At 40.9% G+C, this 1,123,362-nt stretch overlaps 68 protein-coding genes and 16 long non-coding RNA genes across 153 annotated transcripts; 47 read left to right on the forward strand and 37 right to left on the reverse strand.

Moving 5' to 3' along the window:
* The first annotated feature begins 2,792 nt into the window (after nt 1-2,792).
* ccpg1 (cell cycle progression 1) lies at nt 2,793-10,038 on the forward strand. 4 transcript variants are annotated; one of them, XM_088370235.1, is made up of 10 exons: nt 2,793-2,928; nt 3,413-3,493; nt 3,763-3,859; nt 4,200-4,276; nt 4,344-4,536; nt 5,547-5,885; nt 6,146-6,231; nt 6,330-6,434; nt 6,922-8,051; nt 8,931-10,038. In XM_088370235.1, exons 2-10 carry the CDS (start codon nt 3,434-3,436, stop codon nt 9,112-9,114), a joined length of 2,271 nt encoding a protein of 756 aa, XP_088226361.1. In that variant the 5' UTR covers nt 2,793-2,928; nt 3,413-3,433; the 3' UTR covers nt 9,115-10,038. The 4 variants fall into 4 exon arrangements, with proteins under 4 accessions (XP_088226361.1, XP_088226360.1, XP_088226364.1 ...); XM_088370234.1 differs by having other exon boundaries at nt 2,861-3,063; XM_088370238.1 differs by having other exon boundaries at nt 2,861-3,063; nt 5,547-5,861.
* Nucleotides 10,039-14,215: 4,177 nt separating this feature from the next.
* LOC148400614 (uncharacterized) lies at nt 14,216-17,345 on the forward strand. The gene is made up of 8 exons (XM_088370438.1): nt 14,216-14,399; nt 15,135-15,305; nt 15,422-15,534; nt 16,143-16,272; nt 16,347-16,552; nt 16,628-16,719; nt 16,784-16,943; nt 17,102-17,345. The coding sequence occupies exons 1-8, from the start codon at nt 14,339-14,341 to the stop codon at nt 17,249-17,251; spliced, it is 1,083 nt and encodes a 360-aa protein (XP_088226564.1). The 5' UTR covers nt 14,216-14,338; the 3' UTR covers nt 17,252-17,345.
* A 4,647-nt stretch (nt 17,346-21,992) lies between these two features.
* Nucleotides 21,993-41,464, reverse strand: pigb (phosphatidylinositol glycan anchor biosynthesis, class B). Its single transcript, XM_088370436.1, has 16 exons — nt 41,240-41,464; nt 40,935-41,112; nt 34,340-34,497; nt 26,511-26,670; nt 25,024-25,187; nt 24,665-24,788; nt 24,377-24,494; nt 24,201-24,305; nt 23,989-24,119; nt 23,762-23,902; nt 23,627-23,678; nt 23,065-23,276; nt 22,921-22,985; nt 22,548-22,752; nt 22,296-22,473; nt 21,993-22,229 (listed from the first exon to the last, which is right to left on the reverse strand). Exons 4-16 carry the CDS (start codon nt 26,606-26,608, stop codon nt 22,116-22,118), a joined length of 1,707 nt encoding a protein of 568 aa, XP_088226562.1. The 5' UTR covers nt 26,609-26,670; nt 34,340-34,497; nt 40,935-41,112; nt 41,240-41,464; the 3' UTR covers nt 21,993-22,115.
* On the forward strand, nt 26,476-27,088 carry pigbos1 (PIGB opposite strand 1). The gene is made up of 2 exons (XM_088370440.1): nt 26,476-26,637; nt 26,805-27,088. Exon 2 carries the CDS (start codon nt 26,855-26,857, stop codon nt 27,029-27,031), a length of 177 nt encoding a protein of 58 aa, XP_088226566.1. The 5' UTR covers nt 26,476-26,637; nt 26,805-26,854; the 3' UTR covers nt 27,032-27,088.
* Nucleotides 27,938-35,695, forward strand: rab27a (RAB27A, member RAS oncogene family). Its single transcript, XM_088370439.1, has 6 exons — nt 27,938-28,143; nt 32,479-32,647; nt 33,125-33,210; nt 33,308-33,411; nt 33,840-33,963; nt 34,330-35,695. The coding sequence occupies exons 2-6, from the start codon at nt 32,495-32,497 to the stop codon at nt 34,523-34,525; spliced, it is 663 nt and encodes a 220-aa protein (XP_088226565.1). The 5' UTR covers nt 27,938-28,143; nt 32,479-32,494; the 3' UTR covers nt 34,526-35,695.
* vrk3 (VRK serine/threonine kinase 3) lies at nt 35,723-40,545 on the forward strand. The gene is made up of 15 exons (XM_088370437.1): nt 35,723-35,840; nt 36,579-36,778; nt 36,889-37,002; nt 37,197-37,298; nt 37,385-37,534; nt 37,708-37,845; nt 37,929-37,984; nt 38,171-38,237; nt 38,329-38,410; nt 38,490-38,586; nt 38,666-38,758; nt 38,879-39,011; nt 39,179-39,296; nt 39,398-39,456; nt 39,526-40,545. Exons 1-15 carry the CDS (start codon nt 35,821-35,823, stop codon nt 39,660-39,662), a joined length of 1,566 nt encoding a protein of 521 aa, XP_088226563.1. The 5' UTR covers nt 35,723-35,820; the 3' UTR covers nt 39,663-40,545.
* A 698-nt stretch (nt 41,465-42,162) lies between the features above and the next one.
* On the reverse strand, nt 42,163-53,089 carry ripor1 (RHO family interacting cell polarization regulator 1). Of its 2 annotated transcripts, XM_088371752.1 has the most exons (18): nt 52,918-53,089; nt 50,011-50,098; nt 49,786-49,919; nt 49,630-49,708; nt 49,503-49,526; nt 49,124-49,177; nt 48,876-49,025; nt 48,739-48,802; nt 48,618-48,661; nt 47,989-48,114; nt 47,624-47,772; nt 47,438-47,546; nt 46,461-46,592; nt 44,724-45,269; nt 43,667-44,160; nt 43,462-43,564; nt 43,276-43,369; nt 42,163-43,177 (listed from the first exon to the last, which is right to left on the reverse strand). In XM_088371752.1, exons 3-18 carry the CDS (start codon nt 49,875-49,877, stop codon nt 43,098-43,100), a joined length of 2,340 nt encoding a protein of 779 aa, XP_088227878.1. In that variant the 5' UTR covers nt 49,878-49,919; nt 50,011-50,098; nt 52,918-53,089; the 3' UTR covers nt 42,163-43,097. The 2 variants fall into 2 exon arrangements, with proteins under 2 accessions (XP_088227878.1, XP_088227879.1); XM_088371753.1 differs by lacking the exon at nt 46,461-46,592 and having other exon boundaries at nt 52,918-53,086.
* A 2,167-nt stretch (nt 53,090-55,256) lies between these two features.
* On the reverse strand, nt 55,257-61,506 carry ctcf (CCCTC-binding factor (zinc finger protein)). Of its 2 annotated transcripts, none has more exons than XM_088371474.1 (13): nt 61,340-61,506; nt 59,887-60,156; nt 59,625-59,804; nt 58,765-59,131; nt 58,524-58,694; nt 58,273-58,406; nt 58,014-58,134; nt 57,769-57,918; nt 57,532-57,692; nt 57,270-57,452; nt 57,055-57,184; nt 56,824-56,970; nt 55,257-56,587 (listed from the first exon to the last, which is right to left on the reverse strand). In XM_088371474.1, the coding sequence occupies exons 2-13, from the start codon at nt 60,133-60,135 to the stop codon at nt 56,337-56,339; spliced, it is 2,244 nt and encodes a 747-aa protein (XP_088227600.1). In that variant the 5' UTR covers nt 60,136-60,156; nt 61,340-61,506; the 3' UTR covers nt 55,257-56,336. The 2 variants fall into 2 exon arrangements, with proteins under 2 accessions (XP_088227600.1, XP_088227601.1); XM_088371475.1 differs by lacking the exon at nt 61,340-61,506 and adding an exon at nt 60,669-61,192.
* An 882-nt stretch (nt 61,507-62,388) lies between these two features.
* LOC148400621 (uncharacterized) lies at nt 62,389-68,718 on the forward strand. 2 transcript variants are annotated; one of them, XM_088371472.1, is made up of 10 exons: nt 62,389-62,406; nt 63,158-63,252; nt 63,566-63,731; nt 64,615-64,718; nt 65,023-65,482; nt 65,563-65,655; nt 65,734-65,770; nt 65,892-65,963; nt 66,659-67,807; nt 68,078-68,718. In XM_088371472.1, exons 3-10 carry the CDS (start codon nt 63,633-63,635, stop codon nt 68,317-68,319), a joined length of 2,256 nt encoding a protein of 751 aa, XP_088227598.1. In that variant the 5' UTR covers nt 62,389-62,406; nt 63,158-63,252; nt 63,566-63,632; the 3' UTR covers nt 68,320-68,718. The 2 variants fall into 2 exon arrangements, with proteins under 2 accessions (XP_088227598.1, XP_088227599.1); XM_088371473.1 differs by lacking the exon at nt 62,389-62,406 and having other exon boundaries at nt 63,164-63,252; nt 63,466-63,731.
* Nucleotides 68,719-70,547: 1,829 nt separating this feature from the next.
* On the forward strand, nt 70,548-72,787 carry nudt21 (nudix hydrolase 21). Its single transcript, XM_088372002.1, has 7 exons — nt 70,548-70,853; nt 71,055-71,255; nt 71,325-71,388; nt 71,633-71,722; nt 71,885-71,960; nt 72,033-72,147; nt 72,361-72,787. The coding sequence occupies exons 1-7, from the start codon at nt 70,732-70,734 to the stop codon at nt 72,380-72,382; spliced, it is 690 nt and encodes a 229-aa protein (XP_088228128.1). The 5' UTR covers nt 70,548-70,731; the 3' UTR covers nt 72,383-72,787.
* Nucleotides 72,788-73,709: 922 nt separating this feature from the next.
* On the forward strand, nt 73,710-77,546 carry ogfod1 (2-oxoglutarate and iron-dependent oxygenase domain containing 1). The gene is made up of 13 exons (XM_088371712.1): nt 73,710-73,935; nt 74,132-74,277; nt 74,361-74,407; nt 75,131-75,231; nt 75,305-75,421; nt 75,490-75,581; nt 75,649-75,777; nt 75,848-75,961; nt 76,138-76,217; nt 76,555-76,799; nt 76,881-77,009; nt 77,256-77,314; nt 77,381-77,546. The coding sequence occupies exons 1-13, from the start codon at nt 73,773-73,775 to the stop codon at nt 77,528-77,530; spliced, it is 1,572 nt and encodes a 523-aa protein (XP_088227838.1). The 5' UTR covers nt 73,710-73,772; the 3' UTR covers nt 77,531-77,546.
* LOC148400624 (uncharacterized) lies at nt 74,609-78,053 on the reverse strand. Its single transcript, XR_015857652.1, has 3 exons — nt 77,990-78,053; nt 76,587-76,718; nt 74,609-75,601 (listed from the first exon to the last, which is right to left on the reverse strand). It is a non-coding gene; the product is annotated as an uncharacterized LOC148400624 (long non-coding RNA).
* Nucleotides 78,054-78,112: 59 nt separating this feature from the next.
* Nucleotides 78,113-82,789, forward strand: tradd (tnfrsf1a-associated via death domain). The gene is made up of 5 exons (XM_088371713.1): nt 78,113-78,193; nt 79,779-79,927; nt 80,008-80,288; nt 80,504-80,645; nt 81,728-82,789. The coding sequence occupies exons 2-5, from the start codon at nt 79,780-79,782 to the stop codon at nt 82,018-82,020; spliced, it is 864 nt and encodes a 287-aa protein (XP_088227839.1). The 5' UTR covers nt 78,113-78,193; nt 79,779; the 3' UTR covers nt 82,021-82,789.
* Nucleotides 82,790-84,371: 1,582 nt separating this feature from the next.
* Nucleotides 84,372-91,687, forward strand: gnao1b (guanine nucleotide binding protein (G protein), alpha activating activity polypeptide O, b). 2 transcript variants are annotated; one of them, XM_088370218.1, is made up of 8 exons: nt 84,380-84,911; nt 85,048-85,090; nt 87,434-87,575; nt 89,507-89,667; nt 89,765-89,893; nt 89,976-90,105; nt 90,208-90,361; nt 90,434-91,687. In XM_088370218.1, exons 1-8 carry the CDS (start codon nt 84,794-84,796, stop codon nt 90,619-90,621), a joined length of 1,065 nt encoding a protein of 354 aa, XP_088226344.1. In that variant the 5' UTR covers nt 84,380-84,793; the 3' UTR covers nt 90,622-91,687. The 2 variants fall into 2 exon arrangements, with proteins under 2 accessions (XP_088226343.1, XP_088226344.1); XM_088370217.1 differs by having other exon boundaries at nt 84,372-84,911; nt 89,976-90,361.
* On the reverse strand, nt 87,077-88,479 carry LOC148400627 (uncharacterized). The gene is made up of 2 exons (XR_015857390.1): nt 87,940-88,479; nt 87,077-87,607 (listed from the first exon to the last, which is right to left on the reverse strand). It is a non-coding gene; the product is annotated as an uncharacterized LOC148400627 (long non-coding RNA).
* Nucleotides 91,688-92,053: 366 nt separating the features above from the next.
* cog4 (component of oligomeric golgi complex 4) lies at nt 92,054-97,879 on the reverse strand. The gene is made up of 19 exons (XM_088370215.1): nt 97,571-97,879; nt 96,942-97,024; nt 96,719-96,833; nt 96,433-96,607; nt 96,045-96,238; nt 95,857-95,962; nt 95,531-95,688; nt 95,414-95,472; nt 95,093-95,214; nt 94,882-95,000; nt 94,541-94,707; nt 94,299-94,467; nt 94,168-94,230; nt 93,980-94,093; nt 93,802-93,894; nt 93,650-93,733; nt 93,276-93,377; nt 92,867-92,995; nt 92,054-92,616 (listed from the first exon to the last, which is right to left on the reverse strand). The coding sequence occupies exons 1-19, from the start codon at nt 97,703-97,705 to the stop codon at nt 92,482-92,484; spliced, it is 2,322 nt and encodes a 773-aa protein (XP_088226341.1). The 5' UTR covers nt 97,706-97,879; the 3' UTR covers nt 92,054-92,481.
* A 178-nt stretch (nt 97,880-98,057) lies between these two features.
* On the reverse strand, nt 98,058-100,312 carry LOC148400629 (uncharacterized). The gene is made up of 3 exons (XM_088370216.1): nt 99,964-100,312; nt 98,780-99,511; nt 98,058-98,702 (listed from the first exon to the last, which is right to left on the reverse strand). The coding sequence occupies exons 1-3, from the start codon at nt 100,202-100,204 to the stop codon at nt 98,341-98,343; spliced, it is 1,335 nt and encodes a 444-aa protein (XP_088226342.1). The 5' UTR covers nt 100,205-100,312; the 3' UTR covers nt 98,058-98,340.
* A 220-nt stretch (nt 100,313-100,532) lies between these two features.
* Nucleotides 100,533-105,026, reverse strand: gfod2 (glucose-fructose oxidoreductase domain containing 2). Its single transcript, XM_088370221.1, has 3 exons — nt 104,882-105,026; nt 103,741-104,102; nt 100,533-103,201 (listed from the first exon to the last, which is right to left on the reverse strand). The coding sequence occupies exons 2-3, from the start codon at nt 103,991-103,993 to the stop codon at nt 102,309-102,311; spliced, it is 1,146 nt and encodes a 381-aa protein (XP_088226347.1). The 5' UTR covers nt 103,994-104,102; nt 104,882-105,026; the 3' UTR covers nt 100,533-102,308.
* A 510-nt stretch (nt 105,027-105,536) lies between these two features.
* thap11 (THAP domain containing 11) lies at nt 105,537-108,209 on the forward strand. The gene has a single exon (XM_088370222.1). It carries the CDS (start codon nt 105,887-105,889, stop codon nt 106,721-106,723), a length of 837 nt encoding a protein of 278 aa, XP_088226348.1. The 5' UTR covers nt 105,537-105,886; the 3' UTR covers nt 106,724-108,209.
* A 1,695-nt stretch (nt 108,210-109,904) lies between these two features.
* On the forward strand, nt 109,905-113,566 carry nrn1lb (neuritin 1-like b). The gene is made up of 3 exons (XM_088371445.1): nt 109,905-110,142; nt 111,646-111,793; nt 111,982-113,566. The coding sequence occupies exons 1-3, from the start codon at nt 110,076-110,078 to the stop codon at nt 112,283-112,285; spliced, it is 519 nt and encodes a 172-aa protein (XP_088227571.1). The 5' UTR covers nt 109,905-110,075; the 3' UTR covers nt 112,286-113,566.
* A 415-nt stretch (nt 113,567-113,981) lies between these two features.
* Nucleotides 113,982-119,541, forward strand: slc38a8b (solute carrier family 38 member 8b). Of its 5 annotated transcripts, none has more exons than XM_088371911.1 (11): nt 113,982-114,132; nt 114,550-114,857; nt 115,737-115,935; nt 116,323-116,479; nt 116,542-116,646; nt 117,149-117,206; nt 117,470-117,584; nt 117,666-117,813; nt 117,880-118,082; nt 119,023-119,074; nt 119,163-119,541. In XM_088371911.1, the coding sequence occupies exons 2-11, from the start codon at nt 114,669-114,671 to the stop codon at nt 119,263-119,265; spliced, it is 1,329 nt and encodes a 442-aa protein (XP_088228037.1). In that variant the 5' UTR covers nt 113,982-114,132; nt 114,550-114,668; the 3' UTR covers nt 119,266-119,541. The 5 variants fall into 5 exon arrangements, with proteins under 5 accessions (XP_088228037.1, XP_088228036.1, XP_088228040.1 ...); XM_088371910.1 differs by having other exon boundaries at nt 113,984-114,132; nt 114,659-114,857; XM_088371914.1 differs by having other exon boundaries at nt 113,987-114,132; nt 114,648-114,857.
* On the reverse strand, nt 118,208-121,295 carry LOC148400634 (uncharacterized). The gene is made up of 3 exons (XR_015857715.1): nt 121,181-121,295; nt 120,355-120,408; nt 118,208-118,255 (listed from the first exon to the last, which is right to left on the reverse strand). It is a non-coding gene; the product is annotated as an uncharacterized LOC148400634 (long non-coding RNA).
* A 1,729-nt stretch (nt 121,296-123,024) lies between these two features.
* On the forward strand, nt 123,025-126,858 carry cmtr2 (cap methyltransferase 2). 2 transcript variants are annotated; one of them, XM_088371645.1, is made up of 4 exons: nt 123,025-123,127; nt 123,842-124,657; nt 124,760-125,113; nt 125,288-126,858. In XM_088371645.1, exons 1-4 carry the CDS (start codon nt 123,119-123,121, stop codon nt 126,332-126,334), a joined length of 2,226 nt encoding a protein of 741 aa, XP_088227771.1. In that variant the 5' UTR covers nt 123,025-123,118; the 3' UTR covers nt 126,335-126,858. The 2 variants fall into 2 exon arrangements, with proteins under 2 accessions (XP_088227771.1, XP_088227770.1); XM_088371644.1 differs by having other exon boundaries at nt 123,842-125,113.
* Nucleotides 126,859-135,800: 8,942 nt separating this feature from the next.
* On the forward strand, nt 135,801-144,862 carry LOC148400636 (calretinin-like). Its single transcript, XM_088371646.1, has 11 exons — nt 135,801-136,061; nt 140,697-140,773; nt 141,263-141,352; nt 141,499-141,579; nt 142,083-142,139; nt 142,411-142,488; nt 142,917-142,972; nt 143,050-143,089; nt 143,721-143,774; nt 144,214-144,285; nt 144,355-144,862. The coding sequence occupies exons 1-11, from the start codon at nt 135,971-135,973 to the stop codon at nt 144,469-144,471; spliced, it is 813 nt and encodes a 270-aa protein (XP_088227772.1). The 5' UTR covers nt 135,801-135,970; the 3' UTR covers nt 144,472-144,862.
* A 1,796-nt stretch (nt 144,863-146,658) lies between these two features.
* On the forward strand, nt 146,659-152,255 carry LOC148400637 (aspartate aminotransferase, mitochondrial). 2 transcript variants are annotated; one of them, XM_088371700.1, is made up of 10 exons: nt 146,659-146,826; nt 148,502-148,658; nt 148,746-148,874; nt 148,953-149,012; nt 149,090-149,251; nt 149,801-149,905; nt 150,077-150,227; nt 150,578-150,743; nt 150,847-150,997; nt 151,136-152,255. In XM_088371700.1, the coding sequence occupies exons 1-10, from the start codon at nt 146,744-146,746 to the stop codon at nt 151,256-151,258; spliced, it is 1,287 nt and encodes a 428-aa protein (XP_088227826.1). In that variant the 5' UTR covers nt 146,659-146,743; the 3' UTR covers nt 151,259-152,255. The 2 variants fall into 2 exon arrangements, with proteins under 2 accessions (XP_088227826.1, XP_088227825.1); XM_088371699.1 differs by having other exon boundaries at nt 146,664-146,826; nt 148,499-148,658.
* Nucleotides 152,256-152,744: 489 nt separating this feature from the next.
* On the forward strand, nt 152,745-161,133 carry slc38a7 (solute carrier family 38 member 7). Of its 2 annotated transcripts, XM_088371598.1 has the most exons (14): nt 152,745-152,838; nt 153,179-153,215; nt 153,966-154,392; nt 155,436-155,489; nt 155,908-156,052; nt 157,494-157,632; nt 157,717-157,815; nt 158,357-158,411; nt 158,507-158,621; nt 158,806-158,953; nt 159,119-159,318; nt 159,403-159,454; nt 160,048-160,194; nt 160,269-161,133. In XM_088371598.1, exons 3-13 carry the CDS (start codon nt 154,141-154,143, stop codon nt 160,148-160,150), a joined length of 1,362 nt encoding a protein of 453 aa, XP_088227724.1. In that variant the 5' UTR covers nt 152,745-152,838; nt 153,179-153,215; nt 153,966-154,140; the 3' UTR covers nt 160,151-160,194; nt 160,269-161,133. The 2 variants fall into 2 exon arrangements, with proteins under 2 accessions (XP_088227724.1, XP_088227723.1); XM_088371597.1 differs by having other exon boundaries at nt 160,048-161,133.
* A 12-nt stretch (nt 161,134-161,145) lies between these two features.
* Nucleotides 161,146-164,578, reverse strand: LOC148400639 (lysosomal protective protein). Of its 2 annotated transcripts, none has more exons than XM_088371596.1 (11): nt 164,285-164,578; nt 163,738-163,849; nt 163,528-163,665; nt 163,305-163,463; nt 163,112-163,203; nt 162,952-163,036; nt 162,719-162,865; nt 162,492-162,637; nt 161,788-161,950; nt 161,633-161,722; nt 161,146-161,569 (listed from the first exon to the last, which is right to left on the reverse strand). In XM_088371596.1, exons 1-11 carry the CDS (start codon nt 164,464-164,466, stop codon nt 161,486-161,488), a joined length of 1,398 nt encoding a protein of 465 aa, XP_088227722.1. In that variant the 5' UTR covers nt 164,467-164,578; the 3' UTR covers nt 161,146-161,485. The 2 variants fall into 2 exon arrangements, with proteins under 2 accessions (XP_088227722.1, XP_088227721.1); XM_088371595.1 differs by having other exon boundaries at nt 162,713-162,865; nt 164,285-164,577.
* A 570-nt stretch (nt 164,579-165,148) lies between these two features.
* Nucleotides 165,149-170,211, forward strand: drc4 (dynein regulatory complex subunit 4). The gene is made up of 11 exons (XM_088371420.1): nt 165,149-165,266; nt 165,390-165,482; nt 165,723-165,920; nt 166,129-166,329; nt 166,443-166,497; nt 167,524-167,729; nt 167,978-168,133; nt 168,237-168,317; nt 168,400-168,609; nt 169,019-169,084; nt 169,173-170,211. Exons 1-11 carry the CDS (start codon nt 165,264-165,266, stop codon nt 169,293-169,295), a joined length of 1,392 nt encoding a protein of 463 aa, XP_088227546.1. The 5' UTR covers nt 165,149-165,263; the 3' UTR covers nt 169,296-170,211.
* A 2,323-nt stretch (nt 170,212-172,534) lies between these two features.
* LOC148400641 (stereocilin) lies at nt 172,535-186,817 on the forward strand. The gene is made up of 29 exons (XM_088372165.1): nt 172,535-172,607; nt 172,705-173,817; nt 174,508-174,532; nt 174,620-175,160; nt 176,081-176,968; nt 177,038-177,100; nt 177,584-177,709; nt 177,935-178,101; nt 178,178-178,364; nt 178,704-178,819; nt 179,003-179,135; nt 179,241-179,423; nt 179,630-179,668; nt 179,738-179,914; nt 180,058-180,207; nt 181,579-181,637; nt 181,770-181,893; nt 182,023-182,102; nt 182,198-182,336; nt 182,755-182,960; nt 183,214-183,304; nt 183,394-183,573; nt 183,738-183,917; nt 184,867-185,022; nt 185,089-185,231; nt 185,440-185,588; nt 185,804-185,901; nt 186,126-186,273; nt 186,648-186,817. Exons 1-29 carry the CDS (start codon nt 172,535-172,537, stop codon nt 186,734-186,736), a joined length of 5,823 nt encoding a protein of 1,940 aa, XP_088228291.1. The 3' UTR covers nt 186,737-186,817.
* Nucleotides 186,818-188,343: 1,526 nt separating this feature from the next.
* On the forward strand, nt 188,344-232,270 carry furina (furin (paired basic amino acid cleaving enzyme) a). 3 transcript variants are annotated; one of them, XM_088372168.1, is made up of 16 exons: nt 188,344-188,495; nt 194,900-195,226; nt 207,131-207,229; nt 211,790-211,885; nt 213,254-213,382; nt 213,466-213,542; nt 216,899-216,987; nt 220,859-221,031; nt 222,501-222,713; nt 224,121-224,221; nt 224,527-224,630; nt 224,823-224,940; nt 226,466-226,645; nt 226,723-226,847; nt 227,441-227,548; nt 228,866-232,270. In XM_088372168.1, exons 1-16 carry the CDS (start codon nt 188,493-188,495, stop codon nt 229,471-229,473), a joined length of 2,550 nt encoding a protein of 849 aa, XP_088228294.1. In that variant the 5' UTR covers nt 188,344-188,492; the 3' UTR covers nt 229,474-232,270. The 3 variants fall into 3 exon arrangements, with proteins under 3 accessions (XP_088228294.1, XP_088228295.1, XP_088228296.1); XM_088372169.1 differs by lacking the exon at nt 188,344-188,495 and adding an exon at nt 189,279-189,532; XM_088372170.1 differs by lacking the exon at nt 188,344-188,495 and adding an exon at nt 192,500-192,617.
* Nucleotides 232,271-233,241: 971 nt separating this feature from the next.
* Nucleotides 233,242-245,453, forward strand: fes (FES proto-oncogene, tyrosine kinase). Of its 2 annotated transcripts, none has more exons than XM_088372166.1 (18): nt 233,242-233,559; nt 233,767-233,940; nt 235,184-235,280; nt 236,167-236,350; nt 236,880-237,017; nt 237,161-237,280; nt 237,399-237,521; nt 238,485-238,680; nt 239,005-239,076; nt 240,083-240,271; nt 240,382-240,504; nt 240,604-240,657; nt 241,771-241,889; nt 241,989-242,083; nt 242,364-242,487; nt 242,818-242,975; nt 244,436-244,558; nt 244,675-245,453. In XM_088372166.1, exons 1-18 carry the CDS (start codon nt 233,335-233,337, stop codon nt 244,815-244,817), a joined length of 2,457 nt encoding a protein of 818 aa, XP_088228292.1. In that variant the 5' UTR covers nt 233,242-233,334; the 3' UTR covers nt 244,818-245,453. The 2 variants fall into 2 exon arrangements, with proteins under 2 accessions (XP_088228292.1, XP_088228293.1); XM_088372167.1 differs by having other exon boundaries at nt 240,457-240,504.
* A 5,859-nt stretch (nt 245,454-251,312) lies between these two features.
* Nucleotides 251,313-254,970, forward strand: LOC148400644 (ammonium transporter Rh type C). Its single transcript, XM_088372171.1, has 11 exons — nt 251,313-251,587; nt 251,848-252,040; nt 252,236-252,386; nt 252,503-252,650; nt 252,729-252,895; nt 252,963-253,100; nt 253,527-253,663; nt 253,770-253,894; nt 254,118-254,191; nt 254,307-254,386; nt 254,468-254,970. Exons 1-11 carry the CDS (start codon nt 251,371-251,373, stop codon nt 254,499-254,501), a joined length of 1,464 nt encoding a protein of 487 aa, XP_088228297.1. The 5' UTR covers nt 251,313-251,370; the 3' UTR covers nt 254,502-254,970.
* Nucleotides 254,971-262,308: 7,338 nt separating this feature from the next.
* LOC148400645 (uncharacterized) lies at nt 262,309-272,908 on the reverse strand. The gene is made up of 3 exons (XR_015857745.1): nt 272,567-272,908; nt 271,672-271,861; nt 262,309-262,557 (listed from the first exon to the last, which is right to left on the reverse strand). It is a non-coding gene; the product is annotated as an uncharacterized LOC148400645 (long non-coding RNA).
* Nucleotides 272,909-274,369: 1,461 nt separating this feature from the next.
* kif7 (kinesin family member 7) lies at nt 274,370-281,997 on the reverse strand. Of its 3 annotated transcripts, none has more exons than XM_088371953.1 (20): nt 281,817-281,997; nt 280,657-281,045; nt 280,361-280,558; nt 279,861-280,260; nt 279,418-279,765; nt 279,116-279,308; nt 278,564-278,728; nt 278,305-278,457; nt 278,078-278,190; nt 277,893-278,014; nt 277,602-277,757; nt 277,314-277,519; nt 276,916-277,113; nt 276,705-276,830; nt 276,435-276,611; nt 276,135-276,350; nt 275,494-275,700; nt 275,220-275,418; nt 274,960-275,121; nt 274,370-274,872 (listed from the first exon to the last, which is right to left on the reverse strand). In XM_088371953.1, the coding sequence occupies exons 2-20, from the start codon at nt 280,985-280,987 to the stop codon at nt 274,502-274,504; spliced, it is 4,041 nt and encodes a 1,346-aa protein (XP_088228079.1). In that variant the 5' UTR covers nt 280,988-281,045; nt 281,817-281,997; the 3' UTR covers nt 274,370-274,501. The 3 variants fall into 3 exon arrangements, with proteins under 3 accessions (XP_088228079.1, XP_088228081.1, XP_088228080.1); XM_088371955.1 differs by having other exon boundaries at nt 281,738-281,997; XM_088371954.1 differs by lacking the exon at nt 281,817-281,997 and adding an exon at nt 281,536-281,668.
* Nucleotides 281,998-283,553: 1,556 nt separating this feature from the next.
* On the reverse strand, nt 283,554-347,689 carry LOC148400647 (fibulin-7-like). Of its 2 annotated transcripts, XM_088370581.1 has the most exons (10): nt 347,544-347,689; nt 344,788-344,868; nt 309,580-309,727; nt 287,474-287,633; nt 287,205-287,375; nt 286,974-287,099; nt 285,812-285,997; nt 285,595-285,732; nt 284,866-285,001; nt 283,554-284,640 (listed from the first exon to the last, which is right to left on the reverse strand). In XM_088370581.1, exons 4-10 carry the CDS (start codon nt 287,616-287,618, stop codon nt 284,277-284,279), a joined length of 1,266 nt encoding a protein of 421 aa, XP_088226707.1. In that variant the 5' UTR covers nt 287,619-287,633; nt 309,580-309,727; nt 344,788-344,868; nt 347,544-347,689; the 3' UTR covers nt 283,554-284,276. The 2 variants fall into 2 exon arrangements, with proteins under 2 accessions (XP_088226707.1, XP_088226706.1); XM_088370580.1 differs by lacking the exons at nt 309,580-309,727; nt 344,788-344,868; nt 347,544-347,689 and adding an exon at nt 289,929-290,152.
* LOC148400648 (heterogeneous nuclear ribonucleoprotein C) lies at nt 315,435-344,287 on the forward strand. Its single transcript, XM_088372153.1, has 7 exons — nt 315,435-315,568; nt 320,157-320,232; nt 337,528-337,572; nt 340,368-340,540; nt 341,028-341,141; nt 342,433-342,581; nt 343,088-344,287. The coding sequence occupies exons 1-7, from the start codon at nt 315,547-315,549 to the stop codon at nt 343,124-343,126; spliced, it is 618 nt and encodes a 205-aa protein (XP_088228279.1). The 5' UTR covers nt 315,435-315,546; the 3' UTR covers nt 343,127-344,287.
* uraha (urate (5-hydroxyiso-) hydrolase a) lies at nt 345,227-347,286 on the forward strand. Its single transcript, XM_088370584.1, has 4 exons — nt 345,227-345,415; nt 345,574-345,707; nt 346,546-346,681; nt 346,861-347,286. Exons 1-4 carry the CDS (start codon nt 345,227-345,229, stop codon nt 346,948-346,950), a joined length of 549 nt encoding a protein of 182 aa, XP_088226710.1. The 3' UTR covers nt 346,951-347,286.
* Nucleotides 347,690-347,866: 177 nt separating the features above from the next.
* On the forward strand, nt 347,867-350,801 carry pdcd5 (programmed cell death 5). The gene is made up of 6 exons (XM_088370586.1): nt 347,867-348,063; nt 348,780-348,820; nt 348,991-349,052; nt 349,611-349,702; nt 350,159-350,230; nt 350,297-350,801. The coding sequence occupies exons 1-6, from the start codon at nt 347,998-348,000 to the stop codon at nt 350,339-350,341; spliced, it is 378 nt and encodes a 125-aa protein (XP_088226712.1). The 5' UTR covers nt 347,867-347,997; the 3' UTR covers nt 350,342-350,801.
* Nucleotides 350,802-351,315: 514 nt separating this feature from the next.
* mvda (mevalonate (diphospho) decarboxylase a) lies at nt 351,316-354,732 on the forward strand. The gene is made up of 10 exons (XM_088370582.1): nt 351,316-351,514; nt 351,671-351,741; nt 352,159-352,273; nt 352,356-352,502; nt 352,577-352,776; nt 352,889-352,963; nt 353,227-353,445; nt 353,657-353,772; nt 353,892-354,000; nt 354,282-354,732. Exons 1-10 carry the CDS (start codon nt 351,445-351,447, stop codon nt 354,411-354,413), a joined length of 1,254 nt encoding a protein of 417 aa, XP_088226708.1. The 5' UTR covers nt 351,316-351,444; the 3' UTR covers nt 354,414-354,732.
* On the reverse strand, nt 351,930-353,793 carry LOC148400652 (uncharacterized). Its single transcript, XR_015857426.1, has 3 exons — nt 352,552-353,793; nt 352,333-352,481; nt 351,930-352,263 (listed from the first exon to the last, which is right to left on the reverse strand). It is a non-coding gene; the product is annotated as an uncharacterized LOC148400652 (long non-coding RNA).
* A 326-nt stretch (nt 354,733-355,058) lies between the features above and the next one.
* Nucleotides 355,059-357,237, forward strand: cyba (cytochrome b-245, alpha polypeptide). The gene is made up of 6 exons (XM_088370583.1): nt 355,059-355,214; nt 355,461-355,530; nt 355,880-355,954; nt 356,052-356,135; nt 356,247-356,328; nt 356,661-357,237. The coding sequence occupies exons 1-6, from the start codon at nt 355,157-355,159 to the stop codon at nt 356,847-356,849; spliced, it is 558 nt and encodes a 185-aa protein (XP_088226709.1). The 5' UTR covers nt 355,059-355,156; the 3' UTR covers nt 356,850-357,237.
* An 862-nt stretch (nt 357,238-358,099) lies between these two features.
* On the forward strand, nt 358,100-366,267 carry tcf25 (TCF25 ribosome quality control complex subunit). Its single transcript, XM_088371944.1, has 18 exons — nt 358,100-358,432; nt 358,979-359,095; nt 359,211-359,276; nt 359,389-359,513; nt 359,727-359,792; nt 359,867-359,949; nt 360,258-360,388; nt 360,757-360,856; nt 361,328-361,421; nt 361,576-361,668; nt 362,396-362,501; nt 362,598-362,757; nt 363,238-363,325; nt 363,419-363,577; nt 364,046-364,136; nt 364,618-364,697; nt 364,771-364,846; nt 365,497-366,267. Exons 1-18 carry the CDS (start codon nt 358,211-358,213, stop codon nt 365,668-365,670), a joined length of 2,031 nt encoding a protein of 676 aa, XP_088228070.1. The 5' UTR covers nt 358,100-358,210; the 3' UTR covers nt 365,671-366,267.
* A 554-nt stretch (nt 366,268-366,821) lies between these two features.
* Nucleotides 366,822-371,205, forward strand: mc1r (melanocortin 1 receptor). Its single transcript, XM_088370926.1, has 3 exons — nt 366,822-367,524; nt 368,618-368,746; nt 369,082-371,205. Exons 2-3 carry the CDS (start codon nt 368,719-368,721, stop codon nt 370,056-370,058), a joined length of 1,005 nt encoding a protein of 334 aa, XP_088227052.1. The 5' UTR covers nt 366,822-367,524; nt 368,618-368,718; the 3' UTR covers nt 370,059-371,205.
* Nucleotides 371,206-373,384: 2,179 nt separating this feature from the next.
* On the reverse strand, nt 373,385-379,270 carry LOC148400656 (uncharacterized). Its single transcript, XR_015857650.1, has 3 exons — nt 379,079-379,270; nt 377,199-377,275; nt 373,385-374,232 (listed from the first exon to the last, which is right to left on the reverse strand). It is a non-coding gene; the product is annotated as an uncharacterized LOC148400656 (long non-coding RNA).
* Nucleotides 376,540-384,428, forward strand: def8 (differentially expressed in FDCP 8 homolog). 2 transcript variants are annotated; one of them, XM_088371709.1, is made up of 12 exons: nt 376,540-376,677; nt 378,334-378,460; nt 379,449-379,543; nt 380,212-380,361; nt 380,689-380,830; nt 381,557-381,721; nt 382,063-382,190; nt 382,437-382,550; nt 382,774-382,854; nt 383,034-383,174; nt 383,428-383,537; nt 383,607-384,428. In XM_088371709.1, exons 2-12 carry the CDS (start codon nt 378,421-378,423, stop codon nt 383,692-383,694), a joined length of 1,254 nt encoding a protein of 417 aa, XP_088227835.1. In that variant the 5' UTR covers nt 376,540-376,677; nt 378,334-378,420; the 3' UTR covers nt 383,695-384,428. The 2 variants fall into 2 exon arrangements, with proteins under 2 accessions (XP_088227835.1, XP_088227834.1); XM_088371708.1 differs by having other exon boundaries at nt 378,334-378,456.
* A 735-nt stretch (nt 384,429-385,163) lies between these two features.
* LOC148400658 (mitochondrial inner membrane m-AAA protease component AFG3L1-like) lies at nt 385,164-391,481 on the forward strand. Its single transcript, XM_088370578.1, has 17 exons — nt 385,164-385,388; nt 385,782-385,872; nt 385,956-386,015; nt 386,105-386,226; nt 386,330-386,479; nt 386,571-386,645; nt 386,773-386,897; nt 386,975-387,227; nt 387,292-387,429; nt 387,778-387,931; nt 388,008-388,115; nt 388,599-388,724; nt 388,830-388,940; nt 389,750-389,865; nt 389,978-390,178; nt 390,309-390,503; nt 390,738-391,481. The coding sequence occupies exons 1-17, from the start codon at nt 385,269-385,271 to the stop codon at nt 390,912-390,914; spliced, it is 2,322 nt and encodes a 773-aa protein (XP_088226704.1). The 5' UTR covers nt 385,164-385,268; the 3' UTR covers nt 390,915-391,481.
* Nucleotides 391,482-391,890: 409 nt separating this feature from the next.
* dbndd1 (dysbindin domain containing 1) lies at nt 391,891-398,943 on the reverse strand. The gene is made up of 4 exons (XM_088370585.1): nt 398,539-398,943; nt 396,254-396,424; nt 394,437-394,574; nt 391,891-392,627 (listed from the first exon to the last, which is right to left on the reverse strand). The coding sequence occupies exons 1-4, from the start codon at nt 398,567-398,569 to the stop codon at nt 392,470-392,472; spliced, it is 498 nt and encodes a 165-aa protein (XP_088226711.1). The 5' UTR covers nt 398,570-398,943; the 3' UTR covers nt 391,891-392,469.
* Nucleotides 398,944-399,716: 773 nt separating this feature from the next.
* mthfsd (methenyltetrahydrofolate synthetase domain containing) lies at nt 399,717-405,450 on the forward strand. Of its 3 annotated transcripts, XM_088371542.1 has the most exons (9): nt 399,717-399,898; nt 399,992-400,095; nt 400,299-400,391; nt 400,466-400,579; nt 401,153-401,266; nt 401,335-401,425; nt 401,632-401,744; nt 401,971-402,096; nt 403,448-405,450. In XM_088371542.1, the coding sequence occupies exons 1-9, from the start codon at nt 399,871-399,873 to the stop codon at nt 404,180-404,182; spliced, it is 1,518 nt and encodes a 505-aa protein (XP_088227668.1). In that variant the 5' UTR covers nt 399,717-399,870; the 3' UTR covers nt 404,183-405,450. The 3 variants fall into 3 exon arrangements, with proteins under 3 accessions (XP_088227668.1, XP_088227666.1, XP_088227667.1); XM_088371540.1 differs by lacking the exon at nt 400,466-400,579 and having other exon boundaries at nt 399,718-399,898; nt 400,299-400,412; XM_088371541.1 differs by lacking the exon at nt 400,299-400,391 and having other exon boundaries at nt 399,718-399,898.
* Nucleotides 405,451-406,919: 1,469 nt separating this feature from the next.
* On the reverse strand, nt 406,920-409,769 carry foxf1 (forkhead box F1). Its single transcript, XM_088371543.1, has 2 exons — nt 408,543-409,769; nt 406,920-407,848 (listed from the first exon to the last, which is right to left on the reverse strand). The coding sequence occupies exons 1-2, from the start codon at nt 409,501-409,503 to the stop codon at nt 407,685-407,687; spliced, it is 1,125 nt and encodes a 374-aa protein (XP_088227669.1). The 5' UTR covers nt 409,504-409,769; the 3' UTR covers nt 406,920-407,684.
* Nucleotides 409,770-410,247: 478 nt separating this feature from the next.
* On the forward strand, nt 410,248-421,383 carry LOC148400662 (uncharacterized). 2 transcript variants are annotated; one of them, XR_015857602.1, is made up of 6 exons: nt 410,248-410,490; nt 414,470-414,677; nt 416,780-416,866; nt 416,984-417,118; nt 417,196-417,328; nt 419,750-421,383. It is a non-coding gene; the product is annotated as an uncharacterized LOC148400662 (long non-coding RNA). The 2 variants fall into 2 exon arrangements; XR_015857601.1 differs by having other exon boundaries at nt 410,251-410,490; nt 416,984-417,129.
* A 448-nt stretch (nt 421,384-421,831) lies between these two features.
* LOC148400663 (uncharacterized) lies at nt 421,832-482,952 on the forward strand. Its single transcript, XR_015857614.1, has 3 exons — nt 421,832-422,145; nt 470,238-470,393; nt 482,435-482,952. It is a non-coding gene; the product is annotated as an uncharacterized LOC148400663 (long non-coding RNA).
* A 5,534-nt stretch (nt 482,953-488,486) lies between these two features.
* irf8 (interferon regulatory factor 8) lies at nt 488,487-493,072 on the reverse strand. The gene is made up of 9 exons (XM_088371001.1): nt 492,930-493,072; nt 492,670-492,854; nt 491,155-491,338; nt 490,964-491,064; nt 490,835-490,892; nt 490,547-490,594; nt 489,787-490,182; nt 489,597-489,712; nt 488,487-489,505 (listed from the first exon to the last, which is right to left on the reverse strand). Exons 2-9 carry the CDS (start codon nt 492,838-492,840, stop codon nt 489,314-489,316), a joined length of 1,266 nt encoding a protein of 421 aa, XP_088227127.1. The 5' UTR covers nt 492,841-492,854; nt 492,930-493,072; the 3' UTR covers nt 488,487-489,313.
* Nucleotides 493,073-493,612: 540 nt separating this feature from the next.
* Nucleotides 493,613-501,470, reverse strand: dusp22a (dual specificity phosphatase 22a). Of its 2 annotated transcripts, none has more exons than XM_088371011.1 (7): nt 501,258-501,470; nt 500,254-500,361; nt 499,789-499,871; nt 498,902-498,951; nt 496,095-496,169; nt 495,736-495,907; nt 493,613-494,405 (listed from the first exon to the last, which is right to left on the reverse strand). In XM_088371011.1, the coding sequence occupies exons 2-7, from the start codon at nt 500,309-500,311 to the stop codon at nt 494,214-494,216; spliced, it is 630 nt and encodes a 209-aa protein (XP_088227137.1). In that variant the 5' UTR covers nt 500,312-500,361; nt 501,258-501,470; the 3' UTR covers nt 493,613-494,213. The 2 variants fall into 2 exon arrangements, with proteins under 2 accessions (XP_088227137.1, XP_088227139.1); XM_088371013.1 differs by having other exon boundaries at nt 500,254-500,287; nt 501,258-501,469.
* A 317-nt stretch (nt 501,471-501,787) lies between these two features.
* Nucleotides 501,788-504,494, reverse strand: cox4i1 (cytochrome c oxidase subunit 4I1). Of its 2 annotated transcripts, none has more exons than XM_088371016.1 (5): nt 504,404-504,494; nt 503,442-503,518; nt 502,704-502,871; nt 502,468-502,599; nt 501,788-502,106 (listed from the first exon to the last, which is right to left on the reverse strand). In XM_088371016.1, exons 2-5 carry the CDS (start codon nt 503,515-503,517, stop codon nt 501,970-501,972), a joined length of 513 nt encoding a protein of 170 aa, XP_088227142.1. In that variant the 5' UTR covers nt 503,518; nt 504,404-504,494; the 3' UTR covers nt 501,788-501,969. The 2 variants fall into 2 exon arrangements, with proteins under 2 accessions (XP_088227142.1, XP_088227143.1); XM_088371017.1 differs by having other exon boundaries at nt 502,704-502,868; nt 504,404-504,487.
* emc8 (ER membrane protein complex subunit 8) lies at nt 504,484-507,209 on the forward strand. Its single transcript, XM_088371014.1, has 5 exons — nt 504,484-505,020; nt 505,286-505,362; nt 505,440-505,509; nt 505,697-505,791; nt 505,879-507,209. The coding sequence occupies exons 1-5, from the start codon at nt 504,808-504,810 to the stop codon at nt 506,036-506,038; spliced, it is 615 nt and encodes a 204-aa protein (XP_088227140.1). The 5' UTR covers nt 504,484-504,807; the 3' UTR covers nt 506,039-507,209.
* Nucleotides 507,210-508,308: 1,099 nt separating this feature from the next.
* gins2 (GINS complex subunit 2) lies at nt 508,309-509,660 on the forward strand. The gene is made up of 5 exons (XM_088371015.1): nt 508,309-508,508; nt 508,585-508,699; nt 508,988-509,087; nt 509,202-509,328; nt 509,405-509,660. Exons 1-5 carry the CDS (start codon nt 508,419-508,421, stop codon nt 509,531-509,533), a joined length of 561 nt encoding a protein of 186 aa, XP_088227141.1. The 5' UTR covers nt 508,309-508,418; the 3' UTR covers nt 509,534-509,660.
* Nucleotides 509,661-509,845: 185 nt separating this feature from the next.
* gse1b (Gse1 coiled-coil protein b) lies at nt 509,846-631,802 on the reverse strand. The gene is made up of 17 exons (XM_088370988.1): nt 629,044-631,802; nt 597,583-597,721; nt 529,130-529,327; nt 523,676-523,884; nt 520,081-520,244; nt 519,738-519,938; nt 518,420-518,587; nt 517,960-518,324; nt 517,542-517,872; nt 515,681-516,309; nt 515,165-515,277; nt 514,834-515,098; nt 514,137-514,250; nt 513,386-513,766; nt 512,499-512,840; nt 512,237-512,340; nt 509,846-511,806 (listed from the first exon to the last, which is right to left on the reverse strand). The coding sequence occupies exons 1-17, from the start codon at nt 631,435-631,437 to the stop codon at nt 511,666-511,668; spliced, it is 6,258 nt and encodes a 2,085-aa protein (XP_088227114.1). The 5' UTR covers nt 631,438-631,802; the 3' UTR covers nt 509,846-511,665.
* LOC148400670 (uncharacterized) lies at nt 522,501-524,019 on the forward strand. Its single transcript, XR_015857489.1, has 2 exons — nt 522,501-522,636; nt 523,698-524,019. It is a non-coding gene; the product is annotated as an uncharacterized LOC148400670 (long non-coding RNA).
* Nucleotides 631,803-648,967: 17,165 nt separating the features above from the next.
* On the reverse strand, nt 648,968-655,992 carry LOC148400671 (protein phosphatase 1 regulatory subunit 3E). Of its 4 annotated transcripts, XR_015857488.1 has the most exons (4): nt 655,552-655,992; nt 655,317-655,371; nt 654,539-654,675; nt 653,474-653,928 (listed from the first exon to the last, which is right to left on the reverse strand). XR_015857488.1 is itself a non-coding variant. In XM_088371002.1 (3 exons), exons 2-3 carry the CDS (start codon nt 654,574-654,576, stop codon nt 651,700-651,702), a joined length of 1,152 nt encoding a protein of 383 aa, XP_088227128.1. In that variant the 5' UTR covers nt 654,577-654,675; nt 655,552-655,816; the 3' UTR covers nt 648,968-651,699. The 4 variants fall into 4 exon arrangements, 3 of the variants coding, with proteins under 3 accessions (XP_088227128.1, XP_088227129.1, XP_088227130.1); XM_088371002.1 differs by lacking the exons at nt 653,474-653,928; nt 655,317-655,371 and adding an exon at nt 648,968-652,813 and having other exon boundaries at nt 655,552-655,816; XM_088371003.1 differs by lacking the exons at nt 653,474-653,928; nt 655,552-655,992 and adding an exon at nt 648,968-652,813.
* Nucleotides 652,452-658,274, forward strand: c3h16orf46 (chromosome 3 C16orf46 homolog). 5 transcript variants are annotated; one of them, XM_088371007.1, is made up of 3 exons: nt 652,452-652,600; nt 656,504-656,683; nt 656,769-658,274. In XM_088371007.1, the coding sequence occupies exons 1-3, from the start codon at nt 652,592-652,594 to the stop codon at nt 657,198-657,200; spliced, it is 621 nt and encodes a 206-aa protein (XP_088227133.1). In that variant the 5' UTR covers nt 652,452-652,591; the 3' UTR covers nt 657,201-658,274. The 5 variants fall into 5 exon arrangements, with proteins under 5 accessions (XP_088227133.1, XP_088227136.1, XP_088227135.1 ...); XM_088371010.1 differs by lacking the exon at nt 652,452-652,600 and adding an exon at nt 653,167-653,323; XM_088371009.1 differs by lacking the exon at nt 652,452-652,600 and adding an exon at nt 653,255-653,420.
* On the reverse strand, nt 657,689-663,151 carry atmin (ATM interactor). Of its 3 annotated transcripts, none has more exons than XM_088370995.1 (4): nt 662,860-663,151; nt 661,323-661,448; nt 661,004-661,203; nt 657,689-660,914 (listed from the first exon to the last, which is right to left on the reverse strand). In XM_088370995.1, exons 1-4 carry the CDS (start codon nt 663,091-663,093, stop codon nt 659,159-659,161), a joined length of 2,316 nt encoding a protein of 771 aa, XP_088227121.1. In that variant the 5' UTR covers nt 663,094-663,151; the 3' UTR covers nt 657,689-659,158. The 3 variants fall into 3 exon arrangements, with proteins under 3 accessions (XP_088227121.1, XP_088227122.1, XP_088227123.1); XM_088370996.1 differs by lacking the exon at nt 662,860-663,151 and adding an exon at nt 662,219-662,765; XM_088370997.1 differs by lacking the exon at nt 662,860-663,151 and adding an exon at nt 662,333-662,763.
* Nucleotides 663,152-663,746: 595 nt separating this feature from the next.
* cenpn (centromere protein N) lies at nt 663,747-666,701 on the reverse strand. The gene is made up of 10 exons (XM_088371005.1): nt 666,386-666,701; nt 665,720-665,765; nt 665,577-665,636; nt 665,329-665,402; nt 665,070-665,243; nt 664,888-664,989; nt 664,723-664,777; nt 664,507-664,616; nt 664,320-664,443; nt 663,747-663,990 (listed from the first exon to the last, which is right to left on the reverse strand). The coding sequence occupies exons 1-10, from the start codon at nt 666,554-666,556 to the stop codon at nt 663,887-663,889; spliced, it is 1,020 nt and encodes a 339-aa protein (XP_088227131.1). The 5' UTR covers nt 666,557-666,701; the 3' UTR covers nt 663,747-663,886.
* A 365-nt stretch (nt 666,702-667,066) lies between these two features.
* On the forward strand, nt 667,067-668,710 carry cmc2 (C-x(9)-C motif containing 2). Of its 2 annotated transcripts, XM_088371018.1 has the most exons (5): nt 667,067-667,399; nt 667,589-667,645; nt 667,834-667,904; nt 667,978-668,049; nt 668,133-668,710. In XM_088371018.1, exons 2-5 carry the CDS (start codon nt 667,609-667,611, stop codon nt 668,214-668,216), a joined length of 264 nt encoding a protein of 87 aa, XP_088227144.1. In that variant the 5' UTR covers nt 667,067-667,399; nt 667,589-667,608; the 3' UTR covers nt 668,217-668,710. The 2 variants fall into 2 exon arrangements, with proteins under 2 accessions (XP_088227144.1, XP_088227145.1); XM_088371019.1 differs by lacking the exon at nt 667,589-667,645 and having other exon boundaries at nt 667,218-667,399; nt 667,796-667,904.
* Nucleotides 668,711-668,907: 197 nt separating this feature from the next.
* On the reverse strand, nt 668,908-680,241 carry LOC148400676 (chromodomain Y-like protein 2). Of its 2 annotated transcripts, none has more exons than XM_088370998.1 (7): nt 679,849-680,241; nt 674,707-675,283; nt 673,192-673,409; nt 672,014-672,186; nt 671,540-671,750; nt 671,328-671,471; nt 668,908-671,252 (listed from the first exon to the last, which is right to left on the reverse strand). In XM_088370998.1, the coding sequence occupies exons 1-7, from the start codon at nt 679,870-679,872 to the stop codon at nt 671,094-671,096; spliced, it is 1,506 nt and encodes a 501-aa protein (XP_088227124.1). In that variant the 5' UTR covers nt 679,873-680,241; the 3' UTR covers nt 668,908-671,093. The 2 variants fall into 2 exon arrangements, with proteins under 2 accessions (XP_088227124.1, XP_088227126.1); XM_088371000.1 differs by lacking the exon at nt 679,849-680,241 and adding an exon at nt 679,516-679,741.
* A 1,570-nt stretch (nt 680,242-681,811) lies between these two features.
* On the reverse strand, nt 681,812-687,718 carry LOC148400677 (GPI ethanolamine phosphate transferase 2, catalytic subunit-like). Of its 5 annotated transcripts, none has more exons than XM_088370993.1 (14): nt 687,609-687,717; nt 687,160-687,261; nt 686,886-687,059; nt 686,275-686,481; nt 685,886-686,074; nt 685,309-685,447; nt 684,956-685,168; nt 684,410-684,627; nt 683,958-684,239; nt 683,495-683,880; nt 683,185-683,373; nt 682,778-683,087; nt 682,469-682,632; nt 681,812-682,358 (listed from the first exon to the last, which is right to left on the reverse strand). In XM_088370993.1, exons 3-14 carry the CDS (start codon nt 687,033-687,035, stop codon nt 682,163-682,165), a joined length of 2,643 nt encoding a protein of 880 aa, XP_088227119.1. In that variant the 5' UTR covers nt 687,036-687,059; nt 687,160-687,261; nt 687,609-687,717; the 3' UTR covers nt 681,812-682,162. The 5 variants fall into 5 exon arrangements, with proteins under 5 accessions (XP_088227119.1, XP_088227118.1, XP_088227117.1 ...); XM_088370992.1 differs by having other exon boundaries at nt 686,886-687,091; XM_088370991.1 differs by having other exon boundaries at nt 681,812-682,355; nt 686,886-687,091; nt 687,160-687,718.
* Nucleotides 687,719-700,328: 12,610 nt separating this feature from the next.
* LOC148400678 (uncharacterized) lies at nt 700,329-701,496 on the forward strand. Its single transcript, XR_015857457.1, has 3 exons — nt 700,329-700,426; nt 701,083-701,195; nt 701,421-701,496. It is a non-coding gene; the product is annotated as an uncharacterized LOC148400678 (long non-coding RNA).
* Nucleotides 701,497-706,976: 5,480 nt separating this feature from the next.
* Nucleotides 706,977-713,870, forward strand: LOC148400679 (uncharacterized). Its single transcript, XR_015857651.1, has 3 exons — nt 706,977-707,065; nt 707,297-707,364; nt 713,307-713,870. It is a non-coding gene; the product is annotated as an uncharacterized LOC148400679 (long non-coding RNA).
* A 17,363-nt stretch (nt 713,871-731,233) lies between these two features.
* On the forward strand, nt 731,234-830,786 carry LOC148400680 (uncharacterized). 4 transcript variants are annotated; one of them, XR_015857664.1, is made up of 3 exons: nt 731,234-731,735; nt 796,127-796,213; nt 830,666-830,786. It is a non-coding gene; the product is annotated as an uncharacterized LOC148400680 (long non-coding RNA). The 4 variants fall into 4 exon arrangements; XR_015857663.1 differs by lacking the exon at nt 830,666-830,786 and adding an exon at nt 809,342-809,648; XR_015857665.1 differs by lacking the exon at nt 830,666-830,786 and adding an exon at nt 805,397-805,689.
* mafa (MAF bZIP transcription factor a) lies at nt 794,940-847,828 on the reverse strand. Of its 2 annotated transcripts, XM_088371730.1 has the most exons (3): nt 846,396-847,828; nt 840,118-840,183; nt 794,940-801,153 (listed from the first exon to the last, which is right to left on the reverse strand). In XM_088371730.1, exons 1-2 carry the CDS (start codon nt 847,415-847,417, stop codon nt 840,156-840,158), a joined length of 1,050 nt encoding a protein of 349 aa, XP_088227856.1. In that variant the 5' UTR covers nt 847,418-847,828; the 3' UTR covers nt 794,940-801,153; nt 840,118-840,155. The 2 variants fall into 2 exon arrangements, with proteins under 2 accessions (XP_088227856.1, XP_088227858.1); XM_088371732.1 differs by lacking the exons at nt 794,940-801,153; nt 840,118-840,183 and adding an exon at nt 844,881-845,747.
* A 6,412-nt stretch (nt 847,829-854,240) lies between these two features.
* LOC148400682 (uncharacterized) lies at nt 854,241-1,008,409 on the forward strand. Of its 9 annotated transcripts, none has more exons than XR_015857657.1 (5): nt 854,241-854,549; nt 854,672-854,776; nt 960,286-960,428; nt 1,006,806-1,006,903; nt 1,008,068-1,008,409. It is a non-coding gene; the product is annotated as an uncharacterized LOC148400682 (long non-coding RNA). The 9 variants fall into 9 exon arrangements; XR_015857655.1 differs by lacking the exon at nt 1,006,806-1,006,903 and adding an exon at nt 980,089-980,143 and having other exon boundaries at nt 854,242-854,549; nt 1,008,068-1,008,408; XR_015857656.1 differs by lacking the exons at nt 1,006,806-1,006,903; nt 1,008,068-1,008,409 and adding exons at nt 980,089-980,143; nt 989,026-990,167 and having other exon boundaries at nt 854,242-854,549.
* Nucleotides 891,287-906,103, reverse strand: ppfibp2a (PPFIA binding protein 2a). Of its 6 annotated transcripts, none has more exons than XM_088371656.1 (22): nt 905,631-906,103; nt 904,292-904,378; nt 903,477-903,590; nt 901,896-902,027; nt 899,424-899,696; nt 898,813-898,905; nt 897,930-898,041; nt 897,709-897,770; nt 897,056-897,134; nt 896,824-896,948; nt 896,669-896,733; nt 896,527-896,587; nt 895,125-895,236; nt 894,569-894,683; nt 894,215-894,343; nt 893,918-894,068; nt 893,431-893,542; nt 893,267-893,355; nt 893,074-893,196; nt 892,433-892,558; nt 892,162-892,350; nt 891,287-891,992 (listed from the first exon to the last, which is right to left on the reverse strand). In XM_088371656.1, exons 1-22 carry the CDS (start codon nt 905,676-905,678, stop codon nt 891,768-891,770), a joined length of 2,622 nt encoding a protein of 873 aa, XP_088227782.1. In that variant the 5' UTR covers nt 905,679-906,103; the 3' UTR covers nt 891,287-891,767. The 6 variants fall into 6 exon arrangements, with proteins under 6 accessions (XP_088227782.1, XP_088227783.1, XP_088227784.1 ...); XM_088371657.1 differs by having other exon boundaries at nt 899,514-899,696; nt 905,631-906,102; XM_088371658.1 differs by lacking the exon at nt 899,424-899,696 and having other exon boundaries at nt 905,631-906,100.
* syt9a (synaptotagmin IXa) lies at nt 911,352-925,342 on the reverse strand. The gene is made up of 7 exons (XM_088371729.1): nt 924,899-925,342; nt 919,517-920,015; nt 918,871-919,426; nt 916,091-916,211; nt 915,832-916,003; nt 915,543-915,672; nt 911,352-912,837 (listed from the first exon to the last, which is right to left on the reverse strand). The coding sequence occupies exons 1-7, from the start codon at nt 925,044-925,046 to the stop codon at nt 912,769-912,771; spliced, it is 1,695 nt and encodes a 564-aa protein (XP_088227855.1). The 5' UTR covers nt 925,047-925,342; the 3' UTR covers nt 911,352-912,768.
* Nucleotides 922,174-924,890, reverse strand: LOC148400685 (uncharacterized). The gene is made up of 3 exons (XR_015857666.1): nt 923,972-924,890; nt 923,756-923,837; nt 922,174-923,679 (listed from the first exon to the last, which is right to left on the reverse strand). It is a non-coding gene; the product is annotated as an uncharacterized LOC148400685 (long non-coding RNA).
* Nucleotides 936,489-972,605, reverse strand: spon1a (spondin 1a). 4 transcript variants are annotated; one of them, XM_088371726.1, is made up of 17 exons: nt 971,022-971,128; nt 968,509-968,992; nt 968,331-968,420; nt 967,063-967,196; nt 962,184-962,257; nt 961,721-961,843; nt 960,254-960,402; nt 946,156-946,220; nt 943,083-943,284; nt 941,098-941,238; nt 940,039-940,114; nt 939,764-939,949; nt 939,230-939,400; nt 938,985-939,152; nt 938,483-938,647; nt 937,618-937,890; nt 936,489-937,483 (listed from the first exon to the last, which is right to left on the reverse strand). In XM_088371726.1, the coding sequence occupies exons 3-17, from the start codon at nt 968,391-968,393 to the stop codon at nt 937,320-937,322; spliced, it is 2,154 nt and encodes a 717-aa protein (XP_088227852.1). In that variant the 5' UTR covers nt 968,394-968,420; nt 968,509-968,992; nt 971,022-971,128; the 3' UTR covers nt 936,489-937,319. The 4 variants fall into 4 exon arrangements, with proteins under 4 accessions (XP_088227852.1, XP_088227853.1, XP_088227851.1 ...); XM_088371727.1 differs by lacking the exons at nt 968,331-968,420; nt 968,509-968,992 and adding an exon at nt 972,099-972,605 and having other exon boundaries at nt 939,764-939,946; XM_088371725.1 differs by lacking the exons at nt 968,331-968,420; nt 968,509-968,992 and adding an exon at nt 972,099-972,487.
* kiaa1549lb (KIAA1549-like b) lies at nt 987,371-1,028,995 on the reverse strand. 2 transcript variants are annotated; one of them, XM_088371720.1, is made up of 22 exons: nt 1,028,560-1,028,995; nt 1,011,911-1,012,207; nt 1,009,642-1,010,097; nt 1,009,445-1,009,560; nt 1,008,058-1,008,277; nt 1,007,734-1,007,867; nt 1,007,411-1,007,579; nt 1,004,737-1,004,796; nt 1,004,166-1,004,317; nt 1,003,431-1,003,602; nt 1,002,465-1,002,628; nt 1,001,703-1,001,738; nt 1,000,008-1,000,198; nt 998,122-998,252; nt 997,361-997,467; nt 996,753-996,961; nt 996,112-996,244; nt 993,976-994,350; nt 992,474-992,568; nt 992,046-992,194; nt 991,805-991,956; nt 987,371-990,852 (listed from the first exon to the last, which is right to left on the reverse strand). In XM_088371720.1, the coding sequence occupies exons 1-22, from the start codon at nt 1,028,783-1,028,785 to the stop codon at nt 990,592-990,594; spliced, it is 4,005 nt and encodes a 1,334-aa protein (XP_088227846.1). In that variant the 5' UTR covers nt 1,028,786-1,028,995; the 3' UTR covers nt 987,371-990,591. The 2 variants fall into 2 exon arrangements, with proteins under 2 accessions (XP_088227846.1, XP_088227845.1); XM_088371719.1 differs by having other exon boundaries at nt 1,011,902-1,012,207.
* Nucleotides 1,028,996-1,030,564: 1,569 nt separating this feature from the next.
* Nucleotides 1,030,565-1,058,491, reverse strand: hipk3b (homeodomain interacting protein kinase 3b). Of its 3 annotated transcripts, none has more exons than XM_088371721.1 (17): nt 1,058,128-1,058,491; nt 1,050,327-1,051,641; nt 1,045,978-1,046,101; nt 1,042,555-1,042,674; nt 1,042,375-1,042,461; nt 1,041,829-1,042,013; nt 1,041,594-1,041,753; nt 1,039,485-1,039,608; nt 1,039,158-1,039,279; nt 1,038,900-1,039,024; nt 1,038,445-1,038,612; nt 1,037,948-1,038,256; nt 1,037,727-1,037,873; nt 1,037,366-1,037,613; nt 1,037,110-1,037,161; nt 1,036,152-1,036,291; nt 1,030,565-1,035,785 (listed from the first exon to the last, which is right to left on the reverse strand). In XM_088371721.1, exons 1-17 carry the CDS (start codon nt 1,058,198-1,058,200, stop codon nt 1,035,277-1,035,279), a joined length of 4,008 nt encoding a protein of 1,335 aa, XP_088227847.1. In that variant the 5' UTR covers nt 1,058,201-1,058,491; the 3' UTR covers nt 1,030,565-1,035,276. The 3 variants fall into 3 exon arrangements, with proteins under 3 accessions (XP_088227847.1, XP_088227849.1, XP_088227850.1); XM_088371723.1 differs by lacking the exon at nt 1,058,128-1,058,491 and adding an exon at nt 1,057,435-1,058,064; XM_088371724.1 differs by lacking the exon at nt 1,037,110-1,037,161.
* A 1,327-nt stretch (nt 1,058,492-1,059,818) lies between these two features.
* Nucleotides 1,059,819-1,069,865, forward strand: cstf3 (cleavage stimulation factor, 3' pre-RNA, subunit 3). The gene is made up of 20 exons (XM_088372173.1): nt 1,059,819-1,060,041; nt 1,060,615-1,060,719; nt 1,060,856-1,060,951; nt 1,064,870-1,064,902; nt 1,065,465-1,065,562; nt 1,065,637-1,065,703; nt 1,065,778-1,065,812; nt 1,065,894-1,066,020; nt 1,066,098-1,066,175; nt 1,066,272-1,066,434; nt 1,066,508-1,066,617; nt 1,066,689-1,066,805; nt 1,066,895-1,067,113; nt 1,067,190-1,067,292; nt 1,067,609-1,067,678; nt 1,067,762-1,067,957; nt 1,068,336-1,068,486; nt 1,068,568-1,068,662; nt 1,068,744-1,068,804; nt 1,069,348-1,069,865. Exons 1-20 carry the CDS (start codon nt 1,060,015-1,060,017, stop codon nt 1,069,545-1,069,547), a joined length of 2,151 nt encoding a protein of 716 aa, XP_088228299.1. The 5' UTR covers nt 1,059,819-1,060,014; the 3' UTR covers nt 1,069,548-1,069,865.
* A 656-nt stretch (nt 1,069,866-1,070,521) lies between these two features.
* On the reverse strand, nt 1,070,522-1,078,403 carry depdc7a (DEP domain containing 7, paralog a). 3 transcript variants are annotated; one of them, XM_088372176.1, is made up of 10 exons: nt 1,078,293-1,078,354; nt 1,077,674-1,077,773; nt 1,074,128-1,074,572; nt 1,073,667-1,073,794; nt 1,073,405-1,073,579; nt 1,072,731-1,072,948; nt 1,072,471-1,072,613; nt 1,072,005-1,072,130; nt 1,071,564-1,071,642; nt 1,070,522-1,071,469 (listed from the first exon to the last, which is right to left on the reverse strand). In XM_088372176.1, the coding sequence occupies exons 3-10, from the start codon at nt 1,074,562-1,074,564 to the stop codon at nt 1,071,246-1,071,248; spliced, it is 1,530 nt and encodes a 509-aa protein (XP_088228302.1). In that variant the 5' UTR covers nt 1,074,565-1,074,572; nt 1,077,674-1,077,773; nt 1,078,293-1,078,354; the 3' UTR covers nt 1,070,522-1,071,245. The 3 variants fall into 3 exon arrangements, with proteins under 3 accessions (XP_088228302.1, XP_088228300.1, XP_088228301.1); XM_088372174.1 differs by lacking the exon at nt 1,077,674-1,077,773 and having other exon boundaries at nt 1,078,293-1,078,403; XM_088372175.1 differs by lacking the exons at nt 1,077,674-1,077,773; nt 1,078,293-1,078,354 and adding an exon at nt 1,077,003-1,077,162.
* Nucleotides 1,078,404-1,079,279: 876 nt separating this feature from the next.
* On the reverse strand, nt 1,079,280-1,088,006 carry qser1 (glutamine and serine rich 1). The gene is made up of 13 exons (XM_088372172.1): nt 1,087,713-1,088,006; nt 1,086,349-1,086,458; nt 1,085,886-1,086,005; nt 1,082,587-1,085,763; nt 1,082,144-1,082,448; nt 1,081,936-1,082,052; nt 1,081,629-1,081,762; nt 1,081,370-1,081,545; nt 1,081,141-1,081,278; nt 1,080,970-1,081,067; nt 1,080,636-1,080,782; nt 1,080,313-1,080,408; nt 1,079,280-1,080,237 (listed from the first exon to the last, which is right to left on the reverse strand). The coding sequence occupies exons 1-13, from the start codon at nt 1,087,820-1,087,822 to the stop codon at nt 1,080,097-1,080,099; spliced, it is 4,869 nt and encodes a 1,622-aa protein (XP_088228298.1). The 5' UTR covers nt 1,087,823-1,088,006; the 3' UTR covers nt 1,079,280-1,080,096.
* A 702-nt stretch (nt 1,088,007-1,088,708) lies between these two features.
* prrg4 (proline rich Gla (G-carboxyglutamic acid) 4 (transmembrane)) lies at nt 1,088,709-1,092,797 on the reverse strand. Its single transcript, XM_088372183.1, has 6 exons — nt 1,092,306-1,092,797; nt 1,091,109-1,091,272; nt 1,091,011-1,091,038; nt 1,089,861-1,090,002; nt 1,089,514-1,089,696; nt 1,088,709-1,089,433 (listed from the first exon to the last, which is right to left on the reverse strand). Exons 1-6 carry the CDS (start codon nt 1,092,412-1,092,414, stop codon nt 1,089,406-1,089,408), a joined length of 654 nt encoding a protein of 217 aa, XP_088228309.1. The 5' UTR covers nt 1,092,415-1,092,797; the 3' UTR covers nt 1,088,709-1,089,405.
* A 3,050-nt stretch (nt 1,092,798-1,095,847) lies between these two features.
* eif3m (eukaryotic translation initiation factor 3, subunit M) lies at nt 1,095,848-1,099,214 on the reverse strand. Its single transcript, XM_088372182.1, has 11 exons — nt 1,099,057-1,099,214; nt 1,098,470-1,098,602; nt 1,098,239-1,098,377; nt 1,097,889-1,098,012; nt 1,097,727-1,097,821; nt 1,097,550-1,097,633; nt 1,097,365-1,097,464; nt 1,097,136-1,097,217; nt 1,096,534-1,096,677; nt 1,096,307-1,096,367; nt 1,095,848-1,096,077 (listed from the first exon to the last, which is right to left on the reverse strand). Exons 1-11 carry the CDS (start codon nt 1,099,096-1,099,098, stop codon nt 1,095,954-1,095,956), a joined length of 1,128 nt encoding a protein of 375 aa, XP_088228308.1. The 5' UTR covers nt 1,099,099-1,099,214; the 3' UTR covers nt 1,095,848-1,095,953.
* LOC148400694 (uncharacterized) lies at nt 1,099,162-1,102,168 on the forward strand. Its single transcript, XR_015857772.1, has 3 exons — nt 1,099,162-1,099,405; nt 1,099,481-1,101,706; nt 1,101,791-1,102,168. It is a non-coding gene; the product is annotated as an uncharacterized LOC148400694 (long non-coding RNA).
* Nucleotides 1,102,169-1,107,522: 5,354 nt separating this feature from the next.
* On the forward strand, nt 1,107,523-1,116,326 carry wt1b (WT1 transcription factor b). 3 transcript variants are annotated; one of them, XM_088372181.1, is made up of 9 exons: nt 1,107,523-1,108,195; nt 1,109,801-1,109,923; nt 1,110,851-1,110,959; nt 1,113,810-1,113,890; nt 1,113,982-1,114,036; nt 1,114,175-1,114,322; nt 1,115,012-1,115,101; nt 1,115,491-1,115,583; nt 1,115,724-1,116,326. In XM_088372181.1, the coding sequence occupies exons 1-9, from the start codon at nt 1,107,799-1,107,801 to the stop codon at nt 1,115,843-1,115,845; spliced, it is 1,218 nt and encodes a 405-aa protein (XP_088228307.1). In that variant the 5' UTR covers nt 1,107,523-1,107,798; the 3' UTR covers nt 1,115,846-1,116,326. The 3 variants fall into 3 exon arrangements, with proteins under 3 accessions (XP_088228307.1, XP_088228306.1, XP_088228305.1); XM_088372180.1 differs by having other exon boundaries at nt 1,107,527-1,108,195; nt 1,113,982-1,114,087; nt 1,115,491-1,115,574; XM_088372179.1 differs by having other exon boundaries at nt 1,107,540-1,108,195; nt 1,113,982-1,114,087.
* A 1,096-nt stretch (nt 1,116,327-1,117,422) lies between these two features.
* On the forward strand, nt 1,117,423-1,118,337 carry LOC148400696 (uncharacterized). The gene is made up of 2 exons (XR_015857629.1): nt 1,117,423-1,117,604; nt 1,117,992-1,118,337. It is a non-coding gene; the product is annotated as an uncharacterized LOC148400696 (long non-coding RNA).
* Nucleotides 1,118,338-1,123,362: the final 5,025 nt, after the last annotated feature.

Below are 1,123,362 nucleotides of genomic sequence, written 5' to 3' on the forward strand. Positions count from 1 at the left end.
TTCGTCTGGATTTTTCTTTCTTTTCTTATTCACTGGAATATAAGGGCAATGCCGCTTCCATTCCTTTCTCGCGCTGGAAGCAAAACATACCTATGTCTCCTCAGGTGTGGCCGTATGAGCCAAGAGCCAGTATTAACAAGTGTTATCTAATGCATTATTGAGTGATGGCATGGAAGCAATATTGTTTGTTGATGTTAATATGCAGCTGCCCTTGCTGTTCCTGTTTTTATACTACCTCTCATTAATTTGATACTTTGTCGGCTTTCTTAAACTCAGGGAATTTTTTTTTAAAAATCATGTCGTGTTATGTACATGGTGAACTGACAGGGTATCTTCTCAGTACTAAGTAAGCTGTGCGTAATTGCCGAATAGATTTGCTATGAATGTATCTCTATGCCAGTAGCTGAGACCTCCCACGCTTATGTGATTCTTTTTTTGTATTGTCTTCTACGTCTACCTCCTGCTTGTGTCAGTGGACACACAGCAAGTGTACGGCCAGCCATTTGAGCATTTACTCCATATCCCGTACTTGAGATCCACTTTAAATGCTCAAACAGCTTGATACGAGTGCCGACAGTGGCATGCGGGTACTGAGCCGCCTGATAATTGGCCTTAGTGTGGACGCATCTCGACTCTCAGAGGCCGGGCGCGGCCTTGTTTTTCTCAGGTTAGAGGATGCGAATCCACAAAGAGTGGTTGGAGTAACACATCGCGAGTGTTAAATAATCAGGGATGAAAGTGAAGAATCTTAATGAATGACGTAAAGTTCAACTTCCTGAAAATTTCTATTTTTGTGAGAAGCTTTGTACTACTGAGTACAGAATGTAGTTGAATCTAGTACCACATCTTTTTTTCTTGTTTTCCTCTAGTGTAGATAAAGATTAGCACTTGTCTCCCAAGTAGTTTTATATTAGCAGGCCAATACGCAGCGGTGACCGACGCTATTACCCAAAGACATGTTTGCATACCTGACATTTTATTTGTTTTGAATTAGGGCTGAATGATTTGGAAAAAGAAACTAATTGCAACTCAGGGTCTCTATCGCTCTCTCTCGCTCAGCCTTTGTTGCATGATACTACATTATAATGTGTTAATTTGAATTTGATTCATTGTTCAGCCCTAATTTGTGTCTCGTCAGTGGACAGGAGAATGTGGAATAATCAAACGCGTTAAACCAAAGATGAAGATCAGCCGAGGCGCTGCTCCTCAAAACCATGCCTTTAATGCACATTAGTGGCCTTGAACTAGGACAAGTTCTCCAGGGAAGTGCCAGCAGCATTGAGTGACAATTCATAAATATTCCTATGCTGCACATATACACAAAAATGACCCTCATGCTGAGTTCCTCCAAAGCTGTTGCAATCAGATGTTTGTACATCGTAGGTCAGAAGTATATCGATTCATAGTGATCTGTGTTGCTTGCAAACGTGCACCCAATCATCCATTTTGTGTTTCAGGTACAACTGCATCTTGATTTACAATCTTATGAAAAGATGTAGGAAAAAGTGATAACATAAGATTTCAAATTTAGTTAAAAAAAAAAGTATTCACTTGGTCAAATGCCCATCCTTATATGAAGCTGATTAATATTTTGACGTGGTTTTTTTTGTTAATGAAAGATTGCAGGTGCACGGATGTTTTTACATTGCTGCTTCTAATCAGAGGATTTAATCAGGGGTCGTTTTTTGGATGATACAATCAGTTACATTTTGTTTTCAGGAGCAAACATAAACCAAAGATGCTTTTTTTCTAAAAGGTCACTGTTGCATATTGGCAAGAATGAATCAGTTCATATGCATCGTTTCTATGTGTGATTTGTTGTCCTTGTCCAGTCTTTTCATATTTTTGACACCCCCCCCTTCAAAAAAAAAATATATAACAGCACGTTGTGCTAAATAATGCAATGGTGGTACTCTGTTTTGTGATTAGGATTCCCATAAAAGGTGCTACTGTAGTTGTTTTTGGGATCAATGACTGTGAGAATCTGGACAAATGCAACTTATTCACACAAGAGAACACAACCTTGCATGTTGTCCTGCTCTCTTCTGATGTGTTTCTATTCGATCATGCGAATTGCAAGGGATGGAATTAGCTTTCTTGATTTCTCCCTTTGGGCAGTAATGTTGTGATGATTATTAGTTCAAGTGTCAAGAGCCATGGGTCAATTTTTTTTTTTATATACATATATAAAAACTCAGGGGGACCCCGAACTGCTCCTCAGAAGAGAAAGTCGGGATAATTGAATGTATTTCTTGTAATTCTGATGATTTTTTTAATGCTTGTTTGTTTGTCTTTATCGTCACAATTATTTGCATTTGTTTTTGACATTTCTTTTAGGAGATCATTGACTGTGTTTACTTGTGAAAAGTCTGATTCTCAATAAAAGTACAATAATTCAACAAACCTGTCTTTTTTAAATGAATATGTGAGTTTCGCTCATGAAAAAAACTACTTTTATATTTTATATTAGTGAATCTGTCGCTCGAGGAACGACTATAATAAAATTATTTAACCACGTTTGTGTGTGTGGTTTTTTTATAGACAATTTCTATTGTTAACCAGCAAATGACTTGTTAAATGTGTAATATATTTATTTATTTATTTATTTATTTATTTATTTTTTCCAGTCAGTGGAAACAAATGCAATGCGCTTCCTGTTTTGTCACGTTTCCTTGTTTATATTTTCAAAGAGCGACGTCCGGTTGGACCCGCCCTAGCACAACCAGTTTGGCTACCGCGGTGCCTGATGGGAAACGATGTTTTATTAAATTAAGAAGTGACTTTCTTTTTGTCATCCCCTTGTAAATTAGAACTACATTTCCCAGCCACTACAAGCTTTGTTATGACCGCAGCCCAGGCCCGTGTATAGTGCAATAATTATCGGCCTGTCTGCAAACCGCTGCATCGTCGTTGGACAGCAAAACACAGGTTTTCTTTGACATTTTTTATTCCGTAATGATTTTCGTAGTTTTTCCGGGATAGGTAAATTGACATCGTCGACACGAATTGGTGACTGTACACATAGTTTGACGTTACTAACGCATGTAGAACCAGTTCATCCAGGTAAGATCACGTCACGAGCAAAACAAAACAAACGTCAATGTCTTTTTTTCGAAATATTGTACGACTTGGCTAGTCCTGCTAATCAAAATGCGAGTTGGTTTTAGCCATTGAGTGTCGTGTGACGAAAACGTTAATGTCATGCTTTACAAAATGATAATTCCACAAGTTCATGATCACAGCTGATGAAATTGAGCCCTGAGTGAGGGTTTCACCATATGACACGTCGTGGTGGTTGGTGTTTTATGACGCAACAAGGCTCTTACGTTGAATAGAACATTGCCTTGTGCACCTTTTGTTTTGTAAATAAAAATGCCAAATTTTGAGTGATATCTTTTTTTTTCTTTTTCAGTGTTGCTGGCAAGCTGGCATCATGTCAAACACTTCCAGTGATACCGAGTCGTCATGTGGCTGGAGCATCATTAGCATGGAGGTAAAACATTGAACTTTATTTATATGCGGCTGTAAGTTAACAATAAGTCAAACATAACAAACAAAATCTTTTTCTCCATTCCTACATATGCAAAACGTCTTCTTTCACCAGTTGATGTAAGATAGCATGAGCAAAGATGGCATCATCACAGCATTCTCATAGTATTCAACAAACTTTTGAACGAAAATTCTGGATGACCCTAAAATCCACTATAGCCTTTTCTTGTAATCCTGTGATGTCTTAGTCTTTTCTTTGGGCTGTGCTTACAGGGTTCCGATATCGAGACTTTGGTGTTAGATGGCACGGTGCAGCATGGAGCCGAAGAGCGTCCAGCTCTTGTGCAACCGGAGCTGCAGGACTCTCAAGGTTCAACTTCTGCTTGAAGGGATCTCTCTGTTAAGAGCAACATTGTTACAAATGATGAATTTACAAAGTATATTTACTCTCAAGCATGACTAGTGACATTTGTTACATCTAAATATGACCTTTGTTTAAGGCTGCTTTGCACGAACGTTAGTGACTTTCAACTGCAGTTTCAAGCGGATAAATGATCAAACGTCTTTGTGGGAAGCCTCAAGCATTTATTGGATGGATATACTTGATAACCATCTTAACGGCCACTTTGGTAGACCAGAAGTGGCACTGCTAGTGAAAAAGACATGATTAATAAGACATTCATACCAACCAATACTTCTGATATTTTTAGCTGCATGTTGTGATGACAGCTCACTGGATGACACACTGGGAGAACAAACCAAGGACAGGGCAGCATGGACCTCAGAGGTAAGAACATCACACAGGAACCACACAGTCACTGCTTCTTTTACAAATGAAACCTCGCCACCCTCAGGCTGATCCTGATGACCCCACCATGGAAGAGCAAGTCGCTGTGTTGTCCTTCAGCGACCACTCTGACATCGTGACACTGCAGGAGCTGAAGGAAGACGAGCGTGACTGCGCCGAGCACACGGCGACTGCCGACGAGAGCTCCTTTATGGGCACATCGTGCAGCAGCCAGTATGCATTCATCGGTGGAGACCCTGGTAGGACCTCAAAGATTCTATGCTTGGTTTTTATTTCCAGTTGAACTGTTTCTTATATTGGAGAAAAATGTCCCCCCCCTCCTTAAATATTCCCATAACATTTTCCTTGTTATTTGTTCATTTTACATTGCCAAAGCAGGTCTGAGGTTGAGTGACTGGAAATTTGCGCAAAGCCTTGTGAAATTGGGCTACCATCTACGAAGTCGGCTCGCAAGAGGCCGCACTTTCACAGGTGGCCTAATTCAAGTGTGGCACGGTCAATGGTTGAAAACTTGTTGACAAACTAATCAAGAAGAGAGAGTTGCCGGGAAACGTGCACAGACTAATTGTGATCACAAATATGCTTTGCTGCTGATCCTCACCGTTTTGCTACTTGTTTGTATTGTGTCTGTGTTTGGCACACGTTCCCAAACTTTATGGAGCCATCGTAGTTCACGTTTGCAAAATCTGGCAGCAAAGAAAAGTGCCACAAGAAAGTATTTCAAGCCGACTAAACGAATAATCTAATCTCAGTTTACCCAGAACGTTGCTTACTCATGTGAAATTGGTGCCTGTTTAGTTCAAATGAAGCCGCACTATTTGCAGCAATAGCGTCACAAAGCTTCTAGCATGTACACAATCATGAAGCAACTGGTTAATCGTTGACTCCACTTGAATCAAGAGTCAACTTAAAAAAAAATAGTCACGCAACCTTGCAAACACTCATCAATAGAAGGCAATACAATGTGCAAATGCACATTGTGGGTTTATTTATGTGCCAATTATGTATCGTTGAATTAGAACGTGGCTTTTGCTAAATTTTAGTTAGCAGCTTTCACTAAATGTATGGGAAGAATATTGTTTTAGCTACTGAAATGAAAACCTTTGCATGATGCTAAAGGACATACTTACATCAGGACTGTTTTGGCATGAATAACCTGATGCATGCAGATCATGTTAATTACTTCCTTATCTACCATTTGGTTGTTGACCATGATGACCCCATTGACCTCTGCATGTCTCTCTGGAAGTTTTCCCAGCTACGCCGCAGCCTGCAGCCCCAAACTCCAGCAGCAGCGAAGATGAGGCGGCACCAAACGTTGCTATTCGAAGGCGCCGGTTGAGGAAGAATACAGCAAACACTGTGACAGAGTCCTGCGAGGAGGAGGAGGAGGAGGAAGAGACAACGGTGGAGTCGGAGGAGGAAGATGAAACGCAGCAGGGGCAGCAAATTGCACTCAGACCAGAGACGCTGAGAGCGCAAAGCCAAGGCGGCGGAACCCTCAACTCTTGCATTCTGCTCGCCCTCATCATCGCCCTCAGCATTGGCTTCGGACACTTCTATTGTACGGATTCAGACATTGAACTTGGTATTATTTAACACGTGAGCAACACATTGACCTAGTGGTTCTTTAGTGCATGTATGTTTATTGAGCTATTAACATGTGCACTGTCCTGTCAGAGAGCAAGGCTCTAACTGCCCGCTAATTGGGAAGCATTGCCTGTCGGTGAAATTGTAGCCCGAGTCTCGTTCAATTGTCATCTGGCACAAGATCCAGCGCACCCACAGCCTTAATGCGGATGGATGTCTGAGATTTCTCTTCTAATTATAATGTTGTCTTATTTTCAGGCACCATGCAAATACAAAAGAAGCAGAAGACAGTAGACAAATTCCGAGAGAGCGAGCTCGACAGTCTTAGAAATGTTCATTATCATGTAAGTATTGATGTGTTCCTTATGCTAATGCTTATGCTTATGGTCAATTGGAAAAAAAAAAAAAAGACTTTTTTTGTTTGTTTTGTTTTCCCATGAAGGTCAAGAGTGACAGTCTGAGCCAGGAAGATTGGGATGAGCAGAAGTTTATTTCATTGGTCAGGCAAAGGAACATGGAGTTCATCGCCCGGTTGGAATTTGTTCAGGTAACTTTTATTTCTTTTCCCTCTCAACTGACACAATTTCCTCCACTTAAATATACCCTGAATGGTCAATGCAATTAGTGAAGTTGTTTGTTTGAGCGGCTCTCGGTATTTCATAGGGGGATCCTAGCGTAAGTCGCGCTCTACGAGTGGCCGAGTCTCAGCCACTGGCTTTGCAGCCATTCAAAATTTGAATCGCAGATCCACCATGTCTTAGCCGATCAAAATGCACTGAGGGAAAATTCATTTCTGGCTTCTAAGGCAGAGAAGCACTGAAGTCTGGTGAATGTACCGTGACATCATCAGTGACGTTTGCATAGATGTTAGGATCATCAGAAACCTTCAAACGACTACTTCTTTACACATGGAGCAGTAGAAATTTTAAACAGAGCTAAGTTAGTTGAAGCATATCTTCTCTTATTTGATCTGATGACTTCCTTGAGTTAGGAGCCCTATTTATTTCCCATTCTTTTTTTCTTAATTCATTCAGGCCCAACAAGAGGACCAGGCAATGTTAGCAAGACAGAGGGAGGCTGAGAGCCTGGCATTGACCACCACGAACCAGCAGCTGAAAAGCTCCTTGGAGCAAAAAGAAAAGTCTCTGTCTACCTTGCAGGAAGAATTGAGGAGCCTGCAATCCAAGATTCTAGATCTGGAGGTTAAGGGGGCGGCGGCCGACGCGCTGCTATTGGAAAACCGGAGGCTGAATGAGGAACTGGAGGGGGAGAAGGAGCTGAGGAAGAAGCTAGACAAGGAGAGGAAGCTTACACATGAGGCAGACAAGGAGAGGATGCTTACATATGAGACAGAGGCTCAGGATCTCAGATTGCAACTGAGGGAGCTGGAGAAGAGGCTGGGCTTTGAGCAGCAGCGCTCCGACTTGTGGGAGCGGCTGTATCTGGAAACGAAAGAAGACCGGGCCAAAGGCGATACGGAACCAAAAATGCGCACGTCAGGAATTGTGGAAGACACGTTTGATGCGGTCAAGAACTCCACCAAGGAGTTTGTCCACCATCACAAAGAGCAGATCAAGAAAGCCAAGGAAGTCGTGAAGGAAAACCTGCGCAAGTTCTCCGATTCCGTCAAATCTACTTTTCGCAATTTCAAGGATTCGGCTTCCACCTTCTTCGACAAGATGACGAGAGAAGGTTCAAAATACTATGAAGAGAAAAAGTACAAGAAGAAAAAGGCTCATTCCAAACAATACGCCAACACCCGCAAACCAGGAGACCGAGTCCATAAAGAACAAGGCCAGAGCGGCCCAAAAGGATGCCGAGGAGTCTTTGACTGCGCCTATCAGGAGTCCATGAGCATCTTCAACAAAGCCACGGAGCCCATACGAGCAGACGAGTTCCACCAGCTGCTGTGGAGCTACTTGCAGCGGGAAGTCCACCACTTCCATCACTGGAAGGAACTGGAGAGCTTCATCAACGGCTTTTTCCACAACGGCCTCTTCATCCATGACCGCATGCTCTTCACAGACTTTGTGAGCAGCGTGGAGCACTACCTGGTCAGCATGCCCGAGTACCACGGCCTCCACAACGATGTCTTTGAAGACGTGGACGACTTCATTTACAGACACCTCTTCGGAGAGGCGTATGTCAAGACCAACAGACAGAGGTGAGCAGACCGCCGATGGCCCGCGCTGAAATGAATGGGAACTGAACTGCTCCAGCCCACTCAACAACATTTGCAACATACTTTTTGATTAAAAATGAAACAATATTCTATCAAGGTTATCTACAGTTCTAATCTAAAATAAATACTAAATGAATAGATACTTCTTAACTTCTCACCATTCCTGTTTTGCGTGTTTGCTTCTGATCATGCAGATATGATTCATGTTGGGAATTATTCAAATCTTCAGGAGCAGTTTTTTTTTTTTTTTTTTTTTATTTTTATTTTTTTTAAACGTGAATGTTCCAGCTTACTGCATGAGCGACAATTCCTTTGTATAGAGTTTGCCGGGGAAATTGCGCCTTCTTGTGGCTACTAGTCGCCATTGGAAAAAAAATGGTTCCTGGAGATTTAACTAATGCTCAACATTTTAAGATACAATCGTATCTACAGGCTCAGCGAGCACTTAAATCAGACAAGCACAGGAATACTGAGGGGTTGAAAAATTGCTTTTACTGAAATTAATGTTAGGGTTGGTTGGAGCCTATAGTTAAGTTGTGACTCTTGTGTTATTTTTTATTCATCAAATATTTTAGTTTGGGAAAATTAGCAAGTCATTTGTTATAGCAGAAAGTTGGTTTTCATGCAGCTGTATGGTTTTGCCGTGAGTTGACACCTCAACCTTTTTAGACCCCCCCACGCACCACAAAATACACTCTTAGAAGCTGAAATATATATTCGCTAAAATACCCTGAATGCAAAATAATTTCTATAATAATCTGCTTTTACCTATCTTCTAGTTATATAACAACTATCTTCTAGTTGGGCATTTACAATAACTATTATTGTATTCTTTCCATGTAAAATGCACCTTCTGTTTAGTTTTGAATCTCCCAGCGGACCTCTGGAACGACCAGACTCGAACTCCAAAGAGGAGTCGAGGACGAAGAATCGAGGTCGTCGACAGCAGAGACAAAAAGCGCGGCATCACAGCGAGCAAAGAAGCAGGCACATGGCCGACGTCAAAATTGAACTGGGCCCTATGCCGTTTGATCGCAAATACTGAACACTTGTTGATAGGTTGGATAGTTGTGGTCGTAGAGGTAGTACCTCTTTAGTACCACTATGCGTCGCTCTCGCCAGTTTGCACCATGTCTTTATGTTTTAACGCTACTAAATGTCCGGGTGGTTTTCCATCAGAACAATTTCAGATGCACTTTATATGAATTGGCTTCGGACTGGGGTGTTTTTATGTTCTGAAAAGAGCACCTGTGCTGGAGGGCAAACTATTAAAGGCCACAACACAAAATGTGCATTTCAGCTGAACAAATTGCTTTGCCGTTCTACTAACTACTAAAGAAGTCCAGCTTGCCTTCTTGGTGTTGGAAAAAAAAAGATTATAAATAAGCACAGATGCTGTTTTTTTTTTTTGTCCAATATAGAATTACAATGCTGTTATGTACTCCAAATATTGTTAAGGCTGGAGAAAGTGTACATTTGTTGACCTTGACGGAAGGTGGCAAGATCAGATTTTTGGGGTGCTGCACAAACATCTTGAAGAAATCCCTTAAATTGTGAAGGTTGTGGGCTTTGTTTTTTTTTGCTTTTAACTGTAGCTACAGCTCAGTATCTTAACTTTTTATGGTCTCTTCCTGGAAGTGTGAGGTTATGTTATCCTAATTAAAAATAGCAGATTGGCAGCTCAGCTCAAGCTATTGTAGGGGGGAAAAACTGGAATATGGATTTGATTTGGAGCCCCAAGGACATGTTTGTGATGATGCAATTGCTTTCAGATTGATGCTGTTCTAACATTCCTTTTGTATTCTTTGATGTGCATCTAAAAGGCAAAAAAAAAGACAACTTCACACCAGTTTTATGTGTATAAATTATTTCTGTAAAAACGTTTTCATCATACAGCGCGTAAAATCAGACGCAGTCCTTCGGTTGTCAGTGCCTTACATAAATAAAGATTCTTCTTTCATCATCTCCATCACTGTATGAAAGCTGTCTTGTTTACGTGTAATAGTTGTCACGCAGAAAATGCTGTGATCTTCAACATAAAAATGCATCTGTTGCTTAAATGCTGCTTCTTTCCAGGTCAGTCTTTCCCAGTCTACTTCGTATAAAAAAGCCAAATGTCAAAACACTGGTCAACAAATTTCTAAAGCACATCTCTCCGTATGCCCACTGAAAAGATCAAAACTTTCGCACTTCAACCAGTAGGTGTCAGTAATGTGCATTGAAGCTGGCTTACCGTAAAACAAAACAAAGAAGAAAATGACGTAACTTCCCGTTCTTGAACCAGCAGTGAATTGCATTTCCCGTTCATTAACGGAATGGGTCTGTGAGTGAACTAGTCAGTGAGGGAGTGATTTGCATTTTCAGTTAATCGCGAGAAGGGATCAGTGAAGGAAGAATCCTGCTTTCCCGTTCGCGAACGATTTAATGGGTGACTTGCCTTCCCGTGCATCAACGGATCAGTCAGTGAACGTGTTGCGTCTCCTGGCGTGAACTATGGAGGCCAGAATGTCGATTTGCCAAGGAAAGAAAGAACCACTCACTGAAACACCACTTTTTATGCACGTTTTCTCCAAGCTAACGACTAACTTTCTTGCATGAAGGGATGCGCCGTTATGCAAAAACGGGGAGATTATGCTTCTCTTTGCGTAATCTCGATTTTATAACACAGTAGTTTTAAAATAACGTGTATGCATATATATACATTAATATTGTTATCCAATATATCTACTGCAATTTCACATTAGATTGCTGGTTTGAAATTTACTTCTTATTATTATTATTATTTTAATAAACATTAAAACCTGTTAAAACTTGTCTGGTGTTTTATTCCTTGTTTTTATTTTTTTGGGCATGAAAACAAAAATCTGCTTTATATGACAATATGTATGTGTTTTACGTTGTGTAATACGTGTTGGTGTCCCCCCAAATAAAGAGCAAGTAGTCAAATACACATTCTTGACACATACAAAAAATGCATAAAGTTATTAGGTACACCTAAAAATGGTGGTGTACCTAATGGAGTGTCCGTTTGACGTCACAGATCAACCAGCCTATCAGGAGGTGGGGATGAGGGCGTGTGTGGCACTTTTCACTTCAGCTTTGGCCATGATTTTTCCCTAATGAAGTGGCCTGTTATTAGGTACACCTCAAAATGGCGGCATACCTAAAGGAGCGTCCGTGTGAGGTTACAGATCAACCAGCCAATCAGAAAGTGGGGGTGAGGGCGGGTGTGGCACTTTTCACTTAAACCAGGGGTGTCGACCTCCAGTCCTCGAGGGGCCGCGTTCCAATATGTTTTCCAAGTTACCCTCGTTAAACACACCTGCGTGAAAAGATTTAGCTATTTTCACGTTCTGCAGGAGCTAAAACTTTTCACGCAGGTGCACTTAACGAGGGAATCTTGGAAAAAATGTTGGAATGCGGCCCTGAGGATCTGTGACCTTTGCCCATGATATTTCCCTAATAAAGTGGCCTGTTATTAGGTACACTTGAAAATGGCGGTGTACCTAATGGAGTGTCCAGGTGATTCCCTCGTTAAGCGCACCTGCGTGAAAAGTTTTAGCTCCTACAGAACGTGAAAGTGACCAAAAACTTTTCACGCAGGTGCACTTAACGAGGGAATCATTCGGACACTCCATTAGGTACACCGCCATTTTAGACTAACGCTTGACTCCTGTGACCTTTGACCATATTTCCCTAATAAAGTGGCCTGTTATTAGGTACACTTGAAAATGGCAATGTACCTAATGAAGTGTCTGTGTGATTCCCTCGTTAAGCGCACCTGCGTGAAAAGTTTTAGCTCCTGCAGAACGTGAAAATAGCTAAATCTTTTCACGCAGGTGTGTTTAACGAGGGTAACTAGGAAAACGTATTGGAACGCGGCCCCTTGAGGACTGGAAGTCGACACCCCTGGTTTAAGTGAAAAGTGCCACACCCGCCCTCACCCCCACTTTCTGATTGGCTGGTTGATCTGTGACATCACTCGGACACTCTATTAGGTACGCCGCCCTTTATAGGTGTACCTAATAACAGGCCAGTTCATTAGGGAAAAATCATGGCCAAAGCTTAACTGAAAGTGAAAAGTGCCACACCCGCCCTCACCCCCACTTTCTGATTGGCTGTTTGATCTGTGACGTCACATGGACACCCCTTTAGGTACGCCGCCATTTTCAAGTGTACCTATTAATAAGCCGCTTCATTAGGGAAAAATAATGGCCAAAGCTGAACTGAAAGTGAAAAGTGCCACACACGCACTCACCTCCACCTCCTGATTGGCTGGTTGATCTGTGACGTCACACGGACACTCCATTAGGTACACAAGCATTTTCAAGTGTACCTAATAACTTTATGCATTTTTTGTAGGTGTCAAGAAAGTGTATTTGACTACTTGCTCTTTATTTTGGGGGACACCAACACATATGTTGTGTAATATGTAGAACACATACATATTGTCATGTAAAGCAAATTTTTGTTTTCATGCCCAAAATAATAAAAACAAGGAATAAGACACCAGACAAGTTTTAATGTTTATTCAAATAATAATAATATAAAGTCAATTTCAAACCTGCAATCTAAGGTAAAATTGCAGTAGATATACTGGATAACAATATTTAGGTGTATATGCACGTTATTGAAAAACTACTATAAGTTATAAAATCAAATTGCAGTAGATATATTGGATAACAATTTTTAGGCGTATATGCACGTTGTTGAAAAACTACTATAAATTATAAAATCAAGATTACGCAAAGAGAAGCATAATCTCCCCGTTGTTGCATAACGGCGCATACCTTCATGCAATGAAGTTAGCCGTTAGCTTGGAGAAAACGTGCATAAAAGAAGTGGTATTTCAGTGAGTGGTTCTTTCTTTCCTTGGCAAATCAACATTCTGGCCTCCATAGTTCACGCCAGGAGACGCAACACGTTCACTGACTGATCCGTTGATAAACGGGAAGGCAGTTCATCCATTAACTCGTTCGCGAACGGGAAAGTCAAGATTCGTTCCCTCACTGGTCCGTTCTCGCGATGAACTGGAAATGCAAATCACTCCCTCACTGACTCGTTCACTCTCAGACCCGTTCTGTTGGTGAACGGGAAGTTACGTCATTTTTTTCTTCGTTTGTTTTACGGCGAGGTGGCACCAGCTTCAATGCGCATTACCGACATCTACCGGTTGAAGTCATATGACCTGAAAAAAGAACGAATCACTTTTGGAGAGGAACAAATATAAATTACATATAAAATGTAAAAAAGGAAGGACTCAACCCTAAAGTGCAACAAATTATTTTTAAATTTTATTTTGAATTTTGCAATATATTGACCCTGTTGCTGACTTTTCAAAGAATAAACAGATTGTCATAGCAAGGTGAACTGGTCTTTGTTTATAACACTGGGTCCCGTCCGTTCCCTCGCACTGTGGGATGTTTTCTGAGCAACATTAAAATGATACATTCACGAGAATAAATAAAATATTGGGATTTTCCTTCAAAAGGTAAAATAGCTCAAATGAAAAATGACAATATTGCTCTTAATTTCCTGCAACATCTTCGTCAAGCCTCACATTCATTTTCTCTATGTCAGGGCGCCCTCTTCTGGTCAGTCACAGAAACTGTTGAGAGGCAAATACTAAAGGCATTTGCAATGACAATTTTTTGTTCTTCGTATTTTAGTTAGATTGAAAATCGACTTCCAACCCCTAACCTTAATTTACAAGGTCACTTTGAAACCCTAACTGTAGTTTGAATCCCTCATCCTCGTTTGAAAGCAAGCCTTCAAGTGCGTCTTGAAATGTTCTGATGGGAAGCCACCCGGACTTTTAATAGCATTTTTTTTTTTTTTTTTTTAATGGGAAAACTAACAAGAGCAACCCACAGCACTACAAAGTCTTGCTCTGGTTGATGCGATTGCGAAGTGTTTTGGAATACATTTTTTTTCCTTTATTTCAGATGCTTTGCTTTTGAAAGGGCGATGTTTGTGATGTCTTTGTAATGACGTTTTTCTCTCCTCTGCCTTTATGACGCCTAGATGATGATTATATTTTTTCTTTATTTTTGATGTTTTGCTTTTGAAATGATGATGTTTGTGTGATGCCTTTGTGATGCCGTCTTTTTGTTTGTTTTTGCTCTGCCTTTATGACGCCTGATCTCAGAACCCTCAACTCTCTGTGGCGTGTGTACGTGGGGCTTGCGGTTGCACACTTCGGGCACTTGACTTTCCATGCATTCCGAAGACAAAGACAGATTGCATGAGGGACCGCAGTGGCTGTCACCATGTACCTGCATCTCCTAATAGTGGCCTTCTTCGCCAACCTTTTGCCTGCTCCTGTCATGTGTGAGTCTTACACGAATGGTGGCGTTTTTGTGCAACAGTATTAATTAATTGCAAGTCGACAATTAACCTGTGTATGTCACGGAAGTCATCTTTCATTTAACTTTTCGAGAGTGCGTTGACTTGACAATTGCAAATGTGTGTTTTTGCGATTATTCAATTGCTTACAAAACATCTGGATCGCTATATTGGCGAGTTTAGCACAGTTTAACTTTTTTAAGCACTGCGTCTGACCACGGGGCGGAGCCAAATTCGATCTCAGCGCTTTCCATTTGATTTCGTGTCATGTTTTGACACAATTTGCCTTTATGAGTGAACAAATTGGCGTTAGCTCTTGCAACAACTGTGTTCCACGTTCATTTCATGTCTTAGACAAATGACATGAAATACATATTTTTTACCAAACAATAAGGAGTCCATGCAAATGTGTCCTCCAAAAAGTAAGACCTTGTGACCTTTAGGAATCATCTAAGTTTCGAGTCGCTTTCATTGGGGCTTTTGGGGAAGTCGAGTCAGCTTTGTTAGGTTTTACAATGCATATTAACATATCACAAAAGTCACAACAAGATCTGTTTCATTTCTTCATGAAATTGTGCTGGAATAACATGTGGAGGACATCCCCGAGAATGCCCAGGGTGACTCCGGGGAAAATGTACGAGTGCTTATGCCGCCTGCTACTACTGATAATGGTTGCATTAAAGATTCCAGTCCTGACTTCTCTCCAAAATGTGTCGTCAGCTGCAACAGAGCTCCAGTGCGACGTGAAGAACGGGTGGCGGCCGTACTGCAATTATTGCTACCTTATACCTAAATATCAGCTAACGTGGTCCAAAGCGGAGAGGTACTGTGTCTCACAGAAAGCTCATCTAAGCAGTTTTCACTCAGGGGAAGAGATTGCTTTCTTGACAAGTAAGCATTCAAACAGCGGCTTGAGAATTCCTGAAAATTCCAGGAATGATCTCACAATCCTTCACCACTTCCGTCTTTTTGCTCAAACTGATTATTGCTGTTCTTCCCTCCTGAAGATTTTGTGAATCAGTCGGGAAGTTGGAGCGCATTTTTGGGAGTGACCATTGAATGGCGTTTCTGGTGGTTCTTTTGGTACACCTACTTTTACAATAGTGACGGAACCAAAGCGGTAAGTGAATCAATCACCAAAAGTGGTCATTTAAAAAAAATGTAGGGTGATGAAATGGAATGTGACAAGAATGAAGTTGGCGCATTGTTTAGCGCATCTGCAATCGATTTGATTGCATAAATGGCTAAGGATGGCACAGACCTGAATTATGAAATTAGTTTTTCACAATTTTTATTTTTGTTTATCATCGTTGCAATGTTAATAAGAGTTGCAGATTTGCATATTGGCAGAGTTTGGAGGGAGTATTTATTTCATCTTTTTGTTTGATTTCTGGGGATGTTCTAAAAAAATACATTTAGAATCAGTATACTTGTTTGGGTTTGTAAAAAAGATAAAATGCTGAAAAATTGGGGTTGCTCAGTGTTGTCCATTCTGGAGTTAAAGTTATAATTAGGTTGAAGTATTACCAGGACAAAATTTGAAATGTGGAATAAATTGATGTAATTGACAAGAATAAAGTAACTGGGCAAATTTGATCTGTTCCGAGCTGTCATTTATTATTACCGAGTAAAAACTATGGTCAACATGAGGAAGCAGTTTTATCCACTGACCAAAATATGACAAGTTATACTGAAAAAAAAATTCTAAAAAGGACTACCTTCGCACAGGACTACTTTCGCTGGAACGAAGGAGAGCCCAATAACCACAATAACAGGGAGTTCTGCGTTGAAGTGAGAACAGATGGATATCTTAATGACTGCCGCTGTGATAGACCAAAGCAATTCATTTGTAAAAAAGGTCTTTGAACTCTTGTTTACTTTGCCTATCATTGAATATGCAATCTCATATTAAAATTTGTTTGACCTCTGCAGCCAAGGACGTCCGTCCCCGTCCTCTTACTTGTCCTACATGTTCAACATCTGTGTCAACTCCTTGCGTCTCTTCTACTACACGTCCAACTACTGGTGCCACTTCTCGTACTCTCCTTCCTCTCTGTCCTATTCTTTCTAATGCCAAGCTGCTGACATCAAAAGCAGGTAACGAAGACTCGTGCATGCTTGCGGTGTTGCCTCTTCCGGTGAGTTCAGGAGTTTTTGTAAATGCATAGTACTGTTTTTTTTTTGGCACCGAGATTTGAATCTTCATTTTTCAGCAATTTCATGGCTTCGTAGTTGACCTTTTGGGCCGCCTTAGTGCGGGCCGCAGCATCGCCATCAGAGGACGAGCCAAACCGTTGGCTGAAAGGTAGTCCCCTCGACCCCAAAGAATTGTTTTCATTTGTAAACATCCAAATGAATGAATATTGCAGGATAAGCTTCAATCTGACCACGGCTAATGACACCCAACTTCACTTGGGCTTCCACATCAAAGACCAAAAGATTGTGATGACCTCCAATCTGAATGGTACAGAAGACAGAAAGGATATAACGGCGGACCCCTTCCCTTTTGGACCCGAACATGACTTTGAGGTCTCATTACTGTTCTCCTTTGCATGAACAACCATGACTTGGGTTGTGCTCTGACAGAGTGTCAGCCAGAATATTGCTAAGATGTACATGCAGTAAAAGTAGATTGAGTGACTAGCTCTTAGCCAGCACGTTGCTCACCCTACACTCTTGTTGTTCAGATTATCATCCAGTGCAACCTCGACCTCTTCCATTTGACCGTCAACGGCGCCCAGCAGCTGGATTTTACAAACCGCCTTCGCAATGTGCAAAACATCACAGCGCTGAAAATGTGGCGTGACCTGTCACTGACAGACGTCAGGCTGATGTGAAGTCAATGACGTGGCCAGATTGGAAGTGCTTCATCTAACATGACTGTCTGCTTAAGCCACTTTGTTACCATTACCAATAAAGCATTGGAAAATATTTGCTTGTACAAATGATTTATGGGAGTGATAACTGCTGCAGCATGTTAGAATGTGCTGAAAATATCAAAAATATCAATACCTAGACAATATACCAATAATAAAAACTATACAATCAATAGTTATAATTAAGAATATCCTCCCTTACGTTAGGGAATGCAGCGGTGCCAGCAAAATAAGTTAATTGTTCCAAAAATGAATAGTATGAATAGTACTTTTCTTCCCCCAATCCAAAAATAAGGTTGCATTCCATTCACACTATCCAGGTGCTGATTTTGTTTTTTAAATGATCATGTATACTAAACACAATGAGGGACCTCCAAAGGACGCAGCCTCATCAGCAGAATACAACATAACCACAGCAGACACTCAGAAGATAACTAGACGCTGACATAGTCAACAGGTTATTTATTGCAAAATTCTTGCCCTGCCCCTTTCATCCAATCATAAATTACTTTCAAGGCCTCAAAGACACACGGGAAGAAAACATTTAAAAAGTCACTTCACGGACTCCAATAATGAGAAGCAAGTGTCCCGTACCAAGGGCACTGCTTTACACCTGCTTCCCTGCAGTATGAGGTCAACAGACACACAATCGAAGTATCATTTTTTTGCTTCAGCGACTATATGTACAAAGGATAGCCTTGCTAGCAAGGTGATCATCTTAACCACAGCTGCCCAGTCAGCAATTGTCGTAAGGCGTGGAGTGACTGAACTTGTGCAAAAGCTCGGGCTCTGAGATCTTACAAAGTGCATGGACGTGGCTCATGATGTCCAGAGCTCCACATTGGTGAATCTGGCCTGTGTAGAGGCTTTTCAACAAGTCGGTTGTCAATAAACCGCATGTGGCTGTTGGTCGCCATCAATAGTCCTGTTGACACACATATTATGTTGTTGAACCAAATTCAGCCCACAAAGCTTTTACAATTTCAAGACAACAGTGGAAATAAATGAATTGGGGGAAGGGCTCATGCCGCATATGTTTCTTTAAATTCCAATACAGCACTTTTTGGTCGCCTCAAAATGACCAGCACAGTACAAAACTATTCTAAAATAAATAAGAAGCTTGAAACTCAAATATTTTCAGGTTTGTACAAGCTTACTTTGTTGTTACTTGAAGGGTGGATAACGACATGCATGCATGCCAGTGCAAAAGCTAGCAGTAATACAAATTCACACACAAACATCGTACTAACAGACCGACAAGTATTTTAACAACTGTCACAGGTATTTATTTGTAGAAAAAATATGTGTAAAATTTAAAAAGTTCAATCCTGACCTTCTTTTACTCTTAATGTTATTTAGGCATTTAAGTTTATTAATTGTTGTTTACTGCTATTATGCTGGCTACTGAGTCATTTTCTGGTTGTTATAATTTTATTAGATGAAGTTATATTTAAAGTATTTCGAATGAGTTTTGGGAGTTGAATAAATCGTTTTTAAATATTTGGTGTTTGTGAATTGTGACATCCATCAAAATAGTGACCAATTATCGGCCAGCCCTATAATGTTGTAGAGTTGTAAATGGGACTTACCACAGAAAATCGATAGAAGGGTAGATGAATCTGAACTCCTTGAGAGGAAGGAATCTGGAAGGAATTCAAACACGGTGTGAGGTTAAAAGGAGTAATAAAACTAGATATAAGCTGTCAGACTAAATTCTGATAACTCACCTGAACACATCCAGGTAATGGCTACCAGTGGAATTCATCTGCATGAGATGCGGGCCCAACACGACAGCAAAGCCATGAGTGATGACGTACCAGTGTGCCCTATACCTCAGCCATCGATTCATTTTTCTAGGAAGTGAAGTGCATGAAGTTCTGAGGCCAGAACATGACGTTGGCTCGTTGTCGGCTGTTAGTCAGTCATCGCTTTGGACAAAGCAGCAACACACATGATGAGGCTTCCGTTGTAAGCAGCAGTGATAGTGGTACATTTCATTCATAACCTTGTAAATTCAATCAAAACACCCCATTGAAATGAAATGAAAGGCTGTTCCAGCAACCCAAAAGCACCCCAATTTTTTCATTACCTTTGTAATACAGAAATACAACAAAAGCAAACAAGCGAAATAAACTGGTTTATATTCATGTGTAAGTCCGTATAAAACTAACTGCTCCATTTTTGTCCACTTTACTCATCTTCGGTTTTGGGCTTTTTCATCAGCCTTTCTTCACTTTCACCGGCGGGTCGCTTCAAAAGTTGCTTTTTCCGCTCTTTCAGAATGTTTCGGAAATGAGCCAGGCAGGTGTCGTTAAACAGCGACGACGCGCATCCGGTGGCAACTTTCTCCGGATGTTTCCGTTCAATAAAACTTGAAAGTCTCTCCCAAATTCCCAGCATTTCCATGATCTCGCTGGTCGAGATGACTTCATCATCCTCCGGCTGAGCGGCGGTGCCGATTTCCTGCAAAACCTTTGCGTGCTGCTGCGTCTGTAGCGCCTTCAACTCCTCCGACGTCAATTCCTGGGAGTGCTCCTTGACGAGTTCGTTCACGTCTCCCTCATCCACCTCCAGGCCCATGGACTTCCCGAGGGAAACGATCTCCTCCACCACCGCATGGTCAGGTTCAAAGGTCACTCTTTCCGACACAACCTCGGGCCACAGCTTCTTCCACGAACAAATCAAGGTCCTCTTTGTAACAGCTTGCCAAGCCAGATCGATAATTTTGAGGCACGACACGATGTTATAATGGTCCTTCCAGAACTCTCGAATGGTGAGATTTGAGCTCTGCGTCACCTCAAAGCAGCGGCGAAAGAGGTGCTTGGTGAAAAGCTTCTTAAAATTACAAACCACCTGCTGGTCCATGGGCTGCAGCATAGCGGTGGCGTCAGGCGGAAGGTAGAAAACCTTGATAAACTTAAAATCTTCAAGAATGTCATCTTGGAGGTTGTGTGGGTGAGCGGGACCGTTGTCCAGAACCAGAAGGGCTTGCACGGGGAGGTTTTTTTCCTGAAGATACTTCTTCACGGCGGGACCAAACACCAGGTTGACCCACTCTACAAAGAATTGCCTAGTGACCCACGCCCTTGGGTTTGCCCGCCACATAACCTGCAGTTTTTCTTTGATGATCTTGTGCGACTTGAAGGCTCTGGGATTTTCTGAATGGTATACGAGCAGCGGCTTGATCTTGCAGTCGCCGCTCGCGTTGGCGCACAGTGTGAGGGTTAACCTATCCTTCATGGGTTTGTGGCCAGGCATCTTCAACTCCTCGATCGTTATGAAAGTCCTCCTTGGCATCCTTTTCCAGAAGAGCCCCGTTTCGTCACAATTGAAGACCTGCTGAGGGACGTATCCTTCGGCTGCTATCACGTCGGTGAAGGTTTTGCAGTAATCCTTGTTCACATTTTTGTTGGCCGCATCAACATGCCCGACATCGGATGGAAAGCTGATCCTCCTCCTAAAATTGTCGTACCAGCCACGGCTGGCTTTAAACGAGTCTTCCGGTGCGCCATCCGTTGAGGAGCCTGGGGTCTGCTGCAGCAAGTCGGTGTAAATGGCCCGTGCCTTTTCACAGATGGCACCCTCCGTCAAAGGACATCTTGTGAGCTGTTTCTCCGTCAACCACACCAACAGTAGCCTCTCCATCTTTTCATGGACAGACGTCCGCAGCCTGGAAATTATTTTAACACCCATAGCTGGCGTTATAGCCTTTATCGACTCCTTCTGTTTCAGTATAGAGCATATAGTAGAAGTATTGCGGTCATACAATCTCGCCAAGTCGACGACGCGCACACCTCGCTCATATTTTTCGATGATTTCGTGCTTGAGTTGAATGGACATCATTTTTTTCTTCTTCTTGACAGGAATCACTTTGTTCCCAGGATCCATGTTTGGAAAAGAATTTGCAATGTCACTGTACACAATTCTATCTTTCCCAACAAGGTTTCCACGTGTGCACAACCAATGAGGTCCAGATCAGGGGATGTCACTAATATTTGGCAACTGTGGATTGAAAAGCCCGCTTGACTGGGTGGGTGTTCGTATGATCGCTGCACAGATTTTGCTCAGATTTTGCCGTAAATCAAGTTAACACCATCTTGACATGTTACTGGTAAAATCGGGCGCTGCCATCTGTGTTCACAATCGCTCCAGCGTTACAGCTTCATCCCGGCTGTCCGTTTCTGGGCGTCAACCATGCTTTGAAACACGACCGGAAACCACCTTTCGTTCCAATGCACCACGTTAAAAATGGTCCGTCACCTCCTCGTTCACTCTCGGACAGGAGCCGCACTTTTCCGCAGGGCTGCCACAACCGTCCGGTGTTTTGCAGTCGAAACCAACGTGGCGTCAACTAGGTGCTCAGCCGCCGAAAATACGACAGGAGACGTTTAATAACTAGATAAGTTACTGTTGGCCGTAACCACGCCAAAATCGGCCATAAGCACAACCGGAATTGTCAGCTGCAACAGTCGTTCTTCTTGTTGCCACATTCGGCGATTGGCAAACAAGAATATTACCGCCACCTATTGGTTAGGAGTGTGGATCAGACAAGCCATACAGAATTAACCATTCAAATAAACAAGACAATCTGCGCATGCTCCCGAATGTATTTCTCATAGCCCAATTCAGTTTTTTTCATTCACTTAAAAATACCAAATTAAATTATTAGATAATCATTCAAATAAACAAACATGACAATCAGTAAATGATCTGTGTGTATTTCTCACAGCTCAATTGTATTGTTTTTTGAATCATTAAAAAATACCAAATTAAATGGAAAATGAACAGAACATAAGGTTATCTCCAGACTTTTTAAAGCTGGTCGTCAGTGTCTTTCATAAATATAGATCCTTCTTCCAACTTTTCCTTCAGGAACATGAGTGTGAAATAAATCAGTTGTTTTTGTGAAGTTATTGTCCCGCAGAAACATAGAGATCTCCTACAACATAAAATGCATTCGGTCATTTGTCCGCTTTAGCTTTCGACAAATGCGTAGCACATTTACCTTCTCCAAGACGTCAAAGAGAACCAAGTGAGTAGGCTGCGACTGCGCGTCTGGAAAGGAAGTCCGGAGCCACAGAAGCGGATCATGGTAGAACCTGTCCGCTTCATCCACGTGGCCAACTCGGCTGAGATCAGGCGGGCACTCGAGAAATGCCATCTTTAATGGACAGTGGACGTGGCTGCAAGGTGACAGAAAACGTTCAACATTGTGTACTTGTTACCAGGCCCCCAAGCCAGATGGCACATTTGGTACCTGTAGTAAGGCGTTGAGTGGCAAGGCATGAGGAAGCGGACGTCTGCCTCGGATACGTTGTGGCAAAGTGCACGGACATGGCTCATGACGTCCAGAGCGCCGCGCTGGTGAATCAGACCCGTGTAGAGAGCTATAAGCAGGTTGGAGGCCAACAAAGCACCGGCGGCTGCTCGTCGCCAAGCTCTTAGGTGAGCCATCGCTACACCTGTCAACAAAAGCACATGAATGTATTTGATAAAATGTCTGAAGAAATTGTTTTAGTTGCACATCTTAAATGAAAAGATACATTTCCTGGTGCATTATTTGTAGCAGAAGATTTAAGACAGGAATGGAATCAACACTTTTGTAAAAATTTGAAATAATAAGGACTTACCACAGAAGATAAAACAGAAGGGAAGCACAGGGTAGATGAATCTAAACTCCTTGTGAGGAAGCAGGCTAAAAACATTTCAAGTAGGTCCAAGGTGACTAGGATTCACATTAGTGGAGAACAAATGAGAGAATTCCGACGCTTTACCTATATGCCCCAATGGTCCATGTAATGGCCACCAGGAGGATTTTGCACTTTCGGAAAGCTAGGAAGCATCCATACAAAAAGAATGGTAGATGGGGGCCAATTATGACCGGGAAGCCCTGAGTGAGGTACCAGTGCCAAGGGTGGGTGCCGTAAAAGTCGGCCACACTGTGGAAGACGTTCAACTTCAGGAAGTTGAACTGCACAAAGACCAACTATAAAAGAGGAGAGAAAACAACCGATGATCCAAAATGTTGAGTGAACCCCCACTATTTCCCAGTAGATAAAAAAATCAGCCCTTCTGTGAAGAACAAACATCTGCAATAATTGAGCTCCCCTAAAAAGGTTTACGCTGTACTGTAACTGCCACGAGATGCCACAGGGTAGGGCCAAAGGCCCAATCACCTCTAGATAAGGCTCTACTGTGGCGAGAAGCAAGGTACACCCTGGACTGGTGGCCAGACCAGGACCTCTCCACTGCGAGACATGTCGTGTCACGCTGATCCACAACCGTGCCTTTCTAGTTCATACGAATCAAGCAATTTCATGACAATGTTCGTTTCACCTTTTCATAGAAGATGCAGTCGATTATGGTTGAAATCATAACGGCTGTAACCCTAAAACACAAAACACAGTGTTACTATTAAACAAACAAACATGAACCTGAAACATGCAGCTGTGAAATCCAAATGCAACTAACCCGATGGGAATGTAGTCATGAACCACGAGCCTCAGTTTGTTTTTGTCCTGCCAGAAGTGATAAGCCACTAACGGAAGCCAGACAATCAGTGCCGTCGTTCGAACAATGATCGCCAAGGCAACAAGGCTCAAATACTTTTTACTTGAAGGGGACAAAAAACACAAAACAAGGGGTCAGCCAGGAACCGAAGGCACATCGAGAAAGATGGACGTTTATGTCAAGTAGACCTGCTGCTTGTTTTGGATCCTGGCAGGGGGAAGTAGCACAGAGCCAGGTAAGTGATGTTGGTCTCCACGCTGTTGCTTAGCGTTCTGGTGCAGCAGAACCACGTGAACCACGAGCACAGATGGCAGAAGAACTGCACACGCACGGGAGGGAACACAGTCAACATCCAACAGAAGTGACATTCAACCTGAAAAACGACGCCAACTGTCGTTACCGTCCATTTTGCCGTTTTGTGATCTTCCAGCGTTTTCATGAAGAAAAAGTATTTAACGTCCACAAAAGCAGTGACGAGTGCATGAAGTAGTCGGGGCATCCATATCTGCAGGGAAAATAAAGTAATTCAAAAAACAAATCATATCTGGGCAGACAAATACTGTAGCCGACACTTTCCAGCAGATGAACGGAGTCACAGTGTATCCAGTGCAGGAATTTATAGATGACGGCAAAAAAGAGTGGATAGGTGAAGCCTCTTATGCCTTCCTTCCATTCCCATGTCAGATGGCCATAAGTCACAATGTTAAGATTTTTTAAACAAACTTGATTGTAAATCCAATTGCCTGGGACCGGGTCGGTTATGTACTCGATCTCATGTCTTGATGCCCAGGAGGACAGAAACTATATATATAAAAAAAAAAAAGTGTGTGGATGCGATGAAAATGATTTGAGTTGAAAGGATATTTGAAGACCATGTGATGGGCGACTTCCACACCCTGCCAGTACTCATCCGGGACAAAGCTGGTCTGAACCAGGAAACAGTTCAAGACACGAAAAAGGACACAAAGCACAGCAACCCTTAGCACTTCTGTATGGAGAGGGAGAAAAAAATTACAGTAGTGACAATAAAGCTGACTTTGACTTTGACTTTGAAAAACTACAATTACCAGAGTTGGGAATAACAGCTTTACAAAATGCTGGCATTAGCATGTTGTTATCAATTTACAGCTAATGTAATGAATTACTTCAAACATTTCAACGTTGTTAGCAAAAGTGAAATATGACACATTATGCACTGAACAGATTCCAACAAGGTAGCCCACCTGTCCTATCATGAGTGTCAATCTCCTTTGTGTACAATAAGGACTTTCTTGTCCTTAGTTTGACATCCTCCTTGCTTGTCCTGAACTTCAAACGCTGTCTGAAAGTCTCCATATGTTGTCGTCGTGTCCTTAAGTGTGAATGCTGTAGACATGTGTTTACCGGTCTGGTGAGAGATAAATGTGGAAATTAAAAAAGATGTACAAAAGATGTGACGTTGAAGACTGGAAAATGTCAAGCAAGATAATGGCAACTTTAAAACAATCTCAAAAGTCAGTAGAGAAGCTTGAAATCTGAAACTAAACATTTTCCAACATTTTTAAAAGGATAATTTACCTCTTGTAACATTGTGCAATCACAATACCGTAAAGAATTAATTATAATTTTTAAAGAGCCACATTATACTAAATCAACGTTTTAAAGCATTTTGTTAATTGCTCACCCAAAAACCTACATACAATATAGGTGTACCGTCAAAAAATAGGAGAAAAAAATACTCATACTCCCTTGATTTCCCTTAGTTTAACTTGTTATCGTGCTTATTGTTGGCATAAGACTTTTTTTTCTTAAAATTGTTTTACTTACCCGATTTTAACTTTTGTACGATGCTAAGCCTGGTGTGGAAGCCGACTACCACCAGAGCTAGCATGTCATACTCTGGGAACGACTTCTATCCAATGCATCCATCCCGAAGTGTTTGATCACGTTAGTTTGCACAGTAGAATTGTTTTACAAGAGTTGCACTGAGGCACACCGTCATTTATATTAACAAAGTTACGCACACATTTAATCAGCGCGCGTACTCTCCATGCAGGAAGTGAGTGGGTACGCGCACTTCTTTCAGATTTTCAGCAGTGTAGACGCAACTCGGCGTTTTACTGCCTTCCACAGTTATAATGTTGCAATTACATGTTGAAGCAAATCGTTTCTAAAAAAAGAAAAAAACATAAATAATTCATAATGGTGAAAATAAAATAAATACAAAATATAGTAGAAAAAATGCATTAAAATCTATATAATTTCTTATCTAATTGTATTTATATATTTATTTTTGTATTTATTTCACTATTTGATTTTAATTTTTAAATATTACATCGTAATTTTTTAAAATTTTTGTATTGTATATTTTTTGTCGTTTTAATTTCCATGTATGTATGTTCAATTTATATTTAATAAATTTTATTTGTTTTTATTTTAACTTTCATTTATGTAGTTTTTCTTTTGGCAATTTTCGTCCTGCAATATGAAGGACCAAAACTGACGATATCAAAATAAATAAATAATAAAAGTGAAAATGAATATAAAAATATAGAATTTAAAACCAAAACAGATTTTCCGTAGGTATGAATTTTAAGATTAGGAATATTTGCATGAATGAATGGTAATCGCCTGACAAACAACTAGGTGCACTGTACCTTTCTGTCCAGCAGGGGTCAATGTCTAACTTGTTGGAGTGTATTTTGTATTCCATAAAGGAGAAGAAGCTCACGCGCAGCTTGCTAGCACAGGTCTTCTCGATGCCCTTCTTGTTGAGGATTTTGTAACGTCGTGGGGGGGCGGGTTTCCTCTCTCTCGCCTCTTGTACATTGCAGTCACATGGTTTGGATGTTTTCTTGGTGAGTAAAAATAGCACCGAAATTATTGGTAATCTGTAATCAAATAAGTCAACATGTCACTCAAGACAGCTCTAGTTATACTTGCAGCCATTAAGCGAACGTGCAACGTCTCGCGATATCTTACGTGAAAGTGTTTTGTTTATCCAATATCTTCCTTTTTTTCCCAGGACCACCTTGTGCTCTCTACACTTAAGGGGCTAATTTTGGGGCGAAAGGGATGCTTCGAAGAAAAATCCCTTTCACACAGATGGCTTTTGCCACAGTGCTTGGAATTGCTGGTGGTTTCTATATCTACAGACCTTACTTTGACCCAGTGCCAAAAACCACAACGCCACAGAACCAGGATGTGGCACTAAAATCGAACAGAACTGGTGGAAATAATTCATCAAGCTAAAATATTACAATGGAATAAGCTAAAACTTCTGAAACTAAATAAACATATTTATCACAATGTTGGTAGTGTCATGTGTCTTGAGCCTCAAGTGTCATGAATTGGGTCCAGCTAAAACTTTACACCAAGCACCCATAGAAATATTACGTTTGCCAAGTACCACCCCAATGACAAAAATGAAAATGCAATAGCAAAAACAGAGGGCTCCCTCCTCCTAAAAAGTAAACGATTTAATATTTCTTAAACACTGCACTTAAACAGTGTTAATTGACAATACATTGCACATAAAGTGAATTAAAAACTACCTCAAAAACAGTAAAAATAGCGATAAGAAAATGATAGTAATAGTTATAAAAGATTGAATGTAAATCAATGTTATCATTTATGAATTCTAACGGGGGGACTAAAATTAAAAAAACTTGTTAACATACTGAAGCATGAAAATGCTTTACAAAATGAAAACAAACTATCTTGCATTCATAAAAGAATGACTGGCCTTTTCATTCATTTTAAATGTATTTATTTCTCTATTGCTGTCTGTCCATAAGAGGGAAGGTCAAATCGTTGTTTTTACAGGCACACACAGCCACTGGGGACAGGAGGACATGGCCCCCAAGTTCTAAAATCCCATCTGCGCCTCTGGTCGTTTGAGACTTATTTAAGTCCACAGCCTGTGCAAACTTTTGGATTCATTTATTAAGTTTAAAATCTTTAATTGCACATTTGCTGTTTTTAATTGTGTTTCTAGCAGTACTGCTCAAACCGTTATTTAACTTGTGTCGGCTCACTTTCTCTTCGGCCGTCTCAGTTAGTAATGGTTACAAGAAGGCTACCCTGTACTACTGTGTTCATCGGGCATGTTTAGAAACGTTTCCCCAAAGTAGGACGGTGATGAAATTGACAAGTCGGAGCCGGCGGGGAGGAGGAGCTGCTCTTTCTTTCTCAACTCAGTATTTTGCTTCGCCAAATGAACTAGTCGCAGTTAACCAACCTGCATGACATCCCATAGCTCATTGGTGACGCGAAAGATAAATTCACTTCATTTATCCTCGGAAGAGTTAGTCTATTTCTTTATACCTGGCGACCTTGTTTTTCATTCTTCCAAGCAACACTCGGTGAGTTAAGTCAGTCAGCCATCAGGAAATGTCAGCAAGTCGCATCCGTTTTCGGCTAACCTTTCCTTCTGATACCTTGTAATCTTTCTCCACGATTGTTTGACATTTCTGCAACATAGCACGACAGCCACTGTGCACCGGTTGACGTTTGGCACTCCTTGTAATAACACTGAAGCGATCAATTTGAACTAGTTTACTTTTATCGCACAGTTGCTTAGTTTTCCATCACTAGTCTGGTCTTCTTCACTAGTTAGTTATTAAGAGCTCTAGTCAAGCGACAACAAGAAAGACTATAATGTCAAGTTTAAACTCGTAACGTTGTTGTCCTTCTTGTATACCGTAGTTGACTTACTGTATTAGTGAGGACCAAGACTACACTAGTACATGGACCTTAAAGAGACAGTGTAGAAATATAATAATATACGTAATAATAATATTGATTCATTAAGAAAAACATGATTAATTTTAATGATATGCAAAAAAATGTGTCCTATCACATCAACATACGTTTTACTTTTAATATAATCGTAGGTCTATTAATGGGTAATATTACATGGATCGTGCATCACCTTACAGATGACAAGTGTATTTTACACACTTTATACTATTAAGCTGAATATTATTGATGGTAAATAAATGCTGAATTATTCACTAGCTTTCATATCCAGTTTTAAGGTCCATATAATAGATTTGTCATCACAAGTAGGACATCTTTGGCATACTTGTAGGACAGTTACATGCTACTAGACAAAACTGTGTATTAGTTGGCATCTATGTGCTACTAGTACAATTCATGAAATGCATACTAGTAGAATTTGACGTCACTCACTAGTAAAACAGTTGTCAATTGGTGCACACTTGTCCTGCTTGTACCCTAAAGTTGTCTTACAAGGAGCATACTAGTATAGTACATGGAGCCTGTGGTACATCAAGAATCTCAAATGTGTAAACGTCTTGCCATTGTGCAGCCACATGAGGACCAGCTGAGGGTCATTACGTGTTCTATTTGTTGCACTTAATTCACTTTAGTGTTAGTTTGATGTGTTTGCGTGTGTGTGTGTGTGTGTGTGTGTGTGTGTGTGTGTGTGTGTGTGTGTGTGTGTCACAAGTAGTAGTTAGTGCCGCTACGTATTGTGCACATCCGGATTGCATCCTCTGATCTGGAGTGCTGCCCAGGGTGGGTCCTTTACTTCTCCTTGTCGAAATAATTAAAGCTGCTTTTTTGTCGACTTGCGTTGTGCTTGAAAAACCGCAGGAAAATCCCCTAAATTTTCTCTGAAGATTTAATTTTTTTCCGTGGAACTACTTAGCCAGCACAAACTCAGATTGGTACAGCAAAAATGTGGTTCTGTTGAACTGCTGATCCCTCATTAGGTATTACATGAAAAATGGGTGTGGTGGTTAAGGAATGAAATGTAACCAACATTGGGTTCATAGTTAGTTGAACCTTGATTGAACATTCTGGTTGATTGAACATTCTGGTTGGGTGCAGGGGTCATACGTTAGATCCTATCGTACGTCACATTGGAATATTTTTCATCATAGCCTAATGCTCATTAGCTGCCTTAATAGTTCCATACAAACTCCTTTACTGTCTGCTGAATGTTGTTACGTTTTCAACAACCAATTCCCAACTCAATTGTAATCAATGCGTTTAAATCGAATGGAAATAAGCCAACAGTTTGAGCATCATGATTCAATGGTGCAATTCAAATATTGCAATGAGATTGTTTTTCAAAATCGTTGAAGCTTCATGCAGATTGTAATGAAGCACTTGCTCAAGTTGCTCAAGCTCTTGTAAACAACAAGAAAACAAGGAAACACATAGTTTTTTTATACAAGCCATTGTGTCATGGATTATTTGTGAAATTATCTTGTGCCATTCCAGTCAATGATGCATACCAGGGCATGCTATGACGAACCATGATGTTATCGTGCATTACAGGATTAGATCATTACAATAGTTAAAAGCATCCATTGTGTTTAACAATCTGGTTTAGTGTTGTGTAACACATTACAGGAAATGCGAATGGTATCTCAATGGTGTCTCTACTTTACTACTTGCGCTGCAACATACTCATGAACTTTCAAATAAATAAGATGACAACTTGCACATGTCACCTCGTGTTTGTGGGCAACAGAATAAACAGCAATGGCTGCATCAACACTGGATGTAAAAAGTTTACACACCCCTGTTCAAATGCCAACATTTTGTGGCATAAAAGAGAATGACAAATTGTTTCAAAACTTTAAATGAATGTGACCTATTACCTGCACAACTCAAAAACTGTTAACGAGGGGGGAAGAAAAAATAACTGAATTAATGCTAACCCTCATATAAATGTTCATAATTAACCAATCACATTCAATTTAAATGGGAGAATGCGCACAATAACTTTTTGTAGAGCCTCTGATGAACCTCAAACAAAACACTGATGTTCTAAATGGCTTTTTCCATTATTTATTTATTTATAACAGAAGCCTGAAGGGTTTTTTTTCCTATTATTTTGAAGTGTTTTTAATTCTCTTGGTTAACTTGAATCCTCCAATTCTTGAAAGTCAAAAGTGTAATATATACACACATGCTGACACACATTAGCCCAAAGTCTCAGTAAATCAGAGGCAATGACCAAGCAATTTTTTTTTTCATTTTCTAGGGGCTCGAGTGTGTTTAGAAGTCCTGTCTGACAGGTGGAGTTTCCCAACAGAACGGAAAGTCATGCTTGCCTGTTTGCTTCCTTTTGAGCACTGGGGAAAGAATGATAACAAGAGGTTTTTAGGTTGTTATTAGCGTGGTGGTTCTGTTAGTGCTATGAACCACTGACGACTGTTTTGTCTAGCTACCTACTGACTGTGTTAGTTGCAAAAAATAAAGACAGGAAGCCTTGTTGGACCTTATAGGAAGTGTTCCAGCAATTTAGTGAGTCTCACAGGACAACAAATAAACAATAATATAAATGAATAAAATTAGAAAAACCTTTTTGGACATTATTCTAAAATGTATATTTGGCACAAACCCAACACTGGTCATCACCATTCCACTGAAGCATGAAGCCGTTTTTCCTTCAGCTGGAACAGGGGCCCAAGTCAAGGTGGAAGAAACTATAAACATTCCCAAGTACTCAACAGCAGATTGGGTAGGGGGGAAGAAAATCTGTTTCATCGTTATTTGGGTCAAATTGGTTGTAGTGGTTTCCAGTACATAAGTAGTGATTTACAGTTAAGAAGGATCAGTAGCACTTTGGGATTCGAAGCTTTTAGAAATGATGACAAGCTACAGTGTGGTGAAATGTGACTAATTCACCGATTTGCGTGCTTAAATATACAACTCACGATAAACTAGTGTATTCCACCAGGCATTACCCCAATTTTAAAATTAAGTTGTCCATTGAAGCAATCAAGTTGCATTACGGAATTGATTGACAGTTTTAATACATATGATCTAATAAATGTTTCCCTAAGCAACTCAATGACCTACATAAACCTCACTTGGATACGGTAGAAGTCATTTTAGCGCAGTTTAACAGCAACTCAGATTTAACCGGAGCTCAGGAAATGGCAAACAATTAAATGAATATTTAATCATTGCTTGGTAATTTATCCAAGAAGATTAGAGTACGGTGATTAATTCCTGAACAGAAATATTGTATAATATCGTGTTTTGTGTAATATTGTGTACAGCATTACATATTATAATAAATGTGACAAAATAATCCATTTTGCTTTTTTGCCCCCTCAAAGTAGCCTAATGGTGGTCTTAGACCGTGGTCCTTGGCTTGGACAAACATGCTAGTGTTAGCTTTTAGCTTCACTCAGTGAGTTCATCATGCATCTTGGTTGCATAAAAACACCTTAAGCCGCTTATGGCTCGACATAAAAGGATCAGAGGGGGGTCACGGTGAAAGAATGTTAGGCTTGTTTGAATGCTTTTTTCGCACACTGGTCATATGACACGTGCACACGTTCTTTTGGCTGGAATTAGTTGAACATGTGAAGTCGTTCCCTTCATCAAATTAGTGTTCATTTTCATCCACTGATTGCCTTTGTTATGCTCTCGTGTTTTAAATCAACGACTTTGTGAAGTTATTTTAAGCATGGCTATTTTTAAGATTAAAAATATATGAAAAAAAAAACCCATTTATATCGAATGTATGATGTTAAGTACCATGAGACAACTTCTGTGGTCACTTGACACTACATAAATAGAACTGACTTGACTTTCTTGTATGTACATGATTTACACTTTGTTGTTACCATAGTTTGCCAATAATGTGTTTTTTTAATCGTCCTATGTGGTCATTAGGTTGTGACAAAATATTTTTGTGTGTGTTGTAGAAATTCATCTCTCAATATGTCTGATGGGGAATATGATTACCTCATCAAGTTCCTAGCCCTGGGAGACTCGGGTGTGGGAAAGACCAGTTTTCTCTACCAGTACACTGACGGCAAGTTCAACTCCAAGTTTATCACAACAGTGGGAATTGACTTCAGAGAAAAACGAGTGGTAAGCTGCTGCTCATCTTTAGAATTTGAGAGAGAAAAATAATACTAGTCCTGCAATGTATCTCATTCAAATCATCTACTTTGAACACGTATTTACTTTCATTTCATCGCTTCTCTTTTTGTTATCAACTTCTGCTTTTGGACCAAGCTGGCCATTAAAGACATCCTCATCCACAGTTCACAACATACATACTAACATAGTGGTTGCAAATGCATAGACAGATACTCTAATGTTGCAGTGTAGCAAATTGAGTATATCCCAATACTAAAATCTACTAATTCAACCACAGGGGGAATGCGTACAATTTTTAAATATATCGCCTACAGTAAAATAAATGCCATTTATGTAACAAGAACATTTTATGAGCGGCCCTATAATTTCTTATAGCCACGGGAATCCGATTGGACATGCATTTCAACGTTTGTGTCAATTGGAGTTGATACCAGCACTCCAAAAGTGACTATGTGTTTTCAACAGATATATGATTCCACTGGTCCTGATGGCTCTTCTGGACGAAAACAGAAGATCCACATGCAGCTGTGGGACACTGCGGGGCAGGAGAGGTAGTCGGGCTTGCATTTTGGTTTGAACACGTTCGCAGTCTACTTAATAAATTGTCATTTTGTTTTTTGTTGTTGCTCCTCCCCCTCTTCCTGTCAGATTTCGAAGTTTGACCACGGCTTTCTTTCGGGATGCGATGGGTTTCATTCTCTTGTTTGACCTCACCAATGAGCAAAGTTTTCTCAACGTTCGAAACTGGATGAGTAGGTCCTTTTACTGTTGCACTGCATATACAGTATGAGTGGGGATAATATTAATTACGTATTTCACCATTTTGAATTTCTCAGGGCGTAATGAAGCAACCGCTACAGTGGAGTTGTTGACATCATACAATTTGGAATTCCCCTAAAACTTTAGAATTCAATGCTGACATCATTTTGCGACTCTTTTGCAACGCAAAGATCAGCTTTATTACGGGGGTATTCAAGTTAACAATTCTACTGTATGAAGAATGAAATTGTATGACATCAACGGATTGAAGCAGATCTTTCAAGCATGAACATGAATGTATGAAAAATGGATGTACGGATGGATATATTTTAGTTCTATTGTTGCATATTTCTTTCAATTGACAAAGTTGTTATTTATGCCATGCTAGACAAAGTAGGTAGTAAGTGTTTTTTTCTTTCAGGCCAGTTACAGGTTCACGCCTACTGTGAAAATCCAGACGTGATTCTGTGCGGTAACAAATGTGATCTGGCCGATCAGAGAGCCGTGAATGAGAAAGAAGCCCGAGAGCTGGCAGATAAGTATGGGTAGGTATCACTCGCCCACCAAGCCTCTTCCTGAAATGTTTGTCAAGAAGGCAGTCCCCAACTTGTTTGCCCATGTCAGTGAGAAGATAGCGTTAGACTAAATTGGCCCTCCTGGAAAAGTCAATATTTGTCCCCATGTGTCAAGTAGCTCACTCTGGCTCACCTGCATTAAAAGACAAATAGTGCAATGGATGAGAGCAGCATGCATAGTTTTAAAAGGCTTCTTGAGAAGATTACTAAAGTTATCTAAGAAGGGCTGTGGCATGTATCCCAAACAAATGCTTTTGTATGGATTTTTTCTAATCATCTCCGGGTTATTGTTCATGTTAATCCAGAGTCAACTTTACTTGTTTTACCACCCGAAAGGATCCCTTACTTTGAGACGAGTGCGGCGAATGGACAGAACGTCAGTCAGGTCGTGGACGTGCTGCTTGACCTCGTCATGAAGAGGATGGAACGATGCGTGGACAAGTCATGGATTCCGGACGGAACCTTCCGAACAAACGGTCACAACAACGCAGATTTGGCAGAGACCTCGGAAGGAAGCAAATGTTCGTGTTAAGAGTGCGGAGGTGTCAGTGAAATATATAAAATAGGACAGAGTGGAATCTGTTTCAGTTAAAACATACCAAGTGGCTCCCCTGTAAAACTGCTGATTAGTGATAATCTTTTGGGATACCGTTTAGTAGTACTGTATGTCGCTTACTGACCTTTCAAGTCATAGATGGACATTTGTTACTTGGGGTGGTGGATATTTATGTACAATATTGCTGAAATGTCCAATTGTGAAGCTAAATTCATTTTCAGGAATATAGATGGTAATTCAGCAAAGCAAGTTGCCATACCACATAGGCCATAAATACACAATTTAAATCTCTACATGTACTTCCAGCTTATATACTTCTAGGAAAGTTTGTCCTGCTGAATTTCATGTTGCAGTTAGAATCTTGCTCAAACCTTTCAGTATTCAGATCGTTTTATATTGAGCATCAACACTTGTGCCATGTTGTTTACTCCTCCACACAAACTCTGTATGTTATCAATTCAGTTAGCTCATTTTGTTGTTATAGTAGACACAAGATACATTTTTAGCATCTCTCAGACTTGGCTAGCCATTTATGTGCAATAACAATTACAGTAGATTGTGGACTTTAATTATTTGGCATCATTACTGTCCATAACAATAAAAAGAAATTTGTCCTGTAAGACATACGGAAGCAGAGAAAAATTACAATGTCAAAAGAAAATTCATATTTTTGTGTATTGACTGTTAAATACGTCTTTCAGTCTACGTACAATATACGTACATTTAAAGCAAAATATGTGTAACATTCTGCTTTTTTAAAAAAAAGAAAATTGGTTTTTGCAGACCCTTTGATAAGGTTATTCTTGCTCTTTCATTTTGAGAAGCAATGCAATGCTTAACTGCATACTTTGCATTTCAAATTATACTTATTTGAGATGTATTTGTAGACCATATGTGTGTACTTATACTCAATGTATATATTTTTATGAATCATCTTTACACTTGAAACTGTTTTACAAAGATAAAAATCACTAAAAGAATAGTTAAGGCATGCATGTTTGGTGTAAAACAGATTGCCCTTCAACTGATTTAAGTAATGAAAATACAAACAGAATTTGTGCCTTTCACAGTAGAAAATTTGTTTAAAAAAATTAGAAAATATATAACGTTTTATGTCCTTTTTAATAAATTGAACATGAAAAACAAGTCTTTTAAGTCTTCAAATCGTACTTCCAACGGCCCGCTTGCAGTTCTCTTACATTCCCATAGGGGCAGCCTGGCTGCAAAACCATTCCAGCGAAGGAGAAAATTGTAAACACAACCAGCTGATCATGGAGCGAGGATTGGAAAGGTTGTTTTGAAATCCATCTGGTTTTATACATTTTTTTTTTAATTATAGACACAAGCTTCATCTCTTATAGATGCTAACTACGCGCTAATAGCGTCGACACATTTCAGAGGATAGGAAGTTATATATTTACGAATAGCTCACTTAGCTCGTAATGTTGTTCACAGCGACGGACATGTTTACGATCACTGTTGTTTGCATTATGTTATTTCAAGCTAGTTGTGGTTTTGATGTGCTATATGTTGATTGTCCTTTCACAATAACCGAACGGAATTTATCATGTACACTCACTGTACATAACTGGCATGTCAATAATGTATGTTAGCTAATCTGGGTTTGTAATAATAGCGTTGATATACAGTAGCTCTCAGACGTGACCTTCTCATTGTACAATACTGAATAAATGCCACTTCGCTACAATGCAATCACTAATCAAACCTGTTTAAGTACATTTATTGTCGCTTCAAAATAACCACACACACGCAGCTATTAACATATAAACCGCTGGCAACCAACCATGTGACTCATTGGCGTTACAATGTCTCAAGAATGTATACCTTAAAAATGGTAATGATATTTAAAAATAAATAAAGCTTTCCAAATGCATGCATATGGTCCTGGTCATTTGGCACGCCTTGAGTTTGGTTGTAGAGCTGTGTTATTTTCAGTTGATTCCAAACCATCTGATTGTGATGTTTTATTCCTCAGCTACATTGCATGCTCATGTATGTTCTCTTGCAGAACGACGTTCCGATTCTGCCCTCAGTGCGGTGCAAAGCTGCAGTCTGGTTTTAAATTTTGTCCTTCATGTGGGGAGAAAATTCCTTGTGCCAGCGATGCATCAGCACTTGAGGCCATCAAACCATCTCCAAATTTCTCCCCTCCTAGAGGAGATGAAGCCATTAGCCAAGCGTCCAACATGTGTTACGAGGCCACAGACGGTAGGATTAACTGCGCACCCAAGATGAGAATTTCTCTTTAGCAAAAGTAAAATGGTTTCATTGAGGGGGACAATTTATACCAAGCCATCAACATTTTTCTTCTTCTACAGTGCACGAAAGTGTCATTTCTCCACGCCCTGCGCTACGTAAGACTCGTAACGCCCTCCGCCTGGACAGGGAAGTCAAATTAAATGTAAAAGAAGATCCACCTCCAGTGGCACAAGGTAATAATTACCCAGTTATTACGGTGTTTCTTTTTTTTTTTATGTATTAACTCTTTTAATCACGTCTCAGCTTCTTTATTCATGTACTTGTGTATCATCAAATTACTTAGCCTATTGTGGTTCTAGGCTAACGATATCACATTTATACAGATTAATAAAATTGTGATTTCCACTGGTATTTTTCTTTTTAATAGAAAACAGCGCGTCTTCACCAAAGGAAACTCCAGTCAAACGTGTAAAGAAGTCAGCAGCTGCTGAGGCCTCCCCCCCACCTATCTTGAAATCCCCCAGACCTGGTAAGCTCAAAAGACAAAAAATAACAATCAAACAATTCATTTTCTATGGTAGACAGCCACATGTCATCTATCAACGTTACCCACAGGAAGGGGCAGAGGAACGCTTTTGCAGCCTGTAGAAGAAGGGGAGATGACAAATGTAACCATGAGGACCGCAGCGGAATCCACTGTGGACGGCCCGCCGCGGACAGTCATTTCTCCACTTTCCTCGCCAACCTCTAAATCTTCGTCCAAAGGTGAACAATACACGCGCAATGTCCACAGCAGCCTTTTTGGGTGGCCATAGTTGTGGCACTGTCTGAGCCAGTTAGAGTACACGTATACGTGCCCAATAAGAACTATGTGAATGCTTATCCGTGCTCTCGTTTCATCCGAATGGATGGATGTGCTTGTCTGTGCAAATGCGCAGGCAGAGGACAGAACAAAGCCAAGAAGGTGGCTGCCGTGGAGCGACTGGAGGACGGCGAGGAGCTAACGGACACCACGGGCAGGAAGTGGACGCTGGTCAAGCTGCTCAGTCAGATCCCAACAGAGCTCCTGTATGAAGGTAACGCTGCACTTGTCATGTCTGCCAGTCAATGAAAGCGCATTCTGGCTGTGCCAACTGTACGATGTTCATTTTTTCCTCAGTTGTGCCCAAAGGCTCATGGACCTCCTCGAAGGAATCCGCTTATGTCCTTAAATTGGTGAGTAGAATATTTAGTTTTGAAACAAAACTCAGCCGGCGCCGCACACTTGGCCACTGACCCTCACGCACATAATGAACTCGCTGCAATTTAAGAACTGTGGCAATATTTTGAGACGCCGCAACTTTTCTGCAACCACAACGATATCCAACTCTTTGAATAAAGAGCTGAGCATCTGAATTCCAGGGTGCCGTACGAGGAAGAATCTACAAGGAGCAAAACTTCTTGCAGAGGGCTGCGAAGCCTTCATCTGGTGAGCATTTGATTTTATAAAAAATAAATTGTTAGTGTGTCAATTAAAGTCAAATTGTTGGCCGATACGTGAATGTGCATGTTCCCTGTAGTGGCCAAGTGGATTAAACAACACGACTTGGACTTCCTTGGAATTCCTTCCTGCGTCAGCTTCGGTCACACAGATTCTTACAGGTGCGCTGATCAACTTTGCAACCAGGCTCTCACATTCCGTTTGCAGAGAGTGGCTAACCATTTCTGTCCTCATTTTTAGGTTCTTGGTTTTTCCCGCCATGGGCCAGTCGCTTCACTCTATCATGGACAACAATCGTCTTCCCGAGAAGACAGTCATCCATCTGGCCTGCAGAATAGTGAGCGAGCATCCTTTGCCCAATTTGTCCCCCTCGCCCATGACGCTTGAAGCCGACGTGTTGTGCGTCCCTTTTGCAGTTGGATGTACTGCATTACATCCATTCCAACGAGTACGTGCACGCGGACATCAACGCTGAAAACATCTTCATCCAAGCGGGATACCCCACGCAGGTCGGAAGAACGCTTGCTAAGACTGGCTTCTGTGTGGAGCACCCACTGCGGTGTGTGTGTGCTTCTGTCTTGCCTTTGCATACGTCTATGTGTCTTGTTTTTTTGTGTTTCTGCCTTCAGATATTTTTAGTGGGATACTATCACACCTCGCGCTACTGTCCCGGTGGACGCCATGTGGTATATCGCCAAGGCATCCAAGAGCTACACGAAGGATCGCTGGAATTCATCAGCATTGATTCTCATGCCGGAGCAGGTGAGTTCACATTCTTAGACTTGCCCCCATATGTGGCATAAGTGCACCAATGTAAACCACAACAAACTCTCCACCTGAACTTTTAAGGAGTATTTTGGGGGGAGGTGCTACTTACTCTGTGTTTAAAGCTTAGGAAGCAGTGCTTAATTCAAGATGTGCTCTTTTAGCGCCGTCACGGCGCAGTGACCTGCAGTCTCTGGCCTACTGCATGCTGCAGTGGCACACGGGCACGCTGCCGTGGAGCGGCCTTACTGATCCCGAGCAGGTTTCTTGCCTCAAACAGAGGTGAGCCTTTTGGTATTTGGAACTGTTCTTAATTTTTGGGCTGCATGTTTTGTACTGTGGTTACGGTGTATTCTCTCATACTATATGCGTTGTTATTTCAGATACTTAGACGACGTTCCAGCACTGTTGAGTTACTGTTTCGGAAAGAATAAAGTTTCAGGTAAGTAAATATTTATAATCATCACAGCAAGTAAGTGATTAAAAGCTTGCACCATGTTTTGTTACTTAGGTACATTTCAGAGCTACGTGAGCTCGGTGGCAGATCTGCAGTACACGGAGCAGCCAGACTACTCGGAACTGAAAGCCAGGCTCGCCATAGCTTTGTCGCATATGGGGGGCTCAGTGGAAAAACCCCTCACTTTTTAGCAAAGAATGTAAAGGAAGACACAATGTGAATTGCAAATGTTTCACAATGCCGTTAAGACTGACTGCAGATATAAGGGTTTTAATTCTCACTTCAATGTTTATTTTTATAGTTTTTATTTAATTAATGCAGCTGCTAGTGAAACTAGTGTCATGATTGGATGTATAATTAAATTGCAGCCTTTTACCTCAAAGCAGGGGTCGGGAACCTTTTTGGCGGACAGAGTCATAAATGCCCTTTTTTTAAAAATACTTTCCCGTGAGAGCCATACCATTAAAAAAGGATGGGCTAACTACAATTAAATGCAAGCATTTTAATTAAGACCAATGATTTTTTGAGAGATTGGCTGATATGACGCAACCGTGGATTTCAGACGTGATCATACTTTATATTTTGAAAGCTAATTTAACATTTTGATTTCAGTAGGTCTATTTTTTTACTTTGATAATATAACAAAATGATTTATGACTTCAAACAAATGTCAGATTTGTCCGCGAGCCAGACGCAGTCACCAAAAGAGCCATATATGGCTCGCGAGCCATAGGTTCCCGACCCCTGCCTTAAAGTATATGCAGGAATATGCTCATATATATCATATTCATATTGAAATATGGTGTCTGCATATAACATGACAGGCAAGTGTTTTTTTTTTTTTTTAAATTGGATCTTTCTGAGCTGTTGTTTTTCACAGAATGTGTTATTTAATGTTTAAATTGTGATTTTAATGCTCTTTGTAGTTTGCATTTTCACATTTGATGCACTGGTTTTGATAGTTTGCCTTTTTTTCTTAAATGTTGCGTTGTCTTCAAACGCTTCCCTGGAACCAACCATGGATTGACCATCTTGCAACAACAATTCAACTAAAATAAACATGTTTTTTGCAAACCGTCTTTACATTGGAGTAAATTCAAGATGACAGGATATTTGTTTTTAAAGAAACTTTATAAAGTTTGAACTTTTCTAAACATAAACATTTCCGGACATATACAATTCTTTATATGAAACAGTAAATATCTCTGGTGAACACTCTTAAAATTAATTCCAAAATGAACAATTAAAAATTAAATTGCAACCTTTTACCTTGAAGCAGGGGTCGAGAGTCATAAATGCCCATTTTTTAAAAATACTTTCCCGTGAAAGCCATACCATTAAAAAAAGGATGGGCTAACTACCATTAAATGCATTTATTTTAATTAAGACCAAGGATTTTTTGAGTGTCCTAATGTATTCTTTTTAATATTTTTTTTTTATATTGAAGCTTAGAAAACACTCACCATTAATGAGACTTCTGGGGCTGCATCGTTTTGCTAATGGCTTTGTAGTCCGGTTGATATGCGGTGAGGTTGCGTTTCATGCAGGCGTTGAGGCTCTTGTCAGTCATAATGGCCCGATCGTGAACTGTTCTTGCTGACAGAGGCATGTCTTTTATCCCTTTGAGTATCTTTTCTTTATCTGTGAAGTCGTCAAAAAGTTTATTAGCCACATCAAGCATAAATGTTGAAATACTCGCCATCAGTGAATGGCTTTCCGTTCCTCACAATTACTAATGCGCCAGCAAAACTAGCTGAATTAAAGTCACCTTGTTTGGTCCATACACGGAGTTGTTGTTGTTGACTAGCTTGGTATTTGTTGAAAATGTAGCAAGTTGTGTATCAAAATGGCGCTTGATATTGGAGCGTTTCATTGATGCAATTTTGTCATTGCATATGAGGCACGGAGCAAAGCCTCCTCTCTCCACAAATACGAATTCTTCGGTCCTCTCACTCTGAAAATTTCGGTAATCGTCATCTTTTTTACTCTTCGTCATCTATCTTGCTTACCTGGCACACACTAGCTAGCTAGGTGAAATTTTAAATAAAGCGGCCCCGTATTGTCCAATAAAAATCGCGCTTTTTTTGTCCGACCTGGCGACACCCTTCTGTACATCGAAGGGCAGCTGAGATTGGTTGATATGACGCAACCGTGGATTTCAGACGTGATCATACTTTATATTTTGAAAGCTAATTTAATATTGATAACAAAATATATGTATATATATAATAAAATGATTTATGACTTCAAACAAATGTCAGATTTGTCCGTGAGCCAGACACAGTCACCAAAAGAGCCATATATGGCTCGCGAGCCATAGGTTCCCGACCCCTGCCTTAAAGTATATGCAGGAATATTCTCATATATATCATATTCATATTGAAATATGGTGTCTACATATAACATGACAGGCAAGTTTTTTTTTAAATTGGATCTTTCTGAGCTGTTGTTTTTCACAGAATGTGTTATTTAATGTTTATATTGAGATTTTAATGCTCTTTGTAGTTTGCATATTCACATTTGATGCACTGGTTTTGATAGTTTGTCTTTTTTTCTTAAATGTTGTGTTGTCTACAAACGCTTCCCTGGAACCAACCACGGATTGACCATCTTGCAACAACAATTCAACTAAAATAAACATGTTTTTTGTAAACCGTCTTTACATTGGAGTAAATTCAATACGAAAGGATATTTGTTTTGAAGAAAACTTTATAAAGTTTGAACTTTTCTGAACATAAACATTTCCGGACATATACAATTCTTTATATGAAACAGTAAATATCTCTGGTGAACACTCTTAAAATTAATTCCAAAATAAACACTGAAACATTTGCCTGTTCACCTTGTTTTTAACAACCTTAACATCCGTCACTCGAGGCACTTTCTGAATGAAGAGGCTTTTTTGTACGACATCAAAACAAAACAAAAAAAAAACAAACAAAAAAAACGCTGAGACACGATAGTGCTCCACTGAGGCTGTAACTCACGCCTAAATGAATATGTTACGCCGTTTACAGCGGACATGCTGGCAGTGTGAGGCAGATACACTCATGCAGGTTTTAACAGAATTTTACATCGCATATTGCATCATAAAACTCAATCCTGCTGAATGTATGAACGGATCCCTAAAATGCTTGGTCATAAGGCAGCTCAAGTCCTGGTGTAGCTTAGAAGACACAAGCAACAGGAATACATTAGCGCACCGTGGGAATGACCGATGTAGAGTCTCTCCTAAAAAGAGCTTTACTTGCTGGAAAACACTGCAAAAGATTCCTAGTCCCATCATTCCTGCAAATGCAGAGAACTGGCCCCAGTCATTGATTGTACACCGAGTAAGGAAAAAAAAAAAGCATCCTCTTCGGCTTATTTCATCACTTAAATAATCTGAGCCGGCTTTTAGTGGCTTGTTTTAATTAAAACAAAGTGGTATGTATGAACGCAGGCTGCACATTGGCGTTGAATGACTGAGGACTTTGGAAAAACAAGAAATGTGTTTATAGTTCTTGGTCAGAACAAGGCGAATGTGTGCACAAACTCAGTAATGGAAGAGCTTGCTTGTCGAGTTGTCAGTTTGGCAACGAGCACGTTTAGAAGAAATGGTCGGGCTGTGGCTGCCTGCCGGCCAATTAGAACACAGTGGTGGCCAAGTGGCTGGGAGTCGTGGGACGCTCCGCCTCCTCTTGAACATCATGTACAGCGTCCTGCCCTGGAAGATTCAGGCCAAAGATATCAAAACCACAAGCTGAGGACCAAGCCCTGCAGCGAATAGAAAAAAATCCACATATTAGTGACACCTCCACTCACCGTGTTGGTCGTCTCCCTTTTCCTCACCGTGCCCCTCCTCTTCCTCGGGCAGTTGCACCCGACTCAAATCCTGCTCCTCTTCCGCACTCGACTCCTGATGGAAACATATTAAGCTTACTTTTTTTTAAATCACCCGCGCGCGTCGACAACGGGAACGCGGCCTGGGCCGGTCTGGGTGCGGCGCACCTGCGATTCAGAAACGCGGTCTTCGTCAGAATTCCGAAATCCTTCTGGAGCCTCCATGAGGAATTCCAGGCCATCTCCCGTCTCTTCATCGCTGCTGACACAACTAAAGGAAAATGATGCCAAAATGATTCTGTTAACCTAACCAGTTATTCACTGAATAACATATTTATGATTTGGCACCTTGCACATAATGGAAATCACTGACCTTGCTCCGGAGTCGCAGATTTCTTTGTTCTTCTCCTCCACCTCCTCCTCCGCCTTCTCGTCCACCTCTTGCTCATCTATGTTGGCTTGTTCACTCTTGTTTTCATCTTCGTCATGCTGCTCCTCACCTTCTTGCTTTGCTCCTTTGTCTACCTCTTGAGGTTCTTCCTCCTTATCTTCCTCTCGATGCTCTTCTTGCATTGGCTGCTCAGAGTCTTCCTGAAGCTCATCCATCTCTTGATGTACAACCTCTTCTTGAGGCACAACCTCTTCTTGAGGCACAACCTCTTCTTGAGGCACAACCTCTTCTTGAGGCACAACCACCTCTTGAGGCACAACCTCTTCTTGAGGCACAATCTCTTCTTGAGGCACAACCTCTTCTTGATGCTCAGCCTCGTCCTCTTCCTCCTCCAGGTCAGAGCAGTTGAGGAAGTCAAAACTCTCAAGAGCAGTCTCCACTTCCTGAGTGAAACTGGAAGAAGTAGGAAAAGGGACCTGGGGAGAAATCAGATGCAGACACGTTAAAACTTTGACTACCCTCCTTTGACTCAAAAGCAGCGGTCTGACTTGACGGTCAGCATGTGGACGAGAGCCTTGGGCCCGGCATGGCGCTTTAGAGTGCCTCGTGGTGTGAGAACGCTCCACAATAAACCACTAGGTGCTTCAAGCAAATATATACTTGCGGCTCCGACATGTACACATTTGGAAAAAAATAGTTGGTACCACCAAAAACAATTATTTAACATATGGACAATACATTTGAAATGAACCATTATGTACTGTAGTTTTTTTTTGTTTGTTATATTTTCACACATTTAAGTGCAGTAGAGGTGTTTGAATTGGCATTATGTTGCACTTCCTTAGAATAATATCAAATATACTTATTAGGAATAAAACCTGGTTTGAGATAGTCAGTCCAACTGTATTTTTTTGTTGCTTGGAAAGCCAATTGTTTTTCTAGGTGGGACTATAAATATATTTTATAAAAATATAATTCTGTCTTGTATTGTAAAAGGGGTTAGTAGAGCAACATTGAATAAACACAATCATCAACTTACAGTTGGAGCTAAATCAGAATGTTTTGAATCATGAGCCATCTGACTTGGTCCTTCAACCTCAGCAGTCACCGCTCCGCTGCGGACTATCGAGTCCTCAGCCGGATCTTTGGCCGGACATTGGTCCGTCTTCTCTAATGACTCAACAGCAGTGGAGGAGACGTCGGAGCACAAGTGGCTCAGCTCCGTCGAGGTTTCCAGAACCTCAGCCGATTGGACAGACAGTCTGTCAGTCGTCACAGTACATTCCGGGCCGGTCTCGCCAACTCTGCTCTGAGAGGAGGACATCTGCAGGTGGCCGTTGTGCACTGAGTCTTTCGGGGAGAAAACCTCGCCCGCTTCACTCTCATCCTCCTCCTGATTGGACGACAGCGACGGCGTCGAGGCGCTGGACTTGTGCGGTGCGGGGACGCTGGTATGCGGAACGTTGGAGGCCGACAGCCTCTGAGCGTGGTGGGCCAAGGCCGGACTGGACGAGTCGTCGGAAGACTCGGAGGAGTTGGACCAGACGGTACCGTTATCCAGCTCTCCCTGTCGCTTCAGCAGAGACTGAAGGAAATAAGAAACGATGAGCTAATGAAATAACACGTGATGTATTGCATCAGATTCAGTATTTGAATTCAATATTACACGAATATAACTCCAGTGCGCTAGTGAGCAATCTGCTTTACAAGAAGGTCAAACGACTTAAAAGTGGTTCTCACAGCTCCCGGCAGTCAGGTCTCAAGGCTGCACATGACGGTCATGACCGCAGCTGACAAATGCGGTGTGTAAATAATGTCCAATGGATAAGTACCATTCGGGATGTGGAACAAATGAGGGCTTTCAAACCCGCAAGGCCACTGCCATTCAGGTCAGGTCGGGTCGGACCGATTTATTCAGCCAGCATGCTTGAATCGAGAACAATGGGCGCATTTTAGGGCCAGCAGGAAAAAGAAAACAGGTGGAAGACGACAAGCAATCATTCTGTTTTGCTCTGCGATATGCTAATAAAGGATATTACATATTTATGATGTATATGTAGATTTGAGAAAATCAAATAACTGCACATTGCAACTTTGTGTTGCTGTTGTAAATATTAAAGGTGCTACATAAACAAAGGCTTCAGTATAGATATAGATATATGTAGATATATATAAAATGGATGGATAGATGGATGTATATGTTTTTAATCATATGTTCCGTTCCTACAATGGAAGAAAGAAAATAATTAATTACAGCGAACGCCCACTTTATCATGGGATGTTTCTATTCGAATGTCGATGGAACTTAGCATTACATGCAAGTATTAAACTCAGAAATTTGCACAATGTTTAATTCTCTGTTGTTTTATAGTGAATGTCAACTCTAAGTGTTTAAAGCAAGCGTTCTTAGCTTTTTATTTGGGGTACTGTATAAAGAGTGACTCTTTCCGTGTCTTTAGGGATGTTATACGATGAGCTCCCATTTCTTGACAGTCAGCGAATAAAGAGAAGGTGCTAAGTAATACTTCCCAAAGTTAGTTTGAATAACTTGGTTTGTTTAAAGTGTGTGGGAGGGGTAACACTACTCAAAACACCATAAGGTCTCGCCACATTGTTGATTTTTAAAACCTCGAAATGTCATTGTCACGTTTGGTGCTGTCGCAATCTCAGAATTCTTTCGGGATATTAGGGAATGATTCATATCAAACAGGTCAGTCACTTGCTAGCACGATAACTCTACTAAAGTCCACTACTACTACAACTACATTGCACACACCAAGTGTAAACCTCTGGGTGGGGCTCTTGCACGGGTCAATGTGCATGGTAAGGAAGCCGTCTTGTCCGTCCCGCCCTCATGGGCCGCCTCTGTCGGTCGGCGTGTCTGCGCGGCGCCCCCGTGAGGTGTGCTCTTCAGCGAGGTGAGGAAGAGGAGGAACATATTGGACGGCTACTCAACCACTATTAAACAGCTGCAGGGACCGCAGCTCCGCTCATACACGCTTTCGCTGTCACACCTCCCGCTAGCGCCATCACTGGGCGCGGGGCTACTCGCGTTAGGCACGCCACTTCCACAACCACATGACCTGACACACAGCCCTGTGCGATTATCCTCACACACATCAGTGCTACCGCTACACACAAAGCAGGTGGGGAGCAGCTGAAACAGAACAAGCCAGTGAAATGAAAGTAATAGCAAACCATACTTGAGGCAAAGAGATCAATGGATTATGCTCGCTGGCCACTTTATTAGGTACACCTGGATGCATCCATTTGACTGTGTTGGCAGGATTTTACTTAATGCAGTCACCCAGACCCAGCCACAAATCCTTGACGTAATGCAGTGTCTATGTATATGCATATTGAAAGCATTTCTTGTACAGAAAATACTAAACTGTTCATATCTCTGTGATATAAACTTCCTGATGTGTTTAATGCTCTCTGGGAATTTAAAAAAGGGCCAAAAAGCACATCAGCAACTGTGGCTCTCATTACAGATTTCCACGAAATAGCAGGGAGGATCATGATAGACAACTATACGAGTTCCACCCCCCAAAAAATGGGACTGCAATAAGTGAAGCACAATATAGTGGAGCAACACTACTCATCGCAGTGCGGCTCGACTTTGCAGCTTCAACATTTACTAGAATAGTAGGTCAATTTGGAGCTGCACGAGAAGGTGCACCAGATGAAGTGGCCGGCGAGGAAACATCTTGTATGGAGAACAATGTCATGGGAGAGTTGATGTTGACTCACATAAAACACTTGTTCCCGCATGGAAGGTGTGTCTGGAGGGCTCTGATTGGACAACAGCCGTTTGGAGACAGTACTGCAGGACGATGTCTGGTCATCCTTGTCAAAAGGACTGAAGAAAAAAAAATATAAGACAACTTCATATACAGTTGTGTAGAGTTACTAAGAGCTATTTGCAGGGGGCGTTACCTCCATGTGACTTCCAAGTTCAGCTTAACTGTTCCCAGGTCATTAATATCCACGGCAAGGGTCTGTGGGAGTGGGCAGAACAGGTCGAGCATTTCGCAGGACACACTACCCACCACCACGTGATTGGCCAGACTCTTCAGCTCAGTCACCTGAAAGAAAAAAAAAAAATGTCGTAACGTTGCCGAGTGATCTAGAGAGAATGTGTCATGACGGCAAAGCTCATAAAACTGCAACGGCCAACGCAATTTTTTTGAGGAACCGGTTAAAAGCCTCTCAACATCAAACTGAAAAGTGATCATTTGATGACCTTGCAACAAGGAAAACAGAAATTCCCCGTCAGGGGTAAATACCTTAAATACACTTACCTTGATGGACAAAAGTTCAGTGACGAGAGGCAGGAAAATGTACTCTTCGCTGTCCCATATCTGCTTGCTGCTGACTTCCACGCGCCCTCGTAGCCTCCAGCGCTGACGCCCGTAGCGCATGAGCACCTGGCGGAATAGTTTTAATTCAGAGCGCCTCTCACATTCCATACAAAGACCTCAAACCATTTAATAATTGCTAGAGAGATTGAGTCGAAATGGATCCACATGCTATGACAATGACAACGTTAGCATCTGCCGAGTGGTGCTACAGAAAATAGATGGATGGACAATAACTTTCTTCTTTCTAAATAAAAAACTGAAATGTATTGTAAATGTACCAGAGTTGTTTTCTGGTCTTAAAATCAAGAATTTTAATCTTTATATATTATATATTTTATATACATATGTACATATTTGAGAATTCAGAGTATTTGCTAATTGTCAAATAAAGTAGAGGATGAAATTGAATTAGTAGTCATGGCAACTAAAACGTCCCTTTAGCATGCGACCTCCTTAGGCCACAACAAGAATTTACAGCACCAAAAAAAGCAATAACTGTCCAGGATTTAAAACGTGGCCACAAAGAAAGGTATGATTAAAAAAAAAAAAAAAATATACAAAAAAATTACCTCATATTGGTCACCCGCACATAGCCGCGCAAAGCCGGCAAGGCCTGCAACATGAATGGAAAAAATATTGCGATGAGGAGAAGGAAGTGAAAGTGATGAGTTTACAAAGTGACTCACGCACCCTTCATCTTGACATGAAATTCTCCCATGTGGCTTTCCAGTTCGCTCTCGAGCGAGCACATGTGCTGCACGAACACAAACATGGTTTAAAAAAAGAAAGCCTGTAGCCAATACAGTGACTTAAATTCAGCAACTCACCTCTGTACATTCCCTAAAGCCTCTGTTGGCCTCACTCAGGCTCTCCCTGGCCTCTTTGCTCCCAGTGGCAGAGTTAAAGGCCACCACCATTTTACTGGCACCATCTCGGAGCCGCCGCTGTATGCAGTAAGCATCGTATAGCTCCTCCACCTGCAAGTCAACACATGGCCGCAGTTTCACACACACACAGACGGAAATAACCAAAACCTGTATATCACAGAGTTAAGAATCGAATCATTCAAAAACACCTTGCTGAGGTGGAATTCCAAACGACGCATGAATCTCTCTATGGCTTTCACTTGCTAAAAAAAAGACACCAAGACACAAGTTAAGTATGGTCAAGTCAAAAAGATAAAGAATGTATTGCATCCAGAATCTAATGTGATCTGATGTGCGAGCAATATCAAAGACTGCACCTAAGCATGTTTTATTAAATGTAAAGAGCTACATAAAGATACTTTTCTGCCATCTTGTGGCATCTATAGGCAATTACAAACATTTTTTGTGAACGTGTTAGTTACATTTATAGAGATTTTCGTCATTTAATTTTTCTGTCTGACTGTATTTATCAACATGAGGGTTAATGTTGTGACCAGTGAGAGTGAACGACACAGGAATTGAACCGACCTTATCCTGTTCATACAAAGATCCCTGTGGAGGAAAATAAAAGTTTAGCATCACAAAGGGTCCAATTAGCATTCCACATAGCACCACTTGATACCGGTGGGACTGGTTTGAATAGGCGGCCTCTCACCAGTCGACCGTTTCTCTTGTTTTCTCGGATTTGCTGGCCCAGGGTGTCCAGCTCAAGCTGGTGGACCTGCAGGTATGACCTAAGAACAACAACGAATAAATGCTTTCAGACAGAGATGTTCCACTGTTCCTACTTCTAATTTAAATATGTACTCACTGTAAGCCTCGGCGTAAGGCGGCGTACACCTCATCCAGTCGCTCGGGCTGGGGGGTTTTGGCGGGGGGCAGCTTGGTGGAGCCTGTGAACATCCTGCTTCCTTACAAGGCACGTTTCTCTTGGATCAAACAGCGCTGAGGCAGGGGAGCAGCCCAGAGACAATGTTCATTTCTGCTACGAGACTATCATAAAGAAAGCACAGCAGAGGAAGAAGTAGGGTGGTACCTGGTGACCGAAGGGGTCCTATCACTACTGGGGCATGCTGGCAGGGCTGACTGTAGCACTGAGCCTTCAACAATCCAAAGGACATGTCCTGTAATGGTGCCAAAGGAGAACATTATGAAATGAAGGATTGGCTTCTAAAAAGAAATTGAAATATAGGCACGACACGCTTGCGGTGACCACAGTGGCCAGCAGGCAGCCTGCTTGAGTTCGACTCTAGTCGTCTTCCTTCCTTCCATGCTACCACAGCAACCCCCCCCTCCCACCTCTACCCTCTTCCCACCTCCACTTCCAGCACCCGAAAGCAGGAAGTCTCATAGCGGCCTCCATACAGGAAATTCTACACAGACGCTTGGCCCGAGAATATAAAAACTTCTCCTGCAACGTGGGCGAGTGTGCTGAGAAAAAAAATAATAAATCCTTCAGGAATAATAGAAAAATGTGCGGAATAGCGTGATGGTCAGTGTTAGTAATGTATTGGGGGGTCATGCCTGAGCTAAGTAGTCACAAAAGAGATTACGGTCTTAAAACGAACTCAAATCTGTCAAGCAAGAGCCAAACCCTGGATTGTGATTGAGAGAGGACTGTGGAGAAAATAGTGGTTGCTCTACATTGGTTTATATTTCCCTCACTACCACAAATATTTTCAAACACATCCAGGATATTTCTTTTAAAAATTCCCCTTGTACATACGAAGAAGGTAGCTGTCCGATCAAATTGTTAATGTGCCGTTGTCAGTGATGTGTGGAGGACCAAAACCAAAAATACATTAAAGTAAAAATAACTACAAATATAAAAAAAATGTATATGGTTGAATTTTAAAAAATATATATTTAAATATCTAAATTGATATCTAATTTAATTTATATTTCCATTCAGTATTTTCCCATTTATTTTGCAAATTATTTTAATTTTTTTCACTTTGGACCGTCCCCTCGTTTGAATAATATTTATTTTGCGTTGCAGGACCAAAACTGCCAAAATAAACAAAAGTGAAAAATTAAACCATATAAAAAATATGATTGAAAATTTAAATGTAAAACACCAAAAATACACAGTAAAATGGCAAAATATATGTGGAAATAAACATAAAAAAATACATAATTAACTAACAATTGATATACTTTTTTTCCAATTATAATTTTTACTTTTGTTTTTATATAACACTTTGATTTACTTTTTATTTGGGCATTTTTGGTCTTCCGCAGTGATGATGCGGGCAAGGTGGTCCCTCACTGGCAAACCACTAATCTAGGTGACATACTGGGAGGATTAACAGGAGGTGGTCCGGGTTTTGGTTTAAAAATAAAAAGGGGGAAAAGGCACCATATGCTCACATTTGCCACATTTGAGACAAAAATAAACACAAGACTTTGATGCTCCAAGACAAATAACTGAGTCTGAAAGCACATACCCCCACACACTAAAGTACATACGGTATCAAGGCTCACACATTACGGGTTTTGGTTTCAATTCAATGATCTTTTATCCCTTTCCCTACATTACAGATCATTAGCTGCATTAATCCTCTCCAAGCAAGGGGGCAAACAAAGAGGACACTGTTTGAAAGCACCTCACAAGACTGGAGTTTTCTCTCCCAAAAAAAGTCACACACAAACCGCACAATGCATTAGCTCGTTTGGACCTGCGTATTAATGGCAAACTTCTAAAATGTACTAACGGAACTGTACTATATTAAGAAGTTTAAATGGCCACTCACCACCAAAACCTTAGCTGTCTTTGGAAACATTCACCAGTTCTCTAATTCTAATCACTACATAGAGATTGTTGTACAGTGAACAATGTACATTGTTGGTTAAATGCAAAAGTGTTTTCGAACACTATATTGAAAGCCATGTAATGCATTTGTTATGACTCAGCCAAGAGGTCATCAACATTTCTGAAACTGAGAGCTACTTCTCGTTTTCTGATTCACATACTTCTGAAATAAAATTGCTCTTAATGACCTCAATATAAATTACATTCATCAATGTGAAGACACTGGCACACATTTCCAAATAATCACTTTGGAAATCAAAATGGAAATACATTGATTTATATTTCATAATTTTATAATACAAATACTGCACAATATATTACTGTATTCAACACAACTGAACTGTACTTGGGGGAGGGGGATATTCCTGTACCACACTTAGTGAATCACTGATTTAAATGAAAAATTACTGATTTAGATTTTAAAAATAAAAAACTTGAAGTACACACTTAATAAGGCTGTAGTGATTGAATATTTACTTCAATGATGGAATGCGGTTGTTATGACTCACGCTTTAACAGGAATTCAAATAAAATGGCCTAAAACGAAAAACTACAAGCCCAATTTGAGACGCCAGCATCTTAAAATGGCAGTCAAACAATAACAATGACTTGTTTTCTTCCGCTGTTAGGCTTAGGCTAGCTCCATCGGTGTAGTCCTGTCTGCTGAGTACGTCTGGGGGAGGAAGAAGCGGTGACGACGAGTAGCGGTATTATAATAAAAACACAACCTACTCTCTTCCAGATTAGCGGATTAGCTAACCCGGCGGCAGCGGGCCATTTATCGGATAAACAGAGTCACATCACAGCCGGGGCCGCTTTACTTGGTTCTCCGCGGAAGATGGAGCGTAGATCCCGAGCAGCAAAAAACTTGGAAGCCAGATTTCCTTTTCACTTAACGGAGCTGACAAACGGCCTTTGCGCCTAATTATTCTCTTGAATATAAATAAATATAAACTCCGCTGCAGCGGGAGAGCCTAAAAAGGAGAAAAGGGAAAAAAACAAGCTCGACTAGCTGGCGGGTATCAGTGGGACAACATCCCAGCGAAGCTTCTTGGCGTCGCCCATGGAGAGAAATCTCAAAACGGGCGTCTTGTTTTTTGACCTTGATGATTAAAGCAGGCTTGCTCCTACCTTTCTTTGAAAGTCCGACGGGCCGGGGAGTTTGGCCACAATCCCATGTCCAACACGATGCTCCTTCGTACACTTCTCTTTAGTTATTCTGGGCGCTGTCCTTCTCCTCGATTTCTCAGTTTTTGTGTCCACAAAGTGGAGCACTCGCCAAAAGTCGACTTCCTGTGGCTCACTTTCAAAACAAAAGCTGACCATGACAATCACGATTTGAGGGAGCAAGTGACCCCCCCCCCCCCTTTCCGCTCGTGATTTTTTTTATATATATATATTTATGACAGAAAGGAATAACGGGAGTAGCCTCAAATATTCATCAAAAACCAGAGACCGGTTTCTTATTCTTGGAGTTGTAATATTATATTACAAGTCAGATGTCACTTCAAAGAATAAAGTCCAAATTTTTCAAATTCTACAAGTCACGAGGGAGATTTTTTTTGACAATACGACATTAGTTTTGATAATATGGGTACAGAAATAAAGTTATGATCTTTTTTTTTTATTTTAGGCGGAAAATGTGATTAAAAATATCTCAAAATATTAAGTGCTCGTGTAAAGAACTTCAAATTTAAATACAGCTGAACTTTACCTGGGCTGTGATTGATTCGGATACCACTAATGGACCCCCACCTTTAAAATCCCTTTGATAGATGATACAAATTAATGGAAAATGCATGATTTGAGTGACACATATATTATCATTGTTGATCATATCATATGATGATCATTGTCTCACTGAACGTGTACAATAATTTCCCATTTTCATTTAATAACTATATAATAATATTACATCAAATCTATAATGCTTTTACAACTTCATATACATCGTGTCTGTATAGCTTTATGTCTGTATTATACTGACCCCAAGTGGCCAAAACGCATACACCAGGAGTAGGACGTATCCATTGTATTAAAACAAAAAAGTATTTAAAATATTGTATTTTACGTTATTCACGACTGTATGTTTTATCTAAAGTACAATAAAACAGTTTCTTATACATAAATATAAACATCCATCCCCATCCATCCATCCATCCTCTTCCGCTTATCCGGGGTCAGGACCAACACATTTCCCAAGGCAACTACAACAAAGTTAACCATTGTAAAAACAACTCTTTCTTAGTGCACAGTAGGACGGCTGTGCAAGGCATTTGTGAATAAAAAAAAGTCAATAAATAACTTTTATTTTGAAATACAGACCCTCCTCCCGGAAAATGAGTATCCACTAGTTGCTGTGGCAACAAGGATGTGACTCTGTCACCGGGCTATGCTCCTCGTCATTTGAAGATTCCACGCGGAATCCAAACGGAAATAAAAAGCAGACGCAGGGTTTCCATGGGCAATGAAGAATCAAACCTGACTCACAACTGCGGCAGTTCGTTAAAGCGAGTAGATTATGTTCGGCCAACCTGCAGATCCAGTCCAGGTCCAAGTTGTCCTAAACCAGGGTTTTTGAGGGACATGTGGCTGCTATCTTGCATACTTCCTGTTAAACAGAACGAACACAAAGCACATTAGGCGTGTTTATAGCGTGTTTTTTGTATTTACACATATGTATGCAATTTAGCATAGCCACGGTATCATACATCATAAATCCACCATCATAGATCCATATTTCAACGAGGGTAAATAATGCATCTAAAGCCTCCTTCCTCCTAGTGCATTGTAAGTGTTCATCTACTAAAGTGCACTCAAACCTCACTTGTAAAAAAAATAAAAATATGCGTTTGCATTCAGTGCGCAAACTAAATGAGCCATGTAGAAAAACACCGCAGAGTAGTAATCATCTCTTGACCTCATCTTACACAAGCATACATGTGACAAACACATGCTCGGGACTAGGCATGTTCCTGCATAGCATTTTTTTTCTCTCCCGATGAGCTCTGCATGACTTTTAGATTTGACTTGCTTCAAAATGCAGGATGTGTATGACACACACTGACTGTGATCGCGTTTATTTGAACTATTACATTGCTTTGCTCATGAAACTAAAAGCGGTATCAAACTGGTTGAAGAAGAACAATTCCTACAAAATGTTATCCATGACAAAACTGCACTTGATTTTATGAGTAAAAGCTCATTAACTTCCATTGGAAACATGAACACACTTATCTTGCCCCTTCCTTCAGTGGTTGCTCAAAAAGTAAAATACTTGTGCTCGACAGATAAATGAAATGAGTTTTAGTATGAAGTCCTCCATTTAATAAAATATATATGCAAGCAACATACACAAGTGTTTGTTAGCGCCCAACCAATGCTGAAAATCAAAAGCATTGCCTCTCCATTGTACCGAGCATGCGCAGAACACTTTTCTGAGATACAACTGCACAAACCTAAAACATGAGTCCATGTCTACTTTTTATTGGTTGTACCATCATACATCTGTTCTCAACTGCCAGCCACTTGAAACACCACACTGCCCAGAGGGTATTGCAATTGGTACAAAAAAAGAAATTATGAACCCAAAGTGGAATGGCTACACAAAGGAGCAAAACAACCCAAACATTTTCTTTGCACATAAATGTTTTTGTACATTATGCATCATCTAGGGATGTTACAGTAGCGAGAAGAGATATAAAGTAAGCAGTCTAGAAGCTTTGATAAACTAGAATAGGTGTTAAAATAGGGTTTTACTAAACACAGCAAAGAAACAAAATAAAAATACAATAAAAAATATTCCAAATCAAATATTTTTTTCTGTAATTAACAAGAACATTTTCTGGTCTGCGAAAAGCAATAACATTTTTTATGTCCGGAGGCTAATGGCGATTTAAGAAGTGAAACTGAAAAGCCAATTGAAAAGATGGCTTTTGGGGCACACTCTTCCCAACTGAGAAATGCTCTTCAGCAAGGACATAACACAAGAATTGAAAAAGTGCAGAACCATCCACAGCCAGGGTGATTATGATTTTGACATGATGTGAATGACCCCTATCAACAACAGAGTATGTTACAAGTTTGAAAAAAAATATAGAGGTAAAAATTGGGCTGGGGTGTGTCAAAAGATGACTCCGCATCTTGATACTTTGGATAATTACATGCACATCTGGATTCAGGGGGAAAGAGTAATCTTTTATAGTGTTGCCAGAGTAGATTGATTAAACTGTGATGAACTCATTTTCTACAAATGTTCTAAACACCAAGGACAACAATGAGTAGGCTAGAGATACTGTGACCAATTACAGCCAGCCCCGGAACAGAAATTTCAAAAGGATTTTTTTTTTTTTTTGGTAAATAATCTGTATTAAAAGTCTTTATCACTCATCCATGTCAATGCAAGATTTAAAAGCAAGCCTTAAATTCCAACAGCGATGTTTTGTCTATGTAGGATACGTTAAGTGTTTGGAACCCTAAATGCCAAGAATTAGATGTTGCTGTGAACAGGGAGGGGGGTCTGTGTTTTACAGAATTGACCCTTGCGTCCATCACCGGTCCATCATGCTGAGGATCATCTCGGGGGTGAGGTCTCCGTTAGGCGGGGCTTCAGACAGCTGCATCTCCGGCTCCTCCTGGGACAGCTCCTCCAGCTGAATAGTGGAGTCACCTTCTCCGACTACCACTTCCTGTGTGGCCCCCTCCTCTTCAATCTCGTCTTGCTCGGCGCCCACCTCCTTTTTCACAATAATGTCATCCACCTCTCCAGTGGCCTCATCCTCCACACGGATGATGGCGGTCACTGTTGAGAGAGCCATGGATCAAATTAAATTATACTTTTACTTCGTAATACCTTTTGCTTCCTCCCTTTGAACCAATTCACCTCATCATTTTGACCACACTTCACATATTTAAAATACAACGGAAAAGAAGAAGGCTAAAATTTGCTTGAATTGTGGTGTCATTGGAGGTTTTGCCACCCATAAGCACGTGACATGGGAAGAAAGTCTATCAAATCAAGTGCATTGTGACACCCACCATCTGGCTTGTTCTTTGGGGGGCGTCCACGCTTCCTCTTGACTGGTGGTTCTTCAGGGGCTGCAACAGGAACCACTGGTGGAGCCTGTTCCAACTCCATATCATCCAACAAATCATCATCATCTTCCATCTCATCCAGATCAGGTTCTGCAGATATAATGGAAACAATTACACTCTCACCCATGTGATCATGCGCACTGCTTAGAAACAAGAAATGCCACTGTGCCATACCGGTGTCCTCATCATCATTCCTGTCTTGCATCTTCCTCTTCCTGCCCCGGCGACTCTTTTTGGGTGGGGTTCCGTTTTGGTCTCCAGCAACTTCCCCCATGCAGTTCTCACTGTGACGCAGCATGGTGTTCTGTGCAATACCAATAACGACACGAGTGACACACTGTACAAAGTGATGTAAAACGGTCGCAAATCTGAACGCGATTTGGGCCTACCCTGCGGGTGAACGTCTTGCTACACTTGCTGCAGACGAAGGCGGTGGGCACAAAGTTGGGGTCATGGTAGCGTTTGAAGTGCATGTCCAGCAGCTGCTTCTGTCTGAACGTTTTCTCACACTGACTACAGGCAAAAGGCTTCTCCCCAGTATGTGTACGCTTGTGCATGATCATGTGCCGTTCCTATAGGGTAGGGAAGGGGGGGTGTTAAGGAGGTACTCCGAATTTCAGTCAAATGTTCAGCATTTTCCGAGAGCCTTGCCTGCTTGCAGCAATAGTCACACTGGTCGCACTTGAAACGTTTCTCATTCTTGTGAGTCTTCTGGTGCTGGATGAGAGCATAGCGCTCGTGGAAAACAGCATCACAATAACGACATTTCTTTCCCCTCTCGATAAATGAATGCTGCTTTCGCAAGTGAACACCTGAGATAAAAAGCGAAAAATTTTGATTAGTTTGAGAAACCACACACGAACACATCACACCGACTGCACGATCTACCGAGGTCACTCTTGCGTGCGATGACGGTGTCACAATGTGGACAATGGAACTTTGCCACATTCTCGGTGTGTTTCTGCAGAATGTGCATCTTCATGGTGCCGCTCTGGGTGAAACGAGCATGGCAGATGTAGCACTCGTACGGCTTCTCGCCTGTGGCGGGAATAAGGAGAAAGTGGCGTGTAAGTAGACGGACAGTCTTTGAAGTGGCGATTAACCAGAGTTTCAAATTGCTGGGAGTGTCCCACCCGAGTGTGTCCTCATGTGTCTTTTCAGCTTGTACGTGTCCCTGCTAGCGTAGCTGCATAGACTGCACTGGAAGGGCCGCTCCCCGGTGTGAGAGCGGATGTGCCTCTTCAACTTGCTCACCTGGGAAGGGAGCAACATTATGTCAGGAGTTCATGCACAACATAGCTTTGGTAGAGAAAGTGCTTTTATGTTAGCACCATCAAAGGGAACAAACACCAAGCGAGATGACATCATGGGGTATCTGATGCTGTTGCTCACCTCAACACTGCAGTAATCACACATGGAGCACTTGAAGGGCTTCTCGTGTGTGTGCTTGTAGCGACGATGACGCACCAACTCGCCACTGGTCACAAATGCCATATCACAGTCGGTGCATTTGTGTGGTCGAGTGCCTAAAAAGTTGGAGGAAAAATATAATGAGGACCACTTTTCCAGCTCAACCTACTTGCCGCAAATCAGAAAGACGCCACAGGCAACAACTCATTCATTGACTGTCATATTTTCTCCACCTGTGTGAGTGTTGAGGTGGTTTCTCAGCAGTGTAACTGTCCTGAAGGCCCTCCCGCACAAGTGACATTTGTGCGGCCTTTCATCTGTGTGGCTCTTCATATGTCGGTCCAGGTTGGAGCGTCGTGGACAAGTGTAGCTACACAGCTCACACTGGAAAGTCTTCTTTACACCTGTCCAAGAAAGTACGAGTATTAAGTGTGTGCCCAATTCCCCTGCAAACATAAAAGCAACACGGTGTACCTTTCTTCTTGATCTTAGTGGGCTTAGGGGGCTTCATGTTTCCCACAACCTTCTCTGCATTGACCTCTGACAGCAGCCCCTCTTGTTGCTCTTCCTCAAAGTCATACACGGACACATCCATGTCTCTGTCGCCCTCCGCGTAGCGCAGGCGGCTTTTTTTCCCCTTCTTCACTTTGCGGACAGTTGTGATAGGCTGGTAGTCGGGGTCCTTCTGCCATGCTGGTTGAGACTCAAGAGGTTCCTGATCAGCTACGTCAGCGTCCTCCTGTTCCTCGTCTGCCCTCGTCCCTTGAAGCTCGTCGTGGACTGCCTGAAGCTCCTCTTGCTCGACAGTCTCCACTTCACCATTGGCCCCCACCTTGACCACCTGAATGAAGATCCATATTCATCTTTTGTGGTCAAGCACAGACTTTGAGGTGGGAAGTAGCTAAACACAAACACGTACTGTACATGACTTATTTTTCTCAATACTTTAGATATGCTCGCAAATTAGACCAACTGATAAAAACTCACACTAGTAGTACATGTTTTAATGTTACACCTGCAGTCTCACTGTTTCATATGTGGTTAAAACTTATACAGCAACACTGCCTCTTTGTGGACAGCAGAGGGATGGCCCTTGGTCAGCATCAGCATGTTGTAGACAAACTTTTTGATACAATAAAATATTTTACAAACATCAAATCTTGAGTTCATGTCAACATAATATCTATTAAGACAACTACACTAACAAATGTGGTCATGAGGTACACCTCCCAAATCAAGTCCTGTGCTGCTGGTGCAAAAGTTAGTGTAAAAGCCCTGGAACGTTTTAATAAAAATGCCATAATTTTTCTTTCATGACTCCAGGTTCTGCTTACCTGGAAGCCTTCAGGCAAGGGCAGGGTATGACAGATAACTGGCTCTGCATCCTTATTGGCTGATCCGTCAACATAGGTTGCCTGGAGGCCATCCACTGTTGTTGAAGTGACTGGTACCTGCACTAGTTGAAGTTGTCCAAGTCCCAAAGCAGCACCAGCCTGTTCCTCCATATTTACAACCTACAGACAGCATTCAGCAATTATAACCCAAGAGAAATAACATTTATCAGAGAGGTTTCCAGCGACTCGTCATTCAACCAACCTGAAGGGTGATAATCTGACCCTCATCTCCACCAGTTACAGTTACTGTGCCCCCTCCCTCCAACACCTCTGTCTTCATTTGCAGCAGGGTGGGATCCAGGGCATCCATCACCATCATCTCCATGTTACCAGGAACTTCCACTGCTTGTGGGGCTCCCGATGACCCTTGGATCACAGCATCACCTGCTTCTGGCAGGACCCCCTCTTCGGGAGCCAGGGCAGTTTCCATGGAAACGACATCGCCCTCCATGGTAACGGGCCAGTCAACACCCTGTTTGTGGTGGTCAACAGTAGAATTGTTAGTATGGTGAGACATTCAGTCTGAATATGTTCACTCACAAGAGGGAAATATTCAAAGCAGGGTACACACACACAGTGGAGACTAATTTTAGTCTGATCACATCCCTTTAAAGGACCCAATTACTGTATTTCAGTAGGGTATGCATTAAGATTTATTTTTTCCTGTTGTTGGAACACCTCGAATCTGAACCACCAACCAAAACTATTGGGCAGATATGCTGCTAACCATTCCCACAACGTGTCGTCTAAATGTTTTTAAAAGGGTTGGAAGGGGAACTCATATAATTCACTGAAAACGAGCTGGTGCGTTTTTCATTTACCACGTTAGACTTTTGAGCTATCGGGTTTTTCAGGTCCTCGTAACCGGAAACCAGAGAACAGAAGGTGAGGGGTGAAGATAACGTTTAAACGAGGTACAGCACAGTACAGTCCACGCTAACTTTTGAGAGTTTAAAAAAAAAAAAAACCTTCCTGGACACGCACCTGATGAGGCCATGAGTTACACGCATCTGCAACTTAGTTGGGTAACATATGGGACCCGTTTGAAGCGAGTCAGCCAAACGTGCACAATAAACTCAACGCAAAACGGCACCAAAGCTGCGAATTCAACCTTTGAACACCAAAAATAGTGACACTTAGCATCCTCGTGATTTCTATGATAGCGTGCTGCGATTTTGACAAGTCGATCAATTCCAAAGTGCCTCTTTGGATTTTGAAGACAAATGGTCGAAAATCAAATCGACCATTTTGTTGTATGCGCGAGCGATTTCTCAGTAAATGGCCATGCGGCACAAACTAAAACGAGAACTTATATTTGTTTGTTGGCTGGGAGGCGCGAGGACGATTGAAAACAGGAAACAAAGGGCACGATAAGATGGACGTCAGGCCTAAAGTAAGTTTAAAGAGAAGCACACATTCAGACGACCATCGCTTAGTGATTACCACGAAATAGTACGCAAAAAGCACGAAAACAGTCGCCCAGCACGGGGAGTTGGAGTTTAGAGACAGATTTAGTGAATATTGGATAACGATAGAGGGAGACAAACACCCCCCGCCAGTCGGTAACGTTAAGCCCCACCGTGACACCTAGAGGCCGACGCCAGCTCCTACAAAAACGTTTCCGTGTTTTCGGGCAAAGGATAGCTTCGACTTACCGCAGAGTGCTTCTTTTGTGGTTATATTAAGTTCAGTTCCTGTAGAGTGCGGCAGATTGCTTCAATCCTCCGTGGACGTGCGAAAAAGCTGTGCACAGGCCTGATAATTTTCTCCCGCTTTAGAATAGAGGGCCTCACACAAAATGGCGGTCGCGGAGAGCGAAGGCGCATGCGCACACGTAAGACCCGGCGGTAAAGAGGCGTGGCCTAAATGGGACCAAGGCGCCAGATTTGAATTCAAGCGTGGGCGTGGCGACAGAGACCAGTTGCTTAACATGACGACAGCGCGTCATTATTTGGAACTCTTCAGGCGAAATGTATACAATATTTTAACAGAACTGTGCAGATAAAGTTATGCTTAAAAAAAAAAAACCAAGCATTAGATGAATTAGGAAGTTCACAGAATCAGCCGCTAGGGGGCGACTGGTCTGCTCACCAAATACTACTGCAATCGTGAAATCGAGTCGACCTATTTACACCTAAGATTTTTTAACAAGCTGGTATGTTTATGTTGGCAGCTTATTCTATTTGCATGCAGCATTATAGCTAAATGTTATTTCACCATATTTCAGTGAACTCTGGACTACACTAACTGACCTAAGCCTGCAGATCTCAGAGTTTATATTCCATCAGCATTTCTTTGACGTATTCAGTAGTCAAACTATTCACTGGCTTATAGACAACTAGCAGAAAATGTAAATCTATTCTACAGCTGATTGGGAGTCAGCATAAAGCCTTTAGGATTGGAATAATATGTTCTGATCTTTTCATCTGTTCTCATGATGTCTGTGTGTTTAAAAGCAGACTGAAACTTTAAATTGTTGTGACTGATCCAAAATCCACTGGGAGGAAACCCTGAGGAAGATGCCTGGAAATCCCCATGGAAGATCTGGGCGAAGTGACTGTGGAGAGTTGAGTCTGTGCGTCCCTATTTAAGATGATGCAATAAAGGGAATGGATGCTGATTTTAAATCAGATGTACAACATTTCAGAGCATTGCCTGTATATTGAACCATCTATTTTCCACACTGCTTATCCTCACTTCCTCATATACCAAGGATTTTGTGGTGAGCATTTTTCCTCATGAGATACTCACTTAATATAGCAAAAAAAGCGTGCCAGGAGGAAAAATTGTGTTAAACACAGATTGTCCAAAGTTTGGCTTAAAGAAAAATATGATGACGTGCAAGGTGTCTACTTACTTACAGAGACACTCAACTTGACCCAAAAACAGCCAACCCTGTGCTCTCATTTGCTGACCCCCATGTGACTCAGTCCCTACCTTTTAAAGCCGCTGACGTTTAAATTCACTAATAATGCGACAGTTTGAACATGAGGATGGCGACTCCAAGTGGACAAAAATAGCACCGGCACCTAATTTGCATTTTTCTTTTTTACTGATATCATGCATAAAGTTTAAAAATAGGTAAATGCAATATCTTTTTTTAGATTCAAGTCATCATTGAGACATTTTTTTTCTTTGAGACCGCTAACTTGAGATATGATAGCAGTAACATCAATTTAAGTAATGCAATGGCTATTTGAATACAAATGGTGGAACAACACACGCAGACAGATAGTTCACAGGCATATAATCTCTATGCTATATAAAAAATGTCAACTATGACAGCAATTTACTGAGGAGTAGAAGTCTGTTTTTCATTTGGGTCTGCTTGACTGTATTGTACTGCACTGCATCCTGGTGGCCAATGTCTGCACACCAAGAGGAGCAGCACACTGAATTGGATTGCAGATGAAACAATCACAAACTGCTTCATATTCTACATAAACATGTTTGTATTTTGTGTTTTTATAAAGTACTATGTACCCTGAGAAAACTCTTGCAAGTCTGGGGAGGACAATCAAACTCCACACACAAAGAAGGATTGAAGCTGGAATTGAACCTCAAAACTGTGAGTGGGATAGCTAACCGCCTTGTCATGTCAAATAAATTATTAATTTCTTACATAACCATTAGCACATTTTGCCCATTTCAGTTTTCACTACTAAAATCCACCAATGTCCACCATGTAGATTTTTGTTAAACAGCTATTGTCACTTTATGCCTTCACATTATTTTATTATCTTCTTTTCTCATCGTTTCACTCTCCGATGGGAGGGGGCAGAGGAAGGCGAGGCTCTGTTGTCATATCTGTCAGTCTCGCCGGGGCTGGCCCCTCCTACATCAGCAGAGGCATTACATACTGCTGGTGCTTGTGCTCTTAGCAACGGTGCCTCAGCAACAGAGCCCAGGCAACAGAGCTCCACGGCAACAGAGTGCCGTGTCTCCCCAATGGAGCTGCCATTGGGCGGACCAGCGCTCAGGCACTACACCCAGAGCCGACCGAGACCTCACCGCCAAAAACTCAACTATCGTCCCAGCAGACCACAGGTAATGTGAGAAATTGATTGAAAAGGCAAAAAAAGGGGAGGTGATGTGTGTGTGTGTGTTGGGGGGGGTAAGGGAGAAAGGAGATGTAATAGGGTGCAGAGGGGAGAGGCAGGGGGAAGGGAAGGGACCGATGGAGGGGGAGCGCTGCAAAGAAGCCTGCTCCCTTGCTTGAATAAGCCAGTGCCATTGTGCCGGTAACTAGCTGCGTGAAGACACCACAAATGGCATTTGCTGTGATTTCCAAGAGCGTGATTGCCTGAATAGCATTGCAGATGGCAGCTTGGCTTGAATGTCCTTTTTTTTCTTCCCCCCCACTCACAATGAAACAAGCCTGCAGCCTTCTATTTTTTTTCCTCTCAGGATTGTGCATTAAAAATATGCATCATCTGATTTCTCTTTAAGGCTCATCGTGTTGTCACATAGCTCTCTGGATGTAGACATCCAGTCACTCCCTTGGAGCCAGTGGTCAGGGAGACAAAATCCAAGCAATTCCCTTGACACGATATCGTATAGCAGTGACTTCTGCTGAATTTGTGCTCTGCTGCAAGCCTCCCAGCTTTTATTGCGACTCGTGGGCACAGATGCTCATGTGATCAGTATGCATACAGCTACATTATTGATACTGTATTATCTTCATTGGCATAATGAAAGATCTTACATGGAAAGTCTTATGACGCCCCCCCATTGTACGTTACTGAGCAACTGTCTCCCAGGTGGCTGGTTTGTAGCAAAAAAACCGAAGCCAAAATATTCCTATATGGAGACACTAGTGAAGGACTGTGTGGGTTTTGTTGAGGTCAATGTTACATAACACCACGTTACATTTGTAATGCTTTAACTTTGATGTAAAATGCATATTTGTGTCTCCTACAAATGTAATCAGGAGACAATAATTGAGAGTGAAAATGAAGTCCTTGAGTTCATCGGGCGTGTAGATGAAGGTGTGGAGGAGTTCTTTACAAAGAGAGTTCTTCCTGCTGATACAGAGTGAGTATCACCAGTTGCCTTTTACTGTACTGTTTAGCACTCTGGTTTGTCTTGACACTGTGTGCATAGGGTCAGTATCACTACTCTAAAGGTGTCCTCATCAGAATCATTTCATTTAAGAGAAAGTTGCGATGCAGCCGTTTCGCAAAAATAATTGTAAGAAATATAAAAAACAATAAATAATTGCTGTCCTAGTATTTACCGTTTTGCTGCTGTGAAAATACAATATAGCAAGCAGTGGCCAAATATATGTTAGACTATATAGTATGTTCATAATTTGATACAATTAACCTTTCACATTCAGGCAAAAGCAAAATGAGGAACCAGAGTCCATCACAGTGGATGAAGTGGTTCCTGCAACCTCTGTCCCCTGTCCACCCCCGACAAAAACTCTCAGGAGGAAGCTCGGGGATTTCTTTACCCTCCGAAAGCGGCGTGGCCTGAAATCGGAGCCGAGCCACGAGGGTCGACCCAAGAAGGCCTCCATCGCTGATCTCATTCGCCCTCTTAGGGAGGCGGCCAAGTCTGATAAAGAAAAAGATAAGGACAGAGTAAAGGAACATGACAAGGAGAATGAAAAGGAGAAAGGGACAGAGCAGCCCGGTGGTGTTACTGGAGAGTCAACGGTGCAGGAAACACCTGCCTCTGATGTTCCTCCACTGAGGGGTGAAGTGGCACCACCTCGTCGTGCTCTCAGGGAAGGGAAGTCCCAGTCTCTTATTTTACTGTCTGGATCAGCAGCAGGCGCTGCCAATGGCAGAAAGGTGCGTGTCACACAGCCAGAGTGTCAAGCCTTTAGCTCTGCAAGTTCATTGTTAACATATTTATACATGATGATTTTCAGAAACAATTTGAAGGCCAACATAGCTTCGAACAGAAACTTCATCTTATGCTTCAGCGGATCGGGGTTTCCAAAGCACAGCCAGAAGAGACGCAGGTGTGGAGCTGACTGACTTTGTGAATCTTGAAATTATCCAATTAATAACAATCTGTAATGTCTCCTATATTCTCATAGAATCCAGAGAGAGAGATGAAAAAGGCAGAATCTGAAGGTATGTCCAAAAACAAAATTATTAGTACATACTGGACTCGCAAGAATTAACAGTGCAGTATCTGTACAATATTTATTGTCATCTTAAATATCATCTGTATTCCCCTCTTTTTATCTCTTAGGCACCATTATTGACAGTAAAGTTGAGCCAACCCCGACTTTCACAAAACACAGAACTATGTCAGCATCCTCAGGTAAAACACACAAAACACAATTTGGACATATAGTAATGCGCCAATGTCTTGTTCTACTATTATTTTTGCTGTTTTAATGACATTTCCCGTAACCGTCATTTAGATATAATAAAACAGTAAAATCTAAAAGTACTGTTAGCAGAAGTGTGCCAAAACACAAAATAGATTTTTGCACAAACTTTGCGTCTTGATTGAGGCAAAATGGAGTGCACTAATTGATCATTTAATTATTTTTCCTATAGTCTATCAAGCAAGTTCAGCCAAATGCCCATCCTAAATGCTAATGACATTGAAAAGCTTTTTTTTTTCACTCCATCGTACTTGCATGCCTGGTCATGGTTGTGTTTGCTTATTGACTTGCTTCCGTTGTCAAAATGTTGCATGAGGAACAATTTGTAGCAGCTGCTCAGTTGGGGTTCCAAGTGGGCTGTTCTGACACAGCAGGGTCGAGTAAACCACGTAACATCAATGCACCCGCCCTCTCCACCATCTGTTCATCAACTCTGAGAACCTGGAAGTAATCTGATAACTAAAAAAAAAAAACAGATGGATAGATACACATGTTTAGCCTTGGTGGAGGTTTTCACTCTGAGTGACATTGTACATACACATTGTTATGAAACAACTCTAATGGTGGTCTAATACTTTTGCAAATATGAGTCTTCATCATTTTTTTTTTTTTTTTTAATCACCAGATACAAGGCGTCAAATACGTCCAAGTGTGTCAGCACATGAGTCAGCTGGAAAACCGGCTTTGCCCCCAAAGCCTGTGCTCAAGCCTGGTCCGGGCCCCGCAACATCTGGCCGCAACACGCCTGAGAATGACTTGGTTCAAATAGAGGAGGGGGAAGCAAGCACACCCACTAAAGAAAAAAGTCCAAGCGCGGCTCCATCTGGCCCCGCTACTCCTGCTGTAATGTCAAATGCCAGCCTTGACTTGGCTGACGTTACAATTTCCTCTTCTAGTACTGCAACTCCCGAGTCAGATGTGCTTGCTGTTAACGCCACTGCAACAATCGCAAATGGTACAGATCTAGATGGCAAACCTTCTGACCCTGAAGTTCAGCCGATTAGCACAGAACCATGCACCTCTGGCTCCCCGACAGCACCGAGCCAAACCCCCGCCCCTTCCGCTGAATCTCTTACTCCCGGATCTTCTGCCACTTCAGACTCCACAACAGTAACTTCCATTACCACCTTGGAAACTGTTCCTAGTCTTCTCAGCAAAAGCGAAACAAACACATCAGTTAAACCGACAAGTCCATTGTCAAATGGCATGGTTTCAGATAGTCAAGTGGCAATTTCTGTCATTTCCACTGAAGAAGTGTCCACTCCATTTTCTGCAGAGACCAAATCAGACTCTGCTACCAGTCCGCTTACTGTAGCTCGTGATGATTTCGCTGCAGGCGCGTCAACAGGCGCTGAAAGCACATCTGTGGCCCCGAGCTCAACTCCTCCTAAATCTGAGACCTCCATTACTAGCTCCTCCACCCCTCCTCCTGCTAGCATCTCCATTACCACTACATCTACTGCCTGCATAGACATTGTTCCGTCAACCTCATCCAGTGAAACCAACCTCGCCAACTCCATCATCTCCGCCACCACCACTAATAACGCTGCTTTAACGACTGCAGATGCAATTAGCTCTCCGCTCACGACCGACCCACTTTCCTTAAAGAAAACCAGCTCTACCCTCACATCCGTTCCCACCTGCCTCCCCGCTTCTGAAGACTCCAGTGTCACAAGGCACAGTTTGACCAGTCCAGCACTTGCCCTTGATAGTCCAAGCCAAGATTTACCAGCAAATTTCGACAAAAGATCCAGTCCTACTGCAAAAGGCGCAGGTAAGCAAATAAAGGATGAAAGGAAAAACAAAGGGCCCCTTTGAAATTCTTTGACTTTAAAGTCAATTGACTTCAGAGATTTGTTTACAAATGTTGAAGAAAATTGCTGAAGGCATGCAAAGAATGTGAAGTATACTATTATATTTTATATTCATTCACTACTTGGATTTTCCAGATTTTTGTTTAGACACCCCTGTTGTAAACTAACTCGTGCGCTATTTTTCATTGCTTTTCTGTGTCTAATCAGCACAAATTCTCTCCTATTTTTAGATGTGGAGCTAGAGGTAGTCCAAAAGAGCAAACCAGCTGAAGAAAGTGAAAGCAAGAAAATCATGGCCGATGGCAAAGGGAGTGAGCATTGTGAGGAGGAGAAAACAGCTCAAGACAACAGTGAAGCAACAATGAAAGAAGCAAATGTAAAAAATGAAGATGTCCCACAAGCAACAGTGGAGGGAGAGGCTAAACCTGCACGAGAGAATGAGCGTCCAAACCAAGAGGAAACAAAGAAATAAGAAAGAAAGATATAATTATATATACATATATATGTGCTGTTTATGGTACAGTATTGCTAAATTTGGGACCAACTACTGTGACGCAGGCAGGTTAGGCCACAGTAAAGGAAAATGATTAAATGATCCATGGCACTTCCTATACAGGGACCACAGCAGCACACCACACACCCAGTTGGGCCACTGGACCAAAGAACTGAGAACCATGGTGTGTACGTTATCAACAATTCCAGCAGTGTCTTTTGTCCTTTTTTTTTTTTTTTTTTTAACTTGTGTTTGAATTTTGCATTGCACGTATATGATTATGTATCATAAGACAAGTACTGTGTTTTAAAGACACCATGTTTACAATAGATGGATAAGAAAAAATAGATATGACTATTAAATGGAATATTGAATTGAGCAATTTGTTTTCTTCAATTGGTCTTTTATGGTTAGAATACTACATATACATAAATAGGCAAATTCCACCCAGCGAGACAGACCACGAGTGCTTCAAATCCCTGAAAATATGTTGATCATGATGATTGAAGATTCAAATGAAAGCTTCTTTCAAACATCAAGAAAAAACTTGAGTCAGATATTCCTAAACCTATTGAACTTGCTCAAAATTATTTTCTTACTTATTTCACACAACAGCCACAGTTAAACATATAATGCAATAAAACTGACATTTCATTTAGAATGCAAATCTTACTTCACATTTTAACATTGATCTTACATTGACAGCTCATTACGAACTGTTCCCTATGCTCATGTAAGTCACAGGTCATCGACTCAACATAAGAGCCCGGGCGAGACAACGAACAATTCATATGTCTCTATAGGCCTCCCAAAAATCCTGATGCCATGCTCTTGACCACATAGAGAGTGCCTCAGAATTGAACATTCTCAGCTACAGCGGACAGGACTTCCCCTTGAGCTTATGTCATGGATGCCAGAGAGAATAAAGCATCCTGTGTTCAATGAAGACATTCTGTATTGTACATTAAAGCTGGTCTGTGATCTGCGGTTACAAGCCTGGGTGATAAAAACAAGTAGATTAATGATCATATGATGAACAGACACACACTATTAGAAACTTTGCAAAGAAACAGTAAAGCTGATCAAAGTCAGCTTCTAAGGGACACACTGAAATTCCCTTTAATTTTAAAAAAGTAATGTGATTTAATAGGCTAATCTGTGGATATTGTTACAAAAATTAAGCCAATATTAGTTGCACAAAGCACATCAAGATGTCCCTGGCTCCAGATCTGTAGTTTCACAAGGTGCAGCACAATGAATCATCTGATCTGGTACATTGTAATTACAGCACTGACATAACTAATTAAGTCTCACAGCGGCGTGTTGTTCTATAAACTTCATCCATCAATCCATCCATCCATTATCAAATGCCATTAAAAACTTTGACAGCAGGATACAGATTGAACAGATTGAGTAAATATAGTATACCATCACTTGCTTCTGCAGCTGTGGTACAATGTGTAAGTGGTAAGCATGCACCTTCACGTCACAGTTCTGGGGCTGTAGGCTTGAAACCGGAAATCGGCCTTCGGGCTCTTTATGAGCTCACATTCCAAATTCCAAAACGTTGCATGCTAGGGTCATGAAGACTGCGCTGTCTATAGTCGTTAATGCGAGTGTGTATGCCAGTTTGTCTTTATGCTGCCTGGGATTAGCTTGCCAATGTACTATGTCTGCTTCCTGTTCTGATGTGATAAGCCTAATGAGGATGGCAGCATAAAAAATGGATGGATGGTTTCTGTTTTTTATTGTTAAGAGCCATTGTGAATCTACGTTGTCAACAACATTATATCAACATTTGGATTCACATGCCCCAAACTCACACTGAATAGCATTTACAGGATCTATCCTTTCATGTGATTGATGTTACACACGAGACTGGCAACCACTCTATAAAAAGAGAATCAAGGTTCCTTTCATTTTCCTCAAATGGATTTTCCAGATGGTTTTCATTGGGAGTGGGAGTAGAAAAGGACGTGGGCTTAAAGGCTATGAACTGTGGGCTTAATATATTTAATAGTTGCTTTTGAGATTCTTAGGTGATTGCAATTTTTTTTTTAATTCATTGATGGTTATTTATAGAGACTATTATTGTTAACAATGAGGAAACGTGTCTTAGCCTCATGTAAATTGTGATTTGATTAATGTACTTACTTACTCCAACCAGCAAGAGTCGCTGGCGGCAGCCGCGCCGGAATGAACAAATCATCGTATTTGACCCGGAAGTCAATTGACGACGGAAACGACAGTGGAGGGGAATAGTTGAGTACTATCCATTGTAGTCTTCTGTATTTCTTTCATCGCTATTTTGTTCATTGCGTCTATTCCAAAAAAGCGTTTGGATTTAGTCGCGTTTGCAGGGAGGTTTAATCTCACGTGCACACGTAAGATATGTCGGTTGCGCCCCCCAATCGTTCGAGCACAGGTTGGCCGCGCGGGAGTTCCTCTCAGTTTGGAAGCAAATACATGACCGGCCCGGCGAAGCCTCTCACCCTGGAGAGGACTATCAATCTGTGAGTTCATCTATTTGTTCACAAATAACTCCAAGTTGGTGCAAAGTGTCTTTCTAACCTAAAGGTCTAGCATAGCCACGTCGCGTTACTACTGGGCATGTGATGGTTACGTTTCTTCGAGCATTGTTTCAGGGCGATCGTTACACTATTATGTTTGTGGGGACAACATTGTGGATTCTAATGATAGAACATGTATTCTAGTTATCCTCTCACCAACTATACCTTTGGGACCAAAGAGCCTTTGTATGAGAAGGACAGCTCAGTGGCGGCCAGATTCCAGCGGATGCGCGAGGAGTTTGACAAGATGGGAATGAGGAGGACCGTGGAGGGCGTACTTATCGTCCACGAGCATAGGCTGCCGCATGTCCTACTTCTGCAACTGGGCACTACTTTCTTCAAGCTGTGAGGAATTTGTGTTCTTGGGTAACCATCAGATGAGTCCATATTTGATGTTTTATTTCTCTCCTGTAGGCCTGGTGGGGAGTTGAGTCCTGGAGAAGATGAGGTAGAAGGGCTGAAACGCTTAATGACCGAGGTAAAGGGTGCACAGAATGTTTAGGTAGACCGTAGGAATGATTACAAATGTCATTTACTGTATAGATTCACACTTTATACTGAGCAAAAGTGTTAATTAGGGATACACCGATATCAATATATATTTTGTTATTTGTAAAAATTGTCAAATATGACACACTAATACGTCACCAGCCTGGCCCATATTGTTGAACTTCTCTCTTCAGTAATTTTCGGGTTTATATAATGATTTATTTGTGTTTTAGATTCTCGGGCGGCAGGATGGCGTGAAGCAGGATTGGGTGATTGATGACTGTATTGGCAACTGGTGGCGCCCCAACTTTGAGCCTCCACAGGTTTGTCCTTAATGGCGACTGGAATCCTAAGATTTTCATTTGTCACAGTGACTGAGTAGCTAGTATATATAAAATGCTACGTTTGCCACATTTCTTTTCACAGCAAGCATTTTCCAGCAAATTAGTTGCATTTTTTAACCTCTATAATTGCGTACCTTGCAGTATCCCTACATTCCAGCTCATATTACCAAACCTAAGGAGCATAAGAAACTTTTCCTGGTTCAGCTGCAGGAAAAAGGTGGGTCTATCAACAAAGCTGTATTCAGGACAACAGAATTTGAGTGGTGTGTGCGCTTTGTTTCGTTTACAGCACTGTTTGCCGTCCCAAAAAATTATAAATTGGTGGCAGCCCCGTTGTTTGAGCTGTATGACAACGCCCCTGGGTATGGACCCATCATTTCTAGCCTACCGCAGCTCCTCAGCAGGTAATGTTCTCTTTTGTTTTGTGTCTGCCGATAATGCAAATAGAGCAGATAATTATGTTAGACATTGCCAAAAGAGGATATTTCATATCCTCGTTTTGGGGCTTTAGTGGGCAGTCAGTTTGTGTGTCATTAAAATATGCATGAGAGATGGAATTGAGATTTTGAAAGTTGTCTGAATCGTTTTTGTAATTAGTCCCAACCATTTTTTTGCAGGTTCAACTTCATCTACAACTAAGTGAAGTTCATTTGGCTGTCTCTGTGAGTGCAGCCCAGTCGAAGTGAAACTTGAAGACCACGTGGACAATGCAAAGAAACTACAACTTTTCATCTTCGGCTCCACTTTCATATGAGCGAAATGTGACCTGTGCTGAAAATATTGACAGTCCGCCAGGGATATTTAGCTACACTTTTGTCAGGAAAAAAAAAAAAAAACTGTTCTTTTTTTTTTATTTTTTTTAACCTCGATGGACTGGTGTTTGTTTTTTTTTGGTTTTGTTTTGTAGAAGATACATTTATATTGCATTATGTTCAGATTTTAAGCCTTCTCTGGAAAGGTTTGATTAAACCAACAATTACTTTGTGTTTACTGTCATTTTAAAGTATGTTGTTTTTTCCTTTTTAATAAAAAAATGAAATTGAATTGTGTGTGCATATGTTTTTATGAAGTGTATAGGACTGATTTTGTATTTGTTTGCCTCTTGGATAGTGAATGTAATTATTACGTCACATATTTTGATGCTCCTTGGGAGTTTTGAAAATATTTAGCTCTACTTTTGTCAGGAAAAAAAACAATTTTCTTCTTTATGTCGATGAACTAGTGTTTTTTTATTTTGTAGAAGATACATTTATATTGCATTATTTTCAGATTTTAAGCCTTCTCTGGATAGGTTTGATTAAACAAACAATTACTTTGTGTTTACTGACATTTTAAAGTATGTTTATTTCTTTTTAGTAAAAAAAATGAATTGTGTGTGCATGTTTTTATGAAGTGTGCAGGACCAATTTTGTATTTGTTTGCCCCTTGGATAGTGAATGTAATTATAACGTTGCATATTTTGATGCTCCTTGCGATTTTCGAAAATGCAGCAAAATACGGTATGTTTGGGGAAATTAGTGGTATGAGGTTATGCTTTGTCAAACGGTCAGTAAGCTAATGTAGCATTCTCATGTTTTATACTTAATCAATAAAATGTGTCCGTAGGGCTCTGTTCGAATACCATGTGCTCTGCTTAAAATGTCTTTTGTTGAATGCGGCTTGGAGATCTTTTTTTTTTTTTACACCATCTTGCAACAATTTATAAAAATGATTAAATGCAAATTCCATAACCCTACAGAAAAGGCATGCTATCATGACGTCGGTGCGTTTGGATTAAACTAGAATGAATCTCTATTTTAAAAGTATTGTGTAAATGTTTTATGACCACAGCGAATGTATATTTGCTGACATTGGATTACATATCGAGCTTGTCGAATATGGGTGCGTTGGACTTAACGTGCTTTTTTAAAATACAGTAAAAAATAAAATATGAAGCCACTGATGTCATATTTCTGCGACGCGATGTCAGCTTTCGTGACGTCACCTCCGGTGCCATTTTTGCTCATGGTTCTTAATAAGTCTCTCTACCATGGCATCTAAAAGGCAGCAGGGCGAATATATAAAATCAAACAAGAAGAAAAGGAAAACAAATAACTGCGAAGAAACAGCAGAACTTTGTAGTGTCGTTAGAGACGAGAACGTGAAGAGGGCGGTGAAGGATGCGTGGAGCCAGAAGTCTCACTACACTCATGGTCCGTGAAGTCAACACAGAATCTGACACGAACCATTTAGCCAATTGTAGCAATGCTCAATGTTTGTCTCATGTTGACCTGATTTAATCTATTCATGACTGCTTTCATTTACTTTCCATTATATCATATTTAGTCATGTTGTAATCATGCAGTTCAGCAGCCACTTCCAATATCCATTGTCTTTGCCACACTGCAGGTGATCTGGAGTTGGATTGCCAACCCTTCCCTCACTGTGTCATCAAAAACTTTATCCAAAGTGAGAATTTCTTGGACAATCTACAAACAGAACTTCTCACGCTCAACTTTCACTCAAAGTCCAATGATCTCTACAAATTTAAACAGGTGAGCCTCAACTTGATCTGTGCATGACTTTCCCAACAAGTGGGTATGTGATCCCTGCGTTTAAATCTTGTCCCCCCTTACAGTCCGATGACTTGAGAAAGCGAACTGAGCCACACATAGCAGGCCTGAGGTAAGTTTTTATGTTGTATTTGTGATCATACCAGGTAACACCTTTCCTCGCAGTGACAAGTCTACAAGCTGTTTTCTCCTCTTTCCCCCAAATTATTAGACCAACACTGCAGCCCTACTATATTGTCATTGGAGCTGTTGCATGGTTCATCAGTGCCACCAGAGGGGGCAAGAGATTACATTTGATACCAAAATGTGGCAATTCTCTTATTCAGAGTGGATAAATCCAAAGTTAGCAATAGTAATTTGTAAAACAATATTATGTCCAAAATGTATTGAAGCCTAATTAATCCATAAATGGCAGGTTCCCAAATGAGAGTGTATCACAGCATTTAAATCAAGACGATTGTTGACCTTTCTTGGTTGATATGCATACCAGCCGTGAGGAATAAATAACGCTGTATATAACGTTTAACTGGATGTAAATATATGTTTATGAAATGCAACTCCCAAAGCACACCACTCTGCTGAATCCAAACCAGGATTAAAAGCAAAATGACGGCTTCCTCTTGGGATCATTTATTATTTATACTGCAACAAAATGTCATGGCAGGTTTGTACAGTGAATGCATTTGCCTCTCTGTTGAGACCTCCATCAGCTCAAATATAACACATTTAACACCATTAATATGACCTGTACAAGTCATTTGGGAAAAATATGTTTTTATAATGGGAAGTAAAACAAACAAAATTTAATTTAAAATTGTTCTTCATCTAATTCCAGATCAGCACTGTTCAGCCAATTCCGACTATGGCTTGAGGAGGTTTTGGGTGTCAAATTGGAGCCCACTGTTGATGTTTCATGTGCCAAATATCAATACACAGGTGAGCATTTAACCAGAATTAACAATGATATTTTTAAGTTTTGTGTCATTGTGTCTGTTGTAACTGTTTGTAGATATTCTTTTGTGTCATGATGATGAACTGGAGGGGAGACGTGTTGCCTTCATTCTTTACCTTGTCCCTCCATGGCTGAGTAGTGATGGGGGTTCTCTCGATCTTTACACAACGGATGGTGAGTTTCTCTTTCAGTCTGGCATTTACTGATGTGACATCTTCGTTGAAGAAAATCTGTATCCTCAGCTCATTTCCAACCACAAAGTATTGTGAAGTCTCTCGTGCCTTCTTGGAATACGCTCGTACTTTTTGAAGTGTCTCCGATCTCCTTCCACCAAGTAAGAATGATATGCATCACCTGTCAAGCCAAAGAGGCAAAAATTGTCATGTTTTGTGCTCATCGAGGTATCGGAGGTGTTGTCACAGGACAAGTGTCGTCTTTCTCTAAGCGGATGGTTTCACGGACCGTCTCTGGAGCGTCCTCCCCGTCACATAGAGGCTCTCGTCTCGCGGAGCGAACACTTACCCCGAGATGTGAGTATAAACATGCATGTGCAAGCGAGTTGAACTACGTGCTAATATGGTGTTTGTGCGTCCATTTTAGGAGACATTGTTGCTGGAGTGGATCAATCCACTCTACCTGGATATTTCCTACCAGGAGCAAATTCAGGATGAGTTTGAAGAAAGCTCTGAAATTCAGCTGAAAGATTTTCTCAGGGTAAATTGCTCTCTGTTCTTTGCCTTGAACGCTTTTTTCACAGAATCTCTCATTATCCTAAAACCAATCAAGCATAATGGTGTAGCTCGAGGAATTATTTCTAGGAATGAATAACAACAGTCAGAAGTGTACTTTGGAGGTTTCATTTTGATTCCTCCTCCTGACTGTGTCATCAGGAGGAGAAATTTCAGCAAGTGTGTGCGGCCTTGCAGTCGGCTGAGGTCCAGTGGACGCGAAAAGGTCCTGCCAATAAGAGGTGGGTGGGGAAGGTTCTTTGATTACATCTCCTTTAAAAAATACAATTTTCAGATTTTTGATCAATTGTAGTTGAATTCTTATGACTAGATTTGGTTTTTCTTTATTTTGTTTGTCGCTTTGCTAGGTTTTCATTGGCGTATACTCATTTTGCAACATTAAAAACAATCTTGTGGGAGTATTTTGTTGTGTAGAATGCCACAGAAAATAGTCATTTTAAAAGGAACCTCAAGGTTTTTTGTAATAACCAATAAAAATAATCTGCGGTGTTGTGGGAGAAGGGGTGAACCGTCATGTATTTTGGATTCATTCTACTTGATGTATTTCGTCACGTTCAGATGTTACGAAGCAGCCTGTCTGGACACTTTACCTGAGTGTGTGAGCGCTTGTTGGGAGCTGCTTCGTTCAGAAGCCTTTTTCCTGCTTCTCTCCAACTTTACGGGCCTCCGATTGCACTACCTGTGCCCAGCTGATGATGACGATAATGATGACGGTGATGAAACTAAGGACAAAGAGAAGAAGGAAAGCTCCAAAAAGGACGGCAATGCAACAGGGTCCTCAAATGAAACAAGCAAAGAGTCAGGTTCACAAAATTTCTTAAAACTCCTTCCTTTTTTTTTGTGTTTTTCCACTGATTTTTGATTCTTTGTATTCCTCCACTTAGAGCCGAGTACACCTACGTGTTGTGGTGAACTGCGACGATGGTCCCACGGCAGCTACACTTTACTGCACGACGCAGAGGCAGCACGAGCAGAATACGCACTAGACCTCATCTTACCTTTCAACTGTGCGGGTCAGTCAATACAAAAACTGTGACAACACATCAACATTGGGGTGAAATGAGTGGATTGGTCTTCACTGCACTGTTATAGTTTAGATTTTTTTTTTTTTTGGGCCAGTCATGTCAGTCTAATCTGCCCAGAACCTTCAGAAGCAATGTTATTGGTAGATATAGTAATAATAATAATAATAATATTAGGGCGCAGTGAGATGTCCATCTCACAGTTCAGAGATGACTGAGATCTTTTTTTATTTTCAGGTTGGCAGTCAGAGTTTGGAGGCTCCACTTGTTACATTGCGAATGAAGAGGATGAGGAAGTGAGTTTTTTTTTAATTTGTCGTCTATAACTGATCATCGTAATGTCTTTTGATTTTCGTTTAAAGCTGCTGACCATCTATCCCGAAGATAATTCCCTCGCTCTGGTCTACAGAGACAAGGAAACACTCAAATTTGTGAAGCATGTCAACCACAGAAGCAACAGTGATTGTTCTACTGGAGCATTCTTTGACTTCTCTTTTGTGTATTATGAATAAAATTTTACTTACAGCACTTTTATGTTTTTGTTAATATTTATTTTAGGTGTAGTGGTTACCATGTCTGCCTTGCATTGTGTTCTCTGAGTCATCTGAGTTCCTCTCACAATCCCAAAACGTGCACACAATCATTAAATATGCAAATATGGAGGAAAAATGTACGGTAATTAGAAATGAATAACTAAATTTAATTATATACTAGTGCATTGTTGACAAATGTACTGTACTTGATTTGAATATCTTAGATACTAACATTGACAACTTTTTGAATCACTAATAAAAGGCAAAAAGACAGTAATTACACTGTTATTAAATTGAGCACATGGCAATAATTGGTCTAATCATTTCATAATTGTATTAAAGAGGGAGATCCTTCAACATCCTGCCTCTCATCAAATATTTATACAGTACGATATCAGTGGCTGCAAATAACCCAGAATGATTGTGGCGATGGCCTACTTTTAAGCTTGAGGTTTCTTCATCCCGGAAGGATAAATCACATTTTTTTCATCCCCGGTTTTTGCCCCGCCCTTGAATAAGATTTAACCAATCAGAGTACTTTTCTTCGGGTCAGCCAATAGGACGAGGAAATCCGATCGCAGTGTCAGTTGGTAAGCTTTTAGGAGGAAGCGTCACCGAACAGTGTACCAAAAAAGTTTTTAGGTAAGTTTACTTGCGTTTCAGCAAACAATTACGTTGTGTTTTAGGCATGGCGAGTACGTTCTGCAAACGCTATTCGCTATTTCGCAAAGTTCAATTTGATTCCCACGAGCTGTCTCGTCGACTAACTTTTACGAAATTGTAGTTCCTGCTGACTCATCTGCTGACTATCAACAATACAAGTACAAGTAGAAAGTACTATACATTATATGTATATAAACTTTCAAAAGCACACATTTATGTAGTGTTTTCCCCAAATGCTGACATTAGATATAAATGTTATTGAAAACACACATTCGAGGCTATTGGTTTCACTGAATGGCAGTGTATATACAGAACCAGTGAAATAAAATCCATATAAATTATTTAGGATCATTAAAGAACTCTTTATGCATTCAGTTTAATTTTCAGTGTTTCTTAATCGGGAAAATATCCCCAGGATTTATTCCATGTGTCTATTTTTCTGAAAGTTATAAGATGATGATAACTGTAGAAACATGATCTTTGGCACCATCATTAGAAGTTTTGTGATAACAGGTATAATAACGATAGTCCCAACTCCATCACAAGATGACACAAGTGACTTGTGGTCGCAAAACCCCACATGGAACATTCTTAAGCATCAGACAAGCAGTCCGCCCAGAATACTAGAGGTTGCTTTTTTGGCAGCAAAAAATGAATGATATATTTTAAGCTCCCGATGATCATTTAATCCTCATACCGCTGCTGAACTAATCTCGCGGTATACTTTCAGAGCACCGGTAGATTAGATTGCATATAATTAAATACTGGCTAAGTTGTTGAGATTCCTGCAGACCCAAGAGTCAAGCGTACTGTGTATTAGTGAAATATGAGGATGTGCATAATCCAGCTCAAATGATGCTCTTTCCATGCTGCGCCTTCTTGCATGCTGTGCATGGAAAGGGCGTAAATGAGCGGGCCTATGTAGTTCATCCAGAGTACAGGAGATCGGGGCTGTGTCGCTTTGGGGGGAGGGAGGCTTCAGATTAAACATGTTTTTATGTAATGAAGTTGCAAGAGGAGGCTGGGCCAAAGATGGGGAGAAAGGTGGAGTGTCAGTGACGGGCCATGCATTTGGTACCTGGACCCTCGGTGGGGATTTAGCTGACTTAATCCAACTCTTAATGCTTTGTAGCACCACTATCGCGTAGTAATTATACAAACTACCAATGCGATACAAAAATGCAATATAATATCACGCAACTGTACCATACAAAAATGAAATATTATAATATGCAACTGTGCCATAAAAATGCAATTAAATATCACGTAATTGTCCCACATTATTTGAAGCAGTTATCATGAATAGAATCAAAATATAAATACAATTCCCGGAACAACTTTTTGCTCTGATCAACCAATGACAGGTTGGTTGTTATCTTATTTGCAACAAGCTTTAAAAAAAAAAAAGCCAGATTGGACTTTGCCAGAAGTGTAGCAACTCCTCCAGGAAGTGGCCTACCTTAGATCTTGTCCTGTTCGGTCGGTGCAGAATCCATACAGCAAGGGCATCAGATTTAGTCATCCGAGGTACCGAGTTGATTATGTGCTGATTCCATATTCATAGGATGGCAGACCAAGTTTTGGATGGAGGCTCCTGGACAGGATGTGCCGTTCTGTTTCTGCGGTCGCTCTGTCCAAATGCAAACCTGCCCTCCCTCTACAAGGAGAAGCAGAAGTTCATCGTTTTTAAACTCATCAAATTGACACTGATAGGTGAGCAGAAGAATTAAGATTTGAAACCTACAGTATATCCAAAATTGAACACAGCCATTAAATAATTTTTTCACGGTCAGATTCCGCAGGTGGTCTGGACGGGTACGAGATACTAAAGATTCATGATGCTGATCCCTTCCTCGCAGTAGAGGTGAAGTTTGTGGATGTAGAAGTGTGTCAGCAGTTCCTGAAGAGCTACACCTCTGGAGCGCTGTGTCAGTCCATCTCTCAGCACGCTTGTCGGCTCCTCGCTCTGGCACAAGATTTCAGGATAGAGACCCAGCTCAAGGCCGGAACGCACATCTTGGATCAATGTTTGAACGACCTCGACCTTTGTCTACAGCAAATTCACCAATCACACGTATGCATATATTTTTCAAATTTTGGGCTTTTATTAGTTGTAGTATTGATTTTATTTCTTGCAAGATTAAAAAAGATTCAAGTCTAAACGGTTAGATGGACGGATAGATTGATAATTAGTTAGAGAGCACATTTTTTGCCTCTGAAAGGTATCACTTGTGTATTTTTGTTTAGTTTATGGCAGTTAAAGCACCTTTTTTTCTTGTTTTCTGACAGCCCGAGCGCTTGCGTGATGAAGAAGTTGATCGGCTTGATATGCAACTGGAGCTTGAGGTCAAGGGGCCTTCTCCACACCAGCAGATCCCGTTCACACAGCAAATCCCCAGCAACTGCTTCAGATTTCAGAATAAAGTTTTTGGTGAGTCGAGTTGCTCCCTAAATCTTCTCACAATGTCTTTAACATAAAAGAAGTTACATTTTATGCGTGCTTTAGTTAACCCTTTGAGACAGGTGAGTTCTATTCTGACGGGTAAGTCCCATGAGTTTCGCATCAAAAATCACAGGATAAATACAAAGGTGAATTTTCAGGGGTTGACTTTTCAAACAGATCTTATAATCTGATCATGTGGTGTTACACATGCAAAAAAGCATTGGTCTGTACCTCACTGACAAGAGAAAAGAATCCACGTCATGTAATATGTCCTAACGTCAGTGACCATCTGCTGCATTTGTTGTGTTTTCACTTTGCTGGCTGCACGTAAACTGTGTGCAGTGTGACAGATGATTCTCTAATCCAACCATTTAGGAATTGATGGTCACAACCTAAAGGGAGATTAGGGCATGCCATCAGATAATTTTGGTGGATTGCATTAATTTGAAATTGCCAGCTTTCTGTTCAATTGTCATTCACTGTGCATCAAACTAAGCTTTTAAGGGAAAGTCAACCCAAATATTTTCTGTACAATAAGATGTTGTATGTGCTCCCGCTAGTATGAAGTTTCTAAACACGGTATTTTGTATTTAGTATTTCGTTCATGTAATAGGAGTTAAGCAGCAAAAGTCATCTGTTTTTATCCACCTTAAGGGGCGGCCATTTTGCTACTTGCTGTTGACTGAAAATGACATCACAGTTGCTCATGGCTCAGGTCACACCGATCTCTAGACAAAAGGATGTTGATTGTTGTAAACTTAACATTCGTGTCAAAGTACACATCGTTATTATTCATATCAGCATAATTTAGCATTTCCAAATGCTGTATTGAATTGTTTGTTTTTTTAAAAACAAACAACACTAGTTAATTACTATTGTACCTGTATCGGGGCGCCATAAAGAATCAAACGATATCAAATATAAAGTAGATACTGTAACTCTCCTGTGAGTTGAAAGAGCCTTAAGGGATTGGGAAGTGTTTCTGTTTTATTTTGTAAACCTCTGATGACGTAATCGCAATTAAGTACAGTTTGCGTTAATGTTTTTTTTTCTTCTTCACCCCCCATCAGAGGATCGAATGCTGACGACAGCAGATGTTCAGAGCTTCGCTAATGGAGTGGGCCGTCAGTGGAAGCACGTGGGGAGGACCCTGGGGAGGGAGTGCTGCGCTCTGAGGGATACGGCCATTGACAACCTGGCCTACGAGTACGCCAGAGAAGGCCTTTACGAGCAGGCCTATCAGCTCCTCAGCCGCTTCCTCCAGGCGGAGGGGAGGGCAGCCAAGCTGAGCCGGCTAGTCAAAGCGCTGGAGGAATGCAAACTCACCAGTCTGGCCGAATCCATTCTGGAAGTACAGCCGTGAAACTAACGGCGGGCGCTTTTTTGGTGGCGTCTAAACACGGAGGCGCTCGCCAAGGGGGGCGTGCTTCGTCTCTGTATGACTTTGTCTTTCCTGCTTTTACATACAGGATGTCTAATGTTCTGAAATCGTTGAAACTGTTCCTGTGTGCATGTGAATATCTGATCATAAGTTTGACCTCAAATTGCAATTTCCTTCCCTTTGTAACTGATTACAGCTATTCGATCAATATAAAAGCAGAAAGCTCTAAGTCGGTACTGTAAAATACAGTAAAGCTATGTCAATCTACATTATTAACAATCTAAAAATTAGTTTCACTCAATTTTCTACTTTCATAATAAATCTTAAAGCCTAAATTGACTCGTCAAATGGCAACTTTTCATACAACACAATTGCAAAGGGAGGGCTTGGGTATTTTTTGTTTTTTTACATCACAGATGGTATGTCCTACCTCACAGGTAGATTCTCTGCACTATTTCGAATGTTTTCACGTTTAGTTTTACTTTAGAAGTTCTACACATGGAAACTGTTGGTGCTCCTTTCTCATGGCTGCCCAATTGAAGGTTATTGATTTGTTTTTCTTGTACAAAATAAGCGCTTGCAAAACAAATGCTTCAAAATATTTTTGTATGTTTGTGTTCGATGCATTAGTACAGAAGTGGCAAATGTCGTCCCACTCTGTATTAAGTACAGAAAAAACAAGTCTGCTAAAAGCCCTGTAAAGTGAATTTATGAATGTGTTTCTAAGTACATAAAATACATCCAAAGATAATTGCAAAGACTGAGAATTACTCTTTGTACATCTTGTTGGATATAGCCTTTAACTGTTTTTAACCATTTCAGTTTTCCTGATCTATTCCCACCCCCCCTCCATAGCAAAGACAATGCCGAGTTGCGCAATTTGAAGTCTGGCATTTTCCCTTCAAATTGTCTATTGGCTCGGACGGTTTAGAGCGCCTCGTTATCATCCGCGAGTGCACGCATGTCACAGAGAGAAGGCACTAAAAAGAAAAAAGTAGATATATTTCTTTTCAAATGCCGCAGGAAAATAAATAATCAAGAAATGGGGAGCTAGATGAATCACTTGTACCTAAAAATTCGGCTTGAAGTACAGTAATTAAAGTACTTGTATTTTGTAACGTCCTATAACTGCGTTAGTGTGATTAAACCTGAAAACATTACTTTCTCCAAATTCCCCCAGGTATAATGTGGTGTTAATCCTTCTCCCCTTCCTCTCTCGCTCTCATTCCCATCATTCTCTTTCACACACACACACACACACACACGTGTGTGTGCACGCTCATATGATTAAACTTGATGTTCCTGCTGAACGTGTGCTTGTGTCACGTTGTTTCAGGGCAGTGAGGTAAATAGTTGAGGCGTGCGTGTGTGTTTCGAGGTTTTATCTCCACCCAAATTCACTGATGGAAGAAGTCGCTGCAGCTTGAACTTGCCAGGTTTCATTCAGATCTACCGCAAAAGCCTGACCCCCCCCCTTCTCTTTTATGCCACTTGGCCGTCTATCCAGATGTGACTTGTGGATTACGGGCTATTAACACACACTCGTTCTCCAATGCAGACATAAATAGATTTCCAAGTTATGCAAAACGCACTGTAACCACAGCTGCTATTGAGATGATTCTTTCTGTAAATTTGAGAGTTTATAGTGAAGTTGACAGCAGCACACATTCTGGCTTTTTAATAGCTGATGAGACAGAAAGGTCAAGTCTGAAATTCATTACAAACTCATTTCACTTTAGGAAGCCATATCTTTAAGCACACCTGCATGACCTTACAAGTAAGACAACATTTCTATTTGTGCAACCAGTAAGACCCTTGTAGTTCTACTAGTGCACAGATTTTTTTTTTTTTTTTTACTATAGTGAGGGCAAGTACTACTCTAGTCAGTGGCGGTTCTAAACCGTTTTTACTTGTGTGTGTGGGAGAGGGGAGGGGGGGCAGATTGATGCCAGGGCACCGTTTTAAACCCATGCCAAAATTTCCACTGCTACTTGTACATATGCACACATGCATTCTCATATGACCAAACAAACGCAATACTGTACACACCACTATTATAGTAGATATCAAATGTCAATGTTTGATGTCATTGATGTTGAATTGACATGAGGTGTCCGTAGGTTCGTGACGACAAGGATATGATTAAGTAAGGAATTTACATGTACCTGTATTCCTCCCAATAGAAACACGTGGTTACCGTTTGCCATTTAAAGCTCTGCCCCATTTGAATTTCATTTTTTTAGAGGACGTGATTTGAAGCTCTGACGTCAGCGAGATTGTCCGCACGAGGTGTGTCTCTTCCTCCTCCTCCTCTTGGAGGAAAAAAACCTACTAGGAAATCATCAGCACCACCAACAGCAGCACCAGCGCCGCCCTGGGGAGAGAGAGAGCGAGGGAGAGAGAGAGAAAGAGAGAGAAAACCAAGCCCCCCTCCTCCACCCCTACACACTCCCCATCTAACAACAACCTCAGCCCCGCAGCTAGGCTCTCTCAGAACGACCCCACCCCGCCCCCAACCCCCTCTGAGAGAGGGGACGGAGCGAGACACACTAAGGAAGAAGAAGAAGAAAAAGGAGGGGGAAAAAAATCGAAGAAGACCGCTTCGGGTTGCCCTCAATCCGGGCCTACTAATGCTGTAGCGGCGAGAGGAAGAGCGACGACAACGCACTGATTGAGGAGTCGGCGTCGCGGGGTGGACCAAGGCGGAACCCGGGGGGGAACACGACGCTTGTTCATTCGCTTGCTCGTCACCATCATGGGATGTACGCTGAGCGCCGAGGAGCGAGCCGCTCTGGACCGGAGCAAGGCCATCGAGAAGAACCTGAAGGAGGACGGGATGGTGGCCGCCAAGGACGTCAAGCTGCTGCTGCTCGGTAAGACTGCCTTCCCCACCCCGCTAATCACCAACTTCCCTGTTTCTCCACACCCTGTCCCCGGTCGGGCCGGTTGGTGCTCTCCGTGGTACTGATTTCACCATTAGCCGCCCCCCTCCCTGTGTGTTCTTTCTAGGCGGTGGAGAGTCCGGCAAAAGCACCATCGTCAAACAAATGAAGTAAGTCGCTGTCTTTTTTTCCTTTTATTTGAGTGTTTAGTGTGTTTAGTGGCTTATTTATGCTTCAAAAAAGGCCTCGAGACCCCCCCACTCCTTCCTCCTCCCTCCCGCCCTCCTCCCCTCCCTTCCTCTCCGTCGAGCCGCCATGTTTCCAGAGGCCGAAGCCCGCGAGAAGTGCCCGGAGGTTGGAGCACCTTTCGGCTCGGGAGTCGAGGCCCCGCTCGGCGGGTGCTGTTCGTTTGGCGGGTGCTGAAATGTACTTAACGAAGCTTTAGGGCTGGGGGGCTTTCGGTTAGTGTAGTCTAGTGACTGTGGTGTGGGTGTTGTTCCTCTCTCCTCTCTGAGTGTGTGTGTTCGTGTGTGAGGTCAGCGCGGCTCCATTAGTGAATACCTCTGCTTTTAATCTTAATGGCTTTAAGTGCCCGATATCGGCGGGAGTACTTTGCCTATAAAAGCGGATTTACGTAGAAATATGGCTCGGAAAACCGCATCTCAACCTCTGAGCTAAACCACTATTTGATGTTTTTAAATCACTGTTGTTGCTTGTTGCTAAACCTCTTAGTGAAGTTTCGAGATGTTTTCAGGGAAAATCATGGAGTCTATTGTATATTTTGTAATGTGAGGCTTCTCCGCAGTGGTGCAGCCTCCCCTACTCCAGACCCCCCCCCCCAAAAAAAAAAAAACTGCTTCCTCTTCTTCCTTCACCTATTAACCCTTTTAGATGTTTGTTTTCCGTAAAGACGCTGAACGCAACACTCGGGGCCAAATTGTGCTATTTAGCTTTTTTACACGCTCCTGCTACCTCTATTATTATTATTATCATTATTATTATCATTATTATTTCAAAAGAGCAGTAGATGGGTTTTTGTCCTGTTATATCGTAGCCAGGGGTGCCAGTAATCATGGAAGGCACGGCATTTGGAGGGCTTGAGAGAAATAGATGGGTAAAGAGAGAGCGAGAGAGAGAGAGAGCGAGAGAGAGCGAGAGAGAGCGAGAGAGAGCGAGAGAGAGCGAGAGAGATTGGATATAGTAGATGTAGTAGATGAGATGCTTAGGAAGATACAGGAGGGATCCATAGATAGAAAATGGATGGTTAGAACGATAGAAGATAGCGATAGAAATAGGTAGGGGTAGGTAGAGAATAGGATGAGAACGCTGGATCGATCGATTAATAGGTAGATAACTTGATAGATAGGTGACAAGGTGGAGATACAGTGAATATAAGCTGGATGGATAGCGAGATGAAAGATGGAATGCTGGATAGATGACAGAGGGATGGGCAGATAGAAAGCTGGATGGATAGTTTTCCTAAATGATAGTATTCATTATCCACCCTAAGAGGGGAATCAAATGGCTGTACATGTATGTATTTTACATGAATATATGACAAATAGATCATGTATGATGATGATGACGATGTCAATCTACTTTGTGTGAGCTGGGTAGACAAGCTTGGGAAAGCTACAAGGCTCAAAATGGCTCGTTGATAACTCAACATAGAGGAGGTACAAAGTTAGCCTCACAGGATATGAATAATTGAATTGAAAAAAGCCAGCGCCGGGTTGGAGTGGAATGCACTAACTTGTGCTAGTGACTCGCAGCTGCAGCGATGTCAGAGAATTCCTATTTTTACACTAGAGTGTGATTGGCCCATTCTGCGGATGATGAAAAGCTTTGAATACGACATTTTATAATCAGAATCTTTTTTTACATTGCGGCCAAACACTATGTTGAAATAAAAGGAATCTGTCTCTCTTCATTTGGAGTTGATAGCATCATAGTAAAAAAGACTAACTCATTGAGCCATTAAAACGGTGAAATGATCATACTGATCAAATTCGAGTTGTGCAAATGATGCACAGCAAAGAAACTGCCGTCAGGTCAAACGATCCTTTTGACCTACAAACTTAATAGAAACAATGCATCTAAACACAATCATAGCAGCAGCCAAACCATGCTGAGGAAATTGTTGCGTAAACTACTAATGGTGATTCACAGCCTGGACTCTTTATTAATTCAATCCTCTCTCGCTCATGGTTTGTGCATCTTATCCACTGCTCATCCATAATTACACAATTTTGCACACAGCCAGCTGCACAAAATATTAAAAAGGCCCCTCTTTCTGGTCCTTCCATGCAGGAACTGTTGAGCTCCATAGTAGTCACAATCAATGAGTGGATTTTTGTTCTATATAAGGTTTAAAATCACTGATGTTTGGATAAACTCTCTTTAAAATTTGAATAAATTCAAATGAAGGATTCCACCACTCAAGGTGAATAGACGACCGACACATATGGCAGAACGGGACTTTTCCTTGTGTTAATATCTGTGTGCGCCTGCAGGATCATCCACGAAGATGGTTTCTCCGGGGATGACGTGAAGCAGTACAAACCTGTGGTCTACAGCAACACCATCCAGAGCTTGGCAGCCATCCTGCGAGCCATGGACTCGCTGGGAATCGAGTTTGGAGACAAGGATCGAAAAGTCAGTTGCCTCCGGCTTGAAATGCTCCGTCACTAAAATGATAAGGGATGACGGTGATGAGATGAAATGTCACAGATTAAAAAAGATATTGGATATACAGGAAATATTTTCTCAGATATAAATTTATATTTTCTCAAACTAAAGATATATTTATATATTAAAAATATTCTAAATCTGCTATTGCATGAGTCATCCCAAGGTGCTTTGTTTGGACTAGAATAAAATGCAGAGGAATTATATTTTTTTAATAATAATGATTACGACAGACACAGAATCAGTGGTGGAAGGCGGTCTCTAAATTCACAAAGGCTGATGTCACATCATCCGCAAGAGGAGATCTTTTTTCTATCCTAAAAGCACTTACCGTGCTTTGATCCATTGCATGGCCTGCAGCAAGTCTGTGATTCTTCTGCCAAATAGACCATGCGCCTTCTCTTTCCTTGAATTTAAAGGGAATGAGAGGAGCCACAAAAAAGCTGGAAGCAGATTTCCTAGATGTGTTCACTCCCACAACTGCGCAAACGCTCATTTCTAACTGCGCCCATCTACAACAATACCCAAAATAATTAAACTCCAAAGTTAGATAGTGATAATACTGTAAGGCTAGGAACAAGGTGAGGACACTCAGGTGCAGAGTGACCAAAAAAACAGGAATTTATTTTGACAGGCGAGAGCCGGCAAAAAAACAACTCAAAGAGGGAACTCAAGGCAGCAAAAACAAACTAAATGGTTCTCTGGGTAAAGCGAGACTAAAAGGGTTCTTCAAAAAACTAGACAAGGTATTCAAAAAGGATCTTTCAGCTTGTGTGATCGCTAGTAACCCCTGACGAGACCAGACGTACTGGCACAAGACCTTGTCTTGACGCTGACTAAATACACACAGAAGGGAAGGGCACAGGTGCACACAATTAGGAGCAGGGAAGGCAATCAGGAAACGAGAGTAGAGTAGCTTATCAAAATAAAACAGGAAGTGACGATTCAACAAAAAAGACAAGACAACAACCCACGAATTATAACGGCATGAGAAATACAATATGTGAAAGGAAGAATATCAATATATCAAAGAGAGAGAAAGGAAGAAGTTATCCTTGCAGTGTCAAGAACCATCTTTTATGCCCCTTATTATTTTTACTTTTCATAAATTGGCTTCAATACAGCTTTTCTAGATAGAAAAAAACACAAATTGCTAGTTCTAGTTGAATAACAGCATGAAAGGGGATGTCCTCCCACCCGCGGTCTTTTCTTTTTGATTCATTAAACATTTTGGAGTTTTTTTTCTTGCGCTCTTGGGCTGTTTTAGATCAGAGGATGTTGTTAATAGTTGTCAGCTGATTATTTGATGATTAGAGACCATACAAATAATTTTGTCTTTACTTGACAAAGAAACTATTTACAAGTCAACAAAATCTCTCTTCACAGCTTTTGGTTGAATAAATATAACTGTGTTTCAGAAGCAAAAATGTTTTGACCTACTTTCTGCTGCGTGTCAAAGTATTATTTGTGAATATATCACATTATTAATCCTCAAGTGAACTGCTTTAAAGATAAGCTTCTTCAAAATAATTGATACATAAAAATATTGAGGATGATCAACACCACTTTTTTTCTTACGATACCAAATAAGTATCAATTTGATACTTGTCGATACCGATACCAAGTAACCGATGCCAATGCTAACATTTTTATCAAACCAATTACAGATCATTTTAAAGCCCTTTTGTTTACTTCTGGCAAAACCAAAAGCATGACAGTCATTCCGTAATAGAGAACTTAAGTTCAAAATAAAACAAACTAACACAGAAGGTAGGATTCATTTGTAATAAACCAAGAAAAGTGTAAAATCAAGCTGACAACTCTGCGGCTGTATCGACACTTACACAAAAATATATACGAGCCCAAAACTTTCCAATTTATTCCGGTTTCATTTCCAGGCGGATGCTAAGCTAGTGTGTGACGTCGTGAGTCGCATGGAGGACACGGAGCCATACTCTGCGGAGCTTCTCTGCGCCATGAAGCGCGTTTGGGCTGACGCCGGGACTCAGGAGTGCTTCAACCGGGCCCGCGAATACCAGCTCAACGATTCGGCCCAATAGTGAGTGGCACAGAATGTTGACTTTTCTCTTTGGCATATTCAAATGTCCAATTAAATAGAAGGTTGAGCTTAATTTCTTTCTCCTTGTTGCCACCAGCTATCTGGACAGTTTAGACCGGATCGGGGCTGCAGACTACCAGCCCACAGAGCAGGATATTTTGAGAACCCGAGTGAAGACCACCGGCATTGTGGAAACTCACTTCACCTTCAAAAACCTCCATTTTAGGTAAGTCCCTCCTCTTGTAGCCGAGGTGCTCCTTAAAGATGTGTCCTGGAGTTTGTAGCTACCATTTGGCATTTTTCCGCAGGCTCTTTGACGTGGGAGGGCAAAGGTCGGAAAGGAAGAAATGGATCCACTGCTTTGAGGATGTGACTGCCATCATTTTTTGTGTGGCCCTGAGTGGTTATGACCAGGTGCTCCATGAGGATGAAACAACTGTAAGCGTGACTCCAATGGAGACCTTTTTTGCTTTGACTTGTGAACTAAAAGGAGAAGTTTCGGCATCAAGATATTCCATAAAACAAAATTTCTCGTTGCAGAACCGCATGCACGAGTCCCTCATGCTGTTCGACTCCATCTGCAACAACAAGTTCTTCATCGACACCTCCATCATCCTTTTCCTCAACAAGAAGGACCTCTTTGCGGAGAAGATCAAGAAGTCGCCGCTGACGATCTGTTTTCCCGAATACACAGGTGAGCGTTTGGAGCTCATTCCCCAAATGGATGTCCTCGAAACTTAACGTGTAATCTTCTGCTCTCCTTCAGGTGCTAACACTTACGACGACGCGACCGCATACATTCAGGTTCAGTTTGAGAGTAAGAACCGCTCTCCCAATAAGGAGATCTACTGTCACCTGACCTGTGCCACGGACACAGGGAACATCCAGGTAGTGTTCGATGCTGTCACCGACATCATTATCGCAAACAACCTGAGAGGGTGCGGCTTATACTGAGCACGGCCGTTCTTGCAGAGAGTGTGAGGCGTTATATCATTTTCATGGTACTTTAAAACAAAAAAAAAATACACACACACAGAAAAATATGTAATTCAACACGTCCGAAATGGACCCAAAGAGCTGCCACCAGATATCATGTCGGATTCATGTTATGATTTTGTTCCCTTCCTCTTCTCACGAGTTCATGAGCCCCAGTTTTGTCTTTGAGTGTTTGAATGGTTTGCTGATGAGCGTAAACAAACAACCAGGGGGGAGAGCAGGAGCAGCAAGTAACCCCAAGCATTGTCTGCTGCTCCATTTTGACAAGTTATACGATGGTGCAGACGATGCTGATAATATAACGGGGGAGGCGCCGGGAAGTTTGCCTTTCCTTCACATGACCGAGTAGCCCGCAGGTCTGTTCTGCTCTTTCTCTCTTGTACTTCAACAGAAAGAGAGTATTATCCGGTGTAGAGCGGCCGGCCTCCTGTGCTACCAGGACCGCCCATTGGTTGATAATATCTTAGAATAGACGTGGAAAGAAAGAGACACAAACAAAAAGCTGTCATATTGGTGCCAACCATTTGAGAAGAGTTTAGGATCCTAGTTGGTTCTTGTTTAGGGTTGTGACCATTGAATTGTTGATCGCTTCAAGCCTCATCCCTCTTCCTCCAGGCACACATTTAATTTGGCCCTCAATGTGAATCTGTTTAGACATAGAAGACTGCACAAGGAGAGAATATCATCAGAGGCAGCCTCTGCCTGTTAGGGGTCTATATAATATTCTCCCCTCCCGTTTATCATCCTCCTCTTTTCACACTGAAGCAGTACAGCTCTCCACCCCCCCATACTCCGCCTCCCCGTCCCAGTATACACATTTCCCCTCATATCCGATTCATTGTCACCGTAAAAGCACCGTATTGTATATAAATATATTACGATTATACCAGATTTTTTTTTTTTACTGTGAATGTTTTTGTGCTGCACCCCATCTTCTGTAGTTCATTGGTTGCTCTCATGTGGAATGTTTGTGCTGAGCCAATCGAATGTTGTGTTTACATTAAAGCTACACTTTTCCTAACTATTCACGTGTGCGTCCGTTCATGCTCTCAGAATACACAAAGCGATCAATTTAGGTTAGGTCACAAAATGAGAAAGTGTTTGACATCCGGTAGATTGGGACACGCGTGGCCGCGCTTGCTGAAACGTATTATCCGATCGAGATGAACGTGAAAATTGCGGTGCAGTCGAGCGGCTCGCGATTTATTAGGTTAAAAGTGTTCTAACCTCACAGACAAGCGGCCATTCCTTTATTGAATGACTAGGCTGGATCAGCTGTCTGACCCGCTTCTGTCACTTTAATGGCTGAGATGTTCATTACTCCGCCGCTTCGCTTTGGCGGGGCGGCCTCCTTTTGCGCAATTACAGGTTAGCAGGTTCCTACTCCCAGTGTGACACCATTAATAGACCTTTTAATTACACATTTAAGACTTCTCATATTTAACTCGAGAGCTCAGTCACATGTAGGTCACAATCAGCACCAGCCTTTCAAATGATACCATCTTGTAATAGAATACAAATACTTTGTTGCTGCAATTCATTTCCTACATCCCAAAAAATGATCACCAAAATGTCTACAGTTGTTCCCCCCAGTACTTAAATACATTTACAACAGATCATTAATTATAGAAAATCTCAGATACTTTTACTCAAGTAATATTCTACATATGACTTCCAGTTGACAGCTCTTAATCTTAACACCAGCCAAGAGTGCAGAAAATGTCCAACAAGAAATTTGCCTAAACAGATTTTTGTTTTTGGTAAACTTGCATTGTCTTTGCAGAGTGTATGACAAATCGAAGCTCATTGGTCGACGGGTCACAGTCGGAGCCTCTTGATATCCTCACTTCGAAAGTCAATGCGCAGCGCTAGAACCTGCCGCACCTCTGCTGGGGTCAAACGCCACGTCAGGGGTCCCGAGTTTGGCCCCCAGTAGTCCAAGATCTCGGTTACCTGCGAGGCATAGAAAATAGTTTACCTACAATAGGTCTATTTTTTTTTAAAGCCACGTACGAGAAAATGACTCAAATAATTATTGCTTTAAAAACGTGCCGAGCTACTGTACTGCAAGTGAAAAGTTTATGTTTTAAGTTTTATCATTTGCTGAAATTCGCTAATGGTAGTGGTGCGGACTACCAGCCAGGTGTGTGTGACAGAAGAGTGTGAGACTGTGTTTATGCATTGTTTCCAGAAGGTCGATTACCCGCTCCAGGTTGAGGACAGTGGCCATCTGCGTGAGCCGAGCAAACTTGTCCCTAATGGTCCAGGTGGTGACGGTGGTGAGATAGGCCACAAGAGAACGAAGCTCTTTATCAAACTGCAGCCCTCCCAGCTGCAACAAAAAACACCAGCACACTTAATCACTCTGGCAAAGATTTTCATTCATGCGCACTCCCCAAATGCTTCTAAAACTACCAGCTTTCTGCAGTGTGTTTCTATTTTTACCACCAAAAAACACATTGTTGGAAAGGAAGTGAGACAATCATGCCAGAGGCTTTCTCCCTGTGAGAGACTTCATGAATTATTGCTGACTGCGTTTCATCCATTGCACGTCAGAGATGTGCTGCAGGAGGTGCTCGCTGCCACCTTGTGGCCAAGCCCGGAACCCTCACCCTGCTGAAGGAGCATTTCAGGACCGTCTTCTCCATCTCGATGGATATCAAGCTGGTCATCAGGCTGGTCAGCGTGTCGTAGATAACAGGAGAGAGGGTCGTCTGATGATGACAGGGAGAGGACGTTTAAAAACTTTTCTTTCGTGAATTTTACTGTCAAAATATGGGAATTTCACATTGTAATTCAAAGACGAAATTCTGCAAAAACTGGGCATTTCAGGAATCTGAAATGTAATGAATTTTGTGAACTGTTTGAATTGTTGGAAAATTAAGGAAGGAGTACAGTGGAAAAAATGAGCGGAATAATATATCTTTTAAAAAATTGGTACAAAATACTTGTACATGCTCTTCATGCTAAACGGCGGTGCCGACACCTTGAACTCAGCCATCAGTTGCTCCAAGTTGATGATGAGCTGCTGCACCCAGGGGTCGTTTGCTTCATAGTCATTGAACTCTTCCTGTAAGTGACATTGGCACTTACGAGTTTGCTTCAAGGACATTTGAAGTTGGCGAGCGAGTGCCTGACCTCCTCGATGTTGTGCGAGATGGACAGGAAGCTGCTGATCCAGGGTTTCACTTGAGGCTTTATGGCCGTCGTGTTCAGCTCAGTCAGACCCTCCTAAGAAAGCAAAGTCAAGCGCTGACACATCAACAGAGCTTTTTGAACAGGCAATGTTCATCAGAAGTATTTTTGTGCCTCCAACCTGCAAAAGGTCCTTGAATTTTGTGGACGTGTTGACAAGGTCGGACAAGCAGCTCTCAATCTTGGCTCGGTCGCCAGAACTCGCCCCCTGACTGAACAGCTTGGAGCAGTCGTTCTGCATGCGGGATTCAAAAATGAGATGACGTGGAGGAAGACAAAGAGAACCGAGGCACATTATACCAGCATTACCTCGAGGTTCCTTTTCAAAGTTGAAATGTTCTCACTGCACACCTCGGCGTTATTGAGGGTCACCTATAATCGACAAAGTCATTGAAGTCTTTGTCCTTATCTTTCACAATATAAATGTGTGTCAATCTCACCAAAAAAGCAGCCTTGGCATTTTCTGCACTCTCAATGTTGAACTCGGTGTTGAACTTGCCCTGCTGCAAGCTGCTCTGCATGAGGCTGACGGCACTGCTGACACCGCGCTGGATATCTTGCAGCGTGGTGGCTGGGAAGCCCTGCCTCAGCTTGTTGTACAACACCTCCCTGGCGGGTCAGCGGAAGACCGACACAAGTGTGAGACCCCCCGCTTTATTAAGCGCGTTTCCAAAGTGCTGACCTGAAGTCGGACTCCAGCACCGAGTTAGCGTGGTTAATCATTGCACAGAGACAGTCGATGCTGGAGCTGGACAGGGCTCGACTGATGCACTTCTTCACGATGTAGAAACAATCGTCCACCATGCTGGATGTCAGCTGACTTTTCTCATATGTGTCCATTGTAACAGCCTGATAAGGAAAAAACATCACAGATAGTACAACACAACTTGTTTATCACTTGCAAAAATATTGAGTATAATCTAATACGTTGTGTTACGTTCATTTAATCACAAGAGCTGTATCAAAAATAAACATTTACTGAATACTGTGTGTGTAAAGTGCAAATGGAACAGTGTAGTGAACCTTGTTGACGGACTCCCTCATGTAGTACTCCTCCATTGGAACGTAGTAGCCGATCAGCTCTTGCATGTTCGTGCTCAGCACGCAATGTTTAAGCAGCTTCTCAACATTCTGGTGATGTTCTGATGGTCAAACACGCACACACACACACACACACAGACACATCCATCACAAAAATTTGACATGACAAATATATAGCTCAGGGATTACTTACCTGGTGTGACGCTCTGGTCGCCGACTTCAAAGTCGGCCATTATCCGTCGCCGCAGAAAGCGCAAGTAAAGTTCCGCCCTCGCATTCATCAACGTGACTTCTGCCAATACGGGGTCCAGCTCTCTGTCGCAGGAAGACACAAATTCACGGAGACACCCGTTCAAATTTTTATTTTTTTTGCATCCGTCATGGAGCTTAACACACTAACTAAAATATTAGGAATAAGTTTCTGTGTTAATATGAAGTTTTGGACTTAGCTCTTAAATTGGTGCTCGTTAGGTGCACCTAATATTGTGACCAGTGTGCATAGGGCAAACAATACCTGGGCTCGATTCTCTCCCCGGGTACGGTCTTCATCATACTGCTCTGGACAATCTGAAACTACAGACAGCATTTAGAAGGTGTCATAATACAAGCTAAATGTCATCCAGATGCAAACTTTGGCAAGGTATCCTCTTTGCTGCATGAACTTGTCCACAATGTTCTGGCACTGCTTGTCACATTCCTGCTGCAGGTGGGTGAGGAGTGTGTAGAGGTGGCCTGGACCGTAATACGTTTCAACGATAGGCTGGTGTGTCTCAACCACTCGTGCGATGCCTGTGAATGAGGAAGTTTTCTTTAACAGTCACAAATTCTCCACCCTGTCAGCAATCTCACACATTTTTCTGTTTGGGAGCTTGACCAATATGCAGTTCTAACAGTAGTTTCCAAATGTGATTAATTTGAAGTTCAATGGAAAGGTTTCAAAGTTGACCGTGTACTCACCTTCGAGCAACAGTGTCAGAGTCTCAGCAAATATGAGTGGAGCTCTTTTCTCGCCCAATTCTCCTCCTGTTGCTAAGAGCAGGTTCTCTTCGGCTTTGGAGGCAAGCTGCGTGTGTGACAACGTGTGTGTGAGTCACCAATCCATCCCCTCGGAGCGAACAAGTCCATTTCTCCAATTCCTCACTGACCTGAGTGCAGAGATACTGTCCAAAGCGAGCCAGGCCCTGATCATGGAGGCCCAGCAGCGGGAAGATCTTGAAAAACCTCTCCACCTGTGCCAGGTCCACAGCTGCCACGGCTTCATCCAACTTGTCAGCTACGATGACCTTCAGTTTTTTCTCAGCTTCTTGCAGTAGTAGCAGACTGGCATCTACAGTGCTACCTGTGGAAACCAAACTGGTTGAGAACCAATAAACAATGGATCTGCTGCTTGTAGCCAACCCAAACCAAATTAATGACTCAATCAATCAATCAATCAATCAATCAATCAATCAATCAATCAATCAATCAATCAATCAATCAATCAGAATTTGACGTTTACTTGTTTACTAGAGTTAACAGAGTTATTCTGCATACTTTCTTCTCCCTGTCTGCTCAGTTCAATGACTGACTGGTCCAGAGAAAGGTATCTGTGGATGTGGGCAGCGGCCTGTTCGTAATCTTCATTTTGCAGAGCTGTTTGAACGCCATCCGTGCAGAACTTCAGATCCAGAATGTCATCAGCTCGCTGAATGACGTTATACAGCCGCGTCTATTAAATCAGACACAAACTTCATTAACTGACAAAAATTAAAACAGAGTAGCTGTCATCAATAAACTGAATAATACCAGTATTTTTGGTTATGGTAGTAGATGTGTGTACCTTTGCCAGGTCGAGCTGTCTGACTTTACGGCTGACATTCTCTGCTAGGCTGCAGGTGAATGTGATCATGCCAGAGAGCTGGCTGGCATCTCCTCCGATCAACTGTAGGTTGGGCCTGAGAAACGCAGAAGCAATGCATGCCAAGTCAGCTCAGACTTTATTAAAGAAAGAAGTCCAAGTGTCAGATTAGTCTTAATGTTGACAATGCGTGAGAATATTTTACCCCATTCTCTGTAGTGCCAACATCTTTGTGTGAATCGTGCCCTCTTGTCCCATCAGCCGATCCAGTTCAACCTCCACTGCTTTCTAAACCAAAGCAAAGACAATCCCAGCTGATTTAAAGAATTAAATAGGTTAGTTCATCATGATTATTAATTCATTGTGAAGCTCCTTCTTGTGTGCACGTCTAGCCCACAAGGAGTCAGTATAAAAGTGAGATTCCTATCCCGGATACTGAAGAAGACAGTCACAATTGCTCAGTAAACTAACTAAACTAATATCTGTTGTTTTCACACACTGATTAAATAATATATATTGTATTTCTATGTATATTACTGCACAAAATAGATGGGAATATCACTTGCTAAAGTTATAACATAGCGACGTTGCTGCAAGTTTCCTTTGTCAGGCTCCAATATTTTTTCTATTGTTGGGCTAAAATGGGGTCGAGAAGCCCCACGACGCTGCAAGGCTGCCTTTCTTTAAAAAATATAATCACGTAAGACCAAAGGTAAAATGTGAGTGTCTTCATTGGTTTCCATGAGCCCCATCCCGGAAGTTTACGTAGCATAGCTGAGAGTGAGTGGACACGTCAAGTGTCATAATGTCACTCGAATGTCATTTTATACAAACCTCTTCCACGCAGAGTTGATGATAAACTCTCTCCAAATCGTCCAGCTCCGTGAGTGTCGAAATTGTGTCCATGCTTACAGAGGATAGATTGCCAGAATCGCATCTTTTCGTTGGGACGGACACGCTATCATCCATCTTACAGCGATGTGTTAAAGGGCCCTTATGTTGCTATTTTAAGCTTTCCGCAGTTACCTATTAGCTATATATTACATTTGGCACAAAGACACTCTCATTGCTTAGGAAATTTGAGTTATTTTGGTGGCTATTTTTCTAACCCGGAAGTAAAAACCCACTTTTTCCCGTGTCGCTACGGTGGATTTAAGGACGGTGGGACATCGCATTACCCAGCATCCGACCAGGAAATGCACTGTGGTATAAAAAGGAAGGCTCAAATAATCAAAACTGTCGTGTGTACACTTAGGGGGGTATCCAAATGACCTAATATGTGCACTTGATTGAAAGTGAAGAGGACTGTGTAAATACAAAGTGTAATTCAACCAGGGAATTTTATTTGGTCGTTCATCTACTAGTTAAAAATCAGCAAATAGTGAAAACGACAGAAGAGTAATGGAACATATACATTCAACAGTTCTGAAAAATTCAAATTAAGATCACATGTCAATATCATAGTACATTTTAGAATGTAACTTGAGAACAGAAAAGACAAAAGCTAAAAAACGGCAGGGTTTTTTGTGAACAATCTATAGAAATGCCCATCAAGTGTGTCGGTCGCAACGGACTGGCAAAAAATAAACACAAAACAAAAAAACTCATTGTTGGGAAACCAAGGCTGGAATTGCAGGTTCTTGACAAAACATGAGCAACTGTTTCTTTTCCTGCTCAAGCTCCTCCCGCCTCTTCTGCTGCTCTGCCCTTTCTGTCTCCAGCTCTTCCCTCTGTCTCATCAAATCTTTGGCTTCCTCCTGCTGTGCTCTCCTGAGAGACTCGATTTGCTTCTTCTCCATGGCAGCCTCTCTGGCGTTGACTCCCCGCAGACTCTCGATGAGTTCCCTCTGATGCTCCAGAGCTTTCGCCTCCTCCCTCTGCGTCCTCCTCAAAGCTTCAATCAACTCCTGCTCCCTTTTGAGAATGCGCCTCTCTGCGGATGTTACCTTTGAATCATAGACCTCGTCTGGAAGACAATAAATATCTTGGTAAAGCACCAGCACGCATAAATTGATATGATCGTTCTCATCAATCATTCTCTACCTGTAATATCTTCATTGTCCATGACTTCCATGGGACATGTCTCCTGAAGATTACTGGAAGTGTCTGAGGGTGAGCTGGGTTTTGTCGGCTTCAGCACCTTGGCCGCTTCCCGACTCGCCTTAGGGTGGCTCTTTGATATGTGTCGATGCAGGTTGCTGGTCTTGCCGTCGATGCATCGAATGGCCTTTTTGCAAATCAAACATTGGGCAACATCCGAACTTCCCAAAGGCTTAAAATGTTTCCAGACGGAGCTACGACGGTGCATTGTACTCCTTGAACTGAGAGGATTTTCAACCACGACTTTTTCTTTTTCCTGTCCTGCTTCCACGGGTTCTCCTCTGTCTGCTTCGAGGACACCGCGCGAATCAGAATTACGGTCAGCTTCATTCACAATTCCACCTGATCGTGGATTCACATGCGGGTGGGTCTTTGCCATGTGCCGGTACAAGTTGCTAGTCCTGCCTTCAGAACACATTATCTTCTTCTTGCAAACCTGACATTGAGCAGCGTTTAAATCGGCCAAAGGCTTAAAATGTTTCCAGATCAGGCTGCGACGATGATACTGACCAGCCGGGCATTGTTGTTCGTTCACTTCTACTGTTGCCTCAGCTGGCGTTTCTTTGACAGGCTCGTCTCTTTTTACTGCTACAAGGATGCCATTTATTGCAGAGTCAACTTCATTTTGATTCATAGAGACAGCGTCAGGATTTTCCTCCTCCAGTTCCACTTCCACTTGAGAAGGAGAATTAAAAAGGTAGTTAGGGAGATAGTTAAAAACATCTTGTTGTCTGGGTTGGGTCATGTGACGTCACATTTGCAATGCCAAGCCCATATCAGTGAACTAATTTACTTATTACCCGCTTCCTCATTGTATAAATATGCACACACTCGCAAATATATTAACACTAAGCCACATTTAATGGGGGAAAACGAAATCACAACAGTCTTCCACACAAACTGCAAAGTTTAAATTTTAATCCTCGTCCACCCTTTTAATGCTTTCCTAATTTAAAATATTTGGTAATCATCACCGTCCCTCGCTAAGTGAATGTGAATCACAGGACTGAATCATGAACTGAACGATGGCATCAACGAATCTTTTGAGCGAATCGTTTTAATGAACCGATTCGAGGGATTCAGTGGGGTCAAACAAACTTTCGATCCATTCATTTTAAGACCGGTACCTTGTGCTTCGTCGATTTCTACAGGCTCCTGTTCACGGCTGAAGACATTGGCGCTTCTCTGGCTTTCTCTTTGGTCGGCCATGACCGCTTCGGGTGGATGTTGAGTCCGCAAATGTCGCCACAACCTCGTGGTGCTGCCCTGTTCGTGTTTAAATAGTATGTCTTTACATAGAACGCACACAACCGATTTGGGACAGATATCTTTGTAGTAACTCCAAATGATACTTCTTTTACGAGTCATGGTTCTCTAAAAATTAAAATTGGTTCCGCGTTCTTGGTTCTAACTGATGGTTTAATGGCGACTCTTTTCTGTCGAACGAGCAAGGCTGCTGTTTTCTTCTGTTTACTCACCTGCTTCCAAATCACCCGAAAAAATCTACACTGCTCCCTAGTGGCCTCGCAAATAATCGGTTGCAAATGACGCCGGATTCGATTGTTAATCGCATTATTGAGACGAGCATTTAAAAAATATTCGTCAAATTATTCAAAAGTTTGTGTAGATGCTTCCGGGGAAATGCTTTGGGTACTTCTATGCCTCAGGAGCAGAAAAAAAAATGAAAACACTGAAATTCATACAACTGTATTTATTAAATGAAATATCTGTCAGATGAACAGTCCCCAGACTTAAATACAACAAATTGTGCTCAAAGAGACATGGTTAGAATTAAAAAACTAAAAAATAATAAATATTACAGCTTCAAAAGAAATTCACAGGCTGACTTACAAACAGGACCAAGACAAGTAATTGTTTTCCACACCCAACCATAAATAATCATCCTCATGCAGACGTTAAATTAATTTTGCAGTGCGCTGGCTAGTAGAGAAAGCGCACCTTGTGTTAAATAATTTTACAGTATCAGTGCAAAAAAGATAATATAAGCGAAATCAGATGTTTGGAATGTCTTTTTTTTTTTTAAAATCTAAGGACCTCTAGCATCATGCTGCTGGGGAACGGAATTTTATAGTGCGGTGATGCACTCTTGAAATTGTCAAAATGTGTCTTTACAGACCCTGAGTAGGTTAAAAAAGTGTTCTTAAAAGTATAAAGAATTGACAGTATGACAATTATGACGTCCTTGTCACACGACTGCAATTACAGTGCATGTTGTATTTGAGGCATCAGTTTTTTTTGCAACCAACAAACTTAAAAAGGGATGACAAATGTAAACAACTGAGTTTCATGCCATTTGCTTGCCATCTAAAATCAACAATATTCAAATGTCTTTACACTGCAAATTTGAGGCGTCTGGCTTCTGCTGGTGCAAGGTTAAGATCAAAGCAAGAAAATATATGCACGCTTCACGCTTGAGGCAGCTTGGGTTCTTTAGAGTAAACATCAACGTGTAACAGAAAAAAAATCCCCGCTTGCCAAATATGCTGTTTTATACAATTAAATGTCTGCTTTTAATTTTGAACCACATTCAGATGGAATTAGGATGTTTTGGACCATGCTGGGAAAAAGTGATTTTCCCACCATCGCTGAAACATCCGCTGCTTTGTGAAGGAGACCGCAAATTGCTTACAGCTTCCGGGAACACAAATCTACCTTGAGATCATAAATGTTCTAAAAAAGCTGAGCCCTCTCAACGGGACATCAGTAGAATTCTGCCAGTGTGACAAATGCAAAGTTGTTAGTCAACTCGGCATCATTAATGCGTTCAAATAAGGTGCCATTGGACTTGGATGCACAATCTTTCTCAAATAAACACAATGTTAACAAAATGGAAAAACCAACAAAATCCGAGTACATACAGGCATTACAACTTTAAACAAGTAAAAGGTTTTCAAAAGAGAAAGCATCTGAAAAGGAACACCATGTTTCTCAAACACATTCTATTCAACAGGTGCCCCGTCCAAAAGAAAGCTCAGAGTAGTCATGTGGTGTAAACTGCAGCTGAAGTAAAAACATTCAGGCCAAGCTCCATCAGATGTGTTTAGTAGTAGCACTTTTGAAATACTTTAGTCACAGCAAGTAGCGATTTGCAGTTTGAACATTTTAGGACAAACCAAAAAGCACTGTAACCTTTACAGGGGAACTTAAGTCAACCTTCTCAAAACTTTCATGTCTAACTGGCCAATACTTCAGAACTTTTTTTTTACTGTGGGATAGGGCGCTGACATTTGTCCAACACTGGCCGGTTTCAGCCACGTCACTCAGTGTGCGGTGGCGGGCCTTAGAGGACAGAGTTGTGCAAAAAGAACTCAAATATATAAAACAGTTGGATAGATGCGCTGAAAACTTTGGAGAAGGTCAAACTAAATTCACCCGTCAATGCATTTTCGGATTGTCCTTAATTCCCCCAACAAGCTAGAGATGCCAATCTTTTGTGAGTAGTGTTTGATGATTAGTTCTTATTTCTGTGCAGAGCTTCACACAGGTTCTGGTTGGGATCGGGCTCCTTACTCATTATCTCCACACACTCCCACTCTCCGCTACAGCTGGAGCGCTTGACGGCCTCAACTACTGTCTGCACGTAGAGGCCGTCCTCGAAGGTGGGTGCCGTGGCAACCGGCCCATGTGCCCACAACCTGCGCTCCTGGTGGGCCTGGAATGACTGTCTCAAGGCCTTGACCATGGCGCCTAAGCCTAGCAGATGTGGCAAAGGTACATCTTTCACATCAGGTCCGGCTCGGCCGCCATCGCCGAGCAACAGCTCTTCACATTTGCTGCCATTGCGCTGACCGTACAGTTCCGTGCCCCTGGCCACCAATCTTCCGGTGGATCCAACCACCATCACCTCATGCAAGAAGGTACCCGGCATATTGAAGTTCAGGGTCACGGTGCAGCACACGCCGCCCGAGCACGGTCCCATCAACATTTGGAAGAAGCAAAAGTCGTCGCTGGTGACCCGTCGGATGCCTCTGATGGTGTCATTTTGCTGGACGAAGGTGCGCAGCAGGCCGTGAACGCGCTGGGCCCGCTTCCCCGTCAAGTAACTTAAAAGGTCGATGATGGCCGAGCCCACCGTGTGCAGGCCCCCGCCTCCCATCAGGTCCTCACAAGTCCAGCCGTACGAGCGGTCTAGAAGGCTGGGCCCGTACACGCGCACGTCGCATACCTGCACTTCACCGACGTATCCCTCCGCCAGCAGCTGCCGCATCGCCGCAAAAGTGGGAAGGAAGCGCAGCGTGTTCCCCATGATGCTGAGCAGCTGCGGGTAATACCTGGCTGCGTTCACCATTTGAAACGAATCCACAGCTGTCGCAGCTTTCTCGCTGACAACATTCTTACCTATGCCTGCACACAGACAAAAGCAAAGTGTCTTATCATTCAGAGAGTAACACAATAAATTACAAAATAATAATCAGGTACAAAATGAATTTGCCAAATGGTATACGCTACAAGAGATGCAGCGCGGACATATTCAAATACAAAGACTTAGTGGCTCGGACCGCCATCGTGGGTGGGACCCATTGCGCCAGGAAGTTGCAACTAGAAGAGGAAGCTGAGGTCAACGCTCAGGAATTCCATCAGATAGTTCTCCGTATTGAGCATGCTGGTGAGCTGGCTAGCTCGAGTATGTCTTTTTTTGTTCAAGCTTGAAGTCTGAACTCGCGCTCTGGGGTAGGACGATTTTTGGGAGATGCTACCCACGAGAAAGAGCACTGCTGCTCTTTGTACCCCTGGACTATTTTCTCACTTTGTGATTTCCGAAAAATTATAAAATCCTTTGAGACGGTATTGAACATCTGGAAATATTGTGAGTGGTTAGCACCGACACCTGCTGCCAGACGGCTATTCATAAAAGTCACGTGTGTGTGTTTCTGACCTCTTACCCAGTGCTTTGACAGCAATCTGCCGTGTCATTGAGGGTGGAATATAGATGCAAACAAGGTCAACATCTTGGTGTAGCAGGACGTCATCAGATCGACTCGTGTGAAAGGGGATACCGAGCTCCTTTGCCAGGGTGCACGCTTCCTCTTCGCTCCTCCCCCACAGTGCATGGACCTCGAAGCCCTCCGCTTTTAGCATCGGGACCAGCACCCGGGCTGTGCTTCCAGTCCCAAACACTCCGACTCCTGGCAGCATGACGGCGCAGCTTGCTGCAGCTTACGTCAAAATCATGTTGTCGCTAACATACATCCCGACTGTAAAGCCACCAGTATCCTCTCAGGTGTCTGGAAGTGAGACTTTCTCTCTGAAAAATCAGAAAAGGCAATGAAAATTTAAATACTTTAGTGGATAAACCTTATTTTATACAGCACTTTCTAAACAACTTGATGGATGAGTGATCATGTTTGACTTCAAGTTACCATGACGGGATGCTCCTTAATCTCAGGAAAAATAAATAATATTAATAAAGCCCCCAAGTCACAATATGAGCAAATATATAGCTGTAACTCATCAGCAGGCTCGGGTGACTGTATCGAGTGACTGATACACGGACAGATAATTTCAGAGTGACATTTCGACCAGCTTTTTTCTTTTGGGGGTGTAAAGCCAGGATTTTGGAATGTGGTGGGAGCACCTGACAACAATGTTGTTCTTTGTGGTAGGCTTAACTGAAACCTCTCTAAAGCTTTCACATAAACGACTCAATCTTGTTTGTGTTCTGAAGAGGAAAAACAGGTTTTATGTTAAACTTACACTCAATGATGTTAAGCTAGCTCTGTTTGTGTTGCTTCCAACCATATACGCAGCATAGTGTAACCACACTCTCTTTTTTTTACAGTAAAAGTGAATGTGACACAACATTGCAATGATTAACCACTGATAAGACAAGCATCATACAAACAAGAGTCGTTGAGCAGAGTGATAAGGTTCGCTAGCACGTTTGCCAGCTAACAAGCTAGCCGCGACAAAGACATATCAAACAGCGTACGAGAAAAGTTATGACTAAATTGTTAAAATATATCATCTCATTGACGTATGATTATTTTAAAAAATAAACAAACACACGTAACGTTTGCTACCTACTGTGTTTATGCAGGCGAGTTCCTCAACAACAGCAGCAAGTGCTCTGCCGGGCGCTGCCCAGTTGCTAATGGTAACTTCAGCATAGATGATGGAAGTGAGTGCTCGATCAGAGATGTTAAAACAAAGAGATGCTCGCATAAGAGGAAACGGCGTGCAAGACTACAAATGCTCAGCTTCCTCATAGAATCGGTTTATTAAATAAATGGTAGAAAGTCAATGTGACGATTTTTTTCTCTCTCTCGGGGTAAAGGGTTGTTTAAAAATATGGAATTTACAGCAATGCAAAAGTCATCTAAATAAAGAACATTAACAACAAGTATTTTATTATTTATTTTGGTAATAGCAGTGCAAAAAGAGCAATTCACTGGTGAATTATTTTCAGGACAGGCTGCTCAAATCAAGTTTATTATTGTTTAATATTTTGTTATTGACAAACGTGTACCAATATTCGCTCCCCTAATACTTCATGCAAAGGTCACTGTTTTCCTTGAAAAATAAATTGTTAATAAAATGTCCTCATATAGCTAGTGCATTTTAACGACAAATATGTTTTCATAAATTTGACTCGAGACTTTACGACGTGTAAAACGCATGTAATACAACAAGTGACCAGCAATGGCAGTACCTTCGAATTCGTCGTGGTCGTATAGCGCAAAGCATTCTGGGATTTCTAGTCCTAAATGGCGGGCTTCTGCGTTGACGTCGCACTCAACAAAAATAACTAATCGTTTTCTTCTGTAGACAAAACAACAACCTCAAATAAAGTAAATCTGTCGGTATTATTTGAGCTTCATCTAGATAAAATCGCATGGATTTAAGCTTTGGTATAACAAAAATCTCGCCAGGTTCGCTGGAAAATAAACAGGAAGTTGTTAGCGTTGTGGGACGTGTAGTTCCGGCTACAGGCCGCTAAAGAAGATATCGCGCACAATAAAGAAAGTGCAATAAAAGCGTCGTAATTAGACGCGCAGATAGACTTTGTGGGCTATTGGCGTTGGTGTTACCATGCCTGGATTTACCTGCTGCGTTCCCGGATGCTACAGCAATTCACATCGTGACCGGGACCTGCGCTTTTACACGTTTCCGAAGGACACCACACTCCGAGAGCTGTGGCTGAGGAACATCTCCCGGGCCGGGGTCAGCGGTTGTTTCAGCACCTTCCAGCCCACGACGGGGCACCGGGTTTGCAGCGTGCACTTCGTAGGCGGCAGAAAAACCTACAGCATCCGAGTGCCGTCGCTTTTCCCGCTGAGGGGTGTGAACGAGCGCAGAAGTCGACGGGGCAGAGGTAAGAAGCTGACCACGACGGCGGCTGCAACCCCCGCCGGAACGACCTCCGGAGCCACCACCGGGGTCGTCATCAACACCGTGCTGGGGAACACGGCCGAGGGCGGCGAGGCCAATGCCGGCGGCGAGGCCAGCGACGACAGCATCACGGTGGTGCAGATTGGCCAAAACGGGGAGTATCTGGGCATGGCGCGACTACCCGTTCCGACGGATGCGCCGTTCACTACCCCTGTCGGTGCTTCCATCGAACTCACCATAGACGTGGATGACTCCTCGGCGGATACGAAGCAGACGGTCGCGCAATGCATCAACCTGACAGGCAACCCGCTGGACCACTCGTACTCGCTGACCACCGGCACCACTTCGGCCGAGCTGCTGCGCAAACTCAACGAACAGCGGGACATCATCGCCCTGATGGAGGTGAAGATGAAGGAAATGAAAGCCACCATCCGCCAGCTTCGGGTGATGGAGGCTAAACTGCAGGAGGAGGTGCGGGAGCGGGACCGGCTACTGGGCGGCCACCCGGTGCCTCTGAACGTCAACAAGAAAATCTAGCCAGAGACGAGAGGGTGCAGGGGAACTGAGGGACATTCAGCCTTTGTGCAAAAATGTATTTTCAATAACTTCAAAGCTGATTTTCACAGCCCTGATTGTGTACAAATAAATACATTTATCTGTAGTTGTGTTATCTGTAGTGTCATATAGAATGCCGTTTGAGCATTATATTCGATATCTATATACTATATATAGTTGAAGGTTCTGCAGACTAGTACAACAACCCCACCACTACATTTCTGCACACTAACAGGCTCATTCAGAACCACTACATGTTACTCTTGAGCCAAAACTGCACTCGTTGACATTCTGTGCTACGAAAACTACTGCTAAAGACTAAATGTAACAAATTTCACAATATCACATACCAAGGATTGCACATTTATTCAATACCCTTTAACAATTTTTTCTGCATTTACTGCCTTGGTCTACTGCTTGACCTACATTTTGGTTCCACTAATTAAGTCCAATAGGCTACTAGTACATGACACATACATAGATGGGCCTAGTGGTGTTACTAGGTAAGCACAGTTGGTTACGAGTACGGTTTAGTTGCTTACTAATATGCCAAGAGGCACTAGTAGTGGAAAAATCATCACAGGTGTTTTACTAGTGCGCTGAAGTGTCCCAATAGTATATGAACCTTAAGTTGGGCAACAAGAATATCGAATAAATGCTTAAAGAGCATTCTATATAGAGTGTATTTTAAACAGCAGTTTAATCCAGTTTACAGTCATAGCCTTGCAAGTTAGACCAAGTTAATTAGAGTTGGAAGGAATGTTTTCAGTCCACAATGTTCATTTTGTTGTGAGTGAATGGAAATTAGAAGTGCCCAATGGCAGATTACTTACTAAACTGACAAATATTGTTGGGGAAACACTTGTAGGAGGTCTTTAGGCAGTCTTAAAAAAAAAAAAAAATCAGCTCAATGCCCAAATGTGAAATTTGGTTCTATCTCGGGACTACTACATTGCATCTTTTTTAAATGCCTTAGTGTTGATCTGTTGGACTGTACATAATCAGATGCTACAAAACAGACATAAATGTATTACAACAATGTGTTTGATTGATAAAGTATTTTACAGCATTTACAATATTATTCTTCAACCCAATGAAATTGGACCATTTGGCAAACCCTGCCTTAAAGCAATGAATAAATATCAGAATCCCCTTTTTCTTTTGTTTTCTGTTTGTGATATAATTAATTTCTGTTTGTGATATAAATATACAGTAGAAAAAAATGCTTGTCCAGATGCCTTTTGCATTAACCGTTTCCATTTCCGATATCAGGACTACAACGCGCGAAAGTTGCAACATGCTAACATTCTGCTTTTGTCTTTTAATGGCCCTGTTAATGGTAAGGTGTTTCTCAACTCGCACAGTTTTATTAGCGGCTGCATCAACAAGTGCTTTACGCACAATGTTACCTACAGACATTTCTGTTCTTTGGACTGATGATTGAGTCATTAAATTACATTTTGAAGTATATCTGTTGTTTGTCTTATTCCACAAGCAAATAAGACAAAACATTAACTGTGTTGGTTTATCAGTAACACTTTCTTCAGCACTCAGCGTAAGGAATTCCTTCTTCCTTCCTTGAATTTCACCCATTGTTAATAATATATCATTTAAAGTCTTTTGTGCACATTTCAGAAGTAGTGCACCAGAGTGGTAGGTAGATCTTAGTATTTATTAATACTGGGGAAATAGTTCTCCATCTCAAAAAGGTTGGTGGCCCTGATATTACTACTGTAGCTGAGACTACAAATTGCACCATACTTTCCTCCCTCTAGATGGCGCTTAGGTGACGAGCTGCATTATTCCGGTTTAGATTGCCTTTTGCTCGATTGATAGATAACTCGTTCAGAATAAATAAATTATAATCAACCTGACGACCACGAGAGTAGTGACATGAACACTTGACAGTAACAATAATGATAATGATGTCAACGGTAAGGATGGATAAAGGGACGGTGAGTATTCCACAGAGTGAGGACTCTAATCTCGTCTGGATTTTTTTTTTCTGCTTCTGTGTGTTATATAATGCTTTAATCCAGCCCTGTCAATCAAATTTACACAACTATCTTCTTTTTCATGGGCTGCCGTTATCTGGAAGCAGAAGTAAAAATCTGGGAAAAAAAAAAGTTTCAAGTAAGATTAGCTCAAATCTCTCATAATGTTAGCGGTTCAAGGCAGCAATATACTACATTAATGTGTTTTAAGCATATCTACAAGGTGGCAATGTGAAACAAACAAACAAACAAACAAACAAACAAACAAACAAACAAACAAACAAACAAACAAACAAACAAACAAACAAACAAACAAACAAACAAACAAACAGCTTGTGCCCAAGTAGCTTCCATGAGGATGTATTGATTCAGGCCAGTGGCTTCAGACACAGACAGATTAGTCTTCAGTTAATGGTTGTATTAAAGCGCAGATTAACAATGGGCTCCTATTCTTCCTCTGTTAGTACAGATGTGAACCAGGATTTACACTAATGCACAGTGTGAGCCATCTGCAGGAACGTGTAGCACATTATTTGGAGGACAAGGGGTACAAAGGTGGATGATGTCAAAGCAGGTTATGATTTTGAAATCTTATTTCAGGTCAATTTGACTAGTTAAGAGCAAAGTTTAAACAGAGATGTCTAGTTTAATCGTCGTAATTTTGATGTTGATTTAAAAATATTTTTTTCTAGCACATCACAATTTTGAGTGATTTTCAATTCCATTTTTTCAAGTTTGCCTTACCATAGCTATCATCATGCTTTGTAATTCATTGCTCTGACATTTCAGAAAAAAAATCTATTTCTTTTCATTTTACAGTGACTTTAAAGTAAAGTGTCTTTTGTGTCCACTTCAAATAATTTATAATGAACTCATTGTGGCTTTGCATGACTCCCTCATGGATTGGAAGTCTCAGGTGGGCTACATTCTCCCATCTGCATTGGAACACCATCTGTTCACATAAAAAAAAAAAAAAAAATACTCATAATCATGTTTCCATTGTTCATCTCCCATGTGTTTGTTGGACACATTGTTACAGTGTCTCACCATAGGTATTTTTATAAAGGTTCTAAATACTAAAGACCGGAAATTAGAATGCTTTAATCCAATGTGCCGCGTTGGGATGTGTTGGTCCAAACTCTATCATGACGCACATGCGCGCACGAGCACACGCTAATCCAGCAGCTTGTGCCTCTGTGCGTTCTGTACTTTTGCAATCTCATGAATTCCCAACGGATGGTGGAAGGACGCTTCACGTTTTGTGGATTTCCATTTATCAGGAGAGTCACATAAGAGCCTCTGTGTTGGTGGAGGGACTCGATCAGCTCCGTGGGACTTTGATGAGCCTAAAGATGAAGTCCCGGCCAGGCATCACGGCTCTCCTGCTGCCCATCACCTTCTCCATCAGTAAGCTTGTCTGAGTGATTGTGTGTTCAATGTCAAGGTTCCAGAGCTTTGTTGCAATTGAGTGAAACATTGATGAAAAACAGATTACACATCACAATTTTGTTTCTTGATAAGTGTGTGTGGAATTTCACATTGTGGTTGAAATGCAATTTGTTTCCTATACGTTTATGTTGAATTATATGTTAAGAATGTTGATTATTTATCGTGTAGTATAAATATCACAGATTTTGGTAAGTCAGGTGCATCAGAAAGTGCATATGTGGATATGTGAGTGACATTAGACAGTAGGGATTACTCTGCGTGCTGTGGAAAGGAACCATTACCAAGGCTGTGTTAAAATATTGCCTTTTCAAAGATAATTCTCACTCTTGATTGGCACCGTCAGAGTATCTAGTGGTGTGGAATTGAACATTTTGCTCTTCACTCAATAAGACTATACAGGTGGTCACTGCAGCAAAATTCTTTCTTCACATGATATTTCAGCAGCAGCCTTTTTTTATCCTAGTACCTAAATATTGTACACGGCAACCAAAGTCAGAAAGTGAGTGGAATCATTTTGAGCATTTCTATTGAAAATGGGATTCCTAGCACACACAATGAATGGTGCTGTCTTGTAATGGTTCCATCTCATGTCACAGCAAGCAAGAGTCTGGGAAATAGAATTAGTGAACAATTGTTCCAAAAAAAGAAACTTCAAGCTTTTTAAATCTGCTCCTAAATCATATGGGCAAAAGAATAGCATCAATGTGGCGGTGTTATAACTCTTCACGCAATGAATATTTGATTGCAAGTGGTGAAACAACACACATAGACAGATAATATAATAATCAGCAGTGTAACGAAAAATTATTTGACTCGGAAAATCAAATGTGATTTAATTAATGTGAGTGCATAAGTCCTCCAAGTAATACCGATGGATCGATCAAAATGTTAGAATTTAGTGTAATTCAGTTCGATGTTGCTGATGATTTGTTGTTTCTTTTAATTTAATATACTTGAACAGTAGATAGATAAGAATACTGGGCAATATTTTGTTTTTTACTTTTTTTTTTTAAAAAAATCAGAAACAAGTAAAGTTTTCCCAATTCTTTTTTTGCACTTATTCCAAATCTGCCATTGTTTTTCCCTTGCACATCAGCTATCATACAGGGCTACCAAATTGACTCAAAACCTACTGGACTAGTCAGCTAGCAATATCGTTTCTACATAAAGCTTCCTTGAAGGGTTGTATTTTGTGTCTCATCAGTGCCGTCTGGCAGTGCTTATGTAAGGCCACAATGACTTAGGCTTTGACAATATGTAATCCTTCCAGATGAATACAACACGACATATTTTTGCCTCTATTTGATCCTATCAAGCATATGGACAATACATTTTACTAAACTACATAAAATCCCCCACCCAACATTGAGAAGTGATATTGTTTTGACCCCAAGTGCACAATATGCATGCGTTGTCCAGTACTACATATTGTAATGTACTTTTGTTCCCCTTTTTCTCCAGGCTTGGTCCAAGTATGTCATGGAGCTGCAATTGCTGTTTCATGTGGTTCCATCTACAAGAGTTTTGCACAGTGTTTGCTGACACTCGGGGATAGTTTGGTGGAAACACAAAAAGGCCAGGACACGCAGGACATTGACGTCATCTGCAGGTGAGACTCAGCCTGTCACAATCAAAATGATTCACAAGGCGATACCGGCCTTAGTTTAAGGTTTTGGGTACTCGTGAAGGCTGTCGATACCAGTCACCGATACCTAAGGTAAAACAAATTTGACCGTGGTAATATGTGGTAATATTTGATGGCTTCTTTCCATACCTAATCTTCCTCATTCCTTCAAGGTCCTGGAATGACTTCCACGCTTGTGCCAACACGGCCATGTCTGGCTGTCCCAGAGAAGCAGCGGCAGTGTGGGAGTCCCTAAGACAAGAATCCAGGAAAGCCCAGTTCTCTGGGAACCTCTACAATATGTGCGCCAGTCTCACCACCCTCGCACCCAGCACTGTGCCTACACCCCTGACCCCTCCCACCTCGGATCAGACCAACCAGGAAACACTGAAGGGGAGAACGAACCAATGGGGCCCTTCTCTCACCACAATGTTCTTTCCAACGTGTAGCACTTTGTTAGTGCTGCTCAGGATGTAGCTTCAGTATTTTACAATGGATTCAAGTGGGTGCATTTGCATAGTTTTTGCCAAGAGACCACTTGATTTAGAAACAGACTGGACACTATTTACTCCATATTATCACCTGAGCGCTGACAAAATTGTATTTGTGTGGCTGCTTAGGAACATACGTACGTATATGGTAGGTGATCAGGAAAATAATAATACCATCTTTATTCTTCTTAAATCACAATAACAGCCAACAGCCAGAAAGATGATCCAAACACATGAGACCAGATCATAGGTCAGGAGTGTTTGTGATTAGAACTCAATCCTAAAATCAGGATTTCAGAGACGTTTCTTTTGTTACAGCTTTCCAATGTGTTTTAGCACGATCAGATTAAATGCATCGTTCTCAAAGAGAATCTGACCTAATTGAAATAGTTTTGGTGAGGCCAGTGGACTGCAAACAGCTGCCAGCTTTTGACAGAACAAAGTCCTTTCTGGCTGATATGGTCATACTGAAGATATGAAATCATTTCAAACACTGTACATGTATATTATGTTGACATTTATTAACACATTCATTTATATTTAATATCATTTCCCCCTTAAACATTTTGAGTATACTATGTGCGATTACATTTAGTCGGTGCCATTGCAGTAACTCTCTGATACACAAACATGTAAAAAAAAAGATCATTAAGATTAATTAAAAACACTGCGTGTAATAAAAAATCTAAAATTTTATTTTATCACGCATCTATAAATGTTATTCTCTGTGAACACAAATGGCACCAATCCAGTGGAATGGCTCATGTATGTCAGACATGGATTTGGTTCAATCACCCCCCCTACCAAGGTATTATTCAACAAGATATTTGTTATTTTTATGTTTCACAGATATCAAATGTACAACATTTTTTTCAATGAGATTTTTTTTTTGGTAGGTAAAATGTGACTTTTTCAGCTAGTGAGTATAACGTAGAGGGAACAAGGCCCAGTGGCCGACCTAAAAAGACCTGGTAGGCGACCGTGTCAGCCGACATGAAGGCACTCAGCATCAACCACGAGATGGCCATGGACCATTCCCGGTGGAAGAAAGCCATATCATGAACCCAGTCCAACCCAGCGGCGCCTGGAAAACGGACTTTAAACTGATGATGATGATGATGAGTGCTGGGAGTAGTATTTGCACACATGTGTGCGTGTACTTGATCTTAATACCCTTACACGCTTTCATAGCAATCGTGGCATGAGTATATCAATCTCGCCTGTCTTTATTTATTTGCTGTGTTGCATCCACCGTGCACCTCCAAACCTTTAAAACAGTGGTCCCCAACCTTTTTAGGGCGGGAGTGTCAATTAAATTTACATTGCGCTGCTCCTTCTGGTGTCCTTGTCTTAGCCACTTGGGGGCAGTATAATATAGACACATTATTGAAGAGTTTCACAACTGGCCCAGAGGTGGGCGTGTTCAGTCCTAGAGAGACACTAACAGAGACGGTACCAAGTCACACATGTGCAAGTCTCATGTAAGTCTCAAGTCTTAAACTTAAAGTGTCGAGTAAGTCCCAAGTCATTTTTTTCTTGGGCAAGTCAAGTCACAGATTATGTCAAGTCAAGTCAAGTCCTTAAATAGGTCAAGTCAAGTCTAAGTCACAGTGACTCGAGTCCCCATCTCTGGACACTAATAATGTCATGCATGTTCTCGAAGGTTCCCTCCTTCACACACCTGTTTCAAATGATCAGGTCATGATCATGCTTCCACCGAGCTTGCAAATGACCTGATCATTTGATTCAGCTGTGCTGAAGCAGGAAGAACTGGAAAACAGGCAGGACAGAGGCTCCCTAGGACCGGACTTGACTACTCCTGCAGCGTATGAGGTAATATGAGTCATTTTCTATAAAAAAAAAACCAAAAAACATAAAAAATATGGACTTGCAAATATAGTTTTATTGCCTACCTGTGTTGCTCCACCATTTGTGCTCAAATAATTGTTGCGTAATTGTTGTTCACTCATATGACATGGCAACAATGCATATGGACAGGAATTACATGTCTGACAGTGACAGCACTCTTTACTTGCTAAATGATGTGGAAATACAATTGAATGTTTACAATGTAGCAATTATGTGTATCTCCAAGAGGTCAGTCAAAATTCAAGTTTCAGGCTAACCTGAATTAGACGAAGAAGCCAGGCAAGACACCTAAGTGTCACATTTGCCACCCCATAGTGAAATGTATAATAGTAAAACCGTCCAATTAGAACACGTGGCTGAAGTAACTGCAGCACCATATAGGTGCATGCCCTCCTCTCTAGGATCAGTTGTAAAGCAAAGCAGAATGACCCAGACAGCACTCGGGCTAGAGTGGAGAAATTAGTTGACCCCAGAGGAAGTGTGTGTAAAGGTGGAGCACCATGGAGGAACTCGCCCGGGAGAGCATCAGTCTGCTGGCTCGGTCTGCGTCCCATTCAGATCCCCCGCGGCTGGGATCCTTCGGCGCCGTGTTCATCATGCTCAAGTCTGCGCTCGGAGCTGGACTACTAAACTTCCCCTGGGCCTTCCAGAAGGCCGGAGGAGTGACTACTGCTGTTAGTGTGGAGCTGGTAGGTGAACAAAAAATGTCAACAATGGAGATTGTGTAATGTCAATCAGCATAGTGGTTAATAATTAGTCTACCTAGACATTATTTGTGCGCTCAAAAATGTAAATGGAGGTTCCTCCGTAATTGCTTCAATTATTTTCACTTTCTTGGGCTGTGAAAAGCCCAAAGCTCAGTCAGAACTCAAACATTGTTTTGTTCTGACCCCAACTCTGAAAATTCTGATTCATTGTTCACTTCTACGCTAACATGAATCCCTCTTTTTTATTTTATTTTTTTATCTGAGACAGCTTCATCCTAAGTCTCAAAACAGCGGATAAAGAAGGACAGATTCCTTTAAAAAAATTCTCTAAATATATATATATATATGTAAATTTGTAAGCAGATCGCAAATATGCGGGCAAACACTGTACACACTAAAGTTTTTGTCTCCCTGGTGTGAAAGAGGCGCATGCTTTTCACACGTGACTTCTAATTAAGCAACCACTCGAGGCCCTCAGCTGTTGCTGCATGAGGTTTCCAAGTAGACCGAAGGGGCAACAGGTTAGGGGTAAAGTGAGGGTTTCCAAATTTAGAATTTTGGAAAAAAAATGCTGATGGGCTTCCTTCTGCTACAAGGTTTCATGGCAATTTATTTTTGACTAGGCCTATCAAATGTATCTAACTCAACAATTTCCACTCGCTTTTCTTAAATAAAAAAACATACACCCTTTCAATTCTGAGGCAACATAGTGCCGCAAGGCTCCCACACAGTTAAGAAGAAAGTGTCCAAGCGCGTTTATAAATTGTCTCAAAAGCTATTTTAAACACTTCAGATTGATGAATAATGCATGGCCTAATTATTAGTTTTGATTTGCTGACATAGTTTTTGCTACTCATGCAGGTATCTCTGGTGTTCCTCATCAGTGGACTGGTCATTCTTGGCTACGCCTCATCCGTCAGCAGACAAAAAACGTACCAGGATGTGGTGCGAGAAGTGTGTGGACGAGCCATCGGTCAGCTGTGTGAAGTCTGTTTCTGCTTCAACCTCTTCATGATATGTGTCGCCTTTCTGGTGGTGGTTCAGGACCAGCTGGAGAAATGTGAGTCTTCACTTCATGAAACACGAAGCAATGTAGATGGAACTTTTAGGGACATTCGTACCACAGATGCTAGAGTTGTTAATTTATGGAGTTACAATGTGATGATCGTTTGAGCAATGGATATTTGAACAAAAATGTAGAAGCCAGACAAGATAAAATAATGCTCACAGGCATATATTCTTTATCCATGCTTGGTAAGCATGGCTGCAATCTGGTTTTTGTTTTTCTTTTTGTCATCTTGTCCATCTGACATTATTCTAATCCCTTGATAACATGCTTTCACTTCCCGTAAATATTAATTTCGCAAATATTAATTCTTCAGTGTAAATCTGATATTTTTACGTGTTACATTTAAAGTGGTTATTCTTTTTTTTTTGTGTTCCCCAGTGTGTATTTCTTTGTATGAGACGGTGACAGGGTCAGGTGAAGGGGAAATTCCATATCACTGGTACACAGACCAGCGCTTCGCCCTCTTCATCATGTGTCTCGTTATCATCCTGCCGCTGTCCATCCCGAAAGAAATTGGCATTCAGAAATACACAAGGTTTGTCGTTGTGTACATCCATATACTACTGTAATCAATGAACATATTTCTTTTCACCACAGTGTGCTGGGGACATTGGCTGCGACCTATCTGTGCGTGGCGGTGATTGTTAAATACTACCTGATGGAAAACCACACGGCCATTCTAACACCACTGCACTCTCAAGGGTCAGTTTTTTTTCTATTTCCTAAATCATACAACTATGGCAAAAATTAAACACTTAGACAGGTATACTAATGACAAGATAGTGTACTGAAATGCATATATTCTTTATCCTCTATGACTAATATTACTCCTAGTTAGAGAAGAACTGAGACGTCTCCTTGTATAGTCATGAATGAAAATGAATAGACCACTTTGTTTTCTACAATTCCATATTGACAATATTTTGATAAAAATTAAGTATTCTAAATATTTCCACTAGAGGTCGCTCTGATGGCACATTTTATTTCTGTGAAAACGAATACCTCCTGTGTAAATATTTGAAAGACACTGAATATTGCAAAATGTCTTAATAGCTTTGGTTACACAGAGTTTGCTTTGGAAGCCTTTTTGTGTTTTGTTCATACTTATGTCAGTTTCCGTAAAGTCAACTTCTCCTCAATGAATTCTAGGTATTAGTCAAAGTCTACTTTGGTCTTGAGCTGCAACTGATGTCTGTCTTTACAGTGTGGGTTCGTGGGCGTCCATGTTCAGTGTTGTGCCGACCATCTGCTTTGGTTTCCAGGTATGAACCACTTAAATTTAGAATTTTTTCTAGAATGCAGGATTTATTAGTGTCTTCAAATTATTTGTATCACATTGCGTTCATCAACTCTATAAAAAATATCAAATGAAGATAAAATGAAACACATTACCCAAACTACAACTTAGCTGTGGCGATATCGAGACGTCTTAACGATATTAGTGACCTTGGACTTCACAAACGGACAAAAAAAAATACTCCATCTTGTAGAAAGTGTAGTATTTGAGTCCTGCTTGTGTGTGCAGTGTCACGAGGCCTGTATAGCAATCTACAGCAGCATGGAGAACCAGAAATTGACACACTGGGTGGTCATCTCTGTCATCTCTATGCTCTTCTGTTTACTCGTCTACACACTCACCGGTGGGTTTAACTCCAAAAACATCAAGTTCATTGCAGTAGAATCTGAAAACTGTTAAACGTGTCCACTTTTTCTACCACCAGGAGTTTATGGCTTCATGACATTTGGTCGAGAAGTCGCTTCTGATATCTTGATGTCATATCCAGGAAATGATGTTGTCATGATCATTTCCAGACTGCTTTTTGGAATATCAATCATTACAATTTACCCAATTATTCTTCTTCTCGGAAGGTATGTTGTACCAAAGTTTTTGTCGCCAATGTAGGTGTTTGGTACCAAAGTCTGCGTGTCTCACAGATCCGTCATCCTGAACCTGATGGTGCGAATCCAAAGACGTCGTCTGGGAATCGTCACAAGCTCATTTGAGAGTCGCTGTCGAACGCTCCTCACAGTTATCTGGATCACAATTACTCTTCTCATCGCCATGTTTGTCCCTGACATGGGCGAGGTCATCAGCGTCATTGGAGGAATCAGTGCCTTCTTCATCTTTATTTTTCCTGGTACATGTTTTTGTAAATACACACTAAAATGAGATTGACATACAATACACACTAAATGTAGATGAGTGTTTGAGAAATGAAGGATTTTATTACCCAAATGATGTCTCATCAAAATTACACTTAAGTAAGGCAAGGCAGTTTTATTTATATAGCGCATTTCATACACAAGGCAACTGTAAAAAGAAAAATGTCATACATTCTGGATTCACTACAACTCAACTGAAATATTGCAAGACTTTTATTACTTTAATATTGCTGATTATGGCATACACCTTAAGAAAACTCAAATATCCTATCTCAAAATATTAGAATATCATGAAAAAGTAAACTAGTAGGGTATTCAACTAATCATTTGAATGGTCTAATTAACTTGAAACACCTGCAAGGGTTACCTGAGCCTTGAAAAACACTCAGCTTGGTTCAGTAAACTAAATCAAGTATGGGGAAGACTGCTGTCCAGAGGACCATCATTGACCCCCTCTATCAGGAGGGTAAGACACAAAAAGAAGTTTCTCAAAGAGCAAGCTGTTCAGAGTGCTTCCAGAATTTGGGGGAGCTTCATTCAAGATTCAAGAGAATCTTGAAGAAGCACTGGACAGTTCCAGAGTGGTCCAAAGTCCTCTTTTCAGACGAAAGCAAGTTTGCACCATCCTATCCACCATGTAACTTGACAATGTCCTCAAATAATTTCCACCAATTTGAGACGGCTTTCTAACCTGTATATTACAAATTATGAACAGAAATTATGATATGAATTAAGAGTGGATTATATCCCAGTCGAAAGCAAATATATCCCACTACAGTTTTCTGTATTTTGTGCATTTTATTGGGAGACAGAGAATGTCCTCTACTTCTGGAATGGTCAATGTGTACCTAATTCTGAAAAACTGAGGCTGCATTGCTGAAATAATTGCAAAATTGTGCCTGTCTTGCAATACAGGTCTTTGCTTGGTGTTCATCATGCAAAATGAACCTGTGAGTCCAAGAGTCAGGTGAGGCACAGCGTTTCTTTTTTTGTTCTGTGTATGTACACTGCATTGTCTTATACTATATTCCTAAAACATCTGTCACATTTTGCAGATTGGTTTTAACAGTTTGGGGAATCATAACCATTGTTGTCGGAGCCTTCATCTTTGGACAGAGTACGACTATTGCAGTCATGGAGCTTCTTGCCAAATTTTGATTGTCTCATCTTTGTGCTCCACTGTGACTCCTAGGTGATTGGTGGGACCCCCTATTGCACAAGCGAACTTGTCTTTTTTAAAATTATTATTATTATTACTATTATTATTATAAACCTGTGTGTGTGATTCAGTTAAGGCTTTATTGTATATTTAGTGATTTGTGATGCAATTTAAATGGGTCCAAGTTAAACAATATAAAATAAGTTTCTCGTTGTATGTAATTGTATATACATACAGTTTGAAAATAATTATAAAAAGATAATGTGAAAATACAATGTCTTCTGTACGGTAATGTCCAAATCACCAAATGTTTTCATCTTGAAGCTGATAGGGGGCAGTATTGCCTCTTTTAAGCATTATATCAGAGAACAGCACAGAACATCTTTCATATGTTGTAGTGCAAATTGCAATTCACATCTCTTTTCATGGGATGTATGATCATTTTGATCTCAAAGTTTTTGCCACTAGAATGTTTGCCTCTCTGGTAACTGATGATTTTTCTTCAAGTGGACAAATGATAAATCATTTCTGCACTAATTTTAATCTGTAACTGTCACCTTTCAAGACAAATGGCTGTGGCCCCTGACTTGAGTTATGGTAGTGCACATGCTTACTCCATGTGCAGGACTGTTTTGAAAAGAACTGGAGTAAAGAAGGATTATCGTAAATGTGCTGCCATGCCTTTGAGTATGGGCATTAACTGAGCACATGGCAAAGAAAGACAAGATCTCTCCCTCTGGGTGCATATACTATGGTTAATTCATATAATTAAACTATAAAGCATCAGGAAACAAGTCAATTTCCGTAATGTTTTTGTCCCACCCATCAAGTGCAGTTCTTAGCCTCCAGAGACTGAGATGCTGCTTGAGTTGCGCCCATGGGAGATTATCCAGTATTTCAACCTGCTGGCCAAATGACTTAATCCAGTAAATGTGAGGGAGGGGAAAAAAGCCTTGAAAATTACATGTCCCTTAGCTGCTTTTCTGTAAACCATACGTAAGAGAGACTGAAAGCAGAGTCAGTATAAAGGTCAGTGGTGTCCAGTTTATGGTGATGGATCAAGATAGTACAGATAAAAAAAAAAATACCCTGACACAGTAATGGCGCCATCCGTCTGTTCATCTTTGTCCGTTAACCAGGAACTAGCCTGCTAACAAACAAACAAACAGATGGACAAACTAACATCAGTTTGGGTTTGGCAGAGTTTTGCCATATGGTCATTACAACAAATCTACTAATGGCGGCTTATTTACATTACTGTGTGTTGTATCAAGCCACGATCACACCAGATATGAATAATCCATGTCATGCAGATTCACTATCTCGAGTCTAATCAAACATAACGTTGAGATACTTCAATCAAAGCGGTTGGGCGGACAGACAGACAGACACAAAGGCCATTAGCCTCTCACAGCAACCGCTAAGAACCATTCTTCATTCTCAACATTAGATTATGTTTTCATTTTCCTTTGCGACATTCATTACTGCGCCGTCCCCTGTAGCTACTGGCGTTATCGAGAAATTACTCGTAATGTCCGCCTCTTGCGGTGCTAATTTGTGGCGCCGTGTCTCTTAAATGTTTAATTGTTCCTGATAAGAATGTCAGAAGAAAGGGGCCGGATCTTAATGAATGTGGCTACAGTTCCTTTACTATAGAAAGAAGGTGAAAAGCAAGTTTGAACCCTTCTGAGTTACTGGATACGTGACATGCATGGTGGATGCATGACATTACTGTGTGATTGACCTTCTTTATTATACATTAAGGTTATGGTCAGCAGACTGAGATCATTATGGATGGAGATAGTGTGCGTCCATTACTGTAAGAGTGGCCTTTATTGGATTGAGGTAAATCTTGCATGGTAATAGCTGCATATATGAAGAAAAGACTCGGCAACTCATTTACATCGCCCCTACCTTGAGGACCTGACAGTTTCAGAGTTTGTAGCTCCTCGTGAATATTTTCTGCTTCATGATACAGTGCTGTATAGTGGCAGTGAACTCAACACTCTTCAAATTAAGTGTCACTGCCTTGATAAGGAAATGATGATTCAGCAATTAAGTTTTAAGACAAAATGATTTTTTTTTTTTTGCATTGTAGAGAACACGTGTAATCAGGATAATGGGACAAGGATTGCTAAGTGAGACCTGTGCAAGTGGCCATTGATGTTGAGGGGGCTCCAGTGGTTGCTATGCTGTGATAATCCACACCGAGCATAAAGTACATGCGGCCTCTCCTCATATTAGCAGAATGCATTTAATCTTTTTTCGTAGTCACGCATGACCTTTAAAACCGCAATCTCTTTAGAATACAACATTTGTGGTACAAGCGTATACACAGACGTATAGTCGTTTTTTTTTACATGCAACGTTTATATATATATGCAATTCGTGTATGTTTTTGTCCGATTTAATAGTAATATGTCGGCAATGTGTTAGCTGTAAATGCAAGTCAATGATTGTGATCTGCACACATTTCAAATTCTGACTTCAAACAATACATGCAGCAAAAGGGAAAGAAACTCTGCGATACAAGAGTTTGGCTAATGCTAGGTCCGCCCCTGATTTGTACAATGCCCGTCTTCTGAAAGGGACAACCACATGTACCCAATAATGCACACATTAATATTACAAGACGTTCCAGTGGTTTAGCTGCAAATAGAAAGACAAAAAGTTTACAGCTACCATTTTGGAAATCCTAATTGCACCTGTATATCCCAGAGGTCCATTATTTATGAATGAGGCTCCCTCAGTGGGTGTCCTGCTTTTGCTTTGAGCCCTCAGGTCCTCCATCTCTTACCAAAACCTAATTTAACCACATGCAGCATGTTGTATGTAAATGCACAATATGTATAGGAAATAGCCTCAAAGCAGAGAAAATAAACATCCATATGGTTCATTCTCTGCTACACTATATTGGGAAAGTCAGGATGAATCAGATGATATGTCGGAAAGCTCTGATCATAATACATACAGATCAGATTGTAATCTGTAACGATGCCCGCACAAATCAGCTCAGTGTAAAAAGTACATAATCTAATTAAGAAATGTTCAAAAAAAATCATCTTGGACTATATTTGCCTGTCTGACATATTGTAAATAATGTGATTTGTCAAAGTGACTTCACAACGCAGTGTGTTCACGATTTATGCTAATGAATCGGCAAGTCAGTGAAGCTCTGATGACAAATGTCTGGGGGCATATTTAAAAGACTATAAGTAAAGCTGATGTTTTATGATTCATTTGGTAATTGTGTCTAAAATGCTTGTAGAGCTGGTTCAAATATTATACTGTATTCTGTATTTCAAATAAATGCAAACTGGACATAAGAATGTCAACCTTAACAATATATTTTTTTCTTTAGAAATGTCCCAGGGTTGGACTTTTTAATCTATAAAGTACAATCAAATATTGCAAAAATTGCCAAATGTACGTGTATCCTACAGAAGCCTATTCAACATTATGAACAACCTTCACCATGTTTGTCTTTGCCTCGTCTTCAAAGACATTAATCCTTTAGTGATATTCAATTAGATGAATTAATCATTTAACCAATTATTCTAATGTAGAAGCGGCGACTTGATTACATTTATCAGGAAAAACTCACATTGATTGATTGAAACGGGAATAAACAGCGCTAATAATGAGACAGAAACAATATTATTTTTAATTCAAACAAAAATCTAGAACATGTTCATGAGGATGAATGACAGAATGAATGTTTAAAATGCCACACGCAGATAGACTGCGCGTGTGCTGCGTGATCACGTGACCATGTTGGTTGTGTGATCACATGACTTCTGGGTCCGTGCTGCGTGATCACGTGATTTTCTGTCTTCCGGGTCCGTGTTGCGGATGAGTCCGGTGAGTTTTTATGTTTTGTTTACCATTATTTACATTTTTACTTGATGCATGTGATGAAAAAAGAAAGCATTGCTCTGAAAACATTTACTAATATGAGACGTTTAGAATATTGCTTGTATAGCACCTTAAAACGCTCACTTTCTTTCAGTGATTTCTCTTATAGCTTGACTCAATATTGTTTTTGGTTTTAATTTACTTTACGTTGACGACGAATGGTTAGTGGCAGCATATGAAAAGGTAGTACAAATGCCTTGGAAATAGAAATAAACTTTTTTTAGTCTTAACGAACATTACAGGATTTTTTTTGGAGTCACTAAGTCGACAAGTTGGAAAGGTTATCATCTTGTCAGAAGGGCTTTTCCTGTGTAGGGTCTTTCCAGAATCATAGTCATCAACATTTTTGAAAATTGGATTATATATTTTATATATTATTTATTGTTACAATAAAAAAAAAAAGAGGCAGTAAACGAAGATACAATTATACAATTCGTCTCGCTCAACCTCAATTGTGCAATTTTGGGAAATTTTGTTATGATCTGATAAACCCAAGGTTGAGCATGTTGGCCATAAGCACAACCTTGGTTCATCAGAAACTGTGAAATGATTTATCTTGGTCTCATTTTTGGCATTTAAAATAGGGTGTGCAGACGTTATGTATAACCATTGTATCTCAGTTTCTTTTATAATTTTACCAATCATGTTGTTCCACCACAGCGGGTGAGGAAGATGATCTCGGTCAATGGAATCAGCAAGAAAGTCTGCAGGCGGCAGCAGCAGCAAGTCAGCAACCTTGCAGCTTGTGATGCTGACGCACTGACGGAGATTAAATGCCTATTCAGTAAATTTAAAACGTACATCAAACCGTCCAATGAAGAATGGTGCATCCCTGATGCAAATGTCGCCCTCAGACCGCACGCAAAAGTAGAAAACTGCCGCCTTCAGGCCCTAAAGGTGTCCCTCAATGCTGTGAAGAACCAGCTCAGTGACAAGAACATTGAAGTGTGGCATCAGCATACCAACTCCACCAACCGCGCCGGCAAGGTCATCGCCACGGTGCGCTCTGCCGCCAATGCGGAAATCTGCACTCAGGCATGGTGCAAGTTTTATGAGATCCTGGGAACGTTCAGTCTTCTTCCCGAAGAGGCGCTCCACTCCGGGGAGCTCAACACGGTTCACCTGTGTGAAGCTCCTGGGGCTTTTATAAGCGCCTTGAATCACTACGTCAAAACCAGCGAACACACACGCTACTGCGACTGGAGTTGGGCCGCCAACACACTCAACCCGTACCATGAGGCCAATGCAAGTGTCACGACTGTCGCGGACGATCGCTTGATCGCCAACACTCTGCCGTGGTGGTTTTTTGGCTCCGACAATACCGGAGACATCATGCTCCAAAAGCACCTGCTGGAGCTGCAGACGTTTGTGGCAAATATGCGGCGAGTGGATCTGGTGACGGCGGACGGGAGCTTCGACTGTCAGGAGAACCCAGATGAGCAGGAGGCTCTTGTGGCGTCGTTGCATTACTGCGAGGTGACCGCCGCTCTGCTCCTCCTCAGTCCCGGCGGCTCCTTTGTGCTCAAAATGTTCACTCTGTACGAACACTCCTCCGTCTGTTTACTGTACCTGCTCAAGTGCTGCTTCCGCTGCGTCAGCGTCTTCAAACCCGCCACAAGCAAGTCTGGAAATTCCGAGGTTTATGTCGTGTGCCTCGACTACGACCGCAAGGAGACCGTCAGGCCTCTGCTCTCCAAACTTATCCGGAATTACGGTCCGCATCTGGCGGACGGAGAGGCGCTCTTCCCGGAATCCTCGATCCCGCCGTCGTTCCTCGCACAACATGAAGACCTGTGCACGTACTTTCACGCTCTCCAGGTGGAGACCATCACAGAAAACATGAGATTATTTGTCAAAATGAGCGCTGAGGAGAGGGAGAGGCTCGACAACATAAGGGATTGTACCGCTCAGGACTATATGCGACGTTTCCAGGTAGGCTGGCACATTTTTTTTTTACTTTAGGGTACTCACTATTTTTTTTAATAATCAATGTCAGTTATTTTGTGGATTCATTGATAAATATTAAAAAAAAAAAATCTTTAAAGCCACATTCATAAGCACACACATCAGGAATAATGTATCTCTGGTAACGGTCTCTGCGTTCAGGTGACATACCTGCCTCGGAATCAATGGATCTCCTGTAACACCATCCACCCCGCCTACTGTCGTGCCTCGGTGGGCCGACCTCTGGGACCGAAAAAGCAAGCGGCGGGCTCCTTCAACGAGCGCAGGGAATTGAAGAGCCTCAGCTGGAAGGAGCGCGTTAAGAGAGATTGCCACAGCGACTGGATACAGCGACACCGCTGTGAAAGCGACATGACGGACTGCGTTCTGCGAGGACCCCTGTCTGGCTGCCACGTGCATTCTTGGTACGTAATTGTCGGCGCGGCACTGCGCGCTGTCAGAAACTCTCCGTTCTGCGCAGGAGTCTTGTTAAACTACGTGACTGAAGCACAGGTGGCCTCAGCTGAGAGAGACTTGAACCAAGTGGCTCCCTGTGATTCATGTCACGCCGTTAGCGCCGCGTCCATCTTGTCGGATCTTGCGGGACTTTGCGCTGACAATAACGAGACGGAAACAAAAAGGCAGTGTATGGTGTTCGGTAGCCGCTCGGAGTGGGATGCCTGTGCGGACCAAATGGAAGAGCTACTTCTCACCTTTCCTTCAGAGGGTTCATATCCCGAAGGAGGCCGGGGCACGCTATACGACGCAGCGCCGCCGTACCAGCATCGGCTCGTCAACTGCGTTGTGACGTCCCTGCGGGGTCTGACCTCTGGGGACGCCCTCTTGCTGCCCGTGCCGTCGGCGCTTACCCGGGTGTCGGCTGCGTTGGTGTTCTGCTTGCACGCTTGTTTTCGCTCAATCAAGTTCAGATGCCCGCCCCCATCAGGAGGCGCCGGAGCAGTGCTCGTGTGCGCTGGCTTTTGCCCTCGAGCTGCGGCCAGAATCCTCCCATCACTGACAGAAGTCCAAAACTCTATTGGTGAACTGCTGAAAGGACAGGACGCAAGTAAATGTCAGCTAGCTTGTGATAGACAGGTGCTCCAATTTGTGCCAATGGAGGAACTGCTCAATGGAGATTTGACTGACTTCCTGCGGACCATGAACTCTGAAATCATGCGACACACGCTGCATTTGCTCATGCAAGAATAGAACAGGCGAGACTATGTCAGTTAATGCACCTTAGAAAACATTGTTTTATTTTATATTCATATGAAATTTGTATTTTTTAATTCAGCAAAAACGTTTTTTTTTTTGTGCGGGCTATCATACATGCAAGAATATTTGTCATCAGATTCAGAATCTGAATTACTAACAATACATTCAAAACAAAACATTCAACAGACCCTTTTCAGTTTTAAAAAAAATCACCATTCAGCTAGAAACTCGGCTGCAAAACATCTCTTCCGGATCACTGGGAGCCGAAGGAATTGTTGGAGCCATCAGCCAACCAAGGGAGCCAACATGAATGACTGACATTAGAAGTTCTTCCTCAACCGCTTTGGGATGATGACCCAGAAGTGTTGTTTTCCTGCTGAATGCGGAAATAGCATCTTGATGTTGAATTTCTTTTTCTATTTTTAATCTTTTGTTATATTTGTGCAAACTGCAAGTATAACTCTGACAGTAGTATCTTTGTAAAATAAAAGATCACCATTTTGTGGCCCCATTGTTTACATCTAACTTGTTTATTAAGAAGCACACGAAGAAGAACCAATAGAGAAAGACCAAAAGCGTAACCGACGAGGGTTTGCTCATAGCAGCCGAAACCCCCCGCCCTGGTCCTCCGCAATTTTTGTACTGACCTTATATTTCAAAGAGTATCAAATCTATGTGAGTTTATATTCATTAATTTGAAATTTAAAACGGAGCAGTTACATCAAATAAAATAAATGTTAGTCTAAAAATTGCAGTGTAATTGTTATATTTGTTTTGCGGCTATCCTTGTTTTGTCAGTGATAAACTACGGTCTATAACAGCTACTGTGTTTTCATAGATTTAAATAATGTGATTACATCATAAGCAGCAACACAGAATGCATGTTATGATTTTTTTATGTTTTATTTATGATTTCTAAGAGCCTCTCCATGTTGAAAAAAAATAAATGACAAGACATGCATGCGTCAACCCTCTTTCCATGCTAGTAAAAGTTGCTCTCAGTCGAAATTCACGCGTCGCTGAATTCACCAGGGTTTTTTAGGGAAGATCTGAACAAACAAAATGTCCCCGGTTCTAAGCGTCGAGCCTCCTGTCTGTCACAGATGGTTAGTGAGCCGCTGCGGCCTACCCTAGAGTGATGGCATTATTATTTTTTCCCAGGAAGTAGTGGAGCTTTTGTCTTTTGGCCATTGTACTCCTTGATTGCCGGGTTTACAAATGTATTTCTTAATTTTCTGGACCATGAGGACTAAAACCAAAAAAATTCCAAAAAGGAATATACGCATGGTTACCATACTAATGAGTATGAAAAGTCTATGCACTGCTTTTCAAATGCCAAATTTTGGCAATGTGGGGAAAAAAAACAATTACTTTATTTCTGAACAAAGCCAACCGGGTGTTCATATCGACAGGGACAGTTTGCTCGCTTAAGCATATCAGATGTTCCCGGTCTTCCACTACACACACAAACTTTTAAATTCTCCTCAGATTACTCCGTTTTTTAATTAATTTGTCAGCACAATACCAAAGGGATCTTTTGGTCTTTCCACATTATGGATTACACTTGAAAACCGGATCACACTGCGCAAAAAATAGTGAATCAATCATCACTAATCTGACACCCCCACCAGCCACCAAAACAAACCACTCAGATTAACTCAAATAGTTTATGAGATTTAGCGTCATTCAAGATAAAAGATAAGCATTAAAAAAATGTTTACAAAGTGCTGACAGCAGAATTTTTTTTCTAGTGTATTCTGAACTGGCTTTGTTATTGCAGAGATTTCAGATTTACGATACGTTCTAATCATATAGATTCAATATATATAATATATATGCTGGCACAGTTGTATGAATTTATATTGGTAGCACTGATGTTTTCTGACAGTTTTGAGGTTAAGACGTGGCTTAAATCTGCGAAATGGCCACTGAAGGTCATTGTACCGAATGCACACATTGTCACTGTAGCCATCCAGGCGGGATGTGACCAGAGCGTCGACAAGGGTGACAAGTATTGCGTGAGAGATAAACAAAAGTTCCTAGTAAAACTGTTTTTAATCTTGCAGTTGCACAAGGGATCTTTTTTTTTTTCTATGACAGTCTGTATTAATTGTGACATAATGGAGAGAGCGCGCCACTGAGCAATCCCGAGCCACCCTCCACTATCTGTCACAGCAACGCTAGGCACGCCAACGAGTCCCTCGCTCCTTGTGCAGCTGTTGTCTGACAAAACCTCTTTGTTTCGTGAACGAAAAATGGATCATGCGAACAGAGCGATGGGGGATCAATCTTCATATTAGGAAAATAAATAGATATGAGGCGCAGGCCATCTGGCATAGAAGATGCACACGATGCTTTTACATTAAAAGCAGGGGTATAAATGAATTGTATAGTTTTATTTTAATTTGTGTGAGCGAGCCCACGGAACGCCGACTGAGATCGTGACTAGTCGACTACCGTATTTTCCGGACTATAAGGCGCACCGGACTATAAGGCGCACTATTATTGCATCATGTCAGATTTTTAATCCAAATCAAATCATTCTCCATTTTATCTTTTTTATTTCAATTTCAGACGCAACAAATGACTTTATAATCACAAAATAATGATCCATAGTCTTTTTGATTCATGATTCATAGTCTTCAGCGGGCCACTTATGATTGATTTCATGACACAATGCTTCAGGCCAGTTTAAATTTAGGAATTTGGTCCATATATAAGGCGCACCGGACTATAAGGCGCACTGTCGGCTTTTGAGAAAATTTTAGGTTTAAGGTGCGCCTTATAGTCCGGTAAATAGGGTACTTAGTTCAACCCTTACCACCAACAACCCTCATTGCTGATTTTCCATTGAGTTGGTACAATGGTTGGTGCCGCAAGTGAAGGAAGGACAAAATCTCTCGGTTACTGTTTTATCTTCCCTCTATGAAAAAAAAAAGACATGCTGAGTTTTTTTATAGTGTGCATACAAAAGTAAAACTCCTTCATGGAGCTGCATTATGTTAGCTGAACTGTGCTATTTTCTGCAATGTTGTGAGAAATGTGCAAATAGAACAGAAACAGCTTTGGTATCACAGTCCTGCATATATATTTACGGATAATGTCCCATTCTTCTTTACATTATCATGTTAATCCCCAAGACTCTAGTCTAAAAAAATAAATCGACGAGTTGCGGTTCAATAGAATCCAACCAATTCCAATATCATGTGTTTGAAAGGAACATAATTATTTTTTTTTGAGGGGGGGGGGTTGACACAAGGAGAAAATAGGAATTCAATGTCATCAATCTTTCAAAGTGACTGGTATTTTCTGTTCATGAACAACAACAAGCAATTAACCCCCTAACCTTAATTGGATCGCGTGTCGATTGGTGGAGATATGTTTTGCCGTGATGTTCCTGTCTCCGTATGTAAATCACGTTGGAGGATTCCAGAATGGCTGCAACATTTTCTGAGCATGCCTTCACAAAAAGCTCATTAGTTGAACTCTCCTTGGGCTTTCTCGCTTGACACGGCAAGCCAAGGCGTGCCATGAAATTCAGGCATACATGTGCCTCATGTCTGTCACTGACTAAATATAGGGCTCAACTGAATTTTCGCTTTCTCCTCACGGGCACGTCAATGACTTCAGATCAACCGCCACATTGAATCGAGTCAGTGAAGTGATTGGACAGAGGTGAACGAGAAAACACAAATCAAACTGCCGGGTCGTCAATTATTCATTTTACTTCTTGGAATTAGGTGCACACTTACGTACAAACTGACATGGATAAATTGTGGGCTATTGTCGTGCGGGACTTGGACGGTGGAAGACCTTTCTTAATGCAAATGTACCTTTGGCATCTTCTTTTTATATTGAATGCCATTTTGCCGCATGAATTATCAATGTGTTGCCCTAATTGGCTGTCAGAGAGGTTCAACAATATATTTCATATTTTGGTCCTTCAATCCAAAATCCAACAAGTTTCCAGTCCAGGTCAGCAGTTGTCAGTCATTCGCACCTATCACATATTCTGAATTGGGCTATTGTTCTTTTTGCATTGCCAAACCATGTTAAGTGCCCAATAAACATCTCCAATGAACCCGAATGGAAGTAGTAACGATCAAACACCAATCGTATCGTTTTTTATCAACATTTTAGTCAATTGATGAAAAAGATTATTATTGTCAACCTTTTAGACTTCTTGAAGCATGCTGTATGATAGAAGCCGAGATGGTATCGTGACAACAAATAATCACTTGCTCTCTCAGGTGACATTGCTACGAGAGGTGGCGTTGTTATTGCACATCAGAGATGGGATAGCCAGCATGTTAATTGCTCCCCTTAGACGGGAGGGGTGAAGGACAGTGATTCATGCTTGCAAGCAGGGAATTACATTGCTAGTGGATGCCTTACAAGCTGTACAGTGTTTTTCTGCTAACCATAAGGCCTATGAGGATCACCCTGTGTTTGGTGAGAAGTATTATTACAGCGTTCGGAAAATCAAGCATAGTTATAAACCCCGCCCCCCCTTCCAGGTGCATGGTCCCACTATTTTTCTTGATTTCTAATTTATGACTAACGCTCGCTTATATTGTGTGTAATTCCACTTTCGACCACTGCGCACTTAGTTTGAGACAATGTACATTTTGAAAGAAGAAGAAGCAAACAGGAATTATTTCAATATAGCCTAGTTTGTAAATTATTGACTGGTTTCTGCTGTAATCCACTTTTTAAGACTACAGAAAGCGACAGCTCTGGGTTAATCTTTTGGAAAGTAACATCTGCGGGCATGATTATTGATGTGTATTGTGAGATATAGGTTAAGTGGATTTCACTTCATTGGTCTGGTAGGTTATACTTGGTGATCAAGGATTACTGTACCCATTGTCAAGTGTTGTGGTAATCCGTTCAAGTCGAAAACCGCTGTAACAAAACTGTGAGAATTGATCGAAAATGCTATTTTGCTTTATCTGTTTCCAGCATTCTCTCTGAGTCAAACTACTTGTTGTCAGTCTGCATTGTGTCGCTGATAAAATGGCTGATTACTGCAATGAGGCAATCTGTCACTCTCATTTACACTAATCGTACACTCCCACTCTGATTGCTGCTCCAGCGCATTAATGCCGGAGCAAATGTCTCTAGCACTCAAGCCCACAAAGCCTAATTTGATCTGCGTGAACACTTCCACATAAATAAACCCATTTCATTCGACCCAGCAATATGCGCATTGGGGTATTTATTGCCTATCTAAGTGTATAATTATGCAGCTTTAGATAGTGTGCACAGGAAAAGAGGACTATGGGTGTGCGTTTGTTATTGTAGTGATGCTCCTCAGCTGACTTTCTTGATTATCTTTGTAATGAGACGAACACCAAGAAGTGAAAGGAGGGTTTAAAGGCCTCCTGGTAATTTGCGAGTGCATTCACTTGGACCACTTTGGAGTTAAACGTGTCCGGCGGGTGAGACAAACAAGCCCTTGGGTCACATCATGACTTGATTGGACGTCCTCTTGGCCATTCAGAAGACGGATTGCCTGTTAGATTGAACGTGTCTTTATGGGCCCTGAACATGAATGTTTTAAATAGTAGGCAGAGGCGTGGTGTCAGTGTTTGGCGTCGGAACTTTAGTGTGATGTTTCCCGATCCGTTCACTAAAATGTTGGTTATTCTGCACCAGGTTCTTCGTTTTCTGGGCTATCAGTGTCCAGTATATTTCTACAAGAACAGCACCACGGTCGCATACAGATTGTTTTAGGAACAGATACGAGGGAGACCTTCTATCTATCAAGATGAATGCTTTAAATTTGCCCACTTGGCACAACATTTGCTAAAGCAGTCATGAGATCCATTGCAAGTGTAGAAAATGGAGTTCTTGAAGATATTCCAAATACATTTTTACCGGTTATATTATTTATTAGTATAAACATTCACTGCATGGTTTGTTATATAATAACTGCTAAATAATGTATGCAAATGTTAGCTTTGTGTTTATTGATAGATGGTAGGAAATGTTGACTTGTCATGGAAATATAAGTTATAAACACAGTAGGATTTATTTGACTAAAATTAGTTCCTTTCACAGTTGTTGCTCTGACAACATTTGTTCAAAAAGACATTGTTGATTTGCACAGTAAAATCCAAGAATATATATCCCATTTGGGAAAGAAGATGCTTATTTTCGAAGCTAAATATTCATGTTTGCTATTTCCAGACTGTCCCAAATGGCAAACGGTTTTAATGTTCCCGACTGCAGTTCAGTAGCAGTAGGAGAAGCTTTATAGCCGTCACACTGCTTTAATATGGAGTACAGATGTCTGGAGGTCTTTAAAACTTTAACATTGTGAAACAGTCTCACATGTTGCATTGGCTCTTCCACCACTCGTCCACTTGTCCCTTCCGCTGGCAAGGCGTGAGCGTGATTTACGTCTTCAGGTTTTGCCCAAAAGCGGCACAGACAAGTAAATCACATGGACACCCATCTGAAAGTGTGCAGATTAGGTTTGCAATCAGGAGACAATTAATTTGATGATGTTTTTAGATTTTTATCATACAATGAATTGCTATTTCTTTATTGAAAACGTGTAAAAACGGATTGTAGTTCTTTTTTTGGAGAGGCTGGAGCGGCTTAATGGTATTTCAATTCCTTTTAATGAGAAAAATTGATTTGTGATAGGAATGAATTAAGTTCTGGTCTGCGCAAAGAACAGCAAAAGCAAGCTATTTGTCATCCGTGTTTGTTTATTCTGTAAACCGACACTCTACCAAGCGTTAGCGACAATTTGATTAATTTAATTCGTGTCGCTTGGTTTGACAAATCATATTAGTCTGTGATCTCTTTAATTAGGCAGAGTTGTTAAATGCGTGGTGTCGATCTTTGAGTTGTCAGGAAATATATGTTACTTAGTCTTGTATCTGATCTTTGCTGCCTGAAGTGATAATGACGAATACGTTATTTAGAAGACATTCATTTTAATATAATGTGCTTTTGTTTTGAACACAAAAAGGAGCCATGTCAGATAAACATCACACTGTGTCCCAGAAACAAAATAAAAAGAAACTGGAAAATAGCCTTTGGCGATAATTGCTTAATTATTCTCAGTTCCAAAAATGTGTTTCTATTTGGTTACTGTAAATGTCAACTTCTGTAAGAAATGAGGTTCGTCCTCAGAGGCTCTGCTACACCCTAGCAAAATGTTATTTTTAGATGCACTGACACTACAAGCATTTAATAAATCATTAAAAAAGCATGGTTCATGTATTATAAATACATTTTATTTTGAAAAGGTTATGAATGTTTTAATTGTTGGTACGAAGGATAGAATACTCTATGTTAGAAGGTGACTCAACTCACTTTACAATTAGCAGCACTTTGGCCAGTAGTGAACAATTTCTCAAAGAAACTGCTTAATGTCACTCCATATTTAAGTTTACTATCAAAGTAAAACAAGAGACATTTAAATATTGCAATTAAAAACAATTTAACACCTGCTTATGCCCAGTTAGCTGTGTGCTAACATACAATGGAAAAAGCCATCGACATGCTAAACAGTAGCATTGATAATCGGGAAAAAAAGACAAATATCACTGCATATTATTAAATCAGTGAGAATAGTGACAATGTGAATACAAACAAGTGAAAAATGTCTGGAGTATGTATTTTCTCAACCTGCTTATTTCCGTCAATGTCATTCAAATGATTATGTACCTTCATATACTGCATCGTTGATCCACTTTGCACGATCAGATTCAGACTAATTCGACATAATCCCAAACCCGCTTCATTATGCGTGTGTTTGACAAAATTACCGTGCATGGCAAAGCCTCGACAACACCTGCCCATCTTTTAAATACCGTGTTAATTATGCATGCATCATTTTAATAAAGCATTAACTCGATTGCTCAGTTTGCTGTGGTCAGTGACCTTCACCCTGTGTCGGAACTAGCATGCGATGCATGCACAGTCGGATTCGAGTTGCTTTACTCGTAAAAAGTTAGTAGTACCTTTCCAAAGTAATCTTCCCAACTCTGTTCCAGCGTATAGCAAGAGGTTAACACAGCACACTCTCGGGGAACGTGATTGTTCATAATCACATGATCAGGGACTCCATTAATGGCTGTGTCTCTCATCCATTATTGTCCTTTTTTACACATTCCGCGCCATTCCGGGATTGATCCCGTCGCTACGCCTCCGTCATTAAAAGGAGAGCAATCAGACCTCGGCAAACATTCCATAATTATTATTCGTACACTTTTTATGACTATCGCAGTTCTTTGTCACATAATCACACGTGCGCATAAAAAAAAAAAAATCACTACGCACCGGCCTCACCAATTATCTCTCTTTTTGTTTTCTTCGTTTCTCTGATATCAGCGTACAGCCTGGAGGGAGGAGATAAAGTGTTTTCCTCTGCTTCTTCTGCTGCTTCACCCCCACCACGAGCACCCATTCTTCATACCAGGGACCGAACCACAGAGTGGTTTGTATGAGGAAGGAGATTAAGAAAAGATAGGCGATAGGGCTCACGCAGCAAAGAGAACAAAGGCATGTTAGCGATTTAGGAGATATGCAAGAGCGGCCATTTGGATTTACGCTTTGAGTGGGTTCGATTGAGTGCGGAGAATGGGGCTCTTTGACCTCAGCGGGCCAGGAAGAGTGATGGAGAGTGTGAGAAGAGGTTTGAAGAAGGGTGGAAAGTAGCGGTAATACGGGGACAGAGTTTCGACCCAGCTGCGGGACAGCTCAAATCAAAAGTCAGCAGAGGAGAGAAGCAAGTGAAGTGGAAGACAATGTGTCTATAAATGGAACAAGGCAATGCATCAAACACATGATGAAATATTCTAGTTTGTCCTCCCCAGATGTTTGGGCCTCTTGGGTGACACGGAGGTCAGTTTTGAAGGTGATTAAATGGTTTACTTTCACAACTAGGAGTGCAGAAGGAGATCATTTATGTTGCTGAGACTACGATCTGTGTTGCTGATATAGCAAATAATCTTCCTCACTGAAAGAATGGAAATTTATCCATTCTATCCTCCCCTCTTAAAAAAACAAAAATGTTTTATTTACTTTCGCAAAAGAAAAGCCCTCTAAAATATTGTACGTGATGAAAACAAATAGTAATCACATTGCAATTGAATAGAATGTGAGGAATTATGTGCATCATGATTGTTTGTGGCTTTTGCTGGTGTGTGTGAGTGGAAGGGGGCAGTATGCTGTTACAAATAAATAATTACATTTAAGTAAATGAACATGTTTGTATAATACTGTAAATGCTAAACACATGTTCTTATCCCTTTATTTGATTAGGGAGAGAGGGGAGCCAAAGAAGATTTCTCATCATGAGCAGCAAAATCGTCACAGCAGCAGCATGTTGTGCATCATTTCATGGTAACGCAGATGCAATGCCCAAGAGAGAACCCCCCCCTCCTTAATCTGCCTCCCTTGCAGCTAAAGTGGTCCCCGGTTCCCGTGGGTCGACGTCTTCACGGCCGAGGCGCTCCCTGGTGGCGGGAAGGAGAAGTGCAGCTGCCGTGGGGGGGTTTAAAAGCAGCGAGTGGGGAGGAGCGGCAAGTCAAAGCGAGGATCTACACAGGCAAAAGTTGATCTTTCATCCATCGTGCAAGTGCATCCATTCTAAGGAGAGGAGACGAAATGGCAGCCCAGACTCACCAACCTCACCTGCACCTGGCCGAGCTCACTGCAGCTCAGTTCATCGACATCTGGAAACATTTTGATGCAGACGGTCAGTGACTTTTCCTTTTTCCCCAGCCGTCAAAAATTCATCAAATTAAAACAAAACATTAAACGCATCACTTTGTATTTATATTTGAAGTATTTTAGCACAAATTACTTAAACTTGCAAGCATGGTCTGAACTCCTATCAATTCTTCATTTCTAATCTTCTAGTTTTTTTTTTGTTTTGTAGCCAATTTGAATGAGAAAAAACGTTTTATAACTAACTTCATCTATCAAAAAAGTGCATATAGTATTCATACTTTAAAAAAAAATGTTTTAAAACTGCTGTATCCTAGATGCTGTTTTAGCCTTTAGTGTATAATTTCCCCTTTGGGGATCATTAAAGTATTTATATTGTTATATTTTATATTGTTGTTAGAATATGCATTTGACTCTACAGAAATAGTGAGGGGGGGAAAGCTCGTAGAATATTTATAAAGAAGCAGAGTGAAGAGGGAGCATAACAGAGAAAGGGGAGGGAGGGGGCGAGAGGGAGAGCGTAGGGGTGTTCGCACTGTAAAATATAAACAGATGAAAGATGCAAAGGGTTTAAATTAAAGAAGAGAAATGAGATGATGGCGTAATGGTGGATTCATGCAATGCTGACGGTGACATTTTCAAAAAATGATAATAATATCATAAATCAATTTATACAAATACAGTTTGAAAACAACATTTAAAGTGTTTACTGATCCAATTCTAATGAAGTCTAACTAATTAAAGTTAGTCTAGTTGAACATTAAAACATTACATTTTGTACGCATGTCGTTTGTGAGTTAAAAAAAAAGAATATGACTGCTCTCCAATAAATCTGGAAAACAAACCGTGTCAATAGGGAAATACATCATGCATGAAAGGTGAATAAGAATAAGGCTGAGCATCAGCCAACTGTCATTGCCACCAACCCATTTTTATGTTCCAGCTATAATTGAAGGATTACCTTCTCTGTCATTCAAAAAAATACCCTCCAACCTTTATTGTGAACTGCAGCCCAATTCTGAGATAGTATTAAAGCTCACCGATCCAGCTTTGTCTCTGAATGCTTAATTATACTGTATGGATGTTATATGGACGCTTCATGCCTCTGAAGGCCCTCCTAAACCTTCTCTAATATTCTTACACACTTCATGAATCTGATGAGGCTATTGCAAATTTGGTGACTGAATTGTGTCAACCTGCCAATCGGTTATTAATCGGTTAAATCAAGACACGATGGACATGGAGTGGACTCAGGGTACAAATTTTAATTCTTTATTCCGACAAAAAACAAAACAAAACAATTAAATAAATAAATAAATATATATATATATATATATATATATATATATATATATATATATATATATATATATATATATATATATATATATATATATATATATATATATATATATATATATATATGTATGTATATATATAAATAAAATAACCCTTTAAGAAATTGATATTTGAACACAAACGGTAGAGAAACACATGTAGATCGACAATACACCCTTGAAAGGGCAATGAATACAATTAGATTGAAATATTCTACTTGAGTGGTTGCATGACTTTACATGAGTAAATTTACTCATTGGGGACGCAGATAAAAACTTTAAGAGCTTCTTCACTTGGTGGGAAGAACCACAAATGACACATCTGACATTTGACTGGTGGAGTTGGGCTCCCTGAAGATCAATGCAAACTACATTCATCATAAATCAACAGCCTCGCTTTATACTTGCTTTATGCTTGCTCGTGACAGATTCATTACAGTCAGTTTTTTTCCCTATAAATAATCAAGGCATATACTAGTATTACTTCAAAAGCACCTTCTTCCGTTAGAGGAGAAAGTGGTCACCTTCATGTTGAGCTTGTGGACATCACCATCAGACCTATGACACAGAACTGAATTATGGATGCAAACTGGGACAAAAAAGAACAAGAGTTTTCATGCTGGATGCGACAACTGACTCTCGTCAGCCATTGGAAGACGAGTTATGTAACCAAAGGGTTGCGTCTGCATTCAAGTGTGCTGCGCACTAATGCAGATTTGTATTCCCAACTCAACCAAACAAAAAAAACCTGAATTATAACTAACCCCCCCAAAATTATGATGCCTTGTGGTTTGCTGCATTTTGATTTCACCGTTGAATACAACAAGAGGGTGAAAGTGTTGACATGTGTTATTTGAATCATGTCTGACATACGTGTCACCTTGTGTGTAAAACACACAGTTTGATCAAAACACTTTTACTATCTAATCAGATGCCACAGTGAAGCCATAAAAAAAAAAGATGCTTTTACGAGAAGACATGCTCAAGGTTGATTGATTTAGCAACATGAGAAGGGCAAAATATTAGAACGAGCCCTTCGTATGACACAATGCATTTATTCACTACAAACAACAACCACACAATCAAATCAATACATTATTTAAAATATTGTCCTTTTGTAGACAAACCTAAAATATTGGTTCCCCATCCACACCATGACTGTTTAGAGTGAAACTGAGTTCATATTCCCTGTGTTGATGTGTGGGAAAAATAGAGCACAAATCCAAGTGGAATCCTGGCCAGGGATTAAGGGCTGCATATTGCCTTCGAAAGTGTATCAAAGAACATGAGAACATTCTAATCTGTGGAATGAAAAGGCAATTGTCCTTCACTTCAGCCTGCCTCTTTCAAATATACGTATGTACATACACTGTGAGTTATCACAGCTGATCTTCTCGTCTCACTCCACTGGATCCAACTGGAAAGTGTGCTAATGAGGCCCTCAGGGTTCACAAGGTATAAAAACTTCCATGGTACTGCCCCAACTGTTTTGATAAGCCAGTCAATTCCCGTGCAAAGCCAATGCGGTGCAATTAACAGCTGCTACGTTCATTTATTTAATGTCTCCGAGATGACTGCGGTGTCGTACACGTTGTGTGCACCTGCATATTCTAACCCAGATGTTGGAGTTGCTGCAGTGTTCCAGCAATGATTTGTTGATGCCTAAAAGAACAGATGGTGACACGGGCCACCTATGACATCGTGTGCATCTGAGGCAGGGAGGTTAGGGTGAAGGGGGAGGTGAAGAGGAGAACCATGGCTAAGAAATTGAGATCAGATTAAGAGATGAAGAGAGGGGACCTGGCTACATCTTTACATTAAGCATCTCGTTTTCCTCGTTTGTTACTCGCGGGGAAACCAGAACACGAAATGATGTATGATCCTCGGTCATGTGACTAATGTAGAGAATTGGGACAGAATGCTCCAATAAGCATCAGTCTAACTGGCCACTTCGACTCTCTTAGTCAAGAAAATACTCATTACACACTCCAACTGCTCCCAAGCGCTGGGATTCATTTCTTCCGCTACAGCAAATCCTGCTGCTGAAAATGCCACAGATTGTGAACACATGACACGCTCAAGACTCTCTTCATGTCATCACTTTTCAGAAGTGAGTGTGGCTGGCCTCGCATTTGCTGGGGGGTTACTCGACTTAATCCGATATAACAGCGCACAACTGGGCCAACTGGTTCAGTACATCATGCTGACTTGATATGCAGATAATTAAATGTATCCGTGTGCAGATTGCTACAAACATGTCTAGCTAGTAAATGTTGGCTGTAAGAAGTTCCGACCAACCAACAGGACAGAGAAATGCGTGGTCGTGATTTGAAATCTGTCCCATCTCTCATTCTTTATAGTTGGACCCTGAGATTTGAGTTTGGTCCATTCCTTGATTTTCCACATTGAAATGAATAGAAATGCAAAAATCAGTTCCAACCCCCACCCAAAATATATTTATTTATTTATTTATTTCGTACTTTACCACATTTACCAATGCTGCTAATTCTGAAGGCCCTGGACTGATTAATTTTGATGATGATGATGATAACACATAGAGGCTAAAATCTGATTGGACAAAAAAATGTAACATCCACATCGACAAACTGAAAGTGGTGCAATCAAATTAAATGCAACAAAATGAAGAGAACAAATTATTATAATTGGATGGGACAAACACAGTATTGAATTTTGTCAATGCTTCTAACTTTTCGACCTTAACCGCCTATGACTTTTTAGTGAACTAGCTGATAGAATGTGTTAATCGTTTTCCCTCGTGGTTTATCACCGGACATGAATATTGATGTTTTAGGGGATAAACTAACATCAAACATGCATGCTCCGTAATATACGGCATGTTGTACGCTCTAATAGACACCCATGGCTCAATTAGTCACCGGGTGAAACGTTCACTTGAAATTGATGTTTTGTTTATTTCTTGTTAGGGGGGAAAAAAAACAGCTGGTCCCAGGTGGTGTTGGCATAGAAAGCCGGAGGTCAAGTTTAAAAAACAAAACAGCCCAAAAAAAACCCCACAGTCTTCAGATAAATTGAGCAAATCACAATTAATTACACATCAGCAAAGTAGAATACAAATATCACATTAGATCTCACTTTATGTTATTCATCATGAGCGTGCTTTAAAGCATCAGTTACCTCCTGGTTTACTAGTACTCGTCTATAAATACTGTGCTTTGGGATTGTAGCATGTCTGCTCCAAAGTAGAACAAACTTCCAAATCCTTGAAATATTTCAAACAAATTAGCAGAAGTTGAAGCAATCAAAAAATTTCATCAAACTGAATTTGTCCCTCTTGTGCTGTGCAGGAAACGGCTACATCGAAGGGAAGGAACTGGAAAACTTCATTAGAGAGCTGGAATTGGCCAGACGAGGAGCAGGCGTGGTGAGTGCTTGGGGTGGATTTGCCGCAAAGTGGCTCATCATCAAGGTTTTTGCAATAAATAGTCCAGGACTTGAACTATTTTTTTATTCAATAAAGACATGTCTGTTTATGAACAGCATATTAGTGTCAGATCCCTGGCGAGAGCCCATTTTTAGTTTCGCTTGCTTGGTGGGCCGCAATATAAAAAGTCAAGTAGTTCTCTCAATAATTTAGCAGCATTGTGTACAATACACTTTCTTTGGAGAAAACAAAACATGAACATTTTGACTGATGGAAAACAGCATGGACATACATATTTTCAATGAACTCAATTATATATTCATTTTTTACGTCATCTCTGTCAGGAGGAAACCCCAAATATGGTCAATTTGGTCTCTCCCCGAGTTGTTTGATATTCCTACAACATTATTAACTGATTTTAAGTGTTTGAAATAGCTTGAGAACACATTTCTCTTGAATGAACACATTTTTTATTTATTGCTTTTGCAGGATCCTTCACATGCTGCATTCAAGGAGAAGATGAGGGAGTTCATGGCCAGTTTCGACAAGAATTCTGATGGGAGAATTGAGATGACAGAGGTGAAAAATGACCGATTTCGTTGAGACACACTTGTCTTATAAATGGCTCCCTGGTGGAGTATAGATGAAGAAAATAACATTCAGGGACACTTAAAAAAAAATCACATCATCCATCTCTCACTTTCTCTTTCTCACTCAATTTTCAGTTGGCTCAACTTCTGCCCACAGAAGAAAACTTCCTGTTATGTTTTAGAGAATTTGTGGGATCCAGCACTGAATTCATGGCCGTAAGTTTGTCTTAATCAAATCGGAATTCATCTTCATATTTTAGTGCTTGGACAGATCATGAAAAGTTACTGGGTCATGTGACTCTCAACACATCAACTTACTAAGGCATTTTGGACAATTTTGTATGGGAAGACTTTCATACACACACCTGAAGGAGCAGCACAATATCCAGTGAATCAATCATTGGATTTAATGATGTCAAAAGTGTAATCTTTTTTTTTTTTTAAGTATCGGCACTGGTAAGGTCTCCTTCTTAAGTGTACGGTTGGACCCTCAGGCTGCCTGCAGTGACAGCGTTAAAGCCTATTCTGAGACAAGCATACATTATGGATGGTGCACAGCTTTCAGCAGAGGAAAGCCATTTAGTGTGGGCCTTTTTCGTGGAGGAACTCTATATTTACTCAATATCTTTTTTTTTTTTTCACAAATTTGAGCTTTGGTTTATGATGTTGTCATGTTTTCAGCTTGTAGAACCTCCCTTTTGTTTCTTGTCATCCCACAGGCTTGGCGAAGGTATGACACCGATCGTAGCGGATACATTGAGTCGAATGAACTGAAGGTATGACCAGAATTCTCTGGATAGTACTGTTTAGAATTAGGACATAACTGATTGGGTGACACTAAAAAAAGGTAGTTTACATTATAAGCATTTTAATTTCAGAGTTTCTTTTCACTGAAATGAATAACAAAATCATTTTAATTTCAACATTTATACTAATAGTCTTAAAAAGATATTTTACTTTCATTCTTCTATTTTTTGTCTAATCTCTGTGTTTGCGCTAATTCAGTATGCGTGACATGTATTCGCTGACCTTGCCAACTCTCCTCAGGGCTTCCTGACAGACCTGCTGAAGAAAGCCAACACAAGTTATGATGATAAGAAGCTCAGTGAATACACACAGACAATTGTGAGTATTATTTGTCAAACACAAGCAGTTTTCACAATTTATACAAAATAAAGTGACAATGTTTGGCTTGAGTGAAGGCTTTTTGACAAAAGTATTTTTGGGGTGGTGTTTGAAAGGATTTTGGTGAGTGAAAGCTTTTTGATATGTGTGAGACATTTTTTTCTTGCTGAGTGTAAGAGGATTTTTTGGGAGGTGTTAGAGAGGTTTTCGGTTTAAGGTTCTTTGTGGTGTGTAAGAAACTTTTTTTAATGTGTGTGTTTGTGTGTGCGTGAGAGAAAGAGAGAGAGAGAGAGAGAGAGAGAGAGAGAGAGAGAGAGAGAGAGAGAGAGAGAGAGAGAGAGAGAGAGAGAGAGATGTTTGTGTGTGTTGTCTTGAAGTTGTCTGCGGTGTCCCCAATGAAATTCCCTGTTACTCTTCTTTCTCTGCAGCTAAGAATGTTTGATCTGAACGGCGATGGAAAACTCGGTCTCTCCGAGATGGCAAGGTTTGTCTCCGATTCATGAATATGCATTATTTCTCGACAAATATCAACCACTACATGAGAATTGTGTGTCATCCCAGGCTCTTGCCGGTGCAGGAGAATTTCTTGATGAAGTTTCAGGTAGGATAACGCACGCATTATGAGTTTTGGTATAAAATCGTTTTTGAGTAATTCAAGTCATATGAGACGAGAACTACAGCAGCAATAGTGGAGATATGTCCTTAATGTGCTGAGTGGACATATGGCACATTGACATGAATGCACGGTTACTTTAAATCCTGTAGTAATCATGTTCCGTAACATTACACTTGCCTTGGAGGTTGTGTTTTTTTTCTCTTGATTAGTGAGATGATGCAATTTTTACACATACAGTTTATACTCATTGCAAGGGTCTGTTTTATTTACATTGTGAGAAAAGTAAAACTACTAGGTGCTGTTGGATTCTATGTACATTTTCCATTAAGACATGAACAGATTTCATTTTCAAAATGTGATAAAGTACAATGTGAATCTTCCCTAGAGGAATGTATACGGTATGTTCCCCCATATATAAGCAGTCAAGAGTTTGAAACCAGATGAACAAATCCTTTCTGTCAAAGGATTAGCTAGTCTGGTTGGGATTAAAGCAACACTGGTCTCAATTATTATAATATGCATGGATTAATATCAGACGTTGCTCTGCTGGGGCTTTTTAGTGCTCTCTAGAAATGTTCCATGGCTTCTAACAATTTTCATGCTCTTATGCGCGCAGGGCATCAGGCTCACAGTCAAGGAATTTGACTCCCTCTTCACACTCTACGATAAGGTGAAATAAAAACTCACTTGGGGTGTTTATGTGTCTTGGGTCTGTTACATGTTGTGTGTTTTTGCTTGTCAAGAGAGCTGCCATATGATACTGGTCTATTTACTTGGAATATTATTATTTTCCATGAGTTGGTGGCAAATGTGGAATGGACATTTTTGGTCTTCTTCTTCTGAAGTTATCCATGATTTTAGTTTCCTTTGCAGAAAAAAAAATGTAGTAAGAATGTCACCATAAAATGACCAAGATTTTTCTGACCTATGCAACATGTTCAATATGATCACAAAAATAGAATGTTGGCTACATGATGAATATTTTAAATTTAATAATTACAGTTTCATGGTGATTGAGTCATTTTGATGACGGCTTTCAAGGCACTCTATATCAACCCAAAGAAATCCTGCATCATGACAACCCACCTCATTTCTTGTCTTCTTCTCAGGATGGTAATGGGTACATCGACGAGCAGGAGTTGGATGCTTTGCTGAAGGACCTCTCTGATAAGAAGAAAATGGTAATAATGACACTAAAGTGGAATCTGCATCAACATGACATTTTCTCTCACCAAACTGCATGTTGGCAGGACGTAGATGTCACAGGACTCTTGGGGTACAAGAAAAGCATCATGGCTCTGTCGGACGGAGGGAAACTGTTTCGCAATGAGTTGGAGATCGTCCTCTGCCGGGACTCTGAGCTGTAAGACCCCCCCACCCCACCCACTGCCTCCTTCCTACCTCCTGGTGCATGTATGACCCTGCTTACACTGCTAGAGAGAAAACTAAAAGTGCTCCTAAAAGCACTCAGTCAACTGCTGGCCCTTAATATTGAATATTTTTAACATGACGCGCCATGGTGAAATAGCCTTAGCAATTGAATATATTGTGGAATCAATTTTGTTTTGTTTTTTATTTCCCATTTTAATATGCATTTGCAGTTTTACATTAATCCATCTATGCCCTACTCTCACTTAATACTTCTGTTTGTGTATTCTGCTTATTTTTGTCAAAACCAATTCACTCTTGTTTATTTTATGAAGCTTGTACTGTTCTAATAAATATATTACAGAGAGAATGAATAAATATAACATAAGACTCTTGCTCCAGTTATTCCCTCCACATTGACGAAATCTCCTCCCAAACAGCAGAAGGATTATTTCACCTTGCAACAATGCAATGTGAGAGAAAATACTTTCATCCCGCTGGAGTGGAATGAAGATTACAGTGCGGGCGCGGAAAGGTAACAGCAGCAGCTGGAGTGATACAACTTCTCTGTCCAATCTCCAGCTAACAGAAAGCATGATGTAGGACTGGGAGCTCCTCCATTTTTCATGCCAAGGCTTTTGTGGCGCTTTTAGATAAAAGTGAGCCGAGTTGGCAAAACACACAGCAGGAGGATTGTCTCAGTCCTATTGCATGAAGACAAAAAAATGACAACAAAACCTGAGGAAACAAATTTCTCTTTTCATGTCTGTTTATACCAGACTTTAAATGAGATAGAATGTGAACGTATTGTGCCCTTCTTAAAACCCACTGGAATATAAAATCCATCCAGAATATAAAAATTATTCATTCAAGGGTTTCTTGATTAAAATACTGTACACTAAAAGAATAAAATTCAAAATGCTGGGTTGTTTTCCAAACCTACTGAGAAAATCCTCAATCCAGTGTGAGTGTGCTGGATATAAATAAGTATTTCACCCAATTCGGGTTACTTTTAACCCAGCAGTTTTAAGAGTGCAATTTGGAATTCAGCTCTGATAGGTCACCTTTTTCACACACAATTTTCTTAATTTATATGTACTGTATAGAAAGAAATACCTCCATCCCATATGTATTACCCCATTATGGAATATTCTACTTCCATCAATTAATCATCAGCATTTTCATTTTTAATTAAGCTTACTATCTTTGAAGCCATACCATCACAGCACGCCCCGGTTGGGTGGCACAAGGGTGTGTATAAAGTACGGCCCGCGGGCCAAATCCGGCCCGCGTCTAAATTTAGACCGGCCCGAAGCATTGTGTCATAAAATCAATCATAAGTGGCACTGTCGTGGGGACCTGCACGCCCTAGAGCGAGCCACAGAAATGAAACTCGTCGGAACAGGAACGCGCACATGAGCCAGCGCTCATGATCGGACTTCTCCATCCCTTCCCAGTTCACGCGCACGCAAGTGTCCGTTTGCAAGATAATCTGTGACACAGACATTTCCTCATTCAAATGTCCATACACCAAGGAAAAAGGCGACGCTAAAATCAGAGACGCTGCAAGTGACGCTGCACAGTACCCTTCTAGTAAGCGATAAACAGTGTTTGTCCGACAGTTCTGATTTATGCGCGAACGTGACGTCATTTGAGATCAACCCCATCGATGTTAGATTGTGGCATCTAGCGGACAAATTGTGTAATTACAGAAAAAGGAAGCAAGGAACGACGGCAAGCAATAGATTATACAAATAAATCGCAGTGATTAATATTCATAAATTGTTGTGTTGTCATTTAGTGCACTAAAATATGTTTTTGTTTGTTTTATTTATTTTGTTTTGCACATTGTCACATCTCATCGGAATACAGTGCAAACACATACCATTGCAGAAATTTGAAACAGGATGGAGCAGCCCCACTTATCTTGTCCTTTATATATTACTGATTTGAATAATTAAAAAAAAAAAAAACCTTATCATGCCCTGCCACGATTCCAACCAATGAATCACTAGATCACCTGAGAAATTAATTCTTTTTTTGTCGCCCACAAAATATCAGAGTTAAATCTCAAATTGTATACAAAAATTAAGATTTAGCATGATTTAGTATGTGCATCAAAATTGAGCCATCCAAGCCACGTGATCAAAAACGTCTGGCGTGTTTGCGCAATCGTGACGTCATTACGTACTGCGAGCTTCTCACCGTGGCCGTGACTGCCCTTCATCCGTCCACATCCTGCCAGGCTCGACTTCCCTTAAGCACGCAGAAATGGCCCTGCTCAAGTCTACCAAAGTGTTCGTCTGTTTGGGAAACATTACCCCGTCACTCGGGGTAATGTCCGCACGTAACAGGTAAAAAGTAACGTTGTGTTTGCTAGGTACATCACTGTGTTTTATGTTTGAGCTACTAAAGTAGCATGCTAGCTCGCTTGGCTTCATTTGGATACAATATTGTCAGTCGTATTGACGGAAGCTTGCTTCCCTATAGTTAGCCGCATACACTGGCGAGCTAACAGTCAGGGGTCATTGGGTGACAGCAGGCCTTGGCATAGGAACTGTGGGCTTGCTTGCGCCTGGCGCTTTTGGCGTCATGTCTCGAGAAGTCTAAATTGAACATGTGCCAATTTGGCATTTTAAATGAACAATGTTGTTCATGAAATCCAGTAATCATTGCTATTTTCCGTAAAGCCTATTCACAGGGATTAGTGTTTAGCGTAAATGTGTACATGGTGATATTTTGGTGTGAAATTCAACAAAAATGAATAATTTGATTGTTGTTCAAGTGTGTGTTTAGTGAGTCAAAAAATTTAAATAATCCATATTGATTTTAACGAATGCAAGTTCTCCTTTTAGTTCGAGCTATATTCGCGCACCCTGATTGGCTCTTTTGGGTCTCTTTTCGTCTTTGATTGGTTCAACTGTGAAGGCGTCGTCCACGCAAGTTAAATGCGTTGAGGGGCGAATCACAGTCAGATATAGTGAATGTGTATTTTAGTATATAGATTATTATTCATTACATTATTATCCATTTACTGTAGTACAAATTTTATTATAGTTCTGTTATACAGAATAAATAGTTTTTGTTTGCATTGTACAATCTGTGTATGGTCATTTTATATTATGATAGCCTCTAATTGTTTGTGTAGGTGTTTTTTCCTCCGACTTTATTAATGTCTGTTTCTAATTATGCATTTTAAATTAAAAAAAAATACATACTCTTTTTAAGTGGATCCCATACATGGGATTTTCTTTATATATGTTTGTAGCAAAATAAATGACCTTATGGTGTTCTTTGGTCTATTGATCCCTGATAACTTGTGTGTTTAAAAGCTGAAGTTCAGGTGTTCAAAGGTTCTACTATGCATCAATTGAAATGTGTTATTCATTTGCTCTCCTGGTTTCTCGTGAATGCCATTGAGAAAGCACTGACAATATATTTAATAGCTGCACAGACAAGTGAATTTTATATGCAGTTAATGGAGTCGGAATATTCACTCAGTTTTTTGCAGGGATTTTGCTTATAATAAAGTCCTTCCACATTACCATTTTGATAATTTATTGTGATGAGGAGGTGCATGGAGACGACTGCCCTTTGCAGAGATTTCGTTCCTAATTTTAGCTGCAAAGTTAAAGAGGGTTTACAAAGTAGAAGAAACTTGAGACCAGCCACCTTACCATGTTGTTTTCAAAACAAATATTTAAGCCAATCCATATTTGATACAGTGGATTGAAAAAAAAAGCCTTTATTTCAGTTGGGTGAGATTTCACGGTTGTCAGTTTATTGGATAAAAAAAAAATAAATACAAAATTTATGAAATTCTTGAAATGTGTCTATTACTCACGTGTTCTTCACGTGCTTCTATGTCAGTGTGCTCTCCTTAGTTCACATGATTTGTTAATCTTGGGCGTTACATGTCACAGTTATTACATTAGCATGACCAGTGTGACATAAAGCTCTGAAGTACTTAAGTTTGGACCTTGTATGTTTGCTTTCGCATAATGGATGTTTTGTCATGTGTCCAAGCAGTTCCTGGTGGGGTGGAGTGCAGATGGGCCCCCCTGATCCTATCCTGGGGGTGACCGAAGCCTTCAAGAGGGACACCAACCCCAAGAAGATGAACCTCGGGGTGGGAGCTTACAGGGATGACCAGGGCAAGCCCTTTGTCCTCAGCTGTGTTCGCAAGGTAAGACAAACTCATGGTAATGCCTTCGCGGCTGCACATTTTTGTTTTGTGTTGCTTTATGTATCCACTCTCTGCCATGTTTTTCAGGCAGAGGCCTTGATTGCAGCCAAACAGCTGGATAAGGAATATCTTCCCATTGGCGGTTTGGGAGAGTTTACCAAGGCTTGCGCCCAACTTGCTCTTGGCGCTGATAATGAAGTCTTGAAGAGTGGAAGGGTAAGTTAGAGTGTGTGTGTACGCTAAGTCACCACGGGGGTGGTTGGTTCACCTTGCAAACTAGTCATCTCCCAACAGAATATCACTGTCCAGACCATCTCCGGAACTGGATCGCTGCGTATTGGAGCTAACTTTCTGGTAATATGCTTTTGTCCATCAGCCCAAGCGAACAGTAAGGCAAAGTCAAGTAACCTCATTTGTCCTTTTTGTCCTAGTCTCGGTTCCATGGTGGTTCTCGTGATGTGTACTTGCCCAAACCCTCCTGGGGTAACCACACGCCCATCTTCAGAGACGCTGGGATGCAGCTCAAAGCTTACCGCTACTACGACGCCTCCACATGTGGCTTTGATTTCAACGGCGCTCTGGAGGACATTTCTGTAAGATCATAACAGTCAGTTCTAAAGGAAATGGAATTATATTGCAAACAGGCGGGCGTGTGTTCCTGTTTAACTCGCTTTATTTTGGCTTTAACATGCATCTGTGTTCCTAGTTGCATAGCCACCATTCTTCTTCATCTCTTATTTTGTCTTATGTAACTCTACTTCCATATTCTTATTAAATATTGGCCCTAGTGTTCATTCAGAATGAGACACTACATAACTGAAATGCCTTGTTACAGATTTACTCATTTAAATGTAATGTGGGCCAAGACTGTTCGAAGTAAAAAGTGCCAGGTTCACGAAAATGTGTTTTTAAACAATATCTAATTAAATAAAACACCTTTTCTTTACAATTGCCAGATATAATAGCATTATGAAGTATCTGGGAATATTTATAATTTGGTGTGTGTAATTTTTTTTCCCTTAATTGTGGACCATTCACAAATGAATTTGCACGAGCTTAACAAAAGTGACCGACAAGGAGCATTGGCCTGCTTGACCTATTTAAAGTGTGACTAATCCAAAATGGTTCATTGTTTTCGACAGAAAATCCCAGAGCAGAGTGTGATCTTGTTGCACGCCTGTGCCCATAACCCCACCGGTGTGGACCCCAGGCCCGAACAGTGGAAGGAGATCTCTGACATTGTGAAGGTGCGTTTTCCTTCTCTCAATAAATGTCATTAGTTAGAAACATGCCTGCACGCACATCTCGCAATCAGCATTCGTGATGGTTCCAAAGGCAGCAGAGATAACCACACACTGTTCAACTTTTATTGACTCCTCTTCTATCTGTCTCCCGCCCTTTTCTTTCTCACCTTATAGAAGCGCAACTTGCTGGTGTTCTTCGACATGGCCTATCAGGGCTTCGCGAGTGGCGACATTGATCGCGACGCCTGGGCTGTGCGCTACTTTATTGAGCAGGGCCACAACATTCTGCTGTCCCAGTCCTTTGCTAAGAACATGGGTCTCTATGGTCAGTGTCAATCCACTCCAGCAGGGTTCCACAAGTACTGTTCATATGAGTTTAAAAGCTGACTTCAGTATCATTTTAGTTCAGATTTTATGTCCAGTGCTCACTTACTATATTGTCATTCATCAATTGAGCTCCTGCTAGTTTAGATTTATAACATAGATATTGCAAACATGCATGTCTGGTCAAAGAAGCATTAAGAAAAAAAAAAATTCTCCATACAGTTTTTAACACAACATGGGCTTATCACTATTTTGTAAGAATGCCAGCAAGTCCCAGCAAGTGTGGTTTTGAACAAAGCTGACATGCTGAAACCAGTTGATCTGCTTAGGTTGTTGTATTTGTGTTGCCAGGTGAACGTGTGGGAGGCTTTAGTGTGGTGTGTAAGGATAATGAGGAGGCAAAGAGGGTGGAGTCTCAGCTCAAGATCCTCATCAGGCCCATTTACTCCAACCCGCCAATGAACGGTGCAAGAATTGCCACCACTATTCTTAACACGCCAGATCTGCGTGCAATTTGGTAAAAAGTTGTCTGGTTGTCATACAGAAATCATGTGATAAGTCTTTGTGTTTCTTCATGCTGAGCCACATACTAACTACTGTCATCAATGTGTGCATGGCAGGCTGGAGGAGGTCCACGGGATGGCCAACCGCATCATCAAGATGAGAGAACAGCTAGCGGCCGGCCTGAAAAAGAACGGCTCCACCCACAACTGGCAGCATGTCACTGACCAGATCGGCATGTTCTGCTTCACCGGCCTCAAACCGGAACAGGTACATATGCGCAGGCGTGGATCTAATTGTAAAAGATGTATATATATTTATCGTTAATATAGTCTTGATCGTATTCATCTTACTAATGCATAGACTAAAAAACAGGTGTTCCTCATGACCTCGAATCATCTCTTCCAGGTTGAACGCATAACAAAAGAGTTTTCCGTGTACATGACCAAGGATGGCAGAATCTCCATGGCAGGCGTGTCCTCCGGCAATGTGGAATACCTAGCCGAGGCCATCCACGCCGTTTCAAAGTAGAGCACATCCCGCTGGGAGAGTAGTAACAGCCTAGCGGCGGGCGAGGTTGAGGAAATTTGATACATCACTTGCCACCTTTATTCATTTCTAGTATACAGATGGACATTCATCAGCCTGCTGTTAAAGTGGTTTACGTTTTTTTTTTTCCCTCTCAAAACGATATCATTGAAACAACAGAATCCCCCTGCTAAACTGTTCAAATGATCCAATGTATTCACACTGGGCTGAAAGAGATATCTATTGTAATCTTATTTATTGTATGGAACAAAACCGACTGCTGTTCTTTTGCTTTTGGCTCACTCACCATCAAGGTACGATTTAGATTTTAGACAATAATTTCAAGTCCAAGTGAAGGTCTGTATTGGTTTGCAAAAGCATGTGTAAATGTGTCCCCCCCCTTTTTTTTTTTTTTTGTAGCACTTTATTCAAACTAAAGCATGAGGACTTTTACGATTATGCTGGCATTCTTTTTGTCATTGGTAACAAAATGATCTCTTGTCTGATTAGTTCATCGCCTGACCTAATCAGTCATTCAGTTATTTTCTGTATTGTCACTCTTCTGCATTTAAATCATCTGTCTCTTATATAGTTCTTTTACATCTTTTGAACAAATATCAACTCTTGAGTGTCGTCTGTGGGCAAGCAATACTTTCTGAGTCAGTCTTGTCATGCATATTATCCTCAAAACAGTCATGCGAGTCAAAATAAGAGTTCAGTAGTGAAGTCGGTGATGTATTATTATTTTTTCTTAAACCACAGAGATACTTCATTTATTATTGTTTTTCTTTCACAGATTTTCAGAATAGGGTTTTACATTCGGTAAGGGTATGGTTGTCTTAATTTGGGTGATAAAAGAGGAAGTGTCAGTCATATGCATCATGAAGATGTGAGCATTGAGGGCATTCGAATGTCAAACGTTACCATTTGCCTCTGTATTCTGGACATTAAAACATTGGTCATGTGCGTTACAGAAATACAATAAATCATGATAAAGTTATTCAGTTCCTGTGATTGTTTTTTTGGTGTACTTCAATGATATGTGACCAAGTAACTAATATTACAGCCCAGTTGCTTTATACAGCTGACATGTCCTTAGAAATTTGATCAGCATTCTTGTGCAATTGAACTGTCGGCATAAAGAGTAAGATGAACAGATTTGGTACCGCTGAGAACCAAATTATTTAATTTTTTTCTATCAATTTACTTTAATAATAAATGTGCCAGATTTTAATAAGATGTTATGGAAATCTTAGTGTTAAAAAACTTAACATCCATACAACATTCTTTTGAAATTATTACTCTGTTCTTTTTAAAAAATAAATGTTGAAAAAATAATTACTAGTAGTATAAGAAAGTCATCGTCCTAGTTCTATTTTTTACGAGTAAAGACAAATTGCGGGCCAAATGTGGAATAAGTGGGACAAAACAGAGCTAAAGGATATCGAATGAATAACTACATTTCCCACAATCCCCAGTCACGTGATTAGGCGTCACGTGCTCCTCAGTCTTCTATGAGGGTGCCGCACAGTCCATTTGACTGCCATGGTGCAGTTGCAGTCGAGGCACCTGGACAACAAAAGGTATCGTTTCCTATTTCTTCTCCGAATCTATCCTCGTCGGACATGGTCAAAATCAGCGCAGACTGCTATTGTAATTTTTTTCCCCTGTGAATGAACGCAAGGTAGCTAGGTGTGCTAACACGAGTGGTGATTGAAAAACAAACAAAACCAGCGCACTGACAGTCATGCATTATTTGTTACCCCATCATTTTACATCGTCACGCCAATGACACCCTGATCGAATCACTTAACCTCCTTTTAATGTCACGAACTCAGGAGTTTCTGCTTAGAATAAACCAGAGTAGATTGCTTGACCTCATGTCCATTCTAACGTTTGCTTGTCATCCACATCTGTCTGCAGATATTACCGAATGGATCATATGCACTAGTTTGTGGAGGTACGTTTTCTGTTTTCTGCTCTCACTATTTTTTTGTGGCTATTTCTTGTATTTGTTTACGTTTATGCTTTGACACAGTAATTCAGTTAAACAAATGAAGGGATCTGCAAAAATATAAATTTTCTCAGCTGTTTCTATTCATAAGATATGATAAAGTTAACATTTGAGTAAAATGAAGGTTTTTGTTCTGTGTACTGCTCACAACATAGGTCCCCGAAATTGAAATGCTCTCACTAGAGCATTTATTTCCAGAAAATGATAAATGGCCAACATACCAAATAAAAGATCTAGTGTAAAATGTATGCAAAATTTGTAAAATGTTATTTTAAAGAGAGAACATCTGTATTATTTTTATTCAGTTTCATTTAACTACTGTTGATCAACCAAATGTATTAAAAAAAAATCTAGAAGAAATGTAATATGGTGCCGTTTCATTTGACTAACTCAACTTGTGGGCCAATTATTTGCTTTGATTTGTGAGAGCGCCTGTGAACTCAACTTAACTCGCTTCACACAATAAGCAGAGTGAAAACAAGAAAAAAGATGAGAAAATAAACAAGGACAAAAAGTTTACTGTCAAACTAGAATGAGGAAAAGCGGTTTGAAAGATGAATGAAAGCTGTTGCCTAAAAGTGTGACGCTTTGCTGCCATAAAACATCACTACTGAAATGATTTGAACTTCAGTCATCCATATAACCTTTTATGTATGTTCTTGTAGGAGTCTAAATGTAAACTGTATTGAATTCCAGATTACCAAATGGATCCACATGCTCACTAATAACTATCACATCCAAACATTGTGGGAAAACATAAAGGATTTATCGGACCCTTTCCTGCAACAATCAGCATCCATATTTTTCTGAAGCTGGATTCAGACAATTGGAGACTTGGCGGTGCAACCCCTGAGCTTGTGCCAATTGACTCATGGCCATTAACACCGATAAGGACGATTGGGGAGGAGTTGGCAGCAATGACTCTGGAGAGCGAGCGTGGCTCTTGCAGAGTCCCAGCATGGAATCGGAGCAGCATCTGGAATCGGAGAGGTCGAGCGACAGCGTGTCGTCCTTGGGAGCAGTCTTCATCGTGGTGAATGCGGCTTTGGGAGCGGGTCTGCTCAACTTCCCGGCAGCCTTCAATATGGCAGGAGGGGTCGTGGCAGGAGTCTTGCTTCAAATGGTGAGGCGCTTACAACACTTTAAGCCCATCAGTTAAATGGGTATATTTAATTCACTTTATCAGTGACAACCTTAATTGCTTGTTGAGCTGGGATTTGAGTGGAAATTCACAAAATACTTAAAAGGAATAATTTGATCAGACTAGATGGCCATTTCAATCCTTACAACATATCGGTGTCAATAGATAAATGCAAAAAGTGTAACTTGTACGAGATTTACCACAAGCGGAGTTAAATAATGTTGATACATTATATGATTATATAGTTAGAATTTGGGTGATTATAGCTCCCAACTACCAGAAACTCCAAATTAATTTATACAATCCTTATTTATCTTCAATTTTTATACCATTTTTCCTCACTTCATTGGAGGTGCATAATTTCAACATGCCCTATACCCAATATTCTATTAACTGGCTGAATTATACTAATTTAAAAAATCTTTCTACATAGTTTTACTGTCCACAGCAATTTTTTTTTTTTTTTTTTAAAAAACGAGTCATTTTCTGTCTTCAATTTTTATCATATCAAGCTCTCATGGAGATCTATCAACTCATTAAAAAATAAAAAATGCTCAATCTATTTGTTAAACAACACAGTTGGCCTGCTAACTCACTTGGGTTATGTTGCTAAATGAAAGTCTGGCATGTGGTCATAAAATGCTAACATGAGCTAAAAAATGTTCCCGCTGTCAGCAAGCTCACTTGTTTTACTGCTTGCGTGTACAATATCTGCTTGCAGGTCATTTATAAAAAAAAAAAAAAAACGCGTCTGGGCTTGACAAATATGCATTTCTAACAGCTGAAGTTCAATTAAAAATGTATTGACTCAAAACTGTATAAAAGCTGACTTACTTTTTTTTAATTGAGCTACTAAAATAATGATGAACTGGGCTATGATACTCTAAATTATCGTGCGCCTAAATAAGAACTGTAAAACATAACTTAAGATTGTTGATATTCGGCAATTTAAACTGTCTTAAAACAATCCAAAATATAAACCATCAATGAATGATGATGATGATCCCGATCCCTTTATTTTTCAGTTCATGCTGATCTTCATCATCACTGGTCTGGTGATTTTGGGTTACTGCTGTCAGGTTAGTACCACTTCAGCCATTCTGTTCATTTCTTTTACTCTTGTGCAAGTGCATTATTGTCATTATTATTATTCAGTTCTATCCGTAGTTGCAGAATGCCTAGATCGGCATTATGTGCTCAGACTTGCACTTCCCGAATGACACACTTACTCAGATGATCACGTTTTCGTGTTTCCTTTGTGCTTACTTACGTCTGAGCCAGGAAGCCATGGGGAGAACACGCAAACTCCACAGAGGAAGGCTGCAGATGAGAATCGAACCCCACGATTCCACTGTGCTAGCCCTCAAAATTCTACATGGTCCATAACAAGAGCCATAACTCCAATAAGGGCTGAACAGTTTTGGGGGGAAAAAAAAAATAGCCTTCAAATATTCGACATTGCAGCCTCCATCTCATCAGCGACTTTGATTTCCTCAGGTCAGTAACGAGAGCAACTATCAGGAGGTGGTTCGAGCCACCTGCGGAAAAGTCATGGGAGTCCTGTGCGAGGTGGCCATCGTCGTCTACACGTTTGGCACTTGCATCGCTTTCTTCATCGTCATCGGAGACCAGCTGGACTGCCGTGAGTAAACCCCCCCCAGTTTAGCAAACAACTATCGAACCCGCCGCTGTCTTCAAGAGTCTCCCGGAATGACCGTGCGCTGCCAAAACTGGTCTGAACAGAAAACGTGACGGTTGATCTGATCACATGACTAAACATACCACCATAATGATGATAAATGGATGAGTACACGTGTGAAGTCTACCGGGACACTGTTACAGTCCCCGAGGCCTGCCTTGTTTTGCCGTTGCAATTGGCTGAGTCAATTCAAGGTCCATGCACTAGTACATTCTTTCTTGACAATTCACTGCACTAGTAGAGCAACATCTGTGCACTAGTAGAATGACCACCTATCACGTTTCTTCCACTACTTTGTGACATTTCTGCACACTTGTGGGTCACATTTTAATTGCTATAAGTTATCAGTGCCATAAGTTATCTCCGTATGCGTTACTATTGGTACTTTGTCGAATTCTGTCACTTCATTTGTGGTACTAATGGCATTTGTTAGTAAACTAATGCAGTGATTTTCAAAACTTTTGAAAGTACCACCTAAAAAAACATTAGAATGCAGTTGGCTCAAGTGTTCATCAAAAACGAGTTTTTTTTTTTTTTTTTTTTAAATTATAACATGTATTTCACATTATATGTAAGCCACGAAAACATTATACACACAATTTGAACATTAACTGTACAAAAAAACAATCATATTAAAATGTGATTCACACAATTTAAACAAATATTTTCACAGAATTTAAAGTTGATAAAATCAGTCTTCAAAGATTAGTCTCACTTATAAACATGTAGTTGACCTAATGTTCTCTACTACATGGATGGTCCTTGCATTGGAATTTTTTTTTCCTTTTTTTTTTTCCATTGCTCCTATGGAAACCAGCTGTAGCATTTATTTAACATCAAATACAAATATTTGATGGCATAACAACTGCATGTTGTTAGTAAGCCAAAATCATGTACTTGTTGACAACTGTATGCCACTTGGTCCCTAGTTATGATATGATCAAATTGTGCAAATTAACATGTATCACTTTTCTCGCTAGTTAGCTTTTGAACATCAAATGTTAGTCATCCAGTTATTTTGTAGACAGAGTTGGACGACTGGTGATGCATTACATGGAAAAATAACATTGTATTTCCCTCGCTCCCGGGAAGTCAATATTAGTGTTGCATGCAAATGTAAAGTGTCGAGTATTAGTGTTGATCCCCTCTAGCAAAAATGTGACGCGTTTGACGATGAAAGCAAAGGGCACAATGGGCAGAAGTGTCTCATGTGACCATGTCATGTGGCGCTTGGTACAAAAAATGCTGACAGTGGCTAAATTTGTCTCATGCTTGCTTTTTGAAATTAGACTCTGGCCTTGCGCGGCCTCTTTTGCTCCGTGACTTTTTACCTGCTCCATTCATCTGAAATAAAACTTTTTTTTTTTTCTTCTTCTTCTTACAGTGATTGCAGTGGTGTTCCATGACGGCTCAGGCAGTGGCTTGTGGTACACCAACCGCAAGTTTACCATCGTGGTCACTGCAATTTTGGTCATTTTGCCATTGTCCATCCCAAAAGAGATTGGCTTCCAAAAATATGCCAGGTATTACACAAAGTCTCTCTTCATAATTTGCTGACCTTGTTCTCACCTCAGCGTCATCCCTTTTAACCTTGTGTCTTTTTGCAGCGCTTTGAGTGTGATGGGTACCTGGTATGTTACCATTGTGGTGATTGTCAAATACATCTGGCCAGATAAAGAAATCATGCCGGGGATTGTTCCCAGCAGGTGAGGATGCCACACCCTTTATGACAGGTCAAGTCCTTGCTCCTTTTAATCATCAGTTAAAAAATACTGCAGCAGTTTAGCAAGGGGGATACATTCCAGACCACAAAAGACCATTTATAAAAAAAGGTTTTACTCATTTCACATACTTTGTAAACATTTTTGAATAGAAATTGTGCTAGCATAAATTGTATCCGATCGTCATTTTTCAGGGCACTCATGGTCACCGTACAACAGAAAGAAAAAGAAGCTACTTGAATTTAATGTTTTATCCAGTGGTGGAGTTACAGCAAGTTTATGAGTCACCTATTTGTTCAATTATGGTCCGGTCAACATATGACGGAATAAACCCTGACGTTGGTGATGGGCAAAATAAACAAAAAGGAACACCCAGAAAAAAAGAAAAATAATGTTATGCTATGATAAATATTTCGGGGTGCACAAGCCCAAAACGGCTGGGAACCACTGCTGTAGGGAAAAAAAAAAAATGCATTTTTATAAATTTTGTGTTTGTGTTTTAAATTCCATGTTGTTTTTGTTGCAGTTCCACCTGGACTGCAGTTTTCAACGCCATGCCAACTATCTGCTTTGGCTTCCAGGTACTATTTTAGTTGTCATTTAAATTCATGAAAAAAAAAACGTTGTGTGTTCTTGAATTTGAAAGGAAATGAATCGCTGGTCTTTTTCGTCACAGTGCCATGTCAGTTGCGTGCCGGTGTTTAACAGCATGAGCAAGAAAGCGCTCAAACCCTGGGGGCTTGTCGTCACGCTCAGCATGATTATCTGCCTCTTTGTTTACACAGGGACAGGTACTATTTTCTCAAAGCCACTTCAGGCATATTGACATATAAAACGGTAGTAATAAGCAGTGTGAATATGTGGGTGATGTGCTTTCCTACACATATATATTTTTTGGGGTAATTTCACAAATTTTGTGTTGTAGCTCTGAGATTTTTTTTTTTTAATTAAATGTCCTTCTCTGCATTTGGTCAGGTGTTTGTGGCTTCCTGACATTTGGTTCCAGTGTCAGCCAGGACGTGCTGATGTCATATCCACCCAATGACATTGCCGTGGCGATCGCCAGAGCGTTCATTATCGTCTGCGTGGTAACCTCGTACCCTATTTTGCATTTCTGTGGCAGGTAAAAATAATATTAATATTTGAATTCATTACATATAATTCCAAATCATTCAGCCGAGTTTCTTGTTTTTTTTTTTCCTACACCATTCAAATGGCTGTTTTTAAGCTCGTATCATCCATGGTGTTTGGGTTTCTAACAATCACTCCCATCTCGCTGTGTTTGCAGGGCTGTTATTGAGGGGCTGTGGTTGCGCTGGCGGGGCGAGCAGGTGGAGGTGTGCGTGCGTCGTGAGCAGAGGCGGCGGATCATGCAGACCATTCTGTGGTTCGGCATCACCCTCGTTCTCGCGCTCTTCACGCCGGACATTGGACGTGTCATCTCGCTCATCGGCGGATTGGCAGCCTGCTTTATCTTTGTATTCCCAGGTACCCCCCCCTCAATCTTTGTCCTGTTTGCAGTGTTGTGCGGCTTAATGCAACACAGTAATGTTTGTGTCTTTGATTTGAAAGGTTTTTGTCTCATCCAAGTCAAACTGTTGGAGACGGACAGTCGATCTGCCAGGTGAGAGCTTCAGTCTTTCATTAATCTCATTAGTACACACATGACTAATATTGATCTTGCCATTATGTTTATGGAAAAAGTTCAACTTAATTTATGAAACAATTATCAACACTTTAGAGAAGACCCTTTTCTGTTCCCAGGGATAGTGGTTTGCAAATGGGGTATACAAAATAAAAAGCAATGACATGTCAGAACATTTCTAAATAAAAAAAAAAAAATACAAAGCTAAATTTGGTTGAAAATTTAACAGATTACTGCTCCATACCTTAGTTTTGTGCCAGTTAAAAGCTCTAATGTAATTGTATCAATCGGTATGAAACATCTCAACTCTTTTTCCAACTCAACAATATTAGATGTTCTTCACAAATGATAAATAATTTCTAACTGAGAACTGATAAATTGTCTTCCTGTGGTGGACTTAAAAGGTTTATAGCGCCACCCCCAAAAAAAAAAAAAGCATTATACAGCATTAGCACTAAGATAGTGGCCTGTAAGTGTTTATTATGAATACACAAGGTGTTACACACAGGGCAACTGTGTTTATATAATGGACAGTGATTCAAATTAGGCGTTATTGGTGCTTTCATTCCCAGCTGGCACGGACTGGTGATCTTTGGTATCATCATGGTTACCCTCGGAGCTTTCATCTTCGGCCTCACCACGACTAATTCCATCATTCAAGATGTCATCAGCTAAAGGGAACATTTCTGTCCCAGGCTGTGGACATTGTTCTACACTAAGTAAGACTTGAGAAGCTTCTCGCGACTCTTTTAATTAGTTCTGACCTCCACTTGACTTCACATTTGTACTACAGTGCCAAGGGTGAAGATGTGTGAAGATTTCCCAGATTACCAAATTCCATGCTGTTAATCGGCATTTGAAGTAGTTTTTGTCCAAAACTGCACATCCTGGGACCAGGTTTACAAGGGATAAAGGGACCTTGTATAGAGAAAACCTCACAATGAAATAGTGAGGTTGGTGGATAGAAATCCAACCAATTTGTACATTTTAAATTGCATGTCAGAGTGAATGTTAATCATTGAAGAAGCGCAGCAGTTCAGAGTCCTCAAAGTCTAGGCGAGAGACTGTTTGCAATTCAAAATTTGATGGATTTGCACTCTTTGAGGTTTTAACCGGGTAATGTTAATTCTTCGACAGTCGTCTCTTAATTCTATCATATTCGGGCAGTTTTAGCACAATACTTCATAACTGCTAACTAGATGGGGGGTGTGTGAAAATGTTTCTTTGAATGTATGCAAAAGCTTAGCATTTATGAAGCCATAATACTAGATACCAGTGCACAATTCAAGTATATTTACTTCAACCGTTGCTTAGTATAGATGCAATTTTGCCGAGGCTCAAACCAAAGCTTGAGATTTTGTTTTCGAGCTCCTTTGACAAAAACACTCAACACTACATACAGCCAGTGCTGTACTTTTCAAAGCAATATTTTCAGTTTTAACTATGGTCGGAAAGGGATGTTTTTTTCTTTTTTTACATTGTGTATCCAAAGAAGGGAAAATGAAATTTGTGTCAGATATTTTGGTTATGAACTTTCTTTTTGGTGCTGCAGTTCATTGAATCACATGAATACATAGCTGCAATAATGATTTGACTTTTTTCCTCCCAAAAATGTACATGTTGTCTAACATGGCAAATAAACCTGAAAATGAAAACAATTTTCCACAATCTTTTCTTAAAAATGCTATTTTAATGAAATCAAGTTCAGCAAAATTGACAGTCATCTGACATGACTGAAAAGTGCAAACTTTGATTGCAGTGTTGCTAATTCATTTCAACACACAATTCAATATAAGTAATTGAGAGTAGGACACATATTTTCTTTGCACCGCGCCTGAACTGAGCAACAATTATTTGTTCTGTATAACAAAGCCCAAACTCTGCAGTGTGCTCTCTAAGACAAGACAATTATCAAAATAAATTCCCAACAGTCTTTTCCCTCAAAATCCAAATTCCCTGAAAAAAAATAAAAATAGTCACAAATGCACATTGAGCAATTTTGATCAAGATTCAGTAGGGGCCATTTGTTAGGAATGACTGGAACATTTGAAGCGCTGGACCTGGAGCCCACTGTGGAACCATATGACCCGCACCCTGGAAACACAATCAATATTTGAAGTTCACCACAAATATACAAAAGCTATCATCTTGATTTACCTTTACTGTCAGGAAAGTAACATTTCCATACTGCTGGTAGAACCCTGCGACCTGTTTGTCAAGGTACCAGGGTTGGTACCTCGTAGTGGCCTGGCAACAACATTGTTATTTGATTTGGGCAAATCACATATCGCTGACGTCACGTTTGTCGTTACCTCTATGCCGAGGTCTTCCACAAACCACTGATCTCCCAGGAAGTTACAGGCCATGTCTGTGTCCCCGTTGTAGATGAGTGCCCGAAGGCCAAAAGAAAGCAACTTTAGATAAAAGTCCTTCACTGATGGGTACAGGCTGGTGTAACCTTGCCCAACGGTCTCACTACACAAGACAAGAAGCGTTAGTATTAATATAAGACAATCGCTGACCACCTCCCACTGCATCAAGCAAAAAAAAAAGGTCCTATGAGGTTATTTCTGTGGCTAGAAATAAACGGTATCATTACGAGGCAGCAACCAGCAGGGGGCGCTATTTACTCAAAAGTAAACATTGAGTAGCAACACGGTTTATTTTTTTCCATGAAACATGAAAGGTAGATCTTACAGTCAAACCCCAAATGCACCATCAGCAAATTAGAATTAAACATAATCAAAATGATTTTTAAGATAAATATAAGGTAGAAACTGGCCTTCCCAAAATTACTTCTGAAGGATTTATTGATTTTGTGTTGTGTAATACACATTTTGAATTGAAGTACATTATGAATACATTATCCTTACAGCCATCCAGTAACAATGGATTGAATATTAGCTTTGCTTTAACTGCTGTTAATATAATTGAACAAATTTTGTGGTCCTGAAACAACAACCCCCCACCTATCTGAAAAGAACTTGTAATGTAGTGCTTTGGCGCTCTAGCATACCTGCACAGGTCCCACGGTGGCAGCATGTCAGGAATATGCAAGGCCTTCCTCACATCGCCCCTGTTGAGCCAGTTGACTTGAGCCGTACTATTAATACACGGGGGGACCTTGCCCAGGGAGATGGCCCATGACGGCCCATCTGAAAGCTTCCCACAAACGTTTTAGTGACGATCCCCGTTTGTTTACAACTGTGTGGTGAAGAAGAGCCCGGGTATGCTCACCCTTACATCGTTGCTGCGTTTGCGGTAGTTCTTGAACAGGTGACTCATTGCCCTCTCGTAGGCTGGGTGAAACCCGCCGCGACCCTCGCAGTTCAAGTAAAGGGCATACTCGTTAAGGCCACTGTTGTAGACTATATTAAAGGCCACACTGACCTGTAGGGAGATAAAACAAAGGCAGAGGACGACTTGATATTGATCGCTCATGTGGCAAGATTGACATGCAGGGCTCACAGACGTACCATTGTTTGGCATTTTGACGAAGTGGAGTTGGAGAAGTCGCATCTTTGTTCCTCGCAGCAATAATTGTTTAGATCTTGCCACAACCTGCGCATAACGCACCGTGTTACAATTGCAACCACTATGAAATGTAGTAGTCCCTTAATCCAAACATAAACTTACTCTTGTCCAAAGAGGCCATGGTAGTAGGCAAAATATATTAAAGCCTGATCATTGAGTGCATAGCTGCTGAGACCATTTCCCACAGCAAAGCCCTAGGACAAAAAAAAAAAAAAAAATGTATATGCAGTAGTTATGACGTTTTGTTTGGTGTCCTCCTCTATAGTGACGTGACATTCTAGATTAACAATCTCACCTTGAATTTGATTGAGTCATTTCCTGCAGCGATGCGCAAGCTGAGGGTTGGCACATAAATTCCACCGTAACTTTCTCCAAAGATAAAAAAGTCATTCCGAGTGAAGCTGGGAAACTTTGCGAAAAAACTCTGCAGTGCTTTGTAATTGTCCTCGGCGACCTAAACAGGAGACGTAAAAGGTTGTCTCTCGGCTTTAAGTCAAACAATCGTTGAGGAAAGTCACCTGATCATCATCCGTGGCGTAGTCGCCGTCATTGGAGTAGGAGTAACCAACCCCTGCCGGAGATTCTAAATAGAGCACGTTTGCGATCCTGTTCCAGCTGAAAATGTTCTCGTACAAAGTGGCTCCGTCGTCTCTTACCTGAGAGGAAATTCAACAAAGTCACTTCAGCCAAGTGTTGCTGCCACTTGTGCAACCTGTAGGCATGCTCACGTGGAAGGGTCCATTCTCTGATAGGAATCCATCAAGCGAGCTGCAGCCCGGGCCTCCATTGAGCCACAATACCAGCGGGTCATTGACTGGGTCCCTCTGAGAGGTCACAAACCTGCACGAGACCCAGATCACCTACATTTACATTCAATTATGTCAAACAAATAAACATGTTGAGCAGGCACATTCGATAATACCCCCACTCCCAGATCAATAGTGAGTCATTGAAAGTGATAACAAGTAACCAATACCACTAATACTGTAGATACATAATATTTCTATAAAACCAGTGACAAATGAGAAATTTATTTCTGGTTAAAGGCAAAACAATCTCTCTGGAGTCCAATCCTAAATCAAATTTTCACCTTTTAATACTTAGTTGCAAATCCTTTGCAGTCAATTACAGCCTGATGTCACAACTAGTCATGTTTTGATTTGTCAAGTACTGTATTTGGTTACTTGGTTATATTCAAAACAATATAATAACACGAATATAATCACGTGACAACCAGGTGACCTGATTCTGTGTGTGTTTCGTGTTGCTGCTCACCAATAATGAAGAAATTTGCCGGGTCTGGCCTGGACGTGTCCCGAAAACTGACGGAAGTTGGGCTTGAACGTCAAGCCGGGGAGATCACTCACCTCGTCGGGCGCATAATGAGCCCACGAGCTAAGCCCGAACCCGGATAATATGGATAAAAATAAGACCAGCGGGCGTCCATTGGCGTTCATCGTAAGACCCCAACGATGATTTACCGAAGGGGGTGAATAGAGCAGAAGACAGACTTGTTTTTATACGCTCGCGCGTGACTTCCTTATAAAACAAGTCACGTGACGGGGCAGGTTCGTCACGTGGACTATGCACCGTGCTGGATTTCGCACCCTTTTACATTAATTTAGTACCTTTCCGCCCAGAACCACTAAGCAAAACTTCGAGTAACTTTTGACTTTTAGATACAATTAAAATTATTATTTATTATTATTATTATTATTTAGATACAAATTTTATCAAGCACAACATCCAGCTACTAAAATTATTTTTTTTATCAGTTTCGGAAATGGACGTAAACTAATTTTAACTTGAAGTTTTTTACCAAAAATAGTAATTTTTATTTTTATTATTTTTCATTATTATTTTTTATTTATTATTTGTTTAGGATTTGGACTTAGGGAACTAATTTTATTTGATCTTATGCAAAAAATGTAAATTATTATACATTGTTGCAGAGGGCACTCAAATATTTTAATAATATTATTGCTCATTTACTTTTGACTAATACAACCAAAGCATACGAATATGATTTTCAATAGTCTGCAACATAGATCCCATTCATCAACCCCCCCCAAATATAATAATTTGCATTCTAACAAAGAGTTGTGTACACAGTACATGATTGTATCTTTCTTCCAGTCAAGCACCTGCTGCCCTCTATTGGTAGGTTTGCGCACCAAGCTTGTTGCCAAGGCAACACATGTTTGAAGGAGTTCCGAATTACGCTTCTTGATTCTGCAAACGTCATTTATAAACCATGGTGAGCCAAAGTTTGTCTCGAGTTTGCCTTGAGAATTACAACAAACTAGATGAATGCACTGCATTTGCTTTAGGGCATTCAAGCAAAATGAAATGTTTTGTTTAACATGCTAACTTTTTCCAGCCGCCTAAAAAGAGCTCGGGTAAAAAGTCAGCCAAGGTCAAGTCTGCTGCACTTATAGATGGACTCACCAAGGACGAGCTGTCCAAAGAGCAGGTCAGAATGAAAGCTATGCCGCAATGATGAATAAATGCATCATCTGTATGTTTTACATTAGCTGGACAAAATGGGTGAAGACAGTGCAGATGGATTCACCTTTGTCAATTTACACTTTTTAGGACATTTATTCATGAATATCATTGGGAAGGCACAGCTGGTGTATGTAATGCCGTGTGTAGTGCGTTATGGGACAAAGGTGTTAATGCTATTGCAATAATATTGATATCTGAATTCCAGATGATAGAACACATAGCTGTCCTACAAGAGGAGCTGGAGAGAGAGCGGGAAGAGAGAAACTACTTTCAGCTGGAGCGAGATAAGATCTACTCTTTTTGGGATGTGACCAAGAAGCACTTAGAGGAGGCTATGGCTCAACTCAGAAATGAAGAGAAGAAAATTGAGGATGATGAGGGTCGCCACCTTGTAGAGATTAAAGTAGGTGATGGCAAATCTTGATGGAGAAGTCAGCCAAGAATCAGCATCACCTTCCATCCATCCATTTTCAATAGCACTTATCCATTGAAGGGTCACGGATGAGCTGGATTCCATCTTGGCTGACTTTAGCCTCATCTTAACTTTCCGTGAAAAACATTTCCTACCCCATTGCAATATCTTGTAAATCTGCATTTCTCTGTGATACCAGGTGTACAAGCAGAAAATGAAGCACCTGCTGTGTGAGCATCACAACACCATGTCTGAGCTGCAATCAGAGCGTGTAAAGACTGCTGAGGCGATGGAGAAAGAACAAGCCCAGCTGGAAAAGGCGCTTCACAAGAAGACGGCAGCCATTAGGAACGATCTACACAAACTCGACATTGAAAACCTCATCATTGAGCTGGAGCAGGTGAGAACCATTTTTTTTAAGCAAATGCAATCATTAATGTGCATCTTATTGAGCTCAATTTTTTTTGCTTTGTTAAAATGACACAATTGGTTTAATGATGCATTTGTCTGCAGGAACACAACAAAGAAGTGGCCAAATCAAAAAAAAGCTGGGAGGATCAACTGGCAGGTAAACCTCTAAGAACTCAAGAGCTGATTGCATTTGCATTTTACCTGTACAAAAAAAATTAGCTTTTCATGGGGGATAGTCATGGAGCTCTGCTTCAAACAGCGAAAATCCACAAATAATTGACACCCCTCTTTGTAGTTGTGTCTAGATGCGACAAGAGACAACAAAGCTCTTAAAATGGAGGCGATAAAGCATGCGGCCACCGCTTACTAAGCTCAATCAACTGGCAAAGACATTTCCAGCTGGGGGCTTCACATTTTTTTGCAGATTTCTGTCATCAGAAACCATGTGCAGTCATTTCACACCATGAAAACTAAGCACGGATGAACAAAATATCAAGATCAGGATAAATTTCAGTTATATAAGTACCTTTTTCCACTTGCCTAGACTGTAAAGCTCCTGTGTGCCGTCACAAATCTAGGACTAATTCTATGTGGCATCATCTGAAACAGTTTGCTACGAAACATTTGTCATGATGTTATTTATAAGAGCATGACATCACTTTGACTGTTGACTACGTCATTTGTGTTCTCTCCATCAGCTATGTTCATGCTCATCATTTTTATGAGCTAGCATACTCGCATAATTAACACATGCACAAGACATCACACATGTATAGACAAAAATGTGCACACACGGCACAGTATTGCATTATTAAAATCATCTTTTGACATTTACGCACCTTAACAAACAAATTGTAATGACAAAGTAGGATATTTCGTAGCTGCATCGTGAAAAATGGAACTTTCATTTCTGATATTTAAGGACCACCAACAAAACAAGACACAAGACTGTCAATCACCATTAATAAATTAAACCTAACCAGTGTAACTAGTACACCAATTGTCCACTAGACGGTGCCAAAATACTAATTAGATTACTTTGACCCTGACCAAAAACAAATTAATAGCCAAGATATTCGGCGAACAACAGGGGATCGGTTTAAAAAAGAAAAAGATGGATAGATTATCTATCTTTATTTGTCTAACAATTTAACTTTGTCATTTTGTGGACACACTTGAGTAGAAACGGAGGCCCGCTACAAGGAAAAGCTGGAAGTGTTGCAACGGGAGCTGGTCATTATGAGGAACAAGGAAGTCCTCGAACAAGAAGATCAGTGGAACAGTCACATCAGCGCTCTGAACAGAAACCACCATGAAATATTTGATGAAGCACTCACTCTTCTCAATCAAACCTTGGAACGAGATTTGTATCACAACGATTCATTGAAAGTAAGCACATTCATCTGATACCATTTCAAATGATATCCTTTATTACGATTGATTAAATTCGCCAGTGATTTTATGAAGAACTCCTTTTTTCAAGAGCTTCTTTTATGAAAGAAGCATAATCCAGTGGCCATTAAGTTATTTTAATGACTCTGCCTTTCAGCAATGGTTCACATATAAACAATTGGGAATACTTCTTTATAAGTCATTAAGCCACCTACCCTTTTAATCTTCTTGCTGTTGTCTCCTAGAAACAAATAGAAGATGCAGAGATGAAACAAAAAGAAAAGGAAAAGCGCCTGGCTCAGCTTCTCCCTGAAAACGAGCGTCTCAACAAGCTTCTACTCGACGTCCAGGAGAAAACCGCCGAAGTTCAAAGAAAAATGAAGAACCCCATCCGGAACGAGGTCCTGTTCTTTAAATTCTGAATATTGTGTTTGGCTATTTCATATTGAGTGGCTTTCAAAGTATGTTGTTGCAATCAGCGGCGTGATGTTGAGCTTTCAATAGGATGCCAAGGAAAGGAGAAAAGAAAAGGAGCTCAGAGATCAGGAACAGAAATTAGAGCAACTCAAGGAGAAATTCAGCGAGGTAAAGGAAAAAAAAAAAATCAAAAGCAAAGTGTTGCGTTTAGGTCCCCTCTGATGAGCCGCTTGCATGAATCTGATTCTAGCTCGAGCGGGAACGAGACGAGCTGCGTGCTACCCTTGCTCAGAAAGTTGAGAGGGCTCAGAGGGAAGAGGATGAGAAGAACGCAAAGCTGGAAGAGAAAGTAAAGGACATGACGGATGGCTTGGCCAAGACACAGGCCAAGCTCTCCGCTGTGCTCATGGCCTCTAACGTAGACCAAACTGTACTCAAAAACATCACAAGCAGCGTGGAGGTACCTACCTCCTTTCCCATTTAAGGCCTATGCAGCTATCAACACTTCTGTCCTCCCCATAGCTAAACTAATCACAAGTTTTATCAGTATGCACCGGTACAATGTAATTAAAAATCGCCACAGTTATAATCACAATTAATCGATTAATTGATTCATAAGTTATTGGCAGCATGTCGTACCAGCAAGCGGACGCTCTTATATATAACCATTATTTGCGTACAGATCGAGTTCTTTGTGGTATGTTTATATAAAAAAGACAAACTTAGATGTAGATTAAACTTTTATTAAATTTTATGAAATACTTTATTTATTAATAAAAAGAAAACTCCCAGGCCGGTGACTCTGCATGGAATTTAAATCTGACTGAATATATTTAATATTTCAGTGTTTTTTTTCTTCTCTCTCACAGGAGATGATTGACTCCAGCAATAAATCCATTGAGGATTTACAGCATAAAATATCTCAGATTTCCAAGGTTAGTTGATCTTTTGCTTGTTTGCTGAAAGTGTTCTTTCCAACAAAAAAAGTGATGCGTGTTTTATGTACTTCTGTTCATCTGGCAGGCCCGTAAGGATTTACTTCTGAGGTATGAGGCAAAGCAAAGAGATCTTGGTGTCCCTGTGGAGGAACCTTGTGTGACATATTCGTCATTTAAAAATAAATATTGGGTGTATAATGAATTTTAGATACAAATATTCAAATGTTTGACAGCTAATCCCACTTTGTCCGATTTCGGTTGACTAGTTGATGAGTTGAAGTATAAATTTAAAACTATCGAACCCTCAAATATTTCCTTTGTCATACATCACACTACTATTTTTGTCAACCTACCTTTTGTGACAAAATAGAATGAACAAAATCTTATTTTCCATCACTCGATCCTATGGGATGTTAAAACGGAAGGAAATTGTGGAGTTTGTAACTCGCTCTGTGTTAGTTAATTCCACTGGGTCCTCCAGCTCACACAAAACTCATCTAAGCACGCCTCCATGGACCTTACTGAGTTTGTGCCCTGAGAAGAGAAAAGCTGTTGAGCGCATACAATTGGTGCTCTGGAATGATTAAGATTCAGGGCAGTGGTCTATAAATGTGCTCAAACTTTATTGAACCAGGGTGCATATTTCACATTATTTTACATTACATTTACATTACAAATCTCACAGCACACCACCAAGCAAAAATGTCACAGACAGTACATTATACAGTTCGCCACGGCTAGCTTCATGTTAACGCAATGAGAAACTCGATTGACTTGCTTACGGATAGCATCTATGTTGCAGTGTTATTTGCAGTGTTACCCTTTAAATAACAATTTAAACAATAAAAGTCATATATTCTTTATTTTCGTGCAACAATGACCAATATTAGTGCCGTACTGAGGAGCTTGAGCCCGTTTCAATGTACAGTCTGTTTTATACTGCCCCCAGGTGGTCAGGGTGGGCACACCAGAAGTGCCACTAGCCATTCTATTGCTACAAAGCGTGACAAAAACTGTTATATCCTATTTAGTAATTTGTATGTTTTTTGTAAGGTACAATATTATAGAGTGTTATTTTGTCATTGGTGTTTCAATTCATTTTAATGGGATAAAGATTATTTGAGATTGCGGATGAACTAAAGTCACATCTTAAGGTACCATGGTACTAAATAACGATCATCTTGTTTTAATTTCCTCACAGATCGACTTGCTGGGTAATGTGAGGCTATTAAGTAGAACACAAAGCAATCATTCTGTTGTGGATAGCTGCTGGTTAATTGTGCAATCCAGATGAACCCCAGTATGATTCATTCATTCTTTAAGACATGTGCCTTTCTATTTCTTCTTAGTAAAGGTCAAATAAGAATGACGGTGACACCTTTTTGACTCCACAGTATCCAGCTTTGTAAAATGATTGGCTTTTAGATGAAGCCTCTGTAGATGACACCATGTTTTAGTAAAATCATGTTTCCCGTCTAGTCTGGCACTTTTCAACAGTCACGTCTTGGTTTAATCTCCAAGGAAGTTGAAGTGGCACGTTAGATGATTGCAGTCACAAGTTCTTTGAAGATGCTACGTCTATTAATAATGTGTCATAAATACAGTGATGGTTAGGTTGACATCGCTGGGACTTAAAACCTTGGAATGAACCCAACCAAGTCTTCCAATCTCAACATCTAGTTGCCAGTGAAGCGCCGGGCGGGCGGGGCGGATCCGATTGCTCATTGTATACCCCTGCGGCGAAACGAGCTCTGACGCATCGTGCGATTGCTGTTCCTTTTAGTATTAATAATACAAGAGGACTTTATTGTCCCAGTGAAACACAGTATCATACTGTGACAACAAGCAGAGTGAGGGGGTCCTCTAAGGTTTCCGGGACCGGCAGACTTTAGGACTCGGGGGAGCTGCCTGCTCTTACCTTTGCACAGAGCTTAATTGGAACAATGTTAACTGAGTCAGAGTGTTGACAACCTGCTTAGTCCTGTTGGCCCGCACCACTCAGGTCAACACTACACCCCCAACAAAGCCAAACTCCCACGGTGAGCCCCCTGCTGATAGACAGCTCAATGAGGAATTAGTCAGCAGGAGACCTGATAGACAGGGATGGAGCTCCTGGACGAGATTAACTTCATCCAGATTTTCACGTGGTGACCTCTTAGAACTCGGCCGACAAAACATTGTTGTCCATCAAGTTACCTAACCATATTAGAGGTACATCCCGCTTCCCACTTTTTAGGAGATAGATCTATCTGTCTGTACCCTCTGCGCTCAAACCATTGCTACCAAGTAGGAGGGTTCAAGGAGAGGGAAAGTATTGTGATACCACAACACTGAAGATGGTGCAACTCACTTGATACTTCAACAACTGAAAAGATCCACGGTGAGTTCTTTAACTTCTTTTTTCGTAATCGCAAAAGTTTTTAAAAAAAAATTCTCTTTATTTTCAATGTGAACGTGTGATCTGAATCAGGGAAACTATTTATGTGTGCATATATATATATATATATGTATACACACACGCACACACACACATATACACACACACACACACACACACACACACACACACACACACACACACACACACACACACACAGAAAGATAGAACAGACGAATGAGAGAAAAATGTAATTTTCCATATCTCAACTGTCACTGTTGAAGCAATTTCTGTGTGGGTGAGTGATGTTTTGAAGAAACTCGAAAATGACTTTAGAAAATAGTGAAAGATGTTCGAACATGATTGCTAAAAACTTGCAAACACAGAACTACGTAGGTGGACTGAGTTGCAGAGATATATTATTAGTAAACAGTTTTTCAGCATTTAAATGTTTGTTTTAAACTTTTGGTTTTTTGACCCGAGCATCCATGTTCATCCATGTGGTATATGATTGACTGAAGTGTAGTGGACACACACAAACAGCGTTCAAGGGCAGAGAAAATGATTTGATCATTCCCAATTTTGAAGCCCCATTTTATATACGTTTTTTTTTTAACCACTCATATCCAGCGTGGTTGTTGACAACACTTTTCTCTGCAGTGTGTCAAATTTACAAGACATATTTACTTTCACTTTACAGGTACTTTAACTATTCACCATTTCAGTCAAGTCTTGCCAATCATAACCAGCAGTAAGTTTCATCTTGATTTTATTGCAATAGGTGATAGAACAGAATCCTTGCAGCGGAAACGTCAATTTGAGTTGCATAAACCAGCGGCCACTTTCCAACTATCGGCCGGAATGTTCTTTATTAGCTATGCACTGCAAGTGTAAGGTGACGTGGCGCCCAGTCATTAAGGTTTAATCTCCTTCTCCTTTACATCTCAGGTTAATCCTTTCAGTGAAAGTAAACAGAATTGCATTGTTTTCTCAAATCAATACTAATTTGTCATGAGGAGTGATATATTTCTCACAGGAATGAATTGAAGACTGCACACAAAAGGCCAGGCATGGCTACTCTTCGATTTACAAGTGTCCTAGTTTGTGCTATTTTACTAGGACAAGGATCCTCCGAGGAAACAGGTTAGTGCAATGTCAATATAGTTAAATTGTATTTATTTTCCTACGTTTATCTCCGAAATTGTTCTTTGTCTTTCTGCACTGAACGGCAATCATTCAGCAAGGGCTAGAGAACAGCAAAGAGATGTCATTCTCAAGGAGCTCCTTTCCAAATTGAGTAAAGGAGGTGCTCGGAATCCGCAAAAGAGCTCCGGGGAGACGGGCAAAGACGTACTTGTGCATCCTTGGGTGAATAGTATTCTGGGGGGCCTTCAAACACTGAGTGGACTACTTCCTGGTACCAACCCAGCTTCACTAAACCAGCCCATTGACCGCCGTCGTCTCTCTGGTTTCCTCTACAATGTCTCTCAGTATCTCCAAGATATGACCGCAGGACTGGAGGAGACGCCTTTGGATTCGCATGACGAACAGCTCTGGGAGAAGGTGCTCCATTTTTTTCTGCAATCCGAAGGGAGCGCTGCGCAGAACCAATGGAACGGCCGTGTGCCGCCTCGTCCAAGCATCCAAGTGAAGGACTGGTTCCTGTCCCTGAGAGGCAGCCCCCACTGGGACGGGCTTCTGGGGCTCCTGCAGAGCCTCACGACCCTCCTGCAGCGTCAGCCTCACAAGCCAATTCTGTCTTTGTTGGCTCAAAACTGGAGGACGGTGAGCGCTGTGTTAGAGGCCGCTTTCCAGGCGCTGATAAGTGGGACATACGGACAGGCCAGCGCCGGCCTGCAGGGCTTCATATGTGCACTGAAAGGTCACACTGAGTGCCCATTTGGTGTCGGCTGGCTTCAGCATGTGCTCCGCGTTCTGGAAACATTCAGCTGGAAGCCCGTGGTCAATTTGCACTCGGCAGATGCTGAACACAGGAGAGGCTCGAGTGGACGTATTAAGCCCTTCAGCTTGCCCCCTGAAGCCATGAAACAGGATGCCTTGCTGCAAAATCATTTTCGAGATGACTCAAGCGCAACGCGGGATGATCCAGATTCCATGCAAAATGTATTCCTGCAAACGCTGACACGCTCAAGTGGAGGCAATTTGGCTCAGGAAAATCTGGCTCTCGTGCAAAGTTTGGATAGGCTCCGGATGGGCCTTCTGCACAGACTGGGCAGTTCTGTTTATGGTAACTTGAGGAAGAAAGTGTCACAGGTTACCATGGCAATGCTCGATGACGTCGACGATGTGGCGGACGTATCCCAGCCCAGTAGAAGGGGACAATGCTCAGTTGGTGAGTGTGTAGGGCTTCTAGATAAGTGTCCACACTGGCGGAGCTAGGCTTTTTTCCTTGGGGGGGCAAGGATATCTCAGGGTGTTCGTAAAGCAAAATCCAAATATATTTTACAACCCCACCAAACTCTGTAAAAGATACTGATAAAGATTCAGTCTACTATGAGGAATGGGTGGAAATATGGGGAAAAATATTCTCTGGACAAAAAGTGAATTATCTGGCTGGGGGGCTCAAGCATATTTCAATAGGGGGCAGTGCACTCGCCCCCCCCCCTCCCCCCCTCCCCTAGCTCCGCCAGTGTGTGTCCATGTTTCCATTATACACGCAACCATTTATTTTCATTAAGAAATTTAGTTGAGCACACCCCAATAGATTTATCAGAAAATAATAATTTAACCACAGAAGAGTGGAATCATTAAAATTCAGAGAATTGTCTTGCATTTATTGAAAAACACTACATGTGTTTAGAGAGGCAAAATAATGGCTTTGGGTCAACCTGGTCACTTTAGTATCTTTTGTCAATATGACTAATCTCTTTGACCTTTCATTGTTATCAGTACGATTATATCAAGGGATTTGTGGGATTTACTGGCGGATCTGTTATGTGATCAGATATGGTGATTTGTTGGGGGTGTTCAATTTCTTTTTCCATCTCACACTCACGATATTTGTTTTCATGTCTCTCTTAAGGTGACCTGAGGCAATTAATCTTATGGTAAGATCATTGAAACAGTACACTAGAAAATTGTCTGTCAACCTGAGTAAGGTAACTGATTTCTCTCATGTGTTTGCGCAACTGTAGGGGTATAAGACATAACGTGACCTGGAACACGCAAGCTTTGGGTGTGAGCACCCAGGGTCTCCCAAGTTCACTGCCATTCCTGTCATGTCCCCCCAGTGATGAAAATAAGTTTGGACAAACATCTCCCCACTTAACTCCCAAATCCTCACCTTCTCATCATATCAATCCAAAAGGCCTTCACGGTCAGCGCAATCAGCCTCAACTAAAAAGTGAGAGTGACCTACAAAAAGAGATGGAGTACTCAACCACTGCAGAAATTCTGGAGGCGGCGTGCAATGAATCCATTCCAGGATTGAGTGGTGTCTCCAACTTCACAGTGTTCCTCTACTGTAAACTTTTGGAATGGGAGAATGGGTCAGTGAGTCCTGCTGATGGTGAAATGGGTCTGGACCTGCAGGCCACATGCTCTGATGCAGCTTGGTACCTGTCTGCGGCCGAGGAGGACTTCCTGTGGGTTCATGTGTGCAGCGAGTTCTTTGCGTATGAATTCAACAACACGATCTGTGCCAATTCCACTTTCTGGCTGCACAGAGCACATCAGGTGAGGACAACTTTATTTGAAGTCAATGCACACACCATTAGAAGGGCACTGAGAAGTTATTATTGTGTCTGTCATGGAGTTCATAAGTGTGCCATGGCACTTAAGTGTATGTATGCTGTGTCGGTGACGTAAGATGAGAGGCAGAACTATTAAATGTTCTTAGTGGATAAATAAAAAAAATGTAGATTATGAAAACAACCTTAGTAGAAACAGTTAAACTTATGGATTTTTTGACATCTGGATTTTTGGGCAAATTGAAAAATGATTTCCAAGGTGAATTGAATGAGCTGAACATTTGAAATTTAGAATGGGAACAATGAGAATCTGTTTTGTTGACTGTATCATTGAATAAATGGGAAGCAAATCAGTCACATCACCCCCCCAACTATTATTTATTTATATTTTCTATACCGCTTATTATTATTATTGTTATTATTATCAATATTATTATTAAACATATGTGTGACGTGGAGTTTTTTTTAAACATATCCTCTACTCAGAAAAAAAAAAAACAGGGCCAAAGCCATGTCTAAAAATGTATCACTTTGGCGCCATCTTGTTGAAGAGAGTGGAAGACCATTATTTAGGTCATAGACATGATTAATGGGAATAAAATGCGTTGCGCCATCTTGTGGCTTCTTTGGGCAATTACAAACCTTTTGGCATCAATTATTCAAATTGTTGATTTTGCGGCAGGCCTCGGTCACCATCCCCCACAATTTGCAGGTGAACATTTTCTCTACTAAAATAGCACTTTGAACACCGCATGTGTGCCATGTTTTTGTCGTGTATCTCTGCGGGGAATTTGTGTACACAGTAGATACACGCAGAGTGCGTGGGTGTAGTGATGCTCATTTTTCAAACGTATTTGGGGCCTCTCTGCTAAATGATAACATCCGACATCGATTCTTCACTCACAGGCTGCCAGGACACACAACTATAATGCTTTTAACCAGACAAGTATAAAGCAGTTGTGCGCGCACCTATCGAGCGGTACGACAGCAAGCCCAGTGCCCGAGGAAGGCTGTCTAGCTCAGTTGGGGAGCAGGTTGGTGAGTGCCCGGGCTTTCCGGCGTTGCTTCCTGCCCAACAGTTCAGCCCTTATCTCATCGTTGTGTGGGAGGGAACCCCCAGGATCCCACCGCTTCTTCCCAGAGGGGAGCTGGGCCGCGACGTACTGCTTTCGACAGCACAACCTCTCCCGGGTCGATGCCACCGAGGAGACTTGTGAGTACAAGGAGTGGGCTGTGCAGACGTTCCTCAATGTGACCATGCTGGAAGCGTGTGGGCAGACGCATGGACTGAAAGAGCACATGTGCTTAAATGCTTCGCTCTACCGTCAGCTGCTGAAATCAATGCCCAGCTTGTATGACGTTTGTGCTGATCTGCAAAAAGAGGTTGAGGACAGCAAGTGCCTTCTCCAGAAGTTTTTTGACATCCTCCCAGCCCAATATGAGTTTGACACGTCACAGCTGTGCGTGAACCCGGCCCCACTGATGTTGGATGTCTTACACAAGCTCAGTGTGTGTCAGGTTGATGGAGAAGAGAACCAATGGTTTTTCGTGACGCTCGGATACGTGTTGAGAGTGTTGGACTTCATGGTCGGCCTCTCTTCGGGTCTGGATGAGGGGGAGGGAGAAGCTCGGCAAGGTTTGGGTCAGGCCATCCTCCTCTCCAGTCTCCTTGACAACGCATCCTGGAGTGCGTTGCAGCCGGAGGCCTCCAGCAGCGTCCTTCGCACTGTGGGAGTCTTCCTCCGTCGGGAGCAGAACGCAAGCCTCAAAGAGGACCTGCTGAGTTGTTTCAGTGTAAGGCCACGCACATCTACAATCTCTGCTCGGAGGGGTAATTAATTTATTTCTGCTTTTGCTCACCAGCCTGTCTTGTGGGATTTGATTGAGCAGGACAACAACTCATCTGCTCTACGGGTTCTATTGCAGGTACCGACAAAGCATTTGTTTTGGCAGTAATTCCCAACCACCAGCGTGCCGTGAAAGAGTGCCACATGTAATCAAACACTTTGATTTAATTGGTCCAAAAATTATTTATTTTCAACAAATAATGGACCTTCATCATCTATCAACACTGTACAGTGAAAATCCAAGAGTATTTAATGTCCTTTCTGAAAAGATTTGTAATTGCGTTTAAAAGCCACAAGATGGTGGTAAAGCGCTACTTTTGTCGAAATGAAACTCCTCAACTCATGTCAACATACCACCTTGACAATAAGATGCCACCAGATGGCGCCGAAGCAATATCGTCTTTGCTTTGGCTGAAATACAAAAAACAGCACACAGGATTCAAATGTGACATTTTTCCATTGTGGTGCTCGATGTGCTTTTTGTTTTTAATGTAAAATTGGGAAACAGTGCTATAAGAGATCCACTTACAAAGATTTAAAGTTTTATTTATTGTTTTTTCAGGAATACCTCCAGATGCCGGAAGACAGCATTCGCACTCTGGTAATGTCCGCCGAGAAAAATGCCGTCAAGAGGTTCCTTTCTCATATGCATCAAAGCTGGGATCACCTTCAAGTCGAAACCAATCGGGTTTGTTCTTATGGCTCTTCTTTTTTTTGTCCTGATATGGGAGTTCTGAAAATTAGATTATTTTTTTTCGGGGTGGTCATTCGTTTAATGGGAGAAGTACATTTCAGTTTGACAAATATGGCAGATGTTGTCATGCGATATGTGCAATCAACTTTGAATGTATAACAGATGATCTGTTTGAAGCAACATCTGTTTTTCTCCTCTTAATCTTTTCCCTTATGTCAGGCGTCCCAAAAAGAGCTGCAGGCCATGGAAACAATGACTGCTGCTTTTATCCATAAATTCCCTCGAGTGACCCCAGAACTCTTTATGGACCTGTCCCAGTTCCTTCCGTTCATGTCTGTCTCCGACATCATGAGCTTCCCAGCCTCCGTCATTGTGAATGACACCGTGTGAGTTACTGACTCGCAAAGCATCAAATTCAGGTGAAAAGTGTCTTGACACTAAAAGGTTTGGCTTCGTTTCAAGGTTGGCTGCCATCCGTGAACACAGCTCAGAGTTGAAGTCGTCGCAGAAAAAGGCCTTTGTAAAAAGACTTCTCCAGTCAAGTGTGGTGGGTGATGTCCCCAGCTGGCCACCGTACTTCCTGAGCTCCATCCTCCCGTTGCTGCCTTACCTTCCAGTCAGTCGTTTTCAACAGCTGACGTCACAACAGGTTGCAGTGAAATTTGACATCATCATTAGAAACAGTGAATCACTGTAAACCGCTTTACCAGAGATGTATTGGAACAGCTTTGTGAAAGTTCAAGTGCAGTTTTGAGTGTTCATTCTGTCTAAAACTCGACAAAGCTACGGTTTGACTAAGTGAACTGCCTTCCCTCAGTTCAACATAGTTCACAAGCACAGATGACATCGAAGCCATATTTTTAGATAAGACGTGGTTTTGACCGCAAAAGAAAAACAAGGCAAATTTGCGAATGCCGAATTAGATTATGCAAAAGTTCACTTTAGTTGATTCACAGGAAATAATATTTACGGCTGTCATCTCATTTAGCTTACCCCTCTGATGGAGTTTCTGGGCAATAGCAGCCTGGATGGTGTGAGAGGACGCCATGTCGTTCGGACCATTTTCACCAAAAAGAACAATGTCACCGTCGGTAACATATCAAGGTGGGGCAGTTCAATCTTTCATAATTCCTATGGAAAGCATTTAATTGATATTCAACTTTTAATGTCCAATCACTCTGTCCTCAATAATAAGACAATTGAGAATATATCTTTTTTTCCTTTTCGTTAAAAACATGTAAGTTTGGGTTGTGAGCCTTGCAAAAGGGCTCCAATATTGTTTTGCAGGCTCGGTGTTCTTTCGTGCTACTTGGATCCACTTGACCTGCATTCATTTCTTTTGGACTCTACACTGTGGTTCACTCTTCAGAGGCAGCTGGTAAAGTGCGTGTCCAAGGGCTTCATTAGCGCTAGCGGCAGGGTGAGGCACATGTTCATTCACATCGTAAAAACCTCGCTCGGACTATTATGACCTTCTGTCAATATAATTGTCTTTAGTGTCTGACTAACTGCTCTGCTCAAACAGCTTTCGTCCTGGTTGGTCCCAGCAATGCGGATGTTGAATGCCAGCAGCATGGCTCCCACAGCGCTGACTGGCCTCAGTGCTCTCCTTCCGCAGTTAGGAGCATCCTTCTTACAATCGCTTCCTTCACAGCAGCTTCTAGAGCTCCTCTCCAAACCAGGAATAGGCCAATATTCTCCTGCTCAGGTCAGCAGGAGGGTTGTTTACCCCCCACATGGATGGGAAAAACCTTCATTCACAGCAGTGCACTGTATTCAAATGACCTGAATGGACAATATAAATGTTACTTTTCCCCCCATGTAAAAATAAATTAATATAAAGACTCTCGCCTTTCACAACATGTATTAACCACTAAAAGTAACTGAGAACATTTGATTTGTTTTCCCCCCCAGGCTTTTCAAATTTTGTCCAAGATTTCAAAAGATACAAATGTAAGTTCAAATCTGGAAGAAAATGTTCACTGAATATGGGTCAGCCTCATCTAAGTGTCTTCCTGGCAGCTCACGGTGGAAAAATTGTGCCGACTGAAGCCATTGCACTCGGGTCTCTCTCCCGCGCTGCTCAGCAGCCTCTACTGGTCTGAGATCAGTGAAAGTGTTCAGTGTCAGTGTTGGAGAAGCATGTTGCCAGACCTGAAGCCTGGCCAGAAAGCAATGCTGTACAATGCAATGCAGGAGGTGATGGAGCATTTAATTCTTCATTGCATGCACTGTCCACATTTCCGTAATCATTTGTTCTCTTCTTTTAAGCAGGAGAGACACTTTGTACGAGGAAGATACAAACATGACCTTCAATCATGTTTTTTTATTTTATTTTATAGGCTTTATTAAGATACTTACCCAACATTACTCAGCATGCAAACTGTCTTCTGCCATTAATCCCTCTGAGGAAACTGACTGAGGCTCTGAAGAGGGAAGGCATCCCGAGAGACATCAGCTTGTTCCGACACATCATCTGGTCACCACAGCAGGTGTGCATTTCACTTCACCCCCCCCCCCCAATTTCCGTGACAACAATAAGTTGTCAGAATCTTACTCAAATGAAGAAAAAGCTCATCATTAATCATCAATGCTTGCCTCCCATTAATCTTCTAACTCATTGGATATGCTTCAGATGAGCCTTTCAGAATATTAATGTACCGTACGGGCCGAACTCCATCAGGCTAATTAGTTTGGCTCTGACATAGCGGTGTGGTGGAATGTCGTTTAAATTAATAATAGGTACATTAAAGGGCTCTTGTCACAGAGAGGGGTCTATTAAGTTGCTGCCAACATGTAAGAGGCAGCCAAGCTGCAAGAGAGTTTTCAAAATCAAAGGTGGTGGCAATTTGAACTCACTGTGCTGGCCCTATTCTATACTTTCCATATGATTTAAATTTGTCAAACAGAATAATAAGCGGTCTTTAAGCACTGAAGTGTTTATCATTATTCAGCAAAAATGATTTGAGTATTTAGGGGAGGAGCTAAGCGTCAAAGGGGGTCTCACTCTGAACTCCATTCAAGCTATGGCTTCCATTAAAGCGACCAGATTTGCAATTGTTGACTACAAATATGCGTAAAAGTATTTTTTAACTATATTAATATTAGAAATCAATTACCCAATAATTTAATGAAACCTATTTATAAAGTCCCCTAAAGTTAAAGACCCAAAGTTAAAGTTAAAGTCCCAATGATCATCGTCACACACACATCTGGGTGTGGTGAAATTTGTCCTCTGCATTTAACCCATCCCCATGTGATTTTGATCCATCCCCTGGGGGAGAGGGGAGCAGTGAGCAGCAGCGGTGCCGCGCTCGGGAATCATTTGGTGATCTAACCCCCCAATTCCGACCCTTAATGCTGAGTGTCAAGCAGGGAGGCAATGGGTCCCATTTTTATAGTCTTTGGTATGACCCGGCCGGGGTTTGAACCCATAACCTTCCAGTCTCAGGGCGGACACTCTACTACTAGGCCACTGAGCTGGTAAATGATCGTGAGCAGCAGGGGGGGGGCCCCATTTCAACCCCTTACACTGAGTGCCAAGCAGGGAAGAAATGGGTACCATTGTTATAGTCACTGGTATGACTCGGCTGGGGTTTGAACCCACAACCTCCCAATCTCAGGGCGGACACTCTCCTCTCAGGCCACTGAGCTGGTTATATAAAGAAACAATAAATACATTCTAATTTTCCAACTTAATGAAATAAAAAAAGAAATCTGTTTACAGATTCTTAATAATGCAGACGCTGTGTGGGCCAGATTAAAGAACAGGCCATACTTTGCCCACTTCTAACTACCACAATAGGAACTAGAGTTCCTTTTAGTAAATCAGTTTTTTTTACATTGCTTTCCAATCTGTACAGGCTCAGCTTGTATTTAAATGGATGCATGATTCTACAAACATCACCAGCAAGATGCTGAGGTAAGTCAAATATGTTACATCAAGAAAGTTATGCAACAACTTGTTGAAAGTTAATATGCAGCTTGGTTTTCAGGCATCCAGAAATCCAACATCCAGAATTGGTTTTACATAAATGATTTGTGTCTTTTGTAGAGACCTGGGTCAGGTTGCAGGTGGAATGCCATGTGACTTTTTGAGGCTTTGGAGCAATGACAGTGATTTTGCTGAGTTGCTTCAGTTTGTCACTATGTTACAAGGAAACTTGAGACCTGCACTGGTGAGAAGTCAACTCCTCTAAAAAGTGCTGACTCGCACTCTTTTCCAGTGTAATTACTTTCAGATTGGCGTGCAAATGTCTCCAGAAAAACATTCAGAACTAACATTTTTCTGTGTGTGATTGGTCAAGCGGAAATGTATCGTAGCGGAAGTGAAAAAACATCCTCAACTTGTCAGCACTTTAAGCCCTTGGTTTTCCGCAACATTACCGCAAGTATCTCCGTTTTTAGAATGCAAATAGATTCTAAATATGAATCATTTACAGTTTGGACAAAAATGTATACTTGTGCTCTGTTCTCTTTCAGAGTGACAATGATAGATGACCTTTCCAATACATCCCTCAGGGCTGTTCTGGACCATGTTCAGGCACATTTCACCGATTTCCTCCAACTACCACATTACAAGCAGACAAACATTGCCGAAAAGGCTGTAAGTAAACACACGGTAATTATTAACAGTGTTTCAAGCATCCTCATCTTTGTAAAGGTTGAGTCTTTGATTCATCTGAACTAATTAGATTGCACAGATCGATGTGATGAAGTCGCTTTTGCTCCCGGTAGTCATTAGAGGGGCTGTATCAAAATTTCAAGCAGAGGCCAAAATACTCACAATCTTTATCTGAGTGGAAGAGTTTTTATTTATGAGATATTATGTAGAGTTGTGGACAGTTGTTTTGTGTGACCAAAACATTATCATAAGGTAGTAGGAAATAAAACTAAGCTGCGTAATTAAAAAGAATCATAGCTTGAAAAATAAGGACATTTTTTTTTAATTAGCATAAAAATACATTTGGGGACACATAAACAATCACTGATTAAAATTCGCTGTTAATTATTGTATAACAGCATGTGGTGCTCTGCAGGGTTCCTCTTCTTATAGTTTAGGGGAGATTGATGGCCCCGCTCTGGACTTTCTGGGCCCTCTTCTGCCTTTCTTGGATAGAGACAGTTTAGTTCTGGTAAACAGAGGTGCTCTGGCTTTGCGTCTGGAGGAGATGAGAAGCTTCTGTCTTCCCAAAGAAGCCCTGAGAGATATCAGTGATCTGCTCACACACAAAGACTTCATGGGGTAAATAAGGAGTTAAAAGGTTTTGGCTATCATGTCTCCTCTTCTCCACTGGGATAACTAAACTTCATTTTCCTCTGTGTGCCAACAACGCTTGATTTAGCAATTACATATCAAAATTTGTTTTGGGGTCTAAAATGTTTCAAATATTACTATGTTATCTCTCACAATACAAGCGTCTTTTTTTATATTTTTTTATTTCAGTGAGGCTTTGGTACCCTTTAAAACTACAATTATTTGTATTATTATTTTCCAGGGAGCCGTCCAAGTGGCAAGCTGGAGACATTGAACATTTGGGAAGGCTGGTGTTCTCCCTGTCAACAAAACAGATTAACTCCATCCCACTGGTGAGCACCTGTCAAAAAATAGAAAGTAATTGTACATTACATTTTGGTTGTCAAAGATGAGTGTTATTAAACATTGTTCCCTTATTTAGAGAGTCTTGAATAAAGACACAGTGGAACAGGTTCTCGTGGGTCAAGAGCGCTGGGAGGACAGCGCAGTGGGCGGAGTCTGTTTGAAGTGGCGCATGGACCAACGTCGTCAAAGAGAGAAGATGCAGAGTCTTATGAGAGGGATTGTAAAAGTCCAAGACACTGGTGACAAAAAAAAATCTGTATTTTACATTGCCCTCTTTATTTTGTACTCTGAGCATCTTGAACTGTGATGATGTACAATTACAAAAATGGCACACAACTCTAAGTTTGGGAAAATGCTGTTTCAGACTGATGACGTCATCAAGCGCAAGTCAAATAATTATGGCTGAGTGATTTTAACTAGTGTGTTCTTGTATCAGTCCCTAGCTGTGCTGACATCAGAGGTACGTTCCCCTCCGCATGGACGTCAACTCAGTTGAGCCGCATGTCACAAGTTGACCTCAACGAGTGTGTGGAAGTCTTCGGTCAGGATACTTCATTAAGCTCCGAACAGCGCCGAGCGCTCTGGGTCAAACTTCGTCAGGTCAGTAGTAGCTTGAATGGGCAAAACAACATGGTGAGTTCTTTTGTTTTGAATTTGGATCTGTGATGGAATGTTTTTGTCTGGGATAATAAAAGGGCCTCAATCAAAACCCACTTCTTGCATAGAAGTGATTCAATGCTTGTCTTTGGCTTTCCGACTTATTATATCTCGTCTGTGGTACTTCGTGAGGTATGTTTGCGCAATCTACTGAGCTCCAATGCATATGCTAGATTAAAACTGACGCTTTTGCGAAGATAAAAAGCACCAGTTTTAATTAGAACTGTAATAATGTGATTTCAGTTTGCAGTGGTGTAGCAGTGCACTTCATCTTAAATCATTTTCAACCTTTTAGGGCAAGGAATCATTTTGAGTAGATAACTTCAACCCAAGTGTGTCATTTCTGTCAGCCAAAATAATGATGTAATGAAGTGAAATTCAGATTAAGAATGATAAATTACCTATTATTCTCATACAGAATTGTAAAAGTAATGGCAATACTTCTTGGTAGGTTAGAAATGACAAAATATTGTTATTTTAATAGTAATTTTAATCATATTTCTAAAATGGTGGCACTTATAAATTCCCAAGCATTCTTGCCATATGACACTTCACTTTGTTGCAGATTATTAAATTATACATATCTGATTTTACATCACAGATTTTTCTTTATATTGCGGAATTTTGTAATCAATTTCCAACAAGGACTCGTAATAAGCTGTCGAAAGCAGAACTGCAAAAAATTGTACCGCGCCGTAGTGGAGGGTTTCCTATCTCCACCACTCTCATATTGGATCTCATTCCATTTTGCAGGCCAGCGAGTGTGGCAATCCACTTAGTCTCCATCACTGACAGCCAAAAACACTTCATGGCATGGCCAAAGGCCGGGCGCGGTGTAATTATCAGCTCCTATCTGTGACTGAACTATTTTGCTCTTCTCTGTTCACTGCAGGCATTCAGTCCAGTGAGTGAGCTCAGAACAGAGCAGGTTCTGTCTCTCGGTTCTCTGGTGACTGAGATGACAGTTCGAGAACTGTATGACACCTCTTTGACTGATCTGGCTGTTTTGGCTCATCTGGGGACACTGTCATCCTGGCGCACAAATAAGGTCAATTGAATTCAAACAGTGACTTGTAAACAATAATAAATTCGATTACTCCTTTTGGCTTTTTAGATGAGAGCCGTCGTTTCGGGCACGATGCGCAAGTCCAATCTGAAAATCGAGCAGTTATCTATGGTGGATCTGGCAACGTTCGGCCATCTGATCTGCGGACTGTATCCATCGGAGATTAAAAGAATCAGCGCTTACAATTTCAGGTGATTGAATGAATCACTTTTCAAATGACAGTAGATGTTGACTGCCGTAAGTTACATTTGGGCCAAACAAGTTTCCCAGTCGCCACGACAACACACCAACTAACAGATGTAACTGGAAAGTGGGCGCGCATACATTGAAGCGGTCCGTAAACATTGTGCATATATCCTCGGAGGAGTAAATCCAAAACCTTTCTTCCTGAAACGGCAGCATGGCAGTGCCGTTCCTGCGGGAAATGTCCTTGCCATGCACGGAACAGCAGATGGAGGCTTTGACAAGTCGTTTGTCCAGACCGGAGGCCTTTGGTCCAGTCGGTGCTTGGGGACCGGAAGTTTTCACTGAAATTGGGACACTGGCAGGTACAGATGGATGTAACATCCCAAAGGATCTTTTCTTGCCAACATTTTACTGTCCCTCATCCTGAGTGTGGAAGGACAATACTTGATGGATTGGAACAATTTAAAAAGAAATCTCCTTGGGATTTGAGAGTAGATCTGAGAAAGTTTTGAAAATCTCTATTTTGAGCTACATGAATGATCTAACTACAATGTTTGTGAAACTGGTGTATGCTCAGCGGGCCTGGAAGACATTGTTTTGTCAGCTCTGACACAAGAACAAGTGGAAGGCATTACCGCTGAAGCAATCAGCCTGCTGTCACCCAAAAAGATGACAGTAAGTACTGCCTTTGAGTTCATGTGAGCAGATTATGTCAAGATTATGATGCATCTCGAGGCTCAAGTCTTTTTTTTGGACCACTAAAATGTTTATTTTTAGCTCCACATGAATGACACAACATTAGCTGCGGGATTTTTTTTTTTAAAGTATTATGTATGTTGTGCTTCCCACAGAATCTTACAGTATTAGGCTTGACTTTGTGATGGACGTGTGTCTGCCAGGTGGTGTTCAGTGCCACTCAGTTGTCCTGGCTGAGTGCGGAGCAGGCGTGGGCCATCACGGAGGACCAATGGACCGAACTGGACAACGAGCAGAGACATGCAGTCGGACTCGCTCGTTATGAAGGAGATGCACTGCTCGAGTTGAGAGGTTAGTACTGATACAACAATGATATAATTCCATAATTTATACAAGTGATTCTCAAATTATGTATAATCAGTGAATGTTGTCACACATTCTGGAATAGCTGAAATTATTTGACATTAATTATACTCATTTTACTTGTTTTTTTTAGGAAATAAAATGTCTGCTTATTTTTTTAATGAACACGGGCCAGTGTAGTTTAATGTTGATCATCATGGTGGTGCTTGGAGTGCTGAACATTTTGGGGGCGATACCTGCTGTAAAAAAGATGAGAATCACTAATTGATATCATTTATTTGCATTGGTAATGTTTGTTTCTAAGCAACACAGGTGATTGTTACGGTGCAAAGCCAACATTCATGAATGTTCTGCCTCCGCAGGGAGAAATTCGGCTGCAGCAGGCCTGAACGCAGACTGCTTTGCTTTAAGCTTTGTGGCTCCGAGTCTCTGGTTATGGCATCTCATTTAAAATGCTTGAACATATCTAATTAGAATTCGACCTCCCTTGATATCCGCACGTTTGTACATAAAATAAACATTGTGAATCGTTTTATTGCTTCTCTGAGTTGATTCCTTTAGTTAATGATGCGCAAGATTCAGCCTAATTGAATTTTTACAGAATGAATTATTCATTGTTTGGTATTCATTTTTAGACCAATTATGATTCGGAAGAAATACATCTTTGGTCCATGTTGCAAATGTGGTTAAATATAAATGAATACATGGTTTGAGGATGAAAACTACAATCCAAATTTTCACTCGAGCTTCACCGATTATGCTTCGCTTTAATGCGCTTTCCAGGGGTATAGCTGTCGCTCCTGCAGTGGTTATAAATAGTAAACACATTCCTGTTCAAATTCCAAGTTTTTTTGTAATGTTAAAAGAAAAATGGACCAAGATGGCTAATTTTTTTCTAATAATTGATGTCACTTATAAACAAATGTTTTTTTAAAAAAAACTTTTTTTGAGACAGGAAGTAAAAATAACTGATGTGGTTGCATAAGTACGCACACCCTCCTATAACTGGAATGTCGTCGTGTTGTGAAACAATCACATTAAAACGCATGTTTAATGGGAGTCAATCCACACCTGCCCCTATTTGAAATGTCCAAATATAGTTAAGTTTAGATATTCTGGTTGGCTTTCCTAATAATGTCTTTACTTTCTAGCAAAAAAAGGTCTTCCACGGAATTAAAAATATATTAAGCCCAAATAAATGTCATATTTTCTAGTAGGCTCTCTTTGACATTTTTGCTAACACTGACATTTGCACCATTGTTCATAATTCTTTCAACCTTGTCTAAGGCCCCTGTTTCAGCTGTAGAAAAACAGCCCCTAAGCATCATGATGGCTCCACCATGATTTTTTTCCCCCATACATAATTCACAAAAATTATGAAACGTCCAAAAAACAAAACAGTCAATGTTTGGAAAAAAAAAAAAAAGCTTCAGGGTTCTGCAAGAAAGCAAAAAAATCGACTGGAACGTTGAAAGTTTTCCGCGGTAAATCAGAGGCACATTAATTTATTGCCAGCTCTTATCCCTTGTCATCTCCTCCGGGAGGCATTCCTCACCAAATGGATGTCGGTTGGCTCCATGTTGGGGCAAAGCTCCTTGTTGTTGTTGGACAAACTCAGATCAAAAAGCTATATGAACATTTTACTTCAATAAATGTTTAAAACAGGTCTTAAAACTTAAATGATGATGTTTAGAAATATAAAGTTAAATACAACTGAATTCTTTCATGTACTACTAAAGGCAAATGTCGCACCACGACTGGTACAAAACTTTTAAAACCAGTGTGGCCTACTTTATATTAAAAGCAGTTAGAAAAGGCAAATGTTGCTTAGCAACCAGCTCATCTGGGCTACCTTCTGCTATGCCACTGTTGTCCCTTGGCCCTACTCCATGGTGGGTACCAGGCACACCAAGAAAGCGCCATAAAGATAAAATATTCTTTTAAAAGTGTTCCTTTCGGAGTTGCGTCGTTAGTAGAACAAAGCTACAATGCAGGATTAAAACAATCACGTGTAACAGGGAAGAGATCACATGCTCAGTCACATGTATGCTCAAGGAGGAAATAACGGTCGTGACTCACAAACACAAACTCAATCCATTAGTAGTTGCGTCAGGCAGTATTCTAGAGAAATACAAATGGAACCTTCAAGTCAACATTTACATGAACAACATTCAACATGAGGGAGAGAATGCAGCAAACTCGTGTGAATGGCAAGTCAGCTCATATTTCATCATTCCGGTGCTTTGTAATGTCAATGGAGATTTGAATCAGGGTTCACTCTTTCATTGATGAACACTTAATGCCAATGTGTTGGAGCTCTTGTAAATTTAAATAAAAAAAACCCCATATATTATATATTTAATTATCTTATTTATTTTGCTTTATGTGTTAAGTTTGAACAGCACTGCTTGTTAAAGTGCTCACTAAAGTTGAATTGAAACAAATTGCATTTGGTAATCTTTGACTTAATGTACATGTGAGCTTTCCTGGACAGTTTATGGTCAAGTGTACATACCTATAACAAAATGATGTCTATTTATTTATTTATTCTATTTATGATGTATTGAGACTTTTATGTGTACATTTATTTTTTTAATTACCAAAAAGTATCTTTCTACGAGATAGATATTTGTACCCTGAACAGGATAAGTAGTTTGAAAGTATAACAAGCAGAAACTGGGTGGACTTTACTTTTTAGAGGGACATAAAGTACATTTAATGTTGATCTTGATGTAGGCTTAAGTTTATTTTTGGAAGGGGCCCTTGGCATTTGAGAACCACTGATACAGTGAAAGCGGTTTTCCAGAAAGCAATAAAATTTTGACTTATCATAACATCTCTGTGAAGCAGTACGTCCCATAACCAATTCATCATTTTCCTCTCCATATATTAAACCTTATGACTATATTTAAAAGCCCTGTGACCTAAGTATAAACTGGGCGTGTGCGTAGCTTACGAACCACAAAGGGTTGAGTGCTACGCCACTTGCCACCAACAGGTGGTGCTGTCACCGCGTTATACCGGAGGGAGTCTCTGGAACGTCCCCACTTCGTCCACGGTCCGTGACGTATTTCCTGGGGCTTGTGTGGACCTCTCCGGTGGCACACCACCGAGGGATATCATGACTATTTATAACCAGCAAGTCTCGCTTATCAAATGTTCCGTGCTTTTTCCGCGCCGTCGTCGTTTCTAGCACTGCTGGGTGCGAGACAACACGCCGGATCGTGCAGCATGTAAACGGAAGCTGGTAAGTTAAGCCCTTCGTAAGTTTGCCGTTAGCTCCGACACACATTCAGACTTGTTTTGGTGATTGTTCGGCGTTTGGCTTCCCCGGTACCAAGGGGACGGCAATCCCGGGTGGAACATCGTGGACTTGTCGAGCCCGGTGGCTGTCAGTTGCTCCGGACTGCGAACTTACATACACCGTAGTGACGTTGATCGTGACCGGTTTAATTGGGTGATGACCCGCGCTGTGTTTGTATTTGTACAAAACAAGATACGCTTTTGTAAGGGAATGTAAAAAGGAAAAAAAGGGAGTCGGGGGCGCGTTTGTAAAGTCAGCATCGTCAATCTACCGTGGAAGTCAAGTTTGCGTTTCACTTTGTGGGGAATTTCGTCAGGCAGACGGAGATCTCTGACAGATAGACGTGGTGGTGTCACGGACTTGACGCGTGAGGCGAGACCGACAACACGATTCTCTCCGCGGATCTCGAGCAAACCTTTCACTGGAGGCATTTTATTGAGTCTCCAGGCCAGAGAAGTTTGCTCGGGATTCATGTCAAACACGCATTGTCTCGGATTTTTAACTTATAAATGCAATATCAAATTTTAGTGTGTCTTTATTGACAGTGTTTAGCCTAAAAATACGATTTTGTAGAAATAAGATTATTGATTTTGGAGGATTGTAGATTTCAATCTCTCATTTTAAATGTCATGAAATCTTAATTGTATGCTATTTACTGATTATTGTAAACCAGGGTTGGGACTTTGCAGGTAACCTTTAGTACATTTTTCGTTTCCTTTGTCTCAAAAGCTTTTTGTATTGTTCGTCAGAAATGTTATATAGTGGTGAATAATACAATTAATTTGAAGCTGATCTTTATTTAGAACACAACTTTGTAAACCTCAATACAATCCCTTGACTATTTGTATACTCTATCATATGTGAGGCAACAGTACCTTAGATTAAAAGATGTTAATCATTGAGGAGGTATGTATCCAATTAATCAGGATGTATGTCGATTGGTCATGCCTGAGCCCCACTCTGTGGTTTGAACAGTCGACCCACGCTTAATCTATTGTGGAATATCATAGAGGTTGGCAATGAAAATGTCAGTCGGGACAACGTAATGTGAGTCAAACGTTTTTATTAGTGACACATCTTCAATCACAGAAAATGGCTACAAATGTTAAGTAATAAATGTTCCCACAGCGTGTGTTATTTTTTTTATATGACATGGTAGGTGAATTTAAAAGCATTGTTGGAAGACACTTGCTTTGCTGGCGTTGCCTTTGTGAGTCGCTCAATTTTCATTTGTTCAGCAAGTATTGTGTAAGGATTTAAACAGGCTGATGTTCCCTTTAAAAACTGTGAGACGTTTCAAGCAAAGCTTGCCCGTCAGTTTTTACTTTGTCGTATTCAACAGTGAAACCAAAATTCATTTTATTTCGAAATTGGTGCTTCACATTTTTCACTCAAAAGTCCTCCGCTCGTGTTAGTAGTCATGTTTTACCGCATTTGTGGATGGCACTTTGAGGAGTATTTCTCATTTCTTGCCCTTCTGGCACCACCTCACCTTCATCTTGGAAGAAAACATTATCAAATGGAATCCCCCCAGAGCTCGGAATAAAGCGGAAAACAATTTATAGCGGGGAACCTGACTTTACAACGCCGTTAACGTAAATATTCTGTTTTTCTGTCAAACTCTCAAGCACACTCAAATGCACCCCCTGAGGAACATTGACCTCGGGTCACAGATTCTGAAAAAACATTTCACTGTAATTGTTAGACCTCAAATAACTAACCATTTACAGTTTCTGATTTCATCGTTATAACCGGCCCTTAAGGGCCAAGCATAACTAAAGTGTGACCTGCACAAAAAACAAGTTTGACCCTTTTGGTCAAGGAAGGCAACAGCCCTGCAATCAGTCTTAAGTCTGTCAGGGGGGCGTCTGTCAACTTTTGCGTGGTCTGTCGATGTATGACAAGCACAATTCTAGACCTGCATATGAGTTGGCTGTGTGATGATCGTATTTATTGGTTTTACGTGCTCTGTGATTGGCATCCAGGGTGCACTTTGTCTCTCTATCGGCATCAGCTCTGTTGAGCGCATAATAAAAGTATCGATCTACAATAAAAAAGTCTTCTATATTAATTTATATTTTTAGATGCTTTGAGGGTGTTTGAGGCCAAAGATCACCTAAGTTTGCCTTTTTACTAAATCTGCTTTAAACAGCTTGTTCAAAAGGAAACCATGACTATGAAAAAGAATGGATGGTGCATGAGTCATTCCAAGTCTGACAAAATCCAGACAAAGAAGTTGAACTTTGATTTTGCATATGTGGCTGTTTAGTCGGGGCTTGCTTTTTACTTTCAAACACACCTTGTTTTGCATTGTGTTACATAAGTAGAGTCGGTGTGGCGTGTTATTTGAACAGTATGATTATTGTAGGGCTGCAATGAATAATATGTTTTATATTAAATCGGTGATGTTGATATAAATTCAATTAATTGTTCAGCCACAATCTAAATTGTGGTGCGTTATCTTTTAATGTAATAGCATAAGAGCCTGGATCCTTTCAAAGCACGGTTTAACATTTCAAAATGAAGACTATACATATTGTTTATGAAATAAGACATTGAGAAATACGAAATTAAAGCCATACCTAATAGCTCTCGGGTGGTGCTTTATGTTTTGTGGAAAAGACAACAATTTATCTAGCACTATTTCTGCTTGCATACACTTATAGTTTCTAGTTTAATGATTTCAATTATGATTTTCTGTGTTTCCTCTGCTGCAAGTCGACTGTCTGACATGTGGTATCATTTACTGTGCTCCCACACAAGACCACTCGCAGTGAAGACGGTGGGCTTTGACTCATGTCTCTGGCGAATAGCAAAATAATTCCCGCACACACCATTGCTTGGCTTGTGTGTGTGTGTGTTTGTGTATATACACGTGCACTTTTTATCTCTGCTGTGAGGCAACTGAGTGGCTGAGCTTGTAGGTGAGGTCACACACATCTGTATTTAACGTCAGTGCACACTAACCTCAAACAGAGGTTTGGAAACGTGTTTGCTCACGGCAGCAACGGAGAGAGGACAAAGTTGAGTAAGTTATGCTTCAGATTTGTCTTGTTTTTTTATTTTACCTAAACTGTGTATTTCATTTTATTTTAATTGGACTTAATGATTTATTGTCCTGATAAACATTTAACTATTAGCTGCAGTTGTCAACAAACCTCAGATCGATCGCAAACTATATTGCAAACTATACGAAAAAAATTGTTCTGTTGTGGTTAATTTCTGGTTTTCATACGGGACACATAATTTTGATGTAAATATTGTAGTTGGCAGAGGAATTTAAAGTTTGCTTTCAATGTATGGAGCATTTTTGAAAAGAAAACAAACTCGAAATAGCTGATCGACAGTATAAAAAAATATTTTTGCAAATGTTTAGATTATTTAGATTATTTTAGAAATGGATCTTGGATTGTTGGCTGTGTTTGACTTGAATTTCACAAGTACGAAATAATATTTCTTTTTTTTTTTTTACCAGTACAAGCCAGTTTTTAAACATGCTGGGTCCATTGATCATTTCATATCATATCGTCATATTAGTGTTATTTTCACTGCAAGCAGGTTGACTTATTCTCATCGGTCAAACCGCCCGGGCAAGCGTTTCTATACTCTGATCATGAACAAGTACAATGATCTCCGATCATCAATGTGTGTGTGTGTGTGTGTGTGTGTGTGTGTGTGTGTGTGTGGGATGATTTTTACTTCCTCGATCCTGCTAGTTAGCCAATAAAAGATATAATTACATGGATAGATGACAGATTGCGCAGAGGACTCAACAAACCTGAAAAACATTCCCCCTCAGCCGAACAACAAAGTCGTTTCCTGCAATTTTTTTTTGTCATTGGACTGACCTCAAATAATTTTATTGCGAAAGCTGAAACATCACTGCATTGTTGATGTGTCCTGCTAACAGGTGACTGCTACTTAAGTACTTCCATGTATTCCGAAATAATCATTCAAGCTGTACGGACAGATTTCAGACACGTCTCGACAAGCACAAAGTAATATGACGCACATTTCAAGTGCCGTGATGGTATAAAGACAACTCATCATTTAGTCCATGGGTGGAGTGCTCCCTGGAGATGGTACCATTCTGTGAAGACTGCGTTATGTTACAACAGAAGAGACGAAGTAAACACGTTTGACCGCTTATAGCAGGAAGGAGTGAATTTGAGCAGTTCTATTCAAAGCATGGGAATCAACCTCGTGTTCAAAGAGACACTCAACAAGCTTTCAAAAATGAAACCGGTATCCAAAAAATAAGCTGCTTCAGAGTGGTTGGACTTGACCACAAAAAAAAAAATGAAACCTGTTTATTTTAATATTTTAGTTGTCTTTCATGATGCCAGATCTTTTTTCTTCTTCTGCTGGGATTCTGGCTTTTCATATTTTCATCTAACTTCCCAAATCTAGTTGGCTCAAAGCCGTTGTTCTTGTTGCTAAAAAACAGGAATGTTCCAAAATTGAAAAGTTTATCCACTAAAGCCAACTGAAACCACTTTGAAACAACAGCAGAAGTAATGAGAACTCCCAGTGGCCCCATTTGGACCGCTTAGATTTTCGCAGCTGTACTTGCCCGCCGGGCTGCACCTATTGAGCATTTTTAGAATCCAAAATTCTATTAATTATTAAACAACTGAAAAAAAAATGCATTAAAGTTTTTTCCCACGCGATTGTTGTTGTTTATTCAGCTTGTATAAACAAGCCCATATAAACAACAATTAAACGTGAATGTTTAATTGATAATTAACGAGAGGGTGTGACGAACTCGCCAACCGGCGTTGTGATTAATACAAAGGGCGACTGCATTGATTGACACTTCTGAGGTTGCTTCAAGTTCAAACATGTTAATTACGAGACATTCAGACTACGGCTCAAATTGATGATAATTTTTGCAATGCAGTAAACCAGCTGTTCTATTTCATTCATAAATTGGTAAAAAGGTTTCATTGCAATATGTTCTATGTGGCCCTGCTAGTCTAAATATGATATATTGATTAATAGTGCATTTGTAGAATATGACTTAAGCGACAAACTCCACTTGTTTTTAACCGTCTGAGCCAATTTGCAACTTGCCGTCAACTGAAAATAACATTACAGGTGTTCAAGGCTCAAATGTTTTTTGAGGTCTCAAGATGAGCCATGATTGGTTATTGAGCAACTGTGTCATTTTTCGTTGACCGCAAGTGGCAAAATGGCCTCCCCAGTGATTGATTCATTGCTGCATCCGATAGATGTCTTTCTTGCGTGGTACTTGTCAAACCTCGCAGCTATGCACACTTGTATTTATTATTCCTGTGTGTTTCCCATCAGGTAAGCTGTGGCCTTCCTTCTCATAGTCTCTCCATGCACCGCCAAGTACCGTGGGCTGCCCTGCCCTGGTGGAAAGGTGCAATGCTCATAGACTGTGCTGCTTCTGGAGACCCCATGGCCCCCGGCACACCATCTCCCTCTGCGAATAGCCGACGACTCACTCTGGTGCAGCTGATATTGTCGTCCCTGTTGATCTTGCTGGTTTCTGGGCTGCAACCAGTATTGGGTCAGAAGGTCTACACCAACACATGGGCGGTCCATATACCTGGAGGTGGGGAGGAAGCCGAACAAATTGCCAGTAAACATGGCTTCATCAACTATGGACATGTAAGTTGAATATTTTTTCTGCTTGGGTACGAGGTTGTTTAGACTACTGCTCAATTATCAGGCTGTTGTTGCACGTTTTTCAGTTTTGTTTGCATTAGTTCTGGCGGGCTCAGTCTCAGATATAAATGGGCACATTGCTTACAATGCTTAGTAATAGCAATATGTTTGTGTATGCGTCTTCTGGGGCCACTTTAATCAGTTTAACATGCTGTTTTATGATGCGCCTGCCTTTTCAGAAAGCTCTTTCAAAGCAACAGGCTGTAAATCTGGTCATGCGGCCAAAGAATGACACTTTTTTGTGCATCACTAAAGTGTGTCTGATATCTGCAAAATTTGGCTTTGGTTTTCCACAAGAAAGCTGGTCACGTTTAGCCGCATCCGGTGGTTTTCAGCAGTATAATTTGTTCACCGTTTATGCTTTCAGCATCTTGATTACAGTCTAGAATGTGACTACTCTTCCACTGAAACCAAGCCATTTTTTTTTAGCTTTGAACAAACAAACATTTGAAACCTTTGCTTTTGGGGACTTGTGAGCAATGCGTGGTCAGACATAGCCTTGTGTTAACGCTGGTGTGTCGCAATTAGGATGGTAGGATAGAGGATTCGGGTGGTGATCAAAGTCTGCATGCAGCTAGTACCATGCCTTGAAACCATTTAGGGAAACCCAGTTTATAATATCTGTGGAAGCTTCTATTTTTGAAGGCAAACACCAGTATCACTTCTTTAAGATTGATTTGGAAATAAATAATCAAAAGGTTTGTCCGTACTAATCAAGTAAAACACCTTTTTGTCAGTGAGAAAAGTCATGATCGCCCTACCGACTGTGCTGGCCAGTCTCTAAGTATTAGCCGTTAAATGCTGACAATAAGATCTTGATCACCCCCATTTGCCTTTTCTCTTCAAACTGTAATTGTGTGACTGACTGATCGTCAATATTAATGTTGTTCAAATGAAGAGGATTTTCGAAGAAAGTCTTCTGAGATTGGCTGCACTGTCAGATTATTAGTCCATTTTGGAATAATTAAACAAAAGTCAAAGTAATTCAATTAAGAAATCGGCTGACTCGCACATCTTGGTATTGGGATTAACTGCCAGCTTGCTTCTTCGTACGGTTGTTTTACATTTTAAAGACTTTTTCTTGCCCGCATCATCAAACTCACTGTGCCTCTCAAATGGAAATAAAATCTAGTCGAGTCGCCGTTCCATTCCACTGATATTGACGTCATAATGTGGCATTAGCGTATACGTTAACATCAGCAAGAGGTGTCTGGAATGACACATTTAATTAGTGAAGAAAAAAAATCAATTGAGTTGTCTGAGAATGGGATCAAAGTAGACATGGGGATCAAACACCAAGGGGAAAAGCGTCAGCTATGCTGAAAAGTACAAGAGTGCTTTTTCCCGTTATCTGTTGAGATTGACTCCTCGTTAAAGACCTTGAATTTCTTGATGCTGCCTTGAGGCTTTTTTTTTTTAAACCAATTATTCAGTCCTGCATGCAGCTCATGAATCTTTTTGTTATCAGGGGAGTGTAACATGCTATATAGCAGCACGAACCTCTGCTCCTACCTCATATCATAGGAGTTGAAATAATTTAACAGTGTTATTTGACAGCTAGTATTTCCTCTAGCAAAATGCCATCCATCTATGTTCAGCTTCAACAAACAAACTGAAGGAATTAAAATGATCATCGTAGTTATAGTGTGTGGTTAAGTGCCACATAAACTCTAATGTATGATGCTAAGAATAACTTTGACAAAATGATCAAAGGTGTTTGGAACCCTTTTTATATTCTGCTTGAATCCTATTTTTAATTATCTCAAGACCTTAAAAAAGAGAAAAAAAATACTGCCTTAATTCCAGACTGGCAATGCCTTTGTCTCGTTTTGTGTACGTTAAAAAGACAGCGTCTACTCTGCTTTAGTAACCTGTTCTGCATGTATTAGAGTATGAATAATATGCACGGCATTTCTAGTGCAAAGGTGTGGCAGTTTACATACATGGTGGGATTAAGTATCTTCTAGAGTTCTTATTTTTCTTTCTGAAAAGGAACAATATGATACCTGACATAGTAAGGAGTGCCATTTTAACTATAGCAATATTGATGATGTCAGGGCATTTTTATAGACTAGGAAACAAATCCAAAATCAACAGTAGCATGACAATGATTACGTGAACCAGTCAAAATGTCCAATATGCCCGCGGACAGGTTATGTCAATGTTTTGCTTGACATTCACAAATCTAGACTTTTGGTCAATCCACATATGTAGGTGTTGGCTTTACAAATTATTGACCAATCTACTGTAAGATGTGAAAAATGGCTTGACGCAATGTTAATGGTGGAACAATCGAGACGTTTTTGGAGTCTCCTGAAAAGTGATGATTCTGGTGGTACGAGCCTTCAGTCCGACGCCAGCGATATGGTGTAAAAGTTTTATATTGGCCACAACCAGCATGTTTCAAAAGAGACTGACAGCAAGAAATCCATAATTGGACTCGAGAGAACTGAAGCTATGAACTGCAGCGGCGAATAAGGTGTTTGGGGGGGGTATGCTGGAAAGACATCTAACATGATTGGACCAAAGATTATGGGCGAAGACTGTGCCTGCTGAGCGCTGCAAGGAGCCGCTCGGCACGATCCGCAAAGGTGTTGCCTCTGTTTTACTGCATTGCTTCCAAATGCTGCTTAACTGACTGAAAAGGAACAACACCTCCACAAATGCCTTTTGAGATTACGTATGGGACAGATGTATGAAATTAATTTATTCAGCATGGCCTTTTTGGAGATGAAAATCAATAAAGATGGATCCGGAAAGGGATGGACATTTATCAATCGAGTGCAGAAAAAAATAGAAGAAAAAGGTTTTAAAGATGCAAATAATGCTGCTTGGAAGAGTGCCAACTTATCCATCCAGTTTGACTTAACAGAATCTCCGCTGGTTGCAGCCAAATTTGTACACACATTTTGGCTCAGTTGTTTTATTACCTTGAGGTTCTCTATGTTTCTCAAGTCAACCACGTAACTCAATGTCAACAGCTATAGATTTCCACCATTTAATATTTTATTGTAGTATAAAGTGTGTTTTGTAAGTGTATTTATTCGGGCAGTAGCATCATTAATCTTTGATGCACCACGTCGTGCTCAACATTCTCCAGCCCACTTGAGCAAACAAACCGCGTAACTGTATAACAAGCATAGTTTTTGTCAATAGTTTTGATGCGCCTGCAAAAAGGCTTCTAAGTCCAAGTGTTGGGTCCAGGCTTTTCGTGTTTTACACTCCGCTCTGACTACACCATCATTGATCAGCAGCAATGTCTTTGGTCCGAGGGTCACTGTGAACGAGCCTGTTTTTATTCTGTACTTTGGCCTCTCATGAAGCGGCCCTACATTTCACATCATTGCAGCGCATCTGCTCCTCTTTGAAAGTTAATGAACTACAGAGATTGACTGATCCGGTGGCGACATCACTGCAGAGAGCATGGAGCTGATACACCTGAATTAATAGACCCAAGCCATATTGGCTATAAAACAATTGAATGGTTGGCAGTAGTACATTTGATTCATTTTATTAAGCTAAAGTGTAGAAATGAAAATGCAAAGTCTTATGGGCAACTTGAAAGTAGTTTAGTTGCAATAAATTCAACAACCAACAGCATATAACGACACAGATAGTGAATTGTATTATTTGTGAATCTCCAAATCGAGAGTTTTTTAAACTATGAAGACGTGTCATGAGTTGATAACATTAATGAGTTTGGAACTGAAAAATGCTATAATAACCCAGATGAAGAGAAAAGTTCTATTTTCAGTAGTATTGTGCTCTTTAAGTACCCAAATAAATAAAATCAACCGAGACTAGCAAATTTAAATTAGACATCTAAAGGATTACCTTTAACTTGATCCATCTTAGTGGTGTTGTTTCTAAACATAGGATGATTAAGCAAGGTCATGTGACAATAAGATGCTTCATGCTTCTTCATTCCACGAATTCTGATGCAAAAGGGGCCTTAAATCAGAAGGCAGTGTTGAATATACTGAACAATGCCGTTACAGATATTAAAAAAGAAAATAGTTTAGATCACACTGCTCAAATATATCACCACTAAATAAATAATTTTGTGATCAATTTAGAGTTTTAATTTATTAATAGTCATTTGAGCAGTTGCAATGCCTTGATTTTAGTGAGGTTAGTACACATTCATAGAACTGATTTGTCAAATGTGCATCACTAATTAACACTCATGTACCAACCAACCTCTACCATCATCCAAACCACAACTAATTCTCCTTAGGAAACAATAACTTAAGGACAAATGAAAAAAATAAGTTCATCTGCAGGATGCTACCTCCCACTGACAGCGAAGAAGTGAACATCCACATTGCCAGGGGTCTTGAGAGCCGCATTGGCACTCACTCACTACTCAGCTCTCCCACCGCGGTGTGATTGTGAGGTGTGTGTGTGTGTGTCTGTGTGTGTGTGCGTGTGTGTGGTGGTGGTGGGGGGGCAGACCCCCGCACAGGTCAGAGGGCCATAATAAGAGCCAGCTGTGCCGAGGGGACGCGCAAATACATGGACAGGCACCTCTTCAACTTTCAAGAATGTGCATGTACGCACACGCGCAGAGTAGGTTGAGGCATTTGCGGAATTTCCGTCGGAATGTAAAGTTGCTACCTTTTTCACTAAGCTTCAATGTGATGCTCGTCGTGTCAGTCATAGTGCACAATAAGATGTAAGAAATACTATATTAGGCAAGGCTGTCAATTGATCTCTTCTGAAATATGCAAAGTAGGCTTTGTGTTTGATCAGCTACTGAAGAAAACAAAACAAATCAAAACAATAAATGATCTTATGAGAAGATGGAGAAATATATCTATTTAAACAACTTTTTTTTATTTCTGAACAGTCGATCCCCATTACGTTTTATGTCATTAATCGATTGACAAATTATGACATTACGATCCAGCTGATCAGACTGGATGTTTATTTCCTAATGATTTATCATGGGTGTTTCCATTCAAGCTTCAGAAGATCCTAAATGTGAACAGTGCTTATAAGCATAAATCTGGGTGGAGGTAACAAAGTCATCATTTCGAGGAAGGAAGCAAACTCATTGGGTTCAACTGAACTGACTCATGTGGCTGTGAGATAAGACTGTTGTTTGGAGGGTTTTTAATGCTAATGACTTTTTGTTACTGCTGTAGACGATTTTGGCCCTCATTGACGCTACGCTAGACTGACACATTCGAAAGAAATGCAGCAAAGATCAACTTCAGTTTAGAAAATGCTCATCATCTGGCCTTGTACTACTTGATATGGAGTGTGTGAAGTGTTGAACAAGGCTTGTAATGACCCATCCTCTCCCTTGCATGTAAGCGCATACATCAGTCTCCTTCGGGAGGCGGGGCAGTCGTTTGAGGTGCAATTTGAACAGGGCCGCGATCTGATAAGCCTTTTACAATGAAAACAATGAAGTGAATGTTTAAAAGAATGTTCTCTGTGAAGCAGCACTTTAGGAGGAATTATATAGTTGGAGCATTTTATGATGTCTGAAAATGTTTCTTTTCACCCCCCTATGTAACACGATTCCTCAATTGTAACATAGAAGAAGTTGTGCTACACTACTCATTAGTGGGGGCTGCAATATTGAATCCCCGGATACCTTTTATCGAACAAATCCCATCTTCTATATTGTGAGTAATGAGGTTGCTGATAGTGGAGTGCCGCCAATGGAATTGGATGCCTTATTGAGTCCATTTCTAACAGAAGCAAGGTCCATCTTGGACCTATGGCCACTCAATCAAACAGCACAAGAAGAGAAAAAAAAAATCATACTCAGACTTCTACCCACATAATCTTCAATTTACCTAGCATACATGTTTTACCAATGTGGAGCGTATGCTAAAGTCCACACAGAAAATTCCAAGATGAGATTTCTTACCATACCATTTTAAAGGTGTAATATAACATAGCCCTATGGTCAACTCTCAGGTACTTACCATTGATTGTAACACTCTGTAAATAACGATGTCTTTTTGCCTCTGGATAGCTTTTACTAATGTCTTTGATACCTCGTAGCTCTTTCCAAATGGTAAGGTACGTTAGAGAGCTGTCCCATGTGGCACATATTCTATAGTTTTATTATTATAAAGTATGCAATTAAATCTGGAAAGATTGCAGGGCAGGGATTTTCGCCGACCAAATAAAATATTATATAACGATCTAAAAATAGGCTTTAGTTTGGATCGTATTTTTCCTCAAGTAAGATAGTCAAGCGCTTGTCTAAAATATTAATATGTGCAAACTTTTTTCTTTGTGCAAATAAAACTGTCAAAACACTAAAGAAGCAGCTGGAAGGGAGCTATATTTCCCTAAAATGTACTTTCCATCATCAATAAGTCTTGTTTATCATCTTAATGCAAGGAGGCATTATGGCCCATGTGCCATTTTTCTCAAAGTCACACTCTAACGTTGCTACTGTGAACCTCCAGGAGAGCTTTATAACAGTCCATTAAACTCAGGTGCTCGGGCGTTGGCCTCCCTGCTGTGGATTCAGAATCAAAAGAAAGAGCACATTCCTCAGTGGAGCCAAGAGATGATTGAAATGTTAAAGACAGAAACTCAGGGAAATGAAGATTCCTCAAATAGCCCCAGTGGTCCTCCGTCAGGGTCAGAAAAACCTGTTTGCTATTCCTGTCCATTCGCAGCGCTCCATCATTGCTCTAAGGAGAGATAAAATTAGGCACCATCTTATTAGCTGTTTTGTCACCTTTTGTGCAGTGTGCCCGAGAACCATTCTTGAATTTCAAGCCTTTTAAAATCAGTCAATGGGGGGTGGGCAGTGTGTTTGTTTGAAGTTTTGAATCTAATCATGAATATAACTAATAACTGTCCAGCACAGCTAGCCAGCGAGCTTGCTTGCACTTCAGCAGGAGCCCACCCTGGGGTCTGAGAAGCAATTTACCTTCACTGAAACGTTGAATTTATTTGAAATATCCTCTGCTTTTCTTTTCATCAGGGAATTTTAAGGCCACCCTCAGAAAATGCAGTACAGTGAACTCGATTTATTGCAGGGAATTAGTTCCTGAGCCATCTACAAAAATCACACGCATACAATTGTTTGCACCAGTGCTGTGTTCTAAGATGGATTGTTAAAATATACATGAATAATTTACAGCGTTGTGTTATAAGCAGAACTTTATTAATGTGTATATAAATGTGTATTAATCATTTCCTGAGAGCAGATAACCATCAGAAGACTTAACGATGACTCACACAGTTGTACGTGGTTATCAAAATCAAATCCATCTAATACTCTACAATCAAAAATGATGCCGCTGTCCCGGTTTTGAAGTATTTTACTGGGCTATTGAAGATAGAAATCTTCCATTAATCCTTATCATGTCAAACGTCACGATACACTTTGTGCCCATGTGACAGGGCTGTCTCGCTTGGGAGGACCCCAGCTTCCTGACTTGACCCTCTTCAATTTCCTCCATCTCAGTTTAGCTTGCCCTCCTTCTTGGTCGCGTCTTCCCTCCCCACCGCAGAAATCACACGGTCATGAGCGCACGCACTTTCTCTGCCAGGCTAAATAGCAATGAATGCAGTTGAATTCCTCCTCTAATGAGGATGAGCTCATTAAGGCATCTGCATGAAGGTCTACAACACATTTGAATTAGATAATCCCTCAACTGTTAAAATGACTCTAATGGGGCAAACTTTGATCTCAAGCCAAGTGAGCATAAAACATTGTTTCCGTCTCAGTTTGGCAGACAATTACAGCTGGGACCATTAATGATGTGTTTTTGTTTAAAATCAAGCAAAATGCTGTGTAACAACCTAAACTTGTTTTCTGTACAATATTGCTCCTCTTAATTCTTTAATATTGAGAAAGAGAAGGCCAAAGAAGAGCCTAAAAATAGGACTGACCCTAACCTCTGGGCCAATTTATGTGCCTGAATTGCCTGACTAAAATGAAATGCATTTCGCATTTGAATGAAAATACAATTGGACACGGAAAACATTCACAGAGCTCTCAAGGTCTTCCTTTTATGCTTACGTGAAGGGGAAGGAACACACTTAACAGCCATGTTAGTAACACTCGTGAGACATGAATGGTTTGAACAAGTCACTGGCCTCGTTGCCGTTATGTAAGAGCGAATAATGAAGCGCATGAGAGTGATTGAATGTACCCTGTGCAAACAACAAAACCTTAGAATTTCAAATGTTTACAGCCCTACATTTTAGTTAGAAGGGTTCATGAATGAAAATATAAACTCAACGCATTAGTCGTACTCCCATTTTTCCTCAGCTATGCTCAAAGAGCTAAGGATTTTTCTCCAAAAGCTCTTTTCTCTCAATAATTGCTCACAAATCTGATGAAATCTGCCAGTGAGCACTTCAATCCATTTTACAACTACAAGATGCTGATTGGGTAGTATGGACACAATACAATTCAGTACAACTGCACAATTTAGGGTGGCCCCTTATTGCGGGCAGCCTATAATCATGCAGTCTGTCTTTTCTGCCACGTGATAGTGAGGTATCTCGGAAAACTTTCGGTAGATTTTAGGCAAATTTGTGACCAATATTTGAGAGAAATAGACCTTTTGGGGTAAGTCTTACATATTTGAGATGTTGCGGTTATCCTTTCGTTGAGTCGACATGTGCATGTTGTGTTTTTCCTGCCTGCATTTTCCTACTTGTCCCTCATAAATGTGAAGGAGGGTTCTCATCGACCTGTGAGGTCACAGTACTGCAGCAGTTCTGCCATAACTCTGTAAACTCTCCCGCCCTCATCTGCTCCGTAAAGTTAAGGTATGCCGTAGTGGACAATAATCGAATGTGATGATGCACACAAAACTATCCTATACTATATAGCACATTGAAACTCATGTGTATGAGATTTAATGTCAGGGATTTTTGTTGCATTCGTTTCATATTGTGACTTATAGAATGCTGCGGTACATTTCGTTAGTCATGTCTATCGGCATCTAGCTGTGGACTATGGATGAATCAGTTTACCAGTAAACTAATATTTCACAAGGTTAGTAGTAAACTTCAGAATTTTAAATTTACATTGTAATGTACTTTTATTTAGCGTAATGTACTTGTCTTGTACTTTAAGGCAATGTTTGACTTTGTTTCTGTATTTTGGAAGTCATCAGACCCATCTTGCGACTCTTTCAAAAAGCTCCATGTGACTTTCTTTTGCTATTGGAGATATTTTGGAAAGTCCCTCCCAGATTTAGTCTTGGTGGTATATGCTTACTTCTATCATGTCCAAAATGCACCACAAATGTATGTCTCATTCTAAGAAAAACATTTTTTTGTCTTAGAATGAGGGAAAAAGTTCCCTGTTCCGAAAATAAAGTGAAGACAAACAAAGCAGTATATCACAGCCTCAATTTGACATCCATACATAAAGTCCACCTGATTTATAAAGCGCACTGTCGATTTTGGAGCAAATGGAAGGATTTTATTGTCCAAAAAATCTGCTACTTGCCCTTTGCTTGTTTTTGTCCAGCTTCATTGTTTACACAACTATTCTTGGAGGGCAATTTCAAAGTCTCATTTTCTCAATTAATCCCAAGTCACTGAGGCACAAACAAAATATGGTAATGCACTACATTCTGTATGCTTGAATAAACACATAATGTGTCCAATGCAAAGTAGTAAAATGCGTCACGGGTCGTTGCTCTGGTTTAACTGCACTAATGGTCTCCCGTCAATGGAATTAACTAAAATCCACAAGTGCAGCCCGTGACTCCATTTTCATATCACCATAATGCACCGCCTAAATCCCCCCTTCTCCTCTTTATCTTTTTGTAAAACATAATTATGTAAACATTGACGGCAGCTAAGACGCAAGACCTTTGCATGCATGGTTTCTCATAAAGTGCATAATGCAGAGAGTGCACAAAATATATTTACAAAATAAATTCTATGCTACCCGGAGAGACCCCTGATAAGCCTTTTCTGCTCTTATCTGTGACCACCTTACTGCATCAGTAATGGTCACTTTGAAATTCCGAATCTGCCTTTTCCAGCTGTCGTGAATGGCCTTTCTTGCCAAGTGGAAAGTAGTTAAAAGCACAGCAACAATGTGGTCTGAATTAAATGGCCGAAATCATTACCCCTTAAGCGTCTGTACTGATTACCAGATGATGGTTGGCCTATAGTGCTGGAATGGACATTCTTGAGAGTAATGTGGCAAGTGTGCATGTGTGAATAACTTGGTAATGGTTGAGTTGTTCTTAATGAGAGGTGAACTCTGGAACACACGCATGAATAGTCGCATAAATGTATGTTTTTGTGTTATCCTAGAAACGAAACATATCGGTGCTGAGAAAACAGCTATCAAGCTACATTTTAGACACATCCAAAATACTACCAGATAGGAATTGTGTTGTTTACAAAACTTCACAGCAAGATATTTAGCACGGCCAGATATTTGGAACCACTCCAGGTTCAGATCTTTTTGTTTATCTTTGAAGTCATGAGCACAATGGATGAATTGATCACTTCATTGTTTCTTGATAGCACTCGATGGACCCCACCCACCTTCCGTGCATATCTTTGATCAGTCCTACCACCCAAGATCGTATCTCAGCCAACACAAAAAACAGCTCCTCTTTTCTTGGCTCGGCTAATAATGCCTCTTCAAACTGAGCACTTTCCCATTTTCATACCTCTGCCTTCCTTCCTTTGAGATTTCTTTAACGGGTTCACATATCCATTCAGTCTCGCAGATAAACCGTATCGTTGATGTGTGGTTATGGCGAGCACACAGCTGAATATTACTCTTTAAAGTGTACCAACCCTCTTGGATGTTGCATCTATCCCCATCTGTTGGCTTTGTGTAGGGGACTTAGGCTGCATTCGGTCTATTTACTTTGATTTAAACACGATTCAGGGATTAGTTCAGTTTATTTGGATGAAATAAATGCTACAACACGAATAGGCAATATGCATTGTGTTGTCATCATCGTCATATGCGATATTTTCAAGGCTTAAAACGCAATACGTAATCTGTCACCGTGTTCCCTCTCTGTGTTATTGTCGTATTTAGCTGGCTGTATCTAAATAGGCTGTTTTAGTATGTGCAGCAACCACCACCATTTTGCAGTCCAAGTTTTCCGAGTGAAATCCCTCCAGTTTCATCTGGATAACTAATTAAAGAGCTTGTGGAAACTGACTCAATGAACAGGCCAGTTTGATGTTCACAAAACATATTGATAGACTAAATGAAGTGGCCAATATGAAATTGACAAAATGTACTTGTGAAATCAGCAGGGTACATTTTCAGAACTGGTCTTTAGTGTTGACGCATGTTTGAAGAAACAAAAGCCTCAAATTCACTCAGTTCTGCGTTTTTATAGGCGTTTTGTTGACTGAGAGATGGCAACAGCTCTGACTGGCACAGACTAGTCTTATAATCACTCTGGTAAAGTACGTGAAGTACTAACTGCTTGCTCGTCAGGGACATGAACGTGTCAACAAAACATGTCTTTGTTTGTGTATGGCTGCGGAATCACAGAATCAAGGAAAAACCTTTTGCTATACAACGGTCCATTATATGTATTGTAGAGTAATTGTTTTTGATTAAAGTAACTCATGAATAAATAAATGGTCTTGAGCAACATTCCAAAAGTGGTGAAAAATATGGAAAGATGTCTATGAATGTTAATTCCTTCCTCTGAATCAGCAGCGCCTCTGTTGGTTGCAGACAAGTAATCCGTTCCATTTATCCGGTTAAATAATTTAGCAATTATTATCCCCAGTCGGCAAATCGGTATAGAAAATGGATGGATTTTCATAATTTAACGTATTCTTTTTATATGACTGCATATTTTGGTTTGCTCTTAGCCTGAAATTACCTACTTTCTTATTGTATTTCAGGTTTTTGGTGACTATTATCACTTCAAGCATCGTACCGTGGCGAAGCGATCGCTGTCTGATCATAGGAGCACACACGTCCGTCTACTTAAAGATCCCAAGGTAAGAGATTTAAATGTCCAGAGTCTAATTATATTTTTTAAATTGCTTTTGGGAGAAGAAACACATTGACATACAGTACACTGAACTTACATGTCTTTATGAAAGCAGTGTAAATAAGACTGCTTGTATAATTATTGTTATTTATTACGTATCAAACACATCTCTCGTCTTAAAAGATAACCCGAGGGTTAATTCGTAGCCTTTACAAATGCAGGTAAGTGGTAGAGGTGAAACAGCCAAAAGCACATTCCTGGGTCTATGCTGTTGGTTATTTTAAATGTCAGAAATGCCTCAGCATCTATTTGGGATGTTGTCATAGGAGGACTGATGGAAGCTGAACAGACTCTTCCCGGAGGAGGCCCGCTAGTCATAAACATTCCTCTGCAGACCTCTAAAATTCAGTTCACTTCAGTCTTCTTGACTGATCTTAATGGAAATTTCACATTTCTATATTTTCCAGTAGTATGGCAAGTCAGTTTGAGGTTAGCTTGACAATGAGCCTAAAACCTTCTCCACTGGGAAGGACAAAGTGAAAATCTGTGTGAAATTAATATTCATAGCAATGGGGATATGAGGGATTTTGAAGACAGTTACTACTTAACGATAAACACTGGGAAAAAGCCTAAATGTTTTTTTTTTTCTTCTGTAAATTGCATTACCTAAGTAACTTAATGGAACAAAATCAAAATATTCACAAGAACATTTGTGCATATTTTTGTTTGCTGTCTGGGACTGTCATAGTTACATGTGAGTATTTATTAATCAATCACACTTTTTTGCGTAGGGCGGATCAAGTTATAATCTAGGTGATGCATGAAATGATGAGTAAGGTTTTTGATTTTCCACTGAGTCACAATGCCTTTTTTTCCGTTTGGTGGATGGGTAAGTTTTAACTGGATGCTGCAAAGAAAGTGGTAAAGACATTAACGTAGGGCAATGATCAAAACATAAATTTAAAATAGTTTTCTGCTCTTTCCCAGTGTTGGCAATGAATGATTTGCGAAGAGATTTTAATTCAAACAAATATATTAAAAATTGCTTACTTTTATATTTTATTCAAATCCTTATTTTCAGTTATTTCCCAAATGCAAGCAAGTTCATGAATACAATTTTTCAGTCAGTTGTAAAAAACAAATCATGAGACTGGCTAGTATTTTGTTAATGAATACAACTTTTTCACAACAGTCCAAAGAGCCTCTATGGTATAATTTTCAGCCATTTACTTTTAACGCCCATTATAACTTGACTGTCAGGTGCAGTCCGGGGAAAAGAGCAATGGTGTGCCGCTCTTGTTAGAGCTAAAGCCACCTCCCTCTCTATTTGGGATTTCCTTTACCACTGGGCCTCCATTTCCTGTTGTTGAATTCCTCTGTTCCCCAAAGCACCTCAGAGAATGTGAAGCCAAATCCTTTCATATATCCTCCTTGTAAAGTTCACTCGAGGTCGCAACGATGCCTCAACGATCTTTTTCCTTTTAACATATAACAAATTCTACAGCCGTTCTTCCATTGCGAAATGATACTTTTTCCAGTTCACAGCCCACCAGCCCACTTGCTAACTAACCAAGATGGAATTTGAATAAAAGATGTTTCCACCGTGTTTATTTACGAACAACAAAATCTGGACCATGGCCAGATCTCACATGCTGCCTAACAGAGAACCCTTTTAATAGGCCCTAATGAGGACTTAAAGCCTGGCCGTGTTTGCTCCTTTCATGCTAATCGTGTGTGAAGGTTATTGGATGAGAAGGAATCTTAATGTTTTGTTGTGAATTATGATTTTTTTTTTTTTTTTTTTTTTTTTAAGTCTTACTGATGCAGTGGAGTAAGTCAACTGTGTATTCATTATTTTCCTTTTTTGCTGGCAATGCTTTGCGCCCTGTGATTAATGAGGCACATATGGACAGAATTGCTCCAATGGTCACTGAGAACACTAATACTTAAAACCAAACTGAAAAACAATGGCAAATCAGGCAGATTAACAAAAACAAAACGCTTGAAATATCCCTTGACAAAAAATGACAACACCCTTAATATTTTATTGCACAACCTTTGAGGCAAAATTTCTTCACTTCCAGCTGTTTTCAAAGCAATGTTCCCCCACATTGCCGGCTGTTTTTAATCATGTTAACCGATCTTTCAAGACCCACGGAAAATTGTGTTCTGTGACAGTTTACTTACCGGACAGAACAAAGAGGCCCTTTTAATCTTTCACTAGAAAATAAAAATTGTCCTTTTCATATTCAGTCTGTGACTTTGAGGATAATGGTTTTTGCTTCTGACACCTCAAATTGCAAAGAACAAAAACAAGGATGGGCTTTTTGATGGTAGAATATTTAAAGGTGTTATGACCATCAGTGGCTTTTTTTTTTTGTACATGGAGTTCATCATTTACTGTGTTTACTGTGGCAACCTATTTTAATGATTGCGACACACTTTCTCCTAACTACAGCAACATAGACTGTTTATTAAACAAATTTACAGTATATACTGTGTTTGAGTGGAGGCACCTAAACGTGGCCCACTTCCAACACGTCACTCATAATCGTGACAAGCTGAGATTCCACTCTAATCTTTAACTTTTATTCGAAAGCTATGCTAATCTTAAACCCAAAGCGATACAGCGCCACCATCAACATGAATCTTTTAGTCCTCAAAGTGATTTACGAATGTGAACTTCACAGACAAGTTGGGTTAGGCCCTCTTCCACACCTACCCGCTAAAAATGGTACTTGGCAGTGGCGGTAAACGGTTGGATTCTAGTTTACGAATGTAAATGTCCAGTGCAGTGAATGAGTTACTAAGACTAGGAATACTCACCAGTGTGTTGGGACTCATTAGTGTGCCGTGAGAACTCCTAAGGTGTGGCATGGGAAACAACAAAATTAAATTAATTGGCCCTAAAATAATAGATTTTTATCTTTGTTCATCTATCTTGGCCAACAATTTTAGAGAGACAGAACATATTTACTCTCCTCTGTAAGATAGCAGAAGTATATGATGGGAATGCGTATCCACTTTTTGTGACATTTTTGCCTGGCGTTGTAGGCGTGCGCTGTGCCCTGAAATTTTTCAAAGTTAAAATGTGCCTTGGCACAATAAAGGTTGGGAATCACTGCACGAATAAAAAGCTGCTATAAAAGTGAAAGGTAAAGGTCAGATAATATAACTGTTTTTAGCACTAGCGTCTACTGAATATTTTTTTAAAACAGAATAATTTTTTGGGTTCAAAATAATACCGAACTTTAGAACATTCTCTAAAACAGACAGTTTCCTTCTAACCTATTTCTTTTTTGCAAGAAAATGATTTGATTTATCGCTTCATGCCGCATACGTGAACTAATCTGTACTGCTGTGTAAAAACAAGCCTATAGATAATTTTCAATGAAGAGAAATTCTTTGTAGTACTCTCATAGATCATTTTCAATGAAGAGAAATTCTTTGCAGTACTGTGGGTAGGATTTCTGAAAAACACATGGGCTTTTGAAGAGAGTCAAATATGCTGGCTGCACATAACTGTCACTCTGCCTGCAAAAGAAGCTTTTAAGTCGATACTGCTTTTTTCCTGAAAACAGAAATCCAATAAAGACCGGCGGAGAGAAATTGCTCACTTAACCATCCTTTAGTCCACCTTTGCCCCATTTTAAATCTCACTATATTATGTTATAATGACATCACAGCGCAGTGTGAATTTGATTCCATTATCTTGCCCTCGTCCAATTTCTGTATCGGGCCAGTTGATGTTTTAATGCAGTGCAACGCTACACTATATACAAAATAATTAGGACATATCGTCATTATGCCGACAAGAAAATTGAAAACAGAATTGGTTTCCACTTAACAGCTGCAATAGCCTCCACTTTTCTAGAATGACTCTACCAGAGTTTAGTCAGTCAAGTTATTAAACACCATACTTATTCAAGCATTTTAGATGTTACTTTATGGACTTGCACGCATGCTAGAACAGAAAAGGCTCTTAATTAAATTATCCTCATGTTCCACTTTAGTTAACCACTCGTTAATCCTATGGAGATACATATTAAATTATCCTTTTTTTACTTAGATGCACACTTTAATCATTGATCGATTTCCTTGCATGAGGTTTGACTGATAAGATGTCGCAGAAAGTAATGAAAAAAAACGTACGATTGTGTCACTGTCTCTTGGAAATTGAAGTAGAAATCTCTCCAAGTGCTGTTCCTGCTGCTACTCGAGATCAGCATCCATGTCCGAATGCACATACACATCAATCAGCTGTTGACAGAGCGGCCGTCTCTGTAGCTTTAACACAAGACACCGGCAATACATCAGCTTGTCTCTCTCTGGAAGTGAATCTTATAGAAAGCTGCTCGATGTGCACGGACATTCAATAAGTTTATCTGCAGGTTGCCACTGCTGAACCGTGCTTTCCCAACCGCATCCTTGAATCTCCCTCACTCAAACTGCGATAGCAACATAAACCTCAGCACAATTAAGACAAATGGTTGCCATTATTTCTGACTTGGTTTTCTTGATACTAATGTCGACCGACTTTTTCCCCAATGCTCATTTCTGTGTTTAGGTGACCTGGGCAGAGCAACAGGTAGCCAAACGTAGGAAAAAAAGGGATATCTACGTAGAACCGGCTGATCCAAAATTTGTGGAGCAGTGGTACCTGGTGAGTTGATATTGTCCTGAGCTCTGCACGTGTGTGTGTTTTGTGTACTTGAATTTGTCACTGCACACTGGTTGAGCTATCAAAATATATAGTCAAGCCATTTTTTTTTTTATATTTCCCTTAATTAATTGCAGAAACATCTGAAAGAGGTGACAAATATTAACATCCCTTGATCTTTACCCTCAGGAGAGCAAGGGAAAATATATATAGATATTTTTTTTAATTATTTTTATGTTTCACTGAATTTCAGGCTGCAAAATGTTTCGCTAACTACTCCTGCGAGGGTGCTTCAATTCGATTAGTAGTTGTCAAGGGGCTTGTTTTTAAACAAAAGGCACACGTTGTTATGCAGAAATGGTATCTTTAAAACTTCAATAATGATACAAAGAATTGATGAATTATGAATCAAACGAAGATGCAATTTGTTTGGGAAAACATTTTTAATTCGTTTTTTCAAAACATGATAGCACAAGGTTGAAAAGCTTCTCTAAAGTCTAGTGTCAATAGAAACTGGAGCAACACCTTCGCTTTTCTCAAATCCCTTTCACCGCTGGAACCGGTTTTGCTTTGATCAAAATGTATACATGCACTTTGCAAACGTGGCTACAAAAGAGCTCGGTGCCGCTTCTGCTGCTGTCTCTTCCATCTCTTTTATTCATGCGTGGGGAGACAGCCATTTTTTGTTTACTTAACTGGAAAGAGAGATGAGAAGAGCAAAATGACAAAATAATTTGAAGACTAAAATCACTAGTTTTATGTCTGTGATATTGATGCAGTTGATGAACTGATGCAATTAGAGGCAAACTTGTTATATAGCGTTGTCATTTTCCCAAACACATTGTCAATGACCATGGCATTGGTTCATCTGTTGATTTTCCATTTGTCTCGCACACATTTTTATCAGCATTGTCACAGCTTATGTTGAAATACCTGATTTTCTTTGAAGAACAAACATCGTTGTCTGGTAGGATGCACTTCTAACGCCATCTGCAAGGAGAGCCCACTGGATCAGACTTTTTGTAAATATTGCAAACTAGCTTTGAAGCAGATGAAAGCCTCAGCTTTGAAAAGGTCAGATTGAATGTCAAGCGCAAATCAAACGGCATACAAAATGATTTGTGAGCCATCGGCCAAGTCTCCAGTGTTTTGCTCGGCATTAATAACAAAGCAAACTTGTAGCACCGATACTTTATGACGGAATAATGTCTTTTGCGGCGTGCCTTATTGCTTTCCTGTTATTTCCTTTACACCAAAACCTACCTAAGATGACAGATGTTTGTTGAATGAACATTTGAAAGCCATTTTGCAGTTTCTTTCTTTACTGTGTCACAATGAATCAAAATACAGGGAATATGTTTTCATTCGCAGTACAACACCAACCACCGTGACTTGAATGCCAAAGCTGCTTGGCAGTTGGGCTACACAGGTAAAGGAGTGGTGGTGTCCATCCTGGATGATGGAATCGAAAAGAATCATCCAGACCTCAGTCAAAACTATGTAAGGTTTTAAATAAAGGGGAATCCACTTCATTTTCATCTTTTATATAAATACGCTCAAATAATTTTCATGTTATATCATAGGACCCAGATGCCAGCTATGATGTGAATGACGGCGACCCAGACCCTCAGCCACGATACACACAGCTTAACGATAACAGGTACATGCAACATTTTTCATGTGTGATTGTAGGAAAATGCCTTTTTCTTTGTGTTCTTCAACCGAGCTAAACAGGCCTGATAGTGTTTCATCCTTTGACACAGCTCGAGCCATTTGCCAAAGGATGTCGAACTGAAGTTGCTAAGATACTTTAACTTTTCATGCCTCATACACTCCGAAAATGTACAGTTACCCCCTGTAATGAGCCCGGGCCTCATTTCCATAATTGCAGTGACCTTTTATTTCTTTATGTGCCACCAGGCCGTTAATACCAAAGAGCTGATATACTAAGAGCAAATCTGCCCTTGCGTGTGAAGTAAACAGATTTATTGAAGTGGCCTCTGCAGGTGGCATTAAAGGTTGTTTACCACCACAGCGATGTATTACAGAGAATAGATTGAATTAACTCATCAGAATTAATGAAAGCAAGCCCTTCGTTTGGCTCTGAAAGAACCCGCTTACAGTCTGTCATCTGTGCGACTCGTGACTCGCCCTTGGTCTTGACTGCTTTTCAGTAAATGTAAGTGCAAATAGTGAAAGAGACACACATTTGCCTCTTAAAGCATTTATGCATGTCTTTCTGTCAGTAGAATTAAATTTTGTTTAATAAATTGCTTTATGGGTCCCGGAAACGATTACCCACCAAACATCGCCGAAATCCAAAATAGTGCAAGTGGGGAAATATATGGGTGAGCCACGCCTTGAAGGAGCTGCATACTTTGACAGTCGTGCCAAGGCAGACTTAAGCACCTCTCGCGGCTCATGGTGGCCCTGAGCCCAGCTAAGACACTTACTATTGATGTTGCTCTCTTGCCGCACCTCTCGCTAACCCTGGCTCATCTCAGCCCTTATCTCTTGCCACCCAGCTCCCTATGCCTTCCCCGTGGCAAGATGGAATGAGAGGCGCACCGTGTTTGTGTTGCATTTGTGTGTCTCGCCCTTTCGGTGGGTCGCTGCAGATGCATGTGCAAACAACCAGTGGGCAGGAAAACTGTGTGAGCTTGCATCAGACTGAAAGTGTCTGTTCCCCTGCAGAAAGCCCAACTGTGTTCACCTCCATAAAGCTGTCTTTCTTCCCCAACATACGGGCCGCAATGAGGATGGCTCGCTAGCAATGTGACCATTCAACCTCTTGTTTATCTAAGAGAGCATGCTGTCGAGATGTTTTTCCAAAGTTTCCTTCGAGTCCCATCAGGATGGTTTACAAATGTGCATTTTCTCAATCTATTTATTTATTCCTCAACTCCTGGTACTTGGCTCATTTCTACTGGGTTGACTGCAGGAGATGCCAGCATAATTTAAAAGAACTATATTTGTTTGGTTTTTATTGCCCTGCAGAGTTTCTCTTGATGAACCTCGGCAATAATGTGCTTTTACAAATTCAGGATTGCAGTACATGTTATACTTATTTTTACTTGACCATATACTGGCTCTATACTTTGTGTTCTCACAGCTCTATAAACATTAAGACCAATTGGTAAAACCGTAGCCTTAATAGCCTCCAGGATTAGCATGTGTTGGATTTAGAATGTGTGTGACAAGACATCTCGGGTTTAAATTGAAAAAGTGCTATTTGTTAACCCAACCAACTTCTGCTAAATGTTAAAATTCATTGAACCAGCAGCAGCTCATCTGTATTGTTCAACCAATGTGTAACTCTGCTTCACAATGCAACTTGAGTAAGTATTTTGTGTGACTTCCCATCTTCACATAAGTCTTTTATGAATGTTGTGGAGCCCAAGGAATGACCACAGTACCAAACAGCTTTTTTTCCCCCTTTCCTTGTAGTTTATCTGCAGACCCAGTTTGGAATACTTTTCTACGACAATAGCCTTTCCAAGGCATAGCCGTGTAACTTAATATCAGTTATGGTTTTGCACGGTGACAATGTTGTTGTCAGCTGTGGAGTTGAATACTGATCTCATATGTGGGCCTTGGGCTCACATCTGACTTTGATGTGATGCAGGTTTGTCTCACTTGTTCGACCTTGCCACTGGGTACTCGCTGGAATCAAAACATGACTTTGGTGAAGCGAGTCTTTGTTAATCATAATTTTGATATTAATGCCACTTTGGCAGGTGCTTCATGGTTTATTACAGAATGTAAAAGACACAATGATTTGCAGTACGCCGCAAGTGCACAACTTGTAACTCCTGTATAGATTTAACAAATGATCACAAACGTGTTGTTTTGCATCATGAAGATTTTGCCCATCTGAAACAGTGTAAACAATTGCAAGCAATGCTTCAGTGACCCTGTTGTTTTTGATTTAATGGCCCAATAGGACCTTAAATGTTTTAGTTTCAAATGTGTAATAATGGAATCTTGGTATTAACCAAGTGGTCTTGTGGTTTTTCTGAAACAAAATAATGTGATCGTGTTCTTGGTTCCTGTGACCGAGCGGTGTAGTAATGCACCATTTGGGATACAGTATGCATAGTATTCTTGTCTGGGGGTTTATTTCCTAAACCAAGAAATGAATCTATCTCTGATAGCATTTGTATTTTATGAAACCATCTACCATGTTCGTGTCTGTAATGAATGTGTCAAAGGCAAAATTTGTAAAGGTTTGCTTGAATGCTTATCATTTATCTCCTTCTCATCAGCTGTATCCCAAGCATGTATGCTGCACGACTGCGGCAGCGGAATGGAAGCTCAAAGATAAAATGTTGCGGGGAAGTGCCAAGATAATGTGTGTGGGTTTAGCCTTTTATCTTTATTTGTCTTTTACTATGCTGCTGTCCTCCTTCCACCTAACTCAAACAAAAGTAATTGCCTGTGACACTCACATGATGTTAGCATGTTTGCTTTGTCATGAAGTATGCCTCATTTGGCCCGATAAAATTGTGCTTCTATCCTGCCTGCTTTGGCTTACAGACTTGGTTTTCCTGTTTGGGGTCGGTTAAACAGCAACAGGGGTCTGCGATTATGTTGAAGGGCATTAGGTGTACCAGTATGTATCCATCTCACCGAGTGCACCTGACTGGAATGTGCTGATCAGTCACTCTTTTGGACCGTGGAACATTGCAGGGCCTGGAGCTAGCTCTTTTACAGCACTAGTACAAGTGTGGGAATAATGAAAGATGGTGTGTTAAAATGGCAAATGGTATTCACAAAAATTCCATCGCACATGCAGAAGATAGGTTTTTATTCTGCCTTTGACTGATTTTGTGCACACCCTCCTCCAATTCTTGCAGGTTGTAAAGAATTGTGCATTTACTCGGTGCCTTAAAGTTTTTTTTTTGACAGATAGGAATTTAGGTATGTTTGAAGAAATCAAAACGGTTGAGCATCACATTTGTTTCGTCTCACTGTGAATGATATGTGATAAAGTTCCTCTCATTGTTTTTTTTGTAGGCATGGAACACGCTGTGCGGGAGAGGTGGCAGCAGTAGCCAACAATGGCATCTGTGGAGTGGGTGTGGCTTACAATGCCAAGATTGGAGGTATGTTCTATGGAATTGGTCATTACTTGCTTTTGATAAACCTGTGCAAGTGCTAACAACCTTGCATTATGAACACAAGCATTTTTTTTCTTGTTATTTATCATCTAGAGATGTCCAAATTAATTGATAAATTGATTATAAAATGAATTGACTCATATTTTAAAAATTTAGTTTCGAGACATTTTTTTAACGAAAGAGACATTTTTTAACCAAAGATTGTCCAAAGCTTCTGATTTCAGATTTTCAAAAGTAATAATGCTCTGATTTCTCTAGTGCTTCATTAAAGCAGATTGATTTTTGTTAGTGTTTTTGAAATTTTATATTTGCAAACATCTGCCTTGACTTTGGAAAACATTAACCATCAATTCTTCTTGCTGGATATTGCTTAGCTGTTGTTTTTATAATCACTAAATAATACCAAATAAAAATAATTGCTAGATGAACACTAATAAGGAAAAAAAACATTATCATAAACTTTCATGCAAATTAAATTTTATTCGATTAATCAATGGTAATTTTTTTTTGTCCTTTATGTATTGATTCTTATTGTCATTGTCGAAATATAAACATTGACATTCTCTCATGAGTTATTCTGCGGTTCCCACAGCTAGTTTGTATGAACTTTAATCTCACAGGGTCATCTAATAGTGAAAATATTGAACAGATGGTTTTATCTTGAAAAAAATAATGGTTTCTTGATGCGAACTGACTTGACACTCTGCTGTCGTGTCTCTGACAGCAAACATGCTTTGGAGATAATTGATGCCATATGACAGAGTGATGTCTAGTAAACAAAAAACACATTTGCACAGTGTTGTTAATACTCTGCTCTGATGTGTATCTACAACACAACCACAACGAGAACAAGGCCTGGCTGCTTAAAACAGGCTTTATAATTGATGCATGTACTGGTGGGGTGATTTGTTGCGTTGAAATTTAATTGACTAGAGCGATTTCTCGTTTCCCCCCCAACCTTTAGTAACCGCTTCTATCAATAATTAAAATGTTCATGTTGATTTCACATGAGTTCAATTTCTGTTCTGACAGTCCGATTCTGTCATTAGTTTGAAATAATTTATGCATATTCAAAACTAATTAGTTTGGTGGTTTGAGTTAGATGATGAGGAAACAGGTAGGTGGCATGGCAAACTGATTTATTTTTATTTATTTATTTTTAAAGAAACCCCTAGCAAGATATAATCTCAGTTTTGATTGCTGAAATTACTTTCCCACTGTTAAAACTTAATACAAATATAAAAGATGAATTGTTTCTAAATAGATTGTCGCCTTCAGTGCCATTTCTTTATAACTGATTTCCATATGGGATGTTTTTCCCCCTCTTCAATGTAAAATAAAAATGGTTAAGATGGTTTACGCATGATAGATTAGCCATTGGATGCTAATGCACGTCTTTACAGGATGCTTTCAAGAGCCCCTAATGTGGCTTCTCCAGATGTAAAATGTATTCTTTAAACAGCAGGCGTCGCTTTTATCTCGGTGCCTGTTCTCTCATTTCATCTCTGATGATCTCCTCGCCATACCACTTCCGCTGAAAAATGTCACCCAGCTTTCTGATCATTCTCTGCGCCTTGAGGCAAGATCTTCATACATTCTCATTAAGATAAAAGGTGTGCTGTGTGTGGTCTCAAAGGTGGCGCAGCCTTATTCAATGTTGAGCTAGTTGAAACAAAAGGCAGACAGATACATGTTCACTTTGGCCAGCCATTATAACTCGTAGAGTCTTAAGTCAAGTGAGAGAAATACAGTCTCAGTGCTCTGCAATCCCAACCTTACCTTTCAAAGTTGTTCTTGGCACTAAAGAATGCATTCCTACCTCTATAAAAATCTTTCAAAATAAACCTTTTTAGAATCTACCGTATTATTGCTAGGTTTGGGGTCCAAGTATGAAATTTGGCCTGGCACGGGCAACAGGGGGAATGCCACGCATTCACTGAACATCAAACTGATGAATGCATACACTGTCCAGCAATCTTGAAAGTGCAGTAATAAACAAATCATGTTCCCAGAAGAAAAAAAAAAGGCGAGTAATTTGACAGTTTATAGCAGGAGGGTACATTTACCTGTTACAGACAACCAGACATAAATCCTTATTCAACAAAGTGTGTGTATGTAGATATGCACACATTGTACTATAATTTACAGTATGTGTCTTGGGTATCTTCTGGTTTTGTGGCTTGTTTGACCTTTTGTAGGGCTGGGAATACTTTCAAGTTCCCCTTTGTATTATTAAAAAAGAAAAACAAAACTTGCGCAGCTGGTGACTACGACAGAAATTCTACAAAACTTGTTTGATGCCTTTGCAGTTTGTCATAGAGATGGCACTTACTTTCCCGGAACAGAGCAGCAATTTTGTGGCGGGGAAATTATGCAATGCGTTTTGGAACGTGTTTTGGAATTTCATTTGTTACTACTAATAGAGTCTCGAGGGAATGTCACTGACACAAAACGTAAGCCGCAAGAGAAGAATGTAAACACGGACATAAGCGCTTAACACACTACATGTCTTTTCCACAACCATTAGTTTGATATATTCATATGTCTGTCCAATTTTCTTTCTGTTGTTCCAATCCAAATGTTTTTCCATTTTATTTATTCATGTTTCGATTCACGATGAGCCCTTTCTTCTTTCTGTTAGAAACCTCTGTAAGCTACAATGTACCTGAACCTGTGCTTTCTAAACCATTTTGAGCACAACAGCAGTTTATTTGCCCTTAATGTCGGTGGTGGGGAGAGCAAAAACCAAACTAAAAAAAAAAATAACAAGAGGCACAAAAATATTCCGTTGCAAGCTGACGCCACAGACACCCAAAAGGCACACAGTGAAACTGCACTCGATTTATGCAAATATGAAACAGCACAGTAGTATCACTGTGTGCCTGTGAGTTACATCTCCCCTAAAATGGGAAGCACGATGGAGTCGTTGGGCCGCACATTGAAACTAAAGACGCAAAATGAAACCACGGCTGCAGTAAAAAGGAGCTTACCATCAACCTTAGATGCTACATAAAGTGGATATAAAGTCTGCACATCCGTATTCCAATGTCAGGGTTTTGTAATATAAAAACGGAACCAAGACGATTAATCTATAAATATTTTTCACCGTTAATGTTCCAACCCGTGCAACTCGTTTGAATTTTTTCTCCGCAATAATAATTAAACAGCTGAGAATGTGCTAAATCAGTGCAAGGGACTGTTTTCAGAATCATCTAATCATATTCAAGATGGAGTAGGGACACCACTGCTACCAATTTAAAAGTCCCTCTGAATGAAGTTCAGATGTTCTTGTAGGCTTTCCCAGACATTGTTTTGCAGAAGCATGAAGGTTATATCCAAACAGGAACTGGTACTTGGACTTGTTCATAATTCCTTCCACGTTGACTAGGCAGTGAGCAATGTTGTGTTTGGGCCAAACATACTTTCTTCAATTACGGGCAAACATTTTCAGCATAGTTTCATTGGATTATAACATATTTTCCCACCTGCATGTGGGACATGTCAAGGGTATTTTTTGCTAAATGTAGCCAAGTTTGGATTTTTTGGGTCTTGCCCAGCTTACTTTTTGGGTCTTGCCATCTTACCAATTGTGACGTGCACTGAGGAGCCTTATTTTCTCCACTTGATGATGATCCTCACTCTGTTCCATGCTATGTTTAATGAATTGACTGTCCCATTTTTTTCTGCTTAGCCTCTCGAAGTCTATTGAGTTGTTTAGTTTATACATCACATTAGCAGCGGACAAAATTTTGAAACTATTGTCTCATTCTTTTATAACATAAAAACTTGGCATTTTAACAAAAGTTAATAATAAAGTTACAAAATAAGCCTATTTTCTATTTCGCCAATAATGCAGGCGTGCGCATGCTGGATGGTGAGGTGACAGACATGGTGGAGGCCCAGTCTCTGGGCCTGAACCCCCAACACATTGACATCTACAGCGCCAGCTGGGGCCCAGAAGATGATGGCAAAACTGTGGATGGGCCTGCCAAACTTGCCAAAGAGGCCTTTCTGCGTGGAGTTACTGAGGTGTGTGTATATGTGGGTGGGTGAGTGAGTGAGTGCGGAGGTTGTCATTTGCATGAGAGAAATTTACTGCTTCTGTGTGTGTGGCTTCCTTTCAACAGTCAGTAATTGAACCATTCAAGCATGAGGGCACAAAAGTGGAAGGAACAAAGCTGTATTTGACCCTGACAATTATGAACGGAAGAGAAATGCGCTCTGAAAGCCACCGGTCAGGAGAATAATGAAAATTATATCTGAGCTGAAGGAAATTAAATTTGATTTGATGAGGAAATGTTGCATGAAAGTTTATTTTAAACTCAATGATCAAAGTTCAACCCCAGAATTTACAGCGAATGCAGATAGACTTTTCATCAAAATCAAATTTTTTTCCCCACTGTTTGATGTATAATATTGTGACCAGTCTTAACTATGACAGGAGTTTGCCCAATTTGTCATTACTGCACGCTCACTCAACTGGTAACTGGCAACAATGTACAAATGTCTCTGTCAATCTTTGCGTCAGCTACCAATCTCAGAGGCTTTGAAGAACAAACAGTTTGGAGAAACACCTCAGCATTTCAGAACCAAGTGTTCTGTAGGCTTTATATATTGATTGGCTATTTCCCCTGCAAAGGTTTTGGAACAGCTAGGTTAATTCTTTTGTTTCTGTCGGTGCCGTTATTGTGAGTTACTAAATATTAAATGTGATTCACTTTAAATGAATTTAATGTCTGTTCCTATCATTTTGCTTACTCAAAGTCAAACAAAGGTGGACTGTCTGGAAAAAAGGGCATCCTGCCGATTCATTCCCAACCCAAATTATCTAGCCAAAGTGCTATAAGAATGTCAATGATTAGAAAAACAGTTTGAAGAAAAAAAAAAAGGAGAGGTATCTTTAAAAACAAATGCTGTTAAACATGGATATGATCAAACGGATATACAGTGTTGTTGTAATTTTAGTCTTCTCATAAGAAGCAACAAATCAAGAAGACTTGATTTGCAGTTGGTCTTACATGCCTTGTAAACAGGCCTGTACTTGATATACCCTCTTGTTTTACTGCATTGGACCGTGTCATGTAAAAAGAGATTGATAAGCCAACGGATTCCACATACGCAAGCCATGCATAAATGCATCTAAGCAGGAGCACACAGACTCGTTATGAACTGTGGGATTCGTGGCATGTGCCATAAAACTGATTTGGGACTGCTGACACAGACTACTTTGATGATTGCTGCGCTGTCGGCTGGCAGCGGGTGGCACATGTACCGGTTGGATCGATGCACAGAAATGGTGCCACTCAATACTATAAAGATGATTTACTACACTTCAAGCACTGAGCGCTTGCATGGTCTACTGCAGCGACTGGTCTGTCATCTGATATTTACCCGCTTTTGATTTTCAAAGGGGCCTCCTTGACCTTTTCATTTGAAATAGGCAATGATTTTGTGGGATTTCTGCAAGTTTCACTATAAATGTCTTTTACAACCTTCAGGGTCGTGGAGGTTTGGGCTCGATCTTCGTGTGGGCCTCCGGCAACGGTGGGAGGGATAAGGACAGTTGTAACTGTGATGGCTACACCAACAGCATCTACACCCTCTCCATCAGCAGCTCGACCCAAAATGGCTTTGTCCCCTGGTACAGCGAGGCTTGCTCTTCAACCCTCGCAACCACCTACAGCTCGGGCAACCTCAACGAGAAGCAAATTGTAAGTTCTGCCTCTTTGCGCCACCTTTCATAGACTCTTTTTTTTTTTTCCACTAATAAGCTCTTGGCTTCCGAAGTCTAGGTAAATCAAATTACAGGTTTTCCCATCCATTGTTAAATTCTTTTTTTTCATCCAGAAAAACATGCTGCCCCCCACCTCTGGTTTCAAATGGCTGAAATTGAAACATTCACTCAGTCATTATAAATGGTGGCATGTGTTTCTGCAGAAGAAACATCAGCAAAGACCCTTTGAAGCAGCAACAGCTGTGGTGTCAAGTTTGCCAATATGAGACTAAATGCAAAAAAGTGTTGAACCCATCCATTTTTTCCCATTAAGCGTACACTCATTGTGCTATTCGACATTTAAACGACTGTTCGGGATGTCTTTTTGAAATGCACAATGGGGAACTTTAAAACACAACCATAAGCCACGAGCTGGTCTGTTGAAACACTTGATGATGATGGCATGACTGGCAAACTGTTCAAGGACCAGCAAAAAGTACATGATTACCCAAGTATAGTTCGTGCGCAATAATTGGTTATTGATTAACTTGGTCTGGGGTCTGCAGCTTCATAACCCCCTGATTTTCTTCCTGACCGTTCCTCTTCTTTCTTTTTTTACATCAATTAATCCACTTTTGGCCCACGATATTCATTAATTCACTTTTGGCCCACTAAAATGATTATGAATAATAAGTTGCTGGAAGTCCTCCTAGAAAGCTGCTGCTTTAACTTTCATGTCACAAATCGAGAATAATTTTGGTCTACTCCAGTCGCATCAACACTTAGACATGTAAATTCTGTCTTTGCATTTTTGTTGTACTTGTGTAATGGGTTGCTAGTGTAAAACTTAAGATTGCCTCGCAATTTGGGGAGTCTTTACTCTTGCAGCGATTGTGTGCATACAAGCGTGAGTCACCACCGACTGTATTTTTATCGCACTTGTTCAGTTCAGTTGAGTTGGACCGCATCACTTGGTGTGCATGATTGGCTTGGAGCTTCCCTCTATGTAGTTTCCTGACCTGCATTTTTTTCAAAGATTGCTTGCTTCTTGCTTCATATCACTGCACATATTTTAAGTCCCCGAACAGGAGCTGCCATGTGCAACTACAGCTCTCTGCTGTTGGTCATAAATCTAAAAAAGACACCTCCTGAGTCAAGGTTGAGGAAAAGGGTTCAGCGCTTGTTCTTTTATTTCACCATCTAACTCCCCTGCTGGACAAGGAATCCATATTTAGCACTTGTTGCTCACCATTTGCCATATGTTTAACATTTCAACTGCGTTCCCTTCCAGCAGATACATTTACATGATAATAAGATAATAAGAGGCAATTGAAATGTCCGAAACGTTTACCCTCTCGGCTCGAGCGGGCTCAATTAGATAATGTAATTATTTTTTCCTTATCAGATCACGACAGACCTTAAGGCTAAATGCACAGACTCCCACACAGGGACATCTGCCTCCGCCCCACTGGCTGCCGGGATCATCGCTCTAGCCCTTGAGGCAAAGTAAGTGCTAATCAGTCGATTTTTAAAATCTCACGTCGCCCTCAGCTTTGTCCTAAGATTCATGCTCTAAAAATGTCCTCATGTCTACTGATCTAAATATACACTGTACACTTAGCAGTTTTTTCTGCTTAAGAAGCCATTTTGATGCAATGAAGCACATTGAAATAGATGCAGATTTTCTTATCATTGCAGATAGTAGTTGTTCACAATGTTGCATCTGCATTTATCTGGCTTGAATCTGACTTGAGAATGTCAAAGTTACTATGCATGTGTGAATGTGTGCTTATATTTGGATTTTGTTCCAGTAAAAATTTGACCTGGAGGGACATGCAACATCTGGTTGTGCGAACCTCTCACCCTGCCCACCTGGCCACCAGTGACTGGAATACCAATGGGGTTGGACGCAAAGGTACACAACTCAAGTTCACTTCCTCTGTAGCTATCGTCACGTCTGAAGTTAAATTGAAATTAGAAAAGCAGGGCTTTGGTTCTGAACAAAATATATTTCTTGAAGTGGCATGTGTTCCGACACTTAGGTTGCGGATGTTTCATTCAGAAGGACAGCTGTCATGTCTCCTCTCTTCTATCTCATTTCCTGCAGTCAGCCACTCATACGGATACGGCCTACTTGATGCCAGTGCAATCGTGGCTCTGGCGAAGACATGGACCAGTGTGGGGCCACAACGAAAATGTGTGATCACCATGCTCTCCGAGCCAAAGTTTGTGCAACACACACTGCTCACTGTATTTCATAGCCAGTGATAATCCTCTCCATATTCAACTATTTTGTGCCCGAAGTTTCTATATCCAACCTGCATACCACAGCGGCAGAAAGGATATTGAATCATTTTTCCTTTATTCTGTCTCTCAGCATCTTTTGCACACTGTTGCTTTGAATCGAAAGGCAGATAAACATACCAGTGGTTGTTTTTGTCTACCACAGCAGTGCCTTTCAACTAAAGTTTCCAAAGCAAATTATGAAAAGGTCCACTGAGAGGACAAAAACAAAACTGATATGTATTTTTTTTTTCTCCCATGGCTGTTTTATATCCGGTATTGTAAGCAGACTGTCCTCAACCAGTCATTATGCACTTGTTGTGTGGGTGTGAGCATCCTCAGCTTTAGGCTGTTTCGAGCAGACTGTTTGAGCATCTGGGAGCAGGAGCAGCAATCAGGACAGTCATTCAAAAGTTAGCAGTTAACCTCATTCAGACAGACAAAAAACCAAGGGAGTGATTAGGGATTCAGTCTTTCTCGGTCGCAGTCAAAATGAAAATGAATGTGTACATCTGGCCATTTTTAGTATGCAGTATTCTTAACATACGTAATCAGTGCTATTAAAATGTGACAATAAAATAGGCTATAAAAGGTGTAACCCCATTTAAGATGGAAAATTGTATTTTGATTCAAAGATGTGCTGCATTGAATCGAAACGAATCGAATCATTTCACTTGGTGATATATCACGATACGTATCGAATCATTTCTTGTTGGAGAGATATCATAATGGAAATGTCATACTTAGTGTACTGACAAGTTCATTCAATGACAACAAAAGGTCATTGCATCATACCTTCCCAAAGGTATCATTTTGAATCAAATGTTAATCCCATTGAATCGAAACAAATTTAATCAAAAACCGTATTGAATCGTCATTTGTGGGTAGATGCACTCCCCTTTAGAATCGTTTTCTACAAAAAATCCATACAATTTCGAGAGGGATATAATCTTCATCTACATAGTGCTATTAGCATCATATAGTTTTAAAGGTTTAAAGATATGACGTTAAAATATTTGTACAGTGTCCCACATGATCAGCATGTAATCACTGTCTCCTTTGCATCTTTTGATATGACTTCCTTAGACATGTAGAAGATATATGCAAGTTACTTAATGAACAAAGGAAAAAAACCTTTACTTGGAACGCTGTGCTCTAGAGCTTGACAGTTTATACTCACACCTTGTCAGCTGTTATTTCTTCATATTTGATTCAAACGTGACACAAAAAAAACTTTAAGGCAGCTATGGGAAGGAAGGGTGTGAAGACGAAGATTGTTTTTTGACAGCACATGGTTGCTACAGGTGGTGAAACTTTAATCCTCTCCAAGGCTTCAGACTCTTTGCCCCTATCACAGTGGTGAGGAGTTAAGTAGTATTCTGATCCCAAGCTTAGAGAGAATCCCGTGTAATGGTTCTGACGGCACGCTGTGTTCTTAGCTACATCACATGATGCGTATGTTCACAGAAACATCGGCGGCCATTTATCAGTTAACAAGAGCATAGACGCCTGCTTTGAGAGCGACAGTCACGTGACCTCACTGGAACACGTCCAAGCTCGGCTCACCCTGTCGTACAACCGAAGGGGCAACCTGGCGATCCACCTCATTAGTCCTGCCGGCACGCGCTCCACGCTGCTCCACCCCAGGTACAAACACGCAGCTGCACGTACACACAAGCTGGTCACTTCAGTCTTGTTTACACGCCCATGATGATTTCCTGCAGGCCTCATGACTACTCATCAGAGGGTTTTAATGACTGGGCTTTCATGACCACCCACTCTTGGGACGAGAACCCCTCTGGGAAGTGGACGCTGGAGATAGAGAATGTAGCGGGCGCCAGTGACTATGGTAAAGCCTCTTTGCGATGGCATATTTCTGTTTTCATCAAAACTTAATGGTAATGCAATCATCTACAGTTATGCTGTATGAATAAGTCAATTACAACTTAAAATTTAATTCCTGAAACTAAAAGTCATGATTTTTTTTAGATGCATTCAATTAGTGGAATAAAAACGATCAAATTTGATGTGAAGTAGCTGCTTCATTCCTTCTCTTAAGAGTGTAAGCTTGAAAAGAAAATAATGGAAAAGAGAAAAAAAATGAAATCTGTCAGCTCTATTCACACTCGGGAGACTTTCAGTCAAGATGAACCTCTCAAGATCCCCCCTCCCTCACACACACTTCTTTTGCACTCACAACTAATCTTATTAGACACGAAGGGGGCATCCGGTTGTCTTAAAAGCGCTGCTCTTTTCAAAGTGTCATTTTGTGGCAAAAATTGGAGAGTCTTCTAAAGAATATGTTTGAACAAAATTTACGCTGGGGAGCTTGAGCCTCTCTGACGGCCCTACTTCTTTCAGGAACACTTTGTTTTCCCCGTGCAAGCTATATATAAATATATATATAAAAAAAAGTATCTCCTGGCTTATTTTTCTTCTCAGGCACCCTAACCCAGTTCATCCTGGTGCTGTATGGCACCGCACCCCCTGGAGATTCTCAGCCTGGAAATGGGAACTGTAAGACGTTGGACCTCAGGCAGATATGCCTTGGTAAGATGCTGTCTCTTCCCTGCTTTTCTTCAGTTAGTTAATCAATACTGTTATCACCTTTCATACTTGTAAAAATAATTGAAAACTAAGCTGGTAGTACAAGACACAAGTCTTTCCCATTGATCACAGTCTCTAAACCCCAATTGTTGGGCCATCCCACACTTACTATCCCTTGTGTAAAAGCAGTTATTGTATAAAAATATTATTTATGTACATGACATGGCTGAGAACAGACTAAGCCACAGCAGGTCAACGCCCCCCCGGGCAGATGTAGAGGTCACAACCTCAACCGCAAACTATTACTGATCGCTTCAAGTAATTCGTCAAATTATTCTAATCAAGTCCATATTGCTGTGTCACAGCATATCCAAATCCCAACACAGACGACGAGGTCCAAGTGAAAACCGACTGACACAGTGACAGTCTGGCCCCTACAGGCAGACATGGGTATTGACATACTGACAGGTAGCCAGGGAGGGATCACCTGATTGTCATTGTTGTATTCGTGTTATCGTCGGGTATTGCCTTTTAAGATATTAGAGTTGACTTCAAGCTCCTGCCATCAAGAGTTGCCACTGCGCATGATTTATTTGGCATAGTTTTGACACTGGCGAAATGCTAGCGAGTTAGCCTGCGGAAGCTAAAAGCTTTTGACAGAGGCAGTTTAAAGATGGTTATGCGTATTGTCGATCTGCAATACGGACCACAAATTTAGCATCATGGAATTAATTTGATTCTTACATTAAATGAACACCATAAGTGACATTGCCAACAGAGTAGTTAGCAGTATATTGAGCATGTAACAGCTCTTGAGGTTCATTGTGAGACTTGTGCATATGTTGTTTAAAGGCTTGTCCAGCTCTTCCACATTGCACATCTGCTGACTGCTTAAGACGTGCATGCAGTCTCCAGATGGTTCATTCATGCCATATTTCATCAGACGGAGAAGGTTACAGTATGCTCTCAATGCAAGAGGATACGAGTAGGGATGGTGGAAAAGTGCTACTTTTGTCTAAATGAAGCTCCTCAATTCACCTCAACAGTTGAGGGTATTGGTTCGGCCTTGTGCACAATGCCGATAATATAAAGCTTTCCAACTTGGCGCTATCGTGGTTGGTGTTGTTTGATTACGGAAATGAAAGCTACAGGGTCACATGAGCGCCTCTAAGAATCGCAGTGGTATCAACTGTTGTTTTTTTGTTTTGTCTGTCAATGTGAATAACCTAAATATATTTCTGTGTCATTTTGACACAATTCTTTTGTCTCTCAGGAGCTTGGTGTTTTATATTATTTTCCCTGTGCTTTTCTGTGTTGTAGAGTGTAACCCCGGCTTCTACCTCCATAAGCAAAGTTGTGTGAAAGAATGTCCACCAGGCTACGCTGTGGGTTCGCTTCCCCTCAACTACACCGTGGGGAACTCCATTTCCCCGCCCTACTTGCCGGCCTGCATGCCGTGCCTGCCGCCCTGCTTGACGTGTAGCAAGCTCAGCGGTGAGGCCTGCCTGTCCTGTCCTCCTCACAGATCGTTGAATCCCATCACCGGCAGCTGCGATCACAACACCCAGTTCATGCGCGAATCGCCTGGAGGCTTCATGGTGGGCCAGGGGGACGCTGGGTTGCAGCCCCAGCGCAACTCCCAATTGCCCATGACTGTAGCCATTCTCAGCTGCATGGCCATCATGGCCGTCTTTGCCGGTATCTTTCTCATGCTGCAGCTGCGCTCGGGCGCCGTCATCAAGCTCCCGTCTCTAGAAGCCGGCAGCGGCCTTGGGGGCACCTTCAGCTTGGGTGGGAACAGGGTGGTGTCGTACCGTGGCATCCCGACAGTGTGGGGGGACGACGGCGCCAACACGGACTCGGAAAACGAAGAATTTGACGTCCAAAACGAGAGGACTGCCTTTATCAAAACACAAAGTGCTCTTTAATACATTCCTTTTCTGACCTGCCTTTTTTTTCTTTTTTTTTTTTTTTAATCCTCACCACCAATTATTGGAAAATTCAGGGCTGGTGTATTTTTTCTTTCATGCTCTTCTCTGGTTTTATCTCTCGTCCTGATTTGGCCCTCCATTTCAGTGGGTTCCCAACATCCTCCGCTTCTCTGTAAGAGACCTGACAGCAAGTCGCTGCCCACTTGGAGCTCAGGATAGCGGGTGTGTTCACTTCTATTTGACCTTGTGTCTTTCTCCACCGCCTCTTCCTTTGGATCACTGGCAATGTGTTTCTGTCCCACCCTCTTCTCCAGCTCTTATTGTTCCACTAAAAGACAATTACCGCCTTTCTATTCTTCCTCCTTCCCTTTTCTATCAGTCTCTGTGCAGTAGCCGGATGAGATTGTTTTGACGTAAGGAACTCGAGCGTGCTAGTGTCCATGTCCGGCACGTGAGTGTTAGGCCAATCTTAAACCAGTTACTCTAGTCTTTTTCATAGCATTGTGTAAGTGAGCAAATCTATTTGGTCCCATTTGATTCTCGTAAGTATCAACATCGCAAATGCCATGCTTTTTTTTTTTTTACCTATCAATGATTTTCATGTGCAATGCGAGCCATGCAGCTGTCAGATTTAAGTTGGAGAAAGTAGACGAGCCTGTTTCCAACCTTGCAGATATCGCGTAAAAGCGTACAAGTAAAAAATGTACTTGAGCAACCCTGCAGCAGCTATTACTTTTGATTCATCTGCAGAGGGATTTGACTCATTACCAACACATCACTACGTTCACTCGGTCCGGGCATATTAACACTACAAAGACAAATTGCCCATGCCTCAAATTAACAATGACACTAATGTAGTTGTTTGTGTCGTTTATTGTGAAAGAGAAATATACGTCTTCCTTCAGCGGGAGCATTTCTCTCCTCCGTTTTACATTCCTGCTCTCTCAAGCTGAGTTGAAACTGCACATCATCAACATCCCTGCATCAGGTCTAAATTTAAGTGGATCTCTTCTGTGAGCCCCTTCAACAATGCTGTTGTATTCTGACTGACGCTGCAGAAAGGGATTTTTTTTTTTTTTTTTAAGTCATACCTTTGGGGAAGGTTGTTTTTAGTATTTGTTTCTCCTATGCTGGATTTCAACGACACATGTCACGATTGAATACGGAGCAAATCTAAATCCATTCATCTCTCTTCAATAGCTCCCAACGAATTGATCCGGCACTCAAGCGCTGCCGAGAGAGGTTGTCATGATGATGATGACATGCAAACAAAAACGCAGCTGCTCACCCTTTATATCTACCTCTCATCACTCAGTATGGTTTCACAAACCAATGCTTATGAAGATGGAAATATTCTGGAAATATAAAGTAGGATTGGCGTTTCATTTGATTTTTAGGATGCTGTGCCAGTTTTATCACCTATATCGTCAGCATTCACAGGCAGGTCTTTAAATTCTGGTTTGGGAAATGGGACGGGTCAAAGGATTGACTTTTTGGTCCCGTTGGCCCGCATTTACTCGCGTGTTAAATGGAATTTGCCAGATAGATGTTGTTTGCGATCTTTGTACTCCCATCCTCCCTCTGGTTCCTCTTGAGGTTAAGACTTTTTGTCCTGATGCCGACAATCAATTTCCCTGCTTAGAGAACAAGAGGCAAGCAAAGAAAATAAATCCATTGAAAACCTAACCACTTGTGTCGAGAAGCCCTCTGTTGGGGTAATGTGCAGACGCAGATGTGATTACCGAGATGTTTATCCCTTCATGTGGCTGCACAGGACTGGTCATGGATCTACATTAGTGCCTACTGACATTTAGGCTTTAAGTAAGATACTAATTCAAAACTGCCATTTGTGGTATCATGTGAAGCGTTTAAAACGTAGCACCACATAATGTGGCAACAAAATCGCTTCTCAGAACGTGCTTTAGGTCTTTTGGAAATCACAATGTGGAATGATTTTGTTATTAGAAGTAATGGTGGAGCGTGTGCAAAAGGCAAAATGTGCAACGTTGAGTTTGTTTTGAGTCATTGCCTGCCTGCTCAAGTGGGTGCTTTCGAGTGCTCAGGTTTAGAACTTTCTCAAGTGAAGCCCTTTCAAACGCTTGCAGCCATGCGAGTGACTTGGAGTATTTGGCCTAATGTGCTATGTTGTCCTCTCTAAACATTGAAAACAAGGACGGCTCTTCTGTGATTGTAATCAAACGGAGTTTGAGGAGACCGGCGTGTCCCATTCAAATTAAAAGGAGCAATATGTTGGCAGAACCAAAGACAATCATTTTGTCTGTGTCGTCTTAAGATATTTTGTCACTTGTCGATCCCCCCCCCCATCAATTTAGTGTGTGTGGTTGTGTGTGTGTTTGCTTGCTCATCATGCATCATCTCTGTTACGACACCGTGTATTGTTGAGCTGCTGTGAAGGAAAGCGCTAGAATGTATCCCATCTTAAACTTAAGGGCTGAAATCAGTCCTGCGCGCATGTGTGTGCGCGCATATGCTTGGTCAGTATACATTAAATGAGTTTCGGGGGCAGCCTCACTTGACCCCCGTCGGCCTCCTAACGAGGTCCCCGGCCCCTTGGCTGCACAGTACCTGTGCACATGTGTGACCCGTGAATACTCTACACGAATGACTTGGCTTAACTGGGACAAAACTCTAAATAAGGCCTATTTTTGTACTATATGAATGGTGCAGTGTAATTTTCTTGTAATTTAAAGATTGTTTGCTCTTGGTTTCTTCTTTTTATTTAATTGATGTCAATTATAGATTCTACTAAAATAAAGATCTATGCAAATTTGAAGGCATTTTACTTCATTTCACAGCTGCATGTTGTCAGTGTCTAGTAAGTGCCGCTCTATCAAGGGGCTTTCATTAAAAAGTCATTTGTTAACAAAAAAAAATATTGGCTCTGCTTATATTTTGTACAAAATGATCGAAACGGCAAATCTCTGTCCCCCTCCAAACAGCTTGCGACATGCTGCATTATTCACCTCATTCGCTCCAGTGAGACTATTTGATTTATTACTGCTGTAATTAAGACAATGACTTTACACCGACTGTGTCATAAATCCAAATAATGAAGTGAGAGTGGCTCTGCACCGGGCAATAAAGCAAACCATTGTTTTTATGCAACAATACCTCTCAATAAAAGACTTGAGCATCTCAAGCTGTTAATAAAACTATAAAAAGTCATGTTTAACGCATTTGTAAACGTGCTCCCGGCCATATCAGCCAACTTTCTTTGGTCTGACTAAGGATGCTCAAATATTTTACGAGTAATTAGTGGTGCTTTGAGATACAAGCATCTCAAAACATCTTTCCCCAATGAAATGAATAGAAATGTCATTAATTCGGTCCAGTCTCTTGGAAAGAATATTTTTTGTCTTGTTTATTGACAATTAAAAAAAAAAAGACAGTTAAATATAATTTAAATAACCAAACCCTTTTTGCCACAGTTTTTGCTTTAGTAAATGGATACACTGCGTCATGTAGTTCTTTGCAGAGGATACATGCCTGTGACTCCTGTTAGAATATCTGTCGACATGTGTTGCGCCACCATTTGTTCAAATTTTAAGGGTTAAAATACCATGGCACGGATGCCATTCAGTAGCCCGCCTATATTTCTATTCTTTACCATTAAGCTAAACGAAATTGTTTGATGAAGCTGAAAGTATTGAGCGCCTCTGAATCAAAAGTAAAATGTGACTTGTAAATGAGGAAGTGTTGCTTCACATGAAAATGCGGCAGGGAAGTAATTTATCTTTGACCAATGCAGCACTTTGTTTCTGTCTCACTTGCGGGGAGAACGCAACGCTCGTGTCGGAATACAATCCTGGTTCAAACTTTCCTCTTAAAAGTCCCGAGATGGACTTCGGGGAGGACCTGCGCTGCCCACGGGCTCACATGGCTGTGCTGAGGCTGCTGGACTCTGAGCTTCTCATGATGGAGGCCATGAAGAAGTGGATGTGCCAGAGGGCCAAGAGTAACAGGGAGTTTGCGGTTCAACTGCACCACATGGCCGTCATAGTGGACAAGCAGGAGCGGCCTCAGCCTGCGCCTGGAATTGATCACGTCAGCCAGATTAACAAGGTCAGACCACACAAATGTCTCTTTTTATTAGGAATGACCACTCTATATCGCACATAAAACCATTCTTATAGCATAGTTAAAAATAAATAAATCCCTGTGATGCTGCAAAATATAACCACGGAAACAATGCTGCAATTTTTAATCTGTTTGAAAAGTCCCTCAAATCTATCAACCTTGTAATCCTTCTCTTGATTCCCTGCCCTGTAGTCCTGGGGGAATCTTGTGTCTCAGACGGACCTTCTGAGCCAGATGATGAGGAGGTGTTCTGAAGAGCTGCTGAACGGACCCATCAGCAAACTGACAGTGCTCATTCGAGACAAACAGCAGATCCGCAAAACCTACGCCGAGCATTGGAGCGTCCTGAGGCAGGAGCTCAGCAAGGTGGATGACTCAAGTCAAACACATGTATCACACTCAGAATCGGAATTTTCTTGATTGCCCAAGTATTTTTAAAACACGCATATCCATCCATCCAGATGACATTAGTAGACTTTGGGAGTTAGTTGCCTGTAGTTTTGCCTGCGCAAAACATTCAAAGTGATCGCAAATGAGTAGACATACCAGTTGTTATCAGATGGTCTGAGCATTTCCTCATATCGCTCACATTTCATTCCTCACAGCCACCGCCGTGTAATATTGCCCACTTCCTGTGTTATATCACAGTCACACTCGCTCTGTTGAAGTGCGCGTTTTTATTTTTCAATTACCTTTTCTTTGAATAAGGTGGCGCAACAATCCAATAAACCACTGCTAGAACAGGGACCAAGTCCTGATATAAACATTGAAAATCTATCAATACCATCCATCCGTCTTTCTTTAAAAAAAGGTTTGTAATTGCATCCACATGCCACAAGTTGGCGGCGAAGCACTTAAAACAAAGATGATCACAACGCATGAACACCATGCATCGAGCATGTACAATCATTTTCCTTTGTTACATATATGACTGTATTAAGTAGTTCAATTATTCAACACGACAAATACTTTCAAATGAGGCTCGTCAACTGTATTCCCTCGCGTAAAACAATATCCCACTAGAAAGCAGTAAAGTAATACTTTGGCTTGAGCAAAGGTTAGGTGTATAAAATCTACTTCAGTACAGTGCCACATCTGGCTTTAAGTATATTTTTACACTTTTTATTCCCCCACTCACACTTTCTGTTCTCTTTTTTACACCAACCTAATGGCAATGCACTGAAGCGCACAGACAGAAAACCGTCTTAAAAATTTGGTAAGAAACGTCTCAATTGAAATCTAATTTTACATAGCTGGTGACTGGAGAGCGATGTAGATAGATGAACACTATTATTTTTCTTGACCACACCACATCACGTATCTGTGAGACCATTTTTTGTCTAGTCACAATTTTGGCACTTCAGTCATTTGTGTCTGGCTCACCCCCTAAAAAAATAGAAACACCATCCTTGACCTTTAGCAAGTAGGGGCAAACAAACACAATAACCTCATAAAAACATGAAACAGACATACCTGAAGAGAAATATGAACTACTCACAATACTACGACTGAAACGATACATACAAGAAGATTACAAGTTATTCTCATACATACAGCTCTCATTGAATTGTGCTTAATGCTGTTTAAAAGATATTGTTTGGTGCTGCAGGTGACCCAAACAGAGCTGGAGAGGCTGAAGAGCAGCTACAGGCAGGCAGCAAGAGACGCGGCTCAGGCAAAGAGGAAGTTCCAGGATGCCATTAAAGGTCAACACTTCTACTTTGCCTATACTTCTCCTAACATTCACAATCTCTCACATGTTGACATACAAACACTGAATGGTAGCATCTTGTTTCCCAGCAAGGAGCACTTTGGTAGAAAAAAAAATTAAAGAGAGGCTTCAAGATAAAAATAGATTCTCTCACGAAAAACATTTTCATATTTTGACTCTTTTCGGGTGGGTGGTTGAGAGAGGGAGATTTTCTGTCACTCTCTCTGTATCACTCAAATAGGTGCGGCGCATCCGCACCGCATGCATGATAAATAAATCAGAGTGGGGATTCAACGTGGACTCGTATGTAATCATCTATTATTTACTCTTAGGACATCCGTTCAATATGGGTCCTGATTTATTTATTGACTTATTTATTTATTCCTTGGACATCCGTTCAATGTGGACTCAGCTTTATTTATTCCTTGGACGTTGAACAGAACGACAGACAGAGAGTGAGTCATCAGTGACCGATTGACAGATCTTCCGTCAATATTGACGCTGCAAAATTGCGAGAATATCTCAGGTTTTATTCAAATCAGGTGTTATTGACTGACCAGGTGGTTCTGGGGACATCTCGAGTGATTTTAAAAAACAGATTTCCGTCCATAGGCAAGCGATCTGGCGTATCACTCAATGAAACGATTGTCATCCGTTTCCAACATGGTGCCGCTCATTAAACGGTAACCAGGGGGATTATTTTGATAAATGCAAGGCAAGACACAAGAATTGGAACACCGCATATTTATCAAACAATATTGCTCCCTTTCCTCATCGAGTCCTCAATGTGGGATCTCACGTTAATACAGAATGAGAAACGACAGAACAAATAGCAACAAATCAATGAATCCCAAGGCACCACCATATTTGTATGCTTTCAGATAAAGAGCGTGACAAAGCAAAGGAGCGCTACGTCAAGGCCACGATGAAACTCCACCAAGTACACAATGAGTATGTGCTGTCAGTGCGTTCCGCTCAAGTCTACCAGCAGCAGCACCGCATTCATATCCAGCCGGCCCTGCTGAACGCACTGCAGGCTTTGCAGGAGGAGATGGTGCTCAGCATGTAAGATAGTTCTTATTTTCTCCTGCCTTGCTTGCGGCAAATTTACAGTCTGGAGAGGACTATACTGACTATACATTCACTTTCATAAACCTCAACAGGCAGTCTGAAGGGACTGATCGCATGGCACAGCCAATCACTATTCAAGATTTGAGAAGGCTGCCATTTTCAGTTTTCCATTTCTTTTCATGCTATTTCTGAGTTGCAGAATTATCTCACTTATACAAATCTTTGTTCTTCTGTGTGAGAGGGGGTGTTGTAAGAGGGTTTTTGTTGAAAAGAAATATTTTTGGATGTGTGGTAAGGGTTTTTGGATGCATTTATGCAGAGGGAGATACTGTGAGGTTGGTTTAGTTTGTGAGAAGTTTGTATGAGATTTTTTGAGAGGCATTTTGTGAGGATGAGAGGATTTTTAATGTGTGTGAGAGTTTAGTGTATGTGTAAAGTATTTTATGTGTGTGAGATGTTTTTGAGTTCATGTGTGAAGTGTAGGGGGTTTGTGGCATGCATCAAAATCCATGTTTTTTGGCAGAAAGGAGATCCTGCAGGAATATTTTGACATTTCCTCCTTGCTTCATGAAGAAGTGGTGCACATCCACCGGGAGATGTCCACCGCTATTACATCTATCGATCCTCTCACGGAGTACGAGAGCTTCATCCAAAAGAACAGGTACTGCCTGGGGATTCTTTTTTCAATTGCGCTCCCAACCACCTGTCATTCAGAGGTCGGTCGAGCGGGCGCATAAACAAGGCCGACAAGAACGATAATCATGTGAACCTGTTGTGTGTTTACCTGTGTGTGTTATTTTACAGGTCAGATGAGGAGGTTCTTGCTTGTGCGGAATTCGACTGCAGTCTTTTAGAGAACACAGAGAACTTGGATCCTCTCCAAGTCCAGTTGAATGACTTGACACTGGAGACCATCCAGCACAAGTAAATACTCACATATGCACAAGATAGAACCTAAGTATTTAAAGTGAAAGTGGCAATGTCTGACAATCCCATCAAAATTTATTTTGCTGTGAATGTAAATATTTTTTTCTCTCCACAGGAAGAACGCAGTGGAGGAGGAGCTGCTGGACCTGAGCTGCTCGCTGAGCTCCCAGCAGGTTTCAGTCGAACAGCTAGAGCTGGAGTTGGAGGAGGAGAGAGGAGTGGTCAAGAAGGGCCAGAGGTGAGTGGACTGCAGTGAATTCTTGCATCTTTTGCTAGCTGTAAAGACAAATACATGCACCTTGCGCCACCTACCAACAGAGTCCAATGAGCTCAGTGATTTCTGGAACATAATGAAGTACAGTAGTGCCTTACACTGGCTCCCAGAACAGACCTGTGTTTATGAGAAAAGAAAAAAAATCCATTGAGCAAGAAACATGAAACAGGCACTGTTTGTCAGCCACATAGAAGGATGTGGTGGGCCGCAACAGAGTTCAGGGTTTTGAGTTTGACACCCGTGCTCTTCATCCTACTTTGAACAAAGCCAGCCTTATCATGAACTTCCTCTATTGTGCCTGACTCTCATATAATAAGTCAGGATCCTTGAGTTCCATTTGAAATTTATTGTGCGGGAATGTTGAGCTGGTGAGGCTGCAGTTAGAGCGTAAGCAGCTTTTATTGATCCCACTTGTCAATAGAACATATTGACATCTGCAGAGTCTTGCGCTATTGTGTGGTTCATTCGTCCTTGTTTCCAATAGACGCTGAATTTCCTTTGAGAAAGTTTATGTTTGGAGGAGGTGGACACGTAAGGTGATTAGTGTAACGAAACTTTGTGGAGGAGGAACGCATAAGTGTGGCGTTTACAAAAATCAATTCACACAAATGGTCCTGGCTTTGTCTTCATGTAAAAAAAAAAAAAAGATACACATGTTGTGCAAGAGACTGTATTCCCACATTCCACATTCCAGTTGACTGGTAGCTTGGCATTGTTGTTGCCGCACGCCCTCACATTACTTCTATTTTCACTGCTGTTTTTCAGTTAGCCCAGTTTAATCAGAAAAAAGAATGTGCATTACTTTATAGAATGATGCAGTCATTACATCATTAGCTTGCTCCAAAATATAATTTTAAAAAGGAAAAAATGGTATTGCTTCAATTCAATGGATGTGCTGCATTAAAAAAAAAAAAAAATCACATACAGGGTGTACCAGCTGAGCAAGAGACGATCTCTGGAGGAGTGTCGGCAGCAGGTAGCTCTGTCTCAAGGCAGGAGGGCCAAACTTGAGGTTCAGAGGTTGATTCTGAAGACCGCGTTGGAGGAGCTGGGTTCCCAAGAACCGCCCCCTGCTCTGGAGCTGGACAACAACACGCTTCCTCCTTCATCCAATACAAGCAGTGTATGTTCTTCAGCAAATTTCTCGCTTAGACAAAAAATGTCAGAATTTATCATTCAAATAGATTTGATTGGGATTGTATTGAGCCCCTTCCAGATGTTGATGTGCCTTATTAGTTTGATCTCTTTGATGGCAATAAATGCACTTGAGGGATGTACTCACGCTCAAGTGAGTATAAATGATGTTTGGTTATTTCATTTCGGATGTCTGTCACTCTTTAGTGCAGGGCAATTAATTTCGCAAAGGGCCACCTGGGACTTTTGAAAAAATGAATAATACATCAATCGGGATTTCACTAACCTGCATGCTTTGCTCTTTGTTTTTCAGGACTACAACCAGTCAACATTCAAGCTTTTCGGAAATGAGATCATAAAGACTTTGTTTCGAGCCAAAAATGACGTAGGTTAAACACATAACGAGAAAGTGATTGTCCTTTGCACATGCTGTGATTTGCCAAAAATCAGGTCGGTGGGGTTATGTTCTCAGACCACAGTTAAACATTCTTTAAAACATTTCAAAACATTGACTTTATTGAGAGGGAGCTGGGGCAATGGTTAAAGCAAAAGTATTGAACAAAGAGTGGTAAAGTTTACTGAAATCATGTGTACAGTAAAATGACCTTGTTATTTCCAAACCAACAAAAATATCTATCACCTCCCAGTAACAATCTTTCCCAAAGATGAAAATGAACCTTAGGTGTAAAAAGAATCTTTGATATTCAATAATCTCTTCCTGGAAAGATTAAACTGATCTTCAGCTACTTCCCATTTTAATTTTTCTTTTGAAATATGTATTAAATAAAATAGAGTGCCACCACCTAGTGTTTGACAGAGTAATTGTACCCAAAATAAACAACACAATTGGACGAAAAAGTCTGCAAAATAGCAGGACTACAAACTCGGAATCTGCAATGAAAGGGGATCTAAGTACTTGTCCATCCAATTAACAAAAAGTGCAAACTAAACACATTTACCAGATCATAAATGTTTATAGATAGTAAATATTTGTCTACATTTAATGTGACCTCTCAGTTTGATTATTCTATTTCATGTTGACTGAGTGATCCTGATGAGGACCACAAAGGCACTTTATGATGATATTGACCTAGCTGTACTGCATTTGAAGCAGAGATGATGACACTGAGGCAGCAAGAGCAAAAGGTTTTTTTTCCATAATCGCCTTGAACTACATTGTAGTGGTAGAGATGGGCCAAGGAATTATATGTAAGTGCATATGGTCAGATCCTTATGAGCATGTTTCACATAGCGAAAAACCTTTTTTTTTGTCACTTGGCAGAGGTAACACCACACAACCCAAAACGCAACCCTTGCCAAGGATCTTCATTGGTGTTCCTCAGAATCCCACCAGCTGTGTCCCTTTGCTTTATTCCTTCTCTGTGCTCCAGCTCCAGGAGGTGGATCGTCCTCTGGAGCAGCAGGACTGGTACCACGGCGCTATTCCCAGGCTGGAGGTTCAGCAACTCCTGCAATGTAATGGAGATTTCTTGGTGAGGAAGAGTCAAGAAAGGCAGGGTTATGTCCTCTCTGTCCACTGGGAGGGCTCCTGGAAGCATTTCCTCATTCAGAACATAAACGTAAGTATAGCTGCCTTAAGCTGACGCCCTCGCAACATGTTGGCAATTGCACTCCCAAGTATCTTTTGTCTGCTTCATCACCTCTGTGGATGCTTTGGGATGTGATGAAGAATGAGTACCGCCTGGACGGGGAGAGCTTCTGCAGCATCCCGCATCTGATCCATCATATGCTCTCCTCCCGACAGCATATCACCCGGAAGTGTGATATACAGCTGAGGAAACCTGTGCTCAAGGTACCGCATCACTTGCTCCGTGTGATCACTCACTTAGCTCGTCCATTAGGACAAAATAGGACCCGCTAAACGGCTGTCTCACTTTTTCTCATTTTACAGGACAAATGGGTCCTGGAACATGATGGTGTTTTATTAGGGAACCTCATCGGACGGGTGGGTAAGATTGACTATATTGCCATGTTTACTTCCAAATAAAGATTTTAATTGGAAGAATTAGGGGAGATTTTTTTTAATACTCATATTTTTGATGCACATAATCGCCTTCATTTTCTACCAATTATTCTGTTCAGCGTTTTGAGTGAGCTGAATTTCAAATGATTTTTGGTGAGACAGGAACAACCTGGACTTGCCGCTAAATTAAACAAAACAATTACACTCACCTTACCTTACCTGCAAGTAGCTTGATGCCGAGATTGAAGCGATATAATAAAAAACACAAAAAGCAGTGGAATGATAGCTTTCATGCCTTGGATGCCAAATGATATGTATTTTTTAATAATGTAACATTGTTAGCCAGTGCAGGATATAAAAGGGGCTACAGATGAAAAATACCCTTTTGGGTAATTCTGGCGCATCTCCTGAAATGTTCATTGATGTACACTGTCCCTGTCAAATAATCAAATCAAATAAAAACAAGAACAATATTATATCCCCTTTGAACACAGCAAGTCAGCTATTAAACTTAAAAACACATTCTGATTCTGATTTGACTTCTTTAATTGTCAAAAACACTGATCATAAATCTATGTTTTTGTTAAGCGTGTGTCTTAATTAAATCTGCGTACATTCTAAGAAGTCAAAGCAGCTGTGGAATTGGTGGCTGAATGCTCCGCTCATCTACGAGCACCGCGCTGATTAATTGCCTCATCAAATGCAACCGGCGTGGCACAAGTTTGTGTGTCACAAAATAAATCATACTCGTTACACTTGTTTAATGCAAGCCATTTAAATGGTGTCATGTTAGTGAACCTGAACCTCTTCCAACTGTTGAGTAACTTGTTTGGCCATAATGTATTTGGCACCTTCCCTTTCTCAGACTTTACAAAATATTACCTCATCTCTGTGCCTGTTTATTCTTCCCGCTTTGCAAACGATTGCATAATGTTACGGCACTTGCTATTTCAAGTTGAACACAGGAACGAATCTTGCAATTAAATCAACTGTGTCTTCAAACTCGGTTAAAAAATAGTCGTAGCACAATCAATTTTGCAAGTCTGGGTAATTATGTGAATGATGATGGTGTTTTGTTTTTAATGGACTAAACAGGGTAACTTTGGTGAGGTGTACAGTGGGACTCTGCGCTGTGACAACACCCCTGTGGCAGTAAAGACTTGCAAGGAGAACCTGGCACCAGAACACAAGAATAAATTCCTGATGGAGGCCAGGTTAGCAAAACAAGATGCTCACACGCACATCAGACTTCTTTAGCCCCGCCCCCACACACATACATTAACCTCACATCATCCTGTTCCCATGTTATGCAGGATCCTAAAGCAGTACGACCATCCCAACATTGTGAAACTGATTGGTGTGTGCACTCAGAAACAGCCCATATACATTATAATGGAGCTTGTCAAAGGTATGCAGCATGAATTATTTGGTGGGCTTGATTTAGTTGGAAATTGTGTAAAAAGTGTCTGGAAAGTACCATACAACTAAACTTTACATTCTGACATTATTACAATACGGCCAAACCCAACCCCCAAAAAATCATGACGATTTTGCAGGGGTCCGAGTGATAAACTGCAATACAGGGAGTAATATTAGTCTGCTTTGCTAGTTTGTTTCACCTTTCCTGATTCGCCACTTTGTAATGTCTCTCAACTGAACTGATATCGTTTTTGTGCACGTTTGACAAGGTGGAGATTTCCTGTCCTTCTTGCGTCAGGATGGCCCGAGTCAACCCATTAAGATGCTCATCAGAATGACAGAAAATGTTGCAGCCGGCATGGAGTACCTGGAGAAAAGGAAATGCATTCACAGGTAATACATGTATTGTACGTATGGATGGGAGTTATTCATCACAACAGTAGAGAGAGTTCTAGAACGTTAAGATGGATGCTACATTTGAAAAATTTTGAAGTCTTGTTTGTGGTCCCATTAAATGAAGTTGCATGGCTTGAAAACTGCCACAAGTCACATATGAAAAATTATTATATAATGATAATATGATCATTTAAAAAAACAAATGTTGAACTATCTCACCAGTGGAGTGTTATGTGTGACACAACGCAAGCGCCCGCTCTACTGAATCCTTCCCTCATTTTGTGTTTGGCCATCACAACTGCTCACATCTGTCTTGTTTCTTTCCAGAGATCTGGCAGCCCGAAACTGTCTAGTGACGGAGCAGCACGTCGTCAAGATCAGTGATTTTGGAATGTCGCGGCAGCGGGACGATGGCATCTACTCAGCGGAGGGCGGCCTCAGACAGATTCCAATCAAATGGACGGCTCCCGAAGCACTGAACTACGGTATTGTACACAATAAGGATGGATTTTCTATGGCAAGCTGTTTGAACATTTATTCAATAACCTCCATAACCAGCCTTAGGTCCATGTTCTACTATTTGTCCTCATTAGTAAGATAATCCACCACACTAGAATGTTGTACAAGAAAAATGATTGTGTCTTCTGAGTATTTCTTTTTCCACTACGCCTCCTTCCACTGCACTGCTGTATGACATTTCTGGACACCTACATCTAGTGGAACTAGTAAGACAGTTTTTGAACTAGGCCTAAACACAGGGGGAAATACACTAAAGTAGCGTGGAAAAAACAAAACAGTTTGCCGTACAAGACTTGAGGTATCGATATGATCTTATCTAAAATCGGAGGTAACCTACTAATGAGGCCAGCGGTAGGGATCTCGAGGCACTTCATCACCTCAAGGCATGTCATCAATGCTGGCTTACACAGCCGCTTTTCCAATCTTCCCCTAGACAAAAATATACAACGGACCTGTGTGTGTATCTGAGCATAAATGAGCCTTGTTTTTCAGTGGATGCTAAAATGAATTCTCCATAGGGAGGACTTGTTTCCTGCACTTATCTTGGTAATACTTCACAGCTGAAAGAAGACCCTATGGGGGCTGGTATTTGCAAATGACCTAGGAACTTGTCTTTCATTGGGGCCAGGTCTCTCCTGCTGGATAAGAGATTTTGATTGTGATTCTCCGAGTATCGGATGACTTCATGCTGGTTAAATGACTAAAGTTTGTTTGTAGTCGACTATAATATGATCATAGTTGAGTCAAAGTTGATTTTGTTATTCATCACAGGTCATTATTGCCTTTTCCGTCTTTCTCAATCAGTCTGTCTTCTTGAATGACAAACTTGAGGGGCTGGCATTAGAGGATTTGGAGAATTTTAGGTTGAAAATCTCTCTGAACAATTACTCGGTTGATTTGATAATCGATTAGTTGTTAATTAGTTGTTGATTACTTTTGACAGCGCTATAATAGCAGCCCTACCCATCCAGAATGCGAGCCAAACCTTTTCTGTAGAATGGTTGGTTGGAAGACAAAATGCCAAAGATGCGTGATTATCGTGATTATTAAATGGATGAGTGCCAATGAGCCTTTACCTGTTAACATTGTGTATTTCGGAGTGTATTTCCTTTGCATCTCCAGTGACCCAGCCGTGACCTACCTTTATGACTTATGGTTGACATGTAATTATACGTATAGTGTGACCGCAAACCGCAAATCGTCATGTGACAATACACGTGGCAATCTTGGAAAATACTTGACAGACAAGTCATTATCGCAACGATCAAATGTGAAAATGGAAGGGCGAGTCTGTTATTGATTCCCTACTTTTTCCACCTTTAAATTATAATTCTGATTAATATTATAATCAACCATAGCAGACTCTGCTATTGTTTGACTGAGAAACTTTCCTTTACCAACACTGCCCCCTACTGCTTATTTGCAGGTCGTTATACGACAGAGAGTGATGTGTGGAGCTTTGGTGTGCTGCTGTGGGAGGTCTTCTCCATGGGGACCATCCCTTACACCAGCATGAGCAACCAACAGGTCAGAGTTGAGGTGGAGAAAGGTAAAGACACAGTAGTCAATCCCTGAAAATGACCTTCAGTGCCTTAAAAAAAAAGGAAAAAAAACGGAAAAGGTTCTGCACAACATTTTTCCAATTTTGTGTCAAATGTATTTCAGGCTACCGTATGCCGGCTCCACATGATTGCCCGCTGGAAGTGTCCAAGCTTATGAATTGCTGTTGGCAGCATGACCCCCAAAATAGACCATCTTTTCAAAAACTGAGGGCAGATCTAATGGACATCTGGAAGAATAAGACATAATACAAATCAAGTATTTGCTTGTTGTGTGTCTCAGTAAAAACAAACAAATGGCAGCAGCCCCAAAACCATATCTTGAAATAATACTCAAACAAAATGAAATAGTTTTTTTTTAAATGACATTAAGATTTTTATACACGTGCAATGTAGAACCATTGATGAGCTGAGTTGTTTTCTTGATATCAGGCAGAAATGAGAAAACAGTTGCTTCACAATTTGTTGCAAACAGTGTTGCCACAGTTAACTTGAAATAATAACTTATTTACTTTACTGATGACTTTATTCTAAAAGTAACTTGGTACTTGTTTTTAAAAATGGCCAAGTTAGATTACAAGTTACTTTGTTATGTTTAGCAGACGTGACAATTCCGCCCAACATAAAAGTGTGTAGTTGTTGTTTTAAGGATGTTTATTTAAAAATAAAATCAAAACAGTCTTGACTATTAAATAATTATTATATTTAAAAAAGAGTCATATATACTCAGACATACATGGTAAAAGCCAACATTTATAATTGTGTCTTAAATAAATGGACTTTACCATGATGCATTGTAGAGGTGCAGCAAGGGCAAACCAGAAGATTTGAATTCTTAATGTTTTCTGTTGGAGTGAATAAATCCTGAAAAGCAGTATATTGAAACATCCCCATGTGTTTGCCATTCCATATTCACACCGCAAAACAATGTTTAAATATGCACTTGCTGTGCCAAATAACGACATATGGGTATGCTTCAGCTAACTTTAAGAGGCTGCATACTTTTGAGGGCCAATGAGTCCTTCCCTCGTAAAGTCAAAGTCAAACTTGAGAAAATGCCATTTGACATATTTTTGGAGACTAACAGCACAGCACCCTTTCACCACCTTGCTGAGAAAATTGTGCCACAGACTCTGCTGTGTGACACCACCTCCACCCATGGCATGTTATGAAGGAACATTGTTTTCTTCTGAAAAAACATGAAAGTTCTGCTCTTTGTCCACCTGGTTTGGTGCCATAGCCAAGGATTATCCCTTTTGTATTTCAGCGATGAAGAGATTTAAATTGTTACAGCAAATTTAATCCCAAATGGAATGAAAACATTTCATTTTTCATCCGAGTTGCTGTGTGAAAAAGACTTTCTCTTATCAACTTCAACCAATATCAACACCAGAGTAACTAAAATCACATTCAGCTTGTCACTCTGTAAAGATATTGACAAAAATAAATAAATAGCATGAAAATAAGCGTCACTCAATTTTGACCATAACATTTCAATTTTATTCAAACAAAACCTCAGTCAACATAAATACTAATTAAAATGACAAACTCAACATCACACTAATCGTATTGTAGGCTATATGTGTACCAGTTTTTTTTTTTTGTTTTTTTTGAGTTTCTGCCAAACTGTTGCTTGTGTTCATTTCAAACATGAAAGCTTGTTGACGTTAAAGCAAATAAATGAATAAATAAATAAATAGGAAGAAGAATAACTGCAATTCAAGCATGACAAACCGGCTAGGCGGCAACAACTTCTTCTTGTAAACACTTATTGTAAAATAATGGATGTGTTGAGGTGGGTGTGACTCTTGTCACTCGTCCATCACCATGGCTGTCAGCCATTGTTTTTACTTTCCAGCTTACACTTAAGTGGTTGCACAATCCTTCTTGTAATTGACACCAGCTGCATCTGCTCGGCCGCTGAACTCAAGTGGTCTCATTTGTTTATTTTTTTCAGCCTAGACTGTAAGCTTGGGCATGTAAGTCACCATTTGTCAGGATAAAAATGACAAAACACAAATAGCATCATAATGTGCTGCAAGACAGATTTTTATGAGTTAACTTCACTTTATTATACATTGCATTTATGTTTATTGATGTATTGGGAAATTTTGACTGAGTATTAAAATTTTAATCAAACCGGAATTTGAAATTTGAGCAAATCCATACCATCTATGAGGGTTCAAAAGCAGTTGTCACTTACATTTATCAATTATGTCAGGAGAGAATACATAGAAGGAAACAAAAGCACCGTCGTGACATCCATAGTGGAAAGATGGTGATAAACGTGTAAGCATTTCCAAATGCACTTGATAAAACGTGGTAGGCCGCTACTATGGATGCACATCGTATACATGTTTGTTCATTTTGACCCTTGACCTGAGAAGCGCTGTTGGCTGCTATTGCTGGCAGCTGCTTTAAACTGCCCTTAAGTGAACATTCTGTTCTTCTCCCTTCCGACCTCTTTGACTAAATTACAGGGCATGAATGAATACCATGACGTGGCCTTTAAGATGAAGCATCATTAATTGCAAAGTATCAGTATGTATAATTTCCACCTTCCTTACAGATAAACAATAAATATTTTACTTACAATTAAATTGAGTTAAGCACAGCACTATGCTGTTTTGATTGGTGTATTTTGTCATGTCCTGCCATTAGTTAGCAGGATTATCCAAAATGCACAATAAACCACCACTAAATCTTTCTTCAGTGTTTGCAGCCCAGGTGGAGTGCAGATTTCCCCCCCCCCCTCGTAATTGTTATTACAGTTGTTGCTATATTTTAACATTGTTTGTACAATATTTCTGCCTAGGGGGTATTTATTTTCTTTTAAATACTACATATGCACACCTTAGGCATGATTTTTATTCAGTTTTAGTCAAGGTTCTTATTTTTATAAACAAACTTCAAAATAATACAAAATTATTCAAAAATATGTAACATAGTGAGAGAGAGAGAGAGAGAACAAGAAAAGGAATGGTTAAGACATAAATATTGTGGTGTTTACAGTAACAAAAAATTCAAAATTAACATTTAATTTATCATCTCACAGTCATACCCAAAGATGTACATTGTAAAATGAATTTCCTGCTCTTGCTTTCCAATGTAAAAAGCAAGACTGAATATGACTGAAGCACTCAATAACAAACTCCATCAAAATGAAGCTGGCATCCTTATTTTCTTCCTCTCTCAAATGCTTGTTAAACAGTTTTGTGCCACCACCTACAGGCCTAAAGTGGAATTACATCTCAAAATTAAGTACAGAATTGAGTGACAGTTAACTAGAAATCATGTCAATAAAAGCTTAACATGTGATTTGTTCTATTTCAAATCCAAACAATCATAAAAAGTCATTGACTAAGTACAGTGTCATATTTTCAATGTGATGCCTATTCTCACCTTGAGGTGTTATTTGTAGTATTTGATGTGGAATTATTGCTAGGTCTAAGTCTAAACAAATCAGAAATAAACATTTTTTGATCAGAATTTTGTTTTTTTAAATAGTCCTATACACGTGTCTAAATATATGTGTATACATAAACATTCATATATATAAGATATGACAAAATCCATGTATTGCAATGGCATTTTCCTAATTGTTTAGCTGAGAGAAAGAGTAACAATAACGGCGAGAGGGTCACCTGTGTTTGGTCCTGACAAACATGAGGCTGTGTACATTCGTGTGTGTACGCGTGTTTTTGTGCGAGTGCTAGACCACGTGACACCGCAAAGCTCTCCTATTCTGATCCTGACTAAGGTTATCTTCATGTCACATCATCCTCGCTGAGCTCAGAGACATCCGCCCGTCGTTCTCGTATCTCTCTGGCATCTGCCAGCAATGTTCCTTTTCAAATTTCAGTTTGCTTAGTCACTCTTGTCGGGACATTTCTAATAACTGAAGTGCCTTCATTCTAATCAACAGTCATTTGATGAACTACGCTTTTAAGATCATTTCTGCATCAGAACCATCGGTCTAGTTTCCGGTGTCAGATTAGCTGTGAAATAATGCCAACTCGCTTGCTTTCATTTTCAGAGGGAATATTTAAGAACAAGCGCAAACGTTCTGTGACAATGCTGGTTTTCAGAATTAACTTATCCCACTCTAATTTCAAAAATACTTTAAAGTCCCAGAGAGGTCTTTGAGGCCACATGTCTCAGGTGCATGAAGAAAGTTTCTCCCATTCTTGGAGACCGTCGAAATTCCACTGCAGTCCATGTGACTCTTTGGTAGCGACGCGACTGAGGCCCCATGATGATGGTTATCATCATAAATCATGACAACACCCGACACTCAAATGCAGAAGCAAAGGAACGGACGTGCTTTGTTTTCGTAATTGCTGAATTTCACTGGTGTGTGTCTTGCACGCTGATTGATAGGCGCTGCTAATATCTCTCGAGGCATCGTTCCCCAGCCCATGCAAAAGCCATGTGATGGAGGAGAAGTGTGGAATGTACAACTTAAGATAACATCTGAAACCTCCATACAGCCCCACTGTCACATGTGCAAAGACACCAAGCCAGGTGAAATATTTGAAGGTGACTTTGTATCATTTGCACATCTATTAACGTGAATAGTTTTCATGCCTGCTGAGGCCCTCCCTTTTTCAAAAAGGTCTTAGTTGTTATTGTTGTCTGTTATGGATTCTAAAGGTCGCTGTTTACTGTGATGGGAACGTCGACCAATCTGAGTCACACTTATTTCGCATCTAATTTCCAAAGTTTAATCTTGTCGCCGTCTCTCTTGGGGGCATGTATTGATGTAGCGTCTTGATTTTAGTACATCAATATTATGAAAAAATAAGCCTTTGAATTTAGTTCATGGGGGTGTCTTGTTGATTTTTTTTCAGTGCAGCCTTTCATGTTTCTCAAAAAAAGTGCAAACCAAGATGATATCTCAAGTAGACAGTGGATAATGCTCAAAGTCCGTCAAATAGTTCTTGGATGACTTTGTTCTCGAGGTACTCGAGGGCCTCAACTTGAACCCATTCAAACTTAGGTGTTTGTATGTATAATCCAGTCTGCTGTGTTCCTGCATTGGAGGCTCATTCCTCTTGTTGTTTTAAGCAACGTTGAGACATTGGACAAACATTTTAAGCCCAAGTCTACTACTCGTGGTATTTTCGTATTGCGCTAACCTCTCACCATGTGACACAATGCAGACATGTAAGGAATTGCGAGTTATTGACACTTGTTGGAAAAGAACAAAAGGATTTGCCTGAACAACCCCAAGACTTGATGGCTTTACGGCCAGCAGAGGCGGGTCTATGTGGTGGACAGGGATGGTAGTGGGCCACCCCTAGACACTTTCTACAGATTCTCTGAAACTAGTATTCTGAATGGAAGATGATGAAATCCCTAAATTACTTGCAGTTGTATATTGGAGAAATGCTGGACAGTTGTTTTATAAGAACCTTGAACCTTGGCCCATCCTGGCTTGTGAACAACTGGTCCTTTTGAAGATAGGAAAGTCTCAAAGGCACCTCGGGGCAGTAACGATTCAGTGGTTTCATCTGCTTCGCCACTTTACCATGTGTGCATTTATAATAGAAATTGTAATAATGTTGAAAGAAGTGTTCAAAGTCACCTGATCTGAAGGTTTAATCTTCTCAGAGACACGTCTTATGTAATGAATTGACAAATGAGCGCATGAAGGTAACAGATATGATCTGGAATCTGGAAAGTCACAAACAAAACCAGGTTCTCCGGCATGTGACAAGTGCTTGATGTGTAATCTCGACATTGTGATGTTACCCAACAGCCCCTTTTTTTGGAATAGTAGTGAAGACACAAACAGCCAGTAAACACGTGAATGGACTTTACAACACATGAGGAAGTCATTACGTAAATTCCTTTCTATAATAGGTGGATTAAATACCAGGCCGATCCAAAGAAAATGCTGAATGACCACATGAAACTTTGAAATTATACACAGACACAAAAACAGATACCAACTGCCTGTTTCATTTACTTCAAACGAACTTGATTGGGAATCACTAATTTCACATTTGTGGTGTGAAAACAGTTTAATCAAGTGGAATTGGCATGACATTTTATTGACTTTATGCAATAGTTTCATTCACGTTGAAATAACACGAGGAAATCATGTTTCTCTGCTTGAAAGTCATTCCACGTGATGTCAAACCTTCGAGGTTGGGGCTTCAAAGTACCTCTGGGGTGTTTGGATCTTCTCCATGTGACTGTGTGGGCTTGCTCTTGGTAAATAAATTCAATTAGATTTATTCAAGCCAAGCAAAGGAAACTGAACCTAACCCTAGTAATTTAGTCAAATTAACCATAAAAGGCCACTTGGGAGTCATCTGAAAATTGTTGACGTAGCGGGCCCAGCGGGTGCTCGGACCTAGGTAAATCCGACGGTCACCGAGCAAGTGGAGCGAGAGAGTAGGTTGGCAGCGCGTGCATTAAATTACATTGACCAACCCAAGTCCATTTAAAAAAGAGCCACAGAAATGCTTGATAAAAACCATTTGATCATGTGGAAACTCTTTCCATAATTTATGTGATGTAACTGTTACTGTGTTATCCTTGCATACAGTAATATGCATATGAAGGTCCATAATTACGGTAAAATAAATTGCCTGTACGTGGTGTTAATTTGAGCCAGTCCTGTTGAGCGTCCTGTTCTTGTTAGGAATGTTGCTCCCAGGTGAGGTGTGCACCTGTCCATGTGTTTTCAAGAAGCAGGACACACCCCCTCCTCAGGTCTCTTTATAAATATACGGGCCACCATGCAACTGCATCTCAGGCACCAGCTGAGCCAGCATCATCAGGTCGGATCACCATGGGGAACTGCTGCGAGGCCATCTGCAATGTCCGAAAGAACACCAACGTGCGGGTCAGCCTTCCCGCTGTCTGCTTCGTGTGGCAGATAGCGATGGTTATCCTCTTTGGAGTGTTCATCCGCTACGATGACGAGTCAGACGCTCACTGGGAGGAATTCAAAGCAGAAAATAACATCACCAGCGATATTGAGAATGACTTCTACTTCAGATATCCCAGTAAGTGTCTTTTTAAAAATATCATTGCAAAAAAAATTGTTTGGACATTGTTTTGCACTGCATAATAATAGAAAAGAAGAGAAAAAAAAATGCTGGGTTGTCAAAGGAATTCCAAGTGTTTCACAATAGGGGACAAAATATTATAGATTCTTAAATTGAATTTTAAAAAATGTGAGGGAAATTTTTCTAAAGGTTTTTTTTTTTTAAGATGCATTGAAAAGTAAAACAATTAAACATGGACGACGTGTTTGCGTTTGTAGGTTTCCAGGACGTCCACGTCATGATCTTTGTCGGATTCGGTTTCCTGATGACCTTCCTGAAGCGTTACAGCTTTGGTGGAGTGGGCTTCAACTTCCTGATTGCCGCCTTTGGCCTGCAGTGGGCTCTCCTCATGCAGGGCTGGTTCCATGCCCTGGACCCAAATACTGGAAAGATTACCATCGGAGTAGAGAGGTGAGAGGAATGCTTTTGCTTTTCTTTGAACTCAAGCTTTTTTAACTCCACCATAATTATGTGAAATTGCTTCTGTCATGTGTCTCATTCTGTTCATAGTCCAGAGAGGAATCTTGTAGTAATTTTGAAAACCACACCTTCAAGTTTGGCAACTCCAATAATATTAGGTGACTTTTTTCTCAATGTTTCTTTCAGTTTGATCAATGCCGACTTTTGCTGCGCCGGCTCTCTGATTGCCTACGGTGCCTTGCTGGGTAAAGTCAGTCCTGTCCAGACGTTGGTTTTCACCTTGTTTGGTGTCACGCTCTTTGCCGTAGAGGAGTACATCATCCTTGACCTGCTGCACGTAAGTCTTCAGGACAATTATTGTAAATAGTGTGACGCTTGAGGGCCTTTCGTAACATTCTTTTCAAAGAAAGATCATTTGAAGAGTCATAGTGCTGACGGGAATATTTTTAACAGTGCAGAGATGCTGGGGGCTCCATGGTGATTCACGCCTTCGGGGGATATTACGGTCTGGCCATCTCCTGGGTGCTGTACCGACCAAAACTTAAACTAAGCAAACAGCTGAATGGATCGGTGTACCACTCGGATGTTTTTGCCATGATCGGTACAAGTCATTTGCTCACGCGGACGCCATTTCAAGTTGCCAGCCAGCGGCTGACGTTCGATTTGTCCCGTCTCACAGGTACATTGTTCCTGTGGATGTTCTGGCCCAGTTTCAACTCGGCCATCACAGATCACGGCGCCGGTCAGCACAGAACTGCCATCAACACATACATCGCCCTGGCGTCATCCGTCCTCACCACCGTCGCTATATCGAGCGCGTCGCAAAAGAAAGGCAAACTAGACATGGTAAGCTTCAGGAGTTGAAAAACAACACGTGAAGAAGTCATGACTAATGTAACCTTCCATCTGATAGGTGCATATCCAGAACGCCACTTTGGCTGGCGGCGTTGCTATGGGAACTGCGGCTGAGTTCATGATCATGCCGTACGGCGCGCTGATTGTGGGCTTCCTCACTGGTATCATCTCGACTTTCGGATATCTTTTCATCACGGTGAGTTTGCCGGCTCTCCTTCAAATTCAACATGACATGTTTATTCCTTCATTGGGGGAGTTTGCAGCTTTAAAACTGGGAGCCAGATCTGAATGTAGCTAATCACCCTCCCACATGTACACACACATATGCAGCATGCACGCTATTCTCAAACATGACTATTAATAACGGCATGCAATTTTGAAAATCTGTCGTCAATGGTAGCTGGACTTTTTTTGTGGTCGTGTGACGATAGCACTAAATTTATTAGTTAGAAGTTGGATATATGGGAATATACATACAATTGAAAATAAAAACAAACTGATAAATGTACATTTCAGACAGATTTTTATTTTGTGGGAATTTGCTTTCATAAAAAACTGGCATTTGATCGTTAAAAAAACAAAAGTTCAAATGTAATAACAAAACTTACTGCATCATCCTCAGCCCTTCCTTGAAAAATACCTGAAGCTGCAGGACACATGTGGGGTGCACAACTTGCACGCTGTTCCGGGCATGCTTGGTGGCTTTACTGGCGCAATTGTTGCTGCTGCAGCCACTGAAAGTGTCTACAGCGCTCAGGGGTAGGACACTCACACATCTGTCACTGACTGAATGTCTGGCATAGACAAAAATAGCCGAGCGTGACGGAAGCTTTACGAGGCTAAACGTGACTTTGCTTTTCTCCAGATTGATCGACACCTTTGACTTTGAAGGCAAATTTGCTGGCAGATCTGTGGGCACGCAAGGTGGCTTCCAGGCTGCTGGCACGTGTGTTGCTATCGCTTTTGGACTCGTAGGAGGAGCGCTCGTCGGTGAGTTGGACTCTATACTGTACATGAAGCAGTCTAATGCAGTGGTTTGAAAACTTTTTTACACCAAGAACCCTCCTGGGAAAAAAAAGTCATCTCCGAGTACAGTACCACCATCATGACCAAAGTTAGATTACAGTAGTATAGTAGGAAAAAAATATAGCTGCACGCAACATGCTGAAGGTCTTTGATGATTAGTTGTGACACTGCATTTTGTTTTTTCTAGGTCTCATCCTCAGGATCCCAATTTGGGGCGACCCTGCTGATGACAACTGCTTCGACGATGAAGTCTACTGGGAGGTGAGTGCGCTTCCTTACCGCCAGATGGCGCTCATGCTGCGTGAGCGACTCTGAGGTGTTGCTCTGGGAAAAATGCTGCTGATGTTGAGCTTGTTTGTGTGTTGGGGGCTTGCAGGTCCCCGAGGAGGAGGAGGAGGAGAGCATCCCTCCGGTGCTGGAGTATAACAACCACATGATCGAAAAGCACCAAGACCTGTAAAGTCACCCCTCTAAATTTCGAGCTGCCTTCGTCAAAGGAAGTTTGATTATGTGTGTCTTACTTTTTTGTTGTTGCAGATCTGAATCCAACTTCTCTGTGGAGCAGAGCTAGACAAACAGTGGATGATCCCAAAGGACTTGACAGCACAATAAACTAATTGGAAAGGTAGACACAATTGGTTCAGACTAAGGAACATCCGTCAGTTTCGAAAGCGTAACTTCTGTAATGAATGACTTCCATGTGTTGCATCTCTCATCTTTCATGACCGTGAGAAGAATTCTGAAATCCTCGTGTGTGAGTGTGTCAATCAGAATGTGTTTGTTCAGAATATTATGATCCATGCATTTGTATATTGTAGCATTTGTTCAAAAATATTGAAGATGTTTGTAAGAAGTGTACAGTTAAATTGTTCCTTGCAGTTCCTAACAGTCAAATTGTCCCATCTACTTGTTGTTATGGTGGCGCAAGTTTTAGTGGTTATGTATGACAGTGTGTGCTCAATTATTGCAAGATTGTTGTATTATTCTTCTGTTTCAAATTCTTGAATCACTTGAAATTTCAAATTAAAGATGTCACATTATTTTTGTATTTTTTTTTCTATTGCTCATACAAAAAATGTGGTAAAAGTTGAGCCATTCCTTAAATTCTACTTAATTGTATAATTACTGCAAGCCCAACAAGTGCTATTTTCCTTGTTAAAAAACATCTTCTGGAGGTCACTGCTTGTGGTCTCTGCTGCTGCTTTGATTGCGATGGTAACAAGGGTCAGTCAGTGGGGTCATTTCCTGACCAGTGGAGTGTGACTTAATGAACTCAATGCACTGGGAGGACATATGCTGCGTGTCACAGTGAATGTCCTGATGGGGTCAAAGCCATTAACTATCCTTGTTGTTTCAGGTCAAAGCGTTTGAAATTTTTATTGACCCACATTTATTTACTTTTTCTTCCAGGTCCAAAATAGGCAAAATAAGACGGAATAATAAATTCCACCATCAATCCACAACATAATTAATTCAATATTGTGTTATGTATTGTGGCAGAATGTTTTAAATGTTTTGTCATGTGCTGAATGATGATCCGAACCAACCGTCCATTAGACACCTTCAATACGACAAGTGTACCTAATTGATTTGAGCCTTTTCATCATCTTAATCATCTTCTTTACTTGCAGCAATAAGTATTGAAATTAGATTGTACCAGGCAGGAAGTGAGAGTTGTTTCTCTTCAGTTTTTTTTTAGCCGAGAGAGGACCTTTTGAGAATCATTTTAGCCTGCAGAGAGTGTTTGTGAAACCACTTGGTCCGCTATTGTCCTCCTGGGACTGGCCTCCTCTGAAAGACCGCAGAAGCCCTGTAATCAGATTAAAGGCTGCTAGGGAAAGGAGGAGGGACGACGAGGAATAGCCGAGATGCCGTGGAAGGAAGTCCTCTGACCGGTACCTGCTATTGAAGTGTAGGAGAGGGCTAAATAACACAGCAGGGGGGAGGAGGCGAGATCGAGCCAGGCTGGAGGGACAAATTGGCCTGTTGTTACAAGGGGATAATGGAACAATGAAGGAGGGGAGTATAAGCTGTACGTATAGACTTGGAGAGAATAGGTGCAATGGCAAGAGGAGGAGAGTGCGCAACTCCAAAGGCTGTGGCTTCAGCCAACCCTGCCCCAGCAATTATATCACCTTTGTGAGCTGATTGGAGCGCTCTGTGATGTCCATCTGGGCCCCACCTGTATTTTATATACCAGTAAAGAACACGCTGAGAGTGGAAGCCCACAAAAAGGGATAGGGGGGAGTCTGTTCAAATGTCATCTTTTCTACCCTGCACAATTCAGTTGAGTTTTTTGGAGATGGGAAGGAAACATGAATAGCAGAAAGGATGTGGTGTCCCAAGTGTGCAAGTGGTTGAAACTAAATGATACATCCCAGTTATGCGAGGGTGTACAATTACGCAACCACCACACAAAATGTTGAACAAGGATATGTAGACTTTTTTTTTAATTCACTCTCAGTGAAATTCTTAAAACTTTCTTAATTGTAAGTCTAATCTTGTTGCTTAGATCACACAATTTCATCTGAGTGCCACTATAGACAAGGTTGATGGATGGATGGATGGATGGATGGATGGATGGATGGATGGATGGATGGATGGATGGATGGATGGATGGATGGATGGATGGATGGATGGATGGATGGATGGATGGATGGATGGATGGATGGATGGGTCGATGGATGGATGGATGGATGGATGGATGGATGGATGGATGGATGGATGGATGGATGGATGGATGGATGGATGGATGGATGGATGGATGGATGGATGGATGGATGGATGGATGGATAGATAGATGGCTAGATAGATGGATAAATGGGTCGATGGATAGATGGGTCGATGGTTGGTCAATTGATGGATGGATTTATGGATGGATGGGTCGATGGATGGGTCAATTGATGGATGGATTTATGGGTCGATGGATCTATCACAAAGGTCAATGGAGAAAGTTTAAGTGGTAAGAGCTCCGAGTGCCACAAAAATTACCAATCACAGCAGGAGAGTGCTTTGTTGGTCCAGAGCAGGCCATTAGTTCCCTGCATGGTTTCAAAAGACGGCAAGCTGCAATACAAACTGAATGGGTGAACTAATTGGAGGCCCTTAACATCAATGAATAAATATGGAATTGAACTTTTAAGGTAAATCCCTCCAATGGCTCAAGCCTAAAGTCTGTATAACGTAGATGTTGGTTGATTCAATTTCCATTGGAGAAAAATTGTGAGAGGTTTTCAGAACTTCATTAGACAAGCCACCTCATTCCCATTCTGTTGACCTTGCAGTGATTGTCTCTTCTTGGAAGGATTCAGGACATTTTGAACCGTCACAGTCACATCGGTATCCTCATACTTGATGTGTCTAGTGTGGTTTTGTTGTCTTTACTGTCGTCATTCTTTACTTCTACCAAGATTATCGAGAAAGTGCTTTTTAATCAACAGCAATTTCTTCAGCTCAAATCAAGTCTTTGAGGAATATCAATCAGGATTCTGACCTCATCGCAGTACAAAAGCAAAAGTCAAAGTCTGTTTTATTGTCAAGCACTTAATAGAATATTAAATGATTATAGGTGTCATTTAAACACACCAGTTGTTTTTGGATTTCAGTGCAGCATCTGATAGAGATGAAAGATGTATTCAAATGTGCTAATCCATACAGTATAGCCTCGTAATGATAATTCACATCAAACTAGAGCAAACATTTTATCAAGGGTACTTGAGACGCAGTAACAGAGAGATGGCAGAAAATTCTCACTCAAGTTCGGCCAATGAACGCCATAAAGATGTGGAGGGAAGAAATGAAAGCAAAGGAGGGTTGATGGGACTGAAGATTCTCTCGGGGGTGTTTGGGTGAAAAGCAACAACATATGTATTGTTGGAGCCCCTGACTCGACACCCTGGAGAGTGCCCCGTTCCCACGGTTTGCTCAACAAACAAATGTACCACCCAAGCCCACCCCCAATACATGCACACACACATGCACACGCACACAACACCAGCGCCATGCACCGCACGCAGGGTGATGTCATTAATTACCATCAAAATGAGCATGACAGCGAGCGAGTGTGCGTGTGTCTGCCAGCCGGGCTTTGTGAGCGTTTGTACGTGAGTGTGGAAGACAGAGCGAGAGAGAGAGCGACAGAGAGAGAGAGAGAGAGAAGGGGGGGGGCAACGTTGGGAATGAAAAAGAAAGACACCATTGTCCTTTATGAAATAAAGGAAGAAATCTTCAGTGAAGCAAAAATGGAGCAAATTCTGTCATCTCTGACAGCGAGCTGGCCTGTCACGTCTCGTCAGAGCCTCACAAAACATGATGTGCGCATGTTACCCGGTTGTGTGAGAGGCCTTCAGAGACATCACTCAGGGTCACCTCTCACACATCACACAAACACGACTGGCAACGCTCTCACACACGACCAAAATGCTATCAGCATACTGAGAGTGACCATTTTTATTTGATAGTCATAGTAGTCAAAGAATAGCCAAGAAACTGATAGACTAAGCTCAGCTTTGTCTCTTGTTGGACTGAGAGTCCACCAAGGACGTGTCTTGGTTGTTAAATTGAGAGAGAATGGGACAATTCAACAGTGTGGGCCTCTCCACACTCGCTTGTGCACTGAACCAAGCCCAGGATGAAGATTATTGTCCCATGTATGAATGCAGGGGATGCCACCGAATCCAAGTTTGCACTGATCATTGTGAGTATTTGATCTCCAATAGGTGGAAAGAAACTGTGTTAATTAGAAGCTTTGATTAGGAAGTGAAGCACAGAGAGAAACAAACATGTGCTTTGTTTCCTTGAACAAATGTATGCTTTCATGGATTCGGTCTGCCCGCAGCGGGGAAGCTTTTTGTTTCCCAAACGTCAGTCGTCGGATAGGATACACGAATGCCTCTTCCTGTTGGCTCATCGGCCTCTCCGGCAGTCTACTGGAACAACGGCGCATATTTCCATTGATAAGGACAAGGAAAGAACTCTGCGTGCTTTAATGATTCACATAAACACGACCAAGTTCAAGTTGCTGATAGTGTCGGGGTACACTCGGCTGACTTGTTTTGAAGGCAATGTGGGATCAATACCCGCTCAGTGACAGTGTGGCTGGTTGTTGGTCTCAACATGTGCCCTGCAACTGGCTGGCAAATAGTTTAAGGTGAAGTCTACCTTTTGCCCGATGTCAGCTAGAATAGGCTCCGGCACCCCCGGCGACCCTGAACGTGGATGGAAATGTTGAAAATGGATGGATAGATGATTAAGTTCTATGCATTCATTATTGTGTAAACACATTAACACTTGGAAAGAGTGATACTTGCCTTTATTTTGCCTTAATTGTGTTCATATTGGATGGAGAGAATTCCAAAAGGGCTTCACTAAGTTAACAAATAGTCTTGTAGTAGAATAGTGACATTTTACACACACACACACACACACACACACACACACACACACACACACACACACACACACACACACACACACACACACACACACACACACACACACATATATATAATTAATTTACCAACCTTTACTAACCGAATGCTTGTTACCAGCTTTTTTTTTCTAGCACAATAAAAACGCTAGACAATAAGGGGAAAAACTTGTTCTAATTAGATGGAATTGTGGCTTGAACTCCTGAAAGTTTTTCTTTGTCCCACAACGCAGCCCTTTAAATTTGCCAATATGTATAGGAATAGCCCTGACAAGGTGGGAATAGTGAATGCCTAAAACAAACTGTGGAGGGGGCCTATAGCCAAGCAGGCAGGGGCTTAAGATATATTAAATTACCATGATTGGGACTTAAAGGCTGTTTGAGAGGCTGGGGAGCGTCAAAGCGCGCCTATTCATGTCTGGGGAGCTGGGTCAATAGGTTGGGGAAGTTCACAGGACCTGATGGCATTCTTATGCAAATGAAGAATACAAGAGCTAAAGCTCAGCGAGTTGGAAAATATAAATGACCGCGCAATCATCTGTAGCCTTGCGTACAAACTTGCTGCCCGCTCGCCGATGTTTGTCGCTTTCTATACGGCACAATATTGCTTACACATACTGGTGATGGGTCCACACAGTGACGATGCTGGTTAGATGAGATGTTTAGCAATGGTTCTTAATGGTTCCAGTGAACACGGGCGCACCCATCTTTTCTGTTGATAATTGGCAATAAAAATCTAACAGCTGCTTTTAGATTTTGAATGGATGAAAAAGTGTGTGATTCTAGATTTTCTTTTGTCACATTATTAAATAGGCGAGTTTTATTCTCATTTATTGTTATGGGTTGGAATTTGTGATTTGCATTCCAGCTCTTTTAAGTGAACTGAATCTTTAAAATCAGTACGTTGCCTCTGCTTAGAAGAGCCTACCGAGAATTCTGCAAGGAGGACTTTGACATCTGTAATTTATGACACGAGGAGGCCTTTCAACTTTAAGCTCACAGCTGCACAGACCAGTGCCAAAGAAAAAGCTCAAGGCAATCCCATTAATTACTTCTGAAGTAGCATTTTATGCTCATCATCATCTTAAATCTCATTTGAACACACCCGACAATGTCTTTGGGGACACAAAATGAGAAAAGGTGATACATGTCCTGCTGTCAGGATCACCAGGCTGCAATGGACGCAGAGAGAGCACATAAAATACATAATATAAAAGAACAACCCTGATCTTAAGCTCCCAAGAGGGCAAGGAAAAACAAAATAAAACCTACGAAAAGAAACAAATAGTCGTATTATTTTATTTCATCGTATTTATATATTTATTATAAATGTATTATTTTATATAAAATGTATTTATTCATACAAAGGCCGGTCCGTGAAAATGTTTCTCACACATAACTGGTGAGGGTTCCATAGTGTAGTGGGTAGGGCTCTGGACTCTCACCCAAGTGACCTGAGTTCAAATCCCAAAGAGACCTGAAATATTTTATTATAGAAAAATATGCAACACTGTTGTTCGTGAGTTGCCCCATGTAACTATATATGCTTCTGAGATGCTCCATAAAACCATATATATTCCATGCAATGTGAGCGAGGGTCCCATCGTGTAGTGGTTAGTGCTCTGGACTCTCACCCCGGGGACCTGAGTTCAAATCCCAGTGAGACCTGAAATATTTTATCATAGAAACATTTGCAACACAGTCGCTCGTGTGCTGCCCCATATAACCATTATAACTATTTGCTTGTGAGCTGCTCCATAAAACCATTCCATGTAATCTGAGCGAGGGTTCCATAGGTTAGAGTGTCCGTGTGATTCCCTCGTTAAGTGCACCTGCGTGAAAAGTTTTAGCTTCTTTCACGTTCAAAAGGAGCTAAAACTTTTCACGCACCTGCACTTAACGAGGGAATCACATGGACACTACATTAGGTACACCGCCATTTTCAAGTGTACCTAATAACAGGCCACTTTATTAGGGAAATATCATGGTCAAAGGTCACAGGAGTCAAGCTTTAGTCTAAAATGGCGGTGTACCTAATGGAGTGTCCGAGTGATTCCCTCGTTAAGTGCACCTGCGTGAAAAGTTTTTGGTCACTTTCACGTTCTGTAGGAGCTAAAACTTTTCACGCAGGTGCGCTTAACGAGGGAATCACCTGGACACTCCATTAGGTACACCGCCATTTTCAAGTGTACCTAATAACAGGCCACTTTATTAGGGAAATATGGGCAAAGGTCACAGGTCCTCCTCCTTAACGAGGGACTCTTGGAAAACATGTTGGAATGCGGCCCCGACTACTAAAGCTTGACACCTGTGACCTTTGACCATGATATTTCCCTAATAAAGTGGCCAGCCAACACTAGTTGGAATTTTTTTGTGACTGAAATTCTTCAGCAAGCATTTCAAAATTTTTCAACATTTTATTTGGTAATACAATATGTTGACCATAATACTGCAAATTAAGTAATGTGGATGCAATCATTTCTCTTCCATGTCCGGAGGATTTCAAAATATTAATTAATTATTCATTCATCTGGCTTAAGGCATTACAAGAAGTGAACATGACATTTGACAGTCCATACTGTTAGGTGCTATTATTATTCATTAAGTCTGGTAGAATTTAATAAAACGGCCATCACACAATTCCTTTTGGTGTATGTGAGTGAGGGTCAACGAAAACCGCTGTCTGGAAGCAGCACGTGTGTGGCAAATTGTGGGAGGTCAAGCTGTGTCCCAGGAGAACGAAAGGTCACGACTCTTCTGTTCAACTCAGTTCGGACATCATGTGAACATTTGTCAATCTGCTGTTTTGCATTGTCACACTTTGAAAACACCACTTGAGAAAAAAAATGGATGAAAACGTCACTCAAATAGACCCAGTCAATTTTTTTTGGTCACAATAAATACTAGTTACACTTCTTTATTAAGAGCAGAACATATGGATTTCCCAAAATTATTAGCATCCTTACATCAATTTATTTTAACGCCGATATAAGGATTGCAAACCATATGTTAATTGAAAACACAAGTTTTTTTTTTTATACATTGACATGAAATGAACATTCAAATTTCAAACTGGGATTTCATTCATTTCTGGGAAAGGTATGAGCAAAGGAAGTCTCTTGTGCTTCATGCTCGTGACAGATGAAAAGTCAAATGAGACACTTAGTCCGCAACAGGGTGGCATCAGCTGCTTCTGTTCCTGAAAAGACAAAAATAGGCAATGTTAGGGTTTTTACACACAACACAACAATACCTCTTCTTGACACAGGTAATTTTCACAGGTCAAGAACCTGGACAAAATCAGCAGCTCTGCATCAAAACAAACACAAAAGTTTCAATTTGAATTTATAGGACATATTTACTATCAAATATTTTACTAAATTCACAATGTAACATCTTCCATTCAAATCCGAAATTTAAAAAAAATAAAATTATTGTTAGAGCTTGTGATAATTTGGTGCCATCTAAATTTGAATCAGAAATAAATATGATGGATTATTCTACTCAAATTATTTTGATGGTTTAAAAGAATCAGTGGAGTGGGAATTTGGGAGAGAAGGGACGCATTTTTTTCTCCTTTTCCCAACTTTTCTACGCTGTCTGTTCTTTACAATTCCTCCACTCCTCAATGCAACATCATGTCTCAGGGTGGCAGCGCCTGCTGTGCTTAGGGTTAGGGTTAGGGTTTGTGTTAGGCTTAGGCTTGCTCTGGCTGTGCTGAGGCTTAGGGTTAGGCTTGCTCTTGCTGTGCTTAGGGTTAGGGTTAGGGTTTGTGTTAGGCTTAGGCTTGCTCTGGCTGTGCTTAGGGTTAGGCTTGCTCTTGCTGTGCTTAGGGTTAGGGTTTGTGTTAGGCTTAAGCTTGCTCTGGCTGTGCTGAGGCTTAGGGTTAGGCTTGCTCTTGCTGTGCTTAGGGTTAGGGTTAGGGTTTGTGTTAGGCTTAGGCTTGCTCTGGCTGTGCTTAGGGTTAGGCTTGCTCTTGCTGTGCTTAGGGTTAGGGTTAGGGTTTGTGTTAGGCTTAGGCTTGCTCTGGCTGTGCTGAGGCTTAGGGTTAGGCTTGCTCTTGCTGTGCTTAGGGTTAGGGTTAGGGTTTGTGTTAGGCTTAGGCTTGCTCTGGCTGTGCTTAGGGTTAGGCTTGCTCTTGCTGTGCTTAGGGTTAGGGTTTGTGTTAGGCTTAAGCTTGCTCTGGCTGTGCTGAGGCTTAGGGTTAGGCTTGCTCTTGCTGTGCTTAGGGTTAGGGTTAGGGTTTGTGTTAGGCTTAGGCTTGCTCTGGCTGTGCTTAGGGTTAGGCTTGCTCTTGCTGTGCTTAGGGTTAGGGTTAGGGTTTGTGTTAGGCTTAGGCTTGCTCTGGCTGTGCTGAGGCTTAGGGTTAGGCTTGCTCTTGCTGTGCTTAGGGTTAGGGTTAGGGTTTGTGTTAGGCTTAGGCTTGCTCTGGCTGTGCTTAGGGTTAGGGTTAGGGTTTGTGTTAGGCTTAAGCTTGCTCTGGCTGTGCTGAGGCTTAGGGTTAGGCTTGCTCTTGCTGTGCTTAGGGTTAGGGTTAGGGTTTGTGTTAGGCTTAGGCTTGCTCTGGCTGTGCTTAGGGTTAGGCTTGCTCTTGCTGTGCTTAGGGTTAGGGTTAGGGTTTGTGTTAGGCTTAGGCTTGCTCTGGCTGTGCTGAGGCTTAGGGTTAGGCTTGCTCTTGCTGTGCTTAGGGTTAGGGTTAGGGTTTGTGTTAGGCTTAGGCTTGCTCTGGCTGAGCTTAGGGTTAGGCTTGCTCTTGCTGTGCTTAGGGTTAGGGTTAGGGTTTGTGTTAGGCTTAGGCTTGCTCTGGCTGTGCTGAGGCTTAGGGTTAGGCTTGCTCTTGCTGTGCTTAGGGTTAGGGTTAGGGTTTGTGTTAGGCTTAGGCTTGCTCTGGCTGTGCTTAGGGTTAGGCTTGCTCTTGCTGTGCTTAGGGTTAGGGTTTGTGTTAGGCTTAAGCTTGCTCTGGCTGTGCTGAGGCTTAGGGTTAGGCTTGCTCTTGCTGTGCTTAGGGTTAGGGTTAGGGTTTGTGTTAGGCTTAGGCTTGCTCTGGCTGTGCTTAGGGTTAGGCTTGCTCTTGCTGTGCTTAGGGTTAGGGTTTGTGTTAGGCTTAGGCTTGCTCTGGTTGTGCTGAGGCTTAGGGTTAGGCTTGCTCTTGCTGTGCTTAGGGTTAGGGTTAGGGTTTGTGTTAGGCTTAGGCTTGCTCTGGCTGTGCTTAGGGTTAGGGTTAGGGTTTGTGTTAGGCTTAAGCTTGCTCTGGCTGTGCTGAGGCTTAGGGTTAGGCTTGCTCTTGCTGTGCTTAGGGTTAGGGTTAGGGTTTGTGTTAGGCTTAGGCTTGCTCTGGCTGTGCTTAGGGTTAGGCTTGCTCTTGCTGTGCTTAGGGTTAGGGTTAGGGTTTGTGTTAGGCTTAGGCTTGCTCTGGCTGTGCTGAGGCTTAGGGTTAGGCTTGCTCTTGCTGTGCTTAGGGTTAGAGTTAGGGTTTGTGTTAGGCTTAGGCTTGCTCTGGCTGTGCTTAGGGTTAGGCTTGCTCTTGCTGTGCTTAGGGTTAGGGTTAGGGTTTGTGTTAGGCTTAGGCTTGCTCTGGCTGTGCTGAGGCTTAGGGTTAGGCTTGCTCTTGCTGTGCTTAGGGTTAGGGTTAGGGTTTGTGTTAGGCTTAGGCTTGCTCTGGCTGTGCTTAGGGTTAGGCTTGCTCTTGCTGTGCTTAGGGTTAGGGTTAGGGTTTGTGTTGGGCTTAGGCTTGCTCTGGCTGTGCTGAGGCTTAGGGTTAGGCTTGCTCTTGCTGTGCTTAGGGTTAGGGTTAGGGTTTGTGTTAGGCTTAGGCTTGCTCTGGCTGTGCTTAGGGTTAGGCTTGCTCTTGCTGTGCTTAGGGTTAGGGTTAGGGTTTGTGTTAGGCTTAGGCTTGCTCTGGCTGTGCTTAGGGTTAGGGTTAGGGTTTGTGTTAGGCTTAGGCTTGCTCTGGCTGTGCTGAGGCTTAGGGTTAGGCTTGCTCTTGCTGTGCTTAGGGTTAGGGTTAGGGTTTGTGTTAGGCTTAGGCTTGCTCTGGCTGTGCTTAGGGTTAGGCTTGCTCTTGCTGTGCTTAGGGTTAGGGTTAGGGTTTGTGTTAGGCTTAAGCTTGCTCTGGCTGTGCTGAGGCTTAGGGTTAGGCTTGCTCTTGCTGTGCTTAGGGTTAGGGTTAGGGTTTGTGTTAGGCTTAGGCTTGCTCTGGCTGTGCTTAGGGTTAGGCTTGCTCTTGCTGTGCTTAGGGTTAGGGTTAGGGTTTGTGTTAGGCTTAGGCTTGCTCTGGCTGTGCTGAGGCTTAGGGTTAGGCTTGCTCTTGCTGTGCTTAGGGTTAGGGTTAGGGTTTGTGTTAGGCTTAGGCTTGCTCTGGCTGTGCTTAGGGTTAGGCTTGCTCTTGCTGTGCTTAGGGTTAGGGTTAGGGTTTGTGTTAGGCTTAGGCTTGCTCTGGCTGTGCTTAGGGTTAGGGTTAGGGTTTGTGTTAGGCTTAGGCTTGCTCTGGCTGTGCTGAGGCTTAGGGTTAGGCTTGCTCTTGCTGTGCTTAGGGTTAGGGTTAGGGTTTGTGTTAGGCTTAGGCTTGCTCTGGCTGTGCTTAGGGTTAGGCTTGCTCTTGCTGTGCTTAGGGTTAGGGTTAGGGTTTGTGTTAGGCTTAGGCTTGCTCTGGCTGTGCTGAGGCTTAGGGTTAGGCTTGCTCTTGCTGTGCTTAGGGTTAGGGTTAGGGTTTGTGTTAGGCTTAGGCTTGCTCTGACTGTGCTGAGGCTTAGGGTTAGGCTTGCACTTGCTGTGCTTAGGGTTAGGGTTAGGGTTTGTGTTAGGCTTAGGCTTGCTCTGGCTGTGCTGAGGCTTAGGGTTAGGCTCGCCCCCCCCCCCCAACCCCGACCCAACCCCTCAGACAGCATGCAGTTTATGTAAATGAGCAGCGTCTCATGTGCTACTTGAATGCAACCTGAAGACAAAACTCTCTTTCCCACGCACCAACGTGTGTAATTTCCATTTTTGATTTTGAATTTAAAATAATTTGAACCCTAGTTAGCCGCCATTACATGATTCATGGAGGGTGTGTGGGGTCACAGGGCAGGCGGGGTTTGTAGTGATGAAGGATGCAAGGAGCGTTGAGAAAGCGCCGTGCGAGGATGATGAATGTGACATTCCCGGTGTTCCCAGGATCCTGGTGCTATTTGAAAGACCAAGGCGTGGGAGGGGGCGAGTGATTTGGCGGGTGTGTAGATGCTTTTGGGGTGTTAGAGGGTCGGCGGGGGGGGGTTGTGCACAGCTGTTGGGGGACCCGACGTCCGCCTCTCTCTCTCTCTCTCTCTCTCTCTCTCTCTCTCTCTCTCTCTCTCTCTCTCTCTCTCTCAATGCGTGTTTGTGACAGGCTGTCCTTTTCACCAACAGACTCAGTCCGTCCAGCCTGCTGCCATAACAACGGCAGAGCCCCTCTGTCATCTTAATACTCAGAAGGGGGTGGGGTTCAAAAGGGGGAGGAGAAACAGTGAATGAAGAGTCCAGACATTTCTATCCTGTGAACTTGAACTTGACTGGCAGTCTGAGTCAGTGGCGGGAAGGAATGGAAATGCATCCCAGCAGGGATGCAGTTGGGATTTTGGAACTGGAGAGGGGGGCGGTGACCATTTAATTTGAGGGTTTCAAAGTAGGGTTAGGGTTTTAAAGTGGGGTTTGAAATTAGGGTTAGGGTTTCAAAGTGGGCTTAAGGTTTTGAAATAGGGTTTAAAGTTAGGGTTAGGGTTTCAAAGTAGGCTTAAGGTTTCAAAGTAAGGTTTTAAAGTAGTATTAGATTTCAAAATGGGGCTTCAAAGTACGGTCAGGGGTTTAAAGTAGGGTTTCAAAGTAGGGTTAGGGTTTCAAACTCGGGTTAGGGTATTGAAGTAGGGTTTCAAACTAGGGTTAGGGTTTCAAAGTAGGGTTAGGGCTTTGAAGTAAGGTTTCAATCAAAGGTTAGGGTTTCAATGTAGGGTTTCACACTAGGATGAGGGTTTCAAACTAGGGTTAGGGTTTTCAAGTAGGGTTTCAAACTAGTGTTAGGGTTTTGAAGTAGGGTTAGGGTTTGAAACTAGGGTTAGGGTTTTGAAGTAGGTTATCAATAACGTGCTTCAGTTAAAAGCAATGAATGGCAACCGCATGTCTTCATTGGGGGTCCTAACAGCTCCGACCCACTGGACCATGGGAAATAAAAGAAGTGTGAAAGGTTCCCCATCAGTGTTACAAAGACAAGAACAAACTGGTGTGTGGGATAATCAGGTTTATCCCTGAATTAAGACCAGATTGGCAGCTGCAGTGTCGTGGTGGCTGCACTGAGACGTCAACAGTTCCGTTTCATCAATCTGAAACTTAGTAGACCAGCCAGCCTTGATACTTTTGCCACATGGCAATATCTAAAAAAAAAAAAAAAAAAAATACTCTAATTGAAGAAAAAAAAATATTTTTCAGCCTTGTCTTTTAATTGTGCTTATCTTGTTAGAAAAATAGCTTTTTCATTTCAAAACTGTACTCTATGGTCATTTTAACCTTGTAATATTTTGTTTTAGTGTGGGAATAAGAAAGATCGAAGTTATTTCTCTCGCTCATTATTACTTTGTTGTGAGACAAAGCGAGATGTTTGTGGTGGTGGGGCTCCAGTCGCATGAGGCAGATAATAACTGCCTGTTCATCACAATAAGGTGAAAAATGTTCATTAGACATCAACGTTCAGATTGTATTTTATCCGTCTCCTTGCATGCGTACATTTTCCTCTCTTTATTTTAAAAGTGCTTGTCGTATCGCTTTCTTATTCTCACTTATTCAGTCAGGAAGGCATTATGATATTTAGCCATATGTACATATAAAAGTCAGATTCAATGTTTAGGTGCAACATCACTGGAGACGAAATAAACGTGTATCAACATATTGGACTAAATGAGTGGTTTTTGAATTTTTGACAGCAAATAGGTGTAGTACTTAGAAAGGTGGGTTTTTTTGCCCTGAAAGTATCACTATAATTAACACAATTAAATTACAGTTCTTAGTAGACATAAATGAGACTAGAATGTATATTTAAAATGATTGTAAATCACTGTTACAATATGTACAATTTGAACATTACGACTCCATTGTACTACTTAAATAATTGATTCTATTAAAATATATGGCACATAAAATTTGAATAAAATTTGTACTACTAGAATTGTATACAGATTTATTGTAATGTATTTAAAAAGTAAAAGCAACTGAACTGAGAAAAACTATTCTGGATGTTTTTTAAATTTCATTTTCTAATACATCATTTGGTAATGTTGATTGGATTTCATTTATTAAAAGTTGTCAATTTTATTTCTAGTTAATTCAGTGTTTTTTTTACCATTAGACCTACGGCTGTACTTTACTGGTTTAAGTACTGTATGCGACTACACAAATGCTAAGAGACACACACTACACACGGTGAGAACGTGTCTTGCAGACAGACAAGAGGCAGTAAGACAAAAGGCAACTTTTCAGGAGACGTCTGCTGCTGTCTGGATCGTGGTTCCCACCTCTTCACTCTCCCTCTCTGTCTCTCCCACACTCTCATAGACGCACGCTCGACTACACACTTACACAAACAGTACGCAGGCGGGCCTTTGTCAAGTGGCCCATGCACAAAGCCGCCACTGTGGAGCAAGGCCTTGTCGAGAATAATAATGTGCACGATGAGGCACGTGTTAACCGACCGGACTCCTGAATGAGGCAAAGGCAGCTTTTAGATAACTCAGATAGTGGTGTACAGCTTGGCTACTCGTGTAGGTTCTTGGGGGCTACCTGCAGATCACCACATGTGGACCTCTGCTCCAGAGGCCTTTTATGATATTTAAAATTTAATTGTATCACCAATAGGTGACATATGAACAAAATTCTGACAGCATTAATTGTCAAAATACACCTAATGAATGGTGACATGTCAGGAGTCGGTTGGGCTTCATCATAATAGAAAGGTATATAACTGTGTGCAATTCAGTGAGTTTCTTTAAATTAATGTTTATATTTTTGGATGGATAGGTAAGTCGTGCACCATAACCCAAATAACCCAATACAAGGAAAGCGCTTCATTAAAATTGTGCCTTAATTCATAGTTTATTGAAGCGTAGAACTACACTGCATCAATGACGTCATCAAAATATTTAACACAGATGCTGCAGTCCGTCACAAACGACAGTCTTTGTAAAAATGAGCATTATTATCTAGTCGCATGTATGATCGTTGTTGAAAATGGTGTTGCTGTGACTTTAAATATTCAGCTTCCTTCGTTCCTATGCAATTATGATAATGAGCTGTGCGGTTATTTTGAATGTGTGTGATAGTCTTTCGTTTTTTTATATCTCACAAAGAATCTTTTTTGATTTTTTCTGATTGATGTAGATTCCTCAGTTTTATATGTAGTGCTGTTTCACAATATAATTTATGTTCAGGTTCATGGACAAATTTAGGTACCAGCCCACTTTTAAATAAGCGGCATGGGTGCGTGATGGTTTGCTATTCATCAACACTTCCTTTTAATTCGCCCTGTTTTGCAATTGTGACAAACGAGGACACACTGACACTTTTTGTGATGTACTCCAAGTTTAGAGTATACTGTACATGAACAATAAATAAACTTCCATGGGCTTCATTTCTCCGCACATTTAGTTTTAATTCAGAACACACCAGTGTCTTGTTGAGTTTCACATTTTCCTGCTTATGCTTTTGATATCATCCCTAGTGGGACACTTTTCCGTTTAACATCCTGTGTACAATTTATGGAATCACACACATTTAAAATATACATCAAAACCTTTGTTCAGATAATCAGAAATACTAAAATACAGATTTTGGTCCCCCGTTAAACCCAACACAATATAACAATTACCAAAATATTTATTACCTTTAGAAAAAAACCTTACATTTTGGTAAGTACTGTTTTGAAGTTAGTTTACAAATTAATACATTGGCAACAATAATAATAATAATAATAATAATAATAATAATAATAATAGGAAATCACCATTATTATTCATTCTTGCTGAAAATGAGTTAATCATTATTGCTGAAAATGAGTTAATCATTATTTCAGAAATGTAGTCATCATTTTAGTGATAATTCTTATTATATACTTCCTTCACTAATGAAACCTGGTTTTAAATGCATTATAATTAGGTGAAGAGACAATTTTAGGTTTCCAAATCTGTTTCAACGCCTCCAAAAGGGTTCAATGAAAGACTGACCTGTGAGAGGCCTCAGCAAGGTGACCTCATCAGAAAGCTCTACTTAGTGAGATCACACACACGGCACACATGAGGCCTTAAAGACTGAATAGTGCCAATTGAGGCAGCCAGTTTTTGCATGTCCACAACCATGCGGGGAGAATGTCAAGATGGCTGACATCTTGCTAGCACCAGTGAGCATGCATGTGCTGCCTCAACGAGGCCATGAGGCCTTCATTTGTGTGCTCTGTTGCTTTGTCTGTATGAGGCTTGGACTAAAAGAAGAAGGAAAATAAGTGAAAAGTAACTCATTAGAAATTGCCTGTATAATTTTTAGTATCACTGAATTCATTTTATTGTTATTTGGTCACTTAACTGTTGCTTGCTCAATTGAAATCTAAAAATTACTTTTCCCATGTAAAGACTAATAGGAATATAGATTTTATTACATGCTTTCATTGCCTAGATTTTTTATTTTCGTAGAAAAAGACATATTGATTAAACCATTATGACTGTTTCTTTTTATGCTTCCCTTTTTGGCTACTCTTATTCTTTAATCTTAAAACTGAACAGAACAAAATCAATGTGTTAAGATTTGTTGTTTTTAACAAAGGCGTTTTAAGGCTGTAAGTACTCACTGTATAATGTGTTTATTTTTCAAATCCTCATTTATTGATTTTTTTCATGTACCACTTTGTAACAACTTTTAACTTAAATAGACTCGCCCGAGGATTATTGATAAAGAAAATCAATTTGTTAATTAATTTGTTGAATATAATTTTTTGGTTTTGTGTTATTTCCCATGCAGTCAATTATTTAAATGCACAAATCACCCAATTTATTAATGACCAAAACAATGAAAGTAGGAAAAGTGGAGTAGGACCTATTCAGGTAGCAGAAACAGTCATTGTGGACAAATATGAATATTACACATACAGTACTTTAGTGACGATTCAGAGAACGGTCTTCCCAATTTTAATTCTTGAGAAGAGCCAAACTTATTTGGAAAGAAACAGGTGGGTAGTGAATGAGGTTATTATTAGGCCTTGAGTCTCCATAAAGCCTTTTTCAAATGGTTTAATCCAAAACTGCATGTAGACATGAAGCAAACATACCTTACAAGCCAGCAGCACATCCTCTGATGTTGCTTCTGCCTTCTTGTCTCCTGAAGGTTTGAAGGTCATTCCTACTTTCGGTTATCTAGCTTTATGATGGATGATTAACACTCATACAGCTAGATAACCAAAGACAGGAACAGGCTCTTTTCTTTGCCATCACAGTCTGCAAGAGTGTGTGTGCTCCTTCCTGCAAGGGGAAAGAACACAAAAAGATTATGAAGATGAATTTCATTGCAGGGATGCATTTATTAGCAAAATTGACAGGCCATTCATGTTGCGACATTGCATTTTACTTTACAAAGTTGTTCGAAATACACGTATTGTCTTGAAATAGTCAGGTTATCTGTTTTGAGAGAATATTACGCAAATTGATTTACAGTTGTTGGCTGTCAAAAATTAAAATGTATATGTTCTTTTATGCAGACTTGTTTTGGGCTCATTTGCAGGCCGCAAAAGGGAAGAATATATTGTAATCATTGTTAGAATAGGCCTCTTTGGCATGATGTGACACAAAGCTTAATATTAATTGGACTTGTGCCTTTAAAATATGTTATTAAAAAGTACACAGTGATTGCATGACTATCAAAATATTTATCACATTAAGGTAATAATAATTTCAAAATACACATTCATCCAATGCAGTACTCCACGATAATGATGTGATGTAGTTGGGAAACGGGGAATGCATCACAAGGACACAACTGAAGATGTTATCAACGCCTTACAAAATGTTTCAAGACACAAATTGTTTGTCTCGGGATACAGGACTAAATTAGAGTATTTTTAATAAATGATGGTTTTCTGCCTGTCATGGTGAGAGATGAATTCACGTGAGGACAATTTTGATCGGAACGACGACAGATCGTAGGCACAAACAAGAGCCGTAACTTACACGTATCCGTACAAGATGTCCATCTGCCGCAAGCGTGGAGTCCCCTCCTCCTCCTCCTTCTTCTCCAACAGCCACCACATGTGCTCATGGACATAGAGCATCCTTCCGGTTCCAGGTGTGACAAACAGGTGATCGGATCGATACGTGGGACCACATGCCCTCGGTGGCATGAGGAGAATCTCCAGGCAGCTCTCGTTCTTTGTATCCGTCTTGGGGACTTCTAGTCCCGCAAAAGGGTGAGCGATGAGGACGCGTTCAGCGGCCAAGAAGGCGCCCTTATTCCGGGGTGCGGAGGCTGCGCAGTCTCTCGCGCCCTGATGATGGAGCCTTCAATGCCGCCTCTCGCCTCCTCTCGTCCTCTTTTCGCCCCCCACGAACTCCTCCCCCTGGTCCCCATGACGTCACCGAGGGAAGTCAAAGACTGGCCAATCAGAAAATGATTCCCATCGTTTTTATGCTCAATTTTATTTGAAAATTCCAGTCAGTTTTGACTAGTAACTTCATCTGATTTGATTATTTATTTTAAATCTTTTCCAAAGTCAGTACGTTTTGACATTTAGATGTCACGAGATGATCAAGAGGATTGATAACAGTTTCAAATTTCAATAAGTGAACATAGGCCTGTTACTAAAGAGAGCCAGCAAAGTTCTGCAATATACCCGTGAAATCTTGGTTTATAAATATTAATATTTCAGGACGACTAGAAAGAAGAAATTTGTTTGCTGCCCCCAAGTGTCAGTGTTCAGAAATACTGCTTTGGAATATTGGACAAACATTCAGGTCGTTTGACAGGTGCGCTGAATTGTTTTACTAGAGTCGAAAATTAAGAGCGTTTGCAATATTGTTTACAAATTGCTCGGGGAAAAAAAATGTTATTCTATCCCATACTATTTCATCATATGGTTTTAGTGTGATTAGTTATGGTATTCAATAATGTAGTTCTCTACTGCCCATTACTCGGAATCAGTGCTGATCCAAATAGAAATCACATGACTTGATTGTTTGGAATTTAACCACTTTAAACCTTGAGATGCTTTTTGCCACCCACCTACAAAACCCCCGTTCTTCAATCACCAGTAAGTATTTGTTAGTGTGTTTGTTTGAACAAACACAAACAATTAAATGCAATTTACATTTTTTGCCCGACATTATCTGCGCACCAAAGACAAAATATGACATTTAAGTACTTACAGGAGTCTTGTTCATTGTTGTATGGTGAATATGAATTCAAAAATGAGCCATCTTGATGTCTAATTTGCAATGAGGATAAAAAGTACTGGGAAATGAAAATGAACAAAACTTTTTGAATGACTAAAACAACACAGTAGTGTATTTTACTCACCTATCCGCGTTTCAACAACGTTGGAGCGTTACTCATGTGCGCTTGGGTACAACCTCCATTAGGTTACACTCCCCTCTGCTGTTCAGATTTAGGTACTGCCATGCTAAAAGGAAACTGTACAGGTCAAGAAGTTCTCGGTTTATGGCGGAGTTCACTGAAAAACACTTTAGGTCATAAATACAAAACAAAACTAGTGGTAAGTGAACAAACGATAAACTGTATTAGATTAAAATATAAATGCCATTTGTATTTTGGCAGATAAAATATTTTAATGTAATTTAATCTGAACCAGTTGAGAAGCATTTAGGTACTCAACCTGGCTGAGTACATCTACTTCCACCGTATGTTTTACATAAGTATCTGCACTTCCACATACGTGAGTTCTTTAAAAAAAAAAAAAAATTATGACTGACCTCAGCTTTGATAGCCATACCCTCAAACATCTTAAAAACAGACACTACAATAGTCAAAGTGCTTTGTATTCAAATCAGTCCATTAAACAATTAAATACAAATATATAAAATTTCAAACAATTCTTTTAGAAACCATAGTGAACAATTTCAAAGCCATTCTACCCCCTCCTAAAATGCTTTTCAGGCAAGATTCTTCCTCAAGTCTATGAAAGCATTGTTTGAATTGAGTGGTCCGACATTAAGGCTGCTGCGGCGGGACTCCCTTCGAGACTTCATAGCGGGCAGGGATGTCCCAACGGTGGACGAGTTCAAGCCGGTTTGAACTACTCGGTTGACAGGACCATCTGAGGTCATTGGAAGCCACAGCTCCTCCATGAGGGCGGGCTCCTCGGTGGGCAGAGAAGAGCGCCTCCATGTGGATGGAAGAGGTGCATTCACCAGCTCCCGCATTTCCTCTCTGGACTTTGGAGGTTTTTCACTCATTGGCGTCCCTCGTCCCCCATGGTTGTCCATGCTACTGACAACGAGTGGTTTACCGTTACATGGCACCACTGGAGCAGAGCACAACAGTAGGACAGAATTTAATTTGATTGTGCCCGATCCTATTTGTAAGGATGAAAATAAGACTCGGAATGTACCTTTGACCTGCTCCTTTGGCTGGCTGGAAGAGCCGCAGAATTCCCTTAGTTTGTTGCTTAGTTCAAGATTTGCCGCCTTGTAGTGGTTAAGCTCCTTGTTGAGGCCGTGAATCCATCCTTCGTACTGCCGCTGCCTTCCTGCCAGGCCCTCGTCCATTTGCTCTGTGTTGGCATGCAGAAAAAAGTGAGCAAATTCTCCCACATAAATAAAGAATTCACTGAAAACCGGAAAATGTCAATTCCTGGAGAAATGGAGAAACCTCGACACTGCTGCAGTAAGAGCTGCACGCTCCTCTCGTGCTCCTTCTGCTGCTGCGTGAGCCTACGGTCGGTGTCGAGCTGCGTGCGATCCAGAGCGTTCTCCAGCCACTGAACCAGCCTTTGCTGTTCGTCCAACTGCATTTCCAGCTCGGCGAGTGCCAGCTGTAGCTTACGCTCCTCCTCGCGCAGCGACACCACCTGAGCAAGACAACCAGCATTACCGTCACTACACACTATAGTAATCATTGAGAGATGAAAAAAAGCCCCACGAACCTTGTCAAAATATTTGCACAACAAAGCTCTTGTCTCGGAGGCCGACAAGTAGCTGAGTTTGGCCATGAGATTCATCTCCCACTGGGACAACATGCTGGCGGATGCCCTGAGCTGCCTCTGCCTTTGGGTGATGGCCTCGTTCTTGTACTCGATGGCGGCATCCAAAGCTTCGATGGCCTCATCCAACTGGAAGAGGGTTCGCTCCTCCTGGTTGAATTAGAGAGAAAACATTAAGCTCGCACTTGGTTTCAGTTGAGTCACCTTAATCAAATGAAAGCATTTTTATATCAAAGGACAGTGGGCCTAAACATGTTCCTGGTATAGGACACGAGGTGCTACATAAATAAGACTGAATTGAGCATGAATATTCATGAGAAGAGCTAAAATGAAACACTTATGTTTTTGAAGACAGATATGATTTTCTAAAAGTGTACTGAGGTTGCAGGGAGACAATAAAACCGGTGTTTTTGAACACCAGCAACACAAAGCGAAAGGAAAAAAAACAACAACAATAATTTTAAGTTTATAAAACACATTTACATAAAAACAAACTAAATATATATTTGGGCATAGTCGCTACTGGGCCTTTGCAAAGAATGCCTTTTTTTGTGTGCTAAAATGCTTAGCGTGCAAAATCTAACCTCAGGTGAGAGTAGGTTTCCTTGCCGCAACTTATCATCCAGCTCCACTCTCTGTTTAAGCAAGGAATCTTTCTCTTGACGCAGGTTAGAGATTTCTTGTCGAATCTGTTGCGAGTCCTGAGCGCTGCTGCTGCGAAGGAGACCGTTCCTCTCGCTCAACTCGTGCTCAAGGGTCTCGATGCGTCCTGTTAGAGTCACTAGATCTTTACTCAGTGCCTGCAGGGAGGACAAATGAAGCACCCCAGTGAAAATGTAGCCTTGTAGTATTTCCTTAAGCTAGTTGGGTTTCTGTTTCAATACCTGACTGGAACGGAGTCTCTTGGTCTCCAGACCACTGCGCTCCTGTAGCAGGGCTTCTTTCTTGGCAAGGATTTCCTCTCGTTTTGTGAGCTCGCCTTCCAGACCTTCGAGTCCTCGTCTTTGCTCCAGTACACGCTCCATTTCCTCATCCAGCCAGCGTTTCTGCTCCTCTATCTTCTGCGTGTTCACACAAGGTGCCAATTGGCATCGTCAGGAAGCTTTCATCACAACAGAATGACGTTTAATTAAGCCCGCTTGTGCAATACAAACCTGTTGCTCCTCCAGTGAGATGACGGAGCCGTTGCTGCCGCTGCGTCTCTGCCTTTGGAAGGCGGCGATCTCTTCAGTCTTGATCTTCAGAATCTTTTGCTGTTGCTCATTCTTTATCTCCAGTTCCTAATGAAGAGTTAGTGTGCGGCTCTGAAGAACTCATTTTGATGACGATCAAAATATTTCTTTTCAAGTAACAAAACAAAAATACCTTGACTCTGTGAGTTCTGCGCTGCATCTCAGTCTCCAGACGGCGTTTCTGCTGACTTTCCTGACGTAGTCGCTTCTGCAGAAGCTCCTGCTGCTGCCGCATGGACTGAACACTTCGCTCCAGCTCGAGCACCCGGCGCTCGCTTTGCGCTGGCAGATTCGCCAGATGGGCCGTATCCCTCTGACGTTGACTGAGAACCTTAAACAAAAACAGCTTCATTGAGAGAAAAAAAAAAAAAAAAGCTTCACTGTCAAACTGGATTTCCAAATGTTAACCCCTACACTTGCTCTCGTTCGGAGGGAACTCATGAGGTGGCTGTTGAGTGAATCTCAATTCATAATGACAATCTATAAATTGGTTTCCCAGCAGAGAGAATCCAGACCGGATGCCAGACAAACCTGAACTTTGCTCTGAGCGGCCGCAATCTTCCGTCGACACTCCTGAGCTCTGGTCTTGTCTGTTGCACTGATCTCTCTCTCCTGCCTCTCCAGCTCCTGGAGTTGCCTTTGGGCCTCGTGGAGCTCCTGCCGGGCCTGCACGGCTTCGCTTTCCAGAGCTGTGATCTTGTGACTGTACTGCCTGTTCAAGGACTGAGCATCCTTGCCTGGTAAATCACATCCGGCGTGCAGAAATGTTGCCACACAAAAGGTTTGAGGCATGCTTTTAAAGAAGATTGTGTTGTGTACCAGTTTTGACCAGCTCCTTGATGAGCTCTTCTTTCATGCGGATCGTGACCGACAGCTCCCTTATCTTCTGCTGGGCCTGAAGAAGACCCGACTCCGAAACACCTTCGAAGCCCCTCAGAGCATCGCGTACAGATGTGTCACCCACACTGGAGTTGGCTGAGAAGTAACAGAAGGAAAAAATACTATGACTATTAAATTCAATTTGCACTGAGCTGGAAAGGACGTCTTTGCAACAATGAGGGCCAAACGATATGTACTCATTTCGTTCCAAAGCGGGTATCTTAAACTTACATGCTTTTCTGGTTATATTGGGGCGTTGGTCGAGCTCAAGTAGCTGAGATGTTAGCCCTCTACCACCGACTGCTCGTCCACCCAAGAGCATGTCTTTCTTGGTCCAGGTTTGGTTCACCTGCCTGTCAGTTAATCGGTTCAATATTTGATCTTGGTCGCTGCAAATTGTGATTTCAAAAACAAACCTTTGTCTCACTCTGGGATGGTTACACTGCGCGCCGTCTTCATTGATCCCATGAATTTCTGCCGCACTTGAGCTTATCTGCTCATCACAGAGAGAAACATCCAGAATATCACCCTGTAATTGCAAAGATGCGAGTTTAGATGTCAGCTTAGGTAGACCTTTACTATTATGTGATTCGAAAGATAATTGTTAAAAAATGGTGTATAAAAAACTGTTATGATTGGTTACCTGTGAGCCTCCATTTTGGCTTTGTTGCACGGAGCTAATCGGGGCGGTGTGAGGCCGTGAGCACAAATTAAGGCCGAAGCCGCGCACGTCGGGACTGGCTAGCAGACACTGCAACTCTGCAATCAGGTCCTGTTGCTCCTGAAGCTTATCACTCTGGAAGAGAAAACATACTGTATTGTGATGTACTGTAAATAAGCAGAAATAAACGCAGCAAAAAGCATCACAGTAATGGCGGGGGCAGAGCTGTGCTTGATCAGACCTGCAGCTTGTATTGCTCCATAGCATCCTCCAGAGCTGCCAGGAAATCAGTATTCTCTCTCTCCAGACGCAAGACCTGCGCTTGAAGCCGGACGACAGTCTCATCCTTCTCTCCATCCTTGGCACAGTCGCGCTCATAGCTCCACTTCTCCAAAGAATCGGAATCCTGGGCACGCGTTGCAGAACGAGATTACCATGTTGCACATGTTCGCATTTATACATATTTTCGGAAGCTGAATTAAAAAATGTCTTGTAGTATATCAGGTTTTGGGGTTATTTTCATGTTTTGTTTTTGACCTATAAAAGCTTGCGCAATACGGATTCTACTATCCATTTGAACTTTTTGGCAATGATGTTTCAGAAAAAAATCCACCGTTTACTGAACCTAAACCTTAATTTATAAACATTACTAAATATATGACTATATTAAATAGTATATAGTTATTGTGCTGAATTGTTTTGAATCTCTGCAAATAGTATTCCAAGGAAATCACAATGTCCCATCACTGGTCAGCTTTAATTGCATTATTTCCAAGGTTTGAGTGAGACCCACCAGGTTGTTGACTGCAGGCCTTTCCCTTCTTAAAGTAAGGCTATCTTCTGTGGAGCTGTTCTCGATACCGCTGTCCGGTCCAGATGCGGTCGTCAGACGACTACGTTCCTCCTCCACGGAACAGAGCCACTCCTTGACTTTCAGACTCTGTTCCGTCGTCAGCACCCCTTCACTTTGCAGCTCGCGTAGCAATCTAGTACGTTTCCGGTACATGCGTGATAGATCAGACAAAGATGGAGAAAATTATGCACTGAGCAGATGACATCATTGATATTTGTACCCGAGTTTCTACACTACATCACCTGTAAGCAGTGTCTGTGCAGGTTCGATAGTGGGCCCCTTGCGCTTGCAGTCTGCTGATCTCGCCTTCGCCAAGTCGCGGCCTCCTGTTGGGATCGGCGTGAGAAATGATGCGGGTCTCTGAGCGGTGGCGGTTTTCCAGGGCTCGACGAAGAGCCTTGATTTGTTGCTCCAGCCCTTCTACGCGATCCGGCTCTCGCTTGCAGTTGACTGTGGCACGATTCTGAATATTGCGGGCTCTCATGGCGTAGTTTAGTGTATTGAGGCTTTCGTCAAAGTCTGACGACGACGGGCTGATGCAGGCTACCATCAGGGTTTTGGAATTTCCGCCTAAAGAGTCTTTGAGAATCCTGTGTAAAACAGTAATGGAAAAAAAAATAATCCAAACTATATATTTAAAATATATATATGCTCCATTAATAGTAGGGTATGACCAGAAAAGCACCTTGTGATTTTCGAATCTCGATACGGAATGTGAGAGCCTTTCCTTTTTGGGTCCCCGAGGGCTCCGATAACATTTCCAAGGGCAAGTAGGCCGCTGTTAATCTGTATGCTCTCCTTCAGTCTTTCTCCAGTGTTGCCCGTTCTCAAGATGCGTTCGGAGCCAGCCAAGTCCACAAAATGGAACTTGGAAGACAACATTTGGGGTCCGCCACCAGCGGCGCTCCCGTACAGACGCAAAGCTCCCCGTCGCTGATCCATGTACAAGGTGAAAATTGTGTGCGATCGGCTGGAGTTGGGATTCATTTGAGTTGCGCCAGTGTGTCTGGCCGTGTTTCCCGATTCCAGTAAACTCAACACCTCATCGAGGCCCTCCACTACGCACTCCTTGACCCCACACAGCACTGCAGAAATCGACATGAGATCAAACGCATACGTCATGCAAGACAGCTTTAGTATAATTCCTATTATAGCAACAAAATAGCTTGCCCTAAATTTCATTACCTATGTTGCCCTTATCTTCCCGAATGTGGATGTCCTTGCTGGCTGTTTCCACCTCCAATAAGTCCTTGAATTCCTCTTTGTAGACCTCCAAATAGGACACTCGGACAGAGAAGTCCGTGAGGTCGTTCTCATCCAGCAGCTTGAATACATCCGCAACAGCGCGGGGAATGACGCCCTGCTCTTCATCTCGAAATGATGCTGGAACAAACAAAGTGCAGTTTAGAGTGAGCAGGATGGTTCAAAGCACATCAAGCTACTGAGCACATTTCATGACTAAATGCAGGTAAACAACTTACATATGTTGGCTTCTCCAATGGTGTAAGTCTTGCCCGAGCCTGTCTGACCGTAAGCAAAGACTGTTGCATTGAAACCTTGGAAGAAAGCATCGATAAGTGGCTGGACAGCTGCAGAATAAACCTCCTCTTGGCAGCACGTTTCTTCAAATAAAAAGTCACAAAGAAAGTGTCTGTCGTGACCCAGGGTGACCCGCTGTAGTTCCGGGTCCACAGTGATGCAGCTCTCGTGACAGCGGAGAAGTTCTTTAGGTAGCAGCGGACGCACTCGGACTGCGACTTGAACTGCCGAATATTCTCCTTTGCCCTGGCCGCCGGGCACTTTGGGAGACATTTTTCTACAACGTCGGAGCTACGACTGTGTCATCGTGGGGCGATCACAGAACATCAGGCTGGAAGATGCAAGAACAATGAGTTGATACGTGGAAAAACAACATCATGAAAAGGAAATAAAGCTGTCATTGCATTACTAATACAGTCAACCATTATTATTATTATTTACACTTCATTTGTTGGTATTTCTGTGAAAAATGTGGAATATGATTTCAGAACTGTGAAATCCTAGCAAATAGTAGATGCCTATATATACTGATTAAAATGGGAGAAACGTTCGCAGAATAATATCCGAATTACTATACTCTACTTTCATTTAGTCTTAAGATGTTTTCTTACCACATTTTCCGAATAATACAATAGAAAAAACTATCGACGATGCAAAAATCGTACATTTGACATTCTTATTAAGTGAGCATCCAATAAAACAACCAAAAACAGTTAAACCGATGTTTGTTTGCAAAATGTAAGTATTTCGTCGCACTCCATGGAAGACCATGCGTGGCTAACTACTGATACAATAAAGTTAGGATATTGGTAATTCAGTACCATTAAAGAAATGAAATGGTCTGTCGACTACGGCACTGAAAGTCGTCATTTTACTTCTTTAAGTCGCGGGATGCCCTGGAGTAGTAGATGCGCTTGTCGTGTTTACCAAAAAGCTAAGCTAACGCTCCAAGCTAGTTAGCAGCAGTGGGAACAAAAACAAGGGAAACGTGAGACTTTCCAACAAGTTTTACAAAAATCTTACTGGACACTGTGGACTGGAGCGATAAAAAGCGTGCAGCTCTTTGGGGTTGAGATATAATGGATCATTTGATGTTACTTACTTGGATGTTGTTCAAGTTAATGATGGTTAAAGGATAAAACTTTTTTTTCCTTAGAAAAATGGAAGTGTGGGGGGGAAGTCATTGGGAGGAGCCGGGAAAAAGTTTGGGATTGTTCTTTTTTTAACATTACGGTTAAGCGTTTTGCGCTAACTCCATCCGTCCCTTTTCCGCATCCTCCTCATCATCATCAAGCGTAATTTACATATATTTATTTATCCATCCATCCAGGATGTATCGATGGATGATGCATTTCAGCATTTTTTTTCCCTAAAGGTTGTTTTCAGCCAAACCTTCGCCAATCTGTTTTATAGTACTATAGTAAATACTTAAAAATTAAAATGACTTAAACGCGTGTATGAAACACAATCAATAATTTAGTAAAAGATGCACCGCGGTTGTTTATAAATTATTAAATAGTTTTGTTCAATTCGAGACGTTGTTAAAACACACAAACACGCACACTCGCTCAGAAAGACATCATGAGTTTATGTTGTCCTGCGACTAAATCTAGATGTTGAAGTAAATAAAACATTTATTTGTCTATTAAAGCGAGATGGAAATTACTTTGGCAGCGAGTGGGTGGAGTTTTCACATGTGAACAGAAGGGAGCGGTGTTGTTTCGCGTTTTAACATCCACTGAACAACGTTCAGTTTTCTACGTTGCTTTGCCTTGTGCAAAATGTGTGTAGAAGTTTAAGAGACATGAAAGACATATTAAAAAAAGAATGAGGAATCACATTAAAATAAAAGCAACAAATCTAGTTTTGAAGTGCCGTCGGCTGAATTCATAATTAATTTCTGAGGGTCAGTCAATTCATTCATTACTTCATTCATTCATCTTCCAAACCGCTTAACTTCACGAAGGTCGCAGGCGTGCAGACTTTCTCAAGTCAAAAACTCCAAAACTTGTTGATCCAATTAATTTCTACACCCTTCATGGAATGCACAAAGCATAAGATACCAAATAATATCCAACAAATGCGTAATGACAAAGAAGTCAAATACAATCTTAAGAGGGACCAAAGAAGCGACATGTTTATGTTTAAAAGGAAAGGGTTAATCCCTGAAACACAGATACGAGGCTACTCATTTGAGAGAAGGGGAATGGAAGATTAAGAGAACTATTTTGCAATGTAAATAAAGACAGCATTTTAATTCAGTCAGCATCTTTCAAGCACTGATGACTATCCAATGTTCTCTGTCTGCCTTCTTCTGCATCTTTACTGTCTGTGTTTAACATGCAGGAAACTGATGGCTGAATATTTGGGCCCGACTGTTGTCATGAGCCAGTCCCAGCCACAGCTCAGAGACCCACCAGTACCTGAACACATCCTGTTTGCTAGAAATATTCACATATGATTCATAGGTACATGTTTGTGCTCGGCAGGACTTGATTAAAACATTGCACAAATTTACAAACCATTTATGAGTATGTGTACAGTAGATGGGTCAGACACACCATGCACTATGTAAAAATTTTGCCCAGGCGTGGTACTGCAGGTTATTTAGGTGAATTTAAGCAGCCAGGTTGTTGGTGTACTGTAAGAACATAGTAGCTCTTTGAGCAGCCTCTATTTGGTGCTCTGTTTGTAGAACAGCTCTGCTCTGTGGGCTTTTTCGACAGAAAGTGTTGCAACAACTCACATGCACCTTTCACTTCCATGAAGACCAAATTGAGAGAAGACCTGCACACCATCTTTCCACATATAACCACATATTTTTTCTCACACAGCGTAATCTATTTAAATGTTTATCTTTATTCGGGAGATGTAAAATGTTCACATTTCAATACATACGCACATCGGAACTAAAAGCATTTATGATATCAATTCACATCTGAGGCAACAAACTTCAGAACGTGAAGAACTAGTGCTTTAATCAGTTTTAACAGTAACGTCTATAACAGCTTTCCCAAACTTTATTGGGCAAGACATGAATTTTACATAAGAAAAATCTCACTGCACACCAGTAAACAAAAAAATCACAATTAGTATATATGTACTAAAAAAAATCATAATCTGGTCTCATTTTACTGACATATTAACTAGTTGTGTGAAATGTTGGTCAGTTTAACTTAACACAAATCTGTTCTTAAGTTATACGACTGGCCAGCGGCAATACACAGGTTTATTGTAGCCTATTCCATTAAAGAGCCTTTCATTGTTCTGCCTGTCGCTATAACTTGCTGGCATACATAGTATAGACAAATAAACGTGTATTTGTAATGATTTAAGTAAATTGAATTTATTTAATGGAATGAAATTATTTCTTTTTACGTGGTCTACACAATGAATGTTTTGCTGAATTCATGAAAAGAATTACACCATATTAGCATTTGTTTAGCAATGCGTGGATGTCTTCGAATACAGCCAAACAGCAGTGCAAGAGCAACGTTCATGTTTATGTTGAATAGCATTTAGTTTGCAACTTTTGACCTTTGACTCCTACCCATCTTTTGTTTTAGAACTCATATGGAGAAACAAACATGGTGACTTTGGTTATGTACCTGCCGAGCTGGACCCTTCTCTCCAGCTCACTCATCTCCACCTCAGCCTCCAGAGTGGCAGGGCCCTGCACTGGGCTGCTCAGCATCAGCTGACCTGTCAGGCGATCTGAACGCTGGACTGTGAAGTGGCGCCGAGCCTGCCTTCCACCCAGCAGAGAGAAGCGAAGCGTGTCACCTATTGGACGCAACGCCGAAACCCGGAACATGACACGGGGGGCTGACAGGTTGGATACGACTGCCAGGTAATGGTAGGAGAAGGAATTTGGAGCCTGAGAACACAGCTTGTTATCCACAGGGCAGGGATTTCGCTCACAGCGCCTTGAAAGAAACAATAACAAGAGTAAGTGGAATAACATTGTTTGCATACAATGCAAGAGCGGTACAATTTCTTTTTTTGTCAGGGTCATTTGTTATCATCATTAATATTCATTATTCTGGTTGTAATGGTCTGTACTTAAATAAAAAATATTTGTCAATTGAGTTTTTGCATTGTATCTCAAATTGTATTTATAGTTTTGGCCAGTGAGTGCACATCAGTCTCACATGGGTGATGTTTTGACGTATGTGGCATGAGGATTTTTTGGACAGTCCACGCGAACACACTGGAAGCCTCCGTATGTGTTGATGCAGGTCTGCTCCCTGGTGCAGTTATTTTGTCTACTGGCACACTCATCAATGTCTGCAAGAAAGCAGAAACAACAAGGCAGGCACCAAAGTGTCATTCATCATACTTCTTGCATGCGAAATCCATTTAGATATGGAACCAAACTGAAGCAGGCATTTATTTTGGTAACTTCTACACAACCCGCTCTTGGAGCAGGTCCTCCATTTCACCATGACATCACATGAACTCCATACCTTCATCTCACACAACATGATCAGCCGGAGGAGGATGGGGACTTACCGTATCCAGCAAATAGTCCATTGTTGAATTAACTTCCACAGAGTTGATTGGAAGACTTTTTCAGAGTTTCCATAAGTGCAAACTCTCCAGCGTTAAATCAATACTGTTCAACACCAGGCGAGAGTACATATTCTAACTCACTAAACAGAGTTAGATTAACAGTGCAGAAGTCTCAGACTTATTTCTTTTCCCTCTTACTCAGTTTGACTTCTTCAAAGTTCACGCTGACCAAAACTAGTTCTCAAGTCAGTGGTACCGCCCACTGGGCCAATAGATTGAATAACCAGACCACTCAGGCCCTGACGATGCAAAGTGCACACCTTTGATCCATATGGTGCTTATACAATTTGGACAAGATAAAGATGCACCTTTACAGCTGCGTCCATCGCGGGTCACATTGTATCCAGCGGGACAGGTGCAGCGATAACCCCCAGCGGTGTTAACACATGTGTGTAAACACAGTCTCCCAGCCTGCCCATTATGAAACAGCTCACATTCATCGATATCTGTAATGCACAACACATACACTCAACGTGAAACCGGGTCGCTCGAGGGTTTCGTTTCGACACTGCTTATTAGTCATACCCGTGCAAGTGGTGCTGTCTCTGCCGGAGATGGTGTATCCTGGCTCACAAGTGCAGTGGGTGGTCCCCTGCACAGTGCTGCAGCGCGATGGACGCACAAAGGAGCCAGCCGTGTCGGATGCCAGTGTAGCAGAGGCAGCAGAGGTTGGGGATGTGGCAGCGGAAGTGTTTGTAATGGTGCCAAAGACTGCGGAGGAAGTCAGAAAAAGTCATTGGAAGCTGTAGTTTTTTTGAATTAGTCTAGTTTTTTTTTTGTACAGTCCGGCCGTGATTGTGCAAGTGAGCCAGAGGTAGCATTTTTAATCAGGTTGTGTGTGATCAGTTTATCTATTTAAATATTAAATGACATCGGAGCACAAGAGGTTTGAATATGCAGGAGAACTGTAAACAAACTTGAATTTTTTTTTTTTTCTGGTTTGCACCATACGGCGCCAGCGCATAAGCCTACTAGTCACAGGGAACAGAAAAGCCCACGCAGGAAACTCAGAGTGCTCACTACCCACTATCTGATAGCACCTTAAAATTGATGGAGAAACAAAAACAACAACAACGACATAAACTAGGTTACAGAAAAAAGGTCTCTTTGTATTCCACAGCTGTTCGTCAGCCACTCACCCAGAAACTGTCCAGGACTTCAGGCTTAAATTAAATAAATCCTAGAATTGGCTTGTATTGGCAAACTAAACCATTGAGCAGAGTAATCTTCTTTAGTACCTAGGGCATGCCAGGCTAAAAAAAAGTGTTGTCTTTGGATTTACATAAATCTGTGGTAGACTTTCAACAGATACTTCATTAGGTGCACAGATACACATCACAATAATTGGATAAACAGTACTGTGTATCCGGTGCATATGAAAAGTCTACACACCCCTGATCAAATATCAGGTTCTTGTGATATATCTATCTCTGTATAAAAAGAGAAAAAAAAAAAGACAAAAAGGTTCAACCTTGGTTTCATTGGGCCGTAACACATTTTCCCACATGGGTTTTGGAGATTTTATGGTTAACCATGGTTCCAAAGGGTATGTTTGGTGAAAACAACCACCAAACTGTCATACATCATAGATTTTTATTCTTTATATCACTGAATAATGTAAGAAAAAAGATAGTACATCTGTTCCATGGCCATCTCCCTAACTTTCACATCAGTATATGATACGTACATGTTGGCACGGGGCTTTGGCAAGTTTCTCCAGCCCAGCCTTTAGGACAGACGCATGAAAACTGGTTAACATCATCCAAACACGTTCCACCATTCTGGCACGGGATGGACGCACACTCGTTGACTTCTGAATGAAGACAAGCCAAGATAAAAGTGGTTGGTGTGAAGAAAATAACAGCAGAATATTTCAAGGTTGATTTCACCCAGGTCTGATAATGTTGCTCGCATTCACCTTTGCATATTGGCTGCTGGCCGCTCCAGCTCAGACTTTCCTGACAAATTCTGCTCTCTGTTCCCACAAGTTCATAGCCGGGATCGCACAAAAAATGAACCTCATGGCCCACGCTGTGTGATTTACCCAGTTTCCTCCCATTGTAAGGCACATCCAGTTTGGGGCAGGTACCTTGTGGAAATAATCAAACGGAACATGAATATTTAGATTGTTGTATTCAATTAATACAGTAGTATTTATTTAACATTGTTTCCCTGTTTAGGACTTACTGTTTACGGTTCTCGTAGAGTGCTTCCCTGTGCTACTCTGTAGTAGGTTTATTTTCTTCTTCAGGTTGCGTAGGCTCTGAACGTAAGAGGCTTCATGAGCTGAGAGAAGTTTCTGGATCTGTTTCAGGGATCCTTGAATTTCCATTCTGCTAGCACAGTCCTGGAATCCAAGAAGTTGGTTGTTAGCACTCAGATCACAACATTTTACTAGAAGCAGATCCCAGTACCTCAATCAATCATTGTAACAAAAAAATATACAAGAATGTACAGTATACAATATTCAAGTAAATATCACAGGACATTGCCCAATGATGACTTAAGAGGCAGTGGGTCCGAGCAAAAATGCAGTGCCAATGTTGAGAGTGAATGCTCCATATCAACTCTGTCGCAAATGTGAGTCTGTTGAACGTCATGCTAGTACAGACTTGTGCTGTTTGATATTGAAGTCAACATACTTGGATCAAAGAATGTTTGTCCAATGGAAGTGTTTGCATGATGGAATGTCTACTCTCACAATTATGTACTGTAAGTCAGAAACGGAATGTTCCCAGTTTACTTGTCAGATGTGGTGTGGTCGGAGTGGGTTGATGGAGAGAAAAACTTACGTAACTGTGCCATGTCAAGGGGTAATGAGAAGACTCAGCAAAACCTATACAAATGATGCTATAGAGAAGCATGTGCAAGAACTGTGAAAATTAAGTAGCATTTGTCAAATCTGAGATGCATTGGCTTTTTTTCGTGCCTTTAAATATTGTGTCTGAAAAATATTTGAAATGTTATCGTGACATATCATCTATTCAGCAGTGCCGTTTTGGAGATTTGGAATGATTTAAGGGCTGCCCTGGAGGCACTCACAAAATGGAGTTATGCCCCATAGTATGACAAAGCTACTTTCAACTTCGGGGGATTCTAGTGCACTGCAAAAACAACTTCCAATTCCATCACTCGGTTTTGCACTTCCAGTCGTCCCTCCGAATTTTATGATGAAAAGATCACAGCGACTGATCGTGCAAAAGACATCTTTGAACAATGTGCAAAACCATCACCACGGAAACGACAAGCTGGGCTGCTGACCTGCTCGTGTACAATTCCATAATGGGAAAAAAAAACAGCAGACGCCATACAAATGGCTCAGTCATCCCAGGGAGAAATCGCTGCTTGTATAAAGCGCTACTTGAAAGGGGGAGGAAGGAAAACAGAATGTTGTGTTGCTTTGTGTACTTTGCTTGAAAGATTTCTATCATTGACCCATACCTTTCGTATCAAGTGTTTACAGGCTCGCTAAAGTAGTAAGTCGAAATTCCTTCGAGAATTATCAGTCTCACTGAAGTCGTGATGAATACATGTATTTTAAAAAGACATCACTAATGGGCGAGTTCTTATTGCCGGATTATTTATTTATTTATTTATTACGGACTTGATTGGCAATTTTCAATGCCGTGTTCCTTTTCACGCAGCCTGCGTTTTTTGCAACAAGTGTTACCTGTTATTCATTCGACAAGACATGCAATTTGCTGTCAGCTAATTGGGATTTTAGTCGATCAGATTGTAATGCTCACATTTGAGGGACACTCTTATTTATTCTTATTATATGGAGTATATGTTTTGGGTTGTACTTTTTTAAAACTGCATTATACTGCAAGATGTTAATAATTTAGTTACCTCAGATAGCGACTCTTAGTGCAATGCATTTCGACAGCACTGTGCAATAAAATTCCTCACTGACAGTGTCGATCAAAACTGATAAGACAGTCCAAGATACTACAGAGGTACTTTTACTTTTAAACATTTATTGAAATATGCGGTTCTCGCCGCTTGCCCTCCTCATTCAACGGCACAATTTCCCCCTTGCCCTTCCACCTCATGCATTTTTTCAGCCAACCAAAAATGTCTTTTCCAGCAACAGTTACGTAAGAAGAGTCAATATTTGTTGGAAACATTTCTGATCTGGACAGCAGTGAGGTTTGGAGAGGCTTCAATCATTAGGGGCTTGGCTGGTGTTTATAGTGTATTTGTCAAAGGCCTCTTTCTACCACATTTCACATGTATGGTTGACGTTAGCACAGCGCGTAGGAGGCATGCAGGTATGCGCCGCAAAAGTGTTGTACAGTCTCCATTCCACTCATATTTGTACGTCCTTCATCTGTATGAATGAATAATATTCCGAACAAGCAAACTGTACAATCATTCTCTCAATTGTACTCTGTATTTCCTTTAGGACACAAACTGTTCAGAAAAATAAACAATGCGGTAATTCATGAGTAAACGTTTGAATAAGAGGCTTTGACAGCCGAATGTATTAGACACCGATCTGCGGGATTCAATCTGGTGCTGATGCGCAAAGACTCATATAAAGTTTGCTTTAGTTTGTGATGCCAGGCATATGTTTTCCAAGCACAATATGAATTACAATCGAAGCTTCGACTCCCTAAAATCTCAAATTTGGTTCGCTTACCTGGCCAGAAGTGGGATGCAGAGAACAGAAGCCAAGAAGAGTGATGATAGTAGTGAGTGATACAAACATGTTTCCGCTGTAATTAGTCCAACGTGGAGCCCGTGATCAGACCTGTGATGCCTGAGGCAGCGTGAACTTGGAGTGGGCAGCCCAACACAGTGGACACCTCCAGGTGAGTGAGAGACCACACTTGGCCAGTGGGGAAGTCACAGTGGAATGTTGGCTTCAAGAGCCAGGAGCCAATAAGAACACGGATATGCTCCCTTCCACTTAACAAATAATTTGGCATGTACTTGCTCAGCGTATTTATTTATTTTTTTATGAACAGGAGTGTTGGTTCTAGATGGTACGTTTGTATTCTTTAACCACATCGTGTGTCATGCAAACACGGAACAACTAATACTTTTGAAATACATAAAGCAATGTTTTTATGGTGAGGAGTTGTTAACACCACGCAAACAGTTGACGATGCTGAAATAACAGTCCATTCCATACATACACTGTACATAATACATATCTTTGCTTTAGAACGCAAACCTTGTCATGTATAACATTGTATGCATCTCACATCAGTGAAATTTACAGCCGGGTGAAAACAATTTGCCTCTTGGTGGCTCACAAAGGTTCTTTTTGGTTGGGTTTTACCTGACAAAAGACCTCAGTGGGAGGTTGTGTCTTCTGACTCAGCCAAAAGTCAGAAAGCCCCTGAGTCAAGAAGAACAAAAATAACAGGTCAGCGTGTCAGTACGGTGTGACGTTACAGGTGATGACAGACACTGAAACGGCTCATTGGCACAATTTGCACATCATGACTCATGCATCCCACACTGGGTTCTTTAATAACGCAGTCACAACAGCATTTGGCACTTTTTAGTATCCATATCAGGATCTGCTTCAGCCAATTACATTTGTCTGTCTTATTCAGGCAGAGCCATCCAGAATAGAATTACATGAATTGATTAATTTCAGTGACTACGAATCTAATTCTCATTAATAATTGCAGCTAGTATTAATCTTTTTTAAGCGTGGTCTTATTTTAAGTAATATTTAATAGTAGTAATAATAATAATAATAATAATATAAAGAAACATTACTGTATTTTTAAACAATGATTCCTAACCCTCAACTGAACCTGTGGGGAAGAGAGGTTTTGATATCTAATCAGTTTCAATACCAAAAGAGCAGGTTCCTTAATGTTTTGATTTAACCTTCATTCAACCGAGCATGTCAAATGAGAACAATTACTCATTCACGAAAGAGGTAGCATAAGATGCAGTTAGATAAATGTGAATGTTAATCAGAACCATGCGAAGACTCATTGGGCACTGGGGCCACACATAACGTATTATTTTCTTTGACTTGATTTCCAGTTTAATTGCAAAAGTTAAGTTTTACTTTATAATGTACGTGACATAGGCTATATAAAGACCTACTTTACATGTACAAGTATTGCCACATTGTGTTGCTATAGCAAAGAGAGCGGCAGTAGCATTGAAAAGCGTCTGCATTGCAGGTCTCAGGAGTGAAGGAGCATAATATACACACTATTGTCCTGCAATCAAAAATTCAGTCATCAACAATGTTTTGGTTTTCCTTTTTAATTCTAAACGTTTTCGCCTATATAATTAAAAAGCTATATAGTTTTGATGAGAATAATAATAAATAACAATAATAATGTGTAAAAGTGAATAATAAATGATAGACTCCAAAGATTGGCAAGAGTATCATCAAACTGCATTAAGAACGTACAGAGACTTAAGTAGACCAGCACAATCCAATTAAACCCAGTACAAAAGCTGTATGAGAATTTTTGCTTTTGCAACTGCTTTCCATTGGCAGCAAAAGGCTTGCGCTCGTAGTCGGAATAAAAATGCGGATAGAGAAATTAATTTTCTCTCATCTCTATTTGCTCTCAATGGGACTGTCAGGCCAGTTTCATGAGTGTGAAATGATGTTAGTGCAACCCTTTGCTCAGTTTGCTCTGCTCTGCTGCAGGCAAAGCGATAGGGTGGGTAGTTAGAATGAAGCTGAAATCAATTAAGCGTGCATGGAGTCTTGTGAGGGTCACACAATGAAATAAGGCCATATCATTGCAGTGTTTTAGAAATGGACAAACTATTTGTCTCTCGACTTTTTCTTCATGCATCTAAATGTTCTGGGATGATTCAGCTCTACTTTTTTCCAACTCTACAATTTTGACAGCAAGCTTGCTAACCTTTGTTGCTAATGGTTGTCAGCTTGCTGCCATAATACACGGTTGGCTTGGTGAAAGCCTCGGTTAAAAACCTCATTTTTAAACATAAACCCTAGTTTAAAACCGAACCCTAGCTTAAAACGTGTCATTGAAATCTAAACCCAAGAATAAAACCACACTTTGCAAAACTAAGCCTACTTTAAAAACCCTAGCCAAGTTTAAAACATTACTTTATCAAAACTAAACTTAGTTTCAAACCATACTTTGAAACCCTAGCCCCCGTTTAAAACACAAAACCTAGTTTATGAACACTCCTTTGATATCCGCCTTTGAAACCCTAACCCCAATCTTTGAAACCCTAACCCGAGTTGAAACCCTAATTTGAAACCGTAACTCCAGTTTACAACCCTGCACCCCATTGGCCCAACCCTCTGCACACCCCAGCCTGTCACTGCACAGATCACAAAATCTTTTAAGTTGTCGAAGGTAAACAGAGTAGGAATCGCGCTGTGAAAGAGGAGCTTAAAAAGTTTCTGGGAAATATGCTGACATAAAGTGTCTGAGTCCTTTTCCCCCACCTTGACACTTGTGTTGTGTGGCCACACTGCACATTTGTGAAAAGACATCTTTAGAATTGTGTGGACACTAATGTGAGCTCATTTGAGCGTTAAGTAGCTTTTCACTCACGAATGTCGTTGCCAGTCTCATTAAGGTGCTGCATGATGCAAAGTACCACTGTTAATTTTATCTGTGATTTTTCTAATCCTCCTTGGCTCTCAACAGTGGAGATAAATCTCATCTATTATCTCATGTCATCTATTGCTACGCCTCACTATCTGCGCAACTGTCCAGCCTGCAAGTGATTGCGGCTAAGAGTTAACAATGGATTAGGAAATTTGCAAAGCTATGTTTATCGTCTAGGCTTAATATGAAATTTTTGTGGCCGGGCCAACTGTCACTTAGTCATAGATTACATCCTCAAAGCCACCCATAGAGACTGAGAGCCTTTCTTCGACTGAGAGAACTGTTCTCAACTGATAAGGCAGTAATGAGAAAAAGAGGACGTGGATAACTATTCAGCACGCACAACGGGGCTATTGCAGGTAATTTCTCTTTGAAAAGCCTCAGAGGATGCCTTGCCCGGCTGAAGAAGCATATTAAAGAGCTTTACTGATAAACATTAAAAAGCTCAAGGCTTTGCGTTGTGTTGGTGAATATGTTTTTTACATCCGCACAACAACAAGTAGACATCATGGTGCGCCATTGGAAACATTTTAATGCAGTCTTTTGCTTTTCAATTGACCTAAACTGCCATCATTTTTCGTAATAAACGGTTCTCCTCCTCCTTACTTAATGCCCCTGTTTGTGTTGTCTTTGAGAAGCACGGTGAGGTCATACCATCACTCGAAAAGACGGGCACTCAAGTTCACTATATCAGCTTTGATATGCAAATCACGTCGGGTGTTGAGAGATTTTATCTTATTAATCTCTTCCCCACTTCCCAAAGCTCCAAAGCTTCATTATGAAGTAGAGTGGGCGAGGGAAAAAAGCGTATCTTCAGTGCTTGAGGGCAAAAAACACTTTATTAGTCAAATTGCTTATTTAATGGAAAAGTTGAGCAGTCGTTGATGAGACCTCAGAGATGCTAAACAAAGAATAAACATTTCTCATTCGTTTTAGTTAAATGCTTCAACCCCACAGGTAATATTTACCATGCTTTATAATTACATGATTTAGAGACGATAGTATCTTCTATCAGTGAAGGGAATTCTGCTAATTATACACAAAAGGGGTGTTGGACAAAATTGAACATCTCATTGCGGCCCCTAAAAATAATGAGAATATAATTTTTCAGCATTTTTTTTCAAAGTATTATAATAGTCTACATGTGTTGTGTTCCATCATGCATGACTTTAAAGGATGTTTTGCATTTGGCAATTGCTAGCATTGAGCTGGTGGAAAATAATAGGAACATCATTTTTCAACATTTTTAAACAAAGTGTTATAAAAGGTCTACATGTGTTGTGTTCATTCATGTACAACTTAAAGGATGTTTTGCATTTGGCAAATTGCTAGCATTAAGCTAGAGGAAAATTCCAAGGCAAAGTTGCGTAGCTGTTTTGTTTGGTTTGAACCTAAATTCCAATTTGGAATGGCAATCAACAGCATGAAGCCCCGCCAAATGACTGCTTGTCGTGCGTCGATTTCAGTTCATTGCCAGCATATAGTTCTCGTTTTTTTCGCATTCCTGCATTCAATTCAAAGCAACCAGTTGATTGAATGATGGCTCGTATTACCGGAAAAAAAATAGAAAAGAAGCAATACGCTGCATTTAAAATCCAAACTATTACTTTTCTGCACACAATAACATTGTGTTTGCTTTAAATTTATTTTTGATACACTTTTCAATGGATCGCTCTAGGTGAAAACCATTCAAGGACCCTTGAAAGGTGTAGTCAAGCGTATTCACCTCAGCAACACAAAGAGCGTTTGTGTACTTTTGAAGGCTCTGCCATGCTGTCGAATGGCAGCACGCCCAAGGTGTCTCCCTGCTGGCTGCCTGCCTGACTCCCAAATTTGCTTCGACCTTTGAAAGGATTATGTGGGCAAAGAAAATCACTTGTGTGCTGTTAGTAGAAGTTTTCTTTCATTCTGTTTTAATCAGCAAAAGAACAATATGACCTTTAATTTTGTAGATGTAAACCGCTGCAGCGTTCTCAAAGGCCCAAGTCACGTCTTTAGAAATGAAACAAATATGGAATGTATAATTTATTAGTGAACACTTGACACCCACATTGTAAAGCTCATTAACGGCGCCTACTGTAAAAGACTGGCGTGCAATAGGATTACACAACAAGATTTTCTAATTTAGCTTGTAATACCAACATGTTTTGAATGGGTTTACCTTTCAGGTCATTTCAGTTGATACTGAGTCGGTTTACACTGGATTGTTCATTTATTATTATTATTATCAATTATTTTATCCAGCATTAAATAATAAGAGCGGCACATAGTCCTCCCAGTCCACCCTCAGATGCTAGTGGGATAGAAAAAGTAAACCTTTTACATTTTCCCTTCCTTCGCTCTTGGCAGAAGATTACACCTCCCAGAGCGTCAAGGGTCAAGTGAGACGATGGTGGGTGGATTCTGAAAGGATGAGACGAGCTGACCCACCGTCATTTATAATTTATACAGTGCATAGAAGATGTCAAGTCACCTCTGTTCAAATGCAAAGAGTTTATGGCATCAACAAATGAGAACAAGATAAAATATTTGAAACCTTTGCCAACGTTATCGTGGCCTATGACCTGAATGAATTAAAAAGAATGTTTTTGAGGGAAGCAAAATAAATATCTGACATGATGGGGTTGCACAACTGTGTGCATTCCTCTCTGATTGAGCGCAAGAAATCGGGTTTGCTTTCTAGCAGAAATGAGAAGATTTCATGCAAGCATTGACTTCTCTTCACAATTCCCTCCACCTTTGTGGTGGCAGCATTTTCCTTTTGATTTTTTTTTCTTCTTTAAGTAGAACTGAGGGCTAAGTCAGTTTGTTTGTCACAGTTTGTAAACAGCAGACCCTTCAGGTTTCTGCTAGTAAGCAAACTAAAATGTTCAATTTATTTACAGTTAGTCACAGGCACTTTGCTCTCATTTTCAACATGACTTTGAATAGGATAAATTAGTTCTCAACACACTCCCACGTCACAGTTGTAAGAAATATGCACAGCTCTGCAAACACATTACCACATCGCTGCAACCACATAGTTATTTGTATTTCCCCTTTGGAAAATGATTTATTTCAGCATGTATTTATTAGAAGAATCGTGCAGTCTGTCACAATGATCGAAAACGATTTAGCGTGACCTATCTTAATCAAACTTTGTTTTATATCACAAAAAGTTGCATTTGAACAGAAGTGTGTAGACTTATCCACTGTATTTCATCATGTAACCTTGATTCTGCTCTCTTACAGGTGCACGTGACCAGAACAAAAGGGGGTTTGTAGCCCCGATAAACAATCAGAAGGCTCAAGCCATCCTGGTATTTCACCTCACTCAGAGAACAACAACAAGGCGACCCCTTTTGACTTTGAAATGCAAAGCTTCTCGGTTTCTTCATCCCGGTTTTGTTTCCCGATTCTATTTGGCCTTTAATCACCAGATTTTGTGGATGTGGCACATGTGATAGATGCAGCAGCGATAAAACGGAACAGGTTCCGCGCCACAGGTTTGACATGTAAGCCCCTAAAAGACTCATTTCACTAGGACACGGGAGAGATCCTGTGTTTTTAGCACCGTTGCCTTTGGCCCAAAAATGGCATGCAAGGGTGAGAGGCGCATTGCCTGGTGAGCAGAAGATTAGAAAGAGACTACGACCAGTGAGAATGGCATACTTTCTAATGCCTTTCAAAGCACAATGTTACACCCTAAGGCTGCGCTCTTGGACCGGCAGCCGCTCAGTCTGTAAGGACACGACAAAGCTTCTGTCTAATGAGCAGACGGTTGACAGAGTCCCAGACGTAGTGAAGTTTGGACTCATAGAGAGATATGAGTTCATTTCTTGAAGAATGTTATCCTTGGGCAAGACGTCGACAGACACCATATTGTCAGCCCATTCACTATTTACCATGTAGTTAAAACTTCCATGTCAAGTATGTCCTGTCCCTTGCTCTCCTTTCCAATAATTTGGGAAAATGTGTTGCACTTCCCGCACCAAGACCAGTACTGTAAAACATTAAATAGACACATATGCCAGCTTAAACTTTTGTGACTGTTGATTGAAGCAGTCTTCTTGTCAGATGAATGATAAATTAAACCCCATTCTTGCTGATCTTCAAATCTCAAGCATCAGTCTTGTGGTTTTTTTTGTTTTTTTTTCCACGTTTTCTCAGCACAACTGAACAAAAACTACTCCAAGACAAATAATCTGTCTTGGTATGACAATTTATGAGGTTGCCATGCATACCCATAGCTATGCAATTTCTTCTGTCGCTACAGTTCTGAGTGGTGATTAAGTACTCTGACTATTTTTATTTAATGCAGAATTGAAGAGGCGCTCTAATGGCTCGCTCAGATGCAATGCATGTGTGGACTCAAGTCCAATTTTATGTGTTGTAGATGAACATTTATTGAGATCGGTTATGAAAGCAATTAGTTGACGTTCCCTACGGTTGGAATGTATCAGAAAGCATCATACAATACCCAAAAGAGCTTTTATACTTTACTGAATCCATGAAATGGCTGGTAACCAATCACTTATAGTTTTACACACGTTTGAAGATAATTGATGAAAATGTGCAAAGACTGAAAACTAAAATACATAGTACTCAATTGGCGTCTGGTCTGAGTCGCCACTCTCCGGCTATGTACAGTAAGATCTCGAGTGCTTCTTTTTTTTTGCTTCAGCGGTTTTACGTCACACAGTCAACAAACTTGCCATGTTAAAAGGAGAGACGGCGGACGAGCAAAGGGGGAGGAAAGGGGAGAACCACGCCATCTTTCAGTCTGATGAGCTTTTTGTCAATGTGATTCTTTTCAGCACAGACAACAGTTTCAGGTATTTGTCATTATACTTTGTATTTTTTTACGACTTGCATTTTGTATCAGCGTTGTATAGCAATTGTTGGCTACAGAGTGTGAAACAAGCTCTGTAATCCATTTTATTTACTTACTGATAAATGTAATGCACCAACATGCCAATTTTAGACTAACAACCCAACGACTATTTGAGTATTAGGGATTTGTTTAGCTGCAAAACAGCCCATTTACTTTGTTTTGACATACACAATTGGCTTATTGCTTTCCTCCACGCCTGCTTTCATAGCCCCTGTCACATATAACGACCCGTGCGAGAAGGTTTGGGAAAAAAAAAACCCAAACAAACAAAAACCGTTAACTCTGTCTATCACCGATGTACTTACAGCAGTCAGATCTCTGTGGGGTCCTAGCAACTCATTTAAACATGGCACTCTGTCTAAATCAATGGCGCACTCATTGCTTGCCATCAACAGCCTCGGGAGAATCAATACACATCAGCCTCACAAAAGCGCACACACCTACCACTTATACATGACCGCTACGGCTGAGGTGGTGGCAGATGTTTGGTTTTGTCCACTTAACTGTGTCATTCCAAGTGGATAGTGTGTACACTTGCTATTGGCAAGTCTTAAAGCAGCCTGCTTTTAATGGCCCTCTGGTGCGTTGTTACGTAAAAGATCGGCTTCGGAGAAAAGAGAGAAGCTCGATTTTGTCTTGCGTTAAATTTGTGTTAAGCAAATGTAAAAAAAAAAAAAAAAAACTGCTCTTGAACATGGCATATTTTTCACTCGAATATTAAGCGAGTCATTGATGACATTTTAATATCCAAGTGCCAGTTTTTTTTAGTCTTACCACACGTTTCACTTAAATGTAGCCTGCGAGCCAAGACATGCTGCGTCTCAGTCTGAACAAGACGGAGCATTATGTAAATGTAAGTGGATAAGAGAAGAAGAAGAATTAAAGATACGTGTTGCTACTGTAAAGTATCAGTGTCGTAGTATCAGCATTTTTCATTTATTAGTGCTTACCTAGAGGAAAATATAATAAAGTCACAATATTGTAATAACATCCAACTCTCCTTCATACTTTTTTGTCCTTAATCGGAAGAAAACTTACAGATGCCTAGGAGAAGGCTATTTGCCTAATTCATTTGTTGTTGTCGTCTTTAATTTCTTGGTCACTATACAAATACATTATATACGTCAACAATTGTTTATGTGTCCGCTTTGTGTTATTCTCAATGCAAGCCATGAGGGTTTTCTTCTCCCCATTTAAAGAAATTTGATTTATCACTGATGACCTTTGACCATGACCATCTTACGTGACCTCAGCTACATCAGGCAATGTGGCCGGGATATCCTTGAGAACGTACGACAACATATCAGATGAGCACTGTTTTATGTGGAACACTGACAAGAAGCCACAAAGGATGAGAGCTGAATCTCATCAAGGCCTGTCACTTCACAATGTCACTTTAAATGTAAGGTCATGCCATTGACCATTTAATAGCGGTCTGAGCTCTCCCTCTCCGTGGAAGATCCGACCGGAGGGTATATGGTTTAGCAGCCAGTGGGAAGCGATGGATAAAGGCTGCAGTAATGAGCTCTGACCATCCTGCAGGGCTGCTGGGAAATGGTGCAAGTGAACCAAACAGTGATGAGGTCATGGGCCTTAAACAGCTTGGAGCCGTAGAAGCCAAGTGACATTTAAAGCCATGTTTCCACCAAGCACTGCAGTTCAGTTTAGTCGACATGCTGTGCTTTGGAATGATAATTGTGTTTCCATGGCATTATGTGCTGGCCATATATTATATATAGCTTGCATTAGAAACTTGCCTGAATTATTTAATATATCAATTTTCCAATCTTCAAACCTCCCACCATGGAGTCAATATCACATTTGGCTGTCACTGATTGATGGCCAGCTTGAGGCGCTGGAATGTTTCACCCCACCTTGGTCCTATCTATTGCATGTCGTACAACAAAATCATTACTCTGTAATCATATTTTTTAAATAAATGATGGCTTCTGTATTTGTTATTCTATTTGTTTGTTCTTACACGAGACACACTGCTTGTCACGTAGATAGCTGTTAAAAATACTGATAATCAATGTGTTTACATGGGGTGCAAAATGAACATTTTGACACACAAACTAAAGTGCCAACTGAGCCTTGATGATTTTTTGTCTTATTCAAAGTGACTCAGCTGAGTGGTGGGGCGGTGCATGCTGATGAGGCCAAGATTCCTTCCGGATAGAGAAGGAACATGCGCAGTTGGAAGGCGGTAACCCGATCCTGTTTGAAAGACAACGTTTTCGGGTTAAAAGAAAGATAACCTTACTTGGGATTTTAAAAACTCGATTAAGGGCATAATCAGATTTCTTTGAGCGTTTACATCCATTTTTAAAACCCCAATACTGCCAATATTGGGTTTTTAGAAAGGGTTATTGATTGCATGTAAACGTCGTCAATGGGTGTGTGAAGGTTGGTCCAGGCCTTCTGCGGTTCTCCATGGTGCCCTCTGATAAGATGGTGAAGCAAATGGATTCAGGATGGCGCTAGTGGCAGTGGAATTAGCTCCCATTGTCATGATAATGACAATGATACTCTGGCCCCGTCCAAGTCAGACCGGCCATTGTATAGAAACAGGAATGCAATTTCTCCAGTGGTGCACCCAAAAATCCTCTGTGGGAGTGAAAGGTCCTTAAATGACTCCATTCAGGCAAGGCCGAGGGGCTCGCAGCCAATTAAAGTGGGAGTAGCAGAACAGTGCCATCCTGTAGACCTCAGGCTGCCTCTAAACACACACATTAAGCAATACCCCCGCTAGGAACACACTACTATTGGTTGCAAAGAAACTGTTCATCCTTTTTAAGACATTTCCACAAACAAAACAAAGATAGCCTTCACAGATTGTGTGACGCAAAGCTTCTTTGCCCAAGTAAGTACAAACACAGTCATGTGAGTTATTGATTTGAGAATTCCATTGGATTGGACTTGGGGGATAAATTTTGTCCTCCTCCATCCATCATGGATGAATTCCTTTCAGGTCCCCTAAAGGGTCAGGGAGGAATCATGCTATTTGCGCTGTGAAGCGTTACGAAGTAGGAAAGAGCTCACAGAAGCATGCACATTTGTTTTTAAGCATCACCACTTAGAAGCAGCTCGCACATTGTTGATGTTTACGAGGAAATGCTCTTCCGGAATGCCTTGCTTATTCTGCAGCCATGTTTCTTTCGCCAGCGCTCTTCTGTTTGTCTTCGAGCTACCTGCACCCTTTATTTATTTATTGACTGATTTATTTATTTTCTTCCATATTTCATCGGTTAACATTTGTCGTCGAGCCTCCGCTGTTTGGAACACCTTAAAGCCGGGCTATCCATCTTGTCACTTTAGCTAATTGTTTTCTAAAATTCGTGGTTATATAAAAGGGGAGAACGGCTACGTCACTTTGAAACTGTTTTAGCCTCCGCGCTCCCCCCAAAAAGGGAACACAGAAATAGCGAAAAGCAGATAAACACTATGAGCTCTATTTTTGTGAACTGTGTATGTCAGGCCGATGTCAAGCCTGTTGTCTCTGAATCATCGAAACTTGTAATGTCACTGAATTTATCAGACATCTGGTTTTGTCTTAATGTTGCCTTGATTTCATTTCACAACGGCGCTCTCCTATTTGGGCACCAAAGCTACTGTATACTACTTTTTATTCAAGCAATGGAACCCAAAGTGCTTTATATGCTCAAACACACAATACCCATAACACGCATGTCAAAGTAACAGCATTATGTCATCCAGTTCACCATTTTGTGACATTTTTAGCCTGTCAGAGGGAAATAGATGTGCTAAGTGAAACAAGGGCAATCATTACCATACGCTGGACACCACTATGCTGGAAAAAGTGGATGCAACTGTACAATCACATTCAAAAGCACAACACTTATGATGAAATATCTTATCAGGCATCAGGTTGATTTTACTGCTGATAGGACCCTTACAAATGTGTCATGTTGTGTAGTAGTCACAAAAGGCTGCAATCACACCCCAATTATTGCTCTTTACATGTCGATGAGCAACTCCAGCGGGACTAATGACGCAGGAAGGGAGAGAAGCCTGCATGTTTACCAAGAGAGCCGAATGACACTCTCAGGGAGAATTACAGGGTCATTTCTCATCAGCAGAGTAAATCGGGAAAGGACAACGTTAAGCACTCACTTCATGAAGTGAGATAACTTTTTCATGTTTACCAGGTTGGATGCCAACCATCGTTTTTTTTTCTTTGTCTGACTGAAAGCCAAATAATAAATGAAAAAAGAACTTTTGTGTTGCTAAGATGAGATTTTGATTATGAATTATATTCACTTGTTTGGCTGAGATGTAAACATATTTTCAATCTAAAAGGACAATGACAAATATTGGTTTGTAGGAAAAAAAAAACCTCATTTCAGATACGAGGAGAGTTTAATTTTACTTGGTACTGATATTTATCCTGCTTCTGTCCTCATTGGCCATTAGGCCATTATTTCGCAGTCTTTTATCCACGAGAGTCTCTCGCTCTCTCTAGACATACTGCTCGCTTTGTCTTTTTCATTTTCTCCTTTCAGCGCAGTCATTGCGAGCAGCCCACAGCATTTGGATGCAAGATGAACTTTGATAAGAGTTAATGAGAACACGGCATTGTGTGGGCAAAGAATGGCTCGGGCTGCACACAAGAGCCTCCTCACCAGGAAATGGACCGTAAAAAGACACAGTCACCCACTCCGAGTCTGGAGGAGGACGAGAGGAGAGAGAGAGATGGCCACTGAGGACAGGTGCGAAAAGGCCAGGCAAATTCATGTGAAATGAAACGAGATAAGCAGAAGACATGTGGATGACCAGCGCCACGGCCCTTTGCTGCATCAGTACGCTCCGGCGTGTGTAAAATAAAAATATTCATTTTGACAGCTTCACTTTGGAAGGCGAGAAAACCCTAATGGGAACCGATGCAAAACATTCTTTTTTATTTCTTGTGTACAAATTATTTATTGGCTCTCTGGAGTGCTTTCCCACCCGACCGGTGGAAAATTGAACAATCGAGAAATGTAATCTTTACTCATTTGCCTGGGTCTTAAGAAAGCATCAAATGAACTGCGTGGCAGTTCAGGACATTCGGCAGACACTGACAATCCTGGTTGCGCCTTGTTAGTACATCAACTTTCAACTTCTAAATCTATTTGCTCATCCATTGAATTGTGTGGACGCTTTTGCACTTGCAAACCTTTCTATGTGAGATAAGGCTTCAAAGTCAGCCAGCAAGGAAAAATAAGGAACAACCATGGAGTTAATCGTACACATAAGATGAACTAAATGTACTCCATGCAAACGAAGACTAACAGGGAGAGGAGAGAAGGGTGAGGTGAGGGGACACCAAAAGTAATATAAGGGGAAGATCTTGCACAGCGAGGCTGATAAGCAAATAAATAAAGAGAAATGTGTGTGTCTGTGTGTGCGCGTGCGTTTGTGTTTGTGTGGGATGGCGTGATGGCTTTCTCCAGTAAGTCACATATTAATTGAAAACGACAGTTTCAATTAAAAATGTAATCATTCTCGCCGCTTTCTAATTAAAAGCGAAGCGGTTGATGGTTTTGACTCATTAACTTCAAAGAGTGATGCAGCCTGACAGAGGTGGAAAGTCGAGGAGTGGGTGGTGGCTATTGGGGGGGGGGGGGGGGGGGGCATGTGTGTCATTCGACTGAAAAGAGAGAAAACCAGCGACTGATGGGGAATGAGTCAAGTGACTATCGTCTGTCAGGATTGCTTCCTGTAGAGGACAGGAGCTCTTGAAGAAGATGAGTGCTTTGATGATGATTAAATGGGGACTGGGTGATAGGTTCTAACCTGGAGCACAACCTGTGAGGCTCACCACGACCTTCAAATATTAGGTCAAATACTGGATGAATATGGTAAAGACAGCATAAAATATTTACATTTATGACAATAAATGTCTTCTAAAAATTGAAAAATCAATATATAAAAGGATGCTTCCAAAAGCCATTGTCTTCATCAAATATTTACATTTATGACAATAAATGTCCTCTAAAAATTGAAAAATCAATACACAAAATGATGCTTCCAAAAAAATCAAGCCATTGTCTTCATAAAATATTTACATTTATGTCAATAAAAGTCTTCTAAAAATTGAAAAATCAATATGTAAAATGATGTTTACAAAAAGAAATCAAGCCTTTGTCTTCATAAAATATTTATATTTATGACAATAAATTGAAAAAATCAAGATACAAAATGATGCTTCCAAAAAATAAAAGAAATAAAGACATAGTCTTCATTTCCAAATGTGAGCGTGTCTGCTGAATGTGCCAAAAGTACTGTCGGAATAATGCTCCTTCGTCTCACATCTTTTTGATGCCTACACTCCAACAGAGTCACAAAAATAAGCCTCCAGTGGCTGCAAAATCTCCCACCGGGTCAACGCGGGGCAACAACGAGGTAGTTTAAAGCGGCCACGCCAGCGTGAAGCCGTCATCCACATGCTGGCTGTCATGGTCGACATTTTTTTTTTTTTTGCCTGCTCATCTTGCTGTGCACACACGTCACTGCTAACAACAAGGGGCTCTCAAATGGCTTCACCAGCTTGACACATACACACTGGCTGTCAAGTTTGACTTTTATTTTTTCTTCGCTTATTTTCCCCTTCTCGTGCTTTAACTTTTCTCACCATGATGTGCGCACTCATGATCGACAATAGCGTGTGAGAATGGGGCGGCCACGCAAGCAAAATATTCAAAGTGAAGCTCGCTCGCTAATTGCACGTCACAACTGTGAATGTAAGATTATGTTTTTATATCATGGGAGAGAGGAAACTCATACCGACCCCAATTGCGTCTTTGTATCAGTTTTAGCCATGCCCCTTCCCTCCAAAAAATCTGGAATACTGAAACGATGAAAAACTGTTTAATCCTATACCTCCATATTTTAATACGACCTAGTTCATAGTCTATGTATTATGTACGTATTTAGAAACAAATGTTCGAATTAATTGGAGTCTTAAACAATGATTTAATTTCTGTGTTTTTTTTTGATCGACGCAATCCTTCATGTACATTGTGAGTTTTTAACCTTTAAATGTGTGAGAAAAAAAACAGACCTGACCTTTGGCACGGCGCATGATTGTTGTCTTTTTCCCTCTGCTTAACACAAAGTGCAACTGATGGCGACTGCAGGGCAGATTTCGCTTTCGCACATGACTTCATGGTTATTTAAGCATCTCGTGCTTTCTCCCCACACATCTGACTCGTAACTAGAAAAATGACAGAATACCGACAGCACGTTGGCCTCTCTCTCCTCTGTCTCTAATACAAAAAGCAAGAAGGTCACACAAGTCGTGTTGATCAGCTGCAATCATTTGGGGCAAGTCTAAGTAGCGGAGATGACATTTTATAATGGAGCTGCGCCGCTAGTTGCTTTCGAGCCAATGTGGCATCATGGATCTCAATCAGTATTTGGCATGCAACCGAGGCAAAGTCCATCTGTCCACTTCAGTCAGAACAGTCAGAGAGGAATGGCGTCGTTTAGCTATATGGACAAAACGCCCTTCCATGCACTCAGTCTTTAGGGTCGGATCCAAATGACAAAAGACACCCTGTTTTAAAGACTGTAGAGTTTAATGAACTAAAAATTGTCTTGGAGGGAAAACAACATACATTGAACACAACACAATGTGCTTGAGGAAGAGAAGTAACCTATAGAAATCTATTTTTTCCCCCTTAGTCTCCCACTTTTATGGCTTTTTATTTATGGATAAAAAAAATGCTTATAGACACTCCACTCTAAATTGTCCACACTGTTCCAACGCATTTGTTGAGTGGAGTGTATATTTTATATTATATATTTCTTGTCAAATTAATATCAAGGTGGTTTCAGAAGTGACATACATTTAGGAGCTGCAACATTTACAAGTTACTATTTGGCACTGTAATGCAGATACGTAGCTTATCCATTTAAATAGTGCCTTTGAATACGCCAACCAGCGATGAGTAATCCTGAGAAGTAATAAAGGGGAAAAAAATCATTCTGGGTTCACTCTCACTTTCTAATGTATGTAATTTGAACCAAGTGCAAAAAAAGGAGGTGTTAAAGTCAAAACGTTCTCCTCAATACCTCATAGAGATTTAATTCTTTTTAATTACTTCATCAGAGGATGTCAATAAGATATTTTTCCCCTCAAAGGAACCGACTAGGATTCCTGCTAAATCCTTTTTACTTTGAACACATCACAAGTCTGGAAACAGTATGTGGTATTTGTATTTTGGGAGATGGAACATGCAGTTTTTGAGATCAAAACCATCAGGATATTGTTCCTCACATCCAAGTCCCCAGTTGGAACATCATAAAAGCAAAGACATGTGCTTGTCAACATTTTTACGCCTTGTTTTTTCATTCGACTTCCATTAGCTGGCAGATGCGGTAACCGGTGCCCCAGCGTGCCGTGCAAGAACCAATTCCCAATATTTCGTTTTAATTGTGAGCGTGTGAAAGGTCTACAGCCACAGTTTACGGCACGCAAAGTGCCCAATGCTTGTTTTCAGAACATTTATTGTTGCTAGGTTACCAAAAACTGTGTTCCAACCCACCATAATCATGCTAATCCTCCCTTGTCGAGAATTAAATCAATAGGTTGTCAGTCATACCTACTATCAGTTTCTCGCTCATCACTGTTGTTGACAGCCTTGATATTGAGAATTTTGATTGGTCGGCATCAGAGGAGCTATGTTGTTAAGCTGGGCCGCGTGTTGAAAAATGATTATTTATGAGAGCACTGCAGGGAAAAAGCAAGCGGCACTCTGGGGGGGGGTGTTTTTTGCATAGAGGAGGTTGAATGCTGTCAACGCTGAACTGATTTGTGAAGAAGATAGATGCAGCCGGTGAAAACAAGTTTAACGGAATCTGGGCAGCAGCACAGCAGAGTGAATGGTAATTAAAGTCTGGTGCATGTATGTGTGTGTGTGCATCTTATCATCAGACTGGCCAAAATGCGCATCTGCTACCTAATGCTTGAAAAAAGTGGGTGCAGAAATTTCAACACACAGGTTCCATCACAAAGATGAAGCACTTAACGGTCACACATGAGCCACATTCAAACCAAGTTCAATTATGATTATCATTATTGTTGTTGTTATTATATGTGCCAAAGCTCTACTTTTGTCAACATGAAGCTCCAATTCTTTCACTTCAACATAGTTCCTTGGTAGAATGAGAACTGCTACAGCTGCAACCAACAACTTTTTCACTTTCAAGGATAAAATGATGACTTGACTCAGTCTGGTACTTTTGTCCATATGTGAGAATGCACCAACCAGCTCTCTGTCTCGTTCAGTTTGCAAGTCGAGTATAAGAGCATAATGAGGTTTTCTCACTGAGCGGCTCCAGCAAGAGAGGAGAGGAAGGAGGACGATTCGAAGCGGACGGTGTGTGCGTGCGTCTGTATTGAGGGTGAGGGTGGTGGTAGACACAGACGGAGAAGGGGACGCAAAAGAGAAAAGGCACTCAATGATAATGTATGAGCTGTCTGCGGAGCTCCGTGCCAAAGGAAGAAAGTGCATTGGTCCATTTAAAAAGAAGATTATCATGTCAAGATACAGTAATACCTCGGTGAACACATGCTTTCATTGGATGCATTCTGTCTGTAGTGGGGGTTTGGGGGGCACATTTCAGTGACTACGCAGGAGAGAAGGGTGTTTTGTAGGACATCTTGGCTGGCAGCAGCTTCATCAACCCAATCCGTTAACCCTTTATGCAGTAGGTTTAGGAAGAATGGAAATTAACTTTTGTTCTGATTGGGATTCACAATGTTATTCCAGCTACACAAGCATTTTTAATTATTTTCATTATTTATCTTTGCTGACTGGATGGGAGAAATTGAATTGATCTCTTTTTAATTACGGGGCCACCTTACGAGCACCACACATATTTACTGACGTTATGTTGGAAATCCAAAATGAAAGTGGTGCAAATTATTCAAACATTGTGGCAAGCATGTAGATAGGTGCTGAAAATATGCAAGAATGGTAATGACAGTTTCAGACAGAACAGATATGAAAGTCACGGAGGGATGGAATATGAATACAGATAACAAAATACTACATAAATACAGGAGTGTTCCGCATGAAATGGATCCATCTACAATTATTTAAAAGTTACACTTTTTGAAAATGGGATACAAAAATGAGTGATGACTTTCTGTGCTTGTCAAAGTTGACATGTAAATGCATCTTATATTCATAGTTAGGAATATAATTTGACACATTGAGCTTGAAGTCTTTTTCCTTCCTGGCAGCTGCGACATTTTCTTGAATGGTATGATTCACGTCTTTCAGAAAAGTTTTCATTAAGTCTTGGATTGAGGGTATCGCTTCAAAGATTTTTGGAAAGAATGCATTTTGCTTGGAGCTAGATGGACGACTCCATATTGCTGCATTTTGACTTTGTTATTTAATTTTACCCTCCAAAAATATGAGCTATTTATTGTTTTAGGTAGATGATATGCTATTAGAAATGCCTTTATTTCAAAGCTTTATTATTGATTAACAAGAGGGCAATGTACTGTAGAAATAGCAAACTAGGGCATAAAATGAAGGAAACGCATTTTTATGGGTGTTATTATTGTACATGGCGTCCCCAAAGATGTGACATCATTTGAAAAGCAATCATCTTAGAAATGATGGAAAACATTTTTTATATGCACCCTGCTCTTGTATATATGTGTGCAAATGTTGTCTCACTTATAATATGAACTATCCATTATGTCACTTATATAGGTCAAATTTGTGTTTTGCAAGACCTGTTTACAGAAAACCTTTTTTCATCCAGGCTGAGTGCTAACCCTTACTTGCTGCTTTCCTCCCCTGTGAGAATTCATCAGAAGAACATTGCCCACAGTCTTCATCCATTGCTGTGGTCAATTTGTCAGTTGGCTAAGCACAGCATGAGTTTCTGTGGGCCCGCAGCTTCGTTTCAACATAAGTGCATACATAAATTAACATCATTTTTCATGATTAAGGAAACACTAAGATGTTAAATTAAGGCGGGTTGTGGGATACTTGTGTCTAATTGGAGCAAATAGCAGAGGAGGGATATTATCCGCTACCTGTTTATTTCCGCATATTTTGATATCAGACCGAAGTAAACGAGGCGCTCCTCTGCAATGCTGTGTTTGTTTCTTGTGACTATTACACAAAATGCTTGTTTGTTTAGAACCTTCATTTCCTGACTTGCCGCCCTCTCTTTTGTACACTACCAATTTGTGTGGGGATGAGTCAGTCCATAGGGCAACATCAGGCTTGTTCTGCTCCACTACCTCTTTGCCTGCTTTGTGTTGCCATCTCCCTCCACCTTTTCACTCTGCTGTTTCTATAATGAATTTAATAGCTGACAGTGAAAAGACCAAATGGAATTCAAAGCTATAAACCCGTCTTAAAATAGTCAAATTGTGAGTGCAGTTGTGTGCATGTGACCTTACATTCTCTGAATTGTTCATGGCTGTGTACACGGCTATTGTGACACACGGGAAACAATTCGACCTGAAGGTCGGGTGAAACACTCATGCACAAACTATTTTTGTCACATGCGAGCAGTAAAAACTAAAACCTTGTGGGAGTGAAGTCAAGCTCTGTGCAGCCATTTTTATTTTAGCAAGTTAGCATGCATGAAATCAGTCATCACCTGGCATAAAGAGCAGCTAAAGCTGATGAGATTAGTTTTGCACAAAGTGACATTTTGTCCCAATGATGGCACCAGAGGAAAAGCCAGGGGATCATTAAATGTCAGGATGATTTATCTTGTGGGCACCGTTGCTTTACCATAGCAGTGCAATGTATCATGTGAATAAAAAAAAAAAAAAAAAAGAAAAAGAGTTGACCTCTCACCTCTGTCCACTGACTGCACCACTGGACATGAAAAGTCTTGTTTCACAGATTGCTGCATTGTGAATTTAAATGCAAATCAACTCTTGATCTTGGTGATCATCATGCGGAGGCGCGGTGGTTGTCGGTCTGCAGGCCATCCAGTCTGTTCCTAAAGGAGCATAACAGGTTGTTTGAAATCACATTTAATTTATTCTAACTCCAACTTTTTATCCGGATAGCTTCACATGGTGTTGAAAGGTACACACTGTATTTGTATTATCCTGACAACCTAAATTTCTCGGGGCCTAGGTGGTTTATTTTCTCAACTTTACAATTTAAGAGGTTCCTTTATTTGCACGAATGCATGTGTCAGCGTGGAGGCAGACACGTTGATGTCTGCTGAATGCTCGATGAAGAATTCTCACTTATGTGTTGCAACTGGGGTGGAATGTGGAACCTCCTCCACCTCCTTGCCTCATGTGCAGGTACCCTTTTATTCTAGGTTCATATCAGTTCTGCAGTGTCACTGGAGACAAAACTAATTAATCCCTCCTTGATATAAAGGATGTCCAAGGAGTCACTACAACTTCCTTTTTTCCTCTCTTTTGTTTAAGTCATCATTAGAGACAGATGTGAGGCCTTCAGCATTTGACATCTTGACATTTTTGTAAGTATTCCCTAGCCAAAGGACCTCACCAAGTGATATTGGAGCAGTGCTGCAAAATTACCACCCAGCCTGCATTTGTTTTGTCCCTGACTGCAGTTTAAGAAACTTTACGCTCCAATGCATACTAGGCTACAATTTCCACCATTCACGGTAAATTTTTGATAACAGGATTTGTTCTCGCAGCTACAACACCAAATCCCTACAACAGGCATTTGCGCAAGGCTAGGTAAAATGTATTCAGAGGGCTGCACTGGAACTCAGTATTAACAAAAGCTTAATTCAGCGGATGCTTCGGAGAATGAAATAGCTTTCCTGCTCCTGACTTGAAATTTTTCAAAGGCTTCAAGCAGAAGGATACTCTTGTGGAAATTATCTTGCATCATTACCAAATCCATATCTCAGCTTTTTGAAAACCTGTAGTTCAGTGACAAGTCTATCTTTCAACTTTCTGGTTGGCTAACCTGATATAATGTTGAAACGGGCAAAAGTCAAACCCAGCAGAAATTCTCCAGCATGAATGAGACTCCTGGAAGCTTGTGGTTTTGTCTGCCCAGTTTCTAGCAATCCCATTCATTTTTCTTCCGGTAACACAACCAACGCTTTTGACACACTTAAAAAGAAGCTTTTCAAATGTATTAATGAAGCAATTTGGTTCATTTACATCTCAGTATTTGTGTCTTCTCTTATGACAAAGCAGGAGCAAGGACATTCTGCCCACGGGCCATATATGGCCGTGACAAACTCGACAGAATGGGATGAAAACATGAGGTTTAAAAATGCTGTGGGCTGCAACAGAGAGGATTTAAAGACATTTGTGTTTCTTGCTTTCTTCTCTGTTGACATCACAGGCGAGTTATACACTGTCCCACTGCTTTGATGTCACACTATTTACCGAGCTCATGCAGCTTTCTGCTAAGCTCTGTCAGCTACACCGTTGGTGTAACCGATAACCAAATCAGGTTGTAGCGCACCAAACCCTGCCTGTATAAAATGTGCGTGTAAAAAATGTGGCCATCATATTTCATCATAAGAGAATCAAGCACCCGACGACTAATTAAAGCCCGGTGTCCATTACAGTGGATGCTATGTAAATTATCCAGTGGTAATATTATCTTCTCTATCATTTTTGTTTTTTACAGTTCTTGTATTGTATCTCTTCAGATTGTTCATTAATGTTGCCAAGAGGTCAGAAATAAAAATGTAACCCTCAGGATTACATTTAACAGCACACAAACACACACACACTGATAAGGAAAAGGTAAATCTTACAGATTAAGAATATGCCCTGTTAGAATAACATTTTCAAATAACTTCATGGAAAACAATCTTAAACAGTACTTTTTGGAAGTGTGGCCGAAAATGTCAGAGCATAACCCATTTTCCCATGTGCTATTGGGAGACCTGATGAAATATTTAGGGAATTGTAGCTGGGTGTTGATGTTTTTCTTTGTATGAAAACTCAGGTTCAGAAACAATACTGCACATCAGCAGGACAACACCATAGCCACAGCATGAAGGTGGAATGGTTTGGGTTTAATCTCATTCAGCCGCAAAGGGGGTTCCAGTGTTCAAAGGAGGCTACAATATAGCAGTTCATTTTGGCATGAACTTTACAGATGTCAGATGAGATTTTGACTTTCATCTCAAAATGAAACTCCATCCAAGAGAATGCCCAGACCTAATTAAAATCTGTGGGATGACCTGAAGGAGACGACACGCTGCTTTCACCGTCTGATGCATTTGGGAATTAAAAGTCATGATGTGCTGTACACCTACACTCCCATACTGTTACTATTCAAACTTGCTTTGGAAAATGTAAGTAACTTATGGTGGTCTGATTTTTAAATCACATTTTACGCCACATTTTTACAATTATGTGTTCACTTTCTCTTTACTGTACGTTAACGCAGTGTCACATTTTGTTGTTGTGACATTATGCTTGCCTACCGATGAACTGAGAGCAAATTGGCATTCTGCGGAGAAGTTTGACAGAGAGCGGCTAATGACCTTCTGGTACTGTTGTGGTGATTGACACCAAACTGCATGCAGTGCAAAAAAATGGACCTTATAATTTACGCATGCCATCAGATGCCAGCTGGGATGGACTCCCCGGTAGCCTGCACTGGATCAACGATATAAATAATGGATGAATGGACTGTCTTGGAAGTTATAATATCGGCAGTATGATTCCCTTTTCACCTTTTCACAAAATGGTAGCATATAATTGGGGAATAAAATGACAAGCAAGATGCAGCAACACCGTCTTCACCTGTTCTTGGTCTCTGCTTCTTTTCTGAGGAGCTAATCTGGTTGTTGCTTGTTAACGTTTATTTTGTGACTTTTGATCAGAGCATAAAGCAATCGTGTATTGGAAAAAAAATACTCAGACATACATATGGACAGACACACACACTCACTAGGCTGACTCCACCTCTGTCGGCTGCCTATTCTTTTTACGTGCAGCATAACAGTTTAATGCTGATGCACCATGTTTGCTTTGAATGCCGGCCTCCTCTAATTGACCTGAGTCTGGTAACGGGTTTATATTCCACAAGCATTTCTTGAATATATTCAAGACTCATATCATTTCAATCAAAAAAAAATAATCAAACAGGTTGTATCCATTGAACTTGAGTTTTTGCAGATTCTCTTCTTGAATTTATTTGTAGGATGCCAGAATATATAACCTTCCGAAGCTGCAGTTTGGATGTGAACAACCTCCCACCTCAAATCTTTGCACCTGTCTGATGTGAAGACCACCTGACATCTATCGATTTTGTATTTAAGGCCCGTTCTTGCCTTGCCGTGATTATGTCTCCATGCTGTCTTTCAATCCATCCGAATGATTTCACAATGTCAGCCACTTCTTCAATTTATTGTTTGTATATCCCATGCAAGGCCATGTCTTTTTACGAGAGTCCATCTGGCTCCTGTGTTTCGGTTGCCCGAGGCATTCATTAAGCAGGTTGTCCCTGGGGTATCGGGGTTAAAATCCTGGTCAGGGCAAACTCTGGTGAAAAATTGACTACTGGAACAAGAGCATGTGTGTACAATGATTTTTGTGCGTGTGTGTGACTCCGCTACTACTATATGCTACAGACCTGGGGCTAAGTCTCTTCTTGCTGCAACACTGAGAGGACAGCAAGAGTGAAAGTGGCTCAGGACTTATCCGTTTAATAAGGCAATTGTGACTGGGCTAAGTGCAGTGTGGAACGAGGTAATAATCATTTTGGAGTAGACTCAGATTATAGTAGTTGGTCTAAGCCTGTGCTAGGCAGTTAAAGAAGCTAATTAAACATGAAAGCTTCACCAGAGTGATTCAAGGCCCTCTGGAGTCGACTACACCAACTAAATGGAGCCAGCACGTATAGCAGTTGTTCTGCTGGTTTGTAATGCAGATTGAACTTGGTCTAGGATAATTACTGTGCATGTATTTGCATACATCTGCCGTGAAGAATGAAACGTTCTATTTGTTTTGTTGCTGAGCTTCTCAAAACTCAAATTGCTTCGAAATGAACAAACTATAGGGCAGATATTATTATTATGAATGAAGAATGCGGAGAACGAGCATCTCTAAACTGAAATACTTTTGCGGTCGAAATAACCCCGAATTTAAACTACAATGTTGGAAGAAAATATGCAGGTCACCTACCATCTCAGAATAATTTTCCAGTTATGTAAAACAATGGGGTCTATGACTTTCTTTTTGTAACTAAATTATTTTATTGGAGATGTTCAGCTTTGTGATGAAATGACATCAGAGAGCATTTTGAAAGACCGGGTTGAAGATTGAATGAAGGAATGGATGGATTTCTTCCAAAATAGCCCCAATGGCAAATTTATATTAATTTAGAATACACTAAATCCAAATCATTCGCTTTTACCCAAGTCACAAAACATGGATATGTATGCTCACGTGCCTGAAATCAGTCACTTGCAAAGCTTATTTTAAGAAGTTAACTCGTTTACACGGCTGAACGAACAGTTACTCGTGCATTTAAATAACCGGAATGAAACAGCCGGGAACAGATTATGTGATGCAATTTGACGTCACTCCCGCTTGTTACGGTCTACCGTCAATAAAACACATTATATTAATGGCACTCACAACAGAAATAAAACTGTAGGTTTCTCCTCACTCTAAAAGTGTGCTTTTCTGTTGCGTCTCTAAGCTCTGCCATGACCGCTTAACTCTGCTTGTGATTCCAACCACTTGCACGCTTGCCATATTGACTTACACTCACTTATATTTGTATGTGTATTCACACTGAGCCATTTTCACCGTAGAGGTAGAAAATAACCTGAAAACGTTGCAGAGGAATCAAGATTCCTTGCAGATAGAGCAATAATATGCGCAGAGCAAAAAGCAATATCTGGCGTATGCATTTTGAAACGTTCGGTTTAGACAAGGGGTAACCCAGCAGTGTTGGAAAAAATTTAAAACTATGATTGACTACATGCAGTCTATGAGTTTAAATGCTCGTTTCTCTATACGTGCCCTGTCATTGACTGCCGACCAGTCCAGAGTACGATATACTACTCCAGCACATGTGCAACTTTAATGGAGGACAATCAGTACAGAAAATGAATGCATTGCAATATGGTATGGTAAAATGCTATTCAAAATATTACCATACAGTATTTAAAAGATCTATGATTGTAACAGTTCAACCTTGAAATGGATGGATTCTATTTCCATTATTTTTCATTTGGAAAATATATTTGACCTTCCAAGCAAATTAAACATCAAACCTCCTCCATAAAAAGCGCGTTTGACCTTTCAGGCTCCACTGTATTCTCGTTGCACTTGAGTTTATTGTAAATTCAGCCCAATAACAAAAGAAAAAAAAATGGTGGGTGAGCTATTGTTGAGGAACTTCAAATCACTTATGACAGAAAATCACAGGACTTAGTAAGTGTTCCTGAGGAATTTCAAAAGCCTTACATGCTTCTTCTGAAATCCAACCCCCCTCCGCTTTTGTGGGACTCATTTTTTTTGTTTTCTCTATCACGTCAGCAGAAGTGCACGTGGAAGTGAGAGTGGCAACAATGCACTGGTTCCTCAACGATACTCCTGTTGTTGAGTGAAAACCAGCGAATCCCCCTCAGCCAAGCTTCCAGAGTTCTCCCTCTAACGAAGGAGCCCGGTGCACCTCCGTCCACCCCTCTCAGAGTCAAACATTTGGTACATCCCAGTGGTGCCTCTGTCGCTGGCTTGATACTGATTCAGTAGTATCTCAGCAGTCAGTCAGCCGCACAAGCAAAGGGTTCCTCAGTGAGCATCTTTCATCTCAGCCTCCCGTTTGTTTTGCGTCTCTGTTATGACCCTGTTCAGCCCAAGATGTGAGTATATCTTTTTTTTTTGTATTAGTGTCTTGTGTGTGTGTTCTTAGATATTTGCATGCATCACTGTGTTCCAAAAAGATTTTTTTTAGAGGGGGGGCATTTAGATTTTCTTCATTCATTTTATCCCCTAGTTTCACGCAAAACGACATTCCTTCACATTTTATTCCTGTTGGTTTTCTTTATGTTTATGGTGTTTTAAAGTGTGATTTTGCACTTTATCACTGGAGGTTTGGAGTTTATGATGGTAAACATGAGGTGATTCTGAGCCAAACCTGAGTCTCACATTGGCAAGGTCAGCAGGCTCTCTGTGCTTAAAGGCTCATTGTGGGTTTAATTACGTATATTATGGAGCAGTGCAGCTCTTGGGAGGATTTTCTTTCGCAAAATCATCACAATAAAGTGAGAGGCTCATGTGTGAGCACGTTTTTATAGCGCGGCTACAACTTTTACATTGATTGAAGAGCAGCGCTCCCCTCACAAAGCCACAAAAGGCTGCAGCCAAGTGAAAAAACGCACAGGACAAAATCATGTTGCGCCTTGTCTTGCATGTGGTGCCTAACATCTTTCGGATATGTGCTTGTAATCTTTACAATGAGAATGATGTCTTTACAGAAAATATCTTAATTTTGACCTGAGAACGAAAAGTATAATTAGTCCTGCAACAATGTTGAAGACTTGAATCTGTGGCTGATGCGTCATGTCAAAAAATCCAAATGTAGCATGAGAAAAAGTGCATGCAAGCTTGTTCGCATTACAATTTTTTTTCTTTATTGTGCATCGGCCAAGTGACTTTTTATACACACGGTGGCATACATTCGTGTTTAAAATAGAAGTGTGGATCGCACCGCAGGTTGTAGAGAAAATTATACTTTTAATATGATATTACTGTCATCATCATCATCATCATCATCAATAGCTTTATTATTATTATTTACAATGTTTTAGGGTTTAGCAAAGTTATGACCATTGTGATGAGGAGCTGAAAGGATACCAAGTCAATTTTACGTTTTTCATTGAAATAATAAAACATTATTTTATAGATTTTCCTTTTTTGCATGGGGCGAATGGGTGATAAATGACAGAAATTTCTTTTTCTCAAGGAATACACACTGCATGTGCAAGTGGGACCGCAAAACAATATTTGGGTCAGTCGAGTTGCCTTGTAGAAGACGATAATTGGAATTTATGTAAATGATTAAAGAGTAGCGTTTTAACCACTGCATGAAACATGCAGAAATAGCAATAATTATGATGGAAACATAAGTCAGACTTTTTTTTTATCTGATTATATTAATATTTCATCTCCCCCACATCAGTGACTTCAAAGTGAACACATTAATAAGCATACAGTGGCAATTTTTAGCTTTTTACACATAATTGTGTGTGTGTGTGTGTGTGTGTGTGTGTGTGTGTGTGTGTGTGTGTGTGTGTGTGTGTGTGTGTTTGTGTGTGTGTGTACTTGTATGTGTGTGCATGCATGTGAGTGTGTGCTTATGACTGTACAAAACAGGCAGAAACTATTTAAAAGGCAGGTCAAATGAAAGCTGCATGTACACAAATTCCCCAAAGTGATTTTTGCACAAGACTACTGCCAGTCTTGACATTTCTCTAAATAGAACTGAAGCTGGATCTGCTAGTCAGGTAATAAATTAAGGGTTAGTTGATTGACCCCAACAGTGAAGTTAACTGTCTTGAGTGCCGCCAGGAAGGTCAAATCAGCAATGAAGAATTATACTTCCGCCCACAGTAACGGCAGCCTGATGAAGGTCTTCTGAGAAAGTAAATTGAGCGACTGTTTTATGTATAAGGAACACTGTCCTATTTCTTATTTCATGTTGTGCATCTGTTGGATTATATCATTATAATTATGTGACTTATGTTACTACTGAAATTATATTTTAATCTTCAACAGAAACTGTAGGCTGTGTCAAAAGCTTCAATGGCAAACAGAGATGGAAGGCATCTGAACTGGATCAATTTCTACCCACTCAAATTAACCCGCAATCAGGCATTATATCAGAAATGGATCGATGGATTTGTTATTTCAGGGGAGGAGTGGAAAACACACACACACGCACACATGCCCTGCACGCATTGAGACTTGATACAACAATCGTAAACCGTCTGAATTTTAGTGCCGATGCACCAGCCAAAACAAATCAATGGTCCCTGCATTGTCACTGTGATTGATTTAAATCAAAATCTTTATAGGCCTTGCAGAGGTTTGAAAACAAGCAGTCTAGAGTTTATTGTCTCCAATTAAGAAAGGAGTGTTGTTGGGGTTTTACATAACTCAAGAAAAAGCCGACATCTCAGCATGTGCAAATGAGATTTGATCTAATCTAATATCGGCTACCAATAAGAAACAAATGGGTCAATATCGCTACAAAGTCCCTTTTATTTTAAGTGGCCAAACATTTGTACACACACCGGGAAAAGAGAAGGCTCTCAGAAATGTCTTTCCTTCATTTCATGCGATATTTTCCATAAGCTTTTTGGGATTATGCCTTGTCCCACACGTTGCTCTGCTAACTGTACTGTGTCTAAAAAGTGACGCTATACGACAGTAACAATTTAAAAATTCTAATTTCATCCAATTTTCTTATCACTTTGACTACTGTAGAATATAATAATGAACGTATTGGTTTTATTTTCCGATATAGCTCAATCTCGTATTAGATGTGTTGGTGCACCTAATATCGTTCTACTATAAAACCATCTTTCTGTTTTGCACTGGATTTAACAAGGTACCCAAGTGTTTTAAGCCAAATGGTGAAGCATACCACTTTCACAGAGTGTGGGTCTAATGTTTACTAAAAAAAATAAATAACCAAATGGTCATTTTAGGGCAGTGATATTTTATTTGTATATTTGTGCTGGCCTCAATTCAATAGTCAACTTAGTGCACTAAGGGGCTTAGATGTCAGCTGATGCACCGGAGGAAAAACAGAGAGGTTGCCCAGCAGGTCACCTCTATTAAGCCTCACAGTGTAGAAAATGTATCTCTTCTGTGCTAGGCAAAGGCATAGACATGTGTTTTTGTACACGCATTTGCAAACCACACTTAATTAATTGTAGCTTGCAGCCATTTGAGTGCTACACTGTGTGAGTGAGTGTACGTGCAGTTGGCCCAGTCACAGTCCATTCAGCACCCATCTGTCCATGTCTTCCTCTCCTCTCCTCTCATCATCCCTTTTTCGACACTCTTGGAAAATCGAGACAGAGCTTCGAGCGGTAGAGTGCCTACTATGATGTGTGATGTCAATAATGAATTTGTTGGCATGTTATGAACTGAAAATGGGTTTATTGTTATTTGGCCTACTGTGTCGTTCTTAGAAGCATATTTGTAATTGAAAGGCAGATAATGATCAAAGATGGATAGGACAGATGAGAATGGCAGGAGGCAAAAACAAAGGTGAACAGCTGGCTCGCGATGGCAGGCCTAATCAACGGTAAGTGATAGGAGGTGAATGTGAAGGACAACCCCTGACACACTTAACGGCCGCTTTTCTCATTAGCATGCTAAATGATGGCTGATGGAATTGTTATTTACATCATTAAAACAAAAGAAAATATGCTTGTAACATTGATGTTGTATTAGCATTAGCACTTGTGCTACTGGTCAAGTTTTGTGCAGTGCTTCCACGAATCGAGCTGCACATTTTAAGGATTTCCCTGTAGCGGGTCAACGAAAGGATTATTCGATTCTAGAAATGTTGACCAATTGTTTTATATGAGGTGTGTCTGCTGCAATTTATTTCAACTGCACCATGCAGTTTGAGTCCATGTACCATTTGTTGTTTCCATTCTATTTCGGCAATCAAGAACCAAAACCGAAAAAGTGACTCATTATGTTATTTTATTTTGTTAGGAAAGATAAATGCTCCCTCAATAAATGAATTACTTTCACATTTTGTTTCATTATGTTAGATTTAACAAAATCATGGGTCACTTTTTGATTGCCAATTGTAATTTGAAAAGAACAAAGTGGCACTTTTTGGGTTTCTTCTCATTCAATTCATTCAGCACAGTTAGACAGCAACGTACCTTCCACAAGCATACTATACTGCAGCAAAATGGTGTTGAAAAGTTCATTTTCAGTTTGTATTCTAAGATTGTAAAACCCTTAATGGGGACAAAAAACAACACCATAGCGATCCATACATTGATGGTATGTGCATAAATGGTTCCGTCGAGACTGAAATAAAGAAAGCGAAAACATACATTCCTCGAACGAAACTACAATCTTGTGAAGCACCCTGTCTGATTTTTGCCATCCATTTATAAGTTAACAGGGACTTTGAGCTTCATGGAGCATGACATAAGATATTAGCATTTGACAGATTGGACTTTATTTTCCATTTTGCTGAAGTGAGAATGGTTCCAATGTACGAATCTTCACCAAACGCAAAGGTACCTCAGAACTGGGAGGGAAAAGCCTGAAGCAAAAAATATTTCTTAGTTTGAAGAAGGCAGATCTTTTATCCTATTTGTATTCTGTGCTATAATAGTGCGTAGCCACACTGTACTGTGATGACACTCTTAGTGTATCAGTATGAAGTTAATGGGTTGTTCATGCTTGCAGACACGAGCATGAGTGGAGACCTCAAGTCAAGTCGCTCCAGGGCAGCAAGTAAACGGGCCAGCACCACCACTTATGGGTGAGTGTCAACCACTCACGCACGCACGCACTTGCACACACCTGCATGCAAACCGATCTTTGTCTACGACTCAATGACCGCACCGCCTGCATTGCAATCGATGAGGCATTATTTCTTAATGTTTCACACCAGCTGAGTATGTCGTATGCTATTGATTTTAGCCAAAGGTGCTGTCTGCACCACTCAGTGTTTTAATCTATCTGCTGATATTGCGACACCTTATGATAACGTGTGATTACATGTCATTGTTGCTGCTTGAATACTGTGAGGCAGGCCAACTGTGTCAACTGGCTGATGGAAGGAAAGCAGGTGAAAGAGACAGAACAGTACGGACCTGTAGGGATTTTTGTGTGTGTGTGTGTGTGTGTGTGTACAAGAGCGTCATCTTCAGTACAAACAAGTCTGTTGAACAAAAAAAATGATTCTCCATTTTACAGTTTGAAAAGAGATTTTTTCAGCAACCTGGAATAACGATTGAAATGTTTTGTGGTGCAACTACCATTCTTATTTCAAAATGAGAAGAGCTGGAGATTCTGCAGATTAAGCAGCTTGAGAAAAATATGCTTTTTCTTATTTCTTTAATTGTTTAATTACTGAACAGAACATTAGAAATTACAAAGCCGAAGACACTGCCAATGACTAACTTTATTTACAATTGACTTTTACTGTAGCGGTAATATGACTTGATTCATACTGAATAAAAGTGGAAAAAAACGTAATACATATGTGCCATTGTGAGAGTGAACATAACCAGCAACTTGCTGGAACACATGATGGAGATCGACGCGCGTAAAGTATATTTAAAAGGAGCTTGCAAATGTATATATATATTATACAATATAATCAAACAATTGGAAAATGTCCATCCTGCATCTGTCTGTATTCATCTTAGCACAATCCTCTTAACTTCTTCCCTTGCTGCAGTTCTAAAGGCTCAGTCACTTTCCTGTAATGCTGCTACAATTTTAATAATTTAAGGATACATTCAAACTACAATGTAGGACATTCACCCTGAAGTCGAAACAGATCAATGAAACAAACACTACAAGGGAAATAATATTAACAGATGTAACAACATGTTTGCTGCAAGCCTAATGAGCAGCTTTCATTAGCATTCTGTGTTTTCACTCAACTGGGACTTGGCGTATGTTTGTTACGCTGTGCTCCCAAATAAACACCAATAGTTTGGCATCCCCGCCATCTAAATTCCATGCCTCTCTGCTGGGCCTGCTTCACCATATCAGCTCATCCAGTGTAAACAATACAGGAGTGACATACTATATTACAGTATATCCCAAACATGTCATTTTGAGCAGTTAATCCAGCCAGGCTGCTACCTTCCCTGTCACCCAGTCTCAGGCCAACCTCCCCCAACTCGATTTGCCCGTTCCTCCGTGTAGTTATTCAGCAGTACGCGGCCATGCATTAATGGGGTTAGTCACACAACACCCACACACACAATGTGCTGCCACAACCGGAACACACCTGAGGTATTAGTCGTGATATAGCCTGGGTCCACCTGATAATTCACTGAAATGACACGGTATTAGAGCAAAACAGGTCAACTTTCTGGATGTTTTGCGTTAACTGCAGCACTTCCCAACCTTTTCAATTTCCCACAACCTGAGAAAACTTTTAATAGGTTCTTGCGGGCCCTGCATCTCATTTCAAGGAGACGAACGAGATACGAGTCATTGTTTGGGTAATTTTGGCTTTGAGCAGAAATGAGTTCCTTCATATATTGAGGGACTATCTTAAAAAGTCTCCTTCAAAAGTCGTACAAAAATGTTCAAGACATCAGCAACAACAAAAAGCCCAACGTTTCACTGTTCACTTATAGAACCCACAAAAATAGACTGGCACAACCCGTGTCCTAGATTATCAACAAATACAAACTCACAGTCAAGAACTGAAATTCAACTCCAAACTGCATGCTAGTTATCCATCAAAACTATCACTTGTCCTTCATTGGAATCAAATATGTTATTTTCCCCAAGGCTGTTTTCTTCCTCCCTCATTGCCATTTTTTTCAAACTGGCCATTTGCGACACTCTGATTATATAAAGGTGTTGTCATTATTTATTGTCAGTCCCCTCCAAACACACACACACACAGACGCACAAGGCTGTGTGACACCCCCAGGTCACGAGGAGGACCCAGCTGTAGAAGTAGAGATGAGCGAAGCCAATGTTTCACAGGCCAGATGTTACAGCCTCAATGTGCTCCACTGCACCACGACAAACGCTCACTCTATTGTATAGGAAGGCTCAGCTTTGAGTGGAATCGTGTGCGTCTGTGCTTTTAGTCTTTTTGTCATGTTGCCTTGGTTGTATCTAATATGTGAATGTCTCCCATTAAAAGCATTAACAGTAAAGACAGCTTGAGTGACAAGGACAAAGGACCATTTATAAAAGGATGGTTAGAAAACAAGAACACTCCATATTTTCCCATGTTACAATTAAGTAAAATTCTGAATTTTTTAAAATTTCTATTATTGGTCATTGTTGGCCGAGCTAAAATGTTGAGAATGGGTTTTTCCCTTTGACAACGCAATGTTAATGATTGAACAAATGCCGTTGTTTTGGTGAGAATTTCAGAGATATGAAAATGTTGCCAATGATTTGCGTTGACTGCAAAATATATTATATATTAAGCAGTATGAGTAAGATTTTCTATAGGCAAGAATGGAATTTGAATCTTCAGAAAATATTTTATTAATGGAAATTGATTCTCAAATAGAATCGGTTTTCCATTCCCATCCCAATATGTGAGTGCAAAAAATGTTACTTAAAGGTCAAGAAAACTTTTTTGTTCATTTCCAGTGAAGAAAAAGGTGATTGCTGGCATTTTTACCGTACTTTTAGAGTCTTACGTTTCCACATCATTACCACTTTTGATCGAGAGATTAGAAGGCAAATTATATATCTTGTCGAACCCAAATCCATTACTCGAAGGTCAAATCTCGTTGGAGTCTCTACAAAGTTTAAACAAGGACCTTTACTTGGTGTGGTTTTAGCCTCACCAGTAAAACCTTCACAGGGTTCATCTTATGATCTGCTTCATTTTGCTGTAGAAGTGTGAAAATTGGGGGAAAAAGTGGCCAAGAGTAGCAGACAATGTATGAAACACAAAATAGTACAGCCTAGAAACAATACATATATAGTATATTACAAAGCAGGCCGCGTTTATTATAAATTAGCCATCAGCTGTCATGTTATGTTTATTTTAGCTTAACCACATGCAGCTATATGGCCAGTCCTAAAAGAATCAAGGCGCCTGAAAATAAAAATAAACGACAGTCATGCTTATGAATGGCCAGCATTGTTTGAAGTATGACATGCAGCTTAAGAGTCATATCATCTTCTATTTTGTGCAACAATTGTCGTTTATTGTGACAAATTGCACAATGCATTAAGTCACTGGCTCGGCAGGCTGACGTGTAAAACCAATGGAGACAGGGGAAAAAAAACACAAAGGGCAACAATTGTGACAATCAAAGAAGAAAGCAGGCGATGTTAATCTGCCTGTCTGGATGACATCAATCTGCTGCAACATATTTGGGTGACATTACTTTGATTGGCACATAACAGCTGAGAGTGCTCAAGCTGTACACGCAACTAAAAAAGACTTTATATGAAAAGAGACGCGCTTGTGCTCGTGTTAGATATTCTCTGTTTTATGTTTTAATAGGGAAAATGAGGCATGAAGTTGCTTGTGAAAAAAGATAAATTTACTTGAAAAGTGACATGATTGATTCTTTAAACAAAAAGCAATGTATTTGCATGATTGAGTGGAACAAATTGAAGGCAAATAATGAAAGCTTCTGTCAATATCATCAGTCTTGCATTACTGTCCAGTTGTTTGGCCCATACATATTCCAGTTGGCACGATGATTTCCACATCTCTTCAGACATAGCAATCCATTCAGCTGATGTCTGCATCTTGATCAAATTAAGTTAAATGAAGTGTATCATAACCTATTCTCAAAACACATTAGTCGGAAATGAGGGGAAAATTAAGAAATAATATTTTTCCTTCCAATATAATGTTTGTTCAACATCATAAAGCATCACACAATATTTTGGTCATCATTTGGAAGGCATTTGGGCATATTTTCCAGAGCTCCCTTACTGAAACCCCCAAAGTCTTGTTAAATAACTTTAAATCTGGATGCAAAATGCATGATGCTGCCACCACTAAGCTTCACTATTGCTGTAGTTTGATGATGAGCGGAAAAAAATTCACAGGGGACTTTATAAAATGAAGGAAGATATTTGTCGTTCAACTCAGGAGGGTAGCAGATGCCTTAGGTCTTTCTCATGTATCTTCACCCCTCCCTTTTTTCACACTTACTCAAAATAAATCCTATTGTTAAAACTAAGCCTAAATTGTATAGCAAAACAGATTTTTTTTTTTTTATAAAGCCAGACAAAGCGAAAGCCCAGGAGGAACAATTTACTGTAGACAGGCAAATAATGGTAGTCAGCAAGGCCATCCAAAGACCCGCCTGCTCACTTCTGTGAATTATAGTGTAATGCATTGCTCATTGTCCTTATTGTACTAGGAGTGTCAGAGGGTTGGTGTCATGGTGGGGCTGGGTGGGATTTGGCTTCAGTGTTGTTATGGCTTCAAAAACAAATTGCTGCCCTTGAACAGGATTCGTCCCGGTTCTGATGGCCTTGCAGCACCAAAGCTATTGAACTCCCGTTTTTGTTATGAACAATTCCCCACTTTGCAATCAATCCGTTAGATTGACAATACATTAGTTAAGGTATGGCGCTAAGCTCGTCATTATTTCATGACATTTCACACTACAGTGGTGGAGGAAGAAAGAAAACATGACCAAATTACTCCTGGGTCGTACTTTGCATTACAAACAGTTTTCAGCATGAGCAGAACAGAACAAAACACCCTTAAACGTAATTGTACGTGCTGTATGCTTCATTTGTTTAGAGAAATAGCGCACTGCTGCATTCGCATGCAACCGCTCCCATGAATCACATGTTCAGCTCGTTTGCCTGAAAGAGTTTCGATTAAGATAACAAGCACGGTGCTGAGTGAAAACATCGACCAGGTGAAGCTCAGCTTGATGAGGTAAGACATTAGTATGCTTCACGCAACCAACGATGCATCGCAAGCCTCTCATATGATATCAATTATCTAATGCGGTGGTTCTCAAAAGTTTTCAGCTCGTAGCACCTACGAAAATCATGACTCACCAAGTACCACCACAGTACAATACAGTTGTGTAGTAGGCCCAAGTGTTCATGAAAAATAAAAGGATTTAATCCTAATAATACACAGGGGGTACAAAAGTAGGTATGCAGTAGCATCACATCTGTGGGATTAGTGAGATGAATATATTTTAATTCTGTTTTCTGTCTTATTTTTACCTGCCATATTTTAAGACCTGTACCTGCAATATTTTACTTGATAAGACCTGTAAAGTGAATTCAGAGACTGTTTAGTTAGTTAGTTAGTTAGTTAGTTAGTTAGTTAGTTAGTTAGTTAGTTAGTTAGTTAGTTAGTTAGTTAGTTAGTTAGTTAGGTAGGTAGGTAGGTAGGTAGGTAGGTAGGTAGGTAGGTAGGTAGGTAGGTAGGTAGGTAGGTAGGTAGGTAGGTAGGTAGGTAGGTAGGTAGGTAGGTAGGTCGGTCGGTAGGTCGGTCGGTCGGTAGGTAGGTAGGTAGGTACGTAGGTAGGTAGGTAGGTAGGTAGGTAGGTAGGTAGGTAGGTAGGTAGGTAGGTAGGTAGGTAGTCATCCACACTCTTTTTTGTTTCTTTTTGTCTGTTTTGCTTTGTTTGATCACACCGTTTGCATGTTTGAAATACAGATTTCACTCACTCAATCAGTCAGTCATGCAGGCCTTCTCTGTCAACTCTTTAACTATGTGTGATGGTATACATACGTCCTGTTTTACATTTTAAAGCATCTCCACGCCCCCAAAAGCAGCTTTGAACAACCTAAGTCTCTGAAGCAAACGGATCCCCACGGGCTGCTCACGCGCCATCCTCAAGAGTATGACAAGAAGCATTTCAATGTTTTTCCAGCTTGCACGGAGGCAAAAAATAACAACAAATGAGCTGTCAAATCAAAGCCTACACTACACTTTCTTTAAATTTTAACATTCATCTCCTCCCCATCCCTCTGGCTGCCATCTCTCCCTGCTTAAATGCTATGACGTTCTGTCTGTTGTCCTTTCCCTGGTAGAGACGTTGTTTTGTGGGCTGTAGTGCAGGAAAGGTCAGCGCAGTCACAGGTGGATGTACTGCTGAAGAAAAGGTCATTGTGCCAGAAAAAAAAAGATAGAGGTGCGCATCTGCTGGTTTCACTGAGCCGCAAAGAGAGCAACAGTGAGACAGCTCAGAGGAAGAAAGGAGCGGGTGATATGACGCAGACGTGATATTCGGCAGAGATAAGGTCATGAATCGGTCTGGAGCTTAGTGAAGGAGAGATAGTTGGAATGCTTTTCCAACTACGAACACATTTAATTTCTAGCTGTCTCTAACCATGTTGTTTAAAAACTTTGTCACTCACGCAAAATATTATTTTCCATCGACACCATATAAACAAGCAGCAACTGATCGCTGCCATTGTCAAGCCATACTATTAAATGGATGCCTTTGAAATATCTACACTCTTTATTTCACATCTGTTTCCTCTCTGTATTTTTATATGTACCAGAGCAAACTGCTTCCACCTTGACAATGATGTCATGGGGTTGTGGGCCCTACGCCATATTGTAGCCAGAACAGAGACATACACTGCTTTTCCTCTTTGCCATAAGTCTTAAAAATTGTACTTCTTTGTCCTTACATTTGGTTTTCTTTTACCAGTTTATTTGTTGGAGTATATATAGGGGCGGCATGGCTCAGTGGTAGAGTGGTTGTCTCCAAACCAAAAGGTTGGGGATTCGGTCTCGAGCCATTGTGACCATGTCGGAGTATCCTTGAGGAAGAGAGTATACTGTGTCTACCCAGATGAGTTAGCACCAGTGTCCTGCAGGCTTATCATTCACTCCTCAGGCATGCTCTCTGTTTTCATAGTCCTCTCTATCCCAACTGATTAGCCTACACTGGGGGTAGAAAAAAGGACAAGAGAAACAGGTGGGAATGGGCGAAGGGGGAGGCATAAATAAAAGACTGGTGCACAGGCATGAAAGATAGATGGAGTGCTGTACAGAGGGCAAGTGTGAAACAATTGAAAGAGGAGTAGATACGGGAGGAAAAATGTAGAGAGCAAAAGAAATAACGGTCAGGGAAAGTGAGGGGTGAGGAAAGCAAAATAGCGGGGGAAAGCAAGTGAGCAGTGCGCCGCGTGTCATCAGCCCCCCTGGCGGGAACAATCCATCTCAAATTGATCTTCCAGCTTGGCCCAGCAGGGCATTCCGAATCAATCTCAAATTGATCTCTGTGCCAGAGGTCGGGAAAACTAGCAGTGGAGCTTATCAGAAATATAGTGGTGCTGGGAGGATCTGACAGGGAAACTTATCACACTGCACAACAGGAAATGGGCTCGGAGCCCCCGGGGTGGCAAGGGGGCGAGCTTGCACCCTATACACACCCACGCACGCGGTTGCGCACAGATTGGACGTCTCTGCATGTGCCCAACACAAAAGTACACATGCACCCCCTGTGTTCAGCACTACAGAGAGGCAGTCAACACGCGCCCCTCACATACACTATGTGCGGGCTTCATTCATCACACATCTAGAGGCAGTTTTAAAAAAAATAGGGAAGTTTACCAGACTTAAAGTCAATTTGCTTTAAAATGCCATCTGAGGCCTGCAGCACTTAATGACTTTTAACACATTCAGTGTGTCCTCACCAAGTCTGTGTGAGGGACTTCAGAGAAAATAATCAATATTTTGCATTTGGATGGTGAGTCAGCTCTTTGAGTCACCGTGTGTCTTCAAGTCTAATAAATGTAAACCACATAAGCTACGCTTCAAATGTGCTTTTAACCAACACAGTGTCAATAAGAACACTTAAAAGATAAAGAGAAAAAAAATAAGAACTCATTGTAAAAGGCAGAGGCAAGTCACAGAATTGGGTGTGTGAAAATGAGGGAAATGGTGGAGGGTGTTTATGAGGCAGCAGGAGCCTTTTTGTCAGTCGAGAACGACAAAATCTGTCTGTCAGCACAGAGGGTCAACAGAGGTCAGCAAGGAGAATGAATTTCATGGTTTCTAGTAGGGCTGCGTGATATGGCCTAAAATATATCATGGTATAAATGATATACCGAACTTACAAACTTACCAAACTTACACAAACTATACTGCGTATTGTGATACATGCAGAAGTGTAAATGTTATAAGGAAAATGTTTCCGAATGGGTTATTGTCCCTAACTTACGCAAAATTTAAAAAAAAAATGTCTCAGTGGACTCCTGGAAAAACTCATCATTTTAATTGATTGTTTCAACTGGTTTTATTTCTGGACTTGGTTTACTCATGTTTTTGCAGTTTTATTCCTTAAATTTAATGTACTTCCCGTCATTGCTGGCTTTCCCTCAGTTTTCTTTACACGCAAGTTTTTAACTCATTTCTCATGATATTCTTTTTAGACTGTTCACATTCATATATATTTCATCTTGTCTGCAAACATTTCTCCTTACCATCCAGTATGGCGTCCCGCAGGGTTCTAAGAGAAGCAGTAAAAAATTATTTTTGCTGGTAGAAAAAAAAAAATTATGCTGGCAAATTCTAACAGTTTCTGACACATTCTAGATGGCTGTTGACTGAGCAAGCTAATGTTAGCTGAGGGCAAACTTGTGCCCACCGAGGCTGCGATCCTGGGATGATCGAGAAAATGTCGGTTTTTCCCAAACCTAAAATGACTCTCATGACGATCTTTTGGAATGGCAGCTTATCATGTGTCGATGCTATCCATCAAATGATGTCAGAATATTCACTTTTGTTTTTCTTACTCATGGAATATGCGTTATTTTGCAACAGCACTGGTGTTCACACACCAAGTTGCAACATGTATCGGTAGCTTTTAAAATGTCAGCTCATGAAAACGAAGCAGCAGACTGAGCTAAAATGACAGCAAGGGTTAATTACTCAAGGCAGTCACCAGTAACCTTTTAACTTTGGGCTGCAAGTCAATTTTGACAGGACCTATCACCCGATGGTAGCAACATTACCTTTGACGTTTAGCTTTTTTTCATTCGGTTGATGGGTGGCAGGGGAGGAGGGGTAGCTGTAAGCGCCATGAATGTCACTTGTCACCTTCCTGCTGCGTAATGCGGCTAATTAGAACTAAATATCCCGAAACCTAAAATTTTCCAATTACTGCTCTGCGTGAGACCTTTAGTCTATTTCTTCATGAATGACAAGGAGAGATGCAGCGTCCTTCCCTTACCCTCGTAACACATGCAGTGCATCTAAACATGCCGATGTTAACGCAGCCTGTATTGTATGTCTCGAAACATATTTAGATAAGTTAATCAATCAAATGTTAGAATAGAACCCTTTCTTTGCTTTGAATTTTAATTTTGGATTTCACCAAAACATTGTGTGGAAGAAACTGTGAGGAAAACAAGACCTCGACCCTTTCAAACATGTTTGGAACAAAATACAACACTGAAAGTGTCCATGGTCTTTGCCAGGTCCTTCAACCTCACAAAGGTTTTTGTGGGTGAGTGGACAAATAAAATAAAATCCCACAGACACATGGCAAAATGTTGTAGACAGTATTCACAGTAGAGTGGAAGCTGTTTTGTTTTCCAAGAAGGCACAATTTGATGTCGTCTTTTTTTTCTGTCTGTATATGTAGTGGCCATTTCCACTAATATTTTTCCCCATAGAGTGGGAAAATAGTTGTGCGCCTTGGACCAAATGTTGCAAGTATCTGTCATATATTGACAATCCTGGCTCGACAGACACCGCAGTTATTTTTATAGCTTGGCAAGATGAGTCTTCAGAATTTAAGATGTGAAAAAGGCAGTTTTCAATTTTAATTTAACAACAACAAAACAGTATTTGTCATATTTGTTCCAAAGTCGTTATGACTTGACGGCGCTCTCTAGTAGATAATAATTATAATTTCAAAAAACAATTAGCCGTCTACTGCAATCGAAAATACGCTATGACCAAATATCAGCTTCTGTATAACCTTTCATACAAACTCATCAGGGAAATTCACATTATGAACCTTATCATCAGCCATAGAGATTCAATGATTAAAATTACAGCTTCTCCTTACAGCGGGGTCTGATCTTATCCAGAAGATAAATATCATCTGCCCTGTTATTTTTAAACAGCATGATTCAACAAACCACACCACCACATTCATGCAGCCTGGAGAAGTTCCCCTCTTTCCTTATAATGAGCACTTCTGACAGGACTGTGCCAAGAAGGCCTTGATTCACCTCTGTCATTTGGTGATGCCCTTGCACTTGACTTTGTTGTGCGCGTACGCTAAGTATCTTTAATAATACTCTAACACCTCTGCACACAGGTCGAAAGCCAACTACGACCTTTGAGACTTGTAAATTCCTGAACCGGCCCGCTACCAACATGCTCTGCATTTTAAATAAGAAGATTCAAGCAGCCTTCATCGCTTGCTTGGCAGTCACAACAAAGTCTGACGATCAAATCTGCATAGCAATGACTTTATATTGTGTTTTCATCAACATGGCTCATCATTACCATCTAAATGAACCTAAAGTCTGAGGTCTGAGACCTTTTCGAGGATATATATATATATATAGTGTTGAATATAATGTAATGCTTGTCTCTTTTTGATGCAAGGTTTCTATCCAAACTGCCGCATACTTTCTTCATCTATTTAAGGTGGTTAAAAAAAATCCCACCTGCAATGCAAATGTCCTTTCTCCTCATCATTCTGGATTACTACCTACTGGGTTCATTGCTCGGCCCTGTTTGAATTGCCAACTCCTCAGGATTAACTTGTATCATCATATATTTCAACAAGGGATTTTGGGGGCAGGTCAATTATAGTATACTTGAAATTTTTCCGTAAACTAAATTACAAACACTTTTTAATTTAGCAATTTATTTTATTGTAAATTTTGACCTTGAATGTTAGTACAACCACAGACTTCATGTAGATTAACAAAGCATGACATAACAGATGAAATTTTTCAAGCAAATGCCTATTTTAGCCACGCATGTAGTATTTCTTCAAAAGGTTACATTTTCAAATGGTAATAAGCTTTCCTTGTGATGTTCCAGTTAAAGAGTTTGGCCAATCTTGTGAGCCCTTGTATCCCTGACCATTCAGACATGCACCCACTCCCTAACAAAAGGCCTTTTGAATACCAAAAGTAAAAATAAAACTCCACCCAAGGGAAACTTGCACTGGACACGTGAATAGGGTCCGTGTTATCTCTCCACACGGTGTGTCCATGCACTCCCACATGTAACCTTCATAAACCTGTACAGACATTAATCAATCTCCATGTCTTTTTGTTATTTAATCGGCTTTGACATGCAGTGCTGTGATCTGTATTATTCCTATGCTCACATTCTATTCCTGTTTAATCACAGGTCAGCCAAATGGTTAGACCAGATCCAGTCACAATATTCACTTGCCAGTGTCCTTTTCTGCATGTGCTGGAAGAGCAGTTGATACAAAGGGTTTTTGTTTTGTAATCACTGTAAACACCTGTTACACAGTGAGATTTGAAAGGGGGATTATGTTAATCTTTTGTTTGGACAATCCGTAGCCGTTAAGAGTCTCCTTTCTCATTGCCATTTGTTCTCCTCCATTTTGAAACATCACTTTGTTTCCTGTCACTGAAATAGTAAGTAGCTCAAGAATTTTCCCAACTTGGTGCCCGAAAGCTATAAATTAAGATTTAATGACACAACCATCTGCCCCTTTTTAGGAAACTAGAATACATTGTTAGCTGTGCCAAGGATTTGAGTGCTCAGGATGCTGCTAAAAAGCCAGGCACACTCTTGTTTTCCAGCATAGACATTCTCTGGCTGGTAGACCAGCGGTGCGGGAATCATACCAGGCCGTGCCACGCCTCGGCTTCGCCATCCTGATCCGAGAGGCTAAGCGCATCGGTTGGGAATGTCCACAGTCCGACAGCTGTGGGACAATCTGACTCATCCAGATCACCCTTATGTTGTGACAAAAGCGGTTTTCCATCACAGTTAGGTGTCTGATTTGAATATGTCAGGATTAGATTTTGGTACCACTTTTTGGCACGCGACATCAGAGTACCAACCGACCACTGTAATTTAGGTCAATGGTCCTTCATGTCTAGAGTGAGGCAAACTGGTGAACAAGCGAATTATCACATCAATAGAAATGAGCCGTGCTTGAGGGCCATTCATCCATTTTCTATACCGCTTACTCGGGTCGCAGGTGAGTTGGATCCTACACCAGCTGTTTTGGGGAAAGAGGCGGTGTAAATCCTCAATTGGCTGACAGTCAGTCATGAGGCAGATCTAATGAATCCATATTAACTAAACGCACTAACAAACAATGGAGCGCACTAACTAACAATGGATCAGTTAGGGTTGGCCATACTAGTTGAGAGCCACATTTTATTTGAGAGGAGAGGGAGGACGGGAAGAACAGAAACCTTTAAAGGCCTTTTTATGCAACACTTGTGGCATTCACTGCAGGCTAGGAGTCAGGAGAGCAAACAGAAAATGGTGGCCAAGTACAATCATGTTCATATTTGGCACTGGCTGTTAAGCTGTAAAGCAGATCGTAGCCTGTCTCCACTGGTTTAGAGTCGTTCAAACTTAAAGCACCGGCTTTTTTTTTTTTTTACAGTTTGAATTGATCATATTTCAATTAAATATGCATTTATGTGTCATGATCAATGAAAAAATCCCGTTATTATCACTCCAGTATATGTTGTGACGGAGCAAGATTATTGGACTTGGGCACTGCTGATTATAAATAGTCGCTCGGGCAATAACAAGAATAGGAAAAAAACGTTGCCTTCTTCCTGTATTAAGCAGCCATTTGCAAAGAGTGAACGGGGAATTCAAAATGTTGACCTTTACACACTTCCTGTAGTTGAATTTGTAGGTGGGTCACACTGAGCTATAACCTTCCAGGAAATGAGGTGAAGTAGCACACTCATCCTTTCTCACTCTGTCCACTCCACTCGTATCCAGCTGCCAATTGAGTGTGGCTTTACCATCAATGAGTGCTGCCACTGGCATCACGGAGACAAGTCAGATACGATGTGGAGTGAGGTGGGCAAAGAGAGAAGCAATCATTCTTTTTCGGGACACATATTATCAAGTCTCCTGCTCCCTGATGTATCCCATGTTGTCTCTCCTCACTCTCACTCTCAGTGCCTTTTTGACGCAGCAACACTCCATCAGAGTACAGCTCCTCGGCTTCTTTTTTTTTTTTTACGATAACGTGGCCGGGGCAATCAAACCTAACGTGCTGTCAGACATTCAATGCTACATAAACTAAAGACAGGAAAAATGATTGCAATCGGAAGCACAGTGCTTATCTCAAGATGAATGGATTGCTTTCAGCCTATAATCCAACCTTGATGCATTTATGAGGGTCGCTCGTTGACTCCAGTAGCCTTGCACTGGTAAATCAGCACATGTACTACGTCGTCCTGTACATTCACACGATGCGGTCCGGTGAGCCAAGCAATAATGGACATTGAGGAGTAGATTACATGGTGCTGTGTTCAGTATTGATATTCTACTAGCATGAACATGTCATTGATTGGAAAAGTATGTGATGACTGCATGTTAAAGTAGGCCGTGGGGAAATAAAGATGAAAACAAAACAATCAAAAAAATATATATATATATATATATTAATTTTGCCAACTTTCCATATTATATAATTCCATATATAATATGGAAAGTTCTCAAAATTAATATATTTACATTACAAGATGAGGAATCTGCAGCTCAACCTCCTTGAAGACACTGCCAGGACAATCAAGGGCACCTCCGACATCCATTTTTTCATTGATTTTCATATTATGTATTACTTGTGCCCTCTCTGCATCCATTACAACCTGGTGATCCTGAAAGGGGGATCCTTCCATCTGTGGTCCCTTCTCAAGGTTTCTCATTTTCCCCTGGCAGGGGTTTTTTGAGTTTTTCCTTGCCCTTTTGGGAGCTTAAGATCAGGGGATGCTTTGAGAATAATTGTCAATTTTTGTCTATGTGAAGCCCTTTGAGACTGTTTGTGATTTAGGGCTATACAAATAAACTTGACTTGACTTGATTTCACATTTTATATTTCATGTACATGATGTAATATTTTACCAAATCAAAGAAGGCCATGCATATGTTTTGCCATGAGTATAAGTTCATTCTACCATTTTTATTTACTTACTTACAGGTGAGCATATTGCATTAATGAGCAGAAGTAAGCGTTAATGTTACTGCAATATCTGTAATCATAATTGTTTTTAAAATTGTATGTACCAATAGGTGACCATGTATGTCGATGTTCAGATTGCATTGCCAAAAAAAAAAAAAAAAAAAAGAATTCACAAACTAGTTTTAGTTCAGTTCGGCAGTGACTCTGCTGATTTTAGGCTTTTGGTGTGGGGATGCACACAGACACACATGCAGGCCAGTTTAACACATACACACATTGAGGCAGATGATTTATAGCCAGCCGTGTCTAATGGATTGCTTTGGCACTTGAGAAATTATGAAAAGAAATTAATTAGCCTTTACTGACCCCTGTGTCCATCTGCCCCCCCCCCCCCCCCGTCTCTCTCTCCCCACTCTCTCCCTGTCTCCTCTCTCACTTTCTCTGTCTCTCCCCCTCTCTCTCACACACACACACACAAGCACACACCCACGCACAAACATAAATACACGTTAACCCAGGCGCTAAAGTGTTCATTTTGGAGGTAATTACACTTTAAATAGGCTAATTGCTATGAATTGGTCTTCATTGAATTCCACAAAAATACTTGTTAGTTGTCATGTCATTATTCTACCTCATTGACATGTTGCATTGACCTCGGATGAGTAATGAATCCCCAAATATTTCTCATTTAATATTCAGAGTTACACAACTAATGATGTTATTTAAATACCATAATCACTTGTGTCATCAGTCAAATGGTATTCAACAGGCAATTTGCTGTGATTTAGGGAGACGTTGAAGACTAATTAGTATCACAATGTTAAGTAACGGTGATAGAGCAAAACTAAAAAGACAAAACATACATACGTGCATACTGTACTTTAAAATGCACCGTAAGGATTATTTGACTATTGAACTATTTGACGGTCAAGTACAAAACGATTTATAATCCAACAGCTGCTAAACAGATGACAATGACAAAATAGATTATTGCTGCTGATACACTTTGAAAGTAAACAGGCAAACACCAGTATATAACATTTGAGCTGGAGGACTAGCTAAGCCCTAGTCATGTTATTTTCTGTTTTACCTCAGGCTGAATTCACTGAAAGATGTTAATTTTTCTGCAAACAGAGTATAATGATTTTGCTTTTTGTGGCTTGTGGTTGCATAATTATCGAAAAAGTACATTAGTTTTATAAAATATTGTACAGAGACCAGTCACTGGCAAATTGACATCCTTTCCCCCTCCATTTAGATCCACTTTTTTATTTCTCCATTTAACGTCAGAGCCCTTGACTCTCCAAAGGTACTCTTTTTGCATTTCAATCATGTAAAAAAAAATAAAAAATACATCCTTTACTTCATGTGCTTTGCAGTGAGCTTGAAATGCAATAAAATTAGTTGGAGGAGGAAAAACATGTAAAACATGCAGGATAGTTGCCCTCGGCGACAGGAGTTTGACACCTGTGGTCTAAGGGAAAGGTAATTTTACTTGAGTACAATTTTTGGCTCTGCTGCCAAAAATCTCTGCTTTTGTTGAACTCTTACATTGGCCACACGGCAATGCCGGGAATCTACTACTCTGTTCTAATGAGGGTTATTCTAGTTCTGCAGAACCCGTGACACCCAACTCAAACAGCATGCTCTCAAACACTATGACACGGTCTTTATATTGGCATGTGCACAGCTTCCCCACAAGCACTCATTATGAATTATTTTGTGGCTGTCTGTCTCCTGAGCGTAGGAAGCCATCTGGTGCGAGACATACAAGTGCCACTGTGAGTAGAGAACATAATTAAAGTCCATTCCAAAATAGGTTTAGATGCACACGAGCGAAACAAGGATGTTTCCGACATAAAAGTGCAAGTGTAATTGTGACGGCTTGCCCTTCTTATTCCAACATTAAAAATGACATCTCGGTTGTTCTCCACTGATCCGCCTACCCGAGCTACCCAGGAGCAGATGGCACAGACTGAGAGTGTGTATACTTTCCTAAAATATGTTGAAGCAACCTGAAAAAATAACACCATTTTGCCAATTCACTGATGGATCATTTGGACGTGTGCTCTGAAATGACTATTTGATCAAAATGTACATCCATCCATGATCTACTGCCTAGCCGAGACTGGTCAAAGTCAAGGGAAAGCTGGAGCTTATCCCAGTTTTGCAACGTAGTGTGAGAGGCACACTGGACAAATCCCCTATCAATCACAGGCTGGAAACATATAGACTAACAATCTCACACCAAGAAATACTGATGGTTTGCTTTCCTTGGACTTCTTTTTTTGGGGGGAATATAATGCCATACATGATCCTAACCTTTTACATTGTCCTGGACAACATTACATTTTCTCTTTTTATGACTTAAAATAATAATACAAAACTGTTTTGATTGCGTGTTGTTTGTAAAAAAAATAATGATACACCTGCAGATGCAGAGGCCTTTTTGAAAAAGTTACCAAATATGGTTACTTGACCGCAAAATTGTTACAAACCAAATGTAAGCATATGCAGTACAGGAGTATACTTGTCCAATGTTCATTTGATCCAATTCACAATGGGCTTTCGATCCTACAACTGCATTGAAGAGTGATTGAGGAATTGAGTAATGGAGATGATGAAGGTGGGTCTAGAAGAAAGCTCTTCGGTTGAATGAAAGGACAATGAAAGTCAGCGGGGTAGCGACATGAGGGATTATTAGCAGCTATGTGCAGACATTAGGGAGGAATGTTCAAGTCTAACACGCTGGTGTGTAATCTCACTCAGGCTTTGTGTCACTTCTCGCCTATATATTCCTTCCTCATTACGCATAGGGGTGTGTGGGTGTGTCATTTTTTATATATATATATATGTATGTGTGTGTAATATTTCCAGATAAACTGATTGTGTGCTGTTACTGCAGCATGTTGACAACCTGGGAGCATAACATGTAGTTTTGACAAATACTTTACTAACCCTTCCCTCCCCTCTCTTCTTTGTGTCCATCCTTGCAGCACCGAGTTTGACCTGGATGACAGCTATGAGGACTACTATGACAGGTACTGGCAGGAAGCAGGACAAATACCTGAGTGAAAGTGTGTGTGCATGTGTGTGTGAGTGTGTGTGTGTGTGTGTGTGTGCGCGTGCATGCGTGTTTGTGCTAAAGAGTCTGAAGAGTCTTCATCCCTGATTTGATTTATTTTGCTATGTCCGTTAATGAATGCCCCACGGGTTGTCAGTCAACTTGAGCTGCATGGGTTGTGAGTGCACTCAATCATTTGCCTAATAGCACACATTTTTATAACGTTTTTGGAAAACAAGAAAAAAACACAACAAACTGGAAAAAGAATTTACACGCACGAGCTTGCTATAGTCACATGACCAAACCAAGTCAACAGGTGGACCATGATTCGCTGTTACTTGAGCTCTGAGCAACTTTTTAAAGGTAATTATTTGACTCTGGCCTACATGAAGTTATTGGATTCATTATAGAGAAAATATTAACTTACTGCTGAAAATGGGTAAATACGTAAAGTATTCATTTAAGACCTATCCTGGGGCACGTTCTGGACTGGCTATCAATTGCACTTATGAACAATTTAGAGTCTTCGATTAACCTAACATTCATGTTTTTAGAATTGTATAGTAATGAAAGATAAAACCACAGAAATTAACATTGAGAACATTGACATTGAGAAATTTGCAACTTGTAAGGTATCAATTCAAGCATAATATTGGATTTATAAATCTGAATTCCATTCAATTGAGCAAGTGTACCTAACATGCCAAGTCAGATTTATTGCAAAACATGTCTACCTGTCTTATTGGTTGGTTATTGCCTCTTGGTAGAGTTTGTTCATCTATTCTATATAAGCAAAAAAAAAAACAGTTTGCAGTGTAGCATCTAGTTTGAAAGACTGCAACTTAGAGTGACTTTGTATCATTGGTCCAAAACTGAAATTGCTCAGGGACCTTCATAGTATATCCCCCTGGTTTATGCGCACAAAGACACACACTGGTGCTCTGTTGTTTTGTGTATTAACTGTCACCGTTTCCTCGATGCTGTTTTCCTAGCTCTGCAATTTCCCCGCCTTTGCTCAGGGGGGGCAACACTTGCCACTGATTTTCAATTTGTTTTAACACAGCGCATGATTACCCCATGCCGCTGGCCAGCATAAGTGACAGCTAAATGTGTGTGTATGTTTGTGTACCTACTGCGTTTGCACATTTTTACACGCAAACTCTGCAAGAACTGCATGCGTTTGCATTTGGGCACTAGCGTTTCTTATTAGTGCACATCAGTGCGCAATAGGGATTGACGTCACAGTTATTGTCCTGTCTCACCTTGTGAAAACATGAAGGAAATGTTCGGACACAAAGATAACTGCTCGAGTTGCCAAAGCTGCTTTCCACCGGGGGGGTCTAATCCATGGAGACAAACACGCACACACGCACACTTTGCCGTAATCCTCTGTCATCTTCTGAGCTCCCATTTTCTGGGATGACACTTCAGAGCCAGCGTAACAACACATTGTCTGTGTGCCCCAGCAGGCTGCTCCAAGGGACTTTAACTCCCATGAGCCATTTGGTCCCTATGTCTCCCCACACGGACAAAACTCAAAGCCTCTAATCTCGCACATTTTTGGCAGCCTAATACACTTCATCCCGATGTGACAAGAGTGAAGTGTGTCTGCGTGTACGGGTGCGTGCGTGCGTGCGTGCGTGCGTGCGCCACTGATGAGCACAGTTTGTTTGAGCTCTCGGCTCAGCAGAGAGGCTTCAGAGGACATCAGAGTGGAAAACCAAAGAAAACACTTCTAGGAACTGTGACTGACTGACTGGCTAACAGCTCAATCAGTAAACCTGCATTAAGTGCTCGCTGCTGACAGCTTGCCTCCCTCTTGTTGTTGGCTTTGTTCAAACTATTTGCAAGCAACTGGGGAAATTCAGTTTTTCCCACAAAAGGCTTGGGAGAAACCTCACGTTATAAATTAATCAGACGTTCCTAACTTTGAATTCTTCGTAATTCATTAGGACATTTTGGGCAGTTGTACAATTCGAATTGAGGAAAACACTTCTATTTTTAGAGCACAAATCAAAGTTGATAAATGCATGTTTGGATTAGTTGGGAGTGGAATCCTGACCCCAATCCCTACTAAACAATTTTCATCAGTGACCTTTGACCTCACAAATGCAGCAAACCATAACTGGACGATTTCTGTACCAGAAAGAAAGAGAATTCCGGTCTCGTAGTGGTTAAATCAATTTCGGTTGCATTTTTTTTCAAATATCAACTCCATGCACAGTTGTGTCTGGTAGGAAATTGGCCTGAGAGGGTGTTAGTGGCACCCCTTGCTTGGTGGTGAGCTATTGATTGACCATGGCAAGACCAATTACATTCAGTGACAGATAGAGACATGCAGCCCTCTGCAAGGATGGGCCAATTCCAGAGCAAGAATAATTAGATAAACCTAACAGAAGAGAGAATATAAAGACACACGTGTAAAGACTAAAAATGTTTTGTTTGTTTATTTTATAATCTTATTTCTGACATTCGTACAATTTATATGAAATATTTTTATATTAACCTAAGGTTTTGTTTCTCTTGTAATATTTTCAAATAATTTTAATCACAATTCACAACAAATGTCTTGTCACTCAAATTCAAAACAAGTGCTAAATCAACTATGTATCATTATTTTACTTGATGCTACTGTATTGTTTATTTTTTGTTTTATTTTTCATTCACACATGAAATGTTTTGTTTTGCTTCAAAGTTTGTTTGACAGAAACTTTAAATTTTCTAGCATGATTGATTGAGGTTCAATTTAATTGATGTCTGTTTTCATTCTAGGGTGTACGACTACCAGCGTGTCCCTGCATCTCTGTCTCCCCCGCCTTCAATGGGGCCGAGTCTACCCAAACGATCCCGATCTTCTTCTTACTCCTCCAAGCACAGACGCAGTCGAGACAGAACCCACTCCAAAAGCTCCAGAGCCCACTCCACTAGTTCCACCATAGCCAAGTGTGAGTAACATGGGATGTATTTCAAACCACGTGGTAGCTCATATTCCGGACAGATGTGAGGCCATGAATATTTATGTACGTAATTGTCCAATAATAATAATATAATAATTGTCTACATTTACATTTTAGCCTTCTATGGTCACTTTAAAAAATATTGCTCAATTCCAATAAAAACTCAAGAGTTTATTTTATTGTATTATTATTATTATAATTATTTATTTACATATCTTTTACAATAAAGGTCATCCCTTCACTGTAAGAACCTCTTCAATATTTATAGACGCAAGCAATTGATAACTGCATGAATCTTTAGAGCCTATAGGTTACTTGAAAATATGAACCTGTAAATATAAGATACAACACCAGAAGGGTTTTTTGAACAAGGCTTACAAGCAGGCACAATCAATTATCTGTAATGAAGTGTGTCAGTGCTTCTAGTGTTTTGGTAGATGTGGGTCACATCTCAGTCCTTCCTCTGTCCCCGCAGTGGACATGGAGGAGTTACAGGTGATTAAAAAGGAGCTGACTCTGATAAAGACACAGATCGATGGACTGCTTGACAGTCTTGACAGGATGGACACACACACGAGCGACCATAAAGGTGAGGCTCTCATTCAGAAAGACTGCGGTGGCAAAAGGAGAGGCAAGGGAGGTCAAACAATAAATCATCTATTTTCACGTCCCAACATTTTTAGGCTGACTCAAGTGAAATGCAATATTTCTGATTTCTGCTCAATTTGTTCCACGAGTCACGCGTCTGATCAAAATCATTCAGGAGCCCTTGCTTCTGAGTGATTGCGAGACAGGGCTGGTGATTTACCTGACAAATCCATTATTTTTCCACCAGCCAGGAATTTTGAAATGTTGAACAAGGTCGATATCGACTGCAGTGGGGAGATGGGGACTTATGGCACTTTAATAACATGCTGAACAAACAGGGTGGTTGGAAGCTCTGTGACAGATGACGCCTCAAAATTGAACAATACAAAATTGGGACCAAACTGTAAGAGCTATTGCTGCCCTCCTGTGGACATCTGAAGACATTATAGCCAGGTCAGGGCATCATAACCCAACCATCAGTCAGGAAAAAAAATTGTCTCATTTACCTACATAAAAAATCTGAATGAGCCTTTAGTTAAGATTCAGCTCTGAAGATGCTTGGTTTAAATTTGAACTATTTCATTACAGTGACAAATATGGAAATATCTATTGTGCATGTGTCAACTTACGTAATAGCCCACTTTTACTGTATATCCCGCCCCTCAATTATAGCAACAATATGTCCCCCCCCGGCCTTCAAAGCTTTCAAAGAGAAATTGAGCAATTACATCATTAGCCATAAATGTTTTCTAAGAACGTTTAAAAAGGATTGGGCAATTATGATATTAGGCTAACAATTTGCACTGGCCTCTCTGCTAGACTATTTTCAGACAGTCTTCTTCGACTAAAATCTTTTATAAAATATCAAATATATAAACTACTTGTAAATCATTAATAAACATGCATTAATGACGCAGAAGTTTACAATAATTAGCTCACTTGGCAAGTTCAAACTATTTGGCTACATTTCACTATAAGATTATGCATATTTAAGATTGCTCATTTATATATTGAATTGAATTTTACTTTTATTTTTTGTTAGACTAGACAAAAGTTTGTATTTAGCATGTATAGTCGCTCGCTGATTTGGTCATTCACTATACTATACATATTCATTATACACTTAACTCACTTAACACAATCTGTCACTCTGGCCATTTCTCAATGTAAATACATGAATATAATACAATATGTCACACTGTGATATAAAAAAAACTCAACTTCTCATTCAGACTATTTCATCCTTTCCATCCATCGTTTAATGTTTAAATGTTCTCACTGTTCATTCCCAGACTCTCCTTTGAGGGAGGAAAGTCCAGCTTGCTCACTGTACTCCGGCAGTCCAGAGCACTCTCTTTCTTCCCTCTCCCCACCAAGTTCTTGCCATCGAATCCACAAGGAAACCTCAGTACCGGGAGGGCCCAATGATAACCACCATATGGTAACTGAAAACAACTCAGATGAAACATAGTACTAATTTCTATGTCCTTAAGTTTTTGTTGGGTGAGATCATTCACAGGCCATTTTGTAAGGTACGAAACAATTTAACTCAATCTAGTTAAGATGTTTTTTGGGTTTAGATTTAACTACCGTATATTGAGTTACAGCTGGTTATACTGTGTGGATAATATTTCGATGATGTGAGGCCTGTTAAAGCAGTCATAGACAGCATGGATATAACTCCCATTTGTGAATGGTTAGCTGCCTCTGCAGTATAATACAACCAATTCACGTTTTGCCCAAAGTTCAGCTCTCCGCAAGCTTGAATGGAATTAGTATAGAAAAGGGATGAAGAAATGGATAGAACCTTATTTAAATGATGACTTGGAGGGTATTGAGTAAGAGTTATGAATGCGTAAGTCTTAAGACTACTGTGTAATCTAATCGATTGAAAACGGAGTCATTCTAATCTTGCAATATCATGGCTCTCTTTGTTTTATACGGCAGATAAACAATCACAGCTCAGATCCTGAAGAGGAAATATGAGTCTTGAAGAAAACAACATGCAGAAGACAAGAATGGAGCGACAAATGTGAACAGCAAACGATCAAGCCAATATTTTTATTCCACTGGGAGTGCACATATTATTCAACACTTAATTTGACTTGTTGCTGGAACTGCATTTTTGTGGGAAGAAAAAGTAACAACAACACAGATTAAATTATACTACAAGATGTTTTAAGATGGACGAAGCAGAAAGTAGTTAAATCGACCCAGTAGTTGTGAAAGACAGTTGGGGGGTAGAATCCTGCGCCCGTATGTATTCCTATTGTGCTGTACCAGTGTATTTGCATGACTTCAAAGACTTGAGCAATAATCCAAATAAAGTATTGAATTTTTAATCCAAATGAGGAATCGGAACCCTATGCTGAGAACATAAACACAATCCGGTACTAATTTTTGTTTATCGCAATCATTTAAGGCTTCTTTTGAATGACTGTGGAATGTGGAACAAACTCATACATGGTCATTTATGTGTTGCTAAAAGGACAAGAATGTTTTGCTCCCTCGTGATGCTTTACTTGAGCAAAGATAGAAAACAAATGGTTTATAAGGCTCCTTAGTTTAGACTTTACTTGTCCATTTATCCGAATGAGTAATACCGAAGTATGTGCAGTTAAAACAATGTGCCAACCACACAAACTTTAGAATTTTCAGAATTCAGTATGAAGCTACTGTTTTGCATAGAAACTAATTTTGTTGCTCAACTCACACGTCATACATTTAAAGTATCACGCCTCACGGGGTGAGTAAATTATAGAGATTAGTCGGTCATGGGGCATTTACTCAACAAAGGGCAATTCTCTTATTCTTGATGTATTAGTATACCGTTTTGGAGTCTTTTGAGTATTTTTAAAGATTTAGGAAAGTGCTTCGACTTTTTCCCAGCTTGACTTTGGCACAGTGTTGTGTCAAAATGCTGTGACCCAGGTCAGTGTGTATTACTGTGCATTCTTGTAAACTTAACTGTAAGTGTTCAGCTGTCGAATTCCACTTTTGCTTTATTTTGTATAAAAAAAAATACATGTATACAAACAATGATGTTATTATAAATTATATGGTGTTTCATGTTTTTGTCACCATTCCTGAGACGAGCCAAGTGGAAAATACTCATTGTCACTAGTAAAGGTATTTTCATATTGACAACACGAGTCATGGGAGTGTGTTATTATTTCACTGGCATGTGATGGCATGAAGTAAAGTTGTGCCTTGAGATGCTCTTTTCGTTTTAAAATGATTGAAATTGCCATTAATATGTGCTAGTAACCTTTTTGAGCAAACAGCAGCGGTAGCATTGAAGAAAGATGATTCAAGATTTGAGTGCATTGAGTTATGAGAGCTCTCATGGAACATTAAACTTTAAACTTTTATCTCAAGGCACTATTGTCTATTGTTGAGACCAATCTCTGGAAAATACATAGAATATTTTTTTAAAAAACAGGTTGTCCTAAGTTTACTATCTATCACTAACCAATGATAATGTAGTAGTAGTCATGAATACAGTAAATATTTGTAAGAGAAACATTCCTACATTCAAATAAATGAAAAACTGTGAGTCATGAATACAGTAAATATTTGTAAGAGAAACATTCCTACATTCAAATAAATGAAAAACTGTGAGGAAAAAAAAGAACAAGGTTCCTTACCTTTGCTCTTGTGGTGGACTTAACACTAGACAAGGTCACTGTGTGCCATTCTGAACCACTGCACATCTTCTTTGCATTTTACTGTGGATCAATAACAAAAGTAGATTTGAGTTAGACCAGGATTAAAAGGACTAAAGCACAGTATTAAATTAAAGCAGGAAGAAAAACAGAGTGCAGCCATTAAACTAGCCAGAGAAAACAACTGTTCAATGGGATGAAAGGCCAGCACGTTTGCACATGAGAGCTTGTGTCAACCATTGCTGAGATTTCCAACATTAATGGATTAATAATTCCTACTGTGGAAGCTGTTATTTGAGTTTTGGCTGTCAATTTTTTTTTTCTTAACTATATACTGCATATGATGCAAACGCACTACACACATACAGAATACTCTGAATACTGTAACCTTAAAATGATATTATGTACTGTGCTCATCTACATGTGGTTCAGCCCCAGAACCGCCCACTTTAACAGATTCCAAAGTGCTGCAAGTAAATATGAGGAGGAGCTTAGTTCTTGCAAAACCAGTTTGCTGCTGACGAAAGATAAGTTGGGAATGTTTTCATCAGTGCACATGACTACAAAGAGGCTACAGCAACTCAAGAGTCATATTTTACCTGAAAATAAGGTAAGCATATTGTTCGCTTGACAAAAGGTAATTGTTAGCACTCTTTGCAAAGGGTTACCTCCCTACCTCCTTCAGAATGTAACATATGTGGCATTAATAGTCTGGAATGATTGTCTGTCAGTCCGTCTCTCTTGCCATCTAATCATGTGATTGTATAGAAGATCCAAGCAATGGCAAGTCCTCTGACCACACACGTGCTGAACACCGCCAAGGGTGTCCCTGGGGTCAACATAGCCCTCAGCCTACATCGACTGGACCCATCAACTGAGACCTGGCTGTTGATTAACACCGGGTAAAATATCCATCCATCCATTTTCTTGTCCTCACTAGGGTTGGGGCCTATCCAGCTGACTTTGTCAAGTAAGTGGGAGTAGTCACCAGCCAATCACAGCGGGTAGTATCCTCCTATCTCGCTACACGAGTGCAAAGCGGAATGGAAATGTTTCCTCTTTTAAGCTGCGACAACAAGCATTCCTACATTAATAGAAAGTGCAGTGACACAACCTGTTACCATGTAAACAAAACAAAAGCAGGATTTCAAATGTTGTTTTTAAACTAGCGGTAGGGTTCTAAAGTAGGCTTTCAAAACCAGATAAAGGCTTCAAATTGCGGATATGGTTTCAAATTAGGGTTACAAACAATAGTTTGGGTTTCCAATTAAGGTTTTAAATCTGGTTTAGCATTTTAAAATTGAAGTGGGGTTTCAAATTAGGGGTTTAAATTTACAGGTAAGGTTAGAAACTTATGTTAGGGTTTCAAATTCTGGTTTCAAACCAGGGGTGTGCAGATGCGACCAACATTTGTCAGCCATTATCCCCGGGCATCACCTATAATTTGCACGGACGGCACTGCACTGAAGGAATATTTTGTTGTTGCCGAGAAGTACTGTACATCTAATGAATAAAGAGAAAGATATGAACCACATATTTTTGTAGGATTTCTAGCACGGAAAATGTGTGCACATGCCGAGTAATAAAACAACCTTGAATAAAATAAAATGCATTGAGAAGTCATCATTGTCTAGAAAGGACTAGAAATTAACTTGATTTGTGGTTGTGGAAATGTTTATCTTTTGTCTGTCATGTCATGAATAAAATCCTTCATTATTTTTTATTTTTTTTTCTGAATAGCCACACAAATGCTGATGGCCGTTTCCCGGGACTCATCACAAAAGAGGACTTTCTGTGTGGTGTATACAAATTGCGATTTGAAACTGCTCAGTACTGGGAAAGCATGGGGGAGACCTCCTTTTACCCATATGCTGAGGTGAGACGTCCTTCCAATGAATAACTAATCTAACATTGTTTCGATGTTCTGACACTTACTAGGAAGGCCTAAACAACTTCATTTCTTGACGTTTTTCAATGTTTCTACTGCAGTTAATTCATAGACTATCATACAAAACATGAAAGTTTAAAACATTGCTTAACTTTGTTTTGTTTCAGATTGTCTTCACGATTAGCAACCCAGACCAAAAGTACCACATACCGCTGCTCTTGAGTCCATTCTCGTATAGTACGTACAGAGGAAGCTAGAGGTCAAGTGTGTGGTGACCTTTGGCAATTGGCATCGCTCTTTCCTGTAACCATTTATCCCATTCTCACTGACTGACAATTGTTGTATAGCCATTGTACTCAAAACACAAATGTGCCAATAATTTGATTATTTCCAAGAAAAGGGCAATACAACCAGTATTAGTTTTTTTAATTAAATAATATGGTGGTGATACACTGAATTTAGGTTTCATACTTTATGTGTGTTTTAGATTGTGAATCAGATTATTAAACGTGGTACTGAACATAATTTGTATTGCTTTGTAAGAGGAATGACTGAAGTGGGGTACAAATAAATTATTTTTAAAATGTGATAAACTCTAAAATGATGGAGAGAGAAAAAAATCTGCATGTGTGTGTTTGATGTTTTTCATGCAGTATTTCAACGTTTACCGCACACACGAGAGGATAACTAACTTTTGCACGTCCAAAAGGTGTTGAAAACAAGCTGCAATATTTGTATTGACCATATTCGATCATTTTTAAGTATTTGGGGACATGCATATAAAGTTTAATCAAATTTGTTAATTGCAGAAAAACTTTAGACACTGTGGTAAAAAGTTGTGTCGCCTCACCTGTAATGGGGGAAGATGCAGGGGAGCCTCCCCGATTTGCACACGCAACTCTTTCCTAGGCCATTTCGTTGTAACAATGGAAAAAGTTACCAACATTTCTGCAGCTTTTAAAAAAATCACAACTTCCTCCATTCGTAACATATTGAAATAAAGACTGTCGGCCGGCCAGAAATCAAGGTTATCTTATAAAGTTGTATTTTTATTTACCTTACTCTATCTTATTTTTTGCATCCATTAGATTAGTGTATATTTAACCTTTAGATTTTTTGAGACATCATATCATCATAGAGTATGAGTGTAGCTCTGTGTTCGATAGCTTTAGCCTGAACTTGATCGGTACTCGGCATCGATTACACTCCCCTGAGCAAGCCAGGGCCTTCCATGCCTGCAATGCAATTGTAGCGTTCATATTCTTTACAATTCTTGTACTTTTCTGTCCACATAAACAAAAACCATGGCGGACGACGAGTTAGAGGCAATCAGACAGCAACGAATGGCAGAACTCCAGGCAAAGCACGGGGTAAGGACAAAGGAAGTGTTTTGAAAGCGCGTTAGCCTCCCTAAAAAGGAGATGCTGAGCACACAATGCAGCATGCTAGTCAGACTAAAATTGGCATAGAGACGAGAGTAAATCACCGATCACTTCGCTATGTCTTGCTTAAAAGTGAAACTCACGTCAAATTCACGTAATATGCAAAGTTTATAAAATGGTTGTAGAATCTTTAGCAAATTGCTAACTAGCTTGCCTTCAATATGACATCGCACACCCCTCTCAATCTGAGACTGGGTGTAATTTGAACTGCCATCCTACATAAAAGTTGAATCTTGTATGTTATCAACGAATGTAAAAGTGCCTCAACACAACTTAGAAGAAGGCCAAACGTGGTTTAAAAATGCAAGATTTCATCTTGGAATTAGAATAATTGCACCCAGACTGAAGAGCTCCTCAGATTTTATTTACGAAATTCTCTGCTGCATAAACGTGTACTAATACTCAGCCTTGGTTTACTCCCACTCATGACTTTGAAAATATTTTAAAATGAAATGATGATCACTACATACCCATACATATATCTGTTTTAAATAATACAGCATCATATCTACATTGTAATGTTAATTTGTGGAGCTTTACTCAGAGTTCAATAGTAAATAGTAATATTAACTAAGCAGATTATTGACTGCATTTTTGCTTTATAAGATGAATGTTAATACTAACCATGTGATATATTTCTTCAGAATTCATCAAAGAATCAGCAAGGAGAGGAGGCCAAACAAAGGTGAAATAATCTAGATTTCCATCCAGTGAATGTAATAACCAATAGAAATGACTGACAGGAGCAATAGTGTACACCCAAGAAGAAGGGAAAAAAGAGTTACAGTCTTTTAACTTGGAAATTTCAAAATTATTTTTGTTACTTCGCTGGTTAAACAAATGTTTTATTCACAGAGAGACAGAGATGAGGAATTCCATATTGTCCCAAATTCTCGACCAGTCTGCACGTGCCAGGTGTAAGTCTTTTCCATAAAATTCTAGGGATGTAACAACTGCGATGTTGCGATATTAAAATTGCCATGATATAGTCATCGTCATATTTATGATATTACAAACAGCACCTTTTGTACGCTTTGGCCAAACACAGTATGATAATGAACTACATTATACTTTGCATCACTGAACAAAGAGGAACCATTGTGTTACCATCTCGGACACCACATTAGGGTAGCAAAAGACGGAGACTGCGAGCACAAGCCATACTTGTGGACTTCAGGTCCTTATACCACATTTATGCAGTATGTTTTTTTTGTTTTTTTTTGGGACTCGAACAGTTTCTCATGATAAAGTGTAATCAGTCTTAACGTTGCATTGTAATGATTGTTCACTTTTTCATACTTTGAGTGATTGTATATTCCCTGATACATTCCTACGCATTATTATAATAATGGAAAATATTTCATTGCATCATGACTGATGACACATCAAATTGTTTGTATTTCTTACTAAAGTCCAATTTTGGGGTGTTTGTTATTTATTTATCTATATTGATTTATTTTTCTTTCTCTCCACAGTGAACAGTCTTGCTTTGGTAAAGCCGGAGAAAGCACGTTCAGTTGAGAATTATCTTATTCAAATGGCTCAGTATGGATCATTAGCAGGAAAGGTACGTAAATGAATGAATGCTTGAAATTTATTGGAATTTTTTTCATCGTTGTTGTATGTAAAGTATGTGTTAAATCGCTTTGTGGGTCTTTGTCTTTATTTACAAATTATTGAAAAATCTAAAGTGATAAAAATAGCTTGAGAAATGTTGATATTTTTAATAAATAAAAAGGATATACAGGTTGTTGAGGGTTTTTTTTAATTATTAATATTTCCTGAAAAGTAATGCTTAAGGAGATACAAGATTTCAGCCCAAAAGCAAGTGTTTTTTTTCCCCCCTCAGATCACGTGTTCATTGTTTTGATTTGTTTCCATGCGACAGTTATTACTACAGAGACCGGAATATATTGTTCTTTGTCTGATCTCGATTCCGGGATAATAAAAATAATAAATCAACTTGGTTGAAGACAGTATCACAACTGTGTTGCTCACAAATGTATTTTTCCTCTCTTGCCAGATTTCAGATACGGGCTTGATTGAGATCTTAGAAAAAGTCAGCAAGCAAACTGAGAAAAAAACAACAGTCACAGTATGTTCCATTAATAGGTTACAGTTAGACACTAGATCCTAATTTATTAAAATCCTTTTTTCTCAGTTTAATAGGCGGAGAGTGATGGATTCGGACGAGGAAGAAGATTAAATGGCAACTGGAGCTGTTGAATGAACCAGGCAAAGAAGGCGATGCGTTTCACTGGGATTCTGTGACCAGTGTGTTCCTGCTAGCACTCTAAAATGATGCACTTTTTACAGTGTGTCTTTGGAAGTGACACACCAGAAGGAGAGAACAAGCATTGACAAAAACAGATGTTGCATAGAATACACACGATGTCAAATATATTGTTTAGTTGCGGTTTTATTTCACATTTGCATTTAATTCTTGACAACACATGACTGGATTACTCCCCTGCTCGTTCTTCGTGAGTTTCTTTTTCTTACTGCTTTCAAATGTTCACCCCCCAGAGGCTGAAACAGCAGATGTGTTTCATGATTACTCTTATTACAACTCATTCTTCTGTCTGGGCCAGCAACTTTGGTCTTCTTTTACAAGCAAACATGCCTCTTAAACGTTTACAAAAAATAAAGTTAAAAAAAAGCCTTGACATCTTTCTAGTCCATTTTTATTTTGCAAATGCGTTAGAGGTTGTACATATTTATACATCTCCCTAAAAACATGCCAAGCTTGTTGTTGTTATTTATACCCACAACTTCATATCTTGCACCACAGCATACAAACATCTAAGCCATAAGGTTCTAAAGAATGAGTCTCAACTGAGTTCACCTTTGCCCTTTAAAATTTCAATTTTAAATGACAATTGTTTTCTCGTGATTAAACATGCTCATGTGAGTATATAATTTGTTTAAATCATGCTAATGTTGGCAAAGTGTTAAAGCCAGTTTGTACTTGTAGCAAAGTAATCCAAATCTATGCACTGTGATGCCACCAGCATCACCATAAATTACCATAAAAATTTATAAATCGTAGTAAGTGGGATGGTCTGATGGCCCGTTTTCACACCAGTGTGGTCAGATAATCTCTCATTGGCTGCCCGCACCAAGGGCATAATTCTGATTGGTTATGGCTTTACCCATGTGTTCAACAGCAGCCAATCACAGACAAGACAGTAGTGTCTTTAGACTGTTGTAGTGTTGTCAGTCATGTTAGCTAACGTGGCTGCTAAGGGTAAGATCTTATTTGTAAATTTAGAACGAATTTGACCAATACCGATCTACAGAAGTAGAAATATGCCCAAAGACAACATGGAGAAGACACATACGTGCACGGCCCCTGTCAATATAGCAGTCGTTAAATACTGTAAGTATCACTATGGCTCACCTGAGAAATAATTGTCTGACTTTATCGACCCCTTTGCAAGAGGTCTGTTCTGTTGCGCGCCCTAGAAACTTTAAAAATAACCGTGACTGCATTGGACTATAATTGTTTTTGCATTTTATAACGTTGTATTTTTAGGGGGGAAGAGAGATGAAGACCTAATTCTACCCATTAACTCATCGTTGAGTGTTACACTTCATCAAGATCAGGTAAACATAAATAAAATAATATATCGTTGATTGTTAGGGGGGGAAATTCCTTCAGTAAAAGTTTTGTTTAGGTAAATGATGTCGGCAAAACTTTATTCTATGGTTGTCTTGAGACACATTAATTATAATGTGCAGGTGAACCTAAGTTACTAGTGAGAGTAAATAAACAAAATTTGCCAGTGCCAATCAAAAGTTGATGTGCATTTAATTACTGTGCCCACAAAATACCATTACAACATACATTGTGACTTATTTTTATTCAACCCCTCACTCCCCATACAGACTTTATTTACTTTTAATAGACCTCCTGTCATAAAAAGACAATCATACTTTAACGTGGATTCTCAGTCAACTGACCACTATTATTTGGACAGGTACATTTGTTGAGCAAATATGTATTGTGTTTCCCATGTTCAGTTGAAGACAACCACAACAGTGGCCACCAGCAAGTCTTTTGAAGAAGATCGACTGTGGCTCAACGGCAAGGAGGAAGATATCAGCCATCCAAGACTACAGTCCTGTCTGAGAGAGAGTACGACTTTCTTTTCTGCGTAGCCAAAAGGACAGCCTAGCGAAATGAAGGATTCTTACGTCTCAATGTCCTGTGTCTGTAGTTCGACGTCTTGCAAGGAAAAGACGTAATGATGATGATCCCGGTTTAGACTCAAGAGGCTTATCTCACAAAGTTCACATCTGTTCCGTCAACAATTTCCCCACCGCTGCTGGACTTGCTTCCTCTGCTGCAGGATTTGCTTGTTTAGGTGGGTTGCTGTGTTGCATTCAACATTAATGACATTCAAAGCATCTTACACACTGTTTCCCCGCTGTTGTGCAGTATACACACTGGCCCAGGCGTTCGGTGTAGAAGGGGAATTGTCCTTGGTGGCTCGTCAAGGCTCTGGCAGTGCGTGCAGAAGTATGTACGGCGGATTTGTGCAGTGGCTTATGGGACATCAGAATGATGGCAAGGATAGTTTTGCCCAGCAGGTGGAGCCAGAGACTCATTGGCCTGAGCTGAGAATACTTGTACTTGTGGTATGAATGTTGGATTTTTTGCACTACGTTGAAAAAGGGAGGGACTTAAAATGACAACAGGGCAACAGTACAAGTTATGCCAGTTTATTATAATTGCGTATTTGTTTGACAGGCCAGTGCTGAGCGGAAACATGTGGGCAGCACTTCTGGCATGCAAACTAGTGTGCAAACAAGTCGGCTCTTAAAGGTACTATTTTTAACCTTGGCACAAACCCATGGTTATGTTCTAAAGCTTGGTTTCCACCATGCAATAAAGAGTTCAATTGGATGCAATTTGCAGGAAAAGGAAAAATGTGAAGGTTACCGATGTGTCAGATCTGTCCCGGACTTGCTAAACTGAACTTGCACTTGGTGGAAACATGGCTTAAAAGATGAATGTCGCATTGTTCAATTAAAACAGATTTGATTCTGGCGCAAGATTAAATGACCCCAAAACTTGTGTGTTTGCAGTATCGGGCCGAGTCGGTCGTCCCAGGCCGCATGGTTGAAATGATTAAAGCCGTGCGCAGGAAAGACTTTCCTGCATTCGCTGAACTCACCATGAAGGATAGTAACCAGTTTCATGCCACCTGCCTGGACACATACCCTCCCATATTCTATCTCAACAGCGTATCTCATCAGGTCATCAACTTGGTGCATCGATTCAACAGCCATTACGGGCAGACAAGGGTGAGCGACGGGATGGTTGTTTCATCATTTTAGTGTGCAAACTTAGATACAAGTCAACAAAGCAAATCAAAAGTAATATAAATGGTCGCTAACTTCCTCATAGTTACGATTCTGATTTGTGCAGCTGTATTTCTGACATGATTTAATGAGGATGTGAAAATGTGTGTGAGTTTCAAGTTCTCATAAAAAACATAAATGTGTTTTCCTGTAGGTTGCTTACACTTTTGATGCAGGCCCCAATGCGGTAATATTCACGTTAGAGCAGCACATTCCTGAATTTGTTCAAGCAGTCCGACATTTCTTCCCTCCAGAAACCAATGGCAGCGAGTGAGTTGACAATTGTAATTTAGATCCCCAATGAATGATTTTTGCCTTAAAAGTTCATGCGTGATGTTACGTGTATCCCATTTGGGGCGTGTCCACAAATATAACTTCCTTGTGTCTAGGTTCATAAAAGGTCTTCCAGTTCCTCATGTAAATCTTCCTGAGGAGTTGAAACAGGCTATTGGTTTGGAGCCCATGCCAAGAGGAATTAGTTACATTATCAGCACTAAGGTACATGCATGCCTAAGTCTCATCCATGTCACTCTTATTGCTCATTGACGTTCCAGTTTTTAAAGTTAGGCATCATTTCAAAACAAAATGTACCCATGAGCCCATTTACTAACGCTAATTTCGATTGCTAATTGTATTTGGATGTACATACCATCTTCAGTTTGTCAACATAACAAAGTGACTTTTTTTGTTTTGTTTTGTTTTATCAAGTTTGTGACAAACATTCACACTATTCCTATATATTCTGTCCTGCACTCTATAATTTGTTTCTTTTGTTTCAGCCTGGCCCAGGCCCTTGTGTTGTGAAGGATTCCACGCAGCATCTGCTTGGACCTGATGGATTACCGAAGAACACTGTTAAACATCTTTTACTGGGCAGGGACATTGGAGTAAAACATAAAAACTGTTACTAATACTGTATATCACTACAAATCATTATCAGATTCAAATTTTGATTATATCTCCTGTCATTGTTTTACATTTTAATTTGTTTTATGTGCTCTTCTTATATGCTGCTGAACCATAATTTTGAATATTGATAATGACTTATTTCAGATTCAAAACATTTCATTTCTCATTCATGTTCACAAATAATCCATTAAATCGGTTTATTTGTGCCGTTTTAGCATCTCTGTCAGTTGCCATGCGTAGAAAATTTCATGTAATTGCATAGATCTAATCATGTAATTGGAAACATTGTCTCACAATTACATTAAATACTGTCCAAATCTATCACCCACACTGTTACTCTGTGTCATTTAGATACTGCTTTCTGTGTTAAAGGTTTTGAATAAGACGCTTGCTAACAAGGCAGGTTTCCATTGAAATACATCTCGACAGATTACTTATTTCTAACCAACAATAATTGAGAGCATGTAAGATAACATTATCTTGTGTTCGTAGTCGAAGACCACAATATACTAATAAAAAAAATAATGGTAACTATTTATTTTAGTTGCAATAAAATAAGTCTTTTCAAGGGAAGGGAAAATACAGGCAGGAATGCATTGACCCACATTTTTGTGTGCTTGCACCAGAAATGACGCAAAGGGGGCGTGTCGCAGGTAGGTTTGAACCTTACTTCTCATAATGCTGCCTGCACTCACATTTCACATCAGAGAAAACATTTCCTCCTCGAACGTGCACCGAAGGCAACATGGGGAAGATCGAGTGGGCTATGTGGGCCAATGAGCAGGCTCTCGCCTCTGGACTCAGTAAGTTCAGCCACTTTTTACACTGAATTTAGAATGGTTTTCATTTGATATTTTTTGTACATAAGATAAGAGTTGCCACTTTTTGCTGTAGCTGTTTTCCAAACACATTTGAGTAGTATTTAAATTTCAATCCTGAAATACATATTTTTGAAGTCACCGTTACTCAAGTATTTATTTGGTTGTGTTTTTTTTAGTTCAATGTGTTCAATGAAATGTGCTAAGCATCTTCCTGCTTCCTTGTTGCAGTTCTCCTTACTGGAGGCATTGTGGGGGTGGCAGGGCTGTTCAGAGGGTGGCAGTTTGCTGCCTATGGTATGTATCCTTTGCCCAAATTGTTTAAAAGTATTTAACTCAAATTGTCTTTGTGAAAATGTCCACTTCATAGGCCGGTAATGTCCTCTTCGCTTATACCAATATACATTTGCTGCTTACTGTACCGCTGTAATTAATATTTATGCTGTGGCAGAAATATGACAACATATGTATGACTGTTATCAGTTTAGAGAAACAACAATGACTTTTTTAGCTATATTCTGTCTTTGCCATTAGTTTACTTCTTAAAAATGTCTGTGGCATGTACAAAGTATTTTAGGAGGGTTAATTCCTATGTAATAGCACATGGTAGCAAACCTGTCCGATAAGAAAGCCTTGACAGCGTTATGCAGTGTCGCTGGCGTCTTCATATGTCTGCTGGAGTACCCGAGAAGCAGAAGAGCAAAAGGCACTGGTGTGGAACGGAAGTAAGTGATGCCATTGCATCAATTAAATTAAGATTAACATGGTGGAATGATGAAGTGATTGGTTAATGCTCATTCTCTCTTTATCTTTTGTTCTCAGGGGACAGTATTGTTTCACTGTGTGTGTTAAAGCTTTTGGGCCGCTGACAAGGAATTACTATGTCAGAGCCTTTTTACATGCAGCGTGAGTTGAAAATCGGAGTCCATTTCCGATGCTCGACAACATTCCTTCCGAACAGTCTTTTCTATTGTATTGTCGCATTGACCGAAATGAATACCTCCGTCTATTTTCCAGGCTGTCAGTTCCTGCTGGTTTTATGCTTGCTACTGTCCTTGGGTGCGTTTGCCTCGCTATCGCCAGCCTCATCTACCTCTCAGTAAGTAAAATATTGCGTCAGTATATTTTTACGTTTCATCCAGCCCATGCAGGAAGTATGTGGAAACGATTACAAGGAAGTAATTGTTTCATAAATGGCACAGTTCTTGAGAAATAGTTCAAGAGCAGATTTCAGCACACCTGAAATTAGACAAGGAAGAGGTGTGACAAAGTCATTTGGTCCTTGTGTCAATTGCCAACCATGTGCCTGGTGGCTCTGCTTTTCAAAATTACATTTGCAAGTGGTCCACAACATTAAGAACTATACACTTGATTTTGGAGAATGGGGTGATTGCTTACTTCCTTTTTTCAATCTATTTCTTGCTATTTAAGGCGGCCATCCACGGAGAACACTGGGAACCCATTCTACCAAGAGTGGAAGTCAGGAGGGCAGCTCCAAGCATTAAGAATCCCCCTCAGAACCCGCCACCAAGACCTCCAGCAGAGATGCGCAGGAAACATGTTGATGACTTGGAAGGTGCCGCCTATGACAATCCCATGGCTGTCATTGATGAGAAGTAACCTGACTGGTTTCCTTTTCTCCACTGTGGTTTTGCAGAAATGTTAATAGGTTTAATGTAAGTAAGTAAACACCGTTCGAACAAAGGGTGCAAATGTCATATTATTTGTCAGGGGGTAAAATGTCCCAATGCGCTGATTAGCGCTGTTATTTTTTATTTTATATTTGTGCATTTGATTGAACTTTTCTTATCCCGCTGTCTCAGTTATTTGAGCTTCGCATCCACTGTCTTGCAATTGCACACACTGATGCGGTTTTATTCCTCAACAGTTTGTTCTTTTGGGTGAATTTGACATTTATTTTGTCTGTACATTTGACTCACTGAAAAAATATTTTGTACTATAGTTTTCTCTACTTTATGTGAATAAATGATTATTTTTGTCAGGTCTACATTTTAATGTGTTTTACTTCCCCTTTGAAACAGGTTGTTTGCCGTTTCCCATTTTGCAAACACCCTGAATTTCAAAATATTGAAATTTCCCCTCTTTAATATTTCCTGTGTCCTTTTCCAGACATAGCATATCTGTGACCTCACATTACATTCCTGGCAAACAATGTCAAATTAACACTTTGTTCCTCCAGAGTATGTTGTTGGACAAGTTCAGTACACTCATGTTGCACAATCCAATTAGGGTTTTTTGTGTGTCTGTGTTGAAACGAGGGAGTCTTGAACTTCCTGGTGAAGTTCATGAACGTCAACTGAAATGCCAAGACAATTTGAATGGCTGGAATTTATTTTGTATTCTTCAATGGCGGAAAGTGTCTGCTGACTTCCATTTAAAATGACTTGGTTAATTCTGAACATAGTCACACCCAAGTTACAAGCGGGTGTGCACACTTGTGCAATAACATTATTTCAGTTTAAATTATTTTACTGCAGTGAAGGGGGGAGCACTTTGAGCATTTTATTGAACGGGACAAATGAGTGCAAATGAGAAGTCCATGTACGTGACATCATAGTGTTGCACCCCAATTATGTTGGATCATACAAAAAAGGTAACCTATTATAGTCTGTTTTTATTATTATTATAATTATAATTATTATTATTATTATTATTATTATTGTGTTTTAATATATTTTTTATACTTGGTCACAGAATGAATAAAAAATAGCAAGCGGAATGAATTATAAGAGCAGAGAGAGAGACAGCTACCACACTGCCACCTCCTGTTGATTTAAGAGCATCACGTGTTTTCTCTTTACATCGTTTTCCCCCATTTGTCCTGTTGGAGGCAGTAGAGTAGGAAAAACCGGTTGAGACTGTCAAACAAAAACACAAAGAAGAAAACTTGTGCGACATGGCTGTCCGCGCAGCTTACTTAGATTGTATGTTCACGTAAATTTAGTGGTCAGCAGTATACAATGTCTACCAGGGCTTTGCGGAGGCTGAAAGGCAAACAGCGAGCACAGGAGGCGGTTGTCGTCGAGGAGCTAACTTTGGCAGATAGCCCCGATGAGCTAGCTGAAAGTGAGGAAGAGCAGCTGCTCACGACCAGTGTCAGTCCAGCGTCACGTCGGAATGGCAGTAATCGAAAGTCCAAAACAAACAAGGATCGTAAAGACATCTGTGCTGTTTTGGGAATGGTTTGTGCACATTCTAGTTTATCCATCTACACGTTGTAGAGACTGTACGCTTGTTGTGTGAGCTTAAAGCGTTTAGCAATGCCTATCTGGTGCCTGTTAGTAAAATAAACGAAGCCACACAATATTTTGAATAACAAAACACTTGCAGTAAACATTTAATAGAGCGTTATCATTTAAATGTATACAATGACACAACGGACCGTGGCAGATTTTATTTGTCAAACACAGAAAATTCGAGGTATGACAAACGTTCAAGACAGGTTCTACATGTTAATGACAAATTAGAAATTTACCCCATCCACTGAGGGCTAGACGATCAATTAACACATCTACAACGAGAACATTTTTCCTTAAATTTGTTCCGTGCGTGACGAGGTGAGACTTGAGGCAGGACAGCTCATGAGTGCTCAAAATATCATGAGCATCTGACACTTCCTTGTGGAGAACATCGCCTTGCTCCAGCAAACACCCTATCCACCCAACCTTTGTGGGATTTCTCCTTTTCTTTTTTTTTTTTAAAGGGATTTCATTTAAACTATTTTACAGATAAGTGATACCGAAAAAGCCTCCGCTGATGAAGATCCAGAGAAACTCGATGGAATCAAAACAAGTGACACGGGAAACAATGACAGGAAAGAAAACTGCAGTCGAGGGTCAAATGAGGTATTTAGCACGATGCAGAAGCTTGGATGTAATTATTATTTTTTGGAGAAATTATTCTACTGTACATTTGTTTATGTGTATGTTGTTTTGCATAGTTGTCATTTGTTATTCCCAGCCCTTGTCCAGTGTTAAGAAAAAGAAGAAGAAAAAGAAGACAAAAGTTAAATCTGAAATTGTACAGGTAAACCTAAATTGTTTCAAAATGATCTCCTTTAAACCATACCTTAGATGCATTTTCACAAGACAGAAAGCCCCCTAAAAGGTATCTCACAATGACTTCTATCTTGTGTCAGCAAGAACAATCACCAGATGACAACATTGATTTATTGCTGGAAAACCTGGGCCAGTCCAATGGTTTGACTCTACAAAATGACTGTGGTGGCAGTGACAGAAGACCTGTTCTACATGTGGAGCACAGGTGAGGATGGTGATGGTGGACCATGTTCATGGACCCAGATGCCAGTTTGACAGTATTCATCTGCTTTACAAAAATTATTGTGCTGTGTATTGAGAGTTATTCGTTTATGTTTATTGCGAGAGTTGTACTTTGTATGATAGTTGCAATAGTTTGGGTACCTTATCTGCATGACAGCAACATGATGTGATTTGTTTTCTCTCTTTTTGTCTTCAGGAATCTGAACCCAGAGACGGAGCTAAAGAAATATTTTGGGAGTCGAGCAGTTTTGGGGGATCAGAGGTAAGCATTGATTGGTGGTGTTAACACCTTCTTTGTGGGTCATGCCTTGTCATCATCCTGGCATTTGTTTTCAGACCGCGACAACGCAATCGACAGTTTCATCGAAATACATGGATGACCGGTCCCAAGGAAAGTTGGCCTCGATTCAGTCGCCCAGGTTAGGCTTGTTATATCTTTTTCATGTGTTTAAATAATGTGTTCTCTTGGTATTACAGTCACTGCCCTAATGTTGTGTAAAGTTGCAAAAGTAAAACCGAGTATTGCTTCACTTGCAAGCATCTTTTTTATTCTTGCATATAGCTGTTGGTGATATTTATCCTTTTTTTTTTTTTTTTTTAAGATTGTCATGGAATTAACTATATATGTATCGTAGGCCTTATTTCACTATGCTTTGTCTGTGTTGGACGTGTTGTCACTCGAGTGCTGCTTATACTTCTGTATTAACCTGAAATGACATCTTTTCAGGAATCTCAATGACCTTACTTGAGTCAAAAGATGGTGTTCAGTACTTCACCTTTGAGCATAGTCGTGACTACCAACAAGTACAGTTCAAGTTCTTGGATGCTGTTGAGTCTATGGATCCAAACAACCTTGTGGTAAAGACACATTATTCTATTGTACACGTTGGTGAAGAATGCAGTCACACAACCAAACTATTGCTGTACTCTTGACTTTCCAAATAACATTTTTTATTTTTACATGATGGAAGAGTTCATTTAAAGCTATTATTTTAATTGTTTAAGGTACGGTATATTGTCATTCCAACAAGTTTTAAAACTAAAAAAAAAATTCCTCCAAGATCTTTGCTTATTATTGTGAACATAATTAAACCTAATAAATTCTTGATTCATCATTTTGTAACAACTATAATTTGTATTGAGTATTCATAGAACCGTGATTAAAAATAAACTCCCACATTGTGCTATACTATAAGTACATATCATTTACTGATGTATCTTCTTAGGCTCTGCTGCAGCTGAATCCCTACCACATTGATTCCTTGCTACAACTTTCTGACGTCTGTCGTATACAAGAGGATCAGGAGATGGCCAGGGACCTCATTGGTGAGGCTGTTTAATCCAAAAAAAGAAAGAAGCAAAGAAAGATGTCATTTAACTGTACTTGTCCCTACAGTGCCTCTACCTTATCATTCAATAGGTGTTCCACAGCAGCGCTCTCTGCTCGCTAGTTTCGTGTTATAATAAAAAATATCGTGCTGGGATCCAACAGTTTAAGGCTAAAATAACAGCATCAGAAATAAAAAAAAATAAAAAATATGCAGATGCAAAGCATTTTGGGGGTTTGTCATCCGACATAGTTTGAGTGGTAATTAAATTGTGGACACAGTAGCTTCTATTTGTAATGCAATTACTATTATGATTGCTGGAAAAATCTATACTTGAATAATTAAGGGCTGTCACCAAATCTGATGAGAATCTTGTAAAACAAAATTAAAACCAAGCATATACTACACCAACATCATACCAAGTTGTTTGTATAAATGATGTATTTGAATGATTTTTATTTTATTCCAGAGAGGGCCTTGTACAGCTTCGAGTGTGCATTTCACCCCGTATTTAGTCTGACCTCTGGCGCCTGCAGACTGGATTACCTCAGACCTGAAAACAGGTTGGAAAGACTTGAATTTTCTCTTAGTGTGCATCACTTTTACGCTTTCTCGGTCTTGACCAAATTAATTGTTTTTATTCATTTGAAACGTTATCTTCTAAATATGACCTATTGAAAAACAGAGAAGTCGAGTGATAAAATACTCTCCTTTTAGGGCATTTTATCTTGCTCTTTTCAAGCACATGATGTTCCTTGAGAAGAGAGGATGCCCCCGGACAGCTTTAGAGTACTGCAAATTGATCCTGAGGTAGGAGAAAAGAGCACAAGCATCTAAAGAAAAAAAGGAAACATGTTCATGTTCAAGAACAGATCATTTGTTGAGTGTGTGTAATGGGTTTATGAGTGTAATTCTGTGTCGGGAATTGTCACGCAAAATGTTTTCTAAGGCCAGACAATTGGCTGTGTTTCTTTCCATATACTAACTACAATCATACATTTTTCTTATGAATTTGCCCACTTAATAAACACGGAACATGAAAATGTAGAATTGTTTTTAGTCACTTAGGCATACCAGACCTGAAATTATACCGTGGACTCTTTCACTGTTTGCTCAGCATTCGCAAATTCACCTATTCAGATTTTTGGAGGAAACATGCTCCTTTATTAGTGGTTTCGTTGTAATGTGGCACAAAAGGTCAGAAAATTATTCATTTAGTAATTTCTTGCAACTTACTGTCCACAGTATGTATGATATTCTCACGCGGTGTTCAGTGCATTGTGGCATGTACACACATAGTGATTACATAGGAAGTTTGTTAAAAGTCAAAACTGAATTGATGCTAAACATAGAAGCACAAATAGTGGGCGTCCACTGTCGTTTGACACACTAACATGGCTTTAATCTTAACAAGTAGTTTGTCAAGAGAATGAAGTCATATTAAGAGATTGAGATTTTGAGGACTTTGCAACTGGTTGAGTGTGTGCATTCAGATATGTCACATTTCTGAAGATTCGTGCCCCCCTCTCATTCTTAGTTTGGACCCGGACTCTGACCCACTTTGCATGCTGCTACTTATTGATTTCCTGATGCTACGTTCCAGGCAGTATGACTCTCTTATTCAACTTTATGAGGCCTGGGAGGTAAATTGCATTCGTACACATTCCACATTTTCCTCATTTTTTATTTTTCATGGACAACTACACAGTGCTAGATATAATTGCCTGTTTGTGTCTCAGGAGCACAGAAATCTGTCCCAGCTGCCAAACTTTGCATTTTCCACCGCGCTCTGCCATTTCCATCTCAGTCAGCAGGAAGAAATGAAGCCTGAAGAAAGTGATCGAGTAAAACGCAAAGCTGACCAAATGCTACAGGATGCGCTCATCATGTTTCCTGCAGGTCAGATATCCCACACTGCCCAAGCATCTCCATGCTGAGAAACAAGTATTTGTGTCCAGGGATGTGTTAAAATTTTCTTACCCTACTTAGTGGCAACATATCCTAATTAACATGTTCCCTGGAGTAAACCCCCCCCCCCCCCCCCCCCCCATCCCGGCATGAAAGCACCGTTAACTAATAACACGCCCCTGAGCTATGTGCAGAGGTTTTGTCCTCCATGGTTATCTAAAAGTGAGTTTTATGAAGGTATTGCGTATATTTTCTGTTGTGCTAATAATAAATAGGTCAAGCGAACTGTGCCATTTTCCTATGCCCATCCATCGCTGTCAGAAACAGGTGTACTGAATTTTTATGCAAGGAAAACAAACAGTGAAGTCAAGTCGGTGATCATGATGCTTCTGATCCACTGGTGAAAGAAGAATTTAAATCAGCCCTCGGGGGTATGTCAATCATGTCATGAATGTGAATATGTTTTCACAGTCTTAATGCCTTTACTGGATCTATGCACTGTGCAGCCAGATGCCACAGTTACCTCACATGCGTACTTCGGCCCAAGCAGTCAGATTGGGTAATATAAACTTCTTTGCCTGATTATATCGTCTTGGTCAACTCTAATTGTCATTCTTTGACCCTTGGTGACATCAACATTTGCTCTCTGTAGACAACTGCCAGCCTTGGCTGAACTGACTGCTCTGTATGTGGGGAGGATGTACAACCTGTGGAGGGAAGCAGCAGTCATGCTTTGGTTGGAAGAGAGTGTGCAGGAAGCGCTACGTCGAATTGATGCAAATGACCCACTGGTGGAGGACTGCAAGAACAAGTGAGACCAAAACTTGGTTGCTCTACTGACTGAAATTTAAATTCATGACAGGCGTAAATAATCCATGTCATCGGTGTTAATCTTTCTCAAACTCCATGTTGAATGTTCCCAATTCCTGATCATGCTTACATAATAGCGCAGCGGAACCTATGAAATTAGGATATTGGCACAAATTGTCCCGAACATGTCATTCTAAATTTCGAACTACCGTCTTGTGCAGTAACAATCCCTAGCAGACCTCCCGCTCTACTTAAGTCAATACTACACGTGACCCTGCATTAGATAATATGTTTTCCATTGGAAAAAAATTCATGAACTTGAACGAATTTCTACCAGTGTTTTGGTGAATCAGGATTCAACTCAGAGGTCCCAGTTTCCCATATTAGCAAAAGTAACAGTAGTTTCAAATGAATGCATTTGCCTCACCGTACTGGGCCACACCAATTTTCCGTCACCACTGCCATGCAGAAGAAAGCAGAGATACCAGAGTGCTCCACGGAACATCCATCGCCACGTTCTGCTGTCTGAGATCAAAGAAGCCACGTCCAGTCTGCCTCTGGTACAACGCACAAGCTTTCATACAAAACAACTCGTGTTTTTATATATTGAATAGGAAAAAATGAGGCGGGAGACAAATCCAATGCTGAACTGCATGCATGATTTTTTATGATTAAGGAATAAAATGACTGAGTGCTTGCACTTAATGTTGGTTGGCATTGACAAATTTATCATAAAAAACAAAAGAGCATGAATTTTGCACGTATGGCTGTATTTTGTTCATACTTGGGTTCCTTTGACGATACATTCCAATGAAAAAACAACAACACAGATCAGTAAACAAAATCACATGCATATTTCTATTGGTAAATGTGTTTAGTAGACAAGTTTGTGCTTATTTGAGGATGCATTTATAGTATTTCTAAAGAAACTTGCAAGCATTAAGTCTCAACGCTTAACGTTCGCCTTTCTTTAATTCATGGTTTCAATGAGACCTGCCACTGCAGGAGACAACATTGACCATGCTCTTTGCGCCACCTCAGGAGGTGACGACTCAACCCATGATGGGATTTGACCCCCTCCCGCCAGTGGATTCTGTGATCTCGTACACCAGACCAGAGAGGTAATGTCCTACCTCCCCTTTGTTGCTTTTGTTTGTCATGTTTTTTAATGCTAGTTTCTCTGCCTGCATGTAGACGACATGTTGGAGCATCCAATGAGAGCACGCTGTCGCTGTTTTTCCGTTCCCTTCTGCCAAACTTCAACCTCCAGGTAAACCTGTCATGGAATTGGGATTGAAATCTACACTGGCACAAGGAACACACACTATTCTAAATTGTGCCTTGTAGTTTGCAGTGTCTTGTATTTAGAAATGTGGACATTTGTCACTCCAAACAATGCGTTATCGTTGTATAATGGCGGATAGTTTGCATTTATATCATCGCTTTATTGCTTCTCACTTATTTTCTGCTCGCTCCCATGAGAAGAAGAATCATTGTGTGCTGTCCGAACTCGACAACGAATCAAAGGCACTGTTGTATTTGACAGCGTGCTGATCTTTTACATATGGACTACGGAGCACCAGCTCTGTATTTATATATATATATATATATATACATATGTTTATTGTTATCATCAGAACTGCCTGAAGCTTGTCATCTAAAATTGATTCTGATTTGGATGATCTACTTATGGCAAGGAAAGGGACACGGTTGTTTCAAGATAATGTCATAGACTGCTAGGTTTTATTTGTTGCTCTATAAATAGAAAACTATCTAAACACTTGGAAAAAATACAACCCTACCCTCAATTACATTACTCAATTTGTCATACACTCAGACCATCTTTTAAAACTCAATATGTGACGGTATCAGAAATGTCAGATTGCTGGTTTGATTGATATTTTTAACTTTCCTTATCAGGGTGGGCCAAGGCAGGAGGAGGAGGGTGACATGGAGGTGGCTCGGGCTGGACAAGAGCTAAACCAAGAAGTGAATCGCCTCATGGTGGCAATGAGGGACATGCTGGCAAACATCAGGTTTCAAGAGCCACCACGAGAGGACCAGCCTTTTAGAGACGAGGAAGAGTGGGACTGAGTGAGGATGTCTTGGAAACTCTGGAGAACAGCTCATCAAGAAAACGTCTAGGACAAAAATAAAATGCTGCCAAATGAGCTCCTTCAAAAAGAGGTTCCTCTCAATTTTTCTTTTTCAAACTTCTGCCAGATCATTTTTACAGATTTACATTATTTGATTGAAAATTGCAAACCCCAATTAAAATGCTATTATAATGCATTTATTGACAGTAAGATGAGATCTTTTAGGCGTTCCTAATATTATGGCCCCTGAGTGAGATTCAAAGATATTATTTTCTGTCAAATTGTTAATCTGCCATATGGTTTGTATCGGCCAGAATACAGAATGACAGGGCCTTGCTCTTCTGTCAAAGATCTAAGAAACTACATATGATAAACATCTACATGATCCGCTTTATGGGCAATTTGCTCTGGTTACAGTCATCTAAAAACAGCTTTCCTAAACTTTGTTACCTGCTCCACTTTCCATATATTATCTGTTTATTCTTAATGCACTAACGAAGAGATGACGATGTACTTGATTCTCAAATGATTTCATTGTTCTCACTTCATCTGGAGCTACAAATAAAGTATTTGAGGGCTGCTCATGTGATCTAAATACAGTTTAGAAATCATCTCATAAGTCGTCCCCAGAAGAAACAGCCTCTGACTGTTGCAGCCCTGATGGCCCCACCATTTGACCATCATTCTCCAAATGTTGCACAAACAAAGTCACCTGATCTTAATATTGATTAAGTGAGGGTAGTTCCAGAGCACACATCCTCTTTCTTGTCATGCTTGGATAGGATTGCATTAGCAAAAATGTGATCCAATATAATTTAAAAGCCTTTCATTGAAACACTGATGAATAAACAACCCCCTTAAACTACATAAGCATTAATAATGTGAACACATTTTCCAGGTCAAACAATTCAAATGTGACCTTATCAATTATTTCCGATATGTAGGCCAATTTTTTCTGCAAATGTCACATGCTGAGAATATACTTCTCAAGCCAAAACACACATTTGATCTTTAGTGGCCTACTTATAAATGTTTACGATTGATGTCACGCTTTGCAAAAAGACGAGACTTCAGTGGTTGATGTTGCTATTTAAGTGACATTTATGTCCACGTCCTGCGGGCAACCATAACTTCATTATGGCCCTTGATGGAAACAAGATTGACCTATTGCAATCAGTGAGGAAGTGCAGTTCACTTTATTTAACTCTTTACTTTCAATATTTATGCAATCAATTTTAAATATTAGTAGTTAAACATTCATTTCAATTGAATCATTTTAATAGTTTATCTCTCTCTATACAGTACACACACCTTTCTAAATGAGAAATAAGTAGACTAATTAGTACTGCTTCATGCAATTGAAAAAAAAATGTTGCTGATATTTGGGGAAGGCGCACAGAAATGAATAGAAATTCCATTCATTCCTATTGGTGAAAATGATTTGAGATATGCACCACAAGACAAGAAGAGATATTTTGCCAAATAGGAATTTAGAAAAAAAAAAATATCCTGCATGTCTACCGCACACCACAATATTGTGACTGATTCAATATTTTCTATCGAGCGCTCATCCTCCGAGTGATGTCAGCATACAAGGAGGAGTCTTGTGAAGTCTCACATGGTACATTGGGCCCACATCAGTTTTCTCTACAAGTACAGTATTCCATCATCCTGTTGGTCCTGGTGCTTTCTGCAAAGAAGCTCTCTTGTTAGGTGGGACAGGCGCCTTCAGCGTGCCCAAGGCAAAAAACATGATTTGGGAAAAGTACATGTTCTGGATGTTGGTGTTGGTCAGCTTGCATTCATAAAGAAGCCGAAGACATTCACTTTTCGCCTGGATTGATTGCGACTGGTATGTCCAATAAATTTTATTTTCCTCCACATGATATTAATGTTCCGGAGAAGAATGTGTATATTATTATCATCGTGTTGTCAAGGTGTAACCCAACGTAGGCGCTTTTCAAATGTAATTTCATCACCAATCGAGTCTAACTTTAAAATTCCACCAATGTTATTTGGTATTATTTGGTAGGTATTATTTTTACAACTAGTTAAGCATTGAGCCCTCTTTAGGGCTCATCAAGTTTGAAAGAAAAGGTTCCGCTCTTTTCCAGTGATAATAATCTTAGATCAACTTTAATTCAGATTCTTTGTAATCAAGTTTGCTTCCACTTCTGCTATTTTGCTATGCAATAAGAAAACGTAGCTTGTCTGTGATCAAATTTGCACAAGCAGTAACCGAATGTGTTAGGGCGACATGGTGGCCAGAAATAAATTCCAGTGTCAGCACCCTAAAGGTTTTCTATTGGTTTGCCCTTTGACTTGTCCACAACCCAATGTAGGCTTGCAAGTTAGTCACACCCAAGTCTACCCAACCGTATCCCCTCTAAATGTGTTATCTCCTGTTGATCTTTGTCAATAGGAGCTCAAATGATGAATTATATTTGGCCATTGCTGAGAGGGTATCTGGAACCAATTTGATAGCATCTGCTCCATTCGGGCAAAGTAGTGTGTCTGCCGGTGGTCAAGAAATATTCTGAGGGGTGAGGATCAACACTCATCAGAAGATGGAGCTTTTATATTTTCATACAAATTCTTCTCTGTCACTTTTGTGGTCAAAAAGATGTGACAGCACTTTAGTGATAAAGACAATCTTTCCTTCAGTGTCATTTTCAGTTGAGTGATTGCAGAAAGAGAATAAACAGCAGTAAGAGAATTGATTTTGGTCCAGCAATGTTTCAAGTTAGGTTAAGGCCCTAAAGCTTTTTTGAGCATTTTCAAATTGTCGTGACCTTATTATCATCCAAAACAACCACAACAAATGTGATGGCTGTGTTTGAAATTCACACAAAATCACATTCAAGCTGGTGTTAAATGGCTGTCAGCAAATGGCTGCCGCTTTGATCTCGTAAGCCTTTCCTGACATTTGTTTTGCTTTCTCGCAGAAGCCTGAAGGTATTGTTCCATCACAGACCAGTATTTGGGACTGTTCATAATTCCATCTGCCTTGACTAAAGAGAGCTAGAAAAACAGCCCGCAAAGCACAATGCTGCCACCACCATGCTCCACTGCAGGTATGGTGTTTTTTAATCTTTTTTATGAGCCATGTTGTGTGTCTATCAGATGTAGCTTTTAGAATTATAGCCCAAAGGATTCATCTTGGTTATATACATATATAGGACTGTAACATATTTCTCCCTGACCGTTTTTCTTTACCGTACAATTTGTGTTGCTGTGACTGGTGGTCTATTCTCCGCTTTTTGATGAAGGTCTTCATTGTAGTCCACATATATGAAGTACTGTGTTGATTAAGAGAGATTGACAGGGGCCACCAGCATGCCCCCAAATTGACGTGCCCTGATTTTGAGCAATCATATTTGACGCTAATAAAGCCCATTTTCTATTTCAGGAGCTATGGAGTTTTCAAACAGATCCCACAACAACTTCTTCATGCACCATGACTACCTTAGCGACTTCCCGCAAGGTAATGAGACCAACTCGACTGAGGCTGAACCCAATTCGCCGGGCTGCTTCCAGCTGCAGATCCCGCAGGAGCTCTTCCTGTCACTGGGCCTCATCAGCCTGGTGGAGAATATCCTCGTCATCGTGGCGATCGTCAAGAATCGAAATCTACACTCGCCCATGTACTACTTCATCTGCTGTCTGGCTGTATCGGACATGCTGGTGAGCGTCAGTAACGTGGTGGAGACCATTGTTATGCTTCTGCATGACCACAGCCTTCTGGACGTGCAACCGGGAATGCTGCGGCACCTGGACAACGTGATTGACGTGATGATCTGCAGCTCGGTGGTGTCGTCGCTATCCTTCCTGAGCACCATCGCGGCGGACCGCTACATCACCATCTTCTACGCGCTACGCTACCACAGCATCATGACCACGCAGCGCGCTGTGGGCATCATCGTGGCGGTGTGGCTGGCCAGCCTCACCTCCAGCATCTTCTTCATCGTCTACCACACGGACAACGCCGTCATCGTGTGCCTGGTGACCTTCTTCTGCTCCAGCCTGGTATTCAACGCTGTGCTCTACCTGCACATGTTCCTTCTGGCACGCATACACTCGCGCAGCATCAGCGTCAACCTCAACAATAAGCGACGCCCGTCCACCAGCACGAAAGGCGCCATCACGCTCACCATCCTTCTCGGCGTCTTTATCGTTTGCTGGGGACCCTTCTTCCTGCACCTCATTCTCATCCTTACCTGCCCCACCAACCCCTTCTGTAACTGCTTTTTCCGGAACTTTAATCTGTTCCTTATCCTGATCATCTGTAATTCACTCATAGACCCGCTCATCTATGCCTACAGGAGCCAAGAGCTGCGCAAAACTCTTCAGGAGCTGCTCCTGTGCAGCTGGTTCTTCAGTGTTTGACACTTTTCCGCGTGAGAAGGAAGCATTACACAGCTGCCGTTCCACTGACTGGTTCAGTCCAGTTCGGAATGGGAAAGCTTGATCTGGCTGGTGTTGCTGATGAGTGCCCATCTTTGCCACACAATTTTCATTGAAGAAATAAAGCTGTGACTTTTACATCAACCTCAATTGCACCAATGCTACACAAAAACTGAACTCATTCTGTATTTTATCTTTAAGTCACAAAATCATGTTCACAAAAGTCAAATTAGTATTATTGACGTATTATTGGGGCAATAAACTTGAACTTGCCAATGAGTTCAACAAACAAGGACCCTTCACTGTTTGCAATGAACTCAAGCAGTATCCACTACTCTGCCTTACGACACGGTATATTTTTAAAAGCCCCCCCCCCATCTATTGTATTGTCAACATGGAAGTGATAATTATTTGTTAACCACTCAATTACAGTGCCTTGTAATATGACGACTATCATTAAGAACCAGTTCAATGCCTCCCTTTTACAAAACTAGCATTGACTTGTTCAGGGATATTTTTTGTCTCCCCAAATACATTTATGTGGACCCAATTGGCATAAAATGCTCCTTAAAGTCAACCTTAACTGTTGTGCTTGGTCTTGATAACAAAGTTCTCCTTTTTCTCTGTGTGTTTGTTGTAGCAACAGATACTCAATCACGACGGTTCAAAAGTGATGCCCGTGAAGAACCGAGCCTGTTACGCCCGGATATCTATTAAGTGCATGTCTGTGTGGCTTTGAAAGCCATTTCCACGCACATGTTCAGCCGCTGTGACTGGCAACACATGACTCTGACCTTTCATCATTGTTGGGTGGAATGTCCCCAGTTTGACTGCTCATAAAAGGATTTAAATTGGCACAAATATAAAGATTTAACTGAAATTAATTTCAATTATGATACATATATTGTATTGTCTCTCTCCTATGCAGCTATGTTCACTTTGCAGGTCGTGTATCTGATTTCATGACATGTGCAAAGGCTGAGAACCAATATAGATGAACTACAATGTAAGTGTTTCATAAATAGGGTACATTTATGCTGACAAGATTTTGTTCCATGAAGTTGGAATTATTAAGTCGAATGACTTTTATTTAGCTGAGGAGCACTGGTCAACAAGCATTTTGCTTAAATTGAATGTAAATGCTGTGGTTATTACAAGGCCAAGCCAAAATTCAGACATAGACTTCATATTGATGTTAGGTACTCCTGTGTAGATTGTAAATATTTACATGTTGTCTTCTTTGTCTCAAATAAAGAGACTATATCATAAAGATTCCCTTGTGTGTAATTTCTTAAAGTGAAATGTTCAAACAAACGCAAAAGCAGGCAATTCATTTCAGTAAAATTATTCCCCTAAAAATTCAGCTTGAGGCTATTATTCATACATACGAAGCAATTAAGAAGCTGATTGTTAATTGTTAATGAAAAGGTATTTCTAGTTTCATTGAAGAACCAGACAAGATAATCATTTTGTTTAAAAACAAACTTGTCCACATTTTCACAAAGCTAGAAAACACTAAAATGCAAAATTTTGCGTTTTGTGAGTAATCAATAACAGGTAAGTATTATAGAACTATTGAACTAAACTTTCACCTTCATTTAAATTAAACCTAGTGGTAATTCCAACTTCTCTTTCAAAGGGGAAGGAAAGTTGTGACTGCACAATCAGTTCTTTTCTTCTCCGTTGTCCACAAAATCCTGCCGACCTGATTGCAAACATCGGCAAAACCTGGTCACTTAAACTAATCTCATTGACGTAGCAATGTGAATTTCCCAAGTAACCCCTTACCTTTGTATTTCTATGATTTCCAAATTATTTTGAAAATGATTTATTGATAAAAAAAACACCAAGTTACATCAAATATATAGATTCTTTATGTTGATTTTATTAACATGGAGTGGTACAAAATTAATTGTAAAGTACAAAAACAAAATACCGTCAAATATTTGCAGTTGCAACAGATGCACTTGCATGTTCCTTAACAGCTGGTTCCCTGGCTTGTCTTCTCTCCTCAAACTAATGAACAACACACACAACACATGTGCAATGTTTTTTGTGTAACATAAAAACTACAAGACAAAAAAACCAACAACAAATCGTTAATCAGAGCAGCGAGTTAATAGAGAAATAAAATAATAGACACAAACTGCAGTTAAATGTGTCTGGCAGTTGTCGTTTTTGGAGAGAAAACTTATTTTTACAAAGCAGTTGTTACCTTTAGGAGGGACGACTATAGGGTAAATATAGCATTGACCAACTTTTGTGTTTTTTCTTTATTGTTATATAGTACGTATTGTCAAATCGAGTGCCACCTTTCGTATCATATGAAAATTGTGTATCAGGTCACTTCCTCTTCTCAAAGTCTTAAGAGCAGCACATAAAACAGGCTTTTGTTCAATTAGTGTTGCCACTGCGTGTGAAGAAAGGTTTGATTTAGTTATTCTAACCACGACTGTGCTTTTACCAAAGAAAGTCGCCTCTAAACTACAGTCACTCTTTGAAGAAGCACTTCCACCCAAGTCATGTGGTATGTGCCTGAAGCCGCTTGTTTATTTCCATTCAATCATTTTTGTAGCAACTATAACAGCTTTACATAGTCCTCAGCTGCCGTGCGTATTGCTGTCACAGGGAGAACGAGGAAGCCTTTGGGCATCTTTGGGAAAGTTGTGCTAAAAAGGGAATCACTTTCAGACATTTCTTGGGACATTAGGGGCTGCTCGTAGGCAAACATCTTCTGAGGTACTTGGGTCAAATTGTTTATTATGAACAGATTCTTTTGTTCAGACAATAAAAATTTAAGTTCTTACCTGCCGACACTTTCGACTGATACTCCGTCATCTGAAAAAGTATCAGTCGAAACTGTCAGCAGGTAACAACTTCAATTTTTATTGTCTGAACAAAAGAATCTGTTTATATTATTACGAAGACATGATGAATCTCATTAAAATAATACAAATTGTTTATTGTATGGAATCTGCGGTGTATTGTTTATGTGCCCCCATGTACAGTGTTCGCCCAGGCCCTGAACATAATAACTGGTTGAAAAAACTAAAAAATAAAACCTCAAAACTTGTACTTCTGCTTTTTAGGTCATACTGTAAATGTTCAGTTGCCTCCAGTCGCCTGTACTGATAAGAAACAAATATGCAGATGACAGGAATTAGTTCTGCTTTTACTATGAAAGTGTTATGAATATTTTGTTATTTTTTTTGAGGAACACAATCTGTCTTATCTGATAGAGGCACCATTGATGTATAATGCAAGAAAAGTGAAATGAAATGGTTTTAATTAAACCCATAACCAAGTGGTGTTGCTCTGCTGGTTGTAAATAGCTGCTTTAAAAGGAAGGGAATTTCCAGTGGACGTAATAAGATTTATTTTTCTGAGAGTATCAATGAAACATATTGATGACAAAAACTCCTGCTTTAATAATCACACCTATAGGTTTTAATTTTGCTCATTCAAAATGCAAACAAAATCATGAATGGATAAAATACTCTGACAATAAAAAACACAAAATTAACAAAATACACGGATGGATGAATATCTGAAATCGTCTTAACGCAACTCAGACTAAAGGAGTAACATGCTGAACGGATGAGCAGCAATGTCTTGTTCATTAGTAGCACAAAGCGGCTCTGTTCACAGCAAAGAAAATTGTTCACAACTATCCAAACAATAAACTCTATCAAGCTTGGTAAATTAAGGCTACTCATTGCAGAAAACAAAACAAGAGTTATTCGTGTTCATCCTCCAGGGTCAAACCCCAGAGGGTGTATACAAATAACATATTAAACAAAAGCGTAGTGTAATGCAAGCGGATAAGACAAAGTGTAGTAAAGTCATTAAAAATACTCATGCCATCCAAGAATTAGGGTTAAATGTAGCTCTTTGGGGCCTAACTGACTAATTTCCCAACGATAGAATACTATACAATCTCTTTTCATATAGCGGCTGAGCAGCTATTACATCCATCAATGAAATTTCTAAAGTGCCTGTCCCACAAACAGCCTTCCTCTTTCATTTTTTTCTGCCATGTTCAAATCTGAATTGCAGTTATTATGAGAATTCCCTCACAAATCTCGCACAGTCTTGTGTCGAGCAAACCCCGACGCACAAAACGCTTCTTCTGTTTCAGTGAAGGGCATCTCTTTATCTGTAAAGATAAGAAAAGGAAACATCAAATTTGATCTTTTAAAAACATGCTGTCAAAATGACAATAAATTTGAACGAAATTTTGTTGATGATCACATTTTTGGGGAAAACCCTATATTATTATTTTACCTATTAAAAAAACAACCATAAAAATTTGCACATTTTGAGTTCCAAGCGTGTTCACAAAACAAATTGCGTGTATATAACATCCTTTTAGTATGATGACGTGCAGTTCTACACCATTGCAAACTTCAACCATGGTAACATCGGAACATATGGTAATGCCACAGGAACATGACAAAAGAGTACGACTGAGTGACTAATGTCAAAGTTAAGAACACATTTTTTCCTAAATACTTCATAACAGCTGGGAAAATCTCACAGTGTGTTAATGCATTGGCTCCCAAATTAAAGCGCGTTTCAGTCGATTAGGCTGTGGAGCAATGTGGTCGGTGCTTGACTGAGGTACTTAAATTTAGTTTCTGTCTGTGGGGAAAACTAAATGTGATTTGTAGTCATGGCTCTATGGTGTCAGCAGTTGGACACATGCTTGGGAGCAAAAAAAAAGAGTTTTGTAACTCTCAGATGCACTCATTTTAAACAAAGCATCATTTCATTGGCGAGAGCACAATGCCCATTCATACACCGGTACAAATTCATACCTTCCGTGGTACTCTGGCTTATCACTAAGATCACATAAGGACCTTTATTTTGACTTGATTAAAAGTTGAATCACTTATTTAACATCTACGTCGCAGGGGTGTCACACTTATTTTTGTGGCGGGCTGCATCATCGTCATGGTTTGCATCAAAGGGCCATTAAAATTGTCAACCAAATAAATGTATCAACGTCTCACATTGTATAGTATAGGCTACACAACAAACTGATGAATAACTAGTTTTCAAAAGAGAGACCAATAAAAACTATTAAAATATTTAAAAATGAAATATTGAAATCAAATCAAATATTTAAGAATAAAATTTATTTTAAAAAATAAATAGTATTAAAAATTGCTAACAATATCTATTTTTTGAAAAGTGAAAATTAGAAATTTGGGAATTGACATATGAATTTGATGCACAAGTCTGGGTAAGATTAAAGATCAAGAAGATTCAGCAAGACAGTAGCAAAACAAACATGATTGTTTATTGTGAGGAAAATGACAAGAATATCAGACACACTTAATCATCAAGAGGCAAGTATCAAAAAGATCGAATAGTAAATTAAATGTGGATGAATTGTCTTATCAATTACAAATAAAGTGTGCTCTGGTGAACTTGTTGAATAATAATACCCGAGAAGGATTTTAAAAGCTTAATCTAATTGAGTGAAAGAATTTTCTGTAATTTTTAGTTGCAGCACTCGAATGTGGAGAACCCCATGACTGGGTGTGCCTTGGGCCTCCAAATGACCAAACATGCCAATGGGAACAACAACCATTTAACAAAAGCGGCATATACAGTCACTATTCAAATAATAGTTCTCTGAGCTTCTCTGTCACACATCTTTTGTAAGCCGCGCCCAAATATCGTCACTATAGATGCCCTGAGCTGTGCTGACTATCATTGTATCCCATGAAGATTGCGATTTTGTCATCCTCAGATTGAATCAAACAAGAAAGTCAACCCATTCACACACAACTCAACCACTTATTTGTTAGTTTTAAGCAAATCAGCAAAATGTGAGAATAACAGCTAGTTACATAGCTATGGACAGAAATCAATCTACCATTTATACATTTCCATAATTTAGGGAAAAGTTACATAGGAATCCATCCAGAAACTTTATGAGGGACATTTAAGTATATTCGTATCTGCATTCCAAAAGTAATAACTGCCAGGAAATATTTGTTTATTGGTTAGATAATGATCTGCCTGCAATGGAACTTTGAAAATTGTTTTTCTGCTTTTCACGTTTACTCCATGTTATAAACAAATGACATTTGTGGTAATGGCCATGAGATGAAATTATTTCCAGTTTTAAAAAATATAATATCCCAAGTTATAATCCATTGTGGTGGGTCATAAGTGATAGATTTTCACAAGATTTTATTGACTGTCTGGTGAGTATTCCTGAGACGGTATTATGAAGGGCACGGGAACAAGAAATTCACTTTCAAAACAAAACTGAATATGTCCCATTTAATTGCAGGCATGGAAAAGAAAGAGACGTATTGTGTTGTCAATTCAATTTTAATCCGAAAATAATATCTTAAAGACCCAATGTATTCATTTTACTCATAAAATAAAATAATAAAATAAAATAATGTGGCAATTTTGCAAGAGTGTTTTGTTCTGAAAATATTAACCGGAAATTAATCTCTTTTAAATGGTCACCGATTCGATCGATGTGTTGTTGATGACGGGAGAAACAAGGCACGGGCACAAGTACTCACCACACGCGTGGAACATTAAACACAATTAAGAGGTGCCGACTCAATGACAAGTAAGATGAAAACAAACTTAACTTAATATTAGATTATTGCGTCCCGTTCAATTTGCTCACAGTCTGACGTCAAAACATGACTGTTAGCTATGTAGCTTTAGCTTGTTGACATGCAATGTTGGTGGGCCATTTCTGACTTGAATGATCTCCTTCATTGACTTACTAAATGATTCGACACTGCTGCGGATTTTCAGGACATGCACAATAACGTCACGTGTATTGCATTTGATGAAGATCGTAATCATTATTTCCTGTTTTTTGTTTTGTTTTGCAGCTGCAGCTTTCTCAGTGCTGATGGTTGCTTGACAATTGCATGTATTGTTTTTATGATATGAGCACTGAGGTCAGAGCTGTATCAAAATATCTGGCTTGGCAAGATAACGCACGGTTTTGATTGCCGCCTTCAAGGTTTTAATTCAACAATGTTTGTTATTGTAATACTAAGCGTTACTGTACGTCATACTCGGAGAAGTTCAAAATATTTTCACACATGTAGCAAAAGGAGGTAAGAGGAACATTACTTGCAAGTTGCAATGATGCAGCACTCTCATTCCATCAATTCCAAACGTACTCAATTGGATTTGGATCTAACGACAGTCTGGAACACATATAAAAACACATAAAATGTGTGAACATGATCATTATGCATCTCTCGACTTTTGCATGATTGTGAAGTAATACATTGTGGGTTTGCCATACATTATGTATACCACCATTGTTGATCGTAGAAACGACTGTGATATCCTTTTTACGCTCGTTACATGTATGCACAAAAATGCACATATAGTACACAATATAATTAATTTTATTCAATTCAATTTGTGTTTTTGAGATTAATTGGAGCAAGCTAAATTATAAAGGCTGCTCCGGTTTATCTCAGAAGTCCTAGTTTCGTAAAACAGTCAGATTTTCCTATTTTTGATTTGGACTCGTGGATTTTTTTTTAAACAAATTACCTCCTATCAAATCTTTCCAGGTATCACTATCACCACCAATATAGTTGGCTCCCCCCAAAAAGAGACAGACGTTTTATTTCTTTTTAAAAAAGTACATTATTGCAAGCCAACTTTAACCTTATGCATAGTTTGAACATCACCTCTGCCTTCAAATATGGGAAAAAAAACTCACTTAACAATAATGAATCAATTAAAGTTTATTGCTAAATAATGATTGTACTTAAATGTTTGAAAAAATCTGATGAATAGCAATTCATTATCAAAAAGTTAAATACTACTGAACTGTTATTAAAAATGTAATTAAAATGTTTACGTGACTGCAAAATTAAATATGTTTTAAACATTTCATTCAGTGAAATCTCATGTACCTAAATCACCTTCACCACTGCTGGTTGCACCCAAGTAGTGCGGTCTATTGTGTGTCAGTTTCTTCTAGAGGCAATTAATTAACAATTACATTACCAGTTAATGATCTGTTACACTGAATTGACAAAATTCCATTGGTAAACCTTATCAAGATGATTTCACATTGAAATTTATCTGGTGGGGACCTCTGAGTCTGTATTGTGATCAAAATTTACAAATCATTTACAAAATGTTTACTTTATGCTTCTTCAATTAACTAAAGCGTAACAGAAGAAACCGCCGACATGTAATATGATGCTATAATGTCCATTGCGTTCTGTCCTGTCGCACTTAGATGTAGCCGATGAAATGGAGTATGATGAGAGGCTAGCACAGTTCCGCCAAACCCGCCTTAATCCCTTCGATCGCGGAGAGGAAGAGGATGGTACCGAAAGGGGCAGGACGCCCCCACAGCAGGGTAGGTAATATTTACCCCCACACACTATTGACATGTGGATTATGATTTCAAAGTCACAGTTTATTTTTTTAGATTTATCATTCTATCAAGGATTTTACAAAGGCATTTGCTTACCCAGAGGACTTTAAATCCCCGTGCAAGCGTTTGTTTAGTAACAGGCACAAGTTCAAACAAAATCAGTTGGACAATCTTTTCCCAAAAGCTCTACTATGCTGAGCCTACTATGTTGAATCCTGATAAATTATAGTTGCTTTTCAAATCTGTAATGTTTTATCATCCTCCCGCCGTTGTAGTTCCTTTAGTTCCAGTCCTGTCCATTACTATGGTACGAGGGCTCCAATTTATGTTTTTCGAGATAGCATCAGTATGGCTCACAAGAAAGTGAAGCCTGCATGTTATTATGCTATTAAGAAAAACTAAACAGTGTTACTGTTTCGACGGCAGCCATCCGCTAATCTTTTGCTAGTGTAGACTGATCATGTGTTTCAATAATAATTGCCCTTGAAAATATGTTGCGCATACACACTGAAATTCTAATAAATGTTGTATTAGTGTAAAAAAAAAAAAATACAAAGCAATTAAATGAAAAGCAATGTACCTGCTATACGTATTTTATTCCTACCTGTAATTTAGCACTCGACCCACCAGTTGAGAAGAACCGTTCTAAAAACACGAGGATATATTATCCCGTTACTTTTAGGTACATCGTCATTTCAGTATTAAATATTTCCAGGAGCTTACAGCCAAAGGTGAACACCGGCGAAAAATGTACAATGTAAGCTGTTTTGTAACAACTTGTGACTATGCTGCTCTAAAAGTCATAAAGGGATGAAAGCTCAAAGTTCATACAAGAAGTGCTTTTAATGACACAGCGCACTTGGGCATTCTTCTGTTTGTCTTAGAATAATAACGAGGCGAGTCAGTACATGAGAATGTACTTTAGTGACAAGTCATGTGTTTGAAAATACCATTTTTTTGCTCTCCTTTTGCAGAAGCCAGACAGGAGCTGTTTTCTGGGACCAGAATCCAAAGTTCAGACAGAACCATGGATCTTGGTCTAGCTGAAGACCATTTCTCAAGACCCGTGGTAAGCGAGCAGTACTTTTTATTAGTATTGTATGTTATTCAAATGAACTTGGTTAAGTACATCACAGTCAAGATTCAGCTCTTTTTCTCAAATTCTGACCCATAATAGCCAAAATGCTCTGCCCGTCTCCTGACCCCAATGACTTTGTAGCTGTTGCAGTTTGTGGTTATTAGTATTACTCGCCATGTTTCCTCCGCTTTATCATCCTCACGTAGTTGAACTAGCATTAACGGTAGCCACTGATTTCCTCACTGCAGTCAGATGACTGTCGGAAGTCGTCACATGACACGCGGTTGGGGGAGGCCTGCTGTAGAAATGTATCTTCAATCAAACTTGTGTTCTTTTAAATTCACTGCAATCTATCTTGTTGGGTGTTAGAAGAGATGTGTCGCGATTCTGTCTTATCAGAGGTAGCACAAGTTTTGATACTTATCATATAGTTATAGGCTTATTGAAGACTCAACTTCCTGTTTGTTAGTAAAATTACTAATCTGTTAGTAATTTTACTCAGCTTTTTAAAATTTATTTTGCATTTACTTCTCTAACTCGTGTTTCTAAATGCTTTTTAAATATACTTTTATGTGACGACCACTGTGTATGAAATGCACTGTATAAATAAAGCTGCCTTATTTACTATATTCAATTTTCACTCTATTCGTTGGCCGCAGGGTTCATTTGTGGCCTCCGACATAGAGCAACTGAAACTAGCCATCGAGGAGTGCAAGAAGTTGATCTTGGAGCTGCCGGAGCACTCGGAGAGACAAAAGGACACGGTGGTGAAACTCATCCATCTTCGCCTCAAACTGCAGGAGCTGAAGGTTGGTTCTTTTCAATATCAAACATCCCGAATAAGTCAAGTTGAACAAACTGATGGCTGGCTGTGTGACATATTAATCGCGTTCAGATGTTTCAGCCTAAAAAACAGCACAATGAACCATGAAACATGGAAATGGTACAGTAAAGTATCCACGTGAATGTGTGCTATTATTAACAAATACTGTTAAAACACTCACGCGTAAACACATTGACTATTAAAAGCACATGCATGGATCAACAAAACACACACTACAATTTTCTATAAATGTTATGCTTGCAATTTTTGTGTTTGTCTCCAAATAAGGGTATCAAATATCGTTCTCCGACAGGATCCTGATGAGGATGAGCCTAATCTGAGAATGGTTCTTGAGCACAGATTCTCCAAGGAAAAGAGCAAGAGTGTCAAACATACTTGTGACAAATGTAGTACCATTATCTGGGGTCTCATCCAGACATGGTACACCTGCACAGGTGATGCACAAAATCCACTGCACATAAATGTGTTGAATTATACCAGCCACTTTATCAGGTACACCTGCAATCTAATGAGACTCTTTCCAAATGACGAAAAAAGCTAATCAGAATTTTGTTTTTCACTTTTGGAAACCGTAATATATGCAAATTGAGCTCATAGAGTTCCTTAATTCCCCAGTGAATAATTCATAAATCCATCCATTATCTGAACCGCTTGTCCTCACAATTGTTGCGTTGGAGCCTATCCCAGATGTCTTCGGGCTGCAGGCATGGTACACTCTGAACCTTCGCAGTAGATTAATATCTCTGAAGATGTATAGCTTCATTCTGATCCAAAGTAGGCTTTGTTCCACTTTGGCAGCGGTTTGTATCCCCTTATAGTTAAGATGTTGATTCCTGCATTTCCAAGAGGTATTTCCAATGTTCTCCCTCACATACGTTTTCAATTTCTGTCAAATAAATTGCACCCAAAAATGCAACTTACACTTAGGAGCAACATTTGTATCTTGTCAACTTGTGAAGGTGGACCTAATGTTTTGGTTGGTGATTGTTATATTGCACATAAGCCAGCTTTAAATCATTTATTACTCATTATTGTTTTCTTCTATTTAGATGTCGACACACACGGCGCAAACACACACACACACACACGGTTGTGTTCCATTTGTAAGCGTCAGCTAAGTGCATCAATTATCTTTTCATATGAATCATTGTCTTCTTCAGGTTGCTATTACCGCTGCCACAGTAAGTGTATGAACCTGATCACCAAGCCCTGTGTGAGGTCAAAGGTCAGCCATCAGTCAGAGTACGAGCTCAGCATCTGCCCTGAGATCGGACTAGACCGCCAAGACTATCGTTGTGCCGAATGCCGTTCACCCATCTCACTGAGTGAGTACGAATGAGCTGAGAGCCCAGAACACAGAAAACAATTCACACCCATGATACAGCAGTCAACCAATATTTTTTATGTTTCTGGAATTTTTCGTGCATGCCAAATCTGTTCAGTGGTACTCATTTTTACGTCAAAGAAAAATACTTAAATATTTAAATTCCACCAAGAAAAAAAATTACCCAACTACTTGAGGAAGTCTTAGTGAAGATGTAATGTTCAGATGCTGAAAGACAGCTTATGCACTTTGCTATTTATAGTTGATACTTTGTTATGCTCATGAAACTGTGTGCCTACAATATGCACTGTGGGGAATTTTGATGTATTGTTAATCTGATAGGGGGCGTACCAAGTGAAGCCAGACAGTGTGACTACACGGGCCAGTATTTCTGCAGTGCGTGTCACTGGAATGACACGGCCATCATCCCAGCTCGAGTCATCCACAACTGGGAGTTTGAACCACGCAAGGTACCCTCAAATACTTTCTTTTTTGCGCTTTGTTCTATAAAAATAAAAAATAATTTATTGTAGGGTGAAGTAAGCAGTTAAGAGATAAAGCACCAAAACAGATCATCAAGAGTTCAGTAAAAATCGAGAACTTTCCCTGAGTTGTGACTTTGGATTTATAATTTGGCAGTCTATGAAAGTGATGCTGTGTGGTGTGCTGTGCTGTATCTTTCATGCTAATCATTCATTCCTCTGTTCTTCATGCAGGTTTGTCGGTCCTCACTGCGCTACCTGGCCCTGATGATGCCACGGCCCGTGCTGAAGCTGAAAGAAATCAACCCACTGCTTTTTAACTTTGTTGAGGAACTGGTTGAGATCAGAGTAAGTTGCCAGGCAAAGAAGGCTTTGAGTCCTAGACCATTGTGGATACGTTTCTGTGTTTTCTAAAATACAACCTCATTTAATGTGTTTTCACACTCAGCTGTCAATGCCCCACCACAATGCAGTCAATTATACTTTTGCTGGCCCACACATATTTGAGGAGGCCTGTTGAAATATTTTATCTCTCTGGTCTCTAAAAAGAGGACTGTGTTTGTGTTAACAGAAACTTCGCCAGGATATTCTACTGATGAAGCCTTATTTTATTACCTGCAAGGAGGCCATGGAGGCACGACTTTTACTCCAGGTGGGCATGTACAGTGTCATAAACGTTTTTACTTTGACCTACATAATTTTTCTAGTGTCACCCCTCATAGTACATTTTGTACTGTACAGCAGCACCACCTAGTGGGGAAAAGAGTTTAGTCCGTCCCTCCCTATATCCTCCCTCTCTAAGATGGACTTGCTTTGTGTTTCGGGTTCTAGCTTCAAGACCGCCAGCACTTTGTGGAGAACGATGACATGTACTCCCTGCAGGATTTGATTGACATTTCCAGCGGGCGACTGAGCTGCTCCCTCACCGAAGTCCACACCACATTCGCAAAACACATCAAGCTGGACTGCGACGTGAGAGCTCATAAAAAGCACAAACAACGCTTTTCACGATACTATCGCCCTCTTTGAATCACATTTTATTCAACAGTAATATTAATTGCATCTGTAGAGTGAGTTATCCTCAGTTTTGATTGACATCGTTAGAGACCTTTTGATGCATTTGTTGTCCTAAAATTCAGTTTGTGCAGGTGTTCCTAAAGAAGTAGCCTGTTGAGTGAACTGTATGCGCAATCCTGAAGAATTTTCTTTTTTTGTGCGCATGCAGCGTTGCCAAGCCAAAGGCTTTGTGTGTGAGCTGTGTAAGGAGGGAGACATCCTCTTTCCTTTTGACAGTCACACCTCCGTGTGCCATGACTGCTCGGCCGTCTTCCACAGGTTCGTCATCAACAGTCAGACAATTTTGAATAAAAAAAAAAAAAATAACCGATGATTTTCTCTCTTTAGGGATTGTTACTATGACAACTCAACAACGTGTCCACGGTGTGCCCGGATGACCGAGCGTAAACAGGATGAAGACACAAAAGATGCATGAAGGAACTTGAGATTACACTGCGAGAATAAAAGGTCAACAAAAAGGAAACCTGGTACAGTAGCAACCAATAGATTGTCGCCTATTGCCGTTATTGTCTTGATCATCTTGCACGTTACACGCAGGAGTTAAAAGCCTCAATATTATGTAACGACTGCGACAGATACTGAAATGTAAAGATGAAGATGCTACATATCCACTGCTGGTCCAACTACTCGTATTTAACATGAAGAAAAATGTCCGCGTTTTCGACATTCAAGTTACAGGGTTGTAATGTCTGTCATTCCTTAATGTATAACTGGAAATATAATTCAATGTGCTTGTTTTTGTAAGGATACATGCAAAGCTGTGTTAGCATTCATTCCAAATGATAAATTAATTCCATGGAAGTGTATCAAACCCAGTAGATGTGAATACTTGTGCACATTATGTGCCTATGAGATTGTCAGGTTCCAAGGAGCTGTTAACCAAACGTCAGAATACATTTGGCAATATGTTCATAGTTTTTATCATAATATAGCTACAGCACATTTTAGGATGTCAGAAGACACCTTTAATGTCTAAATGTTGACCTAAAATATTTGTTTTAAAATAATGACTCGTTGCTGTGTTATTTTTCAGCATGATGCACTGTTTGTTTTTCCTCAAATCAGTTGACATCAGTGGTGTCAGTGATTTCTATTCTGTTGTAAAAACCATGTTGAGTGATGCATGAATAAAATATTGTAATATTTTAAGGCATCTATTAAGTCATTGCCTTTTCCGTCATCCAAGAGAAGGTCTTACCGATGCTTGTGTAAAAAAAAAAAAACCAAAAAAAACAATCACTTAAACGTAGTTAGTTCATTGACACCAAGGTGCCGCCAAATTGTGATGATTTTATTTAACGGTCCACTGGCCTCAACATTATCTCTCAGATATCACAATGTGGGTAATGATGGCAAAAAGCTCTTTAGTTGCGCAATGTTGAAAGAAAAGGAAACAAGTGAAATAAGCACTGGATGCAGGCATGTGTGAACACAAGGGGGCGCTAAAGTAATTTCACAAAGGCCACCGCTCAAAACTCAATCGATTGAGATGATTTGATCCCCAAACATTGAGTCGGACTATGGTGCGATCACTAATAAAAAGAATGATTCAATGGGAGAAAAAATACCAGAAACACATCCCAAGTCATTGCTCTACAATTTTACACCACTGCAGATTACAACCACAACACAGTGACAGCATTAACAATAACACTTCGCAATATAAAGATGCAAAGATAAACTCAATGAAATGTCTACTGGGTTTATGTTCAACATCATAGAACAAAAGAAAACATATAGGGCCATATTACATTTCTAGTTTTAAAATAGAAAAACGGATTCTCTGATGTTTTGTGTTGACTCCGAGTGGAATGTTTGTGATGAGGGTGGGGAGAGGGGCGCAAATACCCTGTCTCAAATCTGTAACCAAATCTCGCGCGACTTCGTAAACGCGCTCCGTTTTCTCATTTGTCGCCCAGCGCAGCAGATGCTTTGTGTACGTGCTGTTCTGGCAGTGCACATTGAAGCCCAGACAAAGGTGCCGACAGCATGGGGCTTCTCGCTGTCACTGTCACCCGATTTCAGAATCGGGTACGGTCAGTGCGGCCGTGGGCTCGTGACTTCACGTCCATTTCTGCAACTTTTCGCGATGGTGAAGGTCTTGCTCTGGTATGTTCATTGTTTATTTACACTATTGGAGTGGAAACTTCCTTTGTTTACTTCCACTCAGCAATGCTCGCTCATCAATTTGACATTTGTTAGTTGCAAACTACGTTCTCATTCAAAAGTTAGTTATGTGTGTGCACCAAAAAGTTTAACCCCTCCGCCAAGTTTTATATTGCAATGAAGGGGGCGTGGCTACCTAGAACTCAATGTTCTATTTTATGGGATATTATGATACTGTCATAATAATAATAATTATTATTAATGTACACTATCCAATTTTACCTGCAATACAATGTATAGAAATGAAGAAAGTTAAACTTTTTATAAACACATAAGAAAACATAACTGTACAATTTATTCTTAGAGTACAATTTAACATGTCTTTCTTTATTGCAGAAGTCATCACTGATCCAAAGGAAATGTGCTGGACTTCACCAAAACAAATTCCTGTTTGTCCGTTTACTCAACTCAGGCAAACCACCCAGAGGTGTTTTCACAATACATGGGATAGGCAAAGCATTAGTTAGGTGAGGCTTTTTTGCTGATTTTGTATTCTTGCAATTTGTTTAGGGTTTGAAAAGTTCTTCCCAAAGAGCGAAGGGGCCACTGGCACCAACACGTCATCTGACGGTGAGGAAGGTTTGAAGCAAAATAGGAACACTTTATTGCTTCTGTTCTTTCTTTTTGTGTGACCTGTTTTCTGTTTCTTTGACCTCTAGATGCTAAAACCAAGGACCAACAATCTTGTAGGAAGCAGCAAAGAGAAATAAAAAAAGAAGGTGATGAAGGACAAAGAGGTGAAAAAAAGGACGAAGAATCAGATTGGTGGGATCGTTTTCAGGTGCAGATAAAGATTCAAAACTTCAAATATGTAAATCACTTTAAAATACAGCACTGGTCAAATGCCCACATGTCCAAAATATTTTCACGTCTTTATCGACCAGGAACATTTTCCAATGGACAAAAAAGCCGTACGGAACTTCGCAATTGGTGCCGCTGGCATGGCCTCTGCATTTTTCTACTTTTACTTCCGCGAGACCGGCGTTCAGATCTCCTGGAAGGACTTTGTGCATCACTACTTGAAGAAAGGCTTAGTAAGAGATGCAGATTTTTTTTTCTACTATTGTCGACACTTCCATTTGCAAAAAGTCACTCTAGACTGCACCTCTTATGCTTTCTCCACAGGTTGATCACCTGGAAGTTGTCAATAAACAATATGTCAAAGTCATTCCCGCCCGTGGTGTTAACACATCAGATGTGGTTGGTAGTAACAATGAATGTGTAATTTCTGAAATGTTTTACAAACAAAGACTGACAAAAAAAAATATACATGTCAGTGCTCATAAGCTTTCCACTTTTATAATAGTTGACATTTGTTTTGTTTCAGAGTTATCTGTGGTTCAATATTGGCAGTGTGGACTCATTTGAGCATAACCTGGAAGTAGCTCAAGAGGAACTGAGTGTAGATTCCACTTGTAAAGTACCTGTCTTATATACCAGTGAGAGTGACGGGTAAGAATTCCAATCCCATGATCTCCAGATCTCCCTTTGAGCCTGCTTACATCAGCCTCTTATTTGCCCATTCATAGGACGCTATTGTATAGTGTTCTCCCAACCTTAGTCCTGGTCAGCTTCTTGCTGCTGGCAAGACCTCGCGGGGGTAGAGGACGAGCAAACATCTTCAGCATGGGTCAATCCAAAGCCAAACTAATCAAAGACGACATTGGCGTTCGCTTCAAGGATGTCGCAGGCTGCGAGGAAGCCAAACTGGAGATTTTGGAGTTTGTCAACTTCCTGAAGAACCCTCGGCAGTACCAGGAACTCGGAGCCAAGATTCCTAAAGTACGCAGTCGGAATGTATAATTTGGCGTCGTGAGATGTGATCAAATCTCGTCTCTTGTCACAGGGTGCAATATTGTCAGGTCCGCCCGGAACAGGGAAGACCTTGCTTGCGAAGGCCACCGCAGGAGAAGCTCATGTTCCTTTCATCACTGTCAGTGGCTCAGAGTTCCAGGAAATGTTTGTTGGAGTGGGCGCTGCCAGGGTTTGTCCTATTTTGATGTTTACATGCTTTAGTTTTAAGCAAACACTTGTTCACAATTATGTAGGACATTGGTGTCTCCCCCAAGGACCGTTGATAATTCAGAAGAAAAAATGCTTTACTCCACTACAGATAGCCCTTGTTTTTGTTCTGAATGCAGAGATGTGCTCAGTGCAGGGGCTGGTCATCCCTAGATCCTAAAAACTGTTTGCCATATTGTTTTTCACAAGCCGGGTACAAACATCCTATTCTCTGCTATGTACGTCATGCATAATGCAATTAAATTGTTGTTGTGATGAATCCAGAAACCCTCAAATAAACACACTGTGGATTTGTTTCATTCCATGTCAGATCCGGGACATGTTTGCCATGGCGCGAAAAAATGCCCCCTGCATCCTTTTTATTGATGAGATTGATGCGGTCGGAAGAAAGCGGGGCAGGGGAAACTTTGGGGACCACAGTGAACAAGAAAACACACTCAATCAGTTGCTTGTGGAAATGGACGGTAAGCAGATTGTTATCTTTGCCATCTCGTGAACTATTGCGACCTTTGTGTTTAATTTGTTTTTGTTCCATTTCAGGATTCAAGAGCAGCACCAATGTGATCGTTTTGGCCGGGACCAATCGAGCTGATATCCTGGATCCGGCTCTGATGAGGCCGGGACGCTTTGATCGACACATTCACATTGGTACGTTATATTCTGCTGCCTAATTATATTATAAGCTTCACATTATAGCATTGTTAATTTGTTTTTTCCAGCAGTTTAATATCAAATAGCTTCAAAGCTATTAGATTTGCCTGCTCCCTTCTTCAGGTCTGTTCACTAATGTAAGGCGACTGTCTTGCAGTCTACTGTTGTCTTTTATCTTTGCGCTGAGCATGTTCTTGATCTTTTGAAGCCCATCTTAAAATCTAATTTATGGTATACATTTCACACTGAGGTGGGCAGGCCGCTACTCTGACAAAGACAAGCAGGTTGAATGGGAGAAAGGTGGGATTAGACCCATGGAAAGTAAATGTAGCTGAAAATATTGCCAGTAAGTGTAGGGCCTTGTGATCTTGCTATATATCAAGTCTTGGCGAAGGGTTTTTCATAGATCTCCCAGGGTTTACATTTGTGCTTCTTGGAGATGAACTGCTGCTATTTTTCACTGTTGTAATTTCTCTCCAGGCCCGCCTGATATTAAAGGCAGAGCTTCCATCTTTAAGGTGCACCTGAGACCTTTAAAGTTGGCCCCAAGTATACAAGTTGAGGCTTTAGCCAGAAAGTTAGCTGCACTAACTCCAGGTTTTACAGGTGAGATGTTATTAGTCTCGGGTGTAGACACCCACACACTGTAATTAGAAATAGGAATCTATGTTGTTTAATGGTATCAATGTGATGATTCTTTGTGCATCTTAGGAGCTGACATCGCCAATGTTTGTAACGAGGCTGCATTGATAGCAGCACGCCATTTAAACCAACATATAAGCACAATGCACTTTGAACAGGCCGTTGAAAGGGTCATTGGAGGTGAGTTGACTATAAACAATGGTGCCTTGAGATGCAAGTTGAATTTGTTCCATGAATGTGCGTGACTCAAAACAATTGTCTCTCATATCGTCTATGAAATCAATGGAAAACCCAGTAATCGAGTCCAACTTCTAACTCGAGAAACAAAAGTTTTTTTTCATAAGAAAATACTATAAATCTATAATGGCGACAAAGATGCTCTTCAATAGTTTGTTAATGACTATATTTCCCTATAGTCACTGAAAAGTTAAGTAATGACAAATTTCCCAACACATTGATTTATTTAATTCCACATTTAATTACTAAATGAGACATCTGTTTAATTATTTAATGATGCATTTAATTATTTAACGGCACATTTTTTAATTGCTTAATTCCATGTTTAATAATGAATTAAACATGTAATTAATCCATGACATTTGAATTAAACATGTCATGGTGTATTTATTTATTTTATTTTATTTTATTTTGGCACTTTCGGTCCTCCATAACCCGCAACTCACGTGTTCTTGGTTTTTAGGTGCTTTGTAAAATACCGTAGCATACCACAAGATGGCGCCTGAGCCCTGTCTAATAGGTAATTAAGCTGCACATTTTATAAAAAAAAGATTGCAAAGCTGTACATTGCCTCCATAGGGTAAACATTGAACCACCCACCCAGAGTAGTCATTTTACCCAATAAATAAAATGGCTTAGTATTCAACCGAACAAACAAACCCATCCTCACTTCAGCTCAATAATCAACTGTGGTGAAATGTCTACTATATACTGAGCGGCATTCTAATCAAGGAAATGTGTTTGGCTGTCAGGTCTGGAGAAACAGTCTCAGGTACTGCAGCTTCCAGAGCGAACCACTGTGGCCTATCATGAGGCTGGGCATGCTGTCACTGGCTGGTTTTTAGAACATGCTGACCCGCTATTGAAGGTGTCTTTCTTATTATAGTTCTGTTTTGTAACTCTTGAGAATATGTCATACGATGGTTTTCCTGTCCTTTCTATCACTGTCAGATAATCGCTTGAGTCTTGTCTTCTCTCAGGTATCTATTGTTCCTAGAGGTAAGGGATTGGGCTATGCTCAGTATCTCCCCAAGGAGCAGCACCTCTTCACACAAGAGCAGCTCTTTGATAGAATGTGCATGATGCTTGGCGGTCGAGTGGCCGAACAAGTTTTCTTTCGTCGGATCACCACGGGGGCGCACGATGACCTTCGGAAGGTCACGCAGTCAGCCTACGCGCAGGTGATGCAGCTACGCTCAATCAAAATGTAAAACCTCAGATTAGTTTCCAGAGTTAAAGCACACAATGATATCTCTCCACACAAACTCAGGACTGCCTCCGTTAATCGGGCACGTTCTCCTAATTCTTCAGGTGGTACAGTTTGGAATGAGCAAGGCGGTGGGTCAGGTGTCTTTTGAGCTCCCACAGCAGGGTCATGTGCTGACCGAGAAGCCCTTCGGCGAGCTCACAGCCCAACTCATCGACAAGGAGGTCCGTCTGCTCATCGACTCCGCCTTCCAGCGAACGCTGCAGCTTGTCAAGGAGAAAAAAGAAATGGTGGACAAGGTGAGAATTATAGAACAATCGAGGACAAGGTGCGTAGAGTAGACGAAAAGTAGTCTTCCAAATAACTATTTGTGTAGGAATAATTTGGTAAATGAATTAATCAATTACTGGTGATTCAATTAAGATGATTTTTTTCAAAGCAGGGTTTCAGCATGAGCATGAGCAGGAAGTCTTGCAGGTTTGGTCACTTGACCTTCCGCATATCACAGATTGAGTGAATAATTTGGCTCACAGGTGGCAAAACGTCTCCTGGAAAGAGAGATTCTGGAGAAGTCCGACATGGTGGAGCTGCTGGGGCCCCGTCCTTTTCAAGAGAAATCCACGTATGAGGAGTTTGTAGAGGAACTCGGGGACCTGGAGGAGGACACCTCCCTACCCGAGGGCCTGAAGAACTGGAATAGAAACACGTGACAAAATCACTCGCCAAAGGAACAAAACCATTCTGCTGTTGATATAATGCTGGGTCAAGGAAGATGACCATCTGATTTCAGGTGACCTTTCTTGGTAATTATGTCATATGCAATTGATTTATTGAAGTCACTGAAATCCAAAGTGGAATTTCAAGACTAATTGTAGCCTAATATTTTCTATTGTTGTTGTTGTTCACCAAGTGCACTAAATAAGCTATAACCATCAACTCAATTAGATCATGTTTGCATATAATTTTAAGTGTCATTTTATAAGCTATAATAATAATATTCATAAATTCACAGATCTGAGATTGCGCACTGTTGAAGCGCTAATGAGTTTTACTACAAGAAAAATTAGAGAGCATATTGCAAGCGCATTTTGAAGTGATGGAATTTGAAGTGTTATTGGAATAGGCAAACAAACATGTTACTGAGTAACAGAACATAAATTCACCACAACTCTCGGCTAAGTTGGTGATTGAGGCACAATGTAGCACTGGTTGACAGTATTACCAATCAATCAATGTGATTTTGAAAAATATTTTCAGATTAAATGATTGTTTCTCAATCTGAAGTTTTTTTTCAGATGCTAGTGTACTTCTTCAGACCGTGTACGTACTCGTGCAAAATTTGCATTTAGACTTATTGTATATTTCTCACGGTTTTTTTTTCATGACTTATGCTACTGACCTCTACACCAGGTGATATCAATGGGTTTTATTTTTTTTAAATCAATCAAATTTAACTCTTTAGCTGTATTTAGAATATTTCTAGAGTTTTTTTTAAATCAATCCAATTTAGCTCTTTAGCTGCCAAATTTAGAATATTTTATTTTTGCATTATCTGGGCTTTTATGATCTGTTTGTCATAAGTTAGTCATAGTGGATTCTTGCCTCTCCTGCAAATTTAAATAGAAAAACCAAATGAATAATAGATCAGAGTTCTAAAATTACTACAAAAAAAAGCATACACCAAAGCCCAGTTTTCAAGATGTTTAATTTACCCTCCCGCAGTCATTCACATCATTCTGGATGATCATTGGTCCAGGGATAGACAAGTTATTGATTAAAAACTGTCGCTTTTGTTTGTTGCGTCAAGTGTTGGCACTTCATTACGTGTTTGGCATTCATGCAAATTCACATTAACTCAACATTTGAATCCTTCCGACCACTTTGACTTGACTTTGGCGGACCAATGTAAATTAAAAGATAGTCATCACTTTGAAAAATGAAGAAAATTATTACTTCATGAAAAAGAAAAAGATCCTAATGAAGTATGTTTTAGGCAATTGTCATCATTACAACACATCACACACTTCCTTGGCTCATGTCCTGGCATTAAGTCGCTTCTGTTACTACCCTGTCTTCAATCCTTGCGAGTGAAACAAGACGAGAGAGAAGAGGTGTATGTGTGTGCACTGAATTTTTTTTAGAACACTACTAAGTGTCCTGAGTTCAACATGAACTCATCTGTTCATCAGCACCACAACAAAACACTGTCAGTGGTACTCAGGCTGTCCACTCAGATCTTCATTTCCCGCCAGGTCCCACACCGGGTCAAGGTTGTTTTGGCCTCTCCAGTTTCATTAAGGGCTCCACGGTGGTGTCCGAGTCGCTGTGGTGTTTCCTCTCTCGTGGGAACTCCACCTTGCTGCAGCGTGTCCATGAGGGAGAGCGCATGTAGCCGCCTTTTCCCAGAACTGCCTGCTGGGAACCTGACACACAAACAAATGACGGGTTGGTACTTATTTACTGTCTCCGTAATGAGTCAGAGCAATTCACTAAGTGTGTATATGAGAGTGTTTTTGTCATGTGAGGGAACCTTTCAGTAGTGTGTGAGAGCATTTTAGTGGTGAATATGAAAGCATATGCGTGTTCAAATTAGTAGTGCATCTGAGAGCCTTCCAGAAGTTTGTGCATGTGAGAGAGATTCATTAGTCTATATGGGAGCGGTAATCCAGAACTATGCCATTCCTCTTTCTCGCCACCAGGTGTCAATGTGATACCTTGGGAGAAACTAACAATTAAAACGAGAGTGCGTCACAGCCTCCCTGCCCAATTGGAGTATTTCTGATGGCTCTCCTAAGTGGACAGCATTCTCACTGCTGGTTCATAAATTTCCCCTGAGCCATAGCAATATCCTCACCCATTCGACACATGCAGAGTAAGGAGGGCGTTGATGGATGAGTATTGACCTAGGATTAATGGCTTCTCCACAGGATGTTAATTAGAGGCACAGTGGCCTGCAGAAGCACAGTGACCTGCAAGGCACAGTCTGTTGTTCATATGTGTGTGTGTGTGTGTGTGTGTGTGTGTGTGTGTGTGTGTGTGTGACACTCGGGAACACAAAGACAAATGATACATCGAAAGTTGGAATGTCACAGGCTTTTGATAAGGCGGCAAAATTTGCACAGTGCTGATCTATTTTTACTGGTCGCTTGTTTTGAGGTTGCCATGAACTCGTGGAATCAGACAAATTATGCCAGTTTGCATCAACAAAACAAGTATTGTGCTTTAATTATATCTTCATACCTTTATATCTGAAATTCTAACTGGTTTGTAGCAAAAGGATTTGAGGCACTAAATGTGGATATAAAAAGTCTACACACCCTTGTTTAAATACAGTTTTTTTTGTGACATGAAATTGAGGCCAAGTTAAACCTTTTCAAAACCTTTTCCAACAACTCTGAACTAACCTACAAAACTCAATTGATTTTGTTAAGAAATATGCAAACACACACACGCGCGCACAAACAGCCATACAAACCTTGCTGAGGTTTTGGAAGTTACATTCACCAATTCTACTCCAGTCCTCTCGGTGGCAGTACTGCCATACAATATCAATCTTCCATAGCTCAGCAATATTTTTTCAATGATAATGAAAAATTTGACTTCCTAATTTTACTTAAAAATGCTTGAGTGGTGGTAATGAAAGGCTCCTGGGTGAGTTCACTGTCCGCATGCAAGATGAGACATCCAGGTCATGAATAAAACATAGAGGACATTTCTGCCTCCTTTAGAAAAATGTGGATGGTGTTTTCACACACCCGTTGCTGTGAAGCACAAGTAGAGTGGAATCTCATGCACCTTTTCCCATCAGGCATACATGCATGAAGCCAAAAGGAATGTTTCCCTCCTCTCTTCTTTAAAATTCCCACTTGTTTCACTGATGGATAAAATACACCCATTGCATAGAATTAATAAATATTAAAGGGAAGATTGTACTTGACTGGTTTCAAGGAGTCCTTGAGCTGGGATGTGTCCTCATGTTTATTCAGTCTTTAAAATATTCTAAGCATTTCATGTGGTGAGGAATATCTGAGTATATGAAAATTACAAATACTTTCTTCTGTGTACCTCTCAATGTCAAGGATTCCCATTCATGTTATTTTGTCCTTCGTTGTTGCTAGCCCCTAACTTTGTAATGAAAAGTATTTGTCACTTAGAATGGTGAGACAACAAATAAATTGTCACACTGCAGTGTTGGATCAGCCATGTTGGTTGTTCCTTTGTGTGCATCCCACCTGGTGGACATTCATTGTGGTTCTCTTCATCAGAGTCAACAAAGACTTCAGCCAGTTCCTGGTCCGACATGTCGGTCAGCTCGGTCAGATCTAGGAGGTCAAAATGGACTTCCAAAGAGGACACGCTGCTCAGGGGTTCTAGAGGACGACAAAGAAAAGGTAAACAGCACATTTTTTAAAACTGGTGTCATTCCAATCTTAACTCTCATAATGGACCTTGAGAGCCCCCCCCCTCACCTTTTTCTATATTCAAATATGTGTCTTAGGTTTAGATTACCCCCAAAGCTAAAAATACTCGTGTTATATGATAGCTAAATATATACTGAACCCTAAATTCTATTTTACCCATATATTTTAGACAATTCTATACTTCCAACTTGTGGAAGAATCAAAAGCTTTGAATTCAAGACCATCAACCATTTTTTAGATGAACTAGAACAAAGACCACAAGCCATCAAAGCTCAACTTGTTTTTATCTATGTGTCCTACAACAGATCTCCTTCCTAGTTGTGTGCTTACTAGCTCAACTAGACGTCTGGAGGACATGCTGAAGTGGATGGAAGCGAGTTTGTGTTTCCATGTGAGTCAGTCTGCCTGTCAAGTCTGGATTAAAGCATCCACAGACTGCGTGGGCATTAAAAAAAAAAAAAGCTTCCATCATTCCCGTCTCCATATTGCCTTCAGTAAGTCTACTCCAGCTGCAAGAAAACTGTGCAATACTAAAAGAAGGTGAACTATCCTTCTTGTTCGGCTTTTCGGTCTGCGTGAAGACGAACAGTGTGGTGTTCTCATGGGGAGTTCAGTTACGCCATTCTAGTCTCCTCACCGATACAATATTGCAATGCTGAGCTTTGATCAGTCCAGAGCTTTTCAGCCCAGACTTGAGAATGTAAAGTAGTGACGGCAACAACGAGGAAGATAACGTGTGGCGATGAAACAAAAATGAAAGGGAGAGGAATGCCGGAGAAACCAAAGGAGTAAATGATGAAAATGACAGAGGAATAATGGAACTGCAATCATTTTCTCTGCCACCTCCTTTTGTGCAGCGCTTGGTTGTCTTTTTTTTTTAGCCTTCCCATCTTTCTCTCCCACCCCTCTTCTCCTTAAATAATTTATGACATGGCTTTTTCCTCCAGACGGCAAAACAACCTCTTTGTGTGTCCGTGTGTGTTTGTACGTGTGTATGTGCGAACTGACATATATTAGCCCACAAATAGATGATGTAAAGCTGGAGTGGCCTACAGTCAAATGGATGTGTGCCCACTGTACACGTTTCCACTCCAGTATCGCCAGTGTGCCTTTAATTCCACATTATATTAAATTTATCAATGCGCTATTAATTCTGGAAAACAATTATTTTCCAGTTTATGAGTCCATGACCGCGGCACAAGTAAAATTGTGGTTCTTATTGAATTGACATGCCTTCGGGCATGCACGGTGAGTTGTGCTGCCAGGTGGCAAGGCCAGTGGGTCACAGGCATTAGCCTCAGGATGAGCTGTCACAGTGAAAAATGCTTTCGTTGGTGAAGCAGATAAAAGCTGCCTTGTCACATGTTGCCCCAGTATTCAGTGCGGTGTTGCATTGATGCACAATGAGGCCCCTTCAGCATTTTGGCCTGTACTGCAGCCATCTTCAAGAATGTGGGACCAGAATACTTAAACAGGGCTGTAATCATGAAAAGGCTTTTAAGGACTTGGGGAGGATCGTTTGATGAATGGCTACTTTATGGCTTAGAAATAGGTTTTAAATCTGTATTATAGCAGGGATGCACCTTAGTGATGGTTCTTGTGAATATTCAAAATATGTCTCTGCTTACGTCTCTTCTCCGAGATGTGCAGCAGGCTGGCGGTGTGTCCTCTCCAGCCGCCCTCCTCTTCTTCCTCCTCTTCCTCCTCCTCCTCGCCTGCAGTGTGCTGCTGGAAGTGCTCCTGAGAGAGGTTGCCTGAGCTGGAGGGCTTTAGCAGCTTCTTTGTACCTTTACTGGGCTCTAATGGGGGACAAGCAGGGGGAGTAGGTCACATTTTTATGTGGCTTGGGAATGCACTGTAACGGATTTGTCAGGCGATTTGTATGCTGTTATTCAATCAATTACCTTAATACAGCAATAATAGGGTTCAATCTTTGCACTGTGGATCATAACTCATGACTCAGCACAATTCCATCAATTAAATCGTCACTACGAAAAGTTAGCAACTGAAGTGTTTTGTAACTTTGTTTCGTTTTGGAGAAAAGAGATGAGTAGTTTGCTTTCACTATTCTTCTGTATCCAAACTCAAAGCTCTCATGGCTGCTTTTAGGGTCAGTACAGCTTTTTCAGCCCAGTGTTGTCGGAGTAGGATACTCGTAACGTGATTTTTTTTTTTTTGGTAGTGCCTGACTCTTTAGTGTCATGGTCGGTGTCAGATTACTGCAATAACCTACTTGTGTACACTTTGTACATCAAGGCTAATCGAAATTGTCTAAGGTAAATATTTGTACCTTTTCAGGGCCAAAAGATAGTATGTTCCCAAGCTCTACCTGTCAAGTATTTAGGGCAGTGGCTCTCAAACTTTTTCGATAACGTGGCACTTCAACAAATACTTAACGCTCCAATTAACACCACAGTAGGTTATAGAGTATATTAAGATCAAATGCATGTCAGAAATGTGCAAGAAAGACATTACGTATATGCATAATTGTGTAGGAAGCTGACATCACACCACCTGCTGTATCTGCTTCTCAAGATAGAGAAAAGCAGCTTGAGAGGCTTTGCTGTCAGGACATTTTTTTTGTGTGATTCAGACTGACAGATGGTGAGGGATGAGAAAATGAGGAAGGCAACGAGAATGATATGCTGTATTCTTGCCAAAACCTGAGCAAAGTGTCTCCGCACAGTGAATCAATATATGTCTCACACAGTTAATATGCTCTAGTTAATTTATGTAATAAACGGATTCAAAACCATCACTTTCAGCTCGACACTCACTGGACAATTCATTAGGTACACTTGAGCATTATAATAAAAACTCCACTCTTTCATACTGAAAGGTGAGTCACATACTTTACTGCAAATCGGACCGGCTCAATAATAACATGATGCAACAATTGCAATATTGTCTTTATTGTCACATTCATATGATGTAGCTCTTGTACTGGGTCTCATTGGATAAGAGGTGTCCCTAATGAATTGGTCTGTAAGTTAACAGTTGCTGTGTGCCCCACCGCTGTCACGGTGGAGCTACTTGGGATTCGCTCTTGGATAGATCGATATTTTTAATATTGAATTTAATCTACATAAATGAATAAGTAACATTTTATTATCGCGTACCAACAGGAACGTAATATTAACTAGGATATCTTGGCTATCTGATTTCAGTTTTATGCTGACAAAACAAATCAGACTTGTTTCATGCAAATATAGTCAAAAGTCAAAAAGCATTTTGAAACTTTTACGTCATAAAAACTGGATTTAAAGCTAGCACCGTTGTTTCCATTGTTTGCTTTTACTTACGCTCTCCAATAAATTATTATTTTAATTACTTTGTTCACTTTTGTGGTGTACGGGTTATAGGCCATATTAATTGCAGAACATGTTTTGAAATGATTTATCTTGCGGTCTAATTGTTTTGCGTTACCAAACCTTAGTATTTCGACAGGAGTGTGTGGACTTTTTAGATCCTCTGTGCGATTCAGAACGATGACCTCCAAACTGTCTTAGCATGAAAGTTAAGGTGACTATATTTTCCACACAATCAACAATGCAATGCAGAACGAGGGGAGTATTGTGAGGCTTCCCCACAACGGGCTTCCCCGGATGGCCTTCACACAATGCATCCACTATTGTGCAGCAATTTGTCTCTCATCAGTACACTTTCTGCATGGCTGACCTATGGCGAGTAAGCGTGAAAGAGGCCCTCTAATTCTGCAATGAGCAAGCAACTTCAGTGGAACCTCCATGGCACGATGAAGACAATGATCACATGTGTTGGCTCGCTGCTGCCCTACATGTGAACTAACTCTTGAAAAGGGGAGGCAAGCATGTGCCATTTACCGGTTGTATGTTCAAAATAGACACAAAAGCACGAACTTCAATGTAAAGAAGAAGCAGAATTGCGTTCTTACCTGGGCTGTGAGCCCCTCCCTGTGCCTCCATGCGGCTCAACCAAGTGAGTCCTGTTGTTCACCACGCCAGCATCCGACAGCAGAGGAGACAAGCAGGGAGGGAAGGGAGAGGCAAGTCTGTGTGTGTGTGAGAGAGGGAGAGGGGAGCAAGGGAGAGGGAGCAGAGGGTGGGTGGTTTTAACCCAAGCAAAAACACAGCTCCCTATAGACCCGTCTCTTTATTTTGGTATTATGTTTCCAGATTTCCCAAACAGGTGTAGCTGGACTCTCAGCCCCATCAGAGCCCCAGACAATGGGTCCACCGCAGAGAGAAGAAGTGGGGGTCCGGGAACTGCCCCATCGCTGCAAATTCCTAAATGCACAGATTTATACGCACAGCATTGTGAGGCTTTGCTTGACGTGTATAGAATCCACTGAGCTCCAGAGAAGAGAGCGAGAAAGGGGCAGGGAGGGTGTAGCTCTGCTCCCTGCCCAGACAGGGAGAGGGAGGCTCGGGGTGTCAGGGAGGGGTGTATGGATGACTATGAAAGTGCTTGTAAGAGGGATACATATAGTTTCATGTGAGACCAAAAAAAAATGCAAACGCGGCTATGTCAAAGATGAATATTGAAGTTGCTACACGTGGCAGAAGCGTGGAATATAAGTAACAAACCAGGCGTGTGACAATCATCAGTTGTTTGCTTTCAATTATTTAAAATGAAACATGTTTTATTATTCTAGGATGAATATGTGAATAAATAACACACTGCCCTTTATAATTTGATGTAGCGCCTCAATGCCACACCTTCGCCGAACAAATAAAGCTCCGGGGGAAATTATTGGTGTAGGTTTCCCTCTAGTGTCCAAAACGTCAACTTGCAGGTTGTCGCCTAAAAATGACCATTCGTGCTGGGTTATGATTTTGATGATCATTTGTTTGACTTAATGCGGTAAATTGGTCACGTGTTTTTGCGGCAACGCCAATTTAAATTTATCCTGTGTATTACCAGCAGTATTGCAGTATTTTGTCATTTGGTAGAGTAACGAAAATAAAAATGTATTTTTACTATCCACAATCTTGGTAAAGTGCAACTACTTTCACTATGCTGTCTGACCTCACATGTGCCCTATAATGCCTCTATTTAACACCATGATTGTAAACTTAATTATCATTAGTTAGGCCACGATGACGATTTTCGCCCTTTGTTGTTTGACCCTCCCGTGTCGCCGTAGTGAGCATAAACATTTTCCAGCAGCTGTTGCTGTCTTTTTACTTTACTTGCAGATCTCACGTGTAAGCGCTTACTTAAACCAAAAAGTCAAAAGGATCCATTTTCTGCAGCACATAACATCATGGAACCTGTCATAAAAATCAACCCAGGTAGGTTCAATGTAAAATGAAACTCGACGCATCGCTGTCGTAATCTGTTAGCAAATGCTGCTATGTAGTCCGCTACTTGGGTTTTCTCGCCAGGAGCAACAAAATGGGACATTCGTCAAAAGATTTGGGACTACATCGAAGACAAGAACCTGGCTAACTTCCCCAGGCCCGTTCACCACAGAATCCCGAATTTTAAGGCAAGCTGAAAATTAGAACCAAATCCACGTTATGGGTTTAAGAACCAACATGTTGCTCGTAAACGTATTGCCATTTCCTGCTGGATTGGCTACTGAGTTGGATTATATACATCAATGATTTTTTGCTAATGACACCATTTGCATCTGATCAACTCAGCAGCGTTTGCTACAGTATTTGTCCTGTCTTTGTATTTACTGGCCAGGGTGCGGTTCAAGCATGCGACAGGCTCACAGTCCTGCAGGAATTCAAGTCCAGCCAGACAATCAAAATAAATCCTGACAGACCTCAACAGCATGCTCGCTTTGTCACACTGGAAGTAAGTTGCCCTTTTTCAGAAATCTACACTATTCTTTGCTGTTTTCCTCCCAGGGGGCTTTCACTGCCTGCCCTAAGGTGTCTGAGCTGGAAGTGTTTACCCAGGCAACTGAGGTCAAGGTGGATCCCGATAAACCTCTCGAGGGGGCTCGACTAGAAGTGCTACAGGTGCACACACACACCAAGGGCCAGAAATTACTCTCATAGGGTTTTTAGGGAAGGAACATTAATTATGCATTCACTTCTTCAATGTTAACCTCAGATATGCTCACATTTTGAATGATACCTTTGAATCTTTCAATATTCTCATTCATTCAAGGTCATTTTATTGTCAGGGCAATTTTGCGGCCTCTCGTCTGAGCAGGTTTCATGCAACAATAATTAGGACAGCACTAGCCGGATTTAGAGTAGAAAAACAAAAAAGAGAGAGGGAGCTCTACTGACTATATTTATATATATAACAACTGGGCGAAATATTCCCTAAGAGCGTTTGTTCTTATTCTGTCGTATTCTTCCCTTGTTGTGACTGCTCCTTCCTTTGGAATATGTTTTGCTAAGAAGACAAAAAAGCAGATTTGCTTATTCAAAACATCCGACAAATATTATTGCATATTAGAAGTAAAATAGATTTTCTTACGAAAACAATTCAGCAATAGTCTGTTGCATTGTAATGCTTTCTGAACCTTGTGGCATGTAATGTTTTATTTTTTTTTAAAATGTATTTATTTTTTTGTCTTACAGGCACACAAAACTTTATTGGTGCCAACTCCTCGTCTTCGCTCTGGCCTTTTTAACAAGATAGTTCCTCCGCAGGGGGCCAACAAAGAACAGCTGCGTATATGCTCCACCTCTCAGGTTTGAGATTCATCGGTTTTATTTTCACTCATTCACTTCATGATAACTGAAGCGTTTCCCACCTACAGGGCGTTAAAGAGTTTAGCGTGCCAATTGATCTGGATGCCAAAGTCAAGGTTGACCTTGTGGTCGTTGGTTCTGTGGCTGTGTCAGAGAAAGGTGAGCAACTATTTTATTTATTACGGTGTTTTCTAATTGCAGTGTAAAATGAGCAAGGATGGTTCCCTCAGGAAGTATCAAGCTGATATGCTTTGTTATGTACTTCCGGAAGCGAGGCTGACCCAAATGCGCAGACTGTTGGGGTGATTTAGCTGTGTATCCGGTTATGCAAAATTGCTTTTAAAGTCTTCATCTGCCTTTTCCAGGTTTCCGCATTGGAAAAGGAGAAGGCTTTGCTGACTTGGAGTATGCAATGATGGCCTCAATGGGAGCTGTGGATGAGTCCACTGTGGTGGTCACTGTCGTCCACGACTGTCAAGTTAGTTTCCTTTTTTCTTGAAAAAGAAAAAAAACGGTAAATGTTCAGTCATAGGAGCTTAGTTTTTGTCCTGTTATAGAGTTACATGATCACAAGCACAAGAAACTGAAGGTGTACCTAATGATTTGTCACAATGTCATGCAAGTTCCATAAATGCCTTCACTCCTGTTTGTTTAATTGGAACAAAATCTGTGAATTACTGCTAAAGTCAGATTTGGTCCTTCAGGTGGTGGACGTCCCAGAAGAACTCATGGAAAGACATGATTTGTCAGTGGACTACATACTCACACCAAGCAGAGTCATTAAAACAAACTGCCTGTCTCCGAAGCCAGAAGGAATCATTTGGACTAAGGTATAGTGAAAATTGTCCTTAATCTCATCTTTTTGCCAATTTGAATTTCTGCAGACTTCTCTAATATTGAAGTTGAACAGCAGTACCAATTTATACAAGTTCTAGGCTTTTACAATGATAGTTATGAACGAAAGGGAGACATCTCCAGCACAGATTAAAATGGAAATTCTTGAAGCAGCTACCAGAGATTGAGCAATTAAATTTCAAAGCAATTATTATTCAATGCTATGGATGAATGTTCTCTATGTAGCTCGATAGCACTTTGTCTTGAGACTCATTTATTTATGGAGCAACACTTCTCTCTGGCAGGTTTATTGTTTCCCTGCATCTTGTTAAAAAGCTTATTGTAAAACAATAAGCCGATAAAAACAGGAAAAAATATAGTGCACAAAAATGCAAGCAAACTAGCAAAAAGAATCACCAAACAAAAAGGTTGGTGATTGTCAGGAGGGCAGGGCAAGCGATCCATCAGTTCAGCTTTGTCCTTAAAAGACTGCAAGTGCGCTTTTTTGCCTGTAGATGGCAATGTTGTCCACAGTATTAAATGAGTGAAGCCACTGGTTTCTCATTATGTACAGTTTTAAAAACACAATTTTTAATGTCACCTCCCTAAAACAAAATTGTGTTATGTTTCTCACTTGTCTCACACTGGACACTTTGCCTCACCTGGCAAGCCTGCTTGGGAGTTGCATCAATCACATTGTCAGTCAGTTGTGGTAGTCAGTCGCCCAGTACAACTGACAGAAAATGGTTGCCCCCTCTTTTATTTAACATGCCCTTCCAGAATTTGTTTCACATTAGACACGATTGCAACATTTTGTCTGAAATAAATTGTGCGCAAACCTCTGCACTCCTCAAGAAACTTGTAAGTAAACAGGACCCGCTGACCTCACTGGCAGGAAGGCCACGTGTGATCATCAAAGCGTCATGTGCAGGGATCCGCAGAGGCAGGGGTTGGGTGGGTGTGTGTGTGTGTGTGTGTGTGGGGGGGGGGGTCGGGGGTGTTTACAGGTCAAACAGGCCACTGTAAAAACAATAGCCTCGTAGATTCTCGTCTGGACTGGTCAGCATCAAAGGCTGCCAAAAATGCAACAAATCAAGAAAGCTGTCTTATTCTTTACTGCATGGGAAGTGAAATGTCCCACTGCTATAAATGGACACACAACTGTTCCGGATTGTCTGTATTATGAGCAAAAATACTTGGTAGATATCGGTAATTTCCTCTGCCGGTGGCTACGTTGCTACCTTATGGGCAGTAAAAGCTAGCTAGTAGAAGTTTAATGTTGCATGTTTAATAATACCCAACACCCTCTTTCAGTCTGACTGAGATTGCCCAGTTTTATGTCCTCAGCTGGATACAGACAAGCTGGAGAAGATCCCCATCCTAAAGAAGCTCCTGGCTCTGGAGGAGCAAGCAGGGAAGGACGTTACCTTGGGCGTGGCTCCCCCTCCGGCCGAGCCTCTCTCACAGCCAGGTCCCCCAAAAAAGCAAAGCAGGCGCAGGCTGAGGCAGAAAGCAGCCCGTCATGATGCCCAAGAAGAGTCCAAGGAGGAGAAAAGTCTGGAGCCACAACTGAACGCTGGACAGCGTCCGGCTCGCGTAAGGAAAGAAAGTAGAGGAAATGAGGTGGAGGGTGCTGAAAGGCGGAGAAGGAAGGGACGAAGTGGACGCAATCTGAAGGAGAAGACTTCAGAGGATACTGGGGGTGAAGATCTGACTCATAGTAAGATCCCTCCCAGTGTGACCACAGTGTACCTGGGTGGGATCCCCACAGGGCTGCGTGTCAGCGAGCTGAAGACATCCCTGCGTGAGAGGGAAGCGGCACCTCTGAGGCTCACCTGGCAGGGAGCGCAGCACCGCGCCTTCTTGGACTACAGCAACCCGGAAGCTGCAGAGAAAGCCCTGGAGGCTCTACAGGGGCTCAGCTTGAATGGTCACAGTGTGCAGGCCGAGCTGGCCAAGAGCCAACGGCGCAGCAAGAGGCCCGGCCCGTCCAATCGGAAAGCCGAACCGGCAGCGGCTCCCGCATCTGACGTAGAAGTGGTGGATTCCAAGAATGAAGCCCACGAGCAGACTGAGCAGTAAAAGCAGAAATGTAACTGCACTAACCTTGAAATGCCTTATAACACTTTTGGTTTGGGTTTATCGATAAAAATTGATTGCAGTAGAGCCCTATTTTATATTAAGCAAAATGTCAATACATTATGCAACAATAGCACATCTAAATGTGAAGATTCTCCTTTTTTTAAGTTAAATAATTGAAAAGCCCAGCAAGCTAGTGATTAGATTCTCTGCCTCACAATCTCTCCATATGTAGCTTAGCTATGATCTCCCCGTGTTGCAGAAACAAGCACCTTACCCAGTCCAGTTCCAAAATCCCTATTGGCGAGCTTCACGATTAAAGGCCAAGAGATGCAAATAGCACCACCATGTGGCCAAATTGTATATAAACAACTCCCCGCTTTCTCTCCACTTGTCCGACTTTGTCCAGTCTGACATTTTAATTCAAAGGCCAGCCAATGCAAGAGCTGAATCAGCAAATCTTTCTATACAAAGATAAAAATGCAGTTTGGATCGAGAACATGATAGAGGTATTAATTTTACAATATATTCATTGTAGTTTGTTTGAATTAATATTAGCCACCACTGCCATGCATGCTATATACCACCCTGTAAACTACAACTTTATTTATTTGGCAGTGAATAAAACATTGTTAAATCAAGGTCATTATTTTTGAACATCAAGGACATTATTTTTCTCTAGACATAGCTCATTTGTTTATTGCTTTTATCAGATTGAGCAGCATGCATAAGAGCCACTGTGTGTCATTGTTAAGATTGTCACATTTATTGAATGGATAAATACTGTATTGTATATCTGCAATGTAATCAACAAAATTGTTTGGTTGACCACATCTTATCTGACATAAGTGATTTAATTGGTTATGACTTTTACACACAGTTCATAATTCATCCAATAAATTGTACCTACTGATATAGTTGGTTAACCGTGACTGATTTTCTGTCAAGTCAATCAGTGCTATAATGTTCATATTTGTGCAATAGAATGTAACACAACTATTGAGATCACTTTAGAATGTTTTTTCCCCTTCTAATGTCATATTTTAATAAAATAATCCTTCCGTAAAGTTGAATAACAGCCTGTATCCGAACTCTCTTTACGCGGAAGCTTTATCCATTATGATGCAACATCATCATAAATGAATATTTCATTTAAAACTTAAATATGTGAATGATTCATTTGTTGTCTTCCTTTCTGATGTGTTGAATTGCAAACAGCTGAGAGGTCAGTAGCACAACAAATAAAACCCGCATGCCACATCTGCCCTTCATCACGTCCGTCACGTATGTTCTTGGACAGACTTTACCTGCTTGGCTGCCTTTAAGCGTGTGGAGAACTTCACACGCAAACATCCAGCAAGTCATGTCAGTCTGCACCCAGCAGCCTCCTTCGGGCTTTTTATGGAGCTGGCATGCAAGCCTGCAGGTCGGGGACAGCAGCTGTGGTTAGTCATCTCACTCCTTTTGCTGTGCCGCGCCTTGGCCAATGTCATCAGTTTGAATGAGAGGATTCCATTGCTGCTGGCTGGCTGGCTGGCTGGTTGGCTGGCTAGGCCATATGTGCTGCGGGATGTATATAGCCGCTGTTTAGGTGCACTGCATTGACAACCCGAGGTGCAACGTGCGTGTACGCTGGCCAGCATTTATTGGCTGGGTACACACGAAAGTGAGCATGAACCGAGATGTTACTGTGTTGCCGTTTTATAGAATTACACATTGAATCTTTTTTTTTTTTTTTTAACTACAGCGGCACCTGCAATTTTCTTCGTTATCTTAAGCAGAAAGAAATGTACGCACATGCTTTTGCGGTGAGCTTGCACTTTAAAATCCATGCTTTTTGATTACATCAATTCGACTTCAAATTGGTTTTAAAAAAGCATAATAAAATAAACTCGAGTTAAACGTGCCGTTTTAATAGACACTGTTAAGTGTATTAATTTAGCATTATGTTCCAAAATTGTGGTTGTACTTGCAGTAGAATAGAACTGCACTATTTTTCTACACAAGCGGGACAATTTTTTTAAAAAAGCTTTCAGTATGATGCAGTACGATTATGCACTGTAAACCACTATCACAAAATATTTTTAATTAAAACATCATCGGGATTGTTAGTAAAAAAAAGTTTTAATATTTATCAGTCAACTTTTGGATGCAGCGTTTGTATTTGATCGTGTGTGTAATGCTGTCTTACATTTGTTTGTGGTTGGATTATGTCAAAATATAGCCGATTTTATTTTACAATCCTAAATACGGAAGTGGTATTATAATTACTGCACCCTTAAAAATAATTTGGGTTAAAAATTGGACCGACCAAGGAGGTTGAGTCAATTTGACCCATATTTTTGTAAAATATTTTGGGGTTGTTTTTTTTTAAGGGGGGGGGGGGGGGGCGGGGGCACCCACAGTTGGGTCAAATTGACCCAGTTTCCCTGGTCGGTTCAATTTTTAACCCAACCGTTTGGAGAGTGTGGAATTTAAGTTCTTAACATGCATTCATGTCGTCACAAAATGCGTTTCTCCAAAATTCATGGCAATACATTTTAAAGTTTCATCAGCATCTTCTTTAGGTTTTATTAATGACTTAGTTTTGAGGGTTTTAACATTATTTCTGACGTTTATGTTAAATGACCAAAATTTTAATAAACCGAACATTATATATATTTATTGATAATTGACGAATAGATTGAGTTTCAAGTTGTTAAACTGGTTTTGTATGCTAAACAAAATCCAAATGTATCTGTTTCGAGAATTTAGGCATCAACAGCCCCAAAAATATTTTATTTCTTACAGATTGTAATAAAGATGACCTTTGCTAAATTCTCCAACAATCTATAGAACAGTGCTGGCATTAATTCATGGTGGTCTATACATAATGACAGAAACGGTGCTTACAATATATCCTCACTTTTCATTTTAAAACAAATAATAAGCATTCTGACAAATATTGCCAATAAAGCAAAACCTCCTTGGCCAATTCGCCTGAAATGAAAAATATGCAGGCTTTCAGTTCCGAATAAATTAAAAAAAAAAAGTTGCGCTTATAGGCTATTCAAAAAGTGCCTTAATCATTTTATACAGTATACATGGACACATCAATATATTGTCCACAATTGTTCATGTCACTGGAATTCCAAAAGAGTGTTTTATGCAACAACAACAAAAAGAGAAGAAAGAGAACACAGAAAATAAAAGTGTGCATTTTTTTTTTTTTAACATGGATGAAGAAGAAAAGCTGGACAAAAAATGTGTAGTTGTAGTCCGCGATGCAGGACCGAGTACCAAACGTCATCAGACTTTCACCCCGCTGCTCCATGACGGCACGTAAAAGTTTGTATTATTATATATTATTATCATCATCATCACTCATATGGTCGCGCTTGTGTGAGACGGAAGAGGGGAGGAAAAAGTAGTCCGGCTTGTCTTTCGAGAGGCCTTCACGTCCCCTCAGTGGTTTTCTTTTCCTTTTCGTTTCAGCTGCACGGAGCTGAACCGAACTGAACCCGCATCACATGACGCACGGCTTGATGTCCTGGTAGGAGACCTGCTGGTGGTGGTAGTAGGAGCCGCTGCTCGGCGAGTGCATGGCTGACGACGTCATGGCGTTGAAGGAGAAGACGAACTCCTTCCGGTCACACATGCTCGGAGACTGCGAATGGTACCGAGGGATGCCTGAAAACACACACATGCACGTTTACGACATGCAATTTTTTTCATCCCCCTAATTGGCCCCATGGTTGTTTAGTCACAAATAATTAAAATAGAATTGCCAATATGAAATTACGTTATTTTCTAGTAATTATAAGCCTCCAATGTCTCCATGTTTATTTATTAGGTTACATAGTCGAGACAAATGGAAGCTCAATTGGCATATGCCAACTTTTCTATATAAAACGTACATGGATTTTACTCAAGTGTAATAATACGTAAAAAAATCGTAGTAATTATTATAAGTTTCAAAGTGTTCCTTTTAGTATGACGGCCTAAAAAAGACGAATGCAAGTTTAATTGGCATTGGTCCGAGACAAGGCAGTCTCCTTGTTTGTTTTTCTATTCACTAATCTGGAGCTTTCCCAAGACAATTTAAAGTGCTTTCCTGATGTGCTTTTGCTTGAAGTAAAATATTCATTTCAAATCCAGTGTTTAGGGATTTTACAAGACCAAGTTTTTGCTACTGCAATTAAAGGCAGTATTTCTACTGGGCCCGCGCTTGGCAAAAGGTCAGTGAAGCACTTTAGCTTGGCCCAACACTAATAATTATGTGGCTGGTCTTTGTTTTCATTTTTCCACGCGATCTGTTTCAATGTAAGCCGAAGTGTTATTGCTGTTGTTATTGTGGTATTTTTGTGGATGGAAGCTTGCCTACCTTGCAAGTCCGTGGCCGTGTGGCCGTTCTGGTGCAGGTAAGGCTGCTCCAACGAGTGCGTGGGCAGGCTGGGCTGCAGCGCGTTGGCTCCGGGGTTGCACGGAGACAGTGGCTGCTGCTTGATGTAAGAAGCTCCGTTATTGGGACTCGGAGCCCACGCCGACGCCGGGCTAGAATAGACCGGGTGCGGCTCCATCACGCCGCCGCTGGTGAGCAGAGGCGAGGCGGAGGTGTCGTGGTGAGGGTAGCCCCCCTCGGCGGCGTTCGCCGCGCAGCTCCCCATATACGAGTGGCCGCCGTTGGCCGACAAGTGCGTCATGGAGTGGCCGGACAGAGCCATGCCGTCCATGTTCCCCGCCAGGTGTCCGTTCATCATCCCGATCCCGTTGTCCAGGGACAAGCTGTTGGGCGGACACGACAGGCCCCCGCCGCTCCCCTGGAAGTTGTACGACTCTGGGATGTGGTTGAAGCCCAAACCGTTCATCATGCTGTACATGGGCTTGAGCGCTTGGCACTTGCGCCGGAACCCTCGGGGTCTCCTCCTGAACGAGCCCTCCTCGAACATAAACTCACTTGCCGGGTCGATAGTCCAGTAGTGACCCTTCCCTGGCCGGCCCAGACCCTTGGGCAGCTTGATGAAGCACTCGTTTAGGGACAAATTGTGGCGCACCGAGTTCTTCCAGCCCTGGTAGGAGCCCCTGAAGAAGGGGAAGCGACTCTGCAGGAACTGGTAGATCTCACTGAGGGTCAGCCGCTTGGTGGGGGAGCTCTGGATCGCCATGACGATGAGGGCGATGTAAGAGTAAGGAGGCTTCTCCGGCCGGCGGATCCCCGCGTTGGTCTTTTTGGCTTTGGCGGTGGAGGAGGCGGCGGTGTCCATCACCGCGGTCTTGTCCGGAGCAGACATGGGGCCGCTCTGGGCAGGAGTGTGCGCTTGGGGCTGCTGGACCTCTGCCGTCATTAGTTAGACCCTCGGGCGCGCTGGGTAGAAGAAGACGTTGTCTTCCACCTCCACACCACACGAGACGACGTCAACTCACCGGCATAAAGAGACCCAAAAAAGGAGAACGCTGCTTCTCAGTGCGCAGAGGTTCCTGAAAGAGTGCCTCGTCCAAAACTTTTCCAGAGTGGGATAGAAGGAGTAGAACAGGAGCCGCTTTCCACTTCACTTGCTGTGTGTTGTCCTGCTGACTTTTTTACTTATCTGTTGCCATCAGCGAGCTGGAAGCTGCATGTCTTGGCCATCCGGGAAAAAAAACAGGCCCGCCCATTTCCACTCCTCCTCCAGTGGTGGGCCGCCTGTAAGCGTGCACATCTGGGTGCACTTTTTACTTTGCATTAAAAAAAAACTATTCTTTCGTTTAAATGTGTCATTCTATCTTCCATACGGCCTTACTGTATGCAAACACTACAATAATGCATGTGCGCGTTAACAATGGATTTTTATTTTTCTTTTTTAACTACTTGTATTCTAATCCAATATGTGCAAGTTCTCACACGTTTATGTGCCACCCGTTGGAACGCATCTAAATATTTTTGCAATGTTTTAAAAGCCTTTTCCAAAGGGCGTGCCCCCTCATATTCAAAACCAGCCTCCAAATTTCTGTACAAAATAAGCGGGCGGGTGGGCAGGATGTTTACACAGCAAAATGTAAACATGTTCACTTCTTGAATGTAAAAAAAAAAAAAAAAAAAGAAAGAAAGAAAGAAAATCAACAAAAAGCCCAGTTCAATCAGCTAATAGTCACTGTTATGTGATGTGCCCTGCACAGAGACGTCTGTGGGCTTTTTTATATGCAGCCGAATATTGTTTGTGTAAGTCATAATATTTACGCAGGAGACGCCCGGGGAATGAAGTTGAAGCTCTGCCGCGCTGTGAGCGCAGAACCTCGGGTTCAGACCACGGAACGACTCCAGACATGCTGGGACCGTCATTTCACAAGTAAAAGTAAGTTACTATAATTCAGTTTTATTCTGGTATACCTAATTGTCAAAGGGGATCAATAGGGTTTGCAAAGTACTTCTCATAGCCTCGTCGATGTTAAAAGGTGCACTGTTGTAAGGTTTAATTCTAGACTGACATTTATGCAGCAATGCTTGCAGACTATACTGCAAGCAGATGACTTTATAAGCTAAATCTGTTGACAGTAGCTTGCTTATTGTTCCCTAGAGATCTCCATAACTGCAGTCTGCAACCTTTCCCCTCACAGTGAGCTCAAATATCCTACTGTTCCTATTTTGACAATAAGATAAAATAAACAAAACAAAAAAATATATAGATTTTATTGTATATTTCATTACAATTTTCTTAACCTAAGTGGCGTTTTTGTTCTTTGATTCATGCATGGTCAAAATGTCATTTCATTGTCAGTCAGGCTGGTGCAAAGGTGCTAATTGTTAGTTTTGCCGTTGAGCGCACACACGCGTCGATAAATTAATGCTCATATTGTTTGAACCGACGACTGCGCCGACGTTGGTGCAGATTTTGTAAAGGGGGGGGGGGGCGCATTTATCAGCGAATAGGACCACCCAGCGCGCTCGATCCGCGCAGGGGCAAGCACGCTCCGGTCCTCTCCCTGCCCACTGCGTTTAATTACCTTCATTTCATTTAGCCCCCTCACCCCCACCCCACCGAAACACAAACTCATACTCTTGCCATGGTGATGCGCTGAGATCAATATTAGTTAATATTAATTGATATCCGGTCCTTTCGAAATATAAAGTGAGTAAAAGGGTCTAATACGCCCAATTTACATTTTTTTGGGCATTTACAAGAATGATAATTTTACTACGCTCAATACACTTTCAAAAAAGGCATACATATTATGTTGACTTGACTTTGACTTTTATAGTGCACAATTTTCATGATACTTAATGTTGAGAACTGCGACAATGACATTGATAAATATTTATTTTAATTACATACAAATGTTTTATTCGTGAATAAATAGCAGAGGAAAAGAACTCGCTGTTAATGGTGTCGCAAGCAGATTGTGTTCGTCACCAAGCATTCAGTGTCCCCCCCCCCCCCCCCTTCTTCCATGACGTCCCATCGTGAAATATTGGACAGCTCTGCATACCCAGGAAAGCAGGACCACTTAGGTGGAGGTAGACCGCAGAGTGCACGGCCCTGACAGGCCTTCCTGACTGTCGTGTATACCTTATTTACTGCAATGAACCCAATATAGCCCCATTCCTGTCTGTGCAGTCGGAAAACACTTCATGTGTTTTCTTCTGAGCTCATCATTTGAGCAAGAAACACACTCAGTTGCTGTTTCTTTAGTAGCTAAGTAAATGGTTTAATTTTCTGTAGCCATTTAAGAGCTTTAGGGACGCTTATAGCAAATGTCACGCCACTTATAGAATGCATCAAATTTAATTTGGCTAAATAAAAGTTTAAAATGTGTGACGACTGCACATGTTCGCAGTGCCAAGGAATAAAAACATACAATATTTCATTTCTTAGTGCTGATTAAGGCAATGGATGATTAATACAGCTAGAGTAAATATAACTAAACATGCGTAATTAACCAAAAAGTTATATATCTTTCCACACTCCTATACCCCAATTCAATCCAGGCTATTCATAAAGCACATAAAAAAAAAAAGATTTCCCAGAAGTTCTGTGCATCAATAAATAGGTCAAATATAACATGATTAACATAAAACAAAAGCAGGACATAAAAACAAAGGCGATCACGAAATAAAACTACAAGCGCCCAACTACATCTGGCAACGCCAGAGTCGCTCAAAACGTTTTGGTACAGCTCAAATATGTGAATTGATTTAAAGAAGTACTACTAAAAAAATAATCAGCACATGCTTTAAAACATTTATGCTTTGCTGTTTATTTTAAGTTATTACTCAAAAGTTTTGCGGGTTTACAATTTTATTGTAGCGTCCACGACGTTGCGCATAAAATTAAAATTATTTTCCAATATATAATATGCAAATGGTCTTGCGACATATGTGATGATGATAATGATGATTAATTGATATTTTTCAAATTAGAGAACAAGAAATGCCAATTAATAGCTTACTCGCCGGTTATCAAAATGTCCCAGTATTATGTCTGACGCAAAATACACACATCTCAACTTTTTTCAAATAGCCTACATTTTATACTAAAATTAGAATATATCGTTTCCTTCTCAAATGTTTAAGCTATTTTAAGGAGAAGTGCGTTTAGTCAATGTACACGTCAAGTGTCCCCTGCAGTTCGCTGTCGCTTTAATTGAAACCAGTGTGATGTGGAGCCCTCATCACTTTCCTTGCGCTGTAGGTGGCCGTGTATATTTTCCTTTAAGTGCTGTTTATGTGAACGAGAAAGGACGGCATAGCTCGCAGACCGCTGATTGCGCGCTTTTTTGGGTCGCTCCGTGAACGTCAAGTGTAGTTGATGGCCTCCACCATGCAGTTGCTATATGCTTGCGTGCTCTTCCTTCTTCTCATGGCCACAGCTAACGAAAGGAGTCGTTCCTATGCACAGGACAATAAGCACTGTAAGAGGCCGTGAAACCAAATACAGTCACAGGCCATAACATTAGGTACACCTGAAACCCAATACACATTCTGCCTTATTGACTCTGTACAAGAGTATCCACTTAACTCGAATACTGTCATGTAGTTGTTGTGGTTACGCTTCATAATATTAGTGTATTGTGCTATTTAAATAAGAAAATCACTTTATAGAAAATACTGCAAGGCATGTTTTTGCATGTCATTGAATGGTGCATAATACTTAAAAAGACCCTAAAATGGAACAAGTGCCTAGGTGCACATTGAAATCTCTCGCATATTCCACTTGCATGTCAAGGATATGTACAATTAATTTGATTGAATTGATAAAGATGAGCTGAAGTGTTCTAGTTATTATTATTATTATTATTATTATTATTATTATCATTATTATTATTATTATTATTATTATTATTATTATTATTATTGTTATTATTATTATTATTATTATTATTATTATTTGATCTAATGCTGCCTATACATATATACATGATGGACACGTCGCATGAGTGAGGATTTAACTGGTCCAAAAGTTAGACAAATACTAGTAGTGTTCAAATGAGTTACCACATGTATGAACAACTGTCTCAATTGGTCATCATTACATCATAAAGTAGGTCCTTGATCTATTTTGTGTGTGTGTAAATTGAAGGAACACTCAAAAGTAATAAATAATATGCTGTAACAAAGAGATATCAAGGTTACTTAATGCTGAATGTGGAAGGAAGGAGGCACTTATGAATGAAAACTGTCCATCGGAGAAATGTGTTTGTAACTAAATTATTTTTTAAATTTACCTCTGTTGCTTCCCTTTCTATATAGGATACACTTAAACAAAGCTTGTATTTTTTTCTTTGTGAGGACTTAATCAGTCAAGAAACTGAAGTTTCTGACAATCATAGCTGTACTTTCCCCTCAAAACTTTATGTAAAATCCACTTCAAACTTTTTTTTTTAACTTGTAAGTTATTTTGCGTATTGATTTTTTTTCATTCCCAATGACTCATTCAAAAATGTTATAGGCTAACTCCAACAATTCAAGCACACATTTTCTCTTATATATTTTGTGTATGAAGCACAATTTGTTCCATTTTGTACATTAGCAGTATATTTTGATGAAATCTTTTTTTGCCTCAAGTCTGAAATTTTCTTCCTCCCTTAAGTCCCCAACTTATGTATTATACAATGTTACAATGACAAACAGGATAATAAAAATATTAATAACACACACTAGTGTACTTATGTAGTTTATGGGTCAAAAATCCTTTGCCAAGAATGTGTGCCAGCTTGATGGTCAACTTCCGAAGTTTTATTACAGTTTATGACCCAATAAAACCTCACTTGAAGACATTGAATTTGATAAATGATCATCTATTTATCCAACGTCCTCTTTCCTTGCTTTTCTTACAGGCGCTCGGATGCCATTCCACAATGGGTCTGTCCCACACAGCACATGGGAGCCAGTCAACGGCGCCCCACCCTGCGGCTGTGCACAGCTCCCATGCAGGGCCGGTCCGTCACGATATCCTGATGCTGTCTGAGCCGTCAATAATAGGAGATGAGACATAAACCACATTGGCGAGGGCATGAGCAGAGGCTTGGTGGGCCGCCGTTGCAGGTTAGTTTGCCGTGTTGCCACCCTGACAGCAGTGAGATGCGGCGGGCCGGGGAGCAGCATGGGCTCCGATGTGCGTGTTTACATGAAATCTTCAGCGTTTACGGGTCACCCACTCTCTTGTTTTTTTCTGCTCTGAAGGGGGATTTTCCTGTGGTAAGCTCATTCGGAAAAAGCAATTAAGAATTCCCAAACACTCCACCACAATCGGAGATATCATTCTGGCAACCTGAGTTGAATATTTTTAATCCTGCACCCAACTGAAGCCACCTACATACAAACCACAAATGGAAGCAATATGGGGGGGTGGGGGAGCTTGTTTCCTGTCATGCAGCTTCTGCCATGAAGAGCTTTGGTAGCGCCCAACTTGATACTCCAGTCGCTTTGAAATGAGGGCACGTCCTCGTTGTCTCTGGGAAGCCACGGCCAGGCAGCGGTCGGAATCAGTCAGGAATGTTCTGGGACGGTAACTGGATTCGGAGCGTAATGCCCGGCTCTCCACAGTGGAGCGCCAGGGTGGGAAATAGGCCGAGAGCATTTCCTGAGCGGAGGGGGGTCCCAGCGAAGCATCACAGGCGTGGGCATTATGTGACAGCCACCCTGCCAGGTCTCAGCCTTCCATCCCACATGAAGAGCGGCGGGGACGGAAAGAAGGCAGGGAGAGGCTGCAATTAAAACATGTGGCAGTTTTGTGTCCAACGCAAACCTGTGATTGGTGGAAAGATGAAGAACATGATGTCAAATGTAGTGACACACAAAACAGCCTCAGTATTTTTCATTTTCACAGCACCGCAAGTCAGTAGGGGAATAACAGAAGCTTTCTTAAGGTTCTAAAAACACAATACAGTGGAACCTATAAGGCTGAACAGGATACAGGATGCTGGTTGACCGAATCTTAGAATCATACGAAATAAATAAGAATCAAATTCAAGGGCCAAACTGTCCTCATTATAAAAGTGTTATCAACTTTGTAGTCATTGTTTTAATATTTAAATTTTAACTTTTTTAAAGAGGACATTTTTTTCCATTTTAAATTAATTGATTTTCAGTTATTTTTGTTTAAACTGCCAGGCTGACCTGACGTTAATACATTACTAAAATGATCTGTGAAAAAAACAACAGCCCTTCTTGTATTAATCAGATTTGTAAGAAACCACCATGACAGAGGAACAAACACCCAAACAGAGTGAGAAGGCGTGATTTAGCTATGTCCTGTATGTGGTGGTGTTATAGTCACACTATTGACAAGGATAATTAAATAAAATAATATAAATAAAACATAACACAAATATATATATAAAATATAAATATTAAATAAATAAAACATAACACAAATGTTGCACATATAGACATATGATTCAAAAATACCCACTGCATATATTCTTTATCCTTGGCAAAAAATAACAGATGTTACTATTCTTCAAATCTTGTACACATAAATGTTGCTATATTTGTATATGTGCGGGTGAGGCTGAGTGTGAGGGGTGGTGGTGGTGGTGGGGGCAGTAGCTTGTGCAAATGTTGCGCTCATCCTGGGAATAATCTTCAGCCCTATGCTGTAGTTGTCAAAGGCTTTTTATTTCCACCTGCTAGCGGCCTATTTCCTGCTCTACAACAATGGCACCGGGGAAGTTGTGGAGTGCCAAGTGATTGATGTTGTACTGTATTTGGCCCTTCTTCACATTGGGGCCTGACGGGAAGTGTCTGCCCCCCCCCACCACACCAGACTGCGGCAACAGGAGGGTAAAAGGACTTAAGCGCTGATCAGCGCTTACCAAAGGCATCCCAGTTTTTGTAACATGATGTCGTTCTTCCTCAAAGACAAGCTGGCAGCGGCATATAAACACGCTTTCCATGTCTTATAAATCAGTCGGAGTATGAATGAAGTTAATACTCGCCACGCGATTGAACTTAGTCACATCCCCTCCTGCTCGCATCCAAGCATCACTCTTTTAACACGTCCTGCGCCTGGAAGGTGAACAGAAATACATCACATCGGCATTCTTTCCACGCAGTACTGCAAAGAAGTCAATTTATCACTTGGATTGCCGGTGTTTTTTCTCGTTCTCTATTTCTAACCGTGTTTCTCTTTCTGCTTCCTCTAGGCTGGAGTGGGCAGTCATGTGGCTTTGGCCACAGGAAGCTGTGAATTCTTTGGAGAATGGAAGATGTCTTACAGGGATACATACTAGGTCCGCCCACGCCCATTCGTTACCCCCAAATGACCCCTGACCCATCCGTATGTTTATATCTGAGCATGGAAGTGAGAAATAGTGATGAGTCACTCTGGCTGTGTGTTTACACTCCAGAGTCACGCAAGGAAGGAAATCAGCCACGGTCTGCTACAAGTGGCGAGGTCCGAGAGAGAATAGCAGCAAGCCCGTCAGAGGCGCACCTCCAGAACCAGCTGGATTGTTGAGGACTTAATTTACCTGAGCGCTGACGTAAACTCAAAGTAAACAGAAAACTGCAAATTTTGCAGCACAAATGAATCATATTCAATCCCCACTTTTTTTTTCAGCACAAGGAAACTGCCTGGGTGAAATCACAAACCCAACGCTGGGTTGAATAGAGACAGAGCCAATGCTGGGTTATTTATTCAAGTTGGCAAGTCGACCCAGCGCAACGTGGTCAAGATTTTGATCCAATTAAAGGTAAAAATCTTACATTAAACTTACTCTAGATAACAACCAGGTGCTGCTCTTCAGCCAGCCCAAATCCAATGTTCAACCCAATCTGCTGGGTGGAAATAATCAACCCAACCTTGGGTAAAAGTCACCCAATCTGCTCAAAATCCACAACTAAACACAAATGGTGGAGCAACACATGTAGACTGATACTAGATAATGCTCACAGGAATACAGTTTATGTTTTATTCTCTGCACTGTATGACCGATATTACTGCATCCTACTGAGGAGCTGTGGCTGTCTTCTTGTACTGTATATGCCTGTATATTATACCGCCCCCTTATGTTCAAGGCATGCACACCAGAAAGAGTAGCAAAACATCCTTTGAACTGAAGTAGAAAATAAGGCAAAAGCTGTTTAATTCTTACATATTATTTAAAAACATTATTATGTATGTTCTCTAGTAAAATATTATAGATTGCTATTTTTATTACAAAAAAAAAACACATTACAAAATCTTTTGTGGTGTTTGCCATTTCCAATTCAGTGGGGAAAGGTAATTTGAGCTAGTCATCAAGCTTTTGTTTCATAACTCTGGAAAGTAGATATTCTAATTTCATGACAGTGCTTTTCAGTTTTAGCTGAAAATATAATCTGCTTCAAACCTTATCAGCCGTGCAGTCATCAGTCCAGCACATTGGAAATGTGTCGGTCCACATATCTCAATAGAATTTCCTTCTTCTGTCACATTTACATGCCAACTTGGTGTTTGGCAAAATTTGCAGGAAACCCACGCCAACCCAATTACTAAATGATAGTCCTGCTGCTGCCGCTGTCCAATACAAACATCTATTTTCTACGTCAAGTCTCATGTCATTTGAAAATCGTTTTTGTTGTTTTTATTCAAAATGTAACTGGGATTGCCAAATCTCCACTCCATCTTACAAAAATATTTCTCATTCACAAATTCATTCAAATAGTCCCCCTTGGCCAATCTGCTGAGTGACCATTTGATTATAAAGCTGTTATCAAGATACACCATTACTGCACTTATGCTCTATAAATAAACGTAACACCTCATTGCTTTCCACCTATATGGTCGAACACACACGCACACTCGCACACATGCTCCGCCACAGTTAGAGCCAACACTTGTGAGTTTGGCAAGATTTCCCCTGAATTGTAGCTCTTGTCAGAGGCTTTGATTGATAGTTGTGTTTATCACCGTATTATTAAGTAATCAAGTTCGCCGCGGCAGGGCCTCAAGCTCCTCAATTCCACTTCAGTGCAAATTAAAGGTTTGGTTCATGTTTATTCTTGTGATTGAAAAAAAGATATATTTAAGCATTTTACAGAAGTGTCCTGATTACATTAGATGCTTAGGGACATTTGGTGGGACGTGTACTCTTGATGAGTGGTTCTCAAACTTTTTATGCCAAGTACCACCTAAAAATTGCGTAACTGTTGAAGTACCTTTGTGATAATCTACATGACAAGGTTTTATTTAATTTTTATATGTAGGTATATTTTTTTTTATTGGCGTCAAGGGGTTAAGAGGGGTAAAAATAGGTAATTCCAGGAATGCATTTAATGAGAAAAAGTTCAAATTATAAATGAATGAAGCTAAAATATTAGAAGAAAAAAAGTTGTGATACAGAGGGAAAAACAGGAATAAAGGAAAAAAAACAGGAAAAAAAATACATATCCAATCAGAATTCTACTGGAAATATATATTTTCAGAAATATGCCAAGAGAAACAAAACTCAAAATGAAACAACATTATAGTCATAATATATATGACAACCGCTTATAACTTGTGAGAATCACGTCAACATTTTTTTTCCTCAAAGTCTAAATACAAAACTACTAAAAAACACAACAACTGAACTGTACCTAGTGGTACTCGTACGACACTTTGAGAGTCACTGCTCTAGATTCATGCAGGATGTTCACAGCGACAGTGAAGACAAAGTCCTGCTGCAAAACTGTGCATTCAGACTGTAAACATCCCGCCTTTCAATACACTCAAGACCCTTTTACATTGTTGTAAAAATAGCGCAAAATGACCAGAGCTATATATCTATATATATGCAACTTTCAGAGTATATAAAATGAAAAGCACTCTGCACAGGTTTGTTCTTGATTCGTTAACAGCGCTTGCAGCCAGCTGACTTTGTGTACCGGCCGAGTAAACACAGTCACGGCAAAGTGGACATGCTGTTGAGTGTGTCCTGACTGGAGACAGACGGACACAATGGCAATATGTCGATGAACGGCTGCTTCATCATTGGCTGTGTTTTTGGACTTTTAGACTCATATCAGTCACTTCACTCAGAATTTAGTGTAATAATTTACATCCAGGATATTAAAGGGAATGTTAAGTAAAAAAAAATAGTAATGATTTTATATCGAGCAACTTCATGTTTTTTTTTTTTTTTTGTCTGTAGGTGTGGACTCTATATCGTGGGCGTTTGGGAAAAACAGACAGCTGGTCCGACAGACAACCACATGGTTTCGTTTGACGTCTGCTAATTCCAGGGAATCAATCCTAAATGACACCTATGGGATACACAGGGTGGATTTGCCTCTGATGTCGATTGTGGTGGTTTGCAGATGAAAGACAGTCAAATAAATAAAGCCGCGGCAAGCCGGCAGAACTCTTCTGTCCACGCGGCCCAACCATAATGGGATACATACTGACACCCTGAGCTGGAGTCCTGCTCACTTTGAGAAATATGTCTCTTTTGGAAGAAAGGAGCAAGTTACGTACTGTAATGAGCGGACTAATTATCAGGAAGCGATTCTGTTCCTCGTCACGCTCGGCCGAAGCTGTTTTAATCCCCCAAACACTTCGCTGAATTAAACTCAGCTGTATCAAATAGCCATTTAAACTCCTCCAATCAATCTTTTCATCAGCTTTTCTGTCTGCATATTGCCTAAAGTAAGAATAGTAATGGTAAGACAATCCTGGCTTGGCTCATCCTGGCTGAGATCACGCATGACCCTCCTAAAGTGAGCTGCTGTTCCCCACAGCGCCGCTACAAGATTGCGACGCACAACAATGCAGTAGAGATGGTGAAAAGCATATTGTGGCTTCAAACCCAACAATTAGATTGTGTCTCGTCACCGTGAAGAAAATTAATGACTATTTGTAAGTGCACACGATGCATGTAACATCGGGGCATTATCAACGTTGGTGCCATGGAGGTGATTTATTTCGATTGTGGTTGACTCCCGTCTGATGCTCTTCAACAAATCACAGCCTGAGGTCTGGCTAGACCAACAGCACACTTTGTCTGCGTCTCCCCCACATGACCCCCACGTAGATGTTGAGTGGAGCCAGTGAAGGACATCACTTAGGCGTTGTGTATACATACAAATAACTCCACCTGGACGATGCATATTTGTTTACTTTCTGTATCTGTGCGTGACTATACAATGTAAATTTTGTACCTACAGTGGTGTGTTTTTGTGATAATTTAGTCGACCGTGGCCACCAGCAGTGCCGCCTGACCCAGGGGCTCCGGGTGATAAGACCTCCATAACTCTACTTTATCCCCCCTGCTCATTATCTAGCTCCATCCCAGATCTGCTTTGAGCCTTCAGGCCGTTTTGCAAGGCCGTCTTCCCCTCTTAGATCCGCAGCGCTCTTTGGCCTGGAGATTAGTTTGGAGACACACGGGCTCAATTGCACTAACCCCAGACACTTGACATCTTCTCTCTGTGGGAGAAAGGGTTAAACATTTAATTGGAGCTCACACTGACCAAGACGCGATGAATTCAAAGATGTAATAGGACGACAGGTGACTTAATTTAAAAGTAAGATAAATAATTGGCACTTTTTGGGTACAATATTCTTACGTCCTTATCTCACCGTCAACTGAGTTTATGTTAGCATGAAGCAAGATTTCAGTTCAGGGGTCAAACTATCACCTTGACAGACCATATCATTCTTTTAGTCCAAACGTCGTGTGAGGTCAAGTGGAGGTGCTGCAAGACTTTAGTTTTAGACAAGTATCGGTTATTTAGAAAAGTGTAATTTATTTATGTATTTATGTTTATTTTCTTTGTATCATTTAATGTGATTCATGGTCAACTTTATTATGTAGCGCACTTTGTCGCAGCTGTGGTTGTTGTATAAATGCTCTCTGAATAAAGTTGTGTTGAGTTAAATTCTTAATGTTGTTAATTGATCAACTGACTTTTGTATGGAGCAACAAGGGCAGTCACCCCCAAAAAAGGAACTGCATGAAAAATTCTCAACTACTACTGATTGAATAGAATAGGAGACACAACATATGCAAAAACCTGACCAGATAAACAATTTTTAATTAACTTAAATCCCACATGCAAAATAATTTGGAACACAAACTAATTAACAAAAGCAAGTTAATTTCACTATTAAAAAAAAAGTTGAAAACTTGCACTACAGTAACTTAGTACCTTTAAAATTTTGCATCTTCCAACTCCTTCACTGAGTTGCCTCATAAATGGTTAATTGCGTTTCCTGGAGAAGGGCGATACTCCCAACCAACAGTGGGCACTAATCCAAGAATTTGACAAGATAGCAATTTCCAAACATGCAGCAACAGGAAGTGAAAGCTCTCAATGGACCATCAAATCTTTGCAATGGGCCTTTGCAGATTCTGAAGTACTTGCATGCCTGGATGTACCCTTTAACCCACCTTGAACATAAGTTACTTCTGACCAACCTTTAAAAAACAATGTTAACAGTACTCCTTTAGGGAGGCCATATTTAAAGCAACAGACTACATTGATGAAGTTTATTGAAGACATTCGAGTCTACAAGCAAGAGAAACCTCTTGAGATCATGCGACAAACTGTAAGTAAGATACCAAATGCTAAAAAAAAACATTGTGATGTTCACTGACAACTTTGTCATGCTTATTTTGGTCGCACAAAATTTATGGCAGAACAAAACTTCAGGTTTTAGGAGGATGACTGGGAGAAATCCTTATCAGTATGTTTAGTCTCTTAAGTGATTCTCAGTGTTGGTGACAATCTCATTAGAATAAATATGAAAAGCATGCAGGGATCAAAAGAACTCTTTTTGTATTTGGTCTTTGGAAAAATGAAGTTTCACGCTACAGCAATCACATTTAAAAAGAAAGAATTCCAATTTATTGTAAACATTGCTGTCTTTAAAAGGAAGCCCATTTATTCTTGACCAGTTGACATTTTCAATAATGTTTGAGGAAAGGTGCTATAAAAGTCAAGAGGTTGGACTTTCTTAAGAGGACTTTTATGTTTTCCCGGCACTCCCGGCTAAAGGTTTAAGAACAACCCCTGACATGGTGAGGATCCAGTTCTGAATGTCTCACTTTCAGCTCATTATGGTTGAGTTTAGAAATTATATGAAATTGTAATTCTGGAAGGAGCAGTCCAGGGGGAGTCGATGATTTTACTGCCAATGTTTTTTTTTCCTTTAATTTGCCAACACTCATTTCCATTGTCATTCAATATTATGAGGTATTGCGTTAACACATGGAAACCTATATGGGGTTTATTTCAACAGCTGGACACCAAAGAGTGTATTTGACCCTGGTGGCAACATCGAGTGAAAATATCTGAGGTACGCCACAACAATGTGATGTTTTTAAATATACTAAATATACACACACACGTATTTTATGGAGCTAGTAGAATGTGGAATGAAAAGAACCACAGCTGTAAATAACCCACTTTCCAAACCATGATTTTTGTACATTTCTGTGTTGATATTGTTTTGAGCCTGAAAATCAATAGTCCTGGCACAAGAGACGGACGGACCCCACACAGCGCTGAGCTCTTCCTGTCCTCTCCCCCTTACCCGACCCGTCCCAAAGCCAGTGCTCCAATTCGACGTTAAAACATCCTGTAGCTTTTTTTTCCCCTGTTTTGCTTCTCTTTTGCTGAACACCAATGAAGGATTCTCGGAAATAGCTATAAAATGATTCATCATCTCGCTGACCTTTACCACATGTACGGGTTTTAGTTCCAATGAATGAAAGAGGAGTATCGTGTAGACGCGCAATTTTCTTGTTTTAATTTCTCAATTGGTTCTTAAGTTTGGGGTCAAAGATCGGCTTAACACAACAGCTGTGACAAGATAAGCACCTTTTTCTCTCCCTGCAAGTTATCCTATTACCGTCAATATGTAAACCTCTCAAAGGACCTGTACACACATGTGTAAACACTCACGAACATACTGAAAAACACCGGTGTGGCTGCAGTCTCAGGGAAAACACAAACACAGTTGACACCTTCTGTCCCTGTAGTGTTGGGAGCTGCTTCCCCCAGGGAATTTTTGAGCTAGATGACTTGTTTGTATGGCAATCCTTACCTCATCCATCATTGACTCTTACTCATTTGAAACATCTTATATAAAAGGTGCTGCCGTCTTTGTGGCCGCACATTTGTTTGGGTTCCCAATGTTGTATTTTTAGACAGAAAAAAAAAAGCTCTGGGCATAGCTCTTTTGATTTTCATGTTACTTTTCAGCATTTTTTGTTTTGCCCACCCTTTATCTCCTCTTAGCCGCTTGATCTACCAAATGTTTTGTTTTGTGGTCCCCCCCACCATCTTCTGGTTTCTGGGTGGTGCTACCAAACTTGACAGGTAAGATGGCCCGGTGCAAGAAGTAAATGAGGACTTTTCGTACTGTAGTGGTTAACACATCTGATTTTCATGCGACTTATATTTATGGTTATCCATCGTCAGCTGAGATAGGCCTTTCTACAACCGGGAATCGGATAAGCAAAATAGCGAAACATTGATACACGGGGATTGACTGAAAGTGCTACTATGGACTCCGTTGTCTAGATGTGACTCATAAGTGTATTAAATCACTTATGAAACTCTGGATATTGACTAGGAGAGGCACATGTAGGTGATGGGACTCAGAAAAGGTAGATAATAAAGCAGATTTCCCAGAAAAATGCACAAATTAGCATGCTTCTTTTTGAGCTTTGGCATTACTGTGGTACTTAATTTGATTGAAAAACGTTGAATAACTTTTAAACAATAGCATCGAATAGTAGACGAGTTTCAGTTTGGCTATGCTTTGGATATGAGTGACTAATGTTAGTATTTGTCACAAGAGCTTTTTGTTTTCCTCTTTAAGTGCTGTTTTGTGGTTTTGATTTTATATTGGCCGAGGGTTTGCTGATTGTGGTGGAGGTTGTAGAATTACAAGCAATGCAATTTAGGACTGTTCCACTTTGACTCAGTTTTGACATAACAGAATTTATGACTTGGCAGTGGACTGTGCGAGCATGTGTTTGTGGCTCTGTTTCTTTTATGTATAGTATTTTACTGACCGCTAAGCTACAACACAGGATGCCCAGCGTATGTAATTTCATTTTTTTCCGGTCCGACGAAATTCTGTTGTCTCTTGTATGTATGAGGAAAATGTGTACTGTAAAATGTCTTGAGTCTCATGCGAGATGCTCTGTTTGAAAGTTCATATCAAATTCATTAGTTGGTTCTTTTTTTTGCTCAATAGTCAGTCAGAGAGATTGCGTCAAAAGCCCAATTGCTGTGTTTTAAAAAGAACTGGAGCAATTTTCTCTGACTGTCTGTCTTGGTGAAGGACTGTTATACTTTCACACTTAGGTTAGCCAAAAACCCCAAAGCCCGACTCAGGAAAATGTCAACGCTACATCTGAAAAAAGTTGCTTCATTAATGTGTTCTTCGCCTGCTCTGATTTTTTGCCATGAGTTTGATTGCTGATTTTATAGAAGATCCCATTTGCAATTAATTTCCTCTCAACATCTTGTGTGTGTACGTTTTTTGTCTTCATCTCAACTCATCTCATCCCTGCAAATAATTCTCATGATCCTGTGGGATTTGCTACTGGATGTGTCTGCTCCCTGTGTGCGGGCGGTATCCTCCTCCTTGTGCAACTGTTTGCTGCTCACAGTCATTGCTACTAATCCATACATGAGTAAAAGGTCAGATTGCTCATGAGCGCCTGCGTGCATGTGTCTCGCCGCACCATTCGATGTTAATTAGGTCGAGAGATGTTGCAGGCGAGCGTGTGATTAAACGCAGTAGCTTGAATGTGAGGCTTCACAGAGACGCGAGGAAGCAGTCACGAAAGCCATCTCGGCAGCGGTCGTGTGTGTGTGTGTGGGTGAGCCGTCACTCCTGCCTTGGCTGGAATGCTCCCTGCACGCTGTGGCCTTTCCCTGAGCCCGGGCTTTATTAATCACCCTCCACAAGGCCTGATTTCTTGGCCTCTGGCTCTACAAGTGCGGCCTTGACACACGAGCACGCCATCCAAGAGCTCAGAGTCTGCACGCTTTTCTTTCCTACTGCATGTGGTTTCGAATGCGTGTCAGTGCAAGGGAAGGAAAGCAGGATTGACGTGTGTGCTTGGGGGAGGAGAGCAGGGGGAGGCTCTGCGGCAGCCCCGACTGGCAGATCCGATAAGACGGGACGGTCCAAATGAATGGGGGTCGGGGCTGGCGAAGAGAGCCGCTGCAGGGCACACGGGGTCACTGTCACATGGACAGGGTGTGTAGACATTCATTGTTCTGAAAAGTGCTGTGTCACAATGACAGCGTTTTCTCATGATTGTGCACTCACGTTAACATGCAGTCGAGCCGTCCCTCAGCTTTGTCAATGTTCTCTTCACTTGATTTGCAGATTGGTACCATCAGAAAACATGTGCAGTCATCAGACACAGAGAACAATTGAACGAAATATCAGATGCATACGACCTTCAAACCATTACCTCATTCCTCTAATTTTAATTCAAGACCTTGTATTTTTTTCTTCTTTCTATAGTCAATTGTAACGGGAATAACAGAACGATGAACACAAATATGACTGCATAGATGAAAGTGAAGACGAAATAGAAGTTTCTATTGTGTATATTTTCTAGAGATTCAGGACTTTAGTTAGACTGTCGCCCTGTCTCATAGAGACGTTTTAGTTCTATTAGGTTTGTCATTACTAGATTCAAAAGCACAAGATCTGTTGAGCTAATGCACGTTGTGTCTGGTGGTTGGTAAAGCTCCTCCACAGAGATGTTCCATGTGCCCAATCTTAATTTCTATGGTGGCAGTGCGGTTCAAGTTCCTCAATTTTAAGCCCATGCAACTTTACCATTAAACCAGTCTATTTTTCTCTTACGCAGTTTTAGAGATTGTGACGTCGCACCAGTTTGTCTTGGCTGCTTCTCTGCAGCTACGGGCGACAGATGTTAACAGCATGTGTTTCCCAATTAATCCAAATCAACCGCAAATGACTGCACACAGCGCAGTGACGAACATGGAGGCCCCACTCGTTCCCCTTTCCATCTCTTCTCACTTTAATTGTCTCCATCGCGTCTTCACTTGTTCACACCGCCGTGATTACTCACTCTACATTCCTTCAGCATTGAACATTCTAAAAGAGTACTTTGGGGGTTCTTTTCTTCTTACTGCATCTGTGCTATACGGTATGATACATGCTATGTCATTTAATACAATAACAGAGTTCAGACTTCATGCTGGCAGGTGCGATACTTTTTGGGTCACAATCCCGTCTTCCAACTCACCCCGCAGCCCACCCACTCACACTCAGATACGCATTCTCACACATGTTCAGGCCCCAAACATCCTGTTGGTGCAAATACTAACTCATCATGTGTACAAACAAATGTCTCAAGAAGGCAGTACATGCTTCGTCCAATGACACCCACCTGCGAAGGTTAAATAGTTCATAACCTAGCAGCCCACCCAACGCAGCTTTCTGACCTACTACTGAGCTTACGCTTTAATTTCGCACACTACAAACAGGAACATTTAATCTTTGTATCCAGAAAGTTCTATTGACTACGAGGATCAAAATTAGTGACGTGAACATTTCCACGGGTATGTCAGCTTTGCGAGCAGTTGGAACCATAAAGAAAAATCAAATCAAAATGAAGACTGCTTTTGTGTTTGAACCCTTTATGTACTCAGAGAAATCACGCAGGCGCTCGTATGACAATGAATGCCGAGTGCTGATTTTTGAGTAAACAAAGCCAATAGGGCCATGAGCAGGGCAGAAATGAAGTTGGAGAGTGATGCCAGATCCGCGACTAACTAATAGTTGCTTGCCTTTTGGGGAAATTTCAGAACAAATCTGACTATAACAAGTATAACCTGAATTTGTTATAAATAAAATAAACAAACTTTTGAATAGACAGTCTGGAATCCCAGTTAAACATTGATGCAAAGTTGGCTAATCATCTTAGGCTAATCAGTCCTGCCAATGGAGGGGAATGATTAGTGACAGCTTATGGCTTTTCAAATATTTTAAATTGTACTGTTTGCGTTGTCATTGAAATCAGATACATGTCACACATGGACAATAAAGACTTTGAGAATGAGGTGGGATATTATTACTGTCGACAGTAGTTACAAGCCATATAGCATCATGCATTGTGTAATTTTTTTTAACTATTGTTGTACTTTAGTGACATGGCAAAAAAAAGCAGTTCAGTTTGACCTCCTGATTTTTATGAAAATGTATATGGCAGTCATTCCCAAATATATGTTAAATTCTCAATCGTACGAGCACAGGACCATTTGACTTCAGAGATTTTGCTATTTCACTCTATCAGAACATCTTGTGATAGTGATTGAAAAAGTGTGACCTGCAAAGAGTGTTGCGGATCGCCTCTCGGTGGTCAGGCTGAACTTGGCCACCCTGTCGTTGGACATTTTTCCGTGTCAGGCCACAGGAGTCAGTACAGAAGAGCCAGCTGCTGGGGCTCATAGCCCGGCCTCTAATTAAAACAGTGGAAAATGAGATAACTCGGCAGATCCATCATGGCCGCCGTGGGCTGTCAGAGCGCTCGGGGGCTGCCACCCACCGTATGTTTACATCAGGGCCACTCGGCCTCTCTGCTCTCAGGGTGTTTTTAGAGTCCCGGCCTGATTTCTCTAATGGGCCGAGAGGTTTTTTTAGCCTCCTTCCACCCTTGCTTGGCTACAAACCTCTCGCTGCTCCCACCACCCCCTCGCCTTCAAGTGTTCTTGATGGAGTTGACAGAGGCATGAGGTGGCGGCACCCCCATCCCCTACTCCTATATTTCCCACCCACTCCGCCTTGTTAGGCCTTCATTTATTAGCCACTAATGGAAGCTGGGAGTGCTGTGATGTCATGCAGTGGTGCATGGAGAGGACAACTTTTTTTTTTTTTTTTATCTTCCCTCACCCTTGTGTTGCTCTTTAGCTTTTGCCAGCAGAATTTTAGAACCCACCAATTTGCTGGTTATTCAGGTTTTGCATAGAGCACAAGAGCCCGACTATCAAACGGCCCTGTAGCAAGGTCGTCTACAAATTACTATGACGGCGGCCATAGAGATCTCCAGCATACCAGGGTCAGCAATCACATATGGATAGAGAATTGGAACGTGTCCCTGCTGCCTAGCCAGTGTTATTTGAACTATTTTGACAGCTGCCTTTTTAAAAAAGCGGATCAAACTAGCAGCGTGATTAGTTTCAGGGAAAGCCGTGTTCATTCTTACTGGATAATAGTGGCGTGTTCAGCAAATGTCTTTCGAACTCCCATGCCAGCCCCACTAATGATCTTAAGGCCTCTTCCATGACTTTTGCCAGCACACAGGGGAGGAATCCAGCCTCTAGCTCTGTTTCCTCACCATATTCAGAGAACAGCTTTTACACTGGAAGGAATGTGGAGGTATTGAGGTGAAGGACTCAGCTAAAGACATGTTGGAACCTTTGCAACCTGTGGCTTTCTGATCTTTTCCACTTGATATGCAGCAAATTCAACAACTATTTTGTTGGCCTGTCCACCAACTCTCTTTAAAGCAGAGCTTCTCAATTATTGTTTTATTATTATTATAAGAAAACATTTCACGCCTCTGCATAAAAGTGTATCATTAGCATGAAAGAAAACAAAAAAGAAATATGTAGCAGCTTACATTAAATAATTACTTTATCAACATGTTTTTTTTAGTCTTGTCACAGAAAAACTTGAAGTGCATCAATTTGCACGAAATAAATAAATAAATAAATAAATAAATAAATGAAGAAACTGCCACTGCCACCTACTGCAATGGATGTGCAATTACATTTATTGACTTGGAAAAAAAAAAGCATTCCAATCCAGTCATGAAGATTGCCAAAGAAAAATGATTAAAACCTAAAAATTATTGGCAGAGTCCCACCTCTTAAAAACTCCCTTGAAATACCTGGCATACATTTATCCACGACACAAATCTTGCTTGATTGAGGCAGTCACTGCAACAGTGCCTTGCTCAAGTGCACCTTGGCAGACCTCATGAAATGGTTTTGGATTTCTCTGACAACCTGTCCCAGTTTGATCTGCAGTGGTTTCCAAACTGTGACCTTCACAGCCAAGTAATTGTGGAATAAGCTACTGCTGCCCTCAAATTTCCAACATGTTCTTTTCATTTACCAATTATAGATGGTGTTTTCTTGCTGGCATCTTTTATTGATAATGATGAAGATGTAGATCTTCTGTGTACGTGTGTGTGTTGTGTGTGTGCGCGTGCGTATGTGAGCGAGGTGTCCTGCAGGCCACCCAGCAGCAAAGCTCATTAGTTATCGTAACACATTACTTCATGTTATCACCACACAAAGACCATTGATCAAACTGCAGCACACGCTGATGACAAAGACCACAAATGTGATACTTTGCTCTGTAACGGGACCCGTGTTTTCCTTCTCATTGCTGCGGCATGCACACCCATAGCTGCATTTAGAAATCAAGCGGGGGGATCATTACGAGCGCCCCCGCCCCCCATCCCACTCTCGCTCTCTGTCTCTCGCTCTCTCCTGCAGAGGTAGCTAATACGTTTTCAGATGTCAGCAGATGTCAAATGACTTCACAATTAGCCCAACGGGCCTCACTCCACCACTACGGTGGGCTATTGCCAAATACGAGAGTTGTAGATCAGACTTTTGATTTCTGTAAGATGACAAGTCATTCATCACACCGAGAGCCCCCCAGACTGCCTCTCACTCTTCATCGTAAGCTCTCTCCTTGCTGGCTCCTCCATACTTGCTTGCTCTTTTTTTGCCCCTGACTCCATGCCCTCATCACTCAGTCGAAATGAAGAAAAAAAAGTCAGAATGAGAGAGAACAGGAGAGTAAACAGTGCAGGGAGATCAAGAGCCTTTTACACCCCCTCTAAATATTTGCATAAATGTGGTTGGAACACGTGGAACACACATGAAGAACATAAGAGATGTTGTCCAAATTTCTGCACACATGCACAAGAGAGCCACACGCAAACATGCATCTACACACTAATCAACAGTATTCAGGATTACTTCGGTGTGGTGCATATAGTAGCAAGACCAAATGATAAGAAATTAACCACTATATTCAGTAAACAATAATAGGGAATAAAAAAAAAAGCAAAGTTGATTTTTATGGCATAATTGATAATAATTCCTGAATTTAAGTTGTTGTCATTTAATGTCCCGTTTACACTTGTTTCGCAGTTAAAAATGTTAACCAGTACAGATAATATGATGTAAAAATGATTTGAATGATTTTTTTCATCCCATCCCATCAAAAAAAAAAAAAGAAAAAAATGCAATGAACTCGCTGTCATAATCACAGCTCATGTCAGCTGACTAAGTCTAACACAGCTGGTTTCAGTCTGAATCCCCCAAGCCCCCCCAACCCTAATTACTGATAAACATGCTGCGATACAGGTCTGGGTCTGATGGATAGACAGGTGAGGAGATGCTGTCACTGAGGGTGTGATAGCTCTTGAAAGCAGCCGGGCGTTGACAGGGAGATAACGTCTGGATGATGGATCACATGACAAGCTCACCAAGTAAGACTTGGGATGTGATTTCTGTGGGTAAGAAGGTTAAGAGGTGAACAAATCAATTTGTATCACTGCTGCACCTAAGGTGGAGATGATATGCCAGGGATTGGTCTCATGGAATGATTTTTTTTTAATTCTGATAATTCAGTTGGTACATTGGTCAATATCAATTAGTGGTTCTTTGCCAACTAACGACAGTGTGCAACAGACCAACATGGTTAAAAAAAATAATAAATCACCTTGTTGTCCACAACAGCCATTGTGGATAACATTGTGGGGAAGCTGTCCCTTTAAAAAGTCTCGCTCATGTCTCCAGTGACATTGCTACCCGTATTCCTCTGCAGGCTTTCGCCAGTGGATGCTGAAACTATGCATAGTTGCAGAGTCAGTAGTATTTGTGTAGATGGATGTTGTCAAGCTTAACATTCTGTCAGAGTGAAATTCCAGTTGATATAAAACCTTTCAGAAATGTCAAAAATATGTGTTCATCGGTACACAGTTAGCTTATTAAATTATTTTTGTGGCTGAGGGAAGGTGCTACCTTGGGCTCATTAAATGCTAACATTCGCCAAAAAGGTCCACCCTCTAATTGTCCACCCTGTCAGCAAGCTCACATATTTATATATTTGGCATTTTGTTTTATCTGCTTATTGCAATACTATTATGTTCAATAGAACATTTTAACTTTGGGCGGCTGAAATGCAGAAGTTTCAAAGACATCGTACTGACTCATTTATAGCTAATGACAGTGATTGCGTATTTATGCTCAGGAGCTGTCTTTTTGTAATCCCGCTAATTTGCTATTGCTGCACCGCAGAACAAAGCTCCCACACCAGCGCTGCCTTAAAAGGAGGGAAACCAGAGACGGACGACATGTTCTCCGTGCAGTCCTCCCTGCTCCATTCACCCCAATGGCACCTTGCGATTGCAAATAGAATGTATAAAATCAAACAGCAGCTCCTCGTCTTTCATAAGTTCATGAGAGCCTCACTGAAAGAGGTTAAGACAATCATACCTTTATCAAGTAGAGATGTGGTTAACATCAACAAATATTCTTCCACCACAGAAAAGAATGTTGGCGCATTCTCACTCATTTATTAGCAGTGTGTTAATTTGTTCACTCAAATTAATTAGAGGATTCATAATTAAACTTAATTACTCACATCAGCTGGATAAAAAATGTGACACAATCAATTCAAATAACAAAATTCATAATGGCTCAAGAAACTCGGGCTCCATCCACATTTGTCAAGGCAATGAAGGCCGTGCTTGGCATTGGCCCAGAATGAGACGGGGCATAAGCGTAAGCAGTGGGTTATTAGCGCGAAAGAAGAAAGTACACCCCAGTTTCATGACACTGACAAGGAAATGGGAAGAAAGAAAAGTGTGCGAGTAATTAACAGTAACCGATTGGAGGTTTCTCTGTTTTGGGAGGGTTAAAGGGCCATCGGCAGCTTGAACCTCCTCCCAGTTCAACCTCCAGCAGGCTGTGTGTTTGAGGCTTTCAATCCCCTCTGCAATGCCGGGTAATTGAGTGGAGGCCAGATAAGGAAACTGGAGAGACGATGAAGGGGGGATTAGGGGTGGCTGTTGTTGTCCTCAGAGCATCAGGGTCATTTGACTGCTCTCTCTGGATTGGCAAAGGAATGTCTGCAGCAACAAAACACATTTTATTGGCTCCATTCGCTTAACTGAGACGCTTTGCTGGTGGAAACTTGCTTTCACAGTTGTAAAGTTAAATATTTTAGAATGCCATTGGTGCATGTTTCTGTTTGTCTACACGAACCAGGCACATAACTTTCTGCACAGAAATTGCAACAATGTTTTTAACTTGAATGCAGGCCATTGCTGTAAGGATTCTACATCAGCTAACCGTAACAGGTCCCGAGAAGGACCATTTATCCATTCAACGTTGGTAAATCTGATTTGCTGCTCACCAATAAATAATTGTCGCCTGTCACCAGTTCCGGCTTTCCTACTGTTGTCTCTACTTGGGTGCTAAATAGCATTGAGTTGTCGCTTCTGTATCCAGCTGCTCTTTCTATCAGCTGTCATCACTTTCATGGGACCGTCTCTGCCAAATAATTATCTGTGTCCAGGCTCTGCTATTCCAGGGCCACAGCTTCGTGATTTTGTGTACTATTCTTGGGCGCTCCGTCAGTAGCGTTCAAGGCTGTGACGTCACCTTGTAGGCAGCTGTTGACATCCTTCCTCCATCCTCACGCCCACTCGCACTGCTCGGCAAAATGCTGAGTAATAGCTTAATGCTGTTGTGGATGAAGTTGCGCGTTCAACCTCCTACACGCTTGTAAAATTGGAGAATAAATTCTGCAAAACCTCTTAGGTCAAACATCATCTGTTTGGGGAAGCTGGCCCCATTTTTTAATTTTTTTTTTACAGATTTTGAAACAAATCTTCCCATTGGAAATAATTTGTTTCAGTGTCAGTACGGTCAGCATTTTAAAACCTTGTGCAGAAAAATTTACAATTGTAATAATTCTCAAAAGACATGCAAGAGCAAGGATAATTGAAAGAAACATGAGTCTTATTGCTTTACATAACTGCGGGTGTACAGTGAAAGAACAGGCTCTTGTTTTCATGAACATTGACCACAATTTATTGATTTGTTTTTTCCTCCCGTCTTTTTGTAACTTGCTATTCGAGCAGGATAATGTCAAAATTCTGCAATGGATATCCAAATGAGGAGCAATTTGATAGATGCTCCCCAACCCCTTCAATTGTTTGTCAACTTAAACGTACTTTGGAGTGCGCATTACTACCACCTACAACAAAATTTTGTGCATATTTTTTTTAATATATTTTTAATAGCTAATGTATCGTTTTTCCACTACGACAGTTTTCTGGCATTGTAATTCATAATGTCCTTTACGATAATTTTGTACATATCTTGAAATCCCTGGTGTAAGAGGATGTCAATCACGAGAGCACGACAATCGCTGAATGCTCGCAATACCTAACTGACTGTTTACATGATCCTGAGTTGCGACTTGAAACTTATGTCACGAGTTTGTGTTGAGGATTATGTTGTGATACAGTCACACAGCTAGATTGAAGGAAAGGGGTAATGAACCCTGAGGTCCAGTGCTGGACAACTAATGGCCCACTTTTATCATCGTACAACTTCCTGTAGCCTCCTCTCCTGGGAAGGCCTGCTGATAAAAAATCTGGCAGTGGTTCACATGCCTCTGGGAACAAGTGAGAGGGAGCAGTAAGTTTGGTGAGAGAAAAGCTGAAGGTGAAAGACTTTTTAATAGTTACTGCAACATTTAAAGAACTCACTGTAATAAGCATTTTACATACCTCTTAACATGCTCAATAAAACGATGGGATATCCTGCCCAGGATAAGACATTTTGACATAGCCATGTTCATGTTGAACAGTAGCAGAGGAGTGGAGGGAGGATGGTTATTTTGGTGTTTTGGGGCCCCCAGATGACAGTATAAGTCCAGTCAGAGGATCGGCATGCTGGACACCGGGCACAACAAACCATGGGAGCAAGAACCAGGAAGAAGTGCAATTACACTCACAGAGCTTAAGAGGATCCCAGGGTACCACGTTGGCTTCCTATGCTGGGAAACACAAGCACTGACGCAAAAAGAAAAGAGTAAAGTTGGACATTATGTGGAAGTGCTGGAAAGTAAATGTGAGAAATGTGTCAAAGGAGACTAACAGAAAATTCACTGGAGATTTAAGGCTAAAATTAAAAAAATATGATGAACCATTGGGGCTTTGTATAAAATGTTGTTCAGAATTGTTGAGATAAAAGTGAAGTTGGAAAAGCACAGAGTAGACAAAACTCTACCAAAGTATTGATTGCTTGCTTGATTGATTGATTGATTATTTGTTCACTAGGGAGCAGTGTATATTATTGAAGAATTCAATAGTTAAAAATGTTCTAATATTTTATTACAGTCACAATGTTGATTTCCATAGTGAGGCCCCTGTGAATTTTTGGACTTGTTTGTCATTTTTAGATAGCAGGCTACTTCCAGGTTCATGGAGGGTGATATTGTATGACACATACTCACTTCAGCAGTAATATTAGTCGTTATGTGCAGGAGCTAAAAAATTTAGCCCTGTGCCAATTCTGTCTACATGTGGAGCACCACCATTTGTGTTCAAATACGTACATCTGTTGCTTCAAGGATTAAATACGACCCCAATGTTATTTGATAGCCTGTCTATGATGTTTCCTATTATGTATTAGCATTAAACTAGTTGATTCATTAAACTGACGATGACTGATGACTTAGCAGGACATATGGACATTTATTTTTTCATAAGCCTTATGTTGACTTTGTCGTAAAAGAGTGTTTGAATGTCTCCAGAGCATGACAGCATAATATGTAAAGATGGTCAGATTGGGACATATTCTCACGTGTTCTAGGGGCCTCTGCTTTTCTTCAAGATGATATATTCTGATACAGTCCATCATATTAGTCTGTGGCATTGTAATTCAGTGTTATCACGTTCACATGACTGCTTTACACCATTAATAAACCGCAACTCACTGGCCTGTTTTGGCCCCATCATATTAATGTGGAGGACATTTTAAGGATGGCTATATTTGTGCCAATTACAGTAAATGGATAATTTAGTCTCCATTTATTTTGTTTTATGATGAGAATTATTGCTACTTTTAATCATTTTTGCAGCCCAATTTCTTTCGGTAAAATATAATGAACAGGCACAAAATAAGCAGTTATACAATTGCAAATGACAGAGTGCAATATGTTTGACATAACCTTTCAAGTTCTTTTTTTTCCCTGGTAATGGTACTGTTTCTCAGAAAAGTCCATATTATTCATACTGCCCTTTGTTTAAAAGGTACCTCCTGCAGATTGAGTTTGTATCTATATTTTTGTATTTTTCTTTGAGCGTCTTAGCAATCATTTTATTATATAATGTACTGACATTCATTTTTTTTTTGTATTTTTCCATTCTCATAGTACTATTTAACTGGTGAAGTGCATTTTTGAAAAGGTGTCTTACTTCATTTTTCTAGCATTAGTCATTAGTTGAAGACAAAAACACAATAAAGTCAGCAAACAACAAGAATCTAGTTACCTCGATTGAACCATGACCTGGATGACTTAGACAATTTTTAGCAACAACATTGGTACTTTTTATTGATATTTTGACGGCAAGTTAAAAATGACTTTCGCAATTATGCTATTAGGCTATCGATGTGTTTATTTAAACAACAATATAAAATCCTTGTGATGTCTTTTGACCTCTGAGAGTCAAACGACTGCGGCTCAGTTGCAGTGACTTCTCGTAACAAGTTTGAGTCGGCCGAATGTTTTATTTTTTTTAGAAGGGGAAAACATTTCAAAGCGTGGCGTAAGCAGAGGAACCTCAGCTTCGCTGTCTGTCGGTCTGCGTGGGCGGGGCTGACGCACAATGTTGAATGAATTCCATTAGAGCCTAAATTACCTTTAATAATACAACAACAGGCAATTAGTGGGGCGCCATTAGCATGGTAGCGAGGTGTTTGCTCGCGCGTGTGGCACAGGCCAAACATATGGTTCGGCTCACAGCGAACCCGCCGTTATAAAGCTAACATTGTCATGACTGATGTATGGTGGCGTGGTAGTGAGCTCTGAAAGATCCATTTGTCTTCTCAATTAAAGCTGAGAGGGGGAAGACAGGAACGGGATATGGGGGCTGGGAGGTTGCCGTGGTGGGATTCTACCCCCTGTGCGGTCCGCACTTAGGAACATGTGGCGGGGGCCGAAGCCGGCCCATGTATATGTGTGTTTTGTTTGTAAGAGACTGAACAAGTGTGTGTCAGACTGTTGGATGCAGGCCAGATGAAGCCTGGGAGTTGTTTTGGCAGCTTTTTTAATTTTTTTTTTTTTTTTTACCTAAAACGTTCCCCAACCCCCCGCCCACATCACCGCCTCCTCCCCTATCTTTTCTCCACCATATTCCACATTTTGCCATGCAGTCAGGAATCTCTTCCCTGGGGCAGAGACCACTTTAATGTGGGAAGCCCGGCTAAGGCAATCAGAGCCCCAGACTCTTCTGCGCCTCGAATGCACACACACACACACACACACACACATGTGCGCACACACACACACACACACGAACACACACACACACACAAGCAGCTTATCTGACTTGATGACATGGCGTGTATGTTCTCTACTTCCCGCATCCACCTCACGCTGTCTCACCATCAAGTAAGGCAGATAAGGCCTAATTAAAGAAAAGAGGAGAGAAGGGGGCGATTATTTCAAGGTTAAAAAATAATCAGCAAATCAGTATTCATCCATTAGGGCATCGTTCTTAACAAGTGCTCCAATAATTATTCTATCTACAAAGACATTCTTTGATGCTTGTCAGCTATCCGGTTCATACATGCTGGGTTTTTTCCATCTAACTTTATCAGAGGAATTAACTCAAGCACCACATCACTTAGAATGGGTTATTTATAGTCCTTTTTTTCTGTGTCTAACTGATGACGCAGTTGCTTGTGACTGTGGAATTTTACAGTGTGATTCATGCACTTACGCCCTCATGGTGTCCCAGTGGTTTCTCGGTCAGCAACACAGAAAAGTGCTGCAAATTTTTATATATATATATTGCATCTTTGGCAACTTGTACATGTAAAACCAGTCGACGGCGTCGCCCTGGTCGTTGTAGCAACTTATATATATATAATATATAATAAAAAAATGAAAAATAAACTTATTTTTAATTTTATTTATTTTTTGCTGACGTTGGTCCTTCGTGAGTCACAATTTGGCAAATTTTATATTTTTTCAAAAATCTGTACTATTGGTCACTCCACATGTGTGGGTGTTACTTTTTTCAAATTACTGACTAATCTAAAGCGTGGTAAATGGCTTGCAACTTTACATGTGCTTATTTTTTTCTCAAATTAGAATAAGTAAAGCACTTTAACTAGTTTCACATACTATCCCAACTTATTTTCGAGGCTGTTAAAGAATGTTTTGGTTTTGTTCAACACTGGGGCAAATCCATGAAGCTTCAAAACTATTGAACCATAAAACTGTACAGTGAGTGGTAAGTTTTGATTGAATCGCTTTGTCTTTTGTGTGTCTTTTGTTATGGATCTCACAGAAGACATTATTCATTAATCAAAGCAAAGTGATGCCAGCGGTGGCTCTATTCCCATTTTACACGCTTGCTTGCGCACTCTCACATATGCACACACTCACAGAAATCCCAAGAAAAGCAGTTTTGTTCTCCAACTTTTCATGCTGTCCAACAGCTCCTAATTGGACCTTCTCATTATACATCCTCAGTGGCACAGTGCTGGTGGTATGCAGTGAAATGGAATCGCACTTCTAAGGGGCGCAGAGGAAGCTCACTGTATGCTCAGTGTGTGATGCTTTTTAATTCAAGGTCTCATCCAATTCCCCGCCGCAGCATGTGTTGGAACATCTGGAGCCTTCTGTTTGCCTTGTATGACTGTTGGCCACTTGGAGTATTCAGAACCAGTCAGTAGTCTCTGGTTTTGTGTAAAACCATATTGCAAACATATCAGATGCTTTTTTATGGAGCTGAGCACATACTGTACCATTTAAAATGGATAAAATAATAACCGAAAGAAAATAACCGCGTAAAAAAAACTGACATTCTGAAAGCACTCAAAGAGCGCAGATCTCTGCCAAGGCTTAAATATTTTCCACCACCTGCAAAACCAGAAGGTGAAGAGCTCCAATCCTTAGCCAAAAGTAGATGAGTTTCATTGTAATGCCCAATTTCTCTTTTTGCCCCTGGATTTTGTTTTTGATTCAAGAAAATAACATCCTACATGCATACAAAATGATACAGCTAGTGTTAAAACTCAACTCTGTTTTAACAAATCAAATAAGTATTTCTGCCCAATCAAATAGAATATATGCATGTTTACACTTGCATGGATGGATTCCAAAAAACAACAGCCACTGTTTGTTTTGTTTTGTTATTTGCAGAGGCGGGCAGTTTAGCAAATGTTTCTGTTAATAATCCAAATAATATACCTTGTAATGATCTAAACAATAACCTCTGCATGGTGACCCAATTGGGTTGTTTCGCACGTGTAATCAAATTTAAGATCATTCATCTGTTGTGGCCTTAGACTGTTATATTAGGAAGGGGTGCTGTATTAAAAAGGGAATTTCCATCCAGTGACTTTTGTTGATGGACACTGGCCTCTCTGCAAGGTAACATTAGAGCATACATAGTTGGGGTTTTTCCGCACCAACTCAAACTAATGCCGTCCTTGTTGCATGAACTGATGACACTTGCTCGGATGAGCGGCCAAACATCAACTAAGACAAAACAGAATTGTTTAGTTGCGATAGATTCACTGCCCTGAGAATATTTTAAAATTATATTGTCAGTCAATGTTTGAATTTTGCAAACAGTATTTCCATTTTATATTGAAGTACCTTTGACATTCATGTTTAATGAAAAAAAAATCTGAAGTTAGTCATTATTCAGTAAACAAGTTTTTTTCCACTAAATAATTTTTCTTTGGTAATTATTTGAAAGACTACAATTTGCTGTTTAACTTGAGTCATAGTATTTCAAAGTAACTCCTATTAGAGTACATTTTTGGCTGCTTTACTCTAGCAATAATCAGATAACGTTTTATTCAATATAAATGATTGTGATATTTCTATTTTATTGTTTCATTTTCAACACTTGCCCATTCAAAAGACCATGACATGATAATGCCAAGAGATGAAATTGGACACACCCAAATAAGTGGACAGCTCGTGTCAACTAGCTCCTTGATAACTCTTGCACACCAATTTGTCAAAGAGTAAGGAAACACGCCCTGCGCTTTTACGTGGCTTTGGAACTAACCTCCGTTAACAAGCCTCTGGCCACACTGGCCTTATATTTATTGTGAAAATGTCTAATAACTTCAACCGGTGGTTTATGGAGGAAATGGTTTGAACGTGCTCCTGGTGTGTGAAACGGAATCCTCTTCAGCATTATGGAAATGTGAGGTTCAGAGCAAGCGCAAAGCAAACTGAGGCTGCTCTAATAGTGTGGTGCGCTCTAATGAAATCACCGACCGGACCGGACCTCATGAATGAGGTCCATGCATCGGCTTTTCGTGCGCCGAGTCCTCACCCAAGTGCTCTCTTCAATTGAGAGTTCCAACGTTGGCGGGGAGAAGAAGAGGCCTCATGGTCTCGGCGGGCTAAAAGGATTGGAGGCCTATCTTGGAATCAGATGCACTTTGGGATTTTAGAGGCGCCATATTTCCGATGCAGGAAACACGATGGACTCAATCATAGGCTACCGTTGTAAGAGTTGCAACTTTATCCGGATGAGACATAAGAACGATTTTCTTGTGTGGTTTGAAAGCAACTGTGGCGAAATGCAACTATTAGTTTCATATTACCACCACATGTTAGTCCAACAAATTACTGTTTAAGTGAATCTATATTTTTTTTAAGGTGAATTCACTTAATGTACCTTTTAAGCTTTATATATGAAAGAAAAGGAGAAAAAAAAAACGCAGTTCATAATTTACAAAGAACCCAATCCAATTGGTTGAATGTCATCTCTGTGCTGCCGTCTGACCGATTTTCCTGGTAGTCGGAATTACTGTGATTGCACCGTGGTCCCTGCATTGGGCTGGTGATCAGATCCCTCGGGAATCATTTCACCCAAGACCCGAATAAGGACAAGCGCTGTAGAAAATGCAGGCCTCAATACCTCCATTTTTGTGATAGCGTCCTAAAAAAATTTAATATTTGTTTTGACATTTAAAAAATATACTCTACATACCGTGGAATATTGCTTGGATCATCACAGCTCTCTTATTTTCAAATTGTGTGATGTACAGTCAACAGCAGAGGGCTGTATACTGTAAGGCCAAAATGGCAGCCCCTTGACATGGATGAAAACAAACAGGTTCATTAAATACGTTTTTATTCCACGACTGCAATATTAATTAGAGGATCGTTCTTAGACTAGTGCAGTTTATACGATTCATTTATTACCTGAAGCGTCCTCATTGAGAACCCTTTTCAGGCAAGTGAACAGCCAATGTAAAAGTCACCCAAGTTGCCCCAGCAGACAGAAAAACCCGGAGGAAGTTTTGGGTTAATTAGATTTGTTCTACAATGCAGCACAGCCCGTTCCACTTCAAATATTTATGGATCACACGTCAGGAAAACAGACATTTGAGACCTCTCTGAGCACTGACTAACAGGACTTGACTCCACGCACACGCGCTTGCGCTAGAGGCACACAATACAAATAAAATAAGAAGACATAGAGTCACTCATAATCACCAATCTTGTCAACAAATTATTATTTTAATTTCATTTTATTTGCTGGATTGGTTGCTCTGCCAGGACACATACTGAGCTCCATCCGTATTTACTTGAATATCATATTTCGATGCAATAATTAATTGCAACTATTTTGAACCATTTATTTTGTTCACATCAAAATTTTAAACTTCTTATAAAGGTGATTATAAGAAGCTTTAGATAGTAAGCAAGCAGCAACATTCTGAGTCAACTGGTGACATTTACGGTGTGACAGTAATGTAGCTGAGATGGTGTTGAAATAGAGCTAGCCTTGGTGCTGGCATTAAAGTACAGTATGTAAAGTATTAAAATGATGTGACGATGTTTATTCATTAAAAAAATAATTTTGACCTTAATGCCATGTGCACATTGGCTTTAAAATAAATCACACTTCCCAAGTGTAAGTGAAAACAAAGAAAATAATTTGCTTAAATATAAGCATGCATTGCAATACTATAAGAAAAGGAAACGCTAATTTAACCTACATTTGTACGTGTATAACTCTAGCTTCATGCAGTTGATTTGTGAATGGCAGCACGAGTTGCTGAACTCTCTGCTGCGTGATGGATCACAGAACAATCCGGAGTCCCTATGAACCCATCCTGCACCTTCCGGCGACACACTCTGGTTACTGTTTCCAAAGACTTGTGCCTTAACCCTCCACGCACATTTGCAAACGCACACACATACACACGCACGCGTACACGCGCACGCACATCCTTAAATAGCCCTGTCATAGCGTTCTTGCATGCCTCATGGGCCAGAAGAGCCACAGTGAGACAAAGTGCTAGAAAAGACGTCAGACAAAGAAAAAAGAGGAGAGAGAGCGAGTAAAAGATCAAGCAAGAGAGGGGAAAAACGAGGGCGGGAAGAGGGAAAAAGTGACGAGACAGCAACGTTGAAGGCAGCCAGGCGCATGTTTGCAGCCTGAGAACAGGCCTGTCCCACTATCTCTACTCGGTCCTTTACAGCTCTACAAGGCCTGGGAGACGTTTTATAGTAGCAATCACTCAGATCCCCTTGGCTTTTATTCCATCTCTGGATTCCACAGTATTCCATTTCACTTTCTATTAATAGATGAAGGAGAAATGCAGCAATTAACCAACTGCTTTTTAAGGTACTGCACCATTGTTTTGTCCCGACACAAGCGCAATATTGTAAAATTTGGTTGCATGTTGGGGTGACACTGACCTGGTGTGTTTTTTAAAAGCTTGTTCTGTCCGATATTGAGTGACATAACAGCTCTTTTGTGCCGTGCTGAGATCTGATGTGGACCTCAGTGTTTTGCTGCCATTTGATCTGCAGACTGAATGTTGTTTCTGTCCCAGAGGGGGGGCTGCCTTTCACTGAGTCCGCTGTGTCTGCTCAAGACCACACAGCCAAAAAGCTCGGGACCCCGAGACCCCAAATCATTAGATATAAGGGCTCTGTGAGACTCTTGCCCCCATGTCTCCACCACCACCCATGCCCAACCCGCCTTCTCTCTTCACAGGACCATTTTAGCGCAATCATGTGCTGCAAGTTGACAGACAGATGCATCAATTATGAGCATTTAGTGCAGCAGATATGTGAAAATATGTGAAAGGCCAACAGACACACTAAAGTGTCTCTGAACGGTGACTCGGTCATTGAATGAGTGTGAGATGCAATGCTTGCTCCTCATTAAAGCAATATTTTATGCTATTTAATCCACAGATGAATGTTTAAGTCTGTGGTGAAAATAACAAGCTACAGATCAGTTATAATAAATTAATTTGGATATTCATATAATTAGAAATATGATATACAAAGTGTGCACAATAGCACAGCCCCTTAAAGTATGTTAACGCCCTCTAGAGGGGTTTATCAGCAAGACCTTCACACTCAGTGTTTTCTCTAGTCTAGTGAATAAACAAACCAACAATACATGGTATGTTGGTTATCAGTACTTGAGTATAATATCGGTCATGTTAATAATTATATGTGGCTTCACTACAATTTAGAGATTTGTCATTCTCAACTTTTCTCTCAAAACACAAAGATCTCTAAGAGCTGTTCTAAAACCTTTTAAACCAAGTACCACCACCATGGCGAACATTAGAATCCAGCGCTGTAGCAGGCCGGAGTGTCCATCAAACACGAGGCAGCGGTTTTATTCCCTAAAAAGTATATTTAATTTTATTGTAAGATGCGGTCCGCTTATTCACAGTTTAAACATTATTTCTGCACTGAAATATAGATGAATATAAAACTGGTAAAGAGAATTTAATGCATTTAGTTATTAAATGCAAATGTATTGTACTTAAAATTTAAATACAACTGAACAGTCACTGTACTTTGATTTGGATTTCCCCTTTATTTTGTTGGAATTGAATTCACCTTGTGACGCTAAACAGAATAAACAGTATAGAAAATTTGCTGATTCTTCCGCTTAGCTACCATTAGTATACCATGCATCTACCATTCATCAAGCAGCAACAGCTGAATGTAAATATTAGCATTATTGTTTGAGTGATTTCTTTATGAAATTACCTCGCTTCATGATGACAATGTTATATCTGTATTCGAAAAATTCAGTCCTTCTCACTCATTTCAAAGGAAATAACGCTTATACAACTCAATTATACGTAAAAAGTCCCATTTGTGTTTTTAATACTGTAACCAGGCCAGATGTGTCACCGTTCCAGCGTGGGTGCTATTTTGAGCACAGACTGTAAAGGTTTCATGCGTCATGTGTCGGCCATAAACCGTGCAAATCGCCTAGGTTGTGAACAAGACAGAGAAATTCACTGAGAAAAAGAAAAAGGATCCGCAGTGAAACCTGGATGGTGTTACTCATCGCTATGCTTTCAATTTGTGGGCTGAAAGCATTAACACAAATTATAATATAAATTATATAGATTAAAAAATTCATTGTCTAGAATTTTGAAAATTAGATGGAAATTAAAGGCCGGAAAAACAATAAAATTCATACAACAATAATTGACATTATCAACAAGAAACTCACTTGTAGAGCTCAGGATGTTGGGCTAAATTCAAATGAAGCATTATTCACTGTGGGGAAAAATCCATAAATACCCTATTTGTTAAAATATTAATACAAGTGGGTGACGGGGGACCAATCTCCACTGTATTGAGAAAATGCATTCTATAATAATAATAATAATAATTAATAATAATAATAATATTAATAGTAACATCAATAAATATTAATGTTTGTTAAATCATATTTTATTGTCATTGTCATATAAGTAAAATAAGAGCCACTATTATGTTGGCCAGTCATATGCAGTAATGCTGTATAATTATGCATGTTTACAGTCATTATCATTCCCGTTTATATGCATTATTATTATTATTATTATTATTATTATTATTACGTTTTATGATGAGGTCTTTTTATTGCTGGCCCTTGTTGGCCAATGAGTCTCAAGTTTGACTACCGCTTTCACATTTTCCCCACCAGTTGGTCTTCCTCTTCCGAAGAGGAACCAGAGGACAAGCTTGGGGATGTCGGGGTTAAAGGGAAATGGCCTACGTGCGAGTCTCATAAAGGACTGCTTTCGAGTCTCCTGTTCCATCAAACAATGGAGGAGTCGGAGCCAAGGTCCTTCAACTTTTAGTCAGCCTGAGTGTAGCCTCTGATGTCAATATTGAAGGTCATGCCTCTGAAATGTTTTGACCAAGGCTTCTGTGTAGATGATATAATAGCGTTGCATGTTCATCTTTTATAAGTCTCTAAATCACTTTGAAAAAAGGCACGCTTGAATTCCATTTTTCAAAACCTGAAATGGTCACAGTTTAACAGGAGAAACAACATTCGACATTATTTAATCAATTCAACAAAACAAAAGTTCAATCACAGAACTTAAATATACAATTGTTGAGCAAAAATGTCAGAAACAATTTTTAACATTTTTAAATTGTATTCTCTCTTTCCATCACAAAAAAATAGATATGAAAAACTGAACTCGGCTCACTCGTGACAAAGCACCGCCAGAGAATATGTGTGTGGCGTTTGTGTGTACGTGTGCTGCATGAGTGTGTCCATGCGTGAGAACCTCCTACTCAGCCTACTCAGGGCATGACCCCCATCCTGTCACCCGTCGGGGACCCAGACAGTCTTGTGGCAGGTCAGGAAGAAGGAGTCTGTGTTAAACTTCCCTGGTACCTGACAGCCATATTTCACTTCTCTGCATGACCTTCACCAGCTCCTTGGCAGGAGATAAGAATGGTCCAGCTATAAGTCTGAAAATCCCTGCTTCCCCCTCCACCCCCCAAAACACTTCCCACAACCCTGACACAAAGTTCTCCTGCCTTTGAGAGGGGTGCCCTTCCCCTTAAATGTTCATCCCTGACCTCCAATCTCAGCCACTTGTACCCCACCTGACCCCCAACCTCCTGCCCAGACACTGAACCCTGGGTGTGTCCTTGCCAAGTGTGACCCCGACCCTAGGTGTGTGTGAACAACAGCAAAAATGGCAACATCAGCAACGGCTTCACAGTTCAATTATTTTGATGACTATAATTTTTATTGCAGTTGAACAACACTTCATAGCAGCAAATCTTACACTTATTGCTCATCTTAATCTCGCCCGAAAAACACGTTTGGGGTAGGCTGCCCACCTTGTGACGAGGACATATGATGAATAGCAGAGCCATGTGCGAGATGGAAGAATGCAGCTCGTACCATTATGAGATAAAGGCCAGAGTGGGAGGGATCCGGCCCCGGCTACCTGTCATTCGTTATCACAAATGCGGTATTAAATGCGGAGATAAGCGATGAAAGAGGAGGGAGGCAGGGTGCTGATACACACAAGGGTGTGTGCTGGAAGCGGGCAGATGGCTCGGCCCGATTCGGCCGACAGCTGCGACGGATCCTCATCGGAGGTGAGCGCCGACTCCAAAGTCGGACCTCGCTGCTTCACATCATGTATTTGCAGGGAAAAAGCTGACCTTGCGTTTCATTGCATTGCTGTGTGTGTACGAGATGCGAGGCAGGCAACATGACTGGTGGCAGCAGGGAGTAATTGTGATTGAGAGCATTACTCCTCACTCCACCCATGTGTATGTCAAAAACACACACTTCTACACACACACACATACGCGTGCTGCCTCTCCCATGGGTCATTCTGACACTGTCCAGATAAAGAATGAGACGGATGGTTCGAGGGAGAGAGAGAAAGGGAGAGTGTGTGTTTGTGCGCTACATTTATTTTTGTTTAGCTTTCATGTGTTAATGTGTTTGCCATCAGTGTGTGTATGAGAGACAGTGTTGAATAAATTACAGTGGAACCTCTAAGGTGGAACGCAATCTGTTCTGGGAAACTTGTCGATCTCTACTAAAACTTCTAAAGTTCACAATAGTTTCCTCAAAGGAAATCATGGAAATTAAAATAATCCATTGCTGGGTAAAAGTGTTCCACCGTGCCACCAACTGTACATTTTAGGAACATCTTTACATTCTTTAAGGGTGCCAGACTTGAAATTTAGGTTTAAAAAATAATTAAATACTGTACTTTTAAGAAGTAAAAACAATCCAATCCTCAAAAGAGTAAATAGTGAAATAATAAATCGTATGGAAAAAAAAAAAGGACAAAAAAAAGTGAAGCTTGAGTGTTATTGGTTTAAACGGGAGTCTGCTTACTTCACATGAATTTTTGTGTCAATTTGATGTCCTTTTGAAGGGCCATTTAAAATGTAGAAATGCTTGATAAATAAAATTAACTAAAAATTATGTTTTATAAAGCAAAATGTCTTGCACATTTTTCCAATTGCCTATTCAGTAAAACCAATTCCAAAAATCTTCATTTTAACCACTTGGAAAAATAGCATTTATTGCTTATCTTACGTTTGTATTTCTCTAATGCACATTTATACTCAAAATGTATTTTCTTGAAAAAGTTTTAAGCTTTAATTCCCCACTTTCGGTGTGTTTCTTGGTTTTCGCTAAAAAATCGGGAATATTCCACAAGTCACAAGTTTTGCACAAACTTGTATCATTCAGATCTTCTGCAGTCCATGAGAAGGACAAAAGCCCACCACTTTATTTTTCTGTATAACTCATGATATTTCAACTACAAGCCGGTGCTTAAAATCTCAGCTGTTTCCTAAAATATCTTTTGATGTTATTTGGGGATTTTTTTTTTTTTTTTGCAGAATATGGTAATGTGCTTAGTATTTACAAATGTTGTGCAAAAGCTCACTCTTGTGAGTGGACATCCAATACAATAAACCGATGGCATACATTTTTTTTTTTTCTTGAGATGGCCCAAAGCACATTTTGAGTAGTGTTCTATCAAATTTTCATTTGGAGGGGAAAAAAAAAAAAAACCTCTGAACTTTCAGTCAATTGGTGGAACACTTTTTGGAGCCGGAATTTTCTTTTTTGATGTCTTTCAAAAAGACGACTAGAAAAAGAAAAGAAAGAAAGAAAACACGGTCTTTCACCCCTTGCTGAACGGACAGTCCAATGGGACTTGAAAGCTGTATCTTTCCCCGGATTTTTTAATTGTACGACCTTGGGGTATTCGAGTTCGGGGGTTCCTCTGCACTAATGTATTTTTGTTCTGAGGCTTCTATCTCTAGGAAAAAGCCACTCCATCCAAAAGCAATGATTAAACAACAATTTTGCTTGTTTGATGTGGTTGTGCTCCCCGCTGGGGCTTTTTGTTTTGCAAACCACAATCATAAAACACATTTTTGAAATATCCCTATATGCCACAACTTATAATTTGAGTTTGTAAGGTCCCGGCAGACACTCTCTAAACTGCAATTTATGACTTTATGGCAGAGGAAGAGCAGCATACTTTGGAATCTTTTCAGGGTTAAGGAATTTGATTACTGCATCGCAACTGTCAGTTTCTCTCTGAGAACGACCGTGGCTGGTGTGTCATGCGCGAGGTGTCTTAGCATCTCCTTCCCAGTGTGTCGTTGGACTGTTCTACAGCACGATGCTCCACCCTGACCTGCAGCGTGCTTTCGCCCACAGGGGAGCCCCGTTGATGGGGCGTGCGTTAGTGTGCATAGGCCCCTGAGCCCTGGCCCTTGTGTGGTCTGCCTCTGCGAGTATGTGTGTGGTCCTCCCGGCCCCCTGCTCATCTGTCCGAGGCCTGCTAACGGCCTGCCCAATGACCACGGCTGTTTACTTTACTTCTGTCTGCACCAACTGAACTCTGATCGCCCGCTTCCTCCAGCTGGGCCGAATCAGAGCCAAGCTTGGAGTCTCAGCAGCCCGTGGAGAGCCCCCAGAGTCTGGGACATGACGGGACATTATTTTGGGTGCGGGTGGATTAGGACACCTTCAGACCCACCGCCATGTTGCGTCTTAGCCTCCTTTTCATCTCCTGTTGACCACACCCTGGCATGTGGTTGCCATTTTGAGGTGATGCTGTCAAAAGCTTGTTCGCGTTCAGGTCCAATAAGTCTTTGCTTGTGCTACAAGGGCAATCTTTATTGACACTATGCAATGGTGCCTTGAGATTCCGTGACCACACTCGCAGATAAAACACTCCCATCCTAAATCATTGCTCCTCATTAAAATGAATGGAAACGCTTCATTCCATGACGCCACTTCTCAACTGCTGTTACTAAGGGCACGATCCAGTTTAATAAACGTCAAGATCGATTAAGAAAATGGTTTACAAATAACTGTAAAAACGCATCAAATGTTTACTAAACATGTTCAAAATAATGTGCTGCTCCACCATTTGTTTTCAAATATCTGTCACTTTATGCGTTATGACATCTATCATGTACTCTTTTACGGTGGCGTGTGGAGGACCCAAGTACGGCAAAGCAGGGTGGCAAAGACTGCAGGAATTGCAAAACACATTTATGTATGTAAAAAATGTCTAAAAGACAAGCTCCAGGCACTTTTGAATACTAAAATTCGGTACACAAAGGGAAACAAGATATACTTGTTTATAATACTGAAATTAAATAAGGCACCGACAAAGACAGAACGAAATACAAGCGAACCGTAAGACACGGGTATGCGTCTGGACATGAGACGAGCGGCTCAAGGGAGCCAATAGGTTGATAGAACAGGTGGAACAAAAACCCAATGAGACGGACAAGATATTAAAAAAGTGACAAGAGAAAACATTAAACAAAAATGAATTCAACACAACACAGATCATGGCAAGTACACCCTTTTGTGAAGATATAGTATCTCGACCTATCATTGCATTGTCGGTCTGGTGCTAATCCGAGAGTCCACACTAATTCGGCTTCATAGATTTCTTCCTATCGGGAGCCTGGCTTTGTATTTATTAATTTACTTCTTTACAGTGAAGGTCAAGAAGTTAAGCGTTCAAGCGCGCCACTACACACAGGGCATATTATCCTACATAAATCCACTGAGTAATGAGGCGGAGATGGCGGCATACCTGCTCCCCCTCCTCTTCTCTGCTGCCCTGCCTGGGGTAATTCCTCTTATTAAGGTCGTCTACGTGTGTTTGTGTGTGCGTGTGTGTGTTTGACTTCGGGTCCCAGTTTGGGCTGGGGGAGACAAGGCAAGAGGGGAATTCGAGGGAGGCTGGTAGTGTTTAAGAGTGCTGTTTGGCCAGGGAAACCAGGAGAGGCCCTCTGGGGTCACCCTGTTGCGCTTTACAAATTGAGGGCTGTGCCGGCAGGCGCCAGGGCAGGGTAGAATGAGGGAGCAGACTGACCTTTGACTGCAGCTCAGCCCTCGCGCAGGAGCCCCTGTAACCTAGGAGAGGGGACTGCTGACCTCCCGGGGTCACAGATCTCCTCTTCCTCCTCCAAAGCTGCAGGGGATTCCGAGTTCTCCCAGCACCCATCCTGCAGAAATTAGATTTAACGCAGACCATTCCAAAAATAAACAGCTGGTTTATGCTTGAAATTGTCCTGAAGACCATGAAGTTGGATAAGATGACGGCTCTGCTTAAGTCTGGCACGAGCGTGAGGAGAGGATGACCATGATTTACCTTTGAAATGAAATTTAACACAACTAATATACAAACAAAAGCTTGATGTACCAACTCCCTTTTGTAATGTTGAAAACCTTATTTTCACGTTATTTAGGTCTCACATCACATTGAAAATTTTAGCAGCCAATTTCCTTGAGCATTGGCTGTCACCAAAGCTCCTCCTCCTCTGCCGTGCAGCCCATTCACTGCTTCTTATTAGTAATTGCAACAGGAAGTGTGATCACCATGGTTCAAGGACTCTCTAATTCTGTCAGAGAGCAAAAGAAGGTTCCAGGGGTGGCCGAGAAGGTCGAAACGTGACGAGAAGCAATGTGAGAAAAGCTGGAAAGGCTTCAGTTGAGTGGCCCGTGAGTCAAAATGTGTGGCTGGTTTGTTGGACTCTGAAGGCTGCTTGTCACGCTCCATTAAGTACCGAAACACTCATATTCTCGTCAGACAAAAATCAACGTCCACTGCGGTGGGAACAATCAAAATCCTGTGTGGCTTATGAAAGATGCTGACACTTTTATTGCGGGAGTATTGACCCAACATGACTGGAAACATTCTGCTTGGTAAAAACAGGGCTTACGAGTAACAAACATGCAGACATTAGTTCAAGTACCATTATGCAGTTTTATATTACTAAAGTTAATACTACAAACTCGGCTTTGCCCCAGTTACATAAGTAAAAGAATATACCTAAAAGGTGTTGGGTTAAAAATAATGATTTTAATCCCACATTGTCTTTTTATAACCCATATTGGATCAATTATTTATTTACTGGGTTACAATGACAATCAAATATTTAGTTTGAAATTCAAAAACAGTAAAACTTTATTTCATTTGGATTTAAGGAATGTGTTGAGTTTGTATTCTTATTCTTATTACTGAGCTGACAAATTTGATTGATTGTCAGTATTATTTTGAATGTATGGTCGGAATACTGCTTGTTCCGGATACATACCAGCGCCGTGTCGGGCCACCGAGATGCTGGCTCATACACATTTTATAAATGAACGCAATGAAATTAACACATTGTTTGAAAAAAAAAACCCAACCTGTTAATGCCCAACCTTGCTGCTTTCCGCTGTTTGTATTAGGGAATGCTTTGTGCACGTTATTACGCCCTGCCCCAGTTCCCTGCGACCTATGGCCTCAAGCTCACGTCGCTTCCGGTGTCAACACAGCATAAGTCATTAATCAGCGGCAGCAAATAAGCTGTGCTAGTCCCGTTATCACGAAACAAAGACGTGCAGAAGGATGAAGACTAATTTCTCAGCTATGATGACAGATCTGTAGAAACAGAAATAATTGATTGGGTGATATTTATCACATAAGGTAAATGTGGCTGGACCCACATTACAGCAGAAAGTAGCCAACTTTGAAAAACAAAATAACAGCTAAATTAACCAGAGGCTCCTACCAGGCTGATACCAGACATCTGATATTTTTGCTGATATGAAGCAAATGGTTGTTCGTCTCTGTGTACCCTGCGATTGGCTGGCGACCAGTTCAGGGTGTCCCCCGCCTACTACCCGAAGTCAACTATGATAAGCTCCAACATACTCACAACCCTCATGAGGAAACGCAGTTCATACAATGGATGGATGAATAAAATATAGTTATAGAACATATGGATCAATAAAAAAAAGATGAAATAGGATAACATTACTGAAACTTGTATTTTACCCAGTGTAAAGCATACAAAACAATTCCACACGACAAATTCGAAAAAGAGAAGCCGAAGTACCAGGTGCGCTGTGTCACGGAGTCGAGTCCGATGTTTGGATAAGATGCGTGTGGCCGAGCACTCCCGACACTCAGGAGACAAGGAGGCCAAGGTGTGGTGCGAATTTCTTCCACAGGTTTCAGAGCATGTCCGCACGCACGGTTAAACCTCACCACTGGAAACGTACGCTGTCCCATCACGTCACTCCTGGGCGGCGGTTTGCGCTCGCGGCTAACGACGAGACAAACAGTGGAGCCCTCGGCTGCTGGTCCTCACGCTGGTACATGGACCCGGCAGCTGATTGCTCCCATTTATTCCTCTTCACGTGTGTATGCGTACGTTAAGGATGTGTGTGGCTTTTGTTTATTCATGTATATGCATGCCAAGTAAGCATGAGTGTGCAAAGATAAATCTCTTACCAGTAAAGTTTCCACAACCAACCCAGTAGGCCTTCAGTGAGATATTGTAGCTAGAAGAACGCTGTGGGAATTTGGTCAATTCACAAAACTTGCAACTCTTCTTTGTTTATCAATCAAATTCTAACAAGAGTTAGTACTTAGAAATCTTGTAGAATTAAGACACTATGAGAATGACAGAATATGCTTCCACTGGCAGCCAATCGAGTTGGGTAGTGTTCATGCCCACAGTGGCGCAAAACCCTTTTTTTTTTTTTTTTTAAACTGTGACAAGCTGCATGCGTTTGTGAAGATCCCAAAACTTGGTCTACCCTGCACAGATTTATGCCGCACCTCACACCAGACTTGAACTGAAAAATAGTGCCCAAAGTTTTTGTTCAATGTTTGTGCCTCATAGAAGCAGAGTTGTCAAAGTGGTTTATTTACATCAATCTATATTACAAGTACAATCGTAGATGGAAATTAAGATGGTATTTGCTGTGGGACAGCGACAAATGTAGTTTGGTCAACTTAAATGAACTTAATATTAGAGCAGAGTCAGAAAACCTCTCTGGACTTAAACATTTCCTTCCTCTTAACAATTTGTTGCTATCGCCAACTTCCTGCCTGGTCTCTGCCTTCATGTGAACTGGCTCTTACTTAGAAACATGATAGCATATCTCAATTATGATCCTGCAATTTAGATTATTGTGCTGCACCGGACAGTGCCGTCTCCTGGGGGGGAGGGAGCCATAAAATCTTCTGATCTGAATGCAGTTGGCAGCTAGCAGACATTTCAGTTGACCCTTATTTTTACCAGTCACCACATAAGTGTGTGCTAAGGAGAATTAAATTGGGATCATCCTTAATTTTGCTCTCGATTTTCCTTGCAACTCATACTTTTGGTCTACACACTTAATTGTGTACTTTTTTTAGCTGGTGCAAGAATGAATCTGTAGAAAAAAACATAGCTGCTTGACAGCCCCCACCCTGTGTACTGTATCTTCTGTGCTTCTCTCCCTTCACTGTAGACTATTTGTATTTAGTACTCGAGATATGGGGAGCGAGGCCGGAATGTTGCGAGGTCTGGTTTCTGAGTGAAAGGCGTTGTAATACATTTGACACTAATCATAGAGTTCACATATTGGTTTGATTTTGGTAGATCGCGCTCTAATGGCCAAACACTCTCAGGGTTAATCAGTGTGCAAGACAGCTAGCTGCATTTGGGCCTCAAAACCACACAGGTTGCAGAATGTTTCCGGCTTGCTTGTTCCAACTGCGTGGATGGGATGCAATACAGAAAGGAATTGTTCACTAATAAGTTCACGTCACATGTAGCAAATCTAGTTGGGATAAGTTTCAAAATGGGATGCTGCTTTCAGCTGTTAAAGAAAAAGTCAATCCGTTTGTATGATTGTTGATTCACGATGACATTACGTTCATTTGATAATGATCATCATATTGTCTGTCTACATATGTTGCCTCACCTTTAGATAGCCTGTCTATAGTGTTTTGTATCATTTAACATTATTAATTTAATGTGTTTTGTTCAAGTTTAAATTTAAACAGCTTGAAATGAGCACTAATTGTTCAGTATCGCGTCACTCACATACAAAAAGAACTTAAGTTATTGCCAATAATAGAACAAATACTGGCTGATTATCTGAAAATGATTCTAATGCTGATCCCAGTTCAGTGGATGCTTATGATCGTGTGAGGCGTGCAGTGCTGCAGGAGGAGCCTGCATGCTGACATGGCCCCAGCTGGATTTACAGTGTGCTAATGTGCTGGCAGTGAAGACACGCCAGCTGGTTCCAGTGCGCAAGTGAGCTGGATGCAGCACCGCCCACAAAGTAAAGGTCAACGGTTCAGCTCAAGTTTAGCTTTGAGCTAAGCGGAATCAAACATTCATGTCCATTGCTCAAACTCCCGAAAAAGCTCGAGCAGGCATTTCTGATCAAATATGTGCAAAAATCACTCTTTCCACTCCACACATTCTGCAATCCTGGCTGGGTTATGGGAATTTAAAAAGCATACAGTAATGACAAGCTGAGCTCCAGGTTTAAGCCACCCACTGTCACTGAGCCTGTCTCAATTTAAGCGACGCTGTCTTAAGCAAACAAGTTTTGCTTCATTATGGTTTAGGCTTGGGACATGGTGGTTGTTTGACTGTGCTCTCATTACACGTAACGGTGTGAGCAAACAATTGAAAGGGACTGGTCGAAAATACACAACACAGTGATGAACACAGAATTTAACATTCAGTACAAACTGGTATTTTTAAATTAATATTTATCTTTGCTTTGATTGATTTGGAGGGTTTTTTTTCGTAAATATAAAATGTCGTGATTTTTTTAAAAGTATTTTTAAAATGACACACTTTGTTAGTGCTCTGTGAAAAGTGCTGTATAAATAAAATGTACACACTGATTGAATTACTTGCCTTAATTTGACAGACAGCACACGACTTGTGTGCAGTTTTTCCCCCAAGAGAATATGAACCATAAATGGTATTTCTTTGAGCATCAGTAGCACTGACTGAAATACAACAGAACCATTCTGGTCGGACGTTGTGGACTATCGTTTTGCCAGATATAAATTTGAACTGCCTACAACCATAACACAGCAGTGCCACTAAAGCGTGGACACTTGATATAGGATTGAAAAGGTCTAAAAAATGTTAAGTATTGCAGATACGAGAAGAAGGCCAGATTGTGTAAGCTTAAGTGAAATAAGCAGTGGGCCCGCTGTGTGGCCGAGCAGCAGCGAGGGAGTTTAAACAGATAATATGTCTTTCTTTTCGGGCACATGCACGCAAGCCTCTCGCAGTAACAATGTTTATCCCGGCCTAGCCATGCAGCCATAAAACATGGTCACTGTCAGCGCCCGGGCTGTCAGTGAACTCCTGTTTACCTGACAAAGTGGTCCGACCTGGGCAGTGATGTTGAATGGGCGGCTGGAGGGCCTGGAGAGCTTTGGCTGTTGGGCCCATGTGTGACAGCATGTGTTTACGTATTAGCCAGCTGAACTGGAGCTAAAGTGACAGTGAGGATGATCCATGGAAGAGTCTTGGTCTCACACAGATAAATACATGTGGAGCCAAGTGCAGTAAGACTCGTTTATACTGTTTTTGGAGCGCAAATTAGTTTGGCGTGAAAGAGCCTGTACTGAAACGTGTCCATCCTCCGAGGCTAGACTGAGCTGAGTGTTTGACCTCAAACGAAAAATGTGTTAAAATATTTTACACAGTAAGTTGCAGTGTTTGTGTATTAATAAAAATATATTTACATTGGTGTCAAAATACAGGACATTACATCACTTTCATTAATGCACATCAGACATTTTGTCAAGAGCATGTCAGAGCAGCAGGTGGCACTCTGTCGTTACAATTTAATGCCATTTTAACCAATCAAGCATTTTTGTAAAAAAAATATAACATAATGGAATGTGAATCTGTATGGGGACGTGATAGTGACCTGGAGTTACATCGGAATGTCATGTGAAATTATCCAAATGAACTAAAACAATCACACTAATTCCACATATAGAACCAAATTGCTTTTGTTTCAGTACCCAAAATATTTAGTGTACGGCCAACACACCAGTAGATACACACATTTAAATCAATAAATTGCTGACATGAATTCATGAAACACAAGAACCATTGCCAAGAGAGCGTTAGTAGAGCTATAAAGCTCTAGCTTTTATTCTTGGCAACACAGTCTAACTGGCACTTGCGGTGTAACATTTTTGACTACAAAAAATGACGTCAACGCATTTGCCCCACCTGTTTATAAGATGTCATTTGGGAGTGTAAAAAGGAGGACTTGAAATTGCTGAAGTTTTTTTTTTTTTTCCCCAGTGCCTTAGTTGTCATTGCCCTAAAAAGCAAACACTGTGCTTGTCATTTGTCACGACCTCCCTGAACATAGAAGAACGTTTATATTTGAGTAAATTATATTTCAGGTGCCATAAAATCTTGTTTTGTCTTTCAAAGAATAATTTGACTAAAAGTAACACTTTCTCATCAAAATTGCAAGATCTAACAGAATTTTCAAGTGTCAGTGCTTTGTATCGGACATTACTCAAATTTAAGTACTTGTACTCGTACTTAGTCTGAAAGAAAATGCATTGGTGCATCCTGAATAAAAACATTGATAAAGGATACAATACAATGAATGATGAGTCAAACTTCAGTGTCCCAAAACTATCCACTATATTTACAAAGTTGGATGGGCCGAGGCGTTCAACCTTTGACCGCCGTTTATTCGTAAATGATGCTTCTACATGGAAAAAAGACCGCATGAGCATGGGCAGAGATGTGGGTGGGAAGAGGTGGCGGAGGCGGGATAGTAAGTAAAAGTAACAAAGGTGAGTTACGGAGATGTGCCGATTCGCCCACCAAAGGACGAGCCAACGAAAGACGCCGCGGTTGATGTTCAGACAGCGTTCAGCGTTTTATTAACCCCATCTCCACTGGTCTAGACAGGAAGGCTGGACCCAGGCTTCACACATGTAGCCACTGCCCTGTGGGGGCAGGCCGATTTCTGGATCGGCGCTCAGCGTGTCCCTCAGACGAGCAAGGGAGTGTTTATTTTTTAACATGGGCAATGCAAGGTCCACTGTGTATGTGCGCACAGTCTGCGCTTTAATATGGTCGGTGTGGATTTTCCCATTGACTGACCATCTCTGTGGCCACATAAATTGCTGAGTCCAAAGATTAGAAAACGACTGAAGGTGCGGAGGTCAAGAAAATGTCAATAAAAAATAAAATGTGAGTCAGTGGTGCAGTTGAACTGCTCACTGTTTGTTTTACTTTGTGGCATGCTGTAGTTTCTGAAATCTGAAGAAAAAACTCTTGTGATAGGCAATACATGGAGAACAGCATATAATGATGGATACACACCATTTGTCGGTACAATCTGATGGTTTGTTACACTTAAAATTGTGAGATCGGACACTTGGCATTCTGTGATTCAAACAGAAAAAAGACATTAATTTGTTTGGCTTTTTTTTCTTCCATGGTGAGCCTATTACGCTCTTTCATGAGTGTGAACTCAGAAAATTATTTCAAAACGATTTCCTGTGGCGAAATTTGCCTTAATTTGTTATTTTATCAATATTAATTTATTATTTCACTTAAAGTGATATTGTTGGACGAAATCTTGATTTGAACAATCCGTGCTTCAATTAAAAGAAATTAATTAGAAGTTATTCACCAGTTTCTCAGTAATTTTAGTTACTCAAGTAATTATTTGGAGGATAAAAATTTACTTTAACTTGAGTCATATTATTCTAAACAGTACTTTTGTGGCTCCTTTACCTGCTCTGGAAACAAGACATGTGAGGGAACTTGGGGGGTGGTGAATCCTGGTGATGCAAATGTAAGCCAAGTGGAAAACATGCATAATTCACTGATATGTGAGGAACATTGTGTAACTGTTGGCAGTGTAGAAAACAGTGGCGTAATCGTTGGCGTTTAACACCAATGTCTCACTCCCACTCTGTATCAGCGTGATTATGCACCTGTGTTTTCGACATTTCACTGGAAAATCAAAGTGTTTTAGGGTTGTTTTGCTTTGGCTCACTTTTAAAAATTGTCCATCATACAATCGTAATAAAGTACATGCACACAGAGAAAATCCCAAGTTTTATTCCTTTAGCTGTTGAGTTGTAATTCCCTCCTGTTTCGCAATTTTACGAATGCAACTTCATCACAGTGGGCATTTCATTAGCGCCAAAAAGTCATTTTATACCTCTGCAAATGCCTTTAATTACTTCCACTTGATTGTCAGACTCTTGCAAGCTTATTCAAAGTCGACTGTAGCCAAAGCTTAGCGCTAAAAGCACAAAGCTGAAATCAAGTGGTACTGGCTTCCTCCTTGTAAAATAAATATGATGTTGAGCAGATGTGGGTTATTAGTGGCGAGTGTTATAATTGCTGGGGAGGAAGATTGGATCTGATTTCGGATGGAGATATCCTGTGAGATGAGAAACACTTTCAGTGACTTAATAACAAATATTTCTCTGGGCCTTTTATTTATTCAGTGAAGCAGAATTGAATGATGAGCTGATGTACACGGATTTCAGTGTTGATTTGTTGTCTATATTGTCAAAACTCCTTCTTCCACTAACAGTTAGAGTGACCTGACTTGCAAGTATGAAGCTTCAAGTGTTTTTAATATCACTCCAAGTTGGTGTTTATTGTCAAAATCAATAAGTAAAATAAAGGGAGTTATACACTGTTGTTAAACCACATAGCTTTGCCTTATTCAAAGCTTTATATAGGGCTAGCAAATATCTGTCACAGTGTTCTAACCCTTTCAGCAAATTATATTTAATATTTGAATGCAGTCACTGGTACACATGTAGACAGAAAAAAAATACAATAGCTGCAGGTATGTATTCTTTATTCCTTGCAAAAAAAAAAACCCAACGGAATTTACTGCAGCTTACTGAGCTTCGTTGTGACCGTCTTCATGTATCTGCATGTTTGTATTATACTGCCCCCAGGTGGCCATGGTGCATAGAAAAATAGCATTTCTAATCAAATATAAATAATTTGAGATAGTGTGGGCGTGGTCATGGAACAGATTACACTGAAATCTCAGTCAAAATATGAAACACATACAGCCTTTGTTGGCACTTTTCTTCCACATCCAATGATTGTCTTTGCATCCAACCAAGAAGAGTCTTTAGCATTATGGCGGTAAGACCCCGCTCTCGGTGGTCCTCTTCCAGGGAAAGCTGGAGCTAGAAAAATAAACTCTCCCTTCTGGCATTGAGGGTGGGCGATGCCACTCTGCAATGAGGGGACGGCAGTCTCTGGTGAGTGTTACTGAACTGTCACTATCCCTCCTCCCTCATCCCCCTGCCGCTGACCTCCCCCCACAATGCTCCCCATCCGAGTCCCTCCGGAGTGGGCTGGGCCAGTTTGACAGAGTGGGTTGAGAGTCCGGAGCATTCCCGGCATTCCCGGTCAGCAGCGAGGCAGCAGGTACGTGCACGAGCCCAAGTTTACACGCACGAATGGAGCACACGCACACAATGGCCAGCGTGGCAACACAGCACTTTAAGTGTCAGATTAAACAAGACGCAGAGCTAATCCAAACCAGTTTCACTCAACATGAGTCAAGTCGCTCCAAGCAACAGTCTCTCATCCTTTTTTGCTAATTTGGTGTGAGAAAAAGTGAGAGAAACCAGCTGGGTAATGTTTTTGCGCAGCAGCTTTTAGTGGACTTGGCATGAGCTGACTTAGTTGATTTTGTGATGGAGCCCCAATTACAATGATGGGCCTGCTATGATGATGCTTGTCTGGACCAGTGTGGCCTTCTTTGCGGACTCATCTTCTCTTGTTCTTGTCATCTAATCTCATATACCCAAAGAATTAATTGCCTTACACCAACAGCTTTCCTTGCGTGATAAAAACTGAAATAAGCAAGTTTGTTTGTTTTCCATGAAACCTCATCTTATTAGCAATGGTGAAGTTCACCCCCACTCGAATGCAACACAAACCAAATGTGCATTTAGCGCAATGCTCTCCCAGAATAAATTGGACTCATTCAAGCATTTCGAGAAATCAAACTCCATGATACCTTTTTCTCCTTCCTCCCTATTCACCTGATCTCATCATCAAGCGTGTTGCAGTAAATGCATGTTGGCAGATTCCACTTCTAACTCGTAGACATTTTGATGGCTCGGTATCAGAGGCCAAGACTCCACTGCCTGAGTGGTCTATGTGTACGAAACACAAACAAACATACACACCATCCCCTCTTACTTTGGCCCTCTCCTGCATGCTAAACGTTATCCTTTAGCTCCTAATTGCCTGTAATTTGCTCGTTGAAAGAATCCCCAGCTTGTCTGGACCAGTGACGCATGGTAACCTGAGAGGGGAAGGGATGGAGGACTGGATTCACGGCCACGGGAAGTGGATTAGGATGAGAGGATGAGAAGTGGAATAGGAGCGCTGATTAAACGATGCCATTGACGGTTTAATACCCGATATCTGTTTTATTATAAACCCACATGCTGAAATAATAATATCCACCACAGGTTGTTACCCTTTTGAGTATTTTTTCACTTTACCCTAAGTTGCCCTTAGTTGCCCTCATCTTACAGTTTGCATTTTAGATTTTTATTTCCTCCACTTGTGTGTCTCGGTGTGACTTTCTAAACCCCTGACCACGCTAATGATACCCTTGAGTCACCCTTAACCTGGTTGACCTACGTAACCTTGGCTTACCTTTGATAGACCCCTGACTCACCCTCAGCTTACACTTAAAAACTTTGCTGTTTGCTTGCACGTCATATTGTCTCACCCTTTACTTCCCTTTAACGTATCCCAAACTAATTGTTAACTTTTACCTAATTTGTTTGCCTAACTTTTTTTCATGTATTATTGGCCCCAAAGTATCTAAAGTGCTCAATACTGGACTGGGTAAGGGTTTGTCTGTTGCTGGCTGGTGGCTCATAAGGAACCCCAAGAGATTTCTGATATCAACAAAACTGGAATCCCTTGTAGACCCTGCAAAGACAAATCAGGATTCATGAATCTCCTGAATGGCGGACCCCTACTACTCCGTTTGTTTTTTGTGTGTGTCTGTTTGTGTGTTGGGGGGCTCCATGATTTTTCTTGCCTGGAACCCCCCTTCACCCCAAGGGGTCTCGAAACACCCTTGATCCAGGGTACATTTTTCTAAATTCTTCACTCTCAACCCAACCAAGGTTAAGTGAAAAGGCATAGCCTTTCACTCACCCTCAGTTACCCTTAACTTCCCCTTGACTTCCCCTCAACTTAGTCACATTTGACACCAAGCCTCCACCCTAAAATTCTCTGCTATTCGAGTCCCCACAAGGCGACTGTATTAACAGATTTACGTGCCTCAAACTGCGAAATATGAGGCGCTCGCACACATAAAGCGTCGCCATCAGAGCACGGTGCGGTCTCGAGGACAGGATGTAAGGTCTTGATTGTTTGCTTTGATTTCCTGTGGTGAGGGATGATGAGCGCCTGCCAGCAGACTCCGCTCGCCCGCCTCTCCCTGCCAATTCCGATGCTTCCCAGCGTGCCGTGGCGAGCCGAAACACAAAGCCAGACGCGCGCCTTCCCCACCGTTGCTAAATCCCGAACAGCCGGCCCGACTTCAGCCTTGTCCTCGCGTCTCCCACCGTTGCTGCTAAGGAGCTGCAGTACCAACCTGTTTTGGTGTACGGTTGATTGCTTTGTGGTTCCACTGCTCCTTTTCAGGAGGGGTCAACATCCTCATGTTTGACAGTTGGAATCGCGAGCAAATTGTGTCATTTCCTACTTGTCCGAGCTTACTATTAGATACGTATGCATGTGTGTGTGCGTCTGAGGGAACCCTGAGTCAGCAAAGTGATCTCCATTTAATTATTTTTGCTTTTCAAGAGAAATGTACATACTTGACAGTAGATGTGTGTTAGCTGATTTCTACCGATTCATCGCATTCCAGCCGTTTGTCATGTTTTTGATTTTTGATCACATCTTGCCCCACTGTGGCGTTGAGCTGCTCTACAGTTTATATCTGCCTGTCCACTTCTTCTCTTTCCGTTGCTTAACTGGGACCACCCAGAAGAACCGACAACATTTCCCCATCTTACTTTCCACCTCTCTCTCCATTGAGTTCTTGTTTTTCCCATCCCCTTTCTCCCCCATTTTCTTTGTAACACTATTCGCTGAATCGCACGGAATGGGGTTTTACCGCCTTAATTACGGAACGCAATTTCAATGATCAACACATGGAAGATTAATCAGCAGTGAAGATATTCGGATGTAACAAATAAACAGAAAAACAGAACAAAGCAGGCGTCTCACATGTGTTCTGTTGGGGTGCTTTGTTGCTAATTATAAAAGCATTCGCCTCATCTGTCTCACAGGGGATTTCTGCACATGTAAGGCTGACTTTGTGCTAAAAATGTTTCAGAACGCAGATACTAACAAGCCTCTTTTGCCATTATATCATCGGCTAAGAACGGATTCAACTCTAACCTTCGGCTCAAGGCAGACTAATCAGACCATGCTGGAAGGCTAGGCTTAAAATGTGAGGCACAGTGCAGCGGAAGACTACAATGCGACTGAGGTGATAAAATCCTAGAAACATTTAAAACTATGTCATGCTCGCTTTCAGATTTGTTTACTTACAGGACCTATAAAAATCTACTCCAAACTGCAAAGTTTTAGAAAAAATTATTTTTAAAAGGAAAAATAAAATAAAATCATTCAAATAATGGGGTTGCACAAGTGCACACACCCTCTTGTAGCCAGGTATGTGGCTGTGCTCTAAATTCAGCAGTCACATTCAAACACTTTAAAGGGGAGTCAGCACATGTGCCACAATTTAAAGTGCCTTTGACTGGCTCTGGATAAAGTTCAATTGTTCGAGTAAGATTTTCCTTTTTCTTATTCCGCTTTAGATTTATGGCCATTATGAAATTATGGTTTCACACTAACATAAGTAAATCTCTCAAACACATGTCTACTGTGCAACAGTTTAAATCTGATTATTTGCACGCAAATGAATTACTAATGTGAAAATTTGCAGTCGGTCCCCTCATTGTAAAGTGGTAGAGACTCAATTGTAAATCAGTGCAGGGATGGCAGTGTCTACTTGGTCGGGGCGGACCCTGGTCGCACTGGTTCCTCTCCTGTCTTAACACACAAGACACTATTTGCGTTTTGGGGTCATGGACTCTGTCTGTAGATGGAGATACCAATCATATTTCTCTGCACTGTTCTATTCCCCCTGGGCTGGGGAGGCGGTCACAGGGGCATAATTATAAACCTCTGTAGTGTACATGCTGTACATGGCAGCAATCCAGCACTTGATGACGTTCCAATGTGTTTGTTTTGACATCAACAACTTGAACTTTGTGATGGTATTTTGGCTTTATTTTCTTGATGTTGATTTTACTGGAATTGGACGTCCATCTGCAGACATATCGTCCTATATGCAACGTGCAAAAGACGCATGGCCGCAATCTTGTATTAGTGTTAGAGAGTGGGCTGAGTAGCCAGTGCCAATACAAACAAAGAGATGTTTTGTTTGGACATGCTTCCAAGACTGGATGATAGGGCAGATGTGCAGGCGGCCTGATTGGACTTGACTGAACTGGCACACGACTGGCCTGCTGTTCCCCTCTGATGTCAAACCTGACACATTTTTTAAACCACTGGTTTAACCACAGCATTAGTCATGACATGTTTTAAATTATTGTTCTTCTCATTATTTTTTTATTATTATTAATTAATCAAATTTTTTTAATCAACACTGAACATGCATTTCCGGGTGCTAAATTACTGGCTATATAATGTGTGTGTAATATATATATATATATATATATATATATATATATATATCATATATAAAATGATGCAGCGAAGATTTTTTTACTTTGACACTCTTCTCAGCCTGAGCGTGTTAGTAAACTGAATCCAAGATATAATATAGTGCTGCTCGGCAGGAAAGCAAAGATGATAAGATGAACGGTTAACACGTCCCAGCCAATCTAATCAGCCTCCGGGACAAAAGGGGGCCAAGTGGAGCTCCTTAATTGCTCGTTTGTTGTGGAACTCCAAGCACTCAGCAGCGCTAACTGGCCCCAGTCTTCGCCCCTGATCTTTCCCTCCCTCTGACTAACTGCGAGCACACACGCACATGCCCACACAGTAGATGTTTACTTGCAATCATGGCATTTAGTTACAATAATTTATTTCCTCGTGTACATGACATGGAAAATCTAAATCACTGCCGTCCATGAACCTTGGAGCCAAGTTAGACGTTTTGTAGTGTGGTTGATTGAGTTACAGCTGACATGGTAACACGCAGCTTGTAGAAATGAATTGGCTGAGAGGCTCACGGCCTCTCAAGACAGGAACTGGGTGTAATGTAGCAGCTATACCTGCTATACAGTATGTAATACAGGCAAGAATATTAACTTTAATTTATAGTACTTTTTGAAATTTTCAGTTAGTAATTAAATAATTATTCATTAGTATCTTTAGTGTTTAACTATAACCAGACAAAATACTTTCTAAAAATAGCACTGAAAAAATGTTATTTACTATGTATTATAAGGTATATAAGTAATATTTAACCCTTACTGTGATATCCTCCCTTTAGTGTTTTTGTTTACTTGACTGAATAAGTTTAAAATATTGATTGTTAAGCAACAAAAATGAAAATGGCCCATTGTATCAAATTGGTACCATTTGCTTGTTGTAATTTTAACACAGCCAAATCTAATAGTTCGTAAATTTCAGTAAACTTTATTTTTTTTATGTAAATATTTTTTTTTTCATTTATTGTACTAAAACTCTCCATTTGAGTAGCAGGACTGAGATTTTGAGATTTTGAATAAAATATAGCCACAAAAAATTATTCTAATTATTCACTTAGCACTTAATAGAAGAAAAACTTTAAATGTTACAATAAACTAATGACACCAAAGAAGATGTTGACATTCCTCCGTTAATGTTGTAATTTCATTCATTATAAAACATATATTAGTCAATATGTAGTGTGCACGTGTGCACATCAATGTGCATCCTCTCTGCTAGATAAAATAAAATATATATAATATACCATTAATTCTATGGCATATTGGGAGATGAAAATGGCATCACTTTGATGGCATGGCCCAAATAGTGTGACGTGAAAATATGTAGTTAAAAAACCCCACCATTGATGTGGGAAACAATAGTCACGCAGAGAAAAGACAAATGTCATATGTCATCAAATGCCAAATAACTATATTTCCTCATGTTACCATATTTATTTTCTCACCTGGAAGGAAAACGTAGCAGCAATTACTAATTAAAGCATGGCAACAATCCATTGTACAAATTGAATTTTACTCCATAACTTTTTGCGTGCATGGCTTTCGCACACTTTGTATCACGTGTTGATCCATAAACAATTACTATTAGCGGCACATGCCTTATGCGTACACACACGCGCACACAAAAACGTACAGCTGGCCCGTAGTCACTGGGTCACAGGGTTAACACAAGCCAATTACCAAAACAGTTAAGGAGGAGACAGGAAACACAATATTTACCACATGACTGCCAGAGTGATGCAACACACACACAAGCAGGCACACACCTACACACAAATCAGTTCTATGTTTCGACCTTTTGGCTCTCGTGGCGGGATATCAACTTGGCGCATCAAGATGGATTCCAGGGAATAATTCCCAAAATATGAGATGAACTTTCTCAATTGAGTTTTCAAGTCGTGAGGAAGACTCCCATCCTAAATGCCATTCTTGAGCAAGACGACAATGTTCATGCTCCACTTTGATGTTTTGACAGAGCTGATAAGTCGAAATGTCCGTGTATCTGATATGTTTATATTGGGGATGTTTGCTATGACCCTGGCGTGTGGCTGCGGGACGCCGCGGGGGGTCGCGCAGTTTCCTGTTTATCACATCTTCCCCCGTGAATGTCAAACAGTTTACCTAACAAGGTACTCTGTGTCTCCTTTTTGTCACATACTCGTGCATGCAAAAAAAAAAAAACTACTGCTCCACACAAATTTTATGTATCCATTTGGACGTACAAGTGTTTCTGCTTGCGTGGAGTCAAAGTGTGTCTTCTTAGGTTGACATCTTTTGGCCGGTACGTTTAATGTAAACAGGAAGCTAATACTGTATGTAGTTGACCTTTTTTTTAATATTTGTAGGCCTTACAGTTATATTAATTGATGAATGTGAAATATATGGTCACCTTTGTTTTCAGTCAAAATGTGCACGATATGATTATAAATGCTTAGCAGTATTATCCAACTCCATTTCTTTGTTTCCGAGCACCAGTAATAAAAGCAATGACAGTGAGCAGCTTTTCTTGAGCTGTTTTTCCTTGTCTTGGTTACATCTCGTTCTCCGGATTTTACTGTCTTGTAAAGCTGCTCTAAGTAACATGAGAGACAGAGAGCGTGGAGCGGTGAGGAGGGGGGTGGATTTGTGAGGAAGAAGAGCGCAGAAAGAAAGTATGCACGTGAAAGGCTGGAGGAGGTGATGGTAATTTGCAAGCTCAGTTTTAGAGGCTTAGAGGATCTGACATCTATCTGATATCCTCCTTGGCTCCCTAAGCCTTACTGGGTGGTTCCGTGAATGCGTGTGCACACAAACGCACTCTATAAATGCTTAATTCTGTTGCAACACACTCCTTGATTGCAGAAGACATGAATCTCTGGAAACAGCACAAAATGCTGTTTTGTATCATTTCACAACAGCTATGACATGACTTTCCTAGAATTCATTACTGTTTTGCTGCTTAGCATTTTTAAATTATTTTTAAACTGCGGCGGCAATCTGTAGAACATCCAGCCATCATCATTTCACATTGGTTTATAGTGGAAATAATATCAGTTGGTGGCGCTAATGAGCCATTATGCTGGCTTGCCAATAAACCTCATAGAAGAACAATGAAGAAGGAAAATACTTTAGGTTCAGTTGTGTTTTGAGCTCACGTTTTCTCTATTTGCAGGGTATGTGGAGAGCAAAATGTCAAATACTACCATGTTATTTTAAACAGTGTAATACAGTTGAGTACCATTTTTCTTATAACAGTTCAATACAATACCACTTCATTTACACATTTTACTACAGCTGCAGCTGTAACAAAACACTTCACATATAGCAATAGGACAGACACAAAGACAGTCAATACAGCAACAAATTAAACACGTATCTCAATCCACATCTGTATACTGTAAAATCTTCAGCATGTTGATATACAACATTTTTTTCTGTGCTAAAGTTCACCCACCTGTTATTGCATTTTTAAAGCAGTACAGTAAAGCTAAAAAAAAAAACATTCATGGTTTGTGGCTTCTGGGTTTACTCGCGATGTATTTTATTGTGTGCTCAATTTGGATGAAGTGACCCTTGATGGAATATTTCAAGGTCTGTATAATAATACTGGTGAGCTATATGTCACCCTTGGGACCTCTGGTAGCCAAAGCGGAGCTAATGCTCGCCTCCATCCTGCATCCGAATTGATGCCGGTTGAAACCTCAGGCATGGGGGTCTGGGAGGTGTAGATGGAGGAGGTCGGACATTTCCAATAGATAACATACATCATTCGGAAACACATGGACTCTGTGGACTTTTTTTTTTTAATACATTTTGCCAGGCGGAGTTCTTCCCAGTGTGCGTGTGTGTGCGTGTGTGTGTGTGTGTGTGTGCGCGTGTGTGTGTGCGTGCGTGCGTGTGTGCGTGCGTGTGTACGCGCGTGTGAGCAGCGCAGATTTCCATGCACGTAAAAGAGGCGGCGGTAAGGGAGCGAATGACACAGTCGATGACTGGCCGAGCGTGGGTGGTCTTCTCAGAGCATGGACGTGGAAGTGAACTGTTAAAGGCCGCAGGAGCAGCCTGACTGAAATCACAATATAGCCAAATGAGTAACCTACATGCTGGAGAGTGCTGGTAGAGGTGGGGTGCAGAGGGGGGGAGTCGCGTCTACAAAGCGCTTCTTTCACAAGGGGATACATACATGTGTTGGCCGTTGCGCTTAATAAAGTTTCAATAGATTTGAATAACCGCAGAGGCTGAAGTTGGGGAAGGGTGGAGTGAAGCAAAAGGCTGCGAGTGATGAGAACTTGCATGCCACCCGTGGCTGCTCCCACAGTGTGCTGTAGCTTCTGCTTGACATGGATAGACATTTCCATGAATTATTAGAAGACAAGACTCTTTAAAGTGGTATCTAATTACTATTTATATTTATAAAGCCACACCCGATTACCAGTAGGTACGCATGCACAATTTAATAGCTGCTTTGAAATTCTGACCTAATAATGGATAGTTCTGACAGACACTATTATTGAGGTACGATTTACAATGTAATATGTTTATTTCTGCGGTAAGAGCATTGTAAATTACAAAAATATTATTTTCATGTTTTTGTAGTGGTTAATTATGAAAGTCTATGTGTGCCAGAAGAACACAAAACAGTAAACTAAAAAAAAAAGTTTAAAAAAAAAAAGATAATGTGATTAGGCACTTAATAACATTTATAAATGTTGATGTCATAAAAACACATTTCACGATATTTTACCTCATTTGTCATGCAACAAATACACAATACCTTCAACAAGAGCCACATAGCCAAGCTCTGTCTTTGGAGGTTGATTCCAGTCAGAATTTTGTTATTGTGACTCATAATTACAACACAGTATCCCAAATTATTAATTATCACTTAATGTTTGATAATTATGACTTCATAATTATGACATAGCATCTTACTATTAGAAACGGGCTTCATATTGTTAAGGCTATGGCAAAATTGTTATTATTATATACACCTTAAACCTGATTTTTTTTTTATTAAAAAAAAATTTACTGGTTGCATGTTATGCTTGAATAATGTCTGACTTATCAGATAAACTCAGTGAGTTGGCTTAAAATTATTCATAAAGGTGTGTTCAATTCTAAAGTCCTCTGTCCTGTTTAAACTGCTGATTAAATTTATCAAATAGATAAATTCAGTGTTAAATATGAATTTGTTAGCTTGCTCTTCAGAAATAACAGGTCCTGTCTGTCTACATGGTGTTGGTCATCGTTATTCTCATGCTGGCAATGAAGGCCGTTCATCTTGTGTATCAAAGCAGACAACAGCAGACAGACTCACTCAGTCGCATTTCCCTTCACTTTTCTTAACTTCGGCTCGCTACGACAGGCTTCACTCTCTCAGTCTGTCTGTCTCTGTGGATTTCCTGTGGCCTCAGGGCTCCTCTATATGCACGTCTCTCCTGGGACCCAGCTTGTCTTCCACACACACACATAATCAGCGCGGAGTGTCTCTGGGGCCACAATGATAGAGATCTCTAGCCTGGTCCACTACTTCCCATTTGGGGTCAGAATAAAAGAGATGCTGCCAGTAACAGGGTTTAATTTGTGTGTGTGTGTGCATACTTGCACATGACCCTCTGAAAGTTTATCTTTTCTGAACGGGAGTTTCTTTGCGTAAAAGACGGTGCCGACTCGGACAAACGAGAGCCATAGAGGCTTTTGCCCTCTAAAAGCAGAATAAAAGGGGCAGAAGCTTTTTTAGCTGCAGGGCTTCAGCCTCTGACAATATTTTCCAGATGGGCCTTGTTTGCCCCCGCACTACACCAATACACGAGCCACTGTCCTCCTCTTAGGATATCATGCACACGCACATAGAACACACACACAATATTTATCACACAGATTATTTGACTTTAAGTGCTTATTAGACATTTTCTTAACTTAAAATAGCATGATACTGTTCCTTTATTTATTTCAACAAATAATTATTGCCAATAATTTAAAAAGGGAGGCTACAGATAAATAATCAGAATTGAAGATTTTATTTCTATAAAACTCAATGTGCTTAGATTTTGAAATGATCACTTGAACTTCCACAAAATCCCTAGTAAATCACAATGTGCAATCACAAGTGAACAGCCCCATGGAGAACAGGCTCACAGGTTATTGTTGTCCTGTTGTAGATTTGCTCTGCTATAAGTGCAGAGTCAGAAGAAGAAAAAAAATGATCAACAATCAGCATCAATTAAAAGTAAATATTAATAACATTGGAAGTGAATATTTCATACAGCTTTTATATTGGATCATGTTATTGCGCAAATGGCTGTGACAAGTTGGTGTGTGTTTGACCGAAATTCCAGGTGGCACATTTCCTATGTCCCGGCAGCCACGACTGGAGCATAAAATCTTTTCCATCATCAAGTATATCAGTGAGGCGCACTCAAAATGTGTGTTGTCCTGCAGAAGATTCTTCCCATGCAACTGCTGTTGACGCACAAAGAGTCAGTGTTCGCGGGCCTCCGGTGTGACGAGCTGTGACGAGGCGGTGTGAAGCTGCCACAGAAATAGATTGGGGTCACAGGCAACAGCACGCATGGAGGGTCAGCCAGCGCTTTCTCGGTAACGTGCGTATGTGTGTGTATGGTTGTGGAGGTGTGGGGAAGCGAGCGTGTGTCCATACCGCTATATTTTTGGAAACCACATGGCAAAGACACAACATGTGTGCGTGCACACACACACACACACAGCACATCACTGACGGCAAAGCATCAGTGAGTGCGGGTATCCGCTAAACCCATACCCACCCACAAACCGCTCTATGCACACACATATTCCGCATGCACACACTATTCTTCTCTAGCCACATGCCCAAATGTACTCATTAAGCTGCACATGATATCAGGTTTAACCCTCTGTCTTCCCTTCCTAAACCTCACGTTCATCATCACTTAGCGATGACTACATATGAGCGTGTGTAATTAGCGAACGTTAACAGCCTCACTCTGTTTACCTCATTGATACACAACTCTTGAGGAATGTCAAACAAGCGGTGTGAGTAAATATATCTTCCAGGTGGCACTATTGATCACAGGGTCTCGTCGACGCCCGCTCAACTCAGCAAGACCTCAAGATCGATTGATACCGTCATTAGGAGAGTGAATTTGGCCCCGCAGCCTCACACAAAGTCTGTTTGTTATTGTGAGAAATGTATTGGGCCACTGGGAATAAGGTTGACTATGCTGATAAAAGAACAGCAGTGACTTGTGAGAGAGGGAAAATAAAGAGATGGAAGTTTGGGGGGTAAGTGCGTAGAATTCTTGATGAGCTAGGATGATAAGGGCTGCCTGTCACATCGACAAGGTGTTTCTACAAACTTATGAGCATCAGCATACATACAGTAAACCTTTCTAGTCAGCCTCCCAATTTGTTCTTTGACTGTAATTTGAAGAAACCACCGCATCAGAGGAAAAACAACCAATCGCAGACAGATGGTGTGCCTTGGCCACATTCTTAGCAGCCACTCCACCATGGCCTAATGTTAGTGCATTCCCCAACAATAAAACTTCAAGACAATGATATTTTCCTTATTTAAATCTGCATAGTAGTATGTTAGACCATCATTAATTATGCTAACTGTTCAGTCAACGTTTAGGTGACATTTCAACATTCTTATCAGTTAAAAAAAATGTTACCCAAAGTAAATGTTAAGACATGAAAACAATACTACAACTGCAATATTACTATTTCTACCACATATATTATACATATGATGTCTTATGCTCATTTTTTGCTGGGTTTTGCAAACTCCTGTAGTATGCTGATGATGTCATGCATGACAATTTGAACTCATTTTCTATGCATCTTTAAAGGCATAATTTCCTAATGTTGAAACTTTAAATTGAGCGAGCTCCAGGGCATTCAACTTTGGAGGGTCCATTGGACAAACAATGATGTATATGCATGCTGTGGCCTGGCTAGCAAACATCTGCTTTCCATGAGCCCGTGAGGAGGCTGGGAGCAGCCAAGTACAACGCAGAGGGTATTAGGGGTAATTTTCTTATTAAAGAAAAAAGAGTCAATCTCAGGAGCTGTGATTGTAAATGGAGATGGAGCTTATCTGAACGACTATCAGTCTCCCTGCAGGGCTAACGCAGGCAGGCAAGCAGTGGCTGTTAACGGAGAAACACACGTGTGTGCATGTTGTTGCCACCAACACAAAGCAAACGTACACAAAATTTCTGCAAGATTCTGTCACATCATTTTAATTGAGCTAATAAATTGAATTCACTTTTGTTGTTGACACCACACAGCTGATGATTGGGAGTGGTAAACATGAAACTGCAATCTATAGGTAAAATCAGATGACATGCTTATATACGTATTTCCTTCAAATATGGATGATCTAATAGATGCCGGGCTTCATTTACGGACTCACCAGGTGCATCGTCCACTTGAACAAATAAATGCCTCTCCCCAAATAGACGATTCATTTTCTACGCTTGGGGGAAATAAAGTAGCAGGTGGTGCCACTATAGGTAGCGGTAATTATCATTACTACAGCCACATTTCCACAAGGTACAGCTCGGTTCAGTTATTGTGGCCACGGTTTGATATGCTACACCCTATTTTGGTTAGCTTTACCACCGTGGCTGTGTAGCTGATGGCAGATTAGCATGGCAGACAGCTGCCTGTGTGCTCCATAAATAGTGTGACATTTTAACAGTAGACTGATATATGACTTAGTTAATATTACTAACAGGTGCTGTTGTGATTTCCCCATTTCACCTTGAAATAATATTTTTTTTTTTAAATTCCTATTCTTAAGTGATGTACATGTAATTTTGTCCATATTTGAGAACCATGTGTTGTCAGTACGGCCCTTTGAGCCAAGCAGGTTCTGCTGCATAGGGAATATGTCAGGCATGGAGTCCAAATATGTACTTAAGTGTTTTTTTTTTTTTTTTAGAGTTAGGGATGCTGTCATAGTTAATGTCTGAATTAAAGTTGCCGCTATCTATTTGAGAGAGCGATGACGCATGTGTGGCATATTAGTCACCACCAACTTGCGTCTGCAGAGAGCTGCAGACATTTTTTTTGCAAACGCAACACTGCGGGGGCAAGGAAATGGAAGCCAAATGGATACTTGTTGGAAACTATGCCGCAACATCACGACTTTAATCTAACAGACAGTAATCCGCCCCCTCGTCATCCTCCTCCTCTACCAGTCTCTCTCACTCTCTTGCTCGCAACGCAATCATCCTCAATCTTTCTTGGCCTTCTTTGAGTGCCTCCCCTGCTCTGATAATTGTCTCCCGCTGATCTATGACTCCGGTTTACTCCCCCGCAGAAGAAGCCGTCGCCTCGATGACCGGCCGTCGGCACAACAGTTGTGACTCAGCTGTAACCCAATAGTCCAAATGTCTTTGGTGATGGTAAACTCATCTACTTGTTGAAGTAGATCCTGAAGACTGCAAAAGAGACATATGGGAATGCAACCACACTGCATATACCAGGTTCTCTATAACATTGATTTCCTACATAAGTGATGAAGAGGGTATGTGATTTATTATTTTAAAATCATTATTGTGGTGGGGTTTCTGCCTAGGTGATATAAACCGTATATGCAAAGTCTTATATTTCTTGTTTTAGCTAACTCATTGTGAACAACTAAAATGTCACTCAGGACAAAATGTTTGTTATCCCTGGTTCAGACTACAAGACAAATGTGTTTTTTGCAACGGCACTGTCAGACTACTGCCATAAAAGTTTGCCATGTCTTGGTCAGAAGACAAGCAAAACCTTCATGACATACTATATTACGATGTCACTCCATGACGTCTTTCATGGTCATTGGGCTAATCTTGTCAGTGGGGAGGCAGAACCAGAGAAAGTTGTCAACGCAAAGAAACACCACAAGTTTTGATTGCAGCAATGCTTCAAAAAAAAAATAATAATAATGGTGTCCTTTAGTTCCAGGGGAAGATGATCGAATGCTAGCTCTAATATTGGTCCGTAAATATTATGCTGGTGGTTTTGTGAATTTAAGCACTAGGTTGTAGGAAACATTGGTTTGTGCACATGTATGTAGAAAATAGTATAGTAGTAGTAGTAATGTAAATGTTACAGGGAGGAGGGGTTTTGGCACCTCATCATTGATTGATGGAGTAAATTGGGTGGGCTGAGAGGAGGATTGGAATGGGTGACGTCCGCCATCAGCCGTCCCCCTTTTGATCGATCCTGACTGTGATAGACTCACACGAGAAAAAACTCTGCGAACCGACTTATAAAACAAGCTTGCACGCAATCCTACACCCACGTGGTAAATTCCCATTATGAATCAGTGAGTGAGTGAGTGAGTGAGTGAGTGAGTGAGTGAGTGAGTGAGTGAGTGAGTGAGTGAGTGAGTGAGTGAGTGAGTGAGTGAGTGAGTGAGTGAGTGAGTGAGTGTGTGAGTGTGTGAGTGTGTGAGTGTGTGAGTGTGTGAGTGTGTGAGTGCGTGTGTGTGTGAGGGAGAGAACGAAAAAGGGAGAGTTAAGGCGAGAGACTGCTGAGTGAGTTTATGAGCATGTGCTCTTTGTCTGTTCTGTGTCAGGTTGACTTTACCACAGTGATCTGGCTCATTTCTTCCTCTCCAGAAGTCTGAAATGTTTGTTTCGGGTCCTCTATCACTACCTCCTAAAATCAATCGGGGTCATTCCACGAAGAAGTAGACTTCTGATTAGTAAATGTCAAAGCTTCCACAGACTACGAGACAAGTAAACGTTATTTTTGCACTTGCCGATGATGACCTTTCCCTCTGTCCAACAAGGAACACAGTCCATGTCAGGGTCCAAAGAGATGCTCCAACCGCCGCCGCTGTCTGTGTGGCCCTCTTTGTTGTCACGTCAGGCCGCTGCGCCCTTTCCAGTTCAAACCGCAGTGTGTCATAGCCGCAGAAATAGATCTATGTTTACATCACCTTCGAGTCAACCCCGGGCTTGTTTTCAAAGATGTCCTGTGGCAAATTTTGCGGAAAAGTGTTTCTTTTCCTTTGGCTTAGGGAAAGAAAGCTCCAGGTGTGAGTAAAATCCAATTGACAAGGGCGTGACATCACTGTTAAATCTGGATTACAGTTGGAATAGTTCAAAGAATATTTACTGACTTAATGCCATGACCAGGGTTGGCCAATAAGATGTTGCTTTGCTCCAAGTGGGTGGTGATGTGGATTAGAGGCTGCTACTAAGATCATTACATAGCGCAGGGCGCCCCCGTCAGGATTTCACTTCATTTGCAGCAATTAAGAAGCCAAAATGAAACCACACGGTACAGAATATAAAAGCACACCTGCAATCCAATGCACTTGTTGCACAACGTCTTTAAAAATACGTTTTTAAAAGATTTATTATTTTAACTGTATTCTTATTATTGTCATTGTAGACAGAAAACAGTATGTTTTATGACCATTATTATTGTATCACCAAAGCAAGGATGATCTTTCAAACCCTTTATATTAGTTGGTATTTTTTCTAAATAACACAGTAACGTATTAATTGACAAATCGTTTGTGAAAATAAAATTACATTTACCAAATTGTGACATCGGAATTACCTGTTCATATGAAATTGTATATTTTGTGGCCATTTGGACAACTAAAAGGACATTTGCTTAGTTCATTGAAATTTACTGGAATTATATAATTTTGCTAAAATACTAAATTTCACACTAGGCTCATCTTTTGCTTCCCCCTCCCAGTCTCTTCTGTCAAATTACATAGTTTATCCAATTTTGGACAAGTGAACAATTTCACGTAATAGTCCAAAATGTCCATGAGGGTATTAAAACTGAAACAGGCCAGAGTACTGTAATGTCACTGCTAATAACAACAAAAAATATCTGTCCAGATACTGTCTTAACATTTGAATATTTAGAGACGTGCACAAAAAAGTAATCCACCTCTTTTGCTGCTATAGCCTTCCGTGCTTAAGCTCCATTGCTAAGTAACTCCTTGCAAGCCTCTAATTCACACTGCTTAACGTGGAGGTGTAAACAGCAAAATGTCCAAGTGGCCTCTAACATGTTGATGGGTGGCTGATAAGACAACTGGGGGTCAAATCGGAGTGGTCATCTCCTCTCCACTCTGTGTGCACCACCATAAATCACATGATAGTGTCTGGCTGCTGTCAGGACTGCCTGATGCCCGCTAGGGTTAAACCAACAGAGGCCTAAGCAGTGGGGGGCTGACAGTCTCGTTGGAGCTTTGTCTTCTTCAAATTGACTGTCAGACAACTGTGATGGGGAGGGAAGACTCTCACACCATACTTATTCTAGAAGCTCACATTTTGTAGTATTTGTCAGTGTCCATTTTTACTCTGCGGCTCTGTCTTTCCTCACCTTTTTGTGCTTAACTTAAAGAGCACAGGCGAGCAGGCTAAAGATAGAATCTCTTCGATGCTTCATTTGTCATTTGGTGACGCTATTGTAATCAGGACCCAAAAGATCCTGACCATACAGACCGAGCTCGACAAGACTGCCGCAAGTCGTCCTGAGCTGCTTGGACAGTCGCCAGAAACAGGAGACGTCAGCGTAAACACAATACGAGCCTCACACTCGGCCTAATGCGAGAGCACAGACAATGCATTTATACAACGCCGGCTGCTGAGTGCTGTTGGGTAACATGATTAACGCACTATGACCTCATTTGGGCCACCTAAGAAATGTGTTAAGTGAACATTAGTATCTCAGGATTTCACATTGTAATTTTGTTGGCAAAGCCGCAAAGGTTATCCGACTCCGATTAAATATTTAGACTTGAATCTCTTAAATGTGTGAGTATAAATGTGACTGTGACTCGAGGTTAAATGTAAATTCACTGGAATAAGGTTAACACACTCAAACGCATTTTGCATGAGGAGATTGTAAAGGAATTCGTTTGACATTTGTGTGGAATGTGGAGAGTCCAAAGTAATGAAACAGTGAAAGTCCAGAATGGCCATGCATATTGCACATAAGAAAAAAAACGCCAGTGGATGCGACAATTCAATAATGTGCTTTGAAAAGAAGAATTAACACAAATACTGTAAACGTGGTTTGGATCTTTATAATTGTTTTTGGTATTCATGCAATTAAAGCATCCCCGTTATTGTCTTGTAAAGGCAGAATTTTTCATTTCACATTTTATAATGAATAGTATTAGCTTGTGTGGGTGTATCTAATATATATATATTTTTTATATATATTTCTTAATTTTAAAAGCACTAAAGCTTTTACAAAGCTGGTTCATGATGTTCGTGTACGCCGCTATCAACGGCTGGCATCAGCTAACTCGCAGCACGTCATCGCAAACTGCTTTTTATTACAGGAAATGCCATGAGCTAGGAGAGCAATACACCCCCCACCCCCACCCCCCCACCGGTGACGCATTTGGGACATAGAAGCACATTGACGCGGTGGAGGTGGCTGGTCGCAGTCCCCGTGAGAACCAGTTGTGTTTTCAACCTTTTAACTGAGGATGTGCTTGCAACATGAGACTATCTTTGCTCCGTCTGACATCTTAAAGGCCTCCTCAAGTGTCACATTACATTGAATTTAAGACAGCAGAGCAGTTATGGTCGCTTTTATCCTGAAGTAAAGATGTTGTGGGCGAAGTTATAATCAAGAGAGGGGTAACCTTTGCCCTGAGATTGCGTGCGTGCGTGCGTGCGTGCGTGCGTGCGTGCGTGCGTGTGTCGTATGCATGTGCGTGTGGTCCTGCCGCTGTGATAGATTTGGAGAAGGAGGAGCATGACGCGAGGCCAGTAAACAGTGCAACATGCATGTAGGAGGTCTGGGGGTAGACCAAAGCCAGAGCTGTCAGGATTCCAGACAGAGATACAGACAGATCCCGTCCCTCCACAAACAAGCCATCATAAACCTTCCCACCAAGCAGCCATGTCGAAGTGCTCTTATTTTATGTTTCAATTTGTTTCTTGTGAAAGTCCTTGTTGCTAAAGTATGACAAAAGTAAGATTCATTGATATTCTATTTCCTCAATGTACAATTCCAATACAATTGATGTTCAATTCTTTTTGACTACTAATACTAATTTTGGATGGACACTGTCAGAGAGGTTTTAATTATGCTTCTTAGTGTGGTTGTTATAGGCATGAAGATGCTTATTAGTATATTCGATAAAATAAGGTAGCCAACTTTGTCTGTCACTGTGTGTGTATAGTTGAGATCTAAATGTGTGCGGCTGTGAAGGTGGAAGTCACCCCTATAGTGACCCTCTTCAGGCCCAGGGGTCACACATTGTTCAGGGGGATGCAGACACCCCAGCTGATGGATGGCCATTCCGAGTGTTTCCCTGGCTTTGGCGCTACTCCGGAAATCGTAACTCAGGAGGATGAAGGCGGCCCGGCTCCTCCGCTCTGTACCGCACGCTTTGACTCCAACATTCAGAACGTGATGAGAAAGCTGTGAGCTCAGCAGCATTACAAAGGTGGAGTAAATCTCGAGCTGCAGCTGTATCCCGCTCCAAATGCCCAACCGTATTGGGTGGACACATGTCGGGGGCCGTCTCAATGGATGAATTGATGGAAATGTATGTGATGTTGTTGTGATGTACAACTCTTACTACTGCTCGTGCTACACTCACTAGAAAATTGTGTATCTTTTGTCCTCACACTATCACTTAGTTGAAGTAGAAAAACGATATGTATTCTTTCCTTCTAACTAACTATGATGAAGTGAGTTGAAGAGTTTTATTTAGACAAAAGTAGTATCATCTTATGGCTCTACACACAATTCCAAACGGTTTGAGAGGGTACTTGAGGTTTTTGTGCTTATCCCTCATAAATTTGCTGTGTATTTCTTATTCAATCAAATGCCAAATGCGATAGATAAATATGGGAATAGACCATACGGTAATGTTTTTTATTAAAATTATTAAATTTTAAATTATTAAAAAAAGATCAGTTAATTGTACGAGTTACGTCACATTAATGCTTGCAAAAGTTTTGAAATGATTTCTCTCCTCGTATTTTCGTACAACAACAAAAAACAGTACTTGAACAAGAGTGTGTAGCATTAGCTTTTGTGGGTGTATCTAATAATTTGACTGTTTTGACTCTTTATACCCACTGTACGACCAACATGCACACATACTATATAGTCAGTCTTTGTCCTAAGAGGATGTGATGACCAGCTGATGCGTGTGCTCAAGTGACCCACTGATGACTGTGTGCGATGGTGATCCTGCATGATGAGAATATGAGAAAGTTTTGGACCTATTCTGTGAACTATTGGAGAAGCGACTTCCTCCTGCAAGAGCTGTGAACCTTTACTCGGGGTTCACGCTGTACACTTGCAACATTTTGCAACAAAAATAGATCTGAAAATAACTTTCCACATGAGGTTCTTCAGAAACAAGCAAAACCGGAAAAACCCACTCTCTCATGGAAACAAATCGGAAAGGTACTCTCACATCCCCAAACTTTAGGGAACTTTCTCAATTCTGTGCACAAAATAACATGAAACTCATTTTCTCACACATTTTAGTTGTTGTTAGTATATTGTAACGATAGATTCACTCATTTCAAGTTTTTCTTTGGGTAATTCGTACTCACTGTATAAATAAAATCAGTATTCTTAAAATGTTGATTTGACAACTGGCCACAAACATCTCGCGTGACCTTCCCTTAATAACCTCCGCTGAGATGCGAACGTGCTTTGACAGCAACAATCTCTCTGCTAATTTATTTTTTCCTGTTTGCTTCTTCATTGTGAACAGCTGTAATTGTTGAAACAACAACGGTGACGCTTGACTGAAGAGTACAGTTGTCAATTTGTTGCAGCACGAGCGATACTTGTCACAACACTACCTTGGGGCGCTTAATGCTTATGCTTGTAAAAATAAAAAACAAAAAGTATTCATAATTGTACATCCTTACCAAATTCTCTATGTATATTTTTCATTCTCTTCCAGTTAGTGTGTAATACTTTTCAACCAAAGAAACTAGATCTATAGAGATAAAGACTAGTTTTACGCCCTCTGTGGGCTCTAATTTACCAGAAATACCAAATAAACAATTTACTCATTAAGCACAGATCAAATCTACGTTGTAATTTGAGGTAATGGAATTGTCTATTGGATGCATCAAGATGCTACTCAGTTGTGTGTGTGTGTGTGTGTGTGCGTGTGCGTGTGCGTGTGTGTGTGTGTGTGTGCGTGTGTGCGTGCGTGCGCGCGTGCGTTGTTTAAGTTAAGATGAATGTTCTGTGAGCACAAAAGCTTTTCCACACTGTGCCACTAGATGGCGGCAAAAATGTGTGTAGTCCATATCAACAGTTGCTTTTGTAGTCTACCAATTGTTTGGAAGAGACAACAACAGTAGACTTCTCTCCCTACCAGAGTATTGTATGGCAAAACGCACTTACATATTATATATATATATATTTAAGTGAAATAAATTGCAGTAAAACAATAGCCTAATCCCATTTCTCTTTAGACTTCAAATCTCTTAAGACTTTAATGACCTGCACTCTTGAACACCCCCCCCCCCCAAAAAAAGACTTTAACCTTCCCCCCGCCCCCCTCCCATGTTGTATTTGGCTGTTATCTAGCTAAGAACGATCCGCATCAGTGATCCTTGCAGGCAACATGCAAAACAGCAGGGGGAATAAACTGATGAAAATAAAGTGGTCACAATATTAAGTACACCTGCACAATATCATGTGACCCAGTGCAAGAGCTATTATCAAATGATTCTTCACTCTTCCATCACAGATATTAGAATGGAAAAACAGTTAAACCGCAAATCTGGACGGTTGTTTTTAAAATAACTGACGCTAACCACAGATTTACACAGTAATTTGTACAAAGGCTACCTTTAAATAGCAAAATTCGACCTAAGTCTTGTGATGCTGGTATTTTAAAGGGGGAAGTACATTCTATCTGTGCCACTTTCTGTCCAGGTCTGTGGTTGACACAAGTGGCTCCTCCACCTTGAGATGTGCTGGAGCCATTTTAGAGCAACTTTAAATAATCTCCATCCCAGCAGCACCTGCATGCGTGCCAGCCAGTGTGCAGGTTGTTGCTCAGAAAGAGGTTGTGTAATCGGCATGACTAACGCTGTCGGTCTAACGTTGTAGTTAGAGCAGCAGAGTTCTTCCAACCACAAACATCCTGTTCCTCAATCAACAGATTTACAAGGAGTGAATCACATATACACAAACAACAATGCAGCACTCATACTTTGCAATATTAATATGCAGCTCATGATGATGTTCAAGTTAAAGGCTGCGCCACAATTGCAACTTCAGATTTGACGACCGTATATAAGATTGTGTAATGTCAATGCTGGACTATAACACTTATGACACCATCTACGTTGATAGATGCCGTTTTATTGGCCTTCAAGCTGGTTGTTGCCACTCCTAGTTGAAGTTTACTATCAAACAAAGACAATTCCACTCAGCGTATTTAAAACAACCACGTAGCTGAACTTTTCAATCCCGTATTGCTAAATAGCATCAATGTTGTGGTGCTTCAACCCTTTAATTGCACACATTGCACACAAGCAGTGCCACAATACATGTAGAGAACAAATGTAACTGAATGCAAATCATATATTCTCTGTATTGAATCGCTAATATTAGTGCCGTGGGGAGTTGAGCTGGCTAAATAAGCAGTTTAAACCTGTCTTCTACTGCTCTTATGTCTAAGATATTGTGGCAAAAACAATGATAATTGATTTGATTTAAATTTTAGCAAATGTGAATTCATCATTGGAGATCGGTGCCTCATAAAATCTCCCCTAGAGTGCCAAATTGAGTTAGGATGGTTTTGCCAATAGCAAATGATTAGATTATTATTATTATTATTATTATTATTATTATTATTATTATTATTATTATTATTATTATTGTTAATTTGAACTGCTTAGCCTCATGAAGGTCTCGGGCGTGCTGAAGCCTATCACAGCTTTCTTAGGGCGGTCGAGGGGTACACCCTGAACTGGTCAATTACAGGGCACGCATACACAAACAACCATTCACAATCACACCTACAGACACTGAAACCGGAGTATTTTATTATTATTATTATTATTATTATTATTATTATTATTATTATTATTATTATTATTATTATTATAAAGATGACCAGTATGAATAAGTATGATTTCCTAATGCACTATATCATGTTCTTTGTAACTCATACACAAGGCAGCAGCACTGATGTTTTTGTTGTATGTGACATCACGTTACTGGCTGCCCACATACCGACTGTTTTGCATGCAACACATAAAAAGTGAGTGCACTGAGCTGTGATGCATGTCAATACTGTGCTCAGGCTCCCCCGAGATATTTACCCCAGCCGGGTGTTCCCCTACAATGTCGACATCTTCTTCCTTTCTTACCTCTCAGTTTTGTTTCAGTCGAACATGAAACTAGTCTTGAGTTTTCTACAACTCAGCAATATATCAGTGGAAACCTAAGCTTCCATTTTGAAAATGTACGACTTTATTTTAGTTTAGCTTACTTTTAATCGTTTTAGTTTTTCTTGTGTCATTGTCATACAGGCTTGGTATAAAGAATTCTATGATTAATTCATGTGTGTTTTATCTTTCACTATCATGAGTTGACAAATGCCAGGAGTTGTCCATCGCATGTCTGCATATCTGTTCCTCTTTTTTGGGGAGAAGTTGTGTGCTGGATCATCTTCCTGGGCTCCTTCCTGTGTTTCCTGTCCAAATCAGATCAGGCGGTCAAGGATCTTGTCAGCCTGCAGCATCCTGGGCAATAACTGACGCAAGGTCCCATCTGTCGTTGGACAGGCCTACAGTGGGCCCATCCTCAGGATTTGACAGTTGCAGCTGATTCTGTCGGTATGTGCTAACCGACACTCACTGGAAACTTGATCGTGAGAGCCAATGAAGAGTTCGCACATAAAACCACTGTTGATTACTTTACATTGTGTGATGCCGTGCAGTTGTAAATCAGTCTAACGCTGAATAGCATGAAAATTGTAAAGCACTACAGTTAGAATTGAGAAAATAATTTTCATTGTCAGGTATTGTCACGTACAAATTAATTTTGAACACTCAAGTATTTTTAGGTGTGCACTATTAAACATGCAAATGAATCTAGAAAATGTAATGGCTGCACTTGTCATATGTGTTTATTATCGATACAATTTATGTTTTACCATGGAATTGTAAAATATTGGGCATTAGATTTGTGTGTTTGCATGAGCGCCATCATACATTTCTATTTCTCTACAAACATATTTTGCATATTGCAAGTTTCAATCCCACAAAACAGTCACTCTATGGAACCAAACAGTAGGTGGAGAGCAAGAACAAATGTAGGTCCCAACCGATACTGATAAGCGGATATGAAGCTTGCTCAGTGTTTGTGTGTGTGTGTGTGGGTGTGCGTGCGTGTGGGTGTGCGCGTGTGTGTGTTTGCGTGTGAAAGAAAGAAAACCGTGGGTGGCTTTGTCATTGTGTTCCTGGTTGTGGGATCGCTGTCCACCTGTGTCTCCTGTGTGCTCTTCCACTTCCCCTCTGGACACCTATTCTAATCTCAGCCACAGTGATTCTAAACCAGTTTTATCCCATGAGACCCCGTCGGTTTCAGTGTCTTGTGACACAAACCTGTCCTGCGTCAGACCTTTGCAGAAGAAAACTGAGAAGAAATGTGTGTCATGCTTATTGTCAACTTTCATCCGCCATATTGCATTTAAATTAAGAGACTTTTAGGTTTATTATTTTGTTGCCATTGGGTTTTGAGTAGTTTACTATTAGAGTCGTTTTAGCATTCAGCAATGGTAAAAGTATGGTAAGGTGTTAGTGTTACAGTTAGCGTTCTGTTAGGGTTTAAGGGGGTTATGGTCAGGGTTAAGATTTAGTGGTTGCATGGGAGCCTATCCCAGCTGACTTTGGGTGAGAGGATGTCCTCCGTTGTAACTCAGTTGTTACTTTCAGAAACTGTTATCTTTCCTTGAAGCGCTGCTTCCTTCAAGTCTGCAGCCCAGCACGCTGGCATGTCACAGAGCAGATGGTCACGGATGGCAACATCACTTCTGTTTGTTGCTCGTCTCTAATGGTTAATTGTGGGAAGCCTCAGACGCCACAAAGAGCTGTTGCAACACAACGGCAACCACACTGCAGACGCTGGACGTGAGCACAAAAGAGACGCTGTTAGCAGAAAGGTGCATGAGGCTTCTTCTCTTCCGGTTAGACACATTCAACAAGTATTATACTCTGAAGGAACACAATAGGGTTTTTGCATTTTGTTACATATTGCTACATTTCTTACACATTAGAATCCTTTAGAGTGACGTTCGAATCTACTATTTTTCGGACCGATATAAGTACGAGTATACACTCAGAGTAGGCCAATTTACCGATACTTGAAATGCTTTTAAAACCTTAACCTTAGTTTGAAACCCTACTTTAAAACCCTAACCCTTGTTTGAAATCCTAACCCCTAGTCTTAAACCCTAGTTTGAAACCCTAACCCTAATTTTAAACCCTATTTTGAATCCCTAAACCCAAGTTTGAAACCCTAGTTTGAAACCCTAACCCTAGTTTGAAACACAAACCCTAGTTTAAAAGCCTAGTTTGAAACCCTAACCCTAGTTTAATCAGTTTTTTTTTAATTTCACATAACACTGACAAAAAATTGTGAACAAGACCTTCTGGTGTGATGCAACTGATGTGTCACCGATGTGTTCATATGATAGTGTTGGCTCGTGAGTGAACAATTCGTTCAAAAGTACGAATTCTTTCAGTGAACGAGAGTGAACGAATCACTTCCTAAAGTGATTCATTCTTTTTTCAGTTCAAATGACTTCAACCAGTGTGTAATGGGTAATGCGCGTTGAAGCTGGTGCCACCTCGCCGTAAAACAAAACAAAGAAGAAAATGACGCAACTTCCCGTTCACGTCTTTTGAATGAACCGATTCTAAAGATTCAGTTCACCAAGAAATGGAAGTCACATCACTAATACAAAAGAGTGCAGACAGTGTAGGACCGCCAGGTCGAAATAGCCGACTGGTTAGTGACACGCGCTCTTGCTGCGTAAGTAGCTGGTTCGAGCCCAGAGGTGAGCACATGCCTAATTGTACTTTTACAATTGGAACCTCGCTTTGTATGCATATGCAATCAAATGCAAGTATTTATGTGTAAATGCATAAACTGGCCCCTCCCTGAAAGTTGGCGGAGCCAACCAATGGATTACGCCCACTACCAAGGGGCGGTGTGAAATCCAATAGTGCAGAGAGTTAGGGTTTCACAGTAGGGTTTAAAGCTAGGGTTAGGGTTAGGGTTAGAGCTAGGGTCAGAGTTAGGGTTAGTGCTAGGGTTAGGGTTAGGGCTAGGGTTAGGCTAGGGTTAGGGTCAGAACTCGTGTAAGGGTTAAGGTTAGAGCTAGGGTTAGGGTCAGAGCTCGGGTTAGGGTTAGGGTTAGAGCTAGGGTTAGGGTTTGAGCTAGGGTTAGGGGTTAGGGTTAGAATTAGGGGTTAGGGTTAGAGCTAGAACTAGGGTTAGGGTTAGGGTTAAGATTAGGGATAGAGCTAGGGTTAGAGCTAGGGTTAGGGTTAGGGTTAGAGCTAGGGTTAGGGTTAGAGCTAGGGTTAGGGTTTAGGGTTAGAATTAGCGGTTAGGGCTAGAGCTAGAGCTAGGGTTAGGGGTTAGGGTTAGGGCTAGGGTTTGGGTTAGGGTTAGTGCTAGGGTTAAGATTAGGGATAGTGCTAGGGTTAGGGTTAGAGCTAGGGTTAGGGTCAGAGCTAGGGTTAGGGTTAGGGTTAGGGTTAGAGCTAGGGTTAGGGTCAGACCTCGGGTTAGGGTTAGGGTTAGAGCTAGGGTTAGGGTCAGAGCTCGGGTTAGGGTTAGGGTTAGGGTTAGAGCTAGGGTTAGGGTTAGAGCTAGGGTTAGGGTTAGGGTTAGATTTAGGGATTAGAGCTAGAGCTAGAGCTAGGGTTAGGGTTAGGGTTAAGATTAGGGATAGAGCTAGGGTTAGTGTTAGAGCTAGGGTTAGGGTTAGGGTCAGAACTCGGGTTAGGGTTAGGGTTAGGGGTTAGGGTTAGAATTAGGGGTTAGGGTTAGGGTTAGAGTTAGAGCTAGGGTTAGGGTTAGAGCTAGGGTTTGGGTTAGGGTTAGTGCTAGGGTTAAGATTAGGGATAGAGCTAGGGTTAGGGTTACAGCTAGAGTTAGGGTTAGGGTTAGAACTAGGGTTAGGGTTAGGGTTAGAGCTAGGATTAGGGTTAGGGTTAGAGATAGGGTTAGGGTTAGGGTTAGGGTTAGAGCTAGGGTTAGGGTTAGAGCTCAGGTTAGGGTTATAGCTATGGTCCATAAAACCATATATATTCCATGCAATGTGAGGGAGGGTTAGGGTTAGGGTTAGGGTTATAGCGTAGTGGTTAGTGCTCTGGACTCTCTCCCCAGCAACCTCGGTTCAAATCCCAGTGAGGCCTAAAATATTTTATCATAGAAAAATTTACAACACAGTTGCTCGTGTGCTGCCCCATATAACCATTATTTCTATTTGCTTGTGAGCAGCGCCATAAAATCCTACATATTCCATGTAATGGGAGCGAGGGTTCTATAGTGTAGTAGTTAGTGCTCTGGACTCTCACTCCAGCGACCTGGGTTCAAATCCCAGTGAAACCTAAAATATTTCATCATAGAAAAATTTGCAACACAGTTGCTCGTGTGCTGCCCCAATTAAACTCTTTGCTTGTGAGCTGTTCCATAAATCATATATATTCCATCACAGCTAGGTGAGGTTTCAGTAGTGTAGTGGTTAGTACTTCGTACTCTCACCCCAGGGACCCGGGTTCAAATCCCAGTAAGAAGTAAAATATTTTATCATAGAAATATTTGCAACACAGTTCCTTGTGTGCGGCCCATATAACCATTATAACTACTTGCTTGTGAGCTGTTCCATCAAACCATATATATTCAACAAAACAAGAGCGAGGATTCCATAGTGTAGAGGTTAGTTCTCTGGACTTTTACCCCAGCGTCCTGAGTTCAAATCCCAGTGAGACCTAAAATGTTTTATTATAGAACAATTTGCAACACAGTTGCTCGTGTGCTGCCCCATATAACCATTATAACTATTTGCTTGTGAGCTGCTCCATAAATCATATATATTCCATGATATGTAAGCAAGGGTTCCGTAGAATAGTGGTTAGTACTTTGTACTCTCACCCCAGGGACCTGAGTTCAAATCCCTGTGAGATGTAAAATACTTTATCATAGAAAGATTTGCAACACAGTTCCTTGTGTGCTGCTTTAACCATTTGCTTGTGAGCTGTTCCATCAAACCATATATATATTGCATGCAATGTGAGCAAGGGTTCCATAGTGTAGACTCTACACTGTAGAGGTTAGTTCTCTGGACTCTCACTCCAGCGTCCTGTGTTCAAATCCCAATGAGACCTAAAACATTTTATCATAGTACAATTTGCAACACAGTTGCTCGTGTGCTGCCCCATATAACCATTATAACTATTTGCTTGTGAGCTGCTCCATAAAACCATATATATTCCATGCAATGTGAGCGAGGGTTCCATAGGGTAGAGAGTTCGTGTGATTTCCTCGTTAAGTGCACCTGCGTGAAAAGTTTTAGCTCCTGCAGAACGTGAAAATGACCAAAAACTTTTCACGCAGGTGGACTTAACGAGGGAATCTTGGAAAACATGTTGGAATGCGGCCCCGAGGACTAGAGCTTGACACGTGTGACCTTTGACCATGATATTTCCCTAATAAAGTGGCCTGTTATTAGGTACACTTGAAAGTGGCAGTGTACCTAATGGAGTGTCCGTGTGATTCCCTCGTTAAGTGCACCTGCGTGAAAAGTTTTAGCTCCTGTAGAACAAGATAATGACCAAAAACTTTTCACGCAGGTGCACTTAACGAGGGACTCTTGAAAAACATGTTGGAATGCAGCCCCGACGACTAAAGCTTGATACCTGTGACCTTTGACCATGATATTTCCCTAATAAAGTGGCCTGTTATTAGGTACACTTGAAAATGGCGGTGTACCTAATGGAGTGTCCGTGTGATTCCCTCGTTAAGTGCACCTGCGTGAAAAGTTTTAGCTCCTGCAGAACGTGAAAATGACCAAAAACTTTTCACGCAGGTGCACTTAACGAGGGAATCTTGGAAAACATGTTGAAATGCGGCCCCTGCTCTAGATTACATGAATACGCCATATGAGTACAGAATATGAATAATTCATATTTACCATGCACAAAGGAAAGGACAGAAAGGACATACTATTGAGTGCTTTTATGCTGAAGTTTTGGTGAATAGTGTCTGCAGTACAGAATGACTGCACTTTGTGTGTACACTGAATGAAGGCAGTCTCACATGTGCTATGTGGGTGGTGGTTTTTGGGGGTTTTTGTTTTTTGCTTCCTGTGACAACATCCGAAAGGTGTTCCTGTTCGGTAGAATTGAACGCAAACTCCTCTGTAATACAGATGTGGACACGGGTACACACGCGCGCACGCACAGACACACACACACAGACATGCACACACACACACACACACACACAAACACACACAAATCAAGCCTCATATCCGCTTATCAAGCATTGGAAACATACAACATGCAGATTTTCTTCCCCTTTGACTGACATACTACTGTAGTCATTTTTTTCAAAGAAATACATATATATCAAAGTCAAGCATATCAAAGTTCAAATGTTCACGATATAATAATACAAAAGAGATTGTAGTTAATTGAAAATATGATTTTAATAAAAAAAAACGTCATCATAAAAAGGGGATACAAGCACATGACGATAGTAAAACCTATCTCTAATATGCCATCCATACTGAAATCAAAGTAATAAAATTAGACAAAAAAGAAAAAGCAGATATTCGGTCAGTCAAGAAATTTCCTATTTACATTCGGTGCATGACAGGTATCCGAAAATTTCTTCACTGAGTAAAGAACAAACGTGTTCTTTACTCATTTTTTTGTGTAAAAGACCTAAAGAAACAACCATTTAAATCTTAGTATAAAGAAATAATGTGTGTAGTATATATAATGCAATTCCAGATAAGACTCCAAACAGAGAAAGAAAAAGAATGACTTATCAACAATGAAATGCGAACGATATCATTTTTAGAAGTATTGTTATGGTTTGGTCTAAAGCCACAGAGGAGCATTTAGATGCCACCAACTAATTTTGTTTTGTAAGATTAGAGTATTACAATTGAAAGTGAAAATTTTATTATTGCTCCTTATATTAGAATAATTATTATGATTATTTTCATGTGTACTTGATTTGATTTGCTTATTTTGCAGCAGGTTGTTTTTAAGTGCTCCAGTTGAGTTGAGTTAAAAAAAAAAAAGTTATGAAATTCTACGGTCAGTGAGTGCCAGTTTACATGTTCTTCTCTCACTCTATTGTGGAATAATGAAAAGGAGGGTTGGCATATTAAGTCTTCACAACATTTCTTGTATATAATACAAAAATATGGACATTCTTAGCATTGAGAAGAAAGCTCGGTCTGAGAATATGATCCAAAAAAAAAAGAGTGCTCTGGCACAGCCTCCTCAGGCAGTGATGGGCATATTCTCCCTGTAGCAGGCGGACCTCTGAGGTCCACTGTAGCTGCACAAGTCCTGATAGATGTTGGCCATCTGCTCTGCTGAGATGTCATCGTACTGCTCCATGTTGGTGCAAAACGGCTGCGAGCGGCGTAAATTCACCGCCTCTAGCAGTTGCTGACACTTCACCATCGTGATCTGACACAGAAGGGGCGGAGGAGCAAACACGAAATCATCAAATTAGAGAAAAGTTTAAGAGGTAAAGTATGACACTTTTTTTTCCCCTTACCTGCACAATTATCAGCCTATTCTTGGCAGTGCTGAGATCATGAAGCTCCTCTCCAAAACACAAAGTCACAGTTGGATCGGGAGCTGGAATCTGACCTTCCTGGTGCAGCTGCAGAGCTACGACAGGACACAGAGCAGCTGGTTAGAGTTTCTCCTCGAACTATTTGTGGAGCTTACAAACAAGGCCTCACCGTGAAGGAACTTGCCAGTATCAAAAATCTTCACCACTGCATCCCTCTCCAGCTTACAAGGCACGGGGCTATAATGCAAGCCCACATCGGCCAGTCCACTCCAGAAGACTCTGCTCTGGCATAGCCTCTTGATGAAAATACCCTCCTGATTGGCCCGCAGCAGGAGTCCTCGCTCCAAGTGGCCCAGCAACTTGTGGGTGACTTGGCGTTGCCGTTCAAACTCGATGAGTTCAGCCGGGGGGAAGTAAACGCTCTGCATGCTGTCGGAGCTGTATGGGGTGCCGCGACCTGGGTGGTGCTGAGCCGGGGAGAGGCGACAGCCCTCGGGATGATTCACCAGTGTGTTGTCCATCAGCTTTCCTCCATAGTAGAATAAGATCATCATTTGAGAGAAAGCTGGAGGACACAAAGTACATCAAAGTATTTAGCTTCTTACTCCCAATACAAATTGATGAAAGTAATTCACATGCAATATGATGATTTTCTGTTAGTTTGCTTTCACTTTCACCAACAACCCAAACTTCTGAATGGGTCCCACAGTGGGGAAAAAAAATTAAAGTTAAAGTTGATTTTGACAATGGTGAACCACAAATAGGCAGGGCTTCTAGAGCCAGTTAGTTATTAACCCTCAAAATGATCACTCACCCTCCCCGATAACTTTGTTTTTCTGTATATATTAGGTTTGAAAATGTTTTTGAAAATATGATTTAAAGTTCCTGCCAAAAATTTCATGTGTGGACATAAGACACAAAATAATTACCTGAGCTGAGAGTGCCAGTCGGTAAGGGGTTGTGATGCAGTGAAAAGGCTGCGAATTAAAAAGAGAAGATTTAAGGCTGTACACACCAATCAGTTCTCAACACAGACTTGTGTCATTATTTTGCCTCATCATCAGAAATATTTATACAACATCTTAATCATCCTCGTCAGCAAAGTTCAACAGGATGTTAGTCAATTCTTCCATTGGAGAGTTTGACTGAGCACAAACAACAGCTAATCTCGTGTCTCATGAATGCAGTTTGTGGTATATTGTCAGTTTTTTTCTTACCACTAGCACTAGTCTGCGGCCAATACTCTGGACTGGCCTGGATCCTGCAGCCTTCTTCCTGTACACACAGAACAATAACGTGTCAAGAAAGGAGTACAAGACAAGGAGAATGAGAAGAAGAAGCTTTACCTCTTTGATGAGGCCCTCGATGTCAGGAGGGCTGTAGTCCATGTCGGTCATGTCGCCAGAGCTGTTGGAAGCAGCTACCGCCATCACTGAGCTCCTTCCATCTGTGGCGCAACAATGGAAGAAAATATTCTTCACGCACTGACCATACAACATAGAGCTTTAGCTTTACAAGATCAAAATCACAAGCTCACGTTTCTGCTCATCCTCTGGTACGATTCTGTAGACTTTATAAGGCTCCGAGATGTCCAGCTGAGATCTTTCTGTCACCTCTTCAAAGTCAGGGCTTTTATTGAGCGCACAGCGCAGTCTGGTCTTCCAAGTTGCAGGTTCTGCCTTGTCGCCCTCCTTGAACTTGCCTTTAAACACGGCCCATGCCTGCATAGAGAGTCATATGTTAAAAAATGATTTTCTATTTTCGTAGGGATGATAAAATACGCTTAGTATTTCAAATTTAGTTACTATGTAAGGTAAGAATATCCATCAATCCATCCATCCTAACCCTAACTCACACTCGTATTAAAACCTGCGGACACTTTAGTGTCTACAATAACTCAAGAAACAATTATATTTATACTAAGCTTAAATGAGTTGATGTAATGGTAAATATCTATTTGACCAGGGTAGTTTAAAACAGTGATTGCCAACTAGTGTGCCGAGACACGAGTGTGCTCGGAGAGGTCATCGGGTATTCCACAGTCATTTATCCAGTTTAGATGAAAATTAATTTATTTACTACAAAAAATATTTGTGTTTGCCAACGGCGTAGAGTAACAGGCAGAACAATTAAATGCTCTTCTAATAAATGACCGAAGGTACAGAAATGATCCACTTGAGATGAGTGAGCTTTAAGAGTTTGTGGCCGGGGTTGCCAAATCCTTTTTCTCCCACCTGTTTAAGCCTTGTTTGTTTAGTAGGGTTTTATTTTGAAGTCTAAGAAGAGAAAACATTGGACCCAGAATGAGCACATTGACAAAAACATTCACAGTGCTTCGTTGAATTCATGTTCGGCTAAAATATGAACAAGTTCATTAACTTTTATTCATTGAATGTGTTCAGGTATAACACCGCTGACCATGTATAGAAAGTTTTTTTTTTTTTTTTTTAATAAATGATCATGTATAGTAAGACCAAATGTGACCGTTGAGCCCTGATCTTTGATCCATGCACCTTGATCCCTAATCTTCGACTCCTAACCTTTCACCCCTTACCTTTGAAACTTGACTCAAACCGAAACAAAACGACCATGTACAGTAAGGCTTTTTAGTAAAAAAAAAAAAAAAAAAAATACCATGAATAGTATTTTATTATTTTTAGGAAAACAAAAATACCATGTATATAGTACAGGAAGTGAGGTTTAACGATCAATGTGCACAGCTCAAGCGCAAAATCCCCATTTTATATTTAGCTATTTACATTTTGTGATTGTTTTAGAGAGAACAGCGCGATTATATACAGTTTATTCATCACCCCCCTGAAAATCTTAAACAGGCACTGCACGGCCAAATCACCCTGGCTGCAAACCCCACCCTGTAAAAAAATCCCTAATACCATCTGCACCTATAAAAACATTAATTAATGTTTTTTTCACATTTATGTGAACCTAAAAGAAAATATAGTATAAAAACAAACAGTTAAACAAAGGTAATCCTAATAATATAAAATGGCCCATTTTGAGGCAATTAAGTGTTCAAACTGAATGTACCTACCTTAAAAATAGATGCGTCTACTTCTTGGTTGTAATCCTGTTTCCCTGCGTGTTTCCACGGAATTCGGAACATGATTCGGTTTCCATCTTCCCACATGAGCCCAGAGTATTGTCCACTCTGGATCTGCTCAATAAGCCACTGCTTCAGCCTACGACCTCCAGAATTCGACATCGTGTTTGTGTCACCTACAGCAAGAAGTTACTCATGTTAGAATTGCAAGGTATCAAAGGAATTCCAAAAGTGAAAGTAAAAGCACTTACAATGAGAAGTTGATGAGCTGTGAGAAGGTAATGAATGATAGCTCTCCACGCATCTCTGTCAGGTTTATTGTTTTGGATGGTAGTGAGTATGCGTGACGTCACTGCTGTTCTGACCAATCACTGTCACCGAAGTCGCAACAGGTCGACCCCGCCTACTACGACATTGTAGTTCTTTAAAGTGTGGGCATTTACAAGAAACGCTCTGACACAAGTTGCTGCCCACGCCTAAACAATCAGTCACAAGTAAGCTTGTGGCATGGGGAATTTTAGCGTGGAGTGCAAGTCAGTAAATCTTGGTAATTTGACATTTGGCCAAGGTGTGATTATTTCATGGCGTTCATTCATTTTTATAAAAATCCTAGGAACCCTAAACTGAATAACTGGCAGGAAAATTCCAGGACTAGTGTCCCATATTTCAAGCTTTCCACAGAGCCTGGTCAGGTGAGTGGGAAGTTTGCTCCAACAAAGTGACATTCTTGGCCAGGAACTGTCAAGATCAGAGAATGCTCTGCAGCCACATGTTGTCCTGTCACAGGGGACCACTCACAGTTTGGATTAGAAATGCATCTTTTGACAATCTTGGAACTTTTCTGTCATAGACATTATCATTAGTGGTACTAGATTAATATGTAACAAGTACTTTGTAAAGCCAAAACAATCACATTCATTCTATTGTACAGATATTAATCATTTCATTTTTTTAATCAGTTTATTTTTTTTTTACAAAACAAAAACAGTAGTGTGCAATACTTGTACCAAGAAAACCACAAGACAATCTACAAACACTACAATGATAAATCAGAGCTTCACTAAAAATCAGGAAGATGGTAGTGTTTGTACTTCCAAGATCCTTCATTAAAACTAAACAACATAGCCTTGTGTGAAACACACAAATCAACATATGTTCGTTCATTTTCCACCTTTAGGATTACCTCCATTTTTTGGAATTGACTCATTTACACAAAACTAGTAAAGCAGTAGTTCACCAAAGCAGGTGGTCGACATCCCATTTATCGGAGGCAAATGACAAATCTTTTAAGGCTGCTGAGCATATTGCAACAGGTTGGGAGGATCACATGGAAGCATGGGTGATGTCATCATGATTAAGGTGCTGAGGCTTTTAGAGTTAGGCGTCTGAGCACTGATGGGCTCGGTGAAGGAAACAAGAAGGTACTAGGGGTGAGGTACGCGTAGCCCGCAGCAAAATCAACCCGGTGCTAAAAAGGTTAGCGTGATGCATAAATTAAGTATTTTGTCGGGTGATTTAGTGGCGGGCCTAGTGTTTCAGCTGCTGCCTTCGGGATGAGCCGGAGTGGGCGGAAGGGAGCACGCATCCACGTCCTGTTTTATCCAGCGCTGGTCTCCGGCTTGTCTCTGGTTCTCCTGTTGCTCCGTGTATTGGATCAGCAGAGCGCCCACTTGCTCCTGGTCCTTAAACGGACTGGCTTGGAAACTGGACTCCAGCCACGCTCGATACTGTGGATAGATCGGTATGAATACAATCAATGCTCAGTTAAGCATTATTGTTATCAGTGTGATAAATGACCGATCAAAACACTTGATCATCAAAGCACAGCAAATAAAGATTTTGTATTTCCATTGCTTTCTGTGGTCACATAGTTTCTAAATTCTAGTCTATAGCAGCGTGTCCAACTGTTATGATTCCATTACAGTGTATTGAAACTAAAAATGCATCCAGTCCTTGGTATAATTGTAACTGGGGACAAAGATTTGCACGAGCCAGTTGTTTATTGTGGCTCAAGTCATTTACAGAGGCTTTCAAACTTTTAGTATATCATGAACCTTGGTTATTGCAGCCTAAGGAACATCACATTTTATTACATGTAACGGCAGATGACATTTATCCTGATAGAAGTAGGAGTTAGCAGGAAGAATCTGTCTTATCTAACAGGTATCCTAAAATCCAGTGGAGTTTATTTTCAATGCGGTTACTGCACCTTTCTAAAGTATCACATACAGTGAAACAATGAACGACACAGGTGACTAAAAGGAAAAAAAAATACAATGTGTCAAATGCAGAGATGTTTCTAATAATTTGGTTACGTGACAAACGATGAGAAAAGGGTCTCAAAAAATGGAGTGCAGTTCAATACAGTTTTCCAACGACAACCTGCAGACTAATAAAAAATACAGTATTCACATGTCTGGTGACTTACCGTAATTTAAGTATACTATGCATTTCTTTGGATATCACTTTGGAATGAACTTTTAGGATCATTGGAGCCACTGTAACTTTGTGCAGTCACGGGATTAACACTGTACTTGAATGGCATCTAGGTTTTTTTTTTTTTTTTTTTTTTTAAAAAAACAAACCTTTCTAAATTTCGACATGTAAATACATTGAGTTTAAAGGCTGAACATAACTGAAGTGAAACTTGTACTTTGGAAGTGATTCTTTCAAGTACCACTTGCCTGAATACCACCCCACTTTCAGAATCACTGGTCTCAGGAGTTCCTTATATACAACAATACTGTGAAATTTGCCGTTACAATGCAGATTCTCTCATTTGTACGACTCACATTGTAAAGTCATTTCCCCTGTATTCCTCCAAATCATTGCATGCAAGATGCTGACGGTGATGCAAAGCACGTGATAAGCAGTGCCCAGCTATCGCAATCGCAGCAACATCCCCCACCTCCGCGGTTCCCGTTCTCAATGCAACTCAATGCTTGGTCATTGCTACTGCAAGGGAACATTTTCAAGCACTCCATTAATTGAAATGTTGTATTAGACAGAAAAAGAAGTGGTCACTTTTGCGAGCTGCTTGCACGGTATATACGGTACCTCTGAGACTTGCGTGGTTTGGTACTCCTGCAACTGCTCCTGGAAGCCGCAATTGGGCCCAACAAAAGAGCGAACGGCCTTGACGGCGGTGAGACATTCCTCCCAGCTGTAATGGGTGACAGTCATCAGGTAGGCCACCACCATTGTCGTGCTTCGGGAGACACCTGCGAGGCTGAACGACAAACACGCATTTGACGTATACACTACACTGGCCAGTCAAAATATTAGGTACACTTTGCTTCAAGCTTCCGATCATATTTTGTCGGACTGATGTTTATGATTGTTAATGACTAGATTGCGGTAATGTAGAGGCACTTCCGACTCACTCGTAAGTGAACATTATGTTACTTATCACTTACCAGTGAACGAGACACGCCCCGCCATTCAGGCGACACTCATGGATGAAGCGGATGCATTCTTTAAAATGTTGCAACCTGAGAAATTGATGAAAACACTTAAAATGCACACCGTTTCACATCAAATCAGGAAGCGATGGGCTGTAGTTCAAAGCATACAGTATTGCACAGCCTAAAATAGGATTGCATTATAAGAATTGAGAAATGGCATCTTGAAATGAAACTACATGAATGAGGCCCTGACTTTGTGTGTTGCAGAACTGGTTTATGATACCGGTTGAGGATTCCAATCAAGGGACAATCTAATTTCCTTAAATGGATGCGACGACTTGGCTGCTCCAACAGAGGCTTTGTGAGCGCCAACGACAAACAAGGAAAGAGCCCTCTTTTGACTCTATAGTGTGAAGACGAAGAAGAGGGAAAAACAGCAGGTCTCTAAAATAATTCATGTTTTAAGCTCGTGAACAAAAATGAAGTCTCAAACAATCCAGAAAAGCAATGAATGTAAGAAAAGCCCCCGCAGACATTTGTTGTGTTTGACAATCCTCCTTGCAGACAGTTGGGAAACACTGATAGCGTTTCACATAATCAAGAAGCAGAAGGCTGACCTGGCAGACTCCCGGGACCAGCTGCTGGTTACTCAACAGCAGACAAAGTAACAGTCGGCGGTGAAAATAGACACTTCTTCCTGAGACCCAAAGTCCACTTCAGAATTTGTCTCCTCAGCACTTTGTTCTGTCTTCCCAGCACTGATGCTTCCGCTCGTCTTGTTAAATATGCAGAAATTCACCATGTGAAAGAGTATTTACGTTTTAACTGGCTGAATCTGGTAAAAAAAAACAACAAAAGGCGCTCGCTCTCACGATGCTGCAGAATTAGAATATCATGGCAAAAGGCAGTCGTATTGAAGTACTGTCTTCATTCTGTATCATTCTCCTGTACTGTACAATCAATTGCCGTCTTTGTCTATTCCCTCAGAACTAAAATATAACATTTCTCAATCTCAAGCAAGGCATAATGCAGCACAATGGTATGATTCCAATAAATAGACAGCATTTTGTGTCAATACGTCTTTTGGTTGTTTGAGAAAACGTGCTTGGCACACGTTTTCAATCCCCAAAACCCCTTTTTGACAAATCAAAATTTGTATTAGCATGGTTGAAAAGAATGGCTTTATAAAGGCAAGTAAAAAAATCATTACCACAACATTGCAATTTTAGTTTATAATAGTTAAATTATAGTTTAAATTAATTCTTAATTTTCCTTCTATGGGGCTAAACGATGTGCCCACAAAAGTAATGTTTAAAAAAAAAAAAATATATATATATATATATATATATATATATATATATATATATATACACACACACACACACGCACACACACACAGATAGATAAAAATTTAAAAAATATACTTGAATGCTGTTAATATGCTAAATGGCCATAAAAAGAATTGAGCCACTCAATCAATTAACAAAACGACAACAATATTTCAGTCAAATTGAGGAAAAGTGGAAGTGACTGATAGCGAAAGTGAAGTTACTCGAGTCGTGATTATCACACTTCATTAAAAGTTAACAAAACAATAAAATAACATTTTATGTCGCGAGATAGAGGGTTACATTTTTCCTTTAAGAATTTTTTCATGAACCGTCTTCCATTGCCTTAGAGTCAGCCTTTCACGCCCATTGCGAGTTAAGTTACCAAATATGGCTCCTTTCCCTATAAAGGGCGACACATAGCCATGTTCGTGTCAATATCAATTTAATAGGGAGAGAAAAAAGGAACTGAAATCAGGGTTGACTTGACATCCGTACCACATTATCGACGTTGGAGCTGCACGAAGCGCTAAACAAACAGTAGCTAGGAGCTTATGCAATGGGAGGGGCCTCCTCGCCAGTGGCGAACACGGCGGGGAGGCAGTTGGTCTCCCGGCTCGGATTAGGCAGAATGGAGATTGTGACAGAGTGGGGCTCATTAAAGCGTAAAGGGTGGTCAAAGGCAACAGCCAGATGTCGCTGAGGTTTCCTTCCTCTGCTGCCTGAGGGAAGGTGCCCGATTGCAACACTGGAGGTCAGAGCTCTCCAGGCCCTTCGGCAACATCCATCCAAGCCACAAAGCTCCATTTCTTATCTACTTGCAATGGAGCTCTGAGGCAGAAGTTCCATTACGTTTAAAAAGATTGAAATAGAAGAGCAAGGGAAAACATTTTGAAAGTCCGCCCTGACAGCCAACAAGTGGACAGAGCCTTGGCACTGGTGAGGCTGCTTAAGAAATGCTACTGGAATATAAACCCAGTTGGGCTCTGAGGTCTTCAAAATCGGGTCGATCAGTTGAGCCCGGAGTTCAAAGCAAACTGGAAGGCGGGGCTTGTGCTGTGCGTTCGGTCCAACATGAGTCGAGCGAGAGTTGCATTAACAGAACCTACGTAGAGATGAATATAAACACGGTGACTCATGGGACTACTGCAAGGGTGGAGGCCCAGCTCATGATGCTTTCGACATGAATAAAGTGACAAATGGAATTACACCATCGAGCTCTGTTCGAAACATTGGCAGACAATCACAAAAAAAATATACAGTGATGAATAACAAGAGTACTTTTTTTATGTAATCAGATTTGGCCAAATAATAGAATGATTTGTTGACAATAGGCAAGTTATTAAATAAGGAAAAAATAAAACAATACTTTAAAAAAAAGAGAAAAAATAATAAATAAAATTAAACAATAACCTACCCATCTAAGGTACTTTTAAATATGAGGAAAATTTTAGAAGAAGAGTTGATTGTGCATGTGTGTTTTCTACTCACAGATTCTGGCTAGAAGCATCTGCTGCATGAATACAAAGGTAAGTCTTGTCCTACAAATCATCATCATGAGAAAAATACGTTACACGTCAGAGCAGTTGTAACACCCAGAACAAGTTTTTGTAAAAAAAAAACTGCCTGTTGCGTATGTGTGTTATTGTATGATTAAATGTACTTTTATTATTATGACAACATATCAAACCTTGTCCAACATAACCTACTGTACATGAATAAGAACCATAAAAGTAATGCATTTTCTGAGAAGACATCTTATTCATATGGTAGGCTGAAAATTTGTTTTGTTTTTAATACCTTCGTGCAAAACATCTTCATAGATGACACCCAAGCTCACAATATAGGCCAGAAATGTTATGTTCTACTTCTGTTTTAAAGATTTATTTGTCAAAAATGAACTTTCTCAGATGAAATAAGCAAACCAAGTCTGTCTCTGAGCTATATTGTGGTTGTCTATTACTTTTAGTTTCCTAGGTACACTCATCACCTGAACGTCATACAAAAGGTTGTGCAAGAAATTCTGCTTTTACGAAAGAACCAAATTATTACAAACGGCTTTCAGAAATATGCAGTACAGTTCCACGCCAACAAAATAATCATCACTGTTAAACGACACCCATCTAATAGTGTCAACAAAAAGTCAAATGTAAAACAAATTTAAATGATGGATTGACAATGTTATATCAATATATGATGACATACAATAACATATTAGCTGTGCACATATACAACTATGAGTACACTCTTGCACCAACTACAGCTCAACACTTCCCTCTGCTGGTTAAAGAAACCTCAGACTTTTGGAAGTTGTATTGTGTTGAATGTATTTGGTTCAGCAAGTGTTTTGGAGATGATGATACTTGCATTTCACTAACCTCAAATACGGGCCGGGCATTGTTGTACACAGAGAGGATGTGGGTGATGCCATTCTGTGATAGGCTTTGTCGGTTTTCTGCATCTAGATCAAATACAGGGGAAGGGGGTTGCTCACACCATGATTGAGTCACAACACCTGACTTTCAATGGAAATCATTCTTATTGAATAAGCCACTAACATAAGGAACAATTAAATACACATTTTCCTCTCTCAAACAAAGGAATCAAAATTATATTCATCTTGGTACTGCTGCTTTTTTTGTTTCCAGCAGAGACCACCATCACAACATTTCATGTTAAAATTGAGTCTATGAATTGAGGATAACTTGTGCAAACAGAATAAACTGTTCATTAGTAGAAAACATTGCAAAAAAGTTAATATTATTCTTCACATTTATAAAAGAAATAAAGTCAAATCCTGCAAAAGGACAAAATAAATTACAAGAAAAGGACGTCTTTCTTACCTCTTATATTCCCAAGGTACAGGCCATCAACAACCTGTGAAGCACAAGTCACAGACATGTTGTACTCTTCTTAGTCTCTGCATGATAGTCAGGCTTCAAATGGTTCCCCTAAAAAGGAACAAATGTTCCAAGCTGAGCCTGATTGGATTTGAGGCTTAAAGCTTAAGAACCAAGCACAGGAAAGGCAACTATCCCCCCCCAGGGACATACAAGGCCTGAAACGCTGAAGTGTCATCCTCAAGGAGTGATGAGAGGCAAAGACACTGGACAGACTCCAAAACAATGGTGTTCAAGCTTTTTATAAGTACCACCTCAAAAAATAATTATCTCTCTAGGTACATAATGGTCAAAATAAAAAATAATGCAATTCAAAGTTAAACACAACAGATCTGTGCATGATAAATGTACCGCAATGGATTAAAAAAAAATACTATCAATACAAATTATAGTAAAATTAGCAGGTTCACTGAAAACAGATGCCTAATATTGATTTGACCCCCATTTGAGTCATCATTCAAGAGTCAGAGGTCAGATGGTGGCCACAGCATGTTAACCTAAGTGAAATTGAGTGAAAACAAAGTTGATCTGATTTGGCATATACCAAACATGTCAGTGATTTACTTAATTTCTTCATTTAAACTAGCAACCTAAACTGGAATTGCTTATCAAATTGCGCTTTTGCGAATGAAATGTAAGGCAAACCTGATTCATGCACAGGGTGTTTTTGCTTATCTTGTTGCTTATAGCAATGAAACCAATAGCACTCGCTAATCTCTACACTTGAATCTCGAATGAAAAGTTTTGGTGACTTGTCACGCGTATTTGTGCACTCTGCAACCTTAACGGATGTACCATAAATGTATCACATTGCTGTACTTAGCATGTGTAACAAGTCAACCTTGCGCTTGAACATATAATCTCTCAATCGTCAACACGAAATGGAAGACAAATTTAACACTTCGCCCGCAAGAGCAAAGCATGACAAACACTTTTAAATTTAGTACCTTATTCATTCCATTGCCCATGGCGGCTAGTCCTTCTGTATGGTGATTATCCGAAAGTGACACGATCGGACTGTGGCTCGAAAATACAAGGCTGGGTAAATTTCGAATTACATGCACGACGCAAATAAATTACAAAAGCTGAAGGAGAAATAAGCTTGCACTCCTGCCTTACAACGTGAAACGTCGACTTCCGGGATTGTTTTGACGTAAACTAAGTAGTCCATCCGGTAAGTGACGTCACAGGAAGGAACACCCGTACGTTTAAAACAAGCGAGTTAATAGAACGGTGTTATTTGCATGGGTTCTACTTCCAATTGTAAGGTATTACTGACTGGTTATGAATGTGATGTAAGAAAAATACTCAAAATTAATATTGCATAGCAGGCCAGCTTTGGTGTGCATGGGCACGTTTTTGCAGTATACAACAAAGATTTAAGATAGCCGAAAATGCACTGAGATTTACGATTGTATGTTTTCACAAAATGCTTTGTCCATAATCCCCCCCCCCACACACACACATACAATGTGGATTCATATTTTTATATTTATTTTATTTCTGTACTATACAATGAACATAGGAGGAAGAGGTCTTCCACAATGACCACACACTGAGGTAATGTGGATGGATAATCAATACAGTAATGCAGGCATTAGTGGATCTTTCCATTGATCTGCTTTTGATTTCGAATGTGAGACATGGTCCGGTTGTTCTTTACTTCTTCCACTGCTTGTTTTCGTAGTCCCACTTTGATGACAAGCCTTCCACAGGGTTCATTCTCATGTCCAGCATCCTCTGCAGCTCTTTCTCCTTGAACTCAAGCTCAAATGTGTGAGGAACTGGTCCATACACTGAAGACACACAAAAAGTGACTGATAAACAACTGTGTAATTATCAATATTACAGTGGCACCTTGGTTAACGAACACAATCCATTCTGTCAAGTCAGTCCCTATCTGAAAAACAATGGTCCCCATAGGAAATAATAAAGGAAATTGAAATCAAAATAAACATTAAAAAATAGATGAGAACAGTTATAATACAGTACAAATTGCATCAAATACACATAAAAAACTATTTAAAAAAAAATTTGAACATGAGAACCTTTCGTCAACAAAGGAAAACTTACCATTAACCAAGGCTCTACTGTATTTTCTTAAAATTTCAGAAAACACAACACTGTATTATTCTAGTTAGAATGTTTACCACTTACCATGCTTCCTCTGCCAGAACACCACAAGCCCAGTGAGGCCAAAGAAGAAAAAGATCCCACCAACCACAGTCTTCCACTGAGACGATCCCTGGTTCATCTCAGCAAAGCTCTGCTTGAAGCTGATACGATACACTGAATGGGGAGCAATTGAATGAAATATCAATATGCATGAACGCAACATTTGATTGGTTTCAAGTGTGTCAGGCCAAGATAGAAACGGTGATGCAAAATCTTACATGCGATCTTCTCCTCATTGGAGAGGTTGGTCCACAAGCCTTTCTCCTTCTCCTTGAGCGACTGCTGCTCTGTGCTCAGTTCCTGCACATAGTTGACATCGGGAAGGGGGTTCTCCCGCGTGTCAAAGTAGGCAGGTAGAGTGTAGCTCTCCACTTTTGCGACACCTGCTGGAATGAACACAAAATCCTTAAAGTCATGGAGATTTAAGAAATGGACTGTATAATAAAACATCTTCTGTAAATTTCTGTTTTGACACCTCCAATCAAAAATGTGTTTAATGTCGCAATAAAAACTTTACCAAAAGAGGTGTAGTATTTACTTGCTTTTTTCCCCAAGTGGACAAAAAACCCAGCAATTAAGGCAGTGTTTATTGGAAGGTGTGCTCATAGTGCATCAAATACTATACTGCACAGGTCACAATGAAATGAAATTGTATGAATTAACTCAAAATGAGAGATAATTTAGATGATTAGATTTGTTATTTTAAACGACACAGATCTAGTGCTTGCATAATACCACACATTTAACTTACTGTCAGAATGAAAATGTATCAACATGGTTTGCTAATACTCTTGGTTTTTCCTTTGTGATGATTCTCAGTCATTCACAGCATATAAAAGGTTGAAACAACTTTACTATTCTTGCTGTTTGTATTTGTTGTCACTTGTTTTTGCCAAATGTTCAAATACACTACTGGCTAACAATAAGTGATATACAATATCATATGCGATAATCACCATGACTGCCGCGTAAGCAAACAGATGTGGAAATGGCACGTTTGCCAACAAGACTCAGGGCTCTGGTTGCCAGCATTCTGCGGAATAAAAATACAACGTACATTACTCATACATAATGTCATGGTTGATATGCAAACATGTTAATATTAAGACACTCCAGGGGCAAACACTTAAAGGCAACCTCCACATTAAGGCCACTCGCAATAATATGAAATCAAGACATGAATATTGACAAAGTAATGATGCCCTTGATTGACATCCACTCTGCAAGAAAACAACTCGTAGATGAAATATGAGTTTTAAAAACAATACTATAGAAACACAATAGTTTTCATTCGGCTGATCATAATTATACAAATTGTTAGAGACGACTTCAAATAATGTCTGTTGTACCTTTTGAAGTGACGCCTCCGAGAAAACAGCAAGATTACCTCAAGTGCATTAAAAAAGTGGCAATCCTATCATTATGGCATCGAACCGATATTCTAACTCAATCTTTAAGTACAAATTTGGTGACAATAATAATCAAATGCTGACTTTTAATATTTAGGTTATAGCCGTGATGTTTGGCTAACGTTAGCATTGGCCGCACAGGCAAGGTCAAAGCGCCGCGGCTTCTTTGAATAACATCGGTTTTACAATTGATCGTGTAATACAACATAATGTATGATGCGGAACTCAATTCCTTGGTGGAAAGTGTCTTCGCACGAGGCAGTGGGGGGTAAAACCTGAAAACACGTAGGACGCACCAAGTCAAACGTCGCTGCTAAATGCTAACAGCTCACGCTAGCTTCAATGGGCTTTGACAAAGTCACCCGTGTGCTGTTGCCAAGAGCAGCCAAAAGTGGCAACACAAGTAAGTACAGTCTGTACATTTCGAAAATGAACATTGATTAAATGAAACGTTTTGAAAAGTGAACATGAACATGCAAGAAACAAGAAAGAGTGAATAAAAATCTTACGGGACTATTCTTGTAGCAGCGCACCGATGTCCTTAAAGGAAGTGCAATCGACCGGAAGTAGTTAGTTGGTGAAAAAAAATTTCGCCGTTTACGACGATAACGTCGATTTACGGTACATCGTTTCGGTTAACGGCCGCACCGGTTTTTGACAACCAGCAGTGTGCTCGGAGGACGTATCATAAGATCAAGTTTACGCTTAGCTCACTTGTTTACCTTGTTTCAAACAATCATTTCCGATTGATATAAACGGTATCCCTTTGTTTTGGCAGAATTTAAATGTTACGCTTATATAGAAACTTAACCGTATGGTGTGCTACTTTTCTACTATGCGATATAATTAGCTAACTTGTCAGAAGTATTTTTACGTCTTTTAGTACGAGAGCCTGTCCAATTCCTCCACGATCATGCCTATTCAGCTGACAAGTCAAGCTTACTGTAAAATGCTCCTGCACGCCGCCAAGTATCCACACAGCGCCGTCAACGGGTTGTTGGTTGCAGAAAAAGACAAAGAGAGAAAGAAAGACAGTTGCCAAGATCCAGTCTTGTGTGTGGACTGCGTGCCACTCTTCCATGGCACTCTGGCTCTTGCACCAATGCTAGAAGTTGCTTTAACACTGGTGAGTCCTTTTTTTCCTATTTGGGCTTTCTTGCTAAACCCCGAAGTGGTAGATGATGGATGGATGAAGCCACTGTAACATGCACAGTTTGAACATTTAATTCAATGATTCTTTTGCCTACCACAATACACCACGCAATGATTTTAAGATTTGAGGATTAATGCTATAGGACATTTCACAGGATGTCACACATGCTTCTGGAAAGCAAAAAAAAAAAAGTTATATTATTCTTGTTAACCGAGCCCTCGATGTCTGTTCTTCTCAGATTGACACTTGGTGTAAAGAAAACAATTATGTCATCGTCGGATACTATCAAGCAAATGAACGCACAAAGGATTCAAGGTATTGAACCCCTTCTTTTTAATATCTACGTAAAACACATGCACTACTTTTATAGTTTTTCATCGTCTCCTTTGCAGGCCCAACCAAGTTGCGGAAAAGGTGGCAGCAAGGATTTCGGAATGCTTCAGTGAAGCTGCAATTGTTATGGTAAATGACTATATAATATAATATATATATTTTTTCTTAATTGAGTTGTACAGGTTATAGATCACATAATGGATTTTTTTTTAAACAACTTACTTAGGTTACATCTTTTAATATCAGATAAAGCTGGCAGTTGAACAGGGATGTGTAAACATTTTAAATCCACTGCAACTTTGGTGTTTATTCTCAGGTGGACAGCAGCAGATTAAAAATGAGCTGCCGTGAGCCCATTGTGCTCATTTATGATCTTCATGAAAATAAGTGGAAAAGTAGGGATGTCAATATGTAAGTGTCTCCTGTACTTAATTCATTCGGCATTCAAATCAAATAATGCTTCAAATGAAAACTAACCCTGTTTGCTCACTTTTCCAGTGACTCCTTCGAGGACTGGAGCGAAGCGCAAAAGATCACGTCAGCTCTTCTAGAGGGAAGGTCCTACGAGAACTTGATTGACTTTGACAATCATTTGGACGACCTCAGGAACGACTGGACCAACCCGGTGATTAACAAGTCTGTCCTGGACTTGTGTTGAGACCGTCAGCCGTGCAGGCTTAACAAGCGCATGAAGATGGCTGCCATTACTACTTGTGGCACAGGAGCACATGATGCTCAACCCAGTCCCGGTTCCACTTGAGGTTTTGGTACTGTCCAGAATATGTGGAAGACCGACCTTTTATTAGGCCAACCGATCTCAAGGGCAAGCACCTGATTGTGCACTTTGCGCAGGCATTGCAGACATAATGTGGCTCAATGCATTTTTTGTAGAATGAGAATGATGTGTCGTTATTCATAGTGCTAAAATTATTAATTAAACTTAGAAAATATTTGATCGAGTTTGTTCTTCTGAAGTAGCCATATTGAGGTAAAATCCCTAATACAGCGGTGCCTCAACATACGAATTTAATTTGTTCGGTGATGCAAAACATTTGTACTCAAATCATCTTTAACTATTGAAATGAATGTAAATGTTATTACAAATCTATTTCAGAAAAGAAGGTCTTTTAAACAAGAAAAAGCAACTCAATTATTTAATTTTTAAAATAAACAACAGTGAGATAATTAAATGGATTGTAAAGAATGAAACTGTTTTGGGCACTTTTTTGCATCAATTCAGTAGACATTGTGCTTCAACTTCTGCACCTCTTGGGCACATGAAGACATTATAATACAGATAAAGACACACAGAAGAGTTTCACTGATGAATCAGGAAGATGCAGTCTTTTTTTGCATAGTGAAAAGAATATATGAGTGTGTATTGTTATATTGTTTGTCTACATTTGTTATTCAAATATAGTAGCTGTTGCCGAAGGGTTATAACATGCTATTTGTTACCCTGTTGTTGTTTTTGCATTACGTGTTAGCATTAAGCTCACAGGATTTAGTGAGGCAAAAATAATGTGGTTTGGCTCCATAAACATGTAGTTTTCTGTTTAGTTTGATGGTCAACTAACTACAATTCAATGTCAATCATCTTGAAGACATTTTTTTGAAGATACTGAGTATTTGCTTGCTGTCAAGCAATTAAATTCACTGCCACACCATATTGTAGTTGCAAGTCAGAAAAGGTGGCTAACTGATGGCTTGTAAAAACTCCTATGATTTAAATGATTTGATTGAAATGATTGGTGGGAAATTACTACTACTGACATGATTACCATTTTTTGTGGGTTGTCTTTACACCTCTAAAACATGTTTTAAAGTGATGACTGTACTGTTTTCTTTTGTACAAGTACCAGCAATTACACTGATATTTTTAAAACTATTACGTACTCTTCTCAAGATCATAGAAATATATAACTTTTGTTTTACCTCATTTGTTTGCTTTATCTTACCTATTACTTAATGTATAGTTGCTTAATAGACCCCTCTTAATTCTTCCTTCTAAAAATTATTAGGAGGAATGAATATGTGTTTTGCTTTGATTTGTGTTGCTTAAAATAAAGAGTTCATTTCACGTTTAATATTTTGGATGATTAAATATGGATTGGTAAGTGACTTGCTGCTGAATTCATCAAACAATATTTACACAATACTTGAGTTTTAAGTATAAACACCACCCCAAGGAATACAATTTGTTTCAAACAGCCAAAAAATACTAATAAATTTAGGCATGTCTACGGGTGGGCTGTGGTGAAAATCTCCCCAACCATTTCCCCAAAATAAACGAGCTTACCTTTTACTTTGCCATAGCTTGCACAACACTGACATCTAGTGGTGTCTTCTCATGTCTGACCAGACACTTGTAGGTACGTCATCTTATTTGCCACATTGGATGTGTCACATCTGCATCAGGATGACTGTGAAGACAAATATTGTATTAGAATATCATTATTAAATATCTACTCTGTGTCTATAATAACCAAACTAAGTGTAATGTTGATTTTCCTGAATAAAAAGCGGCAATTGTTTATATTTAACTGATGGTTTTTTTTTTTCTCCAATGCATGCGCAGCAGTTTAAATTTTAAATAATACAAGTGACACTATTTTCTAGTTTAATACAAGAAAAAAATGGGATGATTTTTAGGGGGGCTTGAACGAATTTGTGATATTTCGATTCATTTTATTCGGTAAGTTATTGCAGTATAAGCTACAAGGGCAGTCGATTATTTAAGTAATACAACACAAAAAAGGTTAGATAATTCTATGAGATTCGATTCAAACCTTAGTGCGCTGGTTTGCCAAATCCAATACGGCGGCGGTAACTACGTACAAATAACCTTAAGAGGCGCTGTCTAGAAATTATGTTAAAGAAGAGGGTCTACGTCACCACTATGGCAACGCTTAACCAATCACCGCTCTTCATCTCCATGTTTTGGTTGACGGTCTCCGGCCAGCGCGGGAAAGTTGATGCTAGTAGCTATGACAAGCTAGCAAAGTTTTCGGATGCTGTTCTTCTCTACGTAAACAACTATGGACCCTTCAGAGGTCGAGTTCCTCGCCGAGAAGGAGTTGGTGAAGATAATACCAAATTTTAATCTAGACAAATTATACTTGATCGGGGTGAGTACGGTTACCTTAACGATCATCTTGTTAGATATTACTAGTCAAAACAATGGCAGTGCGTTGATGTTCGCAGGGGGACCTGGGACCTTTTAACCCCGGTTTGCCGCTGGATGTCCCCGTGTGGCTGGCTCTAAACCTCAAACAGAGACAAAAATGCAGAGTCGTTCCTCCAGAATGGATGGATGTTGGTAAGATAAAACATTCCCGTGGGCCTGTGTAATTCAAGTCAAAGCTATTATTCTGTTCCATGGGTATTTAAAATTCAGTCGGTGCCAGCCATTTTAATATTAAAAATTCACACAAACCTGGGAATGAACGTCTGTATTCTTAAAACATTTAAATACTACGTCCCTGGTGTTGAATATATTTTATTTTTAGTTATTCAGTTTGTCCCGTGTTTAAATTATTGAGTCTTACCTGCTATGTTGTCACAGTAACTGTATTTGTGCCGTTCCCTTGATGGATTGACATTGCAGAGAAACTTAAGCAGATGAGAGAGCTTGAAAGTAAAGAGGCTGCCTTCACACCTGTTCCCAGTCCATACTACATGGAGCTGACCAAATTGCTGCTCAACCAGTGAGTCAGAAAACAATTATCCCCACCCATCTTATTCAGCCAACATATTTGTTTCAGGTGATTCGTAGCAGTCTTCCAAACACAATTGTGTTTTTGTTTGTCTGATATTCACAGTGCGTCGGACAACATCCCTAAAGCAGATGAGATCCGTACGCTAGTTAAAGATATCTGGGACACACGCATTGCGAAACTTCGCCTGTCTGCAGACAGCTTCATCAGTCAGCAGGAAGCTCATGCCAAGGTTAGCACATAACTTGCATTTTGAGGCAGGGGTCCCTGGCAAGAACAAAGCTCAGTCTGCTTTTCCTCTTTCACAGCTGGACAACCTGACTCTGATGGAAATCAACACCATCAGAGGGTTCCTCCTCGATTCGCTCAACTGCATGTACAAACTACGCTCTAATCTGCAGCCGGGATCCAATAAGGGACAGATTGCAGATTATTGAAGGACATTCCTTGGTGCTCCAATCAATAAGGGATTAAGCATCAATGAGGCGGCAGTGTTGGGCCTGTTTTTAACCATAATGATCACTATCCTGTACATGAATTAAATACAATGTGTGTGTGCTGAAATGTGATGAGTGATATTATTTTTTTTCCCCCTCTTAGTTGTGTTTCATGTAAAGCTAGTCAAGCATTGAATTAATTATCTTCCACCAGTGTGGCACAACTACAGAGAAGCAAATTACTAGTATTGAGTCTTGCCTCAATCGTAACAATTTCCATACCAGCTTCAGTTTGACAGAGAAACCAAGGTATATGAGCATTTTTGAAATATTTTATTTTCTTTTTTTGTCTGAAATCACAGCCATATATTCATAAATACCTAATTACTACATTCAACAAAGAATATATTACATTACAATGGATTCAAACGAACAATTCTTTTGAAAACAGGATTTCACAGCATCTAGACATCCTCCGCTGAGTAAATGGCGCCGTGGCGTGGCCGTGCGTGGATGGTGAGAGATGAGGCGGGGCTTACGCTGTGTACTGTGCCACCCTGTCGTGCTCACCCAGCCCTCAAACAAACAGGCTGTGATGCTCCCCACTTTTAGTTTGGGTGGATGTGAAAGGTTTGAGCTACAGTTTGATCAAAGACGGTCCAAAATAATTGAGGCACTTATTCATTTGCTGCTAATGAGGGTGTTGTGCTTTCATTTTGATGAATTGCCTTCTGCATATTTTCCAGGCAGACTTGACAGTGAAATTTAAAATCGCTGCAGGTTGCTACACGTCTCTAGGTAGAGCCACGGACGACGATGTAAACAGATCAGTTTGTTATTTTCAGTTTGTTACACGTTGGCATCGGATCGGATTATTAGGGATGATCCTTGGACATCGCATGAGGGATAAGATTTGTAGGCTTTTTAGCTTATTTCCATCCTGGATGGTTTTATTTCTTTTGGCTAAATCATTTGAATTTGAAATGTATTGTTTGGCACTCGGCCCCTCGTGTTTGTGGATAAAATGCTTGAACCTGGCAAAGGCTTGTCACTTGATGCTATTTGATGCGTGTGAGGAGGAGTCTTCAGGAACCAGCAACATCATCTGGCCCCTTTACTTCATTTTTATATATACGTATATAAAATAAAAAAAATCAAGTCAAAGCCAGTCAAGTAACAAAAACTGGTTTGTGTGCACACTCCAGTGGGAGGCAAACATTTTAAGTAAGCAGAGTAACTGAAATGGACGTCACGCAGCGCTATGAATAAAAAGGTGGCAAAAGGGCACGCGCGTCGGCACCTCATGGCGGCTCGCAGCCGCTGAAGATACGATCCCGTGTATTCTCTCCTCTTCAACGTGTTGTCAGAATAAGCTGTTCTGTCCAGCAGCAATACAAACACTAAAAGCAAGGCTGTCTTTTGCAAACCCAAAAGCATAAACAAATTAAAAAAATGGCAGGCTTTTTTTCTTTGAAAAGAACAATGATTAAAATAATAAACTTACAAAAATTCTTTTAAGTCTTCATATTATATACAATATAAGGCTGAAGCACCTTTTAAAATTCTTATTCTCAAATTGTCCTATTTTGAAATAAAACATTTTGTTAATTATTTCCCCAAAAATGTGCATTTCAACATTCTGTCCAAATTCAAATATGTCTGTTGTAACACAGTACCACCAGGTAGTTCTTCAGCTATTATTCTTAAGTGCATGTCCAGTTGGAACGCTCGCACTGCCGCCGCAATGACGTCACTTCCTGACAGGCCGCAAGCGTTCCTTTGGACTTTCGGAGTGTCTCTTCCCCCCCGTTGGCAGGATTGTCTGTGTTTGGGTGGCGGTGGTGAAGAAGAGGAGTGCGTGAGTGTGTGTGTGTGTGTGTGTGTGTGTGTGTGTGTGTGTGTGTGTGTGAGAAGCATCTTGTCCCGCCCCCTTTGCTGATCTCCTTTCGTGGCTATGTTGGCACACCTTGGCTTGTGGCCCCGACTACCCTTCTTTCACTGTTCTATTAACCTGCTTCTCCACCATGGAGCCCCGTAGATTGGGATAATCTGCTATTAGTCTGAGAAGAAAAGTATCTGGGAAGGGGGGGTGGGGCATTGGATGTCTTTTAGTTTTAGGTGGGCAGGGGGTGTCACCTGGGAGGGTAGCCCTTGTAATGTCCGCCTCTGGGCCAGTGCGTCTGTGGCAGAGTCAAACACTTCCTGAAGTGCTCCAGCTCTGATTGCAGCTTCTCTCTTTCTATGGCCAGCTTCTGCCTCTGGGACATCAGCTCCTGCAGGACCACAAAGCAGTTAGAAAACACAATTGGTGTTAAGGATGTACAACCTTTTGTAGCAAGGCTCAATGCCAATACATAGTAAAAATCTGCAAGTCTGTTTACACTATGATGAATAGACTACAGATGCTACAAGATGACGGCAATTTTTGTCAAACTTTTGTCTAAATGAATCTCGGCAACTCACTTCAACAGTTCATTGACATGCAAAATGAATGTAACTATATGGACCCAAAGTACTGTTTATGAATAATGGAGGATAGGATAGTCTTTTGTGGAGGTGCCGAGTTTAGCCTGGGTTGTAAGTGGAAATGACAAAGATTCATCCATGATCTTAACGACAAAGTACATTAAAAGCATGATATAAATTGAAAAATGATATCTGAACCTATCCCCAATTGGCACCAATCGTGCGCATGCGTCTTACCCCCATGGTATGTGAGAGCTGTTCAGCAGTGAGACTGAGGTTGTAGTTTTGAGCTTCCAGCCGTCGACAATGGCTCTGCAATACTTGCCGCTCCAGACTTTGTTCTGGGGCAAACCACAAACAATAGAAGTTTAGAAAAAAATAAAATAAATCACACCCCCATCTAGTGACCAAGATGCACAACAACTTATTTATAGTCAGATCATGCACATTGAAAATCAGGAATTAAATGTTATAGGTTAACTAAATAAATAAAACTTACCTTCAACATATTCCTGATAAGCTTCAAATACGGATTCAATCCCTTGCCACTTGGAAGCTGGCGCCGCCTCTTCCTCCCCCTCCTCATCTTCGTCGTCGTCATCCTCTGAGGCAGACAGGTCCTCCCTCGTCCCTGAAGCGTCGCGATGGAGCGACGCGGAGAAGTGCTGCCCGTTGGGCTGAGGGTGAGCATGCGCAAGTGTGAGAGCCGATTGGTGCGTGCTGGCGTGTGACTGGGAATGCGGCGGAAGCGGCCTGCCGGGGGCGCTCTGCAGCTCGGGAATGTTGTAATGAACTGAGGACTCCTGCAGGGGAGACGTTTCCGACATCCCGGCACCCCCGCCTGAAAACACAATAATGGGGTCTTAAACTTCAAAAGGAGTGGATGGACTGATAAATATGAGACCCTCAGTGTCCATGATTGTCATTAACTTTATCAAGAAAGTGTCTAATATTCTATAAAAGATAAAATGGAAGGAATAGCGGTCATAATGTCCCACAGCCGAAGGTGACGTATCCACATTGAAGTCAGTAAAAAGAACTCTGAGAACTCATGATAGGAGTCTATAAAGGGAATGCTCTCTGAAGACACGTTCACTGAATGAGCAAACAAAATCCATTCAGACACTAAATCAGATGATTGTAGCCCAAAGAAAGATATGAAAGTGCCAATTATTACATTTCATAATGGGCATAAAAACTAGGATGGTCATGATACAGTTGTTTCCTATCACTCCCCATGATGATTTTTTTTTCTTCAGAAATACCATTATTAGTAGAAGCAGTAGTAATAAAATACCCTCGCGACTTCACAGGAACATTGAGCTAACAGGAACCCAGGCCAAAAATCATAGCAACCAATTTTGCACCCACCCATGACAGCTTTACCTTTGTGTTTCTGCAGCGCTTTCTGAGTGGACTGCAGCACAGATTCATGGAACTGCTGAGCAAATTCCTCCGGGGTGAAGCTGTCCCAAGGTTTGGTGCGTCCATTCATGCTGTGGACACCCTCCTTAGCCTGTAGAGGGAGCGGGGGCCGCAAGCTGTTCAGCAGGCTGGAACTCCTCCTGGAGATTGGCCCCTCGGTAGGCCCCCGGGCCTTGTCTGGGTAGACAGCTGGAGAAGGAGGATCCTTTGGTCTTAGCGTGTCCCCAAGGGGTTTTGGATTGCCATTAGGGGACGGGGACAGGGGGCAATGTGAGGCGGGGCTATGTGTCCTGACACCGTGGTGGTCTTCTGATTCTGAGGTGGGCTGGGAACATGCCGAATCTGTAACACATATTATCATTTTGAGTTTCTTCCATCCATTATTTTTCTGGCGAGCTGGAGCCTATCCCAGCTGACCGAGCGAGAGCCAGGGCACACACAGAACCGGTTGCCATTTTAGTTTTAGGGTTTCTGAAACTGGACTCTTGGGCTTCAGTCAAACAAGCTACATTTTCTGTGTTTGGATGTTGTCTCTTTGGCACGAGTATTTCTTTCTCATCATATTTCTTTGTGATTGTCTTCTTGACAGACATTTGATTTTGAGCAGAAATATATGCATGTACATATTGTTTCTTTGAAAGAATACTTTATTCAGTGAATAAACTCGCTGTTGCGACACTTTAAGAATGAGGAAGTGCTTTATGTGTCTCACCAGAAAGCTGTACTGTGGGGCTTTTGCACAGCGGATGAGGGGCATGTCTGATGGTATCCAAGGTTATGCTCTTCTCTTTAATTGCCTGGAGCAGCTCCGCTGCCCTTTCAGTATCTACAAGATGTAAAAAAAGGAAAAATATTAAATGAGTGAATTTCACAGGCCTTGAGTTTCCTTAACCCATGCATATTTTGTGGCGGCATTGGCAGCATTTTAATTTCATCAAAATAAGGATCTAATGTATGTGCGTGTGTGAGAACATTCCAGTTTCAATTAATACAGTCCTCCACACTCAAACAAAGGTAAAACTGCATTATGTATGCAACTTAAATACGCTCTTAATGATACAGGAAATTGAGGGTGAGATGGTGGCATCTGGAGTCAACGTGCTAATGAGAGGCGGCTGCATTTGAAGCAGACTGCGCTCAACTGAAGTGAATCGTCAGCGATCTGTGGAGCCCCGCTGAGAACGACTACAATGCCCGGAGTGCTAATGAGCACGAGATGCTTCTGCTTTGCTCTGCTGGAATTAGACGTTATGCTGAGATGAGTCAATGATGATGTCAGCGGGCCACGTAAAGGGCGCCGGGTCGATGCTTTGACTGATTCACTACTGTAACACACGTGGGGCGTGGATGCAAAATACCAACAGATGGCATGAAAAAAAAAAAAATCTACAGATGTGAAAGTCTCTTGCCTTTTCTCTGCTGTAGGGTGACATGGGAAAGTCTGAACATCGTGAGAAAGCGCTTCTTTTCCTCCAGCTCCGGTGCTCGGTCCATCTCCTCAGGGGTGAAGCGCGTGCTGAGTTGCGGGGGAGGAGGCGTGCGTTTGGACTGCGAGGCAGCTGGCGAGGGGCTGCGCTCCCTGAGCATCCTCCGTCGCTTTCTTCTCTTCTGCTGCATCAGCTCCTCCCGCCGGCCCACAGTGGTCAGGCTGAACATTCCGAGGAAGTCCAATTTCTGCACAGAAATCATGTTTGTTTGTTTTTTGTCAAGTCAAAGATTCTGTGTCGGTGGGTGCTTTACCTCGGTGGAGTCGTCAAGTTTGAGTGGAGGCTGCTCTGCTACCCTTCTGAGATGTGCCCTCACCTCCTCCTCATCGCTTTCATCATACGAGTCATCCAGCTCATAGTAGTAACCTGCAGAGAACATGCAGGTCATCAAAATCTGTCCTGGTTACAGCGTTGAAGATGAAATGAGGACAATTAGCGGTCAGTGAAAATGAACAGCTCCAGCTGGCCTGACTCAGCCGTAAAAAGGAAAAAACAAACAGAGAAAAACATTAAGTCAAGTTTTTGCTCCAGCCTTCATCGCTGACACGTAGACACGGCCCGGCCCTTGACTCTCTAATCCAATTACAGAACACGCTCAGAAATGTCCACCATTTGATACCAACTGCGCCAGACCCTGCCTGGGTCATCAGAGTACTTAAAAATATCATCTCACTACTTTGATGCTCTCAAGTAGTATGTTGAGTTGAAGTGAGCTCCTAAGTGGAGCATGTCATCACAAAGTGTTTTGCAACGCTCGGTGTGAGAGTACCTTTTTCCTTGGCTTCCCTCTTCCTCTTCTCCTCCAAGTCCAGTTTACTGACCGGCCTTCTGTGCTGCTGAAGAAGCTCGTCATAGATCAGCATCGTGTCTGGCGCCATTTCCAGTGGGGCTAACTGTCCTACACCTGACCCAGACACCGTGCCTATCGCTTGTCCGTGACGGCCGTGGCCTTGGAGGCTCTTCAGTCCAGCGCTGCTTTTGACAGCTCCTTCCATTTCATACTGGCTGGTCAGGGACATGGACGCCCGATGCTGGTTGAAGAAAGAGTGGGTGGATTTCTCCAGATCGGCAAGGAATGTACCGGGCTCCGGCAGGCCAGGCGGCCCTCTGGGTTGCAAATACTTCTCCATTGCCCCACTGTCTCTCCTCCTGCCCCCATCCTCATACTTGGAGGGGCCGGGCTGTAGCCGACTGAGATCGTAATGTCCCATCCCCGAGGGATCATGGGTGCGTCGGGACTCTGAGGGTGTCTCTATTAGAGATGCTGGGTTCCACAAAGTTGTGGGAGGTGGAGGATGATGTTCACGTGGTGGCTGGGAGGGCTTGGGAGAGATGAGTGGTGGAGGGGCACCTAAATGGGAATGGGGGTCTCGGCTTCCCGCTTCGTGATTATTTGGTCTGTGAACACAGAATGCAACATGCTTAAGCATTGAAAAAAAAATCTTAAGTATAAATGATATGCATTCAGCACACATCACCAGATGCGTGTGCGTGCACATGTGTTCTTAAGCACAGTAGCCCGGAGCAGAAATGAGCTATGGCTAAGGCACACTATGTCCTCGAGATAAAGTAAATGGTCATTTCTGATCTAATGCGCACCAGGTGGACCACATTTTTAGAAGTCAAGGAGATATTCTTTGGGGAATCAGAAAAAGAAATGACAGAAAAGGATTACAGCATGACAATAAGGCTTCCATTTTCTTAGTAGGAATTTGCTCAAAATGGCAAAGTTGAGGAACGATGTGTACCGCAGCCTGAGACATTCTTTGGAGATGAGGCAGATATGTATGAGTAAACATCTTTCATAATTGTTGTTGCATTTTCAAATACAAGCCCACATTTTGCACATTTTGTGAAAACTAGCAGTACTGACAAAATATTTGCTGAATTTTGTACATACACTTAAAAAAGCAGAACATAGTACAAGAGGCGCCACATTAGAGCTATTTGTTTACGTTTCTGTGAATCTAAATGTGCATTATCTGCAATCTGCAGCCTATGATGTGGCCGAGTGATTAGCCCTATTGCATTAACCACAACCCAGCTTCTTGTCAGGTACACAACCAACACAGGCATGCAACAAAGAAGAGGAAGTAGGAGGCTTATGCTTTTGCTATTGCACAGGCAAGGTTGACAGGATTAGTCAAGACTGCGCCTTTGTGAAGCTTAGCCGTCCCACCAGCTGCCTGTCTGAAACCCTCCCAACCACAACTCATGAAACAGCAGTTATCAGGACCCCACTTTGCACTCTGCATCATCGCCTAAACATAGCTGTCAGTCTTGTCTCTGTGTTGGATGCACAAGCTGGCGTGGACAGAAATAGAGTCAATGTGATTCTTCTGACAGGGTTGATCTTTTTTTCCAGTCCTTTCTGAAAACAACCCTCTAAAGCTCGTCAGTCTTGGAGGCTTCAAACCACCACTGTCCCTTCCTAGACCCGAAACACACACAGCAGTTGTGTAGCAGCTAATTACAGCAGTAGCAGTCAAATTGGTGACTTTATTGCTTCAAATCATGCCGCCCATCCCGCCGAAACTTTGCATTGGTACATTGATAAACAAATACGTAGTGTCTGCATGAATTGCGCAAAGTTAGCACTGACATGGAAAGGACTGGTGTTCCATCCTCACCTGTGCAAGTCTGTCCTATGTTCCGGTGCATCAGGGTTCCGGCCTAAGTCCAGGTGCTGTTCCAGAACCTGCTGGCGGAATTCCGACACCTGGTATTGGCGATCCGCTTTCTCTTGCCGTATCTTGCGTTGCCTTGCCAACCACCTCTCCTCCTCATTGTTCCTGGGAGCGATTATGGATGTTGGGAGACCTGTCCCCACAGCACTGGGCCCCATGAAGAGGCTGTGGCCTGAGATTAGACCAGGGACCGGGTGATGCGATTGTACCATTGCAGAGTGGAGTCCTGGCGGGACCGGTTTTGGAGCGGGCAGAGGGGGCTCTTTGGTTTTATCTGCGAAGGAACAGAAAGATCATTGCTTATGTGGAAAGGTGTTGAGGAAGAAAATGGCGACTCAGCAGTGGCAGCGGTGACACATACCAGCCCGACTAGGGGTGAGTCTTTCTGGCTTGCTTCGGTCCTCCTGCCCTCTCATGGCATGAAGCTCAGCCAGGTAGTGGCTCTCCATAGCCTTAGAGGCTTGAAGCTCTTTCTCTCTTAGCGCTTTCTCCTTTTGCTTTTCCAGTTCCTTTTCTCTTTCTCTCTCCTTCTCCCTCTCTCTTTCTCTCTCTCTTTCCCGTTCCCGCTCTCGTTCCCTCTCTCGCTCCCGTTCTCGCTCTCGTTCCAGCTCCCGCTCCCTTTCGCGCTCCCGTTCTTTCTCTCTCTCGGCCTCCCGCTCCCGCTCTTTTTCGCGCTCGCGTTCCCGCTCCCTCTCGCGCTGCCGCAGCTCATCCTCCAGCTGAAGCCTTGAGAGAAAAGTAGACATGCACCCATATGTAAAATAAATAAGATGCTTTGAAGGAAAGAAAAAAAATAAATGCCCAAGTCAATTGAATTTTACCTTTCAGACTGCAGTGCTGAGAGTGACGGGTGTGTGAAGTCTCCAGGGTAGCGGACCCCTGATAAGTGCATATGGACTGCAGATGGATGGATGGGGGGTAAAGCGCCCCCTGCTGGTAGCGGATAGAAAGGTGACCTCAAAGCGGCGAGGCAGAATGGGTCATCCATCCTGGGAGATGAGCATTGCAGGACAAAAAAAAAATAGCGTCAGTCTCGCCTTGGCAGAGCACACCACTCACTGTCATTAACCTTTGTCCTTCTGTCTCCTCAAACGAAGAACCAGCGTGTCTTTCATCGCTCAAGAAAGCAGTGCTGTCAGCTAGCCTCAATCACTGCACAGCAGCTGTCAGAGTCTGTGTTATGTTACAACTGTGTGTCGCTTGTGTATATCGGTGACATCCACAGCTCAACCCCTCATTAAACCCATTACAGTGCAGTATGTGATGGCTGCTGCACTTCTCTGATGTTGCAAGGCTGACAGGAGAAAGGGGGGAACGCAGTTTATGTGAAGGCCTGAAGCAAGGAGGGCCCTTCAACATACACACGCACACACACTGCTACCACACAGTCATACATAATGTAGCATCAAAATGATCCCATTTGGGAAAAGAAATTCTGCTGCTGGTATTTTTCGAGTGACCACTAAGTGCTCTTGGAAAGGTCTACACTACATGAGAACTTTAAAGATATCTAGATTCTTAAAAGGAAGATATTGTAATAATTCACCAGTGTTTATTTGTTTTGGTGAGGGTTAAGATTAGGCTACCTTTAACAACATGACAGGAGCAAAACATTAGATACACCTCTCAGTTTGATGCGGTGGAGTTCTACACGAACGTAAACAACGACGACAATAATTAAGATCGAGAGTATACGATAGTGTTAATAAATTTGTACATGTTTTTTTCTCAATACAGCTGAATAGAAACCTCATAAATGGGCCGATAAGTGTACTTCAGAATAATTGTTGACCTTCATTCTAATACTAGAACAGTGGTGCCTTGACTTAGTAGTCATCCAACTGAGTTTTGCAATGTACATTTGAACACAAAAGGTGTAGCAACACACGTTAACAGGAAATTTAACAATACACACATATTTGTAGCCCTCTGTGGAGAACAACAACTAATGTTGAAACAGCAGACTGAGAAAACGTCAGGACTAAACAAGTTAAACGGCAAAGCTCTGAAGGTTTAGTTTCCTTTAGTCTTTTTTTTAAATATGTTTGCACTAAATTAGTCAAAAAGATAAGCTTGCATATTTTATTTTAAAGGCATATACGTGTCCAGTCTCCAAAACGTTTGTATGACGAGACCCACCTGTACGGGGTGAAGGAGGGGTGGGGCAAGTAGCTGGGATGGTAGTATGCAGCGGCGGCAGCTGCGGTGGCGGGGTCCAGACCCAATGGCAAAGAGGGCATGCGGAGGGCATCCTCAGTAGTGGCATAGGGCCTGAAACCACGGAGGTACTCTTCGGGTACAGGACCAGGCGGCACGGCATTAGGCAACTGTCTGGGGAGGCTGTTAACACAATCAAAAGAAGGGAGTTGAACTACAGGGGAAATTGGAATGCTCTCAAGTCGGTTGTACAAATACAAATAGCATATCGGTTGAACATCACATTCCAAAATACCACAATTATCCCATGCAAGGAGATACGCACTTGAGGGGCTGGAAACGTGAATCCTGCATCACAGCGCCAGGGGGGAGACCGAAGGCATAAGGGTTTCCCAGCAGGTGGGCGGGGACTGAGGGGCCCTTTTCCTGGGGGAGGGTCCCTTCCGCACCCAGCCGTTCCCTGCTGGCCCCACGAGGCCCGGAATCAGCCTGGGGGAGAGATGCAACCAGAGAGTCTTATTCATTGTTTGAGCAGACATGTGACCGACACGCTTGTCAGTGTTGATGGAGCCCATCCTGTGAGGGGAAAAGGGGACTGTTTAGGATTCAGCAGGCTCTCTCACAGTCTCTGCTTACACCTCAACCACATGCAGTATTTCCTTGCAAATAAGCCTCCACTATTTCTCTGAGGATATACGCTGTTGAATGAAAGCATGAAGAACAAAGGCGACCCCAAATGGGACAAACTGAAAGTCACAACAACAACATCTAAGCAAAAAAAATGTCATTACTATGATCGATAAGAATGTGGTGATATACATCACCAACACATGAACAATGAATTCCTAAATAGTATGTGTGTGCGGCGTCCACACAAAAACCTCCAGAGAGAAGGCAACATCCAAAGCGAAACATCTCGCTGCCTGTGTTTCTTGTCAATCCTACATCTGTCACCTCCCTCTCTGCCTTTGGCAGCAAGCTTGGACTCACTTATCCAATTCCACAACACACACTCACACGCACGCATACACACACAGGCTGGTAGGCACCCACGTGCACGTACGCACACACGTACGCACGCGCACCATTTCAGAGCTACAAAGGCATCCCGCTGTGGGAGTGGGAGTGCGCTTTCTGAAAGCTTTGGTTTCTATTTGGCAAAAAATGCAATTGCAGAACAGAGATTCTTGCAACCTTTGTAAATTGTACAAGGAAACTGTTTATGGGGGAAATAGTGAGTGGAGGAGGAACAGCTCTTCCTCCCCAAAAAATGAAACTACAAGCAAGGGAGGGGTGGCGGGGTGGACGGTAATGAAGGCAGGAGAGAAGATAGTTTCTTGCCCCCACTAAATTAACCTTTGGTTTGGGCAGGATTAGAAAGAAACCTTGCAACAGCACTCCGCAACTGATAAAACAAATCCCATTTAGTGAGGCATTACCCTCTGCGTTGTATTTCCGCAATCGGTGACCCAAGCTGACACAAATGTGCAACATCCATCCGCAAATGTTCACTCCCCATATTGTTCTTTGTCTCTTGAATCCACTTTTCCACGGTAAGCTCCTTGTTTGATGGGCTTCACTAAACACAATGCTGCTTCACTCTCTCAAATGCTTTTTAACAACAAGGATATTGCATCCCAAAAAAGGCCAAGTAGAAAGGTTCATATATGTTATATATCAGTCACGTGAACCCATTAAAGCTGGAACTTTCCAAATGTTATACAACTGCACAAGTATATATATATATATATATTCAGAGACAAATAATTCTATGATGAATCTGGATTCTTGGTCAATTTAAAGGGAAAACTGCATCAACCAATATTCTGCATATTACAGAGAGTGTGACTCAGTTGGTTGGTGCTATGCCCAGATTATGATGACCAGCAGAATCAACTGTTCCTTTCCACCCAATTTCACAGAAATCCCCTCGTAAGAGGATGCAACAAAGCTCGACCGTGCTGCTGCAATTTTGCGATTGCCTTAGCACTGTCACTGCACATTCTTATCATGTTTCATCGAAACAACAAAAGCATGAACAGAGAAGTATAAATGGAAATGAGCTAACCAGCCCTATGAAAATTATTGTATGTTTGCAAAAGGACAATTACTTCTATACCAAGTTACAAGCGGCTGTACTAGAGAGAAAAAAAGTATTCCCTATTAGAAAGACACCTTCATTCACCCAGGCACTCGTACACCTTTGCAGACATGACACTTTGACCTCCGACTTGTCTTTAAGAGCGGCTTGTCACGCATGCACGCACTCGTGAAAGTGCGCAGTCTTGAAGACACCATTTACAGCCATCTTCCTCGGAGCGAGTCAGGCCCCGTAACCTTCGGCGTCTGCGAGACCCAACACATTGTAGCGTGCTCGTTTTCGCCTCTCAGACGAAGCCCTGACTTGAAATTGCCAATTAAAAAGCAATTACTGGCCGCAGCGGGAGCAGAATCCTGCAGTCATTAAAGCAAAATGCCAACGCACCAAACGCTCCTTCCATCACTGCTTTGGCAATTACCCCCCCCATGAAAGACTGCCTCATCTAAGGGACGCTAAATAGAAAGCAGCACTCATATTGTATGTTAACACAGCAACAAACAAGCTTTTATTAGAGACTGTAAAGGGATTTCGAGATAACACCACGGCCTTCATGCAAAGCGTTTTCTTTGAGTTGTGTGACCTCTCTGGCCTTGCGGCTCTGTATGACCACAAGAGTCTTTGAGCGCTCTTAAGTGGCGGCATCACAGCCAGATAGTGCTCGTACTCTATCTTTTCGAATACACGTACACACTCGCCCACCCCAGCTCCCTTGTCCACATCAATTGCCTCGGCATCATCATTCTTCTGCTCCACAAAGCTGCCAGAGGCCCCACAAACCTGGTGACATGACCTTTTCCATTCTCGCTTGACCTCTTTCATGCACAGGCGGATAAACATGTACGCTAACAAGACTATTTTCATGAAGAAAGGGTGCTTTCGTTTTCACCGTCTTGAAATGGTGACACACTCGAACGCCAAAAGACACTCCCTCCCCTTCAATCCGTGTTCAACCTTTGAACCCCGCAAGCGTTATTTTGTAAAAAAGCCATCGCTAAGCTGAGAGAGGGATCTAAGCGGCGTGTCCACAGGCGAGAGGACAATGGCCTGAATGCACTTGCATATTTCAAAATGCATGACCTTCTCAATGGCTGTTTGCTATGCCCCCGATCCCCTTCCTCTCTCCTTAGCCCTTCGAATCCATCAAACAAAGTGTCCAGGCCAGTTTGCGCATGGTGCCGGGCAAGTGCTGTCCATAACTGTGTGCTTGGCCTCCACCATTAGCCCTGATCTGCGATAAGAAGGCTTAAAGCAAGGCCATAATCCATAATCCACTCCTTATCAAAGCAAGCAGCGCTCCCTCTCTGCCTCTTTCTAATGCCCCACTACATAACAGCAACCTTGCATCAGGACTCACGAGGTAGAGGATGCGCTTGACTACGTGGGTGAGGAAGGTGGAACTACTTGTACTTGGAGGAGGATGGTGGAGCCTTAGGGCTGTGGACTTCACAGGAGCTGCGCCAAGGCCAAGAGGGTTAAGTAGGGAGGATGTCACCTTGATGACCAGGGGGCAGCTCGCAGTGTTTCAGTCACTGGCTCAGTGGGCGCGAAAGGTGGCCAAGTAGTGCCATGATAGTGAACTCGAGCAAATATTCCTTGCTCCATTAGGTATGTCAAAAGCACAAATATCTTGGGTAACAGGTCAGCGGAAAGAAAAAAAAATCCATTAATCCCTCGTAAGCCTGACGACGCGCACGCTTGTGCTAACTGGCAAGCTGAAGAATAAACACTCCATCGCCGCTTAGATGACACACAAGCAAATAGAAGGGCTAAAAATAGAACAGCTTTCGTAAAAAGCTCTTTATTTGATCTTTTTGTTTACCTGGCGTCCCTCGCTCCTCCAGAGTCCGTTGCTAGTCTTGGTTGGAGCAATGGTGACGACGGGTGGAGTGTTTGGCACGCTGTGGCCTGTCGGCGGAACCAGGACAGGCCCTGGACCGAGAGGGCCCCTCTTGGGCGTACTGACTGGAGAGCTGTGGTTGGTGGCTGGCGACGACACTGGGGAGGATTCACTGCTGATGGAGGAGGCAGCTAAGGAATGATAGGGAAGAGAAATTAATGTGTTAAGGATGCTTTTATGCTGTTCCACACAAGGAGAATTGATTAGTAATGTCATATGTAAAAGCAAATATACATACAAAGGACACAATAAAATTTTGATTGTCATAGATTTCAGAGCCCATGTGATTCATCAACAGTTCTTAGCAACACGCATAGGATGCGTGTAGTTAAGCAGAGAAGCCATTAATCATGGATTATCCAACCAGCAGAGGGTGCAATTAATTCCGGCCCAACTCATTTGCTGATTGGACCTGCATCAATAAATAAATAAATAAAATCAAAAATCAAATAAACGGGAAGTAGAAGGTCTGTAGTGGTTCTGTGAAGTACTTTAGCGTGGGCTGCGGTTTATTATTTTTTTGATGTCTCTATTCAAGTGAATTTAATTTCTTGGAGCAAAATGTAGGTCAATATATCTCTGTGAGAAAAAACAAGACTTTCTCAGAACTGTCTTTTAGAAAAAAATAAAAATAAAATTCATCACTCCTTTTCCAGGTTCATAGATCAAGACAATTTGTTCAAACGGCCATTGCACACTAAATACAAAACGGCGATTGTAGTAATACAACAGCAACAGATAAAAGGCCAGATGTATGGCCCTAGGCCACAATTATAAAGTGACAGTAATTAGGATGCACAGCGTTGCGGGAGACACTCTCAACACACCGGAAAGGTTGCTTGAGAGTGAAGCACTCATAGCGAATGTACACAGTTCCACATACCGCTAGATTTGTAATTCCGCTGCATGTACGCACACACATAGAACAGGTGGCAAGAAGCTGGCCCAATGAGCTTCTCTGCTGTGCCGAGGCTTGTGTCACATTAACAAAACCCTCCAGGGACTGCCTGGAGCGGAGGGTCACAGTCTGGTCGCATGCCTCGCTTTGCTCACTCCTCACTCTCTCTCTTTGTAGTCCCAATGCACCCAAATCGTATGCTCACATTCACACTTGACAGCAGTTTCCGTTTCGAGACCACACGTATTGACTGTATCTGTCTGTATGCCGATAACTATGATTCCTCACCAGGGTGCCCGATAAGCCTTACTCTTTCTTGCATAATCTTGTCCAGCGGGTCTCCACGGCTCATCCAAAACGCAGCATTACACAGTCAAACTGGGTCACAACCATTTCAATGGGACACACACGTGTGGAAGCACCAGCGGGAGACAAAAGAGCATCTGCATTCTGCAAGCAGGTAGTTAGACCGTCTACAATCTCGCACGCAACCGCACATACGAAAGCTGTTGAAACCGCCGACTCTTTTTCAGTTTCAGGTCTACTTCCTCCCCACCTTTCCCACCATGAGAACAAAAACCACAGGTCTCATTCACGTTACCGTTTCTTCCTAGCGACGGTTACCGTGGTAACTGAACAGACAACATCCTCTCATTGTGGGTGTGGTCAAATCATTGCCTGATTTTAATCCTTCTGACTAATACCACTGAATAATGGAAGGAATCAATAACGGCAGTAAGACTACGGTCCAGAAAACTAAAAATCTATGCTAGAAAGCACGGTGGGGCCGGCCGGGGTGGTTAACTGGCAAGCACCGTGAGGCGAGACATAAAAATGAAAAATGAGATAGCTGGTGACTGGGGGTTAGAAAATAGAGAGGGAGTGCAAAGGAGGTGTGAGGTGAGGCAAGAGGTGGAGCAGAAAAGAAAACTGCGTATTGTGTGTGTGTGTGTGGGGGGGGGGGGGCATATCTTGTCTACACAAAGGCAATTAGTAGCCTAATCCTCCCCTCTCACCTCAGAGAGCCATTACTTTCCCCTGCAAGACTTGGCCAATCAATAGCTGCCCACTCAGCCTGGGGAACGGAGGTACACTTAATACAGCTCTTGTGTCGCCACCTATTCGCTGACCACACACACACACACACACACACACACACGCAATGCTCTACAAAGATGGGGGAACACGAAGCTGGAAGGAGGGACGAGGCAGAGATGAGTGGAGGGGAGCGGTGATCACAGTGATACTGTACTGCTAAGCAACAGACCTCCACTCCATTTATTTCCCCCAACCGCCTCCCCCTCGAGCCCTCCTCTCATCTCCTCTGTTTCCTCCCCCTTTTCTGTGTTAAAAGCTGAAAAGATGCAGAGAAGCCTAAATAATTAAGTGAACAGGAAGAGGAGCACAACAGGTGAGCGGGGAAATGAGAGCCGGATAACAACTAAAATATCTCAGTGCAATTCCTTTAACAACCGACCAGATATCCAACAACCTTTTCTCAACACCTCACACCTCTGTTCTATTTCAAAAACAACTAGACCACTGTTTGAAATATAAAAATCCTACCCATTAGGTGTCATGGCTAAAATATATATCTCCTCTTTCATCTACACTAACAGTGAATGGCTGGATTTTGCTGTTTAATTCATATACGTAGCAAAAGCAAAATATTAATCAGAATGCCATATTTAGGCTAGTAGAGGTGCATATAGCATATTATTGTAAATCATTTTTGGACTAGACTTCCCTTCAAAAAAGGAGTGCAAGCAATAGGTACTTGATTGAGTTTCATACGGCATTAAACATGAAAACGTTTATCTATTTTGGAAAACACACCCTCCTAAGTACTTTGGATCTATAAAATCAATATAAAAAATCAATTTTAAAAAGAGAGGAAGTGAGGCAGAGCATGGAGGCTGAGGCTGTTTGATTTATGTGGGGCTTCTTTCTAGATCGTGTCCTCTATTATAAGCCTCCACTCTGCCGGGCTGCTCCCTCACTTGACCGCTCAAGCAAAGCCACACATGCGCACACATATTTACGACAAACAACAGACCAAGCTGATGTCATAGGCTGAAGTCTGTTCCTTCATCCATTGATCTCATCTAATAAAAAAAAAAGATTCGGTCGGGGATGCTGTGCCAAGGAGGGAAAAGATGACAAATGAAAATACAGAGGAAAATGGGGCATTCTCACTTCTGCTGACTCGACACGCTGTACATGAGCGCTTAAAGGCAGCAACTGATGAGGGGTGCGCAAAAAATCCGGTTATCTTATATGGAGGAGGCTGGGTGGTGGTGCAGTGTCAAACGAAGCTTGTTTGTGAGTGTGTCGGCGCCAGTCACAGCCTGGAGGCTTTTGCCTTGAAGATACATGCACAGCACAGCCAGGCAGCACAAGCTTCAGGCAGGTTCCAGATGGAGAGGTCACAGACACACTGCCTCACTGTCCCAGCATGCTCCGAGAAACAAGGAGGGCCTCCGGACGCGAGCGCACAAACATGCATGCATCTTGCACACAATCTGACTAAGAGCTCAGGTTTTCACAAATCTGCTAATTACTTTCAAATCTTTCTTGTCTTGCCAATGTACTTCACTATCTTATCCACCTTTGTTCTCTCGTTCTCTCTGTAGTCACTTTATTTCCAAGCAGGATACAACAGTTGGTAGGAAGCCAGTGATGAAATTCTGATGATGTGTCTACAAGCGTGCGAGAGGAAACAACTGTGAGGATTAAACCCAGATCTGCCTAATTAATCACGTATCAGCGGGCTGGGCTTTTTGAGGCAGCATGTTATCACCGCTTTGTGTGTGTGTGTGTGTGTGTGTGTGTGTGTGTGTGTGTGTGTGTGTGTGTGTGTGTGCGCGCGCGTGTGTTTTGTGCCACTCTAAAGCTCATTATCCATCACCTCCCCTCTTCAGCACAGCACTCGGAACACCCAACTATTCATTATACTTGCAACAGACAAGTGAAAATTTGTGTTTGCACTTGTGCATATGAACAGCGATAGAGCTCGAATACTTAAACGAGTAGCTGCCGGCGGTGATTGCGCCAAGCAAAGTCCTCCAGGCCATGGGACGATGAGTCATGCTATCCCATATACAATATGCTGCGCAACTCATCTAACCATGACGTGAGAGATTGAGTCAGATGGCAAAGACAACTATTGCATGAGTGGTGGTGGTGTTGCCTATAAATACAGGCTTGACGTGGCTGCAGTTCTATGGGTGTCGTGCCTCTACCCACCCCAGAGGTCATAGCTAAGCGGAGTTGCCCCAGATGCCCCAACGGCTGACGCACATGCTCATCACATCCTAGACCAGCCAGACAGCACAGTCAGCAAGGCCCCCAAAATAGCAAACTGGCGTTTAATAAAAAAAGGTGCCTGGGATTTATCAGCAATTATCTGGTGGCCTTTTGTACAACAAAGACAAAGAACAGAACCTCTTTGACTTGGCATTCACATATTCCAATTTTGCAGCAGGATGGGGAAGATATTAAAAAGCAAAACAGAGCGATAAGAAGAAAAATATCAGAAGGTGTGCTGCAGACCAAAAAAAAAAAAAAAAGGCAGCAAGAATGGCTTCTGCAAGGGAATTTTTCTTAAGGAGGGAGACAGAAGTAGAAAGTAATAGAGCGTGCATACAGGGCTGAGGGCGTGAAGCGAGATGAAGGGGAGAAAGATCACGAGGGAGGTGATGAGAGCCGCGTTCTCGCGCTATCTGCACTTAATAAATCATCTGCCGGGGAGCAAAGTGTCTGGGGATAGCCAGGATGCTGATTTAAGAGCCAGCGCAAGGGTGGACAACAGTGTGAGCTGCATCTCTACAAAAGGTAGATATGAGCGAACACAAACATATACAGCCCTCTATAAACGCCAGATAGGAAGCAAGAACGTCACCAAGTGGTCACACTGCAAAGTAAATTGGAATGGGCTGTGGTTAGTAATAAGTTTGGGACAAAATAATAATTTCACAATTTATTGTAGCATAATTGTAATCTCTCATGGCATAGTTTCACTACATAGATAGATTTGCTGCAATTAAATATTAAGTCTTATTTTTTTTAATCTATTTTAAGTACATTATTTCCAATATTTCTTCTTTGAGAATGTGGTGTTTTGTGACAATTAATCCAATTTCACAAATGTTGTGCCTAATTGAGATGTGAATATCTGTTCTCTTCTCTTGTATTTTGGTGGCAAACCGAAAAGATTTCGGTCTACAGCAAAAATAAAAGAATTAGCTCGTTAACAGAAACATATTTGGACACACAGGGAGTGTGTTAAGTGGATGAGCGACAGTGTTTCCTCGTCATCGCAGGTTTTTAAGGGTCATCAATCAAGCCAATCCCTTGCCTGCAAATAATAATATTGCACTCAGCTGCACAAACAGCCCATGTAAAGGATCTCAAACAAAATACGGCAACAACAAAACTGTCGTGATGGATGCTCTGATTTGATGGCGTGGCGACTTTACCTCGTGGTTCTTCTGCCTGTTTTGCCAGTTTTCGGAGGGCTGCAGCGAATCCAGAGTGAGCCGACTGGGCAGCTGGGCTTCCATTGGCTACGATGGAGCCGTTAAGAGGTGACGGGGTGAGAGGGCTGACCGTCGCCGTTGTACGGGTTGCCGTGGAGATCATTCCTAGGGATGGTGACTTTGGCTCATGGCTCATGCCTGCAAACAAACAGAAAAGATTTCAATATCCAAAGAATTTATGAAAAACTTGCCGAGAACACTAGGAGTGAAATTTAACCATTCACAGGTTCTCACATTAGCAAAAATTAGATATACAGTTGAACGACGACTTTACAAATGAGCAAGACAAAATGGATGGGGAAAAAAAAAGAACACAAAAAGCCGCTTGAGTCTGGAGCTGAGTTTCTGCGACAGCTGCAGCGGAGGGGAATTGGTGGTGTGAGGGGCAGCGGGCCATTCATTGTATAGCTTAAGGTCAAAGGTCGGAGGTTACGAGGGCAGGTCGACCTTCTACAGCCAAGAACTAAAAGTCTGGCTGTATGTCTGCTTGAGGTCAAAGTTGAGATAATACACAACGTCAGAGCTGCATGTGCGCCAACACAATCAAAGCGACTGTGTTAACTGTGCATGTTATCACAGTTCACGCATTTATGAGACTTCCTCCAATAGCACAACAGAAAATGCTGATTTCTCATGTAGGATAGTTGGAAGGGAAGAACGAGTGGGAGGCGGTTCCTTTCCTTCCTGCGCTCGTGTGTGTGTGTGTGTGTGTGTGTGTGAGTGCGTGTGTGTGTGTGTGTGTGTGTTTGTTGAAAGGTGACACCGCGTTGACAGCCTCTCAGTCAGTGGAATCCCTAAATGCCAGAAGGGCGTGTGATAGACTTACATGCTCCAACAACACACCCACCCACACGCACGCATGCACACACACGAAGGGCAGTTCATACTACTGTACTTATAAAGCTAGCCCAAAAAATGACCCACTGACATGGAAAAATATATATATCAATAACTCAATTGTACAAAGGGGATTTATATCAGATGTATTACTCTGGAGGCTGAGCGGGCTATAAATAGATTGCGTCCCCTCCGGAGCCGAGCAGCACGGCACCCTGCATGTGTCTAGCACATACACACACTCAGCAGTGGATTCATAGATGAGGGAGAGCGAGCGAGAGAGACTAACATTCCCAACAGCTCACAGATAGTCCTGGCTGTAACCCCCCAGTTACCCGGTGCACTCCATATGAACCCAGTACACAATTAATAATGGAGTCAACAATGACTACTGGCTGAACAATACACACTGCGCCTTTGGGAGAGTGGCAAAGCAGCAATCACACAGACTGCCCTGCCCGGTAATACTACTTAGTGAAGCCCCTTTCTGGCAGAGAAATTCCATAAAGGCGGGAGAAGTCAGCAAAGAGTGTAAACGGAAGGCTGACTGAGCATTTAGTAAAAGCACGTAAATAGATGCGATCAAGACAGAAGGCTGGGGGGGGGCACACATCAAGCCACATGGTGAAAGGAGACAGACGAGCATAAAGCTTGACAAACAAACACAGAGCCACACATCCGGAGGTCTGGCCCCGGTTCCTGTCTCCCCCCCGCCCCCCAAACAGACTGTGTGGTTGTAGCTCCTTACTGCACAAAGGAGTGGAAGCGCCTGGATCCCCCATGTCTGCATCTTCACATTCAGCCCGCACCAGCGCGCACCGGCGGCCACGGAGAGGACGCGCACCATCTTCCTGCTCGCCTTTGTTGCTCCCTCGCGTCTATCTATCTCCTCTCGCCTGCCTGCCTGCCTGCCTGCCTGTCCGCCTGCTCTCCCTCCCCGCCTGCTTTCCCGTCTCTGGCGCTGCCTCTCACAAAGACCGTTTGGAGCTTATCTAACAAAGCAACACACCACACGCGCTGCCTATCTCTCCCCTCCGTGTTCTCGCTCTCTCCCTCTGAGTGAGAAAACAGAAATTCTTAGCCTAGCAGCTGCTGCGATGTCACATGACCCCATCCCCCCCTGCCGCCACCCCACACCACCCACCCATAAACCTCCCTCCTTCACACTCTCCCTCCTCCACCCCTCTCAACCTATAATTCCTTAACCATTTGTAGATACCAGACACAGGCATGCATGGCTTGCCAAGGCGAGCTGGGGGAGGGGGAGAGAGGGAAGATGCTCAGCCGTTCGCCACGCCTGACCCCTTTGGCGTGTGTGCCTGAGCTCAATAAATGTGTGTGTGCACAAATTGATGCAATTGGAAACACTAAGGTTTGGTAAATTCCCCTTCTCTCTGGGAAGGAAAGACAAGCTGCAGCTTGTGACGAGCCCTCGAGCACCGAGGAACCACGGTGTTAGGAACATTGCCCACAATGAGCTCAGCTCAATTTACTTTATAGCCATACTTTGTCTGTCATAGCTATTTTGACATTTGCAACAATGGAAAACAGACAAAATAGAGGAACTTCCCCACATCAAACTGTCAAAGGTGTATTTACGTGAGACCAGGGTGAGACTAGTGGAGTGTATTGGCTAACTACAAGCATGGCTTCTGTCCTATCTGTGCTGCTCTCACTGCAGGGGTGCAAATGGGTCATATTTTAGTGGCTTCCTGCTGCCACTTCTCCTCTTTTCTCAGAAGAGCGAGGGAGCAGGCAGACCGGGGAGATGACAGAGAAAAGGGATTACCTTTGGGGCACAGCTTCACGCTCACAAGCACGGAGCCAAAGGCCACCTTTTGACAAAGCACTGTTCTGTTCTTCAGGACATGCTCTTGCTCTATCCCCCCATCATAACACACCTCGGCTTGTTCTTATCACAAGGCAACCGCCATCAGAGATCGACGACAGATTGAGTCCGGTGCGGCCAAAATTGTATAACGAAAGCAAAATCATTTCAGTGTGACACCATGGACAAAAATGATAAAAATCACTTTGACTCAGTCTCCTCTGCTTCAAGAGTTTTGTTTAACAAGAGAACAGTCCGTGAGAAAAAAAAAACATTTACACCGGAGGCGATTATGGTACTCAGACGATGATGACTAACAGCAGTGAGCCAGACTCCCAAGTCGGTAATACTGTACAAGACAAGTGGCGGCTCTAGAACCAAACAATCCAGTAGATGGCGTCATCACCCAGTTAACTGGTAAACCAGCACAGGTCCCAGGCCTAGTCTTTTAAATCGAAAGACGTGCAAGACAAGACAAAAGGGCAGCAACTGATCTAACTGATAGTACTCTCTCGCTTGTAACCATAAGGAGAGGTGAAGAAACAATATGTTCTGGCAAAGGCAAGAAAGTTCAACAGTTGCACTGGCAAGTTGTTAAAAGGAATCTGTTATACGCACTGAGCTTCCTGGTGCTGTTTCGCCCTTGGGGAAAATACAACAAAAGGTCTGAAAAATGGAATGTAGACTGCAGCAAACCACAAACACACACAAACACACACAGACAGTCAGAACAGATTGACTGTTAAATGGCATACAGTAAACACACACACTTAACACCCAACAGAGTAAAGCTGATCACTAACCCCACATCAACAAATAAACACACAGGTTTCACAGTTTTAGTGGTTTGATTTCGGATCTCTCTCTCTCCCTCTTTCTCTCTTTTCTCTCTCTCTTTCCCTCTTCTCTCTCATTCCATCTCCCTCAGCCACACACACAAAATAAATCCTTGTGGCTCCCGTGTGCCCCGGCCAGTGGAGAGATAATGCAGTGGCAGCTTTGGCGAGTGGTTAATCTTTAACCAGGAAGGGATTTGCCTAAGCTTGTTAAAACTAGCAGTAGCAGCCCATTGGACTGATCCACCTACCAGCTCGTCTCCGTCAAGTTGAACAAAGCAGGCTTGGAGACGATCGGCTATAACAACTCCAGAACCATTGATCGTCAATTCAAGAGAAAGAAGATGCCTTTTTTTTTTTTTTTTTAAACAAGCTGGTCACACTTTGATTTTAGCATCCTCCTCATGCTGGTCAGAGAACTGTGGTTGTAATTCACTGACATGCTACATTTGGTGAGGAAGTTAGCTAAATGCATATTCAAATCCAACTCCGGGAGATTTAACAATCCTACTATTTGTTGACGTTTCCCACTGTACAGTACTAGCAGAACAAATACACTAAGTGCACTGTACTGGTTCTTCCAGAAACCTGCTTGAGGGGTTTGACTATCAGCAACTTACAGTTTGCAAATGAGCTTTAACGACATGAGTAGAATGCTAATAACACACTGACTTTTAATGCATTTAGTGTATGTGTTTATTGTGCGTGTGTGTGTGTGTGTGTGTGTGTATGCCTGCATGTGTGCGTGCATGTGTGTGTATGTATGCGTGTGATGCCAGTGTTCATTTTGAGATGAGAAAAACATTTTTATGATAGAATCTGATAGCAATTATATACATATATAAAAAAAAGGGGTCACCGGGAAGAAAGACAAATTCCATTTGAGGGCCAGTTCAACTCCTTGTCATGGTGAAATTAGCCAGTGTTAAGTAGCTCAGCTGCTCATACGGGAGGGATTTTGGAGTTAGTGTGATGAGAACATGTCATCCGCTATGGCTGACAGTCTTGTTAGCTGTGCTGACAAGGCTGTCCATGGGGGTGGGCATGTCAAAGCCCTCTTACTATAAAAGCCATGGAGAAACACAAGTGATATAGTTCACCTAATCTAGCAGTAGCATGTATAAAGGCCACGGCCGTCTGAATTGCACAAAGCACTTAAAAGGTTACAAGTAGGTGATGCATGTTCGTTCGTTCGTTCGTTCGTTCGTTCGTTCGTTCGTTCACTCACTCACTCACTCACTCACTCACTCACTCACTCACTCACTCACTCACTCACTCACTCACTCACTCACTCACTCACTCACTCACTCACTCACTCACTCACTCACTCACTCACTCACTCACTCACTCACTCACTCACAGCCCAGTCCAACACAGCCCAACACAGCCCAGCCCAGCCCAGCCCAACACAGCCCAGCACAGCATCGCACAGCAGGATAAACCTGCTCCAGTGGTTGGTTCCAGGTTTGTTTGACTTCAAAGCCAGATATGTCAGGGCAATCTACCCTTGAGCGTGAAAGAACGGATGCGCCTGTTTGTGTGTTTGCAAACATGCACACACCTACAAGCGTATATTTGAGCGTGTGCACGCCACCTCATTTGCCTTGTGGCACAAGCCAAGAAATCATATCAAGGAAATCCTGCAATAGTAGCTTTGTGGCTACCGAGCTGAAGCGCGAGAAGGAAGACAAAGAGTCGGGGTGAGAAAAAAAAGGAAGGGAGGAGTGAAGAATCCGGAAGGCAGCCGGCCAGCATTGCCTGCGTGAGGGCTGTCATTATACAGCAGGCCTCCATTATGCAGCTACAGCGAAGAACAGAGTACATTTCCCTCTGACCTCACTGTCTTTATTACGAGCGTGCGCACACACAAACCTACCCACATACACACACAGCGCAAAGGCAATACACACAAAGCTTTACAGTAAGTGTGTGTGCACCTACTCCTTCTCTTGCACTACTTCTAGCCACGCTACACACAACCAGAGGCATCACCTCAACCCGCGTAGCAGTAGCTTGCAACTAAAACACAAATTTCAAAAGACGAATTGGCAGCGCTTCCCTCTCGTCTCCCTCCTCTCCCTTTATTCGGAGAAACGTGCATCCACAGAGAGTCTGTGACTTGAGGGGAAGCACGAGCTCGGATGATTTTCTCTCCTCCTCTCTACGTCCGCGACAGCGCCATTTCCTCTGTCTGTTAATTACATGCTGGCCATGGTGGAGGTCGCTGTGTGTGTGCGTGTGTGTGATGTGTGTGTGCGTGCGTGCGTTTGTCTGCTTGCATATCATCTGAGGAGTATATGGCTGTGTTCTTGGAGACACCAGCGTGGGCGCGTGACAGCACAGTCTGGTCACGCTTGACAACGCTGCTTAGGGTGCAAACACACATATGCAGAGTAGATGCATGCACGCGCGCGTGTACACACACACACAAAAACACACACACACACACACACTAAAGCCTTCTGTCTTCTCTGGCTCACAGGGTCCATGCCCCAGGAGTCAAACTGCTATCTATGTGGCTGCGCTCTCTCAGCAGCTTCTTGCTGAAGGGGAGACTCAGCCCCCGCTGCTCCCCTAATGAGGGGGCCAGCTTCAGCACCAGCCCAGCTGATTGGCTGAGAGGAGGCAGGGAGTCCACTTTTGACTCAACCTTCCTCGCCATCGTCATCGTCGCCTCGCTAACCTTGCCTCCGAAGCAACTGCAGCAATGAGCCAGGGGAAGGTGGCAGCGCGGCAAGACATGAAAGATGTCATGCATAAGAGCTCCAAAGCGCCAACGAAAGCAAACAAGTAAACAGAAGCACTCCTACGTCATTCTTTAAGCACCTGTGATGCTCTTCAACTTTAAGCACTACAAACAGCTGCAAGATGCACTTGCCACGACACCCAAATTCCACTTTATTTAGAGTTTTTTTTTTTTAAATATATTTTCCATTTCTACATCCACATATTCAGAATAAGCCTGGGAGATATGAAAAAATCACAATTATTTTGTTTGATATTGAAATCAAAATTATTAAAACAAATGATTTATTATTCAATACTAAGTACTTATTCAACTACCAAAATGAATCAAGTTACAACTACCATCAGAGCCTCATGCTCATTCATACAGCTCATAAATTCCCCTTGTCAGTAATTTCTTGCAAAAGTAAAAGTGTGAAAAAAGCACAGCAAATATTTGACAGTAAATACATTTCTATTGAACCATATCTTGCTTTTTTTCAATAATATGACTTTCATGTATAGATATAAAATTGCATCATTGAGAAATGGAATAAAGGGCCAGTCTTCAGCTTAAATATGAAGAGAGGTCCTGGTAAATACAGCTCTACCTGCGCAAACAAAAGCCAGATAACACAAGTAGGCAACACGGAAAACACAGAGAGCTCTGTGCAAGAGTTGAGCAAAACACACAATATGACAATCAGCTGATGGCGATGATGTCAGAAGAAGGGGTGTGTGTGTACGTGTTTAAGTGTGTGTTTCAAGTGACAAACAGAGACGCTATGTTGAAGCGAGATAGAGGCAGACACAGATAGAGGGGAAGGAGTGATGATGGTGTGATAACAGCAGAAAAGGCCTTTGCTAAAGAATAGCCTGTAGTGCAATGTTGGGTAACACCGACGGAAACAAACAAGACTGACAGACAAGACACAAACACACACAAATGGAAAATGCAGAGCACACTCACATTAATTATGGTGAATGAGAAAGAGGCGAGGACAAGTAGTCAAGCACGGTCAGTGCTGAGTGTGTATGATTCCCTTATCTGGTGTGCTCATGTTGCCTGCCCTGTTTGTTTAGCCACTGCTTATCAGCCTCGACGACAACGGCAGCGGCAGATGCCGGCTAACACAAAACGAAAATGCAATATCTACAGGTATCTAAGGGTTTGCTGTTGTGAATGGGGCAAGAGTCACTCAAGCAAATGAAAATGATTCCATGCGCCTGTTCCCTTCATATGATTTGATGACAGTGAGTCAAACTCGTTTTGAGAATGTTTGAAGTGGTGAGGAAATGTAGTCTATAATTAAGTGCAACTATGCAAATGTAGAAATTCAGAAATGAAGTTAACTAAAGTGTACAGAAGAACGATACATGTTACTTTATAGAATTACTTGGAATAGTTGGAGCTAAATAAATGTTTGAGCACAAATACATTCCATCACTTGCCAGGCATTTTATAGCAATACCGTGTGTGACAAGCAAATTAAAGTGACACTTCAAACTGAGTTGTAAGCTTGTATGAGCCACGCCTTACCCACATAGGGATGTGTGAGTTTGGTTAGGTGGGGTGACACAAGGACACATCACAGTGTGACTGAGCACTCAGCGATACATGTAATCAGAAACCAGAAAAACAATGAAAACAAGGCAGCACGCCGTCAAGAACAAAAAAGCACAACAGGAACAGGTTCAGTGTTTTACTTTACTTTTTGGTGGGCAATTCGGATGTGCCTCATTCCTGAGGGTGCTGAAATGTAAATGTCTGTGAGCATGTCAATACCAGAAATCATGCTTATACAAAGGTTCATGGGGGACAGCAATAAAGCGGATCTTGCTATTATTTCTGTGTCCAAACTATTTCACTTGTCTTTTTAAATAACTGCAATGTGACTTGATTGTTCAAATATCCTAACTAACCTAACATTTTTAACACCCCTAAATCTGTAATACAAAACCCAGCATACCTCTAAAATGCCCCAAAATCCCAGACAGAGAAATACAGAGAGGCCAAAAAAAAAGTGGCAACACGAGAGCGAGAGAGAAAAAAAGTTGTGTGCTGGCCAAGTAAAACCTTCATTTCCTGAACATCCTATAGCGGTTTCTCCACCATCACACAAGCAGACCACATAGCAACCCTACCCTAACACGCGATGAGAGTCGTTAGCATGCACCACTGCGTGCATACCATCTCAGGATATTGCGTTGTAATGCAAGTCAAATCTAAGCCTTTTCCAGTCAAATATTCTCTATTGAGGAACTATGCAAACTCATGCAAAAGTCCGCTCTCCCTCTACAGTCAGTGCTATTCAAAGCAATCAATGAATGCTGCTGATAAGGAAATGCAAAGCGGGTCACCTTTAACTCCATGGCTTCTTGTGTAAACAGTACAGGGAGCTGCTTGGGACTGTGCTAATCACTCTCCAAACAGCGCCAGGTGCCTTCACCGCAGACGAACTGTCACCGACACTCTCCTGAACACAGCTGCCGTCTTGCCGCCAGACGCTTACCGCATTGCAAGCTAGCGCTAGGCCACAAACTGCACAAAAAAAACATCTCAACCATGATTACCGAGGAAAGCGCTCAACGACTTCTCTTCAAAAACGTCAATTCTGATCCAACTTTTCATACATCATCTTACAGTCTCGTTCTGTGCTCAACTATCAGACGTTCTTTTCAAGTCTGTTACAAGGGAGGATAAATCTTCGACAAGTCACTGAACTCCGTTATGTTTCCTTCTGTCAATCGATGCATTTAAATGCACTAAATAAGTAACTATTGAAACCATCGTCAGTGTCATGATTCATGAGGGCCATTTGAGCGCCCCTTTCCCACATTAGCAGTCCCTCGCTTCCATACCAACGTGTGCCGAAAAACATTACTTGTAAAAGCTCATCTTTGCTTTTCAGTTTAGTGACAGTTCAGGTGACAGACAAAAATTTCTTCCATTTGGGCTTATTCAATCAGTGTTTCCATCAGTAAAACAGGAATTCATCATTGACGGACTGACTGACCTTTCATCAGTACTTGCAGACTGGTCATATCCTGTCTAATGGGCTTTATATGTAATGGATGGTAACTTTCGTCACATTAGTCAAACCTCACTCTTCAGAATCTTTAAAAGAGAGTGCCCGTTGCTAAGTTAGCAGCCCGGTCTTTTAGCACAACACTCAGCACGCTCGACTCTCAATGGGTTGTTGTGATGGTGCACGACCAAAGCCTCAGTGTGGCTGGACGATCCAGGATCACCATTGTTACGAGAGCATCTGATTGGAAACCAAACTCTTCTGCCATGTAGACACAATAAACTGATGAAATATTGGAGCTCACACATTGATGCTGAATGGGTGGTTTTGAACCAATAAGGTAATAAATCCCAGGGTACATGAAGTCTGCATATGAGCAGGCGCATTGCCAGGATGAATCAACCACAAGTGTTCCTGACACAATTCCCGCCTCTTCTCACAGACTAAACGCAAACGGATGATCTCTGTAGACATGCTGGTTGATGGTCTGAACCCAAGTGAATGGGGGAAAACCTGTAGTGGGTTTGAAATAATGTCTTTTGCGACCCCAGTCCCGGAAGATTTCTAACACACCTTTCAGGGGTGTAGAACTAATTTTGTTCGCGGGCCGCATTGTAATCATAGCTCCTTTCGGAGTGCCATTATGACTGTCAACCCAAATAAACGTATGAGCACCTCATATTATATACAGTAAAAGCTACAAAAGAAACTGACAAATAACTCCTTTTCATATCAGATGAGTAAAAACTGGTCTAATATTAAAAAAAAAAGATATTAAAAGTGAAGACATTTTGCAATTCTAGTAATGACACACGAATTTGATGCACAATTTGTCTTCGCGGGCCACATAAAATGATGTGGCGGGCCGTATCTGGCCCCCGGGACTTGAGTTTGACACCTGTGCCTTATATTTATAATTTCATGGATGAAAACAACAACAACAAGTTTTGCGCATTTTAAGTGAAGCAAACGCAGTGCATTTGTACCTTCTTTAGTGGCCAACTGAACTTGCTGGATGGGGGGGCGTGTGTTTGAGCGTTTGTGCGTGTGCGCGAGAGGGCGATGAGTGGCATGTGCGCGCCTCGAGCAGCAGCTGTTGAGCGTGCCCGCGCCTCAAGTGAAGTGAAGGCGCGCGCGTGGGAAGTGATTCAACACGGTTCACCTGCCACGCGCACACATACGTGCGTGCGTAAAACACAAGTCAACAAACAGGGTCACATCCTTCACTCCAGGGCACCAAATGGCCGCGCGCGCGCTGCATGCGTCAACAGACGCGAGACAGTACAGGGGTTTATTTAAAAGAACCTCGGCATAAGCGTGCGTTGCGGAAAACCTAGTGTACAGTTTATAATTCAGATGAAGTGTCAGTAAAGCAAGCCTCGGGCTTGTGTTTTGCATGATAATCACAACAGCGCGACAGAAACTTGAAGTTAATTTAGGTGGGTGTGCTTGCAGGGGGTTCAAGCCTTCAGGCTAATCTGCTTTTTATAAGGCAATTGTCTGGGACCCAAATAGCACAAGCGCAAAACGCTTCATCGCTGCTACTGTACCTCCGCTTTTGCTTCCCCTTCCGCACTTCTATGCTTGAACAGCGACTGAAGGCGGCGAAAAGACAGCCGCCGTTGGCTCGATATCCTCAAGGACTTCCTACACAAGCCCTCGTCGTATACTCGCTTAACACAAACAGCCCTCTCCCCATAATAAAAGCTTCCAAACACCACAAGATTTACACTCACCGCAAACAGCAAGAAAAGGCGAATGCAAGGCTTAATAAATTAATAACTTCCTGCAGTCATCGCTGGAGGGAACGCGGATAGATCCATCCGTCGAGCACTCCGACTTTTGTTGTCACACAGGAAGCTCCGGCGCGGAGCTGAGAGGAGAACCGAAGAGAAGGTGGCCGGCTGCAGCGAGCCGGGAGCCGGGAGGTGGGGCTTCCTCGCGGGTGGGGGCCGGACAGACTGACAGACAAGCCAGAGGGGGTGGGGGCATAAGCACCTGCTCCCCCTCCCCTCAGCCACGCCTCCAGTACCCGAAGGACTGACACCCCCCTTCACCTCTACCCTTCTCTGATGGAGTAAGGAGACCATCCTCAACCATTATCAATGGAGTCACTTAATCCAGCATCCAACTCAGTTCAGGGACCAATACAGAATCAACTCATACATTTATATATAGATATGCCTTATGATTCACTGCAATAGTATGAAACCTATGCCCAGGAGCCAGGTACGGCCCACAATATTACGTGTTGTGGCCACCAAGTGTCACCGTGTTACTTCATCTTTCCTCTTTTCATTTTGGCAGAAAATCTGGATGATTGATCAAGCCAATATACTTCATTAGAAACACATTGTGTCTTTTGGTAAATTAGTCGGTTTTATTTATATGATACTTGTCATAGAGGTGTCACAACGTACTTCAGAGATTTGAAATGTAGAATCACAACATTTGATATTTTTACAGTTATAATGACGGAAAAACCAAATCAAAACAATCAACACTAACTGTAATGACTGCCTAAACAGTTGCCTTGAATGATGCCATATACTTAGATACATGCATATACGATCATGATGATGATAATGATGATGATGAATATTATGCATGAGTACGTCGGGAGTCGTCGTGTCAATCACAAGGGCACAAAAATGAACTGAATAGACTTTAATCAAATTCGTTAATACCTCCATGAAAGTAAAAAAAAACTGTGACTATACTTATTAATTTATTGTAGGCATACTATAACTGTCGCCTTAACCAATAGAAAAATACATCCCTATTTTTCAAGAAAAATGTTGCCTTGAATGATGCCATATACTTAGATACATGCATATACGATCATGATGATGATAATGATGATGATGAATATTATGCATGATTACGTCGGGAGTCGTCGTGTCAATCACAAGGGCACAAAAATGAACTGAATAGACTTTAATCAAATTCGTTAATACCTCCATGAAAGTAAAAAAAAAACTGTGACTATACTTATTAATTTATTGTAGGCATACTATAACTGTCGCCTTAACCAATAGAAAAATACATCCCTATTTTTCAAGAAAAATGTTGCCTTGAATGATGCCATATACTTAGATACATGCATATACGATCATGATGATGATAATGATGATGATGAATATTATGCATGATTACGTCGGGAGTCGTCGTGTCAATCACAAGGGCACAAAAATGAACTGAATAGACTTTAATCAAATTTGTTAATACCTCCATGAAAGTAAAAAAAAACTGTGACTATACTTATTAATTTATTGTGGGCATACTATAACTGTCGCCTTAACCAATAGAAAAATACATCCCTATTTTTCAAGAAAAATGTTGCCTTGAATGATGCCATATACTTAGATACATGCATATACGATCATGATGATGATAATGATGATGATGATGAATATTATGCATGATTACGTCGGGAGTCGTCGTGTCAATCACAAGGGCACAAAAATGAACTGAATAGACTTTAATCAAATTCGTTAATACCTCCATGAAAGTAAAAAAAAAAACTGTGACTATACTTAATTTATTGTAGGCATACTATAACTGTCGCCTTAACCAATAGAAAAATACATCCCTATTTTTCAAGAAAAATGTTGCCTTGAATGATGCCATATACTTAGATACATGCATATACGATCATGATGATGATAATGATGATGATGAATATTATGCATGATTACGTCGGGAGTCGTCGTGTCAATCACAAGGGCACAAAAATGAACTGAATAGACTTTAATCAAATTCGTTAATACCTCCATGAAAGTAAAAAAAAACTGTGACTATACTTATTAATTTATTGTAGGCATACTATAACTGTCGCCTTAACCAATAGAAAAATACATCCCTATTTTTCAAGAAAAATGTTGGCCCGGATTGAAAGAAACTTGTGAAATTTAATTGTTATCTTTTGGAGCTTTAAAATCATTGAAGACACTGAGATAAGTGGAATGACTGGGGCCTATGTGAGATAAGAATTAATATGGAAATCACGTTTTTATTCAAAGTAAGCACAGGTGTAAGGAAAACAACCCTTTTGTTTTGTTAATTAATTACGGCGCATAATTAATTATGCTGCACATGACAATTCAATGAGCTCACAGAAAGAAAAAGAGGCAATTCAATAATTGTCCACAAGGGGACAGCCACTGACCAAGCGCACACAGTGAAGTCTCAGACGACAAGCCTCCTAAAATCAAGCAAGCCCTTACTGGTTCATCAATGGTTTTACTGTGGATTAGATAGCACCGGCTACACAGATTGCACAATCAAAGCCACTCTTGTAAGCGGTAAAGACAGAAGCCAAGGATGGATATTTGGATTAGATAGGCAATGGTTGAGAAGGAGGTAGGATGAGACATTCCTAATTGGATTGGATTAATTCACTCCTGCCACAACCTGCGCAACGACACCCTACTCAATGTCATAGTGCTGAAACTGAGAAGAACAAAAAGCTAGCATTCTTGCCACCACTGATCTTACCTAATGTTACTGCTTTGGATGTCACGACCTTACTCGGGAATGTGTGTATGAATGCACTTGTGCAGTGTGTGGTAATGACCGCGGGTGGTAATGACCGCGGGTCTTGTCTTTCATCCAAGTGCTAGTGTGTCCCTCACCTCTATTTGACCTACCCGCCAGTGAGAGGGAAACAGGTATGATACGGCATAGAGACCCACGTCTCTGATTTGCCTTGCGCGCCTGTGCACACGCTACCTACAGCTTTTCCGTTACTGATAGAGCTCCCGTCTGTTGATTTAGTCACATTGGCTTGTGTTCAAATGTCTTTTGTGGAATTTATTTTACACCCGCCTCCCATTTACCACCAATGAGCTTTTAGCATTGAGTCAATTTTGGTAATTAGTCTTCGCTGTTGGTGAGAGGTTACTCATTTACACTCTTGCTAGATTTATGTTTCTCTCACAAAACTGCACTCTTTCCAAAAGTATTCTTTTGAATCTCATTCGATTTTGCTGCTGTACCTAATTCTTGAGACATCTTCGTCCATCATTGTCTACTCTACTCTCTGTTATAGGCCCCTAATATGATTACTTGCTATCCACGCTGCTAACATTCCTCTTTATCTCTGTAGCCTTTACCCCCCTCCAACCCCCCCCCTGCCCTGACTCCCCTACCCCTCTCTCCCCCAGCAGCAGACCTGGCCTAAGGCATCGTTTGCGTAATTTAATAAAGGGACTTAAGCTTTTGAGAGGCTTTTGAAGGATCTGACTGCTGTTACATTCATTACAACCTATCAGCCACTGGAGACAGAGACAGCATGGAAGAGCCAGTGGAAGAGTGGAGGCTGAAAAAATGGTGTTAATTATTACATTTACACCCATTTATCCTTACTGAAAATAGTCACCCCCACCTCCGCACACACCCGGGGGGTGGTGGTTTGGGGGGGTCCTTCACCTCATTGAGCTGCCTCCCCACCTCCATTATGTGGATGACAAGTGGCAGCTCTTTGAGCCTTCACCACGGGGAGTCCGACTAAAGAAAAAAGGATATACAGTACTCTGGTGTGTGTAAAAAAAAAAAAAAGTCATGCTCATCACCACCTGTGGATGTTGAGCATGCAAGCATGCAGGCTTCTATTCTATATCAAAATCAGAGAGCAAGATTTTCAGACACTCCCATTGGGTGGGATGTGCACAACAATCACATCAATTACAAAAGGCTTTTTTTTTTTTTTAAGGATAATAATAACTTTAGCACTGCCATGGAGATATACTTGTAACCGCTTTTATTATTGTTGTTGTAGTTTGCTGTTGAATTGCACTGCATCTTTCTGAAAGATGTTTTTAATATCGTGGTTATATTATGAGATTATGAGAATACTGGTCTTTTCATTATGATTCAGCGCAGGTCCATATTATACTATAACCACCATAATAAACATTTTAATATTAATACATGGCATGCAGACACCGTCAATCTTAACAGTCATGTCTTTATCCAATAAAGGCAGAGTTCCCGATACAACCTGTTGCTTTTATGTTTTTATATGTAAATGTATATTTGCTCGGCTATGGCTGGGTGACTGGCAAGGCCACAGTGTGTGCTCCACACTCATCCATTGCAGCTAATAGAGGTAATTAACATGCTGATGAGAAGTCGAACCAACGGCAGGAGAGGAGCTAGGCAGAGTGACAGGTTAAGTAAGGACGTGACTATAGAATGGAAAGCCTTCTATTGATGTTTACCGCCGCAATGAAAGGCTGTCTTTTGGCTCCAGTGTACACGAATAAATATCAGGAATTTATTGGAGTCAAATGCCATAATCTGCCTTGAATCTACTTGACATCACCAGAAATATGCTTCTTCTCTGCCTTTTCCCACCTATGTAAATACATAAAGATGTAGGAACACATGGCGGAAGGTGAAAGAAAGCAGAGCAGGAAAATAAAAGGGAGCCCTGTAGATGGGGTGAGGCTAAAGGAAAGGAGTGGGGAGGAGATGTATGGATTAAACGTGTTTGGCTCTGTTCCCTCCTGTCTGCCCATGTGTGCGGGCGCAATAGGGGGAGTGTGCTGAGGCCTATTCACAGACATGGTGGTAATAGGCTGGGGGGAGCCAGGATGTGTCTGAGCCACTGACCTGCCCATTAGCTCTCTCCACTCCGTTAAGCCCTCACATCGATCACCCAGCCGCACGTCATTGATCTGGAAAAACAGGCACACGAGCACCGCACACCCTCCGCCTTTCAGTATTGTTGTGTGTGTGTGCATGTGTCTGTGTGTGTGAGTGCTTTCTTGCGTGCGTGCGTGTGAGAGAGCGATAGAAGATGAGCATACATCCATTGCTTTATGTCCATGGATGAGACCAACACTCGTGATTCCACATATAAAAAGCAGAGAGGGACGTTTAAATAATACATTGTTGTAGCATTTTCTAATTATTCAAATGTATCCCTCATTACAGCCTCATTGCTGTGACAAAATTAACAACGTGCACTCCTCTATTAGCTCTGTGGGTGGCGGCTAATTGTTAGCTGTCAGTGTGAATGTTCTGAGCTCAGCGGCAGCCTTTTGACCCTCCCGGTGTCTTGCCCGTGCGCACATAACAGCAATGATCACACACTTACAGACTGCTTGAGTTTAGACACTATGTTATTTTCAGTCAGATGCAGGAAATAAAGGGTGACGCAAACAGAAGGAGGGTACAGGTAAAGGAGGATTGATAGATGATGTGAGAGATGGGGAGAACCAGATGGAGAAGTGGATGCACGTCAGTCAACACAGCAGATGTGATTTCTTGCTTCTATTAAAGTCATCAGTTTCTCTCAGCTGTTGATATTTTTGCATATGCACCCCATTTAATAAGTGACTCTTAATATGTGAACAAAATATGTGAAGCGCGTCGGCATTCATAATGAAGAGCGGTTCAAGTAATGAAGCCATGCAATTTTACATATATTAATAAAATAGATGGGACTGATCCAAAAATTACACAAACCTTTTCATCAGGCAAAAAGATGACAATATCTAAACTAATTACTGTTCTAATTATGAATTAACAGCAAAGGAAAGTCTCTCTACACACTTCAAATTGAGCTGATGAGTGGGAGTTATGCAAATCAAAACAAAATCGTTTTGAAAATGGGACCTCCTCGTGTGCCCGCTCGACTGATCCTCGATGAAAATTACTAGCATGCAACCGTGCACGACCTCTCTATTTTGCCACGCTGCAACATAGCACGCGTGCGGGAAATATGCCGTAACAAGCAGACAGAGCGGAAAGGGTGTGCGTTGATGAGCCGGTGTGAGTTCAAGCCCATGCTAATAGGCTAATTGCATTGATTTCCATTTAGCGGCACCCTCTGATGTTATTTACAGCAGTTAACCGAATGAACAAGGCCTTCCTCAGCTCATTTTTTTTTCAAGCTGTGACATGCAACTAAACAATTATCTCCTACCCTCTATCCACACACACCCTTTCCACAACTGACAAACCACATGCATAATTTGTCCAATCATTACAGTCAAGCGTACACGTCTCCGATTGTTTCTAGTATCACACTCCCTCAACTTTTATCAGGCCTGTTGGCAGAGACTCTGAGGGTGTTTGAAGTGGCCATGATGAGCCAGCGCTACTCTTGCAAGTGGTGGTTGTGAAGGTGAAGGGTAGCTGCAACAATTGTCAAAGAAAGTCATCGCTTGTGAAAGACAATTTTTATTGTGTAATCTTAGTTTATATTTATAGCTGCATTTAGTCACAGCAAATATCAGGAAGAAGATTCATTTTACACACAGACTCACCACTGAACAGGATGGACAGAAATGGCACTGTATTTGGAAACAGATTTTATATATATAAAATTACCCACCTGAGCATACATTGTATAAGAAGTGGAGATTAAAATAATTAACTGGTTAAATTGAATTCATATTACAATCTTTTTATTTTTACCTGCACTCCTCATGTTTCACATCACAACAACAGACTATATTAGTGAAAGGGAGTGTGGTACTTAGCATGCAGGAGGCAGAATGTTGCATTAGTGCTACATTAATGTGGTGGTCACATCCAGAACACAGACACATTTCATCAGGACCTTCATCGCTCCTCTGTACGCATCAAGGAATCGACCAAGCATTACTATACAAAGTGTTTCAATACTTTTGTCCATATATGCTATACATTTGTGAAGCTCATTACCACATTATATATGACTCATTGCATTTTCATTGAAGCACTGTGTGGGTGATATTGTGGCTTGCTATTAACACTATAGAGTAGACGAATGTGCAAGTGTGCGTCACACCGAGTTTGAATGGAACATATGCCGTTGGAGTTCATTCAAAACACAGTGCTGTACATTGCTCACATATTTGAGGATTCTATTAAATTACATATTGTAAAACTTTAGGAAACTCCACTGGGGGATACAGAAGTGTCCTGAGATATAATTTACGTGACTCGCAAGTTTTAACAAATACAAAGCATCCATCAGCGGATTCTTTATAAATGACAAATATGACTGGAACTAAGAAAGTCACTAACAACAGTTGTGAAACTCTTTCATTCTTATGTACTATGGCCAAGTTGCACACAATAGAAGGAGCCATGAACCAACTGGCAAATTGTTGGATTTTTTGCATTCTATTTCCTGATGTTATTATTTTTATATATTTTAAAGTACGATAATGTATAGAGTTGTATTTACCTAATTAGAATGATACATTATAAACAGAGTCCAAGTAGGGTTTTTTGGGGGGCGGGGGGGAAATCGGTCTGCTCACTTAACCTTGCACATCTTTAATTTGTTTCATTGAATATTGGGGGTATGGAAACTGTAATTGAACAACATGTCACCCAAATGCAGCCATTCATTGAATCTGCTTGTGAAATACTGGAAGAATGCGGATGATGAAAAACTGCTGTGATTACCGACTGTGAGGTCATCAACTATTGTGCTCTAAAAAAAGATACGGGGAACTATGCTGTGACATCAATCATTCTGGCACAATAATGAGTGAAGGCTCTCACCCGATTAAGTTGCCAGCTTAGAGACGATACATGAGTAGCTAAGGGGCTTCTAACCTTGCAGTGCGCACACATTCATGAATCCTAGAGAGTACCCGTTGAGATGTGTATAGAAAAATGGTGGATTTCAAAGAAGAAACAAGAGAAACACAAAGATCTTCCATTCTCCGTGTTAGCTTCTCTTTGCCTCGAACTGCCAACTCATCCCTCCTTTTATAGCTTTGTCAGCCTCCCCCTAAAACACTTTCTTTGGACAGCTGAGGCATGATACATTAGGTGTTTGGTAACACTCTTTACATTCCAAAGCAACATAAGCTATGACTATGAACATTAGAAACACATTCCGAAGCCAAGAACACACTTCTCACTCCTCCGACACACTTTGCCTGCATGCAGATGGTGCATGTTCAAAGCCAGCAGGCCAGCACTGTGCATGTCAATAATGTGTGTGTGCATGCGTTCTTATCGGTGGCATGTGTGAATAGATGCTCAAGGTCTCACCTGGGGGGACGTGAAAATTAACACAAGCAAATTTTACTGCCTTCATTTTCATTTTGCTGGTAACAAGACCATCTGCTAACCATCCTGCTCTGCATGGGAAGCAGATTTAAAAAAAAAAGTAAGGCTGTGCGGCAATTACTGCCATAGTCCCTTACTGGTAGGCTCTCATTGTGCAACGCCGCAACACTCTTTGCTCCACAGTGAGGAGCAGCAATAACACCTCAAGGCTACGATGCCGCTGCCAGCCTTGAAAGCGCTCCGTATCCCCCTATCTTGCCCTCACTGGTGCTCATTATGCAAGGGGGGAGCCTGATCAGAGAAGTACAAGGCAGCCAAAAGACTTGCATCCTGAGTCAAGGCTAACACGGGAGGCACAGGAGCTGCCCTTTACACTTCACCTACACTACAGAGTCCTGGACAGCTGCCAAATGCCTGTGTCTTGCTCTAACTAACTAAGGACACAAATAATTGTTTTATTATTAATGACCTAGGTCCTGTATGTGTGGTATTTTTGTTTATAAGTTTTGTGACCACATTTGTTACTCAAAGCATTCTTTACTCAAAGCACCTTTGCCCATTGAAATGAATAGAAATGCCATTAATTTGTGCCAGTCTTTGTGCCACCTTGGCTACCGGGGGAATACGATACAGTCACACGAACACAAATGAAGAAGACTTTCACAACTAAATGACTCAGTAAGCTGCAAAAATACTCATATGAGTTGTTTTTTTTGCAGAGGATAAAGAATATATGTGAGTATTGTAATAGCTTAGTATTTATCTACATGTTTTATTGTAGCAGTTGTTCATCATTAAACTGTGGCATTTTAAATTGTGTTTTAGCATTAAACTAGGAGATATTCAAAGTTGCTGTCGATTTAAATGCACATTGTGTAACCCTCTGTTTTACGTTTGTTTTTTTACAGCAAACTTCAAGTGCAGACTGTTATCAACAAGTTATGGTCTGTTTCAGAAGAATATTTAAGCATTTGCCAAACTGATGTTTATTCTAAAGTGAATTAAGTTTGCTGCCACCACCGATATTTATATATCAACAAAGAAAAATGCAGAAGACTCATTTGCTGCTGCACGGAAATGAATTACAACTTCATACCAAGAACACCAACAAATAAACGAACATCTATAAAATACCAAAATGTATTTGTAACAAGACACAATGTTTTTATGTTGGTATGCGTGTTACACATACATGTTTTATGTGTGTTTGAGCTCCAGCGTGTTGTTACAAATTCTATCTGACAGCTACCTAACGAGGCCACTCGCTTTTGGCTCCCGCATCTGCTCGCACTGTGTCGAGCAGCCAACAAGACCTAAACGGGCTCATTAGAAAACGCTAAAATATATGTGAAGAACATGTAGTACCTGCACCAAATAAAGTTTATTATGCGCATGGAACACCACAACACACGAAAAGCGAGGTACGTTTCTCAGAAAAGGTTTGTTGCAGCTGAAAGAATACTTTGAACTAATTAGAGGCTAGTTAGCAACACAACAGTTGGGTCCAATTAGAAGATGTGCTGCATAAAGTGGGGGTGTTAACATACTAGCCTGCTTTTGAAGGCGGTTTATTTGTTTCTCTAAACACATAATTGGTGTGATCGGCAGCTCGGTATGCACAAAGAGAGCAAGTATGATTTTATTCTGAGCTGGCTGCTGGTGCATAGGTGTGCATGCATGACAGTTGAGAGATGGGTGAGCACAATTATACCTGTAGACAGGCATATGTAGCACATACACAGTTGTCTGGTGCAATTAGATTCCTCGTTAATATCATACAGTTCATTATTGGGGTGTGTTTCCCGAAGACGAGCCTCTGCATCGCTGTTGTGTATCACTTCCCAACCTCACTCCTCACTTCTTCCTTCTCTTTGGAGAATCAGAATCTCCCTGCCCAGTGGCAGCCAAAATGTCAACCTAGCTTTCCTATGCCCAAGTCTGCATTGCCAGGGTACCCCTGACAGCAACTCCCTAACAGGATTCAGCTGCCCAGTCCTCCCCAAATGTGCTCCTGTCTCCCACCTATCCACCTCTCCCTCAGTCATCAGCCGCTTTCCCCCCTCCTGGCTTCATCCTTCATGTGATTGTTATCGAATTCAGCGTAAAACACATCCGCTTTCTTGTGAGCTTCATTCACAGTCCTCTGACCTTCAACTGCTGTTTTCCGTCGTCTGAAGTGTCCGCCAGTCCTGTTCTTAGACCTCCCTTGACATGATGCAGAGAGAGAGGAGCAGACATTCACAGAGCCAGGAGCCAGGCCACATCAATCAGAAGCAGAGTGGAGCATGACTGCGTGTCAGATCAATGCATCATCCTTCAACTGGTTGTACAATGGGATTTATAGGAGACTTCACTGTGTGTGGTGGGTTGGGGGCATGTCTTTCCCACAAGCTCTTGTCTCCAGGCTCAGGGCAGTCGTGTCGTGTGTGAGGAGGGAAAAAGTGCGTGTTTGTCCGCTCACTTAAGGTTACTGATACAACCTTGTCAGACCGTTCAGTCTTAAGTTCTCCCCACAGGGGCCTGGAAACTCCTAATCAAGGTTGACACAGAGCGGTAGACTATTTGACTTGGTGCCTTGCTCAACAGCTCCAACATTTCACAAGGGATGCCATACTTGCGTTAAAATCTACAAAGCCGTGACACAGAAAAGAAAAATAAATTTAGTAAGAACAGATATGCTTTGTTGTCATCATTACCAGTAAACTTTGACTCTTGACAATCACCAACAGAAATAATCAGCTGAGCAATTGTGGCATAAAATGTCGTAGTTTGACCTCGTTGTGACTTTTACCTTGAAGCTTTGAACTGTAAAAACGCACTGGAGCCAAAGACTTTAGAAACCTTTAATGTGACGTGTAGAATTTTGTGGGGTTTCCAAATTGAATTTAGACCGCTGTATTATTGAACTTTGACCTTAGCCAAGCTCTTTTCGGTCAAGGCCAATCTATTGTGCTCGTGTGTTGTGTTAGGCAATTCCCTGACCTTGACCATTGACTTACATTTGATATTTAGTCATGTGAATTGCCCTGAAAAAATGATACTAGGCGTTGTGTCTAGTTCTGATTTGTGTTGCAGACAAACAGGCAAACACACTTTGGCAAGATAAACACATAAATGAAAGCACATTGCACTTGTCACATTCAGAGTTATGAGCATGAGAGGAGGGTTAGCATCAAAACCTCTGCCCTATTGGCTTTTTCTGCAGCGAAAAAAAAAAGTCCCCGTCAACGTACACAAAGACAAACACTTTGGGATGAGATTTATATAGCACTATGGCTCCGATGCTATTTGTTTAGTGTCACGGTAGGGCTTCTACACAGAGAATGATGGATCTGTAATCCTGTGCTGTCTTCTCATTACTCCTCCTCCTCCTGAGGAAGTCATCTGACCGACTCTGAGCCATCTATTCAGGCCCCAGTGAGCCATCATCTATCATCCATCACAGCTCCTCGCCTCACACATCTAAACTGTACAAGGCCTTTTTTTAACACTGTGTTTTGAGGCCATCACTGATCACATGGCAATCCAGAAGAGGTGCGGTCAGTCGGAAGATTTATGTAAGGCGTTAAAAAGGGAGAGTGAGAAGCATGGAGATGTTTCTTTGGCTCTCCTCCTATTCTTTAAGAGGATGTGATGGGCTCTCGCCATTCCATTAATCTGTCTCCAATGATTAATTTCCATATCTTGCGTGCAGCAAGGCGCCGACCGGCCCCACAGAGGGATTACAAACAAACACGCACACATGCATATACGCACACACAAAGCAAAAGCCTTGACGTGAAAAAAAGACGGATATGATTAATTCAACAGTCAGAATGCAGCCTCTGACCCGGCTCGCTTGTACTGTGCGTTAAATATAACACGCCATCCAGGAATCTGCTGCCCCACTGACCGTTTGCACTTCCCGATGACACCAAGAAGTCGTCTGCCTTTCATTCTTAACCTCTTCAACACCCACACAGTCAGCTGACAGAAGCACCATGGCGGCACAGGTATTTACAACCTCATTTGCGGCACTCTCTTTGCTTCTGTGAACACGAGAGATGACTAATAGGGTGGGAGATGGAGAGCGGGGGGGCCCCCGCCACTCCACATGCGGCATTAACGCATGACAAACCGCACGTATCATAAGAAAACTTAAGTGAAGATGCAAAACATTTCTTGTTTTAATCTAGGATGGCTAAACTCCAAAATCCCAATGGCTAATGATTGGAAGGCTGTCGGCTTAAAAGGCCTTCCCCACCCACCATACACACAACAAACACACAAATATTCAACGCTCTTCTCCAGAATTGCCGAATGAAAAAAAAGAAGAAGAAGAAGGGGGTGGGGGAGCATGCCGTCTCCAAATCCCTAATACCCTTCTCATTGGGTGGTACATCTCTTTTTGCCCTCCTCTTCCTCATAAATCTTTGCCTCTTAATTACCCCAAGAAATGAGGGAGGATTACTGAGCTTCCACGGCTAACCTCATCTATCTTTTTTGTGTGCTCATTTCTCTGTCCATTTATCTGGTCATAAAATGGGGGGAAAAAAACCACTGACGTTCAAAAGTGGTGTTTTTTAAGTGTGCATATAATTGAGGTTGTAAATCTATTAGAATTGTTACAGAAGAGACCATCATTAACAGACTGTTGTGTGCACCGTGGATGTGATACTCGCCCTTCCTTCTTTCCTTTTTTTTTTAATATTTCAATAAATACTCACTTTGCAGTAAAGCACCAGAGCGCTCAGGTGCTGCAGTTTTTGCAGAATCCTTTCAAAATGATAACCCCTTTCCCAATTATCAAAGTCAGCTTTTTCCTTAATAGATGCGGAATGGGTGCTAAAGTCCACCACAAATTTGCTTCCTTCCGACATAGCATTAGAAGTGTATCAGAGGTATAACACTACTAGCATGAAAGCTATCACACAGATGTCACAGAGTTCAAAACCAAGAACACATTGCCCACACCCCTCGTCTTTCTTTGATTATTATTCAGATGCCTGCGCTGACGTCAACACACATTTTATTATCTGGTCGCTTGAAGCTGCACAGCGCGTGGACAGTCTTTCTTCGGGGAACTTGAAAAGCACAGGCAAATAAATTTCTCTGCAGTTATGACCCTGATGTACTAATTTTGCTGAAAGACAGTGAAAGCAACTGACTGTGTTCCATCTTAGTTGGTTGACCTTAGTTGGTCAAATGATCATACCGAGTTGAAAGAAACCAATACAACCTGTACAGTAAGTGTGGCTGTTACTCTGATATGCTTAACACTACAATTATTGTACAGGTATGCTTAAAAACCTCTGCCCGTCCAAATATTAAACCACAATTCATCTCTGTGCACATAAATGCAGCATGATACAGAACAGAACATGAATGTAAGCGTAAGAGAACTTGGAGCCATCAGATGCAGACGGGGTTTAATTAGAATTCTCCTTCGTCTAATTTTATTAGTGGAGACAATAAAAGATGAAGGCAATTATAGCCGAGCATCTTTCTTCTGTTGGAACAATATATCAGGCGAGAGGTGACAACGGGCATAAACGGACACAAACACACACACACACTCGAGTCTGCACCCTTGCATTTCAAATGAGGTATACGTAAGTTTACAGCCATTTAATGGAAAAGAGCAAAAGTGGATGTCCAGAATGACACCTTACGATTATTGCAAGCTTTGACACATGTAAAATAACACTCAAACATTGGCTGATCTGAATTGTAGCAGTAGTCAACTGTTAAAACAGCCATGCCATTTGTGAGTCACTAATATCAAAATGCCTCAATTGAGGTCATACACAATAAAATATCTTTCTAACAGTAAAGGTGAAAAAAATATCTGTATATAAAACTTGCATTTAAATCTAACAATACTGCACTTTTTTGTGCTATATTACATGCTCAGTTCGAATTTCCTTTAATTATTGCTACTGTACATTTGGTCATGGCAAATGTAATAAACATTTTTGTCGTATGTACTGTGGGTTTTGTCAACAACCCAAAAGAAAAACCGTTGAAGATTAAACCATAATACAAAGCATCAAAAATATTTTATTAATCCTACAGATTGTCACGTGAGATGCTTGATGCTTGATTCGAGCATACGTATGTGTGCGTGCGTGTCACTGGGACTCCCCCGACATGGCCGATGGCTCGCATCCAGGCGAGAGCGCAGGCCGCAGGTGTGCAGGTCAGGGTTTAACAGCTCTGGGTTTACGAGGTGGCTAACGGGGGCAGCCGGTGAGACGCGCCACCTACAACCTTTACGGCCGTGACCGGAGAGGTGCCACCTGCGGACCGGCGTGGAACAGATGCCACACGCAACTCGGGTCAGAGCTTTTATAGAGGAAGAGCGAGAGAGTAGGTGAGGGAGCCAGTAGTCCATCATTGTGACTGCTTTACTGCTACTACTGCAATCTAATGACAGAGCTGTCAGGGCGCATGGAGTGGAAGGAATGGCGGCATGGACAGCGGGGTTGCAGACGGGAAGGGGAGTAAAATATATAAATGGATACAATGATAGCGTCAACAGCGGGATAAAAGCATCGAGAGGGGAGGAGAAAGACGGCGAGACAAGGGTGGCGAGTGCATGACACGTTCACACATATATATACGTACGACATACACACCCGGAGAGATTTTCAGGATTGATCCGGCTTCAGCCCATAAGTAGGAGGAAGGAGATTGTGCTTCATAATCATTACAACACTGCAGAGATAATCTTTCCTAACGCAGTATGGACTCGGCTGTTCCTGTCAATGAATTGACAGGCGCGACATGGTTGCCAATTTCAAAATCCTTGACATGCATTATCTTTCAACCCCTCCTAACAAGCTCTCAATAATCACAATTAGTCTGCACTAATGCGGAGCTCAACCTCCGTGCAACATCTGGATCAGCTCGTTGTGTGTGAATGTGGGTGCGTTGCTTTCAGGAAAAAAATACCACGGCAAAAAGCAGACTTAGTCTCTCTTCAAAATCATACTGCTTTTTTTTTTCCATACAGATGGCACAGGCATTTATGTGGACCAGAATCTGTTAATTTTCTGATATTGTTATTTTAACAATTAAATAATGATGATCAATTAAATACTGTAAAATATTATTAACTATACAATAGATTGCAAGTGAAACTATTGATAAACACATTCCAGAAATTATCAGCTCACCGGAACATTAAATTGAACTCACGTAATTAGGGTTGCCACCAGGGATTTTGGGCCCCGGCGGAATCTACTCTCGTGCCACAAACTGAATGTATCATTTTCTAGGGCCACTGTCGCTTAGGGGCTCTTAAAAGTGTCAACCCCTTGGATTCATGTATTCTTTGAGAGATCTACACACTAAAAAATTGTTTATAGGTAGTGTAGAGGTCTACAAGTCAAGCTAGGCTTGAACTGGAAAGCCTCGTAGACCGACTCAGTTTTGTTTTTCTTAGTTTCTTTTTGATTAAGTCTAATGTTATAAAAATTTCAATCTGCTTAGATATGCTAAGATCAGAGCTAAAATATTCCAGTCAAAGCATTCTGCATTTCTGACGTGTCAGTATGTTAGTACCATGGCAACAATCTACCAATATCAAACATACCACAGATATTTTAGAAATCTAGAGCACCTAGCAGTACTTGATGATCTGATTCAAAATGGACGATAGTAAATGGTGAAATGGGACTTTTTCCCGCCTGCCTGTATTGTTGCAGGTAAACACCACAGAGTAAGTCACTAATTTATCTATTCAACAGAATGCTGTGGTGTGTCTAGAGCGGCTTGACTTTGCAGGAAAACTATTATTGTGGTTGTCTGTAACTGGATTATAATCACTGAGATCTGTTTCGGATATTTTGATATTCTTCAAAGTAAGTCAATATTATAAACATCTTTCTGTTTTATGCAATACACCACACCAAACAACCAACATAATAAACACGATTTTCCATCATTATTAGCTTCACGTACAAAACAAAGGCCACATTCGATTTTTTTTTTATTTATGAAATCACACCTTCAGAGGGAAGATGAATAAAGGGAGGAAGATGAATAAAGGGAGGAAGAGGAGCCCGGCAATAATAGCAGCACAGTGAGGATCTGAAAGAAGAGTAGAAGAGTGAAGAGGAAGCACACAGAGAGGGAGTGACCATGAGCCATCCTCCATTTTGAAGTGGCTGCTCCCTGCACCTTAGCTGGGCTAGAAAGTTCAAGTGCTTCCTCTCGCAGCCGTCATCTCCACGTCGCTTTCTGTTATACGCTCTTAATTTCTCTCTCTTTTCCGCTACCTCTTCAACCCGGCACTCCCAACCCTGGGCCCATTAGTCTTTATTTAACCCCACTTTTTTTTTGCTGTTCCTGTCAAATAATCATGGGGAACTAGCATGTGTCTGACATGGTCTCCAAGGCAACGGCAGTTAAGACGGCAAGGCAGGCTGGGGCTCATTCAGTGGCTGAATGAGCGAGGGGGATGGGGGAAGAAGCAACCTGCAGTTTGGAGTGCGTGCACACACACAGAAAATAAGAGAGGTGGAAGGTGCACACTTTTCCAGTGTTGCCCAGTGGCCGCTCTTAGAGATGAGACCTTTTTTTCTTGTGTCCAAGTAACTTCTGAGTGGCTCTTCTGCTAGAGGCAAGGACTTGACATCTCTGGGGGCACACACAAAAATGCATACTGCCAAGATTGGAGCAAAGGCATCTCCATCATCCTTTATGCTTTTCCTCTATTAATTGCCATTTGATTCCCATCCTTCTCTGTTTCTTGTCAACCCGACCCATCCATCACCTCGGGTTGAAAGAGAGCACGAACTCCCAAAGAGTGTGACACATGTAGAAGAGCGCCTCCTCCCTCCTCTAACACCGTCCCTTGATACAAATACACTCTATCCGAGCCTTTCTGTCTTCATTTCTCACACCACAGGAGCTCGGCTGCCTTTTAGCAGCCCATCTCCATCACAAAACCCTCCTTCTCAACACGGCATGCAAGCGAGACTCAGAAGAAGCCTGAAAGGATTGTGGGACTAGTGTGCATGTCTTTATCTATATAGTCAAAAGCTACACAAACATTGATGCAAACATTATAGAATGTGGATTGTTGCCTCGGTCAAGGAGGTCACCATTGGTTTGTTTTTTATGAAATTCTATAGCTGGAGAGCAGGGGTCAAGGAAGAAACCACTTAGGCTTGAATATTAAGTAAGCATTGGAGGTTATTTAGAATATTTGTTAGAGGTTATGTAAAAAAAAATGTTGTGTAGGGAACTTGCAAATTAAGAATGTGATTGCTTAGTGTGTTGTACTTTGCACCACAGTGGCTACTACTACATTTCTGCTGTATGTATGCCAATCTTGATTCTTCCTATGAAAAAATAAACAAACCAAAAACTATTGATGCTGATCCAAATTAGACTTATTTCACTTCAGCCTGCCCTCTGATTGTCATTTGTTTTTTCTTTGCAAGGAAGAAAACAAAGAAATGTAAAGTTTGCATCCTGTAAATACGAAATATTAACACAAATACATAATTTTATTTGATTGATAATTTTAGTGACAATCATTTTAATACCAATGTGGTGTTACAATATTTCCATAGTCACATGCCAATTAATCCGAGCTTCACATGAAGTGACCACAGGTTGTAGCGAGACCAAAGTCGAGCAGTTCTGATCTAATTGCAAAGTCTACCTGCTGACTGAATTGCATTCATAATTCATCTTTCCTGAGAGCCAGTCAAGCATGGCCACTTCAATAGAGAGCAGCCTTAGCTTATCAAAACACTCTTTAACCAAAGCATTTTTGGAGGACGCATCACATCACACGCACGCTGAGACAAACATTGTCTAAGAACAATTCTGACCCATGTTGCATTAAGGGTGAAAGTGCAAGTACGGTGTGATGAAAACGAATCTTTGAAAGAAGCAAACATGGCCTTAAAGTTCACTCCCCCCAATCACGCCCCCACCCCTCTTGTCTCTCTCGGTTATCCTCTCCACAATCAGTGCTCAGTGAGCCGTGAGACGCACTTAAGCGCCGACCGGCGGTAACCTCACGCCACCCGAGTCCTCGTTCATCTCCGCACTACCCTGGCCGGCCGCCGCCACACGCAAAGTCGCGCGCGCGCGCTTACACGCTTGGAGCCACGAGCACGTCTTTGCAAACAGATACCAACAAAGCTTTTCCATTTGTCAAATAGAGCCGCCGTCGCCGCCACTTAAGTGTCCGATTTACCTGCTGACTGGCGTGCTCTTAAAAGGTCTAAGAGCTTAACAAGGCGCGGTGAGAGCTGCTGTCACACGGCATTACCCCGCTCGCGTCTCAGGTTGCAACCTCGGGAGCAGCATCACAAAAGACAAGTGTCTCCTCAGATGGAGTCCGCTGCCAACCTCCCTTTGCAAGAGCACGTTGCCATCCAACAATGCGGGAGAATATTTGCATCGCAACATTGGTCATTGCCTTACCTGGCAAGTAGTAAAGTGGCGCTTTTAGTCCAAACATGGTCGCTTTGTAAGGCGGTTGTCCCGTCCTGGATGACTTGAGTTGAAGAGGGGCGGGGGGGGCCGTGCCCACGGCAGTCACCCAGAAACAAGGCTCTGTGTGTGGGGCGCACCGGGGTGGTACTCAGCCTGTCATCCCCGCTTTCTGGTCCTCGCTAACCAAGCATGAGGCTGGGACCGCCCAGCCAGCCAAGACAGACAGACACGCAGACAGACACACACAATCACACAGACGGATGCACACAAAGCGGAGCAAAGGGCAACTCCTGCTCTCGACCTCTCTCGCTCTCACTCCCCGGGGGCGAAGGGTCACACACTTGCTGTCTGTTTGCGCCCAGAGTAGCAGCAGGAAATGCGCTTTGCACAGTCCTCTATCTTACACACATGCATGCACACACTTACACATACGCACAGACGGGACAACCGCAGATTTTTTTTTTAAAAAGCTAGCGGTCCTGTGCCAAATTGAGACGGAAAAGAGGCAGGAGGGAGTATAAAATACAGATTGGGTAAATCCTGCAGACGGGAGCGACGGCAGATTCCAACGGGACTGTCTTTTATCCTGCTATCCAAGAAAGATGATCAGAGAAGAGAATGCTCTGCTTCCTCTCCCTCTCCCTCTCCCTCTCTCTCTCTCTCTTTTTACCCTCCCTCTCTTTCCCTGCTGATTCGGAGAGAAGGAGGTGGAGGAGCGGAGGGCAGAGTGAACTCCCTCCAGGCTACAACACAGCCAGATAGCGTGGAGAGTGTGTGAGTGACTGCGTGTGTGTGTGTGTGCGTGTGTGTGTGTGTGTGTGTGTGTGTGTGTGTGTGTGTGTGTGTGTGTGTGTGTGTGTGTAAGAAAAAAAAAAGGAGGTTGGGGGGTGAAATGGCTAAACTGAGACGAGATACATGAGGTGCGGGTACAGATGAGAGAGAACCGCTGCCCATTGCCGATGCACCACCCGAAGAACGTGTTTGTGTGTGTGTGTGTGTGTGTGTGTGTGTGTGTGCGCGAACGTGTGTGCTCACAGTTCAGCTCGGAGTCTGGGTGACGACTGATTGGACAGCCCCGGTGACAGCGAGGGGGCGCCGACTATCAAGGGAGCATCTGTTCGCACTGTAACAGACAGTGCAGGAAAGCGGCATCCAACACCAAGCACACAATGAAGCAGATATGTTCGAAAATGGCAAAGAGAAGATCTCCGCCTCCATCTTTCGTGGTCCAAGACTGTGTGGGTGCACTTATGTGTCAGTCCAGGAGACTTGGCTCGTGTTGCACAGACTGTTCATCGTCCCGGCTCCTTTTACCCTCTTTTTCTTCTCTCTTTAACATAAGCAACTCACACACTTTCTGTGAAATATGCTGGTATTATGTTCTGTCCCGACTGGAATTGTGTGACCTAAAAGTGAGGAGTTAGTTACTATCTGCTATGCCAAACTCCAAATCAGCAGGAAGGGCAAAAAAAAAAGAATAAAAGGGAAGGAGAGGGGAAAAATGGAGGGCAGTGCAAGGAGATGGTCTCCAAGGACAATTTGCCCTGGGGGTTGATTTACTCTCAAGCCCACTCGATGAAACGCTCCGTGGGGGCGAAAGACAAGGAAGGGGGTGGAGGAGGGGAGGTGGACTAAGGGGGTCCTATGCCTTTAGGAAGATCCGAATGGCACGAAAGCACGCCATGTAACAATCGGAGCGAGAATTAGTGCGCACACGGAAGGCAAAAGACAAGAAGTCTCTCATGGTGGTAGTGGGTGTATAGATTAAGCAAAGGGAGGTGGGTGGTGTACTTTCTGGGAACACAGCCCTTTTATTAATACAAAGACAGGAAATCAATAGCTGTTTAATTAAGACAAGTACATGGCCATAGTCAGGAGATGTGTCAGCTCAGTCAACCCAGCTAGAAAATCATATGCCCTCAAAAACTCTCAAGTGATGCACAACTATGAATCCAATGTGTCCTTGGGGCTTTCAAGCCAGACACAAAAAGCACATATATGAAACTAGTGTCACACTCGAGCTCAGTATTGGCGTAAAATTCATACAATATCTGGATATGACCAAAATAAACTTGTTGAGGTTTAGAGAAAAAAAACATCGTGGCTCAGTTGAAACTCTGATGTGCTTTTCTTGAGACCCTGGCCTTGTGGCTTCAGCAAAGAAAAAACGAATAATGGCTCTACATTCACTAAATAAAAACACCCGATAAACGGCCACAAAATGAGAATCCAACAACTGTCAGTGTTCATATTTGCCATCTGCCTGCCCTCCTGCCCATCTCACTACATGTAAATGTCATGCCATTAAAAGCCAAATTTTATGACTGCTGTTGGATCACTTGATTGTCTCCTGGGGTTTTGCAGTCTTAGACCATTCCAGGAATTTCCCTTGTGAAGATGGTTTGAGTTGTCTGTGCTGCTTTGTAGAATCAAGCATGGCTCTGCTCAAGGGGAAAGATGAGGGCAGGTTTCTCGTTATGGTACATGGTTATGCACTTTAAAACATAATTAGAAATGTTGGATTGGTGACTTTTTTGCCTTATGCTGCTTTTTAACTTCATTACCTTTAGTAATGATGTTTATTTTTTTCCCCTGTCTAAATAACCAGTGATAGGAGTGGACACGCATAATTTTCTTGTTCTTAACAAATCCCTTGTTACTAATATGCAGGTAAAGAAATACACAAGGATTTCTATGCACACAGACATGCACATTGAGTCTCCCTCCCTCTCTTTCTCCCTTTCTCTCTCTCGGAGACTATAAAAGCTCCCGGAGGACCAAAGCAGAGACTGTGTATCTGAAAACACTATAATCAGAAAACAACCGGGAGAGGACAGAGAAGAGTAGAAAAAAAAGGGCAAACGGAGAAGAGAGTCAGCCAAAAACAGAGAGACGCGTGTCAGATTAACAAAACACAGAGTCAAACATTCCTCAGAAATCCTAGTGTCTGCATACTCCCCTATTTTACTTGATGGGATAATGTTCTAATAATAATAATAATAATAATGCCTAAAATATAGCACTGCAACCAACAACCACACTAACAATCATTTGATTCTCCGACACATTGTGCTATTTTGTAGTTAATAAAACATAACATAAAATGTGACAAGAAATAATACCTTTGTTGGTCAAGACTCACACCTGCTTTGGTGTTTCACCAAATCTGACCTCACACAAGGAAGGTGAAGAATTTGTGTATGTGCGTGTTTGTGAGAGGTTTCCATCCGTATGCTAATCACAGCCCAGCACTGAGAATTAATTTGCAAATGTGCCATTACCCATCAGGCACGGCAGCAATAGCGCTGCAATTACACTACTTTTGCCCGACCAGCTGAGCACCGTGCACAAGTTGGCACATGCATACATGCACACTCCTGTTTCCAACATGGCAAATGATACCAACATGCTCTGTGGAATATAAAATTAAGCTTTACCAGAAAAAAAACAAATGCTTCATATTCATCCTGTACACAATGCACTCGGCACCACATGCAATCCACATCTACTTTCATATTTCTTCGCAACAACATCCAAAAGCATGGCCTCACTTTGCAATGCACACCATCATCTGTATCGCAGCAATGCGTGTGTACATTCGAACACGCATCTGTGAAGTGAAATGGGCAACAGCCATGTGGAGGAGGATAGCAAGGAGATTCCATGTTATATCGTACGTGTAGAAATATACGGTACAAAAATATTTCAGTGGTGGACTAAAATCGCCATCTTATTAAGGTCACCATTATGTACACAAGATCACCATTATATTTTCAGATTTACTTACTAATTCTGGAGCTTCACAATGGCACTGCTTCACTTCCAAAACAAACCTAGGTGTGTACTCAGTAAATTAATTAGCTTCAGGAATTCCGGAGGCCCCTCCTTCTATTTAAAAGAAAAGGTCACATCAGGGTGAGTGTGACACAAAACGTTTCATCACTTACAGGAAGCCAACCACCTGCTCTTCTCGCCATTATCGTCCCGTGACATTACGGCTTCACACACCTCTTTGTAATTATTTTCTTCAAGCAGTCACACTTATTTAAAGCATATCAGACATGCTCCTCACGCTAATCACACACGCACGCACGCACGCACGCACATCCCCTCTCGTGATTATGAGTCAGTTTTGGAAGCTACAGGTATTGCATTCTGCCTCGTACTTGCTGACACATTGAAACTGACAGACATCTATGTCCATAAACTCATTAAAATTGATGAGTTCTGAAGTGTGAAAATATTCCACCGAGTTTCTCTTAATGGCATCTTCAGGAGCCTCTTGGCACTTGCATGTTGTGCTTTGAGTCACGGTTTTAATATTCACGAATCAAGCCTGCACTCTCCCCTCCCCGCCTGCTCGCTCCACTGCTGTCACACCTGATTCAGAATGGATTTCCCTTTTAAATGTCTGTGAGCCGTTATTGTGGCTGACACACACGTGCGCACACACACTTCCAAGTAGGGGGGGGGGCTGGCCAGAGCTGACAAACTGATGTGCCGTCAAATAACAACCCTCCCCGAATGCCTCGTGGCGCACCTGCTTTCAAGCATTGACAACACAAGCATCGCCACTCTCGAGCCGAGGGAGCACATCAACGCCACACATCTTGGCTCTGATGAGGCTTTTTATAGTCACTCAGCTCTCTTACCTGCATCTCCTAACCCTTCATCCGTCGCCGTATCAAAACGCGCAAGATTTGCTGCCTCTCGCCGAGCCCTGTTGTTAGGAGACAAGTGCACGAATGCAGGCACAGAGGTCGAGCACAGGAAGCGCAAAGTGGGAGGGAGGGCCTCATTAAAAGTGCTGCTTATTTGATTAACAAATATGTGTGCACGCGTGCATGTGTGTGTGTGTGCACTCGCTCGAAGGTGCAGGTGAAAACACGCAAACGTGCAGCCGAGACACACCAGGAGAATCCTGCTTTACAGCCACGACTCACCAAGAGGCAGGCACTTACACACACGCACGCATGCAAGCACGCGCACACCCATGCACACACACACGAACACCGACACAAGAACAGTATCTTAATATTTAATTTGCTGAATCCTTGCATAAACCCTGTGTAGTGTAGCACACAAAGAGCTGCTGGCAATGTTTTCCACTTGACTCTGTGACATTCCCTCATTGGCTCGTTTGTCTCAATTAACTCCGCTGATTGGACAGAGGTGGTTTGTGTCGTCCACTCACACACAAGCAGCGGGAGGAGGCGAGAGAGAGCAAGCGAGCGCGTTGGATTATAGTCTGACCTGCCCGAGGCGTGTTGTGAATCATACGACCGCGCGAGGCAGCAAACCAAGCGCTGTCCTGGCCGGGTGCCAATCGAATGCACACGCTGCGCCGCACGCACGCACTCACTCACGCACATACAAAGGCGGTGAAGAGCAGCTCAGGGGTCGTCGAGCGCCAAGACCCGAGGCCACGCTGCGAGGCCCGATCTGACCTTCTCTGCTCGGTGGCGAGCTTGACCAAGTTGCGTGTGTGTGTCGAAGGGAGTAAACATGCCAGGAGAAGTGCAAGACTCGTGCGTGTGTGTGTATGTGCTTTGCCCTCTGTCAGGCTTCTGCTGTGTTCAGTAAGTGAGGCGTGCTGATGCTGCGTGTGCTCAGGTTTCACGCATCAGCACGCCGTCCAAGAGACTTAACCGAGGTCACGGACTGTCGAATACCCCCCACCCCCCCGTGACTCAACCCATCCCCCTCACTATCACTGAATGCTTTACCTTTAGCACCTTATCTTTATCCTCCCCCTCATGCGCCCCCCCCCCCCCCCCCCTTCCTCCAGAGGATTCCATCATGCTCGCTCTTTTAGTGTCTTTCATGTCTTTTACCTGTCAACAGAGGAGAGAATATGCAAGCAGCTTGCCAACAAAGGAAAAACACCTTCCTGTCATCTTAGCAAATTCTGTGTGGAGGAAGGGCGCCAGGAAGAAGCGAGCCAGCGAGAGCCAGATAAGATTGGATATTCGAGAATATATTCAAGTGAAGATGGGAGGAAGAAATAGCTATTTTCTAGTGCTCAGAGCAAGGCCCAACAAGGTACGGTGTGAAGAGATTGGGGTGGACAAATCATTGCGCCTTCATCCTGACCTTTGAGTCTGTAACACAGATTGTTAAACAACACAATTGACCTCTGACCTCTGAAATAGTCTTCTGAATGAATGCACACAAATTCACAACTGCCGGCAGTACTCGAGCAGTGCGAGCGACGCGCACACATCACGTGGCATCAATCCATAATCCTTGCAATCCAATAGGCGACTTTCTCTCTATAACATGCCCAGTGTATTTGTACGAATGAATCCTTTTGCTGGTGCTAATCTGATGGTAATACTCTTCTTCTCCACATTGGCCTGGCCATTGCATTATTCCGGGTATAGCTTGCTAAGTTTTAGCCTAGCTGCAGCCAAAAGCCTGGAGTGGGCAATGGCAGCCGTTTTAGAACAATGCCTATCGATAAAACTAAAATATGCTTCTCCAGTTTCCTTTCCAAATCTTCTTGCTTTTTTTTTTTACTCATTTTCATACTCTTCTCCTTTCTCGTGGTGACATAATGCGTTTTTCACCTGCTTGGCAGAAGAAGACGTTACTAAATAACAAAACACAGATTTAGACTTTGAAAATGACCTTTCTTGGGATCCTGGCTTTATGAGTAGCCTTTGGTGGAACGGTGTTTGGGACAGGAACTCTGGATTCTTCACACATTCCAAAAACATTCAATGCAGATAAAAGAAGGACTCAAAATAGTCCACAGGTGTTAATGTGAGTTGTGATTTAGATTTAGGTAGGTTATTGAAACTGAGTGATATTTTTCCAAAGAAGAACGCGGCTACTTTACATATATGCTCAAGATTCACACAAGCAGCCCTGCACATACACACAAGCTAGTTGAGGATAGATTTTTGAACGTATTATTTCCTCATTCCGAATCTGCCGCTGTAGAGATAAAAGCAAATTACTGTGGCGTGAAAGTTATTTCCTTCTTGTGTGATGCGCCTGTGTTTGGAATGCTAAGGGAGCGGAGAAGGGCGAGCGGTGGGGGCAAGGTCGGAAAAGACGAGCCATTTTGATATAGACCAACAACAGTTGATGTGAATTTCAATTATACGTACAGTAAGAAAATGAAGAAAGGGATTTTTTTGGGGGTCCCTGTTTTTCCTCGTTCACTCATCTATGGGTAAATTAAGACCATCATAGAACCTTTGATAACCGTATGCACAGGCAGAGTAGATGTATTTGTGAATATCATTTTAACTGTCACACGAGTTTAAATAGATGTTAAAAACTGTGTAACGTAAAGGGAAATATACAAAAATATGGTGATGTTGTGCCAGAGATGGCCATTGAAGAGAATTTGGCAAATCTGATATTATACTGTACATAACCTTGGTGTAAGTTTACTGACTTTTACCACAAAACATTTCATGAAATCCTGAACTCCTTTTTTTCACACATTTTTTGTGTGTTTGAAAACAAAACAATTCTCATTGCTGAGTATTTAGCACAGTAACTTTAAAGTAAAGGACACTTGAAAAATGAAAGAGTTAGTGATGAAGTAAAAAAAAAAAAAAAAAAAGAAGATGTCTTCCAGGTGCTTTAAAGTGTCACAACTTACTCACAAGATCTAAGAGTGGTTTAAAGGCACAAATTGCTACAGTTATGGTTATTTACGTTTCCCCCCCGTTGAAATCACCTGACATCACGACTATTCATCGTACAGAGTGTCTCAGTCCTCCGGCACAAAGACTAAAGTGCCTTTCAAGAATCCTTCCTTTTTCTCTGCTTTTTCCACACATAAATCTGTTCAGCAGCCGTATAATTCTGAGCTCACTGTGGATAAACGCTCGATTTGCATCATTTCAGTATAACACAAAACGTGAATAAACCTCTTCCTGAGATTCAACACATCAAACACAACGTTCCATCTTAAAATCAGCTTAGTGTGCAGACATTTATTTCAGGCAGGAATGCTAATGTATGCTTTTGAACGTGGGCATTGTCCAGTTTGTGATGCTTCATGTGTCTGGATCATTTGGATGCGAGCGAGGCCAAAGGGGCTCTGGCCTTGGCCCGATGGTGTGAGGACAGGATGAATGGAGGAAGAAGAGCAAAGGGCTGTTGGGAAACTGGGATGACTTCAAAGGGTGCTGCAACAATGGTTCAGTTAGAACCTGCTCACTGTGGGAACTGGCCCAGCTCACTCACGACCCAAATGAGGGCAAGTGGTATAAAACATGGTTGTGAAATCACAATTGTGTGTCTGCATGTGGTTAGCTTTAGCTGGTCTAATTTCTAGTCTACTTTGTGTCAACAAATTGTCAGATGAATCAAGAAAGTGTAATGAAAAACAACCTTGGTCGAGCTGAAACGTCCAGTGAGGCCCAACGCAGGTCTGACACGAAAATGCAGCTGCGCCAGTTATTGGTAACAGTTATTGGTCTGTCTACCAAAATGGGTAAATTGTGTAAAAGCTAGAAGGATATTTAAACATAATGGTTAGTTGTTTGATATCAGCCTGACAAAAAGCTCACAGAGAGACACAATTATCTTCATAGTTCACAGTTGCTTCTTCCGATAAACGTTTGGTGTTGAAAATGTCAAACGTAATGGCATGTGACCATTTCAGGGAAGCTGACCTGGATTTTGAAGGAAAGCAGAAAGGAAGGAGGGGAGGAACATTACTAGGAAAGTCTATTTCTGTACTAGTATCTTAAATCAACAGTGATCTCAAGAATACAATATATAGCCTTCATTTTATTCCTGTATTAGGAACAGACATACTTTCACATTTTGCCAGTTTTGTCCTTTTTGCTATGAATTTAGATGATGTTTGAAATGCATGCTTGATTTGCAAAATGCTTTTTGGGGGGAGGGACTCAAGATAGCACCATAGCACCTTGAGATGCTCGTGGGCTAAGAGCGAAATACGATAAAATGGAGTCTTGTCTGTTTTGGGATGATTTTAGAACAAAAATTAGCCTCATCAATCTCATAGGCTATTACTGGCAACCTCTGAAGTGAGTCTAATGTGCGCTGTGGTGCCATCTCACTGCGTGAGGCAGGTGATTTGTGTTCGTGTGTGTGTGTGCGTGTGCGTGTGTGTATGTGTGTGTGTGAGTGATAGATTCCCTGTCAAAGTAAACAAAACAGAGGAATCGATGGGCGAGAGAAGCACACTTTTAGGGGTGACTACATTGGCAGGATTTACACCACATGCATTGATTGCATCCTCAATTACGATGCGAGGCTATCATGCACGTGTGTTTATGTGTGTGATAAAATATCACACTGGATGGCAGTCATGATTCAGTGCCACAACTCTTTGATTCGCACTCCTTTCTGTGACATCACTAAATGGATTAATAGTGCCTGCTGAAGACTGTATAGTTGCCATAAATCATACACACACACACCAATGGGTATTTGTGTGTGTCGGGCCTACAGCGAGGACAAGAGGGACTGCAATGAAGGGAACATAACAGGGAGATGGATGACGGATGGATTGCCTTATTCCGGGAGCCAACGTGAGCTGGCTTCCTGCTTTCTCTGTTTGGATAGATAACAAACACGATGGAACCCTGATGCAGCTGATGGCCACGTTACAGATAAGCCACACACGGATGATCCCGAGGCTGTCACACGGCAGACGGTGAGATGAGATGAGTGCTGCAGGCTCGACACCGCCAGCGACTGCCTCCGTGTGAGGTGAGCCGGCTCGATCGTGCAGAGGGGCTTTCTTCACTCAAAGCAGAGATCGGAGAGTAGGGGGCACTGGAGGTGAGCGGAGGGAAGAATAATTGCGTCAGTACACTCAAGGTGCTCCAAATGATCTGTGACCTGTCCTAAGTGCTCCCGCTTGTAGGGAGCAGCGACGCACGCAGGGAACGTGGGAGATGAAGAGGAGTGAGGGTTGCAAATGCCCATTTCCTGTCGCCTTCGGGGTCACGCCTGAGGGCCGCCGTAAGTACGAGGCAGAACGTTAAGGTGGAATAACTGCGGGATAATCTTGTCTGAGCTGCAGCGACGGAGGGCAGGGGGCTTGTTGGGAGAAAATGAAAGAGGAGACGAAGCGGGAAGACAAGCCACAGGCCAGAAAGCCAACCAAGATATACACACGGATGCTAGACAAAGGGAGATAGTGGTGGGGACAAAGCAAAAGCAGCCAACTATTGTGGTCCTTTGGAATAGAAGACAATCTGTTCCAAGAGTCTGACTAACTTAATTTGGTTGGAGTAGAAATTAATACAGTATTCCAATGTACAGAAAGAAATTTGATTGCAAATGATACCCAGCCACATACACACTGAGATTGAGCCGGCAAAATAACGTGTGTAGGATAGCTGCAAAAAAGGCTCTCATCCAGAAATTATTCTGTGCAAACTGTCACCTTATTATCAGAACAGAAAGGGACGACTCATTACTTTCTCTTTGCTACTCGCGTTACATGATACCCAATCCATTTGCACATGGAGTGCATATGATGTGTAAGTAAGTCAGCACAAGGGCTTTTTGACACAGCTAATTATTTTTGGCTTCATTATTTCATCCTGGACCAGCAGGAATTACCCACATCGAGTAACAAATGCGACTAAAATGCAACAGTTACATAAAGCTATTTTGCCATAAAAGCAGTTTTTTTCTTTCTTTCTTTTTCAAATTATATTGCTCAAATTGTTATTTATTCAAATTGTTATTAGGCTGCTATACTGCTGATAGCTGACCTAAAATGTGGTTTAAGAGTCTCCCACAATTCCCAGATGACAGCCCTCTGAGAGTTAGTGTTACTTGAGCCTTTGAACCTTTGCGTTGCAATGAATACAATATTAGAGTCATTTCAAATAGTGTTACCATGCCAACTACATATGGGTAAAATACTTGAGTGAGGTATTGATAGAAAATCTTTGAGAGGCGTTGAGCACAATGATATTTTAAATACACACAAACATGTGTAGTAGGGCAGGGGGTTATTGATGAGTGCTCAAGGTCTTGGCCATGAATAACAAATAGCAGAGAGCAGTGCTTTCAGATATTAGGAGTCTCGGATGAAAAATAAAGAATGGTTTGCATTATAGGAGGAAGGCCCAGACCACATTACACTCCCTTGGCTCCCAACACAAACAAACCCATTCTTTATTACAATAACATTTGACTGTGCTGCTACATTCAGAGAGGAGGTGCTGAGTGATGCGCAATAATGTCAGTGATTTCTAGCTAATCAAAAAAACATGAGCAGATAGAGACCTTTGACTTTTAACCTCATCTTGACCGGGTGGCATCGAAGGTCTCGCTGGGGTGACTGCCTGCCGCTTCCAGCTATGACCTCAGAGGTGCCATTCAAAGGTTAAGCTAAAGGCTCAAAGACTGCTGCCACTAGTAACATTGACGACCTACAGACAGCAACAGGCTTGAATGACCTTTGGCCCTTCACCCTTCTATTGAGGAAATTCTGCCATGCACCTGAACCATGACTGACATAAGCAATTTAGGACTGCAAATGGGCCTTCAATGAGGTGTGCCATAAAATTTTAGTACCGGTGTAATAAAAGTTACAACAATCTAAGAATTTGGCCTGCGATCGCTTGGAGTATGTTACTGCTCAGCTCTCTCCAACCATTGATGTTTTCCCACATGCTCTGTATCAGGTTGTCACCGCAGACAGACAGACGTACGGATGGACGGACCGAGCAACAGAGAGAGAGAGAGAGAGAGAGAGAGAGAGAGAGAGAGAGAGAGAGAGAGAGAGAGAGAGAGAGAGAGAGAGAGAGAGAGAGAGAGAGAGAGAGAGAGATGGATAGATGGATAGATGGATAGATGGATAGATGGATAGATGGATAGATGGATAGATGGATAGATAGATAGATAGATAGATAGATAGATAGATAGAGGAATGAGCAATCAGATTTGCTGTTTGAGCCAGAAAAATAATAAAACACTTATGAAAAGTGGTGTCTCTCACTCGCCTGATTGTCCTTGTTGATTGCATCTTGGTGTTCCTAGCAAGTGCACAAGGACACGGCAGCTCTCTCTGCTTTTATAATGACTCTTTTCTTGTCATGCCTCGGTGCTGGAGCTCGCCCTTGATTGGAGTCATGTGGTGGGGTGCCATCGCAGTGCAAGCGGGCATGTGACTGGATAAAACCTCTTGTCATGCAAGCGCATATACGCTCACTTGTTCGCCCAAGCTTGATCATCAGCACTGGGCTTTTTCATTATTTAATCAGAAGCACTCTTTGCAGTTGCTAAATTATTAATCCTTAATGTTCACACAATCCCTCGTCAAAAGGGAGCACTGGGGTTTTCAGAAAAGCCACGACTCCTGAAAACGGCCAGCCTTCCCTTCACTTTATTGAAGGTACAAATATAGAACGCGAAATGGGGACGTTAATGAACTAATGTGTTAAACATGCAGCATTTCTCGACTAGAGGGTCTCTCAAGCAAAACACTCTGAGGCCAGTGGCGCACACACTGAATATCTATCTATCCATTTGTCTATTAATTTGTCTATCCATCGGTTGCATCCATCAAATGTATCCATTGAATTTATCCATCAATTGTAATCATCTATTGTATCCATCCTTCCATCTGTCTATCCATCAGTCCGCCCGGCCGTAATAAACAGCATACAGTACATTAGTAATGTGAACTCCTAAAGGTAAATAGGCAGTTAAAATATAATAACTGAGAATACAGATGGACAGGCAAACAGATGGACTGAGGGAAAGAGAGACACATTAGCCCCACGGTTGTCCCACTCTGACTGTTTCTTCCCGTTGTGGAGATCTGGAGATCCAGAAGCTCCAATTGCCCTTACTTGCTCGCCTCCTCCTCCAAGGCTACAAATGCCGCCCAACTCCCATCTCACACACAAAGTGCACACAACCCACATGGATGCACTACACTCCCCACCGCAGAGGAGACCCTCTCCGCGGGGGCCCGGTGACTCTTCCAGAGACCAGACAGGTGGTGGAAGCTGAATGGGCATCCGAATGCCAGCCCTACTGCCAGGGGGGCTGGGTGCCAGTTGGCCCGGTTAACCGGCACACTCCCTCAATGTGGAGCACAGAGCACACAAGCAGAGATAGCAAGTACACCTACACACACACACATAATTCATCTATTCACGGGGACCTTTCATCCATGCTTGCTAATCCTTTATGTTAACCTCATGGTTGAACCCACAACGAGCCCAGTACTGGACCAAATACACTGCACGACAACTCAAGCTGGAATAAAAATCATTATACTATATAATATTAGTTATTCATAGATATTCACTTTCACAAGTGATTCATATGTGCATCCTTAAATGCACGCATATATGCAAAGATAAGAAATGATATATTGTGTCAGGCAGCATCATTTTAAATTATATGTCCGGAAGACAACTTTCAATCACGTTCCTGCAAGGAATCATTTACTCACTGTCAGTCGCTCTGCTCTTTCAAGTATCTGAATCTATGAATGTAATTTCCTTCCCTTATTCATTTCATATGACAGGCCAACATAAAAAAAATGATAATACAGACCAAATACTATTAGTACACAGCAGTGCAAATATATCATAGTCATACCAATTTTCCTAGTGAGCATATATGTACTATAAAAGCAAAGAGGTGTGATAAGCTTGACAGTATATTTATTAACTATCAAGAAAGAGAAACTTTACACCTGTAAAAACGGAGACATGTCACTGCAGTCAGTGTTCTTTTTTTTTTTGCATTTGCTATTGCAGGCATGTAATACATTATAAAAACAGTTAATTTTTCACAACAATTTCATTTTTACTTGAATGAACTGAATGACTATGAGTACTGAAAGCAACTCATGTCAACGCTATTTTGCTTCACTGGCCTCTCCAAGTGAAGCTGGACGCTGACATATTGTCTCTGAAATGTCACATCCAAAATTAAATTCCCTAACTGGTCTGGATGAAATACAGTGCTAATTCCAATTTGGTTGACTGATCAGAAAATGGTTCTACCCAACATGTCCCATTCACAGAGTCAGGCATATCCTCTCACATATGCCACAAGCAGATTTTGTGTTCATCTCTACTTGACAATTAGAAGAGAATGAAAGAAAAGCTGTTTCTGCAGACACCCACACATCGCCTCTTGTAAAGAAGAGCGTCGTGTACTCATCATGCACTTCATTAGGCCCAAGAGAACTGTCTGATATCGCTAGAGAAGTATCAATTAATTAGAATGAATCAAAAGAATGTTTATTATTGTGTTGAGTTCTTGAGTGATATTGCAATGCGCAAAATGAGCTGTGGTAAAAATGAACAGGACTTGTAACTGTGGTATTGCTCTGCTGTCTGCATCTAGTTTTGATAGGATTGCGTGAGCTGTATGAGTTTGCATGTGATGAAATACAATAGAAGATGCAAGAATCCTCTAATTAAAAACAGGCCTACTTTTGCAGTCAACTCAAAATGACAAAGTGACAATGAACAACTGTCGCCCACCCCCTCTCGGGACATAAAGATGGCGCTTTTCCTGTGCAAAAGAGGCACGGAACATGTCATAATACTGCTCTTCAACAGTTGTGGATGTGACAGTGGTTTTAAGAGATGGAGGACTCTTGCTTTGTCTCTTTATTAATTCATACTTGCTGATAGCAGAGTGAGTCTGTTGCAGTAATAGACATATTCTGTTGGACTCACAGTAATGTGCCGCAAAGGAGAGGCAGACAGCGGAACGGACAGATGGACAAGCTGACGGACAGATTCTTTACCTCTGTTTTGTTAAACAGTTTAAATTGCTGCGGTGTAAGTTGACCCTCGCGACAAATGTGCGGTTCTGCAAAGGTCAGGCACGGAAAATGACAATGCCATTTTTTTAACAAGTTGTGCCTACCTGCCGATCACACACATACACACACACACACACGCACACGCACACACGCGCACACAGATTGTTCGTCAGTAAGCATGTTGACATATGCTAACACAGACAGAGTGGGGATGCTAACCGCTGCTAAACTAACACAGCTTAATGGCTTCTGTTCTCTCTCGCTTCAGTCAGGAGCCTCCTCCAGCTGGTCGCGTCGCTCCCCCACCTTCCTCACTCCACCCCTCCTATTCAACTCCCGGCACTTCTTCTTTGCTCTTGAGAGAGAGGTCCTGTCCCGGGCCAGCAGAATTGTGGCCGACCTTTCACCCCTGCTCGCTAATTACCGTACCATGGCGACGCTTCAAGTGGTTCAGCCTCCTGGGTGCAAAAAAGTGAGCGCGTGTGCACACAAAGGAACGTACTCACACACACCAAACATTCCCCTCGGACTTGCATTCCACGATGCCCCAGCACACATACACTTCAATCTACCAAACATGTTTTCACACATTCAGAATGATATCATCATATCAAATCAAGTCCTGAAGAAACATCCCATAAACAGGGTGAATATTGTACCCTTTTTTCCCCTCTTGTAATGAATCTCATTGTGCAGTTGGCGAGACAGAGAGAGAGGAAGAGCAAGATATAGAGTGAGAGAAAGAAAGCGAGAGAGCGAGATAGACAGAATGAGAGAGAGACAGAGAAAGAGAGCAAGCGAGAGAGAAAGAGAGAGAGAAAGAGAGAGAGAAACATCGTCTGGATAATATGCAGTACTCGGGGACTCCAGGGAAACTAGATCAAGTGCGTATGCAGTGTGCAGCCATGCTATCGGTGTCTAACAGGTGGAAGACCCTGGCTGCTCCTCTCTGGAACAGTTCACGAAACAAATGACATTTTCTGTCCAAAAAGCAAGGGTAGCTGGAGGTAGCATGGCCTGTGTGAAGAGCTGGCGATGCAATTATACAGATGAGGAAAAGGTGCCAAAATGTGGGGCTGGGGGGAATTGAGGTTGGAGTCTTTCAATCTGGAATTCACAAAGAGAAATATTTACGCATTTCTCTCAAAAGCTGAGTTAGACTACATATATACACATACACATACAACACACACACAACACACGTACAGACACACACAAAACTGCGCAATGGGATACATGCATGCATACAAAACATGGCCTGCAGACACCCGAGCCTTTAGTCAAATGCCAAGAAAGCTGCCACGAGGGATAAAATCCTGTCAGTCTGACGCACAGACACACACAAGCACACACACACATGCACTAGGTCTCACGCATTGTTTTCTTAAGAAGTGCACACTTCTCTGCTAAACAACCTGCTGGCAGGGAGAGGCCCAATGTGAGGCATCAAGACAGGCAGGTGGTGTAAATGCAAAAATCAATTGGAAATATCCAAAGAATTTAAGGCAAAGACAGAAAATTCCACATTGAGTAAAAAAAAAAAAAAAAAAGACATCATCGCCCACGACTTCATTCTTCCATTATTTGAACTCCACCCAACCTTCCCTTGCTTCTAATAAGCAGGTAGATACTATGAGCTTTTATCTTTGCGCAGATATGCCTTCTCCATGCAAACCTACATCCTGATATCCATGTTTCTCTATTATCTTTGTCAATCCGCCGCTGCTCTCTTCAGTGCCCCCCCTCTCTCTGTCTCACCAATGCTGAACGTCCTCATTCTCCTTCTCTATTGTGCTGACAGCACAGTCAGAAGAGGCACGCTGCGTGCGCGCGCGTGTGCACGTGTGAGAGACGGCACGCTGACCCTTTCATCAGCGTGAGGAGAAACAGAGGAGGACTTACGCAGACCAGCAAGGTCAGGGGCCGTGTGGAGTCAGCCATTACCCTCTTTTACTAAGACACGCACCTATTACGGGCTCTACACACACAAGCAGACGCACATTTCTGCTTTTTCTTCGACTCTCGTGCAGCAACTAAATGCTCTAACAAATGCATCCAATAACTGTCTTCAACCCTTAACTGAAATCCTACCCAAGAATCTAAGGATGCATCAGAAGGTATTAAAAAAAAAAAAAAGTCACATTATCCAAATACACCCCCTCCACACACACAAGGGATAAATACAAAAGGCCAAGACCCTCTGTATCTCTGCAATGTTTGACTGCTTCCACCCCAGGTCATCTTATCAGCTGTCTCTCATCTATCACAGCCTTTCAGACACAACTCTCACTTTACACTCACACACACATGCACACGCACAAATAAACACGCACACACACACACACTCCTCTCTTGAGGCCATTTCCGTTGGTGTTGACACGGCTCCAGCTTCTCCCTCGGACTGCCTTGGTGGGATATACCTTGTGTAAATAACGTCTAATATAACTCACCCACTTCCAAAGGAATCTTATGCGTGCATTAAATCAAGATCAGTTTGCAACAGTTCCTCGCAGTCCTTTTTAATGTGTGACCGGCTGAGTTCTTTGCAAACAGCTCTCGGGTCATTGAAAGTGCGCAATACACATGGAAAGCGTCTACATGCAGGCGTTGTTAAAACTAAATCGACTGTTAGTATAGACTGTAGTCCATTAAAAGGGCAAAATACTTGATGGGCTAGTTTTGATGTGATTTAGATTTAAGTCTACACTAATGATTCTCAAAGTGTGGCATGAGTACCACTATAGTCGTAGGCACGCTGTGTCTCTTGGTACATGAACGTATTTGTGAATTAATTACATAATTAAATATGATATTCAGATAAATACGGTAAGGGTGAAGTATGCAGAGTCTGTTCAAACTTCTTTCTCAATCCAATAGGGTAAAAAAAATTCTTTACATAAAGCACAATACTTAAACAGTAAATTATTATGATCATTAAGTAAGTACACTTTATTTAAGTTATAAAAATCCATTATAATTGAAGTATTAAGAATGAAAGTTTTTTTTTCTTTTGCTTTATTTCAGTTTTGTGTTCATGTTTAAACTGTGCATAATGCCCCAGTTCCTACAATAGTAAAAATCTAGTATATTTTTTAGGAATAAAACCTCTGCCTTGTTTCGATGAACACTTAGGGCTACTATGTTACTGTGTTTTCATGTTGGTCAGGATGGTGGTACTTGGAGAGCTATTGTACTGAATCTAATATACTGGATAGGTAACAATTGTGGGCAGAAACCCAATAAGCTGCTTTAGCTCACATTATGCATTATAAAAAAAAAATAAACATCATCTGCCCTTGTAAAGGGCCTAAAATAAGCTTTCAAAGTTGCAGTGCATGGAAATCAAGACTTTTTCTTTCATTTACTTTATATCGCACCTGCCACGGAGTCTCTAAGTCCATCTTCTTTCCGTGCTTGCAAGCCAACAATTAGGATGACATGGCTTGTTGGGTTTCAGGGTTAACGCGTATGGCCATAAATGATGGCTATTAAGCCTCCAAGGCTTAAAACCAATTAAGCTCAATGCGGCGTCCTGCCCGGATGAGAGCAAAGTGTGTTTCACAGTGCGGCGAGCATGCAGGAGGAAGGACCGTGTCGGTTATTGTCCTCATGGTCTTCTATACTGCATCTCCCATACCTTCAGACTATTCTACATCCTTTTGTGCTACTTGTTTAATCTCTACTGTCGTGTGTAGAGTCATCTCTCCCCTTCCCCCTTTCCAAACGCCCTTCTCAACAAGCTTTGTCGCTCCTTCCCTTCCCACTTTGACAGTCCCACACTGTTCCCTATAGACCCAAAGAAAGGCCAGCTTAACATTGTAGCAGCTTGGCAACCAGGCACTAAGGAGAGGGGGGGGGGTAAAAAAAAAAGCACTGTTTTCCCTCGAGCCTCTTCTCCCCTCCATCCCTGACCCCCGTCTCGCTGCCCTCTCTCGTCTCTCTGATTCTCTCCTCTAAGCTGGCTGATGGCGATGGGGTCGGGGACCCTGGCTGAGTGGAACTCATTACAGACTCCCTTCATTTCCATTCTGAGTGGGGCCTGTAGAGACAACGCGCACTAGGGCATTGAGGTGCACTCGCACAGGGAACGAGGCGAACACATTGAGCAAGACACCACTTATGAAGAGTGACGGCCAGCAGAACCAGTCTTGAATGCCCCCACAGTTGAGCGCAACGAGGGGGAAGGAAGGGAGGGGGGGTGAGGGATGGAGAGCGGCAATGCCAGGCAATAGCAGGGCAAGGCAGAAAGCTGCAGGGCTGACACAACAAGAAGCTGTATTTAATAAACATGAGCTAGAGCCCAGCGCAATCGAGCTGCACAACAGCAAGCTTATGCAGATGAGGGGCGACCTAATGACTAAATGGAGTGGAGAGAGAAAAGACAAGAAAGAGGAGGGAGAGATTAAAGGAAGGATGGAAGGCAGTAGTGTTTAAGTGGCTGTGATGGAGTGTAAACAGAGGAGTTTCTCTGCCGCGTTACAGAAAGGCTTTGTCAAACAACAACACAGGAGGAGGAGAGAACACATCATGCAGCTGTGCTAAATGACACAAAACATTTGTAAGGCTAACATAGCCACGGCCGTGCGTTAATGAACATGTGCCCGATGGCACACAATAGGGTCCTGCTACAACCAACTCCATAAACAGGGTAGATTGTTATAGTTGGCATTTAAAATGAGATGTGAAAATAAATGGCTGTTAATTTTGACACACCACAAAGAAGAGTATTTGTTAACAACCATGGCAAATTGAATATAGAATGAAAATTCAAAATAAAATCATGTCGCGCTCTCAAACACTACAAGTGAATGAGCTGAAAGCACGCCCTAATCAACTGTCCATCAACTATGATCACGACTATGATAAGGGCACAGTCATAGCCGTCGGGATTAGAGAGGATTACATTATATAGAAAATGCATACTTTTTTAAAAACAAACTTCAAGCTTATCCAATTGTTTATAATACCAGAGCAATGAGGAAAATTGCTCTGAGAAAATAAAAGGTCATACCATTTTTGTTCTGTGGACAGCTTTAGAACTGTTCCAATTACACAAAATGACAAAGTGATCAAAAGAAAAGTGCATCCTGCATTCAGTACAGAACTATCTGACATTTGTAAACATTTTGGGTACTTCTTATTCGTTCAAAATGACGTAACATAAATTTTGTTGGAGTGTTTATTTTTCTTTTGTGTTTGCTCGAAAAGGTCCAAACACTGAGGTTGCATTGTTATATTTCTTCAGTCAGTCTAATTTACTTTATTGAGCCATGCTTTGGTTCTACTCATAATCTATTCAAATGTCTATAATCCACTAAACATGATTCTACTTTACATTGCTTGCAGTGCTCATGCAAACGTTATCGGTTATAACCAATGAGATGAACACAATCACTAATGTTTGTGGAAGCAGCCCATCAGCCACAATTTAGTAGGCAACTGGCTGATTCTCAACAATTACAGAGCAGCGTTTGTGCATCGGTGAGCTGCATTAGCCATGAGGGGCCTTGAGCTTGAAGCAAGGAGGAGGTTTTGAAGTCGTGTGCTAAAGAGCGCTTTTGATAGTGTGTGTGTGTGTGCGCGTGTGCGTGCGTGAGGAGTGGGACCAGGCTTTTGGAGGAAGAAAGCTGTTTACCTGGAACAAGGGATTATGGGACAAGTCCCTATGGCATTTTGGAAGCTGCGGGGGTTTGGAAGGGCCACCCCTTAAATCTGTTTAGGGAACAGTCACACCTCTAGAAGTTCCTTGCTGCCAATGTTGCCTACTTTTCCTCTTCCCATGTCAGTCTTCTTCATGCACCAACATACTTAATACAACACTGAATATTCATCCTTGCTAAATGTTTAAATCACTCTTAACTTCATCAATATAGGGAACCCTCATTTTTCCATATTCCCTCAAACACAATTTGGACTGATGACATTTCAAGTCTTGAAACTTCTTACACAGTGATTGTCGTAAGAAATAAAGTCAAAAAGATGGAAAGTCAAATTATCGGTTCCCATTGAAATGAATGGAAAGATCATTGATCCGTTCTTGCCTCACTCCCCAAAATGGGTCATTTTAGAATGACAGAGGAGCAAGACAGGAGGAGGTGGAAATAGTTTGAGAAAATAATATGGCATTTCTCGATATCATGGAAACATCTTCTAAAGATGACGTCAAACAAAAAAATTGACTTGATGCTTTTGATGGGATGGACTGGGACACGACAGACGTCCTTGCCGGTCCATTAGGGAACCACTAAAAAGGATGCATTGGGATAAAAGACAGGAACAGCGTGCCAAATAGAAGCCACCTACTGTAAAACGGGACATTCTGTTGGCAACGGGAAGCCTGAGTTTGCATGTTTGTGTGTTTGCAAACTGCACAATTGTTTCCACGCTACAAAATGTTTGCATTCCGCACTTTGTCATCCCACCGTACAGAGCGAGTGGGCGGATTACATTCTTTGTGTCTATTTGTGTTATTAATTTAAATACAAATTCACACGTTTGATGCGAGCTGGCGTGCCAGTTTCGCTCTGCAAGTGGGAGGAAGAGGCGACGAGCCGTGCACGCTGAGTTTAATTAGGCAGCTTGCTGCTGGCGGCACTGTGGTCGCACAGAGCTCAGGAGGGGTGAATGGGAGCAGGTGGCCTCTGCTACCTGGGGGAGAAAGTATTATACAAACACACACACACACACGCACATCGCCACATACACAACCTTGGCCAGGTCTGATTAGGACAGAGGGCTATCGCCACGCTCGAGTAAGATGATTGCAATCAGTAGTGACACATTCATTGCACGCCACAATCAAGACTAGTCCAAAAACAATGACTGCAATGTGTTATATTCCATTCTCTTCTAAAGCTGATCACAGGGTACATGCAGTCAGGTCCATAAATACTGGGACACAGACACAGTGTTCATCTTTTTGGGCTTTAAACTCAACCACAATGGGTTTGAAATGAAACCAACAAGTCGACTTTTATTCCTTATTATTTATGAAACCAACAAGTCGACTTTTATTCCTTATTATTTATTTTTATTCTAACAGTGTGGGAATTACACCAGTTTGTATGTATACCTCCCACTTTTTAAGGGAGCAAAAGTAATTGGACAATTTAATAATCGGTATTCACTATACTTGGTTGTAAATCTTTTTTTGTGGTCAATTAGAGCATGTCTTGAACAATGCATTACATTCCACTTCTTTGGTTGCTCAATGATTTGTGTTTATTGTCCATCTGCACTGTGAAGCACCACCCAATGAGTTCTGAAACATTTGGTGAACAACTTTAGAACTCATCAGATCATAAATAAATGTAAAGGAAGCAGTTCCATTGGCAGTTCCACGCAATGTTACAACTATCCCTATGCTTTACTACGGAGGTGGTGCAGAGGTGACCAAAGGATTTGGATTGTATGCATTGGGGGAACGTCCTTCGGGGTACTATTTAACACCCATTATTTGCGTTTATATGTAGAACCTTGATGTTTTTTTTATGCATAGGTGTTTTATTATTTTTAGATTTTCTTTGTAACCCACCCTCCTTTATTAGCTAAAAACAATAACAGTATTACTCTGGCGCTACCTGCTGGTATCTCTCTGCTCAGGAACTGTTGAAAGCGGGTTGGTTCATTTAGACAAAAGTAGACTTTTGCCACTCTTTTTTGGCATCTACAGGCAATTAGTGTTTAGTATAAACCCTTTTTGGATTGCATCAATTACACATGGGATTTCTCTATTCCCATTCTCTCAAAATAGTGGTGGTTCACTAAAATTGCACCACTTAACGGAGACATGTGAAACGCATATCAGATGTGGGTTTGCCACTCCAAATGTGACTTAATATGCTTGTTTCCGGTGGAGTGGAGCAAAGACTTTACAAGAGAGGAAAGTCACAGCAGGGGGTTGTGGTTGAGGCTGAGGTCAAGAGCCCATAGCGGTATCATGGCCCAGATGAAGAGGAAGGCGAGGCGAGGGGGGGAACACGAGGGCAGGTGCCGAGTGCCAGGTGGCAGCAGTGGCATGTCCCGCCACCTGTCCCGGGGAATATGAACCCCGTTTGCTCCGCCTGTTCGCTCGCTATGGGATGACACCGGCTCCCCGTCTGCCTGGTTGGAGCGCTGGCTGTAAGCCCGTCCGTCCATCCGGCTGTCTGCTCGTCTGTCGGCCCGGAGCGGCGGTTAGTCAGTCGGCCTCCCCGCCTCGCTGGCAGGCCCGCTCATCTCGCCCCTGCTGCTTGCTAAAACAGCTCGCTAGCGCCACCTGTGTCCACCATGCGCTCGCCATCTTAAGTTCTGCCTCCACTCATTCGCTACGTGTCTCCTTTCTCCCAATTCGGTCGTGGCCCCACCTCTCCTCTCTTTCCTTCTTTTGCCTCTCCTTCACCCTCAAGCTCATCTTCAGCCAAGCGAAGCATGCTAACAAGATTTATAGATGGGAAAGCTATCATTGCAGCCAGTTATTTCAATTCAAGCAGCAGTACACACACACACACACACACACACACACACACACACACACACACACAAACTCTGTAAAAACAATACTTCTAGGAAGGATACAAGACTGCGTTTCATTCACTGCCAGCTATTCATCTTCAAACAAGTGTTCCGTTTAAAATTCGTAGCTTCCACTCAGCGGCCTCTTAGAAGGGAAACGATTTACAAAACACCGCGCTACTGGCTTGAAAACCATCTTTGAAGATGCGCAGGTCGCTACGGGGGTAACGTTTCCTGCCTGACACCTCGCTTGGCAGTGGGAAGCGGTCGGGAAGTGACGTGGCCACAGAGTGCTCCGTCGGTGAGTGTGGGGGCAGAAAAACGATGTTTGAAAATGTGCGCATGGCAGAGAAGCTTCACGAGCGCGGCGAGGATAGCAAAAACTCCTCCTGCCAGGCCTGTACCATCTGTCTCCGTGTCTGTGCCTTGCAGCCGGGACCAAAGCGGGCCCCAGCAGAGCCGGCGTGAAATTAGCTGCCTTTGTGGGGCTTTGTCTGCTCGTGCGCGTGTGTGTTTGGGTGCACCAGCACGCTTGGATTTGACGCATATTTTGCACCATATTTGTCACCAGGCTGTCAAGAGGTAACCCACGTTGTTTCACGCCGTAAAACGCGTGGGTGCAATCCACAGTCTCATCTCATGGCGCCGTACTCTGACCTCTGATCTCCGAACAGACGTGTTGACCTTCTCCTCTATGCAAGCCAGCAAGTGACGTATTCCACAGTGAGCGTGTTTATGTGCTTTTGTCTGGTCAGGCGACCCCCAGTAGCTTAACTGGCCCCGCTCTGCCATATTTAGGTCCCAGGATGCTCTTTGATATCTACTCAGCACGCCGACCCTTCAAGACCTTTGGCTTGGCCTTTTGACCTCAGGCGTTAGCGAGACCCATCCTCCTCCCCCTCGCCGACAAACGTGTGATAAATCAAGTCTGCCTTGACACGCACACACACACACCAATTATCCCAACGCCGCATCATCACCCCACAGCCCCCGCGTTAATGAGCCCAGAGGTTAAAGGTTGTTGACATTCCTCACACACTGCTTAACGCTAATACTTGGCCCACACACGCACATATGGCACAAACACACAAAGAGTGAGGTGAACGCTCTTCCGAAGTCTTTCAAAATCAATATAAACGTTGCTTTCCCGTGTGGACAAAAAGAACAATAACATTTTTCATTGTGGCGGACTAGAAAAACTTTGCGGTCCAAGGTGCAGACGGGGCAGTCATGGCCGACCGGATGACGAATGCTCCCGCCATGTGACGGATAATCATTGTATTCTTCTCGGCTGCGGACTCTTGGCTCGGAGACAAAGCGTCTGGCAAACAGACAGCTTCACAGCCCGGAGCTCAATCAAACTGTCTCTACCCGACGGTAAACACGCACACACCGACAGGATTACATGCACATATGCATGCACATAACGAGGAAGCGATCCTTGAGCCTGCAGAGCCTAACTCAGACTGATAACACCAAACAAATCAGCCTGCCCTCCCCACACACACCACCAGCCTAAGTTTATCACCACTGACATTTTGATTGGTGAATAACTTTCTTAGCTAATTAATTTCTCAAAGTGCCTATTAACATTCTACTATGGTTGACTTCAGCCATTATTCTTCCAGATGAGCAGAGGGAACTGAAGGGTGCGCTCGCCCATGCTAAGCACCCTCTGCTGGAGCTAGAAAGTACAACACACTGCTCCGCCGCTCTCCCTTGCCTACAGACGAAGTTGGCAATACGTTCAAAGCGGATGAGCTGTGCTGCACTCCTAAAACAAGCGATCCAATCCCCCAGGAGAGACGGCTTTCTCGCTAAGAACACAAAAGAGGAATAATGGCTGGAAAAGATCTCAGACAGCCTGCAATTTACAGTCTAGTGTGTTTGATGTGAGGACAGAAAAGCCACAAATGGTATAAACATATGAAATACGGGCAAGTGATCGTGAGTACTTTTTTTTCATATGTTTACATATATACATTCCCAGGCTTGCGTGTCCTATCTGATCCCCGCTGATACTTGACCTCACAATCACCTCTGGACCCTGCGACAATTGTCCTTTTGAGGCCTCATGTCCCGCCGACCCTTGACAGAACGGGAAGGGGTGATTCGGTGGGGGGTGAAATTCAGTCACATTAGTCTAATCCTGAGATGAGCTGCAATGATTTAAAGAGTAAGAGGAGGTTTACACAGGAGCGTTTTAACGAAAAAATGTGATTGAACTGGAAGTTCATAATAAGGATAGGTATAAATTTCAATGACATCTAAGGATAGTTAATGCTTGTGCTGGAAAGCGATCACTTAAAATAAAAAATAAAAATAAAAACTGTCAAACTCATGGAGCATGAATCTGCATTTAACAAGCTGAAACCAAATCAAACCACTTCGGATCAGTTTACATGCTCCTCTAATGACGGCTGGCCAAATCATATTGTGCTAATGAATTTAGGAGCTCTCTAATCAAATCTGTGTGATCTGGCTACAAGAGTGACGTGCATGTGTTGTGTTTCTGTTTGTGTGATTAGAGATGTGACTTTGTATTGACAGCAAGAAAAAATAAATCTTGGAGTGGAGTCAGAAAAACAAAAATACTTAATACTTAAATAAATAAATGAAAGCTGACTTGGTGTTTTGTTGTTACTTTGATTCTTGATTTTCTGGGACTTTGTTAATTGAGTACTTAGATTCCTGCACTATGCTTGTTTGCCTTTTTTGTTCTTAAAAAAAAGGTAGTACAGTACTTTTTTAGCTCCATCCAGGCTTGCCACCCTGCTTCCCTGAATTTCGGTTCACATTTTGCAAACTTCAGCATTGGAACTTGCAGCCCTGACTGAATGAACAAACCAAAGAGACGAGGAAAACACGACAAAACATGAAAGAAAACTAAATCTAATCAAAACAAAGTCAACAAGAACACATACCATGACACAAAGTCTACACTGACAAACATATGCATTATATTGTTAAACAATTAATTAATTAATTAAATGAATACATTGAAAATACAATTTTCTAAAGTTGTTTTCTAAAGTTATACTAATTTATTTTTAAAGAAATCTAATCACCTATCGAATCATGGCTATGAAATCCAGATACATATTTAATTTTAAGATTTGGAAGATTTTGGATATTTAATTAGTTAAATAAAAACAATTTCTCAATTATTAAAATACAAGGCGATTAATTTGATAATTGATTAGTTGTCAATTAATCGATTAATTCCGATCCCTCTAACATACCCATTCTCATATTTTTTGGGGTTTTAGCTGCCCTCGCCCATCATGCTGTATTTAAACATGAGCGAGTGCTTTGTGACGCACAAGGGGATCAGACGCGGCACATGCACAACACTCATTCAAGTACGCTCGCAGTGTCGTGCTCACCCACGAAGAGGCACGAAACACACCCCATTCCCTTGCTCTGATTAATGAAGGTCAATTAGCAATTATAATTTCCATATTTAATCAGTCCCCTGTGGTGTTGCTCTGTGGCCTGTGCTTTGACAACCAACTCTCTCCTCTCCCACTTTAGCTCCATGTCACGCTCCTGCGCGCTTCCCATCTCTTATGTCATTAGCATCTGAGCATCCCTCACTTCTCCTCCTCCGCCTTCTCTCTCAGCCCCTCCCTTATTACCATGTCATCTGTGCGACTTCTCTCTTTCCTCACTATTCTCTCTCTCCCCTCCCTCTCTCTCTCGCGGATGCCTCCCCTCATTAATCTCCTCGCTTTTCCTCTCGCTGTGTTCTTCTACGGGCCTTCAAACCTCTCGCTAATTGCAATTAATCACAGAGGGAAACAGATGCATGGAACAAAAGGCAACCTGGGGAGGGGAGCATGGTTTGTGTGTGTGTATACGTGTGTGCGTGTGTGTGTGTGTCTACATGAGTAAAACAGGGTGGGGGTTTGATTAAGTTGTCACTCAGGGTGCCACAAAAAGAAAATAAGGGTTGTGTTTGTGTGTGTTTTGCGAGCATGAGGCTGTCACACCTCACTGTAGCTGTACCTTTGTTGATAACAATGAGAGTCCATAAAAAAAGATGAAAGATCCCACGTAAATGATCCAGAGCACATGGCGCAATTGCATTTAGTGCGTACACTCATTCCAGCTAAGTGAAGCTAAGTGGGATTGCTTGTTTCTGCATGTTTTGGTCATTACACCAATTCGCTCCATGTGACGTTGGCTGTATAGCTCCACTCATGCTCAACTCTCAGCGCAATAAAGGATGTTTAGGCTTTATAATCATCATTTAGCATATGACTGGTCAATGAACTGTTCATTGAAAAGTCTTTTTAGTCATGCTAATGCAGGTATTTAACTATAAATCAAGTTAGTTGTATTATCTGTGCAGCCCAACATGTCAATGCCACTTGGGCTGTGCAGTATTAAAGATTTCTGTGATGCTTATGTGCCATTTGTCCACAAAGGTTTTCGGCAACAACAATTTATTCAACTGGTTAAAATTCAAATCATGCAACTTCACTCCCTGATGTTTATTTAAGGTTATTACACCTGTAGAGAAACTCTTATCAGAAACTTCCTTCCTCCAGATTGATAGGTGGGTTGTAACCTGAAGGCCCTCTGTCTTGAGGTCACAAAACACTGGAGGACACACATGATGTTAAAGGAGAGTGCTGACACCCACACAAAAAACGGCGAGGCGTGAGCGTGCTGGCCATTATTCATCCACCATGGCTATCTGCATCACTTATCAGCCAAAAGCAGGAAGAGGCAAAATGAAAAGCAACCAGACGTCTGAGAAAAATTATGCCAGAGGAGCACAAACTCATCTACGTCAGATGTACGCATTGAAAATCACTTCAGAAAAGTGGCATTGCTATGCCTGTGTTCCAATTCCTCCCTCAGCGACTGTCCGACATGAAAGGTCAGCGACAACTCATTCATTTCATCTTATTTCTTCACATCACTCTGAGAGGATCATTGCGAGAAGGTTCGAATCCCCCCCCAGGAGTACGTGTAGGGCATCAGAGGGATGATAATGAAATCAAGCTGATCTGATATGTTCCAGAGGATTAACACGATACAGTGACCCCCACATGACCTCCGGCATCAGATGGATAAAGAGGGCGGAGCATTCGGGGAGTGCGGAACCTCATGAATTGCTAAAAAGACACAAAGCAGGTGTTGTGTTCGTGATCTTGGCAGTGAGGGTGAGCCCCTGCCCCCTCTTTTTGATCTCTCCAAAAACATCTCCAGGGCACTCCAAAAGAGCCGCACAGGAAATTAAAGGTTACTTTCAAAATAAAAACTCAATTCTGTGCGTGTCAGTGATTAATGATGGCCTCCATCTTAGTGACACAGCAACTTAAACGAACGACCAGATGGAGCTGTTTCGCTTTTCAAGTAAAAGTGGAGCATTACCGAATGCCTGGGGGAGACTGTTAGTTTGCGACTGTTCTTTACCTGCCGATCCAGCATTTCAAGGAACGACAAAGCCTTCCTCCCCACCGCACGCACACAACAACACGCTCCCCTGACAATTCCTTCCCAGCAGGGAGCTCATCCTTTATTCATTTTTTATATATTGCCTCCTCCGAGTGGGCTGCTTGGCACGCGGAAATCGCTGCACTTAACCCATTATGCTAGGTAACGCTCCCCAGAACAGTCACTCCCTCCACGGGATAAATTATTAACTTCCTTCACATCCCACTATTTATCACCGAGCCCCATCGTGCGGAACCATTGCTCATATCCATGGCAACAAGGGCCCATTTGCGCTGCTGTCGGATGTTGCTGCTGATGGGGCGGGGAGGAGACGAAGGAGGAAAAATACCTGCTTTTGGCAGGAACGTATTGCCGCCCGTTTTGCTGGCTTTAAACATCTTCACGTCCAATGGTACTCCTTATTCACAGACCCCGCGCCGCCCTCGGGTCGAGAGATGGCAGCAGTGGGGTTAATTGGATCAGAGCTTTTCCCTCGTCTCCATGGAGATGAATCATACACTCGGGGGTGACAGTCGGAGCCTTAGCGCCACGCTGTAACCTAATCACAATACTGAATCCCGGTGAGAGCGGCGACATAACTCAATAATACGCACGTGAACCTGCCGTGACCCGCATCCCTATCGCCGCACAAATACACAGGCGCACACACCCGGGCCGGTTAAACACACAGGGTTCGTCCCATGATGCCGGGTGCATATGTGCATGAGCTGGAGAGGAGAAGACCCTCACAGGTGTCCTAATTCATGAGCGTTTGCAGCTCATGAATAATTAAACAGCAAGTGCAAATGCTCTCCTTTGATCATTTACATTCACGTCTAACAGCATTAATTAATCAAACAAACCTTTTCTTTATCCCCAGGAATAGAAGGGAAAAAAAGGCAGGCGGCGGCAGGAGCGTGCAAACAAATATGCAAAACAGACAATTCACATAGCAAACAAGTTGACTAATCACACCACTTAAGACACATGTGAGAAGACAATTATTTGTGATGCATGCCCGCGTGACTCAACTTTCACAACTTCTTTCAGAGAGATTATAGTCTCACCTCCTCCAAGTCGTGACACACATTATGCTAATGTACTCAAACACAAGTAAGTGTTGGAGTGTCAATGAAGTTTTTCCGCATTGTGGTACTATCAGCGTGTGTGTGGGGGGGTGTCGTTTGTGTTTTCCTACCTTATGAGTTCTATATTTAACACAGAGCAGTGTATGCAAAGGTAATGTAAAGCTGGTTAATCAATACATTCTTAAAGACATTTAGTCAACAAAGTCAAGTGTCGCGAGTCTTTATTACTCAAAAATGTGACAACAATACTTTCACTTTTACCGCAAATAAATCTCTTAAGTATCGGTTATCGGTCTCCATGACTACAAATAAGCAGTATAGGCCCTGACAAAAAACACATCAGTCTATCACTGACTGTAACAGTTCACTAGCTTCATTTTGTTTTGATTTTGTCAAAGTCAAGTGTCGCGAGTCTTTATTACTCAAAAATGTGACAACAATACTTTCACTTTTACCGCAAATAAATCTCTTAAGTATCGGTTATCGGTCTCCATGACTACAAATAAGCAGTATAGGCCCTGACAAAAAACACATCAGTCTATCACTGACTGTAACAGTTCACTAGCTTCATTTTGTTTTGATTTTGTCAATTTACCACGCATACCATCTTATCATCTGGTCAACACTTTTGACATTGCATCTACCTGTAGCAAAATACGGCCAAACTGGAACACTTACATCACTGAAGTCTGAATATTGACTAATATTACTACATCTTACCGATTCATTTGTGAAACTCTTTTTCGTATGTGTCTGTTTGTCTGCATTGCACTGGCCCTTGGTGGTGAACTCACGCATAACAGGAGGAGCACAATGTTGGGTTGAAAGAGATTATTGGCACTTGGAAATGGAAAATGATTTCAAGTACTTGTGTTCTGGGTAATAAGCATAGTCACGGAACGGATCAAACTCATTAGTCAAGGCACCACCGTATTACAGAACACCAAGTGCAACACTGCTCCTAGTGTGAAGTCTCTGTGTGCATCTACATAACACAAACCACAGTCACACACAGACTGCTGAGGATTTCATAGGCTTGTCGACACACTCACTTGGCAAGAAAGACCTTACAGAGAGCTACTCGTCAGCTGACCTCTTGTTTATCCCAACAATGTCTCAAACAGAGGCCATACCCAGAGTCCGCATAGCGCTCTCCTCCTTTGCTTAACCTGCCGCTTCTCCAAACCACCTCCCCTCATTTTCCTTAATGAGCCAGTTTGCATGCGAGGCACACTCACAGAGGCCTCGTCTTATCCAAACACAGACGCCAATACATGCGCAGACTTAAAGTACCCAGCAGACTCCTCACGCTCCCCTCCTGTCGTCAATTTCCAGGAAACAGTGAAAGGCACGTCCGACTTGTGGACCATATCAATATCCTCCATAAAGGGGAGGGACGGACGAAGGAAGGGAGGGGCAGCCCGCCTCACAGGCTTCTTTTAGCACACCTCGTAAAAGCTAAATGATAGTTGAAGTGAATGAGAACACGTCAAGGTGTGTTTCGGAGGGGCAGAAGGAAAAGTGAGTTGTTAACAAGATAGCAAGGGGTTGTAAAGAAAGGAGATGCGGATCTTGCACGGCCCTGTTTGGGGTGCTTGTGTGTGAGGAGTGTATGTATGGTTGTGTGAAAGTATACACCTCCCTTGTTCAGTCACCAGGTTTTTGTGTTAAAAAAAAGAGACCACGATCACTCATTTTCAAACTTTTTTTCATCATTAATGCAACCAACTGTACTAAGAAGCTCAAATTAATTTCTTTCCAGCCCCAAACCATGATGTCGCCACCACCAAGTTCTTTTGGTGATGAGCAGTTTGGTGTTTACGGCAAACAACTTTTGGACCTCGGATGGAAAAATTCAACCCTGTATTGGGTCACATTGGTTCTCATTATATGTGTGTACAAATGTCGAATGAAGCATCCAGTGAGACTATATAAAGTTAAATAAAAGATGTAGAAGTATGTGTGCTGCTGTAGTAAACTAGTTCAGCCAAAGTTTAGTCAAAGAGCGGAGATCTTTCTTGTGCACGTTTAAATATGCATGATGTGGTTAAGAGTGGAAAGGTCGACAACAGTTGAGATCCTCTGCCGAGGTGGTAAACAGACCGCGGTTGAGCCTTTGACACAAATATACACGGTTGTTGACATGCAGAGGTGTCAAGCAGTTGCCAAGAGGATCAATGGAACAGAGTGTTTGTGTTTTCCTCTTCTCAAATTTTCTACTGAACGAAGCAGCGAGGAAGAGGTTGCAATTAAAATCAGGATTAGCTCAGGTACACAAGACAAGCTTTGCCATGTTGTCTGAGCTTTGTATACTATCGCTGTCAGCGCCATATGCAAGAGAGAGTCCCAGCGGCTGTGTGCGAGCTCCAGGAGGAAACACAATGCAGGATGAGTCCCACTCAGCGGCGGCAGCCCACGAGCAAGAGCTTGGATGAGATAGAAACAAGGCGGTGACAGAATGACAAGCCGACAAGAGGCAGAGAGAACATGTAAAAGAACAAAATGCTTTCTTCCTGGCTTGGGAGTGTCTCATTTTTCTCATTAGAGGAGCTCCGTGGATAAAAGCAGGCCTGATAGGCATGTTTTGCTCTCTCTCTCTCTCTCTCTCTCTCTCTCTCTCTCTCTCCCTCTCTCTCTCTCTCTCTCTGCCTCTTCTCTCCCCCCCACTGTGCACACGCCACCTAATTAATTACGCCTTATCATCATATTGCTATAACAACCACTGGTGGCTAATTAACAGCACACCTCGATCGTGACCCCGTATTCAAGGGCCGGGGCGAGTGTTTGTGCAAAAGAGCGAGATGCGAGAAACACCCAGCAGGGGCGGAAGAAAAGCGGCGACGACGTACGGCGGAGGCACGAAAAAAAGCAGCGTCGAAATGAGGAGCTCTTTGAAGCGACAGACACAAGAAGGGGTGGGGGGAGGGCGGAGGGGCTTAGAGGAGATAGATGGAGAACCGCCTCTTTGCGCCATGCTGGACTGCAAGCAGCCTGCCTGGAGCCAGAGAGGCTGGTTCAGAGCCTCAACTAGGGGGCGTCACACCCCGGACACGTCACTTCCAATCGCCCCTGAGCCAGCCTGATCCTGGCCAGATTGCAACGCCAGGCTCCTGTGGCCCCAAACACACTCAAACTGATTTTATCATCGAGGAGGAAGGCGGGAGGAATTGTTGAAGTGAAGCAAAGCCTAGAAAAACACATGCAAGCCTGAACAAGCTGAAAACCACGCAGACCACATGAAACACCCTCATGGCGCAACTGAGCGAGAGGGAAATGAGGAGCGAGAAAAGGGTGTACTGGAGCCATAATTTGCTTAGTGGATGTGATTGGATTAGTGCTGGGGTCATATTATTCTTCACCCACATCTCACGCACGCACACACACACTCATCCATGCACGCTCGCACACACACTTCTCAAAGCTCAGTGCCACAGTCTAAGCAATAATAGTGTTTGACTGCGCTTAAGCAGAATGACATACATTTATTTTCCGAGTCTGCTCAACAGTTTTTTGAAGAGAATGGTGACAGAAGTGCAAGAGAATTCAAGCACAAGCACATATACGGAAAAAAACGGAAAGATATGGAATTAACTTGAAGGCCAAAATGATGTCACACAAATTAAAACATAGACTACATCTGCTCGCAAAACACAAAAGATGAAATCTATATTTTTCTTGTGACTGGAAGAACAAAAAATTTAAACGTGTAATAAAGATGCATATTTAACACCTCTGAACATTATATTTCTTTCCACAAGTTTAACACAGCAACATCTTTTTTTTCATTCATTTTAAAACATGCTCACTTGAAGTGCATACGAGACAGCTCCTTTAACTTCAACTTGAAATTAACAGTGATGAGATGCAAGTTTAATTTGTTCCTTGATCACGCTTGTAACTAAAAGCACTTGTATCTCCAATTTTCTTTCCCCAATTAAATCACTAAGGCCAGTTGTAAGCTAGTCGATGACATTTTGCATTGTCTACATTAACTGAGCGGACGTGAACAAAAAACGTTGTTCTTGTTTTAAATGTCCATTGTATAAGGCTTTGCTTTAGGATTACTTTGACAGTAAACATCATCTGCGAGTAGCAATAGACAACTTGCAGTCTCTTCTATATCTGCCAAACTGCATGCATCTTTTTGTGGAGTTGAGTTCATTGCCACAAGACAGCCAGTTTACCTTAAACGTTTTCTCGCAACTCAAAGCAAAAACATATTTTATCTACTCTCTCAAAGCACTACTGTTTTTCCAAATATAATTCTTTCAGTCTGATTCCATGGATTGCACTTGATTAATTTGACTATGAAAAAATACATAACGAGAATGTGGGAAGAAAGTGAGAGTGAAAAGGAATCAACTGCCAGTGATCTACCAACAGGGTAGAAAAGTCATGTTCGCTGTCAGCCATTAACATGACCACGACTGAATTATTTAAAGCACACTCTCACCTGTGTGTGAGTGTGTGTCAAACGGTACACTGCGAAGAATAAGGGCTCAGTGTTGCCATCATGTGGCTGCTAGAAATAAGACCCTGGTGCTCTGTTTCAAGCTGCACAGCACACACACACACACAAAGATTCATGCCCACAGCGGCATGTGTGTTCATGAGCACACATACTGTCAGCATGCTTAAGAAGACAAAGCGAAACTGACATCTCCCATCTAGGTGATGCATGCATCCTGTAAGATGCATGGCTTAGAGTTTAATTTAAGTTCAAGCCGCTGACTTAGATGACAATCAACAGCAATCACATGCAGTTGTAGTTGTTAACTAATTTATGTTTGCAAAAACTGACAAAACTCATTCATTTTATTTTGTCTTTTGGGGGAAAATGTTCATTTCGCGCTGCACACAACTCTGAGCTCCCAAAACATGGCAGGTGTGCTGGTTGGTGTGCCAGTATTACAGACCATTGAAGTGGATGATCCAGGGTTACCGTGGCAACAACAGAGACGCTATCCACCCCATTACAAACCATTCAGATAATGAAGATGCTGATCTCAATTAGCTAATATATTGTTGCTATCCACTATAACAAACTCATATGGCACAGGATGCGATCTTGAGAGGAGGCTTTCGTGTTGCGGCTCTTTCTTAAGAAAATCAGAGAAGCAGGAGACGTGAGAGATGAAACCATTTTGATTTGAAGAGCAACAAAAAGCAAATACGGGGAAATGATAGGTGAGGATGAGAGTGGAGTAGTGCCTGCGGTAGGCGAGGATTGGGGGAGAGGGTGGGGGGATATGAAGGGAGCTAACAAGAGCATATGACAGTACGACCCGTGCCTTCCCCTGACAGGCTTTATTACAGTGCCACCTGCAGAGAAACAGCAAAAAGCACTTAGCCACAGCCGACAGAGGAGGAGAGAGAAGGATGGAAGAGAGGGAGGGAGGATGCGTGCAAGGGATAATTGACAATGGAGGGGATGGAGGAAAGCAACAAAAAGGAGCAGCATGATGGAAGGATATTAATTTCATTTGACGAGAGATTTGGGATGCTTCAGATCCAGTCATTAGAAAATAAGGTTTTCATCCTGCAGCTCATGCTTATGTTTGAATAGCACTCAAAGAGAGCAGAACTCTGCGTAAAAGGCGCCCTTTTGGTTTTTCAAACTTGGCAGAGGTAAAGAATGCTATCCGTTCCTTTAATACAGCATATTTTTATTCTTGGACTCTACGATCGATGGGCACCTTCTATCCTCCCTCAGACGCTTAGCAGCTGTCAATAAGATGACATGAAGAAACGAAGCAGTGCGAGTGTGTGGGCAGACAGGTTTAATCCTGCTTGAACACCTGTTTCCTTGGGCCTGTGAGGTCAAAGGTGAGTCTCTCGAGGTCTTTACTAAGTGGTCAGTGCTCAGGCTTGCTGCTAGAACCTGATCTCACTGGGTTGACCTCACAAGAAGGGCTAAAGAGCAAATATATAGTCGCCTAATCCCTATGTGGTGTATATATGATATACTCATTGAGTTAAACAGCTGAATTTTGGTTCTGTTTTATTCATTCACTGTCATTGTTTGCTGCAATTTATGCAGGCCATGAGGAGGAAATAATTAAGGAGATGAAATGAAGAGAGGTTCATTACATCCTGAATGGTGGCTGTTCACATCTATTAGCGCTTTGTCCTGCTGATGTATTTGCTGATGAGCTCAAGCCAAGTAATGACGTGCTCTGCTGGCTGTGAATCTATAGGTCTCTCCCTAAATCTGCGGCGGCTGGCTCCCAGACTGTGGATGGAAAACCACAGTCACTAAATCAAATCCATCCGCAGGAAAGAGGAGAGAGTGAGCGGGTTGGGGGGGGGGGGGGCTGAAAGTAAGGAGGGCGAAGGGTCTGTTTCTCAGCCGGTTGGAGAGAGGAATGTGCTGGAGAGTGGACAAATCAAGCAGGAGTGACTGCACAATGAGGTCAGTGTGACCGGAGGAGGCTGACTCACATGCAGACAAACAAACACTTTAAACACACACATACACACAGAGCCAATGATTGAGTGAGGCCATAACCCCATGCCCACCCTGAGAGTGGCTAATAACTGTGGCGCGGTGCCAAACCCACTGTCTCCTGACTAATTCCCGCCACACCAAACCTCCCCTAAGAGTGGCGCCACTCTGCAGAACAGGCCTCTGATTCTCAACAAAATCCTGTGATCATTACTGAATTAGTCGAAAACTATGGTGAAAATAAAACAAAAAACTGCCGTCTATGGCTGGACCAAGCCCCCTGAAGAAAAGATGTTATGGAAACATAAAGAAGAGTGCTAAAAATGCAGGCTTTCATTGTGTCAAAATAGAAAATGGATTGAAATGTGAGTTTGATTTTCACTTTAAGTCACAAGGGTGCTGGCAATTGTCCAAATGTTTTTCTTTTTTCCACTCGCCACAAACTTTATGCATTCTACAGTAATGATATGCCGGGAACATAGAGCAATTAATGCTTTCAGTGATTTATTACAAAGCCAAGGTTGACGTACTGTTTGGTCTAAGTACCAATGTTGCCTGAGGTAAAATGCAGCTAGTTCATTGCTTGAGAGAACTTATTTAGCGTGTGAGATATAAAATTAGAGAAATTAAATCTGAAAATGAAAAAAGAAAGAAAAAAAAAACAGAACTGCTAGAGGTTATCCATTGTTGTGTTATGTTGTTTGGGTATTGTTTAGTTTTTTTATGGCGTTACAGTGAGGTGGCATCTTGCCAAGGCACTGTCTCTATGTACACACACACTTTTTTTCCAGCTTTGTGGGAGCTGTGACAAGCTTGACAGTCTCTTGGGAGATTCACCCTCTCACCCACAAGAATAAAAGCAAAGCAGCAGAAGGGGTGGGGGAGCAAGCAGCCCTTTCTTGTTACCCAGTTGCCTGTCCAGTCATCATTTTCTATCAACCAAAAGGGTCAATGGAACAGGACTAATACACACTGTGTTAAACTTTGATAAAGGAAGTGGAATCCTCCTACTAAAAGCAAATGCCAAATATCCTCAAGTACGCCCCCCAACCTGGTGGTGCTCCACACAGCCACGGTGGGTTATTGCAATTGTATTGAACTGGCCGGCAGCCAGAGTGGAAACACTGCCAAGTCCAGCTGTGATGTTGTCATCACAATACACTGAAAGCCTCATCTCATAACAATTACATGTGCGGTTTGTGTAATGCAGGGACAAACACATGTCAAGGACACAAACATGACTAAAGTGGAATCACTAAATTAGTGCAAGCTCTTTTGTACAGCTGTTATATTGCATGCATGCAGGTGAACAAAATACTGTGGTTGGTGAGTGCAAATTGCAGGGGTAACCAGAAATGAAATGCCCAACAAGACACCATAGGAGGCTTCATCCTCTGTTCATGTGTGTGAACACTGAACAGGTCCTTTTATTCCACATGAGTAGAGGATCCGGGACGTGCCATGACAGCGTGAGCGGCAATACAAGCGACATGATGGCGATTACTTAAATAACTCATGAAAACGCAGCTCTTAAGCCCCGCGGGACCACTGAGAGTCATGTCGAGCGCTAGATTCCAACGTGCGTGTCTGGGTTAGTGCTGCGGCCTTTGTCACGACTCTTTAACCAAGTGTCAGAGACCAACTTGTGGTTTAGTTAACGTGCGTGTGCGTGTGTGTGTCTATGTGTGTGTGTGTGTGTTCTGTGGTGAAAGCGAATGTGTGTGTGTGTTCTGACGTGAAAGTGAATGTGAAGGCTTTCTGTAAACGACCGGGGGGGCCCTCATGGCTAAACAGAAAATAGCCTGAGAGAAAAAACAGGGAGGAAACCTGGGTAGCTCGGAACGTTGATCGGGAGAGGCAGATAAGGAAGTGATAAATATGGGTGCAGGGATGCCGAGATAAAGAAAGGAAAGTGAGTGGAGCAATAATTACATTTACATAAAAAAATAAGGAAGGGGTGAAGTAGACCCGCGATAAGGTCAATAAAAACATCAAGAGGGAGACAGCAACGCTTTTCACATAAACACACAAAGCCACGGACGGCATTCCAAAGGGGGTCTCACATACACATTGCTTTCTTTTTAGGCCCATGCTCCTACTTGAGCATAAAATGCTCATCTCTTATTTAGAATTTAAAGGAACTTCAAATTTGTAACAGCAAATCAGAAGGAGCAAATCAAGCTAATTAAGCATTAACCAAATAAAACAGATTAAGTATGTGACAGAAGCTAGCGGAATGTAATAACCAGAAAAGCATGGTTGCAGACAAACACAATTCTTATCCTCCAGTCATTTACCTTTGTAGACAATTAGCAGCGTACGGTAATTTCAACTGCCAACCTCTAGCGCAGAAATGACCTAACTTCTAACACAACTAAAAAATGTGGGTATACGATCAAAGCTGAATTTTCCAAATCTTCAGCATTCATAAGAGCATGACTCACTGGAACATGGGCGGTCGACTGGCTCGGATATCTCTGGCTCCGAGGTCACAGGGTGATGAGCGTGGTCGCTTGCAGGTTGCGAAATCTTTAAGCTTTCCTCCTTACCGGCTCTCGACGACTCCTCTGTCACAGTGTCGGCCTGAAAGATAAGAAGGAGATTTGATTTGAAGTGGTAAGTGCCATTTCAACTGTGACATTCTAACGGTAATAGAGCAAAAAAAAAAAATACTGCATAAAAAAAAAAGTTGCATATGAAATCTTTCCCACATGATCAACTGAATCGAGTGGTGGATATGGATCTCCCACTGTGCCCAGATTAATAACAAACCAAATATCCCTCACCACAAACAAACCAGATGAAATAAAATTGCCATTTTGCAATCTCATATTATGTAGACTTGGTCATTATATAATTGGCATTGCGTCCATCTTGAATTATTTGAGGTGTTGACATCCCCACTATAAAAAGACCAAGAAGAGGAGGAACACGGGCCGATGCAGCACAGGAAGCCTCCTGTGAAGTTACAGAAGTCAAAAAGCAGCTGCAATCCAAGACATAAAGAGCAGCTCTGACAGCTTCAGTCTGCTTGGATCTGCTTTGCTCCACTCTACAGCTGAGAGGAACCCAGGATGAGCCTCGAGGAAGGAAGCAATGTGACCATGAGCAGGAGAGGGGAAACAGAAATGCTTGCTGTCAGAATGGAAAGACTTTAAAGGAGCCTCAGCGTATATCATTGACGAGAGACAGCAAGGTAGGTGTGGAGCGAGACAAAGACACATCCTGCTGTTATGAAGTGAACATATCACCCAGTCGAAGACAGAGACACTGAGCTACCAAGCAGAGGAATGCCCCGAAGACTCAGAAGACTCAAATCCCTCTGAAACACATACTTATAAATATATACAATATAAGATTCTTTTGAGATGGCCAGGATTTCTCCTTAAATCTGCCAATGACAGCAATGTGTCCAGGCCCTGCCCCTTCATCATACTTCACAGTTGGGATAATGTTTTGATGGTGTTATGCTTTGCTCTTCTGCAAAGTTCAAACATGCAGCAATTTATTTTTAACAACAGTGGCTTTTTCCATTTTGTCCTCCAGTGACATCAATTCTTCTTTAATGTGTGACCTTTTGTAAATTTGGCACCAGAGATGTTTGCATGTGACAGATATTTTTTAGCTGACATTGTAGAAATCGTCTTCACCTCATTGAGCATTCTTGGCTGTGCCACTTCTAGGGAGTATCAACAGTGGTGAAATTTCTCCAATTATAAATAATCTCTCTTTTGATGAGCGTGAAGGATTTAAAGAAAATCACTACTTCTTAGTGTCGGGCTCCTGAGAACTATTTTGTGTAAGGCAAAGATGAAGCAGGGTTGCCAAGATTGATGCTAAAATGTTGCTACCGTTGTTCTCATGCAACTCATCTTCGGCCATCACACTCGTTATTAACAGTCTGTCATGGTGCACAACATGAGTGTCTTGTGGGCACGAAGTACATAAGAGCTTCAGTGACGAAGGGACATTAAAGGCCTGATTCTGAATTGAGTGTTGATGAGTGCACACTCATGTTGAGTCGCAGTGGAAGATAGGGGCATTAGATGCAGCGCACGAGTCAGGAGGTGAAATGAGAAATATCAACAGAGGCACTGCTAATTGAGGTTAATTCCACTGTTGAACAGTCTCGCCTGTAATCGGCAAGGAGGACTCTGCCGCTAATGGAGGATGTAGAACCACAGGAGTCTGCGGCCAGCTTTCCGTCCTCAATGAAGCCGACAATATTAGTGCTTGAGTATCAATAAATATAATTCATCCATTCATTATCTGAACCACTTTTGCTGATGACATGTCACCTTTGTAATGGGAATAACAAATAAACAGCTTTGAAACGAGCAGGATTAGCTTTGTATTTGGAGAATCCTTCGCGAGATGGCAAACTCCACCCAGCCAGGGGAGCACACAATCAAAACAATAGACAAGTGTAACAAATGACAAGTGTTTTTGTAAATAACATCCACTGACACAAAAAGTACTGATGTGATTCTTCACGACATAAGCACACCCTCATTGTCCACTCCAGGGACGAGCACTTTCTTCAGAGGCGAGCCAATCGATAGCCGAGCGCTGTGCAGGATTCGCCACGCGATGACTGCAACATTAATTGATGGGGATGGACACGCGTGTTTGTGTGTGTGTCACCAGTGGTGGTGGTGGCGGGCATTGACACACACCGTCAAAGGTCTAAACAGGAAATACACTCGAGGAAGTCGTTAAGTTTGTCAACAAGGGCGCAGGGGAGATCAATGGCAAGTCAAGTTGTCAGCTGCTGAATCACAGGAGGAGATTGTGGGTGTACACAAAATGTTCACGCTTGACTTGCCCCCGGACACTCTATTAGGTAAACCTACTACTGTGAGCCAATACAAGAGCTGTTTCCGATATTTGCAGTGGTGAAAAAAAAGGATGGATGGATGTAAATGAGTGGATTAATCTGTTTAATTCTTATTTCACAAATGCAACAGTAATCATAATACCTACTGGCAAAGCATATAACATATTCCAGAGATTTGTTTTTTTACCGGACTTCCACTTGATGTTAGCTTCATGAGCCTGTCAATGGAGTTTTGCATTGTGTTGTTGGAATTAAGCCAGCAGCCTTTCCTAAGTTATGGATTGGTTAAATGCTCAATATGTATTTCTTTGTTTGATGATTAAACTAGAAATTGCAATTAAAAGCACTAAAGCAAGCTGTTGCTTTGTTGTAAAGAATTTTTCTTTATCTGCTGCTTGTGAGCAAAAAAAAAAAAAAAATCAGTGCAGCATTAACTATCCAAAAGTATTAAAATGCTGCATTGATATGGACTAAGAAAATAATATGTTTTTCTTATTGGCCAGTGAAAAGGCAAATAATCAAATTAAGCCTGCTGGATGACTGTTGTGATACTTGGCATTAGAGAAGAGCAAAGCAGATGCTTGCTCATGTAAAAAAAAATGTCATGGATTACTATTAGAACAACAGTGGGGATATATTCCTCCAGAGGGATACAGTGACTCTCCCTTCGGGATTTCGAGGCAGATGTCACCCACAGGACGTGACTGCCCTACAATGTCATGCCACCATGCTGTTGTGCATATGTGCCAGCGTGTGCGGCGGCTGCTGCGTTGGTGTGCGGCTCCGCTGACATTTCATCAAACGCGCTTGACATTTCCAGAGGATTTAAAGATTTGATCCCTTCTGTGTTGAGGAAGTTACGCACTGCCCTCCTCACCACTCTGAGGGAGGCCGGCGGCAGTGCGCTTCGCCCGCGAGAGGCCTTAGCGCACACCATTTTGGTGATGTCACTCACCCGTAGATCGACCACTACACTACACGCTGCCTGCCTTTTAGAAATGACTGGTTCACTGCTCACTCTTTTAGTTATTATTCCCCCCCAAGCAGTTGAGTGTTTCTGCACGCCTCAACCCAGGCAGAAGAGCGAGGACCAGAAGATATGAGAGGAGGAAGTGGATATGGTGTGGGAAGCAAAGAAAACAAGAAAGTGTGAGCGAGAGATCTGTTTCTCCAGCTACAGGCTAGTTAGTGGAGCGAACTGACACACAATGACATCTCTCTTCCACTGAACTAGACTGAAAAGGGCTCACGACACTTTGTGCTCCCTCTCTCTCGCTTCCTCACTCTCGCTCTTTATCACTCTCTCTCTCATTCAACTGTCCCTCCATTGCTCTCATCTCTCTCCATCAGCCCTGCGGCTCCGGTGTTGCTTTTTCTGCCTGGATGGACACTGCAGTAGTGCTGTCCTAGCCCAGGGCTCAGCTTACACCTCACCACAATATGTTGAACACACACACATACATTCCTGATATGCACATATGAACACAGACATGAGGCGGCCCGAGGTCTGGCAGAGGTCAGTCAAGGGCAAAAGAATAGGAAGACAAACAAAAACAACCTCATGCTCTGACACGGTAGTACAGCAAATAAATGTTTGTGTACTACTTGAGTTCACGCATACGCTTACGGCACGTGTGTGTGTGTGTGTGTGTGTGTGTGTGTGTGTGTGTGTGTGTGTGCGCGCCTGCATGTTTAAATAAGGAACACAATTCAGACAACACGCAAAACGTATACAGTATGTGAAGACGGGTGGGTAGAGAAACACACACACACACACACGCACACGCACACACACACACACACACACACACACACACACATACACACGTACACAAACAACACACAGTTGGTGACAACTGCTGGGCTGCAGCACCGCTCTCCTAGGTCTATTAGGGAGTCTAACAGGAAAAGGGTAAGTGCTATCGATTGGCCTCGTGGTCACAGCAAAAACAAGCTGACTATTAGAGTGCTTTCTTTTGAGCTGAGCACGCATGCACGCACACACAAACACGCACACAAACACACACGCGAACACACACATTCATACATACATACACGCACACACATACATACATAGGATTTGATTATTTTGTTGGAAAGTCAGACTTGTAGAGAGAAAGCGCAGATTCATATGCACTGTGTTATAGTTTGTCGTTATACAGTGGCTGCAGTGGTACAGTGGTGCTCAAAATACTCAAATAATCTTTCTCAATTGAAATGAATGGAAATGCCACTAATGTGTTCATGACTCATCTCCCAATAAAACCACATATTTTTACAATCTGTTTTGAATAAGGGAAATAGTACTCTTTATAGTAATAAAATACAGTGAGTGCATCGTGATATGATGTCCTTTGGTGTTTGCACCTTGGTCATCGGGAGGCAGTATAACGCAGTCATGAAGCCACAAACAAAGAAGACTTTCCCAACAATTACAAACAACTTAGTAAATCGCAGTGTTAGTTATTTTTTGCATAGGATAAAGAAAATATGCCTAGTATTGTATATTGTCTTTCTTCATGTGTTGCTCCACCATGTGAGTTCAAGTGTCAATTGGTTAAAGGTTGACACGGTGACTATCAATGTGATTTATTTGTTCATTTATGGCATTTGGCACTTTGTGTTTGCATTGAGCAAGTGAAAGTAGAGTCGTGCGCTTGTTTTAAATACCAAAGCTGTAATTATATATTAAGTTTGACAAAAAACTTCAACACGAGCACAATATGTGACTCAGACTTGAATGCTGCCCGCAAAGCTGCTAAAGCTTGCAAGAAGACAAAAAGATCTATACGCGCCTCTCCTGTGGGCAGCACTGTGGCATTCTGAACATACAGCATATCACTATTTTAAAAAAGCACAAGATTAAGACACCAGGGAATATGAAAGGATTTAAAAGAAGTTACAAAATGAAATTTGGACAATCCTATAAACACAATTGTCCATCACCTCTTAACGGACAAAAAAAAAAAAACAGGACTTTTTCCAAAGGTGCACTTTTGTGCAGTATAAGATCTTTTCCAGCATTTTTGTGGAGGCATTACAGCACAATTTAAGCAACATGAAAGGCTGTTGTCAGCCAAAAAATACAGCTCAACTCATATATCTGTTGCCAGGCCACAGGAAAATGTATACAGTGTGTAATATATTGAGCAGAGCACAGCAGAACAGCCGTATCCTCCAGGGGAGAGCAGTAAAGACAGAGAGAGCCATACATAAATATGGGAGGCAGAGAGACCACAACACAAAGGCCTGTTTTCTGCTGGCTTGGTAAATTGTGTCCAGAGGGCACACATGCACGCACAACCTGTCATTAGTAGCAGCCTCCTGCAGATCCAACATCTTGCGCGCGTGCACGTGTACCTTTGAGTTCAGGTTTTATGTTTTAGACCAAAGCATTTGTTGTCCTCTCTGAAGTAACCTGCCATCCGGATCACAACCTGACACGATCAAATCTTGTGTGATGAGTTCAAAGACCCCCCCCCACCCCACACCTTTGCTCCTGTACACTCCGTCCTCCCCCCAGTAGCTTCCTCTGACGCCGACACACACATTTAGCCGCAGCCTTCTGTCTACCAGCTGCCACTTTGCAGTCTTTCATCAGAGCTATGATTAGCCAGCGGAGGAATGTCGTGTAGCTACAGACAACTCCTCACCCCGACCCTGACCTCTCACCTTCGGGCGACCCCGGTCGACCCCGGGCTGCGGCAGCTGCTATAGTGCCGCGGCCGACACACTCCATTAGGTCTGACACCTGCTTTTACACACACTTTGAAATACGAACGCACGCGCACACAAAGATGCACATGATGGAAGGGGGAGCAAAGCAAGATTTAGAACTCTTACTTGCGCACACACTCACGCACAAACACACAGGCCCAAATACAAAAGACCTTTACACATGCTAATGTAGTGAGGTGGCCCTTTTATGAGATTACACAGTCATTACAGAGAGCGGGGTCATGAGGGGCACCTGTAGCTTAGTGTCTCCACAGCCCGCATGTATAAATGCGTGCGCACGAGAATAAAGTATCAAGCCGCGCAGTGAACGTATCACATAAACAGTTAAAGGGCCAATAGCGGCATTCAAGGGACACTGCGCATATGTTCTCTGTGCAATAAGACACTCTTTGTGTGAGCAACTCTCCTGTACGTGTGCGTGTGTGTGGGCCCCGGGCCGACTCTGACAGCTCCGTGCTAGCCATCTGCTGGCAGTCACACCAGGAGAAAGCAACCGCAGCCAAACAATGGAGAGCAATGACAGTCCAGGATTTGTAGAGAGTTTTGTGTGTGTGTGAGGAGGGGGGGCATCTATGCATTTTCAAAGATCCAAATCACCCCGGCTCTATGAGCATGTGGGTAGGGGCGTGGCGGTTGTTGATAGGTTGCCTCTGTTGCCAGGCGATAGATTAACAAGACCAAATGGCCATCTGAGGTGGACAGATAGCATTGAGAGAATGTTAGCCCAGGCTGCTGTCATTTTGTCAATTTGTACATTAAGTGCACGTTTCTCAACATGGCGTGTGTGCGTGTCCGTGTGCATGTGTACACTCTCAGGGTTTGTCTCCAGATTTCTGTGAGTGCAAGTTGAATGCTGCTGTGGATGGAAACAGATGGTCAGGTGTTGGTAGGAAGCTGCCTGGCTGTATTTGATGCCAATCTGACAGCAAGCATCATCCAGCTGGGAAGAGGCCGGCAGCGAGTTCTTAAAACCCGGCCAGGTGGTCGGTAATCAAGCTTGCGTCACAGAACGCTAGTTTATCATTCTATTAGACCATTCGGCCAAATAAATGCAGTCAGGCTACCTTGTAAAAACTAAAAAGAAAGAGGTCGGGCAAAATAATCTACTGGTGTACTTTTTCCCCAATGAAATGATTGGAAACGCTACTAAGCTGCAAAAAAAACTGTAATTGTATTTTACTAGGGGGGAAAGCTCTCCCTAACATTGTTCAAGTACATACAATAATGTTATGATTATAAATGGAATTAAAAAGAATTTAAAAAAAATATCACACTATTAACCCAATGGCCATTGTGCTCATCATCCGCCTTGGCCACCTGAGGACCCATTAAGACAATAAGTTCAGCATTAGCATGAAGAACTGAAAAGCCGGTGGGTCTCTTGGTTTTATTTTTAGTTCAACAAACTTGAACTGGGTGGTGTGATAATAAACAGCTTGAAGCCTCTTTTTTTTAACACTGTTTGAATTGGTCGTAAGAAAGCTTGCGTCTCTATTGCATGGCGGATCTACATTCAGCTCGGCCACATCCTGCTAAGTCTCATATATATGTGTGTGAGGAGCAGCTAGGGGCCCCGACTCTTCCTTGCGAACGCGTTGAAGTTGGCATGGATCGCCCGCTGGCACACAAATAGGGCACACACCTATTTACACGGCCACAGAATGAATGGCGGGCATTGTCTGAGTGAAAAGGCAACACTTAAGCTCCCGATTAAGGCAGAACAAAGCCTGAGGGGCAAGAGTGATGGATGTGTGGAACTAGACCCAGAAAGAGGCATAAATGAAGATGTTTGGAGCAGTGGAAGGGTTTGCAGAAAAAGATTCGAAAATCCATGCAGGAACTCGGAGGGGTACCTGCATGAAACAAGGAGACAGGAGCCAGGGAGGTGGAGATAAGGAGAAGCAGATCACAAAAAAGGAGGCAGAAACAGTGTGGAAAGGCGCTGCCCGCCCTCACTCATTACAACAATGAGGTAAATAGACAGCCAGCGCCCTCTAACGGTTTGTTTGCACATCAATGTGGCCTCCATCCTGCCCCATCCTGACCAGGGAGTTAATGCCGGAAAACCATTTCAGCAAATCATCACTAAACTGCAAATTAATTTACATTTTTTTAAAAGGATACATCCAAGACTGAATGAATATGAGTGGAAAATGTATCATCAATTTATTTACATATCTACTTTTTTAGGGTCACAAACAGAACATGTATGACAAGGGGTGAACAACTTCCTCCTGTGTGTGTATCCTAGCAACAAGGCAGATAGTCGCGATGTGGTGAGCAGCTGGCAGAAAGGGACACGCAGGCCATGGTGGATTTTTTTTTTTTGGGGTACCGCGCGTGTGTGTGTGTTTTGCATAAAGAGAGTTGTGAGGGATTTACATGTCTACGTGCACGCATACATCCCAGACACCCATGCATGCTTAAACACTCAACGGCGTGTCAAGCTGCCAATTATGACAGTTAACAAACAGCCACACAACATCACATGACCGTGCCCATCAGGAGGCATAATTAGAAAATAAAACACACACACACGCACCAACAAAGACTGTGGCTATTTGACTGTGAGACAAATGAAATGACAGGTGAGTGTAGTGTAATGATGTACATGATATTTGACTCAAATCAGCTTTCCTTAGTCAAATGAATGGAAATGCCACAAATAGTTAATAAAACATGTTTATATCCACTGTATGCATGATGACAAGGATGTTGATAAAATAAATCATCCAATTGTGGCAGCTCAGAGGTGAGTGGGCATCATCTCCAAAATCTAACCCAGTGAAAGGACAGCCTGCCTGGATGCATATTATTCAAATTTGAATAGTGCTTTAGCATAAGGTCAAGAGCCGCTTACAACAGGTGCTCACAAAGAGGAAACACATCAAGTGCACTATACAAGCAGTGCTGTAATGTAGTGCAGTACATAAACTGATGCTGTTTCTGAGGTTGGCATGACTTGCATATCTCTGCAGATTTAAGAATTACTTGGAGGAAATCTCAATGCAAACCGTATTTGCTGCTTCCTAAGATGCATGGAGGGATGTTTATCATTACCATGGGAAAATAATTTGTTGCTAAAGCAAAAGTGCAACATAGTCAAAAAATGGTCAAACATTCAAAATGTCTGAGGCTTAAAGCCACAAAAATATTAGGTTGGCTGTTGGATCGTCTTCCGTCCACTCTGCTTATTTTGTTTCTCTCCAAGCTGTCCTGCCTGATAAGTGTGATGGCTTTTTAAATGGCGCCAGCTTCTTGCATTTTTATGGGCGCTCTTAAAAAGCGGCGGCTTTCCTTTAAAGGCTCCGCTCACCGACAACTCCCACTTTCACAGTCAGAAGAGTGAGGAGTTGCAGTGGGAGCCCATGTGAGCGTCTGGAAGAATTTCAGAATGCAAAAAGGAAATGAGGAAGAGACTCCAGTACAGACACAATTCTTCAGATCAGCTCATCACTCGTTTTCTCCTTTGGCAAATTCCACTCACTCTCTCGCAGTCGCGCTTTTTTTTTTTTTTTTAGCCCACCTGGTGGTGACCCCAGCTGGAACTACTGAGGGTTGTAATGCGTTTAAAGCCACATTAATAGCAACTCAGTACAGCCCTGAGACCACATTAAGAGACTATAATCACACCTCTTCTCCAGCTGTCTCACCACTTATAGCTCTTTCGCTTTCAATGCGGAAAATGTCATGTCTTTAGTAATTGTATGTGAATGCTTGGAGGTCTTGTTAATAAATGAAAATGCCAAAGAAATTATATAACAGCGTTTGTTAACCTAGAAAATTTAAGAAGCATCAGCAACGATACAGAAAGGGACTGGGAAACTAAACAAAACAAAGAGTAGTCTGCTTCTCTTGTGCCTATTCTTTTATTACATCATGTTGAGGCTGATATCGTTACCAAAAGAAAACCCAAATAAAGCACTGTTAATCATTTATTGCCTACCGAATTGAGCTCTCCTGAGCGAAGCTGAGGTTTATAATGGCAGTCTGCACGTCGGAGGTCACCGCTGTCAAGTTTTGTGAGACTTTAGAGGCACATTCTAGATGAAATTCTTTGCTCCAATTAGCACTACCACAGGGGAAATCAACGACAGGGGCTCTGCTGTAACTTAAGTGTGAACGTCGTTCTGTCTCAGCATAGTCATAGCCATTTGCCTAATAAACACTCATATAAAATAATAAGCCTCATCTTGAGGGAACTAAAATGAGCTGTATTCTTGACTCCCTGGGGTAACAAGTCAGAGTGGGCATCAGTGCATGAGTGAGAAGTGCAGACAGATTGTGTGTGTGCAAGTGTGTGTGTGTATGAAAGAGAGACTGTGTGTGTGCAGCCAGAAATGAGCCAAACCTCACCGCTGACTTGGCCAGGGCCTCTGGAGCCAGAAAGAAAGCCTCGCTAACCGCAAACCTCTCTTTTCACTGTCTCTCTCTTTCTCTCTCACACACAAACACACACACACACTCACACACACCCTTGTGAGTGTCTCGCTGTGTGAAGACGTCATTTCAGAACATGTGTTTCTGACCATGGGGGGGGGGGGTATGGGAAGGAGGGAGCTGTGCAGGGAAGAAAAGGGTTGCCAACAGCTGGGACAAAGTGAGGGCAGAAAAAAATGTGTGCATTCTGAAAAAAGCAAAGGAAGGTGCAATCTAATGTACTTCACTTCCTGTCATGAGAATACATTATGTGTCCCACAAGGCGCTGGAATAGGTGGTTGACAACAGCGGGACTGCAGAGGCATGAAAATGAATAAGGATGGGGAATCTGCCAAAAGGGGGACCCTGGGAGTTCTCATCTGTAGTCCGTGAATATTTGACATTGACACTACACAGCGCTACACATCAGAAGGTCATCGTCCGGTTATTGCATTGCAAAGCGCACCCACAGCAACAACACAAACAAAAACACGGAGGAAAATGCAGAAGCAACAGAGTTAAGAAGGAAAAATAGAGGTGGGGGAAAAGAAGGTGTCTAACCTCAAGCGGGTCAGTCTGTCGCCTTAAAACACCTCTGCTTCACATCCCGTTTACACACAGACATAATCACGCAAACACACACCTCTGTCTGTGTCAACACACGCCTGAGGGGAGGTGGGCGGAGGCTTTCGATGGCATGTTTGTTTTTTTAGGGTTGATGCAAAGCTACATGCATGTGTGTGTGTACATGTGTGTGTGTGTGTGCGCGCACGTGCGTGCGTGTGAGCATGTGTGCGTGCGAACGTGTGTGTGTGTGTGTGTGTGTGTATGAGCACAGGCGGAGACAAAAGGAGCATATGGCAGCAGCAGCCGAGGCTGTAAATTAAACATGGAGGAAGATTAGATAATGACTGTGTGCTCTGAGACAGGGGCGGTGCAGACCACAGTGCAGCTCAAGCATAAGAAGAAGGCGGGCAGGGGTGGGTGGGTGGTGTGGGTTGTTTGGAGGTTTTGGTAAGCACACGTTAAACACAATCAACAAAGATGTGACAAATATACAATGGTACTTTGATTTAAGTCACAGTAGTTGTGTAACTCTTTGTTTGTGTCTGCATTGCATTTTTTAAATTATTTGTATTATTTTTATTATCATTTATTACTATTTTGTATCAAAAGTAACATACATTTTTGCTGTATTTCATGGGGAGGAGATTGAGACAGGAGTGTTCTGAATTACGGTTAGAGAATAAATTACACTATATCTCAATCTATATCTCACAAATATCTCAAGGGCACTACAGTATTTGGTATTTTCATATGAATAAAAAGTTGAACTCACGCATGATCCTGTCATGTATACAAAATAATCACACTAGAACATACGGTTCTGCAGCTACACGCGTAGTTTGCTTATTCTCACCCAGCTGTCAAAATAACTCGTGACAATCTTTCTGACTTTGAACAAGTAGAGGAGAGATGTGTGTATGGGGGTACTATATAAAACGCTTGTGGGTAATCTGTCACTGTCTCATTATTGAACCACGTTAAAGCAGGCAGGGAGGCTTAAGGAGGTGGGGATAATGCAATGCTATTGAAAGAAAGGGGAAGACAACGATAGAGGACAGCCAGGTTATCCTAATTCAATCAAGCGAATCTTTGGAGAGCAGACGAAATTGGTTTGTACTAAATGAGGAGAAATGATTTCACCCCATGACAAGAGCAATAGCTTCAGCAGGAGAATGTGTATCATTGTCAACACTTCACATAATTGAACTGAAATAATTCTACAGAATGTATTGTGCGATGTAAAAGGCAATGGTGTCTAATAGATTGGTTGCTTTCCTTTCATGAACCAAATAGTGGTTTGATGAGTAACAAACAGAAATACAGTTCGAAAGTTTGTTGTCATTAGAAATGGTCATAGCACTTCTGTAAGAGCCATAAACATTCCTGCATCACGAGCTCCTTTTTCTAGTTTGTGAAATTTATGTTAGGTGTAATTCCACTCTTGACCAGTAGATGGTGTCAGACCAAGTAATCTGAGACTGTAAATGGAAAAAATGGGATTTGTTTACTGTAAACATATTGTTATCCTGTTTGTACAATCGTTATGTGTTATCCAGTTGTCTTGCTCGATATTACGTGTTTAAAAGTATGACTTTAAAAATACAGCAAATACTATTAAAACAACATGCGTAGGGAGTATTTAAACAAGCTATTTCTGTATCTGAGATTTCATTCATTGCGGATGGGAGGATTACTGTACTTGCTGTGATTTAATGTTTCATGAATTTATTGTATATTATAGAGTTCCCTATTAAAGCTTCGTTATGCCTCATGGGGGCTCCTATAATCACACACACAGCAGGTAAAGGTGATCTACCGACGCCATAATCAGGGAACGCTGTTGTTGTGATCGTCACATTGCAGCTCTGATTACAGAACCTGCTATTTAGTTTCCACGCCAGGAGCATGCCCATGAGAACAACGCCGCTACAATAACGTATACGAGCTCACACATACACGCACATATTCGTGGAAGCGCCGTGCTTACAGAGGCAGAACAGGAGTGCTGGAAGCCAAATGATGCACAGGGCCCTGGTGTGTAAATTTAGTAGGCTGAAGTACACCACTTTCCCCCGCTTACCGTCTGTTTCTTTAAAAGACAAAAGCATGGCCTCAGCTCATTAGCGGCAAAGAAGGAGACAAAAAACGCAATTTTTTTCACCAGCACAGGCCTCGCCATTCGTACACACATTTTAATTTGATTACCATGCTAATGCAAACATACCGTAACCGACCAACGGCAGCGGAGAACTAATTGTGCTCCCGCCGCTTGTGATTTGTGACAAAAAGCGTGTTGTTGTGTTGTTTACACCAGCCCTCCGGCGATCCACTCCGGCGCTGTGTGTAAACTACAATGTGCCTTTTTACTGCTTGACAGTGGCATTACAGAGTTTCCTGCCTGCCTGCCTGCCTGCCTGCCACCGGGGATTAGCTCAATGCACAATTCTCCACTCAATTTCACCATTGCACATGCTATATAAGTGGATCTTTGTGTGTGTTGTGTATATGCATGTGCATGTTTGCGTATACTGTATACACAAAGGGGTGATGGTTAATCATAGCCTTCGCTCAGCATAAATAAAGACCAATTACTGTGCTTCCCAATGGACTCTTCACTATTAGTACACTAAAAACCCCAAAGAGTGCTGGCCCATAGCTGATATCGCCAGTCAGCTTGCTGAATGATGATGAAGTGCAACAAAGGCTACAGAAATGAGGACAACTGTACATGAAACTACATTAACACGGCCATGTGAGCAGAAACACAAATCAAAAGAAGTAATAGTAATAATTGCATCCCACGAGTACACGTTGGAATTTTGAGTCATTATGATATAAAGAACATGGATTGCAGTTTGCTTTGGAACATGCTCCCATTTTTCTGTACATTTTGTATGCCATGGGAAAAAATGAATCATTCCAAGATCCATCAATAATCAAAGTCAAATAGTTTCCACGTATTTCAAGCCTTTGAGGGATCCTCAAATATGCTACATGTATTAAGACACACAAAATAATAAGAAAGTGGTCCCCGCTTTGCAGCTCTAACAGCTTCCACTTTGCAAAGTCAAAGGTCTGTTGTAGTTCATCCCAAAGCTAATCCACCCATTTTCTGCAGCCCTTGCTTGACCTCATTACAGCTGTGCCAAAGCCGCAGCCAATCCCAGCTGTGTTCAAACGAATAGTGGGTAAAACCCCAGACTGGTCGCCAGTTAATCATATGGCCAAGGGAGGGAGACGATCATTCACACTCACATTTATTGATCACATTCACATTTTGTAGTGTGTGTCAAAGACAGCAGGACCTCACAGTTGTCCACATGCACGCACACACAGACACATTCACACACGTACTGTACATAAATCGAGTGGACCCACGCTGGCAGCCACTCATCACCCAGAAAAGCCAACCTAATTTGGAGGACAGGCTCCTCTCCGCCTGCTGGGGAGGCAGCAGGGATTATGAGCCTTTATACACTCTAATCTAGTTTAGGCATGCTGGGAGGATGTGTGCACACACATGCATGTGCATGGATGAGTGCATGTATGTATGTTTGTGAACGGAAGGGACACACAAAAAAAAAATCAAAGGTTGCCATAAACATAAATAGAAAGTATAATCTCATGTGAGATTATACAATTGTATATACAGTATGTGTGCCTAACAGTTCGCTCTGTGTGAGCAGAGATAGGAAGGCTCTCAAACCAGCTCAAAATGTGGCTTAGCCTCGTGTCCTCTGGCGGCAGCCGCTAACGACGACAAAGGACTTCACACACATACGGGAGTACACTCATGTGTGTCCTCTAAAGCCTGTATATCGCAACGCGGCAATGGTTAGTGAGGGTTTACAAACGGCCTTGTTATTGATTTTTCATCAGGGTTTACTCAAGGTCTCAAATGGGGAGAAAGACGTTTGCCAGCAATTTTAATAGTCTAACAGCTTTTTTTGTCGCAAAGACATTTGAATATGACAAGGAAAAACGTTTGCAACTGTTTGCAACCTTTCAGGAACTCTGACGAAATGACAACATTCGCTACGTGAGCAAACTCTCGTGGCTTAGTGAGATAACGAACATAATGCGTGACACGGGATTGTGTGCTATCTAGGTTGGAGAGCTGCACTCAGAACACATCGAAAAAGGGCAATCTAAACATGTGTTCCCATTGTGTATAAAATGCATTGAATCGTATGCTTTGTTAGTTTGGTCAAAAAAGCCAACACGTTAGGCCTTTGCGACTATGTGTGTGCACGCCCACAGGCAAGTGCGAGTACGAGGCCTGATTGGCCAAGAAACGCGGACGCATTCCAAAACACAGGAGACACGTCTCAAGGCCAAACCAAAGCCGGGACCACACTGGGAATCACAGAGGAAGAGTTTAGACAGCGTGAGGGAGCGAGCGGACCACAGACGCTACAAGCCTACAGTATGTACGGGCTCTGGCTTGACTAATTACAGACTCGCCTGCTGTGTGGAGCCGAGAGTCTACCACAACACAAGCCCCGGTGATGACACTAAACACCGCGCGCAAACACACATATGCACACACTCCTAAACACACGTAACGGCAATTACTGTACAAAGCAGTTTCACAGCTGCTCTGTATCCCAATTCCTCAAAACCACACACATACACACACACATACACATACATTTTCCAGCAATACACAATGTCTTCCACTGTTACACCATTCTCTCTCACACACATGCCAAACTTATTCCCTTCCGAGGGTCCCTGAGTCACCATTTTTGTAATTGATCTCCATTCATCTGGATCTTAGCTCTCCCCTGAGTGGACGACTAGCGCTATCTAGTGGACATGTTTTTCACTACATATTTCTCACATCATGTTCATGTGCATTCGCACCATTTGGTTTACTATTGGGGGATATGAGGGCTACCTTGACAGCTGCACCATATACTAAAAATGCTTAATTAGGTAGCTGTGTGACAGGTGGCTGTGTATGACACAGTGAATAGTTATTTATTATTTGAATTGATTTTTTAATTGATGAATAATTCATAGAATGAGCAGAATAAGCAGCAGCATTGTGTAGCAACCATATAAGAATAATACATATTATAAATGGGCATGTCACTTGATGCAACTGTTCATTAAAAAGTAAATACTATATGTGATGTGAACAAACGGCAGAAAAAGTATGCAGCAACATTCAGCAACAGCACTGTTTTTTTTCTGGCTAGTCGTATAACGAATTCAGTCCCGAACTTGTGTTGTGTTCGATTTGGTTAGGGGCACAAGATTGTTATTGGATGTGAATGTTTAATGTGAATATAGAAAAATCTTGCGATATTGGTAACAATGGCAATTCTTCAAAGACACGTGTGAAGTTTGTTTAATGTTGCTCAAAATGTGCAATGTATGTTGAGTAACCTGAAATCTTCATTGGTATACGGGCTACGATTGTGAATAAAACAAACAACACAATAATACTAACTATTACTTTGATGTACTTTGTACATTCATTCAATGTCGTGAGTTGTTGAAAAAAAAATTCCCACGTTGTACCAAATAACCAATACGGCTAAAAGCAAACACATTGTTTCATTTATAGGGCAAGATTGCTTCAATTATGGCATTATAAATAGACAAATAAAACAAATATATTTGTAAAGGAAACATGTCCAGGGGTAGCAACCTGAAGTCTTTCCAAGCTCCCGTCACTTGGATTTAAATGAGTAACAAACAGCAGACATCAGTGGTCTTGATCTGTGGCGTCAGCCACAAATTCCCAATTCCTCGTCTGTCTGTCGAACAGGAAGTGCAGCATAAATTACACACACGGGCAAAGAGACGCTGATGGAGCGACAGGGAAGAAAAGAGAATCCAAGTGACCAAAACCACAAGCGCTGAGGACAAAAACACTTTAACTCAACCATTCTTCTCGTGAATTACGATCATATTAAACATGGGTGGTTGGACTTCCTATATGCTATGCTGCAGTGTCTAGAGTAGACTATAGTTAGATAATATAGTATTTACCCAGCGTGTCAAAACATTTTTCTCCAAGGATCGCAGAAATACAGAAAAAAATTCAAGGGTTGGCACATCAGAAAGAGCAGCATTTTCACAGTAGCCTATCCCTGGCTGCAGTGTGACAAAAACTGTTTCATTACTTTTAATTCTGTGTAATTATGCTACTACTGTTAAAACAGCTATGTCACAGCTTTTTATTAAAGGCGGTAAGGAGGCTTTGGGCTCTTTCAGGATTTCGGGGGAGCCCGTGGCCTTGTAAAAGATTATCACCTGTACTTAGCAACAGGCTAATCACTTCTTAACTTTCAAGACCAAAACAAGAGCAAATTGTAGTAAGCTGAAAATCTTTACTTTGGGGGTTTTACAATCAGAGGTGTAATATCTTTCACAAACTGGGCATGGAGCTGAAAGCTGAGCAAACAATCGTGACTGATACTAATTTCATTTGAAACAGAAATGCATATCGTCATCCAAGCGTCATTAAAACAAATGTAGTAACTACTTTCATTGGGAATATTTTCAGTTTGCTTTTTGAAAAAAAACAACCAAATTATTATCATAATAATTATCATTATTATTATTATCAAAAGTTGCAATAGGTGTCACACCTCTGCTATATTGCTATATAATGCAACAATTTTAGTACATGTCACGTGTCACTAAAAATGCACAATGGGCCGCAAATGGCCCCTTAGCTGCAGTTTGAACAACCTTGGTACACACTGTACTGTATGTATCGTATCTAAAAGGCAGGTACAAGTTGATACAAAAGCTTACAAGGAAATTGACTGCAGCAGTACGATACATGAGGACACTCACAAGTGACCCTTGACCTTTTTCAGATAGATGGGAGGGAGAAAATGGGGAGGAAAGAGGAAAAGAGCAGATCAAGGAATGAGTAGGTCCCTCTTGACAACAGTCTGTACTGTGTGTGCACGTCCTTGTGTGTATGTTTGTGTGCGCTCCTGGCAGACAGACTAGGCATTAAAATTATTGGTGCCGCCAGCGTGCCGCGGCCCCCGCTGAAAAACGGGGGAGGGAGGTGAGTGGGGAAGGCAGGGAGGGGGAGAGGGGGCTGTGTGGAGTCACCAAGTGCTAATCGGATACATGTGTGTGTGTGTGGCCAGCACTGCTCTGAACAGCTGTTCCCATTCTGAGGAGATGGTCGTCTCGCTCACACGCACACATTTTTATTTTCGTTTTCTGTTGGTGGGGGAGTGCAGATGGGGGTGGGGGGGAGCTGGAATGGGAGTGGGAGCAAAGATAGAGATAGTGATGGCGCAAAGATAAATGGGCGAGGTGTGGAAGTGCCCTTTCCTCCATTCATCAGGTGAAACAACAGGAAGCATGTGAAAGCAAAGGGAGGAAGAGCTGCTATTTATTTTATCCACCAAAGGAAGGAAGGAAGGAAGAGACCCTCTTTTTACAGCACAAGCACACACTTTGGGCCAATGCTGTTAAGCTGCAAACGTTACAGTAACAGGGGAAGGTTTCTTAGTGTGTATGTGTGTGTGTGTTCTGAGGCAGAGAACTGTGATAGGCCTCAAGGGAGTGCGGCGGCGTCTCTTTGTAGTGGGCAGGGAAGTAGAAGAATGTCAGGAATCTCCTCTGGAGGATGATGAAGGGTCTGTCTGCTCTATGAAAACCTTTCTTCCACACTATTGTTTTAGCTCCCACTGAGTCATGGTCGTCGTCCACACAAGAAAACGCAAAACGAAAATTCAGCAGCTGTAACGGGCGTTATAGGGATTTGGGATAGGAACGTTCATTGACCATATAGGAGAAAACTTTGATGTCTGTGGGTTTTTTTTCCCAACAATTTGGTTATCAGCGATGTTTTTTTACTGGAATTTTGTCTCAGTTTTCCCAGCCACGTTTCTCAGCCATTCGTTTCCAAGAATCACAAGCCTACAAAGCATTACATGCACAATTCTAATAACGGTTTTCTTGTTGAGCGAGTGTCACCCTGCATGTTCAGCAGAAGCCATGATTCTTCATGATTGTTTATTGCGTGTTAATGTTCAATAAGCCACAATGGGACAAATAAAGTGGGAGCGCTTTGATAAAGAACACAAGAAACACCATGAAGTTCAACAGAGAACTTGTATCAAAGTACAAAAATATCATTAATCAATTCTATTAATCCTTCACATTTACTACACATTGGTTTTTTTTTTGTATGTTGAACTAGACATTTTCTATGCATATTTTTTATATTTCTGGGTGTGTAATTGGATCTACATTACTTCCAGTGGGAAATATTGCTTCAGGGTTCTTAACTCTTTGAAACTGATTAGTTACAAAAGGTTCAACAATATTTCTGGGCCTGTACAGAACATATGAATTGATCAACAACAAAAATAAATCTACCGTGGTGTTTTTTTCCTACATTTATTGACCTCGATTGACTTGTCACTATACATTGCTGCTATAGATACATATACATTATTTTCAGCAACACTGCCACAATACTATAGCACTGTTTATTATGTCTCTCTGCGGCTCGCAAGCCTAAGAGAAGTGAATGTGTGTGTGTGTCTGTGCACATGTATGTGTGTCATCTCTGCCCAGAAACACAGCAGAAGCAGAAAAACACCCACACTCAAAGCACAAAAGTCAAGTCATAGTGGCACCTGGTGGAGCTGCAAGTAAAGCAGCAGTGATGATGTGAATCCTGTTTAGCATGCATTGCTTGCAGAGAGAAACAATGGGTGAGTCAAGAAAGCAGAAACACATAATCCATTAAAAAGTAAGCAAGGGGAAAACATGTGCACTGACACACTTTGTGTAGATGAAAAGATCTGAAGATAAGAGGAGAAATGGAGGGAGATAAGGGATATTTATGTGCAGACTTAACAACAGATGTTCAGTGCTGTTTTCTCAGAATAGTCATCATCCTCTTTATTGTAACAATGGACTAACAGGCATGTTAAGGAAACCTGTCCTCTGCATTTAACACATCACAGAAATAAGGAAGTTTTCAGTGCCTTGCTCAAGAGCAGCATTGCTGTTGCTATGAACTGGATTTATCCCAGTGACCTCCACATCGAATTGCATTGGCAGACTTTTAGGAGCACCCCTAAGCTATAGATGACATCTAACCCAGAATCGCAAAGTAGTCAGAAGCTTGAAAAAGTTGTTTCCAGAAAAGAAAACTATAACAATTATGAATGAGGAAAGTGTAAATGTGTGCACAATAGTAATAGGGGGGGGGTCAGGAGGGCATCTGAGTTTTGGCTCTGAAACCAGAGCATACTGCGGGGTCAAAGGGCACGTGCCAGTAAAAACTTAGCAGTGCACAAGCTGACAATGTTGCCAAGAGGGGCTGCAAGTCAGAAAAACACAACTCACTCAGCAGAACAAATCCAAGCATGCTGTTCTGGGGAATAAATAAGGAAGTGGAAAAAAAAAAATCTTTGACCATGTCTAGTAGTGAGTAATACTAACCACTTATCAGCCATCTGCACCAGCTAACAGGTCCGTACAGGTGTTAAGTCTGGAAACACTAGCCTTGATACACCCCGGAAGCGTGAGCTCAAGTCTTCCATCAACACACCGATGAGAAAACTGGACTGGATCACTATCAGTCATGTGTTGTGTTTATTAAGCATGTAGCTGTCATTTTATTCTCTATTAAGCATTTCACACTTGAGGGAACTCAAAACACAAATGATATCATGGTAAGTAAACAGAAAGTTCTCACATAAACTAAGATCTGCCACAGACCGAGCAATGCAACCGAATGCAACTAAGGTAGACAAAAAAAAAAATACAGTTGGAAACTTGTGGCCGCCCGCGTTCGATAGATCGGGTAACCAAAAAGAAGTGTGGCTACATTAGGCGACTGTTTGATCCCCAATCAATTCTCAAAGCAGGTCCATAGCTATATTAACACTTGATGGTCGAATTCCCCCAAGTATATAATGTTGAAAAAGCAGAAACTTTGATATCCTTACATCTGAATCAAGGCTCACTCAAAAAAAAAAGATGGCTGACAAACTTGGTTACAGGTACTCGACCAGATATGACCAGTGTAAAGCGACCTTACATAATCAGAGTATTATGACTAATATGAAGGAGGGCATGGATTTGAACCTGCTGTCACTTTGATATGAGGTATTTAACCAGGGCCAGGTTACACAGGAAGAACTGTATCGGCACACAAACCTGGCAGGATTAAGGAAATGGGGGGAAAAAAAAGATCCCTGTGGGGGGTACGGTGACGTTACACCACAGAGCGTATCACGGTGGGGTGGAAAAGGTGGGAGGCAAAAGGGAAAAAAGGGGGGCCCGAGGAAGAAAAACAGGTCCCACTGAGCTACCGTGCAGGCGCCAGCAAAGACAGCCCGGGTGGAAGGGCGGAGGGGAGTGGTATTGGGGGGGAGGGAGGTGGACTACCCTGGTGAAACTCTCAACAGATGCGTGAAGCCCTTGTCAGCATTCCTGCTAGGTAACGCAAGGTCAGGAGCAAGCAGGAAGACAATATGAGGACTATTTGGGCTCCCTGAGCGCCAGATGTGTTTTAATAAGACGGCTGCCCTCCGAGCTAATAAGGTCAGCCTCTGGCTCCAGCCAGACGAGCAAACAAGTAGACTCTTGGCAGGAATTCAGCTCCAGCTTGGCACAGCCTCCCTTTCTGTTTCCTGCCTTGCTCGCTCACTCACTCACTCGCTCGCTTTCTCTGACTCTTACAAGCTGGGGAGACTGAGGGAGGCCATCTCATGGCTCTATGTGTGTGTGCGTGTGCGTGTGTGTGCGTGCGTGTGTGATTCCGACACACACAGACACACACACACACACCCCTTTTATTAGACACTTCCTTTTTTTCTGCAAGAAGAGAGGGACTGCTTCGTAAAACACGGAGCCTTTGACAACATCTGTGCCGGGATTGTGCACTTTCTTGCATACGCATAGACACGCACATGCAAGTGCACACACATGAAGGGGGGTGAGCTATGTCACTGTTTTCCATGAGAGCAAAAAAGCTGATAATAAATGTGTTTCAAAAAAAGAACCCCCCCACAAAAAAAAAAAAACAGAACCAATAAATCGTTCTCCTCTAGAGAGGAAACAAAAAAGGCAGCTCCGGCGCCAGTGAGATTGGCTCGCACCGCACTGGAACAGAGACGAAAAGAGGCAAAGAATGAAGGGGAGGGGGAAGATTTAAAGTTGACAATGAGAGAACTAATTAAGAACCAGGCAAAGTTAGGAAAGTCAAAAAGCAAAGCCTGGGAGAGCGTCTGTTTACACGAGCCAAAACAGAAGAGTTGATATCGTAAAAACAACATCTCGTTCTTATTTTGAATAGTTGCAGATGCAAAATGCATAACCATTGTTCTCACCAAGGTAGCGTGGGGGAAAAGCTGATGTCATCATCTGCCTCACACGACACTCTCCCATCAAACAGAGCCTAATGGTGCTTGCACTTCTCAAATATTTACCTCAAGCTTGGGCCACAGAATCATACACACACGGGAGCCCCATCATAAACACGCACACAGCTCGCACCTATGTCTCTTATTCACCCACACGCCAGCAAGTACGGAAATATGTGGGAGAAATAAAGGGAAAAGCGACCTTCCTCTTCTAATGCTGGCAGACAGAGGCTCAATGTAATTTGAGACACCCTCATCACAGAGAGCCCGAGGTCACAAGGTCAGCAGGCCTGATCACAGAGTCATGTACATGCACGGAGATGACCTCCTCATGTTGCTCACTCTCATACTCACACACACACACACGCATACACACACACACACACACACACACATGTTCCCACAGTTTCAGATGATGCACAGGTAGACGTATGGCCGGTTTTACAGGCTATCATGGAGATCCAACAGGAACGCAGCTGAGTAATGCAGCGATAAGCAGTTGCCAGCTCAGCAACACCCCGTAAAAACAAGTCGATGTCTACAAACTGACGAAAGGTGTGAGCAGGGGGAGTCATGTTTGATCTGATCAATATACATAAATGATCCACAACACTCTTGTACATAAATCGTGCTGTGCAGTGAGGGCGAGGCCAAAACCTGCTACACTGGGGGGGAAGAAAAAAAAACGCTTTGTTGAACCTACCCAATTTTATTTCATCAAGTGTTTGCAGCAAAATTCATATAAACCAGGCAAAGTTCACAGCTGACTACACACTCCACAAGAAATAAAATGATAATGGAATACAGAAACGGGCACATTTGTTTTGCTGCAGTTGGATGATTTGAGTTTGGCTTTAATTTCATGGAGAGGAGACGGGCTCAAAAAGATACTGACTATCATATTTGAAATTAAGCTAGACCAAGCATCTAATTTAGGGGTTTAACATGTTTTTGTTAGATGCAGAAATAAAATTCCCTAACTGGTTATCATTCCGTTTTTGTAGTAGGTCACTTGGGCTACGTCGGTGGATCACCTTTTGGAGACTCAGGCCTTTTTTTAACTTTGATCGGAATAAGAGAAAATTTAGCAATTTTCTCTTATTCACGGCAATGGTCAGCATGTGTGTACCTCACTTACTCGTCCTCACTTACTGAGCATACTCGTCTAGGCAATAAAGCCGGCGTGATCACAGAGCCTGACCTTGACAGATGAATTCATCAGCGGGCTGCTAAGTTACCCAACCTATGACCCCTCACTTCCTGCTCCAGGAGCTTCAGGCGGATATGAATTCTCTTCACCTGTCTCCTCTGTGTTCTGTTTGATGAGACACTCGTGCGCGTTTGAAGTGGCTTTCAAAAAGATATGCGAGAGGCCACAGAGGCCATGTCATACAAGAGAGGTCTCCTTTAACATCACGGGAATAATACATGTTGATTGGGGTCGCAATTTCAATGACTGCATGAATGAAGAGGACTAGCTGCAGTTACTATAGCAACTTGCACAAAGGATTAATGTAGTAGTTTAGCACAAAACACACTTTTCATGTGTTACACTGGTACCGCTACATACTCAAAAACCCCTCCTACAGGTAGCAATTGACAACAGAATACAGACACACGCGGCTTTTTGTTCCATTCTGTTCCCAACAATATTCAATTATGCCGAACTTAGTAAAGTGCACTTAAAAGCCTAACCAGAAAAATAAAAACGCATTAGAAAAGGTGGAACATAAAAACACTTTAAATGTTGCCCAAAAAATAATAATTGCTTAATTGTGTTGATCCTGTTTAGGAAAACACAGGACTGGACTACAAAGTACAGGAGGACATTTTACAAAATGAAAAATAGGTAGTTGTGAGTCAGAGATCATGACTTGAGTCATTGTGAATTGACTGGAATCGACTAAAGTCACCGATTTGATGACTTGCGACTCAGCTTGGCAAAAAGAAAAACCTAGAGACTTGATTGGGACTCGGGTGCTAGTGACTTGGGACTAGAATTTGACATGGACACAATTTGATTGTGGAAAAACAGATTCCTGAAAGGTTTTGTCCGATTACGTTTGACTTTAGCAGTTTTGTTGTTATGGTAATGTAGTGACGTGAACTAATTTGAAAGAAAAGAGTCGTAGAGATCAATAAGCGGTCAGAAAAAAAAAAGAGTAAAGTGAGCACATTATCCCTTGAAACGACACGTTTGTGATTATTCTGCTTTGCAAAGTGTTACATTACGGCGCCTCCACCAGACTGACCACGTCATCACTCTTATATGCCCCCTTATGAGATGTGAGAGCAGCAGCAGGGATGCTGCAGACACAAGCATGTGTGTGCGTGCGTACGCGTGCGTGTGCGCGCGTACCTGAGTGTGTATGCAATCCCAAGCATGCATGTGTGTGAAACAGATGGGAGGAAAAAGAAATAAGAGAGGGGTAAAAGGAGAATAGCGACAGCAAGTCTGCCATTGCCTGTGTGGATGTGTGTGTGTTGACTAGGGGGGTTGGAGGGGGCTACAAGAGGGAGTAGTGTGGTTAGGCATCCAGAGTCACTGAACATTTTTCTGGCAGGCACTCGCTATGCTCCTGGCCGCTTGCCCGGCTCTGAAGCAAACTTAAACAAACTCCTGTTGCAGCCATCTGCTGGGCCCGCGGGATAAATCACAGCACTGCTCCACTCTGTAGCGCTCAGCCACACCACTATCAGGTTACCGTGTTAGCGGCCGCACACACACACACACACTTTCACACGAATGCACGGGCAGACACACTCACACCAAACTACGCGTCAGCCTGGAGCCAGGGCCTGCCATGGGGCTCACACCACCAGGAGAGGCCAGCAACATGTGGCCCCACTAATACCACAGGGAGAGATGAAGCGGAAGGGGGGAGGGAGGGAAGGAGGGAGGGAGGGGCAAAAGGGGACAAAAGATTGGATGAGGAGGCGAAAAAAAAAAGCGATGGTGGGGGAGAAAGTGCGAGAAGCGAGTGAGGAGAATCCCTCCGACAGCAGACGTGATGCGCCAAGAGCTATTTTTATGACACCCTGTGGAAGAGAAGAGGAACATAAAAACATATTGAAGCCTCCTGCCTGTGCTTCCCAAACAACTTGAGCTTTTATAATTGATGTCAATTAGGGAGGGAAACTTTGATTTTTCTTGCGCTATCATGTTTACACTGAGCTGTCAACAATCTACCTCTGATCCTGCCACTATTTATCTGATGCATGTTAAGGTCGGCTCGACCCAAGACCATGTGAAATCACGTCCTAAACAAGCTGCATTACAGCGGCCTTGAACGAAAAACCAAAATCGTTTACTATCATATGCGGCAACTATCTGTCGCGCAGATGGAGACACTGTATTCGTGTAGTTCTGATTCATGGTTCAGTCATGTCAGTGGGAAACATGCACCAATGGAAACAATTCTCATAACAACAATAATCTGATAATGAAAACCTGCAAGCAAGTACACGCAAACAAATGAAATTTGGTTAACGAGTCTTGAATAATTTGCAGTAATCTGTCCAGAGTTGCTACGAAACGTGATGGCTTCTTCTGCAGTCCCTGCGCAACCTTCTATTTAATTATTTTTTAGATGTATAGTGGCGTAATGCTAACACATAACTGGCAACACCATTGCATGGCGCACAAATAGAATCTTGGTGGCGGCGTTTTAAAGCTTTAGGCAACGGCGATTTCACACAAACACTGCAGCAACACATGTAGACTGACAATAAACAGTAATCAGATTGTTCATTTTTATTGTTTTTGGGGGGGACAGATTAATGGCATGTCCGTTTATTTCAAGCGGAAAGGTGTGCAGCGGTATGCAAAGCTAAGTGGAGAGCTTTTTGGTCACGAGGTTTGAAATCCTAAAGCTGGGCCTACGCTAGGATTTTAAAAGAGCTGTTTTTAACATGCAACCCACACAAACCTAAGAACTGAAATCATCACACAGTCTCAAAGGACAACTTATCGCTTTACACTGTGTCTTTGGGTATCTATTTAATTCACTTTGTGCAGGCCCAGTGATTGAAAAAGGCCTTGGGTTTGAAAAATTAAGTAACCCAATTTGAATCGCATGAGATCATTGTCAGAAATTCCCCGAAATGCAACTTGGAATCAACCCCGATTCCGTCAAGCGAGACGGCCTCAAATGTCTTAATTTATACAGCGTATGACCGGCTTAAGAAAGACTAAACAGCTTTGTAGCCTTGGGAAAAGCACTTATTTAGCAGTAATTATTTTGCTGGGGACTATTCTGGACTATGAAAGAGGTCATTGGGTCTGATGAGTGCAGCCTGACCTTGTGTGATAGGTTCTGTCAGGGTAAAATGCACGTGATGCAAGGCTCCGAGCGTAACGTCATAATCTGGTTTTTCACAGTCGGCTGGCTATCATTTCAAACAAAACAAAACAGATGAGGATTCCTGATGACCTGACATTAGCAAAGGTTATGATATTACATTATTCTCTGACGGCATTAACATATTAAAACAACAACCACAAGATTGATCATTCAAAATGCTTCAAGGTGAATGAGACATGATTCTGAAAATGTGATAAGCACACAGTGTGCAGACTAAGAACAAAAAAAAAAAAGTTGTCATGGCCTCTTCTGAAACCGCACACTACATTCTGACATCTAGCTCAGTCCAAAAACTCCCTGCTCTGTCGGTCATACTTCCCAGCTGTCCTGGAGCCTGCTGGAGCAGACTATCAGAGACCAGGTGGTGGGTCTGTGCGAGGGGGCGGCGAGGTCACGGCCAGAAGGGATGCTAATGGATGGAGCGCGTCATCCAAGAAAGGAATGACATCTTGAGCCAAAATAATATCCCTGAAGATGACCGCTGCAGATAATTATCTGTCCTCTGATTGGCTGACAGAAAGAAAGTAAACACATCTAACGTCTGGTCGCTTGGAGTCAGTGTGCTGACTGCCAAGTATATTTAGTCCACTACGTGCTATTTGGGACTCCAGCTGACATCTACAGTTATCCTGACAGCAGGGTGACATCTTCTTTCATTCATTTTAAGATGTCACTGGTAAGCATGAAGGACAAAAAAGGGACGAGTGATGCAAAAAACTGAACAAAAACATGGAAAACCAGAGGAAGAGTATAGAAAGCTGTGATAACAACAGCTAGAACACATGTTATATGTTAAAAATAGCAGTGATAGTGGCTACTGTGTGACCGCGCACATACACACACGTGCACGCACACAACCGGCCTGACACACTGACAGCTGTGGCACAATCCAGCTGCATTTGCGAGCACAAGAGCAAACACCTGCCAGCGTTGCCGACCACCTGGCAAACGCACGTGTGCACAAACACACTTGCAGCTGTTGTGAATTGAGATGCAGATCAAAGATTATATATTTTGCTTGTGCGAGCGAGCACACGTGTGTGTGTGTGTGTCACGGCAGGTTTGCATACATGTGTACGTGTTATGGCGAGAGGGCAGCTGGAGGAGGACCAAGAGCTGTAGTTTCTTTGCACTCTGTCTGTTCTCTGTAATTAAGCTGGTTTACTACTGTAAAAATGCAGACTATGCCTTTTAGAGGGAGCGCTGCTTTAAGTTAAAGCATGACCACACCTCCAAATGCACCATGCAGGGCTCCCTATGCAACATTAAATATATCCAAATGAGGAATGCACCGATACCACTTTTTTTTAGACCAAGTATGAGTACAAGTTCTTACTGTACTTTTGAGTATTTGCCGACACCAAGTTCCAATACCTTAAGGGAAAGTCAACCCCAGAATTTTCTTTGTACTAATATGTTCTGTGCAGCCCAATTGGTCAAAACACAGTATTCTGATTACTGTCTAATTTGTGGAATATGAATTAAACAGGCAAAATTCACCTATTTTTATCCATCTCAGGGGGTGGCCATTTTGCCATTTGCTGTCAACAATGTGCTCTAATTCTTGATCCTTGTAGTACTAATGTGAACTTGATATGAAGACGATAACAATGTCTGGCTTAAATTAATAGCAAACACATTTGAGGTTTTTGTGTGGCCCTTAACAGCTGTTCCACTTTATCACGTGACCCCCTTGGGAAAATTAACTATGCTACAGGATCAAAAGGTCAATATTTCCCAGATACAAATGACATCCTGGCCCTAAAGGCTTTGACGTCAAGCCCCTGGACATCAGTTTGATGCCATTGTCTGGCCATGATTTTTAATGCCAGGGGGGAAAACACAACAAGCCAAGAGCAGCAGTGTGACATGCTAATTCTTTATTCAGTCTTTGCTCTCAATGGCATTCCTTTCTGTGGCAACAGGAAGTGAGGAAACATCTCAGCTGGACTTCCTTGATTCAATCTCAATGATCTCGCTCGAGTACGATATCTCTCACACTTTCCAGGAAGTTGACATTTTTTTAAATATAGGATGATAAATGTAATTCCACTTCCAACTTAAACAGCTTCTCTAATTAAAATAATTGGAATTCTGTAATTTACACTGATTGTTGACTGCTGTTACCTCATCAACAGCAAAACGTTCATTAGTTACTTCATTAGTATGATCATGTAAATTAATAAGTAGAATGAAACAAAAGCTACTGAGCGAATTTCCAGAAAACATGAAAGAGGGGTGTGGCCAAGGGTGAAGACAAAACATTTGGCCAAACAGGATAAAATTGTGGATCCGGGAATTTGTCCAACAGCCCACTTCACAAATAAAACAGTGTCACACATGCCTTCCTGCCATGGCACCTGCCACGTGGTATCAGTTTAGTAGTATTGGAGCTTTTTTTTTTCTTTTTAATTCAAACTGAATGTGATCTGGACAAATAGACTGCCTACAGAAAGCGAGTGATTAAAGAAAAGAAGGAATATAATTAATGAAAGTATGATTAATTTCTCTGAATGCAATTTTAAGCCTTTTAATCCCCCCTTGCAGCCCTCAATGTTTCTCTTCTCTTTTACTTCCAATTGTTCACGCTAGCTAATTTGTTTATATCCCATTTCAGCTTCACTTCCTGATCCCATGTGCAATTTTGACTTCCCCCCTCATTTTACCGCTCCGCTGTAAATCTCACTTGGCGGTGCTGTGAGAAGGCTGGCATGTTTTTACCCTCTAAACAGGATACCAGACCGGCAGTGACAACACACTCACATACTTCGTGACAGGTTAAGTCTCAGCCATCCATTATATCCTGCTTACATATGCTCTAGAAAGCAAAAGTCATTCAGAGACGTACATCAAGGTGTGATAGAGCACCCCTGGTTCCATATGGCAATAAAATGTCCACGGGTTCATGACTGGCTCTTTAGACAGCTGATTGAGCTACTATATACAGAAGGATGATTTGAGACTACTTTTTAGGAGACAACGAAAGTAGGTCGTGTCAGTGAAAAAGCATTTGCTTGTAATTTGTTGCCGTATAGAACCATCAAACATTGGTTTTAGAAAGAACCACTAAAAATGGATGCCACTAAAAATCCTATGCCAAAGAACCACATGCTTAAACAACAGTCTTTTGACCCATAACAATTAAAGCAAATGATTAAAACTAATTTTATTCATTGATTCCAAGAAATAAATTGGAAAAACTCCACTAACATTTTTTTGTGGGGGCGAGGCGACATTAGGCAGAAAATATAGATGTAGTGAAGTGAAAATTTTGAATATGAATCTTATTAAATCACATCACACACTACAACGGTCGTTAGAAACCTTGTGTAACAAAGCATGATACAAAGGGACAAAGCAAAGCACCTGTCCCCTGCAGCCCTCACAAACACACGCACACATACATACACACTTACATGCACACACTTCCCAAAAGAGACAATGTCACAGGCCAAAAGGAGCTGTGCCACCTGCAGCTAGCTCCGTCCAAAATGATCACCCGAAACCTTTTCACCCATGACACTTGTCCCACCACACCTCAGTCTCATGGGCAAAAGCCAGTCCCATAATTAGACTCTATATTAAGAGAAGCCCCTATGAGCTCATCTCATAACGTGTGACAGCATGACCAGACCAACAATAACAAAAATAAACAAGTGATTACGCCACCAGTCGAGTGCAGTTGTGGCTATTTGTTGAAACGTGCTCCCTATCTGTAGGACGGCTCTAAAGAAAGTGCAAAACCGCCGCTATCTTAAGGGACCGATAGCGAATGAGGTGGACAGCTCCCGACAGCTGGCGTGAGCGCGCTTCCATTTTGAGATTGCCGAGTGCGAATGGCATCCACAGATGTTTGTCTTATGTCCTGCGAGGCTGCACATTCGGTAACTGTTTGCATGAGCGAGCGGTTCGCGGGGCCAACTGGCGGGTCTGAAGGCTCCTTGGCGCTTCATTAAAACATCACAAGCCCTTGTACGGCCCCACTGGCTCCCATTTGCATTCTCCACCCTCAGTTTTAAAACAGCAGGACGGGAATTTTACAAGTTTTACGGATGGGAGAGTGATATTAAAACATGGTAAGAATGAGCACCAGAGTGAAATAGGATAGATTTATTATTTTTAAGAAGACATCTATTGAATATTGTTTCCTGAGAAGCACATCTGAACTGCTCAACCAACAATTCCCCTCACCTCATTCAGGACATTATAACATTGCCACTTTTGGCCTCCAGGTGCTTCCTCGACCATTGTTACAACTAAATAGAATATTAATGAGGAGGATTGCACACAAATGGCTGTCATTGGCAGCAAAGGCCTCTCCACAGTATCTTAACATCTATTGTTTTAAAGAGTGATACCATTCTTGGTTGAGGAACTTACTATATAATTACCCGTTTGGCAACACAAGCACGTTCGTGACAGCATGAGTGTGACAGCAATTCAGTTATGCAAGATGTCAACATTATCACCATGTGAAACCATAAGGTCACACAAGGATAAACGCATTGTGCACACAGTGTGGGAAAATTAGGAAGCATAAAAGCCTAATTCAATAAGACAAGCCGCCTTCATTGCATGATGAAATTGAAATACGCAACAATGACCAACCTGTTGTCCAGGCTGTGGCGAGGTTAATTGCGGTTCTTCTCTCTGGCCATCTGAGGCCCCGCGTCGCGACCGCTCCCTGTCCTGCTGTCCGCTCCGGCCCACCTGGACCACGGACTTACAATCCATACACGAGCCAACTATCAGCCTCCTCCCATCATCTACCAGGATGGTGCGAGCGCTGCGTGGCGCATAGAGGAAAACGGGGAGCCGCGCCACAGTGACCGTGCACATCCGCCCTTGCCTGTGCTGCTCCTGCCTGCAGAAGAAGCACACAAAGGCCTCACAGGTGTACTGGCGGGCCCAAGGAGAGCTGGACGGTCCGGAGGTGGATGATGTAGAGGGCGCGGCGGGCCCCGGGCCTTTGCTCTCATGCTGGGCCCACTGACTGTGCAGGTCATGGTAGCAGAGAGCGCAAACCGACACCAGGCCTGTGGCATCAACTGGCTTGGCTCGAGGAGCAGGTGGGTGCACTGTGAGGAAGGGGAAGAAAGGCTCCTTCTCACCGCAACGTCCAGGCGGATTGACATGAAGCTGGAACTCGCATCCGGGCGATAACTCCGATCCACACAAGTAGCACACCGACACGGAGCTCTCAGAAGAAACGCCCGTATGGGAACGAATAGCTCCAAACCCTTCAATGGCCATGACGGAATGATACCTGACCAGGAAGGAGCTGAGAGAGGTGATGAGGTCCTCGTTGAGACAAAGGCGATAAGCACTCCAGATGTCCTCCAGGATTAAAAGGCACTGAGAGCAGCAGCGCACACGGCCATTCCTCATCGGCTGGGCATTGGGTGGGCAGGGGAGCATGTTGATGAAAGGAAAAAACATCACCCCGCGAGATTTACCGACGCCGGCCTGCGCGTGCACCACTTTATCTGCGCCGCACTCATCGCCACACAGAAAACAGGCCTCACGAGGACCTCTAGTGTCGCACGCCGTTGCCTGAATGATTTTGTCCTGCTGGGACGCGGCAGCCGGGTTGAGCGGGACGACATAAAGGCGTTGAAGCACGGGAACGTCAGCCTGTTGGAAGTTGTGCCATTGCTGCATGAGTGAGGCGTGACAACTGCCGCACACCAGTGTCACACCTGCTGGGCTGATGGGTAATGCACCTGGAGGGGGGCTGTGCAGCCACAGGAACGGAAAGAAAGGTTCCCCTTGTGCCGTTTCTTGCTTTTGAACGCTGACTTTATAACTTCCACCAGGACTGAGTTCAGTGCCGCAGATAAAGCAAGCACGTCCGTCTGCGTTTGACTCTGCATTGCGGTGCAATTGTGCTACTTTTCTGGTCAAAAGGTCACCACGATGTTTGACAGTTTTACGACCTCGCATGTCCCTGTCTTCATCACTTGTGATGTTAATCTCATCCTCATCCGAGATGCTGCCTCTCGGAATATCCCGATTACATTTAGAGTTGACGATGGAGGTGGGATGAGGATAGCCGGGTGAGGCGCAGCTGTTGTCGGGTCCTCGCTGGATGTGACACGGATCAGGGTGTCTCGCGTTGGCCTCGCCCAGCCATGACCTGTGGCGGATAATGACCCCGTTGTCCTGCACAGGTGCATTGGGGGGGTGGTTGTCATTGCACCGCTGAGGGACACTCTCCTGAAACTTGGCCAAAGAATATGATGACTGACACACATTATTCATCATTTTAGGTGCGCGTCTCGTAGGTGTCAAGCTTTCCGGTTTGGGTGACCCCTGCGCACCATAGACCCCAACCGTATACCGGGGGAGCGTCCTTGGGGAGTCTGGGCTGTTTTTAACACTGCTTCTCCGGTTCCCATCTCTCTGTGATTTAGCCGCTGCTCGCGGGCACTTGTCTTTACTCACACCGCCCCTGTCCACCACATCCATCTCCTGATCTGACATGTTGTCAGAGAAGGATGAGAAGTCCGACTCCGCGCCCCCGTCGTAGTTGTGGCTGCCGGTGCTGATCCTCCGCTCCAGCTCGTAGGAGATATTCCACTCCTGAGGGACCCGGCGAGAGTCGCACTGATAGGGTCGCTTCAGCCAGTACATGCGCTTCTCGATGGGCGTCCCGCTCCTCTCAAAGGAGTTCCATTGCTCCGCTAGGAAGCAGTGACACACAGCGCACACCAGCGCGTGACCCTCCGGGCTCAGCTCGCTCGCACCCGGAGCTGGCTCCTGGTTCTGAAGGAACGGGAAAAAGGGGTAGCGTTCCTTTTGATATGTCACTTGCAATCTCAGCTCCTTCCCTGCCGTGACTCCGCTGCCACATATGAAACAGTGCACTATTCCCCCCAAGCCGTTGCGGTCAGCCCTGGAAGTGTTGACCGGCGAAGGGCTATCCTCGCCGGGCATAGCCGCAGCCATGAGTCGGTGTTTCCGAGATAAGAGCGCCACTTCCTTGTCACGGGGGGAATGCATTGCGTGGAGAAAAAAAAAGAACAGACACAAGGCTACATGGTATATGTCCTCCTCAAGCTTCCTCGCTTATCTCCAAGTTAAGCAATGCATTTCAGTCCGGTAGATAAGAGTCCATTGAGACTGCAACAGCGTGCAGCAAAAGCAGCAAAGCGATGACTTGTATATCCCACGGATAAATCCACTTTAGCGAGACAACAATCCACGCATTTTGAAGTTTCTAATCCATATGTTTGTTCACACGGGAGGTCCAGGAGGGACATGACAGCGGAACCGTGCGGGGTTGCGACTCAGCCTCCCCGGCGAACTTTTGCAGCCATGCCTCCGCTCTGCAAAGTTTGGCTGCAAACTCGCTCACACTGTACTCAGCGCCATCCCAGACCCACGGCACCCGGTATGACACCCCCAAAGGAAACCTCCCGACACACACACGACCCCCGTCTCTCGGAGAGCCTCCCCCGCATTTATGATTCGGGAGATTGAGCGCAAACACTGGAGCACGCTCCCCAAATGCGTCAACACACGCAGCATGCACAGGACTTCCACTGAACGTGCGTGATTCACTTCGAATGGGAAGTCACTTTTCCGTGACTTATGTGGATCGTAAGTGGGAGATATTGCTATCATAAAGTAACTTGGGAGAACAGTAAACATTTATCATTATTATTATTATTATTATTATTATTATTATTATTATTATGATAATAATGCTTTGAGGTTATTCTTTCCCACTTTACGCAGTTTCTCTCCATCCTGCAAGTTCGCAGTAAAAATAACAATTTAAGAGACTTAAGGTTACCCCGCAAGTGTCAAGCTCGGGAACTTCCAAGTTAAGAAGAAAAAACAAAAAACAAAACAAAAAAAAGTAGATAGGGTTAGCGTTAATCCCATGTAAATATCCCCAAATCAATCATGGTTGGTGCTGTCGGTGCATTTAATTACAGTACAGCGGTCATAATGATACAACAACAATTCTGTCATATTAACAACACCACCTCACTGTGTCAGACCTTGGTACTGCACCAGTGTTCACGCTCATGCTTATCTCGTGCAATGTGTACTACAGAGCAATCCAATGATGGAGTTTAATACTTTGATATGTTTACTGAACTGGCAAGATTATATGACAGTGAATAAACATTTTAAATACTCTCTCAATATAGTACTCTTTTTATTCATCTCACCTCCAAGAGCAATTACAGCTATGTCTCTTAAAAACTGCACGGGGGGTGGATTATATGGTGAAATGAAATAAGATATATATGATAATGACCCTGGACTAGATGAGGGTCTGAGGGCTCTATGCAAAGATGTCTTGATAAAAAGAAATTGGGAAGGGTGGGGTGAATGAAATACAAGAAAAATGCTCCTTTTGACTGTGGGGCTTCATCAGCAGGTGATGACAAGGGAGTGCAGGCTTGAAAATACACTGATACATCTGGAAACCAATGTTTATCTTTTAAGTCCTTTAAAAAATGTTCAACAATTTTGTTTACATGCAACCTATGGCGATATAATATACAATATTATCCCTGAACTCAGGTATCGGTATCTTCCATGCCGGCACAGACAAAAAGATCCCCTTTGCAACATTTGCTCATAAGATTTTGGCTTGTTTCTGACTGTCAAAAACTCAAACGGAGAGAACAGCTCATAAATGCACCTGATTCCATAGCAGAGAATATATCAGACACTGCGTGCATATATATTACCTATAGCATCTTGCATGGGTATGTGTGGCGCTTTCATGGCCATATGGCATATGTTTTTTTTTTTTTTTCCATCATTGTGAAAAATGATTTCAATGCTCCTCAGGAGAGACATCTATTGAGCATCACGGAGAGGGGAAAACTTAATCTAATGTTGGATTTGAGAGAATTGGCAGTGAGGAGATGTAAATCCAAACTACAACATTATTTATGTCTTGAGCTGAGGAAGTAAGAAAAAAAATGCAGGCTAGTCAGGTGAGTAATAAGGTTGTTCCAGCACAATCACGTTTTTCTCAGCCAGGACCTGTCGGATGCTTTGGGGCATTGTGAGCAGATGTGTTGTCATGGTGATGCAGCCATCCAGCTACATTGCTTGTTTCTTCTCACGTATTGAACAAAGCAAACGCTGGAAGAACTCGTTGTAAACATGCTAGTTGGATGTCTGGCCCACAATAAAAAGATACCAGTCCTGGAAGATTTGGGCTTGGACTGGGAACAGACGACTAGACCAGAGAACCAGCGTACAGTGAGTCAATGAGTAATGTAGGTCGGGGGAGTTTAGCGACATCTAGTGGATAGTTTGAGGATGGAGGAGCAGATAAAATGTTATTTCAATAGGCTTGTACATACTGTACAAAACAAATACCGTTATTCCCCCCCTCCCCAAAAAAAGAAGAGATAACCTTGAGTCTATATTGCTGAGTTTAGCACACCATTGTGTTCACAGAGACAGCGAGACTTTTTGATGCCAGAAATAACAGCAACGCTTTGCTGCCAGTCACAGCTCTGCATCCGGACAAGCAGGAAGAAGCGGGTGTTTGTGCCGTTGCAGCCAGCCAGGTGACACAGGAAGTAGACCAAGTCAAAGAATCAGCAGTTCAATTCTCTCACACGATGGACTTAAGTATTTCAAAAACAGATTTTGATACTCATTAATTGTTACAATATGGCCCGCTTTGAAGTTGAAGAGTTGAAGTGTTTGGTTATCTTGGGCCCACAGCAACAAAGAAGTGTGTCACGCACACTTCTCACTCAGGAGAAAAATGCAACCTCTAAGTATCGAGGCCTGGACTTTCTCCTCCTTGTTTATTTGTCCAATTATTTCTGCAGGATTTCTTGCCTGTCTCCAAGGTCAGAGGTTCGAGTGAAGTATGCGTCTCCTCACAATAAGGGAGAAAAAAACATCCAACCGTGAAGACAAGGCCAGTTTGTGTGTTCTTGGCAGTATTCTCTCACTGAGTGTTTTTTCAACAAAAATCCTGAAGCGTGACAATTTTTCCCTTGATGGCTCAAAATCAATAGGTCCAATCCTGTTAAAATATGAGCTACATTGAAAAGCTTTTAAAAATATACAAATTCTTTACTGACTCTATAAACAATAAAAGTTTACTGTGGCAATCGTTTGTAATGGTTTACTATTTATCATAGAGCTTTTTTTATTATTTAGAATATTTTGGCTACTGTATTTAAAACTATAAAACAAGCTGTGTGTGTTCTCAGTGACGCTAAGGCTGACCCAATTCACTTTCACCTGTACGTGTCAGTCAATGTCAGTCATGGAGTGCCTGAGTGCTCCATGCACCTCTCTTACAACCCCCCCCCCCCCAAACCCAGATCTTGAAAAGTCCTCGGGAACATTCTTCTCTTCTCAGGTCGCAGAGACCCACAAGGAGAATGGGAAGATTGACAGAAGACATAAAAGAATTGAAGGACAGACATGGTGGTCTCGTCACCAGATGAGGAAATGGAGCAGCTGCGACACCTGTTCCTCATAGCAGATGCTTGCGGGCGAATTCTCTCTGCTGTCCAATTCTTGGATAGTAAATGCAACGATTTGACCTAATTTGACCTCATTGTGCTTTTTTTCCTCCAGTTTTCAGCCAACAACACGTGACTTCATTGATGATCATGGGACGTGCACATGATTCCCATTAAAAATGAATTTGAACGCAATTGGTACATTCTGAACACTGCCACATCCCAAGTGGTTGCGAATCGCCAGTTTAAAGAGCACACGCGAGTAAGAATCAAAGGAGCAGAGCTCTGAGATTCATCACCATCTCACACCTCAGCATGAGCAACAGCAGCAGCTAATAACCACAAAGTAATGAGGATAAAAACAAAGAACATCGGGGGCAAGCGGAAAGGCCAAACGAATCAGAGGATGTTGCTGCTCATAAAGGGATGCCTGGAATAATGGGAAAGGAATGTGGAGTAACGACTCTCCTGGGACCGGTCCAGTCGAAAGCCCTGTGGCTGGGGAACAACAAACGGTGCTCCTGAAGAGCCCGGGGTGCGCACGTGAGAGTTTTTAACAGCCTACCCACTCACTCTCACACACATATAGATCCACACTAACCCCCCCCCCTTCCTTAACTCCCTTCCTGTGCCGACCTACTGGAGTCGGCTGCTGTTGGCCGCCTGCCGCCTTCGGAAGAAGCACGCCCTCAGCCTCTCCCTCTCTTCCCTTCACCCCCCTCTCTCTCCCTCTTTTTTGCTTCAACTGAACTTCCAGGCAAATGCTCATAAAATGACATCTTCAGAGAAGTCTTTGGAAAAAAACGGTCACTGCCCAGTTTTGTCCTGATCATATCGCTCAGTTCACACACAAGAATGTTGATATCCAACTATATTGAGCGTGAATGTGTGACACAGGCACAGGTTGTTGTTTTTTTTGCTTTAACTTGTGAGTGCAGACTTGATATATGAACATTCTATGGCAGTAGGGAACTCAATATAAATCACGTCTCAATAAACAGGACTTTGGCAGATATTGAGCCATCATCAAAAAAGAGACTTCAAGCTATACAATGCTAAACAAATCAGACTTTTGCAGTTATCAACATTTTCTTTCCAGTCTCCGCATATAACTTCCCATCTAATTTCCATGTGTTTGACCGATTCAAACCAGTTAAGGAAAATAAGTTTGCCCATGTCTGTCTACTTTGCACTAGCGAATAGTGCCACTGTCTAATACTGAGATGACTCTTAAGTAGCCTTGAATTTAATGTGCACCTAATCAGGAATCACCAGGATGCCTGCATGGACTCCATGTGTACTGTAGTGATCCAGAAAAAGAGGAAAAGATGCAAAGAGTGGAAGCAGGCAGGGCCGCTGCCGTCGGGTCTGAACCGTCTTTACATTCAGCCCTTTGACTTGGTTCCGTTGCCAGAACCACTAAACCGCCAAGAATGCAAAAATTTCAGAGGATGCCTTCAGAGACAGTAAACCTTGGCATGCTTTTGCAAGACACATAAATAGAATGCGTTACGTGTCTATTGCAAAATTGTGACTATTTTGTCTTATTTTTGAAGATATGCCAGATGTTCAACTGACCTGACCTTTCTAAAAATAAATGCACTTTTCTTTTTTGTGGCTGCTGTCACGCATCTTTCGATCAAAGTACAACTCACTGCCATTTTGGTCTGTCTCCTCATAATGGGTACTGCCTCTTCAGATTGCTTCCGCCTGAATCTATTATTGTCATCCAGTCCCGTTTTCGTGACAGTTTATATACTGCGGCTCTGGAATTCGTTAGCTTCTTTTGTTCGCTAGCAGGCGTGTAAGGAGAGCAGTAACATACATCTCAAGACAGACAGTCATCCTCTTTTCATTCAATCCTCCATGACAACCACTTTCACAATTCCCTTTCCCAAGCCATTCTTGGACAGGGCCCAGGGTCTGTTTGAGAGCAGAAGAGCCTTTTTTCTCTTTCCCGGAACACACGAATGCTTCTTTTTCTCGAGGCTCCGTACATGACAGGTCTCAATTACTGTATTACGAAAATTATTGTTATTCATTTCACTGGATTTGCTCTGGTCAATAGTTTTGTATGGTAAGAAAAAAAATCATGGTGGGACACTGAGTTCTTTTGATGGTGTCATAGCAGAGCCAACAGTTTGACCAACAAATATTTTACTTACAATTAATAGGTACAAAAGTCCATATGCAATAAATAGTTTGCATAATTTAATGTGCCGTAACCTAAATCAAACAATTTATCACAGTTGTGTGGGCAAATACCCAGTTGAAAAATGTTTTGTGCAGTTTCCATGGCAACTTGGGGCTGAGAGACCCACTGTCAAAAAGAGTATAGAGAAAGGACAGGTAGCAGTGAACAAATTGGATATAAATAAAATTGGATAATTTCCCGGAACACCTCTGAAGATTTCTCACAGCACTCTGGTTGAGAATTAGTTAAGAATTAGTTGGATGGATGGTAAGTGCTAGACAAATGCGAGAACATAGCTGCGCCCATCATTACTGTCTTTTTTTCTTTTTTTGCTGTTACATTCACACATGACCTCACTGTCATTGTCAAGGTGGAAATGATAAGGAAGCCGCTTTCAAATGTTTTTACTCTGGTATTCAAAACACTGTAGTCATGTAAACAAAGCAACCACCTATCCATCCATGTTTTTATTTATTTTTTTAGCCCGCTTATCTTGTTCAGGGTAACAGGGAACTGAAGGCTATCTCAGCTGACTTTGGGCACGAGGCAGGGTAAACACTTATCTGGTCGCCAGTGAGTCACAGGGCATAGCCAGAAGAAAAAAAATTAGCTAAAAAAAAGGCACGTGGACAATCCATTCGTCACCTGAATTTGATCTGTGTAACAAATAATCCACATCTAACCATCTGTGCAGTTCCATGTGAGTTAGTGTATGTGCATGTGAACATTTAAGGGGGATGTCAAGTCAAAAAATGTCTTCAGAATAATGTTTTTTTCGCTCCCACTTGTCTTAACTCGCCACCGAGTAATTATTTAAGGGCATGAGCTGTACTTGGTGTATGTTCCTTCCCAGATTCATGAAGCAGGAGACCACATGAGGCCGCTCTCTGTTGAGCTTGCATTAAAGGAGGCCACTAGCAGGTCACATACAAATACATCACATTTATGTGATGACAGCAAAAGAGAGAGAGAGACTGGGGCAAAGGGCGGCCATCCAATGTGAGCTTTACACAAGAACATATATGCACGCTGAGATTTTATACGTGCGCGGTTAAGCGTGGGTTTGTCATGATGCTTCACCTTGGCTCTCCCACAGCTTCCCGAGGATGAAAGCGAACGAAACCCCAGACTAGTGGGGCTCCACAGCCAATTAGGATTGTTTATTTAGTCAGCCGCTGCCGCTGAGCATAACAGGAGCACACAGCCAGCCACACAAGCCCGCAGGGGCAACCTCTTCTCTTTTTCCACTCTTTCAAACTTCTTTTGGCACAACCCCCTCGCTTCCTTCGCTCCTGCCTTTGTCCCTCTTTGCCCAACTGTTGCTCGCTTCCAGGTTTATATACTAACAGCAGTGTCCATGATAAGCCACAGTCAAAGCGCCTCGGGTACCTTCATGCACTATTTTTCCTCTCTCCAAATGTCTCGGTTGTAGTCAAGCCTGTCATACATTGTTGCTTGTCCCTGCAGTCCATCAGCTACTATTATCCAATCTTCCATTGTTGGACTGCGAATATGACAGTTCTGTGGTTTCACTGACTCATTCCTGACCAGGAAAAGTAATTTAGCCTTTTTCGTTGTTCTTTTAAGCGTTAGGGTGGCCCATATCACAAAATCGCATTGGAGGCGTTAAAGACAACAAATAGGTAGTATCTGTTATTGACATAAAACAAAGGGCTTATTTTAACAGTAGCCATGACAAGTCGCCTGTGTCCTATTTCTCTTTTTTTCTCCTCTCCAGACTCTTGGCAGCCATTCATCAACATCCCCTTCTTCATCAATCATCGTGATAGGGGTGCCGCATCTCCTATTCCCTTCCTTTCCCTTTTCCTCTCCCTGTGTTCTTCTCAAATTTTCCTCTTCTCTCCAACAACCTACCCAAGATGAATCGGCTTGGTAACTGATGGCTGAAGGGGGCTTAAGTGATGTGTGCACACTTGGGTGTATTTACTACAGAGCGTTGGGGTTAATGGAAGCATGGTCACACAGGTGAAGGACTTTTTTTTTTTTTACTAAGTTACTTCCCTAACATTCCAAGGCACGTTGACTTTAAACAGAATTTCATTTGAAAGCAGTCAGACAAAATAAGTGAAAAACTGACCTCCCACTAACCCCATCTTGTTACCTCCGTAAGCCTATACGCCTGCATACATACTATAAATACAAGCCCGCATGGGTGCTGGGGATTCATACTTAGGAAAGTGGAAAAAGTAAAAGGATCTTTGTGTAAATGTCTGGACAAGTCTGTATTACCTGGGCCTCTGGATAGCAGGGGAAGTACCTGGCTCAAACATAATGCTTCAGAAGGCAACAAGCCCAACTTTAAGTTCCTTATTAGGTCAAAGAGCTGACAATAATAACAATAATAATAATAATAATAATAATAATACATTTGCAGCTTTGAGACACATTTGGTCAGAGGAGAGCGCAATGCAACTGAATGGCTAAGTCACAGAAAGTGATATTTAGAAGAGTTTGAGGCACACACTTGCTCAGAACAACTCGAGAATAAAGGTCTGTTCACGGACTCATCTGACACGAGTGCCTGTGGTTTGGGTTCACCGGTGACTATGGTGAACGTGTATGTGTTTCAGTCGTCCAGAGACATTTAGCAGCCTTAATACGACTTTGGCAAGGCACACTACAAGCAGCATCATACTGTACTATTGGTACTGACAGTTCCTTGGTGATTCAACATGGTGGCTTAGAGCAAAAGAAAAACAGTGTTGGTTAATTAGATGTAATGGGACTACTCGACTATGTCATCCGTTGAACAAGTTCTATGAAATTTAAGCATTTCCTCATCATTATAAGTGCATATGAGTTACACACAGCAGCTCTGTAAACGAGTCTCGTGGAAGACCAAGTAAACCACAGGGAACTTTCATATTCCAGTCTAATCCAGGAGTAAAACCCTTGCAGTAATAAAAATAAATATCTGATTGCATGCATTCAGTTGGAACTGCAGTTCTTGAAAATGAATTCAACAGCTTGATGAGGCCCATAGTGGCTCTTAAGAATTAGTTGTGCGGCATATGAAAAATAATTGTATTTGCAGACAGGCAGATTCCAGAAGCAGATCGTTGGCATTCATTTGCATTGGATTTGCTGCTATTTATGGAAGGGACTGGAGCAGATGTGTCAGGAGGTGAGAGCAAGATAACAAACACTCATGTGACCTTTTTGGAAAACATTTTTCAACCTCAAGGATGGCCATCCACTACTTGTTTTTCACCAAGACATGGGAAAGCTTCCATATGCAACTTTGGGCCAAAATAATAATGCATTACAGCTGCTGGCTGAGAAAATTGACTTATTTGTCGCAATATGTTCCTTTTTTTTTTTTTTGATAAATGGTAAAGTGCATATTGGGATGAGATCAGCATTAAAAATGCGACATTTAGACGAGGAAGGAGTTTAATGCTTGACAGCGCTTGATATTTGCCACAAATAGCGAACTTGGCACTGAAGTAGACGAGATCAGTTTCGATCTCAGGAGCATTTTGGGGAAGGGAAGGGGGGGGGGATTTTTCACTCCTCTCATACTCACTGATATGTTAACTCTTAAAAGTCTTATCTCCAACGCAGGCAAAAACATGCAAGATTCATTCTCAAGACAAGACAGTTTACGTTGTAAACTGTGATGCCTTCCAGGATGGCATTGTATATTTCATGTCAATTTTGTTTATTCAGAGAGAAAAATAGAAAATAATTCAATTGATCAGATTTGTAGCTCAGAAAACTATTTAATTTATTAATCATGCAGTGTTTTGGAGCTTTATAGTTCATCTTTTTCTTTTATGTGGTTGTGACTCGCTGGCGGAGCTGGGATTTTTTTCTTGGGGTGGCAATAGGGTGGCCATCTCAAGGGGGTCTGCAAATTTTTTTTTTTTTTTTTTTTTTTTAACAAACCCCCCAAATTCTTCAGAAAAAGGTGACCTGCACTATTGGAACCAATCACAAATTTAAAATCATCTGTTGCGAGACTTTCTTTTGTTACTCTCAGATATTCTCTAACAAAAGGGCCTGTGGGATCACTGACAAGAGATAGATGTGTTAAGACTTCAAATCAAATTAAAATTCAATCATGTACACCACCACATACACCCATCATTGAGAAACTGCAGACTGGACCGTGTCTGGCATAATGTGGTGGAGGTCTGTCTCTGACTTATTGTCAGGTTGGCAGAGCTGTTGCTAGACTGGAAGCTGACAGGGCAATTGTTTTCATTTCCCTTCCATTCAACATAGCCTGAGGAGCAAATAGAAAAAATGGGGGAATATAGTGGAGATGAGAGGTGAGGTGTGGATCCTCCTTGGTGGGATTGTGAGGCGTCTACACTGCTACCAGACAGACTATGTTTTTATAACAAGCACTGTCCACTGGGGAAACTTGGCAAAATACACAGTAGCAGATTCGTCTGCAGCCCCTTTTACACCTTAACAGTCATAACCACTACCTGAAGACATGTTTGTGTCTAGGCTGCAAAATGTCTCCTGAGAAGACAAATGAATGTACACAAAGGAGAGTGTTATGTTCCAAACTTTGCTAACAGAAGAGTTTTTATTAACGCCCTGGTTTCTGTATAAATTAATTAAAGTAGCATTGGAGTGGCGCCTCTTGTGCACTATATGCCAACACATTCTTCAGGTTGGGAGCTAAGCTGGCCTTAGTTCAACACATAGGCCCTCGTTAACAGTTAGCCGTACACTCCACAAAAGCAAATAGGAGGAAAGGAGGAGAGGAAGTTTAACGAGGGGATTTAAAGAGCCGAGGAGTGAAGTTGCTTTGACTTCAGCAAGACATTTTTGCTACTTTGCTCCCATCAAGTGTACATGATTATGAACTACATCACAATGTGGCAGCGTTTTATATTCTCTCCACGGCAGTGCTTTTCAAAAACCAAGCAAGTGCCACCACCAAAATACTTGAGTCTCCAAATACTCCCATTAAAATAGCATTGGCCTGTGTTCATCAAAAACGTTTCATTCTTACAAAAATATATTTTACATTATTGTGAGCCTCTATAAAGATGTCGATTGAATATTATCACTGCACTTAAATATAGGAGAATAAAAAAACTACATGTATATAACATATAATATTCAAATAAAATGTGTTTCATGTAAGTGAAATTGAAATCGCACCTCCATTAATGTTTGAAAACAAACAGTCCTATTAAATACAAACATACTAAAAAGTTAAATACAACTGATCTATACTAAACAAACCTGCAACTAATTCAGTGATGGGAAGATTGTGTAACTGCATATACTGGGAATTCAACCACTGATGGTGGGTCAAGCTTTTGCTCACATTGGTTATAGAAACAAACGAGTTGAGGTTTCTCTCTGAAGTTGTTGACAACAGTTCATCCTCAGGCTTACTTATGGCTGAACTAGAGACCAGATGGATAGTTAGAGTGTTAAAAGAGAAGCCAGCCAGATGGAGGCACTGATGCCACCCCTGATGACGGGACCCAAGAGACGGGGGCCAAATGGCCGTGCCTTTCTGGCAGCGGGCATATTTTGAGGCTTTTGTTCTTCTTGATCTGCAAACCTGTGGAGCATCTGAGCAGACGCCAAAGCAATGTCTCAAGAATTAACATAATTAGCAATAGACACCTCACCAATGTGTGCCATTTCCTCTATGGAGGTGCACGAATTTCCAGTGCTGGATGATAACACACTACTAAGACTTACTGTGTCAATGTAAAACACATTGATTGTCATAGGTTTGCCCTCAGAGGCATCATTGAGATGTTCCTCTGACTGACGCAAGCAGCAAAATCAAAAATTTAATGTTGCACTTTCAGTCAGGAGGTGGCAGCAGAGAACCAGTTGTAAACAAAGGGAGGCAGGGAGCAGGAATCAGGTGTCATGTTGCCACACTGTTTATCTAACTCAATGAGATAGCACTTTCTCCAAACGCAATTTGCTCCTAGTGCACACAAGTTCCTGCTCATTAAAAAGAGTTTCTCGTGCACGTATATAAAGCAAAAACTGTGGTGATTTGTCTCAATAAATAACTGGAAATTGAGAAAATAAGATCACACTTATGCATGAAGTGAGTGGGTTTGCAAAAAAAAAAAAAAGAAAGAAAAAGAAGATCAGGCACAGCCAGTCGCACACACACTCCATGTGACCAGCCAGTGTCGATAGCAAAGTCTCTGAAAAACAGGAGAGTGCTTTGGGATAGAGTCCAGATACACAGAGAGGTGTGCGAGAGTGCAGCAGCATCATTATTTCATGAGACCTGTTGTGAGATGTCTGCTCTCAGAGGCAACAGGCCTTCTGGAGACACAGCCTTGAGAGATGAAAGGAGCCAAGATATCATAACGCAGAAAGCAAGAGGGGCCAAACATCAATCTTGCATGAAAAAAAAACACGTGCATGCAAACTCTCATCAGCACGCATGAGTGCTGTTGCGCCTGACTCATTTCACACTCGCCTGATGGAGCGCACAGACGTTAAACAAGCCGACAAATGTGGTCAACGGTCACGTTTTGCTGAATCATGCACGTGCAAAGCCTTGTTTCTGAACAGCAGACTGGGTTTTATTTGGAGATGAGGGTGGAGGGGGTATAATGACATCATTCCCTATGAAAAAGTAGCAATGGCGCCGATGGAGCGTCGACGGTGAAGAGGGGGGAAAGGCACGTTGGGGTGGGGGCTAACATGGATGAATGCACAGCATGAGACAGGAGAAGAGTGAGTATCAGGCATGCTGGGGAGAAACTGAAAAACTGAACCTGGTTGTTTCTTTGCTTCGTTTTATATCATGAATTTTGTCATCATTAAAATTGCCATCGTTAAAAACTCTGATGTGTCAAACTTACATGACATTTTCATTTCAAAAGCATCTTAATGGATTTTTTTATGACGAAATTTGAAACTACTCATTATTATAGGAAAACATTTCAAAATCCTGAGCGAATCGGAACTCGATTGGATTCCTGGTATAGATTGTGCAACAACAATAGAGGAGCAACTGTACTTAAATCATTTATTGGGCCTGAGGTGACTAGAGTCAGACCCACCATGCATTTAGAGCTTTCACCTTCAAGAAACTCATCACAACAGCTCAATATATTGTGACATCTAATATTTTAAAAGGCTGAGCAACGTTTCAGTCAATATTATATCATCCTCGGGGACACACCCCTTGGCTTTGGTCCCCTTCATATATTTTCCTGTGTGCACATTGTTATTTGCTTCAACATCTTTTCTCTATGTCTGTATAAGTCTAATGGAAATATTAGTGCTGTACAGCAGATAGTTCAGGCTTTGGTGCAATTCCAAATTTGAAATATCCCCCCATTCTCCTCCACCCATCGTCAATAAGGAGGATAATGCTCCATCAGGAAATGGTTTTAAGTAAGGAGTGGCTTCTCTTGCTTGGCCTTGAGTCAATTCCCCTTCCTGCAATTCCATTCATTATTTTGAATTTTTATTTGAGATCCTTTTGTCAACCAGATGAGGACCACTGACCTTAAAAAACCCCAACAAGAGCAAGAAAGGAATCAAAAGACAAAGATAAAACAGTGCTTACAAACATCCTAACAAGCTCACATTACAGGCAAGTTATCAAAGTCGCACAGTTTGAGAGCACTGCTTTGTAGACTTTCAGAATTCTCCTATAATGGTTAGTCCTGTCAATTTGATTTCCTTTTGGAGTTCATTCTGTGCCAAATGACAAGTATAGTTAGTTATCTGCCCCTTTTCAACATTCGGTTCACACACTGGGGACAACCATCTAAATCAAAGCAAATGTAGAGTGAATTGAGAGAAAAGGACAGACCCCCCAAAAAACTAACAAACAAGAGATGAACTTTAGTTTAAACCCAAGGTGTAACTTAAATGTAAGTTACATACAAATGGTAAGCCGCGTGTGATTTATATAAAAGGAAAAAGTAGCAGTCCTAGCATGGAACCCTGGGGTGCACCCTGGGGTAGATTTTTGGAAAAACAATAACAAAAGACAATTACCAAAAGACGACACTGCTGCAAACCTTTCCAGGCATCCAAACTAAACCAAAAGAAGCATTAAACTTCAGTTTATTTAGTGAGGACTGAGGACACCTTCCCTTCATAACACCACGTTTCCCCAAAACATATCCAAGTTCTCTGTGGCCTTGTAGAAGGAAAACAACAGTGCCACACTCACGTTCTTGATTCCATATCCACAAGGCCAAAATACTCAGCTTAGGGCCAACTCAATCAGCACATAAATAAGTCTTGATTCTTGTATTTGGCCCCACAAATGAACATAAAGCCATAAATACAAAGACACCAATGAGGTTAAAAAGAAGAGAAGCAGCGAAGCATTGAGTGCGAAACTGATGATCTCTTGCCACATGGTCATTGCGTGCAATTGTGCATGCACTTGGATATGACCTATTGCGTAACAGTTTTTCCACCTGTTTGTGAGTTATGAGGTTCCCCTTTTCTCTGTTTTGCCATGTAAGGCAAAGCAGCAGGATATTAAAAATAGGGTGGAGGTAGATTACATTTTTCTGAGTGATCCTCTTGCTCTGGAGTTGTTATGGTGGAAATGTGCAGAATGCCTTCAGCAATTAAGTGTTCATTGTCTTATCGGAATGTCATTTCGAGAGTGAAAACTGGCTGAACAAAGAGTGAGGCATAGCTGTAAACAAAGAAAAAATAAAAACGAGAATGGGGCCAGAGCAAACGACAGGCATAAGTAACATTTGAATTATTCTACACCATTAGAGGCCATAAGGAGAAGGTGAAAAAGTCACGGAAAAGGCATAAATAATTTACAGAAGGAAAAAATATGTAATGTTCCACCTTTTGTTTAATTCATAAGTTTTGTAGAGTTATAACTCATTCCGTGCTTATATGAAGCAGAATCTCGGGGGGTTTATTGTGTACGGCTGAAATGGGAAGTCAAACCATATCAACGGCATACAAAATAAGCAACGGTGATTGTAAGTGAAGCTGCAGACTGACTGCCGGGTAAAGGCACCTTAATTTTATTATCTCATGGTTTCTGCTAGCATTACAGAAAATTGTGGGATGGAGCTGTGGTTTGCATCTGAAAGACTATCTAAAAATGCTTGTTTTTATTAATATTGTTGAAATGAAAACTATGAACTCTCCAGAAGTGTGAATGAAAACGGACAGATGGATATTTTAAAGCATTATTGGGAAAGGTCATGAAGGCCCTCTGAAAAAACCTTCCAAAAAAGGTCCACTGAATTTTCAAGTCACGTATCCTCAACTCATAAATTGTCTGACTTCCTGCGCATTGTGTTTGAAGAATACAAGGACGCTAGGAGGTCATTGAATCTTGACACAAGCTTCACTTACATTTCCTCCCCCCTCACAGAGCTCAGGCGCAATGATCCTAACAATAACGTCGCCTGGTTTTTCCGTAATTGTTTTGTTACGGAGGAATATCTATGCAACTGTAACGCTATTTTAATTTCTACAGCATGTTTTGGGAAACAAAGGGAGTCTCTTGAAAAAAAAATACAAAATTGGTTGTCTTCAAAAATGTACTATAAAAATGGAGACACGAGTCCGACTGAGAATTTGGTTTTGTATAATAAAACAAAAAGCAATGAAGAGGGTCATTAAGACAAGTAAGTACATTATTTTTATAATTTTGAATGTCACCTAACAGTGCAAAGGTAAATCGACAATAAAACAATTACGCTATCACAACGATGTTACTAAACATGAGTAGAAATGATGAAAAAGAGCATTTATTTGTTTTGTGAGGGTTACTTTTTAATTTATAATTTACCAAACTTTACCCAGGGTGACGAGTGTGACAATTTTACAACCGTTATGAAAAATACAGATGTCTAACCAATGAAGCCCAACGTGCCTGATGTCTCAATGAGCTAGAAAACATCAAAAACTCATCTAGCAAAAAAGAAATAAGGAAACCAAAGTAAGAAAACAAAGAGTAATTCTGTTCCAATGTTGTAAAAGATCCATTTGCAATGTAATCATTCAGGTCGAATGATCACAGCGGGAATGAGACTGCCGCCGTTGCCGAGGCAAAGCAAAGGAAAGGAAATTCACTGGACCCTCACATGAATCATTTCAAGTGGAATGACAAGCTCGCGTGCACCAACTTGGGAGCGACATTAAAATTGAAGGACATATTCAAGAGGAAGGCAGAAAGGATGTGCAGGTGGGATGTCAAAACATCTTTTTGCTTGCAGGCATGTAACAGCAGACCCCTCGGGGAGTGAACAGTCCGGCAAACACAGAGGTGATGCAGCTGTTACCCGACTGCATAGCAGCACTGCTTACCACAAAATGCCTTTTCAGAATAAAACATACCAGTGCTGTGTCGTGTTTTGGTGTCTAATTCGCTACACATATTACATAAATTAATCTATCAACTTGATCAATTTCATCAACAAGACCATACATTTACTATCCACAAGGACGAATAAGGACAAAGGTCAACAACACCCTGGGAAACTATTTCAATAGGACCCTTTACCAGTGTAAAAATAGAAAGGGTGAAGGTCAGATAAGAGGGAGTCATGATCAGCTGTTCAGTTAACAAAACATATGCAGGATCTTAAAGTAACCTACAGGAAAAAAAGTTTATAAAAAGAAAGACTTGATTTAAAAAAAGTTTTAAAATAATTGGAAAACTAATTTAAAAAAGAAAAAAGTATTTTCCTCTTTTTGTGGCAAGTCTGAATCCACTAGTATTATAATTAATTAATCTAATTTGCCTCAAAAAAGTCCCCGGAGATAAAATACGTATAAAATCACTCTCGTTTTAATTCATTTCAAATCATGTACTTTACATCACTAAAACTTGTTTTGAATTTGACAAAAAAAACACGAGAAATAAGGTTGTAAACCACCAGTGTTTCACATGAAATACTCAACATTTAGTTTTAGACCATTGTTAGTGGTGTTTGCACAGAAAAAAAAATGTGTATCTTTCTTCTTCAATTTCTACTTGAGACTTTTTCCAAATATTTGCGTTACAACGCCAAAGCACGATTCGGTAAACAAAGAGCCATCCAGAACCCTATCGATGTTCTAATCTTGTCTAACGATTGCCCTACTTTCACATTTTCTGGTTATGAGCCATCTTTTGTTTGACTTTTTGCACAGCACTGTCATCATGCATAAGTGCTTTTCAGCTCTGAAGTTTTCCAAAATATCACAGCAGAAGCACTAGAAAAATTTGCTAAACATTAAATGTGAAAGGGTGATAATGGGGCTACTTGAAACACTTACAAATTTTTCATTTTGAAAAAGGTTAATGGAACTAGTTGCAACTTGCACAAACTTATTTCGCATTATTTATGTATTGATATACAATAAATAACAATGGTGAACAATATATCATTTGTATTGTTAGATTTCCTCACCCAATTAGACTCAATATGAGAATCGTTAAGGTATAGGATTAAAACATCCATAATGAAGAAGTAGCTATTTTCTTAACTCTAATCCCTAGATGTGACTGTTTGTCCTAACACACCGTACTTACATCCTTTTTATGTTTTTATATATCACGGTATTTCGCACATGACGCATTTGGCAGGCTTGTCTGATTGGGAGTATTGATTTGATAAACATAGACACCTCTTGTGTCTGACTAAAAAAAAAAAAAAAAAGGGAGGGGCGGTGCATCAGTCCCAGTCCGGCGTCATTTCAAGGACAAGTCTGCAGCCATGTCGGCAATGGCGAGAGCGACATCACACTGCAGTGCATGTGCAGCTTTTCCGAAGGGGACCAGCAGCTTTGAAAAATGAGGCGCTCAAATGACCAGATAGGATCACATTTGCAGCTCTGAGGTCTCTCACCACTCGTACCACAATATCATAATGTGTGTTAAAAAAAAAAAAAAAGACTGCCAAAAGTATTTGTTTCAACAATTTTATTGAGCATTTATTTAATAAAATAGTGGTCCTATGATTAAATCAACAGAAAAATAAAGGTTTGTTTTTAGTTGTGCATGCAGACAAAGATGATTTAACATTCAGAGGGGACAGTACAGGTTAAGGACATTGCAGATGACATTAAAATGCTTGATGGGAAAATAATCTCTGGCATACAGTTTTCCATATTTGACTCCAAAAAGACTCTAGGCATTACTCAGTGAGAGAACACAGCAGTGAATTCTGAAGTTATTTTCGCAACAAAAACTATTTCCACATGTACATCCTGTCAACTCTCTCGTTCCCTTTCCTCTGTCAAAGTGCAATAAAGTGGCACCGAGTCAACTCACCCAGTAGCAGCTACAATCACAAGTCGCTCGCGCTCATTTCAATATACCAACGTGCTTTTGACGATTGTCAACGAACATGTTTCCAACCATTGCCAATCACATTTTCTTCACAATTAAGCACTTACGACCTTCCACCTGGTAAACCTTTTAAACTAAGGCGGTATGCGCACACTTGAAACAGTGCAAACGATCTCAGTTCTGTGACGTTGTAAATTTCACATTTTCCCTAATACACATTTTGCTTTTTAATATTTTAAGATCCGATTATGTGCTTTCAAGTTGCTGTTTTTTATATTTCAACATCACGGGACAAAAACTGGACCAGTTGCATCTCTGCAACCTACTTTTAAGATACACATTACAATGAAGACATTCAATATGAGACATTGACACTTACAATACAGTACATTGTTACATAGATCACTATCAGTGAACTCTGATGAGAAGCATTACATAAAGAGTTAAATGAAAATCGGAATCTGACAACAGCCCTTCATCAGGGATTCAACAATAAGAACAGCTGGCAAACATGGATGGTGCCATGTAGAAACAAAAATTGTCCCAGTACCGCTAACAACTGCATAAAGTTGAATTTATTTAGACTACTAAATCAACTATGTTACCTCTTGTGTTGCTATACTGATGCATCCGTTCTTAACTGTTGATATTTTCCTTTATGGATACTTAAGCAGTCTCTAAAAACTAACACCATCGCCCGACATGTAAGTCACATTTGAATGAGACAGAGCTCAGAGCAAATTAACGCTATGCATAGACAAATGTCAACTCCGGCAGCCGAGCTCTTATTTAAGCAGGCCTACATTGAACCATCAAACATTTTGATTCTGAGATTGATTGGGCGCTTTACAGGGGAAGTACTTCAAAAGCTAAGTGCTTACTGGAAAACTTTTTGACTTGTAGACATCAGCCGGATTGCATCATTAAATCGAGAGCTCCCTTCTGAGACTACTGTAATGTAAACAAAGCGATGTTCAGAATGAAGCCAGAGAGGATTCAGAAGTGTTCAGATTAGTAGTCGCATCAACACACAAAATAAAAACACACCAAATGTGAGCAACACCAAAACCAATACAGTGTGAGAGCAGAGTCAATTATCGATAAGAAGCTTCATTCGGAAGACAACTAACAAGTGAATAGAAAACTCATTTATAAAAACCAGGGTTTGCCAAACTTCTTCCAAATGTATTGGGTCACTCAGAGTTAAAATGCAGAAAGGAAATTATATTAATCATCAAGTTGTAGGACCATTAATTGGAGGATTAGAAGTCCTCTGTAGTAGTAATAAAAATGTTTTTTGTCACAGGTTTGTGCATCATGTCACTGTTTTGATAAGGCTGACATGTTTGAGTCAGCTTGATCAAAGGGGAGCCATATTTGTAATTTGGAATGAGAGTTGAAAAGTTTGGGACACCCGGATAAAAATGTCAGCGGCGCAGATAATATTGGAAAGCACTTCAATAGCGACAGTAGACATAGCAGTTCTAAACAATGATTTTCATACTTGCTTACTTCTATAGACAACATTGCAAAGAACATCACCAGTGAAAAAGAGCTTTGAAAGGGAAAATATTTGTTTTGAAAAATAGCAATCTTTTCAATAACGTTCAAAAGATAGGAATTTTATGCTCTACTCTTGCAACAATTTCAAAAGGGAATGAGTTAATAAACAATAAGATCTCAGTGTTTTAGATACAATCTAGTCTATGAATATAATGACCAAAATTAGGATATTGGGGATCCATCCGTTTGAGTTGTACTGCAACAATGTAATCACCGGAAATATATTTGCTTAGCAGAATTTAAACTGCTCTGCTTCCATGCGTTATAAAGGCATTAATGGTATCACATAATAGATGAATGAGCTACAGTATATTCTAATAACTTTGGAAGATAGTGGTAGACAACCTCTTATCACCCAAGCCCATTCACGCAAGCTACACTTTCAAGGCAGCGCCACCACATTGTGCGTTTCCTGCCTATTAATAAGCCATATTATTGTTGCCGTGCAAAAAAAAAAAAAAAAATACAAGAATAAACTGGCACCTCACCATAACAATTAATGTTGTGGCATCTCCTGCAAAAAAAGCAATGATGCCCGAGGTCGGAATGGCCCGGCACGTTTCCCTCCGTCACGTGTTTGCATGTTACATAATGTGGATGTGCCCTCCAAAGGGCACCGAGCTGTACAGAGCCCTGACATCAAGGCAAATTACCCTCAGCGGGCACCTCAAACGCTCACGCTACATTTCATGGCATTTCCCCCCACGCATGAACACGGTTAGTGATTTTAAACGGCACCCGGGGGTTCAATGTACGCACAAATTACGCACGCGTTGGAAGTGAGCTTATATAAAGTGGATCCATCCGTTTTCCCATTCCTTCGGTGGAGACATCTTGAACCGGTGACGCCGCACTTTGTAGTTATTCCCGTTGTTATTATCCCAAAAGTCCTCTCCGTCGACCGTGTATTTTATGGCGAACTGCAGCGTGCCCCCGTTCTCCATGTAGGTAGGCATGACCACCTTGAAGGAGAAACGATCGGTGGCACCGTCGCTCGAGTGGGGCACATAGGATGCCAAACTGTCCATAAAGGTGATCCAGTTGTTGAGTGAGTAGCGCAAAGAGACGCTCTTCTCGAAGGCCAGGTTCAAGACGCGCACAAAGCCCGACAGGGTGAAGTCGTCCGTCTCCACGCTCTCCAGCATCACTTTCACCTCCCGCACTTTCTGCTCGAAACCGGGCAGGGTGCCCGGGCAGGTGAACTGCAACTCCATGAACACAGACTGCGCGAGGGGTCGGGGGAATTTTGTAGTAGCCATGTGGTTATTAAAGTCCGTGGATTTGGGTAACTTGGCCAAAATGCGCTCCGGCACCTCCGGCTCGTCCGAGTCGTCAAAGTGCTTCACGGAGATGAGCTCGAGACCCAAAGAGTCCGCGAAGCGCACCTTTTTCTGACTTGTTGGACTTCTGCTGCGGGAGATTTCCAACTTGGCCCTCTCGGTGGGAGTGGGAAGAGACTTGCACCTCCGGCGCAGGCTTGGACTCTGCGGGGGCTTAAGGAAAGTCTCCCGGCCCCGCGGCCTCTCGTCCACTACGGGGCTCTCGGCTGGCTCGCAGGTGCCGTTCATGATGTCAAAATCGTCCCCATCGTCGAGACGAGGGTTCGCCGCGGCCAGGCTTCCGAAGAGCCCGGCGATGCAGCTGTAGTTCCTGGGCAGGCAGGTCTTCGGCGGCAGCATGTCCACGGTAGGGCGCGCACGCTCTGCTTCCATACAACGGCGCAGCCCCTGCACTGCAGAGCCGAACTCGGTGGTCGTGTGGAGACCGGCGACTGGGGAAACCAAACCGTCAGGTGTCAGTGTCCCACTCGCGGATTGGCGCCGTCGCTGCGTCACTTCGACTTCTGAGTCCGGGACCAATTGACGCGGGTGTTGCTGAGCGCCGATTATTTCATCAAATCTGTCAGTTTAAACGTATAAAGAGGGGGTGGTAAGAAAACGGCGCTTCACACTTGATAGTTGTAAATTCATAACACTTCCACCGGGTAAAGACCGCCCTCTTGCGTGTGTTGTCTATATGACGTAAAAACAGTGGCGTGGTTTAAATGTGATGTCTACGTGCAGATCTGAACGTTACATCGCTGGAGATGAGATGGTTCTCAAATTGAGGTTATAACGCCATAATTCACGTGCAATTAAGTACCTTTAACGTTACCACACTAGTATCCTTAAAGCGTTCAGGCTTTCGTCCGTACTGCTCCGCTACAAAGGTATTTAACATAAAGCAATTGTCAATCCGCCGTCCGTGATCGAACAGGCTGCAGCAGGGAAACCTCCGCCCGGCCCATTTTTTTGCGTCACAGACTGCAAGGGGTGTTGCCATGGCGACCGCGTCGCTCACCGACAAGCCGTCACTTCGCCCCACAGTGGATTGAAAGGGAACTCATTCAGTCAAGAACGACAGCTTGAGGTGAATACAAATTATATTATAGTAGTGGCTATACAAGCGTGTCTGACAAGGAAACAGCAATCTGCATGCCACGGGGATTGTGAATTTGCGCAGACTGGTAAGGCGACATTCCAATGGCACTTCCTCGTGTTTCCTTTCGTACCTGTTGTCCATGAAGGAGGGGTGGGGGGGCCATGTTTGAAATAATAGGTAAACAGCAATGCTAACTTTAGCTTATAGATCTTTTTCTTTTATGTTGAGCGACGCCAGAAATTGGAGCAAACAGAAATTGGAGAAAGGACTTTTTCCTTTGGATTGCAGTGAATGGCTCCTGTATCACACTACTAATTCATGGGAACATGAAGCAATTCATGCAATTTAAAGTTCACTAAGACTCAAATTTATGGACCGACCCAGCAATTGGGGTTGGATAGAATGCTGAAGGTTTTGCAGAAGAAAGTTATTCAGATACTTTGTAGGTTAATACTGTTTAAGGGTCTGTACAGGGTTTCTATTTGACTAACATGTTTCTGCAACTACTGTTTCCTTCATCAGAGGGCCACGAGGTTACTTTGACGCATCTTCTTCATCCGTTTTATGCCATCAGACGAAGGCGACGGCAGTAGCTGAAACATGCAAGGAAAATAAAACCTCTTTCGGTCATATACAACCAACGGCAACCTTATTACGTCAAGTAACAACACGAAACCCGTTACACTCGGTAGGTTAAATCTAAAGCTGACAAAGCATCATAAAACATAATGAAGTGGGTAAGCCCATTCATGATACATTTAAAGCTATCAAAATCATGTAGACTGCTCATGTAGGGCCAAAGGCTCAAAAGAGACATCTCTATGGTGGCAGTTAAGGTAGTGGGAAAAGTTCTACAACATGAATCATTAAATAGACAGGCAAAGTGCTCGGCCAGAAGGAAGATTGAAAGCCTCAGTAAGAGCAGTCAATAAAACGGTTTGGAAAAGGGTCAGCCTCATTGAAAGTGGTAAGGCCGAACATTGTCCAGTTAGAATCGTGCTTGAAATGGGAGAAACGTGGCGTCCCTGTATAACATTTGCCCCTTGACTGTATTATCTTTTTAAGAAACTGTAATTGGCCTATCTCAAGTGTTGAGCTTGCACCTGAGCTCCTTTTTCTCACACAATCATTCTGAAATAAGTGCTATTCCATTCTTTGTCATTTCACATTACACTTTGCCTGCTTTCCAATACACCCACTTACCTCCTCTTCTGCTTACAACTTTGCTTGCTTTCCATCATCCTCAACTTCCTTGATCTGTCTGGCCAACAGCTTTAAAATCACAAATTCTGCTCTGCCTGGTTTCAACATTTCACATCAGCTGTGATCACGTCTGAGAACTAGGGATATATTGTTACAATTAAAAAAAAAAACACTATCAATACCCCCCCAAACTAAATACAAGCCAATTGGTGTTTTATTGTTTCAGGGAACCCTGGGAAACATGTCACATTGAAATGTTTAGTTGCAACAATCCACACTCCCATTTGTAAAACTTTCATATGGAATTTATTTCCTCCAATTGGAAGAAATAAGACTTCAAGAGGTTACACTCGTGTGCTGCTCGAGCTCATCAGGAACATCATTATCTAAGTTCATGTTATTTGTCTAAAAATGATCAGTTGTCAGTTATAAAATAAATCTTCATTTGTCAGTCTTGACAAATGATGTACAATGACGAGCAAACAATTAAATGCTCTTATATTAGACAGTAGAAGGTGCAATTTAATCTGTGCATCCACCTGTTGCCCTTCATACAAACAGGCATGGCGAGCCAATCCTCTTGGTGCTCAATTCAACAGGCCCAGATTTAACATGTAAACTGGGATAAGACTAACATTATTTCAGTAGTCATACTTTTTTTTGTTTGGTAGTGTGACGAGATTTTTTTTTTCCTTGGCACAATAAAGACTCAGAAACACTTACCTGCACAACTACCAAATAAAATTAATACATTTTTGTTTGGATGTACTGCACTTACAAATTGCAATTCTTTCATAAATTGTGAGCAAATGCTGATAAATTGTGCCATTGATCTAAAATACAGAGAAAGGAAAATTGTTTGGACTGGTTGAAGTAACCCACCCAAACAAAACTTTTTTTTTTTTTTAAATTGCGTTGGAATCCAATGCTTCAATAATCATCTAAAGCACAAAAGAAGCTTTCCTTGAAACTAATGATATTACTCTAAGGAAATTGTAAACTTGTGCACTTACCAGGATGTGAAAAAGTGGAATCCGCCTTCAAATACGTGAAAGGTGTGAAACGGAACATTCACGCGCGTTATTGCAGCTATCCAAACAAATGGACCTTGCAGACATTAGATTCGAATATAATTCGCAATGAGACAACTTTCGAAAGACAATCCATTTGCAAGTGACCAAGTAGCACAACTGCTTTTTTGCTCGCGTTTAAAAGCAAGCGTTTTATCACGCAACCGTGTTTGCCGGTGTCACGCCATATTTGGCGACTTGAGATCGACGAACACCCGGCGAAATTTAAGCATGACGTCACGGCGTTTTAACGTAGCGTTTAAAGCACAATACGTCATCACGGCCATTATCACCCTCTGACGTATGTATGAATGCATCCACCGTGTGACCGGCTCTTGTCAACGTGAACAGGATATGATGACTGCGATTGCATGTAAATGTTCAAGGTGCATGTCTGCATGAATGGTAATTGCACAGACTCGAGATGCTTATCATCTGATGATGTTCACGTGAGCTGCAAATTAAAATTTATGTATTTGTGCATGCATTCGTTAAAGTTTTATAGAAAGTACAGAAAAAGTTCTGCAATTCATTCAATGCACGTGTTTTATAATGTCTACTTTACCTGAAATGACCTTAGTGTTATGGGCATTTTTTTCATTTATTCATTTAAGTGTTTTAAATGTTTTTGACAACCACTAGATCTTGATAATGTCAGTAGAAATCAGGATTTAAAGATATATTGAAATAAGCAAACTTAAGTTTTTCTTATATGCTTGCTGGGTGGAAGACAATGGTAAAGAAAACAACCCCAGATCCCACAAATGTTTCTTTTTCTTCATAAATGTTTAGTAATCACATTTTTATTTGACATATTGTTTAAAATCTGCGGTATTTATTTGGTAAGCAACCATTTTAATTTATTTTTTCAATCACCTTTGTGTCTCACATAAAGGACCCTACAGCAATGGATGGATCAGATGAAGAAACCCCTGATCAAGATGACGCCATTGAGGAGCAGCTTTACAAAGCACAAAGGATGCACGTCGATGTCTTGCTCGAGATGAGTGAGGAGGCTTTTTTAAAAGAACTGGAGCCACACGAGTATCATTGCTACTGCGGTTGGGAAGAGGCCGTGAGTGCTTTTCAATTCTTAAGTCAATTGCGACTGTAGTTCTGATGACGGTTATATCAAAACATTACATTTTGTTTTGCGGTAGGTGCGGGGCTGGGACAGAGTTGCTCCAGTTAGCTGCATTATTCTTCCGCAAAAGAAAGACAAGAAACCAAAGCTGCGTAAGGAGACAACAGACAACCCGCCCTCCTCGCACGCGGAGACATTTCATGGCGACACAATAGCCATCAGTGGAGAGCATTGTAGCGAATCCCAATCAAGCCCTCATTACTTTAAAAAATCCACATCGTCAAGTCAGAAGCCGGATTCCCCAGAATGCCATGCACTGGATGGCGCAGAAGAAGACTTGTCACATCTTCTACATGAAGAGAGGGGGCATGTCAGCGGGATTCCTTTGCACCTCCAACACTTATCCCCAAATATGTCCAAGGGCAGGCCATCCAAACCCATAAAACGCCAAACCAAAAGCAAAGTTGTTCCCATCACAAACTTCACATTTTTACCTCCAATAAAATGACGGACCAACCAAGTCAGCTCTATATGCCATAAATAGCTCAGGAACATTTATAAGAAGTGTGGACTTCAAAATAAAACCAAAGATGTCAGCAAGTTTTTTTTTTTTTTTTAAACAAGGATTCACATGCCAATGTTTCTGAGCTTTTTACACCTAAAAAAAACCCCAGTTACAATATGATTTGGACTGTCACTTAGCAGCACCAATGTTTCCTGCCCACGCATAATAAACTATAAAGACTGATTTGGGATTGTCGTTAACAGCTAAGCCCCCGTGCTTTGTCAGTTTAATTAGAACGCAACATCAAAATGGATATGAGCTCTTGTCAGACCACCCCATCACAGCAAGTCTCTTAGTTGAGAACCATTATGGACATCTTTTCTTCAAAAGCGTTCAGAATGTCTCCTGAAAAATGTCAAATGCTTATTTTAACTTGTTTTAATCTAAAGAGCACATAAGGCAATTTCTATAGTTTAAAATGAGGACAGCTATTCCATTTCAGCAGTTTATTAAGAACTTCAGTTGTTAAGCTGCAACATGTAATCAAGGCAACATGTACAATTCTATACTAAACAAAGCATATTGTGCCATGAAAATACATGCAAGGAAATGCTTTGTAGTTAAGAACAAAAGTAGTAACATGAGTCTAATTGTTCTTATGCTTATGTCGAAACGCAAACTAAGTACTCAATAAAATGTGGTAATTGAATCTGCCAAGAATCATGAACATAGGAAAATAGACCATATTGGTTATGAGCTTCCAGAACTATCAAAAAAAATGTTTTCAGTCAAATACAACATTTCAAGTGAGACAGCTTAAGCCTGAACGCAAATCACGAGGTACAGCATGCAACCATAATAAAAATATGTAACCATGCAGCTATCATGAGCTCATGTCGGTCTTCCAAATAGTTCACAGTTCCAAAAAAAAATAAAAAAAAAACCACTTACGGTTAAGGCACCAAAAAGTTAAAATAATCGCTCTTTGTTTCTTACGTAGAGCTTTCAATGCTTGGCGCACCTCAGCAATTTCAGATGACACAATGGGAGGTAACTCAGTGCAACCCGGTTGATATATGTTATAATAAAAATAAAAAAAAAATGGCTTTGAATGACCAAAAAACAGTAATTCAGAATGAAAGGAATGAAATCGATCATTTTCTTAACTTTGTGCCATAAAAGCAGCTAATGTTAGTCAGCTGTGTTTGGGTACAGCCATCGAATGCTGTCAGCGTATACATTGACATCAGGCAAATGAATAAGTCAAGGATTTTATCGAAGGACAAATACAGCTGACATTTATTTTTTTCCTTGTGAAACTGCTTTATCTTTTTTTTTTTTTTTGTCCCGGCTTCAGATGGAAACCGTAACACTTGGCCGGCTCTGCAGTTGTGTGCTAACCTTCACCTTGGCTAAGCAGCCATCAAATGCATAAAAGCAAAATTAATATTTACTGAAGACAAATTGAAGGCTCATGCACATTTTAAACACACGAAACGTGACTGCACGCTTAACTTTACAGCCCAGTATTTTTATTTTTTTTTCCCCATGCAGTTGATGCTTCTCTAAATTCAGCCATTGGTATGTAAAACTGGTGTGCTAGGTTTTAATCTGCTCGGTTCAGGGCAAACACCAAAAAGGGACACTGGCTAACACTGAAATAAACACCATTTCAGACAAGACACATTATGTTACATGTATGTGCAAATAAACTGGTAAACTGTCAGGAATGGAAACATCCTGCCTACAGAGCTAATAAAGTGCACAAAGCAGTCGGGAGATTGACCCGGAAACGCTCTTGCCAAGATGAGCCGAGTGGAATGATTCAAAGACATTTTCACAGACTTCTCCCACCTTCACTGCCGCACCACTGGAGGACATCCTTCGCTCATTCCAATGATAGAGGCAGACACAGGCAATGTGTTGCAAAGATCAGGCAGCGTCCATTAAGACTAATAATGTCAACTGTTTGGTTTCTCAGGCTGTTGGAAGAGAGCGCAGAGCTCCCGGCACGTCTGCGTTTCCACTGAGCTGAACTGGGAATCCATGTTCCAAAGCAAGTCGGCCGACAAAAAGTCATCCATGACGGTCTGCGTTTCGTTGCTCGTGAGGAAGAGGTGTCCGAAGCTTTCCGCCTGGCTGGTTTGCGTCTCTGTGCTGTTTAAAAGCCTCGCCTGCTCGCCGTGACCGACGGGGGTTTGAACGGGGAGGCAGGGAGCCAATGAATGCAGGTCAGTCTGCGTTTCAGTGTCGGACGATTCCGTGCTCATAGAAAAGCTTGAATGGCGCAGAATGCTGCTCAGGGGCACGTGGCTTCCGGCGCTCAGAAGGAAGTTGAGGTCGGTTTGAGTCTGAGTATCGAACAGCTCCAAGTCACTGGCTTGGGTTCTACTTGGTCCCTCGCTTTCATCGAGCTCATCCATCAGGAAGAAGTCGGTCTGGGTCTGGATGTCTAAAGACTCCAAGGGCGCGTCACTGTTCAGGCCCTCCAGATGGCTTTCTTCTGTCTGTGTCTGAATGTGTACAGAACTGAGAAACTCTTCAAAGTCAAAGTCAATGGCGCCGTGTTGCTCCTGAACAGGACCCAGGTTGGACCCGCAGCCGGTTGCGGCAGCGGTCAGCACCTGATGGCCTGACATGCTATCAGAGAGGATGTGTTCCAAGTCATTTAATAAGGCCATGGTTTGGGTTTGGTTGTCCGCCACGTTGCTCGAGTTCAGCAAATCGGTCTGAACCCCGAAACACATGCCGCCCGCTACCTTTCCGGCCTCGTATAAACTGCTTCTCGAAGCTGTCAGAGATTCATCTACCTGTAGAGCAGTCTGGGTGGAAACACTGAGCGCATCGGCGCTGAAAAGGTCAGAGCACATGATGACTTGATCCTGAGCCTTGTCATTCGATTGCGGTGTTGTGAAGGAGGTCTGCGTCTGCCTGGTTTTGCTCGGTGGCGCGGATGAGGAAGAGGACGGGCAAACGCTTTGGTTTAAGGATTGGCAGTCGGTCTGAGCGCCTATTGTGGAGGTGGGTCGAACTCTGCTGTCAAACGTTTGGGTTTGAACACTGACCGGCAGGAGGACTTGGGCACTCACACTGATGTCCGTCTGGGAGCAGGATGACACGGAGGATTCTCCCACGGAACACAATCCAATGCCCTCCGCGACACCCAGAGGCATTTTGGAAAGGTAGGACTTGTCGGTCTGGATGTTGGTCGAGGTGCTCCTTCCTCGCTGCGTTCCCAGGACGCCAACCAGACCGTCAAGTCCAACCTGTACCCCTGTGCTGATGGGCCCCAGGCAAGAGCGAGAAGTAGGCATGCTATCCTGGAAACCCAAGCTCGTAGCATCCAGCTGTGGTACTACAGCTCCGGAGGCCTGGGGCAAAAGCTGAAGGGTGCTAACAGAGCCTTGGCTGTTGACCGCCAGCACCACCGACCTTAAAGCACCGCTTTCTGTGGATGGAAGCAGAACGGGGAGGTGGGCCAGCTGCATTACAGGAACACTGACCAATGCCATGTTGGGTTTGGGTAAAAGCTGCTTCTGGAGGCTCTTGTGGCCACTGGACATCTGACTGGCAGAGTCTGGACTGTGGATGATGTCAGAAGATGACGAATCCTCAATTAGCTCGCGGGTGGAAGGGATAATCACAGAGTCATTGATCTTAATCTTTTCAGAACCCGTGGAAAGTTTCTCCATCTTCCGCTTTTTTACAGGTGGAATTCTGAAATTAGAACAAATGCATAGATCATTAATAACAGCTACTTCTCCCATTTGAAGAGCAATAGTAAGTTCGGCAGAAAGAATGCATGCCTGTGCTCCGTAGGAATCTCATGTCCTGTCCTGAAGATATGTGACAAAAGCGCAGCCCGGCTGGCATATGGGCAGCCACAGGTACACTGGTAAGTCTTTCCGCAGTCCTCTGCGTGCCTTTTGAGGTCCCACTCGGTGCTGTAGCCATTGTTGCATTTGGAGCACTTGTGCTTCTTTTCTGCATGCATCTTCATAAAGTGCTGTGAAAACATTCATTATTTCAACGCAGCTGTCTACAAAGGATTCAGTTCCATTGCAAAAGCAAAAAAAAAAAAAAAATCAACTTTGCGATCATGCTTTAAACTTTGCAAGAGCTTACTTGTTTCACCAGGGAAAATTGGGAGAAAGGTCTTCCAGGCCCCCTGGGACAGCCTTCAATGGGACAGCAGTAAAGCTTTTTTGTGGCCTTCATGTCCTTTCTGACTGTGGGGTTTACAATACCATCCTGGGGCGACAGAGGACACATGAGACAAGTATTTTTACTTCTCTTGCAAGGATAGTCATGCCCTCTTCAGCATGAGCATGAGTGACCCGAGACTACCCAACGTCTCCAGCTCACAAGCTAACATAAGCGGGTTGTCCTGTCTTTATTGAAAGGTAATAATATGAGAAATGATCAGCATTGTGATACTCATTGCAGAAGAAAAAAACGGGTGCATTGACAACTATCAAGGCTTCACAACACGTCATGCTGCGGCCAAAATGTGGTCAAGGTCACCTCCATCTGATACAAAAGTCAGCGTCATGTTAAATAAGGGTTCCGTTATAGAGACAAGCAGATACATAGATGTTATGCAATGATCCAGTGGAGCAATAAAGGTGTTAGGATACAAACACAAAATTCTCTCTGTCGAACCTCGTGAATAATGCGCACATAAACAGAGTAATTTGTGCATCTAAAAGTGCTTGGTCATGTCAACCAGAGAACAGTTGTTGCATCTGACAAAACTGCTACTTCATTGTGGATCAGAAATAACACAATCCATGTGCCCAGTCGACACACTGATAATCTTTTTGTTTTTACCATCAGACGTTCTTTGCAAGTACAAATTGTGCCATTGTGCTCATGGGACTCTGTGATCTTTGTGGAGAAAAAAAAATACTGCACTAACACAGTTATGCCTAAAATTCAGATACAATCGCATAGCAAGCCCAGGGGTTCATCCTAAAATAATCAATTTGATAATTCAATTATTTTTCATGTGCATTCAATACCTTTAATGACACAATTTGCCACTTGCTGTCGACTGAAAAGGGCATCATTTCGAAAGTGTTTCATCCTAAGCTGCAAGTGTACTTTTCACTTCAAATATAGCCTTTAAAAACTACCTTCTAATTTTTAAAAGGCCTAATTCCCATTTTCATCAAGTCAGTGCAAACAGAGTCCTTTTGCATAACAGGCAGCACTTGGTGAAGAGACTGTGAATCACTGCCTCCTACGAATGAACCTCTGATCGTGGGTCGCCACATTCATTGCCTCCTCCACATTGTTTAACAATGAATGACTAACGCACTTGGAGAGACGAAGAATGGACTCAGAAATCAGTATGAGGACGGGGACAACACACGGCCAAAACAAAACCAAAAACAAAACACGTGAACCAAAATCACCACTCGATGAAAGAACCCAGCATTAGCATTCAAGCCAATTGCAGCTTGGTAAAGCATGTTGGAACTTCTTGTGGGTGACCAAACAGCAGTACGTCACCTCTGAAGCATCACTACATTTTGGCGACACGACGAAGTTCGTAAGGATGACTTGCGTTTTTTAGCAACGTTTTCAGTATTCCAAGCTAGGTTAGCCACATTGATCGGTTGACTCTAAGAACATTTTGGTGGTTTGTAAGCCATTGTACCTTCACTCTGTGCGACTTGACAAGATGCATGTTCAATGCAGGTGTGTTCGGGAGAATCTTGCCACATCCTGCAACGGTGCACAGGATGTTCGTCCTCACTTCTTTGGTCAGCTCCAGTATGGAAGGTTTAATTATCTCCCGAGGCTGCGACACGGGCTCTTCGTGACAACTGGGGTTGTCTTTGGTGGTGTTATCTCCGTTTTTCGTCTTGTGGCTCGCCGAAGGGGCAGCCATGTTTCTGTGTTGACAGTCACTCCCGTGTCAACGCAACGATTGAATGGGCCGTGACATAACGTCGCTCGATTGTTGACTGACAGTTGGCTCGACCAATAGAGGGACGAGACCGTGACGCACTTTATGGCTACTTCCGGTAGACGCGCTTGATTTCTGGTCTTCATAATAATGGCATAACGCGAAAAGGGTAGGGGGGATAAAAGTACAAAATCAAGTAAAAATAAATACCTAAATATAGCTTAGACAGAGACAAAAGAAGTTTCAGAGCGAATGTTTTGTCCGGACCCCGTTAAAAAGCTAAAAAGCGAGGACGCAGGCATGATTTATTTGACCACACCTACAATAAAAGTGTTAAGTACAGATCATTTCAATACCTTTCTACATGTACAGATAAGTGGTTCAGAAACAATTCACATAAATGAAGAATAACGCAGATAACTGGACAGATGAAAAACAGGATTCAAAGGAGCCTGAAGAAAAAATACTATATTACATTTAAGCAAATGTTGGGTACAGCCGTTTTGATCAGAAGAGCTGGAGGAGCTTTTGAATAATCTAATAAATCTCAACTCCTAAAAAAAAAAATAGCTCCATTTTGATGTTTGAGTTACGTATGTTGGCCACATACGGTAATTTGAACAACACACACAAAGTTTTATTACAGCTGCATTTTATTTAAAGAAAAAAATCACAGTGAAACTCCACAGACCGTGGCATCTTAAAATTTAGGAATTATTACAAAATAAAAATAATAAAAACATTACATTTCAATTACGTTCAAGTATAAAAAATGTCAATTAACAGAAGGTCCTGTGACTTTGTCTGTGACGACAAAACAATTCCTTCCTTTTCGGGGGATGGATGAAAGCAGAACTGATACAGGAGTGGAAACAATTCCTGTGAAGTATATCAATACATAATATGCATAACTGAAAATGAAACTGCACTGTAAAAATAGAAAATCTAACCAAAAACGTTCCTAAAGATCCTTTAGTTTGTTCATGCGCGCCCTCTTGTGGATAAACTGAGATATTGATTTGATTAAATCAACTAATTCAACATAAAAATGAATGTAAAAGTCTGAACTGACTGTAATGTGTTATATTAAATTTACATGACACATTTTTTGAGTGGTATAAATGAGAAAATGGTTTCAGTCACATTCAAAGATAATCTTGTCTACACTGACTCATGACATCTGTACGTACGGCCAACAGTGCTGTTACCTGAAGAAGCGCCGTGCCGGAATGACTCCAACAGATTTGTGCTTGAAAACTTGATGACGCATTTAAACGGTGTCTCTCGTTCTGCAATCCTCTGGTTTGTTGGGCCTTTGTACTTTGTCTCCATCTGCCCAAAAAGTCAATACATGATGATGATGATGATGATGATCACAAGCAAAATTTATGTTACCTTGTAAACTACAGATTCTAGCTGTGGTAACCTGCCACCACCAAACGCTTCACATGCCATCTGACGTCGGTTTACTTCTGTCTTAGCTTGTTCTTTCTCTATGTGGGGGTCTGTGGAACAGAAGTTAGTTGACTGAAATTAAAATTTGTTCAAAAAAAAAAACAAAACCATCATTATGTGTGAAAGCCTTTGAGTGAAGATCATGATTGTACATACGTGAGGCTATTTGATTCCTTTCTACAAGAGGGCTGGGATACATTGTAGGGAACACCTACGCAACAAAACATTTTTTTTTTTCACAAAAGTACAGTACATAAGTTAATTTCATTATTTAATGTCTATCAACAGCATTCAAGGGTAAAAACAGAATATGGTGCCTACCTGTTCATACTGCTGCATCAGCAGGTCCCGAATTGCTGAGAGTTTTCGTCCACTGAGGTTAGCATCCTTAATAGACTGATGTCGGGTGGCTATAATCAGAGCCTGAAAAACAAAGTTGTATTTTCAGACAAACTCAAGTCAGGGTACCCATACAATGTATTTCTTTTGTTCCTTTTCACCACCTGGGACAACAGGGGCTTTTGCTTGGACGTCAGTCTAGTTACAAATACGTAAGGAGTTTGAAGATGGTGAACAACATAAGTTGGTCTCATGTTGTTTGGCCGAGAGAAGTTGTCCTCCCATGCAATGCGTATCCAAACCGCTTCATCTGTATTCTTCTTCATCTTGATAGACACCTTGAATTTCAAATGTGAAGATTACGTGACAATACTCAATGCACGAGGACTCGCAAAAAAAAAAAATCTGTCATAGTTGACTTACATTTCTTACAAGCTCACTGAGGTGACATTTGAATTGTTCCTTGAACTGCATCAACTCAACAGCTGCAGCATCAGCTGGATAGTATGGAGAGAGACATGACAAAACATGGATCAGCACCAAATCAAAATAATAAATAATGTTCAATAATAATAATAAAGTAATGTTCAAAAGAGTTTCATTTTGGGCGAGGGTGCTTGAATGATCAATCTTAAACCGAAGCAATATTGATTACCAGACCAAGATCTTACACTCAGGGTCCATGAGTTGGAACGCACACCACATCCCTTGGTTTGGATTGTCAATGACATCTGCAAGATGGATAAAACAGAACATTCAGGTTGCAGTGGTACAGAAATTAGGAGCAAAGAACGTGAATGTAAGAGTGGCTTACATATCATCTCTAACTCTGCTATATGTCGAACATTGCATCCGTTTTCCTGCAACAAAATAGTGGAACGTGACCCACAAACCACACAACATACAAGTAGCTGCTTTATACCTCTCCCTCCATTTTCTCACTAGGGAATAATAATGAAATCAGTCCAAACTGGTTAATTATTTTGAGTAATGAACTAATTATTATTTTGTCCAGAAATAATCTTTCAATCGAATGAATAAAATAATTAATGGCATACAAGTTGTGTCAGAAAGGTTCCAGGAGTGGTGACACAGTTGGTATAGATGTATTTTTGTAAATAATTGGTAAATACGGGCGGCACGGTGAAACACTGGTTTGCACGTCCGCCTCACAGTTCAGAGGGTGCGGATTCGATTCCGCCCTGATTCAGCCCTCCCTGTGTGGAGTTTGCATGTTCTCCCGTGCATGCATGGTAGGCTGATTGAGCACTCCGAATTGCCCGTAGGTGTGAGTGCGTGTGCAGATGGTTCGTATCTGTGTGCCCAGTGATTGGCTGGCAACCGGTTCAGGGTGTCCCCCGCCTACTGCCCGATGACAGCTGGGATAGGCTCCAGCACACCCGCGACCCCCGTTGAGACAAAGCAGTACAAAAAATGGATGAATGAGAGTTAGGTTCGTGCATTTTACAGAAGTGAGTACCTCACAAAGAGTGATTAGTTCGTCCGTCAATGCCCATTTGGATAGAGAGAAATCGATGTTTTGCAGCTGTACCGAGGTCAAACGGCCCCACTTCTCCAGCGTCACTTTTAGAACTTTAGTCGGTATCCGTCGAACAAGCTGACGCAACGAATGTTTCATCTGGTTCTCCATCTTTCGCAGAACCGTAATCGACTTCTTACTCTGCTAAAGAAATAAAGAGACATCCAATGTAAATAAATATAGGTTCTGTCACGCTATTCCAGCAAACTAAAAGTTCCAAACAAACCGCCTTCTTGAATTAAACAAACGGACCAATCAGACAACGGCAAAATAGTCAAGGCGCTTGATAGAGCGCCCTCTGTTGAACTGGAGGTCAATTAAAGAGGATGAGTTTTCTTCGAATTCAACAACTGAACCTGTACACTGTATCCTGCACACATCCATAAAGTAAACACATCTATAATTAATCATATAAAAACACAATTTCTGTAAATCGGTTTACAGCCGTGAAACTTGAGTGCTTGACGTATTTGGATAACGTTGATTTATATAAATTCCGAGGGTCTTTGAAGACACATTACACGTATTGAGTGTGGCGTGTGTGATTGGTGGAGAAAGAGGAAGTCAGCGTGTGTGTGCAAGGCAAACATAAGATATGTGCAAGCGAATTTACATTTCCAGAGCTTCGCGTTTAGTATTTGGCATAGTTGAGCGTTTTTAATCAACTTCATTAACGCAGCAACAGGTCACTTTCTTGGTTTTGCCGTCTTTTTTTGAAGTCCCGCCCACGATAAAGAACGAACTCCATTGGTGAACTGATGAGGAAGTGTTCACTGATTGGGTGTTCCTGTTTGTCATTCAACTGGCTGTCCTTCAGTTATGCAAACCTGTTATGTCTTTCAGTTGTCGATTTGCTTGCGAGTTTATACAACGGTGATAAATTGGTAATATGATTAGTGCGTGGTGTCAGTCATAAAGAACAAGAAAAGGGGATGATACAAGCGACACAAATTTGTAAGTGTTTTTATGTTGCGTTTGCTAAGTTGTAGCTTACCAAACGTTTGACCGACTTGTGGAAAAGCACTCTTACTGTGTCTACTGGCACTACTAGTAAAGGTTCACGAATCTAGACTCGTGTTAGACTTGAGTGCGAGTTGTCATGTATCGAAACTGATTAAATTTTGAACACTTGTCTGTGTGTAGGTAAGTGATCCAGCATCTCAATGACATCACAGGAGGGAGAGGGATGGGGAGGCATGAGTATCCTTCATGTCAAATTAGACAATTATTTAATTAATTAATTTAATTATTTTATCGCCCTGTTTGACGTACTGTAGTTATACCGTGACATTTCCTCTTAATGATCAAAGTATTCAACTGAGTACTTTTGTTTCTGGCTTTTCTGTACAGTATTTATACAGTAGGACCTTAATTCGACATGCATCCTGACCTGTCACCCCACCTACACACAGATGAGTGTAATGAGTTCATAAAGCGCTTGAAGCAGTGCCACTCTGAGGTCAGTAAGAAACTCACCCCCTTTTCTTTCCTGATAAACATATTTGGAGACTAAATTTCTCCTCTGCCCACAGCATAACGTCCTGAGGTTCTTTGGGACATGTAATGATGTTGACCGTGCCATGCGTCACTGCCTTAAGAATGAGGTGAAGGTTTCACTTGTATGAAGAATGGGAAGCATTTAGGTGTGGCATACTCATCAATTCATTACATTGTTGTCATTTAACAGGCACTGGAAAGGCGGGAGCGCAGCAAACAGCATGCACAAGCCATGAAAAAGAGGTTGAAAGAAGGACTCAAGGAGCAGCTCTGAATTACACTTATACTCCAGATTTGCATCCAAGTGTCCAGACTAGATGCGGGAATAAGCATGCCTTGCAGTTTTTGGGGTTTGCAAACTGCGGATGCAAAAACATGTTTTGAAATTGAGTTGCGCAGATTTTGCATCACAAATGATGAAAACATTTTGAAATGAATTAACTTTGGTGTCTTTACAAAACCTGGCTTTAAAGTATGAGTGTATATCCAGTGTATAGGCTCATTTTTGATCGACAAACTGTGGGACTACCCCTGTTTGTCATCTCAAACTGCAATGCATCCTACTGAGAGCTGCTGCTAATATTTTTCTTCTTTAGTTAAGTGAGAAGGAAATATTAGTAACACCTCTTCATAATGTGCATCTATATATTTTTGCTGATGGTTTATTTAGGCAGTGAAAAGCAGTTGTTCCACTCTCAATGTATGGATGGCGAATCACATTGATTCATGGTATTTCTTTCAAATAAAGTGTGTTCATATTCAAAGAAACTTTCTAGCATTTTTTGTGAGTGATTTGGATGACAACGGGAAGTAGAATGACAATGGGATTTGTTTCGTCACAACCAGCCTTAATCACAACTGGACTGTTCTGGTTGTGAAAGACCGTAAAAATCAAAAACATCCGAACCAACAACACAAAGGTCAGGTGCATTTCAATATGAAAAGTGAGACAAATGAGTCACTAATCATGTATTACCTTATCTTTATTATGCGGAAGTATGCTGTTGTTTATTTTTCATTATCATTCATCTGCAATGGCCTCATATAAATTATTAATTTTCTCAATAAACTTCAATAAAACATCATATATGAAATGATTCGACATGCCTTGACAAATTCACAAAAGATTCTTCATTTCAACAGTAAACATTACATTATTGTATGTACAGTCGCATTTGCTCTCAGTAATCATAGTCAGACCTATCCTGATGTGTAAATAATCTAGCCACTTTTCAAATGCTTTCTGTTAAATAGTTTCTCCATTTTAAAGGATTAATTAATAAAGAGTTACTTTGAGTCAGGGTGTCTCAGAACCAAAGCACTCCTTTTCTTGAATAAATACAAAAATAAACATCCACCAATGCTACTTACAATGCAGGTACAAAATTTACCCAGAAAAGGACAGGCCACACATTCACAGAATTTACAGTATCTCACATGCAAACAGTCTACATGTTCTAAAACTGTACTATGTACTGCATTTTCTCTAGTTATCAATTAACAAAATAGCTTCTACACATATTTTTGGTAAAAGAAAATAATCATGACGCACATCGAAATAGAACCTCTCTTTTCTCATCACGTGCTGATACGGAAATTCTTGACGACACAACACTGATCACTGACAATTAATGGAACCACAATTTGATTCCTTGACAATCAATGAAAAAAGACTGTCAATAAAAATGATTGTACATACGTCATACGTTTCACACCTCCATTTAAAACTGGAAGCGAAGCAATGTGGACATGTTTCTGTGGCAGAAAGGGATGGAATCCAGTGCAAATCCTTCCATTGTTGAAGTTACACATCATGCTGTGTATTCATTAAAACTCTCATTTTATTTATAGACACTACGTTTACACAAGCTTTCATTAGACTTAGTGTTTTATTTATATCTGTCCCATGGAAAGAACAAGGAACAAAAACAAAAGAGCATGTTCAAGCAGAAATCAAGTTGACTTGTTTTGTTGAGCGTGAAAATTGTATCGCAGCTAATTACAATGCATAGATTGAGAATTGTTCAACACGTGATACAAACATGACGTACTCTTCAAATCTCACTCTTCAAAAATACCACTGGCCAGGCAAAATTGGATGCCACAAAATTCAAGATGTCAGTCCAAATATTGCCTTTTTAATGCAAAATACATTGACGTTGTTTTATGTGCTAGTGGTGAATTTCAAGTTGCGAATCATGGATATTTTGGTACCAAGTACAGTAAATGTTTGTATCCATGACTGAAAAAACGTTTTTATGAATTATAAAAAAAAATAGGGGAAGGGGGTGACACCAGGCTTAAAATGCAGGGTTAAAAACCAACCCAATTTGGGTTAAAATCGAAATTCTTTTGAACAAAACAACCCATTTTGTGTATAAAATGCAATGTCTAACTTAATGTTCAAATCTGAGTATTTATGTGTCTTAAAATAAATGGTTATTAAAGAAAACCATTATTTGTGTGAAACCTTTGAAAAGAGTGTGAATTGAAGAGTACATTTGGCAAATGTTTGTTTTAATCACCATTTGAAAAATTCTTTCACTTAACTAGTTCTCTGAATAGTCACAGTGAAGTACTTCATCTACGATGTTGTTGTTCTGAGTCAACAGTGCCAATTCCATACAATGACCAGACTTTCCAATAATGGATTATTTTGCTGATAAAACTCATGTTTTGTGTAGTTGCTAAAACAACAACATCATCTTAGGTAGCCTGAGAGGAATGGACAAGTTAAGGATATATAAACAGCGTCCTCATGCCGACTTTGGTTTTCACTTTAAAACAGCAGGCAACTAAAATAAAGATCTTATTTATACACAGCACTTAACTTTCTAAACTCTTTTTACACGCAAGTGTGTATATTCACATTCATATATATTATCATCACTTTTTCAAGTGCAATCGGACAATCTTTTTTCACTCCCCTAAATCTGGATTTCAGACCCCCCCCCCCCCCTTTTATATCCTTCAGGACCCTGTTCATATGAAACTGCACTTTTGGAAGTGGATGCTTCATCTGAATAGTCCATAATGTCTTTTAAAACCCTGATCGAGTAGGATTTGTTGGGAGTAAAATCAATCCCGGGCTTCTTCTCTGCTGATGGACGGAAACAAAGGCCTACATTTAAACTGCATCTTTCGTTTGAGGTCATTTCTCACATGCTTTGTTGTGTAGGTAGCTGAAGAGTGCCTCCAGTCCTTTGGTGGAACACCACAGCTGCTTTAGCATCTGACACTCCTTTTCATTGACTTCCTCCAGGACACGTAGGAGGATGCTCCTGACCAGACATTTGGATTCTTCTAGAACCTTTTGGGCAATGAAAGTAGGTTTGTTAGCTTATTTTCCAGAGTAAAGACCTTGTGGCTCTGTCTCGGTACGCACCACAGCATTGCACGACGCCATCTCCTTCACACGTAGCATCACTTCCTGATTAAATGTGGTTGGCCAGAATACCTGGGACACCAAACCTCGATTGCACGCTTCTTGTGCTGTCAGTTTTCGACCACAGAACAGCATCTCATTGGCCTGCCATTTGATTTAAAAAAAAAAAAATGAGAGAAGTTTCAACGTAAACTGGATCTGCTTGGACTCACCAAAGCCACACCAAGGATTTGGGGGAAAGTGTAAGAGGAGCAGCCAGAGGGGGTGAGGTGGAGGGCCGCACAAGGAGTCTGGAACCAGGCTCTCTCACTGGCCCACACCACATCACACAGGGGCAGGATTGAAGCCCCCAAGCCCAGGGCTGGCCCATTGATTGCCACCACGATGGGTTTTTTGAAGCGTATGAACGCCAACACAAAGTCCCTGAATGAGGTACAGAGTTGTAAAATTTGAGGAAATATTTACCCAACAACAATTTTTGATTTAGCCATCCACATTCCTGCCCTCCTCATCAATGCTGATCATTTTCAAGCACTGAATGAAAGGATAACGTCATGGATAGAAGCAGTAGGAACAAATTCTTTTTTAAATTGAAAATAAAATGAACAGGATAAAAAGACATCCTGAAACCGGCCCGAGTCAAATAAAGTGAAATCCCCGCAGTTGTGGGAGTCCTTCCAACTTACCTGACGGCATCTGCAATGCGACTGCTCTCCTTCCTGCGGTCAGTGGACAGACGGCCCATCAGGTAGGATGGCTCTATCCCGCTACAGAAGATAGTCCCCACAGAGCTGAGCAATAGCAGTTTACTGTCGTCGGCAGCTGCATTACCCAGAGCCCGACACACTTCCTTCATGATCTAAAAAGCAATGCAAGGACATGTGAAATGTCAGAAAAACGAATGATATCATAACTGTCAAAGTTTCTGTAAACTCCCTGATTATTTTTAACTAGGGATGGCCAAGTACCAATACCAGGTATCGGTGACGATACCAGCCTCATTTCAAGGTATCGGTACTTTCGGTATCAGTATGGGTCGCCCCTTTTATGATCATGAACTAGAAATTAATAAATGGCCATATTTGGATGTGTAGGTCTTTCTATATTTTATTGTTTTTATTATTGTTCAATATTTGTCATTGTTTTATGCCTCAAAAGTAGGTAACTCAAAATTCTGCTCAAATAATGACCAAATGTTCCTTGCCATGTGCGAAGCAGCAAAAAAATAGTAAACGGGAAATATTATGCAACGACATCCAGAGAACCTCGATGTTTGGGGGAAGGACAGAAGCGAATGTTGATTTTGTTTTCAAATGGAATGAACTGCTGCTCGAATTTAAATGTTCCAGGAGGATCAATTCACAACTTTGTCAAATGAGGAGTTTTTAATAAAAGGATATTTTAAGCAGTTCAGAAATACGGTGTGTGGATAAAGAGTTTGTAAGCCTGAGCCAAGTTTATCAGCTCCCTCTATACTTTCCAAAATTAGAGCAAACGTATTTCCAGGGTTTAGTGAGTTTTATACTGCACTGTTCTTAATCAAATGGAAAATCATGGTGACTTCAAATATCAGTAATTTGTGGAGATGTACAAAAATATACAGTGAGCAATATTTTGTTTTAAAATTGTAACAGGTATACACTGTCAAACACAAAAGAGAAAAAAACTGAATAAGCATTGGCTCAACAGTGAGCACAAATGATAAAAAGGGAAGGAAGGTGAGTTATGGAGCTAAACACAATACAATATTGATCTATTTTACAAAAGTCTGCATTCAATTGTGCCTCATATTAAATGTAACAAGTTAAAAAAAACATGTACGTAGGTCCCCATATCTTGTGTGGGAAGACATTGTCGTTTCTACCTCTGGCGTCAGAGCGTTGTTATCCGTTGTTTGGCTGGAGAGGAGAACATGCGTGAACCCGTCCTCCTTCCGGACTACGATGTCCCGAAATCGACAGTTGCTCTCGTTCTGTCGCACGTTGTACCTGAGCCGCTTGTCAAACACGTAGCACTTCTCCTCTGCCAGTTTGCGTTTTACTGAGCTGTGCAAATGCATCTTGCCATTGGCCAGAGGTGAGTCTGATGGGGGGGGGGGGGGCAAAACAGACTGACTTAGTCTAGCAAACATACAATTATATTTCAATTAAATTTGAAGAGCCAGTATAAATGCTTGCACTCAATAATTAAAATATTAAGCACAGGCAATCGGACTTGAGCATTCACACGATTGACATTGTGGAAGTGTGTGTGCACAATCCGAGACCGTCTTATTGGCCTGCACAGTCACGAGTAGCAGGCTAATGGATGGCGCTGAGAGAACTAAGTGAGGTGAGCAGAGGAGTCTTTCAAGGATTAGGAGATTAGCATCAATAATAGCTGCCTGTGTGCTAGCCACTATCTTAAATTTGGAGCTGGAGATTTCTAATCGGGTGGATTTCTGATGTGATTTCAGAATTGCTCAGTGCAGATGCAGTCCTTAGATTTTACATTTCTAAACGTATTCTTATGTCCCTGAATGGTGACATGAGGCCCGCTAAACCAACAAAATCAAAGATGTTGTTGACTGGATTGAAAAAAAGAGTCATCTATTTGGGGTACTTGTTGCATGTGGACACCACACGGCAATCAATTGACAGGACACTATTTTATACTATTTATATTTTATATGTTCTTTTTTTAATATAATGAATATAAATGCTGTTGTAAGGTAAAGCCCTAAACAGCAAAGATACTTCTCATTAGAGATAACAGAGATAACAAGCAGCTTTAGCTGGTGCAAATGAATGAATCGTCAATTATCGTTAATCGTTAATGGTTTGCAATCTATTTTAAGAATTTGAATTGTCAAGCGGAGATGACATTATGAAATGTATATCAATGATTAACCAAGATGGTGTGTGGGGTCTGGACTGTGACCACATGCAAAAGTGTTATCAGCTACTGCAGCAAATAATCATGGTAGGAACTTCATGCAGTGGATTTAATAAGTCTCCACACTGCCTGTTCCAATGCCAATTATGTGATGCAAAAAAAAACAAAAAAAAAAACACAAGGGTCTTTAAAGCCCTCTCTGATTATCCAAACAATACCAGAAGCACAGGCCTACATTTACAAATGGCATGAAATGGTAAGAAATTATTCATTTTATAGCATGTCTTAGCTGTCGTTGAGTTTCTTTGTTTATTTTCTCATCTAATAAGACTACAGCTTCGGTGTTGCCATGCAAATATGATTTGACCAACATATTGACCACGCAGATACGTAAACAGGCACACAAACGTACCACTGGGATATACACAATGCTACCTATTGATTTTTGTTTTTTCAATGGATTAGAAAAAAAAAATCCATGCTGTTGAATTTCTTAAAATCTTACCCAATTCAGTAGTTACTATTTCATCCAGACCTCCATCAGCTTTGTTGGAGGATGCTCTGTGTGACCTTGAAGTGCTCCTGTAAACGTGTGGCTCCGCATAGCCATTCAAGAGTCCGCTATGAGGTTCTCTCGCTTGGCCCACAAAGCGAGAGGCTTCTATTGGAGGAGTTTTGAATGTCATGGTTTTGCCCATTTTCACCTGCACCGGATGCCTGCCGGACCCAATGCCTCCGTTTCCCGGCTTCTGAACATAACCTGAGCCTCTACTCCCGCTCCCTAGAAGAGTTCCTCCTCGAACCCCGACTGCCGTCTCACTGTTTTTTTTCTTCTTTTGTGCATCAGACCGAGCTCTGGGGTTGTCTGCTGCTGCCGGGAGGCCATTGTTAGCACTTTTGGAAATTTTGGGCTGTTTGTGCTGATGTAGCTGCATGCTATTGAAGCGATCAATGAACTCCTCGCAATGCAGCAGGTGGTGCTCTGGCTCCCAAGTGTCTTCTTTACTTCCATAGCCCTTCCACCTAATCAGGTACTCCCATTTTCCCTTCTTATTCCGCCTCTTGTCTACAATATGCTCCACCTGAAAACAAGAAACAGAAGACGGTAGAAAATAACAATTTGCATCACGACACCCCTTAATTGGGTTATTCAAATGCAGGGGGTAACTCTGATGGCTCACATACATCTAAACAGGTTATATTACGAATGTTTCTGAAATCTGAATTTGGGCCTTAATCAGAATATTGACTAAATGTATTTGTAATCACACACTTGCAATATTGACTCTCATGAGACATATTGGCAAAATCCTGTTTTGGGTTTTCTGAACTATATGAATTTTGACTTTAATATAGAGATGAAGTCACTAGGTTTTGAAAAATGTATTTTTATCATTTTGGTCCACCTCCCTTAAAGACCTCTGTTGCCACCAACGGGGAGATACTGACACAAAAGCTGTCTGGAGCCATTTCTCAATAAGCACGCTTGTCCGATCTTACGTCCTTATGATCCTGAAATGAACGGAATACCCTGATGTTGCTCTTGTCAGCCATCCTAAACCAAAGATGCATTGTACTTGTGTTCTTCATATTGAGAAATGGCCGTAGCCTTTCGTAGCATGAGAATGACAAGCAGGAAGTTCTGCAAACACAGTCTGTGTCGGTGGGTTCTAAAATAAAAGCGGCCTGTTGACGCACAGTGTGGTTACTCGAACTCTGTGGTCTGCTATTTGTCACTCCTTGATGCTCCCAGTTCAAAGCTCCTTTAATTGCTGTTCCTGTCAAACCCCAACTGTGATCGAGATTCGTTTCAGGCAACATAATAAATCACTGCCTTCTTTGTGAGGAGAATAAATGATGAAAAGATATGTTTTTCTGGAATTGTCTTTCCTTTCTTTTGAGGCTCATTGTTCTCTCACCATCTGAGATACAATAAATGTGACAGGTATTCAGAATGAAACACCAAACAGTAAAAATAAAAACACATGCACGCACACATGCATACACACCAACATATCTTTAAATTCTTGGCCAAAATCAAAACCTGTTAACTTGAACCTTTGATTAACTTATGATACCATTAAATAATTTCATAAGCAATGAAACCAGACCCTTACAAAATACTGAAGATAAAAGTCATCATATTATCATACATTAGTAATTGGCAATGTTCAGTCCGATCAACGGTCCTTTTAACTCGTTAGATAGGAGCGAGTGGACATTTTTTGGGCGAAACAATATGTTTCTGTGTATTGTATTAAAGTCAACACTTGATATTTTGAATGTCACTGAGGACACAGAAGACAACAGTTTGCCTTGATTATCAAAAATAATCAATTAATTTGATAATCAATTAGTTGTCAATTATTCGATTCAGCGTTACACCTCTAAAGCTAGATGCGTTGCGCATGTCTCCCTGCACCATGCAGCTCCAAAGGTTCACGAAGCCTGTCCAGGCTGCAGACGTGTAGAGCTGCATTCAAAATTGCAAGACAATGCACCCCCGCTATCTGCGGAGGATAGGGACCAGGCCATCCCACGAACAGTGCATATAACTGAATTGCATTGGAGGAAAATGACATGTTATTAACTCAAACAATTCTTCAGGAAATGTTGATAAATCTCGAATATGCATTTAGCCCCAAAAAAATGGTAGAAAATGGGGGTTTTAAAAATGTAAATATTAAAAAAAAAATCAAAACAGTGTTCCTGATTTTCATTGTGTATTTTAGCAAAAGACATTTTGCAAAAAAAAAATACTCGATTGAGCACTCCAAATTGCCCCTAGGTGTGAGTGTGAGTGCGGATGGTTGTTTGTCTCTGTGTGCCCTGCGATTGGCTGGCAACCGGTTCAGGGTGTCCCCCGCCTACTGCCCGATGACCGCTGGGATAAGCTCCAGCACGCCCGCAACCCCCGTGGGGACAAAGAGGTACAGAAAATGGATGGATGGATGGTCAGAATGATAGTACCTTTGCCTCAATTTGGGACATAAAAAAACCTGCAGAACCAGTACAAGTTAAACTCTGCAGTTGAAACTGGCCTTGGAGTGTCAGCTTCTATTTATAACATCTTTGCATGACTGCACTGCGTCCTACAGCGACAACCGCATAGTGAAGTTTGCTGACGACACGACTCTGGCGGGTCTCATCACCAAGGGCGACGAGACTCGGTACTGGTTGGAGGTTGACCTTCTGACGGCGTGGTGCAGGGACAACAACCTCCTGCTGAACGTCAACAAGACCAAGGAAATTGTTGTTGACTTCCGGAAGGGTCACACCCAACACCTGCCGCTGACCATCGACGGTGCTGTGGTGGAGACGGTGAGCAGCACCAAATTCCTGGGGGTGCACATTAGTGAGGACCTCTCCTGGTCCGCCAACACCGCGTCACTGGCGAAGAAAGCTCAGCGCCGCCTGTACTTCCTGCGGAAACTCAGGCGAGCAAGTGCTCCTCCGGCCGTCATGACTACATTCTACCGTGGCACCATTGAGAGCGTCCTCTCCAGTTGTATCGCTGTCAGGGGTGGTAGCTGCACTGAATACAACATGAAGGCCCTGCAGCGCATAGTGAACACGGCTGGTAAGATTATTGGTGCTTCACTCAACTCCCTGAAGGGCATTTATGCCTCCCATCTCGCCCGCAAGGCGACCACGATTGTGAGTGATGTGAGTCACCCCGCTCACTCTGTTTGATCTTCTGCCTTCTTGGAAGAGGTACAGGAGACTGCGCTCCCGCACCGCCAGACTCACCAACAGCTTCATTCTCCAGGCTGTTAGGATCCTGAACTCTCTTCCCCCTTCTGCGTAGCGTTCTGTACTTATTTATTGTGTTATTTGTTTATTTATTATTTATTCATCACTCTTATTTATTCATTGTTTGTGCCTTCTTGTTTTATTTTCTTGTGTTGTTTACTTGTATGTACATTGTGAACAATGTCTTGTCACCGTGGGATAGTGGGAACGTAATTTCGATCTCTTTGTGTGTCTTGGCATGTGAAGAAATTGACAATAAAGCAGACTTTGATTTTGACTATGCATAACTAAGATCTTCTCTGAACATCAATAGATATTGATCACTGGTCATGGCATGTTTTATGAAAGCCAGGGACCACTTCGTTTTAAATTTAACAGTATTAACTGCAACTGTTAACTATCAAGCAGCAGCAAGTACGTCTAGTGCAAGTTCTCTAGATGTACAAGATGGTTGACTGGTTCCATGTTGCATAAAAGGTTGTCATAGTTTTAACTACTGTCATGTATGACATCATGATCATACACACTTTAAAACACTTCAGATGTTTTATTTTTCCATTTTTAAGAGATGCATCTATGATGCAACTCATCAATAACAGTACTGTTAAAAGTGCTTAACTTATCTTTACACTTGGAAAACCAGAGTAAATCTTAAAATATGATCTTAACAGTTTGCCATGGATGATACAATTTCCATTTTAATATATATTAAAAAAATGAAAGTCAAACAAATCAACCAGAATAATGAATGGATTTCCACCACAAAGGTTTCAGTGACTATACAGCAAGTAATTATTCCATCACTGTCAAGAGGAGGTAGGCAGTATCCTATGTGTGACTGATGCTCTTTTTGATATTGATAATGTTTACATTTTATATAAAATTCATGCTCATACAAAAATTCAACTGCTGTTGGAAAACCAAATAAGAAACAAATGGCTATGACTCATCAATACTTGATGCATGTCACTGCTGCAGCCAGATAAATGTTATCTACTTGAGCATGCAAACTGGATCTAGAAGTTTGCTTCTGACATCTGTGGTGTGTTTAACCAGTGCCATTTAATAAAACATCCACGAGTAATCGAGCATTACGACAAGTGCATCTTGCTTAGTCCCCACAATGACGTGAAACATTATTATAGTTTTGAAGCACACATTTTTGTGTCAACTAAATTTTGTGGTTGACACATCCGTCCGAGTTCGTGGAGTTTTCCCAACCCTAAAAACAATGGCACATATCTCAGTCGGGTCACTCCAATCTCAATGCACCACGGTACTTTTTATATATATAAAACACTCGCAAATAGGTAGAGGTGTTTTCTCAAGTTGTAAAAAAGTCAAGTTTGAAGAGAACAAAAACAGATCAGCGATATCCTTCATTTCAGCACCCCTAGTGACAATTAAGCGCCCAATGGTACAATCATGCATTTTCCCATTAAAGTGTATGATCATCAACCGGAGGTATTTGACTACCTCAACCCGATAAATATAAACTCATGCGGAGCTGTGTGACCAGGCGAAGGGCCTGTGTGTCACTGCGGTGATGAGGAGCTCATACCCGCGGCATGTGCGCGCACCTCCGCGACCATCCCTCCCGTCAGCAGCCGTGCACAGCATGTCCGCTGTCACTTTACCAACTCGGCGACACCCCAAGCACTTCGGCCCGTTCAATACACCTCACATGCTCGCAACAACCACAGGAAAACAGTCCAAACAGTGTCATGAGCGACATAAAGTCGACTAACTGTCGAGTTTCGTTTCTTAAAAGAACGCCGCTTTTCTTTTTTTTTTCTCTTCACACAGGCACAGTACGCGGCGCCTTCCCCTTTACTTCCTAATTCCAATAATCGACAAAATGACAGAATATAGAGCGGACGCTGCTTTAACCCACCTCGTAAAGGTCTCCCGAAGCCATAGCCGGCTGCTGGCAGCGTGACGCCTTATTCTTGCCTGCCCTGTGGGCTTTTTTTGGAGGCTCTTTGGAAGGGGGAATTAGCGAGCAGCCTTGTTATTGCGAGCGATGGGCAGTCAGCACGCAGATCAGCAGACAGTGTCAATCGAGCCCGGCGCGTTGCGATGGATCGCTCAAGCGCTTGAAACAAACAAGCACCGGGCGGCGCAACAACCGACACCGAAAATGAGTTTATAATAGGCGAGGATGGCCGAGGAACGTGCACCTCCTCCTCGCCTCAGCGAAGGGACAGAGAGGTGTCTTGTGACGACGCTGAGCCGTGTCGAGGTCCGCTCCACCTGTTCACAAGACCTGATTTAAGAGCACACGTTCCAAATGACGGCTCTTTACGATCAAGTGAAATCGTCATATATATTATGCAAATGTTTTTGTGTGTGATGATAAAATCTAATTGAATACACTTACACGATCAAAAAAAGAATGCATTACAATAAAACTGTTATAAGACATTGTTTTAACTGTAACACGCAAGTTACTATGCTATTTAAATTGCACTTGTATATGGGATTGAAATGGTGTCTTGGGATTGCAGTTTTTGGCATATTTATGATTTCAACTATTGATACACGAACTTCTTAGTTTTTTGTAGGCTACTATTTCAGGGCGCTATTTGCAACAGTGCTTGGTTCCTACACGTTTGCAGAGATATCCTGTGGCACTTGCAGCTTTTGCTGGCCAGTAGAGTCAAGAGCTGTGGCTGGTTCACCATTACTATGCGCTTGCTCACACTGCCCTGAGCATCCTACAGTTCCTGGCCGGGAAGAACATTGCCCTGCTGGAGAAACGTGGCAACACCTGACCTGACGGTTTTTAATTTCCCCCCCAGTAGACTCCAGGGAGAATACTGCGAAGTGAAAAACTTGTGGTTCGAATTTCAAATCCAGTGACACTAGTATATACTATATTTAGTATAATTTGGGATTGTGTGTTGGCCTACTTTACATCCATACCATCCCTCTCTGGTTTTAACACTCCCCCACTCTTCTTGCCCCTTGTCACTGGACTTCACACTTGGGCAGTGGTATTCCTCCCACATGTTCTGACTTCTCTGCAGGACACAAGATTGAATTCCTGTGGTTATGTTGCATGCATTCCTTCTCTTGGTAGTGAAAGAAATCACATCTAATATGCACACAATTCGAGTGGGTCATTCTTAGGTGTGTCCACAGACCTGTGTGCAACTTTTGCATGAGTTGCAAGACTAATCATTAAATACTGTAAATGTGAATTTCTGTCATGGTCTCAGCTTTCTTTCTTTTACTCTCGTCTAGATAAAAACCCAGTAAGATAATGATGTACAATGCAGCATGTATTGTGCTTATAAAATGGCAACTGTAATTAAGATATTTTTGAGAGAAAAAAATATTTAGTATGGCTCATTTCTCACAATTTCCTTCTTGCCATGCACACCAATTTAATGCAATGTGCGGCATATGGTCTGAGCATTGACAGGCTGACTCCCCCACCTCTTCAGCCTCCGCAGCATTTCTGGCAGAATGCGTTGGTTTTCCAAAGACAACCTGGATATGATAAAAACTTGCACTCAACTTCTTTGCGCAAGTCCTTAAAGTGATAATTAATAGTTTTAAACAGAATGGGCAACGAAGCCTACCTCCATCTTAGTCTGTTTTCACTTCTCTGTACTGCTGTTATACTTACAGCAATAAACAAAGGGTGTTTGCAAACTTGAACTTAATAAATGAACTCTCACAGGTTATTCAGCTAGTATGTGTCACAAATCAGAAACACCCTGGGTTCTGCTGTTAGCCAGGGTGTTGCGAGGATCCTGTGGAGTAAATTAACATTTTTTAGTCACAGCTGAGCATTATTACTCAGAACAAAAGAAAACAGCACAAGAAACTAAAAAAAACACACACACAAACAGATGTATTAAGGGATTTAAAAAAAAATATTTTGCTAACTGCCAAAATCCATTCAATCCTTTTAATGACAATGATAATCGAGGGCGAGAAGAAAAAGATCCATTATAATGCACCATCACTTAAAAACTTAAAAATAGGGAGTCGATTCCAATCTACTTCTACTCTAGTACGAACCTGGATTTAATTTGGCGAGTCTGGCCCAACTTAGTTTGATGGAGCAAAACTTGTTTTTGTCCCTTAAGATATTTCAAAAAACCTTTTCATAATTTGACTTTCTTTTCAGAAATCAGTGCAAACCCTTTCTTTCTTTCCAGAAAATTGCCCTAAGATGTGGCAGACTTGTGGCTTTACTACACAACGTTGAATATGAGACTAGCGCCGGTGATGAGAAGTAGGTGCATGGCCTCGTAGAGTAATTTTGGATAGAAGACGGACCATGTCCAGGGATGGTGGCGCATGCCAGTCGCCACAACAATATAGGCTGCAGCAGTCATCGACCTGAGCAGAGCCCAAAAGTAACAACCGTGGCCGACTGCAACCGGACTGCTGTGGAGGAGAAAATTATTGCATTGTATTGTGTTATGAACATAAAATAACTGAAAGCACTATGAGATCATTTTTTTAAAAATGCTACATTACATAATTTCAACAGTCACCTGTCTTTCTCCGAGCTGAGGAAACAGACAAGGTGGCAAGCCCAAAGCAGTGGCCCTGCATATGTATTAAGGGCTGTTAAAATGATGGCTGGAACTTCTGCATAGGTGTCAAAACCAATAGACCAGATTGAGATGTCGATAGTTGAAATGCTGTTGGAATTACCCTGCAAGAGCACAGATATAGAATAAAAAAGGCACAATATACCAAATAGGAAGAACAAGCTCCGAGTTCTTCCCAGGACAACAACCTCCACTCATGACACAGTCCCCCCACACTGATGGCCTTCAAAGAACTGTATATTTTCCTACTTGAAAGTAATAGAAGGCCTGTCCCATCCAGTAATGAATGATGGTGATTTGGACCGCATCATAGTGGAGCGTCTTCCAGATGAACTGAGCCATAAGTGTTTGGATGAGCAGACAGCAGCACAACACTAGCAAGTTGTGGGCACGAAACAGCAGTGAAAACAATAAGATCAGGCCACTGTAAATTTCCCATAGCCCCCTGCTCTTCGATTTGGCATTAGCTATATTGATTTGGGATTGTATCATGTTCTTTGTGCCCATGAAGAGGATACTCAAAACCAACACATATACAAAGCGTGCTTCCAAAATGCCCCTGAAAGAAAGAGTGACAGATGGGGGTCATTCTTAAGGGTGCATATCTAATTTATTCCACTCCTATTTACATTCTAAACCAGTGTGATAAAACTTACTTGGACTTATTCAGACAACAGTGTTGCCAGGGAAACAGACTGCCGACAGCTGCCCGATAGCAGTAGATGCTCAGAAGTCCAAGTGCAAGAGCAACCTTGGACACCAACGAGCACCATCTTTGAACCAGGAAGTAGATGAGAACCAAACAGAAAGTGGACAGCAAGGAGAGGACCACTTTGTGTTCAGCGCTAGAAATAAAAAAAAGATGCACAGATAAAAACATGAATGTTTTGTTATTAGAATAAATGAGACAGTAGTGAGGTCACATCGTCATTTTTGACTTAATTTTTCAATATTGGCCAATCCCACCTGTTAAGCCATGTGGCCAGATCAGGAAGATGAGCCCAGTGCACGCCCGTCTGATTGAGGGAGCGCAGCAGTCGACAGCAGACCAAAAGAAAGAGAGGTGTGGCCAAAGCTAGCCACTTCTCAGCGTAAATCTCTTCTTTAGGGTGTTCTTTATGAAGGAGTTCATATTCGTCTTCTTCAATTGGGCCATTCTCTTTTCTGAAATACTTAGCCCACACATCCTGGAAGACTATGAAGTAGAGGGTGGTGAGCAGGAAGTACCAGATTTGATGCTCCTCCTCTATAAAGCTAACAGACCCCAAACTAAGTATGTGACTGGCTGTGCCTGCCAGTAGCAATATGTCCAACTCTGACCATTTTCTGCTACTGATCTGCTTCAACTGTGACTGTGAAAAGAAAGAAATCCATTGCTCATATGATACTCAACCTGACTTTGACTTGATATTCATAAGACTCAACTCACCGTGCCATTCAACTTTGTTCCCAAAGGCAATTTTCTGGTCATCAGAGAGAGCAGAAAACAAGTTGATGCTGAAATAAAGGCAATAATACCAAACACGAAACTCCAGGAGACACTGCAAAAATAGCAGGAGACATCAGCAGATGTGCATACCAGCACATGCATGGAGGCAAGGAGCAGGCAAAGGAGGTAAAAAGGTAACGAGAACAGGGCCGAGGTGACGAGGTCCACAGCTACTGAGCCACTCAAGGCTTCAGGCATGGCCAATATCAAGGCCAACAGGGGCTTGGAAAGAACAGAGTAAAATTCACTTTACTGCCACAGAAGTGTTATTTTTACTTTTAATCATCAAAGTTGTACAAGTTTTTTTTTCCCACATTCTTTAAACAGCTAAAATCAACTACAAATTGCTTGTGCATGGAATGAATGTTTGAAAGAATGTCCTTGGTACTTACCTGAAGTACCAAAACCAATCCAAAAATCATGGAGTACACGTCGTCTTTGTTCAGCTGTATTCTGAGGGCTGAGCTCATGATGGACAGGGCCTCCAAATATTGTTTCATGACCTTCTTGCCTATGTAGTCTAATGCTTCTGATGTGTTTCTCTCCAGGTAGAGTTTCATCCATCTGCCATGTGCTTTCTCTGCCAGATGATATTCTTCAAGTTTTGTATCTGGATTAGAAAAAAGGCAGTATCTATATATTTTTTAAATTGTTTATGAATTTGGCATATTAAGAGGAAAAACTGAATTATTGGCTTTAAGATAAAATTCATGCTGTTGGCTAAAGTTGTATGCAAACAAAATTAGTTGAAGTCTGGTTCAATCAAAGTCCAATTGATATTTGTCCAACTCAGCGGTACAGATCATATAACATAAACTTTCTATTCTGAATACACTCTCGATTTTGTGCTCACAATTAAGATATAAATAATGAAAAAACTACTTATCAACAATATCACCCAAGTTCTAGTTAAATATTAAATGAAATGTCTAATTTACCTTTCCTATAGTCTGGAAACTTTTCTTTGAGCAGGCAGCTTAGCTGATGACCATTGAGCTGTAGATAACGCAGCTGGTCTCGAAGTGAGGCTCCTTCAAAAACACCTGGAATGATACAACCTACGCTGCTTTGAGAGATGGGTAGGCCCAGAGACAAGGCCAAGGTGGGAGTCAGGTCAACCTGGTCAATTTCATCAGGCTTCATCATCGGCGCTAAAAAAAACCAAGCGAAAGTGGACAAACATTCAGATAATCGATCTCGTTAGATTTTTTGGGGAAATAAAACAGCTGCACATGATCCAGCACTCGGACCCATCAGCGCTTTAAATGAAAACCAAGACCAATTTGTTTACCTTTCCTCGTAAAGACAGGGCTTATGAGCAACAGGGGCGTATTGATTTCACCTTCCGAGGCTCCTCCGTGGCTACCGGTGTTTGACATTCCATGGTCCCCACACAGAACTAACAGATAGGGAAAAGATTTTCCTGCCTCCTAAAATGATGAAAAATTCTAAATTTCATGGATTTATCAAATTCCCAAGTGAAAACACAAACTATGGTTCTTCACCTGAAAACATCTTTGAAGCTGTTAAGTGTTGCCTCATTGACATGTATGAGGCAACGCTTACGACGTTAATCGAATCCATTGCATTGTCTGGCATATCATATATCATATCACATCATATTGTATCATATCGTGTCTTATTGGTACTATTCTACCATTAAATAAGTAATGGGAAAATGTTTGGATCAGTCAGTCTTCCCTTCCATTTTTCTGACAACAGAATTATGGATGGTGTCTTTGGTCATTTTTATCAATTCATCCAAAAGAGCACTTGAGAACTCAGAATGCTTTATGAAAAGGGGGGAGCATGCCACGGAATTTTGTTTGTCACTGATTACATTTTTTATCAAAATTGATCCCATTTACCTTTGAATTGAGGGCACTGTGGATCTTCTTCAGAACATCATCCATCTCCGACAGTTTGGTTTGAAGGAAATAACTGTGGGGTCCGAAGCTATGACCGATGTGGTCAATGCCAAGGTAGTGGAGGATCAGAATATCCCAGTCATCTCTCTTGAGCGTGCTATCCAAATGGCGGGTGACATTGTTGTCAACCTGCATGTTCCAAGAAGAGAATACAACAAACCAACAAACAAAACCAAAAATTGAAAAACAACAAAAAAACAAAACCAAAAAACTGGATCTCATCCCAGCACTTTGGGTAGCAGGCAAGGGAAACCCTGAACTGGTTGCTAGCCAGTCACAGGGTGCACATAGACAAATAACCATTTGCATATTTTTAGAGACAAACTTACCTCTCTGAAGTCAGACACAGGGCCATGTATACCATCATACTCCATGAATTGATCGGGGAAGAGGTGCAACCATGTGCAATCTCCATAAAAGATAATTTTTTTCCCTGCTGTGTTGGCTTGCCAAATAAGATTGTCATCAAGTACGGCTGGGGAATTTAGATTCATCAGCACATCGATGTAAACCGGGATATTGCCAGTGGTGAGAGCCTGGGGAGGGATATGTTTTTTTTTTTTTGGTCATTTTCTTTAAATAGTAGTGTTTACAGACATTGCACCACAAAAATAAATGGGACTTATCATTAGGGTGAAGTGGGATGGTTTTGTTCCCATCAATAATGGATCAATCAATCAATCAATCAATCAATCAATCAATCAATCAATCAATCAATCAATCAATCAATCAATCAATTAAAAAAAAAGGAAAAAAAGATTGAAAAAGTGGTTGACAGTCCAGCGTCAGTCAGAAGTGGGAACTTGGAGATTGACTTTCACCCAAATATTAATAAAACATTTTGTGTATACAAATTCAATAAAATGCGTCTCGATTTTGCACCAATAGAAAGATGCCGGTCCCAGGTTGACGGCAGTTGAGAACCCCTGCTATTAATTACCTTGAGCCTGGGCGCGGTGACAGTTGGAGTTCTAGCTTTAGCCACAAAGCTAAGTGTTGAGCCTCTCTCCATCAGGTGTGTGGTGTACGGCATGTTCAATTGACCACTGGCTCCGAACACAAAGTCCGCCCGCATGGCATCGATTAACATAATGATCACCTTTTTGAACAATGGCTGTGGGATGTAAGATGAATTGAGACAGCCCCCTGTATTGCAAATGCCAATTTCATGAGTTTCGGCAGCTTTTCGATGGCAGCAATCCAGGTAAACTTACCTGGCAGTGGCTCTGCGGGTAGGTCTGTGAGGTTGCTCTTGAATGGTGAAGAGTTGATATGTTCTGGGAAAAAACCCCTCAGGAAGAGGACAGCTCCCAAAACTTGAAAAATTAAAATCCATGAGGCAAACACAGACGACCTGACTTCCATTGTGTCTGTTTTAGTGCGCTTCAATGCAATTTATGGTTAATTTGCCTCTATGCGGTTTGATCCTGTGGGATTTGTAATTGAAGATTTGAGATAAGAAAAGGTTGTGTCTCGTTATAGCAAATACACAAGTTGTTTGTTGACCCTAGAGATAGTCAAGATCCCATCTGGTGTGGAGAAATGAAGATCCCAAAGCAAGTAGAATTAATGGACTCACAATAGCTAATAGTCATCACTGATTCCAAACTTATGCAGCACTGAGCAATGGATGGAGGGACCCCCGTAAGGATGACACAACTACCTAAGGCGCTTCACGAGAAACATTCATCCAAGAGCTGCTATCGGCCACAGCTCACATCCAACCACCCCACACATGGACTGCCTCACATAAGTTAGGCTTTAAGCTTATATATATCCTTCTTGGTCTGTCACATGGAATATTCTTTAGTTGTGTAATTTTTAAAGACATGACAGTCACACTCATAGGAAACGACACACACAAAGAGTATTGTTTACCTTGATTCTCTTTAGCTATTTACAAAGAACGATCACTACAAAGCATGACGAGAAGTGTGTGGCGCCATCATTGCCAAAATATAATATTTAAATAAAATATAACATTGATACAAAAAGACTACAATATATTCTGCCTGGCAAAATAATGTTTGCTGTGATTTACAGCTATAAATTACACGCAGTTGTGATAAAACACTCAAAATCATATCTGTTTGAGATATTAGAATGCAAACACATATACATTTTTATTTTAATAATCAAAAACTGTTTGTACTATTTTATCAAATATTCTCAATAGACATAATCAATATAGTATATAAAAATTAGGCTAGCCAGTTTGGGGGATATGACCAATCAACAAACTGACTTGATGTGATTCCGAGCTAAAAGATACAAAGTCAATACTTTGTTGTATACCTATTGTGCAATGTCAATAAAGTCATTCTATACAATTCCCCCTGACAAAATAAATGCAGTACAATTACTTGATGATATTAAACATTAGTCGTGGGCCAAACTACAAAACATGGATCCCATATGAAGTAATTACAGGGCCAGTATTATCAATAAAATCAGAATAAGTAATGTGGGACATTACATAATGTTGCATTATAAAAGTCTTTTAGATGTTTGCGGCTCCAGACAGGTATGTTTTTTGTTTTTTGGGGGGCCAATATGGCTCTTTGAACAATTTGGGGTGACCGAACACTGGCCTATACTGAATGTGCCATGCAGGCTTTTTTTTTCTGTCCAATTGGAGTCGCCATTCTGTCCACAAATTCTTCACGGTGTCTTTTCTCATGATAGAGGAATTTACAGTTAGTTTCACTAGATGGCAATATTGTCTTACAAAATACTGGAGTCACAACTTCCCTGCTGGTTTTGATTCAAAGATGGTCCAGTATTGACAAATAAAAAGGGGGCAACTGTTGTCTTATCATTATTACTTGACATGCATAATACTCACTAATAAGGAGATATCCAGCAGAGACTTGTTCAATGGAAATCCAAAATGTTTATGTTGTTTAGCCTCATCCAGGGTGCAGTGGCCATAACCATATAGAAAATAAATGATTGCATGGCCCCTCCGACAGATTCACATTTTCATTTGGTTGCGAGTCAAAGTCAGTCATCTAGACTGGAGAGAAACACTACAAATAGCAAGGGACAAGTGCATCGGTCAGTTCCTGTCCAGTAGAGGGCATACAAGTACTGTAAATATTATGAAAATCCCCCAAACCTCAAAAACACTCCACACTACATTTTGAGAGCAAATTAATAGAGCTTTCTCTGCCGATCATTTCCCATTTAGTTAAATTCAAATTGTTAGCGTTATTATTCAGTATTCTGTTACATTGATTACATCTCAATGCAGCAACTTTGTCTTTGAAAATGTGACCCGAATAGCCATAAGTGATTATTGTCCACTAATAGAAAAAAAAAAGGAAAAAGTAACTTGCCATATTGAGTTCATTTTAAAGGTGCAAGTAAGTACAAATGAATAATTCAGCTATAATTAGTGTGTCAACAGTGACTTCCTCCAGTGCAGTGATCCTCTGACATTGAGGAGGCCCGTGGTGAGACCGACGCCTCTGTCATGTTAAAATTGGCCTTTGGAAGCAACACACGCTTGCTGAATTGTTCAAGTCACTTGAAATTATTTTAGTGTTCAAAGTCAGTTGAATTTTTTTTTAATTCTGGAAATCTTAGATGTCATAGTAGATGGACTAGCAACTCTTGCTTAAAAACATATTGAATTAAAATATTTTTGCTACACATACAATGTATTCTCATGAGTATTCAAAACTGCCATTCTTCCACCACTGTGACATTGTGTGTAGTGTGTTCCAGATGCGTGGAGAAAGTGTAAACTGTATTGATACAGTATATCTCCCAGCAGTATTGACGGTTGGGACAAAGACACACAATAAAGTCACGTAGCAGGAAATTTGGTCGACCGGTGTATCCAGTGAGTCACTTGGTCGACAGATGACGAGTCTTGTGGGTGTGGACAGTAATGTGAAATAAAACAGAGTATGAGAACAGGAAGAGGGTTGGGGATTAGAGGTGACCTGCCCCTGAGGAGAAGCTGGCCTGTCGCATTTCCTGATTACAACCAATAAGTCTCAATTTCACATAACAACACCAACTACTCATTTGGGGCAGTGTCTGTATTAGAGAGCTTGCAGGAGAGATTGAGTCGGTAGCCTTTGCGTCCCACTGGGTTTGTAAGAATTCTATAGCCTTTACAGTTTACATTCTCTGCTGAAATCGTATCTACTGTGAATATAACAGCACATTTTGGGAGAAAAATACAACTCTAAAGTTGGGCAAAACTGAATTGTTAAACTTGATGTTCACTTGAGAAGTCATTATGTCACAACAAGATTACTCTCGATGGTTAGGTATCCATTTAAATTGCATCTGCAGAATTATTTTTATGGTGCTATATTAAAGGAGTTGACTTGTTTCTAATATTTGACAATGTCACATGTATTTTTGACTGGACAGTCATACATGCATACAATACAATAATGGGACACATGCTATTATTTAATTAGCCACTTTACTTCAGCTATAATGAAGATTTGGTTTATGCTTAGTCCTCTTTTTGACCACCTGTAAAACCTCATTTTAACTCATCTCTGGGAGATATTTAACTGCTCCCTCCACCCAATCCCCCGACCAGCCGACTTCCCAAGTTTTATGTAGATAAGAGTGAACGCTTTCCCGTCCCACAATTGGCGGGTGCCCAATATGCAGGAGTTTATCTGGCACACTTGTCCCTCCCTCCATATTTCACTTCTGGTTGGGCTCTCTCTTACTGATAGCTTTACCACTGCGGAGGGGTCAGATGCTGACACCAGCATAAGGGCCGCTTAAATCGCTCTAAACAACATCTATCATGGACACTATAAAATAAACTTCACAGCATGCACAATACAGCGGCCTCGTGCAAAGAAGTGCTCGTCTATCATAAGGCTACTTGACTTCAGGAAGCCGATTTTTTTGATATCTACTGTATTGAGGAGTGGAAATAACTGTTTCTTTTTTCCTTTCCAGGATGTCTTTATGGGTAATTTCTGCAGAGTGTTGAGAACTCTACCACAAAATTGCGACGGTATTCTTCTTCAGATTTGACTGATTCTTATGGCTTATATCCTACTGATTGATCAGGAAAACCCATTTAAATTATACAAAACAAAAAAGCAGTTATTGTTAGAACAGCAAAACAAAAAAACTACATTATTCGACTCTGAGTAGAGCACTGACTTCGCCAAGGACTGATCACCAACAAATTCTACACATTCCCAGATATCAAATCTCCTGCACATGCTGGAATTTTTATAATTAAGATGAATGTATGAGTCACAAAGAACTCTCTTGGATCCTCACCAAAATTTAATGTTCTTTCCTTGGCTCATGCACCGCACCCCTGTACAGAGTTTTGTGGAGATCAATTAAGTAGCTTTTGCTCAATCCTGCCAACAACAAACAATGAAAACATACACTCCTTGCTTGCGGCTATTTTTACATTTTAAGTATGATCATATGTACACAATAAACAAACAAACATTTGTTTGTGACATTTGTTGTTGCTGACATAATCAAGTTTCAGTTATTGAGTGAATGACTGGTTGACACTACATTGTAAGTGTTTCCAAGTGATTAAAGTCTGTAGAGGAACTGGGAGAGGCAAAAGAAGAAGAGTGGTGGTGTTAGATGGAATAAATGATCCGGAAAAGAGTAATTATTGTCCAAATCCATCCCTTAATTTCTTTAAAAGCCAATTGAGAAGTCAGAGCAGCTCAATGCGCATCCACTAAACTTAACACTCTACTATGCCATACAATTTAATTATTGGGACATGATTCATTCACTGAGTGGTCACTCATTGGATGGGGCCATTTATTGGCCTCGCCTATTCTACGCAGCTCAAGAATCCGCCTTGGTCAGTAATCACTGGACTGTACAAATGTAATTTAGATGCTTGATTGAGGAAGCGCCTGCTAATTAAGAGTTTTTGTAATGTAGTGCGTGATCAGTTTGCCTGGCTATTCATCAGAAACAATGTGATGATTAGACCTACAAAAAAGAAAAATGGAAGAGCTGCTTATGTAAGAAAACATGTTCTTATCTATAAATTAAAATGACATTATTTTGCAAATGTATGTCTTGATTAAAATAATTATTTATCCATACCACTACCATAAATATTCTACTTCTTTGACAGTGTCAATCAAAATTCACCAAACTAATACACAACAGTGAGAGATGATCCCTTAAGGATACTGTAAGTGTCTATCCAATTTTTTTTGGTTAGTGTCAAAGAGGAAAAATAAACCCAAATCACAGAAAGAAGACTTTGTCAAGAGGAGTGAGCGAGAGTTTCTCTCACCACCACAACTCTGGTTCTATTTACAGCTTTTAACAGAAATCTGATTAACAGAGGCATTTTAAGCAGACCTGGAGGAGGAGGAGGAAGAGTGAGGAATGGTGGAGAGGAAGGACCGCTTTCATTAAATCAGCAATCGATGCCAGTGCTCCTCTGAGAGCGGCGTGCACGAATAAAGGAATAAAACAAAATGGAATAAAGGAGCCATTTCATGTTTATCTACACTGCTCGAGGGTTAAGTGCACTGTCGATGGAACATCACTTTACACAGTGGAAATTTTCCTGCCGTATTCCCCGATCATGTCTGCCCAAGTAGTTTTCTAATACACATGTGACAAGCATAGAATGACAAGTCAATTTTTTTTCCCATTACTAGAATCAGGGGATGATTTTAAGGATCAGAAGCCTTATGATTATCTAACTGCAATAAAGACATCATCCTGTAGGTCAGCCATGTAAAACAAGTGGAAATTATGCAACACATTCTCTGATATAAACCTGAGGCGCTGTGGCCGGAGGGGCCGTGGAGGGGCCATCATTTCCCCCCAACAGATCGAGCCAATCAAGCCTGCATTATAGCCCCATTAGATGAGGCTATTGCCCCGAATGATTCGCCAACCACCAACATGGTCTCGCATCATCGCCGTGCAAAAGCAATAAACATAATTAATTTCAGAATTAGGGCTCAATATATGAGGCATCCAAAATAAATACCGATGGTAGAGCTGCGTTTGCAAGGTACATGTATTTTTAGGGGCAATATTGCGAGCGAGGTGGTCATAAAAGGTTACCGAGGGGTTGTGGATTCAGCCGAGTAGCACAATTGACAGATGCACCAGAGGACTGTGAAGTTCTGCCTAGTAATTCACCTGCTTCAGCACTTTTGCTGTGAAGGGGAGGAGGACTAGTGGTGATGATAACGCTGCTGATTAAACAATACACAAGTGACTCCAAAATTACCAAATCTCAGAGGCTGAATGGAGGGTCTACTGTATGTCGTAATGTGACCGTTTTGTCTTTTGCCTGGAATGTCCCATTACGCTGTAACTTGTCCCCGTGTTCTCTTTTTAAAGTAGCAGTAAGGGGTAACTTCTTTTTTTTTTTTTTGCTCCAGGCTCCTCCTAGAGTTGGGAAGTTTAATTTTAATTGGTGGATTGTTTAAGCACGCAACTCTGAACCGAGCATTACTGGCAAGTTTGTCAATGCTACGTTACATTTCCAGTTAAGGCCTGTGTGTCTTCACAAAGATTTACACGCTGAAAATTTTAAATGACTTATTTTATATTTGATGTCAGACAGTGAAAAAGACCGGTGCACACGCCAGTATCAATCTGTCTTATTGTGCATATTTACTGTACAGTTTTAAAAACCAGACTCATCACACTTGCATGCTTGTGACGAAAGCTATAATAACAGATTCCCCCCCAGGGAGACATCGGATGAAAATGATCTCACAATTTATATGTATGTATTAGGAAATTTGCCACAGGGGACTGGAATAGGAAGCACTCTTTCACTCCTGACAGGGATTTTAGCAGTTGGCTCCTCAAATGACAACGGAGTAAAGAACAACCACAGTAGTGAGAAGCAGATGAAACAGGGGCAGCAGTTTCATTGCTATGTAATATTTGGTATCCCGCAACCCTAATGTAAAGTACAAACATGGTGAATGTTTTTTTTTGCCATATTGTGACATGTATGAAAATTGACTAAAGTGAAAGCCTATACAACTGTAAGATTCGCCAAATTAAGCCTATCCCTCATTAAATGTGTATCTGAGTTTATGTTTTCATTTATGACCATAATCCCCCAAACACTGGCCAATTTACTCACCATCTCCCCTTATTGAATATTCTCAAAGAATGCAAATTAACCACTTAGTAACCGCATCAATTGCCTACTCGACCTCTTATCAACCCCTTTATTTTGTTTGCAAAACACTCGTTAGAGTCCTGTAAAAAAAAAAGAAATCAAGGCGGGCATTCTTAGGTGGGGTGCCTGTTATGGTTCGCTGTGGAACCAATTAGTACTCAATGCCCATCCTCCTCTGGGACCAGTAAAGAGAGCAGGAGGCCGAGGCTTAATACAATAACCAGACACCATTTATACGTTTGTGTTAGTATAATATTAATCAGGGATCATGGTCAACGCTGCTCAAACTCATTATAAAGATAAAATATAACCATTTTAGTGTTATACAAACATCTCAGACTCACAGGTTTTTGGTTTCTGGATTTAGATCCATTCTAAGCACCCTTGCTCCTTGTAACAAAAGAATGATGATGTGTGCAAAATGTCCTCGCCATACAATATGCACTATATGTTTTTTTTTGTATATGGTATGAACATAATCCACAAGTGTTCCAGATATTTAATGTGACATGTGGTTTGATCTTTTCATCTCGTGACCTTAATGCCCTCTCAACATCCTCCAACTCAGGCTGGCTAGCGCTTGCTTATGATTAAAAAAATTTTAAACCTTAACTCTTTACTTATATTTGTCTTCGAATATTCTTAGACACATAACCGACGCAAAAAAATTGCTAATGCAGGCACTATTTCATAGTTGTTCCAAACTGATTTGGCTTAGGAAGTGTATTTCCCCCTCTTTATGTTCCTGGCTTGTTAAAAAAAAAAAAAAAGTATAAAAAACAAAAAAGAAAATAAACAGTTGACCCACTACCGCACATTTCTTTTTCTACAACTTCGTTAGCTGCACTTAAACATTCCAAGTCACTCGCCATTCATGATATCCCTTTTTTCTTTTCCACTTCCATTCATGATATCCCTTTTTTCTTTTCCGCTTCCGCTTCAAATGCACCACGTTTTCAAAGAAGACGCCATATGTGTATTTTCCGCACTTTGGAATATGTCATTTATTTATTTCGCTGGTAGTCACTCACACACCCAGGCGACAAAGTACTGACTGAGGAGATGTTTAAAAACGTATGGATGATTAATTACCTGCAGCTACTGGAGGAAAATAACGAACACATAGACAACCAAAACGAGTGTTACCTCTTTGCCGTAGGAATAATTGAAATTTGATTAAAAGGGAAACTGAAGATTTTCTTGCTTTGTCAGCAGTTACATCTCAGAGTGAAATGCAAAAATATCCTGCCCCTCGTTGAATATTGCAAAGTGTCCATCAGAGCTTGTAAAGAAGGCTGTTTCGCCAGGGTCATTTGCCAAAGGACACGGAGGAAAGTCATTACTGCTGTTCCCTTTACCTGTAACCTCCAATAAATGCATATTACGCCAAGTGAGGGCCAGTCAATCAATTGCCACTGCACAATTACAATCTATCAACAAGACTGTCAAGTAGAGCAGATCCCCAGGCTGGAGTTGGTAATGATGAGTTCAAACACCTGAAACAGGTCTTTCAAGTCCTCTTTTACTTTTTGTGCGTGTGTGTGCACGTGCATGTGTAAGAGTGAACTTGAGGGATCGAGGGTGTGTGTGTGTGTGTGTGTGTGTGTGTGTGAGACTCAAGTGAGTGGGAAACATTCGGGTAGAGAGGTGAATATAAATACAAAAGGGAAGCAGTGTGGCCAGCCCTTTTCCTCACCTCAAGCACATTAGCATTAAAAACAGTACTTATAGAATAACATTATTACAATTATTTTCTTCTGTAATTTTGCAGTAGAAAAAAATGTACCCTTAAAAAAGACACAATATCACAGTAACCCATATTGAATGCCCAAAACATGGCTGAGTCATTTTGATATATGTATCATATTCATTTGTTGCAAAGATATCTTGTCGCTGAAATGCAACAAAAGAAAATGTCAGTAATGGTGAATCAAAAATACGTTCTGGGCCATTCTTTGAAATCACTGCCGTTTGCATCCCTAGGAAATAACATGTCTAAAGTCACAATAATATGAAATGTAAAATATACATATTTTTTAATCTAATCATGCAAAGTGTCCTCCACGTTGAGAAAATAAAAATCGTCATTTGTTGCCTGTCTACACTCCCTAAAATTTGATTTTGAATTTGCTAAATTCCTAAATTCCTTTTTTATTTATTTATTAGTTTTAGTTAGGAAACAAAAAAAAAAAAAAAACAACTAGAGATATTCTATTTGATTAGACAACTCCCATTCGCATCTACAACAACGTAGCTGAATAAAATATGTGGCTGAGATGGTTTGCACTGATATATGCCCACCCTTTTTTTGTACCAGGAGGATGTAAAGATCTTAAGGCTGACTTTTTGTACGGAGTGTTTCCCGTCATAACGTGTCGTGAATATGGACGTACAGGATATGCGTCTGTAGGGTGGGGAAGGATTTTTTCTTCCTTTGGAATAACAGCAGCCCACCTAACATTGGCAAGTCTTCAAGAAAACTCCAGTCCATTTGTAAATCTTTACTTCCTGTCCCAAACCCACGAGAACATATCAGACGGCCCCGCTATGCACCCAGACTTTGAAACCTGGCCCTGTAAATTCCCTAGTTAGTTTTTGCAATGACCCAAACTACGCAGGATAGCAATGCAAAACAAATAAATGTCTGGCTCGGGCCATGGGTGGAGGTATAGGGCTTCAGGAAATGGTTTACTTTGGGGTCTGAGTGCTTCCAGGTTGTCTTTGCCTGTGATGGATCAGTGAGCGTTGGAATGTGCAAATGGTGATGTGAAGTGTGGTCTGATTTCTGATGGATTAATGGGCCAGACCACCACATTCACATGGCTTCAATCATTGCAGCTACACGCAATCTACAGTATATCAGTTCACCCAACCCCACCCATACTTTAAAGGTTGGAGGTTCACCATAACATGGTTGATGTTATCCACCTTTTCACCTTACACTTTTTCGTAGAATCTCAAAAGTAGCGTCTTTTCTAGAGGGAGCGATGACACGTAGTAGACACGTGAATATAATGCTGTTCTTGTCCTTCTCAACCATGGATGCCAGATTATTTTATTTATGTCTTATGAAATTATTCTGTATCTTGTGGTATGGAACACAATGCAGAAAATCAAAGCATATACTGACTGAAGAGTGAAGGAGCGGCTGTATATAAAAACAAACGTCCTACTGACACTGAATTTTATTTTTGCTAAACATACTCAATCAAACAAGATCACAATTCCATAACATTTCAGCCTTCTGGTAAAATGGCGTACTTGGTGGTAAAATTATTTTTAGTTTGGCCTTTTTAGTTTTTAGTTAGGCCAGATCTGCCCCCTGTGCCTTATGTTTGCCACTATGCACAATACTGAATTAAAAATGTTTTTTCCTTTTCTTTGGAAAATTGTTTTCTAAATTGTGTTTTAAGGGTTGTTTTTTTCTTCAGTTATCTGTGCTGCACTTTGTATGGTCTCTTAGCATAAAATGATATTTAAGCTAGAATGAATGCAATTAATTTACAAAAAGGAATTACATTACTTTTGATTGGGGATAAATTGAAACAGACCAAATGCCTTGTGCAAATTTCCAATTTGAAAACCAGCCTGGATCTATTATACATGACATAAATTTGTAAACTGCCTGAGGTACGCACTATATGTGAATGTCTCTGGATGCATTTATATGAGTTTGTTTGCTTTTTTGCATGTGTAATATCATGGGTGTTTTTTTTAATACTTCATGAGGATGTGAATTAGCATACATATTTATTGTTGTCGACTGTGAGCCATGATCTGCCTTAAGATTCGAGAGAGAGAGAGAGAGAGAGAGAGAGAGAGAGAGAGAGAGAGAGAGAGAGAGAGAGAGAGAGAGAAAGAGAGAGAGAGATAGAGAGAGAGAAAACATCCAGTTTACAAGTTAATCCACATTTTATTATGACTGCTCAGCCGGTGAGGGGTAGATTAAAAACAACATGGTTTGAGCAGGTTCATGAATCAATTATATTAAAGGAGAGATTAGTTTGCCTCTGAGATTAATTGTGGACTATCTTATGCTGATTCAAACACATGTAGGATGAGGCTGGGGGTGAAAGGAGGGGTACATTGCGTCCCGGTCGCTCACATATCATGTATTTTTTTGATGAAAACAATATCATACATGTAGACAGCAGTAATCTGGTTCACGGTTTATTGCTGTCACTTTATGTCCTTGCATGCAAAAAATGCAATCAGTGGATGAACAAATCTATTCCTTCAATCATTAATCCCTCCTGCACTGAGCAAACTCACTGTTGGAATCAAAGTCTGGATGTTTGTTTACACTTGTTTTAAAGGTAATCCTAGAACCTTAGCGTTTAAAACTCGGTGAGCCCAGAACAACTGTTTGTTGGCAACTTATAGATCTAATATGTGTACTGCTGACATAAATGCCACGTCATTGTGTGACAACAAAGTTGTGTCAATTTTCTGCCATCAGTTGGTTGGACCTTCTGTTACAGTTTTAATACAACTATTTTGTGGCCTTTTGTTGATGAAAATACGACAATAAATGCTATGAACCAGGGCTCAATGTTACAATGAACTGTGGCCAAAAACAAAAAAACATTTGTAGATTTTAATGCAACCCAGTGGAATCAAATCATAGAGATGGGTGATACATAAAAAATGTATTTGATTCAATAATAATCCTTGCCAGTTCCAATCCCAATACTTTGTGTGATTTTTTTTTTTACCCAAATAAATCACATGATAATCACCGACCTTTTGCAACTTATGTTGTGTTCATAACATATCAATTGTACCAAATTTCAGTACTTTTTTAATGAAGAGTATAGTATAATATAGAGTTCTTAAGGACCCTCACAAATGTAAAATGTATTCTGCCAACTATCTTACTGTTGTAATGAACATATATTTCAAGTGCTAGTTTAAAAATATTCACCAACTGCATTTGGGGTAGCACTGAAGCTTTGTTTTAATTTCAAAAACCCTGTTTTGAATTTTCCCACTGAGGCACCCTTTGGGATGCTGTTTGCGTTGAGTCATTGTTTGCTCTTCCAACAATGACTGTAGCACTGGTGCAATCAGAGCTCATATTTTAATTGTTATAACAGCCGTTTTAGGAGATGAGCCAACTTAATCTTCCAAAGCAAGCTAAGCCACTGGACCTGCCTTTTTGAAAACACAAGGCAACTTAACTCCAGAAACTATAACCCCGTAGTAAGGTCCGGTCAGCTTTGCTTGAAGTCACAGTAACCCACACACATTGAAACATGCACATATCCATCGGGCTCTCTTCCAAACCCGCCCAAAATAAACCTGCTTTAACACCTCTCTGGGGGACTTGTCGGTTGGCAGCGTACGGACCACACACAGACACGCACACACAAATACACACGGACTCACACCTACAAGCTCCAACAGACACAAGCATCCAAACACGCAGGCCCACTCTAATTTAATATCTATAACAACATAACCTTGAAGGATAAAATGCAGGACTTATTTAAATGCTAATTTATTTGTTAACATAACATCAAGATTCTGTGTGGGACAGGTTACGGAACTAGGCTGTCACTTGATATGTATATTTTATTCTGCTTTGCTATTTTTTATTGGGACTTTGATTATGATAATATAAAACACTAAATAAAACATTAATATAGACAGGAAGAACTTGAGCAACATCTCTTATGCATTCAGGTGCTTATTACCAGGCAGGAAATAAGAATGACGGAACAGTCGTAGCTGTGAGACTGATAGGCCAAATCATATTTATTTGTTTTCGACCTTATACAGTCACAGCACAGACTTCTAACTTCATTAATATCATTGTTTTAATTTCTTCTGAGAATTTCTGTCATCTTGATGATAAAAGGAATAACGTAATCTGAGAAATGCGATTTAAAAAAAAAAATGTCATGTGTATATGTGTGCGAGTGTGTGTGTCAGATATTGTTTTCAGTCGTTATGTCTAGCTATAAAATAGTAGGTATGGAACAAAACTAATGAAAAAACACAGGTTGTAGTTTTTTTTTTCTAAATTGACATCTACTTTATTGTCTCAAAATGAAGCCGATGTATCATGGTCTCTGGTGATTTACAAGCCTTTTGATCTCTGATGGCACAAATGATCAATTCTTGTATTGTCTTGTGTGTTTGCTATTAAGTGTTAGCTCAGCCCTCAGCCTTTTTCATCATTTGTCTTAACCTAAAAAGCTCAAGGGACATACAGCCATTCATGTGTGCCATGTACTCAGCTATGAGCTTTTCCTTCAAGACTGACAAGATATTCTCATTCTCAATAGACTGAAAGACTCCGATGTGGTTTATCGATCCGTGGAGTAAAAAAGGTGTCTCTCCATTATAAAGTGCTTACAACTGTGAACTGCTGTTTGCTCTCTATAATGTAAAAAAAAAGTGGCTCCCCATCATAAAGTGCATACAACTGTGATCTACTGTTTGCTCTCTATAATGTAGTCTTCTATGTAACAAAACACTGGCAACTTTGCCGTCATCCAAAGCCAGTGAGTTTGGCCCTCACCATGCCCACAGTGGTTACTCTTTTAGAAAGATGGTTTGTACTGTAGTACATAATTTGAATGGTTCAGAATATCCAGGAAGCTGATATGGGTAATTTCAGAACACTTTCTGTCTTTTCCATGAAATTGTAAATAATCCATGCACAAAATACACAACCATGCATATGTAGCCTGCTTGTAAATGATAGTTTCCTGACAAAATGTAAATTTAAGTTGAAGTAAAATGAATTATTTAACATGATGTTAAGTACCAAATAGCTCGAGAGCAACCCCTAAATGAGTGGTAGGGAGAGTGTTAGTGGTTGTGCCTGGCAGGGCATTGCTCCTCATTACCGATGCCTGCCTTCAGAAATCGGAAAGCTTTTATTTGGCAGAGGTTCCCCCCGCGGGCACAGAGCTGGCACGCCAATATGGGCAAGTGTTCTGGCAACCATGAGGCAGCATGATTATTATATCACTTACCACAGATCATCAAAGAGACATAAATTCTGAGGAGTCCATCCAGTCATGGAAACACTGAGGCTCTGTCACTGGAGGGTCCATCCAACAACAGAGTGGGGCCTGTATTTCTTGGCCTGAGGTAGTCATTTTGCGTTATTTGAATGTTTAAGTGGGCAAATGTGTGTTTATGCATGTGTGAATGTTAGTGTAGATTAAGATTCTGACGCATGATTATTTTTATGTGCATGTGTGTGGTCTAACTGCTACGTGCTCACACTCACTCTTGCATGTTTGTATGATTTTCAGTACCACACGCTGTAATGCTCTCGTACCCAAAACATGTTTTACGCTGGTTTCCTTTCAGAATGAATGGGCTTTTTTCCCGGGATGTGAAAGCCTTTGCGAGTGGTGTGGACGAACCTCCTCTTGAGGTAAGCCATGCGTCAATGTCGCCTGCGATACGCTCAACCATATGTCGGCTCTCGGGTCTCTTAAACTGAAGACTTTGCCTTGTCACGGTGGCAGAACATTTTCATCATTGCACATTAGGAGACTCCCTGTGCATCATAGCATACAATGGGAGTAAAGGGTGGGGTGGTGGGGTCCACACAAGCTGTTGCCATTTATCATGGCTGAAGTGTTAAGTTGGGTGGTAGGATGAAGGGTCTTGACTTAAAAGAACAGTGATGTATTGAAGTCATTTTGCCCTCTGGCTCCAGCTTTGTTTATGGTGTGAATACCGAGGCAAGTTACACTAGTATTTAATGCCAGGCATGACAAAATTTATTTCAGTTTTTTTTTTGGGCAACTTAATTTTCAGGAGTAGTTCCACCATCTGTTTTTGAGTCACATTTTTCATTTCATTTTAATGTGGATTACTGCCTCCTACTTGATTGGAGTGGAACAGAACCTGTACGTCAAACTTTTTCAAATGTAAGACAGGCATGCACAAGGTTCAAGATGTCTGCACTCTACCGAATCCTATTTTAGTCGCCATTGTGCCTTTTCCGGAATTATGTTTTATAAACATTTTATTGGTTAAACAGTCAAAGAGTGTAACACCATCTGCTATTTTGACATGTAACAGTGACAGCCCACAAACTCAGGTTTTATGTGGATCGAGATTTTCGTAAACCACCATCGGCTCAATGTAGATTTGTTTTTAACCTCAAAAGATTTTCCAGTTTAGTATGTATGCTGATGTAATCTAATATTTGAGTGGCTGGCAAAGATCAAGGCAGGGATTGAGGGGATGACAGTTTATCGCGGTGACATTGTTGACTTTGTGTGCACAGTCACACCCAGCGGTACAGTGGGAATACCTTGGCAGCCGCACATGTTCATGCATGAATGCATTGAGCATGGGAGCACACACGTGTTTCCAATGGAGCAGACAGGCAGTACCATAATGGTAAGTGGCAGGAATGGGGTTAGGTTCCCCAAAGATCCTGCTGTGCCGCGGTGTGTGATGGGTTTAGAAGTAGGTCCGAGAATGTGTACGGGACTATTTACACATGGCTAAGCCAGTGCGAGAGTGTGTTGAGATTTGGTTGTTTTCACAGCGATGTGGATGGAAGGAGCTGGACCCACCCGAAGTTGCGAACAGAGGACCGATTGTGAAGTAGACACAGAGGACTAGATGGCCTGGGGTCTGCTCCGTTGAGTATTTGCCTTTGAGCCACAGCGTGACAGGTGGCAGAGAGACTCCTGTCATGTTGGAGACTTTTGCGCTTCAATGCAAGCCACTCAAAAAAAAGCCAATACATTTAAAGACCCTGTTAAGTGATTTCTGAGATATGTCTTAATGATTTCAAAATAATATTATACTATAAAAGTTCCCATCAGCAGTTTTTCTAGAGCAGCCGTGATATGTCTTTAGCTAGTTAGTCACGTATACCTACACCTGAAAATGGTGTTGGCCATTGCTCAGGCAGTAGAGTGGGTTGTTGAGAAACCGGAGGGTCAGCGGTTCAAAGCCAGCTCTGTCCGAGCCATGTGTCGTCGTGTCTTAGGGCAAGACACTTCACACACCTTGCCTAGCTAATTCTGGTGTATCTACAGAAATGTTCATTGATGTACATTGTCCCTGTCAAATAAACAAAACAAAAAAAAAGTATACTTCCTTCATAAAAGTTGACTGGTTTGGTTGCTTTAGATCGCCTCATTGTCAGCCATGAGTGCACGCACTTGGAGAAACTCAGGCTAGCCAGTATAAGTCAGACTTGGCTTTGGACTTGGGTAGACTTTTTAGAGTGCCTCGTGCAATGTAAAAAAAAGCTTCACGTGACAGTGGGATATATTGCAGCCACCAGGAAGTTTACGCGAATACGTTTTCGTGACTCAAACATTTAGTTTGTCAACAAAATATAATTCACCTTTTCACCTTGTAGTATTATGACTGATGCCGTTTGACAGCGGAGAGAAATACTTGATTTTTTTTCCTCCCACAATTTAAAACTCCATTTGTAGTGAAAAGATTGTGCTTTGTGGAAGAAAACCTGCGCAACGTCAAAATGTATATTGCTTTTGGCACAAGGAATATCATCTTTACCGACATAGCCTCACTGTAAATTATAACTAAATGAAACCGTACAGTATAGCTAAAGTGAAACAATCACATCTGTCCCTTCTCACCGCTCATGTTCCGAGTGCAATTTCCCAGTTCTAAATCCAGAAGTGCTACCTGGGGACACATTGGATAGGCGATGAGGTTAAAGCTTCATTCTGTCCCTGAGCTGACGAAAGAAGGAAAAGCAACAAATTTGAGAGTGACCTGCGCCGGTGTGCGGATCCAGGCAAGCCCCAAAGTCCCAGAGGTGTCAGAACCAACTGCACTCACTTCTGTCAAACCCTCAAAGTGTTATTGAGCTTGTGGGCCTGCGAGGCCCAGCTGGAAATATTGTTGAATGTTAAATGCAAGATGCAATATCGCTGCATTGAGCCAAAAAACACATCCCTGATTGTACAAGGTCAAATATGCAAATGACAAATGGATGTGAATACATTGGGCAAATTGAAAAATTAAACAAGAGTTCCCATTTCTTGCGTTGGGGAAAAAGGTTTGGTTAAATTGTTTATACAACTTTGACCTCATACAGCTTGTAGGCAGACTTCACCAGTACAAGAGGGTCTTTATTTAATCTTGCCATGATTTTGTTAATAAAATTATTTTCGTAAAAAGTTAAATATTTTTTATTTGTTTGTTATTAATTGTGTCTCGAAGCAAGTTAAAGGGTATATTATTGGTGGAACAGATTTTGGCATGATTTTTAATTATGTCATGTTTTTTATTTCAATCACAAAAAAGGCATTTGAACCGGGGGTGTTTAGACTTTATACTGGATATAGCAACTTCCCCAGGCAGCATTATTCTGCACAGAAGTTCAGAGTAATTATATTTGTAGTATCTTATACAGCTCTAGTCCATTTGTGAAATCAAATCCATCATTGCTTTATTTTATAAAATTGATCACTGCAACAATTTGCTGCAGCGTCGCTTAAGACAAATGAACCAAAGCATTTAGGAAGCCATACTGTTCAGTACAGAGTTAAAGAGAAAGTGTTACTGACAGCAGGACATTACACACCAATTCCCCTGGTCTCCCCCCCATGCATTCATAAATATCCCCCTGCCTGCTTCCCCTAATTACCTAGCATGAGCGTGGCTCTTTCCACTTCCCTCTCACACATAATAGAAACTGCTTTTTAATATCCAGGCATCATAAAATGTCATGCTGACTTAACAGACATGAGGAGCAGAAGGAGCAATAACAGAATGGGAGGTGGGGCAGGTGGAAGGAGGGGCTGAGGGTGTGTGTCGTGAATAAGGAGGGATGGGTAGGCAATGTTTAGACTCGAGCTTTTGTTACTCCTTCTGTTTTGTCTGATAGTCGCCCATTTCTTTCCACGCACCTTCACTTTAGAGATACAAACAGATGGATGTGAGCAGCAATGGTTTCTCTGGGGCATTTTAGTAGTTGCGGTAAAACATGTTGCAGACTATTTGCAAGAACTCTTATGGAATCTAATAGTATATCTTTGCCAAATGTTAGCCTTTAAGGCACTTATCAAAATATAACGGAATTAAAAAAAAAGGTTTCCCCAAATTATGTTAGATTTAAAAAGGGGGGTATAGTGCATTTTTACTTAAAAGTTATTGAAATAAGAAATAAAATTTTGATTACTCTACAAATTCTGGCTGTAGATGACCCTAATATGTGGATGAAATTTCGATTGTTTAGGATTATAATTACATCATAAAGTGTCATATTCCAATAGTAGGGTCAGCAGCGCATTTGGCATCCATGACCAACTAAAGCTCTTTGTGCAAAGGCCTACCTGTAGCCTTTATTCATTTGTGACAGTCTTCCCTTAAAGATATATCAACATTTGTCATGACCGCAAAACACTGGGCACATTTGTTGACTTTATCGTCATGTTAGCAGCGGTTAATAGCTTGTCATCAGTCACCAGCACCATTCGTCAACCTGAAGCCATCAGAGCTCAATAGGAGCCAAAAAGAGACAAATGATCACAGCATGTCTAGTTGAGGCTTGACACGCATACAGAGCAAAAACCCATTTTGCTGCAAATCCAGATTAAATCGTGAACCTTTGTACATACTGATTTAATGATTGAGTCTTGTCCCCTGTAATCCATTTTACATCATTTGTCATCCATCAATGTAGAAACAGGCATGCTAATAAATGGACTGACTTACGAACAAATGCTATGCTCTGGCATTTTGTCGCATTTATTTACTCTTATCATCATTTGATTCATGATGGAAACTTCCCCCATTCTGACAAAAAGAAAAATAGTTCACTCCCGTCATTTCACCTTTTACTCCAAGCACGATGTGATTTGTATGCTTGAGTTTGACTTGTAGTGTGTGTTGATTTTCATCTAGCACCAGGAGTTAACAGGCTTTTAGATCCCTATCTGCAAAGCACATGCTGCTAATTACAGAAACGGCTGTTTCCACAATGTGGTTTGCTCGTACATAGGTGAACCTTTGTCTGCACTCTATTCTAAATTCCATATTTTCCACGTTTTTGTTAGCCAACAGTCTCCAACCTGCTTCAATAGAAACGGATTACCGTTTCACTGGCCAATGTCTTGATGGATATGTTGTATTTATTCACAACGGGACATCATGCAGTGTGAATATGACATATTTTGGGGCATTACGTATTCATGGCCTGGGATGGGCTGCATTCGGGAAGTTCGAATTAATGTGTCACGGTGGGAGGCGTTAGTGGACGACAGGTTTCTAGAAGGACGTTGTGTTTTTGATTTATAGTGCATATCACAGAGAAGATCATTTCACCCAAATTGAAAGGATGTTTTTTTTTCCCTCTAGGTCCAATTAAGCCTGATACCAAAATAGCATACGTGGATCACAACAACATAATCTTACACATTCGTTTTCAGGACACATCATTAAAAAAAAATAAAGGCCTAGGTGACATGCGTTTCAAAAATGTTTTTGCACAAAGATTAACATAAGAAAATAACTTTCACAATTATATTAATCAAAATAGAAAATAAGACAAATCTGGAAGGTGGATCTAAATGCAGAGCAGAAGTACTGCATTACAAAAAAGGCATATATTCAAAATCAAAAGAAGGCACCTACAATTATTAAAACTCTAAAATAGCAAAAAAGGCCCCTTCCAAAAAGCAAACTTCAAAGATACTCAAGCAATTAACTCAAACTTGCAGGAAACATAACATAACATTGTTAACATGCCTAACAAAAACACATGACAGCAACAATCAACCGCCAAAGACTGAAAGAAACCAGGAACTTAAATACAAGCAAACTGACGAGAGGAGTCACACCTGGGCAAGACACGTGGGCCTTGATGAAGCTGATTGGTAGAAACAAGGAAGAAGGCTTATGAGAACAGGTTGAAACCTCATAATGTACGTCTCGTAGAATAACATGACATGAAAAGGGGACTCATGCACCAATGTTCCTCCAATAGAGGACTTACAATGAAGCAGGTGAAGCTGAGTCTTTAATAGCCTTCGTTTGCAAGATTCAAGATGTCTAGCGGAAATTCTCTTGGTTGGATTTTTGTTTGTTTTTAAGAGACGGCAAAGAATAGAATATAAATTGCTGGCTTCAGTGAGAGCCAAGGTCTTGTGTAATAACTCCCCTTAATCTCACGCCATTTGTTAGTTTGTGGCTCGGACCTGCTTCCAGGTGCATGACTGGATTTTCCTGCTGGGTAGGTGGTCCCGGCAAGGCATGGGACCGTTTATCACAACGCAGAAGTTGATTCGTGGGAATTGCCTCAAAGGTAATGTGTGTATGTGTGCCCTTGTTGGAGTACTTTCATTTCTAATTCAAAATGACAAAATTACAGTTGATTTTTTTTCTTGCACTTGTTTACTTACACCTCTGAAAGGATTCTTTCACTCCTTGCGCTGGCTTTTACAAATATAATGGCAACCCTGTCATTAGTGGGTGTGAAAGTATCAAGACCCCTAAATGAGCCTTGAAAGAAGCCAGGGAGATTTTATTTTCCATCCAATGACCTGCACGAATGAGATTACAGTTGAAATATGACACGATTTACGAGCTTCTCAAGATATGAGCCCAGAAAATCTTTTTCCCTCGTGTTTGTTTGTGAAGTATTTGCAACTTGAGTATGAAAAAAGTTCACATTTTGTTCATTAATTGCATCATGTTGGATATCTAATGGATGATCCAATTGAAAACCAAAGATGGAGGTCATTTGTTCTCAAGACAGTTTGTTTGGCCTAGCCCAAATCTTGGAATGTTCCACAGACTAAGTGAATAAACTTCTTCAAGTTTGATTCCACAGCCCAGCACTCAGACATGAGCCAAGAGAGATTAGCGCTGATCCACAGTTAAGGAAACATCACAGACCTTCACAGGTTTCCCTTTCTTGTGACTCAGTTCTAACAGAAGTATTTTGACTGGCGGTAATGTTATTAGAAGAATTCATATTGTTTATTGTGTGACAGGATTAGATATGGGGCGGTAGAAGAAGAAAAGTTGGAGATCCTGAATAGAGTCTCTGTGCCCCCTGTTAGTTTAAAGAAGATTTGTTATTGTATAATGTTGTACAATCATATCTATTTCCATTCCGTGCCCTCGCTATGTTTGAGCGGCTAACAAGACATTGGTTTGACAGTAAATCAACTCTTGTGCAGACGCTGCCTGTGTGATGTCGATTTGGGGGCTTAGTGATGGTTTGCTTTGAGGATTTTGGGAAAGGTCACACTATATGCAGCTGCCTGTTGGAGGTAACATGTTGAACTATGCTGCGATACAATCGGGGTAGTCAAAAGATTAGGTCCGGCATTGACAAAGTGTCCTTTGAGACCATAGAACTACTAAGGTTTTATTTACATCGCTTCTGTTGTAATTTAAGCTTCTGGCTGTCATGGGATCATATGAATTGAGTAGTAAACAGAATGGAAACTACGAACAATATGACATTACATATTAATATTACAGCTAGATTTCATAATAATCGCAATAATAATAATTGTGAACTTTGAATTTTTTCGATCTTCAACTAGGAAAAGCCATAAAGTCAAAATTTTGATTTAAAAAAAACAAGTGAACTATTTTTTTGTATATTTTTTAAAATGTTATTTTATTCTTTTTTTTCACATTTTATCATCTCCATTACATTTTTCGATTGAAAATTTCCCAGTTTTGGGTTTCTACTCTCAGTCCTCCTCTGACTCCACTCAATTTTAACAGTCAATTTCCGCTAATATCGCCTTACTAAACTGTCCAATGCAACTTGTAGGTAATACATTTCGTGATGGATAAGTATAGAATTAAAAGTATCTTCATGCTACAGAGTGCATTTTGCGGTGAAATCCATTTTAATACATCCTGCTATCTTTTAAATGCAAAGGAGCTTGTTATTTCTTGGAAATGTTTAAGTTCACAGTCTCAGAAAAATGCCAAAGCCCTGGCATCGCATCTTAAAGCCCACATTTAAATATTTTTTTTTCTTTAGGCTTCATGGTGTGTGAAATGCATTCTTGGAAATGGTCCAATTTGCGCAGGCAGAGGGCAGGGTTTTCATTCACTTCCAGCACTTTCCCTCAAAAGTCAGCCTGAAATGTAATGTGAAAGCCAGATGCCGTTGGTTTGACTTACACACAAATGCAGATCGACTTCGGTCCAAAAGGCTTGCTTATTGCTCAAGTCAAACACAATCAGAGTGACTTTCAACTAAATCCAAGCTGGACTGTAATGAAGTGTTGAGTTGGGCATAGAGGGTGTGATAATTATCTCCACTTTTGTGGCTCAGTGGCTTGTTGGAGGCTGTCAGACATCGTCAAGTGGTCTTTTTTCTCGCTTTGCCTGCCATGTTCCTTATCTTTAGAGATATACAATACAATTGAATTGATTCTTGATGCTATAGACATGTACAAAATTTGGTGGAATGCATACAAATAATAATTAGCAAGCAAGCAGGACTCGATTTTCTACCCCAATGTCATTGTGGTAACAAATATTTCCAAACTTCCACTGGGGCAAAAAGTGTTTCTGCACTCGCGTCTCTTCACCTTGAGCGCGGTGCTCGCTGATTAGCGGCCATGGATCCCACCTGAAGCGCTAATTGATTGTTTTTGCATGAGAAAGTGGCTTTTGCCTTCTCACATAGGTCAGTCAGTCAATCAATCAATCGGGTTTATAGGCCTCTCCCCTCATAACTTGATTTCACAGTAGTTACCGTGCTTGAATAATTGTTGCATATTTACAGTTGGGGAGATTTTTGTTGTTGTTCATGTACCTGCCTTGAAATGTGAATTCAATGTCACAATGTCAAGAATATACTAGATTAAGAGAAAAAGCGTAAGATCCTTTATAGTTATCGTACGGATTTTCTTGACCCTTCACCACCTATTTATTGATCAACAGCAAATTATGAGCATATTTTTATTTTTGTGTTTAAGTGAGTTGCTTGGTACACTTTATGATGCAATTTTTGCAAAACAGGCAATTTTATCTTCAAATACAGTAAAAAAAAAAAAAAAAAAAAAAGTGAAATGGAGAGAAAAAAAATTATCCTGTCGTGACTTGAGCCACCAACTCACAAATGTACTGGTTAAAAATCCCCCCCCCCCAAAGTCCCTTATGGTAGTTGAAAGTTTAATCATTAATCACAGATGTGTTAAGAGTGGACACGACTGTCCAGAGGAACGGTCAAGTTGTATTTCTCAGAGGCCGGAGAGCAGCACAGCAAGTCCAGACCTGATGAGGCTGATTAATTGGGTGCGCTTACAAAGAATCAGCAAGTCCGGCTCTCTTCATATGTTGCTCAACCATATGGAAGCTTCCTGTGATTAATTAATTATACAAGTAAAATGTATCAGATTACGTAACTGATGTCTTTCAAGTCACAGAAATGCTTCATCGCAAGTTCATGTTTTTTAATGCTTCAGACAAATGCTAATAGATCGGACAGACTTTTTTTTTTTATCGGTTAAGCAAATATGCTAAACATTCATTTACAAGTGGGGCGTTTAAGCTACTTTGCAAAATAATCAAGGCCAATTCCATCAAAGTTGCTTCAACAATAAAGAAGTCCTTGACGGAAAGTTAACGCCTTTATCTTTCCTTGTGAAAATTAAATTCGGCCTCATTAGCTTTGGTATTTATCATACTTGTATTTTACATGACTCGGTCCAAAAGTGTGTTTCCTTGCAAAAGGTGCTGCAAATTGCCCCAGGTCTTATTTGCCTCTGTGGGCAAATGTGTTAGTGTTGTGGTCAGCACTCCTTGAGCTCTTTGAATTGCAAATCCTCTCAGTAACTCAAAAGTAATGCAGCTGGGAACAACGCCTCCTGTCATTTTTCTGCATTTAGGCGCACGGGGCACCATTGTGGAGGAAGTGCAGTTATTGTTTCTGTCTCTGGTGTAACTCTTCCTTATTGTGGGAATGACTGGGGCCTGCACTCTCAACCTCCACATCGCTAATGTGCCAGAAGGCTCCCTCAGCTGTAATATTGCCCTTCTGAAGGCATTAAGATGTTGTGCAGCAAAAACGCTCACCCTGATTAAAGCCAAAGGAACACTGGAACACACGCGGAGCACCGACGTAGAAACTTGGCAACGATGGAACTAACTTTGAGATTATAGTGGAAGCTCTGTAGTTGGGTTTCAAATTTGCATGTTGTTTTTTTAGTTGCTTGTGTAATTACTTATCTCTCATTTTAAGCAGTCGCTTCTTTTGTTGCTTCGTTGATTTGCTTCCACTTGGTTGTCGGGTTGTTGGCAAATGAGAGACAGGAATGTTTCTATAAATGCGTAACTGATGGACTTAGAACAATGTATCCTCAATGGTTTTTTAAATGATTTTCCCCAAACAAAGCAAATAGGAGTATTCATCATACAGGAAAAATGTAGAGTATGCACAATAAAATTTTCCATGAAACATGATTTTAGCTCAAGCTTTTTGTGTTCCTTGAACTGTATATGGATGTGTCAGCAGTAGTAAATGGATACTTTTTACGGTGGGAAAAAAAATATGAATGTGTGCTTGTGTGGATGTAAAAAAAAAAATAGCCTTAAAAATAGACAAATATCTCAGAAACTCCAAACTCCCATTTTTGAGCTAGTATATCTCAATTAGTGATCCTGCTGATTATGTGCTTGGCAGACTAGTAGAAGGAGAAAGCCACTGAAGGGCCAATGCAATGCCCCTTTTTTCTTTGCCAGCATAATTAATTCACTGTCTTCCCTTCTCATTGCCTGCAGCCCATTATGACTTTAACATTGCGGTGCCCCATGAATTTGTAATAGATATTGTTATTTCGTTCCCTTTTCAAAAGTCATAAGCACCTTGTTGGTTTGTTTTCCCACTTTTCAAATAAAAGATAAGACAAGGGCGTGTATTCATATAGATGATATTATTCGGAACAGGATATGACTCCAAAGAAGGGGCGTCTTTGCATTTTGAACGCAGCCTAATCCGTTTATAATTACACAGCGAGGAAGTGAAATAGTGGTTGGACTGTTTGAACGTGTAATCCCCCTTCATGTGCATAAACATGCGCACATTTCATCAACGGCCCGCACTAAGACGTCTGGATAATTACCTGGGGCAAGGAGTGTTCTGATAGACCTAGACCCCGGCCAACGACACCCCCCCACGCAGTCGCGTCTGTGTAAATAATGCATACCAAGTTGAAATCACTGAGGACGCAGGCGATGTGAAATTGCCTTCAAAGCCTGGCGTAAAATTAGGCAGCTCAGCCATGTAGACGGGAAATGAAACAATGTTTCTATTGTGGGGTGGGGGGGAAAGACTATCAGTGAATGACAAGCTCAATGAAAAGTGTCTGATTTGATTGCTTTCTTTTAAATCCCGTGCCCACTTAGCTGGTTCTATCCAATGCAAAGTTGACTCCCAGCAACATCGTTTCGGGTTATGATCTCGGGTAGAAGCTCAATTCTGATTCGCAATTATTTCTATTATGTTTGAAAGTAAATACGTACAACATTTTGAGGTCAGAGTGTGATGAACTAGTTTGGCACAAGAAGTTCCATTCACACTGTGCATATGGCTGTTTTTATGGCAGTCCAGAAGTTCTTTAAAAACTGAATTAATTATATCTTTACTCCTGTGATAGATGATGGCACATTCTGACTTGCATCACCACTGAAGGAATACAACTCTATCATATATCAGCTTCACACACAATTTCTTTGTCCTCTGTGAGGTGCCAGCAACGTTTTTTTTTCCAGCTGTAGCCCAACTGTGACACATTTTGAACGAGTCTGTTTTAATGTTACAAAAGTGCTTCACTTTTAGTTTAATTAATCACATGTCTTCATTATTGAGATCACCACAGAAACAATAGATGCAAAAACCCTACAGTTCTGTTCTTGTTTTTATCTCCTAATTTTCAAAATCTAAGATCAAATCCCTTGGGGCATGGTAGTAGAATATTTGTGCCATTTGACTTTCTGTTTGCGAACAATTGAAGAGAAAATAGTCTTGTAGATGAGGTTCATTAAGACTAATGAGGTGCACGTTACTTCAGATTGATGGCAGCCACGATGAGATCTGATGTCATTGGGGATATTTGCCACACGTCCAATTCTTCTGCATGTAATCAACACGCAAATGACCACCGTAACAGAGCAGAAAAGTCGCAGTCTTAACCCACATGTAATAAGCTCCATAAAGTCTCCCATAAATCACTCTAATTGAAAGCATTCCTCCCTGGCCTCTACTTACAGACACCTCGCTGGCGTGGACGGCTCAAAAAATGCCGGATGCAACATTTGAACTCCACGTGAACCTCGCGTTAAACCATCAATGGCCAAGTCAAAGCTAAATGACACAAACTAAACAATTTTGAGCACAAGCAGCAAAAACTCTTATTGGTTAGTCTCGGGGACATGTACAGGAGATGCAAGGGATCATCAAACTGCAGTGCTGTGCTTAAGGTCCAGTATTTATACACATGGCATTTGTTCAATTGAAGCAGGACTGGATTGGATGTTCCATGCAGACAAATCCACACACTAATTGACAAGTGTAATTCGGCAGCTTGTTAATGAAGTGCCGACTCCATGAGTGAAAAATGCAATCCAACTAATAGAGCTGGCCCTGGTCGTCATGGTAGCGAGAGTCGTCTGCGGCATTGGTGCCATAGTGAAAATTGAGAGTGTAAAGCGGATTTTGACAAAGCTTGTCAAATTTGTGTGCTTATTACATCTCCAAAATTGTCTACGTTATAAGGCAGACTGTCTTGTAAATATTTTGGACTTTAATAAAGGAAAATGGAATTCTTGAAAATAATCTGGGACATTTATTGTGAAAAAAGGATTAGTCAGCTAACAGATCATTTGCATACTTGCTCAGCGGACATTGCAAAGGTGCCGTGACAGCCATAATATTAAAAAGAAAAAGACGAAAACATGGCTGATGTGGCTCACTTCCATTCATCAAGACGTCTGAGTGAGCCTTCCGGGCTGTTTCAGCCTCGGAAAGTCTATTTGTCACTTGCTCAATGCTGCCAAGAGCGACGCCACACTACCTGTGTCCTTTAGACTGAACAAACCTGGAGGATTGATGCATTTCTTTGGGGAAAAAAAAACAGGAAAAATGGGATGAGAAACAATAAGTTTGCTTGCCTTCTGTCCAATAAAATGAATGTGTTACACCAAAAGTTGCCCCACGGTACCAGTGTTCGCCCATATTGAGTATTTCAGTAAATACGACAGAGTGATTTTTTTTCACCCTAAAACCTGCAAATTTAAATTATAATATTGACAGGTCTCTCGAACAACAGACAATATTATCAGATGTCCAATGTGAGCTGTATAAAGAGTTTAATAATGAGAGGCCAAGGGTCTGATCTCATGAATGAAGGGTCAAAGTGGAGCTGAGCTGCAGCTGCAAAATGAGCGTATCAAACTGGTGTCGAGAGGCTAATTGAGTCTTCCATAAACCTGCACTCACGCCAATTAAAACACAACCTTGATTAAGATTTGTTGTGTCTCTTTTAACGACGCAGACATTTTTTTCCTTTTCTCCTTAACTTTATGCTCCTTCATTAACATCCATACAGGGAAGACTACATAAATCATAAGTAGTAACTTAACGCCCGTGTTAATTAACTCTCATTAAGTACCTAATATGCTCTTTCCCACTATAATTTAGATGTTTTGTGTCTTTAAGCTACATTACATATTAGTCCACCTCTTCTCATCTATAGAGGCTCTGTATCATCAGAGGCGGGCTGCTATTACAGTATGTGTGTTTATGCTCGATGGTGTTTGACCAGAAACTCGAGCCGTCTGTCATACATAGCTTGTTCGCTTGAAGCATGTTTGCTCAGCTGGAAGTAATGTTTGCCCACAGGACGGCCGGCGAAGAGTGGCTCTCATCTGCATATGTCTTTGACAGCCACTTTGAAGGGACTGTTTTGACACAACTGTGTGCGACATTTTAATGGAGGATGAAGGGAGCAATTTCTATACAAACACCAGAGCTGGAGAAGAAAGACTTAACTTCACACTTTCTTCTCCACAGTATTCTGCCTTGTCCCTTCACACGTTTGGCCTTAAAGAAATGAACAAGAGGATAAAACACATTTTGATGGAGTTTAAGATGCAAAGAAAGAAAACGTAATGAGACTAAAAATTACTGATGAATTATGTGGTGGAATATTGGAGTAATACAGCAAAAAACTGCATTGTTTTTTCATGTTTTTATTGAACCAACAGAAAAAACAGTCACATGACGCCACCAAAACAAAAAACATATATCAATGTTTGCCATCAATTTAGCCACTGCAATCTCATTTAGGCCTTTCATCCCAACACAATCCGAGTTGTCTGCAGGGATCTTCATCAATAAATCGCCACTGCAAGATTCAGTATTAGTAATTGCAGTAAATCCAGATACTCTGGCAGTGAGTGCATCTGACCAAATATGATGAGAGAACTTCTAATGAACTCTTCTGGACAATCTGGTCATTGTCACATTCCCCGGCTGTAGTTGTTAAATGAATAGACGAACTTGCGGGTAAAGCTTGTGGTTGCGCTAATGATACATGTTGGTTTCTCTGACGTCACACGGCCACACGTTTAGAATTCCATCTGTTTCTGCTCTTGCCGCCACTTCCTGGTGGTTTTTTGCTGGCTAGTCGACACTGTGAAGAAATCCAGAGGCTGCTGGCTCAGTCTGGCCCCTGTTACGGATCCAACAGGAACACCTTGAAGGTTCTAGTCCAAAGTTATCCAACAGATTCTAAATACTGGATAGAACCACCTGACTCATGTTTTGAACTTGTGTTTGTCTGCGTTCTGAGAGTATAAGTTCAACATGTTTTCAAATTCGGGAGCACCTAAAGTTTGTTGAGCATCAGGAAGTGTGATCTTGAGCATTCTGAATTACACTTCAGTTGGCTTGTCAACAAATCAGCAGCAGTATATAAAGTATGTGCTGCCGGTTTAATCAACCAACACTCAAAGAGAAACATTTCTTCTGGTTGCATAATGGATCAGCTGGGACCAAAATTGATTTTGCATAATGGCTTGAATGAATCCAGTTCTTTATAACTGTGACCTCTTGCAGGACAGATACGATACAAACAAGTTGATCCTCTAACCTTGAAGACCTTTACGACCCGCCCATCAAATCTCTACTTTAGGTCAAAAAAGGTAACCTGCTGGTAATTTGATTAATTCTCTAGAGCCCTGTAAAGTATGATGGATTATTTGGATTTAATGAGCAAGTAACAATTTCTGCACGCTTTGATGATTTAGCAGTAATGAACTGACCGTAGACCCTCTCAAGTCGAATGCTTCTAAAATGTAGTTGAGCCGGACCAAAAATGCTCTGGGGAAAAATACCACTGCATGTGTTGCCATTGCCACGTGTGATGTCAACCACCACAAAACGAAGACTGTGATGACCATAAATGTAAATAAATCAATAAATCAATCAGTGTCTAAGAACAGTCAACATTAATACTTGTCAAAACTGAGACTAAATGCTCAAAATTACATAAACAGCAACAGAGTCCTGACCCTTCTGTTTTAACCCCTGGGTATCCTTGCTCCAAGCCTCCTTCGCCAATGAATGCCCTCTCTAGCTGCCCTCCCCTGGGGCCAAAGGGCGTCTTGTGATGTGCCCCCCCTCTCTCTTGGCAAGGTTGTACTTCTTCATTAGGCCCTCTGGAGGCTGCCAGCGTCCCGCAGGACGTCAGAGTACATTAATTCTCATCAGGACATGGCTCCTCTCAGGTGTGAATGGCAGCCAGCAGCTGGCGACGAGGCTCTCTCGATCCCACCTGAAACTCATTTTTCACCGCGTACATGTGCACGCATAATGTGCGCATAGAGGTATCGGAATATGCTAAACAAAATGCCAGACATACAAGCAACTGTGAGTTTTCCAGTGGCAGGTTTAGGCTGAAATCGGTGGTTTATGAAGATCTCAATTTAGCTAGTGACCCGCGATAATTACAAAAGCAGCCATATATCTTAAAGTCTTTAGGGGGACTGAATGCTGGCTTCATTTTCCGTGCGAGTAAATCTAATAGATGATTTTGAAGAGTCTTTGGGGTTGCCTCAAAAGCTCTCCGCAAAATGCCTGAAGCGCTACTGTAGGAACAGATCACATCATCTCTTCCCTCTGTTTGCCCTTTCATTGTACGATGTATCCTCGTGTGTTTTAGCAGGATATTTTCTCAAGTAATTACATAAAGTAATTTCTCCCATTGTGGCTGTTATGGCTCCCAGCAGATGTGTATACAAATTACTCATATTTGCTCTGTGGTCAAAGTTGGGAGGTGTCCCGCGAGACTTTTGGTTAACGGAGATCTGCCTATTAAAGCCATTTGTTAAGTCTTTCCTGCTGGAGAAGAGACAGTCCAGTAAGGACACAAAGAGAGCCAGGTTAGGCCTCAAAAGGAGTTTGTTGCCAAAGGCTGCGTGTTTGATTTTGACACAACGGTCAAAACTCATAAACACTCTGTTTCAACCCGATGGAAACCGTTGGTTTCCTATGACAGGGGTGCACATTAGAAGACATGATGGGCCAAATCCAAAGAACTCTGTGGTCTACCCAGAATTATTATTCCTTCATAATATTTGTTAACCAGTGATTATTTTGTCATCACAAGGTCAACATTTTCCAAGGTCTGTGATCGTTACGAAGAATTGCAGCAGTTATCTTTGCTGACCTCGGCGTCACTGGATGTTTTCTGCCATTCTTTCACATCCAAACCATTTCCTCTGGTCTTTTAGCACCACTGCTCAAGTAAGTGTCTCTAATTGGGTAATAGATGGGTAGGAACTGGCTTTTAAAGATTTATCCCATCAAGGCCAAAGGACTTGGAAGTCAACGTAAAACCAAGACCCTAGCTTAAAATCAATTGCGCAAACACAATTGTAGCTCATAGGCAAAATATTCTGACTCTTAGTTACCAGGTCCTGATGCAAATGTCAAATTAGAACCTCTGAACCTGGATGTGAAAACTATCATTTTAGAAAAGGTATTTAATTTTGCAACATGCGCTATACAATTGCTTTCATCATTCCTGGCTGTCAGTGAACCTGCAATGCCCCGATGCATAAAGATTAGGCAAAGCGTGTGAGCTTCGACTCATGAAAAGGAAAATCAAAGTTCAACATCAGTATGCCTCCGCTGTAAATAGTTTGGTGTATGGGGCACTTGGCGTCTCCGAGTTTTTTTTTTTTTTTAAAGATCTTGAATGATTTACATGACTCTTACGCTTGATAATTGTAGTATCAGCAAAGTTTTTGAAGTTGAGTGAGCCTCTTCTTCCGGTCTTACCCTCTTCTTTTGCTTTCCGGGGACCAAGTGTTTTGCCAGAGAACTCTGTGTTATAGATTCAAGGCAATATTTGTGTTGGCTTTGGGCCTACCACATTTTCTATCTGCCTTTCAAAATGGTTGCTGCAAAGTAGCCTAATGCAATCGCAATTATTAACCTGCTTCTAATAGTTTCCTCTTCCTTTCCATCACTTTATATAAAAGCACTTCTTTCCTTCAAAATCTAAATTAGTTTCATGTTTAATTCACTTCAAAAACTGTAGTGAGCCCCTGCTCGACCTATAAAACAATAGATTGCAAGAGTGAGCATTTGAAGGTGATGGATGACCAGAAGACAATATTCTCTTTAATGACAAGGGGTGCAGTTAGGTCGTTTACAAATGAGGAGCCAACTGATCTCTGTGACATCTACGCCTGCGATGATTGAGCATTTTAATGATGACCTTATTTGGAAAGGGGAAAGGACAATTTTGTCTATAGGAAATGCAAAAAGCAGCGTTCAAAGGATCAGTCTGAATCCTGGATGATTTTAACAATGACTATATTTAGCCATGTCTTTGCTTTGCTCCAGAAAAAAAACACATTTTTATTGTGATCCTTGTTTATTAAACATAGATAAGTGGCATAGGATTGGTTCTACACAAACCATTACTCTCACATATAACTGGGTCCCCTGCCTGACCTTTTTTTTTTTCAACCCCAGCCGACATTTTAACCAGGCATCATGAGTAGAGTGCGATTGATTTTGGCAGTAAGACGGAATAAAGATTAATTGGATCAGAATGGAAAGGACTTCATTGAGGGATTGAACATGCTGTAACTCTTGAGCTGCAGGCGCTTTTGCTCAGAATGTACTTACTGCTTCTCTAACGTATGGCGCAAAAGACGAGGCTTGACAATTTGTGTTGGACAAAAGTAAGCACAAAACTCTGATTGTACCTTTGACGGTTCTTGTCGTCAGGTTGATAACCTAAGTATGGCAAAATGTATGGTTGTATTCAGATAAATAGCTTCATGCAATCTAATATGATTTTCATTTTTCCTGTCAGCCTGGACCAGCCTGGTCTTCGCTCACTTTGCTATCAATCTTTTGACACACTGTAGACAATGTTTATTTCCATCGTGAAGTAATTAATCCAGTGAGTTTGTTCGTACACATGAGCAAAAAATAAATTATTTCTTGCTTCAACTTGAGAGACCAATACAATTACCGTGTATGAATGCAGTCAATAGATAATTGTACAAACAATGTGTAGTTTGCCTTCAGAACATTTCTGGGAGCATCATCAGGGAGGTTGTTGTCATCTGTTTGCCAAGTGCACAATGAGTGTGTGGTTTCGCGTTCCTACCAAGGGATACGGTCAAACATTTGTCGGGAGACAACAGTCGACGTGTGGCGTGTTTGATATTAACTCAAGCATAATGTGCTAAGAAAACATCTCACTGCAATGCTAATGCTCTCAATCAGTCCTTCTGGCACTGCCACAAATTCCTTTGAGTATTTGTGTCTTCCACGGGCCTTGTTTGTAGTGCAGGAATGAACAAAACTTGAGCATTCTTTCAATTTGTTTCATTTGAGGTATACGGTTAAGCATTTGGATCAAAACACATTAATCCAAATATCTTTTTTGCGGAGTTTCAATTGGGATTTGTTTCGTACTCACATTGACCTTACCGACATGAAATAACCTTCAGTAATATTGGGCTCCAGCCGACATTCTCCCACATACTTAGTTTCCCTCCTCCCACCATCTTTTGCTCTACTCTTACCATATTTTCGACTGACCCTGGCGCAGGTTTGGGGTTCTGTTTGCCCAGCTGCAAGGCTCATTTAAACGAAAGTCCCGTTAGACTTTTTGTAAAACACAGAATTAAAACAAGGACTAAATTCTGCATAGTGTGAGTAAAAGGAAAAGGTGTACTGGATGGGTACTGAATGGAAGCAGAGACAAAAAGGTCCAAAATGTCTCAATTCCTCTCCGCTTGCGCAAATCTCCCTGTACCTTGTTTTTAGGATGAAAAATGCGTACCCTCATGGAAAGGACTAAAGCTCACCACAAACCTTGCTTTTTGTTTTGTGGTGCACTTGAGCAAAGCAGAATTCTCGGGTTGTGTCCCAGATGGTACCTCCAACTGATTCACTTTGGGAGGACTGCACAGGAGATTCCCTTTGTGCAGGCGTCGACCCCATCATTTCTGATAGTGAGTCTGTGTTGTGTCAAAATTAGGCGCTTGGATGTTACAAATGAAGATCAGCGTCTACTCTCACAGGGGGCCAAAACTGCTGGCTGGCTTTGTGTACGCACGGAATCTCAAGAGGTTGTGCTTCTTCCTAAATATGCATGGCTAATTAAGCAATATGCGTCACTACATTTAAAATTCGGTTAAAAAAAAACAAAAAACATTGTTTTTCCTCCCCAAGACACTTGCAATATAGAATGGTTGTTGATAAATAATACTGTCTGCATTCACACCCCGACTTCAGTTTGTTGTCTTGGTTATGTATTTGATATTATTTCCTTAGAGTCTCTTTAATAAAGTGCATGCATTTCTTTAAACCTTCTTTATGGCTGGGTATTAAAAGCACAGAGCTGTGTTCTAATCCAGCTGGGGTATTGCCCCAGACGCTCAGTGTCTTTATAGAGCGGTGACATTAGCTTGTTTATTGGTTGCAGGGGCGTAAAGATGCTATTGTTTTAATTGCTTGTACATGCTCTTGGGATCCATGGAGATTGCCGAGACTGCAGATGCCAGCATATTGGAAATGGGATTACAAAATAAAACCAAAGACAAAGCCAAAATATACATTAGCTATATTTGATTGGCCCCTTTGTGTTGAAAGCGATTGTCGCCGTCACGATATCTAATTACCTCAAAGTGTGTGGTCTCTGGCGGTTTTGTGAAAGTGTGCAGACTTTGGACACTGCGATGTCCCAAGTGGTTTTTGATTCCCACGTCTCGCAGGAATAAAACGCAACACACTGATACCGTTCACGAGCCAATAACTCGTGACACCAACACAGCAGTTTACTTTATAATCTGGAAAACAATGGTTCCATCCATTTAGTTGTTAAGAAGTTAGTTGAGTTTGCTTCCTATATAGAGTATCTCAAGATTTTGCTTTTACGTCAGATAAAAAAAAAAAAAATCTCAGAATGGCAATTTATACCTCGAAAAATAGTTTTGCAAATCTTAACAAACACTATACTGAGCAAACATTCTAATACTGATTAAAAATACAGATTAGAATTAAGACAATAAAAGAATAAATGTTTTTTCTGCTCTCCTCATGTCCACTTTTTTTTTTTCCTTTTTTTGTTGCATATTCTCATGCTGAACTTTTAACCAAGGTTCTCTAGTGTGACGTTAGCCTGATAATGGGGCATGGGGAGCTGTTGGCTTTAACAAGTTCCTGAGAGCTTTGGTTCTCAGCTCGGATGCCGGTGGAGTCATTTCACAGCCTTACTGAGGGACTGTTTAGCGCATGGCAACTCTTACAACAAGAGGCAGCTTGAATAATTCCTCTGAGCTTGGCTAGCGGGAATCCCAAATCATCTTTTCACCAAGGGACTGGCTTTAATGAAGTGGCAAGCAGTATCTTGACAGAATTGTGTTGACTGCTCAACAGTAGAACACCCCCTTTTTCTTCTCAGTTGCAGAAAAATAAATTTGTTTGGGACACATGGTCATGGTACTTTCCCTGGAAGCAAGCACAATGAGCTGGGGTCCCACACCTTCCTCAGCTGCCTCCAGAGCAAATGAGCTGCCAGGGCAAACTAATAGAGTCCTAATTGGTGATTAGGGGAGAGGGAAAGGTGAGGGAGTATGCACAAGCTGACTGCTGTTAGCAGGACAGCAGCGGCGACGCTTGCAAAGTTCTGCCAAGTCCGTTGGCCCACTCAATTAACACAAGCTTATGTGTTTATCTGTGACTGGGACTGTGACAGGGTCAAAATGTAATCATGTGTGAGTTAGGCTTCATTCTAATTCAGAAATGTGTACTGTGGATACTGAAGGTGAACTAAAATCTCTGACTGTCCAGAAACTGAAAACCTCACCACTGTTTGGCTATAGCCACTTGTGATTTTCCTTAATTGACAGGTAAGTGATCTAGAAGCACCTGCAGGGTTTTTACTCTCTAGATATGGATTTGCCACCTCCTGACTTAACTTTACCACCATCAAGGGACAATAAGTCTTTCAAATTAGTAAGTCTTCCAAACACCTTACAGAGATGTTAGTTGATTAAGAAAATTGTCAAGTGTTCAAAATGAGACTTCAAAAATAACGCTCTTAATTCTCTCTGCTGGGGCTCTTTGCCTGTGTAATATTGCTAACATTCTTGTTTTTAGTTGGTGTGTGCGTGTTAAGCAATCTGCTAGTAGTCGTGGCCTTTTAATTCCTGAGTCAAGGCAGTCTGCGGGTCAGTGATTTTTATTAACTTGTTGTATGTTAGACAACTACTGTGGCCATGCAGCATTGTGGCATCTAATGCTTCGAGGTCATTCGAAATGCTTTTTAGTTTATGCATCAATTTTGCTGACACAGCAACTTCCCTTTTACACCTCTGTCTTCAAACGACCCTTCTTGGCGCATCTGTGATGGATTCATCCCAAATAAACTTGGGAGCAACATTGAGGGGGGCTTAAATGTCTACTTGATGAGGTGTGGGACAAAGTTAAGGGTCCCCACCCAGAGCCTTGAGGTGAAGCCAAGACACAAAGCTTGGGTGGAGACACGCAGGTATGAGATCATGCAGACAGCATGTGCGTGTGTGTTTGCGTACGTGCGTGCGTGTGCATGCGTGCCAGCCAAAGCCAGAAATCCTTTTTGCTAATATTGACATGGGTGTCCCCGTTCAATCTTGTTACAAGGATTATTGTCTATTGAGATCCCATTTCATTAGGCTAAAACACACACCTCAGGGTGCACACTGGGACTCCACCAGGGGCTCCCAGCCTTTTAGCTTTTTTTGCCAGGCTGATGGGGGAGTCCTGTAAGTGGTTTTACGGAGGATCACTCCACTGTGCAGAATGTTGCAGGGAATACTTGCTATACACCTAATGCGTGGATATAATTTAAGAAGTGTAAGGAGACACTATGTGCCTAATGAGCAGAAATTCTACCCTGCTTTGGGAACCCCCCCCCCTTCAAAAAAAAAAAAATCAGTGTTTTAACAATTTTCCCCAAATGTATAACAGCAATATCCTACAGCCACCTTCTCCATGCCCTCACTCCAGATTAAATATTGATTCCTTATATGAAAAGCACATTACACAGACAGAGACTGCAACACAAAAAAAGGGCCAGTGAACCTTTGCATTAATCCTTTAATTTAATTCCCACTGCCAGTCACTGGAAGTTCTCTTTCTAATTAAATCCACTGCTGTTTTGTTTGTGATGTGCATGCATGGGCTCGGGTCCTGTCGCAGATAAAGTGCCATTGATCCCTATTAAAGCTCACCTCTGGCCGCGCTGTGGACTAACAGGGAGAATTAAATGCCTTCATAGGGAATATATTTACAGGTCGCCAGGCAGGACTGTGAGAACTAAAGTAGATATTTACAGTAAACATACTAATACAGTAATGTGGAGTGTTATATTTTCTTTTACTATTTTTTTTAAAGCAAGAATATTAATCATTCAAACATTATTTATAATGCACTTTCCATACAAAACTCAAAGTGCTTTTTTAGAGTTAGAATCAAGGCACAGACACAAACACATACGCACAGGTTAGAAATAACAACATAATTACCGATGGTGTTTGGCATCCAGAGGAACCAAGTTAGGAACATGACTTAAAGTAGTAAAATAACAACTAAAAAAGGTTGAACAAAATTCATTTAAAACATCACAGACCTAAAACTATATCAACATCAGCATAACATTAACAATAAAACAATAAAAATAAAATGAAAGTTTAAATAAATGATATATAAATATATAAAAAATTAGTTTTGAATACACGGGGAGCCACTGCATTGATTTTTAAAATTGGACTTTTGGCTTTTGTAAGGACATTTCATGTGCTCTCTGAATTCTCTAATAAATGTAAACCTGAAATATTGTTTTTGAGAAGACTAGAAAGCAGAATATTGCAACAATAGCACTAATTGGTCATAAAAGCATGCAAGTAGTTTGACTCTTCAAGATCTTTAAGTGAATGAAGCTTCCTTTTGTTGTGTTTTTAATGAGTGTAATAAAAGTGAGCTCAGAGTCTAAACTAGCACCCAGGCTTTTCACTTGTGAGAAAAGATTTAAAGGCAGCCCTTATAATTCAGTTAAAACTTTCTGTCTCTCTGTCTCGGGATCGATGACTTAAATGTCTATGCCTTAGTCTTAAAAAAAGGCCAGTATGTGACTGTAAATGGTTGTCTTCTTGAGGTCTCGCCCTCGATATATGGCACGAACATAACTCGGTGGAAACATGTATTTAATTATGTTTGTGTGTTGTGGGCTACAATATACAACATTCTTTCCCCCAAAAATATCATAAAATCATATATGGTGTTCTTGAGTGATTTAAATAGTGTATGCATTGCATTTTTAGCATACTTCATTTATCATTGTGTGTCTAAAGTGCTTTACAATATTGCTGAGCAATCAGTGGTGTTAATACACTGATGGCAGCTCTCATGAAAGGTGCCAAGCAGCTCATCAGAAGCAATTAAGGATTCAGTGTCTTGCATGACAATTAATCAAATATGAAAATGATTCTGGTGCTGTGGCCTCATGAGATAAATCATTACTGTATATGGATTACATGCACATAGACCAAAAAATTTGCTGTACTCAGTTGTCAAGACCAGGCGCTCCTATGACCATTCCCTCTTTTATCTTCAGTATCTGGCCCGAGTGCAAAAGTAAAGTGCAAACAAAATGTTGTCATCACCAAAATTTGGATCAACGGCACGTTCATCATCCCACCAGCTCCACCTGGCACCAAGCGGCAGCAGCAGTTGGCTGATGGAGAAGGAGAAAGAAGGCATCCTTAATGGAGGCAAATAGTGGAAACATGTTCCATCAGAAGTGATTACTGGCAATTAAGCTGTTTTCACAGCTGGCTGCCTTGCTTTAATATGCATGCTCACATACGAAGCGCTGGCAGAAACAATGAGACAAAAGAGCCACACAACACTGATTATATTGACTGATATTACTTACAGACTAACAAAACAATTACTGGAATGCTGTGAAATGGGAATTTACAATCATGCTATTGTTCTAATCATTGTTTCGCCTTCTCATTGTCGTAAAATTGGCATCTCAGATCAAGCAGCTGACTTTGGTCAGTGCAGCAAGATCCTCAGCCCATGCTGGCCCTATATGTGGTGATCTGTGATCAGCCTAGCTAACTTTAGCTTCCGTGCAGTTTCACTTTTGTGCTCCAGCAAGTCATTTTCAAGTCTCGCTCCATATCAAAGATCATGCACCTCTTGCACACTGAATTCAAATGGAACGAATGCTTCCATTGATCTGCAAAGTGTTCACACCCACAGCGGCGCAAAATGCCCGTTTCTAACTTCGACTACTATCCTGTTCTTGTATTTGAAATAGCATTAAAATCCTCAATTGACTTCTGTGTCTGGTGTGGCGTTAGGCCTTCTTGTCTTTTTCCAACAGATGCCTGATTGTGTTTCGCGCTTCCCTGTGTGGCCTCGAGCCTCTCACCAGCATCAAAGCACACCCAGGCATCCGGGAAGCCACTGCTGTTTGCGCGCTAATGTTTTTCTTTCATACAAAAGCACTTAGCAGCTCGTAATCCTTCAGTAGGAGAGGGAGAAAATACCCACAATCCCTCTTGCTGACACTGCTTTGTAATTCTGTTCCTGTGGCCAATAGAGAGAATCAGAATGCATCTGGTGGCAGGTCATAGATGGAGCTTTAATTATCTGTCATATCACCATCAGGGTAACATACAGTAGAATCTCGGAGGTCAACTTGTGTTTGCCAGACCGCCATTTGTTGTGACTATAAAAAATGTGAAAATAATGAAAATAGAGATGTACTATGATATGATATACGGTATATGATTTGCTACCCCCTTGTCATAATGGTAATGAAAACCATGCTCATGCAGACACGCCCCGCAATAGAGGGGGCTGCGTCAAATCAGTGTGAGACCTCTCTACCAGTAAAAAATTTACAGTTAGTTAAGTCAGTCAGTTAATGTATATGTATATGATGTGCCAGTGCTCTTACCACTTATTACCATCTGTCCTTCCAGGCTGTGTTTTCCTCTCACTGTATGCGCACGTTCAGACGCTTGATTAATCGCTTTAGGGGGGTTGAGATTCCGAATGACAGAAAGCCTGTCATCTCCATACAGGCTGTATGTTTTTCCCCCTTTTCATTGTGGATGGTTTTATTCACAAATGACCAACCAGGCATGAGTTCTTCCAAAGACAGCAGGGAGAGAAGCTGTCCCCCCCGCTCCAGATTTTCTCCTCCCCTCGACAACAGAGTCTTATTTTCCTCTCCAAGATCAAACACACTTTAGCTCTGGATGTGTTTTAATCAAAGAGAGAGCTCTGATTGAGATCCAAAAGGGGGATGGGATCATGTTATTGCTCGGTGCAGGTATGCTGTATATCATAATGGATGCATAGCACAGCTTCCCTCTTAAGACTTTAAAGTGCAATTGGAAGATACCTACAATTTTCCTCATGGCATTTGAAAATGAAGCAGAACTAAATTATTCATGAATATGACACAAGCGGGCCTTCTCTCCCTTATTTTAACATTATTCTGCAGGACTTAAGATAGTGGAGAAAACATTTGGACTGTTTTGTATTTAATGTTGGTGTTGCATTTCACTGACTTGTCTCCTTGATTCTGTGGGCAAAGGTTTTTATGGCACTGCACATTGACAGAGAGCTTGCAATCCAAGATGATGTAAGCATACTAACATATATTGATTAAAATAACTAAATGCAATTCCAAAACTTTTAGGGAAACAAAATTAAATGCTGAAAGTGGGATAGAGTGGACAAATATAATTTGGTATCATTCCCTACTGACTTTCCACTATGAAGGAAATGTTGTGTAATCGGAAAATCCAGTATGGTCTTGTGAGAATTTGATATAAATGAAAAGTTAAGACTGGACTGTTTTCTAGCCACATGGGTGCCAAGCCAGTGGTGAAGTTCTCACCCCAAAATAGGGGTGGTTACATTGCAGCAACACAAATGAGTGCGAAAAAATATATAGTAAGTCAAATCATATCATTGCTGATTGTGTGAAATTATTGTAAGGTTATTGAGACAAAAAAATAATCTGTTCTTTATGCACTATTCATCCATGCCTCCTTGCAGTTTTGGAATGGCATTTTTCTGCCACTAACCCAGCAGTTAAGTCAGCAGTGGGCTTCTTTCTCTCTTCTGATTGGTGTGATGAATCATTTAGTAATGGGGCCTTCTTACAAAATATATTTTTTTAAGTATAGCTTTTGCATGACTTATTTTCGTTGTGGGTTCTGAGACTGTTCAATGAAAAGCAAGTACAGTACACTACACTTAAAAAAAAGCTACCATAGTTTAAAAATGCATTTTCTTTATGACCATGAAATTTTCCTCAACCCTTCAATACTAATCATAAAGTCATAAATGAAAATTCGCAAACGAAGACATGATTTCTATAACCTGGAATTGACAATCGAAAAGCAACGTTTTCCCAATTGTTCTATTATCTTAATTAAAATAAACACATACATTATTTTGTCGTTCACTTTGAAACATACTATACAGAAAGTTTGTATTCACTTTATTCAGTGCACCTTCTCAGAAAATTGACAAAAGTATGCAAACACTGCAAAATGCAACCACAATAATATCACTAAAACTAGTATTATCTTACAGTGTCAATTAATCCTGAACATTTAGTTTGTCCATCGTAATTTCATCTGGCTTGATTGACAAAAACAAAAAATCTCCCTTCTATTCCTGTTCAAACAGCCCTCCAAGGCCTTCCTACTGTATGCAATGCACACACTGCATACCATTCAAATGCATTCACGAGAAGATGCCAACCTCTGTAAATCAAGCACAATTTAAAACGCCTTCACGTCTTGTTATCCGTCCATTTCCTCTCTTGGTGGCATGCGTATGATTTAGCATCATAGTGTGTCGGATGTACATTGTGGGCTCTTTTTCCTCGTCCTGAAACAGCAGCTGAGGGGTGTAAGCTGTCATATTAAACCTCTGTGCTCACTCACTTAGCTCGCCACTCTCTCCGGGGCGCCCCTGTTTGTCTACACCACCGTTCCGGTTCAGTAGAGAGAGCAACAGGGAGACGAGAGACTCCATGTGCCTTCCTGTCAAGAACTCCTTCACTGAGCCTGTAAACAGACACACGCAGGCCTACACCACACGTACGTACAATGCTCTTAACACAGATAAGCCGACTGTGAGTCTGCTGACTCCAAAGGCTGGAGGCGTCCTGGCTCCACTTGCACTCACCTACTGTGGTTTCATTCATTATTGTTCTAATTAAAGCCTTTAAAGCCTTAATAAGGCCCCCCTGATTATGGCGGCGACCACTGTTATAGTTGAATAACATTTGTAAATTAATACTACGCCATTCTGTGGTAGTTAGTGGGTTAATAAGGTTAGTCTTTGAGGTTTGAGGTGATTGCACTTCAATGGGTTTTCCGCTGAGTGTGCTGGAAGGAAGCGGCTGTGTGCTGGCTGCACAGAAGAGGCCTTTGTTAGAGGAAAAGGTGCGCTGGGCAACCAATAGAGGGCATTGTTGTGTAACTGCAGGTACACAAGGCTTTGCCTTTGTTTGGGCAGGTAGTCATGGTTGCTGTGTTTTTGCTTCTTTTGACCTCTGCTCAGACTGATGGTTTTGCAATATGTTCAGATTTGTGCATTGAGCCATCAAACGAAACCGGCCATATTAATTTCATCTGTTTCTAAAGATAACGGGAATGTTCGTCTCACTTTCAGCAGAAATTATCAGTGTTTACAATTTAGTACAAACACGTACATTTGTATAAAATGTCAAATTAGCAACTGGTTTAACTTAGAATATTCTGACTCCAAAATGTTCTTAACTAAACAGTTACAATTATTATTATAATAAGAAAATGGCACAATCGACTGCACTTATATAGCGTTTTATCTACACTGCATGAAAGCGCTTTACAATGCCTCACATTCACTCATTCACACACACATTCATATTATTATTATTATTGATATTATTACTTTATTGTTGTTATTAAATTAATTTATTTCAGAGGAACTGTCAATTTGCCTTTTGAAATTTATTTTTTTGCACAAAGGAAAGGGACAAAACTAATCCACATTCATTTTAACACAATAGATGAGAGTTCAATGAAATGGGTGCCAATTTATTGATTTGGAGAAATAGACAAAAGAAAGGATTTAAATCTCGACCGGGTGCCATTAACTGTGAAGCGCAGGATAGACGGTCATGGATCACGAATGGCAGAAAATCCATCTGTAAATTCATCCATCTGTGCCTTTTTTTAAGTTTACCAAACAAAATAAAATAAACAGTTGAAACTTGGGCCATACCTTTTTGACCATCTGCCTTTCAGTGGCGAACAAGAACTATCAATAAAGTTTATTGTGTGAGCCTAAGTGGCAATACACATGGATTTCCTATCTTTCGGGTAGAGGAATGTTGGACTATTGGCTGGAGGCCTAATTGTATGTTTCCTTTATATCAAACATGAATATTTGAGTGTAGATTGATTTTAAATCCATCATGTAATTTATCAAAAAGCCTCCAAAACTTGTGGCAAAATTACTTAAATGTGATGAAACATAAGGTTTGTGTTGCATCATACCCCATACAGTCCATCATATACTGTATTAGCATAATCATTTAAACGGGCTGATACAACCAGGGTGGCAAGTTTCAGGCGAGGTTGACAAGCCTTGCATACGATATATGGCAGCAGCAGCAGCGAGGTCATTCATTCATTGGGTACACACGTTTTATCCTGGCCCTGAGTTCAGCATGCACTTGATATGTGATCTGTGGGAGGGGGGGCATTTATTGATTACTGTGGGGACTTAAGATGGAGTACGGTGGTGTGTGGACAGATTGTTCCAGGGTCCTGCACACTTAAGCCCTCGTCTTATCCATACTGAGACTCATACAGTAGCCACTATTTGACATGCTGATAACAGCGCCCGCTAGAAAAGAGAAAAATCGAGCATCACTGTACAAAAGATAAATACACCACATTATTATCCTGCGCTACAATTAGCTGCAACTGTTTTAAAGGGAGACTTTGACTGGCAAAGCAACTATGTTGGACAGTGCAATATACGCTATCTTCAGTTACAGAGGAAACTTAATGAGGTTTATCTTGTCTTCTTTTATGTTTAACTGTTTTTGGTTTTCTTTTGTACAATGTGGGTGTTTTTCCCCAATTGTGTACCTTCTGTCATCTAGAGGAGGAGCATTTTATTGTTTTTTCTGTTACTCAATGGAGTTGGTATTGACAATTTTTTTTTTACCAAAATAATTGATATGGATAATTTCCCGTGGCACACTTGATGATCCCTCAGTGTGCCACGGTACACTAGTTGTGAATCACTACTCTAATATATGAAATGAAAGCAGTTTTATCAATGATAAAAAAATGGAAATAGAAATCCAATAAAACATATTTTAAAAGATGTTTTGAAAAAAAAGTTTCACAACAAAACAACACAAAACCAAAAGCAGATGGAATATACAAGTAGCACTTGGTACACGAGAAAAATTGGCTCAGAGGTGCAAGACACATGGAAACAAGCAATGCAATGCAGCTTCCCCCTGCAACTGCCTTTAAATAGGCGCTGATTTGGACTTGCTGACAGGTGTGTTGCCAGGCACCGCCCATCCATGCTCACAAGTGACCTGGAATAGAGAACAAACATTTGAGGCTTGGGCATACAGGATTAAATGAGACGTTGCATAAAATCCTGATGGGAAATGTGTACATGGTGGAGAAAGTGAGACAGTCCAGCATGTAATGATGGAGTGTATTAAGTATGGAGAGGAGAGGAAACATTTGAAGGCAGGAGTGGAACAAGCACAGGTAGCATTTAGAATGAAAAGTATTCTGAAGGTAGAGATAGGAAAAGTTCAGTGTCAGTTATTTGAGTTTCTTAGGAAAACCGGGCTAAAGGAAAGGATGAAGTTTTTTTTGTTTTTTTTTAATTGTTATTAGTATTGTTAGTCTGTGACTGCCGGATCTCTCATCGTAATCTTCAACCGAGTGGATTGGGATAATGCCCTGCCAACAAACAGGACAGAAGAACAGAAGAACAAACATTTCTGACCACACACGACAGGAGCTACAGGAGTCTCAAAAACCAACAAGGAAAACAAGGTACAGTCCAATTAACACAATTCAACAAACAAAAATTCAATGTAGCAAATCAAAAATGAAAAAAAAAATATCCTCAACAAAATTAAACAAGATATGACTCGAGGAATGGTGACAACATGGTCACGGCAGCAACACCGAAAGAAACAATGAACCGACAATGACAGAAAAGAAAAAATACAGAACTAAATACACAAACTGACAATGTAGAGCTGGAAAACATGAGTTTCTGAAACCGGTTGACCAGAACAGGTGGAAATTCTCAAAACTTTATCTGCAGGTGGAGGAAATAGATGGGTGAATGAACTATGTGCCCAAAGTGACATTTTTATCACTGGCACCCCAAATTTGCTAGCAGCACCCCTGCATTCAACATGCACTATACAGGTCACCGTAAAAAAGGACAATCCTTCCAAACTGGTGCGAGAGCGTCCGGAGGGGCTGCAATGTGAGCTTGGCTGCGGTCTGTGTTCTCAGGTGATGGATAGACTCGGGGAGTAGGTGCTGGTGTGGGCAAGCTTTGACCTTGAACGTGGAAGAGTAAGCGTTAGCTCAGATATCTCACACGATACCCATACACAGCGGTTCATTACGGAAGAGCCCCCTTATGCAAAGTGCCGAGCTCAACACCGGTGGGCTGGCAAGAGCTTGTCTGGCTGAGCCCTGCTGACCGAACAATAAGACAACAGACTCCTCCTCCTTTTAAAAACAATGCCTAGTCAGGGTTACTTCAGCTGTACGGTTCCACAGAAGCTTACACATTCCAGTTCATTCAAAATTTTTTCTGTTTTTTCGTAGTTGGTTCAGCAAATTCTATAGCGATATGCCTATTTACAGTAATTTTTCTGTTTGGATATCTGCAAGTTTTCAATACTATAAAAGTTGAATGGCATGGCAAATGTTAAAAAAAAGAACACATCATACTTAAATGTTGACATACATAACTTGTATGCCAATGCCAGAGGTGAGCATTCCGTCCCATTTACGGAACGGTCTGTCCTTCCATCCATTAGCGAGGAGTACCGATTTTGTGGCTGAAGGACAAGGGACGAGGAAGTTAAAAAAAGCACAGACTGAGGATGGACGGAAGTGTTTTTTCATCCATCCATGTAATCTTCCCGATCCAGGTCTTGTCTCGACTCCAAAGTTGTGGTCCAATTTTGATGATTTTTATTGTACTTTGTGCTCAGTGTAATGTACAGTTAAAAGAAAACGGTATTGTCTTCTATATGTATATATGTGTCATGTTTTGGGGCCATGTGGCAATGCTCATGTGTGAAGAGACAACGACCCGATCAGAAGGAGCCATATTGTGGATGTTGCCTGGTGGACAGGCCTATCTGCTCCAGGGTAACCTTTTATCAGCTCCATTGGCATATCCTGAGCAGGATGACATAATCAATAATCAGAACTGTTAATCAATGGTATTCTAAATTAGCATTGACTGGGCCCGCAAGGTTAGCCAGCTTTATCGGTTTACATTAAGGAAAGCAACGCACTCGACAAAGGCCTGTGACTGGGATGTGCTGCTTTCACCCCTACACATCAGTCTTCATAACACACAAGAATACGGTCAACACATATTCTTTGACCATCTTTACTTTCACGCATTCATGGTTGTATTTATTAGTCTTCAAAAGCTTTTCTTTACCCGTATCGCTTCAACATGATTGTCACGCACAGACTCATTTGAATACAATGAAGCTCCAGTTGTATCTCATTATCGACATGGTCAGGTAGACAGAGGTCATTGATGTGTGTCACCTTTCACAAAATGGCCATCCGCGTCTCTGGGGGACTCTTGTTGGATTCTCGGCGAGTGCGGCATTACGCTAGTAGCGTGCAACCCACTAAGGGAGGGTGCGGGCCCACATCTCCCTAATTACCAGCGAGTGGAACACTGTCACAGCTGTCTGCAGGGTAGCTTTGGATGACCCTTGAGAATACACAGTTTAGCATCCCGTCCATAAAAACAGCATATTCTCAACAAACTATGCATTCCTATTCCTACTGTCTACAGGTGCCATCTTCATGCCTCATATATTATGTGTACTATGTGATTTCACAGTTTTTGGTAATCTCACATGCTTCAAGCGATACAATAAATAATACATGATGCCTGTCATAGTGTTTATTGCAATATGGCAAACATGAGTAGAAAATAAGCCTTTTAGTCTTCCTCTGTCGCAGCAAAGCTCAGTTGCATTATGACAATGTGACAACATGGAGGCTGCAGTCAAGCCTCCCCCGTCGCAGTAAGTTACAGACATGCTTTCACTTGGCCATCACAGCTTACACAGGCCACCTGGCTTGTCATAGTCTATTTCCTGCCATACACCGAGTGATGCGGCTCAATGAGACTGGACTGGACCACGGCGAAAATGAATTGTTCCATAATGCTAACTCAAAGCAAATCAGAAGATGTTCAAAATGAACTACGATTGTGTTAAATTATTTGAACCCACTGATAAACAAAGAAAAAATGATTTGTTTAAATGGGCTATTAGTATAATTAGTTATGTATTATTCATCCTGAATTACTTCACCTAAGTGCAATAGATGGGTGGTGAGTGAGCATCAGTGATACTTGTCTGATCTCCAAAGAGCTTTGTATCAGCGCGCCATCTTTGTCGATTTTTCCGCTCAGCCCATGTCTTCGCCTGCCGCCTGTCGAGCGCGAGCTCCCACTCCCTTTGTCCCTCGTGAAAGCCCTTGTCACCTCTGGCCCTCCTCCTCTCCTCCCCGTCTGTGAGGCTATTACAAGAAGCGCTCCTCCCTCCCCGCCTTGCCCGTGTATTGCCATTAGAAGACATGCATCCTGGGAGCTGCTGCTCACTCCTCTGTGTTTTGATTAATATTTTAGCAGCCTCGGGGAGGAAATGGGTCTTCCTCTGAGCTAATCCGTTATGCGGTGGATGCTCGGACCAGAGGAAAGGAAAGATGATAGACGAGGAAGGTCGAGCTTTGCTGTTTTTATTTTCCATGTCAGAAAGTTGTTGTGACAATCGATACCAACCAACACAGCTGCTGCTTGAATCAAACACAAGATTTATTGCGTATAAGAACTATTGTGCATACTCAAGTAACCCTTTTTACTTTTCCCATGTATGTATGACGCTATTTTTGGCGGTGCAATTTATATAAATTTGTATTGATGTTCTTATTCAAATTCCTTTTTTATATATATACATTCACTTTCATTGATTGCCACACTCCTATTTATATTTGTTTACAAAGGAGCTTGACTCAAGAGCTGCCTTTTGCTTTTATTGTCCAAAGCAATGAGGGGTGCTTTTATCACCATTTGCCTGCAGGTCAAAGGTGAGCATGGAGACAAATGAGCTAACTGTACAACAATGACCCAAGTGTTCCGAGCCTGGAATCATCCCAGAAGTCTGTTAGTTGGTGACTCAAGGAGACAAAGTGCATGGGAGGAATTTTCAGAGATACATGCTAGGAACATCTAGGATATTATTTTTTTCACTTGGGATCAGATAGATTCAGATTTTGTATTTAGTTAGGTTGTCTTTGTGAGATATGAAACGGGATTTGGTTATTGGAAACAATGTGAGAAATCTAAAAAGTAGAATCAAAAATCAATATTTTTTTTACAACACTGTATATCTTCTGAATTTTACCTTCCGGTGTCTTCTGTAATTCTGAACTGTTCCGGCAGTATTGTTTGGGAATTTACTCCAGCGGTGTTGAAGAGGATGGAGGTCAAACGTTAACAATTACTCAGTGTGTTCGGAACAGCAGGACACGATGAGTAAGTGAGGCACATTAGGAACATACAAATGAAGGCTTGTCTTTATGGTTTGAGGGCCTTATTTTCAATTCTGCAAGTCTTTTTGGCACAGTGTCCTTGGGACGGGTGCTTTTCTATCTATGACAGGCCTTGACTTGCTAAAGATGGCGATGTTTCATTTGGTTAAAGGCAGCTGGGATCATGTGTTTGATGTGTGCACGGATGGTGCTTCCTTAAAATGTCCTTTGCTTTTTACGCCATGTTTATATGACTTTATGTGCTTTATGGGAAATCTTGAAAAGAGCTAGTGCACATTTGGAGGATATACTTGCCTCTAGGTGTCTTCTTGGTATTGTGAATATATTTTCCACAAATGGCATCTGTAATGTTTGTTAAGGGAACGATACTGCCTGCACAATAAGACAATTAGAAATGGTCTAACTAGGTAGCAAAACAAACAAACAATAACATTTTATTGTATTTGACCTTGCTATTTAAGGCAAACAGTTCAGGGCTGTTTTAAGAGTGCAGTTGCTTTTATTTTATTTTAGTCTGGTTTTGTCTGCCGAAAGAGTCCACTGACAGTCACTGCAGCAAATATGAGAATTATCGAGCCTCGTGTCTCTTGGTCTTGTAATGTTTCTTCATTAAAAGTGACAGTGAAGCCAGAGGCAGGGGAAGTGTTGGAGCTCTACAGACCTGTCACCACCTTCTCCACAAACCATAATTTAATGCCCGTACCATAATTGAAATAATTCTCTCACTTACTGACAAGGCTGCCAAATGGTGAACCCGAAAAGTGCAGACATAGGAAATAATGTTGCCCCTCATGGCATTTCCCGCTAAAAAATCATCTTATATTAAAATGCATTAAATGCATAAATTGTCCATCTAATGGTTAGTGGGAGGTTCATTCAATGTTGCAGTATAAGTGAGTTTCATGCTTAAAACAAGACCCTAATAAATGACAATAAATCTGTAGAGCCATCCATATTTTCATAGTGCTAAATGTCTGCTTCGTTAATCCCTTTCTGTTCACTGGCCGTTTGCAGGAAGGTAATTGGCGGGTCTTTCCACGATTGATGGAAATCTTAGCCACACCTAGACATAAGAATTGCTTTGATTTTTACCTGCTCAAAAACTTGACTTAAACTTAATTAGCCTTAACAATAACAGGCCAAGTTGGCTTCACTAAAATGTCACAGTCAGCACAAAATCAAGTACATTCATTACGCTGACCTCAAGATTTCCACTGAGAGAAGACATGATGGAATGGCGTCAAATTAATCAAAATGTGGGAAAAAAAGACAAATTGAAAGACGCTACGGTTGTTCGAAATTGAGTTAATGTATATTCAACATAGACTATTCACAGGATTCCTTGCAACAACTGAAACTAATTGACTCAAAAGAATATACTGTACTTATAAGGTGTAGTCATGCTAAAATTCAGGTTGCTTTCAATGTGTCAAACCCAAGTGATATAAACCAAGAGCACCAGGCTTCAGATTGTGATTTCATTTAAATTTGATATAAACCAAGAGCACCGGACTTCAGATTGTGATTTCACAGAATCAGAATCTTTCGCTCATTTTCCCCCCCTATTTGAAATAAATATCTGCGGTCGTGTCCTCACAAGCCCTTCACTGATATTACCTCAATTGTTTGAGTCAGACGTTAATGCCCATGGCACTGACACTGTTGTATCCATTTTTAAGAAATGCTTTTGTGTCAGACTCAATTAAGAGATGGGAATTTCAAAGCTTTGAAGAATGGAGGAGATCCTGGCTCAGTTTCCTCATCAGTGTCTTTTATTTTTGGCTGGTCATCTCATCAACAGCGGAGCTGCTCGTACCACTGTTTGCTTGGTCAACATTAATATTTAAGTGTTAGTCACCATTGGATTGTTCTTTTATTAACGTCATAATTATAAATGCATTTTCATTTTCTTTCTTCTCATTATCTGTAATTGTCTATGTTAACGCGATCATTCCACTTTTGGCAAGTCCCTTATCTATAATTTAAAAAAAGTCACGTTAAGGTGTTTGTACGGCATGAGAAAATGTTTTTGTCGCAAACTTCTGTTTGGTTTATGCTGAGCAACATTGGAACGGCATTCACGTTAAATTTTGAAACAGCTGCGCATGGACACAAAAACAACTGCACTTCATCACTGCCATCAATAAGAAGAGATGTATGATTGATTAATAAAGCTTTTGTCAATACCAGGATACAAAAACAACCCCCTGCACATGCCACCAAATCCACTTTTAAATCAGCCAGGCACTTGTATCCATCCTTCCGTGAGCATGATTTATATAGGCAGTCAATGAAAAACACTGGGTTGCGCATGGCTACATAATGGAATCGTGAGCTAAGTTGGAGTGCACAAGGGCCCCTTACTCAAGGAGCATTTACTTACTCTAAGTGTACAGATTAGCATAAGAAAAGCTGTTCCATAACATGCGCACACCTCTCTAATTGAGCTATTGTTCATGTAAGCGGTGTGATTTTCTTGCTCGGATGAGTGTGTGTGCGTGTGTGTGCTTGCGAGCCTGTGCGAGTGCATATGAAAGGGAACTTATTTCTTCAAATTGATCCCTGCAAGTCAACAGGAAAGGACATAGGGGGCGTTGGCAAACAGACGCTAACTCAGCCAATAATGAACAGGGTGCTTTTAATGTGAAATCCATGGCCTCTCAATCGGGGCCATTGATCAAAAGTGCCTCCTGTCCGTTTGATTTCTTGCCCGCCTCGTGTACTTTCAAGCGGCCGTTGATGTCGAATCGCGCTGCTTTTGGTGATGTCGGTATGGAGCAAGGACAAGGGAGGCTCCCTGGGGTGCGTCTGAAACAATTGTGACTGCAACAGGCAAGGATGAGTTTTAGTCACCTTGGTACAAGCTCCCCACTGTGCCCTGACTTTGACTGGACGTCTCTCAAAGCTTTTAACAGGCAGATGTAATAGCTCTGTGGTTTCGGAGAAGCCGCGAATGAAGCATCAAGCTGGCGTCTCTCGTGGCTTCAGATGTGGTCTAAATTGTACTTAATGCGCTGACATGGTAATCCATCTGAAAGTGTGATGCTTTATGCTGATTTAGACAGGAAATCAGAAACCTCGTGAGTAATTAACCCAAATATCTCCTTCTGTTGTCCCCGACCCATTAAGCAAAGGTGATCTTATGTTGGTTCCCTTTTGGAGGATACAGATTTTGTTGTCATTAATGCTGTTATTGGAGAGCAATTTGTGGAAACCCACCGGCAATTCACATCCAGTCGTCTAAAAAAATGTTCATAATTACCTCTAATAATAGCTGAGATGATCCTCTTTAATGTTATTTCAAATTCATCTTATAAAAGTACCTCTAAAAATAAACGGCTTACAGAATATTTGCATCTCCTGCCAAGATCTCAAGTGGGATTCAAAATAACTACTCAACTTCTCAGTACGGCACTAATATTAGTTGCTCAATGCCAGGCATAAAAGATATATGACTGGGAGTACTGTTACATTGACATGGTGTTGCTGCACCATCTGCTTTCAACCTATTGCTAAACGGGTTAAAGCACAGCAACACATTTGCTAATTTGTGTTAGGCTAAGTTATGGCTGTTTTGAATGCACAGGTAAAAAGGGAAATATAAATAAGTAAGTAAGTACAAACACAATTCTGTCCATGTCTCCTTGTTTTCTAATTCCCCATTAGGAAATAATGAAATGTGAATTAACTTTTTATTTCAGGTATTTTCACCTGTGCAGTCACTGAAATTCTAACTTTCATAGGAGTGTATAAATATTAACGCTGTACAAAAAAAAATCACGAAATAAAAACTAAATCATCTAATGCGATCACAGCGCTTTTCAGTCGAGGAAATCATTGGTACCAAGGAAATTTTTCTTTCTTCCTCAGCAATTGTGCTCATCAAACAAGCAATTATATCATCTCATTTAGTGATAACAAGTGCCAACAAGGATTTAAGAGTTGTTCTGAAATTCCATCCGCTACTCAAAGACACAGAAATACACTTATGATGTTCAAACAATGTCAATGTTCCTTTTTTAAGTTAAAATAGAATGATGAGAGGCATTAGCATCACTGCTTTTCTCAGATTTAGCTGCCCTGTTTGTGTTCAATGACACGGATCCACACACACACACAAAAAAAAAAACAGGAAAATTAATTAATGTGCCGTATCTAATATACACAGATTATGGAAACACACAGTCCCAGGCTGTCCTCTGCGGTGATATTTTAAAGCCGTCATTCCCACCACAGACGTGTTCTCCCGAGACCACCGAGAGCAGCTTCCGGAGGCTTCTCTCTCCCTGAAACACAAGATGCCCATTACATCTTTTCATTTTTCAACTCCTCCTCCCCCATTTGCTTTGCTCACTCTCCCTCCATTTTTCTTCCTTCGTTTCTGAGGCTTTATCCATTTCATGTTTGGCGAAACTCCCCAGACGAGCCAACACGAGGAAACATGATGCCGCAAATCTTTGATATCTTAAACAGAGGGCATAGTGCCAGCGCTCTTGCCAGATAGGAAACCGGTTATCCAGGAGAGGAACATCATCCTGAATCAAACAAAATGAATAAATAATCGAGGTTGCAGACACACTTTCGTACTTGCGGTGCATGTCTGCCGAGGATTGCTTTACCAGCCCAAGTGATTAGTCTGTTGGCAGAACTGTTTGGTTTCAATCATTCACAGTATGAAACGGCAGAGCAATCCAGTCATCTGCCTTTCACCATGCTTAAACAACAGGGAATTTGAAAAAGGCCTCTGCTCACTTTAAATTTACAGCAACATGCGTGCTCATGTTATTTGTGCCATCTGTTCAAGTTGTGTTCAAATGTGTGTTTGCCGCTGTAATTTCCAACCAGCAGATTCAAATTTAACATTTAACTCCACAAACAATTGAAGAAAAATGTCTTTTGCTCAATAACACATGGCTACTTACTTTCCTGACATAGCATGCAGTCAGAGATAATATTTTAAATGCAATTTCAATTTTCATAAGGTTACATTCCTAATGTTTATAAGTCAGCCACCTCGATCCTGTTTATAGAATAGCTGGTATTAAACGGGAGATTAAATTTTAGCTGGCTGAATGTAATACAAACGCAAAATTATGCCTCTATTTTCAGGCCAAGCTGTGCATTGTCATTTATTTATGAGGTATTTTTGCCCTAGCCTCCATTTCCTTTGCAAACCTGACGGTGAATATGGAAATGGTGTTTGCCTGTCTGCGCGCGGACATTCATGCATGTCTACGTATATGTGCTCCTTTGTGTGGGCATCTTTTAATGTTTGTCTTTTATAGTGCATTCAGTACAAACTTGTGCCATTGCTACATGGATGCTGGTGGCTTCAACATACTGTTTTAGAGGCCCCAAATTTACATCCATCCTTCCAAAGCACTAAATCACTTGTCTTTACCACATTCTCTTCTCGTATCCTTGCACAGGCAGACTTTTATTGCCACTTTTACAGTTAGTCGCCATTATCCTTAAATGGGTGGGTCCATCGCTCAGGTTATTCCCTCAGAAGCACTTTATGTTTGAAGAAATACACTGAAAATAGTTTCTATAGTGTCTGGGATTTTCTTAGTGTTGTAATGTTCATACAATACATCACACTAGTTCTACTAAACTCCAATGGATATAAAAAGTCTACACACCCTTGTTACATTCAGTTTCGTGTTAAATGGGTGTCACGATTAAAGTGCTTTTGATGAACACCAAATACATTTCTGATGCTCAAGTAGACACTTCCTGCTATTTTTTGCTCCCTTGAAGAGGCTTGTTGGTTTGAGTTGTGAATCTAAGCCATGCATTTTTGGCAGCAGTCAGGCCCTCTGCCACATGACAACACTGCAGCAAGAAAGAACCAAAAACTCAACCAGACCCAAATATGACCAAAACTGAAAATACCAAAATCCAATAAAAATCAAAACACATCTAGCTGAAAATCCGTTGAGGTCATAGGTCACTGAGGTTGGACCTGAGAGGCATTTGATGGGATTAATGGCAGTCCTCTCAAGTACAAACTTCTTATACGTCAATCTCATCCAAGAAACGGTTCGATAAACTTTGCTTTGTGTACTGGAAAATGGAAAAGAGCCTTCCTCAAACTGTTGCCACAAAGTTAGACACATAATTGAGTGGTCTCTCCTGCCTAACCCCTGATTGATTCATTAATTGATTAAAAGTTGTGTCCTAAGACTTTTGCCCATATAGAGTTACTTATGCTATAGTGCATACTAGCTATCGTAATGTAAAGCTTTCAACTTTTTCCGTCTTAGCCACTGGCACCCACTTACAGTATGTGAGCTGGCTCTGTGTTGTGTCCTGATAACATGGGTCAGAGATGGAGAATCCATCCAGCACCTTTTGCAGGATATGAAAATAAAATCCTTGTCCGGTCAGTTGCTGTGCTCGCTTCCTATAGATGCCCGAGCATGAATAAAGCATAAGGGCTGCAGTCCACCCGACACCGGGACTAAATCACCCTTATTTACAACCACTTGAAGGCTTTAGTTGGCACGCAGAAAGCAGAAATATCTCATTAAGAAGCTTTTAGATCTTCTAGAGAATTGCTGGCTTATTGGAAAAGATGTTTTTATGTCCACTAAAGGTTTCAGGGGGGTTCAGGAAGTTACCGCAAACTTTAGAGTCGTAATGTAAGCTCCCTGATTTTACTTTTATCTTTCACCCTGAACAATGTATTAGTAGACGACACATTCTCACCCTTTTGTATTGTCTTGAGAGCGTCTTAAGGAACAGAAGCCTATAATTGGACCGTATTTACTGTTTTCTTTCTGCTACTGGAGTAAAGCAAAAATAGTGTTATGCTTGTTGTCGAATGTGTTTCGTAACTGAAACATATACGATAACAAATTAACTTTTTTTTTTCTTTTTCAATCACCGTCCTCTATAACAAATGCTAAAATGTTTCCCATCTTCAGGTGTATCTCTCCTTCTAGCTGTAAAATCCTACATTTCCGCTGGGCCAGATCACTTTAAACCACAATGCCAGTCCTCAGTAACTTTAGAGCCCCTATAGACTCCTTTCAATAGACCTCCAACCCTCACTTTGATCCTTGTTCAGCAATGAGCACAGTCTGGTGACTCTGCAAGTGTCAGTATTAAAGTAGCTCTAATGCTGCTGATGTATTCACTTCATGATGTCCTTGTTAAAGTGGGATATTTCTTGAAATTCTTTATTTTTCTCCTAACTGTCAAATGAGATTTATCTATAATGAATGGTTTACCATACAGGAATTTAAAGGGACCACAAGGAGTCTTGGTTCAGCTTTGATAAACGCAACTGGCGTCATCTTGATATAACAGGCAGCAGTCATGTTTGGCTTGGTGACTGGAGAGTCTCGTGATCTGGACCCACGGGTGAATATGTCTTGGAGTAAAATGACTTAATCAGAACTATTTAATGGAGGGATTCATGTTTCTTTTTTTAATGAAAGAAAGCTGCTATTGAAAAAAGTACATAACTCTGTTCTGCCACACTCATTAGAATGCCTCCACAGTGATAGGTAATGGAGATGGAGCACCTTAGTTCAGTATTGAACCTTCTTTACAGTTTGGGGCTGCTACAGTTCTTGCTTGTGTTTGGCAATGTGGAACGGAACTGGAACAAATTAGAGTTACAGTCAGAGTACACAATGAATGGATTTGTTGATGAGTGCTGTGCTAAGTGCAGTGTGAAAAGACTTTAAGAGCACTAAACAAGTATGAGGTGTTCATTTTGACTTATTCTCAGGTCTATCGCATTTGAAAAAATCAGCACGTGTCTACACCTTCTTACTTAACTTTCACCAAGCCCAGATTCTTCTTTCAATAGCCTCATATTCCTGCGTCTGCTCATTACTCTTACAAGTAGGTCTAGGCAAATATGAACATGACTTTTACAATAACTCCAATTCATTTTCCCTCCCATACAAGTGTTGGGGTGATTTTGAAATGACCTTTATTTGGTAGGTAATTTGTACAAACTCGCGATTGTGATCTCTCCTGGCACAAAGTGCTGCTTCAGCAAGGTTCCCTCCTGTTCCTCAGCATGGTCCTCTCTTCCCTCCCAAGGTGTCCTCTGGCTGTGCGAGCCTCTTTGAAGGCCCCCCCGCTTCCTTCTATAATGGAATCGCTCTGCACTCTTTCTGGTTGCAATACGAAGGGGCGATATTTCCCCACTGATAAAGATCCCTCTTCCTCTCATTTCATGCGTCTTCCGCTGGATGCAAAGCTGCGCAAGATTAGATGTGTCACTCCTCCCTCAAATCCCCTTTACACAAAAGTTCCCGTAAGCTTTGACCAGAAAAGAAAGCGAGAATTAATTTAATTGCTATTCAAGTGCCGCTGAATAAGATGGTAGAACTGTACATATTAGGATGAACATTGTTTCTTTTTTTTTTTTACCTTGTGACTACAAAAGGAAACGTTACCCTAAAATCAGAGTGAAGAAGATTGGCTTGAGGTCATCTCCAATATCTGTTAAATTCAGTGCGGCTGACAGATGTGTCAGAGATTCTCTCCTTGCTGTCTAAACGAAGCCAGGAGGAGGTTAGTTATGATAATGAACCCCCTGTGAGTGTATGCCAATGTGCACACTGATGGGAACACACTTCCTCTCACTTCTAATCTAATGAAGAGGTTATAAAAGACACCAGAGGTAGAAGTATGCACACCTCCACGTCAAGCAGAAAGTTTTTGCGAATGCTCAAATGCTACAGAATATAACAAATACTTTTAATGTTTTTACTAGGAGTGCATATTACACCTTATGTGCTACTTTGTGTGTTTTTGTATTTGAAGTATGTTTTGTCGAGGTGGAATTGCCCATGAAACAATAAAGTCAAAATTTGACTTGCTCTTCTATCATGATTACAACTAATTTGGCTGACATGTTACAGAAATACAAAGTTGATCACGCCATCAATTCTTCTATATGTTAAATTTTACTACCAAGGAATATAAAGGTCTAAAATTATAAGAGAATGCCAGAGAGCCCAATTGCGGCTTATTTTTTAACTCCGCCCGCAAATGTTTGGACAACTGTCATAGTGGAAAAAAAGCAGCAAAAGTCAGTGCTAATTTTTTCTCAGTCTTGTTACATTTCGGCATTTTATGCTACTTATTTATTCAAAGTCAAAGTCAGCTTTATTGTCAATTTCTCCACATGCCAAAGACACACAAAGAAACCGAAATTTCGTTCCCCCCTATCCCACGGTGACAAGAAATGGCTCACAACAGACAAACAGTAAACAAGTATAACAAAAGCGTGCCGAATAAATAATGAATAAATAACACAACAATAAATAAATAAATAATTAAGAGGAGCACAAAAAGAAAAAAAAACAAAAAGAGCAAGTGCGCGTACAGCAGACATTCCCGAAAATAGCGCAACAGTGCCGCACGCTACGCAGAAGGGGGTAGCGAGTTCAGGGCCCTAACAGCCTGGAGGAAGAAGCTGTCGGCGAGTCTGGTGGTGCGGGAGCGCAGGCTCCTGTACCTCTTCCCAGAGGGCAGAAGGTCAAACAAAGAGTGAGCCGGGTGACTCACATCTCTGGCAATCGAGGTTGCCTTGCGGGTGAGATGGGAGGTGTAAATGTCCTTCAGGGAGGGAAGCGAAGCACCAATAATCTTACCAGCCGTATTCACTATGCGCTGCAGGGCCTTCAAGTTCTGGTCAGTGCAGTTACCACCCCAGACAGCGATGCAACTGGTGAGGACGCTCTCAATGGTGCCACGGTAGAATGTAGACAGGACTGCCTGAGGAGCACATGCACGCCTGAGCTTCCGCAGGAAGTACAGGCGGCGCTGAGCTTTCTTTGCCAGTGACGAGGTGTTCGCGGACCAGGAGAGGTCCTCACTGATGTGCACCCCCAGGAACTTGGTGCAGCTCACCCTCTCCACCACAGCACCGTCGATGATCAGTGGCAGGTGTGTTTTGTGACCCTTCCGGAAGTCAACAATGATTTCCTTGGTCTTACCGACGTTCAGCAGGAGGTTGTTGTCCCTGCACCACGTGGTCAGAAGGTCAACTTCCGACCTGTACCGAGTCTCGTCGCCCTTCGTGATGAGACCCACCATCTCATCATATCATATCATCAAATAAATATATTTATGTATTTAGGAGAAAATTACAGAAATAACTATGAACTCTAATACTTCAACTTTATTTTCATAGCTGTTGTTAAGACTTGTCTTTTCAGTGAGGCCCGAATATTTCCCCATAAGTAAAAACTCTTGACCAGAAATGAAGAAACATATTTGTCAGTGTAATACAAGTATGCTTCAGTATATTTTTTGACTTGGTATATCTGCTAGAGCATTAATCACAGTCTAAACATAAATGTCTAGTTTTAATTTTAACATGCAGATGAATGAATTTCTAACGAGACGTAGACGTGCCTGCAGCCTGTTTCATTATTTCACAACCTTGTCAACTTCAAGAGGTTTGAACTGGTGACCCTTTGGTTTGACTTCCATTATGTGATGGCCGATAAACATTTTTTGGTACAAAAAAAGAACTTTGTGGTAGTTCTGAAACCAACTGTCATGTTTTTACGGAAATGTCAAGTTAGTAGCTTATTGATTGTCATGTTGTGTCATTTGTGTGTGGGCTCTCCTCTGATGTTCCTTTGCCCTTTCCTGTTTCTGAAGCAGCGTAAAAGGGGGACTTCCTTCCAGATGTGTAGGCGGTCTTTTCATATGTCAACTGGTACTGTGATCAAAGATTAAAATTGCAGACAGTGAACCTGTGTGTCCGTGCCCTTGTCAACTTTTTGGTAAATATAACATGTTGCACATTTTAATGACTGTTGGGTGTCCTTCTGACAGAATAAGTGCTTGTGACTTAATGTTTTTGTAAAGAAAAAAAAAAAATCTTTTGGATCTTTTGTGTCATATTACTACTTTCCTTTTGTGCATTGCACTTGTATTTTAGGGTTCAATGTTGTGAATGTTATATTTATGATGAGTAAACAGAGGTAATGTACCAATAGAAAAGATCTATTCAAACATAATGAAATAAACGTATGTATATTGCATACATTTATCATTAGAATGACTTGATATGCACACTATAGACATATTTTGAAATCATACACCCTCTTTTTAGATTGGAATTTTCCTTCTTTATTTGATCTATTTAATGATTTGAAGTTAGTTTTTTGTATAAGCAGAAGACTAGCAAAGTAAGAATTGCATTGTTCAGCGCTATTGTGTCTTTACTGTGCCACGTGAAAAATAAGCATCTAAAATCTTGAAGATGTCAGTTAAGATGCGTTGATAGAAATAATTTACGTAATATTCTTTTATATGCAACTTAGAAATAATGTCATTTACTTGCTACAGAAATCCCGCAAGTAAATTTAGTAGACTACCACTTCTCCAGAGAATGTATGTGTAGCTGCAAATATGTTCAAGCATATGAAAAATGAGCCAACCACTCAGCTTTTTGAGGAATTGGCACTAAAGTGTAAGCTTGCAAACAATAGCTGCCATAGTAGCAGTTTTTTTTCAGCGCTAGACGAAGTCTTATTAAAAGATCAAAAAGTAACACCGAAGGCTTTTCCTCCTAGAAAAGATGTTTCCACTCTTTCTAATCTACTTCAACATCAGTGCCCGTTCATCCAATCAGCTTCCAAATGCCCGTTTCGGATTTCACTTTCCTGATCCCAGAAGCAAAGCAAGTGGCATGCCAGGTTGAGGAGGCATCACTTCAAACACAAAAACATGCTTGCAAAAACATTTACATGGCAATGAATAATTTCAGCGAGGGTCAGGCACCGCTTTACCTCGTACTACCCCGCTGACCGCAGACCGATCGATAACGTCTACAAGGTGTCGAGTTGTGCTTTGATAGGAGAGACTTTATAATTATTTATTTATTTTTTTGCTTTGTCGCCAGTATTTGTGAATCATCAGCTAGTTTTTTTTTTGCGGGGCTGGGTGCAGAGATCAGGCATCATGTTTCCATGTGTAGTAGTAAGAACACTTGCCATTGTTGCTGCATTTTAGTCCAAACTTAAAGAAGAGGAATTATTTAGAGTTATATTTTCCGAAAGTCTCTTAAGGACCACTGACCAGGACACAGTTTTAAATGTTTGATCAGTTGTTGGGCATGAATATTACTTGACCTAAAATGTAAGATAACAAAAACAAAAAGTCGTTTTCTTATTACTTTTACAAAGATATGTTCAAAATGTAACCCGGTTATATGAATACATTATTTTATGTAACCCAGATAATTAAGCCAGCGATATCTTCTGTAGTACAGATAAGGAAGGCAAAACCGGGACATTCTATACGGAGTACAAAAGTATTCACGACAAAATGCAGCACCAAACAAACAAACAAAGCAACAGGAAATTTCTGCTCTGCCTTTTGTTTGTTTGTTGTATTTTCAGTTTGCACGCAGATTAAACATTGTAAATGAATGTGGTAATTAACGCAGGCGTTGTAGGAGTGTGTGTAGGTGCTGCTTTTTCTACTTGTTTTCCTCAGATGAAAGGAGCATCATTTTTTATAAAACAAAAAGTGGGATTTTATTCAATGCATCATATTCACTTGTTTACAATAAGCTCCCAAGGGCCCGCCTCCCTCCTTCTTTTCCAACTAGAGTAAACTTAAAATAGTACACAGGCTTAGAGCGAGCACCATCTATAGGCAAACTGTATCAGGAATGTGTTCACCATCACTCGCTCCAGTTTTTTTTTTTTTTTTTTATGAAATCAAATTGAACTTTATTTACATCATCATCCTCCAGCTATGTTTGATCTTGTGTTTCATTAAGAAAAGAGAAACAATGTAACATTGTCCATACATAGTCCTGTTCATTCTCTTGTTGGAACATAAACACTGAAAGCAGAAATGTTATTTTAATCACCACTTCTGTGTATGTGCCTACACTAATGAGATTCTTTGCCTTTCCTGTTGTGCAGTCAAAGTCTGTTAAAATGATCAATATGAATGAATGAAAGCGTCACGTTGCTCAATATAAATGATGTTTCTTTTGGGGCTGCACTTTACACCAAAGCATGAATTGCTAAAGCAGAGCGCCGTCGCCGCTGCTGCTTCTTCTGAAGTCGGGAGCTCAAACCACGACCAAATTCTCAGTTTTAATCTGCAGAGATACTTTGCCAGCACTTTAGGGAAACTGTTTGTAGCTAATTCATTTTCCCTCTAATAAGCATGAGCTTTCTTACTTAAGAATACTGTCCACTTATAGAATTTTGGTGACTTTATTATTCGTGTTTAGCCCAGGCATGTAACTGTGAGTTATAAATTATTTGAATTAAACGTCATTTAAATAACGCATTCTTGTCACATTTGTAATAGCGACAGTACGGCGCTTGCGGAAGCTCGGCGCTTTCCAGAATCTGAACCAAAAACGATAAACCTAAACATGTAAGCAGGCATGACAAAGTTAAGGAGTTTCTACAAAGGAGCACGGTTTAAGCTGCAATTTTGACAATTTAAAAAGAAATCAGCATTCATTTTTTCCCCCCTCTATCTAATCTTTTTGTATTTATGGTGTGTGACACGTGGTTAAATAAATGGCCCGTGCAAAAGCACTGGTGTACAATACTGTTTGCACGCTATAATGAGTGTAAAAAAGGCACTAAACACTGCTCACATAGATAAAAAGGCATGCCGCATGTGTGCAGAACCGGAACATGCTGAAGGTCAGCTGCAAAAGGTTCAACACAATGCCACTTGCTCTCTGCTCCAGTGTGGCTTTACAAGTCGAGCACATTTCCACATACACCTCTTGCCATCATCTTACCATAGTTTGTCATTGCCTTTTTTTTTTTTTTAATTTTCCAAAGCATCTTAATGGTCCATGCACAGCTACACTTGCACACTCACACACACACACGTACGTGCCCCCCCCCACACACACACACACTCAGACGCGTGTCTCTATCTTAATTGAAGACAGCAGCATGGAGTAGGCCAATTACATCACCGCCCCAATTAAAATAAAACAACGGGACTCTCTCAATCTGTCCTCCAGGGGAGAGAAAATGAGAGGAGGAAAGTGAAACCAACGGCAACAACAAATCCCAATCTGGTATGATTGTCACACTGTTCATTCGGTTCAAATAAATAAATAAAGATGCTCTGCAATTAACTCTAAACTATTCCCATGTGGCTCAAAGAGTTGGAACATGGTATCCCGTGATAATCCCCATGAAAGAGTGATTCTTATTGCAATTTGGAGCTTTGTCAAGATTGAAACGGCTCTTGATTTTGCTCCTGTTGACTGATGCACACCTGTTCATCACATATTTCAGGATGAGGTTCACATATGTGTGTGTGGGGCTTCTACAGCTCAAGAGATGACAAGCGAGGACAGACTTCTGTCTGACACGGAAACTGATTGTGATTGATATCTTTACTGACCAGCATTCACTTATACTCTTAGCTGTCAGCCTTTATTGACATTGTTGTAAGTCAAATGTCACTTTCTCCTGAGTGATTGCGAGTATGACGTGACTACATTATGCATTAACGCGCCGCATACTGATGTAGGGATAGAGGGGCACTGACTCCAGATTATTATAATATCCAAGGGTGATGCTTTTTTTTTTTTATTAGCTATGGTGACAACAAGCACATATAACCAAACAGTGAATCTGTTCTGAAGAAATTCAACATAGTCACCACCACATTCTAAATTCAATATTATAATATTCATATTTTAATGTTATAGGCTTCAAGGTTTACATAATTCTGCAAGTTAATGTCACATTTGACCAATATATAATTGGGTGACAAAAATGACAATCCAAAAGTGAATAAACCACATGCGGTCATGTAATGTTATCTTTTAATTGGTTTAATGCTTAATGAATCAAAATGCATGTTTAGCCAATATCGTAAATCAAAGAGGTTTTGTTTTCATTATTTGGGATTGTCTGTTCATTAGTTCATTAGCATTGTGGTGCAAGTCGTATTTTTTAATGAAATATCTTATATTGATCAAGTACTAAAATATATTTGATGTGTATCTGGATGAAATATTTTCCCGCTTTTGTCTATTAAGATCCTACATCATAGCCATTCACGTTGTTATTGATTTAGCAGGTGACAAATGTTTAAGTCTTGGCACAGATCTGCACTTTGAGTGCACTTGTTCATTAGTGGTTTGTGCTTCTCCTTATAAGGTCGGGCAATTATTAAGTGGGACGATGATTTTGTGTGCTTTGGTTTGTCATCTAAATTTTAGGCTTCTTCATAGCATTCACAATGGCCACATAAAATTTATTCATTCACACTCACATTGTGCGTCGCGCACAGTGAGGGTATTTGTAGCACAATATTCATTAAAACGTCTGTCCAAGACCTCATTGCCTCAATTGTGAGCTTGTCGAAAATGACAAGGGAAGGACTCCCAGAGTGGAGGTTGGTGGCAAGCGTGAGCCTCTGGTTGATAAAATGCTTTTCTAAGATTAACAGGTATTCTATTCTTTAGAGCCACTATGGATTTACTACGGAATGAAACTACAGAAGGCCCCTCAGCGTTTAGTCTGATTGAGCACAAAACGCACCCCGTGATGGAGCTCGCTGTGATTCGTCACCTCGAGAATCTGCCGAAAGCGTACGAGTGAGATCATCAGAATGGGCAAATGTCTGCTCCTAAAATGTCAACTGCCAACCAAATGCTTTGACTTGAGCAGTTAATAGTGGCACCTATACGACAAATGTCCTCACAAATAGTTTTTAGGTGGAATTGATGCATTTGCTCACCAGCATGATGTTTTAAAATGTTCTGAAATCGGTGTGAGTTGTTTTAGATGCAATTGCCTCTTTCATCTTACTACAGTATTACAGGAGAAAACTCCAAAGTGACCCTGGTTTACTCTTGATTTTGATTGTTTTAGTTTCAATTTGTTCCCCCATAGAACACAACGTGGCAAGTGGTGGCCATTTTGGTAGAATAAAAACCAAACATGCAATGAGTACTTCAAATGTATGGAAAATCCTCCATAACAGATAAATTCAACTGATGACCAAAATACGTCCCCACTGCTCTTCTCCTCCCCTCACAAATTAGGCTCAATTTTTACTACTTGAGTTATTAAAATAAATTGTAAAAACATGCAAAGTTAATGCTTTAGACACTGATCCAACATCACTGCATGATGGTTAGAGTTTCAAATTTCTTTGACTTTTGAGCCATATTTTTCCAGGAAATTGTGGTTTTGGGCCATTCAGCATTGAAAGTTAAGCTCTACTATACTGCATTTGAAGTGTCTCATTTGAATGTACTTTGCAGTTCATTCAAGCCTAACCATGGAAAGTGGAGAATGTTTCTCCCAAATGATCTCATGGTGAAAGAATGTCATGGTAGGGTGTCCAGACCTTTGGACAATAGGAGGTGACATGGCAGGATGATCCAGGACGCGTGTGCAGGGTGCTGTGGCTGTGCGCACAAAAAGCCACTGAGCCTCTCCTAGATCCTGCACTGCCCTAGGGGATGATTTGATGTCACGTGCACACACCTCGCAACAAAGATTCTGCTTCATCAGCAGTTTGCGTTGTGTCCAGGCCTGCTCCTCAACCCACAGAGGACTAGAAAGCTCTTTGTGGACTTTTGCTGGCCAACAGGTGGGGCCCTGTGACAAGATGGCCGCATTTCAATTGAACACTTTGATTATGTTTTAAACCTTACATGACTCATGAATGTATTTTTCTCCAATCACGCTGCTTGCTTTGAGTAGTTTAAAATCACCTTTAAAAATAAATTGGGATAATGAATCAAGTTTTAAGATAAGAGAATGAGCACTCTGGTTGCCCACAATTGAGATGGATTTTTAGTACCCCATTAAATAAATTGCTCCCTTTCTGGCAAAAAAACAAAACAAAAAAAAAAACGTTCTAGTCCAATCCCCCTCAAAATCCTAATTGCTCCAAGATGTTTGGCTTGAAGACACAGGCGCCATTCAACAGCAGTGTAAAACATTGTGACAGGAGCCCCAGTAAAAAGTGTTGACAGGCAGCCACCTGCCTATAGATGAGAGGAATCTTAAGGAGTAAGCTCTGCTTGGTGATGCTGGAGGTCCAGTATAGATGAAACATTATAGACACCAGGGGACACTGTCTCACCAGCTGCTGAGGTCACCAGGAGAATTTGTAGACCACACAGTATTAGGCTGTTGCCTGCTAAAGTCTGTAAGATGTCTAAACAGTTTCATTTCTGAGTTAATATAAAGCAGGAAGACATTTTCAGAAAGATATTTTATGATATGAATTAGCTTTTTATGACGGCTACTGTGTGAGAAGATTAACACCATACAAGTTTATGTAATTACAGTGGAACCTCTGGATGGCCAATGTGGGCTTAAAATAAAATCTTTTACAACTCTTTTTTGTTCATGATAGTGACATAGGACAAAACAAGTTTAGCTGTAACACGGTAAATGGGCAACTCGTCTTTGGCCTTATCATGCTTGACTAGGATTGCCTTCCACCAGCCACATAGCATAATTGCCTACTTCATATTTCAAAAACAAGAAAAAACATTTTGGGAATTTTTTTTTTTTACAATTTTTAAAAGGTATTTGTATTGGAAATATAAAACAAAATATCGGTGAACTAAACAAAATGAAAAAGACCAAATAAAAACTACCAAAGTGATTTCAAGATATTGAGTTTTGTCTTGTTTTCCCCAAATATTGAAATATGACTTAGACAATTATATTTGTTTTATAACGGTCTTAAAAAGTATGCATCACTCTTTGCACAGACTCAGAAAACATAAGCATATTTTGTGACACATCACTTCAGTCACTGCCAAAAAATCATCCATTTTTATATTTAATTCTTTAATATTTTGTCGTGAATTAGCTTCCGTTTTACATGTATGACACTGGAATGTTAAAATACCGTCAGATGAGTCATTTTTGCGGAAAAGTGTTTAAAGCAGAACAACTTGGATGTCAACTAGCAACATGGAGCTGATCGTTCCACTGAACATATCAGATATTCTCTCCTTTGTTTGATGCGGAAGAAAATGTGTCGCTAACGTCATCACTCTTGCAGTAACGGTGTGGAATTGTCTCGCATAGCCAAGCTCGGATTGCAAATGGATGCGCGACTCACTCCTTGCTCATTGCCTGGATGTTGGCAAGCTTGTGGCAGTGTTATTAGATAAGGAGACAGACTCTCTGGCCCCTCTTTAACATCACTCTCAGCGGGAGAAAATGAAATGATTTTACTCCCGCCCTCTCCTCCCCTCATGAGTGGAAATGGAACAAGACAAAGGAAATGATGCACCGACAAGTTTAGCAACAGATCTGCGGCCTCCGATTCAAGATGAAGCTTCATGAGGTTTCATTTTGCGGAATCTTACTAGTCATTCACACACTTATCAAATCTTCTTTGTAGTCACTAAGCATCATTGTCTAAAGTTCTGTGATCTCGAAAAATGTTGCTCTAAATTTGACTGCATGTCATGTTTTCTGTAAACACAAAATAACACAGATTACGAAAGTGTGTTAACCTACTTACCGGTAACGGAAGGCAGTGTTGCTTTTCCGCTTTGATCTCTCTCTTTAATAGAAAACAGCTTTTTCTTTCCTCAATTTCAGTATACATGCAACGAAATGAAATTAAACCTGATTCTCAATCAGTGTTTTCAGCTGTAATATTGCCGACTCCTTTTTAATTAATTGGAACGGCAGCTGTAGGCAGGCCTCCTGCTAATACAAAGCCTCAACAAACAGGCTTCCTTCTGACCCAGCTAGCCCTGGGACTAATTATCGTCTTATGGAAATGCGGCTATTTCTGCAACTTCCATATCCCTAATTATTTCTGTTATTCCAATATCAGCCTGGCTTTGATGTCCCAAATCCTGTATTTAAATAGTGTAAGATTCCTATTCTTTGTGCCCTGTGAGGATTGTGCATGTAAAATACATGGACGAAGAGTGGTTATTACCAAAGGCTCCAGGGTTGGACATACCGGGTCGTCTGCCTCTTTTCCTTTTTTTTTTTTATTACTTTTTTAATTCCTCTTTCTTATTTTGATTTTACCTGCAGGGCCAAATCGGACGAAATTCACATACCTTTTGACAGGCAACCCTCAAAATGAGCTCTCTGTACACAAAGAATTTTCCATAAAAAAAAATTGACATCCATTTGACTGATTGCATAACTGTTTGGGCCATTGAGGGCGGAACACTTTCTAACAAAGGCATCCATTGTCGGGGTATAAAGCGAAGAGTTTCATCAGTTAGAAGGGTTAAATGGCACTACACCATATGGTCCGGCACCATCTTGGCCACTTGGAAACTGATGTTCAGCCATCTGAGAGAATCTCATCTCACTCACACAAGTCACACTGTGATTCGATTTAGCTGCAGTGCAGCTTAGGAAGAGTCTCGAGAGGAAATGAAGTACACATGTAGAATTATGACTGTGGTTGCTTCTCAGCATTATCCCTTCGCCGTCACATGAACTTCATCCTAAAAGATGACTCTGTGTAAAACCATCATCATGTATTTTCATATAGATGAGCTATGGCTACTTGCGCTTCCAGCCATGCCTTTATTAATGGGGGGCTGTCAGGACAGGGGCTGCTCTGCATTTTCGCATATTAAACAGGCACAGGGTGGGGTGGGGTGGGGGTGGGGTTGCTCGGTTTATTACCGTTTGATATAAATCAGCTTAAAGCATCTCTCCACCTCCTGCTCCACCTCTTTTTCTTCTTCCACGTCTCCTCATTTCTGGGCTTCTCATCAAGAATATTATAGCTTGACTTCAACATGAGAATATCTTTGTTCTTAACACTAGAATAAGCTCTTTGTCACAAAATAGGGCCCCTCTGGAATCAAACTTTTTCCAAGCTGTCTTGGTGATATGGCCTTGAAATGAAATCTCAGGCAGGTCTCTTTAGGTTTCATTCCCAGCATTTACTTGTATAAATTTTCAAATAAAAATAGAAATAACTTTTCATTTGTTTCTTCTTGGAAATATATTACCCCTTGTGTTAAAACAATATATAATTTTATGGGGTCAAGTGTTCTCAATACTCCTTTTGCCACATATAAATGGGCAATGTGTCATTGGCAGCCCTCACCGTTCACTGGTCCTGCTCATGGTTCTGGTGAATGAAAAAGTGGAGAAAAGATGAGTGGATGGAAGTATAATTTTTTTTCAAAACAAAATTTTCAACTATTGTATATATTAATGAAATTACCATGCGTCCAGGCTGTACCAAATGATCCATAGCCTGAGTCTCTGTGCTTAAAGATTTCATACTTAAGAAGAAGGGTTTTTTGCAATCCCAAAAAATCCAAAGAAAATGTTTTCTCTTCTCCGTCAGCACTGTTAACCAACGGCTAAAGTCTACACTAAGTGTTGCAGTTTTCCTCACTTAAAATTGGTCTGTTTCGACTGGGGTAGAGAAAGCAGCTAATTAATTTCATCCAATAGAGAGATTAATGTGTGGGAACAGTCTACTTAATTACCCATATTGCGGCCATGCTAGCTTTCAAAACAGCCATTCTTCAAAAACGTCTAAGAACAGCATCTCTGCTGCAGCTAAAGTACACAGATCTTGCATGGCTGCTGTGGTAAATGGAGCATTGTGCTGGCACCTATCCCTAGGCAGGGCCTGGGCGTGCTCACTCAGGCATGGCTGTGACACTAAACACTTTATATCCTGGCACCTCTCCAGACAACCAAATTATAATCGCCACTTAAAAGACAGAGAAAACAAGAGGAGTGGAGCAGAATATTCCTCCTGAGAGAGGAGTGCAGGGCACGGCATGATGTGGCTCTAATCATATCTTTAGCCTGATAATGATCCTGACATGTTTTGTTACGGCTTGCCATACTGATGCCTCCTTTTCCTACTCTTTTCACTTTTTGGCGGCCTTTTATTTTTCCTTTCACCTAGTTTGATATCCTGATGTTATGCCTCATAGCGTGCCATTTGAAACTTATTAACACAGTGCCTGTACAATGAAAGCAAAATGATATTACATCTCTTTCAACACTGAGTCATCCAGAGATGACTACTTGGCTTTCTAAAAAAAACAACATTGTTGTCTATTGAAGTAAAAATACCTAGGATAGGAAAGGTTAGGAATCGCTGGTGATGAGCAAACCTGACATGCTGGATAAGCACAAAAATGCTTACCAAACACGCTTCCAAAAAACACAACAATGGTCCATAAATCATTGGCTGTGTCCTCTCCAACCCTCTTTTCCTCTCGCCCCTCCCTCTAGGGGATTTTCTTCTGTACTCCAGGAACAAGTACAGCTCCCAATTTTTGGGAGAACTTCCCAGAGGTCCTATTAATTACCCACCTTCCTGTTGAGTGCCTCCGCTGACCTTGTTTAGGTAGGCACGTTGGAAAGCGGAGCAGTCTTCAGTATGAGTACGGTTTGTTTTTCCCCCCCAGTCTTCCTGTCTCCCAAGTGCCGAAGTTGCCTTATTTCATTCTGAATTATAATTTGTATTTGTATGAGTTCCATATATTGCAGCTCCTATTGTCATGACTATTTAACAATCGCAATGGTTTCTATTTTCTCTATTTCTATTTTTCATGTTCAAAATCAAAAAGTGGTTTAAGTACATGTTCTGTATCTGTTTAAATTATTTTAATATGATGATCATATTGGTCACTATAATTGTGATACGACATTTTCATTTGTTTCATAACTCATTGCTGGGTAGAAGTCCCAAAAATGAAGCAACGTAGGGCCCTCCTGGAATAAAAACATCAGTGAATTGGTAAGCATATGTACAATAACAAAAAAGTCTTAAATCCCCATGCCTAAAAAGACACAGGAAGTCTGTTGGTTTGGTTCAAAGGGTCCATTTTATGGTCATTTCCTGGGGTCTTTCAAAAATGAACTCGCAGGAAATTTGTTCACTTCCAAACACTTCCCCCGAAGGCATCTTCCTGCAGTGCTTCATCTCATTAAATGGACTTTCACATTGTGCTAGTTAACATTGTTTCTCCAAATGGGGTTTTGAGCTTTTCCTTGCCTGGATTCGATGGCTGTTAAATTTGGGGACGTCAATAATATTTGCTTGTGGATCCTTTGAGTACTTGGACAGTTTTTCTACTTAAAATATGAGTCTTCTTATTATCTGATGAGTTCTTGTGACAAAAATGTTTGTTTCATTCCATCATTTGGTTAAAATAATTTCTATTTCAATTTGTCACAAAAAAGATGAATTGCACCAACCAGGCCTTCTTATCACTCAACATGTGTGGGAAAACTTCAGAGTGCCCTCAAGTGTGATCTTCACTTTTTAGGTTAACTGTGTGCGCTACCAGCTGCCAAGGGGTAAAATTAACATTTTTTTTCTGCACCATTTTTCATTTAACTCCATTAATCATAAGAGCATTATCTGGCATGAGAAAATGCACTCGCTGATAAGGGATGCATGACCCCAATATGAGATTTCCGGCTATTGTAGAGCTCGACTAATTGATCCACGTCTGTTTTTGAGACTTGCTGCGGGTGTCAATGAATTTTTCGTTGTCTCACACATTGTGTTAATTTTTCATTAATTCTCGCTTAAAAATACATGTATGAATAGTTCTATAGCTCTGGTTGCCATATAATTTCTGGATGATTCTGAGCAATATATTAAAAACACACTCTCTTATGATCATAAAGTTTCCATAGGGGCACACATTTTTTTTTTTTTTTAATCTACTATTAATTGAGGAATTGTTTTCATTGGCAGTGACGGTGTGATGATTTACTCCTCTGTTGTGCTTTGCGCTGACAGCAAGCGGACTTGATGTTCTCTCCTGGTGATAAAGTTGTCAAAGGCAACTGGCAGGAGAAGTGTTTACTCTTCAGATGTAGCTCTAGTTTACAAAAGTGAAATGGAGGCAATTCAATTAATCTTTTGTGGATTAAAATGACCTGGGTGACTGTGAATCTATACACACATATTCCATCCATTTTCAACATCGCTTATGCCTGTTGAGGTCGAGGGGGGTGCTGGAGCTTATCCCAGCTGACATTGGGAGAAAGGCAGACTACACCCCAGCACACACATATTATAATCTTGAAATCATGTCAGAGTGCTTCTGTAACATAACACCAGCATTTTTTTTTTCCTTCCATGATATCATCACTTGAGGAAAGTAGCTGTGTGCTAAAGTCTAGTATATTTGATTATACGACTGATTTCTGTACTGACCAGCCTGTGGTCTATCCCCAGCCTTAGATACAGAGCAGCCAATTTGATGTGGTTTGTGGTCAACAAACAGCCTTTGACCTCACAGAATGGTTGGAGAATCCATTGTATGAGTTTTGGGGCCAAGGGTGGGAACGTCAGTTGGCCAGTTCTGATTGAGTTACTTTAGGCCACAGCTAGATCACCTCCTCGCTGCTTGTTTTGTTGAATTATTTAATAGGTGTCCAAAGAGAACTGATCACTGATTTTCTTTTTTTGGGGCGGGGGCTAAGATAGAGAGATTGTTTTATTTTAATATAAACGTACATTGGACTCCTCAAGTCTTTGGACTGATTTCATATGAAAGCCTAAAGCAAGTTTAATTGATTGCATTGCATCATTTGACCTTAGCTTAACAGGTTTTCCTAAGTAACCCAGGCAACATTCTCGATAATCTTTTTCTCAGTAGTCATTATCCTCTGTAAAAATTCCAAAACGTTTTCACAGCATTCCCATCACGCTATGTCTGACGTCACACTGTAATCTGTGCATTAAGAGAACTTTTTCAGTAAGTCACTACTATTCTAAAATGGTGTTGGGTGATCTACGAGAGGCGCTTTTCAGCACTTGCTCAATTTCTTGCATCTTAAATGACAGTGGACTAGACGGGCTGTTACTTTTCTTAACAGAGCCAGATGGTGGGTGTGCGACTGAGGCCGCGAGTTTCACAAATGAGTAGTGAAGCATTGCATGCAGGGCTGCTCAATGCGCTGCATGTGTGTGCATGTTTGTTTTAAGATAGAATTGCAAAGGGAATTAAATGTACATGACATTTAAATTCATGCTATTTAAATTTAAAGTTCTCGCTTTTGTCCCACAGGCTATTGACACAAACTGTACGGACTATCCTTTCTTCTTCAAGCCTTGATCTATGTTTTCTGTCAATATGAAGTAATGTCTTGGTCTGCAAAGCCTCTGATATGATGTCCATTTGCTAGTAATGGCAATGGATTACTTTATTGTATTTTGTTTATGATCTGCATTGATCGCTTTTCCTCTCCATCATGTACTGTGTAATGTATCATTTCTTCTTTAAGGAACAGACATCGATTTACAAAGCTCCAAAAATGTATGTGTACTCGGCTTCTTTGCTTTCAGTCATGGGTTGTGGCATGACTTGGTGTACATAGTATGTGCAAGGACACGAGTGTACGTATGCATCCATCACATGTAATACTGTCAATATCATAAACAAAGCATGCTTGTATTGTGTAAGCGTTACTTTTTTGAATCACCGATTTAGTGAAAAGAATCGATTCAAAATAATATCCATCAGCATCGTGATGTATCCAAGAAATTATTATTTCTCCATACACAGGCTATACATATTTACTGTCGTATATGTCGGTTGATGGGATCCTGTTCATTATATTTTCACGAGGCGTACAGTGTAAAGCGTATAATTTCTTCACTGTGCTCCCGATAGCCACTCCATTCCATTTCACTTTCACGGGGAGCTACGGTACTCCCTATAGGCCCCGTATCATCCCCAACATCCTTCTCACCAGGTTTCCTGTTTGTTTTTCCAGAAGCTCTTCAGTCTCTCTCTCTCCCGCTGAGACTATAAGGAAACAATTCTGAGAGAAGACCAGGCTCAGCTTCTTGATAAGAAGAGGGAAGTGGTTGGGCTTGTCTTAATCAATACAGGAGCCCTTCAATCTGCTGCAAAGTAGCTGAGTGATCGAGGTTGTTGCATATAAGGTTATGTTCTGAAGTTAAGTGAATGCATGTGCAGTACATATTGACAAAGGGCATACACGGAACTCCAGACTTATGTACTCAATCACCTCACCTCAACCCGTGGGAATTGATTGAACCATCTGCATTTACTTCCATGGAATCTTCCCAGCTTTTTACAATTCATTTGTTCATTTTGATTATTGGTCTATGCCAACAACAGCCAAGGTTATTTAGCTGAAAATTCTGAGAGGAAACTTTATCCTGGACACAACTCGTTGAGGGAGCTGATTGGTAAATACAAGGGACCAGCTTAACGAGCATAGGTAGACACAATAACATCTCAAAATTGGGGTTCCAAATGCTATCTGTGTAGTGTAAGAGTTCCGGTTGGACAAAACTTCTGACAACAGAAAATTTGTTCTTTTTAGCTTAAAATAGCGAACTAGTATCCTTCATTGTACTGTGGCCTTACTATTACTGTGCCTTTTAGATCTGTAATAAATTATTGTCGTGCTAGTGATGGCACATACTATTAGTTTGCCTTGGCTACTAGAAAGTGGTCTCTACCAAACCGTGGAGTAAAAACAGACTACCGTGAGTTATCTGTACTATCCCACCTCGAGTATATAGTCTATTGTACCCAGTATATGCTGCATATGAGTGCCCTTTTATGTCTCAGTAAGGATGGCAATGTGCTGTCTTTAAACAGCCATCCCCACCAGTGCTGTCTAAAGGCCACTAATAAAGCAGAGTTTAAGAGGCTCAGAAGTATCTTGCTATAATACCATTAATAATTATTGGCATTTAAGAGGATGAGCAGGGCTGCTAAGTGTACGCAGGGACATGCTTTTTACTGTACTATGCGCTCGGTTTTACAAAGCGGCTCTCCTCCCGCCCTGTCGTGGCTCACAGTGACAAATTTAGAGGAGTTAAATAGAGAAAAGAAATAAGCCCTTGGGATACTTTTGTGATACTGAATATGCGTGTGAGCTGCTGCTTTCTAATTTTCATCCATATTTACAGTGTGAAAGCATGACAACAGTAGATGTTAATAAAAGTACAGTCATTAGATTGGATTCAATTAAAAAAGGACTACCCTATGTTCATTTTCTCCCTTCACTGTCATTTTTCCGGGAAATGATAAAGACTTAATCCAATTAGCCCGACACTGTTTCACCACAATGCAGAAGCAATACGCGCTAATTGGACTTGAGACAATTAGCTGAATTAATTCCATGACAAGTGGGAGAATATTGTCACATTTAAACAATTTTCCCTTTGCCAGTGCCGTCAGATGTTACCTTTTTAATTCAAATAAGATAACAAATTAGGCAGATTCATCACTTCTTGCTCTACTACATACAATTATTTCAATTTCAATTGATGGGCCGTTTGAATAATTGATTATTGTGTTGATTATCTTTTGAATTAATCGAGAATTCAGAAACAAAAAAATATTTTCCATCCATATTGATCAAGTAATCACCCCAAAAAAGATTTTCAGGAATCTGACTTTAAAAGGGTACTTTTATTTTCGCAGAGTAGATGGAGAATAGACAGTGAGAAGAATCCAGGTTGGCTCAAAGTTCAATGGAGAGGGAAAAGAGAATGGGTACCCCCAAGCAGTCAGGTACACCCCTGCATTTTCTCTTCCAAACAAATGGATTTCAAAGTAGCTCAGGGAGCACCCCGCTAACAATGACAAATGACAGCACACAGAGTTTTTTCCCCTCTCTATTAACATAAAGTAGTATAAACTGAAGGACACTAGTGTACAGAGAGAGTTGGGGGCTAATGTTCCATATCAGATATGGACAATGTCAGGACTGAATACAGATTAGGCTGTGTCCTTCTCTCCCCAGGGGAATTAAGGGGTTGACACCATCCTAGCTGCCAAGTGTAATATTATAACATGCTGGTGCCAGGTCTGTCCTCCGTGGACTATTAACCTTACTGTCCCCAAGGCATTTCTTTGCCGACCCCCAAAACCATAACACCAGGTCGCCTTCCAGCTCCACCTTACTGTACTTTACCACTTAGCCTCTTTGTAGTCTGCTGTAAAGTTATTGATAAGATCTGAGGGTCTTGGACCATTCATTTTCTTGTATAGGGCCAAGTGAACTGTGTTTATTTAATGTCATTCTCACAAAGATGAAATGCCACAATGCCATCACTAGTGCCAAAAGCTTAAAATTAACACACTGAGATAACATTAAGTGTGTAGTGCTCTTAACCTGATCTGTTTGCTGATGATAGATTGCTCTTCATTTTCGTGATTGGTAAGGCTCATTGTACATGACATGGCAAGTGGGCGCTGGATTATCACAATGGCAACACTTTGAAGGAAGAGAAAGTTCAATGTGCTTCTTTGCAGGTTTGTGGGAGGTTTTTTTAACGATATCAAGACAGATTAATACTTTTCCTTTGCTGTTGATATTAAGAATGACTACAGTGGGTTTCTTTTAATGAATATATTTGATGAATATTCATGGAGTAAATTCAGATGAAATTACAGTAACTGGAAAAAAGGGAAACTAAATTACAATAGATGCAGATGCTTGATGAGAAACATAGATGGATGTAAGCTATTAAATTACATATAATTCACAACATTTTCTTCAGTTACTTTTTGGATGAGTTATATTTTCAATGCAATGATTTTTACTTTTATTTTACTATTTGAGATAAGAAAGACTCATTGTACTCTGTTGCGTTTGGCTGCAACCTGCTTGCGACTCATTACTTGCACAATCTATTTTGGTTTGTCAGACGCTTATGTCACATGACTCAATTGCAGGTGCAGCGTTGAGTTTAGATTTCCAGACTACCCTCCACCCCCTGCATACGAATATTTGCTGGTCCACAAAAAATCTGCTGTTGTCTGAACCGGTCCACGGTGTCAGTAAGACATCTTCAATCATCTTTAAAGGGTGTTTAGTGTTATTTTATTTTGTTTTGTTTTATATTTATTAAACAGTCACAAACCTTTATAGTGTATTGTACTTAAAATATAACTCTACATGCAAAGGTAATATTTTCTGATGACAACACTTTTACTCTGGAAAAAAATAATTGACTTTTATTTCTCTTGGGACATTTGTTTTCTTAAGACTTGGATGTGAACCACAGACTCAGACACAGAATTCAGACAGCGTTCGACTTCGGAGGTTTCCATGTCACATTTTTCCTCCAACGCTCCCAGCATGAGTTCAGTAGCTCTTCATATAACAACTTGGAGACACATGGTGGCCTCTACACATATGAGCAAGTGGGGCTTCTGTTACTATTTCTTGGGTTTGGGTGCTTTAATTGCCACCACACATGGAAACATGCAGTATTACGTTGAGTGATGAGATGCTGGTGCTGGAAAATTCCATGCAATAATGCCTGCGGGTGTCTGTGCCATGTAAGCGATAATGTGTGGGCAGAGGCTTATTTTCACTTTAATATGGGCATGCCCACACTGGCACACACGGAGCCCCCCGTTTGAGCTCTGTAATGAAAGGAACACGCCGTCATGGAGGCTGGGGTTTGAGGTGTTGTTAAAGTCTTTGAGGTTTTCTCCCCGTGGGCCTCTGTCTGCTGTCCTGAATAAGAGGGGCTTTGTTCGAGAGGCTTTGGTGAGGCATGTTGGCCAGATCGTTCTCTGTTGGATTTGACATAGATCTCAATCCAGCCTTTAACAAGCCCACTTCACCTCTTGACAGACGCTGACAGAAACAGACAGTGAGGACATGAAGTCTCTTTGAGATGTTATCGTGTTAATGTTACTGTGATTAACAGCGATGATGTCACAGGTCAACAGGTTGACCCACAAAACAAAGGGGTTATCTGTCACATGCATGTTGAGTGATTTACTTTTAACAATTTTTCAACTCTTTACATGTTTTTTCAGTTATAAAAGTTAAGAGTGTTAAAAAAAAGTCTTGGTATTGGTTCGGTGCATCCCTAATTTATTCCATTCAAGTTTCAATTTAAAATTTGAATCGTACAGAAGACGCACAGTGGGGTAGTGGTTATCATGGCTGGCTCACAGTCAGAAGAGGTCTTTGAACATTCCAGTGTGGAGTTTGCACGTTTGGCTTGTTTTTATACGTTTCCTCCCACATTTTATAATTTGATGAACATGAGCGTGAGGAGTGTTTTTACTTCTGTTAAACTTGACTGTACAAGCGGTTTTGAAAATGAATGAATGGATGACTGGAATTATATAAATGGCCCTGAGTATGTTTTCTGTACCCCCACCACCTCCCAAAAAAAAAAAAATCATTGCTCACTGTATTCCCTCTCCACCAATCAAATGTTGCGGTGAGCAGCAAACAGGAAGACATCAACATTCCTTTCCTCTCCTGGCAGGAAGTCTCCTTAATGGCCTGCTGGGAGACGTTTTCCTTCTTTCTATCTTTTTCTGTCTTCTCTCAGACAAATGATGATAATAAACTGTCATTAATATGGCCGCCGTTCTGCCAAATAAAACTGTCTTTGTCAAGTCAGTCCCCGGGGGACGCGAACTCATCCAGGACATGTCATTCTTCACATCGGCCCTGTCTGAAGCTTCCCACTCTGACCTCTCAGTGGTGAAACCCATTCAGCCATATGGCTCATTCTGTATTTTCACCCACTCTCTTGGCTGTCATTTGATCTTTGGGTTAATGCCAATTAAAAAATCACTCATGCTAGAGTGATTAGTAAATAAAGTATTTTTCCATTTTGAATCAACAGTTTGAATAGTTGATGCAAAGCTAATAAAGGATTTGGAACAAACAAATAGTGCCAGTTTCAAAATTGTTATTTTCCATTCCTAAACATAATGCACCGTTATATCTGAAAGGTTAAAGTCAACCGAAGCATTGGAATGACTAACCTTAAAGAGTAAAATTACAGTGTTGCTCAGCAGTTCTGGACACTGAATGGTGCTGGGTGAAAGACGATGCTTTATGAGAAGCAGTGGGGATCGCTAAGCATTGAATTTGATGGTCAGCTATAAATGTTGATTGGGTGCCCATGGAGGTGTTTAAGTCTGAGTGTGTGTGATTGCTTAGTGGGCAATAGAGGGGCTTGGGGGCAGTGCCATGCCCCCTGCAGTAGTTTATCTTGGGCTTGTACATGCCCCCCTTGGCAGGGTCAATTCTCAGGGTGCCCTGCCCCAGCACGGCTCCATTAACGCGTGTGCTAACCTTGCAACAATGCTGTGACACCCTCGTTTTTCATCTGGCCTTGCCTTCAGCCCTTTTACTCCACTCAGCCTAACCTCAGGGCTTCCCAGTTGAGACAAAGGTGAGATGGACTTGCTATTCTGACCGCAAGAGACTTTCTGGTGCCTTGCCAGTCAAAAACCATCGGCTGAGTATTCGGGCAAGGACGTTTAGAAGAGGATAAGGTAAATTGATTTACAAATATTTAGTCATTTAATTTAAACAATGCAAATAGTACTTCAACTGCCTTTGGTGTCTTCAATTACCGTAATTTCCGGACTATAAGCCGCACCGGACTATAAGCCGCACCAGCTAAAATTCAGGGATATTTTAGTTTTTTTCTTACATAAGCCGCACCGGACTATAAGCCGCACGTGCACATGAGTTTTTTACAAAGAAAGACAGTACACAGAAAGCCGTAAAAATCCATAAATACGCCGCCCCGCCATTTAAGCCTCAGGGTTCAAAGTAACCTGCTGAATAAAATGCATTAAAAGTTCACATTAATTACAACTTGTTTTTGGTAAGCAAAATGTCAGAAGAATTTAATTTAAATCCTGATTGATTGGGTTTTAATACAATGGAGATGGTCCAAACAGCGCCACTGCTTTGTGTAATTTCTGAGTCACATGGCAGAGTAAGAGAAAGGGTTTCGAGCCCTTTGACGCAGGTCACCTAGGGTGCATTCCTACTAAAGCTCATAATAGTCACAAGCAACACAGGCAGAATAAGCAGCAGCCATAGTAGTGTTTCAAAATAGTATTTTTGTTGTTGTTTTTTTCTTCAAGATACCGCACAACAGTGGTCCACAGCCTTTTTACGAGTGTATAAAAGTGATCAAGTCATCACAAAAATCACGAAAAAAATCTTATATAAGCCGCACCTGACTATAAGCCGCAGGGTTCAAAATTTTGGAAAAAAGTCGCGGCTTATAGTCCGGAAATTACGGTACATCAGGCCCCATGATCAAGGGATGTCGAGAATATTTGTCAACTGTGGGTGTTTGAATCCCTATGAGACATTTCTGTAATGTTTCTGCAATATAAATAAACTTAACTTGACTAGTTTCAAGCTGATTTTGGACTTTTGTTGATTTTGCATTCTTAATATTGCAGTACCTTGTTTTTTCTTATTATTAAACTTTCCCTATTTGCACTCCTGGTTTGCTTCCTTGCACTTGGGTCCTTAACAAGCACAGCCTTTGAATCATTTAGCATGCCTTTCATAGAGAGTGTAGTGCCTCGCTCTGTAATTGAAGCGCAGATGACATGTCCTGTAAAATCAATTTAAGATCTCTAATCATCATCAATCACATCGTGTGACATCAACACCAATGTTGTCATGCTGCTTGTTTTTCTTCTGTCCATGCAAATCACAATTCATGAATATATTTCAACAGGATGACCTTAAAGGCAGTGTTTCACAGCGAGACATGATTGAGGCAAATTTGAGATGTGAAAGGCAGCGAAACCCTTATCAGTTTTCCATGTTTTGCCATGCCTTCCTGATGACCTCCTTCCTAACTCAGCTGTGAAAACTGTGATATCCTGTGACACATCACCTTAATTCTCGAACAGACCTTTGCTTCCAGTGTCCTCTTAAAATGGATCAATTGCCAAGGTTGCACTTATATTTATCGACCAAATTCAACAAGTGACAGGTACACAATTGTGACTTGTACCGCTGTACTTGGAAAGTAGATTTCCATCTGCATACTCTGAGCTACTTATCTACTACTTTAACAGCACTCATCTATTTTGCCTTTTCTCATTGTCTCCTTGCATGCTTTTTGTGTACAAGTGAAAAAGCGTCAGGTCTCCTCTTCTTGGCAGGTGCTTTACAGCTACGCTCAGTGTGTCTTTGTACATAATCAATCTGTGCAAAGCTTTTGAAGGCAGTAGGAATATAGAAAAGCTCAGCCTGCCCGCCCCCCGAACATGCGCGGATGATTAAATGGCTGTAATGTATATTCCTACCTGTTTTTGTCACTGTATTTTCTGTTGCGTGTCTATTCATGCCCAAGACCACTGCGATCCATCATACGCAGCGCTGATGGATATCTGTGCCCTTCCGAAGCAGCTCTGGACACATACTTATTGTATCCTTTTACCGAGGTGGGGCGATGAACCCGGACGGCCCTGCAACGGTAGAGGCAGCTACTCAATAGCTGAATGAGCATAAGGCATAATACCCACCGCACTGTGAATCCAACAGCCGGAAGAGAGAGGGATGAAAGGCATGAATAACATGACAAATCAAAGTGCTCTGAAATGGTGTATTCCCGGAGGAATGACATGGTTGTTACTGTTCTTTACTCAAGCAGGAGAAATGAATTAGTTTTTTTTTTTACACCACTCAAGATTGTCTGTGATAAAACATTCAATCAGAGGTAGCCCTGGGTGATACTATTTTAGTGTCCTCCTACATTCTTCTTTCTAGGGAATTTAGTGATTTATGATGAAGTCCGAGCAGCTAGATGAAGCTTTTCCTGCTGATACGATATGTGCATGTGTGGCTATAAACAAATTCTTTGGCACACGATTCAGAATTTGTCATTGACTTGATAAAGGAACTAATTAGAGCTAGGCACATATGGAGTTTGGGGATTTGTAAAAATGCACCTCTGTCCATTCGTCTCTATTGTGTTATAATATATGAAACACTTTTACCGGAGAAATAAAAAAAAAAGTGTTTAGTTGCTCTCCATGCTTAAGATAAATGGAAAAACTTGAAGTGACCCATGCTGAGGAGAAGGATTTGCACGAGGGGGATGAATACCAGCTAAGCCCCTTATCTGATAGACCTGCCACCCGTTCACTGTCATCAATAAAATAATCAGATGGAGATGAAATACTCTGATCCCTGTACATTTTACATTTAAATCCTTTAGGAGTTGGATTAGATGTGTGGCTCTATTTTTCTCAACTATTATAAATAGTTAAATGTGTGGGTCAAATCTAATATTTGGATTCCGTCTCTATCTGGTTTGCACTGTTTGAGTATAAAAGTAGAGAAGCTTCTTCATCAGCTGAAAATGTAGATGTAAGCCTGGCTAATAACAGGGCTTAGCAAGCAATGAACGGCAGCCACACAACAAATTAGCTCCTGATTATATGATATCATGGTAGCCTAATCTTTTGTAAGCTGCCTTTTTGCCTCACCGGTTGCCGAACATTTGATTTACTTGTGCTGATGTCATGATCCTGGGGCTCTCTTTCTTTGGGGTATCGGCTGAGCTGATCAGGACAATACTGTAAAGAATGAGAATAATCTACATGAGGGCAGTTCAAAGTGAAAAAAAAAAATCTCCTCACGACTTTGCGTGAAGATTTCTTGAATCAGTTGCCCTTGACAGACCCTCCATTCACACTGGATGTACCATCTGGGGGGGTTGCACAAGGACTCGAGGGGGAGGAGGGAGGGGTTTGCCTGGCGAGGCTCTCAGGTGACCTCGGCGTGCCCTGGAGAGTGTGAAACCCATGCGGGCACAGGTGTGGTTGGCAGCGAGTTGCTGTGTAACAGCGTGTCCCATGCAGTCTTACCAGCCGGTGTGCCCTGGCATGGAGCCTCGTCCTTCCCCTCTCCTGCCTGCCTTTGTGGCCACATAAAGTGTGATGACTTAATTCTTGGGGTCTGTGTGTAATTAAATATGATCTCATAATGTTATTGATCTGGGTAGGGGAAAAAAAACTCAACACGGGCTGGAAAAGTGTACCACATATTGATAAGTGGTGTGTAACTGTGTGTAGAAAAATGTGAAACCACACGTTGATGTTAAAGAAGCAGTTAACTGCTCATTTCAAAGTAACACATATACAGTAGAATTCAACACTGGAGTGTCACGACAACGCCTTGCATATTTGTTCTACCTCTGCGGGCTCCATGTTTATGGCCAGAATATTCTGTCACGGCGTGTGCTAAGAATGGTGAACCTCAAAGCAGAGCCAAAAACAAATATGTCCAAGCACAATACGTTTATTCAACCAAGGGATATGGAATACACAAAGTATCAAAAGAATACCAGTGGAAAACTATGTTAGCAAAAGACTAACGCGGAAAATTATAAACAATAGCAAACATGAACAAAAAAACTCAGCCTTACTGACTGCACAAGAAAGGAAATCAAAAAAACGCTACAAGCTATGGAGTAATCACAACTAGAAGTGTGCACATGATCGATCGGGCATGAGTAGCGAAGCTTATTCTGGCAACCAGTGTCTATCTCTTCAGCACTTAGAAAACTAATTGGGATGCCAAACAGGTGCATTCAGGAGACTCTGCCCATCCACCTGGTTCTGGCTCAAGTACTGGAAAAGGACTGGGGAGAACAAAGGATCATGACATAGGATGAGCATAATACGCAATTTAAAAGGTTCTGTGTGCACTAATTGGCTGCAACCAGCAGAGGCACTGTTAATTCAGTGACTGTGCAAAAAAGGCAAACTAAGGAGATTGTGAATGGGTCACTGAGTGGGAATTGAGCTCATGCCAGTTGCACGAAACTCACATAACCAATCACCATCTTTCTGTATTTAACTTTATATTTTTCCTACCTTATGAATAACAGTATGACAGAAAAGCCATATAATGGCTGTTGACATATTGACGTCAGCCAGGGGATTGTATCTTACTAAAAAGACCCTGTACGTCTAAAACTTCAAGGGTGCCCTATAATTTAAAGATCTAATATAAATGATTAATTTACCACTAATGAATATTTAACATTTAGTAATGAATTATCACATACGTGAGCACTACAATGCTTTATCTTTGTTGCACATGCGCCTTCCCTGGGGGGGGGGGACTCCTCATGTTGTGTGTGGGTGTGCTTTTGCACCATGGGAATTGTCTTGCTCCACTTGTATTTTGACATTTGATTTATGTTTGTGTGAGACCATTTTCATGCAAGCCGTTATGCAATCTATAAAAGCGAGCATGTGGTTTTCAGTGAGCGTGGGGACCGGCTGCCGCATTGCTAGCATACCAATTGGCCCGTCTTTATAAATTTCATTACTCTATAGACACTACTGCAGCTCTGACCACGAGCTAAGGGTGCCATTGGCTAATGAAGGAGAAGTCTACGCGTAGATGGTTGCTGGCATCACCAGTGCGGCATCCTATAAATATGAGAACATATTTCAAGAAGATATGAGAGAAGACTGACACTGTTACTTTTTTGCGAAGGGCTGCACTTTACTGACTAGTACATAAAACAGTTTCGTTCTGAATGGATAAAATAGGTGGAAAACCAATATGTGAAATACAGGAATACTTTATGGCTAGCGTATAAAGTCTATCTTATGAGGAAATACACTTAAGTACTTTTCAAAAGTGCTAAGCATAACTTTTTTCCTTTAGTAGTTCTGCAGTGCAGTAGTAGTCTCTACACCAATAGAGACTTGAATTAAATGAATCTGTGGGTATGATGTCCACACCTGAAATATATAAATGATGACAGTTACCATAAACTACGGCCATCAGAAAAGACCTGGCAACCAAAAAGCTGAAGTGCATTGAGGCGTGTAAAGTGAACATGCTTCTGTGTAAACGAATAAACAAAATTATGAAATAATGCAGTTTAGCTGAATAAAGACAACCCGCCGCTACAAATGCCTTACCCCCTACCCAGTACCGTCTGCTGCCACTAAAAATTATTCTCTATGTGCATTTAAATTACAATGCCAATACATTGTTAAGAAAAAAACTCAGACTTGTTTTGTGCGTTCAAAAAAGTCAAATTTTCTTCTCTTCTTCTACTCACAGGTTTCTACATTAATTGTATTGCCCCCACTTCTTCACCAGTGGCTGCTTTTCATTAATTTTTATCTTTTATAACAAAATGATCTCTTTATACTTCTCAGCATATTCTTAGCACCATACTATCTTGTTTCCATTGTATTGAAATGAGATGATGCTAGACTTTGATCACTGCGGTGCGTCATAGCAACAGCTTTCTATTGTGAAGCCTGAATAACACCACTACTCCAAAGTGCGTCTTAATACCATACAAAACCGCTTTAAATCAGTTTAGAGTTGCCTACACGAGGCCCGACCTATTCATCTCCATTCCACTCCTTTCACAATACTGAAAAGAGATGCCTTTTACATTGGAAGGCAATACAATGACAATTAGATTACGCTGGCTGCACTTTGGTCATCCATGCGACTCTTGTGACCTAAATGATTGGTTAAGATCTGCCACTGTGGCTCAGCTGGGGGACAGAGGTGGTGCTCGTGGCAGCCTCATTGTTCAGCGGAGAACTTGATGTGCAGCTGGTGTTGCCTCTGATGTGATTTGGCCTTTCTCCCATCCTCACTTTGGCTGATAAAAAGGTTTCCGCGTGGGGCGGCCGCGAGTGGCTCATCAGTCCGTTGAGAGATTTAGGGCAAAGATTGCGGTTGGAAGACTTGGGGTGGTTGCTCAAGGCGATGCTCGTAGAATCTGATGCGGCGTTGTTCACGACAAGTGTGATGTGAACAAACTTGTCATGTTGATTTCTGCTGTCAGAAGTTCACATAACAGACATCATATTTGCCTTTGCTTTTGTTTTGTCTCCACTGGGTCGGTTCTAATCTAGAGTTGATCTTCCTGTTGGTGTCTGTGTGGTGTACATTTTGTCTGATGAAGAGGCATGCCTGGTGCTGTTTTGTTCCAGATTTTGCACCTATAAAATTTGCAGCTCTAATAACAGTACAAATATGCAGAGCTAGGGATGCAATGTCCACTCATTTGTGTCCAATGACAGAACCGATCGTCACACGTGTCAATGTGTTTAGAGATAATTAACTCGCAAGAAATACAGACCACATCAAACGAAAAATATTGAGTCCGCTTTTGGACCAGACCAAACTCCGTGAAATGCCAGATTGTATATCTTTATGTGTGGGGTCTGTCACAAATTAAAGAAAAATACCAATTTGACCTATGTTGGAGTTGTGCACAAATGGGTGGTATTTTGTTCAGGTGGGCATGGCAAATTAATAATCGGATTTTATTCCTCGGTGAGTCTCGTTCTACTATGTCATTATGTTTGGGAAGCCATAAAAAGACCTGTTACCACACTGTCCCTCAACAGTTGGAGAATTCAGTTTCTTGCTCAACTCATGAGGGTTTGGCTCAGCATCTGCCCATAGTGCTGTTTTTGTATCCGCCGCAGTCTGTTCTTCCTCTCCTGTCAAACATTCAGCAGAACACATCGGCCCGCTGTCAGACAGCATTTTCCCCCAGCCTGAAGGTTTTAAGGAAGAGAGACAGAAGGCTCCCGGCATTCAGCCCGTTCATTCCACACCCCTCAGAGAGCCGCGGTTATGTGGGAGAGAGAAGAGCTGTCTGACGAGACCACCTCTCCTGCCAGACTTGGAGTAGAAGGTGGGAGAGGATGAAAACATCAGAGAGAGAGAGCGAGAGGCAGAGGAGCCTGGAGACTATTTCCCTAATCTTTATGTATTAACAAAAACAACATATTCTCTCAAGCTTGCCAAAGCTTTCACAACCTCCTGAAGGAGGAGAGTTTTGGACAGGGTTTGTTTATCTATCCACTTGCGCGTGTCTGTTGTGTGCGTGCATGTGCGAGGGTTTGTGCGTGTGTGTGTTAGAGAATGCACCACAGCTTTTATTAGTCTGTCCAGAGTACATATTGATCTAAATGCATGGGTTTTGTCCACGCTTTGACTTACAAGCATTGGTTAATGTTTTTGAACAATCTGAATGCTCCAGTGTATGAATATTTAATCGCAGGGAGCAGCTCTGTCTTAGCTCGACTTTCTGTGCAGATCTGTGTTTGTCTAAACTTAACTCGAAATGACGTGGCATCTGCATCTGGGTGTCAACATGTGCATGAATGTTTGGAGGTTCATTATCAGCCACACTCTCATTCTGACTGTGTTAACTTTAGATATTTGATGCAGCCCAAGCTCAGCCCTTGTTGTTACTTGAAATAACTGGTGTCCAAATACGAATACATCACTCAGATGTACCGTTCAGTTTGTCTGCATGCACGCTCAAGCTGTGGTTGAAACCTCACACAAAGAGGACGATACCCCAGAGATGCCCTCTGCTCCATAGCAGCTCCAAGCAGCAGGTTTTGTCAACGCCCACACGCATCACGTATGCTTCACACCACCGATGTATATTAATCAATGACAATCTGATTACCTCTTGAATGTCTGCATGCATTATTTAAAGCAGCGTCCCCTGGCTTACTTTGTGTCAGCCTTTAATTCAAACCGTGAGTCAATAATTAATGTTGAGATTAACAGCGCACACCTTCTGAGGGTAGTGTTGAGAACCCGTGTGTATGATACCAGGAGAGCTTTTGACACGGCCATGTGGTGGACTGATCATAATCTTGGCAATGCTTCTTGAGGTATCGTCCTGGAGCCACTGGCTGAAATTGTAAACGTCTCTCCCTCGAGTAGCTCGATGTTTATTATAGAGAGGCGCTGCTCTCGTCTCTCTTTCCCAGACTTTTGGATGATACCAGCAGAAGCCGGGACGATGGTGAGGTTTTGTTTTTCTCACGGTGACATGGGCTGAAGAGTTATTTCCTTCTCTCTGAGACGAGGGGGTCATACAGTCTGAGCGAGAGCCTGCGCTTTCTCACACGTGGTTGGACTCTCGGCATCATTCAAGGCCCCCTGAAATCTGTCTGGGTGATAAGCTGCCAGCGCAGATGGGAACAACAGCAGATAGGGCTTTTAAAGCAGTTCAGCTTGACTGGAGGGCTTCTGTCTGCCTGCCAACAGTCTGATTACTCAATCCAGCTTTTCGGCTGCTCACAATCTGCCTTAACTGCTCCCAAGACTGGGCCTCATGGCTACCTGTCAATACCTGATACTCGGGTATTAGGAGTGCTACTCTACAATGAAGGTGGATTGCAAGATTTTGTCAGCACACGTTTGTTGCACTTCAAACTCAATACCTTCATAGAAATGGTGACGACCATTCCATATTTAGATTTTGCGTTCAAAAAAAAAGGAATGGCTGTGATAGCATCGGAAAACATCGACTAGGTTTTTTTTTTTCAAATCGCTTTCTGCTCTGAAATCGTTTGTCTTACCTCCATGCTCATTTGCAAGAGCAACTCAATATACAAAGCGGGATTACACGCAATTGATTGTCTGTCAACCTTGAAACAGGAGGTTTCATATACTATGAGAAGAGATATGAAAGAGACTAAAGAATAAAACTGTTTTGTGGTAGTTAGATTCATCATGTCGAATAACAGACAATATGTGGAGCAAAGGAAGGGTATTGTATGAACATATTAACAGCAAATATATTGCAACAGCATTTGGACCTGGTGTGTGACTGACACATAATTGACACACAACTCGTCTTCTTGTCACAGTGGTTTTACATTTTTTTCATGTTGTGCATTGCAACAAGTAGTTATCACAAATAAAAGTACTCTACCTACACTGCATCATCTAATTTGTGAATTGTCTTTTTGCTCAAGATTAAATAATATGCCATTTAAATGGTTATCATGCTCAAAATGATTATGCATGATGGATTTGGTGAAAGAAATGAGTTTTTACAGAGAACAACAAAAGATTACTACCCTTCTCCCTGTCTCTTTCCCTCGCTCACAAACACAAAATGCAGGTGTAACAATATTGAAAATTTGAAACGGCGATGCTAACCGAGTGAAATTAGTGTGTACACCATGTGCCAAAAACTTTCGTCCCTACCTCCTACTATTGCCAAGTATTAATCACGTATCACCATTTCCCACACACAATTGACTTCAAAGTTCTGATGCGTTCAAAGTGGGTTGTGTAATGTCAGAATTTTTTTTCTTCAAGGTGTGTCCTGAATTTAAGCCAGAATATATTAGTGCCTCTTCTATTCATGAAATTCACAGCTTGCCTAAAATCATACAAGAGGTATTTTCCCCAATTAATGCTGTTAAGACATTTTCATTGAGCTTTGTAATCGACGCTCGTTTGCTTCAAAAGCAAACAATTTATCTTTAATAGCTAAATTAATTAATCACAAGGGAAATTGAAAGCAGTAAGTTATATAAAATCATACAAAAATATGAAAAATAAAATACAAATAAAAAATCATTGAACCTCAATCAATGCAAAATTCTGTCAAAACTCATACAAAAATATGAAAAAATAAAAAAATCATTAAACCTCATTCGATGCAACATTTTGCCAGTAAAACCTGATAGGAATCAGTGATAAACGGTTTCATTTGATTTACTCAACTATTTTATTTGAAAGTCTCTCATGGATGTGATCAATGGAAATAATTTATCTTGTGCTCGCATACGTGCAGCGGTTGGTTATAAGACCTAGCGGAAATCCTTCGTGGTTTACACTAGTGTACCGAGGAACTGTACACAGTATGCACATTCCAGCATTTGTCCTGTTAACCTATTTCTCACATAGCAGCTACGCTTGTGGTTGCCCAACAGACAAACTGCACGTCAACTTTTGACTAATACGGTAACAACCGGCCCATTTATTAGTGGTCATGGAACATTTTTCAACTGCGAAACAATTTGGGGCCTCGACTGTTTCACAATACTTCATTGCTTTTTACTATATGCTAAGGTATTTACAATATGTATTCACTGACTGCAATCAATACAATAGGAGTCTGTGTTGAGATATAAACAACTTAAAACTCACTTATGAAGTCATCTCTTTGCCATCATGACAAGGGTTTTAATGCCATGCATCAACATTGAGACCGAGCCGATCCCAGGGCATGGCAGACCCTTCCCCTGTAATTACCCTCCCCTCGCATTGTTCTGGAAGACTTGAGGTGAACCTCCTCCTGCTCCTCCCGCACACTTTGGGGCATTATCATAAATACAGCACATTAACACTTGTTCCTGCCTTGTCAGGATATAAATTAAGTCTGCAGGTGTCCCAGCGAGGTTTACCCCAGATGCTAATTAAAGCATGATAATTAGGTTTGTTAAATTCGGTCCTTTCAGCCCCAGTGCCCCCTTCGGAATACAACAATCGCAGATTGCAGACAAGAGAAGGGCTTAGAGGAGGCTTCTCTCGCTAACACTTAAGCAGCGACCGTCGGGTGCCTGATAAAGTAATTCCACAGTACTGGAGGGAATATTTGCGCTTGTAATTATGATTTTACGTGTGACAATTCTCATTCTTTTGACTGGGGCTCATTTAGTGAAAAGGAAGAAACAACATTTTGATGAGCTTCTTCCTCATCATCAGAGAGCGGACTATTCATTTACACCAGAGAAATACCCCCAGCCCCCCTTTCTTCTCCTCTCCCCATGTCTCTATGACCTTGGCGTCTGGCATGCCTTATCAAGCAAGAGACAAGAACAAAGAACGAGGAGAATAACAGAAGGTTATGGCAGCTCTTTAAAGCATTTCACAGGCTCAAGCATGAGTTCTGTCTTCTTATAAGAGTGAATACAAAGTCAGTGTATCCAGTGATGCTGAGCTCATTAGGTGATGCCAAGATGTAGGCTGAGGATTGTGCACCTTTATAGAGAGGTCACTAAAGGACACAGATCTGAATATCATTAATCACTACCGAGCTCCCTCAGAAGGTCTCCGCACTTTAATGTAGCGCTCCACTTCAGCCGGGGGGAGTGTGCTCATTTTCATATGAGACGGGACCGCTCGCAGCAGAAGGGGGGCGAATGAAAACGGTGTTTTTGAAGGGAGTGGCTGATGCTTTTCTTATGTCATCCAGCCATTCATTTTCGATCCCACTTAACCTGTTCAGGGTCAAAGAAGGGGCTTGGGCGTGTCCCAGATGACTCGAAGTAAAAACTACACCCCGTCAGTGACAGTCAGATTTTTTTCAAGTGAGCATTAAGAGGGAATCCAAAAGCAAGGCAGCTGCACGGAAAGTCAGCTATGAACCAGTGGCCTGGTTTTAATAGATCTTGTAAAAATTCCAACACATCCAATCGAGAACCGGTTCAGACCTAGTGGGGGGTCACGGGGGCACTGGCACCCTTTCAAATATGCTTGGACCTCCCCAGGTGCCAGGCCTTTTAAGTGACTTTTGGGTGTTAACTTGATTTTTGCATGATTTATTCCCCCCTATATTTCCACCTGTTCCCCACAGGGAATGCATAGTGAATGTTTATCAACATTTTCTGAAGATTTTTGCGGGTTTTGGGGAAAAAAAACAACCGAGGAGAATAAAGAAATGAATAGGAGGGAGTACGGAGACAGTCTTAACTGCTAAAGAGTCAGCTGGCCTAGTAGTCAAGCACTTCATCATCCTCTCCCATGTGACTGCAACTTGTGGACCCTTCAGCAGAGTGAAAAAAGAGAGCGAAACCTAGACAGAGATGAAGTGAGAAAGAATTTTTTAAAAAAGTCATAATGGGACTGATCCCTTTTGTCAGTGTAGTCCAGATGTCAGTCTGCGTGCAGGCCTCCCAGTCTCTGGCCTCTGGGACCAGCCTAGCCTGGTGAAGACTACTGACAGCACGGAGAGAACAGCTGTGCACAGGTCCTCTGCTCTCCTGCTCACAGCTCGAATTTGGGACAAACACGTACCGCTCTTTGTTTACACATTGCTTTTGTGTGTGTGCTGCTCTTGTTTACAAGCCTTTTGTTGTCACTTTTTTTGTATGCCATTGTTCTGCAGTATCATCAGTTTTTGAAGTTTTAGTGTCGAGCAGCTGATGGCTCTCCAGAGGTGTCACGGATGTACGCCACAATGAGCATTTTTTTTTAGAGAAACTTCCATTTTAGGTCTCCTGTTGAGCAGCAGCGCACCTGATGTCTAGGGCAATATCACATTGGATTACATAGGACCACATATGAGATGATGATGGGTCACTGAGTTGCTTGAGCTTCTTTGTCAGCACTTTACTGGGTCTTCAAAAATTCGGAGAATAATGTTCAAAGGCAAAACTATACAACATTTTCACAATGTCTTCCCACACCTGCATATAAATATAAACTTTTGTGCTTTCCCACTTTCATGGAGTGTTAATTTTGAAGGTGAGAGATTATCAGTATCAATTTAATTCAAAAAAATCCAAATTGTTAAATCTTCTGACCAATATCCTTGAGTGGATTGTGTTCAATCTCATGAATTTGAGCTGTATTTGTGGATTTGTAATGAATGATAGATCTTTTGTGACAACAGACTCATGAATGGCTATCTATTATGAATGTCTGAGTGACTGAAGCGGGTGAAATTGAACAAGGCCAAGTAGAGGGTCGCTCATCCCCACGAACCAGAAACATGATTGCATCAATAATGTTACACAAGGAACACTGACAGAATACATTTGTGAAGATGACTGGTGCCCCCGTGACCCGATTTCGGATAAGCGGCAGAGTATGGATGGGTTGACAGTGATAATTCCTTTGATTGATGAAATAATTCATGTAAAATAAAATTTGAGAAAATGACTGCTGTTCCCAAATTGTGTAATACTGACACAAAACAATTCTACTGGCATGCTGTTCCTGCATCCACCCCTCCACTCCAGCGGGTAGGGTACCTTCGGCAGGTTTCACGTTTTCAGTTCCCGTAGACTTTTGAAAAGTTGCTCAGACATGAGTGAAGGCCTCACTCATGTCTTCTCTCTCTCTCTCTCTCTCTCTCTCTCTCTCTCTCTCTCTCTCTCTCTCTCTCTCTCTCTCTCTCTCTCTCTCTCTCTCTCTCACACACATTCTCTTTCTCGTGTCCACTGTCCTTTTCAGCGGCTGATTTATGGCCCATACAAGTGTTGCGATTCCAGAGGAAGTCATAAATAGAACAAAACCGAGGAAGACAGGAGGGAAGAGGAAACAGACTGAAAGGCTGCTGGGGAAATGCAGAGTGAGAGAGTGAGAGTGCTTTTGACTGATTATTTAAAAGTCTTTTTTTTTTCTACGGAGGGAGGGCCTTCTCCTGCACTTCTAGTGTACTTGCTTCCCCCTTTATCTTCTTTCCTGTCAGCTGACCTTTGAACTGCTGATAGTGGGTATGCCTCCCTGTGGTTTGTTCTCCTAATTGGAGTCAGTGTGCAGATGCTCCTGCAGCTTGAGGGTCCATACATTGTGTACACACTTTCGTTGTTGTGTGAGCACCAACACAGTGATGAACTAAAGAAGGTCAGTTGAAGTGAAAGAAAAGACAAAGGCAAATAGAGAATAATAATCAACACAATGATGAGGCAGCTTTTGCTTTATTGTACCTTAGGTTCTACACTTGTGTTGGACAATTCCAGAAATCTTCAGTTAGAAGCTTTCTGTGGGAATTAATGGAAATTACTACTTGCATTAAATCTGGGTGTTTTAGCCGAGATTATGCTACATACATTTTGGTGACTCTACTGCAGTTTTCATACATTATGCAAACCCTAATGTAACGGTCTCACTCCCACAATAAATGTCTTTTTTTTTCTTTCTCGAAGGAAAAAATTGAAACCTGAGATGGATAGGAGTGCCATCTAAACTATGACATTACTTTACGATGCCATACGGTATTTTTATTGCACAATATAGCAGGAAGCAAGTTCAAAATGAACAGTTGCGTGTTGCATTGCAGTTATTACGTGAACCGGTCAAAAATGTCCAATATGGTGGCGTACTGTGTATATTATTAATCAGCTTTTAATTTAAATTATTTTGTCCACTTATTATTGAGATAGCCATTTTTTTTTTGTGTGGCGCACATGTATTCCTTACCGGCTTCCAATTAGTATAGTTTTTATGTTGTATGATGGTCATCACATTTTTCACAAGCCTTACTTTTACAGAAATATTTTTTTCCTGGGGTTAAATTTCTCTGACTTCAGAGGCATCCAACTTAAGGTTGCAATGAATTATTGCAGCAGAGCAGGAGAATGCAGCTCTTGTCCAAGGTCAACATTCTAATCCTAATTTGGATAAACTCAAAATTCTCCACATACATTCATACCCATGCCTGGAAATGCCTGAAATCTTTCAACGGAATTTATGTCTTTCTGTGTGAAATTAATAAAAATGATTTATCATGTTGAAAGATAGTGGAAAAAAACTGGAAAATAACTGGATCTGCACCAAAATAAAATGAGTTCTTGTGTAACTCCTCCACAAAATGGTGGAATGCTTTTAAGTAGTTTTTGCGTAATCTTTCCCACTAGCAGTCTTTAGGGAATACACATATTTTTATCGAACAAAAAATGGCGCCCATTGCCTATTGTTGTTACAATTGAGTTGCTTAGAGGAGTAAAAAAATAAAATAAAATAATGCACGATATACAAATTCTTTTGTTTATTATCACTGTTTTGGTGTGTGGGTGTGTGTGTTTTTAGTGCACAGACGGTCCATCCATCACGTCCTCTTTACAGTGTTTCCATGAGTCATTTGCATGTCATTACAGCTTTGTTTTATAAGTGAGTGGCTATTAAGGAAGCTGCTCCATAAAATGCTTGTTAAAATGGAGGAAGGCAGCAATACGGATCTTAAAAATCCAAGAGCACCTAGCGTGGTGATGAAAAAGTATGTGTAACCCAGATGTCTTTCCTCTGGGATTCACACACATCTGTTGAGTTTTTAATAGCGGCAAAATTCATGCAGTCGCATCCCTCCCTTCCTCTGCGCTCCCTCTGTTCTTTAGAACATCACACATCTGGAAGTGACTGGGGAGCCCTGGTGTTGTCCCCATCTGTGTGGGACGCAAATCATTCTAGCCATGTGAAAACACATATGCACAGTGTTCCTTCCTGACTGTTGTGTGTCAATACAACATGTAACCGTGCATGTACCGAACCCCAGCTAAGTACTATTGTTTGATGATAACGTGATTGCTTTTTTTAATTTTTTTTTTTTTATTGGAACCACTTGGATGAGAATGACTTGCGTGTGTGACCTGATTCCACCAGTTTAGAATGAGATGTGTTTGGGCGTTGTATGCAGAAACACGTCCTGAGATTTGTAGCATGTAACTCACATCTGGATCTGCTTACAATGTCAAGTTCGTGACAGCCAGGCACGTGGCAACAACGTAAAACCTGCGGAGAAAATGTCTTTGTAACTCAGTCGTGAAAGAAACGTTAGTCTGGAAAGTCATTTTGACAAGCGTATAATTCTATACCAAGTGTAAACATGAAGGAGAGTTTGAGCATGGTTCAACCATGGTATGATTGCTACGAACAACAAACGCTCTAGTGCTAATGCAAAAATGTTTAATAATACCTGATGACAGTAAATATATTCTCACCATAGATTTAATTAGTTTAGGTTGAGTGATATTTCACAATGATGCTTTACCAGGGCCGCAGGTAGGATTTTGGAACTGGGGGGGGACAGGGAGAGATTTAATGATCAGTTAAAAAAAAATCTATATTCTGGTTCTACTCAAAAACGTTACACCTTTAGACAGACATTTAAGAATGGAACGGTGCAACCAACTGTTCAATTTTTGCATTTAATGTAAAGTATCTGACATTTACAAAGAGTTTATTTTTGCCGGGTTGGTCCAGATAACTTTTACTCTTCCCACCCCTTAATTCGTGTCTTGTCAAACATTAAGTGGGTGCACTGTGGTTGGAAACAACTGGTTCTCATTTGGAGCACAATGACTGTTCTGTTTTCAAGGGATATCTTTTGTGAGACTGCATTCCTTTCCATTTTTACATACAATAAATTGAATTACAGCTTTTAGGCTTTTGTTTCCCCACATCTTTTTTATTTAAAAAAAATAAAGAAAATCAATGTCCATTTATTTTATCATGCAGGTACTACTACACACTCTTCATGTCTACTTTGGCCTGTATCCACTCACAACTGTTCTCCACTAGCACTTTCTGCTTCTACATGACCTCCCACAAAGTCCTCTTCTTGCCTCCTCACTGTCCAGTCTCTCCAAACACTGTTTCTCACAGCTATTTCTTTCCCTCCCCCTCTAGTCCGCTTGCTCTCATGGACATGACAGTGCGGGGGGATAAGGGAAGAGTAATTATGGTTCAGTGAGACTGCCAGGTGTGATAAATGACTAATAAGGGGAGCAGAGCCCTGGGTCCTCTAAGGAGGACTATTACAGTCTTATCAGCACAAGGCTGCAGCTCACAGCCTGGCCCGGGACAGAGGCCCTTGTTGCTGTGCTCGTTCCCCTCCTAACCCTTTCACCTCACCCAGCATCGCCGCAGCCCACCCCAGAGACGAGCTCTACCTTTTAACATCTTAGCGGCTGGCTCTGAAAATGCTTCTTAAATTGGACGTTAATGTGTTGGCACCGTGGGTTTTAAATTCATGACATTTAAAATAACTACTGGGGTATTTGTACCGCTGTTGGACATACAGTACATCCAATAACATTTACATTTCCTGGCAAGGTCAGCAAAAATTTGCAATGAAATGTAAAGCACATTGTTCGAATATACTGGTTGACCTTTGGTTTATTTATATTTCAAACAGCTTTTTTCCCCATAGGAAATAATGTAAATTGAGGGTGTGGGGTTAAATTGCCTTTATTGTGTATGTTTTATGCACAGGCAATGCTTGAAGTCATTTCACCTTTGAGGGATGCAATTTGGCTACTTTGTAGCAGCACAGGCCACATGTGTGTGCTGAACCAGTGAGTGCATGTCTGCCAAAGTCAACTCTGCACCATGTTTCTTTACTGCGGGGAGATTGCTGAGACGCCACATAGGGGTTCGATATGTCAAAGCAGGCGGTAGCCTTATTATTATTGTCACTGTATGACTGTTGTAGATATATTGTTCTGGATTGCTGCGTAAACCACTTTAGTTTTTGAATCTCTGCTGGTCTCACAATCTCAAAAATATTATTCAGCCAAAAAAGGGGAAACAAAAACAAATGTACTGTGCAGTCTCATTTTTTACAAATATTTTTTTCAATTAACACGCCTTATGGGGCACATATGTATTTATTTTTAGACTATGTAGGGATGAATCTTTTTCTCCTGAAAAGTGCAGTGTAATGAAGCATTATAGTCATATTTTTATCAGCCTTTTAAAAGCTTCAATTACTTGAATCTATATAAGTAGAATCAAATTACTTTTACTCACAAATGACCAACTGTATATTTTCCTCTGGCTAGTTATTGTGCATATCTTGCAATTATTATATATGGATTTTAGGGTATAGCTTAGCTGTTATTGCTTTAAAGGGGGTTTATCTCACCATGTAGAGTAGCATTTAAGCAGATGATATGCATCTAAAGATTGGAGTTAGTACATCCTTGTGAGTTACATTTTAATATCATTTTATGGAATAGCAGCAGAAAAAAAATGTCCTGTCAAAGTCCCCATTGCAAGATGTTTATAAAGTGACTGCTGCTCAGGACACACAATGCGTTCATTCTTAAACAGCTGAATGATATCACGTCTGGTCCAAATTGCCTCGCAGAGAGTTTTATCTGATGGTGGGATGAGTTTTCTTAATGCACGGCAGCATAAAGCGGTGTGGCAACATAGAAATCCAACTGTCGGTGCATCATTGTCATTTCATTTCAGCTTTTATTTGATTTTAGTTAAAAAAATGGAACTCAAATTATGATTCAGTCAAAGTTGTACTGTTAAAGATCAAGTCAGATCCCATTCGCTGAACTATCCTAAAGTATTTCCGGCACTGAAGGGCCATGTTAACCGCAACGGTCAGACTGGATCCAAAGTATGTCGTATCTTCAGATGAATAAAGACAATGTTCCGCTTTTGAACCTCCTCAATGACCAAAAGGGAGGGTGAGCAAGTGCTTTGGTTGACGACACAACTACATTACCAGACAGGAAAAGTGACTGAATAAAAAATGAAAGCTGAGAACCACTTTGACCAAATTTTACTGAGTCCATCAAGCTGATTCATCCACCATCTGGTTGCCCACTTTTTTAGAGGTTTTTTTTTTTTTTTTTTTTTACTTCATTGCTTTTTTCTGCAATTTCCATAAGGAAAACACTAATCTGTCCAACTTCCAACTTTAAGGACGTCTTATAGATCTGTTGTATTTTCAAGTAGCAATCTTTCCTGTCATGTTTTGTGCAGATTTTCACCCTTGTTTCCCTTGGAAATTGTAAGCATTGGAATATCTGGTTGAACTATACTTGAACAAAAAACACTGACCAAAGGTGAAAGTTCAGGAGTTTGATCGCGTGCCTGTACATTTGATTAATTTATCCAGGATATCCACTACAATAGTAGTCTGGCTGTAAGGGCAATTTGGTGCTTACAGTATATGAGCTCGTTCCTAGAGTCTTATCTGGACCGATTGGACTGACTGAAAAAATGAACCACAAATGTGTTAAACATGCATGCCGTCCTTTAAACTATACTCTCTCCCCCCATCTAAAACTCAGGGCTAATTCATAGCCCCGTTGATTACCCAGGGGAATTCTTTTATCTCCCCCATTTCATTCCTGAAGCGCTCTGTGGACGTTTTAATGGCTGCACTTTCATCGTCTGTCAGATATTTAAATGGGGAAGTGCACGCGTGTGGTAAGGAGCGAGGCAGCGGAGGAGCCCTCTCAGATTCACCATGTCAATCTTTAATGCCGAGAGATATGGACGAGAGCTGACCTCTCACTCTGTCATGCTGCCTCTCCCTCGCATAAATTGACCCCCTGATAATCATTTCCTGCTCCTATATTCCATAACGAGTGTTCCAGAGTACTTGGCAGTCACATGACCCGAAGAGAGCACTTAGGGTTGAGAGAATGCCCCTTTCTCAGTGGCTTGCCAATAGTGCCTTTCTCTGACATATGGAATACAGTTGGACGGTCATGAGAAGTGAATATCACTTTTACGAACGTTACAGATTGACATGTCATAGAAAGGGAAGTCGTTGGTCTAATGGTACCACAAGAACAAGCCATTTGCCGTCATTGATATCTGTTGCTAGCTTGTCTAGAGTAATGGGTGGCTGTAAATATTTCATTCTTGGTCACACTATGAACATTTTCCTGCTGTTTGTACATTAGAACAGCCATCTTCAAATGTTTGGCTGCCACAAGGCTAGTCAACTTGCGGTCCATAATGATTTTACCCATCAAGCACTGCCACTTTTCTTGTTTAGCATCATTTCAATGACAACCAATTTTTCCGTCCTTCTTCCCAGGCCGCACTTCAGATAGCATGTGGATAGGGTGTCCCACCTGGTCCACAGCAGTGGTTGTTCACATGTGTGCAGATGCTTTAATGGTGGACAAGGCCAAAAGAAGCACTTGCAAGATTACACTTGTTCCTACCCTGACACAAGATATTCAATTTCACTCTTGGTAGATTCAAGATGTGGTCAAATGAAATGATTTGTTTATAACTGTACAAGACACTTTTGTGTCTATGTAAGATAACCATTACTGCTTAGTTTGAGATGCAAACTCTCTTGAATTCTTTAATGATAGCTGGTCCGCCAATGAACATGTAATCCCTTTGGGGAACCTATAATCTTTTCATATTAAAATGGTAAAATGTGGGTATTGATCTAATTGCACATAGATTGCTCTCGAGGGCCCTCAAATTAAATGCATTCTGCAGGCAGCACCCAGCTGATGCTGTCATTATGTATGAGCATCGGTGAAAGAGCCCATAAACATCATTTTATTTGGAACTATGCTTTGTATTTGTCAAAGATAAAGTAATATATTGGATCCACTGAGGTTCTTTACTGTCTTATACTGTACCATACAGTTCACACAGGTGAGTGAATGAGCCTATTCTTTCGGGGATTTCATATAGTAGTACAGAGTTCATTTATTAGTATATTAATTTGCAAATACGATGGATGTACAATAATAAACTATACACAAAGCTATTTGTTGATGGTGGCTATGCTCTGTTTTTTTTTCAGTGCAAACTTATAGTTTTGAATCTACAACTTGTTGCCTGGATTTGTCACATTTTTGCACTTTTTGTACGTTGGCAATATTTAAGCACTTCTTCCTTTTGGGCTGCTCCATGAAAGTTTGGAAAATTGTTTTCACCACACCAGAATAAGGGCATCTGGGTGAGTAGCCATGCTTCATCACCAATGAAGAGCTTATTGCGGGAGTTGATGGCTTAACCAAATAACCATAGATATTCATAAAGTTATCGGAAAAAGAAAGTGGGCAGCATATGTAATGGAAGGGATGGGATGGTGCAAACAAATGTGCGATACAGTTGCTTGGTGAGATGGCGTTAGAGACAGGCAGTGTTCTAATGACTTCACAGCCCATTAGCCACTTAGTCTGATGCGTCACACTCCATTATGCTGCTAGAGCAGCAGTGCATGAACGCGTGAAACCGTACGTACGCTCAGCCAGACCTGTCCACCCGCTCCGAACGCTCGCTCACTTGCAGCAATTAGTCTGTGTACACGTTTGTGTTTCACTGTTTCTCGCCTGTGTACATAACGTCCACAAAGCTGGCCAGCTTCTAAAAACTACAATAGGCACGATCTTCTATCCAAGGAGACATATGTACACTCCCACGATGTGGCATTTTAGTACATGCTTGCCATGGCTACCTAACAGCTCTTGCAGCAAATGCTGAGGATAGGCCAAAGCGTGGTTTTCTTTGTCAGGGAAGCTCACGGGCATGCTCCAGAGGACTTCCCTTAATCGCCCTTAAACATCCAAACACAGACATATAAGGAGATTGAAAAGAAAGGACCCCCCCCCCCCTCCCCCCACACACACATACACACACAGACACCACACTCAATGCCGTTCCCTGCATGGGCAGCCCCAGTTGGCAGAGCGTGAAGTGTTCCTCTCCAGGACCAAGGCCCCCTAACTCAAATCCCTGGCTTGACGCCACACCGCTCTCCATTGCAAACACTGGGCCCATTTATTCCAGTCCTCCCCCTTTCAATTGCACATCTCCCCTGAGGGGGGAAGTCACAAAATAGATCTGTAGCAAGTGTATGTGCCAAAAAGATTGGTTGATGACTTTATTCTGCTTGGTTTGGGCATAAAGAAAAGAAGTCCCAAAAAGATTTCTCATCTTGTGCCAGACACACTTTTATGTCTAAACTGGAAGATAATGTAGGAGATGTTATGCAATCTACCTCTGACTTATGCCTCTGACATTGTTTAACTGATAGATTATCTTTTTAGTTCTTCTTTCTTAATTTTTATGTCCAATCCTATGAATGTACTATAATTATAAAAGACACACAAAGAGTAGAAAATCACTCTCTGTGATGTCGATTTCCCACATGAAATAAAGGTAATAATAATAAAGAATAAAATAACCAGTTCAACATCCTAATTTTTTTTTCATGTTTTGTATATATTTTGTTTATATTTTTACTGGCCATAACATGCTGCACAATTAATGTAACTGCTCTTAATTTCAAAAGACCCTATTTGAATGTCTTAACTTCAAACAAATCAAGTAAATGATGTCACAATGTACCTAACCCAAGAATCAACCCTCGTTATGGCGTTTTTCATCAGTGGATTTTTTCTCCTGTCACCCAAATGTTTGCTTTGTGTCGACAACAGGGAGTGACCTTCAAAAGCAGATAATGTAATCATGCTTGGGGAGTTGCCGCTGTCAAGCAGGCCTCCTCCCAGTGTTGAACGCACACTGCGCGATCATGTCAAACATCACGCACCTCAACACCTGTCTGGTTACCTCATCCCACCTAACAGGACACCAACATTATTGCAATTTGCAAGGGGGAAGAAAAATCCACCCATAACCCGCATAGCACATAGATGCCGCATTTGAATCTTAGCATGCCGTAGATTATACCTCGCGGTAATTGCGTAGTTAATTTACCAGAATTGAAGTTTAATTAAAGCGTCTTTATCAGCAAGGGGTTCACATGGGAGGCTACATTAGTAACATTTGGCAGTTCAAGTATCAATCAGATGTGGTTGACTGGCAGCCGTGACAAAGGGCACAGCTTGTAGTCGAGTGTTTGCGTCTATGAATCCATGATGCGTCTCCCGTCAGCATATACGAAATGTAAGACTTGAGTTTGAAGATGTGAAAGGAAGGCTGATGATGTTCAACGGTCAAATATTTTCATTATCCCGCTTTTTGGACAGAGGCATGACTGAGATCATAATTATGTTTTGACACATGGCGTTAGTCCCTAGAGCACTCCGAATTGAACTCAAAGTGGGAATTGTCACAGCAATGGAGCTTGCTACTCTTAATTGGAGGGGAGGGCCAGGAGGCCCGCCCATTAACCAGCGGTGGCAGTTTTAATGAGGTTATGTTTGTGCAGGAAGTCAAAGTTGTGACAGGAGGAAGCAGTCATTGGCCTGTTAAAGAGAGCAGATGACATCTCAAAGCCTGCTGCGCTTGCCGGCGAGAGGGGGACCTCCCTGCTCCACTTTCTACAGGTGGAAGCAGGCAATTAAAACGTGACTGAGTAACTAAAAACACCCAGGGCAACGCAAAATAAACACCACCCACTCAAGGAAAAGCTGCCGATAGAATAATAATTGCTAAATGAAATGCATCTTAACCCCTTGGCATCACTTCAACAAAAGCAATGATTACTCCTAGCTGAATGGTAATTAACAGAGGTTGAGAGAGAGCTCTTTATGCGAGTCCGTCTTTGCATGCACATGTCTTCGGTGGACTTTTTCTGCAGTCCTGAGTGGGAACAAAGGTGTTGAAAGGGAAAGTACAGACTTCTTTAGTCTAAACACTGGCCCCAATGTTGTCCAGGTGCACCCTGTTGAGGACGACTGCTGCTGTCATGAGTTTTGTGGCTGTTGGTTCTCTGCCTCTACAAACAGCCAGTGCACAAACCTCCAGCCGCAGCACCAGCCTCAAAGTGAGATTCCTTCAAGTCCTCCCCTCTCCGAAAAACTCAGTAAATGTGTTCTATTCCTTTCTCTCAGGAATAACCAAAACTATAATATTGGGTTGACATTTCAATTCAAACAGAAATGTATTTGGAAAGAGGACAAGTTTATTTTCCTAAGTAGCTTTTGAACAGGTTTGAATTTCATCTATGCTTTTTAAGCACACAGGCGGCCAAACCAGTCATTTGCCTTCTGTGCGTTTCAGCAGACTTCAGTTTGAGTCCAACTTTAGATCAACCTGAGGTTAGGATGGGGGAAATTTGACTCTCTATATGTTAAAAAGACAAATGTGATGGCATAAGTGTGTGTGTTTGTGTGTATGTATGTGTGTGTGTATGTGTGTGTGCGTGCACGTGCATGCGTGTGTGTGTCAGATGAACATAACATTTTTATCTTTGGCCCGTGCCACGCTGGTCCATATAGTTTTGTTTAAATTAAGTTATGCTTCAGTTATGGTAGTGCACTGCATTATATACAGTATCCAGTGGAATTCAGTTTGACCTCAGAGTTTGCATTTAGAATCAAATGTTGTACTGTAGAAAGTAATGAAATAAAAATATTTAGTTCTAGAGTCAAACTGGAGTCCAAATAAAACCTTTGTTTGCACTCACAAACCCTATTAATGGTAGTGGATGTGGTAAATTGTGCAGACTTCTTTGGCAAATATGTTGCGCACACCCTCAGCTTATGCCAGCTTCTCTTTGGCTTACGTGTCGCCACCTCTCTCATATCACAAACTTAATAGAGGCTCTTTGTCCTCCGTAACAATACGTGGCTTCACACAATTAGAGAGGACTCCTTCCTGCCATGGCACAGATAAGCATCAGCTGCTGGCTGTATAGATTGGAACGGGCCCTCGAAGGTTGTCTGGAGGTCTTTCTGTGTTTAGCTCTGCTTTCAAACAAACACCACGGGGCTCGCTTGGAAACCGGTGTGCTCGGATCTGTTGTGACCTTGTGTGACGTGGGGTCACCAGGCGGAAAGCGACAAGGTGATCTGAAGTAGGTTGTCAGGTCAGCTCACATGGACATGAAAATAAGGAAACAAGCAAACAAACAAATACACTCCATTTGATTTGTACACAATAATACAGATATTTTGTTTCAAAGAGTCATTGACATTTCATTTCTAATGATCCCTGTGATTCCATGAGTGGGACGTGTGGAAATGCGTTGTACAACACAGACTTTGCGGCTCTACACTCATCACTTCTGGTTAAACCAAGAATCCTTAATGTGCCAAGGTCCCCTCAGCCCAGCTTTTCTAACATTAATAATGCAGAACATTTTCCTAATGAAGGAACATATTTTTTCTTTTCCATTTCTCTTTCAACATGTTGGATCACTGTGTTAATCAAGGCTTTTACTTCCACCCCCCTCTAATGGCATATGCAATGGAGAGAAAAGGTCACGGTGGTAATAGACTGATCTGTAGTCCTCGGGGAGATTTCCTCTCTCCATCCTTCCCTTTCTTTTCAACGCCCCTCTTCTTCTGACATATCCCAGTCAGACGGTCTTCATCCTCTTCTGCCTCCCGCTGTGCTCTGCCCACCGTGCCAGGATTTCAATCACTGGGCTAAATGAAATTATTAAGAGGTGTAAAAGTTATTAATGATTAAATTAACTAAATGATCCTCCAAGTGATAGCTCAGATGAATGACATGCCATCCTCTAATGCAATTTGTCTCTACAACAGGTGAAGGTCAGGAGGATGGGAGGGCTTTTCCTTCATCGCCTCATCAAATTCTGTCTGTGCGGGTCACCTCTCTGTTTTTTCTATGAGTGACTAGAATGGCACGAGGTCAAACTAACTAAACAATCCTTATGTGGCTGGTCATGCATATTTACATACAGTGTAGTACTTAAAAACGTATAGGACCACCGGTCAGAAGACTTATTGAGCATCAAGAAGTGTTCTAACGCAGACTCTTTCAATCCAGTAATTATTTTCGTTTTTGGAACAGGATTGGACAGATCACTTTTCTCTCACTATTCCGTCAATGTGAATGTACGTCTGCTTTCGTTATTTTTCAACAGCCTTTTTTGAATTTGGTGTTTGACGCCAAAGCTCAAAGAAAAATCAAAACACTTTTGATGCTTGATAAATGTTGCTTTCAAATGCAAGGAAGAGCCAGTGTGATATTCTCTTGAACTTGTTCATTCAATTTAGAGTACAAGTGTTTTTACTCTCTAATCATTTGTACATGGTATTAATACAAATATGATTATATAATTAGTTTGTGATCAATACGGCATTGATTACTGCACAAACAAGGGATTAGAACTTTGCCTGCCCTCCAGACAGTTCAGCATTCATGAGCTGGACATGTTCGACAAGCGAGCCAAATGACCTGAGCAACCTTGACCAAGTTTACATCGATATGTGATTGTCAAGAACTAAAAGGCTGTGGGAAAATAAAGAGCTCGAGGAAATAAAACTCAGAAAAATTGGGAGATTTTTTTCATTGAGACTGTGTAAAACATCATTGGCATACAAATTTGTGAGTAAACTCTTTCTTCGCCAGTAGTGCTACTACGATATGAACCACACTGGTAGTTCCTCACATTTCCTCTCATTTTCCCGGATGTGAGTGAGGAGCCCTAGAGAGTGATTGTTATATCCATGAACAGTGACTCCTTCATGCTCCGCTGACTCTCGATTGCCAAGTAAAGAACTCTGGAGAGACATCAGCGATCAGAGTCGATGTTTGCACAAGAGGGACTCAGTGTCGTGTCTTGTGAAACAAAAAAGAACAAATATGAACATCTGTATACTTCACGCTATAAAGTAAACACAGGGCATACAAATTATTTAAAATACATTTTTTAAATATTTGTAGCAATTAATCACTGAGATGATGCAAATATTGACGTATACTGTTAGCTATACAAGAATCTGTACATAAGTACTATGCATATATTTTGTTCGTTTTTTTTCTCATGAATGAGTGAAAAGCAACCACAAACATGCAAGCATATTGCCAGATTTAACACAATAGACAGCCATAAAACCGTCGCCTATTACAATTGCATGTTTTTCCTTGTTCTGCCTTTGTTTTGCGAGGGCTCATTTGCGATTGTATTCATCTCGCTAAAGGATGCAAATACCTTGAGTCATTTACAATCATCTGCATTAACAAAAGTGAGTTTTACCATCACAATAAGCAACGTACAATAGCATATATTTTCCTTGTTCATTTTTGTGCAGCAAATGAATAGATTGCACATGCTTCGGATATTCGGAGAAAAATGTGCCACATGCATCACCATCCCCCTTTGCTCTTTATGTAATAGATAATGAGAGCACGATGATAAATTTCACAATAAACTAATCTTTTCAATGCCGATCCTTTTTTTTTTCCCACTATTGTAATGATCACAATTGTGGGATATTATTTCTCATTCAGGGCACAACAATGTTTTAAACATGGACAAAGACACTCAGATTACTTAGGCATTGAGGAGCATCTGTCCTTTACATGAAATTTCTGGTGGAAAAAAAAATCTCGGAGTCTGAGCCGTTCTTAGTCTCACAAGACAGCAGACACAGAACACGTCTGTGTCTGCTGTCTTGTGAGACTAAGAACGGCTCAGACTACAAGATTTTTTTTCCACAAGAAATTTCATGTAAAGGACAGTTCTGCAACAAAAGGAGGTTGTATGGCATAATGGGCTAAATATTTGGGGGGGATGAAGAGGGTGATGGATAATTATGATAAAATTTACAAACAAGGTATTGTCAGAGTATACAACTGGAACATTGGATAGTTAGAATGAACAATTGTGCAGGTGTTTGGATACTTATTTGGGGTGATGTTCTTGTACTAATGTCTTCCCTGACGTAAGTTCAACTCCGATATTTATGTTCCTCTAAGTAGTACTTTGTAAACTCTTGCATGCAAATGTAAATTATGTTAATAGCTTGAGCATATGCAATGGATACATATCCTGTTGTCCTCCTTGTATGTTATTTTTTTTATTATTTCCTGTGTCCATGATTGTTGTTAAAAGTATGCACATATCTCATTTGGACTTATATAGATGGTCTATCTTAGCAACATGATCTCTTAATATAAATCAATAATCAGTAATTAGTGAAATGAGGCTACATTAAAATCTTGCTAGCAGTTTTAGACTCTCCCTTCAAGGAATTAATTGTATACTCCTTATGAGTACAAATATAAGAATTAGCTTATAAAGTTCAGATTCACTTATTAATCATTCTTCCACCATGAATATTGGACTTCTTTTGCACTCTCTTTAATGAGCGAAAAAAAAACGGACATCTTAAAATGATCTCCTCTACCTCTCTCTTGCTCTGACTTGCTTTAATAAATTACTGTCTAATAAGAACTTTTATGATCCCAGCATATGTTGCCTTTTATAGGTGAAAATAATTGTGTTCTTAGATCCCCTACCTATTCTCAGCATGCCAATGAGACTAGCCGAGCTTACAAAATGGCATAGTTTCACAGTGTCTGCTCAAGTACTTCTCATTTGCTTCGTTACGCCTCCTGCTCTCTTTCTGTGCTTCATGATACACCTTCATAAGCACCATCCCCCGTTCGCTACTCTCCACTCCACTCTTGCCTGGAGAGGCCTGCACTTGCATGCCAAGAGGCACCCTTAAACCGACAGCAGCACCCCCCACCATCATATGCACACGCACACACACACACACACACACACACACATGCACTGTCTTGTTTTGAGCTCCCATTGAACTGTGACACACACCACTTGACAGGTGACACAGTACACTTGATGCTATCGGGTCCGGCCCAGAGATTTATCCTCTTGAGTGATGAGAGACTGTCACTGCATTGTTTATCTCCGCTACCGGATGAAAGTGAGGAAAACGACATAGTGAGAGGGATGGTTCTTTTGTTGCTTTTAGAGGCAAGATAGAGATCAAAAGCCTAAATTGAACTAAATGAACAAGGGGGATATTTGGCCACAATTTAACATCTTATCCAATGAGAAAATTCTCTCCTTTTAAATATAGCACAAAAGGTATGTCCTTTGTTGTTTCAATTAGAACTCTAATATAAAAAAAAAATCAAGGAATTAGAGGTGAACTTGAGAGTAGTTAAAAGAAAGGGTGTTTGAATTCTAAGTATGCTTAGGAAAGGTGGCTGAACTTTAAAAAGGAAGTAAATGCAAACAATTTCCTTGCAATAATATTTTGTATGTGCCTCCATGGTATTCTGATTAATGTTGTGTTTGTGGAATAAGAAGAAAGGAGGCTTTGAATCTCTCTTCTTCCATCAGCTTCAAACAACAAGGCATATGGAGGGGTAGTTGTTCTGTTTTTATTATTGCCAATATTTTGTGTGATATTTTCAGTTAAATTGTATTGTTTTTTTTTTATGTTTTTGTAAACCCCCCCCCTTTTTTTTACAGCAAAAGCTATCGTAAAAGTGCCAGATAAATAAAGATGTAATGTATTGTTATTGGTTCCTCTTAAATCCACATTTATCATAGGTTACCCTGCCATAACGCTTTACGGCAGCAATATTTAAAGCCACTCATGAAGTTTAAAGAAAAAAGAAAACTCAAGTGACATTTGTGCAATCTGAAATGATAAAGCAGAACAACAAGTCTTATTGTTACAATTATTTATTAAAGTTAAAATATCTTTAGCACTGGTTAAAAATTAGACACTTCCTTCTACCATGAGCGCCTTGGGATTTAATGTTTTTACATGGTTGAAAATAAACACTCTTTGAAATCAGACATTTTCACTCAACATCCCTCATTGCAATCATAATAAAATGTCACATCCAAATTACTAGGGCGGAGGCAAATTTGACAGATATAAGAAGGTTTTTGAGTAGAAAGTGAAATCATCAACTTTCTTGAATTTTTGTTGAATCGCCTTTACCTGAGGCTTAATTTTTTGTCGTACTGTATTGCATTTCCCCCCCAGAATTTGCTTTTTCAAAAATAGCAGCACACTTAACAGCTGGTGATCATTTTTGCCTGACCAAAGTATTCAGCTTTTTTTTTTTCTCACTAAATTGTATTCCATGGCATTTTATCATTTGTAAGACTCTCAGCAGCCACAATTAAACATCAATTGTAAGCATTTGGAGACCAATATGTTTCCCCCCTACACACAAATTTTCAAACAAAAAATGATAAATGGTCCTTTCTTGCCTCAGTCCTACCTTTACGAAACATACAAACATGGATTAATAATACAAGCAGAGGACTGTAAATGTCAGACCGATGCATCAGTAAGAAAACATTAACACTAAATACATATCTTCTTATTTGAATTATTTACAAACTGTATGCTTTTTTCACACTTTATTCTTTTTTTCCTTCCATGCCATATGAGAATTCTGGATTACAAAAGTACCTGAACAAATTGCTTGTATATTAGCATGCATAGGTATTTGATATTTACACCCTATTTACATATGTGAACTATGATGAGAGGGATCTGCTTCTCGTTCACCTTACTATGTGTCAGGTATGGAGATGGAAAACAAATGTGGGTTGTAGCGTACAGCGTACAGTACATGCACATTCATTAAAATAGAATGCTCTGATCATTTTTTAATCCTCTATTGTTACAAAGGAATACCTTAATTCTGTTACAGGCGATGGATTTGACCAATGCCACAACATTACATAACACAGACGCTTTTTTTTTTATTTTATTTGTCTCTATTACACGCCAGTCTCTGTGCACAGGGTAGTTGGAAAAGTTAATTTATGATGTTAACTGTGCCGTGAAGGGAAAAGCAAATAGGAAAGAGCATGCACAGCACCAGGGAAGGACATTAAGCTGAGGCCATATCTTTCTCCCTCTGTCTGTCCAGTAAAAACATCGTGTAAGAAGAGACATCACCATCCATCATCGCGGACAAACTGAGAGGGTCTTTCAGCGGTGATCCAACCATTGGCAGGTACACGCCTCTGACACTGTATTTGTTTTTGTCTATGGGAAATGCTATATAAGAAAAAAGGCATCTTTTGGAAAGCGTTCTTTACAAAAGCAATGAAGGAGAAAGGTTGGTCATTTAATTAACAAAAGGAGAAAACTATCATACAGTGTTATATCGATATGTACATTTAAGCATAGGTTACCGTCTTGATAAGAAAAGGAAGACATGGATATACTGTAGTGACAGTGTTTATGATTCATGGCTAGGTAACCGCCTCATGGGTTATTGCAGTCACAAAAGATATTGCTCATTAAGTAAAAAAAACACATCCGCATTATTTTCTCCGGTCTCCCCACAAGTCCATTGTCTGCACTCAGCCTCTCGTATTGGCAGTACCGCGTCCTCACCGGGGGTCCATAAACACTCGATTTCACATAACCGCCTTTGATAAAGGAGTCAAGTGACTCCAGGAGCATGTTAATGTGCTTTCCCATGAAGCTTATCTCAGACTGGGGTCACGGAGGCCAAGTGGCAAGGGGCTGATCGCCATTGCAATAAGACCCTGGAAGCTGTTAGTGCAGCTTATGACTCCTCTGACGATAACGGAGCCAGCCCAGGGTCTACTTTTTTGAATAATCAAAGTCTTCATTCAAGCCCGTGTGGGAAATAATATCCACCTTTACAACAGTATAGGGCGTACTCAAATTAACCTCTGCTAACCGGGACGGGGGCCCATTGCGATGTGATATGAGAAGACGTAATTGTCGACCAGCAGCAGTTTTTACGCGAAATACAGTTCGCAATCTCAGTGACCCTCTTCGTGTTTAAATGAAAACGGAAAAAACAAACACACGAGAATGTTAAAAAATAGTCCTTAATCTACGATGAAACGTAACACGTACAGCCCCACCCATCCACATTTATGCAAATAGTTTCAGTCATTTTTGCATAATTTTGCTCGCCAACTGTCAATAACTGTGATGTTGCAACAAACTCTCTGGTTGTGAGAATGTACTGTCTATTTCTTTATGCAATCCAAAACATTTTTTGTCAGATCCATTGATGATGTTGCCATTAAACGGACTATTTTGTTAGCATACGCTTATTGCCTGCTGACCTATACCACTACACTTTTCTGTTGTATCGGCGAGGATGAAAGGGATGTGCAACTGTCTCGAAAGCTCCAAACATTTCACTACTCTTAAACTGAAGGATTACGCTTTGTTCACAGCAGGGAGAATAGCATGCATCCTACGCTATCCTCTTAAGCCACTTGACTCTACATTGTGAACCCTGATGTCCAGCCAGCAGTTCAAATGGCCTCAATCTGAATAGCAGCAAAGCATCTTTGCATGGCCTTAAATAAGCCTGTCTCAGCTACCAGGAAGTCCATTTGATGTTTTTTAAATACATTAGCTTCGTCAATTGTGCTTTAAAGCATGCAAATAGCATAGTAAATCAAACCTGTCAGAAGGCAGACTGTATGGCTAAACATTGCAGGGTGGAACACCACCTGTCTACACCTTCTGGCCATTTATTTCAACAGCAGGATTGTACATATTCATAAATCCCTCTCGTTCCTGCTTTGAACACAGTCAGTATGTTTTTGCCTTGATCCTTTACGATTCCTTTAGAGGGGTTCACAAACAAAGAAGTTTAAAGCATCTGTTTTCCCCCATTACCTAATCAGACGCTCAAGATTTGGTTTAAAGCATTTATCAATGGCAGGTCCGCCCAGAGCTTCTTTTTTTCAGTTAATCCGATTCTCTCTATTCCTCTGTAAATCTTCTTGGTTGATCACATCATAGTGAATGGCTTGATGGCTAACTGTTCATATGTGCTGGCCAGAATGAGGAGGGAGGATGGGCTTTAAAGACTCATATTTATCCCTGTCATTACATTTTGACGCAAGGAGGGCTGCTCAGTCACGGCTACTTACTGGCTGCAGGAATACACCTCTTCTACTGCCTCTGTCTGTTTAAATCATGACATCATGACAAAGGAATATTTCGATAAGCAATGCAACAGACAGTGAATTGTATTTCAACAGCTTTATACCGTCTGAAGAGTACAGTTTTTATGCCAAAAGGTTGGGATTAAGAGCAGAGCAATTGCCGTCTCTATAATCCTTTCACCTTTGACCCTGTTCCCACAAGCATGTCTGGTTTGAGGTCACTGTTAATCGTGACGCCCCAGCAAAGCATCTGATGTGAAGTTGTTTTTACAATTATTCTCAATTGTTAGTCTAAAGATTTCTTGCGGTTTTTGATTTTCACACTGAATGAATAATAGTTGTTCTTTTACTTATGCTCTACCTTAAAAATAGTTTTTAATGATTGTCCTCCCATGAATCGGCTTCAGTGGTCCATGGAGGCAGAGATTACATTGATGGGGTGTTTAGTCAGATAGACACAGACTTTTCAACTAGTTGAAAGAATGGCTAAGGTGGTAATCAATCCAATGAAGGCCATGTAAGTTAATTAGCTGAAAGTGCACTGTTGTACACAATATCCTACATCCTGACTGACACTTATTTACTCCAAGCACGGAAAAGTGCAGATACAACATTTATGAGTAGGCTAAACTCATCTCCAGTAAATATGATTACACTTGGGTTGGGCTGATGGGAGGATAAATCGATAAGTTGATTTTCTGATAGTTGAGGCTTATGTAAATTGTGTCAGAAATTAGAGAGTTGGAATTGTAAACAATGGGTGAAACGTCTTATGAAGAGCTGGATGAAGAAGCTGAGAGGAGAAACATAGCCTTGTGTGGGACTCTACAATACATCCATAGAATTTGCTATCGTTTACATTGCAACGGCCAGGCCTCCCACCCACATATCCATCATGGTAATATACCTACAACATGGCCAACTGGGTAATATATCTTTGACCTGTGATTACGGTAACAGCTTATTGTTTGCACACTGAACAATCCCATTACGTTGACGATCTGTTTACATATTGTCTTGCTCTTTAGATTAGTCTGTGTGGGAGCATGTGTCTGACAGCAACAATTACGAATTTTGCTTTATTTGTGTGCGTGTTCCAATTCTTTATATTGCCTGCTCTCCTCCTTTGCCTTACCTTGACCCTGGGGAGGGTCAAGGTAAGGAAATTCTGCCCAACGGTCATGTCAGGGACCCTCCGCTGTATTACTTTAAAGAGTGAACGGACCAAAATTGTAACTGTGCCGAAAGTTGGATGCCATTAACTTTCAGAACTCTACTTTGGTTTTGGACTTCTCTGGCAGCTTGTCGACTCGCTGAGATGTACAAATCCCTTTGACGTTGGATGAATGGACAGCTGCTGGCAGGATGCCCTGTACCACTTTGTACGCTGCCATTTAATTGGCGCGCCCCACTTTGCCTGCCTTCTTCTCTTCCCCCACCTACGCTCATTGTGGCCAGGTTCTGTGGGACATCAAAAGTGAGGTTACATGTCCCTTAAAAAAGTTTAAGACCTAGCAACTCTGCTGCTTCGCATTTGGCCGAGTTGCAACCTTTACTATTGGAATAGGTAAGCTAAAACTACATGAGTCGTGTTACTTGTGAGGAGAAGTGATGAGGCTTATGTAGTGATCAAGTTCCAACTCAACATGCAGCTTCTCTGGCTATACATTGTGGGAATACTGTACATATATACAGCGGTATATTTGAGCAGTACTTTTGTGATTTGGTTGTGAACCTTTTAGCATGTGCTAGCTTATTTCACTGAGCGTCAGAATAATTTTATTTCCTCAAACAAAGTGTCCGCCTGTTGCATCCAACATTGAGCAAAGGTTCTCCATGTGTCATGCAGCAGAAAAGCAGATTGATGTTGTCGGAAATAAGTGACAGAAGCCTCTGTGCAGATCACTCACTGAGAGGTAGGGGGTGTTAAACGGTGGACGTGCGGTGTTCGGTTCCCTGTAGTCCATGTAAAGGTTGTCTTTCGTTTCCGCTGCGTTTGTCTGTCCACCAATTTGGCATCTTATCTGTCAGTCCATTTGGTTATCACAATGGTCCACTAAAGACAGAGGTGTCCTCGTTTACATTGCAACGATGAGGTGTTCTTTGCCCCGTTTATTAGGTCAGGATGAGAGCACCCACCGCCGTGCAAAGAAAGAAGTTGCCACTCAATGAGAAGGTGGGCAGAACATACACAACAAACAATTGAATTACATGAATGAGGGAGACATCTGAATAATACCAGTATGAAGACTATATCTACGATCTTAATGCAGCCTAGCAAAACACATCATTGTGTTTTAGAGTGTTCATATTGGAAAAAAAGTTTTGTTGGAAACTGTTTCTAAAATATCCACATATGGATGTTAAGATCTACAATATAGTACTGAACAGCTGCAGGGATACACACTCTGTAGTGTATATTGTTCCATGCTTTTATCTTCGTCCACCTTTATTTACATGTACTCAAGCGAATACTGGAGGGGGAAGACCAAGCCAGTGATAATCGTGAGCAACTTTTGCTTTTTTTACACTCCCAATAAGCTGATGAGAATATGATACTGGAAACGATAATTACATGGTGTCTGGAACAAGGCTAGTGGCTTCATGTGGAAAATGGTGAGCCATGAGGTCTATACACAGTCGTGAAGGTTTATGGCATGGTGAGAACGACTTGGTATGTGGCCCGCATTAGGAGTGTGGGGACGGTTTTATTATGATCTATTTACAGAAGCATGCATTAGTGAAGTTCCTGCTGAAGGGAAAGTAGTCCTCCCGGTGTCACTGTCTCTTGAGTTTAGTCTTTTTCTCTTTTTTTTTCCCCTTTTTGTGTTATGTAGAAAAAAAAAACTGAAGATAAAATATCAGGGAACAGTCAGAAGTAGCAATTTTGAGGGAGATTTGTTTTCCGTCACTTTGGTGAAGACATTTTTGAATGTTGTGCTTTGTTGGTGTCTTCGTGCGATCAGCCATCCGCTCTGATGTCCTAACTGCTCAGTTGTGGAGTTGTCTGCGAAAATAAAGAGGGGAGGGATTGAACACAGGAAAAAAAGTGTAGTTATTCAAGAGTGATTCAGACAACCACATTCTCACACATGCGTGTAGTGCTTCCATACAACGGCTATAATGTCGAGCATGAGAAACCGTGGAGCACATTACGAGCTGTATGGTACTTTTGTCTCAGTGTGCAGAGTTTATGGTGACACACAGTGAGTCACGGTCACATTATATAAGGGGTGGGAGGGCTCTGCTGTCACTGATGCCAGTGTAAAAACAAAGGCAGAGTGACCACCCTGTGAGTGTGCACGGTGAGCCCACTTGGCAGAGATTCAGAGTGACACTGTCGTCTGCATAGCGGCTGACTCTTCAATCAGCTTCAATTAAGGCCAAAGGTAGACAAGCGACTTTAATGTTGGTGCTACTCCAATGTTTCCGTGTATCACGGCATTTTTTTTGTAACTTGGTCAGAAGCAGTATGTGCATGTTTAGGTAATATTCATTGTTTATTTGCAACACACCAGTTATCTTGTAGCATTTAGCTTGATATGAATCCTTGGTGTTCATATTCAGATGATCTTTCCATCTTGGTGGAGGTTTACACTGTGTTAAGGGACATTCTAGTTGCTGTTGTGTCATAGAAGCAATCATATCAATTGCCTCTCTGCATGTGATAACACCACTTAAAACACAAATTGCTACAAGCACTACATCACTGCATTGTCCACCTTTTGCACAGCGGAGAGCCAAGCGAGCCAATAACCTCACCGCAGAGATCACAGCCATTGCCCCGGGCATGCTACATCCACTCTGAGAGAAACAGCAGCAGTCAGGACTCGGCAGCTCTTCAAGAGTCAATGCGGTCCCAGGGTGTGTGATAACAGAGTATGTGATGGGAATGCAGGGCCATTTGGACCTGCAAAGCCAGGTGTTAGCACTTCAGCTCACCGCCTCATCAATAATTGACAGAGGCAAACCAATCAGGACAATTTGCTCCCCACAGCGAAGTGCTAGAGCAGCCTAACACTGGTGAATCATTAATGAGACAATTAGCAGAAATGGTTAGACAGTTCACCCTCACCGGCAACGCGCTTGTGACGCAACTGCGACAAGTCTCCTCGTATTGGCGCTGCAGTTGATGGAGTCATGCGCGGGCCAACGCAAGCTGAAGCAAAGCACGAGAGACAAGATTGCTTCAAGACTGAACCAAGCCAGCTCAGAGTGCAGCCTAACTTGTGGTGGTGCCAGTTCTCCATCTGTTGACCACAGCTCAGAGCGCCAATAATGGGAACAAACCCAATTGGCTATTACCATGGGAGATTGACCTTTATTGGCGGTTGTTACCATTGCACAGACCAACAGATGCCGTCTCCTGGGTGATTCAAGTGTGGGAGAGCCTTTATGGACATGGATAAAATCGACCTCAGTGACATCACTCAAATATGGTGGGTGGGGGCGGGACAACAACTACAATAACAGCAGACATGGCGTTTGCCTTTGAAGAGCTGAGATCCCGGATTGTTGTTTGAGTGGAAAATCAAAGCCCCACGAGAACTTCTCACAAACATTGATCGGCCGTATTGGAACCATTTTATAGTTTATCAATGCTTCTCCGCCTGCTTTCTCAGCCATGGGTCTAGTACAGGCTCAATAAAACCAGGAACCTTGATCTCAGGTACAAATCTTAAAAATGCAAATTGCTGCAAAGGCATTAACAAAATCACAGACTCCTGCTTAGTTTTAAAGTCCCTGTAAAGAAAAAAACAAAGGCTTCTAAATTTAACACACCGCATAGAAGAGTGTTGTGCCCGGTGGTTGGTGGGTGATCAGTCCCGGTTATACTATATTGTATTATATATATATTATTTTAATAGTTAGGTGAAGTTGGTTGTTGAATCATGCCTTCCCACAATATGACGAGACAACTTGCCTGCAACAGTAGTGGAACTGTTGAGTCACGCTTCATAAGTGTGCTGTCCAAAGAAGACTAACATTAAATAAGCTCTGATTCTACCAAGACCTCCAATGGGTCACAGCCACAATGTATATCTGCTTAATGCAAGAGTTCAGAAAGAGATTATCCTCAGTTAATGAATAAAAACTCCACTTTTCTGTTGTCTTTGCATTTCACAAATGACTTTGAAAACCTGCTGCACATCGTTGATAAGAAGTTAGGTCAGGCTGTATTGCTGATATTGACACTTGTCTTTTTTAATGGTTGCTATCCACTTTAATAGCCCTCGCCGGATGCCGTTGGGGAAAACAGGAAATTTGGAGGATGGCTTGAGAGAGTCATAACCCTGGCACCTTTGTGTTTTGAGATTAACATGTAATTAAGATAGTAAATCCATATTTATTAAACAGTTGTATAAAACAAATTACACCCAAAGTATGTCATAATGCGTTGCGGTAACCACCCACTGAAGTATTCCGCTCCGCTAGCTTCCTTTTATTTTTTTAGCAATATCTACTTTTTTTTAACACCATCTGTCTACCACACACCCCAACTTTAAACCAAAAATCTCTTCCTTGTTCAAAATAGTAAAATATCACTGACGTTGAAATCATCAGCATTAAAACATTCCACGATGCTTGAGAGTGTATGCTTAATAACTGATTAGTCCACATAATGTACAAACTTTTGTATTCTTGAGAGATTGCAATCATTACATCAGAAGATCAGCTCCGTTTTACAGGCCACTGGGTCAAGCGGGTTGTGACTCAGTGCAGCGCTGTGGAAAGAAGTCATCATTTAACACTCGTCGTTCATCTATGAGTAAAAAGCACTGTGGTGGAAACTCTAATCAGATAGACTACACGCACATCGTGAAATATATCACTTGTAGATCATAAAAAGTGTACATTATGATGGACTGCTGAGGAAATTCCCTATCAAGTTGAGGGGTTTTACTAGTTACAGTATATGTTAGAGAGTGAGATTGTGGAGCGATGCAGTATGGAGGCACCATGCACATTGTGTGTTACCAGATTGTCTCACAAAGCAAGCAGCATTTTTCTCATTCACTGTCTCATAACTCTGACCTTGAGTATGTTCTAATAGGAACAGCAAAGTATATAAGAAAAAAAGTAGGATGGATTGCAAATGATAACTCAGCTGTCTATTTTGAAAAGTTACATTTTCAAAATTTTTACAAATTATTGTACATTAAGATATATTTCATAGTGGTAATACCACTTAAACACCTCTAGATTTTTAAAGCATGCACAGTTTGGTAGATATTGTTTAAAACATTGTGTCTGTCAGGGAGAAAAATGACAAACGTGACTGAAAGTGGAGAGGTGACATTTTAAGCAGGCATTAAAGAAGGATCATCTGTCACCTTTAAACAAGAACAGGTTGAGCGAGACGGACAGAGACGAGGTGTTCAAAGACAAACTGAAAAGATGAAACTTGGGCTGAAACGAGCGTGTCTGTGATATACTGCATCCCGTGAAGCATTGTGACTGCTCAGAGCCTGCGGCCGGACACAATCAAGTATTGAGAAAATCTCCTTATGTGATGCACTGAACAGTACACGCGATTGTTCCACTGCAGCAATTCAAGCAGAAACAAGATGGAATTTGTGCTGAATTTTACACTCAAATAAGCACATTTCATTTAGTTCATTCATTCACTGATTGGCATGTTCCATCCACCTTCGGAGGTTGTGCCACCCGTTATAAACAAGTGGCGGTCACAGGCCACTGCTAACCTCTACGGCGAGTGTTGTCACGTGCGGGGTATATGCTGCTGCCTGTCCTCTCGTCTTCCAGGGTCCCCTAATGTTCGCCTCTGGAGATCAATACCCATCAACCTGCTAAAACAAATACATTTATCAAGCCTGATAGGTGTGCGCTACACCTCGTTGCTACAGCGTGTTACATCTGATTGCAGGTGCAGATACTGAAGAGCATCCAGCAGCTGGAGATGCTCCTGCCAGACTGTGCTCGAGCGTTTCTGTTAAACTGGTCACATAACACGCCGCTTTGTTTTTGAGCAAGATGATGACAGGCATTATAGCTCCGGCTGGCAAAAAAAAAAAGCTGTTTTTTTTCACTGTTTTCTCAATCAAGTAAGCTCTGTGGCATTTAAAATTTCATCAGAGGGAAATGTTCCTTATGTCCACCCTCTGCTGCAGATAAAGAACAGGCGTTTGAGTAATTATGGTGCATTATCGCCAAGGAACATTTCATTGCCGCGTTTTAAACTGTGTAGTGAGCGGTGACAAACGAACGACCATTTTAATTCCTATCAGGAGGGAAAACACATTGCTGGAGCCAATGAAGTCAACGCTCACATTCTGCCTCTGACTGAGACCATCTGGACCAAATAAAGTTTTTCCCCTTTGAATCAACATCTGTTGGAAATTACACAGCAACACTTAATCTCTATATAGTCCTTTTATTTTTGCACTTGCTCTCAAATCAACTGTGTTTGTCGTGCAGTTTAATTATTCTGCAAGAAAATAGCGGTATTCAGTAGTGCGTAGCCCTCTCCGATGAAAAGAGAAAATTAACATCAAATAGTGCACTTTAATTGATGATATAAATCCACCTTGAATTTTGAATAATTTCAAAACCTTTTCCATCATTAATGTCACACTAAAACCTGTACAATTGAAATGGGAAAAAAATCTGTCACATTAATGGTGGAAAAAGTTTTTAAATATCTTATCTTGATCTATTTTTTATATTGCAAAAACCCTACCATTTCAACAGGGGTTTGCAGACTTTTTATACCTTCTGTACTAAAATAAGTATGAAATCTGAAATTAGTCTGCTCATACATGCCAATTATTTCAATAATGAAATAATTGCATGGACAATTACTAATTGTTTTTGTTGGTGACAATTTGGACTCTGGAACAAATCATTCCAAATATAATGACTTTCAATGGCAAATTTTATTTGGAAAGTAGAGCTGCCTCAATGTCAACTGGATAACGTTCAACATTAGAGGTTCCACTGTTAACTTTGATCAAGATTTAAGTAAATCAATCTTAACAATATCTCCCACAAAAAATATAACAGATTTTCCTTGTCCCTTAAAACACCCTCTTCTGAAGTTTCACTATTGGGCAGCTTTTATCTAGTCGTGCTATTAAACAAATTATGCTAAAAACTTTCTGATAGTGAGAGCAATTCCAACACGAGTATTCCCTCCTCCTTCTCATCCTCTCTCTCTTTTTCTGCCTCTCTCGCTGGCATGATCGACGGCTTGACCGTGTCTGTCAATCTGTCAGCAGCTGACAGTTTTACAACATATGCACTATACTGATGGTACTATCACTCAGTAACGATTGAGCTCTGCACTGAGATCTAAATACAACAGAGTGAAAGAGATGTAAAGGACTGAATAAACGAGAAAGAAAAATAGTTTGTGTTAACAAAAACGCAGATAGTCAGAACTGAAAAAGTCATGAAGTGCAACTTGGTTTCACATGTGAATGTATCACGTCAGTTTTTGAACATTGCTAACATTTCCACGTGTGGAGGTGGAATCATTGGTCTTGTGTCTTTCCACTGGCCAGTGAATAATTTGTTCCATTGCAGTGGGGACACTTAATATAATCGCGGACTGCAATTACAGGAGGAACAGAAATATTTGACTAGATCCAACCAAATGGAGCAAAAGATCTTGTCACAGCTTGTTAATTTATTGTGCTGTTTTCTGCAGTTTTGCTGTTATTTATTACAAGGGGAAAAATACAGTGGAAGGAATATTTAATTATTGACTGGACACTTTTTTTTTTCCACCTGCAAGTTTGGGCATGCACCAATTCTGATGTCACAGGTTTTCTGTGTACTTTTTGGAATTACTGTTAAGTGATATATATGAATCACAATTCCCCCCCCCCCCCCCCCTTTAATTTTATGTAACATGGCCTGAATGTTTTCAAGGCAATTTTAACTCAGGTTAGTGACTGGTTAAATAAATAAATAAATAAATAAATAAATAAATAAATAAATAAATAAATAAATAAATAAATAAATAAATAAATAAATAAAGTTTCCCAGCGCCCTTGAAAGCAGGAGGCAAAAGCTGTGCCCAGGAAAGTGCAAAAGGAGCCAATGTGCTGCTCTGTTTGCCATGAACAGAAACAGAAGCATCCTGCCACCCCGCGCTGTCATATGGAAGGCAGGCTCCCGCAAACACATGCTTAATGACTCGATTTATTCACTCTGTCACCGTCGATTCATTTTTTTCTGCTCTCCTTTCGCCAACTGATTAACCCGGACACCCTTTCAAGCTCTCACTTTCTCTTCTCAACAATTTTTTCTGAGTCTGGAAAAGTTACCCTAATTGCAAATGATGGTCTTTATGATAAGGACATCATTTTATTTTGTTTTCCCATGCTATTCACGATACACTGTTGAATGCATCGATCATACGGTTGCACATGAAGCTTTCTCAACGCTATATTCTTAAATCTATGCTGACAGGTGATGACATGATGGAGACAGGTCTGTGCAATTGATCGTGCCGACTCGCTTTTACTTCCCTATCTCTTCTTCTGCTCTTTGTCCAATCACTCTGCCTTATACATTTTGCTCCCCCATCTCTTTCTCCACCCGTCGCTGCAATGTGTTGAGCACAAGATGTCAGATTATTTCCCAGCAGACACTGCGCAGTGTGACAGAAGACTGGAGCATTATATCACTAGATGACACCTCGTCTGCCTCTAAAACCCCCTGCCTCGCCCCACCACCGCTACCATCGCCCGGCAGACAACATCAAATATCGCCGGGCCTTTTTGATCACTTAAAAGGCTCGTATTAGGAGAAGAGCCGTGCTTAAACAAAAGCAAACAGAGTGTTTCATCTGTCATGTTTGTCAGTGCGCCATATGTGCTGTATAAGAGTTTTCTGTCAGAAAGGGCCTAAACCACATGATGTCACGTGTGCGATTCCAAATGCTCTTGATCAGAACTGGCAGTTAGTGCTGTATTAACATTTCCAGTCTAACAAATAAAAGGTGCTTTTTTTTTTATTATTATTTTTTTAATGATTTTATGTTCACCAGTTCCTCAGTCCAATCCAGTATAGAGTTCAACGGCTCATTTTATTGCGTCCACGTGCACTGTCCCCCCAGACCAATGTCTTCGTTTTCTAAGTGTACATGTCTCACATACCACAAAATACAATATTGAGTCTGCACCGGGGATTTATACTGCAGCCTCCCGCAGGATTTATGGCATATTAAGAAAGAAAGAAAAGGCGGAGAGTGAGAGTAAGACAAACAAATAATGCTTGGCAAAGTGATTAGCTCAATAAAAAGAAATTATGCATTAGTAGCCGGGCAATTATTATTGTGTTTCTCATCACATAATGACTTGGAACAATGCCGTTAATGGTATTATTGGCTCACCCCCAGAAGAGGGTGTTCATAAGCTTGATGACGCTTTGTTTTTTATTTAATTCATAAATCATTTCAATGCATAGTTATTTTGATCTATGTGTTGTAACAACACAATAAGTTTCTTGTTGTTTTTATTTTCTGATTGATTGCTGTAATCACAAACATATTTGATGTATGTGAATGAGAGCGGGTGGTTGGATTTAATCCTTTATGATTGTCCTTGCTTGGACAACCTTGATTTTTTTCCTTCCAAATGTGCTCTTCCATCAGATATTTTTTTTCGTAATTTGTGACTTATTTTAAATCAGTTGATCAGGTTATGATCCACTTTTATTTGTGTACTGCTTTACTATCGCCTCAAAACAACAATGAATTCATATAAATGTCAAAAGAAAAAAAAACTTTTACCTTAGTCAAAAACAGTAGAGTGGAATCAGAACAGTACATAAACAAATAAACATATTTTTTGCTCGGCTATTTATGTGAATAAATAATACAATTTATTAGTCCCTGTGGTGTTTCTTAAGTGACCACAGTTTAGACACATGCATGGTTATGTTTCAAAAGTAGCCTATGGTGAATCCAATTATAATCAGGCGCTTTATTCACATGCTGGATCAATGCTCACATTGTGGAACATAACAGGAGTGATCGCGGTTGACATGTCGAGTTCATACCCGTAAAGGCTACAGCCGCCGTTTTACCAGCTTCTTAGAAAGCCGTAGAATTAAAAAGTTAGATCGAGTTTGTTTTGGACGTCCCCACCGACCTCCCGTAATGTTTCTTCCTCTTCCTCCAATGCCTCTTTCTCCTCCTCCTCTCTCTGACGGCTCAATAACAGGTGCCATGCTAAGAGAGCTGTTACAGCCGTCCCTGAGTGGTTGTGTCAGCACCAATGTTGGACTTGAGCTTTCCAACCTGCTAACCATGCAGGAAAAAGGAAAGGGAGAAGGAGGGGGAAAAAGTCTCCCTGGTCCCCAAATGATGCCCGCTGGGAGCCATCGTGTGCTAAATTTCGACGGGTGGTTCTCCGCTGTTTTCTGTCTTTTGGCTTCCGGACTCTGATTAACAGACAGAGCCATATTGGGCCTTTCTGCATGGCAGAACCCCAGCAGCTGCGTTCAGCAGAAAAAAAATGGCAGCACATAATAAAGAAACCTAAATATCCCAACTCAAAGCTTAGAGAGTTTTTCCTGCAGCCAAACTGCACAAACCTTTGTGTTTCAACACCATTATTTCCAAAATTGTTCTAGATGATTGATCGCTTCAAAAGCAACTTAACTTGAAGAGCTGATCTAGCACAAGCTGATAGGCATATCGTCGACCCTTAACGCAAACAAAAAGATCCGTTGACGTGATTGCTTTTTTAACTCTCCTTCAAGCACACTCTGAGATTTGAGAGGTACGTCGCCAAATCTATGTAAATGAAGCTGCTTTGTGAAAAGACACATCAACGCGCACGAAGCCAGAAGCGGGAAATAATCACTGACGGATTGTGTGAAAACAAGAGCTACTAAGCACCTCTGAAACCAACAAAAAGGCTCTGCAGCTGCATGGAAAGTAATTCATGCAGGTGAATTTAGTTTTTTTTTTTGCTGATTAAATACGAAATACTTTGCTTTATCACAACTCCTTAAAATTTTAGCATTATGTGTGTGCATTACTCTTACAGTACAGAGAAGTCTTGAGCCACTATATTTGTTTTAACTGCATATATAACCTTTCCAGCATCCCATATGCATAGTGAATTGGCTCGTTTACTATCAAAATTATCAAAAATATGAACACTGAAACACAAGTATGATGCACCATAATTTGCACCACTTTGGGATCATTATGGATGTGCAATGAATGAATGAAGGCATAAATAAATAAATAAATAAATAAATAAATAAATAAATAAATAAATAATCTATAAGACTTATAAACCTGCATTACTGTACATGTCTTTTGTGCGTCTCTGTGTCTCAGCACCTTCTAGGAACCTTGTTTTTTTAGAAGGCAGGAAGGGGAGAGGATGTTGGCATATACGTAATCTAAATTTAGCGGCCATACCATCACGGGGGCGTTTCATTTTACAAGTACACAAAAAATGATAAATTTCAAAGGTGACCTGATGGCTTCACTTACAGCTGATTGATCGGCTTATGTTGGTGAGGGTGGCACAAAATGGACAGGGCAGACACAAAACACCTTTGAGATCTTTGGAAGGACGTATAGGCGCCGTCTGACCACAGCATCTGGGATTTATGGTACCTTGGACTGTCATGCCTGTACCTCCTTTATTTTGTTACTTATTTTTGAGAGAGAATGGATGTAAAATAATACTAAAACCAAGTGCTTGGAGTCGATTTGGAATTGACAACAAACTGAATCTGGAATACACACAAATAATCTTTTACATGCAACTAAATCATTCAACACAGTGGTTATTTTTATGGCTGTTGTGTATTATATTTGAGTGTTTGGGAACAAAGTAGGGATACATGAATCTCTTCTGAAAACGTAAATAACGCAGGCAATTCATCATAAGAACGCAAAGTAAATGTCAAGGGCACAGGAGTCCCCCCCCCTCTCATGTCGAGGTCACAGAAAACATAAACAGCAACACAAACATACACAACATTTGCATGCTGCAATGTGTCCTGTCGTGCTACAAATAAGTTAAGGCATTGACAAATCACTGAGACCTGGAAGTGGGGCCGAGGTGGGACTAATTGAAATGAACTTTAGTGAAGGCTGTGTGTGTCTGTGTGTTCGGTGGGGGGGACGGGGATTTGGGATGGGGGAGGGGGTACCTAATTAAACATGAAATTTCTATGTTGTGTTCGTGTTGACACCCCACAGCCTAAATTTAAGCTCATCTTGTTTAGCCAAATGTGGTGATGTAGGCAAAATGCTGATTTGCATGAACATGAAGAAGGAATAAGGTCACCGCGTCTCCTAAGTGGAAATTATTTTTTGCCTCTTCTCAAGTCACTTGCGAAACTTTTTGGGAAAATGAGCACAACGTCCGTTGTATACTATCACTGCTTGATTACAGAAACAATTACTGTATGGTAGCTTTTTATGTTTTCATGGGAGAGATATGATATATCTTACTGGCATACAAACAGCGAGACATGCGTGTATACACACAAGCAAGGGATCTATGGATGTCTAGTTTGGAAGAGAGGAAGTTTCCCAGTAAGAGCCCAATTCCTTTGTGGCTGTTTAGAGTGCTAAGTGTTCTCCCTGCGCCCGATCGGTTTGTTTAAGGTCCCCTGAGAAGACTCTCACATCCACTCGCTCTTTTGTTTTCCTCATGCTCACTCTGCCACGTGCAACTCTGTGGACATTTCAAATGCGGTATATTCATCTTGATGAAGAAATCACTCAAGATTCCCAAGCATGTGAACTTTCTATCATTGTTTTGTCTCAAACTAATCCATATTTGTATTTGTAGTCATTATGAATCTTTTCTATCATCGCCGTCATTATATTGCACTTTCCGACACTGTTATTTGGTGCTGAGCCAAACAATAAGTCAATTTGTCCATCTTTAGCTTTCAAAGAGACTGTTGTTGTAATGTGTGCTGAGAGTAATTGTGTTTGTGGCATTCTGTCTATATGGAATATATATTACCTCGTAAAACAATACATAATCAATCTTTTACCAAGTAAATTATGTTCTGTCTGTTTCTGAGTTATTAACGATCTGAAGGTGCTGCATTTTGTTTGCAGTATGTCATATAGGAACTTTATACAGTTATGGTCCTTGTCTGGCAGCTTCCTTGGTGATAACTGGTGGGCGGAGCTGTATAAATTTGATAATTGTCAGACAATAATGGTGACATATACCTTTCTATGCGTGTGAAAAGGCTCGTTCTTGAATTGTTATTGTTTCTAAGCAAGGTGTACCCCAAATAAGTTGCTCCTTGAATATCAGAACAAAACTTGTCCGTTCGCCGTCCTCCACTCAGGATGCAGGACTTGCGCGAAGGTTATCCAGCTGACTATGTGGCTAAAGGAACTAAGATGTTGTGCGATCATAGTCTTTGTCTTTGAAGGCTGCACGCTGTGTCCGTATCGCTGTTGCAGCGTAATTGATACAGTCTCATGCTGTTGAGCTTAAGGGAACCTCGCTGTGGCCTAACGCTCAGATCTCGCACAGCTGTAGGGCTCGGAGCTCTCGTAAAAATCACACAAGCGTGTGTAGACGCACGCACACACACACACACACACATCCAGCCGGCTTGTCAAGCCAAGGAGATCCAGAGTGGGGCTGGTTAGGCGGACACTAATGGAGATGAGCTGCCTGGTTAGCTCAATGGAAAATTGAGCAGAGTTGATGCTCATTTCATCCCAGCGGCAGTCCGCTCCCCTGGGAATACAACTGATTTTAAAGCTCTTGAAAGGCAGAGGAAAGTGGGAAAAATGCAGCGTGTGTGGAGACTAGATTGTGCACTACAGAGAAAGCTTTATCATGTAATGTTTTATACGAAACTGGATGTGATAGATGATTGTCTCATAAGAAACTTGCTCAAAGCACACATTTGTAAGGGCAAGCTGTGTTCAATCAGTGCTCCCTCACTGACAAGAAGCTCTTATCGTTCGCCTGCTTAGTAGCAAGTGCATTAAATCATGTCACTAGTGAAAAAATGTGTGCCACACCTGAGTGCATGTGTCCTGGCTAGCAGCATTGTAGAGTAGTAAAAACTACAGTGGTTCAGCGGCGAGCAAGAGGTGCTCCTCTACTTTTATCCCGCCGCCTGACATTCTGTGACATTTAAGAAGTCGTTAAAGGTGTCAGCATGTGGAGGAGAGTTCCTCGGGCAGAGAAAGACCCTCAGAGCAGTCACCAAATAAAACCTTTTTGGATGAACTGATTATGGTATCAGGGGAAAAAAAATCTATTACACCATTGTCATAGTCTATGTTTACTGTGTTTATACATCATGTTTGCTATTATGATTGCTAGGCGCTACTGGAGGTGTGAGGATTGCGAATCAGCCATGCGGCACACACAAAAACAAGGCTGTATTGTTATTAGTATGTGACCTACAGTCCATCTCTGGTCTGGGCTGGTCCACGGCGGCTCACCGTGGTCAGAATGGACTGTGACACAAAGATGGGTCTAGAAAAGATAAGAGTCTCTCTCCTTTTTTATGAGCCTCTTCCTTTGCACCAACAAACAGCTATTAAAGTGCGTCCAGATCTGGCTCCTGCTGATGCAGCTGACCGCTAATGTCCTGCTATTTGTCCATCTCTGGCCTCCGTCTTCATAAAGGGCCTTGCTGTAAAAAGCCCCGCTGACCTACATCGTTAGGGCCCGACCCTGTCTTTACTGCAGTAAATGTTTGTTTAGGGGAAGCCCCCCTGATCTGAAGTGGTGCTTAGCCTCTGGTGCAGAGTAGTGCTCAGGTTCAAAGCTCTTCCTCTACTGAGAGGCTGTCACCTCCGATGCCAAGAGGTGTCACAGAGGCAGAGCTTTATAAATCTGCTCAAGAAGTGGTACATCCCCTCTCACATGTGAACAACAAAATTGCTCCCCGCCATTCAAAAAAATATGATTTTTCAATGTACTCTAAAATATTTCTGGAATAATTTTTTTTCTGTAAAAGTATATGAAAGTATTGAGTATTTTGGAATATTTAATAGTAGGTCACTGATATAGGACCTGCGAGAGGGCCAATATATTTTATTTCAAGAAGCCGATGTCAAGACTTGATTAATTGAGTTGTCAGTGTTCAATCCCAAGTATGAGCATGTAATGTTAATGCATCAATGTGAAATAGACAAATCCAGCTATACTGTTTCCATTAACGGTGTCAGGATGTGTGTAAATTGTCACTCCGAGCTCATATTTACAATTAAAACAATGCTGTTCATTTAGAAATCCCATGTGAATATATGTATAAATCAGTCATCGCAACCTCTTGACACAATGCAATGTGTGCCCCTCCCTCCATTTGAATATGTCTAAGAGTGAAAGTCATCCAGGTCGCACTCAGACCTATATCCATCAACCTGACAGCTGAAGTTCCTTCCGTTCTACGCTCAGGGAGGCCCTGAAATTCCCACCATGCAAGCAGAGGTAATGGAGTCCCACATGTGTATGAGGGCACAGACGGGACAGTGAAGAGAGATGGTGACTGAGTGGCAATAGTCAACTCCAGCCGATTGACTCATGCCCCATGCACAGAGGTTCTTACCTCAAATCCTTGGTAATAGTCAGCTCTGGGTCAGATCTACCCCTCGCCACAACCCCTCTGGGTGCGGGCAGGTGGCTTTTTTGATAGATGTTAAAAAGCTTATGTCTTGAGGTTTGGGAGTTCTCTTTGGGACCACTTCTGCGCTGTCTTTTTGTGGTACCCCAGCTGCTATGAGAAATGCTCCTCCCAATCATTTGTGGCTTTAGAGGATGATAACCACTGGCCGGCATGCCTTGTGAATAGCTACAGATTAAACTACGCAAATAAATAATGTAAGAGAAATGGCAGCAGATGTGCTTCCAGAGTCTTCTGTATATTGTACACACATTTCAAAATATTAAAACAATCTAATACGGCAATGTCTTTTTCAATAAGTACTTGAGTATAGTGGATTAGAAAATAAAGGGCGGGCTGACACAGCTTCATAGTAGCTACTTACAGTGAGATCCATCAATTAATACTTCAATGAGGAGTTGTGGTTTAAGATGGTTTTGGGAGGTTCCCTGAGTGAACACTCTGAATCTCGTGTATTTTTTCCACAGCATAAATGTACAGTATTTAAAGGCCCGTTGGACCTGAACCTGTCTGAGCTAAAGCCCAAAATAAACACGCAGACATCTGGTCGCTGTAATCCTCTTACAACTGCCCACACACATTGTTAATGGTAAGTCGTCGGTGACTCTGACATTGTGTCATGGAAATTAACTTTAACTTATGTTCATTGACTACCCAAAAGCAGCTTAGATCAGCAAGGGTCAAGGAGCAGATGTATGTTTAAGCTTGGAGCAAGACTGGGAAAGACAGGTCAAGGGAGAATCACATCCATATGACCATGTGGTGCAAAACATTACTGCCTCAGATAAAATGTGAGACTATGTGGACACAGATAATCATTCAAATGCCCTGTAACGCACACAGTTGGCAGTTACCTGTCCAGGCTAGACTATATGACCGACCGTGTTGTCATCACTCACCCTTGGTTGCCTCAATTAGTTTGTAAATTATTCCATTGCCATAATTGTGCAAACCTCAAGGGTGCAATTTTAACTGTACCAAATGATCAACAAAGCTTTGTTTCTCCCTTGGCAGAGTGCTTAAGACTCGCCGTAAATACTTTTGAAAGAAACAGACTGGAATAATGGTGGGGACTGCGTGCTAAATGGCTTCCTGTTGTGCTAAGAGCACAAGCAAGTTCAAACAAACCTAATGTGAGAAGTGAACTTCAAAACATGGGGAAATAACACTTGACACAGGCACATTCTAGGTTGACAAGAACTCCCTCAAGAGAAATGCAAGGACTCCTTGGTATTGACTCGTGTTCTTTGCAGTGTTTTGTCCTCGAGAACTAAAGACATTGAGGAATTAAAAAAAAAAAAAACTTTGACGTAGGCAATGCACCACACGTCTGGTTAAAGGTGTTATGATCTCATTCAAATGAGATTCAAATGTTGAAATCTAAATAATTTAAATAATTTAAGTTAAAAAAAATCTAAATATTACAAGGAGCCATTCCACAAGGATCCATTCCACTTGCTATTATTCATCAAAATGCTGGCCACCACTTCTCTCCTCTCTGTGTGCACCTAAATAGTTAATGGACTGGACATTTACTCAGCTATCTAATGTTGAATGAGGCAAGCTTGTACCACTTTAAAAAGTTTCTGACATAGATTAGAAAGAGTAACTTTACAGTTTTGTAATATGCATGGTGTATTTAGGAACTTTATACCCTTCCCTGGCTTTGAAGTTCAAATAATACCACATTTATCTTTCTCCAAAATCCGCAGTTCCATTGATGCTAACCAGGCACTGATTATGAATACACACACTGTATATATATATATATATATATATATATATATATATATATATATTTTTTTTTTTCCTTTCAACTTATATACGTCTTCATATACACAAGAAAATGATGTTAATGGCAAACAGCTTTGTTCAGTCTGCAGAGCTAACCCCAAGGTTTTGCTTCTCAGTGTGATCATCATGCATGTTTAACTCTGGCTCCACACGGAGCGCTACAGTCAAACTGAACTTCAATGGACCATTGCGGAATTTTTTTTTTTAATTATATACAATAAGGGATATTTTGTTTGATGGAATAATAATGCATGCAAATTTGATGATTATTTTTTAGTTGACCCTTTTGTATTGACGCTAAATCCAGTTGTTTCTAAATATAATTTACAGTATATATAGTTTGAAGGAGATCATCTGAAAATACGCTGTTGTCAAAATGTAGCAAAAAAATAAATAAATAAATAAATAGACTACACATCTTCAAGCCAAGTTAAAAATATGTTTGGGAGTTTGATACTCCACCTTGCCTGATGTGTTCTGGTTTCGGGGAGATAACCTGTGTTAGGAAGTAGATCAGCGAAGCAGTGAAGCATACCACTCGACAGGTCCAAGATACCAGTTAGGAAGTGGAAATCTTAAACGCACATTGAGACTTGTGTAAGTGCAGCAGGACCTCTTTGAAGAAAACTATAAAATATTAAGGAGAAATGGAAACCTCACCTGACTCAGTGCCAAAAACCTCAAGCCACACACAGAGCTACTAAAAGAAACTCTTTCATTCTCTTTCCTCTCCTTCCCTCAGATTTTGTCTTATTGTTCTTTTTTTACCCAGAGAAGAGATTTCATGACTGTCGAGTATGCCACATTGAAATGAGTCCCTCATTAATGCTCGAATGGGTTACTCATTTCACTTTTAGCAAAAAAAACACGTCATAGTCCAATTTGAGTCACCAATGATTCATGCAAAGCCATAGTATGAAGAATAAGTGCAATTATTTTTTTTCACTTCCGTTAAGCCTGACATTCTCGACCGGTTTCTGTTGATCCACCTCCTTGCTGCATAACTCAAAATCAATACGCAAGTTCTACGGGGTCATCGGCTTGACAGGTGAAGCCTGTTCCACTTAGTTTCAACACTGACCAAATCCCTATTATTTAATTTAACTGTGAAACCAAAACAATGGGTGGGGTATGATAAATCAGTCAGTCAGACGTTTTCACGACACGAAAAGAGGTGTCAAGTCTCCAAGGTTCAAACAGTTCAAACTAAAGAAAGTATTTAAAGAATTTGAACTGAGGATGAATGGAATATTTCGTCAACATATATTTTTTATTTTAAAGATCATAAAAAAACATATGAACTTATCTCTCATGCCATCCAAGTTCAAATTAGCTCAGGTAGTTGCTTTGACAAGGTCACCATAGAAATCAGGGCTGTCAAATCCCTGTGATGACATGAGTCACTCCCTGGCTTCACCTGAGCAACGGGGTGTGGCCGGAATGAGCGCTGTGTGTAAATGATCCACCCTGAATCGATCCGGACTGTCAGCATAGACCAGACGTTCACCTCTGCCTGTTATCTGTAATGAAGCCTGCCTCGGTCACGGCAGCGACCGCAGCTTTCCCGAGCTCGTCATCTACAGTCACAACCCGCTGTTGCCGAGATGAATCAGCGTTGACGCCCAGCCAGGTTCTTCTCTAAAGTCAGGCGTAACTTTGGTGAAAATTAAGAGCAAAGGGATGTCAGTTGATTTATATTGTATTAATAGGTTAAATCTATGGTGACCTTATTTTTGGTGAAGCGGTGTGATAATTGGAAGTCTTGGACAGCATTGGGGATTACCTTGTTTATCCTTCTATAATCCCCATAAACATTAAGACACAGCGAGCTACATGCTGATTAGCTTCAGGCAAAAGCAGTCAATCAGAGAGTGATAAATAGCCCCCCAGCTTTCCATCCTCATGAATGAATACCAACCTTTTACCTTGAATTTTTCATTCCCACCTCTGGCACCTTGTGAAATACATCACGGCATCCTTTAATGAGCCGAATCACATGTGCGGCATTAACTCCAAATGCACCTTCAAAACGTTGCATTTTGGGATGAAGTTTGCAACTTTAAATTGAAGTGTGTTTCCTGTGAGAGTTGTTCAAATAAGCATCCGGCTCTTTCCGTAACTGCCAAGTTGACAATCACAAGTGTAAATATTTATCTCAGGCCTGGAGTTGGGATTGCTCCTTTGGCACACAGGAGCCCATTCTGCCATGTTGCATATTTGCCTATTCAGACAGGGGAATGGCCCAAATTCCTCAAGCAGAACACATTTAGGGAGGCCCGTTGTGAGGACTTCATGTTTGCAAATTACTTGCAACTAGGCACATAAAACCTGCTACATGCTCATGATAAAGTGACTTGTTGAAACCCAGACAAGCACCACTGCTCGGACTCCTCCTGCTTCTGGCAGGATGGAGAGACGAGCAAGAGAAGGAAGATGGAGGAGTGCAGGGGGGGGTTGAGGACTTGTGCATTTTCCACGTCCATGCGACGCCACGATAAGGAGACACTAGAGCTTGTTTACATGCAGCAATGGGAAAACAAATTGAAAATTCCTGCCGGGCCGCAGATGCATATCAAAGCAGGATTATTTTAGAAATAATCATCCATGCCACAAACTGTCACCCGCTAATCTCCACTTTGTTAGAATTCAAATTACTTTCCCATGTTTACATTGCCATTACTGCAAGGGCAGGGGCTAGACGCGCTATTGGGGCCTTATTTGCACAAGAGTAGCAATAAAATACTGATAAAAATAAACTTCCCATAAATATTCCAAAACATAAAGAATGCTAAGGTTCTGTTGGCCCAACAGGAATTCTGAATAGTGGTAGCTTTGGGAATAATAGAGACTGACAGGAGCTATTAAGGAAAGACGGCAAACACATTGCAGATTTGTGATGGAAGTGTTATCGACAGCAAAAGCACAAGTCAATCATTAAGTCATCAAAAGCCACGCTTGGAGCAAACTGTTCACTTTTTCTACATTACACCGCATGATTTCACTCAAGAATCCACGAATGTACTGAAGCTGACCGCTACAACGTGGAACTCAACCAGATCAAAACTTTTGAGTTTGAAACCCACACGTATCTCTGGATCAGGTTGCTGGCATTCATCACTTGCACTGTCGGCAGACATACTATCCTTTATCCAGCAGTGTCACTCACTGAAGAATGCTCCAAAACATAGGTGCATACTTAAGAAGCATGAAAGTTGTCCTTCATGAAACTTTGCCAGTGATACTGTCAGTGTGTAGATTTTTTCTCAAAATCTTTAGTCGCGGTCAGAGTCTATTTGTTTGTTAGGCTGTCCTTATAGTTCCCTGTAGAATAGATGATGAGTTTTGTGGTGAAAACCACACTGTGGACAGACACAGAGGAGACATGAAGACAGATACTCTCATGTTCATTCCAGCATTTGGTCATATCAAAATGCTTTCTTTTCGCAATTTTACTGAGGTTGTTTTCTTAATTGACAAAAAAACAACAAGCAAAACTGATGGGTGACCATACACCAATGGAAGAAGTTATTTGGGTCACATTGAGGGACCCTCCGTGTGATGCAAATAGCGTAGTCTGCATGGAAACAATGATGGTGTCTCCGGCTCTGCTGTGACTTTGCTCTTATGTTCCCCAGCCCTTGCCTGAGGCTGTAAATGGCTTTGCTCACTTGGGGAGGGTGGTGCGGGGCCCATGGTGGCTTGGGAGGGTGCAGACAGAGGTAGGTTAGATTAGCTTTGACAAGGTAAGGCTTTGAACAGGAGGAGGTTAGATGATTTATTCTCCAAACAACTCACCTTAATGAATTTAGCAGTGCTTCTGTTAATTCAGATGATTATGCTGCTTAGATGCTATGCTCTCCGTATCGTATCACATTCCCGTCTTTAACCTTTTGGACTCTTATAAAAACGTTTGACTTATGCTCACCCCATGGAGAAGTTATTACCACCCTGAATCATTTCTTTCCTCTTCTAGGTGTTATTATTTAGAATTTGGATTTTGTCTAACGGTCCAGCATCATACTGTATTTAAACCAAAAGGAGCTCACTCTGGCAGTGGCCGAGGTCACACAAACTAAACAGGAAGCTTTGTTTTACATGTGCGAGTCAGACAGATATGAGTCTCGAGAACTACAGCGGGGTTATGGTGAGATATAGATGCCATTGCAGGAAGGAGCGGAAATAGAAACCATCCTTTTTGCAATGCTGGGAAGGTGCAGCTCATATTATACAATCACTTTAAAAACAATTGGAAGACATACCCCAAATGCTCACTGTCAACTGAGTAATTCTTAAGCTAAAACAAATAAATGAGCATGTACTTCTCCTTAGTAGCTTAAGGCAGAGCACATTATTGAACATCTGTTGTAATGTGAAATACTTTGACAGAAGAGCGAAAATTCTGTGACAGATTTATTTTGGTCATAACTTTTCTTGGAGTTTTATTTTGCTGCTACTTTGTCTATGCAGACACTTTTCTTAAGGTGGGCCTAAGTGCACTTGGGTGCACTATTGTTTTCATGCCAACGTACTCTTTCTCCTAAATGTTGCATGACAGCGTTGGTGTGGATGCTTCTCATCTATCATTTCTTTATGGCTCTAAGACCTGCACATTCAGGGCAATTCAATACACCTTTGTTTACTGAATGCTTTAGGTGTAAAAAAAAATAATTATATATATATAAACGTCACCAAACAACTCTTACTAAAACCAGCTCAATGTATTGTAGTTCAATTCTATAATAAACACACTTAATTTGTTTTGTGAGTTACTTTTCAGTTTCCTTAAGGTTTTACTTTGCCACTGTGGTGACAGAAACTTAACGACCAAAAGTGTTATCTCCTTTCCTAGGTAAATGTTGCACAAGGTGTGACCAAACACGCTCAACACATTCTCGCACACACTCACTCATAACTGTGAACCTCAGTGTCACCACCTCAACCACATATTTGTGTTGGAAGTCCTTTTTTTGAATCGAAGCTTTGCAATTGCTTTTTCCTTATAGTACTTTTAACACAAATCTTTATGTAAAAGCCAGATTATTCTATTTATTAATTTATTTTGACTGAGCAATGGCGCAAATGTTGCAGCTGCAAAGAAGGTGTTGGTTTGCGATAACAAGGCGAAATAACAAATTGCTCACGCCTTCCTAGAAAACAGGGCCGTAGCGGTCACAGCCCCCATGCTGTGTTCTTGAGGGAGGCAGAGTGTGATGATGATGATGATGATGAAATACCGGATGAGTCACATTTTACTGTCAGATGTAGTAAAGGGAACACTTGTTCACACCTCGAAGAAATCAACGCGCTGTTTGAAGAGTGAGGCTTCTATAGACTCATGTCTCCTCCTTTGTGTTGCTTTGGGAGTTGATTTTTGTCATGAGAGCAAAGAAACGTATCATATTATTTCTATAGCCATGAGTTTCAGGACTTGACCATTTTGTTTAATATGTTGTATATCTTAACATTTTTTGTTGGATTCCATCATTGGTGGAGACTTGAGCAACAAATTCAATTAAGTAGGTTTTTATGATTGCTGAGGATTCTGAATTGGTTCTTGTGTTGAAAGTAACGCAAAGTTGAGTAATGGAGCTGTCGATTCAGTCTCAAATCATTTGGAAATTATTGTCATATAGGCTTCGTCCACACAGACTTCTCCTATAGCACAAGCTCATAAATCTCAAGAATAATTCGAAAAAATGAAAGTTAGTGATATGTAGTAAATTATAAGTCTCATTGTTGAATAGGCAGTTTTGTCAAATGCTGTCTTTACTTGAGTGTGTATGTTCATGAGTGTCTTGATGCATGAGTTTAACGGTGCCACCGTCACAAATAATGAACTCCAGGTCCCTGATATTTTTCAGCGCCTTCTCAGTAAAAAAAAATAATAACAGGTTTGCGATTGTTCCCATTGTGTCTAAACCTGTCTGTGCTGTTCACCTTGTCTCAGTCTTCTACACCTGGTCTCACTAACTCCTTCATATGAGGCGATACAATGTCTCTTAGTACAGATGATTTCACATCATATTCTGATTCCTAGAAAATGTATTTGACCTTTTCTTTGCATTCACCACAGGGAATATCCATGTCCTTTTGACTTGGAAAAAGCATTTGTATCTTTTAGGCCAAACAGTATCTGTCCAAACACTGATACAGTGAATCCGGAGTTTTCTTCTGCAACAACCTCACAGCTAAAACAAACACTGATTGACCCATCCATCTGTCAGTGACATGCCACAGGTACGTGCACAGCAGGAAGTAATCCGGTCTTCATATGGACTCAGTTTACTACTTCTATTTAGTTGTTTACATTTAAGTTCCTTTTTTTTTTGTTTTTGCACAAGGATATTTTGCCATGTCCTATTATTCATTACAAAAGTTCAATTTCATTATTTCTTTAGTAGTTGGATAACCTACTTTTTGTTGCATGGGAAGGCAACATCTTAGATAAGAATGAGGTCCGAACAAACAGGCATCCTGTCACTGTCCCACATGCTTTTCTAACCCCAACTCTGGGAGCAGCCGAGGGCCTGGAAGGCCATATCGTAATGGTCCCTTAGGGCACATAAAGCTGCCAGGCCCATGATGCAGGACACGCTTACTCCGCTGACCATGCCACCGGGGGCTTTTCCCCCACTCTCCTTTTGAGGCTTCTCGTGTGAAGTGAGGATGTAGAGGGTTTGATGCTTGTCTCATGCGGCTGTGCGTTAAGATAACACAAAAGGGTAATGCCCTACCTCCTTATTTTGGCAAGTGATTTACTGTAAGTTTTCGCTACGTATGGGAATGAATGTATGAACCGGAAAGAATGTGAGTAAACAGAACAATAAAATGTCACAATAGTGGGCAGAAAACAAAGAAAGTCTTTTGGTGGGGGGGGTTGATCAAAGACTTGCACCTATCATCATGTATGGAGATCTCAAACTTAACTTTAGAGAGGTGAGGGCATCATGGTGGCCAGTACACCATATCGTACCTCTAGAAGTGATGTGAGCACGTACATCAGGCCCAATTAATCAATGACTTCTCAATCTTAACCTGCATTTACATTGTTCACACTGGCCCCAAAAGATGTCCGTACTTGTCTCCCTTACACCTGCCTTTTTACACAAACTAAAATACCACACACAACTATGTTGGCTAATACTGTTATTGAATTAGTCTCTTTGCATGACACAGTTTTATATATGGACGTAAATAAAAGACAAGTGTTGGACAAACCACAAAGAACAGCAGGTCTTCTTTGAAAGAGTACATAAAAGGGGAGAAAAATCCATGTTGCAGCAGCTTTTGTGATCAATACAAACAAAGAAAATTGATCTAATGATCCTACAACATAAATCTGCAAAATATAGGCTTAAAATGTTATGCGAAAGAAGAGCGCGTAAGGTAAAAGTAAAATTACACACTGTAGCGTAAATCTTATAATTGTCACACACACACTACTAATTAGCAGCTAATTCAGAAATATCAACACTAAGACCTAAAAAAAAAATTCTGCAAATTCTATTTGCACACACACGCATGCACACACACGCACGCACACACACACACGCACGCACGCACGCACACATTCACACATTGTTTAGCTGACCCTAGACATTCGTTGTAGTAATGCAAACAAACATGTTTTTTTGCTTCGTTTGGCAATGGCTGGATTTTTTGTGAAATCTGCATATCAGCAATTTTTCAGGTGCCCTCTCCACCGCTCCATGCGGACAGAGAGGGCTCACTGAAGAAGGGATACAACAGTGCCCCTAGTGGACAAAGCCACCACATTTACCCTGAAAAAACTATAAAACAATGTTGACATTACTATGCCTCATTTTGATTTCAATTTAATTGTCTTTTCCTCCCCACCCATTTAAATCTGCTCATTCATTCCAATTAAATCAAAAGTCATAGATCCAGTGATTAGGAAAACTTACTGTATCAACCCTGCAAAGATTAAAGGGGGGAAAAGTAAGAGGTGCGCAGAACAGCTGGAAAACTGCTGTGCTTGTAGTTTATAAACACAAAGAGAAGCACCACACCATCCAATGGGCGCACCTTGAGCGGAAATTCCTAAATCTATTTTCAACTAACTTTTAAGTTTAAGAAAAACAAGGCAGGGGAGGTAAAAAAGAGCCTTGAATATGTATCCATATCATGGATACATGAAGGTGGAATATCACACAGACTGGCTAATGAGCATTAACATGAGAGCTAAGAAATGCTCAGGTGAAAAGACAGAAGGAACCTCCTGAGGATATTTTTCCCCAAATGTCTGCTTTTTTCTTGCTCTCCTTTATTTCCTCCCCAACAGACTATTAGCCAGTAGATATCTCCCACCTCTCCTCCTTTTCTTTCCGTCTGTGAGGTGCAATTAGTGCTCTCAATGAATATTGAAGGTATGGAGAAGAATGAGGCTTTTTAGCTGTTTCTCTTCCGCTAAGACCACGGCTTTGCTGAGGGATGGCTGAGGGCTTCGACTAAATCAGGACGCTGCGCTACAGCAACGCCACTTAGAGCCAAACAATCGCTGATCATTTATTTAAACAGACTTATTTATTCATCGCCGTTTGCTGTTGCTTGGAGCTGTGATTTTCTCACAAAGGATTATTCTCAAGTGATTTTGCTACCCTGAGGGGAAGAAAAAAAATGCTCTGAGCTCTTCAAATTAATACAAATCCTTAAGCTTCATTTGCCAATATAGATAATTTTATCAATTGGCCTCTTCCAGGTTGAAAAAAAAGAATCAATTTAGCGAAGACATTTTACTGCAAAATTACCCCATATTAAAATGGGCCTAAAGTAGTGCAATTTGGAATTTGACCAAATGGTTATGTAAAAATAGACAATGGCTCTTGTCTTTTGATAATATCAGTGGAGAATAAGGGAAAATGACCTGAATTAAAACGGAAACGTATTACAGTATAGTGGCCGTGTAAAGACAGAATAGGAACATGCGCCTCTGTGCTGTGTGCCAGGCACAATAATTCTACATCAATAATAAAAGAACTGAATAAACAGACAATTCAGCTGTGTTTTGTCCCTTCAAGTCATTGACCTCCAGAGATCCACTCTATCCCCTCCTAGATACATCACGCATAACTAAAGGGTATTTTAATTTCAATTTAATGTATGCAGCAATTACATTGTTTCAATCATCAACAACAATCACTCCACTTCCATCGTGCTTCATCAAATCACTTGTAGATTTGCAGCTGTGCATCGGGGGTCACCTAATTTTTTATTCATATTATAGTTAATTATATTTCATTCAATTTTTTGACTAGAGTTCCAGAAGTGAGTGGGGTTTTTCTCCAACTGTGTAAGGCCTTGTACGTAAGGGATGCACTGTATCTTAATTCTGCTCCATTTCTGAGCACAAGTTTGAACCACTGCACATAAATAAACAAGCATATACATAGTGGAACTCTAGTATTTCATATTTACACGCACACACAAATAATAATATATGACCCTTGATTCACACACAGCTTATGTTTCCTTCTATAAATACACAAACATTGCTCTGACATGTACAACCGTAACAGGACGCTGTACATCCAGCCTAGTATGCTGCTAAGCCTCAACTCGATAACAAGTAATGTTGAGCAAAAACAAAAACAACCCCAAAAATATCTCTGAACCTTTGAGGATCACTGCACAAATTTGTTGAAAATCTTATATCCTAACTTTGAGGTGGTTAGGTATATATAAAACTGCAGTACAGTAAATGTTACAAATAGTTTTGTGATTGGAAACAATTTGGATTTTTGAAACCAAAAAATCTGAAATAAAATAATCTTCCTAGAAAACATCTCTTAACTGCTCAACATTGTGACTCACACATTCTTGCACGTTTTAGTGTTGTAAGATTTTTAACCATAAGGCAGATCATGGTTTTTATTGTCGTGTTATGTAGCAATACTGGAACATACACGCACACACTTACACAGCGATAAAGGAAGGAAAGTATCGGTGTCTCCTACCACTTCCTTTCATACAGCCGAGCCGTGTGGTGAGAGTCGTAATGCAGAACATAAATGCACCTCACATCGACAGTGATGCAAATACAGGAATTGAACACATAGTCATTTCCAGGAAGCCATGTCTAACTGCTGTGAAACGGCCCACAGGCAGCAAGAGCAAAAGACTCTTATCGCTCCCATTTTTTGTAGATTCGATGTATTTCAATGAAGACTGAAAACACATGCAGCTGCAGGCAGCCTCTTATGGCCATGTGTAAATAACTGTTACAGTAGGACAAGGCACAATCAGGTCAACAAGGGAATTCAGTTAAGGAAAAAAAGAGAGCTCACTTGCAACCAGAGTAGAGCCTTGGCTACTGCGGGCGATAGCCAGACCACAGTGGGAGACAGGCTCCAGCCTCCGCTTTAAGCTCCATCAATGTTTAATGTAGTGGGGCAGCCAGGGGGCCAAGCCTGAGCTGTCATCCTCATAGAGGAGGTCAGCGGTGGAGTCGTCAGGTTGGAGTGTGAGCGCAGGTCTTGTTAAGGATTGGAAGCAGACACATGTGCAAACACATTGGAGGTCACAATCTTTTGTAGGGTTTGATACAGTTCAGGAGCTTGATCCTCTTTAACAACACTCAAGTAATCAGGCCAACACAATCTGTTACAAGATGGTGGTCGACCTCTGACTTGTCAAACCTTTTTCAAGTAAAGTTTAGATTATTAATGGTCATACAAGGTTAAACCCCGGCAATAGTAAAACATATAAACAATAAACCAGTCTTAAATGACAGATGTGATGTATAATGCAATTTGTGTAATGTGACTTACTCTATAGCTGGACGTTGAGAACTTCACTTTTTAACAAGTTTAATTTCACGGTAAGTGTAAAAGGAGTTGACGATGGAAAATTATCACGTAATCTAATCGTATAATTTAGAATGAAGGTCCCTTACTTCAAGTAACTTAGTGAATGATCCGATATGGGTCTGCGTGTCTGCACTAAGCAGAAGGAGAAAAGAGCAAGTTACAGATACCACCTAAGAAGCATTTCCACCTGCTTGCCCACAACACTGAAACATGATCAACAAACAAGAGTTTGCTTGCTGCCTCAAAGTCACCTTACTCCATTTCAAAAAGACAACCCTTTATGCAGAAATATAGCCATGGCCACTCTGACCTTTCCTTCAAGGCTCCTTAAACAACACATAAGGCAAAGTTAAGTAGTGATGCAGCACTGATCCTTGACCACAATCAACTGCGCTGACTCAAATGTTCATTCAGATTGTTCACAAATCACCCCGGCATCCTAAACTGTCAAGAAAATACAGCCCAGCCATGTGTCTTCTGTCAAAGCCAAGAGAGTGTTGATAAAGTTTATGGGGGAGCTCAAGCCTCATAAATTTGAGGCTGTTTGTGAAAGGACATCCTGCCATGATAAACACGCAACAGCAGCCTGCGGTCTGACAGACGTCTGCTTTGTGATCGGAGCAGGAAAAGTCTGCTCACTTCGGGTCCACTCTCATCACAGTGGGATACGCTTCACATTCTTCTATTCCACTGTTGGAAAAGACATAAACTAACAGGAAGAGTGGAGTATAGAAGAGTCAGCTGCACGCATATTATCTGAACAACCTGTGATTACCAGCAACGGTGGACCTTCACTGTCATTGTGGTCATCAGGTGGTAGAGGTGTGTATTTGAAGGCGGAGGGTCAATTTAACCACGCTTACATGGTGACCTTCATCTGCAGTACCAGTGTTGAACTGTACAGAAGAAAAAAGATACCCTGTGATAGTGGTAATATAGAAAAAAAAAGTAAAGCGTAACCTCCAAAGTTTAAAGCCATTGAGGTCATATAATTCGGACAACTTTGAACCACGGTAAAACATTTCAAAACCTGCACCAACTTCCCAGAACGAATTGTGTTCGATCTAACACAGTTTCTTTCTCAAGACGTGAACCATCTGAGCTCGGGTTGTGCGCCATTAAGGGGTGTCAGACCTAAAACATCTGCGGTTGGCAGAGGAGGTGGCAAGACTGAGAGGGAAAAGGAGAGGGAAAGTGCTGACTCTGACACCATCCCCATGTTGCTAACACAGGAACCAATTAGCTGGAAGCCCGCTTCCGTTGCCTTTGCTGTTACAGGACCTCATCTGGGAGTCCCCAGGCCTTGACTGCAACTTTGGTGGCACATATAGCAAAGATACTCTGCACATGTGCTATGAAATGCTAAATTGATTCATCAAATGATGCATTCTTAGATATCTTGATCAATATGACATTGATTGATATCAGTGTAATTGTAGACTTGAAGCAACTGAGCCTTTCAAAGTCAATTGCTTCAACCAGAAGACTGTGCAATCAATTAATGTTTGCCCTATCCAAATAAACAGGAATATAATTGTATCTTAATATATAAGTCAACGTCTGCCAAAAACGGTAAACTGGATTTTTCCAGGCACAAAAATGACAATGCGACAGTGCTTTTTTATGAGGCCTAAATGTTTTAACATGTCTCAAATCACATGTCTCAAATCACCACCTATACCCCCCCCCCCTACAAATGTTAACACACCTGTATATGCAGTACTTACATAAAGGTCCCTGCTCTCCCAGGATGCTCAAGTGTGCACTTACTCATGCATGCAAGCAGTCACAAATGTATGCACGCATACCTACACACACCCTTGCTGTCCTGCATAAAGAGGGCAATGGGTGACACAGTCTTTTTATGACATATATTGATCCTTAGGAGTGCAGTAAAAACTATCCTCAGACATACAACAGAAATAACTGTAACCATATAACAGCTTCCTGCCAGGGGAACAGATCCCACTGAGCGACCACGTGACTCGACTATTTCTGGACCCGCAGCACCATAGCCGGTTCAAGATACGTACCGGGTATATACATATACGGGATGAGAGAAAGGAGGTTTATCGAGCCGTACAGCCGTGGGCCTGATTTCAATTATCCAAAGCGTACTATGCAGTGAAATGTAAATGATGCATAAAATGGGCGCAAAGGTATTTGGGGAGAGGGGGGCTTTGGAAATATCTCAATCATCTCTTTTAAAGCAATGTTCCAGAGGATAAATGTTTCACTCTTGGTCCCCCTGGAGACTCTCCTCTGTCCTTTTCAAAGTTGATAGCTGAGCATAAAGTACAATTAGATCTTAATCAATCCCGTCAGTGTGTCGGGACATTGGAATAAGAAATGGAGTTGACAGCTTTTGGACTGAAGATTCAAACTTGAATGCATGCAAGAGTATCATCCATGAGAGCTGAGAGGCTTTTTGAGGTAACGCAGAGATGGCGCATTGAATAATAATCCCTAACATTGCTTAACAGCATACCATCGCAATTATAATTCCACCAAGCTGCTATTTTAATGGAGCTGATAGCAGAGCACATTTGGGTTGTGACCATCAAGCTCAGAGAGCAGCAGTAAAGCATCTCGCCTCATCTTTTAATACGAACACACCCGCCCATGGGCGCGAGTGATTTTGCTCTCCAAACAAGTGGCCGCCCAGCAATGACACCTGTGTTGCGCTTATTCAAGGCATATTATCAAAGCCTCACACTTGTCCACGTTGAAAAATGAGGGTTTCATGTACTTGTGTTCACTGAGAGGCTTTCAGTTTGATTGTTTATGAGCGCTTCTTCTCCCTCGCCATATGGTGCTGTTCACTTTTAATTATGATAATATCAACGTCTTTGTCTTGTATAGTCCATTTATGTAATAACATTTTTCTCAGTGCAACACTCAACTGCGCACACTCCCTCAAGCACACGCACTTAGTTGAAACATTTTATCAAACCCAATAGCTTTGGAAATTCACATTTGACATGTTGATTTTATTTTTTAGGTTATATATATATATATATATATATATATATATATATATATATATATATATATATATATATATATACACACACACACACACGCACACACGCACACGCACACATATATACATATATGAAGCAGTCAAAGAAATAGAATTAGACAGTGCACAAATGTGGTAAACTGGAAGTAAAAAGCAGGGTGAAATTGAAAATACATCAGTTCCTTGTTCTGCCTATTTCTGTACGCCAAGCCTTGTGCATCTGTATGTGAAATAGATTCCTTTGCCATTCACAGTCCTTCACGCTGTTTGCTAGCGACGTACCCAAATATAAGGATGAAGCACGGAAGAATTCATGCAGATTAGGTCGAGCGTGCAGGGGCTGCACCTCCTCCACCGGAGTTGTTTCACTGGAGGCAAGTATTTTAGTAGTTGGAAATGAAGGACTGCAGGCTAATTCTATTCTGCACTATCTGCAAAAAATAGTGTTAATTTCTGGAGGGGTTTCCTCTTTTCTCTCTTTTTGTTGTTTTTGAAAGATGGAAGCAAAGGCTGGGAGGCAAGATGAGGTGTTGGTTTGGGGTGGTGCTTTGGGCCTCTAGTAGTTGATTATCTGTTTAAATAAAGCCCTGAAAAGCTTTGTGATTGTTGAAGGAAAGCAAATATTCAATTGAAATTGAGGAAAAGTTGTATTTAAAGGGGTTAAAATGGAGACTGGGCCTTTAAAAGGAAAATGGGGTTTCACTTGAAAAGCACTTTATACTTTTGAGGTATCCAATCCAATTGAAGACTGGCTCATTTATTTATGGAAGAAGCACCAATGGCTCCAACAGTGAAGTATTGAAGTAATAAGTCCAAGGTTCTTTCCATATAAATAAGTAGACAAATATTTAGCATTCACATTTTTTTTAAAGAATAATAAATTAATAGGCAACAATTTGCCAGCTTGCAAAAGCACCACTTGTGTCTTAAACTTTGTCACAAATATCCATTTAAGGAGATCACTTCTTTTGGAAAAGTGTAATTCATGAACGGATTGTGTCTGGACAATAGATTTGGCCTTCATAGATTCAGCCATAATACCCTGTCCTCGCAAAACAAAAGGTGCTATTCTGCAAAAAATGCCAACTCATCAGAATATGTGCAACAAAAGGTATCAGCCGTGGCATGTCACTGACCTTAAAAGACCTAAAGGTCTCTTTGTTTCTTTTTATTGACTTTGCTTTTACAAAAAAAATAACATTTCTGGTTTATGATGACGACTAACAGTTGAAGCTCCTCAGTCACAATGTAACCTGTACAAAAATGCTCATCACTGTACCTGGTCAGTGTGACATTCCTGCCATCTGTCTCCCTGCGTGCATTACATTTATTTTTTAATTTTTTTGGCGAGGTACTGGTTTCTCGGAACAAGCTGTCAGAATCATATAAGGTACAGTAGTTCGAACTCAAAATAGAGTTTATGAAATATTTCAGCCGGAGCCAATTTCCCGTTAAGCGTCATTATAGTTTTTCTGCACATACTCATGTGCCTGCAAAGTGTCACAATTAATTGGAGTTCATTTCCAGGAGATCATTTCCGACTGTTAGGCAGCCTGTAAAAGCACATCACCACGCACATAATTACACAGGGAAGCAGAAGAAGCCTGCAACATTTATCTTCCAGCTCAAATATGAGAGGCTGCTGAGGAAGTGTTTGAAGCCATGTTTATGTCTTTATGCTTATATGAGCCTCCTCGTGCAGCCTCACTTAATTTCACCAAAATGTTTCGCAGGTTAATGAATTATCGACTCACACCAAAAATACCGACCAGTAAAGAAACAATAATTCAATTAGATCCAAATTAACTGTCCAATCAGCACGAGCCCTCCAGCTGTCCCGAGCAGCGAAAAGCAAAAATCAGTGTTGTGAGTAATTGAGCTCTCTGCTCAAGTGAACCTTTGCTTACCTTTTGCTTACTAGGCAGATGCTTTCGACACAAATAGTACGCTTCTTTTTAGCTGTCACGGATATAAAATCACCCTGGGCATGCATGATTTTTTTGATGCAGAGATATGTGGATGAGTAGTGGACACCAAGAGGCACTGCGGGGTGCTTGTCTTTCCAAAGAATGTTTGTGGAATAACAAAGTCGAACTGTGAGACGAGAGAAGATGCAGCAAAATAAATGATCCCTGGAAGTTTGCTATACGGATGATGTGCTGGAAAGTTAATAAATGGCATGATAGGTGAAAAATAGCAGCCATTTGTGTGAATGCGCGTACGTATGTATGCGCGCGTGACAGAAGGTTCCGGGGCTGCTGTGTGCAGTACCGGTTGGCAGGGTGACTGTCAGGATGGCCGTGTTTCCTGTGTCAGCTCTAAAATAGGTCCAAACACAGCAGAGATGCTCTGCGCACTCTGGCTATTTACAGCACACGCGGTGCGAGTTCGAGATGCTGCCAAGGTGTGTCATCTCAGAGAGGCCTTGTGATTGGTACGACTTGAAACATTTGGGAAAGGATTTGACAGATTGGATGTTTTTCAAGATATACTTTCTGACTGGCAATAGTATTATAGTATGGTAATAGTTCAATAGTATATGTATTTTCTGCCAATTAAAAATGTGTGGGCGTGCGTGCATGCGTGTGTGTGTGTAACCTTGACCACTCCGTATGTGAAAGGGTTGTCTATGGCAAAGATACCGTGTCCTTCTCGTGTCATGGCATAGGCCTTCTGTTTACTGGAAAGTTGCCCTCACTCTCTGGGCACCAGGATGAAGTATGAATTAGCAAACCTCACAATTGATGCAGTGTAACATGATCATCATTCTTTGAAAAAACTATTCTGATATTCTGGTTCATATTCTCAAAAGGCTGAAATTTTGTATTGATAGAAAAAAAAGTGGTTGCATAACTTTTCTGATTGACGTTTGTTCCTTGAAATGCAAGTGACCCAATTTATGAAGTTTTCAAAAGTCATCATTTGGCCAATTTTCTGCTTTGACTTATGAGGAAATTATTGACACACTACTGTTATGTAGTATGGTGGCAAAGGACTTCGCTTTCTCCGCAACACACAGCAGTTTTGCAAGTGAACAATTTAATTTGTTTATTGCCACTGCCAGTTTATTGTCAAAATAAACATGACTATAATTACACATATTGTATGTGTGTGTGTGCACACTTGCTCAGGTCGGTTACATCTAATGTTGGGCTTAAAGCTGCTTTGCTTTCATCTTATGTGTAATCTTTCCTCCTGGTGAGTGTAGGGAGAAGAAGGGGTGAAAAAAAAATCCATAGTCTTTTCATCCTCTTGTGGCCACTGTGCTTGTGAGACAGCAGCTGTGGGAACGGAGGAGGATCCAGGCAGCCCTGCCTCTGACCTCCCTCTACTCCGACACAAGGGTGGAGATAAACAGGGCCATGAGGATCGCTAACATCTTTCTCAAGCAGGCAAACAGAGTCACACACACACATACACACACGCATACACAAACTGCACAGACATCTCATTACAGCCATCGAAGGTGAGTGTTTGTAACTGCAGCGTGCCACTGGGAAGGAGGACTATTAAGGTTACTATCAAGAGACGTGGAAACAGAATAAGAGTTTGTATGCCTCTACTGTGTTCATCAAAACTTGGAATTGCATTAGTGTTTGATATCTTGATCACTCAAGGAATTGTCAAGCATTAGTAATTGGCACATTATGATAGCGTAGAGAACAAGTTATTTGTTAATTCCCTGGTTATCTTTTATGGAGGTTGTGTTGTGTAAATATTTGCTTCCACTTTTTTTTTTCCAATTTTTTTATGACATTCAAATGAAAAGTACAAAGCAAGTCTGTCCATTTTCGTGCATGCAATATCATCTCCAGCGTGACCATCATACACCCTCCCAACTTGTCCGCCTCCTCAGTAGACATTTTCTCTTCAGGCTGACACTGTCCAGACTGTACTGATAAAACCACAACGTGAACATTGACTGGCTGGTTAACCAGAAGTATGAGAGAAATTGAGCGATGCAAATATTTACTCCCCGCACTCCTCCGACTCAGCGCCAGGCTTAAAAGTTAACAAAAAGAGCAACTCGGCCTTGTAAATACAATTGTTCAGTTGACACTCGCACAGCCTCGCAGCAGACTCGCAGGCTCCGCTGCACTACAAGCTCGCCTCGACTCCCTTTTTTCGTTTTCTCATTCCCGTCAATCTCCTCCACTTTTCTCTCCTCACTGTTTCTTTTCTTTTCTTTCCACACTTCTCCCCCCTTTTTCCACGCCTCCTTCCTTTCCTCCGCTCTTCCCATTTTCTATTCTGTCCGTTCTGTCTTCCTTGTCAGCCTTTTCTCATCTAATATTTATGTTGTGTTCCCTTCTTCGAAAGAATTATCTGTTTATTATTATGATTGTTTCATCTTGCCCAGGGAATAATAAACCACAATGATATGTTTTAATATCTGTTCAAGTCTCTGTATATTAACTGAAAGCGCAACAGACCTGTTTATATTTTCCCTTTTCTAATATTTGAGGTTTTAGTACCTGGGCCAATTCGGCTTATTGAAATTCGCTTCAAGATTTTAATTAACTACCAACACAAAACGCAACATTCTTTCCATCTGGAAGAAAGATAATGCACTGTCTCTGACGGTGTTATTGTTTGTTTGTCACTGTATGACTAATCACTTATAATTGCCTGGGTGAAAATGGAGTTGAACATTTATTTTTGCATCATTATTTGGCTGCTCTTGCCATGTTACCCCCCCCCCCCCCCCCCTCATTTTCAACATCGTTGCATATATAAATTTAAAACATACCCATCTGAAGTGCTTCTATTCTTCATTTTGTTTCAGTCAAATTTTGTGGGTGGTTAAATTTATATATTTTTTTTTTCTCCCAAAAAATCTGAGCGATTATGCAGCTGCAAAATACTTTTTTTGGTGTTGGTTTTTTAGAAATAAAAATATTGAAGACTGTAGTGATTCAGGCGTGGATCTGAACTCTCGAAATGCAGGCTTAGCATCTGCAGAGGGTGACTGACTGCGAATGTTATGGCATGGCAGGATGAAGTGTGTTCATTTCCTTATTTATCGACTCGCTTGCTTTTCTCTGAGTGTTTGAAATTAATAACAGCCAGCAGAAATCAGACAGAGGGATGAAAATCAGCACTTTCCCTGCAGTGAAGCCATTCATCAAGCTAACGAGGGGGAGAATGGAAGTGGAGAAGGTGTGTGTGTATGTGATGGTGGTGGGGGGACGTGTGTAATGGGAGAGGGAGCATAGGCAAGCAGGTGCAATGTGGTGAGCACAGGGCAGAAGTGAACTTGATTTTGAGATGGAAGAAATAAGTAAGACAATTGTTAGGGAGGAAGAACAGGTCATGCTGAAAGAAGTGTTTGGACGGAATATGGTTGAGACATTTATATGAATGAATTTAGAAGACTGGTTGAGAGGCCTCTCAGTTCAACGTAGATTTCTCTAGTCAAATCTTTTATTAGATTATTTGATATTTTGCTAATTTATTTCCTAGTATGTGTGACTTTGTTGAACTGTCTTCAGTTTCTGCATTGCTTTGGTTCGTCATTCCTTTACAGTGGTTCCTTGCGATAATTTTCTAACCTGTTCCGTGACCACACCGTAAACACATCGTTGATTTGAAAGGATCTGCCATTTATACAGTGCTTCAAATTTTCACTTGCAAATTGAGGCCAAAAAAGCCAAACATTTATATTTCTGGGCCACTCATATTTCAAGTAGCTAATATTTTTATTGATTAAAGCATTTTCAATCGCTTCTTTTTTAAGTGCTATGAGTTCTTTGGAACCCCGATAGGAAGCAACTAAATCAGGGCTGTGCTGACAAAAACTGTCCCCAACTGCAGCATTTTACTCCTCGCCCCTTCACTGATGGGTGATGATGCCCTCTCCCCAAAGTACCAGGCTGCTCCGCCTACCTGACAGTCCACCAGAGACCCAACAGTATCTCAAACACAAAGTCGGCTGACTAAGCACTTACTGCCGAGCTTCCCTTGTCTGCGAGAAAGAGGCGCTCCTTGCTGAGAACAGGGAAATAATTAGCAGAGTGGAGCGCTGCCCGAGCAGGCTACACTAAATCTGGCACCACTTCACGTACAAACGGATCCCCGTGTACCCCTGGTTTGGCTCCTTCAAAGCTCAAACTGATACGTGTGCCTGATACGTGGTAATGACGCAAACTGCTCACTGTACACCGTTCTCTTTATTTTTAACTTTTGGACATCAGCCCTAAAAATAGTGAACTCCTTAGAAGTGTCCGGTTTCTCTCTTCCACCTGAGAAGGAGGTGGAATGGGGTAAGGAGGGATCGCGCCCAGTCGTGGAGTAATCATCCAGAAGGTTGTTTATGCATTTCTGCCTATGCCCTTTCTGTCTCTCTCGGGCCTCTGCACCTTCGTCTGTCTCATTAATTTTCCCCTCCACATGAGAGGTCAATCTGGATCGATGTCACCTGCCCTCCATTGCGGAGAGCAACATCCTGGGACCCAGAAATAGACCTTACTGTGATATGGGAGTCTGTCTGTAACTATATGCAGCTCTGAGCATGTGTGACTGACGTGAACCAACTGTTAAAATGGGCAAAACATTGGCATAAGGACACAAACGATAGGAAAGGGAAATAGGTTCATTTTGTGTAAATGTGACAGGTAAGAACCACATTTTTTGCAGCCAGGTCAATTTGAGTGAAACACAGGCAAGCCAGGGGTCGGCCAGTGCTCATCGATTAGTGGTCTGAGTGGTGTGCTTTTCCAGCCGATTGGACCTGTTTATTTGGCAGCAGAGGTCTAATTGGCTGGTCAGCTTCAATAAATGAGTTTGCGAGAAAGTGAAAATGGCAGCAAACAAGTTTTGGTTGGTGAAAAAGATTGATGGCTAATTTCCTTTTTTTTTTTTTTTTTGGCTCGTGTGATATTAGCTTATCTTGTAAGGATATGTTCGTTCTAAAGACGGAAAGGGAACTATCAATATATTTTGTGCCCAGCACAAGTCGAGCCTAAAGTGCATTCCAATTGTGTGCATGGGTGGAGTTTTCTTTCTTTTTGGTATTTTCATAGATAGGCACATTTAGGCACTGAAATCCGTGGAGAAAAGCAGCATGCGCCAAACATGTTTACGTAGATCTCCACTTGCACAGGATGTAAAGTGAAGTGGGCAGTTGGAGACTGCAACAACACCCCTCACCCTACACATTATATTATATTATATTATATTATATTATATTATATTATATTATATTATATTATATTATATTATATTATATTATATATTTATTTATTTTTATTTATTTATATTTTCAAGTGTGCTGGCGGTGCGGTTGGAAACAGAAACGTTCTGAAAGCTTTTGAAGCAAGTTAGAGTTTGTACTATACTATATGGTCTGATTAACTATTTGCACACAGAAAGTGGAGCATCTAAATGCTGCAATTCCCAGTTGATGTCAGGTGGCTTTTTTAGCGTGTTGAAGTGCAACACAGATGATGTGAGGTGAAGCAGCAATTGGACCCCTGCAGTTATTTTGTTGACGTCAGCTCGGCTTGAGTTAGCCCTTTATAGAATGCTTATGTGATCACACACCAGCCGGCTGGAATCTATATTTGCACACATTCATCTCACTTTTTTTCACACACTTATATACGTATATATATACACGCACACCTGGTGTTTTATCTGTGTCAGCATTTCCTGGGTCCTTAGCTCTCCTGGGACTCTGAACTCTAGCATTTCTTTGTCTGCTGTATCTACTTTCATATCGCATACTGGACAGTTGGTGGGGTTATTTAAGGTTATCATCTCAAAATCGAACTCACTCACAATCCTGCTTGGCTTAAGTCGAGTTGCAGTGATTTTGGTGACATCTACGGAGTCCTGGCCGGAGTCAGACACACTTTCCGCAGGCAAGGACACCGAGACCTGGCTCTCCATCTCCATCACTCAGCTTGTCCCCCTGGAGCTACGTGGTCAGACTGCTCAAAGGCTCTCCCCTCTCCTCATATACTGGGATTTGCATAAAGTAAAGACACACCTCTTGCATGGTTACCGCTAAGAACAGACCACACCGTACGCGGCCTCTCTTTGCTTCGCCGCATCGGCAGCGAACGTCGATACTGCCAGGGAGCGGAGATTTACGAGGCCGCCTGAGATAGACATCCTCATAGTTTTCCACTTTAATTTGTTTAACATCCGTTCCTTTGGCATTGTTTATCCCCGCCACTTCTCAGCCGCGAGCAGAGGGCACCTAACTCACAGTGGTGACGTGTGGAAGGGGGGGGCATCACTTAAAACATTTCATCTATACAAGATTTGTCCTTGTCTCTCCTGATGGCTTTTGTCCTATCTCCATTTTGAAGTAAAGTAGATCTGGAGAAAGGCCAGCTTCGAATCATACAACACATGGCCCACTTAGACACAATCAAGTAAATAACCCAACACATAAAAACTATAACACCAAATTGTAAAGCCAGAATCAACATTGAAATGCAAAGTTTCTTTCATCCTCCAAATGATATGATCAGGCACATCCTGAAGGTTTGATTTTAAGCAATCCTATTAATTTATTTTGGTATGAGGCTGTTATGTAAAAGCCATGTTGGTACTTCATTGCCTGAAACATGCAGTATGGGTGCTTGTGTATGAGTTTGCCAAACAGCAACTCCATGATTGTTCAATCAAGTTGTGGATGTGGTAAGGGGGTTGTTGGAGTTTGAGGACGTGTCCCCAACACATGCCACATATATACATAGATCCACATACTAAATTGACAAGTGTAATTTGGCGGCTTGGTGCTGAAATGCTGACTCGTCAAGTGAGAATCACAAGGACAATAAGCCAGCGGCAGCTTTGCACAAGCACGATTGTGTTCGCAGGGATGAATACCTCCAGCTTCCACTGCAGCTGGCAGGGAGTCTCCAAACGTATCGACTAACACCAGATAAGGTTGTTGAACTTGTTACTAGTTACTTTTTTGGAAGATGAGGAGCTAAAAGGTTGGCAACTCATGGCGTGTGCAGCGCACCCAATATGATCCCACGTGACTTTATTGGGGTAGAGCTCAGGATTGTGTGTAAGCCACTCTGCCCTTTCCATTCCCAAATTCTACCGGTAGTCTCTTATGAACTGGCTTTGAGTGTGCGAGCATTGTCATCTGAGTGTGCGCTTGACTAGTGTGCGCATACAAACTAAAGCAAACACGCTACAAAAGCCTAAAAATGAGAAGAAACCAACCAGCATCACCAAGTGCATTCATGCAAAATTGCATTCACTGTAAGTGAACAGTTTTCCAACATTTTGCACAGGAATGAATAATTTCAAAGTGAATTCAAATATTTCTAACCAAATTATGAAAAGAAAAACATGAACATAACTAATAATGATGATACACAATCAATTATCATATTTTATTTTAAATATTTTGGTTCCTAAAAATGTTATGTGTCTGCAAAATGTGTTGTCTACCCAGAGTGCATTCATGTGCATATTAAATTCAACATTTTCAATACACAGATTTTAAGACATTATGAGCATGGAAGGAATTTAAATAGGAAGAGACACTGTGGGCATTAGGCAAAAAATACTCTAGCAACAATTTATTACATGCAAGAGTTTAGCAATACCAAGCATGGCAAAGCTATCCAGGATTGTCAACTTATGTTGACTTTTTAAAGACTGTTTGTGTTACTCAAAAAGAACAAAAAAGCTGACTGAAAGATGGTATTCTCTTTTTTATTTTATTTTTTTTTACCTCAGGGACCCAAGGGCGCGGAGGAATGGGGCTTGAAATCACAGATGGAGGAATTTTCTGGATGACCTAGAGAGGCAGATAAGATTGGAAAAAAAACACAGAAGAGGATAAATGACTATCAAGGTAAATACACACTGTGCCATTTGCTCTCATTCCTCAGTTTCCTCCAGCATGTGTCATTCTCTGCCTGCCTGTCAAACACACACAAATAAACGCGTCGCACAATCACAAAGAAACAAATAGATCCACTCTGAGCAAGATTCTCTCTCGCCTTGTCTGTCTGGTTGAATACAGTACATGGATCACAGTAAGTGTTTGATGTAGAGGGAAATGTAAAAATTTGCATGCAAATAGACTTTACAGGCAAGAGCCTCATGCATCAAAACACTGTAACCACCAGAGACGAAATATCTAAGCGAGCAGTGTGTCGCTGTACAGGGTTGACTAAATAGTTTTTACCTGCTCAGCTCATTCAATTACTCTATTAATTGTTCAAAAAAGGGACTACATTCATCTCGCAGAGAGGAAGTGTGATTGACAATTCATGAGAGACACTTTTGTTTTCATGTAGTAGAGCAGGTGCGTGCAGCAGGTACTCAGCGGCTCAATAAATATTATGTGGAAATGTTAGCTTAGAGCGCGAAACTCTGTGCTGGGAGACCCAACAGGCCTGGTGGGGAAGAGAGACCACTCCAAACAGAAAAATACGGACTAATTATTTCAATTTTGTTTTGGGTTTAAAAAAATAGATATTCCCATAACATCTGAACATTCGTTATGCAACAAATATGGATTGTGTCTGATATTTTTTTTCCTACACATTTTTATCAAGTCACCATTTTGTGCAAAGGGGTTGCTGAGAGATGATGTTGCATTTATTTAAAAGTCACCGTCTCTTGGTCTGGGTCCATTTACAGACATATAAAATTACCACAGCACAGGTCCCGAGCACCTCATTACCAACATAACCTGCAGCCAGTCTTTCAAGGACAACTCTCTAATGACACCACACGTATCCGCTTAATGTCTATTTGAAGAACACAGTCACTTCCCTCTTCCAAAAAAAAAGGAGGAGGGATTTATAGAAATAGCAAAAGCATTCTCGGATTGAATAAGCACCTTAATGGCTCCCCGATGTCAGTTTAATTCTGAAGGAGTTTAGTGTTTCCACACTATCTCAGTCATATAGAATGACAGGGGACCGGATTTTCATTATCTTCCTCATCTGCTGAAAATCTGCAAATACCATCCTTAGATGTGAAAGCCATTTGAGACACTTTGAAAACTTCAAAATGGCATAAATAAAACAAGTATGCGTCATGTTACAATCTGTAGTCGAGTAATGTCGAAGAAAATGAATTAGAGTGGAATTTGGACAAAAATAATTATTTACGTTTAAAAAAAATTACACACCCTTTTTGAAATGCCAGATTTTTGTGATGCAACAGTAAGACCACGATAAATAATTTAAAAAAATGTTCCACCATTAATATGACCTACGACATGTAATATTTTATCAAATAAATAAATAAATAAATGAAATAGGGTTGTATTCAGAATTTACCCGTCACATTTAGACTCTTTAAATGTGAGTCAGAATACACAAAATGTTTTAGTAGTCTTTAATATCATTGTCCAATGGACATCAGGAGAAGTGTACAAACGAATTCCCAAGGCAATAAATATCACGGGAATACAGTGAAGATAATAATCAAGTGCATAAAATATGGTCCAAAACATTCCCAAAAACAAGACAATCCTCTGAAATGTATGAAAAGATGAGAAAGAAACTGGTCAGGGAATTTGCCAAGAGACCAACAGCAACATTGTAGGAGCTACAGATATTTCTGGCAATCGCTGGCCATTTAGGTTATGCGACAACAATCTCCTGTCTTTATACGTCCGGTCTATGACTGTAGGATGACAAGACGGAAGTTACATTTTCCATAAACACTCTTGTATTATCTCATTTGGCCAAACGTGTTATGGTCTGATGAATCCAAAGCTAAACCTTTTTTGTCATAATTTTGACCGATATATTTGGTACCTACTAGAACATCTTGACTTTATTTGGGGGTTTTCTGAGGCATTCTAAATAGTTATAGGTATATGCTGACTCCCATTTATGAGTTTGAATATGTCTGGTGAGTTTTAAATACACCCACAGTCCTCGTTCTAAGTGGGTGTGCTAACTTGTGTAACCATTTTCTCAGTCACTTATTTTTTTACTCCCGCTCTCAAAAATACAAATTTTTTAATTGAGTTGTGCATTTCATAGGTCCCATTAATAGTAGGAAAATAATAAATGATTAATCTTTGTCTATATTCTCATATCACAAAATGCTGGCATTTGAACAAGGGTGTGTATACTTTTCATATCCACTGCATATGCAAAGATGTCACTATTACTTCACAGAATTTGTCTAAGGCAAAACAGGAAATGGGTTTGAAAAAAAAGCGAATCATTTCAAACTGACCGAGTTGTGTTGTATGTCGGATGTGCTCGTCCATCCCATTCTGTGGGTTCTGGGCAGAGGAAATGAATGTGGGCTCCCCTGGGGTAGAGATTACTCTAATGACTTTGAAAGCAGCCTTGTGTGCTGTCCCTTTTGACCTCTACTCATCCTCGGCTCTTGAAGATGACAAGGTGATACCGTACAAGCACTCATACATGAGTCGACAAATGCTCACGTGTTCACACCTATAGTGTACATGCATGTTCATGCACATTTAACAAAAAAAAAAAAAAACATTGACACACATGAGCAACAAGACAATAGATTATTTTCTGCTACTCAAGTTTCTTCTGAGGCTTTTAAAGACTTTACATCCACACTTTGCCCTCGTGTTGACTCCAAACCACAATATCATGCCACAGATTTATCTCTGCATGAGCATGCACGGTGCTTTTGTAAACAAGATCATTCTCCAAACAGTGAAATGTCAGCGTGACATGAGGAATAACAGAAAGAATGTTTATTTGTGTGTTTTCAGTTCCCAAAATATGCAAGCATGTTGTTAGTTTAGCTCAACGTGTGCCAATAAGGAAACAATCAAAATGGGAAAAAAAAAAAAGTTGGAAGAGGACATCTTAACCAGAAACCCAAATGTAATTTTTTTACATCCCACTAAAAAAAAAACCAAAACGTGGCTGTAAAACAAATGAAAGAAAGCCCAACTATTTGAAAGATTCCCTTTGCATTTGCAAATATGCTCTCCGAATGGGAAGCAAGTATCAATCCATTCGAAATATAATCATTTCTTTAACGAAATATGAAAATCGCAGCCCTGCGTCTCTGATCAAATAGATGTAATTAGATTCAGTGAGGAAGAAGGAGAGCGGCTTGGCCGTGACTTGCCTAGCATGTGCACGCATGCAAAAACCCGACAGCGGCACAGCTGCACGGAGCTCCGCTCTCGATTTATCATCTCTACATCGCAGGAGCTAGTGGGCCACACGACTATTAATCATCAGCAAAACCATTTAATTCAGCACAAGCCCAACTATTGTCTCAGTCTCTCCCCTCTGTCGGCTGCGCAAAACAGCATACACCTCAGAGGAAATCACCGGAATAAAAGTGGACATGCATGCGTTGATTTGCAAAAATGACCCAAAGTCTTGTACATTACCATGAGTGATGTGATGATAAAATGTGGGTGCCTCATTTGCAGCTTTGGAATGGTGTCTTTAATGTAAGATGCAAAGTGGTCACAAAGTTTGCACAATTATGTTCAAGGCTCACTGTCTGTCAGTTTATCCTAATTGTCCTGAAACAATGGAAAAAAGCATGCCCATTATACTTTCTTTGACCCACAACTTGCAGAAGTTTAAAAAGAAGTTATTGCCAGGAAAAAAAGTTGAGCCACTTTTATACTTTCCTTTTTTTAAGAGAAATCTCCCAAAAGTGAGCAAATTACAGAGCTGTGTTTCTTCTGCCCACCGTTCTTGGCCCATTTGCAGCACTCTCTCACATGACATGACCATCCCGTCCCTGCACCCCCCACCCCATTGCACTCGGACTCTGCTCCGAGCCAACATTCAGGCCCTCTGACAAACAGGATGAAGTGGGGTGGAATTGAAAGATTCACAAATAACAGCGTCAGCACACACATATTGTCTAAATAATCTGACAACAGATCAAGCGACACGCAACATGACATGAGTGTGAATAAGCTCCATGCACATATCACGTTTGTCTAAAAAAAATAATACGTCCTCACATACATGCTTGCTTAGACATACACACTCATTGACAGGAACATGCAATTGAAAGAAAAAAAATATCAAAATATATAAAATACACTTATATGCAACTAAGTTTATTTTCTTAGTCGTGTTTTGATCCATAGACCAATTCCATTGCTGTGAATCTAATTCCAAATTGACTTGCACTGATAGAAAGTGTTTTTCAGCCTGGTTGGAGAATAGGAAACATCTGAATCAAACTGCCAACTGTATAAATGGACAACAATGGAGGCCACTGCGTGAATCAATCAATGCGGTATGTGGTTCTGTAGCATGTGTTGAAATGTTTACATGCAGGACATATCTGCTTCTAATCATTTCAACATGCACTGTGTTCCCATTCCTTTTTTTGTTTCATAATTTGGGGGTGTATACAAGCTGCTAAAATCAAATTATTTGGTGGTTGGGAAAACAATACATGAAGAAAATAATTGTGTTTTTGTGCTGTATTGTTTGTTTGTTCAGATCACAATGAAAATTCTGAGAGCCAGTTTAAAAAAAAAAAGTGAGAAACGTATTGAAGGCAATTATACATTTATTGCGTATCATTTAATTGTATGAAAAGACAAAACGAGCACATATGAACATCACATATGGTTAGTGAGTGAAATCATTTTGCACAGCAAAATATATATATTTAGATGTATGATGTAAGATTAATTCACATATTTTCATAAGGAGCTCCCTCTTGTTTTTTATACATGCAGGGTATCAATCCCTGACCATCTAACATTGTCCAAACATGATCAATTCTAAGAATTATTGCTTAGCAAAAATGGAGTCTGTTAAATTAACTTTTCTGAAGTATTGAAAGTATTGCATGTCACAAATATCTAAATGGGCCAAGTAACTGTGGAAAAGAGTTCTTAACTCCCTACATCATGATGACAGGCCAGAGTGTCCGGTGCACTGCACTAACAATACCTCTTTCACAAAAACTCCTCTAAAAGCATTACAAGCTCAAATGCTGAAGAATTTAGCTTTTTGAAAATAGTGGCAAAGGGAGTTCTTGCTCCAAATATACCGTACACTCCTACTCACCGCAGCCACTTGACACGAGCCAGTCACTTTAAACCAAGTCTGAATGTTTTTGCCTATGAGCTGTATCAGGTTTAAACGGTGGCACCTTTGTTTGTCTATTCAACTTGTAATAATAAAACTTTGTAATTATATTACACTTTCATCTTTTGTCGAATGCAGCGGAATAATATTTAAATAACATTTTTAAAAAAGCTTTCCTTCACCCCCCATGCAGGATCCCCGCTGATCCACTTCCGTCATAGTCATTGCACCCTAAAGACGTTGGGTGGTGGTGCACTTCAACACAGCTGAAACGCCATCGCACTGTACACAGGTGGGGAAGTCCTGTCACTTTTTTGTATAGCTGTCCCAAAAAAGTGAGGAGACGTAAATGAAAAAATGCCATGCTGTAGTCATCTCATAAAATAATAACAATTACAAAAAAAGACATAGCACAGAGAAATAAAAAGGAGATAACATACATGTCCAGCATGCAGAATTGTTCAATAACCCTGAACAAATGAAAACATAAATTCTCTTAAGAAGCAAATGCATGAAATGGCTGGCAATCCTCCAAGTTTGGCAAATAAAACAAAACAAATACATGAATGCACTTTAACAAGCATCTGCACACTGCTGTCAAACTTACAAAAAAAAAAAAGAAACGTCAAAGGGCAAGTTAAGTGCACGCGTGCACTCGCTAAACCAAGTTGGATCCAAATCAAACATTGCATGATCTAATGAGAGTTGAGAACTTGTGACAAATGAGACATTTATAATAGAAAAGATGAGAGTTCTGTGAACTCAAGCACATCGCTCCCTGTATAAACCAACAACTTGTTTAAAATGTGTAAGGTGGAGAAAAAAAAAAGACAAAATTGTTCTTATCGGGCATTTGCGCCAAAATGGGGAAAGGGGGAAAAAAGTTCAAACAGAAACTTTTAAAGCGGGGCTGAGTAACTCATTGATTCTTTTTTTCTCTCTTTTTTTGCGCGAATATATGGAAACTCACATGAAAAATTCCGGAGATGAAGGGTTGTTGTCGCTGCTCGAGCCACTTTCTCTGAAGCCGTTGCCGATGAGCTTCTCATACTTTTCTTTGTACGCGTCCCTCTCCCGGACCAGCCTGGAGATCTCCTGCTTGAGGTGCTCCACCTGCTGCACCAGTTGCGTCTTTTCGCCCTCCAGGACGTGCCGCTGCTGGACGCGCTTGAAGCGACACGATTGCGCGTAGCCTCGGTTCTTGAGGGTCCTCCTCTTCTGCTTGAGCCGGATCACTTCTTCCTTGCTGACCCCCCGCAGCTGCCGGTTGAGCTCCCGCACGGACATGGTGACCAGCTGCTCGTCTGAGAAGCGGTCGTCCAGGCGCATGTGCGGGTGGTGATTTGTCCCGGAGACGCCGTTGGACTGGACGCCCGGCGCCTGGTGGTGGTGGTGGTGACCGCCACCTCCGCCGCCCCCTCCTCCTCCCCCGGAGCCGTTGTGGTTGTTGTGGTGGTGATGGTGGTGGTGGTGGTGCTGAGCCCCGTTCTGTGCGGCGGCCGCAGCGATGACCGCCGAAACTACCGCCGCGGCTGAGCCCATCTCCTCCCCGGCCATGGCGCCTCCCGGGCCGGCTGCGCCTGCGAACTGCTGGCCTCTGGCGTAGCCATCGAACGACTGGAGCTGGTGGCTGCTGTTGATGAGCGCCTCGACCGCGTCCTCGGGGCTGAAGCCCAGCGCCTCTGGATTGAGTTGCTGTTGGTAACCGGACATCCAGTAGAAGTCCTCTATGTGTGTCTTCTGCTCGCTCCCCGAGCCCGGACTGGGCGCCGAGAAGCTCGGGGAGGGGGGCACAGAGCTACAGGGCGTGCTCATCGGCGTGGAAGACAAGGATCCCCCGGCGATGAGGCGGCTGCACTGGCTGATGGTGCGATCGGGCTCGACCGGCTCCTTTTTCACTTCAAACTTCATCAGATCGAAGTCATTAACATATTCCATGGCCAGGGGACTGGTGGGCAGGTCGGAGTTGCTCATTGCCAGCTCTGATGCCATCCTCTTGCTGCTGCTACTGCTGCTCACAGTCCTCCAGACGGGCTGAAGAGCAGCCGTCGCGCCGGGCTGGTTGGCGAGAACGTGAGCCACTTTGAGGGAGTTTGTCGAAAGCGTCACGAAGAAGAGTTTCTATGCGTCCTGGCTGGGACTACTTTGGCCGTCGCTCAGCGCAGGCTGTCGCGCACACACACCGGCCGGGTGTTGCGCACACGAGGAGCGGAGTCCCTTCTCGGCGCGCGCCTTGTATTTCAAACATTTAACAACTTTTCACGCGCCTTTTCTCACGGAGACATCGCGACCCGAAGCAGCCGGCTGCAAGCGAGCGGACGGGCGGGCGAGCGAGTGAAGGCTGGACACGGGAGCGATTTTTTGAAGCAGGCATCACACAGCAGTTGAGTTTAAGAGCTTTGGAGCGCACATGACGTCAGGCTGCAAGTGGGAAATTGTCTCGGACGACGAGCCAATGGGGTCGCACACTCCAATGGCTAATTAGCATATTAGTCGACTACAGAAACAAAACTTTTTTCCCCCTCCTCCCGTGTCAACTGTCAAAGGCCGTCAGCTGACACTCAGCTGGGAAGCAGAATGTCCCAACTCTTTTCTCTACTCTTGTTTGCATGAATGACAGTTGTTTCGGTGGAAGGTAGAGTAACATGCATGCCATTGATCCATTCCGATTTCTTAGTTTTATTTCTGAAACTATGGATCACTTTTAAAAAAAAAAACTTTCCTTTGGAATATATGGCAACTTTGTTAATTTTTGCACTTCTGCAATGTATGTATTCATGCATATATTTTACAAAGTTGGCACTGTTGACGTCTTTAAACATACAGATGCCTAACTTATGTTCTTCATGATGAAGAAAATGTTTGAAAAAGCAAAAACTGTAAATTCGACAGCACGCCGCGTGCGCTTGTGGACCAGTATAAAACTCAACACCGCCACCTTTTGGGCATACCAGGGATTGAAATGCTCTCTTCAAATTCCCTCACATAATTATCACAATAAAAAACGGTATAATAAAAATATTTGCATACCAATGTTTGTATTTCCTCAATGCAATAGCCATACCTAGTAATATATGATCAGTTTTGGGATTATCGGACAGTTTAAGTGAAGATGTTGTTGTGCATGAATGTGAACCCAGTGTTCCATCCAAACTGATATCATGTCCCATGGCTATAAAATGTCTTTATCTAAGTACTGGCTCGTCATGTTGCAGAGCGGTCATATAACCTGCTCACTTTCATTGCACTTTATCTCAGTTCAGAGGTCTCCTACTTTGACTTGACTTGTGTACAACACAGCTTTGCGACTTCTGTACAGTATCTAATCCTGGTCACCTTCTCACCCCTGTGTCTTTTGCCATAAAGTGATCATTATACACACGTGGAAAAAGTTGTTAATGAAAGAAAAACATTACAATGATCACTAAACTATCTTGAGACTGATGAAACCGGAATTTGTCTAAATGCCTACTTACAATCCTGCAGGGATAATATTCTTGGGACAATTGCTTTTTGTTTTCTTAATTCAACAAAAGGCTACCAATAATTATTCCCATTCCTCACGTAGAAGGAAAAGAACACTGCCCCTTCTGTGAAATGTGGAGGAGGGCTTTGTTATGTTTGTGGTCTGCTTTGGACACAGTGTGTCTTGAACCTGTGCTCAAGGCAAGGCATTCTGAAGTGAAACGTGTTGATCACGGGTCTTCCAACAGGATAAAGACACAAACGTGAGAATGGCTAAGAACAAAACCTTGGACTATTCCAATGAATGAAACGACATATGAAAAAAGCTGACATTTATTTTGGAGAAGCTGCCCATCACACCTGTGAAGGTTAAAGTACTCAATGAACAGTGTGCACTTGCGATAAAGTTCCTCCTCCAGAATGCTTATTCTCACGCAGCAACAGGAGCAAAAGGGATTGCATTCATGTGGAATTTAGTGCCGTTTGCACGAGTTCCCCATTGTGTGCGCCATAATGGCAAAAATGCAATAAACAGCGAGCACAAGGTGAATTCAGTAAGAATGCTGCAAGAGAGGGGAACGACTGACATAATGCTTTCAAATTGCTATTTCTTCACAGGAACAGTAGCATTATTTGTCAAACTCTCACGATTGTAGCCGCTTATATTTTAGCTTGTGTTTTATTGGCTTTTGTTTCAGTTAGCAAGCTAATGATACGTCACAGACAAGAAGTTGGTATATATTTAGATATCCATTCAGTGTTTAGTCCAATTAATACTACTTGGCCTTAAGATTTAAAAAAATAACGCAAATAATTGTCACTGTATGTACAACAAATGAATGTTGTAGTCACATCATGAACAATAGAAGAGAAAGAGATGTATTCCATTCATCCAGTAAACATATACACAATGCACAATACCCAGTAAGTTCATGATCAATACTAGTTCAATTTTAATGCATCATTTGCTATACTGCATATCTTTTCAACAGAGGTTATGTATCATCAGCAGTGTAATATTGGTCACGTTGAACAAAAAAAAACAAAAAACACCTGTGTTCTCTTTTTTTGTCATGTTCTAACACTTTCAGTTTTTATCCTCTTGATTTTCTCTCTTCTCTTTTTCATGACTATGACTATATGTAATACGTATGTAATGTCTTGAACATTGCATTTGAGTAGCAGGTCAACGCTGAGGTTAGTCAACAACGGGTGCAGACATAACTGGTGTTTGTGCGTTTGCTCGTCAATACGGCACTCGGAGTTTCGGATTAGAACACAATCTCCGATAGAAGCCTATTGTTTCTAGTTCCACTCGGTTGCCCTGTCATCTGTTTGGGCTTACCTGCGCAGCAGTGGCCCATTCCCTGGGGTACGACCACAGCGGAGCGAGACTAATACACAAACGAAGGGAGAGCTCATTAGTCATGACAGAAGAAAGTGGCGGACCTAAATTAGCTGCTTTTGTGTGGCTGAAGTTATTGATGATGCCGGGCGAGCGGAGATGTGCATGGAAAGGAGAGGGATGGTATCAAACCACCAAATTCATACAATGTGAAAGAAAAAGGAATCTACTGTAATATTATGCACAGTGTCTTGTATTTTTTTTTTTTTTGACATTTGTGATATTCAAGTCCTTCGGAAACCATAGCGACCACATTAAATGGGAGAATACTACTTAAGCACCATCGCATTTCTTCCCCTCCCATGGCCTCATTAATGTACTCTGTCTGTGTTTCCACTTCCATTCATCACTTACTCCAGAAAGGAAACATGGTAAATATTAAAACGTCTAAATTTGTTTTTAAAAAGCCAATAACCTCAAAATACAAACTAAAAGGAAGCCGGTATTAAAAAAACACATTTCCTTATTTTCTAATGTGCTATTTTCAAACATTTGCAACAATGTGAATTATGTAATATAGTATTGTTTTTGACCATTATGTGTGAATAATGTTTGCAGGCAATCTAAAAGTAACAATAACAGTGGAGACTGTCACCGTAATGTGAGTTTGAGGCCTGCACTCCTCCACAGTGTTCGATGATAGGCGTGAGTGAGTGGAGAGACCATAGGTCACCGAGTTGTTTGTTGTATGACTGGTAGCGTGTGTGTGTGCACATCCAGACAGCTATCTAATCAACTTCTTTGCATTCCATCACTTTTGCATTCAAGCCTCAACACGAGCCCATTAGTATCAGTTCCAAAGACTGTGAGCTGATAATACCAACGTAAATATCAGATCAAACGTCACACAACTTTGAAAAGAATACACAGGCTGTGTAGTTGTGTATATTTCAAGGAAGACACAACTTGCATTTCTCCCTGCACAAAGCGTTGCTCCCTGCCTGTACAATTCCATCAGCAGTGGAGTGAGAACAACAAAGCTGCAATATTAATTTTCACCCGGGCAACAGAATGTGGGCACAGTCATGTCATAATGACCCTGATCCATTAGTTCGAGGCGAGGTGAGGCTGCCGAGGGTGCAACAAAGGATAGCGCGGACAGAAAAGGCCACAGTTTAATGTTGCACATTTCTCCCCCTTTTCCCAACAGCCAAACATATATTAGGTTGCTAATTTATTTGGTTGAAGACAAATGTGAGCTGCCCAGTCCAGTCAAATGTTGAATAATCAAAGAAGTCAATACTGTGCAAATTAGACATAATTATATTCAAATAAATAATATGCATTGGTTTTACTGTGATGTGTAAGTTAATGTGTATGGAATGTAATTATTTATGAACTGTTGGATAGATATCCAAGGTTATCTGGTCCTACGTGCTTTCACATGACTTAGACTTTGCTACCAAGAAACCATTTGTGTGTGTGTGTGTGTGTGTGCGCGTGCGTGTGTGTGTGTTGTTTGCTATGTTTACCCACGTGTGACTCTAGGTGCTTCATATTTACGCATGTGTTGATGTTATAACAAACACATTGAGTGCTTGTCCCCTATATATGGCAAATCCAATAAAATTATTACTCAGTTGTAATGGGGGAAATAGAAATTGATTTAACTTCCACTGTAGTTGCAGGGTGTAACCAGCTGGAATATTTTTGTAAATAGAAAAGTTTAACAAGAAAATCACACTTTTGGGCACCACAATATCACAACCCAGATATACAGGAATGCACTTCATACTGACATAAGCCAATGCAAGCGCCCTGACAGATATTCAAATATTCAATGTACAGTTTCGATTAGGGGTTGAAGTAACTAGTCAACTTCACTTTTCTGCAATGCCTGTTATACCTTGAGGTAGATTAATGAATTAAATAACTATCCACTAGTGTTCCTACAAATACTCCTCCTCCTTCCCTTGGCTCCACCCTGTATACCATCCAATCACAAATTACAGACACTGTAATGGTCTCACAGAGAAACCAATCCCTTAAAATTCATCCAGCAATCCACACAAAAAAAAATGCAGGTTTGCTACAATACCATATTGCAAAGCATTCCCTCCTAATGTAATCTTTTAAAATAATTTACTATATCTATCGTGCTGACGTAAATGTTCATTCTGAGATGCACATGCGCATGCCCGTAGCCTAATGAGAGATTTTCTGACCTTTCTCTGTGTACCCTTAGAGAATATTGATGAATCCCCTTTTAAAAATAACTCTCGCCTTGTAGGGTCATTAAATGATTTACAGTTATTTCACAAGCGCATAATTATTGCATTTATTATGCTGGGAGTGTACAGGGTTAGGACCGGACCCAGTCATGCACAAAAGCGTGAATAAAAGTTGATTTTCCCAATCAGAGCACACTTTCTCATGGTCACAACCTAAAATGTTTAGTATATTATGCAGTTACTGTTGACTTAATAACAGAGGCCTTAACATTTAGGTCGAATTAACCCCCCCATAATATTTTGCAACTGTAAAAATGTTAGCCATTTCTAATTGCAGTTCTTGTAATGACATTTGAGACTTACGTTGTTATAGATTTTATAGTTTTATGACTTAAACCTTTGCCCTGATGAAACGTGAGCAGATAGATTTTGTCCCTTCTCAGAATCCTCACTCTTATCTTTGCCTAATCGCCTTTAATCTAAAGTAGTGATTTAAGTAATTACAACTAATGTCATATTTGGTCCAGTGGCATAAAGAGTAACAACCACGACGGAATAGCAGGGTTATGGAATTATCTTATTCAAAGACATCTGACCTGCAAATGTGCTGTCACTGGAATTAGCATAATAAAGGACTTTGTCTGTTTCACTCCTGCCTTCCGTATCTAGCTCTGTTAATGATGTCATCTCAATTGTTACATCGGCTATGCTGATGAAATGTCATCTGATTGCGAGTGCGGCCCTTTTAAACCTCCCCGTGGGTAAAACACCAAGCGCCACATTGTGCATTACAAACAGACTCAATTTACAAAGATGATTTTAATTAACTTGTTTGGAAAACATTTCATTACACTCTGAGCATAATTGAAGACATCTCTCAAGTGTTGAGTTAGTCTTAATGAAATACAAAGTGGTAGGGAGAGAATTCACCAACACACTCAACGACACCCCATCCCCACTGTCAACTTCACTCAGAAATCAAGTATGTGCCGCTTATCAGAAGCTAGCACTGTCAACTAATCATTGCATTCTTCCCAACTCAATTCAGCTCTGCTTACATTTTGGATTTAACATTAAACTGTTTCAGACGGTATCATGAGAACATCGCTTAAAGTGGGTGGTGACATCACAATTTAACACATTTAACTCATATATATTTTTTTAAAGTAGTTTTTTTTTTTAATAATAGTCTATTTTCAATCATTTCTATTTTGCATTATATATATTTTCTTAACGAGACAGTCAACACAAGTTCTTGAGGACCCAAATGCAGGGAAGCACAGCAGTGGGCTGTGGTTCAATCAAAACTATTTAATTCAATTGAATCAAAAAGGCAAACAAAAGACTCATAGACAATGGACATAAAAGACTGCAAAAAGTTCAAAATAAAGGGCTTCAAAAAGGAGAGTTCTTGATGTAGTTCAAACAAAAGCTAACAACAAAAAGGTTTCTTTTGGTTAGATGTGGCAAGAAGGCAAGCGAAGGCAAGGCAATGCATTGAGGACGATGAATGTTTCAATAATCACAGGGGGAACAAAATAGACAGAAATTCGAAAAAAAAAGGAACAAAATGGACTTGGGCGTGACTAGAGCAGGGGCAGCACAAAGCGCAATGCATGACAACATGTAGTACAGATAATAATGACCCGAGAACTAAATAAAAACAAATTGATGATTTAACATTGACACACCTGGACAAGACACAAGTGTCTGAGTGAGCTGATTGGAGGACACAAGGGGGTGGAGCTAACAAGGACAGGTAATAAGGGGGTGGGGCTAACAAGGACAGGTGGCAACAGTTACTTGATGAGACAGATGTTGAAGCAGAGGAACACAAGGAAAGCCTGGCAATGAACAAAAGCAACATAAATCAAAGTCTAAAATAACAAAACAGACAGTATAACTTTGTTTAGGGGCTGGAATGAACTAATCGGCTTGCCATTAATTTCAATTGGAAATATTACCTCGCTTTACAAACATTTCAGGTTGAAAAGGAGCCCAATGAACCAAAAAAGTTTGTAACTCTCCACTATAAGATTGCACCTGTTGAATAAGCAGGATCTCAAGAGACCTCACTATTTGTGTAAGTCAATTTCTTAGTCAATAATGTATCTGGTTAAGAAACTGATGGAATATGTGCATTGTGTCCTGAAAAAAATTCTAATTGCAATACAGTTGTTGACTTAAATATCTTTTTTCACAAAGATTTCATATTGGAAACGACCTCATCGATCCAAGTAAGATTGGAACTTTCCATGATAATTTTATACCAGTTGGATAAGCAGGATCTCCAGAGACCTCACGATTTGTGTAAGTCCATTTTTTTATTCAATAATTTGTCTGGTTAAGAAACTGTGATGGTAAATGTGCATTGTGTATTATAAGAAACTCAAATTGCATTAAAATTGTTTACTTAAATATCTTTAAAAAAAAACTTCCCAATATTCAAATGGCAATGCAGAGTTGTTAATTTTGCATAATTCAACCAATGCATTTAGTGGTGATGACATGAGCTGTCAATTGTAAAACTAGCTGGTTGAAGAAACAGTTACATGGCAAATATTCCTACTGATTCAGTAAAAAACACCTTTCTTTGGAAACTTGTTGTCACCACCCCTTCACACCTGCACCAGTAGTCATGGGAGTCTAGCATTCCCTCACCTTTGTACCGTAGCTGACAAAGTCGGGCTAGAGGGTAAACCCACGTCAGTCTATGAGTACAAGAGGCAGAAGTCGTTTCAATTCTTGGAAAACTATTGGCCTTGAGGCAGAAAAGGATCAAATTTAACTATTTTAGCTTGTTTGCTTGAGGCAAAAGTGTCAAAACAAAGTTATATTTCTTTTGAACTCTCCGAATGTTATATTCGCTTGGAGTATCAGGCGAGACTAGTGTCCCACAAACTTTGCCACATTCTATTCTGTGTTGGTAGCGGCTTCAATGTAAAGCAAACGGATGTTGTATGGTTGAATACTGTGACACCATTGGTTAAATCTAGAGTATACAAACCTACAGTTTGTATAGTGAGAGCATTTCCTGGCAGAACAATGAGACTCCAAACTTCTCTCACACAACTCGGGATACTATGTGTGCATGTGTGTGTGTTTTGTGTATATGTGTTGACAGATTCCTACAAAGTACGTATGTTTGAAGACCTATTAAGATTTTAGTAGTGATTGTGTCCAAATCTCAAAAACTGTTTAATAAGATGGTGTTATGATGAACTTTATAGTGATGTCATGTTTTTAATGTGGTTAGTTAGTGGGATGAAACATTGTACATTCATTGACTAATTTATTCATCTTCTGAATTGCTTGGCCTCATGAAGGTCACTAAATTATTAATAAAAATGCGTAAATTAGCAAATCTTGTACGCATGATAATTTTGCAAAACAAGATCTTGCCAAAGAACTAAATACCAAATGGATGTCACCTGGTAATAAGCCTTGAGAATCACATTGTCTCCACACATCACATGTTTTGCAATGAGTTTACAATTAAATTGCCTAATAAATGCTCATCATCCAAATTATGATCTGTGACTCCAGAGCTGTGGCATCAGAGTTCACATGGACAATGACACCCAGTAGTCGGAGCACATCCTTGGACCCGTTTCACATTCCAGCCAGCAATTACAACACTAGGCTGACCAATCCAGACCAATACACCTCCTCACCAAGACAAAAGACACCATTGTTTGCATACAAGAGAAACGCTCTACATTGTTGTTTTGCTCCAGTCTTGATAACAAACTTAACTGGATAATTAGAGCAATTGTCAGTCATTGCACACTCTCACGTTAATGTAAAAGGCAGTGACCATAGGTCAAGTAGTACGTTTGTTGTCTGGAACAAATAAGTGGTTGGTAATACAAGGTTACATTGTCTTTATCTTATTGGTCATATTTGTAAGACCCTCCCGTAAAGTGTGTGTATGTATGTATGTTTGTATCATTTCCCTTGTCACACGCTTGGCCACTGCCCACCTTTCATAACCTGATAACTTTCCAACAAAGCCCCATCATATCTGTTTCATCAAGTCCCATTTCAAAAGTAATAAGAGTCCAAGACTTGTAGTGTAACTGTATAACCTACATCCATTATTCACACTACATACAGTATGTGTTAATGGCCCGAGAAGGAATTTTGTGAGTGAAATGGGGTTTGTAATTTGGTGTGAAATGAAATATTCACTGTGTAATGGAAATGACATCAATCCTTCTAAAGTATCCTCACATATACGGTATTTACTCTTGGAAAATGCTCCATCCTGAAGACGATTTAAGTTTACTTGGTGTTCACTCATGCGGCCACAATAACATAGAAACTCACAGACTCTTAACTCTTTCACTGCCCATGATAAATAAAAAGGTCAGACAAAATAGTCACCAATGTTTGGGTCAATGTGAATGGCTGTTTGGAAAGTGGCCATAAATGTTAAAAATACAGTAAACCAGACATGTCCCACCTTTCCAGTTGCATGACATGGCATATTGGACTATACTGTTGGAAGATTCCACCCCACCCCCCTTTTGTGCGGCTATTTGAGCTGTCTGCGGCAAAGGTTGCTCACCACTGCTGGTGTTCAGCTACCATGTCTTGTGCAATTTTCCCTTCAAACAAAATTTGTCCGCCATCTGTCTACTGCTCCAACTCCATGCCGAAATGAAGCCAAGTAAAACAGAAGTAGTGCAAAGTTGGGTCATTTTGCGATCCAATTTTTGGGGTTCTATGCAAAACATTTAACCCAAATTGGGTTATTTTTGACCCAACTGTTTTAAGAGTGTGAGTATTGGTCAGCAGGGGACAGGTGAGGCCAAAGCACAACACGATAGAACCATCCCAGTTTAAGTGCGCCCTTAGTCTGAAGTTTAAAAGGGTCCATTATTGATATAAAAAACAAAAACATTTATGCAGGCCATACATTTTAGGTTGCTTAAATAGAGCCTTAAAAGTTGGATTTATTTGTGATATTATCTTAACCTACAAGAGCAATAAATACAAAAGACATGGGAGCTTTTACCACAATATGCATTTTATTCTCCAGTATACAACCTCATGTAAAATGTTGCAGCAAACGCTAGCAATAAAAATCAACGCGCACATTGTAGTTGTTGTGGTCAGAGAGAGACATAAGTAAAAAAGAAAGTTGTTTTGTTTTACGATTGTGATTAGCGGCGTTATTGTAGCCTGAATTCAAAGAGCAAACATGCAGCCTTTTTCTTTCAGCAGACTAACACATGTCCAGTTGACGCTATCCTATTGTCCCGTCTAGTGGGAGCTGTCAGTTGGTCTGTGGCTTTCCACTTTTGTTTGCTCAAGCAGAGGCCCATGTTTGGCTTTGTTTGTGCGGATGAAGTTTTTTTTTTCCCCCCAGAATTCTGAGCGGTTTTACAAAATAATTGTCCACCAATCAAAGGCTGTAACTTGTCAAGTGCCTGGATTCGCATGCGAGCAAACAAGCCGTGATACAGGATCAATCGCCTGACAAGAAAACACACAATGGAGTCTATCTGTCTGGATTGAACCATGATTGGTATTTTAATTTCAAAAGTCATATCAGTGAGGTATGGTGATATGTGAAAAAGCTAAGCAAAGAACCAAAGGTCAGTCATCTGCAAGTATATTGATTATTTGATTATCTTAGTGAATTGTTTTGTTTGAAAAAAAAGAAGTGAATTGTATAAACATTGTCACATTTGTTGTTTGTACATGAAAGAATTTGACCTGACATTGTTTGTTTAGTGAATGGCCCTCGTGACTTAAAGTACGTAAAAATAAAATCCTATACAGCTTCAGCTGTTTTGAAATGGGCTATATAAATAATGTTGTACTGTATAAAAATATAGATTGTGCTCTATAGAAAAAGGATGCTATTGACCTGACCCAAATATTTTAAAATAATCATTTTAGAGCTGTGACCGTTTGAAAGTATACTATTTTTGCTGATATCATTGTACCAGAATATAATACAGTCCCTTGCATGGTTAAAACCATGCCGAGTTACAGTTAAAGGTAGCACACTAATAATTTGTCTGATGGAGGAGTGTGGGCAGGAAAGGTACTTTAATGAGAGGTCAAAGGTCTCATTGGGTCAAGAACCTACATGTTAAACACGCTGCCCAGGGGGAAAAGGGGACATTATGGTGTTTGACAAGATCAACAAGAATGGCCTAATTAGAATAAAGCAAGCCACAATAGACCATGCAAGTAAATCTTGAGCAACGTGAATTTCTTCTGTGGCCCTACTTCTTTCACAATACTTCTTTCCGTATTTCAGTTTGTGCAGTTGTCTTACCAGCCAACAAGGATTTACCGTATGCAGCGTAATTTGGAGGAAACAGCCTCATCGGGGGAAAGACAATTAGTCCTTCAGCAAACCGCATGGATCAGTTGCTTTAATTAAACACCCTCCCCCTTCATTGCCTCTTCCCTGCAGCTCTTTGCCCTCTCGTTCATCTGTTTTTCCATCTCGTTTCTTTAACACTGTTGAGTGTGTTGTTGTTTTTTTTTGTTCGACGGACAGATGACACCCTAATAATTTGTCGTGAGGCTTGGTGAGCCTCTAACCAGTGGATTAGATGGATATCAGTCAGTGGGATAGTTTGTGGAGTTAGCGCTAACAGGATTTACCATCTACTGAGTATATCAAAGGCAGAGTCTTGTGCTAAGCACTAAGCACTTAACCAAATTAAAAAGTGACCCACAGGTGGGCTCGCTGCACTTTTTGTGCCGATGGGCCATGACGCTAATTGCTTTCTAACTCTGTTACCAGTGCCATCAAATTACACTTGTCAATTAGAGTGAAGAGGAGTGTATGGAGGCTTTGAGAGCTTATCCCGCTGCTGTGCGTTTTACTTTTGTCTTTATTGCACACTGGGCACTGAGTCAGAGACTTGCAAAAGCGTACGCTCTCCAAGGTTACCATTATCTTAAATTCCTTCCTTAATTCAGCATTATTAAATTAGGGCATGCGATCATTCGCATGATTCTATCAAATAGATTCTTATACAGGTCATCGTTAATGCGATAGTAGGTTGAGCTGCAAGTAGATGTAAAAAATTATTTAAATGTGTAAAATCTGTCTATGTACATAAAAAAAACATAAACCCTTGGCTAAAGTTTCATCCAAATAGAGAAAAGAAGCTGGAAAGAATAAGACTACCTTGTATGCACGTGTGTGTGTGCGTGCGCCTACGTGTGTGTGTGTTTTCATCAATGATATGCGTCTTGGGGTATTTGCAATAGATATGGACATATGATGCAGTGTGCTCATTTTATTGAAGCTGGTCCTTGTTACGTATACAAATAACGCCACAAAAAGCCAAAACATGCCACTTTGACTCAATCAATGTGCTCTGATTTTTGTCACCCAAAATGTTAAACTATTTCAGAACCTTGTTTAGAAGAGTGTCATGGCCCATGGCAGCCCAACACCCCTCCATGGTCCTTTACTGGAAGTGTAGGGCGTACCTTTCCAGCAAGAGTCACCACATAATGGGGGAATGAGAAAAAAGAATAAAACTGACAGACAACACAGCTGTAGAAGATGAGCAAAGCAAGTGGCACTGTCAGGGTAATAATTCACCTGTAAAACTATCGGACGCAGGTAGTAGCCACAAGAGGCAATGTGTTAGACGTTGAGTATATCATCGAAGGAGGAAAATAGCACATTGGCAACCATCAATCTTTGGTGGTGTTTTTGTTGGACAGAGAGGTGCCTCTTTCAATTTTTGCTTCAGGGGACTGCGCTCTTCTCTGTATTTTTAGGGAAAATCTTTAGTACTAAATTGCACTACAGTTAATATATCCTTGATAATTTATTAAGTTATAAGAGAAGATATTGCATGTATTGTCGTTGCATTTCACTAAATTGTATAGTGCGATGAAATGGAGTTGCTACTTGTACTCATATAAATGAGATTGTATGTAGTATCTATAATTAAAATGAAATGAGAAATTCAGTTACAGCTATTGTTTTAAAAGGGGGTTTGCAGTTGTAATAACATGATGGATGGACTTGTCATTACACTGTACTTATACTTTAACCGACTTGTCTCTTGCGAAGAGACCATCTAGCCCCTTTTGACTTGACAGGTCTAAGAACTTGAATTATGAGAGAAGGTACAAATTATGAGGATTCATGGTGATGTTTTTGCTCATGATACATTGTCACAGTAAAAGTACAGGTATGTACTGTCTGCACCTCATCTTGCAGAGGCATGTCTGGGGCTGCTCCAAAAATGAGACTTTGTCACTGTAACCCTTTGTGCTGTGGAGAGAAGAGTACAGTCAATAACATCTTATTGCATGTGATCAGGAGAGACTGAGAACATAGAAGTGTGCATTGAGTTATTCCTTCATTTTGAGCGCTTAAGATAAAAATTTGTATTGCAGAAATGTGTCAAGTTACGTTATAGACTAAAATGATTCATCCTAAACTGACTTTTCTCCAAATGGATTCCAGATCAAATGTTATTCCATGCCTGATAATCTTGCAATATCAATAAAGATTTTTTTTTGAATATAAGCAAGAAAGAAGATTGATTTTTGGACAGGGCTCTTGCCACATATTGCTGACAGACATGGAGTCATTTCCAATATTTCCACAAAATTCTTAAACAAGAAAAGTTCCACTTATAACAAAACAAATGAGTGCAAATAGATCATTGATGTGACTGCTGTAATTGTTTTGGCATGTGGAAGTTTTTTTTATGTAAATATTTATTTTACAGTCTGGGAATAATAAACGTTATAGAGTGACAACCCATAATTTGGACAGCAGACAAAATGCCATTTTTACAAGGATATGGAAACAGTCTTCCAAGCTTAAATACACAAAAAAAACCTGAAGTATCAATTATAAACATAAATCAATAGTTTGGTTTCACAACCACTACTTCAATTTAACAACACAATGTAAAAGCTACCAGACTTAAGACAATGACAGGCCAATTGACATTTGCAAAAGACACGTATAATTGTTATCCAGATATGAGTTAGCACCTTGTAGGCCTCCTGCTAGGTCGAGCATTATGTGTAACCACCCAGAGAGACGTGTGTCTAATTGAAGAAGACACAATGTTTGTCTTCACAATTTGGGCCCAAGCCAAATGCTTAGCATCAGGGGGCAGGGCCCCTCCAGGCCATGAAGGCTTGTAAGCCTACCTCCTCATGCTGGCTTGCGTCTTCGTTCACTTTTCAGCCTCCCCCTACCTCTTTCGTTTCTCCTTCTCCACATGAGGCCAATTTGTTGTGGCAGGCATGCGTCTCAAGGTCTAGATCTTGTTACACAAATTTGGCTTTGCTTGAGGATTTTGAACCCGGTCCAGACCTGATAGACGAGGCTGTTGGCGTCTGAGGAGTGCCAGACTGAGATGACATGATCTGGGCTGTTATGTTTGATGGGATTTAACAAGATACTGTACAGTGTACACTCAACCTAATTTGTGGTCTATAATGCAACAAATTACTCAGTAGAGAACACCAGATCCTGCTTTACGACACGTATATTAGAAAAACATTGATGGTTGTGCATACGATTCCAATTAACTTACAATCCAAATTCCTAGTGAGCCAAGCTGTCAGTACATCTTCCATTAATATTAGCTCTTTGTATGATAGTCTCATAGTGGTCTTAGCCACAGAGTCGGGCTAATCCCACCAAGACCACAGAAGTAGGATTAGCTAAGCGAATACTCATCCTTTCCTGGATGAAATCCTGTTGCCATCTCTGCAACGGGAAGTGGTGGCCAATGGTTTTTGTGCTTAGGAGGAAGAGGGGCTGTTGCGGTTTACACAGTTCAGTTTTTATCTCCCCTTCTGTTGTTTTAGGGATTGGTCGGCTGATGAGGCTGAGCTATAGGGTCAGAGTGATGAGCAGAGATGCCCGGCACTGATAACCATATCAAGTCTGAGGTCATTACAGATGGGATAACATTTCTGTCGTCATTCAGTAGCTGTTGCTACGTGCGGGCACTTCAAAATACACGCTCACTCTGGACGTTCACATTTTTGTGAAAGTATTACAGTCTCAATTCCTCTCCTACAGAGCAGTGGGCAGTAGGGCTGAGAACAGAGGGCAGAAAAAAAATCTCTTCAGAAAGTAAACAGTCACAGAATTGAAGAAACAAGGAAGAGGGGAGGCATCTGAAACACGTGGGAATGATGTGGATGTCACATTGGCTGGACAAAGGGCAACTGTGATGGCTACAAACTGAAATGGACCTTCCTTGTTTGAGAACACTTACAAGATTGACCCGACCCATTTTCTCACAGGCTTTAGGTAAAGCATTGTGAGGCCATTTCCATATGTACATGCTTAGTGGGAAGACAATGTTGAAAAATGCTTGTGTACTCCGTTATGAATTCTCAGTCATAAAAGTTTTTATTTGATCGATCGGTCTTTGTTGTGTCTCGCCCCCCCCCTTTTTTTTTTTCCACTGACTATACACATTTACCCAACATTATGCCCAACTCCATGTATTAAAGTACTGAAAGGCTCATGAAAATGTTACAAACTGTATTGTATGTGGTATGCTCTTAACAATTTTATCACAGTAGACTGTAATGCTATTAAAACACTGTCTGCCAAGCAGAGGATTTAAAGAGAGCTGTATATATCTGCCAAATTCTTATACATCTCCTTTTCCATTAACATGAGACCGAGAACAGCATGCGTCACAGACGGACATAAATCTCCCGTTTCTCTTCCCCCTCCCTGGCCCCCACACAGTAGCCTCTGAGGGCTGAAAATGCCCAGCAACTGAAGCCTTTACTTAACACCACACTATATGAAGACTTTATCCACAATCAACATGTTTGAATTTAGCCACGTTCAATTTAGCACACAAAATCACACACGGACAAATCTGTGGCTCGAGAGAACGTCATCCTTCTCCTCAAGGATCTATCACTAGACCAAGCAAAACAGTCATTAGCCACTCATCCCCCTGCAGAAGGGTTTCAAAAAAGCAGTGACGGATGACTTGATCGTTTCTCCTGTGGCATTCTGCCGTTCCATGAATCCTACTGCCTGTTGTTTAATACGCTCCATAGATGGCATAAGGAAAATCCCATTTAAGGGACTGTACTTTTAATAAAGCACGGAAGACTGACAAATGGACATTCAGGGCATGTTCAATGGGCATCTTGCTCTAAGTATCTGCATTTCCCCAAAACACTCACAGAATGAACATTTGGTAGTACCGTGCATGTTTGAGATTATGATTTTGAGTAAGGTATGCTTTCCATAAACCAATCAATGTGCGACTGTCTTGGTTAAGAGAAGGATTGGGCTGTATAGACTTTACGCCAGGTAATTGAACATGTCATTATGAGAAACATGGTCACAAAAACTTAAATTATTTTATAGAAACAGAAGGCCTATAAATGTAAAAAAAAAAAAAAAGGCATGCAATTCTGCTGCTTTATAGTGCAATATATGTATCCAACTTGAAAAGGAAAGATGTTTTTTTTCTTTGTATGTTCTCTGTCTTATATTGATGCATTGACTTACAAATCCAAACACACACATACTCAGTACTTGACCATTAAGTGTATTCTCATTAGTGGTAAATAGGTCTTGATTAGGGGTGAGTTCACACAATCCATCTGATGGCTATCTACGGGGCCTGGTGGTTGACGGAAGTGGGAGAGCACCAGCCCGTCAATTAGATAACATTTAGAGGAGGTTCTGCTGAGGGGGTCACATTTGGACACTTCTGCCTCCCATTGCAGATTTGTTCCCTCCCACAGGCACAGATTCTTCACTCACTAGCACCTACACTTCAACAATAATCTGTGCTGTGGCAGAAACCACTCATTGTATGCGGTCATTAGAAAATTTACACGACTCTGTAGATTTATGACAAAAGAATGTGACAGATTAGCAGCAGCAGCACAGTGTATGTTTCGCCACTGAATTTAACAAATAATAACGCTTAACACTGTAGGATCCTGACTGGATTGTCCCTGCAGTAACTTTGAGCTGTTTAATACTTTAAATATTTTTTATTTGAAAAAAATAATAATTTTGTTATCAAAACTGTGTACCAGATTTGAAAAAAACATTTGTCCAACTACCGTATTTTCCGGACTATAAACCGCAATTTTTGGCACAAGCTTTGAACCCTGCTGCTTATAGTCCAGTGCATTTTATCTATGGATGTTTAATGATTTTTATTATAGTGTATGATTTGTGCATATTCTCTTATATATGGAAATTAAACATTAAAACACCTGTGTCTTATAGTTCAGTGCGGCTCATACATGAACAAAATGGGATTTTCCCCTAATTTTAGCTGGTGCGGCATAAAGTTTGGTGCAGATTATAGTTCAGAGATTACGGTAATTTTTCGAAACCATTCCAACAGTCCCATTATCCAACTCTTTAGTAGTACGCTGCTCCATTTAAACCTCACTGACCTTAGGAAGTATTTGTACTCTTTGGAGGCTGATCAATTTCAAGCTTGTGATTCGGTCCATTTCCTACCGGGCCTCATCACATAAAAAATATTCAATATACTGCATATTATAAAACAATTGTCAAGACCTTTGGTGGTAAAAAGGACCACGGTCTTGGAAATACAGACGGTAAAATCAATTGTGCATAGAAGCCAGGTTCCAACTTATATGAGGTGTGAACGGAAACAGGACAGGCTCAGAGTAATGCAGTTAAAAAGCAGGAAAAACACTACAAGTTTGGAAAATGTGCAGCGGACTCCAGTTCAGCCCGACGTGACACCACACATCTTCTATATCTGGACTGTACTGTCTTGGGGAACAGCCAGTATCCATCATCAAACACTTAAATGTGGGTCTAAATTAAGAACCACCACACATATAGCAGCAACCAGACTAGTGGTTGTAAGTTTCTGCCAACTCTCATCTAAAAGGAATGGAATAGAATGGATGGAAGAGTTAAAATGAAGCAGAAAGGTATGAAGTCACAGAAGTCACACTCGGCCTGATGATTGAGGGGTACCGTTTAATTTCCAAAATGTTTGAAAATTCATTCATTGGTAAGACCAGCATCAGGGCAGATCCACTGCAGTGTGGCAACATGATGAATTATTGACTTTATGGAGAGCAAAGACAGAATATCACTGCAAAGATTAGGTCAAGAAACCTCCAAGCCACAATGTCTCTTGAGGAAAAGTCTCCTCTGAGTGCCCATTAACAGTCTTTTCCCATTTAAGCCACACGTTGTGCCATGCTTGGACAGCGTGGTAAGTGTGGCCGGGGCCTACGCCCGCCTTGAAATACTCAGGCTGAGTGCTTATCGTGGTAGGTCCAAGAACTGGGACATTAACTGGTCGCCAGTCAATTGCAGAAAGACAACCATGGCTACTCGCATTCAAACTGTCACTTAGTAGGAAATGAACCCACGCTGCCTGCTCGGGAGTCAGAGGAGTGAAACACAATACCATCGGTGACCTTTCTTAAATTTTCACTTATTACAACACTGTCCAACACACCGTGCACATTTCTGTTTGTACGATAAAGCACTTGTAAATTTATAGCGTCTATCAATTCTCCATGATAGATACCATCAAGAATTGCAAATGTTCCTCAAGTGGAGGACATGAGTAACCCCTTGTCATTTTATTAATGGGGAATACGCAGCGCTGGTTCTAAGAATAATCCGCGGAGACGACACCACAAGTGGAAACAGGAAAAGCCGCTGCAAATGCTCCAAACGCATGCATTCATTTATGCAGCCACTGTGTCATCACAAAGCCACAGATATGAAGGAAAATATGAAAATGTCCATCATTCTATTTACGAGGACAATCTTAAACCATTAGTTATGTTTCTTTCATGGCAAGGATGATATCATTTGTCATCATATATGCCGTAATATCTTTAAGTGCTGATTCTATAATATTTCTGCTATTTCCAATTTACTAATGTTAAAGTATTTTTAACACTGTCATTCAAAGTTCTTAGTAGACAAATACCCAAACCTTAGTTTGGCCTGTCTGTTTTTGTTTTTCCCTTAAAAATTCAACTGTTGTTATAAGATACACTTTCAGCATTTGTATTTATTTTTGAAAGCTCAAGTGCATTTTTGTTTGGCTGTTATATATGTGACGTGACACCGCACAATGTGATTTTTTGGGGGGTAGAATTGCAGAAAAAACGGTGGATGGCAGTCAAAAACTAGAAGAACCCCGCACACAGCACAGTTGGTTTCAATGGCAGGCTTTAAAATTTACTTTCATATGTATTTGGTCTGTTTCTTTTGTCCCTGAATATTTCACTCGAAATAGTTTTACTAAAATGGATGAATTTACTGTAAAAATATTTTTTCTGCATGGCAATGTTATATGTATGTGCTTGAGCCACTATGGTTTTTTTTAACGTAGTCATCGTACATCATTCGCTTATCACTACTCTAAATTGCATCTATTGAATGCTGAGATTGTGTTGATGAAAGTAAAACCCTGGCTAGATCTTAGTTGAGGTCATAATTACACTGTTTACATGGAGGACAATGCATTTGTGTAAAAGTTTATGATACACGCCGCTTGCTAGGCTTTGCTGCGTCTGTCGCATGTATGATGATAAATTCAGTGTAGGTGACACCCCGGTTACGGTAGGTGAGGATTGATGGTCTGCAAAGACTGGCAATCAATCACCATGGCATCGAGATTTGCCGAATGCGTTCCTGATCACAGCCCACAGTGGGGGCCACGTGGTAACGACCCCTCTCAGTGTGACACCACAGGAAATCGATAACATGCACTCAAGGTCAATGTACTGTTGGAAAACTACTTAAGGCCTGACGGATAGGAGGGCTTGTCTGCAGATGAGACAACCCACTGACAATGTCTCATACAGGGGAAGAAAAATAGAAAATCCCAAATAAACACTGTTTAACATGAAACGTACATATTGGTTACCAAATATGTGTGAAGTATGCCATTTATTTTTGACTTCTCTGTTAGGTGTGCTTGACTAAAAGCAAGAAGTAGTGTGAGAAGCCGGAGTACTTCAAGCCTCACAAAATCATCTGATCTTGCTGTATAGCTAGTTGCGTGGCATTCCTTTCTCCTCACGTTTAAATCTTTTTAGAATCCACATATACTTAAAGAAAATTTGATGAAAATATAGTTACTCATTATATCGACCATAAGCATCCATAAAGTTATTTTTACTCTAAAATAAGTAGACTATCAATACACTTTTGGATAATCTGGCCTTAAAATGCTGGCTCTTAAATTAGATATTACAGCTCGCTTTTGGAATGTTCCTTTTTGCTTTGGATGTTTCTTTCTCAAAGCAATTTCACACCAAATACACACTTGTTAAGATTTATAGAGTGTGTTCCTATTGAGGTTTGCACGGCCATAAAACATTCATGCAGGGTATTTGATAAATTAATAGTGAACTAATCTGTTTCTTGGTTGACCAATCTGAACACTATGCTTTTCCCGTCTTTTCGATCTCTCGCAATAAAAGCCTGTGTGAGTTTCTTTCAGCCCACTTATGTGTGTTACAACGATCTGTTATAGATACCATGAATTAACAGACTAAAATGTGGGTGAATTACTGTTTGTGTCTTGGGGTTGGCAGCTACCAAGAAGCCACAAACCCAGAAGTTGAGTTACTATCCGTTCTTTTTCCAACCCCCTCTTTAAGTTGCCCTCTTTTGCGTCACATTTGCATTAGATTTCCAGCCACTGGCATAAACACCACTCTATTACTGGATCTCTATGCGCGAGCATTGCCAACGAAAAACCTGTTCTTCCCATAGACCGGCCACATATATCCATCTGCACTTCCAGCATTCTGAATAATTTTTCCGAAAAACCGCATATCGGAACAATTACACGCATCTATTTCTTTATTATGACTCAACCTGATTGCCATATCAGTGCTTTACATATTTTACTAAAACTTCTATTTGGCCTGAAGTTAACACCACAAAAGAATAACTGTCAATGAATGTGAATTGCATAATTATTGCAAATCAAATGACAAGCACATACACCGGAAGGTTGAATGCAGTTTGTTCCAGCAAGCAAGTTTGATGGCAGTTTCCCTGTCAAACATCTTTTAACAACTCAATATACTAGAAATGTGCAATACCAAGAAAAAGTAAGTCTAAAACATAGGAAATAATGTGAACTATTATAATCTTAAAAGTCTTTCATAGAGTTCGTTTTAGGTAACATTTGTGCTGGAACCGCACAACCAGGCCATTACTTAGAAATACAAAATTTTCTGTCACATGTACAAGGGAAGTTGCTTTAAAATAATAAGAAGCAGATACGTTCATACAAAAATTATTCAACGGGTAATATAATTCAAGATTGCGTGCTCATCTTTAAACTGATTAGTGGAAATTGTCGGTAGCTCAGACATGTTTTCCAAATGATGTGTGCACCTGGCTTGGTCATGCGCGAGACAAGCCATGATGGGAAACAGGCAGAGCTCCAGAAGCTTTTTAGTAATTTACTCGTAAATAACAACGTGACTTAGTCTTCTTTGTATTTGCCTGTCAACTTTGGCGCCACATGTTCCCAAATCTTATGTCTGCTGTGAGACGTTTTCTTGGCACCTACGTGTAAATTATGCTTCTTCTTCATCCTCAGACATCTGTATTCTTCCACTTCCATTGCCGCTGCATGATAGAAATGTCATCAAGACATTCATTCACTGATAGTCAAATTCCATTGATCTTTAAACCATAATCATGTTTTATGTGACTCAGTCATGCTACAGGTTTTTGCTATTTAAGGAGGCCATGTTGCAACTTTTTTTTTTTCCCCAAACAAATACACAAGGGTCTCACACACAGGTGGTTGGTTGTCGACATTCGTTTTGCTTTTATCTGCATAATGGTTTATGTGGGTCAACAAATAGGTGATCTATTTTTCTTCATCTGTGTGCCTTATTCTTTATATACCTCAAATAATTAACGCATCTAGACAGCACCAGCGCATCTGTGCGAGCTACTCTTTTCCTGCTAACCTACTTATAGGTCCGATTTTTTTGTATAGCCAACTTTTTAAAAACATTCTAAAAACAGAAATGTTCTGCCTTCTACCACCCATCACTTTAAGTGACGCAAGTCTATTCTTTAATCAAACTATTTGCGGGGGTGTTGTAGAAATTTAGCACGGACTGAAGTCATGATGCTAGAAGAAGAAAGGGAAAGACCTCAAAGGACCAAACTACAGTGTGATCTGTGGGTTTGTGGGAACCTCTGGTCAGATGAAAATCTAAAGAGCTAGCATTATTCTGAGGGTGACTTGGCATGATCTACAGCAAAATAGAGCGACTGCCCTCAGGGCATTTTATCTGGATTACGGTGAAGAAACCAACGACCCTTCAATGGCAGAATAATGAATTTCATTTTGATGTACAGATGACAATTATTTGCCAATTGTTTTAATGGTGAAGTATGTCCTGAATACCTTTTCAAACCTGTCAGTCACACACTTTTCGGTATGAACTGTGTTAAGAGATCAGCTGCTCGCTGTGCCATGTTTTATAAGCCCTTTAGGGCACGGCAAACCATGTATTAGCCTCTGTCTGGGCCCAAGAAGTCAGTCGCCTGTTTGAACATGAAAAATTAGCCAGGCCCTCAGACACCAGTCATTATGTGGTTGCCACTCGGCTTTTCCGCTATAGCCTGGCCAAATGGGACATGGTGACAACCCAGGGAGCTAACCTTGGAGGCTGGCTATTCATGGTAGAACCTCCCTCAGGAATGGTAACAGCATATTGAGAAGCATGCAATTAATGGAAGAGTCGGAAGGGTGGTGAGCGCAAGATGACTGAGAGAGGAGTGTCATGGAGAAAGACATAAATACAGATAACTTCATTCAAGAGAAGTGGAAAATTAGGAGCGTAATTGACTTAAAAAACCTAAATGCTAAATTCCTAGTTCATTTTTACTGATTGCACATATGTACTTGGCAACAAGTTGTCATGTCTGTGGTATTTAGATGAGGGTTTTGCACTTTAGGTAGCGCCGATGGTTTTCGCCATAGACCATATTGTTTGATGTTTGGGCAGTGGAAGAGAAAGAAGTCAATTTACCGATAATTCAATAAACCTCATAAAAGTCACACAATTTCATTGTGTTTGATTTAGGTGATCCTGCATGCATGGAAAAAGGGATGTAGTATGTTTCCCTCCTGTGCAACATTGTGTTTCAAACTTGGCACACCAAACACCGCATGGATTTCATCATCTACAGAAAAACAAAGTTTGTCAATGAGGGAGGTTGTGTACGTTCATAAATTGTTATTGTGGCAGTAGCTTTCTGTTCTATACATTGGCCACAAATGCCACTTGGCAATTGTGAAAGAGGTTGTGCAAGAAGGCAGCAGTCTCAATTTTACCAACAAGTGTTAGGATAGCTACTTCACATTGTACATATTGAGAAACCTCTACAATGTTTATTTTAAGACAATAGAAAACGTGCCACATTCTTTGTGATGTATGCATTGTTTGCATGTGCATGTATGCAAGTTCAGCAACACCAGTCCCTTGACACACACACACACACACACACACACACACACACACACACACACACACACACACACACACACACACACACACACACACACACACAAAACATACACGTAAACCCACGACTTGTAATAACCCACTTTAACATACTTTTGCTCCAGTCTGATGGAATCGGTGCATACACTGAGGTTATCTAGGGGGAGCTGACCTGCTTTTAAATGTATAGTTCTCCGTAGAGTTCATTTTAAAATTTATGTCAGTGGAGACTTATGTGAGATTTAACTGCACTGCAAAGCACAATAAATACTTTTTAGAAGTTGAATATTTGTTACTCATATTGCAGTTAAAACATGCAAGGGCAAAGTGAAGACTTAGTCTAAAGAAGTGAAAATTGAAAAACCAACATAATTAAGCGGTTCGCCAATTTTTCTTTCCTGTCATGAGGCCATAGAGGTACCTCACTCCACTGAGTTGATACCAGACTCGGCCCACACATAGAACAACAAAACACACACAAAGTTGAATGAGTAAATTAAAAATAACTACGAGGCATTGACTGGAATAAGCATTTGCCTCCCTCGTAACTTATCAGATGTGTTAAAAACAGTTTAACAAGAATCAAGAGGGTTCATATTTGTAAAATGTAATGGTCAATACACTGTAAAGATTTCTGTCTCTAAATCTTGTCAAATCCCACCTACGCGCATTTACACACACATACCGCATGTGTCTTGAGGCATTGCGTGCTGCTTGTTGACCACAACACAGAAGCAACTACCTACCCCACAGTTTCACACATGAGGGCAAATTTTCTATCATTAACTCAAGCCTTTTAAAAATATTCTTTACAAGATCATGTGACCCCACTGCATGAAGGCGCTCTTTTGTGTCTTTGTGGACTAACAACGTCTTAAAATGGTTTATAGGAGACACTTAAGTATCGATAACTGATATCACCTGGATGGTGGGCTGAGTTGTTGGCAGATGATAGGAGCCCACCTTCTAGGCTGCATTTGCCGTGACTGGTGCTTGAGTAAGCACGTTTCTACAGTCTGAATATTATGCAACAAAATTAAACAAACGATAGATAGGTATTTAAGAAGAAAGTCAAAATGAGGATGTAAACAAATGATATTGTGCCCTTGAGGGTGTTGGCTGGTGTGTGCTTACCAAGATAAAATTGTGATTTTTTTTTTTTTTTAAACATTTAGAGATTTTTCAACATTCTTTCTATATTTTTACTGTGTTGACAATATTCAGGAAGGTTTCAGTGACAGTACAGTATATCATACTTATCTAAATTACAAGGATTGGGCTGGACTGAGTACCATGCATGTTCTGGTTTTCTTCTCTGACAGGTAAAGTAACCCGTTCATATGAGTAGTTGACTTCTTGCCATGCAAGGTCACTTACCTTGACTCTCTGCTGATTGTTGAAGCCCTGCGGTGGACTCCATCTCCGGACAATGTTATACTTTGGCATGACAAGCACACACAGCACTTCACTCTGAGCCCAACGGCACACAAACACAGGTCACTTTTCATTCAGTGTCACAAACATAAAGCCGTGATTGAATAATTCAAACATAACCGTGACAATAAGTAAAAACTGTTGAGTCAATATTTAGCACAAACTTTTCGCAGCGTTCATGAAAAAGTGGCGGCGGAAAAGCCACAATCCCGACGACTTCAGCAACATGTTGAGATGGGAAAACGGCTGCTTGTTGAACTATTTGAAACTGAAGAGAGCATGTACGGTGAAAAGATAAAAAGACTATGTTTACGCTCTTTGTAGATTCCAGGGAGATCTCTCATTTATCTCTCTCCTTAAACAGTGGTTCACCCTGCTGCTAAAAGCCAACCTCAGCACTTTCTCTCCCTCTCCTTAGCCTTTAATATTGATGATTCTCACAGGATAAAATAAGTTAAGTGGAGATATGGTAATCCCTCCTCTGCTTGCTGAACTCATTTGTTTACTCTGGGGTGACTCCGGTGATGTAGCTACGCCTTTCTCGTCGCATATAATTTCACGTTTAGCAAATGCTCCCCTTTAATGTGCCCACTATCAAGGTCATGAATAGCTAAATTTTCTTAGCTTCTAGAATTAATTATTCACCGATAAAAAGAAATGGAACACCTCACACCCTTCCAAACCCTTCCCCCCTCTCTGGAATGAGCCACACTTATGTCTTTGTCCAGAATATATTTGACCACTTACCCATGCAAAAGTATGGAATTAAATCTCCTTTAATTATTAATTTGGTTGTTTATTGTGACTATTTTATTACCATTTTATAAGCAGCACAGAAAGCCCACTAAACTAACAAGGCGTGGAAGTTGGAAGTCCAATCTTTTTTTCCAACCAGCTCTTGAATAAAAAGTCTGAGTGAAGAACAAACTAATTCAACAAAAGCGGAGTTAGGAAATGTCTTGGCGTGATTATGAAATAAGTGCAGAGTGGATTCATGTTTAACTTATATGAGCAACCATAGGAAAAGTTGCGTTCCTACCCAAGGTTAGAGCAGAGATAGAGCAGGACACCCCTGTGGATCCTCTCTGACCAAATATTGGAAATGGCCTGTGAATTCTCATTGTGCAGTCTGTTTGATAAAGGATTAATCTTCATACGGGAGTCTCTCTTTGAGTCATCACTGCATTTTACTGTTGTTAATTGCTTCCTCACACTTTATTTTACTGTTTTTGGCAGACGAGCTTTGGTTGATGTATAATGTTTTGTTGCACATAATATTCTGATTATAGCAGTCAAATTATTCCAAGTTTGAAAACAAACCATGTAGTCAAGAGATATTTAGCTATTAAGGTTCAAGGCTCAGTACCTCTTACCTACACTTCAGATTTGGTTGTATGGATCATACACACTTTTCCTGATAAGAGTGGGAAATTTTAAGACTTTAAGAAGGCAACACCGATTTTTCAAAGAATATACTTATTAGTGGATGAGCATGTTTTTTTCTTCAATTAATTTTTCTATTTTATTCCATTAATTTGAATGATAATTAATTTTGCTCTTTGCGGGCCAGCTTCGTCCTTATCCCCACAGATAGCGAGGCACCACTTTATACAAGAACAGATGATTTTCATTTCCTTTATTTCCTTTGGGAATTATTTGGAAATTTGAGAGCTCAGATTACGTTCCACAGGCGTTCTACTGTAAATTACATTTCACAACAAAAAGGAGAGGGCTAGAAGCTCTAAACTCCAATTTTACTCTATGGTTTCTTTAAACTCTGTGTTAAGAGTTGTCTACATTCTAGTTAGTGCAAATTTAATCAGCATCCATATCGATTCCCAGTAGTTAATGTATTTGCTCAAGCAAATGCACAAACAGTTCGGGACTCACAGATTGCATCTTGGTATGATTTATCTCAACAAGCATTCTCAATAAAGTCATCTTTTCTGCTTTGCTGTCAGTTTTGGGGGCTCCATTCTATTTGAACGAATCACCTGCAGACTTTAATTACCAAGTCTTTCCCCCAAGCCAGCTCAGCACTAACCAGCCTGCCTCTTGCAGGCTAAGAAAGTCAATCCCCATCTCAAATGCATGTTAGATTTAAGCAAGACTGATTACGACTGATGAAGGTGTTTGAGTGAAACGCTATAAATGATATGAAACTATTTGGAAAGTGGGAGCGAGGAAGTACGGATGATGGTTTAAAGAGATTGACTTGTGTTGGATTAAACTCTGGATGCTGAATCAGCTTGAACCAAGTTATTTTTTGGGTGGAGGCTGTGATATAACTGAGCTACGATACATTCGACATGTAACTAAAGCCTGCATATACTTATAGGCTGGTTTTATCATTTAAAACCTGTATCATTTTTCTCTGGAAATGCATGGTAGGCCGATTGAGTTCTCCAAATTGTCCGTAGGTGTGACTGTGAGTGTGAATGGTTGTTTGTCCAAAGACTGCCCAGGGTCCAGCACACCCACGACCATCGTGAGGATAAACAGTTCGGATGATAAATGAGTGAATGTTTGACAGGTCTGTACATGTGACATGTCTCATTCCAAATGGTGCTTTTGCAGTTTGAATGCGTACTGACAAGAGACAAGCAGAGCTGAGCAGGAGCTTCAATCGTGCAGTAGTAAAAGGGCTGAGTAAGAGGGGTATTTAAAAATTCTGTTTAATGATGAAGAATAATCATAAGAAAATCACTCTTGATGTATGTATGCTCCACTTCCCTCTGAAGAGCTTGGTGGAATTGTACTGCAACAGGAGCATTTGGAATGGCAGCATTACATAACAGCAAGCTCAAGTTCCTAAGCAGTTCCGATCTCTGGTTCTTATATTTGTCCGCCCGACCTGGGAGTGTCCATCAGAACTGCGGTTCTGGAGTGAAGAGGAACACCTCTGCTCCATAGGTCTGCGCTCACCGCAACGCCATTGCAGCTGTAAACTGTGCCCGTTGGCCATGCTTGATCTGAATAATAGGGAAGAAATTTATAGAGCCTATCTCACCAGTACCTATGTCATATGTTGTCTCACTTACTTTATGTGGTGTCTGTGGGGATACATCTCACTTTTAGGCTGTAAGTCCTGGGTCTTGAGGCCAACTCTATGGTGGGTAGCCGTAAGTCACGTCTGGGTTTAGCACATTGCTGAGGCTGGCTGAGGTTTGCTGCGGAACCACAGCTTAATTCAGCCGGCACAGTGAGGAGACGGCCCGTCTACAGCCCAGAGCCATGACCAAGCAGCGGCTTTACTGTGGGGCCGCACGCCAGAGGTATTATCCCCCTTCCCCTCTTTTGTGTCTTTGGTTCTAAACTCTTGTTTTTGAGTATTCATGTTCAGGAATGTCTATTTTTTTTTTAAATTCATAAACATCACAACTTGGTCCAATGTGCTTTGGCTCCCGCAAAAATAAACAAGGTCCTGCAAGAAATTGTCAAGAGAGATAAATGTGTGTGGTATGTTTTACTCAAGTGCTTTACTATGCTTGAAATGATAATCCTTGCTCAATTAGAGTCGAGGCACAGTGTCGGAGAGTTTAGGGTTTAAGCATAATAATCTTTTTCATACCTTCTCCCATTTACTGGAGATATGTGGACGTGATAACGGCGAGTAAATATACCCAGGCAGCATGTTCCGCACACATGCACGTGCCCCTTTCAAATCATTCCCTGGTGCCACCGCAGCTACTTTACAAATAATAGCCCCCATGTGTGTTCCGGGCTCCAAGGCTGTGTGAGGCAGGGCGACTGGGCGCTGTGCCCAGACTGAGACCCTGTCAGAATCGCTATAAATTTCTCCTCGTTTTCAGCAGCTGTAATTTAACGGCCAGATGTGCAGGAGACTTTGTCAAATATACAGCTAACTACATTTTTTTTTTCCTCTTGATACTGTTTTACATGGAAACCAATTTGCCTTATTTGGGCTCAGCAAATTGTTTAGAATGGGCAGGCGGATGATGCCAAGAATACAGAGCATAATAGTGAACATCAGGTTTTTATCACTAGATTGCAAATACAACTTATATTAATGACAGCGTAATTTTACGTGTTTGATTAGAATTGTCAGGATTCACGTTGCTGGCATTTATGTGGGTGCCTTTAAAGTTGGGACTATGTGGCTGCATTGTGATGCTATTTCTAACCATAGATCTTGCATTAACACATGTAGTTTAGTTTCCTGTGCATTTCACAATGAATGTTGTCACCAATGATCCAACTTTTCGAGACCTAAAACAATCACAGTGGTAGACTAAACATTCTGCAGTCCAAGAGAAAATTATTTTAATTCAGAAGACCGCACTAATTGGAAATATAATAGAGGGTGAAGACATGCTGCTGGACTTAGTGGGAGGCCTGATGAATGTGTGCGGACTGGAAATGTAGAGGAGTCTCCTTGTGTATTGGCACAGACAGGCAGCATTGCGCTCGGGTCTTCTGTGAAAGGTCACTTTGTATCAGATGTGTTTGAACATTCTGCGGTATGCAGTTGACAAGTCGTGGTGTGAGTGCATTTAGGGCATGTCAAAATCTCATGTACCTCAATTTCTATTTAATTACATTTGTGTTAAAATGGAAGAATCAGCACATTAGAAAGTTAAAAGGTTGTTGAACAACCAGCATACGGTAAAACCTAAAAAAACCTCATTTTCAGGACAGTTAGTGTCAGATTTTTTCTGTCTCACATAAGTCAGAATCCTGTCACGCCCCTTTTCTTTTCTTCATTGGCCCTAATCCTCTTCCGTAAATATCCTCCACACATTAAAACAATTTTTTTTTCCATACAATAATGTTGTGCATGGAATATTAGACATTAATAAGGGTGTGTGTGTGTACGTGCGTGGGTGTGTGTGCGCGTGTGTGCGTGCATCCCACAAAAATGCTTGCTGTGTTGGCCATGGGCACACACAGTGGTTGGCCACACATAGAGTAGCAGTAGGAGGTGGACACCCCCTGTTTTACGACCCTTTGAGGAAGTCCAATCATTTTGGCCCTCCTCTTCATTCTCCTGCTTACGTACAAGCACTAATATTAGATCAGCCGCAGCCACCGCTCGATTCCACATAGAATAATTGCTCTCAGTTTTCTTACTCATAAAACTGTCCTTGTAATTGGACAAGAAATGTATCTTCTGAGACACTCGGGCCAAAGTGTTGGCGTCACTTTTAATTAGATGCATTGAACTTCCATGGAAGTGAATTCTGGCTCCTGCTAAGAGCTGTAATTGTACGAGTGATGTTCTGATTATTAATTGTGCTCCAGTGAACGAACGATACAACAAGACACACGACACCATCTTCACGGGCATTTTTTTCCCCCAACATTCTCGTTTGGTGGAGTTAATTCACTCAATATATGGATAATCATTTTTGCACGCTTGCAGGTGAGCTAATATGAAAACATAGTCTTAGATGCTCACCTGCTGTGTGGCTTACAAAGGCCATGGCTATATGAGCCCCGGTAAGAATTCCACACAGGATTCCGCTGTGCCATGGGGCTGCTCTAGCTGTATGCTGGGTGCTAGCGAGGGCTTTCACAGGCGGGACCCTACTGGTATAATCCCATAATCCCCCCGCACAGGGGTCCCACAACTGGGTTGGAAAGTAGGCTTGGATAGTGCGCTTTAATTAAGGTCTGAAAAGGGGGCAATAATGTTGTGGAACAGATGAATGAAACTCGTGTATGAGGTTTTTTAGCAGGAAATGTACTGGAGACCTTGTGTAGTGAATCTGGAAAAGAGGTTTTTGATTATTCTATACATCTGATAACCAAAGTCTTAACAAAATGTTGCAGATCTTAATTCAGAGGTCTGTACAAACTGTTGGTGTGATTTTTAATTTCTGTTATTGCGTCTAAACTCTTAATTCTAGTGTTTATTTTTATTAGGGTATAAAAAGATGGGGTTCCTATCACTTGAATTTAGTGAAAGCCATCTGGAAAAATTAATTCTAGTGAGAAAGAAACTCTACATTTGTAGATATGATCAATAAAATTAAAACATGCAATTATTATTTATTTAAATCATCTATCCAGTCATTTCCCTTTTCAATTTTATGTCATGCTACTTAAAAGTTTGTGAAGCCCTGAGGAGGACTTATCTACATTTTTAGTGCAATGTAGTGCCATCAAACTTGAACATTATGAAAGAATCACATTTTAATAGACGTGTGTGTTTCCCATCTGAGTAGTTTGGAACTTTGGAAAAAGTTCTTGAAGCAACAGGAAGCAACCAGTTTTCCCTGGCTGGGTTGTTAGTGCTCTAATCCAACTCTAGGGCAGCAGTGTAGCTTTAGCGACTCTCCATCAATCTTGCTTCTCCACCATTGTTTTGACTGTTTCATGTGCAAATGGGCTGTTGCAAAGTGTTTCACATATTCCATCTGCAGCATTCACTTGTGTGGTGCAATACAGATCATCATCGCGTTATTGTATCCTTCTGCAGATGGATTCTTAAGGAGCTCCTGCAGACTCACTGTTTGATATTCAAAGCCCAACGCCTCTATTTTTTACAAGCCGGGAGTTTGTTAGATTGACGAGCACAGAAGGCCAAAGGCCACAAGTTCATTCATACTCAAATACTTCCCTTATCAGAATATCATGCCGTAATCACATGACATATAGAGTTGACCTCGCCACAGGTTTTTTTTCAGACTGATAAAATCTAATTACATTTCAAAGGTTCCTAAAGCAGGCCCAACAAAAGGAGACACCCTTGTTACCATCGTGATAGTAAAACACGTGTTTCTGTCTTCCTTTATTGATGGTTTAAGTATTAGAGAGCCCTCTGTTGCAGTGATCTCATGCATTTATTGTAGCACAGCTTTAATACTATTTGCTTTTCATATACATCTTGAAAATCTGCACAATAGAGAGCTGACAGAAATGTTTATTTTACTATTAAAAAGCTTAAACAGGGGTAAAATGTCCTCCAGAAACAGAACATAAAATGCCGGGATAGGGTCCAGCACGCCCGTGACCCTTGTGAGAAGGATGGATGGACGGATAGGTGGGAGGATGGATAGGTGGAAGGACGGATGGACGGAATTGCAATTGGAAGGCTTTTTCACTCCTTAGGACTCTGAGATTATGCACAAGCATTTATATGAGCATCTGACATATTGTTTTAATGCATACTACTTCAAAATAACAGGGGGAGACCTTGAGAAAAAAAAGCACACTATTTTTCCCTTTTCTGCTTTAAATAGTGCCATTTGTAGGTTTTTAAACCCACAGTAACATGTGAACTCTGACATATTCTAATATGCATACAAACCTCATAATTCGTGGATTGGAGGCCAAAGTAATGAAAAATGCGAACATATAACTTCAGGTTTTCCAACTGAAAATCTGAAAAAAATGAAACCATTTTGACCCGCGACTCACTAAAGCTTCTCGTGGTTAAAAATGAAAGACCAATAGAAAAAAAAGAAACACCATTTGACTTTGCCAGGAACCCTTGTAATGAGGTGTACTGCTGCAGAGGCCTATTGTAATACAAAACTACAAGACTGCTTCTTCTAAAGTCTTTGCAAACCCACAGCTAAACGGATAATAGCTCAGCCTTAAACCGAAACATAGCTGAGCCACGGAATAAAAGATATTTAGTCCGATTGCTCCTCTGAATACAAAAACTAAGTCACATAGTTGTAAATTAAGAGACTGCTTAATTACACCGACTACGGGTGCAAACCGGTTAATAAGAGCAATTTGAAGAGTAGATGATTCCTCGATAAGCAGGCTGGATTACCTCCGTAAGCCCTTCTGTCACATATAGTGATGCCCCAAATCTCCCTTTGCTCTGAGCGTTCAAGCCGTCAAATGAAATGAAAGAGACCTTAATGAACACCTCGCTCCCACTCGTGGAGTCGCTGTTTAAGATGGGCCGCATCCCCTCGCGTTGGCTGCGTGCTAAAGCTGGGAGATCAGAGCCCGCCGAAGTGCAGGCGAGCATTGTTTCCCATATTCCTTTGGAGGAAAGGAAACTTGAACTCTTTTGGCGATTTTACATGCCTCTCATTGCACTTGCAAGATAAGTCGCATCAACGGCATCATATTCTGGATGTAAAATGGTCATTATGACTAATTTATTAGGGGTAATACAATTATATAGATATGTATTAAATTTAAGTCAAGTTTACTAAGAACTACAAAAATATAATAGTAGTGATATGTTAATATTCCAATTCCCAGTTGGAGTTATGTGCCCTGTTCTCTTATGCATTATCATAAATCATAGCAGGCCTATTTAGACATTCAATACCACACTGTCCCCCAGGACCATAATCTGTTTACAGGAGCACTGCAGCTTTGCATAGTACTCTCAAATCCATACCAAATGCATTTTTAATTGGTAAATAAATGCAAAACGCATGCTAACAGGCAATCGCAGCAATGCTCCTGAATACTTAAATATGGTTCCGAGCATGATGTTCGCATTATGGATTTTGCATCAGCGTGTGTTTCCAAGGTGATTTATAATCAGCCAAGCGTCCAGTCTCTGTTGTGGCATAATGGAAGGTCCCGAACTTAGCTCGTCCTGAACTTAGCTATGACTTCATCACATTTCAACATGAATATTGAAGATTCCACGGGAAGCCTTCACACAGAGAGAGGGCTTGGCTCTTTCCTATTTCCATCAGCGATCAACATAGGTCAGCACCATTCTTTATTACACCAGATGGCTAGAACAAAAAATATGGCTGGCAAGTTCAAATGCTATAACTAATCAGTCTATTTTGTATGTAAAAGGTATTACTGTCAATGGAAACTGGCATATTATTGGTGTTGCAGCGGAACCCCTGAGGTCAAAGAAGTGTACGAAATAAGTTGACACCTCGTCGATAAAGCTGAATCCAATACTATTAAATTTCACTAAAATATAATCTTAGTGATTTGTTTACATAATGTACCATAATACATTTAAAATGATAGACAAATATGGTGTTGCTATGACAAAACTGATTGTTTTAGTGAAAATTTTGAGATTTCTAACATTACTGTTGCATTTAAAGTCTCAATGAGTTAGTTAATTCTTTTTCACACGTTCATGCACATGCTGTGAAATGTGACTGCTGTTTATGAGTCACGCAGCGACCAAAGGCCAAGGCACACCACCATGTGCGGAAACACATGATTCTGTCAGTTAAGGGTGTCAAGAACATCTGTTTGATTGCACCACACTTGTTATCACAACCACTGCAAAGCTCTGAGGTGTTTGTCGGCAAAGGAAAACAAAGCAGACGTCACACCTGCAAAAGTTTTAGTTTGAAGGCATTAATCAAATGAAAATGCATTAGAAATGAGCAACTATTAAAATTAGCACCATTCAGCCATCTGGTCACAAAAATCTTTGCAGGGGGCAAGGATGCACCTGTCAATTGGGTCCAAACTTAGTGTTGTCTTGAGAGTTCAATTAGGTGGAAATGATGGCAGACATTTGTAGCACTCTCAGAATTTACGTTTACAAAAAAAATGAAAACATTTGCTAATTTGTATGTTATGTTCACTTTTCTTTCATAAATAAAAAAAATGGTTTGGTGCAAACAAAACACTTCTCATCCCCCCCCCCCCCAAAAAACACCACACTTACAGTCAACCATGGTGATGACATCGTCATGCTTTAGAACAGTTTTCTTCTTCAGTCACACCTGGAAGATTGGACAAGGTTGAACGAATTACGAACTGTTCAAAAATTCAATCAGCGCTGCCACAAAACATTTAGGCTTCTGCTAGAAAGTAAAAAAAAAAGTCGGCAAAAGCCTACTAGAACAGATTCGCTTTATTAGGGGCTATGATCTTTAAACGGTGGCAGGTGTACCATGATTCATTTGTAATGAGTATGTGATGTGATTGGTTAACACAGAACCCAGCCACTTCTCAGTTATAAGAGGCCATGGACACTCGTGCAAACACATTATTTCTGTTGTTTTTATACCCCCCTCGAAAAAACAATCTGTTGTTGACTGTAGGTCATACAATACATTTCTGAATGCACTCATTTGTTAAATTACAGTTTGTGTTGGCATAAATCTTTCCGATCCAGTAATAGAGAAGGCATGCATTTTCCAAAATATCGTTAAATGTGTTGCATCGGCCAATAATGAAAGGCGGCAATGGTTGTTTTGGTGCTCACCAAATTTTCCTCACAGCAGTAAATCAATACATGCAAAGATTTAAGATAGTGGTCTTATCATGTTTTATTGCATCCTTATCAAAATGCAAGCTTCTACAACCCCTTTCCCCCTATGGATGAGCGGACATCTCTAATGCTACTGAACCAAACACAAGGACATCCTGTGTTGGAGGCATCTTTATCAAAAGAAATTATCACAAGGCCATAATCCATTCGTTCATCAGTGGTCACAAACTTCTTCAAATATCCTCAACAAGAAGCTAGTCCAGATTAAAATGCATGCGGAATAAAACAACAAGAAAGCGTCAATGACACAAGTCCTAAGTCTTTGGTTTTCATTGTTGCTTTGTAAAACGCCAGGGTCACTCCTCGAGTGTGAAACATGACCGTACTTGATGACATTCTTATCTGCTGTTATCTCTGGCAGTGTAAAACTGGTGTCAAACATCAGGAGCAGGTAAATAATTTACGTCAAGGATATGACAGCATGGTTATAAATGCCCATACCAAAATGTGCTTTTATTATCTGTATTTTATTTTCTCTAAGAGAATGTCTTGGCCAACGACATGGCAATAATTGCAAATCTGACTCGTATATTTCCGCTTCCATTCCAATTTAAACACACTTTTATAATTCAATAAAGTTTTATTTTTCTCAGATTAATCTAAGCGTTCCGACACGACGCATCCTAATCTGGCCGCATAAAGCTATTGTTTCTCCTATATAATTATATGATTGATATAAGTTTTCCAACAACAAATAGCGAAGCCACGGTGTATTAGCAGGTGCTCTCTCTCACACGTCTAAAAGGGTGCAAGACCCAACAGCATATCACCACATCTGTCAATCAAACAACAGGGAAGGTGAAGGGTAAGGAGGAGACAGGCACGCTGGCTAATCATTTTGTAATCAGGCGTCAAAACAAAACAAAAAGTGTTTATCTGATCAGAACAGGCGGCTGCCAGAGCTGACATGGATGTTACTTTTCTCCTGTGTCATTGTGTCAGGCCTAATGGACAGTGGTGAGAAGGAGAGTTAATTACTTTTGACCACCTTCTCCCCTAATTTCCGATTTGTATGGAGTCCCTTTTCTCCTCTGACATCCGCCATGAATATCATACAATGTCATTTGTGCAGAGAAATATATGTCTTATTTTAACATTGCCTAAATATCAACAGTGAGATTATTTAACCTCTGATACTTTTCCTAAGTATAACGGATCTGTTTTGTATTTGTAAGAATTAAATGTAAGAAATCTTGGGAAGATATTTAGGGACTAATTTTTGGCTCCAAATTGAATTCTTCCAGTCGAGGTGACTAAGTAAGAGATTGGAAATGCATGACCACGCGCTCCCATTATTGTCGGTATCAAATTGCAAAACAATTTGGCATAGTTGAAACTACCTAGATTGAACCGATTTTTTTTTTTTTTCTCTCCTTAGGGTGATATTTAAACTCTCACTTTTATTTTCACATAAGGAATAATGGAACCATAACTAAACTATTCCAGAGTCAAATTATCCCCTTACACTGAAATAAAATAGGGAGTGATATTTAATCCTTGAAAAAAACAAGAAACATATTTTTCTTTTTTTTTTCTACAAAAAATGTAAATAAATAAATAAACTAGCAACATTTACTCAAAAACCATCATAAAAATTGCTTTGACTCCATATTTTGACTCCACGAATGTCTCCTAAATTATTTTACATGTTATCGTTCAGGTAGAAATCAACATACGTAATATGATACGTAATAATAATGAATTGGGCCTGTTAGACAGGGGCTTTTCTGGCGACTGATATATGTGGAAAGAGCAAAAATAAAATGGGACGTTTTAATTTAGGCCATCAATCTGACTGGGACCTGTGGACATGGGGGAAGAAGGTAATAATTCATTTTAAAAAGGGGCTCGGTTGGCTACAAGAGCCCTAAGGGGTGGTGATGGGTCTTCACCTTGTGATTGAGATCCTAAATGTGAAGCTGTTTTATGGGCCTCTTAATTTAGCTAGGCAGACTCTGCTATAGAAGACATGTCAGGGGGCTGACCTCCAAAGGCGACAATGATTGACCCTCTGTGCATGGGCATGTGGATTAATGGGTTCATGCGGAAACATTTGAGACAGTGGAAGATGATTTGGTAGTATGAGATCCATAGAGACGTGGTCTTGATAGTCTGTTGCAGTGCTCTAGCTGTGATTGGGTGAGACATCCAGATGACCTCGAGGTCATATACTCGATACGGTGTAAACAGTCAATCACGTTCCAAGCGTCTCTGTCCAGGATGTATAGTCAATCACTTTCCCAAAGACTTTGAAAAAGTGCACGTTTGTTGAAGGAACATGAATTTAACAGTACTACAATGCAGGTTCCCTCGGTGTGTCCACTAGGGCTTGATTATTTCAGCAACTCCAGTAAAATCAAAAGATTGATAAGCGTTTAAGCATGAGGCCAGTCAATCAGGAAGACAAATCCTCCGTGTCGCTTTAAGCTCCTGCGCTATTCTCTGAGAGACAGCCATTCTTCTTGCATGCCAACAAGCTTCCCAATTTGTCAGGCACACAATAGCGACCCATTTGCATTACTGTGTGAACAACAAATGTGATTGATCGAATTATTGATTATTGTTTGTTGAAGGTAAGGGATGTCTCTGGAGAGCAGTTGAACAATTAGATTTTACATACGTCTTCTGACCTTTCTAAAGGTACTGTACAAGTCAGGATGATGTATTATACTGAAAAGAAGTACTAGCAAACTGAAAGTGAAACAATTACACATGGAAAGCTCTTCAATCAATGGAACATTTCCTTATTTAATTGAATTGTTTTCATATCAATTTAGTAATTTCATAAGTGGTCAGTTCCCACTTTGGCTGTTATTTTGAATGATCAATTATTTATAAGTATTAGTGATTGCAAGTGTGTTAACTCTTGCACATTGTCACACTTTTTATTGACTCTGGTATTATGGGTTAGGGTTAGGGTCAATATTCAAATTCTGTGTTTGGTACCTTAATATATTTTTTCCCTTAAGTAGTGCTTTTGGAGACGCAAGAATTCCACCCAAAAAGCCTTATGTACCTGCTTTGCAATTTTATAAAAGTTTTAATACTGTATTTTTTCAAAGAACTATTGACCTTGTTCGTTTATCTTATCATGCAAGCAGTAAACTTTCAAGGAAACATTTGCATGATAAAATGATATTAACCACTACAATGATGGCAAGCTGCACATGGAGACTATAAAAAGTTAGGTACAAAAATATTACCACAACTTCTCTCATTGTCTTTAATTTCTAAGAGTACCTATAAATTGAAGCACTTTGATATGAATCATTGAGTCCAAAGCATTTGTGTGTGTTTGACTGCAGCTGAAGTAAGCGCAACACAGTCATTGGACATGCACATCTCATTGCAACTGTTGCGTATTATTAACGCACAAAACCAGGGCCAATGGATCATTAGTGCATCAATATGTAGTTTGCATAAAATTATATCCTTTAAATGGTCTGAGTTTGAGGTGACACAGGGTTGGCTCATCAATAATGTAAATGAGCCATTAAGGCCTTTAAGAGGCTGTCTGTGAGAATGACAGACCACCCAGTGTCAGTGAGTTAATATCCAATACAGCCATCACCACCACACCCCCAATGGCTACTGGCAGAAACATTGCTGTAATATTAATGTGGCCCATTTTAACATTTTAGCTCAACATATCTTTTTTTTTTTTTTTTTTTTTGCTATAGGCAATTTCCTGCTTTGTTTGCGATAAGCCAATTTTAGCATCTCCCATTCCTCGCTCTGGTGGTTGGGACAGTGTTCCAAGTAAAAGTGATTAGCAATGTTTTTAAATGCCACATACTCCTGAGGAGAATTCCCGATGATGCAGTTGTAGCTCATCTCTGAGCCTGCCCTTTGCTTCAATCCATAAGTGCTCCTGGCTAACACCTGCAACCTTGAGGTCCACCCGTGTTTTCCCTCTACTCTTGGGTCCGCCGATAGCAAGAAGTCTGACTAAATGGCAGTAAGAGGAAATGTTCAACATAGTTGTCTCATCTTTGTTTTATGTCGAGCGCTGGTTTATCGGACTTTCGATTGCTGTGGGATAAAAGATGCAAATTAACCACCTGAAGGTTGTTCTCACACTAGAAGTCAGTTTGCGTTCAGCACATGGCTTTTCTCATAATACAGTAGATGGCCACACACACACACACACACACACACACACATATATATATATGAGTAATCCATTGTGCAAATTACAACATGTCTGCGTAGGCATTGTATAAGTCTTGGTAAAAATGATTATTTGTATTACTTGGCCTTATCTTTGCCTGCCATACTTCCCAGATCTGTGCTCTTCCATCTTCCCTGAATGCCAGCACATAAGAAGGATGGCAGCTCACCAGTGTAAAGGTGACAGGCACATGATAATAGCCCAATTATCCCAAAATGCCAAATTTTACTCCAAAGGAAAAGGAGTGTGAGGTGATTAATGGTGAACACTTAAGGGGAAGAGTCAGACAACGCTGTTGGAGAGGAGAAAATATGTATCAGACTGCCGACGCTACAGATGCTTCCTCCCTCCTGACAAGTGCAATTCATTTGAGAAGCTATTAACATGCATAATTATGCTAATCAAGCAGTAATTAAGTGCCTATTCATTAGAGACCTTTTTTGTCTGTTAATTTCATCAAGCATCGCTGTTGGGGTTTGTTTTCCTGCATATTTCTTTATGCAATATTTGCCAGATAAGGCACTCGCGTATCACCAAACAGACCCTTTGCTTGATATTTTTGACGTTCACGCACACACACACAGACTCACGCACACACTTATTGTAAATAGCCCTCTATTGTATTGCCCCTGCACTTTATGTGCCATCAAACAAGGGTTGATAGCACAAAGGAAGAACTGCCCCTCTGAACACACAGTATACCAAGCCGTACTGCGCATATCACAGAAATTCTGAAGTTGAAATCCCTGGGGTTGTATGGTTCAGAGTTAGACCGTTTTGAAGAAATATGTACCTCTAAAGTCATTGTACTTTTGCATCCTCAACAATATCACTGCAAGATCACTTACAAAAGGGTTTTGCCTCCCAGAGGTCCAACCACTTTGTCTTTATAAGCCCGCAAGTAATTTATAACACAATTGTCGAAACTTGTGACACCGACAGGAGCCAAAATGAGAATTTTTTTTTTAACAATGGCTGCAATCCAACTTCTGGTGTCGCCTTCAGCATGATTTGTGAAGGTTCAGTGAGGGACTCACAGACTCAGAATCAGTAGGGGGTTAACATGGACTTATATGCATGTTTACATACTGGGATCTTTGCCCACAAAGATCTTCTACTTACACCACTTACCTCTGACTATTTGTTCATTTCCATAATAGTCTTATCTAAAGTAAAGGCCAAATAAAACATTTATATATAGTGGTAAGACCCAGTTGAAAAACAATTTATTGCTTACATTCAAGAGTCATCTGATCGGCAAGAGGCGAGGAGTAGGGGGCATTATCCTGAAGAAAGCAACAGACTTCCAAAAATACTTCAAGAGAATAGGAACCAGGGACCTGCTAAGAGAATTTCTCAGGCAAAAGAAGCCCAGTAAGGAGAAGGAGCCAGATGGGCTGTCAAGAAAAGACAAGCACATGCACCACACGTATTGCCGGAAAATTAAGGAGGTGGCTGACATTGAGAAAACCTACCAGTGGCAGAAAATAAATAAATAGAAAGGCAGTACAAAGATATTAATCATGGCAGCAACAGACATACCCAATAATGGCGGTTTGTCACGAAATGTCAGAATAAGTGTGCGCCGATTGGATTATCAATCGACATAAACCATCCCTCTCATTCTGAATTAATTCTTGATCAGAATATTGCGAATGAGGTGTGTAGATGAAGCATTTATATTCCAATCAGGTTTTTAATCTGAGTAGCCACTGACGGCTCTGACAAGGATTGAAGTGACATCTGAAAACTGTCAGCAAGATAAGTGAAAATTCTCCTAACTGGAAAAAAAAAACAGTTGTCAGAAGAAAATAACTTTAAAACCTAATATGGCCGCACATTTGGTCTATATCTTAATACACTTAGATTCTCTTAATTCACATAACTCCCTTGAAATATTTCCTGCATTTTTACAACTATGATCTGCACTCCCACTGTGTCTACTAAGGCTTTGCAGTGCATGTGAAATGTTATTTGCAATGGCATGCCTCTGTCCACTTTCAGAGAGTGGGACAGGTGCTCTCATTGGACATGAAAGCCTCTGGTGATGCATGTCAGTCTTGATCAACTGTGATGATGCCCCCAGGAAACCAAATCGCTTCCTTTCATTTGACATCGAAACTGTTTTGTGTTTCAGCACTTTTCTGATAGTTTTGGCGGCTGTGACAACCATTTGGACGGTTGAGACTTGACCCTTGCGTGTTTTATATCCCCCAAATGGCTTTGACGTTCTACCTTTGTATGTGTTTTCAGTTTTATCTGGAGTAGAGTTGAAACTTGAAATAATAAATACATTAACAAAACGGTCCAACTAATTCTCAATCATTGTAAGGTTTTGGGGCTCCTCAAATGTGTGAATTACTCAAAATGACAGCAGGGGCAAGGTTAAGGCTAAGATAATCTATTTCAATTACATTTATAGTGCCTTAATTATTGACTATCTATTGAAAATCTCCGTCTGATCCATATGCATCAAAACATTAAGAGTGGCCGGCCTGAAGTTCAACGGGGCAGAAAAAGGTCCACGCTGACGTCCGGCTGCTCGTTTTGACGGCACGTCAGAGTCGGCTGGCACACTGCTAGGCCTCATCAGGGTGATGGCCGTCATCGTTGTGGCGGGCCTGTCAGAACAAACTGGTGTGCTGCGGGAGAGATCCAGCTTTAGTGTCTGGGTGGGGAGTATGCAACACATGCACCGCCCTTCCATGGAATATGTTCCTCAAAGTAGCAAGCTGGTGGCAAATTAATGACAAGAACAAGCGGTGACATCATAGAAAAAGTATGATTAGACTCCACTTAAGACATCCGAGTAAGTCCATACAAGTTGCTGGTGGGGGCAAGGTTTGTCATATTCATAAGTGAAGCTACTTTTTATTCCCATCACCTTAGCACAAAAGTGATCCAGCGTGACTAAAGAATTGGCTCACCCATGACCAGGATTTTAATATTGATTTATTCCCATAGATTGACAGTCACAACAGAGGCTAATGTGTAATCATTAGCAAATGCTTTACAAAATATTTATGTATTGTAAACCGTGATGATTTACTCATCACTCCCCCCACTCACACTACCATTACCGAGTGCCATAGAAAACAATAAATGCCACAATCGCTTTCACTTAATTAAGACAATAGATATCATACTGCAAGGTAAAATGTCACTCATAGTGCTGTCTTGTGCGTGCAGCAATTTACTGCTAAGTGTTATGAGAGAGAGTGACACAAATAATAGCTGTTAAGCTGTCAGATAGCGGGGGCTGAGTCACATTAGTGAAATTAGCCGAGATACACATAAACAATGCCAGCATCTCCATACATCCATAGAGTACATAGGTGCAAGGGAGTGGATGCAGGAATAATATGAGACATTAGCAGTATAGATTTATTAGGATGTAAAAAGCAGGCCACCATTTGTGCAATTAAGTCTAATTTGAGGGCAAAAAATGGTACAAGTGAGTGAACACCCTCTCATGCTGACACATAATTGATGCCTTTATTCAAACTAAGACACACTAAACAAAAAAGTGTATAAATATACAGAGTAAACGTACCATGAGTGACACTGTGTTTCAATCTAAACAAAATTATCAAATTAGACGGCCTGTTCACTGCTTGGCTTTATGACGAGAAGTGGATTCACGGTCAACACTGACATCTGCTGACGGTAGAATGGACAGAAGTATTGTACTGACTGAAATCAAGATGACGTCAAACTTTTTCCACTTAACATAATTAAGTACTGAAGTACATAGCAATTAAAATAGCATGACAATGTCAAGAGTGGCACAGTGCAGGTTGCACGTCAGTTAATCTCTCCGAGTGTCGTCTGTAGCCCGATATTGGTCCCTAGAAATCTCAAATTGTCAAGAGTTGCACAGCAATTTTTTTGAATGTCTCATTTGTGTTATTTCTCATATAATGGGGCAATGCATATAGTGGGGCAATGCAAAAGCAAGCCAAAATAAGCATTCTTGAGTCAGCGTGTTTTTGCAATATGATATGTCACTCTGTCAATTTACAAACATGCATACACGCTCATGTTAGTCTAAGGAGGAAGAAAAATGCCCTGACTCTTCCCTGGAGACTTCATAGCTGTCTTTGGCAATGACTGACAAGGACTCTTAAACAGGTAGCGGCTGGGGGAGCAAGGCAGACGATGTCAGCGTGTCCGCTGCAATTCTGATTTGATGATTTATGACTCCTACTTCAATTATTACTACTACTAGATATGTTTTTCTTTGAAAATGTTGCACCTGGGGCAACAGCACATTTGAAGGACTAGTTTCTCATCCTGTTACTGTAATGGCCAGGTGTAAAATCCAACAATTTTAAAATTTTAAAATCCAATAAATTTTAAATAAGGCTCTTGAACAAAAATTAAATACATTTTTAAAAAAATCACTTTTGCTCCAATGCTGCCGTCTTGTGCAGTATTGACCTTCCACGGTTAATATATTGTAATCAACATTTACAGTCACAACTAATACTAATTAGAAGCAATAAAACAGAGCAATAATTTATTATTTACAACAGTACATGGATGAAAGTACACAAGGAGAAATAGCGGTTCTGAGGTAAATACTTTTTTCTTCTCAAAAGATTTTGGTAAGGCCTTTAAAGCGTTAGTTATATGGGAATTAAGGCAAAACGTCTTGGGTAGTAACAAGCCGGTGTTTGCATTTATGTCATTATGAAAAAGCCATGTTCACAAATGTCTGATGCAAAAGTGCTCCGTGAACTCATTTGTAGAATATGATTAAAGCACCATATCTAAAGATATACATCCAGACTTTCAAAAAGGTCTTGAAGCATATGGAATATTTGGAACAACCGTAAAAGGAATGCAGTTTTCACTTAACACATTCATTTCATAGATAATATAGTCATCGATTTTGTGATTAATAAATACATGATGATTGTCCAGCAATGCATTTTTGGGGATTTCTTGTGAAGCTGACCACTATGATTCTCTTAGCAATTGTTTGTGTTAGTCTGCCACAACTTGCCCTCGTCGTGATCAAGCTTCTTGGCCTGTCTGTCCAAGTTGGGGCTGATACCCTTGAGTGCTGTGGAGGGCGTCCTTGAAATCCCGTTCACAGTTAGCAATCCGCCCTCTACGGGGCAGATGTAGTCTGCAGATTCGTCGGGTTTCCTCTTCCTAAGGTGACTAAACTGGGTGAAGCCAAGTTTCTTGGGCTGTAATAAACACATTTTAGGTCGATTTGTTATAGAAGGGAATTCCTGATTTACAAAATAGTATGGTCACACTGTCAAGACAATTATGTAAAAATATATGATAAGACGCAAATAATGAAAACAGAATAGGTTTGATTACGGAATTGTTTCTTTTTACTTTGACCCTTACCTTCACTTTAGATGTAGTCGTGAGGGGCACATGGCCTGTGGCATTGCCGTACTCTCTCTTCTCCTGCGTGGCCTGAGTCCCCACCAGGGTGGAGAAGGCTGTGGCTAAATGGCGACGGAGCAATGTTTTCTGCGGGGGAATATTTAGGAGCAAGGCCAAAGTCTCTGCGCTGAAGCGAGGCTCCAGGATCTACAATAATGGATATTGTCAAGTGTGGTTTATTTCACTAAATTTGATCCTGCATGCCTGACATAAAATAAGAATTACTCACAATTAGTCCACCGTGGACACCACTGCCCCGTAGATTAGGTGCATACTCTGCAAGGTCAACTGCTCGAAGCCACTCCATCACCCGATGGTTTGACCACTGCACTACCTCAGAAGGGGAAGGTTGTTTCTGAAAGACAATAACAAGAGATACTTGAGGTTATGCACTCATTTTTCATCGTATGCAAGAAAAGCAAACTTAAAAAGCAAGTGGCAAGATTATACCTAAACGTGAAAAGAATATCTCCCCTCCAGCCTCCATTCTTTTTGAAAATTTTTCAGTCAGATATTCAAACATGTTTGTGGTGTCACCCTTGAGAATGGCCAGAGGTTAGCGGGCCTACTTTATAATTGCTGTCACATTTCATCCCAGAAGTAGAGGTCATGCTGGCTACCACAAAGCTCTTACTGTTGATATAGTATGTAAATGGATAGCCACAGTCAGAAGTAGCAAAAATAGAAATGTATTTGTCACCATCTTGTGGTCACATGCTGTCATGTCCACTGAGAAAGATGCAACACAAGTTATGAAACGTGGAGAAATCACTTAATACCTTGCATGGTTCTTTAAATTGAGATTCATACATGCAAATTTGACAACACATACTATAATAATAACACATTCCACAATTTGAGCATGCTTACATCTTCTCCAGGCCTGCGTCTGAGGCAGTGAGGGTTGAACTTGTTGGCATGGAGGACGTGGATGGCACATTTGATGCTGAGATGATGAAGTTGACTTGTCACCTTTAGGCTCAAGAGGTCATTCTAGGAAATTTGAAAAGGCATCGTGAGCTCGAATGTACAAATTGGGATTTGGACGTTCACCACAACTTACCACTGTGAGGTATTGTATCATGCGGCCGTCCACACGGGCTTCATGGAACTGGTCTTTATACTGAGGCAAGCCGATATCATCCAGCCATCCTATGAGAGTCAGGTGTAACATATCGGCAACATAAACATGTTTTTTTGCATTTTGAGTTTAGATAAGACTCTTACGGGTGACCCAGATATGATCCAGCTCCGATGACTTCTCTATCGTTTTATTGGTGAATGCCTTCAATGCCAATTGCAGTTTCTTCCTGTGCAGAGGGTGCCTCATTCCCATCTCCTGAGGTTACAAAGAACATTTCATTGTCATGTTTTTAGTGTTTGTATTCTTATTAATGTCGATTATTATATACATATATTATTATATGAATAATTGCAGTCTGCTCGAATTTTCCGAATACTGCAGTTTCCACAATCCACGTGTGTGTGTGTGCGTGCGTGCGTGCGTGCGTGCGTGTGCGTGCGCGTGTGCGTGGGTGCGGTGTTTGTTTGTTTTGGTGAAAGGTAACATCAGCCCAACCAACATGATTTTAGTTGAAACTACCTCCAAGTTTATTTTAGTTTTGAGGTTATGTACTTATTTTTCATTTTAGTTTTGTCATCTTAAGGCAATCATTTTAGTCATCAGTTTTTTGTTTTTTTTTTCTGTTCTAACCTTTTCAAGATCCTGAGGCGTGGCAGAAAGTAGCGTCTGGCCACATTCAACCCACTGCCTTGTGAGGTTGACATAGTGGCCCAGCCCATAGTCCTCCAACCATCCACACACCTGCTCCTTGCTCCACTGGCTGAACGGGAGATTCATGTTGCTGGCAGAGAAAAAGGAGCAAATGGGCACATTAGTATTTGAAATAAGTACTGTAGAGTACTTCATTTAAGAAAATATGACAATGTTTGGGCTTATTTCAAACAACAAAAAGTATTCACTCATGGCTCTTATGTTGCGGACACTTACCGTACAGAGGCAGGAGATTCCGGGGTACGGGTCAGTCTCGGTCCCGCTGTTGCTCGGAACCCGCCTCTTCTAAAAGGACCAGTATCTGGATCCTCTGCATTGGTTCCTCCAGAATTTGTTCTTCGAAGTCTAGGTAGTGAAGAGTGATCAAATGCTAGATTGGAGTGATATGAGCTGCTTTTACGTACTTGGTTGGATGATCCAACAAATGAATGAAATTACAATCTCACTTTGGCCTATTTAATTGACACACATTGAAAAAGTGTCCCTGTCTGATTTGAGCTGCTCGAATTATTATCACTTGATGAATAATTACTTTCCCGTATGTACGTATAATGCATTTGCCACACCCACTTTCCCCAAAGTCTCCTGAGGCTCCGGTTTGTCTTCATGTATTCCGGCGAGCCCACATTTCTCTGGCCTGATGGGCTGTTTGTCCCAGGGCTGTTCTTTGCTTTCTCAGACTTTGCTGAAAAAGAAGTTATAAAATATATCAGCATGAATCATGATTAATGCAATTTTGTAATAGTATACTGTATTGCAATTTCAGGACTAATAATGGCTACAGGTTTGTACTACATTAACTGTGCTATATTTAAAAAGCTCATGTCTTGAACCTGGAGAGGGGGGCAGCCTAAAGTGTGTTTTATTTCTGTAAGCAGGAATATCAATTGGGGTGAGTTATAATGGTCAGTGGTGGGTGGAGCTGGGCTATGTGCGGTCATCAGAAAAGAGGAAAGGGTGTATTAGCTTAGGGAGAAAAAAAAAAAGCATCCATCCCCTGATTCTTCCCAGTCTGAAATCCCTGCAATTACTGAAGATCAAATGTAGTAGTCCCTCTGGTTACAGGGGAGCGGGTTGCTCCGAATATAAGTTCTGTCTGGTAATATAATATTGTTAATATATTTACTTTGGCTGGAGTCTCCGTCTTCACTGTCATCTGGAGAGCGTTCACTTTGGAGATCAGTGCTGCTCTCTGTAGGGGACGAACGGACAGGCAGCATCGGACTCCTGGTGTCCCTCTGTTTCAAGTCCCCACCCCAGATACAAACAAATGGTTAACTGACACGACATATCTAATTGCATTAGATGTGCACATGCTATGCGGTCATAAGCAACAGACGTGAAATTCATCAGTCATATTTTTTTTAATTTATCATATGACTTCTAACCCCTGGCTAAATGGGAAACTAGTAATTAGCGTCAAGAAAATAAGATGATGTACTTGACCTTTTTTGTCAGTATTGAAATTATATCATACTGATTTGGGATCATATTTTGTGGTATACAGTGTGTCCAGTTACACTATTCCAAACACTTTTAGAACAATTACTCGCATTTATTTGCTGAGTACGGCAGGGCTCGATCCCTATCTGCTGCAAATAGCGCTGTTTGGAGTGGATATGGTTCGATGAAAGTATGTTCACTACTGTTACGGGAAGTGATAATGACACAAATAAAAAAACATGAGCGCCAAACCCCTGCTGCACAGCCTCCACTCTTTTGAGAATGCTTTCAACCAGATGTTGCAGTGTGTTTGTGGGAATTTCTGTCCACCCAGAACAACATTTTGGGCGGTCAAGGGTCACTGAGTCTGACTCCCACTCGTGAATATTTTGTTTGAGGACATCATCGTGAAATGATCGGAACAGCAGATGGTTGGGGACTCTGGGTGGGTCACTCAGGCACTTAGCCATTGAAAAGGAACAAACCAACTCCTTGAGTTTAAAGACACTCAGCCCAGTTGAGTATATTTGTGTATCCGGCATTGGACATTTAGGACCAGAAATAGAGTCATGCTGGAACACAAAAGGGCATAGTTTAAGCTGTTCCTGATTTACCCATCCGCCTCTGACAAATTAGGGTGGAAGGGTGAAATCATTGCTACTGTTTTGGACTCTATTCTCACTCAAACTGTTTCTCAAAATTGCCGTTATTCCCTTGCCGCCAGTCCAGGGTGTAAACCATGGAACCCGACTGATTAAGCCGGTCCTTGAGCACTGGCGGAGCTAGGATTTTTTCTTTGGGGGAACGTAGAGGGGGAAAGACATCTCAGGAGGCCCGGAAAACATTTTTGGGGGTTTTCACAAACACCCAAAAATTCTTAAGAAAACATTGATGAATCTTTGTTTTTTGTTCCCAATAGAGGAAGGGGGATACGTGGAAGAAAAATCGGAAAATACGCAAAACACGATTTTCTGTGGAAACAAATTCACTGAAAAAATCCGAAATAAATCTGTCAATTTTCTGGCCTGGCACATGGGGCGGGCATATTGTCCAAAGCTTGAGAAGTAAAAAAGCAATAGAAATACCTTTTGTGTCTGACCGGGTGATAAGTCCGCCATGCTACTTGCTGATGTTTGTGTCTCTGGCCTGGATAGACATCAGCAACATTATGAGCAGAAAAGTAACGATGCCACAGATTTACTATCATTGGCGTGATACGTGAAATACCTGCAATCACTGTCCTTCTGAGACAAAATTGATGTTTGATGAGAGGAGGCACTATTTGTGGAAACCTAAATCATGTAAAAAAAAAATAAACATTTGCATTCCAAGTATTTCCTCCTACAAGAAAAAAGATGAGGCAAGGTATTTTTTTTACCCACATCAGACTTGAGATCCTCAGACTTTGCACTGCTCGAATCAGCATTCTTCCTCAGACCTTGCTCTTCTTCCTCACTGCTACTGGAATTTGTCCTCCCGTTGGACAGTGAATGGCCAGCAGGTGGAGCTACAACAACAAAGTAAAATTTATTTGCTTTGTATTGAGCTTTCCGTATCTCCAATCATGGTTGATTAGAAAAATCATGGTCAACGAGGAGGAGGATGCTTGATTACCTTGCCTTGTGTTGTGTGTCAGATCTCTGAATTGCTTGCACTGGTTTAAGAGCAGAGTGAGCTCCTCAATGTGCCGGTCCTACAAAAATAGAAATGAAAGGGTGTTCAAGGTCAACTAAATCCATTAAGATTTTTATCCAAGCATACGAAACACACAGATGCTGCTTCCTGCTGCCCCTGACCACTAGGCCACACCATTTCAACATATGGTCGACATGAAAAGAGCATTTGGGGAGGGGACAAACATCGGACCGACTCGGTTGTGGTGAGCAGCTGCAGCGTGTGTGCCTTTTTTGAAGTGGTGCCCTAGCTTTGCTTCGTCGTGGCTCTCTTACTGCAGCTCTCTCCCAAATTAGGCTTGGCAGATCGAGGCCTACTTAAGTGTGGCTTTGACTGAGTTGGCCTTGGGGCGTGTACGCGTGTTCACCAGCCCTGCCACATGTAGACCCACGCCTGCAAGTCTTTAAAGTCTACGATTCCCCACGAAGAAGAACACAAGAGCAATGGTGTTCTATAATTGGATGGAGGGTGGTGTCTGTGTTCAAATTTTAGAATGTCTCGCGATGCCTTCCTGTTGATGAACTAGACTGTATGAGATTACCATATTTTGTTTAATTGAATGATTAACAAAGGGATATAGAAGGCAGAATTACCTTTTCATCATTGGCAGCTTCCAAGGATTTGATGTCGCTTCGAAGTCTTTGCAGCTCTTGGTCTATGATGAAGAGAAATGCATTTTACATCATCCAACTTAACATCATTTAAAGTGATGGTTTGGCAATAACGATTTTATGTTAATTCTTAGGCGATTTGAAACATTTAGCTCTTATCGCTCAGTGGCGGTATAGCAGGAAAGGGTGGTTGTTCTGCTCACCTCTCACAGTGCTCTCAGTGGCTCGTGGAGGTCTGGCTAAAAGCTGAGTGTGCAAGCTCTCAATCTCAGCATTCTTACCCAGGAGAAGCTGCTGAAGGCTGCTGATTTCCACCTAACAGACCGACAGTTTAGATTCTTAAGTTTACAAGACAAGACGTTCTGCAACCTAGTATGTGCCTACTTGTGTATGTTTCACACGCACAAGTCTTCCAGTAACACACTAATGAAATACACCAAACAGCCTGAGCTCAATAAGACTGTTGTTAAAAGCATTTAGAGCATTCAATTTTTAAGTTTAAGCCATTTAACACATGGTATGAATAGTGATAATGGTTTGAGAAAGAAAATCTGTACAAAGAGAGTGTGAAAAAAATGCAGCACTAAAGTAAAATGGAGCTGTTACGTATTGCGGGAAGTCATTAAATCTCTTTTTTCATGTTACACCATATTTAAAATAGTTTTTCAGAAAACATAATTAAATGTGCGCACATAAAATGAGTGACTCACTTAACTGCCTGGCCCAACTGATTGGTTCAATAGCATTGGGGAAAGTTGAGTGGCCATTTAGCAATAATTGGACACTGATACAGTACATGTGGTCTAGACCAGCGGTTCCCAAATGTTGTCACACTGGGACCCATGTTTTGTTTTTTGTTTTTAATTTATTGTCACTCAGTCGCAACACACTTCGTATTGATGTGAAGAAAATGTATTATTGTTCTGAAATGAAACCTGTGTGCATCATAATTTTAAACATAACACGATTTGCATGTATATAAATAAAGTAAAATTACATAGCACAATTGCACCGACAAACCAGTTTAAAATCGCTTGTGTTCAATCTATAAAGTCGATGAATATTATTTTATTTTATATATTTTACCTTGTTTGCTTTGAGTCTTTTCTCATACTCCAACTTCTCATCTTCCAAATGTTGCACTTTGTCTTTTAGAATCTTGAGCTCTCGCACCAAACCCTGCAACAAATTATAAAGCAAATTCATTCAAAAGCTGCTATCCACCACAACTCGCACCCAGTCACTACTTTTAAATCATATAAAAAAAAAACTTAATCTAATACTAAAACAAATAAACACAATCAAACCTGCTCTAAAAACTAATTAGAACTTACAACATTTCAAATCAAAACAAAGTAAAAGCTATAATGAAAACCAAATGCCAACCTATAAAAACCCTGGTCCTTTGATCTTTCATCTTAAAAGACATCACAGCAACACTCATAAAAAAAAGCAAATAAAAAGCAACATTGAGCCTTTTCCACTGCAACTCTTTACAAGAATGCTACAAAGCATGCCGGGAACCCATTTATTAGTAGTGAATGAGGCCCATAGAGTTTCTTGACTTATGACCCCTACTGCTGTTAGGGGTGTGTGTGTGTTTGTGTCATTCAGTCTGAACTCAGGGATAAACACATCAATGTGAGACAAAGCATGCCGTGCTCAACGTCACTAGTCATGCATCAGACTGTGCGTACGCTCTCGCCGTCGTTGTGTGGCAGCTGCTCTGCTTCTGAGCTACTCTCAGCAACCCCGTCTGCAGCCTCCTCCTCTAGTTTGGGCTTCACCTCTGCTGCCGTGTAACATGAGGGGTTGGCATCCTCGGGGGACAAGGAGTGGGTGGAGCATGGCGCTGGTGAGCCGTTGTCAGCTGGATTCTCAGAGGTTTTTTTCTCCTGGATCTTGCTATTGATCTCCTTCTGAAATCTACACATCTGCTCCTGCAGCTCACTAATGAAATTCACAACGCTCTGCCGGATGCAGTGTGGGAGAGAGAAAAATTGAAAGATCGTTTTAGAGGGGAGGAAAGTGAAAGAGATACATTTATCTGTATTTATGGTCATATCGCTGTTTGAATGACATTGTCACACGTGACACCAGGTCTGCTGGTAGACTTCAGTTATATGTAGAATATATATATATATATATATACTCTTGGTAACTACACTGTTGCATTTTTCCTTAAAACTACTACTCTCTTCAGCCTTGCTTTGTCATTTAGCCAAACTACACAGACTGGCTTTAATCCATTCACCAATGTCCATTTTGTTCTGATTTAGCGTACGTTATTTTGATTTCCTTTCATTATGTATATTAATTTGATAATTGCACAGCACAGTATGTTGCGGTTAGCATGTCTACGTTGCAGTCAAACTGCTTGGATTTGAGTCTTGGCTCAGGCCGTCTTGGATGAAGTTTGCGTGTTCTCTCCAGGATCTCGTGCCTGCTCCCACTTTGGAAAAACATCCATTTTAGTTTTTTTGTTTAAATTGTCAAAAGGTGTGAATACACTGTCATTGTTTTCAGTGTTTGTCTGTGTTTACCTTTCAATTTACTGGCAACCAGTCCAGGGTACAGTACAGCTTGGTAGGTGAGGTGCTTCACATAAACACACCAGACTTATCAAATTTTGTGATGAAGAGCTTGGACAGTGACACATCAACTGTACCACTTGCCCATGTGACAAAACATTCCATTCTGTTGTCATCACATTTTTTCCTCAATGGCATTGCCATCAATGGTACTCATTCATCTAAGGTGGCCCCCAAAAGCTAAAGACAAAGGAAAGCATGCTTGTACCTCCTTTTGTTGCTCACCGAGCTAAGCTATGGTAAATTATTATGACAAGATCGCCCCAATTTGGCTTGACATATTTTTACAAATTTAAAACAGTGGAAATTAATTAATCGACCAACGTATCAGCTTTCAAAGCCTCGTCACAAATAGCATGCAGTACTAATGCCACGGGGGTGAATAGTTTCTCCATGTTTTCAAAGAAATGGTGCCAGTGATTCGTCTGAGCTGGTTGTAAACAGCACCCAAGTTATGCTGGGACTGTCGACAGAGGAAGTCTCGCATGGGGTCCAGTGAAGAGAATATGACAGATGATCTGAAGCCCCTCCATGGCTAAATTTAACTCAGAGCTTGTTCAAAAGTAGAGTGGTGTGGAGGGACTTCAAGGTGTGTTTGTGTAGTAAAAAGCACATGGAAGTATTTAAAGAAAGGTTTTTTTTCCATCCCTCCTCTTGATTCCAAACATATGTTGCAAGGAAACATTCATACAATGAAAGTGCATTGACAAGAAGTGCGGTCCTCAGCTATCATCATCAACTACGCATTTTTTTTCTGCTTTAATGTCAAGCACACTTTTGTTCACATGCATTTGAACAAATTGGGCTCTCCCTCTTCAAGAGCTTCCTTTCTTCATAATGACATTGTGAATCTTTGCCAACACACAGAAACAAAATCTTCTGGGCTGTGAAGCCTCACACGTGTTCCTCCTTCCATCATGCCAGCTCTACTATGGCTGAACTCCTTTCACCTGAGGACACAAAGGCCCTTTGACTGGCCATGTTTTGACAGCATTGTTACAGCATTCTGTCTGCCTCTAATTGTACTTCTTCTCAGTTTCATAGCAAAAAGTTCATCCTCTGGTAATCCAACACAACAGTCTTAAGCAAATGTGCAATGAAAATGAGAACAAAAATGGAACGTCTAGGATCTTTGTATTCCTGCTACTAAGCATCAACTCATGCCAGACTTTTTGTGAATGTTCCTTCCCATCTGTCCAGAGAGTGTTTATGGACTTCCATAAAATCAGCAGCTGACTTCAAGTCCACAGTACGGTACAGGTTACCGTATGTTGCCTTGTCATTCTTGGCAGACTTCTGCTAAAATTTCCAAAGGTTCTCCAAACAGAAATGTCCCAGGAGATTTAACCTAAACTCGCTCTTCCTTGAAAATACGGCTCAATGAAAATAGGGTCTAAAGTTCTTATGTCTACAATTGTCTACAAATATAATGTCTACAATTAGGAAGTTCCCAAAACCCAATGACCTCCGTAAGATCCAAAACTAAGAAAAATTACAATCCCTCTCATCCTCACGAACATAGCTATCATTTTCAATAGATATGTTCTTTTTATGAATGGATGATTTTAAAAGCCTTACCTCTGCTTTATGTTGCCTCTCTTCTCCTGGGCTCTGTTTCTCCTCCATGTCTGTCAGCTTCAGCTTCAGGTAGGACACCTCCCCCTTAAGACTGAGCTTCTGCTTCTCCAAGGTTGTCCTATGCAGGAGCTCCTGTCACAGGGCAGAAAAAAAAAATGCTGCAAATACAAGCGCAGAATGGACACCGTGCTATGTGACACTCACTTAACAAAGGCGACATTAGGTATGAGGCACAGCAAGCTACGAGTTCTGTAATAACAGTCTCCGTGGACAAACCCACTGCTTTCAGGAGGCTATATATAAACAACGCATGACCACTATTTATAATGCCTATTTCGCAGCTCACTCAAAGTACACAGCAGGATTGGTGGCGAGAAAGCAGGGGGAGGGGGCACACACATTCAAAACATTCTGAAAAATAACAGAAAAATAACTTAAACTGGTAATTAGGCTGTCAGATTGAACGGCTGCCAATCAAAGCCCAAGCTGTGAGTGTCTCAACCTTGAGACCATGCAAGCAGATGGAGTGCTAATTTTATTCTTTCCAAGCAGGTGTTAAATCATTCAAAGCCAAAAAAATATGCATCTGAAGCCCACGTGGACAAGAATATATAAGAAACATTGACTTTGGAAACTATCCGCCTTTCCTTTTCAAGGGCATGTGGAAAATATTAGAGCTTTGTCACCAAGAAGAGATTTACGGCTCAGGTCCAAAGCCTCATAATGACCACGTCCCAGGCAAACCGGTCCTGGCTGCCCTTTGATACACTGCACAGCTCTGCACAGTGCATTTTATCATCAACAATGTGACTCGTTCCAGGGAATTGTATTATTCGCTAAGATCACAGGTTGGCAATGAGAAGGAGAGGTACAATCAAATTTGACACACAGTTACCTTATACTTTAACGCCTGCCTGGAGTGGAGCAAAGAGTGCTTCACGCATAGTTGCGAATAGTTCCCAGCCTCATGACGCTTTAAATGTCATATATCCTTTTCCATGCTTTCTTTAATGGAGTTAAATAAGTTGTACAGATGAAGAGCAAATAACTGCAAGTGGAAGATTCTTTCTCTTCAAGAAGTACAACTCCTACCCGGTGTCCCGCCCATTTCGCCACCTTTTTCAGCTTTTCCTCCCTTCTCAAGCCATTAGTCAGGCTTGGCGCTCCTTTCTATTTCACTCTTCTCTGTATTAGAGTGAGAGAGCATGCACAGACTAAGTTGTGGTTAAAGGTTAGGGGTGTGGCTATTACAACTCTAATCACCTGCCCAGACAGACCAGTTGAGCCCAGCATAAACCAGGCAGAGACTCCGTGACTGACACTGTCTCGGAATGAGTCTGGGCATCCTAAATATTTTGGTTTCCAAGGTAATCTGTAGCTCCATAGAGTGGAATTTTCAGTAGGAATGTCTTCCCAGGGAGAAAAATATATTAACAGAGACTGAATCTGCAGTAGGGATTTATTATGAATGACTCATTGGGGTCATCTTGAAGATCATTCATTAGTCAAAGAATGTCTATAGAATAGTTTCTGTTGTGGTAAAAGTCAAACCAAATGAGTGGAAGGAGAGATCAAGTGTACCTGCTGCAGCATCTCTTCTGTGGCGTTGAGTTTGAGCCGATGCTCTACCACCGAAGTCTGCAGATCACTGATTTTTACCTCCTGAGCTTCCACCTGGTCTGTCAGCACACCCACCTGCATGTGCATGAGCAAACAAAACACACTGTGGACACTGCAACAGGACATGTGTGTCATCTACTGTGTGTACACACAATGTTCATTTGCGCTGGAATGTCAACCTCTATATTTCATGTAATAACAGAGCAAGTTTGCAAGCGTTCAGTGACCTGAACATTGTTGGAATTGTTTTTAGCAAGTTGATTGTAAAACTGAAACGAGGCTGCAGCAGAGTTTGGAATGCTTGATGGCGACATTGTGTGACTATTAAATCGTGTTGTTTTGAATCATGCAAGCTAAAACTCATTCTGTAACGTTCGATTGGAGCTGATTTCCCAGAGGACTGTTGTATCTAAGAACTACATAAACAAACAGGGAAACTGTTCCCACACATCAACAGTACACTGCTTGCTTGCTAGCCTTAACCTGTCTGAGGTATGCACTTATTCAACTGTTCCTAAAACTTATAATCTTTGCACATCACTCTACTGTTGTGTTGTAATAGTGCTAAACCCACACTCTAGCGCTTTGTTCCCGGCCCTGGAAAGGAAACGCAGCAGTTATGCAACATTTACAGCCTGACTCAGTGGCCTACCTCTACCCTTTAACCTGCTTTGAGTCAACTCAATCTTACTACGACAGCAGGTCATTTGTTTAAATAAGATGCAATCTAAAAGTGAAACTGGAAAGAGTAGCAAGCATAAATGGAATCAACTCACCTGCAATATGAGAGATTCTTTGTCTCCTTCCAGACGTGATAAACGCTCCTGATAAGACTCACTGTTGTTTGATGACTGGAGGTTTACCTTCGGAACATACCGGTCAAATGTTATTGCATTGATGAAACAGAACAGTTACCCAACAGGTCAAATCTGGTTTTCTTCAAATGAAGCTGCAGCAACTTGCAGAAAATTGTACTTGGAGAGCTGTTCACTGCCTCCGCCTGTAAGAGGTTTACTGCCTCTAATCCTATTCAAATTGTTCAATATATTTTATTCCATCTGATTAGCGGGGACTTGGATGAAGCCTCAGGGCTTCCTGTGTATTTAGGGATATTTTTGAGCGATCAATGGCAAGGAATGGATGATTGCAGCCCAATGAGCTACATTTACTCAGAAATGTTCACAAAACCACACTTGTGGAAACATTATGTAGTTTAGCCTTGAGCCTTTGCCAGGAATCCCAAGTGGTTTGCAACAGTTTTGTTTGAAACCAAAATAAGGTCTTTAGCAAACTCTTATCCGAAAGGCATTACAACAAAATGTGTGTATTTTATCTTAACATGCATCATTTTAGTAGATATTTTGTGCAGTGTTGTGTAGCCAAAGGCTTTTTTATTCCCAAATGCAAACACGATGTTTATCTTGGTTGCTCGTTTTATTTTATCCTTCCTTACCTTCAAATCTGATCCACTCTTAAAACCACGTTTAGTAACTCAATTCCTAATGCTTTTAACCAGGAAAACTAGAGACACCTACACAGTCATACAATTACAAAAAATGGTCTTTAAAAAAAACGTATTCATGCAAATTCAAACTGCTTTGTGTGAGAAAACTGCTGCTAAAAGGTTAAGAAAACTGCAGCTGTTTGAATTCAAACCTCATCTCGAAGAAAACTCAAGTGACGTCATGCTGGATTTTATTTATTTATTTAATATTTATTTGTTTTTATTGTTTTATTTATTATTGTTTTTCTTCTTCCAGAAAGTCCCAATTTTATTTAGTAAAGCAAAATATTTCCGTTGCAAATATAAATAAGTGCTTATGTGAAAAGTTGTCTTCTATGCCTCCTACCGGCTCACTATAATTATAACAATGGATGTTGCCGGATGACTAATGATTCCCTAATGACATCATGATGGTTTCGTGTTGACTTGGTAACTTGAAAGTGTCAGGAAACGATTGAAACTCACATGCACATAGATTCATCTTTGTGTGTGTGGGGGGGTGTGTGTGTGTGAGAGAGAGAGAGAGCACAACAACAACAAAGGAGTCACGTAAGTGAGTTTGCAGGCAAGAGTAGCACAGAACGAGGACGTGCACGAGGAGAATAGCTCACCTTTCTAAGCCAAGCAAAGTGTTTGTAGAAGTCAATGTCATACTCCATTCTACACGCCCATTGTAGTAGCTTTGGCTCTCAATATTGGCTACTATTAAGGATTTCGTTTGCGGGCTGCGTAGAACCAGCAAGAAAAACAAAGTCCAGTGTCATAAGTGAGTCCCAGCGATAAATCCTCACATTGGTGAACTTGTATGCTCCCTCTTGCAGACCATCCACGGTGCTGACAGCACCGAGAGGCCCTTGGCGGTTTTTGAGTCTGGACAGAGATTTTTGAGCTGAGCCTGAATAACTCAAATGATGCCAATTGGCTCCACTCCCTTTTCTTTTCTTTTCCTACCTCTTTTCTACCTCCTCCTCCGAGTTATTTTTCTTCTCTCGCTTTCTCAAAACAACTCAAATTGCCTCTTTATGTACAATAACGCCGCTTTTAGTGCTCTCATCTTCTCCAGTCCTTCCTGTCGCTCTTCACTGTGTCACGCCGGCCGACGTACCTCCTGGTCTTAAACTAAAGGGGCTCGAGGGGGGGAGTTCTCTGCAGCACATGCTCCTCAGATGTGGTGTCGAGCGAAAGTTTATAAAGAAAGAGGAGGAGGAGGAAGGAGGAAGTTTTGCGAGTGTAGAGTTCATAGAAGTTCAAAGCAGAAAATATGGCTATAACTGGCAAGTGAGGCCACTTTTGGAGTCACGGCAATTGCTGCAGGAAATTAAGGAAAGAAAATGCAGGTATAAAGATGAAGGGAGAAAAATGGGCTCGCTTGTATTTGAACAGGAACTCTGGTTCTCATTAGGGCTATCATTCACCTAACTCCCTCAGGACACGCCGGTCCAGATGTTGAAGATGGGAAACTACATTTGTCTGCGGTGTTCATGGTTTTATTTGATAGATTTGCTTCTGTACTTGATGATTGAAGTGCATGTGTGTGTGTGTGAACTCACTTTGTCTCTATGTAGTCAAGTTAGTACAGTTTGTGCTACTACAATGTTCTTCATTGCTTCCTTCGACCTCCTGCAGTGCCCCCAAAATGTCGGTCATCTCAAGAAACTTTAAAAAGGATTTTATGTGTGGTGCAGGCCAAAGGTCTGAGTGTCTAATGACATCAGGGAACTTTAGAGAATTTTATCTTAAGTAAAGGAACATTGGGGGATGGGACAGAAGTGTAATTTGACCTTTTTCCCTGCATCAATTCCGAGTTTTTAAGTAGAGCATTATACACACTCAACACGTCATTAGGCTCAAACTAATGGGAGTTTTTTTCAATAAGTCTTTTCAAATGCTCAATTTGGACCAGCGCTGAAATAAAGGTTGACTCTGTTCATCATTTCAGTTGTAGCTTACATTAGTGAAGAACTGCACTGCATCATACTTAGAGCTGTTTCTAGAATGCTGATTAGATTTTGAATCTATACTATAGAATACTGTAATTGACGTGAAAATGTGCCATACATGTATTTTTACACCATTGCCATCATGTCCTAGGCTTGATTTGTTCAGCAAAATCTGTGTTCGTGCAATACTAATATATGTGTGCACAGTTGCATTGCATCATGCTGAGAAGTGATTACAATATTCAAGTTACAAAAAAAAAAAAAAAACTCCCAATATGATGCAATCTACTGTATTGTAGTTCTATATGGCATCTACACTAATAACAAAATCGTTTTCATGGTTTTATACGAAGAGTTAGCTTTTTTTGTACATGCATGCATATTTATTTGACTTTATTTGCGTTTGAGGGAAAGTTGCGGCCAGTGTTAAGAGCAGTTCCTGAGATTGCCTGTTGGGCGCAATATTGTACAAGAGCATGGCTTTAACTAGCTGGAAAATAAATGGTGTGCAGTGGAGTTCGTTTCCACCTCATGCACCCTCAAATTACAGGTTTAATTTGTGTGTCGCTATAATAACAACGTCTGAGCAAAAAGTGCTTTCACTGCTCTGATCCTTAAATTAAATCACACACAGAAAAGGAGATGAGACTTGCCATCAGGGACGGGCCTTTGTATCTTCAGTGATAACCTGTTATTAGGCATGTTAGGGTCTCCGCAGTTTGCAAATGGCTGGGCTGCTGCCTTATATTATTAGAAGCGTGTCTTCTGACCCTCTGCTAGGAGAGAATTTAAAATAACATCTTACAATCCCAAAAATCTATCACCTCTTTGAGAAAGTAGAGTAAGGGTGTCCCCTGTGCATGTTCATGGACATGTCCAGTCACAATATTAGGTACATCCCTACAATCTAATGAGATCAATACAAGTGAGAGCTAGATCAAGGATTTTACAATTCTAAAAATAATAATGCAATTGGTATTAGAGAAGTATTAATTGAACAATCTATTTACTTTGTATTAAAGCGGCTGTCCTTGAGATATAATGGGAAGTGGGGGTTTTTTGTTATTGTGAGAGAGCAGGCTTTGACTGTGGCATAGTGCAGGAAAGTACAACAAATACAATATTTACAACAAAAACCTCAACATAGAATTCATTTTTGTGTAATAATTATAAAAATTTGATCCAGCTTTTCTATTGTATCTCTCTAGCTTGAACATTAATTGTGAGCAAAATCACTGATATTTTTTTTCAAAGATGTTACCTTCTCAAAGTAAAATCAAATGGAGGTGTGGGACCGAAATTCTTACCTGAAATAATGTCATCCATTTGCTCTAACACAGCAACCAACATGCTGCATGCATTTGAAACCATAGCAACCAATAGTCAGTGAAAGTCGCAGGTCAGAGATGCTCATTTAGCAGCTCTAAGTGGTCACTTTAAGCTGGAGGAAGCGCTTCTCCTCAGACAACTTTACTCTGAGTTCTGAAAGCTGTCAAGGCATCTGACTAACTTGCCACTTGAAATAACACCCTGACTCTCACTTTGGCTTTAAACACTCCTGTCATTCTGCGGCCCAAACCTTAAACCCATTGTCGTTGCTCATATTCCAAATCCAAACCAATTGTCATACTTAGAATTGTTTGGCCGTGTATTTCCTTCAAGTTTAGAATTGTTTGTTTTTGTATGGTTTGTCTTGATTTATGTTGATGTGTGACTTTATTACATAAATGGCATACAAAGTACTTGGAAAATTGGCTTCACAGTTTCCACCATAACTTTTTATAACTCAGTTGTTGGAGATAAAAAAATATTTATTATTTTTTTTAGGGGAGGTTAATCTGCAATTCTGTTTTGTCTATTGTATTTTTTGTCTTTGCGATACATTTTTACATTCTTATGGATCGCATATGCAGAGGAGAAACAAACACTAAATAGCCATAATGTAATTTTGTGGTTATGGCGACACCGCAGAAAAATGCTCTGTGGAACATAAATCAGTCTTATATAATATTCAAACTGTAATAAAATCATGGATAGCATCATACGGTGACCGTGTGATGATATATGGCTGAGGGACCAAAGCATCTATTCTTCACATGAGCCTCTTGCATTTACACAAGATTTGCTTTACATATGTAATCACGCCACTCGTGTAATCTCTCACAGTACACATGCAAAATATGCTTATTAGACGATTTCCAGAAGTATTCAGACAGCACAGTGGTTAGACCAATTTAACAGTTACAGATGCCGAGCCTATGTCTATACAAAATGAGTATAACCCTTCAAGCACTTATCGCAATGAAACAATGTGAGTGGTGGTCGCTTTTGCATGCATCCTCACACGTGAAACACCTTGAAAACATCAAACAAATTGCCTATTAAAGTCCCCCCCAATGATTATCGTCACACACACACATCTAGGTGTGGTGAAATATTACAGAAGCATAAAACAATGGACTTCATTTAATTCTGCATAATACAATCATAGACGGTGATCCAATGGCTGACGTCATTGACTGCATTTCTTCTTCTTTAGAAGCACGTCATAGGAAAAAAACATGTTCTTTCGATTCAATTATTTTACTTTAACGTGATTGCTTCAGACTGGAGAAAGCTGCAGCACACGTTAGTGGTGCATATACAATGCATAAACCTCATCAACAATTACGTTTGCAGCGAAACATGTGAATAAAAACGGGAGAATCAGAAGACGATGAGAACTGCAACACAGACCACAGAAGGAAACGAGGCCATGAGAAGTGAACCGCATGTGGAATTATTTGATCTCCGCTTTCCATGAGGCACACATGTACATCTGACCACATCTGTAACGTCTTAACATTGACTACATCACGGGATGTAAATTTATCCTTGCAAAACATCTCTCCTCTTAAATTTTCGAGGGAAACATCTCAAAGACATTTTCTTTCAATTCTCTTTAGTTAACTACTAAATAATTATTTGTGAGGCACCAAAGAAGACCAGCAGCTTATGTAATAATAGTTTTCACATTTGAGAGGTTGTTCTGATTTCACTGCCACTGTTGTGTGTTTGACAGCATGAAATCTCAGACTGATAATTATAACACCAAGAAAGATGTTCTGTGAAGAATTACTCTCTCCTCTATTTACTCCACTTGTTAAAGCTGATGGTTGTCATGTACAGTACTTACTAATGAAACAGCCGACACATCTCTTGGTTGAAAATGAATAAAACTGTCCATACCAATTATTTACGCTAGGTTTTACACGTTCTTCTCTATGAAAACACAGGCAATGGGGCAATCAATAGCTGGATATTTGGAGAGGTCAAGGTCATGGTTATTAACAAAGCTTGCACGGCCAGATATGTCCACAGCATAAGGAGACCCTTGATTTTCATATGAGGGACATCCATTATTCATGTGGCAATCTGGAACACAAAAGCAGCTATTGAAAGATGCCTTCATGGAGATCTGACTCTGATAATTAAAACCAATGTGAGCCAAAAATAATCACAGCCCAGTGGTTGATTGAATTCAAATGTGTTCAATGGTCACACCATTTGGTACACTTGCACAATTTCTATGGGGGAACGATTTAAGTTGTTAAATTAGGATTTTAACGTAGTGTTCAGTATATTAAGACCATTTTCTGATTTTAATTGTTTATCCGGTAATTTGTAATTTTGGGATTGATGCTGAGTTACCAAAATCATCAGCAAAACCACACTACCTTGGCGATAACCCTCCCAGGTAGAATATAGGTCTTCTATAAATTGTTTGTTCATATAGTCTAAAAGTTGTTCACGTTTTCTTCGCATTATGACGAGTGACGTCAATACAGTGTTTATTTAACGTATTTTCCTGACTATAAACTGCTACTTTTTACACAAGCTTTGAGCCCTGCGGCTTATAGTCCAGTGCGTCTTATCTATGGATGTTTTCATAATTTTTATGATATTGAATAATTTGTGCATATTCTCATATATGGAAATTAAACATTAAAACACCTGTATCTTAAATTCCAATGCGGTTTCTATATGAACAAAAGAGAATTCCCCTTTAATTTTAGCTGGTGGGGTTTATATTCGGGTTCGTCTTACAGTCCAGAAATTTTGGTACTTGACCTTTTATCATACGGAATTAAATGTCATTTTATGACCCGATTTCAAACCCTCATTTATGGAACTAGGATTTTTTTTCCCTCTGGATGCCATGAGGGGCAAGGATATGTCAGGGGACCCCAAAACATTTATTTTACCCAAATGTGGAAAATGTGATGAGTGTCCCCCCCCGCCCCGGTTCCACCAGTGGTGTAATGTATGCCATCCGAGGATGTGTCTGTGAATAAAAAAAGAATCAAAGTCATTTGATTGCAATTACAATGCTTTATTGTAACTGCTCTCCGTTCAACAGGTAAAACAGAACAGCACTAGCCTAAAAATGACATCCATATAGGCACAGTAGAGAGACGTGGCAATCTCAAAACATTTTAGGCCAAGAAAAGAACAGGCCACATGACTAGGAACTGGAAGGAAAATAAAAATGCTTTGATGTCCCATCCAATGCAGTCATCCTTGAAGTGATTACAATGGGGGAAAAAAAATGCTATTCTGTTCAGACCAACAATGGGATCACCTTCAACCATTTCATGTTTGCATGCAGAAGAAAACCATTAACACAAGTCATTCATGAGGCAATGATTTTTTTTTTTTTTTAGTTGGACAACATCTTGACAGATTATGAATAACATATTTGATTGCGTCCATAGTGCCAGGGCTGAAATTCATCTGACGGCGCATTGCAAGTAGCAGTTATGAGTGTGTATTGTGTGATGTGTTTAGTTTTGAAATAAATCTTTGGAATTTCACACTCTACTTCGGCAAGCAGCTATCACCATCGAGAAAGTATACTTTGGAACAGTCACATATATAAAAACAACTTATTGTTGTTAATCACATATTTCAGTTGTACTATTAGTGCCACAATGAATGGTTATTTACAAATTGTTTCTTTTGAATTCCCAGCCAATGCTATACAGACTTCCTTAAACGATCGTCTTATTGAAGACGTAAGCTCGTAATATTGTCACGTTCTCCTCACAAAGTCCATTTTAAATAAAACTATTGAATTATTTCCTTTATATCTTTTTTTTTTTTTATGTGGGCCTTAGTCAGATTCTTAAATCTGCTATGATGGTAATATAAGCACGCGTGAGTTTTCAACGTGTCAAGGAATGAAAAAAACAAATGTATGGATGAAAAACAAATATGCTGGTGTATTGGATTGACAATGGCTATTTTTGATTTAATCATATTTATTGACAATATTTAAGTTTTTTCTTCACTGACAAACACTTTCTTGAGAAATCAACTTCCACTACGTTGTCAACAAACATACAAACAGACAAACAAACAAACAGACAAACAGACAAACAAACAGACAAACGAGGGGAGGTATCCCAACAAGCAAGACCTCATGCACCAAATGAGATAGGAAAATGGCAGTTTGACTGGTTGTAAAGAACATTGTGCAATTACAGACCCACCTCCTATTAGGACAAATAACAAGACAATGCAAAAACGGCAACTAGTGTAAACCCGGCAAGACAGACGTCAAGTGTCTTCGTATGCCTCATAGAACTCATAGAACATTATAAAACCGAAAACATCCATCAATGTGATCATTCAACATGCAACTGATCCAGTTGTGTGTCTCCATGCTGAAATTGGATGGCCGCACCATTCTTTTCTTGTGCGGTAATCCACAGAAGCACGAGGCTGAGCCGAGGGCCAGTCGAGATGTTATGTAAAATGTTATTCTGGGTTATGGGGAAATGGGGGCCTTCAGAGAATTACAGGATCCTCCCTGGCTACTACCTGTGGTACCCTGGTACTGCAAAAACAAACACAGTATGAAAACATTAAGTTTTGTGGTAATCACAGGCAAAGATAGTGACTCCCCAAAGATACCACTTGACACTGAAAAAAGCAGACCCTGAAGCGAAACTCCAAAAACCCAAACTGGGGAAAATGAGAGCAACATTTAACACAATGTTACAAGAAACGATATGAAATAAAGTAGTGTAGATGTCCATTAAACAAAATTTGGCCGCCAGGATTTATATTAGACCAGCAAACAATAGTTATAGCGAATCCATTTAATCAATGTTTGTTGGGCCTGAGAAGACAGCATTAGTCAATTTTTTGGGTTAAATACAGAGGACAAATTTCACCACACCCAGATGTGTGTGTGATGATCACTGGGACTTTAACTTTAAGAGTACACAATTATTATCATAGATTGAAAAACATGATTGTTGTTCTTCTAGACTAAATTAACTCAGTTGGCTCATCTTTTAGTGGGATTGAACAAGATCACAGAATGCACAGCAAGGCCACTGTTGAGGTCAACAAAATTCAAGTCAAAGGATCCTTACTGCAACCCGGTGGTTAGTTGCTGCATTACCACAAATCCACCCTCCATCTTTTTTGACGGGGAGGATGTTGAACTGTTGAGATTATATACTGTCGTTCAGATTTTTCTACTTTCAAACAAAGACTAACTATGAAAAAAAATGGACATCCTTTTTTTCTATTAACAGCCATATAACCTGACCAGAGAAAGTTGATTGTGTTTCCAGTGGAGCAGAATCCATCTCTCCTCGCCTGAGGCCAAAATCATGACAGGGCTTTGTCTTCCCTTTTCCTTCTCATTAGTTTCCCACTGCGCTATTTAAAATAAGAATGCTGATAACAATTTAAAATGACGTAACTGGTACAAGCCAGGAAGAAAGTAGGGAGCCTTTTGATAAGAACAAAACATGAGAAGTTATTAATGATGTTAGGAGCATGCATGCTCTCAACTCGTTTCACTGAGCTCACTTCATTTGCCTCAATTGCCTTTTTTGCCTTTCCCCTTCCCTGTTTTTTTTGTCACACCGTGTTTGGTTGTTTAGCACAAATTTTTGTTTGATGTTTTTGTTGCCTCTTTCAAGTTCAGCTATTTCAATTTCATTTTTTATCGAATGACTGGTAAGAGACAAAGATTGATCATAATATTGCATATTCCAATAACTATGTTGATGGATAAATAGTTTTGAAATCAAAGGTCAAGAATAATCGTTGCCCTCTTATTTAAGTGACTGTCAAAAGTGATTTGGTGGGTTTGGAGTTTGGTGTATGTGCATCTTCTTCACGATGATATGATGTGACATACCAACCATTATAATAGTCTTTGGTCCATAGTTTTAGCCCCTTTTCAGTTTAGTCAAAGTCTCTCTGAGCAATTTCTTGAATTGAAAGTTGTAGTTAAGAAATAAAATATTTGGGTCCACTTCCCACCATTCACAGTGACAATAGAATTTGGCCAGCAGTGTACCCTTTCTCATTAAAGGAGTTAATGAGGTGATGAATTCTCTAAATGCCCTCTCTTACCTCTGACAAAAGACTTCCTAGATTTTGTTGATAATTAATTCAAAGGCATGGGCTCTGGAATTAAAGCCAAGCCTGGCAGAGAGAGAAAGACAGCTTTTTCACTCGCTCCACTTCAAGCTGTCTCCCCGGAGCCAAAACACTTGAACCTGCTTTCCACGAGGTTACACTCCAAAATACGTCCACTGAGCCCAGGCGCCAATTTGTTTTACTTGGACATTTTCGGCACATTGCCAATAAGGACTCAGTGGCCACTTCATGAGGTGCACCAACAGAATAATGAATAAGGGGCAAAAATCTACCTTTCCAAAGACTAAAAGACTCTGTGTCCCATATTCATCCTCTAGTCTGCAATTCCCAGTCCTGTAGTAATGTATGCATTTGTTTATCATTAAAGCTAGACTTTGAAATGTAAATAGAAAGGCTAATTATAATTTGTACTCATGTTGGCATTGGTGTCTTGTTAAAGTCTCATGTGCGAATAGAAAAAGGCTCTCACTCAGTGACAGTACAATTATGACAAGCGTATGCAGTACAGAATTGTTAGATGAATACCTCCTTGACAGTGTCAATCGAAATTAAGCACTATTACACGCTTAGGTTTACATTTAATTGTTGCCACTCGACAAATGAAGAAATAAAGAAACACAAATGATCAAGGACCAGAATTGTTTTTTTTTGTAAATCTGACACAATAGTAGTCACTTACAATAGTGTTAAAGATTAATTAATGGTTGTCAACCAGTTTTGTGGTCCAACAGTATTATTCGAAAATACAAAACAGAGAAAATGAATGGCTGGATTGATCATTTAGTTGTACACGCCATTTCAGAATATTCAGTTGTTTTGTTGTTAGCCATTTTAGTCCGAGAGAGTGTTATGGGTCATTGTCCTACTGGATGACTAATGACCTGCAGTTGAGACCACACATTCTGACACTACAGCATATTTGTCTTTGACAGTCTGATCCCTATGGGCTGAGGATTTGTGATTTATGTTCTCCATAATGATGGGTTGCCATCCAAGTTTCTGTACAAATGTTGTCACCATTCCCACACTTTTGGGTCAATGGAATTGTTCACGTTCATTGTACCATCAATATTGAACTTGTGAATCCTCCTATTTACATAGACACACATAACAGACACATTTGAATAAAATCATCACCTCCACAAGAGGATGCCAGTGGGCGACAGGTTTTCGGGGGTACGTGAGCATTTCACTCCAGTGGTCCCGACCGAGGTTATCTGCATCGTTGCCAACCCGACACACACCGATGACCTCATTATGACCGACTCTGTCCGCACAGGAGGAAAGACAAGACACACTGTAAAGTGAACAACTTCAGTGAAATATACAATGTTGAAAGTGACTAACAAGAAAAGCAGGTCAACAAGTTCTGCAATAGCCAAAGTTTGCCGTCGTCCAAACAAGAGCAAGAATTGACATTTCTCACCGGTCATAATCCATCACGGCAATCAACAGGCTGATCTGCTCTATATTCTCAGGGGGAACATCGAAAACAATGGCCTCATTATAGACAGGATTCAAAGTGTTCCTCTTTGTGGAAGTTTTCCGCTTCTTCAATCTGCGACCGTCACACATGAGCGAAACCTTCACGTAGGGATCTGGAGCGATGGGGGTAAAAAAAATAAAATAAGCAGTCCATAATGAAACAGATTCAGCACCCTTAACAGATTTAGACTTCTAATTACCAGATGCACCGGTAATGTCCATGGCCTTCAGATTGCGAGCCTTTATCATTGTGATGGTTAGTCTTCCAGCAGTTGGCAAGTAACACAGAGAAAACATGAGATCACCCAAGTCCACGTTATCCTAAAAGATAACAAATCAGATTTAACTACTCATAGAATTAATATTACATGCAGGAAAATGAATGGTCATTACTTTTTCACTAGTCTTTTTATGGCATGGGCTTCAATGGCTAAGAATGTGCTTTAATTAAGTCATGCTCTTGTTTCTGCACAGATGGAGACTTAGTATGCTAGAATGGAGAAAGGCAGAAGCACACTTATCACTTGCTCTTAAAATAACTCTGAGAAGAGGTGAGAAGGAGAACAAAAATACGTCTAGAGAGAAAATCTTGTCTGATTTGGTTTGAACTGCTTCACATAATCATAGTTGTTGTATGTGATGAGCCATTTTTGAGGTGGGATTCCACCTGTGCAAGTGTGCTATTCAAGAAGCCATACAGACAAACAACACTTGGAGCTCAGGAAAGCATGGCCAGGTATTTGAGTCTCAGCCAAAGTATCACTGTGGTTAATCATGTGGGCACTCGGAGGAGGCAGGCAAAAAATCGAGTATCTTCTTTGTTAAGAAGCAAAAAGAATAGAAGGCACTTGCTCTTAAGAATATATAATAACCTTTCATTATTCACGACCCTTTGTTAAATACCTCCACAGAATGATCGCAGCACATTAAAAGCCTTGTTAATCGTTATTGTATGTAGAAAAATCTATATCAGCATCTTTCATTGTATTTAGTTCTCTCTTTTCCTCATCATTATGATCCTTCTTCATAGATGCCGCATTTGAGTGTCAGAGTTAACGAGGTCTATAATTAGAAGAAAGCCCTATAGATGCTGCAATGAATGAAAATGATACAGTTGGATACAAAAGTATATAAAACCTGCCCAAATTTTAAGTTTTATTTATTAAATGGGTGTCTGGGAATAATAGCCATCACCTTTACCCAAAATGTAGCAATAGAAGTATTAATAAGAAAAAATGTCATGTTCTGTGCAAAACAAAGCAGTTTGTTTTCATGGTACTTATATTTACTCTTATTTTCTTGCTGAGATGAGCACCTGAGTGCATTTATCATATGAATGAAACAGTGCTTCAGTGTGTGTATTCCCCAATGATGCTGCAATAACAGATTGTAAAATCTGGCAATGAAACACACAATATGGTCAGCGACTCGGCGTCACAGGAAATATTGATGCGGCGATTACCCTCTAATTTCTCTCAAAGCGAATACGCAAAATAATTCAATAGGTCCGAGCTTATATTATTGACATTTCAAATCACAATAGGTTAATAGAAATCAAATACGAGATGTGAGATTCCGCCGGGGATAAAACTCAGCTGCCACCGCAAAGTAATGTTAGAAAATTGAAGATGACAAATGTCACTGACACAGACACCCATCTGTGCTCGTTTAATTTCTCAACCTTACTGACGCTGCCTCTCTGTGCGTGAACATGAATGCATGCATTGTACGTTTGTGTACTGTCTGGATAAAGCACACTCAAAGTTGACAGTGTGCAGGTTATATATTTTGAGGCACTCGGCAAGAAACAGCATTTTTTTGGAGGCCAGCTGTAATGCGACTAGTAATGGCATTCAGATGAATAAGAGACCATAAAATCACCGGCTTCACTTGCAAAATGTAGAATCTGCATCAACAGCCCAATACAGTATGTAAGCAAATGCTTAAATATAATTGCCTTGAGGACACAGTCTGCTTTGGATACTTCACCGACCTTTTTTTACAAAATGACCAAAATCAGAAATGACCAAATTTACATTATTGATGAATCATTCCCATTTTGTCACAAGCTCGTGATTGCATTCCCAACTGCAGAAAAGAGGAGGGAGGAAAAAAATACTAGGCTCATTGCACCAACTGCTTACTGATTGTTCTGGCCCAATTAAGCAAGAGAAAATATTTGACTGGCTCTTCCGAACCAGCAACAGCTCCCTCTGTGAATACAAAATGCACCCACTGTCTTTTTGTGACATTCTATTCAGCCATTGCACTGTGGAGTGTGATTTCTTCAGCTAAAGGTTGTAATTTCAATAAATGTGAACTTGCAATTACACACAGCGGTTTTTACTTCTTTTTCTTCCAATGAGACAAAGCAACCACAAGAAGGTGTGTTTAAGAAATTGCTAATGAACTCTTAACAGAGCCCCCATTGCTTCCTCTGGTCTTTGTGCGATTGGTCTTGTTCCTCAGATATCTAATTGTTTGAAAAATCCAATTTACATATACACTAGTAGAAATGAGCTATTGAAAATATAATGCATAGAAAACAGACCGTAATTGATTAGATGTGTTTTTCATTTTTTATAATGTAGATATTATTACAAAAATCAAGATGCAGATTAAAAAATGACGTAAAAGGCCTTTAAATTTGCGATACTTGGGTTCACCTCCATTGTTTGATCAATTTCTACATCTCTGTGTCATTGGGGTTAAATTTTCCCCCCCATCCTTACAAGTTCAAACTTGAACTCTTAGACACAGAAATGACTTCAAATTGTAACTCTTGTCACAGTAATTTTTTAAATGAGATCATTTTCCATCACTGCATTTATTGTTGACTTTTCTGAGCAGCCTCAAGAGATATTAGGTATTTAAAAGATTTTGGCTGTAATGGTCATTCGTTTGAGATTTTCAGATCTCAATGAAAAGATAAATTGGTATTCTTAAAGCTGCCTCATTTTGAAAGGGTTTGATTACTCACCGTGGAGACGTATTTGATTTCCCGGCAGAGTTTTGTCTCCCGTGGGAAATCTGCCAGATCCAGGAAGTTGTCCACAACCACTTGGCCAATAATGTCATGCCGTGAAAATCGGTCGAAGTCATAGACGCTGAAGTGCAGCTTGCGTGTGGGAAGCTCTGAGTAGGCCACAGGAAACAAGAAGACCTCATCAAACACGGGGTTTAGCGTTTTACGGTGCACCTTGGTCTGATGCTTGGTCATCCGGTCAGGCAGCAGGTAGATCTTGACGTAAGGATCAGAGGTTCCAGAGAAATCCTTGGCTGGGAGGTCCTCTGCTTTGTGGATCTTAACAATCAACTGCTCCAGGTCACAGTCAAACTTGAGGATGAAGTGGAGACACCCACAACCCCTGCCTCTGTGACTTCCATCGTCTCCTTCTAGAGACCGTTGTTTGTAGAGCTCAGGTTTGAGGCGCCCAAGGCCCAGTCCCATCCCAGTGAGTGAGTCCTGCCTTTGAAACTGGGCCACGTTGAAGTCGGGATTCGACAGGTTCATATGTCGGCGTATTGAGCCTTGTCTGTGGACAAAGAATATCATCAGCATTATTGAGAACCAGTCACATAAGATATTAATTGCTTACAAACGAAAACTGCTAAAAATAACTGACCCAATTTCCGACATGGAGTACCCGGTGGGTGAGGGTTCCGTAGTTTGCCTCTGAATCCGAGGGTTAGTATGAACCCCGTTTTCTCGACTTTTTTCCTGGGCGTCTAGTGGAATGTCCGGAGATGTGTGACTGATCTTCATGGCTGCCTCCGGAGGACCCAGGGCGACAGGAGGTGGTGATACGGGAGTTACCGGAGCCTCCACAGATACAACTGACGCCATTGGTGTTGGCTCTTTGGCGATGGAGCACTGGGACGACTCACGGCGGGTGTGGGCCGGGGGGTCAACGGCCGTGTAAACCGGCTGCCTCTGAAGGGGCTGTGAGCGCAAAGGGCTCATGGCTGGGTTGAGGTGACCCCCGTGGGGCTCCTTGGTAGTGGGGGAGAGACCACGCTCTCTCCATGGTATCCAGCAGAGCTTCCAAGATACAAAAAGGGAGACTCCAAATAGAGCCAAGCCACAAGCTGTCACCACCAGTGACAGCAGACTCACCGACACATCTGCAGAAAACAAAGACCAGTGACAGAGGTTGGAACAAAAGGCAACCGCTTCTGTTTTCATGACACACTCTTGTAAATTGATTCTACAAGGTGGCAGTGACCCACTTGATCCAGTCGTGTTCTTTTTGGGTAGTATCCTCAGTGTTTGTATTTCTGACTTTCTTGTTTGTGAGTGAGACTGATATACAGTGTGTTACTTTTTTCATTGGCCTATGAAGTGTTTAGCATTGAGACTTGCGGGCACAGCCTTACCATATTATGCGAGAAGACGAATTCTGCTGATTATCGTTTGCGTTAGGTTGCTAATAATAGGTTTCAATTGATAACATTCACAATGTGATTTTCCCAGTGGGTAGCTCACCTTTTTATTTTCCAAATAAAAATGATCCTGCTGTTCAACAGGCACATCCATTCATAATTGTGGTGAATTTAAATCCTTAATAAGATTAATAAGGATTAGCTAGTCTCTCAATTATCCCCTGGAGTGTAAAATCCCTGCAAAATGAACTTCATATATTCTGTATTATATATTTTGCAAAACAAATGACAGCATGTATTGATACAAAAGTGAAAAGCTTGTACAAAAACACAAATAGTAGTAAAACTGTATGATTCATGTTGTGATACACTGTTTACTTAAAGTAAACCAGACACTTCAGAGAAATGCTTTTCCAACAGTGTTTTCTTCATGTTTATTTTGGATCGCATGAGATTGTATAATGGTGGATTTGTTTACGCCAAGACTGGGCGTGCTCATACCCATGCAGTGAGGTGAAGTGAAACCAAAGCCGGTCATCAAAGCCTTTATGAATCATTGCTTCTCGTGTGAGAGGACTAAAACAAGTCAAAGGAAACTGCCGGAACAAAATAGTTTGAAACACAGTCACACTATTCCAATATGTATAATTTCTTCATACGGATGATCATAATTTCAAATGAAAATCTCAGCTGCATCAAGACTCAAATGCTATAGTTTCTTCATGTGCATTAATCAATTTTTTGTGTATCATTTCAAGAATATTTCTAGTTAGTGTCTCTTTATAAAACAACATATAATTAAAGTTGCTCTCTCATTTAGCATTGGCTGTCAGACAAAATAAAACCAGGAGATTTAAATATATCACTTGTGAATGCCACCTTTAACACATCCACTACAGGTGGCAGTGTGATTTGGTATTCTTTATATCTTAAGTTTGAGTTCAAATTCATGATGGTGGTGTAAAAAGGCAAAATCACACAATATTTATGCTGCTACAGTAACAAACTGTATTGAATACGATTAATACTGTTTCCATGGTTGTACCATATCTTCTCCCTCTAGGACTCGCAAGCATTGCCATTTAATTATTCTTGTATGAAAAAAATAATGCTCTTAATATTGTTTTATTACAGTTTAATTTGCATATGCAGGACTCAACTGTTGCCCGGCAACAACTGTTGAGAAGCAGCAGGAAAATCATCTTGGGTATATGGGAAGATGGTTCCTATTTCTAGTGAGTGGGGAAAAACAGGGTGAAAATTGTTGCTCTTGTGTAGAATTGGCCACCGACAATATTGTCTCCCTTGCTTGACACGTGTTCCTGTACAGTGTCATAAAATCTGTCTGGTGTATCTTTCTGAGAATACCTATTATTGGCTCATTTCGCCTCGTTCTGTGGGAAGGCAGTGAGGCAGACTTGTTCTCCGTTTGTGTGTTGACTCTGCTGTGTGCAGTTGATTAATAAAGCTGGTACAATTTCTAGAGTTATAGTTGTGGAACAGATTTGTTTGGGATTTCCAGAAGTCTGCAGTTCACCAAATCCAACTGAACATTGAGATAAAATCCACTTTAGTTGGTAGGATAATGATGTATTCACCAACTTTTTCTACATTGCAAGTGTCAAATTAGCACCAACCTTTTGACCAATTATGCCAATATGCATAAACATCATTATAATAATGAGCAGTTATTCACTCGTTTTTCTATCATGAATACAAATGTCTGTTAGGACCAAACTATTTTCATGGACCGATGCCAAATTGTGAATCTTAGTGGAAATGCAGCTACTGCAGCTGTCTGAACACCTGCCTCATTTTTGTCCCTAATATTTATACAATGACCTCAAAGAGATTTAAGAAAATTAGGAAGCATAACACGCCCCTTCAAAAGTATTGAAACAGTGAAACCAATGGTTTTTGTTTTTGCTGTAGGAAGGGCAGCTTTATTTATATAACACAGTTCCTACACAAAATAACTCAATGTGCTTTGGACGTTAATGATAGGTATGGTGGGGGAGAATAGTTTTTAGTCTGAAATTTCAAAGCGTTTACATTTGGGGCTAACTTCACTTCTTTTTGTAACTTATTCCATTTGCGTGCAGCATAATTGCTAATTGCTGCTTCACCAAGTTTGCTTTGAATGACTCTGGGCTCCACAAATGGAACCAAGTTTATAGATCTCAGAGCCCTACTGGGTTTATAATCAATTTCTTTCATGGATTCTGAACCTAAACCATTTAGTGAGTTATAAATTGGTGGCAAAGTTTTAAAATGCCTTGGAAATTCTTATTTTTTGCCGTTTCCCAAATGATACAACAATAAACTCCCTCTGTTGTTGTGGAAGCTCTCTACAAAAATGCCCTGAAAAAGCGTCTTAGAATATTTGAACTTAATTTGAAATTAATCAGAGGGACTTTAAATTGTAGCACGTTTCGGCTAACTCGTATTTAACATGAGTTTGAATGTGATGATTTAATTTGAAGACAGACACATCCCAAAAAAAGAGTTCACACTTTTGCAAACATATCTCAGTTGATTTTTTACTTTTAGTTGAGATTTATAGGTTCTTGTTTTTTAAGACAGAAAAACCTGGCATCTGGACAGAAGTGTGTGGACATTTTATATTCACTGTATATATTATGCTTTGGAGAGCTTGACACCTCAAGCTATTTCTTTTCCTAGTTTGCCTCTCGCCATCCTTGTGTTGGTTCTTGCCTTTTGGCTGCATATTTTCTATTATAGTCCCACTGTTTGATTCTGCTCCAGCTCGATTGAACTTATATTGTAATATACTTTATATAACGTTAATGAATTTGTGTTTGTGGAAACGTACAAATAGAAATACTAGTTTTAAAATGTATTTGTTCAGATAAAGAATCTTCCCCTAATCGACCCAAAAATACAACATACAGTATTTGGTTGGATCATTAGCATGTAGTATATTGAATTAAAAGCATAACGTTGTGCTTCACCATGATAGCATCGGATGAGGTCATTTGAGCCACAGCGACTAGTGAGAACAAGACTTGTGTGTGGGCACTGTCAGAAGGCTTCACACACTAACTGACAGTCTTTCCTCTGTGCACTCAGAAATCCTGTAAATACCAAAAAGAGTATGTGAGGTTTAGAAGCAGAATGTAGACAAGTAGAGAGACCTGTCATGTGAAGACACCGTCATGTGGGCAGGCTGCCAGAGAACAGCATGAGAAAAATCTATCGGCATCTGGAAAGATTCAGAGACTGTATAACAACAAAGAGAGTGAAGCAATTTTAGAGCATGGGGCCTTCAAAGATGCAGCAGTGTAGGAGGCAACCTGGTGCTGAAAAAGCAATCTGAGAACGCCTCCCTCTTGAAATCTTATTTGTCTGAACATTCCCTTGGTGTGATATGTGTCCACGTTTGCCTCTATACAAAAACGGCAAGAGAATCACAGTGGGTCATAGTCGGTGGTGTGTATATGCAGTTTAGATTTTTCGCTCACCTGAGGTCACATGATCATATCACGACTATGAGTTGAGCACCATCAACTTTTTCTTGGGATCGACACTTTAAACCTTGTAAGGCTGCGAGGTGGGCGAGAAACACTAGTCAAATCTAACAAATGCATTTTAACAATCTATGAATAGTCACAACTGACTCATAAGCATTATTTAATCAAAAAAGAACTCCCAGCAGAAGGATGACAAATAGGTATTACCAAATTCCCAATGATTAATTCATCAATTAATATCCTTAGTATCGGGGAAATAATTTAGGTGTTGCCTTGGTCTGCAGCCATTTACCCGTGAAGGATTCAAAACTGTCCTTTTTCTTCAGAAACTGCATTTACCAAAATTGCACCATCCCTCTTAGTCATAATTGCCTCTTTATCACTTTAATCTGTCATCGCGGAAAGGTGCATGTGTTCTAGATTTGGCTCATGACTTCTTTTTGAGTGTGAAGAAGCAGAGAATGTCCAAGATTATAATGCATGTCTTGACAAATCAACAAATGGGCACTAAGAAAGCAAATGACCAGGAAACAGACTTGTTGAAAATGGGCACTTCCACTGCATGCTCACTGCCACCGTCTCCATTGCACGCACGCACGCGCACACGCTCACACAAGATCGAGTGCTCAAAACGTGCCATTTTTGCACGTGACGAAATGTGTAAGCCTACGTTGAGAAAATTCACGCCTCTTTTTTTTTCTCTTTGCAACACGTTTTAGCAAGTTCAGTGAAGTCCGGTGATAAATCCATTTCGATGACACAACACACACGCACACACACGACCAAGCACGCGCACAGATCTAAATCTAACTTTTATAAAACAAGTGTGGTTTTACTGCAAGCGGCAACACGCACGAAGGAAATTGCACGAGAGTCAGTCACCCTTATGTGTGTAGTTGTCAGTAATACGATATAATAAGATTATGACGATCCCATTAGAGTACAATGAAAATCCAAAGCAATACTGACAAATGACCCTAATGCATGTAATGTGCAACAGAATAGTAATTGCACTTCATATGACGAGAAAGTGCTGGCGAAAATGGCAAACGCAGGTTAAAAATATGCACAATTAAAGAAGTTGCATTTGACCTCCATTCATCTGATTGCGTTTAAATGGTAGTTGATCCTCACCTGAGTCCATGTAGCGTGGCCTGGCCAAATCGCGGAAATAGTAAATGAAATCCAGGCAGTTTTCGCTCTGCACTTCCCCTTTGGAACAAAGATCTGAAAGGAGTTCAAGTGCCTTTCGACAAATCTCGTCATCTTTGTCTCCAGGCATTTCCCAACAGCATCCTTAAATCATGGAGGCTCTCTCAGGCACCACCACCACAGCGGACCGCTCACCTCACACTCAGCTTTTCCACGCAGCCCAGTCGAGCACTCATCCGGCGGCACGCCTACCCACGCGATAGAGGATCACAAATGCAACCCCCACTCTAAAAACAAAAGTGAGCCAAAACGCTAGTGGCGTGTCCCATGTGTGCAATAAACGCATCTTGTGTGTGACATTTGCTCATTTTTGGCCGACACTCTTCGCCGAACACTGGAAAGCCACCGGTTGAATCGGCGCGTTCACACTGCGGCGTGGCGCGCTGTCCATGGTACTAAAACGTGCGCGCGCCTCGCGGACTACGGTGCACCAAGAAAACGTTCATATGGTCGGGAAAGTAGAGCACTGTGTCAACATGTTTCCCTCATGATATGACATAACACGTCATTGAGGATGATTTAGGATTTCTTGTGATACACGCCCCGTAGTCACTTAATTGGGTACATTTGTAAGCAAGTGTGCCTCTAAGTGTAGCCCATATGTATACCAATCCTTCCATCCATTTTCTGAATCACTTATCCTCATGAGGATCGCGGAATATATCCTCTGGTAGTGAACCGATATAATAATATAGTATCTGTCTCTGGGTCAGTGTACTGTATTGCAAAATGCAGCAGCCTTCAGTTACTTCAGTCCGTCACATTCCTAAATCATTTATTCTATTCAGGGTCACAGAGAGCCAGAGCCTATTCAAGCTTCCTTGATATGAAAGGCATACTGCAGTCTAAACCAGATTTGTAATAGTATTTTTTTTATTATGTTTCATTATAACCCTGACACAACCATGGTCTCACATTCCATCACGTTTGCCTAGTTTCCAACTTCTCAATTGGATCTCTGGCATGAATTTGCATTGAGAAGAATTCCCACACATAGCACAACAAGCCCCTTGCCCACTTGCTTTTATCTGTCACTCAGAGACAAACTGGATCAATACCTTGCAGATAACAATCCTCTTCCTGCTGCTTGTACAATGTGATGAGCAGCAACATTGCCATGCAAATACTTTATTTACGACTGTGCAACTTTCTATAGAACATATGGAAAAATAATTCATAAGTACCATGCTCCCTCCAAAAACCTCATTGTATGGAGGATGCCAGTGTCCCTAATGTTGTGGCTACTCTGTGGTCTGTCTTTTGACATGACAGAAATGGCACGCAATGCGATGCCTAATTTATTCTACACTGTGTGAATTATGAATTCAGTTATATTTAACTGAATAGGCTGAACGATGACAGCTTGCTTCACTGTCATAAAATGGAGCTCATGCAGAATAGGTGAGTGTGTTACCATCCCGTTTGTGTGAACACACAAAAATGGTTGAGAGGGGAACATGAAAATGACCATACAGGATGGACGGAGCCAAGAATGGACGACTCAACGGGCTTGACTTATTCATAGTGACTGTGAAGATAATTTTCAAATAAATGTTGGAGGGGTTTAACTGGAGCAATACAGATTTCTGATGGAGCTGCAGCTCCTCTTAGACCCAGTAGCATCGTCCCTGGGGCCAAGAGTCAAAACCCAATCGTCAGAGCAGCGAGGCAGATTTTCTCACCATTCTGGTAGTTTTCTCATGTAATATAGAAGTACAGTCAGTATACATCTTCCTGGGTCAGTTATATTGACAAGTAAATGTACATTGGTCTTTGCTGTGCTATGGACCATGCCTGTGTTCAAAACGATTTGATTGAGTGATTGTTGACAGTTATTCAGTCACTGCAAAAGAAAAGATCTGAGAGATTTTCTGGTAGAAAATCTGTATTAAGTAGCAGCCAAGATATTACTCTGATTTTCATCCTTATTCCACCCAGAAAGAAAAACAGCAGCCATCTCCCATCAACACTAAGCATGTTTAATGAGCTGTACCCTGCGTGCATTTTGTCTTGTTTCTCCTCTGTTGTAGAAATGGGCTGTCGAGCTTCTCCGCCTTGTAATCATGACAGCGCAGCCAATACCACAAAAAATACGACGTTCATCTTTGGCAATTATGAATATGGGAGGTTGATGAGAGTGTAATAGCGGTTATGATTAATGTGACGAATTCCTGTTCATCTCCCTAGATGTCTCATTTTCCTCATCCGCTCTCCAACTCGCAGTCTTGGTCATGAAGTAATGCAGCAAGCTCACCACACAGTGTTCAGTCGGTTCTAAAAGGCCACTGTGAAAGATGCCTGCAAACAGTCTTGGCACTGTGTGAGTTGCGCGGCTCTATAATCGTCTCTTTCCCAACTGGCTCTCAGTGTTCTACACAGGATTAGAAGAGTTTTATCGCAGTCTGTTTTATCTCTAACTGGAGGCAAGTTATCACTTTGTACAATTGGATGAAGCTCAATAGTTCATTTTGGTTTTGAGGGTCCATTCCTCCCTGGGTACTCTGGATTCTTAGTGCAGTCCAAAAACAGATTGCAAATTTATATTGCAATGTAAAATTTTGGTAGGAATATGAAAATCGAATATACTGTACATTATCAGGAGCTTCAGCTGTTAATAAGACCTCAGAGTTTTACGATGATTGAGTTATTCCGAGTAATTAAAATACCAAAGGCATGTTATAGTGTTACTGACCTGGATGGGAATGTTTCACTTAATGTGTCAGGTGATCTCTCCTGTATCTACCGTGCTTCTCGCCATCATTCAACTGAGACAGGCTCCAGCAACAGTGGAGAGTATAGAACATGAATGGATGGATGGAATTAGTATAAGCCATCAATCCACTTTAGAGGAAATCCATGGCAAGAGCAAGAGAAAATAGGGACTAGTGCTTGTAGACGTTCCTGCAAACCGTTTAAAGTGATTTCTTTCAAGCTGGATGGGGTTCTTATAGTATAGCTTGTCATGAGCTAATGAGTAATTCCCATTTTTTGGGCAAGTAGGGATGAAAGTTGTTGTTGAGCATGTCAGAGGCAGCAAGTTCATTCAGAACCAAGACACAGGAACAAAACAAAATGAGAGCAAACATAAATACACAAACACACGACGTGCAAATAAAATAATTGGATGACTTAACTGCAGTGTCAGCTAATAATCTGATTTTCTCGCTGCTCTTCCACATGCAAAATAGTTACATTTGATGTAATTTCTGATATATCTGATATATATATATTTTTTGAACATTTTCAAGATTTTATTTCATTGACAATACCTTTGTCATGTACTTGACATTTGGAGGCTACGAAATAATACAAAACAATAAGGTTGGACTGCTTTGGATGTTTTTAGGCCACAAAAAAGAAGCACTCTGACCTAATGGACAATCTGCTCTAACAGACAAGCCTTCAGTGAAATCAAGATTCCATTGTACTTATTTTCAATAAAGTGTGTCTTTTTAAAATTCAAACATTTTTCATACTTTCACTAGTTTCAAAATCAAATAATGGTATTTGTAAAACAGAGAGGAGGATGGGAGGATTTTTCCATTTTTTTTATTCCTTTATGTCTATTTTCTATGACACAAAGAAAGGCTTTGAGTTTGAGTGGCAGGTCTTATAAAACAAAGACAAAAACTAGTGTGTGTATGTGTGTGCGCGCGAGTGTGTGTCTGCATTTGGGCATAAGCAACAAAGGGTGTAAGGGAGAGCGGGAGGCTGCGGGAGTGATTATACAGAGTTTATCGAGAACCAGATAAGGCAGAGTATTGGTGTTGGGGGAAGGGCAAAGAAAGAAAACTTAGTTAGAGGGGAAAAAAAATACGCTTGGGAAAAATTGATTTTGAATAGCCAAGAGAGCTTTCTCAGTAAAGGATTTTGTGTGGTAGATCACCGCAACTATGTTCCCGGGAGGTGAAATTCAGCACAGGGAATGATATACCCCACTGATAAACGCTACATTTAAATAGCACTATCATCGTACCGATATGGATTTTTCTCTATAATTGATTGAGTGCGCATGGAGGTTCATGCTGATAAAAGCCCAATGAGGAAAGTTTCTGCCAGACCAAACCATTGCATGAAGAGAGCAGCTGCTAAAAATGCCATTACAAAGCAGTAAACAAGTATTTGAAGCTGCTGGAGCCTCAAGGGTCCTGCAGACATCAATGTTTAGGATCCTCCAGAGATGTATGGTTACACATAAACCTTCTTTTCGCTCACCTTTAAGAATTGCTCACAAGCAAAAACAGCTGCTGTCTGCCCAGAATGAAGACTCATTTTCATTTTTCTCAGTTTTGCTCACTGATGAGTGCCATGCAATCCTAGATGATCCACATGGATGGAGTGCAGGAGTGTCAAACATATAGTCGGCGGGCCAGAAAAGGTCTGTCTCGTCAGAGAGATCCAGTCCGGTTATAGTTCAGGGCAACTAATTGTGGACATTACATTTTCAGTTTGTCATCTTTTTTGAAAATAATAATCACATTATTATTATATCATCGAAAGGTTGTTAAATAACATCAAAATTATACACTAATGGATGATGACTTGAAAATGACATTCTAAATAATAAACACAAAAGTCAGAGAACATGATGTCCCCAAAACGTCATAAGCACCAGGAATTTTCTTGCATTGAAGCCAAGACAATACAGCAGCAAGAAACTGTTGAGCGGGAAAATAGCACGCCACTGGGATAATCAGCTGCTGAGAGAAAACCGGTGTGCCAAAGTGGACCCAGTGGACCGTTTGAGGGGGAAAAAAAAAACACTGTTGGGAAATAACACACAGTGGAAACAATTGGAGTGGCACTACAATGATTGACTTTATGTTGGACTGTACAGTACATGTAAACACAGTCACTGAATCATAAATATCTGCATGCTGCATGTGTCACAATCGAAGGCTCACTGTAGAGTGTCCATGTTCTCCAGGTTCTCCGGGTTCCTTCCACATCCCAAAAACATGAAACCCATTTAATGAAAGCCTTCACCTTGCCCAAAATTGTAAGTGTGAGTGTATGAATGTGAGCGTACGAGTCGCAAGGGGAAAACTTGAAAAGTCCACGCAAATCCAGGGTGTATGGTACAGTAAGGTTGGTTATCAGTTTCTAGGTGTGTTCTATCATTATGTTTCCATTTCAGAAGCAAAGTAAAATTACTTTAGGATTGAGGGAGACTGATCTGCCCACTCATCATCTTCGGCTGTGTGATTGACAGGCGGCAAGCTTCTCAAGGCATGAGATGTGTTGCTCTGCGAGACATTGTTGTGCCTCATGCAGGAGATTTCCAGAAAAAAGGTTAACACCTGCTAAAGCTGCTGGGGCCCAAGGGAGGATGCTCCTCATGAGGATTTAGGCAGGGACAAAGCAAGATAAACAGGAGGACAGGCAGATAATCACACATAGATTCAGGGTGGCTTTATTATTCATTTGTACCAAGCCTAGCTGCAAAATAGCCAAACAAACAAGCGCATCTATTTCAGGACCTCAGTCCTGCACAGAAGCTTGAGTGGACATGTTCATTTTCCCGTCTTGTTTGCTCATTTTGCAATCATTTTTAAAGCTTTGTTGTGAATAACCTGAGCATCCAGGTGACAAGAACAGCAATTCTTAAATCACAACATCCATTTGGAATTGTCCAAAAAAACAAGTGTAATTCATATAGTGACTACGCACAACACAAAATACTTAAATCTCAAATAATATTATCACATTTAAATGAATGGAAAGGCTATCAATCTGTTTCAGCTACACACAAAAACATTTGTTTTAATGAGGATAATAGCACTTTATAATTTTGTGCAGAATACAGAATACAGTTAAATACAATGTGAAGAAGTAAACAGTTTCAAATGATGAATCATTTCTTGTGACTGTTTGGCTGTTTTGAAGTTAAGTTGCGCCACCAACACCAACAGCGGTTGGAGTTCAGGTTTTTGCTCAGAAGGCAAAGCATAAAATGAGTCGAGTGACAGTTTGCTTCTTGAACAACCCTTGACTTCCATCATGCAATTCTCCAAATAGAAGGAAACAAAGGTGTCATCCATTTCTGCTTGAGACCATCTATTTGATAATTTTCCCAGAGCCGCAGTTCAGACGTTTGACAAGTTATTCAATGTCAATTCAACCTGAGCTGAATCCAAAACACATTAGTGGTAATGTGTGCTCATTTAAAAAACTGTCGCTCATACATTGAAAGGGAATTGTGCAAATGCAATATTTTTCTTGTCATTTGTGATCCGCACCGAACAAAGTGAAAGTGATTTCCTTTTATAAGGCTTCTATTGATTGAGTAATGAGTTATAACCCAAATGAGGCTCGTGGTCCGGTGTGTATTGTATTTTCCATCTTCTCTTTGGAGAGTCTCAGCTGGCTTGCTGCATATTAGAAAGAGAGACCTCTGTAAGTAGACTCTCGGGAACGGAGGTGTTTATACCTTCACATGAATGCAAGAAGTCATGTTTGCATTGACATGTGTGCTGCCTGTATTATAAATGTTTCTGGACTGTACTGGATGTACCAGAGGACACTAAGCAGCACCATCATATGTTTTGAAACATTGCTGCCATGTTCACAGTATTTGAACAGATGGAATCCGTCCTGGTGTGTGTATTGCATGTCCTTAGGGTTTGGAGTGGTGGCGGGGATCGGCAACATTGATATAGCTTTGTCAAGTTCCCTGTCGACAGTGGTGCAATAGGGGGTGCATGCCACTATATCCCAAACTAATGGATTTATAAATATTTTAGTTGGGCATCATCATGTTGATGTCATAGTATGATTTTGTGCTTGATTTTGACATACAATTTTAAGTGCATCACTCATAATAGTATGTTGTCCAATCTTACTTGTTCCTTCTCAATGTCTTGTGGCTCTGTGTGACTAATGACTCTCACCCCCACCTTTTAGGTGTCTGGTCTCTCCCAGCACCATTGCAACATTGCCTCTCACAGTTGAAAGCAACACACACATGCACAGCCCTGCATGGTGGGTTGCCACGGTAACAATGCAGCCAGTACCTCTAGCGCTCTTGTATTTGGTTATGGCTGTCCAGATCCCTTCTTAGGTGGAAGGAGTGATCACTGTTCCACTCACCAAATGTCTAATCTGGATTGGCACCGATGCAGAACACTTGGAAAATGGGCCCAACTTGAATACGCACGTAAAAGCTCTTTCTCATTCCGTTCTGCTCTTTATGTGCTAAAATGGGCTACTTGAAGAAGAGCACCATATTTCTGTCACACTGTAAAGCGATGAATGTGTCTTACATTCTCAGCCTGTACGGCATGATTACCTACACAGCCTCAAAAGCCAGAATGCTTCAGTTGATGCAACAGGAAGTGTGCATTTCTGAGGTGGACATCCTGGCCATTCTATCTGCTGGAACGGTTAATGCGATTTACTGCAGAAGCTAATTAAGGAGCTGTGTGTTTGCACAATTGTAAAACAATGATAACAGTGTTTTGTCGCAGGGGGCGGAGCAAATAACCACTAACTGTCATGATCATTTGGACACGTGTGTATGTGTGCAGCATCACATCAGAAACCATAGCCCTCAAGTGTAGTGTGTGTTATCCAGTGTTAAATAAAACATATATTATGCAAAGCAATATATCTGAGTGCTTACAGAGCTCTGAGACGGGGCTCTACACTGCCTCTAAATGGTCACATTTTGCCCCTAAAATATGAGACAGCGCAAGTAAATTTTTCATCCAATTGCCCAACTGAGACTGGTAAATATATTGCCTTTTTTTAATGGAAAAAAAAATGTTATGACAAATATCTGCTCCACACTTCACATCAAAAGGCATCGCAGAAACAGGCCTGACCACCAGACTGTCCATAAATGGTCACATTTAGCTCCTAAAATATGAGACAGTACGATAAAATGTACCCTTCACTTGCGCAGTGCATCTGGTAAATGTATCGATAAATTCATCTTTCGTACTGCTTATCCTCACGAGGGTCACAGGCACACTCGAGCCTATCCCAGCAGTGGTTGGGTGATAGGTGGGGGACACGTTGAACCGTTCGCCAGGTCAATCAGCTTTGAATGTGGGAGGGTATTGGAGTACACGGAGGAAACAAACGTAGACACAGGGAGAACATGCAAAGTCCACAGTATCGCTTCTGATAGGGCCACCACCTTATATGATGGCTGAAATGTCGAACCCTGCAAAACTGTAACAAACAAACTCCAAGAAAATGATCACTGCCTACCTTCCACCCAATAACATGTGGCAGAGGAGACAAATCCTGGACTGCCGCCATTCATTTGCAAAGCATATACTGTATATTAAGACAGACAAGCGTTCACTCGGCTGGGAACTGAGCACTGAACAGCCAATATTGCACTTATGTCTGGTGAACAAATTCAATTTGACTGTAAACTCCCTTGTCAATACCCACAAATATTTTCAAATTGCGAAATTTGCTGAAAATACTTGCACTGCTGGTCCAAACATTAACATTTTAGGTATTTAAACAGCATAACATAGTTTGGGTTTATGTTGTGTGAAAAGCTGCACAATAAACACCCCTCCATTTTCTTCCAGCACTTCTTAGATTTTAAGTTAGCGGCTACTACACTCCTTGTGAAAAATATTAGTCTGGAGCCCTGCTCTAAGATGACGATCCATGTCTAAATAATTCATCTTAACGACTCAAATGAAACATTTGTGCTCCAACGCCATCATCTGCGACTCCATTAAGCTCTGCTCATGCTTCATTCGCACTCAATATTTTGACAACATGGAACTCCAGATGGCTGAAGTCAGATGCCTAAAGTTACCAGAAGACAATAAAGTCCGTACATGAATTATCGAAACATTCCAATCTGTCTCTATTTTGCATTCAGCGTCTAGTGTAGCTATTGACATATAAAATGTGTTCGGTGAATCAGAGTTAGTATTCATGGGCCAGCTGCTTTATCGTAAATGCTTCGACATATGTGCCAACAGCCCACCTCATAGGCTTAACCATCACTATCAGTTTATAAGTCTAAAATACCTCAGAGGCATGCTGCCAAATAGTTAAGTCAATTCAGATGAAATTAACAACCTTTGAAGAAGTGGGAGTACTATAGTGTGATATTAAGAATACCCAAAGGATTAAAATGGAAATCCAGGGTGGGGATTGGTATTAAACAATGGCAGCATGGTGGAGAGCGGGAGCTGTTAGCTTTTTCATAAATAGGTCTTTCCTCCATTGAGCTCCATTCATTGATTTACTGATCATTTGTCTTTGCTCTTTGGACTAACGTTACACTGAGCAAGGGCCGGTGACACTTTTATTCCCCACCCTGCAAAAAATGATTTGAACACTATCAATCAGTAATGATTTCTGCAAGGGCAAAAAGGTGAGAGCCAGCAGATGGCCGAGAGGGGGCTGCTGGTTTTATATACAATTCATAGTTGGGGTGAAAGTTGACAAATGAATGTGCAACTATGAAACATATACCAATATATTTCAATATGCTTCAAATTTGATCAAAATTATTATGGCATCAACAGACTACACCTGGCTTTCTCAAACTTTTTACAAAACCTCAAAAAAATCCTTTACTCTCCACACTAATGACATACATTAAAATGAAAATTATATTCATAGAAAAACATTTTGCTCATTGTGAAAATCATGTAGGCGTTGATGATTTTGTTTCAGTCAATGTTTTAGTGTCCATCCATCCATTTTCTGTCCTAAATAGGATTACGGGTGAGCCAGAGCCTATCCCAGCTTCCTTTTAAGCGAAAGGCCAGGAAGACCCTGGACTGTTCCCCAGCCAATATCAGCAGTATAATAGTGCAGTGATAAAAAAAAAAAAACTCTGTTCCACTCTATTAGAATCATTCTCCTAAAACATAGATGTCATCAAACAAATTGACCTGATACGTAAATGAAACCCAATGTGCTCTGCTGTAATTGTGGTTAACAAGTAACAGGAGTACTCAGACAGAAATAAAAAAAACTATCATACTCGTGCCACAAGCTGCAGTTCCAGTTTATGGAGCGAGTGCAGTGTTCAGTGAGGCGCCATATCACCATCATCATTAATTTCACAGGAAATATCACAGGGACCTTTGGTGTAGGCGCAACAGATGGGTGTGTGATTTTCTGGTTATCTCTGCATCTTTCTCTGATTCATTGGGGTCCAAACCAATCTGGATGGAGAGGACTGGACAAAAGGAGAGAGAATATATTGGTCTTCCAAATGCAGCAATATAAAAAAAAAAAGCTAATACATGGTCAAATAATGTGCTTTAAGTGCATGTATTCAAATGTATTTGCTTCCATATAATTTAGCAGCTGGCTTCTGTGTTAAAACTGATCATCGTGATAATTTTGGTCGCTCTGGTGGTGATTTGAAATATTCATATACCTTTTCATCTCTGATTAATATATGCAATACTTGCATCTACTTTCTACAATCTGGCTCTGAAATAGAATCCGAGCATGTTGGCAATAACAAGTGACGCATTTGCCATATAAAAGAAATTCTAGAAAGTATAATGGTGACCAGAATGGATTATTTAACGTTCTATTGTTTTATGTGGAGAGATTTTTCTTCTTCAAATTGCTAACAAATTGGAGGTCAAATGGTTGGTTAAATCCTGAATTGAGTTCAGGAGCCATTCGATTCTTCTGTAAACACACTGAAAAGATGCGGTGGTAAAAATGCATGAAGCTAATTGTAGTTGTGTATTTTTTGGATGAAGTCATCAATGAGATTATTTTGAGTTTGGAGCTGCAGCTTCAAACAAAGGTGAAAGAGGAATTTCCAACCGCATGACTCCCTAAGACTAACCACACAAAAGGCTTTCCTTTTGTTTCAATTCCTCCAGCAGTGTGTGTTTTAGTAGCTCAATCACGGCTGTAATAATTCACCCTTGATGTTTCCAAATCCTGTGGAATGTGTAGGCTTCACATGTATGCTGGTGTTGGCATGGAAACAGGATTGGCATTGCGATGGATCGAAAATTTCACCCTGAATCCCCACATTGAAGAATGCATGACACCATCCCTGCCCCCCCAGCTATTACGCCGTGAAGAGGAGGGCGGAAGAAGGAAGTGGGGGGCGGGGGTCTTCAGGATTTCACACGTGGAAGAAACACGTTCACATTTTTAGGTGACAATAGTCCTTGGTCCTAGGCGGATGAGGTTACTGAATTGACTTTTATATTTCTGCAAGAAAATTATGAATGAACATGTTCAAATAGCCTTCACAGTTACTGATGAGGCAGTTGATTTGCATGATCTTTCCAGCCCAAAACAATCAATTGGTAAATAAAACATAATTAGCAATTACATGTACATTCCCTTATCATGGTACAGACTAATACTCTTGAAATAATAAACTATTTCTCAGTGACATCTTGTGGTTGAACAAGAGAAATACAGCAAAAGACTCATTATATATATTTAACTTCCAAACACTTACATACAGTTAGTATAAGACTTTTTTGTGAGTACGTTTGAAGCACATACAATTTTAAACATTCCGAATGAAACTACAGATCCATTTGACAAGTTGTCACATTTACTTTTATTGTAAAGGTAATGTTATTCCAAAATGATGTTAGAGGGAAAAAAAGAGAAAAAGGGGTGAGGAAAACATTTTAAAAACATCTACCCAACACTTTGGTGATAATCTTAAGACAATCTTAAAAAAAAAAAAAAAAAAAGGAAAAAAAATCTTTATTAATGTTAAATAATATCCATTCCAAATGTGGTGGATCTACTTTACAACACTTGAGTAAAAATTCCTAAAACACCCTAAAACAACAACAGAAGGCAGTGAAAAACATTGGGACAGCTTGGCACATGTGCTTTAAATTACTATTGTGCATTGCTAAGAATACCACAAGAAATCATAGTTATTTACTTATTAAATCAATTTGGAATATTTCCAAGACATCGTGTACCACAACACATTTACAGTAATTTTGCAACAGCACAGAAGAATCAGCCTTGTTATAAGTGGCTGATCTTCATGCTTATCTCCCGATGATAACTTGAAAACCAAAAATAAGACACTAATTGCTGCCTTCAAATTTCTGTTAGTCTTCAGTGGGACGATGGAATGAAAACAAAACCGATATGATTGCACTGCTAGAATTGTAACGCCTCAGGAAAATGTCCTGAGTGAACAGCAGAGGGCATGATTACACCTTCAAATTCCAACCCCTTTCATTCCCCCCAGTCAGAATCAGTAAAATGAACAGAATTTTACTTTTATTATAGTCGATGTGTAGTAAATGACAAAAGAGTGCCATCAGAGCCCTAAATAGAGTGCACTGGACCATTGTGTGACAACATACAATTCCTGGGTCTTGTTCCCACGTTATCCTTCCTAGCAGGGATGCACGTTGCAAGCTCGGATCTCCTTCCTGTCCTTGCAGCTGGACAATTGTGCAGTCTTGAACCTTTGCTTCACAGTCATGAGCCGTTCTTGAATTCCTCCACCGCACACTTTGGTACATTCCGTCCAATTTGACCACGGCCGCATTTTACATCCTTCACAATTGACAGAAAGAGGTTTGTTGAATAGATTTGATCTGTTTGTCTTTTAAAGATATGAATACAATAATACATCTATTGTTGGTAACACGATGATTGATTAAATGACAATGAAATAAAAAGAGGCCAACCTGGATGCTCAGCAGCGACCTCAGTTCTGCCCTGTTTGCTGCTCCTCCTTTTTTCTCGCTGCTCCCTGCGTCGTTTCTTCTCATCGCTGTTCCCTTGTCCTCCTCTGGTGCACTTCCTTATCTTACACTTCTTCCTCTGGATGCTTTCAGGACAGTGGTCACCTCCAAACTGAGGCTCCAACGTCACTGTGCGAGTCCTGATGGTGTGGCCTTTGCCGCAGGACTTATTGCACTCGGACCACTCGCTCCAGTCGGACATGACACAGTCTATGGCTGACAAGTGAACAAAAACATTTACAGATATTACAATGACCCCAGCTAATTCAAGCATCTGAAATGAAATACTTTTAAAACACAGCTAACAGCAAGGCTATCCCTGATAGTTCAGAAACCTGAAACTGTGACTGGCAGAAAAGTCTAGGCTTGATCCTGCTTGAAAAGAGCAATAATTTTGCTTTCAAGGTGTGGATAGAGGAATTCAGGATCAGCAGGAGCTGAATCGTGTCTTTGTTGGCTATGACAAGATACGTGAAGAGGAACTATGATACTGAATCTGGAGAAGTACGATTTCGCAATAGTACAGGACATATGAGAGAAGCAGATTATTGGTGAGGTGTGCTTTGATGTGGAAGTGACAGAGAAGTTTAAAATGGAGGTGGGACAGCATCAAGGATCAGCTCTGAACCCCTTTCTGTTCGCAATACTGATGGCTGGCAGATGAGATTAGACTGGAATCTGATGTTCGCAAGTAAAAGCAGTAAGAGCAGAACTTTAAATGTATTGTACATTTTTGCTCTTGAGTGCACTAAAGTTGGATGCCAAGTGAGTGTATAATGTGCTGACATGTCAAATATTGACAACTTACGACATTCCGGTAGCATGCACTTCTCCACCTGATCCAACTCTTCGGTGCAGTCTCCTAGCTCAACAGGCGATTTGAGCATCCGCTGGCGTGTTCGTAGGCCTTTCCCACACGTGACGCTGCAATCGCTCCAGTCAGACCATGTTGTCAGCATGCAGGGAATTGTATCTATACACGAGAAAACATATTTTATCTTTAAAAAAAGATATGGTGGGATGAAATCTAAACCAGCATGAAATATTATATATATACTACATATATAATCATATATGAAATATTAATATTGACTAATGAAATAAAAATATGTGAGGATGGATGCACATCTTTAATTATTATTAACTTATTAATAAAAAATTAAATAAGAAAAAGCCTTTGCCTCATTTTGGATAAACACTTCAGCTTGCTACGCTGCTAATGATGAACATTAAGTTGGTACTTTGAGAGCTAAGTGTAAATCATTTTGAGTACCACTGCCATATTCGTAATGCTTTGCTCATTTACTTACGACATTCTGGCATCATGCACTTCTCCACTTCAAGAACCTCAGCTCCACAAATGGAACCATCAGCAGGAGGCATCTTTACCATGCGCTCCCTTCTCTTCATACCCAGACCACAAGTGGCACTGCAGGCATCCCATTCCCCCCATTCCGTTACTAGGCAGCTGCTGGGAGCTGAAGAAAAGCCGAGAAAATTAGTTAAAAATGACAAGAAATTGTATGACGATAACAAAGGCAGGTTTTGATCTTACTGCATTGTTCGTTGACAACACAATCTTCAGTCTCCTCTGTGGTTAGATTGCAGACTGAGCCGTCATCTGGGAATTGCTTTACGTAACGTTCACGGGAACGTCTGCCCTGCCCACATGACACGCTACATGGAGACCAGGTGATCCATTCTGACATCATACAGGTGGATGCATCTAAACACGGAAAATGAAATTATACTTTGCAGTGAGGACAAACTTTGTGAAGAATTCACTTTGAAAAAGCACATTTAAAAGGCTCTTTAACTGAGGCAGCTATAAATTTAAAAGCTTACCATATGTATGTCTGACTTTATGTATAGCACCACACTAATAAATTATGGTTGTAACCCTTCACTTTATAAACTGTAAAAAGAAAGCAATAATCTATAGCGCTCAATAAAAATGAGTGAGACGTCTAAGTGGTTGTAAAGCAGCGAAGGCAGGTGTCATCCTTCAGACTGACTCTAGAATGATGACTTCATCATCTAAAGCTTTTTTTTTTTGTTCCTCTGTGACCTTGAATTGTCAAATACGTGCCCTCGTCACTGCATCCCGGGCCCATGCAAGGTTCAAAATCCTGTGTGTGTGGACAGGGAACGCTGAGATCCAGCTGGGCCTTGAGCATCCTCTGCCTCATCCGCTTGCCCTTTTCACATGTCGCTGAGCTGCAAGCTGACCATGGAGACCAGTTGGAGTAGATACAGGTCTCGGGGGTGTCGTCTGCTGGGTGTGAAATAATGATGGAGACATTGTAACCCCCAGTTACAAAAGCAATGCTTTTAGTGTAAACGAGAGATGGTTTGGATACAGACCTTCATCTTTCTCCTCTTGGGCGATATCCGCCACAATGTCATCCACGTTGTCTGGCACAATGTTGCATTGCTCGCCCTGTGGATTTAAACAGAACTCTTTTTATGAATTGTTTATTCTAACCTGGTCTATGATAAGAAGCAGGGCAGATAAAGCGAATAAAGCAGACTTGTTAGGAGGCAAGATGGACTAAGGTTAGTACATCAGAAATTGATCTAAAATCCCCAAACCTGCCTCTAGATGCCACTCAAGTGCTTTTATTCTTACATCCAATTCATCCGTTTTGTACATTATCCAGTTGAACTGGTCGCCAATCCCTCACAGAGCACATGTAGAGAGTGACAACCATTCACATTCACACCATTACTCAGTGGGAATTGAAAGCACACTCCTTGCACAGAAGGTGAGTCAGGCGAGTGAACCACCCAAATATCAGAGATTTAAGATTATTTCACCTCAGTGACTGGCTTTTACAAAGGTTGTGCCGGCTAGGCAATACCTGGCAGGTATTGATGTTTTGGTTTTATCTTACTGGTTTGTTTAGTACCACCAGAAGCCACAAAGCTTTTCTGGGGATTTGTTACTGCGGCAGCAGAATCACATTGATCTTTGTCTTTATTATAAGAAAATATAAATTTAAAGAAAAAATAACCCGCATTGTCCAGGACACCAAATCAAACTGACTTATCACACAGGCACCATGGTATATATTTTCCATTTGAAATTTCTTTCACCAATTTTTTTTCTTTTCAAGTGGTGCAATAGAGTGGCATAGCCCACCTTTACGAATGCCCAAGTTTAAATTTGTGTTTTTTTTTGTCCAGTGCAACACATAACACGTCCTCACAACTTTGATGTGCAAAATGTAAAATAAAGAGAAGCCAATTTAATTTTTATGTATTTTCTAATTTGTTTTTAGCCAGAGCGGGATGGTGCATTAGGTTTGGGTAATAAAATAAAACTGTGAGGTACATCTGAAATTCACCGCTTGCATCATGTTTGGCATCATACCGCTGTTTTGTTATGTTGAGTGCAGGCATGTCACTTGCATGCCAACCAACCTTTCTGGCAATACGTTCCACTATGACTCTGGCAACAGGACTGATAGCTCCTCCTTCAGGGTCATAGAAAGGGCTCTGAGGATGGTCCAGACTGGTCAGAGGACGGATTTTATCTTCAGGAACGGTTGGCTTGTTGGGAGACTGATGAAAAACATAACAAGGATTTCAAACATGGAATCAGAATTTGGTCTACACATATAAATAAATCTCTTAGTGTTGACATAGGGCACATAGTAAATGGCAGGACAGGAAGACGTCCTTGTCAGTTCTTTGATGGCAGATGATTAAACTTGATTTGTTGCAGATTGGCTGTGCATATATGGAGAAGTGAGGCAGGCAATGATAGTCAGATATAGGCTGGGAGAGGAAGACGAAATGTAACGACAAGGTCACAATGCTTCTAAGAGAGGGAGAGGAGGGTTATTGGGGGGGAAGAAGTGGAGAAGGCAAGTTTTTGTGACTTCTGTGCTTTGATAAGGTCTGAAATCGTGTGAAACAAGCGCACTCAATTGAAAGTAGAGGCCATAAAGGGCAAACACTAGTGTCCTATCTGTGGTAATAATATCTTTTATGGGTCAGATTTTTCAAAATGATAGGGTAGGGCATCTGGATCTTCAGCAAATTGAATGTTTTGTTCCTCTGTCCTTACTTTGCTGGTAATCTATATGCCATTCTACTGCTGATGGAAGTAAAATACAATTGTCCTAAAATTTGCTCTATTGAGCACACAGGTTTATAAGATGCACATATTATACACTGAAAATTACGAGAGAAGACAAAAACTATCATTGATTTGTTTTCTCCAAACTCCCGAGCAAAGGCGCCGTAACCTTTTTTTGGCGGCCAGGTCGATCACTTTCAACTTGAACGCTGCATTATGTCATGCTTTCGGCATAATGAGTGTGTGCCCTTGAGCACAGCAAATGAGAATACCGATCTGGATGCTTCAATGTGGGAGGATTTGATTTAAAAAGGTGAATAGTTAGCACTTCAATATTGAAAATCTATGAGCAGGAAATGCAGTTTGGGTGAGTTGAGTTGAAAAGAAGCTTGGAATAGACGAGAACTAACGTTGTGGGGATCGACAAAATCAGGAATTAAGCTGTTGTGAATAAAACTGCTCGAGCCATACCCCATTCCTTTTAAAGCACCACATGCATTCAGGTTAGTACATGCTTTGGGGGCAGGCTGAAGGTCACTAGTGAGCCTTCCAGCCTCACATGCCCTCTAATTTTAATGCACTACACTGCACTGTGGGCTACACAAATAACAGTGCAGTGACCCCAATTTCTAATCAGGTAACCCGGTGATCATACTAATAAGGTGGGAGATGGAAAGTCAAGTCACACGAGGGTAACTCCTTAGGCCAGGCTCATTCTCATTGGCTGGGTGTGACCCAAAACACAAAATCCAGAGCCGTTTTCTTCTCATTGTTGGTAGGTGGGAGCCGTTTGCTTTCTTGCCCTCCAATGACTGATACGCATGTGTGACGATGTTGTCACTTGTATATTTCAGAAAATACATGCCTTTGGGATTTAGTCACTTGGTGTGGGGCCACTCTCTAATTGCTATCGCAACCTTCATGATTATATTACCTTCTTGGACTGTCCTTTAATTTACGCTCAAATTGCATTGCATAGCCACCTCCACTTTGAACTGCCTGGCTCGTTACCCCTCTCGTGTCCTCTACTGTCCCGTCTTATTTGCTGCCCATTGCACCCTTTCCTCATAGTGTTGCCTACCCAGTCCACACAATATTGAAACTCCTGCATAACATCACAGCTGTTATATAACTTTAATGTTGAGCTATTGTTGCCTTTTGCTCTGTTCTATCGTTTTTCTCTGTTCTTGCCCTCTCAAACCTTATGTCCGACTGCCATTCCTGTAAATATCCATCACAATCCAAATCAGAGACGGGTATATCAAATTGTCTCGCTGCACAGTATCATAAATATCCTAAAGACGATTATACGTGTCTCACTGACCTCGTATGATACCCCACTGTCAGTGCCTGCATCCCAAGGGATGAGATCTTGGGCGACTCTTTGAACCCATCCACACTCTTTGGTGCACAAGTCCTCTGCAGATAGACCCACGTTCCAGTCGGGACTGGGCCCCAGCATAGTCAAGAAGGACATGAGGTGACGGGTACGGTCAACAGAGAACTCGGCGGATGGTGCAGCTCGCCTGGAAATGAAAATTAAAAATTAGGATTTGGGTATTCTAACCCCAGAAGGCAACTAAAGTCTACTACATCCACTGAGGTTATTTACCAGTCAAACTCCCAAACAGAAATTTTTCACATTTATGACTTTGAGTACTTTTCTCATCATGAGTCTGTTCTCCATATTTTTTTCTAGTTTATAAATCAAATCATTGTAGATGTTTACTCTGACATTCATCATATTTTGATATTCATCATCACAGTAGCAATGTGACACTCATTAAAACAACAAAAAAATGAATTTTACCCAATTTAAGTGGATACATTTATTTCATGCTCTTAAGTTGTTGGTTGAATTTTTAGAGATATTTATGTTGATTTAACTTTTAGAGACTTTTAGAGATTTTTTTTTTCTTAATCATTCCAAATGTGACTGAGCAAGATTTCAAGACTTGACTTACGACTTGCCTTAACCGAGAAATGATTGAATGAGTTGACTCCCTTTTTTCCCCCAATATAACTTGTAACTTGCTTGAGACTTGAAGGTTACAACTTGATATTTACTCCTACCTCTGTCAATCAGTAACTGGTGAGACAGAACACACCAGTAGCATTGTATTGTTGCGTGTCTGTACATCAAGACGGGAAAAATATCTGCTCGTCTCTTCATCTATGACTGGCAGCTCAACTACTTAAAAGGATGTACACATTAGACGTGAAACTCAGCCATTTCCCACCTTTCATTTTAGTATTAATAAATTTGACTTTAGTGCACTCAGTCTTCTCCTTGAGAACTCTTGTTAATGATGGCCCCAGAAGGCAAGGAACAGCCTTCATCCCCTGGGTACATGCAACCCGAGTCTACACTTTTCTCAGCAAGTACAGGAACTTTGACATTTATCTTCGACACCACCTGGGCTCCATAAGAAGTCACTGACAGCAAAGGAGAGACAGAGCCAGGCTGGTTGCACATGAGGAGGGCGTTAATCACCGCAGACTACCTCAGTAAACCACTTTTGTCATCCCAAAATTCATGGAATCCTTGCTGCGCCCTGCAGAGGTTATCAATTTGCACAAGTAAAAATTGAGGTGAAAATGTTTCTGCATTTTGTTGCTTGGAGGTGAAAGAGGGATGGTGCACTTTCCCGCAGGTTCATTTCAGCTTCCCCTGTGCTCCAAACTTGATTATTCAAGTAGCTCAATGTGAGACTAACAAAAAAGTTGTACATGGAAAGAAATTCAAATGTCACGATTTGAATAAAATTCTCATTGTATTTCAACACTGTCAGCAAACTGAAGTTCATTTCAATCTCTGCTGATTATTCAGCAGTCACTTTTTAGTACGCCATGGGTCATTTGGAGTGACCCTGCTTGAATTGCAAAGTTGGATTTTTCATCATAATCTCTGTCAACACTTTATCCTTCCAATCAAAGCACATCTACATCAGAGTGTATTGTTTCCTTGTGAATTTAATATTTCACAGCACCTAGCCATTAAAAATACATTAAAAAAAACAATGCATCAATATCACAAAGATAATATAATGTCATGGGGCTTTGCAAGTGTATCTCGCCGTTGTCTGAGTAAAAGACACGTTTTTCTTGTCTCAGTCCCTTGTCATGCTCACGCCCATTATTGTTTCTGGATGCAATTTCAGAATGCAACAATGTATTGTCTGTGTATACAGCAAGGAGTAAGCTAATTATTCCTGGTGGATATCTTGACTTCTATTCCTGGCTATGCAATACCCTTTGGAGATTAAAGTCATCGGCCTTTTTGCTCGGGTAGTAAACAACATTGCACAGGTTGTTACCATTGAAGTTCTTTGCACGCTGAGCCAACAAGCATCTTGTTTTTCTCATGAATAAGAGATTAAATAGCTTTAGGGGCTAATGAACCCTGGAAGAATGCGGTAGACGGCAGTTTCGGGGATGGGTTTGTACTGATCAGCAAGTACTGGGTCCAACTTGGAAGATGCTTAACTGGCCTCAAAAATATAGGTCGTACTGCATGATGTTCTTCGCTGTAGTGGTCCGACAATATTGTAGTATTCAAACCCAAACATAATAAAACTGTCTTATAAGAAGAACCAATGTTGTGATACAATATTGCAACAAAAGACTGTCAACAAAAGTACTTCCGCCAGTGAGGAACATTGAGACGTTGCGTGATATGCGCACATCTTGTGTGATCACAGATATAGTGATCATTTTTGGATTAAATTCTGCAAAGTAGGCACAAAAAACACGCGCCAAGTAGTAATCCTTTGGGGTATTAAAAAATTTGTTAAGGTCTCACTTAACTCCAGAAACTTACTTTTAAAAGCCAAGTATACTTCCGTGACTACTTAAACAAGATATGACAAACTCACTGAGTTTAGTCCAAATGAGTTCGGGAACGATTCAGAAGTAAACATATAGAAATTAAAAGATTTTAGTTCAATTCTATGCTTTCCTCTGTCCAGAGTCCTTGAAAGGGGCACTGCATCTATAGTTTTTTTTACCGCCTCAATAGTCTACTGTGTGAATGAGCCATTCTCTCTATAGCAACATCTTCCATCATCATTAGATGAATGAGGCAAGTGTAGTTTCGCTCTTTGACAACCTCAACAGTAGGAAGCCCTTTCAAAAGTGGACTGACCAATTACTTCTGCAGGGTGGCTAGTCTTAACAACTCTCTTTTCCGTTTGACTCACTATCTTTAGGCGAAAAGCTCAAGAGAGGTTGTTAGTTTCATGGCGCCACCACATCATAGCCCAGCCCTCTGGTAATAATATGACTCTTTCACGCTATTGTGGCTCACTGCAGCCTCTTGAGGGGCAAATAAGTACCTTGAGACAGCATGAACTGATCCGTCGTTTAGTGCAGAAGTGTAAATGACACAAGATACTTACACATTAAGAGGCTGCCAAGCAGGCCATTGCGCTTTCATCTTGATGACGGTCAGGACATCATCACCCTGAAAAAGAAAGGGAACACACTGTTGAACCAATCGCTTTCTCTGCTGAATGTTTAAATTGAATCAATGTGATGTATTAATAATACAAAACTATTACAGTCAGTTGTTGTGGACTAAAATTGAAATAAAACCCTAATGAAAAAAATATTACATCACCAGAATAGCTAATGCTCTGATTTATTGAATTCCATTGCAATAAATCTGACAGGTTGCAGCGAACATGGAAGACTAATCCTATTTCAAATTCAAGGGTTTTACTGAAGGCCCACTACTCCTGTGCGAAAAGTGAATTTAGTGAGACTAGAGGGAGGTGATGTCACCAAAGCTATGAATTGATGTTATGATTCTTTGCACCATCAGCAACAGGGTTTATCATTAGGATTCTAATGGTTGCTAACCATTTTGTGCTGACCGATTATTTGGGAAATTGTTTTTCATCTTTACATCCACTACTTGAGTGGATCATATTTTGCCTCACCAATTTTACAAGGTGCCTGCCCTTTTCCAAAGACTTTCTATTGGCTCGTTCTCAAGTGACTTCATCAGAAACTTTTATGAAATTGTTCGCATGCCGTGTCAGGTCAGCTTGTTCATTTCTCAGTTTGATTTAATTTCCCACCACAAGGTAAAAGTGTTACAGTGACTGTGAAACAATGATTTGGGCCACACCCAAATTTGTTTGTTGTGTTAATACTTAATTTTACGAACTACACCAAAGTAGTTTGATTAAAACTCGAACTTTGAATAGTTTAAAAAAAACTAAAGGAAGGTATCATGAAATAACTGTTTTGGGGGGATAAGATTAATTTAACAGTAGCAAAGATAATAATTGTGCTGCACAAGATAATATTTGAGTAAGAACCAGGTCGCACATAAAAACACTGAGTCGAAATGAGTGGACACATCAAAAGACTTGATGACAATGACACTCCTCGACTCGCCTGTTGCGCAAGCTGAAATGTCAAGAGGAGATTCAATCACTAAAAAGGGACAGATTTCATGTCATGTGCTTGCCTCACAAGATTTTGTTCAGGTCAACATGTGGCTTTTTACAAAAAAAATATTTTATGTTCACTAACAACATTTAACAAAACATCCATCACACAGCTCAATCATGAAGAAAATAGAAAAACCTCACTACTCGATTTTATGGACTCCCACAAGTATGTCCACAGTAATATAAATGACACAATTCGTGTGTGTGTGTGTGCGTGCGTGCATGTGTGTAATATATTATCATAAAGTGCTTCTACTACTTGACATAACTTTGACATGAAGTTTAATGACTTGTATCATGCAGATTTATGGATTTAATGACTGTCTCCATACAACACATCATTACCTCTCTTGCACAGACAGTAAAGCCTCTGATCACATTGCCCATTTAACAAGTATTACTGACTTTGTTGTTTTTACTAAAACTAATCCCAAGAAACTCATGGCAATTTAATTTAGTCTTTTATTCCATCAAGTAGTAAACATCTGGAATTAACAGAATCTCAATATTCCTATAGTTGATTTCCTTTGTAATGCTTGGGATTTTTAATTAAGAGTAAAAGTAATAATAAGAATAAAACGTTTTTTTCATCAAATGTGCTTTGATGACCCAACTGCAGGCAAGCCTTTACAACCAATTTAGGCTTGTATTATGTTTCAACATCATTAAAGCTGCTTGATAAAAAATATTTGAGCTCAAATAGCAGGCATAGACCAAAAGCATTACCTTTCAACATGAACACAACAGGGTTCTGCCCTGTGATGATAAATATAGCTGTGATATACATCTGTCATCATAGTTAAAGGCATGGTTAAGGTGATGCTGCCTTTGTGTATTTGAAGGCAGATGTGAAGCACACTGATGTGGCAAATTTCAAATGAATGAGGGTAAACACTTTTCCAAAGAGAGATCTTTATCTTAGGTTATCCCACGGAGGGCTTTTCAGATTTGTGATCCGAATGTGTCTACTGACCCTATAATGATGTAGCTACCAAAATATTTACTTTACTTCTGCTTGAACAGAAATAGATATTCACCATTTAGGCTCATTGGCGTCTAGATTTTTACTGTTTGTATTATTTAAATGTTTCTTCCCCTTCTTGTGTAAAAGACAAGATAGGACACAATTTTAATGATTATAAGTAAGCTGGCTGCACTGCTGACGGAGGCCTATAGTGATGTCCCCAGTGCTTCATGCTGTATGAGTTTAATTATCAGCGCTGCTTTTGTCAATTTAATATAGAGCCAAGTCAATATATCGCTTGGTTGCATTTTCTACGATAGAAGCTCTGTCTTTACAGCAAGTTTAGTGTAGAAGAATAGTTAAGGATAGTTTTTTAGCACTAAATTAAAATGCAATGTAATTTAAATGTTGATCATATTGCATAGATTAGACTTGTGAGAATGTGTATCTGGTCTTTTGTTTCCCGAACGCATCACAAAGCAAATAAATTTGATAAAATTACAATCCTTACTTTACCAAAGAAGCAAGTTTGGTGATGTTTGGAGGAAAGAGTACCTGAAGATCTGGATCTCAGATCCCCTGACTCCAAGAAACACATACTAACCATTATTTCTCTTCATTATTGCTTCGTTTACAAAAACAAAAATAAATAAATGAATAAAATCAATTATTTTATATTCGCTACTTTCATAGATCATTGTTAGACAAGCACATTTTGTATCTGCAGTGGGTATACACTCACATTAATTTGTGCAATACAACAAGTGCTTGTCAAAGTAATGCAAGAGCATTTGTCATTAGAACACCATGCATATTCAATAATTCATCTAAATATATAATCCGAAGCGTTATCCTAAATTGCGAGTTGCAAAGCTGCATATTTTAAGATAACCACGTTTCACAACATCTTAGCCAAACATTACATCATGGGCTGAAAAATGAAGCCACTTTATTTTTTACTCCAATCGAATGGAACCCGGAAACGCTGGTAATAAATCATAATTTTTTAGACATTAAACATCTGTAAAATAGTTTTTAGATGTTCTATTTTGCCATTTTACATTTCAAGGCCAAGTTAAAGCAGGGCTGACTTCATACACACACAGAAATAAAGGTGGTTGTTCAGTAATGCAACAAGGAGCCATTTTGAGTCTCACTCTTATTTTAAGTAAGCTACTTTAAAACAACTCAATGTAGTATTCTTAACAAGATCAAACTGAGAACCATTACTCTGAGCATCTGGCACGGCTGTGACAGCTTTTACATCTGGCTAATACATTTATGACTGACTGGAGTCCAGCTGAGACCTTAACAGAGTGGTTTTATGTGTGTGATTCAGCCAGGATCATTATCTGGATACTCGTCACTCGGAAGGCATACATTTATAAAAAGGGGTTTAGTGAAACACTGGCAAAAATATGAAGGTAAATGTAAGATAAAAACGACAGTGTGCAGGTGTTCTTTCATGCATAATGGACTCGGGAAAATAAATTAAAAAACTGTAATATAAATATGATTTTTGTTTTATGTTTGACGATAATCGCTGAATGTGCAAAGACTGAGGGGAAGTTAATACTCAAATGTGGTGATACAACAGAAAACATTTCTTTCACTATTTCCTTTTTCCTGATTTTTCCAGCATGTGTAACTCTTTTGGTCATCCAGCGCAATTGTTATGTAACTATGATTACTTGTCTCGTTACAATACGCAATTAGCTAGCTAACAGATGCATCTTCCCTGGGTGTCGCAATTTGCAGAAAAGCATAGCATTATTATTTAAGTTCAGAAGCGAGACAGCCTCACAAGGTTTGAAGCAGAAATATTTTCACACTCAATCATGGAGGGAAAGTTGCGTGCTATTTGATTGTTTAATTGGGCGGGGGTTCAACACGTCAACAGTCTTTGAGAGCAGTGAGAAGTTTCAAATTTGCAAGTTATATCTATATTTTTCGTTAAAGCAATGCCTGTGTAAATTTCCATGGGTGTGATTTGTGTTCACTGCACCTGAATCCTTTATTGACACAAAGGCAGATTACATGCATGCTTGTGCATTAATGGCCTTCGCGACGTGTTCCACACTGCAAGTCATTCTGAGCTTGCATGTGTGCGTGTGCGTCACTGATGCAAAGCACTTTATGCAGTCTCAGGCATCTCAGTGGATCAGAAAAAGTTAGAGGGCAAACAGACTCATCTCAAACATTTGAAGGATGATGTGAAGTTTTGAACTTTTGCATCTTTTCTTAGTCCACTAAATTTTAAAGTGACTATGTCAATAGTGTATAACATCATTTGTGAGTGACACAGTGGAACCAATATAGTCTTTTAATTTGGAATTTAACCAATCACACAAAATGTGGATGGATGTATATCGTGATATTAAGGTTTGGATTGAATCAATTGCCATTATCAACGCAGGATGGCCAAGCCATAGTGATAAAAACACCAAGCTATATTTGCACAAGACACAAATCACTAACAAGACAAGTGGTAAGCAGAGTCCGAATGAGAGCATGATTAGTTTTATTGACTAAATGTTGCAACTGCTAGGAAATATTGCCTTTGTTTACCAATGTGTGGTCAAGCCAGTCATGGGTTTTAATCAAACTGTTGTGACAAAAAGAAAATGGAAATTAGTTTATTCCACTACTACTGAAAGAGGGTGTCCATTGGGTAGACCTGCACAAAAAAATGTACCAACACCCTTTTAGCTAGATTTAGGGCAGCACTTTATGTGGAACAAAAGAAGAAGATGTGGCCTGCTGGATATTATGTGGTCATACAAAAGCAGCATTTGATGCTACAATCATAAAGCATTCTTATTGAAAGGGTGTCTGAAGGAAAAATACCCTGGTTCAACAGTGCTGCTTGCAATTTTTTTTTTTTTTTGATATCCTGAATGTATCACTGTTGTGCTTTTCATTGTTATTACAAAAAAGCTGGCTTAGCCAGTGAGTTTTGCGCTGTACATTTAAAAAAAAAAAAGAAAGAAAAAAAAAAAGGCGTTATGCTTATGCAAAGCATTTATCCTTTTTCAGCTTGATTGGAATCATGTGCAGGGCTAAAAACTGCTCACATCTGTTAGAGGAGACACAAAAAAAATCAGATTGCATGACTAATTTTCATCTAGTAGTCCTGACAAGTGCAGTGAACTTTAATTTGCAATGCTTGATTTAACAATTGTAATTCTCTCTTAGGCAAGCTACGACATTCAAACTGGCATCATCACAAAAACAGATTTGTGGCGTTAATATTGTTTAATAATGTCTGCTTATTACACTAACACGTAATAGCCTAAATTTACATTTGGGTGACAAAGAAGCCGTTCATCGATCAGAAATGAAAATCAAAACATTTCCCACCAAGAATTTAGCAGGAAATCAACAAAGCTTGTGTTAAAGCCACTCAAAGTGTAATTTCCAATATCATTAGACTAATGGCATAATTGGTCTTTTTAAAGCCACTCTTTCTAAATCAATAAAAAAAATTGCAGTGTTCCTGCTAAAAAATGTTTTTTTTTCTTCAAACATTCAAATATGCACTTATCAGACTCAACTGAGGAAGAAGATAACATGACATCAGCTATAAAAAGTTAACATCCACGACAGCAACTCCTTAGGCTGTTTTTTGAAGTTTGAACTTGTGCATAACTTTAAGTACTATAAGTTTTAAAGATCCCAAAACATGAAGCATTGTGAACTCATGAGAGATGTTGACCCTTTTCATATGTTGCTTGTTTTCCGGTGTGTAAAATTTAACGAATAATGTGTGCACCTCTTATCACCTAACAATGAGCACAGTGAATTTTCTATTTCAAAACCAAGGCTACCGCCTAAGAATGCAGCAATGTTTGTTTCCTCTTTGTGCCGGTTTGTCTGGGGCGTAAATAAGAGCTGTGATTTATCTTTGAATGGTGAATGGAATTTTATTGTTCAACCCGTGTTCATGGTTTGTCTTATTTCTACTTAACGGGCCACCCTTTCGACAAAATAAATCTACTGCAAGCGGTAATGGCACCTTTTGTAAGAGTGGGTGGGTGGATCGAATATGTTGCTTCTCTTAAGCAGTTTAATTTTGATTTAATCAGGACTTGCAGGATTCCTCAGATATATTTGCTCGCTTTAGAAAAGCACACTCTTAAACAGACAGGTTTGTGTTTCTATTATACAAAGATGATAAAGCTTCTCCAAATTCAACAAAATTGAGGAATGAGGTAACAGAATCACTGGATCATTATGCAAGACTGAGAAAGTACAATTCATCAGATACTCTCCTCCTGCTTGATTGGAAATGGATTTTGATCTGTAGCCTCTGCAAGGTCAGAACCTGTCACGAACAAGGCAGGACAACCAAATGGGAAAAGGAGACAAGGAGGGCCGTCGTGTTGGCAGACACAGCGTATCAGAGGGGTGCCAGGCGTGTGTGTGTCAAGGCAGACAAACAGTACTGATGAGTGCACGCCGTCTATATACATGCCCTAACCAGTGGGTAACACGAGACAGGTGGTGGCGATCAGCGCCGATTAGCGCAGAGGGCGCATCAACTGGGCAGCAGGGCCAGAGCGGACTGGAGATGTGACAGACAGAACCTTAACTCAATAGTCAGGGCTTTGCAAGTCTTTAACTATTAGTTACTTGAACACAAATGGTGTAACAGCACTGTTAGACAGATTTAAAGGCACATACTCTTCGTCTTCTAAGAAAAAGTACAAATATTACAGAAACTATGTTGGGTTGGCACTAAATCATGACTCGTAACTGTCAATATGTTTACATTTTATTTAATTAAACTATTACTCTATTTTTTAAAGGTAGTACATTGTAGTGCTATTTTTCAAGTGATGTAACAAAAAACTGTTTGAATCGGGTTTGGATTCAAAACAAAAGCAGATCTTTTACTTCATGTGTCAGTATACTTATCGAATCATACTTTATTTTAGAGATGCACACCCCTCCTTCTTTTCTTTGTTTTCTTTTCCTGGAACGGACTAACGGCATTTCCTTCCATTTTAATTAGGAGCAATGATTTGATACACAAGTGTTCAGAGTCACAAACATGTGAATTCCTATGCTTTCCATTCATTGCGACTTTCAGTGTGAAATGAGCACTGTGTAGAAGCAGTCAGAGAACATACATGTCAAACAGAAGCAGTTGGCCCTTTTGTTTTTTCACTTCTGCTGTGGACTACCACAGCACATCCACCAATAATCACCATGCTAAAATGATCATTAGTGCTAATTACCATGCAAAAATTCGTTCTGACGATTAATATTATTCGGAGAGCTTATTACCTTGGAGCACTGTGCTAAGCAAATAAGCCCCGAACTAATGGATTACTATTTTTAAAAAAAGACTTGACATCCTGTCTGCCTTGTGGTTGAACATATAAAAAGATGCTCAGTTGTCCCCAAAGGCAAGTAGTAAACAACTCCGCTGATTTGTGTGCATTTGGCAGGACAACGAAAAGCATTTGGCACAGCCCCTAGATAGCAGAGCACTTATCCAAACTGGTCAAATATCCCTACGGATAACACAATTATATGGAATTATTGGATGTTTCTGCCTATAAGCTAAGGTCCAGCTCGGGCTAAAGATGTCTTTTCTCTGGATAAGATGAAGCTCCTCTGATGTTGTGATCAAAGGTCTGTTCAAGCATCGCAGATCCGTCTGTCGCAGCACAGTCTCCTATTAATAGACAGCCAATTGGTGCAAAATTTTAAGGCGATGCAAGCTGGCTGTTATCAGTGCCTCGCGCAAAGGTTTGCACAGCCTTCAGGTGTTAATTAAATCTCCACTGACTTTCCCTCATGTTGCTCCACAGAACTGGCTGCAGTTGAATCGAGCAAAGCTCTCATCCAAGCGATTTTGCTCGAGAGAACGGTAGAACGTTTCCTGAGAGCAAAGGGAATCGGCGGGGCTTGAAGTAGGCCGGTTTGTAAGCGGCCTCTACGTTTCTGGAGAGTTGGGGATTGATTTTCTGAGCGTGGTCAACCTCAATGGTGATCGCTGAGCCTTGAAGTGCAGTCTGGATGTCTGTAGTCCTGCCTGGCATACATGCATGGAAGTTGACAACCTGAGGCTTTGAACACACGCACACATACACACACACGAACTGGCAGGCCCAGGGCAGTGAGGTATTATTACAGAAGACTTGAGCAAACGGCCTTTAATGACCCAGTTTAAACTGTCTGCCACTCTCTGTGCCTTTCCTCCAATTTTATAACTTCCTTTCTATCTTCCACAATCCTTGTTCCATGAGGAGATCGATGGTCAGTGACTATTTATGGGGCAGCAAAAAGCAATTCCTGCCAATTCAGACTGAACCTTACTATGTTATTCTATGTATGTATCACATACAGGATGCCCTTTGCGAAAAGCAATCTCCAGCACTATGCACCAGAATACATAATAGTTTAATTAGACTTAAGCTCACTTGAGACATAAACTCTGTGTTACCTTGAAGACAGAATATGCGTAACATAAACAGGAATACATTACTTTGCATAAACATATGCGCAACCACAGATATTCTCTCTGATACACTTAATGATATGCACGTCTACAGGATGTTTTGAATGAAAAATGAGCATTCGCGATAGCGTACATTCTTATCATATGTGCCAATTCTTTCAGTAATTTGATGGAATTTTTTTTAAATTGCAATGTGAGAAATGACCTAAATACCTAAAATACCTCTACAGTGTATCATCCAATGAGCATTTACTTCAAGGTTCTAAATCTTATTTCCCATAGTAAGTAATGGTAGGTGAATTAATTTGGTTCAGCTTTAAATGGTCAACCTTTGTCAACTAAGCATGTAATGTTAATGTTATCAGTAACATTTTACCATTCTCAACATATAGTCTTACACATATAAAACAACATTTCAGACTTATTTATATAGAATTAAAGACTTATTTGATATACCATGGCTGGACTGGATCATGTGGTGAAGGTGTACGTAATTTTGTGGTCAGTCAGCTCAAAATTGACAGCATAAAATCCCAGCACGTACTTTCAATTATGATTTCCAGCTCCATCCAAATTACAAAAAAACTCAATGAAGTGGTGTCATCGGGTGGAAGGAGACATGACCATGGTCTCATTTACATATAAGGACAAGATAACAAGCCCGGTCATTACCGGAAACAGATTTATCAGGTCTAGCTCATGAATAAAAGATCACAGAGATTTATAATGAAGGTTTATTGTGTTTAGTTGGCCTTGATCTTATAAAGATCTGACAAATATTCAGAACACATCCCCTCCATATTTAAGTAGCCCGTCCTGCAGAATCAGTGTGTCTAATCTGAGATCTCTATCTGCTTGTTCTCGGGTTGCTGCTGCAACAGCTTTCAAACCGACCGTTTTATTACACTGCAATTAGTGCTGAACACACCAAATGTATGCTAAGCAGTGAGCAGAGTTCCGAGCAGATGGGTTGGAAATGACATGCGGTAACCATTTCTTTCATCTCATTGCATTCATGTACAGCATATGCCTATGTCTCTTAAAATGTTGCCAACATTGCGGCAATAAAGTAGATCCTGCCACTGTCTTCCACCACAGGTTTGTTTTTATATTGAGTGGAGTTCATAAATGTATATATAAAATGCTATTAACATTTCAATATGAGTAAGGTTAGTTAAATGCACAATGTGTTTAGTTTGACAATAACTGGGTTTTTGATTGGTTAACACAAGGAACAGGGCTGACAAGAACAGGGAGAGGCAAAACCCAAACCCGCTCACACAAGACATGAGTATGGTACACCCGGACAGTAATACATAATATGAAACTAAATTAAATTCAATCAAAACAATGCAAAAGTCGACAGAAACAATGTTCATGACATAGTTGTATGTCCTTGTAAATTTTCTGGACCCTGGACTCACTTTAATATCGCTACCGCTGGGTGCCTGTGATGGAATAAGGGAATCATTTATTGTGCTCTATATAAAAATGAAAAAAACATTCACGTGTGAATGTTAACTGTGCCAACAATGCACATGTTGGCTCACTCATCCATTTCAAATTGTACTCGCCTCTGGCTACACTGCTCGATTTGAGTGATTATAATGACCGTCTTGGGATCCAAAGCATGCACGTAGGCTTTTGGAGCACTTTGTTATACCAAACAGGAATATCTGCAGGGCTCATGAAGCAAGTTAGCACAGGAGATTCCCATCTGAAATAAAATGATTCCATTTCTTTTTTGAACCATTGTGGAACTTCAGAGAGCCACCATTTGTCATTGACAATACAAGATTGCACTTTGACTACAAACGCAACTCAAATGTATATAATTTTTTATGCATAGAAATGGATATATTTTATGTATGTACCTGGCTACTATTTTATTATTAACGCACAGGGATATAACAGGATTTCACAACAATGCAAGTCAAGTTACTCACACTTCCCTTAGTTTAGTCTACTTAAAAGTGAGAAACGAAAAGTATCTGTATAATATCACCATTGTTTGTGCACATAGGAGCGATATAAGCTGCAAGGGATACACATTTTAGTGCTCTTGTGAAACTATACCATCAGTGCACCAGCACAAACAAAACATAAACATGATCTCACTGACAGTTAAGGGCCCAAAGGACGCTTTTTTATGTTATTTCTGGTTGATGAACTGCGAAATAATTCTTTACATCTTTGCTTGGTGGGAGTAAGGCTCAGAGGGTTGAAAGTCTAGCAAGATTCAGCTTCAAACATAATCTGGGATTCTTTTGATGTGGCAATGAGCAGGACTAAATTTTTTTTCCGACCAAAAACTGGTCTGCCCAACAACGTTTATGGAAGGATGTTTTAATAATAATAATAATAATAATAATAATAATAATAATTACATCATTGTAAGCACAAGCACCAAGCACAAGTATTTTTTGTTGGGACCGGCTGATACTCAAGGCGACGATGAAGACGACATCAAGAGAGGTGGCCTACATGCTGAAGCCTAGAGCTATGCAATCACCGCTGCCTAGCCTAGAGCCAGGATTAGCACCTAACATGAAATCAAGGAATGCTGTGCTTTGATTTTTACGGAAACCTAGATAAATACCAAAACGTCAGACTTGGGCATCCACCTTTTAATGCACTCCATCTACCACTTAGACTGTGCAATTATGTCAGCAAAAACTAATGTGGCCGAGTCTAATTCTTTGTCGACAACAGATGGTGTGCAGACATTCGAGTGATGGAAAAATACTACTCGACTGACATCTCTTGCTGATGCTAAAGTGCTGACCAATTTATTTACCAAGAGAGTTCAGTACTGTGTTCATGTCAGCTATTTATATACAAAATATAGCACTAGCTCGGCTGCATGGCGTCATTGATAAACGTCATGTTTACTGCAGCAGGAGATTTCAACCGCTGTAACCTCAGAGCTGCTCTCCCAAAATACCAGCACCACATGACGAGTCCAGCAAGGGGAACAAACGTACTCAGTGGACTGAATTTATAGCAACATGCAGGACACATATTAGGCCGCGCCTAGACTCCATTTTAGACAATCAGACGATATATCCATGCCCCCCACGTTAACAAAACTGTTACAGTTTGAAATGAGTTGTTTTCATTCACACTTGAATACTATGATGAAATTTAATTTAAAATGGTATTGTACTTAAAACATTGCATGTATTCTTTGAAAAAATATTAATTTTTTACTCCGGAATTATTTATGTTTCCATTAGTTCAAACAAATCAAGTTGTCAAGAGGCTTATTATGTTTGACTTGAGTCTAAAATGTGTACATTGTTTTCATTGAGCCATAACAATATACTCCCATGACACTACACGGTTTCAGTATTCCTTACTCCCCACAGAAAGTCACCAAATGATTTTGAAAAACAAACACAAAGTCCCTAATCGAAGTATTCAGTGACACAGATCTGCAATTTCTGTTGTTGTTCTGTAGTTTGTGTTTTGGCTCCCAGTCTCCTTTTGGTACTGGCCTAAATTGAGGAATCAATCTGTATTTTGCAATTACACCAGAAAAAAATTCCCATGCTGCGAGAGGAAATGGGAGATTTCATAGTCCACATGAGGTCTTGGCCCGGGTGTCTGGTCTCTGGAGAGAGTCTCATTAGACTTCTCATTACAGACCCAGTGAGCTCCTGTAATGACTGCTTGCATTTACAAATCGTCTCAGACATGAAAGGGAGTATGACAGCGACGGACCCAGGCAATCTCACCGCTGCCAAGTCTTCTGATTAGAGTATTTGAACAATAATGCATGCGTTTATGGAGTTTTGTAAGCTGGGAACAATTAAAAACATCACAACCCCTCCCCCATATGTAAATCAACTAGTAATGTGACTACATGCATTCTACCGTGAGGTATCCATTTGACATACATTACTGACTATGAGATGTATTAAATGAATTCAAATGTAGGTAGCCTCTCTGGTGGAAACCTGCCATGAATTCAATTGAAGTCACAATGGTCTGCCTGCTATGTTCAGTGGAAATCGCAGCACAGAGGCATGATTGCTCACTTGGATTGCAGAGAATGTGATGGGTAGGCTACCTTTAAGAGGGTGCTCGCATGCAATTTTATATGTATTACCAGGCCATCACATTATAGTAGTATATGTTTTAAATGATTGGACCAAGCTCATACGCTGGAAATAGAATTGTTGCACTTAGGGAAATTGTCTTTTGTAAAGTGAAATCTAAAAACAGGATACCATTCATGTATCTCATTTGTATTTTATTGTCGAAGACAGAGAAACATCAGTCTCGAATGTTATTAATCCTTGAAGGTGCTATACTACTGAGTGGCAAAAGAATTGCCAGTGTTTTCGAAGGCAGCCGATGTTGCGTTCAGGTCAGGGTTCGTTCAAGATGGCAAATGTTCGCAAAACGGTCGCCAGACATTCTACAACAGTTTTTGTGATTTTATTTAGTCCAACCGATGAACAAAATTAGATCAGAACCAACTTAATTAAAATATGAAATTATTGACACGAGTACGTCAATTACTGAAATAAAACAGTATTGAAAGCGTTTTTTTATGCAGTGGCTCCAAAGTTCTGAATAATAACACTCAATGCTAAAGTATCGAACCAATCAGGATTTTCACGGATCATCACCCTGCTGTCATACAACAGAGACATTTTCTCCTGAATATCCCAGCGACCAAACCACACAGCCAAAAAGGTCACATTTCTTTTTTATCAATTCAGTTTATTTTTGACGATCAAACTGGACAGATTATGTTAAATCCAAACCACCCAGTGAGCGCATTTATATCTAGCGCCTAATCACTCGCTTTACATGATTTGAAAGAAAAGTAAGAGCAGCCAGAAGTCAGCAAGGGCAGAGACCCCGTTGCTCACACTGTGCTCTCATTATCAGCTGTGACTTCAGGTCTTCAATATTAGCCAACAATAAGCACTCTGTGAGACCATCTGCTTTGCCAGCATCAGTTATTTTAGGACTGGGTGGGAGAGACAGCCGTGGAGAGCAGGGAAAGGAGAAGGAACATAACATGCTATATGCGGAGATAATAAAAACACAAGAAGGCAGAGAATACAATACTCGAAGATTGCTAAATGCATGTGGACCTCAACTATGAAAGTGGTCCTTGAGCCTCATTGAGGGGTAAAAACTGCCAGTCCTTGTAACGTCCGATGCAAAGATGTCTAGTCATGAACTTTATCATTGGCTGTCCAATTTGTAAACAGTTATGTTGAATCAACACTTTTGTAATATTCAAAAGACATTTCATCAAATGGATTCCCTCCGGGACCCACTGGAGTTGGTTAAGAATAGCAGAGCTACTTGAATGATCTAACTAGTCTGGACAACAGTGTCACACTAATCTAATACAGCAGGTTCAGGACAAAGAAAATCAATAGCTGCTCCTGCACCTACGTCGTGAAAAGTTCGTACATAAAGTATATATGAATACTGGGACACAAATTACTAATCAACAATTTCGGCCTTCGACAAGTTTTCCTAAAATTAAAATTCCTTTCAAGAAATTATGCAGAATTTTATGATATCAACATTATGTGAAAAGTTGCTTGTATTAATTTGGTGTGAGGAAACCTTACCTTTTGTCTGATCTCCTCTTCCATTTTGACAGGCGATCCAAGCTCAGCTACCTGTCTGACCCCATCACTGGCCAAGCCTCCATATTCCCACAGCACATAGTTCTTCGAGTGGGACGCGCCAATAATGGCTGACCAGTGATTGGCACGACCTGTTAAGAAGGCACCCACACACAAGGTAAGCCCTTAGCTATTCTCCATGTGTGTTGGAGCACAGCTCAAGAAATGAGATTTCTTTGGTTACCCATCTGCAAAGCAAAGTGATAGTAGTCGCCTTTTCCATATTTTTAAATAGCTCTGTAATTCCAATGAACCGCTTACGCGACATCAACATATAAATCAGTTGTATCTTCTTTCACCCGGGGTTGGTCTACTTTTGGCAGTGTAAGTAATGATCAAGCGTGGATTTATTAACTTAGTTGGCATGCAGTATTTCATCAACATGTGTTTTTTTCCCCGACATTCTTACACAATCTATTATGCAAAAATGTGCGTTGCATGTTCATTTTTCTGTGCAGCGTTTGGTCATGACATCACGGAGTCCTAATCATTAGCATCAATATTTGACCAGCCATTCTTTATAGGCATTGGTGTCTTACAAAAAGGTGTGGTGATGTATTACGATTAAAACATGGACTTTTCCTCAGGATTGGTAAAAACAAAGTTTCTGGATCAAACCACTTTTTGAATTCATGAAAAAAACATATTGATGTTTTTTTTTCATGAATTTGTTTCATGAAATATATTAAATACCATTTTCAGAAAGGTCGACATCAGTTCACGTGTATTTGTTAATCGAATGTTAAATTGCAAATACATGCCAGCTCGTTCTAATTATCATAAGTAAACACCCTCCCCGCACATAAAAGCACGTACCATGGTAGTGTGAGAAGAAAACACACAGAAGGGAAATTAGAGAAATTAAAATGCCTGAATGAAAAACTAGAGCAGAGTGGGGGAAAAAAAAAAAAAAATCTGTCTTTTTGAAGTGGCTGCACCGCTTCAGGCAAATGAAGCAGTAACTTTCTGTTGTGCCAATGCATCGGGCTCATGTCAATTTTCTGCCTGTTTACAATTTGCTCATCAAGACCTTTAAAATAAGTGTACACAATGAAACGGCTAATTGTATGTGAGAATGTGTTTCAGATGGTGAATTAAGGTTACCTTCGATCTGAGGGTTTATCTTACACCACTCTCAGCAGTATATTGATCTACTTGGTAGGAATGTTAACGAGAGAGAGAGAGAGAGAGAGGGAGAGAGAGAGAGAGAGAGAGAGAGAGAGAGAGAGAGAGAGAGGGGGGCACGGTAATCCCTGAATACATTCACATCCTGATCGAGAGGCACAAGGTTATGAACACACACATTTCACAAACTGGCAAGCCAGCAGTTTCCGAGCGGACTCACGATTAAGATGAAATGTATGACAAAACAAAGGCGACATGATAAAGAGCAGATTAGTGTTCGCTTACGTGGGTAGTCTTTGGGATGAATCTTCTCTGACCAGTTCCCATAGAAGGTGACTCTGTACTTGGCCGTTCCACAGGCACAGCAGTCAAGCAGGGGTTTATCCGTACCATCTCCATACAGAGATTCTGCATTTAAATGAGGGATTGGGGAAAACGTCAAGGAAGTGAAATTGACAGGCACTCAGTGAGACCATTATTCAGGAGATTGGAAATTTAAGTCCTGAAGGTGGGAAGCCAGAGGAAGGGGAAAGTTGGACATGAGAAAAGGAGCATGGTTGTTTTTGTCAGTGTGGCATCCAATGTCACATATCTCCAGGGGGTTAATCCCAATTACCGTCATTCACTCCAAACCCCAACAGCTGGGTGGAACATCATCAAAACCAAGAGTGAAGCAGTGTGAAATGTGGAGGCGAAGTGAATTCCCTAAAGGGATCCTGAGTATCCAGGAACTGGCAGGGAATCATACCTTTCTCACACATCTTCTTAGTAAGTGAGCCTTCATCCTGGAAATAGATGATCTTCTTCTGCACAATGCTTGCCCTGCACAAGCATAACAAGAGATGAGAGTAGTGAGAAGATTATTAGAAGCGATTCCATCTATACACCTGGTGTCTAAAATTAAATGATGAACTTTGAGCTGTTTAAGAGCCCACCATGACAAAATGTTTGTTCATATTTGCATTGACACACAAGCACATCAAAGTTTGTGCATGGTGCTCTCTGAGATGGAAGCTGAGGCCTTGTGCAAATTGAGCTGTCAAAGAGCCTTGTTCCTTTAACTGGTAGGATGTTGACATGTAAATCGGTCCCAAACAAACCTTTTCAGAGACCAAACAGATGAGGGCAGAATACAAGGCCCCTGCCATCTAACATTCTAACTCAAGCCCTTCAGGCAGTGATGGCTGCAAAGACGTTTCCATGGGGATGAACCCCAAACAATGTGGTGTGTGAATGTGAATGGAAGGGCTGGATGGTCCAGCTGGACTGGTCGCATACCAATTAAAGCAGAGTATCAAACTAAGTTTAGCTGCACACGGTGGAATGCATATACAATGCATGAAATTAGATGCATAAAAAGAATTGTATATTGCCAGATATTGCAATCCTCTCTTGATCTCTACGCTTGTTGTATGAGTCAATCCCTTATAGATACTGTTGATGAAATGTTAAGCTATTCATTTGGAACGTAAAAACCTCCTACATGATTTTTGTTGGATTCCAGTTATCTACATCAAGATGAGCAAAGCAATATTAGTGGACCTTGCTAATATTGACTTTGAAGTACTGCCATGAGTTATATATCTCTCCGTTAAGTCAAGACGATATTGGATTTGGTCTCAATAGGCGAGGAGCCATAACGTCCTTCGCTTACAGACTTGCTCACTGAAATTATGCATTTTTATTTTTTTAAGTATGTAATACATAATACTGTGTTTCTGCTTAGTAATTATACCACTAATAATGGCTTTTGAAAAGTAATTAATTGTGTTATTCTCTGAAGTGTAAAACATCTCTATTATTTTGACCAGCTGCGGAAGCATGAGATTGACATTCATAAATATGGCATAACATTACTGGCATTTACCGATACAACAATGCCAAAACAAATTGCAAAACACATTATAAATGACACATTTTGATAGACTATCTTTTTATTAAACTTTAATGTGTTTTCAAATTATACAGTAATAATGACTTTTTGTTTTCATAACAAAAGACTAACCCTTCTATTCCTAATTATAGGCTACTTTCATAACATGACTACCAGTCAAATCATTTTGTTTCCCGCTCGATATTGTTGTAGTTTTTCAAAACCAAACAAATTATTACATTTACTCGCCAGACCTTTTTTGCTGTAAAACGGATAGGTCAGAATGGTAATTTTTGCAACAGTTTGTATTGATTAACCTGGAAAGACACATGGAGTGACATCACAGCAAATACGTCACTGCTATAACAACTGACAATATCAACAGTCAGTGATGCATAATCACTGAGTGAAAATGTAGACAATGACAATGCAGTTAGAACGCAAAAAATGCAAACTAAAATTGCTGTCTTTCGAGTAGCACGCAATACAAAATTAATGAAAATGGCAGTCTCGTGTGCTGATGGCCTTCTTTTAATCTCATTAGTTATTCAAGTGTACTTAATATTACTGATGATTCATATGTGGAATCAAGTTATTTCTGTGCAAAAAAAAAAGACTTAATGCAAATATAAAGATTTAAGGAAAGTGATGCCACTGGCACTGCTCTAATTGTTCACACTTTAATTCAATCGTAGCCCAATTTCATATACTGTATCACATTGAGAGTTGCACACACTGCTGCCCCATCGCCTATTTTACTGGGCTGGCCAGACAATCAAGTGCAGTAATGCTTACTTAACATCCAATTTAAATTCTATCTCACTTCGCAAGGTCCACGCTGCAACCGATTCCAATCACCCCTAAAGTGCATTGATTTGAAAGAGTGCGTGCGTGCGCGCGTGCGTGCATGTGCGTGCGTGTGCATGTGTGTGCGTGCGTGCGTGCGTGCATGCATGTGTGCGTGCGAGCAAGCGAGCGAGAGAGAGAGAGAGAGAGGGAAGATTATTGTTTTCTTTCAAAAATGATTTCCTTTTAGAGCTCAGATGTGAAGAAAAATTTAATTCTCATTTTGCCCTACCACGGCTTCAACCAGAGATTAACTTAATTAATTTATTTCTTTTTGCCCCTCCTGCAGCTTGAAAAAAACTTTTAGATGATGCAGTGTGAAACGTGCACAAAAAGCATGTGATAACGGTGCTCGTTGTCCTATCGATATTTGAAAGAGGTAGAGTTTGACACTTCCATGTGGTAGGATGTTCACTGTCTCACTAATACCGCCTATCAGAGTGCAACACACGACCCCGCATATCTCACACCAGACGGAGATGAGGAATAAATTGCCTCCCACCTACAAATGGAGAGAAAATTGATGGCAGAAACTTCACAAGTCACTGCTGTACTCGCATATGACTTATTATGGCTTTAAGAACTAGAATGAATAAAACCTGCAGCTTCAGCTGTGGCAAAGTAGTTTCACTTTCGGCATTTACAGGTCACATTCAGTTTTATGATGAGGTGGATCCTGGTGAAATGCGTGGAGGGCAATTATTTACAGCTCAAATACATAGACACATAAAATAGAAGCCTTGGCTTTGTCATTGACAGTGAACAGATTGTCTTTTTGGTTAGTCGTCTTAACAGTGGTGCCGAGAGATACTAGTGAAACAACTTGTTCTGACTTGCTGGCAAGTATTTGGTAATGTTTCTTCTGGAATGTGTTAAATATGTACAGCAGACTCCAGGACTGTTTGCCTGCTGATGAAAAGTACACATTTTGGACAATCTTGCTGTGGTCAGTGAACACAATAGTTTCCCACTCAAACCAATCCACTTCTTCCTTATGTGCAGTCAACAAAACCCAGTTGCAAATTAGACATCGTATCAGCAGACACAACATTGGCGCATGGTACTATAACTGCATGCTAAATAGTTTAAAAGGTTATTTATTGCTCAGGACGTAGGACAAGAATAAGCATTGCCGTCTGACTCTATCATCATGAAGTAACCTTAAGCCCAACCAAACCACTGCGCTCAAGCTTTCCATTTGAAAGACAGAAACTGCCCACCAATTACGCTGCAGTAAACCACTCGGGAGGGGCAACATGTGACAGATATGCTTCTAATTTCAAATACGTATGTTGTTTTGATAATGACATCTTAGATTTAGACGGACAGATGTACAGCTCCGCTCAGAAATGAAATCGAAAGAAAACCAAGTATTGGACGGTTCTTACAGTAACGAGAGATAACCTGCGAGATTTGCAAGTGTTTGTATTGTTGTTGCCAATGTTTTTGTGTATTTGCATGATTAGGCAAGAATTTCATCACTGATTTTCAGGGAATGTTTTGGCAAGGTGGTATATGTGCATAACATAAAAATGTTGAAGCAGTCTTTGCAAGGAATACGTTTAGTTGCCTTGGAGAACAAAATGTGTACACACTGACGGCTTACCATCCTGCTGTGAATATTTTTTGACTGCATCTGTCTTTCCAACCACTGCCATTTTACAATAAGTGTGACAGTCTCTTCTCTATGAATGGCTCTCATACCCAAAAAGAAAAAGAAAATTGCACTTGATAGGACGTTACGTGTGTAGCACCTCTTCGATCAATATGACTTTATTAAAACTTTTGTTGTGATGCAGCCCAGAGGCACACAACAACCTTCATTTTGACATCTGCGGGTGAGGGAAGAAGCCGTGATAAATACCCTCTGCCAGCCTGTAATCATGATTTCCAGACGTATCTCTTTTGAACAATAAGCTTTTCACGCTCTCCCTCTTTCCTTCCCCAATGTCAAGGCTCTGCTATTTTGTCTTCATTTTAAGTATCTCCACTTTCAGTCTTCTAAGAGAACTATGGCAAGGCCCATAAAGATGAAATTAAAAGATTAATAGAAAAACAAATGGATTTTTTGTGACCACTTATGAGATGTGTTGAAGTAGCTCTCTGTAGTGTAATAGTTCACATGGCTAATTTTGGTGCATCTGATGCAGGATCCATTCCTACTAAATGGACTCTTAGCCACTTCCTTGTGATGGTCTGGTGACAAGTCCATGGTGTTGTTTGCCTTTTGCACTCTGTCAGCTCTGTGGTAATCTTAAAGGGATAAGGGGCAATGGAAACTGAACGGACAGATGGATGGATGTGTGTTGCAAGAACAATTTATTACGAAAGAGAAATCCCTGTCCCGCTGAGATAAGCGATGCATCTTATCATCCCTACTGTTCGTGACCAAATAAACAACAGGGATGAAAACAATGCAGGGAAAAGGTAAAGGAACAATTTTCCAATTCATTGATCAGAAAGAATATATTTTTCCAGCTCAGAGATATCCTTTAGCAAACGCCGCCTCAATATTTCCCCATGGTCGCGGATTAATAAAAGGATATCTGCCATGATCTGTCTTCAGTTGAACAAGAATAACATTGTTTCTGAGTGGGCCCGTAAGGCACACAACAGAGGCATTTATTGGTGTCAATCAAAGGTAAAAACCAATACAGGTTAATGAATAGCTCCAGAGGACAAGTGGGAAAGAAAATGACATTCTCCTTTTCACTCAGCTTAAATTGTGAAACGGAATTAATACCAGGTCTTCATATGTGCTCAGAGCTGTGCTCAATGCATCCGAGTTTCAATTTGAATGCTGCACAAGTTTGAACAACCAGAATATTCATATATAATAATTATACAATAATATTTTGTATTTGTTTTTTTTTTTAAATAAAAATAAACTGAGACTTGATATACATACTTGAGGTATACACAGCCAGAGCCACTAGGTGGCGCGGTCCAGAAAACCTGGATGCTCGTTCGTCGGCGAGGTGTCCCCTCTGTCACTGCAGGTGGGCAGTTGATCATATACTGTGTTTCCTCCTCATCAATTATCTGTAGAATCATAAGAAATGTAGTATATTAGATGGAAATAGTACTCAGACTTGCCCTTGAACACAATTGTTCCAACTACATTGTCATGTTCTTCAAAAGTCAAGCGTAAGGTAAAGCTTCCATGCTTGTGGCAATGGTTGTGTGTGGGAATAATGAAGATACAGAAATGTGATGCTTTACATTTTGACTGCCACGTTGTTCTACTTGGCTACACTCAATGGAAATTAATTCCTGAACCCAAATGGATGTTACTGGTGAAAAAAAATTGAATTGCAAAGAGCAATACTGCGGTCCATCAGATAATAAACTCCCACATTTTTAATCATCAATATTGACTCACTGTCATTAAAAAAAGCCCAGTCTGATGCATGCACATGAACTGTGCCGTGTATTCATGATTAATAACACGTAATATACGGGTAAAGGAATATTTAAAAAGTGTAAAGCCAATATCGACAATAGGTAAAACAGAACACATTTCTTTTAGAAGAGGCAGCATCAGGGCTCTAAAAGCAAGAACATCCCGCTGCCATGAAGCTGTCAGCAGGGAATTTTCACTTTGTCAGTTCACGGTATGAATGATTCCCCCTGGAAAATGGATGGAGTTTAGTGTGGACGTGCTTGCGTGCATGAGGGAGTGTGTGTCAGTGTTTGTGTACGTGCGCTCATAGGAAATACATATGCGAAGCGTGAGGACATACTCTTCAAACCACACTGGAGAGTATATTTTATGATGGTGAAAAGTGTGTTTGACTGTGTGTATGTGGACTGATCTGAGTGTCTGCCTCTGTATGCGAATATTGTAGACTTGCAAGGACATATTTTCGAAACCACACTGAGAAGCATATTTTGAGGCACGAAGAACATATCTGCAGGGCCTGATCCACTCAAGCAAATCCAGAATTGCCTCCAAGAATTGGCTGCAAAGTTCATTTTAGACATTCTAGAATTTGTTTATGCAAAGAGATGAATTTGGACCATTGGTTGGTCTACCCATTTCACTCATGTTTGTAATTGTGTGTGGATGATGATCAGATGATGATCATGACAATGAGGATGATGATGACATCCTTAAGAACACTGGATTGTGCACAGTGTTAAGAAAGCGAGAGGACATTTTTCAACAGTCCTCACCTTACTTGTGTGTGCGCATGTGCATGGGTGGCCTGTCAGATTAATCCCCCTCAACATATCCATGGTTTATTAACGGAATCCTCCTGTGACCTGATATCGAGTCAGGACACGTTAAAATCAGTGAAGCCTCATGGGTATCAATTAAACAAAGTCTCCACTAAAACAAACAACCAATTACCAAACAGAAGCTTTTGACGTGTGGTTTACGGACTCCTTCCTGTCAGATGTGACAAAAAAAGATAGTGGAACAATTCAATCATGGAAAAATTGGCACAGTTTGCATGTGGTAAATGTTTGGCTTTAAGAACATTAGTTAAGTACATTCTATTATCCTATTGTGTACATTATTCCAAGCTTCGCTAAAGCCTCATGAGTTTGCCTTGTCTCAAACCCCAATCTGCCCTTGCCTGCCCTCCGCCTGACAACCGCACCCCCACCAACATATTTCACGAGAAGTATTGTCCCGTGAGATACCGCCCACCGGTTTAACCACTCTAACATGCACATGCAGTGGCAGTTGAGGGTTGGATAAAAGTGTTTCTCATGAAGTCAGGAGCTGTCCTGAGACGATGACGCGATGGGGCGCGCTGAGATTTCCAATGAGCTGGGCGTCAAATAACATCTTGTGTCGAGGCTTTTGCTTATTCTCCCAGCCTGGACGCCTGCCCACCCATGTAAGAAAAGAAGAATGGAAGCATTAGATGAGTGTGCACTTGGGCAAGATGTGTGTGCAGTTTACAAAAGCTATATAACACAAAAGATTTAGTGAGATGGTGACAGTAGAGGAGTATACTGTACTGTATATTTTGGCAGCATTTTATTTTTTACCGCTTGGTCACATGACTTCAGGGATAAGACAGCAGTAAATCCTGTGTAGCATATCTCTGCATAATGGTGGATTACACCCGATGCTGATCATTTCCATGTGAGAGGGAGGGCTACGCCACTGTGGGAGTCGTCACAGCCAACAATTGTGCACTTGCCTCACTTTAGTGTCTCAGTAAGGAAAAGGCACATATGCAAAGTTGGAACTGCCCCCTCCCCAAAAGCTATGCTGCTTAGTGGGCTGATTTTTTTTAATCAAATCTAGCAAATTTTATACCAATGATTCAGAAGGTTTGATGCCCTTTGTTCACATCTTTATGTATAAAATGTGTTACATTAAACCAGCTAACGACCCTGCATCACCCGCAAAGACATGGTCTATTCAAACAAACGTAAGATTAAGATCGACTTTATGCCACCAAATTGTCACTCCACCATCTCCAAGACACTCCTTCTGTAGCATTGATCCACCCAGAATGGCAAAAACCTCTTTGACAAATTGACATGAGCAGTTGCAGCAAGCCTTGCGGTGATACGAAAATCCGAATCCACCGGCACATGCGCCAAGTCGCAGTTTCACCATCTCTGAAAATAGAGTGCAATGTTTTTGTACCCTTTGGCCCAACATATGTTCCTTTCTACCCATCAATGCGGAAACAACCTACAGTACAATGTTTTAGCATCCTCTAATATCAAGCGACTCCAGGCTGGGATGTAAAAGAAAAGAAAGAATCCCCGCAACGAGATGTGAGGAGTCTGCAGGGCAAAAATAGAATATTCTACTTTTTATGTCCTCAAAATTTAGTGGCTAAGTTCACAGCGAGTGCCACCGCAGAGTGGTGTAACTCTGGTCTATGCGGTTTGTGCACAGCAGATTGGGCTGTAGATTCAGTAAATAGAAAAAAAAAATCGGAATATGTTGCTAAATCTGTCCTCTCTAGCAAAAACAAGGATTTCATCCCAGCACACAAACATGTGGTTGTCTCTAATTATGTTTTTGACCAAAATTACAAAGACACTGCATAATAGGCTACTTTGATTTGATCTTAAAGCAGTCCCATGTGTTCAATCTTTTCTTCTCCTTGGACACACTTTGGGTTCCACACCTTTACAATCGAATGGGTTTCTTTAAACTCTGCCTCTACAAAGATCAGTTTTGATCGACAGACGTGGAGGGAGAATGATATTTTGCTTACCTCATTCACTATAGACAAGCAAAATATTAGACCCAACCCTAAGATTAATGAAGTGCAGTTTAACTACATCCGCAATACAAAACATTGTTAAAAAATAGCTTGCATAGCAGTGGTCAATCTAAACATTGAGCAGAAATTTTCATCTAGCCCTTGCCTTTCATTAATGTGCTCAAGTGTACCTAATGAAGCATACTGTTAGTGATATATGAATATCATTTTAAATGTCCGTGTTGAAATTAATAATGAAGACGATAAAGGTGACTCAGGCGTACGCCATGATGATCATTTCTCACACCATCAACCAGTATTCTCCTCTGCTGCTTGCACTGCATTTGAACCGCACAGATTTATTTGGACCCCTCACCATAGTCAGGTGTGTGTAACAGCACCCTGCTGTCTGTCATCTCAACACTTCCCTTCCTTCCTTCCTTCTTCCTCAGGCTAGATAAAATGCTAATTGGCAATCTACACTCCACCAGTTTCTTTGAGTGCAAAGTAAAACACACACAAGACTAGCTCCATATGTTGCTTATGTTCACAGAGCCATACATTAAATAAAAGAAATATATAGCAGAAGGGGACGTTCAGTGGAAAGATTCTGCTTGTTAGACGAGTTACATATGGTGATGTGACTATACTAATGAGAATTGTTCTGAATATTTTATCCTACCTGGAAATTTCCAATGTAGTCATTCTCCTTGTCTCCTGCTGCACCCTCCTTCAAGGCGATGAGGGTGAAACCTCTGAAGTAGGAGGGGTTGGTTGCAAACAGAGTCACTGGATGGAGGTGAATAGAATGAGAAAATATAGATAAAGTTTGAGCCAGATGCCACAGCCGTCAGAACATAATCTCCCTGCGCTGTGTTGACATTCCATTCTTTCCTTGCAAATAAGTTTCAGATTTCTAGATGTGCAAGATGTAATCATATTTATGAAACCAAAGTTTCGGTATATAATGTGAAATGTGCCATGACTATCAAAATAAACAGCAACACAATGGAACAAAAGAAGCAGCATGGCTCAACCCCATACGCTGTAAGCTTTGTTGAGCTTCAGTCGATATACTTAAAATTTCAAACATGAATGTGAAAACTACATTGAGAAAAACAGGGAGGAGTAGTGTGAGAACCGAAATGAACAAGAACATTGTCAAAGTCAAAAGTTCAAAACCTGTCACAAACTGTTCAAGATGCTCTGTTTAAAAAAAACCAAAATCATTACTACTGTCCGATGAAAACTATGAAAATACAAATTTTCTTTCCAGGTAAAATAGATAAATAAATAATTAGGAAATATGGGTATACATTATAACACTACCAATACGGAATTTAAAACCGCTAGAGAAAAAAGTCAGTTTGTTTCGAAGCACTCCTGAGGTGCCACACCTTTGGCCATTGTCACAATTTTGGGCCGCCTCTTCCCTCTTGTACGAATTATACAGAGGAAGGAAGGAAGGAAGGAAGGAAGGAAGGAAGGAAGGAAGGAAGGAAGGAAGGAAGGAAGGAAGGAAGGAAGGAAGGAAGGAAAATAAAGTTTTTCAAAGGTATCATGGTGACGAATTGAACCTTGATGTAGTCTTTTGCTCCTTGTATCTTTTATTATTTACTTATTTTGCTTTAATTTCATTTTCGTGACATAACATTTAAATTTGCTTTATTATTTAATCTTACAGGTAACAAAAACACAACCATAATACAAGCGTGCAAAACAGTACGTAGTGATATTAGAGGTGATGACCCACGCTAACCTCTGTAGGTGCTCCCTGGTTGGTAGCTCTCGGGGTCTCCCTCCACGCGAAGCCTAAACTCGCTGTTGGCGTCCCTCCTGGCGCTCTGAGCCCGCAAGATGCGGTGGCAATAGCCGTCCGATTTAGCGCCTGTGTCAGAGGGCTCCTCGGTGGACATGAACGCGTTGCACGCCGCTGTGGAGATCAGGCACAGCAGGAGCATGGCGCGTGAATGCAACCTGCGCGATACCATCCTAAAATCTTGGAGAACTTGCAGGAGTGGAAAAAAAACTTCCAACAAAGACCCGTTTCTGCACAAAAATGTAAGCAAAGTGATGTCTGCTAGGAGGATGAATCCATTCTGGCTTTTGGGAGAAGGCAAGGACCGGACGGGTGCGACGATGTGCACTCTCCGAAGGAGTCGCGCGCACTGGATGCGTCTGGCAAGAGTGGAAAGAGGATAGCAGGGGTCCGTGGAATGGCCGAGCGTGGAATGAATGTTGCGCGGCTGTCTCCACGACCACAGCTCGTCCTGTTGACCAACCAACCGGCAATGTCAAACATTCCTATATAGAAGGCAATGCGTTTGACATTTGTGTCAGTCTGCCACGGCCACACGCAAGTGGGGCGCACAAAGTAGCCATAATTCTTTCTTAAGAGTTGCAAGTAGCCAAATTAATTGTCATCTCTATAAAAGAAATTATCGATTGACACGCTATGTAAAACCTAATAAAAATTATAGAGAGAGAGAAATCTATCTATCTATCTATCTATCTATCTATCTATCATATATATACATATACATACATACATACATACATACATACATACATACATACATACATACATACATAGATAGATAGATAGATAGATAGATAGATAGATAGATAGATAGATAGATAGATAGATAGATAGATAGATAGATAGATAGATAGATAGATAGATAGATAGATAGATAGATAGATAGATAGATAGATAGATAGATAGATCTATCTTAGTCATAGTCATTCGCAATGATTTGTATAGCCATGAAAAACAGATTACACAAGGATGTGGCATACTGTGCAGAAGTAATCCCCTACGATTCATCGCTAGCTTTGGGAGGTGGACTACATGTTATCCTTGGTGACATTTTCTGCACCCCTGCAGTTTATTCCTGTCTTGAAGAGGGTCAGTGGCTGTGGAATAAGAATACAGCCAGTTCTTGGTGAGCTTTGATAAATAGAGAGCGTGCACACGCTTTTATTATACTGTTGAATTGATGGAGAGATGTTGGAAATGGGTCTTGGTAATAGAACACTATACCAGCAGGTGTCATGAAAGCATTTTGTCTTGTAGCCCACGCTGAGCTAATATTTTTCTACACCTTCAGGTTATTTCCTTGTGTTGTAGGAATATAAGTACAGTGTGTGGTCTTTGAATATAAATGAATATAGTACCGTACAGTATATTGTCTTTGAAAGCAATTCATTTTGTCGTACCAAAGGAGAAACTTTAGAATGTCAAATAACACGTGATTGTGTATTTTTTTTCTTGATTGAATAATATGATTGCCTAATATAGTGCCAATATGTAGCAAGAACTCATTTTCAGATTCATAAGAGGTTCCCAAGTCCAAAATATGCACATAAGTGCTTGAGTTCAAGCAGCTATGATCCGTCATAATGTCAAAAGCTAATTTTGAGTGGGCCACTTAGTCTTGAACAGCTCCAGGGGACCGCCTGAGATGTGGCCACGCTGTCAATGTAGTGTGTCGGAGCTGTCTTTATGCACTTTTGTGGACCACAGCAGAGCTGAAAATAGCCTTCACTTTTGGCTGACCTTTTTCTGGAAAAAAATAAGATGACACAAATGTGAAAAAGTTTGGGGCTGACTGTGTTGATTAAAAAAAAAAAAAAAGGAACAAAGTGAAAAAATCCTCATCAAATCATTAGAATTTACACATGAATTGAATGAAAAGCAAAATGTAAATTTTGACTAGGGTTGCAATGTCATAGACTAAGATACAATAGACTGTACATTCAAGGCTCAAAATAAGGTTCTCAAAGCAGTTTTTCTGTTTGATATGCATTTTGCACCTCATCAAAACACATTGAATAGCAAAAGTGAGAATCAACAAATGTGAAAAAGGTTGACCCCTTTACTAGCTTCAACTGTATTTGATAATCAAATTTTATATTTTTACAATCTTAAAATCTGAGTCATTTTGTTTTGACATTTCCTTAGAGTATGCAGAACAATTTGTAAGGACATAAATCCTGTAAACATTGTTTTAATGAATCACAGCATCAATCACAAATTTCTCTTGGCAACTTCAAAGAACTTTCTTTTTAAAACAAATGCTCATGAATAAAATTGCAATCCTTTGGGTCTCGACAGCAATTATTACTAGAAAACATAGTTTGTTTTTGAGAGAAATAGAGGTCAAAAGGAAAAATCAAATTGGGCCCAAATTTAATCACAGTAAAGCTGGAGAGAGCGCTGATTAAGCAAGCGAGCCACCTTGCTGCAGATTCATTAAGGCTGAATTAAACCTGTATAGGTACAGGATAAGCATTACAATAATAGGTGATCTAATATGACATTATTCACCGATGCCTTGAAAGCACACTGACAGTTATCCATTATTTATATCAGCCTGCCCAATACAGTACACCTCGTCCGGTCCAGCATGACAATGACGTATGCTAATCCATGATAACATAGCGCCATAAAGCCGCCATGGACAATTTTGTTGCGACTCAATCATTGCCTGAATGAATCCCCAGCAAATTATGAAATATTATGAAAAGAGCTGCTGTTGATCTTCATGACAAATAATGACCACTAGAGCAAGAAAATGACAACCATTATTAACAGAAGATCAACCTAGCCAAGAACTAACTTCAAATTTGATATAATGTTAAAAAGATATATGTATATGTGGAAACTCTTGTTCAAACATAGTTTTCCACAACACAATTGATTTTCTTTTCTTTTTTTATTTTGTTTCATAGTCAAACTAATTTAACTGTACAAGCTATGCTTTAGGTAACGCGTGCATTGTAAACATTGTGAAGCACTAAAATGGACGGCTGGAGTTCATCCTTGAGATAATAACGAGGTGAAATCTCGTGTTCTGTAAAGCATGATGGACCTGTGAACTTCAAGTTTTCTACTTTTGCGACATAATTTTCTGAAATTATTTTGGGTCTTTGAAGGAATGTTTTGTCACTCTTTAATTCTGTCACTTTTTTTTTAGCAGGGAGACATTTGAAAGACATTCAACGAAATCAATAAACTTGTTTGAATTCAGATCAATACTCCACAACAGCAATTTCAAGCACTGTTCACAAGGCACATTATTACATCGGTCTCTCGGGACTCTCTTGAAAAGTTGAAACACTTATGACACAAATAGGCCACATTATATTAAAACGGGTACTTAATGTACTCATCATCCTCAAAATGTTGATCTTTATTACATATGTCAGAAGCGTTTCAATTTTTGTGATTGAGGCCAAGGGTGACTTGATGTCTTTGTGAGAAGAAATAAAGCTAACATTCAGGACAGTATATCAATACAGTGGAATTTCGGTTTCAGGAAAGTGTTAGGTGATGAAAGAGTCTCTGCTTGGGGTTATAAGAAAAAGGCTGGCCATTTTGTACAGCTTAGAAACAGCGTGTAGAAAAGAAACAACAGGAAGCAGAGCCAAATGGCTGAAATTAAGCTCTTGTTTTTTTTTTTAAGAATGAGCAGCTTTGTTAGGATAAAAATTGAACTCATTGGAGGCCATCCTAAAATCTACAGTGCATGAAATATTGGACCTGTAATTTGAGAAAACACTGTTGCAGTAAAATCTCAGTGTGTTTAATTCAAGTATTCACCAATGCTTGTAAAACTGGATTTTATTTGTGCTATTTGTTATCTTGGACATTTATTTGGTGTTCCATTGCATACAGCTACTATTTATACATCAGAATCACATGAACTCTTAAGACCTTTGTACATAGTTTAATTAAGAAGATGAATATCCTGACATTTGTAACTTTAATCTTGACTTGATGCCATACCCAGCACTCTCCAAAACAAAGATTTAAATCAGTACTTTAAATAATACTTGAAAGTTGAAACTCTGCCATTATACTGTGCCCTTATATTCTGCAAATTGTGACCATGTTAGGTCATGCTTGTGAAGGCAGACATTTAGTTTTAATCCGTTCCGCATAGGTGGGACACCATGTCTGTATAAACGTGAAGGCCAAGACATCCCGCTGTGTGTTTGGTTTAAATGTCACATTAACATCCATGCTACCTTTTGCCATAAGTACTTTGACATTCTCTGACAGACCGATTCAAAAATCCTCTCAAAGTCTCTCAATGGAACGCATCAAATTGCAGCGAGAACTTACGGTGTTATTCCGGCGGTCAACGGTTCAAAGGTCTGATATATTCCACTTGTTCATGATGACTCAAGTTACGGGCTTTGGAGGAGGCTTTTAACCTTTTGTAGCTGACCTTTAGCAAGGGAACGCCACACATTAAATTCAGATGCTTTTGTGTGTGTACGTATTTTTTAAATATAAGGCCTGAGAGCAGAGGAGGTCCTGCATGTCGCATCTGATTGCAAGCGCCGCTGAAAACAATGTCAAAATAACTTAATGCAAAGCCCCCCACGCTCCACCAAGATTGTAAAATAAAATGAGTTTTTCCGCACACAACATCAAAAACAGAGAAAAAAGTTACATAAAAGGGACAACTTGCATAATAAGAAGCAGTTCTCTCTAAATTGCTGTGATGATGAGGTTGAATACAAATAGCATAGTTATTGGGAGGTGCTACGATATATGTTAAATTTAAATATTTGTATAAATGTAAAACACAAAACCTCAAAATCTTGCACACAATTATTGAGGGAAGCTCTCAACAAGTCGAAATGCCTGTCACATACATTTCATCAAAACACCTGAAAACTATTTGAATTTGTGGGGGGAAATAGAGTAATATGTCTGCTAGGTTTATGGTAATATTTATGTGTAAATTTAAGTGTAAATTTTCTGGGATGCAACATTGTTACATCTAAAATGCAGGTCTTAAGTACAAAAAAAAAAAATCGGCCAATATAAGATATGCACTGTCAAAAACATAAATTCAAAATGTGTGTTTACAACCACCTTCAGGCAAGGAATTTATTTCACTCCAATATGTAGTTCCTTTTACATAATGTTGGGGTAGCTCATACTGTCACAGATAATTCCAACATTAAACTATTCTCCCCTTTCTTATTTGTTGTGTTGAAAATCTTGCCTGGGGCATTTCGTGTGTCATGTACATGTCCGTTTAGTTTCTCCCAGTGGTGTGTTGAATGCCTGTTTGATTCATCATTTATGTCCTTAAAAAATCCCTGATAATTCTAACGATTTGTGGCAAACCAAAGTGCATAACAGAAAAGCACAGTAAACTTTCTTTGCATATGGTCGGTAAGACTTCGAAAGTCCTGGAGGCTTGAATACAAATTACACTCAATTTTTTGTGTCATTAGTTTGAACTGAACTGAGCATCCTGGCAAGGGAGACAGTTCACTTTGCAGAGTTGGGTCACTGTGTAGGCTGTGGACTAAAACATAGACACAATGATGCGAGATGGCAGCAATGTAGATTCCTTAGCTCTCCCCTGAGGGATTTTTTTCATACATAATATAACATTTTATCGCTGTGACCAAGTTCATAACGTTTTGATGATTTCTAAAACAAAAAAATATTTCGCACCTTAAATTTAAGTCAAAATTACGCAGTAGAAATAAGTGATCGATAGAAAAAAAGGGAATATCAATAAATATAACCTAATCCATCCAGAATCATTTAAAGCTTAAACAAGTTTTTGATACTTGTGTTCCACTTTATTCTGACAACAAATACAAAAGGTTTGTTATTTCCACCGCTAAAAGTGCGACAGGAGGGAGTTGTGCCAGATGCTAAACTGAAAATGTATGTGGGGTTGAGTGAACCCCCTGAGACTAGAGGTCTGTGGGGGAGCATTACTGATGGCATATAGCTGGAAACTTCCAGGGATCAGAAAAGGCTGCGGTACAATACAGGAGATATATTTCCCAAAACTTTGCCATCTATGCGTGCTTGAGCTTTTGTGTGTTGCTTAGAAACATACCAGCATCTATTTTAGCGCAGATGTTTGATGTGGATTTCGATTGCTGGCTGACTCCCACTGGTGCTCGCTACACTCGAGAGCATCGGGCACGACTGAGCGCATCAAACTTTGATGACAGTAAAGACTGATGCTTGTACATGTCTGACTCACAATGAAAACTTAACAAAAATAGCAGCCCAGGTGCTGTATTAACCCTAACAAGACTAGGTTGCTTTCATTAACTGCCATAATAAAACAATCCCTCGGAAAAAGACATTTTTAAAATCACGCCCCCCCCCTCCAAGAAATGGACCATAAATTAATAGTTTATAATATTGATATAAACCTGACAAACTTTGGTGATAATCTACCACAAAGTGTGTGGTTAATTTTGTCAACAATGAAACGAGCTATTAACTGTGGTATTAAACTACTTAATTGTGGAACGGTGTTTTTATCTCACCAATGTGAATGAATGTCCAGTGGAGCTGCAAAGAGCTTCATTAGTGCGGAGAAAAGACCCAAGTTCACAGATAAAAGGGCCGATAGAAAAGTCATCAGTTTCCTCACAGAACAATGCTTTCACGTCACACTACTTCAATCAGCTCGAAACAACTTCAATTTTGTTTCAGTAATTTTCTTCATTTACATCCTGGTGAGCTAGAAGAAACAATATTTGAGTCTTGCAGGCATCTGTGCAGTGGAACAGTGAGCAAGAAAAAATGTTAGAAGAAAAGAAAACATCTTGCAGTAAATATGTTTTTTGTTCACAATCTATCTTGCTCACAGTTCACACTAGTCCAGCCTCATGACAGCTATTAAAAAATTTATTATTGTCAGCTACTAACGAATGGGTATTACTTTCTTGAAGCATAATATGCTCGTCATCACTCTGTTATTCCTTCGGTTATGATAGCTGTCAGTTTGCAAGATGGTCACATCAGACAGTATTCACCATTATGCAGCTTTACAAATGTAATACAATAAAAATAGGCCCTAGGATACATCCTTGGGGTACTCCTGCCTTAAAATGATGGAGTGAAATAATTAGTAATACCTATGTGATTAGATCGACAGGCAAAGACATACGGGCAGATAAACAATCTCAATTATCTGATTCCAAGCACCATCTGTCCATTTCTACATTTTACACTCACTGGAGAAAGTACCAAAAGAACATTTTAATCTTTACACTTTCACAGTGTGAGGGCACAAAGCTTGATAAATCCCATGGAAAGTCGCTATTAATTACGTCAATTTTCCATGTCGCTCTCTCACTCATTGTCCTTCCAATAATGAAGCTCATCACATCAGTGCTGAGAAAATCACTCCCCATCAAACCGGAGCTACGGTCCTTTGATAACACCCAATGTCATTTTCTAGCCTAATGAGGTGCACTTATCTCCAAGTCATGCGATATTGAATCATGTTTTACAAGGTGACACGATGCAACACAAAATTGGGCTAACATATTCAAAATGGGTTGTATGGAAGGATATTAAATGTACCGTATCTAGAAAAGGGTATGACAAATTCATACTATCTTAGTCTAAAGTGTGGCTAGACCTATTTTTAAAAAGTACCTGGTCCCAATGTATGTGATAAACCATATTTATCTCATCGAGTGATCATTAAAAACGGAATATTTCTTTATTTGATACATTTAATAATTTTTGATAGTTCATAATTGTCCTCTGTGTATGTAATTACCTCATAATTTTTGTAGCCTGCAAACTTTTAAGAAAACAATCAAGAGAGAAAAGACAGCACTTATCCAAAGTTACTATGTCCCTGGGATCACCTTGGAGAATCCAAATGCCTGTTCTAGAACGTTAAACAGCAAGACTTCATTTGCAATAGTATTTTTTCTCCTCTCTTTCAATCTAGCATGTGGCAGCAACCGTGACGCCATGAAACAATCAATAGCCTCTTTGCTGTGGAGGTGAGTCCATTAATGAGATGCATGAGAAGGCTCGGTTTTCAGAACTTGACTTTGAAGATTTAGACACATTTTGTAATAAACACATAAATGGACGTTCTTCATTCAGCAATAAATAGTTAATAGGTGGCTTGATATGTATAGAAAAGAAACATAAATGCAGCTTGGACCAAATTGTCTTTTACAGAAATGGCAATACAGAATTCAAGAAAAGCATTCAGGGCAGCCTAAAAAACCTAAATGAGCACCCCATGGGTTCCGTGGGCATGCGTGGCATCCTAGCAAGACCTGGGCACTGGTCACCCCCGTGGGCAGGAAATGCACAATAACTAACGTCCAAGTGCTACAGTATTTTTCACGTGCATGTTTTCCAAGACACACCCCTGTAGGATTGAGGTTCTTGTTGAGGGGCCACTCTGTAATTGCTTAACACAGGCTTTGTGATTATATCTTCCAAGACTGACACTCAAATCCTTTACTGTTATTGGCATTGCACAGTCACTGCCACCACACACCGGTAGCACTCTCACTGCTCTTGCCCTGTGCTGCCTTGTTGTATTGACTTCTTGCCACATCTCTTGCTCATCATCTTGGCAGTTCTTGTATAGATAAAACAAAACTCCTTCGTCATGTTATTGTTGTCGTAGTTTATTGTTACGAGAGATTCAAGATCAAACTTTACTAAATTGATAAACAAGGCTACAGGAAAGAGAAAAAACTAAACTGATAAACATGGCTACAGGAAAAAAAAGTTGTTTAGAAAAGAGAATATTTTGTATTTCCACTTTTGAAAAGCAATCCAGAACAGACTGCATTGGACCTTGGAGCAGGAGGGTCCTTCAGTGCCACTTTTCTGCATGTCTTAGTCTGAATCATTCCCAAACGGATGGTGACATACAAAAAAAGACTTCTAATTCTTTATTGGTAGACTTGTGAAATAAACATAGCCATATTTCATAGCTCTACTACTGAGCATGCTGTTTGCATCCAAGTAATGAACGTCATCAAAAACACAAGCCATTAAAATAGTTGACCACCCATGAACAAAACATCAATGAATCAAAGGAATTAACATGAAAAGGTCATGCAAGATCTATTTTTGGATTACCTTCAGTGGTGGTACTCGAGTATGTTTGGAGTGCTAAGTGGTCATTATAGAGCCTGTTTGGAGGAAAATTGTAGTGGTCCTGCTGGGTTTGCTGGAGGCAGCGCTTTTTCAAACAACAGGGGGCTTGTGAGACAGTTCATACCCTAAAACATCTATCACTATTAAAAGAGAATCGTGACAGGAAAAAAGTTTCTTCGGTCCATCCGTATCTTTAAATACCCCCTTTGTGGATACTCTTGGGTTAACATTTATGAATGGATGGGAAACTATGCTCTGGGAATAAAATAAAGTAAAATAAAATAAATAATCGCTACTAAAATACCAATTTCAATTTTCCTTGTTATTGTATTATAGAACAAGTTGCTACAAAAACTTTTTTAGAGTAAAAATTATTTGTCCATGCTTTGGTGGAAAAAAGGGAGTCTGTTTTGTCTATTGGTCACCTGAATGTTGTGAGTCACTTAAATTTTGTGCAGAGGCTGAGATCAACCGAAGTCAAATTCGTTATTTGGCATGCACAAACTTGGCCAATAAAGCTGATTCTGATTCTGGTCATTCAAGATCAGTCAAAATGCTCTAAAGTGGCTTGCAAGCTGAGCTAATGTGAAAACCATCAGGCAGTGAATGATTTAATGACTGACTGAGCAATTACTATGCCTAACCCTGATTGACACCGTTTTTACACCATTTTAGTTTCCCCACACTAATAGATGAAGGATTGTAAACTTTTCAGAAGATTTCTGGGAATTAAAAATTACCCTCCCAAGACCCATCCTGAAGTTGCAGACCATGTCAAGGTGGATGCTGATAGATTCTTGCAACAAAGAAGACGACCTCATTCCCCCACCCACCTCTAAGATACTAAATTAGATTCATGAGAAAATGAGCAGAGAAGATGGAGTAATTTATTTTCCACCTGTTCCATACTAACTAGGCGAGGTAATGTATGCCTCAGGTTAATTTGTAGAGCGCTACAGGTAGTATGCCAATCAAGCAGTGACCTTGACTGCTGTTAGAATGGACCGGGAGGTTTGTTCAATCGCTTCCATATTAGAAAATACACCCTAAAAAAAAAAGAAAAAAAAAACTTCCTGGCTTGGTCCAATTTTCAACCCAGGGTTATAATATCAGGTTCCAAATTGCTGCAACACAATTAAAAATAGATGATTATGTTTCATCCCTCTCATAAGATATATGAAAGTATATAGAATCCCAACGGTGCAAAGTGAGTGATTATGCAATGCCTAAAAAAGACCACAGGTCAAAATGGTGCCTGTCCTTATATGCGGCCATAAATTCAAAACTGAGTTTGACTGATCATTGAAAAATCCATTTGGAAGGCTAAAATGATTTATGGAAATGTGGATGCAAAATAAAACTGGAAATTAAATCGAAAAAAAGTACAACTTTGCCTTTTAAATATTGTCCAACCAAACATCCCTGTTACCTCAAGTAAACCATCAGATGACCTTCTAATTGCCGACATGCCTCACAAGCAGATGCTTATCCAGGCTCTGAGTGGGACTTGAAAAATATTACATCGTCACTCGATATTGAGGTGCAGCACATAAAATGTCAGCATCCTGAGCTTTACAAGGACACGGCAGTGTCCTCCATTCTTTTGATAAAACTGTATACGGTGCAATCTCGAGCCATATCTGCATCGGCCTCGTCTTTGGACTATTCAGCACGGTTAGTTTGTTTGAGTGTTAGATATGGGCTTGTCAGCATACACCAGCAAGATGGGTGGTGTGATACAGCTGCAATTTCCAAGCTGCGGACTCTCTGGAAATTAGAACTCACCCCCTCCCCAATGGCAGGAGGCCACCTATTGTACGAATCATTGCTGTGAGTGGTGAGCTGCACGGAGAGGGAATGAATTTATTCAGATAGAAAGAAAAAAAAAAAGCGCACACATGGTGAGAAGCTGATGTTTTTTCAAAAGTCGAGAGAAATGGAAATTGATGCATTTATGTGAGATTAAGATGGTGGGCTCTTAAGATCCCATTTAGATAAAAGGAATATATAAAATAAAGAAGGGAAAGCAGCCGTGCGTGGAAACATTAGTTTGAGAGCTCGGGAAACGGATCATTTGCAAACATCCATATTAGCATTGGTCACTTGAATATCTGAAAACTGACAGCCAGGTTTCATTTGCAATTTGACACGTGGCCATGTTGGACAGGACGTTCTATACGTGTGCTCGTTTTGTAGTCTTGGCAATGTCCTTGGTCATTACCACTAGATGAAGTGAAAATGGAACATATAAAGGGGTGGCTCAAAAAGCATCTGATTTGTATGAAACAAAACCAACACAAAATCGCAAATGAATTCCTTTTGTAATATCAAATCATTTCAAAAGCAAAATGTGTGCTCCTGTCACAATTTAGACACGCGCGTTGCCAGCTGCCAGGGATAGGACAACTGGACTGCAAGTTCAATTATATGGTCTTTTTGAATTCACGAGTTAATTATGGGGCCTCGTGGACATAAGCAGACTCAAAATGGTACCAGAGCCAAGTTGAAATCAAGCAGGAGTGGTAATTTGCAAAACTGCATTTCCATAAAAGAATGAAGGGTTGTATTTTTTTTGTCTGCTTGTCACTGTAATTGTGCCCGTGTACATCATCGTTGGAGTCCTGCAACATAAAGTCAAAGCCCCTCGAGAGTGTTAAACTAGCGGGCCATTACAGACAAAAATATGTCTAATATAAAATCAAACAGAATAAGTTTAATGAACACAGGGGCCAGTGTGATATTACAGTATAGTATAATAAACTTTTTAAAAATAAATTCCAACAGAGGTCAAGTGAAAGCCAAAGCTGAAAGGCTAACTTGAGAGAACTGGGATCACGGGAAATATATCAGCTGTGGACATCGGGTCAAAGTTCATTAAATAACCTGCTCCTCTTGTGATGAAGCTTTGTTCCAGCTGAGGAATTTTTGTCTATTGCCGCACTAAGTCAATGTAGTGGAAGGAGTCAGAGGGCCAGAAGCACAAAGCCAAAGTCACCCTTGGCACAATAGACAGATTGAGTCATTTTGTGTATCAATGTCAACCCTTCCGAGGCTTATCTTGGCAGTAAACATTAGCTTTTTTTTTGTTTGTTTTAAACATAAAACAAGACATAACCAACTGTTATATTGTTTGACATGAGGAATGTCCAATGACAGTATGAACAATGATGTGTGATAATGGATGCATATCATCCAGAAAGGTATTCAACAGGATTGGACTTCAACAGAAACTCAATCCACAATACAGGCATGAACCAAGAATGCTTGATGACCGAAGTAACAATTCTAGACCGAGGCTTTTTCTACTGCCCAAAAAAGTGTAATGGTGCAGGCAAAGAGGATATTTTGTTGCATTTAATTGCAAAGTAAGGCAAAATGGAGCCAAAGCTTTTATTTTTCAGAAAAAAAAATCAATGTGCGTGCTTGCTGAATATTTGTAAAAGCCCATTCCTCTTTTATCATATAACACACAGTCACCCTTGATTACATTAGCATATAAAAAGGCACACCTTTGTGGCATCCGAACCTCTCAGAACCAAAATGCACATGGTGGCCCTTGTTCAGGAGGAAAACAAATATTAATTTAAATCAGACTACTGTCTCGTTTCGTTTGGAAATTAGGAGACAGGATTGGCTGCTAGGTGTAATTCTGATGTTTATGATGCAATTACCCAATCTGGGATTTTTTCGAAATTCTATTTGAACCCTTAGCACTCAGTAGCGAGAAAACAAATGGAAAACAGCAAATAATATCCTCTACCGTTTCTTCCATAAGTCTCCTCACTCATGGAAGTGGACTTCCCTAGTGTGATTTACGCTGCAGTGGCTGAGACCCATTAACGATGACATAACATACCCTCCATCCAAGAAGTGATTTACGTGTTCAATAAGCCCGGCTAGCTTTCATTTGCGTCTTGCTCTCATTTCACTCCCTTATTCCTGACAGCAGCAGTAAGAAAAGCCAAAGCGTGAAGAGTGGAATCTGTCCAGTGTGTTGCCAGTGGTGCTGCAGCACTGAATGAGCTTTAACAAATATACATAATTAAACTTTATTTCTTCAGAAGGTAATGTTATACCGTGATGCTTTGACTTATGAGGTTTAATTTGTTCTGTGATCATGCTCATAACTCAAAACACTCAACTGATTCACACCTTGAAAAAAAACGGAAAAACTGGGAAAATACGAAATCTTCAACTTCTAATTATATAATTTGAAATTATATATATAAATTGCGTTCAAATTCATGGGTGCCGAACTGCGAGTACGTATATGTGGTTCAACTGTAATTTCAAGTTTTAAGTTTTAATATCACCACTAGATGTCAAACATGTAGTCTTAGGTATTCTGTGTTGATGTTAAGTGGTTTCTTTTCCGCGTGGATGCTACATCCAAAAACAGCTTGTTCACCAAATGCAACTTTACAGAGAACAGCAAAGTGCGTAGGTAGAGTGAAAGCACCAAGAGATATCTTATTAAACGTACACTAAATGCCAATAAAACCTGATCTTACTGTAACCAGGTCAGTAAAGCGGAGTGATCATTTTTTTGAGGAGGAGGACAACTTTTGTGGACTGGAGAATTATATGATGCGCCAGCCAGTGTAGGCAGAGAAACGATCAATAAAATGATATGAAGAATCAGGCTAAAGCACATACACCCGGTGTTAGAACAAAACAAAAAAAAAAATCTAAAAGTCTGAACTGAAAGTCAGACTTGAGGAAAGTTTCATCTGTTGAATGTTCACATATTCATCATCTTACCATCTGTAGCTGAGGCACAACATCAGCCAATATATGTGAAATTATCTGTTTGGTGGTGTATTAATGAACCACCCACACATGTTTTTCACAAAGACTGTAAGATAAAAACCAATGGCACACCTGGTCATTACAGCTAGCAGAAATAAAAACAGAACAGATAGGAAGGTGGCCCAAGCTAAACCAATGCCCTCCAGCAGTATTGGACCGGTGAGACCAATTCCTTTTTATATTGTTGTTCTACATTGAGAACATTTGGGTTCGAGACAAGAGATTGCAGTTTTTATTTTCAGGTATTTCTACCTGGATCTGGTACAAACTTTATAAGCAAGTGTCATTGGTAAAGGAATGCGGTCTTGTTAGAGAAGCAAGGAAATGGATTAAAGTGATGGTGTGAGGGGGAATCTTTTGTTGTAGATCATTTGTTTGCTTATAACTGTCACTCTCGTGACCCTCAGGCACACCCAAATAAATGTATGAACGGCGCATATTATATACTGTATAGGCTACACAAAAAAACTGATGATTAACTAGTTTTGAAATCAGAGACTAGTAAAAACTGTTCACATTTTTAAAAAGATAACTTGTTATGAAAAAAACTAGTAACATCTCTATTTTTTCAAATTTAAGACAATTTGCGATTGTAGTAGTGACACAAAGTCGCACAATTTGTCTTCCGGGGCCGGATATAATTACACTGCCGGTCAAATTTGGCCCGCAGGCCAGAGTTTGATACCCATGGGTTAGTCTGGGAATTATCTTCGCCAGTTTTTAAAGCTCCCAAACTCACTGTTTTGGCAGTGTGCTTCAGGTCATTATCTTGCTGCATGATGAAGTGCACTCCCTAACAGTTTGATTGCATCTTTCTTAAAATTGGCAGACAGCGTCTTTGTAGACCCCAGAGTTTTTTTTGCTGCTGCTGCTATCATGAGGCTCATCAATGAAAATCCATCCCAGAAGAAGCCATGCAAGGACAAGCCCATGACCTCCACTGTTTCACAGATGAGCTTGTGGGCTTCAGTGTTTGGTATTACTAGCAGACCGTTTCTTTCCAAGGCTTTAACTTCACCATCACTTTAGTAAAGGTGAATCTTTTTCTCATCTTGAACACCTTCCACATCAAATTCATTCAACCATGCCTTAATGGCCTTTGCTTTAGTGCACTGGGGAAGATGAAACAGCCTTCCTCAAACTGTTCCGATAAAGTTGGATGCAGAGAGCTGTCCTAGCTTTCTTATTAAGAATTGAGATGCCATTCTAATCTTGTTCTTACTGAGTATATTAAAACTGAAACCTTTTTCAACCCATAGGGAAATGATGAAAAGAAACACCAGATCACTTGAGTGTTTAGTGAGTCCACCTCTGACACAGTTTAATACCAAGGATTCGTTTCATGAATTACATCAACACTCAGCCTTTAAAGCTTGACCTCAATCACAATACATTTACACAATGATGTGAAAATTTAAAACTGCTCTAGATGATCATAAAGACTAAAGTATATTTTTTATAATGAAGAGCCATCTGCAATCTATTGTTTTACCTTGACCTGTCCTTGCGCTCCGCATTGTGCTAAATCTTTAAAGCTCTACGCTGATGTCTGCTCGAATGTCTGTGATAATTACTTTAAGTGACTTATATTAAAGATAATTGGCCTTCAGAGCAAGACCATAGCCAATTACTGTGCGCTACCTGGGAGGTAAAAAGACACAATGGGAACAATGTCTGTGAGTTCAAGTTAGTCATCATAAAGAAAATGGATACAAGTGTCAAGTCATAACATCCCACTGGAATGTCATTAATAATAAAATACAGAGCATTAGCGGGTACGCAATCATCAATGTGTAAAAATTTAACAAAAGTAGGCTATGCTTTCGACTAACTAAAAGCAGGTTTAAGGTGGCGCAGGTGGTGTAATTCAATTTTGGTGGATTTAATGAAGGCAGCTTTTCTTGCATTTAAAGTTCACTTTCACCTAAAAATGCCATGAAAAGTCTTATTGTCTGTCCAGTGTTTCACTAGTTAGGTGCTATTTTTAACTGCAATTGAGGCGGGCTACAATGTATCATGAACATAAAAAAATCTAAAACCGGAAAAGAAGAAAAGTAATGTTTTGCCATTTAGTGAAAACGGGTTCAATTAGTTTCTTTCCTCATCAAGCATGTGCGAATTATTGGGGGGTGAAATATACGATGTTTATATTATGTTTTGGCATTTTTCACTGTCAGTTAACTTTGTACTGTCGCAATACTGCATGTTCTTAAATGGTCTAATTTCAAACGAACAATTTTTTTTCTGTGAGGACTGAGGATGCACATCATGCTGGTATTGGTTTGTAAGGTGCAATGCTGAATCCTGGTGGACAAATGCTATACTACACGTTCATTGCACACTGCTGATCTGCAAAATAAACATTGTTGCATGATACACATAGACAATGTTGAGAAAATAATACAATATGGCATCAGCATGAGTAAAATTTAATGCAGCATGACTATAAAAAATATGCATTGTACTTTTTCTGATGAGTCACGAATAAGATCCAATCTATGCCTACTGATTATGGGCGGGAGGCAGGGTCAAGGGCGCTGATGACATTTTGGAACTGGGGGGAAGGGAGGGGAGGGGATGGGGACCATCTTTTAAACATATATATAGTTTGAAACTCTCCTTCAAAACCCTCGCCCTACTTTAAAACCTTAACACAAGTTTTTTAACCCTAACACCAGTTTGAAACCCTAACCCTAATTTGAAACCCCACTTTGAAACCCTCACTCCAGTTTAAAATCCTCTTTTAAAACCCTAATCTTAGTGTGAAACCCTAACACTAGTTTGAAATTCTAGATTGAAACCCTAACCTTAGTGTGAAACCCTAATGCTATTTTGAAACCCTAATTTGAAACTCTAATCCAAGTTTGAAAACCTCCTTCGAAACCCTAACCCTATTTCGGAACCCAACAGGTCTCTTTTTTTACCCACATAAACTGTATTCTCTCCACAGGAGGGAGCAAACGCAATCTCAGTTTGACAAAAAGCAGATAAAGGCTGTGATGTATTTCATTTTGCCTCCACCATCATCCATCATCTGGAGGAACCTCCTTGACAGGAGCACGATAGAGAAACCTGTGGAAAGGAAATCACATCAGTATTGTTACAAATAGTGTTCTACAAATGTAATTTCTCTCAATAGAAGTCGGCATGCTTTCTCACCTGGCTGAGTGAAATCTGGTTATAAACTGTGGGAAATGACATTTTCAGGGGGAAAGCAGACACAGACAAAGCTGTTATACTGATAGTTAAAAAAAATGTATTAAGTTTAATCACATAGGCTATTAGTCCTTTCGTTGTTTGTCTCTCCCTCCACTCAATGAGCAGATTAAGTGGAAATTAGGAACTCGGTCATGGAAGACAAGGAGACACAATGTTTTCTGATTGTTTTAGCTCATGTTCATTTACATTTTTGTTCTGCCAAAGAGCACGTAAAACCCTTTAGCCATCTTATTGTTTTTCTGCCATGACTCTGCGTTCATGATGCACACAAATATCACATTGACTATATGTTGTAAAGTTCAAACCTTAAGTGCTGCTCTGGTTCTTATCAGTGGGAAGTTGAATTTGGGGAGCCGACCAATTTATTCATTATTTTCTTGAGCAGAATGTTTGACTACAAAACATTTCTTGAGTGAGAGAAAATGATATATTCAACTGTGAATCGGACATTTTAGGCAAATAGCTTTTCAAAAATTGCAGCTTTCTTCTAACCTCACTGGCAATATAGCCCTGCATGTTACAAGGAGACAATTTCTAGCACCTGGCTGTTTACACAGTGTCCCTGCTATAAACGTCCATGGACTTATTGGCATCCGCTCTCACTTTACAATCCCCAGACAGCAATTCTGCCCTAACAATTGAGTTTAGCATTATCCATGAAGGCTTTTTTCCCAAAATAAAATATGAGGGTCACTTCCACTCAGATGAATTGCTAACAGCGTGCAGTGAATTAACGCATTTTATTCCTCAGCAAAGGGTTTTATAGTGGTCCTAGCCTGATGATTAAAGACAAAAGCAAACATACTGGAATTGTTTAGTCTGATGAGGCAGCTGGTTATGATAGTGTGATGCTTAAAACGGGGGCGACGCTGACGTCACCAAATCTGTTTGATGCCAGCAAATGAGATAAAATATCTTCTTACATGCTTGTATATGCTGCGGTCAACACACAGGCTGTCAGGAATTGTTTGGTACGTTTGGTAAAAACAATGCTTGATATTCTCCTCCTAATACTGTAGTATGTTCGTACTATAGACATATCTACAATGATATGGGTGCAGTCAATTCGGACATCAATTGGAGGAGGTGTGGTTTTCCTCTCCGAAAGAAAACAACAATTGCGTAGCTGCTTTATGCTCGCAGCTGACTGGTGTAAGAAAATAAATCAATCAGTTAATGGATTAACAAGATCTGGTCATTTTACAGTACAAACATCAAAAATCAGTCTGAAAGAGTGCCACTTTCATGAGTCTGTTGTGGGCCAATGCAACATTAACAGGGGAGGGCAGGATCCATACTAGAAGTCAAACATTTCACTCTGCTTCTTTGCCAGCTTGGCCACCTCTTGTCGTATAGCATGTACAAGTGCAGAGGTGGAGAGGTTACTCAGGGGAACGTTGTCCGTGTCCATCCCCTGCTGTAAGCTTTTCTGGGATGCTGTGCTCTGGGTGGCAGGCTGTTGGTCCAGAGCCTGAGTGTACTGTAGGGGAAGTATGGATGAGCTCCCCTGTGGGTAGCGAGGGTGAGGAAAAGCCTCCACATAACCCGGCAAAGGAAGCTGGGGAAGAGAAAAAACAGAAATTGAGTATTGTTGATAATAAAAACCGAAGCCAAACTTAGTTTATTGTTGAGACACATAAAAGCTTATTACCTCAACCAAGCACAAAATGTTATCATTGCCATTCATTGCTTAGTCGGTTGTTTTGGCACTGACAAAAAATCATTTGTAAAAGCTCATTTTGGATGCAAGCAGTTTTCCCATTTCCAGATTAAGGTCGTAAGAGACATCAGGGTACTCGGAAATTGCTTTTTCTAATCATCATTTAATGACAAATTGCTTAATTTCTCCCTACAGTGATGCCTTGAGATACGGGTGACTCGACTTAATGGATTTTTCACAATATGAACCGTCGTTTGGCTGATTTTTGCCTTTGACTTGGGAGCAATAATATGAATTCATCATACAAGCACTGTCACAACTAGCTAATGTTTGACGGATATAATTAGTGAACAATTCATCCAAAAAGAGGCTTCAAGATGTTTATTGCCACTTTCAGTTAAGGTTACTGTCAAACTACACGTGAGACAAAGAGAATTACACTACTGTATTAAATTGTACATGGTGTCATAACTTAACCTTTCAGTCCATTTGGGTTTAATGTTAATACTAAATAGGATCTGTTTTGCAGAGCTTTAAACTTTTCAGCAATGAATTGAATACAAATGGAGCAGCAACACATGTAGACAGCCAATTTAAGAGTTTAAGATTTAAGTGTTTCGTTTTACTTTTATCATTTTGTGAAAAACTACTAACAGTACTCTATTGATGAGCTGAAAAGGGAGTTTAAACTTCTCAATTACATTATATCCATTTGTTTGTCTGTCTCATACTGCCCCCAGGTGGCATAGGTGGGCGCACAAGAAAGAGCAGTATGGCCATTTAAACAATGTGTGTCCTCACTAAGACACACATTGCAAATAAACTAATTCAATGAATTAAAATGTCATACAGAGTCTGTCCACTGATGTGATACATCTTCCGGTTCTGGAGGATAGGACATCCAAGAGGGACTATGGTAGGAGGTGGGTGAGGCGGAGACAAAATAGTCTGAGTAATCCGGCCTGCTGGCTGGGATGGAATAGACGGCTGTTATCGGGTTTCCTGAAGAAAGCGTAGGAGAGAGAAAGAATATGGAGAGTGGAGGGGAGCCGCATCGTTTAAAATGTCACTTTAGTTCACTTTCCACTCACCTGAGTAGTTGGATACAGGCTCCTCTAAAGTGATGGATGGAAGTGCTGCCCGAGAGCTTGGCCCATATGGGTTGTTTTCATGTGGAGTCTGCGTTTCGCTGACAGATGTCTGAGAGCTTCTTCCCTTGGGCCCCAGGTCAGAGATGGAACTGAGTTGGGATTGCAGACGTATACGAAGAATTATACTGAGCAATCACCACTAGAGGGCAGACGCACTCAGTGTGAGTGAGCGATTAGCTCATTAACATTCTCGCCATACCTCACTGCACTAGTTCAACATTAAAATGTATACAGGGCCTGAAATCACACTGGTCACAGTACATTACCTAGAGAATATCAAGTCTCTGCAAATGGATGTGAGGGGGAATTTACGCTGGTTATGCAGCAGACAGCATGTGTACGTTTGAGTGAAACCTAATGAGCATTACCGTCTTAAGGAGGTGCCAGGAGGTGGTCCAGTGCGAGGTGGTAAAGGAGGAGGAGAGCTAATTGCCATTTCAGGCAGCTGGGTGAAGTGAAAGGCCTGCAAGACATAATGAGAAACTCATATCAATATGATATATATATTTTTTGGGCAGCTAAGGGGTGACAAAACTGTTTATCCATTGCACAAAGGGTTATATTTGTTCACTATTTGTTAGCCCGTCTATGGCTTTGTGCTTTTTTTTTGTTAGCATGAATCTAGTCCAACTTTACCAAGGCAAAGCTATGTGTTTTCAACACGTGTAACTTTTGTTTAGTTTGACAGTAAATGTTAACTGGGCGTGGCAATAAACAAGTTCTTTTTTTGAAGAATTGTACTCTATCTGCCAAACTACTGGTGGTTGTTAAGCGAGTAGAGTTAACTGCCAATTTAGAGCGCTCATATCTCTTAGAGTCACTTGTATTTCAAGGTACCATGAGTTGAAAGAAAGAAAGTGCAATGCTTAGGCACATCTTACCCACTATGGAAATTAAGTAGTACAATGCAGACAAATGACATTAGGACCAAGGAACTCGTTGTTGACTTCCGGAAGGGTAACACAAAACACCTGCCGCTGATCATCGACGGTGCTGTGGTGGAGAGGGTGAGCTGCACCAAGTTCCTGGGGGTGCACATCAGTGAGGACCTCTCCTGGTCCGCAAACACTGGCAAAGAAAGCTCAGCGCCGCCTGTACTTCCTGCGGAAGCTCAGGCGTGCATGTGCTCCTCAGGCAGTCCTGTCTACATTCTACCGTGGCACCATTGAGAGCGTCCTCACCAGTTGCATCGCTGTCTGGGGTGGTAGTTGCACTGAACAGAACTTGAAGGCCCTGCAGCGCATAGTGAATATGGCTGGTAAGATTATTGGTGCTTCGCTCCCCTCCCTGAAGGACATTTACACAGGGCCGCGATTGCGGGTGATGTGAGTCACCCGGCTCACTCTTTGTTTGACCTTCTGCCCTCTGGGAGGAGGTACAGGAGCCTGCGCTCCCGCACCACCAGACTCGCCAACAGCTTCTTTTTCCAGGCTGTTAGGACCCTGAACTCACTACCCCCTTCTGCGTAGCGTGCGGCACTGTTGCGCTATTTTCTGGAATGTCTGCTATACGCTCACTTGCTCCTTTTTGCTCCTCTTATTTATTTATTTGTTGTGTTATTTATTCATTATTTATTCAGCACGCTGTTGTTTACTTGTTTACTTGATTGTCTATTGTGGGCCATGTCTTGTCACCGTGGGATAGCGGGGAACGAAATTTCGGTTTCTTTGTGTGTCTTTGGCATGTGGAGAAATTGACAATATAGCTGACTTTGACTTTTTTGACTTTGACTTTTTTGACTTTTTTGACTTTAAGATTATGATTAATTTTTTCATACACTGTGGGCCACTGAAAAACAAAGTGTGGGCCACAAACGGCTCCCAGGCCATACTTTGGATATCACGGCATAATATTATTTCATCGTACGTACTGGCTTGGGCAAACTGCACTGGTACACGTCTGCGCCGTAAGATGGACTCCACTGCAGTCCTCCACGACCACAGCTTATGGTGCCCGGGGCACTGGTTACCACATCTGTATAGGGAAGGGAAGCTGGAATGCCGCTGTATTGATCGGGAGGTGGGCGGTGGTGATGGGAGTGCCTCCCGGATGTTGAGTGCCCCCCCGAGGCCAGGCTGAATGCCTCCTCCAGGAGCAGGTGCATCTGCTGCCGCACTTCATCAATGGATGGCTGTGAGCTCAGGGTAGACGTCTGTGACTGGCCTTTCAGACTGCGGCCGTACACGAAGTCCCTCTGATCCGTTAAATGGTCGACGTTTGTTTCTTCAATCAACTCGGGCTCGGTCTGGAATAAACACGCAGTGTGACGACATGTGAAAATCAATCAAATTCAACTATTAATTTACTAAATCACTAGGTAAGGGTTACATGAATAAATACTTCATTGTACTATAGATTCAAGAACAACCCTCAGCTTTTCAATCTGGATCCAATGTTATTTTTCTCCTCAATATCAGTCATTGCCATTCGAAACCACTCCATAAGTTTGACAGTTGTCACGTTCAAAACCTTCAAAACCATCGCCCTGGCCTGACTATTTGGTGACAAATGAAAGCGAGTTGAGGCTGCCCTACATCTTGTGCAAATAAAATGTTGCCATGGGATACCCGCCGTAGTGCACCTCATAAATCAGTCCCCCCTGCAACATGAAGAGAGAGAAACATCTGCAGTAACGGGGCTTGCAGCCACAATGGCCACATTGTAATCAACAAGCCAGGAAATTTGGCGGGGGGAAGCGTTTGGGGGTGCAGGGCTGTGTAGGTTTAAAAAAAAAAAAAAAAAAGCATGTGAGCGATGACTTTGATACACAACAAAAGAAAACACAATTTGGAGGTCAGCATTTTTAAATGGTTTTTGGAGCTTTTCTTCTTTAATCCAAGTCTTATTTGTCATAGCTTTGCGGTATAATGCACAAAATCAGTGTGAATGGAAGACAGTAAAATGAATCATATACGTACACTTTGATATGAATAGCACTGTACCTCCATTTTGCTTTATCACACTATTAAGTAAGCTTATGTCATAACATATTTAGATTCCAAAGCTGAACAAAATGCAAAGGGGGTGGAAAGGTAGAGGGAAGCAATGGCATTTAAGTCACCGATATGACTGCTTATGATTTACAAAAGAACAGCTCACAGTAAAAACACCACGGGAAGAGTCTGCCCTATTACACGAGGGAGCTAGGAACCATAATTGAACCATAAAAGATGGCAGCACGGAGCAGTCAGACGGATATGCATTATATATCAAGACCTTATAAATGTTCATCTGGCATTATAAATGAATCAACTGTCTTCTAGCAGCTTGTAGGTGCACACAGTGACCACACCTGAGTACGGCGGAGTACTGAGTTCTAGCTTGTAGTGTTTAATAGGCCAAGAAGACACAGATTTAGCAGTAGCACCAACATGTCACATCTTAAAAGCTTTGGTTTTGGGTTTTTTCCCCATGCATGTGACTGGATTAAAAAAAAGGGTAACAATTCAAGCCTATTACAAAACAGTATGATAACAAATACAGTACTATAAGTAGTTTGCATGCTTCTTAAATTAATTGAAGAGTCTAAATTACTCATAGGAGTGAATGTGAGTGCTATTTTGTATGGCAATACAGCTGAAATGTCCATTTACAAGTATGCACATTTATTCTCTTAATTAAGACCCTTCGGTAGTAGAATGATCAGGTTGCACTAGTGGCATGATGCTGTCTTAAAAGTGACATTTTGTCCTCCATGATTTTATGACATTTGCGCACTACTTGAATGTCTAAAGAGAAGAAGAAGAAAAAAATAAATCACTAGTGTGGCAAAACTGTTCGCTTCTTGACAACAGCATGTCCTTAGTGTAAAATGTTTAAGAACCACTGAAGTAATAGAAGCCATCAAAGCATTATTTCATACTTATTACATACAATTTGCTATGACGTGGTATTTTTCTCTCTTTGTAACGGATTTATGTTCATTACGAGATGACATGACATTCAGAGGATGTAATGGATCCCTTATATGGTGTTAGAGTCGCTTTCGATTAGGTATGGGACTTACATCATAGCCGCTGTTCCGGATGCCTTTCCTGGGTCTTTCCCTCATCACGAGCAAATCCATCTCAGTTCCTCCGGGACTTGGACTGTTCAGACTCTGTCTGCTGCGATATGATGTCTTCCCTACCTGATTGTGCCTGTAGGATACATTGGAAAAATAAAGTGGATAATAGCTGCAGCAAAAAGATAATCCATGTATTTAGAGTTTTGGGGGATTATTACTACACACAGATTCTACAGTTTCTGTATTCAAAATTTGGGCAACACAGCCGTTAAACACAGCTTGAGTATATTTGGAACAGCCTAGCGGTGAAGCGGGCCCATTCAGAGCAAATCAATTAAAAGCCATTCATTTGTTTTAGTGTCCCTTGAGCGTGACAGGAGATTTTATGATGCTAGAAAACATAAATAGGATGGGGTAGAGTATGATTAAATTGCGGTTATGTGGATTTCACTGAAGGATTGCCCACATTAAAAATGATAGTAAAGTAGATTTAATACACTAGTTAATTAAAGTTTACTTTTTTGGGGGAGGGGGGGTCTGTGAGTGTGACACAGGATATCTGCTTCTTTGTTTCAAAATTTGCAAATTGCAAATTCATCCTTCTGTGCAAAATATCCATTCATGTTTGCGGTCTTTCTCACCTCACTTGTGACTTGACAAAGGTGGCATTTCGCTCCTCCTCAAGCTCCGCCTTCTTGTGGCCGTGCCGCTGTCTTTGCGAAAGGGCTTGGCTGCTGTAACTGCTGCCGTCCATGGGAGGAATGTCATAATAGCCCTTCTTCTTGGCCTTGATTCTCAGCTTATTCCTGTATTGTTCCATGTCCGACCGCTGCTTGAGGGCTAAATTCACCTATGAGCAGAATAAAACCGGACAAGTCAGATAAATTCATTTTCACTCAGTTCATGTCATATAGATGAGCACTCTGTGTAAAGAACTCCGTGTAGGCTTAAAATTTTGCACCAATTAAATCAATAACCGAAGTGGTTGTTGTTAAAATAATTGGACTGGACAGTTGTAATGTTTATCTGAACTTGCTAACAAGAATGTTCAAACAAACAGCAGATGACGATGGCACGTCAATATGTACATTCAAGTCAGGTGAATTCAAAAGTCTAATTTGTCTAGAAGTGAGAAGGTGTCAAGTGACAAAAGTAACAAAAAAAAATAATGTTCACAATAAAAACATACCTTTATTGACATAAATGACAAATCCCGCTCATTAAGTTTGCATTTATGTAAATTAATTACCTCTCCGTTAAGCATGGATGAGTCACGGTGTTGCGAGTAGTTGAGCTGAGCCGTCATAGGCTTTATCGAAATAAGCTGCAGGGAGCCAGAGGAAGTGTCATAAGGATCTGAAGAACAGAGAAGAAATTCATTCACAAGGCAACTACAATAACTGATTAGTATTTTGTCAATCACAGAGAACTTCAAAACAGCCAGCAAATTAAATTTCTGCCCCTGCTTGTGATAGACAAGCAATTGAGGCAAAATGGAGTACGCTTGGCGGCAACCAGCAGACGTGCTGTTTATTCAGGCTCAACAACTCTGCTGTCTAAAGCAGTACAGTATTTCCTAACCTTCAATGAGCCAAGGCATCAGGATACTTTTCAATAGAAAAATCACAGCACCAAACCAAAATGATACAAAAAGCATCTCAGTTCACAAATTGACCTTCTGTGTATCTAATCTAGGCCTATTTAGATCTAAGTGGTCATGGTGCAGGTGTGTTTATTGCATCTCAATGGGCTTCTTTTACAGCAGCCTCTAGTGAGCATTATTAATGTGTGCAAAAACATCATGTTCATCTCTGTATACAACTGACTGGTAACATTTCTACTTTCATAAATACAGAGAGAAAATAGTTCTCTGCTGCAGTGTACCTTTGCATGTAGAGTTCAAACCAGGATGTGATTGTCTCATGACCACATGACCTTGTCAAAGGAAGCATGAATGATTTTGTATTTACAACCCCCACCTCCGCTGCCGTGTGTGCGTATGACGCTCACCGTCTCTCTTGCGCGTCTCCTCCTTTGTCGTTTTCTGCTGCGCTGTGACTTTCGGCGCCGCCAAGCCCCGGACGGAATTCCGCAGCTCTGATTCGCTGCTGATGACGGAACCGTCCTCACTCAACAACTTGCTGCAAGTAACCATAGCAACAGGAGAGGCGATGAGCTCTCAGAAAAGCCGGGCTCGCAGCCAGGTTATGTCACGCTTTCACTTTAACAGTCCCACCTTTGGAAACATGAATTATGATGGCAATTGTTTGTTAAACATAGACTTGAGTAAGACTACCTTCAATCTAACTACGTTTGGATTAGAGTGAAAGGATAGAGCACTGAACTAGTAATTAATGTTAAATCAAGCAGCAAGCTTAGATGCTTATCAATGAATAATATTCTACATGGGCGTGTCTGCTACATTTAAAAGGATGAAGTAATTTTGCCAGTAATCAGACAATCACTGGCTCTGTCCGCATGGTGTTAAAGGGCCTTTAAACGCTGCATTGAGGCTGGAATTAGAGGCGCGCCGACAGTGACATCAAAGCACCGCAGTCCATCCCTCATTTGTCTGCTAAGAATGATAACAGCGAAGAGAGAGACAGAGGAACAGAGGATGCCCCCCCCCCCTGCTCCCGTTGAAGCGGCGCAGCATGGCCTCAACAAAGACGTGCACTGTGTGATAACTACTAGAGACGTAGAGAATACATTTACATTGGCTGCATGAGGGGGAGAAGTTAGGTTAAAGGATGTGTGGAATCGTGACTAATGGGATCAAGGCAATGGTAGGATGAAAAATCTTTCCTTTAGGGAAGAGGAAGCTTACTGTAGATAACGGTGACTGCATTTGGCATAGGAGAGGAAAGACATTATCTAAGTTTAAATGATTGGTCAAAATTAAGCCTTCTTAATTTCTCTTATGATATTGCACATTTCCTTCAAATCAAATCAAAATGAGTAATGGCAGAATATCCACCTGCAGAAAATGAAAAAAAAATCCACCACTTGACTGCAGACAAAATGATATAGCACTTGCAAAGAGAAGCAAAGTGAAGAAGCAATTTAGGATTGAGTGGAGAAGTTGCAAGTTTTTTGTCAGACGTGGAGGGACATCCGGCAACCGAGAGGATTCAGTGGTGATGCATAATAAGTGACATTTTTAGGGTAGGTTTATTACCTCATTTTATTTTTAGGTTGCCCCAATAACTAAAAACTGGTCATTAGTTTTATAGTAACTTGCCGTTGCGAATAAGTCATGCTACCAACCATCATAGCAGCTGTGGCGAACGTAAAATAAAATTAAATTATAATTAATTATAATTATAATTGCACATGTAACAGGGGTATTAGTAATTGACATTGATCAGTCCCTGCGTATAAGTCTTAGTAATAGTTCCAGATTCCTTGTGTCCCAGATCGGCACAGAATAAGCAAGGGAAACGAATGCATGGATGCTCCAATTAGGATTGAAATATGAAGGTAAAGCCAAAGTGTGTCTGACTTGTGATTGACGACAGCGAGTCATCTTGACGTCAAAAACACAACCAGCCTCCGCCTTGACTTTTCCGTCACATAGATTTAAGTTTAAGCTTATTATCCAGCTCTGAAATTGAATCCAGACTTTGAGGCTTTGAGAGATCCTGCCCTTTTTTGTGGTTGCATTAAGCAATCAGTCATGATTTAACAAGACAATTCATTTCCAGAACAGCATTTTTTGCTATCAAATACGTGTAATGATCAATTTGACTTGGCAACAGAATGATCTCTGCTCACGCATGTGTGTTCGTCAACATTATGGCAGTCGGAGGGCACGCTTTAAGTTTTCTGAATTGGCTGGGTGGGCATGCTGCAGGTTTTCATTTTGATCCAGCTCATTTGTATGGAGGTGAAAATACCTTTTGTGTTTGTGACTGGTGACACTCCCCTTGTTGACTGTGCCCTCATGTTTCAAGGTCTTCTCCAGTGAGAGTGGCGCATCCCGAATTTTCAGGGACAACATCAAAGTATCTTGACCAGCTGGTAGGGTCTCCTCGTCGCCTCCCTGCTGCCCCAAATGCTGCTTGGCATAGTCAAACCCTTGAACCGGCTGAGAGGAAAAAGAATGGAAAAAAAGTTTACAATTGACAATATCAAACTGTGAATGTATTTTGGATTAAGATAATAGCATCAAATCATTTAGCTCAACTGTTTAATTTGAGAAAATCTGTAACAGCACAAACTAGTGCTATTAGCATTTAGCGTGTATATTTACATATACTATATAGGCATGGTTTCTTTTGCTTATGGATTTGTCTCGTGGTTACAAACTATATGTTAATCTGTCAATATTAACTAATAATATTAAGTTTGTGTTAGGCTTAGGCTTGCTTTTGCTGTGCTGAGGCTTAGGGTTAGGCTTGCTCTTGCTGTGGTTAGGGTTAGGGTTTGTGTTAGGCTTAGGCTTGCTTTTACTGTGCTGAGGCTTAGGGTTAGGCTTGCTCTTGCTGTGGTTAGGGTTAGGGTTAGGGTTTGTGTTAGGCTTAGGCTTGCTTTTGCTGTGCTGAGGCTTAGGGTTAGGCTTGCTCTTGTATACACTACTAAAAAAATAGGGTTTAAATTTGTAGGTTAATTAATATATGTCTAGTTTATTGGGTTTGGGGGAAGGAAGGAATTATTTAGGGTAATTAAAATATTCCAAAAGTAGATAAACTATTAAAGGCATTCAGACGAATGCCATGAACTCTGATTGCCAAAAATAGCTGTAAATAAATATTGCTTGTATTTCTAGAGAAATCAGGGGGAAAATCAACTCTGTTTACCCCGCTGCGGTCCCTTCAACTGAAGAATATAAATTGATTTAACTGCAGCCCTTTTCATCTTCTTCCAACTTTGTGTCCAATAAACACTCACAGAAGGTGGTGATGAGATTGGCAAGTTTTCATAAAAATATAATGATGGATTTAAACATTCAAATACACTAGAATATAGAAGTCACTGAATGTTTATCCATGTCTAATATTCAGTTCACTTGACATGAATTACTAGTGCAGTAACATATGCACCGATCACGCCTGTCAGAATAAAACAATCACCATTTTTACTGGGAGGGAAATCACTTTGTGGGTATTTTTACATGCAAAGATCGCAGAGGGATCGATTGTGTACCGTAATAACTGTGGATTACAGATGGTAGCGTAAGAGTTTTATTAGTACCAATAAAGCAGCGGAATGTGCTGAGGGTGTCATTTTTTGTTTTCATTCATCGACGCTGATCCATTCGGGTGAAGAGAAGCCTGACTCAGCAAAAATAACGGTTCGCACAAGGTGCTCAGTGGAGTTTGAGCGGGATATATCGACGCCCTGCCTCTTTGCAATCTTGTAAGTTCACACACTTGTGCTTCATAAACACTTTGTAAAAGATGGCTGGATCTGCCAAGCAACATCTGGAGACTGCTTGAAGCCAATTGTCTTTCATCCAAGAGAATCCCATTGTAAAAAGCCTTATAGCTCCAGTGGGCTGCTGGTATGTTAGTTTTCAGCAGCACGCCACAATCCACAGCAGTGGAGCTCGTTCCATATTTGGCACCATGCAAAAACACAAATTGTTGTACCTGGTGATAGTAGTTGACGTCCCTCCGGTAGGCCATCTGAAAGTGAGGTAAATTGTTTTAAAGGAACATTGTGGTAGCTACAGACATCTCATTTTAATCAAGGAAGAATAAATGAAAGGTGGATGATTGATTGGATGGAAGAATAGATGGTGGGATGAATGAAAGCCATATAAATCTAGAGATCAATCATACTTTGATGTTGTAACGATCCCGCTTTTATTTATCATCTCAATTTATCAAGTTTCTTGATGTCATTGAGCAATTTATTCCATCCATCCATTTTCTATTTCATTTAGGGAGCTGAAGCGTACCTCAACTGACTTTGCATGAAAGGCTGACAAGTTGCCAGTCAATCATAGGACACATACACAATAGATATAAACTACACATGCAAATGAACCCAGGCTCCACAAAGTCACACAAATGAACTATACGTCAGTGACTTCATTCCTGGTATGAACTAACTCCATTAAATAATACGAAGAGAGTGTTGTAAAATACACAAGCACCAAAAATGCCACTCATACAACAACTAATAGCAATTAGTTATATCTATGATGTTGCCATTCAACATTTGGAATCACAACCGAACTGGTTGCAGATGGTCAGTAAACCATGAAAACTAGTTGCAAAACGATGCCACTGAATTGTTAATGGGTTTTTGGCCATGTGGTTTGGTGTGCAGTTGGCTCAAGAAAGAAATAACGAATGCATGGTGCATGGAAAGGATCCAATTCAACATATGGATTCATCTTCACTTGCCTTTGCTCGTGGATTGAGGTTTCCGATTGCATCCGCTTTGTAGTCCTTTTTGTTTCTTCTGCACAGCACAGCTGTGATTACGAGGATGATGAGTGTCACAACAGCAATGGGCGCCAACACTGCAGCGATGATCCAAAGGTTATTTGGAGGGTTCTTGACCACAGCTGAGGAATGTAAAATATCATCATTGCCATCATCCTTATCACCAATCATGTTTTTGGAGAGTTCTGAAATGATTGGCTCAGCGTTATATTAATGTCAAATGTTGAATCGCATGGTTTGCGTGTTCTCTGCAACTTGTTTAAAAGACACACGGCAGCTTGAAAGAAATCTTGAGATCCAAAAGGCTCTATGTTGAGGGCTTGGATATGGTGCCAGCTGTTAGTTTGTATAAATAGTCTCAGCGTCATTTAGATAAAAGTAGTACTATGTGGCACCCTAGTGCTAAGAAACCACAGAGGTTTAGGAGCTTAATTGAGACAAAACAAGTCCTCTGCTGTCTTCTTTTGGCATCTATAGGCAATTATAACCCTTTTTATGGTGTCACAGATATTCGCTTTTCACAGCAGGGATGAGTGAAATGTGGGGTTTCACAATTCTGGACCTAACTAATTATGTTATTCTTGAATGCATAAAAAATAAAAAGAACCCATTGACTATCCTACTAAAGTATGCAGATGTGGCCATTATACCTATGCTAAAACTCTCCACATTTAGCTCAACCTAATGTCAAGTCTATTATGGGCAACATGCTACTGTATGAGAGAACGCTATCAACTGTTTACTGCCTTGACCGTCTCCCTTGTTCTGTTCACCAGGCACGAGCAGCTCTGCAGCCTGGGCAAACAATATCCTGCAGGCAGCCTTTCTGAGAGATTATAGAACACAAAGCTTCCAAAAGCTCTGCTTTCTGAACCCGCTATGTGGTTTGAGGTTGTCAAGCGCTTAAAGGATGCTGTTGCTTACGTTCTGCTTGCAGCTGAACAAAGTAGCCCAGGGTGAGCGCCATGGTCTGAGAATCCACCGTGTTGAGGACCTTGGCAGCTGATGCTCCCGCTAAAGGAATGCCATTGTGCTGAACATAGTAGGTCATCTCTGCTGGATTCTTCAATCCGGGCACTCTTCTGAGACTCACCATCTGACCAGCCCAAACAGAAGACCATTGAGACAATATCATGTGCTTGTGTCTTCTCATTTAGGCAAAGAAATACACAACAATGAATGCTTGTTTTGATGAGCATTGTCACAGGCAAGCTAAAGCCTATCCAGCTAATCCCAAACTCTTGGTCTTGTCTTGCTTTTGATGAGTTCTGGTCTTGGGCAAGCTAGGGTCTCAAATAGTGCTGCAGTCGTCAGTATAACAAACCAAAGAGCAAACAGCAGTGCTGTAAGTCATTCGTTTACTATCAAGCACTACTCTGGCTGATCATGCTCCAGAAATGGAAACGTGTCAATAGCTAGGAGAACCATCCCAAGCTGAGTGGTTGCCATGCATTGGAGAGGAAACACAGCAGGTGTCAACTAACCTAACATGAGATTTTGAAACAACATCCAAATCTGACCCATCATGCTGTGAGCCAAACATTCTCACTGCGTGCTATAAATTCATGTGAGGCACTCAGTAGCATCTATTATATATGATTCTTTCTTTCAGAGCAACTGAGAGCTGGTAATCCCCGTGGACGGCTATCTCTATCATACCTGGACAGTGTAGCTGCCGACAGCGGTAGCTCGTTTGAAGCGAGTGCCCTGCTGGCCTGCCAGCACAAACAACTCGGCAAGCCTCTGCTCCATCAGACTGGCAAAGCTTTGGTACAGTTCAGCCAGGCTGGCGTTATCCACATCCTGGATTACTGTGAAGGGGGACGACACATGAGAGAGCCCCAGCGGGTTGTTAGAAATCTGACACAGAGGCGAAATTAGACAGAGAATATGTTTGCAAAGGTTGGGTATTGAAATGATTTTGATTTGAACTAGAATCAGGACGTGAGCCTCCCTAACTATTAGCTATACTTTCACTCACTGAATTGCCTTGTGTAATTTAAGGTTGTTGCAATTTATTCAGGGTCACAAGACCATAGTTCTAACATTATCTTGTTGAGTCAGGGATATAATTGTTTAATTTAGGATTTTTCATAATAGTTATTTGGTATTTCCTTTTGGCTTTTATATTTGATCTTCAGTTAGTTTGCAACAAGTGAGGCTGGCTTCCACACACAACTGTAAAGGGCAAAAAAAAAAAAAGACTTTATTAATGAATTCATACTCTTACCTGTGATAACCCAAAAGTCTCGGGTGGCAATAGAGGTGTTTAGGTTGTGATATTCCAATGCTGAAAATATAAACAAAAAATCATTGTTTTTAAATCAACTGAATGAAATCCAAAGAATAATCTTTTTGAATTTATTGTTTTGTGTAAAGAATGTGTAAATTATTGTTTTCCCAAGTAATAATCTTACAAATTTACAGATAAATCAGTAAATCTGGCTGAAGAAAATTTCAAACTGCTTGTCAACAAATTGCTTTGTTGTTTCATTCACCATCCAGTTGTTTTTGGAAGCCATGCAGGGACAAATGCAATGACTTGTTAATGAAAATCAATCACATTGTTCTCACATCAACATTTGTTCTACAAGCGATGTTCCGTGTGATCTGAAGATTCAATCATTGTAATCTGTTTATGGGGTGTAAAATATCTGATTTAGTGTGATACAAATCTGAGCTGGATGCATATCAGACAAACACAGAAGCAGGGGGAGCGCTCTGCTGCCTAAGCTCCGGTCCATGCTGTGTTCTTTTTACATCTATTTCCTGCTTGATTAAGTTCCCTGTGCTGTGGGCTACTGCAGTATTTGCAGTGAAACTGCATTGCCGGTCTGTGAGAGCAGACTCTTGTTCACGACAGCAGTTAAGCAACAGCAGATCCAGCAAATGCACCTTTTAAAGCATACAGATGCCTCCTATTCAAAAATTCCATCTAATTGAAATTGCTGTGGTACAAAATTTCATCACAACACTTGCAGAATCACATCAATAGGAGGTTAATTATAGGTCAAAGCAATGTCAGCAGATGCTTTTGTTTCAGATTTAGGAATGCGAGGTAGGCAGTTTATACCTTCTCAGGGCTATTAATTATTGGCTCCTGTCAGTTTATTTTAATGGAAGGCAGGTCTTGTAAACCCCCAAATACGAGCTTCGGGATGTTGCAGGAAGAGCTTTGAAATTTGAGCCTGGATGATACTAATTCCACTACAATTTTCCTGCATAAAATAAATAGCAACACGCCTTATTATCATTTTTGTAAACGAAAAGCATCAGAGTGGCAGAACACGAATGACTAACGCTGACCCGACCTGAAAACGATGACTAAACCTGTTGTGTTTGGAGTTGCGCCAGTTGACTTATTGCCACCCAGAAGTATGTGTGACGAATCTTGTACAAGGTGGTGGATCTATTGTTTTGACTCAAAATAGACTTTTCGCCTGCGATGTAAAGTGAAGTGGGAGTAAAGCGGCTGAGAGCAGCATCAAGCCCACACGAGGCACGACAGAACCAGTGGTGCATTCGGTGTTGTAAACAGGCACGGCGGGACATTGCTATGTGTTTTCATGCAGTCCAAGCCAAGTCCAAAAGCAGTGGGAGAATCCCCTGCTGTTAATTATTTCCGGTACAAATTGACTGGAGGAGAGAGTCATACATCCTGTGAGCAGCAGTGACATCACTGAAGAACAAGATGGAAAAACAAACATCCCCTCCTTTGCAGTTTTGCCTCATTGTGATCATTTTGATGCTTTTCTTACACTTTCCATCTTGGCACTAAAGCTGTTTGGAGGCAACTTTACTCCCTAGTGTCATTTTAATGAAAGCTTAATTCAATGCTCATAAACAGCAGCCAGCTACATAGTCACGCTCGGCGTAAACAAAACTGTCAAATGTCAATAAATGAGTCACAGTAATGCTTGTAGCATAGTGGAAATTCAATTTCAAAAATGCATTAAAGGCGTCTTGTTCCATTCAAATGTCTTCTCTAAACGTATTAAAAACGCAACCATGATTTCTAGCGAGAAGATCCTGATTCATAAATCATTTGAGACTACTTACGAGGAACGAGATCAAAGCATTTCAGCAAAATCATTGCTGAGGTTGCCGATAAGCCTGGAATTGTTTTGTTGGTTGACACAATTTGACTTGCGGCAGTCATAACCACAAAATCTTGGCTTTTTTTTGGCACATTATTCCAAATCGACATCCCTGTAGCTGCATAGAGCAGTTTGCGGTAAATTTCAATATCCTCTGTATGAAATAAATGCAAAACAATACAACTTGTGCGCTTTTTTACAGCCTTTCAGTGTATCCCCCTCAGGCGATGCCATTTGTGTGACACCAATCTACTCTATTGCAACACAGAGAAGTAAGAGCATGTCAGCCCAGCTTTGCAAGTATGAATTTTATAGATGATCTCATTGTTATTACAAAATGAACTAAATGACTTCCTCTCTGGGCTTGAAAATTTTGTTTCAAATTGTTTCTTATTAGACAGTAGAATGTTGTGTTTGACTCAAAGCAGTTGAAGCTGCATATGGAATGAGAACAGACGGCAAACTGGGTCTCTACGGGAATGCAGTTTAGGCTCATGCTGATTCCCAGTCATCATTGCTGTGTTTCTCCTTTAACTACAGCTAAAACATAAATGGAGAATTTGACTTGCAAATGAGGCTGAGATGAAACAAGTACAGTTAATTGTTTTGTTTTTTTTAGCTATCGTAACTCTGCAAGGTTGAATCACGGGAGGGTATATCACCTCGTATTAAACAACGGTCCACAAAAAAAATGAACAACCAGCATGCTTTGTTACACACAGGTTAAAAGGTCATTGTAGACATCAATTTGAAGAATGAGCCGTTAAATTGCATTTGATGTACTTCACGGGCCAAGTTGTGACTTACGTTCAGCAACAATAAGTGGGGGGTAGAAGAGGAAGTAGCCCACCAACTCAGAGGACAGCTGACCAAGGAGGTTTGAAGCAGTGGTGCCATTAAGGAAGACAGTCCCATTTTTCACACTGTAAACCAATGACACAGCAGAAGAGCTTGCAGCCTGGGAGACAGTCAGCATCTGGGCACAGGCAAATTAAGAAAACAGGAAACAGAAAATTACATTGCAGGAAAAGTATCAAAAAGCAAGAAAGCATTTTTGGGGGGAGAATAAATATATATTCCATGGATTTTGTTTCTCACATCGCAAATGGAAAGGCTTATCGTTTCATCACCTGCACAGACAGTTTGCTGTTGACACTGAGCACTTTGGCATGTGCTTCAGAAAAAACCTTCTGCAACCTCTCTTCCATCATTTGGTAAAACTGGCAGGAGCGTGGATCATCAGCAGCTCCCACAAACTGCAGAACTGAAGAAGAGGAGAAGCCATTTGCCTTCATTTTTTAATTGAACACAATCTGACTCTGCACTGTCCTTTCATCCAACAAACTTTGACATATTTATTGTTTTTCACATTGAATAATTGAATTCTGGTGGAGACTCATATACAAAAATGAAAAAAGTTTTAAGCTGATCTTATTTTCTTCTTTCATCCTGACCTGTTTTAAGCTGGAAGCCAGAAGCCGGGCTGGTTCTCCACATTGCAACAGGAATGGGGAGTGCTGTAACCATGGGGAGATACTGGCGCAGGTCTGCAATCAGCTTATCACGACCATATGCATCCAAGCCCGAAAGCACCATGGAGGGGACGTAAACCATGTCTCTTCCCGTCACATGATAAGCCACCGTCATGTTGGGTGAACCAAATACAGTCTCCACCTAAAAACAATATGATATAATATGTATGGCTTCATGGAATAAATTGTTAAAATTCAAATTTCCCCTCCAGCTAAAAATAATTGTTCAAGATACATACATTAAAATTGACCTGGTTGATCATTTTCATTTAATAGTTCAGAACTTGTTTGCCATTATCAGTGTCAGATCTGCATGATTGCTGACCTCTCAACCTTGTATACGCCTTAATTAAACACACGGGCAGCAGCTTGGATCCCATCAAATGAGAGCGCAGCGCTACTAAAAGAAGCCCAGGGATCCCGTGTTGAAATGGGCGATGGGAGACTAGTGAGGCAAGACACTTTGTGAGCTTCAAGGAGACATGGCCGAGTACTGACCTTCAGGTAGGAAGCTTTAAATGAAACTATAAGAGATTTATTCAGCTATATGTTTGTTATTGTTGCTGTGATATAGAAGTGGACTCTTTTATAGAAGGTGTTATAATTACCTCATTTAGTGAAATGGGGAAAAAAGCTCTCCGTGTGACGTAGTGCACGTACAATACTGAAAATATCGACCATATTTTTCAATTCCCCAATCAGAATACTTGTCAGCTTGATGATTGCTGCAGTCCTCATTTAGACACTGCACCTCTCCATCCTGTGCCTTCTGGGATGCACTCAACCTCATTTCTATATCAGTCCTCTCATGGCAAGCACGAGGGTCCTTGGTCTAAATGTTCAATTTACTTTGAGTTAATTAACTTTCAAATGTGTGTCAAGGGAAACAACAGAAAGTGTTGACAAATGCTGAGAAGTCCTTAGCAGAGGAAGGTTCACAGGCAGTTCATGGAAAGATAGATGACGAGGAGGGTTGGGCATCAAGACTCGATTTGAACCGGAAAGATTTGCTTCATAGAATTCCCGATTCCCCACATTGTCTGAATGGGAAGATCATTTTCCTCAATAGGAACAGTTTTAGAGTTCACTCTACCTGCCTCTCATCAGGACTAGGATACCAAATTAGTATTCTGTTCTGTTAATCGATGATAACAATGAAATGCATTGCAAATAATAATCTAAGAATGACAGCTAACATCATGCCCTCCATTAACAGAGTTACCACTAACATATATACACTTTTATATTTTATTTTACTCCACACACTGACTATAGTAACCACATCTATAGCAGTAAGTAATAATCGGACCTGTGCTTGGGCTGAGCTATCATTCAGAGCTTTCCGGAGGCCTTGACTGAGTCCCCGGCGCAGATTCTGCCTTTGGATGCTGTCCAGTCTGTTCCTCCTTACATAGATTGACACAACTATGACACAGGAATGTAGAAATGAATAAAACAAACTAAGATGTGAACTGTAACACACAAATCAACAAAGATCATATTTACCTGTTTTCACCCACATTCTTTCCGTAATATTGCACTGCTGAGGCGGAGCTTCAGTGGTGGTGGTAAAAGGGGAGATGAAGACAGTAGCGCCTTCTCTCGGGGGGCTCGTCCTCAGGATGGGCGGGATGAATATTCTCCTGGTGAATGGTGCCCTGATGGTTGTGGTGCTTGTTGTTTTCCAGGAGATGGTCATAGGAAGCACTGAGGTTTTAGGGGTTGACTGTATGGTGGTGGTAACTCTTTGCCAAGGCGTTGAACTGTGGGGCATTGTTGCAGTGGTGCTTGCAGCCAGGCTTGTGGTACTGAACTGCACTGATGTTGTGGTGGTGTCCTGTTGAGCAGTCAGAGGTGATACCTGAGATGTCCTCTCAGTAAGCCCAGAAGGAGTCATTCCGGTAGAATTAGAAGGCGCAGACACTTGAGATGTCCCAGCGGTTAACTTGTCCTTCTCCGCCACTGTAAGAAGAAAAACATTTATGTGAGGGATTATCCGTTTGGGGTGTTCTGTGGATGATGTCAGAGTAATGATGATGAAATTACTATATTTGTTCATCTAAACCTAATTACAACCAAAATGTCCTACAATTTAGCTTTCGTTGATTACTTCCTACACATGGATACATAAAAAACTTCTCAGTTCTCTCAAGATGAGCTCATTCTCATGCAGGAAAATCCACAACTGATGAAAAGAATCACTGCTGACTCCTCTGAGAATAATAAAATTTTACAAATGCACGTGCATAATTGTCGACCGTCCAAAGTTAGATGTTCTCATGATGGTCCATCTGCTGCTAAATTTGAACACGACAAATAAACGCCAGAAGCTGTGTTTTTTCATCCAAAGGCTTTTCTTTAAAAAAATGGTTCACCTCTTGTGGTGCTCCACTTCCCATGTGCTGCCATTACTTTTGTGCCAAAGCTGAAAATAGCTCTTAATAGCTCAGTGCTTCAGTATGCTGCCCATCATTGGCCGTGCCAGCGCTATTAGGGGTTTTGGACTTATCTGAAGAATGAGCACATTAGGTTCGGTTTGTGCTACTTTTCCATAACTCTTCATTGGAGTGCCCATCATAGTGGTCCATTGATCATTCGACAGAAAATTGGGTTTCTTCCTTCATGATTCAATATAGTGACTTGTGTAGCTCAGCTTCAAAGACTATCATTTTTGAGAAAAAGACTACTATACATTTGTCTTCCTCCTGGCTTCTACTCCCTTCACATTAATGACTTTATTACTCAGCCTGTGGAATTAATCTGACATTATATTCAAGTCTTGGTGGATTCGGGTTTCAGAGACTTAAAGTGAGATATCAGGTAAGCTTTAGGTAACATAGATTTGAGCAGCCATCTCAATATTTCACCCAAATTGCCATCAAATAAAATGATGCCAAGGACTTAAGTCCAAATTTATCAAATCACATTTGGATGTCTCTTCGGGCACCAAAGGGATCAGACCACTGCGCAGTTTTTAATGGTTAAGGCAACTTGTGAATTGTATGTTAACATGTTTGTATCCACAACAATCAGTTCTTTTAATTTAACACTGTCCATACAGTGAATGATGTGTCTCCATTTACTACTTAGACATCACCGAGCGATGAATCAATTAGCCGTATTTATAATTTATTACCCCTTTTATTGCCGGGGTAAAGAGACAGTGCAGTGCAGTTGTGATTTGTGGTACCTGAATATAAATTGGTGGATTAACAGCTTCATAGGGCAGCCAATTGGAATACACATTGCAAGTAAGAGCCAATAACTTTGGGAATGTCACGGTAGGGCAGCAAGGTGACCTAGTGGTTTGCATTTTTGCCTCGTATTTCTGTTTAAGTTCAAGATTTGAATTTCAGCAGTTCTGTGTGACGTTTGCATGTTCTCTCTGTGCTTGTAAAAGTTTTCTCTGGCTTCCTTCTATAGTTCCAGAATGTTGATTGAACACGGCTGAATGGTTGTTTGTCAATATGTGTCATTTGCTAATGACCCGTCAAAGATGTAACCTGCTTTAGTCAGCTGGAATTGGCCACAGCTCACCCGCAGCACTAATGACGACAACTGGTATAGAAAATGGATGGCTGTTACTGTTTAACTCAGAGCTTGGAACTCTTCTATGACCTTGAGAGGAGAAATACACTGTGAGGCAGGTGGAGACAACAAAGACCGTAGGAGACAGCGATGATGAAGTGTGTACTACCATTCAAAACGGACATACTTCATCAACATGGAAAAAGCAAAACGCTATATCGTAAGTAAACAGTCTTACATGAACGACCTGGGGATGATGAAGACGGCGCCTCTGAGTCTTGGCTGGAACTGTGTGAAGGCCATTGGGTGATGTTGATATCAGTGGAGAGTGTCGGGGAGGTTCTGTGACCAAGGCTCTCTGGGTGTTTGACAGTTTCCGCCATGACAGTTAAGACAGACGAAAAGGCAGGAAGGCCCAATAGGCCTTGCCCCTCAGATTTGGAGCCAGCCTCTGAATGGGGGGCCGATGGGTGAGCAGGAGCAGCTGGGACTGCGGGGTCGCTCGGTAAAGACGAGGAGCCAGAGGCATCATAGCTGTTCTTTTCTGTTAGTGGAATACAAAGGCAATTCTGGGTGATTATTCCAGGTATAGACCGTCGTTTCAATAGGTGTTTCTAAATTGGTGTTCTTGTCCATTCTTACGGCATTGTGATCTTGTGAAATGTCATCAGTCGGTTGGTAAGTTGGTAAATTACAAGCCTTCAACGCTTTGGCAAAAAGTTTAAGAAAATATCTGCAGACACGGTGAACTATTTGACAGAAAATCAAATCTGACTACGATGGACTTTTCAGTGCGGCCTGCTTGTTTGCAAACACTGAAGAAAATGTCGTTGGCATTACAGTAGTCTTCAGAAAGCCACAGGAGACAAATGGCCGGTTTGGCTTCATAACTATTCAAGTACTGTTCCCATTCTCAGCTCTTTTTCACATCCAATCATCCATCAGTTGGTTTCCTGTGACTATCTTCCATCCCCTCAGCATGTTGAAGTACATCCAGATAGCTCTCCTTCACAGCACATTATGGGATTTCAAGGGGAACTTTGAATATTAAGTGAAATATGCGGAGAGTTGTCGAGTACAGTCATTTGGGTTCATGTAACTAGAAAATGACTTGCACACCGTTTCAAAAGACATGAGGTTTCTATGTACTGATTTTTTTACGTAAGAATTGTAATAAGAATCGATAAAGTGACAATTCACTGACTCACAGTGTACATTTAAATGACAGCATTATCGCTGTATTGGTCTGTTATTAAAGGGTAGAAATCAAATACATGGATTAGTATGAAGCTCTTTGGTACCAAAAAATGTGTGAGCTGCTTCAATGCTGCCATAAGGTTATGTAGAAAATAGACGCTCCAGCACGCGTCTTGCTCTGCTAACACAGATTCACATGCCAATCCTCGCTGAGGTGTTGGCTACTGCCGGTTAGCCACCTGCGAAGATGGAATGGCGCATATGGGAGGATTTTTCAACAACAAGCCAGAGAGGGCGAGGTGATCAGATAAATGGAGTTTTGGCTCGCAGGAGGGAAATGAAAAAGAGGAGCTGACAACGTCGGGAAAGTAAGTGTTGTTAAAAAAACAGCGAGGGATTGAAGGTGAAGTCGTTAACAACGGAAATGAACAAGAAAGTCTGCAGGTCATTTTTCTAAGAAAAGCAAAAAAGTGATCATCCAATTTACTGGACGTTTTATAAATGTGTTACCACTGTGGGCTAAAGCAATGGTCCCCAACCTTTTTTGCGCCACGGACCAGTTACGTGTCAGAAATATTTTCGCGGACTGGCCTTTATATAAATAAATAATACATTCATATAAATAAATAATACATTACATACATGCGCGTTTTCGCCAAGATAACGGCTAACTTTATTGCATGAAGGGATGCGCCGTTATACAACAACGGGGAGATTATGCTTCTCTTTGGGTAATCTTGATTTTATAACACTTATAGTAGTTTTTAAATAACGTGTATGCATATATACGGTTAAATATTGTTATCCGATATATCTACTGCAATTTCACATTAGATTGCTGGTTTGAATTTTACTTTTATTATTTTAATAAACATTAAAACCTGTTAAAACTTGTCTGGTGTTTTATTTCTTGTTTTTATTTTTTGGGGCATGAAAACAAAAATCTGGCATTTGGTTAACTGCTTTATATGACAATATGTATACGTATTTTACGTTGTGTAATATGTGTTGGTGTCCCTCAAAATTAAGAGCAAGTAGTCAAATACACATTCTTGACACGTTATTAGGTACACCTGAAAATGGCGGTGTACCTAATGGAGTGTCCAAATGACGTCACAGATCAAACAGCCAATTATAGGTGGGGGTGAGGGCAGGTGTAGCGCTTTTCACTTAAGCTTTTTCCCTAATGAAGTGGCCTGTGATTGGGTACACCTCATGGCCACTACAATAGGTACACTACACGAGGTAAAAAATAACATTAAATAATAAAAATAAATAAATAAGAAAGTGTAGCGAACGATTTTGTGAACGATTCTTTTGAACAAATCTTTTGAGTGAACCGATTCTAAAGATTCAGTTCACTTGAGAACTGGAATGTACATCACTAGTACAAAATAGTGCAGACGGCTAAGTGATGCCAGGTCGAAATAGCTGACTGGTTAGTAACTTGGGCTCTTGCTTGGTAAGAACTTGGTTCGATCCCAGGTGTAAGAATGTGCTTTTATTGTGCAATTAAACCTTTATTTATTTATTATTTTTACCCCATGGTTAAAGCTTAAATGAAAGTGAAAAGTGCCACACCCGCCCTCACCCCCACTTTCTGATTGGCTGTTTGATCTGTGACGTCACTTGGACACTCCATTAGGTACACCACCATTTTCAAGTGTACCTAATAACAGACCACTTTAATAGGGAAATATCATGGTCAAAGGTCACGGGTGTCAAGCTTTAGTCCTCGGGGCCGCGTTCCAACATGTTTTCCAAGTGACCCTCGTTAAGCGCACCTGCGTGAAAACTTTTAGCTTCTTTCACGTTCAAAAGGAGCTAAAACTTTTCACGCAGGTGCACTTAACGAGGGAATCACACGGACACTCCATTAGGTACACCGCCATTTTCAAGTGTACCTAATAACAGGCCACTTTATTAGGGAAATAACATTGTCAAAGGTCACAGGTGTCAAGCTCTAGTCTAAAATGGCGGTGTACCTAATGGAGTGTCCAAGTGATTCCCTCGTTAAGTGCACCTGCGTGAAAACTTTTAGCTTCTTTCACGTTCAAAAGGAGCTAAAACTTTTCACGCAGGTGCACTTAACGAGGGAATCACACGGACACTCCATTAGGTACACTGCCATTTTCAAGTGTACCTAATAACAGGCCACTTTATTAGGGAAATATCATGGTCAAAGGTCACAGGTATCAAGCTCTAGTCTAAAATGGCGGTGTACCTAATGGAGTGTCCAAGTGATTCCCTCGTTAAGTGCACCTGCGTGAAAAGTTTTTGGTCATTTTCACGTGCTACAGGAGCTAAAACTTTTCACGCAGGTGCACTTAACGAGGGAATCACACGGACACTCCATTAGGTACACCGCCATTTTCAAGTGTACCTAATAACAGGCCACTTTATTAGGGAAATATCATCGTCAAAGGTCACGGGTGTCAAGCGTTAGTCCTCGGGGCCGCGTTCCAACATGTTTTCCAAGTGACCCTCGTTAAGCGCACCTGCGTGAAAACTTTTAGCTTCTTTCACGTTCAAAAGGAGCTAAAACTTTTCACGCAGGTGCACTTAACGAGGGAATCACTTGGACACTCCATTAGGTACTCACACAAACTCTCTACCTTATGGAACCCACGCTCACATTGCATGGAATATATATGGTTTTATGGAGCAGCTCACAAGCAAATAGTTATAATGGTTATATGGGGCAGCACACGAGGAACTGTGTTGCAAATTTTTCTACGATAAAATATTGGGTGTCTCACTGGGATTTGAACCCAGATCACTAGGGTGATAGTCCCAAGCACTAACCACTATACTATGGAAACCTTGCTCACATTGCATGGAATATATATGGTTTTATGGATCAGCTCACAAGCAAATGGTTATAAGGGGAAGCACACGAGCAACTGTGTTGCAAATTGTTCTATGATAAAACATTTCAGTTCTCACTGGGATTTGAACCCAGATCGCTAGGGTGACAGTCCAGAGCACTCACCACTACACAAAGTAACGCTCAGTTGTGTTATGTGGAATCTATATGGTTTTATGGAGCAGCTCACAAGCAACTAGTAATATATGGTAGCACACGAGCAACTGTGATGCAAATTTTTCTATGATAAAATATTTTAGGTGTCCCTGGGATTTGAACACAGGTTGCTCAGTTGAGAATGCCAAGCACTAACCACTACACTACGGAGGCCTTGCTCATACTGCATGGAATATATATGTTTTTATGGATCAGCTCACAAGCAACAGCCCGGTGGTTGGGGACCGCTGGGTTAAAGAACAAGTTGTACACTTTAGAATTTGAGTGGACAGATCACACCACATTGCACAAGAGTTCAGCAATTCTTGTTAAGCGCCGCTTATGCCCAGTACCAAACAATAATTTAAATAATAAAAAAAGCTATGTTTGAAAATATTTTCTTTTTGCACCCCTTAAGTCGTTTTTTTTTTTTTTTTTTATTAAAAACTTTCTATCAGAAGTCCTCACAAATGCTTTATATTCATCCCTTGAGCAGTTGGCAGTATGTTTGAGTAACCAGCAATCCAATATGTCACTGCGTGCTCCATTCTACACTCCTGCTCCTTTTGCTCTCAGCTGTTTTTGTGCTCTTGAGTGCAGAAAATGGTAAACAAGAGAGTACATTTCCAAAGAGAGGCGCAGAGAACCCTGCAAGCGGAGAAATACATTTCAGAACTAGAATCTTCTGCTTGTGATGAGGTGCCAGAGGCATCCCCCAGGTTTGGACTCTTTTCATGGAAGACACACACATGGCAAACACACACTGGATGCTAATGCAACCAAGCTGTTGTTCTTGTCTTCTTCAAAGTGTGACTATAAGTCGATAGGACGTTTGTAAGCTTCTGACATCCTGCGACGTGTGTGTGCACAATGATGGTCACTGCTGAAGTGACACAATGACTGCATTGTGCTTTCTATTTTCTTCAGCGACGTGCATCAGCTGTCTGGAGCTCAGCCCGGGAAACACTTAACTACTGCAGTCAAGCAGAGATGTCGACATGTGCTCGATAAACGGGATGTTTATCTTCTCTTTCAATACGTTCATCTTTTTCTATGACCGTTGCCATTCGATTAAGGTCGGGGCTGTGCAGAGGGTGGGACCAACCACATAAGGGGGGTGGTGGTGCTTAAAAACCTTTGTATTGCCAGATTAAAGTTTGTCCACTGAAGCTCTTTGTCGAAATACGCCACTTTAACCAGGCTTGTGCACTTTGGTCTCCTGTTGTCAGGAATTATTGTGTGACACACTGTCACTAGGCTCCAGGCTGCAAGGTTATTATTGCTGTCTTAACGACACCCACACTCATGCGGGGCTGAGTCACAAGGTGATAAGCTTGGAGGCCACCATGGGCCGAAGAGACAGCTTGAATCACAATGTCAGTTGGAGGTCATCCAATAGGTGTTTGATGGGGTTGAGGTCAGGGTTCTCAAGTTCAAGCAGGCCTGTGGTTGTAAAGCATTGAATGGGCCCAAAATGTTTTGATACAATGTAAGAATCAAGTCCAACACCACTTCAAGCATACAGAGCTATATTTTTGGTTTCAACCACAGGCAAGAGAAAGCAATTACTCAGATTCGTTTTAAAAGGTAGTTGGGGACACATTCTCACTGAATTTTTACATGAAAGTTTGTATATCTGCTGGCCTAAACGCTTTGAGAGTAAAAAAAAAAAAAAAAATGGTGCACAAGGTGTACAAGGTAAACCATTCCAGGAAAGTATTTTTTTTCCTGCAAGTCCTTTGTAAGCTCACGAACCTTACTTGCGAATAGGAGGCAACGTGCCTTTCTAAGAGTTTGATTTCTCTTTAGAGAAGAAGGGTAGAGGGTAAATCATTAAAATCTAAACTACTACTGTGAAAGTTATTTTCCCTTGTAAATATAAAAACTGTCCAAGCGGACTATTATTGATGGTAAATACGAGGATATAATGCATGATTCAATCTCTACAAATTTGTAAGGTCGGGTGTTGTGATGTAGTTTTTTTTTTTTTAATTATGAACCCTTCTTGAATTCAATTTAATAATAATCCATCTTGGGAGAGTGACAACCTGTCAAATAGACTGAAAAGGTTGCTCATCTGCATTCTGGATATGCAACTGGCATGGCAGTCCTTGGAATTCAAATGGGCTGATTTAAAAATGGGTGCATATCACTCAGGATCCACTCATCATTAGAAATTAATGCCATGAAACAAGGAAGAACCCTAAAAGCAGCAAAAAGAAGTTTGCTGTCTCTATTACAAGTCGTAGAAATAACAGACTTTTGTATTATATTTTGAATTTAAACAGCACAATTATGGTTATATTCACGAATAGGACAGTCTCAGTCTAAAATTTCAAACATTTGAAATGGATACAATCTACATCAAATAATTATTATTTATAAATTATTGGGGTTGAAGTTGAATGTCTACATTTTAATCACATTTAGATTCTCTCTTCCATTGTGGTGGTCTATAAAGGCACATTCGAAATGACAATGTCACTGTCCAAACACTTCTTGGCCTGAGTGAATGTATCCGAGACAAATGCAGCAGAGTGAGTTGAATTTCCTTTCCCTTTGAGGGATTTATAATGAGAGTAATTACAAAAAAAAAAAATAACAATAGCTGCCCATTTTAGCTCATTTTTTGGACTGCTGGTGGAAATGTAATTCATCAAATTAGAGAGAAAAAGTACAAGTACAATGTGCCACTTCAAATAACATCTTGTCACAGTGCGGCTCTGTGCGGCGCGTGTGCGTGCCGAGACGAAGACGTGACTGGATTAAAACTCATGGTCGTCTGCTGCGAGCATGATGCGCGAGAGGAGACAGGACGAGCAGATAACTGCATGCTGTGACTCTGACGGATCTCGGGATTGCGGCCTCCAGTTGACATGGTGGATGTGAAATGGCAGCTGAGGGTCAAGGGAGGGTGCCAGCTGATGAGATTACATACAAGGTGAGCACGACTGTCGCTTTCTGACTTATGCATCTGCTCTACTTAAGATTGCAGGTTTAACACTTTTGATGGGGACATTTTCATTAAGTGGTTAATTCACTTATAGAGGGACAACATCGTCTCACAAGAATATACGATTCTTGGGATAACAGGTGCTGTGCAGTGGGGCATCTGCAGTAAAACAGTCCTGATGCAACAATACTATTGAATTCAATGCAGGGGTTTTCAATTGGTTTTGTCCAAGGGACCATCATTATAACCAAGAAGCAACTCGGGGACCATTGCTTTGGCGGAATATTATTTTAGTTTGAAAGCGTATAGACCGATACAGGCTATTCATTTGCATCTGTATGTGTATTTTGGGAATCTCTGCTACAATTGATATAATTTGGATGGGTAAACAATTCACAAAATTAGCGAGAAAATAAATCAAGTCCAAATAATGAGTCCATTTTATTTAAAAAAACAAAAAATTCAAATATTTTACATTTCCAATTTTGCTGACCACCTGCAATACCTCCAATGGATAGATGGATCAGTATCAAATTTGGTTGAATTTGGTTATTACTTAAGCAATAAATATGACTCCATAGCAGCACAAAACTTTGGCAACAGGGGCTGCACCAGAATTTCCAGACTGTCTTCTTTAAGCTATTTGTTTTCAAGATTTACATATAAAAAGCTATCACAAGGAAATGGAAGGAAGTAGAATACAACCCTAGCCAACACACATTAAGTTAGCTTATTAGTGTTTTAAGTACTGATTCCACATGCTCAATGTACATTAAGTGCTTTGCATAAAATGTGGCTGCCTTGATGGTCAAGTGCTGTGATGACTTCAGAGAAACACAATATAAGCACTGGACATTTTCGCTGGCCACAACATTGTTTGCGTAAGAAGACGAGACTACAGTCTTCTCACTGGGTGATGTGTGCAGGTGATCTCGAGGTTTAGTCATGTGATGCGACAGAATGAGCGCAAAGGCAAGCCGACGACTTGAGAATGTTCCGGTATGACTGCGTGAGAGCGCTCACATGTCCCTTCCTCTGACTCTTTAATTGGGCCCGAAGAGACACTTCAGAGGAAGTCAGAGCTTTGCCAGTCCTTTAGCAGCAGTACATACACTGGTGCCTTGACTTACGAGTTTAATTGGCTTTGTGACTAAATCATTTTTCCATTTTGAAATTAATAAACATGCCATTCACCTGTTACGGCCCCCCTAGAAAAAATAATAATTGAAGACGACCTTTTGTCACTATTTACATGTATTATTTGTAATTTCTCGCAGATAAAGAATAAATGCATGTGAGTGTTTTTTATGCTGTCTGCAAGTGTTGCTCCTGCTTATGCATAAATAGACATTGTTTAAAGGTTTATAACTAAATCAATATGGACACTACTTACTACTAAGTCATGCTACTAATTCAGATGAGTCCATTTCCAAAAGGGAGTAGTAGAGGTTGGTCAAGGCCAGGGAAGGTTGAAGGAAAGTGGACAATGGGGGATAATAAGGTGAGGAAAGCCTGCTAAGCTTTCAGTTCAAGCTGACCAAGACCTTGAGCATTGGAATAAAGCGTAAATGCTCGGTCGGCGGAGGTCTCTGTAAGCCGCAAGGCACAATCAAATACAAGCCTGCCGCAGGACATTCAGAAGGATTTGGGCATAAAAAAAGACATACATATATCATGCTGTAAATTGAAATGAGATTGACTTGTAATAACACATTAAATTGGCAGCGTCAGAGCATGCCCACTTGTGTGTCACATCACAACGATCACGTGTTCAACAGTGATGCCTCACAGCTGCTGTAAAATGAAATCTCTGTCGATCCCCGCTAACAGAATGATGGATCAGCTCTGTAAGGGAAGCCTCTGCGACTCTGAGGCAGACCACACGTTTCTACAGCTGGTTTTGTGGCGCCAGTGGTCACCCTACTGCCGTGTTTTTAATTAGGTCAAAAATGGGGGAGATGAAATCTCCATGCTCATTTCATGATGACATTGCATGATAGGCTGGTTCACAGCACACTGCTGCAACCTTGACCCCAGAAATATGCTGAACAGTGGCACTGTATCAATATCTGGGACGTTATGTAATTTGAGACTAAAACAAGGGAGACTATGAAAGAAAAAAAAAATGTTTTCCTACTCTTACTGTGCAGTAATCAATCAAATTAGTCAATATAGTTACTATGAAACGGAACACTAATTTAGAGAACAAAGAGTTCCCTGCGGTGTGCATACTATTTATGATAATTACATGGAAATTTCAAACAAAGCGCTAGTTTTGTTTTAGATCAACAGCAGAGGCAGGCAGCATGAAGAAACATGCAGTTAGCAAGTCTGCTTCACACTCCAAGGTTGTGACTTTCAATGTATCTGTACTTGTGAGAACAAGTTATTTAAAGACTCTAAATAGCCTATATTAGAATTGAATTTGAATGTACGTGGTTGTCTTTAGATGACCATGCAGTGACCAGTGTACCTTGCCTCTTGCACAAAGTCAGGCAGTACTGTAAACCAGGATAAGTGTTAGAAAATGGATAGATGGATCAATATCAGATGTGAGAACTGCCATTTTTCACCAATAACATTGTTAACATCTACACAGCGGATATTAAAAGGTGACATTAACTGCAAAATCAATAGATGACACATTGGGCTCTATTTTCATGCCCAGTGCAAGCCTGGCACATCTAAATCGAGCACGTTTACACACACCACCATCAAATCTTCTTTTTCCTGCCTCACCCTTACATACCATAAATATCACTAAAATAGATGCTACACTGCTCAACGTATATTATAGTCTAGAATCAAGTCCGTCATGAATATACTGACTGTGGGATGCGCGCCCACAAATCCCTTATGTGATGCAGCTTCTCAGACACTACTAATGAAAAACAAATTCGATCATCTTTAATGAATAAAAGACAAAATGTCAATATTAAAATGTTAGAAAAGGGGACCATTTGATGTATAAGAGCTCAGGCGAGCAATAGCAGTGCAGCAGGTTTATTTTAAAGCCCAAAGGCAGACAGATACTCAAAAGCGGTGTCCTCGCAGGAGTGGCCCATATGGTAGGTTTCGTTCTGAATAATAACTAGGCCAGATCATTACAGGCCAGTATGGCAACGTTTGATGGATGAAGGTATGAGATGCTAATCACAGATGCCATTTGAATAATAAAAAAAAAAAAAACTCTTGATAATAGACTTTCCTTTTAGGTGAGTTTATTTGCTACCCAAACTGACATGGCATGACAGATTACTTCATATAACAATGTACGAAAGAGCCAAATAGAGCAGGTACAAAAAAATTAATAATAATAAATAAATAAATAAACTATAAAATAATTGGACTTCTATTCCGACTGGCACATTAGAGAATTGGTGGTGGTGTTGGGGCTGGCTGGTCATTGTTAAATAAGTTCCAATAGTTATTTTGTATCATTTTATTTAAAAAAAAAAAAATCTGAAACTCAATATGGGGACATGTGCACTAATTATACAAACATTTCGAAATTAGTCTAACTACCTTAACTAATGGAGTATTTTTCCGTACATGGTAGTTAACCACCACCGTTGTTATTTTTATTTTATCCTCTCACTGGTCTAATATGAACATGTGCACCTCTATGTCCACTCCACACTCTATTGGGTGACATCAATGTCTCTTTATACCACAAAGAAATAAGGGACTGACTTGCAATATCATCCCTGAGACAAAGGCTGGTAACATTAAAAGGTATCACCATCTAATGCTCCTCTTCACTTCCAGTGCCCTACTCATAAATGCTAAAAGCATTTTGATGCAAAAATATCCATCCATCCATCCATTTTCTGTACCGCTTAGTCCCCACGGGGGTCGCGGGTGTGCTGGAGCCTATCCCGGCCGTCATTGGGCAGTAGGCAGGGGACACCCTGAACCGGTTGCCAGCCAATCGCAGGGCACACAGAGACAAACAACCATTCGCACTCGCACCTAGGGACAATTTGGAGTGCTCGATCAGCCTACCAAGCATGTTTTTGGGATGTGGGAGGAAACCGGAGTGCCCGGAGAAAACCCACGCGGGCTCTGGGAGAACATGCAAACTCCACACAGGGAGGGCCGGAGGTGGAATCAAACCCGCACCCTCCTAACTGTGAGGCGGGCGTGCTACCCAGTGCGCCACCGAGCCACTGATGCAAAAACTGCAGTGGTAAATGAATACCTATAAATCCAACGTTTCCAGGGAGGAGACCATAATGTCCCCTCCCTGTACAAAGTCATGGGAGTGGTGATCTCAGACAGATATAACACCCACACAATGAAATGATGTAACAGCATGGATGAGGGGAAGCAAAGTGTGCAGCGTGCAGAATTGATTTGTTTGTCAATGTGCAAAGAGGCAAGTCTCCAGAGGTGGGGCAGGAGCACATTAGGATAAGCCCAGGATGAACTGGTCCTCTGGGAGCCAAGCAGGTCATTTGAACACCGACGTGGCGACCACAGACCACTAAAGCAAAGGCATGAATCAAACTAATGTTACATGCTACAAGAATGCACATGTGTAGAGCTGAGGGTAGGTTGAAATATTTTCCATTTGATTGTACCTGTGGGAAAATCTCAACAAAACCAAGACTACCTCCACTAAGGAGGCATGTTGTTTGCCATTGCCTCTACAAAAGTAACCTAATGATAGAAAAAAAATGTTAGCTAAAATATGGAAAGCATGAAATCTGTGTATGGGAATATTTAATTAATTTAATATTAAACTTGTTAATCAGCCAGTCAATAAAGAATAGTTATGCAAGTATGTCAGCAGGGTACACACTGGACTGGTCACACACATGGCACATCTTGTAATGAAGTTTCTTAAAGATGTGCAAATTACCTCCAAATACGAGATGTACTGAAATGTACTCGAATGTGCAGGCCGCACGACTTTTTGGAAAGCTTGATTACTCGTCCATTAATAACACTTGAACAAGTATGGAATTCTCCCTTTAATGCTCTCAGAGTTTGTGACGCTTCACTGGTACTGATGTAGCAAATGGGTTTCTCCACTCATTGCCGTCACACGATTTCTACAAACCAGGAATAATGGGACTCTAAATTTAAAAAAAGCAAGAAAATAAATTGCTATTTAAACTGCAAATAAGCCTCCTCAGTCAACATTTAGGGAGTGAGTCAGGACATCACATGGGGTCATCTCATGCCTTCTCGAGGGTACGTGTTGGTTTTAATGTCATAAAATCCCATGAAACTTTGAAGCGCAGAATAAATCAAGACTGAAATTAATATTGCAATATCATGAATATTTCCTTTTCCCTTTTAGTTTAAAGCCGCAGTATGAAATATTTGGGTGGAAATAATATGGCCTGTCAGGGAGTATCGTCTCTGTCATCAGAATGGTGACCTTAAACATCAACATCTCAGATGCTGACCCCGGTAACCCCATCCAAAAAAAAACAAAAGGACACAAAACAATCCCATTTTCTATTTTTACATGACAATGTGATAATTCTTTGTTAGTTGTGAGAATCCCCCAAAACAGGTCAGGTTGCAGAAAAACAAAGTCCCATTCATTGTGACCTCTAATTAAAATGTTGCGAGCAGGCTACATTCAATGTAAAGTAGGTTACAGTGGAGCAACTACAATTTTTTTGTGAGGCAGCACCTCACAAAAAAATTGTCCATCAGTCGCATGCACAAGCACTTAAATGCACAGAGCAACGCTGGCAAGCATTTTAAGATATTGCTCACAACACACAAGAACAAATATTCCCTTGATTACACTGAACTATACCGGGGATAATACCGAGCAGATGGTCCGCTGTACTAATTAGAAGGCATGTTTGCCTTTTTCGTCACGTGTGAGTTCTCGAAGCGATACGAGCCTTTAACGCAAACGAGCTAGCCCTTTTAAACTTCATTAGGATATGACAAAAAACCTCTCGGGGATCATTTCCAGCACCAATAAATGTTTAATTGGTTGACACCAGTGTTTTCAATTTGGAGCTAAATCAAAACGTGTCGCTGTTTTTAACGCGTTTACATATTGACTTAGCAATGAGGCTCTTGTTGCATCTACGGAAGCAAACATTGATCTGGACCTGGCACATTCATCTCAAGCTTATAAAGTTAATTAAGCGCTTTGCGCTAAATCACCACAGCGAGATGAAATGAGAGGAGCAGGGTCGGCCTCATGCTCACCCTTGTGAGTCACAGTTGTTTGTGTAAGTGACTTCCAGGAATTTGTTTTAGTTGTTTTGAGTCACAGTTGTTTGTGACTTCCAGGAATTTATTTGAACATGGTGGCACCTTTGGAAGGCCTCATGCTGGTAAAGCGAGAAAAAAGGAAAGTAGTAAAAAGGAAGGTGATGTGCAGTTTCTCAGTCAACCTCTACTTTTAATCTTAACCGGTCATTGGGGACGGAGCATAGGTAACGGCATCTCACATGCATGATTTTTTTCAGCGGACACACAACTCATGTCGCCTCACTAATATTTCTATATATATGAGCAAGTGTTTCCATTTTCAAATGATCACTTAAACCACTTAAGAAATCACAATGGCTACTCGTGGTCGTTAGGGGCTAATACAAAACAAAGAGCACTACACTTTGTGTATTTAAAACACACACATTGTTATTTTGACAAATTATTGACACATCTAATGCTGTGTTAATGTTAACAAAAATAGCCTTTTTTGCTGCTGTTTCTTGAAAAGTGTTGGTTTTTGGAGATGTAAAGATTCTGTTCGATGGCAGTTGAAATATGACTTCACTTTCACAAAGGTTTTCTCTTTTTTTTTCTTTTCACTGTGGCCCTATATACTTTTCTGTGAATCTAAATAACTGAGACTTGAAATAGGTATAGACTAGTAGTCAACTTGTCGATTTTTTTTTCAAACTCATTACACCACAATGTTGTTTAGAGCATGACGAGGGCTAGTCACTTATCACGTTTTTGGCTTGATAAGGAAGCACTGCTGCTTGCAGCCACTAATGTGTGTGTTAAATGAAATCAGTCTGTCACTGTCATTGATTTCAATTGACTTTTCTTTCTGAATGTGCAACTTTGGTAAATGAGGGAGCAGCAGGGAAGGGATGGGGGAAAAAAGACAGGCTCCAGCAAGATTTTCAACAGCTTTTCCGACCGCACTATCAAAGTGGAAGGAGAGTGTGTAATTGTTCCACCGCACACAAAGAGATTTTGTGATTATTGGTAAACACTGTAAATGCCCACCACGCAGAACTCGCTGCTCTGGTGCCACTTGGCCAAGTTGTGCAAAAATTACGTGGCTGTCCCAGCGGCAAACACACCAAACAGGAGTGATTGTTTTTCTTGGCTGGAAAAAACATCACATTGCAGTGTGCAAGATGGCTGCCCAAGAGATGGAGAAAAAGGGATGAATTTTGTTGCTTAACTCAATACAAGGCAATATTAATAAGAATGCCATGTTGAGTGGGGGCACATGCAACATATTACTGTAAAGACGATTTTGGGCTTGACTTTAGGGTAAGAGGCAGGGTTCACCTCGGATTGATCACCTGTCAGTCAAAGTCCTGACACATAATGCATTCTAAGATTTATATCTATGGTTTAGAACAGAAATGTAAAAGCCGGCATGGGGGGGGGGTTACAGCAAAGCACTACTCCTCAATGCAATCTGACATAGTTAGATGGCAGCAAGATGCTACTGGATGGTGACAAATGCCACAAAATTGGGCAAAGGTCCCTCATGCCAAATAGAGAATCTTGCAATATGTGTGTGTGTGTGTGGGGGGGGGGGGGGGGGGGGCTACTGTCAACGGGGGGGGGGGCTACTGTCAACAGAAGAAACAGTGCTGTCTTTCTAATGCTGGGTGACAGTATTGCAGGGTGTGTGCAGCTGTGATGTGGTGGTAGCGATGGTAGTCATCGCTGCTGAGGCACCACTTCTCTGGTCTCAGCCTCCTTCTCAACACTCAGCACACCCAGGAGTATTAAACATGTGCCCTTGCAGCACTCACTTGTATGCAGTCGTCTTGTTTGGGTTGGGTCAAGTGTAACGTGTTGGGTCAAAGTCGTATTAGAATGAAAACAATATGCAATTTAATCAGTGAGCAAGCTTGGTTTTTACAGGCAACCTTGATCCCAGAGATAAACCTACTCTTGGCAACATTATGTGTGTCATTAGTGCTGACCCAGATGCTCTGAAACACATGCGACTGCACTGCTTTGCCTTCCCAGAATAACTCCCTTCAGCTTTTTACTGACAAAGATCATAGTTAATGTCAGGGAAATGTAAACACTATAGAGCAGCATCAATTCTCAGTGGTTTCTTTGCAGTGGAAGGACAATATCAGCACTAATGCATCATGAAGTTCATTTGCCAACTGCCAATAAATCACATGGATCAAGACCAAGGAATGGTAGTCATGTTTTTGCTAGCAAGGATAATTCCAGTGATGCCTTGCAATAATATTAGTTTGTTGACTTGGGAGCACAAACTTAAGATACAAGCGCAGTATGGTGGCAGTGAACTCAATTCAACTCCACACTAAGCTGCAGTTTGGCAAATATTGAACAATTCATCAAAAAAGAGGGGCTCAAACTGTTTAATGCCACTACCTGTTAAAGGTTACTGTTAGAATAATAGTTTCTAATATTCATGGACATATATTATTTATCCTCTACAAAAAAATACTGACGGAATATCACTGAGTGTCTTACAGTAAAATAATTAGAATAATAAATACATAATAATTAAATAAAATAATTACTATTCTTGAAAGTGGACACACCTGAAGGAGTAGCAAAAAAAAAATCGATTGGACCACGTTAAATCACAAAGTACCTCTACTTAATCTTTACACTATGTTTAATTATGCTATTACTCTATATTTTTAAAAAGTACAGTGTGATATTCAAGCATTCTATTTCTTCTCATCAAAAAACACAAACACTTTTTTTTCTAGCGGGGTAACTCATGGAACAGATTAATGACATTTCCATTTATATCAATGTGAAACAATTATTTCTGAGATACGAATGTAGCCAAGAAATGAATTAATATCAAGACATCACTCTACGTGCACTGCGATTGATTGGCAACCAATCCAGACTACACCGCCTCTCGCCCAAAGTCCGCTGAGATAGACACCAGCTCACTCGTGACCCCAATGAGGACACAGTATAGAAAACAGATTCATTTGTTCAGTTATAATTTGTCATCAATTATGTATGGATGACTTAATATAAACTGAAAGACGACCTATCTTTTGCTAAATAATGGCCACTACCCAAATATTAGAAACAGCTCTCCATAGTTTTCATCTACAACCAACCACAATAATAAACTACAAATACGTATTGTTGACTGCTGCACTGCACTACACAGGGTGGCTTCTAATATTTTGGCCGGAGACACATACAAGTGACTACTCCCAGCTGCTCAGTATGATGGTGCGGTTCTACAATAAAAAATATCAAATGTACAGGATTCTCCAATATTGGATATTATTAGGCATCCTTAAAGAAGTGACACATTTTAGAAACAATGGACATGGAGCATGTTGTATTTCAGCTACTCAGGTGAGCCCTGATTCATCCACTGGGTCCTGCAGCCTGCAGCAAATAGTGTGCACAACAATGCCGTGTGAAACAACACTCATTGACAGTGGAGGGAGATAGGAGGAGACGCATGGTGATGATGCATCCATCTGCATATTTTGTGCGTGTGCGTGCGCGCGCGCGCGTGTCTTACCCTCTGCGGCCAAAGAGCACCGGAGCAGGAGTAAAAACATCCCCGCAGACAGCGCACACTTTGCAGGCATTCCCAGCGCTCCACTCCGCCACCTGCTCCTTCTTCTTGCACGCCTTCCTTCTTCTCCTCTTCTGCATCCTCCTCCTCTTCCTCCGGCATCCCTCGCCGGAGCAGGGTCCGCTGCCCGGGTTGTCCCTGGCGCACGCTTCCTCAGACCGGCAGCCATATCCGGTAGATGAGTTGCTGAAGTTTTGCGCGTAAATAATGCATTGGATCAGGCTTCTGCGGGCTTGCGATCCGGTCTTGTGGCCAGGGTTGCAGGAAGGAGAGAGCGGTGTGCAGGGTGCAAGGGCTTCGGGGTGCTTGACGCTGCGGTGAAGACAGATGAAGAAATGAGCCCTACCGGTCCACCTCCGCTCGGTCCACCCATCATCATCATCATGAACATCATCATCATCATCCTCGGCGTGTGGTGCATGGCGCGCACACACTGCCACAAGGTTCGAATTGTGGCTGCAGTTACCGATGTCCACTGCATACATATTTAGCTAGATTTAATATTTTTTAAAACATTAATAGTAAGCGCAGACTAGGGGGGGGGGGGGGGGGAGGTTAAGCAGGGTCTTTAAATTTTCCGATTAACATAAATTGGCCGTTGTGCCGGTTTTTATCCACACGGGGTCAGCAAAGCGCCAGGGAACAAGCAGGACGCTCGTGTGACTGCAGCATTTTGCCCAAACCTGTCATCAGGTGCGCTCCATTCATCCATTATCTGAACTTCTTCATTCTCCCGAGGGTTGCAGATGTGCTGGAGCGTATCCCAGCTGACTACAGGCGGTAGGCGTAAGTGGGTACACTTTAATAATGTCAGGTTCATTTTAGGCCAATTCTTAATCACTGTGCTATGAGAAATCAGATCATCAATGAGCAAAATTAACCAATTTCATTGAACTTGTCCAAAAATAAATATGGAGGATTACTCAATTGTTCTGCCTGTCGCTCACTACCCAATGCTGGCATATAGATAGATGTACAAATATATACTTAACCCACCCATACATATTTGATTTTTTTCAACACTAAATTAAAATTTTCCCGTTTTCATGGAGTATTGTTTTGGTGTTATCAGGTGGAAACTTGGTGCTGCAATACGTTGTGGGGCTTCATTTAAGCAAAAGTACTTATTTGACACCAAATCATAGCAATTGCTGGAGTGTAGTTTTTCAATTACTCATTTCCACTATATATACAGAAGATGTGTAAATCTATATAGTCTATTTACATGCTCAATTTAATCTTGCTGCTGCTGTAAATTTAAAACTACCAAAACCCATAGCATTGTAATAGGGCAACAAAATAGTCCTACATGACCTTTGACCTAAGTTGCAACAAGCAGCATTGAGAAGAGCCAATCTCATTTTACACAGTCAATGGTTAAAGGTGGATGTTTCCCACCTTTTTCTGTTGTCAATGACCAAATATTTCATGTCACATCAGAAGATGGTGTAACCACAAGTTTCATGATCTGAAACCAAGTCTTTTTGTTAAAGCATAGTTGCTTTCCAGATAAGAATTGCAAATGATAAGTTTCTGGCAGGAAATGCCATAGACTAAAATTAGCCCTTGGGAATTTTTGGATCAGAGGTTTTAGAACTGTGAAGTTATCAGTGTGACTATTGTGAAGAGGCACGGTCGTAAGTTTTATCAGTGACCCAAATGTGTTTCACTAACATCACTTCAATTGTTCATGTTTGCAAATCACATTCCTTCTGGATCACTGCAGAAAGTATTTGGTATGTTATTTGAATAAGAATTGTTTTCATTCACAGTATAGTAGAACAACATTCAAACTACATTTCTAAAAAAAAAAAAAAGAAAAAAAAAAAAAAAATCTTACGAGTTTCTGCACAACAGAAACAAAAAAAAGATAATCACAAAATCAGAGTCATTGAGAGCCAGAATTGAACACTGACAACAAAATGAACAAGCACACATGGCAAAAAACTGCGTCAATAGATTTTTTTTAATTCAAAGTGAATCTTAACAATAATACACCATTTATAAGTCTTACTTCGACACTCACCAAAAGAGTCACCTGGAAAACCCGCTTAATGTGACTAAGTAGAGAAGGCTTGGTCACACCTAAATCACTGAGAACTAGAGAGGAAACACTAACGCAAACTGTAAAGAGACATCACATCCATAGTTAGTTTCCCAGTCCTCATACTGTAAATATTGCACAGTGCAATTGCTACATGGCAAACTAGTGTAGCACAGACAAATTAAAAAAGCAAATCAAACAAATGGCAACAAAAAAAAAAAACACCAAAGCCACAAAATAGTCTACAGGTTTTTAAACAGTAATAGCTCCAATTTCATAATCAAGTGTATTTGATGAGCCATCTAGACAGATAATTCCATAACTTGCAGCATGAATTAACTCTGCATAAAGAGATGAACACAAGCTAAACCAAAATAGAGCAAAACAAATCAAACTGTAACACAGTAGCACATTGAGACTAATACCAACCCTGAATTAACAACTCTAAAGGATAAAACCGCAGCAGAGGATTTTTTGTGTGTGTCATAAAATCATTACAATAATAGTTTACAAACTGTTTTATCTGTTAAATGTTACACAAACCCTCCAAATGAAAACAAACAACTCTGTAAAGCAAGGTGATGGGTGGAATTCAAAACAATAGGTTGCATCTCCTCTTGCGTCGCATTGCTGGTGAATACTTTGGGAGGAACCACAACACCGATTACATTTCCCATGCGTATTATTGGCAAACTTTTTTAGGCAGTAATCATCTGCCAAGTTCATGTCTTGTCGTCAAAAGCTTTCTTGTCCAAAATGATATCACCATTATAATCACTAACAAATAAAAAGCATACAACCATATCAGTGTTGAAACGTATCGCGCCTGTGAGCGTGCCGTGAATCCACAAGAATAAATCTCCTTATAATGAACAAAGAATAGAGAAAACTCAACATGCAAGTAGAGGAGTTTGTGATTCTTCAAAGCCAGTGTTAACAAATGTGCTCTGGGTGCTTGACGAAAACAAAGCGACGCACATGCAAGGTCATGTAAAGTACACATCATCTAAGAACACTTGTGTGGTGCAATGACGGCAACAATGTTTAAAGTATTGCATCTGCTGTTTCAAGCCAGTGACAATCCAAAGAAGGGTGACATGATGATCATGGTTATCGTTATTATGAAGTGTTATATTGGTACAATCCACCACTATGCATGGTCCTCTATTGGTTTTCTACAAGCTGATCAGAGGCGAACAGGATGAAGTCTTATCTTGGGTTTCTTTACGTAAGCCACTTTGAACACTCATCTATACGGAAAAGTCTTGGGACATATATCCTAAAAATGTCATCAATCAGGGTGGAGGAAAAAGTTCCCTCTGACTGTTAACTCATCTCATTAAGACAGCTCATTGATGTTGAGAATAATTGTCAATTTTTGCACATGTGAAGCCCTTTGAGACTTGTTTGTGATTTAGGGCTATATAAATAAACTTGACTTCATATAGTAGGAATGAATGTGTCTCTTTCTGCGAGCAGTGCATGATAATGATAGAGGCATGGCTGGGTGAGTTTGGAAGAATGCCAGAGGCCTGACCTGAACCTCGTCAATCACTCAACACACCACGTGTTGAAGTCAACTTTCCCAAGAGGCTGCCTTCAACAGGCCTCAAAATTGGCGTAACACAGGTTACTTTGGAGTCAGCCAGTCCGCTATCAATCATTTCAATCAAACACATGCACTAGCCTGTTAACTGGAATAATTGAGGGAGCACACAACTCTTAGTCCAGCTTCCCATCAGCCAATTAATAGTACCTTTGAATTTTTTATTTTTATTTAAATTTTTGTTCATCAGTCTCATGAATGAGTTTTGACGCCAAAAGTGAGAATGACCTCCAGGTGCACAATAGACGAGTTGCTTTGCCGTCCATTTTTCAAAACAAGTCTTAAGATGTGAGCCTTTCATCTACATGTTTTTAAAGTATTCAATTAAATAAAAAAACTTGAGCTACAGCTCAAGGCCATTTTGTATGATCTCTCTGTATAAGAGGCTCGTGAATAATAATTACCTTTTGCATGTGTCCCAGTACTTGTCCGTATAGCGTATTGACAGATTGAATGGATTCTAGGCCTTCCTCCTTCAATATGCATCTCGAATGTTCAGAATCTCAAGGCACATACACAGTGCTGCTCACACTGCTTCAGTTTCAGTAAGGGCCACACGACAACGGCGGCTTTCCAATTAAAAACGCTGAGACGAGCAGGGCAGCGATCACAACGCAAGGCAAAGCTGATATTCTTATAACATTGAACAGATAAAAACATTCTAACAATAAATACTAGGTCAAATCAATTCAAACATTTTGGGCGATGAAAATCATTTGTGGGTAAGTATTCTAATCCGCCTTCCTTTCTGGTGAGTGTAAATAAAAGATCATTTTCACATGCACAATGCCGTTGCGTTGGGAGAATATTGTTAACGTACGAGTTACATCGATACTGCAAGCTACGTTTTTTTTTTAAATGAGTACGAAACGTCAATATGAAAACATACAAAAATTAAGTTATACATCGATACACATCATCTATATGTTGTGATGAGCCTCGAAGGATAGGTCGAAAAGGATAAAATACTGATGCATAAACACGCACGCACACCCCGAGAAACAACAAATGCAACTAGCGTTCGTTATCAGCAATACAGTAGTTATAATGACACTTCAAATAGAAACATGAAAGAAAAAAAAAATCAAAACCACTTCTATATTAGATCATTAGGGACCTACACAGACACACGCACGCACACACAATTTGCAACGCTAGGCTCAAACTCAGAGAAATCACCTAATTTCACAGCTATGGAAGTGGCAATCATTTAGCAGCTTATCTATGATACATTCAAGAAAGAAATGATACGACTTATTAATTGCCCAATAAGCTAGACAAAACCTCGGCCGTTTTTAAATATGTTTCTTTCTTTCTTTTTCTTTTTAATCTACCCCATTCTACGACTATACTCCAAGTGAGGTTTACGCAAGGAAATGAATTACAGTCTTTGGTGCTGCCAAGCAACTTCATTTGAAATTAAAGACAAATTATACACACGTAACTAAGAAACAAAACAGAAAAAACACAAACATGATCTACGTGTATATATAGATATATGCTATATAAACTGGTGACACCTGCTCCCACCGTATATATTTATATATGTATATATATCCTCCCTGACGGAATGTTTAAAAGAAGCAGTCGACACTGCGAAGCCTTTAGCCATCAACAAATGTAAAGGGAAAAAGTTAACTTTGTCACACATGCATAAATGAGAGAATTGCACACAATTAACTCACACCTCATCAAGCATTGGTACTAAATACTGTAGCTCTACAATATACGTCCATATATGTGTGTATATCGAATACTGCATGGTTTGCTCAGGCTTGGAAAAATCCATACCGTGAATTCATTTGCATTGTTTTCCTTACCTAGTCAAAGCCATGCCCACACACGTCTTAACATCGAAGAAACAAAGTGAAATGAAAATACGTCGACGAGTGTGGAGGGAAAGGCGACTATTGAGATTGTATTGCAGTTTCGTCCAACAGTACAAACAACTGTTAGTAATAAGGGTTTCACTAAATAGAAAGTGATTATCAAATATGAAGCAATACTCAGTACTTGCACGTTGTACACTAGTTCATTTGGACAAAACTAAAGTTGCTTTTTCTCTTTAAACAGCAAAGCATTCGCAACCGCAAAGCATGCCGTTTTACTTGCATGAAGGGAAAAGGAAATTACGACTCACTAAAATATACACCAAAGTATAAGCGCACCGCTATCCTATGTGTGCACGCATATATATATAAACACACATGATGCATCGCGTAATTGTATATGTATATACTCACACATAGGATGCATCGAGCGATTGGAATTTCAAGTGCTGCAGTCCAGTACATTAATAGTCTTGTATATAGTCATATATAAGTACTAACATGAACAATATGTAAGGCACTATGGCTGGGGACAGTTATACAATGCAGCGAGTCTTGTCACACAAACGATAAGAGCAACATCAACGCGTCGTTCAGTTTACACTTTTGCTCATGCAAGACCACATGCAGCGTGAGGAACGACCCTATTTAAAATCGCTTAGTTGACTTTTGACATTGCGAACACCGAAAGACACTGAAAAAGTACAAATACTCGGAACAAGGTACAACATACACCGTAGACGACATCTGGCAATCTAGAGCTAGAGACTGGGATGGCTTTACAAATGTGAATGTGTCTTGCTCATGTAAGAAGGCAATATAGAAAAATAGCTGGGGTCGGGGGTGCAACGTCAAACTATTCAACACCACCCCAATTATTTACCTGTTTTGAGGAGTATTCGTAGAAGATCCAATGCAAAGGTATATCAAATGTGCAAAACACATTAAGTGTGACTTTAACGACTCATTCATTCAATCATTCATACATTATTTCCTTCAGATTTTTTGCCCAAATCTCAGACATCGTTCTTTTTTTTTTCCTTTTTTTAAAGCTTGAAGTTCAATTACACCCAAGTTGACATGATTCAAAAAATAGCTTGTTTTCTCTGTGGTTGTGCCATGGTTTTTGGAAATGAAAAACCATGTTGCTTGTGGTTTAAGACAGAATTCGCCCGGCGCCTTTAGCCCTCGGGTAGTGAGAAGAGTACCTGGGCACCTATGCTCAGATGTAGGGGTACTGGTTTATTTTGGTGGGACTGAGAGGGAAACTGGCGTAGGCCGGCGAGGCAATGTAAGAATGCGGGGGGAAGAGGGGCTTGAATTGGCCTTGGGGATGCAAGGTTGGGGAGGGCAAAAGCCGCGGGTTGATGCCCACTGTGACCTGATGCACGATGCCCGCTGGGTGAGAGATGCTGTAAGCGGGCTGAAGGACGGGACGCGAGGCGCCAGGGGAGGCCAAGAGGTGGGCCACGGGCGCGGCCGTGACCAGAGGGCCAGACGGGGGGTAGGACAACAAGGTGGGTTGGGAGTGCGGGTGTCCCCCAAGGTGAGGATGGCCCGCAGAGTGATTCGGGCTGCTGTGGGACAGGGTGAACGCGGGCCCATGTATGGTGGGGGGGATGAATGCCTGCGGTCTGCGGTGGGCAAAGTTGCCGTTCCATTCCTGGTGGCAGGAAGTGAAATGCTGGACCTGGAAGAGATAACAGGTCAGGTTTCAACAAGACACGTCCTGCATTTGTTTGCCACTAGATGGTGCTGTATTTTCATTGCAACTTTTGAAATAAATACAGTTCAAAGCTGTAGGAAGGGAATAGATGGGGCAATATGCTCACTGGTGGAAGCAATTTGTATCAGTGCATGTCAAACTTTTGACACCAAGTTTGACCAAGGTTTGTCTTATTTCTTGTTTTACATGTGAATTTTTTATGCACTTGGATCAGTGGTTCTCTTGCATTCCTAATGGTAATCATGCCACACACACTCACTCATATCGAATCTCCACTGCAGTCAAAAACACTTCGTGGCACATGAGGATGTGACTGCCGCAAGTTCTCACCTGCCCAAAGGCTAAGGGTTGCTGCTGCTGGGGCTGGAATGAAGGGGTGATCTTTTGGGAACTGTTGAGCAGAGGAGTGGAGTGGTGATGATGCCACCCAGAATGGCCTCTCCCTTTGGACTGGTATGAAGACTCCAGAACTGAGCAAGAAGTGAAGGAGATACCAAGGGATGAGGATGCTATTAATTTCTTGCCTGAATATAATTTGTGCAAAAACCGATGAGCAAAAGCATGTCATCGCTAAAAGTAGATGACATTAAACAACAATTGTGGCAGGAGGCTTTATCAGTTGTCTGCTATTTTCAAAGTTTGATCAGCTCCCAATTTTCAACGTGGTGGCATGGGTGCTCTGAATGTGATCTCTATGATATTAATAGACATGTTTGAGGGATCAGAGAGGAACTGGTAACTAAACTCTTTCATAGAGTGAGGCCAGATCATCAGCTCTAAATATAGCTGGTAGCCGTGCCCTTTTATGTGTGGCCAGTTGGTGGTTGGACGTGCGACATGACTGACATGAAAGGTGATATGACTGAATGATTTCGGTGAAGGATTTACATTGCAACCTTCCCTAAGCCCAATTTTGGAAAATAAAAATAGTGTGAGGGTGCGGGGCGGCGTTGAATAAACATTCGGTAAAGACACGTTGACGTCCCACTGGCCACAGCTGTTATAAACCCTACTCATGGCGTGTGGAAAAACTATTTTACACGTGAATGAATTGAATATTCAAACTTGGGTGTTTATGACAGCCAGGATTTGCGTGTACTGGTCGTCATCCATGTTTTGAATATTTAATTCCAAGCAAATCCCAAATGCCATGCGTAGTTTTATGAAGCTCACACCCACACAGATACACAACACTAGCAGAGTAGTTTTAGAATTAGCCTATTGGCAGAAAATAAATATCCACTCCGGAAATGGGCTCAGATAAGTCAGTCAGGTCACCCATAATCACCTGGGAGAACCTCTGTGGTCGACTAAGATGACGTAATCCCAGGCCATGTGACCTGTAGAGCAGACAGCAGCAGTGGTGACTAGACTTTTGCGCTATCATGACCTAGCACTTGCTGCTCTCCGTGGCCGAGTTAGTAATCCAGGGTTCATTACTCACTTAACCATATTAACACAGACATCCGACGAGTCAGTTCGACATTGAATATCAAAATCATGACTGATGCATTGCTTCGTGCACTATATGTGGGCAGCATTACCTGTGTTGCCAGGTGCTTCACCGACACCAGTGTTATTGTTCTGTACTCTCATTGGAGGCACGGCGGCCGTACGCACGGCTGGCTTGCTGGGCTGGGTTTCCAGGGCAACGCATGTAACACGAGGCTTGCAGTTTTGATTGCTGTTTGCAATGTAACGCCGCTGGGGGTAGGGACTGGTGTTATTGCCGTTGGAGGCGGGTGAAATGTCCACTGCGTCGCACCCACTTTCCTGTTCGTCATCGGACATGCTGTAGGCGAGAAGCAAGAGAAAAAAAACATTACAGACAACACTGTTGTGTTGACTAATGCCAAAAACATGGGTCGCTTAGGACTCTGTTATGATAGCCTATATTGATCATACCTGTTAGGATGTTTACAGGGTGACGTGCTGGACTGCACGGAGGCTGAAGAGCTGGTGCTGAGCGTGCTGTCGGGGCTGCTGAGGGAACACACTCTCTCCATACTAACGGTGCTCTGACATGCCTCGCAATCTGCACTTCCTTTACATCTGACAAAGAAGAAAACGACATTTACCACAGAGCCGTAGCTTTCCTTGCTCGAGGGACCTAGCACGCTACTCACTCGCCCATTGAGTGCCTTTGTGCGCCCTCCTCTTCATCACTACTGATGCTGATGACGCTGACAGACGGGCTCGTTAGCTGCTCTTGCGAAACCGAAAGGTCCTGGCAGTCCGGCTCTACTTTGCAGCAGTTGTCGTCATCTTCTTCTTCCGCCTGCTCTGTTTCTTGCTCGTGTATAACAGCATGCCCCTCTTCAGGGCATCTTGCTTCTTCCCCTGCGGCCTCTTCCACATTCTTTGCTGTATCAGCCATCTTTGGGGACTGGCATGGTAAATTTGGGTTGTTTGTGTTTTGGGAAAAGCTGCTGCCTCTGTGGGAAGAAGGAACCATGTCGCATCATGCAAAACAGCATTGATAAAGGAAAATCTTCATTGGCCACTAACAAGATATTTATTATCGCATTAGCTGGTTTCAAAGCTGAATTGTATTATGTGATAATATAAGCCTCAAACTGTTTTTCTGTTGTTGTTTTTTTTTTAGTAGCCAGGAGTGACATACCTGTTGGTACACGGCTTTGCTCTCTTGTTGGCAGCTGGCTGTGGCCACACCACATGTGCAATGCCGATGTTTATTGGCTGGTGAGCGGGCATGGTCATTTGGTTGGTTAAGAACGGCTGAGGGTGGGCAATCATTGAGCTGTAATGGTTACCATGGGGATGCACTTTCCTGCATTAAAACAGAACATTGTACAATGAGCCAAAAGCCTTTAGCACCATTACTGACAAAATGGTTTCCATCTCAAAGGACACGCATATGACTCACCAATCATTAATATTCAAGGCAGACAGCTTTCTGTGTCTGTGTTGCAACGCAACCAAATTTCACACGATAGCAAAACAACTTACGCAAATGACACCCTTACTCTACATACATGTATTGAAAAGTTTTAAAACTATGTGTTGAAGTACATTATTGTTAGATTGCATGACTAACACAGCTCAGATTCAGCTTACCCCCAGTCACCCACTCTTGGTGGGCCCGCCACTGTGTCAGATGCCAAAGTCGTTGCCGGTGGGGGGACTGATGTCACTTGCTGCCAAGTGGGCACCAAAATCTGCTGGGCTCGACTCGACCAGGCCTGTGAAGAGAATCCAAAAACGACATATTTATCTCATCAGTGATCATCTTCAAATACAAGGTTCATGTCATTCACAAAACCTCCACATTTTAGCATTGGTGTCTCTGATGTTGTAACTGTGTGAAAGCAGTACCTGCGTGATAACTCCTGGTCTGATTTGGATGGGCTGGATTGGGGGCGCTTGAGTGACCAGAGGAACGGAGGCCTCCATTCGAACAGAGTAGCCAGCTGGTTTCACAGTGTTGGTGGGTATTCCTGAAGGGGTAAAATGTAGAATATTTAGTTATAATTGGTTTCTGAACATTTGAGGAACATGATGCAAAGCACCTTGAGATAACTTTTGTTTTGAATAGTCTCTATACAAACAAAAATGAATCAAATCACATATGCTAACCCAGAATAATTTACATTACATACATAATATTTGCACTATAAACTGTGAAAAATGTACACATAGTACCTTGAATAGTGGGTGGACATAAGATGAGTGCCTGTTGAAATGAATCGTTGCCTCCAAACTGTCCACTTCCTGGCTGTAATGGTATTCCAGGGTGCAACACTGAGGGGGCAGATGGTGCTAATGCCTGGAAAAAAAAATGAGAGATTTGAGATGACTAAAAAAGCGTGATTGACCCATACCGCAAAATGTATTTACAACTTCAAGTATAACTAGAATATTAAAATTCGAATGAACTGTAATGTGATAAAAGAGAGACCCAGTTGTGCCTTTGAGACAAGTGTTGCGCACGTGCTATTCAAACATGTGCTTCTGCTTCACTACTCATACTGACTATCACAACATTCTCTCAATACTAAGAACTGGGCCTTTTTTGTTCTGCCACAGTGTCTGCGTGGCTGCAAAGGATTGTTAACAAAATGCCACATGTCAGAAGGTTAAAGAATAATATTACGAGCCCTCATTTGTGCAGTAGACTAGAGTAAAAATAGTCTCTTAAATAAAGACGCTACAGCAACGGGATTCCTTGGATTTAAAATGCAATCGTCAGCTTTGCATTGTGGTAAAAGAGACCGATTAAGGAAAATTGACTTTTGAAATTGCCTCTGTACAAACGGCTGAGTCTGGGGGGGTTGTCTATACATCACGTGAGAAATCAAACAAGCAAATAAATCTCAACTCCATAACTACCCCAAACAGCATTTCTCTCGCCATTGAGGTGGTGGTAACAACTGGACTACACTGTCTAAAATATTTTATTTAGCAAATGCCATGGAGTGATGGTACTGTTGGTTCTAAGAAACGTGTTTAGGAAATGGGCAAGTGTGTGCTTACAGTGTTAGACAGGGAGTGTAATCTTGAGCTTAAAAAAAATCAATAACGTCATTTTTCCATTATTAGTTTACGTGATAATTTTGTGAGGCAGTCAATGTGGTGTTGGTGGCAGTGTATTTGTGGTGAGCCATGTGTCCATTGTATGAACCACATACAAACACCGGTAATTCAGTGTTTGCTCAAATTTAGACTTGGCTCAACACTGTAATCGGAGATGGTCCCAGCCGTAAGAGAGAGCAGGATGAGCAAGTGCTCAATTGCACACGTAAGCACCGCACCCTCAAACTTTTCAGCCTGGGTCAAAATGCAGGATGTAAAATTTGCTCCAATTTTGATCATGGGGGTATTTTGACAGAGGCATGTTATTAAGACAGCTGTTGTGTTGTTTATTTGTTCAGGGGGTGCAAAATAATTCCACTTCGATATTTTGTGCTGCCTTTATTCTAGATAGCTTTTATAGACTGACTGATTTGTAGATCTGCATCATCAAGTGGCACTGAAAGAAAAAGGGGTCAGCTCCTTATTTCTCCTCGGCAACAACAGATTTGCAGCGTTGCCATGACCTCAGTATCATGACGTGATTTTGTTGCCATGACAGCAGAGCTACAAGGCAGTTAGATGGGTAAGTCTGCAGTTTTGAAATCAACAAGGGCAAGGAGATTTTCAAATCTTCAGACTGGGTGTAGAACAACTTTTCATAGAATAGAATAGAATAGAATAGAATAGAATAGAATAGAATAGAATAGAATAGAATAGAATAGAATAGAATAGAATAGAATAGAATAGAATAGAATAAAGCTTTTACTAATATGCTTTTAACATTACCTTTATCTCTAAGCCAGGGGAGATATTTTCAGGGAAGTTGTATTAATTTATTTTTAAAATCTGATGCAAAACACTGTATTCCAATATGCTGTGTTTTGTCTATTTTCCACACCATTCAGTGAAGTGTGGCATTTTTTCATAGATAAAAACAACTTGAAAACATTTTATCGTCATACATTTCTGTCCCAAATGCAAGATTTCCTCATAAGCGTTGCTTAGGAGTGGCCGAAATACTTCATAGATAACAGATTCCTTTTGCTAAGCAGCACCCATCCCCAAGTATCGCGTTGCATCCATTCCACCAATGAGCCGGATGAAAAGAAAACCTTTTTGGCCCACGTTGACATCTAGAATACTGTTTTAAACATACAGCGGGTTTCAATGAGACAATGCGAAACAATGAGACAAGTGTGGACAGCAGGTTGTAATGTAGACACTTTGTCAATGGCTTACTTGAGGGTGGACAACAGTCATTTTGTTGAAGGGGTGGTTAACTGTGGCTGCAGCAGTTGGGGCTCCTGGTCGAACGAAGGGTCCCTTACTCCTGTTCGCTACCTCATACGTACTGGGGCGGGTTGAGCAAATATCCATGATGTGGAAACACGACTTGACACTGTACGCAAGAGGTGAGGAGGTCAAATTGATGCCCAACTCAATGTGTCGTCAGGAGAAGTTTCAGTGGACTTACTGGTTGCTATGAGGGAAGTCGAGCAGATGTTGCATTGTCACAAAGGGGTGACTGAGAGCTTCAGCGGGGGCGATCCTCTCCTCTGTATCGATGAGCAACATTTTCTTCAGCAGACTCACAAACTCTTGGCGGTCTGCTTTCTCTGCGAGTAAATCGCTGCCTTCTAGATTCATCACCAGGTTCACCTGGAACAAAATATTTTAACTCAATCAGTTATTTGTTCTCAGTTCTTAAACTATGATATTATTGTAATATGATACATGTTTCCAGAAATTCTAAATGTTGCAATCAATTCTGACTTAGAGAATGTGGGTGTGTGAGAGTTCCTGTCTTCTGAGTAAAGGATGACTAAACCTTGAGAGTTTTATTTGGTTTGTATTATGTTTGAGGGTAAATTTTGAAGACAAAATGTCTGTGCTCTTTCATTATAAGAGATGTGTACTCTGCTTTTCTACCCACTTTCATAGATAAAAAAACCACATTCTCTAAATATTTGATGTTGACCTTTGGAAGTTTCCTATTAGAAGTCAGAAAAGTTGAACATACATGCACTATGTCATCCAAACAGCTGAAGATGTACTTCCTTGCTTCCTTTGATTTCATCCCCGTCTCAGCCTCATGCTCATCTGTAGACTGTGGAGACAGAATATGTTTTGAAGTAGGGTGTTAGTGAAGTGAAAGTATGAAGAGGTTTCAGTTGCACTATCTGTCAATAAACTGCTTCACCTTTATTCTCCAGACTGCATAAGGCGAATCTGACTCTCTGCAAAAGAAACGTGTCGTCTTTGTCCCTGCATTCAGTAAATGTTCTCCAGGCAAACCTTGCGTCTGAGAAATGTAGCGAATCTAGTTGGACAGAAGATTAGAGAGGGAAAATGACATAAATAAAATTCGATTGAGGTAAATTAAGGCAGTAAAATTCATTTAATTCTCATAAACACTGTGTTTGCTGTCATTACAAAGACAACCAGAGCGACATCATTTTGTAAAGTCCCTGACAATCAGAGTCACTGGTTGCAGATTGTCTCGGCCGAGCACTGCCTCAAATACCTTGAAGACTACAGTTCATGTGAAATAGTTAAACCCAAATATCCCTGTGCTGATGTCTGACAGGTGTCAGGGTCTTTTCATGTTAGGCTGTGATAACAAGGTCCTCCTGCGCTAAATGCCAGGTGCCTTCCTTGGTTACGATGGCTCTTTGGCGGACTGTGCCACACACACACACTCACACATGCTCACAGGTTATGTGAGGAGGCCAGTGAGAAGCCTTGCTGACGTCAATCACACTTAAGTGTTAAGGACAACGAGCATTACAGATTCAGCACCGCAAAGAATCATGGAGCCACACAGTGCGAAAGACGTGTCACACGACGTCAATCATTGGAGCTCCAGTCCAACCCTAAATGTGATAAAAAATCCTGTTATGTCACACGATTTGCGTATGCCAGTATGGCAGAAAATAAGAATTATATGTAACATTGCTAAAAGCTCAGCTTTAGGGAATTACGTTTTGGAAATGGAAAAACATCACTACAGTGGCAGTGGCGTAGAAAATAGAATTATATGGGAGGGAAAAGTCTTGTATTAATTTTCCCTGGATGAAAAACAAGGCTATAAAATAAAGCTTTAAAAAAGTGGAACGAGGACACAATGATTTTGTAGAATTGCCTCCAAAATTAGGTTGTAGATGTACAAAAACATTGCTGAGAGTTTCAGAATTATAAAGGCACATATAGAAAGGTCGAGATGTTACAGGGACCTTAGATAAATGAAGAGGTGGAAAATCAACTGTAATTGCTCAATGTTTAATCTTGACTGTGTGGGTGATCTAATATCCTGCAACAAATTAATAGTGCAGAAAAACATTTCAGAGTAGAATCATTCAGAGTATCAAAAATGCTTTCCACTTTTGATCTCTCTGACCTTCACAAAAATGAAGAATCAATTAAGCTACAAAATATTCTGCATCTAAAAATTCACACTAAGCCCTGAGAATGTTTGTACTCCCATCATTTAATGCGTTAATCTCTGGTCAAACCATGTATTGAGCCCGAGCTTGAACGTTGGTCTGATCCTGGGGTATAAACAAGCAATGTGTCTGCGAGTGGGAGTAACATATGTCCATGTTTTCAATGTAATGGGTAAAGACTCAATTTGTTTTTCATAATCATGAAGCCATCTGGTTATTTGGTTCATATCAATTCCCAAGATGTACAGCAAATCAGAATATAGAATGTAGTCAAATCCAGTCAAATTAAGCAACACATTACTTATTACGTGTGCAGTGTGCACAAGTACAGTGATTGTTTATTAGTCCAGTGGTGCTCAAGGCTTTTCACTCTTATTTGTTTCTCAGAGTAGACCACCATTCAAATAATGTAACATTACATAAACATGAGCAAATATTTGGCTGATTATCAATTATGTTCATTTTTCAGCCAGTATGAAACATACAAAACTTATTTCTCAATTGTTTAGACACTATCTCATGTATTTTTATTTAGTTTGGTACGGACCACAGAACCCATCTCAAATGCAAAAAGACCTTAAGATTCTTCGGTTAATTTAAAATATCGGATTTGGATGGGAGCAGAATAGAAAGCTTTTAATATCGAAAACTACAGTACCTGTACGTTTAATCAAACGAGAGGTGTTCTGATATTAATTGAACTAAACGATACACTAATATAGGATGAGGAAGGTAAGAAGAGTAGGAGGACTCGGAGTTATAAATACAATCTGCTGTGTAAAATGGAACCAGATCCTGTGCAGAAAGATAAGTTCAAAACGGAACTGAAGGGGTGGCTCCAGCCAGATTCCCTCCGCGTTCAAGTGGATGGATGACACCTCACACCAGCAGGCAGCTGTGGCCTCTTTAGTTTAGTCAGCTTACTGTTTAAGTTGTGTATTCACTGTATTAGCAAGAATAACAAATGTTTGTTTTGTTGATGTTATTTTTGTCTACTTGTAGTTTGTATGTTCTATTTATATTGAGGCACTGTCAATGGGACATCCTGATCATGTTTTAATCTATGTTTTAACTAGAGTTGGTTAGTTTATTCAGTTAGTTCGTTTATTCAATTGATCTGTAAGAAAAAATACTAATCTTGAAAGTGCACTGACATTTCCCAATTGAAATCAAGGGCTGACAATTGAGGACGTATTTGGGAAAATATTGATATCAACTATAAAATCTGTTGTGGTGTGTTTATTTGTAGTGAGCATTATACACAGGTGTAAAGTGTTTCATAAAGAAACCAGAATCCTTACCAAGACACTAGTGACAATTATTTTACACTGAAGGTAATGTGAGGCAGCCACATGTTAAATGCACAGTCCCAGGTGCTCTGACATAATCATATTTATGTCGAGGATTCACTTCTGCCACACCGAACATGAAGAACGTTTCTGTGAAGTGATCTTTGTTTCAGGTTCCTTCTCACCTATTATCTCGCTTCTTTTTTTAGGAACTCTCACATCTCCTATTTTTAGCAACTTGTATCCAAACTCATCTGCCCATCTGAGACTTTAGACTACAAGAGGTCTCCATGAAATGAGGATGCTCTCCTTAAATCTTCCTAAGGCAACGTTATTTCATGGGACCCGTCTTATGCAAAATATGACTTTCATTTTGTTCGTGTTGTTGACTGAGGTCAAATCTGTTTTAGAGATGTTGAGTGATTTCTCCTTAGCCTGACCCTGGGATGGAAACAATTTTAAAGTTGGTGATAAAAATAATTCATGGGCTTCAGAGCAGGGTGCAGAGAGGCTGAGCATCATCAGGTAGGGAGCAGTGGCACAGAAAGGCTTTGCTGGCAGGCTTTGAGGGGATAGTGAAAAGCAGCTCAGCGTAAGCCCTGATCAGACTGGGCCCCGGAAGACACCGTCAGGGGTCCACTGGGACAAATGGGAAAACCCATTTCTGCTCAGTCTTGCTGACACCAGCTGACTGCTAAGTCTACCTCTCGAAAAAAAAAAGTCCCTTTCCCACCCAATAAAGAATGTTGCTTGAGTATAAGACGTAGGGCAGGCTAAACTATGAGGGAAAAAAAGTGACTTAGTCTGACAAATATGGTAAATTATATTTAATAAATAAAAAGGAAGTCAGCGTATCCAAAAAAAAGATGTTGTGTGAATATGGTTGCTTACCTGGTCATACTCCAAGGCCCCAGGGTAAAGGGGCCAGCCCAGGAAAAGCTCAGCTATCACACAGCCTAGGGACCACATGTCTATGGCTTCACAAAATGGCAATCCCAAAATAATTTCTGGAGCCCTGTAGAAATACAAAAAGAGTTACACCCATGGCATTACAGGATTGCATTCAAGAATAACTTTCATTTTACAAGCGATGTCATCGTGTAAGACATTAACACAAAGTGGCATTGATGATAAAAACAGACAAAAACATTTTTGAAAATGATAAACAGTCGCAATGCATAATAGAGAATTAAGGAGGATGGCTGTTAGATGTTTTAAAGTGGGAAATAGCAAGCAGTATGAGTTGAGCCAGAGTGGCTGAGCATGAGCAGGCCCCGGCCAGTGGGTTAGGAGGTCGGCCAGTCTGGGATGAAAGCTTGGACAGTGTTAAATCTCCTCGTCCCAGACAGAAAATCAGCATTAGTATTTCTTCATTTACTTGACGGCTTCCTGTTACTAGAAGTGAATTGGTGATGAAAGGACGAGAAGAGCAGAGGAAGAGTGGTTGTGGGCTTTTTGGTCTCATTAAATAAAAAGTAGTGGACATTAAAAAAAATATATTAAAAAATACCGCTTTAGGGAAAACAAAAAAGGTCATGAAAATGGCATCAGATCATTGAACTACTCTTACGTTTGCTGGCATCTCCAACAAAATTCTACTAATACTGTAATATCAATGTACTATTAATATCATATTAAATGTACAAAATGTAATATCAATCATTTCACTCTTGTCTTATATTAGTTAAGGAAGCTTAACACAATACAAGAGCAGCAAATGACATAATTATCACAAAATAAAAACGAAGCAAACAATTATGATCATGTGCGCAAAACAATACGCATACAAAATCTGGGTCAGTCAGAAACATAGGAAGAAAAAAAACACAGGGAGTGGAGTCAGGCAAACAATTTCTCATCCCATCAGTATTAGGGCAGGATTTTCCAGAGGATAAAGCTCGGGGTCGGGGCAGCATTGGGTGGGATGTGTTGTGCCCCATGCAGGACCTAGCTGGTCTAAGATGGGAAACTCCATCTAATGCAGCACAAATCTAATCTTACACGATGTATATCTTGTCAATGCAGATTGGCCGTAGAATGACAGAACCAACAAGCCAACTGCTGCCATGCACCTAAAGTCATGACAGCCCCATAAAGCCTGTCATTCATGTATGTAGCACAACTATTTTGGTTTCCATTTACAGAACTTTAAGTGAAGCTGTTATCTCACACTTCCAGAAATAGCTCCCTCATCCTCCCGCCCGTGTCCTATCAGGGAGGACCAACATGTAAGGTGGAATCCGACCTGCAAATAAGGGCGGCAACACACCAGGGAGGGGTATTGTTGTTTTGTGCTTACAGAAGCCTTACACAGCTTGTCCGGATAAATAAAAGTATTTTTGGAAACACGGGTGAGAAACATAGTCACCCTCTTGATGGAAGCAGGAGGAATTTGTGCACATCTCTTCCACCAATTGTGTAATTCCACATAGTAATTTTCAGGTCATTCCGCATTATTTTGTGGAACATGGGCAGCAGTTGTGCTCTGATCAGCCTAGGCCTTGGATTAAGGGTACAAGGCTTTGGGCGTGTGCTACCAATGTAAACCTCTTAATGTGCTGACATGGAGCCAAAGCTAAAGAAAGATTTTTGTCCCAATTCAGATTGACTTCATGTTGTCAACTTGCCATTTTCAGTTGGAACACAATGAACCTCATCGACCGCCAAAATCAAAAGAGGTCATTTAAAAGTGAATCCCCAGTTCAACTCGCTTTTCTTCTATGTCCATTGTGTTGTTATGGAGATTAAATTTCCAAGACTACAACAACAAGGCTATATACAACTTTCCAATAGCCGCCTGAGTACAGACAAGTTGAGGGAGTATGTTTTTCTGTCCTTGGCAACAAGTCAGTTTGAGTTTGCCAACTACTACATAAGGCCTTTAGCAATGACTGTTCTCATTTTCAAGGTGAAACCTCCCAAGTATTCATTAGACGCCTTGCCTTAAATCCATTAATTTATTGGAAAAACAATAACAGTGTGGAATGTAAAGTTGATCTCTCCAGTTTTCATTTCCTCTCCTTATGTGCGCATGTACTGATAGTTAAGCCACCGACTCAGCCACAAAAGAGAAAGGTAGGCTTTTGTTGTGAAATAGTAGTGCAGATACTTGTTGGTATAGTGGGAATAATACCCTTTCGTAGATTCAGCGTGCTATTTTTACTTTTTTTTTTTAACTAGCAAATATTTAATTTACATTCGCAGTGGTGCTCAACCGCATATATTATACATTGTGTATAGAACATATGCTTCAAAGACACTTCTTGAATGAAATAGTTGCCGGGGATCAAAATCTTATCTATCCCTGCAACGCCCTTTGGCAAACTATCAGACTGTTCAAATAGATGCAAAATGCACAAAAGGGTTGTTTCAAATAAAAATGTTGAGTAAGGCCTAAAGAGTACAATATACCCCATTACATGAGGGAATTATTTGATCATGAGCAATGAACAAAACAGACTAATTCTTTAAAAATTAAATGAGAACCGTCTTGTATTGTCAAGCTCTCCTAGAGTTGCACTGGCCAGAGTTATTTTAAGCAGTTCTTTGCTCACATTCTTAAACATGCTGCTCCCTTGACGTATGCACAACATGGTTTCCACAAAACAGGCAGTTTTTATCCGGGCCGCTATTTACATAGCATGCAGTCATTGATTTCACCACGTCAGTTTACGCTGTGATTGTTGTGATAGCGGGATATCTTTTTGAAGGCGCGTGTATCTATTTTCCATGATGTCAAACGTACATCTTATATATATAGCTTGCTGGTCAATCTAAATTAAACAGTGCGTGTACACTGAAATATTATCTGCTCATTGCGGCAACATTTACTTGTATGTATCAGCATATGAAAATAGAGCAGCAGAATGTCAGGAATGGCCACCAAAGCGCTGAGAGGACTGCGATGACAAGCAGCTGCTCTCAACTTCCTGCCTTACAAAAGTACAAACTATTCTATTTTGGGCAACTTCCTGAAACAGCCTATACACAATGGTATTTGTGAAAAGATAATTGAAACTTGTTCAACACAAAGCTGTAATCGTTTTTATAGGTGCATCACAAAGCAACTTCAGTTCATGGACCGTAACCCCAGGAACAAAAAATGGAGGAAAATCTGGAATACGTCAGTTTCCACTGTTTTGGGGAAGCCTTTCTACAAGATTTTAGAGTGTGTCTGTGAGATTTTTGCCGTTTCGGGAAGAGCATTAGTGACGTCAAAGGTCGTTAGAGGAGAGGGCTCACATCTCTAGATTCCTTCCCCCATTGTTGTGCGGTTTTAAAGTACCAATGTACATACAATACTTCAAAAAAACTATCAATAAAAACCACTGCCCAATTGTATCATTGATCAGCTCTAAGTAATCATTCCTCCAATACAGTGGTTGACAACCGCCAAATAAGTAGAACGAGTGCAAGCAGGGGGATAAAAGTTCCGTGAGGCATCTGGCTCTCACAGATGAGAAGGAATTTCCTAGAACCAATAATCAGTCGATTCCTTCACATTTTATGTGTTACATAACGCAACAAAAGCAACCGTATCATAGTTTCCTTTCCATCCAAGCTGCCAGCTATGTCAGTTCAAACACCAAAAGCCAACCGAAAATATGCATGTGTTCCGAAGTTGGTACTTCAGGTTTCCACAAGGTCTTGGGACAACAAACTACACCTGCGGGTAGCATCTACTCAGGCCTACACGAGCCGCGCCTTTGGATATAAAAACCACAGACGTTCACAACTAAAGAGTTTATGATTACGTAACTAATAAGAGTTTGGGCGATTTACATGTAACTACCTCGAAGGAATATAATTTAGTAATTTCTTGGCCAGGCTTCCAAAATGTTCCAAAATGTAATCTGATTACACAAACAACGTTGGGGTTAGCACTCCAAAACTCCTGTTAAATCCTTTCTGAAATGAAGGCACTAAGTTAGTCAAAGATTAAATCAATTTATTTGCCGACAAGTTCTTTCCCAGGCTACGGAGCCTGAAAAAAATCTTTTATAATAAACACTGTGGCGTCACTTTTTTCAGACTCTAGTGGTATGTGGCTCCTTAGCTGGCAGGATGTTGTGCAGCATGGGACACATGGGAGATTTCCTTGTTTTGCCAGAGGAAGGACATTTTTGACCCAACAGTTTTACTTCCCAATGACAGTAAAACAGCTTGCGGTTGCACTTAAGTGAACTGTCAAAACTATCAATCCTAATTACAGCCAACAAAGTTTACTGCTTTGTACTCACCTATAGTACCGAGATTGGAGGTACGTGGAGCATACTGCTTTGGACACGTGACTGGCCGAGCCAAAGTCTATCACCTTCACCCTGTAGGGTTGCCTCACCGGATCCACCAGCATAATGTTCTCAGGTTTGAGGTCTGCATGAATCAGACCCATACTCTTCAACTTCTTCAGAGCCGTGGCCACCTGCTGCAGCACAGGTCTGATCACTTTCAAGGGCAGCGGGCTGAACTTATTCTGCTTGAGGAAATCGTACAGGTTCTGCTCGAGCATCTCAAACACAAGACAGGTGTGGCTGCGGTGTTGGAAGCATTCAAAGGCTCGCACCAGGTTGTGTTCGTCTGCGTTCTCCCCGCTCAGACGAGCGAGGATGCCGACTTCGATTTGACCTTGTCGGGCGTATGAAGGATGGTTCTTCAGGATCTTTACGGCCACGACCTCGCCCGTGCCTCGTTTCCAGCACTTTACCACCTGTCCGAACGTGCCGCGTCCCAAGAAATCCAGCACTTCGTATTTATTCTTCAGGGAGCAAAGAACCTCATGCTGTACGACCTGGTAGTCCCCGTCACATCCTCCAGCGACGGGTCCTGCAGCCTGCTTGGAAGTCCCCCCTCCTGCCACCACGGCCGCAGGCGCTGCTGCGTTTCCTACATTCGTTGTTTGCAACATGGCAGGCAACATTGACAGTTCCTCCACAATCTGCATGGTGCTCCCTCGATTATCCAGCTCCTCACTTTTACGTTTCAGTCCACATCGCTGAGAGCTGTCAGCCGAGTTCAAACCTACACAGTCTGATTCTGTGTCTCCCTCCCCCTCCGCTTTCCCGTCCTCCTCCTCTCCACCAACCTCACCTCCTCCACTGTAGCCCTCTCCCCTTCCCCCTCCTCCTGCCCCTGTTGCTCCACTGCTGCCCCCACTTGCTGTGACTGTCTTCTGCTGCTGCTGATGACGACGATGATTCTGGTTCTGCTTGTGGACAACCGCTGCGCTCTGCCGCTGCTCGACCGCAGCCCGACCCAATTGGCTACCTCTTTTCCCAGGCTGTTGTCTCTGGACGCCCCGCACAATCACCGTCTTCACAGGGTACACTTGTCCTCCAAACACTTTCGCGTCCCCCGCCAACTCTTGGCTCAAGAAGGAGCAGGCCTTCGTCGGGTGCACAATACCAAGGTTTCGCCTGTTCAGATAAGTCCGCGGATGTGCTCTCTCATGGTACACACAGCTGCTGGGCTCAACTTTGAGTTTCTTCACACTGCTAAAGGCACTTGTCTGGGTTTGATAAATGTGTGGTGGGTAAACCAAGACTTGTGAGGCCATACCTGTAAGGCAAAGAGAAACAACATTGGAGGTCAACAATACTTGGAATATCATTTTAGTAATTGAATATGAAAAACTAATGATAAGCATTATAGAAAATGGACAGATGCAAAGTTCCATTCAACAAATAGAGATTTTAGTAAATTCAGAACATGGCGACCACAGACTGAAGCGAGAAGGGACAATAACATTGGTTACAAACCCACCAATCATGATTTTGGACCAGAGCAAGATCATAAAACTTATAAATGTGATAAGAAAAGTCATCCTCATCATCATCGAGCAAACAAGCTGCAGTGGAGAGCTTGAGAGCACCTTTCGACTCACATCCATCCACTGTAAACTCACCAACACCTCCACACAGAAGATGACTAATGTTGTAAAGGCTTGCCTGACCTTTCCCTGTGGTTGCAATACATCCCCTGCTTCACGTTTCCAGGCAACCAATAGGGAGGAAAAGCATCAGATGAAGACAACCAGACGAAAATAAAGCCACATGGCATCAAGGGGTGCAGATGGACACCACCCACCTGTTTGTGTGTACCATTTCATGTTTACTGTTCCCATGGGAACGTATTACGTGTACATCTGATCACCTAACAACCATTTAAAGGGGCAATGAAGTTCGATAGTTTCTAATGAGCCTCCCTGGCAGAGTGACTAAGCATTGGGGACAATGGGTGCCATACTCTGACCTCTAACCTACTCCCATTGTCCAACCGCTCAAGCTCAATGCTTTACACACGTTTATCAACATTTGGTCAAATAAAAATACCTTTTGACGCTTTCCTATGCTTGATGTCTATCACCTTGGTGCTCTAAACATGACAAGACAGACAATACCAAAAGATTTGCTATGCGTTATGAAAGCTCCAAATTACAGCCTGAGCCAACAGTGACTGCGCATGAATAGAAAAACTGGATTAATGGATTAATTAAAGTTTAGAGTTTTCCATTTGACAAAAAAGGAGCCTGATGAAAGGCAATCACTGAGTTTATTACTAATGATGAACCTGAACATTTGCAATCATTTATTGGGACCATTCATAGGTTGCAAAAACAGTGATTTATTAACATGTTGAATACTTTTGATCCGAGGTGCTTGCTTCCAGGCTACAAATATTTTGCTGAGGTTGCCTTGCTTTGATTGTATAAATATGTGAGAAAAAAAAAGCAAAGCAATATTCTTTGGGCCAAAACAATATGGATGAGGGGAGCCAAGCACTGTGGAGTTTTATGAGGTTAAATTGTCGATCATTTAAAAGGTTCATTTACCATATGTGTTCTGACAAAAAGGACATTTTTTGCAATCGTATTGCTTTTATGTGTAAAGAAGCGTTTCTATTATTGCTGCGGAACTTGATGCAAGTTAATTGTCTGAAAAGAAATGGTAGTAAAAAACTATTTCAAGGATAGTTTGGTAGGGGTGGAAAAAAAACAAGTAAAACTTGATTTGAATAACAGCAATGTCATTTGCTAAGGAGAAGCAGGGCAATTTAAAACAACGAAAATTGAATTCCTGTCAAGAAAATCAGATTTCAATTTCACCCAGCCCTACTTAATAGTGTTTAATCTCAACTTTGCTGTGATCAGCAGAAAACAGCCAAAAACAGCATGCAAGGGCTTTACCACTAACATTATACAACCCAAGACAAAAACCTCAGCTGCCAGCAAGATAAACCCTAAAGACGTCTAGATCCCAAACCCTGGAAGAGCATCTTGTCAGAGACTCTTCTCGCACCAAAAACAAAAACCACCATCTACTTAAATTATGAGACGCCGGACATAAAATGAGTAACATAAGGGAGTAATTGGTGGGAAAGAAAAAGAATAGCAGCTGCTTCTATTCTTATGAGCAGACGCCAGATACTCCCTTGGTCAACCATGAGGCTTCTACTGTGGGATTGCATTACAGCCTTCAAAGCCTTCCACCAACCTTGAGCTGCAAGATAATTACTCACGAGTGACCTTATGACAGTCGTCAACTCGAAATTTAAACCAGGAAGAAAATCAACACGTCACACCTGTCTGTGACAAGCAAGTGGTAGTGTGTGACAAAGTGTCATTGATATACTGTGAATAACAGTCACAATGTTTACATGCCATTAATATTCTGGTTAAGGTCAAAATTTCTGTTTCGGAAACATTCTGAATAACCTTTTTTTCATGCGTGAGCTGACAGTCACTCCCTGCGATCAATCTGAATCTTCTTGTCTAAACCGGATCTTTCTGCACTAACAAAACAAACAAATGGGCATGATGTATCCGGATACAGATTTATATGACCAAATAATCAGGTTAGAAAAGGAGTAACCCAAGGATAAAAAGGAGTAACCCAAGGATCTTGAGGATTCCGAATTTTTAAAAACCTGAAGATGAGCATATCGGGGGTTTTGCTTATGTTTACATGGCTTTGCGGAGCCGGAATATTCCTAATGCTGTTGTGAAAAGTCTGTCAAGTTAAGCATAGCAGCATTAAAATGGAATAAACCTTCCACACACTAAGCAACTCCATCACATTCATCACATATAACAATGAAACAGTGCTACACACGATTAAGGGAATCTAAGGTATCACATCATCACCATCTCATGCATACAGCGAATGAGCTAACAGAGGCAAAAACTGACCATGGCTATGTGGTTAGACTTCACTATTCAAAGTAACACAAAAGCTGATCTGTTCACTGCAGATAACACTTGAACATGTGATAGTGAAATGTAGCATAGTTCAGCGCCGTGTTAACGAGATGATAAAAAGAGTTTACACAATGAAGATGGATTTACAATATAAGATAGGGCGGACCTACACGTGTTTTTATTTCTTAACCTGAAAGGTGGTGTGCCTGATTAATAGCTAACCTTTAATATGCACATAAACCGTGCAGTTTAGTTGTTTGAAAAAGGCTTTTGCAATCATCAGAATCAACAGATTGTTTATTAGTTACTAATACGAGCCAAATGTGATATTGTAGAGGTGGGCCTTTTTTTTTTTTTTTTTTAATACTTGCAATCCCTCTGCCTTAAGACTGGGTTTGCTGCAAATAGTCACAAACGGCCTCACAGTGTCTCGTGAAAAAGATCTTCTTTTCTCAAAAGCCTCTCTATTTTCCAAGGAATGTGAGCACATGGGATTTCTCATTACTTGCATTTAGAGGTTCTCAGCTTGTTGGATTAGTTCTCGTACACAGTCAATATAAAGAGTGGACCGAATGTTCAGGACACAGCATAAATTGACATCTGTGTAAAAGGGACAGCTGGAACCAAGAGGCAGCGTCACACTTTAAACCAACGCTGCTGCTGCTGCCTGACACGTCATGCCTCTAATTATGAAAGGCCTTGGAAAAAAAAAAAAAAAATCCCACACTGGGTGGGCACTGGCTGTTTGGCTCCATAATAACAAAGACAATGACTGTAAAGTGCAGGGTATTTTTTTTCTTTGCAAGCGTTGTTCATAAAATTATCATCTGCACAAAGTGTAAGCACCACCACTGAGGTGTGAATATGTTGCCATCAGTGAATAATTTTCATGTTGCTAGTCCCTAAAACAAATATTCTTCTTGATTACATTTAGTAGGACTGTAACGATATAGTGTGCATTTACCAGGAATGTGCATCTTAACAATTTGAAATGTATCGGGGGTATTCCAAGTACATTTTCATTTTTAAATAATCTATTTCATGCGAAATCCATGTTTTTAGATTTTCAAATCTTATTTCTCCCATAAACAATGCAAAATGGTGTTTTCCTCAATTCATCGATCTCAACAGTCGAATTTTCTCAAGGTGAAAGTTGGCCAAGTTTTTCTGAAGAACTCGGAGCAAAAAGTCTGGGATTAGCCAACCATCTCTGTTCTTAATCGGTGGGAGCCAAAATGCTCCAATACTGCTGACCTCAAAGGGCTCGCAGTTTCAGGGTTAATAGTCATACGAGTCATGTTTCTTTCTCTCCTACGGGTTTTTCTCCTAATGTAGTTGAACATTAGCAGTAGCCACAGTGTAGCTCATTTTGGTCAAATGGCGGCGTCATCAACTGACTCAGACCAGACAAAGTGGTAAAATAGATATGAAAGCATTTTCAGTTTCTACTGCAACATTATGTGGAAACTCACATGTGCAGAAAAATCAATTTTGATCATATTAAATTATGACTCCTGGTCAACCCTGACATAATTTAATACCAAGTAACATTTCTTGATCAACATGCTTATCCATTCATTCGTCAAGAAGAAAATATATACTAGGTAGCCCAATCCAATTATCTGCCTGGTCTTAAAATAAACACTGTGCCTGTCCTGTCCTACAAAGAATGTTGAATGTTTACTTCTGGTGGAAATGTTCCACCCATCTGCACAGCTTTCCACAGAAATTCCAAGATTGTCATGGGGCTGGCTGTTATATTTTCCACCTTAAATGCAGACGAGGTTACCAGGAAACCAGCTCTTTATGCGGAAACACAGTGCGAGCACATGTTGCAAAGCCAGTGGGGTGTGTCATTAAATGTCTATGCTACCTTCACCTCCTAAAAGCCTTGCTTTAGATATCCTAAATAAGCAAGATTAAACACAACAAATTGCTGCATATGACTATGAATGTTTTAGACAACGGTCTATGGGAAAAGGAGTCCCTTATTTAAAAGAACAAAGAAGCAAGGATAAGAAATAAATTGCAACCAGTCTGGGAAAGTATTAACTGAGAGACTCTTAGTATTTACAGATACAGTATGAGACGACAGGAAAAATAAAATTGGAAGCAATGGAAGCTTTTAGCCTTGTTTTCAAAAAGCACTCTTCAGTTACGGGTAGAAGCATGAAACTACAGGAAACTATGAGGTGTCCTTGTGGTCAACTTGGCTAAGCAATACGAGCGCAGCACTCCTACAATATCTACCGTATTAAAGCAAAACGGGTCGATAGAGTCCATGACACCAGTCAAGGGTGTTAGAATAATTTCTAAGATGCACAGAGGCGTCTATGAAAAGGTATACAAGCTGCTCATGGTGTGGTTGACTGAGAAAGCAGCACGTGGGAGAGATAATGTGACGATGAGTGTAATGTGTGAGAAGGCAGAAGCCATTTATGCTGCTTTGCGCTAGCAGAGCCCAGGCACTTCAACAGGGCGAGTTGATGAAAGGCAGTAAGGCTTCGTCTGAAAATGTTTATAAGAGCCTTCAGCCTTCATTCTATTGACAGCTATGGTGAGGCAGTGAGCACTGATGCAAAAGCAGTGGAGGTTACCTCAAAACATTTGCCGTAATTGGAGCAGACAAATGATACATTCTTTGAAGTTTCCAAATTTAATGAGAAACCCTGAACATTTTTTTAAAAATATATATATTTTGAGATTTCCATTTCATTTGCGATCACTTTATCAAGGTCCTATTTCCATGTGTTAACATCAATCAAACATCCTATAAACAGGATGGTCTGTCCAAACTGTGAATACACTGTGGACCAATTTAAACATTGCGTTATGTACCAAATGCAATCCCTTTACAAAGATAATAGCTTTACTTAACACTGTCAGAGGGGTACTCATTATTGAGGTTGTGGAACTGTACTGAATTCTATTATGAGCTGCCACTAATACGTTTTCTTTATATGTTCAATACTTTTGAAAAATCTTACGACACTCCACCAAACAAAAAGGTCACTGAAAATACTGAAATAAAGATGACGTCATCTCCTCAATTTGCCCAAATATAATAATGTGCTTTTCAGGCATAACTAGCCCACAGAAACCATTCGTGCAATGTGGCTTGCGATGAAAATGAGTTTGACAGTCACACAACTTACCATCTCCTGAAGTGGGTTGCATTAGCTGTGCCTAATTTTGTGGCCAGTGTAGGAGGCAACACAACAGGTGCCGGGGAGACAAAACCAACCAGTCACCTAGAAAATCTACATCTATAAACCACACTAACTTGTTAATAGGGGAAAATATTAAGAGTCGATGGCCGGTTATCTGAACACAAGCGATGGGACCGAATTTGGTTAAATAACAAGATCATGTATGCACTTGCAGAGGTTCAGTGAGCTCAAAGGTCTTCCGTGTTTGTGTTAACTTGCCTGTTGACGTCTTAGGACAAATAATGGATTGACACTATGAACGCAATGGGACACAAAAATCACAACATTGACCGGGTTCGTTTCATCCACGTAGTAGAAAGTGATATTGTCATCACGATGTATAAATTGACGGATCCCCATGACAACACAGAAATAAAACACCACACACACTTGCGTTGATTGTTACAACCAACGTCACAATCACATAGGCGTACTAGGAATGTTCCTACTAGTCAAGTAGCAAATACCTAATCGCAGCAAAATGATCGTTTCGTTACCACAAAGTCACGATCGCGTGATTAAAACCAAACAGACGCGCGAGCCAAGTTTGTTGTTAAGTTACGGCAGTGTTACGTCACGAGCAAACTGCTTCTGCAATATCAATTTAATCGCACACACGGTGCCCCCTCGTCCACGTACCTTCACATAGAGTCACAATAAATATAATCCAGGGCTTTTCTGAACATGTTACGGACTTATGAATCCATAGCATGCACAGTTCGCCTGCACTGCTGCCATCTTGTCCTAGACGACAGGAAGGGAGAGCTCCCCCTCGGTAACGCCACCATCTCCCACATTGCAAACGTCAACTGAATCCCGCATATGAACATCCAGAAATATCAAGCCGTGCTCGGGTGAGAGCTACGCGGGTCTAATGTGTCTCCCTCCACTTTTGGGAAGGTAGCCCATCTAAGAAAGGGTGGCCGTCCCCCCGTCTAGATGCGCTGCTCCGCAGCCCTGCTAGCCTCCAACATGTCTCTTTCCTCTGTCTTCAACCCAGCGAGAATGTTTGTGAGCTGACGGCATTGGCCAGACTACAGCAATCAATCACAGATAACATCGATGCAAAAACAAGGCTTACAAATAGAATAGCATAGAACTGACAGGATACATATCTGTTTCACACCAAACGTCTGATCATACTGAATGATCGATGGATTTGCGGCAAGATGGCATCGTTTCAGACCGAACAAATTAGATGCTTGATCACTCGGGAATCTTCTCGTTTGGTCTAGTGTTTTGGTTGTCAGCCAGACACGCACACACGCACTTCCCGTGGTTGTCATATGTCTCACCCTACTGGTCAGGGAGGGGAATAACATGTCTACAAACAGTGCAGTGGTCGTGAAATTTGAGCTGTGGAAAACCCCCAGGACACTTTGTTGCAATTCCAGGACTTAATTCACCTCCGGTCAAACACGATCCTTTTTTTTTTTTTTTTTTTTTAACCGTGCAATTGTTGTATTCCACGTACATTTTAATTTATTGCATTGATCATAATCCCTCATGAGGAGATTCATTTTACACCATGCTTTATATATGCATAATTTGTGTTGAAAACCACATACAGTCAAGTAAGATGCAAAACGCGTACAGAGCTGCACCTGCCTTGCTCAAGGGTACCTCAATGGGAGCCGGGAACCAGATTAGCATCTCCCCAACTAGTTGCCTATTCCCCCTACATTTTGGGCCAAAGCAGGACTTAAACTTTGACCCTCCAGTTCTAAAAAGCTTCTGCCGTCCACAGGTTTTGGTTTACAGCCAGATCTATGGCACCCAGATCTGAACTGGCAACCTCTTTAACTACAGTCAAACTCTCTACCCACTGCTTTGTTATTCCATCTTCGTTTTCAATTCTATATCTTGCTGGTTGGAATTGGCCATTCCAGAATTTCAGGAATTTTTTCTGTTGCTGTCATGAAATTTCAAATAATACATGCACAGACATACATATTTGTTTAGTATATTAAATATGATAGCTGTCCTCGGACAAAATGTACATGTAGCTTTCGTTAAATTGATTCCAAATACAGTATTGAAGAGCTCTTAGGTATTTTCTAAAATTCGAAAATTTTAATGTGTAGTGTGGAATTTGGTGAAAATGGAAATTGTTGGAATGTGATTGAATTTGTTAGGAGAATGGTGGATATGTTTTTTGTTTAGTGTCTCATTTACTTGAATGGGTTTCTCATTAAGTGGTTAAAAAACATGAAAAATGGCATGTGAAAGCTGTCTTTGTTTTTGAGGGGGGGGGGGGGGGGAGGGGGGGGGGGAGACTTGTTTTATTGTTGAAGGTTTGAGGCCGGAAGTTTTATTGTTTATGCCCGACGCCGAGGAGGAAGTCGATCTCCTCGCCATTTTGGAAAAAAAAAATCGGTTTGTTACCAAGCAGCTACTTCTATGAGGACAACGTGATAGCTCGGTTTAAAAATAATGCGCGTCACGGAGCTGCTTTAAAAATTCGCCACTTTGTTACCCTTTAATCCTTACTCAAACGGTAGTATTACTTATATTACTCTTCCGACCATGTCTACAGATCCAGCAGCCGATCAGGTAAAGTTAGCTTATGTCTCGAAGGCCTGTACTAAAATGCTAATGCCGCATGTAATTTATCCTTGCTGTGACAGTCGTATATATTTTTCTAAGTGTATTTGTTGCGTTTTGAGTATGTTGGCAGGTGTCAGTTAATCGCAGTAAATTGGTTTAAATGTCGATATGTTCGTTTAATGGCGGCCTTACGCCGTATTGTCTAGTCTAGCTCGTGGCTGCGTTGTCGCTATGGCGTCGTTGGCCTGATATACTGCCTCCTTTTCCCCCCTGAAATACACGCGGAAACTCTTGTAAAATAAAACAGTCATAGTCCGCGAATTAGTACGTGGCAAGCAATTATTGTTACGATTCGAACGCGTAACGCACAATTGGTATCATTAAATTATGATTGAATGAGTGGGGTGGTCAGGTTGAATTTACCTCAAACGTGCCCATCAAGCTTTAACTTAAATGCAACCACCACCACTCCCCCAGCTTTATATTCACCCGCACAGTTTGCAATGTATACAATTTGTTTTTAATTTTCATTCTGCAGCATAATGATTCATTTTCATGCATTTGGTCCTTCCACTGCAGACTGCAGCAGAGTACGTCCCGGAGAAGGTGAAGAAGGCAGAGAAAAAGTTGGAAGAAAACCCATATGACCTTGACGCTTGGAGCATTCTGATTCGAGAAGCACAGGTTTAGTGACTCAAGAGTTGCATTACTGTATAGGGGTTTAAATGATGGGCTTAAGGGTGGGGGTAAATTCTTTGTTAAAGTCTTACATATATTTTGCTCATGTTTGTGTGGATGTAAATACATTCTCCCACTTTAGAACCAACCTATTGATAAAGCAAGGAAGACATATGAGCGACTTGTCACTCAGTTTCCAAGTTCCGGCAGATTCTGGAAACTCTTCATTGAAGCTGAGGTTAATACTTTTTTTTTTCTTTCTCGTACGCATGATATTTTTCCTTACATGATCAACAATGTGTTTTTCACACTAATTGTCTCACACGTCAATGGGGTTTAAAGTCACAATTCTTGATTTCAGCCACTTGCTGAAAATTATTGGTTCAAGCATCACCCTGTCATAGAATATAGATCATCAATATTGAGGATTGTGCCTTTAAATATAAAAACTGAGTTTCTTTTTATTTTTTTGGTTCCCAGAATTTAATTAGTATTTTCCTCGTCATATTCATTTAAATGGGGTAAAGTGAATTTGTTGCATGTTTGGTCTGCAACAGTATTAAAACAATTTTAACGGTATTTGGAGTGCATTAGCCTTTTATTCACTTGTCGTGTCAATTTATTGACTCCTGTGTCTTTTCTTTTGGAATGTGATGAACAAATACTCTGCTTTTTAGACATTCCCCATCACTTTCCCACCAAATGAATGGAACAAGGACCAGCCGCCCATTATTTGTTTTTTGCTACTTTTTTTTATGATGCGGGCAGCCACTGAGACCCTTTTTTTTTTTTCTCCCCCTCCCTGGTTTAACAAAAAAAAAAAAACGCATTCACCTGTGTGAAGCGTTACCTCAGTTTTAAGTCTCTTTCCTCATAATCTGCTCTGGAACCGCTAATGTTGTGGTTATCACATCCAGACAAGTAAAAGAATGAACTACTGTATCTTGGAAAATTTCACCACCATTGCAGCAAGATCCAGTGGACTGCAAGAAGCAGGTAGCGGAAATAATAATATAATAATCACACGAAGGGAAATTTTTTGCTTATCGTTGGCTATTGGGCAAAGTTGATTGAATCATAAAACTAGTGGAGGGAGTCAATCAGTAGCCATTTCAGTTTTCAAGTTCTTGCGCGCTGTGTTCAGTTTGAATTAATTGATACAATAGGTAAAATGTTTTTTTTTTATTATTTTGTTTTAACTGCAGTTCTTTTAAGCTTTCTTTTTAGAATTGCAAATAGGTTGTCAAAAGCTGTCATTGGTCAAAAATGGCCCCTGGGTCTTGGTTCTCCACGTCTGCCTTAAAGTGAAAGTCAAACCAAATATGCTATTTACAATATGTTTTAAGTGCACCCACTAATCCAATCACAGTATTCTGATTAATAGTGAGTTTTTTGGAAGACGAATTAAGCACAAAAGCCACCCATCGTAGCTCAACTGTTTTCTGGGTTTAGTCACACGATGGTTGCAACTTGAGACCTTCGGCACTTTGATGTCACTTTTAGTGGAGAGCAAGTAGCAATGTAAGGCAAAAGGCCGCCTCATGAGATGGATGAAAATGGGTGGATTTTTCTGCTTAATTATATTCCTTAAACACAATATTAATAAGCATACTGCTCTGCACTAGTGGCAATGCATAAAACAATATTGTATATAAAATGTTTGACTTCCCTTTAAGTTTGTTGACATGCAGGTCAGAAACATTTTTAGGTCCTTTTTTGTTTGATGTAGGGCTGCTTTGTCTTAATGTTGCTGTCAAGAATATGGAAGCCTATTGGCTTCTATGTTCACATCAGCAGCAGTTTAACTCCCCCCTGCAGCAGTTTTAATAAGCTGCCGAGTATATTTCCCCCAAGATTGACTTATTGAGTGTTTTGGTCTGTGAGTGACAGTCTCTGTGAACATACGGGTTAGTTTGTTTGCACATGATTGTTCTCAGGCAGGAAGGACTACAGCTGTTGTGATGTGTCGAAACTATTTTTGACATAGTGGTGTGTCTTCTCAGCGGCACTTGCAGTTGGCCCTTGATAGTGTTAGTTGCCATCACCTACCACTGGGTTGAACAGCTCCTGCTTAGTCATTTGCTGACGCCTGGTGTATCTTCAGTTGAATGTCAAATTTTGGTCTGCTTCCCTTTTCATACTGAGCAGGGGAGTGAATGTCAGCACAGAGCTGCTCATTTTAACCTTGCATGCATGTTATTGCCAGTGAGGCAATAAGATAGGACTGTAAGTTGCTGGCTCTGGATTTTACTCTGGATCTCTATCAGCGTGCACGTAGAACATAACATTCATCTTTCTATGATGTGCGTGTGTTCAGAAGGAACTGATCACATGTTAAATGGGAGTAAGTAGTGGGCACATACCTCCCACCTTTTGAAATACCTCTGATTAACCCCAAATAAATTCAGATTTTCTTGTGGTCTTTTCCTAGAGTTTTATCATTTCCTTTCTTGTATAAGTCTGAAATTGCTGTGCCATCAATGACTGCTCATAATTTTCCTCTGCCTTGACTACAGGGTTATGCCCAAATTTCAGCTAGAGAAATGCAGAACCAAAACATGATGCTACTACACTGCAGGAGTCCATTATATTAAATGGTGTGTTTGGTGCAATTGCAGCTGCTCCTCACAATAAGCCGCATGGAGGGACTGCTCTTTTTTTTTTTCAGCTGAAACAGCCTGAGTCAAGGTGGAGGGAAATATTTATGTGCCCATATGTCTGTTATTGTTAGCACAGTCTTTGTGCTTCTGCTTGAAGGTTAGAAAATGGGGGTAGCGAGGGATACCTTGTATCAGAAGCACTTCAAATGGTGTCAGATAGGCCTCTATTTCTGCCCACAGCCACATCCCACTTTTAAGATTTGCCTAGTTGTGTTATTTGTGGTTTTATAATTCAGATGTGCAGGTTATGGGTCACGATTATTTCTTTTGATCTTTTTTATTAATAAATGTGCAGGAGTGTCTGGACAATATGACATGCACACTTAGTTTTCTCCAGCTTTTAGTAATGATTTGAAAAAATGTTGCCTGCATATGTCCCTTAACAAGGCCAATGCGATGGGAGACGTACTATTAGCTTGAAGGAAGTAACATTAGCTTGAAAGTTAATTGTGCTGTTAGGAAAATAAACTATTTCTTTACCATGAAAATAACATTTTATTGCAAATAACTATTTTTGAATTTCTGTTGTCGTGTCAACGTCACCAGAAGTGTTGTCTGCATTGATGTAATTCAACTTTCCAAAGCTGAAATTTCTTTTATTTGAAATCCAAAACATTTGATGACAAATCCACAGTGTAGTCATGTGGTGTGCTCTAACGATTCATCATTTAAGCCCGTCACAGAATTTATGTAGAAATTTAAAGAACTTTGCCACCCTTATTAATTTAACCCTGTTTTGTGAGCAACATTTTTGGTAGCCTAAATTAGCTTTTGTGCAATATACAGCTCACACTTTAAACTTGGTTACCATTTGAGTTTCACGGGATTACTTGAAATAGGCTCACAGATGCAGATATCTTGAGGGGGCGGAAGTACGAAGGTTTGCATCAAGGGTGTTTAGTGAATCTGTTTCAGAGAAGCATTAGTAAACAAATCCTTGTTGTCTCTGTGACTTTGTGCTCATGTAGCTGTCAAAAGAAGCTTGGTTTGGCTTTATAAAATAAAAAGTCTTTATTCCATTGGCTGCTTTGTCTTTCTCATGCTAAAACCAGGATGTGCCCCGACTAACCCCCCTGGGGAGAATCTTATTTCATGTTGCATTTTTGTGCTGCTTTTTACTTGTAATATGTTTCTGGAATTGTGGCGTGTTTTAGATCTTGAGTGCTATTATGGGGAAAAAACAGTCTGTTCCAAAGGATGTTCACTTGGTCGCTGCAAAATCTGCCAATAGGATATACACCCCAGGCAGTTTTTCTTTGTCTCCTTTCCTTGAAATTTTACTGATATCTTACTCTGGCATTTTCATGGTTTCGAGACACAATCAATATGACAATAAACCCCTTTACACAAGTAATTTGTCATTCTTGTGTGAATTTCACTTTGTTGATCTAACTTGTTTGTGTTCGATTTTGCATGAATGCATGTTTTCTGGAAGCCATAGATTATTTCAAATTATTCTTGAAATAATGTTGCATTTACATCTGTCTTATTTGCAGGTCAAGGCAAAAAACTATGACAAAGTAGAAAAGGTGAGTGAATGTCTTTATGAATAATTATTGGAGTCTAGCACTTTCTAATTTATTTTATTGGTTTCCCTGGAATGAAATAAAGTCTTTTACTTTGAGTTCATATTCTGGTGTCAGCAACATGAAAGGAATATTGCTTTGCTCTACTCATTTCAGGAAATGTCATATTCAATCTTGCAAGTTCCAATTTCCCCACATACTAACCTATTATTTTATTATTTGTCTGTTGAGCCCAGAGTCACATTCAAAATGAGTTGCTGCATTTTTGGATTTTATTGGATTTAATATTTGGTGGCGTCACCCTTACTTGGTTGGAATAATTGCATCAAGCCTGTTACCCATTGAATTCACCATCCTGTTGCATTATTCATCTCAGATGTTTTTCCCTAGACACGTAGAGTAAAAACAGCAGTGGAATTCAATTTGCCATTCCAAAGCATTTAGAAGGATCCATATATTAGAAAAATAAAGTTGGCTCAGTGTCCCAACCTGTTCTCTAAATAGAGTTTTTAAACGTACGCTTCGAAATTGTTTCTGAGCGTCTTGTTTAATCTTTTTGCCACAGCTGTTTCAGAGATGTCTGATGAAAGTGTTACACATCGATCTGTGGAAATGTTACCTTGCTTACGTGCGAGAGACCAAAGGAAAGCTTCCCAGCTACAAGTAAGCTTGCGTGACTCCTGTAAATCTTGCTGATGAATATTCAATGAATTCAAGTCACATTTTGCTGCCCTCAGGGAGAAGATGGCCCAGGCATATGACTTTGCCCTGGATAAAATTGGCATGGAAATTATGTCATATCAGGTAGATGAAATATATGTTATTTTAAATGTACATTTGTTAATGCTCCCTAATGGTTTGCATTCCCTTTCCCACAGATTTGGGTGGACTACATTAACTTCCTGAAGGGAGTGTGAGTAATTTCCCCTCCAGTTATTATTTTATGTACCATGCAAGTTAACGATGATGCTGATCTTGTTTTATGTGCCACCAGTGAGGCTGTGGGCTCGTATGCAGAGAACCAACGCATCACAGCAGTACGAAGGGTCTACCAGAGGGGCTGTGTGAATCCCATGATTAATATTGAGCAGCTCTGGAGAGACTATAGCAAATATGAAGAGGTGAGCTCATTCATCTTTTATGCAGCCTCAATATGTTTTCACTCTAAATGCTGACAGTTGGTTATGTAACGCATCAGGGAATCAATATACACTTGGCCAAGAAAATGATTGAGGATCGAAGCAGAGACTACATGAATGCCAGAAGAGTAGCCAAGGTAAGGCACCTGTGTAAAAAAAAAGAATTAACCACCTAGTTGCTTCAATGTCATGATGATGGTTTTGCTGAATTAGCCGGTGTCTGCTGTGCACAGGAGTATGAGACGGTGATGAAAGGGCTGGACAGGAATGCACCTTCAGTGCCACCCCAGAACTCCCCCCAGGAGGCGCTGCAGGTGGATATGTGGAAGAAGTACATCCAGTGGGAAAAAAGCAACCCTCTGCGCACAGAAGATCAGACACTGATCACAAAAAGAGGTGACTCATTGTTATTGTGTGTGACTCCTCCAATTAGCTTGAAGCACCACTTGACTTCTTTGACTTCTTGCAGTGATGTTTGCCTACGAGCAGTGTCTGCTGGTGCTGGGGCACCATCCCGACGTGTGGTACGAGTCAGCTCAGTACTTGGAGCAGTCCAGCAAGTTGTTGGCGGAGAAAGGGGTACAAGACATGGGTTTTTTTCTTGATTTGAAATAATCAAACCACTAATGACGAGCTTTTGTTCCTCTCAGGACATGAATAACTCCAAGCTATTCAGTGACGAGGCGGCTAACATCTATGAGCGTGCCATTGGAACACTACTGAAGAAAAATATGCTTCTTTATTTCTCATTCGCCGACTATGAAGAAGTGGGTCATCCAGTGAACTGTTGCTGCTCTTCAAAACAATTTGAAACATACAGTAGATGATCCTTTATATGTATTTGCGATCTTTACAGAGCCGTATGAAACACGAGAAGGTGCACAGCATCTATAATAAACTGCTGGCCATTGAGGACATTGACCCCACATTGGTGTACATACAGTACATGAAGTTCGCCAGGAGGGCGGAGGGCATCAAATCGGGCCGAACCATCTTCAAAAAGGCCCGCGAGGATCTGCGCACACGCCACCACGTTTATGTCACCGCGGCTCTGATGGAGTACTACTGCAGCAAGGTGATCCATGCCTCTAATAGTTTGGACACAAACACTTCAAGAAACAGCCTCATGTTTTGTCTTTTATGCTCAACAGGATAAATCAGTGGCCTTTAAGATTTTTGAGCTTGGTTTGAAGAAATATGGCGACATTCCAGAGTACATACTCGCATACATTGATTACCTCTCGCATCTTAATGGTGGGTTTTGTCTTGACTTATTTTCTCATTGGTAGTGAGTAGCAGGCACCCATTGTGTAAATGCAGTTTTAAATTGGAATTGTATTATTTGCAAATTGTTTGGATTATTAGTTTGGGGATAATAACATATAACTAAAGAGTCTTGCCTGGTAGTGGTAGCATTAGCAGCATAACAAATGGTGATCTCAGTCATAGTAAAAGTCCACCGACAGTCGCCATCTTTTCCGCTCAGTGCTTATTTTGTTCGAGTGGACCCACCAGTCACTGAACTGAGAAATGGCCTCTATTAGATTTGTATCTTTCTTCTTTCATACAGAGGATAACAACACCAGAGTTCTGTTTGAACGGGTCCTCACCTCAGGAAACCTTTCACCAGAGAAGTCAGGGTACGCATAGTGTTCATTATATTGACTCATTGACCAAGTTTGTCTTGGCGCCCTTGTTTTGATTGACTCGTATTTCATCTTAGGGAGATCTGGGCTCGTTTTCTGGCCTTCGAAAGTAACATCGGCGACCTGGCTAGTATTCTGAAAGTGGAGCGGCGCCGTTTCACTGCCTTCAAGGATGAGTACGAGGGCAAAGAGACGGCCTTGCTCGTGGACCGATACAAGTTCATGGACCTGTATCCCTGCTCCACCAGTGAACTCAAAGCTCTGGGGTACAAGGTGGGTGCTTTGACCATCACTGCTGCCTAATAGTCAAAACAACAGACTAGATGAATTAAAACACCAACTGTCAAATGACATATTAATGGTTTGACTCACAACTTGGTTTTAAACTCTCAGTTTGGATTGCATAGGGTACATTTTGGGTAGAAAGGAACCGATGTAGTCACTCCAAATGACTGTAGTTGAGCTGCACTGTTCCTTAGCTTCTATTTTCCATGTGGGAAACCCTAATTGGCCAATTATATGCAATATAACACCAATGTTATGAAGATTCATGGGATTATGTAGTACTCATTGCAATAGTGTAAATACTCGCTGCATAGAAAATTAATGGCCAGATCTTAAATTTGCTACCTACTCAACTTGTATTTGTAGGATGTGTCTCGTGCCAAACTGGCAGCTCTGCTTCCTGAGGCTGTCGCCGTCCCCTCCGCGCCCACGCTGAAGGACGAAATAGACCGAAAACCAGAGTACCCCAAACCGGACACCAATCAGATGATCCCCTTCCAACCGCGCCACCTCGCAGGTATCTTATCTTTGTCTAACTCATGAACCGCGGCAGTTGTCACGTCTTGTGTTCACCGCCGCCTGTTGTTTGTGTCCACAGCTCCAGGCCTACACCCTGTACCCGGTGGAGTGTTCCCAGTACCTCCGGTGGCTGTCATTTTAATGAAGCTGCTCCCGCCACCTACGTGTTTCACCGTCAGTAATCGTGAACATCCGTAGTGGTCTGCTACTTTCTTTGTATAATGTTAAAAGGACATGTGATTGTCTGCTCTGCAGGGTCCTTTTGTCCAAGTGGATGAGCTCATTGAGACTTTCAGGAGATGCACACTTCCGCAGAGTAAGTATTTGTCAGTTGTTGGGGTTTTTTTTGTATCCCGCTCTATCTTTATCTGTATTGCTCTCTATCTTTATCTATGTCTCTCTTTATCTCGCTGTCTCTCTAAAAATATGAGTGCAATAAACATGGCCGCAGGACCCAGCCCTACTGTGAATAGTGTACAACCATGAATAATTGACACCTCTTACAAAGACCAAGGCAAGGCAGATTTACCTGCAGTATCCTACAGATGCCACAAGATAACGGCAACACTAATTCTGTTTTTCATTTATTGTGGTCTACAACAAGCAACACCATATTTCTAGCATGTACACAATCATGTTCTATAAACAACTGTATGCAGCAAGACTTACCATCTTTACAAGGTTCATTCAAAGGAACATCTCAAACATGTTGAAAAAAACACCACCAACAAATAATTAAATCTAGCAACAACAACACTAATATTCCACAAGATGACATCAGAGTATTAGCAACCAAGTCACCAATGTTGGAAAATGAAAATATGCACATTCACTTTCCATTTTCCTCCCTCCCTCAAAGCTGTTGAAGCTGCTGTGGAGCTCATCACGGGCAGACTGCCAGACAGTGGTGGCGAGGGCAATGGCGCCATGGAGAACCACAACAGCACCAAGTCACTCAAGAGGCCCAATGCTGACTCGGATGAGGAAGACGACAAAGGAGCGGTGGCGCCGCCCATCCACGACATTTATCGCGCTCGCCAGCAGAAGAGGATTCGATAGAGCGCTCACTACGGCTTGAACCTTACAAGAATGTAACAACCAGCCAAAGGAGGTAATATGTTCGTTTTTGGAGAGTCTTGGGCTGACAGAACTTGACCTCTGTAAAGCAGCCATACGCAGCCACACAAACACAACCTAAGCCTGAGTGTCCTTGTGTTTTTATGTTCAAAGACTGACTGATACTGTACAAAGTTTTTAATCCAACCATCGGTTGTGGCAAACAGCTCAGTTTTTGGCCTTGTGATGTTCCAGTGATGGCAAATATTTTTAGATAACTGGAGAAGATGATCTCTCTCAATAAAAGTGTACATTGTTCAACACATTTGTCTTAGCGCTCTTTGTTTAGCCTTGCAATACCAAACACAATTACTGTGTAGCCTCAATGCAGGTGTTATATAAGGCCAAATATTGATAATATAGTGTGTAATTAGTTGCATGGCCTTCAGAGAACTCAATAAAATCGGAAATGGTTGCTAATGGTACAATTGTATACTGGCCATGCCCACTAGGGGACGGTATTTGACATCGTTCTATAACGACAATGGCCACCGCAAAGTGAACAAGCCGCAGTTTTCCCCCTATCGATCATTCTGTTCACCATGATAGAATCATGGGTGAGTTGGAGCCCATCCGAGCTGACGGATGAACAGAAAATACACTCTAAAGTTTGAATTCTCTACGTCCGAGATGTTTTGTTGCTTGTAGACTATGCTAAACATTTTTTTGTGTGCAATCAAAATGTTTGGTCGTTTGTGTTTACAGCTTCCATCACCTACTAACAAAGCAGCCGTTTCCTCTTTTAATGGATCTCATTATAGAGCACCGTAGGAAACGCAACTTCGACGACTTGACTGAAGCAGGCTTTTGAAACTCAGATGCCCACAGGGGATGATTCCCATGAATCTCTCCGACCCTTTACAACACAGCAGCATCAGACTTTCAAATTAGCTTCACAAAACTTTCTCAGACACAGCTGCAGGGCTGCATCACATTGTTTATTTGCAAATCTTGTTCTTTTCTCACAAAGCACACACATCCATAAAGAGCAAAATTCACTACCTCACATTGGACTAGTTCTGCCTGAATCTTAAACATTTCTGAATCTTCATCAGTCTCTCACAACAGCTTTGTTTGACTTTTGGGGCATCAGCTACTGTAGTTTCTAGAATATAAGCTGCTGTGATCACTGCTGTTTTTGTTTAGGTTTTATTAATTTAAGTATTGCTTTGAGTTTTTTTCGACTATATGAATACGTATTTGTCAAGTGCAAGGTTTAAAAAAAAAAAAGAGTCCGAAAATGTTGAATAGGTAGGCTACAATATTCAAATGACTGTTTGACTCTCCTTTTTTTGTGTGGACATACAACAATACCGCAATAAATAAATCTAAAATAAACTCCATACAACATTTCTAGTCAGTTTTATAAAAATAAAATGTAGTTATAGTTTGTTAAGCATTTTGGTTCGTATTTCATTTTGCAAATGAATGTTTTTTTCAACTTCAGGTTTAGTTTTCTCACAAGTTTTCAATAACTATAATAACCTAGGTCCGGCTCAGGAGTCAAGAAATGATGGTATGTTCATAAAAATCACAGCTTCCTCTTCACAAATCCACATTCACCGTCAGTATATACACAAAGGCCACATATGTTCTCATTTACACCACACTCTGCACATTATATTCCACCAATAATAAACATTACTGTAGTAACATGTTCATGCTTGATAACTTATTGCTAGAATACTGTACAAAAATGTCCGGGTGGTCTTTGTAGAACTGTGCTAGCAGGCGTCTCTTTTCCTTGCTGGGCAGGTTGGGGTTCTCGTGGATTGTCCGCAGTAATGACCACAATTCCTCTTCGGTGTGTTTTTCTCCATTTTCCGGGTAAGCCTTTGCAGTCTTTCTTGTGCTAGATGTTGACCCTGAATTTACAGAGGGTAAGGGAATATGACAATAATACAGGAAATAGGAGTAAATAATTTATCTAAATAAGTTGATGATGTGAAATCTGCATACCTGTTATGATATTTGCATCCTCCCCTCTATCAATATTCTTTAATCTGTCGCTCACCATCGTGTGTAGGGAAGCAGGAACCTGATGGCAATAAAACTTTTTAAGTATTCATTTGTGGTTGTGTACTTAATGTTGTGACCAGTGTGGTCATTGAATATTGTATGGAAGAATAAAATAATTTGAAAAGCACAAACAAAAGCTGCATTATAATCTTTTCTTCCGCTGCACTTCTCTTACATAACCTCCCTGTTTATTACCTCCTTCCTGTTGGGAAGCTTGTCATTTTTTTTCTCTCTTTCAGACACAGGCAATTATTTTAAGCTGTTCCTGATGTGCCTTGGAGATGAAACTCGTGTAAACAGCGTGCAGTCGTCACCAGCCGTCTCGGAGCTCTAGCCTTGAGCGTGATTGTTATCAAACACGATGTAATGTATAACACTCACTTTGAAGAGATCGTGGTGGTTGTCCATCATAAACAGAACCATCAGGTCCACTTTGCCTTTAGAAAGTCTTCTGCTGTGCACAATGGCGCTGGAGAATGACCTCTTCACTGCCATTCTGTTCTCGATCTGAGGGACACATGCAGGGTCAGCAAAGAATTGTAACTATACTCTTTAACAACCTGACAATCAAAAGGAGCTTAAGTAGTTATTAAATGAGGAGTAGAGATGATAGATTTACATTTTAAACCATTATGATACTCAATACATTATTTGAATTCATTATCCTTAGGATTTGCTTTACTATATTTTCTTAAGTTGAATTAAAATGTCTTAAAATACAAATTTAATTAACTTAGTGTACTCTTTATGTAAAACATGTTTTTAATAGATAATCAGCCGTGCCTCTCCTACCAGCCAGGTGCTTTTGCCTCCACCACATATTAACGTCACTCTCAACGGCACACACCTCTTGGTGGAGTTTGATGTCCTCCGTGTTAGCGGCAATGGCCATGAACCTGAGCAGCCGCCGGAGTTCCTCTCTGCCTCCAGAGTCCTGCAGCTTGAGGCTCAGCTGCAGTGCCTCCAGAGCCTGCCCCAGTTTTCCATTTACTGAGGACACAAGGTTGAGGAAAGGGGATCTTATTTATTGTTACTTATTTATCTTAATTGCTATTGAATTAATTTAATATGTTTGAGTCTTTTTGAAGCATGTGGAAGCCTTCTCACCAAGAAGCTCCGAGATGCCCGAGTGGATGTCGAACACATGGTTGCTGAAGAGAGGCGGCTGCTCATCTCGAGCGTAATGCCTAGCCAGGACTTCGTAAAGTAGCTTCTTACACTCCAGGTTGTTGGTGCAGCCTGCGAGGCCTTTGCTGACCTTCACCACTTGAGCGTCAGGGAGGAAGTCCAGACAGTCTATAGCACCAGACATCCATTCATCTTCCCTGAGGGAGAGGAAGCAGTTGGGATTTGAAACTAACACAACAAAATGACGTAAGCAAGATCCATGCAATATCTCTTACAAACATCATGTGGACCCTCTTGAGTAGCTTCATAACATAACCAACATATTACAAATACCACACTAATGCTTATCAAAACAGTATTTCATTTTGAGGAAGAGCAGCTGTTGTTTGTGTAATGCATCATTCACAACGATAAAATTGCAACTGCAACACTAAGCTAAGACTAGACATTTTGTTTTAGTTTTTCTCCAACTTCTACTGTGACAACCTTTTCCTTTGGTACCAGGCTCCCTCTCACAGGTCAATCTTCTTGGTACTATAACACATCTGGTTTCATGCAGGAGATGTATGCTTGTTGTGGAGATATTGTAAACCACAATTTTCTCACCGTATTTAGTCTCTGGCTTCCAAAATGCTGGTGTTGCGTAAACTTACTGTGCCTCACTGAAGGCTTTGAGCACTTCTCTGTCCATGTAGCCTGATGTCAGGTCTGAGTGGCTCTCTCCGGCGTGCAAAGAATTCCGATAGTCATGCTTGTTCTCCAGCAACGGGAGCTCAATCAACTGCAGGAGCCTGCACACCGTCTGCTGGTGCCAAACCTCCACGGCCACTGCAGTGAAGAGCAGTTGGAAAGGTACAAAAAGTATGAGGTATGCACATTTGTGGGATCTTGTACCATTTGTCACTTCCTACTTACGCTCTCTTGAGACACCTAAGTTGATTTGAGGCGTGATGGTCGAGTTCAGGTTGAGATTTTGCAGTATCTCGTCCACTGATTTGCCTTTTCTCACAGGAGAGTGAGTAAAGTAGATTGGCACATCTTGTCTGGAGAGTTACAGGATGGAAATTGCGGTTATTTCCTTACAATTCCTTACCTGTTTTAAACTTGACTTCAAGCCTGTTTAGTTTTCAAAGGCATGGATGTGTCATGATTTCACGACCACACCACAAGATGGCACTAAAGTAACACTTTTGCTACTAGCTGCTAGATTAGACTCAGTTGATCATCTAATATAAAAGTTTTTTTCATAAAGGATACAGCAAGTGTGGTTATGAAATTAATTAAATTAGTATTTCAAGGCAAACGTTAAGCAAGCATAAAATCGCCGGTGGAATTCAATATTTAAGTACAGCATGAATATAATAAACGTCTACTACCTGTAGCTGTTCTTGTTTCTGCTTTTGCCTGGAGAGTCATAGCCGCTCTCTATGGTCACCGTAGAGTTGGACTTGGTGTTGTTCAGTGGTGACAAGTCCGTCTCCGTGCTTGGGAATCTGTACAAACTATAGCTGCTGTCCTCAAAAGTGTCTTTCTTCTTTTCCTTGCCAAACACTTTATGGCCCACTGGCTCAAAGACCTTCGAGTCCATGAGGGCTTGACAAAGTCGAATGGCTTTCTGGCGAGGGACAGCCTCGTCGCCGAAGAAGTGATTTAAAGTGATGTGCGCTAACACGGCATCCACCGCCTCGGAGCCCAAAAAGCAGTCATGGTAGGACTTGAGGTTGTGGCGCCGGCGCTTGACCTCCACGTGAGTGTGGAGGTTGGAGATGATGCTGCTCCAGATTTGGGTGGCCCGGAATGGTTTCTCAGCCATGCCTCGCTCTGACAATATAGAAGATTAGATTAGAAGGGTTAGAATTTTAGCTCAGTTTATTCTTAGTAATTACCATCAAAGGTACAGTTTGCCAGACTCCTACTTTGAGTATTATCCATGAAAAATAATGGTGAATTGGAAAACATTGCAGGTGCAGTATTCAAAATTTGGTGAAAGCTCAAAAGAATTATGATTCTGTATTTTACTAAAATAGATAACTAAAAGGTACAAAAAAAATCTCAAAAGTCTCCTGGAATTAATTTTTGCGTGTTGAGTTCAGAGAGTTTACTTAAATAGAAGACAATGTGATTCCCCAGGAATGAAGAAACAATGTACACACTGTTCGACCTCCCTTACAAAAGATGTCTAAATATCGTATTTCACAATGTGGGTGGTCTTCATTACTGCTAACACATGCACCAGACGGCACAACGGGTCAGACCGATTAATGGACATTGAAAGAGTCAAAATTTGCTAAATTCTGAAGCAATTTTCATAAGCGTGGCAGCCCTGACTTGCCTTGATTAATTGCAATTAATTTCAGTTTTGAAACAGTCACTCCACAAAATCAAAATAATTTTTGACAATAAATGAATCCATTTTTATTCATAGTGCAAATGCAGCCCACTTACTGCACATCTCATTGGTCTGGGCTTTAAAGTCAATCGTCTTAGAAGTGTGCTGCTCACCACAAGAAAACAGAGTGTCCCTACATGAGATGCCAGTGTAGTTTTTATGTCACCACAGGGAGCATCTTAAGCCAGTTGAGCAAATGTTAGAGGACGAGGGTGGTCAGCAGCCTGGGGCTATAAATCACTGTCCCTGACGTAGCAGCTATGCTCTTTGTTATGACAATACAATATGACAATCCTATTATCACCCACCTGTAACAACAACAAAACAGCAGTTCAGACAATAAGTGTATGCAGACGAACCTGATTGAGTTAAAGTGGAACCTTGGACAAAACTGGATACAATACCCGTATGACAAATCATTCATGCATAAAGAAGACATAAAATGTATAGAGGTAAGCTAAGTACATTGTGCAGAAGGAAATTTCATAGAATTCAGACGATTCAAGGATCAAGCATGTTTTAAGTGACAATATCAGATTAAAATGCTTTCAATTAGAAATTAGGACCATCTGGGTAATCCACAGGACTCCCTGCATTACGAATTACAGCGCAAATCCGGATCTGATCAATTTCTATAAACCCTCGTTAAAGTCTGAAAAACACAGAGAAGGGTGAATAAGGGGAAGTATGGTGATGGGGGTCATGTGTGGGTCAAAACAATCCAGGGAACACAACTGTACTCAGTCACCTCTTGTTGCTCACATTTGAAATAAGACAATTCAACATTAATTGTCTGAGGCTGGCCCAACTTGGCCACTGCAAATTTCTAGGCCACAAATTAAAAAAGACCAAATAACACGCGCACAAACACACACAACCTGGTTTATAGGTAGCATGACACCTGAAAAGGCTTCACGTGGGACCTAGAGTCAACAACGACAAACGATTGCAGCAGGCTCTATCATTCTGATTAGGCAGGTAGAGAGTAATAGTGTAGCAGTGTTTGCACACAGCAGTAGGGGTAAATAATTGCAGAGGGAGGAGATAAATGCCATCAACACAAGAGACTTTTATTTCCCCTTGTGAATATCACAGTACCAGCCTTATTATCATCATCATCATCATCATCACCATCGGTATAGTAACTGTGCTAAATAGCCTCGTAGGACCTCAAGCATGCTGCACATTGAGCACATTGTGTGGCATCAGGCCATTAACAGCCGGTGTGCAGATAATCTTTATTCTTTTAGCATGCAGCAACAAGTGAGATTAAGCTGTCAAGGCAAACTGGATGCTCGTTTACATTTGAACAATCGCACAAGAAGTGCAACCTTGTCTCACCTATTTTTTTTACCTCAATAACTTTGTATAGGGCCGCAACTACAAGTAAGGATTATTTTGATAATCGATTAATGATTTTTTTTGATAATCTTTAATCTGTCAATCAATCAATGAATCAAAATTGGGACGTTTATGCCAAAGAGACAATATCCCTGCAAAGAAGCTGTGATAATTATACTGTAAGCCTAGTAGTTCAAAACTCTTAAATCACTGCCATAAAGCAAGTCAATCACAATCAGTAGGACTTGGGAACAAATAGCAATGAGTAAACACATTCCGAGTAGGTTCTCTAATTATTGTAACAATGTATTGTTATAATTAGCCCAAAATATTTACACAAGCCAGAGTATCAAAAGGAGCAATTAACTTCAGGTAATACTGCAAAATTGTAAACTGACGCACGCCATGGATGAAAACGAGTCAACCAAACTTAGGTGAGAACGTGAGATGACTCATTAAATTAGACATATTAAGTTATTTAAAAACAACAACAGCAACATAAATCATTGCAATGCATTTACTTGCTGTTCGCTCCAGTGACAGCGAGAAGCCATGCAATCCCCCTCTTCTTCTCCACCTCTCCTCACGCTCAACTAAAATGACGCAAACTTCTGCGAGCGTCTTGGTACCCGAAGTTAGCTCCTCCCTCTTATTAATTATTCATGAGCCAATCAGTACCGTCATGGCAGATTTCGACATATGAAGGAAGTTCCTCGACGTGCTGTCTTCCCTCACTTATGAAATCTCAATAAAAGGTTTGTTGACGTTTATTTATCGTCCCCAAGCCATAGAAACTTACATTAATAGTATACGATAAAATGATAAAACAGTCTTTATTAACAAAACACTGAAATGTTTGTTGCTGGCACCCCATGTTTTCAACTCGTGTTTTACTTGAAATTACTGCCTTGAAGTTTCCAAAATGAACTGATAAACACTAATCGAACAAAATACGGGCAAACCCCCCCAAAATATACATTTAACGTACAATGTAAGAAGCACTGTTTAAGTTAAACTCCCCAGACATTTGATTAGGTACACTTGGCGTAATGAGCTCCATGAGTGTCAACCTACCATTACAAATATAAAAATGCTGTTGTTGTGCCACTTTACTAATAACCATACAGGGACAAAATTGAAGTAAATAGGCAACTGTTTTCTTTTTTAGGCGCTAGAGATGGATACCACATACAGGCTGCTCAATTTGATCTGGGATCAGTCACAGAGATGAGTCCATCCATCCACTGTCTCAATGCCGTGCCAGTATCACTCACGTTGTGACCCCGTGGCATCTGTGTGGCGTAAGTAATCCGACATTGGAAACAACAAAACACGGTAAGGTGACACTGAACTCAACGAGTGGGAACGTGACTCGAGTACAGCACACAACAGGTAAGGCTTAAGAGTGGTGCACAAAACTGGTTTGTCTTTTATACAATAAAACATTATTTTACCTGAGGCAATGCCACTAGAGAAGGACAGCAAATAAATAAACAAAATTGGCTTTGGTAAACGTAGGGAACACAAGAGAAATTTCATCAAAGTCTACGTAAATGTTTACACGACTGAACCCACTTGTTTTCATTTTGTTGGCCTAATAGCAATACTTTTAACTTATTTTACAATATCACTTTAAAAAAAATACCAATGTGCCTGCTTAATTCTTTCTTTATATATTCTCAGTCACCCAGCTCACCTTAATATAATCTGCAAAAACGGAATTAAGGCAACTTCTTGTTTGTTGTACTTTTGATTCTTTTTAAAACAAAACACTTAAGTATGACTTAAAGCAACTTTGCTGTCAGGCTTACCATAGGTTGATCTCGCAGCGCTGACCTTTCTCGCCACAAGTAAAATGAGGTACTTCTACCCGTCACATCCAAACCTTAGAGGAAATGTAACTCTTGTCTTTGAGATCGAGAAGCTGAGTGGTTTAGAGAAAAACAGGTTTCACAACTTTCTCCAAGAACTCCCGCATACCTTTGTTTTGTAAGCCTGCCAAAAGGCTGAAGGGAAAATGAGAAAGAAGGCAGTCTGGTTAATATGAAAAATAGCTAATCATTAATGGCCTCTTGTTTCTTTGCCTGCAAACATAATTCTTGACTCTTTATGCTTTTGATACTGGAGGTGAGTTTGGCAGACTAAATGCACGTTAGAGCTCTTGAATGTGACCTTTAAAATGTAATTAACCTGTCAGTGGAACATAATGTAACTTCGTTTATGACGTCTTTTCCCGACACGGTCCTTTTCACATAGTCTCTATAGGGACCCCCCCACCCCTCTCTTCTCCCACTTTGAGAACAATGCAGCTCATTACAATTTGTGTAGACAGTAGAAGTCCAGCATCTGTCTCAACCAGTTTGACCAGTAGCGGAATGGTGAACTGATTGGCTGCTGTCCGCCTCCAACCAGAAGACAGAGGCTCTCCTCAGATCAGTACAGACATACTTTTGTTTCTCAAAAGGCTGACAGTCATTTTGTGTTATGGCTGCACTATGACGGTCATGTTTTATTCAATAGTGAATAGTTTGATCATGAGAACACCGAGGGCCAGCATCACATTGAATAGCGTTGGTCAGTGTTCCTAAATAACAACCACGATTAAAAGAAAAACATCAAGTCATGTAAAAAGAAGCCAATTGCCCTGGCCACGTATAGTAATAGAAAAAGGAAGCATGTGAGAAATAACGTGTGAATATTTGAGGAGCTGGTTACAGCTGTCACAGTGCACATGTTTATATATATTCAAATGTTGATTTACTTGATGGCAACAACTTACACACAGAAAAAAAATCAAATTCATTCATGTGGCACTTTATTTACAATCTGTATCTTGAGAAGACCAAGAATATTTGAAAGCATAAAAGTGACCTTAAAAATCGCCCGTTATCAGCATACAGTGAAAAAAGTACAGAATAATAATATTTACTTTGTGAAAAATATAACTCTATTCATCATTAAAATGTGAGCTATGCAAAGGAGTATAAAGACAGCTGTATTTTACCCTCAGAAAAACAATATTCATGAAAATGACTCTTAAAAGTAAAATGTTGAATAGTAGATACAGTGTTTTGTTAGCAATACACCCACTGGCTTAATTTTTTTATACAAAATGTACACTATATATATGAATAACCATGTGAGTTAACACACCTAAAAATGGGATGTTTTACAAAAAGTATATAACTAAGGTTATTTTTTTTAATTACAATCAATAAGGTTCTCCGTGATTTGAACCGATTGATAAGGCTTATTATATCTATCGGCATTCTGATTTCTACCACAATCTAGCATCCATAATAATCTGGCTAAAAAAATAGAAACTATAAATCTATAATGACCAATAAAAAAAAGTGTCTGTTGCAACAAACACAGACAACAGGGAGGCGCTTATGGAGGGAAAAGTTCCCAAAACATAGCCCTTGTCCTCTCTTGATGCTTTCTGCTGAGGCAAAGATGGTAAAAACTAGTTTCTATTAGTCTTATTAAGACCTCAGCTACAGAGAAGAGACATCTTACATCTATGCACTCCTTTGGCACCATATTGCTCGGATCCATGTGTAGTTTAAAGACAAGACACGAAGGTTCATAAGTGTTCTCAAAATATGAGGCTGTTCATCGGCAGGCCTGCTGCACTTGATTGATCAGCTCCCCAAAACGGTCAAAGAGCCCCTCCAGCCAAGCTCTATTCTGCAGGCACTTCTGTATGGTTTCCTCCTGCCCCAGCTCACCCGCCTGCACACGCAGTGTGGCGATCTGAGGAACAAATAACATGATGATAATGATTAGCCTCCATAAAGCAAAGCTCTACGACAGGAAGAACCGTCTCACCTCATCCCTACACATGAGGTATGTGTGGTACTTGTAGTGCTGTAGAGAGTGATACAGCGAAACCCACTGGGTTTTTTGCTGGTCCACCGTGTACTCCTACGCAAACAGAGACATGCAATAAATGGTGGGAAATTGCACCCTCTGCTGGACAGACCTAAAGAGCAGACCCATAAACAGAGTGCCAAAAGCAGTTGAGAGACAGATTGGCACTCAAATTCCCCGTTCCATAATTGCTGACTTTCCATAAAAACTTGTCCGCATTGAGAACCTAAAAAAACAAACCAAAACTACAATAGCTAACAAAATGATCGCAAGTGTCCTACTTGCGGCACTTGATTAGGCATCTCGTCAGGCTTCAAGGTCTTTCTGTTGTAGGCCATTCCACCAAGTCGGACTTTGAAGGCGGGTGTTTCCCCATCGTTTGTCAGCTCCGTAACCACCGTAATCTCTGGCAAACTGTCCAGTGCCGTCTGAAGATAGACGAGAAGATCACGTTCTGTTATGTTGTGAAGAGGCCGAGTAGGTCCCTGACTAGCTTCCAGCAATCGTTTTTCCCACAGAGCAGTGAAAATGTACTGGGTGTGGGAGTATTTCTGTATGATCTGTCTGAATGTGCTTCACCGTATCACGAAACGGCAACAATCGAACAAAACCCACCTTAAGGGCTTGCTCAATGTGCAGCTTATGAAGCAGGCGTTTTCTGCTATCACTGATTAAGCTGTCCATCCTCCTCATCTGTGGTAGCAGCAGCGCATCTGTGGCCGTGAGAGGACAGGCAAAGTCAGACCTCTGGAGGGAATCCATCTTTCCCATATGCTTAGCATTTACCATTGGCTCGCTCAAGTTCAGCCAGCACATCTTCGTCAAGGGCAACGCTGACGAGCAGCTCCACAAAGCTCCTGAAAGTCTCCTTCATAGTTCGCGTGTTGAGAAGTCGCGAAGCGAAAGGCACTGGGGGGTTTAACTCTACGAGAATAAGACAAGGAGGTGATAACAAATTCTGACCACGATCCTGATTCAATATCCCAATCTGAGAATGATTCAAGTGCTTCTTTACCGTCTTCTTCAGCGGATGATCCCGAGGCAGCGGGTGACAACGCTTCCTTCCATTTTTTCCTCTTCTTGGGTGGGGGCTCTGCTCGTTGCTTGAGGGGTTTGGGACGAGGCTTTTGTCCTTGAGATGACGAGAAGGGGCCGCCTGTCAAGCCCAGCAAAGTCTTCACTTGAAAACCCCTGTGAAGCAGACCAAAGGATGACATCGCTGAAGCACCTGCAACATGCCAGAAACTGCTCAACTCTCTGCAGTGTGAACACACCTGAGTGAGTTCATGGGCTTGCAGCGCGGCTTCCGACTGCATACTCTGACATATTCCCTTTTGTTAACCGTGTCCAGAAACTTCACATAGACCCTTTGGTACATACTTTTAGCATCACCAAAGTATCCAAGATACTGCATAGACAAAACAAAATATGTTGAATTAGCAACCAGGAAGTCATAGTTGTAGATGACCACAACGGTACCCACAAAAGCCAGGAGGTGAGAAAATTATCTGAATTTGAGTACCTGCAATTTGTTTTGCACGAGTTAAAAAAAACGGACTTATTTGAGTACAGTGTACTCACACTGTTTGTAGCAAAGAAGACACGCTTTCCGTCTCTTAGCTCTGGCACAAATTTCTGCAGCAAAGCTTTCTGGACTTTCCAGATGGCAGGAGGCTCACTTCCTGCACGCAATGTCCCCTGGTAACATCAGACAATAAATGATTTACTTGACTGAGAGAAGTCAAATAGTTCTTCCTTTAACATTGCATCATTTGCAATTATTGTATACCTTCAAGGTCTCAATATCCTCATTCCTTACAACAAACTCGTCTCTTTCCCGATACATTCCTTCCCCTCCACTGTCCGACAGCTCCTCATCAGTCAGTCCCTCGATTGCCACACTTATTAACTGAACAGCGAGCTGGCCAGGCGGCGTTGCGCTGGGCCCCTGCTTGATGGCGGATGCTGTGACTGTGGTGACTGTGGTTGGCATTTGAGCAGCAGTGGGTATTAGTGGCAAGCGGGTGTCAGTGATGCTGAGCGGCACAGTGGGAACTGGGACTGGTTTTGCCAGCATACTGGGGACGGGGTTATCTGCAGGAAGATGAAGAATACCAATAATATACTTCCTTATATCATTGAAATAAAGGCCCATCTTCAGTAGGAATCTTTGATCCAGCCCACCATGTAAATCCTAAAACAAATCAAATATCTACTAATACACTACTATACCTGGCTTGGCTTTCCGTTCTGAAGGCTCATCAAGGGCAGAGAGCACTGAGCTGATGCTGTTCCTCAGTGCCTGGTTTCTTCCCGTGTGCTCCTCTTCATCGGAGCTAAACGACGGCAGTGTCTCCAAGTTCCTTTGCAGCTCATCATCCAGAGGTTTTTGCTGAGCAATCGTGACCTGAATTTGCTGGGAAATCAGAGAACTTGGCAGAGTCTGAATTTTAGGGGTGAAAACACATGATGGTGGTGGTGCTTTGGCCAAGGTAGCAGGCTTTTTGGAGCGGCTAACAGTTCTTGAAGGACTTGGGGAGTACTGCTGTTTGGGGCCAGATTTGATGAAGTCCAAGAAAGAGCCAATGAAACCAGTTTTCACCTCTGGTTGTTTGGCTTCCACTTCCCGAATCTTCTGCCTGATTCTCTCTTGCTGTGGACAACCGTCATATACATTTTGTGAAGCAGATGGGCTGACGTCGCCGCCCTTGGAGTTAGGCCGCTTTGCCTGCCCAGTGCGCTTGGCTGGTTTATAGGCTACATTATCTTCTCCAGAAACCTCTGACCTTGTCAAAGACTTAGAGTTGGCTTCCTTTTTGGGGAAATCCTGTCTCCTTTGGCATTCTATGGAGTCATTCTCAGTTTTAATCCACTTTTCATTACTTTTGACACTGCTGTGGAAAGCGGAGGAGTCGTAAACCTGCCCCGCTGAGTGATAGTCACTTTCAGAGCTGTCTCCATCCCCATTTGTGTTGAGATCAGAACTGTTGCTGTGGTGAACGGCCTGCCCTTGGCGGTCTGTAGAGCTCTGCGCACGATTTAGTGTCATCGCCATGGCGTGGGAATTAGTGTCTGGGCGGATCGTCTGTTGAGCTGTTGAGAAACTCGGTGACATTTGCGTTATATCCACAGTCTGAAAGGGAGTCTTGGCATCAACAGGACTCACCATTGCTGCCATTTGAACTTCTGTGGAAGATGCACCTTTGGCAAAGTCTTGCGGTGTGACGCCGCAAGCAGCCACAGTAGCAGCCAGTATGTCGTCAACGTTTGATAAAATATTCCTGTCATCGACAAGTAACATGGAGTCCGAGAAGCAAAGAGAGTTAAGGGCAAAGTGGTTCTTAGCATCATTTGACTGGTGAATAGCTGACTGGCTGTAATGGTCTTTAGAAGAGTCGGAGCATCCCGAGCTCTGCTCAGACACAACTGTGGCCTGCTGGCTTTGGCTTGCAGAGACATTGGGACACATCAGTTCCCGATCCATCTGGAGGTACTGGATATTAAGAGGGCCCAAGCCCTGGGCTGATTGAAGACCTTGCACTGATACAACCTTTGAAGACATCTGGGCATTGTGCACAAGGGGCTGCTGAAGAAAAATCATCTGGTTAGGCTCCACGAGAACCTGAGCACTTGGGACAGTGATAAAGTGGGTATGGTCTTGGGGGGGTTGTTGCGCTTCCGATGATTTGATGAGGACAGGATGCTGCTTAATTGGTTCTGGGCTAAGAAGTACATGTGAAGTACTAATACTGGAGTTGGTTGTTTTTGGATTGGCATTTTCTTGTCCACTGAGGTGACTGTGCTGTTCTGCATTCAACTGTGTGAGATGGTCACCAGAATGTGAAGTGTCTCTGATGACACTTTGCGTTTTGTGGAGATCATCCATCTTTGAAACAACATAGATTACATTGTTGGGAGCTGCCGTGGTGCCGTTTGCGACCAAGCCCTCCATGGATGCCTGTTGGAGAGCCTGCAGCTCCTGGATAGGAAGTTCTTCAAATGTGGCTTTTCCATATGTCGGCTTGATGTCCTTTAATGATGAGCTGATATTATTATTCAAAGCTTCAGTAGTTGGTGGGTACGTAGCAGACACAGTCTCATAAATCTGTTGAGTCTGCACGGTTGCCTGCGGTGAAATGGTGACAGGAAGTGTTTTATTCCCCACAGAGCCTGGCATCAGGGTGTAGTCTTGTGCAGATGTGGACAGACTCTGTCCACAGGTGGATTGGTAAGAGGAGTTTATGGATTGTACAGGGGTATAACGCTTGGACTGAGTCACCGAAGCCCGCTCCTGTGACTCTGACGTGTAAGTCACATTCTGAGAGTGTGACGACGAATAGCTCTCTGAGAGAGTCCCCTGACACAAACCCTGAACCTGGACACCATACTGTTCTTGGCTCAGCACTGGACCGGAAGTGTACACAAGAGTCGAAGATGCCCCAGTGTCGGACAGACTAGACAGAGAAGGTAGTGTCTTATAAAGGGAGGACAAATTGCCTGATGAAGGATGAGGGGGCTGCGACTGGCTGTGTGTTGTGATATAGGTTTGGGACAAAGTGCTAGGCATAAGGCTGGATAGTTGGTTGGCAATTACAGAGTTTGACTTCTGCCCTGGGTTGGAATAGCTCTCAGGGGACTGAGATACTAAGCTTTGAGAAATTCTGTGATTCTCTTCAAGGCCAGCAGAAGCTAACTTGGAGGAATACTCTTTAGTTGTTGGCACTGTGGTGCATGAATAGCTTTGGGTGACTGAGTCCGCTTTGTGTTGTAGGGCACCATTGACCCTATGAGATGAATCCTTTTCTGTGGAAGGGCTGCAAGATTCCGGGGTCTCACTGGGTCGGTCTTGTCGGAAGGACATGCCTCCCTCACTACCAGAGGCATAGTATCTCTGTAAGGAGTCCTCGGAATTGGATACTTGGTCCGAGGCTATGTGGCTGGTAGAAGGTCTTTGGTGGTGTTTAATCACGCTACATTCTCGCTGAAGTGCTCTCTCGACAGAGCCAGAGAAAACAGTGGCCCCGTAGGACTGTGAGGCTATATGGGGTGCAGGAAGGTTAAACTGTGGCTGCAGGAGGTGGGGGGCTGACTCCTGAGCTGAGCGGTACGTGGAGGACTGGACTGGTAGAATTGAGCCCAAAGCGGGTCCAGAAAGGTTAAAGGCCAGGGCAGTTGGAAGCGCAGTTTGGCTTGGTTTGAGTTGCAGGAGGGAGTCCTGATGAGACAACAGACCATTGGTGGAAGTGCTCAGGGCTGGCTCCTGGAGAGCCAGGGAAGAGCTGGTGGAATAACTCTTAGAAGTATATGGACTGGTGTGTTGATAGTTTGTCAATGCAGCTGGAGAAGGAAATGGGGCAGTTGAAGGCAAAGCACCAGTCAGGTATAGCTCTGTGGTTGATGAGTTGGTACCTGGATTGCACAAATTGATAACAGTCAGCAGTGTAAAGGCAAAAATGTACATTTCCGGCCAAACAAGTTTTTTGCTCTTGCAGTTTATGATGGATGACCAATTTGTTCTAATGTGTTTTCACCTGCTGTCCACGATGAAGGTCGAAAGGGAGCGATGAGCGAGGCACTACTTCTTGACTCCATGGCTGAAAGGAAACTCATGATTGAGGTCTCTGAAGTATTAATGTTTGTGTCAAGTGCTCCTGCAAGTCAACAGGGAAAGACGAAAGAAATCAGAACGCTAATTAGTTATTTTGAAAATGACAATGCCAAGGGTATAAATTAGGTGATTTGATAGTGGTTATAACCTAACATTTGTAAATGTGTGAAATGTTACTTAAACCATTAGCTGCTAAAGTTAATAAATATTTAATGATGGCTACAGTTAGACCTTGGAAGCAATTGTGTCATTTGACATCATATTCAAGGGGAAAAGATTTGAACAAATTGAGAAGCGCCTCTTTGGTTTCTTAATCATTATTGCATCATATTGCCTTCCAGCAAATAAGAAGGGTCAATATCAAAACAAAATGCTTCATAACTCACCTGTGGCAGCAGCAAGATGTGCTGTAGTGTAGGTGGGGAGCTGCTGCACTGAAGTAAAGCTCTGCCGTTGAAGGAGCCCTGCATCAAGCTGTGCTGCACCATAACTGGAACTAAATGCACAAATCACAACTGAAGACAGCTGCTTTTCCCCTGCACAGTAATCTCAAGGTTTTTTTAATGTATTATGAAACATAATGCTAATGATCCGTGTTGTAGTGTTTGCTTCATGATCACATTTCATCATTACGGTATAGTGACTTAACTGTGCAAACATTTTCATCTGGAGACTGCCACGTTATGCTGTTGTACGATAAACAGCCATCTTGTCCTAGTCTTGGCAGTTGAGTTTGGTGACATAAGTTTTTTAGCACATTCATTTCTGTGGGAGTTGTCATTTTCGGTAAAGTACTGTAATATAAAGCAAGCATATAACCATCTTGTACAAGTTACTACAATGGCCTTATTTTGCAACGGGATCACGGTGGGTTTTTGATTGGTCTCGAAATAAATAGATATCTTAAATCTGTCCATCTCAGGTGACCTTTCCTTGCATCTAATCTAATCAGATGATGCAAGAGCCAACAACGTGTGCGCCCTGATGATGGGAGTAACTTTGTCTTACTGAAGCTTTAATCACATTATCAATTGCAGCATGAAGTTAATTCACAAGTACTTTTATTTAATACATCGTGATTATTCCTTTGCTCACTTTACCTTTTTAAATACATAGAGCCATATCACGTTATGTGTCACTGAAGAGTTGAAAACACTTCAGTCACCAAGTATGGTTGCTATTACTGTGGACAAAGTTGCAATAAGTTGGCTAACTTTAGCATGTTATGCAGTTCGCTCCTTCGCTGTGCTTCTGTAATTACGTTGTAAGTAACCCACGACCAACACGACTATTTTATACGCATAAGTATAACAAAAGCACACAACTATTGCTATTTGGGGGACAGAAACTCATTTGCTGCGCTTGTTGTTTTTGATTGTTCAACTACGTTGCTGATTTGTGATTCGAGAACAGTAACAGTACAAAACCCAGAAACTTGCACAAATGCGCAGAATATGTCTACGAAATTCGATTTTAGTTGACCAAAAACTGCCCCAAGCACGCAGAGTAGATACACACGGTGCTAGCTAAAATTAGGAGTGTAGATCGCATTAATAACTAGCAAGGAACCGGCTCACAAGTTAGCCCAAACTTGGGAGCACTGATTTTGAATTCTTTTAAATGCGCCTTGTTTCCTTCCAAGCGATTGATTCACTTTTTAGTCCTCTAAGACCCCAGCTAGGCCCTCCATCACCGACATTTCCTTCGTAAGGTGACCCACCCTCCCCGCTTGCCTCCATCCATTCGTTACCTCTGCTTGATGGTAGCTGAGTCGCGGCCATAGGCCCAAGAAGCTGCGGGCTGTGCTGCCGGAGCCAGCGCGTCCGCAAAGCTGGAGCTCGGGTAGTTACTGTCCATCATCCGGTGAACGGCTCTCTTCCCCGGCGGAGCTTCGTGGAGCGGCGGACACACATCGTAGCAGCTGCGGTGCGGCCGACTACGGCAGTCCGGTCGTAGCGGTGCACGGCCCGCTAACTTCCTCGCCGTGAGGTCGCGCTATTCCCCGGATGAAAAAGTGCGCTTTTCGACCCACACCCCCTTCGTGACTTATGAGCGTGTGTTCATGTAACATGCTTTCGTACACATACAGTGAACTTCCCACGATGCATCGCACGCACTTCGACTTATTGCAAGTTGTTCGTACTGCAAGTGTGTGATCTAATTTCACATATTAAACAATGTCTTAGAAGAGTGGTTCTCGACATTTTTCAGGTAGAAAATGACTTAAAACATACTACTGTGCCTCCATTGATTGTTTGATTAAAGTTTGGTTTCATTTGTATAGTGCAAAAATTAAGTGTCCTCCTTTGGGATCATGATAAAGATCTGTTCTTAAAAGTAATTCAATAACTCAATTTTAAATAGTTTAAGCGTTTGACAGTGCTGAACCATTCTGGTCTAGGGGAACATTTAGTGAAATAACATGTTCCTGAAAAAACTTAAATAATTTACTCTTTTTTCTTTTTTTTTAATCGATTTTTGCCTGTATGTTATTTTAAAATGGGGTGGCATGGTGAAGCACTAGTTAGCACGTCCATCTCGCAGTTCAGAGGTTGCGGGATAGATTCCATGTCCGGGACTCCCTGTGTGGAGTTTGCATGTTCTCCCCGTGCTTGCATGGGTTTTCTCCAGGTACTCTGGTTTCCTCACACGTCCCAAAAACATGCATGTTCGTATTTATGGAGTTTCCTTTAACAGTCTTTGTCAAGTGCAGTTATGAAATGAAAAAAAATGTAGAAACAAAACACTGAATTCATATACAGTATTTATTCATTTAGTTTCTAGATAAGATTTAATTTATCATTCAAAGTGTCTAGATAAGATTTTTATGTCTTGCTTCTGTAGGCCTTTTTTCACCATCAAGAAAAAAAAGAAGTGATTTCGTATTGCAATCATTCTCAGTCTTGGACTCACCTGTACAGATATTTCAAGCAATAATTACAGTAGCGAAACCATCCCCAGAACGGCATGAGGGGCGGGGGTGACGTCAGTGCCTCCCCAGTCATGAACCTCACCGCACGACACTGTTTTAGAAGAATATTGTGCCAAATTGCTGTTTGATGTGACAGGCCACCATCAAGGGCTCATATCTCAAATTTGTGCTTCAAAGTCAATGATAAAAAGAAAAAAATATTGTCTGAGCGGCGGCTCATAGCTCAAAATCTCATAAATCGAATCACTCCTAAGTCAAGATACCATTGATGTCATTTTAACTATAATTCAGTGTAGGTTTGGATTTTAGTGCAGAAAAATCATAATACAGGCTCCTGGTAATACATTTTAGGCATAGACTCTAGAAGGTTAAGATTAACAGTGGATTAAATAAAAACATGTAGGCTTGATAGGACAGTTCAATCCCTATGATAAACAGGAGGCACAGGCAACTTATGATCAGTTGCATCAAAAATCACAGTCTGAGAATTGATGTGAAGCTCCAGAAGACTCTACCGACGAAGACTTCCATGTTGTGAACTAGCAAGAGAAGAGAATACGTAAAGTGTAAAGAATGTGACTCCATTGTTTTATACAGTAACTGTGTTTAGTTTAGTTACCCCGGATAGGGAGGAGGTGGGGCATCGTGTTGTCCGCCTTTTGCGATAGCCTGCTCATAAGAGGGCAGTCCCGGGGGCTCGATTTCATCCATCGGGGCCGGGGGTGGTAGCACTGGCTGCAAAGACATTTCCTCTAGACGACGTATGACAGCGGCATTGCTCCTTGGACGAACCTGAACTGAGCTGTGGGGAGGACAGAAAACATTTTGCATAATGGCCAACAGGTCTGGTGCTTTCAAGTTATATAATAGTTATTGATGGTGTAAAAATGTTAAATTTAGGTTTTGAAGGTGTGTGCAGTCATGTTTGAAAACAAAAGATCAAGTGTTGACCCCACTTTTCCTCACCTCACGTGACTGAAGTCGTTCTTACATTTGCCTGGACAAAAATACCAGCCGAGTAGGCCCAACATGACAAAGATCACCCCGACGACAATCAGCGACACCAGGAGGGAAGTAATGTCAACCCTTGCGGCTACCTTCTCCTTCTCTGTGAATCATCACAAGACAAAGAGTGAACCTCATGGTGTGACGCTTTAAAACGACAAACCAGTTTTACACCATTGCAGTGTTTTGATGATGTAGACTTGTTGGCTGGATTAAAAAAAAAAAAAAAGTAAAACAAATGTCCCATAAGACAAATGTAAACAGATTGATGAGCATGTGACTTTCTTTTGGTCAGACAGGTTTTTAAAGAGCAGCAATTATGATGTGACTTGTAAGTGTAAACAGGCCTTAACTAAACTCTGGTTTTGTAAAGACAATAATTATCAGTTAATGTGTTCAACGTTGTGGTTGTGCTTTGGACTGTATTACGATCAGCAAAATAAAGTAACCATTTAAAATTATTGTAAAAAAAAAAATCTAATTGTGAACAAAACTGTGCTTTATTAACTTTTATCATAATCATAACTTTGGCTGTGTTTGAATGATTTTACAGACTGTAATTGCTGCCTTTCAGTCTTCATTCCTTGAATTTGTCAGTGATGGCCATTCCGTCCCTCTGACCCATTGTTTTGTACGGAGGGTGAGAAGTATTTAAAAAGGACAGCGTAAGCAACGATGGCAGTGTATTTTATCTGTCCCTGTAATCGTCCCCAACCGGGTTAGGGTTAGTACTGACTCACAGAAACACGCCCAGCCTGTCTTGCATTTGTAATCCACTAATATAGCCCAAATATGAAATATTACAATGTGGCAATTGTCTTGTGTGCATTGACGATGTTTGTGGCGGAGGGAGTGCCATGACTTTGCGTCAAGCAAAGAGGGGAAGGACATCTTCTCACCAAAAAGGTTTTCACATCGCCAGTCAGTCTAGTTGTGTTGGAAGCTAAATACTATCTTGGTTGACTCTTAAGGATGGAGGACGGACCAGCAAAATTTTGTGTCCATCTTTGATATTTATTCAATTTGTTAATATTGGTGTATTTAATGATGTGACCAGTAAGTGTACAATTTCATGATCATCATTTAATAATACTGAAATTATCTTACTTACCTGCAGTGTATCTCTTCCAAAAGTCATTCTGTAAAACATACAAATGTGTGTAAATCATCCCATTTTACCTCATAATTTGACATATTGCGTGACTTAACTGTAGCCGGGACATCTTCAAAGACCTCCCTTGCTTCTTCGTAATTGCAGTCCTCTTCATTACACTCCCTTTCCAAGTTTCCAGGGACAAAAATTTCAAAGTCGAACCGGTTGAACAGCAGATGACGACCCAGGAATGAATTTGCCTCCCCTTCATCCACAAACACTGACAGCCCAAACAGATTGCAATCACACTTCAAGTGTATGCAAAGCTGCCAGAAGTATTCACACAATGAACTTGTACTTCTGTCAAAGGAGACTTTTGGTGAAAGAAGTACTGAACCAACTTTGATTTGGAATTTAAAGTAAGAGTATAACCTATAAATGCACTGCCTTTAAGTACAAAATAATTATTTATTTAATTATATAAATAATTCCTTTGATTCCCATTTGATAATATAGCACAGTGTGTGGAGAAAATTTTTCTCTGCACAAAAAATACTGCACGTTTGTCTCTGAGTTGTGAGGTTAGGGTTTGAATCAGCATCTTTTAATAGAATATATATATATTTCAAGTTTACCAAGTTTTTTTTTCACTAATGTATCTATTGGTTCAATTCGACGAGAATTTTTGCTTTTTTGTGGGCCAGACCAGTTCTACCTCATAGCAGGCTTCCACTTTGTTGTTTGTAAGTTGTTGTATCACCATTCACCACAAGAGGGCAGAGATAGCTTGGCTGCGCTTGAACTTGGCTTATAAAACTGTCCAACGTAAATAAGCCTAATATATATATATATATATATATATATATTTATTTATTTATTTATTTATTTATTTATCTATTTTTTTCAGATTTCGAATGACATGCAAGACAAATATAGTACCCCAATAATATTCATTTTTTTGTTGGGGGTAAATTGTTGAGCAATTTTGTGCTTCCTTTAATAGTAACTTTTATACAAGAAAACTACGCTGAAGGGGGAAAATCACAGTATGTGGCTCTTTTGTTGTTTGGTTCAAACCCTTTGTTGTTGAATAGTGAATACATGCATTAAGAAATGTATTTGGGGAAAAAATAAGACCTTACATTTTGCATGGAACAGTGTGCACGTTTTTTTCCATACAGTTTTAAATTTTCTTTAGTTAGGAAATGTGTGGTTCTATGTGGCCCCTCCATCATTTAATTTGCCCACCCCAATTCCAAATGACTCAACGGTAAATCAATTACGGGTAATATATAAGGAGAAAAATGACTTACCTTCCTCTTGTGAACCGTCCTCTATTGAGCGTAACCTCCTGACGCAGGCGAGATCTGCACAGGTGAAGAATAGCAGGACGAAGACGAGAAGGTCAAGATGAACTAACATGGTCACGTGGGTACAGACACATTAATAGGCCGTAAATGGAAGTTTCAGCCAGAAAAAGTCCACTAAGTCCTCTTCTACCCAAACCGACAACAGGCGTTTAGATCACTGGGAGCTAACGTCGACACATAATGTATCGAAAGTATGGGAGCGGTACATGTCCTGACGTCTTCACCGATAAGACACTGGAAACGTCACCAACTATTTCCTAGGCAGTTTTTGCGTATCAACCTAGGCTGGTGTAACTAAAAACGGCAATTTGTCAAAGGCGTGTTTCCTCGAAGGCACGCGTCTCTTCCAATATGTTTTAAAGGTTAGTTGTTTACTCCGTAGTCAAAACAGCTCCGCTCTTCCGAAAACTACCTGCGCAGGCTCGACCAATCGATCAGTTTACCTGGATGACAGGATGAGTGATACGTACGCAAACAGACGCTAGGTGGCAGCAGAGGCAAGACTCCACATTTGATTTTATGTACTATATTGTAGGTAGAATTAGGGGGAAAATATTAATTGAATCCAAAAACGTTTGCTATTATCCCGACCTTTCAATGGAACTCTCTTAAAAAAAATGTACCTTTCTGTGTTTTTTCATGTGTGAATCTAACAATACTTGAAGTGAACAATTCAAAATGTGTATTGGCCCAACTCAGGCGGCTTCATATTTGAAGTCATTGTTTTAGTGTTCTGAAGCTCCTCATTTGAGTAACAAGATTGAAAGTAACAAGAGGGAATATACCCTAGAAAGTCTTTATGGGACATCCAGTCCAACCCAGCGGCACCTGGAAAGCGGACTTAAAACCGATGATGATAATGATGGACAGAGGGTCGGCAACAAATGCTGTATTTCACATGCAATCTAGTTTAAAGTAATATTTTAAAGTATTTTTAATTACATATGCAGTCAGATAAAGGGTCTCTTTTTAATGACCCTTTAAACGCCAGGTTTTGCCTAAGCGTTTGAACTGCATCAATCTGTTTGACGCTTTTACAATGCAGGAGCTACCTAATGGGTAGGCATAAATGACATCTGTAATACAATGCTATCTTTGAGATCTATACGGTTCTTTTAAAGGCACTCAACCTCTCGCGGGAGACTGGCTAGGGACCATATTGCTGTGCACAGGCCTTGTATGGGGAAAACGTTCTAGCATGGCCTTAAACAGCATTATTTTTTGAGGGGAGAAGGGACATCTGTATTTTTTAAAGTTTTTGTGGATGGAGAAAAGTGGTCAGCAAATTTGGTGGTCAAATAAACACAAAACCTACAGAAAGAAGAACCTACAAAGTGGGATGGATGATTTGAATTTCAAAACATGTTCAACTATAAACAGATTTTGTACTTACTGAGTAAATTTATGACTCAATTAGGACAAGATCATCATTATTACAGTAGACAAAAGGTTTTGTGACTTTTTTTGCTGCTCCATAAGCTTTTTGTAATGTAAAATACTGTATATGCTGTGGCTCAGTAAAGGTTGGGAAACTAAACTTCAGAATACTCTTAAAATTAGTCAGTCTATATAACTCATGTGTAATTTAGTCTCATGCCCTGCTTTACCCCCTGATGTCTGGATTTTGGCCTGTTTTACTGTTTCTTCTCCACATTAGTGCCTAAAGATTCCCAAAGTGACCCCAAAGTGAAGTGTGTTAAAAGGAAAAGGCAGACAAATTCTCCATTATATCTTGTGTTGACTCTAATGCTTCTTGGCTGGACCTCTGTGTAAAATAGGTTGATGTTTCACACAGGCTGTCCCTGAGATTCTAGGCCTTGTGTCCAGTGTTTATGTAAAGCAGATATGATGTAATAGAATTTTATCTGTCTGACTACTGCACAGTGCTAATTGAAGGGACAATGAGAACTTCTCTCTTGTACTTGGCGAGGTATCTGGATTCTGTCGAGTCTCAGGATTTATCCAGAGGAATGTTGACACGGAGAAAAGGGCAGAAGAAAATGATGAATTCCAGACTTTATCTGCCGTGTGATGTCGAACCGTATCTGTCACTTACTACAATATTGTAACCCAAGTGAGAAATATCGTCTCTCGCTGAGCTATGCATTGAGTTCCTCAGAAGCTCACGCACAGTGAGGCCGCTGTTTGCGCCTGTTCATTACTGATGTAGTGCTTCACAATTCAACAATGCAGAAGCACCACTATCTGACTTAGATAACAATAAGGTCATAGCGCTTACGGCAGATAAAATGACCCTAGTATTTACATCTGGGACTTCTCACATGAAGAAACGCTGAATGAGACAAATTAGAGGCAGGGGAGAGGGAGCAGTAGCCAGACTAAAAAAAAAAAAAAGACAATATTCTAGCCAAGATACAAAGCTTTACAAACATTCCGTTAACTTGATCACGTGACTCTTTCTTTGCACTGCTCCAGCTTTTTGTGATGGTGAGCGCATGACAATTTGTTGCCCCCGAAAAAGGTTGGAGATGCACCTTTCGGTGGACAACTGGACTGAGTGGTGAGCTTCTGCAGACAGACATCTAGACTGGCAGGATAGGAAAAGGGTGCTTGCTTAATCTGAGTCATGTCTCAAAAGACTTGTCCCGATTACTATTTTGCTGATGATAAAATGAAATGCTTAGGGAGGGCTGGAAATTTGGAAGTTAGCTTGCACCAGTCAAGTAGCCTGCTCTGCACTTGTTAGTTATGCTTATTCAAGCACATTCTCTGATCGCAAAGCACCTCAAAAAGTTATTTCCCCTAAACACAAACTCTTCAGCAATAAAAACCTTTTTGGAGGATTACACTCGTCAAATAACTTTAAGAAGAAAAAAGTTTTAATCACACTATTCAAGTTCATATTTTTGCACTGATTCTAACCTTGTTTTTTCCCTAGTGCATCGGGTCTTCATAACAATAAAAACTATGTGATCTACTAATATATTTGGTAATATTTATGAATTAATGCTGAGGTTCAGCAACAGGTGGAGTGACATGTAGCACTTTAGGAACATTTGATTTTTGATTATACATCCTTAATGCTTCAGACCAGACTCAGAGGATATACGTATTTGTTGCAAGATAAAAATTAAACACAGTGAATCAAGCTAACCACATTGCCTAACAACATTATGAATCATCCCCCACAGCTCCCAAGTGTTGCTAACACCGGGATACGCAACGCCGATCCGAGCACGACGGGTTCATCACATTTCGCATTAGCGCCGACACCTCTCGCGTGGTTCCCCGACAAGTGACCTCATCATTACAGCCAATTTCTCAACTTAAGTCACAGCTCATCTAATACTGGCATGTTGTCCTTTAACTGAAACCAGATGTCGAAAGATGCTTGAGGAAAAACCCCTCAAGAAAGAGTCACACTTTAAGGGACAAAGATGATGCCCATTTGAAAACAAAATTATTAAAACAGCTACATTAAAAATGAACCTGCACAATATCAACAGTAAAAAAAGACAAGTGCATTGAGCTCCACTGTTCTTTTATTGGATGGGTATAAAAGTTGAGAGAGCGGTTGTAAAAGAAGGAATCCAAGGGTCAGGCAGTTGACGGATGGGCTGAAGGTAGAATCTAGGCAGAAGGTGACAGAGTTTGCAGGCTGGTCTTGACAGTCGCAAGGTTGGCTTTCCAGGAGCTGAGGCTGTCGAACAGCTGCTGCCACTGCTGCTTGCCGAAGGTACGGTGTGTGCTGTGGCTGATGGGGAGGATGACAGAAAACATTTGAAGTCATATTCTATACACACGAGTGATATGCCTGCAATCCTTAAATTTATGTCTTATTAAGTATTTTTCACACAAATATTTTCTGTATACTACTTCGCTAAGGAAGACGCGTTGTGACTTGCATAGAAATTACGTTGCCACCGTAAAAATGAAACTCTGTCAAAGGCCAAGTGGTCCACGATAAACCAAAAGATAATTACCTGACAACAACTTTTTGCTGTGTCTGGTCTATTTTGCAGCAGATCATCTTTGTCCGAACAGCTATAAGATGGAAACAAAAAAACGCATGAAAATTGTGACTAAAAGTCATCACTGTCACACTTCAGTGACACCTTAACAGAAAACGCCCAAATATGAAGGAAGTTAAAAAAAATGTATTCAATATCTTGTTATGCGACACATTCTAGTGAAATTGAACTTCCTTTACCATCAATGACAAAAGCTTCGACATCATCTGCCCCAATCAAAAGCTCCTGTTGCATGGTGTCAAAGGAGATCTCCTTGAATTCCACCGCCATGCCCATGAACGTGAGCAGACGCATCTTGGCCATGTTTTGCTCGTGGGACAGACCTGTGGGGAGCGACACAAGGGAATCATTAAGCTGTTGCAGGCCATTACTTTTCCACTTAGGGACTTTCCCAGTGTAAATTGAAGAGCAACAGAATTAGGGATTCTACTCATCAACAACAGGACTACACAATATCCGGGTAGTCCATCCAATACGTGCATTTCCAACTGATCCTTCAGTAGTGAGGGACGACCACTGCTGACACAGACATTCCTCGTCTATGTCAACTAGGGGGACTATGCTGGCTCAATATTTACCAAGCAGAAGGCTGTGATATAATGCAGAAGACAGTAAAGGAATATTAACATGACAAGTCTCTGTCCGCAATATTTGTTTCAAAATTTTGTTTACAAACTGATTTGTGATGTGGCGTTGTCCATTCTTTGTAATATGACCCGTATAATTAGTACAGCATGTGTGAGCGTGCGTAAGAACGTAACAATGTGGCGGATGTACTTACCGAGAGAGTCAATGAAGTCTTTGTTATTCTGGTAAAATTTGACGTAGGCCGCGAGCTTTGCACTAACAAATATAGTCAACAGCTGTAAAACATGGAGGAAAAAAGCGCTTGTTCAATGGAGCAAAACACAAGTCAAAATTAGTTTTTGTCTCAAGACTTCACAAAGCAATAGTCACATTTTAAAGATCGCATAAAGTGTCTAAATAAAGTATTTCACATCAACACTCACGTCGTGGATGAGCTCCCCCTCCAAAAAGCGCACTGGCTTGAGAGTGAGTAGATGATCAAACAAGAAGGTGTTGGGGTCTTTTAGAGCACGAACTATGCATCTAAAGAGCACATAGGGAGATCAATGTTGAGAATGGGAAGCAAATATGAATTGGACCCACTAGGGGGGATGCGCTACAAGTTTACCTGTGAGCATCAACGCGTGCTTGAGACGCATTGTCCTCTGTGTAACTTCCCAGCAATTCCACCATCACTTTGGCTGCAGCCTCACTGCCAAATCAAAGAAATTTATTTTAAACTGACACCCGTCAGACAGTCTTTAACTTAATGGCAGTTTTTTTAATAGCTAAATATGTAGTTTACCTTTTTTTGCAGTCCACCAGTGCTTCATACACCAGCCTCAAAAGAGTGTGCTTCTTCTCTGTATTCAGGTTCCAGTCTACAATCCACTTGGCCACCTAATCGACAGTTGGAAGAAAATATAAACAAGATGGCAAGGAGATCAACAAGGCGGAGTGAGCGTACCTGATCAAGGTCAGTGGGGATGAAAGCGATGGCGTTGCAGGCGGCTGCCACTTTGATGAGGCTGCATAAGACTGTGTACCTGACTGGTGCATTCTCATCCATGCCATGGAACAGGTTACTCAGCCTGGACCACAAAAAGCATTTTAAATCTTCGTGACATTAGTTCTATGCATCCCACTGGAGAAGACAATGCATTCAGAATGCTATATAATCTCAAACAGTGTCTCTTTGCTGGTCTTCCACTAACACTTTCAAGTCCATCAATACAAATTAGATTTTGCGCTTCACGTATACTCCCTAAAGTTTTATGGCGTGATTTCAGTAAGCAAATATTCCAGAAAAAGACTCACAACTGCATTCTGAGGGAAGGTCTCTCTCCTTCATGGAACTTGACCAATTTCTCACACAGACTCTCGATGAGAGCTTCTTGCTTCTCTGTGTCCAAGATCAACAGCAGCGATACGATGCTGTTCATCACACTTTCCACATCTGTGGTGGAATACAGAGAGATTGTATTTTTATACAACCATACATGTTACTTGCTGTATATTGAGGGAAAGGTGGCTTGGACTACTGCTTACCTTTATCATCATCTTTGAGACAAACATCACAGGCCTCAATGATCTGAGCCAGGTCTACGTGAAGTCCACCTTCAGAGTTCTCCTCGGAGATTTCAGCTCCTTTAGACTTGAGGAAAGCTCTCAACTCGGACGCCTTTAAATTAATACACAAATGTGCAAAGAATGAAGATTGATATTTTGTTTCAATTACATGGCTTGTTCATAAGTGGCGCATGAAATCGAGTCGTAACTTCTGCTGGAAAACATCTGTCACGTCGTTTATTTGTTTTGTCTCGTTGACATAATTATCTCATCCAACATCGTTGACATGTGTGACAGAGCGTGACAAAACCCAAAAAGGACACGTACCGAAGCTTGTATTAAAACTTATTCCGGCAGAGTGATGATGATCCACCAATTCTCAATCGGGACTATAAACAGTATGTGCATCTTTATTATGCCCTACGATAATCTTATACCAAGCCGCTCATACCGATTTACCGGGTTAGCTTAGCTTGTTTGCTACCCTTTGCAGCTCAATAGCAATAATCGACGAGACCAGCAGCAAAGACGATAATTAATCAACGAGTGGGAGCATAAAGCAATACCTGGTCGTCTTCCGTTATATCGATGAATGCCGGGACGCTCATTTTTGTTGTTTGTGTGCGCCTCAGCAACGAAATCCACGCTCCCACCAGGGTAGCCCAACCGGAAAAGAAAAAGGACTATGCCGGTGAGGTTGTTTACTTCCGGGTCGTTTTCTTAAAGCTACAGTGTTCCAAAAGAGTCACGCACGAGCGTTCCCTTTGAGCCTTGGCGTTTCACAAGCATTTTAAATTATGTCCCGCTTTTATTACAGCGAATTGTTTCCACTTAATTTCATCCTTGCAAATTTATGGCTAAATCCCTGCATAGCTCTGCTGGATAGCTTCAGCTAATGTAGTTTTAGCCTCAAAGGTCAGCCAACCTCTTAAATTTGATGTCACCCAGACTTCCATACTGCATCCCTATCTTTCATTCTCTTCTCTCCAGATATGCATCTAGTCTCTCTGGGAGATTAACCCTGGACGACTTGGATGAGAGTTACTGAGGTGAAACTGATCCCTGAAAGAGGTTATCTGATGGAGCTGAGGCCCATCTGCGTGGACCACCATCGCAGGCCTGTCCAACCCGGAAACACCATGAGTGTCAGAGGGCAAACACCCTCCACCGTAGCCTCGCTGACCTGTGGGCGCACGTGCTCTGCCTCTATGCCAAGCCCGATCCTGTGTATTGTTACAATGGCAGGTCACAGGGTGATGGAAGTGAGTGGGGTGAAAAGGGTAAGTAGCGCAAGAGTTCAGCCTAAAAACTATGGCGTCGTGTTACAAACATGTGAAAGGTGCTGCCCAGACTTTAGTCCCAAAGTGACGATGCAGAAGTTGTTTTCACATGCATCGCTCACAGCTCATTTGTCACTGAAATTAGAATATTTTTAGGACTCACTGGCTACTGAGGTACTTCATGTGAAGTCATCATTCCCTGAAAGACGTCTTGCCACATATTTCTCGTTGTGCTTACAGTTAGGGAACTGAACTCACTGCAGTTAGTCTAAAAAAAAAAGAGGGGAAATGGCTGATGGAGGATTTCACCATCATGCTCGCACGATGCGTCATCTTGGTGGGAAGGCAAGTGCCTGGTACCGAATCCCACCCTCACTCTCTGTTGCCCTTGTGCGCTGTCACAGCAAATTATTTATAGATACTTCTCCACAAGTGTTCTCGTATACCTCTGCACCTTTCATTATCTGAATAACAACTTGTCATGTGCCTGGCATATTTCAAATCCTGAATATGTTTTTTTTATGACTTTGAAGCTCCAGGTGCATATGAGACTTGTTTTGTCTTCAAAATTCTATTGCTATTATCTTGACGATGTAATGATCATAACATTTTAGTCAATACGTTGAAAAAAAAAAAAACGACTTTTGTGTTTTCAGTATGTGCGATGGAACCTTTTACGGTTAGATTTCTCTGCATTACAACAGTTTTTCCTGTTTCAATTAGAAAAAAATGGTTCAAAGGTCAAACTGTCACCCTCCAAAACCATTGTTAACCATACAGATTGTTTTTAAGTTATATTCTAACATTTTTAATATGCACAGAAATGAAAAGTAAGTTCATTGTTTGTGAAAGATAACAACTCTCACTGTACTATCTATAGTATAACATTCCTGCCTTAAAAAAAACCTGCTACTCATAACGACTCATAATTTATGGAGCATAGTGTTGTCTTCTTTGCATTCTTCCTACTACTAGTTCATTCATTCATGTGAAATACACTCGTGTTGTTACCGCTGTCATTTTCATAATTAGTTATGTTTACGTGGCTATACATTTCCATTGGAAAATAAATTGGAATGCAAAAGAAGCACAACAGAAACAGGGACTACTGCAGTTTTCCCGATAGACTGTAAACGTTTACTTTTACCTTGATAAAACCTGGCTAGTGCAGTCCTCAGAGGACTAGTTGACAATTACAGCAGGCCCACGTTTTCAGTAATTTATGTGTGGGGAAATTTTTAGGTACCATTCAGTGGAAGAGTATTTGTCATTTGGCCTGTCACGCATTCTGTTTAATGACGTCAGGTTTCCATTTGATCGTAAAATAGTGATTGTGAAACACCACATTGCCAAAGATTCAGCTTTGTGCAGGAACAATATAATAAAATGAATCCAATTTCCAGGATGTCTCTCATAGAGATGAAACAATATACTAGACATTTTATATCTCGAATATTGTAACCATTTACACTTTTAGCACAGTGGGAATTATAAAGAGTAACAACCAAATGTATGTTTTGTGTTGCAAGACCCCAAGAAATGTGGGCGATTCTTCTATTTTATTTTGACTATTGTGTCAAGGAACTATGTTCAAATAAGTTGAGGAGCTTCATGGAGTGCTTTGGTGCACACACCTCATCCCTGGTACCATGGTTCCATTTTCTATAATATAAAATAATTTAATTTCAAACATCATAATTTGTAATAGTAATAAAAACCACATCAGAGCGACGTGAAGCTCACCGAAGCATGGCAGTGACAGGGGGACGCTAGGGGCTGCTGTAACTCCCCTGGACTAACAATAGCACCCCTGTAGCGATGATTCTTTTTATGTTTCTGGCACAACGCCCACTCTGCCTCCTACAAGATAAATGACCATGTATTAGGAGTCGGTTGAGCCCAGGTGCAGCCTCTCTTGCTGTCTGCCGGCCAAGCGGTGAGTATCCATGTAAAGCAGCCTGATGGTCATCGTCCAACATGGCCGCCTACCTTCCACCCACTAATTGTCTGGTTCCCACAGTTCGGCCTGCCTTCACTGCCTCTGAAAAATCCCCCTCACTCGGGCTCATCTATCAGTCAGTGACCTTGTCAGGATGCATTGCATGACTTGCTTCGTGCTTCCCAAGGTGAGGTCGATTGCTTGTTAATTACTTATAAGCTGAGTCCGCCGGCCGCCTTCCACCCATGCAAACCGTTGCACAAAACCAACAAATAAATACTGTCCAAGATGCCTTTATTGCATTGGACTAATTTATGGGACCTCCAAGCAGTATAATTATGTTTTCAAGCTTCATATTTAAGCCAAAAGAAATTCCCTTTATAGCTTGTGAATGTTATAAAACGATGTTCCCTCTTAATTATTTGATCATCATCATTATTATCAAGCCCAAATTCATTACCAAAGACCCAAATGAACATAACAGACATTAATTTATTGCAACAAAGGCACACTTTGTTTGTTTGGTTATCAATAAAAATAAATTACAGAATTTTATCATGCCTATTGACAATTTTGGGAACAGCTGGTAATTTTTACTAATAAGCATGAGTTATTTTGTTGTACTTATTATTTACAGTACTTTTTTCTTGTCCTTGACACGCACTAAAATGGAAATGTGGCACCAATTATGATCAAATAAGTCAGAGCTTATCTCTATTAACTGAAGCTTGTAAACATGCTACGCCAATGAGTCCAAATCCAAAAATTTAATAAAAAGAAAACATTTATTATACATTGGGGAGCGACCTCCCAGGATGACTACAATCTGTTCACAGATGTGTCCACATTTAGCTATTTCTCTTTTAGGAAATCATGGAAACAAAAGATTATCTGAAGTATTGAATTGTTTTCATACTGTTGCATCAGGGGGGGAAAAAAAACTCAAACTTGTGTCACATTCTGATTGTGTTCCATTTTAGTCAATCCACTGGTTGAAGGCAAGCTCTGTTTAAATTTTTGCAGCTACTGCAGCTCTTTAAAACTAGCCACATTGTTCCTATTTTCCATCTCTGGCTTATCTTGAACCTACGACCTAATAATGTATCACCTATCTATATTATTTATTCTTCTTATAGATTAGAAGTCCTTGTGATTAATTACCTGTTCCACCTCGCCTTATTCAGTCAAGCAGAGTTATGATCAGAATCACCCACAACGCACTCCAATTGTCAATTAACGTCAGGCATTCAGCTCGAATTTTATGACTCCACTACAAAAATTAGTACCAAAAAAAAAAAAAACTTGCGGCAGTCGTGCCATATCACTTAGCTTCATATCACTGACAGCACCACGGCGATCAATCATGGCAACTTCGAGGTCGTTCATCCTCTCGTGTGGAATGTGTGTTCATGGGGCTGCAAAAAAAAAAAAAAAGGGAGTCATTGCAGTAGGGCTGCGGCTCTCTCTGTGATGGAGTGACCTCTTGTCATCAAACCGTGTTTATATTACACTCACAGGCTTGTACAAGTGTTAAGATGACACATTTAAACAACAGTTAGCATCCATTTCATCGGGCTTGAGACGAAAGATGCCAAGAGTCTGTAATACTAATTAGTGGCATGTTACTTACATGACCTTTCACTTTTTAGATAACAATACAGGCTATCTCATCCGAGTTGATGATTTAGAGCAGAGGTTCCTAATAGGTGGATTCTGCTCAGGCTCCAGGATCATTTGCCTATATGTATGGACCCAGAATGTCATTACAATGGTAAATGTAGAAAATGCACCGTGCACTCCTCCCTTGTGATGCCAATCAAATCCACAATTGAGATTAGTAGCTAGAGCGAGTAGGTGTGTTTAAAGTCCCAAAGACAAAAGTCCTGAAAAAAGTGATTTTAAGCTTTTTAACTGTTAGTGCTCCTTCAGATTGTTTGCATTTGAACTCTATTTGCAAATATAAGTATACAATTTATATAAGCATAGAACAATAAAACTATGTCGCTGGCAATAACAAACCGACTAAATTACAATGCATGCCAGGCCTGATGTGAATACCGTGCCTGAAATTCTCAATTCTATGCAATTGCATGCTTCTCCCCGTCATTGCAATCATACGCGAGTCATCACATCCGCCTTTTTTCTGTCTAGTCCCTACAATGAGGCTTGTGGTGGATGACAGCATGTGTAAGCAGTAACCGCTGGAGATATGTGCAATGTTTTTTTGTTGACTGCTGACGCCCTGCTGGCCGCAGCTGCTGCTGGGCGTGACAACACGGAAGAGGCCGCAGTTTACTGTAAAGCGCTGATAACGGACTGGCCTTGAAGGTGACGCACACGCACCTGCTTGTATGAGACATGGATTATCCAGCACATTTCTCCAAGTGTCTAACTATGTAAACCTTCTACATTTAATCAAATATAAAGATAACATATGGTCAGCAATCATGTATTGTTATTGCTCTGTGACACTTGTAGATTACAACTGTTTAATTCATTTCAATTGTAATTTTGCTGTGGCGAAGAACTGTATTGCATTTTAATGAGAGCACTTTCTAGTATTTTTATTCCTTTTTTGTTATGTTAAAGGAATATGATATTAAAAACACTTTTCAGTCTGATGTAGTACAGTTCCACACTGCTGCATATTAATCCCAACATTGTGTCTTTCAAAGGGCCAATTTTAGTATAAATATTTGACCAGAACCAAAAAGCTAAATCATGCACTGAAATATTATTAATGCGTTTAGTTTACATAAACTAGAGGGAGTTTAGTGATGGAGGGTGAAGGTGAAGAGAAACAAGCAGCTGAAGATTGCGTGTTAAACATCAGTGGACAAATGTTGTGTCTGACACATATAGTGTGGAGATACTCACTCTCCCACAGATTGTTCTTTTCTTCTTCTTATCACAGCTTCTGATATGGGACTCTTTGAAGACGTCTCACTGTTGATAGAAGGGGAAATTAAAAAAAAAATGCATAGCCATTGCCTGTTCATTAAAGGAAAATAAGGACGGACAACTATCCTGTTTGATAAAACTTCTTGAATGACTTCCAGTCCTTAATATAAATTGAATTTTCCCAGATGGGGTTTGATGAACTGGTGTTTCTTTGAATTTAAGTCATAATACATTGGGCTTTGGAGAGAGTTTAGAGTTTTATGTAAACATTAGACATTAACATCAGACATATAAGTAGAATTTGTCTGACAAAATGAAGTTAGTAATTCCCAATACGTTTGGTAGAATATTGGGATTCAACTTTCTAGAAGACGTACGTGTCTCGTTACATCTGGCCTAAATGACACAGCGTTTCAGAAAAAGAGCATTATACCATCAATCAAACATGCTGGTGGTAGTGGGATGGTCTGGGGTTACTTTGCGACTTAAGGACCTGGGTAACTTTATAGTCATGAATTCTGCTATTTAAAAAAAAAAATCCTGAGGAAGAATTGGCCAGGAGTGCATCACAAAAACATAAGAACGCGGCAAACAGTTTTTTTATACCACTGTTTGTGACTCACTGGTAAAAAGCTCTTTTGTTTAGTGTGTTATCTGCACATTTATGAGCAAAACAACACCTGCAGATTTGCCTGCAGAACTGCATCTATTTTAATTCTGATGACCAGTGTTGACAGTCATATTAAACCACAAATGTTTTTCAAGCACAGCCTGTCTTTCAATGCACGCGAACAGATTTGTGTTCAACTACAAAAAAAGTAATGTCTTTTTCACGTGTCCCGCTAGGTCACATATTGTCGTATAGTTTATCATCATGTGGCTTTTTGGATGAGACAAAGCCTTCTCCGATTCCCTCTTGGCGCTGGAGAAAGTTTGGCTCTTGTGTGTTTCTTGTTAAGGGTCACGGCTAGTAGTGACCGTTTGCCTTCCTCTCCGTTCTGATGTTGTTTTAAACCCAGAGTTAACCACATAGTGATCTGAAGAAGAATGGGCGTATTTGGGGACCGCCATCCGTCATTTGGGCTGAAGGGCTTGTTTTCTCTCGGAGCGGTCACCTCTGATGAATCTTTGCTAAATACTCCGCTGGGGAAGGCATGGCTAGCGTTTGCCTTGGCTTACCAGCAAATATTTCGGCCAGATTTCCTCCGTTGTGCCACAACCTTTTGCTCTCATTGCATATTATTTATGGTCTTTGTTTGTTTATCATGGGCGGACCCCGGAAGTTTTAGCAATTGTTGAGGGAGAAATCATTTTTCTCTGCTTCCATATTTAAGTCAGCTTTGCGGACATCCTCTGAATGTTTGGGTCTTCTTCTGGGATATGACTTAGCCTCTGTAGTAATTCTCATAGTAAGCCAGAGAGGATTTTATTGTGGCTAGAATAAAAAAAAACTAAACTAAACTCAGCAATTAACTTTTGTGAAAATGGACTGTACATAAAGTGTACTTTTATTTTTATACTTAAGCATAAAGTTCTTGCTCTATCAATGATGGATCGATGGATAAATTATAAATGTTCATACCCCCAACCCAAAATCAAATCACTCATCACTTATGGTGAGGTCACCGGAATTCTTGATGAATATTCCAGATGGCGATGATGGGAAGTGGCTGACATTCATTATCCACTATCTTAAATTCACACTCCACACTTGATGCTATCGAGTGTTGGTAGGTTAGCAGAGTAAAGTTGCAGGCAAGAATTTCTTCAAAATCTATCATGTCGTGGTGTTAATGGTGGAGGTAGCGTATCCTCTTGGGAGTAATGAGTCATTGTTGTTCTTCATCAGTCTTTGTTAATTTGCACGAACATGATGAGATCATCTTCACCTATGAAGCATATTTATGTATTTACATACAGTGGAAATGAAAAGTAAACACATCCCTGTTGAAATGCTATGTTGATGTGATATGAGGAAAAAAAGGGACCAAGACAATAAAAAAAAAAATCTGCCATTATTATGGATTATTTCCCTAACAATTTAATTAAAAATTTAATTTTTCAATAAAGGAAATACAAACAAGAATTTATATTATTAAATGTAGTATTCATAATAATAATGATAATGATAATAATAATAATAATAATAATAATAATAATTTCCCACTTTTTTCATCTATGCAAATTGCATGGTTATGTAATTTAAATGTCCATGTTAAAAACAACTGATGACAGCTTAGTTGCATGTGGAGTCAAGGTCAAAACATGATTTTTCATCCTCGTGTGTAAGCATTTTTGACCATGTGCCAAAACAATGCAGTTTGCATGACTTTCCATTACACATTTATCCATCACTTTAATTCTTTAAGTCAATTTTTTTTTCTTTTCGTGCTACACAAAGCCTAAATTTTAAAAACACTGTGCTCGACTTACTGTTACTGACACGATGTGCATCTTCTTACTTCTTCCTATTATGAAAGTATTATGAAAGTTTGCTATGTTTCAAACTAAGGAGGTGAATCAGAAGCCTTTGGTTCAGGGTGTGTTTGAGAATTGTGTAATCACTTTAATTGTTTTTGATTGTTTAGATTCTTAACTGTACTATATTGTTGTTCACGGCCATAAGCTAGTTCCAAATAAATGAACAATGAGAATGCAGATTTGAAATGCTAAAATTTAAGGAGAATTAGTATCATTGTTGCCATTTTTACTTCCAGCAGCTTTAAACTTTTTCTCACTCTTGAACGAATCCGCTTATCTATCTTCATTTACACGAATGCAGAAAAGTGAGCCACACATGAACTTGGCCAATCGAATACAAATGTGTGCTTAGTCAGAGCCTGCTGAGAAGTCAGTGAGGGTCAGGACAAGGCGAAAACCTTTCTGACTCCGCCCCCTGGCCTGTGTGACTATAGCCAGTATTTGAGTCTTCGGGGGGGCTAAAGGCAAGGCAGTTGTGGAGGCGCAGAAACGAGGCTGTGATACCCTCACGCACACTCCCACTCACTTCACTTTGAGAAGGAAGCAGGCACACCTCCATTTTGGTCATCATCCATTCTTGTCAGGGTTCCCCTCAGGCAGGAATGATGGCTTGGTAGTTTGTGAGCTGTGACTTGTGTTTTGTCGAAGAGGTTGACTCCTTCACTGGAATTCCATCTTTCTTTTTGGACTCTTAACTCTCGTACCCAATGCTGACCGAAGCGTGCGGCGCCATGATGGGCTCGGATGTTCGAGATCTGACTCTCCTGTCTCCAAGCCCCCAGGTCCCCTCCCTAGGTGGGGCAGGAGGTGGCTGTGGCCAGTGGACACCACTGTTGGACCTCCATCCCGGCTCTCCCTACAACTCCCTGTCCTCCCACCACTCCTTCATCAAGCAGGAGCCGAGCTGGGGAGTCGCCGACCCTATCGAGGACCCCCACTGTGGACTCGGGGCCTTCACGTTGCACTTCTCGGGCCAGTTCACAGGCTCGGGCCCTTGCCGGGTGGGGACCTTTGGAGAACCGGCGGCGGGCCAGCCCAGGGTTTTTCCCAATGGAACCTACCTCCCCGGCTGTGTGGATAGTCCTCCTGCACCCAGGAACCAAGGTAAACATTTGTCAGCCCAACATTATACAGATGTCAACAATTCAAGGGATGAATGTCTTCTCAGAAATGTGACATCCTCTACTGTGTGTTTGTTGGGTTTTTCAGCTGTGTTGTGTCTCGGCAGGATGTTATGTGTTTTACTGGGACAACATGCCCTATGTCAGGAACTAACTTGACACTTTTCTGGAAGCACACTGACAGACGCCGACAGCCATCACAGTCTTGCTGCACCGTAGCCTGTTTCCTTACATGAACTAATCACGGGCACTTTTTAAATTGTCCCGCCAGAGCACAGTTTCATAAATGCTTTCAGCTCAAGATTCAAATCAAAGATGACATTTTTACTCTTAAAATTAAAACTGCTTAACATTTTACTCCAATATACTACTTATGAACATAGAGTATGACAAACCAATAATCAAATTAAGCAGCAATCCTGAGTGTGAGAAACATTGATCAATATATATATATATAAAATATGTTGCTACTGGGATGTGTTGCAATTATAATAGACAAATCAAACAAGGCAGCTTGTTAAGTGGATCTTGACAAATGTGCCTTTGACAAATGTGGCTCATTGCATATACTTATACAGTGTATTAATCAGTTAGTGTTGCTATTGTTATCCTCATTCAACAATACACACGGTAAACAAAATAGTGCTCCATAAGTGTAATGTCTTGGCCACAACTGCCTGGCTAAATAAATAAATAAATAAATAAATAAATAAATAAATATGTTTTGTCTTAAAATTCCACTCATGATTTGTTGCCCTTCATAATGCAAGATGGATGCCAAATGCCATAGTAGAACCTTTAGCCAATATAATAAGAAAAATGTTATCATGATTCAAAGAATAGCCTGTTATGCTGGTTATTATAGCTGTTATGAAGTAATAATATTTTATATAAAAGAATTAATATAATACAATCATTTGATGGGATTCAAATATTTATTTTCTCAGGATTTTTTCGAGTTCCCTAAAGGGTTGATAGTCATAAGATTTTAATGTTTGCCTTATTTATTTCAGCAATAATTTACGATATATTTTTTTATAAATTGTGGTGGACTCCACAATCTGGATTTGCAATCTGAATTTGAGACTTTTGTATGCAACATAAATATGAAACTCCTTGCAAACAAAGCTCCGTCAAGTCTGCTGGGGCTCGTTACTCGGAGGTCAGAGGTTGAACTGCGGACGTGTGCGCTGATGTGACTTCCACAGACACTGTGCGAGCACTCTTGTTCGCTCGCTAGTAAAGTACTTTTTGATGAAGTGATAAACTGCTCTGCAAGATGCGGGGATTTGAGTAAGACATTGCGAGTCATTTTTTTCTGGAGAAACCTCTCAACGGCCCTCCTGGGACTTACTTTTGAGAATTCCTAACTTCTGCATGAACTTTCCTCTATGAGAAGATCTACATTCTTATTTTAATAACTTAAATGTAGGTAGCATTGATGTGATCCGTTATCCTTTTCTGGGAAAACCCCTCGGTTTGTTGTAAATATTACCATTAGGCTCACTCAATGGTGAAAACTAAGAAATACTTTTACATTTAATGATCCAATTATTATTAAGATGTGTTTAACTTTGTTTTTCTTTAGGGTATGGTGCAATGGGCTTAGACGGGAACCCCAGTTATCCTCACACGGCGTCTCACCACACCCCCCAGCTCTCCAGCCTGTCCTTCAAGCATGAGGACACACTGTCGCCACCAAACAACATTGGTAACAGTCTACTTCCTGGCACGTTCACACTAAACTCTCTCAATAACTGGAACACGGCTGCGTTCACGGCAAGGTCATAGACGTAGCCCATCATTCTTTCTTTTGTTTTTCCTCTCTCTATTGCTCTCTTCTCTATTCCTCTTGCAACGACTAACTCAGTCATAGACCTTCTGTAAATCAAGTATTTTTCACACAGCACTCAACTGCCTTTGCGTTTTTCACATCGTGACACAGCAGCCCACTGTCTGATAATGTAATGTGTGCCTGATGTACGTATGATTCACAAAATACTTAGTGCACAGTTGCATTAAGAAGGCAAGAGTGTGTGAGTATTAAACTTTACACAACTGTCCCTGTACTGCATTTAAGATGATGGAAAAATAGGCAGTGTGTGCTTCTGTATGGCTTTACTGGGCAAAGAACTATTTTTGGTCATGGCATGGTTTCTAACAAGCAAATAAAAGTAAAATCCCCCAAGCAATACAAATTATAAAAGATACAGTAATGTTATGTAATGTAAAGTTTTATTAATATGACCAAATGTCTGCATTTATTAAGTGATTTTGAAAATTATAGACCTTATGGTATTACGACTTTATTCCTGGACACAAAGTCATGTATGCTTAAATGTACGCTTGGCTGAGTCTGTGACAAACTATGAGTCGGCTTCCAACGAAAAGTTGTGCGGGGATGATCCTCAAATCCCTGTGACGGTGATTAAGTGTCATTTTGCAAGATTCTATATCATCGTTGCGCCATTCTTATATTGATCATGTACCATTACTTTTATCCATACAGTACCTATTGTGAACCAGGCAAGCAGTGTTTCATTCATTAATGTAATATTTAAACTACTTAATAAAGGTAGCAGCTATTCTTCCAATACAAGACATTGTATTAACAGAATTGATTTTTGTTGATTTGCAGTTGAGCAGCAATACCCCCCTCTTCCTCCTGCCCCACCTGTGTTCGGGTGCCACAATCCTGCAGAATCCTGCCCAAGCAACCAAGCACTACTGTTGAGAAACTACAACGGGTACAGTCATTTGTTTTTTCCCCCTCCCTGAGCACCGAATCCCATCCTAAAAATCTTTCATGGGAATAAAATGAGTCATGAGTGATGCTGAATAAAAGCGGAGTAAAGTAAGGCTGAGAATGCACTTTTACGCCCAGGTTGGACATTATATGGACATTTTAGCAAATTCCCGCTGGGTGGTACTCCAACCTGTCCATTAATTCCTTCTGGCCCAAAGATTCTTCTGAATATCAGCCGTTATAGTGTGTTCATCACACTTGTATTTGGCTTTCCTAACTTGTCATATAAATATGTATTATCAGTAACCCTGGATTGGCTGTTACTTATTATAACGTAAAGCACTGATTGTTTACATTTTTTTTACAGGCCGTCACTAAGTCACGATAATTTATTACCAAAAAGAGCAAAAAAAATTAATATACGAGTAGACAAAATAACACAGTAACTATTCTGATTCTGATTATGTTTTATCTACTAGTTCAAATGATCACATCTTATAATGCAATGCAAATGCAATATGAATATCATTGGAGGCAATGGCAGTATTGGCATTAATAACTAATAAGTGTAAAATTGTGTATCATTATTAAAACGCGAGTTCTGAGTCCTGAAACTGCGGGCCTGAAAATGAGTCCTCCGGCCCTGCCTGATGTGTTCCCAACTTGTGTTCATTTTGATGGAAAACATTTCTTTGGGTGAATTGGGTCGGAATTCTTTGAATACCGACTCGGGATGTTTTGGGGAAGAAAGAGGAGCATGTGCAACCCAAATACTGGAACAGCAGATGATAAGAGGAGACTTTGCTGTTTTCAGTAAGAACTTATGGCATAAGCTGGAAAAAATCAAGCGAACGCACGCACCCACGCACGCACGCACACACGCACGCATGCACGCACGCACACACACACACACACACACACACACACACACATATACACACACAGTGTATATGTATGTCAGATAGCAGTGAGCCTTTCCACAGTTGACCGTAGTTCAGAACTGATTATTCTCCTTCCCTCAAGGACTTCTCAAGGAATGAAAGCCAGAATCCCCCCACCCAACAACCCCCTCGAAACGTTCCCGTCTTTAATGATACCGAGGACAGAGTGATGTCATGCGGTGGTTCGTGGCGTACAAGGCACCGAGTCGCACCCCCGCTCCCCTGCAGACAAATACAATCCCATCTTTGAGTGTGTGTCTGCGTGTGTGTGCACTTGTCTGATATGCCAAGGTAAAGCCCATGTTTTTTAATGAGCAGCGCGGTGGGCGTACAAAATGTGTTAATAAGCAAACCATTCGGAATCTCCCTTCATTATCTGCACAAAGGGAGAGGAGGGACATGAAGAACCTTTAGTATCATAAATATTGCCTGCATGCTCTATTTTAAAAAAAGAAAAGGCAAATAAAGATGAAACACGCTTATCGTTATTTTTCTAACATTGGTAATTGTTCAACCCTTGTTGTTAGTAGAATATACGTATACCAACAAAACACTCTACCTTAACTTTGATGAGAGGTGACGCTCAAGCTGATAAAGTCTCTGGTTCATTCATTTATTTTTTGTCTCTTGCCTGACATTGTGTCGCAGAGCCAAAGAAAAAGCCAAATGCATGCAGTGGCTTGATGCCCAATTAACTGAGCAATAGCAAGATATGTTGCACGCTGGCATTCCAGGTCTTGGACTGTTGGCTTCCGGATGCGAATTGTGTGCCAAAGAAAACGTACTGTCTTGTGATTCTGATTCAGATACAGAATATTTTATAAGTCTCAGAAGGGCCATTCCGTTTTATAGTCTAACCATACATACTGTTTTAGAAAAAAACAAGTTTTTGTTTTTGTAATTAGAAAATAGCACTCTATCATATTGTACTTTCTACAACAAACATAGTGATAACAAGAAAATAGAATGTAAAGAATTAAACAGTTTATGTATCATGATTAATCAATATGAATCCATTATGGCTCCTTCTGGTGTGCATGACTTAGCCACCAGAGGGCAGTATAATACAGCATTGCAGACATAAACACAGATGAGTTTCACAATTACTGTCCACGACTCAGCAGCTGGAAGATTCTTTTTTTCCAAAGGATAAAGAATATATGCCTCTTAGTGATGTTATATCTTCCATCTGCATGTGTTGCGTCACAATTTGTTCAAATATCTGTTGCTTAAAAAAACATCAACACCGACACAAAAATGCAATTCATTAGTTCGTGTAGGACGTTTTGCATTGTTTTTTCGCATTAAACTAACCCTAACCCAAAGGAATGTTTTGAATACATGACATGTGATTATCAGTGTTTTATGTTTAGTTTGACAGTAAATGTCAACTAGGATTGATATTATAAAGAATGAAGCCACGTTTTTTAAGAATTTCTCACTATCAAACTGCTAGTTGTTGAAAAAATTTAAGTGGAATTCCTTGCCACCAATTAAAATCCACAGTTTGTTTCCTTTAAAGTCAAATTGGTACACATTCCAGAAGTCAAACAATATTTATAGGCAAGACTAAGTTTTAAAAACTCATCTCAAAAGTCATTCTCTAGCCTTTATCTCGTAAACCGGGTCACTCTTATCTCAAACCAGCTAAGAAAAGTCTCAGAAATAAAAACATCATGACATCAAGAATAACCACACCCAGTGGCCGTACAGCAGAACAGAATGCAGAATAATTCTCGGTTTATTTTGCATTTTGTGATTTTAGCTGCCTTATGGCAGAAGGGATTAAGGAATTTGGGAGAGCAGTTTGCATACTGCACCTCGAAATGTATGACTGATCTTTTTGGCTTTTGACTTTCCCCCACATGATTTGAGTGTTAATCACTGTGTTTTTGCTAAATTCTCATCAGTGATAACCTGTACCAAATGGCGTCTCAGCTGGAATGCGTCACGTGGAACCAGATGAACACGCTTGCGTCTTCCATGAAGAAGTAAAAACAACCATTTGTTTTCAAGTCCCATAGATAATCCTAACAAAATAAAATCTTTCATTTCTTTTAATTTGTGTATTTTGTTTTGTAGCAGCCACACGACCAGCTATGACAGTGATCCCATACCCCCGCCCCCTCCCATGCTGGTGAGCGCCCAGTACCACATCCACACGCATGGCGTGTTTAGGGGGCTTCAGGTCCGTCAAGTGAATGAACAAAGGAGGTAAAAAAAAAAAAAAAAACAGCTCTCGAATAAACAATGCGTGTGCTTCCCTTTCCAAAAGGATGTAAGGCGAGTTCCCAGTCTCGCTCCAGCAACTATAAAGTCATCCGAGCCCAGTGAGAAGCGTCCTTATGTGTGCACCCATCCTGGCTGCAACAAGCGGTACTTTAAACTTTCACACCTGCAGATGCATGGAAGGAAACACTCGGGTGAGTTTATCTCTAACTTATTATACATAAATGCTATGGTTGTATGAAAATTCCTAGATTAAAGCAAGAGATATAATAAATAATTCGCCCATGAGTGGGCGAAACGTTGAGGTCGAGAGCAATGATGCAAAAAGTCTACACACCCCTGCTCAGATGCCAGTGTTTTGTGATGCAAAAAAGTTACAAAACTCTTCCCACCATTAATGTGACAACTCCCAAAAAAAATCTTTCCAAGCGGGGAAATAAATATAAACACGTACTAGATAATCAACAAGATTATGTGGTTGCACAAGTGTGAACACCCTCTTAGCTGGAGGTGTGGCCTCTAAGTAACCTCAAATAAAGATGTTCTCGTAGGCTTTTTCTGACAGTAAAATATGTTTCCTCTTTGGGCCATGGCTTGTGCTGTATAATGTGATTACAAAAATGTCAGGAAAAGCCTATTTGAACAACTTAATTTTATTTGGAGTTTATCAGAGGCACTCTAAATTATAGCAGTTGCGTACTGACTGACTCCCATTTAACATGTGTTTGAATATTATTGGGGAGTTTGAGAGAGTGTGCACTATTTATTTTTACTCTCCCTCTGAATATATGCCAGAATTTTGTCTCTAGCTCTAAGTATGTTCACGCACAGGTTGAGGAAATTGTAATAAAACCATACAACAATGAGGTGGTTGATGTTTCAGGTGAGAAACCGTACCAGTGTGATGTCACAGAATGCGGCCGCAGATTTTCTCGATCAGACCAACTGAAGAGACACCAGCGCAGACACACAGGTACTATAATGTCACACTTTTTATCTAGACAACAATACTTTTAATCATTATCAGGACTGTATATTATTAGTCGTATATCATACAGTACGGTTGGCATGGTGATTGACTGTTTAGCACAACAGCTGCACAGTGTAGAGGTCACTGGTTCCATTCCAGGCCCTGACAATCCTGTGTGACTTTTCATCGAGCAGTGGCTCAGCTAGAGGGGGGCAGCGTAGGCACTGCCCCCCCGAAATATATCAAATAACTATATCTGTCTAAATTAATTGAATAATCTAACTTTAAACTAAATTGTATAACATTTTCCATTGCCGAATGTGACTTAACCAAACAGTCATCAGGTCAAAATTCTAAATCAAAATAACAAATTTAAAACCGTGTTTGTGCAGGAGTGAAGCCTTTTGAGTGCGAAACATGTCAACGCAAGTTTTCACGGTCAGACCACCTTAAGACTCACACTCGGACTCATACAGGTAAAACAAGTGCGTATACCTTTTTATCTTCCTCCACTGCATCACTCTCCTGGTCAGACTTCTGACTCTGGAGATGGACCGCTTTATTATTGCACTGAATGTTTGAACGCGCTTTTTCATTCAACGCCCTTTCTCTGACTTATGTTCAGGCGAGAAGCCATTCACATGCCGCTGGTCAAACTGTCAGAAAAAGTTTGCCCGCTCCGACGAGCTGGTGCGCCATCACACCATGCATCAGAGGAACCTGACCAAGCTGCCGCCTGCCATCTGAGCCAGGAAGGTGGCGATGCAGTGTGCCAGCCAATAGAGCGAGAGAGCCAGGTCAAAGGTCGTGGTGCCTTGCCAAATGTGCATAAGTGGAGGTCACAGCTGATGCCAATCCACCTCGACCACAAGGCACCCGTATGGCCCGCAAGATGCAACTCAGCCAGCACTCTTATTGGGTCATCTCCACTGAGGTTACTACCATCTTATAATTGAGCCCAGAATTTCAAAAAAGACGACACAAGGAAACAGTTGATGTTCTATTTTTGATATCATAGCACACTTGCACTGTTAGTTGGGTTTTCTTGTAAGTGCTGAATCGTGTAAACTGGATTTAGGAAATGGACAGCAGTGATTTGTGGGGGATGTAAATACATACAATGCACGCCTAATAACTTTGTACATATATGATGTAGATGCTTACTTTTAAAGACATTTGTTTTGTACGGTGTATTTTTTTATGTCTATAAATGCTGAACTACATCATTCTCAGCTGTGTGCGTTAGTATGTTTGCGCTGTCAGGTTAAGAGGCCACCTATGATCGAGGTGTTTGGGGAGTGACAGGTAGTAAAACAGCACCCCACCGACGCTCTGACAGGGCGCAGGTCTCACCCTCCTAAATCTCTGCCGCACATCTTCATAACTGGAAACATCTGGAACTCAATAAATCGTATTAAAAAAAGACACATACCAAAGTGTCACTACCTCACTGAGGGCCCCAACATTTTTTAAGTCTTTATAAGTATTGAAGTATTGTCACGTGTAGGTATTCTACCTTAAGGAAGCAAATATGGAAGAAAATATGATACTTAAATATAGAAAATTTGTGAGGAAGGAATATGGAAAATCAAGATAATTTCATCACAGCCACACTGACATTTGGCAGGAAAAATCTAGTTGTGCTGATTGGCCTTTACACAGTGCTGACAGACCGCCACCTGCTGCTAGTAGGTACGTTGGATATAAAAAGTCTACTCAGCCTAAAAAGCCTACTAGAACATCTGGAATTTATTTGTCGTTATTGAAAGACACTTGAAATTGTGTGACACTTGAAGGTGTGTGCTGACTCCCATGGTTAAATGGAAATGGTTAATTCTCAGCACAGCCACATCCTAGTAGGGTGTGCACAATTGTACAATCACAACTCGTTTTTTCAGTTTAATGATCGCCTTGCGGTACTGTTCATACTAAGTTAAGAAAGGCATTTTACACAAAAAACCACATGGTGGCAGTGTCAACCTTTGCAACTCAAGTTGTACTCTCTTGACTTAGACTTTGACTTCATGCACACACACACACACACACACACACACACACACGGGGTTAGGGTTTCAAAGTAGGGTTTCAAATTTGGGTTGCACTTTGAAGTAAGATTTCACAGTGGTTTTGGGGTTTTCTGTCACGGCTCGTCTCTGATTGTTTTATATTTTGGTTGTTATGGTTTCTGTCCGTGTCTCTGTGTACTCGCCCCTCCCCTCCTGTGTCTGCCCATGATCAGTGAGTGTGATCACCCTCACCTGTCTCTCATTACCTGTCATGTATTTAAGTCCTGTCAGCCCCTTACTCACTTTTGGATTGTCTCGTCTCAGGTCTTCTTGTCTCTTGTCCCCCCTGGTTTCAAACTTGGGTTAGACCAGGTTTTGAAGGAAGTTTTCAAACCAGGGTTAGGGTTTTGAAGTAGCATTTAGTAGCAAAGTAAGGTTATATAGATAAGTACATTAATCTGTCATCTGGGGTGTGGTCACGGAGGCAGCAGCTCCAGAAGGTAAGACCAAACTTCCCTCTCCTCAGCTACTTCTTCTAGTTACTCTGGAGGGATCCCTAGGTGTTCCCACAAGCGGCAGCGTAACTGTAGCTTGTTTGTAAGGGAGGACTGTCCAAGCATGAGTATTTAGCTGGAGACTGCATCTGCACATACTTAAGTGAATTAAACTTTCCCTCTGCAAGTTTGAGCACAAGCAAGCAGATTGGAATGACTTCAGGGTCACAGTTCTTCATTTGAAGGTGGTGATCCTGCTTGTTTCCCCATCCACGTAATGGATGTGCGATAGCATGTCCTTCATGTTCCCCCCCCCCCCCCTTGCTTCTTAATCCAGTGCACTTTGATTAAGGTGCGCCTTGGTCTTTGTTCTCCCTCCGCGGGGTGCTGCAGGCAAGCGAGGGAAGATCACAGGGACGACCGACTTGAGCATTTTGCCCACTCCGCTTCACTCCTAACTGCAGGCTGCCAAGGCTGTGTCAAGCACAAGGACCTCGTGCCTTTAAATACCCTCAGTCATTACCACCGTCATTATCACGCAAAGAGATACTAACCTCTGCATTGATCTCGCGGCTCACTTTGGATTCTGCTTGATTGAAAAAGTTTCAGTAAATAGTGCGTGAACAAAGTACAATATGGAGAATTTTGCATATGGACTGAATGGGCTAATACCACAGAAAACATTGAGATTTGCCGGTTTATCTGCCGGCTTGATTGATTAAAGGAACCTGTGGCTTTAGCTAAATTGTTCCAGGGTTTTTACTTTTTGGACCTGGATTTGACTCCTCTGGAAATGAAGCATGAAGACACTAGTGCTTGTCCTAATACTGTTTAATAATCGCAACGTCATATTTCATAATTGCGATTGGTTTTTCATTTTAACTGGATTGTTGTAATGTAAACGCAGCCATTTCCAAAGCCTACTTTTAAGTTTGTGTGAACAGCCAGTGTTGAGAAGACATCTATATGGCAGCTACGTATATCATGCTGCCAAATGCAATGCAGTCGAAATGCATGAACGCACTTGAATGTGTGTACACACACACACACATAAACACTACCACCAGATGCCCCCTCAGATGTAAGGCTGGCTACTTGCCTTCGAGGGGCGTCAGCGTGGGTAATCTCAGGTGACGTACACCTGGTAAGGTTCTGCTACCTCGTGTCTGTAAGACAGCACATCTGCTTGCGTCACGTGGGAGCCATCAAAGAATTTCCTCTTTTTTTTTTTTTTAAATATCAAACACGGTCTTTAACAGGGATGGTTAAAATATGGCCCAAAATGAATTTACATCATGTTGGAACTAGGGCAAGGTCTGGTGACTGTTTCTTCAGGTTAAAGGTCGTTGTGCCATGTTAAATTCTTCCAAATCATCCAACTATGCCTTTTGTGACTCTGGATGCATGAAATGCATATTAATAGTTTTGTCCACATTTAATTTGACATATTTGAAACAATGCTCTTTTCTACTTAACTTTCACTATCTTAGTATTTATGGGAATATTTTTTTCCATAATGTCGTTCGGTGAAGTCCCAGGTGCTTCCGATGTGATTCCTTATGCCAAAAAGACATTAGTTATCCTCCATGTGCTGGAAAGGTCAGTGCGCATGTAGCTCAGGGGGCCTAGCGGGGGCCTTGGTAAACCCCAAGGGATGAGGCCCCAGAGAGAGAGAACTACATGGAGGCCTGCGTGCAAGGACTGCACTACAACAACAGGAGGCGCTGTTCGGGTTTATTGGCATGCTAAGTCGGGCATGTTGCTTTCCCAGACAGCCTCGTTCCCCGTCGTCTTGCTCCCCTCAGGCTCTTGTGTGGAGCTCTGAACAGTCTGAGGGGCCGAGGGTGTCTTGGGTAAGCGGGGGTGTTATTCCCTGTGGAGTTGCATGGAGCCTGAGGGGCTCCGGTATGTCGGAGCACGGGGAATGCTTTGGCCTTGAGGGGCCTGGAGCTCAGATGGAGCCTAGAGGGTGATCTTTCTCACTCAGGGAGCAGATAGAGGAAGACAGCGAGGGGAAAACACCTTGAGAGGAGGCTCCCATGAGGATAAATAAGCTCAAATGTACACACCGCTATAATGGAGATTTTTGAAATTCCCTTCTCTTCTCCACCGTCTTTCATCTCCTCGTGTATTCTGATGGAAGATGTTCACTTCTAACAGGATTAGATACATCTCCATCATGTGAGATAGAAGATCACAAAGCAAACCAAGACCCCCTGGGGAAGAGCGGGATGAAGCACGGCCTCCTCCTCCCTCCTCCTCTTCCCCTCCATCCCACAGGATTCCAGATGCTGGGAAGAGAGGAGCACAGGAAGCAGGGAGACAAATGTGGACAAATGGAGCGAGAGAAGCTTTTTGTCCAAAGATATCAGTCTCATTGGGATAACATAGTCTCCACTTGTACTGTGTCTGAAGTTTAATACCCCATACAGTTTTCAGTATGCTCTGACTGAAGCTTGACGTTGTTTTCAGTACACAGTCTTATATGAGATCAGTGGTGCAAGTGAACTGATTTGTAAAAGGAGTCTATGATCCTTGTGCTCCAAAAATAGACACTAGAGATTTTACTCATCATTAATTGTATACCATTTATCCCACTCCAATATACATCTTATCATATATTTTTGCGAAGGGCTGAATCTAACAATTATTTCAACAACTGAGTCATCTGTTGATTATTTCATCGATCAATTGATGAATCTGATTTTCAAAAATCATGTTCCCATTCTTTTAATCAAAACCCAGATATTATTTAAAATTGACAGTACAGAAAAGGCACAAACAACAATTTTTACAAATACTACCACTAACATTGAGACTCTCGAACCCTTCTTGTATCATCAAAATGCCGCAGAGTAGTTTTGTCTCAGTACTAGTAACTATATAGCTATGCTTAAACGACTATTCTATTATTGTATTCTTGGTTACATCAAGTTCAGTAACTCCACTAGAGGGAGTAGAGTGCTGTGATGCAAGCGAGGAGGGGACCAACATCAACCTCAGTGATAGCCATCAAAGATTGATGTTCCCCCTTCAAGCTTCATTGTCAAGGCTGTAAAAACATGAACACTGCTGAATGAGCCCACATTGCACGCACATACACTCGCACATACTGCTTGCCACATTTTCTTCACTCGTGCCAGCACTGAGGCAATAATATGTTGAGCTCAGATATGCAGTACTGCAGTGTTTTCCAACATTTACTGACCCAAGGAACATATTTTACATGAATGACCATTAGAATAAAAATGTCACCATAAAAGTACATTTATTTGTTCTACCTGTCACTACATGTAGCAGGCATAGCTAGATAAAGGTAATACTGCTACCATAAATACATTATCCGTTTAGGATGAGTTAAGAGAAACTGGATTATTTCCCACTGCACATGTAGTTTGGACTGTATTTCTTAGTGTCCTCCTGTCTAATAGACACAATGCTAATGTCTAATAGACACTGCTTTTTTACATGGCCTGACGGCTGTACTGGACAAAACCTGCCACGATTCACCTGTAAAGCAGACCTGGCATCTGTAAAGCTGTATGGTGAATTTTAAAAAGTAAACGGGCCAGCGCAGATTCATCTGCAAAATTTATCAACACAAAACCTACAGATACGGTATTGTCACATATTATTCATAGTATTATGTACACAGATGTATTATCATATAAAGGGCAGAATTTCAGCCCGTCCATGGCTTCAATCCAACAAGTCCTGAGGGCTGAGAGAATTATGAAGTCAAATTATAAAGACATGAGGAAGTAGTAAGATATTCATAAGAAACTGGAGCAGGTTGTGATGCAGTGAGGATGCAGTCACACTGTTGTCTTTTCTGCTTATAATTAGCAAAAATAGCTGCACTGAATGACAAAAAGACACTCCGATATTTGAATAGATGAAGTGAAAATTTCAGCCGATGGCTCCGATGGCCTCATGAGTTCGTTCCCACCCAGAGGGCTCATTATTATCAGCGTAGAGGGCTTGATGTAGGCAGACGCTCATATGACAGCCATCTGAAGGCATTACCTCACACACACACACGCACGCACGCATGCATGCACGCACATACACACGCACACACATACTGTGAATGATTAGGGGAGTGCCGTGATAAAGAGAAGTGCTGTTAAACATGGCCACGAGGCAGGCCTGTATACAGGGTGTGTGTACACCATCATTTTTCTTAGGCCCACATTTAGTGCATCCACTCAATCACCTAAACACACACATAGATGCACCTTGACACATGACAAATCTCATATGCTACTTACAGGAAGTCTATTAGTGCCTTGAGTCCACTAATTGCTCAAATGTAGGATGCAAGGATGGACACAACGGTAGCTGTGAAGGCACTGGCTCAAAGAAGTGTGTGTGTGTCTGTGTGCATAACACGGAGATGACAGCAAAGCAATACTTTCCTTCTTTTCAATTACACAGGTCCTTGGCCTGACAAAATGAAGCGCTTCTTCCTTCACTTTATCATACAGAGGTACCCTGCTTGGTTCTGTTCCTCTGAAGCAATCATATCTAAAGTCATCTTTCTCCATTGAAGTTAATGGAAATGCCATTAATTCGTTCCAAGAATACACCCACCGCCAAAAGAAAAATGTCACTCTAATATTTATAAAACTATAGTTTATGTCAAAATGAAACACTTTTTGGTGCAATCTTTGCTTCAGTAGACATTGTGCTGCTCCTTCCGAATATACAAGGAGATTTATGAGGATCTTTGCATTATCAGTCTACATGCATTCATCTTCAAATGTACTTTGCAACCACCAATGCTAATCGCTACCCCTTTTAAAATGTTTTTCATTAAGTGGTAGCTAGCAAACTTTAAGTCAGTTATGTGGTTGTTTAAAATAGTCATGTAATTCTCTTTAGTTTGGGTATAGGTTGAAAATAAACTTTATTGGGAGTGGCTTTAAACAGATTAAAGCTATCTTTTTGAAGCTCGGAATACAGATAAAATGTAATTTATGTTATGGAAGCGTCACACTGCCTCGGGCAGTCAAACTCTGACAGTTTCTGATTGAACAGGATGGGGAGCGGCACAAAACAGGAGACTCCCTCACAATTTTGTTTTTTTCTTGGATGTTGAGCAAGTGCAAGTTTGTGTGCATTTTTATAACACAATCATTGTTGTTTACACAAAATTCCCCATATTGCAAAATGTCTTATTAATTCAACAGAGACCTAAGCAAAACAAGCTTTCCAGACATTGCTCATCGTGTGCTGGCACAGGGTCGTACATTGCGGCACAACAACACATGCATCGTGCTGTCTCCTTGTTCCTAATGAGCTTTATCGCATTGGTCCCGCTTGACTTGTCCTGTTAAGTGGCACACATATATCCATATGTTCCACATGAGCAAGCAGAGGGGACACGCTGGGTGGCGGAGACGCTTTCTCAGTTACATCGCACTGTTTTGAACGGCAACAGCCAGCAGCGAGAGCCAGTCAGCTCCACTCTGCATCTCTACTGTGGCAGTGTGCGGCAAAGAGCGTGTAGACGCCAATCGGTCGTGAGCGCTGACGACAGGGTCCATTTGTTCTTGATGTTAAAGGAGTTAGGAAGTCACAATGGAGACGGCGGCAAATTGTGAAATGGGACGGCTCCTCATCGCAGCTTCAGACGGCCACCAAAATGGTTCAATTTTCTGAACTTATTAAGAAGTTTCTAATTCTGGTTACCTCATCAAATTATTACAAACAGCTCAGTATGACCAAGTGTAGTGATCCACCGCATATTCACAGTTTGCAA

This window comes from Syngnathus floridae, chromosome 3 (assembly GCF_059516105.1).
Source record: "Syngnathus floridae isolate MCC-2025c chromosome 3, RoL_Sflo_1.0, whole genome shotgun sequence".
Classification (NCBI taxonomy): domain Eukaryota; kingdom Metazoa; phylum Chordata; class Actinopteri; order Syngnathiformes; family Syngnathidae; genus Syngnathus; species Syngnathus floridae.

Bases quoted from the DNA above. Each gene is read 5' to 3' on its own strand.
- gnao1b (XM_088370217.1), top strand. From the start codon at position 84,794: ATGGGATGTACGCTGAGCGCCGAGGAGCGAGCCGCTCTGGACCGGAGC. The intron at 89,894-89,975 runs GTAAGTCCCTCC...ATTTTTCCGCAG, and splicing joins TTCAAAAACCTCCATTTTAG to GCTCTTTGACGTGGGAGGGC. The intron at 90,362-90,433 runs GTGAGCGTTTGG...GCTCTCCTTCAG, and splicing joins CTGTTTTCCCGAATACACAG to GTGCTAACACTTACGACGAC.
- pdcd5 (XM_088370586.1), top strand. From the start codon at position 347,998: ATGGCGGACGACGAGTTAGAGGCAATCAGACAGCAACGAATGGCAGAA. The intron at 348,821-348,990 runs GTGAAATAATCT...TTTTATTCACAG, and splicing joins GGAGAGGAGGCCAAACAAAG to AGAGACAGAGATGAGGAATT. The intron at 350,231-350,296 runs GTATGTTCCATT...CTTTTTTCTCAG, and splicing joins AGAAAAAAACAACAGTCACA to TTTAATAGGCGGAGAGTGAT.
- prrg4 (XM_088372183.1), bottom strand. From the start codon at position 1,092,414: ATGTTAGTTCATCTTGACCTTCTCGTCTTCGTCCTGCTATTCTTCACC. The intron at 1,090,003-1,091,010 runs GTAAGTAAGATA...GATGATTCACAG, and splicing joins TTGGAAGAGATACACTGCAG to AGAAGGAGAAGGTAGCCGCA. The intron at 1,089,434-1,089,513 runs GTAACTAAACTA...TTCTCTTGCTAG, and splicing joins CCACCTCCTCCCTATCCGGG to TTCACAACATGGAAGTCTTC.
- cstf3 (XM_088372173.1), top strand. From the start codon at position 1,060,015: ATGTCTACAGATCCAGCAGCCGATCAG. The intron at 1,060,042-1,060,614 runs GTAAAGTTAGCT...CTTCCACTGCAG, and splicing joins CAGATCCAGCAGCCGATCAG to ACTGCAGCAGAGTACGTCCC. The intron at 1,065,813-1,065,893 runs GTGAGTAATTTC...ATGTGCCACCAG, and splicing joins ATTAACTTCCTGAAGGGAGT to TGAGGCTGTGGGCTCGTATG.
- kiaa1549lb (XM_088371719.1), bottom strand. From the start codon at position 1,028,785: ATGGCTGCCGGTCTGAGGAAGCGTGCGCCAGGGACAACCCGGGCAGCG. The intron at 1,012,208-1,028,559 runs GTAAGACACGCG...TTCCACTAACAG, and splicing joins GTGCTCTTTGGCCGCAGAGG to AAAAGAACAGCTATGATGCC. The intron at 1,004,318-1,004,736 runs GTAAGAGTATGA...CCCCCTTCACAG, and splicing joins AGACTTTTGGGTTATCACAG to TAATCCAGGATGTGGATAAC.
- LOC148400636 (XM_088371646.1), top strand. From the start codon at position 135,971: ATGGCAGCCCAGACTCACCAACCTCACCTGCACCTGGCCGAGCTCACT. The intron at 142,140-142,410 runs GTATGACCAGAA...AACTCTCCTCAG, and splicing joins TTGAGTCGAATGAACTGAAG to GGCTTCCTGACAGACCTGCT. The intron at 142,973-143,049 runs GTTTGTCTCCGA...GTGTCATCCCAG, and splicing joins GGTCTCTCCGAGATGGCAAG to GCTCTTGCCGGTGCAGGAGA.
- dbndd1 (XM_088370585.1), bottom strand. From the start codon at position 398,569: ATGGAGGCACAGGGAGGGGCTCACAGCCCAG. The intron at 394,575-396,253 runs GTAAGCAGAGAC...GTCGTCCTCTAG, and splicing joins GCACATCTCGGAGAAGAGAC to AACCCCTGAGCAGCGTGTCC. The intron at 392,628-394,436 runs GTGGGATGCACA...TTTGTGTGTCAG, and splicing joins CCACAATGAATGTCCACCAG to GTTCCCAGCAGGCAGTTCTG.
- LOC148400639 (XM_088371595.1), bottom strand. From the start codon at position 164,466: ATGAACGCCAATGGACGCCCGCTGGTCTTATTTTTATCCATATTATCC. The intron at 162,866-162,951 runs GTACGTCTGTGA...ATCTCCCTACAG, and splicing joins CGTCAAAATGCCAAACAATG to GTCAGTGTGGCCTTTAATAT. The intron at 161,570-161,632 runs GTAAATCAAGAT...TTGTGTTTCCAG, and splicing joins TTACTTTCCTGACAGTAAAG to GGTGCGGGTCATATGGTTCC.
- dusp22a (XM_088371011.1), bottom strand. From the start codon at position 500,311: ATGTCTGTGACTTGTGCTTCACAGGTTGTTGATGGCCTGTACCTTGGG. The intron at 496,170-498,901 runs GTGAGTAGAAAA...TCAATTTCTCAG, and splicing joins GATGCTTCTAGCCAGAATCT to GTTGCAACATTTTAAAGAAT. The intron at 494,406-495,735 runs GTACCGTATATA...ATCTATCCACAG, and splicing joins AAACCACGCAAGTCTCAGAG to TATCGAGCGTGGCTGGAGTC.
- drc4 (XM_088371420.1), top strand. The intron at 167,730-167,977 runs GTAAGCACATTC...GTTGTCTCCTAG, and splicing joins ATCACAACGATTCATTGAAA to AAACAAATAGAAGATGCAGA. The intron at 168,610-169,018 runs GTACCTACCTCC...TCTCTCTCACAG, and splicing joins ACATCACAAGCAGCGTGGAG to GAGATGATTGACTCCAGCAA.
- wt1b (XM_088372179.1), top strand. From the start codon at position 1,107,799: ATGCTGACCGAAGCGTGCGGCGCCATGATGGGCTCGGATGTTCGAGAT. The intron at 1,109,924-1,110,850 runs GTAACAGTCTAC...GTTGATTTGCAG, and splicing joins GTCGCCACCAAACAACATTG to TTGAGCAGCAATACCCCCCT. The intron at 1,113,891-1,113,981 runs GTAAAAACAACC...TTTGTTTTGTAG, and splicing joins CTTGCGTCTTCCATGAAGAA to CAGCCACACGACCAGCTATG.
- emc8 (XM_088371014.1), top strand. From the start codon at position 504,808: ATGCCTATTCAGCTGACAAGTCAAGCTTACTGTAAAATGCTCCTGCAC. The intron at 505,363-505,439 runs GTATTGAACCCC...TCTCCTTTGCAG, and splicing joins GAACGCACAAAGGATTCAAG to GCCCAACCAAGTTGCGGAAA. The intron at 505,510-505,696 runs GTAAATGACTAT...GTTTATTCTCAG, and splicing joins GTGAAGCTGCAATTGTTATG to GTGGACAGCAGCAGATTAAA.
- ccpg1 (XM_088370235.1), top strand. From the start codon at position 3,434: ATGTCAAACACTTCCAGTGATACCGAGTCGTCATGTGGCTGGAGCATC. The intron at 3,494-3,762 runs GTAAAACATTGA...CTGTGCTTACAG, and splicing joins GGAGCATCATTAGCATGGAG to GGTTCCGATATCGAGACTTT. The intron at 8,052-8,930 runs GTGAGCAGACCG...CCTTCTGTTTAG, and splicing joins GTCAAGACCAACAGACAGAG to TTTTGAATCTCCCAGCGGAC.
- pigb (XM_088370436.1), bottom strand. From the start codon at position 26,608: ATGTACAAGAGGCGAGAGAGAGGAAACCCGCCCCCCCACGACGTTACA. The intron at 24,306-24,376 runs GAAAGTGTCGGC...TTTTCCCTGCAG, and splicing joins GTGACTCCGTTCATCTGCTG to ATATGGATGCCCCGACTACT. The intron at 22,753-22,920 runs GTAAGTCCTTAT...TTTTGTTGACAG, and splicing joins CTTCTGTTTTATCTTCTGTG to GTGTAGCGATGGCTCACCTA.
- furina (XM_088372168.1), top strand. The intron at 213,383-213,465 runs GTAAGGTTTTAA...GTTATATCATAG, and splicing joins CAGACCTCAGTCAAAACTAT to GACCCAGATGCCAGCTATGA. The intron at 224,941-226,465 runs GTTTGTGCAACA...GTATGTTCACAG, and splicing joins ACCATGCTCTCCGAGCCAAA to AAACATCGGCGGCCATTTAT.
- mc1r (XM_088370926.1), top strand. From the start codon at position 368,719: ATGCTGCCACCACCATGCTCCACTGCAG. The intron at 368,747-369,081 runs GTATGGTGTTTT...TTTCTATTTCAG, and splicing joins ACCACCATGCTCCACTGCAG to GAGCTATGGAGTTTTCAAAC.
- LOC148400658 (XM_088370578.1), top strand. From the start codon at position 385,269: ATGGGGCTTCTCGCTGTCACTGTCACCCGATTTCAGAATCGGGTACGG. The intron at 390,179-390,308 runs GTGATGCAGCTA...CTAATTCTTCAG, and splicing joins CGCAGTCAGCCTACGCGCAG to GTGGTACAGTTTGGAATGAG. The intron at 390,504-390,737 runs GTGAGAATTATA...TTTGGCTCACAG, and splicing joins AAAAAGAAATGGTGGACAAG to GTGGCAAAACGTCTCCTGGA.
- gse1b (XM_088370988.1), bottom strand. From the start codon at position 631,437: ATGCATTCCCCCCGTGACAAGGAAGTGGCGCTCTTATCTCGGAAACAC. The intron at 597,722-629,043 runs GTTGGTCATTGT...CTTATCTTTCAG, and splicing joins CGCCACAGCCTGGACAACAG to GCCGACACTGTGACAGAGGA. The intron at 512,341-512,498 runs GTAAGTTTTATT...GGTTTGCCCCAG, and splicing joins TTATCAGGAATATGTTGAAG to AACAAAGTCTGGAGCGGCAA.
- atmin (XM_088370995.1), bottom strand. From the start codon at position 663,093: ATGGCTGCCCCTTCGGCGAGCCACAAGACGAAAAACGGAGATAACACC. The intron at 661,449-662,859 runs GTACAATGGCTT...CTGTCGCCCCAG, and splicing joins TCAAGTCGCACAGAGTGAAG to GATGGTATTGTAAACCCCAC. The intron at 660,915-661,003 runs GCATGCATTCTT...TTCTAATTTCAG, and splicing joins GAGATTCCTACGGAGCACAG to AATTCCACCTGTAAAAAAGC.
- LOC148400676 (XM_088370998.1), bottom strand. From the start codon at position 679,872: ATGGCTTCGGGAGACCTTTACGAG. The intron at 675,284-679,848 runs GTGGGTTAAAGC...TCTTGTTTTCAG, and splicing joins CTTCGGGAGACCTTTACGAG to GTGGAGCATATTGTAGACAA. The intron at 671,253-671,327 runs GTGCGTACCGAG...ATTGCCCAAAAG, and splicing joins TGGCGTCGTGCAATGCTGTG to GTTCTAGAAGAATCCAAATG.
- LOC148400647 (XM_088370580.1), bottom strand. From the start codon at position 289,997: ATGTTTGTATCACTCACTACTATCATCACTCTTCTTGGCTTCTGTTCT. The intron at 287,634-289,928 runs GTAAGCGAACCA...CTTGGATTCCAG, and splicing joins TGCATCCCACTTCTGGCCAG to GACTGTGCTAGCAGAATGGA. The intron at 285,002-285,594 runs GTGCATCTTTAT...GCTTTCTTGCAG, and splicing joins CGATGGACGCAGCTGTAAAG to ACATTGATGAGTGTGCCAGT.
- LOC148400641 (XM_088372165.1), top strand. From the start codon at position 172,535: ATGGCTACTCTTCGATTTACAAGTGTCCTAGTTTGTGCTATTTTACTA. The intron at 179,669-179,737 runs GTAAGTTCAAAT...TCTTCCTGGCAG, and splicing joins AGATTTCAAAAGATACAAAT to CTCACGGTGGAAAAATTGTG. The intron at 182,961-183,213 runs GTAAATAAGGAG...ATTATTTTCCAG, and splicing joins ACACACAAAGACTTCATGGG to GGAGCCGTCCAAGTGGCAAG.
- vrk3 (XM_088370437.1), top strand. From the start codon at position 35,821: ATGGAGCGAGGATTGGAAAG. The intron at 38,411-38,489 runs GTGCGCTGATCA...CCTCATTTTTAG, and splicing joins GGTCACACAGATTCTTACAG to GTTCTTGGTTTTTCCCGCCA. The intron at 38,759-38,878 runs GTCGGAAGAACG...TTCTGCCTTCAG, and splicing joins AAGCGGGATACCCCACGCAG to ATATTTTTAGTGGGATACTA.
- nudt21 (XM_088372002.1), top strand. From the start codon at position 70,732: ATGTCGGTTGCGCCCCCCAATCGTTCGAGCACAGGTTGGCCGCGCGGG. The intron at 71,961-72,032 runs GTGGGTCTATCA...TTTCGTTTACAG, and splicing joins GGTTCAGCTGCAGGAAAAAG to CACTGTTTGCCGTCCCAAAA. The intron at 72,148-72,360 runs GTAATGTTCTCT...ATTTTTTTGCAG, and splicing joins CTACCGCAGCTCCTCAGCAG to GTTCAACTTCATCTACAACT.
- LOC148400671 (XM_088371002.1), bottom strand. From the start codon at position 654,576: ATGATGGAAAGCAAGCAAAGTTGTAAGCAGAAGAGGAG. The intron at 652,814-654,538 runs GTAAGTGGGTGT...TTAAACTGACAG, and splicing joins AGTTGTAAGCAGAAGAGGAG to ATTTGATGAAATAATCGGCG.
- cog4 (XM_088370215.1), bottom strand. From the start codon at position 97,705: ATGGATGATAGCGTGTCCGTCCCAACGAAAAGATGCGATTCTGGCAAT. The intron at 96,239-96,432 runs GTATGCAGAATA...TGGTTTCCACAG, and splicing joins GAGCAGACAGGGAGAAGAAA to GTAGCACTGTAGATGCCAGT. The intron at 94,708-94,881 runs GTTCACTACACT...TTTCCTTATCAG, and splicing joins TGAGGGAGTCCGTCAACAAG to GCTGTTACAATGGACACATA.
- depdc7a (XM_088372174.1), bottom strand. From the start codon at position 1,074,564: ATGGCTGAGAAACCATTCCGGGCCACCCAAATCTGGAGCAGCATCATC. The intron at 1,073,580-1,073,666 runs GTAAGTAGGAAG...TCTTCACTGCAG, and splicing joins CTTAGGTGTCTCAAGAGAGC to TGGCCGTGGAGGTTTGGCAC. The intron at 1,072,131-1,072,470 runs GTGTGTGCCGTT...TGTGTCCCTCAG, and splicing joins ACATCAAACTCCACCAAGAG to ATCGAGAACAGAATGGCAGT.
- pigbos1 (XM_088370440.1), top strand. From the start codon at position 26,855: ATGCTTCGAAGAAAAATCCCTTTCACACAGATGGCTTTTGCCACAGTG.
- LOC148400621 (XM_088371472.1), top strand. From the start codon at position 63,633: ATGGAGCTGCCATTGGGCGGACCAGCGCTCAGGCACTACACCCAGAGC. The intron at 63,732-64,614 runs GTAATGTGAGAA...AAATGTAATCAG, and splicing joins ATCGTCCCAGCAGACCACAG to GAGACAATAATTGAGAGTGA. The intron at 65,483-65,562 runs GTGCGTGTCACA...GATGATTTTCAG, and splicing joins GCGCTGCCAATGGCAGAAAG to AAACAATTTGAAGGCCAACA.
- gins2 (XM_088371015.1), top strand. From the start codon at position 508,419: ATGGACCCTTCAGAGGTCGAGTTCCTCGCCGAGAAGGAGTTGGTGAAG. The intron at 508,700-508,987 runs GTAAGATAAAAC...TTGACATTGCAG, and splicing joins TCCAGAATGGATGGATGTTG to AGAAACTTAAGCAGATGAGA. The intron at 509,088-509,201 runs GTGAGTCAGAAA...TGATATTCACAG, and splicing joins ACCAAATTGCTGCTCAACCA to TGCGTCGGACAACATCCCTA.
- rab27a (XM_088370439.1), top strand. From the start codon at position 32,495: ATGTCTGATGGGGAATATGATTACCTCATCAAGTTCCTAGCCCTGGGA. The intron at 32,648-33,124 runs GTAAGCTGCTGC...TGTTTTCAACAG, and splicing joins ACTTCAGAGAAAAACGAGTG to ATATATGATTCCACTGGTCC. The intron at 33,211-33,307 runs GTAGTCGGGCTT...TCTTCCTGTCAG, and splicing joins GACACTGCGGGGCAGGAGAG to ATTTCGAAGTTTGACCACGG.
- cyba (XM_088370583.1), top strand. From the start codon at position 355,157: ATGGGGAAGATCGAGTGGGCTATGTGGGCCAATGAGCAGGCTCTCGCC. The intron at 355,531-355,879 runs GTATCCTTTGCC...AGCGTTATGCAG, and splicing joins CAGTTTGCTGCCTATGGTAT to TGTCGCTGGCGTCTTCATAT. The intron at 355,955-356,051 runs GTAAGTGATGCC...TTTTGTTCTCAG, and splicing joins GGCACTGGTGTGGAACGGAA to GGGACAGTATTGTTTCACTG.
- kif7 (XM_088371953.1), bottom strand. From the start codon at position 280,987: ATGTCTCCCAAAGTGCCCGGCGGCCAGGGCAAAGGAGAATATTCGGCA. The intron at 279,309-279,417 runs GTGATGTAGTGT...GAAACGTACTAG, and splicing joins TGCACAGACACTGCTTACAG to ATTGCTACGCGAGCTGCAAA. The intron at 277,520-277,601 runs GTACACAACACA...GTGATTTACCAG, and splicing joins CAAGGAGCTGGTCAAAACTG to GCAAGGATGCTCAGTCCTTG.
- cmc2 (XM_088371018.1), top strand. From the start codon at position 667,609: ATGACATCACAGGAGGGAGAGGGATGGGGAGGCATGA. The intron at 667,646-667,833 runs GTATCCTTCATG...ACATGCATCCTG, and splicing joins AGAGGGATGGGGAGGCATGA to ACCTGTCACCCCACCTACAC. The intron at 668,050-668,132 runs GTGAAGGTTTCA...GTCATTTAACAG, and splicing joins GTCACTGCCTTAAGAATGAG to GCACTGGAAAGGCGGGAGCG.
- foxf1 (XM_088371543.1), bottom strand. From the start codon at position 409,503: ATGACGGCAGAGGTCCAGCAGCCCCAAGCGCACACTCCTGCCCAGAGC. The intron at 407,849-408,542 runs GTAGGCAAGCTT...GTGTGTTTTCAG, and splicing joins CACGGCCACGGACTTGCAAG to GCATCCCTCGGTACCATTCG.
- mvda (XM_088370582.1), top strand. From the start codon at position 351,445: ATGCCCAAAGACAACATGGAGAAGACACATACGTGCACGGCCCCTGTC. The intron at 352,274-352,355 runs GTACGACTTTCT...CTGTGTCTGTAG, and splicing joins ACAGTCCTGTCTGAGAGAGA to TTCGACGTCTTGCAAGGAAA. The intron at 352,964-353,226 runs GTACTATTTTTA...GTGTGTTTGCAG, and splicing joins AAACAAGTCGGCTCTTAAAG to TATCGGGCCGAGTCGGTCGT.
- eif3m (XM_088372182.1), bottom strand. From the start codon at position 1,099,098: ATGAGCGTCCCGGCATTCATCGATATAACGGAAGACGACCAG. The intron at 1,098,378-1,098,469 runs GTAAGCAGTAGT...ATTCCACCACAG, and splicing joins TCTCAAAGATGATGATAAAG to ATGTGGAAAGTGTGATGAAC. The intron at 1,098,013-1,098,238 runs GTGAGTCTTTTT...TTTGTGGTCCAG, and splicing joins CCTTCCCTCAGAATGCAGTT to GCTGAGTAACCTGTTCCATG.
- nrn1lb (XM_088371445.1), top strand. From the start codon at position 110,076: ATGAGCCTAAAGATGAAGTCCCGGCCAGGCATCACGGCTCTCCTGCTG. The intron at 110,143-111,645 runs GTAAGCTTGTCT...CTTTTTCTCCAG, and splicing joins GCCCATCACCTTCTCCATCA to GCTTGGTCCAAGTATGTCAT. The intron at 111,794-111,981 runs GTGAGACTCAGC...CATTCCTTCAAG, and splicing joins GACATTGACGTCATCTGCAG to GTCCTGGAATGACTTCCACG.
- cmtr2 (XM_088371644.1), top strand. The intron at 125,114-125,287 runs GTAGGCTGGCAC...CTCTGCGTTCAG, and splicing joins ACTATATGCGACGTTTCCAG to GTGACATACCTGCCTCGGAA.
- syt9a (XM_088371729.1), bottom strand. From the start codon at position 925,046: ATGCCTGGAGACAAAGATGACGAGATTTGTCGAAAGGCACTTGAACTC. The intron at 915,673-915,831 runs GTGAGAAATGTC...CTGTGCGGACAG, and splicing joins GCCGTGATGGATTATGACCG to AGTCGGTCATAATGAGGTCA. The intron at 912,838-915,542 runs GTGATGATTTTA...TTGTTTTTGCAG, and splicing joins ACTGGCATCCTCTTGTGGAG to TACCAGGGTACCACAGGTAG.
- LOC148400644 (XM_088372171.1), top strand. From the start codon at position 251,371: ATGGGGAACTGCTGCGAGGCCATCTGCAATGTCCGAAAGAACACCAAC. The intron at 251,588-251,847 runs GTAAGTGTCTTT...TTGCGTTTGTAG, and splicing joins CTTCTACTTCAGATATCCCA to GTTTCCAGGACGTCCACGTC. The intron at 254,387-254,467 runs GTAAAGTCACCC...TTGTTGTTGCAG, and splicing joins ATCGAAAAGCACCAAGACCT to ATCTGAATCCAACTTCTCTG.
- hipk3b (XM_088371721.1), bottom strand. From the start codon at position 1,058,200: ATGCTATGGATTCATAAGTCCGTAACATGTTCAGAAAAGCCCTGGATT. The intron at 1,039,280-1,039,484 runs GTACTATGTGTA...TTACCCCTTCAG, and splicing joins ATGTCCACCCACTATTCAAG to GAATACCCACCAACACTGTG. The intron at 1,035,786-1,036,151 runs GTGAGAACTTGC...TATCTCTTCCAG, and splicing joins AACCCTTAGCCTTTGGGCAG to GTCCAGCATTTCACTTCCTG.
- slc38a7 (XM_088371597.1), top strand. From the start codon at position 154,141: ATGGCCATTAACACCGATAAGGACGATTGGGGAGGAGTTGGCAGCAAT. The intron at 156,053-157,493 runs GTGAGTAAACCC...TTCTTCTTACAG, and splicing joins CGGAGACCAGCTGGACTGCC to TGATTGCAGTGGTGTTCCAT. The intron at 158,622-158,805 runs GTACTATTTTCT...GCATTTGGTCAG, and splicing joins CTTTGTTTACACAGGGACAG to GTGTTTGTGGCTTCCTGACA.
- mafa (XM_088371730.1), bottom strand. From the start codon at position 847,417: ATGGCATCAGAGCTGGCAATGAGCAACTCCGACCTGCCCACCAGTCCC. The intron at 840,184-846,395 runs GTGAGTTTCCAT...CTGCCTCTCTAG, and splicing joins TCATCTCCGGAATTTTTCAT to GTCATCCAGAAAATTCCTCC.
- cox4i1 (XM_088371016.1), bottom strand. From the start codon at position 503,517: ATGCTGGCAACCAGAGCCCTGAGTCTTGTTGGCAAACGTGCCATTTCC. The intron at 502,872-503,441 runs GTGATTATCGCA...TGTTCATTCCAG, and splicing joins TTGCTTACGCGGCAGTCATG to CAGGTGTCGCAAAAGTGGAG. The intron at 502,600-502,703 runs GTAAGATTTTGC...CTCCCCATTCAG, and splicing joins CAATGAGGAGAAGATCGCAT to TGTATCGTATCAGCTTCAAG.
- cenpn (XM_088371005.1), bottom strand. From the start codon at position 666,556: ATGGAGAACCAGATGAAACATTCGTTGCGTCAGCTTGTTCGACGGATA. The intron at 664,990-665,069 runs GTGGTGAAAAGG...TTTGTTTTTCAG, and splicing joins AAAAGCCCCTGTTGTCCCAG to GCTCTGATTATAGCCACCCG. The intron at 664,778-664,887 runs GTAGGCACCATA...TTTGTTGCGTAG, and splicing joins TGATGCAGCAGTATGAACAG to GTGTTCCCTACAATGTATCC.
- ogfod1 (XM_088371712.1), top strand. From the start codon at position 73,773: ATGGCATCTAAAAGGCAGCAGGGCGAATATATAAAATCAAACAAGAAG. The intron at 75,778-75,847 runs GTGAGTATAAAC...CGTCCATTTTAG, and splicing joins GCGAACACTTACCCCGAGAT to GAGACATTGTTGCTGGAGTG. The intron at 76,218-76,554 runs GTGGGTGGGGAA...CGTCACGTTCAG, and splicing joins AAAGGTCCTGCCAATAAGAG to ATGTTACGAAGCAGCCTGTC.
- LOC148400677 (XM_088370990.1), bottom strand. From the start codon at position 687,310: ATGGAAGTCAGGTCGTCTGTGTTTGCCTCATGGATTTTAATTTTTCAA. The intron at 685,169-685,308 runs GTAAACAAATTG...GGTTTTTTTTAG, and splicing joins CCCTGTCTTTACGAGGAAAG to CGCCGATGATGAAGCCTGAT. The intron at 684,240-684,409 runs GTAAGTACCAAG...GTTCTTTCCAAG, and splicing joins GATTGGTTTTGGTACTTCAG to CCCCTGTTGGCCTTGATATT.
- irf8 (XM_088371001.1), bottom strand. From the start codon at position 492,840: ATGTCGAATTCTGGAGGTCGTAGGCTGAAGCAGTGGCTTATTGAGCAG. The intron at 489,713-489,786 runs GTGAGGCCTTGT...GTCCTGTCGTAG, and splicing joins TACTGGCAAGTTCCTTCACG to CTCTGCAGCTGCACCAGGAA. The intron at 489,506-489,596 runs GTAAGGGGAAAA...CTTCTGTGTCAG, and splicing joins ATAGGCTGATAATTGTGCAG to ATCACGATGGTGAAGTGTCA.
- ripor1 (XM_088371752.1), bottom strand. From the start codon at position 49,877: ATGTTCACAGGCTCCACCAAGCTGCCCCCCGCCAAAACCCCCCAGCCC. The intron at 49,527-49,629 runs GTGAGAGGCCGC...TTTCCTCCACAG, and splicing joins ACAAGAGAAACGGTCGACTG to GGATCTTTGTATGAACAGGA. The intron at 47,547-47,623 runs GTAACGCCCCCT...TTTTTTCTTCAG, and splicing joins AACTTGGAAGTCACATGGAG to TCCTTTTGACAAGGATGACC.
- gfod2 (XM_088370221.1), bottom strand. From the start codon at position 103,993: ATGCTGCCAGGAGTCGGAGTGTTTGGGACTGGAAGCACAGCCCGGGTG. The intron at 103,202-103,740 runs GTAAGAGGTCAG...GTCTGTGTGCAG, and splicing joins GATTGCTGTCAAAGCACTGG to GCATAGGTAAGAATGTTGTC.
- LOC148400648 (XM_088372153.1), top strand. From the start codon at position 315,547: ATGACCCTGTTCAGCCCAAGAT. The intron at 315,569-320,156 runs GTGAGTATATCT...TCATGCTTGCAG, and splicing joins GACCCTGTTCAGCCCAAGAT to ACACGAGCATGAGTGGAGAC. The intron at 342,582-343,087 runs GTAACTGAAAAC...TTTATACGGCAG, and splicing joins CCAATGATAACCACCATATG to ATAAACAATCACAGCTCAGA.
- qser1 (XM_088372172.1), bottom strand. From the start codon at position 1,087,822: ATGATGGACAGTAACTACCCGAGCTCCAGCTTTGCGGACGCGCTGGCT. The intron at 1,085,764-1,085,885 runs GTGAAAACACAT...TGTGCAATCCAG, and splicing joins ACCTTCATCGTGGACAGCAG to GTACCAACTCATCAACCACA. The intron at 1,082,053-1,082,143 runs GTATACAATAAT...TGATGTTACCAG, and splicing joins AGGATATTGAGACCTTGAAG to GGGACATTGCGTGCAGGAAG.
- LOC148400629 (XM_088370216.1), bottom strand. From the start codon at position 100,204: ATGACTCGTAAAAGAAGTATCATTTGGAGTTACTACAAAGATATCTGT. The intron at 99,512-99,963 runs GTACCGGTCTTA...CTCCTTCTCAAG, and splicing joins AGAAATCGACGAAGCACAAG to TGGAAGTGGAACTGGAGGAG. The intron at 98,703-98,779 runs GTAGAGAATGAT...ATTGTCTTCCAG, and splicing joins GGACAATGAAGATATTACAG to ACGAGGTCTATGATTCAAAG.
- thap11 (XM_088370222.1), top strand. From the start codon at position 105,887: ATGCCTGGATTTACCTGCTGCGTTCCCGGATGCTACAGCAATTCACAT.
- fes (XM_088372166.1), top strand. From the start codon at position 233,335: ATGGACTTCGGGGAGGACCTGCGCTGCCCACGGGCTCACATGGCTGTG. The intron at 239,077-240,082 runs GTAGGTTAAACA...TCTGTGCTCCAG, and splicing joins TGTTTCGAGCCAAAAATGAC to CTCCAGGAGGTGGATCGTCC. The intron at 240,658-241,770 runs GTGGGTAAGATT...TGGACTAAACAG, and splicing joins TAGGGAACCTCATCGGACGG to GGTAACTTTGGTGAGGTGTA.
- spon1a (XM_088371725.1), bottom strand. From the start codon at position 972,330: ATGGTATCGCGCAGGTTGCATTCACGCGCCATGCTCCTGCTGTGCCTG. The intron at 967,197-971,021 runs GTAGGATAAAAT...ATGATTCTACAG, and splicing joins ACTACATTGGAAATTTCCAG to ATAATTGATGAGGAGGAAAC. The intron at 946,221-960,253 runs GTAAGGTTTCCT...TTTCTTTTTCAG, and splicing joins AAGAGGAGATCAGACAAAAG to GGTGATGATGTCCTGACCGT.
- ppfibp2a (XM_088371656.1), bottom strand. From the start codon at position 905,678: ATGGAGTATGACATTGACTTCTACAAACACTTTGCTTGGCTTAGAAAG. The intron at 903,591-904,291 runs GTGAGTTGATTC...ATGCACATGCAG, and splicing joins AAGAATCTCTCATATTGCAG to GTGGGTGTGCTGACAGACCA. The intron at 892,351-892,432 runs GTGAGTAATTCT...CCATTATTGTAG, and splicing joins GTGTCCACGGTGGACTAATT to ATCCTGGAGCCTCGCTTCAG.
- tradd (XM_088371713.1), top strand. From the start codon at position 79,780: ATGGCAGACCAAGTTTTGGATGGAGGCTCCTGGACAGGATGTGCCGTT. The intron at 79,928-80,007 runs GTGAGCAGAAGA...TTTCACGGTCAG, and splicing joins CATCAAATTGACACTGATAG to ATTCCGCAGGTGGTCTGGAC. The intron at 80,289-80,503 runs GTATGCATATAT...GTTTTCTGACAG, and splicing joins AGCAAATTCACCAATCACAC to CCCGAGCGCTTGCGTGATGA.
- LOC148400637 (XM_088371699.1), top strand. From the start codon at position 146,744: ATGGCCCTGCTCAAGTCTACCAAAGTGTTCGTCTGTTTGGGAAACATT. The intron at 146,827-148,498 runs GTAAAAAGTAAC...CATGTGTCCAAG, and splicing joins GTAATGTCCGCACGTAACAG to CAGTTCCTGGTGGGGTGGAG. The intron at 149,252-149,800 runs GTAAGATCATAA...TGTTTTCGACAG, and splicing joins GCGCTCTGGAGGACATTTCT to AAAATCCCAGAGCAGAGTGT.
- LOC148400614 (XM_088370438.1), top strand. From the start codon at position 14,339: ATGTACCTGCATCTCCTAATAGTGGCCTTCTTCGCCAACCTTTTGCCT. The intron at 16,553-16,627 runs GTGAGTTCAGGA...TTCATTTTTCAG, and splicing joins TTGCGGTGTTGCCTCTTCCG to CAATTTCATGGCTTCGTAGT. The intron at 16,720-16,783 runs GTAGTCCCCTCG...TGAATATTGCAG, and splicing joins GCCAAACCGTTGGCTGAAAG to GATAAGCTTCAATCTGACCA.
- tcf25 (XM_088371944.1), top strand. From the start codon at position 358,211: ATGTCTACCAGGGCTTTGCGGAGGCTGAAAGGCAAACAGCGAGCACAG. The intron at 359,950-360,257 runs GTTAGGCTTGTT...ACATCTTTTCAG, and splicing joins GCCTCGATTCAGTCGCCCAG to GAATCTCAATGACCTTACTT. The intron at 364,698-364,770 runs GTAATGTCCTAC...GCCTGCATGTAG, and splicing joins TCGTACACCAGACCAGAGAG to ACGACATGTTGGAGCATCCA.
- slc38a8b (XM_088371910.1), top strand. The intron at 117,207-117,469 runs GTATGAACCACT...TTGTGTGTGCAG, and splicing joins CCATCTGCTTTGGTTTCCAG to TGTCACGAGGCCTGTATAGC. The intron at 118,083-119,022 runs GTACATGTTTTT...CTTGCAATACAG, and splicing joins CTTCATCTTTATTTTTCCTG to GTCTTTGCTTGGTGTTCATC.
- c3h16orf46 (XM_088371006.1), top strand. From the start codon at position 655,986: ATGTTCAAGGTGCATGTCTGCATGAATGGTAATTGCACAGACTCGAGA. The intron at 656,058-656,503 runs GTGAGCTGCAAA...TCTCACATAAAG, and splicing joins TATCATCTGATGATGTTCAC to GACCCTACAGCAATGGATGG. The intron at 656,684-656,768 runs GTGAGTGCTTTT...GTTTTGCGGTAG, and splicing joins ACTGCGGTTGGGAAGAGGCC to GTGCGGGGCTGGGACAGAGT.
- mthfsd (XM_088371542.1), top strand. From the start codon at position 399,871: ATGGAACCTGTCATAAAAATCAACCCAG. The intron at 401,267-401,334 runs GTTTGAGATTCA...TCCCACCTACAG, and splicing joins GTATATGCTCCACCTCTCAG to GGCGTTAAAGAGTTTAGCGT. The intron at 401,426-401,631 runs GTGAGCAACTAT...TGCCTTTTCCAG, and splicing joins TGTGGCTGTGTCAGAGAAAG to GTTTCCGCATTGGAAAAGGA.
- ctcf (XM_088371474.1), bottom strand. From the start codon at position 60,135: ATGGAGGGCGATGTCGTTTCCATGGAAACTGCCCTGGCTCCCGAAGAG. The intron at 58,695-58,764 runs GTACACCGTGTT...TTTCTTGGACAG, and splicing joins CACTAAGATCAAGAAGAAAG to GTGTAAAGAAGACTTTCCAG. The intron at 58,407-58,523 runs GTGGAGAAAATA...CCAACTTTTTAG, and splicing joins CCACCTCAACACTCACACAG to GCACTCGACCACACAAATGC.
- uraha (XM_088370584.1), top strand. From the start codon at position 345,227: ATGTGGTTCAGCCCCAGAACCGCCCACTTTAACAGATTCCAAAGTGCT. The intron at 345,416-345,573 runs GTAAGCATATTG...GTGATTGTATAG, and splicing joins ATATTTTACCTGAAAATAAG to AAGATCCAAGCAATGGCAAG. The intron at 346,682-346,860 runs GTGAGACGTCCT...GTTTTGTTTCAG, and splicing joins CCTTTTACCCATATGCTGAG to ATTGTCTTCACGATTAGCAA.
- def8 (XM_088371708.1), top strand. The intron at 380,362-380,688 runs GTTGGTTCTTTT...GTTCTCCGACAG, and splicing joins TCAAACTGCAGGAGCTGAAG to GATCCTGATGAGGATGAGCC. The intron at 380,831-381,556 runs GTGATGCACAAA...TGTCTTCTTCAG, and splicing joins GACATGGTACACCTGCACAG to GTTGCTATTACCGCTGCCAC.